Source organism: Bombus pascuorum, chromosome 6, assembly GCF_905332965.1.
Source record: "Bombus pascuorum chromosome 6, iyBomPasc1.1, whole genome shotgun sequence".
NCBI classification, from domain to species: domain Eukaryota; kingdom Metazoa; phylum Arthropoda; class Insecta; order Hymenoptera; family Apidae; genus Bombus; species Bombus pascuorum.
In genome coordinates, this window is record NC_083493.1 from 5,213,041 (window position 1) to 6,366,473 (window position 1,153,433).

General features: G+C 32.2%; 35 protein-coding genes, 6 long non-coding RNA genes and 2 pseudogenes across 93 annotated transcripts; 22 read left to right on the top strand and 21 right to left on the bottom strand.

The window, feature by feature from the left end:
* Positions 1-11,601: 11,601 nt before the first annotated feature.
* Positions 11,602-17,369, bottom strand: LOC132908175 (toll-like receptor 7). The gene has a single exon (XM_060961904.1). It carries the CDS (start codon positions 17,261-17,263, stop codon positions 13,088-13,090), a length of 4,176 nt encoding a protein of 1,391 aa, XP_060817887.1. The 5' UTR covers positions 17,264-17,369; the 3' UTR covers positions 11,602-13,087.
* Positions 17,370-19,046: 1,677 nt separating this feature from the next.
* LOC132908209 (uncharacterized) lies at positions 19,047-22,642 on the top strand. Its single transcript, XM_060961999.1, has 3 exons — positions 19,047-19,267; positions 20,247-20,747; positions 20,893-22,642. The coding sequence occupies exons 1-3, from the start codon at positions 19,201-19,203 to the stop codon at positions 20,985-20,987; spliced, it is 663 nt and encodes a 220-aa protein (XP_060817982.1). The 5' UTR covers positions 19,047-19,200; the 3' UTR covers positions 20,988-22,642.
* On the bottom strand, positions 22,132-24,160 carry LOC132907930 (galactokinase-like; annotated as a pseudogene).
* A 1,276-nt stretch (positions 24,161-25,436) lies between these two features.
* On the bottom strand, positions 25,437-27,996 carry LOC132908231 (uncharacterized). The gene is made up of 2 exons (XR_009658333.1): positions 25,957-27,996; positions 25,437-25,708 (listed from the first exon to the last, which is right to left on the bottom strand). It is a non-coding gene; the product is annotated as an uncharacterized LOC132908231 (long non-coding RNA).
* A 64-nt stretch (positions 27,997-28,060) lies between these two features.
* Positions 28,061-49,806, top strand: LOC132908172 (leukocyte tyrosine kinase receptor). 5 transcript variants are annotated; one of them, XM_060961900.1, is made up of 26 exons: positions 28,061-28,322; positions 30,390-30,594; positions 34,951-35,499; positions 35,784-35,976; positions 36,054-36,181; positions 36,574-36,705; positions 36,797-36,952; positions 38,021-38,151; positions 38,228-38,400; positions 38,518-38,612; positions 38,694-38,792; positions 38,905-39,085; positions 39,166-39,313; positions 39,495-39,641; positions 39,761-39,935; positions 40,271-40,468; positions 40,720-40,965; positions 41,056-41,157; positions 41,314-41,509; positions 41,888-42,167; positions 42,483-42,775; positions 43,010-43,235; positions 45,134-45,250; positions 45,367-45,639; positions 46,833-47,303; positions 47,997-49,806. In XM_060961900.1, the coding sequence occupies exons 3-26, from the start codon at positions 35,160-35,162 to the stop codon at positions 48,042-48,044; spliced, it is 4,548 nt and encodes a 1,515-aa protein (XP_060817883.1). In that variant the 5' UTR covers positions 28,061-28,322; positions 30,390-30,594; positions 34,951-35,159; the 3' UTR covers positions 48,045-49,806. The 5 variants fall into 5 exon arrangements, with proteins under 5 accessions (XP_060817883.1, XP_060817884.1, XP_060817881.1 ...); XM_060961901.1 differs by lacking the exon at positions 28,061-28,322 and having other exon boundaries at positions 30,316-30,594; positions 47,952-49,806; XM_060961898.1 differs by lacking the exon at positions 28,061-28,322 and having other exon boundaries at positions 30,316-30,594.
* Positions 31,842-32,552, bottom strand: LOC132908230 (uncharacterized). The gene is made up of 2 exons (XR_009658332.1): positions 32,257-32,552; positions 31,842-32,101 (listed from the first exon to the last, which is right to left on the bottom strand). It is a non-coding gene; the product is annotated as an uncharacterized LOC132908230 (long non-coding RNA).
* A 553-nt stretch (positions 49,807-50,359) lies between the features above and the next one.
* On the top strand, positions 50,360-65,357 carry LOC132908182 (calpain-A). Of its 14 annotated transcripts, none has more exons than XM_060961935.1 (17): positions 52,180-52,417; positions 53,557-53,674; positions 54,224-54,373; positions 58,363-58,539; positions 59,074-59,261; positions 59,352-59,655; positions 59,723-59,904; positions 60,357-60,607; positions 60,689-60,846; positions 60,974-61,191; positions 61,287-61,329; positions 61,695-61,739; positions 61,936-62,065; positions 63,138-63,272; positions 63,955-64,082; positions 64,253-64,448; positions 64,524-65,357. In XM_060961935.1, exons 3-17 carry the CDS (start codon positions 54,296-54,298, stop codon positions 64,607-64,609), a joined length of 2,319 nt encoding a protein of 772 aa, XP_060817918.1. In that variant the 5' UTR covers positions 52,180-52,417; positions 53,557-53,674; positions 54,224-54,295; the 3' UTR covers positions 64,610-65,357. The 14 variants fall into 14 exon arrangements, with proteins under 14 accessions (XP_060817913.1, XP_060817918.1, XP_060817919.1 ...); XM_060961936.1 differs by having other exon boundaries at positions 52,180-52,394; XM_060961930.1 differs by lacking the exons at positions 52,180-52,417; positions 53,557-53,674; positions 54,224-54,373 and adding exons at positions 50,360-50,502; positions 50,749-50,881.
* Positions 65,358-66,414: 1,057 nt separating this feature from the next.
* Positions 66,415-71,363, top strand: LOC132908179 (regulator of nonsense transcripts 2). The gene is made up of 2 exons (XM_060961913.1): positions 66,415-66,525; positions 67,112-71,363. Exon 2 carries the CDS (start codon positions 67,128-67,130, stop codon positions 70,584-70,586), a length of 3,459 nt encoding a protein of 1,152 aa, XP_060817896.1. The 5' UTR covers positions 66,415-66,525; positions 67,112-67,127; the 3' UTR covers positions 70,587-71,363.
* LOC132908214 (methylosome subunit pICln) lies at positions 71,276-73,210 on the bottom strand. 2 transcript variants are annotated; one of them, XM_060962006.1, is made up of 6 exons: positions 72,921-73,210; positions 72,408-72,533; positions 72,190-72,335; positions 71,815-71,991; positions 71,653-71,742; positions 71,276-71,569 (listed from the first exon to the last, which is right to left on the bottom strand). In XM_060962006.1, the coding sequence occupies exons 2-6, from the start codon at positions 72,524-72,526 to the stop codon at positions 71,478-71,480; spliced, it is 624 nt and encodes a 207-aa protein (XP_060817989.1). In that variant the 5' UTR covers positions 72,527-72,533; positions 72,921-73,210; the 3' UTR covers positions 71,276-71,477. The 2 variants fall into 2 exon arrangements, with proteins under 2 accessions (XP_060817989.1, XP_060817990.1); XM_060962007.1 differs by having other exon boundaries at positions 72,917-73,210.
* A 1,697-nt stretch (positions 73,211-74,907) lies between these two features.
* LOC132908199 (homer protein homolog 2) lies at positions 74,908-79,676 on the bottom strand. Of its 2 annotated transcripts, XM_060961984.1 has the most exons (7): positions 79,437-79,676; positions 78,148-78,304; positions 77,931-78,062; positions 77,601-77,852; positions 77,358-77,504; positions 76,994-77,269; positions 74,908-76,778 (listed from the first exon to the last, which is right to left on the bottom strand). In XM_060961984.1, the coding sequence occupies exons 1-7, from the start codon at positions 79,460-79,462 to the stop codon at positions 76,593-76,595; spliced, it is 1,176 nt and encodes a 391-aa protein (XP_060817967.1). In that variant the 5' UTR covers positions 79,463-79,676; the 3' UTR covers positions 74,908-76,592. The 2 variants fall into 2 exon arrangements, with proteins under 2 accessions (XP_060817967.1, XP_060817966.1); XM_060961983.1 differs by having other exon boundaries at positions 77,358-77,852.
* Positions 79,677-79,888: 212 nt separating this feature from the next.
* On the top strand, positions 79,889-86,693 carry LOC132908205 (alpha/beta hydrolase domain-containing protein 17B). Its single transcript, XM_060961995.1, has 3 exons — positions 79,889-80,939; positions 81,603-81,735; positions 81,824-86,693. The coding sequence occupies exons 1-3, from the start codon at positions 80,296-80,298 to the stop codon at positions 81,905-81,907; spliced, it is 861 nt and encodes a 286-aa protein (XP_060817978.1). The 5' UTR covers positions 79,889-80,295; the 3' UTR covers positions 81,908-86,693.
* Positions 82,265-86,693, top strand: LOC132908202 (uncharacterized). Its single transcript, XM_060961991.1, has 2 exons — positions 82,265-84,593; positions 84,668-86,693. The coding sequence occupies exon 1, from the start codon at positions 82,265-82,267 to the stop codon at positions 83,312-83,314; it is 1,050 nt and encodes a 349-aa protein (XP_060817974.1). The 3' UTR covers positions 83,315-84,593; positions 84,668-86,693.
* Positions 86,694-88,668: 1,975 nt separating this feature from the next.
* LOC132908185 (semaphorin-1A-like) lies at positions 88,669-484,585 on the top strand. Of its 2 annotated transcripts, XM_060961946.1 has the most exons (15): positions 88,670-89,089; positions 122,734-122,913; positions 247,585-247,681; positions 255,222-255,273; positions 312,584-312,754; positions 417,978-418,065; positions 446,328-446,432; positions 447,883-447,971; positions 448,358-448,499; positions 469,180-469,528; positions 470,109-470,191; positions 470,278-470,376; positions 470,809-471,093; positions 481,987-482,130; positions 484,251-484,585. In XM_060961946.1, the coding sequence occupies exons 2-15, from the start codon at positions 122,817-122,819 to the stop codon at positions 484,565-484,567; spliced, it is 2,118 nt and encodes a 705-aa protein (XP_060817929.1). In that variant the 5' UTR covers positions 88,670-89,089; positions 122,734-122,816; the 3' UTR covers positions 484,568-484,585. The 2 variants fall into 2 exon arrangements, with proteins under 2 accessions (XP_060817930.1, XP_060817929.1); XM_060961947.1 differs by lacking the exon at positions 481,987-482,130 and having other exon boundaries at positions 88,669-89,089.
* Positions 484,586-484,773: 188 nt separating this feature from the next.
* LOC132908217 (uncharacterized) lies at positions 484,774-496,060 on the top strand. Its single transcript, XM_060962008.1, has 2 exons — positions 484,774-487,338; positions 487,401-496,060. The coding sequence occupies exon 1, from the start codon at positions 484,778-484,780 to the stop codon at positions 485,369-485,371; it is 594 nt and encodes a 197-aa protein (XP_060817991.1). The 5' UTR covers positions 484,774-484,777; the 3' UTR covers positions 485,372-487,338; positions 487,401-496,060.
* On the bottom strand, positions 495,237-499,059 carry LOC132908221 (sorting nexin-24-like). The gene is made up of 3 exons (XM_060962019.1): positions 498,708-499,059; positions 497,135-497,328; positions 495,237-496,642 (listed from the first exon to the last, which is right to left on the bottom strand). Exons 1-3 carry the CDS (start codon positions 498,858-498,860, stop codon positions 496,477-496,479), a joined length of 513 nt encoding a protein of 170 aa, XP_060818002.1. The 5' UTR covers positions 498,861-499,059; the 3' UTR covers positions 495,237-496,476.
* Positions 499,060-499,867: 808 nt separating this feature from the next.
* Positions 499,868-501,738, top strand: LOC132908220 (adrenodoxin-like protein 1, mitochondrial). Its single transcript, XM_060962018.1, has 4 exons — positions 499,868-500,435; positions 500,600-500,651; positions 500,773-501,020; positions 501,246-501,738. Exons 1-4 carry the CDS (start codon positions 500,327-500,329, stop codon positions 501,347-501,349), a joined length of 513 nt encoding a protein of 170 aa, XP_060818001.1. The 5' UTR covers positions 499,868-500,326; the 3' UTR covers positions 501,350-501,738.
* On the bottom strand, positions 501,488-510,228 carry LOC132908198 (sprouty-related, EVH1 domain-containing protein 1). Of its 3 annotated transcripts, none has more exons than XM_060961980.1 (7): positions 510,082-510,228; positions 508,409-508,783; positions 507,287-507,608; positions 507,020-507,188; positions 506,746-506,807; positions 506,129-506,679; positions 501,488-505,909 (listed from the first exon to the last, which is right to left on the bottom strand). In XM_060961980.1, the coding sequence occupies exons 2-7, from the start codon at positions 508,426-508,428 to the stop codon at positions 505,753-505,755; spliced, it is 1,281 nt and encodes a 426-aa protein (XP_060817963.1). In that variant the 5' UTR covers positions 508,429-508,783; positions 510,082-510,228; the 3' UTR covers positions 501,488-505,752. The 3 variants fall into 3 exon arrangements, with proteins under 3 accessions (XP_060817963.1, XP_060817964.1, XP_060817965.1); XM_060961981.1 differs by having other exon boundaries at positions 506,746-506,771; positions 510,082-510,221; XM_060961982.1 differs by lacking the exons at positions 508,409-508,783; positions 510,082-510,228 and adding an exon at positions 507,729-508,044.
* A 115-nt stretch (positions 510,229-510,343) lies between these two features.
* Positions 510,344-512,371, top strand: LOC132908206 (cyclin-C). Of its 2 annotated transcripts, XM_060961996.1 has the most exons (5): positions 510,473-510,779; positions 510,851-510,957; positions 511,144-511,350; positions 511,475-511,726; positions 511,808-512,371. In XM_060961996.1, the coding sequence occupies exons 1-5, from the start codon at positions 510,748-510,750 to the stop codon at positions 512,011-512,013; spliced, it is 804 nt and encodes a 267-aa protein (XP_060817979.1). In that variant the 5' UTR covers positions 510,473-510,747; the 3' UTR covers positions 512,014-512,371. The 2 variants fall into 2 exon arrangements, with proteins under 2 accessions (XP_060817980.1, XP_060817979.1); XM_060961997.1 differs by lacking the exons at positions 510,473-510,779; positions 510,851-510,957 and adding an exon at positions 510,344-510,459.
* Positions 512,372-512,465: 94 nt separating this feature from the next.
* Positions 512,466-515,241, bottom strand: LOC132908194 (general transcription factor IIH subunit 4). Of its 2 annotated transcripts, XM_060961974.1 has the most exons (7): positions 514,254-515,239; positions 513,977-514,101; positions 513,652-513,857; positions 513,395-513,568; positions 513,232-513,318; positions 512,881-513,096; positions 512,466-512,790 (listed from the first exon to the last, which is right to left on the bottom strand). In XM_060961974.1, the coding sequence occupies exons 1-7, from the start codon at positions 514,765-514,767 to the stop codon at positions 512,709-512,711; spliced, it is 1,404 nt and encodes a 467-aa protein (XP_060817957.1). In that variant the 5' UTR covers positions 514,768-515,239; the 3' UTR covers positions 512,466-512,708. The 2 variants fall into 2 exon arrangements, with proteins under 2 accessions (XP_060817957.1, XP_060817959.1); XM_060961976.1 differs by lacking the exon at positions 512,466-512,790 and having other exon boundaries at positions 512,894-513,086; positions 514,254-515,241.
* A 792-nt stretch (positions 515,242-516,033) lies between these two features.
* On the top strand, positions 516,034-522,773 carry LOC132908174 (cleavage and polyadenylation specificity factor subunit 1). The gene is made up of 20 exons (XM_060961903.1): positions 516,034-516,275; positions 516,349-516,563; positions 516,672-516,979; positions 517,056-517,306; positions 517,396-517,577; positions 517,659-517,949; positions 518,025-518,198; positions 518,294-518,431; positions 518,515-518,664; positions 518,723-518,884; positions 518,964-519,199; positions 519,381-519,591; positions 519,705-519,871; positions 519,938-520,181; positions 520,317-520,502; positions 520,573-520,821; positions 520,890-521,219; positions 521,290-521,563; positions 521,633-521,762; positions 521,848-522,773. The coding sequence occupies exons 1-20, from the start codon at positions 516,107-516,109 to the stop codon at positions 522,032-522,034; spliced, it is 4,254 nt and encodes a 1,417-aa protein (XP_060817886.1). The 5' UTR covers positions 516,034-516,106; the 3' UTR covers positions 522,035-522,773.
* Positions 522,743-524,424, top strand: LOC132908213 (dynein regulatory complex protein 8-like). 3 transcript variants are annotated; one of them, XM_060962004.1, is made up of 4 exons: positions 522,743-522,810; positions 522,929-523,169; positions 523,283-523,493; positions 523,666-523,839. In XM_060962004.1, exons 1-4 carry the CDS (start codon positions 522,801-522,803, stop codon positions 523,789-523,791), a joined length of 588 nt encoding a protein of 195 aa, XP_060817987.1. In that variant the 5' UTR covers positions 522,743-522,800; the 3' UTR covers positions 523,792-523,839. The 3 variants fall into 3 exon arrangements, with proteins under 3 accessions (XP_060817987.1, XP_060817988.1, XP_060817986.1); XM_060962005.1 differs by lacking the exons at positions 522,743-522,810; positions 523,666-523,839 and adding an exon at positions 524,160-524,424 and having other exon boundaries at positions 522,817-523,169; XM_060962003.1 differs by lacking the exon at positions 522,743-522,810 and having other exon boundaries at positions 522,817-523,169.
* LOC132908204 (delta(3,5)-Delta(2,4)-dienoyl-CoA isomerase, mitochondrial) lies at positions 523,798-525,610 on the bottom strand. Its single transcript, XM_060961994.1, has 7 exons — positions 525,469-525,610; positions 525,145-525,295; positions 524,985-525,073; positions 524,788-524,915; positions 524,416-524,696; positions 524,182-524,308; positions 523,798-524,095 (listed from the first exon to the last, which is right to left on the bottom strand). Exons 1-7 carry the CDS (start codon positions 525,518-525,520, stop codon positions 523,997-523,999), a joined length of 927 nt encoding a protein of 308 aa, XP_060817977.1. The 5' UTR covers positions 525,521-525,610; the 3' UTR covers positions 523,798-523,996.
* Positions 525,611-525,673: 63 nt separating this feature from the next.
* Positions 525,674-526,395, top strand: LOC132908227 (uncharacterized). The gene is made up of 2 exons (XR_009658330.1): positions 525,674-525,850; positions 526,240-526,395. It is a non-coding gene; the product is annotated as an uncharacterized LOC132908227 (long non-coding RNA).
* Positions 526,396-527,588: 1,193 nt separating this feature from the next.
* Positions 527,589-529,231, top strand: LOC132908208 (ATP synthase subunit b, mitochondrial). The gene is made up of 4 exons (XM_060961998.1): positions 527,589-527,737; positions 528,100-528,264; positions 528,363-528,715; positions 528,893-529,231. The coding sequence occupies exons 1-4, from the start codon at positions 527,710-527,712 to the stop codon at positions 529,067-529,069; spliced, it is 723 nt and encodes a 240-aa protein (XP_060817981.1). The 5' UTR covers positions 527,589-527,709; the 3' UTR covers positions 529,070-529,231.
* A 782-nt stretch (positions 529,232-530,013) lies between these two features.
* Positions 530,014-532,992, top strand: LOC132908191 (golgin-84). The gene is made up of 7 exons (XM_060961961.1): positions 530,014-530,255; positions 530,425-530,867; positions 530,940-531,387; positions 531,464-531,668; positions 531,742-531,981; positions 532,100-532,321; positions 532,481-532,992. The coding sequence occupies exons 1-7, from the start codon at positions 530,104-530,106 to the stop codon at positions 532,538-532,540; spliced, it is 1,770 nt and encodes a 589-aa protein (XP_060817944.1). The 5' UTR covers positions 530,014-530,103; the 3' UTR covers positions 532,541-532,992.
* A 416-nt stretch (positions 532,993-533,408) lies between these two features.
* LOC132908211 (uncharacterized) lies at positions 533,409-549,268 on the bottom strand. Its single transcript, XM_060962002.1, has 3 exons — positions 549,251-549,268; positions 538,466-538,793; positions 533,409-538,108 (listed from the first exon to the last, which is right to left on the bottom strand). The coding sequence occupies exons 2-3, from the start codon at positions 538,776-538,778 to the stop codon at positions 537,789-537,791; spliced, it is 633 nt and encodes a 210-aa protein (XP_060817985.1). The 5' UTR covers positions 538,779-538,793; positions 549,251-549,268; the 3' UTR covers positions 533,409-537,788.
* Positions 549,269-558,059: 8,791 nt separating this feature from the next.
* LOC132908219 (diphosphoinositol polyphosphate phosphohydrolase 1) lies at positions 558,060-560,158 on the top strand. Its single transcript, XM_060962017.1, has 3 exons — positions 558,060-558,533; positions 558,664-558,819; positions 558,944-560,158. The coding sequence occupies exons 1-3, from the start codon at positions 558,435-558,437 to the stop codon at positions 559,238-559,240; spliced, it is 552 nt and encodes a 183-aa protein (XP_060818000.1). The 5' UTR covers positions 558,060-558,434; the 3' UTR covers positions 559,241-560,158.
* A 2,349-nt stretch (positions 560,159-562,507) lies between these two features.
* On the top strand, positions 562,508-564,241 carry LOC132908195 (glutamate-rich WD repeat-containing protein 1). The gene is made up of 3 exons (XM_060961977.1): positions 562,508-563,055; positions 563,198-563,593; positions 563,720-564,241. The coding sequence occupies exons 1-3, from the start codon at positions 562,550-562,552 to the stop codon at positions 564,207-564,209; spliced, it is 1,392 nt and encodes a 463-aa protein (XP_060817960.1). The 5' UTR covers positions 562,508-562,549; the 3' UTR covers positions 564,210-564,241.
* Positions 564,242-564,710: 469 nt separating this feature from the next.
* Positions 564,711-568,472, bottom strand: LOC132908186 (mismatch repair endonuclease PMS2). 3 transcript variants are annotated; one of them, XM_060961948.1, is made up of 5 exons: positions 568,108-568,472; positions 566,971-567,130; positions 565,620-566,875; positions 565,190-565,478; positions 564,711-565,104 (listed from the first exon to the last, which is right to left on the bottom strand). In XM_060961948.1, exons 1-5 carry the CDS (start codon positions 568,192-568,194, stop codon positions 564,779-564,781), a joined length of 2,118 nt encoding a protein of 705 aa, XP_060817931.1. In that variant the 5' UTR covers positions 568,195-568,472; the 3' UTR covers positions 564,711-564,778. The 3 variants fall into 3 exon arrangements, with proteins under 3 accessions (XP_060817931.1, XP_060817933.1, XP_060817932.1); XM_060961950.1 differs by having other exon boundaries at positions 564,711-565,074; positions 565,229-565,478; positions 568,108-568,471; XM_060961949.1 differs by having other exon boundaries at positions 565,229-565,478; positions 568,108-568,469.
* Positions 568,473-569,296: 824 nt separating this feature from the next.
* LOC132908187 (serine/threonine-protein kinase minibrain) lies at positions 569,297-594,963 on the bottom strand. 4 transcript variants are annotated; one of them, XR_009658328.1, is made up of 9 exons: positions 594,789-594,963; positions 581,868-582,133; positions 579,682-579,850; positions 578,800-578,967; positions 578,410-578,696; positions 578,194-578,340; positions 577,546-577,978; positions 574,040-574,584; positions 569,297-573,497 (listed from the first exon to the last, which is right to left on the bottom strand). XR_009658328.1 is itself a non-coding variant. In XM_060961954.1 (9 exons), exons 3-9 carry the CDS (start codon positions 581,964-581,966, stop codon positions 574,127-574,129), a joined length of 1,761 nt encoding a protein of 586 aa, XP_060817937.1. In that variant the 5' UTR covers positions 581,967-582,133; positions 586,748-586,869; positions 586,997-587,404; the 3' UTR covers positions 569,297-574,126. The 4 variants fall into 4 exon arrangements, 3 of the variants coding, with proteins under 3 accessions (XP_060817937.1, XP_060817934.1, XP_060817936.1); XM_060961954.1 differs by lacking the exon at positions 594,789-594,963 and adding exons at positions 586,748-586,869; positions 586,997-587,404 and having other exon boundaries at positions 569,297-574,584; XM_060961951.1 differs by having other exon boundaries at positions 569,297-574,584.
* A 267-nt stretch (positions 594,964-595,230) lies between these two features.
* On the bottom strand, positions 595,231-605,502 carry LOC132908212 (uncharacterized; annotated as a pseudogene).
* A 1,126-nt stretch (positions 605,503-606,628) lies between these two features.
* On the top strand, positions 606,629-611,821 carry LOC132908033 (speckle targeted PIP5K1A-regulated poly(A) polymerase-like). Of its 6 annotated transcripts, none has more exons than XM_060961578.1 (5): positions 606,629-606,779; positions 608,874-609,549; positions 609,618-609,700; positions 609,773-610,072; positions 610,168-611,821. In XM_060961578.1, exons 2-5 carry the CDS (start codon positions 609,305-609,307, stop codon positions 611,613-611,615), a joined length of 2,076 nt encoding a protein of 691 aa, XP_060817561.1. In that variant the 5' UTR covers positions 606,629-606,779; positions 608,874-609,304; the 3' UTR covers positions 611,616-611,821. The 6 variants fall into 6 exon arrangements, with proteins under 6 accessions (XP_060817561.1, XP_060817558.1, XP_060817560.1 ...); XM_060961575.1 differs by lacking the exon at positions 606,629-606,779 and adding an exon at positions 608,384-608,638; XM_060961577.1 differs by lacking the exon at positions 606,629-606,779 and adding an exon at positions 608,384-608,601.
* LOC132908036 (uncharacterized) lies at positions 608,150-608,865 on the bottom strand. The gene is made up of 2 exons (XR_009658296.1): positions 608,730-608,865; positions 608,150-608,650 (listed from the first exon to the last, which is right to left on the bottom strand). It is a non-coding gene; the product is annotated as an uncharacterized LOC132908036 (long non-coding RNA).
* Positions 611,822-614,868: 3,047 nt separating the features above from the next.
* LOC132908032 (serine/arginine repetitive matrix protein 2-like) lies at positions 614,869-619,879 on the bottom strand. Of its 5 annotated transcripts, none has more exons than XM_060961574.1 (7): positions 619,483-619,879; positions 618,503-618,823; positions 617,579-618,220; positions 616,580-617,363; positions 616,325-616,379; positions 616,178-616,207; positions 614,869-615,997 (listed from the first exon to the last, which is right to left on the bottom strand). In XM_060961574.1, exons 2-7 carry the CDS (start codon positions 618,817-618,819, stop codon positions 615,072-615,074), a joined length of 2,754 nt encoding a protein of 917 aa, XP_060817557.1. In that variant the 5' UTR covers positions 618,820-618,823; positions 619,483-619,879; the 3' UTR covers positions 614,869-615,071. The 5 variants fall into 5 exon arrangements, with proteins under 5 accessions (XP_060817557.1, XP_060817556.1, XP_060817554.1 ...); XM_060961573.1 differs by having other exon boundaries at positions 618,503-618,835; XM_060961571.1 differs by having other exon boundaries at positions 618,503-618,861.
* A 759-nt stretch (positions 619,880-620,638) lies between these two features.
* On the bottom strand, positions 620,639-625,922 carry LOC132908402 (CLK4-associating serine/arginine rich protein-like). Of its 2 annotated transcripts, XM_060962390.1 has the most exons (14): positions 625,645-625,921; positions 625,225-625,322; positions 624,747-624,922; positions 624,458-624,673; positions 624,206-624,381; positions 624,018-624,091; positions 623,548-623,889; positions 623,001-623,414; positions 622,823-622,933; positions 622,694-622,742; positions 621,516-621,579; positions 621,339-621,444; positions 620,987-621,247; positions 620,639-620,875 (listed from the first exon to the last, which is right to left on the bottom strand). In XM_060962390.1, exons 1-14 carry the CDS (start codon positions 625,774-625,776, stop codon positions 620,857-620,859), a joined length of 2,238 nt encoding a protein of 745 aa, XP_060818373.1. In that variant the 5' UTR covers positions 625,777-625,921; the 3' UTR covers positions 620,639-620,856. The 2 variants fall into 2 exon arrangements, with proteins under 2 accessions (XP_060818373.1, XP_060818374.1); XM_060962391.1 differs by lacking the exons at positions 620,639-620,875; positions 620,987-621,247 and having other exon boundaries at positions 622,690-622,742; positions 625,645-625,922.
* A 3,057-nt stretch (positions 625,923-628,979) lies between these two features.
* Positions 628,980-668,100, bottom strand: LOC132908030 (uncharacterized). 8 transcript variants are annotated; one of them, XM_060961562.1, is made up of 16 exons: positions 667,950-668,100; positions 662,708-663,030; positions 661,146-661,451; positions 659,012-659,200; positions 658,334-658,841; positions 657,886-658,116; positions 657,365-657,667; positions 656,966-657,100; positions 656,002-656,759; positions 655,197-655,371; positions 652,579-652,911; positions 649,653-649,689; positions 647,569-647,711; positions 638,403-638,837; positions 636,995-637,468; positions 628,980-636,841 (listed from the first exon to the last, which is right to left on the bottom strand). In XM_060961562.1, exons 2-16 carry the CDS (start codon positions 662,989-662,991, stop codon positions 636,770-636,772), a joined length of 4,383 nt encoding a protein of 1,460 aa, XP_060817545.1. In that variant the 5' UTR covers positions 662,992-663,030; positions 667,950-668,100; the 3' UTR covers positions 628,980-636,769. The 8 variants fall into 8 exon arrangements, with proteins under 8 accessions (XP_060817545.1, XP_060817547.1, XP_060817544.1 ...); XM_060961564.1 differs by having other exon boundaries at positions 647,569-647,690; positions 652,588-652,911; positions 655,197-655,386; XM_060961561.1 differs by having other exon boundaries at positions 652,588-652,911; positions 655,197-655,386.
* LOC132908035 (uncharacterized) lies at positions 659,453-660,337 on the bottom strand. Its single transcript, XR_009658295.1, has 2 exons — positions 660,207-660,337; positions 659,453-660,130 (listed from the first exon to the last, which is right to left on the bottom strand). It is a non-coding gene; the product is annotated as an uncharacterized LOC132908035 (long non-coding RNA).
* Positions 660,148-661,611, top strand: LOC132908034 (uncharacterized). The gene is made up of 2 exons (XR_009658294.1): positions 660,148-660,413; positions 661,186-661,611. It is a non-coding gene; the product is annotated as an uncharacterized LOC132908034 (long non-coding RNA).
* A 1,161-nt stretch (positions 668,101-669,261) lies between the features above and the next one.
* On the top strand, positions 669,262-671,324 carry LOC132908250 (cysteine-rich PDZ-binding protein). 2 transcript variants are annotated; one of them, XM_060962053.1, is made up of 2 exons: positions 669,262-669,365; positions 670,937-671,324. In XM_060962053.1, the coding sequence occupies exon 2, from the start codon at positions 670,963-670,965 to the stop codon at positions 671,263-671,265; it is 303 nt and encodes a 100-aa protein (XP_060818036.1). In that variant the 5' UTR covers positions 669,262-669,365; positions 670,937-670,962; the 3' UTR covers positions 671,266-671,324. The 2 variants fall into 2 exon arrangements, with proteins under 2 accessions (XP_060818036.1, XP_060818035.1); XM_060962052.1 differs by lacking the exon at positions 669,262-669,365 and adding an exon at positions 670,151-670,713.
* Positions 671,325-672,413: 1,089 nt separating this feature from the next.
* On the bottom strand, positions 672,414-683,755 carry LOC132908249 (uncharacterized). The gene is made up of 4 exons (XM_060962051.1): positions 683,294-683,755; positions 680,105-680,349; positions 679,388-679,538; positions 672,414-679,122 (listed from the first exon to the last, which is right to left on the bottom strand). The coding sequence occupies exons 1-4, from the start codon at positions 683,424-683,426 to the stop codon at positions 676,268-676,270; spliced, it is 3,384 nt and encodes a 1,127-aa protein (XP_060818034.1). The 5' UTR covers positions 683,427-683,755; the 3' UTR covers positions 672,414-676,267.
* Positions 683,756-685,158: 1,403 nt separating this feature from the next.
* On the top strand, positions 685,159-687,872 carry LOC132908319 (CCR4-NOT transcription complex subunit 11). The gene has a single exon (XM_060962238.1). The coding sequence runs from the start codon at positions 685,569-685,571 to the stop codon at positions 686,931-686,933; it is 1,365 nt and encodes a 454-aa protein (XP_060818221.1). The 5' UTR covers positions 685,159-685,568; the 3' UTR covers positions 686,934-687,872.
* Positions 687,873-688,105: 233 nt separating this feature from the next.
* On the bottom strand, positions 688,106-700,367 carry LOC132908318 (carboxypeptidase M). 3 transcript variants are annotated; one of them, XM_060962234.1, is made up of 9 exons: positions 700,311-700,335; positions 695,322-695,563; positions 694,996-695,129; positions 694,215-694,351; positions 693,792-693,979; positions 692,478-692,773; positions 692,063-692,239; positions 691,784-691,876; positions 688,106-691,489 (listed from the first exon to the last, which is right to left on the bottom strand). In XM_060962234.1, exons 2-9 carry the CDS (start codon positions 695,560-695,562, stop codon positions 691,304-691,306), a joined length of 1,452 nt encoding a protein of 483 aa, XP_060818217.1. In that variant the 5' UTR covers position 695,563; positions 700,311-700,335; the 3' UTR covers positions 688,106-691,303. The 3 variants fall into 3 exon arrangements, with proteins under 3 accessions (XP_060818217.1, XP_060818219.1, XP_060818220.1); XM_060962236.1 differs by lacking the exon at positions 700,311-700,335 and adding an exon at positions 697,640-697,657; XM_060962237.1 differs by lacking the exon at positions 695,322-695,563 and having other exon boundaries at positions 700,311-700,367.
* A 3,240-nt stretch (positions 700,368-703,607) lies between these two features.
* LOC132907622 (sentrin-specific protease 8-like) lies at positions 703,608-704,869 on the top strand. Of its 2 annotated transcripts, none has more exons than XM_060960875.1 (2): positions 703,608-703,760; positions 704,020-704,869. In XM_060960875.1, the coding sequence occupies exon 2, from the start codon at positions 704,055-704,057 to the stop codon at positions 704,724-704,726; it is 672 nt and encodes a 223-aa protein (XP_060816858.1). In that variant the 5' UTR covers positions 703,608-703,760; positions 704,020-704,054; the 3' UTR covers positions 704,727-704,869. The 2 variants fall into 2 exon arrangements, with proteins under 2 accessions (XP_060816858.1, XP_060816859.1); XM_060960876.1 differs by lacking the exon at positions 703,608-703,760 and adding an exon at positions 703,783-703,943.
* Positions 704,870-1,153,433: the final 448,564 nt, after the last annotated feature.

Here is a 1,153,433-nt window from a genome sequence, read left to right on the forward strand (position 1 = left end):
CACTCGAGTATCTTGCAAGTTCGATTCTCTATTGTTGGAATGGAATACAACCTTCATTAGGTTACAGAAAGAGCGATGCGAAGTATAGCTCGTGGCATATCAGCTAAATCTCACGACACATGACGCTACGTGACATCAGCGTATTATACGACGAAATATAGTAACTTTCAAAATATTATTAATGTATGATACAGGTACTGGGAAAGGTAGATACTTATTCGTGAAAGCCGTTATAAATGTAATTGTAACGAAGCGAACTGCGATTAACTTTTGTCTATTTGGGAAGTTTTAAAAAAGAAGAAAAACCAATAACCCTGCTATATATATTATTGGCGTGGAAGAAAAGTTTACGGCAACGTTGTGCGTAAAACTTTAGCCTCGATGCTAAAGAGAAAACTCGAGCAATGGTATTCTCGATGGAAGCTTTTAAAAATGAGTTTAATTCGGCGACGACGTACCAGTGATATACGATTTTGGTGTAAACACGCGAAATCCTTTAGCGATAGCATGAGCGGATTTGTTAATTCTGTTTTATCTATTTCAGTAATAGTTTAGCCATATAGCTCGCGTAGAAAGTTAGAAGGCGTTTCGTTACATTGTGAACGTGAGAAATATGCACACCGTTTTGCCTGTCTTTCTCTCCTTTCCTTCATTCCGGAACGTTCGAGGTTACACGTTTCAATGAAAAACATTATGAAACAGCCCTCTAAGAATAAAATGAATAAAATACCAATAGGTTTTTTTCGCCGTTATCCGAGCTGAAATAGCTGGTTGGCCTCGATATCCTCTAAAACGGAGTTTTCACAGCAAATTTCTTGGTTAGCTTTGTCAGATAATCGATTAGGTCTATCCTTTAGAAATATGTCTAAAGATTAACGTACGTACGTAAAATAATTACGTGTCTCGCGACATTTCACTCGTAGCGTAGTACGCGAGAAGCTTTGTCACCGAGCAACGCGATAAAGTTTGAACGTATTACGTCTTCACAACTATGACCGCTGTCAGCTTCAGATGGTCTCGCGATCTCGTATTGTAAACAGCCCGAAATATACGGGAATGCTAGTTCCACTATGGACATTTAAAGGAAGGAAAGGGACGATCGAAATTATAACGACGCTGCAACTTAATTGCTCGTAATTTCTCGAACTGCTCGCCATTTCTGTTTTTGCTCGTTATCTTCGTTATTACGCCATTTGCAAAAACCACTCTGCATGCCCGTTGCAACAGGGACCGCGCAACAAGCTCGCGATAATAATTGTAATAATTTCGATAAAAGTTTACGAGCTCGGTAGAGGGAGAGGGAGCAGGAAGAGAGAGAGAGAGAGAGAGAAAGAACGGGCGCGGTTCCGATAGATCGGGAACGGGACTGAAATTAAAAATGACGAACTCATTCGAATGGTACCGCACGCGCGTTAATACGTCGGACTCGAATGTCTCGCATTAAAAGCACAACGAGACGCCATTATTAAAACGGGAAAACGAGCAATAAGAATAAACGGCGAGCAAAATAAAGAAACAAAAAGAGGAGGAAAAAAAGAAGAGTCGAAAGGGAGCAAAGGGTGGATCGGGTGAAAAATAGAGGAGAGAAGCAGAAAAAAGAAAAAAAAAAAAATGAGACGAGAGTGCAACGGAACGTTAGACAAAATACGCAGAAAGCATGAACACGCATTCGCGTCTATCGAATCGACGCGACGTGTTCTTTGGTTGCTCGTGGACGACCGCGTGCGTGTACCGGCGTTCGTCATCGATCTACGATGCCGTAGCAAAGAATGCGCGCGACCATATCGTTCCGCTTCTAACGAGCGATTATTCGTCACACGTTCCATCTTATTATCCTTTGTACGGTAGACAGGCAGGCAGTGAGTCATTTCTTTAAACTCGTTAACTCGTTACAAGCCAGCAGCTTCGAGAGAGAGTCATCCCCCCTTACCCTGCTGGCGCTGTCCCATTCTGTCCGTGTGCAACGAGGCCGGCTGGGTCGATCATCGTATATATAATATAGGAGAGGAGAGAGGAGAAAGCGTGGCGAGGGTGTTCTCACAGCGTGCTGTGTACGCGCGCGAAGGTGCAAATAATAATAATGGCAATAACTAAGGGCCCGAGCGAAGCGTGGAGCGTTCGAAGAGTCGAGAGAGACGTGGACGATATAAAAGCCGGGATTGGATCGAAGGGTGCTCGAAGACTCATAACCGTTCTGAGTCGGTTCGCGATCGCTTCGCGCTTGGTTCTAGGTTCTAGCCGAGTTGCCGCGACTCCGTGGCTGGCTGCCCGCCGATGACGAAGACGGAAGAGGCGAAGCGCCGCGAGCGCTGCCGTAACACCGACAAACATCGACGTAGCGGCGACGGGCCAATGGTAAAGGAGCGAATGAGCAACAAGGACAAAAGTATCGAGGTGGACGCGCGAGTGAGAAGAAGGGAGAGAGACACGCCCTGCTGCAGGTCGATAACGGAACCAACGCATCCTCTCGTGGCTCTCCGGTAGCTCTTCTTGCTCACCCAACCTTCCCTCCGCTGCTTCTTCCTTCCACTAGCTACCCTCCTACTACTCTCTCTTCTCTCTGACTCACCCATCTCTTCGCTCTCCCGCCCCTCTATCCTTTCTTTCGACCTTCTCCTTCTATCGCGCATAGTCACGTACCACACCCGCCATTCTATCCGTGCCGACTGAGCGCCTGAGCGGACTTTGCCGACCGTACATACCTACCTACTCCATCGCGAGCAACGCTATATACATACATACCTTACCAACTCTTTTTCTCTCACCCTCTCGCCCCCTCTTCGTACAACTCTGCTCCCTTTCGTTTCGTTTCGTTCCGATTTGTTCCGTTCCGTTCCGTCCTCTGCTGTCCCGTCCCGTCCCGTTCCAGTCCGTTCCGTTCCATTCTGTCTCATCCCGTTTCATTCCCGCCTTCATCTTCTGCTTTTCCTTTTTCTATTTCTTCTCTTACATACTTCTCCGTCGCTCTATTCGTTTAGCTACTTCCAAGATACGACATGGATCACATTATCAGACGCATCTAACCTTCGAGAAGGCTACGCCTCTCGGCGTAGCGTGCCAACCAAGCGAACGAGTAGACTGTTTCCGAGCAAAATGAACCAAATACAGTATGTATCTAATACGTAAGTATGTATATACTATCTACCGATGTACTTGTACGCAATGTATGTATATCTCGCGCCCTGCTACAAGACTACATTTCTTTGCCCGAGTATACGCGTTCTTATGTACACGCTGCACGTGTGTGTACTCTCGACAAGCAGACACGTATACAATGAGCAGAGAGGAGTATGCGTATACACACGCACGACCCGTCGAGAGATACGTATCATCGGATCGAACGACGGTAGCCAGGGAACCGGGGCAGGCAAGTCGCAACGCCTCTCCCTTCTTGTCACCCATCACCCTTTTTCGTTTCTTTTCGTGTCCGTCCCTTTTCTTTCCCTTTCTCTTTCCATTTTTCTTTTTTTTCTTTCTTTTTTTTTTGGTCGCAACGTCAACCCAACGAGGCAAAAACAGCAAGGGGTACACCGAAGACGGTCGCCGGGATCCTTGTTTTCGTCGATCGTGCTTCGAACGCGCTCGCACTCCGTGCCGCTTTTCCTCTCTCCGTTTGCTCGTTCGTCCGATTGCTCTGTTTACTGCGCTTCCAGGACGATCCCAGGTAAGAAAAAGTCGACTACGAAGAAATGCTCGTGCGGGAGGGGGCGAGTCCTCGCTCCTTGCTGCCGTGCCGCTTGCCGTGCTTCGGCCTTCGATCGCTCGCTCACGCTCGTGCGGTCCGCTATGTTCTACCATTTCCTTCGGCTACTACTAGGAAACGAACCTCCGACGCGAATCAATCAAAGCTATTCTACCGGCAAGAAGATTTAATATACAACAATATATTTCTACAACGGACATCTTTTCGACGCTCGTGCATCTCCAGCCTTAATTGGATTTATTGGTTTTATTGAACGGATGAATGGATGTTTATAGGAAGGTGAACCACGCTCGTCACCGGTCCGGTATCTCCGATCCTGACCGATTCAGACATATTCGCTTACGATTCGTAGGTTGCTGATGCACGTCTTAACGACGATTCGACTAATAAGCTCGATGGCCATAACGGGTGATTCTTACCGATGTTGTAAATCTTATCGTGACTGCAAAGACAGCGAGTCCCTAACGAGTAAGCTTCCCTTTCGACCTGCTCGACTCGAACTCGTTTATTATTCGAGCGGAAAAAGCTATGTTTTCGTCAAAGCTACCACCGCGACATGATTTGACAGAATCATCGGCTGGTGTGGATGCTGTTATTGGATTGAGGAAAATTCCGCAAAGGTCAGGTAGCCTAAACCTTTTCTCCTCTGCAACGCACTCCTGGTATAGTTTTAGCAATTACTCAACATTCGCTAGGAAATGACCTTTTTTGGATACGAGTAGCACATCGAGGAAAGAATCTCTCGGGCACACGGCGACGTCGACCGAAATTGGGACAACGTAATCTTTCGTGATTAAGTTTAGCTTTGAATATAAACTTTTCGCATAGCAAGGAGAGATGATCGACATTCTTTGTCTAGGGGACCTCTAGAGATCCTTGAAAGACCTCGTAATGTTCCTTACCGTTCTACCAGTTCCCATTGAACGTCCGATGAGAATGACACCGAGGATTTTTACTTTGGTAAAGCTATTGATTCGCAACTGTTACGATCTAACGTATTTTACTTTGTTCCACATTTTTGCGCCCTAAACACACGATCGCGATCGCGATATACGTAATTACTTGTTCCCTGCATACAGGGTGATAAAGCATCGCAGTGTTAGTTTATATTGCAAAGAGTTCGTTCTGTGTATATAAAATATACCTTTATGCTGTTTTAATTAATTTTTCTCCACCGTTAACACGTGTTACGAGCAAAATATATGTATACTTAATTAACCATGCAGGCAGATCAATTTCGCGTTAATGCATCATCGATTTCACGGATCTTCGCGGTGTTTTTGATGCACGCGTTATTTTGTATTTTTAAGTACGAATTTTATATATACAGTGTTGAAAAATAAGGGGGTAAATAAGGAAGTTTATGAACATGTACCGCTTGCAGAGAGGGGTAACGAATGATTAACCAACATAGACGGAAAAATCAATTCTTTCCTCCTCTGTCTCTTAACGATGCGTTAAATAGAGATAAAAGAAGATATTGGAAAAAAGATATTAATTGCAAAGATGTAAAGCACGTACGAACGATAACGATATTATATCATACGAGCGATGAAGATCGTGTCGAAATCAACGAAAAATTATAATAAGATACGAAACTTTATACATATCTTTTTTCAAGGGAGATGTTTGATACATCATCCTTTAATACGAATACGATATCCGCATGTGTAAATCACCAATCAAATTGTTCAACGTTCGTACACAATTTCCATTCATCGTGGTAGTTTGATTACATTGTTTGTGTCCAACGTATATCCCTAAGAGGTGATGTAAAATTATATTTTATACTAGCAAGTATTGATTTTAGATTCTACGTTGGTTAAGCATATTTTGCTTCTCTCTACCTGTGAGCGAGCGGTACGAACCCATAGAGTCTCTTAGACTCTTTCATCTCGAACATTTTGTGTAAATATTTGATTTGAATTTTGGAAAGATCGCTCGACGTACGAATTCGTTAATCCTGTTTCGGACAAAATAATAGAAGTTAGAATTGGAATATACATTGTTACATAAGCATGTGCCTGTTAAAATATAGAGCTTCTGGAACTAATACAGCGTAAAAAATCGAGCGGCATCTTCCGTTCCAATTTTCCGATTACATAAAAGATTTCTATCATTTCCGCCGTGTCGCTATTTGAGACAGCTGAGACTGGATTTCGCAAAGTATCACGATAAATCACACCGGGTTTTTCGTTCACATTTCGCCGTAATTGAATCACCGATTTGCCCTGAATTTGGAGCACAGTTCTAGGCTGCCTATGACCCGGCTCTGTTCCCTTTACACGTACGTATGTAGACGTGTTAACTCTACACACATAGGTTTCAGTTTATACATATAAATGTAGTAGGGATACGTAGGCATGTGGAGGTATGCCAAGGATGCATCTGCTACGACGCGATGGTCGAATGCATAAGTGAAGATTGCATGCGATGGAACACATTCTTCGCTAAAAACCTTCAAAAATTTCGGCCTGCTCCGCTCCTGGTGGATGGAGTCCGACCACGTCAAACGTACCGACGCGGCAGCATGTTTTATTCGTCGAGCAGAGAGCAAGCAGGAATATTTTAAAAGTACGAGAATCGTTTCCCCTATTTACACGCGGTGCTTGGTTCGTTTAACACTGGCGAGCGTTCAATAATTGGTAGGAAAAAGAATCGTGCACGATTTTCTCCTTTTTTCCTATCTTTCTCTCTCCCTCTGCCTCTCTTTATTTTTTACATTGCTTTTTTAGTTCATTGTTTTTGCGAACGGCACACCGCATCGACGTATGTATTCCTCGCGATTGAAAATGTTCGTTGGCATCGTTATTGTTCCATTGCGATTCACGCGATTCAGTGCATTCGATATCGCACGCCGCGCCGGTCCGCGGTATGACTGGCGGATGGCTTGGCGAGAAAACAAAACGAAATACCTGGATGGAAGGATGACTCTCCGGTGATTTCCATCTGCAACTTTAGCGAGTCTCCCCATTGACAATTAGCGAGAAAACTGATCGAAGATAAATTCAATTTTTCAATGGATAGCGAATGCATACTCGCGGGGCACACAAAATGCGAGAACCGCTGTATCGTAATCTCTCTCTCTCTCTCTCTCTCTCTCTCTCTCTGTTTCAATCCTTTTGCTTTGCTGTACCATTTCCAAAGCAGCGCATTAAAACTTCACATTAAGAAGAAAAGAACAAGTAAAAACACATGAAAGAATAAAAATCTGTAAAAAGGTAGAAAAAAATGAATGACGAAGAAGACAAAGTATAATACGTATGTATAACGATACATACGTATGTAGTTTGCACGTATATACACCGATGTCAAGTACGATCAAGTGCATATGTACATGGCGCAAGAAGACTAAAAAGGAAACACCCAATAGACCTCATAAAAGATATAACTTAGAAAAAAAAACGAAGCTGGCACCCCGCTGGGGGTAGCCGCCCACATGCTATATTATTTTTTATTTATATTTTTTTCTTCACCAACAAGATATAACACTTTACCAAATGTCCGCAAGGACAAATTGTAAAATAACCAAAATAAAATAAAAAAAAAAAAAAAAATATGTACATGGTTCGGAATCGGATAAGACTAATTTATAGGTAGAACAAAGCAGATTAGGTAATTACATGAAAAGCATTTCGAACGTTACACCGTTAATGCGATAATATGAGACTGAAAAATAACGTTGCCTCTGCCCCGATCGATTTATTTCGCCTTTGCGATCAAACGAACAAACACATCCCATGGTGGATCCGCACACATCCAGGATATGGCGAAGCCCGTGCAACAGATAACGGCGTTACAAACAAATCTAAGAGAACGAGCCGACCGTTGTTGTCTGATCTTTTCAGTTACGATTCTATGCGGATCACTGCACTCGGATCCCCGCAACGAGTTTCTGAATATATGGGTGGTCGATACACGCAGACCAGTCGGTTGGCTCGCTACCTGGACACGGCGTTTGCGGCCAGGTATAGGTACCTACCCCATGGGTAGTAGAAAAAGAACGACATGGGAAGCAGGAAAAAAGGTAGTCGTCGTCGCTGTGTGGCAGTTGGTATCTGCTCGTGGCGTCGGGCAGTCTGTCTACTCTAGCATTGTTGCGGCTTGTCATCGCGAAGGGGTGCGAGCCAAAAGAGACAAGGGCTGACCGGCTGAATGGTAGAGAGAGAAAAAGAGGGAAGAGAGTAAGAGAAAGACAGAGAGAAACGAGACGAGAGTGGCTTGGTAGGTGGGTTAGAGACTCGCAAAGGTACCTCAAAAAGGTCGAGAAAGGCGGGAGTATACGCGAGAAGGGAACTCAACGACCAAGTAAATATGCGACAAGTTAGCATTCGTATATAAATCTAGTGGCGTTCACGGTGACAAGTCACGCAGCGGAGACTTCTAGTTTAGATCGCGCTATCCGTCCCATTTACCCGCCTCATTGAGTGTATGTACGCGCATGTTTCAAAGAGTCCACCGAGAGAGTCCAGCTACTCGATTCACGGAATCTCAGATTTTTATGTCGTTCCCGTGTCTAAGCACAGGATCGAGTAACTGCAAAAGGATCCTTGTGCCGCTTACCGGGGTAAAAGCAACGAATTGGAGGTTTTTGACCGAGCGACCTTTTCCTCGGTCGTTTCCACAGAAGCCAGGTTGCCGAGAAGGGAGAAGCCGGCCGCTCGTAAATCTAGCGTTACAATTAAGAATTAAAGGAACTGCTGGTCGAGGTCTCGAATACTGAGAAACCCTAGGAAATAGGATAGCCAAATGTCAGGACAGGATCGCGTGCAGACACGTGGTATTCGCATCGTCGTCCTTGTCGTCGTCATCGTCGTCGTGGTCGTGGTCGCTGTCGTTGGTCGTCGTAGCGCTGGGTAACAGCATGTGTAAGAGCAGGAAAATAGAAAAGGAGGCAAAGAATGCAACAACGGCGACAGTGACGACGGTGGTGGCGGTTTTCGTGAAATTACTGGGTTCACCGGCGTACGCTTAACGGGTGCCAGCACGGGACAAAAGGTGAAGGATGCGAGCCAGTGTTAGTTGATAGGCGGACGAAGTCATAGGTAGATGGGTTGGTGGTTGTAAATAGGTGCGTGTGGGTAGGAAGCACAGGTAACGGCGCAGGTGGCGCGACGGTACGAGTCGCACTAACTTCGCTCCGTAAACATGGTAGTCGTCACGCAAGTCGAAGCCCGCCAACGATATCGCGGTTTTCGAACTCACCGACAAATACCAGCAAAACAGGTATATATTCGAAAGGCACTACGTGCAATGGCCGACGACCGTTGTTGTTGACTTGTTGTTGACGGAACGTCTTAGACGCCCGTAAGGCCAGAGCACGGGTCGCCTTTTGAGATACATCGGCATTTGTATCGCATGACAATTCGATCCAGGAGGATACGTAAAAGTTATTGTCACGATGTAGAGAGAAAGAGAGAGGGAAGGAGTTCTGCCGACAAAAAAAATCGGTATTAGATTGAGCCGCTTGGCATTGCATCGTTACCAGGGCAAAGAAAACAGGGAAGCGGAGTAGCGGGAAGCAGGGGCGTAACTGTCGAAGGCGGAGGTGAAACTCGGCGCAAAATTGATTTCATTATCGATAAGGGAGTTACCGATCGAAGGAGCAATATACCAACGGGAAGATTACTACTATTTTGTTGTCGTCGAGAAGAGGGAAGGCGAAGGTATGGCGAGATAGGGGAAAAAGAAGAAGAGAAGGAAGAAGAAGGAACAAGCGGGATGTAGGAAGCGTGTAAGGTACGTAAGGCCGGTATGTAAATCGCGGAGCATACTTGAGCATACAGGGATCGGATGCAGGCCAATGTCCTGTCGGTTGCGCCATTGGGATCGGACGCGATCTTCAAGGCCGACAATTGCTCGGCTTTAGTCCTCAATGGTGTTTCGCAAGAACGACCCATATAACGAACTTGACGCGACGCGTGGCGCCCACCCCCTCCTCTCTCTTTTCATCTCCGGTGAAAGGTGCTCTCGCGAATCTCGAGGACGCTCGACCGTTTTATCCGTGAATTCCCTTTCTCCTGAATCGCGTGGTGCAGTAGTGAGAGCAAACCTCGTGGAATCGACCCGCCTTGTGCGCGCTCTTACCGGCACGATACGGAACGGAAATTGGCGCGCGGTTCTCGCGGATACCGCAAAGATCGCGCGCTCGCGCACCGCGCCGCACCACGCCGAGAATGCCCCGTAGACTCGATTCCCTATGAGCCTATGGCTAGATTCGATCACGTGGCTGGCATAAGTACGGTGTGCGAGTAATTACAGCTGTACTTACATACCGCGGTGAACCGAGAAAACTGGTTCCCAGCGTACTGCCCACTCGCACTCGATTACCGGAGCACCGCGCAAGTTATATTTTACGAATATCTATGCGATACTAGCGCGCTTCAACGACACCTGGCTGCTCGCTCGCTATACGTAGAAAAGAAAGGTAAAGAGGCGTAAACGAATGAACGAACGAAGAACGAACGTACAAAGGGAAATAAAAGAGAACGAGACAGATTTCTATCAGCACTTGGAACAACTATGCGCTTAAAACTTTACTGACAAACTTTCCTCTGGCTCGTTTTATTTCCCTACACCTAGTAAACTCTTCTCTATGGAATAAAAACGTGTATTACACGTTGAGTACGTTGAGTACGCGAACGTCGTGTATAACTTTTTTTTTCGCTGTCATCGTTCTACGAACGAGGTACGTTGAAAGATTTTCCCAACGAGGGAAGTTGGCTTACGAAACGCGATCGAAGACAAAACGAGAAGCATATAGTACGTCGGTAGGTACTCGGAACTCTCGACGACGATTCACGAATCTCTAGTTTGGTCGATGTTGAGAAGCGGCAATGTCGTCGATCGTTTGTCCGTTTGTCGAGAGAGAAAAAGATTTTCCAAATAGAAACATTGGTCTTTGTGGTACGTGGAGCCTGCGGCGGTGGAGTAGGCGCATTAATAATGTAAGTGTGCAGATGGTGTGCAGTGAGTGCGCGGTGGCGCTGACTAGGATCAATGTTCCGTTCGCGATCTATATAGTACATAGTACGGTATATGTAACGACAACGACGGTTATATGAGAAACAACACACTGTTACACAGGTCATTTCCATAGAATATATTTGCAAATATTCTGATCAAACGTGGGATGGAATATGTATTTGAAAACAAGCATACGTGGCGTAAACACACGATCAATTCGGCTTGTATCTCTTTCGATTTGTTTGAACAATACCAGGTAAAATATAGTGGCAAAAAATACGCTGTAAATGACGTATGACGATAACGTAGAAATACTCACTGAAAAAAAGGGGAGAACGAAAATGAAAAATTTGAGCATTTTTCCATCGGAATAATAGGAAGGATGCACACTTACCTACTTACTTAAGTACCGCGTGAAATATTTACGCGCGGATTACGTGACTAATTTCGTACAACAGACGAGAAAATTTGATCGAAACAAAGTATAATAGTATCGTGGGCGAGTTTCAGGCCATCCACGTTATCCATATTACACAGTGGCAAGCGAACATACTTTCAAGAAACGTTTCCACGTGCTGTTATAGAGAAACGAAGATCGAAGATATTGCCATCACGGTACCCTACGTGTTTATAGTTTCTCTCGACTCGCAAACGTTTCTATGAAAGGACGCGAGCGAAAGAGTATGGAAATCAGCTTTCCGAGAAAAATCTAGGCAAGAACGGAAGTTTACACGAGGAGAAACTGTCACAGAGCGACAAGGATAGTCTTAGACTATCGAAGATCGGAAATGGCAAAAAAGTGGATGGTCCGAGACTCGTACTACACTGTAGTATGTACGATGTATACAATATATTAGAGTATTCACGCGCGTAGAAATCAGTATGCGGATTAGGAAGCGGTTGCAGAATCGGGGTATAGGCTCGCAAGCGTATAATAACGTATTTTATAAATTTATTCACATGATTTAAATAAATCAAGTATACAGTTAAGTTTACGACACACGCGCAACCTGTGTCGTGGTTCACAGTATTGCAAAGCGCATGCTTTTCCATTTTTTCCGTTTCTCACTCATAATTACGAGCTTTGTGTCTCGATTTGTATTTTCGTAACTTCTTCCTCCCTTCCTTTTTATTCTTACGCGGCGAATAATATTTTACACGAGGCGAAACGTTTTGTGATATACATATTTACATATCGTACAGTGTTATCATCGGACCGGACATATAAAATTACAAAAAGTCATCGTCTATCTAGTCGAGAATTCAAAATCGAAGCTAAAACTCTCTCTCTTTCTACGCGCCGATAAAACCGTAACACGTCCGAATCGACGTATCGTTCCCTCTCGTATATGTATAATTGATAGTTATAATATATATACAATGTACACGTACGTCGACACAAACTTGCAACATTTTGCAATCTTATTTACATATTGCGTTTCCTTTTTTCCGTATAATAATAGATATGTACAAGAGCGTGGCCCTAAATCGCCATTAAAACCGATTTCACGGCGCAAAGGAGACGGCGCGTGTTTATACTTTACTGCTCGGTGTAAAGTCGTCGAGCCAAGTGGAAGAGGGAGCGGAGAAGAGAGTGTCCGTCGAACTAGATTCTCGCGAGACGCCATTCAGAAATTCGCACGATACAGTTTGTGCGCGCGCGCGCAATTAGTTGTACAACGAAAGAGAGAGGAGCCTGCTAGACAGGGACCAGAGATAATGGGCGGGGGTGGGGAGGTACATAGAAGAGAAGAAAAGAAGAAAAAGAGAGACGTAATAGGGGAATAGACCGAATAGGGGGGAAAAAAGAAAGGGGATGGAAAAAGGGGGGATGGGGGAACAGGCAAGAGTGGAAAAGTGAACAATCACGCCTTTACCGATCAAACAAAGCAAGAGCGCGTTTCACGAGAAAAGAAAAAAGATCGTCGCGGACAAATATTTGGATAGTAGTCGCGTGGAACATAGTATGTGCTTTGAGCTAATCGCGCGTTCCTCTATCGCTACTAACAACGTCTCCCTCGTTTTAAGCACAGCCTGTGAAAAGGCGACAGCAGCTCGACGACGATCTCTCGAGGTACATATGTAGCGGCGGCGCGAATCGAATTCGATGTTCTCTCCCGTTCCCCTAGTAACCTTGGACACTCGATACGCGAATTAAAAATCGAGAAAATATATGTTTCGTTTATCGACTGTCCAAATTGGTTGATCGGCTAGTTCGTTGGAGCCAGTTGGACGCTTAGATACTCAGAGGCTCGGCGTTCATACCGTCCCCTTTGCGACAGGTAGTGAAACGGCTGTAAAATGGCAGTGAAACGGTAGTGAAACGGCAGTGAAACGGAACACAAAAAGCAAGAGAAGCTCCTCGTTCACGTTTATCCAAGGTATATCACAAGCAGAAGAGAATCGGTGCGCGCGAAGCTAGACGAGATAGGCCTGGCCGGAAGATGGTGGCGGTGGCGGAGGCGGCGGTTGTTGCTGTCTCCAGGCGGTTCTCTCCAGCGTGGAATAATCCGAGTCGATGGACGAGTATATGTGCTCGGACAGCGGTCTCCTATGATCCTCGCTGCTGCCGCTGCTGATGGTGGTGTTGTTGGTGCCGATGAGATTGCTACCTGGCACGGTAACCGCGTCTCGATAGGCGTGATTGACGGTCAGCCTAGGCTGCGGCGACGAAGGTGGCAGCTGTTGCTGAGGCATAGAAACCGTGCCGCAAGAATAGGCGGGCGGCGCGTGTTGCAACATCAACGCGGTCGTTGGCGAGGACGACGAGTCTTTAAAGAGGGATCGTTGACCACGTTCTTGGGCGCGTAGCGTCGACATGCTCGTCTTCTCGCTACCGACACAGTCTAACGTGTACGTGTTGATGTTACGCTTGTAAACGAGGGGCGACGATTTACTCTCGACGGATATATCGGCGGGATTCATCATCGTATTGACGGATGACGGTATCGCGTATCGGAGACGTTCCCAGAACCTCTTTTCACCCCACGTAAGGATCGCAGCCGCGGTTCTAAGGTACGGTCGTAGTTCGGGATCGCGTTCCACTTCCGGGCACGCGTGTCCCGCTTGAACGACGATCAACTGCGCCGCTCGACCCCGGAGTGCTTCGTGAAGCGCCGCGCGAAACTCGAAACGGGACCATTCGGTTTGCACGAAGTTACGAGTGAGAACGATGAGGACACGGCGGGACGCGTCCACCGCTTCCAAGACGATCGGGGCCGGTGCGGAAGCACGAAGTACGCATGGTAAGTCGCGATGATGCAGACACAGCCGAAATCCTGCGGTGCCGTGCTCCAGTTCCATCGCCAACGAATGCACCACGAAATCCTCGTCGTTCGGACTGTAGCAAACGTAACAATCGTAGAGGCGTTCGCGATCGGCGTCGCAGCACGCAGCGGCCATCGGTGCAGCCGCTGCCGGCATCGTCGCTGCTCCGCTCGACTTGCCCGACGGTTTGCCGGACCGCAGAAACCGTAAACCGTACTTGGAGTACGCCCACGCACCGACCGGTTCGCGGAATATAAAGGCGAGCACGATGATCACCAGAAGAACCAGCACCGCCGAGAGCGTTGCGGCCACCAGAGGCAAGTAATCGGAAACCATGATACTCTCGATGACGCCACCTTGAGAAAAGTAATCGGAACAGACCGTTTCGTTGACGTTCAAACGGCGCCTGTACGCTGGCCTAGCGTCCCCCCCGTAGTAGCACCAAACGTCGCTCGCGTCCACCACCTTGTGCGCGTTGTCGGAAACCCACGAGGACAGCTCTTGCAAGAACTTGCATCGACAGGACCATGGATTGCTGCCGAGAGACAGCTCGACGAGGCGAGCGTTCAGAGTGACCTGCCATACCGGGAAAGTCACCAATCGATTTCCACTGAGTCTCAATATTTCGAGCGAACGCAACGGCAGGAAGGTCAGGTTACCGATGAATCCGATCAGATTGTTTTGCAGATAGAGTTCGCGCAGGTGGGACAACCGTTCGAATTCGAACCCCTTCAGCTCGCGTATCCGATTGTCTTCCAGATGAAGAATCTGCAGGTTGTTCAGCCCGTTGAACGTACGGTTCTGGATCGATTCGATGCCACTGGCGTTCACGTACAGCACTCGCATGTTCTTCCGTCCTATAAACACGTGGTTCTGCAACTCGCGCAACACGTTCCCGTCCAAGTAGACCTCGGTCGCGTCCATCGGGATCCGCCGCGGTATCTCCTCGACGGTCAGGCCGGAGCAATCGACGGCGTTCGTGTTCCACGTGCGGTCGTTGTAGCACTTGCAACCTGCCGGGCAGGTCATCTCACAGTCGCACGCGTCGAAATCACAGCAATGACACAGAGCGAAACAATGGGCCTCGTAGCGACAGAGGAACTGCTCGGACCTGGCCGTTGACGCGGACACAATGGCTACGCCACGTGGTCCGGATGTACGACACATTACATTGTCCAAGTCCATGATACGTGGATACTCCCTGGTCGATGTCTGATTGTTGATCGCTGGCAGCCAATCCATCGAACAGTTGCAGTTGAACGGATTTCCACCGATGTAGAACTCCGGCAGGGCTCGATCTTCCGGTACCTTGGTCAACAGCAACGACGTCAGCTCCATTGTCTCGATCATGTTCGCGTACATGTCGACCCTGGTCAGGTTCTCCTTGTCCCTGAACGTGTTGGGTCGTACCAGGCTGATGTAGTTGTTATTTATGAACAGCAACTCTACGCTGTCCGGCACGGACAACGGGGACAACTCGGTAACACGGTTGTGGCTGGCGTCCAAGGTCTTCACCTTCGAGTCGCGAATCTTGTAATAGTTGCCCAAGCTTTCGATGAAATTCCCGTGTATATCCAACCATTTCAAGTTGCCAGGTATGAACGCGTAGTCGAACCACTCGATATGATTCTCCGACAGATTGAGCAGCAGCAAACTGGCGATATTGGTGAAAACGCCGTTAATGTCGGACAGGAAATTTCCATCGAGTCTAATAGCTTCGAGTCGCACGTTTCGTTCGAAGGCGTATCTCTCGACGTGTTGCACCTTGTTTCTAGCTAAATTCAGAATCTGCAGATTCGGTAGATCCCACAGCATGCCGCGCGACAGATTGCCGATGTCGTTGCCGATCAGTCGCAGGCCCGTCAGTTGATCCAGATTGCGGAACGAGCCGTTGTAGAAATTGCTGATCCGATTCTCGCCCAAGTCGAGGGTTTTCAGGAGAGCGAGATCGCGTAACGCGTCCGGCACCGCCGTAAGCTCGTTACCACTCAGATCCAGTTCCTTCAAGTCCGAACAGTTGCGAAACGCGAGCGGATCGATGCTGGCGATCGCGTTGCCGGACAACGTCAGCCGATTCAGAACAAACAGACCGTTGAACAGTTGCGCTCCCACGGTGTGAAGCTTGTTGTCGGACAGCTCGAGGGTATGCAGATTGTAAAGTGGGAGAAAAGCGTTGCTCTCGATCCGATCGATCGTATTGTTCCTAAGATCGAGGATCTGTAGGAAGAACAGGTCCTTGAACATACGCGCGTCGATGTGCGTCAGCATGTTGTAAGAGAGGTCGAGAACGATCAGCCGAATCAGTCCGAGAAACGTAGTCTCGTCGACGCGGTCACTGCCGAGTCGATTGCCCGCAAGATTTAGCACGAGCAGCTGCTCCAGCCGGGTGAATATACCCCTGGGCAGGTCGCGGAGCCCGTTGTACGCCAGGTGTATCTCTCGAAGCTCCCTCGTACTGGCGAACAAACCTTCAGGCAACGAGTCCAACGAATTATAGCTGGCGTTAAACGTACGCAATACGGTCAGCCCTTGGAGCGCGTCACTGGCAATTTCGACGATCGAGTTTCGCTGCAGGTGCAACTCTTGCAGCTGACGAAGACCAAGCAACGGGCTGTTCTCTTGTAAACGCGTGATCTCGTTACGCGACAGATCTAGAATTCGAATGTCCGCGCGACACGGTGGCGAATCGTCGTCGGTCCCGTCGGCTCCCTCGACTACTTCCATTCCTTCGATCGAATCGCCACCGCGTCGATTTAATCCGATATCGCTCACGTCGTGCAAACGATTCTCCGTCAGATTCAATGTTTGCAGATTATCCAGCGAGCAGAGTAGTTTCGCTGGCAACGCTTGCACGTTGCTCTCCACGATCTCCAAAGTGTGTAATTCGCGCAAACCGTGGAAAGAGTCCGGCGCGAGTTCGAGAAAACGGCTGGCACCCCATACCGCGTTGAACGTTTGCACGGTCAGTTTCTTCAGCTCGAGAAGCGGTTGAAACGCACCCTCTGGTATCCGCAGTACCTTACAGCCGTGCACGTGCAATTCGTGCAAGCTGGTCAAACGTTGCCAACTGTGAGCATTGAAGCTACTCTCGAAGTGATGGACGTCGCTGCAACGTATCCGTAGCTTGAGAGCGCCGTCGAGCGACGCAACCAGACCGGTGATCGCGCCAGGATCCAACACTCGAAGGGTGCAGTCCGCGGACCGCGTGTCGTTCCCACCCTCTGACAACCACTTGCAGGAAGCTCCGGCCGATTCCGAGAGTATACTTGATGCCAGGCAAAGGAAAGCCGCGTTCATCAGCGTGATAAAAACATACTTCGCTGTCATCTTGCGTGACGATGGTTGCGCACGGCTTTTCGGTTAGTTCAGAGTCGAGAGACGGACGCGATCGCGATCGCGACCACCACCACCGCCACCACCACCAGCACAACCACCACCACCACCAACACCAGCACCAACACCACCTCCTCCACCTCCGCCTCCACCACCTCCGCCACCAGCCCCCGAGATCGGCTCTCAATCACTTTCCAAATCTAATCAAACTATTTTCACCCTTTCTCGCCCCCTCGCTCGCGTACACACTCGCACAGCGATGATGACACACGCACGCACATACACACGCAGGTGAGTGCGAGCGCGCGCGCGCTCATGCACCTCCTATCACGTAAGTACGGACCGGCCCATTTCTCTTGTCGTTTATTCGTAGGCCGGTGGCGAGGCACCCTGCCCTACGCTCCTCGGCTCGTCCTTCGTCACTCGCTACCCTCGCTTCTAACTGTTCTTTCTTTCGAAAAGATTACACCTCTTTGTCGCTTTTATCTCGTGATCAACCTTCGTCGTCTATATCTTCCTTACCGAGAATGTTTTCACGCGGTTACATCAAGTAGTACGAGCACGCTTTAACGAAACACCGACAGAACGAAAACAGTTCGTACAAAGCCGTGTACGCGAAGCGACCGTGCACTACCGTACACTCGCTTCGCATCAACCACCAGCACTGATCCAGCAGACCGCTGACCGCGCATCATCGGCATTCCCGACCGTTCCTCTTCGATGTCTCGCTACAACGCCAGAGTGCGCCACTCTATTACAATATCCTGCAAACAACCCGCCACGAACAAGAACAGAATGTAAAACAACATAACGTCCATATGCGCTTTGGTATGTGCACCGCACCGGTTTTACTCCACTCCCTGCTGGTTGGTGCATTTTTTCTCTACCCCAATTACAACGATTATCCCTTAGTCGATACTACTTCAAAATTTCAATCGTGAAGCTCTTCAAATATTCCAAACAACGAATCATTTTCTTCCTTTCCCTTTTCTTTCATTTTATTCGCTTTTCAAACCTCGAATTTATTCCATTTTCATCTATTAAATACTGAATTTATCCTACTTTTCATAACGTTTTCACGTATTTCGAATAACCCTGTACACGAGTAACCTATACATATAATGTATTTTATTCGAGAAAATTCCAGTATTCTCCGCTGTATTACGATATTCTTTTTCATCAAATAATTAATTTTATATGGTTTACATAAAATCAATCAAACGCGTATAATATATCATACAACGATGTAAAGCGTAGAGGACATGCATATTGAAAAACGTTATACGAGTGACATAATATTTTAATTTACCAAATTTTTGCCGATAATGCATGAAGCAGAAATAATATCTACAATTTTTTTATTACGTCATACAAATCATTTACGGCAGCGATTCTTAAACTGTAATCCGCTAATCTCCAGGTGCTGCCAAGTCCCCACACGCACATAAATTATTTTACTATCCAAATAAAAAAAAATTAATGGAAGTATGCGTATTTATTTATTTATATTAAATCTCTTCTCTTCGAATTGGAAGATTGTTGATGAGTAATTAATGAGTGTTTTGAATGCGTATGTTTCAGGTACGTTACAGCATTTAAATTCTGAATTAAGTCTTAGAGATTGGCGACAAAAAATATTGTTTAGAGAAGATCCGTGATAAATAAAAAATTAAGAATGATCTAGGGAATATGTTTAAAAACCAAAGTTGTACACATACTACGTATAGCGTCGCTACTGTCTTCATACAGTTGCAATTGGTGGAAGTGGAAGCTGATGCTAGCGACAGCGATCAGTTCAATTTCAGCTTTGGCAGAAGCTTACGTTCTACGCTTCTGTACTTGGTTTGTAGCGGGGTATCCATTCAACGACATCGGGCTTTTGGTAAAAATCATACGCGACTGTTGAAATTGTTCGCATTTTCGCCGTAAAAATGAGATTAGTGTATATAACCTGCGTTTTATTAGCTACGGCAATTAGCTGCATCGCGGCTGACAATGGTAAGTACATATATATTAATATTTCACCATATACATATTTGCTTCGTTAACTTTGTTTTTTAATTTACTAATCAATTCGGTACTGCACCGTTTTCTTGTAATATTTTGTTCAAGCTACGTGTACCGTTGATGGCGCGTGCCTTCGTTTATTTTATATGTGCACGAAACATAATCGACTTTAACGGAAAATTCTCTGTCGAACATCGGTCATCTACGTGGCGTTCAATAAACGTTTCACCTTTAACTATTGTTACGTTGATACATATTGAATCTATGTTTTTAACACTTCTCGAAATGACGCGTAAAATATTCGATTTACGCGAGAAATAGCAATATATAACGTACTGTCTCAGGCATTTGTTACAGGCATTTTACATTTGCACGCAGTAGCACGTTCACTTGTTTCGTATTACACAAGACAGACCCTTGCTATATTTCTCGATGTCTCTAGAAACATAGGCGTACCTAAAATCCTTCATCTTTTTATCGTCTAAATCGTGCAATCGTGTAATCGTGTAATCGTTTAATCGTTTAATCCTTCAATCGTTTATTCGCACTCTTTAATTAATCGTTGTACTATGTTGCTGTAGAATTTTACCATTATCGATTTTATATTTACGATTGTATATACGCTTAGCCATACGGCAGGATATTTTGCGATCTAACGAATATAATCGCTAAAGTTTATTAGATACAATAAATAATCATCTTGCACAATTTTATTCATTTCTACGAGACCTTCAGCTCTTTTACGTGATCTCGTTTTACTTCGATTAATTTTATTTTACGTTATTACCCGTTTTTTTAAATTTACAAATTCATTTCCTTTTTAAACTGTAATAATTATATCTCGTTTATATTGTTTTCATTTATAATTACATTTAATTCATTTCTTATTTAATAAACTTTCCTTTTTGTTATAAGCAGCTTCAAAGCAAAGATTTTATAATAATATATGTAATATTAATTCTTTACACAGCTGCTACAACTCAAGGAGATACTAAATCTATCAGTCAGCAGACAGTGGATCTAGTCAATAGTACTGCACCTATTAAAAATTCCTCGAGTCCTGCTGCACCAGTTAAGGATTCTGTTAAGGATTCTAGTACCAATGTAACTAAAAATGCAGATGCCAATGACAATATCACCAGTACCGTCGCTACTATTCCTGTTACTACTACTAACACCAATACTGATAAAAAGACAAAAACCGATACTACTCCTGACAATGATCATGATACAAAATCCACCAATTCAATAACAACTACAACAATAACTTCAACACCTACAACTTCGTCAATAACAACCAAACAAACACCTACGCCTGAAAAATCTACGTCTACGACTATAGTTACACCTACTACTACGAACAATACAACACCTATCGTTTCATCAACACCTGTAACTACTCCAGTTCCATCATCGACAAAAATTGCTCCACCTTATAGAGAACGACAGTTTGATGGACTCAGCTTTTTAGGTAAGTAAAAAAACGATACATTCTACTTGTGTGCATTTTGTTGCTTCCTCAAATAGTCATTTCGCTTGGAGATTTTAGAAATACATGCGTACGTTGAAGTTTGCGATGTTATCACATGATTAAGTAAAACGTTTCCCTTTTCTAGGTGGCATCATTTTAGCTACATGTTTAATGGCAATCGGTGTACTCTCTTGGAAATTCTATCGAACATTCAATGAACAAAACTACCGCACGCTATGATACAGATATTGTCATCGCGAAAATTCCATTTTCCAATAAGTAAATGCAGTCGTTCGAACTGGAAACTATGAATTTTACCATAATAATATTACGTATTTTTATAACGCACTTAAGTGTCGCGTGGTTTAAGTGCTCTTAGTAATGTGATGTGCAAACGCGAATTTCGTTTCTTTGTACCCAATTACAAAGACGAGTTACACGCATTATAGTATTGTCTCTTCGTATGTTCGCACGCGCATTGTAATAGCGTTTATATTTATGAAAAGGAAAGAACGAATACTATGTGCATAGAAGAAGAGGAAAAAGTAAGAGAATCTTGAAGGCGTGAGAGAAGGAGAGAAATAGGAAAGCAAATATAGTATTACTATGCGCATGCGTAATTTGCGTACGCAAGTTGACGACCAATCAAATACACATTCCATCAAAAAGATCAATTTTGCACTATAACATGTCCACGTAATATTTTCTGCTCAAATGAAAATTATTTCGTAAAACTCTTTCTTCTATTTTTCTTTTATTGAACTCGTTTATCAGTTGTTGCCATACGTAAAAACAATGGTTAAAATAACATAAAAACGATGAAATGTACACAGATATAAAGGTTCCTATGTGTATATTCATAGTAAGAACAAAATATGTAAAAGGATTAAGTATGAGACGTTTAAAAGAGTTTGATTAAAGTTTAGGAGATTTGCACATAAATAATGATATGGTATAAACGAACTTCGGTATGACATATTTTCTATGATTATATTCTTCACTATTACTTTTCTCACTAAGATGATATTTAATTATTAATTTCGGGCGTGAAGAATATTTTATATTCTAAGGGTATAAGGGTCGTTCGTACGTATAAATTATAGATGCCGTCATTAAATGATATTCTTGTTGAGGAATTTTCGTACGAGTCAAAAAAGAAATGAAAGTTTTTAGTTTCGATTTTTGTACCTGTTGGGAGACATAGTTATATGATTACAACAAATGTTGAACTTGGTTTTCGGCTCATAAGGAAATATAATATGCTAATTAACATTTTACTTAATATAATCGTATAATACGTATTTTCATTTATATTTAGATTTTTTTCTTTCTTTCTGATACGAGCAAAATGTATAGAGATTTAGTTTTCGTTTATTTCGTTCCGTTTTTCTTTCTTTTTTTTCTTTTTTTAAGTAAGTATTTTATTTTTAAAAAAAGGTAATTAAATTACCAATGTGACGATAGATGTACCGTAATCGATAACACTGGCCCCTAAAACTCCTTCTATAGTTTCAAATATGTTTTTGATACGTTTAATATCATCGGGTAAAAAATTTAAGTATTTACACATAGAACGATGATTTTCTTGTAATAGCTTTCCTATAATGTACGTTATGAACGTTAAATCGAAGTTTACAGAGAAACGTAACGAGAGTTGAGTTATTTTTAAGGAAACATGTGCGGTACATAAATAAACTAATTTTGAAACATATTAATTGAAGTCGAATATGCGACCTGCTATTATAAGAAAAGATACCTAAATATATATATTTAAAAAAAACTACAGCCTAAATAGTGTATTGTATTTACATTCCGTGTAATATTTTAACAAGCTATGTAAAATACTTGCTTATATGAATTATACGATATTAATACTACGCAATGGCAAAACAAAATATCCAGTTAATTAATCAAGCTACACGATATACCAAAACATTTGATAAAAAATCCTACCCAATTCTTCCCACTGTTCACTTCTAATCGCATTCGTCATTTCCACTATTCTTTTATCCTCATCTATCACATCATTGGCCGTTTCCATTGTTTCTTGCGGAAATAAAAATTCCATCATGGACACGCCGATCGGATGTGTACGCCATCGAGACATTGTATTCATCATTGTCATAATTTCTTCGCAGCGTATTCGATTACGTTCGTCGCCACGCCGTTTCGATAATTTAATTTTTTTAACATTGTTTTATTCGATAAGAATCAATTGAACATCAATGGCATTCCAATTGCATCGATCGATATCAAGGGATCGTGCATCGAATGCGAAAATCTCATCCTCGTTCCCGATAACAGAAGTTAAAACATCCGACATACGAACTTTGCAAGAGTCTGACGCTCATTTCTCCACCAAGTGGCATATCAACGTCTTCTCTATAACATAGCCCGTATGAGTATTTGTAATCGCTTCAAAAAATGTATACAACGCCACGACCAAGGCGGAGCTGCTTCCAAGACCGTGTTTGGCTGGTAAGCTGGATACGATTACGATTTGAAAGCCAGGAACGTGTGCTGTTAACAATATTGATTCCATTCAACCAACACGTGTTTCGTACGCATTTTTTGCGTCTCGTTGTTGCTATTTATTTACTTGGCTGTCAACCTCGGAAACGTTAAAAAAAGAATTTGATTACATAGATTTTTCTTGCTTTCAATACCAGCAGAAATTACCTAGATTATTAGCGAAAATATAGCTAATATAATTAATTACGTATGGATAATGGAAATTCGATTAACGAAGAACGCGTTAAACAATCTGCTGCGTTCAAAAGAATTTAATTGTCGGGGAAATTGAAAAACGAACTGGCTAATACCTCGGCTATCTTTGAAACTTCGTATCGTTCCTTTTAAGCAACGTATCCACGAAGTTTCTTCCGCTAATGTGCGAAGATTTTCATCATCCAAGCGAAACTTGAACATTTCCCCGTCGGTATTCTCCAAGAACGTTTTAACCTGGCACCATTTGCTGCCGTGATTGCGTTTACCAACCACTAACGTGACAAGTTGAATAGCCTGTTTTATTTCAAGGGAAGATAAACCAAGCAAATGTGTGCGTATGTATGTGTGTGTCGTTACATGCGTTATTGCTGCTTCCGTGCGGCACGATCGTAGGAAAGTACATATTCAGTGATCGTGCAAGCGAAAAGTCGGGACTCGCGATGAATCACCATCGCAGAAATGATTGAATTTGCACCTACCATGGATAACGATTTACTTTCCACGAGATTGGCGCTCTTGCCAGCTATGGTTAAACATCCGGGCGCAAATACCGCGCAGGTAGGGATTAATCCATAAGAATTAATAAATTCCTGTTCGGCCAGAGATCTTAATTCATCCAAACTTGGAATTTTTTTGGACAAATGCAGATGAAACGATATGATTGAATTTACAACGGTTTTTTGCATGAAGACACGTAAATTCTTAAACGTGAAAGTAATACATATATTTAATTAACACGCGTATTATCATCACGGTTTATATTTAACCGCAATTAATCATAATTATATTAACTTTTGTTTCTAGTTCTTAAATCTTATTCTTTTAAAATTTTTAGAAGTTTCGTAGCAGAAAACTATATCTTACGCAGTGATGACATTAATACTTTATTAACTTGTATTATATATTATGCTTAATATTATGTTCTATAGCTTAAATTCATAGTTATACGACTATATGTAAACACAATTACGTGTATGGAATATGTGTGTAGGGAAATTTCGAAAGATGAGACATAAAAATAACCTTTTCTGTACTATCTATTTTATATTTAAAATTATATCATCGACTTCACAAACTTGAAATTTCTTTTGAAAACTAAAACGCGTTATATATTTTGTCCCATCGAAGGATCGAATTGATCGGACCGTTTACGAGTTAACAAATTTACGCTCAAATATATCGTGCAATATCATATGTATATCGTCCACGAACGATTCGATGGGAACTCTTACTTTATTGTTCGATAAATTGGCTGGCATGGAAGCGATACACGCCGTATGGATACTACAGGATTTATCGTTCATTCCGAGAAAAATCATCTAGCTAGAATTTCCCCAAGCGTTACGAATCAGTATATCTTTGATTGATATTTCTGACGTTCCGGAGAAACGAACGAAACGCTTGAGTCCCGGACTCGGGACTTTGGCTTTTCTTTCGTCGTTTTGTTTTGCGCGTCATAGAAATTCGACGAAACGTGCAACGTAGAGAACGAAATCGTGCGAAGCGTGCGTTTTCTCCTTGAACTGTGCCTGCAAAAATCGATCTAACACCACATATCGTGGTGATTGCAATTTTTCTCGTTTCTCTGTCATTGGTTTCGCTCCTTCTCTCCGATTATGCAAATGATGTCGAAACGTGACATTCGCGATGCTTTCGTAGAAGGGAGATACTCGAGACTGCGGAACAGCGCCATAAACTGAGAGAAGTGTACTACATGTTTCTAGCACGTGATGAAAATATCAGTGTTTGAAAACAGCGTAGTCCTTAGACAGATCATTGTCTTTTGTTTTTCTCTTGTGTGTCAAAAATATTTCCTTCCTAAACGGGATTACACGTTTTCGAAGACTTTTCCTTTTTGACCAATTAACTACATTCGACATGTAAACACGCCAATCAAAAACTTTATTTCGATCCCATTGGCGTGTATACTCATCATGTGAAATAAAAAATTACCATTTACTATAAAAACTCAAAATTTTGATAAAAAATAACATAAATGACATTTAGTGGTATTTTTTCTTTATACTTTCAGTAAATATCATGTATTTTATAAAAAAAAAGTTTGATTATATGATTATTCCCATAAGTGCGTATATCGACTATTCCCCGAATTGTTTTGTGTACTTTGCTGTGTATATCAGCTATTCCTCGAATTATTTTGTGTTTTATATCAGCTTATATAACTTTATACCAGCTACACCATCAAAAGCAAATCCACTTCGAAGATGTGCCATCTGCTCAAAAAATGGAATTCGTAAGGAGTCACATTATTGGTGCTCGATTTGACGAAGTGTCACTTTATATGGTATCTTGCTTTGAAAAATACCACACTGAAATCAACTGAATTTCTTAAATTTTTCTTGTTTATGAATTTTATTATTATTTTGGCAATTTTTAAGTTCATAATGACGATACCTTTTACAACAATGAATTGTTCATTTTTTATCGAACAAAACTATAAACCTTCATCATTTTGACTTACTTTTTTCGTAAAATTTATAATAAGAACATTTGTTCTGCATTCGACGTGTATATTCGTCATTGCTTGATTTTACCTGCGCGCTCCGTAATGGATTTTTGAAATTAAATTCCGCATTTATCAGATTAATAACTATTTATAATAATTACTTTTTCCCTTTAATAATAATTTCACGAATACAAGAAACGCGACACGATGCGATGTTTCCCAGAGGATGTAAAATGTTTCACGATGTTGCGTAGCAGCGCCAATAAAATTCTGTTTTCAATGTACTAATCGCTGGTGTGTGTGGCTGTTTGGCTGGAAACATAAAACAGTTCACAGTATCTTCTTACCAACTACGCTTGTACGTTACCGCAGATGGTACAATGAAAATTGTGAAATAGCCATACGCGGCGTACGGTTGTCTGTGCTGATACGATAATGAGTTGTACGTCACGAATATTCGCATAATTATCACAGTATGAAGCTTGAACCTCAGAGATACGGAAGTTATATACCTAAACTGTATCGAAATCGAATCGAGAGAAAGCATTGCCGGCTTATGCACACGACCGTCACAACCTAAACGTAAACGTATACACGATGAAAAAAAGAAAAATTAATATTCGACGCATGTTTTTGTACGTTCTTCGTACGATTCGCTACACGTATAGGACTTTCGTTATAGGCAAACGATGTCTTATGTAAAACGGTTGTTGGATATTTCAAGATCTAACGCCATCCCTTTTCACGTACTAGGAAACGAAACGGTATTTTGTATGCATTAGATATGTGTTTTTTTATCGTCGTTAATCCGTGTTTCACGCGAGTAAACATAGCGCCTAAAGACGAATGATATGTCTTTTGACATCGCGCGTGATAGTTGAGACAAGAACGATACGGGAAAGATTCGATTTTTGGGGAAGAAGCGCAGAAGCGAAATTCCAGAGATCTCTGTGAGAGCGCGTGGATCGTTCAACAGAAAAGAGGCGCAGACGTGAGTGTAACTTTCTCTCGACAGGGGCGGAGTCTCTGTCCTTTGTCAATAAAAGCACGCTCTCTCTCTCTCTCTCTGCCTCGTATCCCTCTATTTTGCCTCTCCTCTGCTCGCCTTCGGTGTGGGGCTCGCAACTTCCTCTCTACCACACTTCGTCCTCATCTACATCCATCTCCCGTGTTCTCTTCCCGATCTTTCCCTCCTTTCCTCTCCGTATAAACAGTCACCCACTCTCGTCCACCATTACTTTTCGCTCTCGCTCCTTTCCTCAACCGCTAAATCGCGTTCTTCCGCTCTCTCCTTTTCTTCGTCGCTTCTCTCTCCGTTTCCTCCTTACATTCGTGACGTTCAGTATTCCCTTACTTCCAACCTTCCGTTCCATTTTTCCCACGGTTTCGTCCTAGCGGACCAACGTTTTTTGCTATGATTCTGCAAATATACCCACGACACGTTGTCTAGGAACGAGGAGCTGACTAGGCGAGCCACAGGGAAACGGATACGGATACGGATACGGGCGACGGACGTCGCGACTTCGCGTCGCGTCGCGTTGTGTCGTAGCGCGGATCGACGGTCGTGAGCAGAAACGAAACGAGAGAGCGAACGTACGAGCGACAGAGTTTCAGTGAGATTCGAATATGCGCCCAAGGTGAATCCTGATGAACGTATCATCGATCGGTGGCTGCTGAACCAGCCGATGTGCTCGGTCCACGCGTATACGCGCAAAGGGCCGCGCTGCTAGCTGCGAGCCACGCTACTCTGTTGCTCCCGACCCTCGAATATCTGCGATTGCTCAGAAATGTCACGCTGCGATCTTCCATGGGATAATCGTTCTTGATACTTACCGCAAATCGAGAATCGAGAATAGAGAGTGCTCGCGACAACCAGGATACCCAGAGACGAACAGATAAACGAATAAGAGAGACGAGTACGAGAGGAAGAGAGAAAGAGAAGGATAGGGATAGGGTGAGAGAAAGAGAGGTGACTTTTATCGATTGTCGTCGCGGGACGAGATATGGGAGACGTAGTGCTGGATTCGGGAGTGCGAGATCTTGCGTTACGATAGAATCAATTTGTGCGGTCCACGCGTACTGCCCATCAACCGACGTTGCGTTTTTCATCGAGATCAGTCGGGATGACTCTCGCGTTGGCTATCGGCGATCCTCGCAGTCTCAGCTGATAGCGTTCTCGGTGAGCGTGTGTCGCGAGGTAGTGAGCGAGCGAGCGACAAAGCGAAAAGGGTGGTTCGTTGTTGGGGTGACAGATGCGAGAGGTCGCCGCGGAGAAAATATGTGATCGGTTGATGGAACGCGGTTATTAGATGTGTGATCTGTTTGTGTACACGGGACGATTCGCGGATACTCGAAGCTGACTGACCTCGTTGCTACTCCATGTAAGTACCACCTATTTAATCGAATTTTTGTTGCTACTTGAACTTAGAGCAAGATAAATAAGACATTTTTATACAAGTGTTACTTTATTTCACGAGCCATCGTTTGTACAATTTTTACTCAAATTGAGATGCGGAATATATAGAGAGGAAGCGTGTTTAGAAAAATATTTCAAACCGTAGGAAAAAGGATCTGTACCGTATTGATATTTGAGCTTCCAAACGTAACTCTCCCACGGTTAAAATTTCATGCTTGAAATTTATCAGACGTAACAATATTCGAGGGTGTAGAAAGTGGAGAAAAGCCAGCTCGGTTTGTCATACGTTTAAAATATCTCGACCTAAACGAAATGCAAGGAACGGTGATACCTTCGTAGCATGATTTATCAAAATTCGATATCTCGTGTCAAATCACAGATCGTCCTATTCTGCCGTTTCGCTCTTTCAAACAGCAGTGATTTTTCTTGTGCAATTTTTCGAAGATCAAACACCTTAATTAAGACAAAAAATATTAAAAGCAGCTGAATCGAGTTGGAAAATAATCTTTGCGCAATTCGTAACGTATTGTACGCGAGTTTGTTTCATTGCATAATTAATTAATAATTAATTAATAATTATGCAACACCAGAGAAATCAACTTTTCCTTTATTCGTGATATTAATATGTGCAGCACGTACTTGTCAATACGACATTCATCGACTTTTTAATTTTTTAGTAAATATCATTAGCCTTTGAAACGTTTTATCTTATTTCGTTATAGTTTTAATGTATTTTCCTATACGCTTCTGTCACCTGTTAGTATATTTTTCAACGAATTATAACGATTGCGCGCCGAATGAATTCAAGATTGAGTTTCTTGTTCCTGAAGCAACCAAAGGAAACCTGATATCAGAACGATAATTAATCTGTTTCCTACACTAACGATAAATTAATAGGCTATTCTATGCGCTATCATCGAATTAGCGATAAAAGATAAAAATATGATTAAAATTATTCGTTACTCGTACAATAGTGTTCGTAGCAGAGCTGTACTAGTTGCTTTTCTCTATTACTGTCGCGTGGCGAATAGTTGTTCAATTTTTATTTTTACTTCATGCCTCACGTGATATTTGAGACATTGGTGATTTTTGGTGTGTAAAATTAATTGGTAAGAAGCATCCGCCGTATTGTATTTGACATTTTCGAGAACCGAAGTACTTTTCGGAAAGGCAACTCGAGAAAGAATCGAAGAAGAATTCTCGTCGATTGTCGGTAGAAAACGTCGCCGTATTCGCGAGCGCGTGAACTTGCGGCATAACCTCTCAATTTTGTTAACCTCCGTGTATCATCGACGCGTTTCATTGCTCTCGTACTAAGCATGTTTACAACGCGACGCCACGCAGGTATGCACGCGTTCCTGTTGCATAGAAAATTTACTACTGTCTCGCGCGTGATAGTAGCGTGCATACTCGACTAACGCAAAACTATGAAACTCGGGTAAACTTATTGTGAGAATTCGAAGTAAAGCACAGAGCATGAAAAGCGTATAAAAGTGATAAATCCAGAAAATTAGTGGATAAATCGGAGAAGACTGCGTGATTGTACGCGCGAGGGAAAGAGAAGGGGAAAGAGAAGCGGAAATAAGAGTAACGAGTATCGTTGAAATTGCGTCGAATTGAGTCGGGGGAGCACTTAATTCGCACTTATGGAACGACCGCTCGAATATTCCGGAAAAGAGGGAGATGGCGTTCTAAAGAGAGGAAAAGATAGGCAGACAGACAGACAGACAGAGAATGTGTGGAGGAACGCGTAGCGCGCGAGAATTGAAGGGTATCGGATCACGAAAGGAAGAGAGAGAAGAGGGTGGATAACACGCACGCTGGCTAGTAGAGAGAAAAATAAAACTGTCATTGTCGTTAACAACAGACGACAGATTATCCAGTTGAGAGTACGAGATCCTATAACGCGATGCGACTAGTTACGATTTGTCGTTCGTCAGGATCGTGTTATCATCTTCTGTCTCTTCAGTTTCCTCGAAAACGTTGTACATTTGAAACGTGACATTCCCTAAACGTATTGCATTTCGCACAGGTGACAAGAATCGCGGCAAGCATCGTAATTGGTGGCTAGCGAATTATCGAAAGCTATTGAAGTTCGTACTTTCTACCGGATGATAAGGGATTGGAGGAAGAAAGCGCTCGGCGATTGAACATACCGAGGGTCTGCTAATGATACGGAACAGATGAACCACGGGAAACTATGCTGGCATATTGTACAACGTTATTTTCGATCGAAGGTATGCCCGACTCTTGATCGGATCGATACTTTCAATAAGATACTTTAACGTACCATTTTTCTTTTTCCTGTTTTTAACCCTGCCGAGACAGATTTCTTTTCCGATGATGAACGATAAAATTTGGAATTTGGATAAATCGACAAAAAGCTGACTCTCGCGGTCGGCGATGTCAGAAAGATTAGAATACAACGGCCATGTTTAAAAGATATCTTGCAACGTTACTAACTTGATTTTCAAACATGTCTATCTTTTATGAATACCGCATCAGCTGTGTTCTGTGTCATTACGTTCGACCTCGATCGACTTTAGGTCGCTTACGATTGTTTTATCATCTCTCAACTTTTTTTCATCGATTTGGTAAAATTTTACCGAAAACAGCGTTCACGCAGTTCCATGTCTTTACTGAAAATCCAAGCCTATGCTTACTTTGTTTATTCGTCTAATTTACTATTTGCAGTCGAACAAGATGGATATAAATCATCATAACGGATTCATTATGTTTTGGTATTATCTAACGTCGTAGAAAAAGAATCAACAGAAAATAGCGATTGCATCCTGTTGTAAAAGATAGCTTCAGTTCCTACCAGATAACGAAGTAACATTTCTTTACTATTTTCGCATATCTATATCTACGTTTGATGATCTGTTGAAAAAAGTAGAAAGAGATTTAACAAAGCTATGAGACTAAGTGTCAGTCCCGAAGGGAAAGCGATGGCACGGTTAAGATTAATTTTTAAATCGTTATCATTATATACGTTATATGCAATTTAATTTTTGAAGTTACATTAAGAGGAAGTTTGTAAATTAGAATTGAGCTAGATATTACAGAACCCAATTTTTTTTTTTTTTTTTAATTTTATTTTGGTTATTTTACAATTTGTCCTTATGGACATTTGGTAAAGTGTTATATCTCATTGGTAAATAAAAAAATAAAAAATAAATATAGCATGTGGGCGGCTACCCCCAGCGGGGTGCCAGCTTCGTTTTTTCTAAGTTATATCTTTTATGACAGAACCCAAATGACAATAATTTTTAAATTATCGTCATTATATACATATATTAATGTAGTTCGATGCAAAACTATAATTGAACGATCGGATTCTTAACTGTCGACCTAACCATGGGCTTCGTTGGACTTACCATTAAAAATGGTGATGTACTATGTTGGTGCCGTTTTCGATCTTCATAATTTTCCCATTCATACAATTTATTCATCGATCGTCTAGAAGAGCGTGTCTTTTTAAAAATTTATTGTATTGTATTTATAACTTCGACTTGAAATTCTAGAATTTCATCATCGTTGAATATACGTAACGATGACAAAAGACTTTTAGAAAATGGAATGCGATCACTTTCTTTCTCACTTTTGGGAAATTTTATTTGCTAATCTATTAATTTTATCAACATCTTTTTATCCCAAATAGCGAACCTTCGCTGCACGAACGATATTAAAAATCCCGTATTTATTTTTATCATTTCCCACTCTTCTATAGTCTCCGTGACTCTTCTGAAAATAGGTTGTCGATATAAAAGAAAATCGACCGATATCCACCGATTCTTTTTAACTGCTGAATCATTTCGTACGTTGACAAAACTGAGCGTCAACAGCGACCGGATCGGTGATTTCACGATATACACGTATATAAAACGTATGTAACTTACACAACAGACGTTTGAATCGACGAGTGAATAATTCGTCGTAGCGCGAATAAGCTATTACAATAACAGCTATTACGCACTTCATTGAAACCATGTTTTGGTAGCTGAACGTGCGACGAAAATACGGAAACGTGTGGACGCTGTTTCCGGTAAAATCACCGCAATTACTTGTAAATTACCGACGAAAAGACCGTCTGAACGAGCTGTTACTCGCTTCCTTTGGAGATGTATTCGATGTTGGAAACTGCGGCTCAGCCTGCTTCTTTTGCCTTGCATACTTTGTGGCTATGTGACAGCAGCAGGCACTACCTCGCACTGTCTGCGCTACAAAGTTGCTTCATAATTTGAACTGCAACGGATTCGCTGCTATTAGGAATATCGTATTACGAAACATTAAACCACTGTTTTAAGAGACAGCAACTTTATGCTATGGGAAATTATATCGTTCGCTACACGTGGCTACTTTAGGCTACTAAAATATGGATGTGTATATTTCGATTGTAATCTTTCATCGTATAACCAACGCTATGTCGACCATACTAATTTTGAAACATCTAACTTGTTAATTTTGACTCCAGTTTATCCCAACAATTTTTATTCTTATTTCGTTCTTTTTAGAGGAAAATATGCTTACTTATGCAATATGTACGTCCATACGTACGAGTTTAGACTTCGTAAAACTTGGGTCGAAATTGTTGACCAATCTGTTTGAAATATGTATATATTTTGAATAACAATCGATTTCATAACAGGGAAAAATATGCTAAATGTCTGGCGTGTAGCAGTTGTTTCTTACTGTCAAAAGCTTCCCGAATATCTATAAGACTTGTAACGCAGTATTATTGTTACGGAATGATACGAGCAATGGACAATCGTTAGATGCGCTATCGATTCACCTGATATCTTACGCATTATTAATATCCCGTTATACGGCAAGTACAGTATATGTAGTATGTCGTTAAGCTTTTGAACCAAGAGTGACTAAAAGATCGATAGAAATATCCTGAATAATTTGTTCATGGTGTCTATGGATACAAGTTGGAGACACATGATATCTATTGATACGTCTAGCCTCCTATCTACGTTCGTTCTTTCTCGACTTTTCTGTCGTCAAGTTGTAAATCTACCCAAATGCTATTTCTATGTCCAATTCTCCGACACAGAGATTTTCGGGAATTGCTAGTTTCTTTTATTTCGCTGCAAAAAATGTACATAATTAGAAAGTACAATCTTATGATATTTTTTTAAGTTACACGATCGTGTTTTCAAACCCTTATCTCTTCTTCTGTCCATAGAATATTTTTGTTAAGAAGGAGGTACAAGCTGTCGAGAAACGTAGGTGCTCGTTCGCTACGAACCTACGAAAAATAGATACAGGTTTCGAGCCATTATATCGTGTACAGGGTTACTAGACAAAGATTTACAAAGAGGGAACGACAGGTGGATCCATTTTCAGCGAGTTCGCGTCGCTGAACAGTAGCCAGAATTAGCTAGAATTTTGCAAGCATTCGTTGAATTTCGATCGATGTTCGCTAGTTGACGATAGTTATCGCTTTTCACTCGACGAGAAAAGATTGGACAAACGGTTAAAAGCGGGTAAATTATGGTTAAATATTAAAAAAAAAAAAAAAAAAAGGGGGGGGGGGCACAATGACCGTTTCTTTCGATTTCCTATGGTTTCGAATAATTTGTTCCGTTAAAAAGATTCCTGTTATCTATATACCCGCGTGGAATATTAGATAAAATGCAACTGCGTGAAAATGTTTTGCGGTAGATAGAAAATAATCTTTCCACTCGGACATTGAAAAATCTTTGCTGTCTTGAATTATCGCTGCAAGGAAAAGAAGTTGGAAATATGAAATATTGGTAATATAAAGTAATCGATAATAAAATCGGTATTCTATCGTACGAATGTTGCGTTCTTCGAACAATCACGTTTCTTTAATTCGTTAGTTTGAACTTGAATGATACAGGTCTTGTCGTGTTCAGAAGTTGAAAAACAAAAGAGCGAACGTAGCTCCTATTCTACGCAAGCGTAATGAAAATGACATTCGGATAAATTTCGCTATTGGCATTACCACCGTTACCAGTACGATGGGTCGTCTTCGTTATTACCGACATGCCGGAAATTATGAAATATCGACGAATCAGTTATTCCATTTCCGCCAATCACCGCATCGTTTCATCATCCAGTTCGTCCTCTCGTTTTCACGAGTAATTTTCTTTGCTTTACCTATAGCTCTGCTATAACGATACAGCGTAAAAAACATTACTTTTATTATGTAAATATTAAGCAAAATAAGCGGAATTATTGAATAACATTCCCATATTTTCCTTTGTCTTACGTTTTACGTTTCTTACAACTTGGATATTTTCGGTTTTCTCTGATTTTGTGGGCCAAAGGTTCCAACATCGAAGGCAGATAAATAGAATCTCATTCGACCGTTACTTGCGTACTAAACGACTGTAATAATAATTCAGAAAATTGCTGCCTGGAAGTCTGTAAAAATGAAAAAACCGCTGAGTTCGTTGTTTATTAAAAATACCGAGAAGGCTTCGGCGGACAGGAAACCGCAAAAGTTCGAACTGCAATTGTACAAGTAATTAGAGAGCTTGCTAGAAATCTGCTCGCTCGATGTTCGAAGGCTTCGGAAACGTATGAATTACTCGATCAGGCGCGTTTTCTGCGACGAACAGGTAGCTGCAAGCTTCGTTGAAACCACTGATTCCGACAGTGATGAGAATGCCGGTGTCGGACGTTTATTACGTAATGAGAGGAAAACAGCTGCTAGAAGAAGAGAAATCCTTAAACGAAAGGAAGGACAGAAGGAAAACGCGTGTAAAAATTTGTTGGCTGCTACGTTTGCAGGGTATATCGAACGGATACACGAGGAAAGTACAGAGTAATGGTGAAAAGTACGCGGTCTGGGGTGTTGAGCGCGAATTTCAAACAGCCGAGTCACACCTCGGTGCACGGTTGGCGGCGTAAATTCGGCTTTAAAGGCGATCTATTGTTGAGAATCCTTGTTGGGCTGTTTTACATCACGGGTACCACTTGCGATTGGCAAGAGAGGATGCCGCGCGGGACCAACAACTTACAGATTGCTCTGAGCCGATTGAGTCAGCTCGGCTACTGCGACCTTGAGGAGACCTGTGATTGGAGGTGGGATGATACCTTCAAAAGAACCACGCCATCGGTACGAAATAGGCACGGGCCTACCGTCGATGCCAGTAATTCGACCAAGGGTAAGATGCGCTTCTTAAACGTTAGATCTACCAAATCTAATCAGCTAATTTTCGTTTCAATCGTTTCGATTATTATTATTTAATAAAAGTAAATGTATTTAGCTACGCGTTAGATCATAGGTGGATAGTTTTCGTGTTAATTCGTTCCGTACGTTATAGAGCCCAGCCGATACTTGTACCTTTACACAACATACGTATAATATCGATTTGGGTACCGGATGCAAATTAAAAGCTGGAACTCGCGCGAAAAATTTTTTCTAACGATAATTATTTTTTTTGGCCAGGACATTTTTTATGGTTCACCGGTCCTGGAAAGACTCAAATATGGTCCTCCACGATTCCTCCCACTGGATTACATTGTGTATTAGAATTATCTCTGTATCAAGTGGAGATGAGCAGTGGGGATATCGAACTACTCATAATCAAGAATAATACAAGTTGGGTTGCCACGGGAAAGCCAGGAAATAATTACGCAGAGTATGTAATCGCATGAAAATCTTATTCGTAGTATAGATAAAAATTAGAGTTAGTTTGATTTACTCGCTGCATTACAGATGGAGAGTAATGCGTTTCACACTAGGAACAATTAGTCAGCCACATCAATTACTTATAGAGATGACGGTGCCCTATTCTAACTCTAGCATCGCTGTTGATAATATTCATCTGATCGACTGTTTTCCTGGTAATTATTATCTCTATTTGGAGATTATTCTTATGGTAAATAGCTTCGCGACAGGAAAGTCGCTTGTCAACTATGATGTCGAACTACGATAATTTTCATACTAGGTATATGAAACGCATCGCATTGCCATATTACCCGTACAAGTAACGTGTATGAAACAAGTAGAATCGTAGCAGCATCGCATTCAGACAGAAACATCGTGGAATTTCTCTGCATGTCCCACTGGTGAACGAACGAGAAAAAGAACAAAATAATAGGACGAAATATAGTAAAGGAAATTTCAAGTTTCTAGAACTAGAAAGCTCGACGCGGTGTAATTTAAACACGTGAAGAAACTGAACAAACGTTGATGTATGCTCGAGAAAAGAAAAACAAATGCATCTTGTTTGCAGAATCAACACCGGTGAAGACGGCCTGCACGGAGGACATGTACCGCTGTAAGAATGGCTCCTGTCTAAACAGAACACGTGTTTGTGACTTAACGAAAGACTGCGCCGATGGCGAAGACGAAGGCGGTGATTGCGGTAATTGTTAAATTATTACCTAGCGCTTTTCGCTCCGATTTCATCGTTCCAATGCATGACAGACTATAATAAAGGTGTATTCGTATTCCAGACAAAATACCGGAAAACGCCAGATGCAATTTCGAGCAGGGATGGTGCGGCTGGAAGAATGTACCGGAAAGACCTTTAAATTGGACGCTCCATCGTGGTGCAACACCGTCCGAGAAAACTGGACCTAGTTACGATCATACATACCGCAATGCGTCCGGTGTGTATATGTACATGTATATACGTATATGTATATATGCACGTATAGTTACATATGCCCTCGTCTGCATTTACGTTTCAACGAACCTCGCATTTGCTCTGATTTTTTAACTACGCTTATCTAGATTTATTATTAATTTCATGAATGAATCAATGAAAGCGTGGGAATAACCATGTACGGGAGTTTTGTCTAATTTTTATTAAATTAATCGTACTGTAAAATTGCAAAAAATAATTAAAACTCAATAACGAAATATTCGTTGCACGTGCGTGACGTTATCGATTACAAAACATGGTTCGAATATTCGGTCATCCATAAGTTTCATAAGCAACGTCGTTTCTTAATTCTAACTTTGTGAAACAAATTAATACTTACGTTTATTCTTACGTAACGCAACGCGTAGAGCACTCTTCGACGTTTGTCCGCGTCGACGATTGCACAGAGAATGAAAAAGTATCCTAGGCGTGGCAGTCAAGCAAAAAGCTATTGTGGCCTGTAGAGCCCACTACCACGCAGTAAGACAGAGGGTCTAATTAATGAAAAAATCTTCGAATGTCTTTGCTTTCTCTTCTTATAACATAGCCATAGTAACGAAGGTCAGGCGACTATTCCAGACGTTCAAAGCTTATCTTCTTATGTATTTTTCATATCCTTGGTTCGTGTTCTTACTTGTACCGCCTTTTCTAAATTCGTGTAGTGCACAATGCCGCGAATGGTTTTCGTTGACACTTAGTGTACAACCTCTTTTTATGTATCGATCTAATTGCTTTGAATACACATTATGGTTGCGGAATGTCGAGAGGGTACTCTAACAAATGTTGCTAGAAACGCATCAGCGAAATATGAGACGCACATTTATCTAAAGTAAGATAAGAAACGTCGTTACTTATAGAATGACCTGAAAGGAGCATATTTTTATCAACGATATGGCTTCTTCTTTTATCTTCGAATTTTTCTTAAATAGATAAAATATAAATACAAATGCAACTTATATGTAACTTTTATCCAAATGACAGACTAGAAATACTTTTGGTAAACAGTTATCTTCATGTTAATTTTCCATTACAGGGACATACGCCTATGTAAGTATGTCACCTCGAGTGGAATATGGTAGTCGTGGTACCATTGAGAGTCCATTGTACAATCCAACGCCACCTTATAATGGCGATCCAAAAAGTCCTTATTATAAATCATGTCAAGTAAGTTGTTTTATCTTAAAATAAACGAAATATTATAGTAAATACAAAACGTATTAATATGTATGTATGTGAACAGGTGCGGTTCTTTTATCATCAATATGGTGCAAACAGCGGTTCGCTTGGATTGTATCTAATTCAGGTGAAACCCCATCAACGTCATACGGAACGATTATGGTGGTCTTATCTTAGCGGCGACAAAAGTGATGTTTGGTACAATCAAGCTGTTCCTCTGCCCGATATCAAATACAGGTGTTCATTTATTAAAGCGTTCAATTTCATTTAGATATTAAATATCATAAAGATATTGTGAAATTTAGTCGAAGATATGAAAAAAGCGATGATCTAATACGTATACTATTTGTCCAGATATTCGTTACAGTTTGAGGCAAGCAGAGGCTATTATTCGAAAGCTGATGTAGCGATCGATGACTTTTCTCTGAGTCCGGAGTGTTTCGGCATTGGTAATCTTTCGAATGAATAACCAACGATACCTTATGTGTACTTATTAAAATACTTATATACTATATCACACCTTTTATTAGGAGTTCCTCCTGAAGTCGTGGGAACTTTCAATTACTACAATCCTGTTATAGAATCGGGAACAGTTCCACCTCCACATATCGACTTTGTTAACGAAACTGGTACCGTGTTTCAACTATTCTAATAAAAATATCACTGTTCATTCTACGAAGTTTTTACACAATACATATCGAAATTTCTTTATCACATTATTCTTTGTATTCGTTTTTTCAGTTATACGAATTACTACATGTGGAAATACAGGAAGAACAGGTCCCAATAGCGAACAATGTACCGAGGAATACAATAGCACAGATATAGAAGTACTTACATCTTCTGCGGCAGTGGAAAAGTCTGTTCCCTTCAATTTAAATGGAGTTCAACGGTGGACAGCACCTCGTGGTGGATATTACACGTGAGAATTTATTCGAAATTCTCTGAATTGTCATTTATAAAATATTAAAACAACTAACATTTACATCATCGTGAATGTAGATTGATTGCAATGGGTGCCCGTGGAGGAAAAGGTTCTAGCGGTATGGGAAGTACATTGGGTGCACTTGCCCGTGGTGTAATTGAATTAGCAAAAGGTGAAGAATTGTATTTTATGGTGGGACAGCCAGGAATGGACGCATGTCCTAAAGTAAGAATCATATATTTACTGTATAGTACGAACAACATAAAAGCATCGATGTTCCGTTGATGAAACGATTTTACATACACACGTGTAATATTTATTTCGGAATTTTTTGGAAATCATTCCAAAAAGTTCTTGAAAATGAATATTCTTTAACCATACATGATAAATGATGAATTGTTTTTAGAACTTGGGATTAGAATTAGATAGCTGTCAACGTGTTGGATCGTACGGATCCTCTATTCCTTCAGGGGGTTCTAAAGTACACAAAGTAAAGAATATCAAGATAAAAGACGGTGGTGGTGGTGGCGGCGGAGCAACCTACATTTTTAAAGTAAGCGAATATCTTTCAATTATTAAAATATTTAAAAATTATCGTGCCTAATTCGTAACGTAATTAAATTATCGCCTAATACTTGTTATGTCCTTGGCTGTCACTTTCTTATGTTACAGATAAAAAAGAACGGACGCCAACATCCGATACTTATCGCAGGAGGTGGTGGTGGTTTAGGACTGGGACCATTTATCAGTAATGGCCATCAACATGATCAACATGACCAACATGGACAAGCAACCGCTCCTTTCGGAACAAAACCCATGTCGGGAATGATTCTTTCAGCAGAAGCAGGTAAATTATAGTTAGAAAGTTAGATCTCTAATTTACATCTTTAGTGTGACATATACATTATTATTATTATTATTATTATTATTATTATTTTAGAAAATTGCTCTTCAATAGATCGTTACTTTTCATAAAAAGAACTATACGTTTCCTTAATAACGAAAGTATTAACGTTAAGGGAAAAAAGTACGAAAAAGAAACGAGTAATCTTATAGTTTACAATTCAATTAAATTTCCGACCTGGAGGTCAACCAACGATGCTTCAATTTTATTTAGGCGACGTTGTGTTGTAGCTCTAAGTTGCTTCAAAATTCTGTCAGTCACATAAATCTATGATATAGATACAGGCGGTCCTGGCGGTGGATGGAACGGGTCATCGACTAGCGTTTCGGGTCAACGATCTTCCGCTGGCGGGTCCCTTGTTACGGGTGGCATAGGTGGAATCGGTTGCGGTCCTGGAAATTCGAATCACGCAAACGGAGGATTCGGTGGCGGAGGTGGTGGATGTCTTACAGGAGGCGGTGGCGGTGGTTACATAGGTAACGAATCGGTATTAAAGCGATTTCAAACATCAAAATTACGATGAATCATGCACAAATTTAGGTAACTGTTGTGCGTTGTCTTCGATCGTAGTTGTATTCGAAATTCCTAACTCCTGTGTTTCAAGTATTCAGTGTTTTGAATTTCAGATCAGGGCCGATTGATGAAAGGATAATCTAATTTTATCTTGACCATTAATTCTTATCGAAAGAATCTACTTCTCGATAATTCCATGAATAAAATGATTCAGGTGGTAATACCGGTCACAAGGAACGGGGTAACGGTGAAGGTGGTTACTCCTACGCTAGTCGCGAACTTATGCACGTTCATTTCCTGGCAGGAATAAATCATAATGCTGGGGAGGTTTACATTATTCCTGCTGTCAGCGGTTGTCAATGCGACTTCCGTTGCGTTTGTCTCGATCGGTATCTTAGCGAGATAAAGTGTCTGTGCCCTCCAGGCTGGCTATTAAGTAACGATTCGAAATCTTGCGTTAGTAAGTAAACCGAGAAACAAGCCAACTTCTTTTCCTTTTTCACGATCGATTTGCATAAAATTACGTATATAATAATTGTTCTATTAGCAGTGGCTGACGAATCGAAGGTTACTCATCAAACGTACATAATCTTGCTGACAGCTGTAAGCATTGGCCTATTCTTTGCTTTCACCGCAGTCTGCCTACTACTTTGTAAGAAACTATTCGATACCGTAACATACATAATTTTCTCTAATCTTCGAGATTTCGTATCTTGAAAAACGCGAGCGATGTTTGAAACGTTTGAAAGTAGATAGTAACCTGTATAGTGTTACCTCGATGGTAAATGCGAATCATTTTTGTCGATAGTTAATCGTTACCAAAGTCGAAAGGCACTTTTACAACGACGACAAATAATGTTTGGTAACGGAACTGAATTAAGGTCTTTACGTGCTGTCTCCGAAACTATGATGACTGAATTCAATCCGAACTACGAGTTTGCTGGAAATCTCTATAGCTTTAAAGACTTGCCGCAAATCCCTCGCGAATATATCACTTTGGTAAAGTAAGTATAAATTTCATGGCAATTTTCCACCAACGATCGAATCTATTAAGGATCAACGTTCTTTTCACTTAACGATTTACACATGTGTATATCGCATACGTATAATTTCTATGATTTTTTTCTCCGACTCATTTAATGTAAAGTACCTGTTACTTTAATGCATTTTGTTAATTCGTAACTTGACGAAACGATGCATAAATTATTTGACTTACATTCTACGATAATGTCGCGAATTTTTTACTTGATCGATTGATCCTTGATGACAGTGACGATGAGTTAAAATTCCGAATTAGAATCTAGTTAAAATAGAGAACGTACTTGTTACTTCTTCTTCGTATATTTTCGAACTAAGCATATTTTCTTCTATCTGTGTGGCAGACCCCTTGGTCAAGGCGCTTTTGGCGAAGTTTTCCAAGGTGTGTACAAATACAGACGCAACGAAGAACACCCTGTCGCTGTGAAGACTATACCTTCTTCGTCCAGGCCTCAAACCGAAGCAGATTTCATGATGGAAGCTTTAATTATGAGCAAATTTAATCACCCTAATATAGTACACTTTATCGGAGTTTCTTTTGATAAAAATCCAAAATACATTGTGTTAGAATTGCTTGCTGGCGGAAATTTGAAAAACTTTCTTCGAGAAGAAAGGCCACGTGCGGTAAATGGAATTCCTTTTACAAAAAATGCTACAAATTCCTGTACACTACTTTATGCTTGAATATGCAATTTTACATTCATTTATACCTTAAGTTCGAATTAATAAATTTATATTTATGTTAAGAATGTTCATTTTTGTTCCATCATTTGCTATTTACACGATCGAAAGGATTTTTATGCACCCAATTCTTTGTATTTAGTTCGATTAGTTCCTGTTAACTATGTGTCGTTCTCGATTACGATTTAAACAGGGACAGCTGTTAATTTTTGGCGCTCGTCATCATTGGGGTGCATGCGTATATTCCTGTTTTGGCAGGATCGACCGACTTCGTTGACGATGCTGGATTTGATAATGTGCGGGCACGACGTCGCGAATGGTTGCAAATACATGGAAGAGGCTCGATTCATTCATCGAGATATCGCTGCCAGAAACTGTTTGCTTACGTGCAAAGGACCCGGCCGGATAGGCAAAATCGCTGATTTCGGAATGGCCAAGGATATTTATAGAAGCGATTATTATAGGAAGGGAGGCAAAGCTATGTTACCGATCAAATGGATGCCACCGGAAAGCTTTTTGGATGGAATATTCACTACGAAAACCGACGTTTGGTGAGTTCTATTTGACAAAGCAGTTAGTAGGAACGATAAATTCATAGCCACCGAATTAATCAGCAACTCCAACGAATAGCCAATTTAATTATACGTATATGTGTGTACGTGTTTTGTAAATTAGCGCCTTGCTAACAGATTTGAACGATTAATCAGCATTATATTTAAAAGCGTCGATCAGTCTGCCTGCAAGAAAGTAACAACCCTATGTACTTGACTAATCTCCGACTGTAGGGCATTTGGCGTATTGCTGTGGGAAATTATGTCTTTTGGCTACATACCTTATACTGGTTGTACTAATAGAGAAGCCATGACAATGGTAACGTTAGGAGGGCGTCTAGAAAAACCAGCGGGATGCCCTGATCCTATTTATGGAATAATGATACAATGTTGGCACCCACGTCCCGAAGACCGGCCTAGTTTTGCTACTATCGTCGAGAGAATTGGTTACTGCTTACAGGTAAAACTCATTAACTTATTCGTTAATTATAATTCAAGTAATTAACATGTTTAAGTTATGAAGTAGAATGTCATACTCTGATCGACAAGCAATTTCGTAAACGATCATTCCATATATTTCTAAGTGTGTCATAATGTTTGCACCTATCGTCCATCTACCATGTAACAAGCAGAAAAATTACGGATAAATATCCTAAAGTTAAAATGTCCTATTTATTTTTACCATCGTTCTCAGTTTTTACAATAAATTATCTCGCAACAGGTATTCGGTTCTCTTCAGATATTCTAAATTAGAATATGTATGCCAGATGCTTTGTAGGGATTTAACAACAGTTTTACATCCTTTTAATCCTTTTAATTTTAATTTTAAAATTAAACAATTTACATCCTTTTCTGGTGGTTTTACTAGTTTACAGTTCATATGTATATGCTTTATTAAACTTTAAAAAGGAAACTTTTGAACTTTTTGAAAGTTTGGCCAAACGACTTGAGCTACTTGCAGAAGCTAGAAGGACCAGTTTATTAGATAACGTGCAAAATAGATATCTTGGAAAAATTGGAGTTGGTCGGAATTGCGAAGAAAGTAGCAAAGATCACTTGGCAATTATGTATTGGGAAAGACATTATCTTGGATTTCGGTCATTCTTCAATACCCTTGTCTCAACACCCTTAACACCCTTGTCTTTTCTTTGTACGCAGTACAACATTATACACGTATATAAACGAATGCTGGACGAGCTTGAGTCTACTATAGATTCCAATCCAGTGCATGACGCATGTTAAGAATGATTATCATTAATGGTCTGGGTCACTCTTTTAAAATTCGGCCTATTATCAGGATTGGCTGATAATAACGTAATTACAATTCATATTAATATTTTAATAATATTATTATTTTGCATTATGTTTTAATTTTTATGTTTTATCGCTACTATCTGAAATTGGAAACATGAACATCAAGGAATCTAATTAATCGTCTGTCAAAACCGTTTTGCTGTCAGAACTGATTCTCGAAGACATTTCTTACAGCTTCTAAGCAGTTGTAAATAATTATTTAGATTCGTAAAGCATGATAGAAGGATAATAGATGGATCAGTGGCTGGTGGACGTTAACAGATTGCTAAGCGTGACTGGGTATATTTCAAGATACACACATATCGTGTGTGTCTCGTCTAATAATATATGCACATTCGTCCGTAGGTAGAGGGATTAGGGTAATGATACAACAAATAAGAACCTAAGCATAAGTTGGAATAAGAAGTAAACGTTAGAAATATAGTTAATTGGAGGATGAGAGAGACGGATGATCGTACGTGTTGTGTAGGAGGCTGTGTAAATCAGGTTCACGTTCTTTAGGCGGCGAAGTCGAAAATTAAATAATATACATAGTTGCAAAAAATGTCATCGACATCGGTTAACGTTGTTATGAGCTACAAACAGTTCAAAGCTATCATCACAGCGAAAATCACAGTTTATCACTCTTTGACCTATAACTGTGACAAATTGAAATGTTTCGTAACTTGTTGCTTGTTTCCGCATCGACCAATTTCGATAAGATTTCATATACGTATGTATATCACTGACATAAATCTATAAAACGTATTGTTTAAACTTTTATTGTAGGTTAAGATAAAAAAACTTGTAAAAAGTGAGCTTACTATCTTTTTCATTATACCGACAAATTACAATTTTAAAAAAATTTTTTCACGCGTCTACTAAACTAATCTGATCCCTGTAAACTTATCAAAGAAACTCAAGTCGTTTGGTCCAGTTTTGAAAAAGTTATTCTGTTTTAAAAAGTGTCCAAATATTATTAAGGGTCACTGTAGATAAAATATTTTATCGTCTATGTGTCAAGAACGGAGTAAGTAAATTTCAATAAATAATATTTATCCTTAGGATCCTGACGTGATAAATCATCCAACGCCAAATTTCGACATTTTACCAATCTGCGATCGGGAAGTGACGATCATGAGACCAGATCCGGAAACGGAATGCATTAACGTACAGTCAGAAGTGAGTAGCAGATATCGTTTGATATTTCCTTTAAACTTTTAACTTTACAAACTATCTGTTTCGCGACACTTTTCTAAGCATCGACACTTCCTATGTAAATACTATAATTTTTATAGCTGGACGCATGTGGATACATGCAACCCAGAATTATCGATCCGCGATCGGCTAGTCAACGTATGGCTCAAGCTATTGCGGGCAATAATCCTAATGCGAGAAACGAAAATCCGAACCAATTGAATTCAAATGAAAGAAATAACGTGCAACCGACAGACCGTCTGCAAGGACGATTTCAATCTAATCCGTATGGCTCTAATACAGATACTTCTGAACAAACCTTCGGCGGAAACGCGAGTCGCGATGATTTTAGTGATGAGAATAATCATACAGAGGTACATTGGATAAAGCCTGGAAATATTTCTCTTTCTGGCATATATTTCTTTTATCATCGTTTAAATAAACTTTTGCTTATCATTTTGGCTAATTGGAAGTTTGGTTTCTCAGTATTTTTACAAGTTTCTTATCAACTGCTCTAATATAAAGTATAATTACATTGAATTAAAAATTATTCAAATAAATAAAATATAATTATTCACGAAAATATTCGCTTCTTATCTTATACATATATCCAAGTCAAAGCTTCCACTTGTTATTGGATATGTATTACATAAACTTTGATTAACAAATATACTTTAAACTAGGATGCGTTTAACCGAGAAACGATGAGTCAATTGATGGTCAGATATTTTTTCTTCCTTTATCATTTGCACAGATAACAGTATCTCTTAAAAATAACTACTTAAATTACAAATTGAAAATTAATTGAATTATTTATTAATAACTGTGTATAATGCCTGAAAATGGAAATTAAATTTTAATCGATGCTTATACTAACATAGACCATAATGACTGATATTATGACGAATTAAAAATTATTTTAATAATTGAAATATATAATATAACGAAGTATAGATATGTATATAAGATGGAGGGATATTTGTGTGAGTAGCTATGTATGTGTTTGTATATTATATAAAAGTGCTGTCGCTATTGCCTTTTCCTTTTTTTTCTAAAGTAAACTCGCATTCGTGCCAACTGTTAAGTCATGCTTTCCCTTTTTAAGCATCATCTCCTTGGAGATTGAAATCATTTGGTTTTTACTCCGGATGTTGTTTGTTGCACGAGCAGTGTGACATCGTGTTTAATACATTGGCTGTTAATGTTCCTCGCTTCTAACGCAATCCTAATGATTGTTACGTAAATTAGGATAAGTAAAAACTTTAAGTTCATTTTTGTTTAATTCATGCGCGTTACGAATAAATAAAGATATCCCTATGACTTATTTTATCGATATTTCGCTTCTCTTTAGTCTCGTTGAATTTTATTTGATGGGACGAAATTTTATTTGACGAAATTTCTGTCGTATTTCTATCGTCCGATCTATTCAATTAACGTTACTTTATGTTAACCCCCGATATACCATGTATACGTAGCAGCGACGATGCATTAACAACCAATGTTATAAGAAACATGCTGAGCATAATTTACGATATGTATCGTGATGACGATTGTGACGAATTTACAGAACAAACACAAGGTTGACAGCTCAAATTGCGAAGAAAAAAGCGTACATCGAACTTCAAAGGACATCGAAGATAGTGGTAAGTTAAAAATCGAAGACAATGGAAACAACCGTCCAGCAGATATCGAGTGCCGTCGAAGCAGCACGGTCGAAGTGACGGACGTGGATAGAAGAAATGGTAACGGCAGCATAACTACCATCGACACTAACTCCGACTCTCTGATCGTTGCTTCGTCGGATACACCGCCTGACACGACGAATTCGTCACCGAACATACGTACCTGCTCCCCTAGTCACACTGGCCTAAATACGAGTGCCACTAATGTAAATGGAATGTTAAAGAAAAACGCCTTAAAGGCTGCGCTCAGTTTGGACCCGAGCGCTCTATGTCGTGGAACGATACCATACGAAAAAATAGCGTTCTCGCCACCACCACAGCGTTCTAGTACACCTGGAAGTATGGAAATCAAGAAGGTAGATAATTTCATCATTTTTATCGCGTATTTTGCCGAAATTTGTGGCCCAATAGTGGTGGGATTCGAATAATTTGATAACCGGTTCGTCGGAACTGCAAAACTTTTAAGAACCGGTTGAATCCCACCACTGGTGTCATCGTTCACGATTATTTGACAAAGAAACGTTATCCGCGATGTTACGATAGATAGAATTATTTAGACTTTCGTTCGAGCAATTTAACTTCTCCTCTCTTTCTCGGAATTCCTTCGAATTCTCGTAAAAAATTGAATAATATCCAAAGAATCGCAACATGCACTCAGTGAGCGCTCGTAATAAACATTACGATAATTTCTTTAGCGAGATATTCCTTTGTTCTTTTGTTGTTTGTTCGACAACAAAAATTAGATTATTTTTTCCAATCATGGTCATTTACACGCGAAACACATGTAACCCTCTGCACTCTCCACCTTCACTTTCCATTCTAGAAAGTACCAGTTACTGTCACGAAATGTATCGCCCGATGTGTACAAGATGTGGTTGAAGGCCCATTGTCAGTGAAGCGATTCGAGTGCACAGGATTAGCATAATACGTTCGTGAGACTCGATATCGTGTCTTTTATTTCGAATAATCCAGCAACGCTTATCCCTGAATTCGTTTAATCGCAGTTCTATGTATGATGGAACTATCGTCTCTCTGTTCTTCACACGAAGGATCCTCTGGGTCACGAGCTACCAAGGGAAGAGGAATGCTCCTGCTGAGATTTGTACAAAGGGGAGTGACAGGACTCCCCGGTCGTAGATGTTACGATACATGCGACCAACTCCAAATCATTACGACGTTCTGCAACGCTAACCGTAGTATCAATGGCGATGCGTTTCAAGGACTCCTCATCGCTTCTCTGGATACGTGACGAAGAATATTCACGTCGCGTGTACTCCGAAGAAACGCTGCTATAAGTGAATCTTGTGAATTCGCGTTATTTTCTCACTGTTTTCTTTCCTTTCCTTTCCTTTCCTTTTCTTGTCTTTTCCGCCTTCTCTTTCTGTTCTTCGAACGCGAAAACAGCTATTTTCGTCCACATAGAAGAGGGAAGAATTTAATTGCGTTTACTAGATGGGCGGTCGCGCGATATCTGCTAGGACATACATTAATCATAAATCATCGACGAATCACTAAACACAGGGAATTGCAATAACCGTGAAACATTACGAGCTTCAGACCGTCCGTTATTAAATTCAACTAAATCCCTTTTCTCGAAATTGCGTACACGCACATAAGAACACACGCGCATCTTCGTACACATACGTAAAAGTTATACACGTATCTACGTATTATATTGTATGTAAAAGAGTTGAACAAACAAAATAAAAAGAAGAAGAGGAAGAAACAAAACGTAGAGATATTATCGTTGTGTCCGCTACACGCATGCATACCACGGAACAAAAGCATTCAAATCGTTAAATCTGAGACAAATATCATCACGCCGTCACGTATATACGCAATATGTGTACGTATACTTTGTAACAGCTAACATCAACGGATACTTACGTACATCCTATCGCAGTTTCAGCAGACATATTATAAATTATCGAGAAAAACTATGTAGATATAGTTGTTAATGAACCGTTAACATCGATGTTCCTCCTGCAGAAGGATTAATCTGAGAAATTCGTATATACGCGTATATGGTCTCTTTCTTGTTCTTTATGAACTATGTATGCAGGACGATCGTCAGAATCGCAAAAATCGCATAATATATGAACAATTTTTTAAAGATACAAGCGACATACACAACGTGTGATATACATACATAGAAGAAATTTAAATGTGAGAATACAAGCAGAGACAATACGCTATATACAAGACTTAATTTACATCACGGGAAGAAAAAGAGCCTATGGCGTTCTTTCTATACACATCTGTAAACCTTTATGTATACGTATATATACATATATATATATATATAATGTGTACGTGTATAGGTATGTATATATACATACATATATTTGTCGGGAAATTTTAGGCGAGGCTGGTCGAATCGCCTCTATATATTATGATTTTAAAAAATATATATACCATCGTACAACGGTCGTAATTTCTTCACAAAGAGTTTAATTGTTAAAAGGAAAGGGTGAAAATCGATTTCAAACGAAGTACCCAGAACTTAATTGGTCGTCGTTCTTGCCGCTAATTAACCTATCGGCTAATTGTTGGTGCATGAAAAATGACAGATAAATAATAAGATATTCTCGCCTACCTCGTTGATTCGTTGATTATTAGCTTGTGAAAGAACGATGGATGGTGGAAAGTTCATTATTTTAACATCGATCTTGTTGTATACGATCGTTATCATAAAAATGGGCAAAGAAAAAGGTAAATTTTTCGAAACGTAAAAGTTGAGCACAAGCCCTTTTTTATTTTTCTTACAACGATGACGTGCTTTACATACGCTCAGCGTATGAAAGGCAGTCACCATATATCTATACGTGAAACGTAATAAAGACATGTTTGTGGAAAAGACGATGCGTATGTTATTTGTCAATCTCGATAGACTGAGAAACGTCACCGAGTGTCGATTTTTACATGCTATTTCTTGACTCGAATATCTTTTTCGCATTTTTTTTTTTTTCATTCTGTAACATTTGAATGAGAAGGGAATGAGTTTATTAAAAAACAAAAAAGAAGGAAAAAGCACTATGGTATTGTGGTAAGTAAAGTCGACAGACTCTACGCGCATCGTACGTGGTTTAACCGGAAATACGAATTTCTTTACAATTGGAACGCAACGTCTAACGTAATGTCGTAAAATCCTTGTCGTAAAATGTCGAGCAACAGAAATAACGTTGTCATCTTGATATTGATATAAATTCTTGAGATAGCTCGGTCAAACATACAGATGTCCAGGCGTCTCAAAATATAGGTATGTATAAGCGAAGAAAACTGCAAACGAGCAGACAAGCAGATAGTAGCAGGCATCGATAGAACGAAGAAGAAGGGGTACAGACTACAGACGACAATTCGAGTGTAGTTTTCGACGAACAGTGCGCGTTTGTGCCATCCTTTCGACAATCTCGCCACCTACTCTACAGTTTCGTACGCTCGCGATTATATTTACCGCGGTATCTTCATTAAGGAGATGTCGAATTATTCTTACTATTACGTGAAAGTTGTCGCCGACGGCACCGATAACTCGAAAACCTACAAATTTTTAAAAGGGTAAGCTTTCGGTAGGACGATATTCCGACGACGTATCATCGGCATATTATGTTCGGTTTCTCTCTTTTCATCATTCGTCTGTCCAAGATTGCCTGTGTGATCGCCGACAGCGTGAAAAGTGATAGATCGCGTTACTCGAAATTCCTAAAAGGGAATAAAACGTCAGTGTGGAATGCACGTGGTTCGCCCTAATTCGTACGAACAGCATAGATGTTAATTTCTGCAGAAAAGGTGATTTATTCGTAGGAATCCCATCTTGTTTAAACCACCAGAGGACACATGGTCCACATATGGTCGCTACAATCTTTTGTCACGGTTGCTCCGAGGAGGACTGTCTGGTTCAGGTGATATCCATCATCCAGCGAATGCCGTTTTTAAGGTCCGTGCTTGGTCAATCGCATACTTTTTAATGATTATCGTTAAAACCGCTAACATTCAAGCCTATTGATGTAATATCTAAACAGACGATAAGAGAAACTAATAGAACGAGAAACTACTACACCCGGTGATTTATCAACTAATTTCTCTTCTATTCTTCTCTTTTATCCGCCTTCTTAATAACATTTTACGACTGATTTACTCGCCTGAAAGACATTCCACCGAGCGAATACACTGCCAGTGAAATAAATTCACTCGGTAAAAGCGAGAATGAAGTCGAGACGTCGCGTCGGCGGACGATGCTCGAGTAATGTCAGTAAGGGGAAATCCTTTTTTTTCTCAAGCACCATTTGGAACGCTGCCAAATTTAGCCTTAACCTAAAATGAACCCCCTCGTATACACGATGCCGACTATAACGTGAAACGAAATTTGTATTTTTAGTCTCGTACTGCCAAGGTTGTTCCCCAGTTTTCCTGTTGCCACATTTCAAACCAGCTTCCAACATAAAGCCTCCCTATCTTTCATTTAGTGACTGTTTCTCTTTGAAAAATATCATTTCCATGTTACTTACGATACTGTTTAATCCATATCTATTTTACACATATCGTATAAAATCGAAATATTAATCGAAATACTTGAGATTTCGTTATTCAGATTTTATTACGTACGGTATATTAATAATTAATCGATCGTTTCTTGTTCATTGTACTCGGCTGAATTTTACACGCAACGCCAAAGTATTGCACCGATAGAATCAGATAATATCGTTTAGATCTTCGTAATTCAATTTTACAAAATCATCTCGGTAAAGATTACAAGACAACGCGTTATTCTCTTTGGCACAAGAATGTCTTTTAAACTATATCATTGTGCAAGATGTAGCAACAGATTACGCTTATTGCATTACCTATATTATATTGCATGTGTCTGATATTTGACGATCTTCCACCCAAGGTTCAATTTATCAGAATAATCGCTAAATATACATTATTACAGCGCCTATTTCACGGTACAATAATTCCACGAACGATATTATCTGGAAAAAAAATTTTTTTTTTAATTTAAGCAGACTGGTAAACACTAAAACTTATCATTGTTATACTTGATTCATTCAAGATAAATAGTGGAATTCCATAATTTTTAACTTTCTATATTTAGATAGATAAATGAGTCAAGAAAAACATAATGAAACAGAGAAATTTTAGACACTATAGCGTTTCCATACAACTACATATGTTTTTATATATGCAATAATTGGGCGTCACGACGCGTCGTGGCGCCGACACCGCGCCGTCGTTCATCGAGCGGGGAGGATGCTTTCGTTCCAGAGATCTACCTCTCAAGAAAAGTCAGTGTTTCTCGAGTATTTCTGCATCGAAGATGTTTTCACGGTATCGTGGCTGAGTTTCTTAACGAAAGTACCAAAATACCTTAACAAAGGTTTAACAAGATAAACTTAGTGCAACTTCGTGGATTTTGTCGTAAAATTTCGGCGTTATCGTTCGACCATATTGTAAATGTTGTCGGCAATTAATGGTATAAACGAAATTTAAATATCAGACACGAAGAGTTCTTTTGTGTTTACATCACTTTTACTCTGAAGGATCGCTGAAGAATTGAATTTCGTTGGATAACCGGAAAATACGGTAAATGAAAGCTTTTCCTGCGTATCGTAGTGATGTTGACACTGTGACACTACCCGACGTACCGTGAACGATTTGATTTCCTATTGATATTCACTCTATCCGTCAATATACTTTATTTAAACGAACGTCTTACTGAAATTACATATCGACATATGATACACAAATCAATTGAGACTCAAACGACTCTAGCAGAAAATAATTTAATTTTCAATAATGGCAGCATAATGATTAAAAAAATATAACACTTATTTTTTACGCCTTGTTTTCAATTATATTTCAATAGTAAAGTTCTCGGTAACCATTAGATATGTTATTCGAAAAATTGGATGATCGTTTTGTTTGTCAATTGAAACGAATGAATCAGAATTGAAAGATCAAAGAATATCGTATGTTGTATAGAAGACGTTGAAAATTTCTTTCGATTACTCTTTTGATGGATTCTTTTGACTTGCGAAATTGATTAAAAAAGCGAGAAACAAAAAATGCAGAAATGTAAAAATTACTCAGAATCTTTTTTATTTGAAATTTCATAATTACTATCAATGTGGATCAATGTCTAGGTACTTCAAGGTAGTGATACGTCAGACTAAATTTGGAGGTCGATGCTCGAAAACTGTGTGACGCATCGTCATCGTTAATGCCTATATTTTCACATGGCATCCTTTTAGGGCATCATATTTTTTCTTAACATTATACTGCGCAAAAATATGTCTCATCCATACTAAAACTGAATCAATCTTTTTACTTTTACTAATATTCAAGTAAAATTAAAAAATAATAGGGTTACATTAAACTCATCGTTACGAGTAATTATCTTTAATATCGCAAATAAGCATTTATTATAATTATTTACTTGCCGACTATTATGACTGAAAAAATTCAGATATAAAGTTGTTCGTATTTAACGCATTTATTGAAAAACTTGCATGTGATATTGTTAAAATTCCGGTTATCAATGAGATTTTAAATCGATTATGTTTCAATTTTACCATATGTATTCACTTTCACTTTCACTTCACTGGTTAACAGCCTCTTTTAAGGAAAATTGATTTTTCAAACAACAACGACAAAAACTACAAAATTTTAAGCAATATTACGCTCCGTTGCAATAATCTATAGCGTGAGCCACTGTGGAACTGGAAGACAGGTTAGTTACGCCAGAAGCAACTGAAAGGTTACGAAACTGTAATAAAAACAGGAGTATATAACAGGTGAATTATATACATATATTCTCTACAAATTCACGACATATATATGCACGTATACGTAGTTAAATCGTTAGTCATTCGTCTTCCACATCTACGTTGTGTGATATCGTGAACGTTCAACGAAGTACCAACAATACATCCGGAATTCAGTGATATATGTATATGTGTAAGTTCGAATCGTATAACGTACATTTCACGAAGGTGAATTTAGCAAACCTTTTTCTATCAATCGATCGGAAAACCATCGAGTTACGTTAAAAAGCATGTACGTTTTCAAGTTTTGTTCAATGAGTTAGGTGTCAGTACGGTCGAAGCATATAAAAACTGGTGCTCGAAGTAGCAAGTTGTTATCACTCGCAACGTTTCAGGAAGACGCCCTTATCAGCCGACGCTATTTATTCTGACTCTCATCGAATACATCTGAATAATAAAAAGATTTTTTTGTACGACGCGTGACACGTTCCTATTGATTTTACATTTCCGTACAGTTCCGGGACTCTGACAACGACGGATAATTCGGAATCCTGAATAGAGATCTGTCAAATCTTAACAACAGCAGAATGAATCACTTTTCGTATGGATGGAAACCTGAAGTGGTCGAACCAGAATTTATACAACAAGTAGCGTCGAAAGCGGAAGTGAGTATTAGTATGAAGCTACAATTTTATGGCTATTAATTGTAGGAATAGGTTCGTATTACATAAAGTCAAAGTAATTGTTAAACGTCTGTTCAACACCGATTACGCAATAAAGTTGATTGGAAATTAGATCGCAAGGATGTATTTAAAGTTTAAAAAGTCGCGCTCTACATGTTAATTCGCGACATGTTTCATAGATGGTGTATATGTTATTCTATTGAACCGCATGCGCTAGGGTCCAAAAGTATAGAAATATACCGAACAGAGCCGAATGAAGTCGAACACAGACGAATTATAATGCCTATTTATACTCGTAGTTTGTGTATATGGACAGTTTGACGAATCGCAATTGCAAAATTATGCCAGGGAACGGAATGTCAACATATCGGATTCGTTCTTTTTCGTATACAATGACTGATATTTGGCATTAGAAAAAAATTCCACAGAAGACTCGTCTGCGTTATGGCGTCTTTAGCCGTGTTGCGTGACGAAACCTAGGTAAGGGTAAGAGGAGAATGATCTCAGTCCGTGTCTCCAGACTTGTCAACGTAACGGTTCTGTGTGCGCACTGTGAAAACCCGTGGAATAACAGCTTTGGAATTTCTGTGTGACTTTCGTTTATCGCCTAAAGTCTGAATTATCTGGTTGGATATAACGAACACGCGACATAAGCTAGCTACTAGATACTCTAATCAGAGTGTAATCATTGTGAAAAATGAGTTATTATTACGGTGATGGGAACGGAGCTGCACTCGACGATGTATTCGTTAAGGCGGCGGTCGAAGTTAAACGATTCCTCCCGTCGCTTTTCAACATCAAAGTGGTACGCGTTTCTCTAAAGCGACGACCAATTTCTTATTGTTAGGTTTTTAATCAATCAACTTACAATGCTGTTCCACTGCGTTGTTATTGTCATCGTTCTTCTTAATTGAAAATACCTTGAAAAACTTGTTTCAAATGATTTTATCTGAACGACAACGCTTTTAATAGGTCATGTTTCTTTTAACGTTTTGAAATACTCTGTATATTCTCGCATTTCATTTAGTGGTGGTAGAAGCGATAAACTATTTGCTTGATTTTATATAGAATAATTGTACAAGTAATTATTTTTTTAACTAACAAGATTGAAATATTTGTGTCATTTATATGAAATTCTTCATTCAGTTTAAAACTAAACAAAGCGTACATTTTATTGCTATTGCGTTTTATTACATTAAAAGTAAAACTGTAGAAAGATTGATGAATACTCTTCGATTTCGATGATTTTTGAATATGTTGTAGAAATCGATGTTTTGAACAACTCTTCCTTATACGTATAAGACTGGACTCGCTTAGTTTTCGAGATATTCGCCAAAAACTGCCGGTAACCAATACCGATATATATGTTGCCACAGACGTACAACTATAGACAGAATTCGTTGTAACGGTATCGGCAGTTCCTTTCGAATACGCCGAAAACTAAGCGAGTCCAGTCCAAATATGTAGAGGAAAAAGTTGTTCAAAACATCGATTTCTGGAACACATCCAAAAATCATCGAAATCGAAGGGTAGTCAGTCTTTCTACAGTTTCACCGCGCTAAATAATATCCTATACTTATTAACAACAAATGATCACGTTAATCTTATGTTAATAATTATTTGATAATCTTGCTTCAGGGAAATATGAAATAGATCCTAGCTATATAAAAAAAACTATAATAAATAGAATTTTCTACAACAATCATATACATGGTATTAATTTTCCTCGACATCTTTGTATGTGTGTGTATCACGTTACTAATTCTCAGATGCATTCTGCAACTTAAAATTACATGTAATGCGTTTAATTCGTTGCTGTATGTATCTGATGACGTTAACTTTCCAACTAATTTGGCTTACGTTTTATTGCATGTTTGGACATTTCGTCAGGTATCTATTTTTAATTATTATGATAATTAACCGGTTTCAGGTTTTATATGTGACTCTTTACAAACTCTACTCATAAAATATGTTACTGCTTTCCTTACATTTACTTTTTCTAAACATACTCTTTACTTATCATTATATAGGCTTTGCCTAATTACTTTCATCCATTAATTTAATTAATCCTAAACTCTTAGCAACCTTCTAACAATGATATTCTGGTCGCATATTTAGATACGTATCATGTATTACGTTACATCTGTGTTAATTAAACCATTTATCTGTATTCGTTCGGTACTGTCTTTGAAAATTAACGGACACATTTCGGTGATGATATAATCTAATTGCTTTAACTACGTCAGTATTTACTCGAACAAATTCACTGCAGAAAAATTGATGTAATAATAAGATTCACAGATGTCATTTACATTCGGTGTACGCATGATACTTAAGAGCAGTTTAAAACCGGAAGTCGTACTCGATTGAAATAAAGCTACGCGACTAAAGTGTTACAAACATTCCAACATGTATGTGACTTTTTATGTCTCTAGATTCGTAAACGTCTCTTTATCGTTTTTTCATAAATATTCGTTGACGTATTTAAATAAGTTAAAGTTAAAGTTTGATTGGTGAGAGATAGAGGCAATGAAATATTTTCATATTATGAAAAAGAAAATAGAGAGAAAATATAGCATTGTTATTTCGATATTATTTCCAGTAAATTAATCCAAGTGCTGAGAAGAATGGAGTAACGAAGTTAGAGTGATCATTTTAAAAGATGATGACGTTCCGTTGCGACAATTCAATGAACGCGTACGCATTCTTTATCTCTCGTGATGTGTTTGCAAGAAATATGATTAAATAAAATGCTCCTATCATGCGTCATGTGTACATGTTATTACTCAACTTCTCATTCATCGCACGTGCACTAAGAACACTACTCTAGGATAGGAAAACGTGTTTTGTTAAGTTTATTTACACGAGATCCGAAACAACTTTTTCTTCTATGAATAAGTAAAAAGTATCCTATAAATACAACTACAAAGGATTTCACACGGAACCAAGATCCAGATTAAAAAATCTTATTCTATAATTGCGTAAAGAATTAATTGTTGTCCGCTTACACGATACTCTCGGCTACATACTGAATCGATATAGTAAATGTTTAAAACGATCAGCATCTTTTTCTACGTAGAAAACCATTTCACTTACAATAAAAATTTGATAACGTTTACCTTTCCAAATAAAGTAGCTATATACCTTTTGTTGATAAAATTTGTAAATTAACAAAGCTCTGGTATATCACTGATATCACTGATATCACCTGATGCTAAGTGACTAAGATACTAACGTCTATAACGAGAAGTTGCTTTGTGCGCACTTTTTAAATTGCAACCAACCATATCTTGATACGTAATCTGAAATAGCTGTGGTCAAGCTTTCTTCCGTTTGTAATTACGTTTTGTCATATGTGATAAAATTAATGGGAGGTTTGCAGCCACAGTATACTTCCGTCTGCAATCGAGATACATACACTTTAGTTTGTTTATTACAGTAAAAGTATTTAAACGTTCAAACAGCTAGGCACATATTTTCATTCTTCTTAATTTTTAATCAGAACAAGATAATTCTAGTGGAATTTTGTGCACACGATTGTAATTTCGGTTACGGTATACGATCATTTTTACTCGTCGATATATCAAAATGGAACGACGAAAGTACACGAATTACAGATACTTAAATTATATAGCGGAAGGTGTAGCTGAGTTAAAACTGTCACCCAAATTAGAACATGCCAAAAATATCAGTATCGAGAAAAAGAGCACGGTTCCTAATATCGCTCAAGGAAAACTTCTATCTTATACAAAATTCTCTGAAAAAGAAAACTTAAATTCTCGATCGAAATCAACAAAAGAAAAAAACACTTACAAAGACAAACCTCTAAGGACAACCGCAAATTTTATCGGGAAACCCTACTATAACGTAGGCTATCGTAGGAATTGTTTGTTAAAATTATTGTTACGAAGAAGAAAGATTTCGTATGAAAAAGTATAGAACTGTGTAGAAAGGCATTGTTTCTGTTTCAGTTAGGAGAAAAGGGTTCTGGCTTCAGACCCCGAGCAGCGGTTCAAGATTTTAGCAAACTTAAGCAAGAATGTTTGGCTACGGGGACACTTTTCGAGGATCCCGAATTTCCAGCGGATGATTCATCGTTATATTTCTCGAAAAGGCCAGACAGATATATAGAATGGAAACGACCGATGGTAGGTCATCTTTATCTGTATCTCCAACTCTTTATAATTTACGATGTCATGTATCGTGTATCTATATTTTTTAAGCTGTTTTTTTGTTTGTACGGTAATTACAGAGTTCTAGAAAATATTACACAGAAAATATTCATCCAATTTGCTCCGATATTTTCTTTCTTCGGCTGTAATTTTTTAGGCTGATAAAGCTTTAATCGAGGACCAAGTGTGATATCGTATCGTAGAAATAAAAGCCTGTAGGAAGCCGTCGATGATATGTATGATATCATCGATTGAGTGTCAAAATACTATTCAAGCTGTTTGCTTGTATCTTTATGTCATATTGCGTAATGTACATGGTTTAAAACATTTTCCCATTTCGATGCCACTTGTGTTTATGGAATTCTAATCTCCAAAGAAATCTCGAAATAAAATTGTAATAATAATAATAAAACGTAGTAAAGCGTCGACTACAAGGGGATGATGACGGTCCAATTACGTAGTCTTAACCAGAATAATTGTTAATATTTACATTGGAGTATTTGATTACAGGAAATCGCAGACAACCCTCAACTGTTCGTCGAGGGTTTTTCCAGATTCGACGTTCAGCAGGGCGAATTAGGAGATTGTTGGCTGCTGGCAGCAGTCGCAAATCTCACTATGGATGCCAATTTGTTTTTCCAAGTAGTCCCAGAAGACCAGAGTTTCGAGGAAAACTACGCCGGTATATTTCATTTCAGGTATTCCCACGGCTGATTATCATACTGCGTAGATTGAAAACGTTTATTCGGCTAAATCTCTATACATATATACGTATTAACGTTAAACAGATTCTGGCAGTACGGTAGATGGGTAGACGTGGTGATTGACGACAGATTACCGACCTACCGCGGCGAATTGGTATACCTGCATTCGGCTGAGATCAACGAATTCTGGAGTGCTCTTTTGGAAAAGGCGTACGCGAAGCTTCATGGCTCGTACGAAGCTTTGAAAGGTGGAACCACCTGTGAGGCCATGGAGGATTTTACAGGTGGTGTGACGGAAATGTATCAAATGGACCAAACCCCTCCAAATCTATTTAGTATTTTGCTAAAAGCTTTCGAAAGGAACTCGCTAATGGGCTGCTCGATAGAGGTAGACCAGACGTTTCTTATCTTCTGTGCTCATTGGACGAGCGTAATCAAGCTAATTATTATTTTAGCCTGATCCAAATATATTGGAAGCCGAGACGCCTCAAGGACTGATAAGAGGCCATGCTTACAGTATTACACGTGTCAAATATGTGGAGATTCAAACGCCAAACCAATTTGGGAAAATACCGCTACTTAGGCTTAGAAATCCATGGGGTAACGAGGCAGAATGGAATGGTCCGTGGAGCGATCAGTAAGTTATTCATCAGATTGGGTGGTTAGCACCCTTAAGAGAAAGTTGCTAACGAAAGATACCGAACGGGAGAAAAACTAACTTTCCCGTATCTTCCCGTAGTAGATAAAAATGTAAAGAACACTCGAAATAAAAGATGCTTGTTTGGTCTGAAGGACCTTAGCCATGAAAATGCCAAGATTTACTTAAGAATATTGAGGGTACGCAGCAAGGATGTGTAGACATCTTGCCATTTTGCTCTCGGTGTGCAGCCTGGTCTCTGATGTGGATTGAGATGTGATTGATGTTACAGTCACGTAGACCTTTTCCGCGAAACTATTCGATTGAAGGACCGACGATACATTGTTAGGCCTGTCGGCACTTAGGCTTTCTCGCGATATTGTTTATAGTTTACCCGATATCTCTTAGGCCTCTCGTCCACGATACTACGAAAATGAATGTTTGTTTAATAGATCACCAGAATGGAGATTCATTCCCGATCATGAGAAGGAAGAGCTAGGCTTAACCTTCGACATGGATGGTGAATTTTGGATGTCATTCCAGGACTTTACGCGATATTTTACGCAACTAGAAATATGTAACTTGAATCCAGACTCGTTGACCGAAGACGATCTAAATGCCGGGAAAAAGAAATGGGAGATGAGCGTGTTCGAAGGGGAATGGGTACGCGGTGTTACGGCAGGAGGATGTAGGAACTTTTTAGGTAAATGTTCCTTTTCGTTAGTATTCGTCGTTCTCGTTATTCTAAAATACTAATAGATGTTATCTTTGATGTGGCTCGCAGAAACCTTCTGGCATAATCCGCAATACCGAATTACTCTCGAGTACCCAGATGAAGATGATGATAAATGTACAGTCATTGTTGCGTTGATGCAGAAAAATAGGCGAGCACAGAGAAGAATGGGTGCAGAATGTCTGACAATTGGATTTGCCATATACCATGTATGTACTTATGTAGAACTGATAATGTTAAAAAAGGATCCATATCCTAGTAATTTTTAAATATTCGTACAATTTTATTACGATTATGGGAAATAATATGCTGATTACAATGATTGTAAATATACAGTTGGAGTATCCTGAACGGTTACCCAAGCCATTGGACATTAATTTCTTCAAGTACAACGCGTCGGTTGCAAGATCGCCAGCATTTATAAATTTACGAGAAGTAACGTGCCGTTTCAAATTACCACCTGGTGTATATTGCATAGTTCCAAGTACGTTTGACCCTAATGAAGAGGGTGAATTTTTGCTGAGAATATTCTCCGAAAATAAGAACAATATGGAGTAAGTAATCTCTTCCTTAAATTAAAAAAGATGTAAGAAGAGAGAGGGAGAGAGAAAGAAACTAAAATATTGATATTAAAATTATATTCTTTCAGAGAAAATGACGATGAAGTTGGTGTTGGAGAAATTGATGATAGGGTAAGAGAGATAGTGTTTGATATTTGTTTTTTACACAATGTATCGCACAGTTGATGTACGTGCACAGTCAGCATGACGATTAATTTTGTACAACTCATTAACACACATTGTAATACAAGTAACGAATTGAAAACCGGTTCATTATTTACACTATGTATTTGCATACTGATAACCTAAATCTAAACTGTTAAGCTTTTGTAATGCTTTTAAAGAATATCGATGTTTACAGTATAGATCTACCATGTATGTGTTTGGTTCCAACTACCAATGTGTAACAAAATTGATCTAAGAAAATTTACTCGATGATCATGAATCTTAATTAATAATCCGTAACGATTCGCATGTTGATGTTGCTTGGCTTCTAGGTCATTAATCCCAAAGGTGATAACGAACACGGAGATGGAGATAAGGTAAGTAATGTGCACGCTAATATGTTTTTAATTAAATTCACACACTAACAAGATCCAATTATAATTTTTACAACAAATGCAAATGCAACGTTTAATATAGTATGTCTAATAATAATTAATAAAATCTCTGTGATATTGGACTTTATGAATTATCTTTATATGTATTATTAAATTTGTATATTTTTATCTTTTCAAGGTTCGAGAAGAACCAGATCCAGACCGTAATGCAGACAAAGTTCGAGAATTTTTCAAAAAGCTCGCTGGTGACGATATGGAAGTGGATTGGATGGAGCTAAAGGAAATTTTAGATTTTGCAATGCGAAAAGGTATAGTTATTTGTACTTAATTTGTTTATATTAGCCGCATATCAAAATAATTCAGTTACAGTAATACCAAAGACTACGTTATAAGTAAAATTGAGAAAAATGTTTTGCATTTATAATTTATTTCACTATACAGGTATCTAAATATAATTGAAATGTGTACATCTTATATAATTGCGGTTAATATCTGTTTATTATATGTACTATATAATGTACATGTACAGTATTATATCTACTATATCACACTACTCATGAAATAGTATTACACGTATTGTATATATTTTTAAGAGAAAATTCTGTTAGAAATAAGTTATTGATTTTATTTAATTGTTACGGCTGTCTGCTTATTATTCAAGAAGAAAGCTTTTATACCTTTACTTTCTCACAATAAGCTTCCGAAATAATGCTTTTTTGTTTAATACCGTTTGCTGTTATTGACCATAGTAGAATTTACGTAATTACGCTTTTTCGTCATCAATCATTCATTCGTTTAGAATACTTTGTGGAAAGACACGTAAATAGCACAATGCATTCTGATTTCGTAGCACTTCGATTAATTTGTTTTCACGTGAATCAATTATATACTGTGTGAACGCTAATGCAACTCAAATTTCATTCTCATAATTGTGCATGTTTTGTTTCTTGCTGTATAATTACTTCATACGTACTATACATAAATACATTTGGGTCCACATGGGAGATAGAAATACCTCGAGAGTCCATATTGTACTGTAATTAATTCACATTCTGGTTAAAATTGTTTCTTAACGTAACATGATACGACTAATAAACTGTTCGATCAGAATTTTTTAATTGACTTCCAAATTAACATTTGTTACGATTAAAATTTCAAGACAATTTAAAAGTGATAGAAATCTGGCAACATTTCTAGAGAAAGCTTTTCTTTACATAAGAATCAAATGTACTGATAATACATACGATTTGTATACGAATTAATGAAAATATCTGTAATAGTATTGAAAATTTGTGATTTTTAACATGTATATTGATCGATCTGACCCGAATGTACATATGTAAAATTTAATGTTAACATGTAGCTGTATGTTACGGGTAGAACTACCACAGTCGGCGCGTCGTAGTGAGGCTCATGCCCCTGAAACTGTACAAGGAAATGGTTCGTTTATCGACACTCTCATCTCACTGCTGTGCGGCATTGTTTGTAATAATGAACAGTACAGTAAGATTGTAGGTAAGGCATCGTCTAGTCTAGTACTTACATAGTACATACTTCACACTACAGGTCATACGTATGTAACATAGGAGACAGATATTTTGAAACATTAGGTCTTTTCAGAAGAAAAATGAGTTATTAGAACGCAATCGTAATTCTTCCTTTTAACTTTTTTAACATTTCAATCCTCGATAATAGTACCGCAAATTTTATATTAAGAAGGCATCGTTCATTTTATCCGATTGTTAAATGTAATACGTAATTTATAACTAATTGTTTGAAACAAATAACAAACGTATGTGTATAATTGTAGAAGCGAGGCAAAAAAGCTCAAAGAACGAATAATTAAAAAAGTTTGTGCATGTGCCTTTATCATAAAGAACATATACATATAAACCATTAACGATGTTGCTTGAAATATAATTCATCAGACTTCGAATGCAAAATGTCGATAAAAATCTGTAGCTTTACCATATAATCTTATTATAATTATAACCTATTGTTGTCTATTTATATTTTTTATATCTGTGATGTTGTCACCTTCAATTATATATCTAACGATAATCCTTTAATATCTTCTACTTTGTAAGGTTTCAGAAGTTTATGTAGTTGATCAAAATGTACAATATAAAACAATACATTTAAGTTTAATCGATTATAACGTTCAATATTATAAACATAAATGATTTCTATATTTCAGAAACGAATGATAAAGGATTCAGTAAGGATGTATGCCGTAGTATGGTGGCCATGCTAGATGTAGATCACTCTGGAAAACTCGGATTTGAAGAATTTCGAACATTATGGAACGACATAAGGAAATGGAGGGTATGCTAATTTATTGCTATTAATTGTTCACAATTTGATACAAAAATTAGATAAATAGATTAGTATATGAGAAAGATTATTTTTTTGGTGGATCATCCACTTTCCATTTATTAAAGAAACATCTGTAATTAGATGAGAACAAAAAGCTTTACAAAACATTTGTTTTTCAGGCTGTATTTAAATTATACGACAAAGACGAATCGGGATATTTGAGCGCGTTTGAATTGAGGCAAGCATTAAATAGCGCAGGCTATCGACTCAATAATCACATTTTAAATATCTTGGTACATCGTTACGGAACAAAGGATGGTATGATCACCTTTGATGATTACATCATGTGCGCAGTTCGACTCAAGACAATGATAGGTAAACGAATATCGATAAATAGAATAGGACATCTATATCATAATATAGAAATTAACGAATATTTCCATTTCTCAGATATTTTCAGAGAACGAGATCCAGACTTAACTAATACGGCGACATTCACAATGGAAGAATGGATAGAGAAAACGTTATACTCGTAATCTAATGCGTGTATCAAAATCATTGATAAAGATAAGAGAAGATAAATACGTTCGTATCTTTTGTCATGCTATGTATGTATTAGGAAATACTTGACGATTCCATCACGTTTTTCATCTTGAAAAATTGTTTTTTCTATACTGCTGTTTTCCAATTTGCTGATTGTACATTGATCAAACATGAAGTAAAAACACAAGATATTTATTACAAGAATATTTGTTTAGATATATATTATTAGCAATGTTCTGTAAATCTAAATGTATGACATTTTATAAAGTTTATATTAGTATCACAATTCCTTTCAAAAAGTGCATAGAAAAGAAGGGAAACAGACATAAAATTTTACTATCTATAATAAATAATTTATTCTTTGTATTTTTGTCGATACTGTTATACATGTAAAGAGAATGTGCCTTAGTTAATGTATCGTTGTACCTATAAAATCTAATTATCTTAAAATGATAATAATTTATTATATCGAAAACTAGTCTATATTTTATACATGCTTTATCATCTCCTTCTCTTTCAATTATGGAGTATACGAAAATTATAAGATCCAAAGCTCTGTTTATATACTCCACACTAAATAAAGTTTAAAAACTCTGTATTTAGTGTGAGAAATATCTTTTTATTTTCTTTCTTTCACAATTATTGTAAAAAATTTCTTTACCATGTATTTTTATGATATATAAAAAAATATTTTTACAAAGGATATTGTAAACAACAAAAAGTTTAATAAGATAAATTAAACTTACGTATTGTTGAATTCAACCGTCTGTCTATCTTGTTCCCGTTTATCTATTATACGATCAAATAAGTCAGACTTGAAATAATTTACAACTTCTCCAATGCATAATGAATTTATAATCATAAAGCAAATTGTTTTCATCACTATAACGATTCATGCTTTTATCTCGAAATATACCTAGAAAGTAAAAAAACTGTTTCACCGCTTTGTAAAAAATGTATCCACGAATAAATATTTTAGTTGTCTCCTTAAAACACACTTCACATATATTCGTAAATTTAAATATAATTCAATTTAATCTAATTAGTATCAACGATTACTATATAATAGAACAATAAAACTTTTTTTCACAGTCACTACGCAATCATCTAAATTTTTTCACTATGAATGAAACAAATAGCTTAATGTTATTATCGTGAATACACAACAAAATATAATTATTTCGAAAGGCTTACAAGTCACTTTTACACTGATTATACTGACTTGGAATATTTTTTCACTATCATGAAGGTAGATATAAATCTAATCTCTGCCTGATTACGACTGAGCAGCATAACTTTTAAACCATTTCTTCTTGGCGGCTTACTGACAGTTTGAATAACATATATAAATAAATATAGCTGTGTGTACGTATAGCACTGTATATATTTAAGTACTATCAGGCATTACGTATATGTAGTATTATACAGAGAAATTAGCTTTAATATTATACTAAAAATTAGAAAATAATAATTAAAGTTATAACTGTATTTCTTTGTAGTATAAATTTTAGTATAATTATTTTAGTACAATTATTGTATGTTTACTTATTAACGACTATATATGTATTACAATAAATTTTAATTTTGTTACCTATACCGAAGTTTTTAAATTTTAAAGAATTTATTAAATAGAGAACCTTTAGATAAAGCAGAAATGTCATTCTTTATAATTAAAATTTATCTTTTATCGCAAAAATAAAATATAAGAGATCCATAATATTTTTTATTTCTATCCTGTTTATAGTGATTAACATCAGAAAGGAAATCTCTCTTAATGTCATATGCGCATGTGCATACATATATATTCATGTATTCAAACGCTGAAGCAATTTTTCATATTGGTGTTAGTAGATGTTAGTAAGATATCAGTTTTCGTCTGCCATAAACTAACCTCATTTGCTTTTAAAAGGTAAGAAAGTAAATAATTTTAAAAGGTTTATAACATAATTCTATAAAATAAGATCAGTGTACTAATTTTCATTTTCAACCTATTTTACATAATTTATTTAATTTTTATGCATTTTATATTACTTATTATGAATGTAAACATGTCATATATCAAGTATATATTTAAATAAATATAAAGAAATCATATCATCTATAAAAAAAAAGATTCTTTTTATACAGTATAAGTAAATGTTATTTTCTCATAACATATTTATTAATTATAAACATGTTTTATATATATATAATTTATTTCTATGTATAAAACTGAATAATTTCTGATAGTATATAAATTTGCAAATACAAATTATAATATTTCATTGAATACTTTTATTGCTTAGATTAGAAGAATATTCATTCTCGTCTTCATAACATTTTCCTGTTAATATTCCAATATTGTTAACATAACTTGTAATCTAGAGAAAGATCAATAAGTGATAATTAATATATACATTGTTATAATAATCATTATTGTCTTATATGCATAATAATTGTAAGTAGCTTTTTCAAATGATATTTTGTAAAAACTCATAATAAAATATATATTTTAGATAACAGGTTTGAACAATGTCAGAAGTTCAAGAAATAGTACCAGAAGCAACAGAAGCAGTAGAAGCAACTGTAGAACAAGATGCTGTATCTGAGGAAGATAAACAATATTTGACTGATTATATAAAGGAAACAGAACAGCGACTAAATGCAAAAGAAGAACTTCGGGCAGCTAATTTAAATCCTAATAGACCACCAGAAACATATTTCAGCAAATTAGATTCAACACTGAAAAGAAATACTACGTTTGTTAAGAAATTAAAAAATTTTAGTAGTACACAATTAGATACAGTTCTAAAGGATATGATACATTTAAATTTGACAAAATATGTAAGTGAAGTTGCTACTGCTTTGGTGGATGCTAAATTAAAAATGACAGATGTTGCACCTGCTATTAAGGTATGCAGCTTTTTGCATCAGACATACGCAGAATTTTCAACTCATTTTTTTGAGAATTGGCAAAGAATTTTATCTCTGAAGGTTGTAGACAAGATTGCAAATCCAAGCAAACTTAGAGTAGATCTTCGATTTTATGCTGAACTGGTTAATGCAGGGATTTTCACCCATAAGCAAGGATTACCTCTGCTTGGTTCTGCATTAACGGTTTTAATTAATATGGATAAAGAAGAACATAATAATGCAAGCATCATATTAAGCTTCTGCAAACATTGTGGTGAAGATTATGCAGGTCTTGTATCTAAAAGAGTAAGGGAAATATCCGAAAAGTTGAATATAACTATACCCAAAAGCAAATTACTTTCTCCTGATAAACAACAAAATGTGAGATTATTGTTACGAGATTACTACAATTCATTATGTAAACATTTATTAAAAGAACATAAGGATCTTCAAGCTTTTGAGAAACAAAATCGAAAGATTTTACAAACTAGAGGCGAGCTAAGCTCTGAAAGAAAAGAAAAACTTGAGAGTCTTCAAGTATCCTATGATCGTTTACTTAATAACGTGCAAAGTTTTTCTGATACTTTAGATGAACCTATGCCAGAACTTCCTGTAAATAGCGAGATGAAAGCAGAAGCAGAAGAATCATTGAAAATGATTAGCGAAGGAGAAGAAAATAGTATCCTAGAGGATATGTGGGGAGATGAAGAAACCAGACGATTTTATGAAGTTTTGCCAGACTTAACAGTATTCCTTCCAGGATCATATTTGAAAGAAGTACCTAAACAAGATGCTCCAATAAGCGAAGAAGCTTTAGATGAGGAAATAACATTTGATGAACTAGAAGAAACTGAAAAAGTAGATGAACCTGAGGCAGAAGTGGAAGAACCACAAGTTTCGAATATAAGTAATAAAATACTTCTAGATGCATTTATAACGCATTTACCAAATTGCGTAAATCGTGAATTAATTGACAATGCGGCAGTACACTTCTTAATGAATCTCAACACGAAACATAACAAGAAAAAGCTAGTGAAAGCATTGTTTGGTGTTTCTAGAATTCGTTTAGATCTACTGCCATTTTATTCACGATTGGCAGCTATTCTTTATCCTGTTATGCCTGATGTTGGCAATGATTTATGTTCAATGTTAAAACATGACTTTAAATATCATGTACGAAAAAAGGATCAAATTAATATAGAATCAAAAATAAAAGTTGTTAGATACATTGGTGAACTTGTTAAATTTAAACTTTATTCAAAGATAGAAGCATTATATTGCTTGAAAGTTTTGCTACATGACTTTACACATCATCATATTGAAATGGCTTGTAATTTGTTGGAAACATGTGGAAGATACCTATTTTGTTCACCAGACTCACATCAAAGGACAAAAGTATATTTAGAACAAATGATGCGTAAGAAGGCAGTCACCGCATTAGATTCACGTTATGTAACAATAATTGAGAATGCATATTATTATGTAAATCCACCAGAATCTACTGGGGGTGTATCAAAGAAAGACAGACCACCTATTCATGAATTTATAAGGAAATTATTATACCAAGATCTCTCAAAAACAAATACAGATAAAGTTCTCAAATGGATGCGTAAACTAGATTGGGAAGATGAAAGTGTATCATCCTATGCTATTAAATGCCTCACAGCTGCATACAATGTTAAATATTTGAACATTCGATGTGTAGGAAGTTTATTAGCTGGGCTTGTTGCACATTACGAAACTATAGGTCCTCACGTAGTAGATGGTGTATTAGAAGACATAAGACTATGCATGGAAATTAATTTACCAAAATTTAATCAACGGCGTATTGCTATGGTTAAATATCTTGGAGAATTGTATAACTATCGTATGGTAGAAAGTGGAGATATTTTCCGAACGTTATATCTTTTGATTACATTTGGAGTCAGTATGGATCACTCCATACCAAGTATTTTAGATCCACCTGACCACCTTTTTAGAATTCGATTAGTCTGTACACTATTGGAAACTTGTGGACAGTACTTTAGTGGTGGTTCTAGCAAGAAGAAACTCGATTACTTTTTAATATTTTTCCAAAATTATTATTGGTTCAAATATACAGATCCTATTTGGACTCAAGAAAATCCATTTCCAGTGGGCATAGATTATATGTATCGTGATACATTAACAATGTTGAGACCAAAAATGCAATTGTTTCAAAGTTATAAAGAAGCACAATGTGCTGTGGAAGAATTGCGAAATACATTATATCCCACTCTTGGAAATCCTATTGCAGAGGATGGTATTGAACGTACTGATGCAGAACCTGATATGGGTGTAATTGCTGAAGGAGATGAAGATATAGCTGTAACATCTGGAAATGGTAGTGGAGATGCAAAAGGTGTGGCTGATTTGCATTTTGAAGAATCTGAAGATTGTTCTGAAGCACAATCAGAAGAAGATTGGACTGCTGATGCAGAAAGAGATTACACTATGGGTACACAAGAAAATACCCAAGGAGATCAAAGTCTTTCAGAAGGTGGTACTGATGGTGTTATTATGGATGTTACAGAATTAAATGCAGCATTACCGGCTGGCCCTAGAAGAGTAAGTTGTCCTGAAGATGATGACTTCTTGTCTGCTCTTGATAAGATGGTTTCAGATAATATACAAGATAGAATGCGAGATTCAGTAAAACCACAGCAAGTGGATATTTCAGTTCCTTTGCATGTAAAAAGTACTAAAAAAACATATGAACAACTGCAAGAAAGACCTTCTGATAATAGTACAGTCGATTTCGTACTTATGTTAAGGAAAGGTAATAAGCAACAATACAAGAATTTAGCAGTTCCTGTGTCATCAGAATTAGCAATGAATCTTCGAAATAGAGAACAGGAACAGAAAGAAGAGAAAGAACGAGTTAAAAGATTGACACTGAATATTACAGAAAGACAAGAAGAAGAAGATTATCAAGAAACAATTAACCAGAGTACCAGACCAGTGACAGTAAATTTAAATAGAGAGCGACGACAAAAATATAATCATCCTAAAGGTGCACCAGATGCAGATCTTATATTTGGCCCCAAAAAGATACGGTAGATGTATTTTAATGTTGTTGGAAATCAATACTTGTCATGTTAGAGGAAAACAGTGAATCTAAAATATGAACTATTTGATGTTTATGTTTTTGTGTAGGTTCTACAACAAATTTGTGATACTTTATTTTTTTTTTGAAATACATATCTGTATGTTGCTTATATAAATTTTCAATCATATAAATTTCAATGTAAAAACATATTTTATATTAAAAATGCAGAAATGTGTCATATATGTCAATATGTATTTGCATGTATGCATATGGAAAAAAAAGCTCTGTTGTATTTGAATAAGGTGTCTTTTCTCTGTTACTTTCACATTATAAATATACAAAATTACTAATAAAAAATCAATTTAGCTAATACTCAACATCAAGATTGTTTATTGTAAAATTTTTATTGCAGAATTTACATATTGACATAATATAATAAGTCGTATTAATAAATTATACTTCGATATTTTTAATAATTTAATTAAACTTTTATTAACAATAAAAAAGATACAATACGTTTAAAACTAATCACGATATTGTGTTGTTCGTCAAAATGGATAAACTTTTATAAATATTAGTATACCTTTCGGATAATTTGAAAAAATATTATATTAAGCTTCATTCTTATTGTATAAATAAATGTAGAAAACCAATAATTTTTTAAAAAACAAATACAAATATGCATACAAATAAGGAAATAAATTTGATATACAATTATTTATTTTTATCTAAAATATTATTACGGTGTACAAAATGAATATAAATAAATGTTAGCTGTTTTTATGTTTGATACTGCTCTCTTATACAGTCTGCCATAATATCACATATCTACCTTGGTATATGATACTGGTAATCATAAATTAATACTAAATTGCATGTTTGCATTATATTATCTCCATACTTTATAGATCTTCTTCTGCATCTTCAAATTGACCTGCTTCTATATCCATAGCATCATCTACTTCTGTACCATTGTGACTTGTCCCTATTTGTTCTAAAGGGATAAGAATAAAGAATCGTGATCTTTATAGAATATTGATTTCTTTATATTAAATCTATTAAAATTTTAAATATTACCTGTTGGTAAAATGTAGGGAGCATCACCAGCACCAACATCGTACTGTTCAAAATCATCTTCCTCTGCATCTTCATAAATATCTTCTTCGGCTACAAAGATATGTAAATTTTTATAACATATTTGATTGTTTAATAAAGGATTATTGAAACAGCTTTATTCACCATCAGAAAAACTATCTTGTGGATCAGGATGGAGAGCCTGACATTGGTTCATTGCTTGAAACATTGTCTCCAAATTATTTGTGTTGTCAGGAGCAAATCGCATTTCTGTGATAGGTGTATCTGCATCTTCAAATTCATTATCCGAGCCACTATCTGAAGCTGGTGGCAGTGGTACATCTATATGAAATATTATATTTAAAAAATATAAAAACATGAAATCTTAATATATTTAGCAAAAATTACATAGAAAGTAAAATCAGATTCTTAATATTAATAATCTGTATATAATTTAATTTTCACATATTACTGAACTTTATTTAAATTTTATTCTTCACTGGAAGACAAGCAATTGCATTCAAAGAGAACTTAACATACCTGGAAGATCTACTTTTGCATCGACCATAATATATAAACATTGTCTTGGGTGTGCTTGTTCATCTCGTGATATGGCATGTAAAGATATATGAGGGTATTCAAGTGAAAATCCCTGTTGTGTATCATAATTCACCCAAGAAAGTAAGCTGCCAACATGAACATCGTATTAAAAATTGAATATATTATGAAATATAAGATTACGTCATATTAGTACTTACCTCTCTGTGATATACAGAGTTCCTTTTCCTACTTCCCTATCATTAATATACACCGTAGTATTTAGTTCTTCATGGCGTATTCCCTCCTGTGGTGCAAGAAAATTGCTAAGCACTACCATCTTTTATCTGCAATATTTACTTGAGATATAGGACCAACAGTGTTTGATCAAATGAATTATTTAGACAAATATACAGACAGGAGGCAATAATAGATGAAAGGTTATGCCGGAATTTATAAAATTATAAATTTCGTTATATTATACACACAAATATATATAAATTAATATAATATAATATACGTATATACATTTCATAACATACAATAACACAAATTTCATACACACAAGTTCGGAAACATAACTAATTAATCATGCACTGTATTTAACGTAAAATGCAGTAAACAAAATTGTAATTGCATGCTTAAGATAGCAATCTTATTAGCTTTATAATACTTGTCTTTTATACTCAATTTAGCTAATACATAATCTATTGATCTATAAATTCGTTACCTACTTGTTTTTGCAAACAAATTATAAATAAGAAGAGAAAATCCTCCACCAAATGAACGAACTTGTAAACTTGACAACGATTTTATAACTTTAATTCTTACACAATACTTCGAGATCACTTTTTACGTTTCGAAATATATACGCGACAAAGTTCACTAAAGCTTTACAATCGCTAAAATCAATCAATATGAAGATTTTTCATTTTTTAATATTAGCAAATATACAACTTTTCCGCACCCTGTTGTGTTTGTATTTTACTTTATTAATGCAGAATACTTTTTCATGATAAACTATACATAGATGTTACACTAGTATACTTGAAAGGGCGGGAAGTTTTGTTGCATATTTTTGATATTACAATGAAAAGATATTAAACTGTTTGATAATTTTATGTTACAGATAAGTATATAAATTCTGGGTTCTTAAAAATATGTTTCTCTTTGTTTCAATTCTATTTTAAATTACTCAAAGATTCAGGAATTGTGAATAAATTTAGATATTAATAAAAATGCATGAAGTATTAAAATAATATTTTAGATATATAGAAGAACAAGTAGCTTCTCAAGAAAAAAAGATATATATAGGGAAGAGATACAACTTTGTTGTATTATAGGATAATATTTTATTTTATTAATTGATACAATATTTATTTTACAATTTCAAAATTATTGTTATTATGATAATGAAGAAACTATATAAGAATATTTTATAAATCTATTATAATAATAAATATATATAAGTATGTTAGATGTACGAAATTATTAACAACAGTAAACAATTTTTTAATCATTTTTTTCAATATAATAAGCGTATTATAACGCATTGTTGTAATTATATATGATATATATATATATATATATATACTTGTTAATTTTGGAAAATTATTATTTATGATTTGTTCGCTGTCATTATTATACATTCTTTATACATGTAAATAACCATCATATTTAATATTCATTATCATACATTTTACATAAAGTGAAACAAGTTCGCCCTATTTTTTTCTATGAAAATAATCCCTATTTACTATTTACATGTTTTTACATCTACCATATAAAATTAATACATCGCTGTGATATTTAACTTTACTCATTTCATATAAAATATAAATCAAATTAATATTTAATCGAAGCTTCTAAAATTTATAATACTGACTTTAAATTCGAAATCCTTGTTTTATATACAGCAAAATAAAACATTCAGTAATGTAAAAAAATTTATAATATCGTAGTTTACGAAAGAATATTAAATTAAGATGATATTCTATGGATTTAGCTTAATCAGGTTATTTTAGGTAAACTTTTGAAAAATAAAATGTATAATCATTACATAAAAATAATGTTAGTATAAACATATAACATAACATATAAAATTATTTTAATATAATTGGGAAATAAGAAGTAAATAAATGGTAATAATTGATTTTATTTTTAAGATATCGGTTAAAATGTTAGCAGTCTAATTGTGCAAAATGATATAAATACAACCAGCTATTGCTGACTTCCATATTTATTTTAATATAATATATGTTCTGTTGTTATTTTAATAATCTTTTTAAACTTAATAAAACTTTACTATTTTTAATCTATTATTATAAAGTTATATGTTTATATATTTCGTTACACAGTATACATAATTTATAAACTACTACGATTACATGATGTAAGAACATAATTTCATTTTATACTTTATGTAGAAGTTCGTAAGTTTATAGACATATATAAATTATAGCTTAAGGTGAAGAGAATCAGCATCTTTATAAATGTTACATATTTTTTAAATATATGAATGAGTTAATGAAACAAAACAGTAGAATTTTTACTAAATTTCCATAACTTTAGTTTTCGATCATGGTATATGCGATATATATTTTAGATAAGTAATAAAATTCTATTAATGACAATTACTAAATTAAATTTATCATATAATGTCAAAAAATTTATGAAAGTATGGATATAGTAATATCATAATTGATAATAGAACACAAGAAAGCCATCTGAAAATGTTTTATTAGGATTACATGTGGCAAGCGAGGCTTTTGTTTCCAATTCCTCAAATTTAAAACTCATTTCCATAACATTTTACGTACATACATACATACTGTCAGTACAATAAAAAGTGCTCTGTTTAGTATTTCGCACTTCATTTACTACTAGAAATTATTGTTGCAAGAAGTATCACTTTGACATCTTTAAGACAATCGGTCATCAGTCTTGGGTAAATTTTGTTTCCTAATGAGTCTATAATGCTATTCAAATACAACATATTGAAGAATATCTGGCTTGATTGCTATGGATTATTTGAATAATAAATAGCAAATAATATATATAAATCCATTTATATTACGAAGAGTGATGTTTATTTTTTCAACAATAATAACTTGATTTTCATAATAAAAACAATAAAATATTTCACACATCAAAAACATTATTTTCTCATTGTTGACGTATTAGATAACCTTCCATGTTCAAACCACTAAGTTACCCATTGTAAATGAGCCCTATAATATATTTTTTCATGTTACATTTTATATTAGATATCAATGGTTCTGTACAGCTCATGCCAGACTCTCCAATTTTATATATTTTTATACTATTGATAAAGATAAATAATATGTGCTAGAACTAGAAGAATATGGATACAATGTACAGCTGAATTAAATAGTTATACTACATAATTGAGTATCGCTAAACGTTACTAATGTTAATTGTGCAGTTTTTTTAGTCGTGTTCATGGGTACAATGAACTGAATTTTATTGTTGTCTTCAAGGGGCTAAGTTCCAAAAAACATCGAGAAACATGTATTACACTAAATCTTGTGACATTTTTGATATGTTTCATATTTTTAAATATCATAAAAGTCCTTTGTGAACATGTAATGACAATAACAGTAATAACAGTTATAGAAGTAACACTAATGATGATACTATGAGCAATAATAATAACAATTAATAGTGCAGCAATAGTGGAGGTAATTATAATAGCATTAATAATCATAATAATAGCTATAATAGTATAGTAAGAATTGTAGAGTTTAATAATGAGTCAAAGATCAACAGTAATCAGTGAAACAGCATTAGTAATGATGACTGCAGTATAATTGCAACTATAATTTATTTCACAAACATTTAGACACAATCATCAGAAAAAAACAAATTATATATGTAAATAATTTGTATGATTAATAAAAATTGATTGTAACATTTTGTATAAAAAACGTAATACAATAAATTTTAATTAAATAACCTGTAAAAATAATTGTAAAATTGTTTTTATGGTACAATATACTAGGTACATAATATGTAAATGATAGTTACGTTTCCGTCTGTGCAGAAGTATACTAATTAAAGAAACACAATATATAATACGTTTTTAAAAAGAACACATTTTTATATACAATAAGGACATGAATATGGCACGAAAAATTTATGAACGAAAACATCAAATGCTGTCATTAACTTAACACGGAATAAATACATTAAAGAGATGTAATCTATCTTTATCACTTAAAGATAGTGTTCTTAGTTTACTTTTTCAAGATTTTTTTACTATGCATGTTTTTTTTTTTGGAACCTTTCCCATTGTATTAATCTACACCGTCCATTTGTTTACTTCGCTTATATCATAAATACAAAACTCCCATGAAGAATATTCTTAGACATCACTACATGGAAACTTAAGATTGCAATGTATTTGTAATTTCTCGATGTACAGTTACCAAATCTTGTATATATCCAGCTAATCTGGCATTCAGTGTATCCAAATTCTGTTTTTGGACTTTATTTGCACTTAATGCAAGCTCTAATTGTTCATGAACAACCCTTAACATTTCACGAAGTTCTGCATTTTCTTTCTGTAAAGCCTGAAAAAGATGAGATTATGAATTTATATATTCATTTATATAAAATAGACGAATAATTAAGCATGACTAGATATTATTATTAAATTACTATACTCTTTTGATTGAAATAACATTTAGTAAATATAATAGCTAGAAAACATTTTTATATCATTTTAATTATTCCACAATCATTGGTTATTAATGTTTAATATGATTATTTTACAATATATACGTACTACAAAATCTTTATTTTTTGTAGCTATAGTAAGAGCTTTGATTTCTTCATTTTTTGTTCTAAGTTCACTTTCTAATGCTTCAACTCTCAACCTTAATGCTTCACTATTGCCTTCTGCTATTTTTCCAGCTTCGAGATCTGCATACTTGGCTTTGATCCTTGCATTGTCTTCTTTGTATAATTGTAATTGTCTTTTCCATTCATCGACATTGGCTGTGGATTCCTGTAGCGCGCTCGTTAATCTGGCATTATTTGTTTTCAATGTAGTCAATTCAACCTGCAAACAAATTTTTTGCGATAACTTATATCATATGCTAGATAATTTTTTACAATGATTATGTATGTTTTGATACATAAAACCATACCTCCCATTTCTTAGCATTTGCAGAGCTTTGCGCTAATGCAAGTTTCAGCCTATCATTCTCATACTTAAGCTGCATTTCAGCTGATTGTCCACCTGGCGTCGAACTAAGTTGCGATGATTTCCCTTGATGTTGTGGACTTTCTGTACTCTGCTGAGAAACACTCTGTGATCTTGAATGGACTGCATTTTTCAATTCATCATCCACTTTATTCTGACAACTACCAGGTAAGGGACTGCTGCTTACCAAAGACACACTGTTTTGAGTGGAGATCATGTTGGCATTTGGATTGGGATTATTCGATGCTGATATATTGGAATTAATCATCGATGAATTTGGCGGGTCTATAAGATCTTGTTCTGACGATGGCATACTCGATCGTGATGTAATCGGGCTAACATTTGCACTAGTAGCAGGAGTAACGGATGAGCTGTTTGATTGTAATTTAGCACTAGCTAATTTAGTGGCTTCCTTCACTTCATGAAACTTCTCTATGAACTGCCAAATGAATAGTATTGTCTCTGAGATTGCAGTGTACAAGTGACTGTACATTAACTTAAGACATATTTCACAAACCTTTCCTAATTCTACTTCAGATGAAAAGCCAAGACCATATATAGTATTAGCTCTAACATCTGACCATTGCCCAAATTTTTGTGATGTTTTTGTGAAGGTCATATTTGGAGTAATAGTACTGTTTATTACTGCCTAAAAGAGAAATAAAATAATGTAAATTTATTTTAGATATAGTGTATATTTACTTTGTTCAACAGTTTAGCCATTTTTCAGTCACCTTTGTTCCTTCAACAGAAATTATTCTGTATAGACTCCTTGTGGAGTCATAAAAAAATGAAATAGACACTGCTGCTGTAGATGCTGATACCCAAGATCTTTTTGTCTTAGGATCAATATGAAACACATGCCCTTTACATGTGAAAATTGGTTGTTCACTGCAATTTATTAAAAGTAAAAGACTTAGGTATTTAAATATATTGATTTAATTAATACATGCAGCATCTATTTATATATACCTTGATTTATATAATCAAAATATAAATTATAGGTGTTATAATAATAACGAATATCTTAAAGTTTATCTTTTTTGTAGAACTTTATTACATGTATATTCCACAGAAACATAACAAAATCAAATACATCAAAAAATTTCAAATATACATATCATATTACATGCCTTAAAATTAATCCAATGGAAAATCTAATAATGTTACAATTTAGCATTACAATATTGTATAAATTTGGAAGGAATCAAAAGAAATAAATATAAACAAGAGATTTTCAGTTTTCATATAAGAAACAACTATACTTTTGTCTTAATTTCTTTAATTTCTCACACGTGCAATATATGTACAATTTATATATATTGTTCTTTAAAATACGTAATTTTACCAAGTAATAAATATACTTTATGTGAAAAATAACTATAATAAAAAGAAATGAACGTTTACAATAAAAATAAACATTAATAAAGGATTCATCACTTTAATAAAATATGATATCATTTATAAAGCTGATCTAAAAAGAAATAATATAATTACATAAGCTTGGTATGTTACATCGGAAATAAAAATATAATCGCATTAAAAAACTGTCGAATAGATATTAACGTAATAAATATTTGTAGGGTCGTCGAAATGAATTTTCACAATTAGAGTCTAAAAATATATGAAACGGTGCCCGAGTAAACAACTAGAATAAACACATTTCACGCGGTGTCGACTTATCCCACTTTCACTATTTTATTTTATGGTTATACATATATGAATACAGAGGGGGAAAAAAAAAGAGAAACATTCTGGTCCAGTTTCCTCATGTATGTACGCACCCACCTAAATGCGTATCTGCGATGATGTCGGGAATATGATAGTAAATAGACGGGAAAGGAGGATAGTGTTCATTAGTTAACGCAACGAAAGCGACACGACCTATTTTGTATCAATTGACGGTATTCAGTAATAGAAGAATTAAGGATCGTTTATCATAGTTGTATGCGACATGAAAATGGTGTGTACATATATTACACACCCTTAAAAGGCGGTGCAGAATACCACCACGTTCACTTACCCCATTGTTTCTTTTCCCGATGTCATACAAATGTTGTAAATGATAATTTCACAGACTCATAGAGAAATGAATTTAACGCGAATGCGTGATAACTATTTGCGAATAGAAATTTTCAAAATGATTAGAAAATTGATGAAAATGAATTCGACGAAAGACAGAGTTACACCAGTTGACAGCCGCCATCGGCCAAAACTGTATAGGCGAACGGCAACGATCACGCAACGACATGAAACTAGTCGAGTTTCTACCATATACCTGGATTTAATCGATTTTCCACGAAAGGTTGCTATTGCTAACCTCGTAGCTTTCTTTCAAAAAAATCACTAGACACGGTCGCATAGCAAGGCGCATACTTATGTTTTCATAATGCGGTTTATATTGTTATTTAGAATGTTGGTAACATAGAGTTAGCGAGGAAACGCGCGTTTGAATACGCGATCATTCTTCGTTGCATATCGAATCATCTTGTTGGTTTTAAATGTTTCACCAATAGCGAGCAATGAATAGAGAAGAAGAACGTAGCAAAATAGCAGCATGATTTCTATCCCTTTCTTGTACTATCTTGTTTTACCAGAATACAATGGATGTGTGCAACATTCGGTAGGTGGGGGTATTATGTGAGAAAGAGAGGAAATAGGAGGGAGAGAAATCGTCCGCCTTACGAGCCGTCATGGCTGATTCATCGTAAGAGACTCTTCTAGGAGTGTGATAACAAATGACATTGTGGTTGAATCACTAGGCGTGGAAATTACAGTGGATGGAGTTATTTCTAAATCAAAACGGAAATCTCGATGCGGAGATTCCACGAAGAAACGTGATAAACGGCGTTTTCGCGTGCGCGTAACACCCCCGTGGAACGATGAACGGGTTAAGTTTTAGTGAATTGTGTTGCTTGTTTTGCTGTCCACCTTGCCCGTCCAGGATCGCTGCGAAATTAGCGTTTCTACCTCCTGAGCCTACTTACGCGTTTATTGAGGACGAAGGTTCCAAGGTTACAATTTCTCTGTCTGAAAGAGCAGAATGGCAATATACGGAAAGGGAGAAAGAGTCGGTGGAAGGTTTCTATGCAAGAACGTCACGAGGAAATCGAATTGCCTGTTTGTTTGTACGATGTTCGGCTACTGCACGTTTTACCATACTATATTCCCATGGAAATGCAGTCGATCTCGGACAGATGTCTAGTTTTTATTTGGGGCTCGGGTCTAGAATAAATTGTAATATATTCAGTTACGATTATTCGGGTTATGGAGTTTCTGGTGGCAAACCGTCGGAAAAGAATCTTTATGCGGACATAGATGCTGCGTGGCACGCTCTTAGAACACGTTACGGTATTAGCCCCGAAAACATTATCCTATATGGTCAAAGCATCGGCACTGTACCAACGGTCGATCTGGCCGCGCGATACGAGGTTGGCGCAGTTGTTCTGCATTCACCTCTAATGTCGGGAATGCGAGTTGCTTTCCCTAACACCAAAAGAACTTGGTTCTTTGACGCCTTCCCTAGGTATGTTCAATTCTTTTTCATGCACATATCCCCCTTTATCGCGTTAAATGAAACGCGATCTATAATCCGCTTATCGTATACTATGATTCGCACAGCTAAGTTTACGCGCATGGCACTATTATCCAGTTCAGGTGTACATCCATGCACGTGGTGTACATATATATGTATATGTACATACATATAAAAAAACATTTTATTCTGTATTTAAAATTTAAACGAAGTTTAAAATAAGTGGAACGCTCTGACCGGCATAACGAGTTTCACGGAAGCTTGCAGCAATGCTGCGACTGCATATATTTTTTCCGCGTTGGTATGACAGTTTTTCGGAACTCAAGTGTAGGAAGCAATAAAAGTTTACCTATATACTTGGGTCATGGAAACCTATAAATTACATGATCCGTTGACATATACTTCGCTAATAGGTTTTGTACTTTTACTGTTGCTTATCTACTCTCCATCGTTTTTTCCTTTTTTATTCAATTAAATTAAGCTAAATAATAATAATTAAATATTTGTCGATTTTCTATGTTAATTTATTATAATATATTATTAATTTATTATATATACTTGTAAATATAAAACTCATGCTTTTGTAGAAATTTTGCACTTATCACATATCAAATATATATTACATGTAAAATAAAGTTTCTTTCCTTTTTACAGTATAGACAAAGTACCCAAGGTCACATCTCCAGTTTTAGTAATTCATGGAACTGAAGATGATGTAATAAATTTTAGTCATGGTTTGGCAATTTACGAGAGGTGTCCAAGAGCAGTAGAGCCATTATGGGTTGAGGTATACAAAATTACCCACTTCCTTTTCTTCTCTCGAGTAAAGAAGACAAGAAATTTAGTCGTATAAATACTATCGCTTATGTTTTTAGGGTGCTGGCCATAATGATGTAGAGTTGTACGATCAATACTTAGAGCGACTGAAACAATTTGTAAGCGTGGAACTGATAAACTGACGGCGACTAAGCCTCTCCCAGAATCAGGGGGGGCAGGGAGGAGGACATACACATGTGAGCAGTCAAGGACATACTACTTCTAATAATTCAAATACTACCAGCTCTATTTCGACAAGCTCACAGACTGAGAAGCTTGTCTAGCAATCGCCTCCCACAGGGGAGAAGGCACCTGTCCTCCCCTGTGACGAAGAATCATCTTTCGTTTCTATTGACGACGGATTCTTCTTCCGTGATCAACAGCTAGATATTAATCAGAAAGTTCATTATAAAGATTCTTTAAAGGAAACATGTTCCGAAGACGATGACTCCAGTTTAGATAGTAATTCGAAAAGAGCTATACAACAAGATGAGAAAAGTATGAAAGAAGAGGAAATAGTAACAGATGTTCAAGATAACAAACACAGTAAAACGATATTAGGGAGTACCTCTATTTGCCACAACTTCCGGTTGAATCATATTAGTCAAGTTGCAAAAAAACATATTTCTTTACCGAAAAATTTAAAAAATCCATTTGGTAAAAATGAAAAGAATATTGTTCACAGGACTTTGAAAAATTCATTTGGTCAAAGTCATAGTAAGAAAGCTGATACACAAATATCTCATACGACTTTAGTTGACATACAGGTTGAAGACTGCCGACAATATGCGATCGGAGAAAAGTCACTGTCGTCATTTTCCAATATTCCTAATGATAATAATAAAAGTATTTCAGACTGTAAAAGTATTCAAAGTCAGTTCAAAATAGAGAGAAAATCTCCTATAAATCAATTCAAATATAGTAGTATAGAATCCGTTTTGGATTCAGAATGTACGAAGAATAATAAGAAACATTGTTGTACCAAAATTTTAAGTAAAGACGTAATTGTAAAAGGTAAGAGGTCCGAAGAGCATGAATCACAAGTTCATAATGAAAAATCAGCAGAATCTACAAAAAAGTTTTCATGGAGTAGTAAGAGTAGTAAATTTGCAAGTAAAAGTTTCGAAAAAACATGCAAAGATAAAGGAAAAAGCCAAGATTCAATGGAAAAGAAACTGAGAGCTAAAAGAATTCTTTCCAGCCCGTTAAGAAAATTTGGTCGGTCGTCTTTGACAATCGAGCCAGATAAAATTATGATAAACTTACCAAAGTGTTCTCCTTGCGCTTGTAGGTTGGCTGCAAGCTCAAAGATTTTATCCAATGATTCCAGTTTACTTCCCCGATTCACTGCGAATCTCGAGAGTCCTCATCACGCTGTACGTTCGAAGAGTCCATCGCATATAAACGTACAGATAGACATTAGTTCGAAGACTTCAGAAAGAACATCAATGCAGACTAATTTGTTGCCAAATGTAAAACAATGTCAAAATTCACGGTATACACCTCGAAGCAGAAGCGTCGGTGAGTTGTGCAACATTGTCAACAAGTGAAGCAATCTTGAATTATTCGTCTATTAGAACGGAATTATCGTATTTAACAAACTGGACTTTCGACATCATCAGTTGAATGCTCGGGAAATGTTATTCAGAAGTTGAAGCGAGAACTATACAAATCGAATACCCTGATAAAATTTAACAAGCAACTTTAGAGACAAAGTGTTAACTAAATAATATAAATTCCACGTGTCTCGCCGAGTTATCGTTCCATTATTCTTCCACATAACTGTCTTTAAAGAAATCATAGATTTATACGCACGACACTTATTCGGGCTGTAACAGTGCTAGTGAGACTGTGCACATAAATACATATACGATATATACATAAAAATTATTATATTTCTAGAGATATGAGATAATATATCTGTGCATATTAAATATTCTTACTACACATGCGTACACATACTGATGCATGCGTGTGTTTGTTGTAAGTCGTTTTCGCAGTGTATGCTGTGAAACGTTGTTATGACAAATATGTCAAGTATTATTATCATTATTATTATTATTATTACTATTATTATTATTTGATCTTTATCATCATTCTCTTTAAGACTAAGGAGTCGAATATGGCTTACATTGAAATACTTTCTGCTACCACGAATGCTATTATACTCGATTGTAGCAAGTGTGTGGCGCTAAAATTCTTCGCTGAACCTATACTCGTTAATTTAAACGTCGATATAATTTTATATTATTATTGGTTGATCAAAAAATCAGACAACTTTGTAAATGCTTTTGTTGTTGATCATTTTATCATTTTCTTATGCATTTAAACTTATTTCTCCGAAAGAAAAGAGAATAAGTAACGATTAATAGATTTGTTAATGAATGTGGGATGTGTTTTGCATTGCGTGTTTTTATGACTTTTATAAATTAGGTTCAGCGGTAAAAAAAAATGTTACGTGAAGTCGCATGATTTTATAAGTAAATCGCTGTCACTCAGACCGGAATATATGATAGCTGTACTGATAATGGAAATATTTGTTTTTGTATTGACCCACAGCAAAGGCCTGTGCAGCGAACAATGGAAATCTTCCAAGGTAGCAAAGAATTTAGGATAGAGACTAAAAGTTAATGAATAGCGTTAAGAAAATGTGTAAGTGTAAGACGTCATAAAAAACCATATGTTTTAATGACAATGAATGAGATGATGGTCTTGAAAACAACAATAAGAATAAGAATGAAACTAGATAGGGACAATATTACTGCCAAACTTGATTATGAATTAGTTTATTTCTAAAGAGGTGAATCGTTTGGAGGATCTTGTCTATAGGTATGTTTCTTGTTAGTATTTTTATATCTCGATAATGTAAATACAGTACAATTAAATAATTTTTTCTTTACTAGTGTATGTATAATGTATGCGACAACGTGAAATGACTGTACGGAGCCAATGGAATGAATCGGCGCTTGTACATGTATGTATTTCTTTAGGGATTGTTCGTTTTTAATATTAATTTTGCATTCTCGTGAACATTTCTACCCGTCCTCGTTGTCTTTTAAACAAGAAATTGCTATGAATGTCTTCAAACTATAAGTATACACTGAAATTAAATGTTTGTATAATTATGATGGTATGAACGAATGGAAAGTGAATATATTTTTATTATCTATTTATGATACATGGCTTCCATTTTTCGATGGTTTTTGGCTACATCTGAAAGTACCTTATCTAAAAAAGGATATAAGATCGTAAAAATTTAATTTAAAGAAGAAAGGTCGATCTAATAGATCGTTATTGAAAGATACGAAATATTTTCGTTTGTTTAATCGTAGCTTTGATAATTTTAATTATTGTTATTTATACGTGTATTACTTTTTCTATTTGTTTCACATTGTTGTTGAAAAATTTTCTACTCGATTGTCAAACATTATATTCACTTTCCTCTAGCATTAATCTTTTAGAGTAGTCTATGGTACATAATAGTACCGAAATAGAAAGAGTCCGATGCTACCCTTCCATTGGCTTTCACGTAGCCGCTGTTAAATTGATCTGTATCGCAATTATTACGTAACTCGTGAAAAAAAATTTATACCGTTGTTCGACAAATACCCAGTTTTATAAACGGCAGATATTTCAGAGAGGATTTTATAGAAAACTCCGCAAAGATAACGTATAATAGTAAAATGATCGGTGCTCGCCGAAAACTAGAACTGATCGTTTATAAAACTGGATAAAAACTAACTTTTGTACAGCATATTTCGAATGCATACGTGTCCCCTCTTTCTTCTACTTTCTTTCTCGTTTCCCGTTGTGTGTTTCTCTTTTTCTCTCTTTCTCTCGCTCATTTCTTTTACTATTTTTTACTACCCTATTCTGTCTCTCAATATGCGTCAAGCAATCGACCGGTTTTGAACAACACTTTCGTCTTTCATAATTGCATCGTGCCGGTAAAATGGTACTCAATGGTCTTTGAGGGGGACGGGGGTATCACGCGAATCACGGTGCGGTATTCATAACTGTACATAATAGCGTGTAAGTGAAGTATTAGAAATAATACGCTCGATGTTCTATTCGGTCGTAACCAATGTACTTACGGGAGAAGATGGGTTAAAGAGATGGGAGGGAGGAGATAACAATGATAGAGATTACGAGATCCCCTGTACCGATCGTTAGTGTCATATGTATCACGAAGTGTAACGACTGTAACACAAAATGAATTAGTTGATTAGTTGTCTGATAAGTAAACATGTAGCTCATTACAAAATTATTATAGGGCAGGAAAGAGAAGAAAGAGAAGAAAGATGAGTATCTCGGATTGAATAACAAAATTACTGTTTTATTTAGTGCATAAAGACATAATACCAAGCGAAATAACGTTATTTCTTACGAAATCGTGTAGAATGCGTAGTCTGAAATACACTTGCTGGGCACCCGATTAGGGTTGTTTTAGAATTTTATACTTCCATCGCACTTGACTTGAGCGTACTGCATTGCGATATAGTTTGTCAAGCTCTGCGACGTTTAAATAGTGTACAATTGTTGTATAAATCATACAAACGTCATCTGTAGGCCCATATTATTCAACTCCGCTTATTTTATCGGTGTATCTGGCGGTATCGCCGATAAATAGTCATTTATCGAATAAATCATTTCACGCCGGAAGTATCGTCATCCTTCCGTTTAAGCAATCGGTTATCACGCGTTCGTTAAAGCGGTAGAATTATATTTAAATAATGCAGCCGCTCATTGTCATGCTATTCTGTAAAATCGAAATTGTGTATGTACTTGATTTTGATCCCGTTCCTTTTTCTTTCGATCTTTTTTTAAACGTCTTTTTCTTTTTTTACTATCGAACATTGAAAATTGGTATTTGTAATTAATATTACTGAAGTAACAATGTTAATAAAATCCTATAGAAATGACAGTAAACATCATCATGTTCTATCTATTAATAATTTACGACCCAAACGCACATTCTTTTTTATCAAACTACGATACAGAATTTTCCAGATGTGACGAAGTACATTAAGTTCCTTGAACGCGAACAAACTTTTCGCTTTGATACGCGGTAAAGGCAATATAATGATCAAAGAGTGCAAATTTTGTTTTCTTTCTAACACGCATAGCTATTTATAAAAGTACATAAAAGTGCGCTATAGTAGCGCGCGAGTTCGGAAATTATTTCATTTTTAGTATCGGTCAAGTTCGTTTCGTTGAGTCGAAAGAACAGCAGACGGTCATCGAGCGTAGTTTTAAATTTCACGGTGGATAAGACGCTTGCTGTTGCAATTAATTAAAATCGTTGCTGGTTATTAGATAGTCACATAATCCTGGCTATATCCTCGAATAACGCTAATACGATGCAACGTTTGCATTGATCATCGGCATTTTGTCCCGAAGGTCAATGCGTTTCTATGATGAGGGAGAAGGAAATGCTCGAGAACCACGAGCTGGTTCGCTGGACTCGACTCAGCACCTTCGCAGCTCACCTGCGCTGAAACCTGATGCTGACGATAAAAATGAGAACAGGTTACGCGGCGTCAGCTTGAGCTCCAATGGTTGCGCTATACCTTCAGCCAGCCTACAAAGCTACTCCAAAGAAGAGACAAAATTTTCTGCTACCGTTCGTGTCTCGCGAATTAATATCTATTCGCGACTGTCATCGGCAATGATTCATTTTACGCGATTCCGAGTTTCGTTTCGTACGCAATCTACGTAAAGTTACAATATAGATAGAAGGTCATTCGTTGTACGACTCTTTAAAACCCTAACATTGAATTTAATATTCCAAAAGTAAATTCTTATAAAACGTGTAATTTACGCGTAGGAGTCGTAAGAATGGATAATCGATAAAGTTGAGTGCTAGTAGAGTGCTAAATATATATACTTTTATCACTTAGTTTATTAAGTTTATTTATAGATCTCTTTTGTCAAACTCATTATTTATTATGTCGTGAATAGAAATGTTTATGATCTAAACTTTCTTATGTTTGTTTCGAATACAGTAGAATTACAGTTTTCTTCTTTCGTAACATGTGTTACAACGCGATCCATCTATATTATACCATTGCTTGACGTTTAGAAGTTATTAGAAAGATTGTGAAAGTATTTTAATGAATATGAAACGTTATTTTCTTTGCATAACGATAAATTGCTTTATTAGCAACTCGAATACTTTGCCACGCCCTCGGTGTGTAGCGTCACGCAGTCTGCTGAACAATTGTACTTACTTACTCCATATCACACGCCGTCGTACGTAGTGTCCATTAGAGCGTCTACGCGTTGCATACATGCAAGTAGGCGTTCAACTCAGTATCGTATTATTTCAAGAAAAAGAGTACGTCTCCAGATCAAAAGGACCAAAATTACACGTGTCGTATATTAAGTAAAATATTGTTTTCTGTACAAACGATTTTAAGCAAAATTCGCTCATGATAATTACAACGTTAAAAGCACATATAGATTAGTATACATATAGATTAGTATAATCGTACTGCTATTTGCGCACGTGTAAATGTTTTTATGAACGTAAGTAGACGTTAGAAATGATTATCTTAATAAAGACAAATAGTCGTTAGATAGTGAATTACACGTATTACGTGCGAAAAGCTTATCGTGTAAAATTAATTGTTTTAGCGTTTAAAAATTTTCAGGTTGCGAGTGTGCTTGTATGTGTACGTTCGTGACAAGTGTCTGTAGGGTCTTTGTCGCGTAAGTACATACTATTGCGTGCAGGATAGGTATCGAAGAATCGTCGAAGGCCGAAGAAGGGACCAAAGAATGGTCGGAAAGGATAGGAGCAGCAGCAGCAGCAACAGCAGCAGCAGCAGCAGCAGGGCAGAGGGGAGAATGGTTGACTGCTAGAGAAAGATGGTGGGGATCGCGGGAGAAGAAGTGGGGTACAGCGGGAAATAGAGTCGGTAGTGGCGGCAGTTGCGTCTCGAGCAGCGCGCGTATTGTTTCGTTCCGTCCTATTCGTGTACCCTCTCGTGATAGCTACCGAAGCTTTTACGTGCCGATCAAATTCGTTTCTTTTTTTTTTCGTTTTGTGCTGCGACTCGCTCCCACACGGCATCGCCAGGGAATTTATAATTACGTGGGACGTCCTATTAAAAAGGACAGTGAGTTCGGTGATGTTTTTTCAGTGTTATTTTTCTGTGTTTAACGTTCGTTTATGGTAGGGAAATAGTTCCATCTCGCGTAGGTTTTACCACGAAGATTTTTCACTAAACACCCATTGGGATTTTTTGTGAGTTACTTCTACGCGCCGAGGGTTGTCCCATACTGGCAGAATACACTTTGTACCGATCCAGACAATATTTCTGGTAAGTTTGAAAAATACGTACTTTCGTTTCCGACCACATAATCGTCGTAGGCTCGGGTTAGTTGTTTCAAAAGCGTCATCGAATCGTTGATCGTCGACGCGAAGTGCCGGTGATAGAAGACCCTCGTTCCGCCTTAGGGTCTTCTATCACTGTTTCGAAGTTTACGAACGCTCGCAGTCACTGAGTTAGAGTAGGAGGAAAGTGTCGTGAATACGAACCGTTGTCCGGTGCAATTAAGAATGCTGGTAGCGTGCGAGAATCGCATGGCGTTTGGCACGAAGTGCAATAACGGTTAGTTTATTCTCGTTCGTATAACTGCTGTATCCTTTGTCATAAATAGTAAATACACGTGTGCAGAGACGACGCCAACGTCGCGTCGTGTTGTGATATGTGTCAAGTGTTGGTCCTAGCGTGCTTTACGCCTTAGAAAAGCGATTCCCCTTCCCCTCTCCCATTATCATTCCCTTTTCAAAGGAAAAGCCTTTTTCTATATCGTTTCGGAAGAATTGGAATAGGCATTTTCGGAGATACGCATCAAGCCATATAAACACGATACACATATACTTCATCTGAACGCTTTCGAATATTTTCATCTCATTTATGAACGGTGACAAGATTCGCATAAACAGTGTGTTATCATCGTTCAAAAAACATTCTTCGTTCCAGTTCTTTCACCCTCGTTTCTTAGAATTTGTGTCCAATACGATCAAGAATGTAAACAAATAGAAACGAGTGCTTGGAATCGAACGAATATTCGAGTTCATTTGCGTATTACTCGGAAATAAACGAACCAATGAAATGCTTAGTTTCATCGTGTCGATAAGTTTGATATACATTCTTATATTCGTTTTGTGTCGTTTTACACCCCATTACGGATCATTGTAACAAGATGGTATAGAATTTTCGAAGTTAGACACTAAACATGTGCGCGTAGCATCGGTGGAGTGACCGTTTAACGAGATAAATTCTTCTGGAACGTTTTCACCACGACACGTCGACGAAGAAAAATGAAAAATAAAGTGCACGGTTTGAACGTACGCGTCTAGGTATACGCGACGGAAGTTTAGAAAGTTGTAGCGAGTCGTATATATACATGCTGACCGGCTACCCAGCCATTCTGTACGCTCAGAACCGGTTTCGAGGTTTTCGCCCGAGGGGCCCCACGATTCGAACGTAACGACGCGTGGTGTTCGAACACGATAAGCTTGTGGTCACGTTGGGCCTGTATCAGGCTACAGGGAAATATCCCAAATTGTCGATTGTATCGACTATATTTCTTTGTATAATGTATGATCGTCATGACGATACGACAACATTTTTATCAAAAGTTTTACAGCGTTTGCAGTAAAAAATAGTAAGGTTAATGACCGAATTACGGTGTATAATAACATATAAATCGGATTAAAATGTTTGAAATATTTTGATGGTTATAACAATCCGATTACCGGGACTGTAACGATAAAATGATACTTTAAAAATATTTTCAACGGTAGGAAATTTGTACTGTTTCCAGGTGGTTGAAAGTATGCACAACGATAGTGTCTACAAGTGACATCTATGATTTACAGGCGTGCGCAGTTCACAAACATAAGTCGCGTTTAAATAGAAATAAACGTCGCGTAATGAGATTCGTGATAAGATTTGTGGCAGTGTTTTCACATTGATTACTCGCGTATTGAATCTTTGCATTCTATTTTAATATTAACGGTAAGGGCATCGTTGGATACTGTTGCACTGACCATATTTTTCACTTTTCTGTACAAATCTAAATTTAGTTCGAAGCGTACCAATTATATTCCACGCACTGTACAGTAATTACTGCGTTTGTATATTTTTATGATTATATGCTACGCTACATTGCCATGATTCGTTATCTTCGTTAGCAAGGGCTTACTAATAAAGCATGATCTTTATTCGATATCTTTCATTGTGTTTTAATGACAGTCCAGTGGCTGGGAACATCCATAATTGTCTGTAGCAAATCTAAATCGATCGCTACTATAACGCCTATTATTCGAACGATGGCTGGCTGTTGTTCATAATAAGCGAGTTATTTTCTTTTGTAATTCGAAGATCGGTGGCATGCTCTTCTTGCTTTGCTCATCGAGATATAACAAGGTCCATTTAGTATGCTCGATGAATATTTTTAACTTAAATGAAAATTGAAATTTAACTGGTAAATTCTTTCTTTAGTATATATGTATGCTTTCTTTTTTTCTTTACTGGAAATTGAACGTTATTTTTACGCAAGTTTTACTTTAAAAGAAAATAAAGGACAGTTAATACAAAAGCCACTGGATCTGAAAATTAGTGTTTGTAAATTTGGATATCTACGAAATAAAAATGCTCGCGTATATCATGGTATTAATAGCCGACTAAATTTTTGTTAGGTTTCCAATTGTGGAAATGTGATCCGTTGTTTCAAGTAGATTGGATGGACGGTAATTCGATAAACAACGGTGATGGAGTCTTTTGTTCTATTTTATATTACGAACAATTAATATTGTAAAATTAATTGGAATGCTGGTTGTACAAAATGAATAACAAGATACGATACTTGTTTGTAAATGAATAATTGGAATAAAGAGAGAAGGTTTTACGGTTATTTATTAGTATACTTTTTCAATGTTTAACGGGTAATATTTTATTCTTTCGCGTATTAACGATAATAGAATATTATGTATGTATATTGACATTACTAGGAGACCAACTTTTCTTTCATTTAGTCACGTTTACTGTTTCTTGACTTTGTACCGTAAGAAAGAACATGTCGGTAGATGTAAACACGAGATGTGCATTGGGATGAGTAAAGTGTGTCATGTTTGTTAAAGAAATATGTACAGTAACCTTTTGCGTGATCCATGAACTTTCATCAAACATTTACAGACCTCTTCGACGAGAGAAAGCTGTAAAAAAGAGGTATTTATGGAAATATATACATTGCTTTGGATGGATCCCTAGCGAAAAGAGAAAGTAACGATATATTGTCTAAGACGCTGCTTATATGTAAATGCGCGTATATAAATGTACTTTAGTCGAAATATGGAGTTACAATTTGTTTGTCGCAATTGGTCTTTCGAACATTTTTTACTACAAATGTTTCGTCCTGAATTATGTCAATTACAACTTACGATTCATATTTTATTGTATAAATATTTATAAAGTAGGATATTTGTGAACACAGCAACAGGTTATAGTTAGTAAAGCTTGTAACCAGTGATCGAATTGTTTTATTTGTACAGTATATAGCAAGTACGTAGCAACGAAACAGAATAATCGATGCTCGCAACTTTCTTAACACTACAACTATGGATAGTTAACACGAAGCTATTTCTACCAAAAGCAGTCAAAATGAACAGTCTTTAAAAAATACGTAATAATAGAATATTTTTATATTTATTGATTTATTATTTTCTTACAGAAGGAATTCCATGTTATGTAGTATATTTTTGGTATTATTAATCCATCTGGGACCATAATCCCTAAACGAGGGTTGACACGTTTATAAAATTGTAGAACCAATCATTTTGATTGGTGTGGTGTTTCTAGTGTTACCATTTAGCGATCTAGCGATCGATCCGGAATTTTCCTGATAACTGATATCATCATATAGAATGATACGCAGTAAACATTTTAAAAACGCGTGGGAAGTTGTACAGAACGAGCAAACTGGTTAATTAGAGTTGGATAAACAGATCGACCCTTTTACACTTTGACAAATACCAGTCATTTTGACCGGTGTTGGTATAAGTAACATTGATACAAAATTATTTTCAGTTTGAATACATAAAAAAGAAAATAAAATTCATTATATTATTCTTTTAGTTATCATTGCGAAAAAAATATAACACGAAGTGGGAATTTTAAAATAAAATTGTAAAACCACTCAATTTGACTGGTGTGCTAGTTCTATTATTAATCGACGTTTCAACCGACCGTTTTCCTCCTTCTTTTTAACCGAATGTAAAGCAAGAGAATCGAGGATTGTTTATTCAGATGATACTTTCTTGGATCTGAATTCTTATACGCAACTTTTTCCATTCGTATCGATGCGTAATGTACGCCAAGGATTATTCAGAATATGCCGGTGTGCTCGACAATCTTAATCGCGTAGCGCAAAGTTGGCATTATTCCATTCTGGTGATTTGTCACGAACGAGAGTTGATACCGGTAGTGCGAATAGACGATTCATATAAATCCTCGAACCGAGCGGTTTTCACATTATTCTAATTGGCAAACTTTGACTTCTACTTGCAATTTATGAACACTCTTCTTGCTATGGTACACACGTATAAATCCTGTCGTACAGCGATGATTTATCGCGTCGAGTCTTCTTATGCATGCATTTATTAAACTCGTTCGGTTAAAATACCGAAGATAACGGTATCTCGTCGTCGATTACCAGTTTTCCGAATTATCCGAGACACGGTGATTTATCTACGAATAAGTTTAACCGTATAAATAGCAAGTTGCGTATAAGAAATCGACTCTTTTGAATGTCGTAGAATCTCTGAGGCGCGTTAATTTCTAGAAGAAAGAAGATGAAAGATGGACCAAGAAAAAGTGAGGTCGAAATGGTTAATTCTTAGGATTAGATCACGACACGATGCGACGTTGTGTTTGGTGAAGACGACGTCGTCGATTATTCAGCTTTCGAAGGTGGACGACGACGTTGCTCTTCTCCGGTCATTAATGTCATCGGGAACAGTTGATACCGCAACACGAGTAGACTATTCGTACTAAAGCTGAGAATCGTGTAGGCAGGTTCGCGGAAGAGAAAGTGCTGGTTTTACGTTCACATATTATAACGTCGACGTGGAAGTAGACGGCGGACATTCGCTAACCACGACCACCTCGCTCTATTCTTTTCGTGTTCTCGATTTCCTTCTTGTCTAGACAAAACATTCCTTCTTCCTTTCCTCTCTGCTTCTTACTCTCCTTCTGTTTGTTCGTGTTGCTATCTCGATGGATGCCGATGCAAGAGTAAAGAGACAAGTGGAATATTCGGAAGCGTGCCAAGTAGATATTTATATGGCACCCCGCTGGGGGTAGCCGCCCACATGCTATATTTATTTTTTATTTATATTTTTTTTTTTCTTCACCAACAAGATATATCACTTTACCAAATGTCCGCAAGGACAAATTGTAAAATAACCAAAATAAAATAAAATAAAAAAAAAAAAAAAAAAAGTAGATATTTATACGGTAACGAGAAACGTTGGGCCTGTTTGTGTCGCGTCGTATCGTATCGTGTCCGGCCGAATACGAGGCTACGGTTCTTTCTCGCAAGTTGCATGTCTTAAATCTTAAGCGTAGAAAAGCGATGTTTGTAACGAGATGTCGTTATCCTTTGTTTCTTATTTTTAGTGTTTCTCGCTTAGATTTCGTTCGCCATTCATGGCTTACCATTCGTGTCTTTCTCGCTCTTTGCTTCGTTTTCTTTCTTTATTCGCGTGTATTTTACTAATTTGGAATTGTGAATGAAAATTTCTGATTTCAGTATTCTCGTTTAGAGAAATAAGATGGAAGTTGAAATCGTTAGGATCCATCGCCGAGTGAATTTCATTGCACGCCGTACAGCGCTAAAGTACTTTCTTGCGTGCTGTTTTTTCCTTCATTGAATAAGTATGAGGAACTATATCTATGATGTTCGGTAGCTGGCTGTTCGCCGTATGCTTCACGGAATAATATCGATTTTCGAATAAATATTCTTGTTTCTCTTTATGCTATCTGGCTTGTATCTACGATTATACGATCGTTACTTGTTTCCGTATCTTATTATTATGATATTCATAATAATGTGCGATGTTTTTCCATTTGTCACGCCATGCTTTCGTGAAAAGTTTTTAAGAATTATTATGCAGTCATTATGAACCAAGTTGTAGGTTGTAGAGAGTACAAGGCTCGGTCGGAAGAAACAAACTCGTCTCGTTGTTTCCTTTGTCCATTTCTAATAAAACCTGTGCTGCTGTAAATTAGGAGGAACGAAATTTTCTATCTTTGGTCCCTGTAATGAATAATATCGATGTTTTTGAGAAACAATAAATTGGTTCGACTTTGATTAATTGTTAATTATTCATCAATTATTCAATTATTCCGGTATTTTTTCACTTTGTGTTTACTTTTCATTCGTTGCACCATGCGTAAAAAATGTCATCTTGTACGTTACAGAAACACTTCGTTGTATATTTTCAAGAAAAGATTTTATATCAGCCCTATTCTTCCGTTCTCTTACCTCGTTCTCCATCCTGCAAGTATTCCGTAATAATTTCTCGCGGTTTCACATTTTCTCCTCTTTTTCTGTATATTTTCAATCAGTCTCTGTGGACTCAACCGCAATACGAAACTATGTCTTACCATTTACCTTGGCTAACGTTTTTATTAGGTCTTTTCATAGGTACCGTCGTATCTATCGTCGTTTAACTCTAAAACATTGAAAATTTCGAAAAACCAGCAAACGTAAAAAAAAAGGATGGTATATGTACTTTGCAGCCGAGTAAAATTATCTGTTATTTTCTAGAACAACTGGTCCATTCTTCGAACAATTTGTCAATCGGTCTCTTGAAAAATTGTTAAGCTAATTATAAATGTTCGCAGCTATCGTTTCATCGATTTCATACTATTTATTTCATTTTATAATTTCATATTAATTACGAAATGACTTTGTATGTATGTTGTGGATGCGAACCTACTGTTTACCATGTTTTACGTTGTTCGCGGAAGAAAAATTGGAACACGGGTGGTCTGTCGAAAAGAAAAGAATCTGATAGTTTTTCATTCATTTTCGTACGTATTGTACGTGGAGAGGCTTGCGAGTCGTTCTTTTTCGTTGGCTATAATTTCCATTATGGAGTGTTTGTCTCGCTCGCTCCCTCTTTAATGGTGAGCAAGCAGGCGAAGTGAAGGAAGAACGAACGAACGAGTACGGCTACGGGTACGGGTACTTACTAGCAGCTCTGTCATCGGTTGCCAGAACGGTCGAGCGTGAAGGTAGAAGAACGGGGTGGGAAGAGACCATTACCCACCGAGAGTAAGAAACGGGCAGCGTGGGCCAGGTACACTCGACCCGAGAAATCCTCGTACACGTCGTACTACCGTCGAGTGGACCGAACAGCTTTATATTTCCCCTCTACTCCTTTTCTCGCGCGTTATTACGTAACGTACATGTGTAGGAACATGTAAAATGATAATTTTAACAGAAATCGTCGAGCGCGCGTGTCGTCCGTATGACCGGATGGTTGAACGTCAGGCGAACATTTTCGCGACCTGCAGCCTCGCATAATTATGTAACACGCGTGGTTTGAGGTGCGTTATATCGTAATAACGCGACCACGGTGATACGGAATCTACGCCTCATACGTTACACGTACTCAGGTACCGGCTGCCGTGTATAGTTTTCGCTGGCATTGATTTACGGAAGATTCCGGTTTTCGAATGTGCTGCGCTCGTGGGCGTAGCCCCGATCGAGACGTCGAGATTAGGATTACCGCGCGAAGCGTATAACGAGCGAGTTTTCGCGCCGGATAATTAAGGCAGAGATATCGGGGGTAAAAGTAGCGCAACGGATGGATAAGGTTTCCTTTACAAGATTCGGCACACGCTTTACACTCGATACTTTGCACCGCGACGACGTAGTTGTACCACGTTGCGAAATAAGCGTATCCCGACCGTGAACGCGATCGTCGAACAATTTCGGTATTTGTGGATACGAGTGCCGCTTATAGGCGGCCCCATATATCCATCCAAATGACGCATATACAAGTGCTATCTGTAGTCAATAATATATTTTTTCGTTATCGGCAGAACATTTTCTGTTGATTTTATTGACATATTGGATTAATCACTTCTTAAAGTTACTCATTGTTAAAACAACATCAAAACGTTTCACGCAATATATTTCAAACATCCAAACGATCGTATACTGTTTCATGCTCAAAGATTTATTAAATCCATTGACAGTGAAACGATATTTCATATACGGTTTGTACAAAAATTATTGTTATTTAAGACTTAGGAAAACGTATATACAGCAATCACGCACACTGTGTCACACACGCGTTTCCGTTCAGTAACAGTACTTTGGCAGACTGGATTGCCGAAGCGAAAGGGTTAATCTCGCGAGACTTGGCGCCGATACGAGATCACTCGTCTACGTTACACGATCTTCCCTCTTCTTCTTAATCTGAACGCTTTCTCGGAGAAGGTGATACAGATATCGTTCGATGATGAGCAATCGTTTTGCTCCAAGTATCGACTTTCATATGCGTTTATCGTGCCTAATTGGCCACTGGATTAGTTTCAGCAGTGTCACGCGTTTACTCGACCAGACCTTTGCAAACATATGCCTTTACGTAATCTTTTACGATTGGATTGGATTGGACTGGATTGGATTCGATCCGTTTCCCACCAGTTTTCGGCCACGTATTACGTAGCCACGGCTATGCACGAACCTCCGGTCGAACGTTCAACTTTTCCTCCAACCACCTTGCAACCACCTACATCCGCTAGTTCCGTGCTCACTTTCCCTCTTTCTCTCTTTCTCTCGTTCGCTGGTTCGCATTCCAACAGGTGCGAAACGCGTCACCGCGCGCTCTGCCAGAGAGGGAGGACGAGCTTTTATCACGTACAGACAGACGCATAGGTTGCACGTGATGCCAGAGGGATCGACCGTTCCTACAAGGCTGAACAAATCCTTTCCTTTGTATTCGACGGCATGGAAAATTCCTGGTTAGTTGCTAATCCGACGAATCGTTGCTTCTGGACGAACAATTTTCCATGGAACTCGCGGTCCCGGATAGTTATGCAAGCACACGCGTCACTCTTACTTTTGTCACGCCTTTGGCCATATTTTCAGAAGCAAATGCCTTCGTAGACTGCGACGAACTTCTTCGTGTGCAAGGATAGAACAAGGATTTCAAAGGACTTCCTTTCAAAATACAGTTCTTGTTTCGAAAACTTTCTTCCAGTTGTCCCATCCTTTTCGCGATGGAATAATCGTTGCACGGTGTGCACTAATGTCGATGTCGTTTTACCAACAGTTCTTTGCAACTTGACTCGAAAGTTGTTGCGAAGCGTTGTTGGACTTTTTTTTTTAAATAAAAGGCGGCTTTGTCGTTCGTCAACTTGGCCGAATATGGGGACATTCTGAACCCCAACGTAGAAACGGAAGCTGGGTTACCGTTGACCCAGAGTAGCGTGTATTGGAAAATGAACTTTTACTTGAGAGTGGCGTAATGTAATTTAAGGATGGAAGAAATATTATAAATAGATATATGGACGACTAGAATATAGACAAAACATTGACGTTAATGTCGGATATTATTATAATATCGTGTAGCATAGTATCGTCATGGTTGCTACGTTCATCGAATTATTCGTTAAGATGATTAATACTTTAAAAGCTTCTTACCGTTTTAAACGAACGCTGTTCTTCTTTTCTTCTTCATGTTTATTATCCCTTTGCGTTGTCTGAAATTGCATTTCTTCAAGTGATAGCACCATGTAGGACTGTAACGTTCGAGATGTAGCACTTGTTACACAGAATTGGTGGAAATTATACGGAACTCATCTTGTTCGCGAGTGTTAAGAGAATTTTATATTTTATTTAATAACTTTTGTTATGAATTAGCAGTATATGCTTGTTGTGACAAACTTCACCAAAAATCTATATTACTTTGAAACAATGTTTGGTCTTTGTTTCTACTCTAGTGCCAAGCAAAATGAAAGAAAGACAAAGTGCTTATATCCCATATCTCATGCAAATGAAATAGGCAGTATCTTTAAAATGATTAGAAAGAAAATGAATGGTGTAACGATAAAATGGAATAGTGCAGCACTATCTTACATACTTCGTTCGAATCGTACGGCATTCCTTTGGGTTAAAGATATAAAGATATTACTTAGGAGACTATTGAAATGCTTCTAATTTCTATACATACATATTTATGCATCTATGGGGAAATAAAGATAGTACATTTCCTACATATATATTATATCATTTTCAGTGATTTTTGAAACGTTTCAATGAAATCACAGTATCAGTTTCGTTGTGTATGTACAGCTTTATTACAACAAGATGTATATTTTACACTGATGAGTTTCCACTGTTCACATCTGACGCTGTCTCGTAGGAGTTCCGATTATGACATCGATGCGGACGTAAATTAATATAATCTTGTACCGTTGACGTCGACGATACGGTGAAACACACGAACCGTCCTTTAACTGCTAACTCATCCCTCAACTTTGCTCGCACACTGTAAACCCGCTTCTGCACATATACCACGGGTATAACTCAAATTGAACACGAGTTTACACAACCATCCCCTGTAACGTTCAACAAATTTCAGATGCATTAAGCTAATTTCATAATTCGAAGCGTTAACCTGCCAACCTTAGTGCATCAAGCGAGTGCTTGCAATCAGTTGGCGCGACGTAGGATTTGTAACACGGTGCCCCCCGGTATCTATCGCTATCTTGACGTTTTAATCTTCTTTACACCTTACAAGATGTAATATCGCGAACAAGATCCTTCCACTGGCTCGCGAATAGTATCACCGCGTTTTCATGTGTGTACATATTGCGTTTGTACGGCTTTGAGGCAAGACGCGCGCGTGGCACGTTTTCATGATAGGGCCGCTGCGCCGATGGCTGGACTCGTTGGTAATTTATATCGGGGACTGTACGACGGCGAACGGTTAGCCTTGAAGTTTACTATAGTCAGGACGGACACAACGTGGAGAGTTGGTTGATGCTTTCCACCATCTCGTCCTCGTCGCTCGCGTAGTAGCACAACACTGGCTGCGGGCATTTCATCATGTATCCATACGTTCCGTTTAATCTTCCAGACTCTGGTGGTATTATGAAATTTTTCAGATTTCTTTCAAAATTACCATGAGAAATTTTTGTCACCGCGTACGGAGAAAGTCGAAAATGCGGGCATGCTCGTACGTTTCGTAGTGCAATTTTAGGATGAATTCCTTGCGAACGAGTATTTACGTTCGCTCTATGAATCGGCAGAATCGCTGGAACAATGGCGCGATATTCGTTTGAGTTAGATGATTTCGTTTCATTAGATTGCAGTTAGAGAAGGTAGGGGAGAAGCGTGTTAGAATTCCAATCGAGTTTCTACGATACTTTCGAATAGAGGAATTATTCGTTAAGCGAAACTCGTGATCAGAATTTTATTTCTCGCTTGTTATTTTCTGTCGGACAAAAATAGAAATGTTTTATAATGGCAGAAATAGATTTATTTTCAAATTCAATTCCAGTTATTGCGAATGTTTTATTTAATCGCTCTCGCTACTTCATTTATAAAATCGAATCTGCTTGAACCGAGTGAATCGTCCGAGTAAAATTATGAAAGGAAAAGTTTGTATTTGTATTTTTTTTATCACGGATATTCTATTTGTATGTTGGAAGGTATAATCAATTTCATCTTTCTCAGTATAAGTTAAGCAAACGCTCGTTTTTCTTTCTGCGTATATTTATGTCGTCAGGCAAACACATAGGTTAACGAGTATCTATACCCTTTGTTTTACGATATATGTTAGCAAGTACCCAGTACAATCACTTTGTACGTCTCGAGCTCAAGTATGGATGTTCAGATCGGACACGTTGTTCAGCGACGTAAGATACGTATTGATCCATGGCGTGGATATGCAATGTATGCATATATACACACGCTGACACTCCTGTATTTTTCTTGATGCTTGCTCAAGTAGCGTTTAACTTTAAAAGAGGAAAATCTATTGTTAGGTAAAAATGGAATTTGCGAACGCGATGAAATAGCTTGTGGAAATAGCTGACGTTTTAGTCACTGAGCTGTCGTGACTGATTTCATTTTTCAATTAACGTCTTTTTAAATCGTATCCACGATCGAGTCGACTTATGAAGTTACTTTGCGATATTAAAATGTTTAATCGGAAGAAATCTTTTTCATTTGCAATTTAAATCGATAGCAAAAAAGCTAATACGTATTTTTATCCAATTTCTTAGTTCTCGGTATGTAATGTGTTATTTATCGAAATTTATTTCATTATCTTCTGGTAAATTCATGTTCGTTTTTAGTTCAATTCTGTAGGTATTTGTCGTCTGTGTACATTCCGTACAATTGTCGTTATTATATTTTTATTAATTACTCGCATAGATAACATCGTTTTTGAACGAGAAGGTATTCCGCTTTATGTGAAAGCACATTAACGACAAATAATATCGCGCTGAGTCAAAGGAATGATTAAACGCAGGATGTTTATGTAGGAAATAATTCACGTAAAATGCTTGCGGTGTCTCTATATTAAAGCACTAAGCGTGTTTATTTGAGCGTATAAATTGCAGCCGCTGTTGTCCAAGGTGTTTTCTTATCATGTTGTGTGACACTAATTGTAAGAACGTTATGAAATTCCAGCTGAATTGTCGTTGCCTAAATCGTTAATGACCATTTCGGTACGTGCTTTCCCTAAATAGTTAATAAATAATTACCAGACCACAGATACGTATGCTGTTATAATGTTCATCTCGCTAGGATACAGATTACGTACGAAATATTTAAATAACAGAACTTTTTCTTCAGGCTACGATTAAACGTCGCTTCAATCTTTTTATCTTTTAAAAAGACTTCTCATATTTTACAAGCCTTTAGTAATTTCAGCAATCCATCATATCGACGCAGTTACAAACGTTTTTCCATCTCCTAGCTTCGTCATACTAATTCCAAGATAATTGATTTCCGCTTGACCGTTGTTCGGTATTCTTCGTATTACCTTCTGAATTATTATTATTATTACTATTAACATCGTCGTAGGTTGCTATAACTATAAGTAGTAGTATAGTAGCATGTATGCATACTACTATACGTTGTATGCTCGACTTGGTGAAGTGGACCCATATGGAAGTCCGTGTAATAAACGTACATCAACGATATAATATCCAGTCTAAATTGATTCCAAAGGAAATTCAATTCGACTAACAGGTTTTCTTTCCCGAACCAAGTTACTTCTATAAAAAGAAATTCTCATACCTTGGGTAATTCGTAAAGTAATTGACTGTGCATATTTAAATTACGAGAGGAACGAAAGTAGTTACTATGTCGATAAAAAGTATCTTATTGGACGATATTTTCCACCCAACGACCTGCTGCAATAATAAATCCTTTTAATTATTTCGTTCGATCGTTTCAAGAACGACAACGAATCGTCCGACTTGTTTTCAAAGAGCACAGCAACTACTCGCGTTATCGTTGCAACAATGAAGCTCTTTACTGTTTATCGTGAACGCAACGTGTCGTTTATTGAGTTTCCCTGGACGACCTTATTCCGGCATCATTACGCAAGATGCCAAAACGTTATCTTGAACGGTGTGTCTCTCGTTATTCATTCATGGTTGCGAGCAAATGCCTGTGTTAACACGTGCCACCTTCTCCAGGCTAGGTATACATATATCTAGGAAGCAAAGCGTAGCAACGACGCTCTCGAGAAAATACACAGGGTATCTCGTAATTGTTCGCGGTGTCGTGCAGCTCGTCCTCGTATAACAAGGCAATGGTTTTACGTCGAAAAAATTTATCGAATTATTCCGCTGCTTGTAGCAGCAGTTACAAGATCTGTATAAAGTTGAATGGCAAAACGTAAGCTGCATCGACCTGAAATCTGGGAACGATTTAACACTTGATGAGTCGCAGCCTGGTATTCTTCGAAATTGTTTTTTCTTTTCGCCAATGTACGTGTGTCATTATCCATTCAGGTGGCATCACGGAGTCTTTCGTTTCCGATCGAGTCGACCTCGAAGACAGAGGTAGAAAGAAAAAAATATGAATGGTGCTCGAGGCTGATTCGACGAAACTCGCAGAGAAGGTATCGAGAGCTCAAGGATCTCGAGAAGAAAATTCATGATCATGATTCGTACGTATATTTCGATGATTTCGGAGATTTCTGAGATTGAGAAAGAATTAAGAGACACGCGCAAAGGCGTACTATTTTTTTAAACATAAATAACATGGGAAATGCTTGGCATTAACGGTATCAAATTAAACATAGAGAAATTGTATATTGTTTGTCCGATGTTAATATTTTTAAAAAGATTCGCAACGCTGGAACCAGATTAACTGACAAATATTTACGCGCAGTTGATGTTTTTTCAACTAAAAATATTCAACTGAAATCGACTATCATTTTTGGATGACTTTTTTTTATTATCTATTACATTTTACGCGATTATATCTACATTCTATTTTATATCCTGTTTTTCGTAAGATATCAAATTTACATGATAAGGCAATTTCGAGTTAACACTTTGACTGCCACGTCGAAATCACACGTTTCGCTCAGGACGCCACAGGAGTATTTTTATTATTCAAAGCATATGGTGGCACGATAATAGTAAATTGATGATGTAAGACAACATTCTTCCCCAATGGGCCGTTTATCTTATTGGTGGTCACGGATGACCACTGTGGCGCCTTGGTAACAGTTGACAGCGACGTATTTTAATTTAATGAAAAACTAAAATTTCTTTTAACACTTTGACTGCTGCGTCGATATCATATCTTTCCCTCAGGACGACCAGGGAGTATTTTTATGATTCAAAGCATATAATAGCAAAGTGATAATAAATTGACGATGTAAGACAAGATTCTTCCCCAATGGACCGTTTATCTTATTGGTGGTCCGGGTGTCCACCGTGGCGCCTTGGTAACAATTGATAGCGACATATTATAAGGTTTCGTTTATTTCAACGAACTATTCGTATTCGTTATTTCGTCGTAAGCAAAACGTGCAGAATATATTGTTGAAACGTGTAGAAGATATTAGGCTGAAATGGTAGAGGTCTGCAAAGAAAATTATGCTTGTGATAAACCAATGATAGTGGTAGATTACAACAGAGGAAAATGTGCTGTAGATTTATCAGATCAAATGGTAGCGTATTCTACACCATATAGAAGAACCCTCAAGTGGTGTATAAAATTAGCTTTAGAGTTATTGTTAAATACATCAATTTCAAACGCGATGATACTCTATAAACAAGCAACAAAAACAAAAATCAAGGTATCAGATTTTAAAATGGTACTTGCAATGCACCTTACACAGTGCCATTCACCAGAGTCGTCAAATATACTTATTCGATAAAGATTGCGACACGAAATACAGAAGAAAGAAAGGCAAGCATACCTGGTACGAAAATTTTGCAGAGAGTACTATAAAAAAGATGTTAAACAGTTAGGATCAAAAATTGCTAAGAATCGGACGAAAAAGGTGACCACCTATTGTCCAGATTGTATTGATGAGCCACATTTATGTTTAAAGTGTTTTAACACAGTGCATCGTTAGATGCAAGATTTGTTCCCATTTTTTTTTTAATTAATGTTCTAATAAAAATGTTTAATTGTTCAATGGGACACTTTTTATTTCAAAGTATCTTCTATTTATCGGTTATATTCAAAATGCCCTAACTGTCAATTTTCATTCAATTTTTACAATCGTAAGAAGTTCAAGCGCTCCAGTCACCAATGACCACCGTGGCGTCACAGGAGAACCTTGGCGGGTCATACTTGGCTGTCAAAGTGTTAAGGATTGCATAGATCTAGCAAGAAAGGTGGGTATTTGAATTTTCCGTGATTTGTAGATTACAGCGAGGTAATAATTGGTTCTCGTTGATAACCGACATTTTCGATACGTACAGTTCGTAACTGATTGTCGGTAGCGAAACCTGTTTACGGGGAGAGATCGTACATCCATCGGTATATGGAAGTTTAGCGCGAACTCGAGAAAGTTTCTGCGAACGCAGAAGACTACTACGTTGAGGTTATTACCTAGACACCTACTCTAACGCGTTTACGCTGCAGGCAGGTTTACGGAGGTGGATATGGTGCACCGGCTTCTATCGTGCAACCCTAAGCTCGTTACAGAAATTTCCGACGTTGGCGACGTTTGACGGAATTTGAGGTCGTGCAGTTAGTTTGATTCGTTTTCTTGTTTAACTTTACCCTTGTGTCAGCTAGGAGTAACGCGGCGCGCCAGGTCCACGCGTTGCTAGTTTTATCCTCGCACGCACCGTCACTGCGTCTGTTTCGTGTTTACCTTTGCCGTTTAAAATTAAACTGCAAACGACCGAATCACCAGAACCTTCTGTTGTCTTTTTCAGAAACGACCGGCAAATTTATGAAACTCGTGTGTGTTTTGCGATTGCGGTTAGTTCATTTTTATGAAAATCCATCGAATCATTTTTCGGATTAAAAGAGGTGTTTATAGATGCACTTGATCTTCTACAAGTTCGTATTCGAATAATTTCTGTTATCTACCCTCATTATTTGATAAAAAATTTCAGTTAAATTCTCTGTCAAAACTTGGCAAATTTAGTAGATATATTCGCGAATTTGTTCCATGTTGAATTAAAATTTTTGTTTCGTTTCTCGTTTTCAAGTTTTGCTCAATTTTTTTTTATACATTTATATATATATATAAACATGCATACTCACAGAAACCTTGCCAGTCTGTCTGTATCTCTCTCTCTCTCCTCTCTCGTCGTTTTGTTTTGCTCGTTTATACATAAAAGATTTTAATTTCTGCATATTTTTTTACAACACATTTTGATATTGTTTCAACAAGTGCCGTAATAAAGTTATATTGTTACAGCGCAGCTTGTTTGATTTCGAGGTTTTCGTGAAAATGTTTTCCCGAAATATTGAAATACCACTACAAACGTAGCGTGTGTATTCTTCACGAGTTCGTGTACACGCATCGTTCAATCTAGAAAAGTGTTGGCAATCCTGTTTGTAATAACGATAAATCGATTGACATTGGCTGCCATACACTTTTTGTCTATCGTATCCCGTTGATTAGAATGCCACGAACATCTCGATCGTGCAAATTATTATAAATTACGATATATAAGCGTAGCGAACAGGAAAGTCTGTAACGATAATTCAATTAAATGATCGCGATCAAACAAGAAAATGATCAAATAAATATGTAATTAAGTTTGATATGCTACTTTCTCTGTTTACTTTCATCTCGCATGGAACAAAATATACAAAACGTAGAGGCGTTTTTTTATTCTTTTTTAATGTCTTGCGTATATCTCTCTTCGATATCTCCTATACTAATCTTTTTCGACGTTTGACATTTCCAAATCTCGTCTTTAGCGATTCGTGTAGCTTTTACATATTTCTTCAATTTACAAAATATCGAATATCACGTTTATTCGAAAGTTCTCTTCCCCATATGGCAATTTCAAACGAGTCAATTGCATACATATGTATGTATATCGTTTGAAATTAGAAAGGAACGGCTGTGTAGACGGCACAGACGGAGATGTAAAAATACAGGAACATAAGGAATATCTGTGAAATTATGGAGGTTCGCCTTGAGAGTTGGAGTCCGATTACGACGACGGTCTACGATCTCCGATAGAAGGATTAGACGACAGTCGCAGAAGTTAAGCAACCGAGCTCGAGGAACGGAGGACAGAAAACTGCAAGCACGAACTCGCGGTTAAGAGGAGAAGAGCAGAAGGACGATGGTATACCGTTAGACGTACTTACTTACGGCTGTAGCTCGGTTGTTTCCGGTCTTTTACCGCGGTTGACGGTACGGAGAAAGATAGTCTTCGCGCTTCGCCAGGAATGTTGGCTGTTCGTGTTAAATCATTCGAAGATCGAATAATCGACCTTCCTTTTCCTAGCTTCCCTAAGAAGAATGTTTTCTCGGTTGTTAACGAAGAAACACGTCGAGCTAACTGTTAAATTTGCAACATTACATATGTACATGTAGGTACCTGTCAGATACATCAGGCTGATTGATAGTGGCGAAGTTTGCGGTAAATACGATTCAAGAGACGAATATTTTCGCTGCCAACAGAATCCTATTTGTTTGTTGAAATGAAGTTTATCGAATTACTGGAATCGAATAAATTTTTTAGCTAGTTCCACTTCTCTAGTATTAGTTTAGTAATCTGAAGAGTAGCGCAGAGAATGATAAACCGACCGATCGATAGTCCTTTACTTTGCAGCAGTTTTCTTGAAATCTCGCCGGATGAAACGTTTATGACTGTGCTTCTGTCGTTTTCAAAGCTACGTACATCGATTATTATCGTCTTGCTCGCTTATATCGCTTGTTTCTGTTTCGATTACTCGATTATAATAATTTCAGACACTCCCTTTTGGTTCGTTTTTCAGAATTCGATTCATGTTGCATGGGAAAAGAACGGGCGAGCGGATGGTTTAATCGTCGCGCGATCGATCCTGTTCGCGACAAATCCATTTTAAATCGAGACGAGCATCCTAAAGCAAAGTTTTAAAACAGTTTCAGACTACGACGATCGAACGAACTGTTCCGCCAGTGGGTTAAAAATTACGGAACTCATCGAGAAGGCCGAAACAGCCGCAGCCCGGGAAAGCTGCACTCGTTACCATCGATTTATCGTTGAACGTAAACTTGCCAGTGTGAAATATATACGTGGACGGTTCGCAATCAAAACGGACCAAGTCCACCGAGGTGTCAAATTAAAATAAAATAAGACCGCGACGAACACGACGGGCCATCAATCTCTGACCGAGAAAAATATCCAACCGTTTTATGATCGATGACACACATATATAACACCGTCCACTTCCTTAAATTCCGCTTCGGCAAATATCGTTACAGTTTACCGGGAGAAGACCATCCTGCGAACCAGAAAGTTCGATAAATTTCCAACGTACCCTTAAACCTCGCGACGCAGAAGAAATACGGTTTATTATTCGATGCGAGTAGCTTGGCGAGAATCGTGGCAATAGCATCGTCGTTCTCTTTACGAGCTTGCGTTTAATTCGTTTCGATCTAGCACGAGCGTGGAATATTCAAAGGTTAAGAGAGAAAGCAGAAAGGGCGGAAAAAATAAGCACATTGCTAGCGGTCAGAAGCTGTGGTTAAATAATTTCAGCCCGTGGTCCACACTGGCTGGCCGTTTAGAAAAGGAAAGGGAAAGATATGAAAGGATAGAGGATTTCTTTGAAAAAATCATGAATGGATGTAGGCCCCGCGTTTGCGAAGTGTGTACTTTGAACGAGTATCTCGAAGAAGAAACGACGGCCGCGAGCCCTCGATTCTCACAGCGATTCCACAGCGCCGCGCCGGCGTGCCGTGCTGTGGCGCGCCGGCTCTCTTACATTTTCTTTTCCCCTATTTCTCGATCTGTCTTTACGACAGCCTCTTTACCCCCCGTTTTCTTCTCTGCCCCTTCTTCATTCTTGTTGTTTCCCTTTCGCTTTTGTTTCTTCCTGTCCCTTCCGCAGCTTTCCTCTTTCCTCTTTCTTCTTTCTCGCTTTCCCCAGTCATTGAGGTAGAAGATAGGCCAACGTGAACGTACGCCAGCTGCCAGTTGTATCCCTCTCTGTTCGCGTGTCGTCTTGCTCCAACGACTGGTTTTCCCTGGACATTTCTCTCCATCTCTTTCCCCTCTTTGGCCACCCTTTGGCCGTTGCTTCCTTTTTTTTTTAATCTTTTCTCTTTTTCCCCTCGGTTTAACGGCTGCACACGGGTCAGATCATGCTGCAACCCGGCTGCAAGGAGCGTCGAGTGCTCTGGACTGAAAAGCGGCTGATTTTTGCACGCTCCTGCGTCTTCTCTTTCTACCTTTCGCTTTGTACAACGCGCGCCGTTCTCTCTTATTCGATTGCAAACGTGCGTTTGAACGAAACGCCGGTAAAGCTGGCCGCACGAGTCTCGTCGAAACTAGGTTGACAAGAATTTCATTCTTGGCGATTCCGCAAGTTGTTGCAGCCAAGCCAGCATCTGTACCGTATATAGCGTATATACCGGGGATAACGACGCGGGGATAGAACATTATCTGGATAATACGTTTATAATCAACGAACGTATTGCATAGAGAAACTATTCCAACTCGAGAGTATCGATTTATACCATCTTCGACTTGCGTGTGGTGAATAAATATTTGTAGAGGCTATTACAGGCAATGTTTGTAGCGACAAACGCGCGTTTACGGCTTTTTAAGGAGCGACACATCGAAACAATCGAGTATACGTACAGTACGTTAAAAATACAAGAGTTACGTACTTGCAGGAACCTGTTAGTCGCAAGAATAAATTCTAGCGGGTAACGTAAAGGCAGCAGAGCGCGTTTTCTCGCGTTCGATCAAACTATCGGAAAGACTCTTATTTTGAAGCCTTACGTGGACCTAAGTTGTTATTGCTTCAAACTAGGTTCGTACAGGGAATTTCTAGTTCTTAGCCGATACAGAGTCTTTTGGTTGTAGAAATTCGGCAAACCTTGTAATCATAACGTCGACCAACGAAGTTACAGTGTATGTATCTACATACGTGACGCCCCACGACCGATAAGGTGCCCTTTCGTTTCTTGGTTTTACCGCACAAACAGATCACGTATATCGTAATGCACCTCCGCAAACTAAGAAGCAGAAAACCACTCTTATCGTTAGCGGAACGTTATGAATATGGATACACGCAAAGTTAGCTTTGGCGAACTAAAATAATCGTATAAATTATACAAGGCAAGTTATACGACGATTTATTTGCGCAGCGATATAAGGAGGATATGTATTGTATAAGAAAAATTTGAATATATGTAACGCACGTATCGCGTTCCTTTTCATTTTACAATTACCCGACTTAGTTTCCTACTCCATCGCTCCGTTTCGATATTTAGGTACGCAATAGCGATTTTTCCGCCAGCCGAGCTTTTACTAAAGCTCGACGCATCGCGTTAGATACTTGGCATCGGATAAACGAACAGATGGAATCACAAGGAAACAAATACGCGCGCGCTTCTAAAATATCGTTGGAGATGATAAAACCAGAGGCAGAAAATTCTGTTCTACGCGTAAGGTTTTCTTCTATTCTTTGAACGCGTTTCCCGTGCTCGTAGGGGTTGCCCTCGTTATCACATGGTTATACCATGTGTGCTCGTTACCAATTCCGTACACGTGCCTTTGTGCAAAGTTGGACCGGTTGATCGTAACCAGCCGGCAATAGTCAAAGCAACTCTGTACCGGCAGAGGAACCGGTAGCCAGGTTTCGTTCAACGAAGAACCAACTGATTAACGCAACGATTGATTGCGAATTCGCTGATAATTGACTAACTCGATAATCGTAGCGCGTTTATCAGCGGCGATGTAGCACGTGTGCGCGCATCGATTCGCGTGCTGTGGATGCAGAAGCATAAATAGTAGGTGGAACAGTGGTTCGACCTGGTATCCCATTCGAGGAAGAATATGGCTGGTTCGGCACGCTCGCGCTCCCCCAAACCTTCGATTTGCTTAAGCACCCCAGGGCGATCACGCGCCCTCCCTGCCACATCAGTTTAAATTCAGCTGACGGTCAGGAGAAGGAGGGCGAGGACCAAGGGGTGGGAATCCACGATTACCCAGCGGCTATGTATCTATACGTTAACACACGGGGGCACCAACCACCGCGGGACGTGTGCAAGGTACTAGGGATTCGACCGTATGAATATTCAGGGCTTGCCTTCACGGCGATGAAAATTCGATTGCCCCGCAGCTACGGCGTCTGACGACGATGACGGCCGACGGAGAAGGGGACACGTACCATCACCACCACAGCTTTACACATATATAGCGACAGTGCGAGTACCAGTGCGAGTACCGGTACTGGTTCTGTCGCTGCTCTGTCTCCTGCACCGTCTTCGAGCGTGCTTCCGCCTGTGGAAACTGTGCACCGGCGATCGATGACAATCGTCCACAGGCGTGTGAGGTACTTTGAACCAGCCGGTTCCCACCTACGCCGATGTATAGTATACACACGGTCATAGGCGGCGCTTTCCGATCGAGCATGGAAGACGCCAGTGTATGGCGTCGCGTCGCGTCGCGTCGGCAGGATAAGCTACCCCGACGGAAATTGCAGCGCTGGGAAGTTATGATGCATTTGTTCCGAGAGATCGGCGGGATTGAATTTTCCTTATCGCGGAGTAGGTCATGGGTCGAGACTGGTTAGATGGATTCATCGATATGCAAGGAATGCGGCTGACACGTTTGGACAGCGCATTTGCCAGTATGATAGATGCGCGTGTGTTTAACGGTACTTGGCGCTCTGTTAGAAAACTTCGATCTCTTTTTATCACCGCAGCACCGATATATAGCTACGATTAGAAATGGAAATTCGAAAAAAGGAAAGCGTAGAAGATAGCGCGCGCACAAGGGAGAAACAGAGAAAGGCTTCTCATGGGTAGCGTATGTAAGGAACTTCTCCGATGCGCAAATATTATACGTAGATGGTTGTATTTGTCGCTGCTCTTATCTATATATAGGTAACGAAAATTAGACGACGAGCGAACGCGTTAAGACACGGTGTCCGGCGCCTATGCGCGTAGCTGAGAGAGCAGGGTGCAGGGTGCAGGGAGCACCTCCGTGGCATGGACACCTGGCGTATTACACACATTGGTCACGGTGTGTGCACCGCGTACGCTTGTACCTACGTACGAATCACATATCTATAGTTTACCACATCTACCTATATCCATTTATTGCATCGCACGCCGGTTGCAATCTTCTCGTCATTCGTTTATCGGATTGCGAGCTCGTGCTGAGGAACGAGAAATATCGATTCGTCGTCGCTGTCGCGATAAAATGAATTTTGTAGCGTGACGCGAGGTAAACGAGAGAGCGAGAGCGAGCGAGAGAGAGAGAGAGAGAGAGAGAATGGACGCGTGTGCGCGAGATGAAACGGACAAAAGCAAGGGGTTAGGAATTCGGAGGAAGAGGCCAAGGGAAAAACGAAAGAAGGAAAACTCTGCGATTTCGATAGGTTTCTTTCGTAGCAAAGGAAAACGTACGGGCTGAATAGAACAGTGGCGGAGAGGTCCGTAGGAACGTAGAAATTGAACTTGTTCCGTAGACGTGTTCCTTCCTTGGTTTTATCGCGTTATCGTTCCATCGAAGGGGCGAACGAACGATCCTGTCGCGTTGCTTTCGAGGAATCGATGGGGCATCGACTCGTGGAATACGATTATGTCCTTGTGTACGTTCTACTCTGGACGCGGTTCTCACATTAGGACACATTGTACGATGATGTTACGAGATGATCCACTTTGCATTGTTTTAGCAAATTACAGCTCGCGACGGCTGCACCGAGGATCGATGCGTTGCAAAGTTACAAACGTGTTGTTAAATCCCAACTAATCGGTCGTCCATCTAAAGTACGCCTACTTAATGCGCTCATTGTTAAAGATATCGTGAATTTTAAAACCACACGCTGCCGCCTTTCTGCCTTCCTCTTATCTAACGTCACTTTCAAATCGAACAACGGTAAATGAATGTACGTAGATGGTAATAATTTTTCTCGATACCGCAACTGGCAGAGCGGCTTTCCAACAAAAGTAAGCCTTTGAAATTCTTTTTGTGGTTTTCCTTCCGCGGATAGACGATCGCGTATAACTCGCCGTTATCTTTCCTCGACAGGAAAAAAAAATTGCGAATACCGATTTCTGAAAAGTTACTCCTTCTCAAGTATTTCTTTCCTTTTTCTTCTTTTTTTTCTTTAGGAAGGAAGCGGCGGAAATTTGCCGCTGCGCGCTATAATTTTTCGATGATATTTATCCTCCAGACTCGAGAAATATCATGTCGTGGAAGACCTCGCGTCGACGAAGAATACCTGCACGTGAATTGGTTAACTAACGGAAATTACGTGAGGCGCACTAACGCGGTCGTGTTCGCTACGGTACATTCGAGAAACTGGACGCTGAAGCTCGGCGAGGCAACGTTCCTCGATCTACCTCCTTTTCACGTCGTTTTCCTTCCATCGTTTTTTCCTCGCGTTGACGCTTGGTGCACGCGCGTCCGTTTCGATTCGTGCGGTTTTCGTCTCCTACCGTTAACGCCCACCGTGTATTAATGGTGAGAATTATCCGCGAGGACGCAGACGTAATCGTACGGTCGAATGTTCACTTTTGTATACAGCATCGGGATTCTTCCCCAAGGAAATTACCTGTAGTCGACGAGAGTGGACCTCTTGCCATATACGGTTAACTATACGCAACTGCGAGCTGATTGCACGCTCGATTCTCGTTGCTTGTTATTACGGCTTATTATTACGGCTCGCCACCGTTTTCAATGCTACGTTTTTAAGCGACAACATCTAGTAAGCTTAATCGTTGGGTAGCTGTTTTCCTATCGGAGAAAGAAGCTTCGAAGTGGACACTGCAGCGGCGATCTCGCACGGGCGATGATTACCTAAGGAAAGTTGGAATTGCCGCGAATAGCTATCGAGGATTTTGGTGCAGCGGAAGATTGGAATTCTTATTATCACGGTATTTTTACAACATCTTACATTAAAGTTACACCGCGCGAATATTTGCCGAACGAATCGATCAAATATTTGCATTTCGAAATCAGGTTCAACGTATTTTCCAATGTAAATTTGGACACTTTGAGGCAGTGCGAGCTTCTCGTGTGGATCAAATATGATTTCCATAATTAAACATGTGACTCTGGTTGTCTCGGAGAAATACGGGAAGCAAAGAAATCGGTTGAATCTACTCGATGAAGATCTATGGTCGTGTCGCGGTACGAATTTACGCGATTTATTTCATCCATGTATTATATTACGTGGTATTTTCGTGGATGGTGCGACACTCGTGAGCAGCAGCGTATTGTCGATACGCGCGAAAGAAGAACTTCGTCGTATATCGCTGATACAAGTGGAATAAAAAGAATCTGCTGCTGGTTATGTCGCAATGCGATCTTTTAAGGCTCGAATTGCGACGCGACAACTCGCGTCTCGGAATAGAAAAACGAGAAGCGGTTGTAAAAGAGCCCGTGAACACGCCACAAGTATTTGAATAGCGTAACGATTCTGACTGGCGATGAGATGGTCGAAAAAGTCGTTTGCAGGTGCTAAAGTTATAGTTGAGCAGCCACGGTAACGGTTATCTTTGGACGACCTGCGAGACCTATACTCGTAAAAAGCTGTTATAGCAAAGGGTATAAAATTATAGAGCGAACTAAGTAGCTGTGTTAACTTCTACACACGTTTCGCACTTTGTCTTGAAAATTAGAAAAATCGGCCAGTTCGTTATTATACTCGTTGAGCTTTAATAAAGACGTGAATTACCTTATTGCTGGCTGTTATCCTTGCGAGCATCACCGGTTAACACCGTAAAGTAGTTCGATGCTGTTCTCTGCTACACGTTGGACATTTTTTAATCCAAAGACTAATTACTGTTTTTTTCTTACGCCTCTCTTAATATTCTCTTTCATCAAAGCCTATATCCGATCTAGCTTTTTAACGTCTCGCTCGTATAATATATTTACTCTGTTTAGGCAATTTGGTAACGTTGCTTAAACGTGCTTAGGTAACGTTGTAACGTTTCGTTTAAAAATATAGCGACAAGTCGTTCGAGGTATCCGCTTGAAACGTAGAACGATGTAAGTTATTCGAACGATAAAGTTTTGAAAATATTGTCTTGGAAAGGGATTCGAACGGACTACTAATGGCGGTTTGGGCTACCGATTCTCGGTATCTACTATGCTGTCAGAGGCAGACTATTTCTCTCGTAAGAATGATACACGTTGGAACGTCGCTGGATACCGGGCGATTAATTATTTATAAGCAATTGAGATTCAGACGGGCTGTTCCCTAAGGGCTGATATCGAACATAACAACCGGCGTAGGTATTTGAACGAGCGTAGACAACACAGTGATTCAAGGAGGCATTAAATTTCCACGTTTCCTGCGATCCGACGAAGCGAAGTTGCGACGTTAGACGACGCGAGACGACGTATTCTCTCTATGCAACGACAGTTGCGAAGAAATTTGCAAGGGGAATCGCGGTTTTGGTTACACTCTTTTACATAGTTTGGCAGTCTCGATCACAGGCATTCGTAACGAGAGTAATTTGCACAAGGACGACGGTAAGAGGGTTGGGATCTGAATATTCGCTGTGATTTGGACCATTTCACCTGGTCGTTTCCACGAGAGGTCACCTGGGGCAGGAACACCACGTTCTCTGCAGTTTCCGTGTGCTTCTGAATATTCATTCGTGAGAGTTGGCTGGTCCGTTTAAATAGCCCGCCACGTTCTCCAGCTCTGTCTCTTTCCGCTATCACGCGCGGCTCCATCTCTCGATTTCGATCTCTCTCCCTCCCATCCCTTCTTTTCCGCCGTTTTATTTCCCCGCTTTCACGTTCGCCATCGTAGTTTCTGCCTGGCCACTTAGTCTTCCACTTCTCTCGCCCCGATAATCCGCTGGTATCGTGCATCGGCGACTTTGTAACACGACGATTTCGCGGCGGGTCGTTACGCTGATAAGTAGCTACACGGAGAAATGGCGCATAACCGTTTTATCTGTGTGTACCCTTTCACCTGTACGATATCGTATATCTTCGATCATACACAACGCCACCAAGATATTATACGTACTTACACAGCTGTATTTGTGTACCGCGAGGAAATGGGCTGCGACTCGATAATTCGAGTATCGGCGATACGCTTCGCGTATCCGAATTACAGATATCCCTGGAATCTGCATACGCGGTATATCTAATCGTCGGGGGTCACTGACTCGCTTTGTAGCTTCGCCACGTTGTCACTTGGATTATTTACCGTTTGGGTGTTTGCCGAGCCGTAAACTCTCGCCCACGAATCTTAGCCTTTTCCATACCGATATGCAGTACACTCGGATGGTTGAAACCTTTCGATATCCGACAGACGCCGGGCACAATTCTTGCCCTATTCCTATCGCGGTATCGTAAGATAGAGAAAGACAGCAGTTACAATGAACCTTTGAATAAGTAAGACGTCAGTTTTATTAGCGTATATTACAAAAGACCAAATTATTCGCGCGATTGCAATTTCCTTGGACATTTTTTCGATGTCGATTCTTTCGTCATAAATAAACTTTCGAGACTCGTAGGTAGGAATATCTGTTAAAGTTTAATAAAAAACGTCATTGGGATAAAGCAAGGTAAAAGCAACGATTAGATTTAATGATTAGCAAATTTAGATTTCTCCAAGTTAGAATTATCGACATCGAAAGATCTCAGCTGTTATTGGCAACCCTTCTGACCTGGTTTTCGCGCTTTCGATCAAACGTCGTGAAATTTGCGCAAAAAATTTGACAAACGATCGTTAAATATTCTCGTCTATCAATTTCGTTGGAGAAAGTTCAAATCGAAATACCGATTTCCGTGGATGTCGGATCTTTACCTTCGATCGATATCGGTCAACTGGTGAAACATTCAATAGGACGTAAAAGAAAAACGAAGAATAGAAAAATAGAATTTGATGTGTACATACCATGTTGGTATTGGAATTTGGCACACAGTTAGTTTGATCGGTGCGTTACACGTTTGGTTCTATCCATCAGCCGAGTATATTCTGTTTAATTTGTTATGCAGTCAGATGGCATCGGGTTACTTGGATCGCTACTTAACTTGTCTCGCTTAACTTCTTACTCAACTTTGGTTTCGTGATGTACTCTGCGAGACACGCGAGAACATTTATTTCCGAAAAATTATTTACACTCGACTAGCTTGCCAAGAAGCGTCACACACAGTCGACTAAGGTTCCGGAAACTCCACCTACTTTAGCCAAGATCGACGTTACTTATTAATCACAGCCTGGTTTGAGCTTCAAAGACCGTTGGTAGACTCATTCATCGGCCTCGTCGCACGGATATCTTGTGTACTTCTTTTTGGCGCCTTTCATCTACTAGACTTATCACTCCTTCCTTAGCTCCCTCGGTAGCTTTTCTACTTTTACAGCGGCTTCCGCACGCTACCCCATCCCCTGACCCCTTCTCTCTCTCTCTCTCTCTCCTGCTCTTTCTTGGCTTCATCGAAACTTGTCGCTGCGAGCGCAATCTTTTTCTCGAAACTTGTCGCAATCGAAGGTAACAAATTCCATTCCTAAACGACCGTATACGGTGAAGGTATTGCGCATAGCGAGCCAGAGAGTCGGCGATTACACTATCGATACGACGGTCGGCTAACGCGAACCGTTGACAAATTCGTGACAACCCGCTGTGAAAGCCTATTTATCGGGATTACGTTTGTAGAAACTACTGTGCACTCGTGATTACGTTTTCTCTGCTTTCGATCGATCGATCGTCGCGGTGTGTTACGCCAACCTCGTCTACTTGCCTTTCCTTAAATTTGTTTTAGCGAACGTTTTAATCCTTTTAATTCGTTTTGTATACCTTGAGAAATCAGAGAAGGATAAGGTACATGCAGAACAGGCCATTAGAATTTCTTGATAACCTTCAACGCGCACATCAATTTCTCATAAATTTTTTCTCACAATTCGAGACTTTTACGCGTAAATTACATCGCTGTCGATGGAACAAAAAATGCGAACATCTAAGTACCGTTTATTAATTATTACACGATCGGACGAGCGAAGCTACAAGATATCGTTTGAAAGATTTCTTTGGAAGAATCAACTGCATGGACGTTAATTTCTTCGGTGGCTCGTTTCGAAAATTAATGTTCTTACTGCTTGTAAAGGAGACGTAAATCGTATACCATCGAGCGATATTTGTTTCTTTTACGCGATGCCAACGAGAAGCTGTTGCAATTGCTTGCTAACACTTTGACTGCCACGTCGAAATCACATGTTTCGCTCAGGACGACACGGGAGTATTTTTATTATTCAAAGCATATAATGGCAAAGTGATAATAAATTGATGATGTAAGACAAGATTCTTCCCCAATGGACCGTTTATCTTATTGGTGGTCCGGGTGACCACCGCGGCGCCTTGGTAACAATTGATAGCGACATATTATAAGGTTTATTTCAACAAACTATTCGCATTCGTTATTTCGTCGTAAGCAATACGTGCAGAATATATCGTTGAAACGTGTAGAAGATATTAGGCTGAAATAGAGGTCGGCAAAAAAAATTATGCTTGTGATAAACCAATGGTAGTGGTAGATTACAATAGAGGAAAACGTGCTGTAGATTTGTCAGATCAAATGATAGCATATTCTACACCGCATAGAAGAACCCTCAAGTGGTAAATAAAATTAGCTTTAGAGTTATTGCTAAATACATCAATTTCAAATGCGCTGATACTCTATATACAAGCAACAAAAATGAAAATCAAGGTATCATATTTTAGAATGACACTCGCAATGCACCTTACACAGTGCTATTCACCAGAGCCGTCAAATATACTTATTCGACAAAAATTGCGACACGAAATACAGAAGAAAAAAAGGCAAGCGTACCTGGTACGAAAATTTTGCAGAGAGTGTTATAAAAAAAATGTTAAACAGTTAGGATCAAAAATTGCTAAGAATCGGACGAAAAAGGTGACCACCTATTGTCCAGATTGTATTGATGAGCACTGTTAGATGCAAGATTTGTTCCCATTTTTTTTTTAATGTTCTAATAAAAATGTTTAATTGTTCAATGGGGCACTTTTTATTTCAAAGTATCTTCTATTTCTAACTCGCAATTTTCATTCAATTTTTACAATTGTAAGAAGTTCATCATATATGACCAATGTGACAGTCAAAGTGTTAAGAGAGAAGGAGAGTCCTGATGAAGCTTCGAAGTTTCGCCAGTTACATGGAAAGCCTTAATTATAACGTGTATTGTTTCCGATCAGAGACCGTTTACCTTTCTTACTTTGGCTGCGGGTTTGTCGCCAGTAAGAAAAAGATCGAAGCCACGACGTCTAACAAACTGCGGAATCTCCCGCCAAGATCGCGACGTAACTCATTTTAACATACTGTATATCCTGGTAAGAGCCGATAAAATGTGCAAAAAGTTGATGCTCGGCGAGAGAAAAGTTGGCAACGTTTATCGACAGGTAATGCTTATGGGTATTGATATGCAGTGAAAAATCGAGCGTAACGTAGTATATGTCTGTGAATTCTTGGACCACGAACAGGGTAGCAGTGCAATAGTATTGTTCGCTGGACTAGGTAAAAGTGAGAACACAGATGGATCGCGTCGCTGGATGGCGATTGCACCTTAGCGATTTATCGATCAGATAAATATCGTGATACTAAGGTGGGATGCCGAACAGGACGCCACACGTTGGTGTAAACGCGTCGCTAGAAATAGAAAAGTCGCGAGAAGACCGAGAAAGAGCGCGGTTAAAAGGACACACGCACCTTCGTAAGTACGTAGAAGCAGAATCGTTGTTTGAAAGTCTCGTCGCTACGAGAGAAGCAAACAAACAAACGATCACGAAAACCATCGAGAAATCAGGAGCAAGATGCGATTTTGCTTCGATCGTCCGTTCGTTGAACCGAGAAAAGAGAAAAAGAAAAAATAACGACTCATCTCGAGAGATTACAGAAACAACCTAGAGAAAGTGAAAATCGAAGATTTAAAAGTAGTTTGGAATTGGACTAGTTGTTCTGAACATCGTTCCAAAGTATTATTTCAATATCGTACTTAATTTAGGACATAATTTGTGCAAACTGTACCCATGTAAGACAATGGACATTTCTTTGTATTTTAGCAACAATAATATACAGCATAGTTGATGGAGGTGATTGTCGTTGGCCGTGAATTTTCCCTGGCTCGTTTCGTGTCTTTCGCTTGGTCGTTGTTTCCTGTCGAAGCGTTTCGTCAAACCTCTATTTCCTCTGTAATCTCGCTGTCGATTTTCTCTCGTTTCCCATGGTCGTTTCCTCGCTGCGTTTCTTGGCCTGTTTTTGGCCCGAAAGCGTATAAATACCATAAATTGATGGTAGATAAGGTTAATGTACCGAAAGAGCCGATCATGTCGTTAAAATCACGTTTCGTTCGAACGCCATTTGGAAACACGTTGTGGGATTGCGCCTGCAGCAGCGTTTTCATTGTTATCGCGATTCTATGGCCCTTTATACAAGGATTCGCCTGTTATTGTTCTTTTTCCTCTTTACAGAATAGCTGCGTTTAAACGGCATGAATAAAAGGTGTCTTTTGTTTTCTTTTTTCGTTTTTCGCTTTCCCTACGTTTAGCCGATTTATATGAAGAACAGAATTTGCCCTATATCCTCACGGTTCAACGACCTGATATTTTTTTACAGACTTGTATCGAAATTCGATGAACGCTATCACTCGGCTAAGGTAACCAGTCAAAGTTAACCTTCTCCGGTGACTTTACGTGATTTCTTCCACCCATGTGATACACGTGGCCGTAAGTGAATTTGAAAGAAAATGATCGAACCGAGAGAAAAAACGAAGGGAAACGCAAGGACGCACGAGTCATCGTGTCTTAATTTTCTTCCGATTCTAGCGATTCACGTTCCGCACCTTCGATTATGTACTTTGCTCCGACTGCGCTCGTTCACCGTGTACGCGTTTGCCTACCACGAGAAATCTGCCCTCTTTACTTTAAGGCTTTGGAATCCGTTGGACACTGGATTTTTCCAACGTGACACCGATCCGACACCGATGGGGAAAATTAAATCGGATTCTTTCCTACCTCGCTTAGGGTTTCCGATCGGATCGCGACGATCGTATCGATGCCGATGGCTCGTGATTCGTGACTCGGCCGACGTAAGAGAAGAGAAAGTCGGGGCAGCGTGGCGCTACCATAATCGCGCGGGGAAACGAAGCCGACGCTGGTTGGTGGTGTCCACGATGCTGGAGGGAAGTAAGTCTTGATCCACGGCTCGTCTCGTGTCTCTCGAATCTGGAAAGTAGGCCGAGCCACGCCTAACGGTGACTCGCTCTTTCAGATGCGTATAGCGTACCTTTGTTCGGCACATTTTGTTCGCGTTGCGCTGCACTTTTCCCTCCTGTTCGACCGATCCTTCACCACCGTTTTGCGAAATCTACGATCGCGCGGACGAAAAGTCGCGCATCGTCGACGAGCGATTCTTGTGGAAAACGATCGTCCTTGTTTCAGGGTTGACGCGGTTCGACACGCACCCGCCCGACAAGTTAAATTCGATATCAGATTTTACATTGTACGATTTTTGATTCGCATGGACAAATCTCGTTATACCGATAGCATTTGTCACGAGAGAGTTATAAAAGGGAGAATATAGAACCGTGACAAGTGTGATCGATGTGGAATCCTTGAGCGGAAATTTTGAATAGTAAGCGCGAATTCAGATACGACAAATGAGTGGTAGGGCTGATTTTGCACAGTCGAAGAGTGGAAACGAGATTAAGCCGTACATTTTACGCGCGATATACGAAATGGCTGGTACAATGGTTGGCGGCGCGTTGTTAGATACGCTGCACGATTCAACGAAAACCTTGTAGGTATAAGTACCTACATACGTATGCATAGGTGTACATCCGATTTGCCACCTAATCGCGAATGTATTCGAAGTCGTAGCAGAGCAGCACTGGCTGCTGCGAAAGCTGGGGGACAAATAGAAGCTTGAGCTGGCGACCTCTCTGCATAATGCATACCATCGTCGCCTTCTTCATCGTCGTTGCCGAGCTCGTTCGAGTCGGCAGCGGTCTTCTACCGTTCCTTCGTTAGCCTTTTAGCTTGCCTGCCGCCTTGCTTCTCCTCTCCATTCTCCTTCCTTCCCCTTCCTTTTCCTTCCTTTCCCTTCCTTTCCATTCCTTTCTATTCCTTTCCCTGCCTTTCTCTTCCTTCCTCGATTGCACCGTCTCGGCTGCTATCGTTGGCTCAGCTGTGTAAGAAGTCGCGCGTATAACTTCTTCACGAAAAAGAACAATGATATGTACCGGTGTTTCTTTTTGTAACACCGTTTCATCCACCGCAGTCAGCGTTTGTTAAGAACTGGCATTTTTAACACGATCGTGCGCAAAACTTGTTCTTACGACGGTGACAAACAAGATGTTCTCGGTCATTTAAATATCGCGAAGGAATGAAAATTCTTTGCAACTTTCGCAACGCCGTACCTAACCATTTCCTACCTTGACGAATATCCGTTTCTTTCCTCTTCTTTTACTAAATCGCGGAGAATTAACACTAGAACTACCGATAGTTAACACGAAGCTATTTCTACCAAAACCAGTGAAAATGACTGGTCTTTAAAAAATACGTAATAATAGAATATTTTTGTATTTATTGATTTATTACTTTCTTACAGAAGCAATTCCATGTTATGTAGCATAGTTTTGGTATTATTAATCCATCTGGGACCATGATCTCTAAACGAGGATTGACACGTTTATTAAATTGTAGAACCAGTCGTTTTGGCTGGTGTGATATTTCTAGCGTTAGCACCTAGCGATCTAGCGATCGATCCGGAATTTTCCTGATAACCGATATCATCGTATCGAACGATACGCAGTACAAATGTTAAAAACGTGTGCGAAGTTGTACAAAACGAGGAAATTGGTTAATTGGGGTTCGATAAACAGATTGCATGACTCTTTTACACTTTTACACGTACCAGTCATTTTCATTGGTATTGGTATAAGTAGTCTTGATACAAAATTATTTTCAGTTTGAGTACATAAAAAACAAAATAATATTCAGTATATTATTCTTTTATTTATCGTTGCGAAAGTCATTACATCATTGTGGAAAAAAATATAACACGAAGTAGGAATTTGAAAATAAATTTGTAAAACCAGTCAATTCGGCTGGTGTGGTAGTTCTAGTGTTAAAACGCACGCGTTAGTATCGCGGTCTGATGTCTTTGCTATTACTATTTTCGTTAACGTCATCATTGGTTCGTTTCTAAGGATTTGTTCCGTCGAGCTTGTTCCTTTCTCAAACGCAAACGATTTGTTTCTATTTTTTCAGGAATGACGATCGGAGCGGCGATGACGAGGATTGAAAGTTACCGTTGACTCATAGGATACCCTGCAGGGCCACTCGCTACCAAAATGAGCACATCCCTGCGAATTTTGGCACTGATCAGCTTAGTTGCGCAGAACGTGGCTTGGCCGCAAGATCCTGTTCCTAGGCTGCATGTCAAACATCGTGAGTAACTTTGCCTGCATAAGCGTGTAACAAAAATCGTGTTATTTTATATAAAAAGCGATTGTTCGTCTTATACCGGTACTTAAGCACTTTGAAAAAAGGGATGGAACAACGTGCTATTTAGCCAGACGCATTTTTATCGTATAACGTCGTTTAACATGTAATGTATCGCTAAATTCGGTTCGTCGTTCGCCTTTGCGTGCGAAAATTTAATGAAACGAAGCCACACACTCACCACGCTATTTTATACCTGTATCGAATTATTAAATTGATCCCGCCCGACATTTTAGGATATATGTATGGATATGAAATTAAAATTAAATCAAAGAGCTATTGCCAAATGGATCTTCCATGCATTTTACGCAAACGCGCGTCGCGCATTCATTGTACGTCATTAACTGCGATGCTGGAAATAATCGCGCGTCGCAATTTACTCTCTGTAGAAACGATCGTCTGCTACCATTCGCTTTCTTTTTCTGCTTTTCCCTTCTTCTTCTTCTTCCGTACCCTTTTCTTTGGCCGAGTTTCTTATCATTTGTCGATCGAGTAAATGCAGTTCAACTAAAAGATGTTCTTTCGACTGGATCCGAAAACGCCGTTTCACGCCGCGGAAACGCAGCGAAATTAATTCCATGGATTAACGGCCGCGTTCCGTTATCCCAAGAGATTCCCGTTGAATTCGTTCTACTTAATTACTATAACGCGCGACAGATTATCGGGAACAATAAGGCACGTTCTATGGTGAATTCGATGGAAAAGCTTGCTTCGACTCGTCCTCCTCGTTCTCTTTTGTTCCTAGTTCGCAGCCGTCTTTCATCCGCCGAAATCTAATCTTTGTCGCGTAAGAACTACGGAAGAGACTAACAGCGGCATTACGATGACCGATGAATCGATGGCAATGAAATCGGCTCGTTCTCCATTCCGTCGGTTCGCCTTCCTTCAAAAGTTAATTTATCCTTCGTTTTTGTCCACGTTCCAGTCGTAGTCTCTCGATACGGTTGTTTGCACGCGCTAGCTTACCGAGAACAATAACGCACCGTTCCATGGCAATTCGCCGATAAGAAAAAGTTACTTCTCTCGTATCTCGTCCGATTCCGGCGCTTCTTTCACGCGGATCTTTTCACACGGAAAATTTCATTTCCTTCGCGCGAGATAAAGACATCGGTGACGGCGAGCACCAGCTCGCTAGAAATCACACGTTTACCGGTCGAGTGCAACCGATCTGTAGGTGAACGCGTCGAAGGTTATCGCCATGTGATCAAGAATCCTTTAGCTGGAGGAGCATCGTCTAAAGAGAACGACGGCCAGAGGAAGGGCGAAGCGGAACGCCTGTAAAGGGACTAGGCGGGGTAGGAGGAAAGGAATTGTACACAGAACATGTAGAGATACGTCGCGCGTTGTCACCGTCATCGTCGTCGTCGTCGTTGTCATCGTCGGCTGTTGTTGTTGGCTGTGTCCCGTCGCAGTCGATTCAAAGGCATTTCCGTGCGACATGAGCACGCTTTCGCCGCACCTGTGGATTTGGCGGCTTTGCACCACGCCACGCCACGCCACGCCACGCCGTTCCGTTCAGTTGTGCAAGTGCCATGCCGGCATTAAACGCAACACGCCGATAACGCTTCATCCGGCTAGAGACCGGGATAAACGTCGAGCGGATGTCGATGGAAAAGGATAAGAAAGAATCGGGGAAGCGTGGGAAAAAATCAAAATACATTAGACGCTGTCGGATGTTTGAACATGTTTGTCATTGCTGGCAAGTACAAAGCGTCGGTGAGAAGTTAATAGTTAAACGATATTTTCATCTGGCCTCTGTGCATTTATTTCACGGTAGTTTACGTTCTGTAGTTGGTGGAACTAGTTCGTTTCTATAGTTGGTAGAAGAGGTAGTATTATACAGTTGGTTGGAGCAGCTAGAAGATTACGTTACCGAGAAGTAACCAGCTGCGAGACAAATACCTCTCGTTTGTGTGCTTAATCCACACGTTCCAAACGAATAATCCAATTCGTTTAATCGCTGTATTTTCATGCTTTTAGACGATTGACTAGCGCCCTGGCTAAAACTCTAATTGCTTTGAACGGTTAATTTAAATAGAGGAAGGAGAAGCGATTGGAAAGATCTGCGTAGGATTGCTAGCAAGTGCAAAGCAAACTAACGATTGCCGAAACACGTAACTAGGAAGTAATCTATCTCGAAATGATATCCTTTCTCGTAGAAACTGCGACAGACGTAACTAAACTTATTTTTTGAAATAAATTTATCCAGGTATTTTTACCGCGCACAGCGATATATAACAGCGCAAAAACGTTGGAAATGCCGCAATAATCGGCATATCGGGCGATCCGATGAAAGCAGAGACGTTGCGTGTGTGACACGAGCGACCGGTTAATAGAATGAGACAAGGAAATTGAAAACGAAAATTCAAGTCGAAGACAATGAAGTGGAAAGAGGCAGAAACGTAAGGGGATAGAACAATAGTGGGACAGGTGGGGAAGGGAGGGCAGGTGGTCGGCGAGTTTAACGACCCTGCGAAATCCGCGGGTGAATCTGCCTCGAAAGCTTCGAGTCGAAGCTTTTGACACGGATCAAATATTGGCGTGTGTCGTGTCGATCGACGCGGCCACCGCGTTGGTCCGCTTTGGTAAATCCTATTGAGTATTCAATTACGTCGGGAACGACCGGGATACATACGTAGTTGGCTGACTCTAGCTCGGTTCGGATGAAATTGGACGGCCGTGCCGCGTACAAATCTACGGCATGCGATCGTGTGCTTCGTGCTTTCGGATGCATTGCTCCAATTGTGTATATGTATATTATGAAAATATACTCACGGATAATCGGACTACATCTAGGGCAGAATCTTAGCAGTTCCTTATGCCTTTATTTAAGAATTTCTTTTTGGGTGGAGTGTAGAGTTTAGAGGAAACCGAGATCGGTTGGATGAAAGTCAAGTAGCATGGACTTTCCGTCGCAAGGCCGATCCGATGTTTTTTCAAATGTTGGACAAATTTCAAGTAAACAGCTTTTTTGAACTACTTTTGGAAAGTTGTGGTTACGAGACTAACTTTTTACCTGACTTCGTCGTTTTAACAGTTGCCACGCACACCTTGCTTTCGTAGATTCCTCCAATATTTCCAGGCAAATAGTTGCATGTAGTAATTTACATTGAGTCTGTGAATATTACATTCAACGAATAGTCGTAAATATTAGCTACGTTATACACAAGTTACGCAGGACTATCTAATTCTCTTTCGCTCCAGCGACAGTTCTGTAGATGTTTCAATAATTCTATGAGAACACGTCTCTTCGCAGATTGCGCGGAAAGAAATAGTGAGGCTAAAAAACGCTGATTTTTCGCTGAGTAAAGTTACACGATGCTAATTACCCACGATATTGTAACAAGAATTTCTTTACATCTGAAGCTAGTGTTGATAATTGTGGATATTAATTGCCGAAATAAAAATAAAGGAACACTAAGATTACACTTAGAATTTATACTAAAATAGTTTTAGATTTATTTAACAAAAGATTTGCAGGATCTTCGTCGATATACATTTACACGCGTCTCGGCACTCTCTTTGTCTCAGCATCTTCTATGCTACCGGAACAGTTGCACTCATCTGTGTTTCGAGACGCTGTGCGCACACATACTTCCGTACACTCACATTCGCATACGTATGTCACTACTACGCGGCTAATCTAGTCTAGCACACAAAATTATACATATCTCAATAGCTAGAAATAAGGTATCCGCGAAAAGAGGAGGCAAATTGGTCGCAGGAACATGTACTGGCCGGGAAGGTAAAAACGTGGCATTCGATTTATCGGCGTATTCTCGTTTCATCGGAAGACAGGAAGAAGCGAAACGCGGTACACTGGTGCAAGATTGGGCGAACCAACGACGCTGCGAGTGAACAACCGTGAGGGAATAGAATATATTGTCACGCTTGGTACACGTACATACAGGTAGCGTTCATTGCAGCGGGAATCGGGTGTAATAATATGACGGTATGTAGGTTAGCCATTGCATCGTAACCAAGGAAGCCATACACTCGAGTGGCTTTTGCCAAGAGTAAGCTCGTTAGGACTCGGAAGAAGTTTGTTAAGCTGCGAGAACGCGCGCAGTCGTCAATGGTCGTCCGAATATGCGGCTGTTGCAGACTTATACAGTCATCTCTGTGTCTATATCGCTATAACCATTTCCGATCATGATCGTGAAAGCATCTTAACTAGCTTTCATTGGCGCGCGAAGTTACACAGCATCGGTACATTTCGTATCTGATCTCGTCGAAACGATCGTTCGAACAGCACCGGTACATTTTGTACGCTATTCGAGACTCTCTGGTGTAAGATTTTTGTTCGTGTAGAACGCAATTGTACTTAATACTTAGCCAACTGAATAGGGAAATCTCCCATCTGTGAAGAAGGAGGACGGACATCTCGCTTTTTGACTTTAGTAATGCGTTTTCCTTTTTTTTGTTGTTACTATCAGTTATCGTTTACCTGGAATTGTTTCCAATTAATTGCGCCACTTTTCTGCTTTCATAAAGTATAGTGTGTAATAGAATACAGCAATTTAGTGGTGTTAAAATTAATTAAGAAGTTACGTTATAGAATATATAGGACGATAGCACACTGTAAACAAATATTAAAATGCATTATGAATTTTTAATTTTACGTTCAAGTCGTGTTATTTATCTTTAGTCATCTTTAACACTAGAACTATCATACCAGTCAAATAGACTGGTTCTACAATTTTATAAACGTGTCAATCCTCGTTTAGAGATCATGGTCCCAGATGAATTAATAATACCAAAAATATACTACATAACATGGAATTGCTTCTGTAAGAAAGTAATAAATCAATAAATACAAAAATATTCTATTATTACATATTTTTTAAAGATCGGTCATTTTCACTGGTTTTGGTAGAAATAGCTTCGTGTTAACTATCGATAGTACTAGTGTTAATATTTTTAATTTTACCTAGATTTTTTAATATATACTTCTAATTTTGATGTTTTGTATAAACAATACGTGAAATCGTTAAATACAATCATTACTACAAAATATAATTAACCATTTAAGTAATTTTTTGACTTCTTTGTTCTTTAGCTAGTGAATATTAGTCCTCGATGCTTGTGAAAAATGCACGGTGAAGACATATAGCTCGTTGTGACACGCGCCATTGGCTAAATGTTAACACAAGAATGTCTGCGAAAAGATGTGCACGCAACGCCGAAGAAAATCTCTGGCAGAATTGCAAATAAAACGACATTACCAGTGTTCTATCGTTAATTGGAACTTGCGCATTTCTCTAACGAGTGTCTTTTCGCTAAGAAATTAATCCAACCGATTGTCTTTAAACTTGCCCGGTTTCTGAATTTGTAAAGGGGTTGAAGTTTCTAGGAGTAGACCAAGTATAGAGAAGCGTAGTTAGACATGGTAGTTTGCATTCACGAGGTATTGTATTTGTTCGATGTTGGAAATTTGTGACGGTGATACGGCCGTTAATCATTGATACATTCATCAATGTAAATTCAAGCGAGATATTAATGCACGTTCGCGGCGCAGTCAAACTATCGTGCAACTAACGGAACTGTCTTCGAACATGATTCCAACAATAGTTAAATATTAACGCAATCAGCCATAATAATCGGCTCCTGTCTTTGCTTGTGACAACGGTTTTACCTACCGCTCGAATCTCCACGACATTCCTACAGGTGTACATTTGAAACGATGTTATGTTATTTAGACGAGTAAACGTTCAACGTGTATATTGTATTCGCATTTCGATAAAATGACGCGTGATTCGTATTAGAACATCTGTAAGCAAGTGGATAGTCGAACAGAACTGGCGCGCGTGGAATGATTTTTTTATCGTTTCGCAAAAAATGCTTCCGATATTTATTAACGATCTCGTGTAAACGTGCTCGACGCAAACATCGGTCGAGAGTTTTACTCCGCGCGTGTATGTTCATAAGTACACGTATGCTGGCTGAACGAGTATGACGCATGGTACAGCTACAACAGGAACATTTATCCTCGTTATCCAGGGCCAGGCTCGCGCCAATATCGAGAATGGAAAGGTGAAACTACCCTGGTGTAACGTTGAATGGTCACACCTTTCCACTGGAACTCGTCCTATAAATGCATTATCGTTTTGCAAATCTTTTCGCCAGTCTCTCCCCGCGGATTTTCTTGCAATGCTACGGAACGTATTCCTTCTATTCCGTACAGTGTACGATATTTCCGTCTAAATGGCGCAAGAAGTCGTATTTTAAAATGTAAGTCAGCACGACGACGGTTTATACGAGCCGTACAGATGTTTATTCCGATGCAATTCAGCTGCATGCATACACAACGCGTGACAGAACAGGTAGCCCGCTTCTATTAACTGTTCTTGTGTGTAGCGAGCATAACGACCGCGTTGGGTACCTGGACTCGCTGTTTATTTATAGTTGAAATTCAGGTACAATGCCGTCGACATGCTCGAGATTTTAACAATTATTATCTCGGCGTACAGGCCGAGTTAATTCATTCACGGACCTGCCGCGTCGCTCGCTCGTTCACGCGCGCGTCTCTGTGTGCGTGTGTCGCGTTAAAAAAGAATAGAAGCGAACAGAAGCAGCCAGCAAGATAATTAAATTCTTCGAATCTTGCGTGCAATTCGGAATAATAGATTTAGATAACGCGGTGCCAGATTACCATTGAAATTATAATCAGACTTTAATTAGTGGCGAATGGCTCGTGCTATGTAACGACGTATCGATCGCCAATCGTGCGATATTTAAATCCGAGCCGAATTCTTGGAAAAATAGCATTCATGGAATCGTATATTGTACGTTCTCTCGACTAATCCGGAAATAGCATAGTGATCGATGGCAACCGGGCTAGCTTCGTATTTCTACTTACTAGTTAATCTTTCGTATCGCGGTTTAAGATCTCCATCGGAACAGGACCTGATCTGACAGAAGTTCGCAAGTTCTAGCAAGTTACACATGGCTCGTACATCTGCAAATCCACTTTCCTACCGATTCGTATACCGTGTTATCATAACTCGTGGGCTACGTGTTCCGTTTCGCTAAGGAATATCGTCGATTTCGTTTGCCAATAGCTTTCCCACGTAATTACGACGTTAGTTGAACGTTTATCGATCGGAGAAGTCATCGATTTTAATTATTCCTTAACTATCGATGAATCTATCATTTCTAGAGTGCAGAGATAAATTTGATAGCGGATACTGTTGGTCGCTAGGCTGTCATCCCTTCCATTTCACAGCCTATTTTCGAGTATCTATTTTTGCAAACAGGTGGTAAAAAATATCAAGAACGAAAGAAACGGTTTGCGAGTTTCAAACGATCGCAACAGCCTCGAAGGAGACTCTGGCGAAGCTGATTAAATCCGATTTAACTAGAAACGTTAGCCGAACAGAGTGGTAACGGGATAGCGATTATCATCGAAAGGGACCGACCGCATCGTGATTTCCATTTGCTTTTTGATCCGGTCAACTTTGACCATTAACAAAAGCGAGCGCGGAACTACGAAGATTCGTTTCGCTAGATTAAGTTATCTCTATGTAGTTAGAGAGTTGATTTAGTAGCTGGAATCGTTGAAGTGGTAGCTCCGTTTAATAGTATCTAAATAATAGCATTTTCTGCCTCAACTAAAGTCTTACGTAAAATGAAAGTGGCAACGAGATGGTAATTATCGAAACTGTGTACTAGCTTTTATCAAAAGCTTTTAGGGCTTTTATTAAAGCTTCCAGTGCAATCTTGCTAACGGTTTTAGTGCTCTCACCTACGGATAGTATCTTACGCGCATATTCTCCTATAGTTATAACAATTATCGATATTATTTCAACAGGAGTTTTTTTTTAAACCTTTATTTGTTTGCCATAAAACGTGGAAAGGTTTTTATCGATACGTGGATACTTTTAAATTGGAAATATAATATTCTGCGAGCAAAATGTCAGTAGAATTAACGATTAGTTTTATTATTTATAGGAAGATACGTCACGGAGATATTTATCGACTGGAATCGTTTTAACGCTACTAATTCAGTTTTAAAAGCTCTTTTTCACTATCAACGATTTATGGGCAATTTTTTTCGTTACCAACAAAATTATTTCATTCTATTATATTTGCGAACTTTAAAATATCGGCTTTATGCCGAAATCACAAAGCGTCACTGCAACTTTTGTTCGCGCAAGAATAAATAAATGAAACATTTGTTTAACAATATACATATTATCTTGATTATCCTGAGATATACCATGCAGATGGTTAAATTAACCGTAGACCGAATTGTCACGCAATTATTTTTTACCGACAAAATCACAAAGCCGAAATTTCACGCGATACAACGATATGGAAAGGTAAATGATTGAAATTTTCGATGCCGAAAGGTTCGTACGCTAGGTATCCAGGCACTTCATCTCGAAATTTTAACGCACTCGACCATCAGCCGTATCTTTAGGATCAAAGGTACGCCGAGTTTTGCTTAAGTCGTTGTCGCAACGAGCTTTCATTGTCAAATAAATAATAAACACGACTACGTTGATCGCCAATTACACGTAACGTAAATATGGTTGATTCTACAGAAATGGGAATTATTTGGCAATGATTTCGTTCAATTTACGAATCGTAATAAGCTGTAATCTTATGGATAGAGGATATGCTATCGAAGCGTCAACGATGTATAGCTCGTAGAAAATCAACTTTGTCAAAAAACTTGCCAACTCTGTACGAAACTACACCTAGCGAGGAAAAGCTGTCTATTCCATAAAAGATTCACATTCGGCTAGAGCTTACGCATTGACGGTCAACCGCCGCGGTGTTGAAGCGGAAACGATCGAGTTTTCCAAGTTGAACGAAGCAACGATTTCTATGGATAAAAGAAGGAAAAGAGGGAGAAAAGGAGAGAAAAGGAAAGTAAAGGAAAGAACGGTTTTCGAAGTGATTGATCGTCCCGCGAGAACGACGCCGCTTTCGTCCTGTGAGCCGCCCTGAGAGCCGTCCGAGCGATCGTCGCGTCGCGTCGCGTCGCGTCGCGCCAATCCATGACCCGCACACGTTTCAGGACGCCGTTTCGACGGATAGATTTATTAATGTCCGGGGATAGAATTCTCCGGTGGCAGGACTGACGGGAAATCAATAAGACGCTGCCGTGATAACGTTATATTAAGAATAAATAACGATTTACGAGCAGCTTAGCCGTGGAGTTGGCGATCGACCGATGGCAATAGAAAAAGGCAGACATTCACGTTCCACGACGATCGTCAAGCGTATTAAGCTACTTTTTCTTTTTTCTTCTTTTTTTTCTTTTCGCATATATGACATAGGCGCGAGATACGCGTGATACCGAGGCTGAAATTTGCCGATAATCAGCAAGCAATAGGAAATCGATCGATCGTTAACGACAAAAGAGGCTATAACGAAAATAAATATGTATCGACGGAAGAAAATAAAGTTTGTAGTGTCAAGACAGTGTACATGGGAGCGAAACGATGGGACCATGTTAACACTAAAACTACCACACCAGCCCAATTGACTGGTTTTACAAATTTATTTTAAAATTCCTACTTCATGTTATATTTCTTTCCGCAATAATGTAATGACTTTTGCAACGATAACTAAAAGAATAATTTAATGAGTTCTATTTTGTTTTTTATGTATTATGTATCAAGACTACTTATACCAATACCAGTCAAAACGACCGATACTTGTCAAAGTGTAAAAGGGTCCTGCAATCTGTTTATGCAACCCCAATTAACCAGTTTCCTCGTTTTCTACAACTTCTCACACGTTTTTCAAATTTTTACTGCGTAGCATTCGATACGATGATATCGGTTATCAGGAAAATTCCGGATCGATCGATAGATCGTTAGAGGCTAACACTAGAAATACTTTTTTTTTTTTTTTTTTTTTATAACGTTTATTGTCCAAGAAGATGAGTATTACATGTGTATGTTATTCACAATAAACAATGAATTTCGGTTGTAGGGTGGATTAGGCAAAAGTACCGATACGCGTCGGTACGACGTAGCCATGGTCTAATATGTGTCGTGGGTTTTCGGTTTTTGCGTTTATTTTTTTGTTTTTTTGGGTTTAAGTCGCATTGGTGCGTGATTTTTGTGTATTCTTGTGTGTGTTGTATTTTGTCCTGAAACTTGGCCGCAAAACAGGACTACTCGGTGTATTACTACACTAGAAATACTACACCAGCCAAAATGACTGGTTCTACAATTTTATAAATGTGCCAACTCTCGTTTAGAGATCATGGTTGCAGATTGATTGAGAAAAAAAAAAAAAAAAAAAAAAAAAATACCAAAAAATAGTCCATAACATGGAAATGCTTCTGTAAGAAAGTAATAAACCAATAAATATAAAAACATTCTATTATTACGTATTTTTTAAAGATCGGTCATTTTGATAGAAATAGCTTCGTGTTAACTATGGACAGTTCTAGTGTTAAGTAATCTTGAAATCTCATATTTATAACGTAGGCAATTCGATCGTTCCATTGCGGGAAATATCTGGACAAGAGAGAAGAGTAAGAAGAATGTTAAATTTCGTACTTGATATGTATTTACGTTACGTCGTAGAACGAACGGAAAGAAGACGTCTGGTGGAAAGTCGCTTTGAGAATCTTCAAGTTATATCAAAGAAATATATATATAAACGAATAATAGATATGGGATCGTTCCGAAAAGGTATCGAGTTGCAAATATTCGCGTTCCAGTTACGACGGGACGTGGGTGGTGGAAAAACTGGGCTAGAGACGAAGACAGGAAAGATCTAGCCTTGTATAATTCAAACATTCCTCTTGGTAACATATCGATTAAGCGCGAAATGGCAAAGCTGCACGGCAAAATAAATATCCGGTGAAAAAAGACCGCCCTAGGAGAAAACCTGGCCTTTTACGAACCTCTGTATGTACACGGGCAGGCGCGTATTTCGAAGATAGATAACTGGGAATATCGAGGTACAGGCAAGCACCCTCTCTGGTTGCTTGTGTGTAAGTAAGCCACGGTCCGAAACATGTACTAGCAAGCAGTTACGATCGTCTATGCCAATGCACCGACACGAGACACGAGACACGAGACACGTTCATAGATATGCACGTGAAATAAGCGGGGATAAACGAGAGGAACGTCGTTCACGGGTGATAGTACGCGATCGTATAGATGTGTATAGACAGCTGTGTGAATGGTTGGTTTGGGTGATGTAGGTGTTGGTGTGCGAGTGGGTATCCAGCGCGTTGCTTTGTGGTAGCTCGTCAGCGACATGCTTCAAAAGTGCCATCGCCACTCGAAAATTTGCAAGCAAACATTTAATCGATGGCTTTTGATATGCTTACTTTAATACACTTCCATTATTCTCTGTGCAATCGTGTTCGACCAATCGATATTTATTATCTTTTCTGTTTGACGCGTTTAGTCGTTCGGTTGGATCGTCGATGGTTTTTAATCGAACAGCTTTTATCGGATATATAGTTTACGAAGCGTTTACGTCGCATCGAAGCGATTCCCTGATTAAAAATCCTCGAATATATTTGATTTTCACATTTGCCGTGTGAATTGAATTTCCATGGAAACCTATGATAAGTAGATTGGTAAATAGTATCTCGTGTGTCTCCTCGGAGAATTCGTAGGAATACCAGGAAATTCGTAATGTAGCGTGAATGAAAGAATACCGGCAAAAGTAAACACGAAGCCCGTAAAAAGGAACGAGGCGGAGGTAGAGAAACGTCTTCACGTTAATCCTGCGCATTTCCCAGCAACGTCTTTATCTTTATATCCCCCGCATTAACATCTACCAGCATGAAAGAGATCAAAGTGAATTTTCTGGTTATCCGTGGGCCAACAATCGCACGATCGTAGATCACAGGGAAAATTGCGGATGCCATATGGTCGACGTCGCGCACAGCGCGATGCTAGTTGCGACCAACGATATAATAGCCCAGAGACACGGGTTTTTCTAGACACACCGATGCACAAAATAAAAGAGATAAACGGTACAAACGTGCGATACGGATGGCTATGTACAGGTATATGGAGAAGAAAGTTTAGATAACATTGGCGGGTATGCAATAAAGGCCAGAGCCTGATAACGAGCGACGAGGCGCGGTTGAATACAAATTTTCGTTCGGTACCGGCGTGTAACGTGCAGCAGCGTTCGCGTGATAAGTTTGGAAAAAAGAAAATATCACGCGCGCCGTGTCGAATAAGTTTCGATCCGTGGACGATGCAGATTGGTCGGTGAAACAATTTTATTAAATTATTGTCGCGTCCAAGCGTGTTTGCGCGACATGCACGGAGAAAGGAAGCCTTTCGTTTGTCGAATAAACCGCGGCGGACATCGGCCGATAAATATTCGATTATCGGCACGAGGCATCGTACAGGAGAATCACAGTCGAGCGTTAGCAAATATTTGCAAATGAAAAGAAAAATATGGAATCGCGATCAGGCTTGAAATCGCGTGATAATACATAAGTATTTGCGATCGGTCCGTGGCTTGACGTCCAGTTAATTTAATGAAACTCTCGGTCGAGATATTTTTCATTGAACGCTCGACCGACGAGAGATTACGCGTCGATGCAATCCGCGCGATCTGTAAACCAAACGATGGGAAATTGAAAGCTGTACTTGTCTGCTGTACATTGGATTACGGATGTTTCGAGTAGGATGGCATTAAATATGATTCCGACCTTTCTCCATGTCGTCGCGTTACGTAACTCGTGACAAATCAGTTCCTATGATAATTTTCAATTTTTCTTTTTAACAACGAAATGCCGCGTGTCATGCGAAGGACTATTGGTGTACAGAGACGGTGGAGATGATCGAATTGGAAAATGTCAGCGAGCGATTCTGCGAGTTAAACGGTGGAAATTGGGTGATTTTTCAATCCGTTGCGTTGACTGTTTTTCCGTCAAAACCGTGTGCCCTTTACCTCTCCAATTTCTCAACGAGCATCGCCCACTTTATTAGAAGAAGGTAGACGTTCCTCGGAGACAGCGTGATCAACAAACATAATCGCGAACTGTAACGTTGTAAATATCGAGCAAACTTTCTTCGTTCTTTGCGATCGAATCAAGAACGGACAGTGAAAAAGTTGCTCGACTAGATGCTGGCTGCCGTTTAAGTCACTGGAGTATCGTGTTGTTAAATGCGGAAATAGGCATTAAGCTTCGCAGCCAGTCAAATTAGTCGCATTAGACACGGAGGTTAATGAAGTTAAAGGCACGACCAAATTCTCTGTGAAAATTTATGTTATTCGAGCAGCATTTTTACAAGTAAAATAAATTCGTATACGTTTCTACGTTTGAAAATTACGTTGTTGAAAATTAGAGTTGTATCGTGCGTTACTTTCCTCTTTTTATTCTTCTCATAAGACTTCTATCTTGTAGCTGTATCAAAATACAGCTACGCGATATTACGAAGATGAAAGTTTTAAGTAGTTCATTTTCCTTTAGAAAATGGTATCGAATGGTAGCTTTTGATAAATCCGTTTTAAGAGTAGATGTAACAGTTGATAGCGAAAGTCGTTAATTTTCATCCGACCGAGGCAATTTTGAAAGAGTTACGTAGATGTACGACAAGCACGGCGAATTTAGAAAGTAATTTAATTATATTCAAACACACGCCAAGATTAAAACGTAAAGAGTATTCTAGAGTATACTTGGTGAGTTGGAGAAAATTTCACTCGACATAGAAAATCCAAAACGCAGAGGTGCCAACTCCGGCGAGGAGTTAAAATAACGCGGTGAAACAGTGCGTTCTTCTACGGCCGCGATCTTATCATTTCATCGAGTTGTCAGCTGGAAATTTCATATACAGGACAAAGATTAGAATATCTTTGAACGTTACGTTGTACGTGTACAATCCCTTCGATGAAACGTATCGTTGCCATCTTCAAACGCATCCGCGTTTAATTTTCTGCGTCACTTTTAATAACATAATTAAATTATAAACGTCCGCACGTTTCCGGCGAAAAACGGCGCGTACTCCGATATAATCAACGGTAGCTGGCTTTACAGGAGGAAAACGAACAGATGAGACAGAGTATCCAAAGACCATTTCGAAAAGTAAAATTTGACTGGACGTTAAAAATTGCGCAACGAAATGCCGCTAACGAAACGGCGTTGAAATTATACAGTCGACCCAGGGGGGAAATCGAATACGAGATGCAAATCAGAAATTCTGCGTTATATTTTCCCGAAATGAGAAGCGCACCGGTTTAAATCGTTGAGAGTATACAGTGTACAATGTACTTTTCCTGATTTCGCGACCAGTGCTCTCCAACGTCACGACGCTACTCTTCTCCAGTTCGTGGACGACAACGAGCATAATCGGCCACCGCGACGAACTGGTGTTGACGTCTTCGTAGTTTCCCTACAATGAAAACTCGTCCCTTTTGCGAGGCAATTTACCCTCGCGTTCAGAGGTGTATCTCCATTAGCGAAGAAAGCAGCGCATGTACGCTTGGCTGGCGGAAATAAGAGAATTTACAATTCACGCGTGGAATTTCAGAAGCTTCGTTACACGCTTACGTTATATTCTTTACTCTTTTCCATTTACGAGTCGTGTATACGTGTGTCGAGGATCCTCATCTAGTCGCTTCCTTTTCTTCCTCTTTCTTTCTCTCGTTTTGTTTTGCCGCACAGTGAGCGAAGAAAAGAGAGGAATAATCGGCACATGTAAGAGGTAGATTTGTTTTGGCTCTTTATATCTTTGTTTCAGTTTACTTGATAAAACATATTCCGAGCTCTTACCTTTCGTTCCCATGAAAATTTCATATCTGCGAAACGAATTAGAAAATTCTGAAAAATTTCTGCACAATGTTCATATTTCTGATGACATAAGTTACCCATATGCTTCTCGAAATCAATAGCCTGGTTTGTCGCGGCATTCATATTTATTTGGGTCAACTTTTACAGAACTTTCGTAACTACCTTTCTCCTTATCGATACAATTTATTTTAAGATGGATCATCGATCGATGATTTTGTTGAAAATAACAACGTGTTCGCGCTCGCCATCCATATGCAGATGCGCTAGTTACAATAAATAGTAACTAGAAGATAGTTCTAAATACAATCGATAGATTTAGTTGTTCTTTTGTTTTTATCTCTAGTCCATGTAAGAAAGTGCAATAAAGGTTTTTCGGCTCAGAACGGCGTGATAGATTTATCCAAAGAAAATAATAGCTATTGTGAGCCTACCTCTGAATACCGAAATAACAACAGATTTTTAGATTTGTAGAGCTCGCGACTGAAATTGATCGCGCGAAATGTTAAGGTGACTGTTTTCTCGGAAACTGGAAATAGGTGAGAAGAACACGTGTCATTAACACTTTGACTGCCACGTCGAAATCACATGTTTCGCTCAGGACGTCACGGGAGTATTTTTATTATTCAAAGCATATAATGGCAAGATAATAATAAATTGATGATGTAAGACAACATTCTTCCCCAATGGACCGTTTATCTTATTGGTGATCACGGCTGACCACCGTGGCGCTTTGCTAACAGTTGATAGCGACGTATTATAATAAGACTTCGTTTATTTCAACAAACCATTCGCATTCGTTATTTCGTCGTAAGCAAAACGTGCAGAATATATTGTTGAAACGTGTAGAAGATATTAGTAAACGGTATTTGCTCATTCTATATATAATAGTAAGGTTCACACTTCTAACTTCACTTATATGATCATAAAGCAGCATTGACGATTATTTTCTAAGGTGTGTTTATAATAATATTCGTGGACTACCCCTCAAAGTTATGGGTGCAAACACAGTGCACCGTTAGATGCAAGATTTGTTCTCACGTTTTTTTTTATTGATGTTTTAATAAAAATGTTTAATTGTTTCATGGGGCACTCTTTGTTTCAAAGTATCTTCTATTTATCAATTCAAAAATTATATTCAAAATGCCCCAACTGTCAATTTTCACACAATTTTTACAATTGTAAGAAGTTCAAGCGCTCCGGTCTCAATGACCACCGTGGCGTCACAGGAGAAACCGTGGCTGGTCATATATGACCAACGTGGCAGTCATCGTTTGTTTCTAACGAAGAAAAAACCAAATTATGTCGTATCACATTTGTCGATCTGAATTTTTCAGAAAGTAAATTCGATGCTTGGTTTTTCAAATGGAAGTCGTATTGAGATAGATGCAACAACGATGCCATACGTTACGGGATTTCATTGGGAAACGTGCAAATAAAACATAATATTTGTGCATTTTGACCATCTCTTTCTGGGAAAGGTCATGTGCAACTTGTACATATATCTGTGCATTCTCCCGTTTCTCAAATACGGTAACATGTTTTATTTGTATATTTTTCAACGAACTCCGTACAGCGTGCGACGTAGTCGATATTGTTATCGTTATACAGGTCTATTGTACTCTAAAAAAGTGCGTGAGTTCTATAAAGAATAAGTTTAGCAAAAAAAAAAAAAAAAAAAAAAAAAAGAGAAAAAACAAGAAATGAAATTCCATAAACTATTTAAAAGTTTCACAAATCGTTAGAAAGATCGAAAATAATATTAGGCGCATTAGAGTCACGTTGATAAGGTTACATACGTATATATTGTATATATATATATATATATATTTTTTTTTTTTTATTTGTTTCTATATGGACAGAGAAAAATCGAGTCGAGATTGAAATACCAACTCTTTATAAGAAAAAATTGTTTCAATCATAGATTGGGTATTAAATCGGAGAAATCCGTAGAACGGGTGAAAGACGTGGAAAAGTTCTCGAAGACGGTCAGAGAAAGAAGCTTAGCCGTTATTTCGATTAATTTATCGTTGGGATTTTATCGGAGAAGATCGTTGTTGCTCTCGTGTCTAAGCTCGCTGCATTCGGGTTACGCTGTTGCACGTGTATAGGCGCACATCTACTTCCCGTTTTTCATTCGCTTCCGACGTGGCATGGTAATTATAAGTAGAGCCAGGTAACGTACTGCAGCTCGTGAGAGCGACGCCTTAAAGCACGCGAGAAGAAGAAGAAGAAAAGGAAGAAGAGGAAGGAGATGGAGAAGAAGCAAAGAAAGAAGAGAAGAAGCAGCCACTCGGCTCTTTAAGCGGCACCCTCGCTCGTATACGTATAAGCGTTGTTTGAAAAGAGGCGCGAGTAGTATGGCTCTCCACTCTCTACTGCAATTGTAGATACATACGTAGCTTTTCAGTTCAATCTCGAGTGCACTTCTTTCCTGTTGTACGCCACGCACGACGATCGAAATTGTTATTAAGTGGCTTTTCTCGCGACACGCTTTTCCTTCCATCACTCCCTTTACAAAATTCTCGTTTGTCTATGTTTTCTGCCTCTTTCACTTCTCCTTTTCTTCGTTTATTAATTTGCCAGATCGCTTATCCGTTTACTCGTCTCTACGCGCTTTTCCATTTTACGTACCTGTGTATTTTACAAGCGATTTTTTGATAGAGAGGCTTCTTTTAACGCAACGTTTTTCGTCCAACGAACGCCAAAATCTCGTCGAATTTCGCGATTGATTTCTTTGTACGATAAGCTACGAATGAATTTGCTCTCCTATTAAGCGTACTTTATTTTGGCGCCGATCATGCGATGGCGCTTTAATTGAACCAAACGCGAGAATTCACGCACTTACATCCTGGTTGCTGATTATTAGCACACAGACGTTAGTAAATCAGGTACAATTGAAAAATAAAGTTACTAGCAAGCTATTTCGACTACATCAGCAACTTCTCAAAATCACGGTTTCTTGCAATAGAAATTTCGATAACAAGATTGCAACAAGTGCGACAAACGAAGGTTTTTGTTTGGCGCATATTCACCGCGCCTGCCGATCAGACACGTTCCTCGTGGACGACCATCTCTCGGTTCTCTGTTGCTCTCGTTTTTAGGCGAAAAGAAAGTGGTGCGACACGTAGAATCTTTCTACCGACTTTTTATCACGGATGAACGTTTCATTTTTTCTTGGTTTTATACGTTATTTCGTGATACAGTCGATGCGAGCAGAGGCTGTATACACGGCGTGTTGAATATAGAGTGGTAAAAAGTTTAAGAGGGGCATTTCTAGCAGATTTTTCCAGTCGTTCTGTGTAAAACGTTGCAAAGGAAATACTCGCAACATCTGTAAAGTTTACCGTTTTAGACGCGAAGCGTGTAAGCGTTACTTTAAGGTAAACAGCGAGCCGCCATTCAGTGCGTTTCAGTACGTTCGTATACCTTCTTAACTGTTTTATAAGGCTTCTTAGCATGCCCTGCTTGAACCGAAACGAAACCGTCGCGTCGGCGTGCTTGTGTATTTTTCTATCGCCACTCGTTTCGCTATGAAACACTTTCTTGTATCCAGTGGCGCGTTTTCGCAAATACTCTCGGTCCGAACTCTCCACCCTGTGGAAAACGTACACGTGCGCGTATGTTCCATCTATTAGGTCGTCCGAAAAGTCTTTCTTTTACAGACACGTCTTTTACAAAATCGCATCTTTATACAAACATGAAACCTAATCCGTCGAACGCTGTGATCTTTATTTTGATAGAACAAAATGGATCGTACGTAACTCGATGAAATAATAAAAGAGAAAATGTTGTGCATCTGTTATTTCCTTATAAAACGATAGAAACTTTTCGGACGATCTAATATAACGTCGTTGTAAGCATTAAACGCCAGGAAATTCTTTTCCCACGAAAGAACGCTGTTTTCACGGTTCTCGTCTCGACCCGAGCTATTTTTTTCTCGTCGTTGTTTCCATTCGAGAATCTCGAGGCCGATTACGTTTCAAAAGGAACGGGAATATCTGCGTGCTTTTTTCAAAATTCCGGCCATATCGAGCCGTGAGAATCGCCATCCTCCGTCTCGAATAATATCTGCTCACTTCCTATCCGCGGACTTTCCACTTCCAACTTCCGACTGCTATTTCGCTCACGCTAAAGCTTCCGGCTATTTAATATTATTACGGACAGTCAGTGGTTCGCGTACTACATATTTTACCTTTCTCCGTGGACTCTCGATTTACGCGGACGATTAAGCTCCGCGTGTATACAGCGTGACGATCAAATACTCGCAATAAGTGGACTAAACTTTGATTTCTCGTTGAAAAATGAGAAAGAACCATATCGTATGTGTTCGTCAAGGTCCGACGAAACTCTTTCTTCTCGAGATATAAACGCTCGTTACGAGCTTCGAGGTTCTACGAGACTAGTTACACTTTTTGCGAGTTATTACTATTATTAGGTTGTGCGGAAGTTTCTTTCTTTTTATGAGGAAATAATAGACGCACAACTCTTTTTGTTTTATATTATTTTGTCGAATTACGAACGCTCCATTTTGTTCTGTTGAGATAAACATCGCGACATTTCACAGACTTGGTTTTACGTTTATATGAAGCTGCACTGTTATAAAAAGCACGTTTGCGAAAGAAAGACACTTTTTGGACAACTTAATATTATTATTATTATTATCGTGATTAGAATTCTGGAGAGTGTTAACCCTTTGCACTCGGAATTTTATTTCAATTTCGTTAGCAACAGCTCCCAAAGCTTTTAAGTGTTTTATCTGAAATTTACTTGAACTAAAAAATAAGACAATTTAAATAAATAAAGGAAGATACAGATTCACTTAAATACCAGTTTTATTCACACTATTGTTGTATTTTGTAATTTTTAAGTGTATGATATATCTTGAAATAATTTCCAGGATACAATCCTGGTTTTCTTTTCACAAAAAAGGTGGGACTGAAAGAATGTCGAGTGGGACTCGACAAAGGAGCTCCTGAGATAAAAACTGATGTCGAGTGTGACTCGACATAGGAGTGCAAAGGGTTAATACTTTATGCAGTATTCCATAAAAATGTTAACTACTGTTAGATATACGGTAAAAGAAACAATGGACGCTATAAACGAAACGTTATGAAAGTGTTTTTGCTTGGATAATACGAAACCGTTATCGATGTATTCGATGTAATATTGGTCGCTTTGAATCTTTCGCAACAGCTTGAAAAACACCCGGGAATTCAAGTTGTATGGTTGTCAGAGCAGCTGGTCCCCAGTGTGTTAACGGGGTAAACTTTGAGATTATAAAGATGCGATGCAGGGGAAAAGACATTACGCATGAAAATATATAGAAAAAGAAAAGGAAGAGAGAAAAATATACACGGAGGTCTGAAAGTCACGAGGAATGAAAACTAAAATTTCTTTTAACACTTTGACTGCTGCGTCGATATCATATCTTTCCCTCAGGACGACCAGGGAGTATTTTTATGATTCAAAGCATATAATAGCAAAGTGATAATAAATTGAAGATGCAAGACAAGATTCTTCCCCAATGGACCGTTTATCTTATTGGTGGTCCGGGTGTCCACCGTGGTGCCTTGGTAACAATTGATAGCGACATATTATAAGGTTTCGTTTATTTCAACAAACCATTCGCATTTGTTATTTCGTCGTAAGCAAAACGTGCAGAATATATTGTTGAAACGTGTAGAAGATATTAGGTTGAAATGGTAGAGGTCCGTAAAGAAAATTATGCTTGTGGTAAACCAATGGTAGTGGTAGATTACAACAGGGGAAAATGTGCTGTAGATTTATCAGATCAAATGATAGCATATTCTACACCACATAAAAGAAACCTCAAGTGGTATATAAAATTAGCTTTAGAATTATTATTAAATACATCAATTTCAAACGCGATGGTACTCTATAAACAAGCAAGAAAAACAAAAATCAAGGTATCAGATTTTAAAATGGCACTCGCAATGCACCTTACACAGTGCCATTCGCCAGAGCCGTCAAATATACTTATTCGACAAAGATCACAACACGAAATGCAGAAGAAAAAAAGGCAAGCGTACTTGGTACGAAAATTTTGCAGAGAGTACTATAAAAAAGATGTTAAACAGTTAGGATCAAAAATTGCTAAGAATCGGACGAAAAAGGTGACCACCTATTGTCCAGATTGTATCGATGAGCCACATTTGTGTTTAAAGTGTTTTAACACTGTGCACCGTTAGATACAAGATTTGTTCCCATTTTTTTTTTTTATTAATGTTCTAATAAAAATGTTTAATTGTTCAATGGGGCACTTTTTATTTCAAAGTATCTTCTGTTTATTGGTTATATTCAAAATGCTCTATCAGTTCTCATTCAATTTTTACAATTGTTAGAAGTTCAAGCGCTCTTGTCACCAATGACCAACGTGACAGTCGTAGTATACAGAGCGATATAACCATAATGTGCTGTATTGTACGTAGAAGAGAGTCGTTTCTCAGCGATCTGCGAGTACGTGAAGAGAGAACAATGGAAGGATCGCGCTCTGAATGTCGTTGATATACGAATTACCATACTAAGGCCAGATAATCCTTCCACGTTTCAAAATAAATCTAATCAGCTGACGATAGAGTACTCTGCGAGTGTTGGTATTCGCAAAGAATTTAGAGACCTTGCGAATAAGTCCCAAAACATGATATTACCGTAACGAACCGTCAGTGATAAGTTGGACTCGAAAGTGATACTTAAATCTCTGCTTAGCGTAGACAACGCTATTCTACTTATAAATAGTACAACTGTTATGGATTAAACTACCTTTCTCGCGCTTATATTTAAGAACACGGGATGAGTCGAGTCGAGTGACAATTTGTTTGACACATATCAATCGCAAAGTCTATTAAGATCATGCTGAATTAATCGGACACTGTGATAAAAATTTAGCAGGAAAGTTTGAAATATATCGTTGACAAATAATAGAAAGAGTTGTGGATGCAAATCCGAGCTTCGAGGAACACAAGAAGTAGCCATAATTTCTTTCGAACGAGCACTCGCAAAGCTAATAATTTGTATCCTGTTAGATAAATAACTATTCAGCTACGAGAGCAAACTACCATTAACTTCCAGAGATTTCAGTTCGCCAACTAAAGTTATTAAACTAACCGGCTAACCGATAAACGTTATTTGTTTTCGGTAAAAGCCAGTTGCAATTTTAAAGGAGGGGCATCCTTCGTTTCAGAAAGGCAAATTATTAGCGCTACAAATATCAGAATATGAGAGGAAAGTTGGATTAGTTAATTTCGCGCCACCCTGTATGCATATACGCGTATAGAGATAGATAGACGCGTGGAGTAGTAGATATCGGAGAATTTGCTGGCGGCTCGCTCGCTCGCTCGCCATTCTCTTCCCTGCGGTCCTTCCTGTTCGGTCAGCCAGTCAGCGAGAAACTCTACGAGTGGAGCAGAAAGGCATTTCGCCCGACGCGCGTCACTTTCCTCCGCATCGACTTTACGATCCCTCGTATTTATACGATCGTCGCTTTATACGCGTGCAAACTTCTTACTTATACGTGGACACCGCGAGAACAGGCTACGTGGAAAACACGGCTACCTACGACCGACAGCTCGAACGAAATGGAATAATAAGAGGCGTGCGTGAAGTAAAAGAGATCTCGCGGATGGGCATAGTTTACGACGCGGAATAACTTGTCCCTTTGGAACGTTAAACTCGCGCGTACGCTAGTTTATACGCGCGTTGCAATGTCACATATACGCGCGTAGTTCGTGAACGACGACCGTTACTCTTATTTTCCAGCCACGACAACCAGACGAACGCGTTAAAAGGACGCGACCAGGATAAACGAACGCCACGACTCTCTAGATCAGAAAGGTTAATAGACGTGCACGTGCAGCGAGGAATAGGTAAAGGTCGACTGGTATTCGAGGTAGAGGTTCCAGTGCATCGTCGCGCCATTGATGCACACGGAGAATATATCGTTGGTCGGAGAATAGGTTAGGCTTAATAACAGCGAGGTTTAGCTGTTGCTGTTGCTTCTCGGCGCAGCAAGGAGGCGTAACTGAAGACGCGATCGCAACAATGATTTCTCGCGCAAGTACTAGTGGAAAGTGCGCAATAGAATTTTTTGTTATCAGACACGAGTTCGTTGTTGGAAGAAGAACTCGCTGCGAGAGTTTCTCAAGAGTACCAGATAAATCTTGCGTTTAGTTTCGTCTTGTTAATTTTCTCCGGACTTGCCATATGAATGGACGTTTATAATTGAGCGAAACAAAGTTTACAAGCTTTCGCTACTTCGCTTCTTTTTATATCGTATCACGAGCAAACGGTTTAAATCCTCTACCGAACAAGCACCAAATTTCTAATCACGCGGAAATCTTATCTCCGTGGATTCGTTCCATTTACCTTTCGTATCTACTTTATTCCAGAAACGAGGCTTATTGCGTGGGCACAGCTACGGGTAGAGAAGCAGATGCTTAATGTATCGAAATAATCAGGCGAAGCGTACGAGATACGGTGGAGGAGACGAGAATGAGGATAGGAAAGGCACGAGAAAATTGAAACGTGGGTCAAAAAGGGACAAAAGGCATCGATCGACAAAGCGTCTGCAACATTTTCAACTTTAATTTTACCCTCGGTTCGTTTTGCCGCCTATCGAACGCTATTCCTTCGAATACCGCCCGATAGAGACGCCTTAAAACGATTCCGAACTGGATCTCCTTTTTACATTTCATCGGTTCTACGCGTTCCATGTTTCGCTTTATCGCGAAGAATCGCATTTGGAGCTTCGAAGGGAACAGCATCGTATACGATGTTCTCAGAAAATCGTTCCACGATCGCCTCGCGCATTTTTTCGAATGATCGAGCAGAGAAACAGACAGACGGATAGACAGACAGACAGAGGAGGAGGAAATTAAGCGAGACGTGACTTGGACCGAGAAGGCGAGTCTCGGTGAATTTTCTGCGTGCCAGAGGAGCGCTGTTTAACGATTCTAATCAGGATAAGGGGAAGCAACAACAATGCCTTCGAACGACGCATAATAGCGATGTATTACGTCAACGCGACTAATTACGAAACGCGAACAGCGGAAAAGCAGATCGGTTAGACGGAACGGAACGCGAAGCATCGATTGCCATAAATCGTCGGGAGCACGGTGCGAAGTTACGTTGGCGTACTTTGTTGGGTTGTACATATAGCGTAGCAGCGGGAACCGAGAGTGCGGTGTGATTAAAAGAAGAGAAAAAAAAAACAGGGAGGGAGAAGGATGGAAAGAGAAAGAGGGCAGAGATCGGAGAGCGGAGTTTGTTAGTTGGAAAAAGCAGAGACTCGATGATCGCATTCGAGGGAACAAAGCGTGTCGCGAGGTTGCATTCAAATGCAAACGGAGAAAAGTTAATAGGATTTGGCGACTTTGCGTCGGTGAAAGTTTGGCGAACGACGGTCGTTCCAGCAATGAAATGCGCCAACTAGAAACAATTTTTGATAAATTATACGTCGTCCGAGGAGTAAAAGAAAACGAGGATGAAGGAAGGGAAACAAGCGCGGATAGAGAAAAAGGGAGACAGGGTGCGTTGTTGGCGGAAGCTGTAAGGCGGAAGCGAGACGATTCAGTTCTCGACTCGCTCGTTTTTCCGTAGCTTCGTTGCTGCTTTTTCTTCCGCATTTTCACCAACGTTACGAATCTACGCGTCTCCGCCATGTGCGTATCCACCGAATGCGATTTAATATTAACGCTGCTGTCTACGTACACTTACGTTTACTTACACGTACACGCACACGTAATCGTAAGCGTACACGTAAGCGGAGGACCCCGCTTTGCATACCGCCAACTCGTCCGCATTCATTTACACTAATGCACCGCGATTTGCGTTGCATTTGTCGCGGTGCGCAACGTAACGCGGTACGACGAATGTGCGGTCTGCCTTTTATCTTCTGTACGCTCGTAGTCGTGTGCTTTTATCACGGTGTTTGTCGATTACCGCGTGCACGTATACGAATGCGAACGCGCGAAACGATGTCCGCGAACCGAGCAAGCCAGAAACGAGCCGGAAATTGCCATAGTAACGGAAGAATCCGTCGAATCGAGGACGCTTGTTTTCCCGTCTACAACGTTCAACCGATCCGTGGTTGGCCATGTCGAATGCTCAATCCGATCCATCCGGTACAGCCACGGAGTCAAAGGGACGCACAATTGACCGTTTGAAAATGTCTTCGTAGTTGTGTCGTTCTGTCTAAAAGCGCAGAGATTTTGTTGGCGCTGACGACGCTTTGTTCGCGTAATTATTTTTCCAGGCAAGTATCGTGTGGGTTTTACTTGTCACGATTCGACGATACCCGCTTAATTGGATCTATACGGAGGGGTACGCCATTTCAAAAAAGAAAACGGATTTGTCGCGAAAAAAATAAACGAAAAACCAAGTATAACGTTTCTTCGCTCCAGGCTTTGCTTCCTTTTTTTTCTCTTTTTCGCTCTTTTGTTTTTATTTTCGAGCGGAAAGTGGTTTCAAAAACCCATTGCACCCGTGTTTTGTTAATTGCCATCGCTGCTGGTCGGTAAAACACTCTGCGAACTATTTCCGCTTAAACTGTAGCCTTAGGTGTTGTCATAAACCTAGAAATCTATTAATAGCGGCGATGCGATCGAATATCGTTCGCAACTTTCCGCCGGCTACGCTTTCTATATCATTTTAACGAAACATTTTCGAGCCATTGGACAATGTTGAGACGTAGAGTGTTTGATTAATCTCATTTCGGTCGACTGTCGAGTTACAAAGGTAGCGTCGAACCTGAAGCGAGAAGTCGACGTTTCGAGGATAATCGGCACATCCGTCGGTGCAAGTTCTTGGTCGCTTCGTGCAAGTAACTACCAAGGATCGAACTCGAAGAAACTAATTTCTTTCGGTGCCGAGGTCCGATATTTGCAACTGCACCGAACTCGATGAAAGGTCCGTGGAACGGTAACGCGTTTTCCTAAAAGTCGATAGTCGGTTGCCAAGCAAGTAAAATGATTTCAAGCAAGTCGATGCATTAAACTCTTGAAACTTCAAAGTCAACGATAATCACTTACGTTTCAAGAAATATACGTTTATTTTCAACGTATAAAAATTAAGAGCCAAACGATTAATTAATTTCAAGTTTAATTCTGCCTTTATCCTCGCGTTTCTTAAGAATATTACATATACATAGGTACATGCTATAAATAGCCTGAACTGGATAGGAACGAACCCTCTGTTCATATCGGAAAACTAATTATCTGCGCTTTATTTAACGATAGCGCTGCAAACTTTTATTTAATTGTACTAATCGATCCGGATATAACGTTTCTGGATGCTGGTAGCTTTAAGAATTAAAGGTCAACACGGTTGCATTAATATTAGATTTCATAAAAAATACGACGTATTTCCTAGAAATAGTTGGTAATTGAAAGTTTGATCACGCGCAGAAAATTACTCGCTCGTCGTTAGTCGCTCGTTGTAAATGGAAAATATATTTGATAAGACGTACAGTGTTCATTCGTAAGTATATATAAATAGTAAGTGGCGGCAATTTACGGTTCGGTTAGTCGTGTGAAAGAAGGGTTGAAAAATCATGGAATCGCTCGGTCATGGAATAACAGCAGGGCCTGGGTCCGATTAACCACCTCCTGCTGTATTAATTAACCGTGAGCGCGGGAGTTTCCTCGCTCGCGTCTAATTTGCTCGTGGCCGTTTCCTCCCATTGTGAATATTACGCTCGTGTGCGCGCGAGCTGGCTTGTAGAGACGCGTCGGGGTCGCGAAAAGAGGTGCAACGCTCTCGCGCCACGTTTCGCGCGCGTTTCTCTCTTCCGGTGGTTGGCGCGCGCGAGCTCCTCTCGCTCAGTCGGCCAGCGGTCGCCTAATAGTTGTAAATCATCTAGTCAACGCAGCTGGTTGTATTGGCCGCCGCAACTCGTACGTGATTATACATCCAAGGGTCGACTAAACGCCGCGCTACCGAACGTGCTGCCCATGACGACGATAAACTGGAAAAGCCTCGTTACCGAGTTAGTAATCGCTCCTCTACCCGCGTCCGGTTGCTTCGAGTTCGTTCGCCGATTCTCGCTGTGATAGACGCTGAAGAAACTGCGAAATTGCTGGCTTTCTCCGTGTGTTGCTCGCCTTTTTCCCGTGATTTTCTTTTGCACCGAAGAAAGTCACATTCTACGAAGAAAGGAGTTTCAGGGAAGTGCTATGAAAGATTCGACAGGTGGAAACGTAGAGACGTTACTTTTCGCTGTGACCACGATTTCCCTTTGTTTGCTAATTTATTTATTTTCATCTGTTTTGCTGCAGAAGCTTCGAAAGAAGCTTTCAAGATGCCGTTAAAAATTGCCGCGAATTATCATTCGCGTGCAGGTAAATGGCAATTGCTTCAGATCGAGCGCAATTAAATGGTAATTACCGGTAGTTATTTGTTATCGTACTCGAAAACGTAGCACGGCAATTGTTGCAAATTGATAGATGGCTACAGATGCACGGCGGACGACTATTTCATTTTCCTAGTTTTCTATCGCATGTACGCGATCGGTGCGGCGGTTATCGATTGTAAAAGCCATTAGATATCACTTACGCGGAAGCAAGTTGGTTATGCTTGGTAGATGCGTTGAATACGATATACGTATACGTAGCGTTGCAACGATTTTACGACGGAGAAGTTGCTAAACGGTGGAATAATCCCGTGACACTGGTGATTAGTCGTCGACGTCGGAGTCGGAGTTGCACGCAGTCGATTTTTCCTTTCGAAAAACTGCTGCACCGTGTTAATTCGCTCGGTTATTCAGCCACTTGGTTTCCCGTTCACGGTCGATCTGCCCGTTTAATTATCTGACCGTGTATTTACTTAACTAGCCGACTAATTAAGATTTTCTTTTAATCGGTACCCGTACCTCGTTTTCTCCAATATCTACGTACATACGTATCCGAAGAGTCTGCAGTTAGTTTGTTTGCCCGCCTAATTACCCGGTCGCGTATCTCTTTATGCATCAAGCCTTGCTATTGCAAGTCGCCAAACGTGTTTGCCAAGGCGGAGAAAGAAAACTCGAGGCCCTTTCTCCTACGTTTCGAACGATGGTGTATGGACTACTCTGTACAGAGCGATGGTAAATGTGGTTTATTGCGAGGCGTGGTGGTCGCATTGTGACAGCCACGTGCACACAGAAACGCCGGAGAAACGACGTTAAACCCGAAGCGACGCGATTTGCGTCATTCCTGGCCAACATTCGATTTAACTTTGCGTGTTAGATAATCAGTTTGAAAAAATTGTACGGAATACAGGGAGCACGAGCCAGACCTTGAACATACCTACCTACGCATGATAAATGGATTCTATTTTCATGCGATTTTACAGGCGTTCGCTTAAAAATAGACTACTCGATGCGAAAACCGTGGTGTCTGGCGCTTTCCAAGAGGATTCCCGTGGTCGTCGAGAGGCGTTGTTCCGATATTATTTTTATAACGACACGCAACGAGATTATCGTTGTTACCAACTGCGTGTAATTTACCGCGATGCTCGATTTTCCTCTGTTTTAACAAGCGCGATTAAATTAATCATTTTGCGCGTGAATTCGAAGAATAATGGGCGGCGATCGAAAACGATTTTTCGTCGAACGCCGCTGGAAAATTACCTTTCACGGTATCGCTTGGCCACGCTATAAAATGTTAAATCAACGCGATATCATCGCCAGACATTCCAGCCTGTACATATACGTACGTATGTACGTGTAGGTATATATACGATTGTAAAAGGAAGCGTTCATTTTCGTTCTGTAACTAGCCGACGATATCGTTGATCGAAGGTCGGATAAAATCTTGATGACTCCGGTGCACACGGCTTTTGATCCGGCGTTACTTTTAAACTGGCCGCGGACGTAACAGCCGCCAACAAAAATAACTAAATGCCATATTATTGGCAAGAGCGACCCATTTTCAGCGAGCTCCACTTGCAGTTCACACTCTCCTCGCTTACCTAATCATTATTTTCAGAATGCTACCCACCACCAGCGAAAGAATTTCTTGCCTATTTCACCATGCGGACGAAACAAGGGTCTCGCGTTAACGACACGGACAAGATTACACGGTCGAAAATCCCCTTGGTGGATAAGCTACTCTCGCTGTTGAAGCGAATCGAGTTGGCCGACACACATACACGCACACGCACACGCACACGCATGCACGCACGAAACCTTAACCTCGCTAACCTGTCGGTTTCTTCTTGGTCGAATCTGGTGAAATTCAACCAGAACTCCGGCGTAAACCGGACCGCAAGCGCGAACCACGCGCACTGTGGCAAGGATGGTTCGCGCAACCATAGTTGCGTAAATATTATGTAAATAACCAGGAGGCTCGTGGACGATGTTTATACCTCGCGTCGCAGTATGTTTCGCATTGGTCTGACCGCACCACTGGCAAAGTGTCGTTGCTTATATCCTCTGAGATATGCACGACTCGCGTGTCTCCCTTATCACTTGCCAAGATAACTTGCACTTTGCATACGCGGCATAATTCAACGCCAAACCTTCTCACCCCTGCCCGTCTGCCATTCACGGTTCTCTGCCTCGTATCTCTGCGGCCCTAGAACCTTTATCCCTCCCTCTCTCCTCCCTTTCTCTTCCTCTCTCTCTATCCGCCTGCGTCTCTCCTTTTCTCTCGATTTAGCTTCGCGTACCCCCTATACGCCCGGCGCTTACGCTTCTTACCTTCTCGCCTAGCTTGTCCTAGTCGGCTGGCTAGCCCCCTTGCGACCTCTTCCCCCGACGGCGTCGTTTCTCGTCGACGTTTCTGCGCAGTTCGATCTCTGCTTGAACGCGCCTCTAGCTTGGGAAACGAGTTGGGCTTAGGGAATGGGTAAGGAGAAGGATGCCAGGGGGAATGGCCGATGAACCTTGGGTGTATCTGCATGCTCGCAGGCCACGGTATCAGCAAGCCGGAACGCGCTCCAGCCGTCCTTACATTTTCGCACAGCTATCCACTCGCAGCCTCCCTTTTCCGCCGAGTCTTTTCATCTACGCGCTATCTCGAAATTGCTGGAGAATATATATATACGTACCTATCTATCTGTTATATAGCGCGCGGTGCATTACCGAGAAAGAATCGCGATAAAGTCGTTTACGCGTTGAAACTCTGCCCGAGCCGTTCGAGTTTAGGCAAAGCGACTTTGAGCGAATATTCACACGGAGCCGACTGAATCGATGAAACGAGGACAACGGTAGAGGCTGGAAAGCATATTTTTAATCAGATAAATACGTATTTTCTTAAATTTAGGCTATCCGAACGAGGAATCACGACGATGCTGCAACAAATAGGGGAATGACGTTTGCATGGATGATGGCCGAATTAGGAAACGGCGTAAGCCAAAAGGATGCCGAGCTCTTCGTTAATATTTTAGATCGTTTCGTTTTATTCGTGTGTTGAATTGTTTCCGTTGAAGCAAGCTCGGAAGTTTCTCGCGCAGCCTTGGAACTTTGTTCCTGTAACGTCGGCACAAGTGCCGCGCAGCTTTCAAATTATAAATAGAGATTCAACGAATTCTATTTGGTGCGCTAATAGAACTCGTCTCGAGGAACTTGGTCGTTTAAAAAATACAACGTATCAATGTTTCCGTGGAGAAGCGGCAATTTATAAACGAGGGTAGATTGGAATGTAGAAATAGTAATCGCGCTTATTTAAAGCAGCTTTTTAGATCGAATTAACGATGAAATCTACGTGGGCGTTGGTGCGCTCGTTCGTGCCGCCTAACCGTTCGTTTAGCATTTCCCTCGGAAAAGTCTTCGCATCTTCAGCACGGAGCCTATTTAGAATTTAGCGAATACCAGGAAAGTACGGGCAGAGTGATTGAAATATTTACGAGAAGGAATTTTCCAGCAAAATTTACGATATCTGCTAGACTAACGATAAAGCAAGTTAATTATTATTTTTCCTCTTGTTGTTAGCACTAGAACTATCGGTAGTTGACACGAAGCTACTTGTACCAAAACCAGTCAAATGATTCATTTTTAAAAAATACGTAATAATAAAATATTTTTATAGTTATTGATTTATTACTTTCTTACAGAAGAAACTCCATGTCATGTAGTACATCTTTGGTATTTTAATCCATCTGGGACCACGATCCCTAAAGGAGGGTTGGCACATTTATAAAATTGTAGAACCAGTCACTTTGATTGCGTTAGCATCTAGCGATCTAGCGATCGATCCGGAATTTTCCTGATAACTGATATCATCGTATCGAATGACACGTAGTAAAAATTTAGAAACGTGTAGCAAGTTGTAGAAAACGAGGAAACTGGTTAATTGGGGTTCGATAAACAGATTACAGGATGCTTTTACACTTTAACAAGTATCAGTCATTTTCACTGGTATTGGTATAAGTAGCCTTGATACAAAATTATTTTCAGTTTGAATACATAAAAAAGAACATAAAATTCATTATATTATTCTTTCAGTTATCGTTGCGAAAGTCATTACATCATTTTGGAAAAAAATGTAACATGAAGTAGGAATTTTAAAAGAAACTTGTAAAACCGGCCAATTTGACATGTGTGGTAGTTCTAGTGCAAAGGATTCATACGCTTTGTGATGTTACGTGACATTCGTCGTTCGAATAAATAAGAATATTTTATAAAGGATACGAGTAATTATTTGTAGTCGCGTTGCAAGATTGGACTTTAAAATTTATTCCATTACACGATCGATACGGTCGATTAATTGTGCAAGTTTTCCAGTTCTCGCGATTATTTTATTTCTACGAATATCTACCCACGGTGAAATATTTCGAGTTAACAACTTGGATAGCTTAGTGGCTCGCGGTCTGTAGAAGTTCATTGTGAAATGTATTTTTAGTTCGAAGGCAGATTTTACTTGAGAAGACGGACCAGCGTTGGGCGAAATTTTATTCGACTAACGGATAAGGAACGAAAATATGTTAAAACATTGAAATTTTATTGGTCGCTGCTGAATAAACATACAATCGAACGAGTATTTATTCGAACAAGAATACGTGACGGACGAAGAAACATGTTTAATGTACCGAATGTGAAACATCTTTTCGCAGCTTGTTTTACAATTCTCTTCATATTGATCTTCCTAATTAACTTTTTTTCCAAACGTTAGTTCTGAAAATTTGGTAAATTTGTCATCGACGTATGATTAAATACCGCTCAAATAATAAATAAACTGTACGGTAAACGTTAGGTCTTACGTCTTATAATCTGCTTGTGAAAAAGTTCCGAAACATCGATCGTAATTTTTTTTATCTTCCGCTTAATTCGCATAAATCGTCTCGGATGGTAAAACACGAATTTAACGCAGTATGAAAAATATTGCAAGATATAATTAGTTTTTTAACGACTAAATGAAATTACCTAGACGAGTATTTATAACTTGTTATTTAACAGAGCAATGACCTACCGAAAGTTGGCGCAAACTCGGCTCTCCAAGTAGCTCGGCCAACAGATTTTGATAGCACGCGTTCGCGCAGAAACAATCGGTGGACGGAGATGTAACGCGTTAGGAAGACCGATGTCAAGCGATAAGAAACACGCGAATTAATCTTGCCATAAATTTCCGTTTCGCGAGTTTGTTCTCCTTTGAGTAATTAGCCTTTGATAATCCTCTCTATTCACGATGGAGTTTACGGGAAATGTTTCAAGTCCCCTTTGAGAATGGTTTCGCGTATTCGATGCATTATGAATGCCTATGCAAATCAAACGAATACGAATTAAACATCTGTTACGATTAGTACGATCTATTCATTTACGCAAGAAGACGAATGGTTCTTTCCCATTGGAGAAAAAAATAATTGCAAGTTTCCTCGAATTACCTGGAAATACGATTCAAAGAGGAATAGATTATTTCTATTTTTCTTTTCTTCTAATTTCTTCGTGGAAATTTGATCGTCCTTATACTTATAAATTAAATAAAATCACTCGTTTTTTCGTATGCAGGTTGTTTGCGACGTAAAATGCGTGCCTTGTAAACTGTATCGAAGGAAAATAAGCAACGATGCAAATCGGAGATAAGATTGCCGTGTTGGAATTACATGATCGTAAAAGCGTGTAATAAAAGTTTAATTGGCTAGATTGATACGTTCTTCTTGCAACGTTCACTGATACTTTTACGGATCGCGTACAACGTTCTTCAGTGCGATAAAATTTACTATTTTACATTATTAAACGTTTCGTCTGTTAATTTAGATAGAACGACGATTTAATTCCTACACATATTTTTCTATTTGTATTATACGGAGGAAGTGACGTTATTGAGATATATGTAATTTCGTGCGCTACACTGGATTAGCCGCGTGTTAGTGACACACATATACGAGTATGAGTGTGTGTGGGAGTACGTGCGTGCGCAGCATCTCGTAAAACGGAAGAATACAACTGTTTCGTACGCATGGTGAGAAAAAGATGGCGAGACAAAAAGGGCGCTGAGGCGCATGCAATGTGTATCTACGAATATCTTGTAAATCACATATTAAATAAATATGAAACTATTTTAATATTATTCCTACACGTAATCTGAGTGTTCATATATATTTATTTTCGGCGACTAAGATCCACAATTCTCAACAGACGTATTGGCCAGCGTTGAGCTCAAGCACGAGCGATTTCGAGTATTTATCTAAATCTCGGTTTCCTTCTTTCCAGAAAAGTTTCGTTTTTTTTTTTTTTTTTTTGACGTTAAATTTAGAAAGAAAGATCATCGACAGCCAAAAGATTTCCTTCGATGAAAAAATTAATTTGGATAGGCTGATGATAGTCGTAGTCGCTTTTACCGGGATAGAGATAACGTTCGTTCGTTGTTAAACAAATAGTCGATAAGCAGAGGACAAAGAATCGATATACATGATTAGCTATTGATTTTGACTCGCGTTCCTATAATAGCTTCGTCTAATTCCTCTGGATCTAAAGCTGCAGATACAAAGTACTGCTATTTTGTAAAGCGCACTAAGAGAAGATTCTATGCAAATTCCTCAATCGAAGTTTTAACAGAGAAACCAAAGTATCGAGGGAATTGTTTCGCGACGAGACTCGAGTGCAACGTTAGAACTGCTCGAGTGAATGTTTTTACTTAAGTGCACAAGTTTTCTACGATTAACGAGTAAGCTACCTCCTTTGGATACGGATGCAACTCGCATCGAAGAAACTTCCGTAACAGCGACAGATGTAAGTGGAACTGGGCTATCGAGTAGCCGGTACATTTATGGTGGTTTAATGTAAATCGAACGGAACCAGGGCGAGTAAGTCGAATAGCAAGTTCTACGGTTTAGTTATTTGCAATGTACCGCAGTAAAATACAAGCGGCTTCCTGTCTAAGACAAACCATTTGCATTTGTCGATACGCTATTACGTTATACCTCTATACTATTTGTCTACCGACAATTTGTTGGAAATAGCGGGAAACCATGTAATTGTAGGATACGCACGCGCGTATGGAGTTTATCGAACAACAGAGACAAAAAGAGAGACAAAGATACGAGAAGCAAAAATGCGTTGGAACGAAAAAGTAAGAGATCGAAGGAAGAGAATTATCTCGGGGAAAGAAACCGGTACAATTCGTCGAGACGTTGTTACGCTGTTTTTGTGCACAAAAAATAGCGGTAGGTACAGAGTATCTTTGAAAGAGGAAAGGAAAGGATAAAGGTAAAAATATGTTAAAACGTAAAAACTTTGAAACTTTGTGGAAAGAGAGAGAGAGGACCATTTTTGAAAAAGGAAAGCATGCAATTTGTCTCGTTCACCGTTTATTTCCTTCGCTTCCATTAACTCGTCGAGAAGCAAACGCTCTGAATGCGCGTTACGAGCGCAGAAGAGAAAATGATAGTTTAATGATTTCCTTTGCTCTTTAACGTTGGAGCTAAGAGATCGTCGTGATAAAACCGAATGCCGGTCGTTCTCGAGAAAATTCAAACCGAACCAACCATTCCTGAGAGAATTTCAAGTAGGACCACGGACCAACGTTGGCAGTTTGTGCTCGCCAAAGGGAGAAAGAGAGAGAGAGAGGAAAGAATCGTTGGGAACGAACGTATCCAGAGATTCGCCGGAATGCACAGTCTACTACTATTGTGTACGACATTCCAGCAGGCACGGTTTCATGAATGGAGGGCCGGTAAAAAGCAGCCGGTGGGTCAACTCGTACCAGTTGACTCCGATAATTGCGAGGCTCGAGCAGAGATCAGAGGGCAAAACGAGTCGACATTAGCCTGTTAGCCTATTAGTCCGAGCGAGTGCGCCCACTGCGCTCTAACACGCAGCACATCGGTCAGCGTTCAGTCACTCTGCCACTCTCTGTCATCCGCTCGTCTCGCGATTCAGCTTCGGTTGCGTAGTAGCAATCCGATGCGTCGCCGTTGTCCCTCTTTCGTCACCATCGCCACAGCTACCCCCGTGTAATCGCATCGCGTTAACCCTTTTCTAGTTACCGTATTGTTCAAAGCATCGAAGTGATTAGGTGGTTAGGTGGTTAGGCGGCTGCACACCCGGCGTTCCTTTCTCTCGTTCTTCCACGCTTTTCGTCTCGTGCTCGATCTGCTCGTCCATCGATGGCTCGCGAATGCCATTTCACGGCTACTATTTCACTTTACCTTCTCCGCCTCTACCCTTTGCCTCCTCCTCATTTTCTCTGGTATTGCATATACGGTTGTTGCTCGCAGATACGCGCGGCACACGCGCGGTACACACGCGGCTGTAACGTACGAATAATGGCCGGGTGCATTAGAGGAGTCCGAGGGAAAGGAGAGAACAAGAATGCACAGCACGAACGTATCTCGCTAAGCCACGGCATCCGACCTCTCTGTCTCTCTTCGTCAGCGACTGCAAACGCGTCTGATCGCACGGCATTCTCTCTGATACGCCACGCGTTTAGTATCTTCTCCCAGAGACACGAATTGCGCTGCCCCAACGCTGGAATGCACCAGGGTATGGGACCACCGCGAAACTTACGGATAATAGGGTGAAATACCGGTACATGCGTGCACCTGCGCCTCCACCAAGGTCGAAATAGCAAGCTGTTTCGACTTCTATCGCGCTAACGAGACTTCCCAACGGTGCAGAAACACGATCTTTAAATTGCAGACAACGGGCAAAGTGTGTGTGTAACGTTCCCGTGCGTAAGCCTACCGAAAGCAGTCGAAGAATAAGGATGAAAAAATAGGTTTCCAGAGCGAGACTTTGACTACGTTATCGATCTAAAGCCGGCTACCTTTGGCTAGAGGGTTCAAGCGAGCGGAGTCGTCCGAGTGTGTCCCCTTGTGGCAGTAGCCCAACTCGACCTATCGAGATTATTAAACGGAGCTTTGGCAAGAACCGCCAATTTCGGACGGAGCCACTTTCATCCCCTGCAACACGTTGTGGAGAACACGCGCGCGTCCGCCAGCGCACCAGCCCACTGCCTTTACCTCCTTTATCCGTGAGTGGGTTCTATCGGACTTTGTTAGACCAACGATGTCTGAATGCCTCCTGGGTATACTACCTATGTTCGTGCATGCATGAGTCTGTTCCTCTTGACCATGCTCGCCGTTATCGAGTGTCCCTATATTATATATAAACAAATAATTTGGTATCTACGCCGGCTACCGTTTTCTCTACACGTGCGTGGATAGTCGATGCGCGTGTTAGATTCTGTCGCGTATCACGTACACTCGCACCACCGAGCGTGTCTGTTTTTTTAACTAGAGACAAAATTTTCGGAATTGTACGACGAGAAAACAGATTGAGGCTGGAGGAAGGAATTGAGGAAAGTACGTCGTGCGATTATCGACAACTGATTGTTTGTATTGTTTATACTTATTTATACGTATTTTACGAGTGTTACTCGAGTGCAAAATCTTTTAATTTACAAGACAAACTCTTCAATCGTTTGATCTTATTTTTGCTGCTTTTCGATCGTTGTCGCGATTAATCTTTCGCTTACTACGGCTATCGTAGATTTTCTCCTTTCAGATGTATCTCGGCACCACGGTAAACGATTGCGAATGATCGTAAAATTTTTTCAATTAGTCGTAAGAGGCCAGTATGGTATAGAGTTTCGTCCTGATTTCCCCTAGGTATTTCGAAAGAGTTATTAAACGAAAACTGCTTTCGATAATGCGATAATCACGTGCAGATAGGAATTGTATATCCTGTTAATTACGTATTAATTTGCTCGTCGTTATTGAGATTGCAAATTTCAAAATCAATTCCAGCTCCTATCGATAAACTTTATCCGATGTGCGCTTTAACATTGGTATTAATATAGTTTCGCGATTGTTGCATCAATAGTGTATCAACTCGTTGCAACTGTTCTCGATATCGATGCCAAAGCATGGTGTTTGTTACGTCGGTTGGAAAACCAATGTACGAAGCCCGTATATTCTTAGCCTATGAACGTCGATCGAGCATGGGTTTACGAATTAATTTCCCAGTGCTTCGTGATAATTTCTCCACGCTAACGCAATAAAACGTAAATCGTGGTTGATCGCAAGTACAAAGTGATGATCGGTATGAACAAAGTGTCATGGGACAGTGTAACGATATGACAATACAGAGAAACTGTGATTCACACGGCGTTACAGAGCGTTGAAAGGCGTCGCCTTGTTAGAAGACGATTCGTCATAGGAGTCCGTCGAGTTATCGCAGCTACGTACAATAATACGAGCGACTAAAACACAAATGGTAACTTTAAACTTCAACGTTTCGAACTAGCCTTCCCATAAAAGAAAAACTCGGAACACAAGTTACGATCTCTCCCTTACGTCTTTTTAAAACTCAATTTATTATACAGGTGCGTTAGGTTACAATAGCTCGTTTCTTGTAGAACAAGAAACGTCTCCCGCCGGGAATCTATTATCACGTCGAACGAACAGTAAACGCGAATTAAGCCGTGTACACGAGGGAGGAGAAGTCATCGGAACAACGGCGTTACGATGCACGCGACGATCCGCGAAATTTGCATTATTTAACTTCTCGCTCCCGGGACGGATTGCCACGTACGTATCTGTGCATGCATGCGGCTGTAGAATCGTGACGCGCCACAGTCTAACGACTGCCATTAGAGCGTGCTTCTCTTTCGCCGTAAAGTTTGGTTTTTCTTCTCTCGAGTTCATCCGGTTACGGAGAAATCCTTGGCGCTGCTATTCGTCTCGGTCTTCGCTGGCAAACGAATCGCACCGCGTCGGGATAAAGACGACGCGAGACGAGCGTAGCCAGGCCGAGTTACGCCATCGTCGTCGCCGCGCCACGCCGCTCCAGTTTTTTCGCGGACAAGATCGAGTACGGTCATTCGAGTCGCACCGGGAAGGCTAAATTAGTTTCATTTCACGGCAACTTTCTTCCGCGTGTTCCCTTCTACCGCTATAGCTGACCGGATAAACTTTTCCAAGATGTTTCCTCGCAATGTCGCTGCATTCGTCACGAGAGTCCCAGTGGAGGTAAAGGTCCGAGTTCCTCACTTGAGAAACGACTCTGGGGCAAGTTTTCTGCGCGCGGAATGTCGGTCAATTAAGGACAGGATCCTGATTTCTAATCGCCAGCAAGTTGCTCCTTCGATTCGTCGAACGTGGATGATGGGAAGATGGATCTTGATCGATCGGTGCCGAGTAGCAGCGCGACGGCAACTTTATCAAACTGCATTTGGCAACGAGCCACCGATATTGCACGCATCGCGAAGAATTGAACGTACCACGCCAGACGCGCACCAACTTCCCAAGTAATTAGAATTTTCGGATTTCATGCGGTGCGCTTGGCTCCAGCCGCTCTTCCACGTCGTATGGGCGAGGCTCGTCACGTTCAAACTCTTTCATTATCGGGCTCTTGTTCATAAATTCGAGTATACCGAGCATTCAAATTGCAGGAAGCGTTCGTTTTATCTCGATAAAGGTTACCGCGAAGTATCTAAAGGTTGTGTGAAAATATATCGATCCCCTAATACATATTAATTAGCGCATAATAAGATACCTGGAAAATGCATTCCAACGAACCAGCGCAGTTATTTATGCACTTGAAAAAAATGAAACGCGACGATGGGAATATCGTGTGCTAACTAGCAGCCTAGAAGGTCTCTATTATTGTAAAATACGAACGAGAATGCAGCGGGAGCGTTTTCGGAGACGATAAAATATAAGGGTGTTTATCAATTTTGTAAGCAATTTTCTCCGACTTGTTTCTTGTAAAATTAATTATCGCGTAATTATCGTAATAGCGTAGCTTCTCCACTAGCCATGAAACGTTCAAGACGAACAACTCGAACGGAAGATGTAAGTTTCGTCGGATCGATTCGTTACGTCGACTTGAAAACCTAATAAAAGCTTATGAGATTATAAGAAAGTTATAAGAAAGACAAAGCTTGGAGCAAATACGCGTGGAAGTAGGTAGATGCTGCAAATTAACGAGAAATGTCTATCATTACCAATATTGGCAACGATAGATTCTTCAGAATCGTGAACAGATCATGACTGGTTTGATTTGCGACTGAAAGTTTCCCGCAGGTTGCAAAACACACGTACGTATGAACGCGTATATCGCGTCGCGTAATTTCCTCGATCCCTGGAATCGCATTTATCAACCATAACCGTATCGCGCGTGGTAAAACCAGCGAGTCCCCTGGGCTTCGTTAACTCTGCCGGTAATAGCCGGAATCGGCTTCGTTGCATCCTGCGTAAGGGAGCACATAGCTACATAGTTTCGAACAGAGTCAAACGGTTATCAACTCGATAATATAGGATTTTCGTGACCTGTCTTTTACGAACGCGTTCGCTGATGTCGAGCACGTTGACGCTTAATTCACGAGGAATTCGCACGTTTCGCGATTCGTGGCGGCGTGGCGTAGCGCGGCAGAACGAATGGCGCGTGAGCGAGCGTGGACCAGGTTGTTCGGTGCCTGCGCACGTATAAACCCGTTTAAACCGGCGTTTAAATTTAGAGGCATTACCGCGTTCGGCTTCTCTCCGCTCGCATATAACTGTGTATGGCGACGGGGCTAAGGCGTTACAATGGAAACTGCTATTAAACCCTGGTCACGGTTCCGTCCAAAATGTCGGCCGGTTGATGTTAAACGCGGACCGAATAAAAATTTTCCAACCGGAGCGACCATCTTTTCTATCCTTGTATCGACCCTTTTTCCTTTTGTCTTCCTCTTCTTTCTCCGTATCTCTTTCTGTATCTCTCGATCCTTTACTTTCTTTCATCTCGACCGTTCACCTCTCGATTCTGTATATTCGCACGGTACGACGATCCGGCCTTGCTATGACGTTTTGCAGCGTAGCTCGTTGGCCGAGAAAGAAGCTGTTACTCCTTTCCGGTTAATCGAAGTTCAAGCCGGAAATATTTCTCGTATCGATGTACTCCCTGAGCTTCCTTCTAGCAGTACGAACGTGCAGGGGGTTAACGTCGAGCTGCCGGATACGAAGAACGTTTCTACTCTGCCACTCTCCCCGGAGATACGACGAGAGACGCGACGGTCACGAAGGGGATGGCTAGAAACTGACCGCAATCCTTTTACGACTTTAAGCGGCAAATGAAAATTCTTGGAGCAGTTTGCACGACTTGCACGCCGCTTCATCCCATGCCGGTCATACAGCCAGCAATCTCCGGAGAAGAATTTCGCTAAGGTTTGATTATCGCTGCGATACGACGCCACGCCACGCGACTGGACAACGTGATTTTAATTTTCGTTTAACGAATATCGATGTCAGTGGAATGTTTTCTCCTTTTTCTTTCTTCTCCGCGCGTCATTCCGTCCGATCGATTTCCATTCGTTCTCGTGTCTTCGATCGTCGATCGCACGCCAAAAATTGAAACTTTTCCTCGTTCGAGCCAGAGACTAGCGGCATAAGTCGTCCTTAGAATACGTTCGTTGATGTTAGAAACGATGTCTCGTTTTCCGTCTCTCGGAAATGTTTCATTTATCCACATGGAAGGTGTATTTTCCGAATTACTATGTGTGTCGATGTGTGTCACACAATTGTCCAGTAAGAACGTATTGATTACGTTTGTAAATGAACTTTTCTGTTAACCTCTTAGGTACGATGCGCCACTATAGTGGCTTTCGCGGATGTCATCTTATATTACAACGCGCCACTATAGTGGCTTACTCTGCTACTCATTCGTTCACCGTTTCAACTAAACAATCTTTTTCATTTATCTTGCTTCACATTTTTCTTGTCCTCGTAACGTTTTATGATAGTGTTAACAATATACAGACAGAATATATAGTCTTTGTTTTTGATACGCCAGTGTCAGATATCAATTGTTGTATTCCGCTAAAATAAATATACCATTATTAGATGCTCCTTTTAACATGCCGATCCGTATCCTTATAATTGTTTAGAATCTTCAATCTCAAAATGTCGCTTCAAAATAGAAAACGAAGAGCAAATAAAATGTTTTACTATATTCTTTAAATGCATGATTTCATAGTATACTATTGCTACAAAAGGATTGATTCGGAAAGTTTTGCTTTGGAAAATTTGAGCCAAATTAAAGATTTCAATTATTTTTAATCCTACGAAAAAGATTGAAATAATACCGCACAAAAAGTATTACGGTAATCGTGGCGAATAACGTGATACGAACATAACCTATACAGATAGAAAATATGAAGTAGATGGTGCTATTATGTACTACTCAAAAGGCTGGGTATGCTAATAAAGGGATGAGAGACGTAAAGGAACTTTTTACCTGCTTGTTGTGCACCGTTATGTAGCTCTTTAATGTAGTAAATAATAAATATTCTTGCATTTGTAGTACATCGATGCGCCGCTAGGTGGCGTATAGAATATATGCTTTCTCGCTAGTTGTCGCAAAGGTGGTACGTTGCTTTATATTCGGGAAACAAACCATATATATTACTTCAATAGTACTTGAAGTGTTGTAAGGTACACCCGGATCGGTGGTGCACTAGTGAAATACATGTAATTGTTATCTATATATTGTAAATGTTAATAAATAAATATAATTTTTTTTATATTATTTATTTATTATATTTTATTATAATTTAATAAATAAATATAATTTTTTTTATATTATTTATTTATTATATTTTATTATAATCGCTACATGTAATGAAAGTGTTCTTACATATTTATTTCGGCGATTACGATTCACAATTCTAAAAATCTAATATGACAAAGAGTTAATGTTTTATTTGAGACGACTCAAGTTTTGTGAAAGATGCAGTCATATAGGTCTTTCGTCTTTCTGTAATTACGAGGTTTTTCGGAGCGAAATATTTTTTTCGCGAGTACCCCGCATTGTACCTCGGCGACTTATATCGGGGTTCCACGCTTTTGTATCGTAGAAATATCGGTCCCAGTAAGTATATCGGTATAGCAAATTACGCGTAATACGTTAAACAACTTGATAATAACTTGCGGTCTCGAGTTTCAGATGACCAAATTTATTCTGCGCCGATCGCCAGTGTCGAATATCAATTGTCTTTCGTTAAAATTAATATACCATTATTAGATGCTCCTTTTAACATGCCGATCCGTATCCTTATAATTGTTTAGAATCTTCAATCTCAAAATGTCGCTTCAAAATAGAAAACGAAGAGCAAATAAAATGTTTTACTATATTCTTTAAATGCATGATTTCATAGTATACTATTGCTACAAAAGGATTGATTTGGAAAGTTTTGCTTTGGAAAATTTGAGCCAAATTAAAGATTTCAATTATTTTTAATCCTACGAAAAAGATTGAAATAATACCGCACAAAAAGTATTACGGTAATCGTGGCGAATAACGTGATACGAACATAACCTATACAGATAGAAAATATGAAGTAGATGGTGCTATTATGTACTGCTCAAAAGGCTGGGTATGCTAATAAAGGGATGAGAGACGTAAAGGAACTTTTTACCTGCTTGTTGTGCACCGTTATGTAGCTCTTTAATGTAGTAAATAATAAATATTCTTGCATTTGTAGTACATCGATGCGCCGCTAGGTGGCGTATAGAATATATGCTTTCTCGCTAGTTGTCGCAATGGTAGTACGTTGCTTTATATTCGGGAAACAAACCATATATATTACTTCAGTAGTACTTGAAGTGTTGTAAGGTACACCCGGATCGGTGGTGCACTAGTGAAATACATGTAATTGTTATCTATATATTGTAAATGTTAATAAATAAATATAATTTTTTTTATATTATTTATTTATTATATTTTATTATAATCGCTACATGTAATGAAAGTGTTCTTACATATTTATTTTGGCGATTACGATTCACAATTCTAAAAATCTAATATGACAAAGAGTTAATGTTTTATTTGAGACGACTCAAGTTTTGTGAAAGAGGCAGTCATATAGGTCTTTCGTCTTTCTGCAACTACGAGGTTTTTCGGAGCGAAATATTTTTTTCGCGAGTACCCCGCATTGTACCTCGGCGACTTATATCGGGTTTCCACGCTTTTGTATCGTAGAAATATCGGTCCCAGTAAGTATATCGGTATAGCAAACTACGCGTAATACGTTAAACAACTTGATAATAACTTGCGGTCTCGAGTTTCAGATGACCAAATTTATTCTGCGCCGATCGCCAGTGTCGAATATCAATTGTCTTTCGTTAAAATTAATATACCATTATTAGATGCTCCTTTTAACATGCCGATCCGTATCCTTATAATTGTTTAGAATCTTCAATCTCAAAATGTCGCTTCAAAATAGAAAACGAAGAGCAAATAAAATGTTTTACTATATTCTTTAAATGCATGATTTCATAGTATACTATTGCTACAAAAGGATTGATTTGGAAAGTTTTGCTTTGGAAAATTTGAGCCAAATTAAAGATTTCAATTATTTTTAATCCTACGAAAAAGATTGAAATAATACCGCACAAAAAGTATTACGGTAATCGTGGCGAATAACGTGATACGAACATAACCTATACAGATAGAAAATATGAAGTAGATGGTGCTATTATGTACTGCTCAAAAGGCTGGGTATGCTAATAAAGGGATGAGAGACGTAAAGGAACTTTTTACCTGCTTGTTGTGCACCGTTATGTAGCTCTTTAATGTAGTAAATAATAAATATTCTTGCATTTGTAGTACATCGATGCGCCGCTAGGTGGCGTATAGAATATATGCTTTCTCGCTAGTTGTCGCAATGGTAGTACGTTGCTTTATATTCGGGAAACAAACCATATATATTACTTCAGTAGTACTTGAAGTGTTGTAAGGTACACCCGGATCGGTGGTGCACTAGTGAAATACATGTAATTGTTATCTATATATTGTAAATGTTAATAAATAAATATAATTTTTTTTATATTATTTATTTATTATATTTTATTATAATCGCTACATGTAATGAAAGTGTTCTTACATATTTATTTTGGCGATTACGATTCACAATTCTAAAAATCTAATATGACAAAGAGTTAATGTTTTATTTGAGACGACTCAAGTTTTGTGAAAGAGGCAGTCATATAGGTCTTTCGTCTTTCTGCAACTACGAGGTTTTTCGGAGCGAAATATTTTTTTCGCGAGTACCCCGCATTGTACCTCGGCGACTTATATCGGGTTTCCACGCTTTTGTATCGTAGAAATATCGGTCCCAGTAAGTATATCGGTATAGCAAACTACGCGTAATACGTTAAACAACTTGATAATAACTTGCGGTCTCGAGTTTCAGATGACCAAATTTATTCTGCGCCGATCGCCAGTGTCGAATATCAATTGTCTTTCGTTAAAATTAATATACCATTATTAGATGCTCCTTTTAACATGCCGATCCGTATCCTTATAATTGTTTAGAATCTTCAATCTCAAAATGTCGCTTCAAAATAGAAAACGAAGAGCAAATAAAATGTTTTACTATATTCTTTAAATGCATGATTTCATAGTATACTATTGCTACAAAAGGATTGATTTGGAAAGTTTTGCTTTGGAAAATTTGAGCCAAATTAAAGATTTCAATTATTTTTAATCCTACGAAAAAGATTGAAATAATACCGCACAAAAAGTATTACGGTAATCGTGGCGAATAACGTGATACGAACATAACCTATACAGATAGAAAATATGAAGTAGATGGTGCTATTATGTACTACTCAAAAGGCTGGGTATGCTAATAAAGGGATGAGAGACGTAAAGGAACTTTTTACCTGCTTGTTGTGCACCGTTATGTAGCTCTTTAATGTAGTAAATAATAAATATTCTTGCATTTGTAGTACATCGATGCGCCGCTAGGTGGCGTATAGAATATATGCTTTCTCGCTAGTTGTCGCAAAGGTGGTACGTTGCTTTATATTCGGGAAACAAACCATATATATTACTTCAATAGTACTTGAAGTGTTGTAAGGTACACCCGGATCGGTGGTGCACTAGTGAAATACATGTAATTGTTATCTATATATTGTAAATGTTAATAAATAAATATAATTTTTTTTATATTATTTATTTATTATATTTTATTATAATTTAATAAATAAATATAATTTTTTTTATATTATTTATTTATTATATTTTATTATAATCGCTACATGTAATGAAAGTGTTCTTACATATTTATTTCGGCGATTACGATTCACAATTCTAAAAATCTAATATGACAAAGAGTTAATGTTTTATTTGAGACGACTCAAGTTTTGTGAAAGATGCAGTCATATAGGTCTTTCGTCTTTCTGCAATTACGAGGTTTTTCGGAGCGAAATATTTTTTTCGCGAGTACCCCGCATTGTACCTCGGCGACTTATATCGGGGTTCCACGCTTTTGTATCGTAGAAATATCGGTCCCAGTAAGTATATCGGTATAGCAAATTACGCGTAATACGTTAAACAACTTGATAATAACTTGCGGTCTCGAGTTTCAGATGACCAAATTTATTCTGCGCCGATCGCCAGTGTCGAATATCAATTGTCTTTCGTTAAAATTAATATACCATTATTAGATGCTCCTTTTAACATGCCGATCCGTATCCTTATAATTGTTTAGAATCTTCAATCTCAAAATGTCGCTTCAAAATAGAAAACGAAGAGCAAATAAAATGTTTTACTATATTCTTTAAATGCATGATTTCATAGTATACTATTGCTACAAAAGGATTGATTCGGAAAGTTTTGCTTTGGAAAATTTGAGCCAAATTAAAGATTTCAATTATTTTTAATCCTACGAAAAAGATTGAAATAATACCGCACAAAAAGTATTACGGTAATCGTGGCGAATAACGTGATACGAACATAACCTATACAGATAGAAAATATGAAGTAGATGGTGCTATTATGTACTACTCAAAAGGCTGGGTATGCTAATAAAGGGATGAGAGACGTAAAGGAACTTTTTACCTGCTTGTTGTGCACCGTTATGTAGCTCTTTAATGTAGTAAATAATAAATATTCTTGCATTTGTAGTACATCGATGCGCCGCTAGGTGGCGTATAGAATATATGCTTTCTCGCTAGTTGTCGCAAAGGTGGTACGTTGCTTTATATTCGGGAAACAAACCATATATATTACTTCAATAGTACTTGAAGTGTTGTAAGGTACACCCGGATCGGTGGTGCACTAGTGAAATACATGTAATTGTTATCTATATATTGTAAATGTTAATAAATAAATATAATTTTTTTTATATTATTTATTTATTATATTTTATTATAATTTAATAAATAAATATAATTTTTTTTATATTATTTATTTATTATATTTTATTATAATCGCTACATGTAATGAAAGTGTTCTTACATATTTATTTCGGCGATTACGATTCACAATTCTAAAAATCTAATATGACAAAGAGTTAATGTTTTATTTGAGACGACTCAAGTTTTGTGAAAGATGCAGTCATATAGGTCTTTCGTCTTTCTGTAATTACGAGGTTTTTCGGAGCGAAATATTTTTTTCGCGAGTACCCCGCATTGTACCTCGGCGACTTATATCGGGGTTCCACGCTTTTGTATCGTAGAAATATCGGTCCCAGTAAGTATATCGGTATAGCAAATTACGCGTAATACGTTAAACAACTTGATAATAACTTGCGGTCTCGAGTTTCAGATGACCAAATTTATTCTGCGCCGATCGCCAGTGTCGAATATCAATTGTCTTTCGTTAAAATTAATATACCATTATTAGATGCTCCTTTTAACATGCCGATCCGTATCCTTATAATTGTTTAGAATCTTCAATCTCAAAATGTCGCTTCAAAATAGAAAACGAAGAGCAAATAAAATGTTTTACTATATTCTTTAAATGCATGATTTCATAGTATACTATTGCTACAAAAGGATTGATTTGGAAAGTTTTGCTTTGGAAAATTTGAGCCAAATTAAAGATTTCAATTATTTTTAATCCTACGAAAAAGATTGAAATAATACCGCACAAAAAGTATTACGGTAATCGTGGCGAATAACGTGATACGAACATAACCTATACAGATAGAAAATATGAAGTAGATGGTGCTATTATGTACTGCTCAAAAGGCTGGGTATGCTAATAAAGGGATGAGAGACGTAAAGGAACTTTTTACCTGCTTGTTGTGCACCGTTATGTAGCTCTTTAATGTAGTAAATAATAAATATTCTTGCATTTGTAGTACATCGATGCGCCGCTAGGTGGCGTATAGAATATATGCTTTCTCGCTAGTTGTCGCAATGGTAGTACGTTGCTTTATATTCGGGAAACAAACCATATATATTACTTCAGTAGTACTTGAAGTGTTGTAAGGTACACCCGGATCGGTGGTGCACTAGTGAAATACATGTAATTGTTATCTATATATTGTAAATGTTAATAAATAAATATAATTTTTTTTATATTATTTATTTATTATATTTTATTATAATCGCTACATGTAATGAAAGTGTTCTTACATATTTATTTTGGCGATTACGATTCACAATTCTAAAAATCTAATATGACAAAGAGTTAATGTTTTATTTGAGACGACTCAAGTTTTGTGAAAGAGGCAGTCATATAGGTCTTTCGTCTTTCTGCAACTACGAGGTTTTTCGGAGCGAAATATTTTTTTCGCGAGTACCCCGCATTGTACCTCGGCGACTTATATCGGGTTTCCACGCTTTTGTATCGTAGAAATATCGGTCCCAGTAAGTATATCGGTATAGCAAACTACGCGTAATACGTTAAACAACTTGATAATAACTTGCGGTCTCGAGTTTCAGATGACCAAATTTATTCTGCGCCGATCGCCAGTGTCGAATATCAATTGTCTTTCGTTAAAATTAATATACCATTATTAGATGCTCCTTTTAACATGCCGATCCGTATCCTTATAATTGTTTAGAATCTTCAATCTCAAAATGTCGCTTCAAAATAGAAAACGAAGAGCAAATAAAATGTTTTACTATATTCTTTAAATGCATGATTTCATAGTATACTATTGCTACAAAAGGATTGATTTGGAAAGTTTTGCTTTGGAAAATTTGAGCCAAATTAAAGATTTCAATTATTTTTAATCCTACGAAAAAGATTGAAATAATACCGCACAAAAAGTATTACGGTAATCGTGGCGAATAACGTGATACGAACATAACCTATACAGATAGAAAATATGAAGTAGATGGTGCTATTATGTACTGCTCAAAAGGCTGGGTATGCTAATAAAGGGATGAGAGACGTAAAGGAACTTTTTACCTGCTTGTTGTGCACCGTTATGTAGCTCTTTAATGTAGTAAATAATAAATATTCTTGCATTTGTAGTACATCGATGCGCCGCTAGGTGGCGTATAGAATATATGCTTTCTCGCTAGTTGTCGCAATGGTAGTACGTTGCTTTATATTCGGGAAACAAACCATATATATTACTTCAGTAGTACTTGAAGTGTTGTAAGGTACACCCGGATCGGTGGTGCACTAGTGAAATACATGTAATTGTTATCTATATATTGTAAATGTTAATAAATAAATATAATTTTTTTTATATTATTTATTTATTATATTTTATTATAATCGCTACATGTAATGAAAGTGTTCTTACATATTTATTTTGGCGATTACGATTCACAATTCTAAAAATCTAATATGACAAAGAGTTAATGTTTTATTTGAGACGACTCAAGTTTTGTGAAAGAGGCAGTCATATAGGTCTTTCGTCTTTCTGCAACTACGAGGTTTTTCGGAGCGAAATATTTTTTTCGCGAGTACCCCGCATTGTACCTCGGCGACTTATATCGGGTTTCCACGCTTTTGTATCGTAGAAATATCGGTCCCAGTAAGTATATCGGTATAGCAAACTACGCGTAATACGTTAAACAACTTGATAATAACTTGCGGTCTCGAGTTTCAGATGACCAAATTTATTCTGCGCCGATCGCCAGTGTCGAATATCAATTGTCTTTCGTTAAAATTAATATACCATTATTAGATGCTCCTTTTAACATGCCGATCCGTATCCTTATAATTGTTTAGAATCTTCAATCTCAAAATGTCGCTTCAAAATAGAAAACGAAGAGCAAATAAAATGTTTTACTATATTCTTTAAATGCATGATTTCATAGTATACTATTGCTACAAAAGGATTGATTTGGAAAGTTTTGCTTTGGAAAATTTGAGCCAAATTAAAGATTTCAATTATTTTTAATCCTACGAAAAAGATTGAAATAATACCGCACAAAAAGTATTACGGTAATCGTGGCGAATAACGTGATACGAACATAACCTATACAGATAGAAAATATGAAGTAGATGGTGCTATTATGTACTACTCAAAAGGCTGGGTATGCTAATAAAGGGATGAGAGACGTAAAGGAACTTTTTACCTGCTTGTTGTGCACCGTTATGTAGCTCTTTAATGTAGTAAATAATAAATATTCTTGCATTTGTAGTACATCGATGCGCCGCTAGGTGGCGTATAGAATATATGCTTTCTCGCTAGTTGTCGCAAAGGTGGTACGTTGCTTTATATTCGGGAAACAAACCATATATATTACTTCAATAGTACTTGAAGTGTTGTAAGGTACACCCGGATCGGTGGTGCACTAGTGAAATACATGTAATTGTTATCTATATATTGTAAATGTTAATAAATAAATATAATTTTTTTTATATTATTTATTTATTATATTTTATTATAATTTAATAAATAAATATAATTTTTTTTATATTATTTATTTATTATATTTTATTATAATCGCTACATGTAATGAAAGTGTTCTTACATATTTATTTCGGCGATTACGATTCACAATTCTAAAAATCTAATATGACAAAGAGTTAATGTTTTATTTGAGACGACTCAAGTTTTGTGAAAGATGCAGTCATATAGGTCTTTCGTCTTTCTGCAATTACGAGGTTTTTCGGAGCGAAATATTTTTTTCGCGAGTACCCCGCATTGTACCTCGGCGACTTATATCGGGGTTCCACGCTTTTGTATCGTAGAAATATCGGTCCCAGTAAGTATATCGGTATAGCAAATTACGCGTAATACGTTAAACAACTTGATAATAACTTGCGGTCTCGAGTTTCAGATGACCAAATTTATTCTGCGCCGATCGCCAGTGTCGAATATCAATTGTCTTTCGTTAAAATTAATATACCATTATTAGATGCTCCTTTTAACATGCCGATCCGTATCCTTATAATTGTTTAGAATCTTCAATCTCAAAATGTCGCTTCAAAATAGAAAACGAAGAGCAAATAAAATGTTTTACTATATTCTTTAAATGCATGATTTCATAGTATACTATTGCTACAAAAGGATTGATTTGGAAAGTTTTGCTTTGGAAAATTTGAGCCAAATTAAAGATTTCAATTATTTTTAATCCTACGAAAAAGATTGAAATAATACCGCACAAAAAGTATTACGGTAATCGTGGCGAATAACGTGATACGAACATAACCTATACAGATAGAAAATATGAAGTAGATGGTGCTATTATGTACTACTCAAAAGGCTGGGTATGCTAATAAAGGGATGAGAGACGTAAAGGAACTTTTTACCTGCTTGTTGTGCACCGTTATGTAGCTCTTTAATGTAGTAAATAATAAATATTCTTGCATTTGTAGTACATCGATGCGCCGCTAGGTGGCGTATAGAATATATGCTTTCTCGCTAGTTGTCGCAAAGGTGGTACGTTGCTTTATATTCGGGAAACAAACCATATATATTACTTCAATAGTACTTGAAGTGTTGTAAGGTACACCCGGATCGGTGGTGCACTAGTGAAATACATGTAATTGTTATCTATATATTGTAAATGTTAGTAAATAAATATAATTTTTTTTATATTATTTATTTATTATATTTTATTATAATTTAATAAATAAATATAATTTTTTTTATATTATTTATTTATTATATTTTATTATAATCGCTACATGTAATGAAAGTGTTCTTACATATTTATTTCGGCGATTACGATTCACAATTCTAAAAATCTAATATGACAAAGAGTTAATGTTTTATTTGAGACGACTCAAGTTTTGTGAAAGAGGCAGTCATATAGGTCTTTCGTCTTTCTGCAACTACGAGGTTTTTCGGAGCGAAATATTTTTTTCGCGAGTACCCCGCATTGTACCTCGGCGACTTATATCGGGTTTCCACGCTTTTGTATCGTAGAAATATCGGTCCCAGTAAGTATATCGGTATAGCAAACTACGCGTAATACGTTAAACAACTTGATAATAACTTGCGGTCTCGAGTTTCAGATGACCAAATTTATTCTGCGCCGATCGCCAGTGTCGAATATCAATTGTCTTTCGTTAAAATTAATATACCATTATTAGATGCTCCTTTTAACATGCCGATCCGTATCCTTATAATTGTTTAGAATCTTCAATCTCAAAATGTCGCTTCAAAATAGAAAACGAAGAGCAAATAAAATGTTTTACTATATTCTTTAAATGCATGATTTCATAGTATACTATTGCTACAAAAGGATTGATTTGGAAAGTTTTGCTTTGGAAAATTTGAGCCAAATTAAAGATTTCAATTATTTTTAATCCTACGAAAAAGATTGAAATAATACCGCACAAAAAGTATTACGGTAATCGTGGCGAATAACGTGATACGAACATAACCTATACAGATAGAAAATATGAAGTAGATGGTGCTATTATGTACTACTCAAAAGGCTGGGTATGCTAATAAAGGGATGAGAGACGTAAAGGAACTTTTTACCTGCTTGTTGTGCACCGTTATGTAGCTCTTTAATGTAGTAAATAATAAATATTCTTGCATTTGTAGTACATCGATGCGCCGCTAGGTGGCGTATAGAATATATGCTTTCTCGCTAGTTGTCGCAAAGGTGGTACGTTGCTTTATATTCGGGAAACAAACCATATATATTACTTCAATAGTACTTGAAGTGTTGTAAGGTACACCCGGATCGGTGGTGCACTAGTGAAATACATGTAATTGTTATCTATATATTGTAAATGTTAATAAATAAATATAATTTTTTTTATATTATTTATTTATTATATTTTATTATAATTTAATAAATAAATATAATTTTTTTTATATTATTTATTTATTATATTTTATTATAATCGCTACATGTAATGAAAGTGTTCTTACATATTTATTTCGGCGATTACGATTCACAATTCTAAAAATCTAATATGACAAAGAGTTAATGTTTTATTTGAGACGACTCAAGTTTTGTGAAAGATGCAGTCATATAGGTCTTTCGTCTTTCTGCAATTACGAGGTTTTTCGGAGCGAAATATTTTTTTCGCGAGTACCCCGCATTGTACCTCGGCGACTTATATCGGGGTTCCACGCTTTTGTATCGTAGAAATATCGGTCCCAGTAAGTATATCGGTATAGCAAATTACGCGTAATACGTTAAACAACTTGATAATAACTTGCGGTCTCGAGTTTCAGATGACCAAATTTATTCTGCGCCGATCGCCAGTGTCGAATATCAATTGTCTTTCGTTAAAATTAATATACCATTATTAGATGCTCCTTTTAACATGCCGATCCGTATCCTTATAATTGTTTAGAATCTTCAATCTCAAAATGTCGCTTCAAAATAGAAAACGAAGAGCAAATAAAATGTTTTACTATATTCTTTAAATGCATGATTTCATAGTATACTATTGCTACAAAAGGATTGATTTGGAAAGTTTTGCTTTGGAAAATTTGAGCCAAATTAAAGATTTCAATTATTTTTAATCCTACGAAAAAGATTGAAATAATACCGCACAAAAAGTATTACGGTAATCGTGGCGAATAACGTGATACGAACATAACCTATACAGATAGAAAATATGAAGTAGATGGTGCTATTATGTACTACTCAAAAGGCTGGGTATGCTAATAAAGGGATGAGAGACGTAAAGGAACTTTTTACCTGCTTGTTGTGCACCGTTATGTAGCTCTTTAATGTAGTAAATAATAAATATTCTTGCATTTGTAGTACATCGATGCGCCGCTAGGTGGCGTATAGAATATATGCTTTCTCGCTAGTTGTCGCAAAGGTGGTACGTTGCTTTATATTCGGGAAACAAACCATATATATTACTTCAATAGTACTTGAAGTGTTGTAAGGTACACCCGGATCGGTGGTGCACTAGTGAAATACATGTAATTGTTATCTATATATTGTAAATGTTAGTAAATAAATATAATTTTTTTTATATTATTTATTTATTATATTTTATTATAATTTAATAAATAAATATAATTTTTTTTATATTATTTATTTATTATATTTTATTATAATCGCTACATGTAATGAAAGTGTTCTTACATATTTATTTCGGCGATTACGATTCACAATTCTAAAAATCTAATATGACAAAGAGTTAATGTTTTATTTGAGACGACTCAAGTTTTGTGAAAGATGCAGTCATATAGGTCTTTCGTCTTTCTGCAATTACGAGGTTTTTCGGAGCGAAATATTTTTTTCGCGAGTACCCCGCATTGTACCTCGGCGACTTATATCGGGGTTCCACGCTTTTGTATCGTAGAAATATCGGTCCCAGTAAGTATATCGGTATAGCAAATTACGCGTAATACGTTAAACAACTTGATAATAACTTGCGGTCTCGAGTTTCAGATGACCAAATTTATTCTGCGCCGATCGCCAGTGTCGAATATCAATTGTCTTTCGTTAAAATTAATATACCATTATTAGATGCTCCTTTTAACATGCCGATCCGTATCCTTATAATTGTTTAGAATCTTCAATCTCAAAATGTCGCTTCAAAATAGAAAACGAAGAGCAAATAAAATGTTTTACTATATTCTTTAAATGCATGATTTCATAGTATACTATTGCTACAAAAGGATTGATTTGGAAAGTTTTGCTTTGGAAAATTTGAGCCAAATTAAAGATTTCAATTATTTTTAATCCTACGAAAAAGATTGAAATAATACCGCACAAAAAGTATTACGGTAATCGTGGCGAATAACGTGATACGAACATAACCTATACAGATAGAAAATATGAAGTAGATGGTGCTATTATGTACTACTCAAAAGGCTGGGTATGCTAATAAAGGGATGAGAGACGTAAAGGAACTTTTTACCTGCTTGTTGTGCACCGTTATGTAGCTCTTTAATGTAGTAAATAATAAATATTCTTGCATTTGTAGTACATCGATGCGCCGCTAGGTGGCGTATAGAATATATGCTTTCTCGCTAGTTGTCGCAAAGGTGGTACGTTGCTTTATATTCGGGAAACAAACCATATATATTACTTCAATAGTACTTGAAGTGTTGTAAGGTACACCCGGATCGGTGGTGCACTAGTGAAATACATGTAATTGTTATCTATATATTGTAAATGTTAATAAATAAATATAATTTTTTTTATATTATTTATTTATTATATTTTATTATAATTTAATAAATAAATATAATTTTTTTTATATTATTTATTTATTATATTTTATTATAATCGCTACATGTAATGAAAGTGTTCTTACATATTTATTTCGGCGATTACGATTCACAATTCTAAAAATCTAATATGACAAAGAGTTAATGTTTTATTTGAGACGACTCAAGTTTTGTGAAAGAGGCAGTCATATAGGTCTTTCGTCTTTCTGCAACTACGAGGTTTTTCGGAGCGAAATATTTTTTTCGCGAGTACCCCGCATTGTACCTCGGCGACTTATATCGGGTTTCCACGCTTTTGTATCGTAGAAATATCGGTCCCAGTAAGTATATCGGTATAGCAAACTACGCGTAATACGTTAAACAACTTGATAATAACTTGCGGTCTCGAGTTTCAGATGACCAAATTTATTCTGCGCCGATCGCCAGTGTCGAATATCAATTGTCTTTCGTTAAAATTAATATACCATTATTAGATGCTCCTTTTAACATGCCGATCCGTATCCTTATAATTTTTTAGATTCTTTGAGCTGAAAATGTCTCTACAAAATAGAAAACAAAGAGCGATTTTAAAAACACTATCGCGTTATGGCTATGAAAATTGTGATGTGAGTGTATGTATCGTACCGTGCTTTGAAATATATCACACTCATTGTATTATTAATTATTAAAGTAAATTATTAAACTTTAAGTATATCCATCATATCTTTGAGAAAAATTATAATTTAATTATCAAAAACTTCATTGCAATGTGCTTGCGTAGAGAACAGCATTACCCGTCACACATTGCAGTGCTGTATCGTTTACGCGTAATTCGCGTCAAACTCTGCCGTAACAAAGAGATTAATAGCTAATGAAGATAAAGAGGCAGAGAATGGGAGAAAAAAAAAAGGAAACTACACGTTTCTCGCTGTTCCTAAAGAACTGCTGTAAAGCAGTGACTCGCGCGGAAAGGGAAGGAAACGTTGCCTTTTCTACGGGAAGAAGAGTTCGACAAACGAAAAGGATCTGAACGAACAGGGTCACATGGGATGAGGGTAATAGGAGGACACGCGCCAGTACTCTTTGATAGTTCTACGTATTGGACGAGCACTTTGCGAGCGGTTTCTCTGATTTATTGCCATGTTTGTTTTCCGCCCTTATCTCGTCCTGTTTCCTACTGTCTCGGTAAAGAACATTAACGACGAACTTTCTCACGCCGAGTATAATGAAACAATTTTATTAGATCGACGAGAAATAAATGGCATCCCTGGCGTGCCGGAGTTCCAGCGTTCAAACGTCATTCGTATTGTGAAAAATAACGCGAAAGACTATACATAAGAAGTACACCCTTACGGACCAGCTGCAGAACGCTATTTTTCGATACGCTACCGTATAACAAATCATTCGCCGATACGTAACCTTGCCGTTATTTATTGGCAGCTTGGAAAAATTAGTTTATCGGTACAGCGTTGATTCGTTGATTAAAGCTACAGGAACAACGAAAGAAGCAAGTAAAATATAGCTTTGTAAGTTTTCGGGATCTGCGTTTCAAGAAAGAAAGAAAACTGCGGCACAAATCGCGTTAAATCGTTATTTCTTCCTGTGATTGAACGAAGAAGGAAAATGGGTGATGAGGAGCGGAAAAAAGGCAGCTTATAAGCAGTTGTTGGTCGTTGTACGGTACGCGAAAATGAAAATTTTCTCGACGAGTTTTCGCGAACTCGCTTCTTATTTCGACCACGTTACTTATTCTCGTTTCCTGGTTACCGAGGCTTGCTGTCGCAAACTCAAACGTTAATTCTGTTCGCTTGCTTCGCGACAGTAGAATTTGTAGTCGAAACTTTTGAATTTGTCGAGGTACGAGCCAGTAACTCCGCCTCGACCTGATGAAAAGATTCTTTCTACCACTAGTCGATACGACGCAAAGAAGGACAAACGTATAACAGGAAAGGAAACCAGCCAAAAGTACATTTAGTATTCGTTTTCTAATCTGAAGTCCGTTTCAACTTTTCTGCTTTATATTTCGTGTTTGATCTTCGCTTTTCCATAATCTGCTCATTTTTCATTTCTCCTGCTCTCCAAGTATATATTCTACGAGATATATCTTTCTTCTATCGTAATCTTGGAAATATAGTAAAAATATCGATGTTTCGATTGGAATGCATCAAATGTCCAAATATATTAACCTTTTGCACTCGAGAGGCTATTTTTCGTCGCCACGGCGTTTCGTGTGGCAACTCGAGAGGAGAATAAGAGGCGATAGTCTCTGTTTATGCTAAATTTCGTCTTCTCCAATTGGTTTTTGCGCAGTATTGGTTCGTAAACAGATTCCTTAACTTTTTATACAGTTTGTTACAAAGTGTGAAGCGTTACACTTTAACATGGAAATGAAATATTTATGCTCAAATTATTCCGAAACTATGGTTCTGGTAATGTCTCCGATGTTAGTTCAGATTCGACGATCGTGGCACAAGTATTGCAGTTTCGTAAATCTAGAAGCTCTAAAAAAATGGATTTGGAAATTAGTTTAATTAATTCATATATTCTGTAAAATAGCAGAAGAACGAACCTAATCACCTGCGATTTATAAAAATTTTAGTAGACCAGTTCAGGGGAGATATTCTTCCACGTCCACTGCTAATTGTGATGAAATTCGGTTAAATAGAAAGCTCCATATGGTATTGGTATGTGGTAAAGCTCATTAGGTGGTATTGACAAAATTCGCAATCACTTAGTTGCCAGCACAATAATTTTAACAGGAAAAAAGGATTGTAAAGTGTGTTCTTATCGAACCAGAGCAGGAGAAGGACACGAAGCAACTTATTATTGCGATACTTGTCCCGACAAGCCCAGGATGCATTCTGGCAGATGTTTTATAAATTATCAAAAAATGTAGAAAAGACATTAAAAAACGATACGTTCAAAGATGTAAATATATATAGATTATTAAAATATAATATTTTTTGAAGTTAATTTTTGTATAAAATCAATTACCTACAAAACACTCGTCACATACGCGCCAAGTCACTTCGAGTTGCTGCTACGCCCGTCCGGAAAGGCCATCGAGTGCAAAGGGTTAGCAGAGAACGTTCGATCGTTGCACAAAGGATCCACATCGGAGAAAAAGTTTGCGAATCTTTTCGAACCGATTATTAATCGACAGCTTTATCGTTAGGTTGAATTATAGTGGTCGCGCAACAGGAAACGAAATACCGTGGTGGGGTTGATTCGGTATGAGCGTTGGCAAGAAGCGACGAAGAGGGAAGCTTGCCTGTCGTGTAGAGTGTAGAGATATACAGACGACAAAGGAGAAGACGAATGGAGAGGAAATAGATCAAAAGAAGTCTGAAGAAAGCGAACAAAGAAAATCGTATACAGTTTTCTTTGTCTGACCGGGAAGGGAACGGCTTCCGTCTGCATTGATTTCTCATTTACCTTGCTGTTTGTTCTTCGGCTCGTTTCTCTCCACGGCATCGGTACTTGAAACTTATTGAAGTTTCAATCTATCTCACGCGAGCCAACTTCCGTTGTTTAAACATTACGAAACGATCTAGCCGAAAAAGATTAGTCACGTTCGCGAACTGCAAGCTCATAAGCTGCCATGTGAAACCAATTGCCTCTCTCGTCGCTTTTATCTATTTATCTAGACACGGCACCACCGATAACGTTTTAATTCAAAAGGAAAAAGATGTTGTTCGCGACTCCATCTTTTTTTTCCCAAAGGTTTCTTTCTATATAGGGTGGCGAAAAGTTACACCTGTTAATCGAGTCAAATAGGAAAAGGAAAATTCATATAAACTTAGGTCCGAAAATGCTTAGTTCTAGAAGTTGTAGAAAGAGTTAGAAGCGTTTAAAGATTTCCGAGAAAGTTGCTCTTACGGCTCGTTATACAGAATCGCAGACAGACAGAAATGTATTTACTGCTGTTTCTACAGCAGCAGCAACGTTCGAAGGAGTTTTCGACACTCGTTAGTTGGAGGAATGAAAACCTGTATTTTTGCTGAACGAAGAAATTTCAAACGTTTATTACAACTGCCAGGGCAGTTGAAAAAATATTCCAATGCTCGTAACTCTTCGATAAAGCATTTTCTGGCATAAATCTGTGTTTACTTTTTTTACCTATTTCACCTCATTAAACACATAGTACAACGTACGAATTTCGTCCATTCTATTGGGTTGGCAATTAAGTAATTGTTCTCAGTTCACTTATTTGCCAATCACTTAGTTGCAAACTCAATACATCGTAGCGGCATATACGTCTTAGGACGTTTCGATTTGAAGATGCCTCACGTAGTTATTTTGTCACAGAGGATCAACACTGTACGACGCACATAACGTAATAAACAAACTCTGGACAAAGCAATTTCGCTGCAACGTGCAACCGACAACCGGCGACAAGTTCAAACCTTCCGGTACCCTCCCCCGACCAGTATAAATAGACGGCCATGTTCTCCAGGCATAGTCAATCGCGCGAATTAATATTAGTATCGAGTCATCGAGATCATCAGTCAAGCGAATAAGTATAACGAACCAGTCTAGCGAATCAGCATAACAATTAGTATCAGTACCGCAGTATCGCGCAATCTTAGAACGAATATCATCGAGCGAGCAACGCTTGCGATTAACTTTATGTTCTACATTTGAAAATATCTGTAAATATAGTTAACGAAATTAACTCGTCTCGCTATTAATTTAACCAACAACACGTTTCACCGTCACCATAACATATTCCATTTCGTCGCAAAGGATCGCAGCGGCTTCTTACGCGTATTACATATTTATATTACATTTTACATATGTTATCTCTCCTCAGGAATCGCTTTTACGAAGAGAAGCAACCTCGTTTCCCTTTATCGTCTTCCTATCTTCTTACCTTTGTCTTTGTCTTTTACACTCGCGCTTATTCTTCCGTCGCACGCGAGCAACCTTCCGATTCTTTTTTTCGTTCCAATTCTGTCGCAAAATTCTCCTTTCGCTTTTTTGAGAGAGCGCGACAACGATACCGGAACGACACGGTAGCAACCCTTAGACTCTACCCCTACCCCATTAAACAGGATAAATCGCTGGCCATCGGTTTTGGTTCCGTGGTCTGAAGAAATTCGGTTTACGCTGCAAGGCGAGGAAAAACGTGTCCTTCCGTCGCGTCGCGTCGTGTCGTGTCGAGATATTCTCTCGGTCGAGCAGAGAAAAAGGGATAGAAGAGAAGGAAGCAGAGCGGTAAGGAAGTAGCGGAAGGGAAAACGTGCACCGCGTTTCTATATAGAGCCAACTTTACCTATTGGAGTAGGCGGATACTTACATGGCGCGCGGCAGTGGCACGCGAAGGTACGATAAGAATTCCACTCGATAAAAAACAAACATCGGCGAAGCAGAGAGGAGAAGAGCGACGGTTTTCCGAGGTTGGCTAGAAAATAGATCTCCCCGAAGATTTTCAGCCGCAGGAGCCACGTGAATCCGAGCGTGACGGAGCACGCTGTAAACGAATTCAAATGTATGCCGAGCAGCCACACTTCTTCTATAACTCGCAATCCGCCTGACACAATTGTCTGGCTTCAACCTCTTTTTAAGTAAGATGACTTTATCGTTGGAAATCGCGACACGGATGGATCCGGAGGGACACAGCGAGGCGGCTATCGTCCAACGTGTCGTTTCTCCTAACGACGTTCCAGTGGTTCGCGTATGAGAAATAGGGCTGTTGACTCTGGTACGCCGTGCCACTGGCCTATTGTTTTCTTGTTTGCCTTGGACACGCAATGGGTGGGACGATGGGGATCGTTTTCCCGGGTGAGATCTTGTTACGTTCTCTCGCGGATCGCACGTTTTATCGCTAATCGTTCGCAGGAGTTAATTTGTCTCTCTTGCGGTAAAAATCCCGGAATTGTTCCCTTAAACTTTGTGGTAAATTGTCGTGGAAAAATTGGCGTTGGTCAAAGCGACGCTTCCGGAAAAAAAATTTACCTTTGTTTTTTTTCAATATAATTTCTCGTTTTAGAACGATGCCCCAGTGCTTTTCATCGCCAGCTCAATAATAACCCTAAATTTTTTCGATTCCACCGCTTCCATTGTGAAACGGAAGAGCTAGCTCGTGATATTCTGTTACGTAGTTTATGGAAAAATCGGTCGTCCGCTGTATATACGGGAACGATAACGATGCTGGTTGAGAGGCTTTGCAGGCGGGTGGTTCGATAAAATAAACTTGGTTTTAGAGTCCGAACAACTTCCCGTTAATTCATAGCGTAATCATGCGTCTACAGCAGTTTTCATTTTATTCTCTGTTCGTTTTTCCATACTCGTAAGTGCCCGCGCGCTTTTCCAAAATGGCAATTACTCCAATAGAAAGCAGAATTTCAAAAACTACGCGTCAGCGTCGTTACATTGTACGGAACAGATGCGATAAAAAAGAAAAAAATGATGGTTGGAAAGAATTAATATTCTAAATTTTGTATTTGCGTCTATATCTTTGAAATAGGTTTGAAACACATTATCTTGTATATTTATTATCGCTATATATGTAATATATGTAATAATATATGTTTGTAATACCTGGTTGTAGAGCGTTAAATAATTCGGATGCTATTATTCATACGTATTTGCTAATTATAAATAATCCGCATGCTTGACACGAATATCTAGGTAATTCAACTGTATATATATTTGCAAGTTTTATAATATAATTTTGACGCGCTATATAATTTAGCGTTAGATTCTTTTCTCGTATTCTGCGCTTCGTTGCTCAATAAGAAATCTTAAATTTTAAATCTAAATGAGGAATTACTATACGCGGATTATTTCATTTTTTGAGTACGAATACGAGTGCGCGTAAATAAACGAACAGTTCCTTAGTTTCTATGTGTTTTCCAACCACGTGCATTAGCGTTGAGTATTTACTAATCGATTCTCGTTGTAACCTACGGAATAGATGGTGGTTGTTGGTAATTTTCGACGGTTGAGAAGCGAGCTTTAAAGCTTCCGCTCTGCCAGAAAATTGCTGTTAAATCCAAGCCGAGGATCGTTCCATTTAATCCGGCGCGTAACACGCGGCCGAGTAACGTCGAACGTTTAACGTAACAAAGATGCCAGACGGTGTTTGGCCCGATGCACACGTCGGCAGGGAGACGCGATTACGCGAATTCGAATGCGAGCCAGCCACGTGTCCTCGAGTATCAGCCCGACTCCAATCAGGCTGACGCGAACCGCTGCTGCTTCTTTTCTTTCAATTTTAGCATGCGGCCGCGCGCCGCCGTCTCCCGCAAACGGTAGGCTCGAGGAACGAACGAACGAACGAACGAGTTTGGCCGTCTGCCAACTCTTGCCTGGCGTTTCACTCCGGAGACGTTGCTCCACGCCTGTATTTATTTCGCACGAACACCAGCCGACCAACCGCTTTGTGTAATTCGCATCGACGTGTACCTGTCCGCCTTTCGCATTACGCCGAGCTCGCCTGTAAATTCCTGCGGGCACGCACCGCCATAGACGACCGCTTTCCTACGGTTATTCGAGCCAGTGCCTAGCATCGCGTTCCACGCGGTATTCATCTGGGATCTATTTTTTCTTGCAAAGCGCAGATTCAACGTGCAGACCGATGCTACGCCGTACGAGTTCAGAGTGTAGCGTCATGGACCGTCAGCAACCAAGCGTATGGTTTAAAGTGTAACCTCGAGGCCGATGTAGCATTTCTTTGTACTATCGAACGCACGCTCATACGATATAGCGTAAGTTCAAAGTCACGCAATAAGGCATTGCTGCGTCGCATAGTGTAAGTTGAAGGTACGCTGATGATACAGTGCCGTACAAGTTCCGAGTGAAACGACTCAGGATTTCCTTGTTGCAAAACGAACATTGTACGCGAGCTGATGCAGCGCAGCATGAGTTCGCAGCTGCGTGCTCTGCATTGCAAAACACAATTTCTGTTTCAATTATCGCGTAGTTTCGAACTACGGTAAAGAACGTATGGAAGACGGTACTCGTTTGATAACCGTGCCGCCTCGTGTTTAACGCGTTAACGTCGTGACTCGGTCGTTTCAGCGGAAACGTTGATAATTAGCTTGCAATAATACGATGAAAAAATGTTTAATTCGGCGGTAAGACCAAGTTTGTCGAAATGTACAGAAATAGAGAAAAGAGCGCTAGCGCCATATTTCGTCCGCATTTGAATCATTTTGAATCATTGCGAGTCTAACATAGCTGTTCGTTGCGTCATTCGTGTCACGCGATAAAATGCGGCGCATACGTAGGTTGCCTGGTTTTATAAAAACCTGCACTGCGCTGTCTGACCCTGCGTTTAACGTCTGCTCCACTTGCAAAGTAGTCTAGTCACGATTACCGAAAATAACGCAACGAAGATAAAATGAGAATAGTCAAAAATAAACCGTAAGTGGAATACAGAAGCAACATGCGAGGTCGGGATCGACCGTCCGATTTGGCAAAAAGGTAGTTATCGATATCTCATCCACCTTGCCGAATTCGATCATTTTTGAAATCAACGTCTTGAACAACTCTTTCCCGAGACATTTGAAAAGAACTGTCCACACCACTACGGTGAATTCTGCCTATAATTGCGTGACAGCGATGACAAAAGCGATTTTCTCTTGCATTAAAGTAGAAGAGGTCTTGGTCGATAATTTTCAAAATACGAATGAGGCAAATAAATACACGCGAGACTCGCGGAATCGATGTTCCTTCGAAACAAAGGCAACGAAAAACGCGCGAAAGTTACAGCAAAGATTGGACAGGATTAGTGGGGACTACGTGGCTCGAATATGGAAATCTCGCGTTGACAGTCCAAACTATCGCGCTACTAATCCGGCGAGTGTTTACTCTGGCACATAGCAGTCAGTAATCGCTCCGAGGAACTTCATTAGCCCGCTAATATCCCGCTGAACGCGATAAATCTTCTTTCTGGAAGAAACCCGGAAAAAAAGGAGGCACAATTATCCGGCTAATAGATAGCCGCGCCCAAGGGATCGCCACGAAATAAATAGACCATCTGGATTTAATTGTACACCGGTGCGCGTCGATGATTCTTGGCCTCTGTCCGACGTCGAGCTTGTAACGCGGTCAAGATGAATATTACGCGCACGTTAAGAGACGGATAGTAAGCTGTGGAGACGCGTAGCGCACAGATTGTGGCTCGTGTTTCAGATGTAACTGGAGCTTTAATGTCCGCTTAGAAGCGTCCAAGTATCGTACCATACACGTACACGTACACGTACACGTACACGAGGGTAGGTAGAGTCCGATTCGAGCTAGCAAACTCCAGCCGAACAGCAAATTTAAATACATATTTTTCTCGAGGAAATCCGCGCGGAGTAATTATTCCTACACAGGAAGCATGTGAAAAGAACCAGCCATTGTTTGTACGTCGTCGTTTGAATTTCGAGAGGCGAAGAGCAGCCGGCGGATATTCCTATTCTCTTTCTCCGTGCTTCCGTTTCTGTCTCCGGTGGCTCCTGCTGGCGAGATGCTGATTTAATCGCCACATTAATATTTATGTCGGTTTTACTTTATTCGTAACAGTTGCGTAACGTAGAAACAGAGTTGCAGCAAACAGACAGGCCGGAGCAGTTGCTCGAGCTTTCAGATTCACCAATTTCGTGGCGAGTGTCGCGGTAACTGGCGATCGCGAAAGAAAGCGTAACTCTCGCCAGAGATCAACGACGCGATTGCACAAGATCGTTAATGGAAAACAGAATTTGTTTATCGTTCGATGAAGGGGACATTCTCGCTGGTATATATGTAAATCGGATTTCTGGTGGAAATTACAAAATTACGAACCTCTGTTCCTTCGAAGCAGGGATAGAGGAAGGAGACATTTCCACGCTTTCGTAACGATCCTTCTCGGGAATCGGACGTTGAGTTTGCAACGATTCGTAGCTACAAGGAAACGATATTTCGTTCACAGTTTAGGAAAGACAGGGAAAAGTAGAAGAAGGTACGCGGAAGGGAAAAGGCGGTTTCGTAATATTCCCGATGACTTTGAAAACTAAATAAAGAACGTATCGTTAGTAGGTGGAATAGCATTACCTCGACAGTTAAAATTGCAAATTCGATTACGCGCTTTGCATACGAGCGTAGACGCGCGTGTTCTCTTACATGCATTGCGTGTAGATTATACAGATATCCGTAATTATAATATAGCAAGGTGTGTATCTACATAGCGATATTCGAAAGGCAGTGAAACGACGCGTAATCGATGACATTCTCGAGTTATTATTAGAAAGTGAAATTGAGGTTACACGTTTTAGGAACTGGACGACGAATTGATCGCGTTGCTCGGGGTCAAAGGAATCGACGCGACTACTCGATCGCGTGTCTTCCGCTTGCTAAGACGCACGACTGTGAAAATTGCATTCGAATATAACCACGCGTAAAGGTAAACGTCGGGTGCAAAAGTTATTTAAAGCGAGGCAAACTCATGACTGATTCACGCTGAAGTTTCGGAAATTGGTTACGGGCAACGGTAAACGAAGATAAATCATCGGCACGGAAGTTTAGTCGATAGAGGAAGAGTGCGAGTACCGCAAGATAAACTACCATCGCACAATACCCAACTCCGATCACGCTTGGTCACATGCGCCACTCTCCGTGAACTCTGTAAATTAATTAAATTCTTCAGTTTTATTCGCAGACACCGGATAAAACATCCGGAATGAAAAACGAAGCGACGCCACGTTGCGACAGCGATCAAATTAACACCGCAGCACCGGTTCCCCCGCGTTAAACGACCCATAGAGCAGGCTTGTTTAGAATTTTCGTCCAGCTCAAGTATTAGGTTGTCCGAAAAGTGTCTTTCTTTTACAGATACGTCTTTTACAACGATGCATCTTTATGCATACATGAAATCTAATCTGTCGAACGTTGTGATCTTTATTTTGATATAACAAAATGGGTCATACGTAATTCGATAAAATAATATAAAAGAGAAAATGTTGGGCATCCGTTATTTCCTTATAAAACGAAAGAAGCTTTTCGGACGACCTAATATATAAACCTTGGTAAAATCAACTCTCGACATTCTCTGTTCTAACATTCTTAGCTGTTACTCTGTTGGATTCGCATAATAAACTCTGCCAGTATACAGTAGCGGACAAAAGTTTAAGACGAAATGGAAGAAATAAATAATTGATTTACTTTCCATAAAAAATATAAATACGGTGTTCTACTTTTGGTATTAACTAATTGTACATTTGTTTGTACACTTAGAAAAAAAATTTCATTTTGATATTTTGCTCAATAGCTAAGTTATAAAAAAGGAACGAAATCTGTATAATATTTCGTCGGTCAAAAGTTTAAGACTATACAAAAAATATTAATTTTTGGTTAAAAAATATACACAATTTTTGTTTAAATTCAATATTTTGTTCAATATCCGTTATTTCTTATCCCTTCGGTACATCTTCTTGGCATAGAATCTATTAATTTTTTATATTAATCTACCGTAATATTATTCCAGGCTGTTTCAATCGTAGAGTAAAGTTCATTTAAATTTTTCGGTTTATAACCTTGTACTGTCTTTTTTATGATGCTTCACAAATTCTCGATTGGGTTAATGTCTGGTGATTGCGACGGCCACGGCAGCACGGTGATATTTTCTTCTTGAAAAAACTGTTTCACAACCCGAGCCGTGTGCTTCGGATCATTATCATTTTGAAAAATAAAATCATCACTCATATTGTTGCGTGCAAAAGGTAACATTGTGTTCTTGAGTATGTCCTTGTATTGAAAACGGTCCATAATTCCATTGATACGACATATCGGACCAGGGCCGCTTCGAGAAAAACACGCCCACACCATAACGTTGCCACCACCATGTTTAAGAGTTTTTAAAACGCACTGTGTTTTCAAACTTTCGCCAATTCGACGTCTAACGTACCGTATCCCGTCAGAACAGACGCGATTGAATTTCGATTCGTCAGAAAACAATACCTTTTGCCAATCTTCACTTGTCCAATGCTTATGAGCTTTAGCAAATGCAAGTCGTCTTTTTCGATTCCTAGAACTCAGCAGTGGTTTCTTTTGGGGTTTTCGTCCTCTTAAGTTAAAGTCTTCTAATCTTCTCCTAACAGTTCTAGCACTAATTTGTGTATCGTTTTCATAGTTTATCTCCGCAGCAATATTATTTGCACTACGAAAACGATCCTTTTCGCTCAATCGATGAATCCGGCGATCCATTTTCGGTGTTGTTTTCCGTGGTCTTCCGTTTTTCGGTTGATCGCAATACATGCCTGTCTTTAAACATTTATACCAAGCTTGTTTACAAGCTGTTTCTGACCTGTTCACTATATTTGCTATTTCGGTGAAGGTTTTACTTTGCTTTCGCAGCCTTACGATTTGTTCCCTTTCGTTTTCAAGTAAATTCTTTGATTTACCCATAGTCTGTTCCTACCTAAATGAATTTTAAGCAATAAAAGGTACACTAAACAATGATTTTGACATTCCAGAATCAAAATGTTCAAAAACTGTACTCGTACTCACGTTTTACACAGATCGTCTTAAACTAATGTCCACTGTTTCCAAGTGCTAGGCGGTAACTAACTGTTGTAACTCCTACATTGTTTGTATTTAACAACTGACTGTCTGAGGTTACGAAGGTCAAACATACAGCTACGTTATTCCAAAGAGACAAACCGAATAGAAGAACAATATGCGTATAAGATGTTTGTAATCCGGTTTACAAATCATCGTCTTAAACTTTTGTCCGCTACTGTATCTAAAGTCTGACTTCTTTTCTGACCTTCCTCGTAAAACGTTTAAACTTACACGAAGTCATTAGAAAGACGCGAGGAAAACGACCAGTGATTTTCTTCATTTCACCACTGTCCGTGTCTTCGACGTGACACGGACGGGGCCGCTCGACGAGTGAGCGTCGCTCTGGACGAAACGTATTGGCGCGCGCATTTGAGGAAATATACACGTTGAACGTTTGCCTTATAAAAATTAAAACTTCATTTAGGCATTTGAGCTCTGGTATCGATACTCGTTCGATAGCCTCGGATACGAAGCGTGCGAACTGGAACGCGTAACGTCGATCGCGGTGTCATCCTTGTCCCATTGTTTGCCGCGGCTAATTTTGCAAAGAGACTCACTGCCTCTTGTTGGTCGATAGCTGAAATCTCGATCTTAATTATTTATCGCGGGCAGGCGCGCTTTCCTAGCGGAACAAAGTTCGTTTCCTTTCCGAGAATGAATTTTAATTTCGACCGATTAGCGAAGTTCGTGTTTGCCACTCGCCGGGATTCAGGCTCGCGGATATTAACATACTTTTCTCGTTTGCTTCCCAACTGATTAAAAACTTTCTCATAAATTTGTCTCTGTAAACGAGTACCGGTCGCTAGGGTGGTGTAGCTCTAATTCAATTAAACCAAGTAACACGGTCCATTGATTTAAGATTCCAGCCGAGTTTCGCAACGTTCTCTCTCAGCTCATCCCCTTGGCGCGCCGCTCTCGCAGCTCGTCACGAGCACCCGTTTCTTAATATCGTCCCTGGTTCGTCGCGTGAAAGCGTGCCAGCTCGCGAGATCGACGCGTCTGCAATCTACGCTCCAACACTTGTACGGTAATTTCACCGGTTAACCAAAAGAACGAGTTGACTCGTCGTCCACCTCGACGGTGCATTCGTATCGAGACATCTTCCGGTTTTGCTATGTTATTGCGTTCCTCTCATATCTCCTCGTATCTCCTGTATACTTTATATCGAATTTTAACTCTTAACGCTTCAAGTGAACCTCTCAAGCACCACCAATGTGCGGTGAAGTACTCCAAATGTATTTTTGGGGCGTTATAATTGTTTACAAATAAAATATAATACTTGTTAAGGTTATTCGGTGTATGTGGAATTAAAGAAATGTGTGGGTAAATTGTAAGGTATTGTAAGTTTTTTTTTTATTTTATTTTGATTTTTTTACAATTTGTTCTTATGGACATTTGGTAAAGTGTTATATCTTATTGGTGAAAAAAAAAAATAAAATAAATCTGGGGGGTGGCTACCCCCAGCGGGGTGCCAGCTTCGTTTTTTTTAAGTTATATCTTTTATGAGGTATTGTAAGTATATATATATTGTGAATATTAAAGTACAAAGTGTGGAATACAATTTAAGCTGGTCCAGATCCGCACGCTACCAATGTTACCCTGAGACTAAAGAATCCCCGAAACAAACGTCGCACGTGTACCGCTGATGGTCTGTCATCGACGCATTCTTTTGTCTTTGCGCTATCGATGATCTTAGCGCTTGAGAAAACCGAAGACCAGATGTAGAGTTTTCTTAGAAGTGGCGATCACTTCAACAATACTCTTCAGTGAATACTGCGAGACCTGTAAACGCAAACCCGGTTTGCATCCCAATGAATGTTTTAAAAAATTCCACACATTACTCAATTATAATTAATATTGTAGGATCTTGCTATAATTAGTTTATTTAAAATGGATTAAACAGACGTTGGGTGAACAGGAAACGATGGTTGTTTAACGTGAACTAAATACAAGAATGTATTATAATTAAGACAATTAAATAGTTAATTTGCAACTTTCGTCATCACAGTTCCAACGCTCTCTTTCACGCGGACCACACTCTCTCGACAACGCAGTTCTCGTACTCTCTGACTTCTCAACTAACACTGTTAATTCGTCTTTCTTCCTTAGCATCCCTTTGTCTTTTCTCTTAGCCCCACCACGCACGTGTTCCGCAGCCGCTCGTGGCCAGAGTCACACAGGCCTTTTCCATACAAGTATTCGATCGAAGTACCGACGATACATTGATGGGCCTGTCGGCACTTAGGCTTTCTCGCGATATTGTTTATGGTTCGCCCGATATCTCTTAGGCCTTCCGTCCACGATGCTATAATATAAATATCGTAATCAAAATTATATTACTTTTGAGATGAATAAAGATTGTTTCGAATGACTTTTAATATTATTATATACACGTCATTGTAGCATTAAAATCTGACATTTAAAAACTTGCAAGTCGAAGTATGATGAGAATAAGATGGACTTGCCGGTCGATATTCACAATTAAAAGTCGGAGCATTAAGAGTTAAGATCGTTGCGACTAATTTCGAATTGCTTGTCGAAACTACTACTAGTAACGAAATTCTACTTATTCTTAGTCTCTGTTCGCGCTTGCCGAGCAAGTTCTCACCGTGCGTTGCTTCCTCTTCTGTTCGTCGGATGCTCACTCCTCCTTTGTTGGCCGGAGAGAACGACAAGATCTCCATGCAAGGTTCGCTTGCGTGGACGCGCCGTAAATAATATATGGAAGAGTCTGTACGGCGATAAAGCTTCGCTACGCGTTATTACTATATTACACGTGAGGGGCGCAGCGTTCCCTCGTCGTCCTCGTATTTCTCTCTTGCCCATCGTCCGCGTGGTCGTTCTCCGACCAACGACGACGACGCCGTTCCTCCCTTTCACCGAGCCGGTACGGCGCGGTCCGGCGACGCAACGCGATCTCTCGTTCTTTACACGGCACCGCCCCGGGAGAAAGTAGAAACGAATACAGCAGCCGTGCACTAGCCAGCGCGAGCGTGCGTGATCCGCGTCAATGTCGATCACGCGATCTCGCGTGCAACATGTACTCTTTTACTCCCTCTGTCTCTCTACTCGACCACCCCCGAGGTAATATAGCAACCTCCGTTCGCATCTATCCCTCCTTCCAATCTCTTTTCCTCTTTCGCCAGACGCAACTTGCGTATACATCCGACGCGTATCTATCCAGCACATAGCATCTACGACGAGAACCACTTTCCAATCGTTTCAAGATTTCTACTTCATCCACGTTTCGTGATACCCCGTATAAAATTTCTCACTCGAACGTGTATCTTCCGTATGTGCTATATTTCCATTTCGTTGTACGTACGTCTTGAACGATGTGTTTTACGTCGTCCAATGAATAATCTTAAATCGAAGCGAACACCGATAAACGAGAAGGAAGGTGAGTTAAATTTTTTAGTATAAAAGAGGACAGTTATTTTTCTGAAAGATAGACCAAGCGTTTGTAACCAGGATCGCGAAAGAGCCGGCGAGGCATCGGACCAGAGAGCAGAGGCGATTATTCGCAAATATTTTCCTTTAATACGAAGCACTCGTGGGCCTCGCGGCGATAAAAGACAAAGGCTGGGAAAAAGTGTTTTCGCAGTTAGTAGGACAGGATTCTACGCTCGTTCGAGAGCACAGTTTTCATAATCGCGTGGAACTAGTTGGCGAATAGTCGCGCACCAACGATTTGCCACAAAGTCGAACAATATGGGTTCATTAGAGAGGAAACGTTACACATGTTCCTGCTTAACGCGCCTCGCGCCCGTCGCCGTACACTGTACAATATACGTATACGATATACATACATATACTTTCCCTTTCCATGCCTCTCTTTCTCCTTCTTTCCTTTTCTCTTTATTCTTTCTTTCGCGGTCACGAGTACGGGGTGCTAGCGTTCAACGATACCGGTGCTGTTCGTCTAACGGCCGCTCGTAACCACAAGCGTTTTCCGCTCGAGTAAAAACAATTTCCATAATGGAGGGAACACTTGGGCCGAGCCGCTGCTAATCCCGTCGGGTTATCGTGTTAGCGAGCTCTGAATCGGCGCGAAGGGTTCGTGCGTCGCGTAAATGCGATCCCCGTGCTACCAGCGAACCGCGTATAACACGTGAAATCGAGCCCACCGAACGAATTGGATCGTCCAAGTCGTATGTACGTCGGTGAATCAAATTACGTCCGCTGAATCTGTCGGCAAGGTTCCCCCTTCGTTCGCGCGATAACCTCGGCTAACGCGTAACGCGAGGCTACTGATTTTACGACCGCACTTTCTGTCGGAGATGAGATCTGACAAGATTCGAGGTATTAGGTTGTCTGAAAAGTTTCTTTCGTTTCATAATAGGTGAACAAGAATTTCTCTTTTATATTATTTTATTGAATTAGGTATGATCTATTTCGTTATATTTCTATTATTATGTTCGTGTATAATTCAACTATTAATAACAAACTAATATAAAACAAAAAACATTGTGCGTCTATTATTTCCTTATAAAACGAAAGAAACTTTTCAGACAACCCAATACAAGCATCTCGCGAGTATTTTGAAAAAAAGGAAAACGAGGAAGAAGCTGATACTTCCGAGTATATTCGAACCTCGACTAGGAGTTTCCCTCGCGTGATAATTTTTTGATCGATGTAATAACACGGAGTAACATCTACGAGTAACAAGTATTAGGTTGTCCGGAAAGTGTCTTTCTTTCGTTTCATAATAGGCGAACAAGAATTTCTGTTTTATATTATTTTATTGAATTAGCTATGATTTCGTTATATTTCTATTATTATGTTCGTGTATAATTCAACTACTAATAACAAACTAATATAAAACAAAAAACATTGTGTGTCTATTATTTCCTTATAAAACGAAAGAAACTTTTCAGACAACCCAATACAAGCATCTCGCGAGTATTTTGAAAAAAAGAAAAAAAGGGAAACGAGGAAGAAGCTGATACTTTCGAGTATATTCGAACCTCGACTAGGAGTTTCCCTCGCGCGAAAATTTTTTGATCGATGTAATAACACGGAGTAACATCTACGAGGAACAAGTAAGTATTAGGTTGTCCGGAAAGTGTCTTTCTTTCGCAAACGCGTTTTTTATAACAGTGCACCTTCATACAAACCAAGTCTGTGAAATGTCATGGACAAAATAATATCAACCAAAATACGTTGTGCGTTTATTATTTCCTCATAAAACGAAAGAAACTTTTCGGACATCCTAATACATATATTCGTACGTTCTGTAGCCCAAGCTCTAATCTAGAAAGTCTTGGGAGAATCGTTTTATTTCAAACGACACTGTGGGTATTTTATGGCTGAACGTGGTCTGGAAAATGAGTTAACGGAGTCAGATAGACAAAGGTGGAAGAGGAGAGGACATTTTCGGGTTCGTACGGATCATTTCTGTGATAGATAGGACTACGATCTTTTAACCAGCAGAAATTCGCCGATGGTAGCACATTTTTTGATGAAATATTTTTGGTAAACCATGATTGTTACGACCGTTCGCGGAGAGACGCGGTCGCGAGGGAAACGCGTCAGCGAGAGGCGTAAATTCTCGCTAGGATTCGGCTAATCGACGCCGCGAAATTGTCGTTCCCCTTGTTTCGGTTAAGATAACAGGGGTGATTCAATGAAATTAACACTGTGTTAACAATGTTAATATAGCGTATATATTCAACAATAAATCGTACAACAATAAGAGCGTCACAAATTATTTAGCGATGAATGCCGTTAATGCGTTACAGAGATTCGACTCGACTTTTGATACTTTTCGATATTTGTTAGACTAAGCAACTTTGTTCGTCGGAGCTCTCGATGCGTGCAGTATGAATTTTCGAAGGAGACTTTTTAGAGTTTTCGAATGCGACTGATTTAATGCGACCGATTCTTTGTCTTCCGGGGAGACAACCCCCACTATGCTAAGATCACGCCACCGCTCGCGGCGATGATCATGTAGGCCGATTTCTTTGTGAGATGAAATAACGGTCCGAATCGACGTTTCCAGAACTCGTTGCTTGGTGACAATTATGCGCTCGTCGATACTTTGTATGTTTTTCGTCGGGCAGATAAGAGGATATGTCTGCGACGCTGGAGGACCGCGAGCGACGGTTGAAAATATGATCTGTACTGAGCCTCGTGGCGTAACAATGATGTTGAGGTTGACTGATAGAAGAACTAGTGGATGAATTTGTAATAGAAAAATATATTGGAATAAATAAGTATAATATATGCTGATCCAGATCCTTACTCTTATAGTGCTACAATACAATAGAGGAAGCTATGATAGGCAGCACGTTTATATACTTATAGCAAAGGACATTACCAAAAAGTTAGCCTTGTAGCTTTCTACAAGAAACAGCAATAGAAATTTACTTACAGCTCCTTTGTTTCTAGACCTTGTAACTCAAGACATATTTTATAGTCAAAGGCTCAATAATATGGACCTCTCCTTATTTCGAAATTTTTCACTAAATTCTATTCTCTTCGTAACAGTGGTCTGCAGGTCACCGATATACAAAATTAAAGATGTAGAATTTTTCTTGAAGTAATTACTTGGACACACGAAGCATCGAAAAGCGAAAGAAATTTTCGTAGGTGCGAACGATAGTTGGAACAGCCGTGTAACTCTTCGATTTTTCTTTGTACATGGTAGGCGTATACGGGTCAGCAGAGCGGGTCGCAAAACGATGAGAATTTTACGACGACTGGAAGGAAATTGCGCGATACTCGCGTCTCTTTTCCCCAATTACTTCCGCTCGTTCTGATTTGCGCGATCGTTCTCCGAGAATTACCCATCTCTGCACGCGTGACGGCGAATCGGAAGGATGCACATTCAACGAACATTTTCCACTTAAGCTTAAGCTAAAGTGCCGTTTTCGACTTTGCACCGATATATGCACCCTAAATGGGTAATATCGGAGCAATATCAATACGCATATAAATCCCTCGAGTTTCATAATACGCGTACGCCTGCGACTCTTAAGACGACACGTGGTTCCAAATTTTCTAATACTCCGACTTCGATTCGGCCCGTACACGTTCTCTTCCAATACTTTCATCTTCGTGCTTCGTTACTCGTAGATTACTTGGAGATCCGGTCGACACGCCGTGTCCCAACGTCCGATAATTTCACGCGACTTGCTGAGCGTCTGCGAATTTATCGCTGATCTTTAACGAGTTGCTTAATCGCATCTGATGCTCTCTTTTGCCTCGACGTATTGTCATTTGCATCGACGAATAAAAGTGTCTGAATTTATGATACTTTGCAAAAAAGTGATATATATACATACGCATATATGTTCGGAATTTTGAGTGGCCGTCCGTTTATGGCACGGACAGGCCCATTTCCTTCTTTAGGAAATTCCGAATTACGTGTCTTCCTGGAGTCTAATGACTCCGAGATCAGGTAAAAAATCCCGGGAAAGGACCAGCCGGAAAGGCACGATGGACAGAGGAAACCCAACGGCTGGTAGGGAGAATCAGCAACGTAGGAGGGCAGTTTGTTATCAGACATCGTATCGTGCGGGTGAAATACTTCACTCCTAACAAGATCCTACCACCGTGCTCATAACATGAAACGTTACTTTCATACAAGTGTAAATAAAGTGCTAAATTACACTATCACTCGATCTATTAAACCTTCTTGAGCGTTCATTCGAGGTACGCGATATCGACCAGTCGGTTTGACCTGACCGGTTGCTCTGTAGTCGAGAATTCGCAACAACATATCTTACTTATATGATACATATAAATCGAAAAACTCGAACACAACGCATTGTCGCGTATATTCGATTTCTTGAACTTCGCAACAGATACCATTCATCGTCGCTGTTGCTAACGCAAAAAGCCTTATCCTGACTACGCTTCCCTGCGATGTAAAAACGTATCTAGCAATCGCTACTGAGTAAATCCAGATTGATATTACCCCGTAAAAAGCCAGACGACCCAACTCTTCTGCCTGCAATAACGCTTTTCCTGCCCATTTCTTATTCGCGTTCTTCCATATTTCATCGGGAAAAGTAAGTACCTTATCTTAATTTATTCGCTAGACTTCGGATCGCCTGATACTTGCGACGATTTAAAGCGCGTCTGTTGGAGCACGTGGCGAGGTCCGCCGATACATGGCACACCTTGTTCCTCGCAATTAAAAGTTTTATTCCGACCATGACGCGTACAGCAGCCTGACGCGATAGTCTCGTGAAAGATCAACGCGCGATTCGCGGAATGTGTAATGTGAAGCCTGTAAAGGTAAAGGTATACCGATACCTGCTTGATAAATGATCGCACGATCGGCTCTTGGCTAGAACGGTACGGTTATTATATCTGGATTATATATCTGGCACATCTCATGACCAGAACCTCATTTCCACTCGCTTGGAATTATAACGTCACGATATATTATCCGAGGCGATGTGATATACGGTGGCGGTTATTTTTCGTTTCGATCGAAGCATTATATTCGTAGTGGAAGTCGGCTTTTTCGTTATCATTCTCTCCCTATCATCCCCGCTGACTCGTCACGACCCTGACTAATATCGGCGACCTTATCGCCAAGCTGTAACTCGGCTTTTTTCGCCCAAGATTTCGCCAAGATAACCCGCCGAACAAACTTTTAGCGACTGTGCTTGCTCTAATATTTCAGCGCGTTTCTCTCTGCTCTCGCGAAATTTACGCCTTCCCCGTGCTGTTGCTTAAAGGCAGATAAGTACCAAAAAAGTTTCATCTTTTTACATTCGCCGAAACACGTGTGCGTTTTAAAAACCTTCTCTCTTGAGCCTTAGAAAAAGATTCGTAAAAAGGTGCGGGGTTTCCCCGGGAAGCGACGCAAAGTTCGCCATCCTTCCTCTCGTTTTCCTAAAGTCGACGATCGCACGATCACGCTGTGCTTCTTTGTTCGACTATGCGTTATTACGCGAAAACGAGTTGGAAAAAGGCGCGACATTAGCGGAACGATTACCCGCGCGGTGTAAAATTGATATCGCTCTACCAGTCACCGTTAAAAACCTCTCGTCCGTGACATCGATCAACCTAATAACACGTACACCGTTCGAATGGAAGCGGAAGAGAGATCCGGCCGCTAATGACAGCTCCTTTCGGTGTGTCGAATATGATCGAGTTCGCGTTACAGAAATTCGCCAGCCCGCTCGCACGAATCTTCCGCTAACGATCGGTGCTTGTCGACTGTGGCGCATTCGCCGACACTTGTCACCGGAGAAAATCGGCCGCGTTTCAGTGTCGACTGCACTCGTCGCCGATTGAGGAAAACCGAAGTAGCACGTATGTTTACCGCGGCCAGGATAAGAAGGATATACACGAAGATATATAGCGGATACGAGAAATGGACGTGAACGATGTATGTTTTTGGTTTGAAGGAGCAATTGCTCGTGATCGATACGATAGCTTTCATAGATAGGTCGGAAACTTAGCAAGAACGCTGGCTTTTAACACGTTACCAGTTTACCAATACGAACTCGCCAATTCTTAAACGCACATTTTTCTGTCTCTTAAAAACTATCGTCGAAGATCGATTTTATTTGCTACTGCATGTGTATTTTAAATACACTATTAGGTTGTCCAAAAAGTTTCTTTCGTTTTATCAGGAAATAATAGACGCGCAATGTCTTTTGTTTTATATTAGTTTATCGAATTGTACACGAACATAATGATAGAAATATAACAAAATGGGTCATACTTAATAAAATAATCTAAAACAGAAATTGTTGTTCGTATATTATCATCTTATGAAACGAAAGAAACTTCTCGGACAAGCTAATACTTCGTTGCTGCTATTTTAAAGAAAATAATTGCCAAACAATTCGTATTTGTCGATGAAAAGGATAAACCGGATTTTGAGATATCGTACGAAGCAAAGGTTTGAAATCGGCTGCTGCGACAGATCGGTTGGTCGGTTAGTGACTCTTCCGAGTCACGAGCTGCAGAAATATACTGGAAGACCACAAAGCCATTGACGATGCGAGGTAGGATGAATCGTGGTTTGTGCTCAGTCATCGCCATCGCCGAGCCGCGACTGCTCCAACTTGCCTGGCGAATCGTGTCGGACGAGATTGTGGGATTAACGTAACCGGTTGCGATTGCGAAACTCGCGCCGGCACGTTCAAACGCGATTGGATCTCTTTCTTGGCTGCGACCCTTTTTACCGCTTCTTTCGCCAGCGCGTTAGCTCTCGGCGAAATTAGCCGATCGTACAGAGACGAGACGTCCTACCGGTTGATGGTCCTCGTTCCACTTCCTAGCAAAACGAACGCTGCCTACTTTTCTGTCGTTTCTTTATTGCTCTTTTTCTCGCGTATATAGATTCGCGATCGAAGCGTTTGCCGCGAGAAGGGAACGGGTTTCACTTCCGTTCTTGTAGTTTTTAAATCCTCTAGCTGGTTTTTACGCGATTTATTAACGCAACGTTCGTTCGAATAGGGCGCGCAGTTACAACCAAGTGGAAACGACTAACAACAAAAGACGAAAGTTTTGAGACGTTTCGTCCGCAAGGAAGCGGCGCGTGCTCGATTGCGGCTACACACTGCGGACGCACGAGTTTCTTCAGGAACGAAAATTATTTCGATACTGTTTTGGATATCCGACTTTCGAACAGCGAACATTTCGACGAAATCGAAATCGTATGCTTAGAAAGTTTGTTTTTAAATCATTATATACATATCGTTTTAATTCACTCGTGATTTCTCCAGAGGTATTTAATTATTTAATTAAGAGACGATTAACATTTTCCCTGATCGTCTTCTTTTTGTTACTCGTCAAACTGGTTTCGCATTTTCGCTCTACTCTCTTTCTATTTCTCTTCGTTTTTAAACCTAAAAGTACCCGGAAACATTTTCCAGAAATAGGTACGTTTAATTACCATTATAAGAGCGATAGCACGCATAGTCCACAACTATCGTACAGTGCCATGCGTACAGCTTTAGCCAGGAAAGGTAAAGCTCGTGAGAACATCTGCGACAGAAGAGCGAAAGATACAACGTGATTTTTAAGATATTCTCATTCTCGCTGATCGGTCAATTGCAGAGCGAGAATTCCGTGATCACAGTCGATTAAGTCGATGAAGAGAATCAGAGGTGCTCTTAACCAAAGATAATACGCGAGACGACGATAGAGCGGTAAAAGCCAGCTCATCCGGTCTTTTTATTCTTTTTCCTTTACATGTGCCATATATTAGGTTGTCCGAAAAACGTGCTTTTACAACAATGCACCTTCATAGAAACGTGACACCAAGTCTGTGAAATATTGCGGTGTTTATCTTAACAGAACAAAACGAATCGTACGTAATTCGACAAAAAATGTTGCGCGAATTATTTCCTCATAAAACGAAAGAAACTTTTCGAACAACCTAATACTTGTACCGACGAAACAATTGGAAAGTTTTGTTGTCGAGTGTTGCTACAGTTTAACATTTTACGAGCAAGGTAAGAAAAATTCAGGTTTTAGATATACTGACAGAGCTTATTAAGTCTAATATTTAGCTAATATTTAGCCTTCTTGGCGGAAGTTCGTCTAATCGTCTGTATCGCCTTTTTTCATCTGAAATGGCGCAACAAATAAAATCAATCTGACAGCGTTGTGAACTGATACACGTACCGATAATGTTCGCGTTTTATGTAAACAACGCAACCGACGGATATTCAGTTTGAAAGGCGGAAGCCTAATTGACCAGACTGTAACGAACTTGTATAGCCGAGGACCATTCATCGCGATTGCATTTCTGAACGAGTGTTACTCGTGTACAGGTGGGTTGAAAGCGTGGTCGATTATCGATCGATATTGCGTCAGGGGAACGATACGTTAAATCGACTTTGAATAATTCCGTAGTTTGCCTGTTAATCTCCGTTTTCACCTCGATGATGAAGAATAGGGACAAACAAAGGCAGGGGGAAAGAAAGCGGAAAAGAGGGACGAAAAAGAAGAAAATATGGGAGACAGAAACGAGGTTCGGGCAAACGAATCCTCATAGAGACTAATCGATTGGGATTTTTTGGCGATCGAAAAAACCGCGAAACGTGGACTGAGAATGGATGGCCCAATTTTCCTGGCTGAAACACGCCAGACGTTTGGGAAACCGTGCACGGTGACGCGAATCACGTAGGTAAACCAGATCTCCGCAGCTTTTACAGGTAGGCCGCGTGTTGGGAACGCGACAGACACAAACACAGAGAAATACAGAGAAGGAGATGGAGAAAAGAGCGGCAGGAGGAGAAAAGAGACGGACGGGGACAGGACGAGAACAGAGAGGAAACTGGTTACGGACCCTGACTCGACTTCGAATGCGGCACAATGCATCGCGCGTACGTGTATGCGACGTGTACGGAGTGTACACGAGGAAAACAAGGCAATTCGTGATACGGCGCCGCGTTACAGAGGCGTGCGCGGTCCTCGTTCCGGCTCTCTTCTCTTTTCTTCCCTTTTCTTCTCTCCGCTTCTCTCTCGCTTTCCCTCCCTTTTCCACCATTTTCTTTCTTTCCCCGTGTTTATTTTCTCCGCGGTCCTGTATCTCGTTCTACCGACACAGCGTCGTTTCGTCGCGACCATAACGAGAGCTGCTGTTTTTCCGAGGTCGCGATCGTTCTATCGAGGACGGTGCGTTAGTTGCACTAGCAGGAAATCACGCAATGGATGCGACAAGAAGAATGCTAGGAGATGCGATAAATAATGCTACTGCGAAGGATGGAAGACTCGCTAACCTTCCATAATCTCGCAAATAAGCAAACTACATCGATTGTTGTTCAAAGATGGTTCGTTGTAATTTATCGAAAATTCATATTTTTTATTTAACCGCGTCACTCGCTGTTGCGAATTTTCAACTAAATAGTCAGGTCAGGTTCAACCGATCGGTTGATATCGCGAACCTTGAGTGAATTAACGCTCAAGGTGGAGGTAAATTAAATATATCGAGTGTTAGTATGTGGGGCCTGAATACACATTTAAATCCTACAATTAAATTTTACAACGAGAAACTATTTATTTACAAATGCTATTACATATTATATGTTTTTAAACAAATCCAAGTAATATCTTTTCGCACTCATAATTCGCTTTCAAGGGGCAATGAAAGCACAAAATCTGTAATCATGTATGACTTTTGCAAAAAAACTATTGATGTAGTGTTTAATTTCTCTAAAAGGTACATTTCTTTGAAAGGTACATTTCTCTGAAAGCGCCTGGATCTTTTTATCTAAAGTAGTTTCCAGACTTTATGGAGTTACACTGAACTTTGATGATCTTTGTCACTCCTTTAAACTGAATCATTGCTACTAAAAAAATGTCTCGCATCTGTTAATAGTATCATCATTATGTAAAAAGTTAATCAAAGTCTGTGATTTTTAATTGGGTAATTTTCGTAGACCGCGGGACGGTCTCTTAAAACGCGGGGACGGATTCCGGCGAACGCGCTGAACTTGCCTTGCGTCGGTTCTGTTAGTATGGTTTGGTACTTTATTTCTACTTTTAATATACACGAAGAGCTCGACGTCCTGATCACGACGGTTGCACGATCTTGTTGAGACCAAAGACGGTGTAGTAACACGAACAGTACGAAGCTCTGATGAAGACTGTGGTTGGATGTCGTTGCTACTCTCACCAGAAGCTTCGTATCGTCTTTATATCCTGACTTTCCATCCCGGGTTTTCCATGGTTTATTGTCCTCCCGTGGGCGCACATTCTCTGGTATTGCCAGATGTTTATCTTTGCCCTGAACCATCAGGTACTTAAGGTGTTTTTTTAGCTTCTTAAATCAAGTCCACATCGTAAGGTAGCTTGGGAAGGTGGTAGGTAGTTCGGACTTTCCCAAAAAAGGGAGATGTGTCGTCCGAGTCATAAACTGACGGCCACTCGAAATTCCAAACACTCGCATCGAGGCAAGCTACGATGCGTGCTAATACGTAGCAGCGTGTCGGGGTTAGGCAGGTAGGTAGATAAATAGGTTTTAACCCTTCGCATTCGAGGATTTTTTCGGTCGGGCGTAGCAGCTGTTCCGGATGATTTAGCGTATACGTGACGCGTGTCTTACAGCTAGCGTGAAATTATTTTATATACAAATTAAATTAGAAAAATATTATATTGTAATAATTCATCTATATTTACATCTTTGAAAATATGATTTTGTAATATCAATTTCTGTATTTCTTTTGTATGATAATTTATAAAGCATTCACCAAGATGCATTCGTGAATATAATTGATCTCATTTTTCAACAGTTCTAAATCAAGTTCATCTTCATTTCAGCTAATTTCATTTCTGAAAGCCATTTTTTTTTAAACTATAGTACTTTTGCCTTGATTGTCGAATCCGAACTAACGTTGGAGACGTTGTCAGAACCATAGTTTTGGAGGGATATAAGATTAAATATTTTATCTCCATTTTAAAGTCTAACACTTTACACTTCCTAACAAAGAACACAAAGAGCTAAGGAATCAATTTACCAACCAATATTGCACTCTCATCAATTGTAGATGTCGAAATCTAGCATAAACAGGTACTGTCGCCTCTCGCTCGCCACTGGAGTTGTAACATAGAACGCCGTGGTGACAGAGTCGCCTCTCGAGTGCAAAGGATTAAGTGAGATGGCTATAATGTGTAGGCTTATTTAAATTAGAAAAATATTATATTCTAACAATTCATCTATATTTACATCTTTGAAAATATGATTTTGTAATATCAATTTCTGTATTTCTTTTGTATGATAATTTATAAAGCATTCACCAAGATGCATTCGTGAATTACACATTGAATTAACACATTGTTTTTTTTCTTTTATTTTTATTTTGGTTTTTACAATTTGTCCTGAAGGACATTTGGTAAAGTGTTATATCTCATTGGTAAATAAAAAAATAAAATAAAATAAATATAGCATGTGGGTGGCTACCCCCAGCGGGGTGCCAGCTTCTTGTTTTCTAAGTTATATCTTTTATAATAACACATTGTTGACCGGCAATTTTATTTTTTCTTATTGGTGGTCACGGGTGACCACCGTGGCGCCTTGCTAACAGTTGATAGCGACGTATTATAACAAGACTTCGTTTATTTCAACAAACCATTCGCATTCGTTATTTCGTCGTAAGCAAAACGTGCAGAATATATTGTTGAAACGTGTAGAAGATATTAGTAAATGGTATTTGCTCATTCTATATATAATAGTAAGGTTCACACTTCTAACTTCACTTATATGATCATAAAGCAGCATTGACGATTATTTTCTAAGCTGTGTTTATAATAATATTCGTAGATTACCCCTCAAAGATATGGATGCAAACACAGTGCACCGTTAGATACAAGATTTGTTCTCATTTTTTTTTATTGATGTTCTAATAAAAATGTTCAATTTTTCAATGGGGCACTTTTTATTTCAAAGTATCTTCTATTTATTGAGTATATTCAAAATGCCCTAACTGTCGATTTTCATTCAATTTTTACAATTGCAAGAAGTTCAAGCGCTCGGGTCACTAATGACCATCGTGGTGTCACAGGAAAAACCGTGGCCGGTCATGTATGACCAACGTGGCAGTCAAAGTATTAATAAAGTAACGAGTGGATGAATTTGTAATAATCAGATGTATTAAAATAAGTACAAGTATAAATACAGAGATAACGTGTGCCGCTTTTAATCGTCGCTCGCACAATGCTACTACACCAAGCGAAGAAAGTATAATTATATCATAGGGAGCACGTTCATACATTTACATCAACGGACGTTACCACAAGAAACAGCAATAACAACCTAATCAAAGTTCTTTTGCTTCTAAACGTTGTAACCCAAACCAACGTTAGTATTCAAAGTACAATAATATGGGTCTCTGCTAGTTTTGAATTTTCCGTTTCAACTTGAAACTTTTTCTATGCTACATAAGTATGGGAGGATTTAAAAAGTTTGAATCGTAGCGAAGTGTGACAGCCAGAGAGATGTATATCTTCCTTCTGATGTAAAAATGGCCAATCTTGAAAATTTAGGAAGATACCCGCGACTCTTTACAACGAACCCCAAAGCGATGGCAGAACTTTGGCGACTATTTCCGCTCGAACCAAATGACTGCGTTAAATTCGATGGAAACCGTGACACGATGGACGCTGATAAATGCGCGATACGCGTCGCTGAAAGCTCAACTCCGTCTCTTTCACCCTTTCGCCTATTTTCCTCTATCGATTTGGTCGTGATCGCGGACACGCACATGCGATATCGTGTCACCATGAACCGTACACCATAGTACATGCATACAGTTACAGATACGCGATTTATCGCGAGTAATCGTTACAGCGATTAACAGATTAGAAAATTATTACATAAGACTTTAAGGTCGAATTCGTCCAGGTTTTCAACATTCTCGGAGGAAGGAAACAAAAGGTCGGAGGACGAGATATACCTATTGTATCTTTAATTAGCGCATCGATCGGTGCTACGATACCTTAAGTAGCACGCAACGTGTAACGGCTGACGCGAACATCGAACACGTCGCAATGAGAATCGAAACGAAATGTGACTTTCGATTTGTTCGATCGTCTTATTATTTTAAGCTTCAACTATATGCAAAAATTAAACAAATTCGTGGAAAGAAGCAGAGCGAAGAAGAAAGATTAAATCGCCTCTTATAATCGATACGCGTATACTTTTATACTTTTGTCAATGCATGAATTTTCTATCTTTATATTTGTGTTGTGGAGTGCGACAATGTAGCAAAGAGATAAATTCTATGCGGTTCGTAGGTTGCGCGAGATGTTCGTACTTTACGTAGCCAATGATAACGCAAACATTGTCATAAGGATCGATAGAGCTTTGGAAATATAATTAAGCCGAAAAACAGAAAATGCCAGGAACGTACCGCGTCGCTTTCAATCGTCCTGTGACGTGTGATGCGAACGAGTTCCCAACAAAACCTGCCGCGTCCTGCGCGAAAAAATAATTCACCAGCCGCTTAATTGAGATTCGTGTTTATGTCGTGTCACTGCAGCAAAGCTAAATAAAGCAGAAATTTTCCAATCCGTCGGAGCGCGTGTGCGGCTGCTTCGAATATCACGTAGAAAAAACCAGTGAGATCAATGCATCGATGCATATTCAGTGGTTCGCATTCTGATAATTACGTGCATTTCGCAGCGTTAGCGAATCGTTCGCATAACCTGGCATCGGATCACTCACGCACCCGTAAACGAATAAATTAAACATATGTATACGTAGATCTCTTCTAGGTACGATTCTTTTCGATAATTCTAACGATTCTTCTCACTCTACCGACCACTCCCGATAAACTCTTCGTTAGAGGTAGCACGGTTATTAGAACTACCGATTACTAGAACTACTTCTAGAACTACCGATAGTTAACGCGAAGCTATTTCTACCAAAACCAGCCAAAATATCTGGTCTTTGAAAAATACGTAATAATAGAATATTTTTATACTTATTGATTTATTACTTTCTTACAGAAGGAATTCCATGTTATGTAGTACGTTTTTGGTATTTTAATCCATCTGGGACCATGATCCCTAAAGGAGGGTTGGCACATTTATAAAATTGTAGAACCAGTCACTTTGATTGCGTTAGCATCTAGCGATCTAGCGATCGATTCGGAATTTTCCTGATAACTGATATCATCGTATCGAATGATACGCAGTAAAAATTTGAAAAACGTGTGGGAAGTTGCACAGAACGAGGAAACTGGTTAATTGAGGTTTGATAAACAGATTGCAGGACCCATTTACACTTTGACAAGTACCAACCATTTTGACTGGTGTTGGTATAAGTAGCCTTGATACAAAATTATTTTCAGTTTGAATACATAAAAAGCAAAGTAAAATTCATTATATTATTCTTTTAGTTATCGTTGCGAAAGTCATTACATCATTGTGGAAAAAAATGTAACACGAAGTAGGAATTTTAAAATAAATTTGTAAAACCAGTCAATTGGGCTGGTGTGGTAGTTCTAGTGTTATTATATCGTCGATGAATTATCGATAGCTTGCCGATGATTTTCGTCGGAGGATGATGGAGGAAGAAGGATGAAGACAAAGATCGAGGAGTCTCGTGAACGCAGCACGTTGCTACTCACGACTTCGCATTGCGTCGCCTGTATACCTGATTATCAATCAACACTGTCACACGATACTGTTAATAACTTTAATTGGTAGCGGTAATTAGGCTGTTGAAACGCGACGTATCGACGGCTACGTAGATATATAGAAGCGCAGCTATATCGGAACGAGCATTTACGTACGAGTAGCTTCTTATCTGAAAGTATGGTATAGCGAGCGAGCACACTAATACGGTTCAGCGGTATAGGTAAACGACACTAAGGTTACAGGCGGAACGCGAATGTAATTAGTTCTGACCATCATCGGGTTTCCGGTTATTATATACGGTCACGTATCGGCCGGCTTTTACGCAGGTCGACGATCGTTGCGAATGACAGCGCCCTGCAGGTAAAAAAGCAGGCGTGTGTGTGCTAGGTGAAGGGGAGGGGCAGGGAGGGGCTAATACGTGTATCGATTTCACCTGGATTATGGCCGGCTACAGATACAGCGTGCGGCTGACGTACCACGGTCGATGTTGCAAAGCAAAAAGTGAGAGGGAGTTGAATAAAATATCAATGTCGCCGCCAAGTTGAATGAAATTGCAGCGTGGAGCGTGGGGCGTCGGCGGTTACGGCTACGGCTGCGGCTGTGGTGTTTCCATGAATCCGATGACTACCGTACGAGATAACGATCGCGCCGTTATTACTTATCGTTTAACGGAGATACCGATAGCTATATTTCGTTAGTATGTCGCAAGTGACGCTCGATCGCTAGTTTGCTAAAACATTGTTTATACAAGGCGATGTAAGTTTTAAAATCGTTTGCGCCCGTCGAATCTTTTCCTCTTTTTTATGCCGGACGGTGCTTTTCAAAAGTTATCGATTTTCTCTTTCATATTGGATTTCGAAGGAATTTGATATCGTAAAAAAGCAGAAATATCGGTTTTGCAAAGAGTCGTGAAACGATTCGATCCCAAAGTATTCGATCGTAGGACCACTGACTGATTGATCGAGTCGCTCGTAAAATGGACTTTTCATTAATTAGCTATTTATAGCTACGAGAAACTTGTTGGAGCAAAAAGTTAACGACCAATGGAAAGCGAATGTTACGCACCTACTTACGTGCAAATATGTAACGAACGCAATGATAAGATTCTACGCGTATTTCGTACTTCTGCGTTACTCTTTGTCCGAATATTTGAAACGATGTTTAGAATGCTGAAAAGTGTCGAATTAGATCGTACTAAGTATGATGCTGTTAGCTCGGTGCTTCTGATTGATTTGCTGATTGAATTCACAAATTTCCACCCGGAGAACTTGCAAAAGTTGCCCCGATCGGTTGATACGATGAAATAGAAGTGGTGGCAGTAAGGTAACTACATATGTGGAAAGTAAATAGCGCATAGTTGGAAGTGCGACTATACGTCGAGCATATCGAGGATTTCGACAGCTGAAAACCGTGGAGAAAATTGGAATCAAGCATTTTCCAATTTACGTACAAAAGTCTGCTCCTCACGGCTGCCAGTGGTTGTGGTTTTTCTCTTTTCCGCTTTAACCTAACTTTAATTCTTTTAGCAAATGCAAATATAACGTGCTTTTAATAGAAATTTAAAAATCCGCTAAAAGAAACCAGAAGATTCAAAGTTCGCACATGTGTGTATCATAAATATGTATATCATCGTAAGCTTTCGATTTTCTTTCAACCGTGTGTTGGTCATCCTAATTTTCTCAGTCGTAATGTTTCAGAACAAATTGCTCGTAAATCGGAAAGCAGAATTAAGATAATTGTACGTGAAATTTTTGGCGGAGAAATATTCGTCAACTATACTCGTTTAATTTAATTGGTAAAATAGTCAGCCAGATATCCACTAATTCGATTACTTGAATTCAATTAAAAGCCAGACTGTACATTTATTTATCGTGTTGATTCAAGTTTGGTATCTCGCGAGTCGACATGTGGCATTTGTCAAACTGTTCTATCCGTAAGCGACAGTGGTTTTACTTGTGAAATACGAAAAAAGGGTTCGTCGATAATCCGATCAGACTTAATTGGTAGTCGAGACATTCGACAAGCGATAAACATAAATTTTAATTTTACCTTTCGATTACAAGGTAAATCGACCGTCTACTCGTTGACGAGTTGTCGGCCTTCTAAATTCGATAACTGGAGGATCGAAGGTCGAGCTTGCCACGTAGTTTTATATTCTTCCACGTAAAAAGAGCACAGACCTTTCCGTACGACTAAACGAAACGTATCAAACTTGGAAAATAGAAAGAAGAGAGGAACCTCGGACCGATTTTCCGAAAATATTCCAAACTTTCGCAATCACCGATAGAGAGATACCAAACGTAGCAAAGATGTTGAAGTGATCGTCACTTCTGAGAAAACTCTACATCTGGTCTTCGGTTTCTCAAGAGCCTAAGGTCATCGATAGCGCGTAGACAAAAGAATGCGTCGAGGAAAGACGATAAGCGGTACACGTGCGACGTTGGTTTCGGCAGTTGTCTTTAGTCTCAGGGTAACGTTGCTAGCGAGAGGATCTGGATCAGCTTACATAGTACCACATATTTTGTATTTTACTATTCAATATATATATACTTTTAATACCTTGCAGTTTGCCCACGCATTTCTTTAATTCCATCCACTGAATAACCTTAACAAAAGATCACGTGTTAATACGACGCAACCACTGCATATGGTCGCGTGGAAGAAAGAGCGCAGCCAGAGATGAACGTCGATCTTACCTGGAAAGGAATAAAAAATATTTTGCATCGCGCTCGTACAGTTGATGGAGCGTTCCGCAATGCGGCAGCATTAAACCGCAAGAACCGGAACAACAAAAGCGCGCGATACGATGGTGACCAGCGAGCGGTCGAAAAAGTCGGATCAGCGAGCGAGCCAGTGGTCGAACAAGAAACCGGAAGGCGAACAGAGAAAATATCCAACAATGAGACACGAACAACGATTCGGCGCAACTAACGGTGCTCGTGCTAGAAGAAACGACAGGAAATTAAAGCAGAGCTAAACTGATAAATAAGACTCATTGTGAATCATCAAAGCGAAAGGGGTCGAAGAGACGAAACGAGGGGATTAAACCGGGGGTTGAACCGGGCCGGCTATCAAAGAGGAACGAGGAGAGAGGCCATTGCCACGAGCAGGAAAACCTTTAAAAAATAATAAAGGCGGCAAGGACAAAGGGCAGAAGGTGGAGGAGAATTGTGGTGCGGCGGTAGGGAAACGTAGGGAAGGAAGAACGGTCGGTTTCTGTCTCCAAGGTAAGGTTAGGATAGGTTAAGGGAGAATGGCACCGGTTGGTACCGAGCTGCCACGGTGGCCGACGGCCGACAGTGCAAAGAGGGTTCGCGTTGGTCGCGTGACCCGATGATTCACCGAACCCATTCTCTCGCTATCTTGCTTTCTCTGGTCGTTTCGCAACGATTGCCCTCTTCCCTCGACGCGACGGTGTCCCTGCCCTTCTTCCGTCGACCGTCCGCCGGCTCGTGATATCCCTACGGGCCATTCACCAACACCGTCGCGTCGTTGCCGTTTTCCATCGCATCGGCTTCTCTCTCCGCGTTTTTCTCATTCGCGACCTAATCACGAATTCATCGTTACCCTGAACATACGCAGCTTCCCGGCAGCAATATATTTTTGGCAATGCGTATGCGCGCTCACGTACGCCACTCTCATCGTGGCGTTCGATAAGATGCGCTGTCGCAGATTTATCATGCAGCCGAGTGCTTCAGGTGCTGGGCGGCGACCCGATTATTAGTCGTGGCTGTTGCCAAGGAGCGTTTAAGTTTAAAGCTTTACAACCGGATACATGGAAACCACGCGGCAGCAGCATCTTTCGTGCCCTGTCCGCGTGGCTTGCGAGTTTCTGCGAGATATCTATGTACAGGCGGAAAGAGCGATCTCCGGGAAGTTTATTTTTGTATCAGCCTTTCACGTAGCTTCTTCGATCATCGAAACAGGTTGACGTTTTTATAATATCGAAACACGCTCGTGAAATGAGTTAAGGCTTCGAGCGAATGGCGAGTCAGGTCGTTTCGTATTCGTAGAACAAACTTAAAGTTTCAACTGCGAGTCTTCGGATCTAGGATCGTTAAAGATGAACGACGTAGGTGATATCTCGATATTTTATGCGTCGAATACGATAACGACGCAGTAGATTACAAGGTTTCACCAATGGACTGCGAAATAGAGTTTGTCCAATTATTCACACAGAGCTCGTGGTGGCGAATTAAAATTTAACCGAGAAATGGACGCCGTGATGGATGTTGGTAGGACGATCCGCAGGCTCCTTATCATTTCTAATAACTTTTTTAAATATTCCGTGAATTATTCAGTCCCATGGCTGTTCTAGGGCAATGACTCCCTTAGGATTTTATTTTACGTACCGTCTGCCGCTCTCTCCGTACATCATGCATGATAAACCATGATCCATGAAGGGGCATAAATTCACCAGGAAAAGCACTTCGATACGCTTTCAGGATTATTATAAAAACCATAAACGAATAAACATCGTAAATCATGCATACTCGGTTCGATCCCCAGCTTGTTGTCCCTTAAACGATAATCTCGTAAAACGATGACGCGAAATTTCTCGCGAAAAACCTCATCATCCCGGGGCTGTTCTATCGTACCGGCTGCAGACGACGTGTTTTCTTGCAACCGTTGGTTCGTTCTACTTTTAAAATTCCGAACAAGTCTGCGGCAGTTGTCGTGGCGCTGCAAAAATTTCGTTAATCGCGGCGATGTACGATAGTTGGCGAGCCGATGGACGCGTTGGGCGACGGTAACACGTGGCGCGCTTGGTCGTGCACGTTATTACGTGCGTGCAGCTTCGACGAGCGAGGCCACAATCGATGACAATGCCACAAATTCTACGGACATTCCGGTGGCATAACAACGGGCACCGCGCCTCTGACCGCTATGATTCACCTAAACGCTGATCGCTGATTCGATGGAATACCGTGTCGCAGTTTACCTATTAGACTCTATGATTCACGTAAATACATCGGTAGTTGCCGATCTGCGTATAAACGTTCGCATCTCGTCTTGTTCGATTCTCACGTCTCTCTAACTTGCATAAATGTTCCATACAATTCGTCTTTCGCTCCTAAAGATCGATACAGGTAGCGATTCTTTAGCCAATGCAAAATGTTCCACGTTTGCCGATCAAATTCCTTCGAATATCCCATGATCGAAATTTCGTTTGCTCCTAGGAATGCAGATTTTTTGCAAGCGAAATTGTATACGGCTAGCGTATTTTTCCGTGACCCGCGTAAATGGTTTCCTGTCTCGACCGAAGGATACGATTACTCGGAGAAGAGAAAGATATTTCCTTTGAAATCGATGGCCGACACAAATTACATAGCGATGGGTCGAGCACGCGAAAATCAGGGCGATACGAGCCGATACATTAATGAATTTACGCGTACGCGAAACGTGTTGGAATCACGAACGTTGTTATTTCAAGCGTATCCGAGATATATTTAAATTTGCCGTGCTACTTCGCGGCCGGATATTACTCGAGCATTGGAATGCCATTAGCCGCGAGCTACGTTTACAAAGTGACGCGAAACAATTCTGCGAATATTCAAGCAAATAATGCGATTAATGCGGTTGACAGTGAACAGCTGCTTCTAGCGAATCTTCTTGCTGATACGGCTTAGCTGCGATACATCTCTGGCGAATTAATCAATTCCAATTCTGCGTATCGAATAATCGAATATAATACGATTATCAATTAGCAAGCTAGTTGGATTTCCATTACGTCTTGCTCTTATCTTGCTCTCCGGTTATAGATGACTTTCGGTTAACGTCGAATTTAATCTTTCGTCGCGACGTACCTTATTTAATGCACGGCGTTATTTTCCAGTTTATTAACTATTAATCCTTCTTTAGGGTTTCGCGAACCTCCTTCTAGCACGTTGACTGCCACGACACGCGTATTTCAAAGTTTCTGGTATTCGGGTGTCGCTTATTTGACTACTTGCGATGGAGGTAGGTATTTGAAAAGATATTCCAGAGGAAATAATAAAACTATCGAATTGTTATAAAAGTAATACAAAAATGGTTTATTAAAAAAGTTATTTAGAATGTAAAACTTTAAAGCATTCTATACATAGTTGAAGTTAGTCGGGACAAATTGGACAATAAGTTGCTGTTTTCTTTAAATTCTTTTGTGTCTTTGTTCGGTCCATTCGACGTCTATTTGTATAACATAGTTTGCATGCGCGTCTAATGCTTCTTCCGGAATCATTTTTCCGAACGGCGATATTATGCTGACTCCGTCGAAGACAAGGATTCATTGTATTTTCAGATAACACTAACAATTTTGCAGCTAATAACTCTCTAAATATTCTAATATTTATGTCCTTCCTTGTTGCAATTTTGTAAAAGCGTTTACAAGAGAAATTCCCAGAAGGAATTGAACGCCAAGTTTTGTGTACCATTTGATTCCTTTTCTAATTGTGGTGACATAAGAAACCATTTGGTCGGAATAATCTATATCACACTTTCCTTCATTGTATTTAACAACAGCTAGTGGTTTTAATATTGCGAACAAACGAAGCGAGAGATCATTCTTCAGATCACCACTTCAGCGACTCGCATTACTAAAATATCGATGGGAGTACCTAGCAGAGAACGCTTGGTGCTGCGGCACGCGTGGCAGTCAACGTGCTAGTAGAATTAAAAGCAACGCATGAATTTACATGACGGTTACCCGAGCGGCTTTGAAAGTCGCCGCTGTCACGTCGGCGATACGGGGAGTGGTGAAATTAAGAAAATCACTGGTTGTTTCCTCGCGTTGTTTCCTTCCAATGATCTCGCGTAAGTTTTCAGGTGATTTTGGTGTGAGATGTGTAGGGTGCCAAAGAGATAGTCGGCGGTGTTTAACAGTATTTTTATTGCGTTGGCAACTCAGTGATTGCGGATTTTGTCAATTCCACCTAATGACAAAATTCGCAATCGCTTAGTTACCAACCCAATATTAACACATTGTTGACCGGTTCATGGCCAAATGTTGCCGACCAGTCACGAGTAAACTCGTGATGCGCTTTTTCTTCGCATCAGCGTCGTTTAAGTTTAAAGTGGTCGAAAAAATTAGTATTTTTTCTGATAAACTGCATCTTGTTCGATACATATAAAATGTACTGTACTAGATATATTTGCAAAAGCTGTTGTGTACCATTACACGTAGGTGATTGTTACACTGTTTATCATACGCAAAAGAAATATTAAAAGTTGAATAATAAATAAGATTTATTAAAGTTTATTTATATTGTTTTACTTCCACATCCAATTACGAAATAATAGCCGGTGACATGAGATAAATTCTCAGTAAAATTGCCGCTCAGCAATGTGTTAACAATTCTCGTTTCGACTCTTTACGTACAACTCTCGATTCCAACTGACGATTCTCACTTCTTGGTTACAACTTAACTGTTTTCTTGATCCGACTGCTTTCTTTTTGTCGCCCCTCAATATCCTCACTACGCACACGTTCGTTAAACGTCCGCAACCGTTGCCATCTTCTTCCAAATATTCGGCGGAATGACCGTAAGGATATTGATGGCTCATTAGACTTGTCGGCTCTTACGCTTCGGTGATATATTAGGTTGTCCGGAAAATGCCTTTCTTTCGCAAACGTGTTTTTTACAACAACGCACCTTCATAGAAACGTGAAACTAAGTGTGTGAAATGGCGCGGTGTTTATCTCAACAGAACAAAATGAATCGTACGTAATTCGACAAAATAATATAAAACGAAAAATGTTGTGAATCCATTGTTTCCCTATAAAACGAAAGAAACTTTTCGGACAACCTAATACTTGTACCGACGAAACAATTGGAAAGTTTTGTTGTCGAGTGTTGCTACAGTTTAGACGTTTTACGAGCAAGGTAGGAAAAATTCAGGTTTCAGATATACTGACAGAGCTTATTATGCGAATCCAACAGAGCGACAGTTAACACATTGCGTACGGGTCACGAGATATCTCGTTTTCATGTTTTTTCGACTGAATCGATGACTTGAGCAACCAGAGACAAATGTTTTTGTTACGTTGCCAGGGTAATGAAACCTTGCACATTCTTGTGACAAATGATTGGCAAAACATCTGAATGTTGACATTCATTTCATTGTTGTAAAAACATTCATTCGGTATAGCCAGAACATCGGTAGATCTGCGCCGATCGTCTACCGTATCTTATAAAGTGTTTTATTGTTGTACATTTTGTTACTTCAAAGTTCGTGTTTTAATTTGTAAGGGAACAGCCTTTTAAAAATTATTTACATTTTCAATCTGTTATTGATAATTTATAACAAAAATTATTTTATGAAATGGGCCCTAATTCTATAAAAGTAGCAAAATGACACATAGGTGTAAAGAAAATGAAAGTCAAAGTGAATTGTTGTTTGATGATTTGTCTGATGCACCAAACAACACTTACGATGAAAATGAATTCTGAATAAAAAATATAATACCAAATGCAAATTAAAAATGTGCATATATGTATTCTACTAGAAAAAACGAAGCTGGCACCCCGCTGGGGGTAGCCGCCCACATGCTATATTTATTTTTTATTTATATTTTTTTTTTCTTCACCAACAAGATATAACACTTTACCAAATGTCCACAAGGACAAATTGTAAAATAACCAAAAAAAAAAAAAAAAAAAAAAATATGTATTCTATTGCTTGCCAAGCATGCTTCTGTAGCGTTCAGAAATGTCTTTTTTTTATTATTTAATTTGTACTTTACAATTTGTTCAGTTGGATATTTGCTAAATTTTTCTAACTTAATTGCTAAATAACATGTGGATGTTATTACCTCCAGCGGCGTATCATCTTCGAGTTTGACTATTTTATTTCTTTAATGAGGTCAATGGGGTGTTTTCTTTTTAGTCTTCTTTCTATGAGAGTTTTCCTCGCTTCAGCAGTAAGCTGGTTTGAATGCGTTGCCATTCTTCCCTTGTATTTTTCTGCGTACCTGCCGATTTCTTCTTTGACCGTTGATATTTTTAAATCTTTGCGTATATGCTCGTTTCTGACATAGCATGGGGCGTTGACTATTGTTCTCAGTATCTTCGATTCTAGCCATTCTAGTTTATTTATGTGGCTCGTTGCTGCTGTTCCCCATAGTGGTATTCCGTACGTCCAAATTGGTTTTATTATCGTTTTGTATATTTTTAATTTATTTCCTATGACTTCGACTAGTTAACCAGTACATTTGTCTTTTTTTTATCCGTATTTTGTCTATAATTGATTAAGTATGTTGCTTCCATGTAAATTGTATGTCTAAGTGGAGTCCCAGGTATTAACTTGCCTTCTTTATGTTATATTGGATTTTTGGTGGTTTCCGTTTTCTTAGTGTAAATGTAATATGTTGCATTTACTGGGCTTTGCTTTTATTTATTTATCTCGTTTCCTTTATTTATTTATTTATTTTTCTACCTGCCTAGATGCCTATTAACTTGCCTAGTTTGTGTTATATGCGTGCCATTCAATTGGATATTCGATGGTTTCCGTTTCTTAGTGTAAATGTAACATGGTTGCATTTACTGGGCTTTGCTTTTATTTATTTATCTCGTTTCCTTTATTTATTTATTTATTTTTCTACCTGCCTAGATGCCTATTAATTTGCCTAGTTTGTGTTATATGCGTGCCATTCAATTGGATATTCGATGGTTTCCGTTTCTTAGTGTAAATGTAACATGGTTGCATTTATTAGGGTTTGTTTTTATTTATTTATCTCGTAGCCAGTTTTCTATTTTTGTGATGTGCTTTTATAGTAATGTGGCTGCTGTTTCTGGATCAGTGTGCCGGACTGTTCAAAAATGTGCGGATCCTGGGTGCGCCGTACGCAATGTGTTAATAATGTTAGAACAGAGTGCTTGGAGAGATGATTTTGGGAAGGTTTATATACCATGGGTTTGTCTCTTACGAAGAGGGTGTCGCCGGAGGTGTCGCCGGGGCCCAGGTCAGAGGTGGCCATGCTGTTACTGTTTTCTGACACTGGAACACTCTCTACGTTGTTGTTTCGATGGCCTGCGGGATGTTCGTTAAACTCCCTTGGTTTCTCTATTGCTAATTTATGGCTCTGTGACAAAGTTCTATACTTGTTTCCTTACGAGATGTTAGGTTGACGAGATGTGCGTAATTATTCCAGGGATACGGTAAAGCGATGAAAATAGAATTAGCAAATGCTCGTTACCCTAGTTTACGAATGAATTTGGATAAAAAGGAAAGTAGTGGCGGAAAGAAGTTACGAGTCGATAAACGCGCTATAAATCGAGCAATATGATCGGCAAGCGTTATCGAAGTCGCAAGTCGAGCGTTTATCGGGTAGAAATTAATTTCAATTACAGTGAACGTTCATCGAATCCGTGGTACGCGCGTTTCGAATCACGCTCGTGTACACTTTCGATTTGATGAAGCGTGCGATGCAACGCTATTAATAAATAACGCGATATACCCGGGACAAGAGAGTGGAATCGCTGCTTATTTCTCTTCCCGTTCGATCAGCAGCCAACCAGTGCGAGCAATTTGGATAATACAAATGATAAAAAGAACGCGATTCGAATTCTTCGGACGCCTTTGACGCACAACGATTATTCTTCATGGTTCGCGCGAAATTGTTTTTCACCGTTATTGCACCGCAATGAACGAAACGGAGAAAAAGAGATGCGCGATCTCGTCGTCGAGGGAAAATGCAGCAAGGTTGTTAGAACGTTACGTTATAATTTCCTTGATTAAGTCGCGTTTCAAATGAGATCGATGGAAAAGTGGCACGAGAGAAAAGAGAGGAAATAGAGACAAGAAGAGATAAAAAGAAGAAAAAGGTTCTATCGCTTCTATGCTATCGTTTACAAGTGTCTCGATAGTTTGCTCAATTTTTACCAACGACACGCGAATCTTATTAAAATGTACGAATTATTAGCTTATCGCGTGATAAACGCCGATGAGAAACATTTGCGATATGTTTTGTATAAAAAAAAAAGAAAGTAAAATTATCGTTAGTCTTTTCGATGGAAATTTTTGTACGGGATCGGATACTGTAAAAAATGAACGAGTCTTGGGATACTTTTGAAATATAGCTTGTATGTATGTAGATGCGTGTACGCGATCTCCGTTACGTTGTATACGTAGAAAACGCGGTATACACGAACATCGGTGAATTTATGCCAGGCGCACAATAGAAGTTTTTATTTGAGGAAATTGTATCGAAACGGTGCTTGATAAAATCACTGCACGTTTCAGACGTGTTTCTCGGCCACATGCGCCGATAAAAGCTAATTACGTAAATCATACGTCGAAATGAATACGCACGTAGGTTACAGCGAGTGCGTGTTGCTCGCCTGTTTCTGCGACAACCTGTTTCTCTTCATTTCTGCCTTTTCAAAGATTGCCAAACTCTAAAAGAAGTTTTGAAATTAGAAGCTTCTTCCACGGTTCTTTTTAAAATCAATAAAACAAAGACGCGTGTGCGAGAAGAAAGAGAGTGTGAGTGAGAGAGAGAAAGAGTGAGAGAAAGAGAGAGAGAGTGGGAGAGTAAAGAAACGGAAGAGAATGATTTAACGTTTAAACACGGCCGTGTTTAAGCGTTTAAACGTAGTTCTTTGGAGGGCAACGTTCGTGAAAGAGAACTAAAACGCGGCTAGCTTGTCGATTCATTCTCCTTTTCTCTCTCGTTTTTCTTTCCTCCTTCTTCATTTTTTCTCCTTCTCTTTTTCTTCTTTTTTGTTTAGTTCGCCCCTTCTTTCTTCTTGACATTTTTCAATTATCGTATTTCGTACAATAATTAAAACGAAAATATTTCCAATAGGTCGGTGAAAAATACGTACAATACGTATAGTTGGATAGTTTTTAAGCGTCGTGTCGATCGATTCCGCGATTTCGACCGCGTCTTTTAAAACGCATTCACCAACAAAGGTGCAACTACGTACATACATAGCTTTGTAAACAGGATATTAAAAAGCAAAATTCGATAATGTACACTGACCGAAAGAAATTCCAAAAAAAGGAAGGAAACGGATGCGAATAAATAAATTACGTAACTCGTATTCGACGTTTCTTATATTAAATACTCGTTGTTTTATTCCGTTCGCATCGTATCTTCCAAATTTTGGGACACCCGTGTACTTATAGGTATCAATAAAATGAGGAAAAGTTTACGTTCGACGCGACGACGCGATTTCTTTTTATATAATTTTTGCGCACGTTCAGACGGAACGAATCGGCCAGAATTAATTCGCTACGAAACACGTGCGTTTTTCATTAATCCTGAAACTAACGTGTGCGGAACAATTTTTACGCCGCAAAGACCGTGCAAATTATTGAAAACCCACATGCCCCGTTCATCGTTCAAATTTTCAACAATGAATTTTTTATGAACGAATATTTCCCCGCCGTCGATATACCTATATACAACATCGATAACATTTATTATTGAATTTTCATTTCGCCCGGCAAATATCAGAAAGTATATTCGAACCGATTGTTTAGCACTCGAATCGATGAAAATTGTACGAGCCTTTTCGAGAAACAGTTTTTTTTTTCATAAGAAGGAGAAAACGCATGGTTACGCAATAATACGCGTAACCATGGGACTAGCAAAACGTGTTATACGAATGTATCAATTAAAAATGTTTCATGTTTCAACAAACATGTTTCATCTTCTTTAACATGTTCTTTTCACAAGCGTCGATTCGATTATAAACGAAGGTGAGGCGGATCGTTAGCGATTGCAATGCACATCGATTAAATCAATTCGATTCGAATTAAATTACCTAATTTCGACAAAAATTTTGATTGGCATTCGGCTATTTAGAAACTGCGATAATTGCCACTGACGATCTTTCTCTTTGAAACGTGTACGAGAGATGCTCCGATCTCGATGAACATTCTATCTCCAATAGGAACCTTAGACTGCAGCCAGATAAGATACTCGTGCGGATACTGGTCGCTGATACCGGAAATCGATAGGATTAATCGAAGGAAGGTTAAACGACCGAATGTGTATACTGTACGGTCTTTGTGCTACTGCACATAGCGCGGCAAGCTATTTGCTCGATGTCGATCAAAGTTTACTTTACGACGACTCATGCCAAAAGAGAAATATAAGAAGGCGCACCGTGAACGGCGTCGAATGACCCGCGGAACAAACGAATCGGCCCTAAGCACCGCATCGAATTGCACCGCTGCGATGTAGGTGGCTGAATACACGCCACGGAAGCCATGAAGCACAATGGTCGTGCACGGACAAAGCCAGACAACAAAGAAGCTGGCTCGATAAGAAGAAGCGAAAGGAGCGGAACTTAGTAACGGGTCGAGGCAGCAGCCAACCCTGATTTCGGCTTGCATCCAGCGTAACCCATTTAACCGCGATAACGAAACCTCTTCCTTCTTACTTTTTCCTCTTGTCCTTCCGACCAACCTCCTCTCTCTCTCTCTTTTTCTCGCGGCCGCGAACTTGGCAAACAACTATTTAAAAATACATTTATCAGTTTTCTTACCGCATATTAGCCGTTAAAAAGAAATTTTGCCGCGCTCTAACGTTCTGCGTATTACACACGTTCCTAACGACTATACAAGCTAAGACGTTGGCAGATCGCTTTATCCGCAATTGAACCGGCATACTTTTGCTATCGAGCAAAGCTACTTTGTCGTACGTGGAATCTTTGGCGGCGAGAAGACGCGATGACGGTTCGAAAATTGCAATTTTTCGAAAGTTTTGCCGAGGAAGTGCGTCCACGTCTTCGATTTCGCTTGGGAAACTTCCCTCTTCTCGTTGCTTTTCTTTTGTTAAACGGCTCGGAGAAATTGAAAGCTGTATACTCGCGGATCGGATTTTCATTTCGTCGAAGATTTTCTTCGCTAGGGAAAAGGATAGCATCGATTTGATGTTTACCGATAACGTTCGCCCGGTTCTCCAAACGGGAGCTGTCTCGGTTAGGGCGAAACGTTTTGACAGATTCGATATCGACTGGAGTAATTGATGCGTGACAGCGGAATCGACGATGTCGCCGCGGCACGACGCGTCGGTGTGCTAGCTGAATTTCTTCGCGAATGAAACGCCAGTGAAATATTAATCGGCGCCGATTCGTCCCGTTTGTGTGTTCACGTCATAGAATAGAGAAATCGAAGGTGGATCGGATGGAAACGTCGATGGGACTATTCGATTGAAATATTTGATGCGCTAATTTATAAGTGGGATTGTGTCACAATTTGATCCTAATCAGGAAATTGTACTCCCGCTATAAAAATGGAAAGAAATAACGCGTGCAATGTTTGCAGCAAATTTTCTACAACTACAGTTAATCATAAAAGATATAACTTGGAAAAAACGAAGCTGGCACCCCGCTGGGGGTAGCCGCCCACATGCTATATTTATTTTTATTTTTATTTCTTTTTTCTTCACCAACAAGATATAACACTTTACCAAATGTCCATAAGGACAAATTGTAAAATAACCAAAATAAAATAAAAAAAAAAAAAAAAAACTACAGTTAAGACCATGCAATTTTTATGCCACGAGTAGTTGAGGAACTCGAATCGTTACTTTTTCCAACGTAGATATTCTCAGAAATTCAATCTTATATTCTGTTTTATCTTTGCTAAGGTTAAACACGCGTTTAATCTTTTTGTCGCGTCCGTAAGAGTTGGAGTTTCTAACGCAAATATATTAAACCGCTTTCTCTGTTTCTACGTATAATTACGAATATATTATTAGGGTATATGTAAAGGTTAAATATATAGTACGTAAAACGAATGTCTCTTTATGTAATACGAACGTTAATACTCTGGAACTACCGGTAGTTGACACGAAGCTATTTCTACCAAAATCAGTCAAAATGACTCGTCTTTAAAGAATACGTAATAATAGAATATTTTTATAGTTATTGATTTATTACTTTCTTACAGAAGAAATTCTATGTCATGTAGTACATTTTTGGTATTATTAATCCATCTGGGACTGTGATTCCTAAACGAGGGTTGACACATTTATAAAATTGTAGAACCAGTCACTTTGATTGCTGTAGCATTTCTAGCGTTAGCATCTAGTGATTAGCGATCGATCTGGAATTTTCCTGATAACTGATAGCATCATATCGAATGATACGCTGTAAAAATTAAAAAAACGTGTACGAAGTTGTACAAAACGAGGAAACTGGTTAATTGGGGTTACATAAACAGATTGCAGGACCCTTTTACACTTTGACAAGTACCAACCATTTTGACTGGTATTGGTAATAAGTAGTCTTGATACAAAATTATTTTCAGTTTGAGTACATAAAAAGCAAAATAAAATTCAGTATATTATGTTTTTATTTATCGTTGCGAAAGCCATTACATCATTGTGGAAAAAAATATAACACGAAGTAGGAATTTTAAAATAAAATTGTAAAACCAGTCAATTTGGCTGATGTGGTAGTTGTAGTGTTAAGAATTGTAACTAATTGAAAAAATCCAGCGAGTGTTTTGCAATTATTTGCTGCCAAATGAAAGTGTTGGTCAACGGTATTTTGCCACGAACGACATACGACGTTCCAAAGAATTATTGAGTGTATTATATTTTCAAATCTTCTGATCTTGCATTCATCTGGTCTTGAAGCTACGCTACAGTGTACAGGCTACGATCGATGGATGTTATATGATAATATGATATATATAATAATTATCGACAGTATCTGTATTATCAGAAAACTTTTGTTATAAATAAACGGTTGTATCCACGTGTGTTTGTGAACACGTGACTGTGAAACCGGCTTACGATTGTACCCTGCAGGTTCGTCGCTACGTTAACCCTTTGCACTCCGAATTTTATTTCAATTTCGTTAGCAACAGCTCCCAACGCTTTCTAGTGTTTTATTTGAAATTTTCTTTAACTAAAAAATAAGACAATTTAAATAAATAAAGGAAGAAACAAATTCACTTAATACCAGTTTTATTCACACTATTGTTGTATTTTGTAATTTCTACGTGTATGATATATCTTGAAACAATTTCCAGGATGCAATCCTGGTTTTCTTTTCACAAAAAAAGGTGGGACTCGACAAAGGAGCTCTTGAAATAAAAACTAATATCGAGTCGAGAATAAACACTCGACATAGGGGTGCAAAGGGTTAAGAAGGAAGAAAAGGACGCCTGCTTCGTATTTCGGACAACCAACAACAATCAGAGAAGAAACATTAAATCAAATGATAAATCTGCAGTTGATGGTATTTTCGTATATCGTCAGGAGGAATATGGAGCGGACAGCTTGTAACGAGGTTGGCTACAGTGTACACTGTACACAATGTAATAGATGGGCACACGAAGGCTGTACCGACTGAGGAACAGAAGAACTTAATCATTTCCGATGTTATCGTTGTTAATTCAGATTAAGGGCAATATATAGTAGGTAGTGCGAATAAGTACGTGGAGCAAGTAAATTTATTCTCCGATTCGTTGCTAGGGCGCAAGAAAATCTCATTGAATATGCTTTAAATTTATGTCTATGCTTCTAAATTATACTTATATATATACGCGTGTATGCGGACGTGCAGTTGACTAAACTTTGTACAACGATGCTTAGTATTATTCTCGTCTGAACAGCAACGTTATTTTCTATCGTGCATTATTTTACACGTAGAGGGAGTCGTAAATAAAACGAAATTAACGATCGTACAGTGTATACGGCTATACTCATCCCAGCGGGCAAAATCGCAAAAGGTAGAATGGCCATTTTAAATACTAAAATAAAATTTCTTCGTTTTATTTAGTTTGCTTTTGCTCGTTATGAAAGTATGTGATTATGATACAGTTTTGTCTGTACCATTTGCTTTATTAATTGCAAAGCTATAAACCTAGTTAAGTATAGTTAATAATGCGATTTCGTACAGGTCGCTCATACAATGTAAAAGTACTACAGACAAGATATTTGTCTTTTACTTTCTTTCGTTCAGCGACTTGTATATTAATTTTACAAAGGTAGCTTCACTGAGACGTTGAAGTAGAAGTTCCTTGAATCCTATTGGTCCGACGAGACTTTCGGTTGATCGTCGTTTCTCGGATTTTCCGGTGTATTCAGCCAGGTCTGATTATCCGACTGTCCAGGCGGAACGTTAACGGTGCTGGCAGGCCACCAATTTATAGCTACCCATTCAAGAAAACTCGCAAACGTCGTCCGGTATCTGTCGTTATAAAATCACTTAAGTAATTTTCAAACCAATGAGAAAGTTTGTTTTCGGTACTTGATCGTGTGAGCGTTGAATTTTTATCGTTTAAATTTCACTAAAAAATTTTAATCGATACTGATCTCTTTTCTACTCTAAGCGAACGAAATTCTGGTTACCGAGGGTTAATTTGATCTTTCGCTGATTCGTTAGAATACGACACGAATCACTCGCAAATCATCCTACGAACGATATATATCGACGACGATTCGGGTTAGGAAGCTGGAATTTCATAGACGCGAGTGAGCTTTATGCAGCTAAAGCTCGATGCCTCGAATTATAATTCACGAAAGGGCGCCTTTGAAACTACGGACCAAGTATTTGTCGCTTTACAAATGATTCTAATTACCCGAGGGAAGCGCGACGCGACGCCGTCTGGTACAAAGCTGCGAATTAATAATTCGACTAATTTATATCGAGGAAAGATTTCATCGGGTATTTGTCATGTACCTCGTCCTCGCGAACGACCACGCGTTTCTTCAGGAAAAACTCGATTGGGCTTAGGTTATTATTCAGGTAATTTGATAAACGCGCGTATGACACGTGTTGGAACGATTCGAGAATCGTAACGATACAACATCCAAGTGTTACGATAAATCAGCTTCTACGACGACCGAGAAAATATGTTATCGATGTAACAAAATTACAATTTAACGGTGTATAGATATTTATATCGTTAGTTGGTCGAATTAACGAACACGATCGATGGACCAATTTCCAATGGTAATTCATCTCACGACGTAAACTCGTAGGATGATGCGAAGGTATTACACGAGCTGGAGCACGCGAATTAATTACCTTACAAATAATTTCACTTCAGAAAAGAAGCTGCCAACGTGTAAAAAGGACCACGTTTTGACGGATGAACACTCTATCCAACGAATTACTCTTGGCGATAGAAAAGATATCGCGACGAAGATCGGTCTTTACGGCACGCTCCATCGAGTTATGAGAAGATCTTGGACGAGTACGATTCGCGTAATAAATGATACTTGAGCGTTGATAATCTAGACGATTCGTGTCGGAAAGGAATTTCAGTAGGTCTGGTCGAGCGGTTTATTCCCGGCAGCGTTCGATGGTTGAACGATTTATCACGTTCGGTGATAAAATGGCGGCGGATACAGTGAAAGAACGCGCGTGCTCTAGCAGAACAAAGAAAACAATTCGGATTGTTTTATCGAGATCTCGACGAGCTTCGCTGTCCGATAAAACTGACGTGGATTCGTCTCCGGTCTCGGTGCATTAGAGAGACGGGGAAACAGTAGCCAGCGAGAAGCGGAATCGCTTCTTCGGTGAAAGCTGTCGCGAAAGTTCGCCGGCTTTATTCCAGTTGATAGAAAGCTTTGAAACTCGCTATCGTATGGTATAGGTTGCTGCTGCGTTTTTCCAAGTGACTGGAGTGCAGAAAGGTGTCTGGAAAGCCGCGCCACTAGAGAGCTGCAAAAGGTTACCGTGTCCATTCATTGTGGTGCGACAAGCCGCGGTTGTGGCCTCACCCTTTCCTTCCTTCCTCAGAGGAGCTCACCAACGAGGGTGCTCGCTTTTTTCCCTCCCCTCTTCGCCCCTTTTATCGGTCGCGTGCACTCGTTGCGCGAACGTTTGAAACAGGCTTTTTAACAGCTCTGTACTGCGAGCTTTCTCGCGAACGAGCCCGCTTACGCTCGTCAGCGATCTCTTTAGACTCTGGGCTTTCGTATTCCGTGTTCTTCGACATAGACGGCCGATAAATCGTGACATTGCGCCGTTAACTCGAACGCGCGGCAGACGTTTATCCGGCATACGAACGACACGGACGTGACCCGTCGTCCTGACGTCTTCTCCACTCAATCTGCTCGTTCCATCCGAGCGGCAAGAAAATATATTTGTTGTCTAACGCGATGGCGACTGTCTTTCGACTTCGTTGCGCGCGTATTCGCGCGTTGTCGAGTTCTTCGTATCTCTGCAACGGTTAGCTCCGCTCGGATAAGTAAAGTAATTGCGATTAATAGGTTTCGACGGATTAACGAATGAAATAGCAATTCCATTAGTTGATATTTCTTCGAGCAACGTGGTAGCTTCTTCTTTAACGTACGCAATGTACGTATGTAACTTATGTAGGTGCGTTTGCACGGGCACAGATCGGCCGGAGTCATCGCGACGAGAACGTAATCTCATCTCAGCTGGAGGCGTGTTCGCATACATGCTTGATGGAACCTGCATTGTATTCTCATGAAGGGACAACGGTGAGAAAGCAGTATTCTTGTGGGAAAACGTAGGTAATGCCAGCCGCTGAATTTTTTATTCGTTAGTTCATCCATGCAACCGCTATTGTCTCTGTTTTCTCGTTGCGAACAAATTCGCGAATATCTTCGTTCGTTTACCAACGACAAGAATGGTCGTCGTTTCTTGTACATCGCTGTTTTATGCGCGGCCCTTGCTTTTTCACGAGCGAAACTAATTCTCCTACGTTATACGCGTGTTTCACACGGCACTCGATTTTCCTTCAATTTTTCTTCTAAAAGACACGCGTAACAACGTGCCTGGAATTCTTTCCTCGTTTCACGACTAGCAATATAATTATACGTTGTATGATTTCACAAGGACTGCGACTGATCTCGCGTCGCGTACTACCTTTTCGAAAGCAACGATGCGAAAAGTCAAGCGCCACGTGATCAGTTTCGACGATCGACCCATGCATCGTATACGACATTTTCTTTCCTTTTTCCACACTTTGTGACACGCTATTCACGCGACCAGTCTCCACACGATCACTCGTTTCGAAAGAACAATACACAATGCTCGATTTGGCTTATCGTTCTACGTGAGAGAACACTGAGCGTAGAAGATTTAATATCGATATTAATGTCGGCAACTTAGGTTTTCCGCGATAGGGAAATCGTTCCTTCGTAGGGAAGCTTCAACGCAGAAATCGTAATCCATCAAGTCGTCGTACGAAAAATTCTAACAAATTTAAATTGCTTCGAAACGAAGAAATCGCAAAAGCAACGTTCTAAGAAATTTCAATCATAGAATCGATTACTTTTACGAGCAACCATTTTAACACTTTGACTGCCACGTTTTCTCCTGTGACGCCACGGTGGTCATTAGTGACCGTAGCGCTTGAACTTTTTACAATTGTGAAAATTGACAGTTAGGGCAATTTGAATATAACCGATAAATAGAAGATACTTTGAAATAAAAAGTGTCCCATTGAACAATTAAACATCTTCATTAGAACATCAATACAAAAAAAAAAAATGAGAACAAATCTTTCATCTAACGGTGCACTGTGTTAAAACACTTTTTTGGTCCGATTCTTAGCAATTTTTGATCCTAACTGTTCAACATTTTTTTTATAACACTCTCTGCAAAATTTTCGTGCCAAGTACGCTTGCCCTTCTTTCTTCTGCATTTCGTGTCGCAATCTTTGTCGAATAAGTATATTTAACGGCTCTGGTGAATGGCACTGTGCAAGGTGCATTGCGAGTGCCATTCTAAAATCTGATATCTTGATTTTTGTTGTTGTTGCTTGTTTATAGAGTATCATCGCGTTTGAAATTGATGTATTTAACAATAACTCTAAAGCTAATTTTAAACACCACTTGAGGGTTCTTCTATGCGGTGTAGAATATGCTATCATTTGATCTGATAAATCTACAACACATTTTCCTCTGAAGCAATCTACCACTATCATTGGTTTACCACAAGCATAATTTTCTTTGCAGACCTCTACTATTTCAGCCTAATATCTTCTACACGTTTCAACAATATATTCTGCACGTTTTTCTTACGACGGAATAACGAATGCGAATGGTTTGTTGAAATAAACGAAACCTTGTTATAATACGTCGCTATCAACTGTTGCCAAGGCGCCACGGTGGTCACCCGTGACCACCAATCAGATAAACGATCCATTGGGAAGAATGTCGTCTTGCATCATCAATTTATTATTATTTTGCCATTATATGCTTTGAATAATAAAAATATTCCCGTGGCGTTCTGAGCGAAACATGTGATTTCTTCGTGGCAGTCAAAGTGTTAAAGAAATTACGTATATTAAGGTGAGATGTAATTTGTAATGTAGCTAATATTTTTGTAACAAATGAACTCTATTAGATGTATATACAGCAAGAAAGGAACATAAATAGAAACGTGTAAATTGTATCTAGGCACGCTATTATATTTTCCACACAACGCGTGTATAAAGACAAATCGATGAACCGAACGTTCTCCTTGTAAGCAATGGCCGTGGCTACGCGGCCGAACTTGGTCGATCAAACGAGAAGCAATGCTTCCTCTTCGATGCGGTGGTTTGCTTCTTTCTTCGACGTTGAATATTCGATATTGAAAAATTTACGGCTTCCGTTGCTCCGAAAATCGTTTACAATGTACGTCGTTGACGTTTGCTCGTTCGTCGATTCATCTGCATACTTTATTCGTGAAACGTTCGTTAAATGAACAAAGAACCATGTTCTCTATTTTTTTGCTTTATGGAAGAATACATCTTCGACCTATTTCGGATTAAAAGCGAAATTTGTAACGTTATGTCAAATCAAGAGTAGGAACACGTTCAAGTGTAAGAAAAAAGAGATTAAAAGGCGGAAAATAAAGAAGCTAAAGGCGTGCGTATTTTCGCAAAGCGTTCGATACAGTTCGCCTAATGCAAAAATATTTCGCTTCACTTACCACTCGTTATAAACAAATAACGAAAAAGGGAGCAACGAGTCGAAGCTTAAGCTAACGAGTTTTCCAGCTTTCGACTTGACTGGAGAACAAAATTTGCTCGAAATACCGAAGCAGCAGAGATATTGGAAACAATGAATTCTTTACCTGTCTCTCTTGTACTTTTCACGTCGAAATTTCTTCGTTTCAATGAAGATTTTCGAAATATACGAGTATGTCTAATGTTGGATGTTTCAAGATGGCAAATTTCATTTCTAGACAAACGCGAAAGGATAAAATGCGATTACATTTGCGTAAGGAAATAATTACAAAGAGCTGTCGGGAAGTTAAGTCCTTTGATGGAACAGGAAGGACACCTTCCCTTCTTTCTCCTCCCTTTTGCATTTCCACAAATGCAAATATTTTGGCTAAACATATCATTATCAGTCGACTGCTTGCTCGCATATTGTATCTTTGCCAAAAACAATGGCGAATTTCGTTTACGAGTTTAATTTCACCTCCGCAGATCGCGGTTTTCGCTCAACCGTATTTTCTTTCCCGAACTCTTTTTCTTTCGCCGTTTTAGTTGAGATTCAGCAGCTGCGGTTTTCTTGCGGTCTCGCAATTTTACCCTAGGAAAAATAAGACGATATCGCGAGATTAAAAATCAATTTTCTCTTTCCTTTTTTTTGTTCACACTTGCGTATAACACTTAAATAAGAAGATTCCAGGTGAGTTTCAAATATCACGGGAATTTAAACGTTTACGAGATTCGTGGGGTTATCGGAGCGTGTAAAATTTCAGGTTGCACAATTATCAAAGAAAGTGTGGCAAATCGAATAATTGGCCCAGCGTTATTACACCGAGCTGGGCGTGGAGAACGAACGTTATACGCGTTCGAAATTATTCGAAATCGTTGGAATTGCCAGGTGAAAATGTTGGATTTACGACGCGGCGAGAGATAGGCACTTTCTCGGCTCTGATTTCGTCGTTATTTTTATCGAGGAATTTTCGATCGTGGAAAATCATCAACCGGTAATATTGAACGATGGCTTTAACGATTCTCGGACGAGGATCGGTCAAAAATGACTGGTAGTGGAATCTCGAGCGGATAAACTAGCTCGAGGTGGAATGGTACGCGGGGATAATAGTTTAATGGATTGCCAGACTGTTTGCAGAGGCCGCAAACAAAACATTTCTCCGTGCTTTCTGCCGTTTCGATACAAATAGCGCGATAAATCACAGTACATAACGTTAATAGGATCATGTCGCAACAGGTCTGATTTATTTGTCATGGCCGAAACGAGATTTTTGGTGTTACCAGTGCTCGTTGTCGCGACATTTTCACGTCGAGGATGGTTTCTCGCTTGGATAAGGTCGCTGCTTCTTTCGAGACACCGCTGTCGGGATTTTCCACGTCGAAGCGAAAATCGAGGGAACCGGTAGCAAACAGCCATGTCCCACGATATCAGAAATTCACAGAGAAATAACTTTTAACCACCATCATTCTCTCCAAATAAACGTTAGAACGTCGAATTATTCAAATTTACTTGATTATCATTCTATTTATCGCCTGTATCGTTTACCGCCGTACGATTATTCAAATTTATTACGAAGGTATAACGGGGCTAAAATTACGTATTTTTCGCTCGCGACGGATTATTTTGACGACAAAAGCGAAAATATATTTACATCATACACCGTGGCTAATCGTTTTATGATTACGTGCAACAATCGAAACGGCCTATCGCGAGATCTGTAACAACTTCCAGTTGTTTTCTCTGCTTAGCAGAGCAACGAGTATTAAACTCGGCGTACCAACAGCAGCAGATATTTTATTGTTAATGGAATCGAATCGCCTATAGCAAAGCTCGTTGATCTAGTGTACTTTAGGCGAAGTGAGTGAGAGCATGACCTTACTCCACGTCAACTCGAGCGTCTTCCAAAGACGCTTTTATTCTTTTTACGCTCATCAGAGACCACCTTTGCGCTTCTTTCCTTTTACTTTCGCCTCTGCTTTTAAAGACCCCTCTCTTCTGTTTTCTTCTCCGCCACCTCTTACCTCCACTCGTTTACCATTCCTAATTGTACGCTGCCATCCGATAACCCGGTGAAACTTAACGCCGCGTCCATACGACGCATTCCAATTACAACGAAGTTTTGTCATTTCTCCGATCCATCGATCGAATTAACTTGGAAAGCGCGTTGCGTCTATTGCGGTTAGGTTACAAAAGGAATCGTATCGGAAGCATAGACTTTTCACGATCAACGATCGGGGGAACAAAAGTCATGGACAAAAAGGGACGATACCTAATTGAATAAAATATATTTTTAAGGAAAAATTTGGAATTTTCCTTCTTATTTAAAATACGCAGTCACTTAGTTGCCAACCTAATAGAACCTGCGCTGCTTTTGTGTGTTTGTCAAGCTTGAACCTATTACAAAATCACTGAAATATTTATGTCTGAACGCAATTGGTAAATGATCAACGGTAGGAGATTATTTAACAAGTTAGGTTCACATTTTGGAGAAATGATATCTCCCGCGTATATTTGCAATTAATACAACCTTCGTGCAAACGATCGGATGTTATGCTACAAAATTGGATATTGCAAACTCTGTACAGAGTTATAACAAACACGTAACCATAGCGAAATAATAGAAGATGTAATAATAGATATAGTAACGATAAAACAACGATATCTAGTGAAATCTATGTAAAAGATGTGCAATTTTGTGTGATTAAATAACACGATGTATTTATAGGACATTGACAAAATTTTCATTTGAAGTTGAATGATAAAATATTATTCTCTCTAAAAATAAAGCAAGAGAATACGAAGCTTCAAGGTATAATAATTTGAGAGTTATAAAAGTCGTGGTTATATCTACTTGTGATTGAACTAGGAAAAACGGATGATTCTATTTAAACGATACAAGTTGATGGTAGGAGGTCGATTAATATTAATATCGAATATACTTTGAATAAATAACATTCAATTTAATCTGCGTATCCGCAACGCGAGAGAAAAGATTTAAATTTAAAAGTATACCCTGTACGTATGGAAACTATTGAACAGTAACATAGTGGAATTAAGAAAGTCATAATTCTTACGTTCCACGTTTAATTTGCAACTTTATACGATCGTAAATATATTAGTTCGTCCGAAAAGTTTCTTTCGTTTCATAAGGTCATAATAGATGAACAAGAACTTCCGTTTTATATTATTTTATTGAATTAGCTATGATTTCGTTATATTTCTATTATTATGTTCGTGCATAATTCAATAAACTAATACAAAACAAAAAACATAGTGCGTCTATTACTTCCTTATAAAACGGAAGCTTTTCGGACAACCTAATACATTATTACAGTTTTGATAATAATCCATAAAGTACGTGGTGCTCCTCGGATCCCGGGCATTGCGATAGACAAATAAAAAGTTATACACATTAAACGAAACGATCAAGAGATCACAGTTTTGAGCAGTTCGAAAGCTGAGGACGAAGAGGAGAAAAAACGATACAGAACGTTGGCGGCAGAATTGCAGTTGAATATCTGCAATAAAACATAATTTCGTCATGTCTGTTTAAAAGTAACTATGAAAAAGAATTCGTAGATATCGTATGGATCGAACACAATCTCTTAACCGTCGATCAAACATGTTCATTCTGGAATATAAATCTATTTTCAGGGTATCTTATCTTTTCTTGCACCACTTGGGGGAACCCATCGCCACCATCGTCATCTATCTTACCCGCAAGACCCTGATCCCCGTTGTCGATACCTCGCGATATTTCTCTTCTCGATCGAGTAAAACTTCACCGATACGCTGTACGATCATGGCTGTGAACACGCTGCAAAAACATCATCGACTCGTCGCATGCACTTAGCATTTTTTGCAGGAAATCTTGTAAAATAGATTTCTCGATCGGTGGAGTAATTTGTCGAAGCAGCGCGACGTTCCGGCTCTTCCGTTTTATTTTTCCACGCAGAAATTACGTAAAAAGGAAGGCTTTTCTAACGGCGAGTTCAACGAGCCACGGAATGCCTGTCACGTTGTATCTTGATATTTTCATGGCTGGATGTTGGAGCGAGCGTGGCGCGTTGACGAAATTCCATTTCGCGCTGCGGAACGTGGCCGCGTGGCTCTAAATGAAAGCGATCGTGCCACCGGATCACGGTATTTAACGCTAACAGGCTCGGGCACAAGCTGACGAAACTTCGTTTCGCCAGCCGACGAGGATAGTCGTCGGTGGCGCGATGTGCGGACAGATGGCAGATACAGAGGCTTGAAAATAAGCTAAGTAGCGCAGCTACGTGTACGCGTACGCGCGTTCCTTGAGAAAAAGGGAATAAATTGGCAGCGACACGCGGACGGGGAAAGTGAAATGGAAGATTGGAGTGTGAGGCAGATCGGAAGGAGAAAGTGACGATGTAAATCGAAGCGGTGAGATGCATAGAGAAGGTAGGAAAAGGCGCATGGAAAGAGCGAGAGGGGCAGAGAGCAGCGACGTGACATTCTGTCGGTCGTAGACAGCCGAATCGATCGTCACGCTTGCCTTTGTTTGATTTAATTGACACAGCGGTAGATCGGTAGATAGGCCGTGCACGTCGCGCCAGTCGAATCAAGCCTCGGAGTACTATCGCGTCGAGCTGGCTGGAATTCTGCCGGAGGCCAGACGCTCGGTGAATATTAGGGGCGATCGAGAGTGCTGAGTAAATTTCATCTTCTATGCTTCCGGCCGGTAAGCTCTTAAGAGCGGCATACATTTAGCGGTGTACGACGAAGAAAGGGACAAGCGAGAGCGAAGAAGCAAAGAAGAAAGGAGAGACGGTTGAGGAACGGCATGGTGTGAGTAATACGACCGCGGGAATAATAAGCCAATATAAATGTAAATGCGAGGAACTGAATATATCTCGTATTTAGTGGTTTAAGTGAAATAACGCGGCCAAGTTACGCGAGATCCTATTAGGACGTGGAATTAGTGGAAAAATTGTCGCGAATTAGACAGCGAAGCGCAATGGAAATAGTATACGCTGCTTTTGTCGCCACTTCGCTCACCGGTCGTACAAACGATCGAGATCGGTCTCGTGGCATTAGCTCGAATCGTATCTCGCGCCTGCGATCGCCTAAGTTTGTCGATATTCGCTGTGAGCGCACAAACGACTTTTTTATGATTTTACTTTGATTGTGTACAATAGCTAATTGAATGTGTGAATGTGAATCAATGTGTTCAGAACGACAGGAAAAATTAATGGAAAAAATGGAAAGGTTCTATCAGGGAAAGGAGTTCGGTTTTACTTTGCAACTGTATCCACGTACGTCTGGAAAAAATTGCATCACGCTATGATAGACCTTGATAAATAACGCAACATTTTGTTCCACAATTGTTTTTCTATCCGATTCCGGCCGGCTGAGTTATGTAGCGGCTCATGGCCGTAGAAAAAGTTTCAAGTTGAAAGGGAAATTCAAAACTGAGAGATCCATAATATTGTGCCTTGGAACAAGTAATGGTGTTTTGGATTACAAGGTCTGGAAACGAAAGAACTTTAAGTAGATTGTTTTTGCTGTTTTTCGTAGTAACATCCCTTGATATAAATGTATGAACGAGCTCTCTATGAGTATATTATTCTTTATTCGATTGGTATAGTAACATTGAGCGCGCGATGATTAACATTGGCACATACTATCTTTGTACTTGCACTTGTACTTATTTTAATATTTAGTTGGCAATTAAGTGATAACGTATTTTAAATAAGAGGGAAAATTCCACATTTTTGCTTAAAAATATAACTTTATTCAATTAGGTATTGATCGTTTTCGTCGATGACCTTTTGCCATCTTTCAGGCAGTGTCATAATTCCATGTTCATGAAACTTGTGTTTTTGGCCAGCAAAAAACTGAATTAAATATAATCTTACATCATCAGCATCATTAAAAATTTTACCATTTAAGGAGATCTCCATGGAACGAAACAAATGGTAATCTAAAGGCGCAAGGTTAAGGCTATATGGTGGATGTGACAACACATCCCAACCTAGTTGCAATAATTTTTGACGAGTGACCAAAGATGTGCATTATCATGCTGGAAAACGACACCCTTACGATTTGCCATTTCTGGCCGCTTTTCCTGAACTGCATCGCTCGGTTTGGCGAGTTGTTGAACGTACACGTTTGAATTAATCGTTTGGTTTCTTGGTAAAAGTTCAAAGTACAGAATTCCTTTATAATCCCAGCAAACTGACGGCATAATCATTTTTTTTTTTTTGCAAATTCATCCACTTGTTACTTTGTAATAAACTAGACTTACTTCGTAATATCTGTAACTGGCAGAGATTTCGCAAAAAGTTGCACAAGTTTGCGAAAGCTTATCCGTTCGCCGTCGCTGTTCGATCTGGCGATATTCGTAGAACCGACGATTTTCAATAAACAGAATTGTTTGATAATTTAAACTCGAGTAAGTAATCATTGCTATCTAAAAATTGTAGAGCGTGTCTGTCACGCAGTGGCGACCCGAGGGTGTGATCGTCAATCTCCTGTCACGAATACGATAGTCCTACGAGCAAGATTATAACACGGCAATTGCCATCGAGCAGGCGACAACGAGACCCTAATTATATACGCTAGTTACGGCTCGTTCGTCATCCCTTCGATCGTGAATTTAGTATAGCGCACGTTTCTGCAGTAACACGTCAGCGTAAAAAATGGCAGACGTGCGTGTCTCTTCTCTAAACATCGACGAATATAAAACATATTATGCGAATGCTCGTTTTTCCCAAATGTTGGCCAGCAAACACGAAAAGTCTCGTATCAAACAATCTGATAACCTTTCTAAATTCAAACTCGATCGCTTCTTCGAGTATTTCAAAGAACCTGGTTCTTCGTGACACGGTCGAACGTAAGTTCTTCTCGTGCGTACGTTAGACGCAAACTCGAGCGTCTCGTTATTTAACCGACAAGGTAACGCGATAGCGGCGGATGAACTCGTTCGCGACACGCGCCGTCTCGTGCATCCAACTTTCCCCTATCCCGACGAATCAACTTGCTACGTTACACGGTTAATTCAGAGTTTCGTTAACACGGTGTATTTGGAACGCGGTTAAAATGACGCGTGATTAATGGAAACAGCGGTCGGGAACGGATAATTCGATCCAGCAAATTACTTGGGTCCAAGTTGTACAGCTCCTTGCTTCCACCAACTAACTGCGATCGAACCGGTGACGTATCACCGAATCCAACCGAAAAATCCAATCGTCGAGCGTTAAGGGAATTCGATTAACTTTCTCTCTGTGCCTCTCTGCAAACCGTAGCAGACCTTGAGGATTAATATTCGACGAAACGTTTGTCAACCGGACGTGGTAAACCAGAGTCACCGTAACACGATCGAATCGATATTCGAAAATATACACGGGTTGATGATAGCCGAGTCGTCGTTTACTTCTAACGGGATTATCAAACTTTTGTTTACAACATTTTATTCTTTATTTATAACATTTTATTCACTGGGTAGTAGGACACAGAGCCTTGAAATTAACACTGGAACTACCACAACAGTCAAATCGACTGCTTTTACAATTTTATTTTAAAATTCCTACTTCGTGTTATATTTTTTCCACAACGATAACTAAAAGAATAATATAATGAATTTTATTTTGTTTTTTATGTATTCAAACTGAAAATAATTTTGTATCAAGGCTACTTATTACCAATACCAGTCAAAATGGTTGGTACTTGTCAAGGTGTAAAAGGGTCCTGCAATCTGTTTATCGAACTCCAATTAACCAGTTTCCTCGTTTTGTACAGCTTCGTACACGTTTTTTAAATTTTTACTGCGTATCATTCGATACGATGATATCAGTTATCAGGAAAATTCCGGATCGATCGCTGGATCGCTAGATGCTAACACCAGAGACACCATACAATACAATTTTATAAATGTGTCAAGCCTCATTTAGGGATCCCAGATAGATTAATAATACCAAAAATGTAGTACATAACATGGAATTTCTTCTGTAAGAAAGTAATAAATCAATAAATATAAAAATATTCTATCGTTACGTATTTTTTAAAGACCAGTCATTTTCACTGGTTTTGGTAGAAATAGCTTCGCGTTGACTATCGACAATTCTAGTGTTTAAGACGATAAACGAATCATCGACGATTGACAGACGATGGGTTTAAGTATCGCTGTGGGAAAGATCGATTGCTATCGGCACGGGTCGCGCGTGCCGTGGAGAGGCGGCTACTGCCGTGGCTCGCGAATAAGAAATTACGTTGTAAACGTTCGCGCGTGCCGAGCCTCGTCGTCACTGCACTTCTCGTCTCGTGTATCGCGAATACGCCGCTGCAAAGTACATACTCGTAGCAGCAGCCAGTCACCGCATCCATATGCATCGGCCGCTCGTAAAGAACAGCGGTGGCGAAATTAACGGAGGCAAGCTACGCTCCACGGCGGTAGAGGATACGAGCGGCTTGCAAATGCCTTTAGAAAGTTTTGCTCCTTTCCACGTGCCGCGCCGTGTTCCTGCTCCATTGCGATCGTGCGGATACGCTGTAAATATGCGCCAACGTAAATTCAGCCACATTATCATTTTCTGGCAAATTGTTTCGATCGTCGTGCATCGATAGCGCACCGAGGAAAATTTCGCGCTACGCTTACAATCTCGCGGTCTTTGGCTTTGAATCGCAGTCGATGCTGCGCTTCGATAAGCTGCCTTTATCCAAGAACAGTTCGCTTCGTTTGTTTCTTTGATTCGAGGAAATTCGTTTCTTCAAAAACTCATGGAAAAACTAAGAAAGATTTAACAGGTAGAAAAACAGCGAGTTCGCTGTTACGGAGAGCATAAATTTTGATTCGAATAGCCAATAATGTTTGGTCATCGTCCTGAGAAGCTAGCGATCTTCCTTCTGCTTACAAAGTTCTGTGTATCGAGCACGTACGTCACCATGATATCGAAACGGGGGAGAATAAACTCGAGGGTTACGATAAATTAGAAAGCGGCACGGTTCAGCTCGCGGCGTGCGGGAAATTTAAGGAAGCAGTTTTTACGTTGGCCGGCGAAGATTGCGAAGGAATGTCCTTCGGCGCACGATTTATAATCCCGGCCCAAGAATATTAGAACCTTTTACGGGCGTTCGTGACCGAAACAAATTAGGCGAGCACTCGAGTGTAACCGTTGCCGACTATGATTCCCGCGGATTGCTGGAAGCCGCAACAACACTGAAAAAAATCCTGATTACGATGGCGACGTTGACATTAGAAGCAGTTTCTTCCCTGCTATCGAGGCCGCGAGTACAATGTACTTAGACAGTGAACGGAAATTTACCGTAACTAACGGTTTACCCGTTGCACTCACGATGCTCTTCAACTGGCAACTTGCACGGTGCGTCGCATGGCACTTGATCGCACGTCAGACTTTTATTTTCCTTATTTCGATAAAGTGCAATTTTGTAACAGCGGCGACGTTTCTATTCTTTCGTCACACGTTGTAAGAATCATCGATAACGAAGAATAACTTTCCATTCGATTCTTACGAGGCACTCGTTACGGATTATTCTTTATTTCGTATTTTATCTTGTATTTTATCTCGTTGGAAATTTGATTTAGCGACCTATCCTGTTCATCGTTGTCGTCGTACATTTATATTCGTGGTGTGCGCGTTTGCTTTTAATATAACATAAATTTATTAATATTCATTGTATTCTTTCCGTTTACGAATAAAACCGAATATTCAGATAACAGTATATTGCCATATCGAAAAGTGCATTCGTATAATAACGAGAATCGAAATAATTAGTATAAGTTGCAGCCTATACATTTATAATATGCGACGGTGGTTTTAAATTGCAAATAATAAAATCTGCATTAACGTTACAACATTATAATCGCAGTTGCACGGAGATATCGCTCAACGATTTATCTTGTATCGTATTTATTCGGAATTTACCAAACGATATTTTTTAAATAGTCGTGTTACCGAACGAAATCTTGCGACGAAATTATAAAAGCATAGACGGTTAATTAAGGTGACCATCGTTCATCTTGAAGCGACGTCTGATTAGAGTAATTAACAGCTAACGTACGTCTGTTGTAATCATCCATTCGATAAATTCTATGAAACTCGCTTCTCCTTGTAATATATGGAAATTGCTTGCAGGCCGGGACATACACGGACGTACTTACCTACATGTGCACGCGCGTTGTAAGGTGGAATGTGCTCGTAAAATGGTATAAGGAAGTCGGTTTGGCTGGAATCGTGCATCTTCTAGATCCATCGACTTCCATTCCTACCTTAATGGAATCTTTACCGAATATCTGCAACGAAAATCGGTCGTTTGTTTAGTCGTACGGTTAACGGATCTTGCAACTTTAAATCGCCAGCGACACTGCTCGCTGTTACCTGTTCCTATAGTCCGCCATAGTCCGTGAAACACTTGAAATCCGAAACTCGAATATAATTTCTCGTACGTCAATCGAGAGTAAATGCTTGCTTTTTTCATTACGATCCTATGTTATTAATTAGGTTATATTTTTCAGATTACGATATATTATGTGTCGATCGAGTTTCCGCCGTGAAAGAAATCTAATTCCGATAGTTTGATAAAACCTAATTCTACATTGATAAATGCAAACGTTTTTCAACGAAAGTAGGTTAAGTAACAAACAAATTCGTGCTTATACGATATAATTAGAACTGCTGCTTATCGAATAGAATCTGAATAGAACTCGTGTATTTTTACACGTTTCCACGACGCGATTATTTCTCTGGCTTAAATGTCACTCAACTCTTAATCAAAGATGAAGTTTACCATCTGAATTATTATTAGCTATACCGTGTTTCTTTACATCAATTACATTGATACACTAATTTCTCTCAAACGTAAGAATACCAAACATAAAAATACTCGTTGCAGACCGATAGTTTAATCGTTGCGATATTTTTCTTTCTTATAAACATCACGATTCCTGTTGTTTATTGTGCTTGAGGTGCTTCTATTTTCCTTTTACAATTTACAATTAATATATATTATATTCGTGAATAAAATTACAAGATTTGCGACAATTTTCCGCGCGTTGAAAGCATGACGTCAGGATTATAACTCTTGCTGTATAATGATCGAGTTCAGTGATAAGGAGACGTCGACTACTTAACCCCTACGAATCGGCGAACATAGTATATAGTAGTCTAAAAATAATGGACACTTTGCACGCAGCAACATTGTATAATTAACGCCACTACTATACTTACTATATCTACGAAAACACAGTGTAAGAAAGTTAGCGAAACATTCCAGTAGAACGACCACGATTTATGTGATTATTTTTACGCTAAAAATCAAACAGCACCGAGATTCGCGTAAAAGTCAAATGCAAAGTAAAAATAAATACGTGAAACGATCGATCGTCGAATATTAAAGGATTAACCCTTTGCACTCCTATGTCGAGTGTGACTCGATATTACTTTTTATCTCAGGAACTCCTTTGTCGAGTTCCACTCGACATTATTTCAGTCCCATTTTTTTTTGTGAAAAGAAAGTCAGGATTGTATCCTGGAACTTGTTTCAAGATATATCACACACGTAGAAATTACAAAATGCAACAATAGTGTGAATAAAACTGGTATTTAAGTCAATTTGTTTCTTCCTTTATTTATTTAAATTGTCTTATTTTTTAGTTCAAGTAAATTTCAGATAAAACACTTAAAAGCATTGGGAGCTGCTGCTAACGAAATTGAAATAAAATTCAGAGTGCAAAGAGTTAAAGGAGACTGGGGGTTGGGGGTGCGGTACATCTTGGAAGAAAAAAATCGTGTAAACAACACTGAATAATATTTTAACGATCGTCTTGTACATTTAAATTCAGCGTAATATTCTCGCGCAAAAATAAAGTTGAATTTTTTTCATTTAAACGTGGTACATGTTAACCTTAAAGAAAAAAAAAGACAAAAATGTTGGACCGTTGCGTAGAAATAAATACACAGTGATTTTTTAATTTTTGTATCCTTATATAAGTGAGATAAAAATTTATATTTCGCAGTGAGAAAATGCCCTTCTCCCAATAAACAAATGTCACATTGACAAATTTGTTTGAAACAATTGTAACTTATCGCGACTTACTTGCAGCGCCGTATGCTGTAACGTACGGTTATCTATCGTCTATTACGTGGGCAATATATTAGGTTGTCTGAAAAGTTTCTTTCGTTTTATAAGGAGATAATAGACGCACAATGTTTTTTGTTTCATATTAGTTTATTGAATTATGCACGAACATAATAATAAAAATATAACGAAATAGATCATACCTAATTCAATAAAATAATATAAAACAGAAATTGTTGTTCATCTATTATCACTAGAATTACCGATAGTTAACACGAAGCTATTTTTAACAAAACCAATCAAAATGACTGGGCTTTAAAAAATACGTAATAATAGAATATTTTTATATTTATTGATTTATTAATTTCTTACAGAAGCAATTCCATATTATGTAGTACATCTGGGACCATGATCACTAAACGAGGTTTGACACATTTATAAAATTGCAGAACCAGCTATTTTGACTGGTGTTGGTATAAGTAGCCTTAATACAAAATTATTTTGAGTTTAAATACGTAAAAAACAAAATAAAATTCATTATATTATTCTTTTAGTTATCGTCGCGAAAGCCATTACATCATTGGGAAAAAGATATAACATGAAGTAGGAATTTTAATTTAAAACCAGTTAATTTGACTGGTGTGGTAGTTCTAATGTTATCTTATGAAACGAAAGAAACTTTTCGGACAACCTAATAAAACTGTATCGAGCTCTCTACGCGTCAGTCCTCCCCAATCTGCCTTAAAATTGAATTTATACGTTACGTCGCTGGTTTAACCGTTCCCCGTTCTAACTATATTTTCTTTCAAGTCCTGAAATGCGCAACACAATATTACGCATATTTCCGTTTCTGCTTGCGTCTCGAATAAAAAGCTTCTTGTATCCGGTTTTTCTTTATAACCGTTTCTCTCTAGACGTGCAATGTACTTCTCATACGCTGTCTGGTACAGAACTAAAGCCGTCCTAAAAGAATTCAAAGGATTACTCCATTTACGAGTGTCTCAGCGCTCGTAACGTCGTGGCTCGGATCGCTCGACGAAAAACGAAGATTTTCCTCTCTCGGTAATTTACGCACCACTTTCTTTTCTCTTTCTTTTCATTCGCAGAAACGTTCGATACAGTTCCCAGCGAGATAAATAACACAAAACGAAAACAGACACTGGCAATTGCATTTTTTCATCTTTAATTTGTGCGTCTACGGAGAGAAAAGGTGGCACGTCAAACGGCACAGTCCGATCAGATTAAATGATTTAGCGAGCGACAAGTTGTTAATTACTGAAATGAAGAGAGGGAGGGAGAGGGAGAGAAAGTGAAAGATACGAAGTAAATAGTAAGTATTAGTATGGATTACGTTCACGGCACAAAGCAAGGCGTATCAGATTTGCAACTCGCAATCAAATACAACTTTTCTCCTCCTTTCTCTCCGTGTGTTCTTAAAACACCGAGCTTTTTATCCCAAGTGACGATCTATGAGCGTCGTCGAAAACGCGCACAATATAAAATAGGCGTGCAAGCGCCTACAGGAAATTCGAGGCAACTTGAAACACACGGGCGATCGTGGTCGAATGAATGAACGAACGCACGTCGTACGTTCACGAATCGATGAATAAGCATTTCATCGGAATAAATGCATCGTCAGTCCTACGCTAAATGAAAAATCGTTGCGTTTAGATACTGTTACCGCGTTTTTCACCAAACAGGCGCGAGAACACGTGCGATAGATACAAACGATCGAACGTGTTGTTCTACAACGAGTTTATCGTTCGTACGCCCTGATCTATATAGAGTTTCATCAGCTGCTTTGTTTCTCCACGGTTATTGCCTCGCTTTCCATAGGGTTTCCGTTTGAAAATAGAACGAGACGTTCCTTTCGAACCTACCTTATATCTTCGTACTTATATTTATCGTTGTTATTTTGAAAATGTATCACGCTGTAATTTCTCTGTGTACCCACGTTAACAACTCCATCGATTAAACATTGTCGTTGATAAACGACGTTTATTTTGATCCGTGCCTTTCAACTATCCGGACGTTAATAAAACTGCGAGTTTCCACGTTTAGAGTATGAGACAGATACAACTGTATCGAATGTTGTTAACAAAGATTGTTTACTATTAGGTTGTCCGAAAAGTTTCTTTCGTTTCATAAGATGATAATAGATGAACAACAATTTCTGTTTTATATTATTTTATTGAATTTTGTATTAAGGCTATTTATACCAACACCAGTCGAAATAGCTGGTTCTACAATTTTATAAATGTGTCAAACCTCGTTTAGTGATCATGGTCCCAGATGAATGAATAATATCAAAAATGTACTACATAATGTGGAATTGCTTCTGTAAGAAATTAATAAATCAATAGATATAAAAATATTCTATTATTACGTATTTTTTAAAGTACAGTCATTTTGATTGGTTTTGTTAAAAATAGTTTCGTGTTAACTATCGGCAGTTCTAGTGATAATAGATGAACAACAATTTCTGTTTTATATTATTTTATTGAATTAGGTATGATATATTTCGTTATATTTCTATTATTATGTTCGTGCATAATTCAATAAACTAATATGAAACAAAAAGCATTGCGCATCTATTATTTCCTTATAAAACGAAAGAAACTTTTCGCACAATCTGATATAAAGTCGACGTACAGGTAGTTATTCCCGATATTTAAGTACGCCATTCGATATCGATAAATTTCAATTCGCGGAAACGTTAATTATTCACGAATGCGTTTAAATTGGTGTAAATTTTCCAGTTGGTAGATTAAAAATACACATTGGTAAGCGATTTGAGAAATCTTTTTGCAGTCGGAATGATTTCTAACGAGAGAGAGCGTATTACGTTATTCATCGATTTCAACAAAACTTTGTGTATAGTTAAGCAACTGTGAAAATCTCGTGTTCGATCATTTGTCTGTTATCCTGCGCGTGAAATACTCGTAAGACCGTTTATTCGTTTGAAAAAGCAGAATGTTGTAAATTAAGAATCGCGCGTGTCACTTTATTAGGAATCGAAGCTTTGAGCATTGTTTCAATGGAATTTGCTTGGTTACGGAAAATGGACGACTCAAAGCAGCACCGGGATTTTTCTAATTTATTAAATCCTTAAACATTAAACATTAGATTAATTAGAAGCGCGATTATAAATTCCACCTTTGTCGTCTCTCTACTCAAAAGCACGTGTTTCCGCATCTCCTAAAAAGTAAGCTTCAACGAACTGTTCGTAGACGTTCGTTGAATTTTAAAAAGAGTTGCAAAAGGAACGAAGACGAAAAAGAAAATTAAAGATATAATAATACGATAAAGATAATATAAAGATAATAAGAAGACACGCATCATCGTATAATATTTCGTCGTATGTAATAAGTAAATCACGTCATCGCGATTACTTTTGAATTCGTGAAAGATCATTTCCTAAAAGCCGATTGGATCTCGTTATTCAGGAATCAAGGGGACACAAGCTGAACCACATAAATCAAGTTCAGTCGCTGCCAAGTACACAAAAATACGGGCTCTCTCCATCCTGTCGTACGCTACGGAACTCTTCAAACTCATAAATTCGTGGTCGGTCGATTACTCGGCTCTTACCATACTCCGACCATTTTTCCTCGCTGCTTGCAACGATTCGCGGCACTCTCTCCCCGAACATCTCTAAAAGTGTCGAGCGCAGAGCCTTCTCGATCCCTGCGAACTTCCCCATTCAGAGGATGATTTCTACAATCGGACGAGCACCGATCAACGCTCCTATGGTCCCCTCTCTGGCGTCTGGCGAGCGCAGCCGAGTCTTTATCGTGGCTACGTTTGTGGACTGCGTGCATGAAAAAGTATAACGTGAATAACCGTGTGGTGAAGGGAAGAGAAACGGACAGATGGAGAGGAAAGAGACGAGGGGAGCAAGGGAGATGGAGCTAGAGGAAAAAGGAGAGAAGAGAAAAGTGGCTCGCGCGCGATGCAGCATGCAGCGTGTGTACCAGCATGCAGCGTGCACCAGATACGGGGACGGGTAGCAGGTTGAGAGGAGGCCAGCAGAGGAGAAACATCGAACGGAGAGGCCGAGTCGTAAAACGTTATAGCGCAAGAAGTAGCCTACTGGCAGCAGTTGCGAGTGAGAGGGCTTTAGCAGGGCGAGAAGGGTTGAGAATGGAGGAGAAGGCAGCCACCACAGAGTAGGCGCGCAGCGCTTGATCGTCGACCAAGACCTAAGAGACACTCTGCCGCAATCTCTTACGCGTGTGTTCTTTCTCTTCGCTTCTGCATAACCGTTTTCCTTCCCTATCTTCTTCCTCTCCATCTGCCTCTTTTTCTTGCCGGTGATTTTTTTTCCCTACCTCGTAACTCTTACCTGCTTTCCGTTCCACCGTTCACTGTTTATCTCTCTTTCCTCCGGCTAGTCCTCCTACGCTCCTCATCCGTTCTTCTCTTCTTCTTCTTTTTTCGAGCTGGTCTTGTTTGACCAAGACGTTGCTTCTCTTCTTTCTTCTTATAACCCGTTTTCCAACACTCTCCTTGCCCCGGCATCGTGCACGAGTGGTGGTTTCCTCGGACTTTTTACTCCCTTCGTCGACTTACTCTTTCTCGTCTTCGATCTGTTTCTCCTACTCGCAGCTGTCGCAGCGAGTCTCTTTCTTCTTTCGTAGGTCGGTTTTCTTACGCGTTGGATCACGCGTAGCCGTTCCTGCTGCGTTCTATCGTACGTAGCAAGTGACGAGCGAGCTCTTCGTCCATTGAGACGCGCTGCATCGCCGCCGATACACCCACGCATCTATATCTGGCGTATAAATCTAGCCGCGTGGGAGTGCAGCCATCCGGGGGACGACGTATACGGGCAAAATCCATTCATGGACGTAGGACGCGGGCTGGGAAGCACGAGTATACGCGAGTATACGCGAGTATGACGTGGCGTTTTATAAGGCGGTAAAACGCGCCGTAATCAGCAGGAACCTTGAGAGAGAAGCACGCCAGGCCCGATATATAGTGGGCGCCCCGCGACCAATGAACATTCTGCTGCAAATCTCCCGTTTGTGTGTAATTTTTGACGCGGGCATATAGGGCTTCGATGACTCGAGCACGAAGGGAGAAACAGCGATTCTTTGGGGATCGCGAAGAAACGAATCGACGCAACGGGGCTCGCCTTTCGTTCGTCACGGTGTTAGTCATCGCTTCCGATCGTTATCGTTCCACGGAATCGCCGTTCTCCAAACGTAATCGCCCAGGGGATGATTTATCGTCTGCTATTATCGTGGGTAAATGGAGGTGCGTTTGACGAGAAGTCGGATTTGGATTTTGAGTAAATTATGCGCGAAATTGGCGAAATAGACCGCGTGTAACCTTGCATGTACCGTACGCGTTATAATAGTCGTCGAACTAGATTCGATGACGCGTAACTAATTCCACATTCCATTTAGCTTCGCGCTAATCATCGTTTCTTTGTTTTTTCCTTGCGACAGTTTCGCTTGCGTTTCAATTCACTTCCGACGATACAACGTTTCAAACGTTTTACAATTTCCTCGTGTACTTTCTACAATTTTTATTTTATCTATGAATTACACTTTTAGCATGACAGGATACATATGTGGTGTGACGAGAACAGCGACACAGCTGTAATGGGCAAGAGGCGGCAGATTTGTGGTTGAACTACTTTCTCAAGAAATCCGTTTGATCTGTTTCAGGCGAGGTGATTGGCCAGCGGTTCCTGGGAAACGAGAGCCACGTGGAGCACTTCAAGCTCCTAGAGCGCGCGACCACTTCTATCCTGATTGGCGCCAGGTAATTGTTACGTGATTCGATTCTTTACCGATCGTTGCTGCTGTTGGCGCGCCGTGCCGCCAAGGGTCAGCAGATGGTCATCGGCTATATTCCCGTCGTTCGATCCGGGTTCCCGTCGAGTCACTCCCTCGATTACGCGGCACCAAGCCCGATGACGCGGTTCCACCCTCGCACAACCCCTTGTGACGTGTCCTCTTTCATTTTACATGAGTCGTATTCCCTTGGATCGATCCGACCCGACCACCACCGGTCTTTTTCATATGAAATAAATTGCTTTCAATTACCGACACGAGCGAATAGAACGGAAAAAACGCGAGGCAATTGTCGAGGTGTACCGTGATCGTCTCCTTTCTACCTTCCTTTCTTCCTACTTACCACCTGTTCTGTCTTGCATTCTTCATCGCTCGTCGAGTCTTTAACCCTTTTGTATCTGTGAACGAGATCGTTTTCGCGAAACAGTGTGGCGAAGCGCTTTGTTTCCGACGTAAACGGTTAAAAGCGAAATCAATTGTCGTGGCGTGGAGCGACTGGAGAAAGTAATTATAAGTAATCGAGTTAGGAAACGTGTAATTTTTAAATTGTCGCAGTGAAGATACTTAGGAGAAGATAAAACAGCACTGGATTATATATTTTAATAATTATCACGTCGTTGTGGGTACTGTTGCTCTGCTGCGAGGTAGCTTGACTCAATTAGATCTCGGGCTTATTAACGTTTATCAGAATATAATTGCATTATGTTAATAAAATGCAATAACGTTGATGATATTTCAGAGCGTAAATTTTAAAGCATTTCTTAAATTAATATGTAAATCGATTGAAATTGAATTAAATCGAATTAAAATTAATCGAGTTAATTTATCATGCATTATATATTGTAATAAGATTCGCGTGGAATTTTAAATAAATAATAATATAATAATAAATTCAGTAATACCAATCAATTTCCTTTGATTCTCATTTTTAATTTTTCCGCAAGTTTCAAAAGATACCGCTAACAGTATCAAAAATTTCGCAGCACTTTAAATATAGAATTTTTTTACAATCACAAAAGCTCAAGGTGTTTTGAGATAAATGTTCGCGGTAAAGGAAAAATGTGTAATGGGTGAATACGAAAAGGATATGCATACGTGTATAAACGGAATAAAGGCGATATAATCGATATATCGATTATATCGAACCTCTAGTACGACCAGTAACTGGCAAGATGAGAAGCGCGAAAGTACCTATGAAAGGAAAGAGAAAGAAAAAGCGGAGAAGAAAATCGTAAATCGTAATGGCCGCACCGAAGACCACTGAATTTCGGCAGACTATATTTTACGTTTTCGAGTTTCACCGGTGATGTATTTCCTCGCTATGGACCACCGTATTTCGCTGCTTTTAACGCGTTCTTAACGCTTTTCTAGCGTGAATATTTTTCACTTTAAAGATTAAAGTCTGTCGAACAAAGCACGAAAGAAAAGGAAGATCGAATTTTCCAAGATTAAATTTTTACGTTTCGAATTGCGTGCTTTTACTCTCTTGAATACAACCGTTCTCTTGATTCCATTAATCTCTTTGCAGTTTTTACATCTTTCTTGTCTCTATCGTCTGTTTAAAAACTTCAGTTTTGTTTCAGTTTTGATTCGTGGAAAAGTATAAAGGAAAACTGCTTTTCAAGGATGTAACGTTTCTCTAAACTCATTAAAGATATCAACCTTCGTATAACCTCGAGAATGACAGACGAAATTAACACGTTGTTCCGTGTGGGAGGTAAAATAAAGTTCTTTCTTTAAACAGACGAAAGATGTGTTTGTGAAGAGATAGAAACTGAAGACTGACAAGTCTCCGTTAAGATCGCCTCTCTAATAACTTCAATAGTGAGAGTGAAAATAAAAGAAAATACGAGAAGCACTTATCCTAACGATCTCGAGTTTGATCAGCGCAATGCTGGCCAATTGTCTTTAAAATAGACGTTGTATTATCCGCGATAGTCGTAGCATCGCGTAATCGTGGATTTTTCCGAACGACGCGACAACGATGTCACAGAGTCATAAATTATCGATAGAAAAACCAAGGAGGTCTAACAAACATTCCGCAGGCCATCGAAACAATAACGTAGAGAGCGTTCCAGTGTCGGAAAACAGTAACAGCATGGCCATTTCTGACCTGGACCCCGGCGACACCTTCGGCGACACCCTCTTCATAGGAGCCAAATTCATGGTATATAAACCTTCCCAAAATCAGCTTTCCAAACACTCCGTTCTAACATTCTTAACACATTGCGTACGGCACTCCCAGGGCCCGCACATTTTTGAACAGTCAGGGACACTGATCCAGAAACAGCAGCCACATTACTATAAAAGCACATCACAAAAATAGAAAACTGGCTACGAGATAAATAAATAAAAGCAAACCCTAATAAATGCAACCATGTTACATTTACACTAAGAAACGGAAACCATCGAATATCCAATTGAATGGCACGCATATAACACAAACTAGGCAAGTTAATAGGCATCTAGGCAGGTAGAAAAATAAATAAATAAATAAAGGAAACGAGATATATAAATAAAAGCAAAGCCCAGTAAATGCAACATATTACATTTACACTAAGAAAACGGAATCCACCAAAAATCCAATATAACATAAACAAGGCAAGTTAATACCTAGGACTCCACTTAGATACATAACTTACATGGAAGCAACATACTAAATCAATTATTGACAAAATACGTCACCGGTACATACAACATAAAAGATATAATTTAGAAAAAACGAAGCTGGCACCCCGCTGGGGGTAGCCACCCACATGCTATATTTATTTTTATTTTATTTTTTTTTTTCACCAATAAGATATAACACTTTACCAAATGTCCATAAGAATAAATTGTAAAAAACCAAAATAAAATAAAAAAAAAAAACCGGTACATACATCAGCTCTTGACATTCTTTGTTATAATTCTGTTGGATGTCACTCTGTTGGATTCTTACGATAAATTTTGCTACTGTATCTAAAGTTCGATTCTTTACCTTATTTGTGAAACGTTCGAACTGCGACGCGAGGAGATCGCCGATGATCTGTCAATTTCGTGATTTCTTGTGTTTCTTACGTGACACTGTCACAGATGCACAACTATAAGCAAAATTCACTGCAGTGGCACCGACAGTTTTTTGCAAATATCTTGGAAACTGAAACCGAGCGATGGTTACATGCAAAGGTACAAAATATAATAATAAATATATAATAAATACATAAAGTAGTAAATACAAAAATATTGTGTAAATATATATCTAATAAATATATAAAGGTTGATTCAAAATGTTGATTCTACAGCATATTAAAAGATTATTGAAGTCGATGAGAATGATATGATTCCGAACAATTACGCAAATTTTTAGCTCATGACATATTTGAGCCCAATAAATCAATGACGTGATTTCTTGTGTCTCCTACGTGACAACGACGACGATGCTACGATACGTTTCTAATAGAACGTAACGCGTGATTTCGATGTGTGGCAGCATCGAACGCTACAGATGCAATAACGAGTCGATATCAGCTTGCGTAGTGTGCGATTCAAGGTTTGCAATTTAGAGGCGCGAACGATTGGTATGGCAGTTGAGCGAATAAATCACGCTCGGTAGTTAGTCGCTGTTACAATGTAACAGTTATTACTACGGTGTACGTTGGATAATTTGCTCGGCCAACCGATGTAACAATAATAACAAGCCCGACGCTTTGCCTTGTTAACTATCATAGAGGCCATTGTAAGGAGACGGTACAGAAACTTGGATCGTAAGTCTCTGTTTTTCCAAACAATTCCACATCGATCTAGATTAGCTCGAAGTTTTCCAGTGCGAGCTTCGTTTGAACTTTTCCTTTCGCGATTACCGCGTGTCTCGGTGATTTCAATGGTAGAAAGTTGGAGCTTGTGAATGGGGCACAGATATGATAATGCTCATTATATTTTAATGTATCGTTGTTTCATGAGAAACGAGATCACGGTGTTTGCTGGCGTTCGTATCTGATCGTTTGGGAATCATATTCAAAGGATTTCTTCTCTCGTGGAAATTTCTATTAACTTCGTGTCTTTTCAAACGTTGGAAAGCGAAACTGTGATCGCGCCAAGGAGAACACGGCGTTTTCAGAAACGCAACGTTTGCTTGGAAGAAGTTGTTAATCGACACGGTAACGTGCTTTTTCTTTTCGTGCTTTTGTTATAGAGTCGCTACGTGTGCATTCGGCGTTGCGTTTTATCTCCAACGACTACGGAATTGGATTGCAGAAAGAAAAAGAAAAGATACGAAGTAGCGATGTTATATCCGTAAATCGATTCTCTTTGATCACGTCGCGAACTTGCATACATGTTCTTACGAAGACTTAAACTCGTTCTAAGCTGTCGGACGTAACTGTCGGTTAGTAGAAAATTATTCGAAGCGAACAAATTTGCGACCGCAACGCGGTCATAAAATATCAGCCAATGCTGCTGCTTTAGTATCGTATTATATTAGTATTATTATTAAATATTTAACGCAAATAGGATAGTGTGGGGAAAACGGTTCGTTAAATTTACCAAATAAATCTGATTACGTGTAATTACGTTAGTAAACGAAAAAGATACAATAACAAGAAATCAAGATAACTGAGGACTATTTGAAGACGCGATCTTTATCGTTTGTAATCCAAAAAATAATAAGAGATAAAGATAAGAGAAGACAATTTAGTAAATGATATTTGATATTAAACACGTGATTGCTTGAAACGAATGCATTTAATTACGTGTTAATTATTCGGCTAATCGTATCAATATCGTGCAACAATAACCACGGTGTGCGTAAGCACGTGCATTGTCCAAGTAACATAAATTTTTGCGTCGCTGTTATTTTCATTCAGATTGAATGACTTTATTTTTCCGCTGTAGTTCGAGTATCGTGTGGCGTTTTCAGATAAAGCGATGCTTTTGTCTCGCTGATATATAGTTCAAAATTGCACTGGTGTTAACTTCAAAATAACTTTTATTTTTCCACCCAACGTGTATTTTTTCTCCAGTTTCCGTGCGACCATCTTTCAGTACTGTGATCGCAATTAACAACGGGAACAACTACATCACGTTTATCACGAAATTATAGACGTAATGATATCTTTTTAACACTTTGACCAGGCACAGTCTCCTGTGACTCCGCGGTGGTCATTGGTGACCGGAGCGCTTGGACTTCTTACGATTGTAAAAATTGAATGAAAATTGACAGTTAGGGGATTTTGAATATAACCGATAAATAGAAGATACGTTGAAATAAAGTGTCCCATTGAACAATTAAACATTTTTATTAGAACATCAATAAAAAAAAAAAAGAGAGAACAAATCTTGCATCTAACGGTGCACTGTGTTAAAACACTTTAAACATAAATGTGGCTCATCAATACAATCTGGACAGTAGGTGGTCACCTTTTTGGTCCGATTCTTAGCAATTTTTGATCCTCACTGTTCAACATCTTTTTTATAGTACTCTCTGCAAAATTTTCGTACCAGATACGCTTGCCTTTTTTTCTTCTGCATTTCGTGTTGTGATCTTTGTCGAATAAGTATATTTGACAGCTCTGACGAATAACACTGTGTAAGGTGCATTGCGAGTGCCATTCTAAAATCTGATACCTTGATTTTTGTTGTTGTTGCTTGTTTATAGAGTATCATGGCGTTTGAAACTGATGTATTTAACAATAGCTCTAAAGCTAATTTTATACACCACTTGAGGTTTCTTTTATGTGGTGTAGAATATGCTACCATTTGATCTGATAAATCCACAGCACATTTTCTTCTGTTGTAATCTACCACTATCATTGGTTTATCACAAACATAAGTTTCTTTGCGGACCTCTACCACTTCAGCCTAATATCTTCTACACGTATCAACAATATATTCTGCACGTTTTGCTTACGACGAAATAACGAATGTGAATAGTTTGTTGAAATAAACGAAAGCTTATAATACGTCGCTATCAATTGTTACCAAGGCGCCACGGTGACCACCAATCAGATAAGCGGTCCACTGGGGAAGAATGTTATCTTACATCATCAATTTATTATTATCGTGCCATTATATGCTTTGAATAATAAAAATACTCCTGTGGCGTCCTGAGCGAAACGTGTTATTTCGACGTGGTAGTCAAAGTGTTAAAAGCTAAAGGTGGTGATCATTGGACGTTATTACCTGTCATCCATTATCAATCTATCGGTACATAATTTCTAATTCATCTTTTCGATGGAACTATGACTACTGAATTAATTAGTATCATCTTATTACACATTCAATTTTTGACTAATCTTATTCGTCGAAAAATATCGTCCATTCTTTCGTTGCATACTTTGTACTACTCTCTTTAAAGTAATAAAAACAAGTGAGTTGCAAAAATCCGAAGATTGGCCGAGCGATTAGACCATTAAGGAAAAGTAGCAAGCAACTTTGTCGTTGCGATTAAATAAACTAATTGCAGTGAAACGCGGCTAAACGAAGTTTCCAAGTTGCGTTACGTGTGACATATTAAAGGCGATGCATTAGGGCTGGCTTAATACCTGTTCTAACTTAATATCGAACTTAATTAATTTAGCTTGAAACTTATCGCCTCGCGTCTAATACAAACACGTTTGATTGAAAATCAAAACGTCAAAGATAAAGCACTTACATTTTTAATTCGATTGAAAAGTCAATTTATCTTGCTCGCGCTGTTCAATGCTGTTCCAAAATGGTCTTCAACTTGATAGGACATTCATATTTCAAGATAATATCCTCTTCAAAGAACTTATCTGGATTGCACTTTAGGTAGATGTTCAAATAGCAATCTTAAGCAAGATTGGGACGAGGGAGGGATTAATATTTTGTAAATTTATGGCCTATGGCGTTTTATGACTATACAGACTCGTGCAAACGTTCTGCCTCTCTGTGTATCAGCAGCAGTCAGTCAAACAACAGCAGACTGACTATTTGCGCTTCGGTAGAAAAAGATGTAGGACACGATCGAATCAAAGATGATTCATATTTCTAGTATCGTAAACGACGTGACATGACGCGATGCTTTTATTATTCATCAACATTCCTGCTGTGCAAATGTTCTTAGAAATATGAGCTTCGCTTCTTCTTTCTTTCGGTGTTTAATATTTCAGCGATTCGTAATTCGCATACTTAACCAGAGCAAGTTTTTCGAAAGTAAACTTTTCTTTTCCTAAGGCAAAGATCTATACTTTCCTATGATAATTCGATAATCTATGAAAATCCTCGAAACACTCTCGATCCAAGATTTCGGACAAATGCGGAAAGGAAAGGACAAATCGAGGGATTACGCCGAGGCCAAAAGTTTATCCCCGTTTCGCGAGAAGCATCCGAGCGCTTTTGCTCGATTTTCAAGCGTCGTTGTTCCATCAGGCTGACAGTAATTACTAATGTTTATCCCGCGTCCAACTCGAGATCGTTCGAGGGTGAAAGAATGCGAGATACGAAGAGATTAGGCGAAAGATTTACGAGGCAAACACTTAACGTTACGTTTCCTGTTTTTTTCTCTGTTTCAGGAACGCCATTTACAACATAAGCCTGCACGACCTAACGGAGATCGTCGATCAGGTAAGTGAAATGCTTAAAAACTCGAAACTCGATAAAGAACGAACGAACGAATTTGGATTACGTTGCTCTTCTTGAAATTCGCCGGCTACGAGAAGGGCGGATGATCATCGCAAAAGCTTCGTAGAGCGGTTTGTCAGAAACCGGAACAGATTCCTATTGCCAGATTCCAAATTACGGTTTTATCCGATTTATATGTAGCGAGTGTTTTTAGTACCGCGGAATAAATACGATCATCGCTATTCCTGCGCGACAAACGCGATCGATAGAACGTTATTCACGTGGAATAACGTCCATCTACTCACGTACTATCAACAATCGGAGCTTGGGAAAATTCGTTTCAACGAAGACTCGCTGATTTTCTTTATCGAAAATGGACAGAGTTCGAGATTTTGATAAAGTGTATGATACGGTGAGTCGCACGATTCATCGAACGCTCTTTTCAATCTTCCTGTTTGCAATTTTTCTATAACCATTAGATTCAGCTGGAGTGAAACATACGATAATCATTTATTATTCACGTTATAGTACCACGCCACGCCAGAATAATTTACTTATAATTCTCAATGAGAATTGATCGTAAACTACTTCCAAATAAAAAAACTTTTTCTATAAAAAAGAAAACGTTGCAACAATCGTGCGAGTCATTGTGTATCTTCGTAGAAGATCCTGGACATACAGAGCAAACGATAAGCCGCGAAGCAAACGATGGCACAGCCAATGCGAATTTTGCTACTTGTCGCTGTTTGTACATCCACTGGCTATGGCTAAAAAATTCCGCTCGTGAACATTGCGCGTTTGTACTCGCGGATGAAAATAGAGAAGAAAGAAAGAAGAAGATAGAAATACTTGGGGACGGGCGAAAAGAGGGAGTCTCCTCGTTTCGCTAAAAAATGTAAAATTAGCCGAACAAGAGCGCGAATAGAATTTGCATGATAATAGGTGTTTTTCAAATTGCGCGTGTAATCCGAGCAACTGGAATTCCTTTGCAAAGAGCGAAGGACCGTTGATCGACTTCCGCCACGACTAGACTTTCTATCGTCTTTCTATCGGCTTATTTTACCGATTTCGCGCGTCCTATCGATCAAACCGAGTCTTGCCATGGTGGAGAACAAGTGGATCGTCGTAATGTCTCCTGTGGCCGCCTGAAATCGATGTAACACCCGCACGGGAGGTGAAATGGAAGCTGCAATCGCAAACTGGATATCGGTTCCGCAGCGAGAGGCACGTGAGTTGCGAAACTGCTAAGGGAATCGAAAAAGTAGCTTGAGAGATAGAGAGATACATAGAAAAAAAAGGGAAGGATGGAAAGAAATCGATGCGACATGTTCGTTGGCCGTAAGATTTGGTCGTTTGGGAGAGAATAGTAAAAGTCAGCGAGTTCTTGAGCCACGATTCGTTTGCCTTTATAGCTCATTCGGTATATCGTGATCTCGAAACAGTGGCACGCTCGATAGTTTCTTCGATCCGCTAAATTTAAACGTTACGAAAATAACACAGTCGACGACGTGGCTATTTGCTCATAACGGATCTCGTATGTGAATTCTGAAATTCAGCAAGCATGTACTCGGTTATATCAATAAACGAAATGTAAATTGATCCACTCTATCCGTCTTTCGATAATGATCGATTCGATACACTTAGCTTACGACCACGAGCTTACGCGTCATCGTGCGGCTCGCTTGATAGAACGGTGACACGTATTAATCGACGTTTCTACCCGTGGACCGGAGGCCTCGTGCGCGCTGTAACAGATTGCAAGCGATTATTCTTACGCCGTGCTGATACTGGAGCCGCGAGATGCGTAAGCATTCCACGATCCACGCAATCGAATTTACTTTCATTGATGACGATGGAAAGTAAAAAGCTTTCCTTTCTAAAATTTCTCAGACAATTTTTCCTTTGGCAATTAATTTATAATTTTGTTGGAAGACTGATGGAAACGTTTCGCTTCCTCTTCCAAAGTAGACACAATTTCGCAAACGTGTTCAACTGTACTTTTTGTATTTTCGCCTTTTATATTTCTAATATTACTTTAATAAATTCTGTATGAATCATATTCCGAATCTTCTCAGAAAGAACGTCAAGTTAGTCGCGCAATCCAAGAATATACCATTTTTATCTATAATCGATGAATAGATAAAACAATGAAAGAAATGAGATGAACGGGGATATCTAATAAGGGAATCTGCATAAAATTGACGATCTCGATGCTCGAAACCATCTTGCGTGAGTGAAAATTACGATATCGAATTACCAAGAAGTGCTAATTAATATCTGAAAGCATAACGCCAACTATAAACTGCTTCGTTTCCGATACGTTTGGGAATTGTACGTCGATTATATCATATTCTCCTATAGTTGCTATAGGTCGACATTTTCGTGCTACGCTTTAGATTTCGCGGTTACGGTATTTACAGAAACAACTTCGTCTTACAGAAATGGATTTCCAGATAAATTCACACCGTTCGAAATATCGACGCACATTTCAATCTAATTTTCTATTTGCGCAATCCTAAATTTACTTCCATACTACTTGCTACGTTCGACCTATATTTCGAGAATTATCAATTCGAAAGAGCGAAGACAGTGAATATCTTCGTTCGACTTTTAATCGACTTTTTAATTCAGCACGCGATCTTCGAGATGTCGATACTATTTATTTAATACTTTTTATTAGTTTCTATCGTGCAAACGTATCATCCATTAGTGCAAGTATTAAAAAAAGCGTTGACCGACGTTGTTATTGATACCTGTCTCGGTTGTTTGACAACGACGACGAACGGTAATTGACACTTCCGTCTACGAGTTTCAATTACAATTATCCCTATCGTCGGATCAACTAACCGATCGATCGAATCATTTACGTTTCGTTTGAGCTGCTGTGTCAAGTCTATGATTGTCCTGTTTCTATGCGCGGCGATAAAACGAGTACGAGTATTTCGAGTACAATTATTTTGAGTAGACAGATTAAAGCCGAGCGTGGCTCTTCAAATTTAATTCGATGCGACACTACGGTTTGATCTTTCTGAGAGCTGATCATCTTTAACGCTGCAGCTACCACAACACTCAAAACGACTGCTTTTACAATTCTATTTTCAAATTCTTACTTCGTCTTACATTTCTTTTTCCGCAAACACCTTTTTCCGTAATCACTTTTGCAGCGATAATCAAAGCAATTATATAATTTTTTTTTATAGAAACAGCTTCGTATTAACTGTGGGTAGTTCTAGTGTTAAGTTGAATGCGAAGCACCGACAATCAGCACATTGAAATTACCCGAACTGTGGTCGGCGACTCGAATAAGGTAGAAATACAAAACGTTACGATTTGTAGCCTTTTTCTTTAAGTTCTTCCACGTTTACGTTGCACCTGCGCTGAACGACAAGATCGGCGATGAGCACGAACCGTAGAAATACATGGAATTGTTTTATAATAGAAGCGTATAACGGAATTGCATGTGTTTCTATGGTTCGCTCTCATCGCTGCTCTTATCGTTTATCGCAGCTCCAACGTAAACGTACCCTAACTTCGATAAAAAGTCTGCCGCTAGATGAAGCGAGCCGGCCGTTGTAGGAAAAACGGGCAACGGTTCGTTCGCTCAGTCTGTTCGTACCGATGTAATATTTCATGGAACGACACCAACGATGTTGACATTGTTCTATGAAACGCCGTAGAATATCTACCTATCCGTATACCTATATTCGACGCTATAAATGCCATTAGTTCTTTGCTTTCGAATTAACCGTTCTAGTGCCAGAGGGGGTAACACTAGAACTACCACACCGATCAAATTGACTGGTTTTACAATTTTATTTTAAAGTTCCTACTATTTTTTCTTTATTTGGAAGAATTTCATTCTCATTGAGAATTATAAGTAAATTACTCTGGCGTGATACTATAACGCGAATAATAATGATTATCGTATGTTTGATTCTAGCTGAATCTAATGTTTAAATCTAGAGGGTGATGTCTTTTTAGCCTACGGATCTCATCCATCGCGTCAAGTAATTATGTAACTAATGGGTTTTAGTGGTTGTTAACTCTTATGTTATATCTATTACTGAATTTGGATATTTCTTTTTTAACTGTAGGTATTTTAAGGTCGCGATTTATTGTTTCGTTGGTAACATACCAAGATGCATCTATTAAGGATCTTAGAGTTTTTGATTGGAATCGTTGAAGAATTTCTACGTTGGAATTACTCGCTGTTCCCCATAGTTGGATCCCATAGGTCCAAACAGGTTTAAAATTCCTACTTCATGCTATATTTTTTTCCCACAATGATGTAATGATTTTCACAGCGATAACTAAAAGAATGATATAATGAATTTTATTTTGTTTTTTATGTATTCAAAATAAAAATAAATTGTATCAAGGCTACTTATACCAACACCAGTCAAAATGAGTGGTATTTGTCAAAGTGTAAAAAGATTCTGCAATCTGTTTATCGAACCCCAATTAACCAGTTTCCTCGTTTTCTACAACTTCCCACACGTTTTTCAAATTTTTACTGCGTATCATTCTATATGATGATATCAGATATCAGGAAAATTTCGAATTGATCGCTAGATAGACATCAGAAATACCACACCAGTGAAAATGACTGGTTCTACAATTTTATAAATGTGTCAACCCTCATTTAGGCATCCCAGATGGATTAATAATGTCCTACATAATATGGAATTGCTTCTGTAAGAAAGTAACAAATCAATAAATATAAAAATATTCTATTATTACGTATTTTTTAAAGACCAGTCATTTTCACTGGTTTTGGTAGAAATAGCTTCGCGTTAACTATCGGCAGTTCTAGTGTTAAGAATCCGCGTTGGATTGAGCCATGCAGCGCGATAGCGCTCCGCTCATTCATTTGCGAGAAATGCCGATCGACGCAATCATGCTGCTCTTTTTTTCGTTTATGCAGGTGGTTTACGATTATTTGAAAAAAAAAGTAATTGCGAGAGGAAACTCTGATATGACTCGCAACGAGCTACATTCGGAACCGAGCGCGTTGCGAATTGATGATCGTAACCAAACATTGCGACACAATTCACCATATTACGCGAATAGCGCGATCGAGGTGGGTGGCGCTAAAACGGTTAAGGACGTTGGTATCCATCTTTCGTACAAAGGGATGGAAAAGTCAATCGAGTTACTACAGGAAAGCTCGCCTTTGGGTATTTAACGTTCATCCGTTAACCACCTGAAATGGAGTCAACGTTTCGCGAGCTGCAAGGCGAGTTTCTCTCAGAGAACATTTCACTCTTGTCTTTCTGGTTTCTCGTGTCTGCGTTTACAAACAATCGATTACAAGCAAAGTCCCTACGGCAGGTTTCTCCATTTGAATGGGCACACGCAAAGTTTCCTTTCCTTTTCAAAAATCTTATTCCAAGAAGTTGAAATAGCAGATGGAGTCGTAACGGAAACTAATACGACTTAAGAAGAATCTATTTATTCCAAGCTGTGTAATAAAATAATCTTCCTTCTTCTCTCTAAATATCGATAGGAACACGATTGGGAAATTTGAGAAATTATTTGGGTACTGGTAACATAAAAATGGCAACTGGCTAAAAAAGAAGAAATGATAACAATAATGGAAACTGGTAACATGAAAATACGTTCTTGTGTTTGTTCTATATTTCTTGTATACTTTCGTATCGCATTTTTCTTGCCTTCTTACAAATATAACAAACATACAGATGTTTACCCTCTTCTTCCTTCAATGCACGTTAATCATTTGCCAATGTTATTCCGTAACCGGTTCTTTTCGTTCGTATGGAGTCTCTGCCAGAGTTCGGTGTAAACTGTAAATTGCAAATAACGAGAGCGATCGCGAGGCCATGCGCAAAGACACTCCGATCCAACAAAGTGACAGAATCGCGAGAATTCTCGATCCAGCTTAGCTACGTGACTCTGTTATTCCGCCGATCTTCCGCGTTCCATGTCGCGTTGCGCTGTGGGGGAAATTTCTTTGGGAGAAGTCACCGCATCGAAGGCTCAACGAACAGGTGCAGTACAGAACAGCCAGAAGATCGAAGGCAGAAAGAAAGAGAGAACGCGAGAAGAAACGTTCGAAGGAACGTTGCCGAAAGATTCGATAATGAAAAATTGGTTAAACCAAGCAAGTTGCGCTGTTAATCGAGCTAATTGGACGAGAAAGTCTTAATATCAGGTTAATATCGAACGCTTTTTACAACGAAAGATCGCCTTGTATCGGTGTACGCCACTCTATTTCGAAATTCGAGCAGACCCGTGAAACGAGTAATCTGTAAAGATTTTACGTTACATTACATGAAAACGAATTAAAGTATCGTCGAATCTAATAAACGGTTCGCCGAAGATACGGTTTTGTCTCGAATTTACGCGATTAAAACGGAAGACAGACCAATTTTAAGATATTCTCAGTTTCATGAAATTTTAACTTATTTTTGTTATTGTTGCGAATTGTGGATCTTAATCGCCGAAATAAATGTATGGGAACACTTAGATGATACTTAGAATTGATATCAAAATAGTTTCAGATTTATTTAATATGTGATTTACAAGATATTCGTCGATACATATTTTCACGCGTCTCGGTACTCTCTTTGTCTCACCATCTTCTATACTACATTACCAACGGAACAGTTGCATTCTTCTGTTTGCGAGACGCTGTGCACGCACAAACTTCACACACTCATACTGATATATGCGTGTCACTACTACGCGGCTAATCTAGTGTAGCACATAAAATTACACATATCTATCTGTTATTTATATCGTTGAAAGACTTTTCTTATCGACCGGATCGTTTCACTTTCACATAATAAGAATGGATCTTTAAAAATGTGACGAACATTTCGAATAGATGTGGATGGTCGATAGAAGAAGCGCCGATGGACTCTGAGATAGGCAAGTGTATTTCAGCCGAAGATAATTCGCTTGAAAATTGGTCGAGCGTGGCAGAAGAGTCGTCGGCGTGGAAACGGTGGTGCGACAAACACGGAAACTTACTCGAAGTGAAAAAGATGCCGACGAGTCGAAGTCAGAAACGAGACGCTGCGGCGGAAGCTGGCACGGAGAAAGGAAACGCTGGCTGAAAACACCGGTTTGCCGTCGAGATCAGCGGACAACATGGTCTCGCGCTGTCTGCCGAGAGTCGAGAGAGAACGCCTTTTCGACGAACCGCAATTTCGCTGGTAGGCGCGGAACGTCGGTTGGCTAGGAACGACGTTGTTGACGTCGTAATCCCACAACGAAAGTTTTCCGCGGGGCTAATTGAGTCTAGCGACTCCTATCCCTCCACCCATCCTGGGCACGGCCTCCTTCTCTTCTCTTCTCTCCTCTTCATCTTTTTCCTCTATCTGTGACTGGAGCTGCAAGTTTCGTGACTCGAGTGTTACCTCCGAACTCGACGGTGCATCGTTATTTCTGACGACAATGAGGCAGAGATAAGAGAAGGATCGGATCTTACCGCGACTCGTCCTCCGTGGCTGTCTCCTTTTTCCTCTTCTTCATGTTCTTAGTATTCTCTTTCTCTTTTTGCAACGCGGCTCTTCAGCTTGTTTCTTTTGGCAACAGCTACTGCTGCAGGCTGTTGCGACGACTCGATTCGGTTTAGAGGCATTTCGCGACGTTTTAAGATTTCCTGGAGACGCTGCTCTATTATTTAGATAAGGAAGATGTTGTTCTGCATGGAAATTATACCTCGGTATGGATAGCGTTGCAAGCAGAACTTTATTCTACCAAAAGAATTCTTCTCCGAGGAATCGACGGTTAAGAAGATTACATTTATCGGTATATTGAATAATAATCAACTTTCAGATAGATTCGAATATTTATTAGATACTGGAAAAATAGCCTGTTATCATGTTGTTTTTTTTAACATTAGAACTACCATACCAGTCAAATTGGCTGCTTTTACAATTTTATTTTAAAATTCCTACTTCATGTTATATTTCTTTCGCAATGATATAATGACTTTCGCAACGATAACTAAGAGAATAATATAATGAATTTTATTTTGTTTTTTATGTATTCAAACTGAAAATAAATTGTATCAAGGCTACTTATACCAACACCAGTCAAAATGAGTGGTACTTGTCAAAGTGTAAAAGGGTCCTGCAATATGTTTATCGAACCCCAATTAACCAGTTTCCTCGTTTTCTACAACTTCCCACACGTTTTTCAAATTTTTACTGCGTATCATTCGATACGATGATATCAGTTATCAGGAAAATTCCGGATCGATCGTTAGATCAGAACGACTGGTTCTACAATTTTATAAACGTGTCAACCCTCGTTTAGGGATCATGGTTCTAGATGGATTAATAATACCAAAAACGTACTATATAACATGGAATTCCTTCTGTAAGAAAAGTAATAAATCAATAAATATAAAGATATTCTATTATTACGTATTTTTTTAAAGACCAGACATTTTGGCTGGTTTTGGTAGAAATGGCTTCGTGTTAACAATCGGTAGTTAGTTATCTAGTGTTAATATTCTATACAAGTTACTGTCACAGTCTGCAGAGATACAAAGTAGGCTTTGTCTGGAAAATCTTAGCGTTACATACAGTTGCTATGCTGCCTGGGAAAGTTCAAAGAAACAGTTGAATAGCGAACATGTCCCGCTATAACGTGAGCAAAATTGATATTGCTCACCATTGGCTGACCATTGTTGGCAATTATTATCTGTTTGTGAACATTACCAATTTTGATTTACAGCTGCGCTATAAGTTGTTCCTGTTTTATTCATCTCGCTCGTCGTGTCGCTCTTTTACAAACCAAGTATTCGGTTGAGCATAGAAAAATCTGCGGCTGGAGGAAGCTTTTTCAAACTCGTACTAAATAATTTTATTAAATAGTTGGAATTTTATTTTGTAAAATATTCGGATAATAGTTTTCGGACGTAGTTGTGGCCCCGTCCACGATTCGTCTCGCGTCGAAGCTGTTGGCGAAAAAGTTGTCAGGATTTTTACATTAGGTTGTCCGGAAAGTGTCTTTCTTTCGCAAACGTGTTTTTACAACAGTGTACCTTCATACGAACGTGAAACCAAGTCTGTGAAATGTCATAGTGTTTATCTCAACAGAACAAAATGGATCGTACGTAATTCGACAAAATAATATAAAACGGAAAATGTCGTGCATCCATTATTTCCTTATAAAACGAAAGGAACTTTTCAGACAACCTAATATAATACATATACGTGAAACAATACTCTTGATACTTCGTTTCAACAGGAACAACTTAGCACAGCGCTGCTCTCTTAGATTTATCTGTCATTATTCACAATGCCACTTAGTGGTAAACAATGTCGATTTTGCTTGGATTATATCGCTATTTGACTATTACTTTGGACTTTGCTAGAGAGTAACAGTAACATTTCTCTGACAAAACTGACTTCGTACGGTCTGCGGACTGCGTTCCTAACGTATACGCATGTTACGCGACTTCAAAATTGCTGGATCGAACGAGTCATTGGTTTTCTTATTTTCGATCTATCCTTCAACTTTTTTGTAAAGTTTATCCTATAGACTGTGCTTCTTTGACTATCTATCGACATCCATTTCTTTGCTATTTTCTCGTGGAAACGAGCAAGGTACGAAAACGTGGCAGAAGTTTGCAATTTCGATGATAGTTGGTTGTAAGTTCATGCGAATATTTGGAAAAATATAAGACAATTTTGCGTCTAATATTTCTTTGTATTGAGATTTACAAACCTCGATATTATATCGATAAAATATACAAATTGTCCTTGTTGATGCTAACGATATTTATTTGAAGATCGTACGAAACTAAAACCAGTTCTGCAAAGATTGGACGAAACGCGATGGAGGCTCTGAAGCGTTAAATCGCGTGCGAATACTTAAATAATTGAAATTTTAATAAAACGGCTATATTTGTGAAAAGAAAGAAAAAAAAGGAATAGTTTATATCGCAGGCTGTCAGAAAACCAATAGTTACGAACGCAATTCACCAGAATCGAATCTTGGGTAACCGAAGTTACGTGTATCCGAGCATTCGTATGCAGTCCCATACTTTTGAGATCCCGACCAGATTCCAATCAAAATATTCGATGCTATCTGACCCGAAATTTTCGGGTATCCGCATAACCCTGGTACGTAAATGGATTCTAGAATGCAACTAAGAAAGCGCAGATATAATAGTTTCCCAAGTGCACTGCAACCGTACAATTTCATTTTTGTCCAGACTTGATCAGAGTCGACGAGAAGTCAGTCAGTCGCACGATCGAACACTACGAACAAGCTGTAATCATTGTAAATAATATAATTCAACACCCCCCTTCCCTTCCCTCTCATCCCCCCCCCCAAATCCCACAACGCATAAAAGTAATACACCGAGGAGTCCTGTTTTGCGGCCAAGTTTCAGGACAAAATACAACACACACAAGAATACACAAAAATCACGCTCCAATGCGACTTAAACCCAAAAAACAAAAAAATAAACGCAAAAACCGAAAATCCACGACACATATTAGACCATGGCTACGTCGTACCGACGCGTATCGGTACTTTTTGCCTAAACACACTATACTCAAATTCATTGTTTATTGTGAATCTCAAAAATGTACAAAAAATCAAATATTGGCTAAATAAACTATTTAAAAAAAAAAAAAAAAAAAAAAAAAACACTACGAACAATGCACGACATTACGTGATTGCTAAAGTTAAAAGTAGCTAAGCGATTAAAGATGCAGAAAAAATTATCGAAAGGTAAAAACTGAAACGTAAAACGATCAATTTTTTATCGCGTCGTGACAAATCTGATTTATTTCCGATCGATCGATAAAAAATTCGTTAATAATCGTTATCGATGTGATATCTTTCAATAGTCTTTTTTGTTTCCTTCGTCCTTTTAAATCGCTCGATATAAAAAACGCAGTGATGTAGACAGCATATTTCGTACTGTTCTCATTACCATTTCATGCTTTTTTATCGATTCTCTTGCAGAGTACATATTAGGTTGTTCGAACAGTTTCTTTCGTTTTATGAGGAAATAATAAACGCACAATGTTTTTTGTTTTCTATTGTTTTGTCGAATTACGTACGATCCATTTTGTTCTGTTGAGATAAACACCGCGATATTTCACAGACTTGGTTTCACGTTTGTATGAAGGTGCACTGTTGTAAAAAACACGTTTGCGAAAGAAACATATTTTTCGGACAACCTAATATATCGTTATTTTCATTCCAAGCTACATGGTTCTAAATTGTTTTCAAACCAGTGGAATATTCGTTATGAAGTTAGATGGAATATATCGTTCTTTATAGAAAATCCTTCCAACTATACGTCTGTGTGGTAGATACCGTTTTGCCAAAATTCTATTGTCTTCTGAAAGCTTGCGACCGAGTAATGGGTTCGTTCGATGAATCGTTTGAAACGTTTACAGACGTAGAATTCATCGGACTGGGTGTAAAGGGTTGGCCGAGAATTATTTTCCCTTACGGTACAAAAGTAAAATTGTAATAACTACCCTGTATCTACCTAATTTTACTAGCAGAGAAACCTTGTTAAATTAATATTTAGAATGCTGTGTGTGTCTGGCTTCAATAAACTTTAACGAACAAATTAATTTTATTGTACACGATATGTTATTCGTTATAGATGTTGCAGATTTTAAAACGTTTTCACCTGTTCTCTTTGAACAATTTCATCTGCGAGCAGATGAACGGTCAGATTTCTTTTATATCTAGAGCCACTTGAAAATTAACGTATGATATTAAAAGCTGAGTTACTAATTTGAATTTTCCGTAAAAACTGCATGTTCTGTTGCTCCACGGTCATTAAACGGAAATGTCGGCATTTTCATTTTATCAGACGAGTAACATTTTTTGCAATTTCACCGTATGGTTGGAAGTTACGCGTACCTGTATTTATGCGACTGGTACACGTAATAGTATTATCCGCATGATCCGATAACACGATTGTCCTGCTGGAGCATAGTACGGAGGACCAGCCATTATCGTGCTAATATGTAAATACGTTGGAGATTCGATTTTCTGATCCACTCGCACGTTAAGATATTTCACCCTTTTTCGATTCTCTGATTTTTTAATCTCTAACTATCGGCATTTCGTTAGATGATTTTCTTCTCTTTCGACAAACATTCCCTATTTTTTCAATTGTTCAAATTGGTTAAAATTGGTTTTTTGTTTGTTAAATTACTACAGGATATCAAACAGCGATCCATAGAATAAAGAATACAGTTATTTGCGTGCAAAAATAAATCGAAAGTATGGAATAAAATGTATCGATTTGAAATTTAATTTTCGTGTCGATCGGAATTAATAATTGTTTACAATTCTTGATAAGTGAAAATAATTTCTGGTAGCGAAGGATGAGTCGAAGTGGATTACATATTTCAGTTGTAGGTAATAATTTACTTTTTCAGAGATCCTTTGTTTTTTAATACGTTATTACATTCGCATGAAAATTTCGTTATGTTATGTAGTATGCTTCCATTTTCTTGAATTAAATTCCGCGTAACTCAGTTTAATTCTTCTCTGTACATTTTTAAACTTACGCTTGTAGAAGTTTCCGATCAGCGAATAACTCGATTAAATCTACATTTAATTTAATTTGATGTATGATATTCATAAAATTAATATTGTATGATAAATATTTAATATTGAATATGTAATTGTGCGCTGGTTAAAATTCTTGTCGTTTCACCGTTCGTTATTTTGCTTATATATCGATTCAGTCGAAATTGTAAAAATTAATTTTGTTGCATATTCTCGATTACCGAACGTAGTTTCCAACTGTAACATTAATTGTCGTATAGCCTGTATTTCTTAGTTTTATTTTATTTTCATTTAATTTATTATTCCGTTTTAATTTATGTCACGTCGTTCAAAAATCAAAAATCGGAAGTTAAAAATAAAAAATAATAAAAAATCACATCGTTTAATATCTTTCTTATTTATTTTTTCCAGAAGATCATAGTTTAAAAGTAAAACAATTACATTTGTATGTTTCTACCAATGAAGCTCTTGATCTTGATGCATATCGCTAGAATCTGCATGTTTCTCGATGATTTTAGAAATTGTAAAAATAAGATCGGGAAGGAAAATTTGTTAAAATCTCCTTTAGAAAATTTACACAATTTTATTTCTCATGATTATTTCGAGAAAAAAAAATAAGAATATTTGATGGTACAGTGGTAGCTAGGTATTTTTTTCCTATCTATACGAAACTGTTCACAATTCCAGTTCTTTTATTCCTTCGTAGCTGTGTATTTATTACATTTAAACTTAAGCATTTCTTTGATTAAATCATGCTTTAATAAGTTGCTAACCGATCGATCGTGACACGATTAGCATGAAAGAAAATGAACGTGGCGGCAAGTTGCAGGGAATTTCACCGACAGCCCCGTTCTATTTGCGCGCGCTAATAATTCAAGTACCCTCGAGAGACAAGTTTTATCATCGCGTCGTAAGGGTCCAGCCGGTATAAAGAAACTTGCCTCGTACAAAGGCGGTCGTTTATCGGATGAATTTATTCATGATTCATCCAACTTCTTAATACTCCGCAACCGGCCATCGCGTCTGATAGCAGCAAAAGTTGAAACGAGTTCAAATTCCGTGGTTGACAACAAGCTGCTAAACCATCGATGCTTCTCATCCTTATCGATACTCTGACATTTTATTTCGCCAGCACAGTAAGTTAATAAGTAGCGTAAAGTACAGATGAAAAGGGTTTACTTTGAGATTAGATTAGATATCAAAGCAGCGTTCTTATTTTTTTTTCTTTTTTCTAATATAAGGAATATCTTTAAATGGCAAAGGTGATAAAAGAATTTCTGCGTATTTTTCGTATTTCTGCCTAGATAATTTGATAATATAAGAATGAAACAATATCTCTTTCTATTTTTCAAATGGGTAACATTTAGGTCGCGAGTAAATACGACGACTCGAAATAAAAAGCCATCACGATTCGAAAATAACAGGATTTTCAAGCGGCCATGCATCTTCGAGTTTCATCGGTGTACTATACGCGGAATTTTTCCTCCCATTCGAGCAAGATTGATATTACGAAGGAAATCTGCAAAGTAAATATATCAAGGTCTGGTCTAGTATCACGCAATGGCTGCACGCATTGCTTTGATAAGATTACCTGTCGATAGATAGAGAATCGCGTGTTTCTACCCACCGTAGACAGTACATAAATCTGGCGTGGCGGTCGTTGAAATTTATTTCACGAAGCAAAGGTGTCGACTTGCTATAGGCTGGCTCGTTCTCGTGCAAACCAACTAGATGAATCGTGGAGGATGTCCATTTTCTACGAATTTTTCAAATCGTCCAAATGATTTGTTTTCCTTCGTTACGATACGTTACGATTCGCCGGTTGAACATTGAAGCGGATAAAAGATATTCGTAGCGAATGTTCGTCTAATTGATAGAGAAAATCTTTGATCGTTTTTTAATCATTTGTAACGACACGATCGTATTTCTATGAGAAAATTACGGATTCCTCACGCGATACCATCTTTTTCTAAGGTTCGTGCGTACCGCAAATTGTTGCGAGTTTCGCACGGATGAGACTCTCGACCGGATACGTGGCTAAAACAGCCATTGTCTCGCATAATCAGCACGTAATGGCGCGTTGCACGATGTACTTGTGTTGCCGCGTACCGGAGATAAGGCGCCTCCGGAAACTGGCCGATCGTTCCTTCTCTCCAAACGTCTTCTCTCTCCATCTCGGACGTTGCGCGTTATTTCGTCCTGCTCGAGATCTTGACCCTAGAACTCTCCACGGTACTTGAGCCGCAAGGTGGTTCGCGATCACAGCTTCTTACGATTTTTCGATTCGTTCGTTAATTCTTCCGTTCGTTTGAACTTTCAGTAACACGCAGCTTTTTCTTTCAAATTAACAATCGATCTCTCTCTCTCTCTCTCTCTCTCTCTCTACAAATTGTTCGATCGATGCGCGGAATTTGTTCATTTCGTAGAAATTTTGCTGTAAAAACGAGCTTACACGTATCGAATTGGTGGAAAAATTTATAGCGGAAAATTTGGAACATTTTTCTAGAAGCAGCATTTTGTTAAGGATATGCAGGGCCGGCGCAAGGCAGGTTCAGCGCGTTCGCCGGAATCCAGCCCCGCGGTCTACGAAAATTACCCAATTAAAAAACACCGATTTTGATTAACTTTTCACAGAATGACGATACCATTAACACATGCAAGACATTTTTTTAGTAGCGATGATTCAGTTTAAAGGAGTGACAAAAATCATCAAAGTTCAGTGTAACTCCATAAAGTCCTCATATCCTGGAAACTACTTTAGATAAAAAAAAAAAGGCGCTTTCAGAGAAATATACTTTTTACAGAAATTAAACTACATCGATAGCTTTTTGCAAAAGTCATACATGATTACAGACTTTGTACTTTCATTGAATTTTTTGCTCCTTGAAAGCGAATTATGGATGCGAAAAAATATTACTTGGATTTGTTTAAAAAACTGCTTATAAAAGATATATAATATATGACAGCATTTATAAATAAATAATTCCTCGTTGTAAAATTTAAATGTAGGATTTGAATGTGCATTCAGACCCCGCAAAAGGTCACGTCGTCCCTGTGGATATGTATGCGCTTTTTCTTCAAACGATCCGTTTACTTGTTAATGTCGCAAGGATAATTTCTCTGGAAATGCAACTTTATCAAGGAACTACAGAGTTCGTAGAAGAAAAGACGATAATGAATTTACTTCTGACAGCAAACTTGCAGAAGATTGCTATGGAAATAGTCTTTGGTCAATGTCAGCTTTATATCGATCGACGTTCCAAAATCCCAAACGATTAAACAGAATATCGACGTACTCTGATCTTGTATCGCGCTAATACCAAATCGACTATCGTCTCGTTTATATTACGTTTTCGAATCATAACTTTTTAGCTGTGAGATGCCACAAAGTTACATACACGTAGATATTAGTTTCCGAAATTACATTCATTTTATTTTTCAACCTTTTTTTCATGATTCCTCTAATTGCGCGCGACTTCCTGAACCGTATCGCTCCTTGCGCTTTAGGACCAAAAACGAAATAAGACAGGTTGCTGTAAACTGGACAAGAAATTCTCAGTGTCAGCCTTTGTATTCGTACTCCTTCGGTTGTGAACTCTGTACACTGAAATATTAGCTTGAAATATTTCTTGTTAACATTTGGAAAGATCCAAGTACACGATTGGATTTTCTTTTTTCAATTTCGTAAGCGACAGGCTTCTTACCATATATTATACTTCGCGATCGAAGGAGTTTCTGGTGGAACCTGGTAGAATCGTCGTTTCTACGTATATTACGAAAAAAGCGATCGATTAATTAAAATGCTCGTTCCTTTGATCGTTTCATTCCCGCCAAACCTTTTCCGTTTCGTTTCCTTTTCGTACGATCGATCACAGCACGACGAGAAAAAGCTGCACGAAGTATCTGTAAGGAAGAAGTTACACTCCTGAGATTTGGAAAGAATTGGATTAAAAAGCGAAGGAAACGCGGAAATGTGTGTATCCACAACCGACTGGGCAAATTCGACGTACCGAAGTGGAAGCAAAACGCAGTTCACAGACGTACCGTATGGATCAACCTTAAGACACAGGATGCAAGCAAATTAAGTATGTGGCAGCAAAGTATGGTATTTGGTATCGCCGGAACCTTCGGTCTCTTTAGCGCTTAAGCTTTCCTGTTGTGGAATAGCCTTCAGGAATACATAGGATGCGCACTGAATCCTGAACCTTTGCAGGCAAAGAAAGAAAGACGGAGCACGTGAGAGTAGAGGGAAAACAAGCAATACGTTTCTTATGGTAACGCGCACGTTGAATACATATGGCGGTGGCGTTGAATGGAGCCGAAGGAAATTGAAAAATTTCGTCAAGGATGGAATAAATAAGAAATCCGTCGGAGGTTTAAGGGATATAAATGTGCCCCGTCTTGCGATGCTCAACGATAACAATATGGCCGTTTGTATTTTCTCGCGCGGCACAACTCTTCTCTCTTACTGTAAAACACCTCTTTTCCCTCTTTTTTTCTACCGTTTGTTTCCCATCTGCTTCTTCTCTAAGCGGTTTCATTCGTGCTGAAAGCGAGAATTGAGAATTTTGCAACAATTATAAAACGTCCGCGACGATGGTAGTACTAACGTAATCAACGAGATACGAGAAAGAAGGATAAGGAAACGTTGACAATGTTCTGAGTGAAAATTATCGCGAATCGTACGTCGGAAAAGAAAGGTTTTTTCCGCGAGAGCTTGTCGAATGACAAAAGCTTAAAGCTGAATTACGCGTACGAGCTATACGAACTGTAACGATATAGCTGTTCGTATTTCGCCATAGTATCCAAACAGTGAAAAACGATATACCGATCGTTCTGTCGATATAAAAATATCCGTGTACGATATCCGCGATACAAAAGTAAAACAGGAAGCACACATGTACCTATACGTATGCATGTGTGTACAGGTAAAAACGCAACGTGCGTTCGACGTCTTTCTACTTTCTAACGTTAAAGGCGTTTCGTCGCTTCGCTTCGCGTTGTCGTCTATCGGTGGAACTTGAACGATGAAACGGTGGCGAAAAGCTGGCGCTTCCATCACGACCGATGACAGCAGAAACAAACGAGACAAGAAATACGTGTCGCTGGCTAAAAGATTTTAATAACGCCGCGACATACATAATACGCTCGCGTCCCGCGCCATCGTCGTCATCGTTGTGGCCGAAAGGATCCGGGACGAGAGGCGCATCCGACAGCTCGGTATCTCGACGACGTGTCACGAATTAACAGCTACAACGGCTGGAAAAAAAAACAAAGAAAAAAATATGGACGAGGAAAGGCAGCGAAACCGTAGGAAACAAGAGAGAAAAAAGGGAGAAAAGAGGAGAAAATATAAAAGTAGGAGAAACAGGGGGAAGGCTGTTACGCGAAATATTGAAACGCGAAGACAATAGGTTTCCCGTAGGAGGCGAGGAAGCCTTGGTTAGTCGGCCGAGTTCCGACCGAGAGGATCCGTTTCGGTTTCGACGTGCAACACGTTTGTCTATGCAGCCTGTTGGCCGTTTTGTAGTGTGCACGTCGCCTAATGCACCGTCGCGCCGCGTGGCCACAGAAAGCCACAGAGAGGTACGTCGTACTCGACCAACTGCATCGGCTTGCTCGCGTCTCCTTCTGTCTACTCGTTTTCCCGTTCGATCTCCTTCTCCCTGTCCGTTTCTCCTCTCTCGAGTCGTGCTCTGTCGAGAGTCGACGCTCTCTCGAGAGGGAAAGAAACAGAACGAAAGAGAGACAAATGAATCGGAAGAGAGACGAGAGTGAGAGGCGGCTCTGACCGGTCATTCACTCGAGCTGCCCGCGTAAAAACTTGCCGCTACCTTCCATCCACTCTCCTCGTGTGTACTTTGTGTTCAACGTATATACATTCATACATTTACCTTCGCATATTACCTATCCTATATGTTATATATTTGCATGCATATAATAATATTGTAGCATCTTTACTACAATTAGTTTATTTACAGTAAGTGGATTAAACAGATGTTGATTAAACAGGAAACGATGGTTGTTTAACGTGAACTAGTCACAATAACGATATTATAATTAAGACAACTAGATAATTAATTTGGAACTTTCGTCACTACGCATCCAACGCTCTCTCTTACCAAACCAAACTCTCTCGACAACGCTAGCAACATTATCTCGACAACGTAATTCGCACCCTCTGACTTCTCAGCTCACAATGACTGTTAATTCGTTTATCGTCCCTTAGCAACCCCTTGTCTTTTGTCTTGGCCCCATCATGCACATGCTCCGCAAGCGCTTGTTTATAATTCGCCCGACACCCCCCAGGCCCCTCGTTCGCGATACTACAATATTTATATATCGACGTATTTTATATACATATAAATATACATTTTATATACGCGATAAGCGTAGAATGAAAGGAAGAAAAAGGAGAGTAGGAGAGAAGAAATAGGGGAAGATACGTACGACTAGCCGGTCGGTCGAGCTTTCGCGCGCGTTTCGCTACGAGACAAATCGTCCCACTCGAATATCGTCGACGACGACACCCTGCACGCCGCGCGCCTATCTTTCTCTCGTTTTTGCCCGTAACCGTGAGTCTGGCGGACAGGTTGTGACTGGCTTTGTACGGCGCATCGGCGCAGTCGTCACCGCTCTGGATCGAACGGAGAGAAGATAAAACGTGACAAAAAGAATAGAGAGTAAAAGGAAGAAAAAAAAGATAGAGGAGGCTGAAAAAGAAAGAAGAAGCGGTGGGAAAAAAGGGCAAAATGACCGCGTCACCGGTGTACCGGTGGATTTCCGCGTGCACTGGATTTAGGGGAGCCGTGGCGCGTCGCCGTATTCGCTCCATCGAATATAATGCCCTCCTCGTTAATCCTTTCATCCCAGTGAAACGGCGGCTCAAATTTTTGCCCCTTTTTCTCTCGCTGGATCGAAGGGTGATTGATACGTAATATTCGGATATCAAGTTACGATGTTTATCGCTTTGCCTTTTTTCCTCCCCTCGTGTCCTTCTTTTTCTTTTTCTTCTTAATCTGTTTCGAGGATAGAAACGGCGAGTATCCCTCCTTCATCGAATCATTTCGCGTGTTGTCGCGAAAGTGGTTAGTATTAGGTTGTCCGAGAAGTGTCTTTCTTTTACAGACACGTCTTTTACAACGACGCATCTTTGTACCTAATCTGTCGAACGTTGGAATCTTTATCTTTTTTTTTTTTATAGTTTATTTTGGTTTTTATAATTTGGTAAAGTGTTATATCTCATTGGTAATAAAAAGAAATAAAATAAAATAAATATAGCTTGTGGGTGGCTACCCCCAGCGGGGTGCCAACTTCGTGTTTTCTAAGTTATATCTTTTATGTGAATCTTTATTTTGATAGAACAAAACGGATCATACGTATGTAGCTGCACATAAGCTACAGGACAATTCGAATCATGTTGTTTTGTCTTGGAGTATGATCATCGTTAGGACATACATAGTGTAACAATAAATAAACTCCGGGAAAAACAATGTAGCCGCTAAACCGTCGAACAAAGATGAATTTCAATTTTCCGGTACTCCATCAACCAGTATAAATAAATAAACGAACGCGATCGTAAGGTGAGCAGTTTTTCCGTCTCGAGCGATTTTATTAGCGAGCAGTCTTTAGCAAATCAGTTAGCATCGAGCGTCTTAGTGAACATTCTCTGTATTTATTAATTATTTTTAAATACATTCGACGGTTTCAACATCGAGTTATCTCGTCATTTAAACCACACGACCAACCATCCTCTACACGTAATTCGATAATATAAAACGGAAAATGTTGTGCATCCATTATTTCCTTATAAGAAACTTTTCGGACGACCTGATATAACCAGCTATCGAAACCACGACGAATATACTCGTGCATGAGTAACGATTATGGCTTTATGAAAAGAGTTCATCACGTGTTGCAATAGTTTACATTATGTATGTCAAGTTATGTATATCAAGGTAAATAGGTATTTGGTATTATTATCTGGAGCATTGGGATAAAATGTAGTAGTAGTAGGGTGGTTAAAATTACGATGCGGAATGTACATATTATGAGATTAAATTATGCGTGTAGTGTATTATACGTGAGTTTTTAAATTGCGTAGCGCGTGTTATTCTTGTTCTCTTTTATACAAACTTCTTGCATTGTTTGTTTCGCTTAATAAAGTGCAAAGGCAAGCTTTTAAAAGAAAAAGAATTACGCGAAATATTTCAAATTTTTTAATGGAGTGGTTCTCAAAAAGTTGAAAAAAAAAGAAAGTGTGCGCGTAGCTGAATATTCCCGCGGAAGGCCTGAAAGCACGGATTGAAATGCACTCAACGAAAGTAAGTCTAGCGACTACCTCAATTTCGTAATGAAAGGTGCAAAGATACACGAAACGCTTGTTGCGCAATGATGAAACGGTTAAAAAAATACCCGGCCAAAACGTAATACTTTGTTATGCTGTTTCTTAAAACGTTCTAACCAAATATTTCACTTCTCGCTGTTCGATCGAAACTCTTTTTTAAAGTAGAATTTACGACGACGCTTAAATAATCGACAACTTGCTCTAATTTAATAATTCTTCGATCTTCCTAATTGACAAATTTCATCCAAGCATGTATCTCGTAACTAGTTTTTCTTCATTTACGATAAAACGAGAAGAGAGAGTACGACTGGAAAGTACAATGATATCGAACTACCTAAGTGACTTAGCGGACCGTCAGTGTTGGCGCTGGCTCCGCGTAGAGATCGACTTGGCAGGATTTCGTCGTAAAATAAAATTGACGAGAGCAATTTACATGTTCGTTCGCTTCATTTTCCAAAGAGATTTCGTCTCGAGACAAATTGGTCTTCCGTTGTTCTCAACTGTGCAACCCAGTTCAAGCAGGACAATAAGTCCAGCCAGTCAGACAGACCGACTAGCTTCGCGCTATTTCATACTCGTAAAGCAAACAAGAAGTCGAAAAGAAAAACGCAGAAGAAGGTAAAGAGGACGAAAAAGAGAGAAGTTGGAAAAAGAAAAAGAAAAACAACGCGATGCTATTTCTCGATATGGCAGTAAATTTCGCCGTGTTGAGTATTCGAGTTCCTATGGAAATCGAGAGCCAAGGCGAATCTGGCTGTCGCGTCCCTACATTTTCTTTTTTCTTTTCCTTTTTTTTTTTCTTCTGTTCCTTATTTTTCCACGACACGAAAATGGATTCGAGAACGATTGATATCAGAGCCCGTGTGTTTCTCGCGGCTTAGCAATTCAAATTGCCAGGTTTCCGTTCGTCACCTCTTACAGCGTCCTCGATTCGTCGTTTAATCGTTTTAACCGGCACCCAGCGGGTCTCCTGGTTTCTTTAAAAGCCAGTGTATTTTCATCTTTGCCGACTTCCGCAAAAATCGCGGATTCGGTGAAGCGAAATGCGACATCTCGATGCTAATGACGTTCTTTAATCCTCTTGAATGTTAGCTTAATCGGACTGAGTATTACGTAAGGAGTGTTTGCTCGCACAATTGTCCATCAGCCGAAAAAATAAGCCGTTCGAAAAATGAAAAGAAAACAATTTGCATTATTGCGCCACGCGTTTTTCAAGGATGTTTCCAAGCGAAGCAAATTCTTTCTGTACAGCGATCCCGGTGAAAGGATACTTTCTGTCTTTTCTTTTTTGCGTTCGTTAACTCGGTCGGTGAATAAGTGGACCGACATCCAGAATTTTAACGAAAAATTGCCGAATTTATTACGAACAGTAGCTGCAAGCAACCCTTCTCGGAGTAACATGCTTTCCAAACATCAACTTTATCGCGCTGCGATAATCCGCTATACCTAACTATGTGGTTAATAGAGGAGAACGTAATCGCGGCTCTTTTCGTCTATAATTTTCTAATTAAATTGCATCCTGTTAAAAGAAACAAACGTTCGGATGCTTTTGATAATAGGTGTATTGTAAAAAATGTTAAGAACCGCTGCACCATTTAGACGAACGATGTCAAAGTTGGTCATGCCAAACCGATTAACACAACTTGTATATTGTCAAATAGTTTTAGCCACAGCAATCACGTGCTCGTAGACGCGGTGTATATATTCGTTTAGACAAAGTCTGCGCGCTATTGATCCAAGTATAAACCTGAACCACGAGTCGCAACATGTAAATCACTTGAGAATAAAATAGAGGAAATTGGGAAAATGTTCGACTCGTGAAAACAGATGGAACAAACGTGAAGGTTAATTTTTATTATCCTTTTCGTTTTACTGATTTCTGAATGTATTTTTTAATTACCTTCTTTGAATCTGTACACGTTGGAATTATTTATAATCGCGTGTTGAAATCGATATTCGCTTGATTCATATTTCCTACATACTTTGATGCTTTTAATTCTTTTATTGCTTCCTTTTTTAACCGACAGCTATCGTTTCCTGAAGGTTAGGATCGCATCTATAACTGTTTATTAATTTACAAATTTTGTTAATGGTTTTATAATCTTACGTCGTTGTACAATGTTGATCCTGTTTGTAACAGAGTTGAGCGTCGATGTTTGTCGATAATTGCGAACGGTTGAACGCGCAAGTAGCAACGTAGTCGCAGGCATCGCAGCCTTCAGTAGCATTTTCCTGCATTAATGTAACGCCAAGTGCAAAAATAACAAATTCCATGACATCGATCTGTCGCTAGACAGATAACGAAAGTTGGATAATAATCGCTGTTAACTTTTACATTTTTGGTGGTAACAAACTGGCGACAAATCGCTATCATATTCTACAATTCTATCGGTTAAGCGATTCTCACTCGATGGATGAAACTCAGATGAAGAAACAAAGTCGCTCCGTTTGTAACAACGACTATATACGTAACACGAACTGTATAAAAGTTAAAATTCTACTGTGTTTCAAATAAAATCGCATACCTTTCCCATAGATAAATAAATATCCTGGCTTATTTCGCGTATAAAAATACGAAACTCTGAAACATTCGTGAAGTAAATAATCTAGCAAACGCTGCGACTTTTGTCAGGAAAATAGTGGATATTTTGAAATCGCAATTTTCCATCTCGTTCTCGTCGAATAAGACACATGGAAACCCGAAAGAATTTCGGAGTGAAGTTAAATTGGCAAGAGGGAAATATCTAAAAATACGTATGAAAGTCGTTTCATCTGCATGTTTTGATCCGATATCAAGCAACGAATAGGGCAGATAGAAGGATTTACGGATAGCGACATTGAATTTCCAGGTGAATTGGTCGAGTTAAGAGTGACGCGGTGCTGTTCCTAGCGATCAAGAGGATATCTCGCGTGCAAACGCATGGTATACACAGAGTGTTCCTTTTAAAATTGCTCGTTTCAACGTCGTGTTGCGAAAGAAGAGAAGAGAGGAGAATTTATTCGAGGCGCGTTCTTCGCTTTACTCGCGCCGTGTCAGCGAGAATTGATCAGCTTTTCATTGGCCAAGAAAGCGGCTCAGCGCGGTGCAGCGCCGTGCCAGAACGTCGTTCAATGAATTAAGGGAAATTCATCGTGGGAAATTATGTAGATTTTTCAATTTTTCCCGCCTCGTAGCGCCGCTGCGACCTCGATTGCGACAGTCTTAATCGCGATTGTTCCCCGATGGTTTATCGTTTGGTTAAAAGTTTTCCCGATAAATGGATTTAAACTCCCATTAATCCGCAATAAGGGAGACGAGAATATTTTTAATAACGCGCGTAAGTTTCTCCCGGAGAAAGCAAATTTTAGAATGTGCGTCGCTTTTATCTGTTTATTTTATTTTTATCATTTTGAGGTGTGTACGTATGTTTGTATAATTTATCAAGCCAATCATTCGAAGAAATTGCAAGATGATATCGCTAAACGATTTCCTGAACTTTTTAAAACCTTTGAAATTGACAGTTTAGTATTTTATACTAATATTCAAAATAATTTTTTTGCCCGCTTTATCTTAAAGGGAAACTTTGTATTCGTCTCTTGGCGCTACAGAATGCATCGACGAACCGAGACGCAAAGACGTCTCGTTGCTTTACAGTCGGTGAAGGATGAAATCAAATTTAAAGAAAATTCGCATTGGAAAAGGACTTTGATCGATCTTTCTTACTTGAAACCTTCGAATAATGTCTCGACTATATTGCATTGTAAATTTTATTATAAAATAATACCATCTACTCGTTTATTCATTAGTCATTAGTAATTTCGAATAAGCAATAAAGGATGAAGCATTTAGTTGTTTCATTAACCAAGAACAACGAGTATAATCGAATGGAATTGAAATTGAATTTCGTTGTTTTTCCATTTACAGTTGGAAATAACTTTAGCGAAATAGAGTAGCAATGGCTAAAACTTTCTCGTAAATACACCGTTTGAAATATTGAAACAGCGGACCAAAATGGAACGAAAACTCGTCTTATCCGTCTATTCGAAAAGAATGTAAAATAACTTGGCTGTTGCAACGTACGTATATAGAAAAATAAAATTTACTACTATTTATGGTAAATTTAAATTAGAATAGAATCGTATTAACTTGACAAAGTTACACCTGTAGAGTACAAGGAAATTATGAAATGCATTTCATAATGATTAGAAAGGCGGTGCTCTGAAAGTCTGGCTAGCTGATAACATTAAACTCATGTGCTCTTAAAGAGCGCATAACGCTGAAACAAGTCTGCACTGTGTCATTTTTAAGATCTACCGCTGTGCAACGCAATAAACTCGAGCTCTGGCTCGAACAGGAAAACAGATTTTCTGAACCAGTGGTCTGCGAACTTGTGTACCTTTTTAACGTTACACCGCCACCTTTGCTGTTTTAAATGGAACATCCTAATTTTTTTCTTGTTTTGTTCGGTCATAATCTTGTCCTTGTGCGAACCTACAGCATATAACGATGAAACGATTAAAAGAATAGAGAATTTTCAGCGGTGCTATTTGCAAGGAAAAAGATTTTTAAGGCGAATGAAAAGCGTCAAAAAGTGTAGTCACCGGATTGCAGCAAAGCGAAAACGCCAGCCATCATTCGCTACACCGTTCGTGTTCTCGAAAAAAGAGGTTTCGAAAGTACGAAATCGCTAAACGTCATTAGGGTAATTTAGAGAAAGTACAATACGGTAAAATTGTAGAAGCAATTGCACACAATAGAAACAAATCGTTCGTGTACGGAATCTTCCTTTTTATTCTTTCCTCGAATGAAAGACCGAAATTTGTTAGAGAGTGCCATTATCTGTACAACTGGGGAAGGGGGAAAAAAGGCTGGCAAATATCGGGTAAATCAGACGTTCAGTTCTCTTGTGAACTATCGGCTGCAAAGGTAATGAAGACACTTTTCAAAGCGGTAATCCCTTTAGACGCAGCCGGTAACGATGTGCTTCTTCGATTAAAACGCCCGGAATTCCTTGGCGAAGTTCATCGACTAAGTTTCTCGAACCAGCTCTGATAGACCTGAAAATATTCGATTCCTGTTAATTATGTGGAAATAACTGGCTTAATCGCGGATCGGCCCGATGCTTTCGGACGATCGTCGACGAAACGTCTCGATCCTCGGATTTGGTTTAACACATATACACACACTATCTTTCTCTCTCTTCGAAATTAATACCCGGATTAACGTCTAATGCGACTTCGTTGAAATAAAAGCCTGCAGAAAAACTCGCAATAGCCACCTGTAGCTTTGAACTTGGGTGCGAGGCTTCGCGATCGAAAACTCGAATATACGCGTAATATTCGGAATATATTTCTCTAACCGCGTTTGTATTTCTCCATTGAATTTTTGATTTTGAAATACGCGTGTTCGTAAGAATGTAATTTCATGATGTAATGATAGATACATGTGTATAGATCGTTTTAATTAAGGCAGCTTTATCACTTTTCATCGAAATTTAATTAACTAATGGAGAAAGGATCGTACTAGTACTTGACACTTTGTTAAACGAATGGATATAATTTATCATTTTGCGTGGCTGGAACGGTTTATCCTGTTTGTAATTTCCCATTGATATAATTAAATCGAACATAAACGAAGTTATAAGCGAAGCGATAATTTACATTTTTACATGATTCAGCTTGTTTCAACTTGTACATATCTAATGGAAGATTCGCCTGCTTCTCTCCTCTTAGCAAGTTCGCTTGAATTTTTCATTCTGTGTTATTTATCCCTTAAGCAAGGATGACGAATAATTTTCCGACCGAAGTGAAAAAATACATCCAGGGGAGAATCCCATGAATTTCCCTGGTGTTTTAAGGTAACAGGAATCATTTGCATGTAAATTTGACCAGCGAGTTTCATTAATAAGGAATTCCAGAAACTATGCTACACCCGTGGTGTTCTCTTCTCGATCTTGGATAATATTAAAGGCTTTATAACGTAAACGAAAGTCCCTTTTCCATGATACGCTTTCGTTTACAAAAATAGTAGCAGACTGGAGAGCAAAGGAGATAAATATTACTTCGCTTTTGTGATCGCCTCTTCGAAATGGGTTGTTCCATTCCAAAGCCGGTTTCTTTTTTTTTTCTCCCTCTTCTCCTCCTCCTCCTCTTCCTCCTCCTCCTCCTACTCTTTCTTCTTCTCTCTGTATCCAGCTTCTTTTTCCATCTTCATAAGTGCATCTACAGGGTGAGGCGAAAGACAGGCATTGCTGGTCTATAGATATATCTAGAGTGATATTCTATAAACTTCCAGGAACTTTCACGGAATGGAATATAAAACTTATCTCCAGCTGTAATCCCTTTCGAACTTGTGATTAGTGTGCGCTTTCGAATTACGAAGTCGTTTCCCGTAGCTGGTCGTTTCTAACGTTTCCACCGGAATTTCATCGATCGATTATCCTTCGCATATATATATAACCTTTTCGTCATCTGCTTTCCAACTGTGTGCAAGAAGGTCTAGAAATTTAGCAGTATCATAATCGTGAAACTGTTTGTTGAAAGTAAACGGACAGAGCTTGCAGCAATCTCATCCATTTATATAACGCAGGTTCCAAAACGATATATATATTTGTCTATGTCAACTCTCTTAAAATCTCTCTTGAAACGTACATTTCATACGTTTGAACGGTGTACATAATTCGTTTAACGCAGGTTTATTTAACGATCGTTTAATATTTTATTCATTGATTTTGCGGACACATGGACGCGACGATAAATATAATTTAACTGCTTGGATAAATTTATCGCCGTACGTAACATTTTTGGAATTACGAACTGTAGTAGATTTGTAGTTTAATAAGAGACGTAAAAATTGACGACCACCAGGGTCGTTAACGCCTGGCCGAAAATATTCTAGCACTTGGTGAAACGATCTGAAACGAGATTAAGTCGTTAAGAAAAGAAGGAAGAAACGGAAGAATGCAGCGAACAGGAAAACGTAGCTGAAAACGTGAATTCTTCCGGGAAAATTAAAGTAAAATAGGGATTGTTTACCGCACCTGTGACGACTGAAACTCGCTGACTAACTTCTCATTTTTCCTCCCTCTTGCTTCTGCTCCTTTTTTTCTTCCCTTCTATCCTTTCCCCCTTTTCATCTCCGCTTTTTCCTTTCCCTTCTTTTTTTTTTATTATTATTTCAAGAAACCAGCTCATCCCGCAAAGTGACTTCCGTTCTTGCCCATCCGAGTTTCCGCTGGTCTTTCTGCCTCTGAAAAAATTGTTCCTCCCCATCGTCTTTTTCCTCCGCCATAAAACGTATCTTACATGTGCACACTTACAGGAACACGTACGTCTGCGGTTTAATGCAAAAACTGATCGTTTTCAACGAAATCCATTCAATATTTTACGAACTTGAAAGTCCGAGCTAGAAAGACTCGTGTTTCATCAAATTTCACTGATACCGACGAATCTTGCGTTCGTTTCTCTCGAAGAAAATTATGTTATCGTTAGAGTAGACTTGTAGCGAATCAATTCTCGAAAGTTATATATAGCGAATTTCTATGTCTTTCATTCTCACAAGTCGATTTATCGTTGTAAAATAAAATTTCTAATGAAATTTGATCGAGATTTAAAAACAATGTATATGTATACTTACGGCGAACATGACATTACGATATTAAAAATTAAAGCGTAACGCTAATTTTCCCGAATGAATCGTTTAACGATAAAACAATGGTAATTCGTAAACAATCAAATTGGCGATTATTATTCGTCGGTGAGGTATGAATTTTGCAAGCCATCGATTCCAACGAACGTTGAACCCGAAGTAGCCAACCTGACGATCCGATTGAAGCTTTCGCTTTAACGGGGATGATTTTAACATTTCGGATGTTTGTGAAATAAATCTTATCCAGTGCCGCTTAATGATTCAATCAACGTGTCCCGTTACCTTTGCTCGTCCCATATCTGTTGGACTTGAACGATGAAACAAACGCAGAATCGAGTTACCAGAGACAAAAAGTTTAATCGTTCCACTCCATTTTAATCTTCCTCCTTACGTTACATATAAAGGACGCTTGTGGACGTATCAGTTGCTTTAAACGCAGGTTATGGCACCGTGCAACGCGACTCGTTAAAATGATCATCCGAGCATTTTCGACTGGGAAAAGATTATGCATGTTATGTTTTTTCTCCACAATGATGTAATGACTTTCGCAACGATAACTAAAAGAATAATATAATGAATTTTATTTTCTTTTTTATGCAATCAAACTCAAAATAAATTATATCAAGGCTACTTATACCGATACCAGTGAAAACGACTGGTACTTGTCAAAGTGTAAAAGGGTCTTGCAATCTGTTTATCTAACCCCAATTAACCAGTTTCCTCGTTTTCTACAACTTCCCACACGTTTTTTAAATTTTAACTCTATCATGATATCAGTTATTAGGAAAATTCCGAATCGATCGCTAGATTGCTAGATGCTAACACTAGAAATACCACAACAGTCAAATTGATTCTACAATTTTATAAATGTGCCAACCCTCGTTTAGGGTTCGTGGTCCCAGATGAATTAATAATACCAAAAACGTACTACATAACATGCTATTCCTTCTGTAAGAAAGTAATAAGTCAATGAATATAAAATTATTCTATTATTACGTATTTTTTAAAGTCCAGTCATTTTCACTGGTTTTGGTAGAAATAGTTTCGTGTTAACTATCAGTAGTTCTCGTGTTAAACGCGCGTCAAATTTGTACGAACATATTATCTCGGATCAGAATAAATGGAAAGACTATTCCGTAAGAAACGTCAGCTGTGAAATTTCCTAGAAATTTGACTGGCGAAGATCCTGATCTCGTTTCTCTTTTCTTTTTAATTTAATAACGCGACCGTTTCCAGTCGAAGAAGCTTTCAACGTTTTTAATATCCCGTTTGGAAGATGCGTCTCCTCGCAGACGAAACACGTAGACTGTGCCTTTCCGCTTGGCTTTGCACGAGAAAAAAAACAATTGGCAGACGAACAAAGAAAGGGATTCGACGAAAATGGTCACTGTTCATCGTCGTTGGAAAGTTTGCGTTTCATCAAAAGTAACTTGCAGAATCGAGCGTACCGGTTTCCCATTGAAATTACCATGAGACTGACGTCGAAAACACTGAATCCATGAACTATATCCGTGAATTAAAAAAAAAAAAAAAAAAAAAAAAAAAAAAGAATAGAGTGATCGTAGCAACGCGAAGGAAATATGGACACGACGCGTTTCAGTTAAATTGAACTTTGATGAAGGATCCGTCTGTGACAATGAATTGTTACGTACGCCTGGATGTTCGCAAACGGCTGCTGTCGTGCGTGACTATGTATTGATTCTTTCGGTCGTGTTTCACGCGCACCGGTCAATTTCCAGGTGCGAAAGATGGCCATAAAACCGCCATGTTTTCCTTTCTATCGTTTCTATATATTTTAGATCCTCGTTTCGGATATCGTTTGTCCTTTATCTTTTACTCGGGAAATCCTTTTTTTTTTTTCGTTCTTACTTGATTTACTTAATTTCTCATCGACAAATCGTAGATATAAAGTAGATCATTGTTATTGCAGACGAAAGGTTGGATATCGATTTATCGAATCTATCTATCAAATTGAGGGGAGATAGACGCGTGAATAGGAAAATGTATTACGTTTAACCAAAGATTCTACAGACTGGTTTAGAGAATCGACGTAAACTATCATCGAATTTAACTGTGATAATGTCTGATGATTATCGCAATATGGATTGGATTTAACTGATTACGAACATTGAAATTAGTTTGATCATGACTTACGGATTCTATGTCATTTCTGAAAATGGATTTATTTGTTACCTGGCGAAAGATATCGGAGCCTGGTTACGTAAACGTATCGGGAACACGATTCGCTTCAGTTCAACAGATTATTCGAATTGCAGATCCGAAATATTTTATTTGTAGCTTGTTATTTTATTTCCTGTCGAAATAGAAACATCAATGGTGGTTTTGATCGCAGCAAACGTGTACATAATTTAATGCGAATCTAACAGGTTGTTATAATAGAATGAGTTTCGATTATCGATAACCGACGCTGTTGCACACGACGTGTTGTGAGTTTGGAGATTGCAACGAGATCGTATATGAAAATTATTATTAACTTTTTACCATTAGCTAATAATATGTTTTCTCCATCTTTTCTCTTTCAATTTCATAAAATAAAATAAAATAAAACAACTGTCGTTAATTTAGATAGTCGGTGATAGTCGAAATGAATTGATGAATGGAGAAAGAAATATAACGAAGATCATGAACACGAATGGAAATGGAATTGTGCGGAAAAGCAGTGGCAAACGGAATCGAATTCCTACAAAACAGAGATCGTTCCTCTTCAACGTACGCGACGGGTTAGACTCATTGTCCGACTGGCCGTAAGTCCGACAGACATGACAGGACCGTCTGGTGCGCCTTTACAATCGTTCCCGGGGGAGGGAAAAACGCGCGTTCGATTCGAGTCGAGTCGAGTCGAGTCGAGCGCTGTTGGTCGGCCGGTGACAGATCGAGCTTTAGGAAAATACAATTCGGGATCGGTCAGAACGAATCGGATAGAACGTCGAGTCGTTCTACCGTTAGAATGGAGATGTCCGTTCTATAGGCGGATGGCTAGACCTAAAGTCAGAGGATAGAAACTCCAACATCGCGAGCTTGCACACGACTTCTTCGATTCGTATTCACCGCGTCCCTCCAACTAACTCTCCGACACGACACGACACGACACGACGCGACGTCACCCGTCCCATTCTGGGTTACCTTTGTTTCTTTCTTTCTTTCTCCTGTCGTTGCACTTCCGTTTCGTTGCTGTGTCAGTCTGCAAGGCAACTCTTCATGCTGCATAATGGCGGGATATCGAACGCGAGGGACGAGGCGGGGATTAAGAGGATGAGGGGACGGAAGGCTAGGAGAAAGATTACGCTCCGTCGAGTTCGCTCGTTGTAGCTGATTGCGGTTCGACCTAACGGAAGTTCGATTCGAGTTAATACCGTCGCGATAACGTCACGACCTAACCAAGAACCTCCACTTTCCATCGGTGAACATGAGCAAAGGGAAATACTTTCCCGTGTTTCGTCTACGGTTCTCTTCTCTCTTTCCGTTCCGTTCTATTACTCTTCACTTCTTCCTGTCCTTTCTCCAACTCTGCTGTTTTGTTCGCCGTATCTGCTTGTTCTCCTCCTACGTAACGTGTCCTGGGTACCGCGATTGCTTTGCATTTACCTTTCTTCGCTTCTTACTTTTCTCACTTCTTCCTGCGTTTATCTGTCTCTCGTTCTTCATTTTTATGCGCGTCTTCGTTACCGTATCGGTTTGTTCTCGTTCTTCCTTCGTGCTTGGACGACCAACAAAAGGTTTCGCCAGACCACGGAGAGATCGCCAGCGACAGCAGTTCGTTGAGAATCGAGGGAAACGAGTTGTGCTGGACCGGCTGACGAGTGTCGTCGCTGCTCTCCTTGCGAGTGTCCGCACTCGATGCTTCTCGCTTTTAAGAAGAACGATACGCTCGCGCTCAGGCGCCAGATTATTTGCACGCGTATATATTAGGTTGTCGGAAAAGTTTCTTTCGTTTCATACGTGGAATAATAAATGCACAACATTTTTTGTTTTATATTATTTTATGGATTTATGTATGATCCATGGATCAAATATAATTCACTAAAATAACATAAAAGAAAAAATGTTGTGCATCTACTACTTCCTGATAAAACGAAAGGACCTTTTCGGACAACCTAATATCTATGTACACTCGACTCGAGCTTCTGCCACTGATATTGCCACTGACTGGAACGTTCACGATATATATGTCGTTTTATATCTCTTCGCGTCTCTTGGATTTAGGGACGTGGATGTTCGAACGATGATAGTAATGTGTTAGGAAATATATCTGTTCTGTACATGTCGTATGGCTAGGAAAACGATAGCCGAAGCTATCGTTTGTATACGTATGTACCTACAGGCTAATTACAATTAGTCGTATGTTTTCTTGTAGTAACATTTTAGGAGGGTTCTTGCCGTGTTTCTAAATTATTTTCATAGAAATTCTTAATCTTTAAATGCATCTTTACACCGATTTACGAGTTTACGACTAGATTCAAAATAATATCCGACTCTATCCCATTGTTGTTACGCTTTGACTGCCACGCCGAAATTACATGGAGCATTTTTATTATTCAAAGCATATAATGGCAAAATAATAATAAATTGATGATGTAGACAACATTCTTCCCCAATGGACCGATTATTTGATTGGTGGTCACGGGTGACCACCGTGGCGCCTTGGTAACAATTGATAGCGACGTATTATAACAAGGCTTCGTTTATTTCAACAAACCATTCGCATTCGTTATTTCGTCGTAAGCAAAACGTGCAGAATATATTGTTGAAACGTGTAGAAGATATTAGGCTGAAATGGTAGAGGTCCGCAAAGAAAATTATGCTTGTGATAAACCAATGATAGTGGCAGATTACAACAGAGGAATATGTGCTGTGGATTTATCAGATCAAATGATAGCATATTCTACACCACATAGAAGAAACCTCAAGTGCTATATAAAATTAGCTTTACAGTTATTGTTAAATACATCAATTACAAACGCGATGATGCTCTATAAACAAGGAACAAAAACAAAAATCAAGCTATCAAATTTTAGAATGGCACTCGCAATGCACCTTACACAGTGCCATTCACCAGAGCCGTCGAATATACTTATTCGACAAAGATTGCGACACGAAATGCAGAAGAAAGAAGGGCAAGCGTACCTGGCACGAAAATTTTGCAGAGAGTGTTATAAAAAAAATGTTAAACAGTTAGGATCAAAAATTCTAAGAATCGGACCAAAAAGGTGACCACCTATTGTCCAGTTTGTATTGATGAGCCACATTTATGTTTAAAGTGTTTTAACACAGTGCATCATTAGATGCAAGATTTGTTCTCATTTTTTTTTTTATTGATGTTCTAATAAAAATGTTTAGTTGTTCAATGGGTCACATTTTATTTCAAAGTATCTTCTATTTATCCGTCATATTCAAAATGCTCTAACTGTCAATTTTCGTTCAATTTTTACCAACCACCAATAAGTAACCAATTACCACTGTGCCATCACAGTAGCGTAATTACCATGGCGTAACTACTTCAAGAAAAACTCTACATCTTTATTTATCAGTGACCTGGAGACTGCTATTACACAGAAATGTTCTAAATAAAGAGAGGTGCATATTATTGTACCTGTATTATTGTATTGTATGGAATATACATTATGTTTTGGGTTGCAAGGTCTAAGAACAATGGAATTAATAAACAGATTTCTATTTCTGTTCTCTGTAACCTCTAGCCAAAGCTGTAAGCTTAACTTTTTTGGTAATGTCCTTTTGCTATAAATATATGAACGTCCTCCCTATCATTCCATTGTCTAGTAACATTAAGAGAGTAAGGATCTGAATCAGCATAAACTTATACATTATACTTATACCTTTAATTATTTCACTATACTTTTCTATTACAAATTCATCCACTCGTTCTTCAATCAGTCAACCTCAACCTCAACAAAAGTGCTAAGAAGAGAGTTCGTAAAACTGGATAACGAAAAGAATGGAAGATAGAGGGGTATGAGGAAATATTAAAACATTAACATGAGCGTATATTTTTATTAAGCATGCGAGCGTGTCTTTATCACGCGAAGCAACTTTTTCAATTTTCCGCTACAAGCTTCGTATCGAGGCAATTTCTTTCTTTAAACGTGAATTCTCATCCATCTTCTACGAGCTCGCACACTGTTCCCATTAGATTAAGCAGATCCTTTTGAAGCTGTTTAAGATGTCGGTCGTTTTAGGCTGAAGTACATTAGCAATTCTTTCCTAATCCTGCGACTTGCAACGCTCTCAAGAATTTTACGATGCTATTTCGTCATCGTACGATACGAGAAAACACGTACAGTATTTTACTCGTATATCATGCAGACACGTATATATATACATATCTTTTACCGAAATCGAAAATTTTTCACGAAATATATTTTCGCCGGTGTGGAAATATATTTGCCATTGAGTTTCGTTACTTTCGTAGAAAAAAAACGAGGAAGATCTAAAAAATTATTTAGTATGTTCTTATTTGGTATTTAATTAATATTAACTTGGAAGTAATTAAGGCGTAAGTATATATACGTATAACGAATTGATATAACTGATTCGTAAGGTAGTTCGTCATACTACATTTTCATTAACGTAAGTAAAGATTTCGACTGCCAACTTGTAAGTAAAATAAAGAATATTTTAATCCGACATAAACCAGAGATTATGGTACGTGCCAGGTACGTTCATTTTTTACATTCGCTCTGTGAAATTGCTGCGCACTTTCATGGTGGCCATGGGCAGATATATTCATACGGCGCAAAAAATAATTAGCAATCCACCTACTCCTACGACTTTATTACTCTGGCGGAGACTAGTTTTTTAAAACCTCCGTACGTTACACGACCAATATGATAAAACGCGAATGCTCGGAGGGAAATAACATCGCTGAAAAAAATGCAGGATATTTCGTTTACCTTTGATAAACGTTCAAAGTCGTAGTTCAACGCTGTTACGAAGCGATTAACATTGTTTTCGTTAGTTTCTGTGACGCAGTTTCATCATCAGCCTTTAATAATTTTTAAACCCCATTCGACGATATTTCTCGCGTACTTATCCTTAGTAATTATTTTACAATTACCGTTTCAATTCCTAAGCTATTTTTTGTAAAAATAGAACAAAGTTTTACATTAAATCTTAAGTTAAACGAAATCTTATGTAACTTAGAGAAGAATCGATGAAAAATCTTTCACCGACAGATCGAATCGATTACGAGTGCGCTTGAATATCGCGGAAATGATGCGAGTTCCTAAGGAGCGAATAGAATGTCCGTGAATTCGGGAAATTAAATTAGAGTTCCATTGTATCGCATATGGACCGGATATACGAAAATTAGAAAAATCGTTCACGTACGCCATTTTATTATTTTATTATTTTCGAATAACGTACATATTGCGCGAATAATTTCTATCTTCTTATAACGATCCTCGCCTAGAAATCGCGCACTTCAAAGGGATCGAGTAAATCGACGAGCGAGATCGATAATCTTCGATTAATTTGCCAGGTTGCGCTTGATTCTCGAAGAAATTGCGCAAAAATTGAGAAGATTTTCTTTCTATGTACAGAGTTTTTTCTTGAATATCCAACATCGTACGTCATCGCGTTACGACAGTCGTGGTGAATCTACGCCTCTCCTAATTCATCTATCACAATCACAAACCGAGAAATGCGAATCTACATTATTCATAATATAGGGAGAAGTTGGCGAAACGGAAAATCTGCGTGGAAAGGCGAATACAGCGTGTACGTATGCACATTGTTGTGCCATTATTCACGCGCCACTTTCTAAAATAATTTTAGATTTTCATCAGTTCCAGCGACTTCGTCTACCGTGGTTCCTCTGATCGCGTATGAAATTTGGATTTCACGCACTCGCGAGCATGCAAAATCCGGCAAAATATTCTACGAAGGATTTCCTATTGTTCTCGATAATTTCTTCAACTGAAAATTCAAGATTCCTTTCCCCATAACGTGTATTCGCTTTCACATATATAAATATTATCCTTGCGAAATTCCTGCTTAATTAGTTATTTCTCTTTGCTGATATCAACAGTCGCAGAACCGTTCGTTGATATTTCACAGATTCATCTTAAGATATTCTTTGAAATTTTGACGATACGTTATTTGGCATATTATCTATACACAATTCAATTTTTAGACAGCCTAACCTTACCTCTGAGAGCGATGAATCGAAATATTCGTCTTTAGCCGGTTGAAAAAATGATTTTTTCATTAATTACAGAAAACTCATAAAAGTTTTCTTAGAAGGTTGATAAAAAAGAAAAAAACTAATATGTTACTTAAAATGGTTGGAAGAATCTTTTTTTAAAGAGAAATTTAGTCCTGGCCTCGGGCAGGATTTTTCGCGTAGAAGTCACGTGAAATATGCAATATCGGTAATTAAATGATCATTCCTGAATGGTTGGTTAATGCGCGCACGTAGAAAGTACAAACGGCAAAGAAATATCTTGCTGGATGGAGAATCTCAGATATGCACGAAGATTATAACTTTCGAGTTTCGATGTATTTTATTTTTAAAGGATACTACCGCGCTATAAATACCTTGAATATATTACATATTAAGTATACCGTGTTATATTTTAATAGGACGTGTTTTTTGCAAATAGTTTAAAAAAACGTGCAAAGCATCGGTATTTCATAGTCTCGGAATGAGAAACGAACGAGCAACACGATGCAACTTTCGTTCCGCTTGCGATGATCCGCACTTAACCGCTAGTTCTCCCCTTTTTCTTGCGCTCGACGATTTTCTACGTTTTTCCTTCTCAATCACGACGGATATAAATGAACTATTTCACTCGAAAAGTGTTAATAATTCGCTTGTATTGGGGAAAGAATAGTTAAAGTGGTCGTGGAAAAAGATCGACGCGATATTTGTTACATAAAACACGTCGGAACGCTCTTGTTTACTTTCACATTCTTTTCTGCGGGATCTTGCACGCCCCAATCGTTCACCCACTTCGATCACTATAATTTCAGTGAAACTCGTCAACGCGTTTCAACGATCGAAAATGCATCGGTAGATATTTTTGCAGGAATGTTGCTTGTATAGAGAAAAGTTTAGCGAAACTGAAGTAGCCAAGTTGCGGAAGCACTCGACGATCGAGGGATTTTTCTGATCCCGTTTGAATCTTGTTACAGGAAATACATATGTAGATCGTTTTACAAAAGTTATCACGTATTTTTAATTTATATTTTTAATAAGTAACGTTTCCAGACTGATCTCTATTTTTTGCTAAACACGGGATAATTTTTGCAGTCGATGGGTAAACCAAAAATAATATTTATATAGGAAATTCTAGTACCGATAAATATATGGTAAGAATAAAAAAAAAAGAATTATTACCACGCAAGACTTGCTCCAACGTCCGCTAAAAGCTGACTCTTTCGAGTGTAATCTTCGCATCTCGCAAATCCGTTGGTCGATCTTCGTTCCCTTAAAAGCTTACGTTCACGTTCACATTCATCGCTTCCTGGGCGTTGCCCAACATACACGTTCCAACATACATATTGGCTTCTATATAACAGGGTTGCGTTATACTGCAATTTTTCCCCAAAGAAATAAATATGTCCTTGGAAATTGCTCAAAGATAACCACGACGCCGTTCATCTAATTGTCTATGTTACCACGATCATCTTCTTTTGTCCCTTATCTAGCCATAAAAATCTCTCAATTAACTTGAATCTATTATCGCGTGCATTCTCCGTCCTTTAGGCCAGAAACACGTTTACAGCAAGTCTTTGTTTATCGCAATATTTTAACAATAGAACTACCAGCCAAATTGACTGGTTTTACAATTTTATTTTAAAATTCCTACTTCGTGTTATATTTTTTTCCACAATGATGTAATGACTTTCGCAACGATAACAAAAGAATAATACAATGAATTTTATTTTGTTTTTATGTATTCAAACTGAAAATAGTTTTGTATCAAGGCTACCAGCACCAGTCAAGATGATTAGTACTTGTCAAAGTGTAAAAGGATTCTGCAATCTGTTTATCGATCCCCAATTAACCAGTTTTCTCGTTTTGTACAACTTCCCACACGTTTTTCAAATTTTTACTGTATCATTCGATATGATATCAGTTATCAGGAAAATTCCGGGATCGCTAGATCGCTAGATGCTAACACTAGAAATACCTCACCAGTCAAATTGGTTCTACAATTTTATAAATGTGCCAACCCTCGTTTAGGGATCATGGTCCCAGATGGAATGTACTGCATAACATGTAATTGCTTCTGTAAGAAATAAATCAATAAATATAAAAATATTCCATTGTTACGTATTTTTTAAAGGCCAGTCGGTAGTTCGGTAGTTCTAGTGCTGAAGACAGATGATCATCGAAGGTAGTGTTTCTAGATTTTTTACATCGTCCTCTAGGCTTTTAATTCTTTCTAAAAGCTGCTCGTTTATACCATCGTGCGATCGATATCACACTGCCAGATAGCTGGTCCGCAGATGCAAAAGTGTTAATAAACGGAGGATGCCCGATTCCGTTTTACCAGCAGAGCTAACAAAAGCATCTTCGATCGTACGACGGAAGCAGGCAACGTATCGGTGGAACGTTGCCGCGTTATCTCACAGCGGGATGACGTTCACGGTGAATCTATTCCAACGATCGTTTTAACGAGGCCCGTTAACTTATTATCAGACTTATAATTACGCGTATGTTGTCTGCTGGTTGCCGGAAATAAGTCACACGATCCGACTCTTCCTGGCCATATCTCGTTTCGCCGCGCGATATAACCTTGCGAGTACGATCGCCAGAGATTCGCGGAGGATAGCGTTCCGGGAGTGTGGCGGAGATATTGCGCTGCGAAATGCATCGCGGCTCGATTATTAGCGTGCCGACGGTGCGGTAATACCGGTCGCGTGCCATCCATCTATTTCCGTTGAACGCACCGTCAAAAGGGGGAGTCGAGGGGCAAATTTAATCTATTTATCGCAGGTTCCAAGCGGTTCCCCTTCCTCGTCGGCTCTCTTTCCACCACGGGCATATCCGTGATACACGTGTATTATATGCACGATCGAGCCTTTCTCCTTCCCTATCTGTTTCATTCTCGTTGTCACTGTTCAACGAACGCCATGACGCGTCTCTAGCTGTTTTCCGGTCCCATCTAAGGGGGTGTGCAGGCTACGTGCGCTAGCAGGCGGCACAATTAGCGCACGCCATTAGTCAGCAACCTTTTCCTCCTACGTTCAAAATCGTATGCCTTTGGTAAAGGCGCCTCTGTGTCTAGCGAAGGGTGGAACGGGCTAGATAATACGTACATATATGCGAGAGCCACCCCTTCTTTAAACTCTTCGCCAAGAGAGACTTTTATGGGTAGAAAGGGTTCGAGGTGTTCGACCAAACGTTGTCGGAGGTGTAGTACGTTTAGGCGTCTCCTTTCAACGAGACTTTGAGGTTCGAGTGCTTGAGATTTTTCTTCCCTTTCTCCTCTGCCTTCCTTCTCCTCTTCTCTCTCTTTCTCTCACTATGTCATCTTTCGTTTCTTTTCGCTCTATCCACAGACCTCTCTGTTTCTCTTTCCGGTTCTCCGGCGTTCTTTTTGTTCGCGAGAAACCAAGTGATACACGCGTTTGTCGCTCTTTTCATGCTGTATGCCTTTGTTCCTCGAGAACCCCATCCACGAGAACATTAACGCAGATCTCGTATTTGTCGCGCCTATTACGTCTGAGGATTCTCCCGGTGTTTCGTCCCGGCGAGAGTTAAAGTTGCGTGCATTAAGTTGCAGCGTTTCTTGAGTAGTTTGCGCGCAAGCTGCGAGAGGGTAGGGCCGAGCCACTTCCATAGACACGATGAAATTACGAATCAATAGAGACGATGGGAAATTCTAACCCAAAGAAGAGTGCCATTTATTCGCTCCTCCACGCTAAATACAGCTGTTTCCATGATCTTAGTAGATTCTTAATGGCAATACGCAGGTTCTACCGGCTGGTCGTTAAAACGCCATCGTAAGGAACGTTTCTTCAATTTCTTAATTTTGTCTTGCAATAAGATCGACTTGGACTTCTTCGTAAACTATCCAACGCAATTATCCAGATTGTTATCGCTGTTATTAAGAATACAGAAGAGTAAATTCGGTTACGAGTATCGGCACCGATCCCTTTTATGAAAGTTCTAATCGATGCTGAAATATTTACATTGCGTGGGAAATATATTTCCTGGTAAATAGTAGTAGAAAACCTTTCAATCTTTAGATGCAAATCAGAAATTACGTTGAAATCAAAGCTTTTGCAACGAGAGTTTGCGGAATAAACGCGTGCCCGTACATCTCGATCCTTCGCTACGCTCCTCGTAGCCATTACGAGCCTCATTATACCGAGTCGCTGCGGAACCCCTATTTTCTGTGCAAGGTTCGTTTTATGCAATTAATAAACATCGCAGTATCGCATTACGCGGCACGTTACACGCGGTTAGAGCGTCGAGGGTTGTAGAGGCTCTCTTCTCGGCCGAGAATCGTTGCGAAGAGCAGGCTGGTTTTTAAATCGCGAAGGCGAATTCCTACGAGCGTAAAAAGGGTGCTGACTCAACGTCCACGCGGAAGAGCAATTCTCTTTTTAACGCGGAGAAACAAATATCGCAGGAAAGAGTCGCGTTCCGTTCGCTCGAACGTTGAAAACACGCTCGTTGGTGTTTCCAGTGGCGCTCGATGCTTATTCTTTGCCTTCGGTTGGTGTGCCGTGCATCGTTAAATATTTTTTCTCTTAACAAAGGAATTCGATATTCGTGTCACGAAAGGATGAAAACGCGGACGGTGTTTTCGCGACAACTGTCGTTTTTCCCGCGACCGTTCGTTCGATTGTTAGCCACATAATACGGAGCGAGGCGCTTGAAATTACTAGCTAAATTTACAACGCTATTGATATTTCTGTAAAAAATTGGGTCGAGCGTAAATTGCGTGGCTTAAATTACACCTTTGCTTACTTTACTTACTTTTTATAATTGGATCGATGGAAAAGTCGATCTGTTTCAACTACAACCACATTTATGCGATGTTTCAAATTTTTATGATTTTCTTTTACATTACAGATATATCATTTCTGTATTTCAACATTCAAATGTACGTGTTACCTTTAGAAATCGAGAATATATAGGGTAGGTCGGAAAACAGAGGACGATCAAAGGGGCGTAACAGACATTTTGATTATCTTTTGAATTTAGACGTCACAGATAAGCTTATCCACCTAAACCACGTTGATTTGAAGCACGTACGTGCAGCGTGTAACGTCGGTTCGCTGTATCCGATTCTGCGAGAACAATGAGAAGACGAAGGAGAACTTCAAAAAATCGAAAGCAGGATAACTAAATTGTTGGTAACGTAACGAAACAAATAAATTCAGGGTAGATAACGTACGAATGTCATTCGATAACGAGATCAACTATAGAAATCCGCGACTGTATTCGGAAACTTTATTTCAAAAGGTTGGTTTGATTCGACGAGAAAAAGCATCACCGCGTGTCTTTCCCAGCTAAATACGAAACGATCGTTCATCGAAGGCACCTTGGTGTTTATCGCGATGGAAAACGCAAGAGGAATATCGTTTCTTTCGTGAGAGGAAAAGGAAAGAAACGGCGGGAGGATCGCGAAAATATCGCTTGATCGGCTCTTTTATAACGCCCGGCCGTCGTACCGTCGAGATAGCTGTCGCTGTCCGTGTGTATACGTTATACGCTACATACATATATCGACGTACATTGAAACATCGCAGGGATCAGTCGTCGATAGTCCGAGAAATATGAGAAATCTTAGTTTTATAAGAAATTGCGAAAGAGAATTGATCGGTGGATGCATTTAGATCTACCGACGACCGTGCGAATGTTAACGACATTGTTTCGTATCGTAACTTTATTATCACAGCAGCAAGTTTTCTAATTTTCCTGTTCGGCGAACAGCATATCTCGTGGCTTCACAACTTAACGCCCCTGTATTGTTCGTTACGCAACTTTTTTAAACCGAGCTATCTCCGATCGTTATTTCCCTAGAAGCATCACCACCATGCACGCGCTTTTCTTTGTGTAAAAAAGGAAACGATGATTTAATTACAGACCGTTCTCGCGATTCCGTGCGATTAAGTAGCGCGTTTGGACGCCGTAGTTTCGTTTATTAAGAAAGTTGCGGAAGCTGTTGGGAAGGACTCCCGCCAGTTTGTTTCGACGGTGCGAGAAGAAAAGTCGATAGAGAGAAGTTGGAAGAATTTTTATCGCAGGGATAAAATGTGGATTGAAAGTAAGAGAAAACGTCCGGGATGAATATGCAAACGCATTGCTTTCGTCCTTGTGTACCTCTCATAGATTCAACAGAATAGATTCTGGTAGTTCCGTGTGCGAATGGCTGCTGATATATTTTGTAGATTTTGTAACTTTCGTATGTTCGAGGGCGATACGGGATATTACGATGCAAAGCTCGCAGTGTCAAGGAAAACATCGCGTCGGTACACGTAGCATGTCGATAACTCATGGTTCAACGTGTACAACGTCTATTTATAGGGTCAATACGTTAGGCATTTTGATCAATGGACGATATTGATTTAGCGTATATAATTTAAATCTTGTCGCGAATAAACATGTAGTTGAATCAAATATATATCCATAATATAGCAATAGATAACATAATAAATATTATTACATGTATTATGTATGTATTTGTATTACGTAGAAATTCCGTACTTTCGTAACATACTTATTCGCATTTCTTTATCCAAAAATTGCTTCAAAAGCGTGGTTATCGAAGCAACGACAGAGAGCATATACGGTTGTATTTCCTGCTTCTAAATATACAGTCAAATATACGCGACTATCGTGGAAGCAAGAGGCTTAGCTGCACCCAAGACACATCCGGTAGAAATAAAGCGCTATGCCACTTTTTCGCGTCGGTGTTACTTTTCCCAAGACGTTTCTTCTCATCTGTGAAAGCGTACGATTATTCGAGACGACTCGTCTTCAGAGACCAACCCCGTATAATTTGATACAGGTCTTGGCTGGCTGGGATACCGCGAACCGATCAATACGATACGATGAATAATTTTGTAATACTCTTGGAGAAGAGCGACGCATAGTACTTCCGCGGTGGAATGACAATTGATCATGGCGAGACGTCGTTCAGAGAGACGGTACCCGTGCCAAGTTATACGTCAGGATAGTTGGAATTTTCATGGGAACGTCTTTGTTCGCGAATAAAGTGTTCCACGTACGTGTCCGCGTCGCGACTTTACCCTACGAATACATAGTGGTACGTACGCTTATCAATGGGAAAAGTTTATCGAGCCTTTGTAGCGGTGAATTTTTTCAAGATCAGTCGCGATCGATACGTGTGTTTGATCTAAAAAGCACGTGTTATGGTTGGCGGCGATCGGTGAGAGCGAGGAATATTTGCAAGTGACGGAAGATAGATCTCGTCGTGGGGATATATCGTGAAAAGTTGACCCGATAAACTTGTCCCCTCGTTGTCGAATCCCATTTTCGATTACACTTTTTGCCTTTCCATTTAATAGTCCGAGAGATAGTGTCGCGTCATTGTTGGCGAGCGTTGCTGTTGAATCGATAAGATCAGAACTCGTGGTTTCTATGATGCCAGGTAATTTAAAGTCCGAAATGTAGTTTGCCTTCTTTTCTACATAGTATGCATCTGAGGAAATATGAACGGTTTTGGAGATACGGTAGTAAGCAAAGTTTGAATCGACCAAATTTATTTTTAGTTAGTCGATGGAACTTTATCTATTCGATATAAATAACTTCAAATCTATCGATATTCTTCGTATCTATGTTAAATCTACGAACAAATTATTCGTCGGTACAGTGATTACTTTCTACAAACAGAACGCTTTGCCTGTGATTATTTCCTTTAATTTGAACGGATAATTGTAATAGATACGCTGCGCATCCTAAATTTGCACATGTAACTTTATATTTGCGCAATAGTAAATTTCTACAGACTTCTCCATGGCTTATAGTAGCTTACGTGTATTTCAGCGAACGTTTAGCATTCAAAACATTATTTTAACAAGCTTGTTATTAAGTTTAATAGTATTAAACTTTTTGCTATAAATCTAGCTGTAGCCGTTGAAACACGTATATAGAGAGGTAAAATAGTTTTGTCAACTCTCAGCTTAATGACCAACATCCCTGCATTATGATGTATATATTATAATGAATAGCTTCAATCCTCGTATCGAAGTTGTAATTACGAACATTGAATATTTCAGGGTAAACGTTGCTACAGTGAAATTTAATTCCACATTGTAAAGTTTGTTCTACGTTACGGTAAAATCTGATAAACGGACATTGTGCTCCTCCTATTTATCTTAACCGAATCGTTTTCTATTTGTTATCGATTCTATAAGTACGCAACCTCGTGTATAATACAACACGTGAAAAGAGAAACATTTAAATTGTTAAAATACTCCTGAAAATTTTAGTATGTTCTGCGTGTAATTTAAATACGTTACGTGTAATAGGACGATAAAAAATGTAAAATATAAAAAATATCGTGTCTAGACGAGGAATTGCCACCGATATCAAAGAGAGAAAGAAAGATATTGCATGAAACTTCATTTCCTGTTTCACAAGTACCGTTGCATTTATTATCGCTGGAATGTAAATTACGTGTAATTTTCAAATATTCCTGACATATCATATTATCTAATTTACATATGATACGTATGTAATTTATGTACTTCTGTCGTTTGTGACGAGCCAGTGAATCGAGTTCGTTAAGTAAGTAGAAAAACTGCGTTTCATCGAAAGTATTTTACGACCTATGTTGATTAAACTTCATTTCTTCATTGCTACGTATAAACAACTATAAACGTTCAGTTACGGTGATACTGAATTTCTACAACGCGATATTTGATAAAAGAAAAACATCGTTATTAAAGATAAAAATATAATACACGAAAGCGTTATTTAAATATTACAAAAATTCCGTTTACGCAATTTCACTTGCACGTTCGAAAAGACATTGAAACTATATGTGAAATTTATCGGTGAATTAATTTTTACGATCGTCGAACTAACGACTAAGAGAAATAAAATTTAAATTTTCCATAATAATAAATTTGTCTGCTTTTTTAAATTCTAATCAGCTCGCTGGTTATCGCGTAGGCCAATACTTATCCTACTTCTCGTAAGAACGGAAAAAAGTTTCTTTGCTCACTTCGCCCGTTTCAACGTAGAAATTCGTAAGTTGGCAGAAAACTTTGCGCTCATGGGGAAAGGGTTCATTTATGGTTACGGTAGGTAAGAGACACTTAGAACGGCATCGTAAATAAGGAGTGGATTATTACTGGTCGTAGCGTACACGTGGTAGGAATGTTAACGTCACCCAGTACGCAGCACGCGTAAACCTAAGGAACGTAACACACTCCTCTCTATGCACGGATTCTTTGTTTGTTTTCTCTGCCATGTCGTCGTACCTACGTTATTTTTACACTCGAATTTTCATTTTACTTTCATAGTATTCGCACACGTGTAATTGCAACATGAAATTCTTCACCGGAGTTTGAAATTTATTTTGTTGCTGCAAACTATAATTCGAACGTTGCTAGAAATACACAGGAAAAGTACAATTTTCTCGCGCTCTCGTTTCTGAATGGATTAAGAAGCGACGTCTCGTCGCAACGAGAAAGCACAAGTTGCTTGAAAACGTATTCAACTGGAAACTTCTCGATCGTGGAAAGCTTCGACGAGGGTAGTCCACCTAGGTCGCGATCGCGTTCATTATCCACGTTCACGCGGATAAGGAATCGCGTTCGTTTAATCTTGGCGAATGAAACGGAATGCAAAAGCAACGCGATGGAAGTTGCCAGCTGAGGGTGTTTAATTATTTCGCTGTTTAGAAAGTTTCTAATACATTCCGCCGTATCCTTCCTCGATTTTCTTCAATTTGCCCCGTCAACTTGGTTCCTTCCATTTTCGGTGTTCCATCGTGTACGTCAGCTTTTGCTTGATTTAAACGTCTGCGTCGGTCGCAGCGGGATACGGAACTACCTGGTTCAACGCACACACAAATATACGCGTTTAAAAGGGGCAAGGGGACTGTGCGTCGCGTCGCGTCGTTACACCTTCGTTTTTCCGTATGTTGTAGACACACTAAAGCCACCAGCGTGTGTCGTTACCGTTTCTGTGGTGTGCGGTGACAGGCCAAGAGTTGCACGTTGCGAAGCATCGAGTTTAAAGCGGAGGAACACTCGGACCTTTGCTTCAAAGTGGACTCGAAACTCGGGTTAAAATATTTGAAACGTCGTTTCGTACGTTATTTATGCCAGCTGCGAAGTATGTGTTTACCTTAAATAATTGTAATTCTCGTTCATTCGATAACCAAATTGTGTCGTGTTGTATCGGATATGAATTGCATCTTCTCGCGAATTCGAACTGAAATGGCGCAAGGACGCTGATCAAGCAATCTGCACGGTTCGACAATTTTGTGTATTCACTGCTGGATTCGACGTCCAGCGATTCATTTACAATTCAGTTTCTGCCGCGACATAGGCGACGAATGAACGTAGGTCCGAATATTAAAGCGATGCTGGATAATTGAGAGACTCGTTTGCTCCCTGTTTCTGTTACGAAGGACACAGGATGCCTAGTTTCCTCTCGCCGATGCTTGTCGCTTTCGTTTCACACAGCTACGGATACACTATATCGGATTGTCGGGAAAATCGTCAGCGAAATTTCAGAAAAGCTTGTAACAACGTATTCTCATAAAATCGATATTTCAGCGAATATCGCGTACATGTGTTGATAATTGTGGATCTTAATCGCCGAAATATATATATAGGAACACTTACATTACACTTAGAATTGATATCAAAATAGTTTCAGATTTATTTAATATGTGATGTACAAGATATTCGTCGATACACATTTACACGCGTCTCAGCACTCTCTTTGTCTCACCATCTTCTTTACCACACTACCAACGGAACAGTTGCACTCTTCTCTTTTGCGAGACGCTGTGCACGCACATACTCCCACATACTCATACTCATATATGTGAGTTACTACTACCCAGCTAATCTAACGTAGCACACAAAATTACACATATCTCAATAATATGCAATATCATGCAACACCTTTCCATGTCTCGGAATCTGACGCGTTGAAAAGCATCTTTATCTTAACCGGTTCTGGATTCCTCTTATTAAACATTGAATTTATTGTCCAACTCCGAGGCCCTATTCATCATATCCGAATTTAACGTTTCGTTACTTGATCGAAGTTTGCAATAAATAATTCTCTTCCAGTTCCGTGAATTATGCAACGAAATGTATTGATTGTCAAAAACAGCGCTACGAACCTCCCAAAATTTACTCTACGCTTAAATCAATCTCTTTCTTTTATTTCTTTGTAAGCGATGAAAAAGCCTTGACGGTTGATGTTTAATGGCGAAACCGAGTAACGTTTTTAAACGGTGTGAAATGTGAAATATTTAAACCGAATAGTCGATATACGAGCGCTTCTTGCCTGACTCTGATTCTGTCTCATCGTGTAACAGCAGGACGTGGTGTATCTGGGATAACGAAACGAAGTGGCCAGTCGACCACGGAGATTGTCGAATGGAAGAAAAATTGCCGTACACACCCTACGGTCGCGTGTCATTTCGAAACGGTTACGATCGGGTGATTCGTTTCGATTGACGATTTCGCGATCCTCGGTACACTCGTGCGCGACAGTCCATCGGACCGATGCAGATTAAATTAAAGTGGAAAGAACGTCTTCGAACTTCGATATATCGTATTTCAATTCTACTATCGTGCACGCACCGACCTGATCGCATATGCATTATACCACTGATCGATTCGCCTGTATGGCGAAGCGTGTCACTGATAGATAGCCAATTTACTATGAGAACCGTAACTCGTGTGTAAGCCTGTGCACGGCAGCCAGAGAGCTTTGTAAAGCGCGACTGCGTTGTTAAAAAGGGAAAGAAGTTAGCGTTCGAGGATACGCGTATATATAGGTATGTAGCTAGAAGTGGATTACTATCCCGACTCAGTGGTGAATGGAGGTATTTGTAAATCACTGTTACCATTTCTAGTCATGGTAAAAGTGAATAAAAGTGAGTATTGGAATGATATGGGAACGCAAATAGAAAAAAAAAAAAAAAAAAAAAGATATGATATCCTACGAGTCATGTATCTCTTCACGAATTAAACGACGGAAGGTAAATATTTTCGATGCTGTATAAAACGTATATTTAGTTGGAATGCGTGTAGAGTGTAGCTGATTGCATATGTATACGGATTGCACTGTTTCCATCACTCGAAATGCTGAACCTGGAGTATATTCCACGTTTCTCTTTATGTTAGTACGTATATACGTGTGCGGATGCGTGTATTTCGCATATATCCAGCAGCAAAGCAAAATATCGCGCTTGTAAACGTACGGATCCGGGGCGAATGATCGAACGTTTTCCTGTCGTTATTCTTACGTGTTTGTCGAGTGTTCCCTAGGTGCTCTCACTCTCTCTCTCTTTCTGTCTTTCTGTGTCTCTCTCTCTGCCTCTCTATTTCCGTTGCTCTTTCTCTCGAGTTGCAGCCCACGTTGGAATTAGGAAAGTTTGCAGCTAGAAGGAAGTTCCGCGGCCGGAAAAACTTTTCCACGGCGAGGCTAGGTGATGACCATCGCGAGCCCCATCCAGTCAAGGGCTAAAGCCAGCTGTCGCCACGGTGAAATTGAAAAATCTGCCGGTTCTTTCGTAGCTGCACTTGGCTCGGAAAAATCGGCACGAGGATTACGACATCTTTATTACGGGCACGTTGATACAGCGCGACTGCTATGCTGTGCTTTATGGTGATTACGTAGATAGCGATGATAAGGAAGCCTCGCTTGTTAGTAGTTGATTTCGCCGGGCGCAGATACGTTCTTCGTTGATTCGGACGTGTAATTGACCGGATGCTGGTTGATTAATTATTATCAATTCGTTGCACGATGTCTGTTTTGCGCAGTTACGCGCCAATTCCCGTATGAAACTGCTCGGGAATCCGGGAGTGCATCAGCTGACGACGATGTATAAACGGGCACGCTGTGCTTGCAAATTAATGAAATATACTCGCACGGCTGATAACTCGCGCGTTTATTGCTCGCCCGTACATTCCGAGGTTTATAGAATCGTGCGGATTAAAGCCTGATTTACAGTTCGACGGATCAAGCGATAATTACCGAGCGTGGTTACCAATTCAAGTTACGAGCTGAAGTTTTTCCGTGCGAGAAAAATTGATAACGCGTCGTCCCACCTTCCTCGATCTCAATCAAATCCCGTTAGACATTTTGTAAATGTTGAAAGTTCTCATGAATTTTACGTTTGTCGGGGCAAACTGTTAATTAGAATTTTGAGTAGCTTCGACCGATTCGATCATTTCAGTAGAATTTCCTTCGGTTAACGTCGTCTCTCGCTTTGTCGATGCCGCGTCGAATTTAAATACAATATAAATATACGGATTGCCGCAAAGGATTACGTAAGTAAAGATTAAAAGAACAACGTGGAAAGGTTCAAAGGCTGTGAAATCGTGGACAAGAGGAGGAAGGAATCCTTGATAAATAGCGCTACTTTCTGCGACTCCTTTCTGCCCATTAAAAATACGAATCTCCATTGAGTAATCTACGGAGCTTTGTCAGGCGAATCGTTCCCCGTCGGTTCAATCAGATTTTAAAACGCGCATGAGAATAAATTGAACTGGAATCTCCCGCGAGACTAATAATGGCAGAAGCATGAATATTAATACCATTTGAACTTCGTGGAAACTTTCAGTTCGGCTTGACAAGGAAGTTCGTCTGTAACCGAAGGGAGGTAGACGGGAAAGCAAAGAAAAGAGAAAAAAAAAACGGATTCTTGTTCGGTGGATCGTCGGTGGAATAGCTTGCATGGGCGTTCACGGAGAGTAAAACACGTTTCGTAGATATTTCATTGGAACCGACTTGAGATATTCTTTCAGTTTTAAACTCCGAAATTAACAAAGGAAATGGGAGAAAACAATGAAAAGAAAGGAGGGAAAGAATTCAAAAAGTACGAATGTTATAAATGAAGTCTATCTTTTACGCGTTTTGGTTGAAACACATGCGATTCAAAGGTCGAGAAAAGTCAAAGAGTCTCGGTTTCGAACAAGTTTTTCCAACAATTTCACAAGGTGGAGGGGTTAGGCAACAGCATGAATTAATTAAACGTTTAACGTTATCTTTTAAATGTAACAACGAAATTTATTGTATACAGGAAGTATGTTGCGAGATACGTAAATGCGAAAGCAACATCATTGCGGGACGAACGAAACGGTAATTCTTTGAACCCGTCCCTTCATTTTTCCATGTTTCGCTGTTTTTCCTTCCTCCGAAAAGCCGGAGGCTGCATAAACCTTTTCGATTAATTGCTTTATCTTACGAATATGCATGAAAGCGGACGCGGCGTTTAAACAAGCCTGGGATACGCGTTCCATCGATAATTTCAAAGTTCGTTTCTGGCCAAATATGGAAGGCAATGACCAACGGAGTCGCGCGCATATTTCACGTTTTCCGGTGGATTTATTTGAAGCACAGAATATCGACCGATGGGAAATTGAAAAATGCAGATCGCTTTCCCTCAACCTCGTGACAAGGAAGCCAATGCGGAGACTCGAGGGAGGAACAGAGGAACGGGGTGGGGACATGGTATCTTTGTTCGTTGTAGCAAGAGTGTTTTGCATTGCGAATACGTAATAGTTTCAACGAATGTTACGCGTTTGAATCGTGAATATCGTTTTATCACGTAACAGATGGCAAAACATGGAAGGCTATACCTTACTTTAATTAAAAATATCGGAAAGCTTTGTTCGTACGTGCGTTCTTAAGAAATCGAACAGATACTTTCATCGTTTGATCGTTAAAACACGTACAAAGATGTTTTGCTCAAATATTATTAACTATATCGACATTTTAAACTACCCAACCAGAGCAACGGCAAAGACACGGAACAGGCACACGGTGTTTCGATATTGAACGAGATTTAAAAAGATAATTTCATCGTAGACGGTGGCGTGTAGTCGTACAAAGACTAAAATCCCAGGAAACTTGGCGTTCCGATTCTAATTATGGCGCGGGACTGGCGATTCCGTGAATTCCAGCACATTCTCCCTGTTCCGATTAAACGAAAATGGAGCGACGTATGTGAGGTCGTGGAAAAAATGTTCTGTCGAGCGCGAATTGCTTGATTAACTGGTAATTCGTGGGCAGTGCGTTACGAGAGAGGACGTGACCCCGTGTCCTTCAGGTGTACACGTTAACCGGTCATGGGTTAATCCGCGGGTTCAAGCAGAGCTGCTAGTGGCGCGGAGAAATGGAAAAGAGGGATCCTCCGGTTTCATCTCTGTCGGGGAAATTAAACCACGTATCCAGCTGGCGTCTATTCATACGTACGCTTTCGCGGAAAATGTTTACGGGAAAGGAAAACGTATCGTTGCGTCTATTAAGGATCGGCTATGTAAACGGAGTAATTAAAATTTCATTTTACGCCTGGAGACGGACGAACTGTTCCGTGAACGATGCTCCACCGCGAAGATTCGTTAATCGCGCGGAGGCGCAATTAAACCGTGGCAAATGCGAATTAACACGGCGCTCGAATGGCTTTTTATCGCATGGAATCTCGTTGCACCGTCTCGTTGACACTTTTTACAATCCTTCGCTTTTGAACGCTCGCTTTTCATATTATCGAAATATTATCGACGTACGTGAATTACACTTTTTACGAAGGATATCGATGTAATTTTTCATTTTACTCTCCAACGTACGTTAGCGTGAACAGATTTGAGATCATACGTTGGTCCAGAGCAATGCTCGAGATTAGATTTCCCACTTCATCGCTGATATGTACGTAAATAAGCATCGGTGGAAAACCCGCTTCACAGGTATCAACGTTACTCCTAACTTTTTCTCGAAGCATCGATTACTGTTATACGGAGAATCGAATGTTTTCTATGGAAAAATCCAACAAATTTCAGTCGTGTAATGTTCACACTAAATACAACAATGAGGAAGTCGTAGGTTCTCTTAGAAAAAAATACACGCGTATTGTATACGTGTATTCGAGAGACTAAATTGCGCATGAAACTAAATATGAAATTTCATATTTCGCATAAACTCTGCATAATTAACCTATACCGTTGGAACTTTTTAAATATAAAAAATCTAGTTTAAATACGTTACTTTCTCGTTATTTCGGACAAGTTCATATCTTATTTGATATTTTCTCTATTCGCGTATTATAACATGTTGTATAACATACTCGTACATACACGTGTATCTACCTTTAAATACAATCGACGCGGTACGTTGCAACTACAGCTTACGTAAAAAGTATAAAGCAAAAGGAGCAAATGAAATGGAAGTAAAGACATGCTATCGAAGGTTTGCTTTGGATAGAAAGAAGAAAGGGCGGCTGGAAAAAGGTAGAGAAACGAACACGAAGGAATCTTCGTGAATCGTTCTTATCGCAGCAAGAAGTCCAAACAGAGCGGCTAACTTTTTTGATAGCCCAGCCAGGGGAATCGTTACCCTTTCAAATGCGAAAAGCGTTTGGTATGATCCATGCGCGGCCATTGCGGGGCGGCGCGGTCCTGGTCAAAGTAAAGGCGGAATCCGGCAGAATGTATGCAGTGCCCCAGAAAAAAAGTTTGGCTAGTGGATAGAGCTCGCGGAGGATTAGAGCCGTGTCCGGGGCCGAATTTATCCGCGAGGTTAGAGTGTGAAACCGGCTCGCAACCGGAGCCTCGAAACTGTGTGAAATCGTATTACCCGATGAATATGCAGCGCGATTTTGCGGTCGAAAGTTTTCGGTTCCGCTTGTAACTCGTAGGCGGTCTCCGGTAAGCGACGACGGAACTGTGGAACTCGAATCCTCTAGACGTATTCTAATTAGTACAAAAACCGGAGGAGAACAAGGTGACGGCATGGCGGCAACACGCGGAACCGGGAAAAGGAGATAGCAGGAGTATAGGGAGAACGCAGGGCTGTTCCTAAATCACACTCGACCGAAATCTGCGTTCGGCGGTTTAATTGGTTTTTGGCTAGTAGAAAGTGCGGCAAGAAATCACCGGCCAGCCAGGAATTAATTAGACATCGGCCCCGGAATAACGATTACATCAAATTTAATTGGACAATTCCATTTGTAGATTGGACAGTTTTGAATACGCGCCGCGTAAGAAGCGCCGTTTCCGTGGAAATAATTGGTTTTCTTCGACTACGGCCGAGGGAAGGGATGTGGCTCTCTTTGTCGTTTCTCGAATAGATCTTCGTTTCTTCCTAACCTTTCTACCATCTTTTCCTTTAGGATCTACTTTTCATGGTAAGCCAAACGGGAAATTGCATCGCGAATGTCTGATTGGCTGCCGATGTCTGAACGGATGATTAAAAGTTGATCGAATTATCGAATTGACACGGTTCGATAGATGATTTCGAGCAAATGTCTCTGTTGGTCGAGTTAGCTCAAGTTTCATCGTTCGCGAAATAATCGGTTTTCTTGTCACGATATCGTGCTATTCGTTGGTTGTCGAAGCTATCTATCTCTTTGGCTTCGATGCGATTGTTTTGATCATTGATCGAAAAGCTGTGAGCGAAAAAGGAAAATATTCCCGTGGTGGCGACGCGTTCATTCAGACGTTTCATCGTCAAATGTCATTTCTAATCGATTCGATGGTCGGATCGCGCGATTCCAATTCGATAATTCATTCGTATTCGAATTATTTCGTTTCATAGCGCGTTCAATACACGTGTTCGATGCAAACACATCGCAAGACGGTCCTAAAAAATCACAATGCTTTTGCAATTGCGATAGTGACCAAAGGAGCGAAAAGATTCGAGTTTGAAATGACAATATTGCTTTGTTCTACAACTCGTTCTGCCACGCCTTGTTTCATGTTTTCTCTTCCAACAGTATTGTTGTAGTAACAAATTGTTCTTTTGCAATTGTTCGATAAAACGGACTTCTGTGCGTAATCCATGTGTAAAGTTCTCTGCTACGCAGACGATGCAATTGTTGAAATATAAAGTTGCAGTAGTCGTCGTGATAGTATCGTTACTGGATCGGGTACTATTTAAAAAAAGAACGTTTTGTAATCTGTAACCACTGAGATATGTAAAATAGTCGACAGGTATGTACGTCTAGGAAGAAGAACGCGTAATAAAGAAAAAACTAATCGAGCAACGGTATTTCGTTATTTCGCTACTCCGTTAAAGGAAAAGGAAAGCAGTGTGGACAAAAGGAAGGAGGAAGCTACGTAACGCTAAATGATAAAATTGATTCTTACTTTCTATCGCTCGTGATACACTCGGGCCACGCGGAACTACGAGATAAAATGAAATTTCACGGTAGACAAAATTTCCGGGTCACAGAAAGGTATCAGAATAAATTTTCAAGTAATCTATTGAAACTTCACCGGTATATCGTAACGTCGAGGAGCGTAGCTAAGAGACCGTCTAAAGTAATACAAGAATATTAAAATGACAAAAGGAAATGTATAAGGCAGACAGAAAAGAATACAGGTATGGAAGCCACGTATATACATAAGACCACCCATGACGACATGTAGATTGTCAGAACAAAATACGATGTTAGATAATGCACCGTAACGAGATCGGCTAATGCCATTGGTCTACTCTACTCGGAAAAGTGCATCCACGAAGCAATCACGCTGATAAGATTTATCTTCCGTGGCGTGCAAGTATCCCTAACGGCCGGTAGGTCCGAAATTATCGAAGGAAAAAATTTCTAGGTCGACCACGAGAAGTCGTAAAAAAGATGGTACGAAATGCGTGTGGATACTCACGGAGAAAAAACGTGATCTAGAGATTCCTGGGGCTTCTGGGTAGCTTGCTCATGGATCTTTGGTCCGATAGTATGCAGCTGTAGTCCTTGTAACCTCGCTACCCTCTAACTTTTTCGCGATTTCCAGCTTCCGTTCCACCTTGATTCTCGTTGTTTCATACGCTGGATCTTTATGCATTCGCCTTGAGCGATCGTCGGTCCGTGCAAGGAAATCCAGAATTTCCAGTCAGGGTGAACGACGTTCGATTTTTCAACGTGTATAAGGCACGTGTATTGTATATCTGTATATACTTAGCTGGTAACTGCGTTTGCAACATTGTTCGTTCATTTGCTGGCAAATTATACTTCTTGATTTTTCTCGAGGCAATACTCGTTTGCATCGAGCTATTCTTTTCTTTTTTTTTTTTTTTTTTTGATCACGTTTAAATGGTATGCAATTACTAGCGCAGGCCAACAGCAATATTGTGATTTTGATATCTCGCGTTTGAGAAAAGAAAAAATGCTGTACGATAAGCATCTATTAGGAGAATGAGTTAAGATTTTTCAAAGGAAAGTTACGAATAAAAATTTCATCGTACGGCTTATTGAATTACGTTTGGCGAAATTTTGTAATTATGTTGTCCATGTACGTTTTACTTTGAAACATCGGAGGTTGCGCGGAACGAAAGAAATTATTTTACATTAACTCGTCAAGCGAATCTCATTTCTCCTTCTAAAGTACATTTTTTGAAACACGTGAAATTTTTCTAAAAACAGAATTCATTCGGTGGGATTTAATACGTCCCTTTGCTTCTCTTGAAATAACTGTTTGTACATATATTGCGTATTCTTTCGCTTATAACGAATATTTCACGAACGGCGTCGTGCAACGGATTGCACATTCTATTTTACTCGAAACTTTAGATACATTTTATTTTTAATTTGCTTCGAAATAAAATAAACTGCCTTTTTTTATTGAATGAATAAGTAAAAGTCTAATTTTTTATCTGAGATCGTATAATTTAATATCTTTTAAACTAATGTCTTTTCAAATATCTTGTTCGATGAATTTATTATAAATGTAGGATGGGAATACCATCTTTGACAATCTTTCAAATCGAAGTAAAATAGTTCAGTTAATAATAATTTAACGATTTCTATTTCGATAAATAGAAGTCAGTTAAATAATTGAAAGAAAGATGGTTGAAAGAATGTGAAAAAATAGTCTGGAAATGTCTAGCGATTTATTAATTACTGCTATTTACGTTCCTTTATCTGAAATAAAGGAAGACGTACTATATGACGTAATTCATCGCTACAGTACAATGTCGTAGATATACACACATACGTACGCTATACACAACTCAGTTACTACGCTTAATGAACGACAGGAATTTTTTGATTCGTCCGCTAGCAGTAAGCGTTTCAATCGTTGTATACGTTTAAACTGCGTATGTAACACGATCCTATACCTATATGGTCTATATCGTATACACGTCATAGAGGACTGTGCTTGAGTCAAAATTTGGCGCGCAATAGTTTTTCAATATGGCGTCTGAGCGTTGGATGTTTGTAACGCGTGCATCGTAATTCCGATATTAATTACTAATAATTAACGTCAACGTTACTCTTTAGTCTCTAACTATCGTTCCGTTGGATAAATCTTTATCGGTGATACGTTGTTATTAATAATAAACGCGTGTTTTTATAGAAAAGTGGCAAAAATCGTTTACTGATTGACGTTACTGTATTCGAAGAAGTGACACAAAGAAGAAAGTTTATCTCTGCTGTTCGTTAATGCTTTAGCAGTGTTATCATAATCAGAAATTACGACTTGGGAATTAGCACTTAGTAGGTAAATATGTATGTGTTCGGTGTTTCGATCCGCTCGGCAGAATTTCACTTACAATCGGATGTTTTGGCGTAGCTCGTAACTTAATACGAAATACTACGTTTTAGGAATTAGATTCTAAAGTAACTCTTGTTTGATCTGGTTTGTTATAGAGGTTGCAGTGGTCCAGCAGCGGGGCACATCGTGAACTTTGTTATCTGAAGGGACGTAGCGAGGACCAGTGTCAGAATTATGTACGAGTATTCGGCAGACAAGGGCCTGATCGATTTCTTGTTTGTGGAACGAACGCATACAAGCCGCTCTGCAGGCAATTCACCATCAAGGTAAGCGCTTTAGATCTTTTTTTTAATCGGCGGAAATATCAAGGTCGTTTGATAAGTAGCCCTTTGTTTCAAACCACCAGATTCCAGTCACTTTAATGTTCGACCACCACAGTTAACCGCGCATGCGAAAGCAAATCGTTAAATGAAATTGAGCTTTGTGGCAAACCATGCTTGCTTCTACTGTACAGCCTTTCTATTTCTATTGTTGGTATAAAAGCTATTATAACGCGATTATTTACAAATTACGTACCGGTAAAGTAGAAACCAAAAATATCAACTTTATATTTTCGAAAATTAGATTTTCGATCTTTACGTTCAAAAAATATTTAAATATATATTTTTAATCAAATTTGCCGGATGTTCACTCATATGTCGTTGACAAATATTCATTACTTCTATACCTTCTTAATGAAAGCTCGTAATTTTTAAATTTGATTATCCGATTCGATCGAAAGATCTCTACAAATCTATATTTTGACATTCCTGAAATAATCGATTAATTAGGGTACATCGACCCAGAGTGAAAAACTTTCAAAGAAAGTTCATAGCGCGTGTTTTTTTTTTTTGTATCGTAACAAATTGTATCACATGTTTTGAACATTAATTAATCGAAAAATGGTGATAAATAAAAAAAATACCTAAACGAATATGCAATATATTTTTCCGGCACAACGATAATAAACCATGTTTGTAAGAAAGATTTACTTATTATATATTATATTATATATATTTATTTATTAAATTTAAATATGTAATTGTTCAAAGCTTTCTGTTCTTCTTTCTATATATTATATTGTATAATATGCATTGAGTTTCGAATTACTTCTAACATTATCAAAGGAATTTTAGTCTTTGTTTTTCGGTCTTTGAATTTTTGCCTTTTGTCTCACTAATAAAGGAACGAGCTCAAAAATATCGTGACGCTTGGATATTTAAGCGATACTAGTTGGTTGCATACAAAAACTAATAAAAATACAGTATATATAGAGAATGTATAGTTATATCAGAGACAGACGCAATTCTATTTAATTTATGACAATTAAAATGAATAAATATTAACACCATTGTGATCGTTCGATTCGATAATTATTTAAATAATTTTTGGTTCTGGATAATTCAACATTCCCATAATTTTCTACTTATTGATATAACGATATCAGGCTTACGAATATCATCCATTAAAATATTGCTTATTTAATATTAATTGTACGATTGATGTATTGCGGTTTGTTTCCATTTTATCATAATGAGTAATTATTAAATCAATATCCATTAAAATTCTTACAAACGAGAATAGCAAATAACAATGATAATGGATGTAATAGGATCGAAACAATCAACTATGTGCACACAAATTGATCTAAATAATATCGAACTCTGATTAACGTTTATTATAAAATACCAAATAATACTAGGAATAATTATCTTCAGAAAGTACTCGTACGCGATAGGTTCCTTAAATTTCATAACAACGTATGCAACAAACGACTAAGAAGCTATACGAAGCAAGTTAAACATCTTAACTGGTATATGCGGACAACAGCTGTATATATAAAACGCTTTTGTATTGCAAAATCAAATAATCTATAATTTCATAACGTTAATCTATTTCAACAAGTAGATGCAGTAGGCCTATATTTCTACCTTTTTTACATTTAATTGGTTACACGATATATAAAAAATATTACCAGTCTTATCCTACATGGTAATGTACAAGGTAACACTGTTCGTATTAATTTACAACGTTTCATATTTTAATCCTTATAGATACATTAATGTATGTCGGTCGTTCTCGAAACAAAATTGATTATCTAGAACACAACATGGCACGGCCATACATGGATACTTAATGAGCAAGCGTTCAACAAAGGCGGACGATGGTCAGATTTTGGTTTTGCTTCGTTTGTTTATTTAATAATCAGGCGCACACAGCTGTGTACGCACACACATGTTTCAAGGCGAAGCGTAACGCGAGAGGAAAGGGTGGCATTTTAACAGCGTTACTGCAAAGTCAGACAGGGAGAGCAAACTAAACGGCAAATAACGTTAGAAACGTAGAATTTGCGGATAATTTATTGCTCGATGTTAAATATTAGCGCAACAAACAGAACGTGTAATACGTAATAAGCGAGAACGATATGAGAACTATAATCAGATTCTCGTCGATTCTACTTAATGATAACCGGAATCAAGTTGTTTGTAGATTGGTTTAACTTGCGTTAGGCTAATGAACTGTGGTGTTTGTCATTTTACATTAAGAAAGTAATAGAAATTAAAATCATACACTTGGTTTCATTCTCTTTTCCTTTTTAGTACCTACGCATTTTATAAATTTCCAGAGTCATAATTATCCTCACAAGTATATTATATTTGCATCATCGTTCGTTATTTCCAGCAGGCTTATAAATATAATTTTTATAATATCAATCAGTGAAAAAGTTTTTACTTGGAACAATTTTATACAATTTTACAAAGTTACAATTGCTCTTGCTTGATGATGATAAAATACGAAACATCTCATTGATCGTCTGTTATCTATCAAATTTCGGTGATAATTGTTGTAACGCGTGTTAATGTTCCGACGGGAAAGTCGATTAAAAAAGTTCTGATTAGAAAAAGAACGAAACTGTATCGGGTTGTTGACTCGGGAAAATACAAGCAGTAGAAGTTGGGGTTTTTATGGCATCTTTTACGAGGTTAGAGTAGACCGAAGTTCTTCCCAACTTTTTACTTTATCACGGTGCACTACTAATATCATATAATAACTCATAAAACACGGTTAATACTGTATCTATCTGTACTAGTTTACTCCTGCAAGCTATCGTATATTGCTCGCTTTCGTATTTTTCTTTTCCTTCTTTTCTTAGGAACAACGATCTTTCATAGTAGCATAATAATGTATTTTTCTAAATATATGTTCTATTAACCTTTATCGAGTATTTATCAAGCAAACACATAGCGTTGCTTTCTAATTTTCAATAGCTTAGATTAATACTTGAAACAATTGAAATAATAATTGAACGTCTTTGAGGAAGGTATCTATTTTACGGACGTTCGTATTAAATGTATCGTAAGTCTTTGCATTGAAATTTACGATAAAATAGAAAAGAAAGGAAGGGAGAAGGAATAAAAACCAGGAAACTAAAAAGTGAAGAAAATAATTCATAAAATGTTATTTATGAAATATTCAAGTATACCGAGCGAGCATAGACGTAAAAAGTAGAAAAATATAAAATATTATTTAAACTATGTAATAAAGAATAGAAAATTAAATAACTTCAGTTCGAAGATTTTTGAAGAATATCTTTCGAAAAATGTAAGAATTTTAATTATGTAGGTTGCACGAAAGTAATTTATTCGTAGGGAAACTTGATATTTTACGAAATCTACTTATGGTCTCGAGTTGTGATATAACATTTCGGCAATTATCCTTGTGAATTTAATACATTTCTGGAGAACGTTAGTCAGCTAAACGAGTTTGCTGTCGTTATCCTTTGCGATATATTAATTCTCTCGGTCATTAGCTCGATACATCTGTCAGATTAAACGGTCAAATTTTAATGCAAATTTCATATCGAAGTTGACGTTGTTCACGTACCAGTTGCGAAATTAATAATCTCGAGATTGACCTCGTTGATTTTCATAAAAGCCTTCATAAGTTGTGAATTTTATATCTTCTGAATTCACTGCTTTGATCATATGAGATATTGCTGATTATATTACCGGAATACTTGTACCTTATTTTCGTTAATTGTGTAACTTCAAAGCAACTGAAATATTTATGTCATTTCATTCTAAAAACGTTTCTTTGTAATAATATTGAAAACAGAAAGAAATATCTTGTGCGTTAAAATTCGTTTAAAATACAAATTGTCGAAAGTCAAAAGAATATTAAATTTCTATCTTTTAAGAGTTTTAAGCTTTGTTGTTCTTCATAGAATGCATGTTGCGTTCTTTTTTTACAATATTTAATTATTTGTCGAAACGACAATCGCTACGAATTTCCTAACGCTGATAAATCTTGAATTCAAACGGCTGTTGTATTTTAGCTGTAGAAACGATCCACTTGATCTGCATAGCTACTAAGTTTACTGTCACGTTTACATGTTCCTAACTGAATTAATTGCTACAAGTCAAGCGTGTAGCATAGCGTTCTAGATTTACTAAAAAAATTACTAACGAAAAATCCATTCATTCCGTTTCTATATTTAATTCAAATATCAATCTTATATTCGTGTAATGTGAAAGTTCGTATGTCGTATAAAGCATGCTCCAGTATAAAGAATAAGCTAGTAAGCTTGTAGAATCGTTCTTGACAACACATAACACCGGAATCTTTTAAATTTTGTCAGTGGTAAAAGGTTTATTTGAAAGTATACTTTATCGGTTTTCCATGTTGTAACTTTTAATCAAATTTATTGGATCGAGTGCACAACATTGCGCTTTAATATCATTTGTTGCATCGAATTTTCGCTCCGCTGCATTCCGGATATCCGCTAAGACCAAAGAAGTTTTAACAGAGAGGGGCTATAAGATTTTCAAAAGGACTTTTGAAACGCGCCGTTCTCTGAAGAACCGTAGGCAGAGAGATGGCGAGAGAAAGAGAGAGAACGATGAACAGCTTCCAGAAAAGCGCGCTTCAGCTTGTAATACACTTTTCCCCTCGCGTTTACAGCCGACGAATCGTTCCTCTTCTCTCCCTGTTCGCCTCTTTGTGTTGTTAGCTTCGCATGCTCTACACAACCTGCTATCGCTCCAAGGCACTATTTTTAATCAGGGATACAGATAAAAAGAGAAATTAACCGTCGATTTCGCCGATGGGCGTAACGACTTGTAGCGAATCTACATTCGGTTTCTAGTCGTCTGCTTTTAAGTCCGTGAGCCGAGTATATCCGCAGGACTCGTTAAACTCCGGTCTTCTTCTACGGACATGTCGCGAATGCACACTGCATACAAACCGATAAGAAAAGAGATCGTTAGATTTGTCGCAGTTTTACAACTACGATAGGTTCTTTGTTTCGGCCGCAATTCGTTTCGCGGCTCTAAAATAAATCAGGCAATTTTACTGGTTCTTTTGAAAATGATACAATCGTTTTTATCTCGTCCTTGTTTCTGATGCAGAATTTATCATGGAGCGGTTGTAGAAGCGGTATTCTTTACAAACTGGTTTGTCGTTATAACAACCGTATAATGGTTCTTACAGTCCTCTTAACAAAACATTGTAACTCGAGTCGTAGTTTTTACGTATGCACATAAATCCTTCGCGAATTGTTGTTATTAATTGAGTAAAGGCGTAGCTAATTCATTTATATATATCGAAAATAATCAGACGATTTTTAAGAGAAAAGAAAAATACAATTAAAGTAATGGAGTGCGGTTAAAAGTTAATCACATACTGTAGTTTCTTCGAGGTACTTTGTCTAAAAATATAGAAACCATACTATGTTTATACAGAAAGTTAGAGTCGATTGAAATAGTAACTCGAATCGATGTCTGAAAAGACATGTTATCCAAGGCCGTTTTATCTTGATCAAATCTTATACGTCGTTTTTCTAATCAACGCTCAGTTTATTCGTACAATATAATATAATAAGGTAAGACAATTTTTCTCGAATTTCGAGAACGAAGAAACGTTCCATCAATTTTACGTCAAATTAGATTGAGGTTAGGTTCGCGGAAACATCTTAGATCCAGCATAGACGTGTATATATATACTATATATGTATCTTTATAGCAGAATATATGGTTAAACAAGGAAATAATGAAAAAGCAATATCTGAACCAGTTTGGTATTTCATGGGAAAACGAACTTGCCTATTTTTATCGATATATAAATTGAGCGTAAACTTTGTAGCAAATAAATCGCAACGGTAAGATAACTTCTTTATGCGACCGTAGAGCGCGCGACAACGACTAAGGCTAAAACGCTGGAAGAAGCAATGTAAAGGGGCGCGGGAAGGAGGCGTCGCATCGTGGCGCCCAGCGTCTTAATAATGGCACGTCGTGGAAACGCGTCGTCATGCCGGCAAGGGCGGAGAATGAGAGAGCAAAAGAAGAAGACGAAAAGTGGCATGAACTCGTGATTTATCTGCTCGCATATCCCTCTCTCTTTCTCCTGATCTCGCCAGCAAATAGCACCGGTGTCTCCTTAGGACCTCGTTAAGTGACATTTTAGAGGAAAGGCAGATAAGAGCGTACGTACGTGCTTTGATGCATGTTTCGCGGCTATTACAGTCAGTTAAAATAGCTTCTGAGTAGGCCTCCAGAAAATAAACATATTTAGCCCGATTTTTCTTGCATAAATCAACGCCAACCAACTTGTTCCATTTATTTAGACACCGTCAATCTGAAAAATGCAATAATTCGTTCGATAATGTCATTATCTCTTGAATATTATTTTCATTGTGGTTGCGCGCGTTTACGTTTCATTGGTCGATGATAGAACGACAGTGGGGAAAGTCGGTACAAGTGACCGATATAAAGCTCGGTGGTTGCTAGCGGAACGTAATTACGGGAACGTAGTAATCGACATTTTAGAGAAAATCGAGATAAGGTAAAGAGAGAAAGAGAGAGAGACAGAGTGTGTGTGTGTGCACGTGTTACGATGCATGCTTTGCACTTATTACGCTGGATTATACCTTCGTAAACGAAAGGGTAAACGGATAAAGGTATTTACGACAACTTTTTCATTATAGGCCAATACACGACAAAAACCAGCTGTTTGCGGGGGAGGGGGAGAATCGACGCGAACCAGTTCCTTTGCCTTTCTCATGTCAAACGATACTTTCAACGGTTCGCTCGTGATCTATTCTCTTTTTTTGGCGAAAAGGTCGTGGATTCAAAATAATATTCGTTTATCGCAGTGTCTTTGGTATCCGTTTACAATTCGACAGCGACATTAACACTATCGATACAAAAAATGAAAATTTCTCTCCTTACATCGTTGGCAAGCCTATCGCTTTACGTGCGTCAATAATCCGAATTTGTATTAAAGACAGTCGACGGTAAAGTTGGAGTTGCAGTTGGATGAGTGAGAGACGGAAAGAAATGGGATGGGAATGATGTCGAGCGTTGGATGTGTAGGATATCGTGTTACACAATTACCGCGCGGAAGGCAAACTTGTCGGCATGTGAGAAGAGAAGCGATCGCACGTGAACCGATATCCGCGAGAGTAGCGAGAATGGACCGATCGAAGGGACAGAATGGAACGTCTGATTCTCACGTGAGCGTCAAAGTGTCACGTATCGGTCGTTTGCTCGAGTGCTTGGTGAAGTCTTGGTGTAATCAATCGAGGTCGGTTCTCTGTCTTGACACGAAAGTCTTATCGAAGGACTTGGTCGGGGCGAAGACGTCGTCGGTGTCTCCTTTCCACGACATCGATACCCTATCATCTCTTGGCCGTCCTAAAACATCTATCTTGCACGCACAAGATTCGCGACTCTTATGAGAAAACTCGAGCGCTTTAGTCTATGGGGAATTCGATCCTGTCGTCCGAACGCGAAACTCGTCAATTTTATTTCCGCCGCACTAACGTCCTTCGGCTCTTGTCCATTGGCTCAGACAAATTGAGCCTGAGGGCTGGAAATTTCGTAAAATTGATTAATTAAGCCAATAAGGGTGCGAATAGTGGAAGAACATGGGAACAGAGAAAGGAGGAGGGAGGGAGGAGAAGAAAAACTGAGTGATAGAATAGTAAAGAAATTGTTGAATGGAAAACGATTGAAAAAAGTTCTCTGGGAAAAGTGGAATTATATTCGACGGCGGCATAATATCGCGGTAGATCCGCACGCGAAGAATGAGAACTGGTTCAAAATTTAGATGAAGTTTAATCTGATCGATTCTGTCGCTGCCTCTGTCTCGCGGATTTTAACTTGCACATCATTATCAACCGAGTTTTCAGACTTTCTTTTTCTCCTTGCGAACTTTTATTTTTATATTTTGGATAGACTTGGATGTAGAAATGTAAACTTTCAAATATTCAAATATTCTCGGTACGTACATTGAAAATTAACAAGCAGATCTGACGATTTTAAAAATGTTTCAAACGAAATCTATTCACTGGAAAATGTTTGACAGTTGCAGCAATCGGGTGAAACGCGAAGGCGAATCGGATGATCCGTATAGAAATAAACTGGCAATTCAAATTTAAAAAATGGAAAGATCCGTATCGAAAAACCCATAGATTCGAGATATTGGCTGGCGAGTAAGTCATGTATCAGGGACTCGCTCCTCTCTTGATATTGTATATCCTCGAAGGAAAAGGTGAAGTTCCATTTCATCTCAACAGCGACTTCCTATTGTCGAAGAATTCCGTAGCCACTTTACTCGCCAGTTATTCCACTGAATCGCAAAATTCGCAGTTCGCCGATCTTTTTATGAAAAACCCAATTTTCGCGGTTAAAGACGAACCTCTATAATAACTTCGTTATAATAAATTGATACGTTTCTCTAATATCTATGAAATTTAATATAAACAAAATATAATAAAACGGGAGACGGATATTTCGAGAGAAGCATGTTAATTATCAAGTTAAGTAACCGAGGTTTATTGCGTACTCCGATTCGAAGTATCCGAAACAGTCTGTTCGCAGCGAACGGAGCGAAATGTTTGAAATTCCATCGGCGACAGGGATAGACGGAATTCTCAAAATCGTGGATGACTCGGTATCGTTTTTGTCGAAGTTTATCGGAAATATTTTCTCCTCTATCCGAAGAATGGAGAGCGTATCCTTTCGTCCGCTTGCAGACTACATCCGAAAGCCACAGAGCATCAGGTACTGATCCGAGCTGTCGTTTGACGCTTTATCGGAAGCCTAATTCTCACGTCCAGCTGAAGAAAAATTCGAGTAGCCGACTTTATTCAGGTCACGTGGCCTGATATGGCTTCCGAATGCGAGCCCGTACCTTTGGTCCATCTTCTTTCAACTCCTTTTCCTTCTATTTCCCCTTTCTTTCATCGTTTCCGTCGAGTCCTTTGCTAGAAGGAGTCGAGTTCCTCCTGAAGCTATGGGGCCACGTTTCTCCCTCTACTTTTTAGCTGCTTCCTTCCTCTGCTCGTAGGTTGAGTACTCTGGAGTTGGTCCAACGTTTCTTCCTACCTGGCCAGGCTTCCTTTTCTGAAATTCACCTCTTGTTCATCGAAAGACGAGTCCTATGCACCCCTCTAAGTGGCCACTCTGAAATCATCAATTTCATAGGACCTGCCGAACCACGGTTGACGCTTTCTCTTTTTCATTTTGTTTTTCTCAGTAACATTCCATTTAACCGTCCAACTCGTTCCCTTCGAAACGGTCTTTTTCTCATTTGGATCTTCTACATCGATTCTCCGTTATTGGTCCTCTTTTCTTCCCCTCGTTCAAGATTCTTCGACTTTCTTCGTCCATATTTGTTCCATGCTGTCATTTCCCGGGGTAATTCGCCCACGCTATTCCTCGCCCACGGGTAAAACTTCATCGATGTTCATTTTCGTATGTCTTCTGATCGAAAGTTTTTGACATCCTCGCCGGTTGCCCGGGTAATATCTCATGCGTTTTATACAAAGTTTTCAGGCGATCCAGTTACTCGAAGATTCTCCTCCCACTTGTTCTCTGGCTCGATGGTGAATTTTTAGCGCTGTTTGCCATTCGCTCATTTTCTTCTAAATTCGCCCGAGGATTTTCGGAATCTTCGTCCGAGACTTCGGCAGGCTACAGTATTTTCTCATAAACAGCCTCTTCGTGTAACTCAGTTACCAGGGAAGCGCGCGACGCAACATCTAGCCTTACGTTTCTTCGAGTTTCTCTCTGATATTTCTCAACCTTAGATCGCTGATTGATTTTTACATCGCATTGAATTTAAACAGAAATTCTTCTGTTCGATACGGGAAAAGTTTTTAAAGTTCTCGCAGCAATCCTTTCGTTGGAACACGGTACACGGTTTCATTAGCTTGCTATACGATACGCAGTTTTAAAACAGCACCGTTAGATTTCCTCTGATTATTCATATCTCGTTTCGTTACATTGTTTCCGCTTTACCGCGTTCCCGCTCCTCGAGTCACCCTTTTAGGTTAGTCTTTTGCCTTGTTTACTCAACGCTCCTCTTTTATGCGGTTATGAGCTTCAACTTATTTTTCCCTGTTACTTCTGTTGCCTCCCTCCTCTCTTGAGAGAAGGAGCATCAAGGAAACTTGTAGCGATGTCTCTTACCGCGACTACGCGATCTTCCGTTTCGGAATTACTGCTTCGTTTCAACTCGACTCTCCTGCGTTTTACATATTCCCTCGACTTTCATCCTCTTTCAGTTTCTTTTGCGTCAATTCGATATCGTTACTCCATGAGATCCAAGGGGAAGAGAATTGTTTAGCTTAAGAGTACCTACCCCGTGTTGGGTGTACGAGTTCAACGAACTATTCGGCATACAGGTATGTATATCACAAGTTGTTGTTACTTTAGTGTTACGACGTTTCTACGCGCAATGTTCTGACCTGTTTTCCGGTTTGGCCTGCAAATCGCGCGTGCTGTGCACCGCGGTACTCCTTTCTCAGTTTCTCCAAGTTTTCCACACGCTGGTATTATGTTACCCTGCAGGCTTCTAGTTAAAACGTGAGATTTTTACGATTATTCTTTCTTCTCTTATTTCCTAGAAATCTAGTATCTACGAAAACATAGATCTGGGCATCTTTTTTAGGTATGTCTAACTCAGTAACTCTGATATATAAATAATAATTATAGCTCTTGTAATTGTGTACTGCAGAAGATACCGAATAATACAGCCCGAAAGAATTATATAAATTTCTATCTATTTATAACAAAACGTATCTTCCATTGCAAACATATCTTTCGCTCAGCCACGGTGTGACTGTAGACAACTACTGAGAACTTACGTCACCACGGCCGAGTATCGACCAAAGACATTAAAGTTTTGATATCGCATCAACTACGAGGTTATTAGCAACACCATGAGTGGAGAGGGTGTCAGATAATTCGCTTTCCTGGTAAATCTCAACAGATCGTGCCTTTTCTGTCTTCCAAATTATCCCGAAGAAACTGCTTCTGTGTACGTTTCTCACAGAGCTTATATTAGGTTGTTCGAAAAGTTTCTTTCGTTTCATAAAGTGATAATAGATGAACAACAATTCCTGTTTTATATTATTTTATTGAATTAGGTATGATCCATTTCGTTATATTTCTATTATTATGTTCGTGCATAATTCAATAAACTAATATAAAACAAAAAACATTGTACGTCTATTATTTCCTTATAAAACGAAAGAAATCTGATTTTTTACTGACTACCTGATATATCGATTATATATATGTATGTAATAATTTAAACATACAAATCTTGTGTTAATCTGAAAAGGGAAGTAAAGTTTCTTGCTTCGTTATGTCCATAACTCCTAAACTCGTTTCAGTTTCTTGCAAATGTGTAAAATTACAAATTGCCCTGAAAAACTAGTTTCTTTCTTTCAATTATTAATTTTATCGTAGGAATGTCATTTTGTTTTTCTAGTCGTTTCTTAATCAATGTATATTATTACGCATTTATTAATTCGTGATATTTTTGATAAGAATCTTGCTCCGTGATCCGTTTTTGTTTTCCTGTATTTGTTATTTTAATGCAACGAGTATTCGTCCCGGCATATACTGTACCCCTTTTCCTCGATTCGTAACTCGACTCTCCTCCTTCCCTCTGCCAATATTTGACACTAAAACCGTCCCTTCGTTCGACCTTTTCTCGTCTCTCGTTTGCTACCTGATCTCATATTCCCGAGGGAGTTGTCAATCAACATCCCCGCCACTCTCGTGGCTCGTATATCAGCAACCAGAAGCATGTAACCATGTACCGTAATTATTGTCCCGTATGCAGGATCATTGTTCGATTCTTCCTTCACGAATCTGACGAATTAATTTTTCCTATCTAGTTTTTCATCTCACAGATATCTCTGACACCTTTAGTTAGGTATTTAAAGCTCTTTAGATATTTTCCATACTATACAATACGCGAATTAAATCAAACTGCAGGAAAATTAGTTTAAAATAGCAGCGTATATCGTGGACACGGTAAACGTAACTCTTTTTCATCGTTTCGATGTCAAAACCGTAAAGGATAGTTGGAAAGAAAATCTCAGGCTCTACCTTGTTCAAGATATTCTTAGCATCGTGTTGTCTCGTGAGGAACGCCATCATGTTTGCTTAAGATAATCGCTGAATCGAATTAACACGAAGCCGAATCTGAGGCGAAATCTCATTTAGTTTAACGATAGATTCACCCTATATATATATGAGTTATTGTTTTCTGCTTTACAGTTATCTCAACTCGATAGGTATCGTCTGTGAGAAAATGGGAAGCCATTAGATGCCGTAATGACCTTCCGATATCGACTATTAATAAGGAGAAAATTAAACACGATTTGAGCACAATGTAGAATCGTACAGCAGTTAATAGGCGTATAGGATGAAAGCGTTGCGGAAAGTGGAATAGAGTATAGAGAACTCGTCGATTGGAAAATCAAAGGAACGTATTGAATGGTAGAGACGCGAGATGAATTGGAAAACAGTGTATGAATGAGAGTGGACGGTGTATCGTTGTTACGGTGTCTCGAATCTTTTCCCGAGGTTGCGGACCGAGTTGTTGATCGAATAAATCCGTTTTCCATCATATGGCGCCTATGTACTGCGGTGCTTGGATTCTCGGTTTCTATCTTACAGGTCATCCGTGCTTCCATTCTTGCACTGTATTGCCTTCTATTTCATTCGCTGTATAAGGCGAGCCCCGGTACAACGACGATCGTTCCACTTCCGTTTCCCTGATTTTCATTTTCAATCTTGGTTTTTTGCAATTCAAAACCGTTGGCCTGGACGACAGGCAATAACTTACGATTCTCGAGCCAACCGATTGGCCTTTATTCGGATCTATTTTCAATCTTGAAATCCTGCCGAAGTAGTTGTCCGACGAACAACTTGCTGCTTTCCGAATGTATTTACCGAGGCTATCAGATCAGGCATGTTGATATACGAACAGAAGGATAAACGTACGATACAGACCTAGATTCTCGTGTGTACAAGTATCAAAGCTAATACCCAAGTTGCAGTTGCAACTTTCAAGGGAATATGTAAACCGATGGCCGTAATCGCCTCGTTTGCCACTGTTTTCCATCTAACCTTTACCTGTTTCCTATTTATTGTTCCACGAAGAAGAACTCCCCGCGAGCAGTCTACTCTTTTAACCGTGATTGGAAAATATATGTGCATATTTACGTAACATGAAAGTTTAACATTTTGCACGAATTGGAAATTTGATAAAAAATGACGAAGAATCTTTTACTACGATGTTTCCATCAACTATATCAAAATATAATTACCATTTCTAGCTGTTGTTCCAGCTTTTGTCATACGGTTTTCCGTTTAAAATTTCAAATAAATACAATAGCTGTGGAGAGTTTATTTCGCTTTAAATCATACGTTAATACGGATGATTCGTCCGATAAAAATTTAGTAACGTTATATTTTGTAAGCTTACGGTACTCTCTTCTATTATACTCGTTCGATAAATCTTCGTTTCACTACCAACGCCTCCACTTGTATCTCTGTATGCGTGTTTATTGTAATCCACGTTAACATCCTCATAATGTACTTTTCATATTCCATAATTTTGTGCAATTCTCTTATCGAATGACAACCATGTAACGTTAAAAAATATAATTTCCGTACTTCGTATTTCGTGAATTTATCGAACGCTATAACAAGATAGCGCGACACAGCGCGTACTAATCACCTTTATTCTTTGAAATCGCAGCTCAGAAGCTGAATGTCAATATCCCGACTCTATTACTCTATCCTCTTCTTCCTTTTGTTCCATTCTCTTCTATTCTTATCACCCGTTCCTGTGGGAGCCACCGAGAGAATAGGAAAGCGTCGTGTGGCGAAGGTTACGTACACACTTTTCATTGTCCTGGCGTATCAACGCACATCAATGGAGTTCTTCTAATATTTTTCTCTCATTTCCTTGCTCCAATGTCGGCAATCCTATCGAATATTCGTTTGAAGTTAACCAGTTTCCATTGTTCCAATTCTTGGTTCAAAGGAACCCATGTAAGCGTTCTCTCTCTCTCTCCCTCTCTCTTTTCTCGCGTGTATCCTTCCCTTCCCTTCCCACGCTTGTTCCAACTTGTACCATAGTCTTCCTGAGGGAGTTGTCGGGACGAATACTGCTCGTGCTCCCTTCTTCGCCCGATGTATACGTACATGAATGGTGCAGCGAAGATTTTTCATACCGTCATGCCGTATTTCCAGAGATACAACCGAAGAATATTGCTTTCTTTCATGTTGCACCGAAACGCGCAACTATTCCGACGTCTACTTTAATTTTTTTTTTTTATTTTCAAACACGCCGGTTATCTTCTCGCTCGAATTAAAAATCATCGTGATAACCATTTTACCTTTGGTATTTACTATACGTCTCTTTCTTTGAACGAGGATAAATCTACTGCAACACGTTCGATCGAGATAAGAATTAGCAATTGGAGTTCATTCGATAGCAAGTAATTGCGATTAATAATTAGAAGAAAGAAAATTTGTTCCTGCAATGTGATTTCTTCTTTCGAATAAACTGCAAACGTAACACGATAGTTCGCTTGTTGCTCGATATTATATGTTAATAAAATTGATTTGAAAAGTTACCCGCGCTTCGTTACCTCGGCATTGTTCGCGTAAAATTGCCGCACTGAGTTTTAATTCGCCGCTTTTATTTTTATTCCGCGCAGTTGCCGTACGTCTTGCAGCGAGTTCCTTGCTCCCTTGCATTCCTGTGGGAATTATCGTGCGAACACCACACCTCTTTCTCGTTCGCGTGAAATGTAGACGCGAAATTCTCCCTTAGCGGTTGTTCTCCGGCGCTCATTGTTGCTCCGCACTTACAGACCCAGCCTTTCCGCTCGCTGAATTTTACTTTCTTTAATTTTGTATTAAAAACTTCATCAAATATTCGTGGTTTCATATTTTATTCACTTTCCGCCGCGTTCCATGCTTTTTCTCCCCTTAATGCCTTAACTCTCCCTTAATCTTGGTCCGTACTGCCGCGGCAATGTTCTCGCTTTTCACGCGGAAAACACACGTACATCAGCCTGTCTTTATCGATTCCGTACCTTTTATTTTAATATGCAGGACAAATCAGGTAACTGGAAGTAGATGCACTCTGTGTTCGTTTCAAAGCCGGTAAAGCTGGTGCTGGAAAATCGAGTGCCGCACTATCCCCCACTCTGATCTCGTTCGTGTTTCCAGTGAAATTGTGTTTTTGTTTCTCGTACAGAAATTTCATCGAAACGAATACTTCTCCTCAAATCCTCTTCTGAAAACGACAAGCACGCAGAGACAAAAGCGACGACGGAATTCGTTGATCTTCTATCGGTCGTGTCTTTTACATGCAACACCTTAAGTAACGTTATTAATACCAAATTTGAGGCGTTTGTTAGCTCTTTTTAACTATATCGAATCCGACATACCTCTCAAAATGCAGGTCTCTCAAAGGAAGAGAAAAGAAAACTGAAACATCTCTTAAAATATACAACTGTGGAGCAAGTTGGTCCGAAGGTTTTGCTGCATTTTGGAGAGAGAACGTGTATGACTTTCGTGTAAAGAAAGGTGGAATTGCAGGTTGCGGGTGTGTTGTTATTCTTATGAAAGACCGAGGCCACGAAAACACAAAACCTTGTTATACTGTTCAGCTTTTTGTGGCAATTACGTGACTCGTTTCGTATACAGGGATGTGCGATTACCTCTGTTTCCAGCGACATTAAAAATTCGACTAAATATCGTTGCTCGCGATTTTCCTCTATTCTTCTTTTCAATCTCTCCAGCCCGCTGTTCTTATCTTCTCGTTAGTAGAAGACCCTCGTATTCTCAGGGGAAGCTGCGAGAAAACCGCCCTCACTACCTTCATAAAACACATACAAAGACAGAATACCTTTCGTTATTGTAGCTGCAATGAATTCCATTGTTACATTCGTACGTTTTCAATTTTTTATCGGCGACAATACGGATGCCGCGGAACGTTTTTCCATCGATTCGCAATTGCATCCAGATTCCCCATTTCCTCAATTAATATTTTCTCCGTTCTTCCCGTCCTTTCTTTCCCTTTGTTCGATACCTACACCGCGCCAACTTCCGCTCAAGATTTACATCCTCTTTGTTATCATGAGACAGCGGTCTGTGATTTCTGGGTTATTAAACGGTCGAGAAATGTGCTTGAAAAAAAGACATACATCGCTAAAAATTGCAGAAGTTCCGGATAGAGAATCGTTGTCTTTCTTATTTAGGTGTTTAAAGATTTTCTATGCTCCGAGTAATTGTTCGAATTTAACAGCTAACTACTGTTTTATCTGCTTTCTCCTATCGTTAATAATCCCCATTTAGCGGAGAAGTTTGAAATTGCAGAGAAAATTTTCTGCGTTTCTGTTTGACTAATCGTTTAAAAATATTGAAACGTAACGAAAGTAGGGGAAAGCTTTCCGTTTCCTGATACGAGTATATTTTTTATCGGTACGCGGTAGAAAGCGATCGTTTTTTAAAAGACAGACTGGACATTTCAAGCTTTATAAACAGAACCCATTTGCGATTCGTACGCGTATGCACGTAATGTGTGAAAATACGTTTCAGAATATTGCGTGCACGCGTATTCAAGCTTAATTTAAACAAGCTACATTATATTCGAGAGAGCTGCATTCGACGGATAGAGGTGCAAATCAAATTTAACCAAATATCGAGATTTTAAAAGCAGCGCAGGTGTACGCAGAAACTTCGCGACACCGCGTTGAAACGAAATTCCCACTTGCTATCTGGTTGTTTGTTTTCGTCGCAAAGAGAAAATCTTATTACGCAGACCGAAATAACAAAGTCTTTTCCCTTATGACTTCTTCCTACACGTAAATTAGACGCTTTTAAAATTTCGTCCAGACGTTGACATTTTAGGGACGATAGTGGCTTTCGCGGATGTCATCTTATATTGCGCCGCGCCATTATAGTAGCTCACTCTACTACTCATTCGTCCATCGTTTCAACTAAACGATATTTTTCATTTCTCTTGCTTCACACTTTTCTTGTCCTCGCAATGTTTTATAACAATGTTAACAATACACAGACAAAATATATGTCTTTGTTTTTGATACGCCAGTGTCGGATATCAATTGTTGCTTTCCGTTAACACTTTGTCTGCCACGTTGGTCATATGTGACCGGAACTTCTTACAATTGTAAAAATTGGATGAAAATTGACTGTTGGGGCATTTTGAATATAACCGATAAATAGAAGATACTTTGAAATAAAAAGTGCCCCATTGAACAATTAAACATTTTTATTAGAATATCAATAAAAAAAATGAGAAATGTAATCTACGAATATTATTATAAACACAGCTTAGAAAATAATTGTAAATGCTACTTCATAATAATATATATAATTGAAGTTAAAAGTGTGCACATACCTTACTATTATATATAGAATGAGCAAATACTATTTACTAATATCTTTTACACGTTTCAACAATATATTCTGTACGTTTTGCTTACGACGAAATAATGCGAATGGTTTGTTGAAATAAACGAAGACTTGTTATAATACGTCGCTATCAAATGTTACCAAGGCGCCACGGTGGTCACCTGTGACCACCAATAAGATAAGCGGTCCATTGGGGAAGAATCTTGTCTTACATCATCAATTTAGTATTATTTTGCCATTATGTGCTTTGAATAATAAAAATACTCCCGTGGCGTCCTGAACGAAACATGTGATTTCGGCGTGGCAGTCAAAGTGTTAAAATAAACATACCATTATTAGATGCTCTTTTTAACATGCCGATCCGTATCCTTATAATTGTTTAGAATCTTCAATCTCAAAATGTCGCTTCAAAATAGAAAACGAAGAGCAAATAAAATGTTTTACTATATTCTTTAAATGCATGATTTCATAGTATACTATTGCTACAAAAGGATTGATTTGGAAAGTTTTGCTTTGGAAAATTTGAGCCAAATTAAAGATTTCAATTATTTTTAATCCTACGAAAAAGATTGAAATAATACCGCACAAAAAGTATTACGGTAATCGTGGCGAATAACGTGATACGAACATAACCTATACAGATAGAAAATATGAAGTAGATGGTGCTATTATGTACTACTCAAAAGGCTGGGTATGCTAATAAAGGGATGAGAGACGTAAAGGAACTTTTTACCTGCTTGTTGTGCACCGTTATGTAGCTCTTTAATGTAGTAAATAATAAATATTCTTGCATTTGTAGTACATCGATGCGCCGCTAGGTGGCGTATAGAATATATGCTTTCTCGCTAGTTGTCGCAATGGTAGTACGTTGCTTTATATTCGGGAAACAAACCATATATATTACTTCAGTAGTACTTGAAGTGTTGTAAGGTACACCCGGATCGGTGGTGCACTAGTGAAATACATGTAATTGTTATCTATATATTGTAAATGTTAATAAATAAATATAATTTTTTTTATATTATTTATTTATTATATTTTATTATAATTTAATAAATAAATATAATTTTTTTTATATTATTTATTTATTATATTTTATTATAATCGCTACATGTAATGAAAGTGTTCTTACATATTTATTTCGGCGATTACGATTCACAATTCTAAAAATCTAATATGACAAAGAGTTAATGTTTTATTTGAGACGACTCAAGTTTTGTGAAAGAGGCAGTCATATAGGTCTTTCGTCTTTCTGCAACTACGAGGTTTTTCGGAGCGAAATATTTTTTTCGCGAGTACCCCGCATTGTACCTCGGCGACTTATATCGGGTTTCCACGCTTTTGTATCGTAGAAATATCGGTCCCAGTAAGTATATCGGTATAGCAAACTACGCGTAATACGTTAAACAACTTGATAATAACTTGCGGTCTCGAGTTTCAGATGACCAAATTTATTCTGCGCCGATCGCCAGTGTCGAATATCAATTGTCTTTCGTTAAAATTAATATACCATTATTAGATGCTCCTTTTAACATGCCGATCCGTATCCTTATAATTGTTTAGAATCTTCAATCTCAAAATGTCGCTTCAAAATAGAAAACGAAGAGCAAATAAAATGTTTTACTATATTCTTTAAATGCATGATTTCATAGTATACTATTGCTACAAAAGGATTGATTTGGAAAGTTTTGCTTTGGAAAATTTGAGCCAAATTAAAGATTTCAATTATTTTTAATCCTACGAAAAAGATTGAAATAATACCGCACAAAAAGTATTACGGTAATCGTGGCGAATAACGTGATACGAACATAACCTATACAGATAGAAAATATGAAGTAGATGGTGCTATTATGTACTACTCAAAAGGCTGGGTATGCTAATAAAGGGATGAGAGACGTAAAGGAACTTTTTACCTGCTTGTTGTGCACCGTTATGTAGCTCTTTAATGTAGTAAATAATAAATATTCTTGCATTTGTAGTACATCGATGCGCCGCTAGGTGGCGTATAGAATATATGCTTTCTCGCTAGTTGTCGCAATGGTAGTACGTTGCTTTATATTCGGGAAACAAACCATATATATTACTTCAGTAGTACTTGAAGTGTTGTAAGGTACACCCGGATCGGTGGTGCACTAGTGAAATACATGTAATTGTTATCTATATATTGTAAATGTTAATAAATAAATATAATTTTTTTTATATTATTTATTTATTATATTTTATTATAATTTAATAAATAAATATAATTTTTTTTATATTATTTATTTATTATATTTTATTATAATCGCTACATGTAATGAAAGTGTTCTTACATATTTATTTCGGCGATTACGATTCACAATTCTAAAAATCTAATATGACAAAGAGTTAATGTTTTATTTGAGACGACTCAAGTTTTGTGAAAGAGGCAGTCATATAGGTCTTTCGTCTTTCTGCAACTACGAGGTTTTTCGGAGCGAAATATTTTTTTCGCGAGTACCCCGCATTGTACCTCGGCGACTTATATCGGGTTTCCACGCTTTTGTATCGTAGAAATATCGGTCCCAGTAAGTATATCGGTATAGCAAACTACGCGTAATACGTTAAACAACTTGATAATAACTTGCGGTCTCGAGTTTCAGATGACCAAATTTATTCTGCGCCGATCGCCAGTGTCGAATATCAATTGTCTTTCGTTAAAATTAATATACCATTATTAGATGCTCCTTTTAACATGCCGATCCGTATCCTTATAATTGTTTAGAATCTTCAATCTCAAAATGTCGCTTCAAAATAGAAAACGAAGAGCAAATAAAATGTTTTACTATATTCTTTAAATGCATGATTTCATAGTATACTATTGCTACAAAAGGATTGATTTGGAAAGTTTTGCTTTGGAAAATTTGAGCCAAATTAAAGATTTCAATTATTTTTAATCCTACGAAAAAGATTGAAATAATACCGCACAAAAAGTATTACGGTAATCGTGGCGAATAACGTGATACGAACATAACCTATACAGATAGAAAATATGAAGTAGATGGTGCTATTATGTACTACTCAAAAGGCTGGGTATGCTAATAAAGGGATGAGAGACGTAAAGGAACTTTTTACCTGCTTGTTGTGCACCGTTATGTAGCTCTTTAATGTAGTAAATAATAAATATTCTTGCATTTGTAGTACATCGATGCGCCGCTAGGTGGCGTATAGAATATATGCTTTCTCGCTAGTTGTCGCAATGGTAGTACGTTGCTTTATATTCGGGAAACAAACCATATATATTACTTCAGTAGTACTTGAAGTGTTGTAAGGTACACCCGGATCGGTGGTGCACTAGTGAAATACATGTAATTGTTATCTATATATTGTAAATGTTAATAAATAAATATAATTTTTTTTATATTATTTATTTATTATATTTTATTATAATTTAATAAATAAATATAATTTTTTTTATATTATTTATTTATTATATTTTATTATAATCGCTACATGTAATGAAAGTGTTCTTACATATTTATTTCGGCGATTACGATTCACAATTCTAAAAATCTAATATGACAAAGAGTTAATGTTTTATTTGAGACGACTCAAGTTTTGTGAAAGAGGCAGTCATATAGGTCTTTCGTCTTTCTGCAACTACGAGGTTTTTCGGAGCGAAATATTTTTTTCGCGAGTACCCCGCATTGTACCTCGGCGACTTATATCGGGTTTCCACGCTTTTGTATCGTAGAAATATCGGTCCCAGTAAGTATATCGGTATAGCAAACTACGCGTAATACGTTAAACAACTTGATAATAACTTGCGGTCTCGAGTTTCAGATGACCAAATTTATTCTGCGCCGATCGCCAGTGTCGAATATCAATTGTCTTTCGTTAAAATTAATATACCATTATTAGATGCTCCTTTTAACATGCCGATCCGTATCCTTATAATTGTTTAGAATCTTCAATCTCAAAATGTCGCTTCAAAATAGAAAACGAAGAGCAAATAAAATGTTTTACTATATTCTTTAAATGCATGATTTCATAGTATACTATTGCTACAAAAGGATTGATTTGGAAAGTTTTGCTTTGGAAAATTTGAGCCAAATTAAAGATTTCAATTATTTTTAATCCTACGAAAAAGATTGAAATAATACCGCACAAAAAGTATTACGGTAATCGTGGCGAATAACGTGATACGAACATAACCTATACAGATAGAAAATATGAAGTAGATGGTGCTATTATGTACTACTCAAAAGGCTGGGTATGCTAATAAAGGGATGAGAGACGTAAAGGAACTTTTTACCTGCTTGTTGTGCACCGTTATGTAGCTCTTTAATGTAGTAAATAATAAATATTCTTGCATTTGTAGTACATCGATGCGCCGCTAGGTGGCGTATAGAATATATGCTTTCTCGCTAGTTGTCGCAATGGTAGTACGTTGCTTTATATTCGGGAAACAAACCATATATATTACTTCAGTAGTACTTGAAGTGTTGTAAGGTACACCCGGATCGGTGGTGCACTAGTGAAATACATGTAATTGTTATCTATATATTGTAAATGTTAATAAATAAATATAATTTTTTTTATATTATTTATTTATTATATTTTATTATAATTTAATAAATAAATATAATTTTTTTTATATTATTTATTTATTATATTTTATTATAATCGCTACATGTAATGAAAGTGTTCTTACATATTTATTTCGGCGATTACGATTCACAATTCTAAAAATCTAATATGACAAAGAGTTAATGTTTTATTTGAGACGACTCAAGTTTTGTGAAAGAGGCAGTCATATAGGTCTTTCGTATTTCTGCAATTACGAGGTTTTTCGGAGCGAAATATTTTTTTCGCGAGTACCCCGCATTGTACCTCGGCGACTTATATCGGGGTTCCACGCTTTTGTATCGTAGAAATATCGGTCCCAGTAAGTATATCGGTATAGCAAACTACGCGTAATACGTTAAACAATTTGATAATAACTTGCGGTCTCGAGTTTCAGATGACCAAATTTATTCTGCGCCGATCGCCAGTGTCGAATATCAATTGTCTTTCGTTAAAATTAATATACCATTATTAGATGCTCCTTTTAACATGCCGATCCGTATCCTTATAATTGTTTAGAATCTTCAATCTCAAAATGTCGCTTCAAAATAGAAAACGAAGAGCAAATAAAATGTTTTACTATATTCTTTAAATGCATGATTTCATAGTATACTATTGCTACAAAAGGATTGATTTGGAAAGTTTTGCTTTGGAAAATTTGAGCCAAATTAAAGATTTCAATTATTTTTAATCCTACGAAAAAGATTGAAATAATACCGCACAAAAAGTATTACGGTAATCGTGGCGAATAACGTGATACGAACATAACCTATACAGATAGAAAATATGAAGTAGATGGTGCTATTATGTACTACTCAAAAGGCTGGGTATGCTAATAAAGGGATGAGAGACGTAAAGGAACTTTTTACCTGCTTGTTGTGCACCGTTATGTAGCTCTTTAATGTAGTAAATAATAAATATTCTTGCATTTGTAGTACATCGATGCGCCGCTAGGTGGCGTATAGAATATATGCTTTCTCGCTAGTTGTCGCAATGGTAGTACGTTGCTTTATATTCGGGAAACAAACCATATATATTACTTCAGTAGTACTTGAAGTGTTGTAAGGTACACCCGGATCGGTGGTGCACTAGTGAAATACATGTAATTGTTATCTATATATTGTAAATGTTAATAAATAAATATAATTTTTTTTATATTATTTATTTATTATATTTTATTATAATTTAATAAATAAATATAATTTTTTTTATATTATTTATTTATTATATTTTATTATAATCGCTACATGTAATGAAAGTGTTCTTACATATTTATTTCGGCGATTACGATTCACAATTCTAAAAATCTAATATGACAAAGAGTTAATGTTTTATTTGAGACGACTCAAGTTTTGTGAAAGAGGCAGTCATATAGGTCTTTCGTCTTTCTGCAACTACGAGGTTTTTCGGAGCGAAATATTTTTTTCGCGAGTACCCCGCATTGTACCTCGGCGACTTATATCGGGTTTCCACGCTTTTGTATCGTAGAAATATCGGTCCCAGTAAGTATATCGGTATAGCAAACTACGCGTAATACGTTAAACAACTTGATAATAACTTGCGGTCTCGAGTTTCAGATGACCAAATTTATTCTGCGCCGATCGCCAGTGTCGAATATCAATTGTCTTTCGTTAAAATTAATATACCATTATTAGATGCTCCTTTTAACATGCCGATCCGTATCCTTATAATTGTTTAGAATCTTCAATCTCAAAATGTCGCTTCAAAATAGAAAACAAAGAGCGATTTGAAAAACACTTTCGCGTTATGAGTGTGAAAATTGTGACGTGGGTGTATGTGTCGTACCGTGCTAATATATCACACTCAATTGTATTGTTAATTATTAAAGTAAATTATTAAAGTTCAAGTATACGCATGATATCTTTAAGAAGAATTATAATTTAATTATCAAAAACATCATTTCAATGTGTTTGCGTAAAGAACAGCTTTATCCGTCACACATTACAGTGCTGTATCGTTTACGCGCAATTCGCGTGAAAATCTGCCGTACAGAGGAACAGTCCCGCGCAAAATTCAACCGTAACTAAGAGATTAATCCAACGGAACGAAAGTACTTGCGCGTTCCTAGCTGTTAGACCTGCTAAATTCTCAAACTCCGTTTTGCCATCGAGTTATCCTGCCTCACCTCTAATAGCCTCGTATCGGGTGTTTCACGCGATCCGTCAATAACGTGGTTACCGAGCAAGATATAAAATGCAAATTGGAAATAAACAGCATCATGACCACCTACTCTACGGTACAATGATATTGGTTGAGAGGGCGAAGAACGTAGCCGTGACCAAACCTCTTTTCCATTAATTATTATCAGCTTGACAAGCAAAACCTTTCACTCGTTGGAAATAAAGTACAGCAGTTCGCTCGTTTACAATGCCATTCACAATTTCCTTTATTATCCAGCCTGTATCGAATTTTCTATCGGCTGCAAAGAAAAACACCGAGAACGTATTCGAATTATTCTGTTTCGAATTACGCGCAGCGAGAGACGATCCCCCTCGCAGGCTGTGTATGGAGAAGGGTAGGTTCTCCGCTTGCACAGGATCTATGGGTTATTGTCGCAACGTATCTATCCGCGTTACGCTTGAATCCATGTGTTGCCGCAGTTAGTGTCGAGTTTCGTTGCTGCACATCCCGCCACATAGGTGCAACTGTGAGTGACCTCCCCAAGCAGTTGCATGCAAGTTATACGGCTAATGCGAAATGGTAAGTGATAGGACCTCATCGAAACTCCACCATAGACGCTTGCTCGTAATGATAAACAGACGCTCGTACGAGTAGAAATTATCGACCGGAGATGGTCTGTTGACTTTTACCGAGACGGAGGCTGTAGGATGTATACGATGACTTAAGAGCTCATTTTCCCATAGCTATCCGAGGGTTGCGATATTTTCGAGTTCGGACTTGTTCACGTACCGCACATATTGTTCATTTCGATATTTAAACACGACGCGAGACTCGATAAAGTTTCGCATTTGTAAATTTTGCGATACTGGTACGTTGCCCTTTGCGCTCCTCTTCTCTTCCTTCCGTCGAGAACCTTAGCTTTTATTGAAACACATTTTCGTTACGAAAACAAAGTTTCAGACTAACAGACTGCACGCAGCTACGTACGCAGTTAATTTGTAGAAATTGAAACCTGAAGCTTTTCAAATTCTAGATGTCTATTGGTTTGCTTATTCTGTTCGAACTGTGTTTGCCAAAGCGATACGCGGCTTCGTTGCGTGATTACAGAAACTTCTCTAATGGAATATCTTTCTTGGCAATTGTCTCTTTTATATGATTTATCTAGCTTCTGAGCAAATTTATTCAATTTGTGGAAAACAGCTTGAATTTCGTCAAACAACAACTGCGGATAATAAAGTGATTTGAAGGATTGTCAGCGTTCGACTTGTGACAATCGGGACAGTTCTTTGCTCGATTCGTTAGGTGCGAGCCAGTTTTTCTATTTTTGGTAACTCGTGTAACGTGTTTCGATGCAGTACAAGGATACAATATGTAGAAAAACTAGCAATCTGCGCTGCTTGTTCCATAGAAAATGCACAATGGTACCTGCATAGCAAATGCTGAAGCAAGTTGGAAAATCTGCATTTATGCAACACAATGCTAGACGTTAATACCACACAGTGTGTTTCAAAGCTGATTTGGCGATATTTAAATTTGGTTAATTAATACATTCATTTAATCAATTGATAAACCGAACGATAATTTCATTCCGTTCTAATATCATTCTATTGTTATATCTATCGTTATATTTCATCGTACATAGTACTTATTTAAACAATATTAAAAAAGTATTTTCTTTAAAGATCCATTGAACCTTTCCTTACTTTTATCTTTTGTGATTTACGTCTAATTTTATTGTATATTAACTGAAAGAAGGTCACTTTTTTAGATTATCAACTCGTACTTATAATACAAAAGAACGCAAAATAAGATGAAACGAATCACGCACCTACTCTGTTGCCTCACATACTCTAAGCCTAAGCTTTGCTTGGTTATGAATTGCTACAATGTGTCAGATGTTTTAGAAATTCTTTTAGAAATCTTCTCGCAAACGGTTAGCAGAGTGTAACGTTCGTTGCTGCGGTATAACGCTCCAACAACGATCGCGTGCGGTAATTGGCAGCAAATCGCCCATTGGGAAAGTTGAGGTCGCTCGTTCATTGGTAGAATATATCGCGACCGATTTTCAAAAGCTTCTCTAGAGGCAGGCGCATTCGCGGATCGCGAGATCGTTGTTGATTCTCTCTGTCGCCCGGCCACGAATAGGACAAAGATTGACAAAGATTTACAGAATATTTTACAATTGTGTTACCGCGGTTGCGAAATTCGCTCGCGAACTCTTCAGTAAAATTATAATCTACGCGTTTGTCACCGAATAGCCACGCGGAATATCAAACATAGCAGCCAGCACTTGGCAACTTAATCAAGCCCCGAGCCTCTTCCTTTTCATCGTCGAATAGTTACCCTTTGTCGTATAATAAGTAGATTCAAGAGCAGCAAGACCACCCCTCGCGGTGTAACATCGCCCGATACGTGGTGCACGGTCGAAGGTTTTCAAATGATTTTATTAGCCGGTTGGTAATTGGCCCGATATGATTTCCTGGCTGCACCGTTCGCGTTTTATTATCATTGTATTTCCTCGTTTCAAAGGATACACTTTCGATTGCTCGCCCCCTGAGGCGTGCCGATTACCTGCGTCATTTCTATGTAACATCGTGCTTTATTTTTATAGGCAGATTAAAAATCTCTCTTCCCGCGATGAACTCGCTAGTGTGTTCTTTCCAATTAACCGTATATTTTCTTTTTCGATATTCTTGAGAATTGTGGATCTTAGTTGTCAAAATAAATATATGCGAACACTCACATTACACGTAGAAATGATAGTAAAATGGTTTCAGATTTATTGAATATGTGATTTACAAGATATCCGTGGATACGCATTCTCAGCATTCTTTTTGTCTCACCATCCTCTTTACCACCATACGTATGGAACAGTTGTATTTTTCTATTTTACGAGGCGCTGCGCGATACCCACACACTCCCACACACACTCATACTCATATATGTGTGTCACTACTACGCGGCTAATTTTCTAGCACACAAAATTACACATATCTCAATAGATATATATTAGGTTGTCCGAAAAGTGTCTTTCTTTTACAGACACGTCTTTTACAACAGAGCACCTTCATACAAACGTGAAGCCAAGTCTGTGAAATGTCACGGTGTTTATCTCAACAGAACAAAATGGATCATACGTAATTCGGTAAAATAATATAAAACGAAAAATGTTGTGCATCCACTGTTTCCTTATAAAATAAAAGAAACTTTTCGGACGAACTAATACCTTCGTTATCTTCAATAAGTTTATTGCTATCACTGTTTCTTCCGTTACATCGTCGCGTCATATCTGCCTTTTGTTTTTAGCAGCAATGCTGTGTCGTTTCTTTTATCTTTCTCTTCCTTGTTTGCTTAACTCGTGCAATTTTAAAAATTGCAGCCTATTGGTTGGCAACTAATGACAAAATCCGCAATCACTTAGTTGCCAAGCTAATATTTCACAGAGTCGCAGGCGATCTCCGTGCAACAATTTAACAACAATTTAATATTTTATCGAGCAAATAAATATATTTTATCGATAATAACAGGTGACCATTGGACGTTGAATAGACGATGGGAAAAAGTTTTCAGGGCGCTGAGGTGAGCACGATTCTAAGCAGACATTCGCCGGAACTGTGATGCGGGATATCGATCGCCATTATCGCAGACTTAATGAACCTCGAGGCCCACACCTTACTCGCTGAATATGACTGTTCTGTGCAATAAATAGACAAGTGGCACACTCGATTCGCGTCCAACTGTCGTCCTTCCAACAGCGCTTATAAGTTCGTTCTCGGTAATTTCGATATCGAGTGTCTCTATTGACAATCGGATCGTGCGCCGGAGATATGATCAAACATCCAACCAAGTTCGTGCAACAATCGTTGGCGACAACGATGCTCGTTAGACTGCTGTGAATATTACATCGATGCAAAGGTTATTAATACCGAGACGGTTTTAAAAGACATTTCGCGTTATTAATTTAGGTTGGAAAGAGGAACACGGATCACCGTTAACACGGATTTAACGAGTCCATTTGAAAGTTGCCGCTTTCTTATTCGTTATAAGCTTGTCTCGTTCGAAAAGTGGCTCTCCGTTCACTTTGTCTCGCGGTTTTCAGCTCTCGACGCTTGTTCGTTTCTTCTTTCATATCGAGAGCCGATTGCCGATCGTCGTTCCGCGAATTATATACCTACCTCTTTAAGAAAGTTATCCTCGTTAATTTCAACTTTGTGCTCGTAAGTTGGATTCCGACAAGCAGCAGGAAATTCTCTGGTGATATTTTGGCATGCTTGTCAATGACTTTTCTTTTTTTATCAGTTCCTCTGATTAATTAACTATTTCAAACGATCGAAGAATTCTTTTCAGTCAAGTCTGTCATGAGTCGTTACAAATGGACCGTTTCCATAGTCGTGTCCTGCCAAGTAATTAACTCGGAGCTCTGGTTCATCAAAGTTGAATAGACATCGGGCGGAAACTTTGATCGCGTAAATTCTCGTCGAAACCGCTACCGGGCCAACCAATTCTAATTGCAGAAAGCCACGTCTAACGTCGCGTTCCTGAGGCCTTACCATTCGTTTCGAGAAACATTCTCGCCGAGAGCGACGTGGAGGATATTAGAGGAAATCTTGAGAAAATTTCTGGGCACAGAATCAAACGTTCGATGAAAATTATGGTTAACGAAGAAATCGATATCGCAACGGGAGGTGCCTGGCTGACTTTGGCACGGAACGTTCGTAAGCTGAAACGTAGGATCGATTCTAAAGAACACGAGTACACCAGATCGCTGCGAAATATAAATTACCATTAGCACGACTATAATAAATTAACCATCATCGCAGAAACTATGCGTTGAACGGTGGAAAAGGAGCGCGGAGGCCCACCGACTAACTGCGTCTCTCTCGCGGTCAGCTGGATTAATTCCACGAGGTATGTCGGCGATTTGTATAGGAATGAAGGAAATCAGCGTTGGCGGTCACGGAGTGATCTCCAGGAAACGCCGCGCCGTGCCGCTACCTCGCCAGTTTTTGCTCGCGTGACTCGCTTTGAAACTATGTTTGATTTTAAACGATATTTACAACACAATTCGAACAAAATATCGACTACACGAACCGTCGACTCCGAATGAATCCGAGCACATCAGACTTTTCAACGCTCCAAGTCCAAATCTCATCGAACGCAATCGGATCTCTAAGATGTCACGCTACGTTAACACTGGAACTACCACGCAGGTCAAATTGACTGGTTTTACAATTTTATTTTAAAATTCCTACTTCATGTTATATTATTTTCCGCAATGATGTAATGACTTTCGCAACGATAACTAAAAGAATAATATAATGAATTTTATTTTCTTTTTTATGTATTCAAACCGAAAATAATTTTGTATCAGGGCTACTTATAACAATATCAGTTAAAATGACTGGTACTTGTCAAAGTGCAAAAGGGTCCTGCGATCTGTTTATCGAACCCCAATTAATTAGAGTCCTCGTTTTGTACAACTTGCCACACGTTTTTAAAATTATGACTGCGTATCATTCGATACGATGATATCAGTTATCAGGAAAATTCCGGATCGATCGCTAGATCGCTAGATGATAACACTAGAAATACCACATCAGTCTAAATGACTGGTTCGACAATATTGTAAATGTGCCAACCCTCGTTTAGGGTTCGTGGTCCCAGATGGATTAATAATACCAAAAACGTACTACGTAACATGGAATTCCTTCTGTAAGAAAAGTAATAAATCAATAAATGTAAAGATATTCTATTATTACGTATTTTTTAAAGACCAGTCACTTTTCCTGGTTTTGGTAGAAATAGCTTCGTGTTAACTATCGGCAGTTCTAGTGTTAACTAATTTATTTTGGTCTACTTGGGCAAGCCCACGTGCCAGAAAACACGGTCATCTCGTGTTTTGGTATAGCGATTTTACAATTTGCTTTTTGTTCGTGCGCTCACACGTTTTTCACGAACTTCCTCGACTTCGAGGTCGAATTTATGCCGCAGGAGGAACGGCGGAAATGTACTATTTTGGAAGAATTTGATTCGTTCGCTCTGTGACCGCGTTAGTCGATATAAATAATTTCTAAAACTATACCGTAGCCTACAGAATCGTAACGTCAAGGATAGCCACAGGGGTATGGGAATCAGCGTGTAAAAGTATCTGTTTAGAGAACTCGTTCGAGAGATTTCGTTCATTTTTCAACGAAAACGCGAAGTACGAGTATTCATGAGCTGCGATGAGCTTTAACTCTCGATTTGTTACGAACGTTAAAGTCAGGTTTGTTGCGAGCATCGAACTCATCAGCCTCAAGTAAGATGCATCTAGTTTCTACGATTAAATTGCAAACGAGGAGCAACGAGGTTTTCCGGTAACTTTGTAATTTGTTGCACATAGATATGATTTTCTTGCAAAGCGTATAATTTTAGACGATACTTGGAATGTCAGTGCGCGAAACGGTAGGGCATGATGCGAAATGAATATTACATCAAGCGTTACGAAGACGATAATAGATAATAGAATTGAAATTTTCAAACTACTCGCGCTATTACGCTCGACTAAACCTTCCTTACTTTCTAAGCGTCGATAATAGTAATGTAATTCCGTCTATTCAAGTTGCACTGATTAACCAAGTAACCAAGTTAAAACTGATCGACCACTTCATTAAGAAATGCGCAATTATGCTGAAATAATCGCTTAAGTTTGATTGATATCTAAATGCGTATATCTGTAGTTGCCAGTTCAAGACAGGCGCACAGAAAATCGTATTTAGAACAGCGTAATACGTATTCAATTCTGTACCAACCGAAATAGACGTTAACCGCTACCGTTCTGCGGAATATCGATCATCATTAGCGTGAACGCAGTCTCTTCTCTGCTGGTAGCTAAGCAGAAACTAGCGGTGCGACCCTAAATTGATTCGAGATCAACCAACATAAAGAAAGTTAATTTATCTAGATTCCAACGGAATTTACGGTTAAATGAAATTTCTATTCCGGAAGACTGCAAACCTACCTCGCAAGTCTTCTTGGAGTTTGTCGGATTCGCGAAAGTCGCCTGATTAATCGATAGAAAATAAATCACTCGTAATTTCCAGGAATTATTAGCGTTGCGCGATTAAATGAACCACGCTATTTTTACTTTTCAAACTCGTGTAACGATTCCAACGATTAGGAGGAATGTCTATCGTCATTACCAAGAAATAGCTGGCTCTTGCTGGCTCTTGACGATTATTCGCGAACCTTCTTATTGATATAATTACATACGTACAAGGTTGCGGAATAGTTCACACCAGCGTCGAGCTCTCGTTACGACCATAATTTCCGACGACGATACCACAGGCACGGCCCATTCCAACGTAATTCCAAGTTGACAAATGGTTTTCAGTTTTTCGTATTTCGCGCGAACGCTTGCGTTTGCTTTGGTCAACTTAATCCGGTTTATGCATTTCACTGACGTGTTTACTGCGTGCTATTTCCCACGCGAACGTAGCGTGCCTGTTAATCGCTTTTAAATATTATTATTGTTCTACCGTTAACATTTCCATTTAATAATGTCGACTGATTTATTAGCTGACTTTTTGATCCGCGTAACATTTTCGTAATTTCGATGTTGCACACTCGCTTTCGTCCTTTATCAATCTATTAAATTCATCGTTTTAACGGACACGGGGTGGGGGCTGGTCTTTCATCTTTTATAAATCGCTACGGGAAATATTAATACTATAAGAGGCTTGTTGCAAACATAAATTGTAACATTGATAAATTCTCGCGTAATATCGTTCGCGATTATTCGATTCCACACGAACCAGGCAAAACATTTTATTCGTTTAACACTTGAACTACCACACAGGTCGAATTGACTGGTTTTACAATTTTATTTTAAAATTCCTACTTCGTGTTATATTTTTTCCCACAATGATGTAATGACTTTCGCAACGATAAAAGAATAATATATTGAATTTTATTTCCTCTTTTATGTATTCAAACCGAAAATAATTTTATATCAAGGCTACTTATAACAATATCAGTTAAAATGACTGGTACTTGTCAAAGTGCAAAAGGGTCCTGCGATCTGTTTATCGAATCCCAATTAACTAGATTCCTCGTTTTGTACAACTTGCCATACGTTTTTAAAATTATGACTGCGTATCATTCGATACGATGATATCAGTTATCAGGAAAATTCCGGATCGATCGCTAGATCGCTAGATGATAACACTAGAAATACCACATCAGTCTAAATAATTAGTTCTACAATGTCATAAATGTGCCAACCCTCGTTTAGGGTTCCATCTGGTCCCAGATGGATTAATAATACTAAAAATGTACTACATAACATGGAATTCCTTCCGTAAGAAGGTAATAAATTAATAAATATAAAAATATGCCATTATTACGTATTTTTTAAAGACCAGTCATTTTTATTGGTTTTGGTAGAAATAATGTGTTACTTCGTGTTAATTCTAATGTTAACACTTATTTATAGATATTTTGATAGCTATAAAGTTATAGAAATTATATATAGCTAGCGTAATTGTTTGGTAAATCTGAAGGTTAACTAGTCGAAGGATTGAACGAGAACGCCGGTTCCGAGGAGACACACGATACAGTCTCCCCATTGTGTACTCGACATAGCGTTCTAAATGGACACCTCCCTCGACAGCGGTTCGCGATATAGGGCACTATTACCTCAAACTTGCTGAACCCTGAATTCTACCTCTTTATCAACGAACGAGAACCGCCACATCGCAATAAACACGCGAGGCTACAAATTGACTCTCTAGCCGAGTTTCCTTTCGAGCGCAACTATCAGGTTCCTGTCTGGTATGTAAGAATTCGTAATTTTAAATGGCACAATTTCCCTCCAAGACCGCATCATTCCAACTTTCCAACGATATTTGAATTTTTACAGACGTATTGTCTCTCGTAAGATTGTAACCTCATTTTCGTCGAATTAGAGTATTATGAAATTGAAAGTTGAAATTGCCTCAATTACGAAGTACATATTTGCTTTTAAAGTCAATTGGAAACTATCGCAACGAAAGCCTGTCAAATCATCAAACCTACGATCTCGCTTTTATTTTATAATATTAGGTTGTCCCAAAAGTTGCTTTCGTTTTATAAGGAAATAATAGATGCGCAACATTTTTTGTTTTATATTATTTTATTGAGTTATGCACGATACATTTTGTTCTATTACTACACAGTGGGTCATACATAATTCAATAAGTAATATAAAACAAAAAATATTATGCATCTATTATTTCCTTATAAAACAAACGGAACTTTTGGGACAATCTAACAGTTAGCCCTAGATGTAACAAGCAGCTAGATATTTTCTATCGGAACGTCGAGCAAAAGCAATGCAAAGAACGTTTGTAATTCTTCCGCTGCAGGGAATGTTACCGCCGCGCAAAACGGTTCAATTTATGACGCGATTCCAATGTATTCGAAATTGAGCGAAATTGGCTGCGTTTGTTCGCCGGCAAGTGCGTCGATTGAACATACGCGTGACGTCGCGATATCAGCGTAATGAAGTTAATCAGCGAACGATCTCTTTGCGAGCAGTACACGTGTAACGATCGATGAATCAGACCCATTGAGAAGATTTTATAACGTCGTTCCGGCTGATTCTCTAAGTCACCGGATGGAACACGCTGGCCTATAGACCACGTTGTGTTCTACGTTTGATTCTAAACAGGCGTCTCAAGCGTGTTTCGCAAGAATACCAAGCAGTTTTTCATCGCTGCACGTGCAACGCTCACCAGTTTAACAATCTGGTCACGTAAAATAATCCTTCGAATAGCTATTAATGTACGCCATTTTCTGCAGTTCCGTATAAACAGAACCTTTGGAATTTGCTCCAACAGTATACGCTCGATTCAGTCTTCAGATTCTATATAATAACGATACGACGTGTTATATTTGAAATTGACAATGTTGGGCGTCGAACGGTACAGAAATGTTTTCTGCTCGCGAGAATTTTGAAACTCGTATACCTCGAATCGATATTGTACAGTTTATTAGAAAATATTTATTTGAAAAGAAGAAATTTAGTCACATTTTTCATGAAACTGTTCAACGCGACGCAAAATTGATTTCTATTTGCGCGTTTGATCCATGTGAAACTGTACTGACATTTTACGGTTGACGCGTTACTATTTACGTTTCTTGGAATTTTCGAGGCAAATAAGTCTTCGAATCATCTTTTCAATTTGCGGCTCTAATGCTACTTTTCCAATTCGTTTCTATCGAAGGCAAAGAAGATTTTACGTTTCCTCGTGAATTCAGGTTTGATGCAATAAAACGCCGCCCCGGAATGTCTCTTCGGATTCTCTGAATTCCCGCAACATAACGTCCTACGTTTATGTGTATCTGGAAAATTGCTTTGTTTCTCGGTCGTTAGTATTGGCCGGCAGTCAAGAAAAGATCAAACACTTCGACCATAGCTGAACGTATCCTCGCATATAACGGGTGGCACGTGCAGTCACGTTCACCCGCGTGTGTATCTCTGGTTTCTATATTTTCTCGACGCATTCCAAGTTGTCACGTTGCCAAGAATTTGCAGAGCAACTTTGTCGGTAAATGAAATTCTAAACAAAGCCGTGAAATCTAGCGTGCAACTAGCCCCTGCTCTTTCCTGAAACGAAACAAGACGAAACGCGAGGTGAAAGTTGAAAAACCAATCCGATGCTTCGACTTGCTAAAAACTTTATCGATGTCTTTTTAACCAGAATAATTTTTTGTGTTTATAAATAAATAAATAAATAAAAAGACACTAGCGGGTGACCGCTAAACGATGAGAAAGGGTTTAAACTTTGATATAGCTCTTTACGCCGGAAGGATAGTGATCCAGAGTCACGTATTTGTCACAATTCTTGTCTTCTTCGGGAACTTCGCGAAACGTACTATAAGATTTATTTATTTAAAAATATTAGAAATTAGGGTTTCCAATGATTTCTATCCTAAATGATAAGTTTACTGATAGATGGATCTATTTATTAGGTTGTCCAAAAAGTTTCTTTCATTTTATGAGGAAATAATAGACGCACAACGTATTTTATTTTGTATTATTCTGTCGAATTACGATCCATTTTGTTCTGTTGAAATAAACACCGCGACATTTCACAGACCTGGTTTCACGTTTGTATAAAGGTGCACTGTTGTAAAAAGCACGTTTGCGAAAGAAAGACACTTTTCGGACAACCTAATACAATGGATTAAACAGGAAACGACGGTTATTTAACGTGAACTAAATACAGCAATGTGCTATAACTAAGAGAACTAAATAAATAATTCACAATTCACAATTAATAGTTTACGACTGATAACAACTTGGCAACTCAACTCTTGACTCCTCACAACTCGACTCTTAGTCAACGATTAATTCGTCTTTCTCCCTTAAGCACCCCTTTGTCTTTTCTCGTACCCGTATTCTGTAATTGTCTGCGATTATGATCACATACACCTTTTTCCGCGTAACTATTCGACTGAAAGACCGACGACACATTCAAGTTTCCCGACCCTTTCGGCCTGTCAGCACTTAGGCTTTCTCGTAATATTGTTTATAGTTCACCCGATATTTCTTAGGCAGTTTGTTCACGATACTAATTTGGATATTTCCAATATTTATATGATCCATCCTACACTCGATATTGTGTCAAAAAGCAAATCATTTCTTTGGCAATGGTTCGGAATGCTTGGTACCATCATGAAAATCGCTCGGAGAAGCCCGTGCAATCATTGCCATAATTTCGCATATTTACGAGACCATGGACAAAAGCTGACCATTTGTGAAATTACGCGGATACGCGTACAGGTACGTGTGTGTATAAGTTGAATATGACCTACATACATATATATATGTTAACTCTATAAATGACTGGAGTTTCATCTGAATTTTCATATCCTCTGTTTCCTGAAAAAATTCTTGTTCGTCATCGTAGCGTTTTTATTCGAGCTACGAATAAGTTTCTTTTTTCTGAATAACAGGCTACTCGTATTTTGTAACGATCCTTCATCTATTATTGCTGGTCGAAAAGAAAACGTTTATATTAGGTGATGGTTATAGGTAAAAGAAAACTACGCATCCGGGATGCAAGTGATATCAAAATTTCATTAAGCATCAGTTTTTTGCGGATACAGACAAACAGTTTTCTATTTTTACGTCGGCAAATCTTTCAGTTCCCGGACGCATTACGTGTAAGCAGCGTATATTGCGCGCAAGTTGCTCTAATCGTACCGCGATTATCTTCCTGCCGTAAAGATCGTGCAAAGTTTTTCTTTTTTTCTCTTGGAAGGATCTCGTTATAGTCGTTCATTTGCTGAATGAGCCGTTTGATCGAGAATGATGTTCACTGGCGTTTCGAGCTATAATATTTTTCCACGAGATTCCATGAATATCATCGAACGAAGTCAGATTTTCCGAACATCGTCGACGATGACTCGTTCCGTTCTGTCTTCTTTTTCCTTTGGAATCCTTGAACGAGCGTATTCAGTCACAATGATCAAACTGTTATTTCTACCAAGAAAGAATAAATTAGCGCGCTATCTGGAAAATCCAAACAGTCGAATCTATTTTAACGAAGCATCGTCGTTGACTCGTCTCGTTCCAGCATTGATATGCTTTAGCACGCTTCGTTATACTCTCGATCTATCATTCCACTTACGAACGGAAGCAAGATAATTGTATTATCGTGACAATGGCGATTCAAGTTTTCTCACGCCATGCAACGATACGGATGATGCATTGTGCGAATGACAAACACGTGGCCGTCATACCGTAAGGGGACAATACGAGAAAGCACGATAATACCAATTATAAAATATCTCGTGTGTAATTACAACGGGAAATTCACCGACGATGAAGTTCCTTTTTGATTCGCGTGTGGAAGTTTCGCGATATGCTACGCTCAGAGATGGGAACAGAAAGACAGAGAGAGACGAGACAGACAGACGGATAGACAGGGAGAATAAAAGGGAGAAAACTCTCGCGTAGAACCGAGTTTTTTCTCGAAGCACCATCGCCTCTTCCTTTAACCTTCATTTACGAACTGAAAAGAATTTGGCTGAAACGCAAAACAGCAGCTGGTCTGACGTATCGCGAAGGATGGCGGCCTTTGTTCGCTCGTTACATTCTTCTATAATTTACATTAGAGCCTGTTTACTAAGTACTTTCGGCTAAGGCAAGCTAATTAAGTCGCAGTACGTTAATTAACGTACACGTTCCTCGATATCATCTATACCGGCTCGTGCGATCTTTCGCTTTTGCGATTGCCCGCCTCTAACGTGTCTTAAGCACGATACTTGGTCTTTTGTAACTAGAATTTCCTACGGATTGAAAAATTAGTTTTTGTTCCTACAATGATGCGAGCACGGACAGATTGCGAGTCGCGTACACGATACCGCAAAAAGTTGCGGTTATTAATTTTCACTGCGGCTCCTCTTCCGTTCGGAATAACCGGAGATTCGACCCATCGTCTCTTCCCTCCTGGTAAAATTGCGCGGATAGCTATCATTACGAACGCATATCCGAGTTCTTGCATCGTAATATCTTCCGCGTGTCTAGCAGCGCGTGTTGCCAATGGGTTGAAAGGTTTTCACTATACGGCACGTTCGGTGGCTTTCACAGAGTCGTAGGGTGCTTAATATTCGCGTTTCTTTTTGTATTCGGTTGAATTTATACGAGGTTTAGTGGCAGGTGAATTATCCTGCGAATTTATACTTGTGGTTTATCAAAGTACCATCTGTTGATAATTACGTGCATACGTATATGGTACTTTTTTCAAGTGTTTTAATTTCGCAAAATTATTAAGATTCCTCGAATATCAATATTGGGGAAATTTGTGCGGTTATTATTCGAAATGGTGAGGGTTTTTAAAATCAGCGATTCTTATTAATTCTGGGCCGTACAAAACCGCGATGCAGGTGACAGGGAAATCGGACCGCCTGCTGTGTGTGTCTATTAATGTGACCGACTGCATGTAGGTACTCCGTCATAGGTTCATGGCAGGTCAATCGCTATCGAGAACAAAGCAGCAGCAAGCCGGAAGTGGATAATCAACAGAAAGTACGAAAATTACGACAAGCCATTTGTTCGAACTCGCTTTTTTATTTTTCGTTGTACCATAGGCATACATGTGTGTATATTGCATCTACATTTTCTATAGAAATGGACGATTTATTTTTGATTTTATCGAGCCACAAAGAAATTTCATAATTATGTTAGTACGATAACTTGAGGATTATTCTATCGGCGGAATATTGGGTACACGGAATGATAATGGTAATTATCGACGATATTAGATTGTCCGGAAAGTGTCTTTCTATCACAAATATGTGTTTTACAACCTTCATATAAACGTGAAAGTCTGTGAAATGTCGCGGTGTTAATTTGACAAAATAAGATAAACCAAGAAACGTTGTGCGTCTATTATTTTCTCATAAAACGAAAGAAACTTTTCGGTCAACCTAATATTTGCTACTACTATATTTATATTATACACAGTATTATATTACTTGCCGTAAAAATGTATGTTTCGCCGGCGTTGTCAGAACAACCAAAGGCTGTCTCCAAAAATTTTTTGAAAGATGTCGTGCTCGAAACGTGTGGCAAGCTTCTAACAACGGTTGCTCCGCGAGATATTGGTTAAACGAAGTACAGGAAGATTTAAGCGGGTAACCTGTCTCGGTTAAATAAAGAATCGCGGAAGAGACACTGGCGGTTAATTGGAATAATTAATAAGGTCGTTTCATTGTCCATTTTCCCCGGCAGTTCCGTTGTTAGCTTGAAAGGAACGTGTTGAGCCATTGAAGATGAACCACAGGGACATCCGCGGTTCCCAATTGAATTCCGTAGAATTTGCTGGCTTGTGGACATTGCCTTTTACCCAGCAAATCTTCCATCTTTATCTCTTCACAGGGATATCGTGAATATTCCACTTGAATAGCTTAAATCTTGAGACTTCAAAGATATATGCGGTCGCGAGAATGTCGTTGTACCATGAACAGGTTCGTAGGATTTCTGTGATTCAGCGCGATGCTTCGTATACATGCAAATGGCAAAACTGTTATATATAAATTCAGCATTATTTAAGAGCAACTTAAAACAGTAATATTTGTTCTTCATTAGAGAGAAATTTGAGTTTGTCGTTTAATTGTTGCTACTTACGTGATTTACGTGTTACTATGGTTTTGAACTGTAAAGGAAGGAAAACTAATCGAGCCGATAAGTAGCGTTCGATGTCGAGGTGTTGAAAGTTGGAATTCAAGCAAAACTTTGCTTAATTATGGAAAAAATAATATCGCAAGAACTACGGTACAGTGGTAGCGTTGTGCGTCGAAACTGATCGGAAGGTAGGCAGACGTGGAAGATGGGTCACGGAAGACCCGTCGGTGACAAATCGTATCCAACGAACAAACATTTGTATTTTTTGTTGGAAGATCGGCGAGAAACGAGCTTCATTCGGCGAACTTAAACTTCAACCACAATGGTTATCACCGTGTCTTTACCCGAGCAGAACTTCACATCGAGGACATTTCCCGAAGAAAAAGTGAAAAGATGATTTGCAAAACTAGAAAGGTAAACATAAATATTGTACACGGCAGTATTTTGCAATGAAAATTTACGCCACGAAACGACGTTGCCTGTCGAACGACCCTATATTTCAAGCCAAACCACTCGTAACACGTTTCGTTGCCGATCGAATAATCGCGTTCACGAAAGACTGGAACGCGATCGTACAGTGGCATTGTCCGTATGCGAGTCCCGACCCTGTTCCTGCAGGTACCGACGCGTGTCGAGCAGTTAAATCGACACTGCTATTTCATCTATTCGAAATGCATCGAACTTAACTGGAGAACTAGGGAGGCATTGGTCGCGAGTCGATTCTCTTGGTCGTTGCAATTAGCAACTAGCACACCGAGGGACGTTAATTACTAAATCGACGTCTCTTCTAAATTTCACCGGAATCCGCCACGAAATCCACGGCTAGCCTTAAATCCAGGTGATTCCAGCGTGGATTGCCGATAACAATCCGGGCAGCGGATTGCGGCCGTGCCGCGTTCGAATTGAACAGGGTGCGCGAAACTTGTCTCGCTCTCTCGCGTGGTTCCGCAGGCAAAGCTCGCGTGTACGCGCGCACCACACGCCAACCGCGGCTGATCGATCGATTGGCTGTTTACCGGAAAGCCCGGTGACTCGTATTTTTCCGTCATTTGCTCCGGTTTCCAGCGAGATCCTGACACCGCTATCGCGCGTAATCGCGCGCGTATAATCGCCATCTCCCGACGTCCCTGCAAATCCGACGCGTTCCATTCGGCGAGCGACCCTCGTCGATTGTTTACCCTCGTGTATTGCTGTCACTGGCCGAAATTCGAACGATGCGGTCGTTCGGTGATTGCTAATTGGCCATGCTGTTCCAACCGATGAAATCAAATTCTCACGAAATTTCACTTCCTAAGATCACACTGTGGATCCTGTGTATCGACTCTAACACGGGTGAAATGTGATGTGATTTATGTGAGCTAAAAAATACACGTTTTATTTGCACGTTTCGTTGAGGTAAAGTCCTTTTTTGGTCGAATACAATCGTTATTCCCATGTAAAAATCTTTCATTTGTCATTTTTAAATGGTGACCGTAACGAAGGTAAGATAATGGAAAGCAAGCAGTTTGAGAACCACTGCTGCGGCTTTGTAACATGCTGTGATTTCAATTAGCGATGATGCATTTTACGGGAGTGTCAAACAGGTGTTACCCGAGTGGATAGAGGAAGGTTCGATAGGTTGATCGGGATGCTATTTTGAGTGAAAGATGTTGTACGAACAAGAGTTTCGTTGAACGGTTTAACAAAGTTTAATCGAACTCGTAATAAAATTACCTGATGCTTTATCGCACGCATTTTTACAACGACTATTTCCTTTTTCATTTTGATCCTGACAAATATTACGTAACGTAAATCGACAAATATTAGCCGCAGGGTAACGAATCGTTAGAAACGTATATACACTTATATTTTATCGTAATATTAATAACAGTCTACCTGCTACTAGAGCTGCGATTTTTTCCAATTTTAAATACAACTTGAAAATACATATGTATCGTTTAAAACTTTTGAACAAATGTTTACGCCTATTTTTAACAAGGTATTTGTCTTTTTGACACATAAGATCGAAGAAAAAATGTACGTACCATTTTTCATAAAAAATTCATCCAATTGTGGAATGATTAACATTAGTCGTTTGTTCCGTACAATGACTCGAGTTGTTTCTTACTTGGATCCAGGCGATATTTGCTTGCGTTGTATTCTCTCGCGATGAAATAATTTTTCAGACCGCAAATGACATTTCCGTGGTAACGCGTCTTGACGAATTGCAAAACTGGAAATAAAATTCGATCGATTCGTACTCGTTACTTGTTGATGCGGTGAAATTACTTTAAAACTAAAATTTCAATCGACGCAATATTCGTTAACTGTCTTATATTTTACGCAGGCGAAGAGCGAAACCGAAGCAAACACGTTACATGTAAGTGGTTTTCAAGGCAAGCAAAACGTAACGTCGTGATAAACGTTGAAAATTATCCAGGCGATGTTTCTTTAATCGCAAGTCAAAGACTTTGCTAGATTCGATTACGAGCTGAGTTTTGTTTACGAATAGTCGCAATTCTATAAATTAATTTCCCGAAAATGCTGGAACAACGTTTGATGTTACGAACATGATCGCCGCGATAGCCGTTGACACACGTAGAATTTCAGAGGCAATATTCATGCAATCTGACCGATGGATTTTGCTGCAACACCGCTGTACCACGCTGTGTTCATACAGTTGCATAAAGTTGTATGTACAGCGAATGAATCATCGACATTAACAACGTTACGTATTTCTTCCATCTTGTTTAAAGACAGATTACAACTAACCAAAATTTGTATTCCTGTGAATTTGTATATCGTATGAGAATTTCCATTTATTAAAAACTTGACTGTTTCTAAACAATAGAAACTTCTATTTTATATATATACACGCGCAAGGATATGCGTGTATTTTTAATAGCGAGCATTGATCGCGGCGTACGAAAATCTTTTTGCCACGCAATTTTATCATAAAACAGGCGAGATCATCATTTCGGACATTTCGTTTTAATTGCACGTTGAGAAAGAAGCAACACGCATAGATTTCTGAGAAAAAAATATTTGCATAGATGCACAGGATAGATTGCGAACATTGGTCGTCGCGCTGCATTCTATTTTCAAAGCTGACGGTAACGAGGTTTTCTATCGTGTTCGCCGTTAAAACATTAAATCGATCAACGACGACTAATAGATGTATCGTTGTTGCATGCGAGATGCATCGTCTTCGACGGGGCGAGTGTGCGATTAATTTAAGGACGGTGCGGTGGTCGCGTTAGCGAATAAGACGGAGCACGTGGTTTCTCCGTTATAACGACAGAATCGCGTGAGCCCACCAACGAATAATTGCGATTTATTTGCCTGAATTAACCGATACATTTGACGTGGCCGCTACTAGCACGCGCTTCGCTAACTTTCTATGACATCGACTGATCGTATTCGGGGAATATTCTTGCACCATCCAGTCGTGCCTATCTATTATTCACAAACGTCGCTCCACCTATTCGAAATCGCACGTGCTGCGCTCAAATTTATTTATGGGTTATACCAGAGATTAGAATAGAACATTTTAACAGTTGACAGACTGTTGAAGCGCGGATCGATGTTTAGCATACCGATTGGAATACTCTATTAATTGAGAAATAATACGAATCGTTATAAAATTAGTGGAAGGCCGACGTGGTTTCAACGTGTTTCAATGTAAAAAGACGGTCCGTTAAATTTCGTAGGTAAATTGGTGTAGTAAGGGATGGATTACACAGGGGTAAAACCGGTTCGAAAAATATCGTGATACACGAGGTTAGATTTTGTGGAACGATAGCATCGCAGGATGCGGGGAACACGAGTCATAATGATTTATTTCCACGAATCGGCGAACGCATTTGGCGCGGCAACACCTGTGCACGTGGTTAATTTATATACCATGCATCGTTCATTGGTTGGATTTAAGAGAGGATTTTTTCGCTATTCTGTGAAACCAACGTGTGTCCAAATAACGTTGCAACATTAATCGGCTATTATCTTTACGCGTATATAGCTTAATTAAAGCGTAAATGTGCGACGATAATGCTCCGGTTAATTTCGCAAACACAATACGGCCGATTTGCACGATCCCACGCTCTTGTTTCGAAACTTTCGATGCAGATAGTCGATCACTGGATCGTTTCTCCTCGTAACTCGTTCGTATTATCTAGCGTTGGTGTTTAAAGAACATCTGGAATATCACAAGTCGGCGTATGGCAAAAGTTGCACGCTAGAAACGATGAACTTATTAACTTAAGCGATATACCGTCGTATTTAATAAACAACCACAGCAAAAATGATAATATTTTTGTTATTAATTTTATCTCTACGATATTCGAAAGATTATTATTGTTATCGGTCGTTAATTTAATCACGGATTATGTTCCCAGGACCACCAGGAGAATTTATTTTATTTACAAAGCCGATGATATATGACATGCTGAAAATTTATCATCCCTCTTTAATCTAAAATAATACGTTTATTACAAGTGTCGTCGAGCTGCCAACGAGTGAAACTTCCTACCTTCCATCCCCTGTCTATCCCTCTTTTGTTCTCTCTCTCTCTCTCTCTCTCTCTCTGTCTCTGCATCTCTGCCTCTGACCCTGTTTTTTATGATAGAGTTGTCGCCCGACAGAATGATAGAATAATCCCAATTTATTCGGGAAATCGGCCGACACAGTTGGCTCGGTTACAACTTCGAACTTCGTTAACTTATGCGCATCGTCACCATTTCGGATAACATACCGTCTCGAATATTACACACCGTTAAAACGTCGACGACCTCGTTTTTAATATACACCGATTTATGCACCGATTCACACGCCACGAAATAACAATTGATCGCTTCACACACTTGTTTTGCCGTATAATTTAAAAATTGAAAATTTATTTCCCTGTTATTGCGCGCGTTCTGCGTCGAGTAGAACTTTAAATTGAATATATCGTCGTTTAAACCAATTGCTGTTGTTGGTCGTTCAATTAGTTTTTGTTAGTTTAAATTCTACGATCAAGTTCCGGTATAAAACAATAATAGCGAAATCATTTTTATGCAGCGTTTCGATTGAAATTTTAGCCCTGATTACTGACATTGGACGTAAATCTTAATTACTAGAACAAATTGCGGCCATTCGACGGCAAAATTGAATTAGTTAAGTAAATATCGGGATTATCGAGACCGAAAGTTTGTTAGTGCAATTTTCATTTGCATTTTAGATGGAATATCGGAGAAAATTTCGTGATAGCAATAATATCACAGCCTCTTTTCACGATTTCTTTACTAGGGCGCAAAGTTTTAAGTTTCGTAAGTTTCTACATTTTATGACTCGCTGTATTTTTCCCATGTGTCGAGTTTCTTCGTTATAAAAGCGTAATTTTACATCTGAAACTGATCAATTATAAGTTATATCCTATAATATTCCTATAATAAAATAATATAATAATTTTAAAATAAAAATATATTTCTAATATAATATATAAAATGTAATATAACTATTAATATAAAAAATACAATAATAAAATAAATTTCCTGCAATAAAATAATATAATAATTTCCTATAATATAATATAATCACTACGAAGGGGATGTAATTCGTACACACACACGAACGTTTCTCTTCTATTTCTTAAGAAAGCTCGGTACACGCAAAATCTTTCGCTGTGAAATTGAAATCGTTTCGATTGAATGATCAGATCGGCAGCATCAAATAGAAGGAAGCAAAGGAATCCGCACGAACACATCGATTCTAACCGTATACATATATAGACGTACGTGTCTACCTACGAATCGCATAGCGTTTATCCAACGAAACTCGGTGAGCACGTTGAAAACACGAAATAAGGGGACCGATGCGCATTAATCGTCGGACAAGTGCGATCGGTTTTTCATTGTCACAGATAGACCAGCCATAATGGCGGATTTATAATCGTAATTTATTTGCATGCATTATGGTCGATGTGTTTTCCACTGGCTGGGATTCACACGGGTCTCGTTTGTTTGCTCGTTCATGACCGATCGATCGTTAACGGGGAAAACGCGATTATAAAAATTAATCGACGGCTTCGTGTTCACGTCTGTGTACACAAGTTTTTGTTCCGGTATCGCCTTGTTTCATATTGTACGTATTATACGCGAAGACTACGCTAGCTATTCTCTTTCGAAACAGACGTTTATACATCTGACGTGTTTGTCCAGTTTGCACGATGCGCACGTTATCTTGATTTCATTCGTGCGAACCTGTGTGCCACGTTCCAATTTAACGAAGATCGTTAATGTGATCGGAGTACGCGAGAACGCACGTCTCGCTGCAAAAATATAATTAATACATCTGCCAACTAATTTTTTCTCGCCGCTTTTAGCATCCGGAAATTTCGAAATGCGAGTCATATGCACACCGTGAGCTTTCAGTTTTCCTTTCATGCGTTTCGAAACATCAAATGATCATGTTTTTTCAACGAATTTCCCCCTGATACTCTGTATCGAGTATAATATTTCTCAGGCAATTCGAACACATCGGAATTGTATTTCCCGTTTATGCGAATCTATACAGTTTTCTTGTTAATGGTATGAATGCATTGTACGCAGCATTGTAAAAAGAGATACAATGTGCGAAATGTTTAAATCACGGACTGTTTCCATAACGATATGCGTCTGGAAATGATAGATTCTCATAATTCAGATTCTGAAACAATTTTATTATAAGACGCGTGACATTCGGACTGCTCTGTGTTATCACTAACAGAGATTTAAACGTAGAATACGGCCAGAGTATAGAAGCAGCATTTAGATTTAATTCCTGACGTTGATCATTCTCTTGTTCTCGTTTTAAATACGTTAAATATTATTAAACGTCGTGAATATCACTAAACCACGAGAAAAGTATGAAAGATATATTTTTCAGTGTAATGATAGAATGATCAGCTGGAACAATTGTTTAAAAATGTATTCTTATATAAATGCGTAATTTCTCAGCTATTATTTATCACAGTTGAATAATATAACCATCGTTGTAACTGCTAATTATTGTGCCATGAATGAACGATTTGTGTAATTTAAGAGCAGGCTTTAAAAGCCCTGCTTCGTACTGCATCGAATAATTAAGTTTCGACGTAACGATATCGCAGAAATATTTTTTAATCGTAGCAGATTTATTCGGCGTATTACTCGAATAAACAGGGAACCGCGAAAATTAACGTGGTCGTGGATGCACGAGCACGGTCGCCGACCAATTTTCGAATCTTACAGTGAGAAAACACCGGTGGCGCGGCCGAGTTCTCGTATTAATCTCGCCTGTCGAATTTTTTAACCTGCCGAAAATGAGTTTCTCATTGTAACGCCGATATCTACGGGGTGGCGCGTTTCGTTCGCGTGTTGCTTCAACCTTCTTTCTCCGCTTTCCTTCTTTTCCTTTGTCCATATTTTTTCTGTTTTATTCCGTAGAGAAACTTAATGCTTTGTGACAGATGTATTCGGTAATTTGGCTACGGGAACTGGATCGTCCGTGTAACTTTCGTTTAACGTTGCTGTTACATTCAATTACACGTTTCGACGAATAAACGTCGAAGCAGTGAACTCGAGCTCAGGCGTTACCTTGACATTTTACGTTTATGTTTCTCCACGATCCTCTCTTGTTAGAGATTTCTCTTTTCTTTCCTGCGTACATTTTTTTCTTCTCCTACAACGAATATTTAAACTAGAAATTGTCCACTATAAGAATTTAATATGCGAAGAATCTGCGGGAATAGTGGAGGAATGTCAAGTTTTGGTATTTATTGGAAAAGGAATATTTATTTTTCAAGATACAATGTCAACAATTCGTATATTCTATATGTCAAAATAAAATATCATTTTATTCTCCATTTTATTCCACATCAATTTTACTTTCTTACAATTTTACTTTTCTTTACTTTTTCTTACAATTTTAGATAACATATAGGACATGAAATTCTAACAGATGAAAAGTATCGAGTTTTCGTTGAACACCTAAATTTCTTAACGCTATTGTAATACTCGGGAAATTTTAATTCGTAACGCGACATAGTAATATACAGAGCATACACGAGCATACGAAAAAATGTTAAACTCAAAATTCGTTAAAAATTGCCGTTCTCCTTTTTCCTCCCTTTCCATATACTAAAAATTCTCGACTAGCAATTTTATGAACAAACTATGTCGGCTTTACGGGCAGGGAGTATGAAATTGTAAATTTAACTTTCAATTTTATTTCACCTTTCGTTGTGCTAACCATTCTGTATATTTTTGATAAATACTTGCAGCATAAGATGTAAATTATCAGATTCGTGGAAATGGTACTGTAATATTGACGTTATCAACTTTTGACCAACGATGATAAATTAAAAAGTGTGTATTCGCGTTTGAAATTGAGTAATCACCGTAATTTTTCGCTGCAATGCACAGCCTTAAAATAGCTTTCTACCCTTCAAACTGTGCACATTTACAAATCTTTTTTTCACAAAACGTACCTCTGTAGATAGAAATTAAAATTTTTAATTATGTCATTTAAAGATACAAACTTTACGATTATTCCATTATTATCGTTATTATTGTATCATATCATGTTAGCAATTAAATGCAAATCGATACATCGTGTGCTGCTATTAAAAACAAACGCGATAGCTTTTTAACATAGTCGAATTTAAACGAACACGTTAAACTATGATCGTTGCTTTCGAAGGCTGTCGTGTACACCTGTGCAGGGATCATAGACTGTTGCGAGCTTATGATATCAACGAGTGTGCGAATCATTTTCTCGTTTTCAACCGTGTAACGAAGAAACATGGTTCGCGTTTGTTACAGGTTTTGTTTCGCGTTCACGTAACCGGAGAAAAAGGTTTGCAAGCTGCAGTTTTGCTCACATCCGATCGCGGAAACGAATTTACAGCAACGAAATTATCAGCTTCGATTGAGCGGCGAGAATATGCCTCGAACTCGCTATAATTTGCCAGCTAACATTCGAATATTTTATTTCCTCTTTTTGTTCTCGTTCCTTTGTTCTTTGCTTTTATTCTCTCGCGTGCACGTCTCAACTGATATGTAATATAGGCTACCGGGTAATAACGCGAACTTCCATGTCTGTTGAACACTCTCCGACCCGAAACGAGTTAAACGGTCTGCAACGTGTCTGTACCTGAAACTCTTTTCTGCCTGGGGTTCGATGAGAAATTACATTTCGATGGACCGTACGCGACTTCTTATAAATATCGTATACGAATTTGCAGAATACCGGAATATATTTCTTTTTGCAAAGCAAACTTTCCAATTGGTAGAACGATGTCTCTGTAAGCGTTATTGAGCACGATAATTACAATAATGGCAGAAACGAGAATACTAAGTTACGTTCCGCTAGAGTTAATGAGGTTCTGAACCAAAGGACTTTTATAAATGAGAATATCGAATTCAAGGCAAAATATCGAATGACAAATATTTAGCGTTTTTTTTTTAAAGTATTTTAAGGGAATTTTTGGGTCTATAGAGTACATTTTTATGGATTAAAAGGAACTTGTGTGGAATTGTAGCTACATAAATAAATTAATTAGTGAAATTACATCCATAGCTGCATGGAAGCTTTCGTTATTCTCTTTGATCGCTTATTCTGTTTGAAATGTGATATGATTTTGCGAAGAAAACCTATGTTGCCATTTGCCTTTTTTAAATAAAATATTGAAACCACGAAACAAATACATAATACAAAGGATTTCAAACCAAAATCCAATCGGCGTGCCGAAGTATACAAGCAGAATTTGCTTTTGATTAATCGCGGTAGCCGCGGTGAATTTTCTATAATATTTCAGTTCCAAGCTGTCTCTCATAATCTCGTTTCGGTTTGCTCTCGATATACATCGATCGTGTTATCGGCAAATAATAAACGCGTCGAAAAATTAACCGTATCGAGATACAGCAAAAATACTAGCAAATTGCAAACAAATTTGCAAACGGACGATCGTTCTTTTATTCGATTGTATGAGCGCAATCGAATTCCTCGCTCGCCCAGCGAGTAAACAGCCGTTCTGAGCCGACCTATTTGTCTTGAAATTCCACGTTCCAAAATGTTAATCGGAAATCCGCAGGTTATTATAACGGACCAGGGGACGCGTTGTAAACGTCACCCCATTGTCGAGTATGCGTACCGTTCATAATTAACTAATTGTAATTTAATTAAGCGATCCGTTACGCGGCCGATTCACTGCTTATGCATATTTGTTATCGGCAGCAAATTAGTACGGTCATTTCTAAATATCTCTGAAAGTGACGGGTTGCGTGCGTGTGTATATATGATATATATGAAATATCTTGTTCGCACAGATGAAATATATATTTATATATATTGGGTTGGCAACCCAACCTTTTGTCATTAGGTGGTAATGACAAAATCCGCAATCACTTAGTTGCCAATCCAATATATACAAACGTCAGGCCGTATAATTCGCCTTAAATCTTTCACCAGCACGAGCAAGATATTTCACGACGAGAGAAATGCCGGCCGGGGGATTAAGGGATTACATATTGAGCGAGGGTTGAGCCAAATTCGGGAAATAAGCAAATATCGGTTTTCTCTTTGCCTGTTCCGTACGAAATGCTTAAATGAGGCACGGAATAACGCGTTCTAACTAAAATCTTTCGGGTCTTTCTCTTTCTTCGTGCCCGATGCGGGATAGTTGTACTATAAACCATCATTACACCATGCTGGTCGACTCTCTTTGTAAGTAACGTACAGACGAGTATATTGAAAGAGGAGAAGATAAATAGATATCGAGCATGACGAAATTAGGAAGAAGCACAGAGAGACACGACGACGCCAGTAGGCGATCATACAACGAATCGGTATCAACGATTAATGAAAATGCTCCTCCGTTGTGCGCGTACGTATACACATTGTTCCCGGGTTTTTCGGTAAATATCCCACGTGATGCGAAACCAATAACGTCAGAATCTCCACGACGAAGAAATTACGCGTTTTCGGCGTGTCCTTTCTTATTTCGCCTTGTACGTTATGCTACCACGGAATGATTTAGCAGGAAAATCGGGGACACCCTGTATACGGGTGTAAGAAGGAAACCTCGCAATATTAGCAGGCTCGTTCTCAGCGATAAGTAATGCACCGATAACCAGCCGGTTTCACGGTTAACTTGAACGTTGTTGCTGTTGGAGTATCGTTAACAGCAACGCCACTGCCACTCGGTTACCGCTGTTCTTGCTGACGCTGACTCCGTTATTGGCTGTAGTTTGCCACCGTTAATACGCAATCGCGTAGCCCCTTCTTAATTAACCGGCCGTTAGTTATCGACCAGGGATCGGGACACAGGACACGGGACACGGGACATGGGAGCCAGGCCAGAACAGAGGCGTGGCGAGGCGAAAACCGTCTCGTGCTCACGCTAATGACGATCGGTTCCATGGGTCTCTAAATTTCGACGGAAACGACAGTCCGGATGTAAGGGTAGATAATACGGGTTACATTGCCCGGGGGAGGGTAAGCGCAGCACGAAGCAATATCGCGCGCTTCTCTCCGCGAGCCAAGCTGCTACGAGATGCCAGATAGGGGGCGTACGGCATGGTGTTTTGGAGCGTAGCCAGCTAACCTGGCTGGCTATCGTACGCTACCTCCGTAAAGGGTCGCAGACCCGAGCCACCCTTCCGCTTCTCACCGCTATATACGGCTATCTCTTTCTCTATGTACGCCAGTCGGAACATACGGGGTGGCCTGATTTACCTTCATCGCGAGCATCTAATTTCTATTTTTTCTTTTCTTTTCATTTTTCCTATGACATTACTCAGTCGTTTGTCTTAGAATTGGCTGTTTACGCCGGAAGAGAATAAAACGGGTCTCAGAATTTGGCGATACGTTGTCGGGAGTCCAGCGTTAAATTTAACTCGCGTGCTTCGAAGCGACGAAAGTAGAAAGTTTAGATGCGTTGTATGTTTATCGGATGATTGTAAAAATAGCGGTAGCAGTTTCGTATTCTGTCGAGATGTTTGATTAGGGACTTTAAATGGGGTGGAAACAATTGAAACGGATCGTTCTCTGTTCGATATGAAGTTATCGTTGGCCAAACCACCCAGTATGTACATCGGACTATATACTCGTATATAGACATGTATAGACACTGTACTTAGATGCTAAACGCTCTATCGCCTACAACCTACGAATTATGCTATATACTTTATCACGAGAGTACCCTAGTTAATATACCGCTTGATCTTTCCACTAATGCTGTCGTTGGCTATGATTCGTGCACGCTTGCATAGGTGTATCTTGATTAACCGCCTTGGGATACGTAATTCTTTCGACGTTTTTCCTCTCTACGTGATAAATTACCGATCGTTCGCCGTACATTTTCTTTCTCAAGTCTTTCTTTACAGACACTTGTTTTACAACGACGCATATTTATACAAACATGAAACCTAATCTGTCAAACGTTGTGATTTTTATCTTGATAGAACGAAATGGATCACACGTAATTCGATAAAATAATCTAAAACGGGAAATGTTGTGCATCCAGTATTTCCTTATGAAACGAAAGAAACTTTTCGGACGACCTATACATATTTTTGCAACTTTCGGAAAATATCACAGTTTATCGTTTTTATGGCGGAAATAAGTAAAAAGCCTACCGTCGGTTGCTTTCAGAGAAAAATTTTACCTTACGATTGCCACTACGAAATTAGATTTACGATTTGATCGATATAAATGGAAAGCAATTGGCCGGTCGACATCGTTGCTCGTCTTTTCTTATTTTCCGTTTACTCGAGAATATTTGAGAAATTGCAACTTCAAAACTCAAGAAAACCGACTCACAATTAGTCCCTTAATTCCCCGTTTTACTCGTTTACTTTCTCCTCTTCCAAGTAGATATGTACTTACGTTAGACGACTCATTTCGAAGGTTCGTCCTCTTTGCTCGGTCGAGGCTTCTAATAAATACGGGCACCAGGAAGGAAACGAAGACAAAGCGCAGCAAAGGTTAAAGGATCGTCGAGACAGCGTCGAGTCTAAATTTTTACTTACAGTTCACTGTTAACTGTCAGTTGTATTTCCTCGAGGACGTTCACTCGCAGGACTCCAGTTTTCCATGGTTGCGGAAGAGGATTGGTAAAGGACAACTTCGCGAGCTCTCGTATCTTTCCTTCCGACCAGGTCGATCCGTTTCCTTCTAAATTCGATGTTGTGATACCAACTGGAAACTTCCGCCTCCAGAGACAAAAGAGCAAGGTAACAAAGGAAACAGAATCGTACGTCTCTTTACTTGCGACGCACAATGTCAGTTAATCGGTTTTAATTCGAGCCTCGTGTCGTTTCGTTTTACGAACGACTCGATCGATCCTCGTACAGTGAGAAAATTATTATCGAGATCTATGAAGGTCTTTGAAGTCGATAAGTAAGAAACCGATTGCAAGCAAAATAAGTGCAACGTGGTTCGTAGCAATGCTTGGTTATTGCAGGGTTTGAATCGAATCGACAATGAGTCGACATTGGACATGCAAAAAATTGACTATGGAAATTCCTATGTAGAGACTACTTGACTTTTTACGCCTTACGAAATCGAAGATTCGCTCAAGAATTGAAAATTTACGCGATGAATATGTGGAGAATAGTTGGTCGTATGGTTTAAATGACGAGATATCTTGATATTGAAAACCGTCAAATATATTTTAAAATAATTAATAGATACAAAGAAGGTTCGCTGAAACGCTCGGTACTAACTGATTCGCTAAGACAGTGTATAGATCGCTATTAAAATCGCTGGAGACTGAAACTGAAAAACTGATCACCTTACGACCGCGTTCGTTTATTTATACTCGTCGAGGGAGTGCCGGCAAGTTTTCAATCGTCTTTGTTTGACGGTTACACGTAGCGGCGACATTGTTTTTGCCCGGAGTTTACTTACTATTACAGTATGTATGACCTAACGATGTTGATACTCCGAGGCAAGACAACAACGTGATTTGAATTGTCCTGTAGCTGATGTGCCGCTACAAATATTTTTGTTGGGATAAGACAGATATCTTGGTATTGAAGCGCGCGCCGTATTAGTTTCAGTGTAATGAAATCAAGTAAACTTTATCGAGAACTAACTCTCCGGTATAGCGGAAACGAACGTTTCATTGAACTATCATAGAGTATATCATAGAGTAGGTACAAGTTAGCGAGTGCAAAGCGAGCGGAAATCTCAAAAGTAAACATTCCATTGAAACTATCATAAAGCGTGATAGTTCCGTGATAATTAAACAAGTAGAAATTGCGACGACCGAGCGTCGTTTCGCTTTAAACTGCGCTCTAAGCGAGCTTGGTACGACGAGTCGTTTCACCGGACACGTCATTTTGTCATTTTCCATATTATTTCTTGTAACCTCGCGGATTCCAGAAGAAACGAGTGAAAAGCATCGCACCGCTTCCACCACCACACAACTTCAAATGCGTTCTCATTATAAATTTCCCTTTGTTAAAAGCTTCCACGGAATTCCCTGGTTTTCCCACGGGGCAACGAAGCAACAAGCTTCAATCTTTCGATTCATGTGAAACAGAGACAGGAATTTGCGCAAACAATAGCGAGTTGGTTATTTCGCATTAGATTATGAACGTGCTTTCTACCTTGTCAGCGTGTCTATGCGCATTCATAAGGACAAAATCTGTTTTCTTGCTTTATAAACTTTTATGCGCGTAATATTAAACAAATGTCCGATTTTAAAGACTCGCTGAAGCTAGAGCAATAGAAACATACGTTCTCTTTCTTTTTCTTTTTTTAAAGAATTCGATAGTTTAGTATCGGATGGAGGAAAATATTCGAAACGGAAATGGTACGAAATCGTTTATCACCAAACGGCCTCGAACTCTCGTGCAGCGATTAATCGGCACCGGGTGTATTTAAGCCGCGCCGAATAAATCTTCATTAGAAGCGGAGAGAAGTTTCTAACCCATTCGCGCTTCGCCCAAGGACTTCCTCTTTCATTCCGCCTGACAGGTTCCTAGAGTTTTGAAAGGAGGGTTTAAAGTCGAAGCAAAAGTTCGCTCTCTCGAGCACATTTCTTTTTCAGATAATCCGTTTGGATAATCTGTTTTAATTTGTGATTATTCCTGAAGCTTACGTTACAGGATAACTGTACTAGCTTTTCCGAAGAAAAATCAAAAATTGATAAGCGGTATTCTGTCCTCGATTTTCATACGAACGATCGATTTCTAATTACGGCAAGCGTCTGTACGACAAGGTAAGGCTGGACTTCCTTGTGTTTGCTATGAATACGAGAAACGATTCGTAGCATTTAACAAGCATTAGGTTGTCCGAAAAGTGTCTTTCTTTCGCACACGTGTTTTTTTACAACAAACCAAGTCTGTGAAATATCGCGGTGTTTATCTCAACAGAACAAAATGGATCGCACGTAATTCGACAAAATAATATAAAACAATTATTTGCTCATAAAACGAAAGAAACTTTTCGGACAACCTAGTACCTACTTTCGGCTAAGAGAACGAGCATTAAGGAACGAAGGATGGCGGCAGCGCGTAGCAAACGAGAAAAAATTCCTTATTAAAATTGATTCGCCAGAGTCGAAGGCAAGTTTAACAACTGAGAATGAAGGTTGCAGAAACGGCAGTTACGGTTAATTCTAGCGAAACGCGTATCTCGTAACCGGGTTTTAATCGTTTCATTTTCCTGTGAAACGAAGCTCGATCTTAGAGGACGACGATAAGAAGCAAAAAGCAGCAGCAAGGCAGAAAGAAGAGAAGCAGGCAGAAAGCAAAGGTACTCTTCCTTGCAGCACTTTACCTTTAAACTCACGTTTGTAGCGCAACCAAGTAATTTCATGGTCGGCGATTTTATGCGTTAACGTAATCCTGAATTCACAATGATGAAAATACAGGTATTCTCGTCAACTTCTGTCGATTGGGAAATAGCGACGTCGGCAAAGACAGAAATATGTCGGTCGTCTGTTTCATTTTTCTTTTTTTCTCTTGCCCCCTCCCTCGCACAGTCTTCTCTTTTTATCCAAGAGCTTGAAATTCACGTACCGGGATTTCCTTCGAGATAATTTCACCGCAATTTGCGCGCCAACCTTGGAATGTTTCTTTGCAGACGCCGCATGCTGATTACTTTCCTTCCTATTTTGCATTCTTCGCCAAACACATTGTGCGTCGACCGACATTCGAATGGATGCGTGAAATATAGGGGCGACTTTTACGCTGTCGCGCACCATCAATTGTCCACGATGATTCGACGAAATCCTGCTTTCAACGTTGACTTTGAACGACCGCGTGAACGCTGCTCGAAATTGCTGTACGTTTTAGTCGGAAATAACCGAGTAAAATTCAGGCCAAATATTAGTCCTGCACTTGCCTTTACAAATCATTTACGCGATTGGTAAATTTGAAATACGTATTTTTTTTATATCTAGTCGTTTATAGATAGATAATCGAGCATCGAGTAACCGAACGCGAATCATCAAGCAATTTGGCAGGAAAAGGAAGATCGCTAACGTTGAAAGTGACTCTGAATGGTATTCTCAGTTAGTCAAAATTTGGCTAACTGTCATAAATTGGCTTTAATCGGCACCTTTCTCAGATTAAGAGCACCTGGACGAAATTAGCTTTAAACGAGAAGCTTACCTTTCGTTCGGATTAAGCGCACCTGCGTTCCCGGCGTTCAGCAAGTTGCGTCGTTGAAATGGAAATAAAATTCCAGAAGACCAAAGTCCAATTTAGCGCTAACCCCATTTTGTATAATTTCCAACTCGTCCCCTTCTAGAACTGGAAACCACAAAAGCGACCATAAACGACCATAAACGACCGGATATGTGACTATTAAGATCCGAGCAAACATCGAGCATAGTTCCTTTTCACCACAATTAATATTCCTGTTCGCGTATGAGAAATGTTAGTTGAAATTTAATTGAAGGTGTCTCGAAAGAAAAATGTCAAAGATCATCGATCGACAAATTCTAACAATAAATATTCGCGGATTTGGTCGATTTCGTACCCAAACAATTGATCGAGGATTTCAGCCGATGTTTCCATCGAACGTGAATCGTGAAATTTCACAATGAGTGTTCCGGTTCGGTCGAAATCGGCAAATTTCATTCTACTCGAATTTCAAACTATCCGAATATTTCGAGTATCTCGAACAACTCTGTCAACTTGGTGCGCGTAAATCGTTGTCACTTTCATGTCCATAGCACTATATCTTTTATCTCTAAAAATTGCATCGAACGAAGTGTCAACGCTCGGTCGACGGATACATTCACCGATTCCACTGATCAAAACAGACTTTTTGTCAAAGCTAATCATATCCCATGCAAGCACAAAATCACGATAAAAGCGGTTTTTTATCAAGAGACCGAGAAATTTCAATTAGAAATGGAAACCAGCCACGAACAATTCAGGAAACGGTACGCCGTATATCAAAAACATTGGAATAATTCACGATCGATTTTTCTTTTAAGTATAACATGTAAAGTAGCGACGAATTTATCGACGAACGTTTGCTTCTGACAATAATCTGTTCGGTAATAAAGTTGAAAAATTAATAGAGTATTAATATAAATAGTATCAATATCAGTATAATATAAACAAGAATTTCTGTTTTATATTATTTTACTGAATTAAGTATGATCCATTTCTATTATTATGTTTGTGCATAATTCAACAAACTAATATAAAACAAAAAACATAGCACGCCTATTATTTTCTTCTAAAACGAAAGAAACTTATCGGTCAACCTAATAATTTCATACGATTGTGTGTGTTCGATCGCTTGTTTCGTACTATCATAAATAAATTTAATTACTATAACAAATGCGTCACTAGTATATGTCTCCATAAATCCAAACAATGTATTGGGTAAAATTTGCGTTAGAACATTATTACGGAAAATATGTGACATAAAATCAGTATCCTTTAAACTTTGCATTAGGCGAGATATGTACTTCGTTAAATGTTAGTCGCTATATCGCACAGATAAAGTGCAATATAATGTTCAAATGAAAGTAAAGTAACAGTCGAACGGCAAGTTTATTACGTTCATATGCAAATACATTGCTGTGCTAATTTTTTATTACCGTTACGCAGGAAACGTGAAATATAAAATTTTGACTATGTTGTAAAACAGCGACACGGGAATAATATAACGTTATCAGTATAGAACATATTTTGTCGGAAAATGTCGCTTATTAAAATAGAAATAATTGAATTTTAATTGATTCGTTAGCTACTAACGAAGCAAAGTTTAAACGAGCCAAATTTTTCAACAAAAAAAAAAAAAAAGAAGAAAAAAGAAAGGAAATCGTATCTGACTGTAATAATAAAAAGAAGTTATCGTTCAAATATTACGTTATGCCAACGTAAAACCAGCAACAATTCTAATTATGATATATCTTGAACAGTATGGACAAACCAATCTGAAATCTCGTCGAAACGATGCATTCGAACAAACATAGTGTCGCTACCTTGGATGATACTCATTCGTCGTTATTCAGACGCGAATAGTAAAAAACGAGAATTATATAGTAGCAAAGTGGCAGTCCTCGAAACTAGCCGGTTCGGTTCGTTATACGAGTAATTGCCAGGAAACCGGTCGTCACGGACGAAAACTCGATGTTCTTTTCTTATCACATGCTTCGTACCGATCGTTCGTCCAGGCTGTTTATGCGGGTTCGTATGCAAATCTCTATGTAATAAATTAAAGAAGCCTACGCGTACCTGTTACACGAGCGATCGCGATTCGAAGGATCAGCCAACCTGTGTTGCTCTAAAAATATTTCTCACGTAAATCGTACTACGCGCTGCGTTCAATTTCAGATATTCCGGTGACACGCAGAAAATGTTTCCGATATTCTACGTTGCACCGAATTTACGATAAATACAGACCTATGGTGCGATGTAATTTCGGGAAATGTCGAACTTTCAATTAAGAGAATATACGTATTGTTTTACGAAGGAACGCGATAGTAACTGGTTAAAAATTCCGTAGAAATCGCATGTTGAGAGAATTGGATTTGCCTATATCTAAGTACGTTTGTCACAAGGACGATACTGGACAAACTAGTGTTCGCATTCACCGACTCGGTAAACTCTTCGGAATTTCCACGGAAAGTCCGATCGTCACGGTAATCCTCGAATACGTCGTCCTTCTATCCGATCACGAACGTCCTTGACTAGCCGAAGCTTCGCAAGGGCTCTCAAAAACCGCGCTTCAAGATATCGAACGGTCTAGATTCGTTCTTTCCACACGATGTCCTTCTATCGGACCATACTCTCTATCTTGTAACGTTGAAAGATTTCTTTTCTCCTCGACTTTTCTCGTTAATCATATTTCCTTCAAGCGAATTCATATGCTCGAAGAAAGAATACAAATGTATTAGATTCTCCGAAAAGTATGTTTCTTTCGCAAACGTGTTTTTTAAAAAAACAGTGCACTTTCATACAAACCAAATCTATGAAATGTCGCGGTGTTTATCTCAACAGAATAAAATGGACTGTACGTAATTCGACAAACTAATATCAAACAAAAAACGTTGTGCGTCTATTATTTCCCCATAAAACTAAAGAAACTTTTCGGACTACCTAATAATTGATTCGTAAACGACGTACGAATAAGTAAAGCAGCCTGAAACCGACGAATTTCCAAAAGCCATTTCGACTAATATCAGCGGATAGGAACGAAGGACCGCTAATATTCAATTCCCATTGGCTTCGCTAACAATTTAGGTTGTTTAACGTTACTCGTCAGCTCGTGCTGCTTTAATTATTTTACACATAGCAAATTCCAACCACCCGTTTCTAACTTTAATACACTCGTCATAAAACAAACGAGCAAGTGGCTACTGTCTACGTTCGTACTTTCTCATCGAAGATTTTGATTTCGATTTCGTGTGTCAATAGCGAATACAAATTATCGATGCACAACAGGTGGCTGAACGATTATAATTTTTCAAAGCTGACCACGCTGTGATTTTGAACGTCGTAATCTCGAAACCGAGTCATCGAATAGCACGCTAGTAATCCCTGGCAATATTCCGATCGGCCAGGTAATCCAGCGACGTATCGGCTTTTCGCTCCGACCACGAAAATCCTGCTTCGATTTTAACGCCAAGAATGTACTCGTCGAGGACGCGATTGAGATTGAGTCGGTTGATCGGGTCAATTTTTTCTCCGCTTTCACCATCTTTGTTTGTTCAACGAAATCGCGTGATGAATTGGCCATAATAAAAGAAGAAATAATTAATCCGTAGAGAGAGAAGCGAAGAGCTATCATCTTGGAACGACGGTGAAAGTTGCAAGCAGAGCTTTTAATGTTTTACGACGAGCGTAAACACTCGAACGTTGCACGCTATTTAACGATACAGCAAATAATACAGCGTTTGTTAAACGTTGAAGAGTTTCAATTTATACCACACTCGGTCGTAAATCTATCTCCGTATTTTCCCCAGGTTTTTCAGCTAATTTTCGCTTAAACAATTATTTGTTCGCTGTTGTCCAGGTTAAATGTTTCTAAACATTCCCAATAGAGTATTTCGTGCGATGGCTAATTCCTAATTAACAACTTTTCCAGCCCGCAAATTTGCTCACTAGCCATTCGTAGAAATAACTTTCTACCGTTCGTGTAACTTTCATGCAGAAACGCGTTGTATAGATGTAGTTTTATGACGACGTTAGTTTGTCACGGAATATGCTAGCATTTATAACATCCGCTAAGCTTTGGTTCTTTAATTAATTCAACGATGCTCTATTGCCATCGTAAAACGTTGTAGAGCGTTTTCTACGTAACAAAGTTGTACAAAGTAACATAATGTTTTTATAATGGTTTTCTGAATATTACTGTAAGAAAGTTCTGCTCTTCCCTCCCCCCCCTCTCTCTCTCTCTTTCTCTTTCTCTACTCTTCTTTTGCAAAATAATTTTAATTGAAATTTGAGATAATAACCACTTTTCTAGAGAATGTGGCTTACATTTCGGAAGTGGCTAATAGCCTTTGCTTTCATGCACTCGGACGTTCTCATTTATTCGTTTACGACGATGGAAACTCTAAACTTTAATTAGGACATGGAAGACTCGCAGCTTCTTTCTGTTTTTCCATAGCGAGTGCCGTAGTAACAGAACTGCGAAAACTCTGGATTTTAGACAAAATTGAAATGTACTGAATCGCTTGCTCTCTTCGCGGATTAAAAACATGTGTATCCTTGTAACTACTGTAACTATTGTATATGTAAAAAGTACACCTAAAGACTCTGAACTTTGTTCGAACTTTGAACTTCTCATCACGGTATCCTCAACTTGTACAGTTATCGAGCAAAATTCTCCGATCTAGAAAATCAGTCGCTCTTCGAACTCCTAATCTTCCAAACCCGTTTTTCTCGACGAAATCGTACGATGGGATTTTCCTTCAAGTTTCACCATTACCGAAGACAACGATTACACTTTGCGTGGAAATGTGTGCGCGGAAAACAAATTGCGAATACATTTCAGCATCGTTTCGAAGCTAGAGAATTCGAGAAATCTACATCTGTATACACATACGTAATGTACGTACGAGTATTTTTACGTTATAGTGCAATTTTCTTCCGTAGACTACGCGACGCGACGCTTCGTTTAACGTCGCGCAAGTTGGCGAACTCATAACCGAATTTAGATAAATATCAAAAAGTTGGTCTGCGCGACGTCATTGTAATTTTGAAAACTTCGCCATTTTAGAAAATCCTCTGAGTACGGCGAAACGAGTCTTGCTAGCTACTTTCTCAAGTGTCGAACGTTTCGATTTTCCGACGATGAACCAGAAACTGTTACTAGTCCCGAAAACTACTGGTGGTTTGCGTGGTATCAGCTGCAATTTCGATTCGAAGAAAGTTCGTGAAACTGATTAGTTCGCGGTTAAAATTCGATCTTCGTGCAGCAAAATTACACTACGAAATTGTACGAGTATCGTCAGGCTGGAGATGATTGTTTAGGCAAAAACGAAAGTTAGCAAATGGCAACCTTTGGTGGCTCGAAAGAGTCGCCAGGCGTTTCGGGTCGACGTACGAACGACGTTTTATCTCTGGACACAAAACGAAAAATGCTTCCGACGCTTCTTTGTAAAAGGAAGGGTTCACAAAGACGGCTGAAATTTATCAAAATAACGTAGGATCGGACATTCGATGTGTTTTACGTTGTTTCCGCGGTGTTTTACAGCACGGCGTGACGCGGACGCGGCGAAGGAACGAACAGGGATTAAGAAACGATAAAACCTGCTGCTAGTCGCTGGAAACGTAGGCTCAGCTAATGCTTCTTTATTCCTTCTGATTTAATAATGCTCCGTTCTTTCTTCTCCTCCGATTTAACGATCCTCCCTCTTTGTGTGCCGGCTTGAAGAATGCAGATTCTGTTTGCAAACTGTTGCCGTATATCTTGCCGCTTTTGAGGAATCGCGGGTTTAAAAGAGAACAAGAAACACGAGGATTTATGGTGCTTTTGGTGAGAAATAGAAGGTCCTTACTTTCTTCTTTAAATCTTTCGATCTGTTCTTTACTTAATGAATATTTTTCTTTATTCTTCTATTTTAAAAAAAAGCTTGTGCCTGTGATCTTTGTCATGTTCTTTTCAATTATTTTTATTCGGACGGCGTGGGTGTAGAGTTAATTAAAAACGTTCGAGTCGAAGAATAATCGATTTCTGAGCAGAAATTGCGTAAAAGCTGCCTAAACTGTGAAAACGGCTGCAATAATTTTGAACGTGAGAGGGAAAAAAGTAAACGAGGCACGATACCATAGAAGCAAATGGAATTTCCCGAAACGAGAGACATTCGTCGGTATTGTAACTCTTTCAAGCTTACACTGGATCCACGTCTATCGGACAACTATTCAAATTTCGTGGAACTCGATTCCGCGAATACAACGCCTGTACGTATGTCGCGTAGTTTGTATCACAGCAAAGAACTGGCGGCGAGCTGGAACCGAAATTTGTTCGTTCCATGCTGACGTTCCACGCGACTTTCTCGAAAATTATCCAGTTTTATTGGAATTTCATTGGAACCGATTGAAACAAACGCGAAAGAAGATTTTCGTAGTATCGTGCGAAAAGTTTCAAATATCTGGAACGAATTGGCTACTGAACAAAATCGCAGCAGCGACGGCAAACACGGGAAAGATGCGAATGGAAGCCGATAAACCACGCTGCATTCTTGCTGGACGATAGAACGCGAAAATTGAAGAAACGTCGCGTCGCGTCCGCGCCACTGACACCGCGAAATTTCTTCTTAGAAATCGAAGAAGAAGAAGAAAAAGGAGAGGAGAAATATTCGAAGCGGTTGAACGCGACCGAACGTCTCGAAAAGCGGCGACTGGTCTCCTCTGTTGGTCAGCCAACGGCCGGAAAAAGGAAGCTGAGAAAAAGCGCGGAGAAGAGACCGAAGACTAGACGGGATTTAGCGATTTATGTCCCAGCCACGCCCGCTTTTCGTTCCTCGCGTAAGGAGAAGAACGAAATTGCCAGACAGAAAAGTGGCGCTGACCAGGAGGGGTGGCGAGGGGACGGATGAGGTGACTCGACGTTCGAACAGAAACCGTTTCTCGTGTAGACACTGGTATACATACGTACGTACTTCCGGTGCACGCGGACCTTTCGCGTAAATCTCACGCCGGAAAAACTCTCTTTCCAGCCGGCTCTTTTCTGTTCGTCTTCCACCTTCGTTCCTACCTCTGTCCGTTTCGTTCCCTCCGCAACCCCTTTCCTTACCACCCACCCACCCTCTCGTTCGCTTTTCTCGCGTTCGTCCGTCCGGCTTTTAGCTTTTAGCGAGCCATTTCGGCGGCCAATTCGCGTGGCAAGAAGAGCCTCGTTCACGATCGCTCGATTCTACGCTGCCCGACGAGTATAAACTGATTCGTTTTTCAGCGTCACAAGTCTATGGAACCCTTTTTCATACGTTCGTTTGATTTACTAGATAATGTCTTTCTGATGTAAAGTGAAACGAAACGTAATCTGAAATTTATTGCGAAAGGAGAAACAATGAATGAGAATTCGTTAATCGTATTTTTAACAGACTAAATAAATCTATTAGGTTGTCGGAAAAGTTCCTTTCGTTTCATAAGTTGATAATTGATGAACAACAATTTCTGTTTTATATTATTTTATTAAATTACCTATGATCCATTTCGTTCTATTTCTATTACTATGTTCGTGCATAATTCAATAAATTAATATAAAACAAACAACATTGTGCGTCTATTATTTCCTTATGAAACGAAAGAAACTTTTCCGACAACCTAATATTTTGGACAGATCTGTCCAAAGCAAGTGATCTATCGTAATTTGTGTGTAACATTTTGTACGCATCGTGAGGCTGATTCTTGCAACAGAAGGTGGACACGTGAGTAATCTTTCGTAGGGAACTCCTTCGTACGATTGAAAGGATTAGAAAAAATTAACTTAAATGTACGTCTTAAAAATATCACGATAGTCGATGAGAACTTGTACTAAACGTATTCCCATCGGTCGTGCGAGTCTGAAATTCATGTGCGATAGGTAAATTATTGCGAGTTGACTCGCAACATCGTGGTATTCTTATTATTTAGAAACTTAGGTCTAATTAAAGTTTTGACAGGCCAGATGCCTGAATTCGTTCGGCAAGTCGAGCATCTGTAAACTTTGCAACGTTTCACGATCGAAGGTCTATCTGATGCAACAGCATCTGACGATAGCGCTGTCTTATTTAAATGCAACGAAGCAATACCGCACGTACGATCTTAGATTGCAGATTAACGCGTGGCAAACAAACCAATTGAACGATCAATTACTTGGACGTTGGATTTGATGACCAATGCTATTGACGAGCGACGATTGCTTACGTTCTTTAAGCGACTAAAGATATTCTTCAATTGCGTCTGTTATCAAACTACCTCCTATCAAAACGAACTATATCTTAGCGTTAGTAGAATAACGAGTGATTGTATTTAGTTACACTAATGACAAGTAACAGTTTGGAAAAGAGGACAACTCGGGCTAAATATTAATCCCAATGCGAATATTTCAGCTGCGTTGTTAAAAATTGCATTACCCAACAACACCTGCAACCCCGAAGCCGAAGATTTAAACTGTCACGGGGAATGATTTATTCAAAATTCAACGTCTGCAGAACATGGCATAAATCTCCATTGGTCGAATTTTCCGCCCAACCATTTTCTCTCTCTAAACAAGAGATCGCTTTCCTTCGCTCCTTTTCTCTCCTCTGCCGCCTTTCCAACCCCCGCTGTTCGGATTACACAGCGCACGCAATTTTCCACAGAAATTCCAAGCAAGAAGGAATCGAAGAGCGACAAAGACACGAAAAAATATCGTAGCTGCGTAGAATCGTTCACCCCGTGGCAGATGCCTGTTCTCGTCGTTGGTTCGTATCTTCTTTCCCCCGGTTCCCTCTGCCCCTTTCCTCCTGGTTAGTTTCACGATGCTCGTTTCTGGCGAAGCACGATAAGCTCGGAGGATATTTGTCGCGACGCTCGTAGAAGGATCGCTGAAAGAGGCCCAGTCGTATCAGCAATGCAAATAAATACGTGCGCGCAATATAATTCGAGCCGAGCAGTCAAGGTAATTCGACGACGATGTATAAATTGGCACGATGGCGCGTAAGGAATTCGAAGGAATCGATCGCGTTTATTTAAAAGGAAACGCGCCTCTGATCCAGGAAGGAAGAAACGCTGGGAATTTATTTCCTACGTTATACTTGTTGTCGCGAACGTGATTCCTATATTGTGTAATAATGCGATTCAACTGATGGCAGGATATTGCTAGCTCACGGTTCGCTGTCAATTGCGATTTCAGCTTGTCCACAAGTGGAATCCTTAAATCACAGCTGACCCAATAATTGCTACGATTCTGTTTATTCAACTGTTAACAGCGGTTTAATTAAATATTAGAAATTAAATTGACCGTCTATGTACAGCATTTTTTACCAGATTTACTTGCATGACGAATGTACGGAATTATGCTTGGTTGTTAAATGTACGTTTAGGTTTATTGCATTATATATGACATTGATATCTTATAGAAATATCATTGATACATGCTGAATGTGGAATATGCCTGATGGCATATCATTGGAATAAGTACAGTATTATAAGGAATACGATGATGATACATTAATGATGCTTCCGGGGTAGAAGTGTGATAAAATCGAAAAATAAGAAAGTAATTGATCAGAGAATAGAATTACATATAAGTCACTTGGTAATATTATGACTTTAACATCGTAATCTTCTTTGTGATCGGTTTAAGCGACCATTTGTTTGGCGACCAACGTATTTTTACGATTAAAAATTAATTAAAAGTAACTCTGATATATAAATAATAATTATAGCTCTTGTAATTGTGTACTGCAGAAGATACCGAATAATACAGCCCGAAAGAATTATATAAATTTCTATCTATTTATAATAAAACGTATCTTCCATTGCAAACATATCTTTCGCTCAGCCTCGGTGTGAATGTAGACAACTACTGAGAACTTACGTCACCACGGCCGAGTATCGACCAAAGACATTAAAGTTTTGATATCGCATCAACTACGAGGTTATTAGCAACACCATGAGTGGAGAGGGTGTCAGATAATTCGCTTTCCTGGTAAATCTCAACAGATCGTGTCTTTTCTGTCTTCCAAATTATCCCGAAGAAACTGCTTCTGTGTACGTTTCTCACAGAGCTTATATTAGGTTGTCCGAAAAGTTTCTTTCGTTTCATAAGGTGATAATAGATGAGCAACAATTCCTGTTTTATATTATTTTATTGAATTAGGTATGATCCATTTCGTTATATTTCTATTATTATATTCGTACATAATTCAATAAATTAATATAAAACAAAAACATTGTGAATCTATTATTTACTTATAAAACGAAAGAAACATTTCGGACAACCTAATATTTTGGACAAATCTGTCCAAAGCAAGTGATCTATCATAATTTGTATGTAACATTTTGTACGCATCGTGAGGCTGATTCTTTTGACAGAAAGTGGACACGTGGGTAATCTTGGTGTGTCCTATTCGAATTCGACTGCTAACTATTTTTATTTCATGGCCGTTATGTTATGGTCGCTACGCGATGGATAACGACGTGCAGAGAAGGTTAAGAAATTTTATACCTTTCTTCGAGCTTACGCTACTGTTCGTAACTTTGAACTCGATACCTTGAACTTGTTCTTATTCCGTCGTATCTTATAGTATCCGAAGTGTATAGACTTCGTGTTGCGATCTTAAATATTCGATAGCGATAGTTCCAGGTTTTCTTGTTTACTGTTGATAGTTTGCAAACGAATTACAATTGTACGCATAATTTGATTAACTGTACAACGATAACGATTGAAGTTAAATGCAAGATTGTATCTTCGTTTCGATAACTTTTGCAACGTTATTCACGATAAAACTTTGAAATTCATTTTGAAGTTTAAATGTAATCGGATGGAATTATTTCATCGTGGGATCATTAGCGTCGAACCATGTCTTTCACACGTCATGCGTTTTCCATAATAGGATGTACAATAACGTGGCAAGAATGTCAGATGTAAAACAGTTAAGCAACTTTTTATGGTTATGGTTAAATACGCTCGATAGTTAAATATACTTTAATTTTTAAACGTTAAATGTAGAATCTAACCGCTATATGGTTTTAGTTATTCGTTGTGGTCGGTTGATGAGCTTCTAGTTGAAATACAATATACCCGTCACGAAACGTGCTGATGTAGTAGTATGTGTGTTCGATGTTTTACATTGATATTACAGTATAGTATAGCACGTAATCTACAACTTGACGTAGTTTTGCAAAGCGTAATCTTCGGCTATCGGTTATAAAAAGATGCCTGTACAAGCAGCTTAGTTCGTATCAAAAGACTACTACTAACTTACTTTCTTTAGCAAAAAGTACCACTACATTGGAACTCCGCGTATACGAATTGCATTTATACGAACGAAATTTTAGTCCTACCTGATTAACAGAACTTTAACTGAGTTTCTATTATCTGAAGTAACGCTGTGCGTCAGTCGATCCATTTGTAATAATACGAACATCTAAAGGACCGCTTAGACGAACAATATTATTGCCGATATTCAACGTTCTCATATCTATTTATAATATGAGTATATCGATCGTCTATACGGTCTCTTACGTACCATAATGTTGAGAACCCAACGATCATTTATAATCATATTGATAATAGCACTGATCCTCTGAACGTTTCTTAACAATAAGATGTAAACGGTAGGGACACGCGTTATGTAACACACTATTATGTTTCGCAGTCGCTACAAATGTGCAGCACTATTATGTATTTAACAACGAATGTTTCGTGAAATCCTCTTATATAAACATAAACTCCTACTACATGAACGAAAAGTTATAAATGGACTTCTATTGTATTGCATTAGGTCGTCCGAAAACTTTCTTTCGTTTTATAAGGAAATAATGGATGATCAACATTTTCCATTTTATATTATTTTATCGAATTATGTATGATCCATTTTGTTCTATCAAAATAGAGATCACAACGTTCGACAGATTAGGTTTCATGTTTGTATTGTGGTGGACGGTGTGACGTATTGTTGATTAAATTAATAACGAGGCGAGTTAATTTAATTAACTATATTTACAGATATTTTAAAATGTAGAATACAAAGTTAATCGCAAGCATTATTCACTTGATCATAATCGTTATACGATTGCGCGATACTGCGGTACTGATACTAATTGTTATGCTTATGTTGTTCGCTAGGCTGACTCGTTATATTTGTTTGCTCGACTGACTGACTTACTGACTCGATACTGATGTTCATTCGCACTACTGACTGACTGATTCACTGACTGACTGACTGACTAATTGACTGACTTACTGACTCGACACTCATATTCATTCGCACTACTGTCTGACTGATTGACTGACTGACTGACTGATTGACTGACTGACTGATTGACTGACTGACTGATTAACTGACTGACTGACTGATTGACTGACTGACTGATTGACTGAATGACTGACTGACTGAATGACTGACTGACTGACTGACTGACTGACTGACTGACTGACTGACTGACTGACTGACTGACATGATACTGATATTAATTCGTGCAACTGACAGTGTCTGGGGAAGGGGACTGGTCGAGGGGGGTACCGAAAGTCTTGTCGCAGGTTGTCGGTTGCAAATTGCTTGTCCAGAGTTTGTTTATCGCATTATGTGCGTCGTACAGTGTTAATCCTCTATGGCAAAACAGCTACGTGAGGTATCTTCGAATCGAAATGTCCTAAGACGCATATGCCGCTACAGTATAAAGATGTGTAAAAGACGTGTCTGTAAAAGAAAGACACTTTTCGGACAACCCAATAACTCGTCCTCCGACAGGTTCATATAAACACGGTATTTGTGATTAAATTCAGACGACTAAATGCGTTATATTTTATAAATTATTCGTAATTTTGTAATACTTCCTCGCGCTGCTGTTTGTCAATTTTTTTACACCTAGCTATAGTAAAATACCTTTTTTTTCTTTTGTTTCAGGTAAGAGCAAATAGCAGTTATCAGCCTGACTTGTTGTTTACTTCCAAGTAGGTATAGTATCGTACTAATATTATACGATAAATGTTATTTAGTAGTGAATGAAAAGTTAGTAGGAAAAAGTTATCTCCAACCCTGTTATAGAAATAGAATTAAATAATACAACTTTACAACTTTATTCAAATTACACGGAGCTGTACTCGTCGAATTGCTAGAATCAGTCGTATAGTTTCAGAAAAATATTTTCAAAAAAATCTCTCGAATCTCAGCTCGGACTAAAACAAGAGTAGAACTTTCAACGCGTCAAGTATGTAATTAACACAACGTGTCTTCTTGAGAACGCGAGAATGTACGCGGCTAATTCGCGGTCTCTCCTCCATATTTCATCGGAATGAAAATGATCGAGACGCCCAGAAGGTGCTCTATTAAATTGTCGATAAGAGGCTACACGACAGAAGATGGTGGCGCGATGTAGCACAGCGCGGTATAGCTAACGCCAGAGTTCGACGAGAGAGAAGCCAGTTTCGTCGACTAGTCTCGGTCTCGGCTGCTAGCCAGAAATCTGGTTCGAGAGTTGGAAATTGGTATTGACGAGCGACGACTATGAGACCGGGCATAATTTATTCATTCGGTAAAAGCCATTCCATATTTACACGGAATATTATCTAATAGTGAACTGTTCGCCTAACCGTTGGCTTTCTACCTCGGTTTCCCTAATTCGGTCAAATGACGCTATAAAATATTTTTTTTTTTTTTTTTTTGTTTGACAAAAGAGTCGACGAAACGGTCCAACGCACGTTAAAACGTTTCTACGTCCCTTTTGCAAAGTTTCAAATGATTTTGTTCGTCGAATGATTGATCGGTTGAAATGAAAATGTTACGATTTAACATCGAAGAAGTTTCCATAGGAGAAATTTGATCCGCATTCTCCGGATCGCTGCTCGTGAAAATTTCAAAGTTACTCGCCTTTTTCATCGGTCCCATTATTCCGCTATGAACGCGATCTACAAAATGACGTTATTTATGAAACAAGGAATGAACGTACTTTTAGAATATTCTAATTCGAAGTTACGTATTATATTTGACATTCGCTGCCAACGTTACCTAGGTAGGAACGATGTTTGTATGATTAATTAGGGATATTTGAATAATGTATTTTATCAGAAATTATATGCGTTTCTATAATTATTTAACAATAACTTGATTATTCATAATTATGTAATAGGATTAAATTAATCCAACATCGCATAGTGCGCGTTTATTATTAAATTTCAATTTTATCATTACACGAGTCTATCTAAATCAAATCTTTCGTTTAGATTTATCGATTTCGTATCATTGCTCAATTGCAACACTCGCAATAAAAATCACGATTAAATTTCCAAACCTTGAACTATTATTGCAAATACCATAATTTTCGTTCCTTAGACTATAGTCTTTTATATCTACGTTAACAAAGGACGCGTTTATTATTTCTTCAATTCCAGTTCGAACTTATCGATAAAATAAAATGTTGTTCTATCGTCTCTATTTGAAGGATAAGATTAGCCGATAAATCACTGGAAAGTATTCTACAGTATTTCCGAGCGGTGTGACGTGAGATATTTTCCGCGCTCGCGCATACTGCATTTCGTTTATTTATTTACGATAAAATCGCATGACTTTGGTTGTCAAGTCTTTTTTCATTCCTCGATTTCTCTCCGCGGAAGCAAACTTCCTCACGGCGCTTGCGACACAAAGAATTCTTCTTGTCTCACAAAGTACCTTCTTTCTGTGTATCTCTAATATGATATGCACTCGAAAACAATTCTTCCAAAACAAATAGAAGGATCTCTTCAAACGATGCAAGTTCTTTCTACGCTCAGTCTATCAGCTGAATTTAGTTGAACGTACAGCGAAATAAGGGGGGGGGGAAGAATGAGAAAGGGAAAAAAAGAACGACAAGAGTTTAAATTAATTTAAAAGAACGTTTGAATGTATTTTCACAATATTATTAAGGAATTATTAATAGAAGAATTATTTATTAAATTATTGGATCAATGTAGAAAAACAGGCCGAATTACGCGAAAATGTTCCGCGAGGATACGTTATAGTCGAATTGTGGATTTTCGTTTGTCGTGTGCCTGCATTTCCGTGAAATTCTATTAATCAGTATATAGAAAGTCAACTTTCTACAATTTCTACAACACTTTTCTAATTTTCAAGGGAAAGCGAATCAATCGAACAAATATTTGACCACTTTTGCAACTCGGTGTGATGCCGTGTCAAAACAACCAAACTAACCAAGTGGCCCTTGATTCTGCGTTTTAAAGAGAGGATTGCATCATTGGAAACCTTTTAACAGAATAACGTTTTCTGCCTCGCGTTTCAACGACAAACAAGTTCTCGTAACGACGGACAACAATTTTTCGGTGAAGCCAATTTTTCCACATTCTACACCGAAACGTCCGTGTAACGTTTTTTCACGTCAAACGTTTTTCCACGAGATTAATAAATTTAAATTTACGAATAATTCTCAACTCCTGAAAGCCTGTAAATTCTCTAACGCTCTCTCTTTCTCTCTCTCTCAAACTCTCAAACTCAACACAGATCTCGATGAAATGATGCATACTCGTAAATGCAAAAATCTGACGCTAAAGAGAAGAGGATCGATGCGGTGTTCCGATGAGAACCAGAGGCCACTTATTATGAGTAACTGCGACGAAATAGCTGCGCATAGAAGCGACGTTTAGCCACGAAAGGCAGTCTATCGAGAGAAACACAGGGAATCAGAGAGAAAGAGGAAGCACACGACAGAGGATAGGCTAATTTGGAGGGTAAGCCTCGGTTTCCAGGTAGCACGCCAGACTGCAACTATAGATTGGTATCAAGACACATCGGCGAGAAGCTCGTGGAAGTGGTTGAGGGTGGGGTCGGCAATGTACAGCAAGTATATTCGTTAACTCGATTAGCCTTAATTAAGCGCCGGAGCTTATTTCGATCTGTCGGTTAATCGGGTCGTCTGTGTCGTGCGGCGAGCTTGTCGTGACTTTGAAATAGACTCGAGATGCGGTTTCCATCGTGTGTGCGCGCTCGCGCTCGCGTTCGTCCTCCGAGTCGTGAAAGAGACGAGGACCGACCGCTTCCGGAGAAACAGACGGTAACTTCCGCGGAGAATCTCCATGGATTCGACGCTGTGCCAAAATTACGAATTAATTAACCAACGTTTGGACCAACACATCCACTACGTGTATTCCGTGAAAAGGGAAGATCGAGTGATTTCGCCTGTGCGAGGCAACCAAAGTGCAATATAATACACTTTGCGTAGAAAACAGCAGCAACTTCGACATCGAAACGTGAAAGTGAGAAAAAGAAAAGCGTCGTGGTATTCGCTCATCGTCGAGTCGATAAACAATTAATCGTTGTTGAGAATTGTGGATCTTAATTGCCGAAATATAAGTAAAGGAACTCTAAGATTACACTTAGAATTCATATCAAGATAGTTTCAGATTTATTTAATATGTGATTTACAAGATATTAGTCGATACACATTTACACGCGTCTCAGCATTCTCTTCGTCTCACCATCTTTCGTACCACACTGCCAACGGAATAGTTACATTCATCTGTTTTTCGAGACACACATACTTCCACACACTCATATTCACATACGTGTGTCACTAATACGCGGCCAATCTAGTCTAGCACACAAAATTATACATATCTCAATAATCTTAATTGCGAATGAAATTATAAAGTTACTCGGATAATGGCAGCAGGTAGAGAAACTATTCTGCTATCGGTAAAAAGAAATCTTATTACCGAAGGAACAGGCTCATTACGCTCTTGTAGTCCTGTGAAAATAGCTATAATATTGATGCTATTGTATAATTCATTTGTTAAAGCAAAGCAGTTTATATACGGAAACTCTAGTTAACATTAGATGGAAGGACACAGATTTCTAAAGAAAGTCTTCAAGTTTTCCAACAAATTGATTCTTACTACATTAAAAAAAAAATACTCGTTCTCTGATTTATGTTTTATTTCGATCATTTTTACGAGCTAAATGCATGGGTACAAGTATTTCTTTTCATTAAATGAATATTTCTTTTCCTCTCGTTTTACCATACTATAGACTTGATATTAGGTTGTCCGAAAAGTTTCTTTCGTTTTATAAGGAAATAATAGACGTACAATGTTTTTTGTTTTATATTAATTTATTGAATTATGCACGAACATAATAATAGAAATAGAACAAAGTGGATCATACGTAATTTAATAAAATAATATAAAACAGAAATTGTAGTTCATTTATTATGAAACGAAAGGAACTTTTCGGACAACCTAATATTAACGCTTTATTAGAGTTCACAGATACTTCAAGTTCGCTGTTAGTTTTCCCGTTGTCACTAAGCTACTTCGCGATGATATCTTGGGAAGTTTGTGAAGGCATATTTTACCGTTGTCTTTCTCCCCGTAAACAACCGTGTTTTGCCGCTGCGTGCCTCCACATAAGCGTATTATCTTTCATCGACGAAATACTAACAATTGCTGTCCATTTATCAATGGACTAATATATCCATCGTTATTTCAAAAATACAACCAGGTTGGTCTAATCTGTTCAGCCAATTCACGGCGCGTATATCGTGCATACAACAACGCTGGGCTTGATTTAAATGTTTAACTTGGCGACAATTCGTCGGGATTTGCCGGTCCATTAAACTTTCGAAGATGATTCGCCATCGCGATACTTTGAACATTTTCTCCGGAAAGTGAAAAAAGACAACAGGAAATCTTGTCGTAATGAGAAACAAGAAAAAGGGAACATAAAATCGGAATGTCGGTGTTGAACTTGGTTTCACGTTTGTTTGAAGGTGCACTGTTGTAAAAAACACGTTTGCGAAAGAAAGTTTTCGGACAACCTAATATGTACATTAATTTACACTACGAACATGATTTGGAGAACTATGAAATGCAGGTGCAAGGAAAGCAAATTATATTTGAACTGCAGCTGTAGAATAAAGAGATACGGTGGAACATAGTGGAAATTCTCATTGAATTTTTACGGAAATTTCAAATTTCAGGGCTATAAAGCTAGGAAAAAGAGAAAGAATTATTTACATATAATTACATATAATTAGAAATTGCGATGATGTAGAACGTTCTTTCCACTGATCGAGGATGAGAAGAAATGAAAGAATGTAGACTTAAATCACGATTAAAGGAAAAGCGTTAAAACGAAGCGTTATAGAGTGTAAAACGTACTCGAGCGTACGTAGAGAAGAAAATTGCGTCCGTCTAATAAATCGTGCCTAACTAGAAAGAATGTGAAGTTTCGCTTTAACCAATTTCGTGGCACGAACATCAGCTGCGAGGTTGTTACAGTTCGTTCATGAGGAACTTTCGAAATGCTTTCGAGCTAAGAAGAAGAAGAAGGAAAAGCGCGAATGCGTGACAAACGCTTCGTAGCAATTAAACAACCTTAAACCCGTTACAGGAAAATTACCGAGAATTATAGCAGGTGTTTGCGACTGGCGTTCAGTTGTATTTGCAACGAGACTTTCCACTCTCTTTTTGGACGACTGTCTTTCATGGCCGTCTTTACGATACGACGTCAGACGACGTCAATCGCCCATGAACGTTAAACTGGCCGAATTAGATTGGCTCTAAATTTAAAATACCTGCTCCTTTTGATGCTTTTAGCGATGTCGAAGATTTATAAATTTATAAGGTGAATTATATGTATAAAACATAGTCGATGGAATAAGACTTGGAAAGTCAATTTCTCGTTTCGATAATGCGTTCCAACGAAACTTGAAAATAACGTGAAACGTTCATGCGCGCAAATTTCCTCTATATCTTATTATCATTTCTAAACGATGAACTCACCTTTGAAACTCGATACGTTTACGCATTTATTATTTACGCGCGCATTTCTATGCATTTTCTAAAGATATCGATCGTAGGTTATCGCGTCAGTGTTTATATTCATCGGCACGCGTACCGAATTGCTTTGCCTTTTGGTCAAACGTTTTCGCTAAACGTTGTTCAATTTATAACCTTTTGATAATCTTTCATTTTCTCCGAGGCTTCTAAATAGAAACCACACGGCTGTTACTATATTTTCGACATTTGGGGAAGGGGCAGCGTTTTTCGAATCAATGAATCGTATTTCATGGAAAATTGAATTTCAATCCCGCAGTGATGAACGACATGAAAGCGAAATTACACAATTGTTGCAAAAAGTTCGTTTTTCACCGAGTAAATGTTCATATGCGAACATACCGGCGAACTTTCGTTATTTTATCAGTGGATGGAATATAGCGGATGGAAATTAATGTTTGAAAGGATGCGAGATATCGAATGCCAGCCCTAGGAATTTATTGCGTTCGATAATTACTGCTTAAAAAATGAATTACCTATCGTTCGATATCGAGGCAGACGAGACAACAGCGAAGCGATAAATCTCTGATGTTATGAGAACGATTAGGTGGCTAGTGAAATATTTGCCGAAGGCTAATTTCTGTGACAGTATGTTCACTGTTGACGTGTCAAATCCACTGGATACTAGATATTTCGAATGCATGAGAACGCAAGGATAATCTCGAAAACACATGATATCTCGAACAATCTAAACGCAGAGACGTGCATGCTCCGGTCTTGAGCTCGCGCAACCATTGTACGTCGCGATATTGTTCTTTCCTTTTGTGTGCTAATTTGACACGCCGCATCCTCGATCCGGCAGCCAGTTATTAACAATAAGTTAGCAAGCGGAGGTGCGGTTAGCCGGGAGCGTGGTCGCTTTGATCGCCACGTAACAATAGCGCGAGTAAGCGCGACGCGACGTTGCACGCTCGAGTTTTCCCGCTGGCCGCGAATTATGTCCGAAAACAGAAGACCCTGCGGCTATTCGCCAACGGACGATTATTGTTTCATCATAGAATTTATCGTGTGCCGCGCAACTTTTCCATGGCTCGCAACTTTATCGCCACACAACACGATTATGCACGTTCGCGATTTAACGCGGCCGCCTCGCCCGTTGTTTCATTAATTTAATTTAATTAGCCGAACGAGGGGGCGGTGCGGCGTGAAACGCGTGTAGCGTTTGCCAATCGAGCTGCGGGCACGCGTGCAATACGTTTGAGGAAAAGCGATAAAAGAGCTTCGTAATTGTACTGAGTGACATGAAGAAATAATGATTCGCCCTGCTGCTGGTTTGTTTGACGATTTTTCAACCCCGTAGCATGCGAAAATGGAACACAATGAACGTTTGGAAATTTTGCAGGACGTTTCTTCCTTTGGTTATTCCGGCTTTGATATCATAATTCAAGAAAGAAAGGCAAATTGTTGTATCGTAATTGTAAAGTTCGATTACAAATTAAAATTCGATAGAAATGAAATTGAAATTCTGATATGCGAGGATATCAGTGAGATATAAAACGTTTTGTTAAAAGCTTCGAAGGTACGCGCGTAACCGGCCAAAACGTATTACCGTCAATTATAACAAATATCGAAAAGAGGAGCAACGTTGCGTGTGTTCGTTCCGATTCACGAAGATCGTTTAACGTTCGAAGCGTGGCAACCTTATCTTCGTCTAACAGCAGTGATAAAGCAAATTCTACTTCAAACAAGCTACGGTAGATCATTGGAATACTTGGCACGCAAGTAAATGGATTCTACGTTTACAAGCGTACCTAATACAGAATGAAGTGTTCCGTCGGCTAATTACTTTCTACCAATTAACGTCTTAGAATGCGATGGTAATAGAGTATTAGAAACATGGCAATCATCGTCGCGTTAGAAACGATTTTCTGTTATAATTGAAAAATAGATGAAAGAATGGATTTTGCTGGAAAAAAAATCAGCAAAGCGACGGTTAAACCTTAATAACCTCTTTGTTTTATATCGACTGTGGACCGCGTAATAGAAAACTGAGGAGAAAGGAGGGCAAAAGGAGAATATCAGCTCGTTGAAATTCCGAGAATTACCGCGGTTTATCGAGACATTATAATTCCCAGCACCTAAAGCGAGTATAATTACTTGGACCGTGGTGCGTAAAGCAGAAGAAGGTATATTAACTGCTATTTGAATTATATTTTGCAATTAAAGCCGGCCTCCTCGCTGCCGCCGGCAGGAATTTAATTAGACGCATTAGATGACATAATACTTGATTCTACTTCATTGTGCTTATTACAACTCCCCTCGGGTTTAACAAAGGACCGACAATTCCAGCGGTGCTGGGCTTTTGCAATTGTACCCACGCGCAGTTCCTCCCTCGTTCCTATAATTCTCCAGCAGGTTTCCGTAATTTTGAGAGTGGAATCAGACTCGCATGACACATGGCATGAATCTCCGAGTTAATCGTTATTAGTGCCCACTTCGTTTGATTAATCATACGAATGAAACATGGATACAAATAGCGAGCATATTTTTCAAACGAAGAGGATAACAGAGAGAGGGAGAGAGAGAGAACGAAAGTACATTTATGAGCATTGTAAATAGCGATTACGACTAACAATAAGCCGCGACGTTAATAAAGACGAACAAGAGGCGTAAGGAGATTGAAGTTTCAATTGGCCGCAGGTGAATGTCGGCTATCGATCGATTGTGTATAATCGATGGAAACGGGTGACTTGCGGCTGTTTGAGTGACGTGTTTCAAAACTCTTTGTTCACGAACGCAACATCGGGTACACGTAGCGAAATGAAATTTTAGTTACAAGTTACAATAAATGCTGCCTATGCATCTATACATATAGTATGTGATATATTTATCGAATTATTTGCCTACAAAAGTCGAAGCCTGGTTTGTAATATTTTGTCCTAAAGAACCTTTGCAAAACTGCTTTATGCCAGCAACAACGCACCTATACGAATTCTGTCTATCGTACATACATAACAAGAGCGAGGCAAACCACTTTGCGCTCGTGCGGCAATCGCGTTTAATCAAATTAGCTCGTGACGCGCAGCCGGATGTCTGTTCGCAACGAAACAGAGCGAAGGTTCGATAGCTTCTCGAGGCATTTCGATCGTATTTTTTGATACACGCAGAGCAATTGATAACTCTTGATATATCTCGAAAGATGTAAACAATTCTGCATCGCAGCATTTTCGCTTCGATCGCTAACAATAACAGGAAGAGCACACGGTCTTCGCTGGCTGATGCGCGCGAGGACACGCCAGGCCTTGGACCTTTATATCTCCGGATGTGTTCTATAATTATTGTTTTAACGCGAAAATTTATCACGCGGCACAACTAAAATCGTATGCGTCGCCTCCGCAAACTGCTCGGATATTGTAATCTGCCATTGCACCGACCACGATCGTTCTACACAGACACACACACGCGCGCACATGCAGACACGTATGTACATTATGTTGTACATATATCGTACTGGTATATCTGGGGTAGCAGATAACGGTGCCTGTTGTTTCGACAGAAGGAGATTTAGGGTTGTTGAAGTAACTACTTCAAGAAAAACTCTATATCTTTATTTATGTATATCCGTGACCTGGAGACTGCTATAATGCTACATATAATGGCAAAATAATAATAAATTGATGATGTAAGACAAAATTCTTCCCCAATGGACCGTTTATCTTATTGGCGCCTTGGTAACAATTAATAGCGACATATTATAAATTCGTTTATTTCAAAAAACCTTTCGCATTATTTCGTCGTAAGCAAAACGTGCAAAATATATTGTTGAAACGTGTAGAAGATATTAGTGAACAGTATTTGCTCATTCTATATATAATAGTAAGGTATGTGCACACTTCTAACTTCAATTATATTAATTACAAAGCAGCATTTACGATTATTTTCTAAGTTGTGTTTATAATAATATTCGTAGATTACACCTCAAAGATATGATTGCAAACACAGTGCACCGTTAGATGCAAGATTTGTTCTCATTCTTTATTTTTTATTGATGTTCTAATAAAAATGTTTAATTGTTCAATGGGGCACTTTTTATTTCAAAGTATCTTTTATTTATCGGTTATATTCAAAATGCCCTAACTCTCAATTTTCATTAAATTTTTACAATTGCAAGGAGTTCAAGCACTCGGGTCAGCAATGACCAACGTGGTAGTCAAAGTTGTTGAAGTAACTACTTCAAGAAAAACTCTACATCTTTATTTATGTATATTGGTGACCTGGAGACTGCTATTATTCAGAAATATTCTAAAAAAGAAGAGGTGCATATTGTTGTACCCTTGAATATACATTATGTTTTAGGTTGCAAAGTGTAGGAACAAAGGAACTAATAAACAGATTTCTATCTGTGTTCCCTGTAGCCCCTAGCCAAAGCTATAAGCTTAACATTTTTGGTAATGTCCTTTTGTTATAAATATATGAACGTGCTCCCTATCTTTCCATTGTGTAGTAACACTAAGAAAGTAATGATCTGAATCAGCACAAACTTATACATTATACTTATACCTTTAATTATTTCAATATACTTTTCTATTACAAATTCATCTACTCGTTCTTCAATCAGTCAACCTCAAACTCAACAAGAGTAAAGATAGATCGCCAAGTATAAATTACTTGAAATTCATGAAATTTCCTATTTTGCCTATTTTGAAATTTCGTTTCCAAAATAAAGTCTAGGATTTATAGATAACGAAGAAATTAATACAAATAGAGATATTTAGAAAAACGAATGATTATTCTCAGACTCTTGCGACTTCCATCAAGCTTTCTTCCAACTCTTGCAGATATTAAGATATTAATGATTAGTGAACGACGCTGCATAAAGATTCATATATGTATATGCAAAGTGTAGAGTGCATAACTTATAATATATGTCACAAAGAATGCGCACAATATCAAGTATAAAATGCACGGAAGGTAATGCGAAACTATTTTATATCTCGCGTCTGCTACTGTACATTAGCGTGTTATTTCACCCCTACTCTACGGTGCTTAGAAATTGTTTTATTGCAGATTTTTTCAATTTTAGTATGGTGAATTTTTGTAAAAGTATAAGAATCGAGATCATTTACTTTACGATTTAATTACATTTTACTTGCACAACTTTGTGCGGGAAACTTGTAAGGTGTTAGGAAATTAATCACAGACTGTTCAGCATTAAGTGTCCTCCTTTGGTATTCTGACACGTGAAATGGGGTGAAATTAAATAGAATGATTCTGTACGCTTGCTAAAGTTATTTATCACGCGTATACACGTGTACATAATTATATAGTAGAAATAATAGAAAATGGAATACGCAAAACGTAAATAAGGCAAATTAATATCTTAAATATTATCTGCGTGTCATAATGTACGTAATAGATAATGTAAAATAATTTTGTTAAACGATTCCATTTCGTTTGTTAAATATGTTATTTATTTTCAAATGACGTGAGAATTCATTTAATAGGAAAGTTTAATTTCAAATATCAGTAACTGATTAAACAAATGCCTACAGCATATTATTATGATCTACCTGTAATTAATTCCAAACTCGTGATCTTCTCGTTAAATCGTAATTACGACCTCAAACGATCGGCTGAACGTTCAATTTATATTCTCGTTGAAGAATATCTAGGAATTTTGACACACTATATTCTTAGCGCGATACTGCACTGATAGATAGCAAGTAGTCGCTTCTTCAAAAGGAATCAAAGAACACGTTTGTAAACTTTTGACGAGCGTCGATCAAAGTCGAGGATGATATCGGAAAGATAAATTTTCACTCCTCTCGATTCAGACGATCTCCCTCGAGTCTTTCTGGTAATCGTCTTTCATAGGCGACGAAACTGGTTTCCAGGCTAATGAAACGTATCAGTCCCTGTTGGTCATACATCATCGCATGGTCATAACAGCGTATGCAACCGTCCTCTGACCGTTTACGAATTTAAAGGGCCACATAGTTGAATTTCCAAAGGGAAACCCCGCTCCGGGGGTTATTAATGATATGTTATCACGCAGGCTCGTGTTGTCGCTTTGATCGTCGCGAAACAAAGCCGTAGGGTGGCTCGTTGTGCAATTTGTAACCGAGTTTTCGTACTTGGCAGAAATTGCCAGAGAAGATGGTCCCTGTCTCTCGCAGCACACCCTCCCTTTCAACCCCACTGCCTGCCACCCTATCTCTTTTGAAATAATTATCGTTTTATCGGGAGATTTATGAGGCCGAGGCTTGAATACCAGCCATTCAAATTTTCAGGCTGTAGCTGGAATAATTGCAACATTGTTTACAAAGACAACGACGAATTATTGTTCGCGTTGGTGTTCACGCGTGCGCGCGCTCACGGGACACCCCTATAATTTGCACTGGCCGTTTACTGATTTCGGGCAAATTAGAGAAGACAGCGGTCGTGACGCGGGTAATTTGTTACAGCTCCCCCGGTGAAACTCGTTTCCAAACGTTTTTCCTCTCTCTCTCTCGCTCGCTCTCTTCCCTTCTTCGTCGAACGAACGTGGCAAGAGTTTAATACTACGAGCGTTTTCACAGAAAAGATTTCGAAGTTTACTGACGGTTATGAGCAAAACAGTCAATGGATAAAGACGAGTGTCTTCGTCTTGTTTTCTTTTTCTGTTTTGGTTTTATTGATTTAACTATACCGCTCTTTTTAAACTCTTTATAAACGCGGCAGGATTTAAAATTACGTACAGATAGAGCGAGGCTGTGTTTGGCAAAGTATACGTCTGTCTCTGGTGATGGTCGGATTTTTGGCGAGATCAAAGTAGCCTCGCAGCAATCGCAGCTCTTCTTATCGTTGTTGTTTGCCTCGCGTAATCTTCTCTGCCTGGTTATTAAGTTATAGATGGAATTGTTTTTAGAGTTTGGAGATCAATTTCTTCGCCAGGTAGTTACTTTTTCTTATTTTCAAGTAGCTGTACTTTTTTTTAGAAAAGAAAAAAGAAATTTTTGTTTAGATTATCAACGTATAGGATCGTTGTCAATGTTTATGGTGAAAGTGAATAAATTCTAACAGCACGTGGATTAAAATCGAATCTCTTAGCGAAGAGAGATTCAGTGGTGTTGGATTACGTCGAAGCGCGAAAATGAAAAAAGTTATAATATAATAGCTGCCTTGTAATTGCAAGAATTCACAGGTTCTATACAGAATTGGGAAAAAATTGATGTTGAAGTCATTTAGAATTTTCAGAGATTCGATATAGGTTTTTCAAGAATCACACTCGATTAGTTTTAAGTAATTTTGTCATAAATAATTGCCTTTATTTTGTATTATGTTTACACGCCAATAATTTATATTCACATTTATCGTCAGTTCGAAACGAGTACATGTATGATAACTAATTGCACTCGTTAACCTTTGAATTAAGCGTTTATTAAACACAACGTTACAAACGCGACATCAAATATTGGTAATATATTGATCATATATTTATCTATTAACCGATATTGCGATGGCTTCTATTTATATCGTCTTTATATCGTCACGAGAGTAATTACTTTTTTTATTTCGACAGATAATATGCCAGTAAAAAAAGGAAAAAATTGATCTTTCAATGTATTATGACCTATTACCTTTTGCCATTCATGTTGCTTAACAATATGAAACTCGCTCTATTAAAAATTCACACATTTGAGAAAAATTTCATAGAAATTGTTTAAATAAGGTAATTGAATTTACATAAAATAAAAAAATCATCATGTTCGAAGTTGAAAATCTATTTAAGAGGACAAAGAGCGGAAGGTTGAAAGATGTAAGATAAATCATCGTTAGAGATTATTTTGTGAAAAGACTGAAAGATTTCGTTTCAACCTACTGGAAGAAACAAAAATAATCGCTGCGTATAAAACTCGATAGTGCGATCCAACTGCATCTTCGCTATTTTCTCTCCTTTTATTCTGTGTTTTTCATCTTTATATAGCAGGGGAATATTTTTCTTGATAGAAACGCGAATATTCCTATATTTTGATAGTCTGCTTTTCGAGGCGAAATTGTCGACAGCAGTCATCTGGTGCGTGCAGCGTCGTGTCAGTTTCATTCGCAACGAAAACCACAGTGGCGCATTCAGGTATTTTTATTTCTATTTTTATGTTTTCTCGCTTATTCTTCCCATTTATTTTTCTCACTTGAAACGCAAATGGAACGCTATTGCGAAAGTACACAGATTCGCGATTATCTACCGGTACTATCGATATTGGTTTATCACAAAATTTGTAACAGAATCGCTGCCTATCGATGACTACAAATTAATCGGCTATCAACGTAAATACGGTTTATGTTACATGCGATTTTAAGTGGAACATTGTTGGTAAATTTTACCAAATTACGAAATTATTGGTCGAATCCAATGGAAAGCCACGATAAACCCGGATTGACACTGTTCCGAATAACCAAACGAATATTAATTGAATCGAATCTCTAGAACATGATGGTAAATGTTACAAATGTAATTTATTATTTCTCGTTAATATAATTCTTCTTCTGATAAAACTTGAAGCGACGTATACTTTGTTTTTACTGTTACAGTTCCTACAAATTACCTTTCTTTCCGATAACTTGATCAATTTGTGATACCGCGTTAAAGGTTTACAGATAGCAAGAGTTATACGCATTTAACTACGTCTTTTCACAATTTTATACAACGTTTTAGGTAAACAGATATTAGGATTTTAAGGGAATAAATTTGACGATGTAATTACTTTCCACGTATCCTTCTTCATAATGTTACGGTAATTTTTTAAATTTCCCGTTATCTCGCTTTCGGGACCATTGCTCTGTAAACTGATAACTCTCGTATCTGTTCGTGTATGTTCAACGTTTTTCGTAAACGGATGACCTAAACGTACGTTCAAAAATTGGTCATTCGAAAAATATTCGAGCTTTCAGTTTGCAAATCATTCAATCTCTATGCGATTACAGATAGCGTAGATTGCATTGCAGGTATTGCATACAAAGCAGTCCATTTTTTCCCATGAATTTCGTGTGTACAAACATTTTTCCTGCCTAACATCTTCGTTTAAATTTCGATAGAATGTCGGCTATCGACAACACTGAATTTCATATTAAATTCAAGGCGACATATGTACGTCGTATCGTTAATTAGTATTTTGTTCGCTTTTATCGTCGGTCCGATGATATATCCTCGACGCAAACACCGTGTTTACAAAATTCCACGACCGATTGTCCACCGATTTCGAGATCGAAGCTCACCGATAACTGAGAAATCAAGAAAGTGGAAAGCACGGTACGCACGGGCGCAGAAAGAAAATGAGAAAAACGTGGCTTCCGTTGGCTGCCGTTTTCCTACGGCGTCTAAAACGCCAGAATTAAATCCACGGTGAACACGGAATGCAGAAGCATATTTAGCATCGTTAATCACGGCCGTGTTTATCGTTCGCGAAACGGTACCGAAAAGAAACCGCGATGTAAATGCGCATTGGCTTGTGCTCTTTTTCTTTTCGCCTTGTTTCTCCCTGTTTTTCTCTTTTGCCCCCTCCCGCCATGGGGCGGCGTTGCTCGAGCAATACAAATTGCATCGTTCACGGCCGTGGCGAACCTCCAGCGGCTATCTCCGCTGGCGTTTGCAATTATTGTTTCACAATGAAATTTATCACGAGCCCTCTCGCCGCGAAAGTTTTAAGGCCACGCGAAAAGCGAACGGCCCGCCCTTTCTTCTTGTTCTTATTTTTGCCAGCGCGCACGAGCAAAACTTTTCTAATTAATGATAATTAGCCGGTCGCGAGAGGAACTTTTTAAGACCGCGATAAGAAACGGATCGTACGTAAACGGGATTTATACGCAGCCATTGTTCCAATGCCATCATTCTGATTTGCGATCATCCGCCTGATTTCCTCTTCCTTCATTTTTTTAACTTTAACTCGCTCATATATCTAACCTTGGGATTTTATTCCAAACATTTTATTTCTCGTATCTTCGTTTCCATTCTTCGTTAATATCCGACGAGATTCTTATTTATCGAATATAAACAGAGAAATAAATTCAGATTCGATTCGTCGTCTTTTTTTCTATTTTATTTGTCTTATTGACTCGTTGTAGAACGCAAAGAGCTAATGACTGGCATCAGTGTGTTGCAGCTCTTTAAACGTCTAATTATACACACGACGTCGGGTTACGGTATCGTAGCCATCGTTTAACGTCGAAACGAGCCATGAAACAAACTACTCCATGACGTATTACCGCGAGATGTTTACGCTTTTATCGCCTGCAAACGGTGACAAAAGAGTTGCAGTCTTATTTTCCAACTTAGAAACTCTAATCACACTCTCGTTGCGAACTTTTCTTCGACGCGACGTTGCGTCTTCACCTTATCTCGGCTTGTATGCAGTTTAATTTAAAAAAAAACCGTGCGCATCCTCTAATTAGCGTTTTCGTGTTTTCTCAGAAACAACCAGGGCCAGCGTGACATTTTGCGGGGCCGGGTTCAAAAATTTTGCGAGGCCTGAATACACATTCAAATCCTACACTTAAATTTTACAACGAGGAACTATTTATTTACGAATGCTGTTACATATTATGTATTTTTTATAAACAGTTTTTTAAACAAATCCAAGTAATATTTTTTCGCATCCATAGTTCATTTTCAAGGGGCAAAAAATTCAATGAAAGTACAAAGTCTGTAATCATGTATGACTTTTGAAAAAAACTATTGATGTAGTTTAATTCCTCTAAAAAGTACATTTCTCTGGAAGCGCCTGGTTTTTTTATCTAAAGTAGTTTCCAGGATATGAGGACTTTATGGAGTTACACTGAAATTTAATGATTTTTGTCACTCCTTTAAACTGAATCATCGCTACTAAAAAAATGTCTTGCATGTGTTAATGGTATCATCATTCTGTAAAAAGTTAATCAAAATCAAGCAACATTTCTGGATGATAATTTTTCCTCGGGTCATCCGTAAAATTGTCGTCGATTTTCGTCGCCGAGAAAGAAACGCAGCTTTGCCGTTGTTGTTGTGTTATGAAATTCTTCTGTCGGTAGCCCGTTTGAACTGTCGTCATAGCCAACGGTGTTTGTAAAATTTTCAATAGAAGAATCGGTGAAAAGGAAAGACGAAGCAGGAAGCAGATTAATTAGTAGGACAATCGTGTAATAAATAAAGAATTCTTTCTAGAAAGGATAAAGGGAGGTTTAAATATCCTCGGCTTTATTAAGAAATGCAATTTAAAGGACTCTCGAAGCTAGTACTCGCAGCTTTGATTAGTTCCAAGTTATGTTGAAAAGCTCCGTTTAGTTCGGTGCATTTGTTGGTGGAATAAGTGAAGTGGTAAGTAGTGGATTCGAGAAGACAATTGAAAGCGAGGGAAAACGATGGAAGAAGAAGTTGCAGGGAATTTTCTTACTGCCAGCGTTATAGCTCTAACGAAATGTCTGCCTTAATCAAGTCCGTAAATTGATGTTTGCCAACGCTTCGATGATCCTGTTATGGGAAAATTTCGTCGAATAACAAAGCGATTCTTTCACTGCGTTAAAACGTTCGATACGACGAATTCACCGAATAGCGAGAAAAATCCAGGAACACAAAGATACGAAACCCTGTCATTTTCAACGTAAACAATTTTTACGTAAAATACGTTGCCGGCAAATGCCAAAGTGCGTGTCATAACGCAGGCACCCAAAACAAATCGCAGACATTCGCATAGAACAATTAGATGAACGGACATTACAGCGTTAATCGTTCAAACGATTGATGCAAAGTAAGAAAATAGAAAATCTAAGGTAAACGTTCCTTACGCGCAAGCTGATTCGGTTCTTAAGGCAGAAAATCGAAAAGACGTAACAAGTGTGTCGGTTACGCGGAATTAGCGCGCAACGTGACACACACGCCGTTTTTATCTCAGATCGCCGCTCGTTTCTTCTAGCTAGTAGCATCCGTTTGCTCGTTTACCTTCTGGATAGTGTTTCTTGAACTGGTCGCAATTACACGGTTCCTGCTAAAGTGGTTGGCGATGCCTGGTGCACGAACCAACTGAGAAAAGTATTCTCATGAAAAGCGGCGCAGGGAAATGAAAGAAAGCGGATCGAGCCTTTTTTAAACTAGCTGCTCGCACGAATACCTGCAATACGAAGTCTGGTTGGCTGAGTTGGGAAAGGAAAACACAGCGACTGCTTTCGAGGGACTATGGTTACCGGCTTAGCTGGTTAATAGAATTCATAAAGGAGAATACAAGGCTTGATAAACATGGGATTGCTAGACGATCGTTGGTGAAGTAGATCGCTCATTTTAAGTGGAAATTTTAAGTGGAAGTTGCCATTGTTGGAGTTGTCGTTTGTATAATATAAGCAGAGCGTACGGCGATTTAGCCAGTTGCTTATTTCCAGTTGGATATTTAAAAAGTAACGGCGCATGATCGATCGATTTAAAGTAGTCGAAAAATATGCCAGTGATTAGTAAATAGTAATCAGATAAAACTTTAATTGCATTGTCGGATAATGTTCTGTGTTGGCCGCAGTGGTTTTACACGTCGTAATAATTATTTTAATATTACCTTTCGTGACACGAATGATTTAATAAATAACTTTATAAGCAAGTTTGTAAAACGCTCTGAGTTTCGTATATTAAGCTGGTAAATAACTTGCTTTGCTACATTTTATTTCTATTGATATTTCGTAAAATAAATGTCCATGAATAGGTTGAACCAGTTTTATCGGCACTTTCTTAAATAACTCGAGTTAGAAACGTTACTTTGGAGCAAGAGCTAGTAAAATTTGTCACGGGAAATATATTTATAGTTCATTTCAAAAGATGTTTATCATCTTGTTTGTCCGGAAATTTTAATGAAATCTGTTTCATCGGAGAAAGAACATGTTTTAGAATAGTCGAGATTATCGATATGTTCGTAAATGACATCCATAGAAGTATAGAGCTGAACAATACTCGATGCTTTAACACCTTATTACTAAATTAATTCGTGAAATATTTAGATTAACTAGTTCCACAATTCACTCGTTTCGTTAAGAACAGTCAGACTTCACCGTCGATGAATTATAACGGATAACATGATGTTAAATATCAACCAATTTTATAAACAAACCATGCGTGCTGTGCAACACTGTACGATATTATTAAATTTGAAAATCTTGGAAAAAATATTTAGCGTCTGATACAGTCTAAAAGAAGATTAATAGAAAATTTCTCAATATGCGAATAATAAAATAAACTATTTAAAATTAGCGTATTCTTAGCTTTATTTTCTCTTCCACAAGAAAAGAAAGAAAATTTCTACAACATGTAGACCTTCTCAGCTGAAAGCGAAACGAAGAATAGCAAGCCATCGCGAAAACCAAGCCCGTGTCCGCAATGGCGTTGGTGATTTCGCGCAGCGAAGAAAAGAGAACGATGTTCCTGAACCGCACCACAAGCGAGCAGAAAATTTTGCATTCGCCTCACGCGATTGCCTTTCGTCATTCGTACGCCCGTGGACAGCACGCGCTCGTGCTCGTAGAACAAAGCCACGATACAGATGAAATGTTCGAATAATTAATGTTTCTCGTCATAGGCGAATCGTAGGTTTTTTCCACGCTGATTGGCCTTAACGATCAAATTCACATGGAATTTGAAATAAATTCGGTTATCGCGATATTTCATTAGGCTACGATAAATAGAAAATCAAGTTGTTACGCGTTTTCTTACCACGTTTTACAGTTTACGATGGTTCGTCGATAATGAACAGATGACGGGTGCGAAAGACTTTTTTATATCGAATGTATTCATTTTTAATTGGACAAAGCTGAGAAGAGAGTCCATAAAATAACGACGATGAGGGTGAAGAGGAGAAGGGTGGTATCGCAACGAACAATGGTTGTTCCACCATTGAACTAGTGGCTCGACCGATCGACAACGCGTTGAAATTATAATTGAAATTTTTTAACCTGATCCATTATGACCAGCGTGAATGAATTTTCTCCCTCCCGGGGAATTACGATCGAATCGATGAGCCAAGTGTCCGTTGATTCATTAAGTTCTCGAATCGCGTTTCACTCGGATGCCAGCAGAGTCTAACAAATGAAATTTTCTACGTTCGATCGATTAGCCTGAACGGATAATAATATAACGAAGTCTGGCTTCGGAAATGGAATCTGTTGTCAGATAATTTGGGATGGATGATGGAGCTTAAGATTAAGCGGTAATTATTGAATCCTGTTTCATTTCTATTACGAATTTTGACGCAGAAATTGTATTAAACGTTGAAACCTATTGTTATTCGATATAAAGGAATTTTTCTTTTCTATAGCTGGAAAGTGCTGTTTTATTCTGTTAGGAAATGAAAGAACGCTTTCGTATCGAAGAAAGGATTAGCTAAGCTTACTGAAAAAACGTCCGAAAATACGCGTTGACATTTTCAGTTCTCATTTATGGCCTGGTGAATTCTTTAAAATAAGGTCAGAAAGAAAAGCGTTATATTTATATCGTTCGTGTATGTATATCTTTGAAGATTGCTTGGCAGAGATATTATGCGATGTATTAGGGTTGGCAACTAAGTGATTACGGATTTTGACATTGCCACCTAATGACAAAATCCGCAACCACTTAGTTGCCAATAACACGTTCAGGAACAATCAACTTCTTCGTTCTACGTACATTAAAAAAATTATTTTCATAATTTCAAAATTTGTCTTCCTTCGCAATGAAACAGGTATTAGCTACGTAACAATTTTCCTACCGTTTCACCCGTTGTAACGATACAATTTTTTCGTATCCGTCCGTGATTAATTATTAATATTAATAGGATTCGTATATGAAAAGCGATACGACAAGCCAGATCTGATCTGTGACATACGATAGAACAGAGAAATACGTTAAAATATGTATATAAAGGGCATAGACATTGTTTCTGAAAATGGTTTATGGTTTGAAACGAAAGGACAAATAATTACCAGTGCGTATCAATCACTAATGTCACCAAGCCGACACTCTCTTTGTTTCGATGCCAGTTTTCTGAACGCAAACCGGCCGTGATATAATTCGATTATTCCAAAGAGTAGCATTCCTGACAGTTTTTGCGCCGCGTCATGGATTAACGAATGACGTCGCTGTGGTGAAATGAATCAAACGATAATATTGTGACGGCAAATTAGTGGAAAACCGTACTCGACGAAGAACGTGGTCGCTGGCTCATGACGAGACAACGACGTTAATCGTACGTAATTCTTTTACGGAAATTTAGTAGACTGTGAGGAAAATTTCATTGTTTCAAGCATCGAGAAAATAGCTGTTTTATCTGTGCACAATCGCCATCACTGATACACTTCGTTTTCCTGAGTATTATGAAAAGTTGTTTCTCTATTCCAGCTCTTTGTAACAAACTCTGTGTAACACGTACTTCTGAGCCATTTAATTGTTACTTCTGACAATTGAGATGAAATGAAATTTTAGGGAAATTTAACAAAATTACATGCATATTGCTCGATTTACCTTGTGAAATTATATATCTACTGAATATTTCGAAAAACTGTTCAAAAGGGGTTTGAAAAAGTCCACGGACGTTAATATATTTTACTTCATTCCTTCAACTCTAATTCGTTGCATCCACTCTTATGAAACCTGAATAAATCTGTATATATTATCTCGCGAGATTCCCTCACGATCTATCCATGCGATTACATTTCCGCATTTGCTTCTTTCCACTTTTTTCATTTTCTCGAATGCCTGAAATCTTTTGTATTTTCAACCGTTAACATTTTTCTCTATCTGTGCAATACCAATCCAGGTATATAATGCAAATTAAAACTCGCGACAGTTTGAAACAATCTGTCAAAATAATTTCCAAACCTATCACATATGCTGTTTTATTTACCGTTCATGGAGAGACGCGATCTCAAGGAAGCGCGTCAACAGGAGCCGTAAATTCCCGTTGCGATATACAATCGATGCCACGAAACTGATCGATCCCCTGTTTCGTTTAAGATAATAGAGGTAGTTGAATGGATTATAACGTAACAGGTTATAATTTACTCTTTATTCAACAACTTGTGGACAAGATGATTACGCTCGTTGCGTAGATATATATATGTTAATTAGATGAGTGATTAAAAGTGGATATAGTTAATGAATAGATGTTGACTGAGTAGCGAACCCAATGCAGAGATCTTGACTGTTCTGTGGTCGTAGAAGGAGTAAAGTTCGGTGACGATGCTGTCACAGAGGAAAACTCTTGCTGGGTGTTAGCCTCACCACCGGTTGCTTGCGGGTGAAAATCCCGGGAAATATGGGAAACCCACGTTTTACCTGATGGAGCAATAACCATAAGGAACATCTTGACTCGAAGATGTTTTATACCACTCAACGGTCAAATCGAAATGCTTAGTTTTACGACAGTTCTTTATGATTATTACGGTCCAATTAATTATATTGACGTAGCAAGTGGCCGCCTCGACCGAGGGATGGATTCCGTGCTACGCGAAGAGTCATCGGACGAAACATATGCAAAGACTTGCTATATTAAAAAAAAGAACATTTTGCATGAAAATTATTTTTTACCATATAGATAGCAGAAGGAAGGTAGAATATTATAAAACGAAAGTCGTTGAAACGCAATCGTCCCAGGAACGAAGTCATCCAACCGAAGTCAATGACTGAAGAACAAGATTTCCCATACGAAAACCTGGTCTATGTAGAACATGGAGTATCGGTGGAGCCAAGTAAATTTTGCGAAAAGCTGGAAGAAACGACGTTGAATTTCCGGCATGGGAACACGCCAGAGACCGTGTTCCTGTAGCGTAACACAGGCACGTTGCAAATTAACAATCGCATGAAAGAGACGCTTAATAGCGGCTAATGAATTCCTGAAAGCCGGTGGTCGTGGCGTTGCCAGTATTCCCGGCGTTTTCCCATTTTAGACGAGCGACTAAAAGCAAGCAAGAAAGAAAGCTGGAAGAGTGGTAGGAAGTGGAGAAAGGGGAGGCTACAACGGGGCAAACAGGCGCCAAGAGAAATCCGTGGCACGGCGCGACAAAGGTGGAAAAAGCTCGTGATATCACGTATTCATCGGCCTTCGTCTCGTTCGAGGCCGTTCGCAGCAACCGTCCGATTTTACGAGCGATTCGCGTATACAGCGACCCATCGCGAGCTCGGCTAACTCAATCAGGGACAGGCGAAGCGAACCTTGCGCGAGACCGGCATACGAATTCCTCCTAAAATGCTTCTATTGCCCTTTCGTTCCGTTGCGTCGGTTACACCGAGTTACACGCCGCGCTATCTCGATCTTTTCTCCTATCCTCTTTTCTTCTCTTCGTTCCTTTGCGAGCTACGACGTTGCGTTCCGAACGGAGGATGCGCCAGCAGGAAATCGCGAACGTTATACCCTGGCGTGCGAGTCAAATACGTCGTTGCCGAAACTTTCGAATGATAACGAAATGGTTTGGATTGCAGCGAGCTGATGGCAGGTTTGATCGTAGGCTGTTTGAGCAGATGGTAAAGTATCAAGTACGGTGGGTCGAATTTTAACATCTTTAGACGTTGCAAAGTATTAGGTTGGCAACTAAGTGATTGCGGGTTTTGTCATTAGGTGGTATTCACACAATCTGCAATCACTTAGTTGCCAGGCCAATAGTGTCGGTTTTATGTAGTCTATTGTGCGTTTCGAAGAAAAATACGAAAGTTGTATAGAAATTTTATCGGTAAGTATTAGGTTGTCCGAAAAGTGTCTTTCTTTTACAACGACGCATCATTATACAAACATGAAACCTAATTTGCCGAACGTTGTCATCTTTATTTTGATAAAACAAAAATTCGATAAAATAATATAAAACGGAAAATGTGCATCCATTATTTCCTTATAAAACGAAAGAAACTTCTCGGACGACCTAATAAAATAGGCGAATTATTAGCGGAAGGAACCGGCGTACGTTTGATTCGTTATTCCTATATCTACTGATCCACGATTTTCGTTGGTAAAAATACATACTCGGCGATAGTAAACGGTTAATAATATTTAGAATCTTCGATCGATATCGTACTTCTTATACTGTATTTTTTATAAGTTGTAAATCTTCTACTTGGTCTATTAACCGTGCTTCTTTAATATAATGATATGTGTTTTAGACTGTGGAAGTTAAGGGTCATGGAGGTAGTTCTACACGATTTCACGTAGCCAAGTTAAAGCCAAGAGTACTCGACGCACTCTATTACAACCTTTGAAATGCGAAAATTAGAAGCTCTCTCGGTGTAGGTACAGCGTTTCTTAGTTGTGAAAATTAGAAGTTCTCGGCGTAGCGCTAGATCTCTTAGTTTGCGGAAGTTAAAAGCTGTTGACGTAACGTCGCTTCATAAGTTAAATCTAAAGAGCACTTCAAGTACCGTTGTGTTCTTCAACTTTTGAACGCCTGCGAGTCTTCCTGTTCTTCATTTTCAAAGTTCCATGCCTTAATGTAACCCTGTGTCTTTGAAATTGTAAAAGTCGGGAACAATTAGTTTAGCGCTAAATCGATTGATGAGACAAGCGCATCTATAACGTAACGATACGTCTCTTAGGTCGCATAGCGAGGTCGTATAACATCGTACATCGCGAGTCTCGATTTATAAAAACTGTAAAATATCGTAGGGATATTTTTGTAAAGAAAGAAAGAAACATATAGTTCCAAGAGAATTGGAATATTGGAAAGTTTGACAGCGTAAATTTATTTAGCTGTATTCTCCTTCTGTTCTCTGATTAATCTATTTTCGTTTTCCGGTCATTGCTTTTTCAAAAGCATATCAGCACACCAACAATCACCAAACTCGTCGTATCCATGCAAACCAAACTTAAATAGCTTTAACAATTAAAAATAAAATGGACGAATAAATTAATGGTCCACAACATCCAAACACGACAACAGTCGTATTTTTTCGCTATTGTCATGTTATCATCGTCTTATTCGATAGCCAGCGAAAATGACTGTTCCAATATCCTCGGTGTATTAAAATTTTAATTTAATAGTAATTTGCTCTAAATTTTTGAAAAGTTTTTAACAGAATGTTGGAGATTGAAACGATTATTCAATTTGTTTGAAAAGGAACATTTCGTGGGGATTATTACTTTCGCTTAATGTAGTTGAAGATAACATCCCTGACCATTCGCGGGGGAAAAAGTATTTAAAGTTGGAGCTCTAATTTATAGTATTAGTCGGAAAAGTTTCGAAAGGAACTTTTCTCGCAAGAATGAGAAAGAAAAGCGAAACAAAGAATGCCTCACCGAAGGATTACGTATGACAGAGATGAGAACCGTGAAAGGAACTGTAACGAATTTATCATCAAACGAACAAGTATGTTTTTTATTTAATATATTTTAAAATCGTAAAAATTCATGAAACAGCCTGATAACAAACATTGTTGATCGTATCTATCGCTATAATCCTGTGTTCTATTATAAATGTATTTCAACTTCATATCGCCTTAACGTCTACGAACCCTGGCAAATCCCATTTTCTATTACGCACCTGTTATTATTTCCTGTTTCCCCCTTTTCGTGCATCGAATTGAAGTGATGCACGGCGTTTCGCATTGCATGCTTCTATCAGCTTTCCTAATTGGAGTTAGTTGGATGAGAACACGGCAATTTTCTAGGCTTCGTGGGGTAGGCTTCGTGGATAAAGCCTGATCCGAATACGCGAATTTTCAACGTTAATGTCAGTCGGCGAATTGCGAGATAATTAATAATATCGCGTGATACTCAGGAATTATTTTTCCTCCGCGTTTCACTGAAGTATACGTTTACAACACGAAAAGATCATTTTTCTTACACACCTCGATATCCAAGTTTTAAGATCGATGCAACGCGATCCAATCGAATAAAAATTTATTCCTACACTCTTATTTGTTGTAATAAAAAGTATACGGTTACTCGTGAGATAAAATAATTTTTAGATTATATTACGCAAAATAATACGATATCTTATCGCGAATAGAATTTCTTCAACAATATTATTCCTCTATTTAAAAAAACCGAATAACACGGTCGATATATCAAATTATTATAATTTGCTAGGTAAATACATTTTCGTTCGTGATTTTTCCTCGTCTAACTTTTTATATTTCAAACGTATGTACGTACTGTTTCCATAGTCGCTTATCATTCGACTACGAGCTCCGGTCGTCTAATTTAACTGGCCTTCTCGTCGAAAATAATCTAATTGCCATAGAGTATTACTCTAATACGTTGTTCGTTAAAATTCCTTTATTTATATCAGACTCATCTGCAATTCGCGTAAACGATCGAAAGAAACGAATTCAACCAATTTCCAACGAATGTTCGTCTACTTTTCCTTCTTCTCTCTTTTAAAACTGTTTCGCATTTCTCAACGGAAGCAGGCGCGTTTGCTATAGCAGGCTGCATTTCTCGAAAGCTTGTCGCAAAGATGATTCGAAAAATTTCACGTACATACCAGAGAGATATCAGGGTGGACAAGCCCGCAGTAACGGCGCGGATGCGAATGTAGCCGCGTTCTAAGCGTCATGCATATAAAGAAATTGGAACGGCAGACCGTGGCGTGTTGCGATGCGACAGTTCCCTTTTCGTGCATCCAGCAACGTTGTCGCGGGTCTCACGTACCAACCCAGGATCAACTTTTCTCCTCGTGTTCGCTTATATCTCGTTTATACCTTTTCCCCTGCATCGTGTTCTATGCTTTCCAAGCCAAAGTCCTGTGTTTCCGCGTTTTCAGCGGCTTCTTCTTCGCCATCCTCTTTTTGTCGTTGCCGTCCGACGTCCCTTGTTTCTAATGTTTGTAACGCTCTTCCGTTTGTTTCTCTGTATGTGGATTTGCAAGATAATTTGCTTCGAGAAACTCAGGCTTCCGTGACACCCATAAATAAGTCCAAACCCAAACCTAAGTGACGTATAACGCACATCGAAGTAAAAAGATGTCAAGAATATGTTGGTGAATATATCGGAAACTAAGGCCGAGGGGAGGTTATATGTATAGGAAAAAATTGTTCAGAATGCTTATTTCTACGATATATTAAAAAAATCGTGGAAATTAAATATCTCGGAATAATTACCGAAACATCCGTCAAATTGCTTATTTAAATTTCGTACCTAAAAGTTATTGCGCTAATTTCTTTTTCTTTGTAATATGTACGTGTGTAGCGTTCAAATACTTTTCTGAATCACTTACAATGCGTGTTTCTAATAAATGTATCATATCTCCTATCTACGTTGTTAAATCCTTTTCAAATTTCACTGACAATTTTAACACTTCCATCTTTCTATTGGCATCTACTTGTCTAAGCAAATTACCTTAATGTACATTATTTCGGCCATTCAAGTTTGCATATTTAAGCGTTGGAATACTTTCGTGAGCCATTGTATATTACACGATAGTCGACTTTCGTTGATAGTCTTTACGTATAGGAAAATTAAACTCTTAGAAATTCTTCTCTCCCTCCTTCGTCTAACATAACTGTTGAGAATTGTGGATCTTAATTGCCGAAATAAAAGTAAAGGAACACTAAGGTTACACTTAGAATTCATATTAAAATAGTTTTAGATTTATTTAATAGACGATTTCCAGGATCTTCGTCGATATACATTTGCACGAGTCTCAGCAATCTCTTTGTCTCACCATCTTCCATACCACACTGCCAATGGAACAATTACATTCATCTGTTTTTCGAGACGCCGCGCATACACATACTTCCACACACTCATATTCACATATGTGTGTCACTACTACTCTGCCAATCTGGTGTAGCACATAAAATTATACATATCTCAATAATAACAAATGCGCAGAATTCGATTTGTAAATACGTTCATATTTGAAAGTTGAAGGAGCACGATAGACGAATGACCTCTGTTCGATAAATACAAGCGTAATCACGCGACGTTAATTAAGGAGAGGATGGTGCGGTCGAGGCAAACGTACAAGCTTAGTAAATATTGAATCCTCGAAGGAGTTTAGTGCAGACAACACGATTTGCTCTTATTGTTGGACTGCTATCGCGGTAGACGCGTATCCGATACACGTGTCTCCGCGTGAAATCGACCTGGTCGACCGTCCTCGTTAATACACTTTGTATTAAGCACTTTTTAAGTACGTACGTTGCTGATAATTAAAGCATATTGCATAATATCGAACCACGTAGAATCTTCATTCATTCGATGAATTTTTGTCGCTGAAATTCCAGGACAGGGCCAGCGCAAGGCAGATTCAGCGCGTTCACCGGAACCCGACCCCGCGTTTTGAGAGGCCCCGTGGTCTACGAAAATTACCCAATTAAAAAACACCGATTTTGATTAACTTTTTATAGAATGGTGATACCATTAACAGACGCAAGACATTTTTTAGTAGCGCTGATTCAGTTTAAAGGAGAGACAAAAATCATGAAAGTTCAGTGTAACTCCATAAAGTCCTCATATCCTGGAAACTACTTTAGATAAAAAATCCAGGCGCTTTCAGAGAAATGTACTTTTTAGAGAAATTAAACTACATCAATAGTTTTTTTCAAAAGTCATACATGATTACAGACTTTGTACTTTCATTGAATTTTTTGCCCCTTGAAAGCGAATTATGGATGCGAAAAAATATTATTTGGATTTGTTTAAAAAACTGCTTATAAAAAATACATAATATGTAACAGCATTTGTAAATAAATAGTTCCTCGTTATAAAATTTAAATGTAGGATTTGAATGTGTATTCAGGCCTCGCAAAATTTTTGAACCCGGCCCCGCAAAATGTCACGCTGTCCCTGTTCCAGGATGAAACTTTGCTTTCTCTATATACAAGCGAAATTTTGATCGAAGAACAACCCCGTCGTTCGATATTTGTGATAACCGACAACGGTAATTTATAACATCAAATTCATATCGTTAACCCTTTGCACTCCGAATTTTATTTCAATTTCGTTAGCAACAGTTCTCAGCGCTTTTAAGAATTTTATTTGAAATTTACTGTAACTAAAAAATAAGACGATTGAAATAAATAAAGGAAGAAACAAATTCACTTAAATACCAGTTTTATTCACATTATTGTATTTTGCGGTTTTTAAGTGTATGATATATCTTGAAACAATTTCCAGGATACAATCGTGGTTTTCTTTTCACAAAAAAGGTGGGATTGAGAGGATGTCGAGTGGGATTCGACAAAGGAACTGTTGAGATAAAAACTGATGTCGAGTCACTCTCGACTTAGGAGTGCAAAGGGTTAATATCATATTGTGATTCGACATTGCGATTGAACGAAGCCCCTTTTTCTACGATGCGATCTTTCGAACAATCGATTAATCGCCAGATGTATTCCGTATATACGTACATATGTATACACATGTACGCGTTAGAATAGAATAACGATTGTCTTGCTCCATATACCGCGAGTGTTTTTAGATTTAAGGGTGTCGCTATGAAAGGAGTAACGATGCTACTCCAATTTTCTCATGCATTCCTCTAGTATGCACTTCTCTCTGACTTTGTTTTTTCCTCGTTGGTATACGTACTTGTTTCCTTATTTTCTTGCGCGTGTTACCTTTCGCGCTATGTCTTTCAATTTTTTTTTTTTTTCTTTTATATACTGCCAAGTTTGCGATTAATTTGTTATTTGCAGAAGGTTACAAGCAAACGTGATATAGGTATGGTGTTTTGGCAGGAGCAATACACAATGTGTTCCTCTATGTTTTCTGGCTACAAATATTGGGTTGGCAACTAAGTGATTGCGGACTTTGTCATTACCATCTAATGACAAAATCCGCAATCACTTAGTGTACGATGCAAGGGTGTGTTTGGCTGATTTGAAAAACAGCGGGATGATCAGACGCGTGGTACCTTTTAACGCTGCGTATTTGTCGAGCTATTGTCAAGCAGATTAGCGCAAAATACTCAGACATATTAGAGATTCGTGAAAATCTAATATGTCCGAGTATTTTCTGCAAAATCTCGCCATTTCCTCTTTCACTGCTCGTGTTCCGAGGAATATTCGTGTTAGAATATCTCATTTGCGATATACTATGGCGAGTGTGCGATAATTCTTAGTGCTTTAAACCGAAACGCTTGTACTATTCCTATGTTCAAATTACCAGCAGAATCCGAAACTTGTATCTCATACAGGTCCACACTGGTTTAATTATAACTTTATTATAACATATTAGAATCTTATTGCACATAGATTGTCAACTGAGATTCTTTTCCCTAGCAACCAGTACAATTTTTCTCATCCTAAGACTACGTTGTTTCCATTTAGCTCTGATATGTTTCTTCCAGATGAGCCGCCTATCGAGATGAACGGCCATGTAGATATTTTACATGGTCCGATGGCGAAATTTCCTTTCTATTGAGCTTAACCATACGCCAGGTTGTGCTTCTAGTGAAAGTAACGCGAGTTGATTTCGTTCCATTTACTTTTATTCGCCATCCATTACACCGTTTAATTGTGATATGGTGTTACACTCTTTAATTACCGATATCGATACTTGTATGCAATTTTCATTATACGTTATATGTAAAGTGAGTCGCTTTTGTTCCCTCGTTTGTTCTCCTGAATAACTCATTATCTACTTATTAACTTTCTTTTCCTCTCGTTAATCTAGCGGACTGGGCCTTTGTAAGGGTTCTTTCAAGCATAAGAGTAATTGATCAAGTGTTATTAGGAAAATTTTACAACTTGCAAAGTATTAGTATCGATAAATTCTTCGCTCTAAGGCTAACAAGTTTGATAACGAACAAAGTGAAGTTCAATAAGTAAATTTTACAAATTATGAGACAACTAGTATACACAGACAATTGGTATATTATCGTGTGCGAGATGGATGAACGTTTTTGCCCAGAGCAAGAAAACAAATGTCCATTGGACGTTTTCTTGTAATTACAAATTCGCATGTATCTTTTCGTCCGCCCGTGCGAATATTCCGTTAAACTCTAAATTATAACGGATAAATAGAAAATCAATTAGAAGTTCGTTAAATCGGTAACTTTCTTAGACTTTAAAGCAATGCTCGTAAAATTTCTCACCAACCCTAATAATCGCTAAAATATGCATTTACTCGTGGCTCGTGTGTGTTTAACGCGAATGATTCGTGACTGTAAAAGAAACAATCGAAGCAGTTCGATAGCGTTCGACTTTCGCCAAAATTATCCCAACCTTTCCAACAAAAGGGACGAATTATTGGCCGAACGTGCGGATTTTCTCTCAACTCGCCGGTTCACCGGTGCTCGGTATACGTCACCGGAAATACAAATACGAAAAAGGTCGAAGCGAGATGGGAATAAAGCGCTTGGCGAAACGGGCCAATCTCGACAACGCTTCTTCACGTGCACACAATGTATCGATTGTGCGCAGCTAAGCAGTGCCACTGGATGTCGGCGATTTTTCCCATTTTCTCCTTCTTTTTTTTTTCTTTTTGTTTTTCGGACCATGTATTAGTAGTAGCTGGTAGCTACGTGTACGTATACGTGTCCATGTGTATCTTACTAGACAAGTGGAGAATTGGGAAACGGGGCGATGAGAGTGGTCTGGAACTGTTTCGTGTACACAATTTGACTCGATCTCTTTACAATCGTTTTCTATGAGATTTTTACAATTCGTTTCCCATTATTTGATGATATCGACGAAATAGCGCTATTCGTCCTTAGCTCTCGATATAAATAATAAATAGTAAAATAAATACAACGATAATTTATATCAAACCACGTTATAACAAATAGACAAATTAAACAGTGGATCAAGTAAGCACAAACATGGCTAGTTATGTGTAACTATTAGGTTGTCCGAAAAGTGTCTTTCTTTTACAGACGCGACTTTTACAACGATGCATCATTATACAAACATGAAACCTAATTTTCCGAACGTTGTCATCTTTATTTTGATAGAACGAAATGGATCATACGTAATTCGATAAAATAATATAAAACGGGAAATGTTGCGCATCCATTATTTCCTTATAAAACGAAAGAAACTTTTCAGACGACCTAATATCTATAGATCAATTAAACGGAATATATTGGGTTGGCAACTAAATGATTGCGGATTTTGTTATTAAGTGGTATTGACAAAATCCGCAATCACTTATTTGCCAACCCAATACACATATGTATCGTGTAAAAATTGAAAACAAACATTTAATATTCATGATTATCGTTCGGAGGAATAAATATTTACTGCACGATTCAATATTTAAAGCGAAAAATATTCCTTCTGGTCAGGTAGCAAAATAACTCGGTGAGAAAATGATTCCCCGAGAGAAAGGCGGACAATGAATAATAGAATAATCCTGTTTTCTATGCTGAGAATGTATGATTTCGATAATAGCAGTTTTGAATTCGACAAGCTCCTACATATTCATTTACCTATTCTCAATTACTATTCTTGCATTTCGTTAAAGGAATTATTTACGAATACGAACCGAAGAAACGATATTCGAATAACAAAAACAGTTACTTCGACGTTCTATCATTCGTGTCAAAGTAAATGCATTACACTTGATCAAACGATCCAGTAATTTTTCAACTTTCGCTATGGTGCATAAGTTAACAAAATAATTTCGAGATTCTATTATCGCTTAGGGATTTTATCGCACAATGCTTTGTCAAATTTAGCGACGACTCGCGATATTTTCATTATTTGACGCACGGTTTCACCTCTTAAAGCATAGATGTTCAAGATACTGTTGTTCTAGTACTCTCAAGTGCTGTATTTTCCTGAGTCTGCATGTCCTATAAAAATATAACACATTGTAGAGCAATCATAAACGCTCTTCTTACTCAACACTGTAAATTACGTTGAAATTACATTAAATTCTCCATAGAAACAATAATATCTATACAGGATATAACTAAAATTGACGATGAACATTCGCCACTGTACTTTATTCGTTTTAACACTTTGACTGCCACGCCGAAATCACATGTTTCGCTCGAGACGCCACGAGAGTATTTTTATTATTCGAAGCATATAATGGCAAGATAATAATAAATTGAAGATATAAGACAACATTCTTCCCCAATGGACCGTTTATCTGATTGGTGGTCACGGATGACCACCGTGGCGCCTTGGTAACAATTGATAGCGACGTATTATAACAAGGCTTCGTTTATTTCAACAAACCATTCGCATTTGTTATTTCGTCGTAAGCAAAACGTGCAGAATATATTGTTGAAACGTGTAGAAGATATTACTCTGAAATAGTAGAGGTCCGCAAAGAAAATTATGTTTGTGATAAACCAATGATAGTGGTAGATTACAACAGAAGAAAATGTGCTGTGGATTTATCAGATCAAATGATAGCATATTCTACACCACATAAAAGAACCCTCAAGTGGTATATAAAATTAGCTTTAGAGTTATTGTTAAATACATCAATTTCTAACGCGATGATATTCTATAAACAAGCAACAAAAGCAAAAATCAAGGTATCAGATTTTAGAATGGCACTCGCAATGCACCTTACACAGTGCCATTCACCAGAGCCGTTAAATATACTTATTCGACAAAGATTGCAACACGAAATGCAGAAGAAAGAAGGGAAAGCGTACCTGGCACGAAAATTTTGCAGAGAGTGCTATAAAAAAATGTTAAATAGTTAGGATCAAAAATTGCTAAGAATCGGACCAAAAAGGTGACCACCTATCGTCCAGATTGTATTGATGAGCCACATTTATGTTTAAAGTGTTTTAACACAGTGCATCATTAGATGCAGGATTTGTTCTCATTTTTTTTTTTATTGATGTTCTAATAAAAATATTTAATTGTTCAATGGGGCACTTTTTGTTTCAAAGTATCTTCTACTTATCGGTTATATTCAAAATCCCCTAACTGTCAATTTTCGTTCAATTTTTACAATCGTAAGAAGTTCAAGTGCTCCAGTCACCAATGACCAACGTGACAGTTAAAGTGTTAAGGACAAGGGAATGTCGCACACTAACTCGAAACCGTACAAATCTGCACTAAATTCTTGTTTTCCATTTCCTTGAAAACCTATGAAATTCCGGTCATAGATTCTTCAATGTATAGATTAACTTATGATAAGCATAAATCTTATTATATTTATATTATAATGAATTAGATTCTATAATTGCAGAAACTCCTAAAACTGTACTGTTTCCAATTCTAACAGATTATTGACTATCAGGTTTTTAACAATTTCAGGCTACTGTGCCACTCGTACGAACATAACTTCTTTAAATGATATAAACGCCTCTTATTCGCGTTGAAATTTTATTGGCTGTCACGGGTTGAAATATATTTTCACATAATCAAATTATCGAATGTTACATGTTTCAGAACAGAATTTTTGAACGTTTTCAACAAGAGCAATCTGTGAAACGTCGGTACGAATCGTATATTTGTACGAAATGAAATCATTCCTATCAATTTTAAACGTTTTCACGATACTCGGACACGAACAAAGAGTTATCTATACGGTGTAAAAAAAATTTGTTTTTTCACGAATCACCGCGAAGATAAGTTAAAAACTTCACGCGTTTTTTTTCAGCACTCTACGTTTATAGAAACAAATGTAATAACATTCGCTCTGAGTTAAATTATAAATGTATCAACGGCCAAAATGGCACGTGGAAACGTTTGAATTCTTCGACCGTGAACTGTCATCGCGTGTTAACTGTGCGTTGCTTTCGTAAGGATAATAAGATGTAAATTATTCCAAACAATAATTCCGTGTATTATCGTCGAAATAACGCGTATCTCTAATATCATTTATACGTATAATATCCAATGTTCATTGCGATATTTCGCGTTTATTTGCTCGTTCTAATCGCAGTCGTATTGTATTGTAACTTCTGACGTTTAATAGCGCACCGTCGCGTCGCGTCACGTTGCGTTGCCTCGTGGCAACCAATAATTCAATGAGAGAAGAGCTATACAAAATTACCTTCGTTTCGTTATAACAAAATGTGCAAGAACGTTAAAAGACAAATATCTAAAGAAAATTTTGAAAAGTGTAAGATTCTCTCTTTCGCCGACGTTCGCGAGAAGAAGAAGCGATCTTATAATGGCAAAAAGTTCACGAACGGTCTAACGCTAGAGAAGAAACGCGCATAACGAGATAATCCTTTTGCGAGGCAGCGTGATGGTGAAAGAAACGTAGTTACAGAGTAAATTGCAAGGTGAAATTTGAAGCCAGTGGGGGAATTCGCGTCGTGAAGTTGTAATTGCGCGATATTGTTCCTTCAAATTAAAAAGATTCGGATGCGAAAGGTAAACAAATTTAATCTTTGCGCTGTCTTCTCTCTTTCCCCTTTTGCGGTGTTCTCTGTAGATTCGTTTCTCTCGATGGATATCTTCCTGCAAAGTTTTATTAATATTTCTACTGTACGAATAATAACAGAGTTATGCGTTAAAACGAAGTAGGACGATAGTCGAATCGAGTTTCATACGAATATCGTCGTTCTTTATTGGTTGATTTTTTTTTTATTAGAAATCAGATTGGGAAAGGCCACTTTACTAGAGAAAATTTCTGTCAAAGAAATTTCCCTGGGGTATTAACCAAGGTATGTAGCTTGGACCAGAGTTAACTACATGAAACACTTCATATACTGTGCGCTCGACTTCGATTAATAGTTAGGTGGTACATTGAATCGAATTGATCGAATTGGCGTTAACTAATACGATTGTGCTCATAGTATAGAATTCCAGGCAGCTGGTAAGTTGGTTTCTCCAGCTTAATCGAATTCGGTTCTTAAAACGTTGTTACGCGGTATACGTTGCGAACAATTCTACAAAAGTGCATTGCCTTTCGATTCTTCCCGCGTTCCCTAAAAGCTAGATCGATGTTAATAGATTAAACTTTCCGTAATAATATAATAAACAACGTGTACGAAAGAACCGAAGATAATTAGGAAATATTCAAAGTCGAACACATAGTCGTATATTTGAAAACTTGCAAAAGCTTGAAAACAAGCCACTGTTTTTTGTATATTCCATACTAACGAACTAACGAACAAACAATAAAACTGTACGAAACAAGCTCTTTACGCTTCATTAGGAAGTTGGAAATGCTGCATGAAATATTCATTTCTCCGGGCCAGCATCCTAATTTCTTGATATGCAAAACAGAGCGACTTCGTTAAAAGAAAACGGAAAAAAAAAAGAAATGAAAGGGAAGGAAGACAGGAACCGTGGATAAACATTGTACGCGCGTTGCTGCACCTCGCCGAAAAATAAGGTCGTTTTCTAAACAGGAAATACGATTCCTTGGAATTGCGTGACTCGCCCTCTATCTTCATTTTTCTATTCCTCGCCGCTTGCTTCCGATCGCGGCGTAAGCATGGAACGACTATGAAAATCTGTAAAATGTAATAAGAACGCTGATCCGTAACCTTCATCGCGAACGTTTCTGTACAAAGGAAAAAAGATTTTTGAAGCGGCTAGTGCAAGTTAATGAAGCGATCAAGACGTTAAGTCGTCGTAGAAGTTGGCGCACATGCAACGCTGTTAACTACCGCGAAATACGATTGTTGACCACCGAACGAAAAGGTGCGAGTTTCTCACGCGATTTCTAACGTTGATACTTGCGATTCGTGTTTCAGGATGGAGCGTACGCGCAGGAAAGCGATATGGATGGGCTGGGACTGTGCCCTTACGATCCACGGCACAACAGCACTGCGGTGTTCGTCGGTGAGTTAGAATCTAATATATCTTCTTATTTATTTGCAGTGAAATATCGCGTAAAAATGTCTGCTCGAATGAAATGCGATAGGTGGTTGCGGAAAATCCTTGTCCGTATTGTTATCTAGCAATGGAATTTATTTTACGAATCTGCCTACGTAATGTGCCTTCTGCGTATGTATATTCTTTCGAGCTTATTCGAGAATTTCAAGGGTTTTGCAAAGCGTAACAAGAATTTTGACAAAATGTCTATAAGTTTACCGGGAACGATTCATGGAAAATTGTGGTAGAGGCAAGCGAACGACGAGAAACGAAGGTTAGCATCGAAAATGAATATGGAAATCAGCAGTTGTCCGAGAAGGGAACGGTTGAACTATTTTAGGGTTGCCGTGCGACGATACGATCGTTTTGCGTAACAATTTCGCTGGGTTTCGCGATCACGGAGAACGATAAGAAAATACCTTTTTATGCATAAAAGGGGGGCACGTTTTAAAGGAGTTTGTTCTTCTGGGAATTTCAAGAGCTTACAGCAAAGTAGGTAACTTTCTTTCCGTTGAATCGCGTTTCGTACGAGAAGGCATACATCCCCTTTCTAAACGTCCACCGAATTAAAAAGATTATCGTATCGTCGATATTAGAATTATGCTTTCCTAGGCTCAGTTTAGGATGTCGTCTACTCTATGAAAATTTCAATGAAAAATCTCTCTATACCTGTACGTTGATCCTATCGTTTGCTCCAAACCAAACCAAAACCAAATGCCTAGTATCGTAACAAAGATTAGAGTTAACATGCGAGAGATAAAAAGTAACAAACTTTTGATTTTATCGGTAAGTGTTCGTCAAACGCTTAGCTTCCGTTCGAACTGTCTGTTTTGCAAACGGTTAAAGAAGTCGAATGTTCTTTAGCCAAGGATTTCAGATGGCGACAGAGTCCTTCGAGTCTGAAGCGATTTCTTTGAGAAGAATGTTTCGATGTTTCACCAGCATCGTACTTATTGTTAGTTTCGTCAGGACTCTGAGAATTCGCCGATACTGTATAATGTATAAGATCCCTTGGATCCCTAACGAAGTTAGCTACGATACTGGCGAAACTTGGAAACAGTGTTCCAAAAGGGTATAGGGTTTACACCCGTAAACCTCTAACAGTTTTAACTACAAGAACACTAAGGATCTCGTTTAAAGAAAATTCGATTCTACCATCGAATAGCTATATTCTGTCGAATCGTGTTAGTTGCAGTTCGCTCGCTGTATAAATAAGTATCTTTCTCGCGATACTTACTCTATGACCTGAGAGACGATCCAGCGTCTACGACATTTCAAAATTCCATGGTTATTGCGATTTTTATTGCAATTATTTTACTGCAAACAAGAGAAACTATGAAAAACTGTACACGGTGACGTACAAAGTAATTTTGTTCTCGAAAATATGTTTTAGAAAAATCGTTTGCTTTTAGAGAAATCACTCGACATGACGCGTTACGAAACCAACAAAACGTTTTTGCCTCGTAGTGCATAGGCAAAAGTTGCTGCAAAACTTTCTGATTACCGATTGCATATTTGACGAAACACGTAGTCGCGAATTTGAGAAGCGGACGGTCGCATGGCTTTGACGACAGAAGCAAAGAGCCACGGTTGCTCTCTCTCTCTCTTTCTCTTTCTCTTTCGAGTGACCCGATCGCTCTCCACGTGCATACATACGTATAAATACGTGGATGGAGCACAGTGACCGAGTCACGAATCACTTTTGGCTTTTGACACATGTACGCGTGCAACCCGCTGCTGCCACGCGGCATATGCAACAACACGCTGCCTCTTCGCGAGTTTGATAAACACGCTGGACTCGTCATCTCTGCCGTCACCCCAAATTTCCCTGAAACAGCGTACGATCGTTTACGAAATGGTCTACAACGCTCTGCTTTACGGATTTTTCGCGTGATTATGAACGTCGGGTCCTATCGGCAGATATAACATCATGGTTAGACTACGGTATGGAAATCATGGTTAAAAACGAGTTTCGCTGGAGCACAGACATATCGAATATACAAAAAATGTTTAATAACTCTTGCTAGCTTTAATAATTTTGAAGTTGGTGAAAGAGAAACGTATTTTGCTTATAATGCACGAAAGGACGGAAATAAAAATTGCGTTAAAAGAGTAGGTATGCGGTAGAAATAATCGGTGATTTTACGTAAGTAATGTTTTATTGGAAAAGAGGATTGGTCATTGCTTCATTACCGCAGAGATGATGCATCTGATTCGAGAATGTGTTCATGCCATGACGTAGGTGGTATAACGCGTGTAAAACGAACTGGAATTAAATGTAATTTATTATTAAATCGTTTAAAGAGAATTCTTCTGCGTCGATTGGAATATTTTTCTAACAGTGATTCTTTAATTAACCTTGTTACAAGGAAATCCTATCATTTATTTCGAAATTCAAGGAGTTGATTTTTTCTTGACGCGCAAATTTTCATCGACTTTTGCCGATATTTTTTTCGAGAAAAAACAATAGATATTTTAACAAAATATATATTACTTAATAAAGTAGTAATTCTACAGAAATGTACTTTAACTTCTGCTTAAATCTCGTCATGAGCTTCCCAACAGCTCGATAGTTTTCCCAATACGGTGGAAGTTGTTAATATTAATACGATTCTTATCTTTCGTTTAAGCTGGGGATATTCTCTGTAGCGAAGCTGGCATAAAAAAATTCGTTAATATCTAAACGCCAAGAATTCTTCTTCTCCAGCGAATCTTCAACGTTACGTAATCGATTGAATTAATCTGATAATGATTTTAATCAATTCTAATAAATAATTTTAATAAAAAAAACTCGCATATAGCGACTGGCATTTGGAGCGACGATTAAATTAAGAGAAATAAAAAGACTCGGAATTTTTGACAGTTATTTGAACAACACAGAAATGCATAATACGCGTATGCGACGCTTGGACGTAATCGACAGCCGTCCATCACGCGCTACCACCGTTTTGTTTAACAAGTTGCGTAGCCCGCGTTTGGCTAATTTATGCTAAACGAACTGTTCTTATCGCTGTGAATAAATAACGCGTCTCGACGCTGCCTACATTTTCCGAATCTACAACGATTCGTTCTCGTCGGAGCGCGATCGCGACTGCAACTGAGTTTTCAGAGCGTAACAAATACCGCGATTATCCCTTTTTTCTTGCTGTTCGCTTGTTATTCTCGATATTTCTCTAAATCACGTATTTACTTTTTCTCTTTGATATATCATACACACAGGAAAAAGAGAAACTTTTATGTTAAATAGAGAATATATCGTATAAAAATACAGCGCGTTATTTTCGTAGTTTTATTCAGAGGCGATGATATCTCTTCTTTAAACGAAGATAAATCTTAACAGCTTGATTCTTCGGTTTCGTTATCAAACGATATTTCGTGGCATAGGTTGTGTGTAATTCGCTTATAAAATTATATTAGGTTGTCCGAGAAGATTCTTTCGTTTAATAAGATGATAATAGATGAACAACAATTTCCGTTTTATATTATTTTATTGAATTAGGTGTGATGCATTTCGTCCTATTTCTACTATTATGTGCGTACACAATTCAATAAACTGATATAAAACAAAAAACATTGTGCGTCTATTATTTCCTTATAAAACGAAAGGAACTTTTCGGAGAACCTAATAATATCTTCTCTAGATCTTGTGAATAGAAAGTTATATAAAAGCGGCGATGAAGAATGCGAAATTGATAGTAATAATTATAATTAATAAATAGTCACATATATAAATATATATAATTATAGGTAATAACAAATATTAGTAATAATCGGACAAATTCGGTTTGAAAAACACGTAGTTTTGCTTGGAAATTATTATAGCAGATATTATAATAGAAGATACTACGGTAGAAGCGATTGCGTTATTTACGCGTTCAGTCTTTTCTATCGTTAATAAGGCAAACGTGTATGCGAATGTGTCGGCCATATCGAACATGTGGCGTCAATGAGCTCCAACAAAGGAGAAATATGCGGAAGTACAGTGCGGTTACATCGTTCGTGGCATATCGATATCTTGCGTGAAAGTCATGTCACGAACGAACACGTATGAAGAAGTCGCTGACTGTGAGGCTTTTATAAAGAAACATAGGAAAATGGTGAAAGAGATGAGCCGAATTCATTAAATTTATCAAGTTACGTTCGTTGGACGTAGAATTCTTTTTAACCGTAACAACGTCTCTTTAAAACACGGCTGCAAAATCTAATTTATCTCTGCTGTCTTATACTACGATGCTTTGTAGTTCGTACGCGGTAAGTCCTGTTTGTAGACATACGAAGATAGTCACGAACGAAGCTTCAGAGTTTCCACTTTCTTCCCTGAAATATATCTTACTTTATGGCTGTAAAATTAACCTACGCGATTACCTCGATTCGACCACCCGCCATTATTTCAACCACAAGGAAAGAGCCTCGAATTTTTAACACTAGAACTACTGATATTTGAGACGTAGCTATCTCTATGAAAACCAGTAAAAATGACTTTAAAAAATACTTCATAGTAGAATTTTTTATATTTATTGATTTATTATTATCTTACAAAAGGAATTGCATGTTCTAAGATCGTAAGAATTATATAATAACAACTGTAATAACGATATTTAGTATCAAAATCTTTGAATATTAAAATAAATTTTCATTGGTAAATGTAAGAAGTATAATATAATAATAAGCATAATAAGCGTAATAGAATAAATAAAATACAAATGTAATTTAAATTATTAGGTACAAAAGTTATCATTCGTCACATTTCTCACAAACGTAAAGGTTCTTCTGCGTACATTTTCCGCATATATACTTTTTACAAAGATTGCAAATGATGGTGATCGTATTATTATTACAGTACCCTATCTGACACCATTTGCGTGAATAAGGTGAGTTCTTTGACGTACTTTGGACCTCAGATGCTCTTTGTTCTATCCGTGATTTTTCATTGTCAGCGAAAAATTCATTTGCTAATTGAAACATAAAATCTTTTCTGGATATCTGCTCACCTGTGATTTCCTTATATAAAATCCAGGAATCTGTGTCAGCTAAATCTAAAATATTAAAGCTATGTTCTTGCCGTGCGTTTAGTGTCCTTATCTCACAGGAATACAAAATGCCCATCAATTAATTGTTTCCTTGATCATCTGGGTCAGTTATCACGTTTTGTATGAAACCAGCTGCAGTCTTAGTACGTATGAACGAGCGTGTACATGCAGCATAGTGATTGAGGATTATTTACAAGGATGTTGTCTCTCAGGAAAAATCGAACACGAAAGGAAATATGAATCGGCGCAACGTACATCGCTATCGATATTACCATCCGAAAATGATAAGAATTATACCAACTTCGATAATTTGACGGATAATATTATTTTGTTACTTGCGTTCACTAAACATTTGCAATTTGTTGGTGTCTGTAAAAATGTTGTAAATATTCCGGTGGACCAAAAGATCGTGCCATGTTGTACACTATGGTAAGAGATACGAGAATACATGTGATCGTAAGTTACGAACGATATGAAAAAGACGAAGACAATTGGGAGGGAAATGAAAAAGCAATTTGTATGATAGGCATTAACCGAAAACGAACGTTTGTGATAAATGAACCAGGTAGCATGTACGTACGTGTAGAGTATGCATACTTTCGATAGTATCATTAATACAAAATATGCAGAAATATTATGCGGTTGCATCTTGTATCCGATACAACGAAAATATTGGGCTGGGTCATTACCACCTAATGACAAAATCCACGATCACTTAGTTGCCAACCCAATACTAACGATGTAACAATCGATATCGCGTGCAATGAATTAGACCTTTAACGAACGAAATCTATATGATATGATACGATCTTTTGTTTTCTAGAAAATTGTCCACGATTTCGATATTTTCACGCCGTATACGAAGAGTTCGAAGGAAAATCACAAAATCTTTAATTTGAAAAAATTTTGGACGAGATTAAACTCGCTAGAGAAATATATCTGACATCTACAATGTATTATACCACACATATTTGTAAAGGTTTAAAAATTTATAACGAAATCCTCTACGTAAATACAGATGGCACAAATAGATACAGTTCCCTGGATCTATGAGAGTTTTAGGCAAAAATTACACTCGTACTATCTTGCATCGGATTCTTAGGATAAATACGTTGTTCGAATCTCGACTGTTTGCCCATAACATAAATACATATATGAAATTTCACAAGCGGAATCGATAATTCTTGTAGATGTGAATCTGGTACGTTTAATGAAAATTAGACTATTTTTTCAGCTCATTCGAATCGCGTGCAAACGGCGAACGCGAGCGGGAAATTTAAATATTATTCCAAATGTAAGTGAAGTTTTCACGGTAACGAAGTTATTCACGGCCAACAATTACGAGTTTTCGCGTGGAAAATTCGGAAAAGCCTAGAAAGCGTTGCTTTAAACCGGAGGACCGCGAACTTCCGCCGAGAGACGCGATGATATTTTGTAAAGCGCTCGAGTCTACTAGACTAAAAGTTTTTCCACTGTCTTTTTTCTCTTTTTTACCTGTTTCAATCTAATTTTTAAGATTAAGGTATTCTTAACCGCGCGCTCTTTCGTTCGTACGCGATAGATGAACGACGAGCCGTCGTATAACCAAATCTGAAAAATACAACTTCACAGTAACTACAAATACAAAGGAAAAGATATCTAAAGTCTCTGGACGCGGATAATGGCCTAATGCTAGTTTTCATTTCGATAGTTCTGTATCGTGTATATCTTGTTTACAAGTAATACATCTTAATTTTTGCATTTAACCAACGCGATAGGCGGAGGCTGGCGCACATAAAACTAGCTTGCGTGACTGAATCGCATGTTAGGCGACCTACTCCAGAAAAAGAAAAGATACGGAGCCCAGTGTAATTCAGCCGCAATGTACGACAAAGAAATATGCAGAAGCGTGACGCGGTTGTATCATCGTCGCACGATATGTAGTTCGTCACGCGGGATACCCGCGAATTTTTCCATCTTCTTCACAGGCCAACGTCTTCTGAGATTATTAAATTACCCTTCGAAAATTTCCCTGCTATTTACCCCTGTGCTCTGTTTTCCTACGGTCGCTTTAAACATCGTTCTCATATCAATGAGAAAATCGAAGATAGGAAGAAAAATGCAAATTCTACGAAACTGTATGGAATTACCTTCATTTTTGTCCTCATGTTCCATTTACGGTTTCCTACATACACGTGTACGTGCAAACACGTTATTAAACAATTTGAATATGTATACGGTAACTCGCATAATTACATATATTTCTAGGAAACCTCAACTATCTTAAAATAATGTTGCGCCCGAGATACGAGATGATAGTGGAATTTAGATGATAAGACAAAAATCTTGAGATACGTGTACGTTTAGCGAAATGAACGCTATTGTACAATATTGTTTAACATTGAATAAATTTTGAAGATTTTTCTGGTGATTCGTGGTCGAGGCTAGTGGCTATCGCTTCGAACGAAGCTACTTTTCATATTGATTTATTATGTTAATTAATTAACCTTGTCGTTCTTCTACATTATTTTTACGTACTTTGGTTAATTACACTGCGATGAATATTCCAGTTAATAACATGTTAATATGGATTTTATTATAATATTTTTAGAGGAATACTGTATATTTATTACTACATTTTCATATACGGTGATAGAGCGAACTGATTTATGAATATACGATATACGATGATGGATTTGCTCTCAAAAAATCTGTACTATTACACAGGAAAAGACGTATGGTTTCACTTAGAGAGATACAGGTAATCTTGATTGGCTGGAAGAAAAATTACTTTTAAAAAAGATTATCGCTAAACCTCATTCGGCGCCGTACGGAACTGCCAACTTTCGCCTACAATGTTTTCTTGTATTTTTAGTAGCAAAGAAGATAATTAGATGTCCTGATTTTGATGGATCGCTCTTTATATAGGATTGTTGGAAAATATGATAAACCGAAGCTATTTTCAAGGTATAAATTGCAAATGCAGACTTTCTCTGCAAGGTGAGAGGTAACTTTCGTTAGAAATAGTCCCCAGACTCGAGTACAGAGCGTGTAAATTATGGATTATGCAGAGTCAGATAATTTGTCTATCCGTGTCAACGTAATTTAGACATTTCATTTTTTAAACTTACTACCAAGCACGGTGATATCATCTTTAATCGTAAGCTACCGCTTCAGTTCATTTCATAAAACGACGATATAACGACGTTTATTAAACTTCGTCCAAGATTCCACCAACGTATCCTAATTTCTTCCGCGAAGCTTATCCCGAAAATAGACGTTCAATTAACTCGACTATCGAGTGATTTTTTTTTTCCAACTCTTATCTAACTGACGTATTTTTAATCCGTTTTTCGAATGAAAATCACCAACATCGTAGACTATACATTATTTGCAATAAAGAACACGGTATTTAGAACGCGAGTTGAAGAACCGTCCAAACATGACGCGTTCAACGTAATCTTGATATGACGTAAATTTCAAACGTTCCAGAAACGGTAAATAGCAGATAAATTCGAAAATTACAGTTGGAAAAACTCGGCGACCACAAAGTGACGCTAATTTCATCACAAGCCGCGAGAGAAGTCATCCTACGCGTCCTAAAACTCCGTTTGACCGCGTAACCAAACGAACGTTCACCGTCAGCGTTTCGATATGCCTGTCACCAGGTTTTCTTATTTCATTTTGTCATACGAAAGAAGAGAAATAATCTCGCTTGCGCTGTCTCTATTTCCTGGTTTAGTTTCGTACGACGAGCCAAGAATGGAAGAGAGTGCGTATTTTCTGCGTAAATTTTCATTATTCGATTTATTTTCCCAAAATGAAAGAGGTGATTTAGATTAAAGCGATATAAACAAACTGGCATTTTGATCAAAAGTACATACGCGTCCAGCGATGGTTTTTCGCCTGTTAATAAATGAAATAAACGCGCGCAAACAATAGACTGCAGTTATCGATGATTTAATCGATGCACGTTGCTAACTATAGTCATTCGAAGCTACGAAATTGCCAAAAAAAGAAAAAAAGAAAAAGAGGACATTATTGTCGAGTTATAAATGAACACAAAACGACTAACCGGATAGCGCGTTCTATCTTCCGATAAAACTCATTCTGAAACATTAGGGTACAAGTGTACACGCGTGAAATAAACGGTGAAATATGCCATTTCGCGAAATAAGTGAATATACCGACAACTTATACGCGATATTTGTAATAATTTCTTTGCATAATATCTCCTTATCTTGTAAATAATAACCAGCGCTGCTTTTCAACGTAAGTGTACAATTTCGACGAGCAACGTTTCATTAGAAATTCGCGATTGCCCTCGCTGTTCGAGCATCAAGGGTGGAGAGTAAGAGGCCGAAAACTCAAACAATAGCGGCCATAGTTGTTAAAAGTTCGGTAGAATCCCTCGGTCATAATCCCTTTAATATATATTAAAACAGAAGAGAAAGAAAAGGGGATGGCGAAATGGACGACGCTGCTCTTGCCGTGTTTCGCGCTATTTAAATTTGAAATCATTTGTTATTCTCGAAACTTGAACTTGACGAGTCAAGAACGTCCGTTAAATCTCCAATAGGCGAATAGTATCGATGAATAGTCAGATTTTTCTGAGCGTTGCTTGAGAAAAGTATTAGAGATTAGAAGTTAGAGGAGGCAATTGTATAAATGTTAAATGGTAATACAACGTGAGAAAATTAAATCTACGTTCGTTATAGACGTCTTCGAGATACATACGCTATTATTATGTTGTCCGAAAAGTGTCTTTCTTTTACAGACGTCTTTTACAACGATGCATCTTTATACAAACATGAAACTTAATCTGTCGAACGTTGTGATCTCTATTTTGAGAGAACAAAATGGATCGTGCGTAATTCGATAAAATATAAAACGGAAAATGTGCATCCATTATTTCCTTATAAAACAAAAAACTTTTCAAATAACCTAATATATAAGAATTTATGAAATTTCCTGTCTGGAAAAATTGTAAAGATTTTAGGATATAAAAAAAAAGATATTCGTATGGAATATTTACGTATAAATACGTACTATAGATCAATAGTTACGATAGCGTAATATCGAACATTGTTCATAATCAGGCTTTTTGCTCCGAACAAAATATTATCTTTATTCCACGTACTGAGACAAGTATTGGGTTGGCAACTAAGTGATTGCTGATTTTGTCAATACCACCCAATGGCAAAATCCGCAATCACTTAGTTGCCAACCCAATACATCGATATCCCGAAACCTGATAGATAGCAAAACCCTGTCGTCCGCGATGAATACATCATATTCTACGAACGTTTGATCGATTCGACTGACAAAAAGTTTCACGTTGAAATTTAATAAAAATTATCGCACGAATGGAACGCGATCGGTTAGAGAGGAAGATGAGGAAGGAAAAGAGTTTGCATGCCAAGACCAACGCTATCTCGGCTTCGTGACAAAAGGGAATAGAAGACGAACAGGGTCCAAGCACGTTTTATAACGTCGTAACCGATACTTTTCCTGTCTGTTGCCTGTCGTTTTCATCTTTTTACTCCATACGTCGGAAACTGTTGGAAATATAGTGGAACGTTAGATCGCACTTCGATCACGTACTACATACGCGATAGCTTCTGCTTCTTCACGTTGCGTTCATACGGTGAAACATGCTTGGATTTTCGTCGCGGCTGAAAACTTCCGGCGTACAAGGTCGACGCGCAAGAAATCGTTTCGGAAATCGAAAACGAGAAATTTATTAGAGCAGAGATCTGTACTTTTGACAGTCAGCCTTTCCACCGAAATATCTGTCTCGCTGCGTCAGATGTCATAACGGCGTGCAAGTTATATTCTCTCCTCTTTCTCCCTCTTACCCCTCCCTCTTTCCCTTTTCTTTTTTTCTTTTCCCTTCGTGTCATATCAATCTCGCGGCTATTATACACGAGCGACGCGTTTGTCCGTGGCGAATATCGATTTCGGTGCATCGATATCTGACCAAGCCGTCTGTTGGTCGTCGATGAAGTTGTACGGGTATCAACATCAAACGATGTAAAAACGCGCGTAAGCAGGAAGATACGATTCGCGGGTTCCCCGGCTCTCGTTATCGCAAACACGTTGATGAATGACGCGTGCAATGGGCCTTCATAAATCAAGTTCCGCGCGAACATGTTAACGGAATCATAAATATTCACCATGCACGCTCTCGTGTTGCTGGTACGTTTTAATCGCCTCGGTAGTGGTACGCTCGCAAGAGAAACGGCGGCCGACTCTTCGAACAAAGAAGAGACCTCTGAAACCAATGATCCGATTGATTGTACCTCGAGTAACTTACGTGTGATGCGTGCCGTTCGAATGTGCAATACGATTACTCAGCTAATATAAAAACAGCAATGAGCGATCGCTGGATCGTGTTGTTGGTACGCCAGGATACATTCAGTGAAATAAATTTCCCTGAGATAATCTATCGCAGCCACATAAAATATGTATGTAATTTAAAACAATTAAGAGACTGTTTAGAACGCGGTTGTTCGGTAATCCTGTGAAATATGTTATATTTACATTAGGGCATTTACATTTATTTCTGAAATTATAGTTATTCGTAAATACCTATATGAATTATATTTTCTACAATCTTATTAGCGAATGCTTATGTTATATAAAATAATCGAATCGTGTATCGAAATATATATCGAATATAATTTCGCTGTAAAGCTTGCCATGAACGTGTTATCGATATCCAGATAATTCTTTTGTAAAATTTACTGGCAGCAGGACGCTTTTCTTTATCGAAGGAAAGAAATTCTGTGCGTTAATTTTCAACGATGTAACTGAATAATCTGTAACAGAATGCACACAAAGTTAGAAACAATTAAAAATTGCAAACTTTCCCTGTTAGGAAGAATCTAATACTTGTTTGTACGATAAATAAAACAAGTGTGAAGATTGTAATTATATCCGATAAGATTAGTAATTAGATGAGATCCTTGATGCTTACAAACTTAATTCTTCAGTCATGTAAAACGAAGTTTAATTCGAATAAATTATTGCAAGTTATTAAATAAAGAAAAATTATATCCGATAAGATTATTAATTAGATGAGATCCTTGATACTTACAAACTTAATTCTTCGGTTATTTAAAACGAAGTTTAATTCGAATAAATTATTGCAAGTTATTAAATAAAGGAAAATCAATGTTTAACTAATTAATTCGACGTACTTGCAGAAGATAAAGATGTTATACTAACTTTACGAAAACACATATCATCGCAGAATTGTACGCGTCCTTGACAAATTGGACAATTACATGCACATAACTCGCAATTAATTCATATAACTGACATCGTGTTAGTAATTATCACATTTCATGGTATGTGGGTCACGGGTAAGCCACGACATTAACCGGAAACGTAGGAGTTTCCACTAAGCGAGGAAGGACAATAGATACTCAAGTAAAATAAAAAGAAGAATAGTTAGTGACATAATACGAGTTTCATATTACGATAAGAAATATTAAATATTATTACGTGTTACAATTGAAATTTTTTTCACAGTAAAGAGCAGTCAAATATCGAATACAGAAATAAATTATTTATTGCACATTCTCAGAATCTGCAACATCGTTGAATCCCCTATCGTTCAAACGGATAGAAAAGGGGAATTAAAGTGATATCTACGTATCAGTATCGATATTAAACATGAACAGAAATGAAACTTGCACCAAAAAAGATTTAATCCATTTACAAAATTATTACAAAAGGGAATTAATTTTACCGATCCACATCTATGCTATCTCGTGTCGTTGTTCGAATCATAAAACGATTGAATATATCGTTGTCTGACAAACGTTTGATCAAAATTCTCACGAGCAGAAGAAAAACATAAGAAATGAAATTCAAAAAGTTGAACCACGAGTCCTAACAAAACATTGTTAAAGGGAAGTTTATCGCGGGCGAATCAATCGCGAAAAAGTTTTCAATTTTCTAATTGCAAAAATTCGATTACGGTGTACGAAGAAAACACGTGTTATCGTTTAGGTTGAATTAACAAGTTTCATTATTTAACGAGAGAAAAATAATGGCAGGTAGGTGGAGAAGGTTTAGAGACTGCGATTCCCAGCGTCAAAGTTATTGCCTTGGATTAATTGCATCAATGACGCGATATATCGAAGAATAGACCATGGAATTATCGTTTTGCGACAAAACAAGGTTTGAAATGCAAGCAAGATCGATATACCTGGTGGATAAATAGCGCTGTGCTATAGAAATTGGTATATGGTCCGATAAAGTGGTCTCGGCCACATTGTAATACATGGGGAAATATTTGTCAGCCGTTTTCCTGTGTCATAAATCAAGCTTCTCTCTGCCGTTTGGGATTTCGGGAAACATTTTGATTGATCGTTAATTAGAGAACGGAAGGTGCGTGCTAGAAGTGGATTTTAGCGTGGTAGATAGTAACGTTCGATTATTAATTGTATTATACGTAGAAGAAGGATGTACAGATTGAGTTAGATTCGAATTTTCGGATATTTCGATTGTATCGTCGTCAATATCGTGGGGTTTCGCGTATGGAGCAAATTATGAATCGGACGTGATAAACGCGAATTGGAATATGATTTAGTTTTGATTTTCTTTCGATCTTCAATTTTGAAAACGAAAGCGTGAAATATGATGCATTAGACGTGTTTTAATATTTTTCATTCGCCAAGGTGCTCGAATTTAATCGAATAATAAAATGTTACACGCGCGGTTATTAAAAATATCGTACGGTAAATGGCAGATAATCGAGAATGACAGAGACAATTGAGAATAAAATATCTTCGACTTTAAAGTTAAATTTCAACTGCTCGTCTTCAAAAGAATGTTTAACTTGACGATAGTTAAAGACATGCTTTCCCTGGTAAAATTATTATCGCTCGCTGGCTAAACCACTAAATATCACTAAATATCTTATAAAATTCCAATATGAATAGGATGAATGTATAATGTGATAAAATAAAGAAGGTAAAAGTTACGAGGTAAAAGATAGGCAAAAGTATATCTATTAAACGCGGAAGGTAATGTTTGCGCAAGATTATTCGATCTAAACCAAAAAACGGTGGTGCTGTTCGTTTAAACGACGGTTTAGATTAGAACCAAGAACTTTTTGTCTGTTCGTAAATCTTCTATCAGATTCTGTTTAACCTTAATCAGCTGTAGTCTCTTTCTGATACGGTGTATCGGTCGTCGAATCGTTTAATAGGGGTGTGGTTAATCCTGGAAATCTTGGACAAACTTGACGCGAAAGTTCATTCGAGACTTGGCTGGAATCCGATTTAAAAGGCAAAGAGTCTCTCGGCTTGATCTCTCGGTTAAAGCTTCCTTTTCAATCATGAACCAGACTTTTTCCGTCCCGGGTCGATCAGAATTCACGTAAATTTTTGATCTCACCACCACGCAAATTTTTTATCTCACTACCACACGACCGTGGCAAATATTTATGTTGTTCCGTAAATATTAAAAGAACGAGTTGGTCCTCGCCGTTTTGGCAAAGGAACTCCCGTTGGCTTTGTTTGCTCCACGGACTCCCCTGGCGCATCAAGGATATTATTTCCTTGTTAATTTACAAAGGACACAGAGTAACGAACAAGAACAGGCAGTGGCATCTTGTCCTATGCGGAGTTTGCTACAACACTGTCCGCTACATACTCGTCGAGACAGCGTCATCTCTTTTATGTTAAACGTTTCTTAAAAATTTCAGGAATAACCAGTAGCTTGCTATCGGGGAAGATGGTTTTAATTGAAAACAGACGCGTACAAAATTGATAATTGAATTTAAGGCTGTTCCATTAACAGGATAAATATCCATCCGCTGTGCAAACCCTTGATGATCAAATGGCAAACTGATCTGAATAAAACCTAATGGTCGGAGTAGGTATTTGCCAGATGACGACTAGTCACATTCCGCGTGCGTAGCGAGTTGAATAAAACACAAAGGGATTTTACGATGCCCGAAGCAGCATTGTAGCAACGTTGTAGCAACGTTCTGCCGTCGTAACCAATAACCGATCATTCGATAACTATTAGATTACGCATATCATATATCCAACGGGCAAACGTGCAAATTTATAATCCGACTGTTCGCCAGTCTTGACGCATAATCGTTAGTAAACAATGCAATAGTTCAATAGAAAACAACGCGATTAAATAAAATAACTGTGTTGAGAATTGTGAATCTTAATCGCCGAAATAAAAGTAAAGGAACACTAAGGTTACACTTAGAATTCATATTAAAATAGTTTTAGATTTATTTAATAAACGATTTCCAGGATCTTCGTCGATATACATTTGCACGCGTCTCAGCACTCTCTTTGTCTTACCATCTTCCACACCACACTGCCAACGGAACAGTTACATTCATCTGTTTCTCGAGGCACACATACTTTCACACACTCATATTCACATACGTGTGTCACTAACACGCGGTTAATCTAGTCTAGCATACAAAATTATACATATCTCAATAAACTGTACTGTAGAAAAGCGAATATGTCAGGTATCAATGGACAGTATACGACTCACACTCAGATGACTATAATTACCTTTGGTAACGAAAGAATTTGTCCGTACAGTATAGAATCTCTGTCTCTCACCCCTGTCGCTCCTAATGTCAAAATCGATAATCAGACTTTTTTGAAACTTTGCTTTCCAAACTCCGTTGAGCATGATTTTTCCTACCAGAGCCGCGAACATCCGCTCTAGGAGAAATTTAAGAGACTCTACAAGGATCCGTTCGATCGTAGGATCGCAACGTGCATTCTGCCGGAACGAACGGTTGTATTTCGTAGACGCGAATCCACCATGAAATCCAGCAAACCGCAGAAGCTTATTTACCGGAACGATTGCTCGCTTTCCACCCTCGTGCTCCGCCTCTGCAAGACAACGCGCCGCGTCCGTTCAGTTCGTTCGAATCTGGAATCTAATCGCGGCTGTGGCCAAGTCCGCGGTTCAATTTTTCCTTGAAAATTAACGCTAACATTCCGATCCGCTGAAAACAACCAACGGTTCTCGTGATCGTTATTTTCGTTTGTTGGAAAGAACGAGCGCTGCGATATTTTGAGTGATTGCTCGAGTAGTATCACTGTCTTGTAAACTTTCCTTGTTCAACTCAATGGTGCTTTTATGTTTTCTTTGCGAGTATCGAAAGAATGGTTTGCAGATTTTAAAGAGAGTCTTTTGCCAATGACCAAGAAAAAGAGAAAACGAAAGGAGCAAAGTTTCTTGTTGTTCTTTCGTAGAGCGAAGTAGTTGGAGCTAATTTTGAGAGATTGCAAGAAGTTTGATGTTAGGAAAGAAGTTACGTAGGAAATTAGAAGAAGGTGCTTTAAATACTGTTTATTAGCGTTTTATTAGGAAGGTTTTACTTAGTTTGTATTACTAAAGTTTATTAAACCACGAAACTCGCTAACAATACTTGGTTACATGCTGATCGAGGCATTGTTCGAGCGTCTGATTTACAAGTATCTTTTAATTCTGTAACATAAACGTTCTCCACTTTGTACGTCGTTTTACTATCAAGTATGAAAACTCGAGAGAGGAAGTTTGAAAATATGATTCCCCTTGGAACGTCGAGAATTTTTCAAACGAATTCCGTTTGTTTAAAACGAAGTAAAATATACGCCCTTGTGCATTCTGACTGAGAGCTCGGAGTAGCATCATCGCCGGGTCGAAGTTCCAGCGATTTTTAAACAAAAAGCGTGACTCGAAAGAGCTCTCGAACCGAGTTGCTGTTCCAAATCGATTGAATTTTCCCCGTCGAGAAAGTTTTATGGAGTTGGAAATAAATGATACTCGGTGAACCGACCGTCTGACGTGTTCTAAATAAACGAGGGAATTCCGTTTCCGTTTCTTTCGAGCTTCTTCCTTGATCATAATTGCGATATACACGCTCAAGTATTAATCGAAACATCGCCGACTAGTTTTTAATCAACTAATTCACGACGAATCAAACTTTTTCCGAGCCCCAGTCGTCCAATGCGTTATACTTCTCTAAACTGTCAGAGGTGTAATTTTTCTCCACTTTGTCTTATGTACTTAGAATTCAAAACCGTTTTGCTCTACTAAAAATCTCGAAACGTCTCGTTGCAACAAGTCCGACCAATTTATCATTATCGTACGTCGATATTTTCTATGTGCAAAAAAAATACGTAAAATAGAAAGAATGAAGGAAAAAGAAAGAAAGAGAAGTGGAAGATGTATGTGTATATTTCAGTAGTAACGTAGTATCTGGAAGCAAGACAAAATATACGAGTATATAAATGTATGAGTAAATAAACTATGGTCGTAAATATCTCTATCAAACGTTCCTTTTCTGCGAAAGCCTATAGTTTATGAACATAGGCGTGTTCGGTTAACGAAGATCGTTCGCAATGAATTTACTTAACAATTCATTCATTCATAATTCGTTATCCGATGACAGCTACCGTGCGACATCCGTTCACGATGCGGAAAATCCAGGAAGTCTGTGTTACGATTTTATGGCCAAGAAATTCGTAATTAATCGTTTGGCATTACGTTCGATGTTTATATCGATGTTGAGAAAAACTGGAGAGAAAAGTACGTGAGTTTTATGGCTAAAAAGTTGTGAGAAAGTCTTGCAACAAGCGTACGTTCTACACGGATGTGGAACGTTTTTATTCATTTTGCACGATGTGTTCGTATTTCGTAGAAACTTTTTTCTCCTATTTTTTCTATCTCATTATTTGTTTCATTGTTATCATTAATTGGTCGATACCGAAACAGCGTATATTACTGGAAAATGAAACTCCAACAATCGGCGACTGAAGATCGATCAAGGAATCGAGTAGAAGCGAGCTACTTACGATTTTCGTTGTCTCGACGGAAGAACTTTCGCCTGTCGAGTTTGGCCTGATTCCCGTGCGCTTCGATGACGAGCTCCGTATTCAGGAAGTTTAATTAACCTTCGACCGCGACAACGTTATCCTTGGAAATCACGTTTCATCCCGTGTCGAAAGAAGAAATTCCACGCGAACTAGCAACGTGTTTGTCACGGTCAATGCGATCAGTGTGTAACACAGCTTGTGTACACGTATATGTAGTATGTCCTGTGTGTGCCGTAAGCAGTGACAGCGAAGTATAAAATCTAACAAGCCCGCGCCTTTCGTCGCGCGCGAGATTGGTTATCCATATTTCATGGACGTGTAGATTTATCGTGCAAGTTGCGGCCAACAGCTTGCTTTTTACTACGTGGCCGCGTGTACCTGAAAATGGCTAATTTTATAACGAAGCCGGTTACGAGCATGCTAAATCGTTCGCACTCGTTGCACACGGAAAATTCGTTGAACGTAACGTTCCTTGGATTTTCGTATTGCGGATAATGCGAGATATGCCTACTAGATTAATAAATTTCTTCGGAGGCTAGGAAAGAAGTTAAGGAATGGAACGAGGTAGGTTGTTTCGTTGAATGAAATTGAAGTAAGTTGGTGAATGGGTGATGAAGTCAGAATGCGAGTTTCATTCGGTCGAGTTGCAGAATAACGTCGTAACGCTTAAAGTATTTCAACATAGTATATTAAAATCTATTTAAGGAAAGATTCGCGTCGCGAGGATTTCAAAATGTGAACTAATTGAGAAATATATAATTTCAAGAAGAGTAACTTTGTGCGTTTCAGCTCGTTAGTAAATACAGTAATTATGTTTAATTAGAAAACTCGGCTGCTTTCGTATCGAGATATGTACGTCGTTAAGACTTATTTAATCGTTATTAGACATTTTATCAGAGCAGAGCAAAGATTTAGAAGTTGTAATACGATTTCTGCAAATCCTCGAAATCTCGCAACGCGCCTGTTGCCTCTCTCATTTATTAGAACGAGCAATGAGCTCGACGTATAAATACGTAGCTTGAATAATGACTATTTATGACGTCTGTACGGCATATATGTACGAGCGATAATGCCATAAGGAGTGTATATATTGCGGACAAAGTACTTACACAATGATTATCGCGAGTAACAGATGCGAGATGTTCGTCGTGTTATCGTATTTCTAATTTGTACGTTTTTATACGCCAATCGATTCATTTAAATTTATTATTTCCTACGATAGTCAAGAGTTTAAAACTGTAAAAAGGAATTCAGAAAGCTTTTTCACCGTTTTTTCCCAGAGTTTTTATTTCTTTTCTCTTTCGTCTGTATTTTTTCCATCTTTTCTTTTTTGTATTTTCTGAACGCGCAATAGATCGTACTTTGGTCTAGATATTTTTTCTCTAAAATCTCTATTCAGTTAGATTTAATTAATGCGAAATTTCCGATTCTGTAACTTGCTATTTCGATTCTCGAACTGCTTTGGTCATTTTAGAAAATTTCGAAATTTCCTCACCGTCGTTCCGCGTTCGAGCAGAGTGTCTCGTCAAACGTGGAACAGCGGAAAATACTTACGAAATTATAAACTATCTTTCTCCGATTTTTCGTAGCATGTCGATAAATGTAATTAACGTTCTGGTAACTGAGATAAAATACCACAGTGAACGGGTCAATGGTAGTAAAATATGACACGCGTCTACGATAATAACGATAATAATTTGCAACGATCAAAGCAACAACGTCTTGTTCTTAATTAGCTACGTGATGATACAAACCGAAACAATCGCGTAAATTATTTGCAAAATTACAGATCCAGAATTACCGATAAAGTTGCTACTATTTATACAGACTACGTCAAAATTGATAAATTGAAAGACAATTCTTACGTCATTGTCCGAAACAAAGTAATAATTACGCCTACTTAACAGGCTCTTTCGCTATTCGTTACAGCAATTAAAAGTTTTCCACGGTATGTCGTATAATTATGTTGAAGGAGAAAATACCTACGTGGATGCGCATGATGTTGAAAACATAATTACTATCATCCCTAACCAGCCACGACGCCGTCGCGGCATCGAGCTTCGTGAATAGTCGAGACACGTGTAATATGCGTAATACCAGCGTCAGATGAGGACTGAAGCAGCTAGGATGGATAGGAAACCTTGTCTTAGGTATTACGAATCCAAGCGTGCAACGTGTATTTAAGGTTTAGCCTGGTAAGTCTGATGGATCCAGGGAGGAGCTATCGTTGATCCTCATCGATCTGAACCCTTCTGTTTGCCATTCTGTTGCTCCCTTCTGCCGAGCAACAAAGAGGAAGGACAGAAAAGTGAAAAACAGTGACACGATACTACCGAACAACGGATCGATGTTCTTGACACATAACAGTCATAGTCTGTTAATACAACGCGTCGAGCTAATAAACTGCGACTGACTTTCGTTCGCTAATCGCTGGATGTCGTTGAATCGTAGACGACCCACGGTCGTTTGATTTAAATTTTATGGTCAGGTTACATATTTTTTAACCGCTCGAAGAGGTTTGATTAAATCAGAGTATTTCGGCGAAACGAACGAAGCGAACGAGAGAAGTTGATGTAGAAGCGGGAAGCTCGAAACACGATTTCAACGCGTGATTCAATTTAGTCGACGTTCTACTTAGTCCGGTTTAGGGAAACTACGATACGAAGTCGGCGTTTATCAGCGTAAATCATTCTGTCGCGTTATTATGGCAAACCCGAGTTAATACACGGGTGTAAAATTTATATGGCGGAATAAAGCGGGGGCCGGACCTTAGTCGTTAGTCGTTAACAAAGCCGAATCAACGTGGCTGCTGCCGTTCCGGCCGCTCCAAGTGCAATGTCCACATACCGCTCTAATAATAGTGACACAAATAACGCGCGTGTACCGCACAGCTGAATTCAGTACGAACATTCGCTTGTTATCGAACTGGCGATTCGTATTTTCGCGAACTTGCACCAAAAGCAAGGTAATTCGCTCTGAGTTCGCCCCTTCTACACCACGAGTCCTTAACTTTCTGCCTCTGTGTGTTTTCACTTGATGATCCTGCGGTCGGTTTTCTCCAGATTCAAGGGTAGATATAATTTGTAGCCTGTACAAGCTGAATACAAAAGGCCACGATAGCTACGGCGAAAATAGTACGTGCAATTAAGAGACACGTTAATTAATCTGATAAACGTAAGTGAAATGAATTACCGTACGAAATAAAACATAAAAAGAGGGAATCGTTATCATTATGGTCCTAAAAAAAGATTTGCGTATATAAAGGCGATTATTATTATTATTATTATTATTATTAAAAGTTTATTACAGAAAGACGTTTATTATCATCCTGCTGCAAGTTAAATGAAAGTATCTCTTTCTCATCGCGATTCGTATTGTATGGCAGAGACATACATCAAAAAGAACCCTCTGAAACGACTTTCTTTCAGATACTCTTTCAAATGGCAATGCATTTTTCCATGTGAAAAAGAACGATCATCTACTACGTTCAATTCGAGTGAAGACGTCATCTTGATCGGAAGTTTCCCGATGTTTAAACAAAAACCAGGGAACAAAGAAATGCCGGTCGAACGTTGAATCAATCAAAGTTACCGCGTGTAAAAAGTACAAATATCTTGCACGATAGTTATCGAACTGTCGATTCATGATCCCATAAGCTTCTAACAGAAGAAAAAATAAAACGTTTCTTAGGTTAACGATCTTGTCATTTTTATTCGCTATCGTATCTTTCTTATCGACCAATTCAACCTTCCTTTCTGAAGCATCTTCAACGTTATCGGACACGTGCATTTTAAACGATCGTTAGGCCATTTTTCTCCTATCCTCGTTTTTTCCTCGTGGCAACCGCTCAAATGGTTTTTATCGGCATAATTTCGGAAATGAAACGGTCAGTAATTAAAACTTAAGCTTCTGGCCACGTTGATATCGCGATCTTCTTCACAGCGAATCCACGTTCGAGTTTTTCCGACGAAAGAAACGAAAAGCTGACGATTAAATTTTGTATCAATTTCGTTTGAGTGGTGAAGTCATTTCGTTTTAGCACCGTTTTAAGATAATTGTCAAATTTCAAATTACGTCATATACTTCCTGTTTCAAAGCGCGTTCTATAAACGTCGCACCGAGGTGCTGAAATTACGAAGTAACTTGTAGTTTAAACGTAAGTTCATCAATGTAGCAACGTCTATGAATGGAATTAAACTATTTGAACTACGCATGCGGGCGAAAGTAAAAGAATAAATTGAAAACAGTTGTAAACAAAGTGCATACATCGCAAATACAATTTTCCTCTAAAATTGCTATTTGGTATTTGGTAATACAATTTTCCTTCAAACTAATCTCTATGGCGATGTAATACCAATTTTCTTCGACTTTCTTTTTAGTTAATTTTCGCATTTATCCTGGTTTCGTGGCGTCGATAGTTCCTTCGCTGGCTCCAAAATTAACTGCGTCGATACGCGAATTGCATTCGTAATTAGCAGCGATCTGCAGCTGCATTTTAATTACGCGTTATTATACGACCAATTGGGCCAATTCAGGGATATATCCGCCACGAAGATTAGTCAGAAAACTTCTTGTCGATTTCGAATTAACACGTATTGATTCCGATTAATTTTCTGTGATACGCTGTACTTTATACGTTAATACAGTTGTAACAGCAAATCATTTAATAAGATCAGGTATTTTATACTATGCTGTCATAAAGTTTTGTATTATAAAACAGGAATTTCTATTAAAAGCTGATGATCCTTTTTAATTGAATTCTATTACTGAGAATAGACCAAACTTTCATCAAGCTTGAATTACAATTTGATAGAAAAGTTGAATATAAAGTAAAAGATTGAATTCTTATAAAATATTTTAGTTGAAATCTCTTATTATGAGTTAATTCTAATATCCATATATAGTACAACTTTGTTCTAAGTACAGAAGCTGCTCTAAAATTAATTAAAAAAGAAAAGAAAAAAAACAATTTTTCTTCCAGATAAAACGAAATAAATTTCCTGAAAATTAATCGCCTTGCAGAACGAACGAATTCCATGTGTAGAAGATGGTTTAGATTTAATTAACAAGAAACATTTTTGCACCCTCTGCGTCGAACCGTCCAATTAATTTCTAATAACCGATTCGCCTATCAATTAGGAAAAATTTCTTAATTAATCCCACAAAAACTTGCGTCAACACGAGAAATTCGACGCTTCGTGTTGAAAAATAATAATTCGTGTGTCGTGTTAATAATTTCAAGGCAAAGTACGTCTGACGGTTTAACACCTCTAATTGATTGAAGCCAGTGCTCATCGAATCGAACAGTATTATCGTAATAAAGCTTCTGAGAGTGGATTTCGTCGCGGACAAAGAAAATTCCAGAGTGGTTTTGAAACAATTCGGAGCCATGAGCTTTTGCTCGTCGAGGTATCCAATTAATTTCGATTAATCTTCGAAACGATTCGATCGAAATTAATTAGTTAGCGAGCTTAACAAGTTCCTGTTCATGACCAAATATTCGATCGGCAGTAGCAAAGTACATTTTTCGGAGAACATCGGTAATATTTACTTGGATATTGTTTTATAAAAGTCATCTTATTAAAACGTGTGAAATTCATTAAACGAAACATAATACGTGCATCGCTGTATTCCGCTTCTACCAGACATTGGATATTATAAAAATTAATTTTGCAAAAAAATAATGAAAATGCTCGTTAGACGCTATGTGGTTGGATATTTGCTTTTAGCGGAAAGTGTATCTAGAAAATGATACTTGTCGTATAAAGCTTATAACGCCAGAAAGCACGTAGCAAGATGTTACTATCGCGTATAATTTAGTCGCAGCAAATGGTGTATTTTTGTGGTAGAATGTGAATTCAAACTAAAATCGCTAGCATGGACAATATCGTGAACGATTCTTTTAAACGCTTGGCGAAAGACAATGGCTAAAACAGCACGATGAAAATTCTAGTTTTATAAATTTGTCGAACAAAAGCGTATGAAACGAATGGTGAAATTCTGATAAATATTTTCGTTTTAACGAGAGAAAAAACGTTTTTTCTACGTGAAATAAATAGCACTATGATAAGTCCTGTATTTTTTAGACAATTTCGCAATATTTTTGTAGAGGTAGGTTTAGATCTTAGTGATAAATATGCTAAAGTAATAAACGAAGCTGAACTATGTATTGCCGGCTGAAGGATTTAATCAAGCAACTAGAAATCCCAACGCAAACATTTTTCATTCATCGTTGAGCACTTCAAAGCTGCAACAGCATAACACATCATTCAAGATAGGCTAGCATGAAATAAATCCTGCAGCTTGTCAACTATAACGAAAGAACCATGGACAGCTAACGTATCGGACGTGTCAAACACGAACATGCATAAATTTGCAATTCAGGCGTGTCCCTGTGAGACACGCGGCCGACCTCGTTAAACAAGATAACATTAGCTGAAAACTTAACCGCTTTCTTCTCCCATAAAACTAACCGATCGATGGCAAACAATGTTCGATCGATGGAATTGCAGGAATTTTTCCATTGTTTTAGGTTCAATCCGAACTCTTCGTCTACATCTCACCTTCAGGCATTTCAGATTTTCGATCGCATCCTTTCGCTATCTTAAATAATTCCAAAGGAAACAAATCAGCTTATAACGCGTTACATATGCCATTTAGCCTGTATTTTTTATGCAAAATCATAAACCCAAAATATTTGAAACGGGAAGCTCGCGTCCGTGTCTCTTGCTCGAGTAGCCGTTCAAAGAGCTCGTAACGCGGCATTTTTTGTTTCAAAATTCCAACCACTAGCGTGCATAGCAGTTTTACGATGTCGTCATATCCAGGCAGCCCAGTGTGCAGCAAATGTATACATAAAATCCGAATTGTAATCGAAATCGATAAACCGAACGCGAAGCTACACGTTCCTTGGAACATAGCGATCGCACGGTCTGCGATGAAGCGACGTCGGTCGAACGGGCTAATAATGTCGACAGCGCGGCACAAAGAAGCCGGCACGTAGTAGAAAGCTTCCTTCAGTCGCTGGGTATTACCAGGACGACGACGGTACAGTATTCGCGAGCTTCGGCGTTGCTGGGCTCAGCGTAGATTTGTAGCCTGCAACGGGCACGTTCATCCCCTAAGTCTAACGTCTACTTTGCCCGGTTATATATGACCAGTCCGCCACTATATACACTTATCGCGCGCATACGTTGGCCAGCCTCAAATCCCATCGTGCTTTTTGAACGTGAAATATGGAAGGCTCGCGAGAAGCCGGAGGAGGGTGCATGGCCTTGGTAGATCTCTTGGTTCGCGAGAGTATCAGGTAAAATGCTCCCTCGCTCCTCCTCTCTCTCTCTCTCTCTTTCTCTTTCTCTTTCCGTGCAAACGTTGGCTCGTACATCGGCGTAGGGTATGGTTCCATCGGTGTACTCTGATGCACAGGAAAGCCGCGGCTTCTTGCGGGATTCCACGACCACAGTTTCTATGACACGGCGAGAAAATTGGTCACCTACGTGAGTTCACTAGGGACAGATCTTGTTGTCAGCCGCTCTATCCTGCTTTCAAGTAAATTCGTCGACCTTGTCGAATCCACTTGATCCTGGAACGTCTGTCGCGCGGCAACAACAGCACTTTGTTTTCTTCTTCGTTACTCCGTTCGATGGTTCTGTACAGATTCGTGTTGAAAGATTGATAAGACACGTTCAAAGAAAGTGTTTTAGCGTTTATCAGAAGTTGCTGCTATTTAGTCGTATGTACATAAATATTATACCGACACGAGTTACATCATTGAATATTCTGAAGAAATACCTGTGCTATAGTACCGCTTGATGTTAATACTTTGACTGCCATGCCAAAATCACGTGTTTCGCTCAGGACGCCAGGGGAGTATTTTTATTATTCAAAGCATATAATGGCGAAATAATAATAAATTGATGATGTAAGACAAGATTCTTCCCCAATGGACCGTTTATCTTATTGGTGGTCACGGGTGACCATCGTGGTGCCTTGGTAACAGTTAATAACGACAGCTTCGTTAATTTCAATAAACCATTCGCATTATTTCGTCGTAAGCAAAACGTGCAGAATATATTGTTTAAACGTGTAGAAGATATTAGTAAACAGTATTTGCTCAGTCTATGTATAATAGTAAGGTATGTGCACACTTCTAACTTCAATTATATGATTATAAAGCCGATTATAAAGCCATTTCCGATTATTTTCTAAGGTGTGTTTATAATAATATTCGTAGATTACCCCTCAAAGATGTGGATGCAGACACAGTGCACCGTTAGATGTAAGATTTGTTCTCATTTTTTTTATCGATGTTCTAATAAAAATGTTTAATTGTTCAATGGGGCACTTTTTATTTCAAAGTATCTTCTATTTATCAGTTATATTCAAAATTCCCTAACTTTTCCATTCAATTTTTACAATTGTAAGAAGTTCAAGCGCTCCAGTCACCAATGACCACCATGGTGTCACAGGAGAAACTGTGGCTGGTCACATATGACCAACGTGACAGTCAAAGTGTTAAAGGCTATTAAAGGAATGTATGTACATACTTGGCATCGATACAATAGTATCAATAATATCCAGAGTGGAAATATGGAAAGGAAAGAAGTTGGAGAAACACTTTACGAGCGTAAGGAAAAGAGTGTCAATAAGCGTGGCTTCAAAAAATACTAACTCCTGAGTTACGACGTTAACGACGTTAAACACATTATCTTTACAGTATACTTTACAGTATACGTGTGTTCGATATTCCGGTCGTTCATCTCAACACATACGTCGATAAGTTTTCTCGTAGAAGCACCCACACGTTGGGAAGATTCCTGGCATTTCTTTTGGTTACAGTTTTCTAATCTCATTTAAGGAAGCAATCGGTTCATTATACACCAAACATCTCGTAACGCCGAAACTAATGATTTTTTTACCCATGTTTGTTAAGATTTTGTTTTGTTCTTTGCTTGTTTTGACGAGTATTATGTGCCAGTACTAAGGCGTTTGCCCAAGTTTCTCATAAAATTGCCCCTATCTGTGTGATATGTGATAACTTGCGATCGTTATTTTCCTTGGTGATACTTACCACGTTGAAACGGTGGTTGGGAATTATTTTTGACGTTGAATCTCGTGCAGTCGCGTTTGATACATCGGTAATCTGAGTGTATCACGCCGGTAGCTAAGTTTCCACGGAACACGAGCAATAACAAAGCCAATCAAGTTCGCAGTTTCTACGAGGAAGAAGCCTTTGCACCGAAGGCCAATCTAGTTAGCACTCGCCGACACAAAGAGCTCGCTTTCCATCTTTTCTTCGCTTTAATACCTATAACCACAACGGTGGCGAAGAAAATTTGTGTACTTGAATCGTGTTCCCGGCTGTTGTTCCACGCGAAATCTACGATTCTTGGTGTAATCGCGTGGCTACCGTGTTAATTAAAACGCCTTTCAAGGCACGTTTAATTAAACCGCTTCTAATAAATTCCGTAATATCGTGGCGGCGTTTTGTCATTTATTCAACGTTCGCGTACAGTTATCAAAGATCGGCTGACACTCGATAATTCAGCGACGCTGAACTAAAACCTGTCGTCGGTTAGGCTCGTGTGAAAAACGAGCATAAAAAGATACTCGTGCAATTTAGCTTATAAATGTGCGTTATTAAACAGAATGCTTTTTACGTGATAACGTGGTAACGTAGATAGGTATAATAAAAAGATGTGCAGGTTTGTTATTAAAGCCAATGCAAATTGCAATCTGACAAGGAATTTAAACCGAACATCGTTTTCATTAAGAAGAAAAAGTATTCGATTATTTTCTACCTCTACGTATCGTTAGAGACACGGGAAAGTGATTATTCCAACTCTGCAATCTCTTTCGCCGTTGATGTCAGAAATTCCCTCGATCCCGATACCATCTTCGCCATCGTCGCGTCGCTACTAAACAGTTGCCGTAATTTGCATAAAGCGACACGCGTATCTTAGATTACGCGTCACAGAGTGACAAGCTGTGCTCGCGTCTATAATCCCAACAGCGAAAATGAATACGAAGCACGCGCATTCGCGAGTCCCTCGTGAAATTCGGTACTCTTTAATTGCCAGGCTCGAAGCCTGTGCGATTCCTCCACGAGCAGTCGCGTAATCTCCGTGAAAGAGATTCGCTTTGCGCGAGCACAGAACAGAGAACAGTACACTGGTGATTAGTGCTGACGCGTTTCCAGAACGATTTGCAGCGTGACACGAGCGGAACGTTGAAAACGAAGTACACGGTGTCTTTGGCAGAATCCTTCGACGATTGCCGCAGACACGACTGCTCGTTTATCTGGCAAATGTTGTAAAGTCTGACTCGACTGACAGAACCGCGTTTACTCATGTTTCAGAGGGGCAGCTGTACGCAGCGACAGTGGCCGATTTCTCCGGTGGCGAGCCGCTGATTCACAGGGAGAAGATCCGCACCGAACGCTCCGATCTCAACCAGCTGAACGGTAATGGAAGTCATGCAAATTACATTGGAATATTCGCGCGTTGAATTCAGCTTTTCTATCGCGATACTCGCCAGCCTCTATTTTCCTGCCATTCTATTTTGCCATGTTTCTAAATTTTAATTGCGCTCCATCTGATCTCTTGCTTCGTTTTATGTATCTCGGAAGTATTATGTCGTAGTATCGCGTAAGAAAGTACACGATAAGATTTTGCGTTCTATTATTCGCGTAACTATTATGGTAAACTGAAGTACAAAATATTTTATTTTTTTTATTTTTATAATTAAAAATATCAGACGTCTACCGAGGCAAATCATTCTGGCCTTAATTAGGTAACAAAATGCAGAGCCGTAAACAGCGATCAATTTAACCGGAAAATATTGAAAGAAAACAGAGAGTTTGCGGATAAGATTGAATTTTAAACTAGAAAATCATTTTTACACGAACTATTGAACTCTCGAGTTGCCTCTGGTAATTGAAATATTCGATATTTATTTAATCGACGTTTTAACGATCGCACTTGGAAAACCGGTCGCGACAGAAAGTCCAGCAATTGCCGTGCTATTTTTGAATTTCCCGTATCTTCTCATCGTACCCTGTCCATATAAAATTTTACGACACGGTCGCACGTGAAAAGTTATCGCATGGCATTGCGTTTGTTATACTCGCAGCTCGTATACAATGGACGATGCTTAAACGATGTAAGAAGCTTTGCATAAATTATATGCTGCAATTTGCGTATCCACCCAGACGAGCTTTTTTTCTTTCCTATCTTATTTTTTTTTTTTTTTTCATTCTTCTCTTATTTATCGCCGATTGCGAGTTGCGAATTTGCGATGCAAGTTTTGTATAAATTACATAATCCATTCAAAGCTTCGGGAATTTTTGATCGATCGCAATTTCCACGCGGCGATCCCGTTGGCAATTTATCATACTGCCCGCTCTTTCGAAATTACCAAGTTATTGGAAGATCCATCTAGGATCCGAAACGGCCGCATAATTTCCTCTGCATTGTAAAATACGTGGAACGTTATCGAACGAGAAGCGTAATTTAGAAAGAAAGGAAAAGATATGAGAAGAAGGAAATAAAGACGGAGATGGAGATACCCGTCGAAACAAACAAACAGCGATGAATTTAACCCTTCAAAATCTTAAAGTAGTATACGTTCGCGCGAACAGTGTACCGTCGCTTCATGGTTTGCTTATTCTTTTTTTTTTTTTTTTATTTAATTTGTACTTTACAATTCGGTAAATTTTTCTAACTTAATTGCTAAATAACATGTGGATGGCTGCACCCAACGGGATACCATCTTCGAATTTGACTATTTTTATTTTATTTCCTTAACGAGGTCAGGGGGGTGTTTTCTTTTTAATCTTTAGAAGCCAGCTGATTGGTTTGTTTGTTTCGAACGAATTCCATTGCCCCTAACAAATTCGAACGTTATTGTTACAGGACCGAACTTTGTCAGCTCGTTTGCGTACGAAGATTACGTTTTCTTCTTTTACCGAGAAACAGCCGTCGAGTACATGAATTGTGGCAAGGTAAGGCTTACGAAATATTAACGACGCGCTACCTATTTATATTTACTTACTCGATATCAAAGACCGTTTTACGATGCAGAATTTCCAAAGCGACGAAATTGCAATATCGAAATGTCATTCTTTGTCAGCGAAAGCACTTTAACGAGCGATTTCTTAAAAAATGGCCATATGTAACGTACGCTTTACGATCTCTACTATTCCCTATATTCTTGATATTCTCAAATTTTCACGCACCGACAATTTCCTTTCCTTTTGCCCCTAATCCCGGTGGCAAAGTAACGCAGTATAATAGCGCTGAATGCAGGGTAGAGTAAGACGGTCCGAGTAAAGAGGAAAGAATCGAAGAAGCCGATTGTTCGAAAGCTCCGGCTGCATTTGTGTTTTAGGCAGTGTACTCGCGGGTCGGTAGAGTGTGCCAGCACGACAAGGGCGGACCTCATGCGTTCAGCGACAGATGGACGAGCTTCCTGAAAGCGAGGCTCAACTGTTCCGTGCCCGGCGAATACCCTTTCTATTTCAATGAAATACGTGAGTATGCCTGCATGTACACACATCATATATACGTGCGCCCGTAAGTTCGCCATGGTATGACGTTTGCCGAGACCCTCGTCGAGTGCTCTCCGGTCCCTATGTGCCGGACAAAGGGGTTGGCCTAACCGGTGTACTACCTTGCAGACGTATCGAGTGGGATCCGACCAATTTTACAAACAAACTGCCTCGTTGCGAAAGGCACGCGAAATTTATCGTTCGTCTGGAGAATTTTTCCACGGCATTGGTAGGAGACGGTAGAAAATGAAATTTTTTCGCTAGTTGGTGATACGGACAAACGTTGCTTATAGGTATTATTGTGCTGTATTAACACTAGAACTACCGATAGTTAACAGGAAATTATTTCTACCAAAAGCAGCCAAAATGACTGGTCTTTAAAAAGTATGTAATAATGGAATATTCTTATATTTATTAATTTATTACTTTCTTACAGAAGGAATTCCATGTTATGTAGTACATTTTTGATATTATTAATCCATCTGGGACCATGAACCCTAAACGAGGGTTGGCACATTTATAACATTGTAGAACCAGTCATTTAGACTGATGTGGTATTTCCAGTGTTAGCATCTAGCGATCTAGCGATCGATTCGGAATTTTCCTGATAACTGATATCGTCGTATAGAATTTTAATCGAATTTTAAAAACGCGTGGGAAGTTGTACAAAATGAGGGAACTGATTAATTAGAGTTCAGTAAACAGATTGCAGGACCCTTTTACACTTTGACAATTACCAATCGTTTTGACTGGTATTGATATAAGTAACTTTTATAAAAAATTATTTTCAGTTTGAATACATAAAAAACAAAATAAAATTCATTATATTACTTTATAGTTGCAAGTCATTAAATCATTACGAAAAAAAATATAACATGAAGTAGGAATTTTAAAATAAAATTGTAAAACCAGTCAATTTTAATGGTGTGATAGTACCAGTGTTAACAAGGACGAGAAACTATTGAAACGTTTATTTAAATAGTATTGGAGTAATGACGCTATGAATTTGTTGAAGAATTTTGTACGATCATTTGTTCGAGAAAATCATCCTACTTACGTATATCCGTAAATATAATTATTTGACGCAACATCGTTTGATAGTTTATATAGTGCAATTAGCGTAGGAGTTGAACGCTTGAAATTAAATTTCGTTAAGAAAGGAACTGGCAATTCGGCCCGTGCAATTTATACGCGAAGAATCTGAAATGGTGTTCGTAAGTACAAAGGTCTGGCAACGTAATCTCTAAATAGAGATCAAATTTTGGCTAAAAGCAAGCTTGAACGTGTGCATAGTCTAATTGGGCCGGAGTCCAAGGTCCAAATAGTCTAACAATTCTCAAGGATGATGCTCTCCAATTTTGTATCTCGTGTACGATCCACGTGTAATGCAACTTGATTTCACAAATTTCCTTGTACTTCCATTACTCACTCCCATTAACGGAAAAACAGACCAACGTTTACGTTTCAATGTTTCGCGTTTGAAACGTCGCTTACGCTCTGTTCAGAGATATTTTGTCGCTATGGTAAAATTGGTTTGCACGTTGTTACTACAAATCGATCAAAGTACCTGAATGCCCTCCAGCCAATAGCTAGAATAATTTTATTTCAAGGTTAAATTGCTACCGTTAACGCAAATAAATTTTTTTCTCTCTCTTTTTGTTCATCCGTAGTCGAGATAATAGTTTCCCTAGTTGAAATTTCGTTGCTAAAGACGAGAAAATCTGGATCCTGGTAGATACTCGATAAACCTACTCGTTTATTCTTCATTCTTACGTCAGTATGTCTGAGTAATTGCTAGCTGGCAATTTCGAGGATGCAACGTAAATTGGCAAGAGAGAGGATCGGGCTTCCCGGTTATAAATATCGTCGCAGATAAGACGCCTCCGATATTCCTTACGGAGCTTACTAGAAATCCATTCAGCTTCATCTCTCTTTCTCTTAGCCTCGGTATCTAGCTGTGTATCAACGACTGCCCGCGTAATTCTTCTTCTTATGGAGCACGTTTTATCGCGGCCAATCGTTTTCAACGACCCTTAGCTGAGAAAATAGCGAACAGAAGAAAGAGCACCAATCGATCGGAGCGGAGCGTGCAATTATAACTTAACGACATGGTGACGAGCAAATGGATTTGATTCGTTGCTTGGTCACCGCGTACTCGATTCAATATCCATTACATTCACCACCATCCTCCTCCCCTGCTCTGCTCTTTCCTCTTTTCCGTTTTCGCTTTTGCTCAGCGATTTTCCTTTGCTGACCCACCAATTTCCCAGGGCGCTTCTCGTCCGGCCAAACTAGTTTTCCTTATCACCGCCACTTATTACATTATCATTCCGTCGGCCCTCGTTTTATACAGCCTCCCGACCGCCTAATATCTTTCTGCTGCGTCACGCGAATAACAACCGAACGATTTTTCTTTGTTACGTTGCTCGTCTCATTTCGTTTGCTGGGTCCGCTCCGATTAGTTTCACGTTGTCCTTATCGTTCGATGGAATAGAATGCTGGCTGGGTGTCTGTAAGGAGAGTTTGCCGTGTCAAGTACTTGTTTGGTAGAAGCGATTGCTGTGAATAACACTTTCCCACCGAGAATCAATCAGCAGCGACGCTCTTTACAAAATCGCTGAGATGAAAATCGTTGGAATAGCGAAAAATAGAAGGAACTTGCGATTATGTAACTCTTTTACGATTACGAACTTGTATACGAGTTGGAAAAAAATTGCTGCGTCGCAAGAACGCTACTCGATTGAACAAATATTTACGATCCTGCGTTAAAAGCGTCATAAACGTTTGACTCGCGATGGCCGCTGTAGACCGACAAATTGACGAGAGCAAAGTGGCTGATCTTATTGTCAGACGGATATTGTTCGATTGGCTCGATGCATTACCAAAAGATTACGATGCTTTTGGAGTTTTTGCTGCGCGAACGAAGAACCAATGGAGCGGATAAATCACGAGAACGTGATTTTGAAGCTTTCATTTTTGATAGCCACTCGCACGGATATCTCGTGTCATAAACAAAGTTTTTAATCAACGAATTTTCCAAGTCCCCTTCGAAAGAGGTCAAGAGTTAATTGAACGAGAGAACCGAGGTGAATTTGTTGCGACTATACTGTGGACCAGACGTGTCGTTCGGAGCGTTATCTGAAACGTACGCTGAGATTAGTTTCGGTGAAACGTCAGATAAGAGGAAGAAAGACGGGTTCAACGGTGATATTACTGGCAACTTTCAAGCATTTCGTATAGTTATTCAAGGTTAGGCCACCGTTTACCGTTTCGTAAGTTGGTCCATCGATCTCGTAAATTACGCGTAAGGAAATTTCATCTTTAACCGCGTTTATTAATCCGGTTATTTAAGAGTGGAAAAAAAAAGAGGAACGAATACGATGATAATTTTTTCCTGTTTTTGATTTTTTGAAGATCTTTTTTTGAACGCGAGTGAAATTGATTACGTATCTGGTGAAAAAGTTGTATTTCGACATCTGTATAAAAATACCAAAAAGCACGGAAAGATATGAAGAGGCACTAGACGTCCGATACATTGATACCTATTTTGTTTCGCTTTGAACGAGCGCTCGATGAGCGTCAATAATATTGTATAAAATCCACTGAAATATACAAAATACACAATACACATATTCAAGCGTATAATACAAAACAACACAAAACCTTAATATCCAATTATCGAATAATTAAGTTTTCACATGCCGCATATGATGCGTAATAAAACGTTGCTCGTTTTATTATAAATCGAATTTTATCCAAAATATTAACAGGATATATTTGATTTATTTTGAAATGTTACTCGTATATACGTGAAATATACTTATCTTTCATCGTTAACTACTACCTATTATTCTTACGCTTTTATACAAACGCGGTAAAAAAAATTTTTAAAAAATAAGAAAACGTTGAAGTTCTTTTAAAGTTCATTGCAACAATCTCGAACGAAAAATAGCCATTGAAACGAGGAGGAAAAGAGAACAAAGCGGAACCGGCACACAGCGGACAAAATCCTAGCCCTTCGTCGGATCTTTAAAAAACGAAGAACAGAAGTGTTGTTCTAAAATCAACACGAAGACGATGCATCGAAAACATCAATGAGAAAGCCGGATCGAATAAACTCCCTTTCCACGTGAAATTCCACCTCTAGAAAAAAGGAAAAGGAAAGGAATCAAGGCGTTTCGAAAATGTGTCTCTGGAGGGCAAAACCTGAGAGCAGAGAACCCTAACGGGAACCATGTCGGAAGCCCCGACAGGGATCCCGGAGGAAGAGCCATCAAGCTCGGTTCCCGCGGTGTCGGACACGCATTCCCTTCGCCATCAGTTCCACGATCACGCTCGGAATCTCCGTCGTTCTCCCCGTCTCCTCATCTCGCATCAGTGTGGTACATATTCTAGGTACATATTCACCGGCACGTTCAGCGGTTTTCAGAGCTCGGCGCGCGCGCGCCTATGTACTTTGTCACTCGATAAGTCGGCTGGGTTGGTTATGGAGCAGCGGCGAAATGAACCAGCAGCAGCAGCCTCGAGTGCGGAACACAATGGTCGCTCCGCGCACCGTCGACCCGCAGGATCGAACGAACCGTGTGGACGGGAGACACGTCGCGTCGCGGCTCCGGAGCGGCAGAGGGTGGCAGAGGGGAGACACAGACTGCTGGTTCTCGTATAAACGTAGAATATTGTCGCCGCACATCGAACCAAAATCCCTATCCGGCCGAGGAAAGTTGGCTATGGTCCAGCTCGGAGAGCCGCCGGTGGATCGCTGCCAAATCGCAGCTCCGGACTATCCCGCCGATTGCTCGGACAACCTACACGCCCACCTCCATCGCCGTCTGCCTCGTCCTACGCTCATCTGGCTGCCGAAGGGCCCCGTCCAACTCCCTTCCGACCCCCTTCGGCGTTGCTGTCCTTTCCAGATGACGGCCGAAGAAAAAATGTCGGACGTGGCCGCTGGGCAACCAACCGGGAAATATAGACGGATAGATAGATAAAGGTACGCGGGAAAATAAACCGCCACGGCATGGGCAGCATGGAAAGAGAATAGCTGTCCGCCGGGCGACCGACGTTGAAACGACTACGAGTAGACTGCTGCTTTGGGTGAACGGCGGGAGATAGATTGGCTGTATAAATCGTTGATGATGGACTGGTCGGTTTCGGTCGAATATGGCGGTGGTTTGGAGGAGGTGGTCGGATCATATAGCTACGAGGATTTTCGGTTTTTGGCGTTGAACGTTGTCCAGAAAGAACAGAAACCTTAAAATCCTTTGAGTCTTAAACATATTTTCGATGTTATGATCTCGTTTATGGATAATGCGTTGCGATTTACAGAGTCGATGACGGTATATGGAAGAATGTAAGGGGAAACTTAATAAGTTAAATATATAGATTGCTTGAATATTAACAAGATTTACAACTGCGATATCAGAGTCTTATTATCTGGATGTAATATTGAAAAATGTATAACAAGCTAATAAGCAGTGTGTTACCATTCGTGAAGCTGAAGATAAGTAATAAGAAGCGTAAGAAAGCAAAGTACGGGAAAGAAATATCAGATAAGAGCTGAGTAAGGAATATCTCGGGCATTCTTGGAATTAACATAAAGACATTTTCCGCTACTATAGTCTAGAAATGAACAGAAAGAAAACAATTCCGGTGCTCTGTGTATGATATTCTTTGCAACGGAATCATCTCCTTTCGCGGGATTTTAAAGGATTCTTTATTCAAATATCAATGCACTCTCTATTGACTCGTAAAGACATTGAGAAAGCGTAAAATCAAAAGAATTGTAGCTACGCGAAAGCTTTGAAAGGTGACTATTATATAATTCGGATGGAGAAAAAAATACCTGGAAATTCTTACGTTAAATATTATAGAAATATAAGTTCGAAGATGTGAAAGACTATCGGGTTTGTAATTTCTTTTCTGTAAGTTACAAATGTTGGATCGATTTTAAAAAGATTAATATAGAAACATCGATTCCCCCGGCAAGGACTAAAAATAACAATTTTATTTTATACAAGTTACAGAAATCAGATCGACGTTAAACACATATATATCGGAACATTTGTTCTACTGGAAATAATAAAAAAAAAAAATTGCAATTCGCTCGAGATAGTTAATCGCTGTATTAACCACAGCTCGTTCGCGGCAATTGCAATTTATTTCGAATAATATAGATTTATGTTGAATGAAAACTCACATGAATTTTATGAAAGCTTTTGCTCGGTATCGTTGCGTCGAATGAAAAGAAAATGCTTATAGTTTTAATTAAAAGCCCTTATGAGTATTTTAATGAAAACTAACGATACACCGATTTCTCGATAAGAAAACATCTTGTCTAAAAAATCATTGAGTTTTTCTTCGTGAACAAAGTTTCAGCTTCGTGTCACTTACCGTTTTTAATTCGCTTAATTCTCCGATGCACGTTGCTTCTACTCGAGTTTCTCTCACAACTAGAAATTGAAAACTTTCCTCCTTCTTCGCTATTACGTATCGTGCATACACGGAGGAAAGTTTTTAATAAATGATATTTTAATCGACAGTCTGCCAAGCGCGAATTGCACTTATTATACTATGCATCTTAATAAACTTCGACGTGCGTTTAAAGTAACGCGTTTCTTTTATAAAATAATATCGATTCAATAATCTATAAAGCGTATTTATAAAATGTATTTTCTTCCTAAGTGAATATTTTCGACATAATGGGAAATTTTCTAGTAAATCGTTTTTCGCACGATCAATTTTCTCTTGTTATAGCTCTTAATCGATATCTTTGCATCGTAAATAACTGGCCACGGTTTGGTCCGATTATTTAATTTTTATTTTATTTTACTTTATTCGTTACATCGTATGTGACGGAAATACCATTAGTAATACAAAAGAGAAAAGACACGCAAGCAAGTGAGTGATCCATTAATAATTTTATAATTACTAGGGACTTAATAGCTAAGGCTGCTTCTGACGAATACGTAATTAAACGAGAAAAGAAAACCAAGCACGCGCTTAAATAGAATTTAGATACCAAGAATTGCTAACTAATGAAATAGGAAGGAAAACAATGACACGCGCAAGATCTAAAAGGATATACGAGATCGTTGGTGTTTAAGTAAGCGAAATGGTTGCGGGAAAAAAGATCACTAGATATATGTTTGTGTACTATTGACATGTTTGCATCATACTATTGAAACAACTAAAATAGCCATACAATGTACGATGATGTTGAACTCGAAACAGTTGAGGTTCGTGGAAGTCTCTGAATGTGATTCCCAAAATGTTGGACAACCAGGCGAAGAAATTTATGTGGACAGAATTTGAACAGACTATGCAACCATTGGCCTAACCAGGGAAGCAAAGAAATAAAACCAGAGTACCGCCATTTCGAAAGAACTTAAAAATTCTTGCAATGACTCCTAAGATTCTAAAAACACTATATGTCTCTAAAAATTTGATGTTGTTCCGCGAAATTGAAGTCAGAGGAGAGAAGAATACCAAGATCCTGCACCGACAAAGAATTCCTTTGCATTACGACCAAATCTTCTAGTTTTATATTTAGCTATGTTAAATAGTAATTTGTTTAAATTTTACCATTCTTTTATATTATTTTTAACGATGCATTCTATATTTTACGCGATGCGATCCTAAGTTGAGGGTTAAAATCCAACGTTCCACGTAATGAAAGCGAGAGAATTATTTAAACGCGACAGCTTATCAAACGGCTGATTGTTATTGCTGCATAACAATTAGGTACCAAGGCAACCGAGTCTAGCCGTCATTGTTTTCGTTATCAACTTGAAATTTTCAAACGCTCAGGAATTCGAGCTACTTTCAACGATAGCCCTGAACTCGTTTCGTTAATGTTACATCTGGCTATCGTTAGCTCGTAGCATAATAGCGACGTGGCTGCCAAGAGAGACTTGGACACGGTTGACAAGTCAACCGGCATACGTTCGTTCGTTTCTCCCGCTATTATAGATAAATCGTGGATAGATTTCAAATAAATTGCGATTAAATTGTAGATAAATTAGCGTTGGTGATAAGCACAGAAAAGTTGAATCGTATTTATTATTTTAATATTAATCAGATATATCAATTGCATATCTTTGCTATTACAAATTGCACGCAACTCCATTCGTTTCATTTCTCGATAACGTGATTGTTTAAACGTAAAAATCAACAGAAACTATTTAATGTCGACGGTATTCGTTACGATAGTAGCTACAAATGGTGGTATCCAGACGCTGCACTCGAAGATAGTTTATAAGTAAACACGTTCGATCTTTCACCCCTAATTCTAATTGCAAGTGCCAGTAAACTGTAGCAATCATGCACCGAAGCCATCCATCAGTCGCCTAATTACCATTCGTCGATTTTTAATCGTCTTTAAGAGATTAGTGGTGCAACGGTGACGCTAGAAATAATAGATTATCCAGCGACATTGGCAGCGCCGGAAACCAAGAAGTCGAGGAATCGATACGAGATTAAATTCTCGGGGAACGACAAGGAGCCGCCGCGCCGCAGGGACATATCGAGCGGATAGAGAAGTTGCGCGAGAATACGTTTCCTGGGGCATGGAAACACGGTACGTCTAAGAAACGTAAAACTAACGAGCTCGAGGTGTCGCGGTTTCCGGATAAATCGAACAAGCTTCCAAAAGAATTTCCTAAAATTTAACTCTCTCCTTCCCACGACTATGGTCGCTCGCCGCCAAACAATCTCCGTGACGAGCACATCGCGAATATAATTTTAACACTTTACCGACCGCTAGCGGTTCAACATATGCACGTCCGACCGGCAACTCAGGCGCAGATTCTCCCTGGCGCCGGCTCTGTTTCGGTTTAGACTCTCCAATAGCATTCTTTCCGTTCATCGCAAACGGTAAGTTTTTCAAATTGACATAAACCTGTGGGAGCTTACAGGGCAACGCAACTGACGTAACTGAGCAAGATACCTTGGTACTAAATAACAAATTATTGCTTAAATAACGAGAAAGATTGTCGGCGACAAAAAGGCGATTAATCGGCTATCGATCGGTAAAGTGTTAAGAAGACGATTGTCTTCCATCGATTAGATCGATGATCGGTGGTAACACGAGCTTCGCTCAAACGTGCGTACTACTGACTTTCGACAGAGATAACCGTTACGAAAAGCTTAACAACAACCCTTTTTCGTTTCCGGATGAAACTAGCTGTAACTAGGTTTGTAGGTGGCACGTGGGTAAACTAAAATAAAGAGATCATTAGTATACTTGTGCATGCAAAGTAGCTGTAACTTCTGCTTCTTTATTGATCGTAACTCGTACCGAGGTGGAGCCAAGCGCGAGAATTCGATATGTTCTGGGAAAATTTCGGTCCTTAACGAAATGCCGGTATAAAAGGAAATAGAAGATCGTAGTAGAAATTCGAAACGCTATTTTATGGCTCGAAGCCATCGATCGATATACGTATAGGGTATTATACTTGTAATCGAAAGGACGATAAGGGATTGCGGTTTCTTTTCAAGTTTATGGAAATGATCTCTAACCCTTTGAATATCACGCGTCATTGTAGTGCCATCGACACGTTTACTATGTAAGGAAAGAATATTAATGACATTACTTGTGGGAAAATAACGAGCGAGTTTAGTGGGCAAAAATTTCTTCGTATTAAATTCAACAATACGATACAAATAATATCAATTTGTTGAATAATTTAGTTCTTTGTGGAAACATAGTACGTAATTGTTATTTGTATCGTTAATGGAATTGCTTTCCTTTGTTTCATAATATGAAATTATTCTCATAACGCAGGCAATGATACACGCCTAATAAATAGAAATTAATTTCTACAATTGAATTCATATTTTTATTGTATTACCGATATTCGTTACTTTATAATGAACGTGCAAAGGTAATTTGATATTTTTTCAGAAATATTTTACGTTGTAGAATTGTGATTACAGATGGTAAAAGATTAAATGGAAAATATCTTCCCACGGTATTTTAATACTCGAAAGCCATAACAAATTTTACGGAGTACCGCAAAAATTAAATTCGTTGATACAAGTAATGGTAACTTGAAAATTCGAAAACAGATACATCGCGGAAAGGAAAACACGCGATTAATTAAAGCTATATCACGATTCTTTCCTCGATGTCCCATTACGCGCGGGTCACAATATTTCACGATCGCGAAACGAAGGTAACCGAAAACGGCTGACTTTTCCTGCAACTCGTTAAAATAATCAAAAATGTATTAAACGATCTTCAAATATGCAGTTTGTCTCGCTGCCCAGTTTTGAAAAGCTCATCTAGTTCCTCTGACAAACTCGTACTTTTATAACGTATTAACGCGTGAATGCCACGCGCTCGCACTCGTTGGAATTAATCAGTTTTCCTTTGAAAACGCGTAGAACAAATATCGGTATCGGTGATCCTTTACGGCGTATATCGTGATTAAAAAGCCTGCCTCAGGCATATTCCATCGATTTTTGTTTCACCGCGAAAACCAGCTACTCAGCCTGTCGGTGCGCGATTTTCGTCCTCGTCATTATATCAGAAAGAAGGTGGAATTTCCTCGTTTCGAAAGGAACAAACCACTTCCGATTTACCTTAATATTCGATTCTTATGTGTTTATACGATTCTAATTACAAATCTAATCACAAATATTTTCTTCCTAAAAATCTGTTCGAAATTTTGAAATATTTCTGACAAATAAATAAATCGCTATAAATTTTTACGCGTTTTTTCGAATTCAACATCGGTATAATCATTCGAGACTCGTGTATTTCGCGCGAGAATTTGTAGAATTTCTTTCACGTTCGATCGGTTACAGCTACCGTTCGTATCTTTGTTCCTCGACTGTTCCTGTTGAATTTGGAACAATAGTGGAAATCCTTTCAATAAAAAACTACCAAAAGCATACACGACTCGTGGAATTTACCATGGAACGTATACCGGTTGAATTCGTTTTTCTTAGTGAAACAAGTTTTCGGAAACATTGCACGCATATCTAATACGCGTATTTAAATTTACTTACAAGTCTATGCATATTTGCTTATATACGCTCTACGTATCACCAAAGTTCTATAATTTTCCGGATCTCTGGCCTGAATATGTACCTTTGTTACCTGAAAGTTTTTTGTCAATGGTGTTAGCCGCGCTCCAGTTATTTCCAGTTATCGTTGAGTTTAAGCGAGCACCAAAAAAGCTGTTGAATCTTTACTTTTCCTAGAACGTATTGGCAATCGAGGATTAAACATTAAAAGTGATTTCAGGATCGAGTCTGGGAGTCGAAAACAGCCTGTCGTAACGTTCTCTTGATGTTAGATCCGTTATATCTTGAAAATGATAATTATTACTATAACACGCTACTCCGTGATTTACGAGAGACTTTGAGTTAACCGATACCTTCTGTAATTAAATACTATCACAACACGTTTCATAACAGCCTTAATCAATACTTAATTATCGTCTTTAATGCACGTGATGTATTATAGGTCAAAGAGAACTCAACGCAAACTACCTCTTATATGCAGAACTAACTCTAACAAATTCATCTATGTCTGCCGTATCTTTGCGTCGAATATTTTAAAAAAGCAACGTTGTTTCAATAAAAAAAAAAAAACGTAGCTGTGTCACACTTTCAGTAAACGTGTTATTTGTACAAGTTGCAATATTTCCGTGATTCTACTACGAAACATGCAACTTTTGATAATAGAAATTTGCTTGCGATACTGATTGCTGTGCGATAGCGACTGAACTAGCAAAAAGAAAGAAACGAAATATTTTGCAAGTAGATCTGCAGTCAATGAAAGCAGAATTTGACGTGCACGAAATAAGTCAGACTTTGTCATACGATGAGAAACGTCTAGTTAGCTCGATAGAAGTAGAAATCGATATTATTAAATTACACAAACTTACAGCTGTTCGAATGTGTCAAAGGAAGGAAACATCATCGATGTATTTCACATACGATAAAACCGATTCTGTTCGGCTGATATTGTACCGCTATAAAGTCTATTCGCGTTCCAATGAAAACCTTAATCGACAGAGGATCGAATTTAAATCCGGAAATGACTTGACATGGGAAATGTCAAAATAAAGTATGCCTCGCCAAATGAATTAACAGCGGCTACAATTTAGTCAGAAAACTCTATTTACTCGTGGTCTCTAATAGTCGAGACCGTACCCTCTCGACTATCATAACTATAAAGTCTATCTACGCCTTGAAGGGAAACCCCCGCCCATTTGGAATTATCTAACGAAAAGCATCGCTGATCGGCAAGTTCGTGGATCAGCGATTTTCTCTCGATTAAACTTTCCTCTGACCGAATTTAAACGGTCGTCGTTGCCTCGTTGTAATTGATGAAAATATAGTCACCCAAAACCGCGTATGTACTTAGATGTCATATCGGATATGATTTTCACTTTTACAGATTTTCCTCGATTTCTCGATTGATTAGATTTACGACGCGTAACGTAATATACGTAGCTATTTCGGAGGGCTTTGCTTAAGACTTTGACTGTCACGTTGGTCATATACGACCGGCATGACTTCTTCTGTGACGCTACGGTGGTCATTGGAGAACGGAGAACTTGAACTTCTTACAATTATAAAACTTGTATGAAAATTGACAGTTAGGGCATCTTGAATATAAACGATAAATAGAAGATACTTTGAAATAAAAAGTGTCCCATTAAAAAATTGAACATTTTTGTTAGAACATCAATAAAAAAAATGAGAACAAATCCTGCATCTAATGATGCACTGTGTTAAAACACTTTAAACATAAATGTGGCACATCAATACATTGTGGACAATAGATGGTCACCTTTTTGGTCCGATTCTTAGCAATTTTTGATCCTGACTGTTTAACATTTTTTTTACAACACTCTCTGCAAAATTTTTGTGCCAGGTACGCCTGCCCTTCTTTCTTCTGGATTTCGTGTCGCAATCTTTGTCGAATAAGTATATTCGACGGTTCTGGCGAATGGCACTGTGTAAGGTGCATTGCGAGTGCCATTCTAAAATCTGATACCTTGATTTTTGCTTTTGTTGCTTGTTTATAGAGTATCATCGCGTTTGAAATTGATGTATTTAACAATAACTCTAAAGTTTATTTTATATACCACTTGAGGGTTCTTCTATGTGGTATAGAATATGCTATCATTTAATCTGATAAATCTACAGCAAATTTTCCTCTGTTGTATTCTACCATTACCATTGGTTTTTCACAAACATAATTTTCTTTGCGGACCTCTACCATTTCAGTTTAATATCTTCTGTTCATCTTCACGTTTCAACAATATATTCTGCACGTTTTGCTTACGACGAAATAACAAATGCAAATGATTTGTTGAAATAAAGGAAGCCTTGTTATAATACGTCGCTGTCAACTGTTACCTAAGCACCCACGGTGGTCATCCGTGACCACCAATAAGATAAACGGTCCATTGGGGAAGAATGTCGTCTACATCATTAATTTATTATTATTTTGCCATTATATGTTTTGAATAATAAAAATGTGATTTCGACGTGGCAGTCAGAGTGTTAATAGCTCAAGCCTCAACTGGCACGAAGTTTTAATTAACTAAGTCAATATTGGTGACCACATTGTTTTCTTATATAATAGCCGATGATATTTGTGATCATCTTGTACGACTGAGAATTGTCCTGTCGGCAAATATTAGAACGATACGTTGGCACTTAACTAGGACGAGTGTACGAATTCTTAAATTGCTTTTCCATCAGCCTCGGCTTTTGTAACTGCCTTTCAAAAGGAAAGAAAAAGCGAAGGGATTACTCGTTTCACCAACGATCTCGCTAGAACCCTCATCGATAACCGAAAGAACGTGAATTTGACAAACTTCCTTCGACCATGCTTTGTCTCTGACTAAAATCGAACGACCGAAAAAATATCACCTATCGTATTTTAAGGGGAAGAATAATTCGCCGACGAAAAGTTTTTCGCCAACGTAGCCGAGTTTCCACTTTCACGCGTGCTTTTCCGAAGAGAGGAACGTAAGCGGAAGTTGGTTGGCTTATTCGACTTTTAAACTTAAGAAGGGTAATGGACGAGAGACGAGCAACAAGGACAAAGCCACGTTCGCTCGCCTCTTCAACGTTCCCAGTCGGTTCTCTCGTTGTTCGCCAATGTTTTCACGATCGTACGCCACACGTTCATCCGCGTGGCTTATTTAAAGTAAGAACTAACCGGCTCATACACACGTCGTTCCTTTGCAAATACCGCATCCCAATACCACGCAAACTTTCACGTACAGATTTATCGTACGGCGAAAAGCCGAAGATTATTTTTACACACTCACAACTAGAATTTTCAGCGAATAACCATGATAATCGTAAAATGAATTTTCAAAATACTCGTAAATGAACGAAACCAAGATTAACGTTTTAATAATGATATAATTACGGATATTCTATTAATATTCTATTAGCATAATACCAAGTATGGACTTGCATATGTATAATATATTTATATCGTACAGTACATTATTATATCGTACAGTATTTCGGGGCTTCGTTAAATTTGCTTACATATAATCAAGTAAATTCATCAATCGGTGCATTTCGCAAGCTAATCATTTTTAAAATATATTCAGCTTCTCAGTTTAAAAGCGGGAAAAATTTTCGTAATTTCGTGCATTGTAGCGGTTAGTAACACTGTGCAGCACGAAACTGAATCTCGATGTATAGCCGAAAGTATAAAATCATTTCTAATGAAATAAATTCGTTCAAAATATAAAACATTTTACGTTCCCGATTCAAACAGTGAGATACCTGTTTCCAAAAATTATTTACTTAATTAATTAATTTATTTGTTTATTGATGGGAAAAATCCATTAGTAAAAAACATTGTACGTGTATGAGATACAGAGTGATAAATAAACCAGTGAGATGGAACAGATAAGAATCTAAAACGAAGTACGAGTTGGCTTAACACGCCAGTGCTGCTATTTTATTCCTGTGCTCGTATTCGTACTTGTAATAACATTAAATGGTTATTTTTTTAAATAAATCCTACTTTTTTCAATTAATGTACGTTAAATTTCCATTATTTAAATGTTCAACTGTATGGCTTATTTATTCTGGTCACTAAACGAACTATATTTTTGCTGGTACGCACCGTCCGATGGAACATTCAAGCGTGAGCCACCGATGGCGCACGCTGGCCTGAACGTGTTAAAAAAGTGAGGCGACTGATAAAAAAAGATCGGTGAATGCACGAACATTATTGGCGCGTATTATCCATTCGATTAAAGTACCTAGATTGATCATAGTTCATCGTATTATCATATTAAAGATCATCGGATTAAGAATTTATCCTTGTAACCTCTGCTTTAAATCGAAAGTGTCGGAACATTCTTATCTTCCTTCGAGGATCGTATGAATTAAGAAAAAAATGTCCCCTCTATAATTGTAAAAGACACATTTGCATCTCGGTTAAACGAACTTATTCAGATTACGAGCGAAAGGAGGTCCGAAAGAAAATATGTTCTATAGATGAGTGACATACATGTTTGATCGGCTTCGTGGAAAGTTTGTCGAATGCAGAAGAAGATTTCCGAAGTAGCACGGTTGCTCGTGTATATTCGCCTCCTATGTATTGGCGAGGAGTTTTAACATGGGCCATTGGGTCGGAGTAAAAACATTTTGTTACGTAACATTGGAACGGAAACTCACGTGGACGTTTAGAAAGCACCGACTTGGAAAACATATTTCGAAAAGAACTTAGACTGAAATTCGGAAAGGAAACACATACGGATCAGAGTTTACGACAAGTTTTCCTCTTGCATCGCTACCTACGTCGAATCGCGAGAAAGTGCTTGTTTTTCAACTAGTAGGAAAAGTGACTTCTCCTCGCGTAAAATATTAGATCTATAAAAGTGAAATAAACATAATCGCGAATAAATCTTTATTTCGGATTGTTCGCTTTCCCTGCAAAATTATTTGCGCTTCGAACGTTATACGATATTGCGAAAACGTACGAGGTGGTTTCATTTTGTTGGTTTAGTATATTCATTCCGTTCGATTTTTCGTCACAGATGAAAATTCAAAAGTTTCATCCAACTAGTATTCACGTACCATGCGTTTGTCAACAAACAGTTTTAATATCCAGTAGCTTTATTCGCATCTTTGTTAAACAGAAATCATTATTCTCTGCACGCTAGTGGATTTCGCAAAGAATACGTATACAATTTTATACTTCCATTATCATCTTTTTCTTTTAAATATTCAAGAGAAACGAACATCTCTCTAATAATTTACAGATTTTTAGTAGTATATTTTTTAGTACATATATTCGCTTAGAAAATGCTCACTATAATTTTTCGATGTTGCTAATCGAAGCCTTAGGAAGTAAAAACAATACTTTTTTTTACTCCGTGCCACGTATTACGAACAACTTTTGATTTTAAACGCAATAAACGTGTACAATAAAATCCTATATAGTGTTACCTGTACATGGATCACAAAGAACTTTTCAATTTTTAAAGGATTACGTAGAATATAAATTAAAACGCCGAACGAGCGTTTGTAACGTGTATTGGTCGAAAGCGAATTCAAGTAAGCACTAAAATATCGTGCAAACTTTTTAAATAATTTGAAAAGTTTAAAAGCAACTGAAAAACGCTTTTTGTAGGTATCTTCGTACCTACTTCATACTTACCTCCTCTATTCGAGCTACTTATATAATAGCGGAACAATGAATTAATTAAAATTCATCGATCTATACCATCAACCTGTGACTAAATAAAAATAGAAGCGCTGGGTTAGCATCGTTCTTTAAAATCCGGACCCTATAAAAAACGAAAACAATTAACCGAACCTTTTAAAGAGGCTAAACCTGGTAACACTGACGCAGCCTCAACTTAGTTCGTCTATTCAGCTGGTCGAGTGTTTTCGTGATCAAGGATGCGGAGCTTTATTAAAGCTAGCAGTGTATTTACTAAAAACTGCTTCCCTAAGCGCGCAACTTTGAAAGCGAGGTGCTTGCCGCTTTGACAAGAAACGAACAACAATTTGCATTCTCGAAGTCGCTGCGTTTTCAGCCCGTTGATCATCCTTCCAGCTTCTGCTTTTCCCGAATTTCCGTCGGCGAATTTGTAATTACATGATTCCGCTTAACGTGCACGGCATGGCGAGTTCTTTCAGCAGTGGAAAACCGTTTTGCATTTCGCACCTTCTCGCAAAATTCACTTTTGAATTCATCGCACCACGGAGAGCACTTGTGGACGTTTCGTCCTGTTAAATGTGACTATCCGTTGTCGTGATTTCCCTTACGGTTTTCCAAGCTTAGAATTCTAAAAATTTATGTATCTTTTCATCGATTAGATTTTACTCGATAATAATTTTCACGATAACAGAGGTGTATACTCAGAAAAGTTAAGCTTTCAAGTTAACTTACACATGGGATATTGAGTTTTCTAGATTCCGTTATTATTGATTAAATCGGTTATTATATGAAATATCGGCACATAAGACACTTCCGGTTTCTTCTTCGAAAATATTCGGGAAATTACGAGAATCGTCGAATTTCAAAAGTAATTTGCTAGTGCATTCCGACATGTGGTAGCAGCTCATGGTGTACCATGCCGAAACTCATAAATAGCAAATAATAGAAAATGATTAAAAATTGTAGCTATCTAAAGTCTGGTACTTAGTGTTTCATTAATCTTATAAGAAATATGCAAAAGTTAACATTTATCATAAAGAGAAAGAGAGAAAAACAAATATTACACGTTTTTTGAAAATTCCTTATTAGTTTGACGAAGTCATTCCGAGTTTCCACCGAGGTGATTTCTTAAGCTGATAGAAACTGGGACACTGGCCTTTAGCGGTAACTTTCTAGCGAAATTAGCTTAGTTCCCGGGGAAGTTTACTACGAGTAATAAACTCGTAAATCCAGTGCAGCAAAAATTGAGAAATTTGTAAACATGGTGGCCAACGAGTGATAACTGTTGCACAAGAATGAGTCGAGCGCCAGAAGAGCAAAGGAAACTAAACTTTTAACTCTGATAAACTAAACTCGATTTCCCGTAAAACGTGGATAATTCTTCGCTAAAAATCGTATTAAAATTCACGTAAAATTATTTCGAATTAGTCGAACTTGCTATACGAAACGTAGGAAACTTAATTCTCGAGAAAATTTAATTACACAAAAGTAATACCTATACATACCGCTCCGACTATCTCAACGTGTTTGTACCAATAAGCACGACAATGCTTGGTGATTTGTTAATTATATAGCTAAACGATAATATCATTTTCTGATAACAAGTTGATTTTCAAATCGATATACCTACAATAAAAAAAAAGAACAATAAAATGTTGGTCATTTCTGGAAGCTAGCACTTTGGGAGTTTTCCCAGCATATCGTAACCGGGAGACGTCAGTTCGACGTTTTATTCAATGTTTTATCGAACACGAATTACCCTTTCTTCGTGCTAATGCCCCCCAAAGAATAGCCGCATTAATGGTTTTTAGCCTCGCTCGTGCGGAATTAACGAGCAAGTGACAGAAAACTTTCGCTACGTTTCCTTTCAACCGACTTCCATTCAGTCTTTGCTCGCTTGGATTACGGTTCTTTAACGTTATTGTTCCCGGAGAATTTTTAATATTAATGGCCATCATCGGCTACCGGTGTACTAGCGCAGCGATTCGAAACGTCCGTGATTTAAAGGCTAACATCAAGGCACGGCTCGTGTCACACGAACTATGCATTAAGGGCAAATTTGAATTTAAGATGACTCAAGAGCTCTTTGTGAGACCGATCCTTATTTTTGTCTATGCAAGCGGGCTGTGAGGGTAACTCGTTAGGCGAACCTCTTTAACGTCATACTCGATCCTATGTTTTGCAACGATTGCTCTTTTCCACTTGACATCGATTCTTTTTCATACTTCTTGCCTCTTTCCTTCCTTCCTTCCTTCCTTCCTTCCTTCCTTCATTCATTCGTTCGTTCTTTCCTTCAATTTCTTTTCCTTATCCGTTTTGGTCTTTACAAGTTCAAGTAGAGGAAATTATGGCTACAAAGTGGTATAACAGTACAATGTTATACTAAAGTAACAGAATTTTTGTAGAACAGAATGGTTTACGTAAGAATAGCGTAATGTTTAAACGCACAAGTAGATAAATAAAAGAATTCTAATTAAATAGGATTAACTGACAACGTATCGAATTGTAAAATTGTAAAAAATTATAAAATTGCTTTAAAAGACACAAAATAGAACGCCTCGTTGTGTGTAATAGTATTGAGGTGAAATACAGTGACCCTCGGTAATACGTAATTTTAGTTTTCCCTGAAAGTTGCGAACTAATTCACAGGAACAAACATATGGCCGCTGTTATTTCGTGTCCGCTTAATTAACAAGAACTATCGCGTTAATGTAAATTAGTAATTTTCAATGTTTCAACGATGACACTGAACATGAATGATGAAATGATCTATAGCGTTCGTAATACATTAACCAACGACGTATTAGCGAGTGGTTTTCAATTAAATCGAATACGTGAAAATGTTATATTAACATTTTACGTGGGGAGCGGAACAGCCTCGGAAAGGACATGTTTTCCTACATATACACACACGAGTTAGCATAATTGATATTACGCTATGGCGTAACGTCATTCACCCCATTATGCAAGAGGTCGCTGTTCAAATTAATATTAACACCTTATTAGCAGCCAGGAAATTACAATTTCTCGCATGTACCACCCACTTGAACTGTTAGTTTTATAAGGATACTAATTTTATAATGCGCGTTATGGACAAACCGACACAAAATTATTATTATCACTTAACGATGGTATCGCATTAACAGAGTACAGTACCGTGCGTATACTGCGTGTAGCAATCGTTGATTAATAATTTCTACCCTCCTAACCAGTTAATCGAAAATTGAAATTCTCTTAAAATGCCGTACGTAGAATTTAATCCTTCTGCAGTGTATAGTATATATGTATACGTATCTACATACATATATATGTATTACGCGATGTTGGTTTCATCGGTAACGTGGAGTAGAGGAGTAGAGGTACTGATAATAATTAAATTATGATGCTCGAAGTGCTTCGAACATTGAACTCTTCTAAAACGTGTAATAGAATTATGTAACAACAGGTTTTCGTATGTTGCATAATAAACTGTTAACGTTAAAGGAAACAATGTTAGGGAAAGTTTCAAGGAAATTTGTTACCTTTTTAAAAAGGAGCTGATTTTGTGATACTGTTCCTTTAAATAAACTGCTGAAACTGGTAATTTTACTTGATTACATCGTCACACAAAGTAAAGCTAATATATTGTTCTATATTGAATAAGAAGCTTTGAATACGTTTGTATTACAATGAATAGTAACGCAAAGAGTTCTAGAAATATTCATTTTCGCCATACCGTAAGATATTCGCGCAACTCTTTCCTCACAGAGAAACTTGCAAAAAGAAAAAACACATTTGTCTAAATTGAAAAATGTCAATTCGACCTTTAGTTAAGAGAGAAGCAGCGAAATAAAAATTACATAGCTACAAAAACAACCAATTGGAATAAGAAACATAACTAAATCGGTGGAAAAATGGTCGAAAATCGATACCCGTGAGCCACGCGTGAAACGAAGCAAAGAAAGGCGCGATATATAGAGGACGAGCGGTTTATCGAGCGATTTACAATTATTTCAGAGTCAACGAGCGACGTCACGGAAGGAGTTTACGCCGGCGAGCGTGCCCGTTTGGTTTATGGGGTGTTCACAACCCCCGTGAACTCGATCGGCGGTTCGGCCGTCTGCGCTTTCTCCATGAAGAACGTCCTCGAAGTCTTCCAGGGTGCGTTCAAGGAACAAGAAACCATAAACAGCAATTGGTTGCGAGTACTTCCGGAAAAGGTGCCCGAGCCTAGACCCGGTGCATGCGTAAACGACTCCAGGACACTTCCAGATGTGACCGTAAATTTCGTCAAAGCGCACCCCCTCATGGACGATGCGGTCCAATCCTTCTTTTCATTACCTGTGATAACCAAAGTCAGCTTCAAGTAAGTGCTTGCTGCTCATTATTCGTCATTTCTTTGTTTGTGATTCGAAGCGCTGTCTTGTCGTAATAGGATTTTTCTCCTTAAATATATCTATACATTTTTCTTTTTTAATGGAATTATATACTTTCCTTGGTTCTCCAAGTTGCTCGAGTTATCCTATGAATAGAAGACGAATAAACGTTATTATTTTCGTGAATATGTTGTGAATATTTGAACATATCTTTGCTTGATAGCCACTTTATCGAAACACTTGTTAATAGCAGCAACAGCAGTAGTAGTAGTAGTAGTAGTAGTAGTAGCAGCAGTCGTCGGAAAGCGAACTAGACAGCAACTAACTTTATGTTCAAGTCAAACATTGCTTCGTAACAACTTACTATAACAAGCAAGATTGCTAAATGAATGGAATTATACAAAATGGCAACGCAACTTGTTCAACGTTAATTTCCGGTACAGTCACAGCTAACGTAATCTCGTAGAGTTTCCAATTATTTGGAGTGTCGAAAATGATACCAATTGTAAGAGTACGATGTTGGAATATAATTTGAAAGAGCGACGATCAAACCGAAGTGTCATATTCCAGTTACAGATTTACCAAAGTCGCCGTGGATCCTCAAGTGAAGGCGTTGGATGGCAAAGCCTACGATATCCTGTACGTCGGAACAGGTGAGTTACCGCAATTGTGCACCACGGCGAACAAACAAAAGCACTCGCACGGCATTTAATTATAATAATTTCATAATTATTCGCAGACGACGGCCGAGTTCTCAAAGCGCTTAATACTCGAGCGCCGGATTCTCTGAACAACGTTAGCCAGGTCATCGTCAGCGATGTTCAAGTGCTCAAGTACGGTAAGCGGTCCTCGAAAATCTCCACGCATTTTTGCCCTGCAAATGAAACGCTCGGAGCCTCGTGAAATTCAACGTTCGATCGTTCCACATCCGATAATCATCGATCCAATTATGGAAATCACATTATCTATGTTCTAATTCTAAGCCAAAGAATTTAATCAAACCGTTGAATTACCATGTACAAAAATCCTAATAATACGTATTACAAATTTTAATTAATTTAATTAATATTAATTTTAATTTTAATTAATATTAAAGTAGTCTTTTTATTAAAGTAATTTTCGTTGATCAAATTTCCAACATTGGTGAAACGTTGACCGATAACATCGCACGAACCGCAGCAAACACGTTTTCTTCCGAACTACGAACCGATATCCCTTCGTGCTTAATCCCTACACGAGAATTAAAGCGTCCAATTCCGTTCACGTTCAGGACAAGCGATCAAGGATCTGTTGGTGGTCCACCTGGCCGGCGAGGCGAGCAAGTTGGTCGTGTTTGCTGACTCCGAAATTCGTGCGGTACCACTGCATCATTGCGACGCGGCAGCGGCGGTCACCTGCGCGTCTTGCGTTGCACTTCAGGATCCACATTGTGCTTGGGACGCTACGAAGAATCTGTGTGTGGCCGTGTCGACTAAGCTGCACGACAGCGATGCTGACAAAACCCTCTTCCAGGACATTATGAACGGCAGACACAAGGGCTGCGGCTACGAGCAAGGTAATTCCCGTTAACGCAAACTCTCCTTAATTGAGTTGAGACATTTAAAGCTCAATCTCTCGCGAGATTATAAAACGTTATCGACGCGTCTCTAATGTAAACTTGTCGTTCTCGCTTGAATTTCTATTTTTCCATTTTCTTTTTTTTTTTTTTTTTCAATGAATTCACGCTGATTGGTTTCTTTCTTTTTTCTCTTTTTTTTTTCTCTGTCTCTCTCTTATTTTTTATCAAAGGATTGACAATCCTGATAGCAACGATTACTTAATACGACGAGTCTCTGTGAGATTTGTAGGTTCTCGTAACAAGCGAGAAACGGTAGTTTCTAAGCAGAATTTAAACGAAAGAAAAAACTAACGCTTTCAATTTGGCAGAACGGTATGATACCTATATACTAAAAACGCAGTAACAGGAGATCTATCCGTACAACGATTAATCAAGGACGGCTAGATAAAAGATAAAAATAAAAGGGCCTATCGTCTTTTCGCTGAAAAAGAATAAATACGTAATTCTATAGCGCGATGATGCACGACCACTTTGCGAAGATCACGCCGAAAAAGTTAGTTGAATTAGATTGGAAAGTGTCATCGCACAACCTCCATATTCACTAGATATTGCACAATCGAATTATGGTCTCTCTACAGCACTTTGACGTTTTTAACCGATAAACAAATTTTCTTGCGGAGATAATATCAAAAATGCTATATGTCAATTTACTGAACTGCAAAAGTGTAAATTTTATTCGTTAGAAGAATTAGATCCCTCTGGTATACAGCGTAAGTCAATCAAAACTATTATTATCTAGAACAACTCGTTACCTATTGATTATACGAAAAAACGTTTTAGACGAATTATATTGCGTTCTAAGAGACTCGTCGAATGGATGCAATTCGATCTTTTAATATCTTGGCAGTTTCTCCAGCTGTATAAACATTGGAATAAATTATCGAACGCAGTTTATCTCGCTCAGGATTAAAGGTTCCTTCTATAGAAGTGACCTTCTTCTGCTTCTTTATATTACGCGTTCTCTAATAGTATTTTCTATTAGAAAAATAGTAACGTGTACCATAGAAACCCCGGCAGAGGGTTAAATCGAACATACTGTGTATACCTCGAAAGGTCTCGACGTTGTTAGGAAAAGTTATAAAAAAGATTTTGCTAAAAGCTACCTTTTAGACGTAATTATGCCGCCCGTCTCGAAAGGGTTAAGTGGTACTCGATTCGACGTTTGCCAAGGCATTTTGACTGGAAGCTGGATTGTTGGAAAGTTACACGGTACACAGCCACATGAATCGTGTAGGAGTTTTCCTCGTTCAACGAGCGTGACGGTAGCTCGCTTACTTAGCCATGGCACGGTTAAATTCGCCGGTTTTTCGCGTTTACACCGAGGCTAAAATGCCGGGGAAGCTATCCGTGAGAATTGGCTCGCCACGCTCCTTGATCGGTTTCACAGCCTCTCCTCTCGAAGAGGTCTCGACGGAGAAGTTTCGCTCGCCGGATGAAACACGCTTCCTAGAGAGGAATTTTCAACGCCTTTGCCGCGTAACCGTACGATTCTGAATACAGTTATGAATGCGGTATCGTTCGGGCTTCGTAGATCACGTTACGTTGAGCAGTCGAGGGACTCGTAATTTGAATTTCGGGGGAAAATGTTGGCAAATTCGTGTGGATGGTATACTTTGTCATTCGCGAAGGTTAATAGCGAAATATAGTTGGTCAAATTTCCTTTTAATTTTTTATCGAGTGCTGTCGATTAACACTTTGACTGTCACCTTGGTCATACATGACTAGTCACGGTTTCTCCTGTGACGCCAAGGTGGTCATTGGTGACTGGAACGCTTTAACTTCTTACAATTGTAAAAATTGTATGAAAATTGACAGTCAGGGCATTTTGAATATAAACGATAAATAGAAGATACTTTGAAGTAAAAAGTGTCCCATTAAAGAATTGAACATTTTTATTAGAACATCAATAAAAAAAATGAGAACAAATCCTGCATCTAATGATGCACTGTGTTAAAACACTTTAAACATAAATGTGGCACATCAATACCTTGTGGACAATAGGTGGTCACCTTTTTGGTCCGATTCTTAGCAATTTTTGATCCTAACTGTTTAACATTTTTTTTACAACACTCAAAATTTTTGTGCCAGGTACGCCTGCCCTTCTTTCTTCTGGACTTCGTGTCGCTATCTTTGTCGAATAAGTATATTCGACGGTTCTGGCGAATAGCACTGTGTAAGGTGCATTGCGAGTGCCATTCTAAAATCTGATACCTTGATTTTTGCTTTTGTTGCTTGTTTATAGAGTATCATCGCGTTTGAAATTGATGTATTTAACAATAACTCTAAAGCTAATTTTATACACCACTTGAGGGTTCTTCTATGTGGTGTAGAATATGCTATCATTTGATCTCATAAATCTACAGCAAATTTTCCTCTGTTGTATTCTATCATTACCATTGGTTTATCACAAACATAATTTTCTTTGCGGACCTCTACCATTTCAGCCTAGTATCTTCTACACGTTTCAACAATATGTTCTGCACATTTTGCTTACGACGAAATAACGAATGCGAATGGTTGTTGAAATAAACGAAGCCTTGTTATAATACGTCGCTATCAACTATTACTAAGGCGCCACGGTGGTCACCCTTGACCACCAATAAGATAAACGGTCCATTGGGGAAGAATGTTGTCTTACATCATCAATTTATTATTATTTTGTCATAATATGCTTTCAATAATAAAAATACTCCCGTGGCGTCCTCAGCGAAAACATGTGATTTCGGCGTGACAGTCAAAGTGTTAAACAAGATAGATAGTTAAAGTAGGTTTGGGATCTTATTTCAGACGACGAGAAAGAGAAATTACGATCAAAGGAGCTGTTTAAAAGGAGATGTTTTCGTAACGGATATGTACGTGTGTGAATAATCTCCTACTGAAAGTACTACTGATTACTAGTTTATAACGTTATGTTGCCTGCATCGTACTTTTGGTTTTGTACTTACTTCCACTCATAAAACATAATCTTTTGGGGAAAAAATTGCAAAAGATGCGAAACCTGACAAATTTTAGGCCTTTAAGGAAGAATCATTTTGCCCGTAAAAATTCTACTTTTAAAACCGAGAATTTGTAAAAATGTGCAAATCCCCTTAGAAGTGGAGTGATTTTAACCGTAGAATTTTATTATCCGGAAGATTGTAAGATATTTGTTGTAACGAGGAAAACTATTTTGATTAGTCGCTGTCAGCATCTATTACCTAGAAACGTTTGTAATAAATTCTACAAATATCCTTAAATTTAGTGCAAAATATCTCATTTCGTGTTGCGATGGTACAAGCGAACCAAAGTTCGAAAAATGTTTGTAGAATCGAGAAAAAAGAATGACAAGACAAGAACCGTCTAAACAAGATATGTTAAAAATGTCTATCGTCGCTTTAACTTTTTAAACGGAATTTCTCTCAGGAATTTGTCCATTAAACCGAAGAATTTCTCGGGTTAAACTCACCCGGGCGCAGTTGAAAATTTTACCGTTCCACTCCGGTTGCAGGTCTTGTCTAATTTTTGTCAGAAATGAAAAAGAAGAAAAGTAAAAAAGTAAATAAATAAGTAACAAGAAAAGGAGAAAACAGGAAAAATTCTTGAAATCTTAAAAACGAACCGTGCGAATATCTCCACGAATTTTCCATCTAGCGGATATAGCGGTATTTCTGAGCAGCGCGACGCGAGAAGGACCGTTTCAAACTTACATTTACTTTATACGCTCGCGAACGATCTTATAAGCTTCAGCATATTCATATTTCACGCTGGTTATATCAGCGGCCATCAATTTCTGTCGTAATCAAATTCGCATCGGCCAGCGACGTAGTAGCACGTGCGACGTTGAGGGGACGCGTATTACGTGGATGTATCGCGACCGTTTATAAACGTGATTTCTTCCTCCATCGTAGCCATAACAACTATATATTTTGTTATTTGGCCGTCCATTTCAATCGACCAGTTTTCTTTCGCTTTTTTCCCTATATTCATCACCGTTCACCGTACGCTTTTCTCGCGATAGCTCGCACGATGTTTCAGCTGGCAAATAGCCGATAGCAATCGGTCTAGCGATGGAATCGAATTCGACGCGTATTCGCGAATACAACTAGCAAAACACGCCAAAATACTGTTATAAAGAGCTGGAACTTATCTAGGTTCGTGTTTACTTGAAAATACGTGTGTTTTCTTCAAAGTACTCGCGAGGCGTTGGAAACTTTACAGTTCAATTGAAAGCTACTTGCAACAGACTCGATTCCACCGGTAGCAGGCGATGTAGAACTGACGATACGCTTCTTTCGACTGGTCACTGTGGGCTAGAAGATACGTAGACGCGATAACGGGGCTATCGGCCCGATGCAAATGTATCCTGAAATCGATTTATGGTATTCGACACGGCGCGGCGTGCAACAGCGTCAGATGTGTACCGTCTGGCCTGCAGGATAAATTGGAATTTATGCGTCGGTTTACGTCGTCCGATACGCTCCTAACGAGCGTTACTTGGCCGTTCACCGCTGCTAAAAGTGCTCCAGATCACAGGATCACAATGAGCACAGCCAGGAGCGGTTGTCACGGGGAAAATCGATTTCCCGTACGATCGAACGGGAAACACGGTGGTGATTAGAAGGTAACGTTACACGTCGTGTTTGCTTGTTTTACGTTGACGGGCAAAACCGTCTACGACTTCTCGTGGTAACTTTCCTTCGTTTTAACGAGGTTTAGAATTATCGAAGTAGCGAAACAGAATGTAACATCGGAAGTACAGAATTACTTTTCTACGGCTAATCGAATAGCGTTTTCTCAAACGCAAATTTTCTTGCCCAATTTATTATCTTCGCTTGTTTTCATCACATAGAATTCCTGAGTTTCCTCTTACGCTGTTCACCACGAAATACCGCTATAGTCTCGAAAGCACAGTTAGATGTACGTATACTTTCTCATCTTACGAGCAATCATGCTGTAACGGAGTTTCATTATTTTCTATAACTTAGCTCACCTTCGTCACCTACGTCAAGCTAAATCATTTGTCCATAGAATATCGACTTTTGTGATTTTTTTTTTATTTTATTTTAGTTTTTACAATTTGTCCTGAGGGACATTTGGTAAAGTGTTATATATCATTGGTAAATAAAAAAAAATAAAATAAAATAAATATAGCATGGGGTGGCTACCCCCAGCGGAGTGCCAGCTTCGTGTTTTCTAAGTTATATCTTTTTTGTGGTGTCTAAGATTCAAGTACGTTACAAAGAAGCATTCTACGAAAGAAAATCCCGCTTTCGCTCGTGTCAGTGCGAACGGAACGACTGCAAGTTGCGTTACCCTTTGCGTTTTGCTATTTGGTTCGCTCGACCGCTAATGGAATCGACTTTTTCCCCGTAACTGGCCTAGAAACGACCGCAAATGACGTGACATTCGGTTTAACGCGTTCTACGGGGTGTAGATCACCGGTGTGAGTCACAACACCGTGACAAAATGGCGAATTCGCTGGTAGCTCGATAGCTTCGCCCTGTCTGCCGGCATTGATAGCCAGTGAATCAGACGCTGCTTTTACCTCTACTACGGAGACCCGAAGTACGTTTGCGAGTATGATTTGTTGCCTGTGAGGTTGTGTCAGGCTGACTCGTAGGTAGAATCGAAGGTAGTATTTATATGTCGCTTTACGGGAATGAGGCAGCGTCTTTTACGTACGCGTATGAATCATCCCGTTTAAGATTATTACGTAAAATTTGAAACGAACGAATGTTGTTTCGCATTTTCTTGATACTAAATATACTAGAGCGAAATCTAATCTTATCCATTATCGCGGAAATCTTGCTTTCCAACTTATAATAATTCACGTAGCTAGTTATAACGGTAGTACTACGCGTGCAAATATTTCCCCTGATAAAACCTGTAAATTATAAAACCTACGAATCTCGATAGCAAGGTAATCATAACGATTAATTAATCACGGAAATTTATACACGGAAAATCATAGGTGCAACCTTTCGCAGTAACAAAGAAATTAACAAAATGTCTCAAGTAAATACTAGACCTGTTATCAAAATCTAGGAATTAAATCAAATAATCCCATAAATCCTGTCACTCTCACCACGATCACGCAATGTACGGAGCTAAAGCGCGTTAATCACAGACCGTTAAAATTGCACTCGTAGCTTCAATCCTCTTACGTTCCATGGAACCGATCGCATGGCGATGCAAAGTGCGTAGGCTTGTGTTCGGCAACTAGTTTGACCTATTACTCTTTTATCGGTCGCATGATCTATCCACGAGACGAAATTGCAGGAAAGACTGGCTCCATTGAAACTCGAGACGCACATGCTGCAAGAAAATTGCCTCTTAAGGCTAAAGGTACTCGCCATTATTGCAGGTAACGTGCGGACACGTCGCGCGTTAAAGAAGCTCCTCCGAATGCCGCTGCCACGTCTGCATCGAGGTGAAAGTTTAATAAGAGAGAAAATCACCGGTCCAAACGAGTCTTACTTGTTGCTCTAACTAGCTGCGCTCGTTTCTTAAATCCACACGCGGAAATGGTTCAGCCCGCTCGGATTAATTTTAATCGGCTGCAACGGGTTTGCGATACTTACAGCTGCCCGGCCGATTATACGCTGAGAAGTGCCGCTGCATCGATATCCCGCCAGTGACATTTCTCGTGAAACACTGTCGCGATGTTCGTCGAAACCTTTTTTGACTGTCACGTCACCCATATTCGGGTGACGCTTATTTGACTACTTGCGAAGGATCGTCGTAGGTATTTGAAAAGATTTTTCACAGAAAGTAATAAAACTATCAAATTGCTATACAAGTAATACGAAAATGGTTTATTAAGAAACTTATTTAGAATGTAAAACTTAGAAGCAAAGCTGAGGTTAGTCGGGACAATTTGGACAAGAAGTTATTGTTTTCTTTAAATTCTCCCGTGTCTTTGATCGGTCCGTTTGACGTCTTCTATCCGCATAACATAGTTTGCATGCGCGTCTAATGCTTCTTCCGGAATCATTTTTCCGAACAGCGATATTATGCTGACTCCGTCAAGGATTTTTTGTATTTTCAGACAATCCTAATAGTTTTGCAGCTAATAATTTTCTAAATCTTCTAATATTTACATCCTTCCTTGTTGCAATTTCTGATATAAGTAAGTTTATTTATTATTTCGTCATCAGCGAACAGCTCAAACACATCATATGGATTGACATCGTCAGCTAATTGCCTAATGAGGCTGTCTGTCTCGGGAAAAGGAAATGACTTCTACCAACCACTAAATTCATTCTGTTCATCAAATTGAATTGTACTTTCTTCGGTATCATCGGTTCTTCTTTCTTCCTCAATGACCAATTCTTGTAAAATCTCGTCAACAGTATCTTCATTACATTTAGGATCACTACAATTGCACTTATCAATATCCGAATCAGAATCAAACGATGTAATTCTATTTATATTTCTATTTCTGGGAAATCTGATTTCTTCCTCATCGCTACTATCTGAATTTGTGTAAGCCTCGTAAAAGCTTTCTTTTTCACTGCTATTTGACTCACTAAGAAATAAGTTTTCCATTTTTCCTTTCAACATTGTAACGAATTGGGGCATAAATTTTAAGTTATCTAAAATATCGGTGGGAGTACCTAGCAGAGTGCGTTTGGTACAGCGGCACTCGTAGCCTGAAGGAGATTTCATTGAAAACACGTGCGGCAGTCAACGTGTTAAGAACACTAGAGAATTTCGGTTACGAAGTGAAACATCGTAAATTCATATTTAATTCTGAACTGCTACGATAAAATGGAAATAAAACTCGGATTAATTATTAACATTGATTGATTATCCCATTCCAAACTATTTTCAAAATTAATATAATATAATATAATAAAAATATAATTCAAAATTAAACATTATTCTTTCTATGCAGTCGCGAATTTTTCAGTGTTTCTGTTCCTCCTTCTACGCATATTCCATTGTTTCCGACTGGTCTGTTGCAAAGATCGCGTTACTCGTAGGGTGACCTAATACAATTCATCGCGAATTCTAAGCGTGTGCGATGATCGTGTTAAATAGGGACGCGAAAGAGCGATTTCTCTGAAGAACAGATTCGAGAGAGGCGTGGCCACGATTTGCCAACATTTTGCCCACAAATGCAAGAACGAGCCGCGCACACTGCGCTTATCACCGAGACACATATAATTTCCTCGGAGTGCAGACGTGCTCTCGATAAACTCGCCACGGAATAATTTCTAACTACGGACCTTATTCCTCTGTGCATCTTATCACGCTCGCAGGTTGCCCGACTAACGAGCATCGATCGTAGAGAACCGGTACGACGTACGGTTCTTTGAATTTTTATACCTTTTATCGAGCAGAGAGCAGAATGGAAAGAAATCTCGCGGTGCTAATCCACCGCAAAAATTTGTTACCGCTATTTCGCGGCAAAATGAGAACTGTACGCGAAAACGAGTAGACTAAGTTGCTCGGATCGTCTAGAAAGTGTTTTATAATTGATAAGAAGTTGATTTTTTCGCAACGCTGTTCTCGTTCCTTTGCCATGACACGATCTCTTTAAAGCTGAAACGGTTAGCGAACAAATAAATTGACTTTGGATACCGCGATATGTAATAGAGGAACTCGGGACTGCGAAACGTTGGAAATATGCCGCGGACGTGATTGAATCGATCATCTTCGAAAGGACATTTCTCTGTTTTGAAACTCTGTACACAGTGTACACGCAGGAGGAAAAAGGAAAACTGCAGCTGTTAGTTACAATGACTCGTCGTTTGAATTTCACACGACGTTCGAGCTTGGTATTCTAGCTTTATTTCATAACGCTGACGATTCTTCCTTTACACTTTTATTCGACACAATAGAGAAGAAAGATTATAACGTAGATTTCTGATGCTTTATTATCGAATGCTTTGTTCTTCAAAGGCGCTTTGCACGTGACGTATTTGGAAATGTAGCTATACTTATACCAACGCTGAGAATAGTAAAAAGAAGAAAGTATTATGTATAATAATGTTACAAGATCGAAAATTATATCGTTTAACTTTAAACATTCTTCCTTACAGCTTCAAGGTTTATTTTACGGGTACAACTTTACATTGAAATTGAAACACCGTTGCATCTTCGATGAAATGTAAAGATCTTATATTTTATATATAAAGAACTTGCAGAATACGATAAACAAAACACGCTACTTTTACGTTAGAATTTAGTCAGATATATATAAACTTGAAACATAAAGGTAGTAGTTATTTACGGTGTTGCTTGAAACTTCAACTTTCCAGCTTAAGTGGTTTTTAAGGTACGTGCACTCTTGTAAAGAAAAATGCAACGTTTCAAAAACTCGCGTTGAACATTGTTTTTAAGTGTTCCAAAGACGTGAACGATATCTACAGAAAATTCGACTTTTGAAAGAACCTTCGTAGAGAAGAACCTTCTGGAACGCGTAGAAATAAAACCCGTGGTAGAAGCCCGATCCGACAACCCTCTTAACATGAACATCACGTTGTACTTTCCTTTGAACAAACTAAAAACTCAGTAAATTGCTTCTGTCGTCTAAATTAAAATCTAGGAAGTAAACTTTCCATATGTTTCTACCGAATCGATTGTACCTAGAAGCTTCTTAGTTTGCTACTTGCGCACAACGAACCTTCCTTCGCCATATTAAAGCAATAAAAATTGCAGCCTTATTAAAATTCCAGCTTTCGAATAGAGACTGAGATCGTAGATAAAATAGCTGCAACATAATACAACGTATTACGTACGTCCATGTATCGAGCCTCGGAGTCAGTAAAAGCACATGCTGCATATCCTTTTCCGATGGACCCCTTTCGTTCATTGACCGTGACGACTATTTATATTTATTTTCTTGCAAACCGCTTTAATCCTTTCACCGTCACCTACTCTACGCTTCTCGCATACTATTACCGCTATTCTCTATCTATGTCGTGATGCCGCATTGTTTAACAACCTCGTCCTGACCACTTTGTATGCCCACATTGCGCTCATGCGCGCGTGTTGTGCGTTATACCATCGAGATGTCCAAGTGTCATTCTCAATGGCAAGGTCCAGCAAAGTTACGAGATCATATTGGCCTCCTTTTTAATAGCTGATTCGTAAATAATTGTATCTAAGAGAAACATGTTGTTCTCGTGTCATTAACAATCCGATCAAGTACAATTTTAATTATTAACGTTGATGGTTCACGCCTATGGGTATGCTTGTAGTTTCTAGGGCAAATCTTTGATCGTCTTTTTCCCTTCCTATGATTTTTTCCAGATTAATTAGACCAATTTTGTTGATTTATAGTATACCAACTCACTGTTGAGAATATTCTACATACAAATAATGCACATCGGCGTGAACGTGTTAAATAACAATGGTTTCGGTTATTCGTATTAATCAATTACACACTTGCTAATCTTACTCCATTATCTGGCAATATAAAGTATTAATCCATTATCTGCCAATATAAAGTAAATAAATGTACTTCGATATAGAACATTAAAAAAACAAATTTGTTTAAAAGCATTGAAAGACATAGAATAGTATTAAAATCTGTAAAAAAAAAAAAGAAAGAAAAAATTGGCAGCTAATAGATCGATCTCGCAGAAGTCGATGCAAACCAAAGTTGCCATCATTTATTGTTAAATCATGATCACAGACTTAACTTTGCATCGTCCCCTCTGTTAATTGGTATTTTTCAGTCGCATGCAATTCGGCCCACCGTGGTCAACTGTTGAAAAAGGGACCAACGTACTTACGAATCATTACTTTACGCTCAGAACATCATTTCTTTTTGTTTTGTCTGTCTTAAACTCGACTTGCCATCTGTGCTCTCGTCATCAAATCAGTGAAATGTTGCTTCAGAGATGGTGAAGCCCGTGCAACCAGCGATTCTGCCCGAAAACGGGCGAGGCGAGCAGCCCGATGAACGGGACAATGAAATCGTCATCGAGCTGGATCGAGAAAATCAGTACGGTCGTACGCAGCCACGAGCTAACGAGCCTCAAGGTAATCATTTGCGCAATATCCAGATGGTCCACCCACACCTCGTGTCACGATACATTTTTTCCGTTTCTTTTGTTCATTAATCTCGATTACACGCACACACACATACATACACATACACATATATACACACACATACACGCCTTGCTTTCAATCCATCGTCATCCACCAGTCCGTACGTATACAAGAGATTAGGCTGTCTCAAACGTTTCCTTCGTTTTATAAGGAAACAATAGATGCACAACATTTTTTGTTTTATATTATTTCACTGAATCATGTACGATCCATTTTGTTCCAACAGAACAGATATAAAATAAAACAAAATATATAGCACAAAAAGTGTTGTGCATCTATCATCTCTTTATAAAACGAAAGAAACTTTTGCAACAACCTAACGGATATCCAGTTTTGCCTAGTCAAATTTTATACGTATACTCTGCTACGACAATGAAAATAAAAATGTTGTATTTTTAACATTTCAACTTTCAAGTAGAGGATTTTGTATATAAGTAGAGAAATGTTGTATAAGGAACGATATTAACTCTATTGACGCTGCTTTAACAACATCGATAATGTACAAATTATTTGATTTTATTTTCCAATAGAAAAGCCGCAGGTGCTTTTTGTCGATTATCATCCTCTTAGCGTCTGGTATTTTTGACGTAACTTTTTAGTGAAGCTTCAGACTACATGTATTTGTATAACATTTATTTCTTACTTATATCAACAGAATATACTTATAAAATTTGATCAACAGAAAAACTCGAACTCCTTGTATATAGTCAACGCGTAAACATACAACTTTAGTAGGCATTTTTCACTGTACACGTACAGATAGTTGAAGCTAGCTCTCTCTCATTCGTCATTCGTTACACTGTTGCGGCTCTCCTCGTCTATATGTATATGTTTCACGTATACAGTGTGTCCTAACTTTGTGCACCGTACTCACCCTGTTGTTTGTAACTAGTTGCACCGACCACTCGCGTCCCTGCTACCTGGTTTTATTAAAAGTGCAGCCAACTAGAGGAAAAGAAACGCGTGGAAAAACTCGTGGACATGATCCTGCCTGGCATCCACCGCAACGAACGAGACTCGAACCATGAAATTGTGCTTCTGCCAAGAGAATTGCATCCAAGATGGTTACTAACATCGCGATCCCCTCCAGCCGATGATCCAATTTCATGATTCGATTTCTTCGTGCTAAATGTAACGGTGAACGTAACGAACGATGGCTAAATGCTGTCCAAGCCGAGAATAGAACGATCGCTAGAGAGAATCGCGTTTTTCGACCAATGCAAAACGCTCGGACACGTTTTTCAAGATCGCAAGCATGAGATCGATCGATCTCACACTTGGACGTTTAATACGTGAAATTCACGGAGATTCGGATGAACGTGTAATATCTACATCGTCGCTGTTGGGTGATCGAATACTTTGCTCTAACAGAAACTTTATGACACGCTGATTTCGTGGTGTTCGTCGATGTGCGAACGAAGCAATCGATTCTTTCGTTGCTACTTTGACGCAACACGATCGGAGATCGTACGTTATGGTAACGAAAGACTGACACGAGTCGAGCTACTCCATTTGTCGCTGTTGTCAGAAATTTGTAATTGCTGGTATAATTGGAGAAAAGAGGAATTTATTAGAAAGTACGAACAAGGTGTTTACGTACAAGGCTTCGTTTGTGAAAACAGCGATTTGAAATATTTATTAGGTGCAAAAGGATGAGAAATTTCTTTGTAAAACGAATTAGGAACGTTTTCTCCTTTACGGAAGTTTATCGTACGATAAACTGCTTGGATTATCGAAAAAGGAAAACACGCGCTAAAAATTGAAAACGAAGCCGCGTACTAAATATTTCGAATTTTTTCTTAGGATCTCTGTTCTTTAGTTACCTTCTTCTTCACGTAGAATCCAATCGTATCATCGGTTACAAAAGACCCCGTGCAACGAAAAACACGTGCCGCGTTCCTCGCTGGATAAATCTGTTTCCTTTCCGTTCCTCTTTTACGATTTCTTCTTCCGGCGAACAATGTCCATGAAAAAGCCCGTCTTTCCATCAAGAGACGATAAATCGTGCTATCCAGTCTCCTCCGATACTGATTCAGCTTTCATTGCAGACGTGATCGCAACACCGGTGGTGTACTCCGCTCAGACTCTGACCGGTGCCCTGATAGGAACCTGCTTCTTCTCGCTGGTAGCCGGATTCGCTTCCGGTTTCTGGTTCTCTCAGAGGCTACGCAGTGCCCCTTATCCGGAACCGTCGGAGCAACGACAACAACTGAACCGATTGACGGAAAGTTCGGAATCTCCAGGTTTCAACAACAAGTCGATCAACTTGGTGCTGAACGTACCACCTAAGAATCCAAATGGCAAGAACGCCAACTCGTCGGCGGAGAACAAGCCGGTGCAGAAAGTGAAGAAGACGTACATATGATATAGAAGACGACACAGGGCCGTCTGAGGCTTGCCGCAGGACCCCACGGGTTCCGGCTCTTCTTCTTCCTCTTCTTCCTCCGATCTCGCGGAATCAGACGATCGCAACGACGACGACGACGACGACGACGACAACGATGACGACGACAACGACGATCATCTGGATAACATCGACGAGGAGAATCGGTTGACGCGTGTCACCGCCGGTTCCATGCTTGATCATCTGGCCAGACGTGACGAGGATGTCTACGAAGGTGTGGCCAATGAGGAGAGATCGCTCGAGTTCCTTGCCACCCACAGGGGGGTGCCTTACGATTCACGATCGATGTCGAAGGTGACCAATTACGACAGAAGATACGATCACCAGTTCGCCGCGCGAGAGTATACGGAGACAACGTTAACGGAATCGGTGAACAGGCTTCAGGATTACAACAGCAGTAGCAACAGCAGCAGCGCGAACAGTCTCGATGGTCTCTGCCAGGGACATCAACGAATAGTCAGCGATTTGAATCGCGGCAACGAATCGAGCACGCGCGATCATTACATGGTGCCCACTCGCGATCCCAGGGAACTCAATGAAAGAATCTTGTCGCTGTTCAATCCACAGTTCCTGCCGAACTTTAACGACATGATGATGTACGTGGGGAATCAGTACGACGCCAGACGAAGCCCACCGCCCAGATCACGATCGATGGCCGACGGAGAGAGTCGTTTGTTCAGGAGCTCGAGTTGTCGAAAGAAACGCGTCGGTGCGAGCTCAATGTTCTTCCGCCGTGGATTGACGTACGAAACGGCGCGCAAGTGACGCAAGTTGTCTCCTTTCGGATTCAAGCGAAGAATACAGAGTTGGATAACCCGTGATGAAACGTAAGACGACTCTCGGAGAACATCGTCGATTGATCGAGAAAAAAAAGATTTCGATCGGAAGGAGAAACGCGTTCCGAAAGACCGAGCGGATTAGCTTCGGAACGGTTTAACTAGTTCTCTTCCTCCACGATCGCTCTTGCGTTTCCTATTGCAACTATCCTTCGTGATCGCGAAAACATCTTGATCCGTATGCTTTCTTGTACGGAGAACGAGTCTACGAAAGAAGACCACGATGTTATATGCATACTTAGTGTCGCCGTTACCTGAGATACCTCGAGAACGTGTACTCGAGATATGTACGTATTTCTTTTTTGTCGTCGTTCATGATCGTGTACAGACCGACCGTGTACGTTGCAAGACCACTTCCGGTGTCACGTGTCATATCGTCTGAGATGTATCGCGAGAACAGAGACACGCGGACTTTGAAAATATTTTTTTAAGGTATATCACTTCAGGCTCTTTCCGATGTCTTTAAGCGCGGCATCGTGTATCGGACGCTCCAACCACACCTTGAGCTAATTTTTGTACGGAATTCGATCGATTTTCGAATTCTTCCTTTCCGTTTCTCACCAGTACGGCAATGGAAGGATATGGGAAATGAAAGGCCACACAAAAAGGAATATAACCATGCAACAACGACGATGGGACAAAGGATCGACTCGTAGCTGTGTAATGTGATACGATCAGAGGAGAGACTGTGTTCGTAGCAGTGGCCTGCTTAGGTGCTTAGAACCTAAGAACGGTGATTTAAGGACGAAGACGAAGCGTTCAACACTTGGATCCTCGTTTCTCAAACTACCTTCTGCGAACTTTGGCCCCCATGGCCCCTTGACCGTTGACAAGCAACCAAGAAAATCCCAGTAGACAAAAACTCGCCAAAAAAGACAAGCTACTCGTTTTACAAGAAGAAAAAGTTGCTTGCTGCGCAATGTCTATCAGATTCACTTTGTTCACGATCCTCGAGACAAAGTTGGACATAGTTCCAACAGTTGAGACGTAGAGAGAGAAAATATTCAAAGGGACAACCAGAAAGAGTGAAAGTTTGAGAAACGTGGTCCCATGGAACGACGTTCCAAGCATTCGCACGAGACGAGGCGTGCCTTCCGTATATTAATTGTTGGCAAATTTCTGATTTATAAAACAGGAACGGGAGAATGCGGCCGGTATAGATTCGGGCAAGTGCCTCATTTATGCGTTTCGTTTAAAAATAAATATTCGATAGTGGAAGAGGACAATGATAAGTTGGTGAAGATGAAAAGAGAGAGAAAGAGAGAGCGAGCGCGCGAGAGCGAAAGAGAGAGAGAGAAAGAGAGAGAGAGACTTATGTAAGACTTATTCAAAGTATTGTTGTGCACTTATTGCCGTGCTGTGAGTATATTGGTTATTAGCAAGAGAGAATCGTGGTGTTGAAGCACGTGTACGGTTATTAAAATGAAAAGTAATAAGGAAGAAACATTTACCGCGTTGTGGCGCCTTCGAGAAGTTATGTATTTTTGGCTGGGACGTGTTACGAATCAATTTATCACTGTTAACGGTGTTCCGGGCGAGGTGTGGAGGTGTATCTTTTTCTTTTCTTTATTTTTATTCTATAAGATAAACGAAGTGATACTACGTTGCGAATGAATCGCTCGAATCCGATTATCGATGACTTCATTTGACTGCAGGATACCTCCGTGAGGTCAAGACGGTTTTAAGTTTTATAAATGTGGAAATGAAAGATAGAACTTTCGATACCCAAACTGCTAATAGTTTTTATACGTTTTAGAAAAAATACACAGGAATATTTATAGCGTAAGTAGAAAAAAGTAATACGAAAGTTTCTATCTTCCTTTATCGGTAATTTCATCGCACAGATATTTCAGAATTTTCATTTGAATTTCTTCTAAATTCGGTATCCTTCTTCCAGTGTTAGGTGAAACATTAAGAACAATGATCTCTCGCGTTTTATTTTTCGCCGCTGGTAGAAGTATTAGTATAATTAAGAAAGGTATTTAGAGAAAGGAAACCGTCTTAAAAAGGAGATCGTTTTTCAACTTATTTTAATTGTGTATATACGTACTACTATGCTACGCTACGCTATACTGTACCCTAATCAAATTTAAAGCAGAGCAAAGTACATCTTCGTAGAAAAGACGATCAAATAATGAAATGTTCAAGATATAAAAATTCGGATAATAAAGATTCTATCGTGCGGTATATAGAGATATAGTTTTAAATGAATTTAATCGTTTCTCCGAACGATCTGATTTTGTGGAAAAATGTTGCAAGAAGCTAGAAACTGGAGGAAAAGTTCCGGTGAATTCCTTTCGCCAAGATCAATCAGTATATAATATAATAAAATCAATGAAGAGGAGGACGCGACAAAGGTTCAGATAAACGCATTCGCGCGATTCGCTTCAGCTGGTATGTATTCCTTAGAGCCGATACTGCGTGTTATCCGACACCTTAGCGAAAACTTGGTAGCGTGTACGATAGTTCTCTACGACAAAGTATCCTCGAATAAAGCTCGGGAGGAGAGGAAACTTGAAAAAAGAAGGGGAGTCTTGGCGTGTTTGGCAAGATGTCTTTGACAATGGCGTAAATCGGTCTTACTAGCGCACAATAGCGAACACTGGGCATATTTCCTTTACAGCTTAAGGGCGGATAGAGCGCCTGTAACAAACTGCGGCTAACGTTTGTCCCAGATATCGAGTAAGATGGAAAAAGAACAAAGGAGGAATCTGAATATAGAAAGTCAAGAAAGGTGACCGTGATATCGCAAAAATAGAACGATTCGATTTTCTAGTTCTGCGTGAAATTAACGTCTCGGTATAGAGAGATGGAACGATTGCGAAAATTAGCTTTAGCCGTGCTTTTAGACGCTAGGAAAAGCGAATATTCGAGATGTTTCAGGAACTCATGGACTTTTAGAACGGTTGGAAAATCGTTAGAAACCATCGTCTTTCGTTTGACAGATGTTGTTAAGAGGATACATGTACCCTCTGCTCTTTTCATCGTCGATTCTAATATCAATGGGCAAACGTCCGGCTGCTCTCATGAACCAACACTGCCACGCCGATTCTGATATGCTTCGAACAGTAAAGGAAACGGTAAGACGAGTTCTAAGTAGATACATCGATTTTCACTGATTGTCACTGAGCGTTACCAATAATAGCACGGAAAAGAAGAAATAATAAACGATCGATTCGAATAATGAGGAAGCTTGATGCAAACACACATGCTAGATAGAGATTATAACATACGCGTATTGAAACGGCCATTAATAGAGAGACACGGTCTGAATACAATGAAGGAGCAACGTAGAGAATGGTCTGAAGTTGCGTGCTGGAAGAAAGAAGAAAGTCGTGTACATAATAAGTAGAAATTGTTTTTTATCGTTGAAATCATTTAGAAGCAAGGTCGAGAACATTCATTCGCTACGCTACTCGTCACGCGGACAGCAGTGGTACGCATTAATATTGTTTACGTATACATGTATACGCGTGTGCTGCATGAATCTTTGATACATGTATATGTAAACATCGCATTTCCATTATTGCATATTGTCTATATATATACGCACACATATACATATATACATACATATACCATTGTATACATATATGTGTGTATGTGTGTGTGTACATGTATATGTATATACACGTATATACAAAAAATATATATATATATTCATATATTTTTTTTTTAATCCGCATAGATAAAATATAATATACGAATGAGAAAAAAAGTCGCGTTAAATGAAAAAGGCAGCTAATTACACACTTTTTTCGACGGTCTTTATGAAAGTCCGCGATCTTTTTTAATTAAAATTCCGCCGAGCACCCACGATGATCTCGTTAATGTTCGACTTCGCGAAGAACGACTAACAACTGAGTGTTCGGCAAAAAAAATATTTTACGAAATATGATGTTTATATTATACAGAAAAAAAAAAAACACATCCAACTTAGGTACCTTGTGTCGAGATGAGAAATTATATATATATATAAAATTGAAAGTTATATATGTATATAATTTTTATATAAGTCATATTGGCGGATTGTTATATGCTATAATATTTCTAAATTAGAGGAATCGAGGAGGCATATAAATATATATATATACATATGTATATAGATATATATATATTCATATGTATATATATATGTATAAAATATTATGGATGTACATGTATACAAAGCGTTTTATTAGAGTTTACGTGATTAGTTATTGTAAGGACGATTGTACATATTATTACTCCGTTTAAAATTGACTTGATCGCGCTAAACTTAGAACGAGATTTACCCTGTTAGGGGAACACTAGATTTTGCTCGATCATGTTTTCCTACTCGTTTTTCTTTTACTTTTATTGTTTCTCTCATTTAATTTTTAAGACAGAAACGCTTGCACGCTAGCCCTATTTCCGAGCATGTGCATTTCATCGTTTATACATTATATTCGAGTTCACTTTGAATCGAGAGATCGTAACGATAAGATTATTTTTTACGTCGAGGAAAAAGAAGATGAAACTGATCATAAAAACGCGCCAAGAGTCACGTGTGACGCGAAAATGATATTTGTACGATTTATTACGTACAGTTTTATAGAATCGCTGTTTTTAACATAAAACAATTTAATTTGACGAAAATGAAACTATCGATGTAGAAATATATTCGAAGAAATTTACACACGAATTTTCACGCTGAAACAAAAACGAGATTGTGACATAAAAACTCGAAGACTCTTACACGGAAGAACGTACAAGTCGATTCGTTACAAACATTGCTTACATACGGTTACATATACGATTGTCACTTTCTATTATCTACGTTTCAAAAATTTAGCTAACCAACGTTTCCCTTTGTCATGAATTAACAATCAGCACACACAGTGACAAACATTTCAATATTGACTCAACGAAAAATCGAATTCACAAGGCAGAAACCGATTCTCGTACGACGTTAACCCAATGCTAATCTTCCGCGCGGTTTGCGCCAGGGATCGAGGGAAGAAATCCATTTTGCGGGTGGCAAACGAATTCGTAAGGGGAGAGTCGACCGTTTTACTCAGAAAATCGGTCTTGCCATAGTTGGAAAGTTTCGAAGGATTCCGCGATATCTCGCGCAATGGGTCAAGTATTCAAACGATTCGAATAATTTGGACGTATTCGAGTTATTCCAGTAAACCGGGAACGTTTTCTCTCTGCATAGTTCTTAGACGCTCCCACAATTCTTTCCCTCCCCGTACATTTGAAAGTCGAATCGACGCGACGTTCATCCGGTGGAAGAAATCTTCACTGAAAATTTACCGACGCATATTGTTAAGCCGAAAACACGTCACGCGCTAGCGCTAGGTTAGAACGTAATAACGATCGCATTAATTAGGTAAAGTAAATACAACATTCCAAGTAGAAGCCAGGACTGCCAATCGATTGATAAGCAGCAAACGAACTTCCGAAGAAGTATCCACGTCCGATAACTTTGAGCTTGACATATGTTACCACGATCACCTTTCTGATTAACCTTCAAAAGTTTAGAGTCGCCGATCGTTGTTTATTAAAAGCATATTAACAAAGAAATATTAAAGAACGTACCGTAATTTTCCCAGAAATCTAAACTTTGCCATACCAAGTACGGAAATATTTGTCGCATTTCCGCGTATAAACAAACGCGAATAATATAAATATATCAAGTTTGTATCCACGACGTGTCTTGTCCAACGTTCAGAAAATGCGGAGTTAGGTTAGGTTAGACCCTAGTTTCTTTTGCGGTGGATTTCAATACTAACATAAATAACTAATACGAAAGCAATTGGTGCGAAAAAGTTCAAATTTCTGAGAAAATTACGGTAGGTTTTTCAATTTTTCTTCGTTAATAGTTTTTTAATAACCAATGATCGGTGGCTTAAACCTGTGCAAGGTTACTCAGGAGAGTGAGCTTGATATCGTGTGTCAAGGTTAAGGTCATCGGATGTGGATTTTTCCGGAGATTAATCAATGAAAACTAGCAACGATTGGCGACTTTAGAATCATGTCAGTTTGAGTCAGACGTCTATCATGTTCTGCGTTTATTATAGAAAGTTCGATAATTGTTAACTCCTCGTAAAGCCGGACAAGTTCTATGATTCGCTCGTTAATGATCGCCTGTTCCTTTACAAAGTATTCTTGTAGATTCGAATAACGTGCGTGAAAGTAGCATTCCTTTATTTTTTATATCGCGTAGCCTCGTTCCGTATGTTGTAACGATCCCCTTTCCTTTTGATATTACACAATGGCTTGAATAAAAATATCCTAAAAATAAATGACGAAGATGATCGTTGGAAGAACGATCCATTGGGAGTCTAGGAAGGTCGTATCGATATTATGCCTTGCAATTAATTCAAACTACTAAACGTGCAGTAAGCTTTAGAACAAGTAATAAAGATTAATTTAAAAGGCACTTTTGTACGAACGTAAATCATATTTCTTGAATATCTTCGATATTATTCAGAGAAGTTACGAATGATATATCGAAAATCGACTGAATCGATGAATTTCTCGGATAATCCGACATTTATGTTCCCGCAAGCTTTCTCCGATCTCCGATAATCCTATGTCATCAAAATTATATAATTCATCTTTAATTCGTCATTAAAAGAAACGAAAAGATATACGTAATTCTTAAAAGCTTAAATCTTAAGTCAAAACGTAGGCTTGTCAGGCTTTACAACTGATATTTGCAATTATGATAATCCGCTTGAAATGTTTTATCAAAATGATTGGTCAAATTCGATAAACGAGGTAATTATTGGTTAAAAATATTAGTTGATATGTCTTCGTAATTACGTGGATCAGTTAAACTCTCTGTAATCTATTCTTTGTAACGTTCATTTTGTAACATCGTCAACATTGGCAGATATCTGTCGTAGAACTATTATCACGACAAACATATACCCATTAAGCTATCCATTTGGACAACAATAATTCACTGACACGTCATTTTTAATAGTTACAAATGAAATATTCTGTTTCATCGATTATTGTAACAATAAAAACTCGCGCTTAGTTGTTTCGTTCGGACTTTAGAAATTACTAACACGTACACGATAAATGCATAGACCTTGGTTAACTTCATATCATAAATATATATAGAGGACGATGCTTGATAAGTGAACCGTTTGTACTAGAAACTATCTAATCTTACCACAATCTGCTGTATTTTATAATTAATCACATAGAACGTTGGAGATCGGTGCCGGGAAACACCGATCAGTTGATTTTACCACATGCATGGAATGCTGACGCCGTTTTATTTTATTTAGTTTTACGTTCTGTAAAAAATATTAATCAAACGATTGTATCTTTGCAAAAGACTCGTAAATAAACCAAAATGCTACCGCTCGAATATAATTTCGAAAATAATCGTATCGTATAGTACAAACGTATCTGCCCAACTATAGAAAATAGCAGTAACTGCAAAAAAAGTATAGAAGATGTTTCTTTGGCCCGAAAAAAAAATAGTAAAATATAATATTTTGCTAAAGATGTCAGTAACATAACTTACTACCTTTAAACGAAACATAGCAAGTGTAGTAAGCTGTAGGAGTTGGGCAGAGATATTCTCATTGGATAAAATTGAATGAAACAAAAAGAATTGTTCGAATAGAAAATCGATAGGAAATGTTACAGTAGAATGGAAAAATCTTTAATGTATACGTCACGATTATTTCGCTATGATAAGATACGAGAGCATGACGAATGAGTAGCTAAGTACACGGGTGTACGCTATGCGTCGAAACGATGGATGGCAGTCCAGGCACACATGTTTGCTGTGCCAATGCAATGCGTTTTCTGTACATAGTATCGTAGCCCTAATTAATATTAGTTAGAGTGTAGCTGGAATCACGTTGACGTAGACGATGGCATATACGTAGAAGTAATCGATAAAGGCACATAAAACGAGTCATCCAACCGCGCCGTTCTTCAGCTATACTATGCAAACATCGCTGATATCGTTCTCTACCGGTTTACAAAACCATCGAGAACTTTTCGTTCGCGCGTTCACTGTAGAATGAAAGCGGAGAAAAGTTGCCAGTGACGTTAAAATTACGGTCACTTTGAATTCTGAAAGCAATAGGCGATTCTTTGAGTATTAGTACCGATAGTTTAAATATTTGAATAGTTTAGATCAGATAATGCGATTATTCATTCTCATCACGTGTAATACCTTTAAAATGTAGGCGTTTCATTTAGCGCGTTGCATTTATTATTTATTTAAGTCATTGTCCAAGTGTCGATAAGGAACGTTAATAAAACAGTCGACGCGTGAACGAACCATTAAGAACGGTTGGTTACTCAAAGTACGTCTGTTGTTGCGCCCGGAAACAATGATCTACATTTAATCCTTTATTTGATAAATGGAAAAATTCGAACAGCGTTACATACGTACGTATAGTACATACAACGATACGACGAAATAAAACAACCAGAAAGATATATAGGTGTAAGAAGACCGCTGCTTAAAAGTGACATGATCAGATAAAGGGTTAACGTTGTACGTCATCCAAACACGCGTGCAAGTTGTATGCATATGGAACGGCATATGAAATTTCTGATTTGTACAATACTCATTTCATTTGGAAAAATCATAAGTATTACGTATATGTATATACGTATAGGAATGATAATAACGGCTCCTTTGACATATTACCATTAGTATTATTTACTACCGTTTAATGCTACTGTTTTCTTTTCTTTTTTTTTTTTTTTTTATTAAGTTTTATCCATGAACGACAGAAATGATTTTACCATATCGTTTTGAGAGTACATTGCCTTGTAAAATGATGCGTTGACCTATACTGTCCGCGATTCAATGGCGACCAACAGCTCCATTTTTCTCTAAGTTACACCTCGAGACTTGTACGATATAAGTAATTCATTAGATGTTAGAGATGCATTATTGGTACTGGTAATAATAAAAATCACACCCCTCGAAAGTCATAAAGGGATTGTATTCGCTTATTTTGAAAAGAGATCTGCATCTTTTTTCTATTTTCTTTATAATTCTTTTATAGTTAGCGAATAAATACACGTGTACCTATCGTTTAGATTTTCCCTTCGTTTCGTTTCGAATTACAGAAAGATATATAAGAAAACGAATGTAATCGAGATCGACCGACAAAATGGGAATCGATTGAAAGTTCAATGAAACAAACTGCCACGCACGGGCAATAAACTTCTAAATTACGATGTAACGTTTAACATTATAAGCTGTTCAACGATCAATTTTGTATATCTCGCCAGCTTGTGACGAAAGCACAGGTCATATTATGAAAAATGAAGAAAAAATCGTCTTTCGACTGGTTTGCTCGTTATACGGTAACTACGATCTTGTATAACGAGATAGCGAGAAAATACAAAGGGAAAAGCGATCGAAACAAGAGGAAAGAAAAGAAACGAAACGTTTGACAGAAAAAGAAATGATTCGAGAAGTAATATAATATTCGTCATGATTAGTTTTCATCGAGGCGGAAGTGCTAGAACCTAAAATCGTCTAACACTTCGCACAAGACTGAGGAGCTTGTATATAATTACATACACATTTAATGCGGTACATTTGATATAAAAAAAAGAAGAAAAACGAGGCGTTTACCTTTTGGGAAGTTCAGTTTATTATCATAACATAATAATTGTAACAGCATAAAAACGTTGTATGATTGTACATACGAAACAAGGTCCTACTATCGCCAATATACATACATACACACATACATACATACATGGTTACTACCGTTGTCACAGCGTCTCCGGTTTGCGGTGTTTACTCATTTTTCCAAGTTTTTCTAAAAAAAAAAACAGAAAGCGAGAAAGAAACCTCGCGACCGCGAAATCGAAAGAAACAGAGATTTCCTATTTTTCAGCAAAGGCCCGAGTACATACATCGAGAATGAGAATACTGCGCGTCGAGTGCAACGCAAACACGCCCGATCCAGTGGACCAAACAAATTACATCGCTTGAATTCACCGTTTTCACCCGTTTCATGCTTCTGCCCGTCTGTCTACTCTTCTTTAGCGTTCGACAGGAAGAAATTTAAGGATAGGGAATCGATAGGTCCGATTTCATGATAATAACAAATTAACCTCGAGGCTATAATTCTATCCAGCAGACGCTAGATGAATCACTCGCTAATCTATCGCGTAATCGCCTATCACCAATAGCAGCAACAACAAGAAAACAATTGATAAAGGGGAAAAAAGAGAAGCGCATATCGTTATCTGGAAACAGTAAGAAACCTGTCCTTTTTTCACGGTAATATTTATAAAATCGTTCGACATTAATCGTTGCTCGAAGCCAAACATCTCGTAGAGAAAAGAAAAACGCTGTGTCCCCGACGCGAAGGAAATGCCATCGTGATACATCTAGCAATGACCTAGCGGGTATATCGACGATGGATTTTTATCGAGTGTCCGTGATATCTACTGTAAACGGTAGTAAACGAATTAATGCGAATAAAGAATACCGCAAGAGATCCGCTTATGAGTTACATTTACATTTACAATCCAGATATCCAGTACGATAAAGTTAAATAGAATTAAGATGAATGTCACAAGTAATGTAAACTCTGAAAATAATGAGATGAAATAAACGAGACGATGATTCAAATATATCAAAGCATATATTTCTTCTGTAAAGTCCCTTAATTACATAGATGTGTATAAAATCCTTATTTTTAAATCCGGTCTTTTTACATTAATACAAACGCAATCGCGCTACATGCAAGCTCGATTTTCTCTCTCTCTTACGTTCTTCGATAATCGAATTTCGAAAGAGATTACACATTGTCGCGTATCCTGATAACGAAGCGTTAGTATATATATATATAAATATACATATATATATACATATATATATATACAGGATGGAAGCGCTTTATTTTTATCTCTGGAGAGATAAGGATGAACGAGCAAAAACCGCCTTCCTAATTTTCATCCGAATTATAATAATATAGAGCTGCAGCTTTTCACGAAGCGTGTAATCCTTTCTATGCTTTTCGTAAAAGATATTGTAACAAGCTTAGGATAAGCTTCTCAGGACTTGTATACACCCAAAAGTACTCCGCTGATAACGATATCTGGAAGACTGTTCGAAGTAATGTTCGACTGAACATATGGATCACAATGGAAAGTTAGCACAGGTTGATGGCCAAGAGCACTGGTGTCGACGTATTGTCCACCCTCCGTATTCTTGTACGTACTGAAGCAGAAGAATATTTCCGACGATGCAATGAGATTTTCGAAATGGCATGCAATTTTAGAAAAGAAGAAGAATATGTTGAGAAATATGTTTGTTATATAAATTGGATAATAAGACTCTACTGTACAACTTTCTATAGTAACAGACTGTATTACGCATCAAAAATTATTGAATATTAAAATTGGATGCATTTATTATTACGCAGAAGTTGCAGAAACATTAAATTTAGAGGGTGTGATATCGTTTTGTCGCGGAGTGTACTAATACATGGTTAAACTCTTGTAAGGATCAAATACATTTCTATATTTAAGACCAAGTTTATTACATTCGCAATCTAATAATTAAACATATTGGGAAAACCATGTTACTTATAAAATCATCTAATAACGTGATCCTAAAATAAAGTAACAAAATAACGAAGACAATACCTAATATGATATAATATTTCACAAAGTTAACGAGTTTTATAAATTCTCTTGCATGAGTACATACTTTTTATACGGCACACCGGGTGTTGGACTTTCTATACCCAGAAAATTGAGAACCTGTTGCTTGGTGGCTGAGAGCCTTAACATTTTCTGGATGTACAGTTCCAATGCTGCTCGCCTTTGCTCAAGCACCTTCGGTTGGGAATTTCTTACCTTCTTCGGCGGAAACGGAGCAACATCCGCGTTTTCTTTCTTCAGCTATAATCAAACAAATGCCAATAAACTCCATATACCATAATGATACCGATATGTTAAAATTTGGAAAGTACTGTAGCAGAATCTCGAAGGATAAAATTTAAATATTTTGAGAAATAAAGTTTAGTAGAACTTTGAAAAGTTAAACATGAAAAGCATAAAGTATATCGGACAGTCGGTATGTTATTAATTTGTATGCATTTATACGCATACGTTTGATTTTGCGTAAATTATAGTTAATTAGTAAAAATACGTAGAAAAAAAAAAACATAACTTATGTCCGAAATTTTGTATTTATTTCTGATAAATAACAATAACGCAAGTGAGACTGCTATTTTTTAAAAGATTATACACAAATAAAAATTTATACATTATTTAAATGTGTAAAAAGAATTTGAAACGCTGTCAATTCTTTATGTAGATGTAACTTACGATTTGAAACATGATTGAAAATAAATAACTGCACACACGTATTAGATATTTTTACCACTAATTTTATTCCGCATGCAACTTTCGCGCAATCCAGTTACGCTCTAAAAAAGCTCGAAAATACTAACTGCATATACGTAGAAGTTTGACAATATAGTTAGTCGATACATCGTATATCGCTAAAACACTGATAAAACAAGTTATTAATATGACTAATAACACACTATCGAGAAATATTATACCGAATATGATGAGGACAAATTCAGTTTTATTTTATTCCCTAAATTACATATGCGTCATATTAAGAACTAAATTAACTGAATTGAAAGAAGTCACAACATAATTATTATCACAATAGTAAGTATTCTCGCAATAAAAACAGCGTTAATGCATGAAACATAATTCATAATATAAATATAAACATATACGTTATTATGTAATGCGTACGTATTATTTAATATTTTGTAGTAACGTACATCCTCGTGGATACTGGTCTAACTTATTCATGCCAACGAAATTGAATGGAGAAAGAAAGCTTAATAAAGAAATCGCTATCCTTGTACATGCAAAGCAGAAAATATTCTAGACATGGATAAAGATACATGTGTTTCTCTCTTTCTTGCATCGCAACATAAGAATCATAACGAAGATAGAAAGTTTAACTACTTACAATTCTATGACGATACTTATTATACATAAAAGGAATTCCAACACGATCTCCAAAGATATTCATATGTATTATTGTTTCATTTAAAGTACGGAAAAGAATTAAAATTGGAATTAAGAAGAATAATTAAAAATATTGATGTTAAAGAGAGAAAAAACAAACAATGTGCCTTTATTTGCATATTGTATACTTAGATATTTATCGGTGATATATTTGTTTGCATAATCAAAAACATCATTTTGATACAAATATTAAGACTTTGATATGAAACAATGAAATAACATACCGTGCGATGTAGCGCATTAAATTCGCTGTATCTTCTCTCAATAAAGTATCGGGTACCACTTTCGGACTCCAGAACCTCAATACAGTAAACATAATAAGGCTTGCCGTGTGACACTTCGGCCAAACGGTATCCACTAATGAAAACTTGATACATTGCATCGCTGGCAATTTTCTAGGTTCTTAAAGCACTTACAAAAAACTAATAGTACAATAACAAAGTTAAAATACACAAAAGATGAAATAATTCGAACTGTATACTTTCATACTTTGATAGTATCAAGATCTGGAGTAGTATTTGTCGCACATAAATTCATTGAAAAATGCACTACTACAAAAAACATGTGCGCGAAGTGATGCCAACTTTTCAAATACATTTTACACTATATGCACAAGTACTTTATAACTATCTCATCTTTCAATGGAAAATTACAAAATCAGCCTGAACTTTACTTTAGGGATCTGAAAGTCGTTGACCTTCTTATTTATAATCTTGTGGTTTTTAATGTATAGAATACTAAATTGCAATTTTTAAGGCGCGGAATCCACTGATTTTAAAGTTATGACTATCTATCACAGAGTCTTTATAGGGTATTTTACAAGTTAGATTGGCAGCATATTGGTTTCTATCCATGATTCGTCCAATAAGTAGAGTCTGTGGAGTTACTGACTGCACGCGAGTGGCGGTTATTTTGACGCAGTAAGTCAAATGTGTTTGGCTGAACATGTTCTGCATATGTTTGGTGTTACCTGATTGATTGCAAAAGGATACGTATATAAAAGAATCAGTCACAGTGTAGAATGTGTAGGTAAACGAGTTTGACTTTGGTTTCGTCTAAAACTTATTTTCCAACCTCTTTACGTCAGTACAAACTAATTTTTAGCGACTTTAACTACAGCTTCCGAGAGTTTGCATATCCAAAAAACAAAATCGAATTGGCGGTCAGGTAAGGATTGGATGAAGAAAAGAAGTCGCTGCCATGACGCTTAGTTTGCCGATCGCGAATTTTTATATATAACAACATCAATATAATGGTATCGTTGATGGGAGCGATCCAAAGATACATTTTTGAATAAGATAAGCGAAAATCGAGAGCATGAGAATGCTCACTTATACGGTCCAATCAGATGTTAACTATGCGATCCACTCATTGGATTAAGCATGGATAGAAACTAATATGGCGTTAACGTAACAAAATACCCTAAAAATCCTCAGTTTGACATAGTCATGATTTTTGAACTAGTAGATTCCGCAACTTAAAAATTACATTTTCAAATTTTACACGTCGAAAATTACAAGATTTTAAATAAAGAAAGTCTATAATTTTTAGACCACTAAAGTGAAATTCAACCCAAAATCAAATTCCACTTGAAAAATTAATTTAGTATTAATTAATTTATATATAAGCTAAGGAAAAATTAATTTCTTTGAATATCTAGTAATAATATAAAACAATAGTGTGTACTTATTTAACACTGACGTTTGCAATCTCTTTATGGTTTTTACTACAAGTTTTCGATCTTTCTTTTCTATGATCAATGAAATAAAAGTATTTTGTTTGTAAAATGTGCATGGTACTATCACAACATTATTTAAAAACGTAGAATTAAAATTATATAAAAATGACACTTCTTCTGAGGCTTTCAGCATGGAAAAATCTAATAAAAAGATCATTTTCACCAAGGAATCAGATAATAACAATATCAAAGTTCGATATTCATACGTCGGAATGTAACTATAATTTTATTAATCATATATATATATATATATATATATATATATATATATATATATATATATAAATATTATTTGCTACAAATAATCTTAATGTCTGAAGTATATATTTTAATAGCCCAAAAAAAGGTTATTTTACCTGATTAATGGATATTTTTCAGATTCTTTTCATGGTGAATATGAAATGCAAGACCCAAAATCAGAAGCTGATATGTAGGTAAAATTACATATACATTTCTTATATATAAATATTATAACTCTATCATATAAAAATGAAAAAATAAAGATTTTATCGTGTTAGATCTTAACTAATATGATCTTTTAAATCTTATAGTGTTAATGTTACTTTTATTGATAAAATGGGAAAAAGAATACCTATAAAAGGGAAAGTGGGAGATAATGTACTATATTTAGCACATAGATATGGAATTGAAATGGAAGGTGCTTGCGAAGCATCTCTTGCTTGTACCACTTGTCACATATATGTACATCATGATTACATGGATAAACTCCCAACAGCTGAAGAAAAAGAGGAGGATTTATTAGATTTAGCTCCATTTTTAAAAGAAAATTCTAGATTAGGTAAGCAAAAATAAGTTTGACATACATAATATTTAATATTAACACATTGGCACTGAGGAATTTGGAGCTCAGTCTGACACCAGAATTGGAGCATTTTAGCACAATCAAAAAACTTATACATGTGTGATCCAGATTCTAGTAAAGGAACCTGAATGACACATATGTCACTCATCTAGTGTGAATGTATAAATTTGATCAAATGTTGAAACAATTTTATATTTTCAGGTTGTCAAATTATATTAACGAAAGAATTAGATGGTATAGAATTAGAACTGCCTCAAGCAACAAGAAATTTCTATGTAGATGGCCACACACCAGCTCCACATTAATAAATTTTTTCCTTTGTATTTAGCTTAATATGTACATATTTTATTCATTCAATTAGTATAATTGTAAATTTATATATCATTATATATAAAATGTAAGTTTAATATAAATTGAATATTATGTAACACATAAGTTATTTCTTTCTTTTTTTTTTTTTTTTTTTCTTATTTTAGTGATCAGTGATTAATGAAAACATATTTTCAGAATGTACTTCATAAATGTATTTCATAAACTTTTAGAACAACAAACTTGATTTATATGACATTTTGTCATGATACAATATATTTATTTCTTATACATTTGGATTATGATACATATTTTTAATTACAATGATACAAGATTTAAACATTTATGATATAATGAATCTGTAAATTAAAATTGTATTTGTTAATCTTGCAGCATTTACATTATCAGTGAAAATACCCTATAAGTTTTTTTGCAAACTGATCGTTTTTGAGCACTGCCACTAATTTGTTTACATGTTTCCCATTTCTGGCAGGCACCACCTTTATGCATTTTCCCAGTTTGACAACTTTCACAATAACTTTGTGTATACATATTCTCTATATGTGCATACGTTCCCACGTTCATTAGCTCGTTATATATGCTTACGCAACTTGCGCTTCTTTTCATGCATCCACACATATCAGTGTCGATAATTATTATCATCAACATTGTCATATAATTATCGTACAAACTATATTTATTTATATTTTCTGCTCATTATTGATCACTATAATTATAGACACGTTATAATATCTCAGATCAATCGCAACCTACAGTCATACTTCATAAGTAAAAGAATTTAAATAGAAATACATTCACACAATGTCATACAAAACTACACTGTAAATATGATTATATATGTATCTCTCATTTGGTATGAGTCATCACAACGGACTTATTGAAAAAATAATTTTTTGTACTTATTTGTAACTAAAAACGGGTCATGATATTTAATTAAATATTGTACAGAAAGAAACTGTCTACATTATATAATGTATCAATGGAATACTTTGAATCAGTAAAAATAAAAAATTTGTTTGATATCAAAATTAAACTATCGATTTTCTATGGCAGTAAACAATTTAATATTTACATAGTTTGCAAATTTGTAAATAAAATTCTTTCGAATTTTGTGAATTTGTAATTCTAAAGATCTTTATATAAAATTTCCTGTATAAAATAAATCCCGACTGATATTAATCGATTTACGATAAACGCATATTGTATATAGGAAGCCTAATTATACCACTTTTGTTGTATATCTCCCTGAGCTTATTAAGTAAAAGTATAAATACAATTTTTTATATTATCAAAATGAAAGATCATTATTTTCTTGGAAGCATCTTTATTATAAGTTGTATTTAATACTCTCCTGCTCTTCTGTTAAAAGAATTAGCATGTACATATTTAAATTTAATTTAGTAGTTATATTAAATGTACCTTATTTTATACAACACAAAACTGTTGCTTTCAAAACTAAGATCTATATTATATTTATTAGTGAAATATTTATATATGAAAAACGAATATATTGTAATATAAAAATTGACTTTATGAATAAGAGAGTGTTGCTGTCTAGAGATATTAAATCCATTATTAAATGGATATTTCTGTCCTCTGTCCATCTCTATTTAAATTTTGTAGGTTTTTACAAGTTATTTGTAGAGTAAACAAATATAATAAAATTATTAGAAACATTAGAAAACCACAGCATTCATATATATGTATATATATATTAAAAAATGATATGAAGCTCAGAGAGATAAAATATTATATCATTAAATATAATCATGAAGTAATCAACTCACAAAAGCAGATATAAGATTTGTTATGCCAATGCAATTTGTAGCATTTAATCATGTCATATAAGATTAGTAAATTTATAAATAAGAGATATTTTAATATCTAATGTTAAATAAGAAATATAAAAAATATTTTAGATCGAATTAAAAGTAAAAGAGAAATAAAATAATTAAAATTAATTGAGATTAAATATGTATAATACATTACGTCAAATAATACATTATGTCAAATAATTTTAACTATTTGTTAATAAAACTACATTAACTGCACAGATATACAAGATTTATACATACATGACTTAAGATTTTCAGCATAAGACAATTTTGACATAAAAAAAGTTTTAATTAATAAATGAACTAAACACATAAATTATTATTACTGGACTAGAAACGTAAGACATAATGAAACTTATTGAACAATAATAATTAATTCTTCTCTTTATGTATGTTTTTAAAATACATATTTCTCCTTTTAAATTAATTAAGTGTGTCTGCAAAAGTCTTATTAATCAAACCATTTAGTAATTAATTTACTGTTATTCCAAAGCAGCATCTGACTTTATCGCATATGTATTAGAAATTGTATTTCAAAAATGATGTAAAAACACCCTACAACATTTAGATCATGTTCATTGATTCTATCTATCATGTCACTTTAAAAGCTTCAATTTTAAATTATTAGTTTTTCTGCATTACCATTTATAATTATGTAGTATGAACCAGAAAACAACTATGCTTTTGTGTTGCGCTTAAAGATTTATAGCAATTTAATGAGATCAGAATTAATTCTTTGTCAACTAAAATTTGAATACAAAATATGGATTCTTAAAACAAATAAACCTTTAAAACCACACATTATGGTTTATAAAGCCAATTATTTATAAAGCATACATAATCAGATCATCGATAAGCGGAATTATTGCTAAAAACCAACCACGTCCTTCTTTTAAAAATATCTTACTCTCCTAAATATGCAACAATGATATATTCATATCATTCAATTATTGTAAAATATATAGAATGAAACGAATTACCTCCTAATTACTAATGTAGTTAAAAAAATAATTAGGTATGCAAATAATACAATAAATCAGAATCTTTTAAAGAATGCCATATACATGTATGTATAGGTATCTTAAAGAACTATAATACACTATAAAATAGAAAGTTTCACGTCTCTGTAAACAATCTATTTTATGCAAACCAAGTTTACATAGAACTATCCTTCAATATAGATATAGTTAGTTTTAAACTGAAAATATATTCCAATATACATAATAAGCCTCAAACTGACAATACATGTACTTAAAGTTTCTTATACTTATCTTCATTGTGCATGAAGTAACAATAAAATTGGTAGTACTAAAAGTACCATGCTAGTAAATAGTAAATACTGATATTATTTAGCATTTAACACTGTGCCAACATAGTAGCGTAAGAAGTTCCATTTAACAGATAACTGACTATGTAGTTTATATAAATATTAATATTTTGTAAATACAAAGAGCACAATACAAAAGGTCCTTAAGAACAGAATTGCATGTTAGTAATATATAAACAAAATTATATTCTACTACATATATTCACAATCATTCCCGAATGATCGTATAATTTCTTTATAAAACATGATACAATTTTTAGTCATTAATTTCAATACATATTTGTGAAAGTGCAACTAACTTTTACCAACCAGTTTGTGCTAATTACCAAAAGAGATTCAAAATCTGTACTTGAATAAAAATAAATTGAATTTGATTCAAATTATTTTTTCTAATAAAATTATATAAAATGCTAAAAAAACAAATTTGTCAATATTGACAATATTGGATTCAGATATACAAAAAATATACAAAATCTTACTTTAAAAACAAAAAAAAAGGAAAGATAAAGCTATTTTAAGTAATATGTATAATTTTATGTGTATAAAATTTTACACATTTTTATTTTTTTTCACGAAATTCGAAATACAATATAAAGTACAAATTAATAAATAATATCTTTAATTTATTTATAATAAAAAAAGACTTTTAATTTATTTCTGTCTAATCCTCCTTCTTGATAATAGCAGCAGAATTTAATCTTATAATATAGCAAACATTTTCTTTATCGTTTTTATACGAGGTGAAAACTAGCTTTCAAACTGGGAATAACAAATTACATTTCTTTTCTTGACTGAATTCTCACAATGTGCACCATGTATCACAAATACTTGGTCAGTCCAGATAATATTATTATGGACCAATCATTCAGAATAAATACTAAACGACGTCCATTCTCAAATTGTTAATGTACAGGTGTGTCTAAATAATGCATTTGCTAATAAAATATACAAAATGTATGGAATATACATGATCTCAGGGCTAAATGCGATAATTTGCGCTCCTATTTTTTTGTTTCTTTTTTAAAAACAAATTATTTCAGAGATGACGCTGATGGATAAGTGCATGTACTGGAAGTTGTCTACCCCTTTGATACCTCTGACAACGGCCCATACTCAGATCATGACATTCATACACATTAGCCACAGCACCTCGTGATGAAGAAAAATTAGTTGATTCAACTGAGTATGAAGCAGAGATATCAAAGGGTTCCTCCAGTTATTCCATCGGATGGTGACGTCCTCCACACATTCCACAGGACGTGCCACACCAATGAACAGCTCTTAGTGGAGGATAAATCCACAAGCAAGGAACGATCAGTGATAATAATGCCAAACCAAACCATCTGCGTCCACATCCTTCTTCTGTACTACAACTGCACAATTCAATATTGATTTATAATGTATTCTTAGCTATGTCTTGATAATCATCCCAAAAGTAAATAATAACAATTTACTTATTGAATAACTATCGAATACATTATAGATATCAAAAACCTACATGTGAAAGCTTCTTTATGATACAACTGAGAAAGTGGTTCTAAAGAATCGAAAAAAATAGCTTAGACAAACATATCAGCAAAAATTTTACTCACCTGCAAGGATTCTGGGTAAAATCACCTTCAGCATCACTCATACAGTGGTATAACATACCCTGAGCACAAGACAAACACGAAATTTTTGCGATTCCTCGTCTAATAGGATCAGGTGCGTATTCACAGGACCCCCTAGGATTGTGCTGCTCTGTGTACAGCTCTTGGCAATGTTTACATCGTAATCGGACATTACGTTTCATAGTATTTTTAGAAGGTTGGGATACTATAATATCTGGTTTCTTCAAAGAACTGCCGGTATTATGTCTATTTAATCGGTCTCCTTTATGATCACCGATGATGGGATATAAGTATTCATGATTAAGCGTTGTGAGCTGCACATAAGAGTAGCTATCTGATCCAACATCTTCAGTTGATGCCAAAGGATGCTGAGATGGTGGCACTTTTATAGATGGTCCACCAATATAATGAATAGGTTTATGTGAATCAGGAAGATCTGAACACTGGGAATGATAATTGGACAGTCGTACTATTCCATGAGGTGTATCCGATGAGGGACGTGGTTCTGGTGGTTCCACAGGTAAATTTAAAGTCTGTGAAATAAATTCAATTTTAAATGTTTTGATATATCTTATCTATTTCTTTTCAAAATAACATACCATAAAAACATCTTCATCCCCAACATCTAACGAGTTGCCATATAATGTTGTATTGGTCAATCCTGAATTATAGAAAATATATTGTTAAAACCTTATTTGAAGTAAACATTTATAAGTTAATATTTAAAATAACATTGGTATCCTTACCATTTGTACATTCCACAAAAAGTAGCAAAAAAGTAAAATTAATAAAAATTTATGTCATTATATTGTAAGATATATTAATTCTATCGTTATAATGGAAGTAGATCCTACAGTTAAATTAACAATTTACCTTCTAACAATTCTTCAACAGCTGTACGAACGCCTTTATCAAAAGCTCTTGCATCTGCAGCTGTTTGAAATGTTAATCCAAACCTCTTCTCTCCTGTCCTCCAGTGATGGAAAGTTGGCATTACCTTATTATATTCGAAATCTTTTTTAATTGTACAGCTAAGAACAACCTAGGAAAAGAAAGTAACTCTGTATCATATTTTACAACAAATACACATACTACAATATATTGAAAATACTAATAAATATATTTATATATATATATTACTGATTGATCAGTGATGCGTTTCCCATAAATAAGGTACTCATGCATCTTCTTAGTTGCACCAGGTGGAGAACTGTTAGAAGATCCATGACTTTGGGTATTAGTAACACTTGTAGTTGATACAGGTTGTATACTGCTAGTAATAGGGACAGTTGTAGTAGAAATACCAGATGCATTGGTATTATTAGACTGATGTCCACCTGAAGAAGTTGGTCTTCGTCTAACCGAAACATTTGCTAAACCACCGCCACTTAGAGGAACCCAACCACCTGAACTATCATCCCTTGTCATTACCTGGGCACGAACCCTCACCAAATAGTTACCACTAAAAATAAAATTTCAAGAAATTACAAAGTGACCACTAATTAACAATAACACTTTTTAACATAAACATACTTATTATAAATTTCTTAAAAAATTTCTTAAAACAATATTTAAAACTTACATATAATATTATTTAATGCAAAGTAAAACCATATTTATGGCGTTTTACATTATTATTTTTTTATCACGAACAAAGCTAATAATATATTTAAATATTAATTAACAATATTACACAGCTGTATAAAGAATTTGTTTCTGTCACATAAGGTTTATAGGAAATGAAATTTTATTCATAAATTTACACTTAGTAAGAAATATTGTAACTAATAAAAGATCGAGATTGGTTTAAAGATATTGTAAAAACGCGCAAGACCGACATGTACGCGAAAGCGAAGAATCGCTATTATGTACGAGATAGCAGATGTTACGCGCTGACATCGATTTAATGAATGAACGGTCACCCCTACACGGACAGAGGATAACACACCAACACTTGAATCGAAATCATACGTTTACTTGTGTAAATTTTTATAGGTGTTCAGCGATCATGACACGTTTCTAAGAAGGGAAGAATCGTTTGAAGGATCATGTAAAATTCGAGGAAATTGAAATACAATGATTGATAAGTGTCGAAAATGTTGACAGGAGAATGAGTAGGACGAGGTCAGACAGAACTGTCAGGTGCCGCACTGTAAACGTGATATCAAAGGAGCACAAAACTTAAGCCATAGTCACGGACATTTCAGGTTTCGGAGCGGAACAATCGTCAGAAAGTATCACAGACATTGTAATATTACTTACTCCTCCGACGCCTCTGTCATGGTTCGAGCTGTCGAAGCCTTTACTCAATGCCCACTTTTTCCCACACTTCACCATTTTCGTTGCATTGAAAAGACATTCGGCCACGATTCTGTTTATGGAGCTTTTTTAGGCTAGTGCCAACCACAGGAAGCGCCCTAGTCCTCCTCCCTCTCGCATTCCCCGTAGAGTTCATCCCCACGCCCGACTCGAACTCGCAGTCCACGCCTGCTCCCTTTAGGTTTTACCGACCGTCGCTTTCGTTTCGAAAACATCTCTTTTTCTGTATCTTCTCCAATACACCTTGCACAATTGAAATATCAATCATTTTGCCAAAATATAATCGTACCGTATAACTTCTTTCGTTCCGATTCTTCACTGAAATCACAAAAAACTATACTGGCCAAAAACTCGCGCATCGACATTCACCCCGTAAAATTGACTAACTATATGCTAGCTATCGACGCTTTTACAATGAAAGCTACCGGTCTGCGCAACAGGATTCATTCATCGATGCTGCCCATACAGTCTTGTTAATAATTAAGCGCGCTAACGTCTCTATGGCGGACAATGTACGTTTAAGTTACTCATAATCCTGCGAAATTATTTTATTACTTATCAAATATTTCACTATAATCCTTTTCCTCCTTTATTATATAATTTTATCGTGCTTTAAGCCTTTGAATTCTCGTGTGACATTATTTTTCCATAAAATTTACATAAAAATCATTTTGCATTATAATTTCTTAACTTTCTGATAAAAATCTCTTATAAATTGTTACATATTTATCTCATTCTATTAAACTACTATACGATTTCCTATATTATATCAAACATTAACGAATAATACCTATATGTTATTTTTAACTTTATATTTTACTAATTATAGTTTAGCAATTAATGTACATCACAAGATGTTACCATATATATAATAATGTCATATAATCTAATACTGAGTTACTTATTTTATAAAACGCGGTATTGACTCTGTTACTTCTATCGGTTAGTGTATCCTTATTTAAATACGTCCCTGAACTTGAAGCGTTCATTTTCCAGTACATTTATCTAGTCGATGTTAAACCGTAAATATGAATCGATAATAGAACAAATTTTTATTATATGTACCATATAATGCTTGATTTGTTTTATAGATACAGAATTCAATGATATTTAAAAAACGTTTAAAAACTAATATACATACATGTATATGTATATATGCTATTTTCATAAAGAAGCTCAAGGAAAAATGTCAGTAATTTTAGTAGCGTGTTATATTAATAAAGTAACTGAATAAATGAAAATATCGATTTTATAGAATAATTCAAATAAAAAACAAAAGTGAAACTAAAACACTTGAAGTATTATAAAATAAATGAAAAATTAATTATTAATTTAATTAATTTTCTTTTTAAATTAAATTTATCTAAATAATTTTCAGATGTATAAAACTTTTAAGCACTACATTTCATAATTGTTAAAAAAAGAGACGTCTATAGAGTATATTTAAAATACGATAAACAATGAAAATAAACAGTATACAACAGTATACAAATTCATGAAACAAATGTTAAATTATAGTAATATAATTTTAAACAATTTCTTAATTTATTTTTAAAAAATTAACTAATTATTACAATTAATGATCGATAAGTGTTGACGACGTGAAACATACATACATTACTTCATCCTCATACTCCCACGCGTAGAAAGAAACATTGATCCATATTTTTCTTTAGTTAAGTCATTTTATGTGTGTTTATTTTACACAAAACATGTACTGTGTAATATATTTTATCACGTAAAATATCAGAAAAGTTTTAGAAGTATGTTATATCTGAGATATTAAAACTTCTATTTGTACCGCGTTGCATTATCAGTTACATTCGGGAAAACGGCTTCTTAAGTATTTCCGGTACTAAAAAGTTACTGGTATAGGATTTAGCATGGATCTAACCATGGATCTAAGTTATCGGAGGTTAACTTTTAACAAATAGCGTTGCAGAAAACATAGGGAAATTTGACGGGACGACATGAAGAAATGTTGCATCAAATAGGTACAAGTCACTAAATGTATTGAAATTGGTAAATTTTCAAACACAAGATTACTTAAATCACGTTAAAGTTGTTTTAGAAAATATAAATTTAAATAATACGAGTGACCATGAAAATATGTTGACATTTGTGATGTTCGTACTAAATTTTATAAATATGTAGTGACTAAAGTAAATAACAACTAAATGAATAAATGCAAACCGGCATATTTTAGAATCTGGAACTAATCGAGAGACGTTTACAGTGATATACAACTTGCTTATTTTTCCGGCAATTAATTTGATATTAATATGGCTGGCAATTTTTGGCAAAGTTCACATTAGTAAGATATTCTCATAAGCCCTTATTTTGCAATTTTATTTCATAATACAAATAAATACTTCATGCTTTTAGTCAACAATGGCTTCTGGATAAACAGGATTTAGTGCGAGAACGACAACATGATCTTTCAATTTTCACAGAAGAAGAATATCAAAAATTATTCATCTTTTTTTCTAATCGTAAGCTAAACGTTCGATTAGCCAGTTAATCCAAAATGTTGTCAATGTGACTTAATATTACGAAGATTAGGGAATATTGTTATACCATGAGTTCAATGTAACTGTATTTGTATCATTTATATACATCACGTGCTTATATATCTGTTTATTAAATAATTTGAATAAGTATTTTCTGTATTTTTTCAGTAATACAAGTATTGGGTGAACAGTTGAAACTAAGACAACAAGTTATAGCCACAGCAACTGTTTATTTTAAAAGATTTTATGCTCGTAACAGCTTAAAGTGTATAGACCCTTTATTATTAGCACCTACATCAGTTTTTCTAGCTTCAAAGGTAGAAGAATTTGGAGTTATTTCTCACAATAGATTAATTGCAGCTTGTCAAACTGTAGGTACGTAATTGTACGTATATTATATGTGATAAATAGAATAAGGTAAATATCAAATGAAATAAGTCTATATCAAAGAAAAAAAATATGTGATTAATAAATATGTGAATATTATTGTATATTTCAGTAAAGAATAAATTCAATTATGCCTATTCTCAAGAATTTCCTTATCGTGGAAGCCATATCTCAGAATGTGAATTTTATCTTCTGGAACATCTAGATTGCTGTTTAATAGTATATCAACCGTATCGACCTTTATTAATCCTCATTCAAGATGCAGGGCCAGATGAACAATTACTTACATTGGCTTGGCGTATAATTAATGATAGTTTACGTACAGATGTATGTTTATTATATCCACCACACCAAATAGCTATTGGTAGGAAAATATAAAGAGTACTTTAATAATAGGATGCATTATATCTTTTATATCATGATATATCATTGAAAATATTTTTAGGATGTTTACAAATAGCTTGTGTCATGTTGCAAAAAGATTTAAAAGCATGGTTTGCTGAATTAAATGCTGATATGGAAAAAATTCAAGAGATCGCACGTTACATCATTAATTTATATGAACTATGGAAAACATACGATGAAAAAAAAGAAATTCAAAGTTTATTATCTAAAATGCCAAAACCTACACCATCGCCACCACAGCACTGACAGCAAGTTCTTTTATCATCTAATATTTGGGACTGATACTCCATTAAAAAAATTGAATATCTTTTCTTTCGTTAAACAAATTTAAATTACATACAAAAGAATTTATTTATTTTGTATTAATTTTTAGTATTAATTTTTGAATATTCCATCATATTTTTACATTATCTTTTTAAACAAAGCTATAATAAATAAAAATTATCTTGTATATTTTATCAAATTATTTATATTTTATTAAATAGAAAATAAGTTTCAAAATTATAGATATTGTGTACACGCAGATAATCTGTAACTATATAATGAGAACAAAATTAGATTCTTTTTAAAAATCTCAATATACAATATGTATTTGCTTATGTAATTTATTACGACGAATTGTTAATTTTTAGTTGGCAGTGGTTAAACTTCTTCATTAAAATAACCTAAGATGTTAATAAATAATTGATACAAATTGATAAAAATTGATCATATTTATTTTTCACCTTCAATGACTTAGATTTTTATATTCTTACATTTTTTTGTTTTTCATTTATAATATTTAAATTTATACTTTATACACTTTGTAGCATATAACAAAATATTTAATGAATCATTTATCTTGCAAATATTAAAAATGGAAAAATAATTGTAATTGAAAACGAAATTTTACTATATGAATTGTTTGTAAACAATAATTTTCTAGCACTATTCTTGATGTACTAACTGGAACCTTTGGAATATCGTTTCCAAAATTTTTTTACGTCGTCATGACCTGCTTTCGTAACTACTATAGTTCGTTTCCTACAAAAACAAAAAATTTCATTAAAGTAAACATTTATTTATTTAATTCTTAAAAAATATATAAATAAAATATTTAATATAGAAACAAACCTTTCGTTTTGCCAAATTAGTACTCCAGTAGAAAGAGCATGATCTCTAAGCACTTCAAAATCAGTTTGAGAAAGAAACTGACTATATAAAACTCCTTCACTAAATATGAATCTATTTCTTTCATTTTCCCATAATTTAATTTGATCTACTATAGTTGGTGGTAAAACTGGAGGACCTGCTTCTATCATTTTACCATGAGCATGTTGCTGCAAATAACTGTTGATATAGCAGAGTTTAAATTAATTGTTTACTTTGATAGCATAATATATATATATATATATATATATATATATATATATATATATAATAATAATATATACATATATAAGAATTATTTGAATAAAGACATACCCTACAATTTGGGCAGCAGTAATTCCACTTTTCAGAGCTTGACGTACAGAATCTCTTGTTAATATTGACACAACCAGATTTGGAAACCTATAAACAAAATAATTTAAGCTTTATATAAGAAGTGTCAATCAATAGGGAGTATTTGACTTTTTCAAATACATACCTATATAACATCTCACAAAATAATCCAAGTAAAGCTACTTGTAAATTCGAGTTTGTATAAGCATATACTCTGTAATTTGTTTCAACAACAATGTAACCCTCCTTCTCTGGATCTCTAGACAATGGTTTATTTTGTCCAGTTGCAATATTTAATGCTAATCTTGTGGGATAAAATCTAAAAATATTCATTTAATATAACATTATTATTTATCTTAAATAATTAAAACTATTTTAATAAAAAGAAATGTTACATTTTACCTTCCAGCTTTTCGTTTTCTTTGATAAACCAAACCAAATTCTCTTAAATGTTGTAAAAATGTTGACAGACCTTCGGACATTCCTTCAGTACTGTAATCTTTACCAAGTGTCGAGAAATTTAATTGAAATAAAAAAGTAAGACATTCAACTAGATCAAGTCCTCTTGCTTCTATTGTATCTAGGTATTGTAAAATAAAATACCACACCTACAATGTATTTAAAGTAATAAATATAGCATAAAATTTACACATTTTTACTTTTGTTTGGTAAATTTAATCTTAGTTTACTAACAGCATGAGAAGAGGTAATAATTATGTTTAGATACCTGCGATGCAGTTTCCAATAACAAAAATTGAAAACCTGCTTGTGTAATAACTGGACTTCCATCAGCTTCATCTCGCTTCATCAAGCCAGCATGTAAAAGAATTCTAACAGCATCAGCAGATATACCTATAATATAAAATAATAGTAATTATTCATATCAAAGTTCTAAAAAGATATATTTTCAATATCAAGATATATATATTTTAAAATATTTTTCATTAATATATGAAAGAATATACACATAAATAATAACACTCTCTTTAATCAAACTAGATTACCTTCTTGCTGTTGTGAACCAACCATGTAATGTAAAACACATTCCCACCTTTCTAGTGCATATGAATCTAAAAATGCAACATCTCTAGGTTTACTATCAGTTTCTAATTGGTTTGACATTGTCCATGGTTTTCCACCTCCCAAAAGAACGATTTTTAAGTTTTTCTTGAATGTAGTATTTAGAATCCATCCAGGTAGTCCACCTGGTATTGATGCTTCTTTCCATACATTAAGTTCATTTAGTATCAAAACTACTTTTTGATGTTCCTCAAAATGAAGTTTAGAACACCACGAGGCAATAACTGCTTGAGGTACAGGTTGTTCAACAAATAATAATCGCATAACATAATGTTTTGCTATTACTGGCAATTCCCGAAACACAGCCAAGCAAATTGGAGGATTATGATATAATTTGTTTAATACTTCTGGTGGACGTGATTTTAAATATTCTTGAAGATTTTTACATTGCAATCCAGCTGGTCGTAACAAGTTTTTTCCACTTATTGTATTTGACATTTTTTATATTTAATGAAGAATTATATACAACATCGAATAATACTTATATTTATATTTATTATATTTAATATAAAAAAATATCTTTTATTTGTATTTAATTTTAAGTATAAATATATATTTATATTTATGCTTTTACATAGATAATAATATAAACTATCTTAACAAATCACACAAATAATATTATACTACAAAATTAATATCTACAATCTCGTATCTTTTCTACAATTTACCGTCCACCGTTCTCGCGGTGCTTAACACACTTAACAGCTTGGTTTAAGACATAACATAAAATATATAAAAGATACGCAAATTCATTATAAATATTATTTTATTTCTCTTTAATCTTATTGGTTACAAAAGTAAGCAATTTCATATTTTTGCGTACTTCAGAAAATTATGATTATAGCTAAATTATTAGGTAAAAATAAAATTCTAACAAAAGTAATACAATAATTACGTTTATTTTTTATATTTAATAAACTTGGAATCATAAACTGTAGACTGTAAGTTATGTTGTGTGATCTTTCCAAGATTTTGGGGAATTTAGCGCGGTTGCAGCCTGTAACTGGTCGCGTTATAACTTCAAACAATTAGAAAATTAACTGAACGTTTGAATGAAAAAATACACAACGAGAAAGATTAACTTGAAAAATAATTTATATTTAAAAATGAATATTTATAATAGATTGACTACTTTAACAAAGATTTGCGCTTTAATAAAATTTATTTAGACTGAGCTCAGTGTGACAGTTCTAACGGTTCAATGTTCTAACGATACTCCCTGTTTTTAGGTTGCAGAGTAGCCCATTTATCTATTGAATAGCCAATTTATTTGTTATTCAATAAGACAAATTCTTATTAACTAATGCTAATAAACATTAATTTGATTGGGGTTTACAGTATTAGAAAGCGAACAATTTATGCCTTGGTAAATGATTTTTCCCACGGTCACGAAAATAAATGTGAAATTTGAAAGTGATCAGTTGTTACTGATAAATAATTTTGACATTTAATCAATAAATTTATTAAATAACTTTTGTTCGTTGCCTCGGCTACGCTGCTATACAGTTAAATTCGCAGCGCTAGAATTTACCCTATTATCATACAAGATATTCACATTAGAGGAAATCACAGGTCTATACCAGTTCATAATAGTTACATGCAACTAGTTATAAATTGGAAGTAGTGCATTTTGTATTTGAGTAGTGGTACGTTATATCAAATAGCATGTAACACTGAATACAAAATATGTAAGTACATACTTCATACAACAATAAAGGAAGTATTGCACTGTGTATACTAACCTTTATAGAATATGATTTTGTAATGTCATAACAAAATGTATTCGATATGTAAAAGTACTCATCCGGCTACAGGAGTAGAGCACGCAATAACGTGTTACTTCTTTAATCGTTCAGAAAAATGTCTCGTAGTAGCTGGCGCAAATATTATTAGAATATTTCGTTTAATTCCGGATGTGGATATAACAAAGAAAGAAAAATACACAGGTATATTCAACTAATTATTTGTTATTTGAAAAGAAACAGATTAAATAGCGTAGTTAAATATTACTTTTCTTAGAATCGCGTCCACCGAAAATGAAATTAGAATGTTTATCTCAATATACTTTACATGGAAACATAATGTCAATGCAAGCTGTAACTCTTGTTGGATCTCAAAGAGATTCTCTTTTGTTAAGCTTTCGTGATGCAAAATTATCAGTTGTAGAGTATGATCAAGATACACATGACCTTAGAACAGTATCTTTACATTACTTTGAAGAAGAAGAAATACGGGTAATTAACATTGTAATATTTAAAAAATATTTAAAACATATATGTTTTAAAATAAAAAATAAATTGCAAATCCAAAACATGACATAATTATTTGTATCATTTTTTTAGGATGGGTGGACAAATCATCATCATATTCCAATAGTTAGAGTAGATCCTGAAGGTAGATGTGCAGTAATGTTAATATATGGTAGAAAATTAGTTGTCTTACCTTTCAAGAAAGATCCAAGTCTTGATGATGGAGATTTATTAGATAATTCAAAAGCGTTATCCAATAAAACTCCTATATTATCATCATATATGATTGTACTAAAAAGCTTAGAAGAGAAAATGGATAATATAATAGATTTACAATTCTTACATGGTTATTATGAACCAACATTATTAATATTATATGAACCAGTAAGGACATTTTCTGGGTAAGATTTTAAATATGTTTTTGAACTTGTTTGATTCAACTTTTAATAAAATAATAAATATAATGTAAAATTTTAGACGTATTGCAGTTAGACAAGATACTTGTGCTATGGTTGCAATATCATTAAATATTCAACAAAGAGTGCACCCTATAATTTGGTCTGTGTCAAATTTACCATTTGATTGCTATCAAGCAGTACCAGTGAAGAAACCACTTGGTGGTACTTTAATTATGGCAGTCAATTCTCTTATTTATTTAAATCAAAGTATACCACCTTATGGAGTATCCCTAAATAGTCTAGCAGAAACCAGTACAAATTTTCCATTAAGTTGGTATTAAATAATATATATTTCAAAATACAGTTAAATTTATTAATATTTTATTAATATTTATTAATATCTTCTTCTACTATTATAGAACCACAAGAAGGAGTAAAAATAAGCTTAGAAGGTTCACAAGTTGCATTTATATCTTCAGATCGTTTAGTTATTTCATTAAAAAGTGGAGAATTGTATGTGTTATCCTTATTTGCGGATAGTATGCGTTCAGTAAGAGGTTTCCATTTTGACAAAGCTGCAGCAAGTGTTTTAACATCATGTGTAAGCATAACGTAATTTAATTTAATTTTATGTACTTTATATAAAAACATCTTTCCCTGTATAAAATATCATAAAACTTAGGTGTGCATGTGTGAAGATAATTATCTGTTTCTGGGATCACGTCTTGGTAACTCACTGTTATTAAGATTTACTGAAAAAGAACCAGAAAATTTACAAAATACGAATGAGAACGAAATAATGCTCGAAGAAAATGAAACTGAAGAAACTCCAGCAAAAAAAATAAAACAAGATTTCATAGGAGATTGGATGGCATCTGATGTATTAGATATAAAAGATCCAGAAGAATTGGAAGTGTATGGAAGCGAGAGAGAAACGCATACTTCCATCCAGATCACATCATATATATTTGAAGTATTTTTATATATTATAACAAATAACTGATTGAAAACAATAAAGTATTACAAACATACACTTAAATTCTTGCAGGTTTGTGATAGTTTGTTAAATATTGGTCCATGTGGCAACATATCTATGGGTGAACCAGCTTTTCTATCAGAAGAATTTTCACATAATCAAGATCCTGATGTTGAACTTGTCACAACTTCTGGATATGGTAAAAATGGGGCGCTTTGTGTCCTTCAACGTTCTATTCGGCCTCAAGTAAATAATTGTTTTATACTTTGAATAATTTGTGAATTATTTAAATTCAAATATTTTACAAGATATGATAAAAATACTGTTTACATTTAAAACAGGTTGTTACTACATTTGAATTGCCAGGATGTGAAGATATGTGGACTGTTATTGGTACATTAAATAACGATGAACAAATAAGACCGGAAGCAGAAGGAAGTCATGCTTTTTTAATTCTAAGTCAAGAAGATTCAACAATGGTACTATACTTTCTATGTAGCCATAATTTTGAGTTTCTAAATATAATAATATATTGTTTAAGATTAAAATATCTTATATTTAGATACTGCAAACTGGTCAAGAAATTAATGAAGTAGATCAAAGTGGATTCAGTACACAAGGAAGTACAATATTTGCTGGAAATCTTGGTGCAAATAGATACATAGTGCAAGTTACTCAAATGGGTGTACGCCTTCTACAAGGAATTGAACAGGTACATACAATATTATTCCAATTATACTTAAATATAAACATTCATATCACAATTACAGATTCAACACATGCCCATAGATCTTGGATGTCCAATTGTACATGCAAGCTGTGCAGATCCTTATGTGACATTACTTTCCGAAGATGGACAAGTCATGTTATTGACTCTGAGAGAAGGACGCGGAACTGCAAAATTGCATGCTCAAGCAGCCAATTTATTATTCGTAAGTTTATAATGCCATTATGTGTTTACTATTGTTCTATTGTAGTATTTGATTAACTCTTATTTTATCCAAATTTTAGCGTCCTCAAATAGAAGCATTATGTGCTTATAGAGACGTTAGCGGAATATTTACAACACAATTACCTGAAAATATAGAAGATGAAGCACCTGAAGAAGAACATAATATAGAAGAACCACCTATTGTTGCTAATATTGATAATGAAGATGATCTACTGTATGGTGATGCACCAGCTTTCCAAATGCCTACACCATCGCATACTAAAACATCTGAAGGGATATCTAAAAGAACTCCTTGGTAAGTTTATTTTAATTCAAAGTTATTCACTAATATTATATTAAATACATGTACATATACATATTATTACATAACATATTTAAAATATTCAATTTAGTATATTATATTCTTTTCATATTAAAATATAAATTTAAATATATATAAAATAAAATATAGATTTAAATATTCTTGACATATATAGGTGGCAAAAACATTTACAAGAGATAAAACCAACATATTGGTTATTAGTATATAGAGACAGCGGAACGCTAGAAATTTATTCTCTTCCTGATTTACGCTTATCCTATCTTATCCGCAATTTCGGATATGGACAATATGTGTTACATGATAGTATGGAATCTACAACATTACAAACAACGCCTGTAAATGAAATTCCTAATCCTGAAATGCAGGTATTGTAAATAATCTAATTGAATTTAATATTATACTTTAACATACACATAAAATTAAATAGAAAATATAATTAATTAATTAACTATGAATTGATTCAATAACACATAATTAGGTGCGAGAAATTTTAATAGTAGCATTGGGTCATCATGGAAATAGACCAATGCTGTTGGTACGACTTGATTCTGAACTTCAGATTTATCAAGCATATAGATATCCAAAAGGTCATTTAAAATTAAGATTTAAAAAATTAGATCATGGTATAATACCAGGACAGTTAAGGTATATATTTTTTTTAATTGTAGTGTTTTTATTTTCATGATTTGTAATTATTAATTTCTTTCATAGGCCAAAACCAAGGGATGAGGATATACCTATGATGAATGAAACTCGACATTGCATGATGCGTTATTTTAGTAATATCGCTGGATACAATGGTGTATTTATTTGCAGTGATTATCCTCATTGGATATTTCTTACAGGACGTGGTGAATTACGTACTCATCCAATGGGTATTGATGGTCCTGTTACCTCATTTGCACCTTTTAATAATATAAATTGTCCACAAGGATTTCTATATTTCAATAGAAAGGTATCATTATTCAGATTAATATAATTTATATTTTTTATTATTAGGATTAATAATTATTATCTATATAATTATTATCTATTATAATTACTAAAATTAAGTTAGAGTGTAGGTGTACATTTTATATTTTAATTTTAGGAAGAATTGAGAATATGTGTTTTACCAACTCATTTATCATACGATGCTCCATGGCCTGTTAGAAAAGTACCATTACGATGTACACCACATTTTGTTACATATCATCTTGAAAGTAAAACTTACTGTGTCATAACAAGTATAGCTGAACCACTTAAAAGTTATTATAGATTCAATGGTGAAGATAAGGTATAGATAAAAGCGTAACATCCAAAATAAAATCGCGAAAATAAAAATAACTTTTGTTATTATTTTTAAGGAATTTACAGAAGAAGAACGACCAGAACGATTTATTTACCCTTCACAAGAACAATTTTCAATAGTGTTGTTTTCACCTGTTTCGTGGGAAACTATTCCTAATACTAAAATTGAACTTGATCAGTGGGAACATGTTACTTGTTTAAAGAACGTTTCTCTAGCTTATGAAGGTACACGATCTGGTTTAAAAGGTTACATAGTATTGGGAACAAATTATAATTATGGTGAAGATATTACAAGCAGAGGAAGGGTGAATTTTACTTTTATATGAAATGCATTAAATATATATTGGATTTTATTTAGAGATTTATTTTATAGATACTTATATTTGATATAATTGAAGTTGTACCTGAACCTGGTCAACCTTTAACAAAAAATAGATTCAAACAAATTTATGCAAAAGAACAAAAAGGTCCGATTACTGCAATTACACAAGTATCTGGCTTTCTAGTGTCAGCAGTTGGCCAAAAAATTTATATTTGGCAATTGAAAGATAATGATCTTGTTGGGGTTGCTTTCATAGATACACAAATTTACATTCATCAAATGTTAAGCATTAAAAGCTTAATTTTAATAGCTGATGTATATAAATCTATTAGTTTATTAAGATTTCAAGAAGAATATAGAACATTATCTCTTGTCAGTAGAGTAAGTACAAGTGTTTTTGTAATTTTGTATTTCTTCAGTAGGGAAATTTTTAAAAGAATATCTTTCTCAGGATTTCAGGCCAGCTGAAGTTTATACTATTGAATACTTAATTGACAGTACTAATTTAGGATTTCTTGTGGCTGATGGTGAAAGTAATATGGCTTTATTTATGTATCAACCAGAATCGCGAGAAAGTCTTGGAGGACAAAAATTAATTAGAAAAGCTGATTTTCATCTTGGACAGAAAGTAAACACATTTTTTCGTATAAGATGCAGAGTTTCAGATCCAGCAAATGATAAAAAGCATTTCTCTGGTGCAGATAAAAGACACGTTACCATGTATGGTGAGTTAAACTTAAAAAATTTTCTTACTTAAATATTTGAATAGAGTTGTAATAATTTTATTTTGTTAGCATCACTTGATGGTAGTCTTGGTTATATATTACCTGTACCAGAAAAAACATATAGAAGATTACTTATGTTACAAAATGTTCTGGTAACACACATTTGCCACATTGCTGGTTTAAATCCCAAAGCATATCGGTAATTATTATATTAAAAAAGGTTATTTATTAACATTTAAATAATAAATATTTATTGCATTTCATTATTTTTTATTTTTTTTTAGTACTTATAAAAGTCATATTCGAACTCAAGGTAATCCTGCGAGGGGTATTATTGATGGTGACTTAGTCTGGCGTTATCTTTATTTACCTAACAATGAAAAGATAGACGTAGCAAAAAAGATTGGAACACGTGTACAAGAAATAATAGAAGATCTTACGGAGATAGATCGACAAACGGCTCATTTTTAAGATAGTGCCTTTTCACCATTTCAAAAGAAGAATATTTTAAAGATTCTTCCATTTGGTTCTTGAATGGTGAAAAATTTAACTGAAGGAATAGTTTTCCTACTCCAAATAATAATAGTTACTTATATTTATACTTTTCATAAAACATACATGGTTAAATTAAGATTTTTGTAAACATAGTTGAAATTTAAATATAACTCATTATAACGAATGTGAGTGTATATAAATACATTAACTAAATGAATTTTGTACAAATCATGAATGTAATGTTTTTTAACTTGCTAAATTCACGAGTTATTTTGTCAAGGAAACGTGTACAATATTAATTTAGGCAATAAATTTTTATAAAGATTGAAGTACATTTAAAATCTTTTCTATATTTCTATAACTTGGTATACTCTCAAAACGAATTCGAATTAAAATTTAAAATATATAATGGAATCAGCAGTACAGGAACTTGCAACTCAACCAAGTCGAGAATCTATTAGACAAAGTATTATGTTACGGCGATTAACGAGATTTGAATCTGCACGATGTATGTATAATTTATAGATTATAGGTATATAAAATATTATACATTATTATGAGAGGGGAAGGTTGATTTCACATACATAAAAATGTATAGGTGTGTAAAAATGTATGTACTGCAACATTATATTGATCAAACAATTATTGAAAGCTAATTTTATACATGTATGTATGTTTACAAAAGACTGTAAATAAAATATAGTTTACCATATAACTTTTATGTAAGAGATACAAAAATATAATGGCGCAATGTAATATATCGTATTATTATTATTATTATTATTATTTAATTTATATTGTTTGCTTATTGTAATTTTATGTTATACATTTTTCATATATTTTCATATCTAACACATACTTTTTATACAGTACCAGTTTTAGAACCAACATTGCTGGAGAAAAGACTGTGTGAAATATTTGATATATTTGATACTGCAAAGACTGGTGAAATAGACGTTAGAGATTTGGGAACCATTATTAGGGCATTAGGATGTATTATCACCGAAGCAGAATTACAAGAAATACAAGTTGAAGTAGAAGATGTAGTAAACAATTGTGTGCCATTAAATAAGTTTTTAGAATATATGTCTAAAGCTATTAATGAACGCAAGTAAGTTTCTTATAAATTTTAGTTTTATTAAAAATAAAAAATTGTGACTTGTAATATTTACATTCTTGATATATATATAATCTCAAAGCTATTAATTTTGAATTTCTATTTAGATTTAAACCAGCAGAACCAGAAGATTTATTAAAAGCTTTCCAATTATTAGATCCCGAAAATCGAGGATATATTATGCGAGAAGATCTAGAAAAAGCTATGATGGAAATTGGGGAACCATTTTCAAAAGAAGAAATAAGTAACATGATGGCTATTGCATGTGATCCACAAACAAGAAAAATTAATTATGAACATTATATTAACTTATTGCTCGTATGTATTGATACCTTTTAATATATGCTATTATATTTATAATTTTATTACAGAATACCTACCATAAAAAATGGTGAAACTGTTATATTCAAATTTAGATATAAATGAATTGAAATTAAAATATGTAATTAAAATAAAATATAGAATATTCTTCTATACTTTTTATACATAGGTAAAAATACCTGATGAGATCAATGTATATTACATTGTGGATGCATTGGATGCTGCTAAATTAGAAGTTATGCCTAAAAAACCTAGATTGGACAGTCTTTTATTAACTTACCAGACACTTGTTTAACACTAATTTGATTAATACAATTGTATAATTTATTGAATTAACAATTTATTAAAGGAAGTACAATTTATTAAAAAAAGGTGTTAGTATTAAAATAATTATAAAAGTATAAAACATATTTCTTATTCTTTCTTTGAAAGGACATGTTAACTTTTACCTTGTATGCCTATATTATTATATATATAATACGTATCACAAAATTTTAATTTTACAAGTTAGAAAATATTGGTAGATCACCTTTGGTAGCTTGTGATACAGCGGCAGCTACAAAATCTTCACTTAGAAGCATACTTTGATTATACATAGCCTGTTAAAATATAATTTAGAAAAGATGTATAAATATATATATATATAAATAATTGTTATTGCAGGTGGAGAAATATTGAAGCTTACAATATGATCCAAACCCTCCTGTACAGAATGATCTCTTGAATAAATTAAACTTAATTTTGAACCTTGCACTGCAACTGGACTCTTATTTGCTATCTCTTCTGCAAGTGCAAGTGAGCTATTTAATAAACTAAAAAGAAGAAGATATATCTTTAACTGAATTATTTATTCTCAAAAATAGCAAGAATCAAGATCTCATTATCTTGTTATTTGTATAAAATATAAACATTTTTTTACCTCTCTTGATTATCAAGTAAACGACTCACAAAACCTTGTTGTAAAGCTTCAGCAGCTGAAAATTTCCTTGCAGTATAAACAAGTTCTCTTACTAAACTGTCAGAACCTATAATTTTTTGAAATCGTTGCAATGTACCAACATCAGCAGCCATTCCAAAAGCAACTTCCTTTATTTGAAACCATGCATCTAAAGAACAATAGCGAATATCTGCTGCAGATATCATATCAACACCACCTCCAATGCATGCACCATGTATGGCTGCAATCACTGGTTTTGGGCACTAGAAGATAATTTTAAAAAAAGAGGAGAAAGAAATATTAATAAACGCTGCATAAGTAATTAAAAATTAACTTTGAATACAGTCATACAACCTTTTCTATTGCAGTAAAACTTTCTTGATACCCTTTGATCCTTAATTGTAAAATTTTGGATTTTCGTGCAATATCTTCATGTTTTGCCACATCTTGACCAAATTTCATTACATCTTGTAGGTCAATACCTACAACATTTATCTGGTATTAAATTCTTTTTCAGCTGTATTGAATATTTATAAAATGAAATATAATACCTGCACAGAATGTTTTACCAGCACCTGACAAAATTATTACTCTGCATTCTGGTTCTGTAGCTAGTTGATCGAAACAAATCTTAAATTCTCTGTACAATCACCAAATTAAATATATCAAACCTCAGATGTAACTAAATTAAGATTTAATAGAAATATATACCTCCACATAGTATCATTTAGCGCATTAAGCTTTTCAGGTCTATTTAACTGTACCATATAAATCCATTTTTTGGGTACTGATATTGCTAAAGTCTTATATTTATCAAGACTTTTGATATTAGAATAATTCATTTTATAAGCGTATTGAATTCCTAAAAAAGTCATATATTGTAGCTTAACATTCTTAAAAAAAAACACCTGTTAGTATGAGCAGTTCAAAGTACTAAGCTAAAATTATAATTTATATGTAGATAGTTTAAAAAGTAGTTTTTAGTAAAATTTATTAGTCCATTGTATAATTAATAGAATTATAATGTGCTCTTACGTGTATTTACAACGTTTCCTAAACAATAGCGTGTCGTATTTAGTAGAGCCATACTTGTAAAATAATACGGCAAGAACAAAGAGTAATAATTATTAATTTTACATTTTATAACTATTTGTTACAGATTTATGGTGATTTTCGAGAAACGAGAACGTGGGTTGGTACTCGCGGAACGCTGACTTGCACTGCTCGTTTAAATAGTGGAAATATTCAATAAAAATCTTTCGTTTTACTAAAATGACTAACTAACTATAATGACTAATGAGTAGCTTTTATTTGTAAAACCGCTGTAATAATTTTTACAAGTAGTTTTGTACAGTGCCTGTTTACGTATTAATTGACAAAAGTAAAACCAGATTGGAAGCTATTATAGCACATGCATGTGGGTGCAAAGTTAGCTAACGTATTGTTGGTTGTTACATTTGCATGTAGCAACGATCTTGTGATACTTCGGATTTGCTTGATTCCAAACTTCGGAATCTCCAAGTTCTAATTTTTCCATCGCCGTACTACACATCGAATGTCTGGACAGTTTCCACATACATTCTATTTAAAAAATTGTAAAACATTTGTACGTGGTTAACAACATTGCAAATATACATGCCAATCTTTTTAGATTACTAAAGCTATATGTAAGACAAGATACGTTCACGCGATAGCGTAACATGCTTTTAGAGACTTATACATATAATTTAAATATGAAATTCAGTCTCATAATATATTACACATTTCGTCTTTACAATGTTACGTTTTGTTTTGAATTTTTTTCAGGAAAAAGGTACGTGGATTGATGCTTGTGACTCAAAAGATTTAAAAAGATTGATGTTTCTAAACGATCATTTATTCCAACTTGTACTGAAAAGAGTTAATACTTAAAAGTAAAAAATTGAATTGAATTTAGAACCTAACTTTATTTATCAAGAAATATCAAGAAATTTGGATTGTTAGTTCATGTGTTAATAAATAATCTAAAATTACAGCTCAAGTCCTGAGAAGGATTACACGAAAGTTGTTGAGGGTAAGATAACAAGAAATTGTATTAAGAAATTCGAACTATTAATTATTAATAATAATAAATATTTTAAAGACAGTTTACAAAGCGTTTATCTATCTTCCGAGTTAATGCCTTCCTTTATCCGGTCACTTTTGGCGATTATATGATTGGACAAATGTACAATTTTTCATCTGCGTACACAATCGATCAGTTTAAATTTCGTTCTTGGTTTATACCGGATATTTCTATAGTAAATGTAAATAAGACTTGATTGCTGCGGCTATAACCATTGATTGTCGATTAGTGTCACTCAAGTTTCACTATAAACGACTGTTTCTAGATACGATCATTGAGTCAACTTCGCATAATTGTACTAAAGGTAAGTTCACGCAATAGCCCTATGGCGTTATTTAAATGTTATTTTTTGTTACTTTTTACTTTTCAAATTAATGTTCATGCTTCATTCTAATTCTAGTAAATTCCTTATTTTACATTACTTAATCAGTACATTTATACTTACATTTATTATTTATTATAGAAAAATTTCTGAAGTTAAAAATAAATCACTAATGTATAATATTATTATGTATAATTTAATAATTAAGATGTACATATATAACGACTAAACATATTTGAACACAGTTACATATAAAATTCAATATTTATAGCAAATTACAAATTGGTCCTTTGTCATATATAAATAATTTAATATATGTAATACGAGAATCTAAAGGTAATTTAAAAATGGTATTATAGAGCAAACAAAATTAAAAATGCTTCTTTAAAATATAAATGTTAAATATGTATTTTTCGAAAGTGTCTATTTATATCATATAAACTTGTACATTGAAATTGCATATTGGTTACTAAAAAAAATTTACTTTTTTTAAGGAAATTTGCATAATTTTAAGAAAAACCACAGTAATTTTTATTAAGGAGTTTACAAAATTTGTAAATTATAAGCATTCTAAAGTACTGTTTTCAATTAAAAACATGATATAGGGACTTATTAATAATGAATTTATAATATTCTAAATAATTTTAATCCATATCTATACAATAAAATGCGCACAGTATTATAATAATATTTTATGAAAATTTTACTATGCACAATGTACGATTAATTTGTTACTATATTAGATGACAGATTGCTCTATCTATTAAATGCTTCAGAAACTACTGTGCAGCTAACTTCGTGGATTCGTATAAGCTGTCCTGGATTCTTCCGTGACAATTAGGGAGACAGAATGTTATCAAGATTATATTTCCGCACTAGTAAGATAAAATTCTAAATATAATAAATTACAATTGCTGTTTTGTAAAAGATTTCATGTGCTATTAATTTTATATCATTTCCGTATAATATTTCTTTTATTGTCAAATTTGTATCGATTATTTTATTGCCATTATGTAATAATGTAACATCACTTGTATGATATTTTACTTCTAAAATATCATTATACTAATTTTATTGTTATAATAATGTTTCAAGCAATATGTTGCATAAATTGTAAAATACATTCATATTTGACAGTATGAATTGCAATCAGTTTTTTAGTTAATATTTAATTTTAAGTAGTAGGTAGAATATATTTCTGCACTTTTGTATTCTTTTATCTATATAATTTATTTTACAGTTTCTTCACAACTGAAAGCTGTAGCTTCTTGTGGGATTCAAACAACTGCAGTTACCTCATCTAATGTACCACGTCCAAAGCGTCCCATCGAAGCACCTCCGGTTAGGTTTGGATTCATCCCAGATGAATGGTTTCATTTCTTCTACCCTAAAACTGGTGCAACAGGTAAATTGATAATTTGTAACATACTCATCCACTTCTTTAATTTAAGATGTAATTTTTAATTATAAGATTATAAAATGTAACTTTTAATTTGTATTTAGGTCCATATGTATTTTTAACAACTTTTTCAACATACTTATTATCCAAGGAGTGGTATATCCTAGAACACGAATATTATGGCGGAATTTGTTTGCTTTCTATTATTCTATATGCTTCATATAAAGTTGGACCCAAACTTGCAGCATTCCTAGATAAAAAGATTGATGAAGTTGAAGATGATCTTAATTCTTCTAAAAATACATCTATAGAAAATCATAAAGCTGCAATTGATAATTTGGAAAAGGAAAAGTGGCGTACAGAAGGACAATTGATGATCTATGATATAAAAAAGCAAAATATTATGATGCAGTTAGAAGCTAATTATAGGGAAAATCTGGCAACTGTTTATACAGAGGTAACATGCTTATTTTTACGTATTTTTATATAAATTTTAATAAATTTTTATTATTTATTGTATTTTTTTTAATATTAACATTAAGACAAATAAAGAAGCTAATTATATAATAAAAAATTGATATCACTGATAACACTTGTTACATAGCATATTTTTTTGTGTATATTTTCCTTACAGGTTAAAAAAGTCTTGGATTATCACGCCCAAATAGATAATATAGATCGTAGAATTGCTCAAAAACACATGGTACAATGGATTACAAATAGTGTATTAAAATCTATTACACCCGAACAGGAGAAAGCTAATCTTCTGCAGTGTATCAAGGATCTTGAAAGTCTATCTGCAAAGGCTTAAAATTTTATTTTGAATCAGAGAAAATAAAAGTACTATTAGTAATGTGGACTAGTTCATTGTAAAAAAGTTATGAAAATATCCAAAAGCTGTTGAAATAATCATATAAATAAAATAAACATAATCTTTTAAGTTGAATAAATGTCATTGAGAAATAATACTAAATTATGCATAAGTGACTTTTTTCATTCGTAATATAAAATTTATATGTAAATTTTATTTGGGTTTGATTTAGATTAATTTATAGATTTGATATATTTTATTTATAATTTTATCTGGAATATATATTCATAATAATTTCTTATTTTTTTAATTAATTCTGGTTTATATAATGTGACTTTAAGTCATATGAACCACTAAGTTGGGTCATTACTTTTATTAGCAACTCAACTTATATTATTTATAATATTCATAATTTTTGAAGACTGGTATTTTTTAGAAATTTCAGTAGCTGCTGTTTCTTCTTGTTTTGTTACATATAATTCTTTAAGCATAATGATTAAATATACGTATAATCATTCCAATTTAATATTTTTTATTTTCCAAGTAGCTGGTTATTATCAATGAACTGAATTATGATTAAACATCTATAAAAAGTCATCTAAATACATATATATACCTAGTTCAAATGTATGACATATATTAAAATATTAAATGTACGACTGCAGTATATCTAACAGATTTATCAGAAAGTTCTAAAAGTAATCACTTTCTAATTTCATTTTTTTATTTATAACAACATAAATCATTTTTGTGTTTAATAAAATAATAATTAATATTTATTAAATCATTAGGATACTTTTCGTTAATTGAATTAAGAAATTTAAAGAATTACAGTATCAAAATAAAAGAATCGCTTAATAAATGTTAAAAAATTATAATAAAGCGAACTGATTGAATGATGGATATAGATACATATGTATGTATGTATGGATATTTTGTTTTTTTTAGGTTAAGTTTCTACGGTTCGAGGACATGAAGTTTGTCAAGTGTTAAACGTCATCAAAGTTATAATAAGTGTATATTTTCGTTTTTATATGAAAATGGCATGGTTGTCAGGTCTTGCTGATAAGGCAGAAAATTTATTAAATAAAATAGATAAAAACACTGCGGCTGTTTTAAATAAAGACAAATATGAGTTACCCCAATCTCAGTTGACACATGTTACATGGATTTCTTCTGAGTCATGGTAAAAAGTATTAATTACTAAAAATTTAGAAAATGCATAATTGAAGTTTATTAAAATTTTACTTAATTAAAAATAAATTAATTTTTGTTATTTATCATTATCTATATTAATCTTTATATACATCAATAATTGTTAATTAAAGTACAACAATTCCTTTGATATATTTCAGTGTTAACACACAAGATGATACAATTTTGAAACCTTCTACACATACAGAATCATTAAAAGAATTTCCTTATGTTCGTTCAATAGCAAATCTTTCATCATTGACTACAAATTCTGTTATGTCTAAAGACGAAGAGCTTCTAACTTTCTTAAATACATTAGATTCAAGTCCAAAAAATAATGTAGCAGAAGTTTCAATGTCACCATCAACACCTTCATCGCTCATGGTTGAACATCCAACAGATACTACAGATTCTGTATCAGACTTATCAATTCATAGTGGCCGCTCTAGTCCTAGTTTTGTCCATACATCTGTAGAGATGCCAGATAATCTTAATCAAGATGATGTGAATGTAGACAATGCTAATTTTTGTAAAAATGTAATAATAAATACCCTAAATAATGGAATAATGGAAAATCAAACTTCTGGTATTGTTTTGAATAGTGGTAAATTTACACTTTGAATTTATTTAATTTACATCAATTTTACAATTTAAAAGATTTTCAAATTTATTTCAGAACATACTGTTATGGAAAAGTCTGATAATATAAAACAAGGATACGAGTATGATGTGAAACAAGAAAATACAGAAATAGATAAATTGATGAATTCATCTCACAATAAGTATATAAGAAAGTATTTGAAAGAAGTAGAAAGAAACTTAGAAGAAAGGAATGAACTACTTGGAAAACAAGAAACAGATCATCAAAAAGAAATCATAGTTCTAAATGAAAAATTGCAGTCTTTATATACAGAAAAAGTACAATTATCTAAGCAAGTAATAGAATTACAATCAGCTTTAGAAAGAAGTAGATTAGAATTAAACTCCACTAGATCTGATTTAGAACAACATAAAGCTAGAGCTTTCAAGACATTGCAAGAAAAAGACAAATTAATAGCAGAATTAAGGTGCAATGAGTCTACAGGGATGGATGATATAACAATTATGGAACTAAACCAACTGAGGTAAATATAAATTTAAAATGTAAGATGGATAAATATTTAACAAGGTCTTTTCAATATACATTCTATTATATGGCAGGCAAGAACGTGATATACTCAGAGAAGAAAATCAACAAAGTTCTGAGCAATTAAGGATAGTACGTGAAGAATTAATGAATGCTGATGAAAAATTGGAAAAAATGAGACAAAAATCTGCTGAAGCAAATATACAAGCTCAAGAAATTCTTGCTACAGAAAGGCATAGAAGATTAGATGCAGAAGAAGATGCAAGATTACATTCAGATGTAAATTAATATATTTTTATCTTTTATATATGTTATATTTAGTGAAATCAATTAATACTAATCATTATTGTAGGAAATAAGATCATTAAAGGATGAATTAATTCGTCAACGTAATAATTATACTACACAACTACAAAAAAGTGATTCTGAAATCGCTCGACTTAGGGTGCAATTATCCGCAGCTTCGACACCAAGCAGCAAAGTAGAATCAAGATTGACATCTCTGACGCAAACATTGGTTTCAAAACAACAAGCATTAGAAATTTTAACGACTGAAAGAAACGCTTTAAGATTACAATTAGAAAAAATAGAAGTAAGTTAATTAATAGAAAGTGCTTTCATCCGAGCCAAATATAAGGAAGACATTCTTTAGTTAAATATAACGATATTAACAATTTTAAACTAAATATAATGAGATATTTTCTTTACAGCATGAATTTAGGAATAGTCGACGTAACGTTTCGTATAATAGCATAAACGATACAGATGATGCTAAAGCTCAAGTACCCACATTTTTAATAGAAACTCCATTTGATACCGGCGTTACTAGAAGAGTAAAACGAGCTTATTCATTGTTAGATGCTATTAGTATTCGTACAGGAGTATTTTTAAGAAGGTATCCTCTTGCAAGGATTTTAGTACTAATTTATATGGTAAGTGGGAACACTTTAACTTAGAAATACTATAGTTTCAATAAAAGGTAATTGAAATTAATATCAAATTAAACATTAAGTAGTTCATACTTATTGATAAATATATTTATTGTAACTGCTAACAAAAGTTTGTTTTATATGTTTTCTAATTTTTTACAGGCATTACTTCAGTTTTTGGTTCTTATAGTTCTTCTATCGCAATCACCAGAAGCGCATTAATGTATAATATTTACAATACATGTAATAGAACATTTTTGTAAATATTACATTGGGATGGTGCATACATATACTAATATTAGTTACTAATTATATCAGCAACTTTTTATAAACCATTAAATGGTATATTATATAATGTACGAAAATTGTATTTCTAAAGAGATATAATGTTAATTTTTATAAATGTATTTGAATGTTTGTTTTATTGAATCTCGTTTATAATATATGTATGTATAGCATGTTGATCAGTGTAGTATATCCCGTTGTACGTAATTGTTTTTAGAATGGAACAGAAATCCTATATTTACAATTAATAAGCAATGAAATCTTTATTTATTCAAATTATCATTTATTTTTTCATTATACAGAAAAACAGATAATACTACAAATATAATGAACATAATGTATTTAATTCAACCTAACCTAAATAAATAAATAAATAAATAAATAAATAATTGCTTGTATTATAATTTTTCTACATGAAATGCTTTAAAAAAAGCATTTATTATTCTTTAAGTTGAAATGGATAATTTTAGATATAAGAACAAAATTTTTTATTTATTGCTGGAAATAGTAGCTAAGGATATTGTAATGAGCAATAATAATCGAATGATAAAAATGATTTTTATGTGTGAAAGTTAATAATGAATTTATGATTTCATTACTTTTTATGTGATAATTGTAATTGTATATGGTATCATTGATATAAATTTAACACTATTTAATTATAGTAGTTAAATGTTTATTTTATGCAAGCTAGTATCTGTTAACGATATGGAATTGAACGTGATCACATAGAGGATTCAAATCTTTTTGTGAAAAACGTTTAAAACAGTAATTTAGCAGATGTGCTTTTAAGAATTTAAGATCATTTCAATGTATGTCTAATAATTTATTAATAATTTTAAATTAAAATTTTTTAAATGTGTTTTACATATATCATTACAAAAGGCGGAAATATCTAACTAGGTATATCCTAACTAGTTATTATTATTGATTATCTTTACATTTCCCTACGATTGTTAATTTGATTTGGTTGATTCTTATTGCTATGTATTACTATGATATCCTAAACGAAAAGAATTTGATATGCTATGCAAAAACAGAGATATGCGAATAAACAAAATTCTGTATATTCATTCGCGCTTCTACTTTTCTGTAAGTTACAATACAATATGTTCTGTTTAACTGGAACCATTCAAATATCTGGAATGATACGAAAAAATGTTTCAGAATGAAGTTGTATGATATTGAGAGAGATATATTATACTTTTATCTGTTTGACCTTGCGAGAATCTTGAAAATTCCTGTAAGGCTGACTAAAAGGCTAAAATTTTTAGATTACATATTCTTGTAGCTGACATTCAGACGTTTTTAAAATAATAGAAACTTGTGTCTTTTGCACCATCCACTATCGATATTTAAACTTTCAGATTCGGCTGAGCAATACAAAGAATTACCGAAAAATGACTGTTCGCAACTATCTGGCTATTTTTGAAACATTAGAAAATTATAGCCTTGCGTTTCTTAGTATCATAAGAAATATCTTTATGCGTCTTATGTTGTGGTGTACATATCGGTTAGCGCTAATACTGGTAGCACGGCGAATTTTAAAATTCATATCTCAATAGTGGACGGTGCAAAAAATACGAGTTTTGAAAAAAGTTAGTCTAGATGTCAACTACAAGGATAATAAAAGATAATAAGAATAATGCAAAAGTAATAAAAAATAGAGGCATCTATCTAAAAATTTTAATATCACTTTTACAGGATGTTTCAAGGTCGAGTAGATAAAAGCACAATATGTCACCCTCGATACCATACAATTTTTGTCTGAAACATTTTTTCGTATCACTCATATTTTTCAAATATTTGTGCGTTTCCAGTTAAACGAGACATACCCTATACATATGTATATATTTTACGTTTGATATTCAAAGAATTGCTTTTTCATTTGAGTGGTTGGTCACATTTACGAAATTTAAAGTTAAAACGATGAGCAGTTTCTTACTGATTGATCTAGTACTGTCTAATGCTACACCTCTGTTGAAAATCATCAAATTATTATTGTTGAGCACATAATTTGTAATCTACACTATTCTCTATCGTATTATAATTTACCTTTATAAAGATATACAATTATATTGAACGTTTTCGCAAAAAATGCGACACGATCTAATTCGTATGTAACAATTAGAATAAAGCTTAAGCAGAATAAATTACAACTAGGTATATTGCTTTAGCAACTGGAGAACAGCATACATGATTCATATACTTTTTAGGCACGATTTTTGTGATTTAATAGATACGTTTAAACGGTGGTCGACATTCGGTTTAAATAAAACTGCTAGATTATTCGGATAAGATCTTTTTTCTTTTCACGAATGTTCTAATCGAAATGCAATTTAATGTTGAAATGCAAAAAAGTTGATAATTATGTGACTTTTTTGTCGATTGGATCTGTCATTGAATAATCGGTGTTAAAACTTGTTTCCTTTTTTTCGTTTTGCGCATTATTTTCAATACTGGTACATATTTTATAGGGACTTTCGTTTCATCGATATGATATGTTGCATCATTTTATTATTTTTTAGCGTTAGATTTTATCGATCCCATACAAGGAGACAATTTATATAGGTATACAGTTGGAAACATTGCGAAATACGTGTTAATGCATACGGTACAATGTACCGAGCAAAAACGTGAGTTGTAACCCTAATTCGGTCTTCGAATAATTTCTGATTCGCTCATTTCAATTAAGCTAGAAAATATTTCTTTTAAAAAATGTACTAATTTTAAAATAAATGTACAAGTTTGTTATTAGTACATATAGCTTTCCGTCATAATTCTATGCTAAAGGTTTACTTTTATTTAAATTACTAAACATCTTTCGCGTAAATATATTTTTTCGTACTTTGGGAAAATCGCGATTTTTTTGTTCGTTTCTGTTTATATACAGTTGGAAGAGCAATTAAATCGGATTCTTCGCAATATATGCAGTCTAATAGTGTGAGAATTTAAAGTTATCGAAGATGAAGATGAAAAGAGTCTGAATTGAAATTATTATGACTAATTAGTAGATCTCCGTGGAAGAATTATAAGTAAATCTCTCCCCTCTTTTGAAAAATGTGATGCCAGAAAAATGTTCATGATAATATGGACGCTAAAACAAGAAACCCAAGTCAGAAGAACTTAGTATAAGATTTCACATGAATCACATTTTCAAAATACTATGATTAGTAGACGATCACAACTTGATTTTAACGAATCAGTACAATTAACATTGCTTTCAAGTTCGACTCTTATGAAATATGTCAAAATATATGTACATATAACATATGCATATATATATATATATATATATCACTCATATATAATCGATAAACGAAGAGGTATGTTACTTGAAAACTATTAGACAAACCTCTCTTAAGAAGGTTAGTTAATGGTTACTATGCATGCTAACACTGCTAATTTTTTTGCATGGGGGAAAAGATTACAGGTATTTAATATTAAGCAGATCAATGTATACTATATGTTTCTAACTTGTGCTTGTTATATTATCAGCATAAAGTTTAAAAGAAGAAATATTTCTCTTCTTAGAAATACTGTGAATATTTTTTGATTATTTTTTTTAAATTAATATTTATGGAAATAAGTTTCTACATTTCGAACAACGACATTGTTCGTATGATAGTAATTGAAATGAGTAAAAAGTGGGCGTTTATTTTACGATACACTTAATCCGCAAATACCTTTTTGGCGCAGTATCAATTAAGTATGTAAGTATGTAAGTGAAACATAGGTTGACCAATGAAACAAATTTAGTTTAATATTAAACGAGTTTAGAAAATCTACACTACCTAGATTAAAAAGCTTTTATCACTTAATTCTATACGATACGATTGTAGATTTCTTAAAAATATTCGTCGATTGAATGCGGACACTTCCGTTAACGATCGCACGATCTTCTTGAGATAATGCCGCGATTTTGTTCGAGAAAGACGAGCAATTTCTAATTTAATTAATCGCGAAATTGTTGCACAAAAAAAAACGAGAGAAAAAGGCAAAATTACAGACGCGAATACAAATATCACAGCCACCAAATTTGCAGGGAATTTTCATCTGCTTTTTTCATTTCTTTAATTCTAATTTATTCTAGTTTTAACGCAAGTTTGTCTAGAAAAGCTTTACGCATAAAACTTGAGTACTAAAATTAAAATGTAAAGCAGTCCTGCAATTTTATTTATATACCGTAACGCCCTTTTTTGAATGTAACATTGAAAATGTTAATAAGTATCTAATCATGTATATCAAGCAATCGTAAGAATTCTACGTTATATGTTACATCGATCTTGTAACATTATATCATTTTACAATTTCTGAGTTACTTCGTCGACATGTAAATTTCTTTAACTAACTTTTGTATCAAAAGTGTGGCTGAGATTTTTTCTTTTCCTTAATATCGAAGTATTGCATTTTTTTGTATTTTACCTTGCGTCGAATAATTAAATCTTTTTCTTAAAGTGCAACTAAATGGTACAGATAATAAGAGGTAAAAGAACGGTCGATAATAAGGAACTGCATATCTTTCATTGATAATGTAGATTTTTCTACGACTACTTCGTAAAACGAGAAATGAGAGCTTACGAATTAGAAATGTAATTTCTGAAGTAGAAAAAAAAAGAAAAAAAAATTATCTTGGAGAACTCGATTTTTGTTTAACAGAACAATTTCTTTTGAGTTCGTTATAATATACATTACGTACAATTCTATGTAATCTCTCCTTCATTAAAGAATCATTTGTATTTTGAAGTTTTACTTTTTGAATTCTAATCTACGATATAGGTAGCCTTTATCGGTCGATAGAATTTTTGATAATTGAGATGTATAAGATAAAATGAACAAAAATTATAATCTTCGTGTGGATCAATCTTTAAATGCTTAACATGTCTAAAATACAAAGATAACATAAATTCAATATAAATTAGATATCGATCATTTTATATGTAAACCGATAAAAAAAACAAACTTTAAGAAATTCATCGATTCAACTTCATTCGTATCATCATCAGTAAAACTTTCATTTCTCATCTTGTTCGATCAAGAAGCGATCGTATTAATCGTTCGATTGCTATATTATGTGTACCGACAAAGCGACTCAGGCTACTCAAATCAAGTAACTGATCAACATCTCATTCCGTTTGATTTCGCTTCGAACTTATATCTTTCGTTTGCGCATGGTTCTCAAATATTATGATTCGTCGTTAGAGAATCGTTCAGAAGTGTTTTCGCTGTCATCACAGGTCGATGTGATATCATTCGACGAAGAATTCGTCGAGTCCGGCGTAGGCGGAAGGGACGGTCTTGCTATGGTTTCCTCTGTCGACGAGGACACATCCGCTTCCTTGCAGTCTATCGCGTCCAATCTCTGTTGTATGCATTTGTTTTCGGGATTATTCAACACCGAATGAATGAAATCTCGAGTCTCTGCACGCAAAGCATTCACTCTTTCTTGAAGGATGTTGTTTCGTCGAATCAAAGCCATCGTACGTACAACGATATCTAGAAGACCTGCGATTTATGATAATATATTTTAGAGTAGTTTGTATTTTCAACAAATTTTCTACGCTTAACGATATATAATAATTTCTGCAATTCACAAATTTCTTTCTCAATGATCCCAAAATTAAATAAAAATTCTCCTTTCTACAATTTCTATCGGATGAGTAAATTCATATTCGATATAGATAAATCATTACTTGGAGTCCCTTTGGGAAATATTAGAAATATTTAAAATTATTATTCAAGCGATTATGATGAAAGAATGATGCAAATAAAACATCATTTCACTTTTTAATAAAACTTCACTACAAAAACTACTCTTTTTCTATATTATCCATTTACCATCAATTACACTAAAAGGCACACCTTTCCGTCTCGCTAGGAACACCTTCCAGTGTTCCTTTATGTCCGCTGGAACTCTAGCCGAAACGTTCGGAGAGGAAGAAGTAACAATGATCGGGGCACAAGAGACACTGGGACTCTCTGGATCCCATAGAGGACTTTCCGGTGGCGTTAAAGATGTATCGTCACGAGAAGACTCATTCGTTTCTAATCGTCTGAATTCTAGCCTCTGCTGCTTTGCTATAGCCCCGTTACGAATCCTTTGTCTTCGTCGCGAACATGGAATTGTCGATGTTCTTACAACTGGTAGTTCCGACAAGTAAACAGTCGGAGCCATTTTGTGATGAAAGACCTGAAATCAGAAGGAATAGAACAAGACTAGAAATAGAGTACATATTTCAAGAGAGAGAGAGAGAGAGAGAGAGAGAATAAAATTATAAAAGAATATTCTCGGGTTTCAATGATTTGTCATCCTTGATGATATTCTTTATAACACGATTGTATTATAATTGCAATTTCTATTGCTATACTCGTGAATAGATATATTATACATATGTACATACGTATATGTATGTATTAAAAAAATACAAATATTTTGTCTGAAAATTTTTATTTAACTTTGTTTGTCTTCTAAGCCGATGGAACGATTTTTATGAATGTTCGTCGTAATTAAGTCATTCATGAAAACATCCACGTTTTCGCAAAACTACGTTTTGTTATGTAATTTTTGTTACGTTTCTTACTACGTACATTAAATGCGTTACAGTCTATTGATTGTGATAATTGCAGTGTCAGCGATATGTACCGATATCTACTACTAGTCATCTGCGTAATTTAACGAACAGAGAACGATCGATGACCCACATACGCATTGATGATGCGCTTTGTTGCGCGAAAGTACTTTCTTTCATCGATGACCGACCCATGTGACTCGTATGATAGATTTGTTAAAAAATTACAATACAATAGTACTAATGTTTAAATTATGATTCATCTGCGATAAGTATGCTTGAGTTGCATTGTACAAAATGTCCTCAGTAGTTTATCATCAGTATAAATTTTAAAAACCTATTATTAGTAAAAACAGTTTTGATAACATAAAACTGAGCGACAACATATTCAATTTTTAAGTTGCTCTATAAGAGACGAAAAGTGTGATAAAATATGCTTAAATGAAAAGTAACGGCCTTAACCGCTAGGTTTAAAAATCACATCCTCGTCTGGTTATAAGATTAATGAGGCATAATTTAATGCCAGGTCTGTCATTGGCGTGGAAACATCGTCTCACATTGCGATCAGGGAATTATTTATAAACGAAGGACCAAGAAGACTTTCACTTGTTTCAGACGTCTAATAATACCCGCCAGGTCGGTGTGTTGCACCTTGACCTCAGAAGACACGTGCGCACCTGCGTAATGCTCAATGTAAAGCAAGTACTTTATAATGTTTGCACGTGTAAAAGTATGTGAAACGATTTAAAATAAAGACACCTAAACGCGATAAAGATACGAACATGTGAATCATCGAGTTACACGTATTAACGTTATTAGTATTGGCTTAATTAATCGAATGAATTTGTAATTATATGGTAACATTAATTCTTGCAAGGTATTTTGCTTTGTCATTTACTATTTAGAAGTACGCGAAAAAGTCGCTGAGAAAATTCTACTTAATTCTTTAACAGATATATTATCATTATCACGAATAATTTGAAATGAATTTTAAGAAACGACAGATCGTAGTATAGTTTGGACGTAAGAACAAGTAAAAATACAGAATCACCGGTTTTATTGAGGAAACTAACGTGTGTAGTATGATTTGGCTATAAATTACACGTGTTCGCTCGTACCGGTTGACGACGCGATCGATGCAGGCGATGACCCGATTACTGTGAACGTCGGTGCACGTGCCTGCACCGAACTAAAGCTATAGAGCCTTGGCATGACTTCTCGTCTCCCCTCGACCGGTTACCCCGACTACTTTGACCTCAGATTTCGTCGCACCACGTACGACTATGAAACAATACTGATAATCGCTTCAAGAAACATGCATAATCCAATTGCGGCTACAACTCTCGTAATATATCATAAATGAATAAACATATACATGTGCATGTATATACATATAACGTATATGGCGCATATATGGACGTGTATATACATTTTCTTCTACTGAATTTTATTATACATATATTCATAGATATAAGGAGGATAAAATACTCAGAATATGCTCATTTTTACCTTCACCACATATGCTTATCTACTTAGTTTGAAAGTCACTTCAAAATGAAATTTAGATAATATATGTATAATTACGCTCTTTTAAACAATTTCATATAAATCTGTAAAATTTTAAACACTCTAATCATCGCAGTTGATTGTGTAATTTATCAACCTACCAAATTACGTAAATTATCAATTATCGTATCATATTCTCACTTCTAGACTTAAGAGAACGGACGTAACTTATCCTTTAGATCTAAATATTTAGTCGTGAAAATGTAAAAAATCCTTCCGGCAATAGTCCGACATTTCTGAGTTCTCCGCGAAAATCCATCGAATTCGATGAACTCGAGTTTAACCGTGTGATCTTTCCCATTAAATGGATAAGCCTAAGTCGTCGATGCACATGACTCAGGATAAAAAAAACGTAACGGTAATTTTGACGCATGACGAATATGCTCACGATATTTCACGAGGGGAACAGCTGTGACATATCGTAGGTATCGTATCTGAGCGTTCGTGGATTCGCACCCAGCACCCGGGCAAAAGCAAAGTGGTGGCATTACAATACAGACATTCGTCAATGGCAACTTCCCGTACGAATGAAGGTCAACTGGGAGCTCTACAATCGGATTATTGCAGAGGGGTTGCATCGTGGGCAAAAAGAGAAGGAGAGAAGGAGAACAGGAGAGAGTAAAACAGTGAGGAAACTGGATGGCCTTCAATAAGGGTACGCGTGCAAAATTTTTGGTTCATCTTACCGCCTTTCGCTTTGCGTCCCCGATTTCCGTGAATTCATAGCGTTCGTCGATTCCGTAATTTGCGCACTCCGCACGATTATTTTTGTCGCGAAAACGATAGCAATTTTTCAGTTAATCCTACATAGTAACCATGTAACTTGGAAGTTAAGTTCTTACTTTCTATGTTTCTATATGTATGTCTATATTTTTTAAATGTTATGTTACTTATTTATTCAATCGATTATTCGCGAAGAACGAAATTGGTTTTTGGGAATAACTGTAACTGTTACTTTAATATTTTATATTTTACATTTTTTATTATTTCCATATTTTAAAGTTTATATCTTATTTCCGACGTTTGTTTCCCAAATATAAAATTATCGAAATCGAAAAATTATTCGATTTATCCATGAAAATGTGACAATGCTGAAACTATAGCCAGGTGATGGTAACACATTTTTGATACTCGCAATAATCAGCACGTTCCTGTAAAGTTTCCGAGATAAAAGTTAGATAGGGAAAATAAAATTGTTTGATAATATGATGCAACTACGTGGGAATCACGAGTGCGAAGCTAGGGAGAAGTGCAAGGCCTTCGACAAAGAAAGGCACACGTGTATCTCGTTTCGTCGATATCCGCTATATTTACGGCTGCACAGTGCACAGTACGGCCACGTGTCATATTCGAACACTACGGCAATTTTCCAAGAATTTATCGTGAGTCAACGTGATGCACTGAATTTCTAGGACATCGTTAAAAATTTATACTAGCGTTGCACGTGCGCATCTAGAAATCCTCTTTTAAAGGAAGATCCAATTTATCACGTTGGGAAACGCGATTCACTCTCGTAGTGGCGATAACAGGATAAACGAAAGAATGTAAATGCAAAAAGGAAGAACACGAATTAAAAATGAAGGTACCAAAAGAACTGCGTTGACTAAAATGTTGCATGACAATTTTCAAACGTTCATGCATGAATATGCGTGAAATTAGTAATAAACATGTAATAAAAGTATGTGACTTGAAAATTACATTCATATTTTCTTCTTGCTTTTTAAATTAAAATAACAAGTTGTAATCAACTGGCAGCTTTTTCTCATAAACAAGCAAAATTTTGACGTTAAATGATTACCTCACATTCTTCAATGAAACTTTAACGATATAATCACGTACTAAAAATTTGCAGCTAAAGCATAAAATAAAAAATATGAATTCTGAAACAACATATTTTGACATGGAGAGCTAAATTTGCATTAATGTAAGGAAAATCTGTCCGAAAGTTGCGAATCAATCACGTTTTCGTGAATTTTTCTTTCCAGTTGACTGAAACTGGATCTTAAAAGGGGCGACGAAGGGTTCCATCGGTATTGTGCCTACCTATATAAAAATTTCACCGATACACGTGCTGAACTTACAGTTCAGAGGCATAGTTATATTTATCGTTGCGGCCATTCACGGCCTTTCCAAGGGTTACACGTGCAATGCAACCTTCGTGAAAAACTATTTCGATTTTTTTCACCCTATTATTTTAAAAAAAGACCAAAAAGAAGCAAAAGGGAAAGGAAGAAAACCGTGTCGGCACGTGTCAGCGTTGAACGTTGAGGAGTAAAAATATTGTCCGCGTAGCAGCACGTATTCTCACATTCTCACATGTAGAGAGAAATAAATCATAACTATATTTTTATTTCTGAAACGGAATTTGCTATTTTATGATGAAACTAATTATTATATGACACTGAATAAAATATTATTTGGAATGTAATAGTTATTAGTTATAGCGTAACAGTTCTTAGATGCAATATTGAACAAATATTTATGAACAATAAGTACAACCTCTGAAGATTACATGAATCGTTCATCTTCCTTTAAAACATAGTATTATGTCTATTTCAAAACAAAGATAAAGAAATGTATGTATATAACAGTGTATAATTAAGCTGTAGTCAATAACTTGCATTTTCAAATGGAATAAAAAGTAAACACGATTCAAATATTGAAAGAATTGAGAGAATAGAAGAAAAAAGGTTGGGTTAGGAATTTTAACAACCGGAAGTATTATATTAACGATTGCGCAGGATAGGCACATTCGTTAACTCACTGTTTTGATAAAGCAGAATAGCTTGACGATAAAATAATTCTAAAAAAAAAAACAGATAAAGTATAAATCAAAGGGATTATTGCGTAAAGTAAAATTCTATTAACGTTTTTTCCAATTAATTCATTCAGTCAACATTTAAAAAAACATCTCGTACGAGATTTCGCGACACGCATGCATTCGTTTTATGTGCCACGTGTCGAACGCTCGAGGAAAAATGATCTTATTAAGTATTCTATTCAGGCGTGCACAAGCTGTCGGTATCAGAAACTCATAAGAATGACTAGATTGCCCCTGTGACAGCATTATCGATTGTTTATTACCGTTTCACGAGCTGTACGAGATCTTGCATGAGATACATTCGAAATTTATCACTCTATAAATGACCGTGTTACCGAGGCTGACAATCTGCATACAGAATTTTAATTGAGAGCCTAATTTGAAACGACCAGGATGTCAAATTCATCTTTCGTCGACATTTACAGTAATATTATGACTACGGCTACGATTCGTAAAGAAGCGTATTATAATATTTGGCATTTGTCATAATTTTAATTTTGAAGGTCAAGTTATAAGATTCAGAAATAGCTGTATCTATAAATCTTTCAAGAATATTGATAACCTAACAAATCATAAATTATAAAAAGAAGAAGGAGATAAATTTTAGAATAAATAACTACACGCGCTCCGTTTCTTGAAATCATCAACGTAACCGCCTTTGATATCATCCCTAAAAAAAGAGTCATTCAGCAAATTGTGATGAAAATCGATAAAAGAAAAGAAAATTCATCATTCAATAAAAGAAAAAGATTGTAATTTCCTGCGTCATTGTAAGATTTCAAGCGGTGTAATTTTAATTTCGATTTATTTCCCTTTACAGGCAGCGAAAATTCGGTCCAGATAAAATATTCTGCAATCACGGTACACACATTGGACCGAGATAAAAGGGAGTTTAGTAAATATGACGCAAAACGGATTCATGTGCCTTTAATTTAGACATTATCATTAAACGCTCTTAACGTGGCTATCAAATAAGTAAGTATGTATGCAGTCATCCAAATGGATATGATTATCAGTTATGCAAAATAAAACAAAATTAAGAGAAAAAATTACATAAAATTCAATTAATTTTATTAATCTATCTATGAGATGATTTGTTTTTCCAGTTACTCTGTTAATTATTTCTTGTGATATATTCTTTTCGATTATTTGTCAGAGAAAATAATATCATAAGATTTGCAGTTTTCAAACTGCACCGTTAGCAAAATATCGATCCATTAAATGTGAAAGATTAGCGAATTGCAGGTCGCTGCATTCTGTGACTTCTACTTCCACACTCAAGTACAGCCACGTGCAGTTTTTCCCCCACCATCGAACATCTTGGTGTCTCGCCAATGGGTATATACCATCCCCACCCCGCAACCCGTGCTGGCTGACGATCGTGTCTCTCACACTCACACTACACGCACCCTTCGCGGTAAAAGGACGGGATATTCCCGTGGATACACGTGGCTACCGCTGTTGGGTTCGACGACCTCGCTTGTGCGTCCTCACGCAGTGCTTTTTGGTGATGTACCGGTGGGGGATGCGTACGATGTCCCCTTGTTTCCCCCCAGAAGGTACCGACTCTGCCGTCTGGCAACGTTTTCCTCGAGTAGCGACGGCTACCGTCGACTGTCTTTGACTACGAGTAAACGAACAAGCTAGTGCTTACTGCTAATCTTGATAGCCACGAGATGTACTCTCTAATAATAGATTGAGTCACAGTAAAAAAGCTAACATTCATCTAATCAAAGAAAGACAATAGCAGGAAAATTGGAATCGAATATTTCAAAGTCTTGCTGTTTATCACAAAAGTAATATAGCTGAAATTAAAGATCTAACAGTTTACAAAATTAATCACAAAGTTAAAGATTCAAAGAATAGCAAAGTAAATTGTAACGCTGCTTTTAGTTTTTAATTTTCATTCCGTTATAGCTTTCATAAAAATGAAAAGGTAGTGGGAATAGTTCTAGATTTGTATAATTTAGCATTTTTAAATCATTGGATATCTTTTGATGTTGTAGTATATTTCAATTAGTTCATTCCCATCACTACGTTAAAGCAGAACATCGCAGTCTGCAATCAACGATCTTGCTCCTCTCGTTTTCCCCTTTTCTTTGGCCACCCACTTACTACTGTTCTATCGTCGTAACTATTTTTGCACGCAGCTTCGTCCATCCCTTTTGATTCTTACTTTTGGTTCACAATGGGGAGGGGGGGGGGGATACGAGCGTGGAAAAGAAGCACTGATGCATAATGCACACTTTGATCGCAGCAAGTGTTTAAAGTTCCTATGAAGCTGTGTAAAATTAGAAAATTTAAGACAAATAATTTACCTTATTCATTAATTAATTTTTAAAACGTCCAACATTTCCTATAGTCAAATATTTGTTTCTTTCTTAAATAATTTTATGATTTATTTTATTTTTCTTTTTAAACATCAATCTCAAATGATCTATCTTTTTAAGTAAATATTATCTCTGTCAATAAGAGTTATTAACTTCTTTATTAACTTTATATGACAAAGTAATTACTTGAATAAACAGAAGCTTTATCAAATCTTTTAATTTTTATTAAGAGCAACTTCAAGATATGGAAAAGACGCGGATTAATCCACCACGTATTATCGACAATTTATCATTAATATCTGCGATTAAATAGATCTACATATTCCTCGTTAAAATTATTAAGAGAAAAAAGATATATATGTATATATATGTCATTTTATTTAAACAAGAAAATTCCTCGTTCTTTTCACTAGACCAGTGCAAACAAATGAAACATTTACTTATCTGTAACATCATTCATAGAAAAATATGTATCACTTTAAAGAACACATGTGAATAAAAGTCATGGAAGGTAATACAGATATAACGATGATAATATGATTTTTGAGAATGTTAGTCCGCTGTTACGCCAGTTACACGTAGATTCGTGCTAACATGAATGAAAGAAATTACATTCTTATCCATGTGCGCGTTCGAGTATAGAATAGAATTTCGTTGTTCGATAACATGGGTGAAACATGCGTGAACATGTAGGATAGCGTTCCACGACGCGGATCACAATCTTTTGTTTTCGTTAATTCTTAGATAACATTTTAAAAGAAACTTATATAACAACTTAAAAGAAACTTGCACGAAGTAACGAGACACGATACGATTTTCCATATGATGTGCCACTTTAAACATAAAGAAAAGAAACGAAGATCGTGATTCGTTTAAAAAGACTGCATTGTTACTTTGTTTGAGTTCTTAGTCGTTACTTGAAATGTATTTCTAAGAAGTACCACTTGAGTACTTCATTCATAATCCACAAAATGAAATTCTTTGAAAGAACCTTACGATTCACTTACGGGATGCTTCTTTTAGAATATTTGTGTTGAATTTTTTTATACTTGAGATATATCTTGATTTGATGCATATATGTAAAATATTTATAAAGATAAATAGATATTTATGTTTTTCTTTTCAAACATTCCTTTTCATGCAAATTGATTATTAGATACACTTACGTTCATTTAACATGGTTACAATAGAAAATAATATCCTCATACTTTCTGTATTGTATATGTTTGTATGTATGATGCGTACTATTCATAAGAATTATACCGGAACATTTTACCAACGATCTAAACGAACTGTGCCTTCTGTATAATTTTTACAGTTCAGTTCTTTCAAATACAAGCTATAGCGTTTTATAGGTGATTTCGAACATTTCGTTGGTACCACTATTAGCATTGTCAAAGAATTAAATGATCGTATACAGATAGAGATACATACTATAAAAGAATTGGCGATATCATTACAATATTAATCACTCAAAAATGCACTTTATATTAAAATATTGTCAAGATCAGTGCATCAGGTGATTATACCATATCAATATCGCTCCGTTCCTACTATAATAAGACAACATATATGTATATTATCAATGCATCTGCATTGCAAGCAGTATCTATGTTTGATGTATTGGGATACGATGGATATACCTTTCTCATGAAACACGTAACAATGGTAAATGCAATTCTGATGAAACGTTAGACCGTACTTGAAGAAGAATAGAATAATTAGGATAATACATTGACTCGAAGAAATGCGACTTGGATCGTAAATCGTTAAGTACAATCGTATCTTGTAATATAAGAGAATGTTAAAGAATTTTAAATATTTATTGTTCGAATCATAACATAGAAAGAATCAAAAGAAGAGGAAAAACGAATACGCAAATTAAACGTGACCAAATTTCCGCTAACAAGACGGTACACGTAATATAAAATACGAAAGCACGATTGTTACGTGCTTAAACCACTTAACGAAATTAAAGCGAAAGAACTGCTTCTGCTTTGCGTGAGATACCCACTGAGCGGTTACGTTGCCTCACATTGGCTACAATTGCGATCACACGTCGCGTCACGTGGGTGTGCACGGCTGAAGTAAGTACACTGCAGTATGATAGTTCGTGTATCGTCATCAGCTCTACGAAAATCGGAAAAACGAAGAGACATTCTCGCCTTATTCATTTCTCAATTCTTCTGAATTCAAGTTAATACTATTTAACATCTCAATGAATGTATATTTATTAATATTACGAATAGGTTACTTCTGACCGATTAACATGTAAAAGCGGATATTTTCAACGTGATATTTCCTCGCGATATTTTTAACGTGATTCCTTATGGAAAAATAGGAAAAGGATATAGGATAAAATTTGTTTATTCTCGGCTTAGTTTCCGAGAAAATTGAATTTGAAAATTTATAGAGTATATTTGAGCATGGCTAATGTCGAGACTGAATAATCGGCAAGAGGTTATTCTACGTGTGAAAATAGGTCGAAAATTCAGAATAAAATTTTTCTGCTTAAAAGTTCATTTTCAAGCAAATAGAGTTTGAACATATTTATTTAAGAATCGGCCTAGTAGATTCGTATGATAAATTTTGAAATTTATTTTTCTCAGAAACAAAGAGTCTTGTGAAGAAATATTATTCCACATTTTCGGCTTACTTGTTCTCACACGTAGGTGACCTTCTGTCGATTATTTAATTCCGTCCAGTCCGAAATTAGCCATGTATACTGGCTAAACTTTCAAATTGGATTTTCTCGAAAACTAAGCCAAGAATAAAAAATTTTATTCCATATTCTTTTCTTATTTTTCCACAAGGAATCAGGTAGAGTCCGCTTTTACATTTTATTTCTGTATATGTATATAACCGCAGTTCACGTAGAAAGACAAGTTTACCGATTCATTCTATTAAATATGATTTGTTATACTTTTTATATTTGTACCATAATACCGTATACCATTTGTATATACCACTGAATATGTACTTTGTACTACATTTAAGAATAAAAATAATATAAATCAAAATGTTAAGAAAACGATATTTTCAAAATAACAAAATCGGATCATAAATATTATTTAAAATTGAACAACAATACCAAGAGCAAAAGCAAAATGGTATAAAACTTGTAAGTGTGGATGCAAACCAATTTTAAATCAGAAAACGTGTAAATGCATTTTAGTTAAATTAGTGACTCGTGCATTTTATAAAATTAAATCGCATAACTGTCGGAAAACCTTGATTTTCTCAATACATATACCTAACAAAATTGAGGATTAGTTTCAATTACAATTGCCTTGTTTAAACTGTCTCTGACGTGACGATTTACTTCGTGATACTATACCAGGAAATTAACAGTATAACGTACACGTGTCTCCAAAGCAAGTGACTCAATGCCAGCCGATGATTTAACACAACGATAATGGGTATTAATATCAATGCTCGATAGACGCGTTACAATTTTAACATCGTAATAAAAGAAGGAAAAGCAGATAAAAAGAATGAAAGAGAAACAAAGGAATTTCGCTATTATCGTTAAAAAAAAACGATACAGCAGAATATAAATATCTTCATCTTATATAAGGATTATAAAATAACAGTCTATAGTCTCTAGTCTATAGTCTATAGTCTATAGGAACATATCGTTATTATGTAACACTGATGATCTAATAATCGACTTATAATTGTACATGTATGCAAAATTCCTTTTTTTCAACTCTATTTCATTAATCTTAGACGAATTGGTCAATTAGCCTACATTCGTAAACATTCAAGTACTTCTTACACAATTAAACTAATATTATCAGTCGCAAGTTATAAATTATTAATGAAATTGTAGAAACAATTTATGCTACAAAAGTCTGTAACGTACAATTTGTCATGTATCAATTTATTAATATTATCAGTTAGCATATTAAGCTGCGAGAACAAGTCTCAGAATCCTTCAAAATATTGGAGGAATATAGGCGTAACGCACGTTTTGAATCGATAAATTGACCTATGACGAAACAACACGTAACGCGATCAACGACGTGACTTAAAATCTGCAAGCTTCAACCGATTGTCATACGAGTTACACGTGTTCTGGCGCAAGTAATACTGCATAACCCGTTTTGATGTATTAGCAGACTCCTCATGGTTATTAAGAACGCTGCCAGTCTAATTGCAAGAATTTTCAAGTAATTACGGTATATAGTGAACGTTCATTTAATATTCAAATAAATAAGTACATATTCGATTTATACAAAAATTTTCATTGAAGGAATGTTAAAAAATAATGAATAATTTCGTATAAAAATTCAAATACTAAATAACGTATTAAATATATAACAAATACTTAGTAAAAATAAGTTTACAGACACACAATCAATTTCCACAAACGTCTTCAATTGAACTCGATTTATTTGAATACTACATTCTCAAGCAATAAACTCACAAAATTTCAACTTTAATTTTAATTTTTCAAATATTCTCAAGCTAAAACATTACCCAACATTAAAAATTCGTTGAATTTGCCCTAGATAACTCTTAAAACTTCCTTCAATCCGTTTTTAATATATATCAGAGATCTGTTAAACTCGTGTCAAAAATCGAGCAAATACGCGTCGTTTGTAAGTATATGATGCACGACGTCGCTATAAAAAAAGAATTGAACGCGGAAATTGAAATTCTCGCTGACCTTCCCGTAAGTACTTTTCTAGCCCTCGTTATACTCCATGTGTAAATGTCGTCCACGTGTGATCACGTATATCGGCGTACGTTTTACAAGTTCGAGGCTAAAATAAGTACTCAAGTAAGATGAAGCGTGGGCTACTTCGCTTTTCAGGACACCTCGGATCCGACAGGAGATCGAGACAACACGACGCGGATTTAAGTTTAGAGCAGAATCGTATGCTTCACTGATCAATTGCGCAATTAAAGAGTGACCGAGTAGCTGATCTGATAGAAACATACGACTGCTCGATAATGCGTGTTTGCCCATTCTTGAAATATTCCTGGATTAACAGTGATTTTTCAATACTCTTTTCCATGATTCGTACAACAAAAGTGGAATTGAAATTTAAAATTTCTTAAAAATTTGAAACTGAAAACATTGAGATTACAAGAATTTTTGAAAATATAATTAATATCAATTATTTGAACGATATCTGTTAAGTCGAAATATTTGGAAAAAGAACTTATATTAAATAGCTACATTAATAATTAACATTAAGTTATATGAAATAACCATCTTAAATAGATTAATAAGTTTCGACACCGCTACTGGAACTTATTCTTATACATTAAAGACACCAAATATTTACAAATTTTACACAATAAACTAAATATGATGCGTTTGCAAAGAGTTATCACTTAAAAGTTCTGAATTTATGAACAAATAATCGCTGTGTCAAGAATTATTTACAACAGGAAACTGCTTTAAGTAGATCGCACGTGGCGACATCAACGTACTATAGTTACTACATAAAATCTTATTCGGCTATAGAACTGTACTAGTTCCGTCGATACAATGAATATATTATTTATTTCACATTATAAATGCTACTGCATAGCAAAACTTACGTCAACATATTACGTACTGTATTATTTTCCTATTATTACTCTTAATATCTTATAGAAAGATATATTGCACTTAAAGGATATTATAGTATATCCATTTGTTTAACAAGTTATAATTCGTGTGAATAATAAAATATGATAGAAAATATAGTAAACTTGATCATACTGATCAATCGGCAATTTGACGATTCTTTATTGACAACTGCATATAGCACATACTAATTATATTATATTAAAGTCTAAAATGTAGGTTATATGTAAAATTTTGCTTCAGAAACTTTAAAGTTTTTTAATTTTAATCACATATGATAGGTCAAATAAATTAAAGAATAAATAGTGATAACCGAAATGTTTCACCAAAATGTGCAATGCTTAGTTACCAAGTGAGAGGTACAATTGTATATAGATACAATTATATGTGTAGATACAGAACTACATAAATATTTTATACCATGTGATAACTCACCGATTTTACAGGATATTTTTACGATGCGGTTCCAATGATTTCAAAACAAATTCAAATGGTCGACAAGATTCACCGTTTTGTTTCTCTTGTCAATCACCTCAGAATTGAAGCTGTTTAAACGGTTCAGTTAAATTCACTTTCGTAACGTGACGATTGAACTTACTCGGCAACAGACTCTCAAACCGCGTTTCTGACCGGTGTCAGAGCAAACTCTCATAAACGTCACTTAGCGCGTGCAATAAGTCTTTATGATCGACACACACGAATCGTTCGTATTTTCCAATCGAAACAACGAGTATTAAATCGTTTCATAGCGGGCAAACGACAATGGTACGGGCTGTTTGTGGATTTTTCAGTCACAACCACTTTTCATTCTAAATAATTTAAAAAAGCGATCCAAATCTACCGGTGTCCGTACATCGACTAACGGCGATCGAGTACCGCCATGTTATCCCCCCTCATGGTTGCAAGCAACACGGTCGCGCGTGCGCAGATGCACTATCCTCATGCACGCGCCTTTAGCTTCGACATTACGACATCTTGATAACAAAAGCCATGGCACGTGCATCCCCACTTCAAATGGGATCTTCCGAAAGGTTCCGCGGGAAAGCAAAGCAGGACGCGCGTGCTTCATAGAATTTCGCCGTTTCACGCGCCTGTGAGGTGTCAAAACACGAGCCCTTGGCTTTAAAACGCTTTCCCAGACTGAAAGGGGCATTGACCCTTAAATAAAATTCGGACATGTTTTTTTAATCCGTAGATTTATGAAGTAGATTTATGAAGCAGATTTTCCTAGAAATGAAAAATTATAATCTTGATATTGAAATTAATTTTCATATTAAAAAATAATAAATTTGCCTTTAGAAATATCCATCTTGAAAAAAGGTGGACATTCAATTACAAGTTCCACAATTTTATCTATTCTGCATTTTAAGATGCCCTTAAAACAAAGAATAACTTGAAATTTATGAACTCATTAGCAACTTGAAATACATAACTAATATCTTAATGTTGCTCTAGTTCGTTTTAGATACGTTTAATATTTATAATATTATGTGCACTGTATATATTTGTCATTAAATTCATTATCAATCAATATCATTAAATTCTCGACGAAAAATTATCGATATTCAAATCGATGTACAATTGTAAAAAAGAATCACATGACATGGCCTGATTCATTTTAAACAACTAAAGCTTCAAGTTTACTCTTTCGTGGAGCTGTCTTCATTTTCTCAGACTATTAATTATTTCAAAAATTTTACATATACAAACGATTGCATGGAATTTAACAAATTTTTTTCGGAGTTCATTTAAAATTTCTCCATAAAGCAAATTCTCCCTTTTACAATGACCTTAGAAAACTTAATGTACGATCTTTTTTACCATTTTATCGCACTTGAAATGAAAAGTGAGCTACCAGCATTGAAATAACTCAAGGTACATCACAAAAACGTGCATAGTCGGATTTGTACCTCGTGTAGAGAATGTATGTGTATGTTTAGTTTGTGAATTCAATGTCTGCAAGTATGCACGTAGTGCGTGTCTGTGTTATGTGCGTTCAATAATATTTCATAAAATTATGTTTTTCCAGACAGGGCACCAACATCCAAAAGTTATGTAGAAAATACAATCAAATTTCTCAAAGATATTCATCTACATATTTGTCTAATATCTTTGGAAATATTTAAAATAATATAGGAATAAAAACTCTCAAATGTAAAGGAAGTAAGGAAAAGAATAGAACTAGTATTGAAGCTATAACTTAATACTGAGAACTTATATGGTTCCAATATGTTTGTAATAATTATTCCTTTTGATCCCATAATTTCTTATAAATCTTGTTGGAAATTTTCCAAATTGGATGCTAAATGTCCGAGTAACCGAAGGATTAAAATTCCTTTAACGACACGTCGATTACGAACGCCATGTCGATTTTATCAAAGAGATCCGGTAATTTTAATGATATATGAAAAGCATCGGTTTGTGGAACCGCATATCATTATAGGGATGTCATTCCTTCTGCATTGAGAAATCAGCTGTCGGTACGTTTTCCGGTTATTTCGAAAATGATGATCGTTAATATTCAACTAACCGTACCAGGTAGTCCAGCTGTCTTTGAAGAAAAAAAAAAAAAAAAGAAAAAAAAGAAAAGAAAGAATGGAAGTAAACTGCTGTAAAGATAACTATTGTAGTTATTTATGATGTCGTTAAATTATAATACTTTGCTCTATTGCTTTCTGTACCGTGATAAAGTAAATTATTGAATATTCCTTTTTTTAAATTATCGTGTTTTGTTCATTTATTTTATTATACACAATTTGTTTTCTATTAACAATTACATTTAGATCTGTCGTCGAATATAGGATAGATTTTATATCTTAGATATTCTTAGAAACGATATTAAGGCGTTCTATTATTCTTACAATAGAATTTAAAACCACACGTGTTCGTTTTGAAGTATTTGGCGCGTGTCTAATGTAGTCAAACGGCGTCACGGCATATTTTTCCGTGACTGACGCTACCAATAGGTCATGAGAAAAATCTCGTACGTCATGAAAAGAATAGTAGAAATTAAAATAACAGTTCTCTCTCGCTCTTCTCCACCTCTCTTCCATTTTATTCATCTTTCTTTTTCTTTCATTTTACAGATGATGACTTAAAAACATCGGCATATTGCGCAATAAGAATTTTAACATGTTGTTTAAACGACCGAAATTCTGACATCTTCTGGCTAAAAAGAAGATACGGAAATTTATTTTTAATTATACATTGTATACTCCTTACAATTTTTCAGCCACACCTGACTCGACCGTTCAATATGTTTTTTACTTTATGCTTTCACTTTCACTTTATGGTGCTCCGTGTCATATTAGAAATAATATTTTTAAATGTTACATGTTAAATGCACTCATATTTAATATATTATACGTGACATACATGTAAAGAAAGAACATTTTATGTAATGCACATACATGATTTAAATATATTAGATATCTGAAATTATTAACGATAATACTCAAAATTCTTCAATTTTGTTATAGTAGGTACAGAATATTAAAATCATTTAAACGCCTCTCAGTGTCTTCCAGGAAGGTGGGAAACAGGGGTCGCGGTAATGATTTAATAGTGCGTATAAAGAGACATGTTTGGAAGTGAGAGAGAAATATCGATGTGTTGCGAATATAGGAAGAGAAACAGATAGAGCAGGTCAAAGAAAGAAGGGGAAGGAAGTCACACGTGTATCTAAGTTCCCCACTACCGTTTGTTTCTCGGCCGAAAGGAGCGTCCTTCGGCAATCTTCCCATCCCTTCTGGTCCTCCGACCATTTTCAACTATCACAATGCCTCCCCCTCCCTCCCGCTGCGGCAGAGATCGCGAGGATCTGTAACCAATCAGGGTCATTTGCAATGCCTCTACGGCTTGCACACTTAATCTGGATGCATATTATTAACTACTCACGCGTACAATACTGTGATCGTTTCGTTATCTATACACAGATCTAAAGTCAATACAGATGATTTATTAATAGGTTGTGCATGTGAATAATATAGAACGTTTTAAATATATATATATACATATGTACAATGGAATATCTGGAATTACCAGTACGATAAACTCATATTCATTTAAAGTTGTTAAGCCGATGACTTCATTATAAATGAAACAATGCTCCAGCAGTTTACAAAGGCGAGATTATTGAATTTATTATGATTTAATAATTTTATTTATTATGATAAACCATTATTGTAATTATGTTCTTCTTATTTTATATACAGATCGTAAGTTTTACCATTGACTAAGAATAGGACGCTGTATATTCATCTGCGATTTTAACTACACAATATTAAGAAAGAAGTATTCAATTTTATAACAATTTTCATAAATTTCATAACAATTTTACTGTTAGTATCTTGGTATAATGTTATTATTGATGTCAATATAAAAATCACTATTTAGATGTAATATGTATTTACACGCAAGAATTTAATGTATATAATATTATAGCATATATAGTAGATATCATTTATTATGTAATATATTAGATATATCTCCAATATAAAGTGCAGTAGATAAAATCAATATTGTTGAAATAACCTATTTGATAAAATAATTACCCAATGATTAAAATTCTGTGTTTGACTTAAATCTCAGCTCATTCAAAATTAATGTTTAAGAATTTTTATATATAAGTACATGCGTGTGATTTATCTCTTTTATATGTTAATAATATAATCAACTTTATCGACTATGCATATCATCATTTTGTACAATGTTATTTCTTCACCTGAAGAGGTCATTGTGTAATTATTTTGAGGATATTGCTACTTATTTTAAACAAATAAATACTTTACTTTTATATTAACAGAATCTAATTTATTTATTTAAACACCTCAACATTTTAACGCGAATCTAAACTTTGTAATAAACTTAGACAAAATTTTCCTCTGTGCTCGCCGTCTCCGAACTCTTACCTCTAACTGTTTATTAGCAAAAATTTACGCTGATAACAAATTAGGATAATTGAAATATGTATGCAGTGTGATAAAATAATACATAGATAGTGAAGTAAAGTAATGAAGCGAACTTCAAAAGTGTGCCGTGCCAACTACAGGGCAAAGAAATTCCCTATCTTACCAACTAACGAAGAAACCTATTTTATTGAGATTTATCAATGGTACGTGGAAGTAAATAGGTTCTTGTCTATGCTAGTGTGAAACCACTGAGATCCTATACCTTTATCTTTTCGTTACGAAATCTCTATCTTATAAATCGCTATCTTCTGGGAATCGTAGAACCGCTCAGAATAATAGAAGACACTCGTATCGTAACGCCTGTTATAGAGAAGATGGAATATCTTGACACGACCTGTGTATCAAAAATCCACACGGTAGCGTCTTCTCGAATTCTGCGGAAACTATAGCCGATCGGCGCACGTCTTCCCATCCTCGAAGATTTTTGCATAGACAACCCGACATACGATATACATATACATCTTAGACATCACAAAGATCTGCTTCGCACCTATCACTAGGTAATCCGGTGTGTCTGAACTGTGAGATTTCTTGGAGTCTTGGAAATAACGTCATGTGCCAGGAATTCCTTGGTTGAAATTTTTGGTGCCTCGAACAATTTTTCGACCGCTTTTGCGAGTTCGTATCAGAAGAACATAATAACAAAGGAGGCAACACAACTTCATCTATTCTTGAAAGTGATATCATATTCAAAACTTTGGATTGTTCTTGTGATTTCGTATCAGGAGAACATGATAGCGTAAAAGGTGGAAATTTTTCTGAATTTTTTACGGTTCACTTATTTTAATTTGTGAAAAAAACAAGAAAGGAGAGTGGGGGGTGGATAGAATTAAGGATAAATGATAAGATATTCGAATTCGCTTTAAAAAAACCAATTTGTCAATTAAATTAAAAAAATTGTACAATAATCTTTATAATTAAAGGTAATTCTATAGTGATTAACGTACTTAATCTTCTGTTATATGTATATTAACAAATATAATTTAATTCTACCTTCAATAATGTATAATCAATATTCCTTTTTTACAATATAATTATTATACAAACTACTATAACTTTAAAACTACTATATCTTTAAAACTACTATAGTCAGAACGCATTAAAATTAAAAAACATTAAGAATATAATAGGATCTACACAAAATTACGATTCAATTGAGTATAATTCAAACGAGTATAATTAAGGATATATTGCAAAAATATAGAATTCTATACTTCATACACAAAATATCCTGTTCTGTACCTTACTTGTAATTTCATAAGGAAATTTAGTTTCAATTCAAATCACTATTATGCTAAGTTGATAACGTTGTATGATCTCAAAACGTGAGACACGAAAAAATAAAAAACGACGGAATGTCACATCTATTCTGTACCTCGTCAGTAGTTGGACCCACTACATTCTTAAAATTATCACTCTAAATCGTAGAGAGCATAACAAAACGTATAATTTTTTTACACGATCGGTATTTCAGTGACCACAGGTCACAGATGAAACATTACAAAATCTCATAAGATGTTAGATCTTTTAGCTTTTGTAACACTTGACCGCTTGGTGCAGCACTTGTACTAGGAGAAAACTTAATTTACGGGCGCGAGCGTAAGCACTGTGTGTACTCTCATTTCCTCTGATCTGTCATATGCCTATGACACTATGACTATGATCATGTACTACACTGTAAACGTAGTCTAGATGGAGTTACTTGTGTAGTGAATACAGTAAGTTTTGAGGTTATAGCAAGTTTCAGTAAGGACAACATTGCTAGTGTTATCGTAATATAGCATTATTTAGGTAAAGAATCGTCCTCTTATTCGGACGTAAAACAGACTTCTTAAATAAATTATGTGAGCAATTAGAGCTCGCTTATTAATTCTATGTCGATGATATGTCGGCTTCAAACAACGTTAAAACAATGCAAGTGTACAGATTGGCCTACCTGGCCGTCTGACAAATATGAATTTATGGCATAATTTCATCTTTAATAATCGATCATGGTCAAGGAAAAACCAAACTCAATTCGTATTTACGATTCAGAAGGTTATAGACGTAGAGCTGCATGTATCTGCGTCAAAAACGATCTGGAAGATGAGGTAAGCCAGCAGATGGCAGTTGATATTATTCCCTTTATTAATACAGTGTATTTATTTTAATATCAGTTATGTTTTATTTTTATTATATAAAATAAATAAAAATTACACTTTTATATAATTTATAATGTAGGTACTCTTGGTTACATCCAGTCGAAGACCTGATAGTTGGATAGTACCTGGTGGGGGTGTTGAACCAGAAGAAGAACCTGCAGTAACAGCATTAAGAGAAGTTCGAGAAGAGGCTGGTGTTTTAGGACAATTAGGCAGATGTCTTGGCATATTCGAGGTGCTAATGTGCTCGTATTTAGAACACAATTACTTGTATAAATATAATGAAAATGCAACTAAAGTATTCTAAGAATAGAGTTGCCCAAAGAAGTATGAATGGTCAAAATAACTTTTCTTTATAGAATGTGGAACATAAACATAGAACACAAGTATGGGTTATGCAGGTAACCGAAGAGCTGCCAGAATGGGAAGATTCACGTGCTATTGGTCGAAAGCGAAAGTGGTTCTCTATACCAGAGGCCTTGCTTCAGCTTGCTCAGCACAAGCCCGTCCAGCGTTCTTATATACACAGCCTCCACAATACTAATCCTCGACATAATCCCAATATTTCACCATCTCATCATTCACATACCACTGTAACATCTATTCAGCTAATGAATAATTCTAGTAACAATCCTCACCTTAACAAACACAGCTAATATTAAATACCATCCATTTGCGTGAATAATTGCTATCAAGCGTTAGATATTTGTTGCTGCTCCTTTCCTTTCGTACAGTTACAGCAATTACTATATATAAAGTTGTATTTTATATGTAAAATGACACCATTTGTATATTCTCCTTTCCTTTTCTTTTTTCATTCTTCTCTGTTTGTTATTTGTAGTACAATTGCAGTGGATCTTGTTATTATAACTACTAGTACTACTATTATACAATTACTACCATTATTACTATTACTACTACTACTATTGTCATTGATACTGCTATTCTACTATTAATACTACTATTATTACAAATACTATTATTATTATCATAATAGCAATCATTATTATTATTATTATTATTATTATCATTGTCTTTGCTATTATCGACGTTATACTTATTCACATAAATTAGTTAATAAACTGGTCCATAAAGGAGCAGTTTCTTCAATTTAGTTCTCATTTTTGTCATAATTTTGTGGGGAAAATAATGCTTATACTTCATATATAAATAAGCACATAATTTTCATACGTAAAGTGGATGGTGTTTTATGCAAAAGGGAAGAAATTCCACAATTAGAATATTTCTCTCATGTTGTTTAAATATATTCAAAGAATATTATAAATATCATAATGAAACATATCTGTATCTGAACAGTTTGTTTTGAAAAAGAGTTTTGTTGATATGTGATAAGAATAACAATTTAAATTTGTTTATATGACAATTATAACATTTTACATACTATGGTCACTATATTAGTTTACAAACTGAATTGTTTCCAGAATTACACTAGGGATTGTTTAGAATATATGTTTAAAGAAAGTAAAATTTTTCTCTATATAAATCATTAAAAAAGGCTAATATGAAAATTATTTGATGTAAAACGAAATATAAATACGTGGGTACATTACAAATTTTGTAGATTTTCTTTTGTGCAATTATGTATTTAAATTTTGTATGACTTTCTAAATGTCAGCAGTTAAATATTATAATTTCACAGTTATTGTCATTAATTTGAATTGTTGCAAATTGATTCGCACAAAAAGTTGTCAATAAACCACAGTAAAAAAATATTGTAAAAATTTTAGTACATAGATTGGTTATTTTAATGAATATGTGTACATATTTGGTGATACCAATACGAATGTATAATCAGAGATGAGTAATGTTAAAAAAGTCTGCCAAAAAATGAACACTAAAAATAAGAGCCTCTCGTGGCCAATAGCTGCACTATCGTCCCCGGTAGTTTTGGAGAAATGTGCTAATGCATGGCGCGAAAAGAAATGTGCTACAATGCGACGTGCAACTGTACGACTCAACTTGTACCTCGTACTGGTGAGAAGTTGCGCGTGTCGTAATTTGTAATCATGCACGTAACGTGACGTAACTATAAAGTGGCAGTGGGGATAATCCGGTAATGTGATATCATATGCCATATGCATAAAAATAAGCAAATACTTGTAAGTATTAAGTATACGTAAAAGACAAATACTAGATTTCTTATGCATAACCTTTTACTAGTACTAGGTATTAAATGATGGTAAATCTTAAATAAATACCATTTCTAGTAAATACTTTATCCTTTGCGCACATGGAACCGAGTATTTATTTGAAGAATCACTAGTAAAAGCTTTTACTCTTATGCATAACTTTTTACTAGTATTTGGTAGTAAATGATGGTAAATCTTAAGTAAATACTATTTCTAGTAAATACTTTATCCTTTATGCACACGGAACCGAGTATTTATTTGAAGAATCACTAGTAAAAGCTTTTACTTGCCTTTATATATATAATCCTACGTATCCAAAAAGGGGGAATTCTTACGGCAACGCAAATAGAGGAGAAACGTACGCACGGCAACGGAGCACTGCCAGAGTAAACATAGACAGCCATCCTTAAGTATGTAGTACATACCATGTACTAGGACATTTATTGACATATTTTATAAATTACGTTATTGAATTGTTGCAAATTGATTCGCACAAAAAGTTGTCAATAAACCACAGTAAAAAATATTGTAAAAATTTTAGTACATAGATTGGTTATTTTAATGAATATGTGTACATATTTGGTGATACCAATACGAATGTATAATCAGAGATGAGTAATGTTAAAAAAGTCTGCCAAAAAATGAACACTAAAAATAAGAGCCTCTTGTTTATATATATACGTTTCAATAAATTAGCTTTTCATTGCTTTTATTTTCTAGTTAATTTATTATAAATCTATTATTCCATTTGTATCATGTATGCATTGCAATGAAATAACCGAAATAAAGTAAAATTTGTTATAATTATCTAATAAATATGTCAAATAGATATACTAATGTTCGTCACATATAGATAAATTCGCTTCCTATTTTTTTTACAAAATGTAACAATTATTAATAAAAAACTAAATTTAAAGAAAAGTTCATAGTTTCGCCGTGCCGATCTGAAGGAGGTTGATTATTTCAACAGTGTTTTCAGACAGACTTTTGTATAATAATTATATTTATAAATTAAATATATGTACAACGTACAGATTTAGAAAAAACATATTTAAAAACAAAAAAAATTTTTTTAATTATATTTTATGTTTTCAATTGGTTCTATTGGTGAATTTAAATAACTTTCATCTATCCGGTATATAAACATTTAGATGATTTTTTTCGAACGAAAATGTTATTACATTTGCTTTAAGTGAAAAATGATTATATAGTATGTAAATAATACTACTATTAACGCCTTTTTTTAAACATTTTTTTAAACATTTATTTTTTATTTCATATTTTTGTGAAATTGTAGAACCATTACGTCTTCTGAGATTTCGGTGATCTTTGTTATATAATATTATATATTATTATATATTATATGTTATTATATATTTCTTATATATTATTATATGTTATATAATATATGCTATATTGATATAAATTCAAATTCATAAGCATCGGCGGCAAACGACGCTTTCCCTACTCTCTAGTACTCTTTAATATAACCTATAACCTATAAAGCGTTTCTCCACGCTTTCATCCGATGTTGTTTCATCCACGTGCTCCGAATCTGTCTTATAAGTGAGAGGTAATTTACAGAATTTTTTATATTAACGATAAATTTGTTAACACATATATTTTGTAACAGGCAAATTTTTCACATAATATGTTGAACTAACATATTATGTTAGAAATGTTAATATCAAAAAATATTCATTATATTTATATACATACATATATAGCTTTATTGCATACTAAGGTTAGATTACTTGCATATGTATTTGATTTAAATTTTTCTTTATTTCTAATTATAGATGTATCTTTATTAAGATGACTATTTTCTATAAAGAAATTTCTAAAGAAATGGAGTATGAACAAATGAGTGAAGTTGATGAGGATATGGAAGAAAGTAGCAGTGATAGTAATGAAGAGGATTCTATTGCAAGTGATGAAGTAGAAAATAATAAATCTAAGATATATCTTCCTGGAAAGTCTTTAGAATGTGGAGAAGAACTTGTTGTGGACAAGACAGCATATCGAATGTTACATCATGCCCAATCTGGAGCTCCTTGTCTTAGTTTTGATATTATTTTAGATGACTTGGGTAATAATAGAGAAGATTACCCATTGAATATATATCTTGTGGCTGGAACTCAAGCTGCTAAGACACACGTTAACAATCTCCTTGTTATGAAAATGAAAAATCTATGTGGTATAGAAGATAGTTCTGATGATGAATCAGATGATGATGATGAATTACATAGTGAAAGTGATACGAATAAACCAATTTTGTCTGTTGCACCAATGAAGCATCAAGGTTGTGTTAATAGAGTTAGGTAAATATATATTTTTATTGCCTTTTAATAACCATAATACCAATTACCAACATAAAGTTACCAATAATGTAAATTTGCAATATATATAATTAAAAAAAATAAGATTTATTGGTTGTAAAAATGTATTTATTTATTTTAATAGATATAAAAGAATTGGTAATAAACCTCTGGCAGCAAGTTGGAGTGAATTAGGACGTGTACATATTTGGGATTTGGATAAACAATTAAATGCACTTGATAATGATGAATTGCTACGTGCATATAATAAGGAGTCTAAAAAAAATGATGGGAACATCAAACCATTATTTAGTTTTAAAGGACATCTTTCAGAAGGATATGGACTTGATTGGTGTCCAACAGAAGTAGGCATGTTAGCTTCTGGTGATTGCAAGGGTAACATTCATATATGGCATTTTAGTAATTCAACTTGGCATGTGGATCAACGACCTTATAATTCACATGCACCATACAGTGTTGAAGATATTCAGTGGTCACCTAATGAAAGACATGTACTTGCTTCATGTTCTGTTGATAAAAGGTATGATCTTAATTAAATTTCTAATAAGTTTCTATTAGGTTAATATACGTTTTATTATTTACTGTAATATCATAAGTAATATCAAGTTTTTAATATATTTTTGTAATTATACTGTAACTTTAACAGTATCAAAATTTGGGATACAAGAGCAAGTCCACAATCTGCATGTATGTTAACAGCAGCTAGTACACATACTGCAGATGTTAATGTTATTTCATGGAATTGTAAAGAAAATCAGTTTCTTGTATCTGGTGGTGATGATGGCTTGGTCTGTGTATGGGATTTGCGTCAATTTAGTACTAGTAATACAAAAGCATTAGCCATATTTAAGCAACACACTGCACCTGTTACAACAGTAGAATGGCACCCTCAAGAGGCTACTGTATTTGCTTCTGGCGGAGCTGATGATCAAATTGCTCAGTGGGATTTATCAATAGAAACCGATCAATCGGAAGAGATAGAAGACAATGAATTAAAGGAACTTCCGCCACAATTGTTATTTATACATCAAGGCCAAACTGATATAAAAGAATTGCATTGGCATCCTCAATGTCCTGGTACTGTAATATCAACGGCACATTCAGGATTTAATGTATTTCGTACAATTAGTGTATAATCTGTCCAATAAAAAGTCCAATGTTTATAAAATACTTTCTATTATTTTGAAATTTTTGTATCTTGTAATAACAAGTAGTTTTACACTTTCTTGTGTAGATTAAAATGCTCATAAACACCTCCATTTTAGCTACAATGCAATAAAATTAGAAATTTATGGTGCCATTTAAAAAACATTAATGATTTCGAAAATTCCGTAAAAATATGATACATAAGAAAATCTTTTCTCACCATTATATATATGTAAGCTTTCAAATAATTTAGTTTTTTCTCAATAGTTTTTTGATATAAAGACAAATAAGAAAGACATTCTTCCTGTTATCCTGTTTCTCGTGACTCATCCTGTATATTACATATTTCAAAGTGGTTTTAAATGTCAAAAAATGTCTTTCTTTGCATCATAAATAAATGAGAGATAAGTATATTTCATATTATTAACTAATTGCCTGCAGTTTCGCCCACAGTATTTGAATTTATATTTTTATATATATATATAAATATATATATATAAATATTTTTTTTATTTTATTTCATATACACATACATATAAGACAGAATATAAAATATAATTTATTTATATATAAGATTCAATGATAACAGATGTCTTATCGTCGGTCTACCATGAGGGCAATTCCAAGGATTTTCCATTTCTGCCATTTGAGTAATTAATTTATGCATGTCATTGTTATTAAGAGCTGTACCTATCATAACTGCCTTGCGACAGGCTTTTGATGCTAGCATTTGTCTCACTCGACTTGGACGAAATGTACTATTTTTTTTGTTTTCTATACCACCTTCTCTAATAAGAAAAATCAATTCTTCGATGTCATCTTGTCCAAATTGCCAATGACCACTTACTGGTATAGCTGTGAGTTGCACACGATGACCAGATTCACCTAAACCAAAATATTTGGAACTATAGTTATTTATATTTGAATAAATTAAGAATATATTATACATTCTTTCAAAGGTACTAATTACTTATGACAATTAAAACATTTTTTAATTTATTTTGTTCACCTTCAGAATTTATTTTAAAAAAAAAACCATTATCTTCAAACGTTTTTTGATGTTCAATTAATATTGTCTCATTAAGTGGAGAAATATTTAAAAATTTAGGAATAATTAATTTTTGGGTTCGTAATTGAGTTTCATTATTAAGCTTCTCAAAACGATATTTTTCATCGGTAGCATGTTGATCAATAATGAAAAGATCTTCTTTCAAACGAGTTATTATAAAACCAAGATTAAACTGACCTATAATTTCCATCTGTAAAATATTCTTTTTATAGAAACTGTATAAGAAAATAACTACCATGCTAAACTTATGATAATAAAATACAAAATAATAGATGATGTGCTAAAAAATTAAAACTTATAGAATCCAATAATTCAGTAAAATATAAATAACCTCGAGAAAAGAATCTTTTGTTAATTGTTTTTTTAATTCATTTTCAGCATTTGAATTTTGATCCATCTGTGCCTTAAACTTGATCCTTGTACTTGAAATCACACATTTTGATAAAAGATTTTGCTTTTCCTGAAGTTGTTGTTTTATTGCCAGAATGCTAATTGGCATTTGTACAGTATCTAATATTTTTGTTTTATTTATTATATTATTTTGTACATTATCATTATCATTATCATATTGAATAGTTTCATTTTTATTAATGTGTTGTATATTTTGTTTTTCTGTATGTTCTATTTTTGATATTGTATTTAAATTGTGAAATCTTTTGATTGGTCGATCAGCATTTGTAGGTGAAATTGTTCTTTTTACACCAAAACTTAATTCTGGTGCAGGGTTTGCAGTCAAATTTCCTTGTAATTTGTCCCATCTAGATGATAAATTATATTTTAAAGTTGCTAAAATTAAATTTTCTTGTGTACAGAAGATGATTCTTTTATTTGGAGTTACATTAATATCAGTTGAATGTTTATTTAACTTCAAATTTAAAAAAATAAATGGATATTGTTTATTATTATATTTATGATAAATTTGATTTATTAATTTACTGACTTTTGTCAGATCACATGGTCGACCATTTACATAAAAAAATTGTCTATCAGGAGCAGAACGTCCAACATCATGATCACAGCTGCTAATATAGCAATCCCATTCAAAATCCACAACTACATTACTTGATAAGTTATATTCTTGCAATGTTGCTTCATCAGGAGGTAACAGTTCAATTTTAATAAGTCCATTTGAAGATTTTTTGCCAAATATTAAATTAATATTGCTTAAAATATTACTGGGACTAACAGTATTGATTACAAGATTAGGGGATTTGTCTGATACACAATTGGAGCATGTTATTTTTGTATTAGTAGAAACTAAGCAATAGCTATATAGTACTTGAATAGCTCGAATATATTCCTTTTTAAGATTTCTTTGAAATTCTTTTGCTCTAACAGAAAGGCACTTAAATATATTTTTTATATGCACAGTAGTTCCTATTTCTCTTGCACATGGTTCTTTTTTCTGCAGTGCACCATTGTGATCAAATTGTAATTTAAAACCATGTTCGCTTGTAGAATGTCTTGTAACAATACTCAAGTCAGCTAAAGAACAAAGTGAACTAAGAGCTTCTCCCCGAAATCCAAACGTGCTCACTTCTGTTAAATCTGAGAATTCTCGAAGTTTAGAAGTATAATGCTTCAGTCCTGATTAAAGAAAAATGTATGTAAATATTACTTAATTATTTTGGAATTTCTCTTCTATATTAAGTAAACACAGATATATGAATGCATATATGTACCTAATCCTTCAAAATCTTGTTCTAAAACACCACTTCCATTATCACTGACGCTGATACATGTCTTTCCATAATCTTTCAATTTAACATCAATTAATGTAGCACCACTATCTAAACTATTTTCTACCAGTTCTTTCACAGCAGTTGCAAGATCAAATATTACCTAGTAAAATTTTTTACATATACATATATATATATATATATATATTACCTAACTATTATCATATATCATATATATCAGAATATATATGAGATGTAAATATGAGAATTGACAAAATTTATTAAGGCTTGCATGAAGCTATGGAAATTTTGTCTGGAGAATTAACAGGATCAATATTAAATCCAGCTAAAACCAAAGAAACTTCAGGAAACAGATAAGACAATTAGTAAAACTTAAGTCAAATCTGAAATACATATTATCTATACTATATTACAATATATTATATTGTGATATGTATGCTGTATTATATCATATTACGTTAATCAATAATATATTATGTATCATGTTATATTTTGCTATATTTTATTATATCATAATTATATAAAATATAGACGTTTCTAACAGTGACTATAGTAGCTTTTAAGCCTCATTATAATGAACAAATAATAATAACTATTATTACCATAGTTAAATAATTTAATTATTTAATAAACTTAAATCGATAATACGTTATTACCTACTACTTAATAAGCAATAGATCTAAAAGCACAATTATACCACACAAAGAATATCTTATTTAATTTAAATCAAGTTGAATTACTTAAAAAATATCAGTATTTTACAAAACGTGACTAAAAAAATTGTTCTTATACAATATAATCAAAATCACATATGCTATGTCTCAAACATTTTTCAATATTATTTAAAAATTTGCATCATATTAAAGTATTTAGCTGTTCATAGCTACGATACTCCATGCTCTATACTGACATTTTTATATTATTATAATTATGAAAGAAATATTATGTTATACTAATTAAGATACAGACGTGAAAGTAGGGTAAGCTTATACATTTTAATAAATAACTAAGAATAATAGAACATATATTTATTTGCTAAAAAATAATTAATATTACATATTGAATATATAACGTTGATATATAAAGGTTGAATATTAATTACTCGTAGGTTAACCTCACCTGACCAGAACAAATTTGATGAATTGTTTGTTTACTTATAATATTAATCTTCTTCGATTTTTCCGACGATGATATTGGTTCATCCATCACCAATATATGTAAAGGTAAATGAAAACTCAATTAGTTATCTATTGTCTACGTCGTAGGAACATCTGTACCTACTTACATTGTAGCTGTCAAGTATTATAAAAAAGTCACTAATTTTATGTTTTGACAATGTTTCAATATAAAAACTTTATTTTTTAAGTAAGAATTAATGTGTAATATTTTAACTAGGTTTACCCAAAATTTAAATTATTTTTAAATAACTTGTGTTTATAACATTCTCATATTTGATTGGATATGACGAAATGAAAATGTTAAGTAAAACTAACCACATTATATTATGGCGCGATATTTGATGTTTATCTTCTAATAATATAATAATCTTCTAATATACAAAAGTACGGATAACTTTGTAGTAAAATAATAATTGCTGCATAGAAAAAAAGATAAATTTGTTAAATTTCTACAATAGTGAGAAATAAAATTAAAATGAATTAATTACAATTTTGTTCTTCTCTACGAAGATATACATTTTATAATCAATTTCTTTATTATACAGCATAGATATACCATTTACTTATCTAAGAATAAATAAAATTGCGAGTGGAATGTAACACAATTAAATTATTGTAAGACTATTTAAATGTTATAAATTACTACCAAATACGTTACATTTTCCTAATATAATTACATAAAATATGTTTCGATTAGTGCCAAAATTACCTATCTGGAATGAGGAAAATAGAATACGATTATGTTTCCACTAAATTGTAATCAAATTTAATTTATAGTACTTACAATGTTCTCAGTAGTTAGTTTCCACAGACAACAAATGCATTCATAAAAATATAACAAATTATTCTATAACTGTTACATTTCCTTTCGTAGAGATAACTGAATGTTTTTTATTTAAACAGGACTTCAGGAGGCTAACAAAAATATAACAACAAAAATGAAGATGCGTTTGTTTATTATTAACCTTATGTAATATCGTTTCAAAAATTTTCAATTACATTATTATATATAATAAAAATAAAAATAAAATAGAAATAACATAATAATTATAATCGCAATAATTGCAATAATCGCAATAATTATAATTATAACAGTGGTAATAGTAATAGCAATAGCAATAGTAATAGTAGTAGTAGTTGTAGTAGTAGTAGTAGTAGTAGTAGTAGTAGTAGTAGTAGTGGTGGTGGTAGTAGTAGTAGTAGTAGTAGTAGTAGTAGTAGTAGTAGTAGTAGTAGTAGTAGTAGTAGTAGTAGTAGTAGTAGTAGTAGTAGTAGTTATGGTAGTAGTAGTTGTGGTGATGATGGTAGTGGTGATAGTAGTAGGAGTAGTAGTAGTTGTAGTAGTAGTAGTAGTAGTATAGTGACAGTTTAATAGCAGGAATAGTAACAGTAGTAATAGGAGTGATGATGGCGATGGTAATTGTAGTAATAGTAGTAGTAATAGGAATAGCAATAGTAGTGGTAATAACAATAAGAATAATGGTAATAATCATAATAAAGAGAATAATAAAAATATTAATCACATAATCATAATAGTGATAGTAATGATAACGACAGAAGTAATATCAGGATGAATAATAATAAAAATAAAAATAATAACAATAATAATAATAGTAGTAGTAATAATAGCAATAATAATATAATGTAATATAATATAATATGAAAATGTTTACAGGGTAGATACAACTTTTTCTTCATCTTGTATGGAGGCTTGTTAATTTTCATCTTAATAAATTGGTTTTTCTTAATTCAGTTTGTTTTCTGTATTCATTCCTTATATTTTTTATGTCGGTTAGCGTGTGCAATCATCAAACAAGAAACTGAAATGATGGATGTGTACTCATCATTTCTTCTCGTCTACAGACGTACGCACTTTGCATAACAGGCATACATCAGTCGTGTATTATAGTATATTTTCTGAACACAATGTTTTTACACATGACGTTAGGAAACTTATGGTATTTTAATCCAGTCACAATGTGTTTCAAAGAATTTGTTTTAAGATTTACATAAATATAATGTATGGTTTTCAAATCATTTAAGCAATTTAATAATTTGAGTGAAAAAAGCGTAAAGTGAATTTTTTAATAAATACCCTGATAAAGTTGTTTTAATTTTTTTTAGATAGAAACTAATAAAATAACACGTTTTTTTCAAAATATGAAGATATTCTTTATCCCATTATGAAGCAATAAAAAATATACAAAAGTTTCTTAGTGATATATCGACAGCAAATTAATTAAATTTTATTCAATTAAAATTATTTGAAACACGAATCGTGATCGGTTCTTATACTATTTAAATGTATACAACTCTGTTGTTTGCTAATTGGCATAAATACTCTACATTTTGCTTCAATTGTTGAGTGGACAAATTTTTTCGGGGTACAAAAACTATAAGAAACATATACGTTACAAATGGAAAAATATGAAAATATTTTGAAACGTATTCTCTGTGTAAAAAGTTTTATATGAAAAATTAATTGGCGCGTTTGAAATCAATCTATTGTTGTATAATATATGAATTCCACTTTCTAACGAAAATTTATCAATTTCATTTGTTATCCGACATATACTTCTTTTGTTTCACCAATTTTTTTCTTTTTCGAATAATCGACCACCACTCTTCCGAGTATTTTTTAAAGATCTCCATAGTAATTAGTGAAATTGCACACATTTAAAACATTTCCCCTTCTTTTTCATTGTTAATATTGAACGAATTTGAATTTCAATTTTATGTAACGATCATCGCCTTTTTTTACAAGCGGCAACTCTACTAAATTTACTAGTAAGTGATAGGATACAATCAATCACTTTATCTTTTATCTAATCAAAGTAAAGATAATCGTTTTCGTAAAAATTAATAATTGTCAGATGAGAAAATGCTTCGATGATACGTTGGAAAAAACTGCATTGTGCTCAAAAGTCAACCTCTTCTAAATCTTTCCTCGTTTTCTTTTAACGAAAAAAGGACTTAGAAGACGACATTTTCCTATAATACAGTTTCTTGTGCTACAATTTTATCAAAAGTGAACTTTCCTCGTACCAAAATACATAAGTAAAAAAAAAAAAAAAAAAAAAAAGAAAAAAGAGAAAAGAATAGAAGAAGGAGCAGGAATCCTAGTTCTTTGGAGGACTGATGAGCACAATACATAATAACGTGAATTCGGAAGAGGGCATGTGTGGAATCATCACACATTTTGTCTACGTTTATAGAGCGTACTGATTTTTGCCGTTCAACAAGATTATCGAAATGTCAGAAATTGTCATGAAAAATCTTGATTAAATCTGACAAACAATGTTTTCTGTTTGAAAAATCATTCTCTCTCTTTCTCTCTCTCTCTTCCTCATACACATACACGCGCGCGCGCACACACACGCACGCACGCACGCACACACACAGACGCGCGCGCATGCACGCACACACACACATTTTCGTTTTTTCTCGCTTTCCCTCTTCCATACTCTCTTTATAAAGTTATTGAGAGATATCGTCACGGCAAAATGTTTCTCGTTAACATAGAAATTTAAGAATAACTTCATGGTTGTTAGTAATTATAATTTTAGATCGAATTTACACCATTGCGTTTATCATTTCTCATTTATTCCACTTAAAACAGAAATTCGTTATACCTTTTAAAGTTAACATAACATAAGCAATGATCGTCATACATTAGGGCGAAGTAAAAATACTAATATAAATTTTTTAGTACTTGGTAGAAATCTATGAATTCGAACGAATGTCGTTTCGCGAGTCATTACGTCTATCGGCAAATCTTCACAATGCAAATATTTAAAAAATGCAGGATTCTAAGCAGCCTATCTAAACAAGCAATTCTCGAAAATTCAAACATTTCATTCTCTTTCATAAATTCGTATAATAGAAAATAAGGCAATTAATGTAAGTTTGAAATTCTCTTGAGGTGTACAGAAAAAATTTCCTCGAGAAAACGATGCATATTTTAAGTTAAGCTCCTTTCATGTAAATTATAATATTATGAATGAAAAATATTCAAAATCGGTGTTATTAAAAACAAAATATTAAAAACCTGATCAAACAATGTTAAAATTATATAATCACATGCTTCGAATAAGCCGATAAGAAGCTGACATACTGCATACAATAAAATATTAAAGTATCATTTGAATCTATATTTCGTTTCTGTAAAATAATACAAAACGGTCAATAAAATATCGTAAAATAATTTTAAAAATCAACTTGTTTAATGTATATGCCACAACAAAGAATAGAAACATGCAAAATATCTCAAGAATTATTTGTTGCAGTATATGTTATTAATAAGTATCGAAAATTTACATCGTTCGTCGTGTCTTGTTTTATATTATCTTATCGTTATTGACACAATTTGTTTCTATTTAATATTTCGCATTCTGGCATCGAAATTTATATTCCTAGTTGTCGGCACTCTATAACCAAATATGAAAAAATAAGAGAAATTCATTAGAAGGACCATATCGATCGATACAATTATCAGAACTTGAAAATAAATGTGCAAGTGCCAGAAAACGATTATAAACTTATGCTGAAGGTATATTAATATAATATAAATAACGTTACTATTACCAAAGTGAAACGGCAAAAATCAATTACGACTGCCATTGGAAACATATGTATATGAGTACGCGCGTATCGTTTATTATAAAGTATCTAGGTTTTTGTATGATTATATCGATCTTGATCTTATGTGTATACTGCTTTTTAACTTTCTTATTACTGTCTTCTGTATAAATATGTATTGTTGTTAAATCATGCAAACCTCGTTTGTTTAAAGTCCTTCGTCGGTAACAAACTGACGTTTGCAACGTCCTCTTTTCTATTCATCAAAGTAAATAAAAGAGTCGAGTTTACAATGTCAGTGTTTCTCCTCTTTCACACTTAAAAGCTAAATCCTAAAGCTGCACTCTTATCATTTATCTATGTATATTGTACAAATAACTAGCATTTGACGCGACTGTTTGCTAGCAATTACTTGCTAAACCGTTTATATTCGTGACATTGTGTATAAAACTCTATTGGAGTATATGCTTACACTGGTAATTCTTATTTTTCCTTCTGTTTAATGCATTTTTAATAATAGTAATTATCACTTTTTCGCTCTCTAGGCCACACAGTTTGGGTGCCAAAATTTATTAACGACGTTTGCACGCGACTAAAGCATTTGGAGTGTTTGCAGAATCGGGCAGGACCCGAGAGGCCAGCTGGGTTCATCCTCACTAGACCATGTTTGTCTGTCCGTGCTCATAAGCAAAGTATCATAAGCTTCTGTGCCGGACGCGGTATATCCGTGCCCAATGTAAGACCAGTCGGCTTCTTAAGATAGACAAATAAAAAAAACTAAGAAGAGAAAGACAAAATGGAAAAGGGAAGTTTCCCTCATGTTTTCCTTTGCATTCCTTCGTATTTCTATTTTTCAACTGAATATTTCTCATTCTTGTTCTTTTTTTCTTTCTCCCCCCATCTTTTTGTTTTTAAAGAAGCCACTCATATATTTTTAAAATCTCTTTTTTTCATAAACGAACAAAGAATTTCTCGTATGATGAATTACTTTGTTAACCTGTCTTTTATGTTTCGTTTTTGTTTTAAGCTGTTAGTTTGAAGCAATGTATTCTTACTAATGTACTATTATTTTTTTAACACATTTACACAGCAATACTATATTTGTAGTGCTTTTGTCTCAAATTATTTTTCATAACCAATAAAACGACGAAATGCAAAGCAATGCAACGGGGAAGGACTTCAAATTTCCTACTGCCCGTTCTCATTTCCCTCTTTTTCTTTTCTTTTTTTCATAAACAGTATGATAGGTTTTACGGTATCGTCATGAACTTCGTATATACAGTATATATAATCACCTAATATATATTTTTGACGGTACCGCTAACGCGACGATAGTACGTGTAATTGACCATCGCCGTAGTTCCTTTTTATTCTGTTTCGTTTCAGTGAATAGCAACTGGACTCTGCTGGACGCATACTCCAACCATAGGACTGTCTTCCCTTTCTGGGTCTCTTTGTTTGCCGGTTGAGACTGTCGACGGTTGTCTGACTATTCCGTGCGTATCAGTCGTTGAATAACCGTAATTGTAAAAGTTCTGCTGCTGAATCATCGGTGAGGTCATCATCGCAGGCAGATGGGGTATACCAGGGAGAATTAGGCTATTATACGATCCAAGAGAGCTTTGTATTAGGGAACTGTCTACAGATTGCATGGACATCGGGCCGGATGCAGACACCCCAGTGGCCGAAGTTGACGGATAGTTTGTTGTAACAACGCGTCGATTCCCCAAATGACGAGGTGATGACTCGCACTCCATTGGCTGATAGCCACCAGGGAGACTTGATACTTGCATCGGATTGCCACTGTTGTTGCTTCCCTGTCCTGACATGGTTACCAGTCCTGGGACATTAAGAAAACACAACCTTAGATAAACAGTTTAATCATTTTCACGCTAATGCAAAGATCATCCAATGGATTACTATCTCTTACTATAGAATGTCACTATAAGAAAGTTAAAACAAATAAAAAAGTTTTCAAAATACTACGGGGATACATTCCAGGCACTGAACTTAACGTTTCGTTTTCCTCTCGTATAGTCAACAGCTTTGATTTAGATTTCATTGATATCTAAATATACCGATACCGATTGATCAATGATCGATATCTAAGCAATAACCAACTGTTCATCTTTGTTTCGGGTCAATCGAAAACGTAACAAGTTTAAACATATTTTACCAAAATTATGATTCATGTACATAAAAGTAGAAAGACGATTTCTAAGAGTTGTGTCTTTTACGAAATTGTTATCTCATATAATTTCTATTTTATATGAAGTATTCTATAAATACATTTATATTGTCTGTTATTTGCTGGCTATATCAGAATAAATCTGATAAACTTATAAGATAAAAATAAACTTATAAAGTGAAAAAAAAGTAATATGTTCTTTGTGTTTTTAATTACATATTACTATTGTATTAATAATGTTATAACTGCTCTTTATATTAGATTTTATCATTAGATATTGTTACATTTAAAGGACAATTTTAATAACAAGCCGATAAAAAAGCTTTCTTAATGTTATCACATTAATATTTTATGTAATGTATTTTGATTTATGTTACATAAATGGTTAAATAAGTTAGACTAAATTGAAATCAACTAAATATTGTAGTTATTAATTCATCGTAAAGTGCAATTAATTAAAAAAGTATTATTTACACTACTCTTTAAAATCGTCTTCCTTTGTATTCTATGATTCCTTATTATTTAAAAATATGTACTTTTTAGGACACCATATGCGTACATAAAATTACAATTAGTTATACATTAACTATATAAACCATTTTAATGAACATTTAGATAGTCGCTTTCAGGTAAGAATGTACAAGTCAGAAAGAAGAAATCATACTAAAAAAAAGAATGCAATACGATAAATGTGCAGATTATAAATCAATAAAATGTTTACTGCAACAACGGAAGTTAATGTTTCGTACGTTATATGATGAAGATGCACTTCGCATGCTATATGCAAGCGGTTAAAGCATGCATGAAATAAATTACAAGACAATGAAGTAGTTGCTCTACAGAATAAAAACTTAATACAGATATGCAAATTGAATTACTTTTAACAAGAATATGTTCTCTGAAAACGAAAAGATTAATAAAAAATATATATGCAATAAAATATGTCATATATAAATTATTGTTATTTGTTATGCTTGCATTTCTCATAATTGCGGATATAAACATTACAAAGAACATATTCTTAGAATGCTATTTAATATTTACTGCTTTTAAAATCTAATGTATTTCATAATAATATAATAATTTAAATAATAGAATTTATGATAATAAATATAAAACTTATAGGAGTACACTGTATCGAAGAACAGAGACACGGGCAATCAATATGAATCCGTATCTCATATTTAAAAAAATCAGAAGTGCAAGTTCTTTTATTCAAGCAAGCAAGGCTTCGTATATTACATCCGAGGTCAGGATATGATTATCAGGGACATTGTTAGTCTTTTAGCTTGTAGGATTGTTTGTTAGACAGAACTTACTTATGTTAGTAAGTAAGATTAGGGTTGGGGCCTAGGACAGGTCGTCGCCGCCCCGCGGATACGACAGTCATCGAGCCACGTACTGTCCCCCCATCATATCTACGGGCAACAACAAGTATCGTTTAGTTTGCGCAGAAAATAAAATATATCACACAAATATACATTTTATGTTGATATTCATTGATATTATATTATAACTTGTATCTCTACTAAAATGTAATTAATAAAACAGTTCTTCTATTTCAACAAATATTTAATAAATATAAATAATTATACTTTATAAGTGCCAAACTTTTGTTTATTTCATAAATAATTTTTATTTATTATGAAATATGTAACTATATAAGCAAATGTCTTATTTTCTGCACAAATTAAAGCCTGCCTAAATCTTCAATACAATGCCGCAATTCCTTAAAAAGTTCAACACAAGAGAGTCACTGTATTGCTCTAATTCATTAACTTTTAGATATTTATAATATTTCTAAATTATCGTAGAAGCTTGAACTCGATTGGATGTTATATTATAAACACTGAATTAAAAAACATGTTTATATGTATGTTACTTCAATTATATTTTATATATCTATATAAAGAAGTACATTTTAGCTGTATAAGACAAAAGTTGCTATACATTATATAAGAAGCAAGTAGAAACAATCAGACAAATTTTCAATCATAAGATTATACAAATTTTTTTATAAGTTAAAATAATTAAATAACAAAGTTATAAATTTAACGTATAGCGAGAATGTCAACTGTATATTTACTGAAACTGTGTACTTTTTAAGCGATACATAGTCTTTTTGCAACGATTATTTGCATAATTCGTGTAATCATTATACATTTTATATTGTAAACAGCTCGTGCGTCTTTTAAATAAGCAGAAATTTATTACTAGATTTAGATTTATTCTAATTATAGAAATATCAATTGTAACTTTATTTAAAATTGATGTAAAAAAATTAAATTATCCACTTAAAATTTTTTATTTATATATTATCACATGATTTATTTTACCAAAATTTAGTTCATTTTATTTACCAGTGTAGTTTATCTAATTTTATTTTATTTATCAGTGTAGGACAACTTAACGAGTGAAGATGATTAAAAATCTTACTGAAAGTAGAATAATTGTATTATATACAAACTGCTTAAACTATGATTTAAAACCAATGGTAACAGGTAAAAAAAAAATACCAGATTTAAAGGAAAACATCTTTATCCTTCACGCGTGTAAAACGACCCAGTAAGCAAAAAATGCTGCTTTAGGCATTATGAAGTTTTAGTAACTTACCATGATCTTGGCTCATCGATACCACTGCCGGGCTCGTGTTAGCACTGTTGGCAGCAGCAATATTTGTGTTGGTCCCCTCGTCGGCTGTACGCTTAAAGAAATTGTGCTGAAGTGCATAATATGGTGTCACTCTTGTTTTCGGATCAAAGTCTAACATTCGCAGGATCAAGTCTTTGAATTTGAGGTAATCGGAAATTGAATGACCAGGTTCACCTATCCTTCTACCACCAGGGCCTCCGCTTTCGACACCTAAGATATCATGTAAGCGTCTTGTACCAGGAGGTTTGTACTTTTTACCATCCTTTGACTTTTTCAGCACATACGAGCCATCCGTGGGGACTTTGTCAAAGTATTTCCGCGCTTTATGCGCTTGGTCCAATATATGTTTCGGTGGCATTCCTAGTACTTCTACGATTTTATTCATTTGATCGACCTATGAAACAGAAAAATGAATAATAAATGAAAAATGCTTACTTTTCAATAAGAAATACGTACATTATAATGTTGCAATGAAAAACAATTATATATTGTAAATTAGATGATTATATATTAAATATATTATAATACACGAAATAAATTAATACTAAAATACTCTGTAATAAAATTACATCATAGGTGAGAGTTCAAGTATAAGTTAATAATTCTTACCTCATTGGCCCCACTGAACAGAGGTTCTCCTGTATGCATTTCAACTAAAATACATCCTAGACTCCACATGTCTATCGCAAGGTCATAAGGTATTCCTAATAAGACTTCAGGAGACCGGTAAAACCTGGATTGAATATACTGGTATATCTGTGAGTAATATTAATAACAATTAGTTTCTGGATATTATCAAATTATGGTATGCCGTTAGATATTCACCCTTTGTCCAAGTTGACATGAACTACCAAAATCCACTATTTTTATCGCACTTCGTTTGGGATTGCACAAAAGTATGTTTTCAGGTTTCAGATCACAGTGAATGATGTTCAATTCCGGTGTAGACAGGAACAAAAGGGCAGTACACAGTTGCTGTGCAAACTTCCTTGTTAAGTTCAACGACACTCCTCGAAAATTCGTATTTCTAAGTAGATCATATAGATTATACGATAACAGTTCAAATACCAGACATAAATGATTCCGCCACATAAAATGCCTTTTTAGTTTAACTGTAATTAAAAAATTTTAATTACGAAGTAATTATAAATAATTTGATTTAAGCAGTACGTATATATATATATATGTATCTAATTATAAGATACAATAACTAACCTATATAATATTTGTTGTCGGTATCCGCCCTGTTCATCATTTCTAATAGCCTCACTTCGATTTGCGCTTGATTTAGAAAAGGTTTTTTGTTCTTGATAATTTTTATTGCCACTTGCGTTTGTTCTTCATGATCAAACGCTTTTACTACTTGGCCAAAACTGCCTTTACCTATAAAATGCAAATATTTCATGTCATAAAAATTATATTTATCATACTTTACTACTCATATAAAGATATATATTAAAGATTGTATTTTTTGTAAGACCAGATTTTGTAAGATTGTAAGACTGGAAACAGTCTTTTTAAAAGATATACATAGTTAAATATTACTAAATGTATTACAGGTAAAATAGAGAGAAATATGTCTCAGAAATATTTAAAATACTCATATTTAAGAAGATAAACATTAAAAAAATGATTAAAAGCATTAATATTTACAATGGTAAATATAATGTAATAAAACAATAAGTTTATCCAAATAAATTCTAAAATTAGTTGTAGGATTGTATTATAATTACAAATAATATTGCTGAAAATGGCACATATATTAAGAATAAGTCAATGATTTTTGTAAATTTAACTTTGCATAAAAGAATACACTTATATATAACCACATTGAGAATTTTCTACATTTATCTATTAGCTATAGGTATTTAGCATTATGAGAATATCTTTTACATTGTTTTCCCTCTTCTGCCATTTTACTTAAGAAGGTTACTTTTCTCAGAGATACTTTGTACATTATTTTTCATATAACACTCTTTTGTAATTTTTCCAATCCCGTTGTTATATAACATTAATTACGGATTCCTCGTTATAAATGACTCATATTCAATAGAATAGAACATAGCCGAGCATCTTTATAGTCTAGAGCACTATTACCTATTAGCGAATCGATCTCATAACGATCGAGGAACTTTTCCCCATTCTTGATAATATAATCATGATTATCGTCATCCCAACCATCGTTGTACAATTTTCTTTCTTTTTTATGGGAACCATCTTCTCCTTGCATCTGTTGCGCCCTTCTCTTTTTCTTAGCATAATAAACCTATGAAAAAAACGAACAAATTAATGAAGCAGAAAATTATATACTACAGGTTATAAAATATTACATTACACAATATAAACTATTAACAAATTTTTTAAATATTATACGAATATCTTATTTTATAATAATTTGATTATTAAACAGACTCAGAATTCAAATAAAAATTATTAGTTTTCAAATAAATGCAAGTATTATAACATATTTTATGCATAACGTATTTTCATTTCATTTTCAAATGCTTTTGTTGGTTTTTCCATCCTTTCTCATACATAGATTAGTTAGTATTCAATTTTTTCTAATGGTAGAATGGATTAAGCAAAAAATAAAATGAACAAAACGTGGAGTTAGTCAAATCCAAGTAAAGATAAAATAAGGATAAAGGAATTGAAAGACATAACTTGTAAGTGACAAGATATAATTAAGGAAGACAAAATTATTTTATAAAAATAAGTGCAAGATAAACATTCATAAAGACTTATTGTATGAATATTATTATAAAAAGAATTTAAAAATTTGAAGAAGCACAGAACACTGATTTAATTTTTCTGCACTTTTTATTCATTAATGCATTTAACAGATTTCGTTTATCAATATTTTATATCACAATAGTATTTTTAATGATAAAGGCAGCAACAAAGAAATAAGCTATACAAAATAAAGATAAAAAGTTAGTAGTTGAGTTAAATGTAAGGTTTGTCAAAAAAATAAATATATATGTTTAGCATCGAAGAAAAGTAGAAGTATAAAACACTATAGTAATATTGTATTGCATATGATACTATTATATTATTCCGCTATGCTATCATATTATTGTAAATTATCATTTAATAGATTAATTGGGTAAGTATTTAATATAATAATCAATAAATTATTGATAGAATGAAAAATTTCCGATGAACTTGATTGAAGACATAGAAGAATGAAGAAAGAGAAAAATAGAATCTTGGACTGTCTTTAGAAGAATGTAGGATGTTCTCGTATTTTTTTTTTTTTTTTTTTTTTTTTTGCAATGATATAGAAAATATTTGAGAATTTTGAAGACACTATAATTTTTATTATAAGAGATACATATAAATCGCAAGTTATTATTTGTTTTCCATCCAAAATTAAATGATTACTTGCTCATAACATTTTCATTAATCTACTCAGTGATGTACGATCTTGTTTATATTAATATAAATTATACAAAAATGTTTACATATTATAAAAATATAAATTAAAACTGTTTTAGGTTCTAGATGTTTACAAATCATTTGCTATTATTTCTTTTATAAAAGAAAAAAACAATGAGAAGTATTACTATAGATTACCAACGAAGCCATTAATTATGTCTTTATGTTTAGCAAAAGAATGAACAGCTAGGAGAGAAAAGAAGGTGAATAAATAAGTATGTAGGTGAGTAAGTATGTAGTTAAAGAAGTTACGTGCGTAGATGAGACAAAGCAGAGGAAGAGGTGGGTATACTGTGAAAGACGTGGAGGAAGATGGATAAGAAAGGAAGGGATACGATAAAGATAACCAATTAATTTGCACATAATATTAAAGGCAAATATATTTGAATATTGATTATTTGTGCTCTAAACACACCGAGTAAATCTAATGTAAACGAAAGACTATTGACCAGAGGTGAGTAACAATTATTTATTATAAAAATCATTTATCGACATAATTTCTATCCAATACTGAATTTTTTACTATTATTATTGAAAATCGAAACAAAGGAAACAGAATACGTATTTTAATTGCCCATTTGTAAATTTTGTATTCTTAGCCTTCTGCTTTTTTACTACTTTAGCTACGTCAATAATTATTTAATAGTAATATTTCATAATGTTTAATTATTGTGAAAATCAGTAGCATGTTATGTTTGATGTGACAAATTTTCAAACTATTCTTTTGTGAATCAAAGTCAAGATCCAAGGATAGTATAATTTTATAATTTTATCAAAAGAATAACAGTAAACAGACTTGAACAGAAGAATGATAAATGATTTGTTAAATGAAAAGTATCTTTCACCTCGTTGATGTGCTTGTAAGTTTTGATGAGATCTACACTGAGTTTCCTAAGAGGTGCCGTAGCTGGATCTCGAAACCTATGGGGTATCCTAGCTTGCATAGCGTGTATATCCGCGGGGGTTTCTTGCGGAACCCCACCAGTACCGCCACCGGTACCGGCACCCCCACATACTGTAGGAGGTAATGGCTCCTCAGCTACTAGACGACCGTAAAGGGGCGCGCCGCCGCCTCCACCACCGCCACCGCCTGCACCCGCCCTTCCGCTTACTGAAAATTAAACATTACCAAATTAATACTAATTATTAATACATTTATCGTCAGTGATTAGTTTACTTATTACTTTAAGCTATCAATTGACATAGCTATATAACTTGCCTTAATATTTTTACTACTTTAATTGGCAGGAAATAAATATTAAAGTATTTAATTTCTTAATTACTGAATAATTTTGCGAGTCATTCATTGAATGATGAATACTAATTCCTCTAGTTATAAATTAAAATTATCTAAATGAGATAATTCGAATCTGATCGTCGACGATCATAATTTAGAATTAAAATGTAAACAGATCAAGCAGCATTTACGTTACAATGAAATTAATTTCTCATGATTGTATCTACTCCCTTCTTTTAAGACCTAAGGTATAAATTATCAATTTTAAAATCTTCTTTTGATATTAAAATCGTTGGTATTTAATTAGAATTTGATACTAAAGACGAAAGTTCACTTAAAAGTAGTTTAGTCACGGTATACACAGATCGTATGTACAATGTTACAGTACATGTGATTGAGAATCCACGCAACGAGGTCACGAAGACTGACATAGGTCGTGCGATAACTAGCACGCATTCCGCTTCATTCATGTTTCTTGATATAGACTGACTTTCACCCATATACAACCATTCTCTAAAACTGCCCCCAGAGAGTATTCGTAAATGTACACCACCTAGTCTTTCTCAAGTAGCTACGACCAGTCACAATCTTTGTTGAATAAATGAGATATTTTGTGATAACTATCATGTAAAAATTGCATTCTATATTACATGACAATTTTCTGAGATCATTTTATAAACAAGTAATAGTGTAAGAGATGAAAAGAAATATTTTTATGATTACAAGTCATTAGATGAAAGAAAAAGAGTACTTTGTTACAATTTATTTGTTATTAAAAGATGTATGTAATTTGCGAAACAAGATAAAGTGCATCAATGCATCGTACAACATTGGCAGAAACTATCAAAAATGTAATTAACAGAACTATTGCTAATGAAAATTACATTAAATATAATACGTAGCCTTAGTATAAAACATACTAGTAATTACAGTGTTACGAAATGTTCAAACTATTTCTTCCATTCTTGACCTTACATAACTTTGAAGGTCATAATAGATCATATATTTAGTTGAATCCGGGTTAATACCACATGTTATTAACTTAAATAAAAATAAAATAATAATTTAATCAAAAAAGCTTGTGAAAATATATTTTTTCCATTTTTAAATAAAGTTATTGATCAATTGTTTACAAATTAACGGTAATAAATTATATATTATTAAGTAATTGACCTTTTATGGTATCTATTCATAGTAGAATTTTTAATAATATTTAATAGATCAATATAGAGCGAATTATAAAAGTTTCGAAATAATAAAACAATTTGAACGATGTCTCTCCGTTTCATTGCTTCAATTGAGCTTACCGGGTGGCTCGCGTATTTATCGCAGCCCCACGTGTTGAGAATCTCTGTGTAAGGGTCGAATCGTGTTCTGTTACCGATGACGACGATGACGACGATAACAACAATGACGATAACAACGACAACGATGACGACGACGATGACGACAACGACGACGATGACGACAACGACGACGATGACGACAACGACGACGACGACGACAACGACAACAACAACGACGACAACGACGACAACGACGACAACGACGACAACGACGACGACAACGACGACAACGACGACAACGACGACGACAACGACGACAACGACGACAACGACGACGACAACGACGACAACGACGACGACAACGACGACGACAACGACGATGTAACACAACTGCTTGTTCGGTACGAGTGTTAAGGAAGCACGTGCTATCTTTGACCCGATTTAATCGTAATCTTTTGATCTTAATATTTAATGCTTCCAAAATATTAAATGTATTATTGTGATAAAGGTAACTTATTGTTTCGCTAATTTGCTTCTTCGAACGTGCTCAAATATAAAAATTGTACGTTCGAAGTACATTATGTATATTATTTCGAATTTCTCAATTGATAATTGTGAGAGATAATTCGATAATTAAATCAGAAACTTAAAGAACATAATTCAAAGAACTTACTTTACTTTCTTTCCTTAATAAACTCCTTCCCTACATTCAATTTTATTTAAAATATTCATCTTAATGTTTGTATAAGTTTATATTACATTAATTTATAAATAACCTAGTAAATGAGCAAACGCAAACTTTGATCTATCATATTTAAAATCACTAGCGCAGTTTTAATGTACGTACAAACTATTCGGTATTACGTACACACTATTATACTTCACGCTAATATTGAAACAACATAGGTAAATATGCTTATTGGACTCAGCCAACATATTTTCATGAACATAATACATATGTATATCTTTTTATTGAGTAACTGCTTTAGAGTAGGCGATAACCCTCTTATAAAAACTGAAGGATGCATTACAGGCGAAATATAAGCATCGCCAAGTTCGAAAGAAGTTTTGACATAGATGTAAGATGTAAAAGGTATGATCGATTACAAAATAAGATATAAGAAATCATAATCGGTCATTGACGTCTGACAAACGACCATCTCTTTCGAATAGGTTGAACAAAATGTTGATAACTTCTGCGCAATTTTTCTATGATATTATTAATTTTATAATAATATCATTTGTTCATAAAGAGTTGAGATGTAATCAAATTAATAATAGCTACTATACGATCGATTAATTTTGCGATTAATTTTCAATTGGATCGTAAATGATCTATATTAGTTTGGATTCAGTTACTTTATTTAAAAGTACTTTATTTATTCTATATGCTATATTTTGCATGATAAAAATCATAAAAAGCATTTATTACATAAGACACAGAATAGAAATTAAAGTGAAATGTCTTAATATTATTCCAAATCTATCTCAAACCTTTATTATCATCTATGATCCAAAGATGCCAGATGATTAAGAAATGAAAGTATATGTATTCCGTTAAAATGAATAATAATGAAAACGCCCTTCTTTTTATTACAGTGATTTAATAATTCAAAAATTTGAATTATTAGGTTATGAATTATATAAAAAAATCTGAGTATACTAAGCAGATAAAAATTAAATTTAGAAAAGCAAACAAAAATGATTACTATTCTTTGAACAATAGTGATTTTAGTCATATTAATGATCTAGATACATTTAAAGGTATTTAGGGAATTAAATAATACAAATAGCATAAATAGTGTACACGTTACGATATTTATCAAACACTGTAGTTCGAAGATTTAATTTCTCTTCGTTTTATATCCATAGAAACGAAGTTTTTATAATATTTAGAAAAGAAAAAATAAGAGTATGCACATGAAATTGTAAATGAGATGCAAAATGTTATGATATCCATAAACCGAGCGAATATTTTAAAAGTTAATTTATTTTGCGAACTTTAAATGTTTCCAACGTAAATGATAATATTTAAATAATATTAATGTAGCATAATTGATACATTACGAATACAATTATTAAATTGTATTGCACAATATTGTGTGTGTGTGTGTGTGTGTGTGTGTGTGTGTGTGTGTGTGTGTGTGTGTGTGTGTATACATGGGGCAACACAGTAGTTATAAATTCTGCTGTACTGTTATCGTAAAAAACAAATAAGTTTCCTGTATTAAAATATATTGCGGAAACGGTACCGCTGCACAGATAATTGCATCGTTAGCGCACCGTTTCACTATAAGCATTCTTCAATGAGAGACATGTTTGTGTAAGACTATAAGGCTTTTTATAAATGGATGAATTTCTTATTACGTAAAATGCAGGTAAATGATCTTGTTGGAGATTAATTCCCTTAAAAATGAGAGCGGAATATCTACATTTAAAATTGTGCTTTCATTAAAAGATATTTCATATATCGTAATTAATATTCTTATTCTTATAATTAACTCTTTCTATAGAATACTAAAACTTTTTGTAATTAAGTAAGTATTTTGATTTCCCCTTAACTTTGAACTTCCCTTTAACTCTTTCCTTTATGATTTTTTGTGCACATATACATCAGCGATCACTGCGTGATCACTATTGTCACATATATGTGTGCATCAATATACACTGTTTTCCCTGTTAACAATATAGTTGTATTGAAAGTTGTTTGAAGCAAAAAATTGAAATATTATAAGCAATTTACATTCGATAATTAAGTCTTGCTATTTTGAATTAAAATCAGAGTTTAAATCGATCTTTAATATAGAAGTGTAACCTTCTGTCTTTGCTCAATCTGATTGATAATTGGTATCACGAGTATTACTCGATATTATAAAGCAAAAAAGCGAAATCCTTTTTTGTGTGTTATCCACTTCTCAACTATAATAAAATAATGAATAAACAAATGTAATAAGGTTCACAATTTAAGATAACAGCTAAAAATGGAAAAAATCTATTTTGTATATTTGAAGTTTAAAAGATGAGATAGTTTTGCAATTATTAAAATAAAAGTTATAAAATCTAGATTTTAATCTCTACACACCATATATATTTTTAAAATATGCAACCTGTTTTGCTGTCCGGATATATGTATGTCTACGCGTGTTTTGTCTCATACACACACTTCTACAAAACTATACAGATCGTAGAAAAGTACATTTACCGACTAAATACAAACTGCGAAAGTAAAATACTTCCACCACCACTGAATGTCATTTTACTTTTCTCTCTTCTAGAACACTGCATTTGTATTTTGACAACGAATCGGCATCAAGATTGTCACACCTAAAATAAGCATAAAATGACGAAAAGAAAGAGATACGTGAAGGTGGGCGAAATGTTTTCCAGAATGCAGAATACAAGCGAAAAAGAACAGTATAGATAAAAGAAAAGAAATAGAAATATATCGAACCTGTTAGGAACAAAATAAAAAATCAATTTTTGCACAGCTCCTCCGAGAGATTACAATAAAAACAATGCGTATACCTGTGAAAACATAAAGGTTAGCAAAAGATAAACAAAAATGGTAAAAGGAACAGATTGAAATGAAATAAAAATGAGAAACGAAAAGAGGAGAAAGAAAAAAGTAGTTTTGGATAATCGTTTGGCAAGGAACGACGGAAAAGAATAACGCGGAGAGCGAGGCGACGCAGGATCTCTGTCCTGTAGGATGACAGCGCACGGAAAGAGCTCGACCGGAGGAAGGAGATGGGAGAGTAGAGAAAACAGAAGAGAGGATAAGGGCAGCCAGCATAGCAACAGAAAGACAGCTTCAAAACGAACAGTTGAGCGCTTCTGGTGCTGTTGCCGATGGTGTTGCTCGCTCTTGCTGTTACCGTTACTGACTACGGAGCTCTGCCTGTACGATCTGCATGGAAAGAGAAAAGGAATGGGAGAGGGAAACGAGAAAGTTGGGGCGCGCGCGCGCGTCCACGAGCGCACGCTGCCGCGTGTATATGTGAATGAGATAGGGGGTGAGCACGATAGCAAAAGAGGAGAGTCGCGTATTGATCGTGTCGCACGGGGGTGGAGTAACCGCCGACCGACTGGCTGGTCTGTCTTCTATACCGGCGCGTGTTGCGTCCAAAGAATGAGACGGAAAATGTGAAAAGAGAGCGAGTAGCCCTTCGAGAACAGGGCCTCCGTCTGTATATCAACACCATAGGCTATAATAGAAAGTATCGAGGACGACCGAGAGAAAGACAGTGCGTCGCCTTGAAATCAGGTGACCGCGACTTCTATCAGTTATTCATTTTACTTCTCCTTTTGATGCTGGTTTTTTACCTTGTATTTCCATACGAACAAATGAGAGAGTATATTACGCATCGATTGCTATCAGATCCCCCCATCTGCTTCTTTCACGAATCAACAATGGATACACGAGCGGAACCAGTTAATTGGATAATCAAGTTCGATATTTCTTGACTTAACTGGAAGAAAAACAATGTGAAATGATACGTTGGTATCGTTCATCCAAACTTATTTACGTCTGCTACCTGTCGCTCGCAGGCTTCACGTACTTCTGTACTTTATGTATTTACGAGGTTGCATATAATCATATCCTTATAGTTCTGCTTAAGTTATATGGTGTATGTATTTGCGACACATTCGAGAACTTTAATATTAAAGGTTTTATTTCAATATGTATGATATTTCAAATTTCCTAATACATTGCAATATTTCGAATTAATGTATCTATATTTCATCATTTAATTTTCGATGCAAAAATAGATATGTGATACTGTTAAATTTAATTATTACACATACATATTATTAACTCAATATATATCATCCATGTAATCATTTATTTTAAAAGACACATAACACATTAAGATTTAACGAGAATTACGCTTTATCTAGTATATGTTTCAAATATAGCTAATAAATACATAAATTTAATATATATTTCTGACTTTATCTCCTTCACTTTATTATGTTCTCTTATTCATGTCTACGTATATAATATTCATCATAAATCTCCTGAGTTATTTAATATTTTTACACAGAAATTTGCCTATGCTACAGAATGGTACTATATGTAATATGTAATAACAAAATTAAAGTTCAAATAATGTTAAATGAAGGCAGAAACGAATAACAATAAGTTTTGCATGCAACATATTTGATGATATAGTTAAAGTATCTGTCAATGAGTACGTGATTAAGACTCATGCATATAAGCTTTTATTAATTACATTAGAGAATAATAATAAAAGCTTAAACAGAAACATTGAAGATGATAATGATAATTTTCTCTTTTATTTAATGAATTAATATGTACTTTATATAAAGTGAATAAATTTTTATAGTATTGTCAAAAATATATAAAATCTATATTCAAGGCAAAATCCAATTACTTTATTAAATGCATTTGTTATTACTAATTTCAACTTGATTACCCTTACTTGATTACATTCTCATATATTAAATATATTGTTTTTTTTAAATAAAAATTCTGACAAATTCTGTCCCTTCCAACCGCGATTAAATAAATAAAATGATTGTTAGACTTAGATCCTCGTTTCAAATGTTTTCGAAAAATGATTATCAATATAACTTATGTTGCAGATACTCAAGATTTATGTTCTATCATATTAATTGTTTGAAAGCAAAAGTAATTCTTAAAAAATAAGTCAATTTTTTTCAGACGCCATCAGATATCAATATAAGTATCGTACATTGATTATTAGTTTAAAGATTAATTACTACAATGAATTCGCATTAGATCATACAATAAACTAATTCCTATAGATCACATTTAATCATTATTAATCTACATAAATCTTATACTTTGCTCTTTAACAAAATGAGTTTACGCAATTGTACTTTTATATAAAAATAAACACCGATTCTTTACCTTTATGTAACATGATTATGTATATCGAATTTCAATCAAACCTGACCGATACTACAAACAAAACGTAATTGACGTATGAACAATACACTTCCAGTTATATGTAGATTATTTTCTTGACAAATTTTGAAAATTTGTTATAGTCACCTTATTCAGCTCACAGCAGCAGTATCTATTGCGTATTGAGAAAGGGCAGGACAGCACCTCTCCCTCTCTTGCTATATTAATTATTAGCATGTTTCCTATCATCAAAAAATTATAAGAGATGTGTTATATGTTACCGATTCATATTCTCAGTTACACAGCGTTTGTTACAGAATTTGCGATGGTAGATCAAACAACTCCTAGAATATTTGCAAAATCTATTCACATAAACTACAAATTAAAATTAAATACGATAATAATATCCGCACAATATCGTATAACAAATATCACTACTGTTAATTCATAGATTTTTAATTCATATTACATTATAAATCCTCAAAATACGTCTTTCTATAACATATATGTACTATCTATATATCTTTCAATCCTTATATTAAAATATTTTACATAATGCGGAAAATATTGCATGAATTTAACCATATTTTGATTAGACTCTAGAATATAATTCTAGTATACAAAATACAAAATAATATCGTCATTCTTTAATTACGAAGATCACGGAAGAAAGAGAATATATATCGTGATACTTTACGCGTAAAATGTTCTCCAATATTGTTTGTTATCTTCGTAGATATTCTAGTTCTTCGGAAAATTTCTTATACCTCCAAATTTCCATTTAAAAAATAATACGGTTGGTTTTCATTCGACAGGTTCAACTCTTGCCAGTGTCGGTTCTTTAATCAGAAGATATAAAATGAAGTTAAAAGTAGAAGAAAGCGAAAACACAAAGACATGATGCTAGAGGGATAGAGTGCCAAGTCGAAAATATATATCAGTCAGTAGCCGGCCGGACAGTCTAGTCAAAGTCTTTGAATTTTTCGAGAGTCGCCGAGTTCAAAAATGGATCTCACTATACTATTGCCAACGTTACCTCACCACTTATAAATTCGACTTTCTCTTTTCTCATTCACAATGTATATATCTATTGTGAACAGGGTAAAGTTGTCACCCCTAATGCGAATTTTTACAAAAACTAAACGGCACTCGTTTGTCCACGATTTGTTCACATTTGTTCAACTAAAATTCTCGTTGGTCCACTTTTCAAAAAAAGTTATCAGTTTTTTTAAATTTCCATTGGATGATAAATCTTTTTTGAGAGATGGATATTCTAGGTAGTCAAACGTGAACAAATCGTGGATAAACGAATGCCATTTGGGTTTTATGAAACTTCGCATTTGGGGGTGCCAACTTCATACTCCTTTTTTTAATTTGGCGATAACTTTTTTTTGAAGGATGAACAAACTAAAATTTTCTTGTCACTTTGTTATACAGATTTTCGTTAAAACAATTTTTCATTACAAGCGAAAGAATGAATCACTAATTTAAAAAGTTTGAAATACACGTGCTGATTAAAGCTTTAATATTGCCTTATATGCAAAGTAAATCCAGTGAAAATTATCATTCGGAATGTCGATTTAGAAGAATATAAGAAAACAAAAAACAAAATTTTGGAGTAAATTTCAATTCATTTAATTAAGGTGAATTTCTATCTACGCATATTACGCCAATACAATTTAAGATCAAACACATCGTATTATTCTTTATGATTTTTCTAAATAAATTGTACAAAATTGCAATATATTTTCAATTAAAAATTCTCAGATTACAATAAATATCGAAAATTTTCTTAATCAATTTTATCAAACATAGTTATTTCGAAAGACTTCTATGTATTATTAAAACTATGTATTATTAACTAAAATTTTACAAGGATTTTGATTTATATATAAATCATAATTATGAATATAAAATTAATATAAAGTACTATAATGATATTCAATACGAAAAAAATTTTAGAGAAATTATTACTACTTAAAATAAATTATATTTTCATAAATTGCAAAAATATTATACAGTTACAGGATAAAACAACAGGCCACCTGAATTACTATTGATAGTAGAAAAATATACACCAAATCTTTGTTCTTGCTTGGTTTCGAGATAGACATAATTTGATATTAATGGATTTTTTCATAATTGTAGGTATAAAAGGAATATTAAGGTCAATATCACTTTTTTATATGGGATGATATGTTTTTCACATACTTTCTGATACAGTATTTTAGATAGAAGAACCTATGTGTTTAAATAGAATAACCTATAGTTGAAAATCATTAAAGATTCTTTAAGATCAACTAGAACGAAAAATAAATTGCTTTAAGATACCAATCGAATACTTTCGTGTCTTCACGTGTATCCATGAATGTTATTATCAATATATTAACTTGAGATATGGTACCGACTAAAATGCGGAGTTTTGTAGTACACAATTTTCCAAAATGCGTTATACAAAAACGTGAAAAGTAAATATGGTTTATATTTATGATGAATGTCGTAAAGTTATGAAACAGACAGTGCGTTTGTCTACTGAAAGATTTCTCGATCGTGTCAGATCCTTACGTTTCGCCTTTTCAAGCGTTATAGAAATTTTTCATGAAATCGAAAGCGTGGGTAACAGAAGACGCAGCAAACGACTTATGATAGAAGCGCTATAAACATTTTAGCAGCTGTAACACGAAATCCACATGTTAGTATAATATAAGTAGAAGGCGAAAATGGAAACAGTTGACGAAGTAATATTTTGTAAGATACTTCATTTCAATTTTCACCTTTTCCACATTTCACTTCGCTAACAGTTAAGTAAAAATGATTTTCAAACTCATTTAGAATTATGCGAATAGGGCTTGTGAAAACTGCAAAACGATAATACACATTTGACTAAAATTTTGTTTATGGACGAAGCCACACTTACACGGAGAAATTAATCGTCATGACATACACTATTGGTCAATAGATAATCCACGGTGGCTAAGAGAAGTGGACAGGCAAAGATCTTGGTCTGCATATGTCTGCTGAGAACTTGTTAGTAATTAAATAATTGGTCCATATTCTATAGATAGAACATTAAATAGTCCTAATACGGGTGAACCTTAACAATCTTTTCGTCAGAATTATTATAAGGACATACTTATTACAAGAGCAGGATCATTTCACTCAATATACGACAATCCAGCAAGATAGATATCCTGCTCATTCTGCACGGAATGTTACGAAATTTTTGAACGAACAAATGGCTCGCACGGTCCCTTTTGACTTAACAGCTTTAGATTTTTATTTGTGAGACTAATTAAGCGAGTACAACAAGAATATAGTAACATACCAATAATCAAAGACTACATAAAAGAGCATATAAGATGAACTTGCTCTGCGATTGATTCAAATGAAATTCGTCATGTGTTATCTGCATTGCAACGTTTTAGAGCATATATCGATGATCAAGGTCATCACTTTGAACACTTGTACATACTAGCAATGTAAATCGCCGAAGTGTTTGATCAGTGTCTTGAAGTAATTTATTTCCAATCCAACCTATCCTTGAACAACCTCGAACGACCTTGACTTATAGTTACATTTATCTTAAAATTACTCTATCAAGAGATAAGTAAAAAAATTTACCATTTCATTAAAAAAAGTGAAGCTGCCCTTGATATTTTTTTATATCTCCATCTATGAAAAAGCTATTAACATCAGGTCATGCTCCCTCAAAACCAAGAAAGTTTGGTCTAATGCATTTTTTTCTACTAGATAGTTATCCAAATCGTTCGTTTTAGATATCCCTATATAAAATCAAATATGAATTTCATGTTGAATACAATATTAAATATTTGGTCAAAATATTATCAAACCGAAACTTGGACTGTGAATAATAATCTACCCCCTAAACGGTGATAGCGAAAGAGTTCATTTGTTTACTCAATTGGAAGAACTAACGCTTCTATAAATGTACATTATTTTTATATACAGCAGATCTTTGAATAGGGATTGCGAAAGTGACAATAAAAGTTTGGAATGCTAATAACGCCAATAATCTATTGTCGATCAGAATCCTTATTTCGTGTACTATTGTATACATCATTATTAATCTGTATTTATTGCAAGAAAATTTTCTTAAGGGAAGATCAAAATAAATAGAATCTATCGTAAATTTTCTGCTAAACGCAGAGACTGTACTATACATGTAATGTATAACACATCTCTTATGATTTTTTGGTAGCAACGGACATATGAATGATTGCTACAACGAATAAAAAAGACTTATTCTGTCGTTTCTTCGATAAACAGAGCTATGACGCTATGTTATGACGAGCTGAATAAACTAATTCGAAATAAACAGACGTCCAATTCAAAATTTTTAAACACAGAAATCCACGTTGTACAAAAGTCAACTGCGCGTAGATTTTAAATATTTCCTACCGTGTAAGGCTATAACCTAACTCTAATGTTCTTGTCTAAAGTATAGATATTTCTCAAATATACATAAATCGTATGTTATTGCCATTATAAATGATAATTACATATTAGTTAAAATTTTCTTATAGAAATTATTTCAATATAATATTCGACTTTATCATTGTATTTAAATGCGAACAGTGAAACATACTCCAAAAAATAAAACGATACACGTCATTTACGATACAATAATCAGGTACACTAGAATGTAAATACATGAATGTATGAATCTTCATGAAAATTTCATCGCATGTTAATTATACTAACTAGAACGTATTTTGTACTTAGCATCCATCATGAATTTAAATAAAAGGAAAGACAGAAGTGCAACTTTAAAAATTTAAATCATCGATTAACATTTCTAATAGACCTGTAACATTTTAAGTATTTGTTATTATTATTATTTATTTCATTTAAAGTTGCATCGACTACCAAGGATAAGTTTTTGTTATCATTTTAAAATGTAATAAATTAAAATCTTAGTGAATCTTGTAATAGAATGGCACTGCTGCGAAGCAACACGTGTTTATACGTACAAGAACTACTGACTTCTCAAGTCATGTCCTGTTATAAGATATCAATATTTTACATTTTCATATAACACATAAACTATCATTGTTATTCAATGTATCGTAATATAGATATAATATATCAAAAGAAGAAAACATTAATTGTAATAAAATTTTATAGTAGTTAATAGACATTCGAAATATCCATAATTTCTGATAAATGTAAAACAGAAGTAACACAAAAATTCAGTTTACGTAAATTGTATTCGAACTATAGATAAATAAATCAATGTCCATCAAATTGATATTCCTGAAAGAGATTTACAGATCTAAAGGATGAAAGAAGGAAAAAAGAAGAATATCATAATTTTGGTGTGTATACTTACATTGTTGCTTATGTCTCGATTCCATAAGGATCATTTGTTCGTGTTTGTGCCATGCAGCATCAGTAGTGTCTGTTCCCGCCATACCCCTCGCACCTGCGGAGGGTGGTTGGACACCCCCACGGCCCCCACCGCCTCCGCCCCCGCCGCTTCCATACTCCATACCAGCGGCACCCTTACCCTTCCCTCCCTCCCACCCTTTCACTTCTGCCCCCGGCAGTCTTCAGACGCTCACAACATGGGGCACGCCAGCCCTCTCAATACCGCTTCAGAGCGTGCACTCTTTCCTCCTTTCCCTTCTTCACCACGCACTTCTCTTTTTCTCTTCTTTCTTTCTTTTCAGCCCTTCTTTTCCAGGTGTTCTTTTTCACGGTCTCTTTCTTTTTTCTTATATTACTTCCGTTTATACGCTCACTCTCTCTCTCTCTCTCTCTCTCTCTCTCTCTCTCTCTTGCTTTCCGTGAAAATTTTTTCAGTCTTTTCAAATCTAAACTAGTCACTCTTCGCGAATAATATTCTTCTAGAAGTGGAAGAAACACGATTGATTTTGAATGAAGGCTATAGAAAAAAGGCTCGATAATAATTGTGACACTGTATTTCTTTCTCCTTCATTCACCTCTTTCTTATCCTCTGTTACCAGTGTTTTATCACCTTCGTATATCCTTCTAAGAGAGAGAGAGAGAGAGAGAGAGAGAAAGTCCTCCGAACCTTCTTTCGTTCAAGGACTTTTAAACGTCTTCTCACTCGTTTCTCCTCGTTTCGACGTCGATGTAGCTCCTTTTCCCTCATACGAAAAATAACTCTTATTTACAAACACACTGAGTTTTTTTCTTTTTCACTCTCTCTCTCTCCCTTTTTATTACGCAATCCACGAATGTGTACACTCGCTTTTCGATACTCTCCCCCTCGTGTAATCCTTTTCGTTCCTAAGCCCTTTTCTGTTCTTTTAACTAATTTTATCAATTTTCAACAACGATACGTTCAGTTCTTTATTTTCTTTATTTTTTACTGCTAGCAATTCACTTGTCGTCTTACGCTGTAAATTCCACTTTTCGACGAAACGAATTTTCATTCAATTTCACTATCAACTTCCATGATCTTTGTGATGTTGATGTCTGAAATCAAACAGTAAACCATTAAAGCGCTATTTAATACTTGTGTCAACTAATTTATTTTTCTATAAAAAAGAATCATAAGTTCTTGCAAATCAAGAATTAAATTCATCTTGATATAAAGAAATTCTTGAAAAATTTTAAATTTTATAATTTCATTAATTATGGATCCACAAACCACGTGTACCACCTGTCTTGTAAATACATTCATATATATTCATATATTATTGATTGATAATTTTATGAAATAATTTAATTTTCTAAAAATTTCTACACTTAAAAAGATTTTAGAATATCGTATCGAGTACTTCTAATTACAGTGATATATTTGTCACCCAGCGTATAAAAGTTAGGTTAGGAACTGATGCGCGTGCTTATAATCTAAGACGTATTTGTTACTAAATTTGTTACACATTCATGCAACTTTAACCCTTACAAGAGAAACACAGAATTAATAGTGACAATAGTAATGATGAATTTTTTAACGAATACAATTAAATATCAAATAGATATTTAAGTAACGCAAAATTACTATCCAAAGAATTCATTTCTAAATGCTTTATTATTTAAAATGCAAGTATTAGATATATATGTATATGTATGTACAGTCGATTATAAATATTCGGACACTGTACAATTTTCAATAAATGTACAAGGACCAATAAAAATGTAGTATATTATGTTACACTACACTATATAAATAACAATAGAATAACAATAGAAGAAGTTTTTAAGTTATTATTTATTGTTGTGTAGATATTAGAAGAAATACAGAAAAATAGCGAATTTTCTCGTTACAAAAAATTTCGGGAACAAGATATATATACTATTCATTGCAGTAAGACTTATGATCTAGTACATCTATAAATATTAATTAACAATTAAAAAATTCAACAATGTCGTGAATTTTGAACTTGGATTGAGAAAATCACTAATGTGTTTTAATATACTATACAACCCTACTTTTTTACCACAGTCACACGTTACAAGTTATAAGAAAAAAAAGGGGAAAAGCATAATTCCTTTTCCACTGAAAATAAAGCATTCTTGTTCGTTGATATACCTTTTAAACGCCTTTAATTAAATATCGAAATACATATTTATATAAATTTTTAGCAAAATTCGAGAAGCATACTTCAACCAATAATTGTATATATAACTTCCTTCTTAAACATAAGATATAAAATACATTTTATAATGTCAATCCTATTACTTCCAAAATATATCTCGTAAGTAAGCTACCCAATAAGTGTCGACGGTAAACGTGTCGCCTATTATTAGGCACGTCGTTTCCGCATACGCGCACGTAGGATGTGTTATATATAGGTTTATTTAATGAAAAGAAAAGTAAAATAGTCTAAATAATTTTGATCCTAATCGAACTTAACAGGTTTTAATCGTGAACGTATTTCCTACAGCATATTTTTTTATTTTACAAATGTAACAAAGTATTATAGATAAAATTAAAATCATGAAATTTCGCGAGTATATCATTAAACAATCAGAATTTGAACGATAAAATTTATATTACAGAATAATAATTAATAATTACTTTAAGAACAAAATATGTATTTCTAGGTACTCATCAAGATGTATATATATAGATTTTCTCAATTTTATCATGGTTATGGCATTATGGATATTGTTAAATACTGATATAAAACTAGGTAAAGTTAGTTACAAAGAGCCAGTAACAATTTATTTAATTAATTGCTAATATTTTTATTTAAAAATATATAATTCGACAGCTTTAGATATTTTTACTAATAATTTAGTACTAATAATAGTGTTTGATGTGGCATAAGATTTTAAAATACACCAATTACCGATAACATACGTATAAAAATCAATCTAAAAGATGTATAAAAATTAAAATGATACAATCAAACAATACATAAAATTTTTCAGGCACAATAAAGAATCCTACTAAATAAATAATTAATAATGATCTAAATATAAATGCATTCTAAGAAGGAAACCAAATAATACCAAGATCATCTAAATTATATCTTTTTATTTTACTGGAATTTATAAATTTCTATATATTCATCAAAATGGAATAGCGAAGAAACAAGAAACCAAAGCTACAATTAAGAAATAAACAAAACAGAATAATAATTAAACAAGTAATACTACTTCACCTAACTTTATTATTTTAATCGCCCTTGTATTTCTTAAGATTATAAAAGAGATTATAAAATTATAAAAATTTTTTTAAAAATATTTCAATTTTATGGTGCTTTATTTACTAAACTTTTGATTTATTTTATTAATCATATCCTGTAATGCGTACTTCAGATTAATTATGATTATACATACATATATACATTAAATCAATAACATTGCATAAACAAGGAATGATATTTATATACATAATCTAGTTACACTTTATCAATTAATTTAGCCTATATTCGTTCATTAATGTTTATCGTAACAAACTATGTATAACAGATCCTTTGAATTTAAACATTAATCTTCACATATTATAAATATTCAATATCATAAAACAAAATGTAACACATTTTAAAAATGAAATTAAAATGTAAACAAATATTTATTTGTTTATAATTATTACTTTTCCTTAATTTTAGACATAGTAATAAAAGAAATAAAATTATACACTATAAAAGATGCATATTTCCACGATATGTCTTCCATAAAGCTATACTTTAACATTTTAAAACAAAGTATATATTAAATTGTTATTTAAACTTTTGTCAAAAAGTATCGTACAAAGCTTTAATATCAAATATCATATTATAAGATTTTTGTAATGAAGTATAGCAATGTATAATTTTTATCAAAAGGAAAAATGATATAAGTGATTTATAGTAACAATCAAAGTAATATTTCTTTTTTATTTCATTTTATTTATGTCATTGTACTTTAGACACAGAGCCTATTACAAGGAATTTTCTGGGTTTTTATTTCTAATTCCTTATACTATTATGCATTAGATTCTTATATTGGATTTTTAATGTTTACATTATTGTATATTGCTACCCTATTATAATCAAGTTAATATTATTGTGGACTACATTCATTTATTTTATGATAATTCAATTAAATTATAAAAACAGATATTGTATTATAAATTACTAACTGTATAATGCAAAAGAAAAGTTAACAATGTTTTTAATTTTGCATTAAAGTAAGCAACTGTTTTCTTCATTAATCCTCTAATCAAATGAATCATTGCTTTATACAAATTTTTATCATCAGTATTATAATTTCTATCTGCACATTAAAAAATATTTAATATATATCATGTAAAACACAGACATTCTTTTGCTTTATGTCTCCATATACATATAATATGTTTCTAGTTAAAGAAATCAAATTCTTAATGAGATTTAAATTCCAAGTGTATGTATGTGACATAATTTTATACTTTTCTTATTAACAAAAATTTTACTTCCATTAATTAAATGATAAAACTAATATTTTTGAATGTTTAGAACAACAAAACTAATATCAATATCCAAGATTTAATGAACATATAATATACATGATAACATAGTACACATAACACCAATTTAAAATTTCTCGCATTATTTTTTAATTCTGAAATATAAAATAGAAAGAATGATATTATATAACCATCTTCTAACATGATCTAGAATATTAATTACATGGCATATATTATGTACTTCTGTAAATATTCATATTTATTATAAAATATCTATTATAAAATTTTATGACTTTACATTTTTAAATAACTTAGATAAAATAATGTGCGATTTACAATGATAGTAAAAATGTGCTTCTTTCAATATAAATGAGATTATACTTCATAAATATATTTCATGTATTATAATATTAAATGATCTAATATATTTATAATATTTTAATTATTGATTTTAAATAGTTAACTCAGTTGAAAACTAAAAACATGACAATAATTTAATATGTACTAATGCGCATCATCTTAAAAAGTCAATACTTTTAAATCTACCATTAAATATCATAATCAGTACTACTTTATTAATTTAATAACTCATTTATTAATCAATAAATAAAGTCGTAACAATGCTTAACAAGTTATAAATATCAAAGTAATGAAATATCAAACAAGTCATAACATTCAAGATATTAGCAGTAATTAATTATCAAATTATAACTAAAATATGAATAACATGGAATATAAAAAAAATTGTGTAATATTATCATAATAATTAAATGTTTAGTTTATACATAAATATGAATTTTATATTTAAAAATTGTATTTCTATTAAGAATTACTGCAACCAATAAATCAATTTTAATCACAATTTGCATCAATAGTAAATTGCAAATCTTACATTATTCTACATTACTTGTTTCTTTTCATTGCACTTATACATTAATTACAGATTATATATAATTAATTAAACAATAATAAAAATTATAGATACAAGTATTTTAACAATTATATATCATTATTAAACATGCAGTATTAAAAACATAATAGTAAATATCACATATATGCACAATAATGTTGTTTCTTTTACACTGCAATATTCATTAAGAGCCTCTAATCACATTACTTAACACACTGTTGCATGTATATCTTTAAGTTTTTAGTGTTGTAAACATTTAACAAATGTAAAATATTTAAAAATTTGTTCACCTTATCAAAGTATAAAAAATCTAATGACCCTGATCTGTCGTTGCGTGTATTATAATAAATTATAAAAATAAATAATATAATAGATATAAAACAACTAATAATTGAAACTAAAAGAATTATCTATCTTTATGTCTACCCTCAGTAATTTTGATTTCAAAAAAACCCTCTCAAATCTTATAATTTCAATTTAAAATTACAATATAATAGTCTTTTTCGCTTTGCTTCTTACTCTCTAATGTTTTAAAAATGATGGAGGCTACATTGATTTTAAAAACTCAAAACTATTTTACATATTTTAAAATCCAAATATTCTAAGAATATGTGATTTCCTTTTTAAAATATATGATAATTTAGAATTTACAATATGGGAATGAACAATACATGAAGCACAAACTTAAAAGTTTCATACTATTACTTTAAAGTACAAAATACTTTAAAATAAAAAAATCATTAAAAGGTCAATGATATAAAACTTAAAATTTCTACAACACAATCAAATTTATTCTTATATGTTATAATCTAACTTTTATTTTAAAATGGAATTAAATCTATAACCAATTGTCATATACACTATTAAGTCTAACAATTTAATATAACCATAATTTGTTAAAAACCTGCAACTGCCAATAGGATATAGGAACTATTCAAATAGAATATAAAAAATATAATATTATACTGGCAATTAATAACTTGCTTTAATTCCTACTTGTAACCATTTGAAATACTTATATTAAATATTATGATATTACTTTTATTTTTTATAACCAAGTTAACATCATATTTGATATAATTTCAAAAATAGCAATATATTTCATGTAGTAAAATATGTCGCTTTACTAAGTGAACAATAAAATGATCTTGAATAAATCTCTAGTTGAGTTTTACCTTCTTCATTTTATAAAAAATACACCTTTTTACAAAAAGTAGAGAGTAAAACTTTATAAATAATAACAAATTGTAACAAGTTGATAACAATTAGACTAGACATTTACTGATTTCAAATTATCGATATACAATTTTGAAGGAAAAGGAAAAAACAATTACATTGTTTGAAATTCTTTTTTTTGTTTATTAACATGTATGAATAATGAAAAATGAAATAAAATTAAGATAAGATCAAGAAAAAGAAATGAGATAATTAACCGTATTAGAGGTTAAGTACTAATGATCAGTAACCTAACCTAGAAACATTCGTTTCTACACGAATCACAAAATCGTAAATTTAAAAGAAGAAATAAAGGATAAAAATAACATTAAAAATTAATTAATATAAAAAAATACAAGGACATTAAAAATAACTAAATCTATTATATACTATTTTCAGTCCATTTACCTTTTCGATGCAGTACGAACGTTTCAAAATACACAATACAATAAAATTTCATAATTTAAAAATTAAAGTTTTAAGAACTAAAAACAAAATAAATGAATTTTTTTGTTTATAAATATTCTTCTCTTCCTTCTTTCATTTTTTCACGTTTTTTTCTAACTACATTAATAAAAAGAATAATAATATAAATAAAAGTATAAAATTATACTTCTTTAGTTTTTTTCTACTACCAATCCCCCCCCCCTATATTGTTTTCCTTCTTTTCTCCCATTTTCTTTATCTCAAATAACTAATTAAAACATATGCTTTGCAAGAACAAATGATTACATATTTTTATAAATATTATATATTAAAATTTTGACTCACCAGGTATTTTTCATTGTTAGACACTTGATAAAATACCATCCAACACTTCACTAAAAAGTACAAAGCACAGATATTTTTCAACGATGCTGTTAACTTGTCAATAGACACACTGGTTTCTAAAAATTATAATTTCCTTTCTTCTGCTATTAAACAAAATTACACAATTTCCATCATTTACTCTTTCTTAAAATTGTTAAATTGACACACAGTGGGATGTTTTTCCAATTTAGCTGGTCAAAATTACTTCTGTTATTTGCTTGATCGATAACATGATTACTGACTTATTTGTGGTAAAATTAAAACAATTTAAAGACAAAAAATCATTAGAATTTTAATGGTTTAATTGTTATTATCGATAAATATAATAATATGTACATATAATTAAATATAACTAAGATATGTGTACAAAATGTATATTTTATTTCGGACTTTATGTATGGAAATTTATTTTTAATTTTCTTGGTCTAATCCTCCAAGTATTCTTCATGACTCAAAATGTAATTTTTGACAAATTTTAATTTTTCATCAATATCACAATGTTATTTTTGTTGCATTATATAAAATATATTCTGATATATTTCTCTTTGATATATATCTCTTCGAGTCATTGTTTTAACCCAAGATGGTCCTAAAAATAAAATTTTCAAGTAAAAGTAATCCTTAGTGAAAAAATATCACATATGACCATTTATTATATTCATAATGATCATAAAGAGATTCATGTGTTTTAACAAATCCTTTCAAGTTATGATGATAGATCCTTTAAATTTAACTAAAAAATTCCTTTCCTTAATGCTCTTTAAGTATGTTGAAATGAATGAAATTTTAATTAAAATGCTTGAGACTTATGCATCTTTACCTACTTCAGGAAAATCTAGGAAATAATTTGATACTGACAAATATCTTTAAAAAAAGGAAAAAGTGACGAATTTGAAAGATTATCGCGGAAATAAGCAACAAAATGTACGTTCGTTGTGAGACACGGTCAAGTTTCAATTAATCATCAGAAACTATACATGTTAATGTGAAGATGAAAACAGTTGCAGTTTATTGCCTCCGTGGTACTTGCCTTTCTCAGATAAAAAGTTATTTTTACCTGTAATGAGTTTAACAAAACTGACTTTTGCCCAACTAGATCGAGCAAATAACCCACTGTGCGACGTAAGAAACGTGCTTGACACCTTTTTCTTTGGTAATGAACGGTGTGGTCACGAAAATGGAAAAATAAATAGATCGTGACCATGAAATCAAATATTAACCGCACGCATAGTAAGTTTCTTATCAGAGAAGACACTAAAAAATCTTGTTGATAAGCTCGACTTGTGATTCTCACGGGCCTGAGTGGCGACCGTATTTCACACGTGGACACTTGTATCTTTTCGTGAATACGAGCGGTTAAAATGTCGGACTCCCACGCCACCACCTTCAGACAATTACACGTAACGGTTGACACTATACCGACACTGTATCAATGACACTAAGTGCAAAGTGCTCCATAGCATGATTATTTCAAGTTAACACCGTTATAAGAGGACACCAAACGAACGAGAAACAGTATACGTATCGCGATCAATCCGTCCATTTGTTCAACTAGTCACCTGTTAGAAGCAGACTGACTGATCTTTTTCCTGTGATTAAATCTTTACTTTGTTTTCACACTAGACGAATAATACCATCAAAGCATAATACACTTGTTACTCACAAGCGAACATCCTCATGTTAATCGCAAAAAGCGGTAGCGTGTTCTTTATCACAAGGAAAAAACAGCAGAGAGAATAACGAGAGCGCAAGCACGAGGAAAGACGAAAAAAGTCAATGGCTACCGTTTGTTTTCTTTCATTCGTTCGTTTGCTTGTTCGTTCAACTGCGACTACGTTGAATCGGGTTTAATCGGGTCAAATCGGCTCAATTCAGGTTATGGCCATCGGGGAGTCGAGCATGCTTTGCATGACGCGGCCCGACGACAGGTATATCACGTGGTTCGTCGCGTCCTTTCTCACAATCAGTCGCAACGTCACTGTAGTTCTTTTCAGTTGACTCGGTCAAGATATCGCACTAAGTCAATGTTCAGAAGTTGTCGGCAACTTCTCGCCCTATGAATAGGCGGTTCAACGTGCCTTGATTATTGGTGTGATCAAGTACATACACTAGTAGACATGCTGCATATACCACGTCGTGGTATGGTTCTGGCGCCGTCGGCGCTGCTGCTGCGGACGGAGAAGGCCGGAGTAATAAAACTGGCTGACACCCCCGCGAAAGCGCTGCAATGAACTCGCCCGGTTTGTAGGGTCAAAAGCACCGCGGCAAAATAATAACAACGCAGCCGCCACCACCGTCGTCGTCGCCACCGCCGTCGTCGTCGTATAGGCTGAGGGGTCAGCAGCGTCGCAACAGTAACCGCCGTCACGAACGACCTTCTTAAAACGAGTTGATCCCGTTGTTGTTGTCTCTGCTGCTGTTGCCGCCGCCGCCGCGAGAGAAACGGCGCGACGCCCCGACGCGGCGGAAAGTTGTCAAAACAGCACAACGTCGCGCGTTACCGCTGCTTCTGCTCCTGCTGCTGCTGCTGCTGCTGCTACCACTACTACTACTACTACTGCTGCTAATGCTGTTCCACCTTCTCCTCCTTCTCCTCCTCCTTCTCCTTTTCCTTCTACTGCTGTTGTTATTGCTATTGTTGCTGCTCTTGCTGGTGGTTGTTCGCGGCCGCGGGTTTTGGCGGGTTTCCACGAGCGACGAGCGCGCACACCACTGGCACACACCGCGGCCGCCGTGCATTCACCTCGTCCTCACACCTTGCGCCACCGCTGTCGTCGCCGTCACTGTCGTTGTCGTTGTCGCCGCCTTCGCCACCACTTTTAACGTTATTATTTTTGCCTTTGTTATTAGTATTCTCCTCTCCGTCGTTCTTTCCGATATCTTCTTTCGATTAAACTGTATTACTTTGTGTTGTCGCGATCGGTTTTTACCAAGATTTCCTCGTGCACCGAGACCAAACCAAAAATCGTTTCGCCACGCTACTTTCTGACACGCCGAGAGATTACACACCCTTAAACTAACCTTGCCACTCTCGAAACGACCGGTTCCAAATACTGACTCACAAACTAACGCATACAAACTATTCAACGTCCTCCCACTAGACACGAGATTTGTATCCCCTAATCGCGGATATACCGCATCACTTTCACGGGCGAACATGGAGCTCGATCCATGCCGAATGTTTTCTAAAACGTCCGCATCTCCGTCTTGTGGCGCTTCTCATCTGTCGTTCTTCTCTGTCTCTTAATACTTTCACCTCTTCCCACTGATCATCAGTACCTTTTCCATGTGGTTTTTGCTCATACTCAGGTTTACCAACCCTATTTGTGATGTAAATTCAACTATTTCAATTATTTTTAAATAAATATTTTATAATGTCACTTTTTTTCAACCTTACATCTTCACTTTTTTAAAATTATTTTTTTACTAAAATTATATAAATATATCTTTTTTACATTATTTTAAACAAATTGCTATTAAAAAATATATATACATATATGTATATATTTATATAATCTTGTAAACTAGGTTATATAGTACTACAAAGCACTAGATAATTGAAAATTTTTAATTTTAATAGGTAGTGTATAAATGGACTTTTAATAAACTTTCAATTTTTAAATGATTTTTCATAAGTATTACATATCTTAAACTCTACAATGATATATATTATAGAATAACGTATATATACATACATATATACTTATGATAGTATTATTGATGTAATACTCTACCTGTCGATGTAATATCTAATGAAACAATTCAATAATTTTATTTAGCAAAACTAATCAGTAAAATATCGTTTATAAAGTACAGAATCAATCTATACGGAAAAATTTTTTATTTTTTAATATATATTATAAGACAATTTATTTAAGAATTATATAAAAATGCAAAATTTTCCTTACATTATCATTAAAAATTTCAATTATGAAATTATAAAATTCGTTTTTTAAATTTCTCTTTGATTAAGGAAAATAATTTTTTAAATCAAATATATATGCAACCAGTATTAAATACAATTTTTCGTACAGTTTATTATAATAAATTTAAATATATAAATTTCCTATACGTAATATTTAGTAGATCTTGCGGCGCTATTATGCAATCTGTTCTGTAAATAGCAGTTTTTTGATATGTAATGTTAATATTTTATGCAACAACTATAACTGTATGAAAAATAGATTATTGCGTTAGTAGTTATATCGTAATTAAAAATTATTTAAAGATTCTTAAAAGATAACATTTTAATAATTTAAATATCCTATTCATACGAAAGGAGAAACAATGCGATATCCAAAATATTCACCGTATCCGTAATAGGCTGCGTACCAATTTAATGCGCATATACAAACATTCTCCCCTAATCAAGTAGTTTTGATATTTTGATATTTATGCTCGGTGTTTGATATTTATGCTCTTTCTGTATTAAAAAATATCGTCATTTTCACATATTGACTTTTTAATTATAAAATATAAACGATGGATAATTCTCCCGCTTGAAGTATAAAAAAAGCCTTTAATACAAAGTTTCAGCAGTTCGTATATTTTAGTTTATTATTATCTTGATTATTTATCTACATTTTCATACTTTTAATTTTTTTACTTTTTTCTAAACTAGGCACTATTTACGTCATAAAATGTTATTTCAACACGATAAATGTTGGTTCTGAAGTTTCTATGACATAGAGCTTATTATCGGAATATTTATATGAATGTTTTGAAAACATTACATTCGAAATAGATAAGGAACTAAAGAAAAATTGCAGAAAGAAACATTGCCTAAAGGCTTTTTATGTCAGATATATTACATACTAAATATCATACTTATGATATTTCAAATAAGTTTTGATACTCTTATATGTATGTATCATTTATATGTAATAACCTTAAACTTATGTAAATTCAATATGATAAAAAAAAGTAAAAATACCATGTTATAAATTACTAATAAATTATTATTTTAGGTCTAGCTCAAATGAAAGCTAAGAAAATAATAAAACAAAAAATGGGAAATATTTCCTAAACAAAATGTCTATCATAAATTGTAATATACAAATAAAGAATTAGATATTCATTTATACATTTTCATCTTTACCACGTTATATAAGTTATACAAGTTTGATAAGTTCTTTTGGACATAAATAAACTTGGGAATGAAATACATATATAATTTTATTATAAAAGAAAGTATAAACAATAATATTGTTGCTAATTATGAAGATTCTATTCCATTTGTTTCTTTGCTTTTGGAGCAATTTAAAAAGGGACGTAAAAAATTTCAGTATTTTAGTATTTTGAAGCATTTAATCCATAAACAAGAATCTAATCCAGTAAAATCAAATTGCAAGTATCATATTAATAAAAAGCAATTGAAATTATTTTTTAATCTTACATTCGCTAAAGTAATTCCTCTAAACACGTTTGAAAAATTGAAAAATTTTTTAAAAGTACCGAAAGCTACTTTCCACTTATTACATATACCATGTTTTATACCACTTAGTTTGAAACCTTTTATTGAAAAATTAGATTTATGTAACAGCACCCTTTTAACAAAAGTAATTACATTCAATGAATTTGCATTATAAAAATATATTTATATATTTTAAATCTTCAGTAATCTGTCTTAAGCAGTTGCAAGATATTAAAAGTACACAGACACATGATGGGTTATAACAAAATTTGTAAAATGTTTTTTGTTAAATTTCTTTTAAAAATATTGTATATTTATTTTCATATGACATCAGATTCTAGAAACAATAATGTTGTAATCTAAAGAATTACACAATATGCATTCAGCTCAGAACTTCATCCAAATGAAATTTTTCAAATTAAATTTGGAAATCCAAAGTAAAGATAAAAGTAAATTTTAAGTTATATTATAAAATATTATAAGAACAAAATTAAATCCTGTATATAAAATATTTCATTAGAAATATATTAATATTACATATGTAAAAACATCCAACATAAATATTTGTAAAACTTAATAACACTTATCAATAAATAATTTGATGAACATTATAAGCATGCCTGAGACCTTAGATAACATTTTATTGTGTCACTTTCTTCTATTCATAAAGTTATTACTAAAATTATGTATTAATTTGAGTTATGCTTTCATTTTACACGTTTAAAATTTGACAAAACTTTAAATAACTTTGTAACAGTACTGTTACAAATACAGATTTATAACATTTTCGAAAATTAAAAATACTTTTTGATATGCTTTATTTACGAGAATAACGGTAAACGTCATTTCCGTTAACATTCAGCAATTCGTCGTAAGGAACATATGATATTTTCCCCCAAAACGTTTGTAAATCGTAAGCAATGGAAATAAACCTTAGGTTAGGACAGGTTAGGGTGTAGAATGTTGTATATTCATTATCTGTCGGTGAGTGATTCTCTGAAAGAAAATTAATAAAGTAAACTAAATTATTCATCAATGTAGATGTGTAATGTGTAGATACTAATTCCATATTTACTTATTGTTATCTTTATATAATGTATTAAAATCTAATATTTGATTTTTATAACTGCTATAAGTTGACAATAATATTTTTATATGTTCATATTAAAATTTGAAGATTATAAAAACTGGATTGTTTCATTGCTCGTATTATTTACAGGTTTAAATATACAACTTCAGAGAAAAGTGCATTTATTGTATTTCTCTGTAATAAGAATTTAAATACTAAGTTATACAATGTATCACTCTTAAAATACATTGTGGAATATGTGAACAGATCAAAAAGCAATTTGAAATTTGGAATTAAAAAATAAATACAACAATTAATGCATTTTGAATGAGATAAGAGACTTTTGTACAAAATAAAAAGACTTATTTGTATTTCAGTAAAATATTATGTAATAGCCAATATTATATACATTATTATATATTTAAAAAAAGATATAATTTAAAGAAGATCAATTTTTTAAATATCTTATTGATGTGTAAATTATTAAATGTTTAATAGTACTAAAAAAAAAGACAAAACAGATAAAATTTTGATAAATTTGAAGTAAAAAATATTATATGCTTTTAAATACTTAATTAAAAATGTCAAAACATTGTGACATATGTTCAACATATTTTCAAGATGAATATGCCTTGCAAGGTCATCTTGCAGGTAAGAAACATTTAAAAGCACTGGAACGATTGCAAGTTATGGAAAGATCAATTGTTGTTTTGCCATTACCGAAATTTATTCCTGCTCATAGACTTATTCATTTTTTTCAACAATATGGTGTAATTAAAGGACATCAATTTGGTCCAAGATATCTCATAGTTGAATTTTGTGACAGGTAAAATTATATTTAATATTGTTGTATTGTTTGATATTGTAATTATATTTATAATCTTCTTGTTGTAGAAGTTCTGCTGAAGCTGTATTAAATAAACCAATTTGGATAGATAATGTAAAGTTGAATATAGAAAAAAGAAAAGCACATAATAGTGAGTATTATTATTCATTTGGAAAAAAAAAAATATTTTTATGTTTATAAATTATAAATATCTTCTTTTAAGATTTAAAAAGATCAAAATCAGAGAAACAAAATAATCCCATGGAAAATACAGATTCTATAAGTTATGATAACATAAAATATATATTTGAAGAAGAATCTACATTTGATAATCAGTTAATGATATTTTTAAATGCAGTACAACTTACTGATATTGAATTAGAAACAAGATACAAATCTATTTGTACACAAATGGATAAAATATTTAAAGTGATATTTCCAAGATGTAAAACATATAGATTTGGTTCAACTCAAACTGGATTAGGTTTTAAAGAATGTGATTTAGATATATATATGGATATTGGTGAGACACAATTTTTTATCCAATTTTATTATTATTTTATAATACATGTATTTATATTATTCTTTTTAATAATAGTACATATCCTTTTATTGAAGGTGAACCAATAAATGAAAGTAAAAGTACATCAACAGATGCATGGACTATGCATAAGATTTTTAAAGAAGTAAAAAAAATTATGTATCGAATGAACTGTGTTTTTTCTAACATAATATTAATTCCAAAAGCTAAGACGCCTATTATAAAATTTTATTATGTTAGAACAAATGTTTCTTGTGATATCTCATTCAAAAATAGTTTGGGTGTATATAAAAGCTATTTGATAAAATATTGCATATCTCTTGATAACAGGTTAAAACCACTAATGTTGCTTATTAAATATTGGGCACGACATTTTAAAATATCAAGTGGACGGAAAATATCCAATTATGCTTTAGTGTTGTTAATTATTTTTTATTTACAACAGCCATCTGTTAATATTATTCCTCCTTTAATGATATTGAAAAATACATGTCGACCACAAATTATAAATGGATGGCAAGTTAATTTTGACACAAATGCAGTAATACCACCAATTACAAATAAAAATAATATTCCACAACTTCTTCATGGCTTTTTCTTTTTTTATGCGACTTTTGAATTTAAATCGCAAGTAATATGTCCTATAGATGGAATGGTACACACAGAATCAGAGTTTAAAAATATAAAAAATTTACCATCATGCATGAATAGATATAAAGCATGTGTAAAAGAAGATGAATCTCTCAAATTCAATGTTAATAAACCAATGTGCGTACAAGACCCTATAGAACTATGTCATAATGTTACAGCAAGCACACAAATTTCCACATTGGATTCTGTTGTAAGATATTGTGAAATTGGTGCAGAAATTTGTGCAATATCTAGTAAAAATGATTACAAAGATCTAATGAAAACTTTGCTCACCACAGATCTTAAAAAGAAAGGTAAATTTAATATTACAATTTCTGCAAATCAATTTCAATATGGATCAAATAGTATGGAAACATGTGTAAACACTACAGAAAAAACGAAATTTTCAAATAGTGACTGGTATTCTACTATTTTTAACATAGTAAAAGATATTTTTGAAAAAGTTTTCATGGTACAGGTTGAAGTACTTCCAGTTGAAACAGAAGCAAAGCAGCAAAAAGTTGAGATGTTATCAGATGTGCATATAGAAAAACAGCATACAGTTACACTTCATTGTACTGGGACCCATTGCATATGGCGCAATAGACGAATTGACAATAATGTTTTAGATCCCAGTTTGAGTTGTTTGCAAAAGGAAGCTCTTGTGTCAAAACAAACAGTAGAAAATTGTGGTAAAGAAAAAATAATAAATAGAACAAATTTAGATTTTATTTATACATTTAAAAAGAAAGATCCCTTAAAAGTAATTTTAACTGTAAGTAATAAACATTGTGATGATCATGTTTTTCAAGAATTTGCCTGTTTTGCTAGAGGTAAGATAGCTGAAATAATAAAACGAACATTGATACATATGCAACAATTTAACAAATCGTAATACTATATCCATATACATATAAGATTGATTATGTATATTAGGTACCTAATTCTGGACCAAAACATGAAAAATAATAGGAATTACATCTTTATCTGTATTATAAACTATGAATTTTCTTCAAAACTGTATTAGATTATTGTAGATTTTTTAAAAATATAGATATTAATTTCAATGTTATTAGTAAACCAAAACTAAATTTAAATAAACCTTCTTATCTATTTATTCCACAAATCTTCCTTTTATTAGTAAATATGATTTTCATACTGTAGAGGATTATTTATTAACTATTAAGTTACAAAATACATTACAGCAATTAATAGTTGTATAATAACAAAATAAGTAATATAAATTAGATGATATAAAACGATTCAATACAATATTATATACAAAACAATATTTGTATTGATATGATATATACACAAAAATTTTAGGCTGCTTAAACAATTTTATTGCTGTTTAATGTTTCAAAATATTATTGTATTTTTTTAAATCAATACACCATACATTAATTACATGTAAAGAAAGCTTTTAAAAGCTTAATTTTATATCATGTATGGATTTAGATAAACCATAAAATTAAGATATCTACTTTCATTAATTACATAAGGCTGATAATATATGATGTACAATAGTACAATTTTTATTTTCATTAATAATGAGTATTTTAAAATAGATGTTAGTACATGTTTAAAAAAAATCATACATACAAAAATAATATGAATATAATAATTCTTTAATCGTTTCTTCATGTTTAAATATTTTATTCATCAAGAAAGACCTATTCAAAAAAACATCTATTTATTTTTACAAAAACTTACAAGATATCACAAAAATTTGAAGTTATTAATATACCATATTAATTAAATACATATACATATACATATTAATTAAAATACCAAATTTATATCACAATTAATTTTGTTATTTCTACTTTTTGTTACAATTTTATTTTATATAAACATATATGTACATATTTTATTAATCTTTGACTACCAGCTACAAAATGAAATTGATTTACATGGATTTCTCATTTCAACTGTCATAATACCTCGATATACATTATAATTTTACATATATTATTATATATACTTTAACTTAGTCTTAATTATCCTCTATTTAGTCTATATACTTAATTACTTTAAAAAAATTTATCTTGTAAGTTCAATTTTGTTATTATTGTTGTGAACTGATGTAGGACTGTGGCCCCCTCTAACGTGAATATCTTGGATGGTAATAGGGTAAATTCTAACGCCGCGAATCTAACTGTATAACAGTGTACCCAAGGCAATGAACAAAAGTTATTTAACAAATTTATTGATTAAATGTTAAAATTATTTATCAGTAACAACTGTCATCACTCTCAAATTTCGCATTTACTTTCGTTACCGTGAGAAAAAAAATTACCAAGGCATAAATCGCTCGCTTTCTAATACTGTAAACCGCAATCAAATTAATGTTTATTAGCATTAGTTAATAAGAATTTGTCTTATTGAATAACAAATAAATCGGCTACTCAACAAATAAATTTACTCTGTGATCCAAAAACAGAGAGAATCGTTAGAATCGTTGAACCGTTAGAACTGTCACGCTGAGCTCAGAGTATAAATAAATTTCATAAAAGCACAAATCCTTGTTAAAATAGTCAATCTATTATAAATATTCAGTTTTAAATATAATCAGTTTTAAATATAAATTATTGTTTAAGTTAATCTTCCTCGTTGTGTATTTCTTCATTCGAACGTTGAATTAGTTTTCGAATTGTTTCAAGTTGTAACGCAAACAGAATGCTTCAGTACTCTACGGGTTGTAACGTTGTTTTAAATATGAGCATTTATTATATGATATATGTATGTATATACCTATAATCTGTCGAATGAGGACAAGACAGAAACTCGAGTATCACTAGTGAGTAGCCAATAGTGGCAATCGCAACAATCTCATTTTGTTTGCGCTTACTGCCTCGTCTCGTTGGACCACGATTACGATCATACAAACAGGTCTACACACTGATATACTGAAACCTAGGGAAAACCATCCGAAAATTGAGTCATATCTAATTGTGAAAGATAAATATGGAAAGTCAACAAAGTTCTCGTTCTTGTGAGACGGAGATAAATAGAGTGTCACTGTCTCTGTTCGAGACATTCATAGTATGTCACGCATGCGCAGAATAAGGATCTTCTTATGTTTAATGTTGATATTTTACAACTAGTCACGACTCAATTTTCGCATAGTTTTCCTTAGGCTACAGTATACGAGTGTCAAAATATGTTTATATGATCGTGATTTCAATTTTCAATTATAAATTAAAGATAAAATGATGATATGACTTGTAGTATTGTTTTAATCATGGACCTAGGGGTCCCAATATTCCCATGTTCATGGTTTTAATGAAAGTGTAAAAGCAATAGAAATAAAAATAAACATGTCATTTCATCTCTTTCTTCTAAAAATCATAAGCATTTTTTGCGTAATAGATCATTATTATTAAATTCATATTGTATTACACACGTCTTAAAACATTTGTGGGGACGTCATATTTTAACCTAGAAGTATTTCTACGCTTTTAATTATATTTATTGTCCTTTGTATTTAAAAAGATATAATTCTAAGAAAATATATATATATTATTATTTCTCGATATTAAATTTTTTCTATGTTTGAATGCATATAAAATGATTTCTAAATTTGTAAAATTTTTTAAAATGGAAAAATCATTAATTTTATTGTGTTTTAAAATTACAAAATTTGGATATGTACTTAATATATGAAAAATGAAGATAAATAATACAGAACAATTTTTAATTTAAAATGGAACTTGAAATTTTTTGTACATGAATATAATTTTTCTAATTAATACATATATGTATAGTAAAACGTTATTTCAATTTTATTTCTCAATATTGGTCATAGTTTAACAATTCAGTTACATTTATAAAAATGGTTAATAATAAATAATAGAATGAGGCAATAAACCATGATTAATGTAATACATGAAATTCATAATTACCACATATTTGCATTTGATTAGTAATTCAATGATAGCATAAACAGTATTTTTCTTCCACCTGTTTGTATTGTCCCGTAAAATGTTTATTCAACAAAACATATTACATATAAATGATTTTATAATTTACACCTTAAATATAATGTTATTATATTCCGTCAAGTGTATTTATATATATATATATATATATATATATATATATATATATGCATTTGATTATTTATGATGTAATGTTCAAATGCAATCTGTATTTCAAATATATTTTTATTTTAGTAATAATTTTTAGAATAATTTTAACATATGACGCAAAAATTTAATTTCTAAATAAAACGATAAATTCATGCCTTTCTTTCAAAATTTTTGCAAGAATAGACTATAACTTTTTTAATATATCAGTATATTTGATTACATGGTTCTACATTTAGTGTTTGTGCTTTATGCAAATAATTTTAGAATTTTCCACGAAAATTTCCACGCCCGCGATAAGATCTTCCACCTGAATGCTTTCCTCTGTACACATGTTTCATTAGTGAACTTGATCTACCTCTTGGTAATTTTCCTCTTCCATGCCAATCTGTTCCCCTTTGGAATGTATGTTCCAATTCCAATTCTTCTGCAGAATCTTCTAGCATCATTGGACTCTCACCTCGACTATGATCACTTCTGTTTTCATGAAATTCATCACGTCCTTCTAAAGAATGCCTGTAATTAGGTGAGTATCTTTCATGGACATAATGATCTCGCACAGATCCTTTATGGCTGGAGAAATTATCTCTGTTTCTTATTGGAGATTCTAATTTCATATTTCTTGAACCATGATCTAAGGAAGATATAGAATCTATACGATGTTTACGATCATCAATTCTTCTAGGAGGTGATACCGTTCTATTCCAAGTTCTTTTTTGAGAAGAATTACTTAAACTCCATCTCAAGTCGTCAGCCTCTCGAAATTTAGGTGTACAATCAAATGTTTCACGCACATTCCAATCTAAACGATCCATAATAGGTCGTTTTTCTTCTTTAACAGCATATTGTAAATCTTGAGGATATACTTGTACTTCAGAATCTACCATAGTAACACTCGCTTGAACAAATTTCGTATTTGTTTCCACTTCATCAGTTTGACAAATTTTTTGGTGCATTTGTACATTTTGCTTTATGGAAGTTAGATGTTGTCCTTCCTCTTCTTCCCAATAGATTTTGCTTTTGTTCTTTTGTAAAAGAATCGAATTTGACGAATATACATTTTGTTCACTTTGTATATTCTCCTTCTTTGGATCATAAAAAAATCGTCCTTTCATTTTTAAACGAAGATCTTCAATAGGAAGTTCGCGTAAAGCGTGTTCACAGTGACGTAATATTTCTGGTTTGAATCCTATTGTGAAACAGAAACAAAATTACGTAGAATTAATTTACTCATTTCTATATCACTGTACTTGAATTAGGTTGACAAGAAAATAATGTTAAAAAATTCATTTAATAATGTTGCTTTACTTAAAGATGAACTGTAGAAACTGTAAAACCATTATAAGTTGGTAAATTAAACTATTCTTACCTGGATACAAGACTGGCAGACTAGTTGAATCTAAAAAATGTATAAAACGTGAGAAATAAATTAATAATTTTGTTTATTAAACATAAAAAATGTTTGAAATATTGTATATATAGCTTTGAATAGTAATTAAATCAAATATATTCGCACCTTTAGCGGAAACAGATGCTTCTAACAGACTGGATAAACTTGTTTTTTCAAATTGCTGTAAAATTAATTCATAAGACAAATATTAATGTTTTCATATAAGATTTAAAAATTTAACTACACACTACATGAAAAGGTACATAAAGATATTACTCATTAATTTCAAAGTAATATTTGTTGTTTTGTGTGTAATAATACAGAATAAAATATATAGCTATATAAAAAAGAATTTTTTGTTATAATATATAACAAAATTACTTTTGTATCTGAGATGACTGGTGGTTCAGGAGTCTTCAATCGTTCTTCTTGTGAGGTATGATATCCATTATAAGAATCCGTAAATCTACGTTCCCTGTAGTTTTGTGAGATTGTGTCCTTAGATTTATTAGAAAATTCAAAATTTTGAATTGGAGATTGACGAGTGGAAGGAATGCCATGAGATGAATTATATGTTTGTATATGTTCCACTGTAGAGGCAGCAGATTCATGTTGTGGGGATAAAATTGGTGCTGGAAGAAGAGCTGGTCGATGTGTTGATTGAATAGAACCAGTATTTGGTTGATTATACATTACTGGGCCAGAAACATATTCAGTTTGAGGTAATGGATGTAATGGAACAGAATCAAAATTCATTGGCTGAGATGAATTTTCAAAGTTCATGAAAGGTGGACCACCAGTTGTTATATTTGATGACATCGGTGGTGCTAATCCAGTTTGATGCATGTAAGATGGTATTGGCATTGATGGTCTAGATTCTGTTTCTTGCTGATATACATTATTCATTAGAGGTGATATGCCATCCATAGGCGAAGGATGTGTATATCCAGAATTCATGTGTGATGTCATTATAGCTTCATTCCTTAGTTGCCTTGTAAGTTCATTAATAAAGGGAGATCGTTTCCTTCGACGTTCTAATGATCTACTTCGAGTTCGACTTCGACGACGAGGGCTGTAACGTCTACTAATTGGTGAACGGCTGACCTTTCTTCTAAGACGTTCCATACTGCGACTTCGTTGTCGATCACGGGACCGACTTCTTCGGCTTGACAATTTAAATTTTAAAAATTAAAATATTTTATTAATTTAAACCGTTAATAAATTTCACCAGTATAATTTAATAAAAGCAAAAGACTTTTTACATCAAATTTAGATTTTATATGAACTTGTTTTACAAAATAGATTTATATAAGAAACATTTTTTTATATCTACAGTAAAACTTAAGCAGTTATATACGCTTAAAAATAATGTCCTCTCACCGTTCATGTATATTTATACGTCTCCTGTGTCGTTCAGCACTCCATCTTCTATCTGCACTTGTTCTTCGTTCCCAACTAAGTCGTCTAATTGGACTTCTTCGTCGTTCTGGACTGAATCCAAAAGGGCTTCTACGAGCACAATTAAATCTTGGACTTCTTCTTTTGTCAGGACTAAACTTCAGTGGACTTCGATGTCTCTCATTGCTCATCTTGAAAGTACTTCTACAACGTTCTGGACTTAATATTAGAGGAGATTTACGTCGAGGAGAATTTAGTCTAATTCTGTCTGGAGTTCTACGCCGTAATGAGTTTCCTCTTTGACGTTCTATACTTCTACGTCGCTCTCGGCTCCTACGCACATGCATCTGTGCTTGTTCTATATTTTGTCTCTCTGTAATGCTCTGAATGGCTTCAGTTTCTGTACCTGGAGGTACAACATTATCAGAGTCCAACAAATGTTTAATAGCTTTCTCTTTTTCAGCTAGAAGTTTGCTTTCATTATCTCTTTTTGTACGTATTTTGTCCCTCTCTATATCTTTTGTGCTTTTAGAAGGATCGCGACGGATTTCTTCATGTTTCTTTTCTTCTCTCTTCGGCCTTTCACGATTGTAAGATCCTTTGTGATCACGTCGATATCTTTCCCTATAAGTAGGCTTATAATAATTTTTTTCTGTATATTACTAATTATTCAAAGGGAAGAATTTAAATTTTTAAACATAGACTATATTGATTTTATAATTAACATTAGTTATTAAAATTATGATATGTATAATTACAAATTATAAACTGATTCTATGTGAAAGTTTGTTGCTATTATAATATTTTATAATAATTTGTAATTATTACATAATATTATATAATAAATTCATTTTTATGATATAAGAAATAGTTATAACAATATGGATTTTATATGATTAATGCTACCTAGAAGGACGTTTTTGTTCTTGATCCTTAACATGGGTAGTTTTAAATTCAACTTCACGACCCTTTTCTTCATCACCTTCCCAAGCATCAACAACATCTAAACCTTCCATAAAATCTTCATCATCAAGAAATTCTTGAAGTTCCTCATCTGGTATATCCTTTAAACCTTCAATTGCACGTTGAACATCTTCATTTGTACTTTTTAATGTAGATTCTTTCTTATCAACACTTTGTTTTGTATAAAACTGATCCATTGATTCATTTTGCACATTGTTCTTAACACTTGAATCTTTCATTTTTTTTGCTAAATCACACATTTTTCTGAAAGATCAACTAAACTGTTCAGTTAACTAAAAACACTATAAAATTAACATTTCATATCTTTCATGTCATGATAAGTTTATAACAAATATTCTGAAAATTTGATTTTTGGTTTATGATAATATTAAGTTGATTCAAATGTTTCCAAAGGACATTATTATGTTATAGTCTTAATTTTAAAGTTTACAATATATCTACTTGTAATGATATGTTTTAGTAAAACATTTATGTAATAGATATATTAAAACGTAATAATTAAAGTAATACAAAATTTTCATTATTAAGTACATTTAATTTCTTTTGAATAATGTACTTAATACAATTATAGGTATTCTTTAATAAATTGAACTTTAAATAATAAACGCATCTCTTAACCTTTCGATGGAATATATAAAATTGACATTAACACTCTCATTACGTAAGTCGTATTATCTTTATTTAAAATCAAAATATTTAAAAAGTCGTATGTTTCTTGATTTTGTAAATGACGCTTATTATACATTTACGTTAAGAACCGAAGTTACAGTTGTTTGCCAAGTAGACTGTTCTAATAGGTAATATACGCACTTATTGTTAATAATACTTAGTACAATTAAGTACACAACACGTGACCTCAATGATAATTACAACGTGTACCAATAATGACATAAATGAATTACATTTAACTTGTCTCTTCTTAAACTCTATTATGTAGAAATATTTGAATCCGAGATATCCGGATCTTGAAAAGTCAACATCTATCTATTCCGCCATATTAGTTACTAACAGATTTGAGGTACGGTGTAAAACAAGGGTATACTCATATGAATTTCAATACGTTAATTAACAATATTAAAATGATACATTATTAGTATAAAGAATTATATTATTGATTTTAATCACTTCATTCTTTTATCAAATTTATATTAATCCCATAATAAGGGTTCATATAAACGCTTTCATTCAATTTGTTCCTTACAAGTACTATATGGTCATAAAAACGGGTCTGGTACTCGCTAGGGAAAATCGTCCATCTTTTGAATCAAAAAATATCAAGATGGCCAATAAGAATTGTTCTGCGAGCTAGAGAGATAAGTAGAGTATAAGTATGAATCTGCTCTGTTCGAACAGAAATGACTACTCATTTCTGGTTTGAAATATTCATAGTATCTATGTATGATATGTGTATACGTATTGCGCATGCGCAGAACAAGACCTTTTTTTGACCTCCATCTTGATCTTTTCCACTCAAAAGACGGACGATTTCGTCAATACTTTCGGTATAAGAATGTCCAAATTTGTTTATATGACTATGGCAGTAGTTTACACCTAGATGTAAATACATATATTATACTTACCACATTGAACAAAAAGAGGGAAATGAGCAATTTAAATGATACAAATATTATTAATAAATAATTCTAGTACTTTATTATATTTCTGAGGATTAATAATGCTACTTAAAATATATAAACTTTTCAATTATATCATTTTATTGAAATTGAAGTTATTGTATATATATTCATAAAATTTTTGTTATAAAAACTAATACATATATATATATCTTCCAGTTATATTTACTAAAATTAAAAAATTAGTTTTATGCACTTTTTTTAGAAATTAAAAATATTTTATTAAAATACTCTATATATGCTAAAGTAATTTCATAATATAAATGTTTAAAAAGTGGCAAACATTTTAAAATCAAAGTTATATAAATGAAATTGAAACATATTGAAATTATTACTTAATCTTATTTAGATTTAGATAATGATATTTATTTGTAACAGAGAGACAAAGTTCCTGTTGAATAATAATGATAATAATAATAAGATATAAATAAACAACTGTATTTATTTTTATAATATAAGATTAAACAATATTAATTAATGGTTGAAGGATAATTGTAAATTATAGTCATATCATATGTTTTGTATCTTTCTTTATCGCATTTCTTAGAGCATTTATAGCATTTTATGAAAGGAATGCAATACAGGAAGTATCTAATAAAATTTTAAGCCCATCAAATGGAAGATTAACCGTATGCTTTCTCGTCAATAATCGACTAGGCCCCTAAAAGAATAAATGAATAAATGAAAAAGAATAAATGAAAGTTAATGAAATGTATTGGAAGACCATCTTAATTTTAATTGAATGTACTATAAAGAGCATTTGCAATTTTACCGGCTATTTCTTGGACTTAGAGAACGAAGTGGAGAATCTCTGTATCTCCTACGAGATTCACTTCTAAACTTTTCTCGATCATCCCGTCTGTCTCGTTCTCTATCTCTTTCCCGTTCACGATCGTGTTCGAAATCCCTCACATCCCTATCTTTCCTTTCTCGACGGACAATTCGTGGACTACGCCCAGGACTTGGCGTACGCGATACAGAGGAATGTGAATCAGAACTATGACCTTCATAACGATGTCTTCGTTCTCTTTGTCTAAAAATTGTTAAACCAAAATAATAATGATAGAAGATAAGTAATATTAAATTAAATATAAAGAATATGTAGAATAGAGATAATAGCATACTTTCTACGTAACTTCAAAGACATTTCCCGAATTTCATCTTCTCGATCTTGCCTTTGCTGTTCCATTTTTTCAATTCTAAGTTGCTCGGCTTTTTTATCAGCTTTATCTAAAATATAAATATAATTATATTATACTAAAACTACATTTGTTACAGAAGTTTTGATAAATTTTACTTACACTGTCTATTTAATAAAGCTTGCATCTTCTTCTTAAGCCGTTCCTGGGGTGTGATCTTCAGTGACTGAAAAATGTAACTCTTAAAAGTCTGTTTACAATTACTACAATTTTTTTCTGATATGTATAGCAAAGTATAAAATATTTCTAAAATTTTAATATAAATTTTGTGATATCAAAGAATATTATCTGTTACACTTTTTTTATTTTATTCGAAATATTTAAACTTTTTGGTACAAGTAGTTCATTAATGATTTTAAATAAATGAAAATTTCGAAGAAATCTTATATTTATATATAGGATGTTCAGAAAACTATTCAATATATATGTGGTACATAGGATACACCATACTGAGTAAAATAATCTTAGTAAATACAGTTCCAAAGGTGAATATTGGCTTCTTAATATTTATAGAGAGCGTTCCACATGTTTGCCTTCAATTTCTATAGACAATTGGCATTCCAGATCGATGTCGAATTATCCAACAAGTATACCGGATTCGGTTACATAATTCTTCTGTCATTTATCATAATAATAACATAAAAGAGTATTTTTTTCTCCGAAACGGTTGAGCTTTCAACCTATATTTACTAAGTTTATTTTAATCAGTATAATGTGTCCTATGTAACTTAGAAATATTGAATGGCTTTTTTAACACCCTGTATATGCTATTAAATAGTATAAAGTTTCATATTTTGTATAAGTTTAAGATATATTACATATATAATGAAGCTTATATTAAAATTTTAAAAAATTTATTATGCTATTACATATTAAGATATTGATATCAAAAATATCCTATACTGATGACTCTTTTGTATTACTACGTCTACGAAACAAATACATTAAATCATACAAAATTTAATGTTTTCATTCTGATAACGTCAATAGTAAAAATGAAAATTTCACAGAAATAATTTCTGAGAAACTTCATTAATAGAGCTATTAAATCAAATTCTTCGTGGTTTTCTCCTACTGGACATGTATTAAGAACCCGAAATGAATTGATTAAATGTGAAATATAAAGAACGTGATTTAAACGCCTTGTATTATCCAACAGAATGAAAACAAGTAGCACTTGTTGAAGTTCTTCGTCGAGAGGGTAGTTATATAAAGAGTATATACTGTCTTTTATTCTCTGTGCTTTAAGTGACTAAGTAAGCGTTATGGTTCTTACTGACTTTGTGTCCGCCACCAGAATTTGTACTTAACCCTGCTTTTGGCTTGTTCCTGAAATATTTAAATTAATTAAAAGACTCCTTAAAGCTAGTTTTAAAATTGTAGCGTAATATAATTAATATTAAATTTACATGTTCTTGATATTAGTAACCGTTAGTTTAGATGCTGCCGGAGAGACTTTTTCTTCATTATCTGATAATTCTAATTCCAAACTTGATGATTTCCCACGTCGGCCGTAATATCTAATATCATAATTAAAAAGTAATAAACATATCGAAAGTTTCATATTTATTACAATATATATCCTACCTTGGCAGTGCTGGCACTTTATTTTCGACACTACGAGATCGTTTGCATCTGGATTGACTTCTTGATCTTGATCTAGATCTAGATTGAGATTTAGTTCTGGATCGAGATTTAGATACTGATTTTGATGGAGAATAATGTCTTCGACGATAACTATCTCTTGAGTGACTTCTGTTATGTGATTTAGATCTTGATCTCGATCTTGACTTTGATCTGGATATACTGCTTGAAGATGAACTTCTAGATCTTTTTGGACGAGAGCGGGATCTAGACCTAGACCTTGAAATCGTGCGCGAACGAGATCTAGTAAAACTTCTATATCGAGATCTAGATTCACTTCGAGTTCGTGATCGCCTTGAACGACTTCTTGTTCGCGATCTTGTGATTTTTCTATGTCTCGAACGTGTTCTTCTTGATCTAAAAATTATATATCAATTAGTAGCATAAGTAAATATATATAATATAAAAAATATACATATATAATTATATATATATTTATACATTATATATACAAATACTCTTATATGTATGTAAATATCGATGAACTTACCTGGTCCTCGACGCACTTCGTTTCCTATCACGGTTTCTGTACGATTTAGATTTATTAACAGATCGAGAGCAACTCCTAGATCTTGATTTTGAAAGTTTTCTATTAATTGTACGTTCATTAAGTGTTGGACTGTCTGATCTTCTACGTCTAAGGTGAGAGTAATTGACTTTTTTCGAGTTGGAAGAAGTGACATGAGACGAACTTCCATGAGTCTCTTCTTCACCACCAAAACTTGTAATATAAGTTATTTGTCCAGTGTTTATAGGCGAAACAGATCTTGAGCGAGATTTGGATGAAGATTTTCTATAGGGATTGTATTCAGGACTTTCTCTTGCTGCATAACTAATAAGCAAAATGTAAAATATTATAAATATATTTCTGATAATAAGGACTAACTAATTAAGTACTTAATTAATAAACTTATTACTATAGTAATAAGTGTATTAAAATTATAATATAAAAGTGACTACCTAGGTGGACTCATAACTCGACCAATCATCTTTTTTTCTCTAAATGCACGTCTTTCTCTACGTGATCTTCTACCCTGTGATGTAAATTAATTAAATGTATATATAATAATATAATTAGTAATATGTAATTAATAACTTTAGTCATGTTATATTATAAAAAATATATTTAATTTAATTTTATATTTTACCGAGTACATAGCTTTTTCTTCTTCTTGTTTACGTGCTTGTCTCAATGTTTCAGCTTCTTCAAAATCTTGTGTTAAAAAACTAAAATAATCGGCGCCTAAAAGCCCATATTTTTGAGCTACTAAGTTCATTTCATGCGCTTGTGATGGCTCTATTTGAGATACATCTACACAAATATCTAGAAAGAAAAATTAAATGTTTATAATATATAAGACAAAATACTATAATAATTATTTATAGAATATAAGTTATACCTAGATCTATATCACTGTCTTCATCGTCTGCTTTTTCATCAGATATAACAGTATCCAATGACTTTACTGTTTCAGTTATTGGTTCTTCTGTTTCATAATTATATCCAATCGCAACATTATTACATGATTTCTTCTTATCCCTAGCAGAATCTAACTTTGTTGATGAACCAAACTGTTCTTCCAAATGTATTTGGTGTAAAAATTTTTCTTCCGTTACTACATTGAAGACTATTATTTATCAAATAATTTTAAATAAAAATAAAATGTAGATTTTAAATAAATCTCCCACCTCCTAAAAATTCGTTTTGAACAATAATACGATAACGTTCATAATTGATATGTCTGTCTTCACTAGTGAGAGCAATATCTACATCAATAGAATCTGGTGCTTCTGGTATCCAATCAAGATGAGCACGTACATCAAATCGGTCAATAAGATTGTCTTCATTTCCTTGCCAGGGCATCCTATCAATATAATATACATTTTGCAGACGGAGTTATTTATTTATATCCTGCTATATAATAAAATTTTCAAGTATTCTGTTTTTTAACACAATTCATTAAATATTCAATTAATTAGTATATAAAATATTTTTTCATGTACAATTCCTATATTCATGTATAATATGAAAATATTACATATTAAATCTAATTTTCATACCATAATATATCACAATTAAACGATTATATGCATTAAAATTTATTTATAAAATGAAATGATATTTTGACAACACGTGTAATAACAGATTAATAACACAAAGACTTACATATTTGCAGGACTGTCACCAGCAGTAGCAATTGCTGGATCCAAATGTATTTTGCAAGGTCTTCCATGAAGTTGCAAAAATTGAGTAGGATCTGATTTCTAAAGAAAATTTAAATGTGTGCATAATAAAATGGAACATATTTCATGTATGATATGTATATTATAATGTATAATGTATACATGCATATGATTGCGCGATAAAAAGTGAAATGTGTAATTTCCTGAATTTATATCTTTAAGCGACTATTAATAATTATAGAACAGATATAATGTATCTATAATAGACTTAGGAATGAGTTTAAGGTTAACTTAATAATAAAAGGAAAATAAAAATTTTGGTCTCATGAGAAGAGAAATAATGTTAAGTTTCATAATTTCAATAAAATTTACATAAAAATCGTTATTCAATTTGTTTTCTTACAATTTTTTCATAATAATCTCGTCGACGTTCAGCTCTACGACGATAATCTACCAGCATTCCACGAATTTTCTTTTCCTGTTTTCGTGCTTCATGCCACATTCTACCACCTGTCTTTTTTACGGAAAAGCTCATTGTACATATCAAATAATTCACAAATCACTAAATTAAAAAGGAACTTTCATGTTAACACTTTTATATAAGGAATCCAAAAAGTTATTAATTAGACTCTTCCCCTGAGAAGTGGACATATTGCATTTTACAAGCGCTATTCTTCGTTCAGAAAATATAATTCTACTAGAGAGGCGACTCTACGTTACCACATTGGTGATAGGTTGGAGATCAGCTAAAATCTCTTTGCACTGTTACTGTTTTCGTTATATGTGGTTGCACTTCTTAAAATACAATATCCAATGCCTACGGTACAAATGTTAATTACATAATATGTTAGTCTTAATTTAAATTAAAATCCTATAAGCATTGGATTATATTATTATAAATTTATTTTATTATATTGAACTATTATATATATATATATATATATATATATATATATATATATAATATACTTTATATAATATTGTATAATGTATAATATTATATAATAATATATAATATTATTATTATTTATTTAATTATATTATTATTATTAATTTTATATTATATATTATATTATTAAAATTATACATTATATAATATTATATAATATAACATAATAATATAATAGTAAAATAGTATATACATGTAATACATGACAGATTGATCAAAATTTAAATTTTCAAACTCATTTAAAAACAAAAAAAGTCTTTTTCCTTATAATATTCGAATGAAATGATGTAATAGTAATTTTAGCGACTTTAAGCTTCATACGGAAGCAGGCGTTCGCATAGAAGAGATTTTCATTTATTCTGAAAATTAGTTTTTACACAAGGTATGAAATTTATAACTTCTCTTATTGCAACTGTTTAGTATATTATTTTACTTTTAAGTTATTTGATTTTTAGTAATTCAGCAATTTCAATCCTCTTTTTTATTTTTCTGTAGCGCACATTTGGACGAAAAGTGTACAAGAAATAGGTTTATGAAAATCGCTAAAAATTGTTGCTCACTCACTTCTATATACATACTTATATGTATAGCCTATTAATTATAATGAGTAATAAATAGATTTAGTCGAGCTGTTTGTCTAGAAGAATTCCCGAAAATACCGTGATTATTCGAGCCATTACAGTATTCTCCTGCTCTAATTTATTTAGATAGATATTACATTTAAATTATTTTAAAATTGGTGATGAAATGTTATTTACCTTACATGTACAGTATAAGGTATTTATTGTAACGTTTGCCATGACATTTTAGCACTTTTTGCTAATCTGATGAAAAAATCTTTCGGGCAAAAGTTAGTCAGTACTTAGAAGTTAGAAAATTGCAGTAAACACAATCAAAAAAAGTTTTTTTTAATCAATAAAAATTCGAGGTTACTTTAAATTTTTAACTTACTTTAACATTTATTTAACATTACTTTAACATTTTTAAACGGTATCATATAATTTTTCTTATCGACTATTAAAAATGGCATGTATCGAGACAAATTCAATGATGTCATGCATATTTACTTTTCTTCAATAACTTCCTAAGAAAATTATTAAAATATAATGTAAGTTTCCTTGTAAGTATTTACCTACATATGTAAGTACATATTTATCTACTGCATCGTATGTAGCTCTTCTACTCTCACCACGTCAGTCTTTTGGAAATCGAAAAATGATATTGTTGCTATAATAGGTAGATGTTCTAATATTAATAAGTTCAGAATGCATTTATTGTGACAATAACAAGTAGATTTATATTTAGCTAGAAGGTATTACTGGATAATGCTCTGTTTAATTTACGTGTTAATAAGGGAATTTAATAGGTTGATTTTCTTAACATCTTATTGGAAGAAAGCAAATGTGCATGACACCGATGAATTTATCACAATGAACACAAACAATCATATGTTTGTATATCTAGTGTCATTTAAGCACATTATGGTGAATTTCATTTTTTATCGAATAAAAACCTTTTTAGCTATTTCTATTATTGCAATTTGTTATCGAAACTTATTTGACTTATTTTTATTTAAAACAATTTTTTATCAGATTAACGAAAGGAATTGAAAAATCGTGGTGACTGTTACGATGAACACTCTGTATACATATACAAGGTGAATCATAAATACACGTTCATATTTCATGGTATGAATCTACAATCTACATATGTTTATATGACATATTTTTCTTATTTTCACTCACAGGAATATAGGAATATGCTTCTGTCATTTTGAGAAAAAGAAACTGAAATATTTTGCATATTGCCAATTACTCAAAAGTGTCTTTTTAATTGATATGAAGTACGAAATTAATAAGAAACAAGATATAAACATATAATATAACGATCAAGATACATTTAGGATTTGAATTCAAAATTACATTTTATTATCTTAATATGGACTAATATAATATTACGATGTACACATTTAATAGCTTACTTATAATTTATAACTTATAATACATCCACAAACATTGATAAAGACAGTCATAATATTTTGTAGCGTGTTTCATGACTGATGAAGCTATAGCGCAAGCTTTATTTATGTATAAGATATATTTTATCACTTATCGTATCGACATTACAAATGATTGTGTTTAGATTATCTTACCAATATGATTTGTTTAAGGTAATGTTGTGTCTATCGTTTGCACTGACTTTACCCAATTAGTGATCATTATTAAATTAACATTTCCTTTCTCAAAATTGACTTTCCCCTTTCTATACAAAACTTTCCTTAAAATTAATATTAACTTATATCAAAAGTATATTTATACTAACCTAAATTGGCTATTTTTATGACAACTTATACGTTTTTTCTGTTTCAATATTAATATTAAACTGCTTTAATGAAACATTAATATATTTAAATGTATATGTATGCTCGCTTAATTTAGCTGAAATTGATGCATCAGGCTCATCTGTTCTTTATTGATATAAAGAAAAGGAATACAATAAAACGTAATTAAGTTCAAATAACGAATCAAAAATGAATAAACATGAACTTTTATTTCACATGTTTAGAATTTACGTTTTCCATGATATAATTATTAACCATAATACCTTTTACATGTGTAATATTAGCCGATAAGATCTAACTATACTCCGATAAATAAAAACTCGTTGTTTTCTTTTTTACTTTTTACTTTTCATTTACGGATATTTTCGACAAAAATTTAAGTCTTTAATTTTATATAAAAGCTATAAATTATTTATCTGTTATTTATTTTCGTTCTTCAATGCGTTCCTTTCTTCCTTCTTTTTTTTTTTTTTTTTTGACAATACGACAAATTTTCGGACATCATCACATTATTTATTGTGAATTAAAAATATTTTTTTCAATTCTTTCGAATATAAACTGTTTGTTTTTCGAACACGTGAATGTTTATTATTTGCTATAGTATGAGCATTTTTATTGGAATATGTTCTACCTACGTAAGTTTATTTGCATAACAATCATTTTAAGTGTTAAATCGACGAAACTCTTCATTTATGATGAATGAAAAAAATATAATAAACAAAACAATCTCTTGAATTTTCATTGAATTTTTTTCTTATACGAATTATTCGATTCAATGTATCGAAGCTCTTTAAACAATTTGTCGAGAAGCGATTACTTTCACGTGTACATTAGAGTAATATGTATACCTAGTAACTCGCGTTGTAAATCTTTGCCGTTTCATACATACATACATACATATATATATATATATATATACCATATGTATACCTATATATTTATATATGCATATGTATATGTCTGTAGTCTTTACTGCACAAGCAGTCATAAGAAATTCCGTATAGTTTAATTTTCTAATTTATAACAGTTCTTTGCGTTGATATAATTCTTTTAAAAATTTTTTTTTATGTAATTATGTTAAATATATTCTGCGATTAACAGTATGCTATAACATTTTCAATACCACGTATGTTTCTTATACGTTTAACACATGTTATGCAATGAAATGTGATATTTTGTATTGATATTACACTTTTAGAATTTTCTTTACGAATATGCTTTACAACTTTTCAATGTATAACGAAAGTAAATGCAGGGATACATTCAACTAATAAAAACTTCATTAACTTTACTGCTTAAAAAAAAAACGTTCTATCAACAATCACGCAGGGTCAGATCGACAATAATGTTATTTTGCGAATGTTATTAAAATATGGCTAAACAGACACATTCAGTCAGGGTGGTTCACGGTGGCTGTATATTTTATTTTATTTTTATCTTTATATCTATCTATCTATCTATATATATATACACACACACACGTATATATGTATGTATTTATATTTGTATTCATATTTATATTTGCATTCATTTTTATATTTATATTTATATTTATATTTGTATCGATTTCTGCATATATACGTATTTATATGCGTACATATGTATACACGTACATATGCATGTTTTATCTTACCCTTACAATTAGCGTAATGACTAGATAAATTTCGGCCACCCAATATAAACATGTTTGATCCCATATATTTTATTCGTATCATTCCTTTGTTTACCAAATATATGGATAAAAATTTCCATGCCAAAATTCATTTTTTTTTTATACATAGAACATTTGTATTCTAAATTTGTGTCAACGTTTCCGGGCGCAGTCTCCACATAACTCAAAAGAACATTATTTTATCGTTTCCCTTTTTCCCGAAAACTTCGTCGATATACGTACAACACTTCGTATAAGGCGCTATTTTATGGTACGTTTTAGAAATATACGTGTTCATACACTGAATTTGCAGATAAAAAATGATATTAAATATTTCATAAGTAACGAAAAAGCTTTCGGCTAAAAGTAACAACATTACTAATGATGTAAGACTTTTTATATTTTCAAATAATTAAAATGTAAATTATAAAATGACAGAAAAGTACCAAAGATCTAAAAGAAATTTATTTAGAGTTCACTTATAGTAGATGTTTTATGAATGGTATCTAAGTAAGAGAATAAAACAGAAGTACATAATACTATATGTAAATGATTGTGTTCATTTTATGAGCATAAACATCCAAAAGAGTTTGACAGGATTTTTTGATGAAGGGAAACGCGTGTTGTTCAATATTATATGTGTGTATACATTTAATGTGATATGCGATGTGCAACACGCTGCTTACGTCTTTTACAATCGAATATAAACATTCAGAATTGATTTCAGGCTTGCTTTTTCTATAATTCTATGAAAGCACCCATAAGGATTAAATGTATAAATAAATCCTTCATGATATAAAATTTATATCGTTATTGTATCTAGTCGTAAAATATGAGACGAAAAAGGACTGTTTTAAAATAGCAATGAAACAACGTATCTGCACGACATGTATAATTAGATATCAGCTATTATGGCAAGTAGATATAAAATAATCTAAAGAAAAACCGCATACATAGAAAAATAGTACGTGTATAATAGTACGCGTATGTTAAATCTATATAATGGAAAGATAGTTTGATTGAAAGTAAACATAATTATAAAAAATGCAATATATTGAAACTGCAATTGTTGACACGTTGATTATCTCTATCATTTTCTTTATATTATAGAACAAAGCGTTTTTTGTCTTGATATTTATACAAAATAAATTAAAAGAATAATTAAAACACATTTGTGATTTACGAAGTGAAATAAGGTTTTTCTATCAAAAATATTGTAAGAAATGTAACCTTTTCTGAAGATAAAAAAGTATTGAGAATACGTTAGGACATTAGCAAAAATAATAAAATGTGCATGTGTAAAGTATCATATAAATAATCTTTTCAATTGAATAATTACAATTTAGGATCAAAAATATAAAAGAAGTAACTGTTATAAATATTATATATGTATTATAATAATGATATTAATAAAACATTATTTATTATTAAGTAATAAACATTCCAAAGTACATTCCAATGTTGTTAGGAAATATTATTTGTTATTTTCGAATCGGTACATTATGCGTAATGAACTTTTCTCAACCACCTCATATGTACCTATCTCGTATAAATCAAATAATATTCAACGTGCGAACAATGTGAGTTTTTACTGAACGAAGCAAGAATTAACATCATTTTTTAATTCATATATTTCTAATATGTATCGCTATTCTGTTCACTGTATTAGATCTAAAGTAATTTCCATTTATTTAAAATATCTATATTATGCAGATATGCAGTAAAAACCTTGTGAAGCAAAAGCAATAATGATTTCCGAATGATAATATTGGGCGAATAAATAAATGTAAATTATCTTGCGTTAAATAGATTATAAACAGCAGCATTAATCGTCTGCGATCAAAAATAGTATTTCTTGGGAAACGTATCGAGTGGATTTATATTATACAAAATGTATTTGTAAGTTCTTTCTAACTTTTTCAATGCAATTCCAAAAAGTGTAAAACATTTTAAATTGAAATACGGAATATATAAATAACCAGATATTAATAATTAAAACCAGATTTGTTATCGTACATAGGATTGTATAATTTTGAAATAAACATACAAATATAAAATTATAATTTATATAATATGTCCACTATGAATGCACAATTGAACTTAAATTGAAGTTCTTAACGACAATAAAAGATTCTGCGAAAATATTCTCCATTAAAAGTAATTTATATAAAAATAAAATATATATTATTCGTAGGAATTATTATTATTATTAATCTTGTTTTAAAGACGTTTCTTCTCTAAAAAATAAATCTCGAAAAACTTTTACATTTATCCTTGTTTTCGATTAATCATAAATTATCATGAATTCATGTGTTTACGTTCGATATAAAATAAGGAATTGAAAAAAAGCGCAATGCAAAATTTAATATATTTTTTACAATTGAAATTACGCGTTTCGGAGAAAAAGATTAATTATATATGTATATATCTTTTCCGAAACGTGTAATTTCAATTGTAAAAGAAAGATATGAAATTTCGCATTGCGTTTTTTCACACACGCACGTACGTGCGCGCGCGCACACACATAATATATATGTGTATATATATATTATATGTGTGTATATAAGAAATATAAATTACATCAGTTTACTGCAAAGTGTACATTGGTGTATGTGGATTTATCATTATAGACTTTTGCTTTAATAAATGAAGCATATTTCCCGACGGAAATGATGACAGTAATTTTGAAGAATCTTTATAGAGCTGAATTATAAGGTATTAGACAAAATGGAAGAAATCAACTTTTTATACCAGTATACTGTTTGATAGAATTGTATTTCTTGATAGAGACATATACTTAAATTTAAATAAATTTTAACAAATTTACACAAAACTATTGCATTATATGTATATAAGCATTTTTATTTGATTTATTAAATTTTTATGCGTTGAGAAACATAATTTCTTTGGTTGCAGCAATGTTCCTATAACTATCTTTAAAAATGTGCTGTATTTTTGTGTGCATTCGACAATATTAAATTGAATTTTTAAATTAAAACATTGTTTGTCATTCATTTCAAATAGTGTTCCAACGAAAAATTGTCAAATCATTCTATTAGAATTAAGATGGTAAAATTTTCCACTCAGATCCGTTACACAAGCATGCGCATATTTTTATTTACTAAAACATAACTTTTGTATATGTAATAAAACATAAAAAAGTTCAATTCCAGGGCATTATAAATGGCACTGATTAAATGCAGACAAAATAAAATTAGTATAAACTACATTTTTGTACATATTATTTGATATTACAACAAACCGGTTTAAATAGGATTTGTAAAATCATATAATTCTTTAAGCGGCGAAATTATTATCCGTTTCAATTGCTTTCTCTCACATTCACTCTTTCCTTTGTAATCGCTTTTCTTTTTGATTTCCTTTCTATATTTGAAAGATGTGCTATCGTGAATTTTTTTTTTTTTGTTTATGATAAAACAAAAATTCAATAAATAATAAAATGTATTCTATAACATAGATACTTCAAGGTTGCATTATTTTGTAAAATATATTTATTTTTACGTATATCATCTTTGGAATACACAGAATAGCTATGCAACAAAATAAGATTGCTTTAGTCATTTTTTAAATATTTTGTTATGGAAAAAAATACTATAGAAAGTTATAAATATAGTGCTGTATAATCATTGCAATTCAAATAATTATGAAGAGGAGAAAATAAAAAGAGAAGAGAAAACATTAATATGGTAAAAAATTTGGAAGAATTCTTTTTGCGAGAAGCACATAATTTTGCACTTAACTTACACTAATCAAAAGGAAAGTTAATCGAGAATTTTATTAATAGTATGCAAAAAATATCGCAGTTGATGTATTTCTTATATTATGAATTTATTAAACGATGGCATATTATTTAGAAAGTCTCTTTTTGAAGCAAATATTAAGTTTTAATCAATCTTGAGGTACCTATATACATACATGAATTATTTTAATTTCTCAATATCTTAATAATAAAGTAACAAAAATGGAAATAAAAGGATCTGGAAGTAGTACTAGATAACAAAAATGAAGAAAACACAATCCTATTGTACAACAGAAAAAAGAAGATATTTTCCTTGAGATAATAAAAATATAAAAGCAAAAAAATAACGAGGAATCTCTATCATGAATTTGGTATTGTTGTTTACATAAAGACCAAAAGTAATTTAAGCTTTTTTTTCGTAATTTCACTTGTAATCTTTTACAAATATTAAGCTTGATATTCTATGAAAGTTTCTTTAGAAGACAGAAATTATTATGAATTGAAATTTGATATGCGCAAAAAGGAAAATTATTATTACGTACATATCATGATAAATAGTTAAGAAAATCATGCGATCTGACATATCATATTTAATATAGTTATTTAATGTACTTTGGCATTGAAATTTTATCAAACTTTCATTAGAAATCTTAAGATTTGCATATCGCGTATCTGTCGTTAGTTGAGGTGGAAAGCTTCCAGCAAAAAATTGATGGAACTCAATGGGTGCTGATGCGCGGTATTTACATAGAAGAGAACTCCTCTCCATGTTAATATTATTTAGTTACCATTTGTAAATGTTAATAATTTTTCAGTCGCAATATTACATAAAATCGAGATTAAAACGTCTTTTTCTTTTAAGTTAATTTATATTCAATAAGTAAAGAGTATCTTCTAAATAGTTTAATAAGATCATGTTTCAATCGTGATAACTGTAAATGCTTGTATAATTAATGAGATTGCTCTCGCTTGATTACATTAATTGTGAAAAAATGATGGAGTAATATTGCACCATGTAAGTCGGTTACGACTGACGACATTAAAATATCATCATCCATCAGTAATAAAAATAAGTGCGTTCATTTTTACGCAATATGTTACATACAGATGTTGTTTTGTTGATCATATATTTACTCCAATAGCAATTCATAGAGTGTTATGTTCAATTGTTAAACAAAATCCTAAACTTAAAATTTAGAAGTAAAATTCTAAAAATAATTATTCATATTTCCTGTATTATGGTATCGATACACAGAAAAATATTTTTGTATTTCCTAACTTGAAATTTTGTTGTTAAAGTTTTTTTTATCTTACAATAATTATCAAAGTGTAAGTAAATTTAAATTTAGAATACAACATTATGGAACGACATCTTGTTAAAGTATATTTAGCGTTATAATGTTCGGTATAATAATTTTCACAAAGAAAGAAATACAGAATTTTCGATAGTACATATCGATGCCCATACAACGTTGAATATTAAATTTCTTTCTATGTATCAATAATACTTGGTATTAGTAATTCGATTTGATCGAAGTAATTGTTAACAACAACCAAAAGTATTCCTTTATCAAAAAAGATATAGTTCTAAAAAAGGTCACTGTAAACAAAAATTTTGTTGATGTAATGAAATATTACACGGAGTACTCTTCAGTATAACTACCGTGATATTTATCGCGACACGTCGTATTCGAAATATTATGTAGTAGACAGTAGATCTTAATATTAGTAAAAATTAAAAAACTAAAGAAATTGCAACTCGCGGATAGAAAAGATTAAATAAACGATGTGATTTAACATGAAGCCAACAAAATATATGAAGGCCCTTCCAGAAACATACTCCGTCGTTAACTATGTAATGTACAGAGAGTTCCAGCCCTGCTCTAAACGGTGGTAAAGAGCTTTGTGCTATGTATAATCGTGTGCACTGCATATTTCGCTTTTCTTATCGCGCATGGAATGCGATTCTCGATGCTGATTTCGCAACATATATTATTTCTGTATTCATTGTGTTCGAATACATGGAATTTAATTACTCAATTTTTTGTCTTCCTCTCTGTATTTGTTTCGCAAAAAGAGCTTCTGTAAATATAAATATCAATTTACTTATCATTTCCTTTTTGTAATAAATTATGTTTTCATAAATATACATTACAAATGTACTATTTAATAAAGATTTGTTGAAAACAAATATACACAATGAATGAAGATATACACAAATGTATACATATATAAAGTGCAAGCAACACAATTATTGCTCTTTACTTCAAAAGTTGCTTACATTACAGTCTTTGAAAATAAATATACAATAACACCTTTTTCACATATATAGTAAATAATTTTCCCAATACATAAAATATTCCACTATTCTGTAAGGCGATAGAAAATAAAAACACATTAGACAATGGTGAGGAAGAATCAATGAAAATTCATCAAACGTATTTTCGGTTTGCAACAATTGGTTGTAGTTTCAGCATCTGGATATTATTTTTTAATAGTTGTACGAATACTAGACTGGAAAACAGACATAGAGAATCTCATTCATAAATAAAATGTTTATGTATATATTATGTATATATATATATTTTTTTTTTGCTTTATGTAAATATTCAATATATTAATATTTGTCGCAACGTGTTTACGTAAATTTTGTTGCTTTGCTAAGCAGGAGCTGGTGAGAATATACGAATAGAATTTCACAAGAATCGAAACACAAAGCAATTTGCGTAGAATAAATCTGTACAGAGAGTAGAGTATTGAATAATATGGTAGTGGATGGCGGATGTATTGTCTGTTCACTACGCATATCAGCCAGGCAATCAAACGCTTATATGTACACTGGAGATTCCTGGCCAGTTAGTAGCCTAAACATCGACGTGGGCATCGTTTTCATTAATATCTGAAATAAAATACAATTGGTAAGAAGCGTATTATAATAACAATTATTTTAAATACAAATGTAACTTCCAATATATTGCAATAACTTGTAAGTTATGAAAGTGAATGTCTTTGAGGATAGGAATAAATTAAAAAAGAGAAAGATGATACATACTTCGCCGACGGATGTGGCAAGAAGATTGACGATCTTCTCGTGGGGCACGGCGACGACGCTTTGATTGTTAATTTCGATAATCCTATGACCCACTCGAACACCTCCTCTTTCAGCGATACCGCCTCTTAGTAGACTACATATTACTCCATTCTGTACACTAAATCCTAACTGATACTTTGTGTCAGGTCTTTTGATTTTGACCTCGACTACTGGCGCGCACGGAACGACAGTTAGCTTGACGACTGTCTGATTTTTGGAATTCTTGATGTAAGTCTGACAAGTGGAGAGAGGCAAGCCAACTAATGAAACACCATTGATGGCTATTATCTGATCACCAATATTTAATTGTCCGCAACGAGCAGCCGCTCCAGCTGGTGCCAAATTTGCAATTACAACTGTTGGTAGCATAGAACCCCATCCAGATTCAACAATAACTACACCCAAAATTTCGCCTTTCGCCTTGGGTACCACAACCTGTAAATGTTCAATAATACAAATTTGTTAATTTCAATTAAAAAATCATACTATTTTACTTAGTCTCTTTAATGAATAGTCTTTTATGAAATGATAAGTATGATCTATCTAAACGTTAATTTCAATTTGAAAATTATTTTTCATGCATAAATTGGACGGGGGACCCACGCAGGATTTTTTAAGAAAACTTATCTCTGCTAATATCTTTGTTCGTCATTACATATATTAGGTCAATTAATAAATTCGTGCCACTTATTATTTTGCTATTTAGAAACATTTAGTTTCGATATCATTTGCATTTTCTTTAAATGTCAATGAATAGTTCGATCTAAATTTGAAGACTTTGAAATACTTCTGGAGTTAATAAACTTCGTTAATAAAGTTGACAAAGAGTGAATGCAAAGATAAAAAGTGGCAACGGCGAAAGTTGCTCGTCTTACACTTAGCCTTCATTTTCTTTAAAATTCTGATCCAGCTACAGAATAATTATTCATCTATATCAACACAATAATTCTTCAGAAATTCTGCTGACCAAGATTAACTGTAACGGATAAACAAGTTTGACCATTGCCATTTCTCATCTATACACTTATTTTTTTCAACTTTCCTATCACATTTGCCATAAATGCTAATAACATCTTTTGTTCCTTAAGAGATGCTCTGAAATGTTCTGATATTCAAAAATGGCCACATTTTAACTCTTCTTTCAGAATAGGTACAATCAAGAAACTATCTAGCGCGAGAGAAAACATTTATTATAAAAGGTGCAAATATTATTCGTAGTATTGTTCATACAGTTCGTTGCTGTATTTCCTTTATGATATTGGACGACATTAACAGATCAGAAATTACACTCGCGTCAGAGTGGTTTTTGATAGTTTATTAGACAGAATATACTACTAGATTATATATAGTATAGAAATTAATGAATTACCTCTTTTTGCATTTCCTTTTTGGCAAACATCTGTAATTCGTCACCGAATATTTCTTGAGAATTGAGTACTTCCTGATAATCCATTTCTTTTACGAAACTATGATCTTCTATTCCATTTGCTTTAAGGAATTCCATGTAAGCTACTTGAAATGCTTGTCCGATGCTTTGTGCAATAAATCGGGCTTCTTCGCTTTCAAACACGTGACAAATCATCTTTGGAGTTCTGTTGATTTTTGGCGCCTCTTCCATTTCGTGTGGTACAAATCGTCTTCGTGCCATTAGCACCACTACATCACCAATATCTGCTATGTAAGATATTGTTCTTAACGCGTGATCCATCATGATCTCTTTTAGATCCGTATTCAAAACCATGATCTTTTCCGTCGAGATGAACAAATCAACTTCTGTACTTGGTTGAGTTTCGCCATCCGGTGCCTGTACGCATAAATTTTTATTTGTTTATATTTGAATGGCATACAAAATTAAAGCACTGAAAGTCTATTTTACGTCGACGTAATAGATTCAATGACAACAATTACGAATTTCTCAGCTGAATCAACGATAAGTATTTATGCAGTAACCTTTTGAAACTAAAACGAAGAAATTCAAACAGAATAGTATAAAAATATTATACGATTGTTCAACTGATGAGTGGATGTAGCAAAATGAATCTGAAAATAAGGGAATTCGACTATTGTAAACTCTTACTTTTTATATTACGCTACTACCTACACTATCAATAGCTTTCTTCTTTACAAACAGAGAGATTAACCTTTAATTTTTATTCAAAAGGAATATATGTATGTAACTACTGATAATATCTGTTTTTAAACCAACACATTTGTCGTTTGTTTGAAAAAGTTTTTCATAAAGGCAATTATCAAATGTAATTATAAATGAAATTAAAAAGTACGCTGTAGTTCTGGATTTGTTGGTCTGAAGATGTCTTCTATTCTATAAAATTACAAGTATTATTAGTAAAATAAATTTATTAACGTGCTTTCGAGTATTATGTATATTTTTCAATATGTATCTTGCATCACATATATTGACAGTGAATTTTTTATGAATATTTTCAAAAATATTTGCTTAAAAAATAAAAATTGTCAGAATAAACACTAATTATCTTGTCGTTTTTATCTCAATATCAATTTATTAGCAAACCAAATAATTTAAAGCTTATCATAAAAGTATTGTTTGTATCATAATGATATTGTCGCCGAATTCATTAAAAATCGTGTAGAGTAAAAGTACTAAATGGAAGTTCCTACTTTCAACTACCTACATATTTTGTTTTATCTTATATCTTTGTTACACATGAAAAAGATGTTCAATTAAAATGGTATTGTAAAAAATACGTACCAATGCCTATCACGAAGAAGCAGCATGTAGAATAAAATAAAGGAAGCAATTAATTAATTAATTGAGATTAACAATATTATACAGTAAAGAACAGTAAGAAAAGATGCTGTAAGTTTACTATATATCATGTTTAAATTTATTGCAAGGAATGATGCACAATATTGAAAATGCGATTGTTAGTAAGTTTGGTGAAATAGAATTCACGTCCATATGTATTTTTTCTATACTAATAAACTTGAAATTCGAAACTTCCGTAAACCTGAGAGTTTAATAAGAAAACCTAATCAAATATGTGTGTCACGTATAATTGTGAAAAACATTATACATTCAAAGTACAATTCGTTTAAATAATCACGTCTAGTTACACCAATTTTCATTGACAACGAGTAAATTTAGATAATTTTCTCCTACATTATCTTTGAAATATTATAATTATCTTATCCTTCTATCTTATTAATATGTATAAAAGTTTACTTTCTTGTTCGTTTTTGCTTTAAGCTCTGATTTTGAGTGTTTTCAACTTATAAGAAACTGTTACTTGATAATATATCAGTCAGTGTTGTGAGACGGTAATAATCACTGAATTTTACTTCAATTGTAATGTAAATTTGGTAAGTTAAAAGTGGCTCCTTAAGAGAATACGTACATAGTAGGTAAATAAGTAACAAAAACATAAAATTATTAGAAATTGGAAGCTACACTTTAATAGCGTCTCTAGCGACGATCAAACGGCCGTAAAACATTTTGCCTAATCTGAACACTCGCTAGTATGCCACGCTCCATGCGTTGAAATCTGCATCAGCATCGGACTTTGCTTATTAATCAGAACAATATACGATTCCTGCACAGATTGCTGGTCCTATACAGGCGAGCTTTTCGCGCAAGACTTAATTATTCTTCCTTTCACGTTCTTTCGTGCGGTTGGTTCCTCGCCATAAACATTGTTTTTCATTTCTTTTTACGGAAGGAAGCGTCTCTTAGAAAACACTGTAATTTGATCAAGCAATAGTTTCATTACTTTTGAAAATAATCAATGTCTGACAAGAGATGTCTAACATTATCGATGTTGCGAGATGTTGCCATTCTTGTACATATCCTAAAAGGTATCGTCATACATTTTTGTTACAATCAACGAGAAAAAAGACGATGTCAGAAATGTCAAAAGCTTGCATACACCTGACAGATTTTCGTAGTATATTTTTTTATGGAATAATGTCTTTTATTAAATAAATTATTTTTTGCATCTTCTATTTATTACTTTATCTTGTTAACTGTAGCATTCATTACAAAGCATTTGCTGTTTAACACTACGAGCTACCTAAGAGTTTTCATTCTTCAATACCTAATTTGCTATTTAAAGCGCTAAAATTCTTTCTTTAAAACGAAGATATATTTATTAGAATATCGGACGAATAATTAAATTTGAAGGATTCAAGAACTAAGGTAAGTAACATGTACGTAAAATTTGAGTACTCGTTGTCAGTGAAAGAAAGCGAAGGTGTAATGTAAAGAGAAACGAGAAATAAAAAAAGCAATCTGTTGCAGGTAGGAGAGTCGAACATAACAACGATTATAGAATAGAATATAATGATACATCTAAGGGTTGGAGGGCGGACCTTGATCTTAGTCACAGCCTCCCGCACTATGTGGTTGTTAAGGCGCTTACGTCTCCCTTCCTCTTCAACTTCAACCGATCCGAGAAAGTGAAGCCTGAAAACGGTGGTGGGCTCCATAGAGCCACTGATCGGGGCCAGTTTTGGTTGGAGCCCCACAGTCTGCGACTCGGACTGGCCCCCACCAGATGCGTTCCCTATGAGTTCTTCACTCGAGTCGCATTCATCTTCCTCGAAGCTTCCTTGCGATGCAACGCTGCACCGACCAAACCCTTGCTGCCCCCCATAGTTTAACAGCGTAGCCTGCATACCCGTAGCCATTGGCCCCTCCTTCCGTAACGATAAACAAAACAAATGCTCTTGCTAGTCACATTACCACGCACCACCGACACCACGAGCAAACGCGGACAATTTTTTCGTCTTTTCATTTCCCACTTTTATTTTTTTTTTTTTTGCTTTTCCTCTACAATGCATTTACATTTTTCAAATTTACTGTCGTTCTACTCTCTCCTCTATCGTACATTCTTCACCATGACAAATACAGAACTAAACTCGATTCGGAGCAAAGAAAATTCATTACGTTTGATCTTAATCGGCTTGTTATTTTCCTTTCACCGAATACGTACATAAATACATTAATACACGATCGGTATTATATTTGTTCTATTTCGTGTTTTGGTTGGAGCAAGTGTGTTACGGAATAACTTGACGTTTGTTAAATATTAACTTTCAAGTATCGGTATGATGGAAATCACACACAGGTCAGATCGAAATTCGCGTGAAGCGTTTGAAGTATAAGCCAACAGACTGTACAGAACCACTGAATTGTATACGATAGAAGCTGGTACTGTATCATGCTTCGAGATGTTGGCATTCATCATCTCACACAGAGAATGTCCTATTGCTGTTCAAATTTAGGACATCGTGCAGATCTGTACAGATCTATACATTTTTAGGATTCTTAAGAAACATTTGAACATTTAACAAATTTAATAATATTAATTTTCATTGAGTTTCTAGATGTAAAATCGTATGTGAGTTACGAATCATTTCCTGATATATTATGATCATATATCTTGAAATCAAATTATTTGCAAATTCTTTGATTATACGGCACCTTATAAATATCAATTATAAAAATAAACTGTCCGACAAGAATTATAGAAATATTAACAATGCATAACTATCAATAATGTTTTAAAACTAGGTCTTGAAGCAAGTTCATCTTTTAACGACACATTTATTTTAGGAGGCCGTGTGTTTCTAGTATTTATATCCCCCGTTTCAGATTCGAAAATAACGCAGATATATTGAAATACATATATCGCGTTCTTAATAGAAGTGACGTTACATCGAAAATCCATCTTACGAGTATGCTTCTTCTTGTTGCTAAGTTGATTATCAGAATAATGTGTTATTATGTTCAGAGAGCGTACTTAGTTTCTTGCATCTTCGAGTTGTGTCACTTTCGAAGTTAGAGTGTGATACGTGCAATATTCTTTCTTTCCTCAAAAAGTATCTAAAATTACCTTACATATGTACGTGTTACAGTGAAATATAATAAAATATTAGCTTCGTTTCATCAAGGCCGACTTTTACTTTTTATTATATTTTTTTGTGCGCTACAGATATTGCCGCGTATAAAGAATTTCAAAGGCAAATTGAAATTAAAGCGTGACATTCTTATTTCGGAATTAACGTATTAGTTTATACGCTAATGTGAAGCACACAAGTCCATCAATATAAATGTACTTTATACATTTTTTTTCTTCTATACTGTGATTTATGTTACACGAAATTTTTATAATACACGATCGTGCAGAAAGAGACATAGTGTTGCGTACAATCTACGAAGCAAAGTAGGGCAGACAACTATGTATACACAAGAAAGTAATCGTAAAGGAGCCGAATAAATATGCCTCTTTTTCATGAATAATACCAATATATTTAAAATACATTGTCCGAATCTTCCAAGCATGTAAATACATGCATAGTAAGTTAATTTTTACCAATGCAATCATACAACGATTGCTTTTCATTGTGCTTTGGTTTGCAAAAGCCATAATCTTATTTTCAAATCTTATTGTATTAATTTATCACTGGTATATACATGACATAGTTAACAAAAGCAATGTTTTTATTTGTTTATATTTATAGATATATGCTTATATTTGGTATTTTATCCAGCTCCTATCCGAGACAGATAAACACAGAAAAACATCAAAATCACATAAAAAAAGTGAACGATAGGTAGGTGGTGGTGGTGGTAGTAACATGAGGAAGGGGTGACTATTAGAGAACATTCGGACTTTTTACGTAGTGATCAATTTTAATGCAGATCAATCCCCAAATTAGTCTTGTGTACAATCAAACTATGTCTTAGTATTCGAATATTTTCTAAAAAAATTCATTTGTAGAATGATTAAATAATATTGTGTAATTATGTATATAAAAATGCTTAGGTGAAAATGCGAAGAACTTTCAAAATTATATAAATAAGAAACAATAGTTCACATAGAAGTTGTCTAATAATGAGAAAATTATTTTATAATGTCTAATTTGATAATTAAATGTCATTTCAGTACACTGTAATATTTTTGCTAATTTATTTATTAGTAGAATATTTGACTTAATACTTTTATACAAACGGTATTGAGCAATTTTGTTATCACGACTATAGCATAGTATGTTACACGTTAAGACTAATTTTAGAAAAATATAAAAATTTCAAACAGATTGTTTGGGTGATCATTCTGCATGTAAAGCATTATAAATATGAACATAGATCTCGATATGTACTTATGTAGTTACGGTTTAAAGTTTCTTTGACAAATCGAAATTTTACTGTTGTTATTGGAAAGTCTTAAGTTTAATATTATAACTCAGCTTTGAGAAATACAAGTTATTTTTTATTCTAAATGACTTTCCAAACAAACAGGCAAAGATTTTCATACTTTATAGTTTTATACTGTAGCAGATTATCCTGTATAATTTTAACAATAAATTATACAATTAAAAGACATTACATTTTTATACATAGATAGAAATATCATTTTACAACGTGGTGTGAACCATGCTATTCTAATTATCGTGTAAATTTCAATTATTTTCCTCTTTTAAATATTAATTATCTCTCTTAAGTTTTAAAGTTTTTTAAGAATCTCGACCAAAAGTTTAATTCAAGATATTAATTATATTTTACTTTAATTTATATATTTACATTGATATTCGCATTTTTTGAGATAGCATCAATTTGTTTTATTCGAAACTGCTTATTAAATATTTTATGTAAATTTTATATATACTAGCTAATATAACATCTAAATAACATACGATGCGTAAAATTGTTCTCTTATACTCAATTAGTAATATTTTGTATAGAAATTTATCGAGAAACTAAATCTTTTATCTTTTTTAAAGTTTTATCATTTTATGTAACTTTTCTAGAATATTGTAATTAGAAAATTATTCGAATACTAAACGATTGAATTACAAAGGTATATGATACTGTATAAAATAGTTCGGTGTAAAGATGGAACAAAACACTAATTCATCAGAAGACGTGATCAAAGCATGTGTATAGAAAAAGCACAGTCAAATGCTGATAATGTAAGTCTTTTCTTATACCGAGTGAAACATGAGTTTATGAAAAATACATAGAGAAAATTCAAAATTGCCGTACCTTTGCTTTCTTAAAAACAACGTATCTGCCTGGTATTATAATAAAATACAAAAATATATCGTATTTAAATAGAGTATTTAGAATCCACAACACGATCAATTCTTTTTACCAATTGATAGTTCATCTTACTGCTACTTCTAAATTATTAACATTCTATATTAAAATGTTGATTCTTATTAGCGGTGTTTCATTTCACGTTAAATATTTTAAAATTCCCAGCATATCGAATCACGTTTTTTTTTTTTTATCAGAATTTAAACAAGGTAATCTTTTTAATATTTTAAATTCAAAGTTTCGTTTAATATATAAGGTTGTTCGAAATTATTATTTCTATTTTATTAGATTTAATTCGATTGTTGTTAATTTTAAACAGTCGTATCTGATAATTCAATTAAGTAAAATGTTGGCAATCAACGTGTTGCTGATTCAGAAATTATTTGTTTGGTGTACATTAGTCAATGGTTTCTTAATGTTATATTACCAGAAATTACATTTACATAATATAGGATTAGAAATCAATAAAACAAGAATTGTGTTGAAATTCTGAGGAAAGGTTAACTTCAAATATAATCCTTCGTTTTCGCGATATTCCTAACTTGTGGGAAAAACTCTCAGGTTTAACTGAAGTATCTTAGCAAAAACTTTAATTTATTTTGTTTGAACATACTTTTATACTAGGCTATTTATCAGCTAAAATTTAATAAAATACATATAAATTTTTATAATACATATTTTTTATGACATTCTATATTGCATTTTATTGTACATGCAAGGACGCGTCAGTGCATTATATTACTGTTATACACATAAATCGCATATACATACATCTTATAGAGCTACCGAAAAAATATTACACTTTTATAAGTATTCAACATAAATTATTTTAAACAATAATTTCTTGATATATCTCGATAAATCATCGCAATATTTAACAGCTTGCATATATTGCACAGATAACGCAATAGGTATAAACGAACATATGTATGTATATGTAATAACTATCTACAGGTATAAATAAAAAATACTGTGAAGAACAAATAAGAGACATTTGATTATTCAAATTATTGAAATTTTAATCCTATCTAAAGATAAGATTATCTAAAGATAAGATCTAAAGATCCTATTGAATTCAATGCAATATATTCTTTATAGAGTGTTTGATAAATGGAAAGTACCAAGATTAAATAACAAAATTATCAAATATCAAAATGATTTCTCGTACATTGAAATTAATATTAATTAAGGAGGGAATGAGATATTTAAATAAATTCGCACAATGTACTACTATGTTTGGATGTTTCTACCATTGATCTTATAATTATTTTATACGTATATGCACGCATTAAACTTTGAAGTAAAAGTTAGATACAATTAATATCTTAACAAGTTACTTTAATATTACTTATTGAGAGCTATGTTGATATTAAAAGAGTAAAAATTAAATGCGTATCTTATACAATAATTGATCGAAACTCAATAATTAATTATGCACATTAATATTCTATTAAAGTACGAATCATTTTGTTTTCACAATCGAGAAATTTCACGTTTATCAAACACAAATTTTCTATAAGTAGGAGTTATTCTTCCCTTCTTGTAATCTTTCCACAACATAAACCACTGTTCATATATACAAACATATCTGTATTAACAAAACAAGAAATGAACAAAAGAGGAATGCTTACGATAGCAGCAGGTCTTTACCTATGAATTATGAAGTTTCGAAGGAACTAAAGATCTGCCATGCATTTACCGAATGAATTGTGCAAACGATACAAATATGTCTAATAGTGGACAATCTACCCTTACTTTGCAGTGTTGCAATCGTTTATAATAATATTATAAATAACGCGCTATAAATGTGAAAGTTATGAAAATTATACGTGATCTCTACCGCGCACATAGAGCGTAAATGAGTGCATGTAACGTTTAACTTGACATTAGATATCCTAACATATTTAAATATGTTGCTAATTATAAATACATATGGTTATGATCAGATAACCGTATAGAATAGGACTCAGCGACAGGTTTCATCGAAATAAAATATATAAGAAAATTCCACATCAAATTAATTAGTTTTCTAATTTTACTTTTTCATCCTTTGTAATTTTGAAGTAAATTGCGTGTAGAATTTTTCATTCTAAATACAGAAATACATGTTATATTCTTTGCTCTTTCTTATGCAAGTTACACATTTTATATCCTACCGTATCTTGTTCCATATATTTTAATTATCTCTTAACTTCTTATTTTAGAAAGGAATGTTAATAAGGATGCTGTAGTTAAATGCACAATGTAATTTTTGTATTAAATAAATCGTAAAAAATCGCTTGATAAATTACTGTTTCCGCAAATCAAATTAATTTAACGTGGAATAATTAGCAAATCCTATGATATCAAAGAATTAAAAATATAATTTTGAAGGAGGGAAACGAAAGAAGTAAGTTGTAAGGTAAAGAGCATATGCGTAAAATGCAAACATAGAATAAGAAAATGATAAGCGTACCTTTATCCTAGACACAGCTTCCTCTGCCTGACACATACGAGTCGACTTGGTAGGTTCTCCTTCACAAACGAGCTGAGTAGATCCGAGGTATCTGGCTCGGAACAATACTCCTTCGATCAAAACTGAAGAATCGTTGAGAAGAGCTGAAATGTTCAAAGAAATGTACCATTTAGACTTCTCACACGATCTCTTCTTGTTCAAATTGCCGAACACCAAAGAATAATCGAACGATGACCGAACAAGTCTAATTGAAGACGCGCTTATTGGAACAGGAATGCTTCCCGTCAAGGTTTCATCATTTTTTAAATTGTCTATTAACGTTATATCCATATCTCTTATTAACCAACTGTTTGCTTGATGTCGTTTTCTGATTTCTTTTAGACTTCTTACAAAATTACCAATTCTTTCTTGTTTCGTAATTAAGTATCAAAACGGTTCTGTATGCGTTAAAAGTTTTGGTATAGCAAGCAAGTATAGTACAATTTTAATGTTCTTCATAGTTCTTTAACATATTCTAATAATGAATACGTTCTCTGGTTGATTTATTTAATTTATTATCTCTTTAAATTCAACGACTAATGTCAGGTATGGAAAATTGGTATCTGTTTGAATATATATGTTTCATATATGAATATTTATTCGTTATATTATTAATTATATATATCACATAAATATCACATAAATTTTTAAATTATAATTATCAATTGTATTTAATTAAAACAATATAATTTCCTTTCTTTGCACTTCTTATTCTCCAAATATCTTATATTCCATAATTGATTTCTTGTAATAGTTCTTCACTAGTTTCAATAAATCTAGGCTTGATCCGAAGTTTCCAATTTTGTATAACTAATATACATATACAATTCAGTTACATAATAAATAGATAAAATGATTCCACTGAAATGGACATTCTTAATTTTTAGCTTTTTCTAACAAATCTAACATCTAAATAGATTATAAGTACATCACAGAAGTTCATTTCGTACAGTACTGATCAACTTCCATAAATATTCTCGGAAAAGGAATTAGATCAAATAGTTATCAGCCGATCGGATATTATCAAGCTATCTGTCATCTTATCAAAGGGTTTAAAGAGATACAAATTCATGACTTCCAAACATGCAGTGATGTTAATGCTTATAAATCAGTTAGATAGTTTGCTTGCTACAGCAAAACTGTTACGTAAAATTGGAAGCAATGTTGTTACTTAAGTTATCCATTAGTAAACTTATTTTTATTCTTATTCCTTCCAAATTTATAGAAATAGGAAAATTGCAAACATAATTCTTACAGTCTTCAATCATCAATGTAAAACCAAAAGTTGTGTTATATCAGTTAAGTAAAATGAAGAACAATTTTGATTAACTTTCCACAGTTAACTGATTATATTGCAAGTTCTAAGTTTGAAAAAATTCTAAATTTTACTTTAAACTACCTACCGAGTATATCCAACAGGAATGCAGCAAATGAAAGACACATTTTATACATTTATTAGTATGTACATAATTTGAAAATGTTAAAAAAGTTAAAATAATCAAAATGATAGAGTTAGGAATATTCTTTAGAGTTTGTTTTGATTCGACTATGGAGTAAGATCATAGGAGTAACATTATCTATAGTATCACATAAACTTTAATCTTGTTGCAGAAGAGTAAATAAGCATTAATTAAGCTTTTTTGCTTTCTTAATCTATATCATACAGTATCAAATAAGATAAAAACAATTAATTTCATATACCTTTAGCTTATCATGATGTTTTCTAACATAGCAATGTTATATCTTAATTTTCTCAAATATTTGTGATAAGCGATATTTTTTCTGATTTACGAATATTTATCATGAAATTTTTAAAATAATTCACAAAAGGTGCACACACATACATAGTATCACTATATTTCTGTACTATTTACCAGAAAAATATATCGCATGATATTAAACAACATTCCTTAGTGAGCAATAAATATTATTGTTATATCACTTATTACAAATATTACAAAATTATTACGAAAAGCAATAATAAATAATGAAGTAACATGTACTTTTTATGTATTCGCAAAAAGTATAAAAATAATTTTCATTACCTTCTTTATTTCTGCTTTTCTTCTTCTCTTCTTTTTCCTATTAAACATAAAAAATATTTGCAATTACTTCACTACTAAAACAAGCGAAAATTCATCATACAATATTATGAATACGTGCTTTTGAAAATTATATTTTGTACCACTTATCAAAGCTTCATTCATGCAATAGTTTTTCAAATCTGTCTCGATAAATAAGTTTTGAAGAAATATTTATTGCAACTAATGTATAGTTAAATAAGTTTCGAAAGACCTTAACCCGAACCATGAATCTCTTTTTATAAAATTAATAATTAAATTTAACGTCAGTGTATAAAATCTATCATTTATATATATTTTGAAAAATACTGTATGGATGTATATGATTTTTATTTCATTGCTTTTATATTGTCTAGCTATCTTAATATTGCAATATTGTTTTAATATTGTAATATTTTTCAAAATGCAATCTGAAGGAAAAAAATAAAAGACTGAAAAATGAAAAATAAGGCAATTACTTTTTTTAATAAAATCGTACTTAAAGATTACCGTTACCATTTGGTTCTACTTTATTTGCATTATGAAAATAACGAAAACTGCTTTGAATTTGTTAATATGCATGCACTTGTGACGTACTATGTAACTATTTATCACTACTTCGTGTATACATAATTTGTAAATTGCATTGATATATATCTCTTTAGATTAGTATATTATACAATTCATATTTAATCACCGAAAAGGAAGAAAAGATGGAAATTATATATGAGGGGTTCAGAAACAAATCAGTACAAGTCCATTAGCATTGAAACCAAAATAAAGAAAGTTTTTACAATTTATATGGTTGTAAATATAAATATTAAAAAAGTGATAACACTAATAAAGATGCAAAAAACGATTTTTATTATAAGACATACGAATAAGCTTAACCGTAAGAGAAAGAAAGAAAAGGCCATGTTTTTAATAGAAATCAGATTAAACCAAAGAATTGTGACATGTCAAATATTTGTCCGAATTATCACTTTCAAAGCCACTGGCATCAAAGTTCATTTGATTTACCTTTGATATGAATGCTAGTGTGTTTTCGTTTATTGTAGGCAAGATTCGATAAAACCTATTTATAATGCAGCGGAGTATAACGTATCAAATCAAACACGTGTTTCTTTTTAATTTCTTTCGCGAGTCGATACTCTGGCCTTCGGATACAACGCGGCTTTTCATCTCATATGTTGATCTCATAAAGTAGAAGATCATTCTGCAAATTTTCTTTACAATAAATTTTGCTAATTATTTAGAAAGCTGCCGTCACATTGAATTTCGATAACTTTTTAATATGTCGTTAAGGGCATGATTCTAAGCAATTTTTTTCTATTCATGTAACCGCCACTCGATCTTAGTTTCCGAGATATTCGCAGAACCTATCGGTATCGTTACAGTGAATATAATTGAGCATCTATAGCAATGTGCGTTAGTTTGTTTGCTGACCGCCTCGCTGGATCGGTTTTAAAAAATTAACGAAAGCCTAAATCTTATCTTTTATTTATACGTAGTATATATAAACGAAGGTTGAAGGAGGTTGAGTATTCCACGGATCTTTCGTATTACAGCTTCGCGCACAACAGCATATTAAAAATGTTATGTTCGAGTTAGTCTTTAAAATTTGGTCGCTGCGTTATGACTAATATAATTTGGATAATAATAACATAATTATAATTCATACTAAGCTTTATATTTTATTGACATTATCCCGTCGGAACAAATTTTCGAACATATTTCTTGCAGCTTCGCGTATGCAGTTGTGAATAATTATTTCGATTTGTGAAGTATGGTACAAAGATAAAGAGATCAATGGCTGATGGATGTAAACTACGTCACAGGTATACGCATATAGATAGAACTCTCTGTAGTGCTAGCGATAGTTTTTTGCAAATACTAAAACAGTCCAGCAGTAACATGCAAAGGGAAAAGTTGTTTAAAATTTCTACGATATTTTAAAAAATCATCGAAATCTAGGGCAGCATTCCTAAATAATTATCTTTAGACCCACTATCAGAAGAAAGATAATTTTCTGATAACACAAAATGCATATTTTCATTTTTTTCTCTCACGTTGAGATTATTCTCTAACTAATAAACAACAAAGCGTAAACTTTACACAACTTTAAAGTGACTTATACTGATCATCCGCTGAATAATTTTAACCAGTAACTCAGTGGTCGATATAAGTACTGAAATCTATTGTATATCTACGTATAAAAGTAGCTACTTTATCAATTGGAATATTTTAACAATAAATTAGTTTTTAGACTATGTAATTCATTTTCAGGGAAAGTTGGACTTGCACTGATTGATTTCTGAACCCTCCATATAATGGTCTCTATGTATATAGTGGAAGAAATAGCAAATGATGTTATTGATTAGGAGGACTGTACTAAGATTACAAATAAATGCAATCAGTTACTCTAAAACTCGAAATTTTCAGAATTCAAATATAAGGTATAAATATAGATATAAAAACCCCAAAAGCATTATAATTTTATCGAACACTTATTTTCGAAATTAATAAAATAAAAAACAAATCCTTTTGAAAAACATTCATGAGAAATTATTAATTGTTTTATGAATATCAAAATATGATATACAATTGTAATATAGAAAAGTACCTTTAATTTTTATTTATTTAATAATAATAATTTAACTTAATTAATAATTACTTGATAATTATTTAATTTTTAAATAATGAGAGATTATTTTTTTTTTAACAAAGAATAAATAACACAAAGATTGTAGTAAATATATCAATTGGTATTTGTTGTTTGTTGTTATTTAACTGAATATGTTACTTGCACTAATGGTAATTATAAATGAATAGAAAAGAGAGTAGTAGCAGTATGATTAGTAGCAGCCATAATAAAAGAAGATAGGTTGATGAAATGTAATTGAAGGGGCACCTTTTTCACCTTGTTGCTGGATTCCTTGAGACTCTGAGGGGACGAGGGAGAATTTTTGGCTGGAGTCTTCTGTGGACTTGTCGTAGGTTGTGAAGGAGTAGTAACATCACAATCGGAAGGCGCGGCTTGAATAACGGAAACTACTGGAGGAGGTGAAATAGAGGCAGAAGCGGAAGTGGATACACAGGCTGAGGTCGAAGCTAAGGGTTCCGAAGGTGCTAGCGGGCTTTCTACCGGAACGACACTCAGGCTTTTCGGGGGAGTTTGCTTAGGAGTTGGCACTTTTCCACTCATCGGTGGTAACATTGTCCTAGTCTTAGGCTTCCTCCACCCCTATGTAACACCAATTATATTTATTATGTTAGTCTGTTTACCCTTAAGATAATACCCCTACACAGATCATGCACTACCTAAGGCATATTTTTTATTTACTTTAATCCTTTACTTAGTTTAACGTATTCTGAATAAACTGGTCTTTATGCATTATAATATCTTTCTTCGCAGAATACACGAGCAACGGGCGATAAAGATCGAGAAGGTGTGAAATAAATTAAAATATTTTCTGTATAAAAATAACGGTTAATTTTACCTCAACAATTTTTTCTAATCATAAATAGTTATAAAATATAAATAAGATATAAATACGAAACTATTTCAATTTTACTTTTATGAGTTTTTATAATTCCTTTATAAAACCCATATTTCCTTTTCTTTATTAAAAATTAATATTTACTATTAACATTTGTAAACTATAATATTTATCTTAGTATCTTATTCAGTTAAATGATATTTTATTGTTATTAAATTTATTTATTATTAAATAACATTATTTTATAATTAATGAACTTTACTGAACTTTTCTTAGATATTGCAGAATATTTTAAAAATATTTTTTGTATTACTAAATAAAGGATTAAGACCATTGAACAATTATATGTTATCATATCATCAAATAAGTTGTATAATATGAGAATTATTAATCTTTAACGAATAAAAGAGTTTTGTTCTTGATATGTATAGGATATTCGAAACTGATTTGTCATGATCACAGTATTTTTCTACACCCTGAATCCTCGATGTTAAAGATCAAATTTCTTTGTTGTATCATATTCTACTCATCGTGAAGACGAAAGGTCTCCAAGGAATCGTGGTTTGCAACTCGATAGTTCTCTTGAAAAAAAAAAGATATGTTGAAGTTCCATTAATTTTAAAATTCGCTTTGCAATATGCTTATGCGCAATTGACAGTCAAATGCAAGAAAAGTAGCATCCATTGTCACACATGAATATCCCAGATCCACTATTATAAATGTGATATCTCCTTTTTTTTCTTTCTCGTTATTAGCCCTTCTTATTCCTGAAGTCATATTTCTACATTCCGACCAAATTTCTCCCCAAGATCACGCACTGACTTTAACGATAAAAAAATTGTTGAATCCATCGATGATGCTGCTTCATCTCACACTAGTCAACCGATTCATCAATTTTCTTATCATCTAAAGTCAGGGCGTAATCTAGGAGAAAAATTGATTTGGAATGTAGAAATTCGAGTTCGGAGCTACGAGAGAGAAAAAAAAAAAAGGGAAATATGGAATTTATAATAGTGGATCTGCAGTACCTATGTATGACAATAGATACTACTTTTCCTGCATCTGACTGCACAATATAAGCAAATTACAAATAAAGTAAATTTGAAAATTAATAGAACTTTAACATTTTTCCCCAAGAGAACTATTGAGTTACGACTTACGATTCCTTGGATACTTTTTGTCCTCACGATGAGTAAAATGCGACGCAACAAAAAAAATTTTGACCTTTAATATCAACAAGGTCAAAGTCAATTTTGTGGCTACTTTTTTGCAGATCTTTGACGATTCAGAGGTGTAGAATAACGCTATGATGCTCATGATAAATAAATTTCAAATACCCTGTACATAATTACTTACTAATAAAATACTGAATCAACAGATACCTTCTAACATAGAGTATCGATAATAATAATTTGTACATACATATATTTGCGTGGTTATATATAAAAAGTAATATTTTTAATACAAAGTATTTTGTTAATTGTATAATCCGAAATATAAATGGCAATAACAAGAAAAATTTTACTGAATAAATAATAAATATTGATAAGTTTTTAATTTTCATTATTAAAGGTTAAAATTATTAAAAATCTTTGACAGAACCTGGTTCAACATTTATAAGGACTATATTCTAAGTTGCTGAATAAATGCTTTTATAATAGATATTTAGAATAAGAAAAATTAACAGTAATTTTTTAAATACGAGATTTGAAAAGATAACATGATAAAATAAGAAGATAACTGTAATAATATAAAAGTGGAAAAAAGTTAAAGTTCGCACTAGAAAGAAAACGGTACTATATGTATTCGGTATCTTCGATTAGATATTATTTTTTTATATTATACATTTCGCCTGTAACAAAATACATGACGATTTCAGTTTATATGTATAGTACATATACATATACTGTTATCTTTAGAGGTGTGTTTTAATTTTATTAATTTGCGCGAAAACTATTTCGTCAATTCATAAGATTTTGATTTTAAAAAACCTTATTGAATAATATTATTTTATTATTATATATCTTACCTTGTCGTCGTAAAAACCCTGATCGTCTGTTCTTTGCTGTCCAAGTAAACGATCAGTTTCGAGGTCAGTATCTGCCTCTTCTTCATCTGGACCCTCCTCGATTTCAACATCTGCTTCTTCACCCGTACGACGAACTTCCGACTCTTCGCTATTATTTTCCACGCAAATTCTCCGCCTGCCATCCGATAGACTACATTTTAGTTAGATGTTCTTAAAGAACAGTAATTATATCTCAAATACAAATATGAATGATTAATTTATTATATAAAGTAGTTTCTTTTTTATAATATTTTGTATTCTTAATATTTGAATTTTACAATAGATTATTGAGACTATGCCGTTTAAACAGTACAAATATTTATATAAGAAAATATTCAGATTAAAAATTTATAATAATGATGTTTATAATAACTAAAATAAATATATGTATTACTGTCAATAAAGAATACTCTATGGATTGATGTATATGATAGTAATAATAAATACTATTGTAAAATAGATAAAATCTTACGTTATAAAGTATTTATGTAAATATAATGATGTTTAACAGTACACATAATTCATATTTGTAATTTTTATTGCTCATATCGGGCATTTTAATGTAAACTTTAAAAGAATGGAATATGATACTGAAAGATTTTATTTAAAATTTTCAAAGAACAAGAGAAATAGTAAAAATACTAATACATAACTTATAAATTAAAATTCGAATATAATTGCTGTTGCCTTAATTCGTATTAAAAATATACAAATTTTGCAAAACAAATGAAAGAATATAAACTTTAAAAAAAGGAAAGTGAAATACCTTGGTATCCAAATAGGACTGACATTAGGTTCAGTTGGTTCTTCTGTAGAAGATTTTACAGGCAAAGTCTTAGTCCTTTGCAAAGCCATTCTAATGTCTTTAATAGCAGCTTCAACTTCACCACCTATTTCTAGATTAACGCTTTGTCTAGCCTGAGGTGCTGGCGGTGGCGGTGTGCCAAGAGGATCCAAACCATCAAGCTGAAGCTCATTTGTATCATATGAATTTTCTTTCTTAGGAACAAATAGATCAGGCGATGAAGTTTTTAAGGAATGCAAAATATCTTTGCCGACATTTAAGCCAGAGATATCTTTCCCAACTGAATCATTCTCCGTGGTAGCTGGATGAGTACTATCATTAATACGACTACGTTGAATAATTTCTTTTTCAATTTCATTAATTTGTCGCTTCATCAACATCACAGTTGGATTATTATTATCAGTATCACTGGCGTGTCCACTAGATAAACCATCTTCGAGAACTGGCATGCTAGCATATATTCTCAATGAATCTGAATTATTTCCTAAATCGCCAACTGATCCAAGAAGACCACTAGCTGGTATTAATTCATTATCCATCATCATTAATGAAACTTCACTATCGAGATCTCCACAATTACTGTCGCAATCAGTTGTTTCAGGACTCAATGTAAAATTGCGAGAGTGCCCGACTTGCAATCCAACCTCTGTTTCTCCGAGATCCTCACTACTTCCAGTACCTACTGAGAGGTCTAAGAAATTATTTTCATGTTCACCGGCCTAAAAAGAGACAAAATACTAAAATTCAAGTAAATATAACTTCATTTTAAGTAAAACGATGCTATGTAATATATTTTGGACTTCATCTTTTTTTTTATTGTAGATCGATTTTTGATGATTAACTTCAAATTTGATTAATGGCTTATATACAAATAAAAATTACTATATATACACATTTAGAAATTTGTTTGTATGAATATTCTTACATTTTGTGGAAAATCTGCTCTTTGTTTCTTGGGAGATTCATGAACTAGAACTTCCTCTGTTGTTGGTGGACCACTAGCTAATCGTTGACCAACATAAGCACTTCCTCCTTGTCTCCGCAGTTCATAATCCAAATCCTAGAGAAAAGAGTATGATTATAAGCGGTAATTCGAAACATAATTACTATCATAAAAAAATCAATTTTACAAGCAACAAAAGTCAGAAAATGCTTTTTAATGTAAATCATATGCTAACATTGTAAGATAAAGTTACATTAAAAGAATTAAAAGCTTTAACTAAGGCATGAGTAAACTTAAAATGTTTATAATATGAAATGTGTATTTATGTAAATTTTACTTTTGTCAATCAAAATACATATAAAATAAACAAAATATTGATACCTGAAATGGGAAAGACTCAGTACTGTTTTCCTTTTCTTTTGTTGGTGGTGGACATTTAAAGAATTCCTCAAGTACTTTTCGAGTTTCTGAGAATTCATATAAATAATCAAATGTACTACCACCAGACGATACTAGATTGCTTATATTATCTGTGGGTATAGTTGATGGTTTTAAAGAGTCTTCTTCTTCATCTTCAATTTTAGGAGATGGAGGAGAGGCATTTACAGCTTGATCATCAGAATAATTTATATTTGTTTCTACCACAGCCTTTTCTACGATGATTTCTGCAGAAGTATCCTCCTTCTAAAAAGAAACATGAAAATATTCTATAATTTCTATTTTCTTGATATAATAATGTAACCATCCCTCCTCTTTCTCAAACTTGAATTTTATTAAATTTAAAGATAATTATACATATATATAAACTTATAAAAGACTTTAAAAATTGTTAAGGTGTTTAAGCTACACTATACACTCTGTATAATAACACAGGAAAATATAGCTATTCATTTGAAACATACCTCATTATGACTTGGTGTTGTCGGTAATACTCTCTGTGGAAAACCAGGCCTTGGTGTCATGTATACAGATGGTGATGACAAAAGGCATGGAAGTTGAGTATCACGTACTCCATAACGTCGTGGACTTTCAGAATATTGTGCTATGGGTAATTCACCAATTACTCTTGTTACTTTGTGATTACGTTCCGAAGATGGTGAGTCTACTTCACAATCACTAGCTGGAGTAATAACCTAAAAATATATGTTCTATATAGTATTTAAAACTTTATTTTGGATAATAATGCATAAAAACATTTTACTTCTCAATTATTTTACTATATTAAATGTTTCAAATAATTTTATTATATTCATCTTACAAAAAGGAAGATGTAATGAAATCTGATCATTTATTTAATTGTGTAAATACAAATATATATTATAGATAAAACAAGCAAATAAAAATATGCACCTTAAAAAATTCTGAAGTATTACGATGATATGCCGTTGTTGGGCTCGGTGTACTTCCAATGCTAGAACTTAAGGGTTCTGGAGGAATGCGACCTCTTTGAGATTCCTCAGTTTCGAGGCTTAAATTAGTTGGTGTAACTTGATTGGTATTATTAGAAGTTAAGTCTAGTCGCAAATTTTGCCAATTATCATCAATGTCATCAAAGACAACTACTTCACCATCACTAACGATAGCCATGCTTCTTGCTGGTGTAGTATGATTTGATTGATAATCTATGCAGCTTTTTGACAATCCATAATCAAGATCCGCAGTATTTTTTGATATACCATATTCTACATTATTGCTATTCAAAATTGAGTCATAGTTAATAATACGATTGCTGTGATTGCTCTTAGGGGAATCATAGTCAATAGATTTTGTTGGATTATGTCGCACAGAATGTATTTCTGAAGAAAATACAGTTTCTGTGACTTCTCTATTAGAACGCTGCTTTCTTGTATCACCGCATCTGAAAATTCAGTCATATATAATTTGTATTATTATATACAATCCTCCATCAGGAAAATAATACACAACTAATTGATTAAATATGATAGTTGTATGAATAAATGAAATTTTTCTTGTTCAATTCTGTCATATATTTTGTGTATTAGAAGTAGATAATACTTTTCAAATTACCGGCTTCTTAATTCCCATATAGTTTGAGTGTTTGGTGATTTATTATTTCTTTTAACTGATAGCTTGTTATCTGTTTGAATGTCTTCATTATTTAAGGAATTTGATGCCGCAAGAAAGCGTGATTTTCTAGCTGCTACTTTACCTCGACTCTGAGAAAAAACTTCTCGTCCACCAGCAATTTCTATAATTCTAAAAAAATAATTATTATTTAAATTAATGTTTAAAATACTGTTTGTAAAAACTATTTTTTATAAATTAAATTGTTATATAGTAAGTTAAAAATTGATAAGATATAAAACCTTAATACCTTAAATTTATTATATTTAATCCATTTGTTTATATGGTTATTTATTACATGTTAAATTAAGTTTAAATATCATTGAAGTAAAATGTAAAAGGAATACATAAGGAATTAAATAATTAAATAGAATAAACATAAAATTTTTTGAACATATGCTGACATATTATTTATTTCATAAATACAAATATTAAATTCTACTATATTCTATGAAATATTATACTAATGTTGATGTAAAATCAACAGTAGAAAATAACAAAAGATAAATGGGAACACAAAATATGTAGTCAATATTTATTTTATTATAAATTATTTAGATATCAAATATCTATGAAAATCTGTAGAAATATATTTATAGTATAAGAAAAATCTAATATAATTTTCATATTTATTTACATTAATATTATAACCGTATTGTCTTTGTACATATGTATAATTATATTAAAAATAAAGTTATGAAAGGAGATCAATATTTTCTTATTGCAATCATAAATAACTTATTAATTTATATCATTAATTATATTAAATTTATTCATAAATTTTCTTGGAAAAATGTGAAACATAATACAAAATATTAATAGTATTATTTAAAAATTTTTTGTAATAATACGATCATCTGAAATATATTTAATGCTTTACAACTTAACAAATTTCAATAAGAAAGAGGCATTACAATTACTAGATGAAAATACATTGTTTTCGTCGATATTATTTAATAAATTTATATTAAATAACTTTCCATCGTAATAAATGGTATTGTTAAAGACACTTTGAACTGATTATCTTAATTAAAATCATTACGAAATGAGTACTGATAGTATCTGTAAAATAATGTAAACAAAGAGTATAGGAAATTTTATTATGTTATATCATTTATTATATAGTTAGTACTTACACTTTGTTAATAAAAAAAATTAGTTTATATAAAAGTTTGTTGTTAATATAATAATAAACAGTTTATATGATATACATTTTTCATTAATCACCACAAATTAAGTTTAAGAACAAAAAGTGATACAATCTAACCTAACATCAATTGCTGTGTAATGTTTATCGACTAAACTTCGATTGTGTCATTGACAAGTTTATCGATTGTTTCAAAATGTGGGTAAAATTTTTATAAATATTTGATTCTTTAATCGTTTAGGTATTTTACAAATACTGAATTTAAAGATAACAGAATTAAAAACGCATAGTAACTAAGAAATCAATATCAGAATATAATATAGTGTAACAAATTAGAAATAAGAACCTAATAACAATCTTCTTATAATAGGCTATGAGACTGAAATAAATCAATTATTAATAAATCAATTATTATGCAATTAAAAAAGTAATAGTAAATTATTCATTCCTCTTGTTTTGTGAAAATGTAATTTGTTTTATGATGAAACATGCAATGTTAAAAAATATCAATATTAAATATAAAACATTGTTTGGAAATTTAATATCACAATCTGAATTTTTTGAGATTAATATAATTAATATAACATTTTGAAATTAAAATTTTAATTACCTGAAAAAGTTTAGAAAGCGTAATATATTGAGTTTTCCTTCGTTGAAAGTATTATCATTAGTATTTATTATTACATTTAAAAAATTATTCAGTGTGTTTATAAATTTTTTACTTTAAACATATATTTTTAAACACATATTATGAATTGTACTATCTTTTTTTTGTATATACATAAATAATGATTATAGTTTATTAGAGATTAGAGATTATAGTCTATTTATGGAAAATATAATATAATTCTGATATTTATTAATTTGGCTCATTACATATATATTCCCCAAATACAAAAGAGATATTTCAATATAATTAAAGTAACTTACCTGGAGTCCCTTAATTTGTAACTGCGATCACCCTTTGCAGAAGTTAAAATGTATACAGGGCTTTCCTCAGGCCCACTATCATCCTGTTGTGAGTGACTCTGCTGATCACTACCTGGAAGGCTACCATATTGTTGTGCATCTTCACTATGTCCAGAGGCAGACGAGGAGCTTGAAGAAAGCGGTTTAGTATTAAGTGCACCAAGCGAATTAAATGTTCCAAGAGGACCACCAACATTGCTTGTACCACTGCTAACACCAACAGATAGTTGACTGTCACCTGTAAAACCGGACACCATGTTCGTTGTCCTAGGAAAGAAAAGAGTAATTATGATTATTACCTATGTTTAATTTAAAGATCTTAGAAAGTATTAAAATCAATTTTATTTATTACATGTATTTATCATTATGATTATACACTTCAGTAAAAATCCAATAAATAACAGTTCTTATTAAATTCTTCACTAAATATGAAATTTTTTATTGATTTTTTAATATTATTTATTTATTTTTTATTTCATCTTTCATACACTAAATACGTTTGTATATATGTTTCTTAGTCTACAGTCTCATTGCATCTTGATGAATAAATAAAACATATTTCTAGCTTACAAACTTGCTTAAAACCATTTTACCCATTACAAACTAAATTACATCTTTTAATATAATATTGTGAAATTACCAAGATTTAAATTCATGCTTTAATTCATCATCCATAAAATTAGTTAATTTATTAATTTATTATTTAAATCAATATGCTGTAACAAAAAGATTCTCTATTTTATATATATACAGAACTACACAAGTTATTTAAGTTTTACTTATGATTAGAAACAGTTATCTGGATTTTTTATATATTAACATTTTTACAGTAGTACCAGAAATATTATATGTAATATAATGATTGTTAATTATTTTATTTCTATTTTTCAATACCACTTTTTTCTTATTAATATTTTTAATGTCATAAAATGAAGTTATTTTTCTATAAAATAGCTGTGAATTATCCCAATCTTTATTATTTTTGTGATGTAAAAGATATAGGGATTTTTAAAAGCTATATTTTCCACAAATATTTTAAAGATTTATATAAATGATATTCAGTGTAGTACCTAAAATTACACAAATACAGTTACTGATGTATTTAAAATATAGATTATAAATGTACAATATTTCTTCCTTCAAATATAAACTATTATTAACAAGGAATAGTACGTTTCAAATATAACTTTAATAAAAAAAATTTTATTTATTTTTGTTGTATGTATTATTATTTTTAAGCAATTTTTTTAAATTACTAGTTATTATAACAAAGCATTAATAAATAATTTAGTTTCTCAAATTCTGATGAAACTTAGTAAATTAATTAAATAGTTGTATAAAGTATTGGTAAGTAAACATTGCATTTTTAAACTGGACATTCGTCGCAATATATTTTTATTTATCTAAATAATGTTCGTTAATGATTGCAATGCAACTTGTAACATTTAAAATTCTATTATATCAATTAATTTTAATTACCGATTAGAAGAAAATCATTGATCGGTAAATCAATATAAATTTACCTATCGGAGATATCACGCTCGAGGTCGATCATGTCTTCCGGTATCGCTTGTGAGTGCGTTGAATGTGTGTTCTTGGAGTGAGTGTTTGCGAACGTAGTCGCGAGTGTATTTGTGAGGCTAGTCGTGAGGCTGGTGGTAACAGAGACGGCCTCCTTCTGGCAGAGGCTCTCATGCGGCTGACTGATCTGTGTGGAGGCCCCCGGACTCGGGGGTGGGCCACCCCTAGGCCGACATTTCGGGAAAAGTCGGTTCAAGTCTGCGTTTTCCAAGATCAGGCTTGTCATCGCCACGCCACATTCATTTCTCTTAATACCCTGTCCATTCTGGAACATTATATATCCGTATCATGTAGAATGCTACTACATATATGGTTAAATTTTTACGTTGTTAGGTGTTTTTATATCAGATGAAAGTTCTGAATATTGCTTAACATATAATTAATATCTAATTAATAATTTTAATCTTTTGTTCAATATATATTTACTGATGTGTAAAGAATCATTAATATGCAATGCAATAAATATTAAGTCTTTAACGAAGAAAATAACCTGTTAGAGATCTCGTTTAAAAGTGATAAACAAGCAGTAAAATTTAAAAAGACTTAGAATATCATAATGATTATTCTTAATACATATACATAATTCTTATTCATAATTTTACTTTTATTTTAAAAAATGGAACATAAAAAAGTAAAAATGTATTATTACTTTATCAAATTTCATTTTATTTTATTTTGTTAATTAACATAGAAGTATTTTATGTAATACGATCGCAAGAAAGAATGTTTATAATAATAAGCAAAAAAAATATACAGTGTAAAATTGTGAGAATATGTTTACTATGATATTCTTGTTACGATACAGTAAATACTTATAAAGTTGGACAGTCCTGAACTCTAAACATAAACCGGTACCTCACTTATTGATTAAATTATTGATAGGTAAATACATATATGCATAGCACGTGGTATTTTCAATACATAACACCGACCACTCAACTTCACACTTTAATAACGTAAAAAGTTATATCCTTTATTACAGAAATTGTAAAATTTAGATCAAAAGAACTCAATGCCACAACATCTATCAGACATACATTTATTTTAACAAATCATATAAAATTCTATGATGATTCACATAAAATTCACATCTAATTCTATGATATATATATAGCGTTGTTACCGAATTCTAATTTCGTTCTATATTCTCTTTTGCCATCATGCTTTTTTAAGATTCTACTTATATCGTTTTTATATTACGAAATATAAATGTATTTGCATAATTTTCATTAGACACATAATATAGTTTCATAACAATTATGCGAAATAAATAAAGGAAAACAGTAGACAAGAAAATAGAGAAATATAAAAAAAGAGACAAAATGAAATAAATAAATGACAATGGTGCAAGAAACTGGATAGAATAATGAGACATGGAAATCGGTGAAAAGAAAGAAAAGGTGGTAAAAGGAGAGCGAAAAGTCAGGAGGTGAAAGGAAGTATACAATAAGAAAGACGAGTTCTAGTCAAAATAAACGAACAGAATGAGACAAAGGCAAAAGGATGAGAAGTTTGCGGATTTGAGGAAAACATGAAAACACTAGCAGAAGAAACATAAAGAAAGCAAGATGAAAGACGAGAAAGTGTATACTAGAAAGGGCTAGAGAGAAGACGAGGGTTTGGCCCGTGCTTCGTTGAGCGTGGAATCAATAGGAGGTCACTGGCACCAGTAGATACAATCGGCACATTTTAAGTCTACCTCGGTGTTGCACAGCTTGCTATTGTATTGACCCTGTTTCTCTTTATGATTAATTCGAGACATGTGCATATCCGTAATTATAATAATTTGCACTGTATATTTCAACAGTCTATTCCTATCTCTTTTACCCCCATGTTCCCCTTTTTACTTTTCTCATCTTGAGAACAAGCATTGGGATGAATCATACAAATGACACTTTAATCCAGAAGCGATAGTTATTATTCTCTTCAATAACAAACAAGATTTAAACAGAGTGAAATCGTGCACTTATGAGATAAAATATTTTTTGTCAAAGCAATCAAAGAATCAACTTTATTTTATACTTTTATATATAAAAGATAAATTATTACGTTTTGTAATATAGTATTGTTACTTAAATTAAATATTGTATTTGGATGTATCATATAATTAAAAGACATTGTATTTCGGTGTAACTTTTGTACTAAAATAGATGTAAGCGAATTTGATTTGTTTTATTGATTCTTAAAATGTAAATTTCTAAAATGTATTAGATTGTACTGTTATCTATGGAAATATTATTTTATAAACCTATAAGCTATCAATTTTTTAATGATTTTTGTCAATGCTAGTAAAAATTGTTTATTTATATTTTTCATGTATATGAAAAAGTCAATTTTAGTTTAAAAAATATATGTATTACTTTTAGCCTTCAGCATATATGTATGTTATGAGTGTAATACGAATATAATTAATTTTATTCTTCCGCGATGATGTCTGGTACGATACCAACGCCATGAAAAGCAGAAAAATTATAAATTACATTAAAACGATAAGTTATGAATGTAAAATTTATCAAAAATATAATAATTAATAAGTGAAGTATGAGAAATGGAATTAAGTATTTGGAAAAAATGGAAAAAGGTAATTATAATGTATATACAATATATACTAATAACGTAATGAATATTACTACTATAATATATATAATAATGTAATAAAACAATGAAACAATAAAAATTAATCTAAGAAAGTTATCATTTTCAAAAATGTGTTTTATTTTGTTTAAAATTCTTTCATATGTAATGGATCTTAATAGCATAAGTTTTGTAAACTTTATACAGTATTAACTACGTGATGTAGTAGTAAATATCTATGTATATGTTAAATTTAGTCACTGCTGGTAACTTTAAGCTTACAATAGCAGGTTGTCATGGATATACGTTTATTTCCCTCACACGACAATGTTCAGTTTTTGGTACATGTGCATATAAAGAAATGCTAGCAAATAACTCGTTTTTAATTCGTAAGTATGATGGAAGGAAAATAACTGATAATTTGCATTGTAAAATATCATATTATACAAAACTATCTTACGAACTTTTTTATTTGAAATTAGCATGTTAATCGTCATGTGTGCTGTCAGTGGTAGATGACGTCTTTCGTTACTGTATAGGTTAGTTTCATTTTTTTTTCATTTGTCAGTTTGACAGTCTATGAGATATGCGGATTGTTCGCATGAAAATAGATCTTGCAATTCTGACTTAAAAATTAAGGTATTAAAAAATATAATTCATACGAAATATACGAAATAACTTTAACTCCAATTCCAAAAAGGTTTATAAAAAACATTCAGTTACTCGAGTACCGATGTAAATATATGTATAGATATTAGCTCTACATTGGTTCTAGCTAGTAATATAAAAAAATTACTATAAAAATTAAAATGAAAAATAATAATATTATATTATGGTTTTGTGATATATATTTCATGTTACACATTATTAATATAACAAAATATAATTTGATTAGTATAATGAATTTTTAAGTTGATATTTGATTGATATTTAATTTCATAAATGTTATATACTTAATACCTTTTTTAAAAAGATTTTCTAAAACTTCTGTAGTTATTACACATACGTAACATAATTTTGCATATGTTATTAAATTATGTAAGTCGTATATACATATGTGAATGTTTTTAATTTAGAGATTTGTTTTTGCAACAAAAGATATGTAATGAGAAGTGAAAAACGGAAATTAGAAAGTTAGTGTAAATAATAAAATGCTTGTACACATTTACATGTGATGAATATAAAAATGTTGTGATATCTTTCCTGTAATATTTATATAATCACTCGGAAATAAAAATGTATATATATCCATGTAGTACTTATATACAAGTATATCAACTTTTAAATTCAGTAATTTGATAATTAAAATTTTTCGGTTTTGCGATTGAAAAAAAATGTTAAAAACAGTATTTAGTTAAATGTGCGCTATTTAAGACAATGTATTTTATGCATTTATTTATATAGAAAATTACTTAAAATTCATTATTATTATCTTCACATAAATTAAAAATTATTAGGAAATAATCGAGGAAGTGATATACATTATACAATTAAAAGTATTTCATATTTTGCGTACGCTGAATTTTTATGTAAATTGGCATCGTTATTTTTATTCACCATTGTTTGCTATAATTATCCAAAATTATACTTAACTGTGCTTTATTGTGCTTCACACATTGAAATCTTTTTATATTCCAACATTTTTTGCCATAAAAATCGCATTAAATAATTTTAATTATAATAATTTTTAATAATTATCGATAATTTACTATTAAAAATACTAGCTTTTTGATTAAATGGAAATTGCGATATGTATATACCTATGTTCTTTATGTATCATTTCAGCAAAATTTTTATTGAAACAATATTTTTCTTAAAATCATTTTTAAATATTCATTTTTAAAGATTATAGACCAATAGTAAATTATATAGTATAAAACAAATATCATGAAAAAAGGTTGTGCTTAGATTTCTAAATAGAATTTATCTGATTGTATAGCGATTGTTCTTATGAATATTTCTGACAAAAATGAAACGCAGACTTATGGGTACTGAGTACACCTGTTTAAAAATGAGAGCATCATTTATATCGCAAATCCTATCGTCCGATACGTATGAATTATCTCTTGTCTGTCTGGATTATATTTTAAGAATCAAGATCGAATTTATTACTTATAATACATCTAAAAAAATCTCAAGGAAAAATCGATCGTACGATCTTATTTGTATTTGCATTCGTAAAAGAAAAGAAAATTTGAATGGAACCTACATCTGAAATGAGTGTAAATCGACGAAATTTCAATGAACTCGTATGCGTTTAATAGAAATTTTGCGAAAAAATAGAGGAAGGGCTTTGGCTGTAGGCGTCTTTCTATCCAGAGATTTCGAGGGTGACTTGACCTCTTTGAACATCAAATTATGCATTTTTGAACGAACTTAACGAAAATAGATGGACGTTTGATGCACGAAATGAAGTAAAATGCACGTTTTCACTATAAAAAGGAGACTAAAAATTCGTAATCAGGTCTTCTATTGGAGTCTCCCATCGCAATACGACTTGCGAGAAAGAGGAATCGATCCAACATGTTAACGCGTGTCTGGCATCGAGGATGGCAGCCACCCGAACAAAGTAAGTCTTTTAGAATAAATTTTATTATCGTTTCTATTTACCTTGTTATATCCGTTTTAATGCGTTCACTCGTCACTTTGTTATGACACGATGCACTGAATTAAAATGTCACACGAAATGTCGCAATAATCTGGTAATACGGTCGCGAGTACACAGGTCTTCAGAGGATAGTCAGACACTGAACGAATAGATGGCGCCCAACACTTGTACGCCACCCCTAGCGTCGAATTTTCCTTCAACCCTCTTGCTCCACTAACATTGCTTGCTGCTTTCGACTAGAGGGTTGATCGTGTGATTCTAATCAAACTAACGAAAGTCAGCGCCAGTTCTAACTACATAAAGTTATCTATAACAGAGAGTTGTTGATGCTTTTAGTTAATTTGTCCATCGGAAATTCAATAAACCAAAAGTATAGTTAAGAATATCATCGTATACAGAGAAAAGCATTGCTTGCCTTTAAAAGATTTAACCGTATACATATACATATATGTAATAAAAAAAAGTTTTTTTAAATACATAAATATAAGATTAATTATTGTCATACTAAACTATTATAAGATATTTAAGGACAATGTGTCTTAAAATGATATATTCTATACATATGTATAAGTAAAATATTGCTTTATATAATTGATTTTTTTTGCTTTTTGTAGAAAAATTATACAATGAATGCGTTTATATCTTAATAAATTACTATCAATTTTGTCATTATTTTTGCGTTTATAAACATGTTTATAAAATTATGGTTATAGAATCAAAAGTTTATTTAGGAATTTAACAGAATTTAATGTCGTTATATAGTTGCTATATCTAAGGCAATGGTTGCCCTATTTTAAATCACATCTTTAGTTTTAAACAACTGGTAAATGAATTGAACAAGAATTGAACATAAAATAGATAATCAAAGAGAATCAACCAACTAACAGCGGTTTTTATTAATTTTTTTAGAACAAATACTTTAAATACTTTTATTACTTAAACATTATCTAAACATATGTATATCATTCTTACGCAAAAATCAGATAGATGGTATGAAGTAAACATTATTTATTGATTGATATACGATGTAAACATTGTAACACAACAGAGATAAGTACATTGTTCATGTTAAAAGTATCTAAGTGCTTGAGAATATTACTAAGTACAATAAACATATATGTATAATAATATATTTTTTCCGCATGTTTTGTTTCTTTTAGAATGTCAGCTAGTGGTAATAATACAATAGAAATAAATATATATGTATGCATTGTCCATATGTATCATCCGGTATTATGTATATATAATTATATTTTACTTGCATAGTTTATTGCATTCTGATTGCATCGCGTTTAGAAGTCTATGTTTTACTTATTTCGTGTTCAAGAAGAACTATATAGTACGTATAGGTACTTTACAATTTACACTCATCAATAAAAAAAAGAATCCATTTTTTCAAATGAAATAATAAGAAAATAGTGATTTTTAATTAATTTACCAACTTTGTATATTTTACTCATTTCAATTGTATAAAAATAATGACACCATTATCTCAAAACAAGTAACGTATATTTCAGGTTAATCATAGTTATGTTAAGAAAAAATATGTTCTATATACGTTTAATTATTAACCCTTAAGTTAAATTAAATTATTAATTAATTTAATTTAAATTTATTTGAATAAATTAACGCTTAAGGAATGAAAGATTTTTTGCAAGTCCTTTGCATAATGGGACATTAGAATATTGAAATGTTTATCTTACTATCGGATACGATACCTACATGTATTCGCTTGGCTCACCAAGCGAACAATTAACAGGAACAAATATATCAGCTATCCCCGCTTAAGAGGTTAATTTTTGTTTTAATGATTAGATGTTATCACTTTGTAGTTTTATGTGATATTTAAGTTTTTAGAACATAAACTGTAATAAAATACATTAATATAATGCATAAAATGAATTTACTTGCTCTAACAATACAGTATGTGTAATTTTTTATAAACTTGAATTGTGTGTGTGCATGCCCAATATTTAAAATATAAAGTATGATAAATAAAGATATTTAGGATGTTATAAATATTAATTTATCCTTATTATTTTTCTACATTAAGAAGTGTAGTGCTATTGGAATTTTAGTATATGCTTTGTTTATCTATGTATGTACATATATGTGTATATACCATACGTATATACGGAAGTGCATATACAATGAGCATAAATATGAATCTTATGTATTCAGTTTTTAATGATATTAATAATAACTAAATCAGAAAAGCGTCATCTATTACTGATGCGCAATTACAACTAGATACTATATATATTTAATAACTGTTGATTGTGATGAGATATGGATGAGATTGAGACTACGGCCATGTAAACAGGTCTTGGTATTCAGTAGGGAAACCGTCCGAAATTTGAGTCATGCAAAATTAACATGGAAGACAACAAAGTTCACGTTTTTACGAGCCAGACAGAGATGAGTAGAGCGCCTCTGCCTCTGTGTGAGACATTCATAGCACGTTAACATGCGCAGAACATGAATCTTCTTGTCTTCCATGTTGCTTTTTTATGACTCAATTTTCGAACGGTTTCTACTATGCTTTCGATATATAAGTGTCTAATCCAAATGTTGAGATTTGTGTATATGACCGTGGATAAGACTATGGTATTTGGGTTAGATATTTCTCGTAATTTATTTATTTGCAGTTAATATCTCGAATATTTATACTTATCGTTCATGATTAAAAACTAGTGTGGGATGTAGTCATATAAAATGTGTACTAATTAAAAGAGTAACATTTAATCATTAATAAGGGTCCTGAAGGTAAATTGAAAATATTTTAATTTGTTAATTTAAAAATATAAAATATTAACAATTTATACGCATATTTGTTATTGACCAATTATTTTAATTCCACGTTAATTTTTTTTATCAGTTTTCATTATTTTTTACATACATATTAGTCCCAAACCTAACCTTTATTATTTAATTTTATGATACAATGCAATATAAAGATCACATATAACGAAGTTTTTCTATATTTCAGAATTGCAATTTCAAGTCTGATTCAAAATGGTCTGTGAAAAATGTGAAAAAAAATTAGGAAAAGTCATAACTCCAGATCCTTGGAAAAGTGGTGCACGGAATACAGTAGAAAGTGGGGGACGTAAAGTTGGAGAAAATAAAGCACTTTCTGCAGGGAAGGCAAGATTTAATCCCTATACTGTTACCTTTGAAACTTGCAGAATATGTAGACAGAAAGTACATCAAGTTGGATCACATTATTGTCAATCATGTGCATATAAAAAGGCTATATGTGCAATGTGTGGTAAAAAGCTAATGAGTACAAAGAACTATAAACAGTCTGCTACTTAAATATTAAACTTAATGGATGCGTTTGTAAATTTACATTATGTTAGATTTAGATAGGTATATAAAGGTATATAAATTTGACTTGGACAGATATTTTGTCTTGATATAAATAATAATTAAATATATATATAAGAGTATTCCTTAGATTATTTTAATAAAATATGGTAGGATGTACAAAATATGTTAGTTAATGTATAATATAGCATTATATCTAATTTTGCTTACCTATTCATAAACATGAATAACCTTGGTGACTATTTTTAAAACATCTGATAATATGAAAACAAAAGTTGAAAGAATGGAAATTATTAATGTTTATACCTAGAATATACCTATTTCGAAATGCATTTTACTAAAATATAAAAACATTTATAATTTAAAATAAGGTTAAAATAGATATACATACATATATCTATACGAATTCATGTTATTATTTTTAGGTGGTAAATGTACACCTCAATTGCTTTTTTTTATTTTATATTTAAAAATATTGTTGTCATATTCTATACAAGACAAAATTGTACTGTTTTCACAAACATAAGTTTATGTATTTTATATACCATAACAACTTTTGCTACTTAAATATGCATTATATATGTTTAATATCACTCAAAATGAATATGTAAATTTTAGCATAATAAATTAAACCATGTTTAACGTATAAAGTTTATGATATATATTACAGATTTTGGATTTTTAGATAGTTACCTTCTTATTCAACCGCTTCATAAATGTATATTTAGATACAATTATTTAAATTTTTGTGTGTGTCATCCAGTATTTTGTAATGAATTTACTTTTATCAGATAAAATTCAGTTGAAATGAAACGTATACGTCGAAATTAAAATTTATATGAAACTGTGGTCTTCAGTTTTTCATTTGAAGGCAAATTATATCTTTCGAGTAGTGTCCTCAATTCGATAAATTTTTATCGATAATTTTTTAATTTATAAAAATATTATCGATGCCAACGAAATTGTAAACTAAATGTGAAGATATGAAAAATATTTTTAAAATACATACAAATTTGTATGTTTGTTATTTTATACAGCTAAACCAAAAATTAATTATCATAATTGCTTAAATCTTGTTAAGCATAGAAGAAAACTGGTCTCATAGCTATATAATGAAATGATTAAAATACATCAGATTATAAGTATCAATAATATATATTTACAACATTTTACATACATCAGACGATTCGAAAAATTTCGTATCGTTGCAAGAAGTCTATTTAAATACAGAAAACGGAGTTTTGTTTAATATATGTATGCGTATTATATAGATACTTTCTAAACTGTTACATTCGTTTTGTTAGTAAATACTCGTCTGATTCTTTATTTTTAACATTAATGTGTATAATTTTATTACAATATTTTGCAGTTTATGATTATATGGTTCAATAAAGTCCTTCATTTTGTTAGATTCTTATATAATAAGAATCGTTCACAGAACATAACAATTAAGGAACGCATAGAAATAGCAATATACAAGAAATGGGAAGGTTTAAATAGCATTGTTTACAGATTAGTACAAAATGTCCTTGGACAATATTAGTACTTTAACAGCAGATAAATACTACTAAAGATATTCCCTTTTTTTTTTTATTTTAAAACTTCAATTCCTTTTTTTAACATCGAAATGAACTAATCTGTTTTGTTTAATTTATTAAATTAATACTAAGAAAAATGTAAAATCATTCAACATGTGACTTAGATGGATTTCACATGTATAATACATTATTTTGGCGTACATATAAAGAAATTTTACTTAATTAATTACTTTCCTAAAAATTACAAACTGTTATTTAAGTCTTAGTAATGTTAAGAACTCTAAAGAAAATTTAATTATAATAAAGTTTTCATTTTTGATCATTTGCCTCTCGAATTGAATCATGCATAACGAAACATCTGTAACTGGCCTCTATTTACAACAAAAAACATTTATAACTGTACACTCTTTTTCTTAATAAAAATGTACATATATATTATTTAACAAATAAAATTGCACTTTAATTTTGAAGAAATTATGAAATAGATGACTTATTTTAGCAAACATGATCTTATATTTACATGTAAAATTATTTCAAGAAATAAAATTTAGTTATCACTATCAATACCAATCTAAGGCATGTTGAAACATATATTATTATTTTACTTAAAAATTAAGGTATTTTTGTTTGCATAATTTGCATAATTTATATATTTATTTAATTTCTTATACAAGAAATTAATTTTCGAATTATGATATTCACGTATGCACACAGCCTTACAAATAATCGAAACACAGGATGGTTCTAAAACAGGTTACCGAATAAACAGACTAGAAAAAGCACCTATACTTTAACCAAAATTCTACACATGTATTAAATTATTGTCAAGTTCCAAATATGAAAAAGATTGATATAATAATTTTGAAAGTATGCTTTTATATTTATATTTGTGACATCTCATTTAATTTATAAGATCAGTATAAAAGAATAGATTTATTTAGAATTTATGTAAATGATATATATGTATATAAATACTATTTTTTTCTATAAGAAATAATTTTCTATATTTGAAATTGAAGCCATAATGAAATGGATTTGCGTCAATAACAATTTTAAATATAAAACTGTGTGATTATTTTTGCATTTCAAATATATATTGATGAGATAATGATTTGAAATACTTCCTACCCTAAAATTACATGCACATACAAAATGTTGATATGATTTATAAGTGAAGATGAATAAAGTGAGAGATAATATCATGTAATTATAATTATGACAAATTATTGATTGTTTATTTCACTAATCTGTTAAATCAATGTATAATTAGCTTCTTGAAATTTTCCTATATACATATATACGTATAATATAATGTTTTATTATGTTCCCTTGTTTTTCAAATATTCTCAACTAACAATATATAGTGGACGGATTTAATGACATGAAATAGAACCTTTAAATGTTTACTATATATAATATATATTAATAAACAAATGTGGCAAAATTCTGTGTACATATATTCATAGTATTTTGCAGCAAACTGCAGTGAAATGACGAGTAACATGAGGTAAAGATGATTGTTACATTTTTGTCATTTTTTTGTATTTTTCTTCAATGATGATTACTTTGCTGTAAATTTGTCTGTATTAATATTCATTTGAAATGAAGAAAATATGATTATATAGAAGAATTATGAAAATACCCAAATCATGATTCCTACACCAGATAGAACATATTATTTTCTAGTGTAGAAAGTTTAGAAGGTTAGAAGTTTAATAGAGAAACTTTTATTCGGTAAAATAATAATGTAATAGAATTTGATAACGTATACAAACATATTGCTATACTGTTTGTATAACCAAAGCTTTATAACTGGTTTTGTCGTCGTTTATCGTTATATTATATTTTTTATGTACATTTTATAATATAAATATTGTTTATAAGCTTTCATATGATATATTTTTGTAAAAAGATGTTAATAATTATCAGCAGTGTTTAAAAAAATATTCATTTTATATTTAAAAAATGATACTATTATAATTATTAATTTATTTTTTATATGAAATGATAATGTATGGTAATAAAATAGTAGGGATATTATATAATATTTGTACATTATAATAACAACATTATTTCATATTGTTACAGTTTTGCTTTGCCCCATGTTACCCTGTTATTGTTAATATTGTGTTAATATAAAGTACAATATAAAAAAATGAATTTTTACTACAGTCATATTCATAAATATTTATATTTTTACACATATAAAAAAATTTAGAAAAACTTATAATAAATATTTTTGCCTCGTACTGAATTTGTGTTGATCAAATTGTGAAATATCATCTAATATCAATAATCGAATCAATAATTTTACTGTTAATATTCTCATATATCATATGGTCATTAGTTAGTACGTATTTATTGTCTTAAAATTTGTTTAATAATTATACATATGTATATGTAAATTTCTAATAAATCGTGATTTAATACACGCACAAATCATTTATTGTGATAGATCATCTACCACAGTACTGATAGTATACGAGCAATCGATAGATAAAAAATATTCAAATATATATACATATAGCAATAATTAGTATATTTAAAAATATACAATATTTTAAATTTGTTTTCATAAAATGTGAATTTTGAATGATTTTGCTAATTATATTGTTTCTATGAATTATATGTTTAAGTTAATTAATATTATTATATTTGAAATTTCAATAATATGGACTTGTATAATTACTGCTCATTTATAACCATGTATTATGAAAATGTATTAATAATTTCATTAATCAATTTTTGGAATATTTTAAACCATAGTCTTGTAATTTCTTATTATTGTAATAAAATATGATGTTTAAAAGAGCACGTGCAAAATACATACAATTTTTGGTATGCATGATATTCTTTAATACTGTACTATTTTACACAGATACGAATCATATATAATACAAATTCTAATTGTAATCATTTTTAAAACAATAAATGTGTTATAAAATAAACATAATTATAACAACAAATATTTTTATCAAGTGATCAAAAAACATGTTTTTTTTTAAACAAGAGCCAGTCTTTTCAGAAGATTGAGGAAGATACTAGATAAAATTTTCTTCGACTAGTTCAAGAACAGATCTATTCAGGATGAGCACTATAAGTAGTACATACATATTACGATCGATGTGATTTCTCCGTGTGAAGAAGTTTAAGTACAGTATATTCTAATTTTAGCTATATATAGTATTAAAATTTTCATACTTGATTATAATATCTGCCTTATTCCTGTACTAAAAAAAAAAAAAAAAAAAAAAAAAAAAAAAAAAAAAAAGAAAGTTAGTAGAAAAAAAGTTTCTAATAATTTGCAATGTTTGGAATTGCTCCTTCAGTTTATAATTTGTATTTATTACTTTCAATCTAAAACCTCGAAAATATTATTGATTATTTGTAATTCGCTAATACTTTATTCTTATGTTCAATTTTATTTCTTATTGCCTAAAATAATTTATCGATCATGTCTCTGCGGACCAATTATCTGGTTGTTTGATTTCATGAGACGCGTCTGAACCATCTGATTCTTTCGATTCATTAGATTTATATTCGGTTACATAAATAACTTGTTTTTCTGTATTTCCTTTTTTGTTAGATTTCGTAATGTCTGTTCTTCTAGGAGGAACGGGAGGCTTTTTATTAGTTGTAGGTTTTCCATTTGAAGTCGTTTTGATTTCGTTTTGCATCGGTTTCTTACCCTTACTTTCCACTGTGGAAAGCGTTTCACTGCTCTCGTTGTCATCTTCTTGAAATTCCTCTCTATTAGTAGAAAGTTTGATTTCCGTAATATAAGTCGTTTTTTGTGGCATTGGCGTATCTGGGAGTGGTGGTCGATTATCAAAGTCTTGTGGATTATAATCCATTGATTCACCAACTAACCCGCTATCTTCACTGTTTTCACCACTTGAAACACTGATATTGTTAATGTTACGACGATCCTCACGATCAAATAAGTTTTTGTTATTTATAGTTACACCAGAACCGAATTCGTATTCGTCTTCGTCTTCGTCATTTTCTCGATCAATTCTTTGATTTATGGGGACTCCAATTACTCGTCTTGACGACGAGTTTGAATTTAGTGATGATTTTTCATTTCTACTTTCTTTATCCTTAAACGTCGATCCATGGATATGGGAAATTTGTTCCTTTTCGTCGTTAATTGTTATCGAGTTGGAACTACTACCTTCCATTGAATTGGGAGAATAGTCTTGTAAAGGTATTGGGGTTGATGATCTTTTTGTAAATGATTTTTTCTTGCAGGTTTCATGACGATTACAGTTCTCATCGCACGCATGGCATCCTCTCTTAACATTAATTTTTGTCACTGGTTCTTCATTGACAGATTTTTTACCGGCATATGAAATCATTTCATTCGACGTTAATGAACTATCTTCCTTCCAGTTTTTGAAACGAAATATGTCATGTTTAGAGGAATCTAATAATGTCGGCTTTTGTACGTATGTTTCAAAATGTTTCAAAGTTTTCTCGAAATCTTTATTCACTATTTTTTCATCATGATCCGAAAATTGTTCATTTAGTATCATACTATCATCGTTAAAATCATCGGGTAATGAAATTTTCTTTCTAAATTGTAATTCTACTTCTTCAACTGTAGGACTTTTAACAACATTTCCATCATTAACAATTCTGATCAGAGAATTATCTTCATCTGGATTGAACATTCGTTCTGCATGAATAAATTCTTCTGTAAGTCTTTTGCTCAAAGGAAGATTATAAAGTTCGATACTAGTTTCGTCGTCTGTAGGATTTAGTTTTTTCGAGTCAGAAGTTTCATCTTTTATCTTAATTTCTATAGAAGACTTGGATCGTTCGAGCGAACCATTACTCTTTTTTCTAATTTTTGATTTTTTCGACTTATCTTCCGAATCCTGTTTTTTACGCCATACAACATCTTCTAAATTACCCCATTCATTTGATTTTTTCAATAATCTTTTATCAAAAGTATCCATTTGATCAAGCTTAGTTAAATCTTCCGTAGATTCATTAATATCCTCCGGTGGTAGAGGTGCTTTACGTTTCTTCGTGCCGGTATCAGTCATATCCAGACTTTGTGCTCTTTCAAGTGTTGCCGATGTTCTGCATTCGTACTTTGATAGATCACCTAAGCTCGCAGCTTTCCTGTAAACATCGTCTTCTTCATCTTCGTCGTTATTTGTCTCCGGTACAGGTGTCCGATGAATTGTAATATCAGCCGAGTTCAATTCGATAGTCGTAAAACTGTTTTGAATTTCGCTGTCAGTGTCAGATTCAGAATGTCTTCCATCAATTATCAAAGTTTCTACTTTTTCTTCTACACGTGGATCTATTCTTTCTGTAGTTTCACGTACTTTCTTTATATATTCAGATAAAGAATCCGTATAATCAGTAATACTATTGATTTCATCTTCCTTTCTCAAATCGTATTCTTTCATAGTCGACGAATCTTTCTTCATAGTAGAAGTACATTCGATATCGTAATTATTGCTTTTTGGTGGTGGTGGAGCTTTCCTTTTATTCTTTTGCTGATTTTTGGAATCCTCTACCTCGATGGAATCTATATTTTTTGAGATATTTAATAGCTCAGAACTATTTTTTCGATTTCTACGAGCGGCCATAGCTGCATTATGAACTTCTGTTGGTACTTCGGATGGTACATGAATCGACGTATCACTAAGTTTGTTGCTTTTATTTAACGTATCGTTATGCAGTTCGAAGGTATCATTTTTCCCCTTAGGAACTTGCAATACTTGTGACGTTTGTTGACATTGAGCTTCTTCCTTTCTGTCACCAACTCTGGAAACTTCGTTCATATTTGACAAATGTTTCTCTGTATCGAGTTTCTTTGAATGTTTTCTTTCAAGATTTGTGTTATGTTCATTTTGATTTTCAATGCGATGAACAGTTCCATCAAGGGAGGGTAAAACTTTAATACCAAATTTATAGTGATTGCCCTTGGACTCGTCATGACATTTTTCAAATATTTGACTATTTGGTGTGGATTTTGTGGATTTTAAAGTCGAATTCATCGTCGAATAGTTAGAATTGATAGAGTCATTCGGATCAACTATGAAGAGTCTCTTCGCAATACTCTTCGATTGTGAGAGTTCTGGAATTGATTGACTCCTGTATAAAGGATGACAAATTCTTGCCGCGCTAGGACCAACACTTTTTTTCAAAAGTGTGGTTGGTTTCGATCCAATTCCACCGCTTTCAACTTCAAGCTTTACGTCGTATGGAGAAGCATAACTTAAAATCGTTAAAGCATCTTCGTAAACCATATTCCGAAAACTGATTTTTACACTAGCTATACGATCACCTGTGAATATAATAATGGAAAAGAATTAAGTTTCTTCAAATTTATTGCTATTTACATATATTTAGTATTTAATAAGGGTGATTCTACGTACAAGAATAAGTCGAAGATGTGGAATAAAATGCTTTTATCTGAATCTTCGTTTTCAAGAGAATCGAATTTGAAAATATGTCAAGTAAATTTAAATTTGGCTAATTATCGACTGATTATAAAGGTATAACGATTGCTTTAAAATATTTAATTCTTGGATATAAAAATAACGACTAACCTGGATGTATCCGACCGGATTCCGATGCAGGTCCACGATGTAGAAGATCTTTAACAAAGATTCCTTCTCTCATATTGCCACAAATATTAAATCCCAGTCCTGTGAAATCTCGGCTTTTTAAACTAACTATATTGATCCTTGTTGCTTTCGGCTGCATAAAAAGAAATCTCTGATTAGCCGAATTGAAAATAACACATCATCGATAATTGCAATGTTACAAGTATTATTTCTTTCAATAAATCATATTACATATATTAAAATGACATTTAACATATACTTTTCCTATTCCTTTAAATCATCAATGTTCTCTGGTCTACATAGAAAACTTCTTTTTTATTATATTACGTGCTTCTTTTTATATTCACTTCTTACATACATTTCAAACGTTCATTTTGTAAAAATTAGCTTTATAATTCGACTCATACGCCATGGACTTCCTCCACGCCAAGAAACATAAAGGCACGTATCGAAGATGGCTAGATTAACTGTACATCCAACCAAATTTGGCTATGCACAATACCTTCTATGTTTGGAATATTGAAACGAAATGTTTATTTTATAATCACTGTAGCCTGCTTCGTAAAAAACTTTTACATCGCCTACTACACAGCAAGATATGCATATTCTTTTCGTATTTTTCTTACAGCGTTATGACTTCATTTGTAATATAATTTCTGTATTATATCGTGAAACGGGTGAAAAAGAGACAAAACTTACTCCAAGGCACGAATCGTCGAGAGTTTTTCGTTTATCGGTGCGGTTAGTGGAGCCCAGTCCTAAGGATGTCCAGGAGGTAGACCATCGTGCAGAATCTTTGCTTGAAGTATCTCCAGGTGTCAGAGACACCGGTACCTCTCGAATTCGGTTAGTTGACGATGTTGTGACATCCTTGAAACAAGGATTGTCAAAGGCATAGGCTTCTTCGACGATTTCTGGATCAGTCACTAGTACTAAGTGTTTTCCTAAAGATATTTGTTTGATATTGTTATTGATCGAGATTAATTATTTCAAAGTGTTAAAAATGAATGTTTTCATAGGGTTTATGTTTTTATATCCTACTTTTAAAATATACTTCTATAATAAATAAAATAAATTCTCATGGCGGAATACTTGCCTCGAAAATTATTATATAGGTATTTGAATTTTAAATTACCTTCTATCTTAGTAAATGTTCAATAAATATTATTTTTCGTTTAACCATATTGTCTATCTATCGGAATTTGATATATTTTTTTACATGACATTGTTATCGCATAAACTACGCTTGTAGTAATTTTACTACTTCTTCTGTGTTTACAAATTGTAACATATTCCGATATGTTATATAAAAATAAAAAAATGTTTAAAAGATACATTAATTAACAGAGCAAATACGATTTTCATAGTATATGTATAATACGCGTTTATTCGATATCGTTGTAGTTCGTTGATGCCAGCTACTGCTTGAATTATCTGATTCTGCCTGTTCGTGCTCATTTATGTTCATTTGTTATAATATACAGACGGATCTTAATAAGCGCCAAGAAAGTTAAGTTTTACGATCCTGAAAGAAAAACTGAGATACAAATGCGTGTTATATGAACAACAGAAAACTCTTTTATTACGCTATTACTAATTAATATTACATATTGACTTAACGGTCTAGACGAATAGATTATATGTACATATGTACGACGTATTAAACAACGCATCGAATTAATATAAAAAAATTATGTATATAAGGAAATATAATGGATATTGGTCATTTTAGAGATATTTGAGAGATATTACGTAAATTGTATTACTACATACGGTGACATCATTCTTCAGATTTGCGCTTATTTACCGCGTTTAGCATACTCTTGTCTGCCTACTACGTTTACGCATATATTAAAAATTACATGCTATTCTAGTTGTTTCAAAGTGCATTTTTCATTTACGAAAAAACTTAAATCATCTTGTAAGTTCGATTTTCCTCGATAGATTTAATTTACACAATTAGTAAGTTTCGTTATTATTCAGTTCTTTCTACTAATTTATAATAAAATTTATAATTAAAAAAACTAATTTATAATAAGAATATATGTATGTACTTGTGTACCATGTATCATATACGTACTGAGAAGTACTATATGGTACACAGACTACGTGGTATATGTATGTATATGTAGTATATTATCGAGATAGTATAAGTAAATTTCGACTACCCTTTGTACGAACAATAACTTCAATTTGTGTATTTCAGAAATATTTGTTTACTATAAATGCTTTAAATTTACTTTGAAACATTATCACTTTACTATTATGCTCATCATTTGACCAGATAATGATTAATTTTATACGTATGTGTCTGTTTCTCTACACATTTATGTAAAAGTTAACCAATATTAAATATAAATAAATCTTTATCGTTAAATTAATTGCTATTTATATCCAATGTATCAAATATTTTCAATTATAACAGAGTTCTTATAATTTGAATCGCTTATCTCAGATAATATCAGATTCCATTTATCCATTACTAGTTAATTCGATACTTGTTAAGTAACATCATTTTTAAGTAACAACATTCATTTGTCACTGTTAGTATCTTTTCCTACTGTACTTGCTATTATTATTTTAACTTTTATTTTCATTATATATTTATACAATCTTATTCATTTCGCAATTGATCAAAATTTCATTTCTACACATTAATTTTGCGTGTGATTTAAATTTCAAACAGAATTAATAAATATTTATAAATGCAATTATCATTTAAGCTAAGCGATATACGTAACTATAATTATATATAATTTTTTCTAACTATTTGGTAATTCCGAGGTAAATAAAAGAAAAGAAAGAAAAGGAGAAAAGTTAAAAAATTGAATTGGTAGTTTTTCTTATATTTATATATTATTTTTAATTGAAAAACACTGCTTAACTATCTATATCGGTTCTGTACCAATTTAACGTTCCACATATAGTATATTCTACAATCCTAAAAGTGGATCCCAAAGTAAAGAATGCACATTCCGTAGGAGATATTTTGCATTCTAATCTGTAAACATTATTCCATCAGATAGAGATTCCAATGTATCGAGCTAGAGAGACTTTCGTCTCTTATTGTGTCTCTCGAGTGGCACTTCAAGGTCTACCTTTTGCGTGAATATACGCATCAATTGCGACGCAATAGCGAAAAGGTTTGTAATATGCAACACACGTTGATAGAATGTACGAAATGGCAAGGAATATTTCTTTGAATTTCTTTTACCATAATACGTATCGCGATATTATCTCTAATTATTCATGTAAAATTTGTATGACAATTCTTTGGAGATTAACCAATCTACTTAGTAGGTCATTTCAATACATAGTTCTTTTCTACATCTTCAATGACACATGATGTTTTGGTTTACAAAATGTTTTACATCACGAAGTTGTATTGTTGAGAAACATCGATTAGTTATATAATTGTATTTCTTTCATCTATCAGTTCATCAATTGTATCTAAATTGCCCAACTTTCAGTCGATCGATTAGAAAATATGTATATAATTGTTCCGCGTGCCAGGGCGGAGTTCTTTTGCATCGTGCATTTGATGTATTTCTATAGAAGTTGCGGAGAAATAACGCGTAGGAATAAATTCCGATTTATTGTGCAATAAACCTCATCGACTTTGCATATGCTTGGTATCGTAAAAGTATGACTACAAGTCGGTAAGTGCAACAAATTGTTATCCTCAATGATAAAATACCATTAATTCTTTGAATGAGCAAATTAGTTGTCGCAAGAACGTCGTTGCGATAGCTTGAATTTAACAGCTAGAGCGCGCTCGAGCGAACACAGGATCATGAATGTAAACCACGATCTGTCATTACGGATCCTATGACACATTATTACCGGCAGTTGATAGGATTTCTATATCTATGAAATATGAGGACTCACCCTTGTGCCTACGCCACTGTCTGTAAAGGAGCGCAGCAACCAGCAGCAGGAGAATTGTTGTAAGGAAAGTACCGATTACAGCCCCTGCCACATTTCCTGCCCCAAAACAGGTATCCCGTGGCTCGTCCTCCATTGCTCCTTCTTAAACTCTCCTTCGATGCATTTCCAACCTGGCTGCTGCAGCGTACTCACGTTTCTTCTTCAAGAAATATTCGTCCTAAACCTTTGAACAGACTAGGCTTCACACTGTTCACCGCGATTCCGTTCGATGTGCACAAGAAGACATTATTTTCACTTCGTGAGTCGTTGCCCTTTACCGAAGAATCAGCACCGCGATCGGAGACCGTCCTACTGCCGTGACACCGTGCACGATACTAAAGAGAAAGAGAAGAAGTAGTAAGAGAAAGAGAAAAGAGAGAACGGCCCCATGGATCGAGTAAAACAGGTAGCTGCGCAACAGGTGCTTCTGCCTATGAGGTGGGGATTCCATCTCTGTACAATTTACAGAGGGCCGGGGGCAGGGGGGAACGAGTATGCGAGATCAGTGGGGGACCCTGGCATTCCTTCACCGTTTCAGAGCTGACCGTATTTCTCATACCTCATACCTAGCCTAGAAGTATTGCATGAATGTAAGTCGTAGGAGTGTAAAGAAATGATTCTTATATGGATTAATTTTTATAAAGCGAAAACGCACGCGCCGCTATTCTTACAGATCACTTTTCAAGAATAATTCACAACCCTTGAATGATGATACATCAGTCAATAGTATATATTATTTGGTAAAAGTATTTAAGAAAATGATAATAAATCAATGATTAACGTGTAATTTAGATGAACACATACAATGTGTATAGAGGTAATTAGGAAATGAAAATTTCAAATCTTTCACATATGATGTTAGATTACTCAATAAGAAAATAGAATTTTAGAAAATAGAACATTATTAGTTTATGGCTATTATTTATCACTTAAATTTTACATAAGGATAACTAAACTTAACTAAACTTTTTCTGATGTGTAATAATGTGTAAATCGGCATAAAAAGGAAAAAGGTTGTTTTAAAAGTACCATTACTATAAAAAGTTACATTTACTAATATTATTAGATAATAATTATAAATTCCTTAAACTATGAATAATCGAACTTACAACTATCTTTGATCTTAGCAAATCTAACTATACTTTGAGCGTGTCATAATGCGCCATTTCTATATATATACATATATATAGTTCTTTCTAATTTATATAGTTTCTATACACCGGAAATTCTCAAGCAAAAAGATATAGATCGTAATCTGAAAAAAATATTCTTTCTTTATTGTAAGCTGAAATTTTACATATAATGATCTTAGATATTAAGTATTTTCTCAGGATGAAGATATGTATTGAAGATTTGTATATGGATGAAATATGGATATATATATATATATAGTAAGAAATTAGTTAATGAAAAAAATAATTACTTCCATATATACAATTAAGAATGTAGCATATTATATATGAGTATTATTTACTTGTAATAAACAATTTGAAAACACATATACATAATATGTATCTGTTTAATATTATATAGTATTATTAACAGCAGAACTGTATAGTGTAACCAGAGATATTCATATACGAACTGTTTATATATATTTGTTTTTAGTTTTAGACTAATTAAATAATATTTATTAATAAGAACAATAAGAAGAAATAGAGCATTTCAAAATATAGACTTTTGAAAAGAATCGTATAAATTTGTAAATTATTTGGGACATAAGTAATCTGTAAATAAATTTATCAACAAATGTATGAAATTATATTGATGTATATACATATGTTGCATGAGTTTTGAAATTGGCGCGATACAAATAATGAAATAGATAGCGCTAAAGTAGTTTGCTATTACTACGATATAGTAAATATATTTCTACTGTTTCTACTGTTTTTTCTAAAATTTTATAACACTCAATTCCATACTACGATAGAAATGGTTCATTATCTTCAATTGAGTTGATAGCATAGTGGCATAATTGAATCCCACATGTATTCCTACATATATTCCTACATATAATCCTATATGTATTCTAGTCATAACCTGTAAAGTAACAACTAAAAAATGTGACAAAACTAAATGTATATAATACTAAAATACTGTAAGTTGATATATTATATGTAATTAATAGTTTAAGAAATGAATTACTATATTTGATCCTCGATATTCATGAATATAATCGTGGAAAAGAAATATAATCGAGATGCTATAACCTAGTTCAATCTGTTATTGAGGCATTATGACGCTTACTCCGAAAGATTTAACAAAATTATTGGATATCCTTGAAGAAGAAAACCTGGATACGAGTTTGGAAAATCTTTGTAATCAGTTACATCAAATATTTCCGAAAGAAGATCGATTTAAAGTGGGAATGACATTGGTTCTCCTTTTACAGCATATAGATTTATTGCCAAAAAATGTTCAACGTATAATAGCAGTTGCATTGTTATTTGATCTTTATAGAGGAGAAACACTGGCATCGACACCATTTGCACCTGTTTTTGTACAGGTTTTAAGATCCCAAGAAGATACAAATAATGGAGCACCAAAGACAAATTTTTCAGGACACATACCAGTTTTATCACAATGTGAAAAAAATCTTTTAATAAGTTTACTGGGATATAACCAAAAGGACATCTTAAAGAAAACTCCAAGACAAATTGTGGATGAATTGTTTTTTGTATCTGTACCACTTGTTGATTTAAGTAATTTACAAGTACAACTAGCAGAGCGTCGTTCAGAATTACCTTCCATCGCTAAATGTGGAAATCCTGTGATCTTACCTGATATGGATCATTCTAAAGTAACAGAGATCGATAAAAATGCAACAAAAAATATGACAGAAATTTTAACAGCCAATGATCCACCTTTATGTAGTCAAAGTTATCAACCTGAGTTTTTAAGATTAGTACCTCCCCTTTATCGCTCAGTCGATGAATTACCATGGTTCAATGTAACAGAACCATCTCAATTTACAATTGAATATGACACTAATATGTGTGTCTCAAATTGTGCTGGTGCAGAAGCTCGCAGATTAATGGGTAAAGCGTTCAAAAGTGTACTGACGTTACAACAACAACAACATCTTGTTAATGAATTGGATAGAGATCCAAAACTGGTATACCATATTGGTCTTACTCCAGGAAAGCTACCAGATTTGGTAGAGAATAACCCTTTGATCGCAATTGAAGTTTTGTTGAAACTTATGCAATCCAGTCAAATAACAGAATATTTTAGTGTTTTGGTAAATATGGAGATGTCTCTTCATTCAATGGAAGTAGTCAATAGGTTAACTACTACTGTGGATCTACCTACAGAATTTGTTCATTTATACATTAGTAATTGCATTTCTACTTGTGAAACTATAAAAGATCGGTATATGCAGAATCGTTTAGTACGTTTGGTTTGTGTTTTTCTGCAATCCTTAATTAGGAACAAAATCATAAATGTGAAAGAACTCTTTATTGAAGTGCAAGCATTTTGCATTGAATTTAGCCGCATTAGGGAAGCTGCAGCTCTTTTTCGCCTACTTAAACAACTTGAATCTGGTGACATTGGTGGATTGAATGCACCACCCACCAATAATAAATTGGATATGTGTTAACATAGTTAATAATATACTTTTCAAATATTTAATAGAAAATTAATAGAGCTATGAAGTTTTGTAACTATTTTTTTATGAACAAAATTACAACGAATTAAAATATTTATATATAATTGATGTTTATGTATAATTTTAGTATTTGATAAATAACTTATTAGCTATCATTTATTTTCGATTAAGTGTTAACATACTACATAATATTTTCATTAAAATAATTAAAAGAAAAAGTGTTTCTGCAATAATATAAATAAAGTATATTATTCATCTGTCATAATTTTTGTGTTAGAACTAAATGAAATATATGTATACTGTATATTATCATAGATATATTGTAATATATATGTCTTAAAAAATAATGTATGTTGTTTCCTAATAATTAATAAAAAATTGCATAAATTGCACTTAGGAAAAGATAAAATGGATTATTATTTGTGCTCAGATGAAATATTTTTTGTTACTGTGTAGTTTTTAATATTTGTATATTACATTATCAAAGTTAATAAAATCTTACGAAATATTAACATGTCATAAACATTTATTACATGAAATAAAGGATACAATAGACATAAACAATAAATTCTAATATTTAATTATATTACATTGTCACTAATGTCGCCTTTCTGATTCATTCAAGGCAGTGTTTACTGTTTATGCAATACAGTCATCATTGTTATTTACTACAATCAACTTAATTGTTAGTATTCTAAGTTACTTTCTACTATATTATTTATAGTACGTAACAAATATATATTTTCATTCTATATTTGTGTATACATATAATGTAAACTTTCCGTTTTGACGATTTCACTACTTTGCTATATTAGTGTTGATACTACAAAAATACAAATAAAAGCTGTGATTTCTGTTAGTGAGCTATAGATAACAACAAGCTGTATAAAAGTAAAAATAGAATAAATGTGTGAACTATTTATAGCATGTGTATCAACACATTTGTAACTTACGTAACAACTGTTACGTTTTCTATGTACGTATATATATTTACATAGTTTACATTTTATACCATCTACTTCAGAAATAACTCGTGAATCAAGAATAAAACCATTTTCATTGAGAATATCCGTTTCATTAAATTTCAATGATTTATTGCAAGATTACCTTTGAATATTTTCGAATGGAAATTAATATGTTCTTTAAATAATCTTTTACGGTAGTGAATTTCCGGAGATTTTTGTATTTATGTTTCCTAAATTATAGATTAAAATCTTACATTTCTCAATTTCTTGTATGGAAATATAAAATTCCTATGTTAAAAGCCACGCATACATACATACAAGTACATAAGTTTTCCGCATCGCCGAGAGATCTAAATGCTCGCACTATTAATGTGTATCAAGCTGAGCTACTACATAGTTCGAAAATGATTTCAGTCATTGTACATTCTGAAAATAGTTTGAAGGAGAAATTGTTTCGTTTAAATTAATCACAATAATACTAGAAGTTGTGGATGTTATTTATTAGAAACTATTAATTTTTAATTTGACTGTTTCTTAAATTCAAATATTAGTATCAGTTTTACTATAATCGAACAAAAAAAAATTTTACAAACAACAATTAGTCAACACTCAATCAAACAATAAATTGCAGTACCAAAAATTTGTTAAATGTCTTTTTTCAATAAATAATCAAGGTTATCTTTATTTTTGTAAATAATACTAAAAAAGTTACGCGGTAGTTACTTTTTTAGTATGATTACAAAATCATAAAATTCATTTGGAAAGTTATGAAAATATTTAACTTAAATCATTTTAAATAAGATTTGATAACAATGCTTCTCTATTTCAAGAGATAGAATTCAATATATGAATCTAATACATATAGTATAAGAAACTAGTAATAAGAATGCAATAACCTCTTTGTAACAGGTTCTGAGTCTAAAGTACAAATATATAATAATAATAACAAGATAACAAAGGAAATGTTAGCTGGAGATAAATAGTTTTATGTTTTAAAATCCTCTTCAGTAATTTGAATTAATATTTAAGACTATTCTAAGCTATTTTATTTCGTTATATCGTGGTAGTAAATTTACTAAACAATTCTAGATTACGACGTAATATGAAATAATGATTTGCTTTAAATGTATGACTTAAGTACTTACATTTATTTGATTTCGATAATAATTTAACTTCCAGTTAAATTTTTATTTTCGATTTGCTATCGATGTTATTACATAATTAAAAATTTCAGAAATATTGATCATATTAAAATAATATATCGAAATTGGTACTCAATCGTAACAGATTTAAATGCTGCGTGCTATACTTACAATTGGTATCTGTGTTACCAACTTAAAGAAAACAAATATATAGAAGAGTACAAAGTTATAAAGGAAAATAAAAAATTATTGTTACTTTCTGCAGACTTAAAAATTAGATTAATTATAAGTATATTTTATTTGTGAATATTAAGTTAATCTTTCTCAATATGTTATTGTGCAAAACTGTTTGTTCAAGATATATTATGGGATCGTTTTATTGGAAACTACGTTTTCCGTAAACTATTAACTATTAAAGTTAAAAATATTGAAATCCACTTATCGCAATTAGTATTTTGAATAATTGCACTGAACACACATACTGCTTTACTTGAATACATTAAATAGCTAGTTTAAACTAACTTTAATTAGAAAATTTTAATACACTTTTGTATAATTCAGTTATAATATAAGGTTCTTTTTTATTGACGTATCTATACTTCAATTTTTTATTCTTTGGATACTAAATGCTCTACAAAAATATTACTTTCGTACTTGAAAACATTGAATATAATTTTTTTACGGTATATATAGATTTTCGTATTATCTATATCGCAATAACTTTCTTTTTTGCTATAATTGCATTTTGTCTTTAAATTAAATATTTTGTCTGTTGATACGGCTTCTATAGTAAAATATTATATAGCATATAACGCCGATATTGCTTAAAATTCTTTCATTTAATATATATATATATACGCGTATCTTAAAAAATATAATTTGTGTTTAATATGCAAAGAAAAATATATTACAGCAGGTCCCTTCGTTACGCGAATTCTCGACTTTTAGCTACTTTTATTTTATTTTATTCGTATGACTAATTGGAGACGTTATACGAGGACAACAAAACATATAATTTGAGTAGGTAATAAACGATAATTTCTCATTGAAAGATGAAAAATTATCACGCAATTTTTAAGGCCATTTTTGATGCTATTCTTAAGAAGTTTGAGAATGACAATTTCGATAGTGAAGGCACAATATTTCGGCATGCCTCTTATGTAGAAAACAAATATGATAAAACTTTTCATACATATGTTGCAAACAGTGCAATTAAAAACTATTTTTTTGAACATTATCTTATTGTGTGCGAGTAAAATAATATATATATATAATATATAAAATAATTGTGTCTGTTACTTTCATTAGAAGATGATAACGAGTAATTTTTTTGTTTCATTAAACAGTCTTCCTTATTATACGATATGTGATATGAATTTAAACTATTACGAATACCCATGAAAAAATGTTATTCCTTGTATCAAATATTGTTTCATGATATTTTTGGAGTAGATAATTCGGATCATTATAAGAACAATCAATCGATATTTATATCTTATATCATGAACATTAAATGTAAATGTTGACGTATGAAACATTTAATTTTCGTTCAAATCATCTTTTAATTAATTTAACTTGTAAAACTTGATGTTCTCTTAATTAAGAGACTAGAATTTTGTTCATTTGGAGATTAGAAATAAAATGGATCTATTAAAACTTAACGAGAAGAAACCTCTAGAAATAATCTCGTTTGCTTAAATAATAGAATTATGGAAATTAATTTTTAAGTGTTTAACATAAATATTTTTTATTATAAAGTGAAATTTTCTTGGAAGATTAAGTATCTCTCCCAGTACTAATAAATACTTGAAACCATGTATAAAAGTAAAAATAAAAATAATTAATACACATTGTTAATTTTTAAATAATATAAATAAGAAATCTGAACATACGTATATAAAAAATAAATTATCGAAATTATAGAGAAATGTAAAATTAAGAAAATATAAATATTTGTTCACTATGTAAATTATGATATCTACACGTTAAATTTTATCTATATACTTAAATTTGAGCTCTGCATGTTTGCTCTGAACTTCAGATAACAAAATAAGTTTCTTTGTTATTTGAAGCCGATTCAATTTCATCAGTAATATCCGTTTTATAAATTATTATATCGTCATTTATAACAACAGATAGAGTAACAAATAATGATAAACATTTTCAACATCGTTTCGTCTCTGTTGGTCATTATGAAATTAATATGAAACAACAGTGTTGTTAAAAAATTTGTTATCCGCTAACTCATAATTAATCACCCAAACCAATTATTAACGAAGGAGTTGAATCCGTTACTAATGGATGAAAAAATTCCGCTATTTGTCTCGGACGCAGTATTGGTTCCAGAATGTGGTCGAAAATGTATCACATGGTCCCGATTAATATGGTCCCTGTTTCCATTATAAAAATTGGATCCAGTTTCATCCTCACCTGGATGTCTCTGTTATCAAAGCATGTAAAATAGTTCTCAATTAATAAAAAAATATCGATATTTCGATAGAAATAGATAGATAGATAGATAGATAGAAAGAAAGAAAGATAAAGAGAGAGAGAAAAAGGGGGGAGATAACATCTTGAATCTTTGTCTTCAAATCAAATAATATGGTGACTCAGTTAGGTTTAGTTATGGATTTTAAATATTTTCAAAGCCATTTTTGTAAACAACAAAAGCCGAGAAAATGGACGTATAAGTATTTGTTTACATATACATATGTATTCTTTAAATTCTACTTACACTTGCTCTGTATAATGTTACGTTGAAAGAGGTCGGATGTTGTTCTACTACTCTAAATTCTACATCACGTGGAAGATATCCATTTGCATATACCTACAAATTAAAACGATAAATATCGTATAAATAATTAAATTATTGTATCGAATGTGGTTTAAAATTATTTTTGAATATATAAGATATCGACATAACATTGGCTTTATTTATCACAATTTTGAGTTTTGAACATATCAAATGATGATGCAGGTATGAAAATTGTTAACTTGACTTTCAACAAGTTACCTCTAGTTTATACATTCCTGGCAGTAAAATTCTCCAAAATTCACCATATTTCGTAGTAAGGAAACTAACGTCTCGTGATTTTACTTTAATAGATGCTCTCTCAATGGGATTTCCATTTTCATCGATAACAAATCCACGGACACCCCTATGAGCTTCCGCTAAAAATTTAATGAGTGCCTAAAAAGAAAATTAAAATACATTGTGTAAATAAAGTACACATATAGTATTAATTTAATTACGGTAAACTGTGTTTGCATTATTTTATTATGATTTTCACGAATTAGTTTTCGATATTAAGCATCTATTTAAAACATTGGCGAGATAATTCCAGGAACCGAGAGAAGGTACCTTGCAAAGAAATGTTCGATAGCCTGCTGGTCTTTTGAAATATATTTTTGCCACTTCAATAACTTACCACGCGATTTTCTTCCCAGTAAAATTGTAAATCAGAAGCAGGAGGATATTTACAACACGAAAGTTCCAATGTAATTTCCATACATCCGTTCCACACGTAGTTAAAATCTTGCATTCCACCGGTAAGTGGATACCATTGTGCTCCATTAGTTATACCATTTTTAAAACCGGGTTGAGATGGCGAGCAGGGTAATCCTTGGTACATAGATCCGTGGTTTCGGGAATACACCAACGATAAGTGTTGAAACACGTCATCGTCTGGACAAATACTCGGCGCCGAAGTATAACTCTGAAACACTAAATTGTTCGTATACGTCTTGGATCTGATATATCCTTTCGAAGATTTGTAACATTTTTACAAAATTTTCATTTTGAAATAAAAAGTTAGAACTGATAGCATTACGTTATAAAATCCATTAAATATATTACAAGTTATGATTTATTTAACTCATTGACAATTTATTCCGAGAGACTCTTGGACACGTTCATATATCAGGCCTCTGTATTTTGTCATACTGACGTGAGATATTTTATTGCTATTAAAACTTAGTAAAATCTCCATTTACAAAAATCTTATGTCGTTGTTCAATTACAAGCAAATACCAACGACAGTTATATCTTCGATAGCAATAATACTCTTTTTTATCTTTTCGTAGAAGCAAGTAAAGTAGGTAATAGCTTTGTTTGTGGAGTGATTGTCAAAACAAATGATTTTCAATACATAACACGAAGATAGGAAGATGTGTTGTCTCTTCCGGAGGATATTTGATATTCGGGACAGATATACTTTTAATTGAGATAGACGCCTCACTGTTTCCGTAGAAGCTAAGTTGACTGAGATGACATCTTTGATGTTTAACATACAAACCAAGTATTTTAAAACAAATAGTCGAATTATCCGAAGCCAATTATTTCCTTTTAATAAAAAATTACTTATCTTCCAATGAAAAGTTTGATAAAGCCAAATCTACTTAGAGTCCTTTAACTTTTTTCCTTAATTTTCTTAGCAAGTTAGTAAATATACTATACCTGCACATAATGGCGCTGACCGGCATATTCCTGACAGCATGAAAAGTTATACAATACCATCAGATTACTTTCAATTATATTAATTACGTAATACAATTCACATCACAGCATTAGTGTGCCATGTTGTAGCATGTTTAGATACGGATGTGTAGGACATTATTATCTTACTTTATATTCTTAACTATGTATTTTTAAGATATAATATTGCTATCTTTTAATTTAGATATGAAATACATTTCCAAGTAGACGAATGTTGTACAATAAACACGTATAAAAACAAACTTACGCGAGTTAGGTGTGTTATCGAATGGATAACTTGCAACCAAGGCACCTCCGTGTAAGCTTCCAGACAAAACGAATTGAATTTTAGAGACCCATTCCTTTACAGCTTCTGTTTCCGGTTGACTCTTTTTGTTGTTCTGTTTGAAGTAATCGGGGAAATTTCGATTCAGATCGAAACCGCGTGCGTTATACCTAAAGGAACATAGTTATTCGTTTAGACGTAAGAAAAAGTTAGATGGTATAGAAAAATACCTTAAAAACAGCTGAAAAATTACTACGACAAAAGTAGATAGGAAGAAAAAGATGTAAATATATTTCATACACGTGCCCAAGATCTTTTTACTGTGTATTTGCTTTTGGTAAAATTATATTTCTTTCATTCCGTATTTTTTAATTTTGACATTATATAAATATTGTAAAGCCTTACCTGCCTTGACCACCTTCGCAATATCCTTCCTTTGAAACTTCAAAACCATCAGGGTTCATTGATGGAAGAATATGAATTCTGGTATTGTCTAAGAGCCACGTAATATATGGATCTGATCCATAACTGGTGACAAGGAACTAGAAGTAAGAAGTAGAATTTCTGCATATTAATACCGCTTTATTATAAAGAGATTTTCATATGTATATGTATATGCGAGGAGAATTTAAAACCTGAAATGTATCATCGAAGATTTTCCATTATTTGAATAATCGTTCGATTGACACAAATATATCGAACTTTTTCATGAAGTTTTCAAAAATAATTTCTTTTCCTTTATTTTCTTTTAAATTTTACTCCTTTCTTTCTACATTTCGTAAAAAAACGTATGTAACAAATATTTAACGAAGCGAGTAAGTTTTAAAATATCTTACTATTTATGTAAAAAATTTCGCTTCGAATTTACGCGTTAAATCTAAACGTTTCATTTAAAAACGCACTTAGTAAAATGGTATACATAAATAATTATAACACACACTATCAAAAGAGTAATAAAGAATTTTAGGGAGAAGCAAGGGATATTAATTAATTCTATAACTATCGGAAATATCAACTATTGGTATAAAATCCTCGAATATATGCAGATAAATTCTATGTATGAAATGCAGGCGTTTTTTTCTTTTTTCTTTTTTACGTATACGTATTTTACATATAACGCTGCTCTTCCTCAGAACGTGTAGAAATTTGGATTAATGAAATTGTGACGTATTATACAGCTACTTACGCGAATTAGATGTAACATTAATTCACGACCTACAGCTTCATTCCCATGTATATTGGCCACATATTTTACATCTGGCTTACCGATCATATGTTCGTAAGGTGAGGAAGAAACAACCATTACCCATAAATCGCGACCTGTAAAATATGTATATCTTTGTTTTATCATAGATATGTAACGTTACAGAAATCAAAGACATATTTGTATTTAAGTAATTGATATAATATCGCAATACAGTCATAGAACAAGAATATATCTGGATAAATATTTTAATACTAAAATGGTACTAATTGTAAGTAGAAGAAGTGAAAGTTTCTTGAGAAGCATACCTTTCACGGATTTTCCTATAGAATATAAGGCAGTGAGGTTTTGAAATCGAAGAGATGTTGTTCGAAGAAAACGACTCATTTGCTCGTAATTATGATACGTGAAGTCGATACTGTACGGTTCTTCGTAAACGTGAAAACGAGCATTGTAGTGATTCGTGAGATCTTTGTTAATGTGTTGCGAGGCGGCGGCAATTTCATGAAATGCTCCGAGAATGGTAACGAAGAAAATCGGTCCATACATTCTGCGAATTAAACAAGAACTTATTTCATAGGAGCAAAGTTTCGATGCCAAGAATTTATTTCGATAGTATACTGTTTCTAATTAACAGGAACTAGTTGTTTTTCTATGTAAGCGACAATATTATAACGTATTATGGGCATATTTAATAAGCTTGTTACGCATACTTATACGTAGGGGGAATATCTTATTATTGTTATTATTTTCCTTTCGCCATTCTTCGTTTTTATGTATTATACTACATAAGATATATAGTATACTGCTATAGGTTTATTCGTTATTACATATATTTTTATATGTAATATTAATATTGTTACATATATTTATTATACATTATTCGTAACTTATTCGTGACTAACATAAGTCAATTACGATTTACTCGTGACTAATATAAGTCAATTTGTGTAATATTCGCAATTGCAAATTGTGTGTTTAACTTTTGCAAAATTATGCTTTATAACTTTAGTAGTACATAATAGATAAAATGACTGTAAAACGGTATCATTTCAGGCTCACACGATGCATAAAATCAGATCAAGGCTTGATATCCCTCTATGTGAATTATAACGAACAAGTAGGAACTAAAGAAAATTGCAATACGTTATTATATATATACATATATGTATATACGAGTATATATATACATATATATATATATATATACATATATATACATATATATATATATACATATGTATACATATATATATATACATATAATAATAATATATATACATATATATAATATATGTATATAATATATGTATATAATATATGTATATATACATATATATAATATATGTATATATATATATATATATTATTATTTAGCACGCGTTTATATATATATATCAAACGTTTTCAATCCACATAGATTCAACTTTTATATGCTTCTTCATATTTTCTATACTATTTCCTATTTTCCTCGTTATTTTCGCATTAAAATCGATTTATGTCGGAAGGAACATAATAATCATTTATTAAGCGGAGTCAGCGAGAATCTAAAAATATAAGGCTTCGCTAAAAAAATTGGGTTACAATTATTGGCTTCGGACAAAATTAGTCGTCGATCAATCAGAAAATACGTACTTCTATAAAATCTCTGCAACGGTTAGCTATATTCGTTCGAGAAAATCTAAAGATTTAAATTATACCGAACTAGAATAAATTTGAGCATTTTACCAATCATATTTTACTTGAATTAGATTGCAATAGAATTAGATTAGATTTTATTCGATACAAAATTCCTTATTTCGTTATTTTCTTAGCGATTTCGTTTAAATATACCATATATTATTATTATATGCAATAAATTAAATATACATAAAGATTATGTAATATAATATATTAAAGTTGCAATCCATGCAATATCCTAATCACAGTGTAATCTATACAGAAATAACGAAATATCATTGTTATTCTTTTATTTATTTAACATTACAATTTCTCATAATTTCATCGCTTATAATAGGATACTCGTATTTTTTAAGTTTTCTTTGTCGTTATATTCTTATAATTATCGAATTTTAATAAACTTGATTAAATAATTTTACATATTATTAAGTATAATTTCAATTATATTGCATATAATATAATCTATAGATAGATCATGATTTTTTATTATTGCTATATAATATATATATAACATATTTATATTACATACAAATATTCACATTTCTCATTTTATTTTATACAGAATTTTAGTATACAAGTAGAGTAAATATAGCGGAGAATTAAAGTAGTGTCTCTACAGAGCTGTCCTCGCGATTCAACTTGACCGTGTACTTTCTCCTATATTTTTAAGACTCGTTTGCTATCCAACGCTCCTTGGGAACGATTTTTCATATTCATTTCCTGAATAAATACATTCCACAGGTGCGTCATCTTAAAGCGAAATAATTTTAATAAAATATTGGAACAAATAGATCGACCATCGTGGAGTTCTAGCAATCACTTGACAATATTGCAAAAGGCAAGGATAAGTTGAGTAATATAATCCGTCGTATAAGTATCTATTGTTCATGCGATTCTCTACAGACAAAGGAGATAATAGATTATTTTCGGAGAGAAAAGAAATTACCTGGCTTGTTAACTGGCCAATTCGGTGAATGGTACGCGTGGAGGATCGGCAAATTTGCGATAAAGATGCAAAGAACACGAAGCACGTGGCGACAGAAAGGTCGCCGAGAGAAATCTGATTCTTCGTTCGTTCAAACAGATCCTCTCAATGACATAGTACACTAGTAACAGTAGCAGGGCCGAGGCCGTTTCTCGCGGTTGAACACATTAAGATTTTCGATCTTTTACAAACACGATTACGCGAATAATCATAGAAAAAGAGAGAATAATTCCACGGATACAATAAACGGAATGGAATCGCGCTGAAGGAACAGTTTATTTCACCTGCGAGAGTAAGCCAAGGTGCGTGGTACTGTGAGAACTTACAAAGAGAAGCGCGAAGTGTGCCGCGCGCTCACTACCACCACCTCCACCACTACTAATGAAAGCCACTTCCTTCGTCGCTAGCATCTGACGTTCTAGAACGGCTACCACTACACCTTCGTCGTTTAGTAAATACGTAGTTAACACCATTGCGCCCTACTACTACCACTTTCGGCAAAACAATGAGTAACACACAAACGGTGTCATTCTGGCCCCTTCTCTTCTTTTCTCTCCTCTCCTCTCCTCTCTTCTCCGCCTCTCTCTGGCACCTCATCAATTCCTCATCCTCTTCTCCCACTTCTACCTGCCTTTATCTCTGTGTTCTCCAAAAAATTTCACGAATCTGATTGCAGGATATTTAAAAAAAAAATACGCTTTGTTCTATTCTTCCTGTGTATTATAGCAATGGGCGGATATGCGTAATGAAAACTAGACAGATCACGCTTGACAATACGCTTTTTGAATCACCTACATTTCCAATAGCGTACACGATACACGCGCTTTCTTCTACTTCCTGCATCGCATTAGCACGCGTACTTGCAAGTACGTTCGTTTCGACTAGCTTTGTACGATAATCGTTGCATAAAATGAAAAATTCTTTGGTAAATCCTTTTCGTGTACATTTTTTTTCTCTGCGGTACCATTACTTTTCTCTTTTTCTTCCATTTCTTCGTGTTCGTTTAAGTTCTCATAACTTTAGAAAAAAAAAAAAAAAAGAAGCTATACCGTTCAGTACCCTTTTCGCATATGCGCAACTTTTTTAAAGTGTCGTTAGTTCGTTTCTCTAAATGGAAGCACTTCTTCCATCAAAATCCGGTTTCTCGTCTTAGATGCTTGAATTCCAAATTTTTTGCATTCACGTGACCGCATATGCGAGGGCAACTCTAGCGGAAAATGAGAAACCTACTTTACAAAATATGAAAACAGAACACGACTTACGAGAGATGGTTGTACGTACAAGTTCACCTTAAATAATGGTGTCGTACGGATACGAGAGAGAAAGTAAGTGGAGCGAAATAATCGATATTTCATTTGAAATTATCGAATAAATGAAAGCGTTTCTAACAATTGAAAGCAAAAAGTAAATGAAGATGTTTAAGCTTGTTTCGTGAACGAAATTCCTGAACGAATATCATTCTGTATGAACGCTTTCAGTTTTGCAGTTTCCTATTTTATATTATTTATTTATAATATTATAAAATATCTATAAAATTATATATAAAATTTTGAGCTATATAAATACTTTTTTAATATATCCTTTTGTTTAACTTGTGATATGTTACAAGATATATAATATTTTCACAATATTATACATTATTAAATATACTGAAAAATGATAATAATACAATGTAATGAGTAATATCTTAATTAACTAAACTTTCATTAATATTCTTTCCTTATTAAACTAAATTCCAATCATTCATTTTTTAACAAATATACTTTTAATTTTTAAATAAAACAAAATTGTATATTTATAAATTTTAGAACTTGTTTGGAAAATCCAAGGTCGTGGAATAATGAAAAAAGTAATGTTACAACTGTCACAATTGTATTCATCACGGAATAAGTAACTAATATGTTGAAAAATAATGTAAACATTCTATATCTAATTAAAACGAAGTTTACATTGCTGAAAGTCTCGATAACCTTGATATTTAAATGTTTTAAGTAATTTTACTTATGTATATACAGAATTAAGTTTTCCATAATTTACATGATATTTATTTCTATTATTGAAGCATTATACTTTACGTAAATTTAGTATGTAAAAAGTGAAATGCAAGAAATCGAATGACTATTTACACACATTAACACTTATACCGGAACACAAAACCAGTGAAAGTTGTGTAAATTTGTCATTAATTATCGCTGATATTTTTAGAATCTTTCGCTCATTTTCCCTAGTATTTCTTAGTATACCACCTATAGGTGATTCCCTATAATAATAAGTAATTACTATTTAATCCTTATGTTTCGTATTCAGTGTCAATGAGGTAAAATACAGTAAGCATCGAGAAATTACATGTAGCAAACAGGGCTACATTTTTGTCATTTCTTCAAGGTGCAAGAATGCATATAGAACGCGACAAAATATATGAAATATCCCAAAATATAATATTCGTTACAATACTTAACAGCTGAAACAAATCTCTGCCTAGAGAATTGCATAAATATGAATTTGCATGAATATTTGCAATCTAATGATAAACGATAATCTAGCCAGTAAGAAGAACAGGCATTACTTTCGTACCAGCCCTTGTACACGTTTCAAGAGCTATCGAGATCAGTGTCCTACTAGCAGAGCTTACCGAGTAACAGATCATACTCTTGGATGGATCGTTGAACCCTGAAGTGTGGAACATGTTTGAAAAAAATTCCAGTCAGAAGTGTGTCACAGCGGTGTATGATACTGGCTGTTGAGAGTGGAAGTGGGGGAAAATGGGGGTGATGGTAAGGGGATAGAGTGGGGAGGCTGGAGAAGAGAACTTCTCACGGTCGATGATCTACCTTGAGATGACCACGGGACCTCATTCTTAAAGGTCAGTGGATATTTTCAGCTTCTAATTTTAATAGTACTTAATATTAGTACTTACTACCCTATTTTATTTTATTAACTGCAATTTTAGATAGTTGAAGCAATTTCGGTATGCAGCTACTGAAAATTCCGTGCGAGAATTTGTGAAGGGGAAGGCGTGCGTGAAAATCAGAGCTTGATGAACGCGTACGCTCAGCGAGTATACAGGAAAGGAGGAGGATACTTGAGAAAAACGTATAATTCCTAGATTATGCGAACGAATTGTAGCAGAGTGTACTGTCTATAATGATTAACAAGGTCTTATTGACATTTCTGTTCCCGTTGAAAGTGTCTTCATTATGAATGAAAAATAAAATCGTAGCCAAATGGAACTAAATTTATGTGTCCATGAAGAGACGAGCTGTGGGTATTTTTATAAGATAATATTGCTTCATTGAAATTACCATTATCGTATCAAACAAAATATCAAGAAAAAATTAACTTAAATGGTTAAATTTATATATTATCCTATATGATTAACACTGTTCAACTTCGTCTTGTTAATACGTTTATATTGTTTAAATCAATTGCGGTACTTAATTTTTTATTTAGCAAGTGTAAATACTCCGCTGTTACGTACGTTACACAATTTCGGGTCTGCATACTAATTCTTTACGATCGAAGCATGTTTGAAACTTCATACCTGAATCTTAGTTCACTTAACCGATACTTTAGTGAAAGGACTATACATTTTCTCTATATAACGCGCTTCGGGATGGTCGGTGTTGCTTTTTGCGTTACGTCTTTAAGAAAATAGCAGTAGTAACTTTATATTTCTTCTCATTAGTTGCGTTTTCGATTTCGTTACATTAAGATTTAAATGGCATACATATGTAGATTTAAAAATTTCGTGAAATAGTGAAAGTAGTGAATTACATTTTTCTCAAATTCAAATACGTCATTGTGTTAATATAAGAAACTATACTTTGCACAAATATTGTACATACAAACGTACATTAGGTTGAGAGTGAATATAGTTTTTAAATCGTTATAACTCATATATATTTTCTTTTCCAATTAATGAAAAACAGCATTCGTTAAAATGTAGACACTTTTAGCAACAAATTGTAATCGTATTTATTTTGTTTCTTACAATATTCAATAGCTTCTGGATCAATACATTTTTCGAAATGCTTTTAATTACTACGATTTAATTACTGCAGTGATACTTTCCTATTTTAATAAGTTGCCTAAGTTATTGAAACAAATTGGTATGAGGAGAAAGAAATGGATATAACGATTTCTTGTAGACAGGGATAATATTTATAATAATTTAATAATAATAAAAATGAATCTGATAAAATGTCTTTCATACGAAATAATTATAAATAATTTAATTTAAACCACAAGTAATTATGTATCAGCATGAACAGGTGCTTTAACTTTGTATCAGCTCGGCAAAAGTCAGAAGAAATCGACTCGAGACTCGGGAACCCGGAATTATTCAGTTATTAGGAGGTAAGTTATTAGATAAAGAGATATCAATGTTTAGATATAATCAAAATTTAAGACCGTGTCAAGATTTGTGAAGGTACAACAGTAATGGACTTTGTTTAGATTCGTACCATAACGTTTAGTTACGGACACGTAATAATAGCTTAATCATTTATTTATTGTCTTTTATTTAGCAAGAGTTAATGTATCGTGAACATTTGTTGAGCCGACAATGTGAATTGACGTTCTATGTCTCGTGATTGTATTAATTATAAAAATATCGTTCAACTATAACGACCGTTAAAATTTCATTTACTATACGATTATGTGAACTTCTTAAATTATATATTTGTATGTAAACAATTACATATTTAATGATGCACATTCGTCATTTTTTTAAATTTAAGGTCCTCGAGATTTACCCGGCATTGGAAATATATTAAATATCGCAAGATTAGTAAATCAGACGAAATATTATGCTGATACCTGATATCGATTAGCTGAGAAATATGGACCTGTTGTTGGTATCAGACTAGCTTTCGACAAACTACTGATTATAGTTTGTGGAAAATCTGCAGTCACGGAGAATCTGCAATGTTAACTTGCCCTGAATTCGATGGTAAAGTAAATGGATTTTTACATAAATTTAGAAATGGTGACATTCGACAAGGAACATTATTTATAGATACTGATGTGTGACTCAGCCAAAGAAGGTTTAATTGAAATCAAATTTATTTCTATTTCATAATTTATAATTTGTAAATAGAATTAACTATTCTATGATATTGATTTAGTTATCGTATATCAGGACGTTAAGGAAAATATTTTTAATATTTGACAAAATTTAACTTAATATTTAAAGATCTACAAGGTATATATAGGATGTTCTCTGCAAAACTTTACTAGTATATTTTATAAACAATTCCAATTCCTTAGCCTCCGAGATCACCAGATATCACGTCCATGGTCTTTTACTTGTGGAGAACTGCAGAAGAAACAGTTTATCTTACACGAATTAATACGCGACAGAAGTTAATGTAAAAGATTCATGACGTATTTGCTCTAATAAAATGAATAAGAATATGAATTACTATAAAATACTAACTTCTGAAAATAATTTGGAAATAATTTCGTACTTTCAATTTATTTTTTTTTATTACTATTGAATTTTTGTGATATTTATTATTTACATATTTCAGTCTATGTGATTTTATTAATTGACATATTATATTCAAATTGTTAGACTCTAATAATTTATATTCGAGAGTGGCGTATTGATGTGAAACGTGAAATACAAGCATTGACTCATAAATGGCGGCGTTTAATGCGCTGCGCCGTGGCAGAACTGCAAGGTTCGTCATAAAATGCGGGAAAGTCAAAAAGAAAATATTTTACAGAGTGAGGCACTTGATATTATCAGGTAGAATATTTGTTATTGTTGCCAATGTAATCGAAACATGAAAAATTGTATACCGTGAGATAAATAAAAACAAATCCTCTAACTTCTAACTAGAGTATGTTTAATGGATGTGCGCCATCTGTGAGACTGTTGTCATAAGAAAATTTTGTTTATTATATTATATAAGTTTCTTCTCTATTTTATGTTTTAATTTATACATGACATACGTTATAAGATACGAAAGGATTCGAATTTACATTTAGTACATAGAGAAGAAACAAAGGTGGTTTGATTTTCGTTATGTCAAAAGTGATGAAGAAAGTTGTTAAAAAAGATCTTTAAATTTCTATGGTAATATATATAATATGCAGGAGATGATACTAACATAAAGCAGAAAAGTTATTCACATATTATAATATTTACTTAAAAACAATAGAATAAATGACATTGCGATTTAAAAATGTTAATATACATTAAATTTCATTAATTTGTTAAGTATTTAATTTATTGTATCACAATACATTAGCTTAAATGGTTTGCTTCTATTTATTTCACATGAATATGCTATATCGTATGGTTTTAAGTATAATTCTAATTTAACTTTCCACAGATTTTCATCTGCATTGTTTCTGATTGCTTTACAACATGGCAACAGACTCATCAAATGAAATTATTTTGAGCTACTACGACTGCTTACTGAGAGCAAGTGATGTTGAATTGCTTCAAGGATCACATTGGTTGAATGATGTTATAATAGGATTTTATTTTGAATATCTGGATGAAACATTTAACAAGAATGAGAAAAGAGACTTTTACTTTATCAGTCCTGAATTAACACAATTGTTAAAAATGACAGAACCAGATCAATATATTATATTTTTGGATCCTTTTAGTATATCAGAATGCAAATGTATTCTTTTTCCTTTGAATAACTGTGATAAAAAAGATACAGCTGGAGGAACACATTGGAGTTTATTAATATTTTGTAAAGGAGATAAAACATGTTATCATTTTGATTCGGCAAAAGGATATAATGGTAGTATCGCCTCACAATTTGCAGAGAATGTAATGAGTTGCGTACTTGATAAGAATGAACCTAACAAGAGATTCGTTGAGGTAAATAGTCCACAACAAGACAATGGTTATGATTGTGGAGTTTATGTGTTATGTTTGGCAGATATTATTACAAATCATATTTTGAAAAATGAAAACATGAATGGATGTAATTATGACCAGGTAAAAGAATTAGTGCGTACAAAACGTACAGATTTATTAAACTTGATAAATGATCTTAAACGTAAACCACTTGCTAATTAATGATAAGTATCATGTACATATACAATTATTACATTTAATTATTTTTGTACAAATATATTGTAACTATTCTATTATCAAATAATTTGTTTACAATTTTATGTTGAATTTATGATGTAGGTAATAAATTTACAAATATATTAATATTTACTAGTATTATTATTTTACATATTCCTGTATTTTATATACGTATATAGTTATAGTATATAGAATATTATATTATATGTCAATACATAATATATTCACAACTTATATGTTGGTGACATTGATGTACATTGGTGAAATAAAGAATACCAGTTACACCAATTCCTAAATTTATAGATATACTGTATTGTACAGTCAGATACTCTGTAACGTGGTACTCCCATAACGAGGACTAAAAATTGTGCCATGCGTATGACGCGATGAAGAAGTTGCTGGAAATGACTCATTTCTGATATGAAAATATGCGTACGTTTGAATTGACTCGAAACTCAGTTTTGCATTAACTCTTGTGCGACAAGGAGGGATTGTTTACAGTGTGCATTATGTAAAAGTTATTATCGCGGAACGCATATTATTTTGTCATACTAAAAAAAGACTATTAGAGATATTTATTTAGTTATAGTTCTTTTTTGCTCTCTTGGATTCATATAACGCGAAATCTGTATAACACGGAACGTATGTCTCGCGTTATAGGCAGTCCTACTGTATTGTACCGTACATTGTGTTGCAAGGAAAAACTAGACTATTAATAAAACAAATCAGAGAAAGAGATTAAATTTCACAAAAGATAATAAAAATAAGATGTGAAAAGGAACAAAATATCAATAAAGATATTTGAGATATAGCTATGTATCCAAATAAAAGTAAATTAATATGTTCAGTTCAGATGGATACAATTACGTGCGAAGATATAAAACTTATGACCAATAGTAAATCACGGATTTTATAAAATATATATAAACATATATCAACCATACATAAAAAATATAAACATATGTGTGTGTTTACGTTATTCACAAAATTGAGCATAAAATTAAGAAAAATAAATTATTATCGAATATCAATGGTAGATTTACTTGCAGACAGATAAGAATAAATCCAGGAATTAACACGGAAAGAATTAAATTTATAAAAGAATTAGACAAATAAAAATTAAACAAATAGGAATTAGATAAATAAGAATTAGAAAAAGTATATTTGAGGGAACGAACGCAAAGTTTGAAGAACCTTACGTAAAGAAGAGTATCATAATAGGATGGCCAGGAATTGCCAGAAAGAAATCTTGCATCTCAAAAGTCAAAGAGAAAAATGTTTAGAGTTCGCTAAAATCTATTAAATCATGATAAAAAATGTTGTTAAATTGTTATATTTTCTGATGAAACAAAAATAAATTTATTTAGCGCGAGCTCTATAACTTCGTTAATCTTCACCATCACACAGATGTACGTTAAATTTTGGAAGTAACGATGTATTTGATTGATGTTGTTATTAACATATCGATCTAATTATAACATGACACATTTTAGATATTATTCGAGATAGTTTGTGTAATATGACAACAATAATAAAGGCAGAGCTAAAGCTGGATTAGCTGAGCCTTTTGTTTATTGAATAGGTCTTATAGGTATAGGATATCATATCATCGCTGTTGTTCTGTACAGGGTGTCCCACGCAGCCGGACATACTATAATCTTGCAACAGTAGAAGATAGAAAAGAATCCAAAGTGTCCATTCTGAAAGTAGCGGTATTTTGAATATTTAAAAATCACCTGTATATCTTTAAATGGAATTATAAATTTTTGTATACATCGATCGATCTTTATATTCTCTATAAAAAGCTATTAAAGCACTTATATCGAGAATTGATTAATTTCAATTATGTTTTAATCTTAATTTTGTAAAATTTATTATATGGAAAATGACCACGCAACATTTCCATATTTCTGTTTTCTTTGCCTTTCATACAATCAATTTGATGAAATCTTTTAAACTATGTAGTTTACAAGTACAGATTGATCTATAAAAAGAATTTCTAAATCTACTTAAAAAAATAGATTTAAAAATAGACATGAAAAATGTGTGACTTAAGATCCCGATCGTGTGTTATTTAAAACCGTTTAATTTCCCTTAATAAAATATTTTTCTATCTTTTATAGTAACGGGAGTTATATCTTGACTTTTTGACAATTTGTTACGTGGGAGATACATATATATATATATATATATATATATATATGTATATATATATACGTCATTAACGCTATACGTCATTACGTTATAGTACATAACGTTATACGTTAGTACGTAATAGTATATAACGTTATACTTCATTAGGTAATAGCATATAACGTTATGCGTTATTACGTATTAGTATATAACGTTACACGTTAGTACGTATTAGTATATAACGTTATACGTTAGTACGTATTAGTATATAACGTTACACGTTAGTACGTAATAGTATATAACGTTATACGCCATTACGTAATAGTATATAACGTTATACGTTAGTATAGTATAACGTTACACGTTAGTACGTATTAGTATATAACGCTATACGTCATTACGTTATAGTACATAACGTTATACTTTATTACGTATTAGTATATAACGTTACACGTTAGTACGTAATAGTATATGACGTTATACGTCATTAGGTAACAGTAAATAACGTTATGCGTCATTGCGTAATAGTATATAACGTTATACGTTATTACGTAGTAGTGTATAACGTAACACGTTAGTACGTAATAATATATTACGTTATACGTTATTACGTAATAGTATATAACGTTATACGTTATTACGTATTAGTATATAACGATATACGTCATTAGGTAATAGTAAATTACGTTATACGTCATTGCGTAATAGTATATAACGTTATACGTTAGTACGTAATAGTATATAACGTTATACGTTATTACGTATTAGTATATAACGTTACACGTTAGTACGTAATAGTATATAGCGTTATACGTTAGTACGTATTAACATATAACGTTATACGTCATTACGTAATAGTATATAACGTTATACGTTAGAACGTAATACTATATAAAGTTTTAAGTTATTAAGTAATAGTATATAACGTTATACGTTAGTGCCTAATAGTATATGACGTTATACGTTAGTACGTAATAGTATATAACGTTATACGTTACTACGTAATAGTATATAACGTTATACGTCATTACGTAAAAGAATATAACGTTATACGTTATTACGTATTAGTATATACCGTTACACGTTAGTACGTATTAGTATATAACGCTATACGTCATTACGTTATAGTACATAACGTTATACGTTAGTACGTAATAGTATATAACGTTATACTTCATTAGGTAATAGCATATAACGTTATGCGTTATTACGTATTAGTATATAACGTTACACGTTAGTACGTATTAGTATATAACGTTATACGTTAGTACGTATTAGTATATAACGTTACACGTTAGTACGTAATAGTATATAACGTTATACGTCATTACGTAATAGTATATAACGTTATACGTTAGTACGTAATAGTATATAACGTTATACGTTATTACGTATTAGTATATAACGTTACACGTTAGTACGTAATAGTATATAACGTTATACGTTAGTACGTATTAACATATAACGTTATACGTCATTAGGTAATAGTAAATAACGTTATACGTCATTGCGTAATAGTATATAACGTTATACGTTAGTACGTAATAGTATATAACGTTATACGTTAGAACGTAATACTATATAAAGTTTTAAGTTATTAAGTAATAGTATATAACGTTATACGTTAGTGCCTAATAGTATATGACGTTATACGTTAGTACGTAATAGTATATAACGTTATACGTTACTACGTAATAGTATATAACGTTATACGTCATTACGTAAAAGAATATAACGTTATACGTTATTACGTATTAGTATATACCGTTACACGTTAGTACGTATTAGTATATAACGCTATACGTCATTACGTTATAGTACATAACGTTATACGTTAGTACGTAATAGTATATAACGTTATACTTCATTAGGTAATAGCATATAACGTTATGCGTTATTACGTATTAGTATATAACGTTACACGTTAGTACGTATTAGTATATAACGTTATACGTTAGTACGTATTAGTATATAACGTTACACGTTAGTACGTAATAGTATATAACGTTATACGTCATTACGTAATAGTATATAACGTTATACGTTAGTACGTAATAGTATATAACGTTATACGTTATTACGTATTAGTATATAACGTTACACGTTAGTACGTAATAGTATATAACGTTATACGTTAGTACGTATTAACATATAACGTTATACGTCATTAGGTAATAGTAAATAACGTTATACGTCATTGCGTAATAGTATATAACGTTATACGTTAGTACGTAATAGTATATAACGTTATACGTTAGTACGTAATAGTATATAACGCTATACGTTAGTACGTAATAGTATATAACGTTATACGTCATTACGTATTAGTATATAACGTTACACGTTAGTACGTAATAGTATATAACGTTATACGTTATTACGTATTAGTATATAACGTTACACGTTAGTACGTAATAGTATATAGCGTTATACGTTAGTACGTATTACTATATAACGTTTTACGTTATTTAGTAATAATATATAACGTTATACGTTAGTGCCTAATAGTATATGACGTTATACGTTAGTACGTAATAGTATATAACGTTATACGTCATTACGTATTAGTATATAACGTGACACGTTAGTACGTAATAGTATATAACGTTATACGTTACTACGTATTAACATATAACGTTATACGTCATTAGGTAATAGTAAATAACGTTATACGTCATTGCGTAATAGTATATAACGTTATACGTTAGTACGTAATAGTATATAACGTTATACGTTAGTGCCTAATAGTATATGACGTTATACGTTAGTACGTAATAGTATATAACGTTATATGTTACTACGTAATAGTATATAACGTTATACGTCATTACGTAATAGTATATAACGTTATACGTTAGAACGTAATACTATATAACGTTTTAAGTTATTAAGTAATAGTATATAACGTTATACGTTAGTACGTAATAGTATATAACGTTATACGTTACTACGTAATAGTATATAACGTTATACGTCATTACGTAAAAGAATATAACGTTATACGTTATTATGTATTAGTATATAAAGTTATACGTTATTAAGTATTAGTCTATCACGTTACACGTTAGTACGTAATAGTATATAAGGCTATACGTCATTACGTAATAGTATATAACGTTATACGTTATTACGTATTAGTATATAACGTTACACGTTAGTACGTATTAGTATATAACGTTATACGTTAGTACGTATTAGTATATAACGTTACACGTTAGTACGTAATAGTATATAACGTTATACGTCATTACGTAATAGTATATAACGTTATACGTTAGTACGTAATAGTATATAACGTTATACGTTATTACGTATTAGTATATAACGTGACACGTTAGTACGTAATAGTATATAACGTTATACGTTACTACGTAATAGTATATAACGTTATACGTCATTACGTAAAATAATATAACGTTATACGTTATTACGTATTAGTATATAAAGTTATACGTTATTACGTATTAGTATATCACGTTACACGTTAGTACGTAATAGTATATAACGCTATACGTTAGTACGTAATAGTATATAACGTTATACGTCATTACGTAAAAGAATATAACGTTATACGTTATTACGTATTAGTATATAACGTTACACGTTAGTACGTATTAGTATATAACGTTATACGTTAGTACGTATTAGTATATAACGTTACACGTTAGTACGTAATAGTATATAACGTTATACGTCATTACGTAATAGTATATATCGTTATACGTTAGTACGTAATAGTAGATAACGTTATACGTTAGTGCCTAATAGTATATAACGTTATACGTTAATGCATAATAGTATATGACGTTATACGTTAGTACGTAATCGTATATAACCTTATACGTCATTACGTAATAGTATATAACGTTATACGTTAGAACGTAATACTATATAAAGTTTTAAGTTATTAAGTAATAGTATATAACGTTATACGTTAGTGCCTAATAGTATATGACGTTATACGTTAGTACGTAATAGTATATAACGTTATACGTTACTACGTAATAGTATATAACGTTATACGTCATTACGTAAAAGAATATAACGTGATACGTTATTACGTATTAGTATATACCGTTACACGTTAGTACGTATTAGTATATAACGCTATACGTCATTACGTTATAGTACATAACGTTATACGTTAGTACGTAATAGCATATAACGTTATACTTCATTAGGTAATAGCATATAACGTTATGCGTTATTACGTATTAGTATATAACGTTACACGTTAGTACGTATTAGTATATAACGTTATACGTTAGTACGTATTAGTATATAACGTTACACGTTAGTACGTAATAGTATATAACGTTATACGTCATTACGTAATAGTATATAACGTTATACGTTAGTACGTAATAGTATATAACGTTATACGTTATTACGTATTAGTATATAACGTTACACGTTAGTACGTAATAGTATATAACGTTATACGTTAGTACGTATTAACATATAACGTTATACGTCATTAGGTAATAGTAAATAACGTTATACGTCATTGCGTAATAGTATATAACGTTATACGTTAGTACGTAATAGTATATAACGTTATACGTTAGTACGTAATAGTATATAACGCTATACGTTAGTACGTAATAGTATATAACGTTATACGTCATTACGTATTAGTATATAACGTTACACGTTAGTACGTAATAGTATATAACGTTATACGTTATTACGTATTAGTATATAACGTTACACGTTAGTACGTAATAGTATATAGCGTTATACGTTAGTACGTATTACTATATAACGTTTTACGTTATTTAGTAATAATATATAACGTTATACGTTAGTGCCTAATAGTATATGACGTTATACGTTAGTACGTAATAGTATATAACGTTATACGTCATTACGTATTAGTATATAACGTGACACGTTAGTACGTAATAGTATATAACGTTATACGTTACTACGTATTAACATATAACGTTATACGTCATTAGGTAATAGTAAATAACGTTATACGTCATAGCGTAATAGTATATAACGTTATACGTTAGTACGTAATAGTATATAACGTTATACGTTAGTGCCTAATAGTATATGACGTTATACGTTAGTACGTAATAGTATATAACGTTATATGTTACTACGTAATAGTATATAACGTTATACGTCATTACGTAATAGTATATAACGTTATACGTTAGAACGTAATACTATATAACGTTTTAAGTTATTAAGTAATAGTATATAACGTTATACGTTAGTACGTAATAGTATATAACGTTATACGTTACTACGTAATAGTATATAACGTTATACGTCATTACGTAAAAGAATATAACGTTATACGTTATTATGTATTAGTATATAAAGTTATACGTTATTAAGTATTAGTCTATCACGTTACACGTTAGTACGTAATAGTATATAAGGCTATACGTCATTACGTAATAGTATATAACGTTATACGTTATTACGTATTAGTATATAACGTTACACGTTAGTACGTATTAGTATATAACGTTATACGTTAGTACGTATTAGTATATAACGTTACACGTTAGTACGTAATAGTATATAACGTTATACGTCATTACGTAATAGTATATAACGTTATACGTTAGTACGTAATAGTATATAACGTTATACGTTATTACGTATTAGTATATAACGTGACACGTTAGTACGTAATAGTATATAACGTTATACGTTACTACGTAATAGTATATAACGTTATACGTCATTACGTAAAAGAATATAACGTTATACGTTATTACGTATTAGTATATAAAGTTATACGTTATTACGTATTAGTATATCACGTTACACGTTAGTACGTAATAGTATATAACGCTATACGTTAGTACGTAATAGTATATAACGTTATACGTCATTACGTAAAAGAATATAACGTTATACGTTATTACGTATTAGTATATAACGTTACACGTTAGTACGTATTAGTATATAACGTTATACGTTAGTACGTATTAGTATATAACGTTACACGTTAGTACGTAATAGTATATAACGTTATACGTCATTACGTAATAGTATATATCGTTATACGTTAGTACGTAATAGTAGATAACGTTATACGTTAGTGCCTAATAGTATATAACGTTATACGTTAATGCATAATAGTATATGACGTTATACGTTAGTACGTAATCGTATATAACCTTATACGTCATTACGTAATAGTATATAACGTTATACTTCATTACGTATTAGTATATAACGTTACACGTTAGTACGTAATAGTATATGACGTTATACGTCATTAGGTAACAGTAAATAACGTTATGCGTCATTGCGTAATAGTATATAACGTTATACGTCATTACGTAAAAGAATATAACGTAATACGTTATTATGTATTAGTATATAAAGTTATACGTTATTAAGTATTAGTCTATCACGTTACACGTTAGTACGTGATAGTATATAAGGCTATACGTCATTACGTAATAGTATATAACGTTATACGTTATTACGTATTAGTATATAACGTTACACGTTAGTACGTATTAGTATTTAACGTTATACGTTAGTACGTATTAGTATATAACGTTACACGTTAGTACGTAATAGTATATAACGTTATACGTCATTACGTAATAGTATATAACGTTATACGTTATTACGTAGTAGTGTATAACGTATCACGTTAGTACGTAATAATATATTACGTTATACGTTATTACGTAATAGTATATGACGTTATACGTTATTACGTATTAGTATATAACGTTATACGTCATTAGGTAATAGTAAATTACGTTATACGTCATTGCGTAATAGTATATAACGTTATACGTCATTACGTAAAAGAATATAACGTAATACGTTATTATGTATTAGTATATAAAGTTATACGTTATTAAGTATTAGTCTATCACGTTACACGTTAGTACGTGATAGTATATAAGGCTATACGTCATTACGTAATAGTATATAACGTTATACGTTATTACGTATTAGTATATAACGTTACACGTTAGTACGTATTAGTATTTAACGTTATACGTTAGTACGTATTAGTATATAACGTTACACGTTAGTACGTAATAGTATATAACGTTATACGTCATTACGTAATAGTATATAACGTTATACGTTATTACGTAGTAGTGTATAACGTATCACGTTAGTACGTAATAATATATTACGTTATACGTTATTACGTAATAGTATATGACGTTATACGTTATTACGTATTAGTATATAACGTTATACGTCATTAGGTAATAGTAAATTACGTTATACGTCATTGCGTAATAGTATATAACGTTATACGTTAGTACGTAATAGTATATAACGTTATACGTTATTACGTATTAGTATATAACGTGACACGTTAGTACGTAATAGTATATAACGTTATACGTTACTACGTAATAGTATATAACGTTATACGTCATTACGTAATAGTATATAACGTTATACGTTAGAACGTAATACTATATAACGTTTTAAGTTATTAAGTAATAGTATATAACGTTATACGTTAGTACGTAATAGTATATAACGTTATACGTTACTACGTAATAGTATATAACGTTATACGTCATTACGTAAAAGAATATAACGTTATACGTTATTATGTATTAGTATATAAAGTTATACGTTATTAAGTATTAGTCTATCACGTTACACGTTAGTACGTAATAGTATATAAGGCTATACGTCATTACGTAATAGTATATAACGTTATACGTTATTACGTATTAGTATATAACGTTACACGTTAGTACGTATTAGTATATAACGTTATACGTTAGTACGTATTAGTATATAACGTTACACGTTAGTACGTAATAGTATATAACGTTATACGTCATTACGTAATAGTATATAACGTTATACGTTAGTACGTAATAGTATATAACGTTATACGTTATTACGTATTAGTATATAACGTGACACGTTAGTACGTAATAGTATATAACGTTATACGTTACTACGTAATAGTATATAACGTTATACGTCATTACGTAAAATAATATAACGTTATACGTTATTACGTATTAGTATATAAAGTTATACGTTATTACGTATTAGTATATCACGTTACACGTTAGTACGTAATAGTATATAACGCTATACGTTAGTACGTAATAGTATATAACGTTATACGTCATTACGTAAAAGAATATAACGTTATACGTTATTACGTATTAGTATATAACGTTATACGTTAGTACGTATTAGTATATAACGTTATACGTTAGTACGTATTAGTATATAACGTTACACGTTAGTACGTAATAGTATATAACGTTATACGTCATTACGTAATAGTATATATCGTTATACGTTAGTACGTAATAGTAGATAACGTTATACGTTAGTGCCTAATAGTATATAACGTTATACGTTAATGCATAATAGTATATGACGTTATACGTTAGTACGTAATCGTATATAACCTTATACGTCATTACGTAATAGTATATAACGTTATACTTCATTACGTATTAGTATATAACGTTACACGTTAGTACGTAATAGTATATGACGTTATACGTCATTAGGTAACAGTAAATAACGTTATGCGTCATTGCGTAATAGTATATAACGTTATACGTCATTACGTAAAAGAATATAACGTAATACGTTATTATGTATTAGTATATAAAGTTATACGTTATTAAGTATTAGTCTATCACGTTACACGTTAGTACGTGATAGTATATAAGGCTATACGTCATTACGTAATAGTATATAACGTTATACGTTATTACGTATTAGTATATAACGTTACACGTTAGTACGTATTAGTATTTAACGTTATACGTTAGTACGTATTAGTATATAACGTTACACGTTAGTACGTAATAGTATATAACGTTATACGTCATTACGTAATAGTATATAACGTTATACGTTATTACGTAGTAGTGTATAACGTATCACGTTAGTACGTAATAATATATTACGTTATACGTTATTACGTAATAGTATATGACGTTATACGTTATTACGTATTAGTATATAACGTTATACGTCATTAGGTAATAGTAAATTACGTTATACGTCATTGCGTAATAGTATATAACGTTATACGTTAGTACGTAATAGTATATAACGTTATACGTTATTACGTAATGGTATATAACGTGACACGTTAGTACGTAATAGTATATAACGTTATACGTTACTACGTAATAGTATATAACGTTATACGTCATTACGTAATAGTATATAACGTTATACGTTAGAACGTAATACTATATAACGTTTTAAGTTATTAAGTAATAGTATATAACGTTATACGTTAGTACGTAATAGTATATAACGTTATACGTTACTACGTAATAGTATATAAGGTTATACGTCATTACGTAAAAGAATATAACGTTATACGTTATTATGTATTAGTATATAAAGTTATACGTTATTAAGTATTAGTCTATCACGTTACACGTTAGTACGTAATAGTATATAAGGCTATACGTCATTACGTAATAGTATATAACGTTATACGTTATTACGTATTAGTATATAACGTTACACGTTAGTACGTATTAGTATATAACGTTATACGTTAGTACGTATTAGTATATAACGTTACACGTTAGTACGTAATAGTATATAACGTTATACGTCATTACGTAATAGTATATAACGTTATACGTTAGTACGTAATAGTATATAACGTTATACGTTATTACGTATTAGTATATAACGTGACACGTTAGTACGTAATAGTATATAACGTTATACGTTACTACGTAATAGTATATAACGTTATACGTCATTACGTAAAATAATATAACGTTATACGTTATTACGTATTAGTATATAAAGTTATACGTTATTACGTATTAGTATATCACGTTACACGTTAGTACGTAATAGTATATAACGCTATACGTTAGTACGTAATAGTATATAACGTTATACGTCATTACGTAAAATAATATAACGTTATACGTTAGTACGTATTAGTATATAACGTTACACGTTAGTACGTAATAGTATATAACGTTATACGTCATTACGTAATAGTATATATCGTTATACGTTAGTACGTAATCGTATATAACCTTATACGTCATTACGTAATAGTATATAACGTTATACTTCATTACGTATTAGTATATAACGTTACACGTTAGTACGTAATAGTATATGACGTTATACGTCATTAGGTAACAGTAAATAACGTTATGCGTCATTGCGTAATAGTATATAACGTTATACGTTATTACGTAGTAGTGTATAACGTTATTCGTTATTACTTATTAGTATATAACGTTACACGTTAGTACGTATTAGTATATAACGTTATACGTTAGTACGTATTAGTATATAAAGTTACACGTTAGTACGTAATTATATATAACGTTATACGTCATTACGTAATAGTATATAACGTTATACGTTAGTACGTAATAGTATATAACGTTATACGTTATTACGTATTAGTATATAACGTGACACGTTAGTACGTAATAGTATATAACGTTATACGTCATTACGTATTAGTATATAACGTGACACGTTAGTACGTAATAGTATATAACGTTATACGTTACTACGTAATAGTATATAACGTTATACGTCATTACGTAAAAGAATGTAACGTTATACGTTATTACGTATTAGTATATAAAGTTATACGTTATTAAGTATTAGTCTATCACGTTACACGTTAGTACGTAATAGTATATAACGTTATACGTTACTACGTAATAGTATATAACGTTATGCGTCATTACGTAATAGTATATAACGTTATACGTTAGAATGTAATACTATATAACGTTTTACGTTATTTAGTAATAGTATATAACGTTATACGTTAGTGCCTAATAGTATATGACGTTATACGTTAGTACGTAATCGTATATAACCTTATACGTCATTACGTAATAGTATATAACGTTATACTTTATTACGTATTAGTATATAACGTTACACGTTAGTACGTAATAGTATATGACGTTATACGTCATTAGGTAACAGTAAATAACGTTATGCGTCATTGCGTAATAGTATATAACGTTATACGTTATTACGTAGTAGTGTATAACGTTATACGTTATTACGTATTAGTATATAACGTTACACGTTAGTACGTAATAGTATATAGCGTTATACGTTAGTACGTATTAACATATAACGTTATACGTCATTAGGTAATAGTAAATAACGTTATACGTCATTGCGTAATAGTATATATCGTTATACGTTAGTACGTAATAGTATATAACGTTATACGTTATTACGTATTAGTATATAACGTTATACGTTAGTACGTAATGGTATATAACGTTATACGTCAGTACGTATTAACATATAACGTTATACGTCATTAGGTAATAGTAAATAACGTTATACGTCATTGCGTAATAGTTTATAACGTTATACGTTAGTACGTAATAGTATATAACGTTATACGTTAGAACGTATTACTATATAACGTTTTACGTTATTTAGTAATAGTATATAACGTTATACGTTAGTGCCTAATAGTATATGACGTTATACGTTAGTACGTAATCGTATATAACCTTATACGTCATTACGTAATAGTATATAACGTTATACTTTATTACGTATTAGTATATAACGTTACACGTTAGTACGTAATAGTATATAACGTTATACGTTAGTACGTAATAGTATATAACGTTATACGTTATTACGTAATAGTATATAACGTGACACGTTAGTACGTAATAGTATATAACGTTATACGTTACTACGTAATAGTATATAACGTTATGCGTCATTACGTAATAGTATATAACGTTATACGTTAGAACGTAATACTATATAACGTTTTACGTTATTAAGTAATAGTATATAACGTTACACGTTAGTACGTAATAGTATATAACGTTATACGTTATTACGTATTAGTATATAACGTTACACGTTAGTACGTAATAGTATATAACGTTATAGGTTAGTACGTATTAACATATAACGTTATACGTCATTAGGTAATAGTAAATAACGTTATACGTCATTGCGTAATAGTATATAACGTTATACGTCATTACGTAATAGTATATAACGTTATACGTTATTACGTATTAGTATATAACGTGACACGTTAGTACGTAATAGTATATAACGTTATACGTTACTACGTAATAGTATATAACGTTATACGTCATTACGTAAAAGAATATAACGTAATACGTTATTATGTATTAGTATATAAAGTTATACGTTATTAAGTATTAGTCTATCACGTTACACGTTAGTACGTGATAGTATATAAGGCTATACGTCATTACGTAATAGTATATAACGTTATACGTTATTACGTATTAGTATATAACGTTACACGTTAGTACGTAATAGTATATAACGTTATAGGTTAGTACGTATTAACATATAACGTTATACGTCATTAGGTAATAGTAAATAACGTTATACGTCATTGCGTAATAGTATATAACGTTATACGTCATTACGTAATAGTATATAACGTTATACGTTATTACGTATTAGTATATAACGTGACACGTTAGTACGTAATAGTATATAACGTTATACGTTACTACGTAATAGTATATAACGTTATACGTCATTACGTAAAAGAATATAACGTAATACGTTATTATGTATTAGTATATAAAGTTATACGTTATTAAGTATTAGTCTATCACGTTACACGTTAGTACGTGATAGTATATAAGGCTATACGTCATTACGTAATAGTATATAACGTTATACGTTATTACGTATTAGTATATAACGTTACACGTTAGTACGTATTAGTATTTAACGTTATACGTTAGTACGTATTAGTATATAACGTTACACGTTAGTACGTAATAGTATATAACGTTATACGTCATTACGTAATAGTATATAACGTTATACGTTATTACGTAGTAGTGTATAACGTATCACGTTAGTACGTAATAATATATTACGTTATACGTTATTACGTAATAGTATATGACGTTATACGTTATTACGTATTAGTATATAACGTTATACGTCATTAGGTAATAGTAAATTACGTTATACGTCATTGCGTAATAGTATATAACGTTATACGTTAGTACGTAATAGTATATAACGTTATACGTTATTACGTATTAGTATATGACGTGACACGTTAGTACGTAATAGTATATAACGTTATACGTTACTACGTAATAGTATATAACGTTATACGTCATTACGTAATAGTATATAACGTTATACGTTAGAACGTAATACTATATAACGTTTTAAGTTATTAAGTAATAGTATATAACGTTATACGTTAGTGCCTAATAGTATATGACGTTATAGGTTAGTACGTAATGGTATATAACGTTATACGTTACTACGTAATGAGTATATAACGTTATACGTCATTACGTAAAAGAATATAACGTTATATGTTATTACGTATTAGTATATATCGTTACACGTTAGTACGTATTAGTATATAACGCTATACGTTAGTACGTATTAACATATAACGTTATACGTCATTAGGTAATAGTAAATAACGTTATACGTCATTGCGTAATAGTATATAACGTTATACGTTAGTACGTAATAGTATATAACGTTATACGTTATTACGTATTAGTATATAACGTTACACGTTAGTACGTAATAGTATATAACGTTATACGTTAGTACGTATTAACATATAACGTTATACGTCATTAGGTAATAGTAAATAACGTTATACGTCATTGCGTAATAGTATATAACGTTATACGTTAGTACGTAATAGTATATAACGTTATACGTTATTACGTATTATTATATAACGTGACACTTTAGTACGTAATAGTATATAACGTTATACGTTACTACGTAATAGTATATAACGTTATACGTCATTACGTAAAAGAATATAACGTTATACGTTATTATGTATTAGTATATAAAGTTATACGTTATTAAGTATTAGTCTATCACGTTACACGTTAGTACGTAATAGTATATAAGGCTATACGTCATTACGTAATAGTATATAACGTTATACGTTATTACGTATTAGTATATAACGTTACACGTTAGTACGTATTAGTATATAACGTTATACGTTAGTACGTATTAGTATATAACGTTACACGTTAGTACGTAATAGTATATAACGTTATACGTCATTACGTAATAGTATATAACGTTATACGTTAGTACGTAATAGTATATAACGTTATACGTTATTACGTATTAGTATATAACGTGACACGTTAGTACGTAATAGTATATATCGTTATACGTTACTACGTAATAGTATATAACGTTATACGTCATTACGTAAAATAATATAACGTTATACGTTATTACGTATTAGTATATAAAGTTATACGTTATTACGTATTAGTATTTCACGTTACACGTTAGTACGTAATAGTATATAACGCTATACGTTAGTACGTAATAGTATATAACGTTATACGTCATTACGTAAAAGAATATAACGTTATACGTTATTACGTATTAGTATATAACGTTACACGTTAGTACGTATTAGTATATAACGTTATACGTTAGTACGTATTAGTATATAACGTTACACGTTAGTACGTAATAGTATATAACGTTATACGTCATTACGTAATAGTATATATCGTTATACGTTAGTACGTAATAGTATATAACGTTATACGTTAGTGCCTAATAGTATATAACGTTATACGTTAGTGCATAATAGTATATGACGTTATACGTTAGTACGTAATCGTATATAACCTTATACGTCATTACGTAATAGTATATAACGTTATACTTCATTACGTATTAGTATATAACGTTACACGTTAGTACGTAATAGTATATGACGTTATACGTCATTAGGTAACAGTAAATAACGTTATGCGTCATTGCGTAATAGTATATAACGTTATACGTTATTACGTAGTAGTGTATAACGTTATTCGTTATTACTTATTAGTATATAACGTGACACGTTAGTACGTAATAGTATATAACGTTATACGTCATTACGTAAAAGAATATAACGTTATACGTTATTATGTATTAGTATATAAAGTTATACGTTATTACGTATTAGTCTATCACGTTACACGTTAGTACGTAATAGTATATAAGGCTATACGTCATTACGTAATAGTATATAACGTTATACGTTATTACGTATTAGTATATAACGTTACACGTTAGTACGTATTAGTATATAACGTTATACGTTAGTACGTATTAGTATATAACGTTACACGTTAGTACGTAATAGTATATAACGTTATACGTCATTACGTAATAGTATATAACGTTATACGTTAGTACGTAATAGTATATAACGTTATACGTTATTACGTATTAGTATATAACGTGACACGTTAGTACGTAATAGTATATAACGTTATACGTTACTACGTAATAGTATATAACGTTATACGTCATTACGTAAAAGAATATAACGTTATACGTTATTACGTATTAGTATATAAAGTTATACGTTATTAAGTATTAGTCTATCACGTTTCACGTTAGTACGTAATAGTATATAACGTTATACGTTACTACGTAATAGTATATAACGTTATGCGTCATTACGTAATAGTATATAACGTTATACGTTATAATGTAATACTATATAACGTTTTACGTTATTTAGTAATAGTATATAACGTTATACGTTAGTGCCTAATAGTATATGCCGTTATACGTTAGTACGTAATCGTATATAACCTTATACGTCATTACGTAATAGTATATAACGTTATACTTTATTACGTATTAGTATATAACGTTACACGTTAGTACGTAATAGTATATGACGTTATACGTCATTAGGTAACAGTAAATAACGTTATGCGTCATTGCGTAATAGTATATAACGTTATACGTTATTATGTAGTAGTGTATAACGTAACACGTTAGTACGTAATAATATATTACGTTATACGTTATTACGTAATAGTATATAACGTTATACGTTATTACGTATTAGTATATAACGTTATACGTCATTAGGTAATAGTAAATTACGTTATACGTCATTGCGTAATAGTATATAACGTTATACGTTAGTACGTAATAGTATATAACGTTATACGTTATTACGTATTAGTATATAACGTTACACGTTAGTACGTAATAGTATATAACGTTATAGGTTAGTACGTATTATCATATAACGTTATACGTCATGAGGTAATAGTAAATAACGTTATACGTCATTGCGTAATAGTATATAACGTTATACGTTAGTACGTAATAGTATATAACGTTATACGTTATTACGTATTAGTATATAACGTGACACGTTAGTACGTAATAGTATATAACGTTATACGTTACTACGTAATAGTATATAACGTTATACGTCATTACGTAATAGTATATAACGTTATACGTTAGAACGTAATACTATATAACGTTTTAAGTTATTAAGTAATAGTATATAACGTTATACGTTAGTACGTAATAGTATATAACGTTATACGTTACTACGTAATAGTATATAACGTTATACGTCATTACGTAAAAGAATATAACGTTATACGTTATTATGTATTAGTATATAAAGTTATACGTTATTAAGTATTAGTCTATCACGTTACACGTTAGTACGTAATAGTATATAAGGCTATACGTCATTACGTAATAGTATATAACGTTATACGTTATTACGTATTAGTATATAACGTTACACGTTAGTACGTATTAGTATATAACGTTATACGTTAGTACGTATTAGTATATAACGTTACACGTTAGTACGTAATAGTATATAACGTTATACGTCATTACGTAATAGTATATAACGTTATACGTTAGTACGTAATAGTATATAACGTTATACGTTATTACGTATTAGTATATAACGTGACACGTTAGTACGTAATAGTATATAACGTTATACGTTACTACGTAATAGTATATAACGTTATACGTCATTACGTAAAATAATATAACGTTATACGTTATTACGTATTAGTATATAAAGTTATACGTTATTACGTATTAGTATATCACTTTACACGTTAGTACGTAATAGTATATAACGCTATACGTTAGTACGTAATAGTATATAACGTTATACGTCATTACGTAAAAGAATATAACGTTATACGTTATTACGTATTAGTATATAACGTTACACGTTAGTACGTATTAGTATATAACGTTATACGTTAGTACGTATTAGTATATAACGTTACACGTTAGTACGTAATAGTATATAACGTTATACGTCATTACGTAATAGTATATATCGTTATACGTTAGTACGTAATAGTAGATAACGTTATACGTTAGTGCCTAATAGTATATAACGTTATACGTTAATGCATAATAGTATATGACGTTATACGTTAGTACGTAATCGTATATAACCTTATACGTCATTACGTAATAGTATATAACGTTATACTTCATTACGTATTAGTATATAACGTTACACGTTAGTACGTAATAGTATATGACGTTATACGTCATTAGGTAACAGTAAATAACGTTATGCGTCATTGCGTAATAGTATATAACGTTATACGTCATTACGTAAAAGAATATAACGTAATACGTTATTATGTATTAGTATATAAAGTTATACGTTATTAAGTATTAGTCTATCACGTTACACGTTAGTACGTGATAGTATATAAGGCTATACGTCATTACGTAATAGTATATAACGTTATACGTTATTACGTATTAGTATATAACGTTACACGTTAGTACGTATTAGTATTTAACGTTATACGTTAGTACGTATTAGTATATAACGTTACACGTTAGTACGTAATAGTATATAACGTTATACGTCATTACGTAATAGTATATAACGTTATACGTTATTACGTAGTAGTGTATAACGTATCACGTTAGTACGTAATAATATATTACGTTATACGTTATTACGTAATAGTATATGACGTTATACGTTATTACGTATTAGTATATAACGTTATACGTCATTAGGTAATAGTAAATTACGTTATACGTCATTGCGTAATAGTATATAACGTTATACGTTAGTACGTAATAGTATATAACGTTATACGTTATTACGTAATGGTATATAACGTGACACGTTAGTACGTAATAGTATATAACGTTATACGTTACTACGTAATAGTATATAACGTTATACGTCATTACGTAATAGTATATAACGTTATACGTTAGAACGTAATACTATATAACGTTTTAAGTTATTAAGTAATAGTATATAACGTTATACGTTAGTACGTAATAGTATATAACGTTATACGTTACTACGTAATAGTATATAACGTTATACGTCATTACGTAAAAGAATATAACGTTATACGTTATTATGTATTAGTATATAAAGTTATACGTTATTAAGTATTAGTCTATCACGTTACACGTTAGTACGTAATAGTATATAAGGCTATACGTCATTACGTAATAGTATATAACGTTATACGTTATTACGTATTAGTATATAACGTTACACGTTAGTACGTATTAGTATATAACGTTATACGTTAGTACGTATTAGTATATAACGTTACACGTTAGTACGTAATAGTATATAACGTTATACGTCATTACGTAATAGTATATAACGTTATACGTTAGTACGTAATAGTATATAACGTTATACGTTATTACGTATTAGTATATAACGTGACACGTTAGTACGTAATAGTATATAACGTTATACGTTACTACGTAATAGTATATAACGTTATACGTCATTACGTAAAATAATATAACGTTATACGTTATTACGTATTAGTATATAAAGTTATACGTTATTACGTATTAGTATATCACGTTACACGTTAGTACGTAATAGTATATAACGCTATACGTTAGTACGTAATAGTATATAACGTTATACGTCATTACGTAAAATAATATAACGTTATACGTTATAATGTAATACTATATAACGTTTTACGTTATTTAGTAATAGTATATAACGTTATACGTTAGTGCCTAATAGTATATGCCGTTATACGTTAGTACGTAATCGTATATAACCTTATACGTCATTACGTAATAGTATATAACGTTATACTTTATTACGTATTAGTATATAACGTTACACGTTAGTACGTAATAGTATATGACGTTATACGTCATTAGGTAACAGTAAATAACGTTATGCGTCATTGCGTAATAGTATATAACGTTATACGTTATTATGTAGTAGTATATAACGTAACACGTTAGTACGTAATAATATATTACGTTATACGTTATTACGTAATAGTATATAACGTTATACGTTATTACGTATTAGTATATAACGTTATACGTCATTAGGTAATAGTAAATTACGTTATACGTCATTGCGTAATAGTATATAACGTTATACGTTAGTACGTAATAGTATATAACGTTATACGTTATTACGTATTAGTATATAACGTTACACGTTAGTACGTAATAGTATATAACGTTATAGGTTAGTACGTATTATCATATAACGTTATACGTCATGAGGTAATAGTAAATAACGTTATACGTCATTGCGTAATAGTATATAACGTTATACGTTAGTACGTAATAGTATATAACGTTATACGTTATTACGTATTAGTATATAACGTGACACGTTAGTACGTAATAGTATATAACGTTATACGTTACTACGTAATAGTATATAACGTTATACGTCATTACGTAATAGTATATAACGTTATACGTTAGAACGTAATACTATATAACGTTTTAAGTTATTAAGTAATAGTATATAACGTTATACGTTAGTACGTAATAGTATATAACGTTATACGTTACTACGTAATAGTATATAACGTTATACGTCATTACGTAAAAGAATATAACGTTATACGTTATTATGTATTAGTATATAAAGTTATACGTTATTAAGTATTAGTCTATCACGTTACACGTTAGTACGTAATAGTATATAAGGCTATACGTCATTACGTAATAGTATATAACGTTATACGTTATTACGTATTAGTATATAACGTTACACGTTAGTACGTATTAGTATATAAAGTTATACGTTAGTACGTATTAGTATATAACGTTACACGTTAGTACGTAATAGTATATAACGTTATACGTCATTACGTAATAGTATATAACGTTATACGTTAGTACGTAATAGTATATAACGTCATACGTTATTACGTATTAGTATATAACGTGACACGTTAGTACGTAATAGTATATAACGTTATACGTTACTACGTAATAGTATATAACGTTATACGTCATTACGTAAAATAATATAACGTTATACGTTATTACGTATTAGTATATAAAGTTATACGTTATTACGTATTAGTATATCACGTTACACGTTAGTACGTAATAGTATATAACGCTATACGTTAGTACGTAATAGTATATAACGTTATACGTCATTACGTAAAAGAATATAACGTTATACGTTATTACGTATTAGTATATAACGTTACACGTTAGTACGTATTAGTATATAACGTTATACGTTAGTACGTATTAGTATATAACGTTACACGTTAGTACGTAATAGTATATAACGTTATACGTCATTACGTAATAGTATATATCGTTATACGTTAGTACGTAATAGTAGATAACGTTATACGTTAGTGCCTAATAGTATATAACGTTATACGTTAGTGCATAATAGTATATGACGTTATACGTTAGTACGTAATCGTATATAACCTTATACGTCATTACGTAATAGTATATAACGTTATACTTCATTACGTATTAGTATATAACGTTACACGTTAGTACGTAATAGTATATGACGTTATACGTCATTAGGTAACAGTAAATAACGTTATGCGTCATTGCGTAATAGTATATAACGTTATACGTCATTACGTAAAAGAATATAACGTAATACGTTATTATGTATTAGTATATAAAGTTATACGTTATTAAGTATTAGTCTATCACGTTACACGTTAGTACGTGATAGTATATAAGGCTATACGTCATTACGTAATAGTATATAACGTTATACGTTATTACGTATTAGTATATAACGTTACACGTTAGTACGTATTAGTATTTAACGTTATACGTTAGTACGTAATAGTATATAACGTTACACGTTAGTACGTAATAGTATATAACGTTATACGTCATTACGTAATAGTATATAACGTTATACGTTATTACGTAGTAGTGTATAACGTATCACGTTAGTACGTAATAATATATTACGTTATACGTTATTACGTAATAGTATATGACGTTATACGTTATTACGTATTAGTATATAACGTTATACGTCATTAGGTAATAGTAAATTACGTTATACGTCATTGCGTAATAGTATATAACGTTATACGTTAGTACGTAATAGTATATAACGTTATACGTTATTACGTAATGGTATATAACGTGACACGTTAGTACGTAATAGTATATAACGTTATACGTTACTACGTAATAGTATATAACGTTATACGTCATTACGTAATAGTATATAACGTTATACGTTAGAACGTAATACTATATAACGTTTTAAGTTATTAAGTAATAGTATATAACGTTATACGTTAGTACGTAATAGTATATAACGTTATACGTTACTACGTAATAGTATATAACGTTATACGTCATTACGTAAAAGAATATAACGTTATACGTTATTATGTATTAGTATATAAAGTTATACGTTATTAAGTATTAGTCTATCACGTTACACGTTAGTACGTAATAGTATATAAGGCTATACGTCATTACGTAATAGTATATAACGTTATACGTTATTACGTATTAGTATATAACGTTACACGTTAGTACGTATTAGTATATAACGTTATACGTTAGTACGTATTAGTATATAACGTTACACGTTAGTACGTAATAGTATATAACGTTATACGTCATTACGTAATAGTATATAACGTTATACGTTAGTACGTAATAGTATATAACGTTATACGTTATTACGTATTAGTATATAACGTGACACGTTAGTACGTAATAGTATATAACGTTATACGTTACTACGTAATAGTATATAACGTTATACGTCATTACGTAAAATAATATAACGTTATACGTTATTACGTATTAGTATATAAAGTTATACGTTATTACGTATTAGTATATCACGTTACACGTTAGTACGTAATAGTATATAACGCTATACGTTAGTACGTAATAGTATATAACGTTATACGTCATTACGTAAAATAATATAACGTTATACTTCATTACGTATTAGTATATAACGTTACACGTTAGTACGTAATAGTATATGACGTTATACGTCATTAGGTAACAGTAAATAACGTTATGCGTCATTGCGTAATAGTATATAACGTTATACGTTATTACGTAGTAGTGTATAACGTTATTCGTTATTACTTATTAGTATATAACGTTACACGTTAGTACGTATTAGTATATAACGTTATACGTTAGTACGTATTAGTATATAAAGTTACACGTTAGTACGTAATTATATATAACGTTATACGTCATTACGTAATAGTATATAACGTTATACGTTAGTACGTAATAGTATATAACGTTATACGTTATTACGTATTAGTATATAACGTGACACGTTAGTACGTAATAGTATATAACGTTATACGTCATTACGTATTAGTATATAACGTGACACGTTAGTACGTAATAGTATATAACGTTATACGTTACTACGTAATAGTATATAACGTTATACGTCATTACGTAAAAGAATGTAACGTTATACGTTATTACGTATTAGTATATAAAGTTATACGTTATTAAGTATTAGTCTATCACGTTATACGTTACTACGTAATAGTATATAACGTTATGCGTCATTACGTAATAGTATATAACGTTATACGTTAGAATGTAATACTATATAACGTTTTACGTTATTTAGTAATAGTATATAACGTTATACGTTAGTGCCTAATAGTATATGACGTTATACGTTAGTACGTAATCGTATATAACCTTATACGTCATTACGTAATAGTATATAACGTTATACTTTATTACGTATTAGTATATAACGTTACACGTTAGTACGTAATAGTATATGACGTTATACGTCATTAGGTAACAGTAAATAACGTTATGCGTCATTGCGTAATAGTATATAACGTTATACGTTATTACGTAGTAGTGTATAACGTTATACGTTATTACGTATTAGTATATAACGTTACACGTTAGTACGTAATAGTATATAGCGTTATACGTTAGTACGTATTAACATATAACGTTATACGTCATTAGGTAATAGTAAATAACGTTATACGTCATTGCGTAATAGTATATATCGTTATACGTTAGTACGTAATAGTATATAACGTTATACGTTATTACGTATTAGTATATAACGTTATACGTTAGTACGTAATGGTATATAACGTTATACGTCAGTACGTATTAACATATAACGTTATACGTCATTAGGTAATAGTAAATAACGTTATACGTCATTGCGTAATAGTTTATAACGTTATACGTTAGTACGTAATAGTATATAACGTTATACGTTAGAACGTATTACTATATAACGTTTTACGTTATTTAGTAATAGTATATAACGTTATACGTTAGTGCCTAATAGTATATGACGTTATACGTTAGTACGTAATCGTATATAACCTTATACGTCATTACGTAATAGTATATAACGTTATACTTTATTACGTATTAGTATATAACGTTACACGTTAGTACGTAATAGTATATAACGTTATACGTTAGTACGTAATAGTATATAACGTTATACGTTATTACGTAATAGTATATAACGTGACACGTTAGTACGTAATAGTATATAACGTTATACGTTACTACGTAATAGTATATAACGTTATGCGTCATTACGTAATAGTATATAACGTTATACGTTAGAACGTAATACTATATAACGTTTTACGTTATTAAGTAATAGTATATAACGTTACACGTTAGTACGTAATAGTATATAACGTTATACGTTATTACGTATTAGTATATAACGTTACACGTTAGTACGTAATAGTATATAACGTTATAGGTTAGTACGTATTAACATATAACGTTATACGTCATTAGGTAATAGTAAATAACGTTATACGTCTTTGCGTAATAGTATATAACGTTATACGTCATTACGTAATAGTATATAACGTTATACGTTATTACGTATTAGTATATAACGTGACACGTTAGTACGTAATAGTATATAACGTTATACGTTACTACGTAATAGTATATAACGTTATACGTCATTACGTAAAAGAATATAACGTAATACGTTATTATGTATTAGTATATAAAGTTATACGTTATTAAGTATTAGTCTATCACGTTACACGTTAGTACGTGATAGTATATAAGGCTATACGTCATTACGTAATAGTATATAACGTTATACGTTATTACGTATTAGTATATAACGTTACACGTTAGTACGTATTAGTATTTAACGTTATACGTTAGTACGTATTAGTATATAACGCTATACGTTAGTACGTATTAACATATAACGTTATACGTCATTAGGTAATAGTAAATAACGTTATACGTCATTGCGTAATAGTATATAACGTTATACGTTATTACGTAGTAGTGTATAACGTATCACGTTAGTACGTAATAATATATTACGTTATACGTTATTACGTAATAGTATATGACGTTATACGTTATTACGTATTAGTATATAACGTTATACGTCATTAGGTAATAGTAAATTACGTTATACGTCATTGCGTAATAGTATATAACGTTATACGTTAGTACGTAATAGTATATAACGTTATACGTTATTACGTATTAGTATATAACGTGACACGTTAGTACGTAATAGTATATAACGTTATACGTTACTACGTAATAGTATATAACGTTATACGTCATTACGTAATAGTATATAACGTTATACGTTAGAACGTAATACTATATAACGTTTTAAGTTATTAAGTAATAGTATATAACGTTATACGTTAGTGCCTAATAGTATATGACGTTATAGGTTAGTACGTAATGGTATATAACGTTATACGTTACTACGTAATGAGTATATAACGTTATACGTCATTACGTAAAAGAATATAACGTTATATGTTATTACGTATTAGTATATATCGTTACACGTTAGTACGTATTAGTATATAACGCTATACGTTAGTACGTATTAACATATAACGTTATACGTCATTAGGTAATAGTAAATAACGTTATACGTCATTGCGTAATAGTATATAACGTTATACGTTAGTACGTAATAGTATATAACGTTATACGTTATTACGTATTAGTATATAACGTTACACGTTAGTACGTAATAGTATATAACGTTATACGTTAGTACGTATTAACATATAACGTTATACGTCATTAGGTAATAGTAAATAACGTTATACGTCATTGCGTAATAGTATATAACGTTATACGTTAGTACGTAATAGTATATAACGTTATACGTTATTACGTATTATTATATAACGTGACACTTTAGTACGTAATAGTATATAACGTTATACGTTACTACGTAATAGTATATAACGTTATACATCATTACGTAAAAGAATATAACGTTATACGTTATTATGTATTAGTATATAAAGTTATACGTTATTAAGTATTAGTCTATCACGTTACACGTTAGTACGTAATAGTATATAAGGCTATACGTCATTACGTAATAGTATATAACGTTATACGTTATTACGTATTAGTATATAACGTTACACGTTAGTACGTATTAGTATATAACGTTATACGTTAGTACGTATTAGTATATAACGTTACACGTTAGTACGTAATAGTATATAACGTTATACGTCATTACGTAATAGTATATAACGTTATACGTTAGTACGTAATAGTATATAACGTTATACGTTATTACGTATTAGTATATAACGTGACACGTTAGTACGTAATAGTATATAACGTTATACGTTACTACGTAATAGTATATAACGTTATACGTCATTACGTAAAATAATATAACGTTATACGTTATTACGTATTAGTATATAAAGTTATACGTTATTACGTATTAGTATTTCACGTTACACGTTAGTACGTAATAGTATATAACGCTATACGTTAGTACGTAATAGTATATAACGTTATACGTCATTACGTAAAAGAATATAACGTTATACGTTATTACGTATTAGTATATAACGTTACACGTTAGTACGTATTAGTATATAACGTTATACGTTAGTACGTATTAGTATATAACGTTACACGTTAGTACGTAATAGTATATAACGTTATACGTCATTACGTAATAGTATATATCGTTATACGTTAGTACGTAATAGTATATAACGTTATACGTTAGTGCCTAATAGTATATAACGTTATACGTTAGTGCATAATAGTATATGACGTTATACGTTAGTACGTAATCGTATATAACCTTATACGTCATTACGTAATAGTATATAACGTTATACTTCATTACGTATTAGTATATAACGTTACACGTTAGTACGTAATAGTATATGACGTTATACGTCATTAGGTAACAGTAAATAACGTTATGCGTCATTGCGTAATAGTATATAACGTTATACGTTATTACGTAGTAGTGTATAACGTTATTCGTTATTACTTATTAGTATATAACGTGACACGTTAGTACGTAATAGTATATAACGTTATACGTCATTACGTAAAAGAATATAACGTTATACGTTATTATGTATTAGTATATAAAGTTATACGTTATTACGTATTAGTCTATCACGTTACACGTTAGTACGTAATAGTATATAAGGCTATACGTCATTACGTAATAGTATATAACGTTATACGTTATTACGTATTAGTATATAACGTTACACGTTAGTACGTATTAGTATATAACGTTATACGTTAGTACGTATTAGTATATAACGTTACACGTTAGTACGTAATAGTATATAACGTTATACGTCATTACGTAATAGTATATAACGTTATACGTTAGTACGTAATAGTATATAACGTTATACGTTATTACGTATTAGTATATAACGTGACACGTTAGTACGTAATAGTATATAACGTTATACGTTACTACGTAATAGTATATAACGTTATACGTCATTACGTAAAAGAATATAACGTTATACGTTATTACGTATTAGTATATAAAGTTATACGTTATTAAGTATTAGTCTATCACGTTTCACGTTAGTACGTAATAGTATATAACGTTATACGTTACTACGTAATAGTATATAACGTTATGCGTCATTACGTAATAGTATATAACGTTATACGTTATAATGTAATACTATATAACGTTTTACGTTATTTAGTAATAGTATATAACGTTATACGTTAGTGCCTAATAGTATATGCCGTTATACGTTAGTACGTAATCGTATATAACCTTATACGTCATTACGTAATAGTATATAACGTTATACTTTATTACGTATTAGTATATAACGTTACACGTTAGTACGTAATAGTATATGACGTTATACGTCATTAGGTAACAGTAAATAACGTTATGCGTCATTGCGTAATAGTATATAACGTTATACGTTATTATGTAGTAGTGTATAACGTAACACGTTAGTACGTAATAATATATTACGTTATACGTTATTACGTAATAGTATATAACGTTATACGTTATTACGTATTAGTATATAACGTTATACGTCATTAGGTAATAGTAAATTACGTTATACGTCATTGCGTAATAGTATATAACGTTATACGTTAGTACGTAATAGTATATAACGTTATACGTTATTACGTATTAGTATATAACGTTACACGTTAGTACGTAATAGTATATAACGTTATAGGTTAGTACGTATTATCATATAACGTTATACGTCATTAGGTAATAGTAAATAACGTTATACGTCATTGCGTAATAGTATATAACGTTATACGTTAGTACGTAATAGTATATAACGTTATACGTTATTACGTATTAGTATATAACGTGACACGTTAGTACGTAATAGTATATAACGTTATACGTTACTACGTAATAGTATATAACGTTATACGTCATTACGTAAAAGAATATAACGTTATACGTTATTATGTATTAGTATATAAAGTTATACGTTATTAAGTATTAGTCTATCACGTTACACGTTAGTACGTAATAGTATATAAGGCTATACGTCATTACGTAATAGTATATAACGTTATACGTTATTACGTATTAGTATATAACGTTACACGTTAGTACGTATTAGTATATAACGTTATACGTTATTACGTATTAGTATATAACGTGACACGTTAGTACGTAATAGTATATAACGTTATACGTTACTACGTAATAGTATATAACGTTATACGTTATTACGTATTAGTATATAACGTTACACGTTAGTACGTAATAGTATATAACGTTATAGGTTAGTACGTATTAACATATAACGTTATACGTCATTAGGTAATAGTAAATAACGTTATACGTCATTGCGTAATAGTATATAACGTTATACGTTAGTACGTAATAGTATATAACGTTATACGTTATTACGTATTAGTATATAACGTTATACGTTAGTACGTAATGGTATATAACGTTATACGTTAGTACGTATTAACATATAACGTTATACGACATTAGGTAATAGTAAATAACGTTATACGTCATTGCGTAATAGTTTATAACGTTATACGTTAGTACGTAATAGTATATAACGTTATACGTTACTACGTAATAGTATATAACGTTATACGTTATTACGTATTAGTATATAACGTTACACGTTAGTACGTAATAGTATATAACGTTATAGGTTAGTACGTATTAACATATAACGTTATACGTCATTAGGTAATTGTAAATAACGTTATGCGTCATTGCGTAATAGTATATAACGTTATACGTTATTACGTAGTAGTGTATAACGTTATTCGTTATTACGTATTAGTATATAACGTTACACGTTAGTACGTATTAGTATATAACGTTATACGTTAGTACGTATTAGTATATAACGTTATACGTTACTACGTAATAGTATATAACGTTATACGTCATTACGTAAAAGAATATAACGTTATACGTTATTATGTATTAGTATATAAAGTTATACGTTATTAAGTATTAGTCTATCACGTTACACGTTAGTACGTAATAGTATATAAGGCTATACGTCATTACGTAATAGTATATAACGTTATACGTTATTACGTATTAATATATAACGTTACACGTTAGTACGTATTAGTATATAAAGTTATACGTTAGTACGTATTAGTATATAACGTTACACGTTAGTACGTAATAGTATATAACGTTATACGTCATTACGTAATAGTATATAACGTTATACGTTAGTACGTAATAGTATATAACGTTATACGTTATTACGTATTAGTATATAACGTGACACGTTAGTACGTAATAGTATATAACGTTATACGTTACTACGTAATAGTATATAACGTTATACGTCATTACGTAAAAGAATATAACGTTATACGTTATTACGTATTAGTATATAAAGTTATACGTTATTAAGTATTAGTCTATCACGTTACACGTTAGTACGTAATAGTATATAACGTTATACTTTATTACGTATTAGTATATAACGTTACACGTTAGTACGTAATAGTATATGACGTTATACGTCATTAGGTAACAGTAAATAACGTTATACGTTATTACGTATTAGTATATAACGTAACACGTTAGTACGTAATAGTATATAAAGTTATACGTTAGTACGTATTAACATATAACGTTATACGTCATTAGGTAATAGTAAATAACGTTATACGTCATTGCGTAATAGTATATAACGTTATACGTTAGTACGTAATAGTATATAACGTTATACGTTATTACGTATTAGTATATAACGTGACACTTTAGTACGTAATAGTATATAACGTTATACGTTACTACGTAATAGTATATAACGTTATACGTCATTACGTAAAAGAATATAACGTTATACGTTATTATGTATTAGTATAGAAAGTTATACGTTATTAAGTATTAGTCTATCACGTTATACGATAGTACGTAATAGTATATAAGGCTATACGTCATTACGTAATAGTATATAACGTTATACGTTATTACGTATTAGTATATAACGTTACACGTTAGTACGTATTAGTATATAACGTTATACGTTAGTACGTATTAGTATATAACGTTACACGTTAGTACGTAATAGTATATAACGTTATACGTCATTACGTAATAGTATATAACGTTATACGTTAGTACGTAATAGTATATAACGTTATACGTTATTACGTATTAGTATATAACGTGACACGTTAGTACGTAATAGTATATAACGTTATACGTTACTACGTAATAGTATAAAACGTTATACGTCATTACGTAAAATAATATAACGTTATACGTTATTACGTATTAGTATATAAAGTTATACGTTATTACGTATTAGTATATCACGTTACACGTTAGTACGTAATAGTATATAACGCTATACGTTAGTACGTAATAGTATATAACGTTATACGTCATTACGTAAAAGAATATAACGTTATACGTTATTACGTATTAGTATATAACGTTACACGTTAGTACGTATTAGTATATAACGTTATACGTTAGTACGTATTAGTATATAACGTTACACGTTAGTACGTAATAGTATATAACGTTATACGTCATTACGTAATAGTATATATCGTTATACGTTAGTACGTAATAGTATATAACGTTATACGTTAGTGCCTAATAGTATATAACGTTATACGTTAGTGCATAATAGTATATGACGTTATACGTTAGTACGTAATCGTATATAACCTTATACGTCATTACGTAATAGTATATAACGTTATACTTCATTACGTATTAGTATATAACGTTACACGTTAGTACGTAATAGTATAAAACGTTATACGTCATTACGTAAAATAATATAACGTTATACGTTATTACGTATTAGTATATAAAGTTATACGTTATTACGTATTAGTATATAACGTTATACGTTAGTACGTATTAGTATATAACGTTACACGTTAGTACGTAATAGTATATAACGTTATGCGTCATTACGTAATAGTATATAACGTTATACGTTAGAATGTAATACTATATAACGTTTTACGTTATTTAGTAATAGTATATAACGTTATACGTTAGTGCCTAATAGTATATGACGTTATACGTTAGTACGTAGTCGTATATAACCTTATACGTCATTACGTAATAGTATATAACGTTATACTTTATTACGTATTAGTATATAACGTTACACGTTAGTACGTAATAGTATATGACGTTATACGTCATTAGGTAACAGTAAATAACGTTATGCGTCATTGCGTAATAGTATATAACGTTATACGTTATTATGTAGTAGTGTATAACGTAACACGTTAGTACGTAATAATATATTACGTTATACGTTATTACGTAATAGTATATAACGTTATACGTTATTACGTATTAGTATATAACGTTATACGTCATTAGGTAATAGTAAATTACGTTATACGTCATTGCGTAATAGTATATAACGTTATACGTTTGTACGTAATAGTATATAACGTTATACGTTATTACGTATTAGTATATAACGTTACACGTTAGTACGTAATAGTATATAACGTTATAGGTTAGTACGTATTATCATATAACGTTATACGTCATTAGGTAATAGTAAATAACGTTATACGTCATTGCGTAATAGTATATAACGTTATACGTTAGTACGTAATAGTATATAACGTTATACGTTATTACGTATTAGTATATAACGTGACACGTTAGTACGTAATAGTATATAACGTTATACGTTACTACGTAATAGTATATAACGTTATACGTCATTACGTAAAAGAATATAACGTTATACGTTATTACGTATTAGTATATAAAGTTATACGTTATTAAGTATTAGTCTATCACGTTACACGTTAGTACGTAATAGTATATAAGGCTATACGTCATTACGTAATAGTATATAACGTTATACGTTATTACGTATTAGTATATAACGTTACACGTTAGTACGTATTAGTATATAACGTTATACGTTATTACGTATTAGTATATAACGTGACACGTTAGTACGTAATAGTATATAACGTTATACGTTACTACGTATTAGTATATAACGTTATACGTTATTACGTATTAGTATATAACGTTACACGTTAGTACGTAATAGTATATAACGTTATAGGTTAGTACGTATTAACATATAACGTTATACGTCATTATGTATTAGTATATAAAGTTATACGTTATTAAGTATTAGTCTATCACGTTACACGTTAGTACGTAATAGTATATAAGGCTATACGTCATTACGTAATAGTATATAACGTTATACGTTAGTACGTAATAGTATATAACGTTATACGTTATTACGTATTAGTATATAACGTGACACGTTAGTACGTAATAGTATATAACGTTATACGTTACTACGTAATAGTATATAACGTTATACGTCATTACGTAAAAGAATATAACGTTATACGTTATTACGTATTAGTATATAAAGTTATACGTTATTAAGTATTAGTCTATCACGTTACACGTTAGTACGTAATAGTATATAACGTTATACGTTACTACGTAATAGTATATAACGTTATGCGTCATTACGTAATAGTATATAACGTTATACGTTAGAATGTAATACTATATAACGTTTTACGTTATTTAGTAATAGTATATAACGTTATACGTTAGTGCCTAATAGTATATGACGTTATACGTTAGTACGTAATCGTATATGACCTTATACGTCATTACGTAATAGTATATAACGTTATACTTTATTACGTATTAGTATATAACGTTACACGTTAGTACGTAATAGTATATGACGTTATACGTCATTAGGTAACAGTAAATAACGTTATGCGTCATTGCGTAATAGTATATAACGTTATACGTTATTACGTAGTAGTGTATAACGTAACACGTTAGTACGTAATAATATATTACGTTATACGTTATTACGTAATAGTATATAACGTTATACGTTATTACGTATTAGTATATAACGTTATACGTCATTAGGTAATAGTAAATTACGTTATACGTCATTGCGTAATAGTATATAACGTTATACGTTAGTACGTAATAGTATATAACGTTATACGTTATTACGTATTAGTATATACCGTGACACGTTAGTACGTAATAATATATAACGTTATACGTTACTACGTAATAGTATATAACGTTATGCGTCAATACGTAATAGTATATAACGTTATACGTTAGAACGTAATACTATATAACGGTTTACGTTATTAAGTAATAGTATATAACGTTACACGTTAGTACGTAATAGTATATAACGTTATACGTTATTACGTATTAGTATATAACGTTATACGTTAGTACGTAATAGTATATAACGTTATACGTTATTACGTATTAGTATATACCGTGACACGTTAGTACGTAATAATATATAACGTTATACGTTACTACGTAATAGTATATAACGTTATGCGTCAATACGTAATAGTATATAACGTTATACGTTAGAACGTAATACTATATAACGGTTTACGTTATTAAGTAATAGTATATAACGTTACACGTTAGTACGTAATAGTATATAACGTTATACGTTATTACGTATTAGTATATAACGTTATACGTTATTACGTATTAGTATATAACGTTACACGTTAGTACGTAATAGTATATAAGGCTATACGTCATTACGTAATAGTATATAACGTTATACGTTATTACGTATTAGTATATAACGTTACACGTTAGTACGTAATAGTATATAACGTTATAGGTTAGTACGTATTAACATATAACGTTATACGTCATTAGGTAATAGTAAATAACGTTATACGTCATTGCGTAATAGTATATAACGTTATACGTTAGTACGTAATAGTATATAACGTTATACGTTATTACGTATTAGTATATAACGTTACACGTTAGTACGTAATAGTATATAACGTTATAGGTTAGTACGTATTAACATATAACGTTATACGTCATTAGGTAATAGTAAATAACGTTATACGTCATTGCGTAATAGTATATAACGTTATACGTTAGTACGTAATAGTATATAACGTTATACGTTATTACGTATTAGTATATAACGTGACACGTTAGTACGTAATAGTATATAACGTTATACGTTACTACGTAATAGTATATAACGTTATACGTCATTACGTAAAAGAATATAACGTTATACGTTATTATGTATTAGTATATAAAGTTATACGTTATTAAGTATTAGTCTATCACGTTACACGTTAGTACGTAATAGTATATAAGGCTATACGTCATTACGTAATAGTATATAACGTTATACGTTATTACGTATTAGTATATAACGTTACACGTTAGTACGTATTAGTATATAACGTTATACGTTATTACGTATTAGTATATAACGTGACACGTTAGTACGTAATAGTATATAACGTTATACGTTACTACGTAATAGTATATAACGTTATACGTTATTACGTATTAGTATATAACGTTATACGTTATTACGTATTAGTATATAACGTGACACGTTAGTACGTAATAGTATATAACGTTATACGTTACTACGTAATAGTATATAACGTTATACGTCATTACGTAAAAGAATATAACGTTATACGTTATTACGTATTAGTATATAAAGTTATACGTTATTAAGTATTAGTCTATCACGTTACACGTTAGTACGTAATAGTATATAACGTTATAGGTTAGTACGTATTAACATATAACGTTATACGTCATTAGGTAATAGTAAATAACGTTATACGTCATTGCGTAATAGTATATAACGTTATACGTTAGTACGTAATAGTATATAACGTTATACGTTATTACGTATTAGTATATAACGTTATACGTTAGTACGTAATGGTATATAACGTTATACGTTAGTACGTATTAACATATAACGTTATACGACATTAGGTAATAGTAAATAACGTTATACGTCATTGCGTAATAGTATATAACGTTATACGTTAGTACGTAATGGTATATAACGTTATACGTTAGAACGTTTTACTATATAACGTTTTACGTTATTTAGTAATAGTATATAACGTTATACGTTAGTACATAATAGTATATGACGTTATACGTTAGTACGTAATCGTATATAACCTTATACGTCATTACGTAATAGTATATAACGTTATACTTCATTACGTATTAGTATATAACGTTACACGTTAGTACGTAATAGTATATGACGTTATACGTCATTAGGTAACAGTAAATAACGTTATGCGTCATTGCGTAATAGTATATAACGTTATACGTTATTACGTAGTAGTGTATAACGGTATACGTTATTACGTATTAGTATATAACGTTACACGTTAGTACGTATTAGTATATAACGTTATACGTTAGTACGTATTAGTATATAACGTTACACGTTAGTACGTAATAGTATATAACGTTATACGTCATTACGTATTAGTATATAACGTTATACGTTAGTACGTAATAGTATATAACGTTATACGTTATTACGTATTAGTATATAACGTGACACGTTAGTACGTAATAGTATATAACGTTATACGTCATTACGTAAAAGAATATAACGTTATACGTTATTATGTATTAGTATATAAAGTTATACGTTATTAAGTATTAGTCTATCACGTTACACGTTAGTACGTAATAGTATATAAGGCTATACGTCATTACGTAATAGTATATAACGTTATACGTTATTACGTATTAGTATATAACGTTACACGTTAGTACGTATTAGTATATAACGTTATACGTTAGTACGTATTAGTATATAACGTTACACGTTAGCACGTAATAGTATATAACGTTATACGTCATTACGTAATAGTATATAACGTTATACGTTAGTACGTAATAGTATATAACGTCATACGTTATTACGTATTAGTATATAACGTGACACGTTAGTACGTAATAGTATATAACGTTATACGTTACTACGTAATAGTATATAACGTTATACGTCATTACGTAATAGTATATAACGTTATACGTTATTACGTATTAGTATATAACGTTACACGTTAGTACGTAATAGTATATAACGTTATAGGTTAGTACGTATTAACATATAACGTTATACGTCATTAGGTAATAGTAAATAACGTTATACGTCATTGCGTAATAGTATATAACGTTATACGTTAGTACGTAATAGTATATAACGTTATACGTTATTACGTATTAGTATATAACGTTATACGTTAGTACGTAATGGTATATAACGTTATACGTTAGTACGTATTAACATATAACGTTATACGACATTAGGTAATAGTAAATAACGTTATACGTCATTGCGTAATAGTATATAACGTTATACGTTAGTACGTAATGGTATATAACGTTATACGTTAGAACGTTTTACTATATAACGTTTTACGTTATTTAGTAATAGTATATAACGTTATACGTTAGTACATAATAGTATATGACGTTATACGTTATTACGTAGTAGTGTATAACGTTATACGTTATTACGTATTAGTATATAACGTTACACGTTAGTACGTATTAGTATATAACGTTATACGTTAGTACGTATTAGTATATAACGTTACACGTTAGTACGTAATAGTATATAACGTTATACGTCATTACGTAATAGTATATAACGTTATACGTTATTACGTATTAGTATATAACGTTACACGTTAGTACGTAATAGTATATAACGTTATAGGTTAGTACGTATTAACATATAACGTTATACGTCATTAGGTAATAGTAAATAACGTTATACGTCATTGCGTAATAGTATATAACGTTATACGTTAGTACGTAATAGTATATAACGTTATACGTTATTACGTATTAGTATATAACGTTATACGTTAGTACGTAATGGTATATAACGTTATACGTTAGTACGTATTAACATATAACGTTATACGACATTAGGTAATAGTAAATAACGTTATACGTCATTGCGTAATAGTATATAACGTTATACGTTAGTACGTAATGGTATATAACGTTATACGTTAGAACGTTTTACTATATAACGTTTTACGTTATTTAGTAATAGTATATAACGTTATACGTTAGTACATAATAGTATATGACGTTATACGTCATTACGTAAAAGAATATAACGTTATACGTTATTACGTATTAGTATATAAAGTTATACGTTATTGAGTATTAGTCTATCACGTTACACGTTAGTACGTAATAGTATATAACGTTATACGTTACTACGTAATAGTAAATAACGTTATGCGTCATTACGTAATAGTATATAACGTTATACGTTAGAACGTAATACTATATAACGTTTTACGTTATTTAGTAATAGTATATAACGTTATACGTTAGTGCCTAATAGTATATGACGTTATACGTTAGTACGTAATCGTATATAACCTTATACGTCATTACGTAATAGTATATAACGTTATACTTCATTACGTATTAGTATATAACGTTACACGTTAGTACGTAATAGTATATGACGTTATACGTCATTAGGTAACAGTAAATAACGTTATGCGTCATTGCGTAATAGTATATAACGTTATACGTTATTACGTGGTAGTGTATAACGTAACACGTTAGAACGTAATACTATATAACGGTTTACGTTATTAAGTAATAGTATATAACGTTACACGTTAGTACGTAATAGTATATAACGTTTTACGTTATTACGTATTAGTATATAACGTTATACGTTATTACGTATTAGTATATAACGTGACACGTTAGTACGTAATAGTATATAACGTTATACGTTACTACGTAATAGTATATAGCGTTATACGTCATTACGTAAAAGAATATAACGTTATACGTTATTATGTATTAGTATATAAAGTTATACGTTATTAAGTATTAGTCTATCACGTTACACGTTAGTACGTAATAGTATATAAAGCTATACGTCATTACGTAATAGTATATAACGTTATACGTTATTACGTATTAGTATATAACGTTACACGTTAGTACGTATTAGTATATAACGTTATACGTTATTACGTATTAGTATATAACGTTACACGTTAGTACGTAATAGTATATAACATTATAGGTTAGTACGTATTAACATATAACGTTATACGTCATTAGGTAACAGTAAATAACGTTATGCGTCATTGCGTAATAGTATATAACGTTATACGTTATTACGTATTAGTATATAACGTTACACGTTAGTACGTAATAGTATATGACGTTATACGTCATTAGGTAACAGTAAATAACGTTATACATCATTGCGTAATAGTATATAACGTTATACGTTAGTACGTAATAGTATATAACGTTATACGTTATTACGTATTAGTATATAACGTTACACGTTAGTACGTAATAGTATATAACGTTATACGTTATTACGTATTAGTATATAAAGTTATACGTTAATAAGTATTAGTCTATCACGTTACACGTTAGTACGTAATAGTATATAAGGCTATACGTCATTACGTAATAGTATATAACGTTATACGTTATTACGTATTAGTAAATAACGTTACACGTTAGTACGTATTAGTATATAAAGTAATACGTTATTAAGTATTAGTCTATCACGTTACACGTTAGTACGTAATAGTATATATGGCTATACGTCATTACGTAATAGTATATAACGTTATACGTTATTACGTATTAGTATATAACGTTACACGTTAGTACGTATTAGTATATAACGTTATACGTTAGTACGTATTAGTATATAACGTTACACGTTAGTACGTAATAGTATATAACGTTATACGATAGTACGTAATAGTATATAACGTTATGCGTTATTACGTAGTAGTGTATAACGTAACACGTTAGTACGTAATAATATATTACGTTATACGTTATTACGTAATAGTATATAACGTTATACGTTATTACGTAGTAGTATATAACGTGACACGTTAGTACGTAATAGTATATAACGTTATACGTTATTACGTATTAGTATATAAAGTTATACGTTATTACATATTAGTATATCACGTTACACGTTAGTACGTAATAGTATATAACGTTATACGTCATTACGTAAAAGAATATAACGTTATACGTTATTACGTATTAGTATATAAAGTTATACGTTATTACGTATTAGTATATCACGTTACACGTTAGTACGTAATAGTATATAACGCTATACGTTAGTACGTAATAGTATATAACGTTATACGTCATTACGTATTAGTATATAACGTTACACGTTAGTACGTAATAGTATATAACGTTATACGTTATTACGTATTAGTATATAACGTTATACGTTAGTACGTAATGGTATATAACGTTATACGTCATTACGTAATGGTATATAACGTTATACGTTAGTACGAATTAGTATATAACGTTATACGTCATTACGTATTAACATATAACGTTATACGTCATTACGTAATGGTATATAACGTTATACGTCATTACGTATTAACATATAACGTTATACGTTATTACGTATTAGTATATAACGTTATACGTTAGTACGTAATAGTATATAACGTTATACGTTATTACGTAATACTATATAACGTTATACGTTATTACGTAATAGTATATAACGTTATACGTTAGTACGTATTAGTATATAACGTTATACGTTAGTACGTAATAGTATATAACGTTATACGTCATTACGTAATGGTATATTACGTTATACGTCATTACGTAATGGTATATAACGTTATACGTCATTACGTAATAGTATATAACGTTATACGTTAGTACGTAATGGTATATAACGTTATACGTCATTACGTAATGGTATATAACGTTATACGTCATTACGTATTAACATATAACGTTATACGTTATTACGTATTAGTATATAACGTAAATACGTTATTACGTATTAGTATATAACGTTACACGTTAGTACGTAATAGTATATAACGTTATACATTATTACGTATTAGTATATAATGTTATACGTTATTACGTAATACTATATAACGTTATATGTTATTACGTATTGGTATATAACGTTAGACGTCATTACGTAATAGTATATAACGTTACACGTTAGTACGTAATAGTATATAACGTTATACGTTAGTACCTAATAGTATATGACGTTATACGTTATTACGTATTAGTATATAGCGTCACACGTTAGTATGTAATAGTATATAACGTTATACATTAGTACGTAATAGTATATAATGTTATACGTTATTACGTATTAATATATAACGTTATTACGTATCAGCATATAACGTTATACGTTAGTACGTAATAGTATATAATGTTATACGTTATTACGTAATACTATATAACGTTATACGTTATTACGTAATACTATATAACGTTATACGTCATTACGTAATAGTATATAACGTTATATGTTATTACGTAATACTAAATAACGTTATGCGTTAGTACGTAATAGTATGTGACGTTACACGTTAGTTCGTAATAGTATATGACGTTATACGTTAGTAAGTACTACTATATAACGTTATACGTTAGTACGTAATACTATATAACGTTATACGTTATTACGTAATACTATATAACGTTATACGTCATTACGTAATAGTATATAACGTTATACGTCATTACGTATTAACATATAACGTTATACGTTATTACGTATTAGTATATAACGTTATACGTTAGTACGTAATAGTATATAACGTTATACGTCATTACGTAAGAGTATATAACGTTATACGTTATTACGTATTTGTATATAACGTTATACGTTATTACGTATTAGTATATAACGTTATACGTTCTTACGTATTAGTATATAACGTTATTACGTATTAGCATATAACGTTATACGTTAGAACGTAATAGTATATAACGTTACACGTTAGTACGTAATAGTATATAATGTTATACGTAATTACGTAATACTATATAACGTTATACGTTATTACGTATTAGTATATAACGTTATACTTCATTACGTAATAGCATATAACGTTACACGTTAGTACGTAATAGTATATAACGTTATACGTTATTACGTATTAGTATATAACGTTATACGTTATTACGTATTAGTATATAACGTTACACGTTAGTACGTAATAGTATATAACGTTATACGATAGTACGTAATAGTATATAACTTTATACGTTAGTACGTAAGAGTATAAAACGTTACACGTTAGTACGTAATAGTATATAACGTTATACGTCATTACGTAATAGTATATAACGTTATACGATATTACGTATTAGTATATAACGTTATACGTTATTACGTATTAGTATATAACTTTATACGTTAGTACGTAAGAGTATAAAACGTTACACGTTAGTACGTAATAGTATATAACGTTATACGTCATTACGTAATAGTATATAACGTTATACGATATTACGTATTAGTATATAACGTTATACGTTATTACGTATTAGTATATAACGTTATACGTTAGTACGTAATAGTATATAACGTTATACGTTATTACGTATTAGTATATAACGTTATACGTTAGTACGTAATGGTATATAACGTTATACGTCATTACGTAATGGTATATAACGTTATACGTCATTACGTATTAACATATAACGTTATACGTTATTACGTATTAGTATATAACGTTATACGTTACTACGTAATAGTATATAACGTTATACGTCATTACGTAAGAGTATATAACGTTATACGTTATTACGTATTTGTATATAACGTTATACGTTCTTACGTATTAGTATATAACGTTATACGTTATTACGTATTAGTATATAACGTTACACGTTAGTACGTAATAGTATATAACGTTATACGATAGTACGTAATAGTATATAACTTTATACGTCATTACGTAATAGTATATAACGTTATACGTTAGTACGTAATAGTATATGACGTTATACGTTAGTACGTAATAGTATATGACGTTATACGTTAGTACGTAATAGTATATGACGTTATACGTTAGTACGTATTAGTATATAACGTTATACGTTATTAAGTAATAGTATTACGTATTAGTATATAACGTTATACGTTATTACGTATTAGTATATAACGTTACACGTTAGTACGTATTAGTATATAACGTTATACGTTATTACGTATTAGTATATAACGTGACACGTTAGTACGTAATAGTATATAACGTTATACGTTACTACGTAATAGTATATAACGTTATACGTCATTACGTAATAGTATATAACGTTATACGTTAGAACGTAATACTATATAACGTTATACGTTAGTGCCTAATAGTATATGACGTTATACTTCATTAGGTAATAGCATATAACGTTATGCGCCATTACGTAATAGTATATAACGTTGTACGTTATTACGTATTAGTATATAACGTTACACGTTAGTACGTAATAGTATATGACGTTATACGTCATTAGGTAACAGTAAATAACGTTATACATCATTGCGTAATAGTATATAACGTTATACGTTAGTACGTAATAGTATATAACGTTATACGCTATTACGTATTAGTATATAACGTTACACGTTAGTACGTAATAGTATATAACGTTATACGTTATTACGTATTAGTATATAAAGTTATACGTTATTAAGTATTAGTCTATCACGTTACACGTTAGTACGTAATAGTATATAAGGCTATACGTCATTACGTAATAGTATATAACGTTATACGTTATTACGTATTAGTATATAACGTTACACGTTAGTACGTATTAGTATATAAAGTTATACGTTATTAAGTATTAGTCTATCACGTTACACGTTAGTACGTAATAGTATATATGGCTATACGTCATTACGTAATAGTATATAACGTTATACGTTATTACGTATTAGTATATAACGTTACACGTTAGTACGTATTAGTATATAACGTTATACGTTAGTACGTATTAGTATATAACGTTACACGTTAGTACGTAATAGTATATAACGTTATACGATAGTACGTAATAGTATATAACGTTATGCGTTATTACGTAGTAGTGTATAACGTAACACGTTAGTACGTAATAATATATTACGTTATACGTTATTACGTAATAGTATATAACGTTATACGTTATTACGTAGTAGTATATAACGTGACACGTTAGTACGTAATAGTATATAACGTTATACGTTATTACGTATTAGTATATAAAGTTATACGTTATTACATATTAGTATATCACGTTACACGTTAGTACGTAATAGTATATAACGTTATACGTCATTACGTAAAAGAATATAACGTTATACGTTATTACGTATTAGTATATAAAGTTATACGTTATTACGTATTAGTATATCACGTTACACGTTAGTACGTAATAGTATATAACGCTATACGTTAGTACGTAATAGTATATAACGTTATACGTCATTACGTATTAGTATATAACGTTACACGTTAGTACGTAATAGTATATAACGTTATACGTTATTACGTATTAGTATATAACGTTATACGTTAGTAAGTAATGGTATATAACGTTATACGTCATTACGTAATGGTATATAACGTTATACGTTAGTACGAATTAGTATATAACGTTATACGGCATTACGTATTAACATATAACGTTATACGTCATTACGTAATGGTATATAACGTTATACGTCATTACGTATTAACATATAACGTTATACGTTATTACGTATTAGTATATAACGTTATACGTTAGTACGTAATAGTATATAACGTTATACGTTATTACGTAATACTATATAACGTTATACGTTATTACGTAATAGTATATAACGTTATACGTTAGTACGTATTAGTATATAACGTTATACGTTAGTACGTAATAGTATATAACGTTATACGTCATTACGTAATGGTATATTACGTTATACGTCATTACGTAATGGTATATAACGTCATACGTCATTACGTAATAGTATATAACGTTATACGTTAGTACGTAATGGTATATAACGTTATACGTCATTACGTAATGGTATATAACGTTATACGTCATTACGTATTAACATATAACGTTATACGTTATTACGTATTAGTATATAACGTTATACGTTAGTACGTAATAGTATATAACGTTATACGTTAGTACGTAATGGTATATAACGATATACGTCATTACGTAATGGTATATAACGTTATACGTTCGTACGTATTAGTATATAACGTTATACGTCATTACGTAATGGTATATAACGTTATACGTCATTACGTATTAACATATAACGTTATACGTCATTACGTATTAACATATAACGTTATACGTTATTACGTATTAGTATATAACGATATACGTTAGTACGTAATAGTATATAACGTTATACGTCATTACGTAAGAGTATATAACGTTATACGTTATTACGTATTTGTATATAACGTTATACGTTATTACGTATTACTATATAACGTTATACGTTATTACGTATTAGTATATAACGTTATTACGTATTAGCATATAACGTTATACGTTAGTACGTAATAGTATATAACGTTACACGTTAGTACGTAATAGTATATAATGTTATACGTTATTACGTAATACTATATAACGTTATACGTTATTACGTATTAGTATATAACGTTATACGTCATTACGTAATAGTATATAACGTTACACGTTAGTACGTAATAGTATATAACGTTATACGTTATTACGTATTAGTATATAACGTTATACGTTATTACGTATTAGTATATAACGTAAATACGTTATTACGTATTAGTATATAACGTAAATACGTTATTACGTATTAGTATATAACGTTACACGTTAGTACGTAATAGTATATAACGTTATACATTATTACGTATTAGTATATAATGTTATACGTTATTACGTAATACTATATAACGTTATATGTTATTACGTATTGGTATATATCGTTAGACGTCATTACGTAATAGTATATAACGTTACACGTTAGTACGTAATAGTATATAACGTTATACGTTAGTACCTAATAGTATATGACGTTATACGTTATTACGTATTAGTATATAGCGTCACACGTTAGTATGTAATAGTATATAACGTTATACATTAGTACGTAATAGTATATAATGTTATACGTTATTACGTATTAATATATAACGTTATTACGTATCAGCATATAACGTTATACGTTAGTACGTAATAGTATATAATGTTATACGTTATTACGTAATACTATATAACGTTATACGTTATTACGTAATACTATATATCGTTATACGTCATTACGTAATAGTATATAACGTTATATGTTATTACGTAATACTAAATAACGTTATGCGTTAGTACGTAATAGTATGTGACGTTACACGTTAGTACGTAATAGTATATGACGTTATACGTTAGTACGTACTACTATATAACGTTATATGTTAGTACGTAATACTATATAACGTTATACGTTATTACGTAATACTATATAACGTTATACGTCATTACGTAATAGTATATAACGTTATACGTTAGTACGTAATGGTATATAACGTTATACGTCATTACGTAATGGTATATAACGTTATACGTTATTACGTATTAGTATATAACGTTATACGTTATTACGTATTAGTATATAACGTTATACGTTATTACGTATTAGTATTTAACGTTACACTTTAGTACGTATTAGTATATAACGTTACACGTTAGTACGTATTAGTATATAACGTTACACGTTAGTACGTAATAGTATATAACGTTACACGTTAGCACGTAATAGTATATAACGTTATACGTCATTACGTAATACTATATAACGTTATACCTTATTAAGTAATAGTATATAACGTTATACGTTAGTACGTAATGGTATATAACGTTATACGTCATTTCGTAATACTATATAACGTTATACGTCATTACGTAATAGTATATAACGTTATATGTTATTACGTAATACTATTAAACGTTATGCGTTAGTACGTAATGGTATGTGACGTTACACGTTAGTACGTAATAGTATATGACGTTATACGTTAGTACGTAATACTATATAACGTTATACGTTAGTACGTAATACTATATAACGTTATACGTTATTACGTAATACTATATAACGTTATACGTCATTACGTAATAGTATATAACGTTATACGTTAGTACGTAATGGTATATAACGTTATACGTCATTACGTAATGGTATATAACGTTATACGTTAGTACGTATTAGTATATAACGTTATACGTCATTACGTAATGGTATATAACGTTATACGTCATTACGTATTAACATATAACGTTATACGTTATTACGTATTAGTATATAACGTTATACGTTAGTACGTAATAGTATATAACGTTATACGTTATTACGTATTAGTATATAACGTTATACGTTAGTACGTAATGGTATATAACGTTATACTTCATTACGTAATAGCATATAACGTTACACGTTAGTACGTAATAGGATATAACGTTATACGTTATTACGTATTAGTATATAACGTTATACGTTATTAAGTAATAGTATATAACGTTATACGTCATTACGTAATAGTATATAACGTTATACGTTAGTACGTAATAGCATATAACGTTATACGTTATTACGTATTATTATATAACGTTATACGTTATTAAGTAATAGTATATAACGTTATACGTTAGTACGTAATAGTATATGACGTTATACGTTATTACGTATTATATAACGTAAATACGTTATTACGTATTAGTATATAACGTTACACGTTAGTACGTAATAGTATATAACGTTATACATTATTACGTATTAGTATATAATGTTATACGTTATTACGTAATACTATATAACGTTATATGTTATTACGTATTGGTATATATCGTTAGACGTCATTACGTAATAGTATATAACGTTACACGTTAGTACGTAATAGTATATAACGTTATACGTTAGTACCTAATAGTATATGACGTTATACGTTATTACGTATTAGTATATAGCGTCACACGTTAGTATGTAATAGTATATAACGTTATACATTAGTACGTAATAGTATATAATGTTATACGTTATTACGTATTAATATATAACGTTATTACGTATCAGCATATAACGTTATACGTTAGTACGTAATAGTATATAATGTTGTACGTTATTACGTAATACTATATAACGTTATACGTTATTACGTAATACTATATAACGTTATACGTCATTACGTAATAGTATATAACGTTATACGTTATTACGTATTAGTATATAACGTTATACGTTATTACGTATTAGTATATAACGTTATACGTTATTACGTATTAGTATTTAACGTTACACTTTAGTACGTATTATTATATAACGTTACACGTTAGTACGTATTAGTATATAACGTTACACGTTAGTACGTAATAGTATATAACGTTACACGTTAGCACGTAATAGTATATAACGTTATACGTCATTACGTAATACTATATAACGTTATACCTTATTAAGTAATAGTATATAACGTTATACGTTCGTACGTAATGGTATATAACGTTATACGTCATTTCGTAATACTATATAACGTTATACGTCATTACGTAATAGTATATAACGTTATATGTTATTACGTAATACTATTAAACGTTATGCGTTAGTACGTAATGGTATGTGACGTTACACGTTAGTACGTAATAGTATATGACGTTATACGTTAGTACGTAATACTATATAACGTTATACGTTAGTACGTAATACTATATAACGTTATACGTTATTACGTAATACTATATAACGTTATACGTCATTACGTAATAGTATATAACGTTATACGTTAGTACGTAATGGTATATAACGTTATACGTCATTACGTAATGGTATATAACGTTATACGTTAGTACGTATTAGTATATAACGTTATACGACATTACGTAATGGTATATAACGTTATACGTCATTACGTATTAACATATAACGTTATACGTTATTACGTATTAGTATATAACGTTATACGTTAGTACGTAATAGTATATAACGTTATACGTTATTACGTATTAGTATATAACGTTATACGTTAGTACGTAATGGTATATAACGTTATACTTCATTACGTAATAGCATATAACGTTACACGTTAGTACGTAATAGTATATAACGTTATACGTTATTACGTATTAGTATATAACGTTACACTTTAGTACGTATTATTATATAACGTTACACGTTAGTACGTATTAGTATATAACGTTACACGTTAGTACGTAATAGTATATAACGTTACACGTTAGCACGTAATAGTATATAACGTTATACGTCATTACGTAATACTATATAACGTTATACCTTATTAAGTAATAGTATATAACGTTATACGTTAGTACGTAATGGTATATAACGTTATACGTCATTTCGTAATACTATATAACGTTATACGTCATTACGTAATAGTATATAACGTTATATGTTATTACGTAATACTATTAAACGTTATGCGTTAGTACGTAATGGTATGTGACGTTACACGTTAGTACGTAATAGTATATGACGTTATACGTTAGTACGTAATACTATATAACGTTATACGTTAGTACGTAATACTATATAACGTTATACGTTATTACGTTATACTATATAACGTTATACGTCATTACGTAATAGTATATAACGTTATACGTTAGTACGTAATGGTATATAACGTTATACGTCATTACGTAATGGTATATAACGTTATACGTTAGTACGTATTAGTATATAACGTTATACGTCATTACGTAATGGTACATATATAACGTTATACGTCATTACGTATTAACATATAACGTTATACGTTATTACGTATTAGTATATAACGTTATACGTTAGTACGTAATGGTATATAACGTTATACGTCATTACGTAATGGTATATAACGTTATACGTCATTACGTATTAACATATAACGTTATACGTTATTACGTATTAGTATATAACGTTATACGTTACTACGTAATAGTATATAACGTTATACGTCATTACGTAAGAGTATATAACGTTATACGTTATTACGTATTTGTATATAACGTTATACGTTATTACGTATTAGTATATAACGTTACACGTTAGTACGTAATAGTATATAACGTTATACGATAGTACGTAATAGTATATAACTTTATACGTCATTACGTAATAGTATATAACGTTCTACGTTAGTACGTAATTATATATGTCGTTATACGTTACTACGTAATAGTATATAACGTTATGCGTCATTACGTAATAGTATATAACGTTATACGTTAGAACGTAATACTATATAACGTTTTACGTTATTTAGTAATAGTATATAACGTTATACGTTAGTGCCTAATAGTATATGACGTTATACGTTAGTACGTAATCGTATATAACCTTATACGACATTACGTAATAGTATATAACGTTATACTTCATTACGTATTAGTATATAACGTTACACGTTAGTACGTAATAGTATATGACGTTATACGTCATTAGGTAACAGTAAATAACGTTATGCGTCATTGCGTAATAGTATATAACGTTATACGTTATTACGTGGTAGTGTATAACGTAACACGTTAGAACGTAATACTATATAACGGTTTACGTTATTAAGTAATAGTATATAACGTTACACGTAAGTACGTAATAGTATATAACGTTTTACGTTATTACGTATTAGTATATAACGTTATACGTTATTACGTATTAGTATATAACGTGACACGTTAGTACGTAATAGTATATAACGTTATACGTTACTACGTAATAGTATATAGCGTTATACGTCATTACGTAAAAGAATATAACGTTATACGTTATTATGTATTAGTATATAAAGTTATACGTTATTAAGTATTAGTCTATCACGTTACACGTTAGTACGTAATAGTATATAAAGCTATACGTCATTACGTAATAGTATATAACGTTATACGTTATTACGTATTAGTATATAACGTTACACGTTAGTACGTATTAGTATATAACGTTATACGTTATTACGTATTAGTATATAACGTTACACGTTAGTACGTAATAGTATATAACGTTATAGGTTAGTACGTATTAACATATAACGTTATACGTCATTAGGTAACAGTAAATAACGTTATGCGTCATTGCGTAATAGTATATAACGTTATACGTTATTACGTATTAGTATATAACGTTACACGTTAGTACGTAATAGTATATGACGTTATACGTCATTAGGTAACAGTAAATAACGTTATACATCATTGCGTAATAGTATATAACGTTATACGTTAGTACGTAATAGTATATAACGTTATACGTTATTACGTATTAGTATATAACGTTACACGTTAGTACGTAATAGTATATAACGTTATACGTTATTACGTATTAGTATATAAAGTTATACGTTAATAAGTATTAGTCTATCACGTTACACGTTAGTACGTAATAGTATATAAGGCTATACGTCATTACGTAATAGTATATAACGTTATACGTTATTACGTATTAGTATATAACGTTACACGTTAGTACGTATTAGTATATAAAGTAATACGTTATTAAGTATTAGTCTATCACGTTACACGTTAGTACGTAATAGTATATATGGCTATACGTCATTACGTAATAGTATATAACGTTATACGTTATTACGTATTAGTATATAACGTTACACGTTAGTACGTATTAGTATATAACGTTATACGTTAGTACGTATTAGTATATAACGTTACACGTTAGTACGTAATAGTATATAACGTTATACGATAGTACGTAATAGTATATAACGTTATGCGTTATTACGTAGTAGTGTATAACGTAACACGTTAGTACGTAATAATATATTACGTTATACGTTATTACGTAATAGTATATAACGTTATACGTTATTACGTAGTAGTATATAACGTGACACGTTAGTACGTAATAGTATATAACGTTATACGTTATTACGTATTAGTATATAAAGTTATACGTTATTACATATTAGTATATCACGTTACACGTTAGTACGTAATAGTATATAACGTTATACGTCATTACGTAAAAGAATATAACGTTATACGTTATTACGTATTAGTATATAAAGTTATACGTTATTACGTATTAGTATATCACGTTACACGTTAGTACGTAATAGTATATAACGCTATACGTTAGTACGTAATAGTATATAACGTTATACGTCATTACGTATTAGTATATAACGTTACACGTTAGTACGTAATAGTATATAACGTTATACGTTATTACGTATTAGTATATAACGTTATACGTTAGTACGTAATGGTATATAACGTTATACGTCATTACGTAATGGTATATAACGTTATACGTTAGTACGAATTAGTATATAACGTTATACGTCATTACGTATTAACATATAACGTTATACGTCATTACGTAATGGTATATAACGTTATACGTCATTACGTATTAACATATAACGTTATACGTTATTACGTATTAGTATATAACGTTATACGTTAGTACGTAATAGTATATAACGTTATACGTTATTACGTAATACTATATAACGTTATACGTTATTACGTAATAGTATATAACGTTATACGTTAGTACGTATTAGTATATAACGTTATACGTTAGTACGTAATAGTATATAACGTTATACGTCATTACGTAATGGTATATTACGTTATACGTCATTACGTAATGGTATATAACGTTATACGTCATTACGTAATAGTATATAACGTTATACGTTAGTACGTAATGGTATATAACGTTATACGTCATTACGTAATGGTATATAACGTTATACGTCATTACGTATTAACATATAACGTTATACGTTATTACGTATTAGTATATAACGTTATACGTTAGTACGTAATAGTATATAACGTTATACGTTAGTACGTAATGGTATATAACGATATACGTCATTACGTAATGGCATATAACGTTATACGTTAGTACGTATTAGTATATAACGTTATACGTCATTACGTAATGGTATATAACGTTATACGTCATTACGTATTAACATATAACGTTATACGTCATTACGTATTAATATATAACGTTATACGTTATTACGTATTAGTATATAACGTTATACGTTAGTACGTAATAGTATATAACGTTATACGTCATTACGTAAGAGTATATAACGTTATACGTTATTACGTATTTGTATATAACGTTATACGTTATTACGTATTACTATATAACGTTATACGTTATTACGTATTAGTATATAACGTTATTACGTATTAGCATATAACGTTATACGTTAGTACGTAATAGTATATAACGTTACACGTTAGTACGTAATAGTATATAATGTTATACGTTATTACGTAATACTATATAACGTTATACGTTATTACGTATTAGTATATAACGTTATACGTCATTACGTAATAGTATATAACGTTACACGTTAGTACGTAATAGTATATAACGTTATACGTTATTACGTATTAGTATATAACGTTATACGTTATTACGTATTAGTATATAACGTAAATACGTTATTACGTATTAGTATATAACGTAAATACGTTATTACGTATTAGTATATAACGTTACACGTTAGTACGTAATAGTATATAACGTTATACATTATTACGTATTAGTATATAATGTTATACGTTATTACGTAATACTATATAACGTTATATGTTATTACGTATTGGTATATAACGTTAGACGTCATTACGTAATAGTATATAACGTTACACGTTAGTACGTAATAGTATATAACGTTATACGTTAGTACCTAATAGTATATGACGTTATACGTTATTACGTATTAGTATATAGCGTCACACGTTAGTATGTAATAGTATATAACGTTATACATTAGTACGTAATAGTATATAATGTTATACGTTATTACGTATTAATATATAACGTTATTACGTATCAGCATATAACGTTATACGTTAGTACGTAATAGTATATAATGTTATACGTTATTACGTAATACTATATAACGTTATACGTTATTACGTAATACTATATAACGTTATACGTCATTACGTAATAGTATATAACGTTATATGTTATTACGTAATACTAAATAACGTTATGCGTTAGTACGTAATAGTATGTGACGTTACACGTTAGTTCGTAATAGTATATGACGTTATACGTTAGTAAGTACTACTATATAACGTTATACGTTAGTACGTAATACTATATAACGTTATACGTTATTACGTAATACTATATAACGTTATACGTCATTACGTAATAGTATATAACGTTATACGTTAGTACGTAATGGTATATAACGTTATACGTCATTACGTAATGGTATATAACGTTATACGTTATTACGTATTAGTATATAACGTTATACGTTATTACGTATTAGTATATAACGTTATACGTTATTACGTATTAGTATTTAACGTTACACTTTAGTACGTATTAGTATATAACGTTACACGTTAGTACGTATTAGTATATAACGTTACACGTTAGTACGTAATAGTATATAACGTTACACGTTAGCACGTAATAGTATATAACGTTATACGTCATTACGTAATACTATATAACGTTATACCTTATTAAGTAATAGTATATAACGTTATACGTTAGTACGTAATGGTATATAACGTTATACGTTATTTCGTAATACTATATAACGTTATACGTCATTACGTAATAGTATATAACGTTATATGTTATTACGTAATACTATTAAACGTTATGCGTTAGTACGTAATAGTATGTGACGTTACACGTTAGTACGTAATAGTATATGACGTTATACGTTAGTACGTAATACTATATAACGTTATACGTTAGTACGTAATACTATATAACGTTATACGTTATTACGTAATACTATATAACGTTATACGTCATTACGTAATAGTATATAACGTTATACGTTAGTACGTAATGGTACATAACGTTATACGTCATTACGTAATGGTATATAACGTTATACGTCATTACGTATTAACATATAACGTTATACGTTATTACGTATTAGTATATAACGTTATACGTTAGTACGTAATAGTATATAACGTTATACGTCATTACGTAAGAGTATATAACGTTATACGTTATTACGTATTTGTATATAACGTTATACGTTATTACGTATTAGTATATAACGTTATACGTTCTTACGTATTAGTATATAACGTTATTACGTATTAGCATATAACGTTATACGTTAGAACGTAATAGTATATAACGTTACACGTTAGTACGTAATAGTATATAATGTTATACGTAATTACGTAATACTATATAACGTTATACGTTATTACGTATTAGTATATAACGTTATACTTCATTACGTAATAGCATATAACGTTACACGTTAGTACGTAATAGTATATAACGTTATACGTTATTACGTATTAGTATATAACGTTATACGTTATTACGTATTAGTATATAACGTTACACGTTAGTACGTAATAGTATATAACGTTATACGATAGTACGTAATAGTATATAACTTTATACGTTAGTACGTAAGAGTATAAAACGTTACACGTTAGTACGTAATAGTATATAACGTTATACGTCATTACGTAATAGTATATAACGTTATACGATATTACGTATTAGTATATAACGTTATACGTTATTACGTATTAGTATATAACGTTATACGTTAGTACGTAATAGTATATAACGTTATACGTTATTACGTATTAGTATATAACGTTATACGTTAGTACGTAATGGTATATAACGTTATACGTCATTACGTAATGGTATATAACGTTATACGTCATTACGTATTAACATATAACGTTATACGTTACTACGTATTAGTATATAACGTTATACGTTACTACGTAATAGTATATAACGTTATACGTCATTACGTAAGAGTATATAACGTTATACGTTATTACGTATTTGTATATAACGTTATACGTTCTTACGTATTAGTATATAACGTTATACGTTATTACGTATTAGTATATAACGTTACACGTTAGTACGTAATAGTATATAACGTTATACGATAGTACGTAATAGTATATAACTTTATACGTCATTACGTAATAGTATATAACGTTATACGTTAGTACGTAATAGTATATGACGTTATACGTTAGTACGTAATAGTATATGACGTTATACGTTAGTACGTAATAGTATATGACGTTATACGTTAGTACGTATTAGTATATAACGTTATACGTTATTAAGTAATAGTATTACGTATTAGTATATAACGTTATACGTTATTACGTATTAGTATATAACGTTACACGTTAGTACGTATTAGTATATAACGTTATACGTTATTACGTATTAGTATATAACGTGACACGTTAGTACGTAATAGTATATAACGTTATACGTTACTACGTAATAGTATATAACGTTATACGTCATTACGTAATAGTATATAACGTTATACGTTAGAACGTAATACTATATAACGTTATACGTTAGTGCCTAATAGTATATGACGTTATACTTCATTAGGTAATAGCATATAACGTTATGCGTCATTACGTAATAGTATATAACGTTGTACGTTATTACGTATTAGTATATAACGTTACACGTTAGTACGTAATAGTATATGACGTTATACGTCATTAGGTAACAGTAAATAACGTTATACATCATTGCGTAATAGTATATAACGTTATACGTTAGTACGTAATAGTATATAACGTTATACGCTATTACGTATTAGTATATAACGTTACACGTTAGTACGTAATAGTATATAACGTTATACGTTATTACGTATTAGTATATAAAGTTATACGTTATTAAGTATTAGTCTATCACGTTACACGTTAGTACGTAATAGTATATAAGGCTATACGTCATTACGTAATAGTATATAACGTTATACGTTATTACGTATTAGTATATAACGTTACACGTTAGTACGTATTAGTATATAAAGTTATACGTTATTAAGTATTAGTCTATCACGTTACACGTTAGTACGTAATAGTATATATGGCTATACGTCATTACGTAATAGTATATAACGTTATACGTTATTACGTATTAGTATATAACGTTACACGTTAGTACGTATTAGTATATAACGTTATACGTTAGTACGTATTAGTATATAACGTTACACGTTAGTACGTAATAGTATATAACGTTATACGATAGTACGTAATAGTATATAACGTTATGCGTTATTACGTAGTAGTGTATAACGTAACACGTTAGTACGTAATAATATATTACGTTATACGTTATTACGTAATAGTATATAACGTTATACGTTATTACGTAGTAGTATATAACGTGACACGTTAGTACGTAATAGTATATAACGTTATACGTTATTACGTATTAGTATATAAAGTTATACGTTATTACATATTAGTATATCACGTTACACGTTAGTACGTAATAGTATATAACGTTATACGTCATTACGTAAAAGAATATAACGTTATACGTTATTACGTATTAGTATATAAAGTTATACGTTATTACGTATTAGTTTATCACGTTACACGTTAGTACGTAATAGTATATAACGCTATACGTTAGTACGTAATAGTATATAACGTTATACGTCATTACGTATTAGTATATAACGTTACACGTTAGTACGTAATAGTATATAACGTTATACGTTATTACGTATTAGCATATAACGTTATACGTTAGTAAGTAATGGTATATAACGTTATACGTCATTACGTAATGGTATATAACGTTATACGTTAGTACGAATTAGTATATAACGTTATACGGCATTACGTATTAACATATAACGTTATACGTCATTACGTAATGGTATATAACGTTATACGTCATTACGTATTAACATATAACGTTATACGTTATTACGTATTAGTATATAACGTTATACGTTAGTACGTAATAGTATATAACGTTATACGTTATTACGTAATACTATATAACGTTATACGTTATTACGTAATAGTATATAACGTTATACGTTAGTACGTATTAGTATATAACGTTATACGTTAGTACGTAATAGTATATAACGTTATACGTCATTACGTAATGGTATAATACGTTATACGTCATTACGTAATGGTATATAACGTTATACGTCATTACGTAATAGTATATAACGTTATACGTTAGTACGTAATGGTATATAACGTTATACGTCATTACGTAATGGTATATAACGTTATACGTCATTACGTATTAACATATAACGTTATACGTTATTACGTATTAGTATATAACGTTATACGTTAGTACGTAATAGTATATAACGTTATACGTTAGTACGTAATGGTATATAACGATATACGTCATTACGTAATGGTATATAACGTTATACGTTAGTACGTATTAGTATATAACGTTATACGTCATTACGTAATGGTATATAACGTTATACGTCATTACGTATTAACATATAACGTTATACGTCATTACGTATTAACATATAACGTTATACGTTATTACGTATTAGTATATAACGATATACGTTAGTACGTAATAGTATATAACGTTATACGTCATTACGTAAGAGTATATAACGTTATACGTTATTACGTATTTGTATATAACGTTATACGTTATTACGTATTACTATATAACGTTATACGTTATTACGTATTAGTATATAACGTTATTACGTATTAGCATATAACGTTATACGTTAGTACGTAATAGTATATAATGTTACACGTTAGTACGTAATAGTATATAATGTTATACGTTATTACGTAATACTATATAACGTTATACGTTATTACGTATTAGTATATAACGTTATACGTCATTACGTAATAGTATATAACGTTACACGTTAGTACGTAATAGTATATAACGTTATACGTTATTACGTATTAGTATATAACGTTATACGTTATTACGTATTAGTATATAACGTAAATACGTTATTACGTATTAGTATATAACGTAAATACGTTATTACGTATTAGTATATAACGTTACACGTTAGTACGTAATAGTATATAACGTTATACATTATTACGTATTAGTATATAATGTTATACGTTATTACGTAATACTATATAACGTTATATGTTATTACGTATTGGTATATATCGTTAGACGTCATTACGTAATAGTATATAACGTTACACGTTAGTACGTAATAGTATATAACGTTATACGTTAGTACCTAATAGTATATGACGTTATACGTTATTACGTATTAGTATATAGCGTCACACGTTAGTATGTAATAGTATATAACGTTATACATTAGTACGTAATAGTATATAATGTTATACGTTATTACGTATTAATATATAACGTTATTACGTATCAGCATATAACGTTATACGTTAGTACGTAATAGTATATAATGTTATACGTTATTACGTAATACTATATAACGTTATACGTTATTACGTAATACTATATATCGTTATACGTCATTACGTAATAGTATATAACGTTATATGTTATTACGTAATACTAAATAACGTTATGCGTTAGTACGTAATAGTATGTGACGTTACACGTTAGTACGTAATAGTATATGACGTTATACGTTAGTACGTACTACTATATAACGTTATATGTTAGTACGTAATACTATATAACGTTATACGTTATTACGTAATACTATATAACGTTATACGTTATTACGTAATAGTATATAACGTTATACGTTAGTACGTAATGGTATATAACGTTATACGTCATTACGTAATGGTATATAACGTTATACGTTATTACGTATTAGTATATAACGTTATACGTTATTACGTATTAGTATATAACGTTATACGTTATTACGTATTAGTATTTAACGTTACACTTTAGTACGTATTAGTATATAACGTTACACGTTAGTACGTATTAGTATATAACGTTACACGTTAGTACGTAATAGTATATAACGTTACACGTTAGCACGTAATAGTATATAACGTTATACGTCATTACGTAATACTATATAACGTTATACCTTATTAAGTAATAGTATATAACGTTATACGTTAGTACGTAATGGTATATAACGTTATACGTCATTTCGTAATACTATATAACGTTATACGTCATTACGTAATAGTATATAACGTTATATGTTATTACGTAATACTATTAAACGTTATGCGTTAGTACGTAATGGTATGTGACGTTACACGTTAGTACGTAATAGTATATGACGTTATACGTTAGTACGTAATACTATATAACGTTATACGTTAGTACGTAATACTATATAACGTTATACGTTATTACGTAATACTATATAACGTTATACGTCATTACGTAATAGTATATAACGTTATACGTTAGTACGTAATGGTATATAACGTTATACGTCATTACGTAATGGTATATAACGTTATACGTTAGTACGTATTAGTATATAACGTTATACGTCATTACGTAATGGTATATAACGTTATACGTCATTACGTATTAACATATAACGTTATACGTTATTACGTATTAGTATATAACGTTATACGTTAGTACGTAATAGTATATAACGTTATACGTTATTACGTATTAGTATATAACGTTATACGTTAGTACGTAATGGTATATAACGTTATACTTCATTACGTAATAGCATATAACGTTACACGTTAGTACGTAATAGTATATAACGTTATACGTTATTACGTATTAGTATATAACGTTATACGTTATTAAGTAATAGTATATAACGTTATACGTCATTACGTAATAGTATATAACGTTATACGTTAGTACGTAATAGCATATTACGTTATACGTTATTACGTATTATTATATAACGTTATACGTTATTAAGTAATAGTATATAACGTTATACGTTAGTACGTAATAGTATATGACGTTATACGTTATTACGTATTATATAACGTAAATACGTTATTACGTATTAGTATATAACGTTACACGTTAGTACGTAATAGTATATAACGTTATACATTATTACGTATTAGTATATAATGTTATACGTTATTACGTAATACTATATAACGTTATATGTTATTACGTATTGGTATATATCGTTAGACGTCATTACGTAATAGTATATAACGTTACACGTTAGTACGTAATAGTATATAACGTTATACGTTAGTACCTAATAGTATATGACGTTATACGTTATTACGTATTAGTATATAGCGTCACACGTTAGTATGTAATAGTATATAACGTTATACATTAGTACGTAATAGTATATAATGTTATACGTTATTACGTATTAATATATAACGTTATTACGTATCAGCATATAACGTTATACGTTAGTACGTAATAGTATATAATGTTGTACGTTATTACGTAATACTATATAACGTTATACGTTATTACGTAATACTATATAACGTTATACGTCATTACGTAATAGTATATAACGTTATACGTTATTACGTATTAGTATATAACGTTATACGTTATTACGTATTAGTATATAACGTTATACGTTATTACGTATTAGTATTTAACGTTACACTTTAGTACGTATTATTATATAACGTTACACGTTAGTACGTATTAGTATATAACGTTACACGTTAGTACGTAATAGTATATAACGTTACACGTTAGCACGTAATAGTATATAACGTTATACGTCATTACGTAATACTATATAACGTTATACCTTATTAAGTAATAGTATATAACGTTATACGTTCGTACGTAATGGTATATAACGTTATACGTCATTTCGTAATACTATATAACGTTATACGTCATTACGTAATAGTATATAACGTTATATGTTATTACGTAATACTATTAAACGTTATGCGTTAGTACGTAATGGTATGTGACGTTACACGTTAGTACGTAATAGTATATGACGTTATACGTTAGTACGTAATACTATATAACGTTATACGTTAGTACGTAATACTATATAACGTTATACGTTATTACGTAATACTATATAACGTTATACGTCATTACGTAATAGTATATAACGTTATACGTTAGTACGTAATGGTATATAACGTTATACGTCATTACGTAATGGTATATAACGTTATACGTTAGTACGTATTAGTATATAACGTTATACGACATTACGTAATGGTATATAACGTTATACGTCATTACGTATTAACATATAACGTTATACGTTATTACGTATTAGTATATAACGTTATACGTTAGTACGTAATAGTATATAACGTTATACGTTATTACGTATTAGTATATAACGTTATACGTTAGTACGTAATGGTATATAACGTTATACTTCATTACGTAATAGCATATAACGTTACACGTTAGTACGTAATAGTATATAACGTTATACGTTATTACGTATTAGTATATAACGTTACACTTTAGTACGTATTATTATATAACGTTACACGTTAGTACGTATTAGTATATAACGTTACACGTTAGTACGTAATAGTATATAACGTTACACGTTAGCACGTAATAGTATATAACGTTATACGTCATTACGTAATACTATATAACGTTATACCTTATTAAGTAATAGTATATAACGTTATACGTTAGTACGTAATGGTATATAACGTTATACGTCATTTCGTAATACTATATAACGTTATACGTCATTACGTAATAGTATATAACGTTATATGTTATTACGTAATACTATTAAACGTTATGCGTTAGTACGTAATGGTATGTGACGTTACACGTTAGTACGTAATAGTATATGACGTTATACGTTAGTACGTAATACTATATAACGTTATACGTTAGTACGTAATACTATATAACGTTATACGTTATTACGTAATACTATATAACGTTATACGTCATTACGTAATAGTATATAACGTTATACGTTAGTACGTAATGGTATATAACGTTATACGTCATTACGTAATGGTATATAACGTTATACGTTAGTACGTATTAGTATATAACGTTATACGTCATTACGTAATGGTACATATATAACGTTATACGTCATTACGTATTAACATATAACGTTATACGTTATTACGTATTAGTATATAACGTTATACGTTAGTACGTAATGGTATATAACGTTATACGTCATTACGTAATGGTATATAACGTTATACGTCATTACGTATTAACATATAACGTTATACGTTATTACGTATTAGTATATAACGTTATACGTTACTACGTAATAGTATATAACGTTATACGTCATTACGTAAGAGTATATAACGTTATACGTTATTACGTATTTGTATATAACGTTATACGTTATTACGTATTAGTATATAACGTCATACGTTATTACGTATTAGTATATAACGTTACACGTTAGTACGTAATAGTATATAACGTTATACGATAGTACGTAATAGTATATAACTTTATACGTCATTACGTAATAGTATATAACGTTCTACGTTAGTACGTAATTATATATGTCGTTATACGTTAGTACGTAATAGTATATGACGTTATACGTTAGTACGTAATAGTATATGACGTTATACGTTAGTACGTATTAGTATATAACGTTATACGTTATTACGTAATAGTATATAACGTTATACGTCATTACGTAATAGTATATAACGTTATACGTTAGTACGTAATAGCATATTACGTTATACGTTATTACGTATTATTATATAACGTTATACGTTATTAAGTAATAGTATATAACGTTATACGTTAGTACGTAATAGTATATGACGTTATACGTTAGTACGTAATAGTATATAACGTTATACGTCATTACGTAATAGTATATAACGTTATACGTTATTACGTATTAGTATATAACGTTATACGTTATTACGTATTAGTATATAACGTTATACGTTATTACGTATTAGTATTTAACGTTACACTTTAGTACGTATTAGTATATAACGTTACACGTTAGTACGTATTAGTATGTAACGTTACACGTTAGTACGTAATAGTATATAACGTTACACGTTAGCACGTAATAGTATATAACGTTATACGTCATTACGTATTACTATATAACGTTATACCTTATTAAGTAATAGTATATAACGTTATACGTTAGTACGTTATGGTATATAACGTTACACGTTAGTACGTATTAGTATGTAACGTTACACGTTAGTACGTAATAGTATATAACGTTACACGTTAGCACGTAATAGTATATAACGTTATACGTCATTACGTATTACTATATAACGTTATACCTTATTAAGTAATAGTATATAACGTTATACGTCATTACGTAATGGTATATAACGTTATACGTCATTACGTATTAACATATAACGTTATACGTTATTACGTATTAGTATATAACGTTATACGTTAGTACGTAATAGTATATAACGTTATACGTCATTACGTAAGAGTATATAACGTTATACGTTAGTACGTAATACTATACAACGTTATACGTTATTACGTAATACTATATAACGTTATACGTCATTACGTAATAGTATATAACGTTATACGTTAGTACGTAATGGTATATAACGTTATACGTCATTACGTAATGGTATATAACGTTATACGTTAGTACGAATTAGTATATAACGTTATACGTCATTACGTATTAACATATAACGTTATACGTCATTACGTAATGGTATATAACGTTATACGTCATTACGTATTAACATATAACGTTATACGTTATTACGTATTAGTATATAACGTTATACGTTAGTACGTAATAGTATATAACGTTATACGTTATTACGTAATACTATATAACGTTATACGTTATTACGTAATAGTATATAACGTTATACGTTAGTACGTATTAGTATATAACGTTATACGTTAGTACGTAATAGTATATAACGTTATACGTCATTACGTAATGGTATATTACGTTATACGTCATTACGTAATGGTATATAACGTTATACGTCATTACGTAATAGTATATAACGTTATACGTTAGTACGTAATGGTATATAACGTTATACGTCATTACGTAATGACGTATAACGTTATACGTCATTACGTATTAACATATAACGTTATACGTTATTACGTATTAGTATATAACGTTATACGTTAGTACGTAATAGTATATAACGTTATACGTCATTACGTAAGAGTATATAACGTTATACGTTAGTACGTAATACTATATAACGTTATACGTTATTACGTAATACTATATAACGTTATACGTCATTACGTAATAGTATATAACGTTATACGTTAGTACGTAATGGTATATAACGTTATACGTCATTACGTAATGGTATATAACGTTATACGTTAGTACGAATTAGTATATAACGTTATACGTCATTATGTATTAACATATAACGTTATACGTCATTACGTAATGGTATATAACGTTATACGTCATTACGTATTAACATATAACGTTATACGTTATTACGTATTAGTATATAACGTTATACGTTAGTACGTAATAGTATATAACGTTATACGTTATTACGTAATACTATATAACGTTATACGTTATTACGTAATAGTATATAACGTTATACGTTAGTACGTATTAGTATATAACTTTATACGTTAGTACGTAATAGTATATAATGTTATACGTTATTACGTAATACTATATAACGTTATACGTTATTACGTATTAGTATATAACGTTACACGTTAGTACGTATTAGTATATAACGTTATACGTTACTACGTAATGGTATATAACGTTATACGTCATTACGTAATGGTATATAACGTTATACGTCATTACGTATTAACATATAACGTTATACGTTATTACGTATTAGTATATAACGTTATACGGTAGTACGTAATAGTATATAACGTTATACGTCATTACGTAAGAGTATATAACGTTATACGTTATTACGTATTTGTATATAACGTTATACGTTATTACGTATTAGTATATAACGTTATACGTTAATACGTATTAGTATATAACGTTATTACGTATTAGCATATAACGTTATACGTTAGTACGTAATAGTATATAACGTTACACGTTAGTACGTAATAGTATATAACGTTATACGTCATTACGTAATGGTATATAACGTTATACGTCATTACGTATTAACATATAACGTTATACGTTATTACGTATTGGTATATAACGTTATACGTTAGTACGTAATAGTATATAACGTTATACGTCATTACGTAAGAGTATATAACGTTATACGTTATTACGTATTTGTATATAACGTTATACGTTATTACGTATTAGAATATAACGTTATACGTTATTACGTATTAGTATATAACGTTATACGTTATTACGTATTAGTATATAACGTTATACGTTATTACGTATTAGTATATAACGTTATTACGTATTAGCATATAACGTTATACGTTAGTACGTAATAGTATATAACGTTATACGTCATTACGTATTAGTATATAACGTTATACGTTATTACGTATTAGTATATAACGTTACACGTTATTACGTATTAGTATATAACGTTACACGTCATTACGTATTAGTATATAACGTTATACGTCATTGCGTAATAGTATATAACGTTACACGTTAGTACGTAATAGTATATAACGTTATACGTTATTACGTATTAGTATATAACGTTATACGTTAGTACGAAATAGTGTATAACGTTATACGTTATTACGTATTAGTATATAACGTTATACGTTATTACGTATTAGTATATAACGTTATACGTCATTGCGTAATAGTATATAACGTTACACGTTAGTACGTAATAGTATATAACGTTATACGTTATTACGTATTAGTATATAACGTTATACGTCATTACGTAATAGTATATAACGTTATACGTCATTACGTATTAGTATATAACGTTATACGTTATTACGTATTAGTATATAACGTTACACGTTATTACGTATTAGTATATAACGTTACACGTCATTACGTAATCGTATATAACGTTATACGTCATTACGTAATGGTATATAACGTTATACGTTAGTATGTAATAGTATATAACGTTATACGTCATTACGTATTAGTATATAACGTTATACGTCATTACGTAATAGTATATAACGTTATACGTTATTACGTATTAGTATATAACGTTATACGTTATTACGTATTAGTATATAACGTTATTACGTATTAGTATATAACGTTATACGTTAGTACGTAATAGTATATAACGTTACACGTTAGTACGAAATAGTATATAATGTTATACGTTATTACGTAATACTATATAACGTTATACGTTATTACGTATTAGTATATAACGTTATACGTCATTACGTAATAGTATATAACGTTACACGTTAGTACGTAATAGTATATAACGTTATACGTTATTACGTATTAGTATATAACGTTATACGTTATTACGTATTAGTATATAACGTTATACGTTATTACGTATTAGTATATAACGTTATACGTTATTACGTATTAGTATATAACGTTATTACGTATTAGCATATAACGTTATACGTTAGTACGTAATAGTATATAACGTTACACGTTAGTACGTAATAGTATATAATGTTATACGTTATTACGTAATACTATATAACGTTATACGTTATTACGTATTAGTATATAACGTTATATGTCATTACGTATTAGTATATAACGTTGTACGTTAATACGTATTAGTATATAACGTTATACGTTATTACGTATTAGCATATAACGTTATACGTTACTACGTATTAGTATATAACGTAAATACGTTATTACGTATTAGTATATGACGTTACACGTTAGTACGTAATAGTATATAACGTTATACATTATTACGTATTAATATATAATGTTATACGTTATTACGTAATACTATATAACGTTATACTTTATTACGTATTAGTATATAACGTTATACGTCATTGCGTAATAGTATATAACGTTACACGTTAGTACGTAATAGTATATAACGTTATACGTTATTACGTATTAGTATATAACGTTATACGTTAGTACGTAATAGTATATAACGTTATACGTTATTACGTATTAGTATATAACGTTATACGTTAGTACGTAATGGTATATAACGATATACGTCATTACGTAATGGTATATAACGTTATACGTTAGTACGTAATAGTATATAACGTTATACGTTAGTACGTATTAACATATAACGTTACACGTTAGTACGTAATAGTATATAACGTTATACGTCATCACGTATTAACATATAACGTTATACGTTATTACGTATTAGTATATAACGTTATACGTTAGTACGTAATGGTATATAACGTTATACGTTAGTACGTAATAGTATATAACGTTATACGTCATTACGTATTAGTATATAACGTTATACGTCATTACGTAATAGTATATAACGTTATACGTCATTACGTATTAGTATATAACGTTATACGTTATTACGTATTAGTATATAACGTTATACGTTATTACGTATTAGTATATAACGTTATATGTCATTACGTATTAGTATATAACGTTATACGTTAGTACGTAATAGTATATAACGTTATACGTTAGTACGTATTAACATATAACGTTACACGTTAGTACGTAATAGTATATAACGTTATACGTCATTACGTAATGGTATATAACGTTATACGTCATTACGTATTAACATATAACGTTATACGTTATTACGTATTAGTATATAACGTTATACGTTAGTACGTAATGGTATATAACGTTATACGTCATTACGTAATGGTATATAACGTTATACGTCATTACGTATTAACATATAACGTTATACGTTATTACGTATTAGTATATAACGTTATACGTTACTACGTAATAGTATATAACGTTATACGTCATTACGTAAGAGTATATAACGTTATACGTTATTACGTATTTGTATATAACGTTATACGTTATTACGTATTAGTATATAACGTCATACGTTATTACGTATTAGTATATAACGTTACACGTTAGTACGTAATAGTATATAACGTTATACGATAGTACGTAATAGTATATAACTTTATACGTCATTACGTAATAGTATATAACGTTCTACGTTAGTACGTAATTATATATGTCGTTATACGTTAGTACGTAATAGTATATGACGTTATACGTTAGTACGTAATAGTATATGACGTTATACGTTAGTACGTATTAGTATATAACGTTATACGTTATTACGTAATAGTATATAACGTTATACGTCATTACGTAATAGTATATAACGTTATACGTTAGTACGTAATAGCATATTACGTTATACGTTATTACGTATTATTATATAACGTTATACGTTATTAAGTAATAGTATATAACGTTATACGTTAGTACGTAATAGTATATGACGTTATACGTTAGTACGTAATAGTATATAACGTTATACGTCATTACGTAATAGTATATAACGTTATACGTTATTACGTATTAGTATATAACGTTATACGTTATTACGTATTAGTATATAACGTTATACGTTATTACGTATTAGTATTTAACGTTACACTTTAGTACGTATTAGTATATAACGTTACACGTTAGTACGTATTAGTATGTAACGTTACACGTTAGTACGTAATAGTATATAACGTTACACGTTAGCACGTAATAGTATATAACGTTATACGTCATTACGTATTACTATATAACGTTATACCTTATTAAGTAATAGTATATAACGTTATACGTTAGTACGTTATGGTATATAACGTTACACGTTAGTACGTATTAGTATGTAACGTTACACGTTAGTACGTAATAGTATATAACGTTACACGTTAGCACGTAATAGTATATAACGTTATACGTCATTACGTATTACTATATAACGTTATACCTTATTAAGTAATAGTATATAACGTTATACGTCATTACGTAATGGTATATAACGTTATACGTCATTACGTATTAACATATAACGTTATACGTTATTACGTATTAGTATATAACGTTATACGTTAGTACGTAATAGTATATAACGTTATACGTCATTACGTAAGAGTATATAACGTTATACGTTAGTACGTAATACTATACAACGTTATACGTTATTACGTAATACTATATAACGTTATACGTCATTACGTAATAGTATATAACGTTATACGTTAGTACGTAATGGTATATAACGTTATACGTCATTACGTAATGGTATATAACGTTATACGTTAGTACGAATTAGTATATAACGTTATACGTCATTACGTATTAACATATAACGTTATACGTCATTACGTAATGGTATATAACGTTATACGTCATTACGTATTAACATATAACGTTATACGTTATTACGTATTAGTATATAACGTTATACGTTAGTACGTAATAGTATATAACGTTATACGTTATTACGTAATACTATATAACGTTATACGTTATTACGTAATAGTATATAACGTTATACGTTAGTACGTATTAGTATATAACGTTATACGTTAGTACGTAATAGTATATAACGTTATACGTCATTACGTAATGGTATATTACGTTATACGTCATTACGTAATGGTATATAACGTTATACGTCATTACGTAATAGTATATAACGTTATACGTTAGTACGTAATGGTATATAACGTTATACGTCATTACGTAATGGCATATAACGTTATACGTCATTACGTATTAACATATAACGTTATACGTTATTACGTATTAGTATATAACGTTATAGGTTAGTACGTAATAGTATATAACGTTATACGTCATTACGTAAGAGTATATAACGTTATACGTTAGTACGTAATACTATATAACGTTATACGTTATTACGTAATACTATATAACGTTATACGTCATTACGTAATAGTATATAACGTTATACGTTAGTACGTAATGGTATATAACGTTATACGTCATTACGTAATGGTATATAACGTTATACGTTAGTACGAATTAGTATATAACGTTATACGTCATTATGTATTAACATATAACGTTATACGTCATTACGTAATGGTATATAACGTTATACGTCATTACGTATTAACATATAACGTTATACGTTATTACGTATTAGTATATAACGTTATACGTTAGTACGTAATAGTATATAACGTTATACGTTATTACGTAATACTATATAACGTTATACGTTATTACGTAATAGTATATAACGTTATACGTTAGTACGTATTAGTATATAACTTTATACGTTAGTACGTAATAGTATATAATGTTATACGTTATTACGTAATACTATATAACGTTATACGTTATTACGTATTAGTATATAACGTTACACGTTAGTACGTATTAGTATATAACGTTATACGTTACTACGTAATGGTATATAACGTTATACGTCATTACGTAATGGTATATAACGTTATACGTCATTACGTATTAACATATAACGTTATACGTTATTACGTATTAGTATATAACGTTATACGGTAGTACGTAATAGTATATAACGTTATACGTCATTACGTAAGAGTATATAACGTTATACGTTATTACGTATTTGTATATAACGTTATACGTTATTACGTATTAGTATATAACGTTATACGTTAATACGTATTAGTATATAACGTTATTACGTATTAGCATATAACGTTATACGTTAGTACGTAATAGTATATAACGTTACACGTTAGTACGTAATAGTATATAACGTTATACGTCATTACGTAATGGTATATAACGTTATACGTCATTACGTATTAACATATAACGTTATACGTTATTACGTATTGGTATATAACGTTATACGTTAGTACGTAATAGTATATAACGTTATACGTCATTACGTAAGAGTATATAACGTTATACGTTATTACGTATTTGTATATAACGTTATACGTTATTACGTATTAGAATATAACGTTATACGTTATTACGTATTAGTATATAACGTTATACGTTATTACGTATTAGTATATAACGTTATACGTTATTACGTATTAGTATATAACGTTATTACGTATTAGCATATAACGTTATACGTTAGTACGTAATAGTATATAACGTTATACGTCATTACGTATTAGTATATAACGTTATACGTTATTACGTATTAGTATATAACGTTACACGTTATTACGTATTAGTATATAACGTTACACGTCATTACGTATTAGTATATAACGTTATACGTCATTGCGTAATAGTATATAACGTTACACGTTAGTACGTAATAGTATATAACGTTATACGTTATTACGTATTAGTATATAACGTTATACGTTAGTACGAAATAGTGTATAACGTTATACGTTATTACGTATTAGTATATAACGTTATACGTTATTACGTATTAGTATATAACGTTATACGTCATTGCGTAATAGTATATAACGTTACACGTTAGTACGTAATAGTATATAACGTTATACGTTATTACGTATTAGTATATAACGTTATACGTCATTACGTAATAGTATATAACGTTATACGTCATTACGTATTAGTATATAACGTTATACGTTATTACGTATTAGTATATAACGTTACACGTTATTACGTATTAGTATATAACGTTACACGTCATTACGTAATCGTATATAACGTTATACGTCATTACGTAATGGTATATAACGTTATACGTTAGTATGTAATAGTATATAACGTTATACGTCATTACGTATTAGTATATAACGTTATACGTCATTACGTAATAGTATATAACGTTATACGTTATTACGTATTAGTATATAACGTTATACGTTATTACGTATTAGTATATAACGTTATTACGTATTAGTATATAACGTTATACGTTAGTACGTAATAGTATATAACGTTACACGTTAGTACGAAATAGTATATAATGTTATACGTTATTACGTAATACTATATAACGTTATACGTTATTACGTATTAGTATATAACGTTATACGTCATTACGTAATAGTATATAACGTTACACGTTAGTACGTAATAGTATATAACGTTATACGTTATTACGTATTAGTATATAACGTTATACGTTATTACGTATTAGTATATAACGTTATACGTTATTACGTATTAGTATATAACGTTATACGTTATTACGTATTAGTATATAACGTTATTACGTATTAGCATATAACGTTATACGTTAGTACGTAATAGTATATAACGTTACACGTTAGTACGTAATAGTATATAATGTTATACGTTATTACGTAATACTATATAACGTTATACGTTATTACGTATTAGTATATAACGTTATATGTCATTACGTATTAGTATATAACGTTGTACGTTAATACGTATTAGTATATAACGTTATACGTTATTACGTATTAGCATATAACGTTATACGTTACTACGTATTAGTATATAACGTAAATACGTTATTACGTATTAGTATATGACGTTACACGTTAGTACGTAATAGTATATAACGTTATACATTATTACGTATTAATATATAATGTTATACGTTATTACGTAATACTATATAACGTTATACTTTATTACGTATTAGTATATAACGTTATACGTCATTGCGTAATAGTATATAACGTTACACGTTAGTACGTAATAGTATATAACGTTATACGTTATTACGTATTAGTATATAACGTTATACGTTAGTACGTAATAGTATATAACGTTATACGTTATTACGTATTAGTATATAACGTTATACGTTAGTACGTAATGGTATATAACGATATACGTCATTACGTAATGGTATATAACGTTATACGTTAGTACGTAATAGTATATAACGTTATACGTTAGTACGTATTAACATATAACGTTACACGTTAGTACGTAATAGTATATAACGTTATACGTCATCACGTATTAACATATAACGTTATACGTTATTACGTATTAGTATATAACGTTATACGTTAGTACGTAATGGTATATAACGTTATACGTTAGTACGTAATAGTATATAACGTTATACGTCATTACGTATTAGTATATAACGTTATACGTCATTACGTAATAGTATATAACGTTATACGTCATTACGTATTAGTATATAACGTTATACGTTATTACGTATTAGTATATAACGTTACACGTTATTACGTATTAGTATATAACGTTACACGTCATTACGTAATCGTATATAACGTTATACGTCATTACGTAATGGTATATAACGTTATACGTTAGTACGTAATAGTATATAACGTTATACGTTAGTACGTATTAACATATAACGTTACACGATAGTACGTAATAGTATATAACGTTATACGTCATCACGTATTAACATATAACGTTATACGTTATTACGTATTAGTATATAACGTTATACGTTAGTACGTAATGGTATATAACGTTATACGTTAGTATGTAATAGTATATAACGTTATACGTCATTACGTATTAGTATATAACGTTATACGTCATTACGTAATAGTATATAACGTTATACATTATTACGTATTAGTATATAACGTTATTACGTATTAGCATATAACGTTATACGTTAGTACGTAATAGTATATAACGTTACACGTTAGTACGTAATAGTATATAATGTTATACGTTATTACGTAATACTATATAACGTTATACGTTATTACGTATTAGTATATAACGTTATACGTCATTACGTAATAGTATATAACGTTACACGTTAGTACGTAATAGTATATAACGTTATACGTTATTACGTATTAGTATATAACGTTATACGTTATTACGTATTAGTATATAACGTTATACGTTATTACGTATTAGTATATAACGTTATACGTTATTACGTATTAGTATATAACGTTATTACGTATTAGCATATAACGTTATACGTTAGTACGTAATAGTATATAACGTTATACGTCATTACGTAAGAGTATATAACGTTATACGTTATTACGTATTTGTATATAACGTTATACGTTATTACGTATTAGCATATAACGTTACACGTTAGTACGTAATAGTATATAACGTTACACGTTAGTACGTAATAGTATATAATGTTATACGTTATTACGTAATACTATATAACGTTATACGTTATTACGTATTAGTATATAACGTTATATGTCATTACGTAATAGTATATAACGTTATACGTTAGTGCGTATTAGTATATAACGTTATACGTCATTACGTAATGGTATATAACGTTATACGTCATTACGTATTAACATATAACGTTATACGTTATTACGTATTAGTATATAACGTTATACGTTAGTACGTAATAGTATATAACGTTATACGTCATTACGTAAGAGTATATAACGTTATACGTTATTACGTATTTGTATATAACGTTATACGTTATTACGTATTAGTATATAACGTTATACGTTGTTACGTATTAGTATATAACGTTATACGTTATTACGTATTAGTATATAACGTTATTACGTATTAGCATATAACGTTATACGTTAGTACGTAATAGTATATAACGTTACACGTTAGTACGTAATAGTATATAATGTTATACTTTATTACGTAATACTATATAACGTTATACGTTATTACGTATTAGTATATAACGTTATATGTCATTACGTAATAGTATATAACGTTACACGTTAGTACGTAATATTATATAACGTTATACGTTACTACGTATTAGTATATAAGGTTATACGTTATTACGTATTAGTATATAACGTTATACGTTATTACGCATTAGTATATAACGTAAATACGTTATTACGTATTAGTATATAACGTTACACGTTAGTACGTAATAGTATATAACGTTACACGTTAGTACGTAATAGTATATAACGTTATACGTCATTACGTAAGAGTATATAACGTTATACGTTATTACGTATTTGTATATAACGTTATACGTTATTACGTGTTAGTATATAACGTTATACGTTATTACGTATTAGTATATAACGTTATTACGTATTAGTATATAACGTTATTACGTATTAGCATATAACGTTATACGTTAGTACGTAGTAGTATATAACGTTACACGTTAGTACGTAATAGTATATAATGTTATACGTTATTACGTAATACTATATAACGTTATACATTATTACGTATTAGTATATAACGTTATATGTCATTACGTATTAGTATATAACGTTATACGTTAATACGTATTAGTATATAACGTTATACGTTATTACGTATTAGTATATAACGTTATACGTTATTACGTATTAGTATATAACGTTACTACGTATTAGCATATAACGTTATACGTTAGTACGTAATAGTATATATCGTTACACGTTAGTACGTAATAGTATATAATGTTATACTTTATTACGTAATACTATATAACGTTATACGTTATTACGTATTAGTATATAACGTTATATGTCATTACGTAATAGTATATAACGTTACACGTTAGTACGTAATATTATATAACGTTATACGTTACTACGTATTAGTATATAAGGTTATACGTTATTACGTATTAGTATATAACGTTATACGTTATTACGTATTAGTATATAACGTAAATACGTTATTACGTATTAGTATATAACGTTACACGTTAGTACGTAATAGTATATAACGTTACACGTTAGTACGTAATATTATATAACGTTATACGTCATTACGTAAGAGTATATAACGTTATACGTTATTACGTATTTGTATATAACGTTATACGTTATTACGTGTTAGTATATAACGTTATACGTTATTACGTATTAGTATATAACGTTATTACGTATTAGTATATAACGTTATTACGTATTAGCATATAACGTTATACGTTAGTACGTAATAGTATATAACGTTACACGTTAGTACGTAATAGTATATAATGTTATACGTTATTACGTAATACTATATAACGTTATACGTTATTACGTATTAGTATATAACGTTATATGTCATTACGTATTACTATATAACGTTATACGTTATTACGTATTAGTATATAAAGTAAATACGTTATTACGTATTAGTATATAACGTTACACGTTAGTACGTAATAGTATATAACGTTATACATTATTACGTATTAGTATATAATGTTATACGTTATTACGTAATACTATATAACGTTATACGTTATTACGTATTAGTATATAACGTTATACGTCATTGCGTAATAGTATATAACGTTACACGTTAGTACGTAATAGTATATAACGTTATACGTTATTACGTATTAGTATATAACGTTATATGTTAGTACGAAATAGTATATCACGTTATACGTTATTACGTATTAGTATATAACGTTATACGTTAGTACGTAATGGTATATAACGATATACGTCATTACGTAATGGTATATATCGTTATACGTTAGTACGTAATAGTATATAACGTTATACGTTAGTACGTATTAACATATAACGTTACACGTTAGTACGTAATAGTATATAACGTTATACGTCATCACGTATTAACATATAACGTTATACGTTATTACGTATTAGTATATAACGTTATACGTTAGTACGTAATGGTATATAACGTTATACGTTAGTACGTAATAGTATATAACGTTATACGTCATTACGTATTAGTATATAACGTTATACGTCATTACGTAATAGTATATAACGTTATACGTCATTACGTATTAGTATATAACGTTATACGTTATTACGTATTAGTATATAACGTTACACGTTATTATGTATTAGTATATAACGTTACACGTCATTACGTAATCGTATATAACGTTATACGTCATTACGTAATGGTATATAACGTTACACGTTAGTACGTAATAGTATATAATGTTATACGTTATTACGTAATACTATATAACGTTATACGTTATTACGTATTAGTATATAACGTTATACGTCATTACGTAATAGTATATAACGTTACACGTTAGTACGTAATAGTATATAACGTTATACGTTATTACGTATTAGTTTATAACGTTATACGTTAGTACGTAATGGTATATAACGATATACGTCATTACGTAATGGTATATAACGTTATACGTCATCACGTATTAACATATAACGTTATACGTCATTACGTAATAGTATATAACGTTATACGTCATCACGTATTAACATATAACGTTATACGTCATTACGTAATAGTATATAACGTTATACGTCATTACGTATTAGTATATAACGTTATACGTTATTACGTATTAGTATATAACGTTACACGTTATTACGTATTAGTATATAACGTTACACGTCATTACGTAATCGTATATAACGTTATACGTCATTACGTAATGGTATATAACGTTATACGTTAGTACGTAATAGTATATAACGTTATACGTTAGTACGTATTAACATATAACGTTACACGATAGTACGTAATAGTATATAACGTTATACGTCATCACGTATTAACATATAACGTTATACGTTATTACGTATTAGTATATAACGTTATACGTTAGTACGTAATGGTATATAACGTTATACGTTAGTATGTAATAGTATATAACGTTATACGTCATTACGTATTAGTATATAACGTTATACGTCATTACGTAATAGTATATAACGTTATACGTTATTACGTATTAGTATATAACGTTATTACGTATTAGCATATAACGTTATACGTTAGTACGTAATAGTATATAACGTTACACGTTAGTACGTAATAGTATATAATGTTATACGTTATTACGTAATACTATATAACGTTATACGTTATTACGTATTAGTATATAACGTTATACGTCATTACGTAATAGTATATAACGTTACACGTTAGTACGTAATAGTATATAACGTTATACGTTATTACGTATTAGTATATAACGTTATACGTTATTACGTATTAGTATATAACGTTATTACGTATTAGCATATAACGTTATACGTTAGTACGTAATAGTATATAACGTTATACGTCATTACGTAAGAGTATATAACGTTATACGTTATTACGTATTTGTATATAACGTTATACGTTATTACGTATTAGCATATAACGTTACACGTTAGTACGTAATAGTATATAACGTTACACGTTAGTACGTAATAGTATATAATGTTATACGTTATTACGTAATACTATATAACGTTATACGTTATTACGTATTAGTATATAACGTTATATGTCATTACGTAATAGTATATAACGTTATACGTTAGTACGTATTAGTATATAACGTTATACGTCATTACGTAATGGTATATAACGTTATACGTCATTACGTATTAACATATAACGTTATACGTTATTACGTATTAGTATATAACGTTATACGTTAGTACGTAATAGTATATAACGTTATACGTCATTACGTAAGTGTATATAACGTTATACGTTATTACGTATTTGTATATAACGTTATACGTTATTACGTATTAGTATATAACGTTATACGTTGTTACGTATTAGTATATAACGTTATACGTTATTACGTATTAGTATATAACGTTATTACGTATTAGCATATAACGTTATACGTTAGTACGTAATAGTATATAACGTTACACGTTAGTACGTAATAGTATATAATGTTATACCTTATTACGTAATACTATATAACGTTATACGTTATTACGTATTAGTATATAACGTTATATGTCATTACGTAATAGTATATAACGTTACACGTTAGTACGTAATATTATATAACGTTATACGTTATTACGTATTAGTATATAAGGTTATACGTTATTACGTATTAGTATATAACGTTATACGTTATTACGTATTAGTATATAACGTAAATACGTTATTACGTATTAGTATATAACGTTACACGTTAGTACGTAATAGTATATAACGTTACACGTTAGTACGTAATAGTATATAACGTTATACGTCATTACGTAAAAGTATATAACGTTATACGTTATTACGTATTTGTATATAACGTTATACGTTATTACGTGTTAGTATATAACGTTATACGTTATTACGTATTAGTATATAACGTTATTACGTATTAGTATATAACGTTATACGTTAGTACGTAATAGTATATAACGTTACACGTTAGTACGTAATAGTATATAATGTTATACGTTATTACGTAATACTATATAACGTTATACGTTATTACGTATTAGTATATAACGTTATACGTCATTACGTATTAGTATATAACGTTACAAGTTAGTACGTAATAGTATATAACGTTATACATTATTACGTATTAGTATATAATGTTATACGTTATTACGTAATACTATATAACGTTATACGTTATTACGTATTAGTATATAACGTTATACGTCATTGCGTAATAGTATATAACGTTACACGTTAGTACGTAATAGTATATAACGTTATACGTTATTACGTATTAGTATATAACGTTATACGTTAGTACGTAATAGTATATAACGTTATACGTTATTACGTATTAGTATATAACGTTATACGTTAGTACGTAATGGTATATAACGATATACGTCATTACGTAATGGTATATAACGTTATACGTTAGTACGTAATAGTATATAACGTTATACGTTAGTACGTATTAACATATAACGTTACACGTTAGTACGTAATAGTATATAACGTTATACGTCATCACGTATTAACATATAACGTTATACGTTATTACGTATTAGTATATAACGTTATACGTTAGTACGTAATGGTATATAACGTTATACGTTAGTACGTAATAGTATATAACGTTATACGTCATTACGTATTAGTATATAACGTTATACGTCATTACGTAATAGTATATAACGTTATACGTCATTACGTATTAGTATATAACGTTATACGTTATTACGTATTAGTATATAACGTTACACGTTATTACGTATTTGTATATAACGTTACACGTCATTACGTAATCGTATATAACGTTATACGTCATTACGTAATGGTATATAACGTTATACGTTAGTACGTAATAGTATATAACGTTATACGTTATTACGTATTAGTATATAACGTTATACGTCATCACGTATTAACATATAACGTTATACGTTATTACGTATTAGTATATAACGTTATACGTTAGTACGTAATGGTATATAACGTTATACGTTAGTATGTAATAGTATATAACGTTATACGTTATTACGTATTAGTATATAACGTTATACGTTAGTACGTAATAGTATATAACGTTACACGTTAGTACGTAATAGTATATAATGTTATACGTTATTACGTAATACTATATAACGTTATACGTTATTACGTATTAGTATGTAACGTTATACGTCATTACGTAATAGTATATAACGTTACACGTTAGTACGTAATAGTATATAATGTTATACGTTATTACGTATTAGTATATAACGTTATACGTTATTACGTATTAGTATATAACGTTATACGTTATTACGTATTAGTATATAACGTTATACGTTATTACGTATTAGTATATAACGTTATTACGTATTAGCATATAACGTTATACGTTAGTACGTAATAGTATATAACGTTACACGTTAGTACGTAATAGTATATAATGTTATACGTTATTACGTAATACTATATAACGTTATACGTTATTACGTATTAGTATATAACGTTATATGTCATTACGTATTAGTATATAACGTTGTACGTTAATACGTATTAGTATATAACGTTATACGTTATTACGTATTAGTATATAACGTTATACGTTATTACGTAATAGTATATAACGTAAATACGTTATTACGTATTAGTATATAACGTTACACGTTAGTACGTAATAGTATATAACGTTATACATTATTACGTATTAGTATATAATGTTATACGTTATTACGTAATACTATATAACGTTATACGTTATTACGTATTAGTATATAACGATATACGTCATTGCGTAATGGTATATAACGTTACACGTTAGTACGTAATAGTATATAACGTTATACGTTATTACGTATTAGTATATAACGTTATACGTTAGTACGTAATAGTATATAACGTTATACGTTATTACGTATTAGTATATAACGTTATACGTTAGTACGTAATGGTATATAACGATATACGTCATTACGTAATGGTATATAACGTTATACGTTAGTACGAAATAGTATATAACGTTATACGTTAGTACGTATTAACATATAACGTTACACGTTAGTACGTAATAGTATATAACGTTATACGTCATCACGTATTAACATATAACGTTATACGTTATTACGTATTAGTATATAACGTTATACGTTAGTACGTAATGGTATATAACGTTATACGTTAGTACGTAATAGTATATAACGTTATACGTCATTACGTATTAGTATATAACGTTATACGTCATTACGTAATAGTATATAACGTTATACGTCATTACGTATTAGTATATAACGTTATACGTTATTACGTATTAGTATATAACGTTACACGTTATTACGTATTAGTATATAACGTTACACGTCATTACGTAATCGTATATAACGTTATACGTCATTACGTAATGGTATATAACGTTATACGTTAGTACGTAATAGTATATAACGTTATACGTTAGTACGTATTAACATATAACGTTACACGATAGTACGTATTAGTATATAACGTTATACGTCATTACGTAATAGTACATAACGTTACACGTTAGTACGTAATAGTATATAACGTTATACGTTATTACGTATTAGTATATAACGTTATACGTTATTACGTATTAGAGTATAACGTTATACGTTAATACGTAATAGTATATAACGTTATACGCCATTACGTATTAGTATATAACGTTATACGTCATTACGTAATAGTATATAACGTTATACGTCATTACGTATTAGTATATAACGTTATACGTTATTACGTATTAGTATATAACGTTACACGTTATTACGTATTAGTATATAACGTTTCACGTCATTATGTAAACGTATATAACGTTATACGTCATTACGTAATAGTATATAACGTTATACGTTAGTACGTAATAGTATATGACGTTATACGTTAGTACGTAATAGTATACGACGTTATACGTTAGTACGTAATAGTATATAACGTTACACGTTAGTACGTAATAGTATATAACGTTATACGTTAGTTCGTAATAGCATATAACTTTATACGTGATTACGTATAATTATATAACGTTATACGTTAGTACGTAATGGTATATAATGTTATACGTTAGTACGTAATAGTATATAACGTTATACGTCATTACGTAAGAGTATATAACGTTATACGTTATTACGTATTTGTATATAACGTTATACGTTATTACGTATTAGTATAAAACGTTATACGTTATTACGTAATACTATATAACGTTATGCGTTAGTACGTAATAGTATGTGACGTTACACGTTAGTACGTAATAGTATATAACGTTATACGCCATTACGTATTAGTATATAACGTTATACGTTATTACGTAATAGTATATAACGTTATACGTCATTACGTATTAGTATATAACGTTATACGTTATTACGTATTAGTATATAACGTTACACGTTATTACGTATTAGTATATAACGTTACACGTTATTACGTATTAGTATATAACGTTACACGTCATTACGTAATCGTATATAACGTTATACGTCATTACGTAATAGTATATAACGTTATACGTTAGTACGTAATAGTATATGACGTTATACGTTAGTACGTAATAGTATACGACGTTATACGTTAGTACGTAATAGTATATAACGTTATACGTCATTACGTAGTAGTATATAACGTTATACGTTATTACGTAATACTATATAACGTTATACGTTATTACGTATTAGTATATAACGTTATACGTCATTACGTAATAGTACATAACGTTACACGTTAGTACGTAATAGTATATAACGTTATACGTCATTACGTAATAGTATATAACGTTACACGTTAGTACGTAATAGTATATAATGTTATACGTTATTACGTATTAGTATATAACGTTATACGTTATTACGTATTAGTATATAACGTTATACGTTATTGCGTATTAGTATATAACGTTATACGTTATTACGTATTAGTATATAACGTTATTACGTATTAGCATATAACGTTATACGTTAGTACGTAATAGTATATAACGTTACACGTTAGTACGTAATAGTATATAATGTTATACGTTATTACGTAATACTATATAACGTTATACGTTATTACGTATTAGTATATAACGTTATACGTTGTTACGTATTAGTATATAACGTTATACGTTATTACGTATTAGTATATAACTTTACACGTCATTACGTAATCGTATATAACGTTATACGTCATTACGTAATAGTATATAACGTTATACGTCATTACGCATTAGTATATAACGTTATACGTTATTACGTATTAGTATATAACGTTACACGTTATTACGTATTTGTATATAACGTTACACGTCATTACGTAATCGTATATAACGTTATACGTCATTACGTAATAGTATATAACGTTACACGTTATTACGTATTAGTATATAACGTTATACGTTATTACGTATTAGTATATAACGTTATACGTCATTACGTAATAGTATATAACGTTACACGTTAGTTCGTAATATCATATAACGTTATACGTGATTACGTATTATTATATAACGTTATACGGTAGTACGTATTATCATATAACGTTATACGTTAGTACGTAATACTATATAACGTTATACGTTATTACGTATTAGTATATAACGTTATACGTCATTACGTAATAGTATATAACGTTACACGTTAGTACGTAATAGTATATAACGTTATACGTTATTACGTATTAGTATATAACGTTATACGTTAGTACGTAATGGTATATAACGTTATACGTCATTACGTAATAGTATATAACGTTATACGTCATTACGTATTAGTATATAACGTTATACGTCATTACGTAATGGTATATAACGTTATACGTCATTACGTATTAGTATATAACGTTATACGTTATTACGTATTAGTATATAACGTTACACGTTATTACGTATTAGTATATAACGTTACACGTCATTACGTAATCGTATATAACGTTATACGTCATTACGTAATGGTATATAACGTTATACGTTAGTACGTAATAGTATATAACGTTATACGTTAGTACGTATTAACATATAACGTTACACGATAGTACGTAATAGTAGATAACGTTATACGTCATCACGTATTAACATATAACGTTATACGTTATTACGTATTAGTATATAACGTTATACGTTAGTACGTAATGGTATATAACGTTATACGTTAGTATGTAATAGTATATAACGTTATACGTCATTACGTATTAGTATATAACGTTATACGTCATTACGTAATAGTATATAACGTTATACGTTATTACGTATTAGTATATAACGTTATTACGTATTAGCATATAACGTTATACGTTAGTACGTAATAATATATAACGTTACACGTTAGTACGTAATAGTATATAATGTTATACGTTATTACGTAATACTATATAACGTTATACGTTATTACGTATTAGTATATAACGTTATACGTCATTACGTAATAGTATATAACGTTACACGTTAGTACGTGATAGTATATAACGTTATACGTTATTACGTATTAGTATATAACGTTATACGTTATTACGTATTAGAGTATAACGTTATACGTTAGTACGTAATAGTATATAACGTTATACGTTATTACGTAATACTATATAACGTTATACGTTATTACGTATTAGTATATAACGTTATACATCATTACGTAATACTATATAACGTTACACGTTAGTACGTAATAGTATATAACGTTATACGTCATTACGTATTAGTATATAACGTTATACGTCATTACGTAATAGTATATAACGTTATACGTCATTACGTATTAGTATATAACGTTACACGTTAGTACGTAATAGTATATAACGTTATACGTTATTACGTATTAGTATATAACGTTATACGTTATTACGTATTAGAATATAACGTTATACGTTAGTAGGTAATAGTATATAACGTTATACGTTTTTACGTATTAGTATATAACGTTATACGTTATTACGTATTAGTATATAACGTAAATACGTTATTACGTATTAGTATATAACGTTACACGTTAGTACGTAATAGTATATAACGTTATACGTTAGTACGTAATAGTATATGACGTTATACGTCATTACGTAATAGTATATAACGTTACACGTTAGTACGTAATAGTATATAACGTTATACGTTAGTACGTAATAGTATATGACGTTATACGTTAGTACGTAATACTATATAACGTTATACGTTAGTACGTAATAGTATATAACGTTATACGTCATTACGTATTAGTATATAACGTTATACGTCATTACGTAATAGTATATAACGTTATACGTCATTACGTATTAGTATATAACGTTATACGTCATTACGTAATAGTATATAACGTTATACGTCATTACGTATTAGTATATAACGTTATACGTTATTACGTATTAGTATATAACGTTACACGTCATTACGTGATCGTATATAACGTTATACGTCATTACGTAATAGTATATAACGTTATACGTTAGTACGTAATAGTATATGACGTTATACGTTAGTACGTAATAGTATACGATGTTATACGTTAGTACGTAATAGTATATAACGTTATACGTCATTATGTAATAGTATATAACGTTATACGTCATTACGTAATAGTATATAACGTTACACGTTAGTACGTAATAGTATATAACGTTATACGTTATTACGTATTAGTATATAACGTTATACGTTATTACGTATTAGAATATAACGTTATACGTTAGTACGTAATAGTATATAACGTTATACGTTTTTACGTATTAGTATATAACGTTATACGTTATTACGTATTAGTATATAACGTAAATACGTTATTACGTATTAGTATATAACGTTACACGTTAGTACGTAATAGTATATAACGTTATACATTATTACGTATTAGTATATAACGTTATACGTTATTACGTAATACTATATAACGTTATACGTTATTACGTATTAGTATATAACGTTATACGTCATTACGTAATAGTATATAACGTTACACGTTAGTACGTAATAGTATATAACGTTATACGTTATTACGTATTAGTATATAACGATATACGTTAGTACGTAATAGTATATAACGTTATACGTTAGTACGTAATGGTATATAACGTTATACGTTAGTACGTAATGGTATATAACGTTATACGTCATTACGTAATGGTATATAACGTTATACGTTAGTACGTATTAACATATAACGTTACACGTTAGTACGAAATAGTATATAACGTTATACGTCATCACGTATTAACATATAATGTTATACGTTATTACGTAATAGTATATAACGTTATACATTATTACGTATTAGTATATAACGTTATACGTTATTACGTAATACTATATAACGTTATACGTTATTACGTATTAGTATATAACGTTATACGTCATTACGTAATAGTATATAACGTTACACGTTAGTACGTAATAGTATATTACGTTATACGTTATTACGTATTAGTATATAACGTTATGCGTTAGTACGTAATAGTATGTGACGTTACACGTTAGTACGTAATAGTATATAACGTTACACGTTAGTACGTAATAGTATATAACCTTATACGTTAGTACGTATTAGTATATAACGTTATACGTTATTACGTATTAGAGTATAACGTTATACGTTAGTACGTAATAGTATATAACGTTATACGTTATTACGTAATACTATATAACGTTATACGTTATTACGTATTAGTATATAACGTTATACATCATTACGTAATACTATATAACGTTACACGTTAGTACGTAATAGTATATAACGTTATACGTCATTACGTATTAGTATATAACGTTATACGTCATTACGTAATAGTATATAACGTTATACGTCATTACGTATTAGTATATAACGTTACACGTTAGTACGTAATAGTATATAACGTTATACGTTATTACGTATTAGTATATAACGTTATACGTTATTACGTATTAGAATATAACGTTATACGTTAGTAGGTAATAGTATATAACGTTATACGTTTTTACGTATTAGTATATAACGTTATACGTTATTACGTATTAGTATATAACGTAAATACGTTATTACGTATTAGTATATAACGTTACACGTTAGTACGTAATAGTATATAACGTTATACGTTAGTACGTAATAGTATATGACGTTATACGTCATTACGTAATAGTATATAACGTTACACGTTAGTACGTAATAGTATATAACGTTATACGTTAGTACGTAATAGTATATGACGTTATACGTTAGTACGTAATACTATATAACGTTATACGTTAGTACGTAATAGTATATAACGTTATACGTCATTACGTATTAGTATATAACGTTATACGTCATTACGTAATAGTATATAACGTTATACGTCATTACGTATTAGTATATAACGTTATACGTCATTACGTAATAGTATATAACGTTATACGTCATTACGTATTAGTATATAACGTTATACGTTATTACGTATTAGTATATAACGTTACACGTCATTACGTGATCGTATATAACGTTATACGTCATTACGTAATAGTATATAACGTTATACGTTAGTACGTAATAGTATATGACGTTATACGTTAGTACGTAATAGTATACGATGTTATACGTTAGTACGTAATAGTATATAACGTTATACGTCATTATGTAATAGTATATAACGTTATACGTCATTACGTAATAGTATATAACGTTACACGTTAGTACGTAATAGTATATAACGTTATACGTTATTACGTATTAGTATATAACGTTATACGTTATTACGTATTAGAATATAACGTTATACGTTAGTACGTAATAGTATATAACGTTATACGTTTTTACGTATTAGTATATAACGTTATACGTTATTACGTATTAGTATATAACGTAAATACGTTATTACGTATTAGTATATAACGTTACACGTTAGTACGTAATAGTATATAACGTTATACATTATTACGTATTAGTATATAACGTTATACGTTATTACGTAATACTATATAACGTTATACGTTATTACGTATTAGTATATAACGTTATACGTCATTACGTAATAGTATATAACGTTACACGTTAGTACGTAATAGTATATAACGTTATACGTTATTACGTATTAGTATATAACGATATACGTTAGTACGTAATAGTATATAACGTTATACGTTAGTACGTAATGGTATATAACGTTATACGTTAGTACGTAATGGTATATAACGTTATACGTCATTACGTAATGGTATATAACGTTATACGTTAGTACGTATTAACATATAACGTTACACGTTAGTACGAAATAGTATATAACGTTATACGTCATCACGTATTAACATATAATGTTATACGTTATTACGTAATAGTATATAACGTTATACATTATTACGTATTAGTATATAACGTTATACGTTATTACGTAATACTATATAACGTTATACGTTATTACGTATTAGTATATAACGTTATACGTCATTACGTAATAGTATATAACGTTACACGTTAGTACGTAATAGTATATTACGTTATACGTTATTACGTATTAGTATATAACGTTATGCGTTAGTACGTAATAGTATGTGACGTTACACGTTAGTACGTAATAGTATATAACGTTACACGTTAGTACGTAATAGTATATAACCTTATACGTTAGTACGTATTAGTATATAACGTTATACGTCATTACGTAATGGTATATAACGTTATACGTCATTACGTATTAACATATAACGTTATACGTTATTACGTATTAGTATATAACGTTATACGTTATTACGTAATACTATATAACGTTATACGTTATTACGTATTAGTATATAACGTTATACGTCATTACGTAATAGTATATAACGTTACACGTTAGTACGTAATAGTATATTACGTTATACGTTATTACGTATTAGTATATAACGTTATGCGTTAGTACGTAATAGTATGTGACGTTACACGTTAGTACGTAATAGTATATAACGTTACACGTTAGTACGTAATAGTATATAACGTTATACGTTAGTACGTATTAGTATATAACGTTATACGTCATTACGTAATGGTATATAACGTTATACGTCATTACGTATTAACATATAACGTTATACGTTATTACGAATTAGTATATAACGTTATACGTTAGTACGTAATAGTATATAACGTTATACGTCATTACGTAAGAGTATATAACGTTATACGTTATTACGTATTTGTATATAACGTTATACGTTATTACGTATTAGTATATAACGTTATACGTTGTTACGTATTAGTATATAACGTTATACGTTATTACGTATTAGTATATAACGTTACACGTCATTACGTAATCGTATATAACGTTATACGTCATTACGTAATAATATATAACGTTATACGTCATTACGCATTAGTATATAACGTTATACGTTATTACGTATTAGTATATAACGTTACACGTTATTACGTATTAGTATATAACGTTACACGTCATTACGTAATCGTATATAACATTATACGTCATTACGTAATAGTATATAACGTTATACGTTAGTACGTAATAGTATATAACGTTATACGTCATTACGTAGTAGTATATAACGTTATACGTTAGTTCGTAATAGCATATAACGTTATACGTGATTACGTATTATTATATAACGTTATACGTTAGTACGTAATACTATATAACGTTATGCGTTAGTACGTAATAGTATGTGACGTTACACGTTAGTACGTAATAGTATATAACGTTACACGTTAGTACGTAATAGTATATAACGTTATACGTTAGTACGTATTAGTATATAACGTTATACGTCATTACGTAATGGTATATAACGTTATACGTCATTACGTACTAACATATAACGTTATACGTTATTACGTATTAGTATATAACGTTATACGTTAGTACGTAATAGTATATAACGTTATACGTCATTACGTAAGAGTATATAACGTTATACGTTATTACGTATTTGTATATAACGTTATACGATATTACGTATTAGTATATAACGTTATACGTTGTTACGTATTAGTATATAACGTTATACGTTATTACGTATTAGTATATAACATTATTACGTATTAGCATATAACGTTATACGTTAGTACGTAATAGTATATAACGTTACACGTTAGTACGTAATAGTATATATTGTTATACGTTATTACGTAATACTATATAACGTTATACGTTATTACGTATTAGTATATAACGTTATATGTCATTACGTAATAGTATATAACGTTACACGTTAGTACGTAATAGTATATAACGTTATACGTTATTACGTATTAGTATATAACGTTATACGTTATTACGTATTAGTATATAACGTAAATACGTTATTACGTATTAGTATATAACGTTATTACGTATTAGCATATAACGTTATACGTTAGTACGTAATAGTATATAACGTTACACGTTAGTACGTAATAGTATATAATGTTATACGTTATTACGTAATACTATATAACGTTATACGTTATTACGTATTAGTATATAACGTTATATGTCATTACGTAATAGTATATAACGTTACACGTTAGTACGTAATAGTATATAATGTTATACGTTATTACGTATTAGTATATAACATTATTACGTATTAGCATATAACGTTATACGTTAGTACGTAATAGTATATAACGTTACACGTTAGTACGTAATAGTATATAATGTTATACGTTATTACGTATTAGTATATAACGTTATACGTTATTACGTATTAGTATATAACGTAAATACGTTATTACGTATTAGTATATAACGTTACACGTTAGTACGTAATAGTATATATCGTTACACGTTAGTACGTAATAGTATATAACGTTATACGTTATTACGTATTAGTATATAACGTTATACGTTATTACGTATTAGTATATAACATTATTACGTATTAGCATATAACGTTATACGTTAGTACGTAATAGTATATAACGTTATACGTTATTACGTATTAGTATATAACGTTATACGTTAGTACGTAATAGTATATAACGTTACACGTTAGTACGTAATAGTATATAACGTTACACGTTAGTACGTAATAGTATATAACGTTATACGTTATTACGTATTAGTATATAACGTTATACGTTAGTACGTAATAGTATATAATGTTATACGTTATTACGTAATACTATATAACGTTATACGTTATTACGTATTAGTATATAACGTTATACGTCATTACGTAATAGTATATAACGTTACACGTTAGTACGTAACAGTATATAACGTTATACGTTATTACGTATTAGTATATAACGTTATACGTTATTACCGTATTACTATATAACGTTATACGTTATTACGTATTAGTATATAACGTTATACGTTAGTACGTAATAGTATATAACGTTATACGTTATTACGTATTAGTATATAACGTTATACGTTATTACATATTAGTATATAACGTAAATACGTTATTACGTATTAGTATATAACGTTACACGTTAGTACGTAATAGTATATAACGTTATACATTATTACGTATTAGTATATAATGTTATACGTTATTACGTAATACTATATAACGTTATACGTTAGTACGTAATGGTATATAACGTTATACGTTATTACGTATTAGTATATAACGTTATACGTTAGTACGTAATAGTATATAATGTTATACGTTATTACGTAATACTATATAACGTTATACGTTATTACGTATTAGTATATAACGTTATACGTCATTACGTAATAGTATATAACGTTACACGTTAGTACGTAACAGTATATAACGTTATACGTTATTACGTATTAGTATATCACGTTATACGTTATTACGTATTAGTATATAACGTTATACGTTATTACGTAATAGTATATAACGTTATACCTTATTACGTATTAGTATATAACGTTATACGTTATTACGTATTAGTATATAACGTTATACGTCATTACGTAATAGTATATAACGTTACACGTTAGTACGTAATAGTATATAACGTTATACGTTATTACGTATTAGTATATAACGTTATACGTTAGTACGTAATAGTATATAACGTTATACGTTATTACGTATTAGTATATAACGTTATACGTTAGTACGTAATGGTATATAACGTTACACGTTAGTACGTAATAGTATATAATGTTATACGTTATTACGTAATACTATATAAAGTTATACGTTAGTACGTATTAGTATATAACGTTATACGTCATTACGTAATAGTATATAACGTTACACGTTAGTACGTAATAGTATATAACGTTATACGTTATTACGTATTAGTATATAACGTTATACGTTATTACGTATTAGTATATAACGTTATACGTTATTACGTATTAGTATATAACGTTATACGTTATTACTTATTAGTATATAACGTTATTACGTATTAGCATATAACGTTATACGTTAGTACGTAATAGTATATAACGTTACACGTTAGTACGTAATAGTATATAATGTTATACGTTATTACGTAATACTATATAACGTTATACGTTATTACGTATTAGTATATAACGTTATATGTCATTACGTAATAGTATATAACGTTATACGTTATTACGTATTAGTATATAACGTTATACGTTATTACGTATTAGTATATAACGTAAATACGTTATTACGTATTAGTATATAACGTTACACGTTAGTACGTAATAGTATATAATGTTATACGTTATTACGTAATACTATATAACGTTATACGTTAGTACGTAATGGTATATAACGTTATACGTCATTACGTAATGGTATATAACGTTATACGTTAGTACGTAATAGTATATAACGTTATACGTTAGTACGTATTAACATATAACGTTACACGTTAGTACGTATTAACATATAACGTTATACGTCATCACGTATTAACATATAACGTTATACGTTATTAAGTAATAGTATATAACGTTATATCTTATTACGTATTAGTATATAACGTTATACGTTATTACGTATTAGTATATAACGTTATACGTCATTACGTAATAGTATATAACGTTACACGTTAGTACGTAATAGTATATAACGTTATACCTTATTACGTATTAGTATATAACGTTATACGTTATTACGTATTAGTATATAACGTTATACGTCATTACGTAATAGTATATAACGTTACACGTTAGTACGTAATAGTATATAACGTTATACGTTAGTACGTAATAGTATATAACGTTATACGTTATTACGTATTAGTATATAACGTTATACGTTAGTACGTAATGGTATATAACGTTACACGTTAGTACGTAATAGTATATAATGTTATACGTTATTACGTAATACTATATAAAGTTATACGTTAGTACGTATTAGTATATAACGTTATACGTCATTACGTAATAGTATATAACGTTACACGTTAGTACGTAATAGTATATAACGTTATACGTTATTACGTATTAGTATATAACGTTATACGTTATTACGTATTAGTATATAACGTTATACGTTATTACGTATTAGTATATAACGTTATACGTTATTACGTATTAGTATATAACGTTATTACGTATTAGCATATAACGTTATACGTTAGTACGTAATAGTATATAACGTTACACGTTAGTACGTAATAGTATATAATGTTATACGTTATTACGTAATACTATATAACGTTATACGTTATTACGTATTAGTATATAACGTTATATGTCATTACGTAATAGTATATAACGTTACACGTTAGTACGTAATAGTATATAACGTTATACGTTATTACGTATTAGTATATAACGTTATACGTTATTACGTATTAGTATATAACGTTATACGTTATTACGTATTAGTATATAACGTTATACGTTATTACGTATTAGTATATAACGTAAATACGTTATTACGTATTAGTATATAACGTTACACGTTAGTACGTAATAGTATATAATGTTATACGTTATTACGTAATACTATATAACGTTATACGTTAGTACGTAATGGTATATAACGTTATACGTCATTACGTAATGGTATATAACGTTATACGTTAGTACGTAATAGTATATAACGTTATACGTTAGTACGTATTAACATATAACGTTACACGTTAGTACGTATTAACATATAACGTTATACGTCATCACGTATTAACATATAACGTTATACGTTATTAAGTAATAGTATATAACGTTATATCTTATTACGTATTACTATATAACGTTATACGTTATTACGTATTAGTATATAACGTTATACGTCATTACGTAATAGTATATAACGTTACACGTGAGTACGTAATAGTATATAACGTTATACGTTATTACGTATTAGTATATAACGTTATACGTTAGTACGTAATAGTATATAACGTTATACGTCATCACGTATAAACATATAACGTTATACGTTATTCCGTAATACTATATAACGTTATGCGTTAGTACGTAATAGTATGTGACGTTACACGTTAGTACGTAATAGTATATGACGTTATACGTTAGTACGTAATACTATATAACGTTATACGTTAGTACGTAATAGTATATAACGTTATACGTCATTACGTATTAGTATATAACGTTATACGTCATTACGTAATAGTATATAACGTTATACGTTATTACGTATTAGTATATAACGTTATACGTTAGTACGTAATAGTATATAACGTTATACGTCATCACGTATTAACATATAACGTTATACGTTATTAAGTAATAGTATATAACGTTATATCTTATTACGTATTACTATATAACGTTATACGTTATTACGTATTAGTATATAACGTTATACGTCATTACGTAATAGTATATAACGTTACACGTGAGTACGTAATAGTATATAACGTTATACGTTATTACGTAATAGTATATAACGTTACACGTTAGTACGTAATAGTATATAACGTTATACGTTATTACGTATTAGTATATAACGTTATACGTTATTACGTATTAGTATATAACGTTATACGTTATTACGTATTAGTATATAACGTTATACGTTATTACGTATTAGTATATAACGTTATTACGTATTAGCATATAACGTTATACGTTAGTACGTAATAGTATATAACGTTACACGTTAGTACGTAATAGTATATAATGTTATACGTTATTACGTAATACTATATAACGTTATACGTTATTACGTATTAGTATATAACGTTATATGTCATTACGTAATAGTATATAACGTTACACGTTAGTACGTAATAGTATATAACGTTATACGTTATTACGTATTAGTATATAACGTTATACGTTATTACGTATTAGTATATAACGTTATACGTTATTACGTATTAGTATATAACGTTATACGTTATTACGTATTAGTATATAACGTAAATACGTTATTACGTATTAGTATATAACGTTACACGTTAGTACGTAATAGTATATAATGTTATACGTTATTACGTAATACTATATAACGTTATACGTTAGTACGTAATGGTATATAACGTTATACGTCATTACGTAATGGTATATAACGTTATACGTTAGTACGTAATAGTATATAACGTTATACGTTAGTACGTATTAACATATAACGTTACACGTTAGTACGTATTAACATATAACGTTATACGTCATCACGTATTAACATATAACGTTATACGTTATTAAGTAATAGTATATAACGTTATATCTTATTACGTATTACTATATAACGTTATACGTTATTACGTATTAGTATATAACGTTATACGTCATTACGTAATAGTATATAACGTTACACGTGAGTACGTAATAGTATATAACGTTATACGTTATTACGTATTAGTATATAACGTTATACGTTAGTACGTAATAGTATATAACGTTATACGTCATCACGTATAAACATATAACGTTATACGTTATTCCGTAATACTATATAACGTTATGCGTTAGTACGTAATAGTATGTGACGTTACACGTTAGTACGTAATAGTATATGACGTTATACGTTAGTACGTAATACTATATAACGTTATACGTTAGTACGTAATAGTATATAACGTTATACGTCATTACGTATTAGTATATAACGTTATACGTCATTACGTAATAGTATATAACGTTATACGTCATTACGTATTAGTATATAACGTTATACGTCATTACGTAATAGTATATAACGTTATACGTCATTACGTATTAGTATATAACGTTATACGTTATTACTTATTAGTATATAACGTTACACGTTATTACGTATTAGTATATAACGTTACACGTCATTACGTAATCGTATATAACGTTATACGTCATTACGTAATAGTATATAACGTTATACGTTAGTACGTAATAGTATATGACGTTATACGTTAGTACGTAATAGTATACGATGTTATACGTTAGTACGTAATAGTATATAACGTTATACGTCATTATGTAATAGTATATAACGTTATACGTTAGTTCGTAATAGCATATAACGTTATACGTGATTACGTATTATTATATAACGTTATACGTTAGTACGTAATGGTATATAACGTTATACGTTAGTACGTAATAGTATATAACGTTATACGTCATTACGTAAGAGTATATAACGTTATACGTTATTACGTATTTGTATATAACGTTATACGTTATTACGTATTAGTATATAACGTTATACGTTATTCCGTAATACTATATAACGTTATGCGTTAGTACGTAATAGTATGTGACGTTACACGTTAGTACGTAATAGTATATGACGTTATACGTTAGTACGTAATACTATATAACGTTATACGTTAGTACGTAATACTATATAACGTTATACGATATTACGTATAAGTATATAACGTTATTACGTATTAGCATATAACGTTATACGTTAGTACGTAATAGTATATAACGTTATACGTTTTTACGTAATAGTATATAACGTTATACGTTTTTACGTATTAGTATATAACGTTATACGTTATTACGTATTAGTATATAACGTAAATACGTTATTACGTATTAGTATATAACGTCACACGTTAGTACGTAATAGTATATAATGTTATACGTTATTACGTAATACTATATAACGTTATACGTTATTACGTATTAGTATATAACGTTATACGTCATTACGTAATAGTATATAACGTTACACGTTAGTACGTAATAGTATATAACGTTACACGTTATTACGTATTAGTATATAACGTTATACGTTATTACGTATTAGAATATAACGTTATACGTTAGTACGTAATAGTATATAACGTTATACGTTTTTACGTATTAGTATATAACGTTATACGTTATTACGTATTAGTATATAACGTAAATACGTTATTACGTATTAGTATATAACGTCACACGTTAGTACGTAATAGTATATGACGTTATACGTTAGTACGTAATACTATATAACGTTATACGTTAGTACGTAATAGTATATAACGTTATACGTCATTACGTAATAGTATATAACGTTATACGTCATTACGTATTAGTATATAACGTTATACGTCATTACGTAATAGTATATAACGTTATACGTCATTACGTATTAGTATATAACGTTATACGTTATTACGTATTAGTATATAACGTTACACGTCATTACGTAATCGTATATAACGTTATACGTCATTACGTAATAGTATATAACGTTATACGTTAGTACGTAATAGTATATGACGTTATACGTTAGTACGTAATAGTATACGATGTTATACGTTAGTACGTAATAGTATATAACGTTATACGTCATTATGTAATAGTATATAACGTTATACGTCATTACGTAATAGTATATAACGTTACACGTTAGTACGTAATAGTATATAACGTTATACGTTATTACGTATTAGTATATAACGTTATACGTTATTACGTATTAGAATATAACGTTATACGTTAGTACGTAATAGTATATAACGTTATACGTTTTTACGTATTAGTATATAACGTTATACGTTATTAGGTATTAGTATATAACGTAAATACGTTATTACGTATTAGTATATAACGTTACACGTTAGTACGTAATAGTATATAACGTTATACATTATTACGTATTAGTATATAACGTTATACGTTATTACGTATTAGTATATAACGATATACGTTAGAACGTAATAGTATATAACGTTATACGTTAGTACGTAATGGTATATAACGTTATACGTTAGTACGTAATGGTATATAACGTTATACGTCATTACGTAATGGTATATAACGTTATACGTTAGTACGTATTAACATATAACGTTACACGTTAGTACGAAATAGTATATAACGTTATACGTCATCACGTATTAACATATAACGTTATACGTTATTACGTAATAGTATATAACGTTATACATTATTACGTATTAGTATATAACGTTATACGTTATTACGTAATACTATATAACGTTATACGTTATTACGTATTAGTATATAACGTTATACGTCATTACGTAATAGTATATAACGTTACACGTTAGTACGTAATAGTATATTACGTTATACGTTATTACGTATTAGTATATAACGTTATGCGTTAGTACGTAATAGTATGTGACGTTACACGCTAGTACGCAATAGTATATAACGTTACACGTTAGTACGTAATAGTATATAACGTTATACGTTAGTACGTATTAGTATATAACGTTATACGTCATTACGTAATGGTATATAACGTTATACGTCATTACGTATTAACATATAACGTTATACGTTATTACGTATTAGTATATAACGTTATACGTTAGTACGTAATAGTATATAACGTTATACGTCATTACGTAAGAGTATATAACGTTATACGTTATTACGTATTTGTATATAACGTTATACGTTATTACGTATTAGTATATAACGTTATACGTTGTTACGTATTAGTATATAACGTTATACGTTATTACGTATTAGTATATAACGTTACACGTCATTACGTAATCGTATATAACGTTATACGTCATTACGTAATAATATATAACGTTATACGTCATTACGCATTAGTATATAACGTTATACGTTATTACGTATTAGTATATAACGTTACACGTTATTACGTATTAGTATATAACGTTACACGTCATTACGTAATCGTATATAACATTATACGTCATTACGTAATAGTATATAACGTTATACGTTAGTACGTAATAGTATATGACGTTATACGTTAGTACGTAATAGTATACGACGTTATACGTTAGTACGTAATAGTATATAACGTTATACGTCATTACGTAGTAGTATATAACGTTATACGTTAGTTCGTAATAGCATATAACGTTATACGTGATTACGTATTATTATATAACGTTATACGTTAGTACGTAATACTATATAACGTTATGCGTTAGTACGTAATAGTATGTGACGTTACACGTTAGTACGTAATAGTATATAACGTTACACGTTAGTACGTAATAGTATATAACGTTATACGTTAGTACGTATTAGTATATAACGTTATACGTCATTACGTAATGGTATATAACGTTATACGTCATTACGTATTAACATATAACGTTATACGTTATTACGTATTAGTATATAACGTTATACGTTATTACGTATTAGTATATAACGTTATACGTTATTACGTATTAGTATATAACGTAAATACGTTATTACGTATTAGTATATAACGTTATTACGTATTAGCATATAACGTTATACGTTAGTACGTAATAGTATATAACGTTACACGTTAGTACGTAATAGTATATAATGTTATACGTTATTACGTAATACTATATAACGTTATACGTTATTACGTATTAGTATATAACGTTATATGTCATTACGTAATAGTATATAACGTTACACGTTAGTACGTAATAGTATCTAACGTTATACGTTATTACGTATTAGTATATAACGTTATACGTTATTACGTATTAGTATATAACGTAAATACGTTATTACGTATTAGTATATAACGTTACACGTTAGTACGTAATAGTATATAACGTTACACGTTAGTACGTAATAGTATATAACGTTATACGTTATTACGTATTAGTATATAACGTTATACGTTAGTACGTAATAGTATATAATGTTATACGTTATTACGTAATACTATATAACGTTATACGTTATTACGTATTAGTATATAACGTTATACGTCATTACGTAATAGTATATAACGTTACATGTTAGTACGTAACAGTATATAACGTTATACGTTATTACGTATTAGTATATAACGTTATACGTTATTACGTATTAGTATATAACGTTATACGTTATTACGTATTAGTATATAACGTTATACGTTATTACGTATTAGTATATAACGTTATACGTTAGTACGTAATAGTATATAACGTTATACGTTATTACGTATTAGTATATAACGTTATACGTTATTACATATTAGTATATAACGTAAATACGTTATTACGTATTAGTATATAACGTTACACGTTAGTACGTAATAGTATATAACGTTATACATTATTACGTATTAGTATATAATGTTATACGTTATTACGTAATACTATATAACGTTATACGTTAGTACGTAATGGTATATAACGTTATACGTTATTACGTATTAGTATATAACGTTATACGTTAGTACGTAATAGTATATAATGTTATACGTTATTACGTAATACTATATAACGTTATACGTTATTACGTATTAGTATATAACGTTATACGTCATTACGTAATAGTATATAACGTTACACGTTAGTACGTAACAGTATATAACGTTATACGTTATTACGTATTAGTATATAACGTTATACGTTATTACGTATTAGTATATAACGTTATACGTTATTACGTAATAGTATATAACGTTATACCTTATTACGTATTAGTATATAACGTTATACGTTATTACGTATTAGTATATAACGTTATACGTCATTACGTAATAGTATATAACGTTACACGTTAGTACGTAATAGTATATAACGTTATACGTTATTACGTATTAGTATATAACGTTATACGTTAGTACGTAACAGTATATAACGTTATACGTTATTACGTATTAGTATATAACGTTATACGTTATTACGTATTAGTATATAACGTTATACGTTATTACGTATTAGTATATAACGTTATACGTTAGTACGTAATAGTATATAACGTTATACGTTATTACGTATTAGTATATAACGTTATACGTTATTACATATTAGTATATAACGTAAATACGTTATTACGTATTAGTATATAACGTTACACGTTAGTACGTAATAGTATATAACGTTATACATTATTACGTATTAGTATATAATGTTATACGTTATTACGTAATACTATATAACGTTATACGTTAGTACGTAATGGTATATAACGTTATACGTTATTACGTATTAGTATATAACGTTATACGTTAGTACGTAATAGTATATAATGTTATACGTTATTACGTAATACTATATAACGTTATACGTTATTACGTATTAGTATATAACGTTATACGTCATTACGTAATAGTATATAACGTTACACGTTAGTACGTAACAGTATATAACGTTATACGTTATTACGTATTAGTATATAACGTTATACGTTATTACGTATTAGTATATAACGTTATACGTTATTACGTAATAGTATATAACGTTATACCTTATTACGTATTAGTATATAACGTTATACGTTATTACGTATTAGTATATAACGTTATACGTCATTACGTAATAGTATATAACGTTACACGTTAGTACGTAATAGTATATAACGTTATACGTTATTACGTATTAGTATATAACGTTATACGTTAGTACGTAATACTATATAAAGTTATACGTTATTACGTATTAGTATATAACGTTATACGTCATTACGTAATAGTATATAACGTTACACGTTAGTACGTAACAGTATATAACGTTATACGTTATTACGTATTAGTATATAACGTTATACGTTATTACGTATTAGTATATAACGTTATACGTTATTACGTAATAGTATATAACGTTATACCTTATTACGTATTAGTATATAACGTTATACGTTATTACGTATTAGTATATAACGTTATATGTCATTACGTAATAGTATATAACGTTACACGTTAGTACGTAATAGTATATAACGTTATACGTTATTACGTATTAGTATATAACGTTATACGTTATTACGTATTAGTATATAACGTAAATACGTTATTACGTATTAGTATATAACGTTATTACGTATTAGCATATAACGTTATACGTTAGTACGTAATAGTATATAACGTTACACGTTAGTACGTAATAGTATATAATGTTATACGTTATTACGTAATACTATATAACGTTATACGTTATTACGTATTAGTATATAACGTTATATGTCATTACGTAATAGTATATAACGTTACACGTTAGTACGTAATAGTATCTAACGTTATACGTTATTACGTATTAGTATATAACGTTATACGTTATTACGTATTAGTATATAACGTAAATACGTTATTACGTATTAGTATATAACGTTACACGTTAGTACGTAATAGTATATAACGTTACACGTTAGTACGTAATAGTATATAACGTTATACGTTATTACGTATTAGTATATAACGTTATACGTTAGTACGTAATAGTATATAATGTTATACGTTATTACGTAATACTATATAACGTTATACGTTATTACGTATTAGTATATAACGTTATACGTCATTACGTAATAGTATATAACGTTACACGTTAGTACGTAACAGTATATAACGTTATACGTTATTACGTATTAGTATATAACGTTATACGTTATTACGTATTAGTATATAACGTTATACGTTATTACGTATTAGTATATAACGTTATACGTTAGTACGTAATAGTATATAACGTTATACGTTATTACGTATTAGTATATAACGTTATACGTTATTACATATTAGTATATAACGTAAATACGTTATTACGTATTAGTATATAACGTTACACGTTAGTACGTAATAGTATATAACGTTATACATTATTACGTATTAGTATATAATGTTATACGTTATTACCTAATACTATATAACGTTATACGTTAGTACGTAATGGTATATAACGTTATACGTTATTACGTATTAGTATATAACGTTATACGTTAGTACGTAATAGTATATAATGTTATACGTTATTACGTAATACTATATAACGTTATACGTTATTACGTATTAGTATATAACGTTATACGTCATTACGTAATAGTATATAACGTTACACGTTAGTACGTAACAGTATATAACGTTATACGTTATTACGTATTAGTATATAACGTTATACGTTATTACGTATTAGTATATAACGTTATACGTTATTACGTAATAGTATATAACGTTATACCTTATTACGTATTAGTATATAACGTTATACGTTATTACGTATTAGTATATAACGTTATACGTCATTACGTAATAGTATATAACGTTACACGTTAGTACGTAATAGTATATAACGTTATACGTTATTACGTATTAGTATATAACGTTATACGTTAGTACGTAATACTATATAAAGTTATACGTTAGTACGTATTAGTATATAACGTTATACGTCATTACGTAATAGTATATAACGTTACACGTTAGTACGTAATAGTATATAACGTTATACGTTATTACGTATTAGTATATAACGTTATTACGTATTAGCATATAACGTTATACGTTAGTACGTAATAGTATATAACGTTACACGTTAGTACGTAATAGTATATAATGTTATACGTTATTACGTAATACTATATAACGTTATACGTTATTACGTATTAGTATATAAGGTTATATGTCATTACGTAATAGTATATAACGTTACACGTTAGTACGTAATAGTATATAACGTTATACGTTATTACGTATTAGTATATAACGTTATACGTTATTACGTATTAGTATATAACGTTATACGTTATTACGTATTAGTATATAACGTTATACGTTATTACGTATTAGTATATAACGTAAATACGTTATTACGTATTAGTATATAACGTTACACGTTAGTACGTAATAGTATATAATGTTATACGTTATTACGTAATACTATATAACGTTATACGTTAGTACGTAATGGTATATAACGTTATACGCCATTACGTAATGGTATATAACGTTATACGTTAGTACGTAATAGTATATAACGTTATACGTTAGTACGTATTAACATATAACGTTACACGTTAGTACGTATTAACATATAACGTTATACGTCATCACGTATTAACATATAACGTTATACGTTATTAAGTAATAGTATATAACGTTATATCTTATTACGTATTAGTATATAATGTTATACGTTATTACGTATTAGTATATAACGTTATACGTCATTACGTAATAGTATATAACGTTACACGTTAGTACGTAATAGTATATAACGTTATACATTATTACGTATTAGTATATAACGTTATACGTTATTACGTATTAGTATATAACGTTATACGTCATTACGTAATAGTATATAACGTTACACGTTAGTACGTAATAGTATATAACGTTATACGTTATTACGTAATACTATATAACGTTATACGTTATTACGTAATGGTATATAACGTTATACGTCATTACGTAATGGTATATAACTTTATACGTCATTACGTAGTAGTATATAACGTTATACGTTAGTTCGTAATAGCATATAACGTTATACGTGATTACGTATTATTATATAACGTTATACGTTAGTACGTAATGGTATATAACGTTATACGTTAGTACGTAATAGTATATAACGTTATACGTCATTACGTAAGAGTATATAACGTTATACGTTATTACGTATTTGTATATAACGTTATACGTTATTACGTATTAGTATATAACGTTATACGATATTACGTAATACTATATAACGTTATGCGTTAGTACGTAATAGTATGTGACGTTACACGTTAGTACGTAATAGTATATAACGTTATACGTCATTACGTAAGAGTATATAACGTTATACGTTATTACGTATTTGTATATAACGTTATACGTTATTACGTATTAGTATATAACGTTATACGTTGTTACGTATTAGTATATAACGTTATACGTTATTACGTATTAGTATATAACATTATTACGTATTAGCATATAACGTTATACGTTAGTACGTAATAGTATATAACGTTACACGTTAGTACGTAATAGTATATAATGTTATACGTTATTACGTAATACTATATAACGTTATACGTTATTACGTATTAGTATATAACGTTATACGTCATTACGTAATAGTATATAACGTTACACGTTAGTACGTAACAGTATATAACGTTATACGTTATTACGTATTAGTATATAACGTTATACGTTATTACGTATTAGTATATAACGTTATACGTTATTACGTATTAGTATATAACGTTATACGTTAGTACGTAATAGTATATAACGTTATACGTTATTACGTATTAGTATATAACGTTATACGTTATTACATATTAGTATATAACGTAAATACGTTATTACGTATTAGTATATAACGTTACACGTTAGTACGTAATAGTATATAACGTTATACATTATTACGTATTAGTATATAATGTTATACGTTATTACGTAATACTATATAACGTTATACGTTAGTACGTAATGGTATATAACGTTATACGTTATTACGTATTAGTATATAACGTTATACGTTAGTACGTAATAGTATATAATGTTATACGTTATTACGTAATACTATATAACGTTATACGTTATTACGTATTAGTATATAACGTTATACGTCATTACGTAATAGTATATAACGTTACACGTTAGTACGTAACAGTATATAACGTTATACGTTATTACGTATTAGTATATAACGTTATACGTTATTACGTATTAGTATATAACGTTATACGTTATTACGTAATAGTATATAACGTTATACCTTATTACGTATTAGTATATAACGTTATACGTTATTACGTATTAGTATATAACGTTATACGTCATTACGTAATAGTATATAACGTTACACGTTAGTACGTAATAGTATATAACGTTATACGTTATTACGTATTAGTATATAACGTTATACGTTAGTACGTAATACTATATAAAGTTATACGTTAGTACGTATTAGTATATAACGTTATACGTCATTACGTAATAGCATATAACGTTACACGTTAGTACGTAATAGTATATAACGTTATACGTTATTACGTATTAGTATATAACGTTATTACGTATTAGCATATAACGTTATACGTTAGTACGTAATAGTATATAACGTTACACGTTAGTACGTAATAGTATATAATGTTATACGTTATTACGTAATACTATATAACGTTATACGTTATTACGTATTAGTATATAAGGTTATATGTCATTACGTAATAGTATATAACGTTACACGTTAGTACGTAATAGTATATAACGTTATACGTTATTACGTATTAGTATATAACGTTATACGTTATTACGTATTAGTATATAACGTTATACGTTATTACGTATTAGTATATAACGTTATACGTTATTACGTATTAGTATATAACGTAAATACGTTATTACGTATTAGTATATAACGTTACACGTTAGTACGTAATAGTATATAATGTTATACGTTATTACGTAATACTATATAACGTTATACGTTAGTACGTAATGGTATATAACGTTATACGCCATTACGTAATGGTATATAACGTTATACGTTAGTACGTAATAGTATATAACGTTATACGTTAGTACGTATTAACATATAACGTTACACGTTAGTACGTATTAACATATAACGTTATACGTCATCACGTATTAACATATAACGTTATACGTTATTAAGTAATAGTATATAACGTTATATCTTATTACGTATTAGTATATAACGTTATACGTTATTACGTATTAGTATATAACGTTATACGTCATTACGTAATAGTATATAACGTTACACGTTAGTACGTAATAGTATATAACGTTATACCTTATTACGTATTAGTATATAACGTTATACGTTATTACGTATTAGTATATAACGTTATACGTCATTACGTAATAGTATATAACGTTACACGTTAGTACGTAATAGTATATAACGTTATACGTTATTACGTAATACTATATAACGTTATACGTTATTACGTAATGGTATATAACGTTATACGTCATTACGTAATGGTATATAACTTTATACGTCATTACGTAGTAGTATATAACGTTATACGTTAGTTCGTAATAGCATATAACGTTATACGTGATTACGTATTATTATATAACGTTATACGTTAGTACGTAATGGTATATAACGTTATACGTTAGTACGTAATAGTATATAACGTTATACGTCATTACGTAAGAGTATATAACGTTATACGTTATTACGTATTTGTATATAACGTTATACGTTATTACGTATTAGTATATAACGTTATACGATATTACGTAATACTATATAACGTTATGCGTTAGTACGTAATAGTATGTGACGTTACACGTTAGTACGTAATAGTATATAACGTTATACGTCATTACGTAAGAGTATATAACGTTATACGTTATTACGTATTTGTATATAACGTTATACGTTATTACGTAATACTATATAACGTTATGCGTTAGTACGTAATAGTATGTGACGTTACACGTTAGTACGTAATAGTATATAACGTTATACGTCATTACGTAAGAGTATATAACGTTATACGTTATTACGTATTTGTATATAACGTTATACGTTATTACGTATTAGTATATAACGTTATACGTTGTTACGTATTAGTATATAACGTTATACGTTATTACGTATTAGTATATAACATTATTACGTATTAGCATATAACGTTATACGTTAGTACGTAATACTATATAACGTTATACGTTATTACGTATTAGTATATAAGGTTATATGTCATTACGTAATAGTATATAACGTTACACGTTAGTACGTAATAGTATATAACGTTATACGTTATTACGTATTAGTATATAACGTTATACGTTATTACGTATTAGTATATAACGTTATACGTTATTACGTATTAGTATATAACGTTATACGTTATTACGTATTAGTATATAACGTTATTACGTATTAGCATATAACGTTATACGTTAGTACGTAATAGTATATAACGTTACACGTTAGTACGTAATAGTATATAATGTTATACGTTATTACGTAATACTATATAACGTTATACGTTATTACGAATTAGTATATAACGTTATATGTCATTACGTAATAGTATATAACGTTACACGTTAGTACGTAATAGTATATAACGTTATACGTTATTACGTATTAGTATATAACGTTATACGTTATTACGTATTAGTATATAACGTTATACGTTATTACGTATTAGTATATAACGTTATACGTTATTACGTATTAGTATATAACGTAAATACGTTATTACGTATTAGTATATAACGTTACACGTTAGTACGTAATAGTATATAATGTTATACGTTATTACGTAATACTATATAACGTTATACGTTAGTACGTAATGGTATATAACGTTATACGTTAGTACGTAATAGTATATAATGTTATACGTTATTACGTAATACTATATAACGTTATACGTTATTACGTATTAGTATATAACGTTATACGTCATTACGTAATAGTATATAACGTTACACGTTAGTACGTTATAGTATATAACGTTATACGTTATTACGTATTAGTATATAACGTTATACGTTATTACGTATTAGAATATAACGTTATACGTTAGTACGTAATAGTATATAACGTTATACGTTTTTACGTATTAGTATATAACGTTATACATTATTACGTATTAGTATATAACGTAAATACGTTATTACGTATTAGTATATAACGTTACACGTTAGTACGTAATAGTATATAACGTTATACATTATTACGTATTAGTATATAACGTTATACGTTATTACGTAATACTATATAACGTTATACGTTATTACGTATTAGTATATAACGTTATACGTCATTACGTAATAGTATATAACGTTACACGTTAGTACGTAATAGTATATAACGTTATACGTTATTACGTATTAGTATATAACGTTATACGTTAGTACGTAATAGTATATAACGTTATACGTTATTACGTATTAGTATATAACGTTATACGTTAGTACGTAATGGTATATAACGTTATACGTCATTACGTAATGGTATATAACGTTATACGTTAGTACGTAATAGTATATAACGTTATACGTTAGTACGTATTAACATATAACGTTACACGTTAGTACGTAATAGTATATAACGTTATACGTCATCACGTATTAACATATAACGTTATACGTTATTACGTAATAGTATATAACGTTATACATTATTACGTATTAGTATATAACGTTATACGTTATTACGTAATACTATATAACGTTATACGTTATTACGTATTAGTATATAACGTTATACGTCATTACGTAATAGTATATAACGTTACACGTTAGTACGTAATAGTATATTACGTTATACGTTATTACGTTTTAGTATATAACGTTATACGTTAGTACGTAATAGTATATAACGTTATACGTTATTACGTATTAGTATATAACGTTATACGTTAGTACGTAATGGTATATAACGTTATACGTCATTACGTAATGGTATATAACTTTATACGTCATTACGTAGTAGTATATAACGTTATACGTTAGTTCGTAATAGCATATAACGTTATACGTGATTACGTATTATTATATAACGTTATACGTTAGTACGTAATGGTATATAACGTTATACGTTAGTACGTAATAGTATATAACGTTATACGTCATTACGTAAGAGTATATAACGTTATACGTTATTACGTATTTGTATATAACGTTATACGTTATTACGTATTAGTATATAACGTTATACGATATTACGTAATACTATATAACGTTATGCGTTAGTACGTAATAGTATGTGACGTTACACGTTAGTACGTAATAGTATATAACGTTATACGTCATTACGTAAGAGTATATAACGTTATACGTTATTACGTATTTGTATATAACGTTATACGTTATTACGTATTAGTATATAACGTTATACGTTGTTACGTATTAGTATATAACGTTATACGTTATTACGTATTAGTATATAACATTATTACGTATTAGCATATAACGTTATACGTTAGTACGTAATAGTATATAACGTTACACGTTAGTACGTAATAGTATATAATGTTATACGTTATTACGTAATACTATATAACGTTATACGTTATTACGTATTAGTATATAACGTTATATGTCATTACGTAATAGTATATAACGTTACACGTTAGTACGTAATAGTATATAACGTTATAGGTTATTACGTATTAGTATATAACGTTATACGTTATTACGTATTAGTATATAACGTAAATACGTTATTACGTATTAGTATATAACGTTATTACGTATTAGCATATAACGTTATACGTTAGTACGTAATAGTATATAACGTTACACGTTAGTATGTATTAGTATATAATGTTATACGTTATAACGTAATACTATATAACGTTATACGTTATTACGTATTAGTATATAACGTTATATGTCATTACGTAATAGTATATAACGTTACACGTTAGTACGTAATAGTATATAACGTTATACGTTATTACGTATTAGTATATAACGTTATACGTTATTACGTATTAGTATATAACGTAAATACGTTATTACGTATTAGTATATAACGTTACACGTTAGTACGTAATAGTATATAACGTTACACGTTAGTACGTAATAGTATATAACGTTATACGTTATTACGTATTAGTATATAACGTTATACGTTAGTACGTAATAGTATATAATGTTATACGTTATTACGTAATACTATATAACGTTATACGTTATTACGTATTAGTATATAACGTTATACGTCATTACGTAATAGTATATAACGTTACACGTTAGTACGTAACAGTATATAACGTTATACGTTATTACGTATTAGTATATAACGTTATACGTTATTACGTATTAGTATATAACGTTATACGTTATTACGTATTAGTATATAACGTTATACGTTAGTACGTAATAGTATATAACGTTATACGTTATTACGTATTAGTATATAACGTTATACGTTATTACGTATTAGTATATAACGTTACACGTTAGTACGTAATAGTATATAACGTTATACGTTATTACGTATTAGTATATAACGTTATACGTTATTACGTATTAGTATATAACGTTATACGTTATTACGTATTAGTATATAACGTTATACGTTATTACGTATTAGTATATAACGTTATTACGTATTAGCATATAACGTTATACGTTAGTACGTAATAGTATATAACGTTACACGTTAGTACGTAATAGTATATAATGTTATACGTTATTACGTAATACTATATAACGTTATACGTTATTATGTATTAGTATATAACGTTATATGTCATTACGTAATAGTATATAACGTTACACGTTAGTACGTAATAGTATATAACGTTATACGTTAGTACGTAATGGTATATAACGTTATACGTTAGTACGTATTAACATATAACGTTACACGTTAGTACGTAATAGTATATAATGTTATACGTTATTACGTAATACTATATAACGTTATACCTTATTACGTATTAGTATATAACGTTATACGTTATTACGTATTAGTATATAACGTTATACGTCATTACGTAATAGTATATAACGTTACACGTTAGTACGTAATAGTATATAACGTTATACGTTATTACGTATTAGTATATAACGTTATACGTTAGTACGTAATAGTATATAACGTTATACGTTATTACGTATTAGTATATAACGTTATACGTTAGTACGTAATAGTATATAACGTTATACGTTATTACGTATTAGTATATAACGTTATACGTTATTACATATTAGTATATAACGTAAATACGTTATTACGTATTAGTATATAACGTTACACGTTAGTACGTAATAGTATATAACGTTATACATTATTACGTATTAGTATATAATGTTATACGTTATTACGTAATACTATATAACGTTATACGTTAGTACGTAATGGTATATAACGTTATACGTTATTACGTATTAGTATATAACGTTATACGTTAGTACGTAATAGTATATAATGTTATACGTTATTACGTAATACTATATAACGTTATACGTTATTACGTATTAGTATATAACGTTATACGTCATTACGTAATAGTATATAACGTTACACGTTAGTACGTAACAGTATATAACGTTATACGTTATTACGTATTAGTATATAACGTTATACGTTATTACGTATTAGTATATAACGTTATACGTTATTACGTAATAGTATATAACGTTATACCTTATTACGTATTAGTATATAACGTTATACGTTATTACGTATTAGTATATAACGTTATACGTCATTACGTAATAGTATATAACGTTACACGTTAGTACGTAATAGTATATAACGTTATACGTTATTACGTATTAGTATATAACGTTATACGTTAGTACGTAATAGTATATAACGTTATACGTTATTACGTATTAGTATATATCGTTATACGTTAGTACGTAATGGTATATAACGTTACACGTTAGTACGTAATAGTATATAATGTTATACGTTATTACGTAATACTATATAAAGTTATACGTTAGTACGTATTAGTATATAACGTTATACGTCATTACGTAATAGTATATAACGTTACACGTTAGTACGTAATAGTATATAACGTTATACGTTATTACGTATTAGTATATAACGTTATTACGTATTAGCATATAACGTTATACGTTAGTACGTAATAGTATATAACGTTACACGTTAGTACGTAATAGTATATAATGTTATACGTTATTACGTAATACTATATAACGTTATACGTTATTACGTATTAGTATATAAGGTTATATGTCATTACGTAATAGTATATAACGTTACACGTTAGTACGTAATAGTATATAACGTTATACGTTATTACGTATTAGTATATAACGTTATACGTTATTACGTATTAGTATATAACGTTATACGTTATTACGTATTAGTATATAACGTAAATACGTTATTACGTATTAGTATATAACGTTACACGTTAGTACGTAATAGTATATAATGTTATACGTTATTACGTAATACTATATAACGTTATACGTTAGTACGTAATGAAATATAACGTTATACGCCATTACGTAATGGTATATAACGTTATACGTTAGTACGTAATAGTATATAACGTTATACGTTAGTACGTATTAACATATAACGTTACACGTTAGTACGTATTAACATATAACGTTATACGTCATCACGTATTAACATATAACGTTATACGTTATTAAGTAATAGTATATAACGTTATATCTTATTACGTATTAGTATATAACGTTATACGTTATTACGTATTAGTATATAACGTTATACGTCATTACGTAATAGTATATAACGTTACACGTTAGTACGTAATAGTATATAACGTTATACCTTATTACGTATTAGTATATAACGTTATACGTTATTACGTACTAGTATATAACGTTATACGTCATTACGTAATAGTATATAACGTTACACGTTAGTACGTAATAGTATATAACGTTATACGTTATTACGTATTAGTATATAACGTTATACGTTAGTACGTAATAGTATATAACGTTATACGTTATTACGTATTAGTATATAACGTTATACGTTAGTACGTAATGGTATATAACGTTATACGTTATTACGTATTAGTATATAACGTTATACGTTAGTACGTAATGGTATATAACGTTACACGTTAGTACGTAATAGTATATAACGTTATACGTTAGTACGTAATGGTATATAACGTTACACGTTAGTACGTAATAGTATATAATGTTATACGTTATTACGTAATACTATATAAAGTTATACGTTAGTACGTATTAGTATATAACGTTATACGTCATTACGTAATAGTATATAACGTTACACGTTAGTACGTAATAGTATATAACGTTATACGTTATTACGTATTAGTATATAACGTTATACGTTATTACGTATTAGTATATAACGTTATACGTTATTACGTATTAGTATATAACGTTATACGTTATTACGTATTAGTATATAACGTTATACGTTATTACGTATTAGTATATAACGTTATTACGTATTAGCATATAACGTTATACGTTAGTACGTAATAGTATATAACGTTACACGTTAGTACGTAATAGTATATAATGTTATACGTTATTACGTAATACTATATAACGTTATACGTTATTACGTATTAGTATATAACGTTATATGTCATTACGTAATAGTATATAACGTTACACGTTAGTACGTAATAGTATATAACGTTATACGTTATTACGTATTAGTATATAACGTTATACGTTATTACGTATTAGTATATAACGTTATACGTTATTACGTATTAGTATATAACGTTATACGTTATTACGTATTAGTATATAACGTAAATACGTTATTACGTATTAGTATATAACGTTACACGTTAGTACGTAATAGTATATAATGTTATACGTTATTACGTAATACTATATAACGTTATACGTTAGTACGTAATGGTATATAACGTTATACGTTAGTACGTAATACTATATAATGTTATACGTTATTACGTAATACTATATAACGTTATACGTTATTACGTATTAGTATATAACGTTATACGTCATTACGTAATAGTATATAACGTTACACGTTAGTACGTAATAGTATATAACGTTATACGTTATTACGTATTAGTATATAACGTTATACGTTATTACGTATTAGAATATAACGTTATACGTTAGTACGTAATAGTATATAACGTTATACGTTTTTACGTATTAGTATATAACGTTATACATTATTACGTATTAGTATATAACGTAAATACGTTATTACGTATTAGTATATAACGTTACACGTTAGTACGTAATAGTATATAACGTTATACATTATTACGTATTAGTATATAACGTTATACGTTATTACGTAATACTATATAACGTTATACGTTATTACGTATTAGTATATAACGTTATACGTCATTACGTAATAGTATATAACGTTACACGTTAGTACGTAATAGTATATAACGTTATACGTTATTACGTATTAGTATATAACGTTATACGTTAGTACGTAATAGTATATAACGTTATACGTTATTACGTATTAGTATATAACGTTATACGTTAGTACGTAATGGTATATAACGTTATACGTCATTACGTAATGGTATATAACGTTATACGTTAGTACGTAATAGTATATAACGTTATACGTTAGTACGTATTAACATATAACGTTACACGTTAGTACGTAATAGTATATAACGTTATACGTCATCACGTATTAACATATAACGTTATACGTTATTACGTAATAGTATATAACGTTATACATTATTACGTATTAGTATATAACGTTATACGTTATTACGTAATACTATATAACGTTATACGTTATTACGTATTAGTATATAACGTTATACGTCATTACGTAATAGTATATAACGTTACACGTTAGTACGTAATAGTATATTACGTTATACGTTATTACGTTTTAGTATATAACGTTATACGTTAGTACGTAATAGTATATAACGTTATACGTGATTACGTATTATTATATAACGTTATACGTTAGTACGTAATGGTATATAACGTTATACGTTAGTACGTAATAGTATATAACGTTATACGTCATTACGTAAGAGTATATAACGTTATACGTTAGTACGTAATAGTATATAACGTTATACGTGATTACGTATTATTATATAACGTTATACGTTAGTACGTAATGGTATATAACGTTATACGTTAGTACGTAATAGTATATAACGTTATACGTCATTACGTAAGAGTATATAACGTTATACGTTATTACGTATTTGTATATAACGTTATACGTTATTACGTATTAGTATATAACGTTATACGATATTACGTAATACTATATAACGTTATGCGTTAGTACGTAATAGTATGTGACGTTACACGTTAGTACGTAATAGTATATAACGTTACACGTTAGTACGTAATAGTATATAACGTTATACGTTAGTACGTATTAGTATATAACGTCATTACGTAATGGTATATAACGTTATACGTCATTACGTATTAACATATAACGTTATACGTTATTACGTATTAGTATATAACGTTATACGTTAGTACGTAATAGTATATAACGTTATACGTCATTACGTAAGAGTATATAACGTTATACGTTATTACGTATTTGTATATAACGTTATACGTTATTACGTATTAGTATATAACGTTATACGTTGTTACGTATTAGTATATAACGTTATACGTTATTACGTATTAGTATATAACATTATTACGTATTAGCATATAACGTTATACGTTAGTACGTAATAGTATATAACGTTACACGTTAGTACGTAATAGTATATAACGTTATACGTTATTACGTATTAGTATATAACGTTATACGTTATTACGTATTAGTATATAACGTAAATACGTTATTACGTATTAGTATATAACGTTATTACGTATTAGCATATAACGTTATACGTTAGTACGTAATAGTATATAATGTTATACGTTATTACGTAATACTATATAACGTTATACGTTATTACGTATTAGTATATAACGTTATACGTCATTACGTAATAGTATATAACGTTACACGTTAGTACGTAACAGTATATAACGTTATACGTTATTACGTATTAGTATATAACGTTATACGTTATTACGTATTAGTATATAACGTTATACGTTATTACGTATTAGTATATAACGTTATACGTTAGTACGTAATAGTATATAACGTTATACGTTATTACGTATTAGTATATAACGTTATACGTTATTACGTATTAGTATATAACGTTACACGTTAGTACGTAATAGTATATAACGTTATACGTTATTACGTATTAGTATATAACGTTATACGTTATTACGTATTAGTATATAACGTTATACGTTATTACGTATTAGTATATAACGTTATACGTTATTACGTATTAGTATATAACGTTATTACGTATTAGCATATAACGTTATACGTTAGTACGTAATAGTATATAACGTTACACGTTAGTACGTAATAGTATATAATGTTATACGTTATTACGTAATACTATATAACGTTATACGTTATTATGTATTAGTATATAACGTTATATGTCATTACGTAATAGTATATAACGTTACACGTTAGTACGTAATAGTATATAACGTTATACGTTAGTACGTAATGGTATATAACGTTATACGTTAGTACGTATTAACATATAACGTTACACGTTAGTACGTAATAGTATATAATGTTATACGTTATTACGTAATACTATATAACGTTATACCTTATTACGTATTAGTATATAACGTTATACGTTATTACGTATTAGTATATAACGTTATACGTTATTACGTATTAGTATATAACGTTATACGTTATTACGTATTAGTATATAACGTTATTACGTATTAGCATATAACGTTATACGTTAGTACGTAATAGTATATAACGTTACACGTTAGTACGTAATAGTATATAATGTTATACGTTATTACGTAATACTATATAACGTTATACGTTATTATGTATTAGTATATAACGTTATATGTCATTACGTAATAGTATATAACGTTACACGTTAGTACGTAATAGTATATAACGTTATACGTTAGTACGTAATGGTATATAACGTTATACGTTAGTACGTATTAACATATAACGTTACACGTTAGTACGTAATAGTATATAATGTTATACGTTATTACGTAATACTATATAACGTTATACCTTATTACGTATTAGTATATAACGTTATACGTTATTACGTATTAGTATATAACGTTATACGTCATTACGTAATAGTATATAACGTTACACGTTAGTACGTAATAGTATATAACGTTATACGTTATTACGTATTAGTATATAACGTTATACGTTAGTACGTAATAGTATATAACGTTATACGTTATTACGTATTAGTATATAACGTTATACGTTATTACGTATTAGTATATAACGTTACACGTTAGTACGTAATAGTATATAACGTTATACGTTAGTACGTAATAGTATATAACGTTATACGTTAGTACGTAATGGTATATAACGTTATACGTTAGTACGTATTAACATATAACGTTACACGTTAGTACGTAATAGTATATAATGTTATACGTTATTACGTAATACTATATAACGTTATACCTTATTACGTATTAGTATATAACGTTATACGTTATTACGTATTAGTATATAACGTTATACGTCATTACGTAATAGTATATAACGTTACACGTTAGTACGTAATAGTATATAACGTTATACGTTATTACGTATTAGTATATAACGTTATACGTTAGTACGTAATAGTATATAACGTTATACGTTATTACGTATTAGTATATAACGTTATACGTTAGTACGTAATGGTATATAACGTTATACGTCATTACGTAATGGTATATAACGTTATACGTTAGTACGTAATGGTATATAACGTTATACGTTAGTACGTATTAACATATAACGTTACACGTTAGTACGTAATAGTATATAACGTTATACGTCATCACGTATAAACATATAACGTTATACGTTATTACGTATTAGTATATAACGTTATACGTTAGTACGTAATGGTATAAAACGTTATACGTTAGTACGTAATAGTATATAACGTTATACGCCATTACGTATTAGTATATAACGTTATACGTCATTACGTAATAGTATATAACGTTATACGTTAGTACGTAATAGTATACGACGTTATACGTTAGTACGTAATAGTATATAACGTTATACGTCATTACGTATTAACATATAACGTTATACGTTATTACGTATTAGTATATAACGTTATACGTTAGTACGTAATGGTATAAAACGTTATACGTTAGTACGTAATAGTATATAACGTTATACGTCATTACGTAGTAGTATATAACGTTATACGTTAGTTCGTAATAGCATATAACGTTATACGTGATTACGTATTATTATATAACGTTATACGGTAGTACGTAATGGTATATAACGTTATACGTTAGTACTTAATAGTATATAACGTTATACGTTATTACGTATTAGTATATAACGTTATACGTCATTACGTAATAGTATATAACGTTACACGTTAGTACGTAATAGTATATAACGTTATACGTCATTACGTATTAACATATAACGTTATACGTTATTACGTATTAGTATATAACGTTATACGTTAGTACGTAATAGTATATAACGTTATACGTTATTACGTATTAGTATATAACGTTATACGTTAGTACGTAATGGTATATAACGTTATACGTCATTACGTAATGGTATATAACGTTATACGTTAGTACGTAATGGTATATAACGTTATACGTTAGTACGTATTAACATATAACGTTACACGTTAGTTCGTAATAGTATATAACGTTATACGTCATCACGTATAAACATATAACGTTATACGTTATTACGTAATAGTATATAACGTTACACGTTAGTACGTAATAGTATATAACGTTATACGTCATTACGTATTAACATATAACGTTATACGTTATTACGTAATGGTATATAACGTTATACGTCATTACGTAATGGTATATAACTTTATACGTCATTACGTAGTAGTATATAACGTTATACGTTAGTTCGTAATAGCATATAACGTTATACGTGATTACGTATTATTATATAACGTTATACGTTAGTACGTAATGGTATATAACGTTATACGTTAGTACGTAATAGTATATAACGTTATACGTCATTACGTAAGAGTATATAACGTTATACGTTATTACGTATTTGTATATAACGTTATACGTTATTACGTATTAGTATATAACGTTATACGATATTACGTAATACTATATAACGTTATGCGTTAGTACGTAATAGTATGTGACGTTACACGTTAGTACGTAATAGTATATAACGTTACACGTTAGTACGTAATAGTATATAACGTTATACGTTAGTACGTATTAGTATATAACGTTATACGTCATTACGTAATGGTATATAACGTTATACGTCATTACGTATTAACATATAACGTTATACGTTATTACGTATTAGTATATAACGTTATACGTTAGTACGTAATAGTATATAACGTTATACGTCATTACGTAAGAGTATATAACGTTATACGTTATTACGTATTTGTATATAACGTTATACGTTATTACGTATTAGTATATAACGTTATACGTTGTTACGTATTAGTATATAACGTTATACGTTATTACGTATTAGTATATAACATTATTACGTATTAGCATATAACGTTATACGTTAGTACGTAATAGTATATAACGTTACACGTTAGTACGTAATAGTATATAATGTTATACGTTATTACGTAATACTATATAACGTTATACGTTATTACGTATTAGTATATAACGTTATATGTCATTACGTAATAGTATATAACGTTACACGTTAGTACGTAATAGTATATAACGTTATACGTTATTACGTATTAGTATATAACGTTATACGTTATTACGTATTAGTATATAACGTAAATACGTTATTACGTATTAGTATATAACGTTATTACGTATTAGCATATAACGTTATACGTTAGTACGTAATAGTATATAACGTTACACGTTAGTATGTATTAGTATATAATGTTATACGTTATTACGTAATACTATATAACGTTATACGTTATTACGTATTAGTATATAACGTTATATGTCATTACGTAATAGTATATAACGTTACACGTTAGTACGTAATAGTATATAACGTTATACGTTATTACGTATTAGTATATAACGTTATACGTTATTACGTATTAGTATATAACGTAAATACGTTATTACGTATTAGTATATAACGTTACACGTTAGTACGTAATAGTATATAACGTTACACGTTAGTACGTAATAGTATATAACGTTATACGTTATTACGTATTAGTATATAACGTTATACGTTAGTACGTAATAGTATATAATGTTATACGTTATTACGTAATACTATATAACGTTATACGTTATTACGTATTAGTATATAACGTTATACGTCATTACGTAATAGTATATAACGTTACACGTTAGTACGTAACAGTATATAACGTTATACGTTATTACGTATTAGTATATAACGTTATACGTTATTACGTATTAGTATATAACGTTATACGTTATTACGTATTAGTATATAACGTTATACGTTAGTACGTAATAGTATATAACGTTATACGTTAATACGTATTAGTATATAACGTTATACGTTATTACGTATTAGTATATAACGTTACACGTTAGTACGTAATAGTATATAACGTTATACGTTATTACGTATTAGTATATAACGTTATACGTTATTACGTATTAGTATATAACGTTATACGTTATTACGTATTAGTATATAACGTTATACGTTATTACGTATTAGTATATAACGTTATTACGTATTAGTATATAACGTTATACGTTAGTACGTAATAGTATATAACGTTACACGTTAGTACGTAATAGTATATAATGTTATACGTTATTACGTAATACTATATAACGTTATACGTTATTATGTATTAGTATATAACGTTATATGTCATTACGTAATAGTATATAACGTTACACGTTAGTACGTAATAGTATATAACGTTATACGTTAGTACGTAATGGTATATAACGTTATACGTTAGTACGTATTAACATATAACGTTACACGTTAGTACGTAATAGTATATAATGTTATACGTTATTACGTAATACTATATAACGTTATACCTTATTACGTATTAGTATATAACGTTATACGTTATTACGTATTAGTATATAACGTAAATACGTTATTACGTATTAGTATATAACGTTACACGTTAGTACGTAATAGTATATAACGTTACACGTTAGTACGTAATAGTATATAACGTTATACGTTATTACGTATTAGTATATAACGTTATACGTTAGTACGTAATAGTATATAATGTTATACGTTATTACGTAATACTATATAACGTTATACGTTATTACGTATTAGTATATAACGTTATACGTCATTACGTAATAGTATATAACGTTACACGTTAGTACGTAACAGTATATAACGTTATACGTTATTACGTATTAGTATATAACGTTATACGTTATTACGTATTAGTATATAACGTTATACGTTATTACGTATTAGTATATAACGTTATACGTTAGTACGTAATAGTATATAACGTTATACGTTATTACGTATTAGTATATAACGTTATACGTTATTACATATTAGTATATAACGTAAATACGTTATTACGTATTAGTATATAACGTTACACGTTAGTACGTAATAGTATATAACGTTATACATTATTACGTATTAGTATATAATGTTATACGTTATTACGTAATACTATATAACGTTATACGTTAGTACGTAATGGTATATAACGTTATACGTTATTACGTATTAGTATATAACGTTATACGTTAGTACGTAATAGTATATAATGTTATACGTTATTACGTAATACTATATAACGTTATACGTTATTACGTATTAGTATATAACGTTATACGTCATTACGTAATAGTATATAACGTTACACGTTAGTACGTAACAGTATATAACGTTATACGTTATTACGTATTAGTATATAACGTTATACGTTATTACGTATTAGTATATAACGTTATACGTTATTACGTAATAGTATATAACGTTATACCTTATTACGTATTAGTATATAACGTTATACGTTATTACGTATTAGTATATAACGTTATACGTCATTACGTAATAGTATATAACGTTACACGTTAGTACGTAATAGTATATAACGTTATACGTTATTACGTATTAGTATATAACGTTATACGTTAGTACGTAATAGTATATAACGTTATACGTTATTACGTATTAGTATATAACGTTATACGTTAGTACGTAATGGTATATAACGTTACACGTTAGTACGTAATAGTATATAATGTTATGCGTTATTACGTAATACTATATAAAGTTATACGTTAGTACGTATTATTATATAACGTTATACGTCATTACGTAATAGTATATAACGTTACACGTTAGTACGTAATAGTATATAACGTTATACGTTATTACGTATTAGTATATAACGTTATTACGTATTAGCATATAACGTTATACGTTAGTACATAATAGTATATAACGTTACACGTTAGTACGTAATAGTATATAATGTTATACGTTATTACGTAATACTATATAACGTTATACGTTATTACGTATTAGTATATAAGGTTATATGTCATTACGTAATAGTATATAACGTTACACGTTAGTACGTAATAGTATATAACGTTATACGTTATTACGTATTAGTATATAACGTTATACGTTATTACGTATTAGTATATAACGTTATACGTTATTACGTATTAGTATATAACGTTATACGTTATTACGTATTAGTATATAACGTAAATACGTTATTACGTATTAGTATATAACGTTACACGTTAGTACGTAATAGTATATAATGTTATACGTTATTACGTAATACTATATAACGTTATACGTTAGTACGTAATGGTATATAACGTTATACGTCATTACGTAATGGTATATAACGTTATACGTTAGTACGTAATAGTATATAACGTTATACGTTAGTACGTATTAACATATAACGTTACACGTTAGTACGTATTAACATATAACGTTATACGTCATCACGTATTAACATATAACGTTATACGTTATTAAGTAATAGTATATAACGTTATATCTTATTACGTATTAGTATATAACGTTATACGTTATTACGTATTAGTATATAACGTTATACGTCATTACGTAATAGTATATAACGTTACACGTTAGTACGTAATAGTATATAACGTTATACCTTATTACGTATTAGTATATAACGTTATTCGTTATTACGTATTAGTATATAACGTTATACGTCATTACGTAATAGTATATAACGTTACACGTTAGTACGTAATAGTATATAACGTTATACGTTATTACGTATTAGTATATAACGTTATACGTTAGTACGTAATAGTATATAACGTTATACGTTATTACGTATTAGTATATAACGTTATACGTTAGTACGTAATGGTATATAACGTTATACGTTATTACGTATTAGTATATAACGTTATACGTTAGTACGTAATGGTATATAACGTTACACGTTAGTACGTAATAGTATATAATGTTATACGTTATTACGTAATACTATATAAAGTTATACGTTAGTACGTATTAGTATATAACGTTATACGTCATTACGTAATAGTATATAACGTTACACGTTAGTACGTAATAGTATATAACGTTATACGTTATTACGTATTAGTATATAACGTTATACGTTATTACGTATTAGTATATAACGTTATACGTTATTACGTATTAGTATATAACGTTATACGTTATTACGTATTAGTATATAACGTTATACGTTATTACGTATTAGTATATAACATTATTACGTATTAGCATATAACGTTATACGTTAGTACGTAATAGTATATAACGTTACACGTTAGTACGTAATAGTATATAATGTTATACGTTATTACGTAATACTATATAACGTTATACGTTATTACGTATTAGTATATAACGTTATATGTCATTACGTAATAGTATATAACGTTACACGTTAGTACGTAATAGTATATAACGTTATACGTTATTACGTATTAGTATATAACGTTATACGTTATTACGTATTAGTATATAACGTAAATACGTTATTACGTATTAGTATATAACGTTACACGTTAGTACGTAATAGTATATAATGTTATACGTTATTACGTAATACTATATAACGTTATACGTTAGTACGTAATGGTATATAACGTTATACGTCATTACGTAATGGTATATAACGTTATACGTTAGTACGTAATAGTATATAACGTTATACGTTAGTACGTATTAACATATAACGTTACACGTTAGTACGTATTAACATATAACGTTATACGTCATCACGTATTAACATATAACGTTATACGTTATTACGTAATAGTATATAACGTTATATCTTATTACGTATTAGTATATAACGTTATACGTTATTACGTATTAGTATATAACGTTATACGTCATTACGTAATAGTATATAACGTTACACGTTAGTACGTAATAGTATATAACGTTATACCTTATTACGTATTAGTATATAACGTTATACGTTATTACGTATTAGTATATAACGTTATACGTCATTACGTAATAGTATATAACGTTACACGTTAGTACGTAATAGTATATAACGTTATACGTTATTACGTATTAGTATATAACGTTATACGTTAGTACGTAATAGTATATAACGTTATACGTTATTACGTATTAGTATATAACGTTATACGTTAGTACGTAATGGTATATAACGTTATACGTTATTACGTATTAGTATATAACGTTATACGTTAGTACGTAATGGTATATAACGTTACACGTTAGTACGTAATAGTATATAATGTTATACGTTATTACGTAATACTATATAAAGTTATACGTTAGTACGTATTAGTATATAACGTTATACGTCATTACGTAATAGTATATAACGTTACACGTTAGTACGTAATAGTATATAACGTTATACGTTATTACGTATTAGTATATAACGTTATACGTTATTACGTATTAGTATATAACGTTATACGTTATTACGTATTAGTATATAACGTTATACGTTATTACGTATTAGTATATAACGTTATTACGTATTAGCATATAACGTTATACGTTAGTACGTAATAGTATATAACGTTACACGTTAGTACGTAATAGTATATAATGTTATACGTTATTACGTAATACTATATAACGTTATACGTTATTACGTATTAGTATATAACGTTATATGTCATTACGTAATAGTATATAACGTTACACGTTAGTACGTAATAGTATATAACGTTATACGTTATTACGTATTAGTATATAACGTTATACGTTATTACGTATTAGTATATAACGGTATACGTTATTACGTATTAGTATATAACGTTATACGTTATTACGTATTAGTATATAACGTAAATACGTTATTACGTATTAGTACAGGGTGCGCCGTTAGAATTCGGACAGAATTCAATTTGTAGTTCCCACCATATTAGAATTCAGATGTTTGTGCTGATTGACTCTGAAGTTAGTTAAATATGTCAATAAGTCTTCTATAACCTCAAAATGACAGAACTCGTTAAGCAAAACCCGGAATACGATAGAAGAGCGGCGATTATAGAAAGTCTTCGCGCCGGGAGAACGCCGGTCGAAATTATAAAATTCTTTAGCTACCCAAGATCGACGGTATACGACATTGCTAAGAGATACGCAGCCTCAGAGTGGTTCGAGAAGGGTTCTCCTTCTCCGGCGAGAAAAGTTCAGGTTAGGGAAAAATCAACAAGGACGCCAGAAATTATTCAAAGGGCCCAAGACATGATTTTGGAAGATCCGGGAACTTCTGACAGGTCCTGAAGACAGTAATAAAGCCGTGGATGGAAATTACGGCTTCTGGAAGGCCGTATTTATTTCAACAAGATGGCGCACCTGCTCACACAAGTCATCTTGTTCAAAATTGGCTCTCTGACAATGTGGACATGTTTTGGTCGAAAGATTTCTGGCCTCCTAACAGTCCCGACCTAAACCCATTGGACTATTACGTGTGGGGCGTTATCGAGAGACAAACTAATAAATGCAGGCACCCCAACGTCAACTCCCTACGAGCTGCTATCGAGTCAGAATTCGCGACAATTAAACGCGACCAGTTGAAGTCAGCGTGCTCGCGCTTTAGAGCAAGAATAGAGCAGGTCATAGAGGCAGAGGGTGGTTACATAGAATAAAAGTTCTCAGCAAGGACCCTTTAAATGAGATATAACAACATTTTCATGTGTTTTTGTGTATTGACTTAAATAAACAACTTTCTGCACAAAACTTCTTTTGTCCGGATTCTAACGGCGCACCCTGTATATAACGTTACACGTTAGTACGTAATAGTATATAATGTTATACGTTATTACGTAATACTATATAACGTTATACGTTAGTACGTAATGGTATATAACGTTATACGTTAGTACGTAATAGTATATAATGTTATACGTTATTACGTAATACTATATAACGTTATACGTTATTACGTATTAGTATATAACGTTATACGTCATTACGTAATAGTATATAACGTTACACGTTAGTACGTAATAGTATATAACGTTATACGTTATTACGTATTAGTATATAACGTTATACGTTATTACGTATTAGAATATAACGTTATACGTTAGTACGTAATAGTATATAACGTTATACGTTTTTACGTATTAGTATATAACGTTATACATTATTACGTATTAGTATATAACGTAAATACGTTATTACGTATTAGTATATAACGTTACACGTTAGTACGTAATAGTATATAACGTTATACATTATTACGTATTAGTATATAACGTTATACGTTATTACGTAATACTATATAACGTTATACGTTATTACGTATTAGTATATAACGTTATACGTCATTACGTAATAGTATATAACGTTACACGTTAGTACGTAATAGTATATAACGTTATACGTTATTACGTATTAGTATATAACGTTATACGTTAGTACGTAATAGTATATAACGTTATACGTTATTACGTATTAGTATATAACGTTATACGTTAGTACGTAATGGTATATAACGTTATACGTCATTACGTAATGGTATATAACGTTATACGTTAGTACGTAATAGTATATAACGTTATACGTTAGTACGTATTAACATATAACGTTACACGTTAGTACGTAATAGTATATAACGTTATACGTCATCACGTATTAACATATAACGTTATACGTTATTACGTAATAGTATATAACGTTATACATTATTACGTATTAGTATATAACGTTATACGTTATTACGTAATACTATATAACGTTATACGTTATTACGTATTAGTATATAACGTTATACGTCATTACGTAATAGTATATAACGTTACACGTTAGTACGTAATAGTATATTACGTTATACGTTATTACGTTTTAGTATATAACGTTATACGTTAGTACGTAATAGTATATAACGTTATACGTTATTACGTATTAGTATATAACGTTATACGTTAGTACGTAATGGTATATAACGTTATACGTCATTACGTAATGGTATATAACTTTATACGTCATTACGTAGTAGTATATAACGTTATACGTTAGTTCGTAATAGCATATAACGTTATACGTGATTACGTATTATTATATAACGTTATACGTTAGTACGTAATGGTATATAACGTTATACGTTAGTACGTAATAGTATATAACGTTATACGTCATTACGTAAGAGTATATAACGTTATACGTTATTACGTATTTGTATATAACGTTATACGTTATTACGTATTAGTATATAACGTTATACGATATTACGTAATACTATATAACGTTATGCGTTAGTACGTAATAGTATGTGACGTTACACGTTAGTACGTAATAGTATATAACGTTACACGTTAGTACGTAATAGTATATAACGTTATACGTTAGTACGTATTAGTATATAACGTTATACGTCATTACGTAATGGTATATAACGTTATACGTCATTACGTATTAACATATAACGTTATACGTTATTACGTATTAGTATATAACGTTATACGTTAGAACGTAATAGTATATAACGTTATACGTCATTACGTAAGAGTATATAACGTTATACGTTATTACGTATTTGTATATAACGTTATACGTTATTACGTATTAGTATATAACGTTATATGTCATTACGTAATAGTATATAACGTTACACGTTAGTACGTAATAGTATATAACGTTATACGTTATTACGTATTAGTATATAACGTTATACGTTATTACGTATTAGTATATAACGTAAATACGTTATTACGTATTAGTATATAACGTTATTACGTATTAGCATATAACGTTATACGTTAGTACGTAATAGTATATAACGTTACACGTTAGTATGTATTAGTATATAATGTTATACGTTATTACGTATTAGTATATAACGTTATACGTTATTACGTATTAGTATATAACGTTATACGTTATTACGTATTAGTATATAACGTAAATACGTTATTACGTATTAGTATATAACGTTATTACGTATTAGCATATAACGTTATACGTTAGTACGTAATAGTATATAACGTTACACGTTAGTATGTATTAGTATATAATGTTATACGTTATAACGTAATACTATATAACGTTATACGTTATTACGTATTAGTATATAACGTTATATGTCATTACGTAATAGTATATAACGTTACTCGTTAGTACGTAATAGTATATAACGTTATACGTTATTACGTATTAGTATATAACGTTATACGTTATTACGTATTAGTATATAACGTAAATACGTTATTACGTATTAGTATATAACGTTACACGTTAGTACGTAATAGTATATAACGTTACACGTTAGTACGTAATAGTATATAACGTTATACGTTATTACGTATTAGTATATAACGTTATACGTTAGTACGTAATAGTATATAATGTTATACGTTATTACGTAATACTATATAACGTTATACGTTATTACGTATTAGTATATAACGTTATACGTCATTACGTAATAGTATATAACGTTACACGTTAGTACGTAACAGTATATAACGTTATACGTTATTACGTATTAGTATATAACGTTATACGTTATTACGTATTAGTATATAACGTTATACGTTATTACGTATTAGTATATAACGTTACACGTTAGTACGTAATAGTATATAACGTTATACGTTATTACGTATTAGTATATAACGTTATACGTTATTACGTATTAGTATATAACGTTATACGTTATTACGTATTAGTATATAACGTTATACGTTATTACGTATTAGTATATAACGTTATTACGTATTAGCATATAACGTTATACGTTAGTACGTAATAGTATATAACGTTACACGTTAGTACGTAATAGTATATAATGTTATACGTTATTACGTAATACTATATAACGTTATACGTTATTATGTATTAGTATATAACGTTATATGTCATTACGTAATAGTATATAACGTTACACGTTAGTACGTAATAGTATTTAACGTTATACGTTAGTACGTAATGGTATATAACGTTATACGTTAGTACGTATTAACATATAACGTTACACGTTAGTACGTAATAGTATATAATGTTATACGTTATTACGTAATACTATATAACGTTATACCTTATTACGTATTAGTATATAACGTTATACGTTATTACGTATTAGTATATAACGTTATACGTCATTACGTAATAGTATATAACGTTACACGTTAGTACGTAATAGTATATAACGTTATACGTTATTACGTATTAGTATATAACGTTATACGTTATTACGTATTAGTATATAACGTTATACCTTATTACGTATTAGTATATAACGTTATACGTTATTACGTATTAGTATATAACGTTATACGTTATTACGTATTAGTATATAACGTTATACGTTATTACGTATTAGTATATAACGTTATTACGTATTAGCATATAACGTTATACGTTAGTACGTAATAGTATATAACGTTACACGTTAGTACGTAATAGTATATAATGTTATACGTTATTACGTAATACTATATAACGTTATACGTTATTATGTATTAGTATATAACGTTATATGTCATTACGTAATAGTATATAACGTTACACGTTAGTACGTAATAGTATATAACGTTATACGTTAGTACGTAATGGTATATAACGTTATACGTTAGTACGTATTAACATATAACGTTACACGTTAGTACGTAATAGTATATAATGTTATACGTTATTACGTAATACTATATAACGTTATACCTTATTACGTATTAGTATATAACGTTATACGTTATTACGTATTAGTATATAACGTTATACGTCATTACGTAATAGTATATAACGTTACACGTTAGTACGTAATAGTATATAACGTTATACGTTATTACGTATTAGTATATAACGTTATACGTTAGTACGTAATAGTATATAACGTTATACGTTATTACGTATTAGTATATAACGTTATACGTTAGTACGTAATGGTATATAACGTTACACGTTAGTACGTAACAGTATATAACGTTATACGTTATTACGTATTAGTATATAACGTTATACGTTATTACGTATTAGTATATAACGTTATACGTTATTACGTAATAGTATATAACGTTATACCTTATTACGTATTAGTATATAACGTTATACGTTATTACGTATTAGTATATAACGTTATACGTCATTACGTAATAGTATATAACGTTACACGTTAGTACGTAATAGTATATAACGTTATACGTTATTACGTATTAGTATATAACGTTATACGTTAGTACGTAATAGTATATAACGTTATACGTTATTACGTATTAGTATATAACGTTATACGTTAGTACGTAATGGTATATAACGTTACACGTTAGTACGTAATAGTATATAATGTTATACGTTATTACGTAATACTATATAAAGTTATACGTTAGTACGTATTATTATATAACGTTATACGTCATTACGTAATAGTATATAACGTTACACGTTAGTACGTAATAGTATATAACGTTATACGTTATTACGTATTAGTATATAACGTTATTACGTATTAGCATATAACGTTATACGTTAGTACGTAATAGTATATAACGTTACACGTTAGTACGTAATAGTATATAATGTTATACGTTATTACGTAATACTATATAACGTTATACGTTATTACGTATTAGTATATAAGGTTATATGTCATTACGTAATAGTATATAACGTTACACGTTAGTACGTAATAGTATATAACGTTATACGTTATTACGTATTAGTATATAACGTTATACGTTATTACGTATTAGTATATAACGTTATACGTTATTACGTATTAGTATATAACGTTATACGTTATTACGTATTAGTATATAACGTAAATACGTTATTACGTATTAGTATATAACGTTACACGTTAGTACGTAATAGTATATAATGTTATACGTTATTACGTAATACTATATAACGTTATACGTTAGTACGTAATGGTATATAACGTTATACGTCATTACGTAATGGTATATAACGTTATACGTTAGTACGTAATAGTATATAACGTTATACGTTAGTACGTATTAACATATAACGTTACACGTTAGTACGTATTAACAGATAACGTTATACGTCATCACGTATTAACATATAACGTTATACGTTATTAAGTAATAGTATATAACGTTATATCTTATTACGTATTAGTATATAACGTTATACGTTATTACGTATTAGTATATAACGTTATACGTCATTACGTAATAGTATATAACGTTACACGTTAGTACGTAATAGTATATAACGTTATACCTTATTACGTATTAGTATATAACGTTATACGTTATTACGTATTAGTATATAACGTTATACGTCATTACGTAATAGTATATAACGTTACACGTTAGTACGTAATAGTATATAACGTTATACGTTATTACGTATTAGTATATAACGTTATACGTTAGTACGTAATAGTATATAACGTTATACGTTATTACGTATTAGTATATAACGTTATACGTTAGTACGTAATGGTATATAACGTTATACGTTATTACGTATTAGTATATAACGTTATACGTTAGTACGTAATGGTATATAACGTTACACGTTAGTACGTAATAGTATATAATGTTATACGTTATTACGTAATACTATATAAAGTTATACGTTAGTACGTATTAGTATATAACGTTATACGTCATTACGTAATAGTATATAACGTTACACGTTAGTACGTAATAGTATATAACGTTATACGTTATTACGTATTAGTATATAACGTTATACGTTATTACGTATTAGTATATAACGTTATACGTTATTACGTATTAGTATATAACGTTATACGTTATTACGTATTAGTATATAACGTTATTACGTATTAGCATATAACGTTATACGTTAGTACGTAATAGTATATAACGTTACACGTTAGTACGTAATAGTATATAATGTTATACGTTATTACGTAATACTATATAACGTTATACGTTATTACGTATTAGTATATAACGTTATATGTCATTACGTAATAGTATATAACGTTACACGTTAGTACGTAATAGTATATAACGTTATACGTTATTACGTATTAGTATATAACGTTATACGTTATTACGTATTAGTATATAACGTTATACGTTATTACGTATTAGTATATAACGTTATACGTTATTACGTATTAGTATATAACGTAAATACGTTATTACGTATTAGTATATAACGTTACACGTTAGTACGTAATAGTATATAATGTTATACGTTATTACGTAATACTATATAACGTTATACGTTAGTACGTAATGGTATATAACGTTATACGTTAGTACGTAATAGTATATAATGTTATACGTTATTACGTAATACTATATAACGTTATACGTTATTACGTATTAGTATATAACGTTATACGTCATTACGTAATAGTATATAACGTTACACGTTAGTACGTAATAGTATATAACGTTATACGTTATTACGTATTACTATATAACGTTATACGTTATTACGTATTAGAATATAACGTTATACGTTAGTACGTAATAGTATATAACGTTATACGTTTTTACGTATTAGTATATAACGTTATACATTATTACGTATTAGTATATAACGTAAATACGTTATTACGTATTAGTATATAACGTTACACGTTAGTACGTAATAGTATATAACGTTATACATTATTACGTATTAGTATATAACGTTATACGTTATTACGTAATACTATATAACGTTATACGTTATTACGTATTAGTATATAACGTTATACGTCATTACGTAATAGTATATAACGTTACACGTTAGTACGTAATAGTATATAACGTTATACGTTATTACGTATTAGTATATAACGTTATACGTTAGTACGTAATAGTATATAACGTTATACGTTATTACGTATTAGTATATAACGTTATACGTTAGTACTTAATGGTATATAACGTTATACGTCATTACGTAATGGTATATAACGTTATACGTTAGTACGTAATAGTATATAACGTTATACGTTAGTACGTATTAACATATAACGTTACACGTTAGTACGTAATAGTATATAACGTTATACGTCATCACGTATTAACATATAACGTTATACGTTATTACGTAATAGTATATAACGTTATACATTATTACGTATTAGTATATAACGTTATACGTTATTACGTAATACTATATAACGTTATACGTTATTACGTATTAGTATATAACGTTATACGTCATTACGTAATAGTATATAACGTTACACGTTAGTACGTAATAGTATATTACGTTATACGTTATTACGTTTTAGTATATAACGTTATACGTTAGTACGTAATAGTATATAACGTTATACGTTATTACGTATTAGTATATAACGTTATACGTTAGTACGTAATGGTATATAACGTTATACGTCATTACGTAATGGTATATAACTTTATACGTCATTACGTAGTAGTATATAACGTTATACGTTAGTTCGTAATAGCATATAACGTTATACGTGATTACGTATTATTATATAACGTTATACGTTAGTACGTAATGGTATATAACGTTATACGTTAGTACGTAATAGTATATAACGTTATACGTCATTACGTAAGAGTATATAACGTTATACGTTATTACGTATTTGTATATAACGTTATACGTTATTACGTATTAGTATATAACGTTATACGATATTACGTAATACTATATAACGTTATGCGTTAGTACGTAATAGTATGTGACGTTACACGTTAGTACGTAATAGTATATAACGTTACACGTTAGTACGTAATAGTATACAACGTTATACGTTAGTACGTATTAGTATATAACGTTATACGTCATTACGTAATGGTATATAACGTTATACGTCATTACGTATTAACATATAACGTTATACGTTATTACGTATTAGTATATAACGTTATACGTTAGAACGTAATAGTATATAACGTTATACGTCATTACGTAAGAGTATATAACGTTATACGTTATTACGTATTTGTATATAACGTTATACGTTATTACGTATTAGTATATAACGTTATACGTTGTTACGTATTAGTATATAACGTTATACGTTATTACGTATTAGTATATAACATTATTACGTATTAGCATATAACGTTATACGTTAGTACGTAATAGTATATAACGTTATTACGTATTAGCATAACACGTTATACGTTAGTACGTAATAGTATATAACGTTACACGTTAGTATGTATTAGTATATAATGTTATACGTTATAACGTAATACTATATAACGTTATACGTTATTACGTATTAGTATATAACGTTATATGTCATTACGTAATAGTATATAACGTTACACGTTAGTACGTAATAGTATATAACGTTATACGTTATTACGTATTAGTATATAACGTTATTACGTATTAGCATAACACGTTATACGTTAGTACGTAATAGTATATAACGTTACACGTTAGTATGTATTAGTATATAATGTTATACGTTATAACGTAATACTATATAACGTTATACGTTATTACGTATTAGTATATAACGTTATATGTCATTACGTAATAGTATATAACGTTACACGTTAGTACGTAATAGTATATAACGTTATACGTTATTACGTATTAGTATATAACGTTATACGTTATTACGTATTAGTATATAACGTTATACGTTATTACGTATTAGTATATAACGTTATTACGTATTAGTATATAACGTTATACGTTAGTACGTAATAGTATATAACGTTACACGTTAGTACGTAATAGTATATAATGTTATACGTTATTACGTAATACTATATAACGTTATACGTTATTATGTATTAGTATATAACGTTATATGTCATTACGTAATAGTATATAACGTTACACGTTAGTACGTAATAGTATATAACGTTATACGTTAGTACGTAATGGTATATAACGTTATACGTTAGTACGTATTAACATATAACGTTACACGTTAGTACGTAATAGTATATAATGTTATACGTTATTACGTAATACTATATAACGTTATACCTTATTACGTATTAGTATATAACGTTATACGTTATTACGTATTAGTATATAACGTAAATACGTTATTACGTATTAGTATATAACGTTACACGTTAGTACGTAATAGTATATAACGTTACACGTTAGTACGTAATAGTATATAACGTTATACGTTATTACGTATTAGTATATAACGTTATACGTTAGTACGTAATAGTATATAATGTTATACGTTATTACGTAATACTATATAACGTTATACGTTATTACGTATTAGTATATAACGTTATACGTCATTACGTAATAGTATATAACGTTACACGTTAGTACGTAACAGTATATAACGTTATACGTTATTACGTATTAGTATATAACGTTATACGTTATTACGTATTAGTATATAACGTTATACGTTATTACGTATTAGTATATAACGTTATACGTTAGTACGTAATAGTATATAACGTTATACGTTATTACGTATTAGTATATAACGTTATACGTTAGTACGTAATGGTATAAAACGTTATACGTTAGTACGTAATAGTATATAACGTTATACGCCATTACGTATTAGTATATAACTTTATACGTCATTACGTAATAGTATATAACGTTATACGTCATTACGTATTAGTATATAACGTTATACGTTATTACGTATTAGTATATAACGTAAATACGTTATTACGTATTAGTATATAACGTTATTACGTATTAGCATATAACGTTATACGTTAGTACGTAATAGTATATAACGTTACACGTTAGTACGTAATAGTATATAATGTTATACGTTATTACGTAATACTATATAACGTTATACGTTATTACGTATTAGTATATAACGTTATATGTCATTACGTAATAGTATATAACGTTACACGTTAGTACGTAATAGTATATAACGTTATACGTTATTACGTATAAGTATATAACGTTATACGTTATTACGTATTAGTATATAACGTAAATACGTTATTACGTATTAGTATATAACGTTACACGTTAGTACGTAATAGTATATAACGTTACACGTTAGTACGTAATAGTATATAACGTTATACGTTATTACGTATTAGTATATAACGTTATACGTTAGTACGTAATAGTATATAATGTTATACGTTATTACGTAATACTATATAACGTTATACGTTATTACGTATTAGTATATAACGTTATACGTCATTACGTAATAGTATATAACGTTACACGTTAGTACGTAACAGTATATAACGTTATACGTTATTACGTATTAGTATATAACGTTATACGTTATTACGTATTAGTATATAACGTTATACGTTATTACGTATTAGTATATAACGTTATACGTTAGTACGTAATAGTATATAACGTTATACGTTATTACGTATTAGTATATAACGTTATACGTTATTACGTATTAGTATATAACGTAAATACGTTATTACGTATTAGTATATAACGTTACACGTTAGTACGTAATAGTATATAACGTTATACATTATTACGTATTAGTATATAATGTTATACGTTATTACGTAATACTATATAACGTTATACGTTAGTACGTAATGGTATATAACGTTATACGTCATTACGTAATGGTATATAACGTTATACGTTAGTACGTAATAGTATATAACGTTATACGTTAGTACGTATTAACATATAACGTTACACGTTAGTACGTATTAACATATAACGTTATACGTCATCACGTATTAACATATAACGTTATACGTTATTACGTAATAGTATATAACGTTATACCTTATTACGTATTAGTATATAACGTTATACGTTATTACGTATTAGTATATAACGTTATACGTCATTACGTAATAGTATATAACGTTACACGTTAGTACGTAATAGTATATAATGTTATACGTTATTACGTAATACTATATAACGTTATACGTTATTACGTATTAGTATATAACGTTATATGTCATTACGTAATAGTATATAACGTTACACGTTAGTACGTAATAGTATATAACGTTATACGTTATTACGTATTAGTATATAACGTTATACGTTATTACGTATTAGTATATAACGTAAATACGTTATTACGTATTAGTATATAACGTTACACGTTAGTACGTAATAGTATATAACGTTACACGTTAGTACGTAATAGTATATAACGTTATACGTTATTACGTATTAGTATATAACGTTATACGTTAGTACGTAATAGTATATAATGTTATACGTTAGTACGTAATAGTATATAATGTTATACGTTATTACGTAATACTATATAACGTTATACGTTATTACGTATTAGTATATAACGTTATACGTTATTACGTATTAGTATATAACGTTTTACGTTAGTACGTAATAGTATATAACGTTATACGTTATTACGTATTAGTATATAACGTTATACGTTATTACGTATTAGTATATAACGTAAATACGTTATTACGTATTAGTATATAACGTTACACGTTAGTACGTAATAGTATATAACGTTATACATTATTACGTATTAGTATATAATGTTATACGTTATTACGTAATACTATATAACGTTATACGTTAGTACGTAATACTATATAAAGTTATACGTTATTACGTATTAGTATATAACGTTAAACGTCATTACGTAATAGTATATAACGTTACACGTTAGTACGTAATAGTATATAACGTTATACGTTATTACGTATTAGTATATAACGTTATACGTTATTACGTATTAGTATATAACGTTATACGTTATTACGTATTAGTATATAACGTTATACGTTATTACGTATTAGTATATAACGTTATTACGTATTAGCATATAACGTTATACGTTAGTACGTAATAGTATATAACGTTACACGTTAGTACGTAATAGTATATAATGTTATACGTTATTACGTAATATTATATAACGTTATACGTTATTACGTATTAGTATATAACGTTATATGTCATTACGTAATAGTATATAACGTTACACGTTAGTACGTAATAGTATATAACGTTATACGTTATTACGTATTAGTATATAACGTTATACGTTATTACGTATTAGTATATAACGTTATACGTTATTACGTATTAGTATATAACGTTATACGTTATTACCTATTAGTATATAACGTATATACGTTATTACGTATTAGTATATAACGTTACACGTTAGTACGTAATAGTATATAATGTTATACGTTATTACGTAATACTATATAACGTTATACGTTAGTACGTAATGGTATATAACGTTATACGTCATTACGTAATGGTATATAACGTTATACGTTAGTACGTAATAGTATATAACGTTATACGTTAGTACGTATTAACATATAACGTTACACATTAGTACGTATTAACATATAACGTTATACGTCATCACGTATTAACATATAACGTTATACGTTATTACGTAATAGTATATAACGTTATACCTTATTACGTATTAGTATATAACGTTATACGTTATTACGTATTAGTATATAACGTTATACGTCATTACGTAATAGTATATAACGTTACACGTTAGTACGTAATAGTATATAACGTTATACGTTATTACGTATTAGTATATAACGTTATACGTTAGTACGTAATAGTATATAACGTTATACGTTATTACGTATTAGTATATAACGTTATACGTTAGTACGTAATGGTATATAACGTTATACGTCATTACGTAATGGTATATAACGTTATACGTTAGTACGTAATGGTATATAACGTTATACGTTAGTACGTATTAACATATAACGTTACACGTTAGTACTTAATAGTATATAACGTTATACGTCATCACGTATAAACATATAACGTTATACGTTATTACGTATTAGTATATAACGTTATACGTTAGTACGTAATGGTATAAAACGTTATACGTTAGTACGTAATAGTATATAACGTTATACGCCATTACGTATTAGTATATAACGTTATACGTCATTACGTAATAGTATATAACGTTATACGTCATTACGTATTAGTATATAACGTTATACGTTATTACGTATTAGTATATAACGTTACACGTTATTACGTATTAGTATATAACGTTACACGTCATTACGTAATCGTATATAACGTTATACGTCATTACGTAATAGTATATAACGTTATACGTTAGTACGTAATAGTATATGACGTTATACGTTAGTACGTAATAGTATACGACGTTATACGTTAGTACGTAATAGTATATAACTTTATACGTCATTACGTAGTAGTATATAACGTTATACGTTAGTTCGTAATAGCATATAACGTTATACGTGATTACGTATTATTATATAACGTTATACGGTAGTACGTAATGGTATATAACGTTATACGTTAGTACTTAATAGTATATAACGTTATACGTCATTACGTAAGAGTATATAACGTTATACGTTATTACGTATTTGTATATAACGTTATACGTTATTACGTATTAGTATATAACGTTATACGTTAGTACGTAATAGTATATAACGTTAAACGTCATTACGTAAGAGTATATAACGTTATACGTTATTACGTACTTGTATATAACGTTATACGTTATTACGTATTAGTATATAACGTTATACGTCATTACGTAAGAGTATATAACGTTATACGTTATTACGTATTTGTATATAACGTTATACGTTATTACGTATTAGTATATAACGTTATACGTCATTACGTAATAATATATAACGTTACACGTTAGTACGTAATAGTATATAACGTTATACGTTATTACGTATTAGTATATAACGTTATACGTTATTACGTATTAGTATATAACGTTATACGTCATTACGTAATAGTATATAACGTTACACGTTAGTACGTAATAGTATATAACGTTATACGTCATTACGTATTAACATATAACGTTATACGTTATTACGTATTAGTATATAACGTTATACGTTAGTACGTAATAGTATATAACGTTATACGTCATTACGTAAGAGTATATAACGTTATACGTTATTACGTATTAGTATATAACGTTATACGTTTTTACGTATTAGTATATAACGTTATACGGTAGTACGTAATAGTATATAACGTTATACGTCATTACGTAATGGTATATAACGTTATACGTTAGTACGTAATGGTATATAACGTTATACGTTAGTACGTATTAACATATAACGTTACACGTTAGTACGTAATAGTATATAACGTTATACGTCATCACGTATAAACATATAACGTTATACGTTATTACGTATTAGTATATAACGTTATACGTTAGTACGTAATGGTATAAAACGTTATACGTTAGTACGTAATAGTATATAACGTTATACGCCATTACGTATTAGTATATAACGTTATACGTTATTACGTATTTGTATATAACGTTATACGTTATTACGTATTAGTATATAACGTTATACGTCATTACGTAATAATATATAACGTTACACGTTAGTACGTAATAGTATATAACGTTATACGTTATTACGTATTAGTATATAACGTTATACGTTATTACGTATTAGTATATATCGTTATACGTCATTACGTAATAGTATATAACGTTACACGTTAGTACGTAATAGTATATAACGTTATACGTCATTACGTATTAACATATAACGTTATACGTTATTACGTATTAGTATATAACGTTATACGTTAGTACGTAATAGTATATAACGTTATACGTCATTACGTAAGAGTATATAACGTTATACGTTAGTACGTAATAGTATATAACGTTATACGTCATTACGTAAGAGTATATAACGTTATACGGTAGTACGTAATAGTATATAACGTTATACGTCATTACGTAAGAGTATATAACGTTATACGTTATTATGTATTTGTATATAACGTTATACGTTATTACGTATTAGTATATAACGTTATACGTCATTACGTAATAGTATATAACGTTATACGTTAGTACGTAATAGTATATGACGTTATACGTTAGTACGTAATAGTATACGACGTTATACGTTAGTACGTAATAGTATATAACTTTATACGTCATTACGTAGTAGTATATAACGTTATACGTTAGTTCGTAATAGCATATAACGTTATACGTGATTACGTATTATTATATAACGTTATACGGTAGTACGTAATGGTATATAACGTTATACGTTAGTACTTAATAGTATATAACGTTATACGTCATTACGTAAGAGTATATAACGTTATACGTTATTACGTATTTGTATATAACGTTATACGTTATTACGTATTAGTATATAACGTTATACGTTAGTACGTAATAGTATATAACGTTATACGTCATTACGTAAGAGTATATAACGTTATACGTTATTACGTATTTGTATATAACGTTATACGTTATTACGTATTAGTATATAACGTTATACGTCATTACGTAAGAGTATATAACGTTATACGTTATTACGTATTTGTATATAACGTTATACGTTATTACGCAATAGTATATAACGTTATACGTCATTACGTATTAACATATAACGTTATACGTTATTACGTATTAGTATATAACGTTATACGTTAGTACGTAATAGTATATAACGTTATACGTCATTACGTAAGAGTATATAACGTTATACGTTATTACGTATTAGTATATAACGTTATACGTTTTTACGTATTAGTATATAACGTTATACGTTATTACGTATTAGAATATAACGTTATTACGTATTAGCATATAACGTTATACGTTGGTACGTATTAGTATATAACGTTATACGTTATTACGTATTAGTATATAACGTTATTACGTATTAGCATATAACGTTATACGTTAGTACGTAATAGTATATAACGTTACACTTTAGTACGTAATAGTATATAATGTTATACGTTATTACGTAATACTATATAACGTTATACGTTATTACGTATTAGTATATAACGTTACACGTTAGTACGTATTAGTATATAACGTTATACGTTACTACGTAATGGTATATAACGTTATACGTCATTACGTAATGGTATATAACGTTATACGTCATTACGTATTAACATATAACGTTATACGTTATTACGTATTAGTATATAACGTTATACGTCATTACGTATTAGTATATAACGTTATACGTTAGTACGTAATAGTATATAACGTTATACGTCATTACGTAAGAGTATATAACGTTATACGTTATTACGTATTAGTATATAACGTTATACGTTTTTACGTATTAGTATATAACGTTATACGGTAGTACGTAATAGTATATAACGTTATACGTCATTACGTAAGAGTATATAACGTTATACGTTAGTACGTATTAACATATAACGTTACACGTTAGTACGTAATAGTATATAACGTTATACGTCATCACGTATAAACATATAACGTTATACGTTAGTACGTAATGGTATAAAACGTTATACGTTAGTACGTAATAGTATATAACGTTATACGCCATTACGTATTAGTATATAACGTTATACGTTATTACGTATTTGTATATAACGTTATACGTTATTACGTATTAGTATATAACGTTATACGTCATTACGTAATAATATATAACGTTACACGTTAGTACGTAATAGTATATAACGTTATACGTTATTACGTATTAGTATATAACGTTATACGTTATTACGTATTAGTATATAACGTTATACGTCATTACGTAATAGTATATAACGTTACACGTTAGTACGTAATAGTATATAACGTTATACGTCATTACGTATTAACATATAACGTTATACGTTATTACGTATTAGTATATAACGTTATACGTTAGTACGTAATAGTATATAACGTTATTCGTCATTACGTAAGAGTATATAACGTTATACGTTAGTACGTAATAGTATATAACGTTATACGTCATTACGTAAGAGTATATAACGTTATACGGTAGTACGTAATAGTATATAACGTTATACGTCATTACGTAAGAGTATATAATGTTATACGTTATTACGTATTTGTATATAACGTTATACGTTATTACGTATTAGTATATAACGTTATACGTCATTACGTAATAGTATATAACGTTATACGTTAGTACGTAATAGTATATGACGTTATACGTTAGTACGTAATATTATACGACGTTATACGTTAGTACGTAATAGTATATAACTTTATACGTCATTACGTAGTAGTATATAACGTTATACGTTAGTTCGTAATAGCATATAACGTTATACGTGATTACGTATTATTATATAACGTTATACGGTAGTACGTAATGGTATATAACGTTATACGTTAGTACTTAATAGTATATAACGTTATACGTCATTACGTAAGAGTATATAACGTTATACGTTATTACGTATTTGTATATAACGTTATACGTTATTACGTATTAGTATATAACGTTATACGTTAGTACGTAATAGTATATAACGTTATACGTCATTACGTAAGAGTATATAACGTTATACGTTATTACGTATTTGTATATAACGTTATACGTTATTACGTATTAGTATATAACGTTATACGTCATTACGTAAGAGTATATAACGTTATACGTTATTACGTATTTGTATATAACGTTATACGTTATTACGTATTAGTATATAACGTTATACGTCATTACGTAATAATATATAACGTTACACGTTAGTACGTAATAGTATATAACGTTATACGTTATTACGTATTAGTATATAACGTTATACGTTATTACGTATTAGTATATAACGTTATACGTCATTACGTAATAGTATATAACGATACACGTTAGTACGTAATAGTATATAACGTTATACGTCATTACGTATTAACATATAACGTTATACGTTATTACGTATTAGTATATAACGTTATACGTCATTACGTAAGAGTATATAACGTTATACGTTATTACGTATTTGTATATAACGTTATACGTTATTACGTATTAGTATATAACGTTATACGTCATTACGTAATAATATATAACGTTACACGTTAGTACGTAATAGTATATAACGTTATACGTTATTACGTATTAGTATATAACGTTATACGTTATTACGTATTAGTATATAACGTTATACGTCATTACGTAATAGTATATAACGTTACACGTTAGTACGTAATAGTATATAACGTTATACGTCATTACGTATTAACATATAACGTTATACGTTATTACGTATTAGTATATAACGTTATACGTTAGTACGTAATAGTATATAACGTTATACGTCATTACGTAAGAGTATATAACGTTATACGTTATTACGTATTAGTATATAACGTTATACGTTTTTACGTATTAGTATATAACGTTATACGTTATTACGTATTAGTATATAACGTTATTACGTATTAGCATATAACGTTATACGTTAGTACGTATTAGTATATAACGTTATACGTTATTACGTATTAGTATATAACGTTATTACGTATTAGCATATAACGTTATACGTTAGTACGTAATAGTATATAACGTTACACTTTAGTACGTAATAGTATATAATGTTATACGTTATTACGTAATACTATATAACGTTATACGTTATTACGTATTAGTATATAACGTTACACGTTAGTACGTATTAGTATATAACGTTATACGTTACTACGTAATGGTATATAACGTTATACGTCATTACGTAATGGTATATAACGTTATACGTCATTACGTATTAACATATAACGTTATACGTTATTACGTATTAGTATATAACGTTATACGGTAGTACGTAATAGTATATAACGTTATACGTCATTACGTAAGAGTATATAACGTTATACGTTATTACGTATTTGTATATAACGTTATACGTTATTACGTATTAGTATATAACGTTATACGTTATTACGTATTAGTATATAACGTTATACGTTAGTACGTAATGGTATATAACGTTATACGTCATTACGTAATGGTATATAACGTTATACGTTAGTACGTAATGGTATATAACGTTATACGTTAGTACGTATTAACATATAACGTTACACGTTAGTACGTAATAGTATATAACGTTATACGTCATCACGTATAAACATATAACGTTATACGTTATTACGTATTAGTATATAACGTTATACGTTAGTACGTAATGGTATAAAACGTTATACGTTATTACGTATTAGTATATAACGTTATACGTCATTACGTAATAGTATATAACGTTACACGTTAGTACGTAATAGTATATAACGTTATACGTTATTACGTATTAGTATATAACGTTATACGTTATTACGTATTAGTATATAACGTTATACGTTATTACGTATTAGTATATAACGTTATACGTTAGTACGTAATAGTATATAACGTTATACGTCATTACGTAAGAGTATATAACGTTATACGTTATTACGTATTAGTATATAACGTTATACGTTAGTACGTAATGGTATAAAACGTTATACGTTAGTACGTAATAGTATATAACGTTATACGCCATTACGTATTAGTATATAACGTTATACGATATTACGTATTTGTATATAACGTTATACGTTATTACGTATTAGTATATAACGTTATACGTCATTACGTAATAATATATAACGTTACACGTTAGTACGTAATAGTATATAACGTTATACGTTATTACGTATTAGTATATAACGTTATACGTTATTACGTATTAGTATATAACGTTATACGTCATTACGTAATAGTATATAACGTTACACGTTAGTACGTAATAGTATATAACGTTATACGTCATTACGTATTAACATATAACGTTATACGTTATTACGTATTAGTATATAACGTTATACGTTAGTACGTAATAGTATATAACGTTATTCGTCATTACGTAAGAGTATATAACGTTATACGTTAGTACGTAATAGTATATAACGTTATACGTCATTACGTAAGAGTATATAACGTTATACGGTAGTACGTAATAGTATATAACGTTATACGTCATTACGTAAGAGTATATAACGTTATACGTTATTACGTATTTGTATATAACGTTATACGTTATTACGTATTAGTATATAACGTTATACGTCATTACGTAATAGTATATAACGTTACACGTTAGTACGTAATAGTATATAACGTTATACGTCATTACGTATTAACATATAACGTTATACGTTATTACGTATTAGTATATAACGTTATACGTTAGTACGTAATAGTATATAACGTTATACGTCATTACGTAAGAGTATATAACGTTATACGTTATTACGTATTAGTATATAACGTTATACGTTTTTACGTATTAGTATATAACGTTATACGTTATTACGTATTAGTATATAACGTTATTACGTATTAGCATATAACGTTATACGTTAGTACGTATTAGTATATAACGTTATACGTTATTACGTATTAGTATATAACGTTATTACGTATTAGCATATAACGTTATACGTTAGTACGTAATAGTATATAACGTTACACTTTAGTACGTAATAGTATATAATGTTATACGTTATTACGTAATACTATATAACGTTATACGTTATTACGTATTAGTATATAACGTTACACGTTAGTACGTATTAGAATATAACGTTATACGTTACTACGTAATGGTATATAACGTTATACGTCATTACGTAATGGTATATAACGTTATACGTCATTACGTATTAACATATAACGTTATACGTTATTACGTATTAGTATATAACGTTATACGGTAGTACGTAATAGTATATAACGTTATACGTCATTACGTAAGAGTATATAACGTTATACGTTATTACGTATTTGTATATAACGTTATACGTTATTACGTATTAGTATATAACGTTATACGTTATTACGTATTAGTATATAACGTTATACGTTAGTACGTAATGGTATATAACGTTATACGTCATTACGTAATGGTATATAACGTTATACGTTAGTACGTAATGGTATATAACGTTATACGTTAGTACGTATTAACATATAACGTTACACGTTAGTACGTAATAGTATATAACGTTATACGTCATCACGTATAAACATATAACGTTATACGTTATTACGTATTAGTATATAACGTTATACGTTAGTACGTAATGGTATAAAACGTTATACGTTATTACGTATTAGTATATAACGTTATACGTCATTACGTAATAGTATATAACGTTACACGTTAGTACGTAATAGTATATAACGTTATACGTTATTACGTATTAGTATATAACGTTATACGTTATTACGTATTAGTATATAACGTTATACGTTATTACGTATTAGTATATAACGTTATACGTTATTACGTATTAGTATATAACGTTATTACGTATTAGCATATAACGTTATACGTTAGTACGTAATAGTATATAACGTTACACGTTAGTACGTAATAGTATATAATGTTATACGTTATTACGTAATACTATATAACGTTATACGTTATTACGTATTAGTATATAACGTTATATGTCATTACGTAATAGTATATAACGTTACACGTTAGTACGTAATAGTATATAACGTTATACGTTATTACGCATTAGTATATAACGTTATACGTTATTACGTATTAGTATATAACGTTATACGTTATTACGTATTAGTATATAACGTTATACGTTATTACGTATTAGTATATAACGTAAATACGTTATTACGTATTAGTATATAACGTAAATACGTTATTACGTATTAGTATATAACGTTACACGTTAGTACGTAATAGTATATAATGTTATACGTTATTACGTAATACTATATAACGTTATACGTTAGTACGTAATGGTATATAACGTTATACGTCATTACGTAATGGTATATAACGTTATACGTTAGTACGTAATAGTATATAACGTTATACGTTAGTACGTATTAACATATAACGTTACACGTTAGTACGTATTAACATATAACGTTATACGTCATCACGTATTAACATATAACGTTATACGTTATTACGTAATAGTATATAACGTTATATCTTATTACGTATTAGTATATAACGTTATACGTTATTACGTATTAGTATATAACGTTATACGTCATTACGTAATAGTATATAACGTTACACGTTAGTACGTAATAGTATATAACGTTATACGTTATTACGTATTAGTATATAACGTTATACGTTAGTACGTAATAGTATATAACGTTATACGTTATTACGTATTAGTATATAACGTTATACGTTAGTACGTAATGGTATATAACGTTATACGTCATTACGTAATGGTATATAACGTTATACGTTAGTACGTAATGGTATATAACGTTATACGTTAGTACGTATTAACATATAACGTTACACGTTAGTACGTAATAGTATATAACGTTATACGTCATCACGTATAAACATATAACGTTATACGTTATTACGTATTAGTATATAACGTTATACGTTAGTACGTAATGGTATAAAACGTTATACGTTAGTACGTAATAGTATATAACGTTATACGCCATTACGTATTAGTATATAACGTTATACGTCATTACGTAATAGTATATAACGTTATACGTTATTACGTATTAGTATATAACGTTATACGTTATTACGTATTAGTATATAACGTTATTACGTATTAGCATATAACGTTATACGTTAGTACGTAATAGTATATAACGTTACACGTTAGTACGTAATAGTATATGACGTTATACGTTAGTACGTAATAGTATACGACGTTATACGTTAGTACGTAATAGTATATAACTTTATACGTCATTACGTAGTAGTATATAACGTTATACGTTAGTTCGTAATAGCATATAACGTTATACGTGATTACGTATTATTATATAACGTTATACGGTAGTACGTAATGGTATATAACGTTATACGTTAGTACTTAATAGTATATAACGTTATACGTCATTACGTAAGAGTATATAACGTTATACGTTATTACGTATTTGTATATAACGTTATACGTTATTACGTAATAGTATATAACGTTACACGTTAGTACGTAATAGTATATAACGTTATACGTCATTACGTATTAACATATAACGTTATACGTTATTACGTATTAGTATATAACGTTATACGTTAGTACGTAATAGTATATAACGTTATACGTCATTTCGTAAGAGTATATAACGTTATACGTTATTACGTATTAGTATATAACGTTATACGTTTTTACGTATTAGTATATAACGTTATACGTTATTACGTATTAGTATATAACGTTATTACGTATTAGCATATAACGTTATACGTTAGTACGTATTAGTATATAACGTTATACGTTATTACGTATTAGTATATAACGTTATTACGTATTAGCATATAACGTTATACGTTAGTACGTAATAGTATATAACGTTACACTTTAGTACGTAATAGTATATAATGTTATACGTTATTACGTAATACTATATAACGTTATACGTTATTACGTATTAGTATATAACGTTACACGTTAGTACGTATTAGTATATAACGTTATACGTTACTACGTAATGGTATATAACGTTATACGTCATTACGTAATGGTATATAACGTTATACGTCATTACGTATTAACATATAACGTTATACGTTATTACGTATTAGTATATAACGTTATACGGTAGTACGTAATAGTATATAACGTTATACGTCATTACGTAAGAGTATATAACGTTATACGTTATTACGTATTTGTATATAACGTTATACGTTATTACGTATTAGTATATGACGTTATACGTTATTACGTATTAGTATATAAGGTTATACGTTAGTACGTAATGGTATATAACGTTATACGTCATTACGTAATGGTACATAACGTTATACGTTAGTACGTAATGGTATATAACGTTATACGTTAGTACGTATTAACATATAACGTTACACGTTAGTACGTAATAGTATATAACGTTATACGTCATCACGTATAAACATATAACGTTATACGTTATTACGTATTAGTATATAACGTTATACGTTAGTACGTAATGGTATAAAACGTTATACGTTAGTACGTAATAGTATATAACGTTATACGCCATTACGTATTAGTATATAACGTTATACGTTATTACGTATTTGTATATAACGTTATACGTTATTACGTATTAGTATATAACGTTATACGTCATTACGTAATAATATATAACGTTACACGTTAGTACGTAATAGTATATAACGTTATACGTTATTACGTATTAGTATATAACGTTACACGTTAGTACGTAATAGTATATAACGTTATACGTTATTACGTATTAGTATATAACGTTATACGTTATTACGTATTAGTATATAACGTTATACGTCATTACGTAATAGTATATAACGTTATACGTTTTTACGTATTAGTATATAACGTTATACGTTATTACGTATTAGTATATAACGTTATTACGTATTAGCATATAACGTTATACGTTAGTACGTATTAGTATATAACGTTATACGTTATTACGTATTAGTATATAACGTTATTACGTACTAGCATATAACGTTATACGTTAGTACGTAATAGTATATAACGTTACACTTTAGTACGTAATAGTATATAATGTTATACGTTATTACGTAATACTATATAACGTTATACGTTATTACGTATTAGTATATAACGTTACACGTTAGTACGTATTAGTATATAACGTTATACGTTACTACGTAATAGTATATAACGTTATACGTTATTACGTATTAGTATATAACGTTATACGTTAGTACGTAATAGTATATAACGTTATACGTTATTACGTATTAGTATATAACGTTATACGTTAGTACGTAATGGTATATAACGTTATACGTCATTACGTAATGGTATATAACGTTATACGTTAGTACGTAATGGTATATAACGTTATACGTTAGTACGTATTAACATATAACGTTACACGTTAGTACGTAATAGTATATAACGTTATACGTCATCACGTATAAACATATAACGTTATACGTTATTACGTATTAGTATATAACGTTATACGTTAGTACGTATTAACATATAACGTTATACGTTACTACGTAATAGTATATAACGTTATACGTTATTACGTAATAGTATATAACGTTATACGTCATTACGTATTAGTATATAACGTTATACGTTATTACGTATTAGTATATAACGTTACACGTTATTACGTATTAGTATATAACGTTACACGTCATTACGTAATCGTATATAACGTTATACGTCATTACGTAATAGTATATAACGTTATACGTTAGTACGTAATAGTATATGACGTTATACGTTAGTACGTAATAGTATACGACGTTATACGTTAGTACGTAATAGTATATAACTTTATACGTCATTACGTAGTAGTATATAACGTTATACGTTAGTTCGTAATAGCATATAACGTTATACGTGATTACGTATTATTATATAACGTTATACGGTAGTACGTAATAGTATATAACGTTATACGTCATTACGTAAGAGTATATAACGTTATACGTTATTACGTATTTGTATATAACGTTATACGTTATTACGTATTAGTATATAACGTTATACGTTTTTACGTATTAGTATATAACGTTATACGTTATTACGTATTAGTATATAACGTTATACGTTAGTACGTAATGGTATATAACGTTATACGTTAGTACGTATTAACATATAACGTTACACGTTAGTACGTATTAGCATATAACGTTATACGTTAGTACGTATTAGTATATAACGTTATACGTTATTACGTATTAGTATATAACGTTATTACGTACTAGCATATAACGTTATACGTTAGTACGTAATAGTATATAACGTTACACTTTAGTACGTAATAGTATATAATGTTATACGTTATTACGTAATACTATATAACGTTATACGTTATTACGTATTAGTATATAACGTTACACGTTAGTACGTATTAGTATATAACGTTATACGTTACTACGTAATAGTATATAACGTTATACGTTATTACGTATTAGTATATAACGTTATACGTTAGTACGTAATAGTATATAACGTTATACGTTATTACGTATTAGTATATAACGTTATACGTTAGTACGTAATGGTATATAACGTTATACGTCATTACGTAATGGTATATAACGTTATACGTTAGTACGTAATGGTATATAACGTTATACGTTAGTACGTATTAACATATAACGTTACACGTTAGTACGTAATAGTATATAACGTTATACGTCATCACGTATAAACATATAACGTTATACGTTATTACGTATTAGTATATAACGTTATACGTTAGTACGTAATGGTATAAAACGTTATACGTTAGTACGTAATAGTATATAACGTTATACGCCATTACGTATTAGTATATAACGTTATACGTCATTACGTAATAGTATATAACGTTATACGTCATTACGTATTAGTATATAACGTTATACGTTATTACGTATTAGTATATAACGTTACACGTTATTACGTATTAGTATATAACGTTACACGTCATTACGTAATCGTATATAACGTTATACGTCATTACGTAATAGTATATAACGTTATACGTTAGTACGTAATAGTATATGACGTTATACGTTAGTACGTAATAGTATACGACGTTATACGTTAGTACGTAATAGTATATAACTTTATACGTCATTACGTAGTAGTATATAACGTTATACGTTAGTTCGTAATAGCATATAACGTTATACGTGATTACGTATTATTATATAACGTTATACGGTAGTACGTAATAGTATATAACGTTATACGTCATTACGTAAGAGTATATAACGTTATACGTTATTACGTATTTGTATATAACGTTATACGTTATTACGTATTAGTATATAACGTTATACGTCATTACGTAAGAGTATATAACGTTATACGTTATTACGTATTTGTATATAACGTTATACGTTATTACGTATTAGTATATAACGTTATACGTCATTACGTAATAATATATAACGTTACACGTTAGTACGTAATAGTATATAACGTTATACGTTATTACGTATTAGTATATAACGTTATACGTTATTACGTATTAGTATATAACGTTATACGTCATTACGTAATAGTATATAACGTTACACGTTAGTACGTAATAGTATATAACGTTATACGTTATTACGTATTAACATATAACGTTATACGTTATTACGTATTAGTATATAACGTTATACGTTAGTACGTAATAGTATATAACGTTATACGTCATTACGTAAGAGTATATAACGTTATACGTTATTACGTATTAGTATATAACGTTATACGTTTTTACGTATTAGTATATAACGTTATACGTTATTACGTATTAGTATATAACGTTATTACGTATTAGCATATAACGTTATACGTTAGTACGTATTAGTATATAACGTTACACGTTAGTACGTAATAGTATATAATGTTATACGTTATTACGTAATACTATATAACGTAATACGTTATTACGTATTAGTATATAACGTTATATGTCATTACGTAATAGTGTATAACGTTACACGTTAGTACGTAATAGTATATAATGTTATACGTTATTACGTATTAGTATATAACGTTATACGTTATTGCGTATTAGTATATAACGTAAATACGTTATTACGTATTAGTATATTACGTTATACGTTAGTACGTATTAGTATATAACTTTATACGTCATTACGTAATGGTATATAACGTTATACGTCATTACGTATTAACATATAACGTTATACGTTATTACGTATTAGTATATAACGTTATACGGTAGTACGTAATAGTATATAACGTTATACGTCATTACGTAAGAGTATATAACGTTATACGTTATTACGTATTTGTATATAACGTTATACGTTATTACGTATTAGTATATAACGTTATACGTTATTACGTATTAGTATATAAGGTTATACGTTAGTACGTAATGGTATATAACGTTATACGTCATTACGTAATGGTACATAACGTTATACGTTAGTACGTAATGGTATATAACGTTATACGTTAGTACGTATTAACATATAACGTTACACGTTAGTACGTAATAGTATATAACGTTATACGTCATCACGTATAAACATATAACGTTATACGTTATTACGTATTAGTATATAACGTTATACGTTAGTACGTAATGGTATAAAACGTTATACGTTAGTACGTAATAGTATATAACGTTATACGCCATTACGTATTAGTATATAACGTTATACGTTATTACGTATTTGTATATAACGTTATACGTTATTACGTATTAGTATATAACGTTATACGTCATTACGTAATAATATATAACGTTACACGTTAGTACGTAATAGTATATAACGTTATACGTTATTACGTATTAGTATATAACGTTACACGTTAGTACGTCATAGTATATAACGTTATACGTTATTACGTATTAGTATATAACGTTATACGTTATTACGTATTAGTATATAACGTTATACGTCATTACGTAATAGTATATAACGTTATACGTTTTTACGTATTAGTATATAACGTTATACGTTATTACGTATTAGTATATAACGTTATTACGTATTAGCATATAACGTTATACGTTAGTACGTATTAGTATATAACGTTATACGTTATTACGTATTAGTATATAACGTTATTACGTACTAGCATATAACGTTATACGTTAGTACGTAATAGTATATAACGTTACACTTTAGTACGTAATAGTATATAATGTTATACGTTATTACGTAATACTATATAACGTTATACGTTATTACGTATTAGTATATAACGTTACACGTTAGTACGTATTAGTATATAACGTTATACGTTACTACGTAATAGTATATAACGTTATACGTTATTACGTATTAGTATATAACGTTATACGTTAGTACGTAATAGTATATAACGTTATACGTTATTACGTATTAGTATATAACGTTATACGTTAGTACGTAATGGTATATAACGTTATACGTCATTACGTAATGGTATATAACGTTATACGTTAGTACGTAATGGTATATAACGTTATACGTTAGTACGTATTAACATATAACGTTACACGTTAGTACGTAATAGTATATAACGTTATACGTCATCACGTATAAACATATAACGTTATACGTTATTACGTATTAGTATATAACGTTATACGTTAGTACGTAATGGTATAAAACGTTATACGTTAGTACGTAATAGTATATAACGTTATACGCCATTACGTATTAGTATATAACGTTATACGTCATTACGTAATAGTATATAACGTTATACGTCATTACGTATTAGTATATAACGTTATACGTTATTACGTATTAGTATATAACGTTACACGTTATTACGTATTAGTATATAACGTTACACGTCATTACGTAATCGTATATAACGTTATACGTCATTACGTAATAGTATATAACGTTATACGTTAGTACGTAATAGTATATGACGTTATACGTTAGTACGTAATAGTATACGACGTTATACGTTAGTACGTAATAGTATATAACTTTATACGTCATTACGTAGTAGTATATAACGTTATACGTTAGTTCGTAATAGCATATAACGTTATACGTGATTACGTATTATTATATAACGTTATACGGTAGTACGTAATAGTATATAACGTTATACGTCATTACGTAAGAGTATATAACGTTATACGTTATTACGTATTTGTATATAACGTTATACGTTATTACGTATTAGTATATAACGTTATACGTTTTTACGTATTAGTATATAACGTTATACGTTATTACGTATTAGTATATAACGTTATACGTTAGTACGTAATGGTATATAACGTTATACGTTAGTACGTATTAACATATAACGTTACACGTTAGTACGTATTAGCATATAACGTTATACGTTAGTACGTATTAGTATATAACATTATACGTTATTACGTATTAGTATATAACGTTATTACGTACTAGCATATAACGTTATACGTTAGTACGTAATAGTATATAACGTTACACTTTAGTACGTAATAGTATATAATGTTATACGTTATTACGTAATACTATATAACGTTATACGTTATTACGTATTAGTATATAACGTTACACGTTAGTACGTATTAGTATATAACGTTATACGTTACTACGTAATAGTATATAACGTTATACGTTATTACGTATTAGTATATAACGTTATACGTTAGTACGTAATAGTATATAACGTTATACGTTATTACGTATTAGTATATAACGTTATACGTTAGTACGTAATGGTATATAACGTTATACGTCATTACGTAATGGTATATAACGTTATACGTTAGTACGTAATGGTATATAACGTTATACGTTAGTACGTATTAACATATAACGTTACACGTTAGTACGTAATAGTATATAACGTTATACGTCATCACGTATAAACATATAACGTTATACGTTATTACGTATTAGTATATAACGTTATACGTTAGTACGTAATGGTATAAAACGTTATACGTTAGTACGTAATAGTATATAACGTTATACGCCATTACGTATTAGTATATAACGTTATACGTCATTACGTAATAGTATATAACGTTATACGTCATTACGTATTAGTATATAACGTTATACGTTATTACGTATTAGTATATAACGTTACACGTTATTACGTATTAGTATATAACGTTACACGTCATTACGTAATCGTATATAACGTTATACGTCATTACGTAATAGTATATAACGTTATACGTTAGTACGTAATAGTATATGACGTTATACGTTAGTACGTAATAGTATACGACGTTATACGTTAGTACGTAATAGTATATAACTTTATACGTCATTACGTAGTAGTATATAACGTTATACGTTAGTTCGTAATAGCATATAACGTTATACGTGATTACGTATTATTATATAACGTTATACGGTAGTACGTAATAGTATATAACGTTATACGTCATTACGTAATAGTATATAACGTTATACGTTATTACGTATTTGTATATAACGTTATACGTTATTACGTATTAGTATATAACGTTATACGTCATTACGTAAGAGTATATAACGTTATACGTTATTACGTATTTGTATATAACGTTATACGTTATTACGTATTAGTATATAACGTTATACGTCATTACGTAATAATATATAACGTTACACGTTAGTACGTAATAGTATATAACGTTATACGTTATTACGTATTAGTATATAACGTTATACGTTATTACGTATTAGTATATAACGTTATACGTCATTACGTAATAGTATATAACGTTACACGTTAGTACGTAATAGTATATAACGTTATACGTTATTACGTATTAACGTATAACGTTATACGTTATTACGTATTAGTATATAACGTTATACGTTAGTACGTAATAGTATATAACGTTATACGTCATTACGTAAGAGTATATAACGTTATACGTTATTACGTATTAGTATATAACGTTATACGTTTTTACGTATTAGTATATAACGTTATACGTTATTACGTATTAGTATATAACGTTATTACGTATTAGCATATAACGTTATACGTTAGTACGTATTAGTATATAACGTTACACGTTAGTACGTAATAGTATATAATGTTATACGTTATTACGTAATACTATATAACGTAATACGTTATTACGTATTAGTATATAACGTTATATGTCATTACGTAATAGTATATAACGTTACACGTTAGTACGTAATAGTATATAATGTTATACGTTATTACGTATTAGTATATAACGTTATACGTTATTGCGTATTAGTATATAACGTAAATACGTTATTACGTATTAGTATATTACGTTATACGTTAGTACGTATTAGTATATAACTTTATACGTCATTACGTAATGGTATATAACGTTATACGTCATTACGTATTAACATATAACGTTATACGTTATTACGTATTAGTATATAACGTTATACGTTATTAAGTAATAGTATATAACGTTATACGTTATTAAGTAATGGTATATAACGTTATACGTTAGTACCTAATAGTATATAACGCTACACGTTAGTACGTAATAGTATATAATGTTATACGTTATTACGTAATACTATATAACGTTATACGTTATTACGTATTAGTATATAACGTTATACGTTAGTACGTAATAGTATATAACGTTATACGTCATTACGTAATGGTATATAACGTTATACGTCATTACGTATTAACATATAACGTTATACGTTATTACGTATTAGTATATAACGTTATACGTTAGTACGTATTAGTATATAACGTTATACGTCATTACGTAATGGTATATAACGTTATACGTCATTACGTATTAACATATAACGTTATACGTTATTACATATTAGTATATAACGTTATACGTTATTAAGTAATAGTATATAACGTTATACGTTAGTACCTAATAGTATATGACGTTATACGTTATTACGTATTTGTATATAGCGTGACACGTTAGTATGTAATAGTATATAACGTTATACATTAGTACGTTATAGTATATAATGTTATACGTTATTACGTATTAATATATAACGTTATTACGTATCAGCATATAACGTTATACGTTAGTACGTAATAGTATATAATGTTATACGTTATTACGTAATACTATATAACGTTATACGTTATTACGTATTAGTATATAACGTTATACGTCATTACGTAATAGTATATAACGTTACACGTTAGTACGTAATAGTATATAACGTTATACGTTATTACGTATTAGTATATAACGTTATACGTTGGTACGTAATACTATATAACGTTATACGTTATTACGTATTAGTATATAACGTTATTACGTATTAGCATATAACGTTATACGTTAGTACGTAATAGTATATAACGTTACACGTTAGTACGTAATAGTATATAATGTTATACGTTATTACGTAATACTATATAACGTTATACGTTATTACGTATTAGTATATAACGTTATACGTCATTACGTAATAGTATATAACATTACACGTTAGTACGTAATAGTATATAACGTTATACGTTATTACGTATTAGTATATAACGTTATACGTTATTACGTATTAGTATATAACGTTATACGTTATTACGTATTAGTATATAACGTTATTACGTATTAGCATATAAAGTTATACGTTAGTACGTAATAGTATATAACGTTACACGTTAGTACGTAATAGCATATAATGTTATACGTTATTACGTAATACTATATAACGTTATACGTTATTACGTATTAGTATATAACGTTATATGTCATTACGTAATAGTATATAACGTTACACGTTAGTACGTAATAGTATATAACGTTATACGTTATTACGTATTAGTATATAACGTTATACGTTAGTACGTAATAGTATATAACGTTATACGTTATTACGTATTAGTATATAACGTTATACGTCATTACGTAATAGTATATAACGTTATATGTTATTACGTAATACTATATAACGTTATGCGTTAGTACGTAATAGTATGTGACGTTACACGTTAGTACGTAATAGTATATGACGTTATACGTTAGTACGTAATACTATATAACGTTATACGTTGGTACGTAATACTATATAACGTTATACGTCATTACGTAATAGTATATAACGTTATACGTTAGTACGTAATGGTATATAACGTTATACGTCATTACGTAATGGTATATAACGTTATACGTTAGTACGTATTAGTATATAACGTTATACGTCTTTAGGTAATGGTATATAACGTTATACGTCATTACGTATTAACATATAACGTTATACGTTATTACGTATTAGTATATAACGTTATACGTTAGTACGTAATAGTATATAACGTTATACGTCATTACGTAAGAGTATATAACGTTATACGTTATTACGTATTAGTATATAACGTTATTACGTATTAGTATATAACGTTATACGTTATTACGTATTAGTATATAACGTAAATACGTTATTACGTATTAGTATGTAACGTTACACGTTAGTACGTAATAGTATATAACGTTACACGTTAGTACGTAATAGTATATAACGTTATACGTTATTACGTATTAGTATATAACGTTATACGTTAGTACGTAATAGTATATAACGTTATACGTTATTAAGTATTAGTATATAACGTTATACGTTAGTATGTAATGGTATATAACGTTATACGTCATTACGTAATGGTATATAACGTTATACGTCATTACGTATTAACATATAACGTTATACGTTATGACGTATTAGTATATAACGTTATACGTTAGTACGTAATAGTATATAACGTTATACGTCATTACGTAAGAGTATATAACGTTATACGTTATTACGTATTTTTATATAACGTTATACGTTATTACGTATTAGTATATAACGTTATACGTTATTACGTATTAGTATATAACGTTATTACGTATTAGTATATAACGTTATACGTTAGTACGTAATAGTATATAACGTTATACGTCATTACGTAAGAGTATATAACGTTATACGTTATTACGTATTAGTATATAACGTTATACGTTTTTACGTATTAGTATATAACGTTATACGTTATTACGTATTAGTATATAACGTTATTACGTATTAGCATATAACGTTATACGTTAGTACGTATTAGTATATAACGTTATACGTTATTACGTATTAGTATATAACGTTATTACGTATTAGCATATAACGTTATACGTTAGTACGTAATAGTATATAACGTTACACTTTAGTACGTAATAGTATATAATGTTATACGTTATTACGTAATACTATATAACGTTATACGTTATTACGTATTAGTATATAACGTTACACGTTAGTACGTATTAGTATATAACGTTATACGTTACTACGTAATGGTATATAACGTTATACGTCATTACGTAATGGTATATAACGTTATACGTCATTACGTATTAACATATAACGTTATACGTTATTACGTATTAGTATATAACGTTATACGGTAGTACGTAATAGTATATAACGTTATACGTCATTACGTAAGAGTATATAACGTTATACGTTATTACGTATTTGTATATAACGTTATACGTTATTACGTATTAGTATATAACGTTATACGTTATTACGTATTAGTATATAACGTTATACGTTAGTACGTAATGGTATATAACGTTATACGTCATTACGTAATGGTATATAACGTTATACGTTAGTACGTAATGGTATATAACGTTATACGTTAGTACGTATTAACATATAACGTTACACGTTAGTACGTAATAGTATATAACGTTATACGTCATCACGTATAAACATATAACGTTATACGTTATTACGTATTAGTATATAACGTTATACGTTAGTACGTAATGGTATAAAACGTTATACGTTATTACGTATTAGTATATAACGTTATACGTCATTACGTAATAGTATATAACGTTACACGTTAGTACGTAATAGTATATAACGTTATACGTTATTACGTATTAGTATATAACGTTATACGTTATTACGTATTAGTATATAACGTTATACGTTATTACGTATTAGTATATAACGTTATACGTTAGTACGTAATAGTATATAACGTTATACGTCATTACGTAAGAGTATATAACGTTATACGTTATTACGTATTAGTATATAACGTTATACGTTAGTACGTAATGGTATAAAACGTTATACGTTAGTACGTAATAGTATATAACGTTATACGCCATTACGTATTAGTATATAACGTTATACGTTATTACGTATTTGTATATAACGTTATACGTTATTACGTATTAGTATATAACGTTATACGTCATTACGTAATAATATATAACGTTACACGTTAGTACGTAATAGTATATAACGTTATACGTTATTACGTATTAGTATATAACGTTATACGTTATTACGTATTAGTATATAACGTTATACGTCATTACGTAATAGTATATAACGTTACACGTTAGTACGTAATAGTATATAACGTTATACGTCATTACGTATTAACATATAACGTTATACGTTATTACGTATTAGTATATAACGTTATACGTTAGTACGTAATAGTATATAACGTTATTCGTCATTACGTAAGAGTATATAACGTTATACGTTAGTACGTAATAGTATATAACGTTATACGTCATTACGTAAGAGTATATAACGTTATACGGTAGTACGTAATAGTATATAACGTTATACGTCATTACGTAAGAGTATATAACGTTATACGTTATTACGTATTTGTATATAACGTTATACGTTATTACGTATTAGTATATAACGTTATACGTTAGTACGTAATAGTATATAACGTTATATGTCATTACGTAAGAGTATATAACGTTATACGTTATTACGTATTTGTATATAACGTTATACGTTATTACGTATTAGTATATAACGTTATACGTTAGTACGTAATAGTATATAACGTTATACGTCATTACGTAAGAGTATATAACGTTATACGTTATTACGTATTAGTATATAACGTTATACGTTTTTACGTATTAGTATATAACGTTATACGTTATTACGTATTAGTATATAACGTTATTACGTATTAGCATATAACGTTATACGTTAGTACGTATTAGTATATAACGTTATACGTTATTACGTATTAGTATATAACGTTATTACGTATTAGCATATAACGTTATACGTTAGTACGTAATAGTATATAACGTTACACTTTAGTACGTAATAGTATATAATGTTATACGTTATTACGTAATACTATATAACGTTATACGTTATTACGTATTAGTATATAACGTTACACGTTAGTACGTATTAGTATATAACGTTATACGTTACTACGTAATGGTATATAACGTTATACGTCATTACGTAATGGTATATAACGTTATACGTCATTACGTATTAACATATAACGTTATACGTTATTACGTATTAGTATATAACGTTATACGGTAGTACGTAATAGTATATAACGTTATACGTCATTACGTAAGAGTATATAACGTTATACGTTATTACGTATTTGTATATAACGTTATACGTTATTACGTATTAGTATATAACGTTATACGTTATTACGTATTAGTATATAACGTTATACGTTAGTACGTAATGGTATATAACGTTATACGTCATTACGTAATGGTATATAACGTTATACGTTAGTACGTAATGGTATATAACGTTATACGTTAGTACGTATTAACATATAACGTTACACGTTAGTACGTAATAGTATATAACGTTATACGTCATCACGTATAAACATATAACGTTATACGTTATTACGTATTAGTATATAACGTTATACGTTAGTACGTAATGGTATAAAACGTTATACGTTATTACGTATTAGTATATAACGTTATACGTCATTACGTAATAGTATATAACGTTACACGTTAGTACGTAATAGTATATAACGTTATACGTTATTACGTATTAGTATATAACGTTATACGTTATTACGTATTAGTATATAACGTTATACGTTATTACGTATTAGTATATAACGTTATACGTTATTACGTATTAGTATATAACGTTATTACGTATTAGCATATAACGTTATACGTTAGTACGTAATAGTATATAACGTTACACGTTAGTACGTAATAGTATATAATGTTATACGTTATTACGTAATACTATATAACGTTATACGTTATTACGTATTAGTATATAACGTTATATGTCATTACGTAATAGTATATAACGTTACACGTTAGTACGTAATAGTATATAACGTTATACGTTATTACGCATTAGTATATAACGTTATACGTTATTACGTATTAGTATATAACGTTATACGTTATTACGTATTAGTATATAACGTTATACGTTATTACGTATTAGTATATAACGTAAATACGTTATTACGTATTAGTATATAACGTAAATACGTTATTACGTATTAGTATATAACGTTACACGTTAGTACGTAATAGTATATAATGTTATACGTTATTACGTAATACTATATAACGTTATACGTTAGTACGTAATGGTATATAACGTTATACGTCATTACGTAATGGTATATAACGTTATACGTTAGTACGTAATAGTATATAACGTTATACGTTAGTACGTATTAACATATAACGTTACACGTTAGTACGTATTAACATATAACGTTATACGTCATCACGTATTAACATATAACGTTATACGTTATTACGTAATAGTATATAACGTTATACCTTATTACGTATTAGTATATAACGTTATACGTTATTACGTATTAGTATATAACGTTATACGTCATTACGTAATAGTATATAACGTTACACGTTAGTACGTAATAGTATATAACGTTATACGTTAGTACGTAATGGTATATAACGTTATACGTCATTACGTAATGGTATATAACGTTATACGTTAGTACGTAATGGTATATAACGTTATACGTTAGTACGTATTAACATATAACGTTACACGTTAGTACGTAATAGTATATAACGTTATACGTCATCACGTATAAACATATAACGTTATACGTTATTACGTATTAGTATATAACGTTATACGTTAGTACGTAATGGTATAAAACGTTATACGTTAGTACGTAATAGTATATAACGTTATACGCCATTACGTATTAGTATATAACGTTATACGTCATTACGTAATAGTATATAACGTTATACGTTATTACGTATTAGTATATAACGTTATATCTTATTACGTATTAGTATATAACGTTATTACGTATTAGCATATAACGTTATACGTTAGTACGTAATAGTATATAACGTTACACGTTAGTACGTAATAGTATATGACGTTATACGTTAGTACGTAATAGTATACGACGTTATACGTTAGTACGTAATAGTATATAACTTTATACGTCATTACGTAGTAGTATATAACGTTATACGTTAGTTCGTAATAGTATATAACGTTACACGTTAGTACGTAATAGTATATAATGTTATACGTTATTACGTAATACTATATAACGTTATACGTTATTACGTATTAGTATATAACGTTATATGTCATTACGTAATAGTATATAACGTTACACGTTAGTACGTAATAGTATATAACGTTATACGTTATTACGCATTAGTATATAACGTTATACGTTATTACGTATTAGTATACAGGGTGCGCCGTTAGAATTCGGACAGAATTCAATTTGTAGTTCCCACCATATTAGAATTCAGATGTTTGTGCTGATTGACTCTGAAGTTAGTTAAATATGTCAATAAGTCTTCTATAACCTCAAAATGACAGAACTCGTTAAGCAAAACCCGGAATACGATAGAAGAGCGGCGATTATAGAAAGTCTTCGCGCCGGGAGAACGCCGGTCGAAATTATAAAATTCGGAGGAACGACCGTTGGCTGGCCCACAATCTCGAAGATGTTCCTGTTGTGGGCAAAACCAAATTTCCAGCAAGTGTTCACGTTTTGAGCGTTGTCTCAAGTGAGGGCGACGTCATGCCTCCGCACTTCTTCCAAAAAGGCGAAAGAATCACAAAGGAGGTTTATTTGGAGGTCCTGAAGACAGTAATAAAGCCGTGGATGGAAATTACGGCTTCTGGAAGGCCGTATTTATTTCAACAAGATGGCGCACCTGCTCACACAAGTCATCTTGTTCAAAATTGGCTCTCTGACAATGTGGACATGTTTTGGTCGAAAGATTTCTGGCCTCCTAACAGTCCCGACCTAAACCCATTGGACTATTACGTGTGGGGCGTTATCGAGAGACAAACTAATAAATGCAGGCACCCCAACGTCAACTCCCTACGAGCTGCTATCGAGTCAGAATTCGCGACAATTAAACGCGACCAGTTGAAGTCAGCGTGCTCGCGCTTTAGAGCAAGAATAGAGCAGGTCATAGAGGCAGAGGGTGGTTACATAGAATAAAAGTTCTCAGCAAGGACCCTTTAAATGAGATATAACAACATTTTCATGTGTTTTTGTGTATTGACTTAAATAAACAACTTTCTGCACAAAACTTCTTTTGTCCGGATTCTAACGGCGCACCCTGTATAACGTTATACGTTATTACGTATTAGTATATAACGTTATACGTTATTACGTATTAGTATATAACGTAAATACGTTATTACGTATTAGTATATAACGTAAATACGTTATTACGTATTAGTATATAACGTTACACGTTAGTACGTAATAGTATATAATGTTATACGTTATTACGTAATACTATATAACGTTATACGTTAGTACGTAATGGTATATAACGTTATACGTCATTACGTAATGGTATATAACGTTATACGTTAGTACGTAATAGTATATAACGTTATACGTTAGTACGTATTAACATATAACGTTACACGTTAGTACGTATAAACATATAACGTTATACGTTATTACGTATTAGTATATAACGTTATACGTTAGTACGTAATGGTATAAAACGTTATACGTTAGTACGTAATAGTATATAACGTTATACGCCATTACGTATTAGTATATAACGTTATACGTCATTACGTAATAGTATATAACGTTATACGTTATTACGTATTAGTATATAACGTTATATCTTATTACGTATTAGTATATAACGTTATTACGTATTAGCATATAACGTTATACGTTAGTACGTAATAGTATATAACGTTACACGTTAGTACGTAATAGTATATGACGTTATACGTTAGTACGTAATAGTATACGACGTTATACGTTAGTACGTAATAGTATATAACTTTATACGTCATTACGTAGTAGTATATAACGTTATACGTTAGTTCGTAATAGCATATAACGTTATACGTGATTTCGTATTATTATATAACGTTATACGGTAGTACGTAATGGTATATAACGTTATACGTTAGTACTTAATAGTATATAACGTTATACGTCATTACGTAAGAGTATATAACGTTATACGTTATTACGTATTTGTATATAACGTTATACGTTATTACGTAATAGTATATAACGTTACACGTTAGTACGTAATAGTATATAACGTTATACGTCATTACGTATTAACATATAACGTTATACGTTATTACGTATTAGTATATAACGTTATACGTTAGTACGTAATAGTATATAACGTTATACGTCATTTCGTAAGAGTATATAACGTTATACGTTATTACGTATTAGTATATAACGTTATACGTTTTTACGTATTAGTATATAACGTTATACGTTATTACGTATTAGTATATAACGTTATTACGTATTAGCATATAACGTTATACGTTAGTACGTATTAGTATATAACGTTATACGTTATTACGTATTAGTATATAACGTTATTACGTATTAGCATATAACGTTATACGTTAGTACGTAATAGTATATAACGTTACACTTTAGTACGTAATAGTATATAATGTTATACGTTATTACGTAATACTATATAACGTTATACGTTATTACGTATCAGTATATAACGTTACACGTTAGTACGTATTAGTATATAACGTTATACGTTACTACGTAATGGTATATAACGTTATACGTCATTACGTAATGGTATATAACGTTATACGTCATTACGTATTAACATATAACGTTATACGTTATTACGTATTAGTATATAACGTTATACGGTAGTACGTAATAGTATATAACGTTATACGTCATTACGTAAGAGTATATAACGTTATACGTTATTACGTATTTGTATATAACGTTATACGTTATTACGTATTAGTATATAACGTTATACGTTATTACGTATTAGTATATAAGGTTATACGTTAGTACGTAATGGTATATAACGTTATACGTCATTACGTAATGGTACATAACGTTATACGTTAGTACGTAATGGTATATAACGTTATACGTTAGTACGTATTAACATATAACGTTACACGTTAGTACGTAATAGTATATAACGTTATACGTCATCACGTATAAACATATAACGTTATACGTTATTACGTATTAGTATATAACGTTATACGTTAGTACGTAATGGTATAAAACGTTATACGTTAGTACGTAATAGTATTTAACGTTATACGCCATTACGTATTAGTATATAACGTTATACGTTATTACGTATTTGTATATAACGTTATACGTTATTACGTATTAGTATATAACGTTATACGTCATTACGTAATAATATATAACGTTACACGTTAGTACGTAATAGTATATAACGTTATACGTTATTACGTATTAGTATATAACGTTATACGTTATTACGTATTAGTATATAACGTTATACGTCATTACGTAATAGTATATAACGTTACACGTTAGTACGTAATAGTATATAACGTTATACGTCATTACGTATTAACATATAACGTTATACGTTATTACGTATTAGTATATAACGTTATACGTTAGTACGTAATAGTATATAACGTTATACGTCATTACGTAAGAGTATATAACGTTATACGTTATTACGTATTAGTATATAACGTTATACGTTTTTACGTATTAGTATATAACGTTATACGTTATTACGTATTAGTATATAACGTTATTACGTATTAGCATATAACGTTATACGTTAGTACGTATTAGTATATAACGTTATACGTTATTACGTATTAGTATATAACGTTATTACGTACTAGCATATAACGTTATACGTTAGTACGTAATAGTATATAACGTTACACTTTAGTACGTAATAGTATATAATGTTATACGTTATTACGTAATACTATATAACGTTATACGTTATTACGTATTAGTATATAACGTTACACGTTAGTACGTATTAGTATATAACGTTATACGTTACTACGTAATAGTATATAACGTTATACGTTATTACGTATTAGTATATAACGTTATACGTTAGTACGTAATAGTATATAACGTTATACGTTATTACGTATTAGTATATAACGTTATACGTTAGTACGTAATGGTATATAACGTTATACGTCATTACGTAATGGTATATAACGTTATACGTTAGTACGTAATGGTATATAACGTTATACGTTAGTACGTATTAACATATAACGTTACACGTTAGTACGTAATAGTATATAACGTTATACGTCATCACGTATAAACATATAACGTTATACGTTATTACGTATTAGTATATAACGTTATACGTTAGTACGTAATGGTATAAAACGTTATACGTTAGTACGTAATAGTATATAACGTTATACGCCATTACGTATTAGTATATAACGTTATACGTCATTACGTAATAGTATATAACGTTATACGTCATTACGTATTAGTATATAACGTTATACGTTATTACGTATTAGTATATAACGTTACACGTCATTACGTAATCGTATATAACGTTATACGTCATTACGTAATAGTATATAACGTTATACGTTAGTACGTAATAGTATATGACGTTATACGTTAGTACGTAATAGTATACGACGTTATACGTTAGTACGTAATAGTATATAACTTTATACGTCATTACGTAGTAGTATATAACGTTATACGTTAGTTCGTAATAGCATATAACGTTATACGTGATTACGTATTATTATATAACGTTATACGGTAGTACGTAATAGTATATAACGTTATACGTCATTACGTAAGAGTATATAACGTTATACGTTATTACGTATTTGTATATAACGTTATACGTTATTACGTATTAGTATATAACGTTATACGTCATTACGTAAGAGTATATAACGTTATACGTTATTACGTATTTGTATATAACGTTATACGTTATTACGTATTAGTATATAACGTTATACGTCATTACGTAATAATATATAACGTTACACGTTAGTACGTAATAGTATATAACGTTATACGTTATTACGTATTAGTATATAACGTTATACGTTATTACGTATTAGTATATAACGTTATACGTCATTACGTAATAGTATATAACGTTACACGTTAGTACGTAATAGTATATAACGTTATACGTTATTACGTATTAACATATAACGTTATACGTTATTACGTATTAGTATATAACGTTATACGTTAGTACGTAATAGTATATAACGTTATACGTCATTACGTAAGAGTATATAACGTTATACGTTATTACGTATTAGTATATAACGTTATACGTTTTTACGTATTAGTATATAACGTTATACGTTATTACGTATTAGTATATAACGTTATTACGTATTAGCATATAACGTTATACGTTAGTACGTATTAGTATATAACGTTACACGTTAGTACGTAATAGTATATAATGTTAAACGTTATTACGTAATACTATATAACGTAATACGTTATTACGTATTAGTATATAACGTTATATGTCATTACGTAATAGTACATAACGTTACACGTTAGTACGTAATAGTATATAATGTTATACGTTATTACGTATTAGTATATAACGTTATACGTTATTACGTATTAGTATATAACGTAAATACGATATTACGTATTAGTATATTACGTTATACGTTAGTACGTATTAGTATATAACTTTATACGTCATTACGTAATGGTATATAACGTTATACGTCATTACGTATTAACATATAACGTTATACGTTATTACGTATTAGTATATAACGTTATACGTTATTAAGTAATAGTATATAACGTTATACGTTATTAAGTAATGGTATATAACGTTATACGTTAGTACCTAATAGTATATAACGCTACACGTTAGTACGTAATAGTATATAATGTTATACGTTATTACGTAATACTATATAACGTTATACGTTATTACGTATTAGTATATAATGTTATATGTCATTACGTAATAGTATATAACGTTACACGTTAGTACGTAATAGTATATAATGTTATACGTTATTACGTATTAGTATATAACGTTATACGTTATTACGTATTAGTATATAACGTAAATACGTTATTACGTATTAGTATATAACGTTATACGTTAGTACGTAATAGTATATAACGTTATACGTCATTACGTAATGGTATATAACGTTATACGTCATTACGTATTAACATATAACGTTATACGTTATTACGTATTAGTATATAACGTTATACGTTAGTACGTATTAGTATATAACGTTATACGTCATTACGTAATGGTATATAACGTTATACGTCATTACGTATTAACATATAACGTTATACGTTATTACATATTAGTATATAACGTTATACGTTATTAAGTAATAGTATATAACGTTATACGTTAGTACCTAATAGTATATGACGTTATACGTTATTACGTATTTGTATATAGCGTGACACGTTAGTATGTAATAGTATATAACGTTATACATTAGTACGTTATAGTATATAATGTTATACGTTATTACGAATTAATATATAACGTTATTACGTATCAGCATATAACGTTATACGTTAGTACGTAATAGTATATAATGTTATACGTTATTACGTAATACTATATAACGTTATACGTTATTACGTATTAGTATATAACGTTATACGTCATTACGTAATAGTATATAACGTTACACGTTAGTACGTAATAGTATATAACGTTATACGTTATTACGTATTAGTATATAACGTTATACGTTAGTACGTAATAGTATATAACGTTATACGTTATTACGTAATACTATATAACGTTATACGTCATTACGTAATAGTATATAACGTTATATGTTATTACGTAATACTATATAACGTTATGCGTTAGTACGTAATAGTATGTGACGTTACACGTTAGTACGTAATAGTATATGACGTTATACGTTAGTACGTAATACTATATAACGTTATACGTTGGTACGTAATACTATATAACGTTATACGTTATTACGTATTAGTATATAACGTTATTACGTATTAGCATATAACGTTATACGTTAGTACGTAATAGTATATAACGTTACACGTTAGTACGTAATAGTATATAATGTTATACGTTATTACGTAATACTATATAACGTTATACGTTATTACGTATTAGTATATAACGTTATACGTCATTACGTAATAGTATATAACATTACACGTTAGTACGTAATAGTATATAACGTTATACGTTATTACGTATTAGTATATAACGTTATACGTTATTACGTATTAGTATATAACGTTATACGTTATTACGTATTAGTATATAACGTTATTACGTATTAGCATATAAAGTTATACGTTAGTACGTAATAGTATATAACGTTACACGTTAGTACGTAATAGCATATAATGTTATACGTTATTACGTAATACTATATAACGTTATACGTTATTACGTATTAGTATATAACGTTACACGTTATTACGTATTAGTATATAACGTTACACGTCATTACGTAATCGTATATAACGTTATACGTCATTACGTAATAGTATATAACGTTATACGTTAGTACGTAATAGTATATGACGTTATACGTTAGTACGTAATAGTATACGACGTTATACGTTAGTACGTAATAGTATATAACTTTATACGTCATTACGTAGTAGTATATAACGTTATACGTTAGTTCGTAATAGCATATAACGTTATACGTGATTACGTATTATTATATAACGTTATACGGTAGTACGTAATAGTATATAACGTTATACGTCATTACGTAAGAGTATATAACGTTATACGTTATTACGTATTTGTATATAACGTTATACGTTAATACGTATTAGTATATAACGTTATACGTCATTACGTAAGAGTATATAACGTTATACGTTATTACGTATTTGTATATAACGTTATACGTTATTACGTATTAGTATATAACGTTATACGTCATTACGTAATAATATATAACGTTACACGTTAGTACGTAATAGTATATAACGTTATACGTTATTACGTATTAGTATATAACGTTATACGTTATTACGTATTAGTATATAACGTTATACGTCATTACGTAATAGTATATAACGTTACACGTTAGTACGTAATAGTATATAACGTTATACGTTATTACGTATTAACATATAACGTTATACGTTATTACGTATTAGTATATAACGTTATACGTTAGTACGTAATAGTATATAACGTTATACGTCATTACGTAAGAGTATATAACGTTATACGTTATTACGTATTAGTATATAACGTTATACGTTTTTACGTATTAGTATATAACGTTATACGTTATTACGTATTAGTATATAACGTTATTACGTATTAGCATATAACGTTATACGTTAGTACGTATTAGTATATAACGTTACACGTTAGTACGTAATAGTATATAATGTTATACGTTATTACGTAATACTATATAACGTAATACGTTATTACGTATTAGTATATAACGTTATATGTCATTACGTAATAGTATATAACGTTACACGTTAGTACGTAATAGTATATAATGTTATACGTTATTACGTATTAGTATATAACGTTATACGTTATTACGTATTAGTATATAACGTAAATACGTTATTACGTATTAGTATATTACGTTATACGTTAGTACGTATTAGTATATAACTTTATACGTCATTACGTAATGGTATATAACGTTATACGTCATTACGTATTAACATATAACGTTATACGTTATTACGTATTAGTATATAACGTTATACGTTATTAAGTAATAGTATATAACGTTATACGTTATTAAGTAATGGTATATAACGTTATACGTTAGTACCTAATAGTATATAACGCTACACGTTAGTACGTAATAGTATATAATGTTATACGTTATTACGTAATACTATATAACGTTATACGTTATTACGTATTAGTATATAATGTTATATGTCATTACGTAATAGTATATAACGTTACACGTTAGTACGTAATAGTATATAATGTTATACGTTATTACGTATTAGTATATAACGTTATACGTTATTACGTATTAGTATATAACGTAAATACGTTATTACGTATTAGTATATAACGTTATACGTTAGTACGTAATAGTATATAACGTTATACGTCATTACGTAATGGTATATAACGTTATACGTCATTACGTATTAACATATAACGTTATACGTTATTACGTATTAGTATATAACGTTATACGTTAGTACGTATTAGTATATAACGTTATACGTCATTACGTAATGGTATATAACGTTATACGTCATTACGTATTAACATATAACGTTATACGTTATTACATATTAGTATATAACGTTATACGTTATTAAGTAATAGTATATAACGTTATACGTTAGTACCTAATAGTATATGACGTTATACGTTATTACGTATTTGTATATAGCGTGACACGTTAGTATGTAATAGTATATAACGTTATACATTAGTACGTTATAGTATATAATGTTATACGTTATTACGTATTAATATATAACGTTATTACGTATCAGCATATAACGTTATACGTTAGTACGTAATAGTATATAATGTTATACGTTATTACGTAATACTATATAACGTTATACGTTATTACGTATTAGTATATAACGTTATACGTCATTACGTAATAGTATATAACGTTACACGTTAGTACGTAATAGTATATAACGTTATACGTTATTACGTATTAGTATATAACGTTATACATTAGTACGTAATAGTATATAACGTTATACGTTATTACGTAATACTATATAACGTTATACGTCATTACGTAATAGTATATAACGTTATATGTTATTACGTAATACTATATAACGTTATGCGTTAGTACGTAATAGTATGTGACGTTACACGTTAGTACGTAATAGTATATGACGTTATACGTTAGTACGTAATACTATATAACGTTATACGTTGGTACGTAATACTATATAACGTTATACGTTATTACGTATTAGTATATAACGTTATTACGTATTAGCATATAACGTTATACGTTAGTACGTAATAGTATATAACGTTACACGTTAGTACGTAATAGTATATAATGTTATACGTTATTACGTAATACTATATAACGTTATACGTTATTACGTATTAGTATATAACGTTATACGTCATTACGTAATAGTATATAACATTACACGTTAGTACGTAATAGTATATAACGTTATACGTTATTACGTATTAGTATATAACGTTATACGTTATTACGTATTAGTATATAACGTTATACGTTATTACGTATTAGTATATAACGTTATTACGTATTAGCATATAAAGTTATACGTTAGTACGTAATAGTATATAACGTTACACGTTAGTACGTAATAGCATATAATGTTATACGTTATTACGTAATACTATATAACGTTATACGTTATTACGTATTAGTATATAACGTTATATGTCATTACGTAATAGTATATAACGTTACACGTTAGTACGTAATAGTATATAACGTTATACGTTATTACGTATTAGTATATAACGTTATACGTTAGTACGTAATAGTATATAACGTTATACGTCATTACGTAATAGTATATAACGTTATACGTTAGTACGTAATGGTATATAACGTTATACGTCATTACGTAATGGCATATAACGTTATACGTTAGTACGTAATAGTATATAACGTTACACGTTAGTACGTAATAGTATATAATGTTATACGTTATTACGTAATACTATATAACGTTATACGTTATTACGTATTAGTATATAACGTTATACGTCATTACGTAATAGTATATAACATTACACGTTAGTACGTAATAGTATATAACGTTATACGTTATTACGTATTAGTATATAACGTTATACGTCATTACGTAATAGTATATAACGTTATATGTTATTACGTAATACTATATAACGTTATGCGTTAGTACGTAATAGTATGTGACGTTACACGTTAGTACGTAATAGTATATGACGTTATACGTTAGTACGTAATACTATATAACGTTATACGTTGGTACGTAATACTATATAACGTTATACGTTATGACGTATTAGTATATAACGTTATACGTTAGTACGTAATAGTATATAACGTTATACGTCATTACGTAAGAGTATATAACGTTATACGTTATTACGTATTTTTATATAACGTTATACGTTATTACGTATTAGTATATAACGTTATACGTTATTACGTATTAGTATATAACGTTATACGTTAGTACGTAATAGTATATAACGTTACACGTTAGTACGTAATAGTATATAATGTTATACGTTATTACGTAATACTATATAACGTTATACGTTATTACGTATTAGTATATAACGTTATACGTCATTACGTAATAGTATATAACATTACACGTTAGTACGTAATAGTATATAACGTTATACGTTATTACGTATTAGTATATAACGTTATATGTTATTACGTATTAGTATATAACGTTATACGTTATTACGTATTAGTATATAACGTTATTACGTATTAGCATATAAAGTTATACGTTAGTACGTAATAGTATATAACGTTACACGTTAGTACGTAATAGCATATTATGTTATACGTTATTACGTAATACTATATAACGTTATACGTTATTACGTATTAGTATATAACGTTATATGTCATTACGTAATAGTATATAACGTTACACGTTAGTACGTAATAGTATATAACGTTATACGTTATTACGTATTAGTATATAACGTTATATGTTATTACGTATTAGTATATAACGTAAATACGTTATTACGTATTAGTATATAACGTTACACGTTAGTACGTAATAGTATATAACGTTATACGTCATTACGTAAGAGTATATAACGTTATACGTTATTACGTATTTCTATATAACGTTATACGTTATTACGTATTAGTATATAACGTTATACGTTATTACGTATTAGTATATAACGTTATTACGTATTAGCATATAACGTTATACGTTAGTACGTAATAGTATATAACGTTATACGTCATTACGTAAGAGTATATAACGTTATACGTTATTACGTATTTGTATATAACGTTATATGACATTACGTAATAGTATATAACGTTATACGTTAGTACGTATTAGTATATAACGTTATACGTCATTACGTAATGGTATATAACGTTATACGTCATTACGTATTAACATATAACGTTATACGTTATTACCTATTAGTATATAACGTTATACGTTAGTACGTAATAGTATATAACGTTATACGTCATTACGTAAGAGTATATAACGTTATACGTTATTACGTATTTGTATATAACGTTATACGTTATTACGTATTAGTATATAACGTTATACGTTATTACGTATTAGTATATAACGTTATATGTCATTACGTAATAGTATATAACGTTATACGTTAGTACGTATTAGTATATAACGTTATACGTCATTACGTAATGGTATATAACGTTATACGTCATTACGTATTAACATATAACGTTATACGTTATTACGTATTAGTATATAACGTTATACGTTAGTACGTAATAGTATATAACATTATACGTCATTACGTAAGAGTATATAACGTTATACGTTATTACGTATTTGTATATAACGTTATACGTTATTACGTATTAGTATATAACGTTATACGTTGTTACGTATTAGTATATAACGTTATACGTTATTACGTATTAGTATATAACGTTATTACGTATTAGCATATAACGTTATACGTTAGTACGTATTAGTATATAACGTTATACGTTAGTACGTAATAGTATATAACGTTATACGTCATTACGTAATGGTATATAACGTTATACGTCATTACGTATTAACATATAACGTTATACGTTATTACGTATTAGTATATAACGTTATACGTTAGTACGTATTAGTATATAACGTTATACGTCATTACGTAATGGTATATAACGTTATACGTCATTACGTATTAACATATAACGTTATACGTTATTACATATTAGTATATAACGTTATACGTTATTAAGTAATAGTATATAACGTTATACGTTAGTACCTAATAGTATATGACGTTATACGTTATTACGTATTTGTATATAGCGTGACACGTTAGTATGTAATAGTATATAACGTTATACATTAGTACGTTATAGTATATAATGTTATACGTTATTACGTATTAATATATAACGTTATTACGTATCAGCATATAACGTTATACGTTAGTACGTAATAGTATATAATGTTATACGTTATTACGTAATACTATATAACGTTATACGTTATTACGTATTAGTATATAACGTTATACGTCATTACGTAATAGTATATAACGTTACACGTTAGTACGTAATAGTATATAACGTTATACGTCATTACGTAATAGTATATAACGTTATATGTTATTACGTAATACTATATAACGTTATGCGTTAGTACGTAATAGTATGTGACGTTACACGTTAGTACGTAATAGTATATGACGTTATACGTTAGTACGTAATACTATATAACGTTATACGTTGGTACGTAATACTATATAACGTTATACGTTATTACGTATTAGTATATAACGTTATTACGTATTAGCATATAACGTTATACGTTAGTACGTAATAGTATATAACGTTACACGTTAGTACGTAATAGTATATAATGTTATACGTTATTACGTAATACTATATAACGTTATACGTTATTACGTATTAGTATATAACGTTATACGTCATTACGTAATAGTATATAACATTACACGTTAGTACGTAATAGTATATAACGTTATACGTTATTACGTATTAGTATATAACGTTATACGTTATTACGTATTAGTATATAACGTTATACGTTATTACGTATTAGTATATAACGTTATTACGTATTAGCATATAAAGTTATACGTTTGTACGTAATAGTATATAACGTTACACGTTAGTACGTAATAGCATATAATGTTATACGTTATTACGTAATACTATATAACGTTATACGTTATTACGTATTAGTATATAACGTTATACGTCATTACGTAAATGTATATAACGTTACACGTTAGTACGTAATAGTATATAACGTTATACGTTATTACGTATTAGTATATAACGTTATACGTTAGTACGTAATAGTATATAACGTTATACGTTATTACGTATTAGTATATAACGTTATACGTCATTACGTAATAGTATATAACGTTATATGTTATTACGTAATACTATATAACGTTATGCGTTAGTACGTAATAGTATGTGACGTTACACGTTAGTACGTAATAGTATATGACGTTATACGTTAGTACGTAATACTATATAACGTTATACGTTGGTACGTAATACTATATAACGTTATACGTCATTACGTAATAGTATATAACGTTATACGTTAGTACGTAATGCTATATAACGTTATACGTCATTACGTAATGGTATATAACGTTATACGTTAGTACGTATTAGTATATAACGTTATACGTCTTTAGGTAATGGTATATAACGTTATACGTCATTACGTATTAACATATAACGTTATACGTTATTACGTATTAGTATATAACGTTATACGTTAGTACGTAATAGTATATAACGTTATACGTCATTACGTAAGAGTATATAACGTTATACGTTATTACGTATTAGTATATAACGTTATTACGTATTAGTATATAACGTTATACGTTATTACGTATTAGTATATAACGTAAATACGTTATTACGTATTAGTATGTAACGTTACACGTTAGTACGTAATAGTATATAACGTTACACGTTAGTACGTAATAGTATATAACGTTATACGTTATTACGTATTAGTATATAACGTTATACGTTAGTACGTAATAGTATATAACGTTATACGTTATTACGTATTAGTATATAACGTTATACGTTAGTATGTAATGGTATATAACGTTATACGTCATTACGTAATGGTATATAACGTTATACGTCATTACGTATTAACATATAACGTTATACGTTATGACGTATTAGTATATAACGTTATACGTTAGTACGTAATAGTATATAACGTTATACGTCATTACGTAAGAGTATATAACGTTATACGTTATTACGTATTTGTATATAACGTTATACGTTATTACGTATTAGTATATAACGTTATACGTTATTACGTATTAGTATATAACGTTATTACGTATTAGCATATAACGTTATACGTTAGTACGTAATAGTATATAACGTTACACGTATATAATAGTATATAATGTTATACGTTATTACGTAATACTATATAACGTTATACGTTATTACGTATTAGTATATAACGTTATACGTCATTACGTAATAGTATATAACATTACACGTTAGTACGTAATAGTATATAACGTTATACGTTATTACGTATTAGTATATAACGTTATATGTTATTACGTATTAGTATATAACGTTATACGTTATTACGTATTAGTATATAACGTTATTACGTATTAGCATATAAAGTTATACGTTAGTACGTAATAGTATATAACGTTACACGTTAGTACGTAATAGCATATAATGTTATACGTTATTACGTAATACTATATAACGTTATACGTTATTACGTATTAGTATATAACGTTATACGTCATTATGTAATAGTATATAACGTTACACGTTAGTACGTAATAGTATATAACGTTATACGTTATTACGTATTAGTATATAACGTTATATGTTATTACGTATTAGTATATAACGTAAATACGTTATTACGTATTAGTATATAACGTTACACGTTAGTACGTAATAGTATATAACGTTATACGTCATTACGTAAGAGTATATAACGTTATACGTTATTACGTATTTGTATATAACGTTATACGTTATTACGTATTAGTATATAACGTTATACGTTATTACGTATTAGTATATAACGTTATTACGTATTAGCATATAACGTTATACGTTAGTACGTAATAGTATATAACGTTATACGTCATTACGTAAGAGTATATAACGTTATACGTTATTACGTATTTGTATATAACGTTATATGTCATTACGTAATAGTATATAACGTTATACGTTAGTACGTATTAGTATATAACGTTATACGTCATTACGTAATGGTATATAACGTTATACGTCATTACGTATTAACATATAACGTTATACGTTATTACGTATTAGTATATAACGTTATACGTTAGTACGTAATAGTATATAACGTTATACGTCATTACGTAAGAGTATATAACGTTATACGTTATTACGTATTTGTATATAACGTCATACGTTATTACGTATTAGTATATAACGTTATACGTTATTACGTATTAGTATATAACGTTATATGTCATTACGTAATAGTATATAACGTTATACGTTAGTACGTATTAGTATATAACGTTATACGTCATTACGTAATGGTATATAACGTTATACGTCATTACGTATTAACATATAACGTTATACGTTATTACGTATTAGTATATAACGTTATACGTTAGTACGTAATAGTATATAACGTTATATGTCATTACGTAAGAGTATATAACGTTATACGTTATTACGTATTTGTATATAACGTTATACGTTATTACGTATTAGTATATAACGTTATACGTTGTTACGTATTAGTATATAACGTTATACGTTATTACGTATTAGTATATAACGTTATTACGTATTAGCATATAACGTTATACGTTAGTACGTAATAGTATATAACGTTACACGTTAGTACGTAATACTATATAACGTTATACGTTATTACGTATTAGTATATAAGGTTATACGTTATTACGTACTAGTATATAACGTTATACGTTATTACGTATTAGTATATAACGTTATTACGTATTAGCATATAACGTTATACGTTAGTACGTAATAGTATATAACGTTACACGTTAGTACGTAATAGTATATAATGTTATACGTTATTACGTAATACTATATAACGTTATACGTTAGTACGTATTAGTATATAACGTTATACGTCATTACGTAATGGTATATAACGTTATACGTCATTACGTATTAACATATAACGTTATACGTTATTACGTATTAGTATATAACGTTATACGTTAGTACGTAATAGTATATAACGTTATACGTCATTACGTAAGAGTATATAACGTTATACGTTATTACGTATTTGTATATAACGTTATACGTTATTACGTATTAGTATATAACGTTATACGTTGTTACGTATTAGTATATAACGTTATACTTTATTACGTATTAGTATATAACGTTATTACGTATTAGCATATAACGTTATACGTTAGTACGTAATAGTATATAACGTTACACGTTAGTACGTAATACTATATAACGTTATACGTTATTACGTATTAGTATATAAGGTTATACGTTATTACGTACTAGTATATAACGTTATACGTTATTACGTATTAGTATATAACGTAAATACGTTATTACGTATTAGTATATAACGTTACACGTTAGTACGTAATAGTATATAACGTTACACGTTAGTACGTAATAGTATATAACGTTATACGTCATTACGTATTAACATATAACGTTATACGTTATTACGTATTAGTATATAACGTTATACGTTAGTACGTAATAGTATATAACGTTATACGTCATTACGTAAGAGTATATAACGTTATACGTTATTACGTATTTGTATATAACGTTATACGTTATTACGTATTAGTATATAACGTTATACGTTAGTACGTAATAGTATATAACGTTATATGTCATTACGTAAGAGTATATAACGTTATACGTTATTACGTATTTGTATATAACGTTATACGTTATTACGTATTAGTATATAACGTTATACGTTGTTACGTATTAGTATATAACGTTATACGTTATTACGTATTAGTATATAACGTTATTACGTATTAGCATATAACGTTATACGTTAGTACGTAATAGTATATAACGTTACACGTTAGTACGTAATACTATATAACGTTATACGTTATTACGTATTAGTATATAAGGTTATACGTTATTACGTACTAGTATATAACGTTATACGTTATTACGTATTAGTATATAACGTAAATACGTTATTACGTATTAGTATATAACGTTACACGTTAGTACGTAATAGTATATAACGTTACACGTTAGTACGTAATAGTATATAACGTTATACGTCATTACGTATTAACATATAACGTTATACGTTATTACGTATTAGTATATAACGTTATACGTTAGTACGTAATAGTATATAACGTTATACGTTATTACGTATTAGTATATAACGTTATATGTCATTACGTAATAGTATATAACGTTACACGTTAGTACGTAATACTATATAACGTTATACGTTATTACGTATTAGTATATAAGGTTATACGTTATTACGTATTAGTATATAACGTTATACGTTATTACGTATTAGTATATAACGTAAATACGTTATTACGTATTAGTATATAACGTTACACGTTAGTACGTAATAGTATATAACGTTACACGTTAGTACGTAATAGTATATAACGTTATACGTCATTACGTAAGAGTATATAACGTTATACGTTATTACGTATTTGTATATAACGTTATACGTTATTACGTATTAGTATATAACGTTATACGTTATTACGTATTAGTATATAACGTTATACGTTATTACGTATTAGTATATAACGTTATACGTTATTACGTATTAGTATATAACGTTATTACGTATTAGCATATAACGTTATACGTTAGTACGTAATAGTATATAACGTTACACGTTAGTACGTAATAGTATATAATGTTATACGTTATTACGTAATACTATATAACGTTATACGTTAGTACGTATTAGTATATAACGTTATACGTCATTACGTAATGGTATATAACGTTATACGTCATTACGTATTAACATATAACGTTATACGTTATTACGTATTAGTATATAACGTTATACGTTAGTACGTAATAGTATATAACGTTATACGTCATTACGTAAGAGTATATAACGTTATACGTTATTACGTATTTGTATATAACGTTATACGTTATTACGTATTAGTATATAACGTTATACGTTGTTACGTATTAGTATATAACGTTATACTTTATTACGTATTAGTATATAACGTTATTACGTATTAGCATATAACGTTATACGTTAGTACGTAATAGTATATAACGTTACACGTTAGTACGTAATACTATATAACGTTATACGTTATTACGTATTAGTATATAAGGTTATACGTTATTACGTACTAGTATATAACGTTATACGTTATTACGTATTAGTATATAACGTAAATACGTTATTACGTATTAGTATATAACGTTACACGTTAGTACGTAATAGTATATAACGTTACACGTTAGTACGTAATAGTATATAACGTTATACGTCATTACGTATTAACATATAACGTTATACGTTATTACGTATTAGTATATAACGTTATACGTTAGTACGTAATAGTATATAACGTTATACGTTATTACGTATTAGTATATAACGTTATATGTCATTACGTAATAGTATATAACGTTACACGTTAGTACGTAATACTATATAACGTTATACGTTATTACGTATTAGTATATAAGGTTATACGTTATTACGTATTAGTATATAACGTTATACGTTATTACGTATTAGTATATAACGTAAATACGTTATTACGTATTAGTATATAACGTTACACGTTAGTACGTAATAGTATATAACGTTACACGTTAGTACGTAATAGTATATAACGTTATACGTCATTACGTAAGAGTATATAACGTTATACGTTATTACGTATTTGTATATAACGTTATACGTTATTACGTATTAGTATATAACGTTATACGTTATTACGTATTAGTATATAACGTTATACGTTATTACGTATTAGTATATAACGTTATACGTTATTACGTATTAGTATATAACGTTATTACGTATTAGCATATAACGTTATACGTTAGTACGTAATAGTATATAACGTTACACGTTAGTACGTAATAGTATATAATGTTATACGTTATTACGTAATACTATATAACGTTATACGTTATTACGTATTAGTATATAACGTTATACGTTATTACGTATTAGTATATAACGTTATACGTTATTACGTATTAGTATATAACGTTATACGTTATTACGTATTAGTATATAACGTTATACGTTATTACGTATTAGTATATAACGTTATTACGTATTAGCATATAACGTTATACGTTAGTACGTAATAGTATATAACGTTACACGTTAGTACGTAATAGTATATAATGTTATACGTTATTACGTAATACTATATAACGTTATACGTTAGTACGTATTAGTATATAACGTTATACGTCATTACGTAATGGTATATAACGTTATACGTCATTACGTATTAACATATAACGTTATACGTTATTACGTATTAGTATATAACGTTATACGTTAGTACGTAATAGTATATAACGTTATACGTCATTACGTAAGAGTATATAACGTTATACGTTATTACGTATTTGTATATAACGTTATACGTTATTACGTATTAGTATATAACGTTATACGTTGTTACGTATTAGTATATAACGTTATACGTTATTACGTATTAGTATATAACGTTATTACGTATTAGCATATAACGTTATACGTTAGTACGTAATAGTATATAACGTTACACGTTAGTACGTAATACTATATAACGTTATACGTTATTACGTATTAGTATATAAGGTTATACGTTATTACGTACTAGTATATAACGTTATACGTTATTACGTATTAGTATATAACGTAAATACGTTATTACGTATTAGTATATAACGTTACACGTTAGTACGTAATAGTATATAACGTTACACGTTAGTACGTAATAGTATATAACGTTATACGTCATTACGTATTAACATATAACGTTATACGTTATTACGTATTAGTATATAACGTTATACGTTAGTACGTAATAGTATATAACGTTATACGTTATTACGTATTAGTATATAACGTTATATGTCATTACGTAATAGTATATAACGTTACACGTTAGTACGTAATACTATATAACGTTATACGTTATTACGTATTAGTATATAAGGTTATACGTTATTACGTATTAGTATATAACGTTATACGTTATTACGTATTAGTATATAACGTAAATACGTTATTACGTATTAGTATATAACGTTACACGTTAGTACGTAATAGTATATAACGTTACACGTTAGTACGTAATAGTATATAACGTTATACGTCATTACGTAAGAGTATATAACGTTATACGTTATTACGTATTTGTATATAACGTTATACGTTATTACGTATTAGTATATAACGTTATACGTTATTACGTATTAGTATATAACGTTATACGTTATTACGTATTAGTATATAACGTTATTACGTATTAGCATATAATGTTATACGTTAGTACGTAATAGTATATAACGTTACACGTTAGTACGTAATAGTATATAATGTTATACGTTATTACGTAATACTATATAACGTTATACGTTATTACGTATTAGTATATAACGTTATATGTCATTACGTAATAGTATATAACGTTACACGTTAGTACGTAATAGTATATAACGTTATACGTTATTACGTATTAGTATATAACGTAAATACGTTATTAGGTATTAGTATATAACGTTACACGTTAGTACGTAATAGTATATAACGTTACACGTTAATACGTAATAGTATATAACGTTATACGTTATTACGTATTAGTATATAACGTTATACGTTAGTACGTAATAGTATATAATGTCATACGTTATTACGTAATACTATATAACGTTATACGTTATTACGTATCAGTATATAACGTTATACGTCATTACGTAATAGTATATAACGTTACACGTTAGTACGTAATAGTATATAACGTTATACGTTATTACGTATTAGTATATAACGTTATACGTTATTACGTATTAGTGTATAACGTTATACGTTAATACGTATTAGTATATAACGTTATACGATATTACGTATTAGTATATAACGTTATACGTTATTACGTATTAGTATATAACGTAAATACGTTATTACGTATTAGTATATAACGTTACACGTTATTACGTAATAGTATATAACGTTATACCTTATTACGTATTAGTATATAATGTTATACGTTATTACGTAATACTATATAACGTTATACGTTATTACGTATTAGTATATAACGTTATACGTCATTGCGTAATAGTATATAACGTTACACGTTAGTACGTAATAGTATATAACGTTATACGTTATTACGTATTAGTATATAACGTTATACGTTAGTACGTAATAGTATATAACGTTATACGTTATTACGTATTAGTATATAACGTTATACGTTAGTACGTAATGGTATATAACGATATACGTCATTACGTAATGGTATATAACGTTATACGTTAGTACGTAATAGTATATAACGTTATACGTTAGTACGTATTAACATATAACGTTACACGTTAGTACGTAATAGTATATAACGTTATACGTCATCACGTATTAACATATAACGTTATACGTTATTACGTATTAGTATATAACGTTATACGTTAGTACGAAATGGTATATAACGTTATACGTTAGTACGTAATAGTATATAACGTTATACGTCATTACGTATTAGTATATAACGTTATACGTCATTACGTAATAGTATATAACGTTATACGTCATTACGTATTAGTATATAACGTTACACGTTATTACGTATTAGTATATAACGTTACACGTCATTACGTAATCGTATATAACGTTATACGTCTTTACGTAATGGTATATAACGTTATACGTTAGTACGTAATAGTATATAACGTTATACGTTAGTATGTAATAGTATATAACGTTATACGTCATTACGTATTAGTATATAACGTTATACGTCATTACGTAATAGTATATAACGTTATACGTTATTACGTATTAGTATATAACGTTATTACGTATTAGCATATAACGTTATACGTTAGTACGTAATAGTATATAACGTTACACGTTAGTACGTAATAGCATATAATGTTATACGTTATTACGTAATACTATATAACGTTATACGTTATTACGTATTAGTATATAACGTTATACGTCATTACGTAATAGTATATAACGTAACACGTTAGTACGTAATAGTATATAACGTTATACGTTATTACGTATTAGTATATAACGTTATACGTTATTACGTATTAGTGTATAACGTTATACGTTAATACGTATTAGTATATAACGTTATATGTTATTACGTATTAGTATATAACGTTATACGTTATTACGTATTAGTATATAACGTAAATACGTTATTACGTATTAGTATATAACGTTACACGTTAGTACGTAATAGTATATAACGTTATACATTATTACGTATTAGTATATAATGTTATACGTTATTACGTAATACTATATAACGTTATACGTTATTACGTATTAGTATATAACGTTATACGTCATTGCGTAATAGTATATAACGTTACACGTTAGTACGTAATAGTATATAACGTTATACGTTATTACGTATTAGTATATAACGTTATACGTTAGTACGTAATAGTATATAACGTTATACGTTATTACGTATTAGTATATAACGTTATACGTTAGTACGTAATGGTATATAACGATATACGTCATTACGTAATGGTATATAACGTTATACGTTAGTACGTAATAGTATATAACGTTATACGTTAGTACGTATTAACATATAACGTTACACGTTAGTACGTAATAGTATATAACGTTATACGTCATCACGTATTAACATATAACGTTATACGTTATTACGTATTAGTATATAACGTTATACGTTAGTACGTAATGGTATATAACGTTATACGTTAGTACGTAATAGTATATATCGTTATACATCATTACGTATTAGTATATAACGTTATACGTCTTTACGTAATGGTATATAACGTTATACGTTAGTACGTAATAGTATATAACGTTATACGTTAGTATGTAATAGTATATAACGTTATACGTCATTACGTATTAGTATATAACGTTATACGTCATTACGTAATAGTATATAACGTTATACGTTATTACGTATTAGTATATAACGTTATTACGTATTAGCATATAACGTTATACGTTAGTACGTAATAGTATATAACGTTACACGTTAGTACGTAATAGTATATAATGTTATACGTTATTACGTAATACTATATAACGTTATACGTTATTACGTATTAGTATATAACGTTATACGTCATTACGTAATAGTATATAACGTTACACGTTAGTACGTAATAGTATATAACGTTATACGTTATTACGTATTAGTATATAACGTTATACGTTATTACGTATTAGAGTATAACGTTATACGTTAGTACGTAATAGTATATAACGTTATACGTTAGTACGTATTAGTATATAACGTTATACGTCATTACGTAAGAGTATATAACGTTATACGTTATTACGTATTTGTATATAACGTTATACGTTATTACGTATTAGTATATAACGTTATACGTTGTTACGTATTAGTATATAACGTTATACGTTAGTACGTAATAGTATATAACGTTACACGTTAGTACGTAATAGTATATAACGTTATACGTCATTACGTATTAACATATAACGTTATACGTTATTACGTATTAGTATATAACGTTATACGTTAGTACGTAATAGTATATAACGTTATACGTTATTACGTATTTGTATATAACGTTATACGTTATTACGTATTAGTATATAACGTTATACGTTATTACGTATTAGTATATAACGTTATACGTTATTACGTATTAGTATATAACGTTATACGTTATTACGTATTAGTATATAACGTTATTACGTATTAGCATATAACGTTATACGTTAGTACGTAATAGTATATAACGTTACACGTTAGTACGTAATAGTATATAATGTTATACGTTATTACGTAATACTATATAACGTTATACGTTATTACGTATTAGTATATAACGTTATATGTCATTACGTAATAGTATATAACGTTACACGTTAGTACGTAATAGTATATAACGTTATACGTTATTACGTATTAGTATATATCGTAAATACGTTATTAGGTATTAGTATATAACGTTACACGTTAGTACGTAATAGTATATAACGTTACACGTTAATACGTAATATTATATAACGTTATACGTTATTACGTATTAGTATATAACGTTATACGTTATTACGTATTAGTGTATAACGTTATACGTTAATACGTATTAGTATATAACGTTATACGTTATTACGTATTAGTATATAACGTTATACGTTATTACGTATTAGTATATAACGTAAATACGTTATTACGTATTAGTATATAACGTTACACGTTAGTACGTAATAGTATATAACGTTATACATTATTACGTATTAGTATATAATGTTATACGTTATTACGTAGTACTATATAACGTTATACGTTATTACGTATTAGTATATAACGTTATACGTCATTGCGTAATAGCATATAACGTTACACGTTAGTACGTAATAGTATATAACGTTATACGTTATTACGTATTAGTATATAACGTTATACGTTAGTACGTAATAGTATATAACGTTATACGTTATTACGTATTAGTATATAACGTTATACGTTAGTACGCAATGGTATATAACGATATACGTCATTACGTAATGGTATATAACGTTATACGTTAGTACGTAATAGTATATAACGTTATACGTTAGTACGTATTAACATATAACGTTACACGTTAGTACGTAATAGTATATAACGTTATACGTCATCACGTATTAACATATAACGTTATACGTTATTACGTATTAGTATATAACGTTATACGTTAGTACGTAATGGTATATAACGTTATACGTTAGTACGTAATAGTATATAACGTTATACGTCATTACGTATTAGTATATAACGTTATACGTCATTACGTAATAGTATATAACGTTATACGTCATTACGTATTAGTATATAACGTTATACGTTATTACGTATTAGTATATAACGTTACACGTTATTACGTATTAGTATATAACGTTACACGTCATTACGTAATCGTATATAACGTTATACGTCTTTACGTAATGGTATATAACGTTATACGTTAGTACGTAATAGTATATAACGTTATACGTTAGTATGTAATAGTATATAACGTTATACGTCATTACGTATTAGTATATAACGTTATACGTCATTACGTAATAGTATATAACGTTATACGTTATTACGTATTAGTATATAACGTTATTACGTATTAGCATATAACGTTATACGTTAGTACGTAATAGTATATAACGTTACACGTTAGTACGTAATAGCATATAATGTTATACGTTATTACGTAATACTATATAACGTTATACGTTATTACGTATTAGTATATAACGTTATACGTCATTACGTAATAGTATATAACGTAACACGTTAGTACGTAATAGTATATAACGTTATACGTTATTACGTATTAGTATATAACGATATACGTTATTACGTATTAGTATATAACGTTACACGTTAGTACGTAATAGTATATAACGTTATACATTATTACGTATTAGTATATAATGTTATACGTTATTACGTAATACTATATAACGTTATACGTTATTACGTATTAGTATATAACGTTATACGTTAGTACGTAATGGTATATAACGATATACGTCATTACGTAATGGTATATAACGTTATACGTTAGTACGTAATAGTATATAACGTTATACGTTAGTACGTATTAACATATAACGTTACACGTTAGTACGTAATAGTATATAACGTTATACGTCATCACGTATTAACATATAACGTTATACGTTATTACGTATTAGTATATAACGTTATACGTTAGTACGTAATGGTATATAACGTTATACGTTAGTACGTAATAGTATATATCGTTATACATCATTACGTATTAGTATATAACGTTATACGTCATTACGTAATAGTATATAACGTTATACGTCATTACGTATTAGTATATAACGTTATACGTTATTACGTATTAGTATATAACGTTACACGTTATTACGTATTAGTATATAACGTTACACGTCATTACGTAATCGTATATAACGTTATACGTCTTTACGTAATGGTATATAACGTTATACGTTAGTACGTAATAGTATATAACGTTATACGTTAGTATGTAATAGTATATAACGTTATACGTCATTACGTATTAGTATATAACGTTATACGTCATTACGTAATAGTATATAACGTTATACGTTAGTACGTAATAGTATATAATGTTATACGTTATTACGTAATACTATATAACGTTATACGTTATTACGTATTAGTATATAACGTTATACGTCATTACGTAATAGTATATAACGTTACACGTTAGTACGTAATAGTATATAACGTTAAACGTTATTACGTATTAGTATATAACGTTATACGTTATTACGTATTAGAGTATAACGTTATACGTTAGTACGTAATAGTATATAACGTTATACGTTATTACGTATTAGTATATAACGTTATACGTTATTACGTATTAGTATATAACGTAAATACGTTATTCCGTATTAGTATATAACGTTACACGTTAGTACGTAATAGTATATAACGTTATACATTATTACGTATTAGTATATAACGTTATACGTTATTACGTAATACTATATAACGTTATACGTTATTACGTATTAGTATATAACGTTATACGTTATTACGTATTAGTATATAACGTTACACGTTAGTACGTAATAGTATATAACGTTATACATTATTACGTATTAGTATATAATGTTATACGTTATTACGTAATACTATATAACGTTATACGTTATTACGTATTAGTATATAACGTTATACGTTAGTACGTAATGGTATATAACGATATACGTCATTACGTAATGGTATATAACGTTATACGTTAGTACGTAATAGTATATAACGTTATACGTTAGTACGTATTAACATATAACGTTACACGTTAGTACGTAATAGTATATAACGTTATACGTCATCACGTATTAACATATAACGTTATACGTTATTACGTATTAGTATATAACGTTATACGTTAGTACGTAATGGTATATAACGTTATACGTTAGTACGTAATAGTATATATCGTTATACATCATTACGTATTAGTATATAACGTTATACGTCATTACGTAATAGTATATAACGTTATACGTCATTACGTATTAGTATATAACGTTATACGTTATTACGTATTAGTATATAACGTTACACGTTATTACGTATTAGTATATAACGTTACACGTCATTACGTAATCGTATATAACGTTATACGTCTTTACGTAATGGTATATAACGTTATACGTTAGTACGTAATAGTATATAACGTTATACGTTAGTATGTAATAGTATATAACGTTATACGTCATTACGTATTAGTATATAACGTTATACGTCATTACGTAATAGTATATAACGTTATACGTTAGTACGTAATAGTATATAATGTTATACGTTATTACGTAATACTATATAACGTTATACGTTATTACGTATTAGTATATAACGTTATACGTCATTACGTAATAGTATATAACGTTACACGTTAGTACGTAATAGTATATAACGTTAAACGTTATTACGTATTAGTATATAACGTTATACGTTATTACGTATTAGAGTATAACGTTATACGTTAGTACGTAATAGTATATAACGTTATACGTTATTACGTATTAGTATATAACGTTATACGTTATTACGTATTAGTATATAACGTAAATACGTTATTCCGTATTAGTATATAACGTTACACGTTAGTACGTAATAGTATATAACGTTATACATTATTACGTATTAGTATATAACGTTATACGTTATTACGTAATACTATATAACGTTATACGTTATTACGTATTAGTATATAACGTTATACGTCATTACGTAATAGTACATAACGTTACACGTTAGTACGTAATAGTATATAACGTTATACGTTATTACGTATTAGTATAAAACGTTATACGTTAGTACGTAATAGTATATAACGTTATACGTTATTACGTATTAGTATATAACGTTATACGTTAGTACGTAATGGTATATAACGTTATACGTCATTACGTAATGGTATATAACGTTATACGTTAGTACGTAATAGTATATAACGTTATACGTTAGTACGTATTAACATATAACGTTACACGTTAGTACGTAATAGTATATAACGTTATACGTCATCACGTATTAACATATAACGTTATACGTTATTACGTATTAGTATATAACGTTATACGTTAGTACGTAATAGTATATGACGTTATACGTTAGTACGTAATAGTATACGACGTTATACGTTAGTACGTAATAGTATATAACGTTACACGTTAGTACGTAATAGTATATAACGTTATACGTTATTACGTATTAGTATATAACGTTATACGTCATTACGTAATAGTATATAACGTTATACGTCATTACGTATTAGTATATAACGTTATACGTTATTACGTATTAGTATATAACGTTATACGTTAGTACGTAATGGTATATAACGTTATACGTTAGTATGTAATAGTATATAACGTTATACGTCATTACGTATTAGTATATAACGTTATACGTCATTACGTAATAGTATATAACGTTATACGTTATTACGTATTAGTATATAACGTTATTACTTATTAGCATATAACGTTATACGTTAGTACGTAATAGTATATAACGTTACACGTTAGTACGTAATAGTATATAATGTTATACGTTATTACGTAATACTATATAACGTTATACGTTATTACGTATTAGTATATAACGTTATACGTCATTACGTAATAGTATATAACGTTACACGTTAGTACGTGATAGTATATAACGTTATACGTTATTACGTATTAGTATATAACGTTATACGTTATTACGTATTAGAGTATAACGTTATACGTTAGTACGTAATAGTATATAACGTTATACGTTATTACGTAATACTATATAACGTTATACGTTATTACGTATTAGTATATAACGTTATACGTCATTACGTAATAGTATATAACGTTACACGTTAGTACGTAATAGTATATAACGTTATACGTCATTACGTATTAGTATATAACGTTATACGTCATTACGTAATAGTATATAACGTTATACGTCATTACGTATTAGTATATAACGTTATACGTCATTACGTAATAGTATATAACGTTATACGTCATTACGTATTAGTATATAACGTTATACGTCATTACGTATTAGTATATAACGTAAATACGTTATTACGTATTAGTATATAACGTTACACGTTAGTACGTAATAGTATATAACGTTATACATTATTACGTATTAGTATATAACGTTATACGTTATTACGTAATACTATATAACGTTAGACGTTATTACGTAATAGTATATAACGTTATACGTTATTACGTATTTGTATATAACGTTATACGTTAGTACGTAATGGTATATAACGTTATACGTCATTACGTAATGGTATATAACGTTATACGTTAGTACGTAATAGTATATAACGTTATACGTTAGTACGTATTAACATATAACGTTACACGTTAGTACGTACTGGTATATAACGTTATACGTCATAACGTATTAACATATAACGTTATACGTTATTACGTAATAGTATATAACGTTATACATTATTACGTATTAGTATATAACGTTATACGTTATTACGTAATACTATATAACGTTATACGTTATTACGTATTAGTATATAACGTTATACGTCATTACGTAATAGTATATAACGTTACACGTTAGTACGTAATAGTATATTACGTTATACGCCATTACGTATTAGTATATAACGTTATACGTCATTACGTAATAGTATATAACGTTATACGTTAGTACGTATTAACATATAACGTTACACGTTAGTACGTAATAGTATATAACGTTATACGTCATCACGTATTAACATATAACGTTATACGTTATTACGTATTAGTATATAACGTTATACGTTAGTACGTAATGGTATATAACGTTATACGTTAGTACGTAATAGTATATAACGTTATACGCCATTACGTATTAGTATATAACGTTATACGTCATTACGTAATAGTATATAACGTTATACGTCATTACGTATTAGTATATAACGTTATACGTTATTACGTATTAGTATATAACGTTACACGTTATTACGTATTAGTATATAACGTTACACGTCATTACGTAATCGTATATAACGTTATACGTCATTACGTAATAGTATATAACGTTATACGTTAGTACGTAATAGTATATGACGTTATACGTTAGTACGTAATAGTATACGACGTTATACGTTAGTACGTAATAGTATATAACTTTATACGTCATTACGTAGTAGTATATAACGTTATACGTTAGTTCGTAATAGCATATAACGTTATACGTGATTACGTATTATTATATAACGTTATACGTTAGTACGTAATGGTATATAACGTTATACGTTAGTACGTAATAGTATATAACGTTATACGTCATTACGTAAGAGTATATAACGTTATACGTTATTACGTATTTGTATATAACGTTATACGTTATTACGTATTAGTATATAACGTTATACGATATTACGTAATACTATATAACGTTATGCGTTAGTACGTAATAGTATGTGACGTTCCACGTTAGTACGTAATAGTATATAACGTTACACGTCAGTACGTAATAGTATATAACGTTATACGTTAGTACGTATCATTATATAACGTTATACGTCATTACGTAATGGTATATAACGTTATACGTCATTACGTATTAACATATAACGTTATACGTTATTACGTATTAGTATATAACGTTATACGTTAGTACGTAATAGTATATAACGTTATACGTTATTACGTAAGAGTATATAACGTTATACGTTATTACGTATTTGTATATAACGTTATACGTTATTACGTATTAGTATATAACGTTATACGTTGTTACGTATTAGTATATAACGTTATACGTTATTACGTATTAGTGTATAACATTATTACGTATTAGCATATAACGTTATACGTTAGTACGTAATAGTATATAACGTTATACGCCATTACGTATTAGTATATAACGTTATACGTCATTACGTAATAGTATATAACGTTATACGTCATTACGTATTAGTATATAACGTTATACGTTATTACGTATTAGTATATAACGTTACACGTTATTACGTATTAGTATATAACGTTACACGTCATTACGTAATCGTATATAACGTTATACGTCATTACGTAATATTATATAACGTTATACGTCATTACGCATTAGTATATAACGTTATACGTTATTACGTATTAGTATATAACGTTACACGTTATTACGTATTAGTATATAACGTTACACGTTATTACGTATTAGTATATAACGTTACACGTCATTACGTAATCGTATATAACGTTATACGTCATTACGTAATAGCATATAACGTTATACGTTAGTACGTCATAGTATATGACGTTAGACGTTAGTACGTAATAGTATACGACGTTATACGTTAGTACGTAATAGTATATAACGTTATACGTCATTACGTAGTAGTATATAACGTTATACGTTAGTTCGTAATAGCATATAACGTTATACGTGATTACCTATTATTATATAACGTTATACGTTAGTACGTAATACTCTATAACGTTATGCGTTAGTACGTAATAGTATGTGACGTTACACGTTAGTACGTAATAGTACATATATAACGTTACACGTTAGTACGTAATAGTATATAACGTTATACGTTAGTACGTATTAGTATATAACGTTATACGTCATTACGTAATGGTATATAACGTTATACGTCATTACGTATTAACATATAACGTTATACGTTATTACGTATTAGTATATAACGTTATACGTTAGTACGTAGTAGTATATAACGTTATACGTCATTACGTAAGAGTATATAACGTTATACGTTATTACGTATTTGTATATAACGTTATACGTTATTACGTATTTGTATATAACGTTATACGTTATTACGTATTAGTATATAACGTTATACGTTGTTACGTATTAGTATATAACGTTATACGTTATTACGTATTAGTATATAACATTATTACGTATTAGCATATAACGTTATACGTTAGTACGTAATAGTATATAACGTTATACGCCATTACGTATTAGTATATAACGTTATACGTCATTACGTAATAGTATATAACGTTATACGTCATTACGTATTAGTATATAACGTTATACGTTATTACGTATTAGTATATAACGTTACACGTTATTACGTATTAGTATATAACGTTACACGTCATTACGTAATCGTATATAACGTTATACGTCATTACGTAATATTATATAACGTTATACGTCATTACGCATTAGTATATAACGTTATACGTTATTACGTATTAGTATATAACGTTACACGTTATTACGTATTAGTATATAACGTTACACGTTATTACGTATTAGTATATAACGTTACACGTCATTACGTAATCGTATATAACGTTATACGTCATTACGTAATAGCATATAACGTTATACGTTAGTACGTCATAGTATATGACGTTAGACGTTAGTACGTAATAGTATACGACGTTATACGTTAGTACGTAATAGTATATAACGTTATACGTCATTACGTAGTAGTATATAACGTTATACGTTAGTTCGAAATAGCATATAACGTTATACGTGATTACCTATTATTATATAACGTTATACGTTAGTACGTAATACTCTATAACGTTATGCGTTAGTACGTAATAGTATGTGACGTTACACGTTAGTACGTAATAGTACATATATAACGTTACACGTTAGTACGTAATAGTATATAACGTTATACGTTAGTACGTATTAGTATATAACGTTATACGTCATTACGTAATGGTATATAACGTTATACGTCATTACGTATTAACATATAACGTTATACGTTATTACGTATTAGTATATAACGTTATACGTTAGTACGTAGTAGTATATAACGTTATACGTCATTACGTAAGAGTATATAACGTTATACGTTATTACGTATTTGTATATAACGTTATACGTTATTACGTATTAGTATATAACGTTATACGTTAGTACGTAATAGTATATGACGTTATACGTTAGTACGTAATAGTATACGACGTTATACGTTAGTACGTAATAGTATATAACGTTATACGTCATTACGTAGTAGTATATAACGTTATACGTTAGTTCGTAATAGCATATAACGTTATACGTGATTACGTATTATTATATAACGTTATACGTTAGTACGTAATGGTATATAACGTTATACGTTAGTACGTATTAGTATATAACGTTATTACGTATTAGCATATAACGTTATACGTTAGTACGTAATAGTATATAACGTTACACGTTAGTACGTAATAGTATATAACGTTATACGTTAGTACGTAATGGTATATAACGTTATACGTTATTACGTATTAGTATATAACATTATTACGTATTAGCATATAACGTTATACGTTAGTACGTAATAGTATATAACGTTATACGCCATTACGTATTAGTATATAACGTTATACGTCATTACGTAATAGTATATAACGTTATACGTTATTACGTATTAGTATATAACGTTATACGTTGTTACGTATTAGTATATAACGTTATACGTTATTACGTATTAGCATATAACATTATTACGTATTAGCATATAACGTTATACGTTAGTTCGTAATAGCATATAACGTTATACGTGATTACGTATTATTATATAACGTTATACGTTAGTACGTAATACTATATAACGTTATGCGTTAGTACGTAATAGTATGTGACGTTACACGTTAGTACGTAATAGTATATAACGTTATACGTTAGTACGTATTAGTATATAACGTTATACGTCATTACGTAATGGTATATAACGTTATACGTCATTACGTATTAACATATAACGTTATACGTTATTACGTATTAGTATATAACGTTATACGTTAGTACGTAGTAGTATATAACGTTATACGTCATTACGTAAGAGTATATAACGTTATACGTTATTACATATTTGTATATAACGTTATACGTTATTACGTATTAGTATATAACGTTATACGTTAGTACGTAATAGTATATGACGTTATACGTTAGTACGTAATAGTATACGACGTTATACGTTAGTACGTAATAGTATATAACGTTATACGTCATTACGTAGTAGTATATAACGTTATACGTTAGTTCGTAATAGCATATAACGTTATACGTGATTACGTATTATTATATAACGTTATACGTTAGTACGTAATGGTATATAACGTTATACGTTAGTACGTATTAGTATATAACGTTATTACGTATTAGCATATAACGTTATACGTTAGTACGTAATAGTATATAACGTTACACGTTAGTACGTAATAGTATAAAACGTTATACGTTAGTACGTAATGGTATATAACGTTATACGTTAGTACGTAATAGTATATAACGTTATACGCCATTACGTATTAGTATATAACGTTATACGTCATTACGTAATAGTATATAACGTTATACGTCATTACGCATTAGTATATAACGTTATACGTTATTACGTATTAGTATATAACGTTACACGTTATTACGTATTAGTATATAACGTTACACGTCATTACGTAATCGTATATAACGTTATACGTCATTACGTAATAGTATATAACGTTATACGTTAGTACGTAATAGTATATGACGTTATACGTTAGTACGTATTAACATATAACGTTACACGATAGTACGTAATATTATATAACTTTATACGCCATTACGTATTAGTATATAACGTTATACGTCATTACGTAATAGTATATAACGTTATACGTCATTACGTATTAGTATATAACGTTATACGTCATTACGTAATAGTATATAACGTTATACGTCATTACGTATTAGTATATAACGTTATACGTTATTACGTATTAGTATATAACGTTACACGTTAGTACGTAATAGTATATAACGTTATACGCCATTACGTATTAGTATATAACGTTATACGTCATTACGTAATAGAATATAACGTTATACGTTATTACGTATTAGTATATAACGTTATACGTTGTTACGTATTAGTATATAACGTTATACGTTATTACGTATTAGCATATAACATTATTACGTATTAGCATATAACGTTATACGTTAGTTCGTAATAGCATATAACGTTATACGTGATTACGTATTATTATATAACGTTATACGTTAGTACGTAATACTATATAACGTTATGCGTTAGTACGTAATAGTATGTGACGTTACACGTTAGTACGTAATAGTATATAACGTTATACGTTAGTACGTATTAGTATATAACGTTATACGTCATTACGTAATGGTATATAACGTTATACGTCATTACGTATTAACATATAACGTTATACGTTATTACGTATTAATATATAACGTTATACGTTAGTACGTAGTAGTATATAACGTTATACGTCATTACGTAAGAGTATATAACGTTATACGTTATTACATATTTGTATATAACGTTATACGTTATTACGTATTAGTATATAACGTTATACGTTAGTACGTAATAGTATATGACGTTATACGTTAGTACGTAATAGTATACGACGTTATACGTTAGTACGTAATAGTATATAACGTTATACGTCATTACGTAGTAGTATATAACGTTATACGTTAGTTCGTAATAGCATATAACGTTATACGTGATTACGTATTATTATATAACGTTATACGTTAGTACGTAATGGTATATAACGTTATACGTTAGTACGTATTAGTATATAACGTTATTACGTATTAGCATATAACGTTATACGTTAGTACGTAATAGTATATAACGTTACACGTTAGTACGTAATAGTATAAAACGTTATACGTTAGTACGTAATGGTATATAACGTTATACGTTAGTACGTAATAGTATATAACGTTATACGCCATTACGTATTAGTATATAACGTTATACGTCATTACGTAATAGTATATAACGTTATACGTCATTACGCATTAGTATATAACGTTATACGTTATTACGTATTAGTATATAACGTTACACGTTATTACGTATTAGTATATAACGTTACACGTCATTACGTAATCGTATATAACGTTATACGTCATTACGTAATAGTATATAACGTTATACGTTAGTACGTAATAGTATATGACGTTATACGTTAGTACGTAATAGTATACGACGTTATACGTTAGTACGTAATAGTATATAACGTTATACGTCATTACGTAGTAGTATATAACGTTATACGTTAGTTCGTAATAGCATATAACGTTATACGTGATTACGTATTATTATATAACGTTATACGTTAGTACGTAATAGTATATAATGTTATACGTTATTACGTAATACTATATAACGTTATACGTTATTACGTATTAGTATATAACGTTATACGTCATTACGTAATAGTATATAACGTTACACGTTAGTACGTAATAGTATATAACGTTATACGTTATTACGTATTAGTATATAACGTTATACTTATTACGTATTAGTATATATCGTTATACGTTATTACGTATTAGTATATAACGTTATACGTTATTACGTATTAGTATATAACGTTATTACGTATTAGCATATAACGTTATACGTTAGAACGTAATAGTATATAACGTTACACGTTAGTACGTAATAGTATATAACGTTATACATTATTACGTATTAGTATTTAACGTTATACGTTATTACGTAATACTATATAACGTTATACGTTATTACGTATTAGTATATAACGTTATACGTCATTACGTAATAGTATATAACGTTACACGTTAGTACGTAATAGTATATAACGTTATACGTTATTACGTATTAGTATATAACGTTATACGTTAGTACGTAATAGTATATAACGTTACACGTTAGTACGTAATAGTATATAACGTTATACGTTATTACGTATTAGTATATAACGTTATACGTTAGTACGTAATAGTATATAACGTTATACGTTATTACGTATTAGTATATAACGTTATACGTTAGTACGTAATGGTATATAACGTTATACGTCATTACGTAATAGTATATAACGTTATACGTCATTACGTATTAGTATATAACGTTATACGTCATTACGTAATAGTATATAGCGTTATACGTCATTACGTATTAATATATAACGTTATACGCTATTACGTATTAGTATATAACGTTACACGTTATTACGTATTAGTATATAACGTTACACGTCATTACGTAATCGTATATAACGTTATACGTCATTACGTAATGGTATATAACGTTATACGTTAGTACGTAATAGTATATAACGTTATACGTTAGTACGTATTAACATATAACGTTACACGATAGTACGTAATATTATATAACGTTATACGCCATTACGTATTAGTATATAACGTTATACGTCATTACGTAATAGTATATAACGTTATACGTCATTACGTATTAGTATATAACGTTATACGTCATTACGTAATAGTATATAACGTTATACGTCATTACGTATTAGTATATAACGTTATACGTTATTACGTATTAGTATATAACGTTACACGTTATTACGTATTAGTATATAACGTTATACGTCATTACGTAATAGTATATAACGTTATACGTCATTACGTAATAGAATATAACGTTATACGTTAGTACGTAATAGTATATGACGTTATACGTTAGTACGTAATAGTATACGACGTTATACGTTAGTACGTAATAGTATATAACGTTATACGTCATTATGTAATAGTATATAACGTTATACGTTAGTTCGTAATAGCATATAACGTTATACGTGATTACGTATTATTATATAACGTTATACGTTAGTACGTAATGGTATATAACGTTATACGTTAGTACGTAATAGTATATAACGTTATACGTCATTACGTAAGAGTATATAACGTTATACGTTATTACGTATTTGTATATAACGTTATCCGTGATTACGTATTATTATATAACGTTATACGTTAGTACGTAATAGTATATAATGTTATACGTTATTACGTAATACTATATAACGTTATACGTTATTACGTATTAGTATATAACGTTATACGTCATTACGTAATAGTATATAACGTTACACGTTAGTACGTAATAGTATATAACGTTATACGTCATTACGTAATAGTATATAACGTTATACGTCATTACGTATTAGTATATAACGTTACACGTTAGTACGTAATAGTATATAACGTTATACGTTATTACGTATTAGTATATAACGTTATACGTTAGTACGTAATAGTATATGACGTTATACGTTAGTACGTAATAGTATACGACGTTATACGTTAGTACGTAATAGTATATAACGTTATACGTCATTACGTAGTAGTATATAACGTTATACGTTAGTTCGTAATAGCATATAACGTTATACGTGATTACGTATTATTATATAACGTTATACGTTAGTACGTAATGGTATATAACGTTATACGTTAGTACGTATTAGTATATAACGTTATTACGTATTAGCATATAACGTTATACGTTAGTACGTAATAGTATATAACGTTACACGTTAGTACGTAATAGTATATAACGTTATACGTTAGTACGTAATGGTATATAACGTTATACGTTATTACGTATTAGTATATAACATTATTACGTATTAGCATATAACGTTATACGTTAGTATGTAATAGTATATAACGTTATACGCCATTACGTATTAGTATATAACGTTATACGTCATTACGTAATAGTATATAACGTTATACGTCATTACGTATTAGTATATAACGTTATACGTTGTTACGTATTAGTATATAACGTTATACGTTATTACGTATTAGTATATAACATTATTACGTATTAGCATATAACGTTATACGTTAGTTCGTAATAGCATATGACGTTATACGTGATTACGTATTATTATATAACGTTATACGTTAGTACGTAATACTATATAACGTTATGCGTTAGTACGTAATAGTATGTGACGTTACACGTTAGTACGTAATAGTATATAACGTTATACGTTAGTACGTATTAGTATATAACGTTACACGTCATTACGTAATGGTATATAACGTTATACGTCATTACGTATTAACATATAACGTTATACGTTATTACGTATTAGTATATAACGTTATACGTTAGTACGTAGTAGTATATAACGTTATACGTCATTACGTAAGAGTATATAACGTTATACGTTATTACATATTTGTATATAACGTTATACGTTATTACGTATTAGTATATAACGTTATACGTTAGTACGTAATAGTATATGACGTTATACGTTAGTACGTAATAGTATACGACGTTATACGTTAGTACGTAATAGTATATAACGTTATACGTCATTACGTAGTAGTATATAACGTTATACGTTAGTTCGTAATAGCATATAACGTTATACGTGATTACGTATTATTATATAACGTTATACGTTAGTACGTAATGGTATATAACGTTATACGTTAGTACGTATTAGTATATAACGTTATTACGTATTAGCATATAACGTTATACGTTAGTACGTAATAGTATATAACGTTACACGTTAGTACGTAATAGTATAAAACGTTATACGTTAGTACGTAATGGTATATAACGTTATACGTTAGTACGTAATAGTATATAACGTTATACGCCATTACGTATTAGTATATAATGTTATACGTCATTACGTAATAGTATATAACGTTATACGTCATTACGCATTAGTATATAACGTTATACGTTATTACGTATTAGTATATAACGTTACACGTTATTACGTATAAGTATATAACGTTACACGTCATTACGTAATCGTATATAACGTTATACGTCATTACGTAATAGTATATAACGTTATACGTTAGTACGTAATAGTATATGACGTTATACGTTAGTACGTAATAGTATACGACGTTATACGTTAGTACGTAATAGTATATAACGTTATACGTCATTACGTAGTAGTATATAACGTTATACGTTAGTTCGTAATAGCATATAACGTTATACGTGATTACGTATTATTATATAACGTTATACGTTAGTACGTAATAGTATATAATGTTATACGTTATTACGTAATACTATATAACGTTATACGTTATTACGTATTAGTATATAACGTTATACGTCATTACGTAATAGTATATAACGTTACACGTTAGTACGTAATAGTATATAACGTTATACGTTATTACGTATTAGTATATAACGTTATACGTTATTACGTATTAGTATATATCGTTATACGTTATTACGTATTAGTATATAACGTTATACGTTATTACGTATTAGTATATAACGTTATTACGTATTAGCATATAACGTTATACGTTAGTACGTAATAGTATATAACGTTACACGTTAGTACGTAATAGTATATAACGTTATACATTATTACGTATTAGTATTTAACGTTATACGTTATTACGTAATACTATATAACGTTATACGTTATTACGTATTAGTATATAACGTTATACGTCATTACGTAATAGTATATAACGTTACACGTTAGTACGTAATAGTATATAACGTTATACGTTATTACGTATTAGTATATAACGTTATACGTTAGTACGTAATAGTATATAACGTTAAACTTTAGTACGTAATAGTATATAACGTTATACGTTATTACGTATTAGTATATAACGTTATACGTTAGTACGTAATAGTATATAACGTTATACGTTATTACGTATTAGTATATAACGTTATACGTTAGTACGTAATGGTATATAACGTTATACGTCATTACGTAATAGTATATAACGTTATACGTCATTACGTATTAGTATATAACGTTATACGTCATTACGTAATAGTATATAACGTTATACGTCATTACGTATTAATATATAACGTTATACGTTATTACGTATTAGTATATAACGTTACACGTTATTACGTATTAGTATATAACGTTACACGTCATTACGTAATCGTATATAACGTTATACGTCATTACGTAATGGTATATAACGTTATACGTTAGTACGTAATAGTATATAACGTTATACGTTAGTACGTATTAACATATAACGTTACACGATAGTACGTAATATTATATAACGTTATACGCCATTACGTATTAGTATATAACGTTATACGTCATTACGTAATAGTATATAACGTTATACGTCATTACGTATTAGTATATAACGTTACACGTTAGTACGTAATAGTATATAACGTTATACGTTATTACGTATTAGTATATAACGTTATACGTTAGTACGTAATAGTATATGACGTTATACGTTAGTACGTAATAGTATACGACGTTATACGTTAGTACGTAATAGTATATAACGTTATACGTCATTACGTAGTAGTATATAACGTTATACGTTAGTTCGTAATAGCATATAACGTTATACGTGATTACGTATTATTATATAACGTTATACGTTAGTACGTAATGGTATATAACGTTATACGTTAGTACGTATTAGTATATAACGTTATTACGTATTAGCATATAACGTTATACGTTAGTACGTAATAGTATATAACGTTACACGTTAGTACGTAATAGTATATAACGTTATACGTTAGTACGTAATGGTATATAACGTTATACGTTATTACGTATTAGTATATAACATTATTACGTATTAGCATATAACGTTATACGTTAGTATGTAATAGTATATAACGTTATACGCCATTACGTATTAGTATATAACGTTATACGTCATTACGTAATAGTATATAACGTTATACGTCATTACGTATTAGTATATAACGTTATACGTTGTTACGTATTAGTATATAACGTTATACGTTATTACGTATTAGTATATAACATTATTACGTATTAGCATATAACGTTATACGTTAGTTCGTAATAGCATATGACGTTATACGTGATTACGTATTATTATATAACGTTATACGTTAGTACGTAATACTATATAACGTTATGCGTTAGTACGTAATAGTATGTGACGTTACACGTTAGTACGTAATAGTATATAACGTTATACGTTAGTACGTATTAGTATATAACGTTACACGTCATTACGTAATGGTATATAACGTTATACGTCATTACGTATTAACATATAACGTTATACGTTATTACGTATTAGTATATAACGTTATACGTTAGTACGTAGTAGTATATAACGTTATACGTCATTACGTAAGAGTATATAACGTTATACGTTATTACATATTTGTATATAACGTTATACGTTATTACGTATTAGTATATAACGTTATACGTTAGTACGTAATAGTATATGACGTTATACGTTAGTACGTAATAGTATACGACGTTATACGTTAGTACGTAATAGTATATAACGTTATACGTCATTACGTAGTAGTATATAACGTTATACGTTAGTTCGTAATAGCATATAACGTTATACGTGATTACGTATTATTATATAACGTTATACGTTAGTACGTAATGGTATATAACGTTATACGTTAGTACGTATTAGTATATAACGTTATTACGTATTAGCATATAACGTTATACGTTAGTACGTAATAGTATATAACGTTACACGTTAGTACGTAATAGTATAAAACGTTATACGTTAGTACGTAATGGTATATAACGTTATACGTTAGTACGTAATAGTATATAACGTTATACGCCATTACGTATTAGTATATAATGTTATACGTCATTACGTAATAGTATATAACGTTATACGTCATTACGCATTAGTATATAACGTTATACGTTATTACGTATTAGTATATAACGTTACACGTTATTACGTATAAGTATATAACGTTACACGTCATTACGTAATCGTATATAACGTTATACGTCATTACGTAATAGTATATAACGTTATACGTTAGTACGTAATAGTATATGACGTTATACGTTAGTACGTAATAGTATACGACGTTATACGTTAGTACGTAATAGTATATAACGTTATACGTCATTACGTAGTAGTATATAACGTTATACGTTAGTTCGTAATAGCATATAACGTTATACGTGATTACGTATTATTATATAACGTTATACGTTAGTACGTAATAGTATATAATGTTATACGTTATTACGTAATACTATATAACGTTATACGTTATTACGTATTAGTATATAACGTTATACGTCATTACGTAATAGTATATAACGTTACACGTTAGTACGTAATAGTATATAACGTTATACGTTATTACGTATTAGTATATAACGTTATACGTTAATACGTATTAGTATATATCGTTATACGTTATTACGTATTAGTATATAACGTTATACGTTATTACGTATTAGTATATAACGTTATTACGTATTAGCATATAACGTTATACGTTAGTACGTAATAGTATATAACGTTACACGTTAGTACGTAATAGTATATAACGTTATACATTATTACGTATTAGTATTTAACGTTATACGTTATTACGTAATACTATATAACGTTATACGTTATTACGTATTAGTATATAACGTTATACGTCATTACGTAATAGTATATAACGTTACACGTTAGTACGTAATAGTATATAACGTTATACGTTATTACGTATTAGTATATAACGTTATACGTTAGTACGTAATAGTATATAACGTTAAACTTTAGTACGTAATAGTATATAACGTTATACGTTATTACGTATTAGTATATAACGTTATACGTTAGTACGTAATAGTATATAACGTTATACGTTATTACGTATTAGTATATAACGTTATACGTTAGTACGTAATGGTATATAACGTTATACGTCATTACGTAATAGTATATAACGTTATACGTCATTACGTATTAGTATATAACGTTATACGTCATTACGTAATAGTATATAACGTTATACGTCATTACGTATTAATATATAACGTTATACGTTATTACGTATTAGTATATAACGTTACACGTTATTACGTATTAGTATATAACGTTACACGTCATTACGTAATCGTATATAACGTTATACGTCATTACGTAATGGTATATAACGTTATACGTTAGTACGTAATAGTATATAACGTTATACGTTAGTACGTATTAACATATAACGTTACACGATAGTACGTAATATTATATAACGTTATACGCCATTACGTATTAGTATATAACGTTATACGTCATTACGTAATAGTATATAACGTTATACGTCATTACGTATTAGTATATAACGTTATACGTCATTACGTAATAGTATATAACGTTATACGTCATTACGTATTAGTATATAACGTTATACGTTATTACGTATTAGTATATAACGTTACACGTTATTACGTATTAGTATATAACGTTATACGTCATTACGTAATAGTATATAACGTTATACGTCATTACGTAATAGTATATAACGTTATACGTTAGTACGTAATAGTATATGACGTTATACGTTAGTACGTAATAGTATACGACGTTATACGTTAGTACGTAATAGTATATAACGTTATACGTCATTATGTAATAGTATATAACGTTATACGTTAGTTCGTAATAGCATATAACGTTATACGTGATTACGTATTATTATATAACGTTATACGTTAGTACGTAATGGTATATAACGTTATACGTTAGTACGTAATAGTATATAACGTTATACGTCATTACGTAATAGTATATAACGTTATACGTTATTACGTATTTGTATATAACGTTATACGTTATTACGTATTAGTATATAACGTTATACGTTATTACGTAATACTATATAACGTTATGCGTTAGTACGTAATAGTATGTGACGTTACACGTTAGTACGTAATAGTATATGACGTTATACGTTAGTACGTAATACTATATAACGTTATACGTTAGTACGTAATACTATATAACGTTATACGTTATTACGTATTAGTATATAACGTTATTACGTATTAGCATATAACGTTATACGTTAGTACGTAATAGTATATAACGTTACACGTTAGTACGTAATAGTATATAATGTTATACGTTATTACGTAATACTATATAACGTTATACGTTATTACGTATTAGTATATAACGTTATACGTCATTACGTAATAGTATATAACGTTACACGTTAGTACGTAATAGTATATAACGTTATACGTTATTACGTATTAGTATATAACGTTATACGTTATTACGTATTAGAATATAACGTTATACGTTAGTACGTAATAGTATATAACGTTATACGTTTTTACGTATTAGTATATAACGTTATACGTTATTACGTATTAGTATATAACGTAAATACGTTATTACGTATTAGTATATAACGTTACACGTTAGTACGTAATAGTATATAACGTTATACATTATTACGTATTAGTATATAATGTTATACGTTATTACGTAATACTATATAACGTTATACGTTATTACGTATTAGTATATAACGTTATACGTCATTACGTAATAGTATATAACGTTACACGTTAGTACGTAATAGTATATAACGTTATACGTTATTACGTATTAGTATGTAACGTTGTACGTTAGTACGTAATAGTATATAACGTTATACGTTATTACGTATTAGTATATAACGTTATACATTAGTACGTAATGGTATATAACGTTATACGTCATTACGTAATGGTATATAACGTTATACGTTAGTACGTAATAGTATATAACGTTATACGTTAGTACGTATTAACATATAACGTTACACGTTAGTACGTAATAGTATATAACGTTATACGTCATCACGTATTAACATATAACGTTATACGTTATTACGTATTAGTATATAACGTTATACGTTAGTACGTAATGGTATATAACGTTATACGTTAGTACGTAATAGTATATAACGTTATACGCCATTACGTATTAGTATATAACGTTATACGTCATTACGTAATAGTATATAACGTTATACGTCATTACGTATTAGTATATAACGTTATACGTTATTACGTATTAGTATATAACGTTACACGTTATTACGTATTAGTATATAACGTTACACGTCATTACGTAATCGTATATAACGTTATACGTCATTACGTAATAGTATATAACGTTATACGTTAGTACGTAATAGTATATGACGTTAGACGTTAGTACGTAATAGTATACGACGTTATACGTTAGTACGTAATAGTATATAATGTTATACGTCATTACGTAGTAGTATATAACGTTATACGTTAGTTTGTAATAGCATATAACGTTATACGTGATTACGTATTATTATATAACGTTATACGTTAGTACGTAATACTATATAACGTTATACGTTAGTACGTAGTAGTATATAACGTTATACGTCATTACGTAAGAGTATATAACGTTATACGTTATTACGTATTTGTATATAACGTTATACGTTATTACGTATTAGTATATAACGTTATACGTTAGTACGTAATAGTATATGACGTTATACGTTAGTACGTAATAGTATACGACGTTATACGTTAGTACGTAATAGTATATAACGTTATACGTCATTACGTAGTAGTATATAACGTTATACGTTAGTTCGTAATAGCATATAACGTTATACGTGATTACGTATTATTATATAACGTTATACGTCAGTACGTAATGGTATATAACGTTATACGTTAGTACGTATTAGTATATAACGATATTACGTATTAGCATATAACGTTATACGTTAGTACGTAATAGTATATAACGTTACACGTTAGTACGTAATAGTATATAACGTTATACGTTAGTAAGTAATGGTATATAACGTTATACGTTATTACGTATTAGTATATAACATTATTACGTATTAGCATATAACGTTATACGTTAGTACGTAATAGTATATAACGTTATACGCCATTACGTATTAGTATATAACGTTATACGTCATTACGTAATAGTATATAACGTTATACGTTATTACGTATTAGTATATAACGTTATACGTTGTTACGTATTAGTATATAACGTTATACGTTATTACGTATTAGTATATAACATTATTACGTATTAGCATATAACGTTATACGTTAGTTTGTAATAGCATATAACGTTATACGTGATTACGTATTATTATATAACGTTATACGTTAGTACGTAATACTATATAACGTTATGCGTTAGTACGTAATAGTATGTGACGTTACACGTTAGTACGTATTAGTATATAACGTTATACGTCATTACGTAATAGTATATAACGTTATACGTCATTACGTAATAGAATATAACGTTATACGTTAGTACGTAATAGTATATGACGTTATACGTTAGTACGTAATAGTATACGACGTTATACGTTAGTACGTAATAGTATATAACGTTATACGTCATTATGTAATAGTATATAACGTTATACGTTAGTTCGTAATAGCATATAACGTTATACGTGATTACGTATTATTATATAACGTTATACGTTAGTACGTAATGGTATATAACGTTATACGTTAGTACGTAATAGTATATAACGTTATACGTCATTACGTAAGAGTATATAACGTTATACGTTATTACGTATTTGTATATAACGTTATCCGTGATTACGTATTATTATATAACGTTATACGTTAGTACGTAATAGTATATAATGTTATACGTTATTACGTAATACTATATAACGTTATACGTTATTACGTATTAGTATATAACGTTATACGTCATTACGTAATAGTATATAACGTTACACGTTAGTACGTAATAGTATATAACGTTATACGTCATTACGTAATAGTATATAACGTTATACGTCATTACGTATTAGTATATAACGTTACACGTTAGTACGTAATAGTATATAACGTTATACGTTATTACGTATTAGTATATAACGTTATACGTTAGTACGTAATAGTATATGACGTTATACGTTAGTACGTAATAGTATACGACGTTATACGTTAGTACGTAATAGTATATAACGTTATACGTCATTACGTAGTAGTATATAACGTTATACGTTAGTTCGTAATAGCATATAACGTTATACGTGATTACGTATTATTATATAACGTTATACGTTAGTACGTAATGGTATATAACGTTATACGTTAGTACGTATTAGTATATAACGTTATTACGTATTAGCATATAACGTTATACGTTAGTACGTAATAGTATATAACGTTACACGTTAGTACGTAATAGTATATAACGTTATACGTTAGTACGTAATGGTATATAACGTTATACGTTATTACGTATTAGTATATAACATTATTACGTATTAGCATATAACGTTATACGTTAGTATGTAATAGTATATAACGTTATACGCCATTACGTATTAGTATATAACGTTATACGTCATTACGTAATAGTATATAACGTTATACGTCATTACGTATTAGTATATAACGTTATACGTTGTTACGTATTAGTATATAACGTTATACGTTATTACGTATTAGTATATAACATTATTACGTATTAGCATATAACGTTATACGTTAGTTCGTAATAGCATATGACGTTATACGTGATTACGTATTATTATATAACGTTATACGTTAGTACGTAATACTATATAACGTTATGCGTTAGTACGTAATAGTATGTGACGTTACACGTTAGTACGTAATAGTATATAACGTTATACGTTAGTACGTATTAGTATATAACGTTACACGTCATTACGTAATGGTATATAACGTTATACGTCATTACGTATTAACATATAACGTTATACGTTATTACGTATTAGTATATAACGTTATACGTTAGTACGTAGTAGTATATAACGTTATACGTCATTACGTAAGAGTATATAACGTTATACGTTATTACATATTTGTATATAACGTTATACGTTATTACGTATTAGTATATAACGTTATACGTTAGTACGTAATAGTATATGACGTTATACGTTAGTACGTAATAGTATACGACGTTATACGTTAGTACGTAATAGTATATAACGTTATACGTCATTACGTAGTAGTATATAACGTTATACGTTAGTTCGTAATAGCATATAACGTTATACGTGATTACGTATTATTATATAACGTTATACGTTAGTACGTAATGGTATATAACGTTATACGTTAGTACGTATTAGTATATAACGTTATTACGTATTAGCATATAACGTTATACGTTAGTACGTAATAGTATATAACGTTACACGTTAGTACGTAATAGTATAAAACGTTATACGTTAGTACGTAATGGTATATAACGTTATACGTTAGTACGTAATAGTATATAACGTTATACGCCATTACGTATTAGTATATAATGTTATACGTCATTACGTAATAGTATATAACGTTATACGTCATTACGCATTAGTATATAACGTTATACGTTATTACGTATTAGTATATAACGTTACACGTTATTACGTATAAGTATATAACGTTACACGTCATTACGTAATCGTATATAACGTTATACGTCATTACGTAATAGTATATAACGTTATACGTTAGTACGTAATAGTATATGACGTTATACGTTAGTACGTAATAGTATACGACGTTATACGTTAGTACGTAATAGTATATAACGTTATACGTCATTACGTAGTAGTATATAACGTTATACGTTAGTTCGTAATAGCATATAACGTTATACGTGATTACGTATTATTATATAACGTTATACGTTAGTACGTAATAGTATATAATGTTATACGTTATTACGTAATACTATATAACGTTATACGTTATTACGTATTAGTATATAACGTTATACGTCATTACGTAATAGTATATAACGTTACACGTTAGTACGTAATAGTATATAACGTTATACGTTATTACGTATTAGTATATAACGTTATACGTTATTACGTATTAGTATATATCGTTATACGTTATTACGTATTAGTATATAACGTTATACGTTATTACGTATTAGTATATAACGTTATTACGTATTAGCATATAACGTTATACGTTAGTACGTAATAGTATATAACGTTACACGTTAGTACGTAATAGTATATAACGTTATACATTATTACGTATTAGTATTTAACGTTATACGTTATTACGTAATACTATATAACGTTATACGTTATTACGTATTAGTATATAACGTTATACGTCATTACGTAATAGTATATAACGTTACACGTTAGTACGTAATAGTATATAACGTTATACGTTATTACGTATTAGTATATAACGTTATACGTTAGTACGTAATAGTATATAACGTTAAACTTTAGTACGTAATAGTATATAACGTTATACGTTATTACGTATTAGTATATAACGTTATACGTTAGTACGTAATAGTATATAACGTTATACGTTATTACGTATTAGTATATAACGTTATACGTTAGTACGTAATGGTATATAACGTTATACGTCATTACGTAATAGTATATAACGTTATACGTCATTACGTATTAGTATATAACGTTATACGTCATTACGTAATAGTATATAACGTTATACGTCATTACGTATTAATATATAACGTTATACGTTATTACGTATTAGTATATAACGTTACACGTTATTACGTATTAGTATATAACGTTACACGTCATTACGTAATCGTATATAACGTTATACGTCATTACGTAATGGTATATAACGTTATACGTTAGTACGTAATAGTATATAACGTTATACGTTAGTACGTATTAACATATAACGTTACACGATAGTACGTAATATTATATAACGTTATACGCCATTACGTATTAGTATATAACGTTATACGTCATTACGTAATAGTATATAACGTTATACGTCATTACGTATTAGTATATAACGTTATACGTCATTACGTAATAGTATATAACGTTATACGTCATTACGTATTAGTATATAACGTTATACGTTATTACGTATTAGTATATAACGTTACACGTTATTACGTATTAGTATATAACGTTATACGTCATTACGTAATAGTATATAACGTTATACGTCATTACGTAATAGTATATAACGTTATACGTCATTACGTAATAGTATATAACGTTATACGTTAGTACGTAATAGTATATGACGTTATACGTTAGTACGTAATAGTATACGACGTTATACGTTAGTACGTAATAGTATATAACGTTATACGTCATTATGTAATAGTATATAACGTTATACGTTAGTTCGTAATAGCATATAACGTTATACGTGATTACGTATTATTATATAACGTTATACGTTAGTACGTAATGGTATATAACGTTATACGTTAGTACGTAATAGTATATAACGTTATACGTCATTACGTAAGAGTATATAACGTTATACGTTATTACGTATTTGTATATAACGTTATACGTTATTACGTATTAGTATATAACGTTATACGTTATTACGTAATACTATATAACGTTATGCGTTAGTACGTAATAGTATGTGACGTTACACGTTAGTACGTAATAGTATATGACGTTATACGTTAGTACGTAATACTATATAACGTTATACGTTAGTACGTAATACTATATAACGTTATACGTTATTACGTATTAGTATATAACGTTATTACGTATTAGCATATAACGTTATACGTTAGTACGTAATAGTATATAACGTTACACGTTAGTACGTAATAGTATATAATGTTATACGTTATTACGTAATACTATATAACGTTATACGTTATTACGTATTAGTATATAACGTTATACGTCATTACGTAATAGTATATAACGTTACACGTTAGTACGTAATAGTATATAACGTTATACGTTATTACGTATTAGTATATAACGTTATACGTTATTACGTATTAGAATATAACGTTATACGTTAGTACGTAATAGTATATAACGTTATACGTTTTTACGTATTAGTATATAACGTTATACGTTATTACGTATTAGTATATAACGTAAATACGTTATTACGTATTAGTATATAACGTTACACGTTAGTACGTAATAGTATATAACGTTATACATTATTACGTATTAGTATATAATGTTATACGTTATTACGTAATACTATATAACGTTATACGTTATTACGTATTAGTATATAACGTTATACGTCATTACGTAATAGTATATAACGTTACACGTTAGTACGTAATAGTATATAACGTTATACGTTATTACGTATTAGTATGTAACGTTGTACGTTAGTACGTAATAGTATATAACGTTATACGTTATTACGTATTAGTATATAACGTTATACATTAGTACGTAATGGTATATAACGTTATACGTCATTACGTAATGGTATATAACGTTATACGTTAGTACGTAATAGTATATAACGTTATACGTTAGTACGTATTAACATATAACGTTACACGTTAGTACGTAATAGTATATAACGTTATACGTCATCACGTATTAACATATAACGTTATACGTTATTACGTATTAGTATATAACGTTATACGTTAGTACGTAATGGTATATAACGTTATACGTTAGTACGTAATAGTATATAACGTTATACGCCATTACGTATTAGTATATAACGTTATACGTCATTACGTAATAGTATATAACGTTATACGTCATTACGTATTAGTATATAACGTTATACGTTATTACGTATTAGTATATAACGTTACACGTTATTACGTATTAGTATATAACGTTACACGTCATTACGTAATCGTATATAACGTTATACGTCATTACGTAATAGTATATAACGTTATACGTTAGTACGTAATAGTATATGACGTTAGACGTTAGTACGTAATAGTATACGACGTTATACGTTAGTACGTAATAGTATATAACGTTATACGTCATTACGTAGTAGTATATAACGTTATACGTTAGTTTGTAATAGCATATAACGTTATACGTGATTACGTATTATTATATAACGTTATACGTTAGTACGTAATACTATATAACGTTATACGTTAGTACGTAGTAGTATATAACGTTATACGTCATTACGTAAGAGTATATAACGTTATACGTTATTACGTATTTGTATATAACGTTATACGTTATTACGTATTAGTATATAACGTTATACGTTAGTACGTAATAGTATATGACGTTATACGTTAGTACGTAATAGTATACGACGTTATACGTTAGTACGTAATAGTATATAACGTTATACGTCATTACGTAGTAGTATATAACGTTATACGTTAGTTCGTAATAGCATATAACGTTATACGTGATTACGTATTATTATATAACGTTATACGTCAGTACGTAATGGTATATAACGTTATACGTTAGTACGTATTAGTATATAACGATATTACGTATTAGCATATAACGTTATACGTTAGTACGTAATAGTATATAACGTTACACGTTAGTACGTAATAGTATATAACGTTATACGTTAGTAAGTAATGGTATATAACGTTATACGTTATTACGTATTAGTATATAACATTATTACGTATTAGCATATAACGTTATACGTTAGTACGTAATAGTATATAACGTTATACGCCATTACGTATTAGTATATAACGTTATACGTCATTACGTAATAGTATATAACGTTATACGTTATTACGTATTAGTATATAACGTTATACGTTGTTACGTATTAGTATATAACGTTATACGTTATTACGTATTAGTATATAACATTATTACGTATTAGCATATAACGTTATACGTTAGTTTGTAATAGCATATAACGTTATACGTGATTACGTATTATTATATAACGTTATACGTTAGTACGTAATACTATATAACGTTATGCGTTAGTACGTAATAGTATGTGACGTTACACGTTAGTACGTAATAGTATATAACGTTATACGTTAGTACGTATTAGTATATAACGTTATACGTCATTACGTAATGGTATATAACGTTATACGTCATTACGTATTAACATATAACGTTATACGTTATTACGTATTAGTATATAACGTTATACGTTAGTACGTAGTAGTATATAACGTTATACGTCATTACGTAAGAGTATATAACGTTATACGTTATTACGTATTTGTATATAACGTTATACGTTATTACGTATTAGTATATAACGTTATACGTTAGTACGTAATAGTATATGACGTTATACGTTAGTACGTAATAGTATACGACGTTATACGTTAGTACGTAATAGTATATAACGTTATACGTCATTACGTAGTAGTATATAACGTTATACGTTAGTTCGTAATAGCATATAACGTTATACGTTATTACGTATTAGTATATATCGTTATACGTTATTACGTATTAGTATATAACGTTATACGTTATTACGTATTAGTATATAACGTTATTACGTATTAGCATATAACGTTATACGTTAGTACGTAATAGTATATAACGTTACACGTTAGTACGTAATAGTATATAACGTTATACATTATTACGTATTAGTATATAACGTTATACGATATTACGTAATACTATATAACGTTATGCGTTAGTACGTAATAGTATGTGACGTTACACGTTAGTACGTATTAGCATATAACGTTATACGTTAGTACGTAATAGTATATAACGTTATACGCCATTACGTATTAGTATATAACGTTATACGTCATTACGTAATAGTATATAACGTTATACGTCATTACGTATTAGTATATAACGTTATACGTTATTACGTATTAGTATATAACGTTACACGTTATTACGTATTAGTATATAACGTTACACGTCATTACGTAATCGTATATAACGTTATACGCCATTACGTCATAGTATATAACGTTATACGTCATTACGCATTAGTATATAACGTTATACGTTATTACGTATTAGTATATAACGTTACACGTTATTACGTATTAGTATATAACGTTACACGTTATTACGTATTAGTATATAACGTTACACGTCATTACGTAATCGTATATAACGTTATACGTCATTACGTAATAGTATATAACGTTATACGTTAGTACGTAATAGTATATGACGTTAGACGTTAGTACGTAATAGTATACGACGTTATACGTTAGTACGTAATAGTATATAACGTTATACGTCATTACGTAGTAGTATATAACGTTATACGTTAGTTCGTAATAGCATATAACGTTATACGTGATTACGTATTATTATATAACGTTATACGTTAGTACGTAATACTATATAACGTTATACGTTAGTACGTAGTAGTATATAACGTTATACGTCATTACGTAAGAGTATATAACGTTATACGTTATTACGTATTTGTATATAACGTTATACGTTATTACGTATTAGTATATAACGTTATACGTTAGTACGTAATAGTATATGACGTTATACGTTAGTACGTAATAGTATACGACGTTATACGTTAGTACGTAATAGTATATAACGTTATACGTCATTACGTAGTAATATATAACGTTATACGTTAGTTCGTAATAGCATATAACGTTATACGTGATTACGTATTATTATATAACGTTATACGTCAGTACGTAATGGTATATAACGTTATACGTTAGTACGTATTAGTATATAACGTTATTACGTATTAGCATATAACGTTATACGTTAGTACGTAATAGTATATAACGTTACACGTTAGTACGTAATAGTATATAACGTTATACGTTAGTAAGTAATGGTATATAACGTTATACGTTATTACGTATTAGTATATAACATTATTACGTATTAGCATATAACGTTATACGTTAGTACGTAATAGTATATAACGTTATACGCCATTACGTATTAGTATATAACGTTATACGTCATTACGTAATAGTATATAACGTTATACGTTATTACGTATTAGTATATAACGTTATACGTTGTTACGTATTAGTATATAACGTTATACGTTATTACGTATTAGTATATAACATTATTACGTATTAGCATATAACGTTATACGTTAGTTCGTAATAGCATATAACGTTATACGTGATTACGTATTATTATATAACGTTATACGTTAGTACGTAATACTATATAACGTTATGCGTTAGTACGTAATAGTATGTGACGTTACACGTTAGTACGTAATAGTATATAACGTTATACGTTAGTACGTATTAGTATATAACGTTATACGTCATTACGTAATGGTATATAACGTTATACGTCATTACGTATTAACATATAACGTTATACGTTATTACGTATTAGTATATAACGTTATACGTTAGTACGTAGTAGTATATAACGTTATACGTCATTACGTAAGAGTATATAACGTTATACGTTATTACGTATTTGTATATAACGTTATACGTTATTACGTATTAGTATATAACGTTATACGTTAGTACGTAATAGTATATGACGTTATACGTTAGTACGTAATAGTATACGACGTTATACGTTAGTACGTAATAGTATATAACGTTATACGTCATTACGTAGTAGTATATAACGTTATACGTTAGTTCGTAATAGCATATAACGTTATACGTGATTACGTATTATTATATAACGTTATACGTTAGTACGTAATGGTATATAACGTTATACGTTAGTACGTATTAGTATATAACGTTATTACGTATTAGCATATAACGTTATACGTTAGTACGTAATAGTATATAACGTTACACGTTAGTACGTAATAGTATAAAACGTTATACGTTAGTACGTAATGGTATATAACGTTATACGTTAGTACGTAATAGTATATAACGTTATACGCCATTACGTATTAGTATATAACGTTATACGTCATTACGTAATAGTATATAACGTTATACGTCATTACGCATTAGTATATAACGTTATACGTTATTACGTATTAGTATATAACGTTACACGTTATTACGTATTAGTATATAACGTTATACGTTAGTACGTAATAGTACAGGGTGCGCCGTTAGAATTCGGACAGAATTCAATTTGTAGTTCCCACCATATTAGAATTCAGATGTTTGTGCTGATTGACTCTGAAGTTAGTTAAATATGTCAATAAGTCTTCTATAACCTCAAAATGACAGAACTCGTTAAGCAAAACCCGGAATACGATAGAAGAGCGGCGATTATAGAAAGTCTTCGCGCCGGGAGAACGCCGGTCGAAATTATAAAATTCTTTAGCTACCCAAGATCGACGGTATACGACATTGCTAAGAGATACGCAGCCTCAGAGTGGTTCGAGAAGGGTTTTGAGCGTTGTCTCAAGTGAGGGCGACGTCATGCCTCCGCACTTCTTCCAAAAAGGCGAAAGAATCACAAAGGAGGTTTATTTGGAGGTCCTGAAGACAGTAATAAAGCCGTGGATGGAAATTACGGCTTCTGGAAGGCCGTATTTATTTCAACAAGATGGCGCACCTGCTCACACAAGTCATCTTGTTCAAAATTGGCTCTCTGACAATGTGGACATGTTTTGGTCGAAAGATTTCTGGCCTCCTAACAGTCCCGACCTAAACCCATTGGACTATTACGTGTGGGGCGTTATCGAGAGACAAACTAATAAATGCAGGCACCCCAACGTCAACTCCCTACGAGCTGCTATCGAGTCAGAATTCGCGACAATTAAACGCGACCAGTTGAAGTCAGCGTGCTCGCGCTTTAGAGCAAGAATAGAGCAGGTCATAGAGGCAGAGGGTGGTTACATAGAATAAAAGTTCTCAGCAAGGACCCTTTAAATGAGATATAACAACATTTTCATGTGTTTTTGTGTATTGACTTAAATAAACAACTTTCTGCACAAAACTTCTTTTGTCCGGATTCTAACGGCGCACCCTGTATATAATGTTATACGTTATTACGTAATACTATATAACGTTATACGTTATTACGTATTAGTATATAACGTTATACGTCATTACGTAATAGTATATAACGTTACACGTTAGTACGTAATAGTATATAACGTTATACGTTATTACGTATTAGTATATAACGTTATACGTTATTACGTATTAGTATATATCGTTATACGTTATTACGTATTAGTATATAACGTTATTACGTATTAGCATATAACGTTATACGTTAGTACGTAATAGTATATAACGTTACACGTTAGTACGTAATAGTATATAACGTTATACATTATTACGTATTAGTATTTAACGTTATACGTTATTACGTAATACTATATAACGTTATACGTTATTACGTATTAGTATATAACGTTATACGTCATTACGTAATAGTATATAACGTTACACGTTAGTACGTAATAGTATATAACGTTATACGTTATTACGTATTAGTATATAACGTTATACGTTAGTACGTAATAGTATATAACGTTACGCGTTAGTACGTAATAGTATATAACGTTATACGTTATTACGTATTAGTATATAACGTTATACGTTAGTACGTAATTGTATATAACGTTATACGTTATTACGTATTAGTATATAACGTTATACGTTAGTACGTAATGGTATATAACGTTATACGTCATTACGTAATAGTATATAACGTTATACGTCATTACGTATTAGTATATAACGTTATACGTCATTACGTAATAGTATATAACGTTATACGTCATTACGTATTAATATATAACGTTATACGTTATTACGTATTAGTATATAACGTTACACGTTATTACGTATTAGTATATAACGTTACACGTCATTACGTAATCGTATATAACGTTATACGTCATTACGTAATGGTATATAACGTTATACGTTAGTACGTAATAGTATATAACGTTATACGTTAGTACGTATTAACATATAACGTTACACGATAGTACGTAATAGTATATAACGTTATACGTCATCACGTATTAACATATAACGTTATACGTTATTACGTATTAGGATATAACGTTATACGTTAGTACGTAATGGTATATAACGTTATACGTTAGTATGTAATAGTATATAACGTTATACGTCATTACGTATTAGTATATAACGTTATACGTCATTACGTAATAGTATATAACGTTATACGTTATTACGTATTAGTATATAACGTTATTACATATTAGCATATAACGTTATACGTTAGTACGTAATAGTATATAACGTTACACGTTAGTACGTAATAGTATATAATGTTATACGTTAGTACGTAATAGTATATAACGTTATACGTTATAACGTATTAGTATATAACGTTATACGTCATTACGTAATAGTATATAACGTTACACGTTAGTACGTGATAGTATATAACGTTATACGTTATTACGTATTAGTATATAACGTTATACGTTATTACGTATTAGAGTATAACGTTATACGTTAGTACGTAATAGTATATAACGTTATACGTTATTACGTAATACTATATAACGTTATACGTTATTACGTATTAGTATATAACGTTATACGTCATTACGTAATAGTATATAACGTTATACGTCATTACGTATTAGTATATAACGTTATACGTTATTACGTACTAGTATATAACGTTACACGTTATTACGTATTAGTATATAACGTTATACGTCATTACGTAATAGTATATAACGTTATACGTCATTACGTAATAGTATATAACGTTATACGTTAGTACGTAATAGTATATGACGTTATACGTTAGTACGAAATAGTATACGACGTTATACGTTAGTACGTAATAGTATATAACGTTATACGTCATTATGTAATAGTATATAACGTTATACGTTAGTTCGTAATAGCATATAACGTTATACGTGATTACGTATTATTATATAACGTTATACGTTAGTACGTAATGGTATATAACGTTATACGTTAGTACGTAATAGTATATAACGTTATACGTCATTACGTAAGAGTATATAACGTTATACGTTATTACGTATTTGTATATAACGTTATACGTTATTACGTATTAGTATATAACGTTATACGTTATTACGTAATACTATATAACGTTATGCGTTAGTACGTAATAGTATGTGACGTTACACGTTAGTACGTAATAGTATATGACGTTATACGTTAGTACGTAATACTATATAACGTTATACGTTAGTACGTAATACTATATAACGTTATACGTTATTACGTATTAGTATATAACGTTATTACGTATTAGCATATAACGTTATACGTTAGTACGTAATAGTATATAACGTTACACGTTTGTACGTAATAGTATATAATGTTATACGTTATTACGTAATACTATATAACGTTATACGTTATTACGTATTAGTATATAACGTTATACGTCATTACGTAATAGTATATAACGTTACACGTTAGTACGTAATAGTATATAACGTTATACGTTATTAAGTATTAGTATATAACGTTATACGTTATTACGTATTAGAATATAACGTTATACGTTAGTACGTAATAGTACATAACGTTATACGTTTTTACGTATTAGTATATAACGTTATACGTTATTACGTATTAGTATATAACGTAAATACGTTATTACGTATTAGTATATAACGTTACACGTTAGTACGTAATAGTATATAACGTTAGACATTATTACGTATTAGTATATAATGTTATACGTTATTACGTAATACTATATAACGTTATACGTTATTACGTATTAGTATATAACGTTATACGTCATTACGTAATAGTATATAACGTTACACGTTAGTACGTAATAGTATATAACGTTATACGTTATTACGTATTAGTATGTAACGTTATACGTTAGTACGTAATAGTATATAACGTTATACGTTATTACGTATTAGTATATAACGTTATACATTAGTACGTAATGGTATATAACGTTATACGTCATTACGTAATGGTATATAACGTTATACGTTAGTACGTAATAGTATATAACGTTATACGTTAGTACGTATTAACATATAACGTTACACGTTAGTACGTAATAGTATATAACGTTATACGTCATCACTTATTAACATATAACGTTATACGTTATTACGTATTAGTATATAACGTTATACGTTAGTACGTAATGGTATATAACGTTATACGTTAGTACGTAATAGTATATAACGTTATACGTCATTACGTAATAGTATATAACGTTACACGTTAGTACGTAATAGTATATAACGTTATACGTTATTACGTATTAGTATATAACGTTATACGTTATTACGTATTAGTATATATCGTTATACGTTATTACGTATTAGTATATAACGTTATTACGTATTAGCATATAACGTTATACGTTAGTACGTAATAGTATATAACGTTACACGTTAGTACGTAATAGTATATAACGTTATACATTATTACGTATTAGTATTTAACGTTATACGTTATTACGTAATACTATATAACGTTATACGTTATTACGTATTAGTATATAACGTTATACGTCATTACGTAATAGTATATAACGTTACACGTTAGTACGTAATAGTATATAACGTTATACGTTATTACGTATTAGTATATAACGTTATACGTTAGTACGTAATAGTATATAACGTTACGCGTTAGTACGTAATAGTATATAACGTTATACGTTATTACGTATTAGTATATAACGTTATACGTTAGTACGTAATTGTATATAACGTTATACGTTATTACGTATTAGTATATAACGTTATACGTTAGTACGTAATGGTATATAACGTTATACGTCATTACGTAATAGTATATAACGTTATACGTCATTACGTATTAGTATATAACGTTATACGTCATTACGTAATAGTATATAACGTTATACGTCATTACGTATTAATATATAACGTTATACGTTATTACGTATTAGTATATAACGTTACACGTTATTACGTATTAGTATATAACGTTACACGTCATTACGTAATCGTATATAACGTTATACGTCATTACGTAATGGTATATAACGTTATACGTTAGTACGTAATAGTATATAACGTTATACGTTAGTACGTATTAACATATAACGTTACACGATAGTACGTAATAGTATATAACGTTATACGTCATCACGTATTAACATATAACGTTATACGTTATTACGTATTAGGATATAACGTTATACGTTAGTACGTAATGGTATATAACGTTATACGTTAGTATGTAATAGTATATAACGTTATACGTCATTACGTATTAGTATATAACGTTATACGTCATTACGTAATAGTATATAACGTTATACGTTATTACGTATTAGTATATAACGTTATTACATATTAGCATATAACGTTATACGTTAGTACGTAATAGTATATAACGTTACACGTTAGTACGTAATAGTATATAATGTTATACGTTAGTACGTAATAGTATATAACGTTATACGTTATAACGTATTAGTATATAACGTTATACGTCATTACGTAATAGTATATAACGTTACACGTTAGTACGTGATAGTATATAACGTTATACGTTATTACGTATTAGTATATAACGTTATACGTTATTACGTATTAGAGTATAACGTTATACGTTAGTACGTAATAGTATATAACGTTATACGTTATTACGTAATACTATATAACGTTATACGTTATTACGTATTAGTATATAACGTTATACGTCATTACGTAATAGTATATAACGTTATACGTCATTACGTATTAGTATATAACGTTATACGTTATTACGTACTAGTATATAACGTTACACGTTATTACGTATTAGTATATAACGTTATACGTCATTACGTAATAGTATATAACGTTATACGTCATTACGTAATAGTATATAACGTTATACGTTAGTACGTAATAGTATATGACGTTATACGTTAGTACGTAATAGTATACGACGTTATACGTTAGTACGTAATAGTATATAACGTTATACGTCATTATGTAATAGTATATAACGTTATACGTTAGTTCGTAATAGCATATAACGTTATACGTGATTACGTATTATTATATAACGTTATACGTTAGTACGTAATGGTATATAACGTTATACGTTAGTACGTAATAGTATATAACGTTATACGTCATTACGTAAGAGTATATAACGTTATACGTTATTACGTATTTGTATATAACGTTATACGTTATTACGTATTAGTATATAACGTTATACGTTATTACGTAATACTATATAACGTTATGCGTTAGTACGTAATAGTATGTGACGTTACACGTTAGTACGTAATAGTATATGACGTTATACGTTAGTACGTAATACTATATAACGTTATACGTTAGTACGTAATACTATATAACGTTATACGTTATTACGTATTAGTATATAACGTTATTACGTATTAGCATATAACGTTATACGTTAGTACGTAATAGTATATAACGTTACACGTTTGTACGTAATAGTATATAATGTTATACGTTATTACGTAATACTATATAACGTTATACGTTATTACGTATTAGTATATAACGTTATACGTCATTACGTAATAGTATATAACGTTACACGTTAGTACGTAATAGTATATAACGTTATACGTTATTAAGTATTAGTATATAACGTTATACGTTATTACGTATTAGAATATAACGTTATACGTTAGTACGTAATAGTACATAACGTTATACGTTTTTACGTATTAGTATATAACGTTATACGTTATTACGTATTAGTATATAACGTAAATACGTTATTACGTATTAGTATATAACGTTACACGTTAGTACGTAATAGTATATAACGTTAGACATTATTACGTATTAGTATATAATGTTATACGTTATTACGTAATACTATATAACGTTATACGTTATTACGTATTAGTATATAACGTTATACGTCATTACGTAATAGTATATAACGTTACACGTTAGTACGTAATAGTATATAACGTTATACGTTATTACGTATTAGTATGTAACGTTATACGTTAGTACGTAATAGTATATAACGTTATACGTTATTACGTATTAGTATATAACGTTATACATTAGTACGTAATGGTATATAACGTTATACGTCATTACGTAATGGTATATAACGTTATACGTTAGTACGTAATAGTATATAACGTTATACGTTAGTACGTATTAACATATAACGTTACACGTTAGTACGTAATAGTATATAACGTTATACGTCATCACTTATTAACATATAACGTTATACGTTATTACGTATTAGTATATAACGTTATACGTTAGTACGTAATGGTATATAACGTTATACGTTAGTACGTAATAGTATATAACGTTATACGCCATTACGTATTAGTATATAACGTTATACGTCATTACGTAATAGTATATAACGTTATACGTCATTACGTATTAGTATATAACGTTATACGTTATTACGTATTAGTATATAACGTTACACGTTATTACGTATTAGTATATAACGTTACACGTCATTACGTAATCGTATATAACGTTATACGTCATTACGTAATAGTATATAACGTTATACGTTAGTACGTAATAGTATATGACGTTATACGTTAGTACGTAATAGTATACGACGTTATACGTTAGTACGTAATAGTATATAACTTTATACGTCATTACGTAGTAGTATATAACGTTATACGTTAGTTCGTAATAGCATATAACGTTATACGTGATTACGTATTATTATATAACGTTATACGTTAGTACGTAATGGTATATAACGTTATACGTTAGTACGTAATAGTATATAACGTTATACGTCATTACGTAAGAGTATATAACGTTATACGTTATTACGTATTTGTATATAACGTTATACGTTATTACGTATTAGTATATAACGTTATACGATATTACGTAATACTATATAACGTTATGCGTTAGTACGTAATAGTATGTGACGTTACACGTTAGTACGTATTAGCATATAACGTTATACGTTAGTACGTAATAGTATATAACGTTATACGCCATTACGTATTAGTATATAACGTTATACGTCATTACGTAATAGTATATAACGTTATACGTCATTACGTATTAGTATATAACGTTATACGTTATTACGTATTAGTATATAACGTTACACGTTATTACGTATTAGTATATAACGTTACACGTCATTACGTAATCGTATATAACGTTATACGCCATTACGTAATAGTATATAACGTTATACGTCATTACGCATTAGTATATAACGTTATACGTTATTACGTATTAGTATATAACGTTACACGTTATTACGTATTAGTATATAACGTTACACGTTATTACGTATTAGTATATAACGTTACACGTCATTACGTAATCGTATATAACGTTATACGCCATTACGTAATAGTATATAACGTTATACGTTAGTACGTAATAGTATATGACGTTAGACGTTAGTACGTAATAGTATACGACGTTATACGTTAGTACGTAATAGTATATAACGTTATACGTCATTACGTAGTAGTATATAACGTTATACGTTAGTTCGTAATAGCATATAACGTTATACGTGATTACGTATTATTATATAACGTTATACGTTAGTACGTAATACTATATAACGTTATGCGTTAGTACGTAATAGTATATAACGTTATACGTCATTACGTAAGAGTATATAACGTTATACGTTATTACGTATTTGTATATAACGTTATACGTTATTACGTATTAGTATATAACGTTATACGTTGTTACGTAATAGTATATAACGTTATACGTCATTACGTATTAGTATATAACGTTATACGTTATTACGTATTAGTATATAACGTTACACGTTATTACGTATTAGTATATAACGTTATACGTCATTACGTAATAGTATATAACGTTATACGTCATTACGTAATAGTATATAACGTTATACGTTAGTACGTAATAGTATATGACGTTATACGTTAGTACGTAATAGTATACGACGTTATACGTTAGTACGTAATAGTATATAACGTTATACGTCATTATGTAATAGTATATAACGTTATACGTTAGTTCGTAATAGCATATAACGTTATACGTGATTACGTATTATTATATAACGTTATACGTTAGTACGTAATGGTATATAACGTTATACGTTAGTACGTAATAGTATATAACGTTATACGTCATTACGTAAGAGTATATAACGTTATACGTTATTACGTATTTGTATATAACGTTATACGTTATTACGTATTAGTATATAACGTTATACGTTATTACGTAATACTATATAACGTTATGCGTTAGTACGTAATAGTATGTGACGTTACACGTTAGTACGTAATAGTATATGACGTTATACGTTAGTACGTAATACTATATAACGTTATACGTTAGTACGTAATACTATATAACGTTATACGTTATTACGTATTAGCATATAACGTTATACGTCAGTACGTAATAGTATATAACGTTACACGTTATTACGTATTAGAATATAACGTTATACGTTAGTACGTAATAGTATATAACGTTATACGTTTTTACGTATTAGTATATAACGTTATACGTTATTACGTATTAGTATATAACGTAAATACGTTATTACGTATTAGTATATAACGTTACACGTTAGTACGTAATAGTATATAACGTTATACATTATTACGTATTAGTATATAATGTTATACGTTATTACGTAATACTATATAACGTTATACGTTATTACGTATTAGTATATAACGTTATACGTCATTACGTAATAGTATATAACGTTACACGTTAGTACGTAATGGTATATAACGTTATACGTTATTACGTATTAGTATGTAACGTTATACGTTAGTACGTAATAGTATATAACGTTATACGTTATTACGTATTAGTATATAACGTTATACATTAGTACGTAATGGTATATAACGTTATACGTCATTACGTAATGGTATATAACGTTATACGTTAGTACGTAATAGTATATAACGTTATACGTTAGTACGTATTAACATATAACGTTACACGTTAGTACGTAATAGTATATAACGTTATACGTCATCACGTATTAACATATAACGTTATACGTTATTACGTATTAGTATATAACGTTATACGTTAGTACGTAATGGTATATAACGTTATACGTTAGTACGTAATAGTATATAACGTTATACGCCATTACGTATTAGTATATAACGTTATACGTTATTACGTAATACTATATAACGTTATGCGTTAGTACGTAATAGTATGTGACGTTACACGTTAGTACGTAATAGTATATAACTTTATACGTCATTACGTAGTAGTATATAACGTTATACGTTAGTTCGTAATAGCATATAACGTTATACGTGATTACGTATTATTATATAACGTTATACGTTAGTACGTAATGGTATATAACGTTATACGTTAGTACGTAATAGTATATAACGTTATCCGTCATTACGTAAGAGTATATAACGTTATACGTTATTACGTATTTGTATATAACGTTATACGTTATTACGTATTAGTATATAACGTTATACGATATTACGTAATACTATATAACGTTATGCGTTAGTACGTAATAGTATGTGACGTTACACGTCAGTACGTATTAGCATATAACGTTATACGTTAGTACGTAATAGTATATAACGTTATACGCCATTACGTATTAGTATATAACGTTATACGTCATTACGTAATAGTATATAACGTTATACGTCATTACGTATTAGTATATAACGTTATACGTTATTACGTATTAGTATATAACGTTACACGTTATTACGTATTAGTATATAACGTTACACGTCATTACGTAATCGTATATAACGTTATACGCCATTACGTAATAGTATATAACGTTATACGTCATTACGCATTAGTATATAACGTTATACGTTATTACGTATTAGTATATAACGTTACACGTTATTACGTATTAGTATATAACGTTACACGTTATTACGTATTAGTATATAACGTTACACGTCATTACGTAATCGTATATAACGTTATACGTCATTACGTAATAGTATATAACGTTATACGTTAGTACGTAATAGTATATGACGTTAGACGTTAGTACGTAATAGTATACGACGTTATACGTTAGTACGTAATAGTATATAACGTTATACGTCATTACGTAGTAGTATATAACGTTATACGTTAGTTCGTAATAGCATATAACGTTATACGTGATTACGTATTATTATATAACGTTATACGTTGTTACGTATTAGTATATAACGTTATACGTTATTACGTATTAGTATATAACATTATTACGTATTAGCATATAACGTTATACGTTAGTACGTAATAGTATATAACGTTACACGTTAGTACGTAATAGTATATAATGTTATACGTTATTACGTATTAGTATATAACGTTATACGTTAGTACGTAATAGTATATAACGTTACACGTTAGTACGTAATAGTATATAATGTTACACGTTAGTACGTAATAGTATATAATGTTATACTTTATTACGTAATACTATATAAAGTTATACGTTATTACGTATTAGTATATAACGTTATACGTGATTACGTATTATTATATAACGTTATACGTTAGTACGTAATACTATATAACGTTATGCGTTAGTACGTAATAGTATATAACGTTATACGTCATTACGTAAGAGTGTATAACGTTATACGTTATTACGTATTTGTATATAACGTTATACGTTATTACGTATTAGTATATAACGTTATACGTTGTTACGTATTAGTATATAACGTTATACGTTATTACGTATTAGTATATAACAATATTACGTATTAGCATATAACGTTATACGTTAGTACGTAATAGTATATAACGTTATACGTCATTACGTAAGAGTATATAACGTTATACGTTATTACGTATTTGTATATAACGTTATACGTTATTACGTATTAGTATATAACGTTATACGTTGTTACGTATTAGTATATAACGTTATACGTTATTACGTATTAGTATATAACATTATTACGTATTAGCATATAACGTTATACGTTAGTACGTAATAGTATATAACGTTACACGTTAGTACGTAATAGTATATAATGTTATACGTTATTACGTAATACTATATAACGTTATACGTTATTACGTATTAGTATATAACGTTATATGTCATTACGTAATAGTATATAACGTTACACGTTAGTACGTAATTGTATATAACGTTATACGTTATTACGTATTAGTATATAACGTTATACGTTATTACGTATTAGTATATAACGGAAATACGTTATTACGTATTAGTATATAACGTTACACGTTAGTACGTAATAGTATATAACGTTACACGTTAGTACGTAATAGTATATAACGTTATACGTCATTACGTAAGAGTATATAACGTTATACGTTATTACGTATTTGTATATAACGTTATACGTTATTACGTATTAGTATATAACGTTATACGTTGTTACGTATTAGTATATAACGTTATACGTTATTACGTATTAGTATATAACAATATTACGTATTAGCATATAACGTTATACGTTAGTACGTAATAGTATATAACGTTATACGTCATTACGTAAGAGTATATAACGTTATACGTTATTACGTATTTGTATATAACGTTATACGTTATTACGTATTAGTATATAACGTTATACGTTGTTACGTATTAGTATATAACGTTATACGTTATTACGTATTAGTATATAACATTATTACGTATTAGCATATAACGTTATACGTTAGTACGTAATAGTATATAACGTTACACGTTAGTACGTAATAGTATATAATGTTATACGTTATTACGTAATACTATATAACGTTATACGTTATTACGTATTAGTATATAACGTTATATGTCATTACGTAATAGTATATAACGTTACACGTTAGTACGTAATATTATATAACGTTATACGTTATTACGTATTAGTATATAACGTTATACGTTATTACGTATTAGTATATAACGGAAATACGTTATTACGTATTAGTATATAACGTTACACGTTAGTACGTAATAGTATATAACGTTACACGTTAGTACGTAATAGTATATAACGTTATACGTTATTACGTATTAGTATATAACGTTATACGTTAGTACGTAATAGTATATAACGTTACACGTTAGTACGTAATAGTATATAATGTTATACGTTATTACGTAATACTATATAAAGTTATACGTTATTACGTATTAGTATATAACGTTATACGTCATTACGTAATAGTATATAACGTTACACGTTAGTACGTAATAGTATATAACGTTATACGTTATTACGTATTAGTATATGACGTTATACGTTACTACGTATTAGTATATAACGTTATACGTTATTACGTATTAGTATATAACGTTATACGTTATTACGTATTAGTATATAACGTTATTACGTATTAGCATATAACGTTATACGTTAGTACGTAATAGTATATAACGTTACACGTTAGTACGTAATAGTATATAATGTTATACGTTATTACGTAATACTATATAACGTTATACGTTATTACGTATTAGTATATAACGTTATATGTCATTACGTAATAGTATATAACGTTACACGTTAGTACGTAATAGTATATAACGTTACACGTTATTACGTATTAGTATATAACGTTATACGTTATTACGTATTAGTATATAACGTAAATACGTTATTACGTATTAGTATATAACGTTACACGTTAGTACGTAATAGTATATAACGTTACACGTTAGTACGTAATAGTATATAACGTTATACGTTATTACGTATTAGTATATAACGTTATACGTTAGTACGTAATAGTATAAAACGTTATACGTTAGTACGTAATAGTATATAACGTTATACGTTATTACGTATTAGTATATAACGTTATACGTTATTACGTATTAGTATATAACGTAAATACGTTATTACGTATTAGTATATAACGTTACACGTTAGTACGTAATAGTATATAACGTTATACATTATTACGTATTAGTATATAATGTTATACGTTATTACGTAATACTATATAACGTTATACGTTAGTACGTAATGGTATATAACGTTATACGTCATTACGTAATGGTATATAACGTTATACGTTAGTACGTAATAGTATATAACGTTATACGTTAGTACGTATTAACATATAACGTTACACGTTAGTACGTATTAACATATAACGTTATACGTCATCACGTATTAACATATAACGTTATACGTTATTACGTAATAGTATATAACGTCATACCTTATTACGTATTAGTATATAACGTTATACGTTATTACGTATTAGTATATAACGTTATACGTTATTACGTATTAGTATATAACGTTATACGTCATTACGTATTAGTATATAACGTTATACGTCATTACGTAATAGTATATAACGTTATACGTTATTACGTATTAGTATATAACGTTATACGTTAGTACGTAATAGTATATAACGTTATACGTTATTACGTATTAGTATATAACGTTATACGTTAGTACGTAATGGTATATAACGTTATACGTCATTACGTAATAGTATATAACGTTACACGTTAGTACGTAATAGTATATAACGTTATACGTTATTACGTATTAGTATATAACGTTATACGTTAGTACGTAATAGTATATAACGTTATACGTTATTACGTATTAGTATATAACGTTATACGTTAGTACGTAATGGTATATAACGTTATACGTCATTACGTAATGGTATATAACGTTATACGTTAGTACGTAATAGTATATAACGTTATACGTTAGTACGTATTAACATATAACGTTACACGTTAGTACGTAATAGTATATAACGTTATACGTCATCACGTATTAACATATAACGTTATACGTTATTACGTATTAGTATATAACGTTATACGTTAGTACGTAATGGTATATAACGTTATACGTTAGTACGTAATAGTATATAACGTTATACGCCATTACGTATTAGTATATAACGTTATACGTCATTACGTAATAGTATATAACGTTATACGTCATTACGTATTAGTATATAACGTTATACGTTATTACGTATTAGTATATAACGTTACACGTTATTACGTATTAGTATATAACGTTACACGTCATTACGTAATCGTATATAACGTTATACGTCATTACGTAATAGTATATAACGTTATACGATAGTACGTAATAGTATATGACGTTATACGTTAGTACGTAATAGTATACGACGTTATACGTTAGTACGTAATAGTATATAACTTTATACGTCATTACGTAGTAGTATATAACGTTATACGTTAGTTCGTAATAGCATATAACGTTATACGTGATTACGTATTTTTATATAACGTTATACGTTAGTACGTAATGGTATATAACGTTATACGTTAGTACGTAATAGTATATAACGTTATACGTCATTACGTAAGAGTATATAACGTTATACGTTATTACGTATTTGTATATAACGTTATACGTTATTACGTATTAGTATATAACGTTATACGATATTACGTAATACTATATAACATTATGCGTTAGTACGTAATAGTATGTGACGTTACACGTTAGTACGTAATAGTATATAACGTTACACGTTAGTACGTAATAGTATATAACGTTATACGTCATTACGTATTAGTATATAACGTTATACGTTAGTACGTAATGGTATATAACGTTATACGTCATTACGTAATGGTATATAACGTTATACGTTAGTACGTAATAGTATATAACGTTATACGTTAGTACGTATTAACATATAACGTTACACGTTAGTACGTAATAGTATATAACGTTATACGTCATCACGTATTAACATATAACGTTATACGTTATTACGTATTAGTATATAACGTTATACGTTAGTACGTAATGGTATATAACGTTATACGTTAGTACGTAATAGTATATAACGTTATACGCCATTACGTATTAGTATATAACGTTATACGTCATTACGTAATAGTATATAACGTTATACGTCATTACGTATTAGTATATAACGTTATACGTTATTACGTATTAGTATATAACGTTACACGTTATTACGTATTAGTATATAACGTTACACGTCATTACGTAATCGTATATAACGTTATACGTCATTACGTAATAGTATATAACGTTATACGTTAGTACGTAATAGTATATGACGTTATACGTTAGTACGTAATAGTATACGACGTTATACGTTAGTACGTAATAGTATATAACTTTATACGTCATTACGTAGTAGTATATAACGTTATACGTTAGTTCGTAATAGCATATAACGTTATACGTGATTACGTATTTTTATATAACGTTATACGTTAGTACGTAATGGTATATAACGTTATACGTTAGTACGTAATAGTATATAACGTTATACGTCATTACGTAAGAGTATATAACGTTATACGTTATTACGTATTTGTATATAACGTTATACGTTATTACGTATTAGTATATAACGTTATACGATATTACGTAATACTATATAACGTTATGCGTTAGTACGTAATAGTATGTAACGTTACACGTTAGTACGTAATAGTATATAACGTTACACGTTAGTACGTAATAGTATATAACGTTATACGTTAGTACGTATTAGTATATAACGTTATACGTCATTACGTAATGGTATATAACGTTATACGTCATTACGTATTAACATATAACGTTATACGTTATTACGTATTAGTATATAACGTTATACGTTAGTACGTAATAGTATATAACGTTATACGTCATTACGTAAGAGTATATAACGTTATACGTTATTACGTATTTGTATATAACGTTATACGTTATTACGTATTAGTATATAACGTTATACGTTGTTACGTATTAGTATATAACGTTATACGTTATTACGTATTAGTATATAACATTATTACGTATTAGCATATAACGTTATACGTTAGTACGTAATAGTATATAACGTTATACGCCATTACGTATTAGTATATAACGTTATACGTCATTACGTAATAGTATATAACGTTATACGTCATTACGTACTAGTATATAACGTTATACGTGATTACGTATTATTATATAACGTTATACGTTAGTACGTAATGGTATATAACGTTATACGTTAGTACTTAATAGTATATAACGTTATACGTCATTACGTAAGAGTATATAACGTTATGCGTTAGTACGTAATAGTATGTGACATTACACGTTAGTACGTAATAGTATATAACGTTATACGTTATTACGTATTAGTATATAACGTTATACGTCATTACGTAATAGTATATAACGTTACACGTTAGTACGTATTAGCATATAACGTTACACGTCATTACGTAATCGTATATAACGTTATACGTCATTACGTAATAGTATATAACGTTATACGTTATTACGTATTAGTATATAACGTTATACGTTAGTACGTAATGGTATATAACGTTATACGTTATTACGTATTAGTATATAACGTTATACGTTAGTACGTAATGGTATATAACGTTATACGTCATTACGTAATGGTATATAACGTTATACGTTAGTACGTAATAGTATATAACGTTATACGCCATTACGTATTAGTATATAACGTTATACGTCATTACGTAATAGTATATAACGTTATACGTCATTACGTATTAGTATATAACGTTATACGTTATTACGTATTAGTATATAACGTTACACGTTATTACGTATTAGTATATAACGTTACACGTCATTACGTAATCGTATATAACGTTATACGTCATTACGTAATAGTATATAACGTTATACGTTAGTACGTAATAGTATATAACGTTATACGATATTACGTAATACTATATAACGTTATGCGTTAGTACGTAATAGTATGTGACATTACACGTTAGTACGTAATAGTATATAACGTTACACGTTATTACGTATTAGTATATAACGTTACACGTCATTACGTAATCGTATATAACGTTATACGTCATTACGTAATAGTATATAACGTTATACGTCATTACGTAAGAGTATATAACGTTATACGTTATTACGTATTTGTATATAACGTTATACGTTAGTACGTAATAGTATATAACGTTATACGATATTACGTAATACTATATAACGTTATGCGTTAGTACGTAATAGTATGTGACGTTACACGTTAGTACGTAATAGTATATAACATTACACGTTATTACGTATTAGTATATAACGTTACACGTCATTACGTAATCGTATATAACGTTATACGTCATTACGTAATAGTATATAACGTTATACGTCATTACGTAAGAGTATATAACGTTATACGTTATTACGTATTTGTATATAACGTTATACGTTATTACGTATTAGTATATAACGTTATACGTTGTTACGTATTAGTATATAACGTTATACGTCATTACGTAATAGTATATAACGTTATACGTTATTACGTATTAGTATATAACGTTATATGTCATTACGTAATAGTATATAACGTTACACGTTAGTACGTAATAGTATATAACGTTATACGTTATTACGTATTAGTATATAACGTTATACGTTATTACGTATTAGTATATAACGTAAATACGTTATTACGTATTAGTATATAACGTTACACGTTAGTACGTAATAGTATATAACGTTACACGTTAGTACGTAATAGTATATAACGTTATACGTTATTACGTATTAGTATATAACGTTATATGTCATTACGTAATAGTATATAACGTTACACGTTAGTACGTAATAGTATATAACGTTATACGTTATTACGTATTAGTATATAACGTTATACGTTATTAGGTATTAGTATATAACGTAAATACGTTATTACGTATTAGTATATAACGTTATACGTTATTACGTATTAGTATATAACGTTATACGTTATTACGTATTAGTATATAACGTTATTACGTATTAGCATATAACGTTATACGTTAGTACGTAATAGTATATAACGTTACACGTTAGTACGTAATAGTATATAATGTTATACGTTATTACGTAATACTATATAACGTTATACGTTATTACGTATTAGTATATAACGTTATATGTCATTACGTAATAGTATATAACGTTACACGTTAGTACGTAATAGTATATAATGTTATACGTTATTACGTAATACTATATAAAGTTATACGTTATTACGTATTAGTATATAACGTTATACGTCATTACGTAATAGTATATAACGTTACACGTTAGTACGTAATAGTATATAACGTTATACGTTATTACGTATTAGTATATAACGTTATACGTTATTACGTATTAGTATATAACGTTATACGTTATTACGTATTAGTATATAACGTTATTACGTATTAGCATATAACGTTATACGTTAGTACGTAATAGTATATAACGTTACACGTTAGTACGTAATAGTATATAATGTTATACGTTATTACGTAATACTATATAACGTTATACGTTATTACGTATTAGTATATAACGTTATATGTCATTACGTAATAGTATATAACGTTACACGTTAGAACGTAATAGTATATAACGTTATACGTTATTACGTATTAGTATATAACGTTATACGTTATTACGTATTAGTATATAACGTTATACGTTAGTACGTAATAGTATATAACGTTACACGTTAGTACGTAATAGTATATAATGTTATACGTTATTACGTAATACTATATAAAGTTATACGTTATTACGTATTAGTATATAACGTTATACGTCATTACGTAATAGTATATAACGTTACACGTCAGTACGTAATAGTATATAACGTTATACGTTATTACGTATTAGTATATAACGTTATACGTTATTACGTATTAGTATATAACGTTATACGTTATTACGTATTAGTATATAACGTTATACGTTATTACGTATTAGTATATAACGTTATTACGTATTAGCATATAACGTTATACGTTAGTACGTAATAGTATATAACGTTACACGTTAGTACGTAATAGTATATAATGTTATACGTTATTACGTAATACTATATAACGTTATACGTTATTACGTATTAGTATATAACGTTATATGTCATTACGTAATAGTATATAACGTTATACGTTAGTACGTAATAGTATATAATGTTATACGTTATTACGTAATACTATATAACGTTATACGTTATTACGTATTAGTATATAACGTTATACGTCATTACGTAATAGTATATAACGTTACACGTTTGTACGTAACAGTATATAACGTTATACGTTATTACGTATTAGTATAATACGTTATACGTTATTACGTATTAGTATATAACGTTATACGTTATTACGTATTAGTATATAACGTTATACGTCATTACGTAATAGTATATAACGTTACACGTTAGTACGTAATAGTATATAACGTTATACGTTATTACGTATTAGTATATAACGTTATACGTTAGTACGTAATAGTATATAACGTTATACGTTAGTACGTAATGGTATATAACGTTATACGTCATTACGTAATGGTATATAACGTTATACGTTAGTACGTAATGGTATATAACGTTATACGTTAGTACGTATTAACATATAACGTTACACGTTAGTACGTAATAGTATATAACGTTATACGACATAACGTATAAACATATAACGTTACACGTTAGTACGTAATAGTATATAACGTTACACGTTAGTACGTAATAGTATATAACGTTATACGTTAGTACGTATTAGTATATAACGTTATACGTCATTACGTAATGGTATATAACGTTATACGTCATTACGTATTAACATATAACGTTATACGTTATTACGTATTAGTATATAACGTTATACGTTAGTACGTAATAGTATATAACGTTATACGTCATTACGTAAGAGTATATAACGTTATACGTTATTACGTATATGTATATAACGTTATACGTTATTACGTATTAGTATATAACGTTATACGTTGTTACGTATTAGTATATAACGTTATACGTTATTACGTATTAGTATATAACATTATTACGTATTAGCATATAACGTTATACGTTAGTACGTAATAGTATATAACGTTATACGCCATTACGTATTAGTATATAACGTTATACGTCATTACGTAATAGTATATAACGTTATACGTCATTACGTACTAGTATATAACGTTATACGTGATTACGTATTATTATATAACGTTATACGTTAGTACGTAATGGTATATAACGTTATACGTTAGTACTTAATAGTATATAACGTTATACGTCATTACGTAAGAGTATATAACGTTATGCGTTAGTACGTAATAGTATGTGACATTACACGTTAGTACGTAATAGTATATAACGTTATACGTTATTACGTATTAGTATATAACGTTATACGTCATTACGTAATAGTATATAACGTTACACGTTAGTACGTATTAGCATATAACGTTACACGTCATTACGTAATCGTATATAACGTTATACGTCATTACGTAATAGTATATAACGTTATACGTTATTACGTATTAGTATATAACGTTATACGTTAGTACGTAATGGTATATAACGTTATACGTTATTACGTATTAGTATATAACGTTATACGTTAGTACGTAATGGTATATAACGTTATACGTCATTACGTAATGGTATATAACGTTATACGTTAGTACGTAATAGTATATAACGTTATACGCCATTACGTATTAGTATATAACGTTATACGTCATTACGTAATAGTATATAACGTTATACGTCATTACGTATTAGTATATAACGTTATACGTTATTACGTATTAGTATATAACGTTACACGTTATTACGTATTAGTATATAACGTTACACGTCATTACGTAATCGTATATAACGTTATACGTCATTACGTAATAGTATATAACGTTATACGTTAGTACGTAATAGTATATAACGTTATACGATATTACGTAATACTATATAACGTTATGCGTTAGTACGTAATAGTATGTGACATTACACGTTAGTACGTAATAGTATATAACGTTACACGTTATTACGTATTAGTATATAACGTTACACGTCATTACGTAATCGTATATAACGTTATACGTCATTACGTAATAGTATATAACGTTATACGTCATTACGTAAGAGTATATAACGTTATACGTTATTACGTATTTGTATATAACGTTATACGTTAGTACGTAATAGTATATAACGTTATACGATATTACGTAATACTATATAACGTTATGCGTTAGTACGTAATAGTATGTGACGTTACACGTTAGTACGTAATAGTATATAACGTTACACGTTATTACGTATTAGTATATAACGTTACACGTCATTACGTAATCGTATATAACGTTATACGTCATTACGTAATAGTATATAACGTTATACGTCATTACGTAAGAGTATATAACGTTATACGTTATTACGTATTTGTATATAACGTTATACGTTATTACGTATTAGTATATAACGTTATACGTTGTTACGTATTAGTATATAACGTTATACGTCATTACGTAATAGTATATAACGTTATACGTTATTACGTATTAGTATATAACGTTATATGTCATTACGTAATAGTATATAACGTTACACGTTAGTACGTAATAGTATATAACGTTATACGTTATTACGTATTAGTATATAACGTTATACGTTATTACGTATTAGTATATAACGTAAATACGTTATTACGTATTAGTATATAACGTTACACGTTAGTACGTAATAGTATATAACGTTACACGTTAGTACGTAATAGTATATAACGTTATACGTTATTACGTATTAGTATATAACGTTATATGTCATTACGTAATAGTATATAACGTTACACGTTAGTACGTAATAGTATATAACGTTATACGTTATTACGTATTAGTATATAACGTTATACGTTATTAGGTATTAGTATATAACGTAAATACGTTATTACGTATTAGTATATAACGTTATACGTTATTACGTATTAGTATATAACGTTATACGTTATTACGTATTAGTATATAACGTTATTACGTATTAGCATATAACGTTATACGTTAGTACGTAATAGTATATAACGTTACACGTTAGTACGTAATAGTATATAATGTTATACGTTATTACGTAATACTATATAACGTTATACGTTATTACGTATTAGTATATAACGTTATATGTCATTACGTAATAGTATATAACGTTACACGTTAGTACGTAATAGTATATAATGTTATACGTTATTACGTAATACTATATAAAGTTATACGTTATTACGTATTAGTATATAACGTTATACGTCATTACGTAATAGTATATAACGTTACACGTTAGTACGTAATAGTATATAACGTTATACGTTATTACGTATTAGTATATAACGTTATACGTTATTACGTATTAGTATATAACGTTATACGTTATTACGTATTAGTATATAACGTTATTACGTATTAGCATATAACGTTATACGTTAGTACGTAATAGTATATAACGTTACACGTTAGTACGTAATAGTATATAATGTTATACGTTATTACGTAATACTATATAACGTTATACGTTATTACGTATTAGTATATAACGTTATATGTCATTACGTAATAGTATATAACGTTACACGTTAGTACGTAATAGTATATAACGTTATACGTTATTACGTATTAGTATATAACGTTATACGTTATTACGTATTAGTATATAACGTTATACGTTAGTACGTAATAGTATATAACGTTACACGTTAGTACGTAATAGTATATAATGTTATACGTTATTACGTAATACTATATAAAGTTATACGTTATTACGTATTAGTATATAACGTTATACGTCATTACGTAATAGTATATAACGTTACACGTCAGTACGTAATAGTATATAACGTTATACGTTATTACGTATTAGTATATAACGTTATACGTTATTACGTATTAGTATATAACGTTATACGTTATTACGTATTAGTATATAACGTTATACGTTATTACGTATTAGTATATAACGTTATTACGTATTAGCATATAACGTTATACGTTAGTACGTAATAGTATATAACGTTACACGTTAGTACGTAATAGTATATAATGTTATACGTTATTACGTAATACTATATAACGTTATACGTTATTACGTATTAGTATATAACGTTATATGTCATTACGTAATAGTATATAACGTTATACGTTAGTACGTAATAGTATATAATGTTATACGTTATTACGTAATACTATATAACGTTATACGTTATTACGTATTAGTATATAACGTTATACGTCATTACGTAATAGTATATAACGTTACACGTTTGTACGTAACAGTATATAACGTTATACGTTATTACGTATTAGTATATAACGTTATACGTTATTACGTATTAGTATATAACGTTATACGTTATTACGTATTAGTATATAACGTTATACGTCATTACGTAATAGTATATAACGTTACACGTTAGTACGTAATAGTATATAACGTTATACGTTATTACGTATTAGTATATAACGTTATACGTTAGTACGTAATAGTATATAACGTTATACGTTAGTACGTAATGGTATATAACGTTATACGTCATTACGTAATGGTATATAACGTTATACGTTAGTACGTAATGGTATATAACGTTATACGTTAGTACGTATTAACATATAACGTTACACGTTAGTACGTAATAGTATATAACGTTATACGACATAACGTATAAACATATAACGTTATACGTTATTACGTATTAGTATATAATGTTATACGTTAGTACGTAATGGTATAAAACGTTATACGTTAGTACGTAATAGTATATAACGTTATACGCCATTACGTATTAGTATATAACGTTATACGTCATTACGTAATAGTATATAACGTTATACGTCATTACGTATTAGTATATAACGTTATACGTTATTACGTATTAGTATATAACGTTACACGTTATTACGTATTAGTATATAACGTTACACGTCATTACGTAATCGTATATAACGTTATACGTCATCACGTAATAGTATATAACGTTATACGTTAGTACGTAATAGTATATGACGTTATACGTTAGTACGTAATAGTATACGACGTTATACGTTAGTACGTATTAGTATATAACGTTATACGTTAGTACGTAATAGTATATAACGTTATACGTCATTACGTAAGAGTATATAACGTTATACGTTATTACGTATTTGTATATAACGTTATACGTTATTACGTATTAGTATATAACGTTATACGTTGTTACGTATTAGTATATAACGTTATACGTTATTACGTATTAGTATATAACGTTATTACGTATTAGCATATAACGTTATACGTTAGTACGTAATAGTATATAACGTTACACGTTAGTACGTAATAGTATATAATGTTATACGTTATTACGTAATACTATATAACGTTATACGTTATTACGTATTAGTATATAACGTTATATGTCATTACGTAATAGTATATAACGTTACACGTTAGTACGCAATAGTATATAACGTTATACGTTATTACGTATTAGTATATAACGTTATACGTTATTACGTATTAGTATATAACGTTATTACGTATTAGCATATAACGTTATACGTTAGTACGTAATAGTATATAACGTTACACGTTAGTACGTAATAGTATATAATGTTATACGTTATTACGTAATACTATATAACGTTATACGTTATTACGTATTAGTATATGACGTTATATGTCATTACGTAATAGTATATAACGTTACACGTTAGTACGTAATAGTATATAACGTTATACGTTATTACGTATTAGTATATAACGTTATACGTTATTACGTATTAGTATATAACGTTATTACGTATTAGCATATAACGTTATACGTTAGTACGTAATAGTATATAACGTTACACGTTAGTACGTAATAGTATATAATGTTATACGTTATTACGTATTAGTATATGACGTTATATGTCATTACGTAATAGTATATAACGTTACACGTTAGTACGTAATAGTATATAACGTTATACGTTATTACGTATTAGTATATAACGTTATACGTTATTACGTATTAGTATATAACGTTATACGTCATTACGTAATAGTATATAACGTTACACGTTAGTACGTAATAGTATATAACGTTATACGTTATTACGTATTAGTATATAACGTTATACGTTAGTACGTAATAGTATATAACGTTATACGTTATTACGTATTAGTATATAACGTTATACGTTAGTACGTAATGGTATATAACGTTATACGTCATTACGTAATGGTATATAACGTTATACGTTAGTACGTAATGGTATATAACGTTATACGTTAGTACGTATTAACATATAACGTTACACGTTAGTACGTAATAGTATATAACGTTATACGACATAACGTATAAACATATAACGTTATACGTTATTACGTATTAGTATATAATGTTATACGTTAGTACGTAATGGTATAAAACGTTATACGTTAGTACGTAATAGTATATAACGTTATACGCCATTACGTATTAGTATATAACGTTATACGTCATTACGTAATAGTATATAACGTTATACGTCATTACGTATTAGTATATAACGTTATACGTTATTACGTATTAGTATATAACGTTACACGTTATTACGTATTAGTATATAACGTTACACGTCATTACGTAATCGTATATAACGTTATACGTCATTACGTAATAGTATATAACGTTATACGTTAGTACGTAATAGTATATGACGTTATACGTTAGTACGTAATAGTATACGACGTTATACGTTATTACGTATTAGTATATAACGTTATACGTTATTACGTATTAGTATATAACGTTATTACGTATTAGCATATAACGTTATACGTTATTACGTATTAGTATATAACGTTATACGTTAGTACGTAATAGTATATAACGTTACACGTTAGTACGTAATAGTATATAATGTTATACGTTATTACGTAATACTATATAAAGTTATACGTTATTACGTATTAGTATATAACGTTATACGTCATTACGTAATAGTATATAACGTTACACGTCAGTACGTAATAGTATATAACGTTATACGTTATTACGTATTAGTATATAACGTTATACGTTATTACGTATTAGTATATAACGTTATACGTTATTACGTATTAGTATATAACGTTATTACGTATTAGCATATAACGTTATACGTTAGTACGTAATAGTATATAACGTTACACGTTAGTACGTAATAGTATATAATGTTATACGTTATTACGTAATACTATATAACGTTATACGTTATTACGTATTAGTATATAACGTTATATGTCATTACGTAATAGTATATAACGTTATACGTTAGTACGTAATAGTATATAACGTTATACGTTATTACGTATTAGTATATAACGTTATACGTTATTACGTATTAGTATATAACGTTATACGTCATTACGTAATAGTATATAACGTTACACGTTAGTACGTAACAGTATATAACGTTATACGTTATTACGTATTAGTATATAACGTTATACGTTAGTACGTAATAGTATATAACGTTATACGTTATTACGTATTAGTATATAACGTTATACGTTAGTACGTAATGGTATATAACGTTATACGTCATTACGTAATGGTATATAACGTTATACGTTAGTACGTAATGGTATATAACGTTATACGTTAGTACGTATTAACATATAACGTTACACGTTAGTACGTAATAGTATATAACGTTATACGACATAACGTATAAACATATAACGTTATACGTTATTACGTATTAGTATATAATGTTATACGTTAGTACGTAATGGTATAAAACGTTATACGTTAGTACGTAATAGTATATAACGTTATACGCCATTACGTATTAGTATATAACGTTATACGTCATTACGTAATAGTATATAACGTTATACGTCATTACGTATTAGTATATAACGTTATACGTTATTACGTATTAGTATATAACGTTACACGTTATTACGTATTAGTATATAACGTTACACGTCATTACGTAATCGTATATAACGTTATACGTCATTACGTAATAGTATATAACGTTATACGTTAGTACGTAATAGTATATGACGTTATACGTTAGTACGTAATAGTATACGACGTTATACGTTAGTACGTATTAGTATATAACGTTATACGTTAGTACGTATTAGTATATAACGTTATACGTCATTACGTAAGAGTATATAACGTTATACGTTATTACGTATTTGTATATAACGTTATACGTTATTACGTATTAGTATATAACGTTATACGTTGTTACGTATTAGTATATAACGTTATACGTTATTACGTATTAGTATATAACGTTATTACGTATTAGCATATAACGTTATACGTTAGTACGTAATAGTATATAACGTTACACGTTAGTACGTAATAGTATATAATGTTATACGTTATTACGTAATACTATATAACGTTATACGTTATTACGTATTAGTATATGACGTTATATGTCATTACGTAATAGTATATAACGTTACACGTTAGTACGTAATAGTATATAACGTTATACGTTATTACGTATTAGTATATAACGTTATACGTTATTACGTATTAGTATATAACGTTATACGTCATTACGTAATAGTATATAACGTTACACGTTAGTACGTAATAGTATATAACGTTATACGTTATTACGTATTAGTATATAACGTTATACGTTAGTACGTAATAGTATATAACGTTATACGTTATTACGTATTAGTATATAACGTTATACGTTAGTACGTAATGGTATATAACGTTATACGTCATTACGTAATGGTATATAACGTTATACGTTAGTACGTAATGGTATATAACGTTATACGTTAGTACGTATTAACATATAACGTTACACGTTAGTACGTAATAGTATATAACGTTATACGACATAACGTATAAACATATAACGTTATACGTTATTACGTATTAGTATATAATGTTATACGTTAGTACGTAATGGTATAAAACGTTATACGTTAGTACGTAATAGTATATAACGTTATACGCCATTACGTATTAGTATATAACGTTATACGTCATTACGTAATAGTATATAACGTTATACGTCATTACGTATTAGTATATAACGTTATACGTTATTACGTATTAGTATATAACGTTACACGTTATTACGTATTAGTATATAACGTTACACGTCATTACGTAATCGTATATAACGTTATACGTCATTACGTAATAGTATATAACGTTATACGTTAGTACGTAATAGTATATGACGTTATACGTTAGTACGTAATAGTATACGACGTTATACGTCATTACGTATTAGTATATAACGTTATACGTTATTACGTATTAGTATATAATGTTATACGTTAGTACGTAATGGTATAAAACGTTATACGTTAGTACGTAATGGTATATAACGTTATACGTTAGTACGTAATGGTATATAACGTTATACGTTAGTACGTATTAACATATAACGTTACACGTTAGTACGTAATAGTATATAACGTTATACGACATAACGTATAAACATATAACGTTATACGTTATTACGTATTAGTATATAATGTTATACGTTAGTACGTAATGGTATAAAACGTTATACGTTAGTACGTAATAGTATATAACGTTATACGCCATTACGTATTAGTATATAACGTTATACGTCATTACGTAATAGTATATAACGTTATACGTCATTACGTATTAGTATATAACGTTATACGTTATTACGTATTAGTATATAACGTTACACGTTATTACGTATTAGTATATAACGTTACACGTCATTACGTAATCGTATATAACGTTATACGTCATTACGTAATAGTATATAACGTTATACGTTAGTACGTAATAGTATATGACGTTATACGTTAGTACGTAATAGTATACGACGTTATACGTTAGTACGTATTAGTATATAACGTTATACGTTAGTACGTAATAGTATATAACGTTATACGTCATTACGTAAGAGTATATAACGTTATACGTTATTACGTATTTGTATATAACGTTATACGTTATTACGTATTAGTATATAACGTTATACGTTGTTACGTATTAGTATATAACGTTATACGTTAGTACGTAATAGTATATAACGTTACACGTTAGTACGTAATAGTATATAATGTTATACGTTATTACGTAATACTATATAACGTTATACGTTATTACGTATTAGTATATAACGTTATATGTCATTACGTAATAGTATATAACGTTACACGTTAGTACGCAATAGTATATAACGTTATACGTTATTACGTATTAGTATATAACGTTATACGTTATTACGTATTAGTATATAACGTTATTACGTATTAGCATATAACGTTATACGTTAGTACGTAATAGTATATAACGTTACACGTTAGTACGTAATAGTATATAATGTTATACGTTATTACGTAATACTATATAACGTTATACGTTATTACGTATTAGTATATGACGTTATATGTCATTACGTAATAGTATATAACGTTACACGTTAGTACGTAATAGTATATAACGTTATAGGTTATTACGTATTAGTATATAACGTTATACGTTATTACGTATTAGTATATAACGTTATTACGTATTAGCATATAACGTTATACGTTAGTACGTAATAGTATATAACGTTACACGTTAGTACGTAATAGTATATAATGTTATACGTTATTACGTAATACTATATAACGTTATACGTTATTACGTATTAGTATATGACGTTATATGTCATTACGTAATAGTATATAACGTTACACGTTAGTACGTAATAGTATATAACGTTATACGTTATTACGTATTAGTATAGAACGTTATACGTTATTACGTATTAGTATATAACGTAAATACGTTATTACGTATTAGTATATAACGTTACACATTAGTACGTAATAGTATATAACGTTACACGTTAGAACGTAATAGTATATAACGTTATACGTTATTACGTATTAGTATATAACGTTATACGTTATTACGTATTAGTATATAACGTTATACGTTAGTACGTAATAGTATATACCGTTATACGTTATTACGTATTAGTATATAACGTTATACGTTATTACGTATTAGTATATAACGTAAATACGTTATTACGTATTAGTATATAACGTTACACGTTAGTACGTAATAGTATATAACGTTATACATTATTACGTATTAGTATATAATGTTATACGTTATTACGTAATACTATATAACGTTATACGTTATTACGTATTAGTATATAACGTTATACGTCATTGCGTAATAGCATATAACGTTACACGTTAGTACGTAATAGTATATAACGTTATACGTTATTACGTATTAGGATATAACGTTATACGTTAGTACGTAATAGTATATAACGTTATACGTTATTACGTATTAGTATATAACGTTATACGTTAGTACGTAATAGTATATAACGTTATACGTTAGTACGTAATAGTATATAACGTTATACGTTATTACGTATTAGTATATAACGTTATACGTTAGTACGTAATGGTATATAACGTTACACGTCATTGCGTAATAGTATATAACGTTACACGTTAGTACGTAATAGTATATAACGTTATACGTTATTACGTATTAGTATATAACGTTATACGTTATTACGTATTAGTATATAACGTTATTACGTATTAGCATATAACGTTATACGTTAGTACGTAATAGTATATAACGTTACACGTTAGTACGTAATAGTATATAATGTTATACGTTATTACGTAATACTATATAACGTTATACGTTATTACGTATTAGTATATAACGTTATTACGTATTAGCATATAACGTTATACGTTAGTACGTAATAGTATATAACGTTACACGTTAGTACGTAATAGTATATATAGTTATACGTTATTACGTAATACTATATAACGTTATACGTTATTACGTATTAGTATATAACGTTATATGTCATTACGTAATAGTATATAACGTTACACGTTAGTACGTAATAGTATATAATGTTATACGTTATTACGTAATACTATATAAAGTTATACCTTATTACGTATTAGTATATAACGTTATACGTCATTACGTAATAGTATATAACGTTACACGTTAGTACGTAATAGTATATAACGTTATACGTTATTACGTATTAGTATATAACGTTATACGTTATTACGTATTAGTATATAACGTTATACGTTATTACGTATTAGTATATAACGTTATTACGTATTAGCATATAACGTTATACGTTAGTACGTAATAGTATATAACGTTACACGTTAGTACGTAATAGTATATAATGTTATACGTTATTACGTAATACTATATAACGTTATACGTTATTACGTATTAGTATATAACGTTATATGTCATTACGTAATAGTATATAACGTTATACGTTAGTACGTAATAGTATATAATGTTATACGTTATTACGTAATACTATATAACGTTATACGTTATTACGTATTAGTATATAACGTTATACGTCATTACGTAATAGTATATAACGTTACACGTTAGTACGTAACAGTATATAACGTTATACGTTATTACGTATTAGTATATAACGTTATACGTTATTACGTATTAGTATATAACGTTATACGTTATTACGTATTAGTATATAACGTTATACGTCATTACGTAATAGTATATAACGTTACACGTTAGTACGTAATAGTATATAACGTTATACGTTATTACGTATTAGTATATAACGTTATACGTTAGTACGTAATAGTATATAACGTTATACGTTATTACGTATTAGTATATAACGTTATACGTTAGTACGTAATGGTATATAACGTTATACGTCATTACGTAATGGTATATAACGTTATACGTTAGTACGTAATGGTATATAACGTTATACGTTAGTACGTATTAACATATAACGTTACACGTTAGTACGTAATAGTATATAACGTTATACGACATAACGTATAAACATATAACGTTATACGTTATTACGTATTAGTATATAATGTTATACGTTAGTACGTAATGGTATAAAACGTTATACGTTAGTACGTAATAGTATATAACGTTATACGCCATTACGTATTAGTATATAACGTTATACGTCATTACGTAATAGTATATAACGTTATACGTCATTACGTATTAGTATATAACGTTATACGTTATTACGTATTAGTATATAACGTTACACGTTATTACGTATTAGTATATAACGTTACACGTCATTACGTAATCGTATATAACGTTATACGTCATTACGTAATAGTATATAACGTTATACGTTAGTACGTAATAGTATATGTCGTTATACGTTAGTACGTAATAGTATATGACGTTATACGTTAGTACGTATTAGTATATAACGTTATACGTTAGTACGTAATAGTATATAACGTTATACGTCATTACGTAAGAGTATATAACGTTATACGTTATTACGTATTTGTATATAACGTTATACGTTATTACGTATTAGTATATAACGTTATACGTTGTTACGTATTAGTATATAACGTTATACGTTATTACGTATTAGTATATAACGTTATTACGTATTAGCATATAACGTTATACGTTAGTACGTAATAGTATATAACGTTACACGTTAGTACGTAATAGTATATAATGTTATACGTTATTACGTAATACTATATAACGTTATACGTTATTACGTATTAGTATATAACGTTATATGTCATTACGTAATAGTATATAACGTTACACGTTAGTACGCAATAGTATATAACGTTATACGTTATTACGTATTAGTATATAACGTTATACGTTATTACGTATTAGTATATAACGTTATTACGTATTAGCATATAACGTTATACGTTAGTACGTAATAGTATATAACGTTACACGTTAGTACGTAATAGTATATAACGTTATACGTTATTACGTAATACTATATAACGTTATACGTTATTACGTATTAGTATATGACGTTATATGTCATTACGTAATAGTATATAACGTTACACGTTAGTACGTAATAGTATATAACGTTATACGTTATTACGTATTAGTATATAACGTTATACGTTATTACGTATTAGTATATAACGTAAATACGTTATTACGTATTAGTATATAACGTTACACGTTAGTACGTAATAGTATATAACGTTATACATTATTACGTATTAGTATATAATGTTATACGTTATTACGTAATACTATATAACGTTATACGTTATTACGTATTAGTATATAACGTTATACGTCATTGCGTAATAGCATATAACGTTACACGTTAGTACGTAATAGTATATAACGTTATACGTTATTACGTATTAGGATATAACGTTATACGTTAGTACGTAATAGTATATAACGTTATACGTTATTACGTATTAGTATATAACGTTATACGTTAGTACGTAATAGTATATAACGTTATACATTATTACGTATTAGTATATAATGTTATACGTTATTACGTAATACTATATAACGTTATACGTTATTACGTATTAGTATCTAACGTTATACGTCATTGCGTAATAGTATATAACGTTACACGTTAGTACGTAATAGTATATAACGTTATACGTTATTACGTATTAGTATATAACGTTATACGTTAGTACGTAATAGTATATAACGTTATACGTTATTACGTATTAGTATATAACGTTATACGTTAGTACGTAATGGTATATAACGTTACACGTCATTACGTAATCGTATATAACGTTATACGTCATTACGTAATGGTATATAACGTTATACATTAGTACGTAATAGTATATAACGTTATACGTTAGTACGTATTAACATATAACGTTACACGATAGTACGTAATAGTATATAACGTTATACGTCATCACGTATTAACATATAACGTTATACGTTATTACGTATTAGTATATAACGTTATACGTTAGTACGTAATGGTATATAACGTTATACGTTAGTATGTAATAGTATATAACGTTATACGTCATTACGTATTAGTATATAACGTTATACGTCATTACGTAATAGTATATAACGTTATACGTTATTACGTATTAGTATATAACGTTATTACGTATTAGCATATAACGTTATACGTTAGTACGTAATAGTATATAACGTTACACGTTAGTACGTAATAGTATATAACGTTATACGTTATTACGTATTAGTATATAACGTTATACGTTATTACGTATTAGAGTATAACGTTATACGTTAGTACGTAATAGTATATAACGTTATACATTATTACGTATTAGTATATAACGTTATACGTTATTACGTAATACTATATAACGTTATACGTTATTACGTATTAGTATATAACGTTATACGTCATTACGTAATAGTACATAACGTTACACGTTAGTACGTAATAGTATATAACGTTATACGTTATTACTTATTAGTATAAAACGTTATACGTTAGTACGTAATGGTATATAACGTTATACGTTAGTACGTAATAGTATATAACGTTACACGTTAGTACGTAATAGTATATAATGTTATACGTTATTACGTAATACTATATAACGTTATACGTTACTACGTATTAGTATATAACGTTATACGTCATTACGTAATAGTATATAACGTTACACGTTAGTACGTAATAGTATATAACGTTATACGTCATTACGTATTAGTATATAACGTTATACGTCATTACGTAATAGTATATAACGTTATACGTCATTACGTATTAGTATATAACGTTATACGTTATTACGTATTAGTATATAACGTTACACGTTATTACGTATTAGTATATAACGTTACACGTTATTACGTATTAGTATATAACGTTACACGTCATTACGTAATCGTATATAACGTTATACGTCATTACGTAATAGTATATAACGTTATACGTTAGTATGTAATAGTATATAACGTTATACGTCATTACGTATTAGTATATAACGTTATACGTCATTACGTAATAGTATATAACGTTATACGTTATTACGTATTAGTATATAACGTTATTACGTATTAGCATATAACGTTATACGTTAGTACGTAATAGTATATAACGTTACACGTTAGTACGTAATAGTATATAACGTTATACGTTATTACGTATTAGTATATAACGTTATACGTTAGTACGTAATAGTATATAATGTTATACGTTATTACGTAATACTATATAACGTTATACGTTATTACGTATTAGTATATAACGTTATATGTCATTACGTAATAGTATATAACGTTACACGTTAGTACGCAATAGTATATATAGTTATACGTTATTACGTAATACTATATAACGTTATACGTTATTACGTATTAGTATATAACGTTATATGTCATTACGTAATAGTATATAACGTTACACGTTAGTACGTAATAGTATATAATGTTATACGTTATTACGTAATACTATATAAAGTTATACGTTATTACGTATTAGTATATAACGTTATACGTCATTACGTAATAGTATATAACGTTACACGTTAGTACGTAATAGTATATAACGTTATACGTTATTACGTATTAGTATATAACGTTATACGTTATTACGTATTAGTATATAACGTTATACGTTATTACGTATTAGTATATAACGTTATTACGTATTAGCATATAACGTTATACGTTAGTACGTAATAGTATATAACGTTACACGTTAGTACGTAATAGTATATAATGTTATACGTTATTACGTAATACTATATAACGTTATACGTTATTACGTATTAGTATATAACGTTATATGTCATTACGTAATAGTATATAACGTTATACGTTAGTACGTAATAGTATATAATGTTATACGTTATTACGTAATCCTATATAACGTTATACGTTATTACGTATTAGTATATAACGTTATACGTCATTACGTAATAGTATATAACGTTACACGTTAGTACGTAACAGTATATAACGTTATACGTTATTACGTATTAGTATATAACGTTATACGTTATTACGTATTAGTATATAACGTTATACGTTATTACGTATTAGTATATAACGTTATACGTTAGTACGTAATAGTATATAACGTTATACGTTAGTACGTAATAGTATATAACGTTATACGTTATTACGTATTAGTATATAACGTTATACGTTAGTACGTAATGGTATATAACGTTACACGTCATTGCGTAATAGTATATAACGTTACACGTTAGTACGTAATAGTATATAACGTTATACGTTAGTACGTAATGGTATATAACGTTACACGTCATTACGTAATCGTATATAACGTTATACGTCATTACGTAATGGTATATAACGTTATACGTTATTACGTATTAGTATATAACGTTATACGTTATTACGTATTAGTATATAACGTTATACGTTATTACGTATTAGTATATAACGTTATTACGTATTAGCATATAACGTTATACGTTAGTACGTAATAGTATATAACGTTACACGTTAGTACGTAATAGTATATATAGTTATACGTTATTACGTAATACTATATAACGTTATACGTTATTACGTATTAGTATATAACGTTATATGTCATTACGTAATAGTATATAACGTTACACGTTAGTACGTAATAGTATATAATGTTATACGTTATTACGTAATACTATATAAAGTTATACGTTATTACGTATTAGTATATAACGTTATACGTCATTACGTAATAGTATATAACGTTACACGTTAGTACGTAATAGTATATAACGTTATACGTTATTACGTATTAGTATATAACGTTATACGTTATTACGTATTAGTATATAACGTTATACGTTATTACGTATTAGTATATAACGTTATTACGTATTAGCATATAACGTTATACGTTAGTACGTAATAGTATATAACGTTACACGTTAGTACGTAATAGTATATAATGTTATACGTTATTACGTAATACTATATAACGTTATACGTTATTACGTATTAGTATATAACGTTATATGTCATTACGTAATAGTATATAACGTTATACGTTAGTACGTAATAGTATATAATGTTATACGTTATTACGTAATACTATATAACGTTATACGTTATTACGTATTAGTATATAACGTTATACGTCATTACGTAATAGTATATAACGTTACACGTTAGTACGTAACAGTATATAACGTTATACGTTATTACGTATTAGTATATAACGTTATACGTTATTACGTATTAGTATATAACGTTATACGTTATTACGTATTAGTATATAACGTTATACGTCATTACGTAATAGTATATAACGTTACACGTTAGTACGTAATAGTATATAACGTTATACGTTATTACGTATTAGTATATAACGTTATACGTTAGTACGTAATAGTATATAACGTTATACGTTATTACGTATTAGTATATAACGTTATACGTTAGTACGTAATGGTATATAACGTTATACGTCATTACGTAATGGTATATAACGTTATACGTTAGTACGTAATGGTATATAACGTTATACGTTAGTACGTATTAACATATAACGTTACACGTTAGTACGTAATAGTATATAACGTTATACGACATAACGTATAAACATATAACGTTATACGTTATTACGTATTAGTATATAATGTTATACGTTAGTACGTAATGGTATAAAACGTTATACGTTAGTACGTAATAGTATATAACGTTATACGCCATTACGTATTAGTATATAACGTTATACGTCATTACGTAATAGTATATAACGTTATACGTTATTACGTATTAGTATATAACGTTATACGTTATTACGTATTAGTATATAACGTTATACGTCATTACGTAATAGTATATAACGTTACACGTTAGTACGTAATAGTATATAACGTTATACGTTATTACGTATTAGTATATAACGTTATACGTTAGTACGTAATAGTATATAACGTTATACGTTATTACGTATTAGTATATAACGTTATACGTTAGTACGTAATGGTATATAACGTTATACGTCATTACGTAATGGTATATAACGTTATACGTTAGTACGTAATGGTATATAACGTTATACGTTAGTACGTATTAACATATAACGTTACACGTTAGTACGTAATAGTATATAACGTTATACGACATAACGTATAAACATATAACGTTATACGTTATTACGTATTAGTATATAATGTTATACGTTAGTACGTAATGGTATAAAACGTTATACGTTAGTACGTAATAGTATATAACGTTATACGCCATTACGTATTAGTATATAACGTTATAAGTCATTACGTAATAGTATATAACGTTATACGTCATTACGTATTAGTATATAACGTTATACGTTATTACGTATTAGTATATAACGTTACACGTTATTACGTATTAGTATATAACGTTACACGTCATTACGTAATCGTATATAACGTTATACGTCATTACGTAATAGTATATAACGTTATACGTTAGTACGTAATAGTATATGACGTTATACGTTAGTACGTAATAGTATACGACGTTATACGTTAGTACGTATTAGTATATAACGTTATACGTTAGTACGTAATAGTATATAACGTTATACGTCATTACGTAAGAGTATATAACGTTATACGTTATTACGTATTTGTATATAACGTTATACGTTATTACGTATTAATATATAACGTTATACGTTGTTACGTATTAGTATATAACGTTATACGTTATTACGTATTAGTATATAACGTTATTACGTATTAGCATATAACGTTATACGTTAGTACGTAATAGTATATAACGTTACACGTTAGTACGTAATAGTATATAATGTTATACGTTATTACGTAATACTATATAACGTTATACGTTATTACGTATTAGTATATAACGTTATATGTCATTACGTAATAGTATATAACGTTACACGTTAGTACGCAATAGTATATAACGTTATACGTTATTACGTATTAGTATATAACGTTATACGTTATTACGTATTAGTATATAACGTTATTACGTATTAGCATATAACGTTATACGTTAGTACGTAATAGTATATAACGTTACACGTTAGTACGTAATAGTATATAATGTTATACGTTATTACGTAATACTATATAACGTTATACGTTATTACGTATTAGTATATGACGTTATATGTCATTACGTAATAGTATATAACGTTACACGTTAGTACGTAATAGTATATAACGTTATACGTTATTACGTATTAGTATATAACGTTATACGTTATTACGTATTAGTATATAACGTAAATACGTTATTACGTATTAGTATATAACGTTACACATTAGTACGTAATAGTATATAACGTTACACGTTAGAACGTAATAGTATATAACGTTATACGTTATTACGTATTAGTATATAACGTTATACGTTAGTACGTAATAGTATATAATGTTATACGTTATTACGTAATACTATATAACGTTATACGTTATTACGTATTAGTATATAACGTTATACGTCATTACGTAATAGTATATAACGTTACACGTTAGTACGTAATAGTATATAACGTTATACGTTATTACGTATTAGTATATAACGTTATACGTTATTACGTATTAGTATATAACGTTATACGTTAGTACGTAATAGTATATACCGTTATACGTTATTACGTATTAGTATATAACGTTATACGTTATTACGTATTAGTATATAACGTAAATACGTTATTACGTATTAGTATATAACGTTACACGTTAGTACGTAATAGTATATAACGTTATACATTATTACGTATTAGTATATAATGTTATACGTTATTACGTAATACTATATAACGTTATACGTTATTACGTATTAGTATATAACGTTATACGTCATTGCGTAATAGCATATAACGTTACACGTTAGTACGTAATAGTATATAACGTTATACGTTATTACGTATTAGGATATAACGTTATACGTTAGTACGTAATAGTATATAACGTAATACGTTATTACGTATTAGTATATAACGTTATACGTTAGTACGTAATAGTATATAACGTTATACATTATTACGTATTAGTATATAATGTTATACGTTATTACGTAATACTATATAACGTTATACGTTATTACGTATTAGTATATAACGTTATACGTCATTGCGTAATAGTATATAACGTTACACGTTAGTACGTAATAGTATATAACGTTATACGTTATTACGTATTAGTATATAACGTTATACGTTAGTACGTAATAGTATATAACGTTATACGTTATTACGTATTAGTATATAACGTTATACGTTAGTACGTAATGGTATATAACGTTACACGTCATTACGTAATCGTATATAACGTTATACGTCATTACGTAATGGTATATAACGTTATACATTAGTACGTAATAGTATATAACGTTATACGTTAGTACGTATTAACATATAACGTTACACGATAGTACGTAATAGTATATAACGTTATACGTCATCACGTATTAACATATAACGTTATAAGTTATTACGTATTAGTATATAACGTTATACGTTAGTACGTAATGGTATATAACGTTATACGTTAGTATGTAATAGTATATAACGTTATACGTCATTACGTATTAGTATATAACGTTATACGTCATTACGTAATAGTATATAACGTTATACGTTATTACGTATTAGTATATAACGTTATTACGTATTAGCATATAACGTTATACGTTAGTACGTAATAGTATATAACGTTACACGTTAGTACGTAATAGTATATAACGTTATACGTTATTACGTATTAGTATATAACGTTATACGTTATTACGTATTAGAGTATAACGTTATACGTTAGTACGTAATAGTATATAACGTTATACATTATTACGTATTAGTATATAACGTTATACGTTATTACGTAATACTATATAACGTTATACGTTATTACGTATTAGTATATAACGTTATAATTCATTACGTAATAGTACATAACGTTACACGTTAGTACGTAATAGTATATAACGTTATACGTTATTACTTATTAGTATAAAACGTTATACGTTAGTACGTAATGGTATATAACGTTATACGTTAGTACGTAATAGTATATAACGTTACACGTTAGTACGTAATAGTATATAATGTTATACGTTATTACGTAATACTATATAACGTTATACGTTATTACGTATTAGTATATAACGTTATACGTCATTACGTAATAGTATATAACGTTACACGTTAGTACGTAATAGTATATAACGTTATACGTCATTACGTATTAGTATATAACGTTATACGTCATTACGTAATAGTATATAACGTTATACGTCATTACGTATTAGTATATAACGTTATACGTTATTACGTATTAGTATATAACGTTACACGTTATTACGTATTAGTATATAACGTTACACGTCATTACGTAATCGTATATAACGTTATACGTCATTACGTAATAGTATATAACGTTATACGTTAGTATGTAATAGTATATAACGTTATACGTCATTACGTATTAGTATATAACGTTATACGTCATTACGTAATAGTATATAACGTTATACGTTATTACGTATTAGTATATAACGTTATTACGTATTAGCATATAACGTTATACGTTAGTACGTAATAGTATATAACGTTACACGTTAGTACGTAATAGTATATAACGTTATACGTTATTACGTATTAGTATATAACGTTATACGTTAGTACGTAATGGTATATAACGTTATACGTTAGTATGTAATAGTATATAACGTTATACGTCATTACGTATTAGTATATAACGTTATACGTCATTACGTAATAGTATATAACGTTATACGTTATTACGTATTAGTATATAACGTTATTACGTATTAGTATATAACGTTATACGTTATTACGTATTAGCATATAACGTTATACGTTAGTACGTAATAGTATATAACGTTACACGTTAGTACGTAATAGTATATAATGTTATACGTTATTACGTAATACTATATAACGTTATACGTTATTACGTATTAGTATATGACGTTATATGTCATTACGTAATAGTATATAACGTTACACGTTAGTACGTAATAGTATATAACGTTATACGTTATTACGTATTAGTATATAACGTTATACGTTATTACGTATTAGTATATAACGTAAATACGTTATTACGTATTAGTATATAACGTTACACATTAGTACGTAATAGTATATAACGTTACACGTTAGAACGTAATAGTATATAACGTTATACGTTATTACGTATTAGCATATAACGTTATACGTTAGTACGTAATAGTATATAACGTTACACGTTAGTACGTAATAGTATATAATGTTATACGTTATTACGTAATACTATATAACGTTATACGTTATTACGTATTAGTATATAACGTTATATGTCATTACGTAATAGTATATAACGTTACACGTTAGTACGCAATAGTATATAACGTTATACGTTATTACGTATTAGTATATAACGTTATACGTTATTACGTATTAGTATATAACGTTATTACGTATTAGCATATAACGTTATACGTTAGTACGTAATAGTATATAACGTTACACGTTAGTACGTAATAGTATATAATGTTATACGTTATTACGTAATACTATATAACGTTATACGTTATTACGTATTAGTATATGACGTTATATGTCATTACGTAATAGTATATAACGTTACACGTTAGTACGTAATAGTATATAACGTTATACGTTATTACGTATTAGTATATAACGTTATACGTTATTACGTATTAGTATATAACGTAAATACGTTATTACGTATTAGTATATAACGTTACACATTAGTACGTAATAGTATATAACGTTACACGTTAGAACGTAATAGTATATAACGTTATACGTTATTACGTATTAGTATATAACGTTATACGTTAGTACGTAATAGTATATAATGTTATACGTTATTACGTAATACTATATAACGTTATACGTTATTACGTATTAGTATATAACGTTATACGTCATTACGTAATAGTATATAACGTTACACGTTAGTACGTAATAGTATATAACGTTATACGTTATTACGTATTAGTATATAACGTTATACGTTATTACGTATTAGTATATAACGTTATACGTTAGTACGTAATAGTATATACCGTTATACGTTATTACGTATTAGTATATAACGTTATACGTTATTACGTATTAGTATATAACGTAAATACGTTATTACGTATTAGTATATAACGTTACACGTTAGTACGTAATAGTATATAACGTTATACATTATTACGTATTAGTATATAATGTTATACGTTATTACGTAATTCTATATAACGTTATACGTTATTACGTATTAGTATATAACGTTATACGTCATTGCGTAATAGCATATAACGTTACACGTTAGTACGTAATAGTATATAACGTTATACGTTATTACGTATTAGGATATAACGTTATACGTTAGTACGTAATAGTATATAACGTTATACGTTATTACGTATTAGTATATAACGTTATACGTTAGTACGTAATAGTATATAACGTTATACATTATTACGTATTAGTATATAATGTTATACGTTATTACGTAATACTATATAACGTTATACGTTATTACGTATTAGTATATAACGTTATACGTCATTGCGTAATAGTATATAACGTTACACGTTAGTACGTAATAGTATATAACGTTATACGTTATTACGTATTAGTATATAACGTTATACGTTAGTACGTAATAGTATATAACGTTATACGTTATTACGTATTAGTATATAACGTTATACGTTAGTACGTAATGGTATATAACGTTACACGTCATTACGTAATCGTATATAACGTTATACGTCATTACGTAATGGTATATAACGTTATACATTAGTACGTAATAGTATATAACGTTATACGTTAGTACGTATTAACATATAACGTTACACGATAGTACGTAATAGTATATAACGTTATACGTCATCCCGTATTAACATATAACGTTATACGTTATTACGTATTAGTATATAATGTTATACGTTATTACGTAATACTATATAACGTTATACGTTATTACGTATTAGTATATAACGTTATACGTCATTGCGTAATAGCATATAACGTTACACGTTAGTACGTAATAGTATATAACGTAAATACGTTATTACGTATTAGTATATAACGTTACACATTAGTACGTAATAGTATATAACGTTACACGTTAGAACGTAATAGTATATAACGTTATACGTTATTACGTATTAGTATATAACGTTATACGTTAGTACGTAATAGTATATAATGTTATACGTTATTACGTAATACTATATAACGTTATACGTTATTACGTATTAGTATATAACGTTATACGTCATTACGTAATAGTATATAACGTTACACGTTAGTACGTAATAGTATATAACGTTATACGTTATTACGTATTAGTATATAACGTTATACGTTATTACGTATTAGTATATAACGTTATACGTTAGTACGTAATAGTATATACCGTTATACGTTATTACGTATTAGTATATAACGTTATACGTTATTACGTATTAGTATATAACGTAAATACGTTATTACGTATTAGTATATAACGTTACACGTTAGTACGTAATAGTATATAACGTTATACATTATTACGTATTAGTATATAATGTTATACGTTATTACGTAATACTATATAACGTTATACGTTATTACGTATTAGTATATAACGTTATACGTCATTGCGTAATAGCATATAACGTTACACGTTAGTACGTAATAGTATATAACGTTATACGTTATTACGTATTAGGATATAACGTTATACGTTAGTACGTAATAGTATATAACGTTATACGTTATTACGTATTAGTATATAACGTTATACGTTAGTACGTAATAGTATATAACGTTATAGATTATTACGTATTGGTATATAATGTTATACGTTATTACGTAATACTATATAACGTTATACGTTATTACGTATTAGTATATAACGTTATACGTCATTGCGTAATAGTATATAACGTTACACGTTAGTACGTAATAGTATATAACGTTATACGTTATTACGTATTAGTATATAACGTTATACGTTAGTACGTAATAGTATATAACGTTATACGTTATTACGTATTAGTATATAACGTTATACGTTAGTACGTAATGGTATATAACGTTACACGTCATTACGTAATCGTATATAACGTTATACGTCATTACGTAATGGTATATAACGTTATACATTAGTACGTAATAGTATATAACGTTATACGTTAGTACGTATTAACATATAACGTTACACGATAGTACGTAATAGTATATAACGTTATACGTCATCACGTATTAACATATAACGTTATACGTTATTACGTATTAGTATATAACGTTATACGTTAGTACGTAATGGTATATAACGTTATACGTTAGTATGTAATAGTATATAACGTTATACGTCATTACGTATTAGTATATAACGTTATACGTCATTACGTAATAGTATATAACGTTATACGTTATTACGTATTAGTATATAACGTTATTACGTATTAGCATATAACGTTATACGTTAGTACGTAATAGTATATAACGTTACACGTTAGTACGTAATAGTATATAACGTTATACGTTATTACGTATTAGTATATAACGTTATACGTTATTACGTATTAGAGTATAACGTTATACGTTAGTACGTAATAGTATATAACGTTATACATTATTACGTATTAGTATATAACGTTATACGTTATTACGTAATACTATATAACGTTATACGTTATTACGTATTAGTATATAACGTTATACGTCATTACGTAATAGTACATAACGTTACACGTTAGTACGTAATAGTATATAACGTTATACGTTATTACTTATTAGTATAAAACGTTATACGTTAGTACGTAATGGTATATAACGTTATACGTTAGTACGTAATAGTATATAACGTTACACGTTAGTACGTAATAGTATATAATGTTATACGTTATTACGTAATACTATATAACGTTATACGTTATTACGTATTAGTATATAACGTTATACGTCATTACGTAATAGTATATAACGTTACACGTTAGTACGTAATAGTATATAACGTTATACGTCATTACGTATTAGTATATAACGTTATACGTCATTACGTAATAGTATATAACGTTATACGTCATTACGTATTAGTATATAACGTTATACGTTATTACGTATTAGTATATAACGTTACACGTTATTACGTAATAGTATATAACGTTACACGTCATTACGTAATCGTATATAACGTTATACGTCATTACGTAATAGTATATAACGTTATACGTTAGTATGTAATAGTATATAACGTTATACGTCATTACGTATTAGTATATAACGTTATACGTCATTACGTAATAGTATATAACGTTATACGTTATTACGTATTAGTATATAACGTTATTACGTATTAGCATATAACGTTATACGTTAGTACGTAATAGTATATAACGTTACACGTTAGTACGTAATAGTATATAACGTTATACGTTATTACGTATTAGTATATAACGTTATACGTTAGTACGTAATGGTATATAACGTTATACGTTAGTATGTAATAGTATATAACGTTATACGTCATTACGTATTAGTATATAACGTTATACGTCATTACGTAATAGTATATAACGTTATACGTTATTACGTATTAGTATATAACGTTATTACGTATTAGTATATAACGTTATACGTTATTACGTATTAGTATATAACGTTATTACGTATTAGCATATAACGTTATACGTTAGTACGTAATAGTATATAACGTTACACGTTAGTACGTAATAGTATATAATGTTATACGTTATTACGTAATACTATATAACGTTATACGTTATTACGTATTAGTATATGACGTTATATGTCATTACGTAATAGTATATAACGTTACACGTTAGTACGTAATAGTATATAACGTTATACGTTATTACGTATTAGTATATAACGTTATACGTTATTACGTATTAGTATATAACGTAAATACGTTATTACGTATTAGTATATAACGTTACACATTAGTACGTAATAGTATATAACGTTACACGTTAGAACGTAATAGTATATAACGTTATACGTTATTACGTATTAGTATATAACGTTATACGTTAGTACGTAATAGTATATAATGTTATACGTTATTACGTAATACTATATAACGTTATACGTTATTACGTATTAGTATATAACGTTATACGTCATTACGTAATAGTATATAACGTTACACGTTAGTACGTAATAGTATATAACGTTATACGTTATTACGTATTAGTATATAACGTTATACGTTATTACGTATTAGTATATAACGTTATACGTTAGTACGTAATAGTATATACCGTTATACGTTATTACGTATTAGTATATAACGTTATACGTTATTACGTATTAGTATATAACGTAAATACGTTATTACGTATTAGTATATAACGTTACACGTTAGTACGTAATAGTATATAACGTTATACATTATTACGTATTAGTATATAATGTTATACGTTATTACGTAATACTATATAACGTTATACGTTATTACGTATTAGTATATAACGTTATACGTCATTGCGTAATAGCATATAACGTTACACGTTAGTACGTAATAGTATATAACGTTATACGTTATTACGTATTAGGATATAACGTTATACGTTAGTACGTAATAGTATATAACGTTATACGTTATTACGTATTAGTATATAACGTTATACGTTAGTACGTAATAGTATATATCGTTATACATTATTACGTATTAGTATATAATGTTATACGTTATTACGTAATACTATATAACGTTATACGTTATTACGTATTAGTATATAACGTTATACGTCATTGCGTAATAGTATATAACGTTACACGTTAGTACGTAATAGTATATAACGTTATACGTTATTACGTATTAGTATATAACGTTATACGTTAGTACGTAATAGTATATAACGTTATACGTTATTACGTAATCGTATATAACGTTATACGTCATTACGTAATGGTATATAACGTTATACATTAGTACGTAATAGTATATAACGTTATACGTTAGTACGTATTAACATATAACGTTACACGATAGTACGTAATAGTATATAACGTTATACGTCATCACGTATTAACATATAACGTTATACGTTATTACGTATTAGTATATAACGTTATACGTTAGTACGTAATGGTATATAACGTTATACGTTAGTATGTAATAGTATATAACGTTATACGTCATTACGTATTAGTATATAACGTTATACGTCATTAAGTAATAGTATATAACGTTATACGTTATTACGTATTAGTATATAACGTTATTACGTATTAGCATATAACGTTATACGTTAGTACGTAATAGTATATAACGTTACACGTTAGTACGTAATAGTATATAACGTTATACGTTATTACGTATTAGTATATAACGTTATACGTTATTACGTATTAGAGTATAACGTTATACGTTAGTACGTAATAGTATATAACGTTATACATTATTACGTATTAGTATATAACGTTATACGTTATTACGTAATACTATATAACGTTATACGTTATTACGTATTAGTATATAACGTTATACGTCATTACGTAATAGTACATAACGTTACACGTTAGTACGTAATAGTATATAACGTTATAAGTTATTACTTATTAGTATAAAACGTTATACGTTAGTACGTAATGGTATATAACGTTATACGTTAGTACGTAATAGTATATAACGTTACACGTTAGTACGTAATAGTATATAATGTTATACGTTATTACGTAATACTATATAACGTTATACGTTATTACGTATTAGTATATAACGTTATACGTCATTACGTAATAGTATATAACGTTACACGTTAGTACGTAATAGTATATAACGTTATACGTCATTACGTATTAGTATATAACGTTATACGTCATTACGTAATAGTATATAACGTTATACGTCATTACGTATTAGTATATAACGTTATACGTTATTACGTATTAGTATATAACGTTACACGTTATTACGTATTAGTATATAACGTTACACGTCATTACGTAATCGTATATAACGTTATACGTCATTACGTAATAGTATATAACGTTATACGTTAGTATGTAATAGTATATAACGTTATACGTCATTACGTATTAGTATATAACGTTATACGTCATTACGTAATAGTATATAACGTTATACGTTATTACGTATTAGTATATAACGTTATTACGTATTAGCATATAACGTTATACGTTAGTACGTAATAGTATATAACGTTACACGTTAGTACGTAATAGTATATAACGTTATACGTTATTACGTATTAGTATATAACGTTATACGTTAGTACGTAATGGTATATAACGTTATACGTTAGTATGTAATAGTATATAACGTTATACGTCATTACGTATTAGTATATAACGTTATACGTCATTACGTAATAGTATATAACGTTATACGTTATTACGTATTAGTATATAACGTTATTACGTATTAGTATATAACGTTATACGTTATTACGTATTAGTATATAACGTTATTACGTATTAGCATATAACGTTATACGTTAGTACGTAATAGTATATAACGTTACACGTTAGTACGTAATAGTATATAATGTTATACGTTATTACGTAATACTATATAACGTTATACGTTATTACGTATTAGTATATGACGTTATATGTCATTACGTAATAGTATATAACGTTACACGTTAGTACGTAATAGTATATAACGTTATACGTTATTACGTATTAGTATATAACGTTATACGTTATTACGTATTAGTATATAACGTTATTACGTATTAGCATATAACGTTATACGTTAGTACGTAATAGTATATAACGTTACACGTTAGTACGTAATAGTATATAATGTTATACGTTATTACGTAATACTATATAACGTTATACGTTATTACGTATTAGTATATGACGTTATATGTCATTACGTAATAGTATATAACGTTACACGTTAGTACGTAATAGTATATAACGTTACACGTTAGTACGTAATAGTATATAACGTTATACATTATTACGTATTAGTATATAATGTTATACGTTATTACGTAATACTATATAACGTTATACGTTATTACGTATTAGTATATAACGTTATACGTCATTGCGTAATAGCATATAACGTTACACGTTAGTACGTAATAGTATATAACGTTATACGTTATTACGTATTAGGATATAACGTTATACGTTAGTACGTAATAGTATATAACGTTATACGTTATTACGTATTAGTATATAACGTTATACGTTATTACGTATTAGTATATAACGTTATTACGTATTAGCATATAACGTTATACGTTAGTACGTAATAGTATATAACGTTACACGTTAGTACGTAATAGTATATAACGTTACACGTTAGTACGTAATAGTATATACCGTTATACGTTATTACGTATTAGTATATAACGTTATACGTTATTACGTATTAGTATATAACGTAAATACGTTATTACGTATTAGTATATAACGTTACACGTTAGTACGTAATAGTATATAACGTTATACATTATTACGTATTAGTATATAATGTTATACGTTATTACGTAATACTATATAACGTTATACGTTATTACGTATTAGTATATAACGTTATACGTCATTGCGTAATAGCATATAACGTTACACGTTAGTACGTAATAGTATATAACGTTATACGTTATTACGTATTAGGATATAACGTTATACGTTAGTACGTAATAGTATATAACGTTATACGTTATTACGTATTAGTATATAACGTTATACGTTAGTACGTAATAGTATATAACGTTATACGTTAGTACGTAATAGTATATAACGTTATACGTTATTACGTATTAGTATATAACGTTATACGTTAGTACGTAATGGTATATAACGTTACACGTCATTGCGTAATAGTATATAACGTTACACGTTAGTACGTAATAGTATATAACGTTATACGTTATTACGTATTAGTATATAACGTTATACGTTAGTACGTAATAGTATATAACGTTATACGTTATTACGTATTAGTATATAACGTTATACGTTAGTACGTAATGGTATATAACGTTACACGTCATTACGTAATCGTATATAACGTTATACGTCATTACGTAATGGTATATAACGTTATACGTTATTACGTATTAGTATATAACGTTATACGTTATTACGTATTAGTATATAACGTTATACGTTATTACGTATTAGTATATAACGTTATTACGTATTAGCATATAACGTTATACGTTAGTACGTAATAGTATATAACGTTACACGTTAGTACGTAATAGTATATATAGTTATACGTTATTACGTAATACTATATAACGTTATACGTTATTACGTATTAGTATATAACGTTATATGTCATTACGTAATAGTATATAACGTTACACGTTAGTACGTAATAGTATATAATGTTATACGTTATTACGTAATACTATATAAAGTTATACGTTATTACGTATTAGTATATAACGTTATACGTCATTACGTAATAGTATATAACGTTACACGTTAGTACGTAATAGTATATAACGTTATACGTTATTACGTATTAGTATATAACGTTATACGTTATTACGTATTAGCATATAACGTTATACGTTATTACGTATTAGTATATAACGTTATTACGTATTAGCATATAATGTTATACGTTAGTACGTAATAGTATATAACGTTACACGTTAGTACGTAATAGTATATAATGTTATACGTTATTACGTAATACTATATAACGTTATACGTTATTACGTATTAGTATATAACGTTATATGTCATTACGTAATAGTATATAACGTTATACGTTAGTACGTAATAGTATATAATGTTATACGTTATTACGTAATACTATATAACGTTATACGTTATTACGTATTAGTATATAACGTTATACGTCATTACGTAATAGTATATAACGTTACACGTTAGTACGTAACAGTATATAACGTTATACGTTATTACGTATTAGTATATAACGTTATACATTATTACGTATTAGTATATAACGTTATACGTTACTACGTATTAGTATATAACGTTATACGTCATTACGTAATAGTATATAACGTTACACGTTAGTACGTAATAGTATATAACGTTATACGTTATTACGTATTAGTATATAACGTTATACGTTAGTACGTAATATTATATAACGTTATACGTTATTACGTATTAGTATATAACGTTATACGTTAGTACGTAATGGTATATAACGTTATACGTCATTACGTAATGGTATATAACGTTATACATTAGTACGTAATGGTATATAACGTTATACGTTAGTACGTATTAACATATAACGTTACACGTTAGTACGTAATAGTATATAACGTTATACGACATAACGTATAAACATATAACGTTATACGTTATTACGTATTAGTATATAATGTTATACGTTAGTACGTAATGGTATAAAACGTTATACGTTAGTACGTAATAGTATATAACGTTATACGCCATTACGTATTAGTATATAACGTTATACGTCATTACGTAATAGTATATAACGTTATACGTCATTACGTATTAGTATATAACGTTATACGTTATTACGTATTAGTATATAACGTTACACGTTATTACGTATTAGTATATAACGTTACACGTCATTACGTAATCGTATATAACGTTATACGTCATTACGTAATAGTATATAACGTTATACGTTAGTACGTAATAGTATATGACGTTATACGTTAGTACGTAATAGTATATGACGTTATACGTTAGTACGTATTAGTATATAACGTTATACGTTAGTACGTAATAGTATATAACGTTATACGTCATTACGTAAGAGTATATAACGTTATACGTTATTACGTATTTGTATATAACGTTATACGTTATTACGTATTAGTATATAACGTTATACGTTGTTACGTATTAGTATATAACGTTATACGTTATTACGTATTAGTATATAACGTTATTACGTATTAGCATATAACGTTATACGTTAGTACGTAATAGTATATAACGTTACACGTTAGTACGTAATAGTATATAATGTTATACGTTATTACGTAATACTATATAACGTTATACGTTATTACGTATTAGTATATAACGTTATATGTCATTACGTAATAGTATATAACGTTACACGTTAGTACGCAATAGTATATAACGTTATATGTTATTACGTATTAGTATATAACGTTATACGTTATTACGTATTAGTATATAACGTTATTACGTATTAGCATATAACGTTATACGTTAGTACGTAATAGTATATAACGTTACACGTTATTACGTATTAGTATATAACGTTACACATTAGTACGTAATAGTATATAACGTTACACGTTAGAACGTAATAGTATATAACGTTATACGTTATTACGTATTAGTATATAACGTTATACGTTAGTACGTAATAGTATATAATGTTATACGTTATTACGTAATACTATATAACGTTATACGTTATTACGTATTAGTATATAACTTTATACGTCATTACGTAATAGTATATAACGTTACACGTTAGTACGTAATAGTATATAACGTTATACGTTATTACGTATTAGTATATAACGTTATACGTTATTACGTATTAGTATATAACGTTATACGTTAGTACGTAATAGTATATACCGTTATACGTTATTACGTATTAGTATATAACGTTATACGTTATTACGTATTAGTATATAACGTAAATACGTTATTACGTATTAGTATATAACGTTACACGTTAGTACGTAATAGTATATAACGTTATACATTATTACGTATTAGTATATAATGTTATACGTTATTACGTAATACTATATAACGTTATACGTTATTACGTATTAGTATATAACGTTATACGTCATTGCGTAATAGCATATAACGTTACACGTTAGTACGTAATAGTATATAACGTTATACGTTATTACGTATTAGGATATAACGTTATACGTTAGTACGTAATAGTATATAACGTTATACGTTATTACGTATTAGTATATAACGTTATACGTTAGTACGTAATAGTATATAACGTTATACATTATTACGTATTAGTATATAATGTTATACGTTATTACGTAATACTATATAACGTTATACGTTATTACGTATTAGTATATAACGTTATACGTCATTGCGTAATAGTATATAACGTTACACGTTAGTACGTAATAGTATATAACGTTATACGTTATTACGTATTAGTATATAACGTTATACGTTAGTACGTAATAGTATATAACGTTATACGTTATTACGTATTAGTATATAACGTTATACGTTAGTACGTAATGTTATATAACGTTACACATCATTACGTAATCGTATATAACGTTATACGTCATTACGTAATGGTATATAACGTTATACATTAGTACGTAATAGTATATAACGTTATACGTTAGTACGTATTAACATATAACGTTACACGATAGTACGTAATAGTATATAACGTTATACGTCATCACGTATTAACATATAACGTTATACGTTATTACGTATTAGTATATAACGTTATACGTTAGTACGTAATGGTATATAACGTTATACGTTAGTATGTAATAGTATATAACGTTATACGTCATTACGTATTAGTATATAACGTTATACGTCATTACGTAATAGTATATAACGTTATACGTTATTACGTATTAGTATATAACGTTATTACGTATTAGCATATAACGTTATACGTTAGTACGTAATAGTATATAACGTTACACGTTAGTACGTAATAGTATATAACGTTATACGTTATTACGTATTAGTATATAACGTTATACGTTATTACGTATTAGAGTATAACGTTATACGTTAGTACGTAATAGTATATAACGTTATACATTATTACGTATTAGTATATAACGTTATACGTTATTACGTAATACTATATAACGTTATACGTTATTACGTATTAGTCTATAACGTTATACGTCATTACGTAATAGTACATAACGTTACACGTTAGTACGTAATACTATATAACGTTATACGTTATTACGTATTAGTATATAACGTTATACGTCATTACGTAATAGTATATAACGTTACACGTTAGTACGTAATAGTATATAACGTTATACGTCATTACGTATTAGTATATAACGTTATACGTCATTACGTAATAGTATATAACGTTATACGTCATTACGTATTAGTATATAACGTTATACGTTATTACGTATTAGTATATAACGTTACACGTTATTACGTATGAGTATATAACGTTACACGTCATTACGTAATCGTATATAACGTTATACGTCATTACGTAATAGTATATAACGTTATACGTTAGTATGTAATAGTATATAACGTTATACGTCATTACGTATTAGTATATAACGTTATACGTCATTACGTAATAGTATATAACGTTATACGTTATTACGTATTAGTATATAACGTTATTACGTATTAGCATATAACGTTATACGTTAGTACGTAATAGTATATAACGTTACACGTTAGTACGTAATAGTATATAACGTTATACGTTATTACGTATTAGTATATAACGTTATACGTTAGTACGTAATGGTATATAACGTTATACGTTAGTATGTAATAGTATATAACGTTATACGTCATTACGTATTAGTATATAACGTTATACGTCATTACGTAATAGTATATAACGTTATACGTTATTACGTATTAGTATATAACGTTATTACGTATTAGCATATAACGTTATACGTTAGTACGTAATAGTATATAACGTTACACGTTAGTACGTAATAGTATATAACGTTATACGTTATTACGTATTAGTATATAACGTTATACGTTATTACGTATTAGAGTATAACGTTATACGTTAGTACGTAATAGTATATAACGTTATACATTATTACGTATTAGTATATAACGTTATACGTTATTACGTAATACTATATAACGTTATACGTTATTACGTAATAGTATATAACGTTATACGTCATTACGTAATAGTACATAACGTTACACGTTAGTACGTAATAGTATATAACGTTATACGTTATTACTTATTAGTATAAAACGTTATACGTTAGTACGTAATAGTATATAACGTTATACGTTAGTACGTAATAGTATATAACGTTACACGTTAGTACGTAATAGTATATAATGTTATACGTTATTACGTAATACTATATAACGTTATACGTTATTACGTATTAGTATATAACGTTATACGTCATTACGTAATAGTATATAACGTTACACGTTAGTACGTAATAGTATATAACGTTATACGTCATTACGTATAGGTATATAACGTTATACGTCATTACGTAATAGTATATAACGTTATACGTCATTACGTATTAGTATATAACGTTATACGTTATTACGTATTAGTATATAACGTTACACGTTATTACGTATTAGTATATAACGTTACACGTCATTACGTAATCGTATATAACGTTATACGTCATTACGTAATAGTATATAACGTTATACGTTAGTACGTAATAGTATATGACGTTATACATTAGTCCGTAATAGTATACGACGTTATACGTTAGTACGTAATAGTATATAACGTTATACGTCATTATGTAATAGTATATAACGTTATACGTTAGTTCGTAATAGCATATAACGTTATACGTGATTACGTATTATTATATAACGTTATACGTTAGTACGTAATGGTATATAACGTTATACGTCATTACGTAAGAGTATATAACGTTATACGTCATTACGTAAGAGTATATAACGTTATACGTTATTACGTATTTGTATATAACGTTATACGTTATTACGTATTTGTATATAACGTTATACGTTAGTACGTAATAGTATATAACGTTACACGTTAGTACGTAATAGTATATAATGTTATACGTTATTACGTAATACTATATAACGTTATACGTTATTACGTATTAGTATATGACGTTATACGTTAGTACGTAATATTATATAACGTTATACGTTAGTACGTAATACAATATAACGTTATACGTTATTACGTATTAGTATATAACGTTATTACGTATTAGCATATAACGTTATACGTTAGTACGTAATAGTATATAACGTTACACGTTAGTACGTAATAGTATATAATGTTATACGTTATTACGTAATACTATATAACGTTATACGTTATTACGTATTAGTATATACCGTTATACGTCATTACGTAATAGTATATAACGTTACACGTTAGTACGTAATATTATATAACGTTATACGTTATTACGTATTAGTATATAACGTTATACGTTATTACGTATTAGAATATAACGTTATACGTTAGTACGTATTAGTATATAACGTTATACGTCATTACGTAATAGTATATAACGTTACACGTTAGTACGTAATAGTATATAACGTTATACGTTATTACGTATTAGTATATAACGTTATACGTTAGTACGTAATAGTATATAACGTTATACGTTATTACGTATTAGTATATAACGTTATACGTTAGTACGTAATGGTATATAACGTTATACGTCATTACGTAATGGTATATAACGTTATACGGTAGTACGTAATAGTATATAACGTTATACGTTAGTACGTATTAACATATAACGTTACACGTTAGTACGTAATAGTATATAACGTTATACGTCATCACGTATTAACATATAACGTTATACGTTATTACGTAATAGTATATAACGTTATACATTATTACGTATTAGTATATAACGTTATACGTTATTACGTAATACTATATAACGTTATACGTTATTACGTATTAGTATATAACGTTATACTTCATTACGTAATAGTATATAACGTTACACGTTAGTACGTAATAGTATATAACGTTATACGTTATTACGTATTAGTATATAACGTTATACGTTAGTACGTAATAGTATATAACGTTATACGTTATTACGTATTAGTATATAACGTTATACGTTAGTACGTAATGGTATATAACGGTATACGTCATTACGTAATGGTATATAACGTTATACGTTAGTACGTAATAGTATATAACGTTATACGTTAGTACGTATTAACATATAACGTTACATGTTAGTACGTAATAGTATATAACGTTATACGTCATCACGTATTAACATATAACGTTATACGTTATTACGTATTAGTATATAACGTTATACGTTAGTACGTAATGGTATATAACGTTATACGTTAGTACGTAATAGTATATAACGTTATACGTCATTACGTATTAGTATATAACGTTATACGTCATTACGTAATAGTATGTAACGTTATACGTCATTACGTATTAGTATATAACGTTATACGTTATTACGTATTAGTATATAACGTTACACGTTATTACGTATTAGTATATAACGTTACTCGTCATTACGTAATCGTATATAACGTTATACGTCATTACGTAATAGTATATAACGTTATACGTTAGTACGTAATAGTATATGACGTTATACGTTAGTACGTAATAGTATACGACGTTATACGTTAGTACGTAATAGTATATAACGTTATACGTCATTACGTAATAGTATATAACGTTATACGTTAGTTCGTAATAGCATATAACGTTATACGTGATTACGTATTATTATATAACGTTATACGTTAGTACGTAATGGTATATAACGTTATACGTTAGTACGTAATAGTATATAACGTTATACGTCATTACGTAAGAGTATATAACGTTATACGTTATTACGTATTTGTATATAACGTTATACGTTATTACGTATTAGTATATAACGTTATACGTTATTACGTATTAGTATATAACGTAAATACGTTATTAAGTATTAGTATATAACGTTACACGTTAGTACGTAATAGTATATAACGTTACACGTTAGTACGTAATAGTATATAACGTTAGACGTTATTACGTATTAGTATATAACGTTATACGTTAGTACGTAATAGTATATAACGTTATACGTTATTACGTATTAGTATATAACGTTATACGTTAGTACGTAATGGTATATAACGTTATACGTCATTACGTAATGGTATATAACGTTATACGTCATTACGTATTAACATATAACGTTATACGTTATTACGTATTAGTATATAACGTTATATGTTAGTACGTAATAGTATATAACGCTATACGTCATTACGTAAGAGTATATAACGTTATACGTTATTACGTATTTGTATATAACGTTATACGCTATTACGTATTAGTATATAACGTTATACGTTGTTACGTATTAGTATATAGCGTTATACGTTATTACGTATTAGTATATAACGTTATACGTTAGTACGTAATAGTATATAACGTTACACGTTAGTACGTAATAGTATATAATGTTATACGTTATTACGTAATACTATATAACGTTATACGTTATTACGTATTAGTATATAACGTTATACGTCATTACGTAATAGTATATAACGTTACACGTTAGTACGTAATAGTATATAACGTTATACGTTATTACGTAATAGTATATAATGTTATACGTTATTACGTAATACTATATAACGTTATACGTTATTACGTATTAGTATATAACGTTATATGTCATTACGTAATAGTATATAACGTTACACGTTAGTACGTAATAGTATATAACGTTATACGTTATTACGTATTAGTATATAACGTTATACGGTATTACGTATTAGTATATAACGTAAATACGTTATTACGTATTAGTATATAACGTTACACGTTAGTACGTAATAGTATATAACGTTATACGTTATTACGTATTAGTATATAACGTTATACGTTATTACGTATTAGTATATAACGTAAATACGTTATTACGTAATGGTATATAACGTTATACGTCATTACGTATTAACATATAACGTTATACGTTATTACGTATTAGTATATAACGCTATACGTTAGTACGTAATAGTATATAACGTTATATGTCATTACGTAAGAGTATATAACGTTATACGTTATTACGTATTTGTATATAGCGTTATGCGTTATTACGTATTAGTATATAACGTTATACGATATTACGTATTAGTATATAACGATATACGTCATTACGTAATAGTATATAACGTTACACGTTAGTACGTAATAGTATATAACGTTATACGTTATTACGTATTAGTATATAACGTTATACGTTATTACGTATTAGTATATAACGTTATACGTTAGTACGTAATAGTATATAACGTTATACGTTATTACGTATTAGTATATAACGTTATACGTTATTACGTATTAGTATATAACGTAAATACGTTATTACGTATTAGTATATAACGTTACACGTTAGTACGTTATAGTATATAACGTTATACATTATTACGTATTAGTATATAATGTTATACGTTATTACGTAATACTATATAACGTTATACGTTATTACCTATTAGTATATAACGTTATACGTCATTACGTAATAGTATATAACGTTATAAGTTAGTACGTAATAGTATATAACGTTATACGTTATTACGTAATAGTATATAACGTTATGCGGTATTACGAATTAGAATATAACGTTATACGTTAGTACGTAATAGTATATAACGTTATACGTTATTACGTAATAGTATATAACGTTATACGTTATTACGTATTAGTATATAACGTTAATACGTTATTACGTATTAGTATATAACGTTACACGTTAGTACGTAATAGTATATAACGTTATACGTTATTACGTATTAGTATATAACGTTATACGTTATTACGTATTAGTATATAACGTTATACGTTATTACGTATTAGTATATAACGTTAATACGTTATTACGTATTAGTATATAACGTTACACGTTAGTACGTAATAGTATATAACGTTATACGTTATTACGTATTAGTATATAACGTTATACGTTATTACGTATTAGTATATAACGTTATACGTTATTACGTATTAGTATATAACGTAAATACGTTATTACGTATTAGTATATAACGTTACACGTTAGTACGTAATAGTATATAACGTTATACGTCATTACGTAATAGTATATAACGTTACACGTTAGTACGTAATAGTATATAACGTTATACGTTATTACGTATTAGTATATAACGTTATACGTTAGTACGTAATGGTATATAACGTTATACGTCATTACGTAATGGTATATAACGTTATACGTTAGTACGTAATAGTATATAACGCTATACGTTAGTACGTAATAGTATATAACGTTATATGTCATTACGTAAGAGTATATAACGTTATACGTTATTACGTATTTGTATATAGCGTTATGCGTTATTACGTATTAGTATATAACGTTATACGATATTACGTATTAGTATATAACGATATACGTCATTACGTAATAGTATATAACGTTACACGTTAGTACGTAATAGTATATAACGTTATACGTTATTACGTATTAGTATATAACGTTATACGTTATTACGTATTAGTATATAACGTTATACGTTAGTACGTAATAGTATATAACGTTATACGTTATTACGTATTAGTATATAACGTTATACGTTATTACGTATTAGTATATAACGTAAATACGTTATTACGTATTAGTATATAACGTTACACGTTAGTACGTTATAGTATATAACGTTATACATTATTACGTATTAGTATATAATGTTATACGTTATTACGTAATACTATATAACGTTATACGTTATTACCTATTAGTATATAACGTTATACGTCATTACGTAATAGTATATAACGTTACACGTTAGTACGTAATAGTATATAACGTTATACGTTATTACGTATTAGTATATAACGTTATACGTTATTACGTATTAGAATATAACGTTATACGTTAGTACGTAATAGTATATAACGTTATACGTTATTACGTAATAGTATATAACGTTATACGTTATTACGTATTAGTATATAACGTTAATACGTTATTACGTATTAGTATATAACGTTACACGTTAGTACGTAATAGTATATAACGTTATACGTTATTACGTATTAGTATATAACGTTATCCGTTATTACGTATTAGTATATAACGTTATACGTTATTACGTATTAGTATATAACGTTAATACGTTATTACGTATTAGTATATAACGTTACACGTTAGTACGTAATAGTATATAACGTTATACGTTATTACGTATTAGTATATAACGTTATACGTTATTACGTATTAGTATATAACGTTATACGTTATTACGTATTAGTATATAACGTAAATACGTTATTACGTATTAGTATATAACGTTACACGTTAGTACGTAATAGTATATAACGTTATACGTCATTACGTAATAGTATATAACGTTACACGTTAGTACGTAATAGTATATAACGTTATACGTTATTACGTATTAGTATATAACGTTATACGTTAGTACGTAATGGTATATAACGTTATACGTCATTACGTAATGGTATATAACGTTATACGTTAGTACGTAATAGTATATAACGTTATACGTTATTACGTATTAGTATATAACGTTATACGTTATTACGTATTAGTATATAACGTAAATACGTTATTACGTATTAGTATATAACGTTACACGTTAGTACGTTATAGTATATAACGTTATACATTATTACGTATTAGTATATAATGTTATACGTTATTACGTAATACTATATAACGTTATACGTTATTACCTATTAGTATATAACGTTATACGTCATTACGTAATAGTATATAACGTTACACGTTAGTACGTAATAGTATATAACGTTATACGTTATTACGTATTAGTATATAACGTTATACGTTATTACGTATTAGAATATAACGTTATACGTTAGTACGTAATAGTATATAACGTTATACGTTATTACGTAATAGTATATAACGTTATACGTTATTACGTATTAGTATATAACGTTAATACGTTATTACGTATTAGTATATAACGTTACACGTTAGTACGTAATAGTATATAACGTTATACGTTATTACGTATTAGTATATAACGTTATACGTTATTACGTATTAGTATATAACGTAAATACGTTATTACGTATTAGTATATAACGTTACACGTTAGTACGTAATAGTATATAACGTTATACGTCATTACGTAATAGTATATAACGTTACACGTTAGTACGTAATAGTATATAACGTTATACGTTATTACGTATTAGTATATAACGTTATACGTTAGTACGTAATGGTATATAACGTTATACGTCATTACGTAATGGTATATAACGTTATACGTTAGTACGTAATAGTATATAACGTTATACGTTATTACGTATTAGTATATAACGTTATACGTTATTACGTATTAGTATATAACGTAAATACGTTATTACGTATTAGTATATAACGTTACACGTTAGTACGTTATAGTATATAACGTTATACATTATTACGTATTAGTATATAATGTTATACGTTATTACGTAATACTATATAACGTTATACGTTATTACCTATTAGTATATAACGTTATACGTCATTACGTAATAGTATATAACGTTACACGTTAGTACGTAATAGTATATAACGTTATACGTTATTACGTATTAGTATATAACGTTATACGTTATTACGTATTAGAATATAACGTTATACGTTAGTACGTAATAGTATATAACGTTATACGTTATTACGTAATAGTATATAACGTTATACGTTATTACGTATTAGTATATAACGTTAATACGTTATTACGTATTAGTATATAACGTTACACGTTAGTACGTAATAGTATATAACGTTATACGTTATTACGTATTAGTATATAACGTTATACGTTATTACGTATTAGTATATAACGTTATACGTTATTACGTATTAGTATATAACGTTAATACGTTATTACGTATTAGTATATAACGTTACACGTTAGTACGTAATAGTATATAACGTTATACGTTATTACGTATTAGTATATAACGTTATACGTTATTACGTATTAGTATATAACGTTATACGTTATTACGTATTAGTATATAACGTAAATACGTTATTACGTATTAGTATATAACGTTACACGTTAGTACGTAATAGTATATAACGTTATACGTCATTACGTAATAGTATATAACGTTACACGTTAGTACGTAATAGTATATAACGTTATACGTTATTACGTATTAGTATATAACGTTATACGTTAGTACGTAATGGTATATAACGTTATACGTCATTACGTAATGGTATATAACGTTATACGTTAGTACGTAATAGTATATGACGTTATACGTTAGTACGTATTAACATATAACGTTACACGTTAGTACGTAATAGTATATAACGTTATACGTCATCACGTATTAACATATAACGTTATACGTTATTACGTATTAGTATATAACGTTATACGTTAGTACGTAATGGTATATAACGTTATACGTTAGTACGTAATAGTATATAACGTTATACGTCATTACGTATTAGTATATAACGTTATACGTCATTACGTAATAGTATATAACGTTATACGTCATTACGTATTAGTATATAACGTTATACGTTATTACGTATTAGTATATAACGTTACACGTTATTACGTATTAGTATATAACGTTACACGTCATTACGTAATCGTATATAACGTTATACGTCATTACGTAATAGTATATAACGTTATACGTTAGTACGTAATAGTATATAACGTTATACGTTAGTACGTAATAGTATATGACGTTATACGTTAGTACGTAATAGTATATAACGTTATACGTCATTACGTAATGGTATATAACGTTATACGTTAGTACGTAATAGTATATGACGTTATACGTTAGTACGTATTAACATATAACGTTACACGTTATTACGTATTAGTATATAACGTTACACGTTATTACGTATTAGTATATAACGTTATACGTCATTACGTAATCGTATATAACGTTATACGTCATTACGTAATAGTATATAACGTTATACGTTAGTACGTAATAGTATATGACGTTATACGTTAGTACGTAATAGTATACGACGTTATACGTTAGTACGTAATAGTATATAACGTTATACGTCATTACGTAATAGTATATAACGTTATACGTTAGTACGTAATGGTATATAACGTTATACGTTAGTACGTAATAGTATATAACGTTATACGTCATTACGTATTAGTATATAACGTTATACGTCATTACGTAATAGTATATAACGTTATACGTCATTACGTATTAGTATATAACGTTATACGTTATTACGTATTAGTATATAACGTTACACGTTATTACGTATTAGTATATAACGTTACACGTCATTACGTAATCGTATATAACGTTATACGTCATTACGTAATAGTATATAACGTTATACGTTAGTACGTAATAGTATATGACGTTATACGTTAGTACGTAATAGTATACGACGTTATACGTTAGTACGTAATAGTATATAACGTTATACGTCATTACGTATTAGTATATAACGTTATACGTCATTACGTAAGAGTATATAACGTTATACGTTATTACGTATTTGTATATAACGTTATACGTTATTACGTATTAGTATATAACGTTATACGTTATTACGTATTAGTATATAGCGTTATTACGTATTAGCATATAACGTTATACGTTAGTACGTAATAGTATATAACGTTACACGTTAGTACGTAATAGTATATAATGTTATACGTTATTACGTAATACTATATAACGTTATACGTTATTACGTATTAGTATATAACGTTCTACGTCATTACGTAATAGTATATAACGTTACACGTTAGTACGTAATATTATATAACGTTATACGTTATTACGTATTAGTATATAACGTTATACGTTATTACGTATTAGTATATAACGTTATACGTTATTACGTATTAGTATATAACGTTATACGTTATTACGTATTAGTATATAACGTTATACGTTATTACGTATTAGTATATAACGTAAATACGTTATTACGTAATGGTATATAACGTTATACGTCATTACGTATTAACATATAACGTTATACGTTATTACGTATTAGTATATAACGCTATACGTTAGTACGTAATAGTATATAACGTTATATGTCATTACGTAAGAGTATATAACGTTATACGTTATTACGTATTTGTATATAGCGTTATGCGTTATTACGTATTAGTATATAACGTTATACGATATTACGTATTAGTATATAACGATATACGTCATTACGTAATAGTATATAACGTTACACGTTAGTACGTAATAGTATATAACGTTATACGTTATTACGTATTAGTATATAACGTTATACGTTATTACGTATTAGTATATAACGTTATACGTTAGTACGTAATAGTATATAACGTTATACGTTATTACGTATTAGTATATAACGTTATACGTTATTACGTATTAGTATATAACGTAAATACGTTATTACGTATTAGTATATAACGTTACACGTTAGTACGTTATAGTATATAACGTTATACATTATTACGTATTAGTATATAATGTTATACGTTATTACGTAATACTATATAACGTTATACGTTATTACCTATTAGTATATAACGTTATACGTCATTACGTAATAGTATATAACGTTATACGTTAGTACGTAATAGTATATAACGTTATACGTTATTACGTATTAGTATATAACGTTATACGTTATTACGTATTAGAATATAACGTTATACGTTAGTACGTAATAGTATATAACGTTATACGTTATTACGTAATAGTATATAACGTTATACGTTATTACGTATTAGTATATAACGTTAATACGTTATTACGTATTAGTATATAACGTTACACGTTAGTACGTAATAGTATATAACGTTATACGTTATTACGTATTAGTATATAACGTTATACGTTATTACGTATTAGTATATAACGTTATACGTTATTACGTATTAGTATATAACGTTAATACGTTATTACGTATTAGTATATAACGTTACACGTTAGTACGTAATAGTATATAACGTTATACGTTATTACGTATTAGTATATAACGTTATACGTTATTACGTATTAGTATATAACGTTATACGTTATTACGTATTAGTATATAACGTAAATACGTTATTACGTATTAGTATATAACGTTACACGTTAGTACGTAATAGTATATAACGTTATACGTCATTACGTAATAGTATATAACGTTACACGTTAGTACGTAATAGTATATAACGTTATACGTTATTACGTATTAGTATATAACGTTATACGTTAGTACGTAATGGTATATAACGTTATACGTCATTACGTAATGGTATATAACGTTATACGTTAGTACGTAATAGTATATAACGTTATACGTTATTACGTATTAGTATATAACGTTATACGTTATTACGTATTAGTATATAACGTAAATACGTTATTACGTATTAGTATATAACGTTACACGTTAGTACGTTATAGTATATAACGTTATACATTATTACGTATTAGTATATAATGTTATACGTTATTACGTAATACTATATAACGTTATACGTTATTACGTATTAGTATATAACGTTATACGTCATTACGTAATAGTATATAACGTTACACGTTAGTACGTAATAGTATATAACGTTATACGTTATTACGTATTAGTATATAACGTTATACGTTATTACGTATTAGAATATAACGTTATACGTTAGTACGTAATAGTATATAACGTTATACGTTATTACGTAATAGTATATAACGTTATACGTTATTACGTATTAGTATATAACGTTAATACGTTATTACGTATTAGTATATAACGTTACACGTTAGTACGTAATAGTATATAACGTTATACGTTATTACGTATTAGTATATAACGTTATACGTTATTACGTATTAGTATATAACGTTATACGTTATTACGTATTAGTATATAACGTAAATACGTTATTACGTATTAGTATATAACGTTACACGTTAGTACGTAATAGTATATAACGTTATACGTCATTACGTAATAGTATATAACGTTACACGTTAGTACGTAATAGTATATAACGTTATACGTTATTACGTATTAGTATATAACGTTATACGTTAGTACGTAATGGTATATAACGTTATACGTCATTACGTAATGGTATATAACGTTATACGTTAGTACGTAATAGTATATAACGTTATACGTTATTACGTATTAGTATATAACGTTATACGTTATTACGTATTAGTATATAACGTAAATACGTTATTACGTATTAGTATATAACGTTACACGTTAGTACGTTATAGTATATAACGTTATACATTATTACGTATTAGTATATAATGTTATACGTTATTACGTAATACTATATAACGTTATACGTTATTACCTATTAGTATATAACGTTATACGTCATTACGTAATAGTATATAACGTTACACGTTAGTACGTAATAGTATATAACGTTATACGTTATTACGTATTAGTATATAACGTTATACGTTATTACGTATTAGAATATAACGTTATACGTTAGTACGTAATAGTATATAACGTTATACGTTATTACGTAATAGTATATAACGTTATACGTTATTACGTATTAGTATATAACGTTAATACGTTATTACGTATTAGTATATAACGTTACACGTTAGTACGTAATAGTATATAACGTTATACGTTATTACGTATTAGTATATAACGTTATACGTTATTACGTATTAGTATATAACGTTATACGTTATTACGTATTAGTATATAACGTTAATACGTTATTACGTATTAGTATATAACGTTACACGTTAGTACGTAATAGTATATAACGTTATACGTTATTACGTATTAGTATATAACGTTATACGTTATTACGTATTAGTATATAACGTTATACGTTATTACGTATTAGTATATAACGTAAATACGTTATTACGTATTAGTATATAACGTTACACGTTAGTACGTAATAGTATATAACGTTATACGTCATTACGTAATAGTATATAACGTTACACGTTAGTACGTAATAGTATATAACGTTATACGTTATTACGTATTAGTATATAACGTTATACGTTAGTACGTAATGGTATATAACGTTATACGTCATTACGTAATAGTATATGACGTTATACGTCATTACGTAATAGTATGTGACGTTACACGTTAGTACGTATTAACATATAACGTTACACGTTAGTACGTAATAGTATATAACGTTATACGTCATCACGTATTAACATATAACGTTATACGTTATTACGTATTAGTATATAACGTTATACGTTAGTACGTAATGGTATATAACGTTATACGTTAGTACGTAATAGTATATAACGTTATACGTCATTACGTATTAGTATATAACGTTATACGTCATTACGTAATAGTATATAACGTTATACGTCATTACGTATTAGTATATAACGTTATACGTTATTACGTATTAGTATATAACGTTACACGTTATTACGTATTAGTATATAACGTTACACGTCATTACGTAATCGTATATAACGTTATACGTCATTACGTAATAGTATATAACGTTATACGTTAGTACGTAATAGTATATAACGTTATACGTTAGTACGTAATAGTATATGACGTTATACGTTAGTACGTAATAGTATATAACGTTATACGTCATTACGTAATGGTATATAACGTTATACGTTAGTACGTAATAGTATATAACGTTATACGTTAGTACGTATTAACATATAACGTTACACGTTATTACGTATTAGTATATAACGTTACACGTTATTACGTATTAGTATATAACGTTATACGTCATTACGTAATCGTATATAACGTTATACGTCATTACGTAATAGTATATAACGTTATACGTTAGTACGTAATAGTATATGACGTTATACGTTAGTACGTAATAGTATACGACGTTATACGTTAGTACGTAATAGTATATAACGTTATACGTCATTACGTAATAGTATATAACGTTATACGTTAGTACGTAATGGTATATAACGTTATACGTTAGTACGTAATAGTATATAACGTTATACGTCATTACGTATTAGTATATAACGTTATACGTCATTACGTAATAGTATATAACGTTATACGTCATTACGTATTAGTATATAACGTTATACGTTATTACGTATTAGTATATAACGTTACACGTTATTACGTATTAGTATATAACGTTACACGTCATTACGTAATCGTATATAACGTTATACGTCATTACGTAATAGTATATAACGTTATACGTTAGTACGTAATAGTATATGACGTTATACGTTAGTACGTAATAGTATACGACGTTATACGTTAGTACGTAATAGTATATAACGTTATACGTCATTACGTATTAGTATATAACGTTATACGTCATTACGTAAGAGTATATAACGTTATACGTTATTACGTATTTGTATATAACGTTATACGTTATTACGTATTAGTATATAACGTTATACGTTATTACGTATTAGTATATAGCGTTATTACGTATTAGCATATAACGTTATACGTTAGTACGTAATAGTATATAACGTTACACGTTAGTACGTAATAGTATATAATGTTATACGTTATTACGTAATACTATATAACGTTATACGTTATTACGTATTAGTATATAACGTTCTACGTCATTACGTAATAGTATATAACGTTACACGTTAGTACGTAATATTATATAACGTTATACGTTATTACGTATTAGTATATAACGTTATACGTTATTACGTATTAGTATATAACGTTATACGTTATTACGTATTAGTATATAACGTTATACGTTATTACGTATTAGTATATAACGTTATTACGTATTAGCATATAACGTTATACGTTAGTACGTAATAGTATATAACGTTACACGTAGGTACGTAATAGTATATAATGTTATACGTTATTACGTAATACTATATAACGTTATACGTTATTACGTATTAGTATATAACGTTATATGTCATTACGTAATAGTATATAACGTTACACGTTAGTACGTAATAGTATATAACGTTATACGTTATTACGTATTAGTATATAACGTTATACGTTATTACGTATTAGTATATAACGTAAATACGTTATTACGTATTAGTATATAACGTTACACGTTAGTACGTAATAGTATATAACGTTACACGTTAGTACGTAATAGTATATAACGTTATACGTTATTACGTATTAGTATATAACGTTATACGTTAGTACGTAATAGTATATAACGTTATACGTTATTACGTATTAGTATATAACGTTATACGTTAGTACGTAATGGTATATAACGTTATACGTTAGTACGTAATAGTATATAACGTTATACGTTATTACGTATTAGTATATAACGTTATACGTTATTACGTATTAGTATATAACGTAAATACGTTATTACGTATTAGTATATAACGTTACACGTTAGTACGTAATAGTATATAACGTTATACATTATTACGTATTAGTATATAACGTTATACGTTATTACGTAACACTATATAACGTTATACGTTATTACGTATTAGTATATAACGTTATACGTCATTACGTAATAGTACATAACGTTACACGTTAGTACGTAATAGTATATAACGTTATACGTTATTACGTATTAGTATAAAACGTTATACGTTAGTACGTAATAGTATATAACGTTATACGTTATTACGTATTAGTATATAACGTTATACGTTAGTACGTAATGGTATATAACGTTATACGTTAGTACGTGATAGTATATGACGTTATACGTTAGTACGTAATAGTATACGACGTTATACGTTAGTACGTAATAGTATATAACGTTATACGTCATTACGTATTAGTATATAACGTTATACGTCATTACGTAATAGTATATAACGTTATACGTCATTACGTATTAGTATATAACGTTATACGTTATTACGTATTAGTATATAACGTTACACGTTATTACGTATTAGTATATAACGTTACACGTCATTACGTAATCGTATATAACGTTATACGTCATTACGTAATAGTATATAACGTTATACGTTAGTACGTAATAGTATATGACGTTATACGTTAGTACGTAATAGTATATAACGTTATACGTTATTACGTAATACTATATAACGTTATACGTTATTACCTATTAGTATATAACGTTATACGTCATTACGTAATAGTATATAACGTTACACGTTAGTACGTAATAGTATATAACGTTATACGTTATTACGTATTAGTATATAACGTTATACGTTATTACGTATTAGTATATAACGTTATACGTTATTACGTATTAGCATATAACGTTATACGTTATTACGTATTAGTATATAATGTTATACGTTATTACGTATTAGTATATAACATTATACGTTATTACGTATTAGTATATAACGTTATACGTTAGTACGTAATAGTATATAACGTTATACGTTATTACGCATTAGTATATAACGTTATACGTTAGTACGTAATAGTATATAACGTTATACGTTATTACGTAATACTATATAACGTTATACGTTATTACCTATTAGTATATAACGTTATACGTCATTACGTATTAGTATATAACGTTAATACGTTATTACGTATTAGTATATAACGTTACACGTTAGTACGTAATAGTATATAACGTTATACGTTATTACGTATTAGTATATAACGTTATACGTTATTACGTATTAGTATATAACGTTATACGTTATTACGTATTAGTATATAACGTAAATACGTTATTACGTATTAGTATATAACGTTACACGTTAGTACGTAATAGTATATAACGTTATACGTCATTACGTAATAGTATATAACGTTACACGTTAGTACGTAATAGTATATAACGTTATACGTTATTACGTATTAGTATATAACGTTATACGTTAGTACGTAATGGTATATAACGTTATACGTCATTACGTAATGGTATATAACGTTATACGTTAGTACGTAATAGTATATAACGTTATACGTTATTACGTATTAGTATATAACGTTATACGTTATTACGTATTAGTATATAACGTAAATACGTTATTACGTATTAGTATATAACGTTACACGTTAGTACGTTATAGTATATAACGTTATACATTATTACGTATTAGTATATAATGTTATACGTTATTACGTAATACTATATAACGTTATACGTTATTACCTATTAGTATATAACGTTATACGTCATTACGTAATAGTATATAACGTTACACGTTAGTACGTAATAGTATATAACGTTATACGTTATTACGTATTAGTATATAACGTTATACGTTATTACGTATTAGAATATAACGTTATACGTTAGTACGTAATAGTATATAACGTTATACGTTATTACGTAATAGTATATAACGTTATACGTTATTACGTATTAGTATATAACGTTAATACGTTATTACGTATTAGTATATAACGTTACACGTTAGTACGTAATAGTATATAACGTTATACGTTATTACGTATTAGTATATAACGTTATACGTTATTACGTATTAGTATATAACGTTATACGTTATTACGTATTAGTATATAACGTTAATACGTTATTACGTATTAGTATATAACGTTACACGTTAGTACGTAATAGTATATAACGTTATACGTTATTACGTATTAGTATATAACGTTATACGTTATTACGTATTAGTATATAACGTTATACGTTATTACGTATTAGTATATAACGTAAATACGTTATTACGTATTAGTATATAACGTTACACGTTAGTACGTAATAGTATATAACGTTATACGTCATTACGTAATAGTATATAACGTTACACGTTAGTACGTAATAGTATATAACGTTATACGTTATTACGTATTAGTATATAACGTTATACGTTAGTACGTAATGGTATATAACGTTATACGTCATTACGTAATGGTATATAACGTTATACGTTAGTACGTAATAGTATATGACGTTATACGTTAGTACGTATTAACATATAACGTTACACGTTAGTACGTAATAGTATATAACGTTATACGTCATCACGTATTAACATATAACGTTATACGTTATTACGTATTAGTATATAACGTTATACGTTAGTACGTAATGGTATATAACGTTATACGTTAGTACGTAATAGTATATAACGTTATACGTCATTACGTATTAGTATATAACGTTATACGTCATTACGTAATAGTATATAACGTTATACGTCATTACGTATTAGTATATAACGTTATACGTTATTACGTATTAGTATATAACGTTACACGTTATTACGTATTAGTATATAACGTTACACGTCATTACGTAATCGTATATAACGTTATACGTCATTACGTAATAGTATATAACGTTATACGTTAGTACGTAATAGTATATAACGTTATACGTTAGTACGTAATAGTATATGACGTTATACGTTAGTACGTAATAGTATATAACGTTATACGTCATTACGTAATGGTATATAACGTTATACGTTAGTACGTAATAGTATATGACGTTATACGTTAGTACGTATTAACATATAACGTTACACGTTATTACGTATTAGTATATAACGTTACACGTTATTACGTATTAGTATATAACGTTATACGTCATTACGTAATCGTATATAACGTTATACGTCATTACGTAATAGTATATAACGTTATACGTTAGTACGTAATAGTATATGACGTTATACGTTAGTACGTAATAGTATACGACGTTATACGTTAGTACGTAATAGTATATAACGTTATACGTCATTACGTAATAGTATATAACGTTATACGTTAGTACGTAATGGTATATAACGTTATACGTTAGTACGTAATAGTATATAACGTTATACGTCATTACGTATTAGTATATAACGTTATACGTCATTACGTAATAGTATATAACGTTATACGTCATTACGTATTAGTATATAACGTTATACGTTATTACGTATTAGTATATAACGTTACACGTTATTACGTATTAGTATATAACGTTACACGTCATTACGTAATCGTATATAACGTTATACGTCATTACGTAATAGTATATAACGTTATACGTTAGTACGTAATAGTATATGACGTTATACGTTAGTACGTAATAGTATACGACGTTATACGTTAGTACGTAATAGTATATAACGTTATACGTCATTACGTAATAGTATATAACGTTATACGTCATTACGTAAGAGTATATAACGTTATACGTTATTACGTATTTGTATATAACGTTATACGTTATTACGTATTAGTATATAACGTTATACGTTATTACGTATTAGTATATAGCGTTATTACGTATTAGCATATAACGTTATACGTTAGTACGTAATAGTATATAACGTTACACGTTAGTACGTAATAGTATATAATGTTATACGTTATTACGTAATACTATATAACGTTATACGTTATTACGTATTAGTATATAACGTTCTACGTCATTACGTAATAGTATATAACGTTACACGTTAGTACGTAATATTATATAACGTTATACGTTATTACGTATTAGTATATAACGTTATACGTTATTACGTATTAGTATATAACGTTATACGTTATTACGTATTAGTATATAACGTTATACGTTATTACGTATTAGTATATAACGTTATTACGTATTAGCATATAACGTTATACGTTAGTACGTAATAGTATATAACGTTACACGTAGGTACGTAATAGTATATAATGTTATACGTTATTACGTAATACTATATAACGTTATACGTTATTACGTATTAGTATATAACGTTATATGTCATTACGTAATAGTATATAACGTTACACGTTAGTACGTAATAGTATATAACGTTATACGTTATTACGTATTAGTATATAACGTTATACGTTATTACGTATTAGTATATAACGTAAATACGTTATTACGTATTAGTATATAACGTTACACGTTAGTACGTAATAGTATATAACGTTACACGTTAGTACGTAATAGTATATAACGTTATACGTTATTACGTATTAGTATATAACGTTATACGTTAGTACGTAATAGTATATAACGTTATACGTTATTACGTATTAGTATATAACGTTATACGTTAGTACGTAATGGTATATAACGTTATACGTCATTACGTAATGGTATATAACGTTATACGTCATTACGTATTAACATATAACATTATACGTTATTACGTATTAGTATAGAACGTTATACGTTAGTACGTAATAGTATATAACGTTATACGTCATTACGTAAGAGTATATAACGTTATACGTTATTACGTATTTGTATATAGCGTTATGCGTTATTACGTAGTAGTATATAACGTTATACGATATTACGTATTAGTATATAACGTTATACGTTATTACGTATTAGAGTATAACGTTATACGTTAGTACGTAATAGTATATAACGTTATACGTTATTACGTATTAGTATATAACGTTATACGTTATTACGTATTAGTATATAACGTAAATACGTTATTACGTATTAGTATATAACGTTACACGTTAGTACGTAATAGTATATAACGTTATACATTATTACGTATTAGTATATAACGTTATACGTTATTACGTAACACTATATAACGTTATACGTTATTACGTATTAGTATATAACGTTATACGTCATTACGTAATAGTACATAACGTTACACGTTAGTACGTAATAGTATATAACGTTATACGTTATTACGTATTAGTATAAAACGTTATACGTTAGTACGTAATAGTATATAACGTTATACGTTATTACGTATTAGTATATAACGTTATACGTTAGTACGTAATGGTATATAACGTTATACGTTAGTACGTGATAGTATATGACGTTATACGTTAGTACGTAATAGTATACGACGTTATACGTTAGTACGTAATAGTATATAACGTTATACGTCATTACGTATTAGTATATAACGTTATACGTCATTACGTAATAGTATATAACGTTATACGTCATTACGTATTAGTATATAACGTTATACGTTATTACGTATTAGTATATAACGTTACACGTTATTACGTATTAGTATATAACGTTACACGTCATTACGTAATCGTATATAACGTTATACGTCATTACGTAATAGTATATAACGTTATACGTTAGTACGTAATAGTATATGACGTTATACGTTAGTACGTAATAGTATACGACGTTATACGTTATTACGTATTAACATATAACGTTATACGTTATTACGTATTAGTATATAACGTTATATGTTAGTACGTAATAGTATATAACGCTATACGTCATTACGTAAGTGTATATAACGTTATACGTTATTACGTATTTGTATATAACGTTATACGTTATTACGTATTAGTATATAACGTTATACGTTATTACGTATTAGTATATAGCGTTATTACGTATTAGCATATAACGTTATACGTTAGTACGTAATAGTATATAACGTTACACGTTAGTACGTAATAGTATATAATGTTATACGTTATTACGTAATACTATATAACGTTATACGTTATTACGTATTAGTATATAACGTTATACGTCATTACGTAATAGTATATAACGTTACACGTTAGTACGTAATAGTATATAACGTTATACGTTATTACGTATTAGTATATAATGTTATACGTTATTACGTATTAGTATATAACATTATACGTTATTACGTATTAGTATATAACGTTATACGTTAGTACGTAATAGTATATAACGTTATACGTTATTACGCATTAGTATATAACGTTATACGTTAGTACGTAATAGTATATAACGTTATACGTTATTACGTATTAGTATATAACGTTATACGTTAGTACGTAATAGTATATAACGTTATACGTTATTACGTATTAGTATATAACGTTATACGTTAGTACGTAATGGTATATAACGTTATACGTCATTACGTAATGGTGTATAACGTTATACGTCATTACGTATTAACATATAACGTTATACGTCATTACGTAATAGTATATAACGTTATACGTCATTACGTATTAGTATATAACGTTATACGTTATTACGTATTAGCATATAACGTTATACGTCATTACGTAACAGTATATAACGTTACACGTTAGTACGTAATAGTATATAACGTTATACGTTATTACGTATTAGTATATAACGTTATACGTTATTACGTATTAGAGTATAACGTTATACGTTAGTACGTAATAGTATATAACGTTATACGTTATTACGTATTAGTATATAACGTTATACGTTATTACGTATTAGTATATAACGTTACACGTTATTACGTATTAGTATATAACGTTACACGTCATTACGTAATCGTATATAATGTTATACGTCATTACGTAATAGTATATAACGTTATACGTTAGTACGTAATAGTATATGACGTTATACGTTATTACGTATTAGTATATAACGTTATACGTTAGTACGTAATAGTATATAACGTTATACGTTATTACGTATTAGTATATAACGTTATACGTTAGTACGTAATGGTATATAACGTTATACGTTAGTACGTGATAGTATATGACGTTATACGTTAGTACGTAATAGTATACGACGTTATACGTTAGTACGTAATAGTATATAACGTTATACGTCATTACGTAATAGTATATAACGTTATACGTCATTACGTATTAGTATATAACGTTATACGTTATTACGTATTAGTATATAACGTTACACGTTATTACGTATTAGTATATAACGTTACACGTCATTACGTAATCGTATATAACGTTATACGTCATTACGTATTAGTATATAACGTTATACGTTAGTACGTAATGGTATATAACGTTATACGTCATTACGTAATGGTGTATAACGTTATACGTCATTACGTATTAACATATAACGTTATACGTCATTACGTAGTAGTATATAACGTTATACGTCATTACGTATTAGTATATAACGTTATACGTTATTACGTATTAGCATATAACGTTATACGTCATTACGTAACAGTATATAACGTTACACGTTAGTACGTATTAGCATATAACGTTATACGTCATTACGTAATAGTACATAACGTTACACGTTAGTACGTAATAGTATATAACGTTATACGTTATTACGTATTAGTATAAAACGTTACACGTTAGTACGTAATAGTATATAACGTTATACATTATTACGTATTAGTATATAACGTTATACGTTATTACGTAACACTATATAACGTTATACGTTATTACGTATTAGTATATAACGTTATACGTCATTACGTAATAGTACATAACGTTACACGTTAGTACGTAATAGTATATAACGTTATACGTTATTACGTATTAGTATAAAACGTTATACGTTAGTACGTAATAGTATATAACGTTATACGTTATTACGTATTAGTATATAACGTTATACGTTAGTACGTAATGGTATATAACGTTATACGTTAGTACGTGATAGTATATGACGTTATACGTTAGTACGTAATAGTATACGACGTTATACGTTAGTACGTAATAGTATATAACGTTATACGTCATTACGTAATAGTATATAACGTTATACGTCATTACGTATTAGTATATAACGTTATACGTTATTACGTATTAGTATATAACGTTACACGTTATTACGTATTAGTATATAACGTTACACGTCATTACGTAATCGTATATAACGTTATACGTCATTACGTAATAGTATATAACGTTATACGTTAGTACGTAATAGTATATGACGTTATACGTTAGTACGTAATAGTATACGACGTTATACGTTATTACGTATTAACATATATCGTTATACGTTATTACGTATTAGTATATAACGTTATATGTTAGTACGTAATAGTATATAACGCTATACGTCATTACGTAAGAGTATATAACGTTATACGTTATTACGTATTTGTATATAACGTTATACGTTATTACGTATTAGTATATAACGTTATACGTTATTACGTATTAGTATATAACGTTATACGTTAGTACGTAATAGTATATAACGTTATACGTTATTACGTATTAGTATATAACGTTATACGTTATTACGTATTAGTATATAACGTTATACGTTATTACGTATTAGTATATAACGTTATTACGTACTAGCATATAACGTTATACGTCATTACGTAACAGTATATAACGTTACACGTTAGTACGTAATAGTATATAACGTTATACGTTATTACGTATTAGTATATAACGTTATACGTTATTACGTATTAGAGTATAACGTTATACGTTATTACGTATTAGTATATAACGTTATACGTCATTACGTAATAGTAGATAACGTTACACGTTAGTACGTAATAGTATATAACGTTATACGTTATTACGTATTAGTATAAAACGTTATACGTTAGTACGTAATAGTATATAACGTTATACGTTATTACGTATTAGTATATAACGTTATACGTTAGTACGTAATGGTATATAACGTTATACGTTAGTACGTGGTAGTATAGGACGTTATACGTTAGTACGTAATAGTATACGACGTTATACGTTAGTACGTAATAGTATATAACGTTATACGTCATTACGTATTAGTATATAACGTTATACGGCATTACGTAATAGTATATAACGTTATACGTCATTACGTATTAGTATATAACGTTATACGTTAGTACGTAATAGTATATAACGCTATACGTCATTACGTAAGAGTATATAACGTTATACGTTATTACGTATTTGTATATAACGTTATACGTTATTACGTATTAGTATATAACGTTATACGTTATTACGTAATAGTATATGACGTTATACGTTAGTACGTAATAGTATACGACGTTATACGTTATTACGTATTAACATATATCGTTATACGTTATTACGTATTAGTATATAACGTTATATGTTATTACGTATTTGTATATAACGTTATACGTTATTACGTATTAGTATATAACGTTATACGTTATTACGTATTAGTATATAACGTTATTACGTATTAGCATATAACGTTATACGTTAGTACGTAATAGTATATAACGTTACACGTAGGTACGTAATAGTATATAATGTTATACGTTATTACGTATTAGTATATAACGTTATACGTTATTACGTATTAGTATATAACGTTATACGTTAGTACGTAATAGTATATAACGTTATACGTTATTACGTATTAGTATATAACGTTATACGTTATTACGTATTAGTATATAACGTTATACGTTATTACGTATTAGTATATAACGTTATTACGTATTAGCATATAACGTTATACGTCATTACGTAACAGTATATAACGTTACACGTTAGTACGTAATAGTATATAACGTTATACGTTATTACGTATTAGTATATAACGTTATACGTTATTACGTATTAGAGTATAACGTTATACGTTAGTACGTAATAGTATATAACGTTATACGTTATTACGTATTAGTATATAACGTTATACGTTATTACGTATTAGTATATAACGTAAATACGTTATTACGTATTAGTATATAACGTTACACGTTAGTACGTAATAGTATATAACGTTATACATTATTACGTATTAGTATATAACGTTATACGTTATTACGTAACACTATATAACGTTATACGTTATTACGTATTAGTATATAACGTTATACGTCATTACGTAATAGTACATAACGTTACACGTTAGTACGTAATAGTATATAACGTTATACGTTATTACGTATTAGTATAAAACGTTATACGTTAGTACGTAATAGTATATAACGTTATACGTTATTACGTATTAGTATATAACGTTATACGTTAGTACGTAATGGTATATAACGTTATACGTTAGTACGTGATAGTATAGGACGTTATACGTTAGTACGTAATAGTATACGACGTTATACGTTAGTACGTAATAGTATATAACGTTATACGTCATTACGTATTAGTATATAACGTTATACGTCATTACGAAATAGTATATAACGTTATACGTCATTACGTATTAGTATATAACGTTATACGTTATTACGTATTAGTATATAACGTTACACGTTATTACGTATTAGTATATAACGTTACACGTCATTACGTAATCGTATATAATGTTATACGTCATTACGTAATAGTATATAACGTTATACGTTAGTACGTAATAGTATATGACGTTATACGTTAGTACGTAATAGTATACGACGTTATACGTTATTACGTATTAACATATAACGTTATACGTTATTACGTATTAGTATAAAACGTTACACGTTAGTACGTAATAGTATATAACGTTATACATTATTACGTATTAGTATATAACGTTATACGTTATTACGTAACACTATATAACGTTATACGTTATTACGTATTAGTATATAACGTTATACGTCATTACGTAATAGTACATAACGTTACACGTTAGTACGTAATAGTATATAACGTTATACGTTATTACGTATTAGTATAAAACGTTATACGTTAGTACGTAATAGTATATAACGTTATACGTTATTACGTATTAGTATATAACGTTATACGTTAGTACGTAATGGTATATAACGTTATACGTTAGTACGTGATAGTATATGACGTTATACGTTAGTACGTAATAGTATACGACGTTATACGTTAGTACGTAATAGTATATAACGTTATACGTCATTACGTAATAGTATATAACGTTATACGTCATTACGTATTAGTATATAACGTTATACGTTATTACGTATTAGTATATAACGTTACACGTTATTACGTATTAGTATATAACGTTACACGTCATTACGTAATCGTATATAACGTTATACGTCATTACGTAATAGTATATAACGTTATACGTTAGTACGTAATAGTATATGACGTTATACGTTAGTACGTAATAGTATACGACGTTATACGTTATTACGTATTAACATATATCGTTATACGTTATTACGTATTAGTATATAACGTTATATGTTAGTACGTAATAGTATATAACGCTATACGTCATTACGTAAGAGTATATAACGTTATACGTTATTACGTATTTGTATATAACGTTATACGTTATTACGTATTAGTATATAACGTTATACGTTATTACGTATTAGTATATAACGTTATACGTTAGTACGTAATAGTATATAACGTTATACGTTATTACGTATTAGTATATAACGTTATACGTTATTACGTATTAGTATATAACGTTATACGTTATTACGTATTAGTATATAACGTTATTACGTACTAGCATATAACGTTATACGTCATTACGTAACAGTATATAACGTTACACGTTAGTACGTAATAGTATATAACGTTATACGTTATTACGTATTAGTATATAACGTTATACGTTATTACGTATTAGAGTATAACGTTATACGTTATTACGTATTAGTATATAACGTTATACGTCATTACGTAATAGTAGATAACGTTACACGTTAGTACGTAATAGTATATAACGTTATACGTTATTACGTATTAGTATAAAACGTTATACGTTAGTACGTAATAGTATATAACGTTATACGTTATTACGTATTAGTATATAACGTTATACGTTAGTACGTAATGGTATATAACGTTATACGTTAGTACGTGATAGTATAGGACGTTATACGTTAGTACGTAATAGTATACGACGTTATACGTTAGTACGTAATAGTATATAACGTTATACGTCATTACGTATTAGTATATAACGTTATACGTCATTACGTAATAGTATATAACGTTATACGTCATTACGTATTAGTATATAACGTTATACGTTAGTACGTAATAGTATATAACGCTATACGTCATTACGTAAGAGTATATAACGTTATACGTTATTACGTATTTGTATATAACGTTATACGTTATTACGTATTAGTATATAACGTTATACGTTATTACGTAATAGTATATGACGTTATACGTTAGTACGTAATAGTATACGACGTTATACGTTATTACGTATTAACATATATCGTTATACGTTATTACGTATTAGTATATAACGTTATATGTTAGTACGTAATAGTATATAACGCTATACGTCATTACGTAAGAGTATATAACGTTATACGTTATTACGTATTTGTATATAACGTTATACGTTATTACGTATTAGTATATAACGTTATACGTTATTACGTATTAGTATATAACGTTATTACGTATTAGCATATAACGTTATACGTTAGTACGTAATAGTATATAACGTTACACGTAGGTACGTAATAGTATATAATGTTATACGTTATTACGTATTAGTATATAACGTTATACGTTATTACGTATTAGTATATAACGTTATACGTTAGTACGTAATAGTATATAACGTTATACGTTATTACGTATTAGTATATAACGTTATACGTTATTACGTATTAGTATATAACGTTATACGTTATTACGTATTAGTATATAACGTTATTACGTATTAGCATATAACGTTATACGTCATTACGTAACAGTATATAACGTTACACGTTAGTACGTAATAGTATATAACGTTATACATTATTACGTATTAGTATATAACGTTATACGTTATTACGTATTAGAGTATAACGTTATACGTTAGTACGTAATAGTATATAACGTTATACGTTATTACGTATTAGTATATAACGTTATACGTTATTACGTATTAGTATATAACGTAAATACGTTATTACGTATTAGTATATAACGTTACACGTTAGTACGTAATAGTATATAACGTTATACATTATTACGTATTAGTATATAACGTTATACGTTATTACGTAACACTATATAACGTTATACGTTATTACGTATTAGTATATAACGTTATACGTCATTACGTAATAGTACATAACGTTACACGTTAGTACGTAATAGTATATAACGTTATACGTTATTACGTATTAGTATAAAACGTTATACGTTAGTACGTAATAGTATATAACGTTATACGTTATTACGTATTAGTATATAACGTTATACGTTAGTACGTAATGGTATATAACGTTATACGTTAGTACGTGATAGTATAGGACGTTATACGTTAGTACGTAATAGTATACGACGTTATACGTTAGTACGTAATAGTATATAACGTTATACGTCATTACGTATTAGTATATAACGTTATACGTCATTACGAAATAGTATATAACGTTATACGTCATTACGTATTAGTATATAACGTTATACGTTATTACGTATTAGTATATAACGTTACACGTTATTACGTATTAGTATATAACGTTACACGTCATTACGTAATCGTATATAATGTTATACGTCATTACGTAATAGTATATAACGTTATACGTTAGTACGTAATAGTATATGACGTTATACGTTAGTACGTAATAGTATACGACGTTATACGTTATTACGTATTAGTATATAACATTATACGTTATTACGCATTAGTATATAACGTTATACGTTAGTACGTAATAGTATATAACGTTATACGTTATTACGAATTAGTATATAACGTTATACGTTAGTACGTAATAGTATATAACGTTATACGTTATTACGTATTAGTATATAACGTTATACGTTAGTACGTAATAGTATATAACGTTATACGTTATTACGTATTAGTATATAACGTTATACGTTAGTACGTAATGGTATATAACGTTATACGTCATTACGTAATGGTGTATAACGTTATACGTCATTACGTATTAACATATAACGTTATACGTCATTACGTAATAGTATATAACGTTATACGTCATTACGTATTAGTATATAACGTTATACGTTATTACGTATTAGTATATAACGTTACACGTTATTACGTATTAGTATATAACGTTACACGTCATTACGTAATCGTATATAACGTTATACGTCATTACGTAATAGTATATAACGTTATGCGTTATTACGTATTAGTATATAACGTTATACGATATTACGTATTAGTATATAACGTTATACGTCATTACGTAATAGTATATAACGTTACACGTTAGTACGTAATAGTATATAACGTTATACGTTATTACGTATTAGTATATAACGTTATACGTTATTACGTATTAGTATATAACGTTATACGTTATTACGTATTAGTATATAACGTTATTACGTATTAGCATATAACGTTATACGTTAGTACGTAATAGTATATAACGTTACACGTAGGTACGTAATAGTATATAATGTTATACGTTATTACGTATTAGTATATAACGTTATACGTTATTACGTATTAGTATATAACGTTATACGTTAGTACGTAATAGTATATAACGTTATACGTTGTTACGTATTAGTATATAACGTTATACGTTATTACGTATTAGTATATAACGTTATACGTTATTACGTATTAGTATATAACGTTATTACGTATTAGCATATAACGTTATACGTCATTACGTAACAGTATATAACGTTACACGTTAGTACGTAATAGTATATAACGTTATACGTTATTACGTATTAGAGTATAACGTTATACGTTAGTACGTAATAGTATATAACGTTATACGTTATTACGTATTAGTATATAACGTTATACGTTATTACGTATTAGTATATAACGTTACACGTTATTACGTATTAGTATATAACGTTACACGTCATTACGTAATCGTATATAATGTTATACGTCATTACGTAATAGTATATAACGTTATACGTTAGTACGTAATAGTATATGACGTTATACGTTATTACGTATTAGTATATAACGTTATACGTTAGTACGTAATAGTATATAACGTTATACGTTATTACGTATTAGTATATAACGTTATACGTTATTACGTATTAGTATATAACGTTATACGTTATTACGTATTAGTATATAACGTTATTACGTATTAGCATATAACGTTATACGTCATTACGTAATAGTACATAACGTTACACGTTAGTACGTAATAGTATATAACGTTATACGTTATTACGTATTAGTATAAAACGTTACACGTTAGTACGTAATAGTATATAACGTTATACATTATTACGTATTAGTATATAACGTTATACGTTATTACGTAACACTATATAACGTTATACGTTATTACGTATTAGTATATAACGTTATACGTCATTACGTAATAGTACATAACGTTACACGTTAGTACGTAATAGTATATAACGTTATACGTTATTACGTATTAGTATAAAACGTTATACGTTAGTACGTAATAGTATATAACGTTATACGTTATTACGTATTAGTATATAACGTTATACGTTAGTACGTAATGGTATATAACGTTATACGTTAGTACGTGATAGTATATGACGTTATACGTTAGTACGTAATAGTATACGACGTTATACGTTAGTACGTAATAGTATATAACGTTATACGTCATTACGTAATAGTATATAACGTTATACGTCATTACGTATTAGTATATAACGTTATACGTTATTACGTATTAGTATATAACGTTACACGTTATTACGTATTAGTATATAACGTTACACGTCATTACGTAATCGTATATAACGTTATACGTCATTACGTAATAGTATATAACGTTATACGTTAGTACGTAATAGTATATGACGTTATACGTTAGTACGTAATAGTATACGACGTTATACGTTATTACGTATTAACATATATCGTTATACGTTATTACGTATTAGTATATAACGTTATATGTTAGTACGTAATAGTATATAACGCTATACGTCATTACGTAAGAGTATATAACGTTATACGTTATTACGTATTTGTATATAACGTTATACGTTATTACGTATTAGTATATAACGTTATACGTTATTACGTATTAGTATATAACGTTATACGTTAGTACGTAATAGTATATAACGTTATACGTTATTACGTATTAGTATATAACGTTATACGTTATTACGTATTAGTATATAACGTTATACGTTATTACGTATTAGTATATAACGTTATTACGTACTAGCGTATAACGTTATACGTCATTACGTAACAGTATATAACGTTACACGTTAGTACGTAATAGTATATAACGTTATACGTTATTACGTATTAGTATATAACGTTATACGTTATTACGTATTAGAGTATAACGTTATACGTTATTACGTATTAGTATATAACGTTATACGTCATTACGTAATAGTAGATAACGTTACACGTTAGTACGTAATAGTATATAACGTTATACGTTATTACGTATTAGTATAAAACGTTATACGTTAGTACGTAATAGTATATAACGTTATACGTTATTACGTATTAGTATATAACGTTATACGTTAGTACGTAATGGTATATAACGTTATACGTTAGTACGTGATAGTATAGGACGTTATACGTTAGTACGTAATAGTATACGACGTTATACGTTAGTACGTAATAGTATATAACGTTATACGTCATTACGTATTAGTATATAACGTTATACGTCATTACGTAATAGTATATAACGTTATACGTCATTACGTATTAGTATATAACGTTATACGTTAGTACGTAATAGTATATAACGCTATACGTCATTACGTAAGAGTATATAACGTTATACGTTATTACGTATTTGTATATAACGTTATACGTTATTACGTATTAGTATATAACGTTATACGTTATTACGTAATAGTATATGACGTTATACGTTAGTACGTAATAGTATACGACGTTATACGTTATTACGTATTAACATATATCGTTATACGTTATTACGTATTAGTATATAACGTTATATGTTAGTACGTAATAGTATATAACGCTATACGTCATTACGTAAGAGTATATAACGTTATACGTTATTACGTATTTGTATATAACGTTATACGTTATTACGTATTAGTATATAACGTTATACGTTATTACGTATTAGTATATAACGTTATTACGTATTAGCATATAACGTTATACGTTAGTACGTAATAGTATATAACGTTACACGTAGGTACGTAATAGTATATAATGTTATACGTTATTACGTATTAGTATATAACGTTATACGTTATTACGTATTAGTATATAACGTTATACGTTAGTACGTAATAGTATATAACGTTATACGTTATTACGTATTAGTATATAACGTTATACGTTATTACGTATTAGTATATAACGTTATACGTTATTACGTATTAGTATATAACGTTATTACGTATTAGCATATAACGTTATACGTCATTACGTAACAGTATATAACGTTACACGTTAGTACGTAATAGTATATAACGTTATACGTTATTACGTATTAGTATATAACGTTATACGTTATTACGTATTAGAGTATAACGTTATACGTTAGTACGTAATAGTATATAACGTTATACGTTATTACGTATTAGTATATAACGTTATACGTTATTACGTATTAGTATATAACGTAAATACGTTATTACGTATTAGTATATAACGTTACACGTTAGTACGTAATAGTATATAACGTTATACATTATTACGTATTAGTATATAACGTTATACGTTATTACGTAACACTATATAACGTTATACGTTATTACGTATTAGTATATAACGTTATACGTCATTACGTAATAGTACATAACGTTACACGTTAGTACGTAATAGTATATAACGTTATACGTTATTACGTATTAGTATAAAACGTTATACGTTAGTACGTAATAGTATATAACGTTATACGTTATTACGTATTAGTATATAACGTTATACGTTAGTACGTAATGGTATATAACGTTATACGTTAGTACGTGATAGTATAGGACGTTATACGTTAGTACGTAATAGTATACGACGTTATACGTTAGTACGTAATAGTATATAACGTTATACGTCATTACGTATTAGTATATAACGTTATACGTCATTACGAAATAGTATATAACGTTATACGTCATTACGTATTAGTATATAACGTTATACGTTATTACGTATTAGTATATAACGTTACACGTTATTACGTATTAGTATATAACGTTACACGTCATTACGTAATCGTATATAAAGTTATACGTCATTACGTAATAGTATATAACGTTATACGTTAGTACGTAATAGTATATGACGTTATACGTTAGTACGTAATAGTATACGACGTTATACGTTATTACGTATTAACATATAACGTTATACGTTATTACGTATTAGTATATAACGTTATATGTTAGTACGTAATAGTATATAACGCTATACGTCATTACGTAAGAGTATATAACGTTATACGTTATTACGTATTTGTATATAACGTTATACGTTATTACGTATTAGTATATAACGTTATACGTTATTACGTATTAGTATATAACGTAAATACGTTATTACGTATTAGTATATAACGTTACACGTTAGTACGTAATAGTATATAACGTTATACATTATTACGTATTAGTATATAACGTTATACGTTATTACGTAACACTATATAACGTTATACGTTATTACGTATTAGTATATAACGTTATACGTCATTACGTAATAGTACATAACGTTACACGTTAGTACGTAATAGTATATAACGTTATACGTTATTACGTACTAGTATAAAACGTTATACGTTAGTACGTAATAGTATATAACGTTATACGTTATTACGTATTAGTATATAACGTTATACGTTAGTACGTAATGGTATATAACGTTATACGTTAGTACGTGATAGTATATGACGTTATACGTTAGTACGTAATAGTATACGACGTTATACGTTAGTACGTAATAGTATATAACGTTATACGTCATTACGTAATAGTATATAACGTTATACGTCATTACGTATTAGTATATAACGTTATACGTTATTACGTATTAGTATATAACGTTACACGTTATTACGTATTAGTATATAACGTTACACGTCATTACGTAATCGTATATAACGTTATACGTCATTACGTAATAGTATATAACGTTATACGTTAGTACGTAATAGTATATAACGTTATACGTTAGTACGTAATAGTATACGACGTTATACGTTATTACGTATTAACATATATCGTTATACGTTATTACCTATTAGTATATAACGTTATATGTTAGTACGTAATAGTATATAACGCTATACGTCATTACGTAAGAGTATATAACGTTATACGTTATTACGTATTTGTATATAACGTTATACGTTATTACGTATTAGTATATAACGTTATACGTTATTACGTATTAGTATATAACGTTATACGTTAGTACGTAATAGTATATAACGTTATACGTTATTACGTATTAGTATATAACGTTATACGTTATTACGTATTAGTATATAACGTTATACGTTATTACGTATTAGTATATAACGTTATTACGTATTAGCATATAACGTTATACGTCATTACGTAACAGTATATAACGTTACACGTTAGTACGTAATAGTATATAACGTTATACGTTATTACGTATTAGTATATAACGTTATACGTTATTACGTATTAGAGTATAACGTTATACGTTAGTACGTAATAGTATATAACGTTATACGTTATTACGTATTAGTATATAACGTTATACGTTATTACGTATTAGTATATAACGTAAATACGTTATTACGTATTAGTATATAACGTTACACGTTAGTACGTAATAGTATATAACGTTATACATTATTACGTATTAGTATATAACGTTATACGTTATTACGTAACACTATATAACGTTATACGTTATTACGTATTAGTATATAACGTTATACGTCATTACGTAATAGTAGATAACGTTACACGTTAGTACGTAATAGTATATAACGTTATACGTTATTACGTATTAGTATAAAACGTTATACGTTAGTACGTAATAGTATATAACGTTATACGTTATTACGTATTAGTATATAACGTTATACGTTAGTACGTAATGGTATATAACGTTATACGTTAGTACGTGATAGTATAGGACGTTATACGTTAGTACGTAATACTATACGACGTTATACGTTAGTACGTAATAGTATATAACGTTATACGTCATTACGTATTAGTATATAACGTTATACGTCATTACGTAATAGTATATAACGTTATACGTCATTACGTATTAGTATATAACGTTATACGTTATTACGTATTAGTATATAACGTTACACGTTATTACGTATTAGTATATAACGTTACACGTCATTACGTAATCGTATATAACGTTATACGTCATTACGTAATAGTATATAACGTTATACGTTAGTACGTAATAGTATATGACGTTATACGTTAGTACGTAATAGTATACGACGTTATACGTTATTACGTATTAACATATAACGTTATACGTTATTACGTATTAGTATATAACGTTATATGTTAGTACGTAATAGTATATAACGCTATACGTCATTACGTAAGAGTATATAACGTTATACGTTATTACGTATTTGTATATAACGTTATACGTTATTACGTATTAGTATATAACGTTATACGTTATTACGTATTAGTATATAGCGTTATTACGTATTAGCATATAACGTTATACGTTAGTACGTAATAGTATATAACGTTACACGTTAGTACGTAATAGTATATAATGTTATACGTTATTACGTAATACTATATAACGTTATACGTTATTACGTATTAGTATATAACGTTATACGTCATTACGTAATAGTATATAACGTTACACGTTAGTACGTAATAGTATATAACGTTATACGTTATTACGTATTAGTATATAACGTTATACGTTATTACGTATTAGTATATAACATTATACGTTATTACGTATTAGTATATAACGTTATACGTTAGTACGTAATAGTATATAACGTTATACGTTATTACGTATTAGTATAAAACGTTATACGTTAGTACGTAATAGTATATAACGTTATACGTTATTACGTATTAGTATATAACGTTATACGTTAGTACGTAATGGTATATAACGTTATACGTTAGTACGTGATAGTATAGGACGTTATACGTTAGTACGTAATAGTATACGACGTTATACGTTAGTACGTAATAGTATATAACGTTATACGTCATTACGTATTAGTATATAACGTTATACGTCATTACGTAATAGTATATAACGTTATACGTCATTACGTATTAGTATATAACGTTATACGTTATTACGTATTAGTATATAACGTTACACGTTATTACGTATTAGTATATAACGTTACACGTCATTACGTAATCGTATATAACGTTATACGTCATTACGTAATAGTATATAACGTTATACGTTAGTACGTAATAGTATATGACGTTATACGTTAGTACGTAATAGTATACGACGTTATACGTTATTACGTATTAACATATAACGTTATACGTTATTACGTATTAGTATATAACGTTATACGTTATTACGTATTAGTATATAACGTTATACGTTATTACGTATTAGTATATAACGTTATTACGTATTAGCATATAACGTTATACGTCATTACGTAACAGTATATAACGTTACACGTTAGTACGTAATAGTATATAACGTTATACGTTATTACGTATTAGTATAAAACGTTATACGTTAGTACGTAATAGTATATAACGTTATACGTTATTACGTATTAGTATATAACGTTATACGTTAGTACGTAATGGTATATAACGTTATACGTTAGTACGTGATAGTATAGGACGTTACACGTTAGTACGTAATAGTATACGACGTTATACGTTAGTACGTAATAGTATATAACGTTATACGTCATTACGTATTAGTATATAACGTTATACGTCATTACGTAATAGTATATAACGTTATACGTCATTACGTATTAGTATATAACGTTATACGTTATTACGTATTAGTATATAACGTTACACGTTATTACGTATTAGTATATAACGTTACACGTCATTACGTAATCGTATATAACGTTATACGTCATTACGTAATAGTATATAACGTTATACGTTAGTACGTAATAGTATATGACGTTATACGTTAGTACGTAATAGTATACGACGTTATACGTTATTACGTATTAACATATAACGTTATACGTTATTACGTATTAGTATATAACGTTATATGTTAGTACGTAATAGTATATAACGCTATACGTCATTACGTAAGAGTATATAACGTTATACGTTATTACGTATTTGTATATAACGTTATACGTTATTACGTATTAGTATATAACGTTATACGTTATTACGTATTAGTATATAACGTAAATACGTTATTACGTATTAGTATATAACGTTACACGTTAGTACGTAATAGTATATAACGTTATACATTATTACGTATTAGTATATAACGTTATACGTTATTACGTAACACTATATAACGTTATACGTTATTACGTATTAGTATATAACGTTATACGTCATTACGTAATAGTACATAACGTTACACGTTAGTACGTAATAGTATATAACGTTATACGTTATTACGTATTAGTATAAAACGTTATACGTTAGTACGTAATAGTATATAACGTTATACGTTATTACGTATTAGTATATAACGTTATACGTTAGTACGTAATGGTATATAACGTTATACGTTAGTACGTGATAGTATATGACGTTATACGTTAGTACGTAATAGTATACGACGTTATACGTTAGTACGTAATAGTATATAACGTTATACGTCATTACGTAATAGTATATAACGTTATACGTCATTACGTATTAGTATATAACGTTATACGTTATTACGTATTAGCATATAACGTTACACGTTATTACGTATTAGTATATAACGTTACACGTCATTACGTAATCGTATATAACGTTATACGTCATTACGTAATAGTATATAACGTTATACGTTAGTACGTAATAGTATATGACGTTATACGTTAGTACGTAATAGTATACGACGTTATACGTTATTACGTATTAACATATATCGTTATACGTTATTACGTATTAGTATATAACGTTATATGTTAGTACGTAATAGTATATAACGCTATACGTCATTACGTAAGAGTATATAACGTTATACGTTATTACGTATTTGTATATAACGTTATACGTTATTACGTATTAGTATATAACGTTATACGTTATTACGTATTAGTATATAGCGTTATTACGTATTAGCATATAACGTTATACGTTAGTACGTAATAGTATATAACGTTACACGTTAGTACGTAATAGTATATAATGTTATACGTTATTACGTAATACTATATAACGTTATACGTTATTACGTATTAGTATATAACGTTATACGTCATTACGTAATAGTATATAACGTTACACGTTAGTACGTAATAGTATATAACGTTATACGTTATTACTTATTAGTATATAACGTTATACGTTATTACGTATTAGTATATAACATTATACGTTATTACGTATTAGTATATAACGTTATACGTTAGTACGTAATAGTATATAACGTTATACGTTATTACGTATTAGTATATAACGTTATACGTTAGTACGTAATAGTATATAACGTTATACGTTATTACGTATTAGTATATAACGTTATACGTTAGTACGTAATAGTATATAACGTTGTACGTCATTACGTAATGGTGTATAACGTTATACGTCATTACGTATTAACATATAACGTTATACGTCATTACGTAATAGTATATAACGTTATACGTCATTACGTATTAGTATATAACGTTATACGTTATTACGTATTAGTATATAACGTTACACGTTATTACGTATTAGTATATAACGTTACACGTCATTACGTAATCGTATATAACGTTATACGTCATTACGTAATAGTATATAACGTTATGCATTATTACGTATTAGTATATAACGTTATACGATATTACTTATTAGTATATAACGTTATACGTCATTACGTAATAGTATATAACGTTACACGTTAGTACGTAATAGTATATAACGTTATACGTTATTACGTATTAGTATATAACGTTATACGTTATTACGTATTAGTATATAACGTTATACGTTATTACGTATTAGTATATAACGTTATTACGTATTAGCATATAACGTTATACGTTAGTACGTAATATTATATAACGTTACACGTAGGTACGTAATAGTATATAATGTTATACGTTATTACGTATTAGTATATAACGTTATACGTTATTACGTATTAGTATATAACGTTATACGTTAGTACGTAATAGTATATAACGTTATACGTTATTACGTATTAGTATATAACGTTATACGTTATTACGTATTAGTATATAACGTTATACGTTATTACGTATTAGTATATAACGTTATTACATATTAGCATATAACGTTATACGTCATTACGTAACAGTATATAACGTTACACGTTAGTACGTAATAGTATATAACGTTATACGTTATTACGTATTAGTATATAACGTTATACGTTATTACGTATTAGAGTATAACGTTATACGTTAGTACGTAATAGTATATAACGTTATACGTTATTACGTATTAGTATATAACGTTATACGTTATTACGTATTAGTATATAACGTAAATACGTTATTACGTATTAGTATATAACGTTACACGTTAGTACGTAATAGTATATAACGTTATACATTATTACGTATTAGTATATAACGTTATACGTTATTACGTAACACTATATAACGTTATACGTTATTACTTATTAGTATATAACGTTATACGTCATTACGTAATAGTAGATAACGTTACACGTTAGTACGTAATAGTATATAACGTTATACGTTATTACGTATTAGTATAAAACGTTATACGTTAGTACGTAATAGTATATAACGTTATACGTTATTACGTATTAGTATATAACGTTATACGTTAGTACGTAATGGTATATAACGTTATACGTTAGTACGTGATAGTATAGGACGTTATACGTTAGTACGTAATAGTATACGACGTTATACGTTAGTACGTAATAGTATATAACGTTATACGTCATTACGTATTAGTATATAACGTTATACGTCATTACGTAATAGTATATAACGTTATACGTCATTACGTATTAGTATATAACGTTAAACGTTATTACGTATTAGTATATAACGTTACACGTTATTACGTATTAGTATATAACGTTACACGTCATTACGTAATCGTATATAACGTTATACGTCATTACGTAATAGTATATAACGTTATACGTTAGTACGTAATAGTATATGACGTTATACGTTAGTACGTAATAGTATACGACGTTATACGTTATTACGTATTAACATATAACGTTATACGTTATTACGTATTAGTATATAACGTTATATGTTAGTACGTAATAGTATATAACGCTATACGTCATTACGTAAGAGTATATAACGTTATACGTTATTACGTATTTGTATATAACGTTATACGTTATTACGTATTAGTATATAACGTTATACGTTATTACGTATTAGTATATAGCGTTATTACGTATTAGCATATAACGTTATACGTTAGTACGTAATAGTATATAACGTTACACGTTAGTACGTAATAGTATATAATGTTATACGTTATTACGTAATACTATATAACGTTATACGTTATTACGTATTAGTATATAACGTTATACGTCATTACGTAATAGTATATAACGTTACACGTTAGTACGTAATAGTATATAACGTTATACGTTATTACGTATTAGTATATAACGTTATACGTTATTACGTATTAGTATATAACATTATACGTTATTACGTATTAGTATATAACGTTATACGTTAGTACGTAATAGTATATAACGTTATACGTTATTACGTATTAGTATATAACGTTATACGTTAGTACGTAATAGTATATAACGTTATACGTTATTACGTATAAGTATATAACGTTATACGTTAGTACGTAATAGTATATAACGTTATACGTTATTACGTATTAGTATATAACGTTATACGTTAGTACGTAATGGTATATAACGTTATACGTCATTACGTAATGGTGTATAACGTTATACGTCATTACGTATTAACATATAACGTTATACGTTATTACGTATTAGTATATAACGTTATTACGTATTAGCATATAACGTTATACGTCATTACGTAACAGTATATAACGTTACACGTTAGTACGTAATGGTATATAACGTTATACGTTATTACGTATTAGTATATAACGTTATACGTTATTACGTATTAGAGTATAACGTTATACGTTAGTACGTAATAGTATATAACGTTATACGTTATTACGTATTAGTATATAACGTTATACGTTATTACGTATTAGTATATAACGTAAATACGTTATTACGTATTAGTATATAACGTTACACGTTAGTACGTAATAGTATATAACGTTATACATTATTACGTATTAGTATATAACGTTATACGTTATTACGTAACACTATATAACGTTATACGTTATTACGTATTAGTATATAACGTTATACGTCATTACGTAATAGTAGATAACGTTACACGTTAGTACGTAATAGTATATAACGTTATACGTTATTACGTATTAGTATAAAACGTTATACGTTAGTACGTAATAGTATATAACGTTATACGTTATTACGTATTAGTATATAACGTTATACGTTAGTACGTAATGGTATATAACGTTATACGTTAGTACGTGATAGTATAGGACGTTATACGTTAGTACGTAATAGTATACGACGTTATACGTTAGTACGTAATAGTATATAACGTTATACGTCATTACGTATTAGTATATAACGTTATACGTCATTACGTAATAGTATATAACGTTATACGTCATTACGTATTAGTATATAACGTTATACGTTATTACGTATTAGTATATAACGTTACACGTTATTACGTATTAGTATATAACGTTACACGTCATTACGTAATCGTATATAACGTTATACGTCATTACGTAATAGTATATAACGTTATACGTTAGTACGTAATAGTATATGACGTTATACGTTAGTACGTAATAGTATACGACGTTATACGTTATTACGTATTAACATATAACGTTATACGTTATTACGTATTAGTATATAACGTTATATGTTAGTACGTAATAGTATAAAACGCTATACGTCATTACGTAAGAGTATATAACGTTATACGTTATTACGTATTTGTATATAACGTTATACGTTATTACGTATTAGTATATAACGTTAACGTTATTACGTATTAGTATATAGCGTTATTACGTATTAGCATATAACGTTATACGTTAGTACGTAATAGTATATAACGTTACACGTTAGTACGTAATAGTATATAATGTTATACGTTATTACGTAATACTATATAACGTTATACGTTATTACGTATTAGTATATAACGTTATACGTTAGTACGTAATGGTATATAACGTTATACGTCATTACGTAATGGTGTATAACGTTATACGTCATTACGTATTAACATATAACGTTATACGTTATTACGTATTAGTATATAACGTTATTACGTATTAGCATATAACGTTATACGTCATTACGTAACAGTATATAACGTTACACGTTAGTACGTAATGGTATATAACGTTATACGTTATTACGTATTAGTATATAACGTTATACGTTATTACGTATTAGAGTATAACGTTATACGTTAGTACGTAATAGTATATAACGTTATACGTTATTACGTATTAGTATATAACGTTATACGTTATTACGTAACACTATATAACGTTATACGTTATTACGTATTAGTATATAACGTTATACGTCATTACGTAATAGTAGATAACGTTACACGTTAGTACGTAATAGTATATAACGTTATACGTTATTACGTATTAGTATAAAACGTTATACGTTAGTACGTAATAGTATATAACGTTATACGTTATTACGTATTAGTATATAACGTTATACGTTAGTACGTAATGGTATATAACGTTATACGTTAGTACGTGATAGTATAGGACGTTATACGTTAGTACGTAATAGTATACGACGTTATACGTTAGTACGTAATAGTATATAACGTTATACGTCATTACGTATTAGTATATAACGTTATACGTCATTACGTAATAGTATATAACGTTATACGTCATTACGTATTAGTATATAACGTTATACGTTATTACGTATTAGTATATAACGTTACACGTTATTACGTATTAGTATATAACGTTACACGTCATTACGTAATCGTATATAACGTTATACGTCATTACGTAATAGTATATAACGTTATACGTTAGTACGTAATAGTATATGACGTTATACGTTAGTACGTAATAGTATACGACGTTATACGTTATTACGTATTAACATATAACGTTATACGTTATTACGTATTAGTATATAACGTTATATGTTAGTACGTAATAGTATAAAACGCTATACGTCATTACGTAAGAGTATATAACGTTATACGTTATTACGTATTTGTATATAACGTTATACGTTATTACGTATTAGTATATAACGTTAACGTTATTACGTATTAGTATATAGCGTTATTACGTATTAGCATATAACGTTATACGTTAGTACGTAATAGTATATAACGTTACACGTTAGTACGTAATAGTATATAATGTTATACGTTATTACGTAATACTATATAACGTTATACGTTATTACGTATTAGTATATAACGTTATACGTTAGTACGTAATGGTATATAACGTTATACGTCATTACGTAATGGTGTATAACGTTATACGTCATTACGTATTAACATATAACGTTATACGTTATTACGTATTAGTATATAACGTTATTACGTATTAGCATATAACGTTATACGTCATTACGTAACAGTATATAACGTTACACGTTAGTACGTAATGGTATATAACGTTATACGTTATTACGTATTAGTATATAACGTTATACGTTATTACGTATTAGAGTATAACGTTATACGTTAGTACGTAATAGTATATAACGTTATACGTTATTACGTATTAGTATATAACGTTATACGTTATTACGTATTAGTATATAACGTAAATACGTTATTACGTATTAGTATATAACGTTACACGTTAGTACGTAATAGTATATAACGTTATACATTATTACGTATTAGTATATAACGTTATACGTTATTACGTAACACTATATAACGTTATACGTTATTACGTATTAGTATATAACGTTATACGTCATTACGTAATAGTAGATAACGTTACACGTTAGTACGTAATAGTATATAACGTTATACGTTATTACGTATTAGTATAAAACGTTATACGTTAGTACGTAATAGTATATAACGTTATACGTTATTACGTATTAGTATATAACGTTATACGTTAGTACGTAATGGTATATAACGTTATACGTTAGTACGTGATAGTATAGGACGTTATACGTTAGTACGTAATAGTATACGACGTTATACGTTAGTACGTAATAGTATATAACGTTATACGTCATTACGTATTAGTATATAACGTTATACGTCATTACGTAATAGTATATAACGTTATACGTCATTACGTATTAGTATATAACGTTATACGTTATTACGTATTAGTATATAACGTTACACGTTATTACGTATTAGTATATAACGTTACACGTCATTACGTAATCGTATATAACGTTATACGTCATTACGTAATAGTATATAACGTTATACGTTAGTACGTAATAGTATATGACGTTATACGTTAGTACGTAATAGTATACGACGTTATACGTTATTACGTATTAACATATAACGTTATACGTTATTACGTATTAGTATATAGCGTTATATGTTAGTACGTAATAATATAAAACGCTATACGTCATTACGTAAGAGTATATAACGTTATACGTTATTACGTATTTGTATATAACGTTATACGTTATTACGTATTAGTATATAACGTTAACGTTATTACGTATTAGTATATAGCGTTATTACGTATTAGCATATAACGTTATACGTTAGTACGTAATAGCATATAACGTTACACGTTAGTACGTAATAGTATATAATGTTATACGTTATTACGTAATACTATATAACGTTATACGTTATTACGTATTAGTATATAACGTTATACGTCATTACGTAATAGTATATAACGTTACACGTTAGTACGTAATAGTATATAACGTTATACGTTATTACGTATTAGTATATAACGTTATACGTCATTACGTAATAGTATATAACGTTATACGTCATTACGTATTAGTATATAACGTTATACGTTATTACGTATTAGTATATAACGTTACACGTTATTACGTATTAGTATATAACGTTACACGTCATTACGTAATCGTATATAACGTTATACGTCATTACGTAATAGTATATAACGTTATGCGTTATTACGTATTAGTATATAACGTTATACGATATTACGTATTAGTATATAACGTTATACGTCATTACGTAATAGTATATAACGTTACACGTTAGTACGTAATAGTATATAACGTTATACGTTATTACGTATTAGTATATAACGTTATACGTTATTACGTATTAGTATATTACGTTATTACGTATTAGCATATAACGTTATACGTTAGTACGTAATAGTATATAACGTTACACGTAGGTACGTAATAGTATATAATGTTATACGTTATTACGTATTAGTATATAACGTTATACGTTATTACGTATTAGTATATAACGTTATACGTTAGTACGTAATAGTATATAACGTTATACGTTAGTACGTAATAGTATATAACGTTATACGTAATTACGTATTAGTATATAACGTTATACGTTATTACGTATTAGTATATAACGTTACACGTTATTACGTATTAGTATATAACGTTATACGTTATTACGTATTAGAGTATAACGTTATACGTTAGTACGTAATAGTATATAACGTTATACGTTATTACGTATTAGTATATAACGTTATACGTTATTACGTATTAGTATATAACGTAAATACGTTATTACGTATTAGTATATAACGTTATACGTCATTACGTATTAGTATATAACGTTATACGTCATTACGTAATAGTATATAACGTTATACGTTATTACGTATTAGTATATAACGTTATTACGTATTAGCATATAACGTTATACGTCAGTACGTAATAGTATATAACGTTACACGTTAGTACGTAATAGTATATAATGTTATACGTTATTACGTAATACTATATAACGTTATACGTTATTACGTATTAGTATATAACGTTATACGTCATTACGTAACAGTATATAACGTTACACGTTAGTACGTAATAGTATATAACGTTATACGTTATTACGTATTAGTATATAACGTTATACGTTATTACGTATTAGAGTATAACGTTATACGTTAGTACGTAATAGTATATAACGTTATACGTTATTGCGTATTAGTATATAACGTTATACGTTATTACGTATTAGTATATAACGTAAATACGTTATTACGTATTAGTATATAACGTTACACGTTAGTACGTAATAGTATATAACGTTATACATTATTACGTATTAGTATATAACGTTATACGTTATTACGTAACACTATATATCGTTATACGTTATTACGTATTAGTATATAACGTTATACGTCATTACGTAATAGTACATAACGTTACACGTTAGTACGTAATAGTATATAACGTTATACGTTATTACGTATTAGTATATAACGCTATTACGTATTAGCATATAACGTTATACGTTAGTACGTAATAGTATATAACGTTACACGTTAGTACGTAATAGTATATAATGTTATACGTTATTACGTATTAGTATATAACGTTATTACGTATTAGCATATAACGTTATACGTTAGTACGTAATAGTATATAACGTTACACGTTAGTACGTAATAGTATATAATGTTATACGTTATTACGTAATACTATATAACGTTATACGTTATTACGTATTAGTATATAACGTTATACGTCATTACGTAACAGTATATAACGTTACACGTTAGTACGTAATAGTATATAACGTTATACGTTATTACGTATTAGTATATAACGTTATACGTTATTACGTATTAGTATATAACGTTATACGTCATTACGTAACAGTATATAACGTTACACGTTAGTACGTAATAGTATATAACGTTATACGTTATTACGTATTAGTATATAACGTTATACGTTATTACGTATTAGAGTATAACGTTATACGTTAGTACGTAATAGTATATAACGTTATATGTTAGTACGTATTAACATATAACGTTACACGTTAGTACGTAATAGTATATAACGTTATACGTCATCACGTATTAACATATAACGTTATACGTTATTACGTATTAGTATATAACGTTATACGTTATTACGTAATGGTATATAACGTTATACGTTAGTACGTAATAGTATATAACGTTATACGTAATTACGTATTAGTATATAACGTTATACGTTATTACGTATTAGTATATAACGTTACACGTTATTACGTATTAGTATATAACGTTATACGTTATTACGTATTAGAGTATAACGTTATACGTTAGTACGTAATAGTATATAACGTTATACGTTATTACGTATTAGTATATAACGTTATACGTTATTACGTATTAGTATATAACGTAAATACGTTATTACGTATTAGTATATAACGTTATACGTCATTACGTATTAGTATATAACGTTATACGTCATTACGTAATAGTATATAACGTTATACGTTATTACGTATTAGTATATAACGTTATTACGTATTAGCATATAACGTTATACGTTAGTACGTAATAGTATATAACGTTACACGTTAGTACGTAATAGTATATAATGTTATACGTTATTACGTAATACTATATAACGTTATACGTTATTACGTATTAGAGTATAACGTTATACGTTAGTACGTAATAGTATATAACGTTATACGTTATTACGTATTAGTATATAACGTTATACGTTAGTACGTAATAGTATATAACGTTATACATTATTACGTATTAGTATATAATGTTATACGTTATTACGTAATACTATATAACGTTATACGTTATTACGTATTAGTATATAACGTTATACGTCATTGCGTAATAGTATATAACGTTACACGTTAGTACGTAATAGTATATAACGTTATACGTTATTACGTATTAGTATATAACGTTATACGTTAGTACGTAATAGTATATAACGTTATACGTTATTACGTATTAGTATATAACGTTATACGTTAGTACGTAATGGTATATAACGTTACACGTCATTACGTAATCGTATATAACGTTATACGTCATTACGTAATGGTATATAACGTTATACATTAGTACGTAATAGTATATAACGTTATACGTTAGTACGTATTAACATATAACGTTACACGATAGTACGTAATAGTATATAACGTTATACGTCATCACGTATTAACATATAACGTTATACGTTATTACGTATTAGTATATAACGTTATACGTTAGTACGTAATGGTATATAACGTTATACGTTAGTATGTAATAGTATATAACGTTATACGTCATTACGTATTAGTATATAACGTTATACGTCATTACGTAATAGTATATAACGTTATACGTTATTACGTATTAGTATATAACGTTATTACGTATTAGCATATAACGTTATACGTTAGTACGTAATAGTATATAACGTTACACGTTAGTACGTAATAGTATATAACGTTATACATTATTACGTATTAGTATATAACGTTATACGTTATTACGTAATACTATATAACGTTATACGTTATTACGTATTAGTATATAACGTTATACGTCATTACGTAATAGTACATAACGTTACACGTTAGTACGTAATAGTATATAACGTTATACGTTATTACTTATTAGTATAAAACGTTATACGTTAGTACGTAATGGTATATAACGTTATACGTTAGTACGTAATAGTATATAACGTTACACGTTAGTACGTAATAGTATATAATGTTATACGTTATTACGTAATACTATATAATGTTATACGTTATTACGTATTAGTATATAACGTTATACGTCATTACGTAATAGTATATAACGTTACACGTTAGTACGTAATAGTATATAACGTTATACGTCATTACGTATTAGTATATAACGTTATACGTCATTACGTAATAGTATATAACGTTATACGTCATTACGTATTAGTATATAACGTTATACGTTATTACGTATTAGTATATAACGTTACACGTTATTACGTATTAGTATATAACGTTACACGTCATTACGTAATCGTATATAACGTTATACGTCATTACGTAATAGTATATAACGTTATACGTTAGTATGTAATAGTATATAACGTTATACGTCATTACGTATTAGTATATAACGTTATACGTCATTACGTAATAGTATATAACGTTATACGTTATTACGTATTAGTATATAACGTTATTACGTATTAGCATATAACGTTATACGTTAGTACGTAATAGTATATAACGTTACACGTTAGTACGTAATAGTATATAACGTTATACGTTATTACGTATTAGTATATAACGTTATACGTTAGTACGTAATGGTATATAACGTTATACGTTAGTATGTAATAGTATATAACGTTATACGTCATTACGTATTAGTATATAACGTTATACGTCATTACGTAATAGTACATAACGTTATACGTTATTACGTATTAGTATATAACATTATTACGTATTAGCATATAACGTTATACGTTAGTACGTAATAATATATAACGTTACACGTTAGTACGTAATAGTATATAACGTTATACGTTATTACGTATTAGTATATAACGTTATACGTTATTACGTATTAGAGTTTAACGTTATACGTTAGCACGTAATAGTATATAACGTTATACATTATTACGTATTAGTATATAACGTTATACGTTATTACGTAATACTATATAACGTTATACGTTATTACGTATTAGTATATAACGTTATACGTCATTACGTAATAGTACATAACGTTACACGTTAGTACGTAATAGTATATAACGTTATACGTTATTACTTATTAGTATAAAACGTTATACGTTAGTACGTAATAGTATATAACGTTATACGTTAGTACGTAATAGTATATAACGTTACACGTTAGTACGTAATAGTATATAATGTTATACGTTATTACGTAATACTATATAACGTTATACGTTATTACGTATTAGTATATAACGTTATACGTCATTACGTAATAGTATATAACGTTACACGTTAGTACGTAATAGTATATAACGTTATACGTCATTACGTATTAGTATATAACGTTATACGTCATTACGTAATAGTATATAACGTTATACGTCATTACGTATTAGTATATAACGTTATACGTTATTACGTATTAGTATATAACGTTACACGTTATTACGTATTAGTATATAACGTTACACGTCATTACGTAATCGTATATAACGTTATACGTCATTACGTAATAGTATATAACGTTATACGTTAGTACGTAATAGTATATGACGTTATACATTAGTCCGTAATAGTATACGACGTTATACGTTAGTACGTAATAGCATATAACGTTATACGTCATTATGTAATAGTATATAACGTTATACGTTAGTTCGTAATAGCATATAACGTTATACGTGATTACGTATTATTATATAACGTTATACGTTAGTACGTAATGGTATATAACGTTATACGTCATTACGTAAGAGTATATAACGTTATACGTCATTACGTAAGAGTATATAACGTTATACGTTATTACGTATTTGTATATAACGTTATACGTTATTACGTATTTGTATATAACGTTATACGTTAGTACGTAATAGTATATAACGTTACACGTTAGTACGTAATAGTATATAATGTTATACGTTATTACGTAATACTATATAACGTTATACGTTATTACGTATTAGTATATGACGTTATACGTTAGTACGTAATACTATATAACGTTATACGTTAGTACGTAATACTATATAACGTTATACGTTATTACGTATTAGTATATAACGTTATTACGTATTAGCATATAACGTTATACGTTAGTACTTAATAGTATATAACGTTACACGTTAGTACGTAATAGTATATAATGTTATACGTTATTACGTAATACTATATAACGTTATACGTTATTACGTATTAGTATATAACGTTATACGTCATTACGTAATAGTATATAACGTTACACGTTAGTACGTAATAGTATATAACGTTATACGTTATTACGTATTAGTATATAACGTTATACGTTATTACGTATTAGAATATAACGTTATACGTTAGTACGTAATAGTATATAACGTTATACGTTATTACGTATTAGTATATAACGTTATACGTTATTACGTATTAGTATATAACGTAAATACGTTATTACGTATTAGTATATAACGTTACACGTTAGTACGTAATAGTATATAACGTTATACATTATTACGTATTAGTATATAACGTTATACGTTATTACGTAATACTATATAACGTTATACGTTATTACGTATTAGTATATAACGTTATACGTCATTACGTAATAGTATATAACGTTACACGTTAGTACGTAATAGTATATAACGTTATACGTTATTGCGTATTAGTATATAACGTTATACGTTAGTACGTAATAGTATATAACGTTATACGTTATTACGTATTAGTATATAACGTTATACGTTAGTACGTAATGGTATATAACGTTATACGTCATTACGTAATGGTATATAACGTTATACGGTAGTACGTAATAGTATATAACGTTATACGTTAGTACGTATTAACATATAACGTTACACGTTAGTACGTAATAGTATATAACGTTATACGTCATCACGTATTAACATATAACGTTATACGTTATTACGTAATAGTATATAACGTTATACATTATTACGTATTAGTATATAACGTTATACGTTATTACGTAATACTATATAACGTTATACGTTATTACGTATTAGTATATAACGTTATACGTCATTACGTAATAGTATATAACGTTACACGTTAGTACGTAATAGTATATAACGTTATACGTTATTACGTATTAGTATATAACGTTACACGTTAGTACGTAATAGTATATAACGTTATACGTTATTACGTATTAGTATATAACGTTATACGTTAGTACGTAATAGTATATAGCGTTATACGTTATTACGTATTAGTATATAACGTTATACGTTAGTACGTAATGGTATATAACGTTATACGTCATTACGTAATGGTATATAACGTTATACGGTAGTACGTAATAGTATATAACGTTATACGTTAGTACGTATTAACATATAACGTTACACGTTAGTACGTAATAGTATATAACGTTATACGTCATCACGTATTAACATATAACGTTATACGTTATTACGTAATAGTATATAACGTTATACATTATTACGTATTAGTACATAACGTTATACGTTATTACGTAATACTATATAACGTTATACGTTATTACGTATTAGTATATAACGTTATACGTCATTACGTAATAGTACATAACGTTACACGTTAGTACGTAATAGTATATAACGTTATACGTTATTACTTATTAGTATAAAACGTTATACGTTAGTACGTAATTGTATATAACGTTATACGTTAGTACGTAATAGTATATAACGTTACACGTTAGTACGTAATAGTATATAATGTTATACGTTATTACGTAATACTATATAACGTTATACGTTATTACGTATTAGTATATAACGTTATACGTCATTACGTAATAGTATATAACGTTACACGTTAGTACGTAATAGTATATAACGTTATACGTCATTACGTATTAGTATATAACGTTATACGTCATTACGTAATAGTATATAACGTTATACGTCATTACGTATTAGTATATAACGTTATACGTTATTACGTATTAGTATATAACGTTACACGTTATTACGTATTAGTATATAACGTTACACGTCATTACGTAATCGTATATAACGTTATACGTCATTACGTAATAGTATATAACGTTATACGTTAGTACGTAATAGTATATGACGTTATACATTAGTCCGTAATAGTATACGACGTTATACGTTAGTACGTAATAGTATATAACGTTATACGTCATTATGTAATAGTATATAACGTTATACGTTAGTTCGTAATAGCATATAACGTTATACGTGATTACGTATTATTATATAACGTTATACGTTAGTACGTAATGGTATATAACGTTATACGTCATTACGTAAGAGTATATAACGTTATACGTCATTACGTAAGAGTATATAACGTTATACGTTATTACGTATTTGTATATAACGTTATACGTTATTACGTATTTGTATATAACGTTATACGTTAGTACGTAATAGTATATAACGTTACACGTTAGTACGTAATAGTATATAATGTTATACGTTATTACGTAATACTATATAACGTTATACGTTATTACGTATTAGTATATGACGTTATACGTTAGTACGTAATACTATATAACGTTATACGTTAGTACGTAATACTATATAACGTTATACGTTATTACGTATTAGTATATAACGTTATTACGTATTAGCATATAACGTTATACGTTAGTACTTAATAGTATATAACGTTACACGTTAGTACGTAATAGTATATAATGTTATACGTTATTACGTAATACTATATAACGTTATACGTTATTACGTATTAGTATATAACGTTATACGTCATTACGTAATAGTATATAACGTTACACGTTAGTACGTAATTGTATATAACGTTATACGTTATTACGTATTAGTATATAACGTTATACGTTATTACGTATTAGAATATAACGTTATACGTTAGTACGTAATAGTATATAACGTTATACGTTATTACGTATTAGTATATAACGTTATACGTTATTACGTATTAGTATATAACGTAAATACGTTATTACGTATTAGTATATAACGTTACACGTTAGTACGTAATAGTATATAACGTTATACATTATTACGTATTAGTATATAACGTTATACGTTATTACGTAATACTATATAACGTTATACGTTATTACGTATTAGTATATAACGTTATACGTCATTACGTAATAGTATATAACGTTACACGTTAGTACGTAATAGTATATAACGTTATACGTTATTACGTATTAGTATATAACGTTATACGTTAGTACGTAATAGTATATAACGTTATACGTTATTACGTATTAGTATATAACGTTATACGTTAGTACGTAATGGTATATAACGTTATACGTCATTACGTAATGGTATATAACGTTATACGGTAGTACGTAATAGTATATAACGTTATACGTTAGTACGTATTAACATATAACGTTACACGTTAGTACGTAATAGTATATAACGTTATACGTCATCACGTATTAACATATAACGTTATACGTTATTACGTAATAGTATATAACGTTATACATTATTACGTATTAGTATATAACGTTATACGTTATTACGTAATACTATATAACGTTATACGTTATTACGTATTAGTATATAACGTTATACGTCATTACGTAATAGTATATAACGTTACACGTTAGTACGTAATAGTATATAACGTTATACGTTATTACGTATTAGTATATAACGTTACACGTTAGTACGTAATAGTATATAACGTTATACGTTATTACGTATTAGTATATAACGTTATACGTTAGTACGTAATAGTATATAGCGTTATACGTTATTACGTATTAGTATATAACGTTATACGTTAGTACGTAATGGTATATAACGTTATACGTCATTACGTAATGGTATATAACGTTATACGGTAGTACGTAATAGTATATAACGTTATACGTTAGTACGTATTAACATATAACGTTACACGTTAGTACGTAATAGTATATAACGTTATACGTCATCACGTATTAACATATAACGTTATACGTTATTACGTAATAGTATATAACGTTATACATTATTACGTATTAGTACATAACGTTATACGTTATTACGTAATACTATATAACGTTATACGTTATTACGTATTAGTATATAACGTTATACTTCATTACGTAATAGTATATAACGTTACACGTTAGTACGTAATAGTATATAACGTTATACGTTATTACGTATTAGTATATAACGTTATACGTTAGTACGTAATAGTATATAACGTTATACGTTATTACGTATTAGTATATAACGTTATACGTTAGTACGTAATGGTATATAACGTTATACGTCATTACGTAATGGTATATAACGTTATACGTTAGTACGTAATAGTATATAACGTTATACGTTAGTACGTATTAACATATAACGTTACACGTTAGTACGTAATAGTATATAACGTTATACGTCATCACGTATTAACATATAACGTTATACGTTATTACGTAATAGTATATAACGTTATACGTCATTACGTAATAGTATATAACGTTACACGTTAGTACGTAATAGTATATAACGTTATACGTTATTACGTATTAGTATATAACGTTACACGTTAGTACGTAATAGTATATAACGTTATACGTTATTACGTAAGAGTATATAACGTTATACGTTATTACGTATTTGTATATAACGTTATACGTTATTACGTATTAGTATATAACGTTATTACGTATTAGCATATAACGTTATACGTTAGTACTTAATAGTATATAACGTTACACGTTAGTACGTAATAGTATATAATGTTATACGTTATTACGTAATACTATATAACGTTATACGTTATTACGTATTAGTATATAACGTTATACGTCATTACGTAATAGTATATAACGTTACACGTTAGTACGTAATAGTATATAACGTTATACGTTATTACGTATTAGTATATAACGTTATACGTTATTACGTATTAGAATATAACGTTATACGTTAGTACGTAATAGTATACAACGTTATACGTTATTACGTATTAGTATATAACGTTATACGTTATTACGTATTAGTATATAACGTAAATACGTTATTACGTATTAGTATATAACGTTACACGTTAGTACGTAATAGTATATAACGTTATACATTATTACGTATTAGTATATAACGTTATACGTTATTACGTAATACTATATAACGTTATACGTTATTACGTATTAGTATATAACGTTATACGTCATTACGTAATAGTATATAACGTTACACGTTAGTACGTAATAGTATATAACGTTATACGTTATTGCGTATTAGTATATAACGTTATACGTTAGTACGTAATAGTATATAACGTTATACGTTATTACGTATTAGTATATAACGTTATACGTTAGTACGTAATGGTATATAACGTTATACGTCATTACGTAATGGTATATAACGTTATACGGTAGTACGTAATAGTATATAACGTTATACGTTAGTACGTATTAACATATAACGTTACACGTTAGTACGTAATAGTATATAACGTTATACGTCATCACGTATTAACATATAACGTTATACGTTATTACGTAATAGTATATAACGTTATACATTATTACGTATTAGTATATAACGTTATACGTTATTACGTAATACTATATAACGTTATACGTTATTACGTATTAGTATATAACGTTATACGTCATTACGTAATAGTATATAACGTTACACGTTAGTACGTAATAGTATATAACGTTATACGTTATTACGTATTAGTATATAACGTTACACGTTAGTACGTAATAGTATATAACGTTATACGTTATTACGTATTAGTATATAACGTTATACGTTAGTACGTAATAGTATATAGCGTTATACGTTATTACGTATTAGTATATAACGTTATACGTTAGTACGTAATGGTATATAACGTTATACGTCATTACGTAATGGTATATAACGTTATACGGTAGTACGTAATAGTATATAACGTTATACGTTAGTACGTATTAACATATAACGTTACACGTTAGTACGTAATAGTATATAACGTTATACGTCATCACGTATTAACATATAACGTTATACGTTATTACGTAATAGTATATAACGTTATACATTATTACGTATTAGTACATAACGTTATACGTTATTACGTAATACTATATAACGTTATACGTTATTACGTATTAGTATATAACGTTATACGTCATTACGTAATAGTACATAACGTTACACGTTAGTACGTAATAGTATATAACGTTATACGTTATTACTTATTAGTATAAAACGTTATACGTTAGTACGTAATAGTATATAACGTTATACGTTAGTACGTAATAGTATATAACGTTACACGTTAGTACGTAATAGTATATAATGTTATACGTTATTACGTAATACTATATAACGTTATACGTTATTACGTATTAGTATATAACGTTATACGTCATTACGTAATAGTATATAACGTTACACGTTAGTACGTAATAGTATATAACGTTATACGTCATTACGTATTAGTATATAACGTTATACGTCATTACGTAATAGTATATAACGTTATACGTCATTACGTATTAGTATATAACGTTATACGTTATTACGTATTAGTATATAACGTTACACGTTATTACGTATTAGTATATAACGTTACACGTCATTACGTAATCGTATATAACGTTATACGTCATTACGTAATAGTATATAACGTTATACGTTAGTACGTAATAGTATATGACGTTATACATTAGTCCGTAATAGTATACGACGTTATACGTTAGTACGTAATAGTATATAACGTTATACGTCATTATGTAATAGTATATAACGTTATACGTTAGTTCGTAATAGCATATAACGTTATACGTGATTACGTATTATTATATAACGTTATACGTTAGTACGTAATGGTATATAACGTTATACGTCATTACGTAAGAGTATATAACGTTATACGTCATTACGTAAGAGTATATAACGTTATACGTTATTACGTATTTGTATATAACGTTATACGTTATTACGTATTTGTATATAACGTTATACGTTAGTACGTAATAGTATATAACGTTACACGTTAGTACGTAATAGTATATAATGTTATACGTTATTACGTAATACTATATAACGTTATACGTTATTACGTATTAGTATATGACGTTATACGTTAGTACGTAATACTATATAACGTTATACGTTAGTACGTAATACTATATAACGTTATACGTTATTACGTATTAGTATATAACGTTATTACGTATTAGCATATAACGTTATACGTTAGTACTTAATAGTATATAACGTTACACGTTAGTACGTAATAGTATATAATGTTATACGTTATTACGTAATACTATATAACGTTATACGTTATTACGTATTAGTATATAACGTTATACGTCATTACGTAATAGTATATAACGTTAAACGTTAGTACGTAATTGTATATAACGTTATACGTTATTACGTATTAGTATATAACGTTATACGTTATTACGTATTAGAATATAACGTTATACGTTAGTACGTAATAGTATATAACGTTATACGTTATTACGTATTAGTATATAACGTTATACGTTATTACGTATTAGTATATAACGTAAATACGTTATTACGTATTAGTATATAACGTTACACGTTAGTACGTAATAGTATATAACGTTATACATCATTACGTATTAGTATATAACGTTATACGTTATTACGTAATACTATATAACGTTATACGTTATTACGTATTAGTATATAACGTTATACGTCATTACGTAATAGTATATAACGTTACACGTTAGTACGTAATAGTATATAACGTTATACGTTATTACGTATTAGTATATAACGTTATACGTTAGTACGTAATAGTATATAACGTTATACGTTATTACGTATTAGTATATAACGTTATACGTTAGTACGTAATGGTATATAACGTTATACGTCATTACGTAATGGTATATAACGTTATACGGTTGTACGTAATAGTATATAACGTTATACGTTAGTACGTATTAACATATAACGTTACACGTTAGTACGTAATAGTATATAACGTTATACGTCATCACGTATTAACATATAACGTTATACGTTATTACGTAATAGTATATAACGTTATACATTATTACGTATTAGTATATAACGTTATACGTTATTACGTAATACTATATAACGTTATACGTTATTACGTATTAGTATATAACGTTATACGTCATTACGTAATAGTATATAACGTTACACGTTAGTACGTAATAGTATATAACGTTATACGTTATTACGTATTAGTATATAACGTTACACGTTAGTACGTAATAGTATATAACGTTATACGTTATTACGTATTAGTATATAACGTTATACGTTAGTACGTAATAGTATATAGCGTTATACGTTATTACGTATTAGTATATAACGTTATACGTTAGTACGTAATGGTATATAACGTTATACGTCATTACGTAATGGTATATAACGTTATACGGTAGTACGTAATAGTATATAACGTTATACGTTAGTACGTATTAACATATAACGTTACACGTTAGTACGTAATAGTATATAACGTTATACGTCATCACGTATTAACATATAACGTTATACGTTATTACGTAATAGTATATAACGTTATACATTATTACGTATTAGTACATAACGTTATACGTTATTACGTAATACTATATAACGTTATACGTTATTACGTATTAGTATATAACGTTATACTTCATTACGTAATAGTATATAACGTTACACGTTAGTACGTAATAGTATATAACGTTATACGTTATTACGTATTAGTATATAACGTTATACGTTAGTACGTAATAGTATATAACGTTATACGTTATTACGTATTAGTATATAACGTTATACGTTAGTACGTAATGGTATATAACGTTATACGTCATTACGTAATGGTATATAACGTTATACGTTAGTACGTAATAGTATATAACGTTATACGTTAGTACGTATTAACATATAACGTTACACGTTAGTACGTAATAGTATATAACGTTATACGTCATCACGTATTAACATATAACGTTATACGTTATTACGTAATAGTATATAACGTTATACGTCATTACGTATTAGTATATAACGTTATACGTCATTACGTAATAGTATATAACGTTATACGTCATTACGTATTAGTATATAACGTTATACGTTATTACGTATTAGTATATAACGTTACACGTTATTACGTATTAGTATATAACGTTACTCGTCATTACGTAATCGTATATAACGTTATACGTCATTACGTAATAGTATATAACGTTATACGTTAGTACGTAATAGTATATGACGTTATACGTTAGTACGTAATAGTATACGACGTTATACGTTAGTACGTAATAGTATATAACGTTACTCGTCATTACGTAATCGTATATAACGTTATACGTCATTACGTAATAGTATATAACGTTATACGTCATTACGTAATAGTATATAACGTTATACGTTAGTTCGTAATAGCATATAACGTTATACGTGATTACGTATTATTATATAACGTTATACGTTAGTACGTAATGGTATATAACGTTATACGTTAGTACGTAATAGTATATAACGTTATACGTCATTACGTAAGAGTATATAACGTTATATGTTAGTACGTAATAGTATATAACGCTATACGTCATTACGTAAGAGTATATAACGTTATACGTTATTACGTATTTGTATATAACGTTATACGCTATTACGTATTAGTATATAACGTTATACGTTGTTACGTATTAGTATATAGCGTTATTACGTATTAGCATATAACGTTATACGTTAGTACGTAATAGTATATAACGTTACACGTTAGAACGTAATAGTAAATAATGTTATACGTTATTACGTAATACTATATAACGTTATACGTTGTTACGTATTAGTATATAACGTTATACGTCATTACGTAATAGTATATAACGTTACACGTTAGTACGTAATAGTATATAACGTTATACGTTATTACGTATTAGTATATAACGTTATACGTTATTACGTATTAGTATATAACGTTATACGTTATTACGTATTAGTATATAACGTTATACGTTAGTACGTAATAGTATATAACGTTATACGTTAGTACGTAATAGTATATAACGTTATACGTTATTACGTATTAGTATATAACGTTATACGTTATTACGTATTAGTATATAACGTTATACGTTATTACGTATTAGTATATAACGTTATACGTTAGTACGTAATAGTATATAACGTTATACGTTATTACGTATTAGTATATAACGTTATACGTTATTACGTATTAGTATATAACGTTATACGTTATTACGTATTAGTATATAACGTTATTACGTATTAGCATATAACGTTATACGTCACTACGTAACAGTATATAACGTTACACGTTAGTACGTAATAGTATATAACGTTATACGTTATTACGTATTAGTATATAACGTTATACGTTATTACGTATTAGAGTATAACGTTATACGTTAGTACGTAATAGTATATAACGTTATACGTTATTACGTATTAGTATATAACGTTATACGTTATTACGTATTAGTATATAACGTAAATACGTTATTACGTATTAGTATATAACGTTACACGTTAGTACGTAATAGTATATAACGTTATACATTATTACGTATTAGTATATAACGTTATACGTTATTACGTAACACTATATAACGTTATACGTTATTACGTATTAGTATATAACGTTATACGTCATTACGTAATAGTACATAACGTTACACGTTAGTACGTAATAGTATATAACGTTATACGTTATTACGTATTAGTATAAAACGTTATACGTAAGTACGTAATAGTATATAACGTTATACGTTATTACGTATTAGTATATAACGTTATACGTTAGTACGTAATGGTATATAACGTTATACGTTAGTACGTGATAGTATAGGACGTTATACGTTAGTACGTAATAGTATACGACGTTATACGTTAGTACGTAATAGTATATAACGTTATACGTCATTACGTATTAGTATATAACGTTATACGTCATTACGTAATAGTATATAACGTTATACGTCATTACGTATTAGTATATAACGTTATACGTTATTACGTATTAGTATATAACGTTACACGTTATTACGTATCAGTATATAACGTTACACGTCATTACGTAATCGTATATAACGTTATACGTCATTACGTAATAGTATATAACGTTATACGTTAGTACGTAATAGTATATGACGTTATACGTTAGTACGTAATAGTATACGACGTTATACGTTATTACGTATTAACATATAACGTTATACGTTATTACGTATTAGTATATAACGTTATATGTTAGTACGTAATAGTATATAACGCTATACGTCATTACGTAAGAGTATATAACGTTATACGTTATTACGTATTTGTATATAACGTTATACGCTATTACGTATTAGTATATAACGTTATACGTTGTTACGTATTAGTATATAGCGTTATTACGTATTAGCATATAACGTTATACGTTAGTACGTAATAGTATATAACGTTACACGTTAGAACGTAATAGTAAATAATGTTATACGTTATTACGTAATACTATATAACGTTATACGTTGTTACGTATTAGTATATAACGTTATACGTCATTACGTAATAGTATATAACGTTACACGTTAGTACGTAATGGTATATAACGTTATACGTTATTACGTATTAGTATATAACGTTATACGTTATTACGTATTAGTATATAACGTTATACGTTATTACGTATTAGTATATAACGTTATACGTTAGTACGTAATAGTATATAACGTTATACGTTAGTACGTAATAGTATATAACGTTATACGTTATTACGTATTAGTATATAACGTTATACGTTATTACGTATTAGTATATAACGTTATACGTTATTACGTATTAGTATATAACGTTATACGTTAGTACGTAATAGTATATAACGTTATACGTTATTACGTATTAGTATATAACGTTATACGTTATTACGTATTAGTATATAACGTTATACGTTATTACGTATTAGTATATAACGTTATTACGTATTAGCATATAACGTTATACGTCACTACGTAACAGTATATAACGTTACACGTTAGTACGTAATAGTATATAACGTTATACGTTATTACGTATTAGTATATAACGTTATACGTTATTACGTATTAGTATATAACGTTATTACGTATTAGCATATAACGTTATACGTCACTACGTAACAGTATATAACGTTACACGTTAGTACGTAATAGTATATAACGTTATACGTTATTACGTATTAGTATATAACGTTACACGTTAGTACGTAATAGTATATAACGTTATACATTATTACGTATTAGTATATAACGTTATACGTTATTACGTAACACTATATAACGTTATACGTTATTACGTATTAGTATATAACGTTATACGTCATTACGTAATAGTACATAACGTTACACGTTAGTACGTAATAGTATATAACGTTATACGTTATTACGTATTAGTATAAAACGTTATACGTAAGTACGTAATAGTATATAACGTTATACGTTATTACGTATTAGTATATAACGTTATACGTTAGTACGTAATGGTATATAACGTTATACGTTAGTACGTGATAGTATAGGACGTTATACGTTAGTACGTAATAGTATACGACGTTATACGTTAGTACGTAATAGTATATAACGTTATACGTTATTACGTATTAGTATATAACGTTACACGTTATTACGTATTAGTATATAACGTTACACGTCATTACGTAATCGTATATAACGTTATACGTCATTACGTAATAGTATATAACGTTATACGTTAGTACGTAATAGTATATGACGTTATACGTTAGTACGTAATAGTATACGACGTTATACGTTATTACGTATTAACATATAACGTTATACGTTATTACGTATTAGTATATAACGTTATATGTTAGTACGTAATAGTATATAACGCTATACGTCATTACGTAAGAGTATATAACGTTATACGTTATTACGTATTTGTATATAACGTTATACGTTATTACGTATTAGTATATAACGTTATACGTTATTACGTATTAGTATATAACGTAAATACGTTATTACGTATTAGTATATAACGTTACACGTTAGTACGTAATAGTATATAACGTTATACATTATTACGTATTAGTATATAACGTTATACGTTATTACGTAACACTATATAACGTTATACGTTATTACGTATTAGTATATAACGTTATACGTCATTACGTAATAGTACATAACGTTACACGTTAGTACGTAATAGTATATAACGTTATACGTTATTACGTATTAGTATAAAACGTTATACGTTAGTACGTAATAGTATATAACGTTATACGTTATTACGTATTAGTATATAGCGTTATTACGTATTAGCATATAACGTTATACGTTAGTACGTAATAGTATATAACGTTACACGTTAGTACGTAATAGTATATAATGTTATACGTTATTACGTAATACTATATAACGTTATACGTTATTACGTATTAGTATATAACGTTATACGTCATTACGTAATAGTATATAACGTTACACGTTAGTACGTAATAGTATATAACGTTATACGTTATTACGTATTAGTATATAACGTTATACGTTATTACGTATTAGTATATAACATTATACGTTATTACGTATTAGTATATAACGTTATACGTTAGTACGTAATAGTATATAACGTTATACCTTATTACGTATTAGTATATAACGTTATACGTTAGTACGTAATAGTATATAACGTTATACGTTATTACGTATTAGTATATAACGTTATACGTTAGTACGTAATAGTATATAACGTTATACGTTATTACGTATTAGTATATAACGTTATTACGTATTAGCATATAACGTTATACGTTAGTACGTAATAGTATATAACGTTACACGTAGGTACGTAATAGTATATAATGTTATACGTTATTACGTATTAGTATATAACGTTATACGTTATTACGTATTAGTATATAACGTTATACGTTAGTACGTAATAGTATATAACGTTATACGTTATTACGTATTAGTATATAACGTTATACGTTATTACGTATTAGTATATAACGTTATACGTTATTACGTATTAGTATATAACGTTATTACGTATTAGTATATAACGTAAATACGTTATTACGTATTAGTATATAACGTTACACGTTAGTACGTAATAGTATATAACGTTATACATTATTACGTATTAGTATATAACGTTATACGTTATTACGTAACACTATATAACGTTATACGTTATTACGTATTAGTATATAACGTTATACGTCATTACGTATTAGTATATAACGTTATACGTTATTACGTATTAGTATATAACGTTACACGTTATTACGTATTAGTATATAACGTTACACGTCATTACGTAATCGTATATAACGTTATACGTCATTACGTAATAGTATATAACGTTATACGTTAGTACGTAATAGTATATGACGTTATACGTTAGTACGTAATAGTATACGACGTTATACGTTATTACGTATTAACATATAACGTTATACGTTATTACGTATTAACATATAACGTTATACGTTATTACGTATTAGTATATAACGTTATATGTTAGTACGTAATAGTATATAACGCTATACGTCATTACGTAAGAGTATATAACGTTATACGTTATTACGTATTTGTATATAACGTTATACGTTATTACGTATTAGTATATAACGTTATACGTTATTACGTATTAGTATATAACGTAAATACGTTATTACGTATTAGTATATAACGTTACACGTTAGTACGTAATAGTATATAACGTTATACATTATTACGTATTAGTATATAACGTTATACGTTATTACGTAACACTATATAACGTTATACGTTATTACGTATTAGTATATAACGTTATACGTCATTACGTAATAGTACATAACGTTACACGTTAGTACGTAATAGTATATAACGTTATACGTTATTACGTATTAGTATAAAACGTTATACGTTAGTACGTAATAGTATATAACGTTATACGTTATTACGTATTAGTATATAGCGTTATTACGTATTAGCATATAACGTTATACGTTAGTACGTAATAGTATATAACGTTACACGATAGTACGTAATAGTATATAATGTTATACGTTATTACGTAATACTATATAACGTTATACGTTATTACGTATTAGTATATAACGTTATACGTCATTACGTAATAGTATATAACGTTACACGTTAGTACGTAATAGTATATAACGTTATACGTTATTACGTATTAGTATATAACGTTATACGTTATTACGTATTAGTATATAACATTATACGTTATTACGTATTAGTATATAACGTTATACGTTAGTACGTAATAGTATATAACGTTATACCTTATTACGTATTAGTATATAACGTTATACGTTAGTACGTAATAGTATATAACGTTATACGTTATTACGTATTAGTATATAACGTTATACGTTAGTACGTAATAGTATATAACGTTATACGTTATTACGTATTAGTATATAACGTTATACGTCATTACGTATTAACATATAACGTTATACGTCATTACGTAATAGTATATAACGTTATACGTCATTACGTATTAGTATATAACGTTATACGTTATTACGTATTAGTATATAACGTTACACGTTATTACGTATTAGTATATAACGTTACACGTCATTACGTAATCGTATATAACGTTATACGTCATTACGTAATAGTATATAACGTTATGCGTTATTACGTATTAGTATATAACGTTATACGATATTACTTATTAGTATATAACGTTATACGTCATTACGTAATAGTATATAACGTTACACGTTAGTACGTAATAGTATATAACGTTATACGTTATTACGTATTAGTATATAACGTTATACGTTATTACGTATTAGTATATAACGTTATACGTTATTACGTATTAGTATATAACGTTATTACGTATTAGCATATAACGTTATACGTTAGTACGTAATAGTATATAACGTTACACGTAGGTACGTAATAGTATATAATGTTATACGTTATTACGTATTAGTATATAACGTTATACGTTATTACGTATTAGTATATAACGTTATACGTTAGTACGTAATAGTATATAACGTTATACGTTATTACGTATTAGTATATAACGTTATACGTTATTACGTAACACTATATAACGTTATACGTTATCACGTATTAGTATATAACGTTATACGTCATTACGTAATAGTAGATAACGTTACACGTTAGTACGTAATAGTATATAACGTTATACGTTATTACGTATTAGTATAAAACGTTATACGTTAGTACGTAATAGTATATAACGTTATACGTTATTACGTATTAGTATATAACGTTATACGTTAGTACGTAATGGTATATAACGTTATACGTTAGTACGTGATAGTATAGGACGTTATACGTTAGTACGTAATAGTATACGACGTTATACGTTAGTACGTAATAGTATATAACGTTATACGTCATTACGTATTAGTATATAACGTTATACGTCATTACGTAATAGTATATAACGTTATACGTCATTACGTATTAGTATATAACGTTATACGTTATTACGTATTAGTATATAACGTTACACGTTATTACGTATTAGTATATAACGTTACACGTCATTACGTAATCGTATATAACGTTATACGTCATTACGTAATAGTATATAACGTTATACGTTAGTACGTAATAGTATATGACGTTATACGTTAGTACGTAATAGTATACGACGTTATACGTTATTACGTATTAACATATAACGTTATACGTTATTACGTATTAGTATATAACGTTATATGTTAGTACGTAATAGTATATAACGCTATACGTCATTACGTAAGAGTATATAACGTTATACGTTATTACGTATTTGTATATAACGTTATACGTTATTACGTATTAGTATATAACGTTATACGTTATTACGTATTAGTATATAGCGTTATTACGTATTAGCATATAACGTTATACGTTATTACGTATTAGTATATAACGTTATACGTCATTACGTAATAGTACATAACGTTACACGTTAGTACGTAATAGTATATAACGTTATACGTTATTACGTATTAGTATAAAACGTTATACGTTAGTACGTAATAGTATATAACGTTATACGTTATTACGTATTAGTATATAGCGTTATTACGTATTAGCATATAACGTTATACGTTAGTACGTAATAGTATATAACGTTACACGTTAGTACGTAATAGTATATAATGTTATACGTTATTACGTAATACTATATAACGTTATACGTTATTACGTATTAGTATATAACGTTATACGTCATTACGTAATAGTATATAACGTTACACGTTAGTACGTAATAGTATATAACGTTATACGTTATTACGTATTAGTATATAACGTTATACGTTATTACGTATTAGTATATAACATTATACGTTATTACGTATTAGTATATAACGTTATACGTTAGTACGTAATAGTATATAACGTTATACCTTATTACGTATTAGTATATAACGTTATACGTTAGTACGTAATAGTATATAACGTTATACGTTATTACGTATTAGTATATAACGTTATACGTTAGTACGTAATAGTATATAACGTTATACGTTATTACGTATTAGTATATAACGTTATACGTCATTACGTATTAACATATAACGTTATACGTCATTACGTAATAGTATATAACGTTATACGTCATTACGTATTAGTATATAACGTTATACGTTATTACGTATTAGTATATAACGTTACACGTTATTACGTATTAGTATATAACGTTACACGTCATTACGTAATCGTATATAACGTTATACGTCATTACGTAATAGTATATAACGTTATGCGTTATTACGTATTAGTATATAACGTTATACGATATTACTTATTAGTATATAACGTTATACGTCATTACGTAATAGTATATAACGTTACACGTTAGTACGTAATAGTATATAACGCTATACGTTATTACGTATTAGTATATAACGTTATTACGTATTAGCATATAACGTTATACGTTAGTACGTAATAGTATATAACGTTACACGTAGGTACGTAATAGTATATAATGTTATACGTTATTACGTATTAGTATATAACGTTATACGTTATTACGTATTAGTATATAACGTTATACGTTAGTACGTAATAGTATATAACGTTATACGTTATTACGTATTAGTATATAACGTTATACGTTATTACGTATTAGTATATAACGTTATACGTTATTACGTATTAGTATATAACGTTATTACGTATTAGCATATAACGTTATACGTCATTATGTAACAGTATATAACGTTACACGTTAGTACGTAATAGTATATAACGTTATACGTTATTACGTATTAGTATATAACGTTATACGTTATTACGTATTAGAGTATAACGTTATACGTTAGTACGTAATAGTATATAACGTTATACGTTATTACGTATTAGTATATAACGTTATACGTTATTACGTAACACTATATAACGTTATACGTTATCACGTATTAGTATATAACGTTATACGTCATTACGTAATAGTAGATAACGTTACACGTTAGTACGTAATAGTATATAACGTTATACGTTATTACGTATTAGTATAAAACGTTATACGTTAGTACGTAATAGTATATAACGTTATACGTTATTACGTATTAGTATATAACGTTATACGTTAGTACGTAATGGTATATAACGTTATACGTTAGTACGTGATAGTATAGGACGTTATACGTTAGTACGTAATAGTATACGACGTTATACGTTAGTACGTAATAGTATATAACGTTATACGTCATTACGTATTAGTATATAACGTTATACGTCATTACGTAATAGTATATAACGTTATACGTCATTACGTATTAGTATATAACGTTATACGTTATTACGTATTAGTATATAACGTTACACGTTATTACGTACTAGTATATAACGTTACACGTCATTACGTAATCGTATATAACGTTATACGTCATTACGTAATAGTATATAACGTTATACGTTAGTACGTAATAGTATATGACGTTATACGTTAGTACGTAATAGTATACGACGTTATACGTTATTACGTATTAACATATAACGTTATACGTTATTACGTATTAGTATATAACGTTATATGTTAGTACGTAATAGTATATAACGCTATACGTCATTACGTAAGAGTATATAACGTTATACGTTATTACGTATTTGTATATAACGTTATACGTTATTACGTATTAGTATATAACGTTATACGTTATTACGTATTAGTATATAGCGTTATTACGTATTAGCATATAACGTTATACGTTATTACGTATTAGTATATAACGTTATACGTCATTACGTAATAGTACATAACGTTACACGTTAGTACGTAATAGTATATAACGTTATACGTTATTACGTATTAGTATAAAACGTTATACGTTAGTACGTAATAGTATATAACGTTATACGTTATTACGTATTAGTATATAGCGTTATTACGTATTAGCATATAACGTTATACGTTAGTACGTAATAGTATATAACGTTACACGTTAGTACGTAATAGTATATAATGTTATACGTTATTACGTAATACTATATAACGTTATACGTTATTACGTATTAGTATATAACGTTATACGTCATTACGTAATAGTATATAACGTTACACGTTAGTACGTAATAGTATATAACGTTATACGTTATTACGTATTAGTATATAACGTTATACGTTATTACGTATTAGTATATAACATTATACGTTATTACGTATTAGTATATAACGTTATACGTTAGTACGTAATAGTATATAACGTTATACCTTATTACGTATTAGTATATAACGTTATACGTTAGTACGTAATAGTATATAACGTTATACGTTATTACGTATTAGTATATAACGTTATACGTTAGTACGTAATAGTATATAACGTTATACGTTATTACGTATTAGTATATAACGTTATACGTCATTACGTATTAACATATAACGTTATACGTCATTACGTAATAGTATATAACGTTATACGTCATTACGTATTAGTATATAACGTTATACGTTATTACGTATTAGTATATAACGTTACACGTTATTACGTATTAGTATATAACGTTACACGTCATTACGTAATCGTATATAACGTTATACGTCATTACGTAATAGTATATAACGTTATGCGTTATTACGTATTAGTATATAACGTTATACGATATTACTTATTAGTATATAACGTTATACGTCATTACGTAATAGTATATAACGTTACACGTTAGTACGTAATAGTATATAACGCTATACGTTATTACGTATTAGTATATAACGTTATTACGTATTAGCATATAACGTTATACGTTAGTACGTAATAGTATATAACGTTACACGTAGGTACGTAATAGTATATAATGTTATACGTTATTACGTATTAGTATATAACGTTATACGTTATTACGTATTAGTATATAACGTTATACGTTAGTACGTAATAGTATATAACGTTATACGTTATTACGTATTAGTATATAACGTTATACGTTATTACGTATTAGTATATAACGTTATACGTTATTACGTATTAGTATATAACGTTATTACGTATTAGCATATAACGTTATACGTCATTATGTAACAGTATATAACGTTACACGTTAGTACGTAATAGTATATAACGTTATACGTTATTACGTATTAGTATATAACGTTATACGTTATTACGTATTAGAGTATAACGTTATACGTTAGTACGTAATAGTATATAACGTTATACGTTATTACGTATTAGTATATAACGTTATACGTTATTACGTAACACTATATAACGTTATACGTTATCACGTATTAGTATATAACGTTATACGTCATTACGTAATAGTAGATAACGTTACACGTTAGTACGTAATAGTATATAACGTTATACGTTATTACGTATTAGTATAAAACGTTATACGTTAGTACGTAATAGTATATAACGTTATACGTTATTACGTATTAGTATATAACGTTATACGTTAGTACGTAATGGTATATAACGTTATACGTTAGTACGTGATAGTATAGGACGTTATACGTTAGTACGTAATAGTATACGACGTTATACGTTAGTACGTAATAGTATATAACGTTATACGTCATTACGTATTAGTATATAACGTTATACGTCATTACGTAATAGTATATAACGTTATACGTCATTACGTATTAGTATATAACGTTATACGTTATTACGTATTAGTATATAACGTTACACGTTATTACGTATTAGTATATAACGTTACACGACATTACGTAATCGTATATAACGTTATACGTCATTACGTAATAGTATATAACGTTATACGTTAGTACGTAATAGTATATGACGTTATACGTTAGTACGTAATAGTATACGACGTTATACGTTATTACGTATTAACATATAACGTTATACGTTATTACGTATTAGTATATAACGTTATATGTTAGTACGTAATAGTATATAACGCTATACGTCATTACGTAAGAGTATATAACGTTATACGTTATTACGTATTTGTATATAACGTTATACGTTATTACGTATTAGTATATAACGTTATACGTTATTACGTATTAGTATATAGCGTTATTACGTATTAGCATATAACGTTATACGTTATTACGTATTAGTATATAACGTTATATGTTAGTACGTAATAGTATATAACGCTATACGTCATTACGTAAGAGTATATAACCTTATACGTTATTACGTATTTGTATATAACGTTATACGTTATTACGTATTAGTATATAACGTTATACGTTATTACGTATTAGTATATAGCGTTATTACGTATTAGCATATAACGTTATACGTTAGTACGTAATAGTATATAACGTTACACGTTAGTACGTAATAGTATATAATGTTATACGTTATTACGTAATACTATATTACGTTATACGTTATTACGTATTAGTATATAACGTTATACGTCATTACGTAATAGTATATAACGTTACACGTTAGTACGTAATAGTATATAACGTTATACGTTATTACGTATTAGTATATAACGTTATACGTTATTACGTATTAGTATATAACATTATACGTTATTACGTATTAGTATATAACGTTATACGTTAGTACGTAATAGTATATAACGTTATACGTTATTACGTATTAGTATATAACGTTATACGTTAGTACGTAATAGTATATAACGTTATACGTTATTACGTATAAGTATATAACGTTATACGTTAGTACGTAATAGTATATAACGTTATACGTTATTACGTATTAGTATATAACGTTATACGTTAGTACGTAATGGTATATAACGTTATACGTCATTACGTAATGGTGTATAACGTTATACGTCATTACGTATTAACATATAACGTTATACGTTATTACGTATTAGTATATAACGTTATTACGTATTAGCATATAACGTTATACGTCATTACGTAACAGTATATAACGTTACACGTTAGTACGTAATAGTATATAACGTTATACGTTATTACGTATTAGTATATAACGTTATACGTTATTACGTATTAGAGTATAACGTTATACGTTAGTACGTAATAGTATATAACGTTATACGTTATTACGTATTAGTATATAACGTTATACGTTATTACGTATTAGTATATAACGTTATACGTTATTACGTATTAGTATATAACGTAAATACGTTATTACGTATTAGTATATAACGTTACACGTTAGTACGTAATAGTATATAACGTTATACATTATTACGTATTAGTATATAACGTTATACGTTATTACGTAACACTATATAACGTTATACGTTATTACGTATTAGTATATAACGTTATACGTCATTACGTAATAGTAGATAACGTTACACGTTAGTACGTAATAGTATATAACGTTATACGTTATTACGTATTAGTATAAAACGTTATACGTTAGTACGTAATAGTATATAACGTTATACGTTATTACGTATTAGTATATAACGTTATACGTTAGTACGTAATGGTATATAACGTTATACGTTAGTACGTGATAGTATAGGACGTTATACGTTAGTACGTAATAGTATACGACGTTATACGTTAGTACGTAATAGTATATAACGTTATACGTCATTACGTATTAGTATATAACGTTATACGTCATTACGTAATAGTATATAACGTTATACGTCATTACGTATTAGTATATAACGTTATACGTTATTACGTATTAGTATATAACGTTACACGTTATTACGTATTAGTATATAACGTTACACGTCATTACGTAATCGTATATAACGTTATACGTCATTACGTAATAGTATATAACGTTATACGTTAGTACGTAATAGTATATGACGTTATACGTTAGTACGTAATAGTATACGACGTTATACGTTATTACGTATTAACATATAACGTTATACGTTATTACGTATTAGTATATAACGTTATATGTTAGTACGTAATAGTATAAAACGCTATACGTCATTACGTAAGAGTATATAACGTTATACGTTATTACGTATTTGTATATAACGTTATACGTTATTACGTATTAGTATATAACGTTATACGTTATTACGTATTAGTATATAGCGTTATTACGTATTAGCATATAACGTTATACGTTAGTACGTAATAGTATATAACGTTACACGTAGGTACGTAATAGTATATGACGTTATACGTTAGTACGTAATAGTATACGACGTTATACGTTATTACGTATTAACATATAACGTTATACGTTATTACGTATTAGTATATAACGTTATATGTTAGTACGTAATAGTATAAAACGCTATACGTCATTACGTAAGAGTATATAACGTTATACGTTAGTACGTAATAGTATATAACGTTATACGTTATTACGTATAAGTATATAACGTTATACGTTAGTACGTAATAGTATATAACGTTATACGTTATTACGTATTAGTATATAACGTTATACGTTAGTACGTAATGGTATATAACGTTATACGTCATTACGTAATGGTGTATAACGTTATACGTCATTACGTATTAACATATAACGTTATACGTCATTACGTAATAGTATAAAACGTTATACGTCATTACGTATTAGTATATAACGTTATACGTTATTACGTATTAGTATATAACGTTACACGTTATTACGTATTAGTATATAACGTTACACGTCATTACGTAATCGTATATAACGTTATACGTCATTACGTAATAGTATATAACGTTATGCGTTATTACGTATTAGTATATAACGTTATACGATATTACGTATTAGTATATAACGTTATACGTCATTACGTAATAGTATATAACGTTACACGTTAGTACGTAATAGTATATAACGTTATACGTTATTACGTATTAGTATATAACGTTATACGTTATTACGTATTAGTATATAACGTTTTTACGTATTAGCATATAACGTTATACGTTAGTACGTAATAGTATATAACGTTACACGTAGGTACGTAATAGTATATAATGTTATACGTTATTACGTATTAGTATATAACGTTATACGTTATTACGTATTAGTATATAACGTTATACGTTAGTACGTAATAGTATATAACGTTATACGTTATTACGTATTAGTATATAACGTTATACGTTATTACGTATTAGTATATAACGTTATACGTTATTACGTATTAGTATATAACGTAAATACGTTATTACGTATTAGTATATAACGTTACACGTTAGTACGTAATAGTATATAACGTTACACGTTAGTACGTAATAGTATATAACGTTATACGTTATTACGTATTAGTATATAACGTTATACGTTAGTACGTAATAGTATATAACGTTATACGTAATTACGTATTAGTATATAACGTTATACGTTATTACGTATTAGTATATAACGTTACACGTTATTACGTATTAGTATATAACGTTATACGTTATTACGTATTAGAGTATAACGTTATACGTTAGTACGTAATAGTATATAACGTTATACGTTATTACGTATTAGTATATAACGTTATACGTTATTACGTATTAGTATATAACGTAAATACGTTATTACGTATTAGTATATAACGTTATACGTCATTACGTATTAGTATATAACGTTATACGTCATTACGTAATAGTATATAACGTTATACGTTATTACGGATTAGTATATAACGTTATTACGTATTAGCATATAACGTTATACGTTAGTACGTAATAGTATATAACGTTACACGTTAGTACGTAATAGTATATAATGTTATACGTTATTACGTAATACTATATAACGTTATACGTTATTACGTATTAGTATATAACGTTATACGTCATTACGTAACAGTATATAACGTTACACGTTAGTACGTAATAGTATATAACGTTATACGTTATTACGTATTAGTATATAACGTTATACGTTATTACGTATTAGAGTATAACGTTATACGTTAGTACGTAATAGTATATAACGTTATACGTTATTGCGTATTAGTATATACGTTATACGTTATTACGTATTAGTATATAACGTAAATACGTTATTACGTATTAGTATATAACGTTACACGTTAGTACGTAATAGTATATAACGTTATACATTATTACGTATTAGTATATAACGTTATACGTTATTACGTAACACTATATAACGTTATACGTTATTACGTATTAGTATATAACGTTATACGTCATTACGTAACAGTATATAACGTTACACGTTAGTACGTAATAGTATATAACGTTATACGTTATTACGTATTAGTATATAACGTTATACGTTATTACGTATTAGAGTATAACGTTATACGTTAGTACGTAATAGTATATAACGTTATACGTTATTACGTATTAGTATATAACGTTATTACGTATTAGCATATAACGTTATACGTTAGTACGTAATAGTATATAACGTTACACGTTAGTACGTAATAGTATATAATGTTATACGTTATTACGTATTAGTATATAACGTTATTACGTATTAGCATATAACGTTATACGTTAGTACGTAATAGTATATAACGTTACACGTTAGTACGTAATAGTATATAATGTTATACGTTATTACGTAATACTATATAACGTTATACGTTATTACGTATTAGTATATAACGTTATACGTCATTACGTAACAGTATATAACGTTACACGTTAGTACGTAATAGTATATAACGTTATACGTCATTACGTAATAGTATATAACGTTACACGTTAGTACGTAATAGTATATAACGTTATACGTCATTACGTATTAGTATATAACGTTATACGTTATTACGTATTAGTATATAACGTTACACGTTATTACGTATTAGTATATAACGTTACACGTCATTACGTAATCGTATATAACGTTATACGTCATTACGTAATAGTATATAACGTTATGCGTTATTACGTATTAGTATATAACGTTATACGATATTACGTATTAGTATATAACGTTATACGTCATTACGTAATAGTATATAACGTTACACGTTAGTACGTAATAGTATATAACGTTATACGTTATTACGTATTAGTATATAACGTTATACGTTATTACGTATTAGTATATAACGTTTTTACGTATTAGCATATAACGTTATACGTTAGTACGTAATAGTATATAACGTTACACGTAGGTACGTAATAGTATATAATGTTATACGTTATTACGTATTAGTATATAACGTTATACGTTATTACGTATTAGTATATAACGTTATACGTTAGTACGTAATAGTATATAACGTTATACGTTATTACGTATTAGTATATAACGTTATACGTTATTACGTATTAGTATATAACGTTATACGTTATTACGTATTAGTATATAACGTAAATACGTTATTACGTATTAGTATATAACGTTACACGTTAGTACGTAATAGTATATAACGTTACACGTTAGTACGTAATAGTATATAACGTTATACGTTATTACGTATTAGTATATAACGTTATACGTTAGTACGTAATAGTATATAACGTTATACGTAATTACGTATTAGTATATAACGTTATACGTTATTACGTATTAGTATATAACGTTACACGTTATTACGTATTAGTATATAACGTTATACGTTATTACGTATTAGAGTATAACGTTATACGTTAGTACGTAATAGTATATAACGTTATACGTTATTACGTATTAGTATATAACGTTATACGTTATTACGTATTAGTATATAACGTAAATACGTTATTACGTATTAGTATATAACGTTATACGTCATTACGTATTAGTATATAACGTTATACGTCATTACGTAATAGTATATAACGTTATACGTTATTACGTATTAGTATATAACGTTATTACGTATTAGCATATAACGTTATACGTTAGTACGTAATAGTATATAACGTTACACGTTAGTACGTAATAGTATATAATGTTATACGTTATTACGTAATACTATATAACGTTATACGTTATTACGTATTAGTATATAACGTTATACGTCATTACGTAACAGTATATAACGTTACACGTTAGTACGTAATAGTATATAACGTTATACGTTATTACGTATTAGTATATAACGTTATACGTTATTACGTATTAGAGTATAACGTTATACGTTAGTACGTAATAGTATATAACGTTATACGTTATTGCGTATTAGTATATACGTTATACGTTATTACGTATTAGTATATAACGTAAATACGTTATTACGTATTAGTATATAACGTTACACGTTAGTACGTAATAGTATATAACGTTATACATTATTACGTATTAGTATATAACGTTATACGTTATTACGTAACACTATATAACGTTATACGTTATTACGTATTAGTATATAACGTTATACGTCATTACGTAACAGTATATAACGTTACACGTTAGTACGTAATAGTATATAACGTTATACGTTATTACGTATTAGTATATAACGTTATACGTTATTACGTATTAGAGTATAACGTTATACGTTAGTACGTAATAGTATATAACGTTATACGTTATTACGTATTAGTATATAACGTTATTACGTATTAGCATATAACGTTATACGTTAGTACGTAATAGTATATAACGTTACACGTTAGTACGTAATAGTATATAATGTTATACGTTATTACGTATTAGTATATAACGTTATTACGTATTAGCATATAACGTTATACGTTAGTACGTAATAGTATATAACGTTACACGTTAGTACGTAATAGTATATAATGTTATACGTTATTACGTAATACTATATAACGTTATACGTTATTACGTATTAGTATATAACGTTATACGTCATTACGTAACAGTATATAACGTTACACGTTAGTACGTAATAGTATATAACGTTATACGTTATTACGTATTAGTATATAACGTTATACGTTATTACGTATTAGAGTATAACGTGATACGTTAGTACGTAATAGTATATAAAGTTATACGTTATTACGTATTAGTATATAACGTTATACGTTATTACGTATTAGTATATAACGTAAATACGTTATTACGTATTAGTATATAACGTTACACGTTAGTACGTAATAGTATATAACGTTATACATTATTACGTATTAGTATATGAACGTTATACGTTAGTACGTAATAGTATATAACGTTACACGTTAGTACGTAATAGTATATAATGTTATACGTTATTACGTAATAGTATATAACGTTATACGTTATTACGTATTAGTATATAACGTTATACGTTATTACGTATTAGTATATAACGTAAATACGTTATTACGTATTAGTATATAACGTTACACGTTAGTACGTAATAGTATATAACGTTACACGTTAGTACGTAATAGTATATAACGTTATACGTTATTACGTATTAGCATATAACGTTATACGTTAGTACGTAATAGTATATAACGTTATACGTTATTACGTAATAGTATATAACGTTATACGTTATTACGTATTAGTATATAACGTTATACGTTATTACGTATTAGTATATAACGTAAATACGTTATTACGTATTAGTATATAACGTTACACGTTAGTACGTAATAGTATATAACGTTACACGTTAGTACGTAATAGTATATAACGTTATACGTTATTACGTATTAGCATATAACGTTATACGTTAGTACGTAATAGTATATAACGTTATACGTTATTACGTATTAGTATATAACGTTATACGTTAGTACGTAATAGTATATAACGTTATACGTTATTACGTATTAGTATATGAACGTTATACGTTAGTACGTAATAGTATATAACGTTACACGTTAGTACGTAATAGTATATAATGTTATACGTTATTACGTAATAGTATATAACGTTATACGTTATTACGTATTAGTATATAACGTTACACGTTAGTACGTAATAGTATATAACGTAATACGTTATTACGTATTAGTATATAACGTTATACGTTATTACGTATTAGTATATAACGTTATACGTTATTACGTATTAGTATATAACGTTATACGTTAGTACGTAATGGTATATAACGTTATACGTCATTACGTAATGCTATATAACGTTATACGTTATTACGTATTAGTATATAACGTTATACGTTAGTACGTAATAGTATATAACGTTATACGTTATTACGTATTAGTATATGAACGTTATACGTTAGTACGTAATAGTATATAACGTTACACGTTAGTACGTAATAGTATATAATGTTATACGTTATTACGTAATAGTATATAACGTTATACGTTATTACGTATTAGTATATAACGTTATACGTTATTACGTATTAGTATATAACGTAAATACGTTATTACGTATTAGTATATAACGTTACACGTTAGTACGTAACAGTATATAACGTTACACGTTAGTACGTAATAGTATATAACGTTATACGTTATTACGTATTAGTATATAACGTTATACGTTATTACGTATTAGAGTATAACGTTATACGTTAGTACGTAATAGTATATAACGTTATACGTTATTACGTATTAGTATATAACGTTATACGTTATTACGTATTAGTATATAACGTAAATACGTTATTACGTATTAGTATATAACGTTACACGTTAGTACGTAATAGTATATAACGTTATACATTATTACGTATTAGTATATAACGTTATACGTTATTACGTAACACTATATAACGTTATACGTTATTACGTATTAGTATATAACGTTATACGTTATTACGTATTAGTATATAACGTAAATACGTTATTACGTATTAGTATATAACGTTACACGTTAGTACGTAACAGTATATAACGTTACACGTTAGTACGTAATAGTATATAACGTTATACGTTATTACGTATTAGTATATAACGTTATACGTTATTACGTATTAGAGTATAACGTTATACGTTAGTACGTAATAGTATATAACGTTATACGTTATTACGTATTAGTATATAACGTTATACGTTATTACGTATTAGTATATAACGTAAATACGTTATTACGTATTAGTATATAACGTTACACGTTAGTACGTAATAGTATATAACGTTATACATTATTACGTATTAGTATATAACGTTATACGTTATTACGTAACACTATATAACGTTATACGTTATTACGTATTAGTATATAACGTTATACGTCATTACGTAATAGTACATAACGTTACCCGTTAGTACGTAATAGTATATAACGTTATACGTTATTACGTATTAGTATAAAACGTTATACGTTAGTACGTAATAGTATATAACGTTATACGTTATTACGTATTAGTATATAACGTTATACGTTAGTACGTAATGGTATATAACGTTATACGTTAGTACGTGATAGTATAGGACGTTATACGTTAGTACGTAATAGTATACGACGTTATACGTTAGTACGTAATAGTATATAACGTTATACGTCATTACGTATTAGTATATAACGTTATACGTCATTACGAAATAGTATATATCGTTATTCGTCATTACGTATTAGTATATAACGTTATACGTTATTACGTATTAGTATATAACGTTACACGTTATTACGTATTAGTATATAACGTTACACGTCATTACGTAATCGTATATAATGTTATACGTCATTACGTAATAGTATATAACGTTATACGTTAGTACGTAATAGTATATGACGTTATACGTTAGTACGTAATAGTATACGACGTTATACGTTATTACGTATTAACATATAACGTTATACGTTATTACGTATTAGTATATAACGTTATATGTTAGTACGTAATAGTATATAACGCTATACGTCATTACGTAAGAGTATATAACGTTATACGTTATTACGTATTTGTATATAACGTTATACGTTATTACGTATTAGTATATAACGTTATACGTTATTACGTATTAGTATATAACGTAAATACGTTATTACGTATTAGTATATAACGTTACACGTTAGTACGTAATAGTATATAACGTTATACATTATTACGTATTAGTATATAACGTTATACGTTATTACGTAACACTATATAACGTTATACGTTATTACGTATTAGTATATAACGTTATACGTCATTACGTAATAGTACATAACGTTACACGTTAGTACGTAATAGTATATAACGTTATACGTTATTACGTATTAGTATAAAACGTTATACGTTAGTACGTAATAGTATATAACGTTATACGTTATTACGTATTAGTATATAACGTTATACGTTAGTACGTAATGGTATATAACGTTATACGTTAGTACGTGATAGTATATGACGTTATACGTTAGTACGTAATAGTATACGACGTTATACGTTAGTACGTAATAGTATATAACGTTATACGTCATTACGTAATAGTATATAACGTTATACGTCATTACGTATTAGTATATAACGTTATACGTTATTACGTATTAGTATATAACGTTACACGTTATTACGTATTAGTATATAACGTTACACGTCATTACGTAATCGTATATAACGTTATACGTCATTACGTAATAGTATATAACGTTATACGTTAGTACGTAATAGTATATAACGTTATACGTTAGTACGTAATAGTATACGACGTTATACGTTATTACGTATTAACATATATCGTTATACGTTATTACGTATTAGTATATAACGTTATATGTTAGTACGTAATAGTATATAACGCTATACGTCATTACGTAAGAGTATATAACGTTATACGTTATTACGTATTTGTATATAACGTTATACGTTATTACGTATTAGTATATAACGTTATACGTTATTACGTATTAGTATATAACGTTATACGTTAGTACGTAATAGTATATAACGTTATACGTTATTACGTATTAGTATATAACGTTATACGTTAGTACGTAATAGTATATAACGTTATATGTCATTACGTAAGAGTATATAACGTTATACGTTATTACGTATTTGTATATAGCGTTATGCGTTATTACGTATTAGTATATAACGTTATACGATATTACGTATTAGTATATAACGTTATACGTCATTACGTAATAGTATATAACGTTATACGTCATTACGTATTAGTATATAACGTTATACGTTATTACGTATTAGTATATAACGTTACACGTTATTACGTATTAGTATATAACGTTACACGTCATTACGTAATCGTATATAACGTTATACGTCATTACGTAATAGTATATAACGTTATGCGTTATTACGTATTAGTATATAACGTTATACGATATTACTTATTAGTATATAACGTTATACGTCATTACGTAATAGTATATAACGTTACACGTTAGTACGTAATAGTATATAACGTTATACGTTATTACGTATTAGTATATAACGTTATACGTTATTACGTATTAGTATATAACGTTATACGTTATTACGTATTAGTATATAACGTTATTACGTATTAGCATATAACGTTATACGTTAGTACGTAATAGTATATAACGTTACACGTAGGTACGTAATAGTATATAATGTTATACGTTATTACGTATTAGTATATAACGTTATACGTTATTACGTATTAGTATATAACGTTATACGTTAGTACGTAATAGTATATAACGTTATACGTTATTACGTATTAGTATATAACGTTATACGTTATTACGTATTAGTATATAACGTTATACGTTATTACGTATTAGTATATAACGTTATTACGTATTAGCATATAACGTTATACGTCATTACGTAACAGTATATAACGTTACACGTTAGTACGTAATAGTATATAACGTTATACGTTATTACGTATTAGTATATAACGTTATACGTTATTACGTATTAGAGTATAACGTTATACGTTAGTACGTAATAGTATATAACGTTATACGTTATTACGTATTAGTATATAACGTTATACGTTATTACGTAACACTATATAACGTTATACGTTATCACGTATTAGTATATAACGTTATACGTCATTACGTAATAGTAGATAACGTTACACGTTAGTACGTAATAGTATATAACGTTATACGTTATTACGTATTAGTATAAAACGTTATACGTTAGTACGTAATAGTATATAACGTTATACGTTATTACGTATTAGTATATAACGTTATACGTTAGTACGTAATGGTATATAACGTTATACGTTAGTACGTGATAGTATAGGACGTTATACGTTAGTACGTAATAGTATACGACGTTATACGTTAGTACGTAATAGTATATAACGTTATACGTCATTACGTATTAGTATATAACGTTATACGTCATTACGTAATAGTATATAACGTTATACGTCATTACGTATTAGTATATAACGTTATACGTTATTACGTATTAGTATATAACGTTACACGTTATTACGTATTAGTATATAACGTTACACGTCATTACGTAATCGTATATAACGTTATACGTCATTACGTAATAGTATATAACGTTATACGTTAGTACGTAATATTATATGACGTTATACGTTAGTACGTAATAGTATACGACGTTATACGTTATTACGTATTAACATATAACGTTATACGTTATTACGTATTAGTATATAACGTTATATGTTAGTACGTAATAGTATATAACGCTATACGTCATTACGTAAGAGTATATAACGTTATACGTTATTACGTATTTGTATATAACGTTATACGTTATTACGTATTAGTATATAACGTTATACGTTATTACGTATTAGTATATAGCGTTATTACGTATTAGCATATAACGTTATACGTTATTACGTATTAGTATATAACGTTATATGTTAGTACGTAATAGTATATAACGCTATACGTCATTACGTAAGAGTATATAACGTTATACGTTATTACGTATTTGTATATAACGTTATACGTTATTACGTATTAGTATATAACGTTATACGTTATTACGTATTAGTATATAGCGTTATTACGTATTAGCATATAACGTTATACGTTAGTACGTAATAGTATATAACGTTACACGTTAGTACGTAATAGTATATAATGTTATACGTTATTACGTAATACTATATAACGTTATACGTTATTACGTATTAGTATATAACGTTATACGTCATTACGTAATAGTATATAACGTTACACGTTAGTACGTAATAGTATATAACGTTATACGTTATTACGTATTAGTATATAACGTTATACGTTATTACGTATTAGTATATAACATTATACGTTATTACGTATTAGTATATAACGTTATACGTTAGTACGTAATAGTATATAACGTTATACGTTATTACGTATTAGTATATAACGTTATACGTTAGTACGTAATAGTATATAACGTTATAAGTTATTACGTATAAGTATATAACGTTATACGTTAGTACGTAATAGTATATAACGTTATACGTTATTACGTATTAGTATATAACGTTATACGTTAGTACGTAATGGTATATAACGTTATACGTCATTACGTAATGGTGTATAACGTTATACGTCATTACGTATTAACATATAACGTTATACGTTATTACGTATTAGTATATAACGTTATTACGTATTAGCATATAACGTTATACGTCATTACGTAATAGTATAAAACGTTATACGTCATTACGTATTAGTATATAACGTTATACGTTATTACGTATTAGTATATAACGTTACACGTTATTACGTATTAGTATATAACGTTACACGTCATTACGTAATCGTATATAACGTTATACGTCATTACGTAATAGTATATAACGTTATGCGTTATTACGTATTAGTATATAACGTTATACGATATTACGTATTAGTATATAACGTTATACGTCATTACGTAATAGTATATAACGTTACACGTTAGTACGTAATAGTATATAACGTTATACGTTATTACGTATTAGTATAAAACGTTATACGTTATTACGTATTAGTATATAACGTTATTACGTATTAGCATATAACGTTATACGTTATTACGTATTAGTATATAACGTTATACGTTAGTACGTAATAGTATATAACGTTATACGTTATTACGTATTAGTATATAACGTTATACGTTATTACGTATTAGTATAAAACGTTATACGTTATTACGTATTAGTATATAACGTTATTACGTATTAGCATATAACGTTATACGTTAGTACGTAATAGTATATAACGTTACACGTTAGTACGTAATAGTATATAATGTTATACGTTATTACGTAATACTATATAACGTTATACGTTATTACGTATTAGTATATAACGTTATATGTCATTACGTAATAGTATATAACGTTACACGTTAGTACGTAATAGTATATAACGTTATACGTTATTACGTATTAGTATATAACGTTATACGTTATTACGTATTAGTATATAACGTAAATACGTTATTACGTATTAGTATATAACGTTACACGTTAGTACGTAATAGTATATAACGTTACACGTTAGTACGTAATAGTATATAACGTTATACGTTATTACGTATTAGTATATAACGTTATACGTTAGTACGTAATAGTATATAACGTTATACGTAATTACGTATTAGTATATAACGTTATACGTTATTACGTATTAGTATATAACGTTACACGTTATTACGTATTAGTATATAACGTTATACGTTATTACGTATTAGAGTATAACGTTATACGTTAGTACGTAATAGTATATAACGTTATACGTTATTACGTATTAGTATATAACGTTATACGTTAGTACGTAATAGTATATAACGTTATACGTAATTACGTATTAGTATATAACGTTATACGTCATTACGTAATAGTATATAACGTTACACGTTAGTACGTAATAGTATATAACGTTATACGTTATTACGTATTAGTATATAACGTTATACGTTATTACGTATTAGTATATAACGTTATTACGTATTAGCATATAACGTTATACGTTATTACGTATTAGTATATAACGTTATACGTTAGTACGTAATGGTATATAACGTTATACGTCATTACGTAATGGTGTATAACGTTATACGTCATTACGTATTAACATATAACGTTATACGTTATTACGTATTAGTATATAACGTTATTACGTATTAGCATATAACGTTATACGTCATTACGTAATAGTATAAAACGTTATACGTCATTACGTATTAGTATATAACGTTATACGTTATTACGTATTAGTATATAACGTTACACGTTATTACGTATTAGTATATAACGTTACACGTCATTACGTAATCGTATATAACGTTATACGTCATTACGTAATAGTATATAACGTTATGCGTTATTACGTATTAGTATATAACGTTATACGATATTACGTATTAGTATATAACGTTATACGTCATTACGTAATAGTATATAACGTTACACGTTAGTACGTAATAGTATATAACGTTATACGTTATTACGTATTAGTATAAAACGTTATACGTTATTACGTATTAGTATATAACGTTATTACGTATTAGCATATAACGTTATACGTTATTACGTATTAGTATATAACGTTATACGTCATTACGTAAGAGTATATAACGTTATACGTTATTACGTATTTGTATATAACGTTATACGTTATTACGTATTAGTATATAACGTTATACGTTATTACGTATTAGTATATAGCGTTATTACGTATTAGCATATAACGTTATACGTTATTACGTATTAGTATATAACGTTATATGTTAGTACGTAATAGTATATAACGCTATACGTCATTACGTAAGAGTATATAACGTTATACGTTATTACGTATTTGTATATAACGTTATACGTTATTACGTATTAGTATATAACGTTATACGTTATTACGTATTAGTATATAGCGTTATTACGTATTAGCATATAACGTTATACGTTAGTACGTAATAGTATATAACGTTACACGTTAGTACGTAATAGTATATAATGTTATACGTTATTACGTAATACTATATAACGTTATACGTTATTACGTATTAGTATATAACGTTATACGTCATTACGTAATAGTATATAACGTTACACGTTAGTACGTAATAGTATATAACGTTATACGTTATTACGTATTAGTATATAACGTTATACGTTATTACGTATTAGTATATAACATTATACGTTATTACGTATTAGTATATAACGTTATACGTTAGTACGTAATAGTATATAACGTTATACGTTATTACGTATTAGTATATAACGTTATACGTTAGTACGTAATAGTATATAACGTTATAAGTTATTACGTATAAGTATATAACGTTATACGTTAGTACGTAATAGTATATAACGTTATACGTTATTACGTATTAGTATATAACGTTATACGTTAGTACGTAATGGTATATAACGTTATACGTCATTACGTAATGGTGTATAACGTTATACGTCATTACGTATTAACATATAACGTTATACGTTATTACGTATTAGTATATAACGTTATTACGTATTAGCATATAACGTTATACGTCATTACGTAATAGTATAAAACGTTATACGTCATTACGTATTAGTATATAACGTTATACGTTATTACGTATTAGTATATAACGTTACACGTTATTACGTATTAGTATATAACGTTACACGTCATTACGTAATCGTATATAACGTTATACGTCATTACGTAATAGTATATAACGTTATGCGTTATTACGTATTAGTATATAACGTTATACGATATTACGTATTAGTATATAACGTTATACGTCATTACGTAATAGTATATAACGTTACACGTTAGTACGTAATAGTATATAACGTTATACGTTATTACGTATTAGTATAAAACGTTATACGTTATTACGTATTAGTATATAACGTTATTACGTATTAGCATATAACGTTATACGTTATTACGTATTAGTATATAACGTTATACGTTAGTACGTAATAGTATATAACGTTATACGTTATTACGTATTAGTATATAACGTTATACGTTATTACGTATTAGTATAAAACGTTATACGTTATTACGTATTAGTATATAACGTTATTACGTATTAGCATATAACGTTATACGTTAGTACGTAATAGTATATAACGTTACACGTTAGTACGTAATAGTATATAATGTTATACGTTATTACGTAATACTATATAACGTTATACGTTATTACGTATTAGTATATAACGTTATATGTCATTACGTAATAGTATATAACGTTACACGTTAGTACGTAATAGTATATAACGTTATACGTTATTACGTATTAGTATATAACGTTATACGTTATTACGTATTAGTATATAACGTAAATACGTTATTACGTATTAGTATATAACGTTACACGTTAGTACGTAATAGTATATAACGTTACACGTTAGTACGTAATAGTATATAACGTTATACGTTATTACGTATTAGTATATAACGTTATACGTTAGTACGTAATAGTATATAACGTTATACGTAATTACGTATTAGTATATAACGTTATACGTTATTACGTATTAGTATATAACGTTACACGTTATTACGTATTAGTATATAACGTTATACGTTATTACGTATTAGAGTATAACGTTATACGTTAGTACGTAATAGTATATAACGTTATACGTTATTACGTATTAGTATATAACGTTATACGTTAGTACGTAATAGTATATAACGTTATACGTAATTACGTATTAGTATATAACGTTATACGTCATTACGTAATAGTATATAACGTTACACGTTAGTACGTAATAGTATATAACGTTATACGTTATTACGTATTAGTATATAACGTTATACGTTATTACGTATTAGTATATAACGTTATTACGTATTAGCATATAACGTTATACGTTAGTACGTAATAGTATATAACGTTACACGTAGGTACGTAATAGTATATAATGTTATACGTTATTACGTATTAGTATATAACGTTATACGTTATTACGTATTAGTATATAACGTTATACGTTAGTACGTAATAGTATATAACGTTATACGTTATTACGTATTAGTATATAACGTTATACGTTATTACGTATTAGTATAAAACGTTATACGTTATTACGTATTAGTATATAACGTTATTACGTATTAGCATATAACGTTATACGTTAGTACGTAATAGTATATAACGTTACACGTTAGTACGTAATAGTATATAATGCTATACGTTATTACGTAATACTATATAACGTTATACGTTATTACGTATTAGTATATAACGTTATATGTCATTACGTAATAGTATATAACGTTACACGTTAGTACGTAATAGTATATAACGTTATACGTTATTACGTATTAGTATATAACGTTATACGTTATTACGTATTAGTATATAACGTAAATACGTTATTACGTATTAGTATATAACGTTACACGTTAGTACGTAATAGTATATAACGTTACACGTTAGTACGTAATAGTATATAACGTTATACGTTATTACGTATTAGTATATAACGTTATACGTTAGTACGTAATAGTATATAACGTTATACGTAATTACGTATTAGTATATAACGTTATACGTTATTACGTATTAGTATATAACGTTACACGTTATTACGTATTAGTATATAACGTTATACGTTATTACGTATTACAGTATAACGTTATACGTTAGTACGTAATAGTATATAACGTTATACGTTATTACGTATTAGTATATAACGTTATACGTTATTACGTATTAGTATATAACGTAAATACGTTATTACGTATTAGTATATAACGTTATACGTCATTACGTATTAGTATATAACGTTATACGTCATTACGTAATAGTATATAACGTTATACGTTATTACGTATTAGTATATAACGTTATTACGTATTAGCATATAACGTTATACGTTAGTACGTAATAGTATATAACGTTACACGTTAGTACGTAATAGTATATAACGTAAATACGTTATTACGTATTAGTATATAACGTTACACGTTAGTACGTAATAGTATATAACGTTACACGTTAGTACGTAATAGTATATAACGTTATACGTTATTACGTATTAGTATATAACGTTATACGTTAGTACGTAATAGTATATAACGTTATACGTAATTACGTATTAGTATATAACGTTATACGTTATTACGTATTAGTATATAACGTTACACGTTATTACGTATTAGTATATAACGTTATACGTTATTACGTATTAGAGTATAACGTTATACGTTAGTACGTAATAGTATATAACGTTATACGTTATTACGTATTAGTATATAACGTTATACGTTATTACGTATTAGTATATAACGTAAATACGTTATTACGTATTAGTATATAACGTTATACGTCATTACGTATTAGTATATAACGTTATACGTCATTACGTAATAGTATATAACGTTATACGTTATTACGTATTAGTATATAACGTTATTACGTATTAGCATATAACGTTATACGTTAGTACGTAATAGTATATAACGTTACACGTTAGTACGTAATAGTATATAATGTTATACGTTATTACGTAATACTATATAACGTTATACGTTATTACGTATTAGTATATAACGTTATACGTCATTACGTAACAGTATATAACGTTACACGTTAGTACGTAATAGTATATAACGTTATACGTTATTACGTATTAGTATATAACGTTATACGTTATTACGTATTAGAGTATAACGTTATACGTTAGTACGTAATAGTATATAACGTTATACGTTATTGCGTATTAGTATATAACGTTATACGTTATTACGTATTAGTATATAACGTAAATACGTTATTACGTATTAGTATATAACGTTACACGTTAGTACGTAATAGTATATAACGTTATACATTATTACGTATTAGTATATAACGTTATACGTTATTACGTAACACTATATAACGTTATACGTTATTACGTATTAGTATATAACGTTATACGTCATTACGTAACAGTATATAACGTTACACGTTAGTACGTAATAGTATATAACGTTATACGTTATTACGTATTAGTATATAACGTTATACGTTATTACGTATTAGAGTATAACGTTATACGTTAGTACGTAATAGTATATAACGTTATACGTTATTACGTATTAGTATATAACGTTATTACGTATTAGCATATAACGTTATACGTTAGTACGTAATAGTATATAACGTTATACATTAGTACGTAATAGTATATAATGTTATACGTTATTACGTATTAGTATATAACGTTATTACGTATTAGCATATAACGTTATACGTTAGTACGTAATAGTATATAACGTTACACGTTAGTACGTAATAGTATATAATGTTATACGTTATTACGTAATACTATATAACGTTATACGTTATTACGTATTAGTATATAACGTTATACGTCATTACGTAACAGTATATAACGTTACACGTTAGTTCGTAATAGTATATAACGTTATACGTTATTACGTATTAGTATATAACGTTATACGTTATTACGTATTAGAGTATAACGTGATACGTTAGTACGTAATAGTATATAACGTTATACGTTATTACGTATTAGTATATAACGTTATACGTTATTACGTATTAGTATATAACGTAAATACGTTATTACGTATTAGTATATAACGTTACACGTTAGTACGTAATAGTATATAACGTTATACATTATTACGTATTAGTATATAACGTTATACGTTATTACGTAACACTATATAACGTTATACGTTATTACGTATTACTATATAACGTTATACGTCATTACGTAATAGTACATAACGTTACACGTTAGTACGTAATAGTATATAACGTTATCCGTTATTACGTATTAGTATAAAACGTTATACGTTAGTACGTAATAGTATATAACGTTATACGTTATTACGTATTAGTATATAACGTTATACGTTAGTACGTAATGGTATATAACGTTATACGTTAGTACGTGATAGTATATGACGTTATACGTTAGTACGTAATAGTATACGACGTTATACGTTAGTACGTAATAGTATATAACGTTATACGTCATTACGTATTAGTATATAACGTTATACGTCATTACGTAATAGTATATAACGTTATACGTCATTACGTATTAGTATATAACGTTATACGTCATTACGTAATAGTATATAACGTTACACGTTAGTACGTAATAGTATATAACGTAATACGTTATTACGTATTAGTATATAACGTTATACGTTATTACGTATTAGTATATAACGTTATACGTTATTACGTATTAGTATATAACGTTATACGTTATTACGTATTAGTATAAAACGTTATACGTTATTACGTATTAGTATATAACGTTATTACGTATTAGCATATAACGTTATACGTTAGTACGTAATAGTATATAACGTTACACGTTAGTACGTAATAGTATATAATGTTATACGTTATTACGTAATACTATATAACGTTATACGTTATTACGTATTAGTATATAACGTTATATGTCATTACGTAATAGTATATAACGTTACACGTTAGTACGTAATAGTATATAACGTTATACGTTATTACGTATTAGTATATAACGTTATACGTTATTACGTATTAGTATATAACGTAAATACGTTATTACGTATTAGTATATAACGTTACACGTTAGTACGTAATAGTATATAACGTTACACGTTAGTACGTAATAGTATATAACGTTATACGTTATTACGTATTAGTATATAACGTTATACGTTAGTACGTAATAGTATATAACGTTATACGTAATTACGTATTAGTATATAACGTTATACGTTAGTACGTAATAGTATATAACGTTATACGTAATTACGTATTAGTATATAACGTTATACGTCATTACGTAATAGTATATAACGTTACACGTTAGTACGTAATAGTATATAACGTTATACGTTATTACGTATTAGTATATAACGTTATACGTTATTACGTATTAGTATATAACGTTATTACGTATTAGCATATAACGTTATACGTTAGTACGTAATAGTATATAACGTTACACGTAGGTACGTAATAGTATATAATGTTATACGTTATTATGTATTAGTATATAACGTTATACGTTATTACGTATTAGTATATAACGTTATACGTTAGTACGTAATAGTATATAACGTTATACGTTATTACGTATTAGTATATAACGTTATACGTTATTACGTATTAGTATAAAACGTTATACGTTATTACGTATTAGTATATAACGTTATTACGTATTAGCATATAACGTTATACGTTAGTACGTAATAGTATATAACGTTACACGTTAGTACGTAATAGTATATAATGCTATACGTTATTACGTAATACTATATAACGTTATACGTTATTACGTATTAGTATATAACGTTATATGTCATTACGTAATAGTATATAACGTTACACGTTAGTACGTAATAGTATATAACGTTATACGTTATTACGTATTAGTATATAACGTTATACGTTATTACGTATTAGTATATAACGTAAATACGTTATTACGTATTAGTATATAACGTTACACGTTAGTACGTAATAGTATATAACGTTACACGTTAGTACGTAATAGTATATAACGTTATACGTTATTACGTATTAGTATATAACGTTATACGTTAGTACGTAATAGTATATAACGTTATACGTAATTACGTATTAGTATATAACGTTATACGTTATTACGTATTAGTATATAACGTTACACGTTATTACGTATTAGTATATAACGTTATACGTTATTACGTATTAGAGTATAACGTTATACGTTAGTACGTAATAGTATATAACGTTATACGTTATTACGTATTAGTATATAACGTTATACGTTATTACGTATTAGTATATAACGTAAATACGTTATTACGTATTAGTATATAACGTTATACGTCATTACGTATTAGTATATAACGTTATACGTCATTACGTAATAGTATATAACGTTATACGTTATTACGTATTAGTATATAACGTTATTACGTATTAGCATATAACGTTATACGTTAGTACGTAATAGTATATAACGTTACACGTTAGTACGTAATAGTATATAACGTAAATACGTTATTACGTATTAGTATATAACGTTACACGTTAGTACGTAATAGTATATAACGTTACACGTTAGTACGTAATAGTATATAACGTTATACGTTATTACGTATTAGTATATAACGTTATACGTTAGTACGTAATAGTATATAACGTTATACGTAATTACGTATTAGTATATAACGTTATACGTTATTACGTATTAGTATATAACGTTACACGTTATTACGTATTAGTATATAACGTTATACGTTATTACGTATTAGAGTATAACGTTATACGTTAGTACGTAATAGTATATAACGTTATACGTTATTACGTATTAGTATATAACGTTATACGTTATTACGTATTAGTATATAACGTAAATACGTTATTACGTATTAGTATATAACGTTATACGTCATTACGTAACAGTATATAACGTTACACGTTAGTACGTAATAGTATATAACGTTATACGTTATTACGTATTAGTATATAACGTTATACGTTATTACGTATTAGAGTATAACGTTATACGTTAGTACGTAATAGTATATAACGTTATACGTTATTGCGTATTAGTATATAACGTTATACGTTATTACGTATTAGTATATAACGTAAATACGTTATTACGTATTAGTATATAACGTTACACGTTAGTACGTAATAGTATATAACGTTATACATTATTACGTATTAGTATATAACGTTATACGTTATTACGTAACACTATATAACGTTATACGTTATTACGTATTAGTATATAACGTTATACGTCATTACGTAACAGTATATAACGTTACACGTTAGTACGTAATAGTATATAACGTTATACGTTATTACGTATTAGTATATAACGTTATACGTTATTACGTATTAGAGTATAACGTTATACGTTAGTACGTAATAGTATATAACGTTATACGTTATTACGTATTAGTATATAACGTTATTACGTATTAGCATATAACGTTATACGTTAGTACGTAATAGTATATAACGTTACACGTTAGTACGTAATAGTATATAATGTTATACGTTATTACGTATTAGTATATAACGTTATTACGTATTAGCATATAACGTTATACGTTAGTACGTAATAGTATATAACGTTACACGTTAGTACGTAATAGTATATAATGTTATACGTTATTACGTAATACTATATAACGTTATACGTTATTACGTATTAGTATATAACGTTATACGTCATTACGTAACAGTATATAACGTTACACGTTAGTTCGTAATAGTATATAACGTTATACGTTATTACGTATTAGTATATAACGTTATACGTTATTACGTATTAGAGTATAACGTGATACGTTAGTACGTAATAGTATATAACGTTATACGTTATTACGTATTAGTATATAACGTTATACGTTATTACGTATTAGTATATAACGTAAATACGTTATTACGTATTAGTATATAACGTTACACGTTAGTACGTAATAGTATATAACGTTATACATTATTACGTATTAGTATATAACGTTATACGTTATTACGTAACACTATATAACGTTATACGTTATTACGTATTAGTATATAACGTTATACGTCATTACGTAACAGTATATAACGTTACACGTTAGTACGTAATAGTATATAACGTTATACGTTATTACGTATTAGTATATAACGTTATACGTTATTACGTATTAGAGTATAACGTTATACGTTAGTACGTAATAGTATATAACGTTATACGTTATTACGTATTAGTATATAACGTTATTACGTATTAGCATATAACGTTATACGTTAGTACGTAATAGTATATAACGTTACACGTTAGTACGTAATAGTATATAATGTTATACGTTATTACGTATTAGTATATAACGTTATTACGTATTAGCATATAACGTTATACGTTAGTACGTAATAGTATATAACGTTACACGTTAGTACGTAATAGTATATAATGTTATACGTTATTACGTAATACTATATAACGTTATACGTTATTACGTATTAGTATATAACGTTATACGTCATTACGTAACAGTATATAACGTTACACGTTAGTTCGTAATAGTATATAACGTTATACGTTATTACGTATTAGTATATAACGTTATACGTTATTACGTATTAGAGTATAACGTGATACGTTAGTACGTAATAGTATATAACGTTATACGTTATTACGTATTAGTATATAACGTTATACGTTATTACGTATTAGTATATAACGTAAATACGTTATTACGTATTAGTATATAACGTTACACGTTAGTACGTAATAGTATATAACGTTATACATTATTACGTATTAGTATATAACGTTATACGTTATTACGTAACACTATATAACGTTATACGTTATTACGTATTAGTATATAACGTTATACGTCATTACGTAATAGTACATAACGTTACACGTTAGTACGTAATAGTATATAACGTTATACGTTATTACGTATTAGTATAAAACGTTATACGTTAGTACGTAATAGTATATAACGTTATACGTTATTACGTATTAGTATATAACGTTATACGTTAGTACGTAATGGTATATAACGTTATACGTTAGTACGTGATAGTATATGACGTTATACGTTAGTACGTAATAGTATACGACGTTATACGTTAGTACGTAATAGTATATAACGTTATACGTCATTACGTATTAGTATATAACGTTATACGTCATTACGTAATAGTATATAACGTTATACGTCATTACGTATTAGTATATAACGTTATACGTCATTACGTAATAGTATATAACGTTACACGTTAGTACGTAATAGTATATAACGTAATACGTTATTACGTATTAGTATATAACGTTATACGTTATTACGTATTAGTATATAACGTTATACGTTATTACGTATTAGTATATAACGTTATACGTTAGTACGTAATGGTATATAACGTTATACGTCATTACGTAATGGTATATAACGTTATACGTTATTACGTATTAGTATATAACGTTATACGTTAGTACGTAATAGTATATAACGTTATACGTTATTACGTATTAGTATATGAACGTTATACGTTAGTACGTAATAGTATATAACGTTACACGTTAGTACGTAATAGTATATAATGTTATACGTTATTACGTAATAGTATATAACGTTATACGTTATTACGTATTAGTATATAACGTTATACGTTATTACGTATTAGTATATAACGTAAATACGTTATTACGTATTAGTATATAACGTTACACGTTAGTACGTAATAGTATATAACGTTACACGTTAGTACGTAATAGTATATAACGTTATACGTTATTACGTATTAGCATATAACGTTATACGTTAGTACGTAATAGTATATAACGTTATACGTTATTACGTATTAGTATATAACGTTATACGTTAGTACGTAGTGGTATATTACGTTATACGTCATTACGTAATGGTATATAACGTTATACGTCATTACGTATTAACATATAACGTTATACGTTATTACGTATTAGTATATAACGTTATACGTTAGTACGTAATAGTATATAACGTTATACGTTATTACGTATTTGTATATAGCGTTATGCGTTATTACGTATTAGTATATAACGTTATACGATATTACGTATTAGTATATAACGTTATACGTCATTACGTAATAGTATATAACGTTACACGTTAGTACGTAATAGTATATAACGTTACACGTTATTACGTATTAGTATATAACGTTATACGTTATTACGTATTAGTATATAACGTTATACGTTAGTACGTATTAGTATATAACGTTATACGTTAGTACGTAATAGTATATAACGTTATACGTTATTACGTATTAGTATATAACGTTATACGTTATTACGTATTAGTATATAACGTTATACGTTATTACGTATTAGTATATAACGTAAATACGTTATTACGTATTAGTATATAACGTTACACGTTAGTACGTTATAGTATATAACGTTATACATTATTACGTATTAGTATATAATGTTATACGTTATTACGTAATACTATATAACGTTATACGTTATTACGTATTAGTATATAACGTTATACATCATTACGTAATAGTATATAACGTTACACGTTAGTACGTAATAGTATATAACGTTATACGTTATTACGTATTAGTATATAACGTTATACGTTATTACGTATTAGAATATAACGTTATACGTTAGTACGTAATAGTATATAACGTTATACGTTATTACGTATTAGTATATAACGTTATACGTTAGTACGTAATAGTATATAACGTTATACGTTATTACGTATTAGTATATGAACGTTATACGTTATTACGTATTAGTATATAACGTTATTACGTATTAGCATATAACGTTATACGTTAGTACGTAATAGTATATAACGTTACACGTTAGTACGTAATAGTATATAACGTAAATACGTTATTACGTATTAGTATATAACGTTACACGTTAGTACGTAATAGTATATAACGTTACACGTTAGTACGTAATAGTATATAACGTTATACGTTATTACGTATTAGTATATAACGTTATACGTTAGTACGTAATAGTATATAACGTTATACGTAATTACGTATTAGTATATAACGTTATACGTTATTACGTATTAGTATATAACGTTACACGTTATTACGTATTAGTATATAACGTTATACGTTATTACGTATTAGAGTATAACGTTATACGTTAGTACGTAATAGTATATAACGTTATACGTTATTACGTATTAGTATATAACGTTATACGTTATTACGTATTAGTATATAACGTAAATACGTTATTACGTATTAGTATATAACGTTATACGTCATTACGTGTTAGTATATAACGTTATACGTCATTACGTAATAGTATATAACGTTATACGTTATTACGTATTAGTATATAACGTTATTACGTATTAGCATATAACGTTATACGTTAGTACGTAATAGTATATAACGTTACACGTTAGTACGTAATAGTATATAATGTTATACGTTATTACGTAATACTATATAACGTTATACGTTATTACGTATTAGTATATAACGTTATACGTCATTACGTAACAGTATATAACGTTACACGTTAGTACGTAATAGTATATAACGTTATACGTTATTACGTATTAGTATATAACGTTATACGTTATTACGTATTAGAGTATAACGTTATACGTTAGTACGTAATAGTATATAACGTTATACGTTATTGCGTATTAGTATATAACGTTATACGTTATTACGTATTAGTATATAACGTAAATACGTTATTACGTATTAGTATATAACGTTACACGTTAGTACGTAATAGTATATAACGTTATACATTATTACGTATTAGTATATAACGTTATACGTTATTACGTAACACTATATAACGTTATACGTTATTACGTATTAGTATATAACGTTATACGTCATTACGTAACAGTATATAACGTTACACGTTAGTACGTAATAGTATATAACGTTATACGTTATTACGTATTAGTATATAACGTTATACGTTATTACGTATTAGAGTATAACGTTATACGTTAGTACGTAATAGTATATAACGTTATACGTTATTACGTATTAGTATATAACGTTATTACGTATTAGCATATAACGTTATACGTTAGTACGTAATAGTATATAACGTTACACGTTAGTACGTAATAGTATATAATGTTATACGTTATTACGTATTAGTATATAACGTTATTACGTATTAGCATATAACGTTATACGTTAGTACGTAATAGTATATAACGTTACACGTTAGTACGTAATAGTATATAATGTTATACGTTATTACGTAATACTATATAACGTTATACGTTATTACGTATTAGTATATAACGTTATACGTCATTACGTAACAGTATATAACGTTACACGTTAGTTCGTAATAGTATATAACGTTATACGTTATTACGTATTAGTATATAACGTTATACGTTATTACGTATTAGAGTATAACGTGATACGTTAGTACGTAATAGTATATAACGTTATACGTTATTACGTATTAGTATATAACGTTATACGTTATTACGTATTAGTATATAACGTAAATACGTTATTACGTATTAGTATATAACGTTACACGTTAGTACGTAATAGTATATAACGTTATACATTATTACGTATTAGTATAAAACGTTATACGTTATTACGTAACACTATATAACGTTATACGTTATTACGTATTAGTATATAACGTTATACGTCATTACGTAATAGTACATAACGTTACACGTTAGTACGTAATAGTATATAACGTTATACGTTATTACGTATTAGTATAAAACGTTATACGTTAGTACGTAATAGTATATAACGTTATACGTTATTACGTATTAGTATATAACGTTATACGTTAGTACGTAATGGTATATAACGTTATACGTTAGTACGTGATAGTATATGACGTTATACGTTATTACGTATTAGTATATAACGTTATACGTTAGTACGTAATGGTATATAACGTTATACGTCATTACGTAAAGGTATATAACGTTATACGTTATTACGTATTAGTATACAACGTTATACGTTATTACGTATTAGCATATAACGTTATACGTTAGTACGTAATAGTATATAACGTTACACGTTAGTACGTAATAGTATATAATGTTATACGTTATTACGTAATACTATATAACGTTATACGTTATTACGTATTAGTATATAACGTTATACGTCATTACGTAACAGTATATAACGTTACACGTTAGTTCGTAATAGTATATAACGTTATACGTTATTACGTATTAGTATATAACGTTATACGTTATTACGTATTAGAGTATAACGTGATACGTTAGTACGTAATAGTATATAACGTTATACGTTATTACGTATTAGTATATAACGTTATACGTTATTACGTATTAGTATATAACGTAAATACGTTATTACGTATTAGTATATAACGTTACACGTTAGTACGTAATAGTATATAACGTTATACATTATTACGTATTAGTATAAAACGTTATACGTTATTACGTAACACTATATAACGTTATACGTTATTACGTATTAGTATATAACGTTATACGTCATTACGTAATAGTACATAACGTTACACGTTAGTACGTAATAGTATATAACGTTATACGTTATTACGTATTAGTATAAAACGTTATACGTTAGTACGTAATAGTATATAACGTTATACGTTATTACGTATTAGTATATAACGTTATACGTTAGTACGTAATGGTATATAACGTTATACGTTAGTACGTGATAGTATATGACGTTATACGTTATTACGTATTAGTATATAACGTTATACGTTAGTACGTAATGGTATATAACGTTATACGTCATTACGTAAAGGTATATAACGTTATACGTTATTACGTATTAGTATACAACGTTATACGTTATTACGTATTAGAATATAACGTTATACGTTATTACGTATTAGTATATAACGTAAATACGTTATTACGTATTAGTATATAACGTTACACGTTAGTACGTAATAGTATATAACGTTATACATTATTACGTATTAGTATATAACGTTATACGTTATTACGTAATACTATATAACGTTATACGCTATTACGTATTAGTATATAACGTTATACGTCATTACGTAATAGTATATAACGTTACACGTTAGTACGTAATAGTATATAACGTTATACGTTATTACGTATTAGTATATAACGTTATACGTTAGTACGTAATAGTATATAACGTTATACGTTATTACGTATTAGTATATAACGTTATACGTTATTACGTATTAGTATATAACGTAAATACGTTATTACGTATTAGTATATAACGTTACACGTTAGTACGTAATAGTATATAACGTTATACGTTATTACGTATTAGTATATAACGTTATACGTTATTACGTAATACTATATAACGTTATACGTTATTACGTATTAGTATATAACGTTATACGTCATTACGTAATAGTATATAACGTTACACGTTAGTACGTAATAGTATATAACGTTATACGTTATTACGTATTAGTATATAACGTTATACGTTATTACGTATTAGAATATAACGTTATACGTTAGTAAGTAATAGTATATAACGTTATACGTTATTACGTATTAGTATATAACGTTATACGTTATTACGTATTAGTATATAACGTAAATACGTTATTACGTATTAGTATATAACGTTACACGTTAGTACGTAATAGTATATAACGTTATACATTATTACGTATTAGTATATAACGTTATACGTTATTACGTAATACTATATAACGTTATACGTTATTACGTTTTAGTATATAACGTTATACGTCATTACGTAATAGTATATAACGTTTCACGTTAGTACGTAATAGTATATAACGTTATACGTTATTACGTATTAGTATATAACGTTATACGTCATTACGTAATAGTATATAACGTTTCACGTTAGTACGTAATAGTATATAACGTTATACGTTATTACGTATTAGTATATAACGTTATACGTTAGTACGTAATAGTATATAACGTTATACGTTATTACGTATTAGTATATAACGTTATACGTTAGTACGTAATGGTATATAACGTTATACGTCATTACGTAAAGGTATATAACGTTATACGTTAGTACGTAATAGTATATAACGTTATACGTTAGTACGTATTAACATATAACGTTCCACGTTAGTACGTAATAGTATATAACGTTATACGTCATCACGTATTAACATATAACGTTATACGTTATTACGTATTAGTATATAACGTTATACGTTAGTACGTAATGGTATATAACGTTATACGTTAGTACGTAATAGTATATAACGTTATACGTCATTACGTATTAGTATATAACGTTATACGTCATTACGTAATAGTATATAACGTTACACGTTAGTACGTAATAGTATATAACGTTATACATTATTACGTATTAGTATATAACGTTATACGATATTACGTATTAGTATATAACGTTATACGTCATTACGTAATAGTATATAACGTTACACGTTAGTACGTAATAGTATATAACGTTATACGTTATTACGTATTAGTATATAACGTTATACGTTAGTACGTAATAGTATATAACGTTATACGTTATTACGTATTAGTATATAACGTTATACGTTATTACGTATTAGTATATAACGTAAATACGTTATTACGTATTAGTATATAACGTTACACGTTAGTACGTAATAGTATATAACGTTATACGTTATTACGTATTAGTATATAACGTTATACGTTATTACGTAATACTATATAACGTTATACGTTATTACGTATTAGTATATAACGTTATACGTCATTACGTAATAGTATATAACGTTACACGTTAGTACGTAATAGTATATAACGTTATACGTTATTACGTATTAGTATATAACGTTATACGTTATTACGTATTAGAATATAACGTTATACGTTAGTAAGTAATAGTATATAACGTTATACGTTATTACGTATTAGTATATAACGTTATACGTTATTACGTATTAGTATATAACGTAAATACGTTATTACGTATTAGTATATAACGTTACACGTTAGTACGTAATAGTATATAACGTTATACATTATTACGTATTAGTATATAACGTTATACGTTATTACGTAATACTATATAACGTTATACGTTATTACGTATTAGTATATAACGTTATACGTCATTACGTAATAGTATATAACGTTACACGTTAGTACGTAATAGTATATAACGTTATACGTTATTACGTATTAGTATATAACGTTATACGTTAGTACGTAATAGTATATAACGTTATACGTTATTACGTATTAGTATATAACGTTATACGTTATTACGTATTAGTATATAACGTAAATACGTTATTACGTATTAGTATATAACGTTACACGTTAGTACGTAATAGTATATAACGTTATACGTTATTACGTATTAGTATATAACGTTATACGTTATTACGTAATACTATATAACGTTATACGTTATTACGTATTAGTATATAACGTTATACGTCATTACGTAATAGTATATAACGTTACACGTTAGTACGTAATAGTATATAACGTTATACGTTATTACGTATTAGTATATAACGTTATACGTTATTACGTATTAGAATATAACGTTATACGTTAGTAAGTAATAGTATATAACGTTATACGTTATTACGTATTAGTATATAACGTTATACGTTATTACGTATTAGTATATAACGTAAATACGTTATTACGTATTAGTATATAACGTTACACGTTAGTACGTAATAGTATATAACGTTATACATTATTACGTATTAGTATATAACGTTATACGTTATTACGTAATACTATATAACGTTATACGTTATTACGTATTAGTATATAACGTTATACGTCATTACGTAATAGTATATAACGTTTCACGTTAGTACGTAATAGTATATAACGTTATACGTTATTACGTATTAGTATATAACGTTATACGTCATTACGTAATAGTATATAACGTTTCACGTTAGTACGTAATAGTATATAACGTTATACGTTATTACGTATTAGTATATAACGTTATACGTTAGTACGTAATAGTATATAACGTTATACGTTATTACGTATTAGTATATAACGTTATACGTTAGTACGTAATGGTATATAACGTTATACGTCATTACGTAAAGGTATATAACGTTATACGTTAGTACGTAATAGTATATAACGTTATACGTTAGTACGTATTAACATATAACGTTCCACGTTAGTACGTAATAGTATATAACGTTATACGTCATCACGTATTAACATATAACGTTATACGTTATTACGTATTAGTATATAACGTTATACGTTAGTACGTAATGGTATATAACGTTATACGTTAGTACGTAATAGTATATAACGTTATACGTCATTACGTACTAGTATATAACGTTATACGTCATTACGTAATAGTATATAACGTTATACGTCATTACGTATTAGTATATAACGTTATACGTTATTACGTATTAGTATATAACGTTACACGTTATTACGTATTAGTATATAACGTTACACGTCATTACGTAATCGTATATAACGTTATACGTCATTACGTAATAGTATATAACGTTATACGTCATTACGTAAGAGTATATAACGTTATACGTTATTACGTATTTGTATATAACGTTATACGTTGTTACGTATTAGTATATAACGTTATACGTTATTACGTGTTAGTATATAACGTTATACGTTATTACGTATTAGTATATAACGTAAATACGTTATTACGTATTAGTATATAACGTTACACGTTAGTACGTAATAGTATATAACGTTACACGTTAGTACGTAATAGTATATAACGTTATACGTTATTACGTATTAGTATATAACGTTATAGGTTAGTACGTAATAGTATATAACGTTATACGTTATTACGTATTAGTATATAACGTTATACGTTAGTACGTAATAGTATATAACGTTATACGTTATTACGTATTAGTATATAACGTTATACGTTAGTACGTAATGGTATATAACGTTATACGTCATTACGTAATGGTATATAACGTTATACGTCATTACGTATTAACATATAACGTTATACGTTATTACGTATTAGTATATAACGTTATACGTTAGTACGTAATAGTATATAACGTTATATGTCATTACGTAAGAGTATATAACGTTATACGTTATTACGTATTTGTATATAGCGTTATGCGTTATTACGTATTAGTATATAACGTTATACGATATTACGTATTAGTATATAACGTTATACGTCATTACGTAATAGTATATAACGTTATACGTCATTACGTATTAGTATATAACGTTATACGTTATTACGTATTAGTATATAACGTTACACGTTATTACGTATTAGTATATAACGTTACACGTCATTACGTAATCGTATATAACGTTATACGTCATTACGTAATAGTATATAACGTTATACGTCATTACGTAAGAGTATATAACGTTATACAGGGTGCGCCGTTAGAATTCGGACAGAATTCAATTTGTAGTTCCCACCATATTAGAATTCAGATGTTTGTGCTGATTGACTCTGAAGTTAGTTAAATATGTCAATAAGTCTTCTATAACCTCAAAATGACAGAACTCGTTAAGCAAAACCCGGAATACGATAGAAGAGCGGCGATTATAGAAAGTCTTCGCGCCGGGAGAACGCCGGTCGAAATTATAAAATTCTTTAGCTACCCAAGATCGACGGTATACGACATTGCTAAGAGATACGCAGCCTCAGAGTGGTTCGAGAAGGGTTCTCCTTCTCCGGCGAGAAAAGTTCAGCGTTGTCTCAAGTGAGGGCGACGTCATGCCTCCGCACTTCTTCCAAAAAGGCGAAAGAATCACAAAGGAGGTTTATTTGGAGGTCCTGAAGACAGTAATAAAGCCGTGGATGGAAATTACGGCTTCTGGAAGGCCGTATTTATTTCAACAAGATGGCGCACCTGCTCACACAAGTCATCTTGTTCAAAATTGGCTCTCTGACAATGTGGACATGTTTTGGTCGAAAGATTTCTGGCCTCCTAACAGTCCCGACCTAAACCCATTGGACTATTACGTGTGGGGCGTTATCGAGAGACAAACTAATAAATGCAGGCACCCCAACGTCAACTCCCTACGAGCTGCTATCGAGTCAGAATTCGCGACAATTAAACGCGACCAGTTGAAGTCAGCGTGCTCGCGCTTTAGAGCAAGAATAGAGCAGGTCATAGAGGCAGAGGGTGGTTACATAGAATAAAAGTTCTCAGCAAGGACCCTTTAAATGAGATATAACAACATTTTCATGTGTTTTTGTGTATTGACTTAAATAAACAACTTTCTGCACAAAACTTCTTTTGTCCGGATTCTAACGGCGCACCCTGTACGTTATTACGTATTTGTATATAACGTTATACGTTGTTACGTATTAGTATATAACGTTATACGTTATTACGTGTTAGTATATAACGTTATACGTTATTACGTATTAGTATATAACGTAAATACGTTATTACGTATTAGTATATAACGTTACACGTTAGTACGTAATAGTATATAACGTTACACGTTAGTACGTAATAGTATATAACGTTATACGTTATTACGTATTAGTATATAACGTTATAGGTTAGTACGTAATAGTATATAACGTTATACGTTATTACGTATTAGTATATAACGTTATACGTTAGTACGTAATAGTATATAACGTTATACGTTATTACGTATTAGTATATAACGTTATACGTTAGTACGTAATGGTATATAACGTTATACGTCATTACGTAATGGTATATAACGTTATACGTCATTACGTATTAACATATAACGTTATACGTTATTACGTATTAGTATATAACGTTATACGTTAGTACGTAATAGTATATAACGTTATATGTCATTACGTAAGAGTATATAACGTTATACGTTATTACGTATTAGTATATAACGTTATACGTCATTACGTAATAGTATATAACGTTACACGTTAGTACGTAATAGTATATAACGTTATACGTTATTACGTATTAGTATATAACGTTATACGTTATTACGTATTAGAATATAACGTTATACGTTAGTAAGTAATAGTATATAACGTTATACGTTATTACGTATTAGAATATAACGTTATACGTTAGTAAGTAATAGTATATAACGTTATACGTCATTACGTAATAGTATATAACGTTATACGTCATTACGTATTAGTATATAACGTTAGAAGTTATTACGTATTAGTATATAACGTTACACGTTATTACGTATTAGTATATAACGTTACACGTCATTACGTAATCGTATATAACGTTATACGTCATTACGTAATAGTATATAACGTTATACGTCATTACGTAAGAGTATATAACGTTATACGTCATTACGTAAGAGTATATAACGTTATACGTTGTTACGTATTAGTATATAACGTTATACGTTATTACGTATTAGTATATAACGTTATACGTTATTACGTATTAGTATATAACGTAAATACGTTATTACGTATTAGTATATAACGTTACACGTTAGTACGTAATAGTATATAACGTTACACGTTAGTACGTAATAGTATATAACGTTATACGTTATTACGTATTAGTATATAACGTTATAGGTTAGTACGTAATAGTATATAACGTTATACGTTATTACGTATTAGTATATAACGTCATACGTTAGTACGTAATGGTATATAACGTTATACGTCATTACGTAATGGTATATAACGTTATACGTCATTACGTATTAACATATAACGTTATACGTTATTACGTATTAGTATATAACGTTATACGTTAGTACGTAATAGTATATAACGTTATATGTCATTACGTAAGAGTATATAACGTTATACGTTATTACGTATTTGTATATAGCGTTATGCGTTATTACGTATTAGTATATAACGTTATACGATATTACGTATTAGTATATAACGTTATACGTCATTACGTAATAGTATATAACGTTACACGTTAGTACGTAATAGTATATAACGTTATACGTTATTACGTATTAGTATATAACGTTATACGTTATTACGTATTAGTATATAACGTTATACGTTATTACGTATTAGTATATAACGTAAATACGTTATTACGTATTAGTATATAACGTTACACGTTAGTACGTAATAGTATATAACGTTATACATTATTACGTATTAGTATATAACGTTATACGTTATTACGTAATACTATATAACGTTATACGTTATTACGTATTAGTATATAACGTTATACGTCATTACGTAATAGTATATAACGTTACACGTTAGTACGTAATAGTATATAACGTTATACGTTATTACGTATTAGTATATAACGTTATACGTTAGTACGTAATAGTATATAACGTTATACGTTATTACGTATTAGTATATAACGTTATACGTTAGTACGTAATGGTATATAACGTTATACGTCATTACGTAATGGTATATAACGTTATACGTTAGTACGTAATAGTATATAACGTTATACGTTAGTACGTATTAACATATAACGTTCCACGTTAGTACGTAATAGTATATAACGTTATACGTCATCACGTATTAACATATAACGTTATACGTTATTACGTATTAGTATATAACGTTATACGTTAGTACGTAATGGTATATAACGTTATACGTTAGTACGTAATAGTATATAACCGTTATACGTCATTACGTACTAGTATATAACGTTATACGTCATTACGTAATAGTATATAACGTTATACGTCATTACGTATTAGTATAGAACGTTATACGTCATTACGTAATAGTATATAACGTTACACGTTAGTACGTAATAGTATATAACGTTATACGTTATTACGTATTAGTATATAACGTTATACGTTATTACGTATTAGTATATAACGTTATACGTTATTACGTATTAGTATATAACGTAAATACGTTATTACGTATTAGTATATAACGTTACACGTTAGTACGTAATAGTATATAACGTTATACATTATTACGTATTAGTATATAACGTTATACGTTATTACGTAATACTATATAACGTTATACGTTATTACGTATTAGTATATAACGTTATACGTCATTACGTAATAGTATATAACGTTACACGTTAGTACGTAATAGTATATAACGTTATACGTTATTACGTATTAGTATATAACGTTATACGTTAGTACGTAATAGTATATAACGTTATACGTTATTACGTAATAGTATATAACGTTATACGTTAGTACGTAATAGTATATAACGTTACACGTTAGTACGTAATAGTATATAACGTTATACGTCATCACGTATTAACATATAACGTTATACGTTATTACGTATTAGTATATAACGTTATACGTTATTACGTATTAGTATATAACGTTACACGTTAGTACGTAATAGTATATAACGTTACACGTTAGTACGTAATAGTATATAACGTTATACGTTATTACGTATTAGTATATAACGTTATAGGTTAGTACGTAATAGTATATAACGTTATACGTTATTACGTATTAGTATATAACGTTATACGTTAGTACGTAATAGTATATAACGTTATACGTTATTACGTAATAGTATATAACGTTATACGTTAGTACGTAATGGTATATAACGTTATACGTCATTACGTAATGGTATATAACGTTATACGTCATTACGTATTAACATATAACGTTATACGTTATTACGTATTAGTATATAACGTTATACGTTAGTACGTAATAGTATATAACGTTATATGTCATTACGTAAGAGTATATAACGTTATACGTTATTACGTATTTGTATATAGCGTTATGCGTTATTACGTATTAGTATATAACGTTATACGATATTACGTATTAGTATATAACGTTATACGTCATTACGTAATAGTATATAACGTTACACGTTAGTACGTAATAGTGTATAACGTTATATACTATTACGTATTAGTATATAACGTTATACGATATTACGTATTAGTATATAACGTTATACGTCATTACGTAATAGTATATAACGTTACACGTTAGTACGTAATAGTATATAACGTTATACGTTATTACGTATTAGTATATAACGTTATACGTTAGTACGTAATAGTATATAACGTTATACGTTATTACGTATTAGTATATAACGTTATACGTTATTACGTATTAGTATATAACGTAAATACGTTATTACGTATTAGTATATAACGTTACACGTTAGTACGTAATAGTATATAACGTTATACGTTATTACGTATTAGTATATAACGTTATACGTTATTACGTAATACTATATAACGTTATACGTTAGTACGTATTAGTATATAACGTTATACGTCATTACGTAATAGTATATAACGTTACACGTTAGTACGTAATAGTATATAACGTTATACGTTATTACGTATTAGTATATAACGTTACACGTTATTACGTATTAGAATATAACGTTATACGTTAGTAAGTAATAGTATATAACGTTATACGTTATTACGTATTAGTATATAACGTTATACGTTATTACGTATTAGTATATAACGTAAATACGTTATTACGTATTAGTATATAACGTTACACGTTAGTACGTAATAGTATATAACGTTATACATTATTACGTATTAGTATATAACGTTATACGTTATTACGTAATACTATATAACGTTATACGTTAGTACGTATTAGTATATAACGTTATACGTCATTACGTAATAGTATATAACGTTACACGTTAGTACGTAATAGTATATAACGTTATACGTTATTACGTATTAGTATATAACGTTATACGTTAGTACGTAATAGTATATAACGTTATACGTTATTACGTATTAGTATATAACGTTATACGTTATTACGTATTAGTATATAACGTAAATACGTTATTACGTATTAGTATATAACGTTACACGTTAGTACGTAATAGTATATAACGTTATACGTTATTACGTATTAGTATATAACGTTATACGTTATTACGTAATACTATATAACGTTATACGTTATTACGTATTAGTATATAACGTTATACGTCATTACGTAATAGTATATAACGTTACACGTTAGTACGTAATAGTATATAACGTTATACGTTATTACGTATTAGTATATAACGTTATACGTTATTACGTATTAGAATATAACGTTATACGTTAGTAAGTAATAGTATATAACGTTATACGTTATTACGTATTAGTATATAACGTTATACGTTATTACGTATTAGTATATAACGTAAATACGTTATTACGTATTAGTATATAACGTTACACGTTAGTACGTAATAGTATATAACGTTATACATTATTACGTATTAGTATATAACGTTATACGTTATTACGTAATACTATATAACGTTATACGTTATTACGTATTAGTATATAACGTTATACGTCATTACGTAATAGTATATAACGTTTCACGTTAGTACGTAATAGTATATAACGTTATACGTTATTACGTATTAGTATATAACGTTATACGTCATTACGTAATAGTATATAACGTTTCACGTTAGTACGTAATAGTATATAACGTTATACGTTATTACGTATTAGTATATAACGTTATACGTTAGTACGTAATAGTATATAACGTTATACGTTATTACGTATTAGTATATAACGTTATACGTTAGTACGTAATGGTATATAACGTTATACGTCATTACGTAAAGGTATATAACGTTATACGTTAGTACGTAATAGTATATAACGTTATACGTTAGTACGTATTAACATATAACGTTCCACGTTAGTACGTAATAGTATATAACGTTATACGTCATCACGTATTAACATATAACGTTATACGTTATTACGTATTAGTATATAACGTTATACGTTGGTACGTAATGGTATATAACGTTATACGTTAGTACGTAATAGTATATAACGTTATACGTCATTACGTACTAGTATATAACGTTAAACGTCATTACGTAATAGTATATAACGTTATACGTCATTACGTATTAGTATATAACGTTATACGTTATTACGTATTAGTATATAACGTTACACGTTATTACGTATTAGTATATAACGTTACACGTCATTACGTAATCGTATATAACGTTATACGTCATTACGTAATAGTATATAACGTTATACGTCATTACGTAAGAGTATATAACGTTATACGTTATTACGTATTTGTATATAACGTTATACGTTGTTACGTATTAGTATATAACGTTATACGTTATTACGTGTTAGTATATAACGTTATACGTTATTACGTATTAGTATATAACGTAAATACGTTATTACGTATTAGTATATAACGTTACACGTTAGTACGTAATAGTATATAACGTTACACGTTAGTACGTAATAGTATATAACGTTATACGTTATTACGTATTAGTATATAACGTTATAGGTTAGTACGTAATAGTATATAACGTTATACGTTATTACGTATTAGTATATAACGTTATACGTTAGTACGTAATAGTATATAACGTTATACGTTATTACGTATTAGTATATAACGTTATACGTTAGTACGTAATGGTATATAACGTTACACGTTAGTACGTAATAGTATATAACGTTATACGTTATTACGTATTAGTATATAACGTTATAGGTTAGTACGTAATAGTATATAACGTTATACGTTATTACGTATTAGTATATAACGTTATACGTTAGTACGTAATAGTATATAACGTTATACGTTAGTACGTAATGGTATATAACGTTATACGTCATTACGTAATGGTATATAACGTTATACGTCATTACGTATTAACATATAACGTTATACGTTATTACGTATTAGTATATAACGTTACACGTTAGTACGTAATAGTATATAACGTTACACGTTAGTACGTAATAGTATATAACGTTATACGTTATTACGTATTAGTATATAACGTTATAGGTTAGTACGTAATAGTATATAACGTTATACGTTATTACGTATTAGTATATAACGTTATACGTTAGTACGTAATAGTATATAACGTTATACGTTATTACGTATTAGTATATAACGTTATACGTTAGTACGTAATGGTATATAACGTTATACGTCATTACGTAATGGTATATAACGTTATACGTCATTACGTATTAACATATAACGTTATACGTTATTACGTATTAGTATATAACGTTATACGTTAGTACGTAATAGTATATAACGTTATATGTCATTACGTAAGAGTATATAACGTTATACGTTATTACGTATTTGTATATAGCGTTATGCGTTATTACGTATTAGTATATAACGTTATACGATATTACGTATTAGTATATAACGTTATACGTCATTACGTAATAGTATATAACGTTATACGTTAGTACGTAATAGTATATAACGTTATACATTATTACGTATTAGTATATAACGTTATACGATATTACGTATTAGTATATAACGTTATACGTCATTACGTAATAGTATATAACGTTACACGTTAGTACGTAATAGTATATAACGTTATACGTTATTACGTATTAGTATATAACGTTATACGTTAGTACGTAATAGTATATAACGTTATACGTTATTACGTATTAGTATATAACGTTATACGTTATTACGTATTAGTATATAACGTAAATACGTTATTACGTATTAGTATATAACGTTACACGTTAGTACGTAATAGTATATAACGTTATACGTTATTACGTATTAGTATATAACGTTATACGTTATTACGTAATACTATATAACGTTATACGTTATTACGTATTAGTATATAACGTTATACGTCATTACGTAATAGTATATAACGTTACACGTTAGTACGTAATAGTATATAACGTTATACGTTATTACGTATTAGTATATAACGTTACACGTTATTACGTATTAGAATATAACGTTATACGTTAGTAAGTAATAGTATATAACGTTATACGTTATTACGTATTAGTATATAACGTTATACGTTATTACGTATTAGTATATAACGTTATACGTTATTACGTATTAGTATATAACGTTATACGTTAGTACGTAATGGTATATAACGTTATACGTCATTACGTAAAGGTATATAACGTTATACGTTAGTACGTAATAGTATATAACGTTATACGTTAGTACGTATTAACATATAACGTTCCACGTTAGTACGTAATAGTATATAACGTTATACGTCATCACGTATTAACATATAACGTTATACGTTATTACGTATTAGTATATAACGTTATACGTTAGTACGTAATGGTATATAACGTTATACGTTAGTACGTAATAGTATATAACGTTATACGTCATTACGTACTAGTATATAACGTTAAACGTCATTACGTAATAGTATATAACGTTATACGTCATTACGTATTAGTATATAACGTTATACGTTATTACGTATTAGTATATAACGTTACACGTTATTACGTATTAGTATATAACGTTACACGTCATTACGTAATCGTATATAACGTTATACGTCATTACGTAATAGTATATAACGTTATACGTCATTACGTAAGAGTATATAACGTTATACGTTATTACGTATTTGTATATAACGTTATACGTTGTTACGTATTAGTATATAACGTTATACGTTATTACGTGTTAGTATATAACGTTATACGTTATTACGTATTAGTATATAACGTAAATACGTTAGTACGTAATAGTATATAACGTTATACGTTATTACGTATTAGTATATAACGTTATACGTTAGTACGTAATGGTATATAACGTTATACGTCATTACGTAATGGTATATAACGTTATACGTCATTACGTATTAACATATAACGTTATACGTTATTACGTATTAGTATATAACGTTATACGTTAGTACGTAATAGTATATAACGTTATATGTCATTACGTAAGAGTATATAACGTTATACGTTATTACGTATTAGTATATAACGTTATACGTCATTACGTAATAGTATATAACGTTACACGTTAGTACGTAATAGTATATAACGTTATACGTTATTACGTATTAGTATATAACGTTATACGTTATTACGTATTAGAATATAACGTTATACGTTAGTAAGTAATAGTATATAACGTTATACGTTATTACGTATTAGAATATAACGTTATACGTTAGTAAGTAATAGTATATAACGTTATACGTCATTACGTAATAGTATATAACGTTATACGTCATTACGTATTAGTATATAACGTTAGAAGTTATTACGTATTAGTATATAACGTTACACGTTATTACGTATTAGTATATAACGTTACACGTCATTACGTAATCGTATATAACGTTATACGTCATTACGTAATAGTATATAACGTTATACGTCATTACGTAAGAGTATATAACGTTATACGTCATTACGTAAGAGTATATAACGTTATACGTTGTTACGTATTAGTATATAACGTTATACGTTATTACGTATTAGTATATAACGTTATACGTTATTACGTATTAGTATATAACGTAAATACGTTATTACGTATTAGTATATAACGTTACACGTTAGTACGTAATAGTATATAACGTTACACGTTAGTACGTAATAGTATATAACGTTATACGTTATTACGTATTAGTATATAACGTTATAGGTTAGTACGTAATAGTATATAACGTTATACGTTATTACGTATTAGTATATAACGTCATACGTTAGTACGTAATGGTATATAACGTTATACGTCATTACGTAATGGTATATAACGTTATACGTCATTACGTATTAACATATAACGTTATACGTTATTACGTATTAGTATATAACGTTATACGTTAGTACGTAATAGTATATAACGTTATATGTCATTACGTAAGAGTATATAACGTTATACGTTATTACGTATTTGTATATAGCGTTATGCGTTATTACGTATTAGTATATAACGTTATACGATATTACGTATTAGTATATAACGTTATACGTCATTACGTAATAGTATATAACGTTACACGTTAGTACGTAATAGTATATAACGTTATACGTTATTACGTATTAGTATATAACGTTATACGTTATTACGTATTAGTATATAACGTTATACGTTATTACGTATTAGTATATAACGTAAATACGTTATTACGTATTAGTATATAACGTTACACGTTAGTACGTAATAGTATATAACGTTATACATTATTACGTATTAGTATATAACGTTATACGTTATTACGTAATACTATATAACGTTATACGTTATTACGTATTAGTATATAACGTTATACGTCATTACGTAATAGTATATAACGTTACACGTTAGTACGTAATAGTATATAACGTTATACGTTATTACGTATTAGTATATAACGTTATACGTTAGTACGTAATAGTATATAACGTTATACGTTATTACGTATTAGTATATAACGTTATACGTTAGTACGTAATGGTATATAACGTTATACGTCATTACGTAATGGTATATAACGTTATACGTTAGTACGTAATAGTATATAACGTTATACGTTAGTACGTATTAACATATAACGTTCCACGTTAGTACGTAATAGTATATAACGTTATACGTCATCACGTATTAACATATAACGTTATACGTTATTACGTATTAGTATATAACGTTATACGTTAGTACGTAATGGTATATAACGTTATACGTTAGTACGTAATAGTATATAACCGTTATACGTCATTACGTACTAGTATATAACGTTATACGTCATTACGTAATAGTATATAACGTTATACGTCATTACGTATTAGTATATAACGTTATACGTCATTACGTAATAGTATATAACGTTACACGTTAGTACGTAATAGTATATAACGTTATACGTTATTACGTATTAGTATATAACGTTATACGTTATTACGTATTAGTATATAACGTTATACGTTATTACGTATTAGTATATAACGTAAATACGTTATTACGTATTAGTATATAACGTTACACGTTAGTACGTAATAGTATATAACGTTATACATTATTACGTATTAGTATATAACGTTATACGTTATTACGTAATACTATATAACGTTATACGTTATTACGTATTAGTATATAACGTTATACGTCATTACGTAATAGTATATAACGTTACACGTTAGTACGTAATAGTATATAACGTTATACGTTATTACGTATTAGTATATAACGTTATACGTTAGTACGTAATAGTATATAACGTTATACGTTATTACGTAATAGTATATAACGTTATACGTTAGTACGTAATAGTATATAACGTTACACGTTAGTACGTAATAGTATATAACGTTATACGTCATCACGTATTAACATATAACGTTATACGTTATTACGTATTAGTATATAACGTTATACGTTATTACGTATTAGTATATAACGTTACACGTTAGTACGTAATAGTATATAACGTTACACGTTAGTACGTAATAGTATATAACGTTATACGTTATTACGTATTAGTATATAACGTTATAGGTTAGTACGTAATAGTATATAACGTTATACGTTATTACGTATTAGTATATAACGTTATACGTTAGTACGTAATAGTATATAACGTTATACGTTATTACGTATTAGTATATAACGTTATACGTTAGTACGTAATGGTATATAACGTTATACGTCATTACGTAATGGTATATAACGTTATACGTCATTACGTATTAACATATAACGTTATACGTTATTACGTATTAGTATATAACGTTATACGTTAGTACGTAATAGTATATAACGTTATATGTCATTACGTAAGAGTATATAACGTTATACGTTATTACGTATTTGTATATAGCGTTATGCGTTATTACGTATTAGTATATAACGTTATACGATATTACGTATTAGTATATAACGTTATACGTCATTACGTAATAGTATATAACGTTACACGTTAGTACGTAATAGTATATAACGTTATACATTATTACGTATTAGTATATAACGTTATACGATATTACGTATTAGTATATAACGTTATACGTCATTACGTAATAGTATATAACGTTACACGTTAGTACGTAATAGTATATAACGTTATACGTTATTACGTATTAGTATATAACGTTATACGTTAGTACGTAATAGTATATAACGTTATACGTTATTACGTATTAGTATATAACGTTATACGTTATTACGTATTAGTATATAACGTAAATACGTTATTACGTATTAGTATATAACGTTACACATTAGTACGTAATAGTATATAACGTTATACGTTATTACGTATTAGTATATAACGTTATACGTTATTACGTAATACTATATAACGTTATACGTTATTACGTATTAGTATATAACGTTATACGTCATTACGTAATAGTATATAACGTTACACGTTAGTACGTAATAGTATATAACGTTATACGTTATTACGTATTAGTATATAACGTTACACGTTATTACGTATTAGAATATAACGTTATACGTTAGTAAGTAATAGTATATAACGTTATACGTTATTACGTATTAGTATATAACGTTATACGTTATTACGTATTAGTATATAACGTAAATACGTTATTACGTATTAGTATATAACGTTACACGTTAGTACGTAATAGTATATAACGTTATACATTATTACGTATTAGTATATAACGTTATACGTTATTACGTAATACTATATAACGTTATACGTTATTACGTATTAGTATATAACGTTATACGTCATTACGTAATAGTATATAACGTTACACGTTAGTACGTAATAGTATATAACGTTATACGTTATTACGTATTAGTATATAACGTTATACGTTAGTACGTAATAGTATATAACGTTATACGTTATTACGTATTAGTATATAACGTTATACGTTATTACGTATTAGTATATAACGTAAATACGTTATTACGTATTAGTATATAACGTTACACGTTAGTACGTAATAGTATATAACGTTATACGTTATTACGTATTAGTATATAACGTTATACGTTATTACGTAATACTATATAACGTTATACGTTAGTACGTATTAGTATATAACGTTATACGTCATTACGTAATAGTATATAACGTTACACGTTAGTACGTAATAGTATATAACGTTATACGTTATTACGTATTAGTATATAACGTTATACGTTATTACGTATTAGAATATAACGTTATACGTTAGTAAGTAATAGTATATAACGTTATACGTTATTACGTATTAGTATATAACGTTATACGTTATTACGTATTAGTATATAACGTAAATACGTTATTACGTATTAGTATATAACGTTACACGTTAGTACGTAATAGTATATAACGTTATACATTATTACGTATTAGTATATAACGTTATACGTTATTACGTAATACTATATAACGTTATACGTTATTACGTATTAGTATATAACGTTATACGTCATTACGTAATAGTATATAACGTTTCACGTTAGTACGTAATAGTATATAACGTTATACGTTATTACGTATTAGTATATAACGTTATACGTCATTACGTAATAGTATATAACGTTTCACGTTAGTACGTAATAGTATATAACGTTATACGTTATTACGTATTAGTATATAACGTTATACGTTAGTACGTAATAGTATATAACGTTATACGTTATTACGTATTAGTATATAACGTTATACGTTAGTACGTAATGGTATATAACGTTATACGTCATTACGTAAAGGTATATAACGTTATACGTTAGTACGTAATAGTATATAACGTTATACGTTAGTACGTATTAACATATAACGTTCCACGTTAGTACGTAATAGTATATAACGTTATACGTCATCACGTATTAACATATAACGTTATACGTTATTACGTATTAGTATATAACGTTATACGTTGGTACGTAATGGTATATAACGTTATACGTTAGTACGTAATAGTATATAACGTTATACGTCATTACGTACTAGTATATAACGTTAAACGTCATTACGTAATAGTATATAACGTTATACGTCATTACGTATTAGTATATAACGTTATACGTTATTACGTATTAGTATATAACGTTACACGTTATTACGTATTAGTATATAACGTTACACGTCATTACGTAATAGTATATAACGTTATACGTCATTACGTAATAGTATATAACGTTATACGTCATTACGTAAGAGTATATAACGTTATACGTTATTACGTATTTGTATATAACGTTATACGTTGTTACGTATTAGTATATAACGTTATACGTTATTACGTGTTAGTATATAACGTTATACGTTATTACGTATTAGTATATAACGTAAATACGTTATTACGTATTAGTATATAACGTTACACGTTAGTACGTAATAGTATATAACGTTACACGTTAGTACGTAATAGTATATAACGTTATACGTTATTACGTATTAGTATATAACGTTATAGGTTAGTACGTAATAGTATATAACGTTATACGTTATTACGTATTAGTATATAACGTTATACGTTAGTACGTAATAGTATATAACGTTATACGTTATTACGTATTAGTATATAACGTTATACGTTAGTACGTAATGGTATATAACGTTACACGTTAGTACGTAATAGTATATAACGTTATACGTTATTACGTATTAGTATATAACGTTATAGGTTAGTACGTAATAGTATATAACGTTATACGTTATTACGTATTAGTATATAACGTTATACGTTAGTACGTAATAGTATATAACGTTATACGTTAGTACGTAATGGTATATAACGTTATACGTCATTACGTAATGGTATATAACGTTATACGTCATTACGTATTAACATATAACGTTATACGTTATTACGTATTAGTATATAACGTTACACGTTAGTACGTAATAGTATATAACGTTACACGTTAGTACGTAATAGTATATAACGTTATACGTTATTACGTATTAGTATATAACGTTATAGGTTAGTACGTAATAGTATATAACGTTATACGTTATTACGTATTAGTATATAACGTTATACGTTAGTACGTAATAGTATATAACGTTATACGTTATTACGTATTAACATATAACGTTCCACGTTAGTACGTAATAGTATATAACGTTATACGTCATCACGTATTAACATATAACGTTATACGTTATTACGTATTAGTATATAACGTTATACGTTAGTACGTAATGGTATATAACGTTATACGTTAGTACGTAATAGTATATAACCGTTATACGTCATTACGTACTAGTATATAACGTTATACGTCATTACGTAATAGTATATAACGTTATACGTCATTACGTATTAGTATATAACGTTATACGTCATTACGTAATAGTATATAACGTTACACGTTAGTACGTAATAGTATATAACGTTATACGTTATTACGTATTAGTATATAACGTTATACGTTATTACGTATTAGTATATAACGTTATACGTTATTACGTATTAGTATATAACGTAAATACGTTATTACGTATTAGTATATAACGTTACACGTTAGTACGTAATAGTATATAACGTTATACATTATTACGTATTAGTATATAACGTTATACGTTATTACGTAATACTATATAACGTTATACGTTATTACGTATTAGTATATAACGTTATACGTCATTACGTAATAGTATATAACGTTACACGTTAGTACGTAATAGTATATAACGTTATACGTTATTACGTATTAGTATATAACGTTATACGTTAGTACGTAATAGTATATAACGTTATACGTTATTACGTATTAGTATATAACGTTATACGTTAGTACGTAATAGTATATAACGTTACACGTTAGTACGTAATAGTATATAACGTTATACGTCATCACGTATTAACATATAACGTTATACGTTATTACGTATTAGTATATAACGTTATACGTTATTACGTATTAGTATATAACGTTACACGTTAGTACGTAATAGTATATAACGTTACACGTTAGTACGTAATAGTATATAACGTTATACGTTATTACGTATTAGTATATAACGTTATAGGTTAGTACGTAATAGTATATAACGTTATACGTTATTACGTATTAGTATATAACGTTATACGTTAGTACGTAATAGTATATAACGTTATACGTTATTACGTATTAGTATATAACGTTATACGTTAGTACGTAATGGTATATAACGTTATACGTCATTACGTAATGGTATATAACGTTATACGTCATTACGTATTAACATATAACGTTATACGTTATTACGTATTAGTATATAACGTTATACGTTAGTACGTAATAGTATATAACGTTATATGTCATTACGTAAGAGTATATAACGTTATACGTTATTACGTATTTGTATATAGCGTTATGCGTTATTACGTATTAGTATATAACGTTATACGATATTACGTATTAGTATATAACGTTATACGTCATTACGTAATAGTATATAACGTTACACGTTAGTACGTAATAGTGTATAACGTTATACATTATTACGTATTAGTATATAACGTTATACGATATTACGTATTAGTATATAACGTTATACGTCATTACGTAATAGTATATAACGTTACACGTTAGTACGTAATAGTATATAACGTTATACGTTATTACGTATTAGTATATAACGTTATACGTTAGTACGTAATAGTATATAACGTTATACGTTATTACGTATTAGTATATAACGTTATACGTTATTACGTAATAGTATATAACGTAAATACGTTATTACGTATTAGTATATAACGTTACACGTTAGTACGTAATAGTATATAACGTTATACGTTATTACGTATTAGTATATAACGTTATACGTTATTACGTAATACTATATAACGTTATACGTTATTACGTATTAGTATATAACGTTATACGTCATTACGTAATAGTATATAACGTTACACGTTAGTACGTAATAGTATATAACGTTATACGTTATTACGTATTAGTATATAACGTTACACGTTATTACGTATTAGAATATAACGTTATACGTTAGTAAGTAATAGTATATAACGTTATACGTTATTACGTATTAGTATATAACGTTATACGTTATTACGTATTAGTATATAACGTAAATACGTTATTACGTATTAGTATATAACGTTACACGTTAGTACGTAATAGTATATAACGTTATACATTATTACGTATTAGTATATATCGTTATACGTTATTACGTAATACTATATAACGTTATACGTTATTACGTATTAGTATATAACGTTATACGTCATTACGTAATAGTATATAACGTTACACGTTAGTACGTAATAGTATATAACGTTATACGTTATTACGTATTAGTATATAACGTTATACGTTAGTACGTAATAGTATATAACGTTATACGTTATTACGTATTAGTATATAACGTTATACGTTATTACGTATTAGTATATAACGTAAATACGTTATTACGTATTAGTATATAACGTTACACGTTAGTACGTAATAGTATATAACGTTATACGTTATTACGTATTAGTATATAACGTTATACGTTATTACGTAATACTATATAACGTTATACGTTATTACGTATTAGTATATAACGTTATACGTCATTACGTAATAGTATATAACGTTACACGTTAGTACGTAATAGTATATAACGTTATACGTTATTACGTATTAGTATATAACGTTATACGTTATTACGTATTAGAATATAACGTTATACGTTAGTAAGTAATAGTATATAACGTTATACGTTATTACGTATTAGTATATAACGTTATACGTTATTACGTATTAGTATATAACGTAAATACGTTATTACGTATTAGTATATAACGTTACACGTTAGTACGTAATAGTATATAACGTTATACATTATTACGTATTAGTATATAACGTTATACGTTATTACGTAATACTATATAACGTTATACGTTATTACGTATTAGTATATAACGTTATACGTCATTACGTAATAGTATATAACGTTTCACGTTAGTACGTAATAGTATATAACGTTATACGTTATTACGTATTAGTATATAACGTTATACGTCATTACGTAATAGTATATAACGTTTCACGTTAGTACGTAATAGTATATAACGTTATACGTTATTACGTATTAGTATATAACGTTATACGTTAGTACGTAATAGTATATAACGTTATACGTTATTACGTATTAGTATATAACGTTATACGTTAGTACGTAATGGTATATAACGTTATACGTCATTACGTAAAGGTATATAACGTTATACGTTAGTACGTAATAGTATATAACGTTATACGTTAGTACGTATTAACATATAACGTTCCACGTTAGTACGTAATAGTATATAACGTTATACGTCATCACGTATTAACATATAACGTTATACGTTATTACGTATTAGTATATAACGTTATACGTTGGTACGTAATGGTATATAACGTTATACGTTAGTACGTAATAGTATATAACGTTATACGTCATTACGTACTAGTATATAACGTTAAACGTCATTACGTAATAGTATATAACGTTATACGTCATTACGTATTAGTATATAACGTTATACGTTATTACGTATTAGTATATAACGTTACACGTTATTACGTATTAGTATATAACGTTACACGTCATTACGTAATCGTATATAACGTTATACGTCATTACGTAATAGTATATAACGTTATACGTCATTACGTAAGAGTATATAACGTTATACGTTATTACGTATTTGTATATAACGTTATACGTTGTTACGTATTAGTATATAACGTTATACGTTATTACGTGTTAGTATATAACGTTATACGTTATTACGTATTAGTATATAACGTAAATACGTTATTACGTATTAGTATATAACGTTACACGTTAGTACGTAATAGTATATAACGTTACACGTTAGTACGTAATAGTATATAACGTTATACGTTATTACGTATTAGTATATAACGTTATAGGTTAGTACGTAATAGTATATAACGTTATACGTTATTACGTATTAGTATATAACGTTATACGTTAGTACGTAATAGTATATAACGTTATACGTTATTACGTATTAGTATATAACGTTATACGTTAGTACGTAATGGTATATAACGTTACACGTTAGTACGTAATAGTATATAACGTTATACGTTATTACGTATTAGTATATAACGTTATAGGTTAGTACGTAATAGTATATAACGTTATACGTTATTACGTATTAGTATATAACGTTATACGTTAGTACGTAATAGTATATAACGTTATACGTTAGTACGTAATGGTATATAACGTTATACGTCATTACGTAATGGTATATAACGTTATACGTCATTACGTATTAACATATAACGTTATACGTTATTACGTATTAGTATATAACGTTACACGTTAGTACGTAATAGTATATAACGTTACACGTTAGTACGTAATAGTATATAACGTTATACGTTATTACGTATTAGTATATAACGTTATAGGTTAGTACGTAATAGTATATAACGTTATACGTTATTACGTAATAGTATATAACGTTATACGTTAGTACGTAATAGTATATAACGTTATACGTTATTACGTATTAGTATATAACGTTATACGTTAGTACGTAATGGTATATAACGTTATACGTCATTACGTAATGGTATATAACGTTATACGTCATTACGTATTAACATATAACGTTATACGTTATTACGTATTAGTATATAACGTTATACGTTAGTACGTAATAGTATATAACGTTATATGTCATTACGTAAGAGTATATAACGTTATACGTTATTACGTATTTGTATATAGCGTTATGCGTTATTACGTATTAGTATATAACGTTATACGATATTACGTATTAGTATATAACGTTATACGTCATTACGTAATAGTATATAACGTTACACGTTAGTACGTAATAGTATATAACGTTATACATTATTACGTATTAGTATATAACGTTATACGATATTACGTATTAGTATATAACGTTATACGTCATTACGTAATAGTATATAACGTTACACGTTAGTACGTAATAGTATATAACGTTATACGTTATTACGTATTAGTATATAACGTTATACGTTAGTACGTAATAGTATATAACGTTATACGTTATTACGTATTAGTATATAACGTTATACGTTATTACGTATTAGTATATAACGTAAATACGTTATTACGTATTAGTATATAACGTTACACGTTAGTACGTAATAGTATATAACGTTATACGTTATTACGTATTAGTATATAACGTTATACGTTATTACGTAATACTATATAACGTTATACGTTATTACGTATTAGTATATAACGTTATACGTCATTACGTAATAGTATATAACGTTACACGTTAGTACGTAATAGTATATAACGTTATACGTTATTACGTATTAGTATATAACGTTACACGTTATTACGTATTAGAATATAACGTTATACGTTAGTAAGTAATAGTATATAACGTTATACGTTATTACGTATTAGTATATAACGTTATACGTTATTACGTATTAGTATATAACGTAAATACGTTATTACGTATTAGTATATAACGTTACACGTTAGTACGTAATAGTATATAACGTTATACATTATTACGTATTAGTATATAACGTTATACGTTATTACGTAATACTATATAACGTTATACGTTATTACGTATTAGTATATAACGTTATACGTCATTACGTAATAGTATATAACGTTACACGTTAGTACGTAATAGTATATAACGTTATACGTTATTACGTATTAGTATATAACGTTATACGTTAGTACGTAATAGTATATAACGTTATACAGGGTGCGCCGTTAGAATTCGGACAGAATTCAATTTGTAGTTCCCACCATATTAGAATTCAGATGTTTGTGCTGATTGACTCTGAAGTTAGTTAAATATGTCAATAAGTCTTCTATAACCTCAAAATGACAGAACTCGTTAAGCAAAACCCGGAATACGATAGAAGAGCGGCGATTATAGAAAGTCTTCGCGCCGGGAGAACGCCGGTCGAAATTATAAAATTCTTTAGCTACCCAAGATCGACGGTATACGACATTGCTAAGAGATACGCAGCCTCAGAGTGGTTCGAGAAGGGTTCTCCTTCTCCGGCGAGAAAAGTTCAGGTTAGGGAAAAATCAACAAGGACGCCAGAAATTATTCAAAGGGCCCAAGACATGATTTTGGAAGATCCGGGAACTTCTGACAGGTCCTGAAGACAGTAATAAAGCCGTGGATGGAAATTACGGCTTCTGGAAGGCCGTATTTATTTCAACAAGATGGCGCACCTGCTCACACAAGTCATCTTGTTCAAAATTGGCTCTCTGACAATGTGGACATGTTTTGGTCGAAAGATTTCTGGCCTCCTAACAGTCCCGACCTAAACCCATTGGACTATTACGTGTGGGGCGTTATCGAGAGACAAACTAATAAATGCAGGCACCCCAACGTCAACTCCCTACGAGCTGCTATCGAGTCAGAATTCGCGACAATTAAACGCGACCAGTTGAAGTCAGCGTGCTCGCGCTTTAGAGCAAGAATAGAGCAGGTCATAGAGGCAGAGGGTGGTTACATAGAATAAAAGTTCTCAGCAAGGACCCTTTAAATGAGATATAACAACATTTTCATGTGTTTTTGTGTATTGACTTAAATAAACAACTTTCTGCACAAAACTTCTTTTGTCCGGATTCTAACGGCGCACCCTGTACGTTATTACGTATTAGTATATAACGTTATACGTTATTACGTATTAGTATATAACGTAAATACGTTATTACGTATTAGTATATAACGTTACACGTTAGTACGTAATAGTATATAACGTTATACGTTATTACGTATTAGTATATAACGTTATACGTTATTACGTAATACTATATAACGTTATACGTTATTACGTATTAGTATATAACGTTATACGTCATTACGTAATAGTATATAACGTTACACGTTAGTACGTAATAGTATATAACGTTATACGTTATTACGTATTAGTATATAACGTTATACGTTATTACGTATTAGAATATAACGTTATACGTTAGTAAGTAATAGTATATAACGTTATACGTTATTACGTATTAGTATATAACGTTATACGTTATTACGTATTAGTATATAACGTAAATACGTTATTACGTATTAGTATATAACGTTACACGTTAGTACGTAATAGTATATAACGTTATACATTATTACGTATTAGTATATAACGTTATACGTTATTACGTAATACTATATAACGTTATACGTTATTACGTATTAGTATATAACGTTATACGTCATTACGTAATAGTATATAACGTTTCACGTTAGTACGTAATAGTATATAACGTTATACGTTATTACGTATTAGTATATAACGTTATACGTCATTACGTAATAGTATATAACGTTTCACGTTAGTACGTAATAGTATATAACGTTATACGTTATTACGTATTAGTATATAACGTTATACGTTAGTACGTAATAGTATATAACGTTATACGTTATTACGTATTAGTATATAACGTTATACGTTAGTACGTAATGGTATATAACGTTATACGTCATTACGTAAAGGTATATAACGTTATACGTTAGTACGTAATAGTATATAACGTTATACGTTAGTACGTATTAACATATAACGTTCCACGTTAGTACGTAATAGTATATAACGTTATACGTCATCACGTATTAACATATAACGTTATACGTTATTACGTATTAGTATATAACGTTATACGTTAGTACGTAATGGTATATAACGTTATACGTTAGTACGTAATAGTATATAACGTTATACGTCATTACGTACTAGTATATAACGTTAAACGTCATTACGTAATAGTATATAACGTTATACGTCATTACGTATTAGTATATAACGTTATACGTTATTACGTATTAGTATATAACGTTACACGTTATTACGTATTAGTATATAACGTTACACGTCATTACGTAATAGTATATAACGTTATACGTCATTACGTAATAGTATATAACGTTATACGTTATTACGTATTAGTATATAACGTTATACGTTATTACGTATTTGTATATAACGTTATACGTTGTTACGTATTAGTATATAACGTTATACGTTATTACGTGTTAGTATATAACGTTATACGTTATTACGTATTAGTATATAACGTAAATACGTTATTACGTATTAGTATATAACGTTACACGTTAGTACGTAATAGTATATAACGTTACACGTTAGTACGTAATAGTATATAACGTTATACGTTATTACGTATTAGTATATAACGTTATAGGTTAGTACGTAATAGTATATAACGTTATACGTTATTACGTATTAGTATATAACGTTATACGTTAGTACGTAATAGTATATAACGTTATACGTTATTACGTATTAGTATATAACGTTATACGTTAGTACGTAATGGTATATAACGTTATACGTCATTACGTAATGGTATATAACGTTATACGTCATTACGTATTAACATATAACGTTATACGTTATTACGTATTAGTATATAACGTTATACGTTAGTACGTAATAGTATATAACGTTATATGTCATTACGTAAGAGTATATAACGTTATACGTTATTACGTATTTGTATATAGCGTTATGCGTTATTACGTATTAGTATATAACGTTATACGATATTACGTATTAGTATATAACGTTATACGTCATTACGTAATAGTATATAACGTTACACGTTAGTACGTAATAGTATATAACGTTACACGTTATTACGTATTAGTATATAACGTTATACGTTATTACGTATTAGTATATAACGTTATACGTCATTACGTAGTAGTATATAACGTTACACGTTAGTACGTAATAGTATATAACGTTATACGTTATTACGTATTAGTATATAACGTTATACGTTATTACGTATTACAATATAACGTTATACGTTAGTAAGTAATAGTATATAACGTTATACGTTATTACGTATTAGAATATAACGTTATACGTTAGTAAGTAATAGTATATAACGTTATACGTTATTACGTATTAGTATATAACATTATACGTTATTACGTATTAGTATTTAACGTAAATACGTTATTACGTATTAGTATATAACGTTACACGTTAGTACGTAATAGTATATAACGTTATACGTTATTACGTATTAGTATATAACGTTATACGTTATTACGTAATACTATATAAAGTTATACGTTATTACGTATTAGTATATAACGTTATACGTCATTACGTAATAGTATATAACGTTACACGTTAGTACGTAATAGTATATAACGTTATACGTTATTACGTATTAGTATATAACGTTATACGTTAGTACGTAATAGTATATAGCGTTATACGTTATTACGTATTAGTATATAACGTTATACGTTAGTACGTAATGGTATATAACGTTATACGTCATTACGTAATGGTATATAACGTTATACGTTATTACGTATTAGTATATAACGTTATACGTTAGTACGTAATAGTATATAACGTTATACGTTATTACGTATTAGTATATAACGTTATACGTTAGTACGTAATAGTATATAACGTTACACGTTAGTACGTAATAGTATATAATGTTATACGTTATTACGTAATAGTATATAACGTTATACGTTATTACGTATTAGTATATAACGTTATACGTCATTACGTATTAGTATATAACGTTATACGTTATTACGTATTAGTATATAACGTTACACGTTATTACGTATTAGTATATAACGTTACACGTCATTACGTAATCGTATATAACGTTATACGTCATTACGTAATAGTATATAACGTTATATGTCATTACGTAAGAGTATATAACGTTATACGTTATTACGTATTTGTATATAGCGTTATGCGTTATTACGTATTAGTATATAACGTTATACGATATTACGTATTAGTATATAACGTTATACGTCATTACGTAATAGTATATAACGTTACACGTTAGTACGTAATAGTATATAACGTTATACATTATTACGTATTAGTATATAACGTTATACGATATTACGTATTAGTATATAACGTTATACGTCATTACGTAATAGTATATAACGTTACACGTTAGTACGTAATAGTATATAACGTTATACGTTATTACGTATTAGTATATAACGTTATACGTTAGTACGTAATAGTATATAACGTTATACGTTATTACGTATTAGTATATAACGTTATACGTTATTACGTATTAGTATATAACGTAAATACGTTATTACGTATTAGTATATAACGTTACACGTTAGTACGTAATAGTATATAACGTTATACGTTATTACGTATTAGTATATAACGTTATACGTTATTACGTAATACTATATAACGTTATACGTTATTACGTATTAGTATATAACGTTATACGTCATTACGTAATAGTATATAACGTTACACGTTAGTACGTAATAGTATATAACGTTATACGTTATTACGTATTAGTATATAACGTTACACGTTATTACGTATTAGAATATAACGTTATACGTTAGTAAGTAATAGTATATAACGTTATACGTTATTACGTATTAGTATATAACGTTATACGTTATTACGTATTAGTATATAACGTAAATACGTTATTACGTATTAGTATATAACGTTACACGTTAGTACGTAATAGTATATAACGTTATACATTATTACGTATTAGTATATAACGTTATACGTTATTACGTAATACTATATAACGTTATACGTTATTACGTATTAGTATATAACGTTATACGTCATTACGTAATAGTATATAACGTTACACGTTAGTACGTAATAGTATATAACGTTATACGTTATTACGTATTAGTATATAACGTTATACGTTAGTACGTAATAGTATATAACGTTATACAGGGTGCGCCGTTAGAATTCGGACAGAATTCAATTTGTAGTTCCCACCATATTAGAATTCAGATGTTTGTGCTGATTGACTCTGAAGTTAGTTAAATATGTCAATAAGTCTTCTATAACCTCAAAATGACAGAACTCGTTAAGCAAAACCCGGAATACGATAGAAGAGCGGCGATTATAGAAAGTCTTCGCGCCGGGAGAACGCCGGTCGAAATTATAAAATTCTTTAGCTACCCAAGATCGACGGTATACGACATTGCTAAGAGATACGCAGCCTCAGAGTGGTTCGAGAAGGGTTCTCCTTCTCCGGCGAGAAAAGTTCAGGTTAGGGAAAAATCAACAAGGACGCCAGAAATTATTCAAAGGGCCCAAGACATGATTTTGGAAGATCCGGGAACTTCTGACAGGTCCTGAAGACAGTAATAAAGCCGTGGATGGAAATTACGGCTTCTGGAAGGCCGTATTTATTTCAACAAGATGGCGCACCTGCTCACACAAGTCATCTTGTTCAAAATTGGCTCTCTGACAATGTGGACATGTTTTGGTCGAAAGATTTCTGGCCTCCTAACAGTCCCGACCTAAACCCATTGGACTATTACGTGTGGGGCGTTATCGAGAGACAAACTAATAAATGCAGGCACCCCAACGTCAACTCCCTACGAGCTGCTATCGAGTCAGAATTCGCGACAATTAAACGCGACCAGTTGAAGTCAGCGTGCTCGCGCTTTAGAGCAAGAATAGAGCAGGTCATAGAGGCAGAGGGTGGTTACATAGAATAAAAGTTCTCAGCAAGGACCCTTTAAATGAGATATAACAACATTTTCATGTGTTTTTGTGTATTGACTTAAATAAACAACTTTCTGCACAAAACTTCTTTTGTCCGGATTCTAACGGCGCACCCTGTACGTTATTACGTATTAGTATATAACGTTATACGTTATTACGTATTAGTATATAACGTAAATACGTTATTACGTATTAGTATATAACGTTACACGTTAGTACGTAATAGTATATAACGTTATACGTTATTACGTATTAGTATATAACGTTATACGTTATTACGTAATACTATATAACGTTATACGTTATTACGTATTAGTATATAACGTTATACGTCATTACGTAATAGTATATAACGTTACACGTTAGTACGTAATAGTATATAACGTTATACGTTATTACGTATTAGTATATAACGTTATACGTTATTACGTATTAGAATATAACGTTATACGTTAGTAAGTAATAGTATATAACGTTATACGTTATTACGTATTAGTATATAACGTTATACGTTATTACGTATTAGTATATAACGTAAATACGTTATTACGTATTAGTATATAACGTTACACGTTAGTACGTAATAGTATATAACGTTATACATTATTACGTATTAGTATATAACGTTATACGTTATTACGTAATACTATATAACGTTATACGTTATTACGTATTAGTATATAACGTTATACGTCATTACGTAATAGTATATAACGTTTCACGTTAGTACGTAATAGTATATAACGTTATACGTTATTACGTATTAGTATATAACGTTATACGTCATTACGTAATAGTATATAACGTTTCACGTTAGTACGTAATAGTATATAACGTTATACGTTAGTACGTATTAGTATATAACGTTATACGTTAGTACGTAATAGTATATAACGTTATACGTTATTACGTATTAGTATATAACGTTATACGTTAGTACGTAATGGTATATAACGTTATACGTCATTACGTAAAGGTATATAACGTTATACGTTAGTACGTAATAGTATATAACGTTATACGTTAGTACGTATTAACATATAACGTTCCACGTTAGTACGTAATAGTATATAACGTTATACGTCATCACGTATTAACATATAACGTTATACGTTATTACGTATTAGTATATAACGTTATACGTTAGTACGTAATGGTATATAACGTTATACGTTAGTACGTAATAGTATATAACGTTATACGTCATTACGTACTAGTATATAACGTTAAACGTCATTACGTAATAGTATATAACGTTATACGTCATTACGTATTAGTATATAACGTTATACGTTATTACGTATTAGTATATAACGTTACACGTTATTACGTATTAGTATATAACGTTACACGTCATTACGTAATCGTATATAACGTTATACGTCATTACGTAATAGTATATAACGTTATACGTCATTACGTAAGAGTATATAACGTTATACGTTATTACGTATTTGTATATAACGTTATACGTTGTTACGTATTAGTATATAACGTTATACGTTATTACGTGTTAGTATATAACGTTATACGTTATTACGTATTAGTATATAACGTAAATACGTTATTACGTATTAGTATATAACGTTACACGTTAGTACGTAATAGTATATAACGTTACACGTTAGTACGTAATAGTATATAACGTTATACGTTATTACGTATTAGTATATAACGTTATAGGTTAGTACGTAATAGTATATAACGTTATACGTTATTACGTATTAGTATATAACGTTATACGTTAGTACGTAATAGTATATAACGTTATACGTTATTACGTATTAGTATATAACGTTATACGTTAGTACGTAATGGTATATAACGTTATACGTCATTACGTAATGGTATATAACGTTATACGTCATTACGTATTAACATATAACGTTATACGTTATTACGTATTAGTATATAACGTTATACGTTAGTACGTAATAGTATATAACGTTATATGTCATTACGTAAGAGTATATAACGTTATACGTTATTACGTATTTGTATATAGCGTTATGCGTTATTACGTATTAGTATATAACGTTATACGATATTACGTATTAGTATATAACGTTATACGTCATTACGTAATAGTATATAACGTTACACGTTAGTACGTAATAGTATATAACGTTACACGTTATTACGTATTAGTATATAACGTTATACGTTATTACGTATTAGTATATAACGTTATACGTCATTACGTAGTAGTATATAACGTTACACGTTAGTACGTAATAGTATATAACGTTATACGTTATTACGTATTAGTATATAACGTTATACGTTATTACGTATTACAATATAACGTTATACGTTAGTAAGTAATAGTATATAACGTTATACGTTATTACGTATTAGAATATAACGTTATACGTTAGTAAGTAATAGTATATAACGTTATACGTTATTACGTATTAGTATATAACATTATACGTTATTACGTATTAGTATTTAACGTAAATACGTTATTACGTATTAGTATATAACGTTACACGTTAGTACGTAATAGTATATAACGTTATACGTTATTACGTATTAGTATATAACGTTATACGTTATTACGTAATACTATATAAAGTTATACGTTATTACGTATTAGTATATAACGTTATACGTCATTACGTAATAGTATATAACGTTACACGTTAGTACGTAATAGTATATAACGTTATACGTTATTACGTATTAGTATATAACGTTATACGTTAGTACGTAATAGTATATAGCGTTATACGTTATTACGTATTAGTATATAACGTTATACGTTAGTACGTAATGGTATATAACGTTATACGTCATTACGTAATGGTATATAACGTTATACGTTATTACGTATTAGTATATAACGTTATACGTTAGTACGTAATAGTATATAACGTTATACGTTATTACGTATTAGTATATAACGTTATACGTTAGTACGTAATAGTATATATCGTTACACGTTAGTACGTAATAGTATATAATGTTATACGTTATTACGTAATAGTATATAACGTTATACGTTATTACGTATTAGTATATAACGTTATACGTTATTACGTATTAGTATATAACGTAAATACGTTATTGCGTATTAGTATATAACGATACACGTTAGTACGTAATAGTATATAACGTTACACGTTAGTACGTAATAGTATATAACGTTATACGTTATTACGTATTAGTATATAACGTTATACGTTAGTACGTAATAGTATATAACGTTATACGTTATTACGTATTAGTATATAACGTTATACGTTAGTACGTAATGGTATATAACGTTATACGTCATTACGTAATGGTATATAACGTTATACGTCATTACGTATTAACATATAACGTTATACGTTATTACGTATTAGTATATAACGTTATACGTTAGTACGTAATAGTATATAACGTTATATGTCATTACGTAAGAGTATATAACGTTATACGTTATTACGTATTTGTATATAGCGTTATGCGTTATTACGTATTAGTATATAACGTTATACGATATTACGTATTAGTATATAACGTTATACGTCATTACGTAATAGTATATAACGTTACACGTTATTACGTATTAGTATATAACGTTATACGTCATTACGTAATAGTATATAACGTTACACGTTAGTACGTAATAGTATATAACGTTATACGTTATTACGTATTAGTATATAACGTTATACGTTAGTACGTAATAGTATATAGCGTTATACGTTATTACGTATTAGTATATAACGTTATACGTTAGTACGTAATGGTATATAACGTTATACGTCATTACGTAATGGTATATAACGTTATACGTTATTACGTATTAGTATATAACGTTATACGTTAGTACGTAATAGTATATAACGTTATACGTTATTACGTATTAGTATATAACGTTATACGTTAGTACGTAATAGTATATAACGTTACACGTTAGTACGTAATAGTATATAATGTTATACGTTATTACGTAATAGTATATAACGTTATACGTTATTACGTATTAGTATATAACGTTATACGTTATTACGTATTAGTATATAACGTAAATACGTTATTGCGTATTAGTATATAACGTTACACGTTAGTACGTAATAGTATATAACGTTACACGTTAGTACGTAATAGTATATAACGTTATACGTTATTACGTATTAGTATATAACGTTATACGTTAGTACGTAATAGTATATAACGTTATACGTTATTACGTATTAGTATATAACGTTATACGTTAGTACGTAATGGTATATAACGTTATACGTCATTACGTAATGGTATATAACGTTATACGTCATTACGTATTAACATATAACGTTATACGTTATTACGTATTAGTATATAACGTTATACGTTAGTACGTAATAGTATATAACGTTATACGTTATTACGTATTAGTATATAACGTTATACGTTATTACGTAATACTATATAACGTTATACGTTATTACGTATTAGTATATAACGTTATACGTCATTACGTAATAGTATATAACGTTACACGTTAGTACGTAATAGTATATAACGTTATACGTTATTACGTATTAGTATATAACGTTATACGTTATTACGTATTAGAATATAACGTTATACGTTAGTAAGTAATAGTATATAACGTTATACGTTATTACGTATTAGTATATAACGTTATACGTTATTACGTATTAGTATATAACGTAAATACGTTATTACGTATTAGTATATAACGTTACACGTTAGTACGTAATAGTATATAACGTTATACGTTATTACGTATTAGTATATAACGTTATACGTTATTACGTAATACTATATAAAGTTATACGTTATTACGTATTAGTATATAACGTTATACGTCATTACGTAATAGTATATAACGTTATACGTTATTACGTATTAGAATATAACGTTATACGTTAGTAAGTAATAGTATACAACGTTATACGTTATTACGTATTAGAATATAACGTTATACGTTAGTAAGTAATAGTATATAACGTTATACGTTATTACGTATTAGTATATAACGTTATACGTTATTACGTATTAGTATATAACGTAAATACGTTATTACGTATTAGTATATAACGTTACACGTTAGTACGTAATAGTATATAACGTTATACGTTATTACGTATTAGTATATAACGTTATACGTTATTACGTAATACTATATAAAGTTATACGTTATTACGTATTAGTATATAACGTTATACGTCATTACGTAATAGTATATAACGTTACACGTTAGTACGTAATAGTATATAACGTTATACGTTATTACGTATTAGTATATAACGTTATACGTTAGTACGTAATAGTATATAGCGTTATACGTTATTACGTATTAGTATATAACGTTATACGTTAGTACGTAATGGTATATAACGTTATACGTCATTACGTAATGGTATATAACGTTATACGTTATTACGTATTAGTATATAACGTTATACGTTAGTACGTATTAGTATATAACGTTATACGTTAGTACGTAATAGTATATAACGTTATACGTTATTACGTATTAGTATATAACGTTATACGTTATTACGTAATACTATATAACGTTATACGTTATTACGTATTAGTATATAACGTTATACGTCATTACGTAATAGTATATAACGTTACACGTTAGTACGTAATAGTATATAACGTTATACGTTATTACGTATTAGTATATAACGTTATACGTTATTACGTATTAGAATATAACGTTATACGTTAGTAAGTAATAGTATATAACGTTATACGTTATTACGTATTAGTATATAACGTTATACGTTATTACGTATTAGTATATAACGTAAATACGTTATTACGTATTAGTATATAACGTTACACGTTAGTACGTAATAGTATATAACGTTATACGTTATTACGTATTAGTATATAACGTTATACGTTATTACGTAATACTATATAAAGTTATACGTTATTACGTATTAGTATATAACGTTATACGTCATTACGTAATAGTATATAACGTTATACGTTATTACGTATTAGAATATAACGTTATACGTTAGTAAGTAATAGTATACAACGTTATACGTTATTACGTATTAGAATATAACGTTATACGTTAGTAAGTAATAGTATATAACGTTATACGTTATTACGTATTAGTATATAACGTTATACGTTATTACGTATTAGTATATAACGTAAATACGTTATTACGTATTAGTATATAACGTTACACGTTAGTACGTAATAGTATATAACGTTATACGTTATTACGTATTAGTATATAACGTTATACGTTATTACGTAATACTATATAAAGTTATACGTTATTACGTATTAGTATATAACGTTATACGTCATTACGTAATAGTATATAACGTTACACGTTAGTACGTAATAGTATATAACGTTATACGTTATTACGTATTAGTATATAACGTTATACGTTAGTACGTAATAGTATATAGCGTTATACGTTATTACGTATTAGTATATAACGTTATACGTTAGTACGTAATGGTATATAACGTTATACGTCATTACGTAATGGTATATAACGTTATACGTTATTACGTATTAGTATATAACGTTATACGTTAGTACGTAATAGTATATAACGTTATACGTTATTACGTATTAGTATATAACGTTATACGTTAGTACGTAATAGTATATAACGTTATACGTTATTACGTATTAGTATATAACGTTATACGTTAGTACGTAATGGTATATAACGTTATACGTCATTACGTAATGGTATATAACGTTATACGTCATTACGTATTAACATATAACGTTATACGTTATTACGTATTAGTATATAACGTTATACGTTAGTACGTAATAGTATATAACGTTATACGTTATTACGTATTAGTATATAACGTTATACGTTATTACGTAATACTATATAACGTTATACGTTATTACGTATTAGTATATAACGTTATACGTCATTACGTAATAGTATATAACGTTACACGTTAGTACGTAATAGTATATAACGTTATACGTTATTACGTATTAGTATATAACGTTATACGTTATTACGTATTAGAATATAACGTTATACGTTAGTAAGTAATAGTATATAACGTTATACGTTATTACGTATTAGTATATAACGTTATACGTTATTACGTATTAGTATATAACGTAAATACGTTATTACGTATTAGTATATAACGTTACACGTTAGTACGTAATAGTATATAACGTTATACGTTATTACGTATTAGTATATAACGTTATACGTTATTACGTAATACTATATAAAGTTATACGTTATTACGTATTAGTATATAACGTTATACGTCATTACGTAATAGTATATAACGTTATACGTTATTACGTATTAGAATATAACGTTATACGTTAGTAAGTAATAGTATATAACGTTATACGTTATTACGTATTAGAATATAACGTTATACGTTAGTAAGTAATAGTATATAACGTTATACGTTATTACGTATTAGTATATAACGTTATACGTTATTACGTATTAGTATATAACGTAAATACGTTATTACGTATTAGTATATAACGTTACACGTTAGTACGTAATAGTATATAACGTTATACGTTATTACGTATTAGTATATAACGTTATACGTTATTACGTAATACTATATAAAGTTATACGTTATTACGTATTAGTATATAACGTTATACGTCATTACGTAATAGTATATAACGTTACACGTTAGTACGTAATAGTATATAACGTTATACGTTATTACGTATTAGTATATAACGTTATACGTTAGTACGTAATAGTATATAGCGTTATACGTTATTACGTATTAGTATATAACGTTATACGTTAGTACGTAATGGTATATAACGTTATACGTCATTACGTAATGGTATATAACGTTATACGTTATTACGTATTAGTATATAACGTTATACGTTAGTACGTAATAGTATATAACGTTATACGTTATTACGTATTAGTATATAACGTTATACGTTAGTACGTAATAGTATATAACGTTACACGTTAGTACGTAATAGTATATAATGTTATACGTTATTACGTAATAGTATATAACGTTATACGTTATTACGTATTAGTATATAACGTTATACGTTATTACGTATTAGTATATAACGTAAATACGTTATTGCGTATTAGTATATAACGTTACACGTTAGTACGTAATAGTATATAACGTTACACGTTAGTACGTAATAGTATATAACGTTATACGTTATTACGTATTAGTATATAACGTTATACGTTAGTACGTAATAGTATATAACGTTATACGTTATTACGTATTAGTATATAACGTTATACGTTAGTACGTAATGGTATATAACGTTATACGTCATTACGTATTAACATATAACGTTATACGTTATTACGTATTAGTATATAACGTTATACGTTAGTACGTAATAGTATATAACGTTATATGTCATTACGTAAGAGTATATAACGTTATACGTTATTACGTATTTGTATATAGCGTTATGCGTTATTACGTATTAGTATATAACGTTATACGATATTACGTATTAGTATATAACGTTATACGTCATTACGTAATAGTATATAACGTTATACGTTATTACGTATTAGTATATAACGTTATACGTTAGTACGTAATAGTATATAACGTTATACGTTATTACGTATTAGTATATAACGTTATACGTTATTACGTATTAGTATATAACGTAAATACGTTATTACGTATTAGTATATAACGTTACACGTTAGTACGTTATAGTATATAACGTTATACATTATTACGTATTAGTATATATTGTTATACGTTATTACGTAATACTATATAACGTTATACGTTATTACGTATTAGTATATAACGTTATACGTCATTACGTAGTAGTATATAACGTTACACGTTAGTACGTAATAGTATATAACGTTATACGTTATTACGTATTAGTATATAACGTTATACGTTATTACGTATTACAATATAACGTTATACGTTAGTAAGTAATAGTATATAACGTTATACGTTATTACGTATTAGAATATAACGTTATACGTTAGTAAGTAATAGTATATAACGTTATACGTTATTACGTATTAGTATATAACGTTATACGTTATTACGTATTAGTATATAACGTAAATACGTTATTACGTATTAGTATATAACGTTACACGTTAGTACGTAATAGTATATAACGTTATACGTTATTACGTATTAGTATATAACGTTATACGTTATTACGTAATACTATATAAAGTTATACGTTATTACGTATTAGTATATAACGTTATACGTCATTACGTAATAGTATATAACGTTACACGTTAGTACGTAATAGTATATAACGTTATACGTTATTACGTATTAGTATATAACGTTATACGTTAGTACGTAATAGTATATAGCGTTATACGTTATTACGTATTAGTATATAACGTTATACGTTAGTACGTAATGGTATATAACGTTATACGTCATTACGTAATGGTATATAACGTTATACGTTATTACGTATTAGTATATAACGTTATACGTTAGTACGTAATAGTATATAACGTTATACGTTATTACGTATTAGTATATAACGTTATACGTTAGTACGTAATAGTATATAACGTTACACGTTAGTACGTAATAGTATATAATGTTATACGTTATTACGTAATAGTATATAACGTTATACGTTATTACGTATTAGTATATAACGTTATACGTTATTACGTATTAGTATATAACGTAAATACGTTATTGCGTATTAGTATATAACGTTACACGTTAGTACGTAATAGTATATAACGTTACACGTTAGTACGTAATAGTATATAACGTTATACGTTATTACGTATTAGTATATAACGTTATACGTTAGTACGTAACAGTATATAACGTTATACGTTATTACGTATTAGTATATAACGTTATACGTTAGTACGTAATGGTATATAACGTTATACGTCATTACGTAATGGTATATAACGTTATACGTCATTACGTATTAACATATAACGTTATACGTTATTACGTATTAGTATATAACGTTACACGTTAGTACGTAATAGTATATAACGTTATGCGTTATTACGTATTAGTATATAACGTTATACGCTATTACGTATTAGTATATAACGTTATACGTCATTACGTAATAGTATATAACGTTACACGTTAGTACGTATTAGTATATAACGTTATACGTCATTACGTAGTAGTATATAACGTTACACGTTAGTACGTAATAGTATATAACGTTATACGTTATTACGTATTAGTATATAACGTTATACGTTATTACGTATTACAATATAACGTTATACGTTAGTAAGTAATAGTATATAACGTTATACGTTATTACGTATTAGTATATAACGTTATACGTTATTACGTATTAGTATATAACGTAAATACGTTATTACGTATTAGTATATAACGTTACACGTTAGTACGTAATAGTATATAACGTTATACGTTATTACGTATTAGTATATAACGTTACACGTTATTACGTAATACTATATAACGTTATACGTTATTACGTATTAGTATATAACGTTATACGTCATTACGTAATAGTATATAACGTTACACGTTAGTACGTAATAGTATATAACGTTATACGTTATTACGTATTAGTATATAACGTTATACGTTAGTACGTAATAGTATATAACGTTACACGTTAGTACGTAATAGTATATAATGTTATACGTTATTACGTAATAGTATATAACGTTATACGTTATTACGTATTAGTATATAACGTTATACGTTATTACGTATTAGTATATAACGTAAGTACGTTATTGCGTATTAGTATATAACGTTACACGTTAGTACGTAATAGTATATAACGTTACACGTTAGTACGTAATAGTATATAACGTTATACGTTATTACGTATTAGTATATAACGTTATACGTTAGTACGTAATAGTATATAACGTTATACGTTATTACGTATTAGTATATAACGTTATACGTTAGTACGTAATGGTATATAACGTTATACGTCATTACGTAATGGTATATAACGTTATACGTCATTACGTATTAACATATAACGTTATACGTTATTACGTATTAGTATATAACGTTACACGTTAGTACGTAATAGTATATAACGTTATACGTTATTACGTATTAGTATATAACGTTATACGTTATTACGTATTAGTATATAACGTTATACGTTAGTACGTAATAGTATATAACGTTATACGTTATTACGTATTAGTATATAACGTTATACGTTATTACGTATTAGTATATAACGTTATACGTTATTACGTATTAGAATATAACGTTATACGTTAGTACGTAATAGTATATAACGTTATACGTTATTACGTATTAGTATATAACGTTATACGTTATTACGTATTAGTATATAACGTAAATACGTTATTACGTATTAGTATATAACGTTACACGTTAGTACGTAATAGTATATAACGTTATACGTTATTACGTATTAGTATATAACGTTATACGTTAGTACGTAATAGTATATAACGTTATACGTGATTACGTATTAGTATATAACGTTATACGTTAGTACGTAATGGTATATAACGTTATACGTCATTACGTAATGGTATATAACGTTATACGTTAGTACGTAATAGTATATAACGTTATACAGGGTGCGCCGTTAGAATTCGGACAGAATTCAATTTGTAGTTCCCACCATATTAGAATTCAGATGTTTGTGCTGATTGACTCTGAAGTTAGTTAAATATGTCAATAAGTCTTCTATAACCTCAAAATGACAGAACTCGTTAAGCAAAACCCGGAATACGATAGAAGAGCGGCGATTATAGAAAGTCTTCGCGCCGGGAGAACGCCGGTCGAAATTATAAAATTCTTTAGCTACCCAAGATCGACGGTAATTTAATTTTGTTGTGGGCAAAACCAAATTTCCAGCAAGTGTTCACGTTTTGAGCGTTGTCTCAAGTGAGGGCGACGTCATGCCTCCGCACTTCTTCCAAAAAGGCGAAAGAATCACAAAGGAGGTTTATTTGGAGGTCCTGAAGACAGTAATAAAGCCGTGGATGGAAATTACGGCTTCTGGAAGGCCGTATTTATTTCAACAAGATGGCGCACCTGCTCACACAAGTCATCTTGTTCAAAATTGGCTCTCTGACAATGTGGACATGTTTTGGTCGAAAGATTTCTGGCCTCCTAACAGTCCCGACCTAAACCCATTGGACTATTACGTGTGGGGCGTTATCGAGAGACAAACTAATAAATGCAGGCACCCCAACGTCAACTCCCTACGAGCTGCTATCGAGTCAGAATTCGCGACAATTAAACGCGACCAGTTGAAGTCAGCGTGCTCGCGCTTTAGAGCAAGAATAGAGCAGGTCATAGAGGCAGAGGGTGGTTACATAGAATAAAAGTTCTCAGCAAGGACCCTTTAAATGAGATATAACAACATTTTCATGTGTTTTTGTGTATTGACTTAAATAAACAACTTTCTGCACAAAACTTCTTTTGTCCGGATTCTAACGGCGCACCCTGTACGTTAGTACGTATTAACATATAACGTTCCACGTTAGTACGTAATAGTATATAACGTTATACGTCATCACGTATTAACATATAACGTTATACGTTATTACGTATTGGTATATAACGTTATACGTTAGTACGTAATGGTATATAACGTTATACGTTAGTACGTAATAGTATATAACGTTATACGTCATTACGTATTAGTATATAACGTTATACGTCATTACGTAATAGTATATAACGTTATACGTCATTACGTATTAGTATATAACGTTATACGTTATTACGTATTAGTATATAACGTTACACGTTATTACGTATTAGTATATAACGTTACACGTCATTACGTAATCGTATATAACGTTATACGTCATTACGTAATAGTATATAACGTTATACGTTAGTACGTAATAGTATATGACGTTATACGTTAGTACGTAATAGTATACGACGTTATACGTTAGTACGTAATAGTATATAACGTTATACGTCATTACGTAATAGTATATAACGTTACACGTTAGTTCGTAATAGCATATAATGTTATACGTGATTACGTATTATTATATAACGTTATACGTTAGTACGTTATGGTATATAACGTTATACGTTAGTACGTAATAGTATATAACGTTATACGTCATTACGTAAGAGTATATAACGTTATACGTTATTACGTATTTGTATATAACGTTATACGTTGTTACGTATTAGTATATAACGTTATACGTTATTACGTATTAGTATATAACGTTATACGTTATTACGTATTAGTATATAACGTAAATACGTTATTACGTATTAGTATATAACGTTACACGTTAGTACGTAATAGTATATAACGTTACACGTTAGTACGTAATAGTATATAACGTTATACGTTATTACGTATTAGTATATAACGTTATAGGTTAGTACGTAATAGTATATAACGTTATACGTTATTACGTATTAGTATATAACGTTATACGTTAGTACGTAATGGTATATAACGTTATACGTCATTACGTAATGGTATATAACGTTATACGTCATTACGTATTAACATATAACGTTATACGTTATTACGTATTAGTATATAACGTTATTACGTATTAGCATATAACGTTATACGTTATTACGTATTAGTATATAACGTTATACGTTATTACGTATTAGTATATAACGTAAATACGTTATTACGTATTAGTATATAACGTTACACGTTAGTACGTAATAGTATATAACGTTACACGTTAGTACGTAATAGTATATAACGTTATACGTTATTACGTATTAGTATATAACGTTATAGGTTAGTACGTAATAGTATATAACGTTATACGTTATTACGTATTAGTATATAACGTTATACGTTAGTACGTAATGGTATATAACGTTATACGTCATTACGTAATGGTATATAACGTTATACGTCATTACGTATTAGTATATAACGTTATACGTTATTACGTATTAGTATATAACGTTACACGTTATTACGTATTAGTATATAACGTTACACGTCATTACGTAATCGTATATAACGTTATACGTCATTACGTAATAGTATATAACGTTATACGTTAGTACGTAATAGTATATGACGTTATACGTTAGTACGTAATAGTATACGACGTTATACGTTAGTACGTAATAGTATATAACGTTATACGTCATTACGTAATAGTATATAACGTTACACGTTAGTTCGTAATAGCATATAATGTTATACGTGATTACGTATTATTATATAACGTTATACGTTAGTACGTTATGGTATATAACGTTATACGTTAGTACGTAATAGTATATAACGTTATACGTCATTACGTAAGAGTATATAACGTTATACGTTATTACGTATTTGTATATAACGTTATACGTTGTTACGTATTAGTATATAACGTTATACGTTATTACGTATTAGTATATAACGTTATACGTTATTACGTATTAGTATATAACGTAAATACGTTATTACGTATTAGTATATAACGTTACACGTTAGTACGTAATAGTATATAACGTTACACGTTAGTACGTAATAGTATATAACGTTATACGTTATTACGTATTAGTATATAACGTTATAGGTTAGTACGTAATAGTATATAACGTTATACGTTATTACGTATTAGTATATAACGTTATACGTTAGTACGTAATGGTATATAACGTTATACGTCATTACGTAATGGTATATAACGTTATACGTCATTACGTATTAACATATAACGTTATACGTTATTACGTATTAGTATATAACGTTATTACGTATTAGCATATAACGTTATACGTTATTACGTATTAGTATATAACGTTATACGTTATTACGTATTAGTATATAACGTAAATACGTTATTACGTATTAGTATATAACGTTACACGTTAGTACGTAATAGTATATAACGTTACACGTTAGTACGTAATAGTATATAACGTTATACGTTATTACGTATTAGTATATAACGTTATAGGTTAGTACGTAATAGTATATAACGTTATACGTTATTACGTATTAGTATATAACGTTATACGTTAGTACGTAATGGTATATAACGTTATACGTCATTACGTAATGGTATATAACGTTATACGTCATTACGTATTAACATATAACGTTATACGTTATTACGTTTTAGTATATAACGTTATATGTTAGTACGTAATAGTATATAACGTTACACGTCATTACGTAAGAGTATATAACGTTATACGTTATTACGTATTTGTATATATCGTTATACGTTATTACGTATTAGTATATAACGTTATACGTTATTACGTATTAGTATATAGCGTTATTACGTATTAGCATATAACGTTATACGTTAGTACGTAATAGTATATAACGTTACACGTTAGTACGTAATAGTATATAATGTTATACGTTATTACGTAATACTATATAACGTTATACGTTATTACGTATTAGTATATAACGTTATACGTCATTGCGTAATAGTATATAACGTTACACGTTAGTACGTAATAGTATATAACGTTATACGTTATTACGTATTAGTATATAACGTTATACGTTATTACGTATTAGTATATAACGTTATACGTTATTACGTATTAGTATATAACGTTATACGTTATTACGTATTAGTATATAACGTTATTACGTATTAGCATATAACGTTATACGTTATTACGTATTAGTATATAACGTTACACGTTAGGACGTAATAGTATATAACGTTACACGTTAGTACGTAATAGTATATAACGTTATACGTTATTACGTATTAGTATATAACGTTATATGTCATTACGTAATAGTATATAACGTTACACGTTAGTACGTAATAGTATATAACGTTATACGTTATTACGTATTAGTATATAACGTTATACGTTATTACGTATTAGTATATAACGTTATACGTTATTACGTATTAGTATATAACGTAAATACGTTATTACGTATTAGTATATAACGTTACACGTTAGTACGTATTAGTATATAACGTTATACGTTATTACGTATTAGTATATAACGTTACACGTTATTACGTATTAGTATATAACGTTACACGTCATTACGTAATCGTATATAACGTTATACGTCATTACGTAATAGTATATAACGTTATACGTTAGTACGTAATAGTATATGACGTTATACGTTAGTACGTAATAGTATACGACGTTATACGTTAGTACGTAATAGTATATAACGTTATACGTCATTACGTAATAGTATATAACGTTACACGTTAGTTCGTAATAGCATATAATGTTATACGTGATTACGTATTATTATATAACGTTATACGTTAGTACGTTATGGTATATAACGTTATACGTTAGTACGTAATAGTATATAACGTTATACGTCATTACGTAAGAGTATATAACGTTATACGTTATTACGTATTTGTATATAACGTTATACGTTGTTACGTATTAGTATATAACGTTATACGTTATTACGTATTAGTATATAACGTTATACGTTATTACGTATTAGTATATAACGTAAATACGTTATTACGTATTAGTATATAACGTTACACGTTAGTACGTAATAGTATATAACGTTACACGTTAGTACGTAATAGTATATAACGTTATACGTTATTACGTATTAGTATATAACGTTATAGGTTAGTACGTAATAGTATATAACGTTATACGTTATTACGTATTAGTATATAACGTTATACGTTAGTACGTAATGGTATATAACGTTATACGTCATTACGTAATGGTATATAACGTTATACGTCATTACGTATTAACATATAACGTTATACGTTATTACGTATTAGTATATAACGTTATTACGTATTAGCATATAACGTTATACGTTATTACGTATTAGTATATAACGTTATACGTTATTACGTATTAGTATATAACGTAAATACGTTATTACGTATTAGTATATAACGTTACACGTTAGTACGTAATAGTATATAACGTTACACGTTAGTACGTAATAGTATATAACGTTATACGTTATTACGTATTAGTATATAACGTTATAGGTTAGTACGTAATAGTATATAACGTTATACGTTATTACGTATTAGTATATAACGTTATACGTTAGTACGTAATGGTATATAACGTTATACGTCATTACGTAATGGTATATAACGTTATACGTCATTACGTATTAACATATAACGTTATACGTTATTACGTTTTAGTATATAACGTTATATGTTAGTACGTAATAGTATATAACGTTACACGTCATTACGTAAGAGTATATAACGTTATACGTTATTACGTATTTGTATATATCGTTATACGTTATTACGTATTAGTATATAACGTTATACGTTATTACGTATTAGTATATAGCGTTATTACGTATTAGCATATAACGTTATACGTTAGTACGTAATAGTATATAACGTTACACGTTAGTACGTAATAGTATATAATGTTATACGTTATTACGTAATACTATATAACGTTATACGTTATTACGTATTAGTATATAACGTTATACGTCATTGCGTAATAGTATATAACGTTACACGTTAGTACGTAATAGTATATAACGTTATACGTTATTACGTATTAGTATATAACGTTATACGTTATTACGTATTAGTATATAACGTTATACGTTATTACGTATTAGTATATAACGTTATACGTTATTACGTATTAGTATATAACGTTATTACGTATTAGCATATAACGTTATACGTTATTACGTATTAGTATATAACGTTACACGTTAGGACGTAATAGTATATAACGTTACACGTTAGTACGTAATAGTATATAACGTTATACGTTATTACGTATTAGTATATAACGTTATATGTCATTACGTAATAGTATATAACGTTACACGTTAGTACGTAATAGTATATAACGTTATACGTTATTACGTATTAGTATATAACGTTATACGTTATTACGTATTAGTATATAACGTTATACGTTATTACGTATTAGTATATAACGTAAATACGTTATTACGTATTAGTATATAACGTTACACGTTAGTACGTAATAGTATATAACGTTACACGTTAGTACGTAATAGTATATAACGTTATACGTTATTACGTATTAGTATATAACGTTATACGTTATTACGTATTAGTATATAACGTTATACGTTATTACGTATTAGTATATAACGTTATTACGTATTAGCATATAACGTTATACGTTAGTACGTAATAGTATATAACGTTACACGTTAGTACGTAATAGTATATAACGTTATACGTTAGTACGTAATGGTATATGACGTTATACGTCATTTCGTAATGCTATATAACGTTAAACGTTAGTACGTAATAGTATATAACGTTATACGTTAGTACGTATTAACATATAACGTTACACGTTAGTACGTAATAGTATATAACGTTATACGTCATTACGTATTAACATATAACGTTATACGTTATTACGTATTAGTATATAACGTTATACGTTAGTACGTAATGGTATATAACGTTATACGTTAGTACGTATTAGTATATAACGTTATTACGTATTAGCATATAACGTTATATGTTAGTACGTAATAGTATATAACGTTACACGTTAGTACGTAATAGTATATAATGTTATACGTTATTACGTAATACTATATAACGTTATACGTTATTACGTATTAGTATATAACGTTATACGTCATTACGTAATATTATATAACGTTATACGTCATTACGTATTAACATATAACGTTATACGTTATTACGTATTAGTATAAAACGTTATACGTCATTACGTAATAGTATATAACGTTATACGTTAGTACGTAATAGTATATGACGTTATACGTTAGTACGTAATAGTATACGACGTTATACGTTAGTACGTAATAGTATATAACGTCATACGTTATTACGTATTAGTATATAACGTTATACGTTAGTACGTAATAGTATATAACGTTATACGTCATTACGTAATAGTATATAACGTTATACGTTATTACGTATTAGTATATAACGTTATACGTTAGTACGTAATAGTACATAACGTTATACGTTATTACGTAATACTATATAACGTTATACGTTATTACGTAATAGTATATAACGTTATACGTTATTACGTAATACTATATAACGTTATACGTTATTACGTTTTAGTATATAACGTTACACGTTATTACGTATTAGTATATAACGTTACACGTCATTACGTAATCGTATATAACGTTATACGTCATTTCGTAATAGTATATAACGTTATACGTTAGTACGTAATAGTATATGACGTTATACGTTAGTACGTAATAGTATATGACGTTATACGTCAGTACGTAATAGTATATAACGTTATACGTCATTACGTAATAGTATATAACGTTATACGTTAGTTCGTAATAGCATATAACGTTATACGTTATTACGTATTATTATATAACGTTATACGTTAGTACGTAATACTATATAACGTTATACGTTATTACGTATTAGTATATAACGTTACACGTTATTACGTATTAGTATATAACGTTACACGTCATTACGTAATCGTATATAACGTTATACGTCATTTCGTAATAGTATATAACGTTATACGTTAGTACGTAATAGTGTATGACGTTATACGTTAGTACGTAATAGTATATGACGTTATACGTCAGTACGTAATAGTATATAACGTTATACGTCATTACGTAATAGTATATAACGTTATACGTTAGTTCGTAATAGCATATAACGTTATACGTTATTACGTATTATTATATAACGTTATACGTTAGTACGTAATGGTATATAACGTTATACGTCATTACGTATTAACATATAACGTTATACGTTATTACGTATTAGTATATAACGTTATACGTTAGTACGTAATAGTATATAACGTTATACGTTAGTACGTAATGGTATATAACGTTATACGTCATTTCGTAATGCTATATAACGTTATACGTTAGTACGTAATAGTATATAACGTTATACGTTAGTACGTATTAACATATAACGTTCCACGTTAGTACGTAATAGTATATAACGTTATACGTCATCACGTATTAACATATAACGTTATACGTTATTACGTATTGGTATATAACGTTATACGTTAGTACGTAATGGTATATAACGTTATACGTTAGTACGTAATAGTATATAACGTTATACGTCATTACGTATTAGTATATAACGTTATACGTCATTACGTAATAGTATATAACGTTATACGTCATTACGTATTAGTATATAACGTTATACGTTATTACGTATTAGTATATAACGTTACACGTTATTCCGTATTAGTATATAACGTTACACGTCATTACGTAATCGTATATAACGTTATACGTCATTACGTAATAGTATATAACGTTATACGTTAGTACGTAATAGTATATGACGTTATACGTTAGTACGTAATAGTATACGACGTTATACGTTAGTACGTAATAGTATATAACGTTATACGTCATTACGTAATAGTATATAACGTTACACGTTAGTTCGTAATAGCATATAACGTTATACGTGATTACGTATTACTATATAACGTTATACGTTAGTACGTAATGGTATATAACGTTATACGTTAGTACGTAATAGTATATAACGTTATACGTCATTACGTAAGAGTATATAACGTTATACGTTATTACGTATTTGTATATAACGTTATACGTTGTTACGTATTAGTATGTAACGTTATACGTTATTACGTATTAGTATATAACGTTATACGTTATTACGTATTAGTATATAACGTAAATACGTTATTACGTATTAGTATATAACGTTACACGTTAGTACGTAATAGTATATAACGTTACACGTTAGTACGTAATAGTATACGACGTTATACGTTAGTACGTAATAGTATATAACGTTATACGTCATTACGTAATAGTATATAACGTTATACGTTATTACGTATTAGTATATAACGTTATACGTTAGTACGTAATAGTACATAACGTTATACGTTATTACGTAATACTATATAACGTTATACGTTATTACGTAATAGTATATAACGTTATACGTTATTACGTAATACTATATAACGTTATACGTTATTACGTATTAGTATATAACGTTACACGTTATTACGTATTAGTATATAACGTTACACGTCATTACGTAATCGTATATAACGTTATACGTCATTTCGTAATAGTATATAACGTTATACGTTAGTACGTAATAGTATATGACGTTATACGTCATTTCGTAATAGTATATAACGTTATACGTTAGTACGTAATAGTATATGACGTTATACTTTAGTACGTAATAGTATATAACGTTATACGTTAGTACGTATTAACATATAACGTTACACGTTAGTACGTAATAGTATATAACGTTATACGTCATCACGTATTAACATATAACGTTATACGTTATTACGTATTAGTATATAACATTATACGTTAGTACGTAATGGTATATAACGTTATACGTTAGTACGTATTAGTATATAACGTTATTACGTATTAGCATATAACGTTATATGTTAGTACGTAATAGTATATAACGTTACACGTTAGTACGTAATAGTATATAATGTTATACGTTATTACGTAATACTATATAACGTTATACGTTATTACGTATTAGTATATAACGTTATACGTCATTACGTAATAGTATATAACGTTATACGTCATTACGTATTAACATATAACGTTATACGTTATTACGTATTAGTATATAACGTTACACGTTATTACGTATTAGTATATAACGTTACACGTCATTACGTAATCGTATATAACGTTATACGTCATTTCGTAATAGTATATAACGTTATACGTTAGTACGTAATAGTATATGACGTTATACGTTAGTACGTAATAGTATATGACGTTATACGTCAGTACGTAATAGTATATAACGTTATACGCCATTACGTAATAGTATATAACGTTATACGTTAGTTCGTAATAGCATATAACGTTATACGTTATTACGTATTATTATATAACGTTATACGTTAGTACGTAATGGTATATAACGTTATACGTCATTACGTATTAACATATAACGTTATACGTTATTACGTATTAGTATATAACGTTATACGTTAGTTCGTAATAGCATATAACGTTATACGTTATTACGTATTATTATATAACGTTATACGTTAGTACGTAATGGTATATAACGTTATACGTCATTACGTATTAACATATAACGTTATACGTTATTACGTATTAGTATATAACGTTATACGTTAGTACGTAATAGTATATAACGTTATACGTTAGAACGTAATGGTATATAACGTTATACGTCATTTCGTAATGCTATATAACGTTATACGTTAGTACGTAATAGTATATAACGTTATACGTTAGTACGTATTAACATATAACGTTCCACGTTAGTACGTAATAGTATATAACGTTATACGTCATCACGTATTAACATATAACGTTATACGTTATTACGTATTGGTATATAACGTTATACGTTAGTACGTAATGGTATATAACGTTATACGTTAGTACGTAATAGTATATAACGTTATACGTCATTACGTATTAGTATGTAACGTTATACGTCATTACGTAATAGTATATAACGTTATACGTCATTACGTATTAGTATATAACGTTATACGTTATTACGTATTAGTATATAACGTTACACGTTATTACGTATTAGTATATAACGTTACACGTCATTACGTAATCGTATATAACGTTATACGTCATTACGTAATAGTATATAACGTTATACGTTAGTACGTAATAGTATATGACGTTATACGTTAGTACGTAATAGTATACGACGTTATACGTTAGTACGTAATAGTATATAACGTTATACGTCATTACGTAATAGTATATAACGTTACACGTTAGTTCGTAATAGCATATAACGTTATACGTGATTACGTATTACTATATAACGTTATACGTTAGTACGTAATGGTATATAACGTTATACGTTAGTACGTAATAGTATATAACGTTATACGTCATTACGTAAGAGTATATAACGTTATACGTTATTACGTATTTGTATATAACGTTATACGTTGTTACGTATTAGTATATAACGTTACACGTTAGTACGTAATAGTATATAACGTTACACGTTAGTACGTAATAGTATACGACGTTATACGTTAGTACGTAATAGTATATAACGTCATACGTTATTACGTATTAGTATATAACGTTATACGTTAGTACGTAATAGTATATAACGTTATACGTCATTACGTAATAGTATATAACGTTATACGTTATTACGTATTAGTATATAACGTTATACGTTAGTACGTAATAGTACATAACGTTATACGTTATTACGTAATACTATATAACGTTATACGTTATTACGTAATAGTATATAACGTTATACGTTATTACGTAATACTATATAACGTTATACGTTATTACGTATTAGTATATAACGTTACACGTTATTACGTATTAGTATATAACGTTACACGTCATTACGTAATCGTATATAACGTTATACGTCATTTCGTAATAGTATATAACGTTATACGTTAGTACGTAATAGTATATGACGTTATACGTTAGTACGTAATAGTATATTACGTTATACGTCAGTACGTAATAGTATATAACGTTATACGTCATTACGTAATAGTATATAACGTTATACGTTAGTTCGTAATAGCATATAACGTTATACGTTATTACGTATTATTATATAACGTTATACGTTAGTACGTAATGGTATATAACGTTATACGTCATTACGTATTAACATATAACGTTATACGTTATTACGTATTAGTATATAACGTTATACGTTAGTACGTAATAGTATATAACGTTATACGTTAGTACGTAATGGTATATAACGTTATACGTCATTTCGTAATGCTATATAACGTTATACGTTAGTACGTAATAGTATATAACGTTATACGTTATTACGTATTGGTATATAACGTTATACGTTAGTACGTAATGGTATATAACGTTATACGTTAGTACGTAATAGTATATAACGTTATACGTCATTACGTATTAGTATATAACGTTATACGTCATTACGTAATAGTATATAACGTTATACGTCATTACGTATTAGTATATAACGTTATACGTTATTACGTATTAGTATATAACGTTACACGTTATTACGTATTAGTATATAACGTTACACGTCATTACGTAATCGTATATAACGTTATACGTCATTACGTAATCGTATATAACGTTATACGTCATTACGTAATAGTATATAACGTTATACGTTAGTACGTAATAGTATATGACGTTATACGTTAGTACGTAATAGTATACGACGTTATACGTTATTACGTATTTGTATATAACGTTATACGTTGTTACGTATTACTATATAACGTTATACGTTATTACGTGTTAGTATATAACGTTATACGTTATTACGTATTAGTATATAACGTAAATACGTTATTACGTATTAGTATATAACGTTACACGTTAGTACGTAATAGTATATAACGTTACACGTTAGTACGTAATAGTATATAACGTTATACGTTATTACGTATTAGTATATAACGTAAATACGTTATTACGTATTAGTATATAACGTTACACGTTAGTACGTAATAGTATATAACGTTACACGTTAGTACGTAATAGTATATAACGTTATACGTCATTACGTAAGAGTATATAACGTTATACGTTATTACGTATTTGTATATAACGTTATACGTTATTACGTAATAGTATATAACGTTATACGTTAGTTCGAATTGCATATAACGTTATACGTTATTACGTATTAGTATATAACGTTATTACGTATTAGCATATAACGTTATACGTTAGTACGTAATAGTATATAACGTTATACGTCATTACGTAAGAGTATATAACGTTATACGTTATTACGTATTAGTATATAACGTAAATACGTTATTACGTATTAGTATATAACGTTACACGTTAGTACGTAATAGTATATAACGTTACACGTTAGTACGTAATAGTATATAACGTTATACGTTATTACGTATTAGTATATAACGTTATAGGTTAGTACGTAATAGTATATAACGTTATACGTTATTACGTATTAGTATATAACGTTATACGTTAGTACGTAATGGTATATAACGTTATACGTCATTACGTAATGGTATATAACGTTATACGTCATTACGTATTAACATATAACGTTATAAGTTATTACGTATTAGTATATAACGTTATATGTTAGTACGTAATAGTATATAACGTTACACGTCATTACGTAAGAGTATATAACGTTATACGTTATTACGTATTTGTATATATCGTTATACGTTATTACGTATTAGTATATAACGTTATACGTTATTACGTATTAGTATATAGCGTTATTACGTATTAGCATATAACGTTATACGTTAGTACGTAATAGTATATAACGTTACACGTTAGTACGTAATAGTATATAATGTTATACGTTATTACGTAATACTATATAACGTTACACGTCATTACGTAATCGTATATAACGTTATACGTCATTTCGTAATAGTATATAACGTTATACGTTAGTACGTAATAGTATATGACGTTATACGTTAGTACGTAATAGTATATGACGTTATACGTCAGTACGTAATAGTATATAACGTTATACGTCATTACGTAATAGTATATAACGTTATACGTTAGTTCGTAATAGCATATAACGTTATACGTTATTACGTATTATTATATAACGTTATACGTTAGTACGTAATGGTATATAACGTTATACGTCATTACGTATTAACATATAACGTTATACGTTATTACGTATTAGTATATAACGTTATACGTTAGTACGTAATAGTATATAACGTTATACGTTAGTACGTAATGGTATATAACGTTATACGTCATTTCGTAATGCTATATAACGTTATACGTTAGTACGTAATAGTATATAACGTTATACGTTAGTACGTATTAACATATAACGTTCCACGTTAGTACGTAATAGTATATAACGTTATACGTCATCACGTATTAACATATAACGTTATACGTTATTACGTATTGGTATATAACGTTATACGTTAGTACGTAATGGTATATAACGTTATACGTTAGTACGTAATAGTATATAACGTTATACGTCATTACGTATTAGTATATAACGTTATACGTCATTACGTAATAGTATATAACGTTATACGTCATTACGTATTAGTATATAACGTTATACGTTATTACGTATTAGTATATAACGTTACACGTTATTACGTATTAGTATATAACGTTACACGTCATTACGTAATCGTATATAACGTTATACGTCATTACGTAATCGTATATAACGTTATACGTCATTACGTAATAGTATATAACGTTATACGTTAGTACGTAATAGTATATGACGTTATACGTTAGTACGTAATAGTATACGACGTTATACGTTATTACGTATTTGTATATAACGTTATACGTTGTTACGTATTACTATATAACGTTATACGTTATTACGTGTTAGTATATAACGTTATACGTTATTACGTATTAGTATATAACGTAAATACGTTATTACGTATTAGTATATAACGTTACACGTTAGTACGTAATAGTATATAACGTTACACGTTAGTACGTAATAGTATATAACGTTATACGTTATTACGTATTAGTATATAACGTAAATACGTTATTACGTATTAGTATATAACGTTACACGTTAGTACGTAATAGTATATAACGTTACACGTTAGTACGTAATAGTATATAACGTTATACGTCATTACGTAAGAGTATATAACGTTATACGTTATTACGTATTTGTATATAACGTTATACGTTATTACGTAATAGTATATAACGTTATACGTTAGTTCGAATTGCATATAACGTTATACGTTATTACGTATTAGTATATAACGTTATTACGTATTAGCATATAACGTTATACGTTAGTAAGTAATAGTATATAACGTTATACGTCATTACGTAAGAGTATATAACGTTATACGTTATTACGTATTAGTATATAACGTAAATACGTTATTACGTATTAGTATATAACGTTACACGTTAGTACGTAATAGTATATAACGTTACACGTTAGTACGTAATAGTATATAACGTTATACGTTATTACGTATTAGTATATAACGTTATAGGTTAGTACGTAATAGTATATAACGTTATACGTTATTACGTATTAGTATATAACGTTATACGTTAGTACGTAATGGTATATAACGTTATACGTCATTACGTAATGGTATATAACGTTATACGTCATTACGTATTAACATATAACGTTATAAGTTATTACGTATTAGTATATAACGTTATATGTTAGTACGTAATAGTATATAACGTTACACGTCATTACGTAAGAGTATATAACGTTATACGTTATTACGTATTTGTATATATCGTTATACGTTATTACGTATTAGTATATAACGTTATACGTTATTACGTATTAGTATATAGCGTTATTACGTATTAGCATATAACGTTATACGTTAGTACGTAATAGTATATAACGTTACACGTTAGTACGTAATAGTATATAATGTTATACGTTATTACGTAATACTATATAACGTTATACGTTATTACGTATTAGTATATAACGTTATACGTCATTGCGTAATAGTATATAAAGTTACACGTTAGTACGTAATAGTATATAACGTTATACGTTATTACGTATTAGTATATAACGTTATACGTTATTACGTATTAGTATATAACGTAAATACGTTATTACGTATTAGTATATAACGTTACACGTTAGTACGTAATAGTATATAACGTTACACGTTAGTACGTAATAGTATATAACGTTATACGTTATTACGTATTAGTATATAACGTAAATACGTTATTACGTATTAGTATATAACGTTACACGTTAGTACGTAATAGTATATAACGTTACACGTTAGTACGTAATAGTATATAACGTTATACGTCATTACGTAAGAGTATATAACGTTATACGTTATTACGTATTTGTATATAACGTTATACGTTATTACGTAATAGTATATAACGTTATACGTTAGTTCGAATTGCATATAACGTTATACGTTATTACGTATTAGTATATAACGTTATTACGTATTAGCATATAACGTTATACGTTAGTACGTAATAGTATATAACGTTATACGTCATTACGTAAGAGTATATAACGTTATACGTTATTACGTATTAGTATATAACGTAAATACGTTATTACGTATTAGTATATAACGTTATATGTCATTACGTAATAGTATATAACGTTACACGTTAGTACGTAATAGTATATAACGTTATACGTTATTACGTATTAGTATATAACGTTATACGTTATTACGTATTAGTATATAACGTAAATACGTTAGTACGTAATGGTATATAACGTTATACGTCATTACGTAATGGTATATAACGTTATACGTCATTACGTATTAACATATAACGTTATACGTTATTACGTATTAGTATATAACGTTATATGTTAGTACGTAATAGTATATAACGTTACACGTCATTACGTAAGAGTATATAACGTTATACGTTATTACGTATTTGTATATATCGTTATACGTTATTACGTATTAGTATATAACGTTATACGTTATTACGTATTAGTATATAGCGTTATTACGTATTAGCATATAACGTTATACGTTAGTACGTAATAGTATATAACGTTACACGTTAGTACGTAATAGTATATAATGTTATACGTTATTACGTAATACTATATAACGTTATACGTTATTACGTATTAGTATATAACGTTATACGTCATTGCGTAATAGTATATAACGTTACACGTTAGTACGTAATAGTATATAACGTTATACGTTATTACGTATTAGTATATAACGTTATACGTTATTACGTATTAGTATATAACGTTATACGTTATTACGTATTAGTATATAACGTTATTACGTATTAGCATATAACGTTATACGTTAGTACGTAATAGTATATAACGTTACACGTTAGTACGTAATAGTATATAATGTTATACGTTATTACGTAATACTATATAACGTTATACGTTATTACGTATTAGTATATAACGTTATATGTCATTACGTAATAGTATATAACGTTACACGTTAGTACGTAATAGTATATAACGTTATACGTTATTACGTATTAGTATATAACGTTATACGTTATTACGTATTAGTATATAACGTAAATACGTTATTACGTATTAGTATATAACGTTACACGTTAGTACGTAATAGTATATAACGTTACACGTTAGTACGTAATAGTATATAACGTTATACGTTATTACGTATTAGTATATAACGTTATACCTTAGTACGTAATAGTATATAACGTTATACGTTATTACGTATTAGTATATAACGTTATACGTTATTACGTATTAGTATATAACGTTATACGTTATTACGTATTAGTATATAACGTTATTACGTATTAGCATATAACGTTATACGTTAGTACGTACTAGTATATAACGTTACACGTTAGTACGTAATAGTATATAATGTTATACGTTATTACGTAATACTATATAACGTTATACGTTATTACGTAATAGTATATAACGTTATACGTTAGTTCGAATTGCATATAACGTTATACGTTATTACGTATTATTATATAACGTTATACGTTAGTACGTAACGGTATATAACGTTATACGTCATTACGTAAGAGTATATAACGTTATACGTTATTACGTATTTGTATATAACGTTATACGTTATTACGTATTAGTATATAACGTTATACGTTATTACGTAATACTATATAACGTTATGCGTTAGTACGTAATAGTATGTGAGGTTACACGTTAGTACGTAATATTATATAACGTTATACGTTAGTACGTAATGGTATATAACGTTATACGTCATTACGTATTAACATATAACGTTATACGTTATTACGTATTAGTATATAACGTTATACGTTAGTACGTAATAGTATATAACGTTATACGTTAGTACGTAATGGTATATTACGTTATACGTCATTTCGTAATGCTATATAACGTTATACGTTAGTACGTAATAGTATATAACGTTATACGTTAGTACGTATTAACATATAACGTTACACCTTAGTACGTAATAGTATATAACGTTATACGTCATCACGTATTAACATATAACGTTATACGTTATTACGTATTAGTATATAACATTATACGTTAGTACGTAATGGTATATAACGTTATACGTTAGTACGTATTAGTTTATAACGTTATTACGTATTAGCATATAACGTTATATGTTAGTACTTAATATTATATAACGTTATACGTTATTACGTATTAGTATATAACGTTATACGTCATTGCGTAATAGTATATAAAGTTACACGTTAGTACGTAATAGTATATAACGTTATACGTTATTACGTATTAGTATATAACGTTATACGTTATTACGTATTAGTATATAACGTAAATACGTTATTACGTATTAGTATATAACGTTACACGTTAGTACGTAATAGTATATAACGTTATACGTTAGTACGTAATAGTATATAACGTTATACGTTATTACGTATTAGTATATAACGTAAATACGTTATTACGTATTAGTATATAACGTTACACGTTAGTACGTAATAGTATATAACGTTACACGTTAGTACGTAATAGTATATAACGTTATACGTTATTACGTATTAGTATATAACGTTATACGTTATTACGTATTAGTATATAACGTTATACCTTAGTACGTAATAGTATATAACGTTATACGTTATTACGTATTAGTATATAACGTTATACGTTATTACGTATTAGTATATAACGTTATACGTTATTACGTATTAGTATATAACGTTATTACGTATTAGCATATAACGTTATACGTTAGTACGTAATAGTATATAACGTTACACGTTAGTACGTAATAGTATATAATGTTATACGTTATTACGTAATACTATATAACGTTATACGTTATTACGTAATAGTATATAACGTTATACGTTAGTTCGAATTGCATATAACGTTATACGTTATTACGTATTATTATATAACGTTATACGTTAGTACGTAACGGTATATAACGTTATACGTCATTACGTAAGAGTATATAACGTTATACGTTATTACGTATTTGTATATAACGATATACGTTATTACGTATTAGTATATAACGTTATACGTTATTACGTAATACTATATAACGTTATGCGTTAGTACGTAATAGTATGTGAGGTTACACGTTAGTACGTAATATTATATAACGTTATACGTTAGTACGTAATGGTATATAACGTTATACGTTAGTACGTATTAGTTTATAACGTTATTACGTATTAGCATATAACGTTATATGTTAGTACTTAATATTATATAACGTTATACGTTATTACGTATTAGTATATAACGTTATACGTCATTGCGTAATAGTATATAAAGTTACACGTTAGTACGTAATAGTATATAACGTTATACGTTATTACGTATTAGTATATAACGTTATACGTTATTACGTATTAGTATATAACGTAAATACGTTATTACGTATTAGTATATAACGTTACACGTTAGTACGTAATACTATATAACGTTACACGTTAGTACGTAATAGTATATAACGTTATACGTTATTACGTATTAGTATATAACGTAAATACGTTATTACGTATTAGTATATAACGTTACACGTTAGTACGTAATAGTATATAACGTTACACGTTAGTACGTAATAGTATATAACGTTATACGTCATTACGTAAGAGTATATAACGTTATACGTTATTACGTATTTGTACAGTAGCGGACAAAAGTTTAAGACGAAATGGAAGAAATAAATAATTGATTTACTTTCCATAAAAAATATAAATACGGTGTTCTACTTTTGGTATTAACTAATTGTACATTTGTTTGTACACTTAGAAAAAAAATTTCATTTTGATATTTTGCTCAATAGCTAAGTTATAAAAAAGGAACGAAATCTGTATAATATTTCGTCGGTCAAAAGTTTAAGACTATACAAAAAATATTAATTTTTGGTTAAAAAATATACACAATTTTTGTTTAAATTCAATATTTTGTTCAATATCCGTTATTTCTTATCCCTTCGGTACATCTTCTTGGCATAGAATCTATTAATTTTTTATATTAATCTACCGTAATATTATTCCAGGCTGTTTCAATCGTAGAGTAAAGTTCATTTAAATTTTTCGGTTTATAACCTTGTACTGTCTTTTTTATGATGCTTCACAAATTCTCGATTGGGTTAATGTCTGGTGATTGCGACGGCCACGGCAGCACGGTGATATTTTCTTCTTGAAAAAACTGTTTCACAACCCGAGCCGTGTGCTTCGGATCATTATCATTTTGAAAAATAAAATCATCACTCATATTGTTGCGTGCAAAAGGTAACATTGTGTTCTTGAGTATGTCCTTGTATTGAAAACGGTCCATAATTCCATTGATACGACATATCGGACCAGGGCCGCTTCGAGAAAAACACGCCCACACCATAACGTTGCCACCACCATGTTTAAGAGTTTTTAAAACGCACTGTGTTTTCAAACTTTCGCCAATTCGACGTCTAACGTACCGTATCCCGTCAGAACAGACGCGATTGAATTTCGATTCGTCAGAAAACAATACCTTTTGCCAATCTTCACTTGTCCAATGCTTATGAGCTTTAGCAAATGCAAGTCGTCTTTTTCGATTCCTAGAACTCAGCAGTGGTTTCTTTTGGGGTTTTCGTCCTCTTAAGTTAAAGTCTTCTAATCTTCTCCTAACAGTTCTAGCACTAATTTGTGTATCGTTTTCATAGTTTATCTCCGCAGCAATATTATTTGCACTACGAAAACGATCCTTTTCGCTCAATCGATGAATCCGGCGATCCATTTTCGGTGTTGTTTTCCGTGGTCTTCCGTTTTTCGGTTGATCGCAATACATGCCTGTCTTTAAACATTTATACCAAGCTTGTTTACAAGCTGTTTCTGACCTGTTCACTATATTTGCTATTTCGGTGAAGGTTTTACTTTGCTTTCGCAGCCTTACGATTTGTTCCCGTTCGTTTTCAAGTAAATTCTTTGATTTACCCATAGTCTGTTCCTACCTAAATGAATTTTAAGCAATAAAAGGTACACTAAACAATGATTTTGACATTCCAGAATCAAAATGTTCAAAAACTGTACTCGTACTCACGTTTTACACAGATCGTCTTAAACTAATGTCCACTGTTTCCAAGTGCTAGGCGGTAACTAACTGTTGTAACTCCTACATTGTTTGTATTTAACAACTGACTGTCTGAGGTTACGAAGGTCAAACATACAGCTACGTTATTCCAAAGAGACAAACCGAATAGAAGAACAATATGCGTATAAGATGTTTGTAATCCGGTTTACAAATCATCGTCTTAAACTTTTGTCCGCTACTGTATATAACGTTATACGTTATTACGTAATAGTATATAACGTTATACGTTAGTTCGAATTGCATATAACGTTATACGTTATTACGTATTAGTATATAACGTTATTACGTATTAGCATATAACGTTATACGTTAGTACGTAATAGTATATAACGTTATACGTCATTACGTAAGAGTATATAACGTTATACGTTATTACGTATTAGTATATAACGTAAATACGTTATTACGTATTAGTATATAACGTTATATGTCATTACGTAATAGTATATAACGTTACACGTTAGTACGTAATAGTATATAACGTTATACGTTATTACGTATTAGTATATAACGTTATACGTTATTACGTATTAGTATATAACGTAAATACGTTAGTACGTAATGGTATATAACGTTATACGTCATTACGTAATGGTATATAACGTTATACGTCATTACGTATTAACATATAACGTTATACGTTATTACGTATTAGTATATAACGTTATATGTTAGTACGTAATAGTATATAACGTTACACGTCATTACGTAAGAGTATATAACGTTATACGTTATTACGTATTTGTATATATCGTTATACGTTATTACGTATTAGTATATAACGTTATACGTTATTACGTATTAGTATATAGCGTTATTACGTATTAGCATATAACGTTATACGTTAGTACGTAATAGTATATAACGTTACACGTTAGTACGTAATAGTATATAATGTTATACGTTATTACGTAATACTATATAACGTTATACGTTATTACGTATTAGTATATAACGTTATACGTCATTGCGTAATAGTATATAACGTTACACGTTAGTACGTAATAGTATATAACGTTATACGTTATTACGTATTAGTATATAACGTTATACGTTATTACGTATTAGTATATAACGTTATACGTTATTACGTATTAGTATATAACGTTATACGTTATTACGTATTAGTATATAACGTTATTACGTATTAGCATATAACGTTATACGTTAGTACGTAATAGTATATAACGTTACACGTTAGTACGTAATAGTATATAACGTTATACGTTATTACGTATTAGTATATAGCGTTATTACGTATTAGCATATAACGTTATACGTTAGTACGTAATAGTATATAACGTTACACGTTAGTACGTAATAGTATATAATGTTATACGTTATTACGTAATACTATATAACGTTATACGTTATTACGTATTAGTATATAACGTTATACGTCATTGCGTAATAGTATATAACGTTACACGTTAGTACGTAATAGTATATAACGTTATACGTTATTACGTATTAGTATATAACGTTATACGTTATTACGTATTAGTATATAACGTTATACGTTATTACGTATTAGTATATAACGTTATACGTTATTACGTATTAGTATATAACGTTATTACGTATTAGCATATAACGTTATACGTTAGTACGTAATAGTATATAACGTTACACGTTAGTACGTAATAGTATATAACGTTATACGTTATTACGTATTAGTATATAACGTTATAGGTTAGTACGTAATAGTATATAACGTTATACGTTATTACGTATTAGTATATAACGTTATACGTTGTTACGTATTACTATATAACGTTATACGTTATTACGTGTTAGTATATAACGTTATACGTTATTACGTATTAGTATATAACGTAAATACGTTATTACGTATTAGTATATAACGTTACACGTTAGTACGTAATAGTATATAACGTTACACGTTAGTACGTAATAGTATATAACGTTATACGTTATTACGTATTAGTATATAACGTAAATACGTTATTACGTATTTGTATATAACGTTATACGTTATTACGTAATAGTATATAACGTTATACGTTAGTTCGAATTGCATATAACGTTATACGTTATTACGTATTAGTATATAACGTTATTACGTATTAGCATATAACGTTATACGTTAGTACGTAATAGTATATAACGTTATACGTCATTACGTAAGAGTATATAACGTTATACGTTATTACGTATTAGTATATAACGTAAATACGTTATTACGTATTAGTATATAACGTTACACGTTAGTACGTAATAGTATATAACGTTACACGTTAGTACGTAATAGTATATAACGTTATACGTTATTACGTATTAGTATATAACGTTATAGGTTAGTACGTAATAGTATATAACGTTATACGTTATTACGTATTAGTATATAACGTTATACGTTAGTACGTAATGGTATATAACGTTATACGTCATTACGTAATGGTATATAACGTTATACGTCATTACGTATTAACATATAACGTTATAAGTTATTACGTATTAGTATATAACGTTATATGTTAGTACGTAATAGTATATAACGTTACACGTCATTACGTAAGAGTATATAACGTTATACGTTATTACGTATTTGTATATATCGTTATACGTTATTACGTATTAGTATATAACGTTATACGTTATTACGTATTAGTATATAGCGT

Bases quoted from the DNA above. Each gene is read 5' to 3' on its own strand.
- LOC132908175 (XM_060961904.1), bottom strand. From the start codon at position 17,263: ATGACAGCGAAGTATGTTTTTATCACGCTGATGAACGCGGCTTTCCTT.
- LOC132908209 (XM_060961999.1), top strand. From the start codon at position 19,201: ATGAGATTAGTGTATATAACCTGCGTTTTATTAGCTACGGCAATTAGC. The intron at 19,268-20,246 runs GTAAGTACATAT...TTCTTTACACAG, and splicing joins CTGCATCGCGGCTGACAATG to CTGCTACAACTCAAGGAGAT. The intron at 20,748-20,892 runs GTAAGTAAAAAA...TCCCTTTTCTAG, and splicing joins TGATGGACTCAGCTTTTTAG to GTGGCATCATTTTAGCTACA.
- LOC132908172 (XM_060961900.1), top strand. From the start codon at position 35,160: ATGGTGAAAAGTACGCGGTCTGGGGTGTTGAGCGCGAATTTCAAACAG. The intron at 39,642-39,760 runs GTAAGCGAATAT...CTTATGTTACAG, and splicing joins GAGCAACCTACATTTTTAAA to ATAAAAAAGAACGGACGCCA. The intron at 42,776-43,009 runs GTGAGTTCTATT...CTCCGACTGTAG, and splicing joins ACTACGAAAACCGACGTTTG to GGCATTTGGCGTATTGCTGT.
- LOC132908182 (XM_060961928.1), top strand. From the start codon at position 57,980: ATGGAACGACGAAAGTACACGAATTACAGATACTTAAATTATATAGCG. The intron at 59,262-59,351 runs GTATTCCCACGG...AACGTTAAACAG, and splicing joins GCCGGTATATTTCATTTCAG to ATTCTGGCAGTACGGTAGAT. The intron at 61,192-61,286 runs GTAAGTAATCTC...ATATTCTTTCAG, and splicing joins GAAAATAAGAACAATATGGA to AGAAAATGACGATGAAGTTG.
- LOC132908179 (XM_060961913.1), top strand. From the start codon at position 67,128: ATGTCAGAAGTTCAAGAAATAGTACCAGAAGCAACAGAAGCAGTAGAA.
- LOC132908214 (XM_060962006.1), bottom strand. From the start codon at position 72,526: ATGGTAGTGCTTAGCAATTTTCTTGCACCACAGGAGGGAATACGCCAT. The intron at 71,992-72,189 runs GTATGTTAAGTT...TATTTCATATAG, and splicing joins TGCAAAAGTAGATCTTCCAG to ATGTACCACTGCCACCAGCT. The intron at 71,570-71,652 runs GTAATATTTAAA...TTATCCCTTTAG, and splicing joins TCCCTACATTTTACCAACAG to AACAAATAGGGACAAGTCAC.
- LOC132908199 (XM_060961983.1), bottom strand. From the start codon at position 79,462: ATGACATCGGGAAAAGAAACAATGGG. The intron at 78,305-79,436 runs GTAAGTGAACGT...AATAAATTGCAG, and splicing joins TCGGGAAAAGAAACAATGGG to TGAACAACCAATTTTCACAT. The intron at 77,853-77,930 runs GTTTGTGAAATA...TTCATTTGGCAG, and splicing joins CTGAAGTAGAATTAGGAAAG to TTCATAGAGAAGTTTCATGA.
- LOC132908205 (XM_060961995.1), top strand. From the start codon at position 80,296: ATGAACGGGTTAAGTTTTAGTGAATTGTGTTGCTTGTTTTGCTGTCCA. The intron at 80,940-81,602 runs GTATGTTCAATT...TCCTTTTTACAG, and splicing joins TTCTTTGACGCCTTCCCTAG to TATAGACAAAGTACCCAAGG. The intron at 81,736-81,823 runs GTATACAAAATT...TTATGTTTTTAG, and splicing joins TAGAGCCATTATGGGTTGAG to GGTGCTGGCCATAATGATGT.
- LOC132908202 (XM_060961991.1), top strand. From the start codon at position 82,265: ATGAAAGAAGAGGAAATAGTAACAGATGTTCAAGATAACAAACACAGT.
- LOC132908185 (XM_060961946.1), top strand. From the start codon at position 122,817: ATGAGCACATCCCTGCGAATTTTGGCACTGATCAGCTTAGTTGCGCAG. The intron at 418,066-446,327 runs GTGAGTTAGAAT...CTCATGTTTCAG, and splicing joins CAGCACTGCGGTGTTCGTCG to AGGGGCAGCTGTACGCAGCG. The intron at 470,192-470,277 runs GTGAGTTACCGC...AATTATTCGCAG, and splicing joins TATCCTGTACGTCGGAACAG to ACGACGGCCGAGTTCTCAAA.
- LOC132908217 (XM_060962008.1), top strand. From the start codon at position 484,778: ATGCTTGATCATCTGGCCAGACGTGACGAGGATGTCTACGAAGGTGTG.
- LOC132908221 (XM_060962019.1), bottom strand. From the start codon at position 498,860: ATGTATCAAGTTTTCATTAGTGGATACCGTTTGGCCGAAGTGTCACAC. The intron at 497,329-498,707 runs GTATGTTATTTC...GTTTGATTATAG, and splicing joins TTAATGCGCTACATCGCACG to CTGAAGAAAGAAAACGCGGA. The intron at 496,643-497,134 runs GTATGTACTCAT...CTTCTGCTTCAG, and splicing joins CCCGGTGTGCCGTATAAAAA to TACGTACAAGAATACGGAGG.
- LOC132908220 (XM_060962018.1), top strand. From the start codon at position 500,327: ATGACACTTCTTCTGAGGCTTTCAGCATGGAAAAATCTAATAAAAAGA. The intron at 500,436-500,599 runs GTAACTATAATT...GATATTTTTCAG, and splicing joins CGATATTCATACGTCGGAAT to ATTCTTTTCATGGTGAATAT. The intron at 500,652-500,772 runs GTAGGTAAAATT...TAAATCTTATAG, and splicing joins CCAAAATCAGAAGCTGATAT to TGTTAATGTTACTTTTATTG.
- LOC132908198 (XM_060961980.1), bottom strand. From the start codon at position 508,428: ATGACAGAGGCGTCGGAGGA. The intron at 507,609-508,408 runs GTAAGTAATATT...TTTTATTTTTAG, and splicing joins ATGACAGAGGCGTCGGAGGA to TGGTAACTATTTGGTGAGGG. The intron at 506,680-506,745 runs GTATGTTATTTT...TTTATTTCACAG, and splicing joins GGGATGAAGATGTTTTTATG to ACTTTAAATTTACCTGTGGA.
- LOC132908206 (XM_060961996.1), top strand. From the start codon at position 510,748: ATGGCTGGCAATTTTTGGCAAAGTTCACATTA. The intron at 511,351-511,474 runs GTACGTAATTGT...TGTATATTTCAG, and splicing joins TGCAGCTTGTCAAACTGTAG to TAAAGAATAAATTCAATTAT. The intron at 511,727-511,807 runs GTAGGAAAATAT...AAATATTTTTAG, and splicing joins ACCACACCAAATAGCTATTG to GATGTTTACAAATAGCTTGT.
- LOC132908194 (XM_060961974.1), bottom strand. From the start codon at position 514,767: ATGTCAAATACAATAAGTGGAAAAAACTTGTTACGACCAGCTGGATTG. The intron at 514,102-514,253 runs GTAATCTAGTTT...TTTATATTATAG, and splicing joins TGGTTCACAACAGCAAGAAG to GTATATCTGCTGATGCTGTT. The intron at 513,097-513,231 runs GTATGTCTTTAT...CTATATCAACAG, and splicing joins ACTGCTGCCCAAATTGTAGG to TTATTTGCAGCAACATGCTC.
- LOC132908174 (XM_060961903.1), top strand. From the start codon at position 516,107: ATGTATTCGATATGTAAAAGTACTCATCCGGCTACAGGAGTAGAGCAC. The intron at 516,276-516,348 runs GTATATTCAACT...TACTTTTCTTAG, and splicing joins AAAGAAAGAAAAATACACAG to AATCGCGTCCACCGAAAATG. The intron at 520,503-520,572 runs GTATAGATAAAA...ATTATTTTTAAG, and splicing joins GATTCAATGGTGAAGATAAG to GAATTTACAGAAGAAGAACG.
- LOC132908213 (XM_060962003.1), top strand. From the start codon at position 522,877: ATGTTATACATTTTTCATATATTTTCATATCTAACACATACTTTTTAT. The intron at 523,170-523,282 runs GTAAGTTTCTTA...ATTTCTATTTAG, and splicing joins AAAGCTATTAATGAACGCAA to ATTTAAACCAGCAGAACCAG. The intron at 523,494-523,665 runs GTATGTATTGAT...TTTTATACATAG, and splicing joins ATTATATTAACTTATTGCTC to GTAAAAATACCTGATGAGAT.
- LOC132908204 (XM_060961994.1), bottom strand. From the start codon at position 525,520: ATGGCTCTACTAAATACGACACGCTATTGTTTAGGAAACGTTGTAAAT. The intron at 525,074-525,144 runs GTATATATTTCT...GTGATTGTACAG, and splicing joins CTAAATGATACTATGTGGAG to AGAATTTAAGATTTGTTTCG. The intron at 524,096-524,181 runs GTAAGCTTCAAT...ATATTTTAACAG, and splicing joins AGGAGGGTTTGGATCATATT to GCTATGTATAATCAAAGTAT.
- LOC132908208 (XM_060961998.1), top strand. From the start codon at position 527,710: ATGTTATCAAGATTATATTTCCGCACTA. The intron at 528,265-528,362 runs GTAAATTGATAA...ATTTGTATTTAG, and splicing joins CCCTAAAACTGGTGCAACAG to GTCCATATGTATTTTTAACA. The intron at 528,716-528,892 runs GTAACATGCTTA...TTTTCCTTACAG, and splicing joins TGGCAACTGTTTATACAGAG to GTTAAAAAAGTCTTGGATTA.
- LOC132908191 (XM_060961961.1), top strand. From the start codon at position 530,104: ATGAAAATGGCATGGTTGTCAGGTCTTGCTGATAAGGCAGAAAATTTA. The intron at 530,868-530,939 runs GTAAATTTACAC...AATTTATTTCAG, and splicing joins TGGTATTGTTTTGAATAGTG to AACATACTGTTATGGAAAAG. The intron at 532,322-532,480 runs GTAAGTGGGAAC...AATTTTTTACAG, and splicing joins TTTTAGTACTAATTTATATG to GCATTACTTCAGTTTTTGGT.
- LOC132908211 (XM_060962002.1), bottom strand. From the start codon at position 538,778: ATGGCTCCGACTGTTTACTTGTCGGAACTACCAGTTGTAAGAACATCG. The intron at 538,109-538,465 runs GTGTGCCTTTTA...CATAAATCGCAG, and splicing joins GTTCCTAGCGAGACGGAAAG to GTCTTCTAGATATCGTTGTA.
- LOC132908219 (XM_060962017.1), top strand. From the start codon at position 558,435: ATGGTCAAGGAAAAACCAAACTCAATTCGTATTTACGATTCAGAAGGT. The intron at 558,534-558,663 runs GTAAGCCAGCAG...TTTATAATGTAG, and splicing joins AAAACGATCTGGAAGATGAG to GTACTCTTGGTTACATCCAG. The intron at 558,820-558,943 runs GTGCTAATGTGC...TTTTCTTTATAG, and splicing joins GATGTCTTGGCATATTCGAG to AATGTGGAACATAAACATAG.
- LOC132908195 (XM_060961977.1), top strand. From the start codon at position 562,550: ATGACTATTTTCTATAAAGAAATTTCTAAAGAAATGGAGTATGAACAA. The intron at 563,056-563,197 runs GTAAATATATAT...TTATTTTAATAG, and splicing joins GGTTGTGTTAATAGAGTTAG to ATATAAAAGAATTGGTAATA. The intron at 563,594-563,719 runs GTATGATCTTAA...TAACTTTAACAG, and splicing joins TCATGTTCTGTTGATAAAAG to TATCAAAATTTGGGATACAA.
- LOC132908186 (XM_060961948.1), bottom strand. From the start codon at position 568,194: ATGGATGAACCAATATCATCGTCGGAAAAATCGAAGAAGATTAATATT. The intron at 565,479-565,619 runs GTTATTTATATT...AATATTTTACAG, and splicing joins CAAAAGATTCTTTTCTCGAG to ATGGAAATTATAGGTCAGTT. The intron at 565,105-565,189 runs GTAATTAGTACC...ATTTTGGTTTAG, and splicing joins AAATGTTTTAATTGTCATAA to GTGAATCTGGTCATCGTGTG.
- LOC132908187 (XM_060961951.1), bottom strand. From the start codon at position 594,948: ATGGAGTATGGAAGCGGCGGGGGCGGAGGCGGTGGGGGCCGTGGGGGT. The intron at 582,134-594,788 runs GTAAGTATACAC...TTTAATTTTCAG, and splicing joins ATCGAGACATAAGCAACAAT to TAAGCGGAAGGGCGGGTGCA. The intron at 578,697-578,799 runs GTTAGTTATTGT...TTTTAATTACAG, and splicing joins CGACAACAAATATTATATAG to TTAAACTAAAAAGGCATTTT.
- LOC132908033 (XM_060961578.1), top strand. From the start codon at position 609,305: ATGTCAAAACATTGTGACATATGTTCAACATATTTTCAAGATGAATAT. The intron at 609,701-609,772 runs GTGAGTATTATT...TCTTCTTTTAAG, and splicing joins AAAAAGAAAAGCACATAATA to ATTTAAAAAGATCAAAATCA. The intron at 610,073-610,167 runs GTGAGACACAAT...CTTTTATTGAAG, and splicing joins AGATATATATATGGATATTG to GTGAACCAATAAATGAAAGT.
- LOC132908032 (XM_060961574.1), bottom strand. From the start codon at position 618,819: ATGTGTGATTTAGCAAAAAAAATGAAAGATTCAAGTGTTAAGAACAAT. The intron at 616,380-616,579 runs GTAATTTTGTTA...TTAATTTTACAG, and splicing joins CAGTCATCTCAGATACAAAA to CAATTTGAAAAAACAAGTTT. The intron at 615,998-616,177 runs GTAAGAATAGTT...GTTTCACAATAG, and splicing joins TCTGCCAGTCTTGTATCCAG to GATTCAAACCAGAAATATTA.
- LOC132908402 (XM_060962390.1), bottom strand. From the start codon at position 625,776: ATGAGCTTTTCCGTAAAAAAGACAGGTGGTAGAATGTGGCATGAAGCA. The intron at 624,382-624,457 runs GTATAACTTATA...TTTTCTTTCTAG, and splicing joins AGACAGTGATATAGATCTAG to ATATTTGTGTAGATGTATCT. The intron at 624,092-624,205 runs GTAAAATATAAA...TTTACATCACAG, and splicing joins AAGAAAAAGCTATGTACTCG to GGTAGAAGATCACGTAGAGA.
- LOC132908030 (XM_060961560.1), bottom strand. From the start codon at position 662,991: ATGACAAGCCTGATCTTGGAAAACGCAGACTTGAACCGACTTTTCCCG. The intron at 661,452-662,707 runs GTAAATTTATAT...TTTCTTTCCTAG, and splicing joins GAGCGTGATATCTCCGATAG to GACAACGAACATGGTGTCCG. The intron at 638,838-647,568 runs GTACGCTTATCA...TTATGCGTACAG, and splicing joins AAGCTGTGTCTAGGATAAAG to GCACCGGATGGCGAAACTCA.
- LOC132908250 (XM_060962053.1), top strand. From the start codon at position 670,963: ATGGTCTGTGAAAAATGTGAAAAAAAATTAGGAAAAGTCATAACTCCA.
- LOC132908249 (XM_060962051.1), bottom strand. From the start codon at position 683,426: ATGGAGGACGAGCCACGGGATACCTGTTTTGGGGCAGGAAATGTGGCA. The intron at 680,350-683,293 runs GTGAGTCCTCAT...AAATATCTTTAG, and splicing joins ACAGTGGCGTAGGCACAAGG to GAAAACACTTAGTACTAGTG. The intron at 679,539-680,104 runs GTAAGTTTTGTC...CTTTTTATGCAG, and splicing joins TCGACGATTCGTGCCTTGGA to CCGAAAGCAACAAGGATCAA.
- LOC132908319 (XM_060962238.1), top strand. From the start codon at position 685,569: ATGACGCTTACTCCGAAAGATTTAACAAAATTATTGGATATCCTTGAA.
- LOC132908318 (XM_060962234.1), bottom strand. From the start codon at position 695,562: ATGTATGGACCGATTTTCTTCGTTACCATTCTCGGAGCATTTCATGAA. The intron at 694,352-694,995 runs GTAAGTAGCTGT...TCTTACTTCTAG, and splicing joins TAATGTTACATCTAATTCGC to TTCCTTGTCACCAGTTATGG. The intron at 692,240-692,477 runs GTAAGTTATTGA...TTTTCTTTTTAG, and splicing joins ACTGGGAAGAAAATCGCGTG to GCACTCATTAAATTTTTAGC.
- LOC132907622 (XM_060960875.1), top strand. From the start codon at position 704,055: ATGGCAACAGACTCATCAAATGAAATTATTTTGAGCTACTACGACTGC.